The 1,153,433-nt window shown below is 45.5% G+C and overlaps 2 protein-coding genes and 1 long non-coding RNA gene across 4 annotated transcripts; 1 reads left to right on the forward strand and 2 right to left on the reverse strand.

The window, feature by feature from the left end:
* Positions 1–372,108: 372,108 nt before the first annotated feature.
* On the reverse strand, positions 372,109–774,381 carry SIRT2 (sirtuin 2). 2 transcript variants are annotated; one of them, XM_069644215.1, is made up of 16 exons: positions 774,261–774,381; positions 705,636–705,682; positions 600,597–600,645; positions 596,688–596,804; positions 547,377–547,418; positions 539,408–539,514; positions 533,190–533,246; positions 504,591–504,659; positions 494,587–494,716; positions 459,093–459,152; positions 458,959–459,014; positions 428,206–428,282; positions 406,529–406,580; positions 406,304–406,371; positions 405,620–405,686; positions 372,109–372,712 (listed from the first exon to the last, which is right to left on the reverse strand). In XM_069644215.1, coding segments are annotated over exons 3-16 (1,149 nt in total). In that variant the 5' UTR covers positions 600,598–600,645; positions 705,636–705,682; positions 774,261–774,381; the 3' UTR covers positions 372,109–372,466. The 2 variants fall into 2 exon arrangements, with proteins under 2 accessions (XP_069500316.1, XP_069500315.1); XM_069644214.1 differs by lacking the exon at positions 774,261–774,381 and adding an exon at positions 757,501–757,630.
* Positions 758,067–864,950, forward strand: NFKBIB (NFKB inhibitor beta). Its single transcript, XM_069644217.1, has 6 exons — positions 758,067–758,634; positions 808,179–808,284; positions 826,726–826,942; positions 847,814–847,902; positions 855,633–855,866; positions 863,174–864,950. The coding sequence occupies exons 1-6, from the start codon at positions 758,207–758,209 to the stop codon at positions 863,246–863,248; spliced, it is 1,149 nt and encodes a 382-aa protein (XP_069500318.1). The 5' UTR covers positions 758,067–758,206; the 3' UTR covers positions 863,249–864,950.
* Positions 864,951–898,584: 33,634 nt separating this feature from the next.
* On the reverse strand, positions 898,585–901,739 carry LOC138565912 (uncharacterized). Its single transcript, XR_011301698.1, has 3 exons — positions 901,655–901,739; positions 900,413–900,551; positions 898,585–899,906 (listed from the first exon to the last, which is right to left on the reverse strand). It is a non-coding gene; the product is annotated as an uncharacterized lncRNA (long non-coding RNA).
* Positions 901,740–1,153,433: the final 251,694 nt, after the last annotated feature.

Here is a 1,153,433-nt window from a genome sequence, read left to right on the forward strand (position 1 = left end):
GAGAGATCAGCCAGTTTTTGTAGGTTTGTCTACTTGCTTTTCTGGCTAGCTGTTGTACGCCACTGGCTAATGTAGCATGTTGTCTCAATTCTTTGCACAGTTGTCATTTTCTTTTCGAAAGTTCTTCATCATACAAATGATTTGGTTTAAAGGAGCCTCTCTTTAGGCCCTGGACTTGATATGTGTACTGCTGCAGCAAATGGGAGTACTCCACTTTGTTTTCCGAAGGACCACTTGAGTGTTTGAGGTACGCATCTGTGAATGAATTCACCTTGTGTGGATTTATTTTCAGGCGGGTCTGATTAGGTTTCACTAAGACATTTTGCTCCCACCTCTCAGGCTTGATTCTTTCCAGATATAAGACAGATAGTTTAAGTTGACTATGGTCGCTCAGGGGGGATCTCAGTATTTTGAGAGAGACTATTTGTTGATTCAGATTTTCGGATACATAGAAATAATCTATGATAGATGACTGCTCCTTATTGCTCCAAGTTGTTTGGGCAGGGATGTCTTGCTTAGTATTGCCACTTGACATCATTTTCTTTCATCCATTGCAGCACACCATTTTGCTGCTGTTTTTTGCGAACCATTTTTTGCTCCAACCTTAAACCTGGCCACTTTTGTACAATCCAAGTTAAGATCACCATAGAGCATGATGTTTGTTGAACACTATTGATGTCATTGATCAGCTCGCAAATCATGTTTATAAATTTGGTTGTGTCTGCCAAATCATGATGCCAATAGACAGTAATTAAATGAAGACGATTTTTTTTCTCGGTTGCATTGCATTTGGATTCCACCACAGTGTGCTGTATAAAGGCAGAGTAATTGGTTGAGCTCATAATTTTCCAACCTGAGTTTCGCCTGATTAATGTAAGTAAACCCGCAGAAGGACGACCCTTTTTTCACATTTTGGCAGGTTTCATTGCAAGCTCAAAGTCCTCCGAAATCGGGCAACTGGCCATCCACGTTTCTTGAGGTACGCATCTGTGAATGAATTCACCTTGTGTGGATATGATTGTTAGACCCTCTGTCCATCTCAAGAAATCCCTAAATAAATGATTGAATCCTCTTGTGTTCCAGGATACAATGTTACTTTCGAGGCCTTCTGGCCCTTTCTGGCATTAACTTTTCTGCCCTCCCAGAACTCCAGCTAGCCAGTTCCAATGAGTTGATGTATCTACTGAACTGGCACTCTCCATTGCATCCTCATTTCGACCTTTGGGATTTGGTTTGCACATGAAGGTAATTGCGATTTTCTGTCCTGGGATCGCTTCTCTTAAATTTTCATCAGTTTTGCTCATGACAAGTTGCTCTCGACCAGTCTCATTTTCCATCACTACTCCAACCTTATGCTCTACTATTAAATGCTTGTTGGAGTTTAGTTTAGCATAGCTGTTACTGTCTCTTTGAAAGGTTGGATTTTCCTCCCTGACTTGGTTCTTTTCCATTAAGTCGTTGAGTTCTTCATGGATGTCAAAACCCAAAGATATATTGAAAGGGACAGCATTTAATAAGAGGTCGCATACAAGTCTTGAATCTATATGAAGGCGCGCTCTGTCATTATGGAGCCTGTCGATAAATTCAACTGTTTTTATATCACTGGATTCAATTGATCTTAGTCCTGGTACATGATGTAGCAATCGAAGAATATTATTTCGATTCAGGGTTAATCTGTCCTTGGATGTTAAGATTTGTTCAAGGACCAGTTGATATTTGGCAGTTTTGCATTGATGTTTAAGAGATTTAGGGCCTCATTACACGGAAGGCGGTAAGGGTTAACGGTCACCGGTAATGGTACCGGTGACCGTCAACCCTTACCGCCTTACTACGAGGTCCTTTTGCGGGTAGGTACTTTAACGCCTGCTGTTTAGCAGGCGTTAAAAACCTACCCGCAAAGGGACCAGGGTGCTAATTACGGTACCGCAATTTGTGGCACCGTAATTAGCGCCTTCCCCATTCCCATAGAGCCCTATGGGGCAAAAATGGGGAAGGGCAATGGGGGAAGGGGGAATTACCGCCCCGCCAACCTTGGAATAGGGCGGTAATTCCCCTTTCCACCAAGGCGGTGCCGGTATTTTACCGGCATGGACCAAGGTGCTAATAGCACCTTGGTCCTCCGCCTACCGTGTAATGAGGCCCTTAATCTCCACCGTGGCTGTGCTCGCTTACTTCCTTCAACACTTGGACCCTTATTTTTAAAGTTATTAAGTCTTTGATTTTGTTTTCTATTGTCCTTATTTTCGAGCAGGTTCTTTGCACCAATGATGGGCGAAAACCCCAAATCTTGTCCTATAAAGTCTGATTTAGGTATGCCATCTCCTTTTAATTTGACGTTTGGGTTGTTACAACATAGTTACAAACTTTACTTCAAGATCCATGAATTTAATCATGTTGGGGCACTCAAGAGGCAACACCAGCTGATAAACTCTACCAAGCACAGGAATCATACTCTCGTTGGTACTTGTGGGCATCACAATTACTGTTTCCACTTCAGGAACTATCATACCTACTAGGGGATACGTGTTCTCGTCTCCACAAGTTCCTTTGCTGACATCGGACGCAGTCCCATCCTCATATGTGTACGTATTCATTAATTCATTAGAGGACATATCTGCAGTTATGGTCAGATCAACCTGGGGAGCAGTCTGGGGTTCAACATTTTGATTAACCACTTATCCATACTTTTTGGGCTTTGTGTTGTGTCTCTCAGAATTGACAAACACGTTCACCAATTTTAAGTTTCTTAGGAATTTCCTAGAGCCCAAGTTGTTTCTTTTTCTTAAACTTTTTTGATTTTTCAATTTTTTTTCCTGAGGTGTATTACTAGGAATAGCGCTGTTCTTTTGGAATATCGCATACAGTTTATCTTTCTCCTCTGCCATTTGGCATTCATTAGTCTCCGGGTTTATAATGATACTTTTGGCATTCGCTGATGTTGACGGATTTGAGGGGCTCGCGGCAAAACCTGCAACTTTGTGCCGAATATCTCCACTTGTGCTTGAAATCGGACCATCAACTGAACAATGAGCCTCAAGGACCGCCTGTGTTTCATTAGTGTCTTCTAGAACAATTGCTTCAGCTCTAGTTAGAGGTCCAACTGTTGTTGCTGTTCCATTATTCATTTGACTCACTTTTGTGAGCTGAATTGGCTAAATATCCTTGTTCTATAAGTTAGCTCAAGCGTCAGAGACACTCTCATCAATTATCAAAGTCACTATGTTTGTACTTAGGTTATTCTCCGCATGTAGGGCGTTTCTAGCAGACTTTGCATTGACTTCCTTGTCCGCGTTTTGGTTATGCTTAAGCAAGCCCAGAGTTTCTTTCGCGACCTCTGCCAGAAGTCTCTTGTCTTCACTATTATTTCTCTTTTGGTGAACAAGCTCTTTCAAGGAAGCGTCTATTCTTCTTATATTATCCCATAGTTTGGACTTCACATAAATATTGTCTAATTCGCCACTTGCCAATTTCGAATTCATTAGCGCTGAGAGTGTTCATAAATCTTTTATGTTTTCGTTAATTTGTTCATATAGCTTCATCAGGGGCGCAATTGATATGGACAAAAAGGACATTATGTAAGGCCTAAGGTCGTTAAGGGAGTCCTTAACGAGGTTCTGAATGTTCTTCTCTCTGAGTGCCTGATTGCAATTGGCTTTGTTTTGTAGGCGTCTTATTTTAGGGTATTGACGTTCCATAATAGGCGACTCTAGAGAAGTTTCATCTGTTGAAGAGGGTGAATTCAAGTCCCCTTTAGTAGACTCCTGTACTTCCTCTTACTGATTAGATTGCTTCCCAATGGGACTCATATCATTCATATGTTCTCTGGTAGTTGATGTTTTATTGCACACGTTTTTTCTGGTCTGAGAGCAGAAAATCGTTGCTACCGGGCTCGAGTCCGTTCAGCGTCGTTTCCTTGCTCCTGGCGGCCATTTAGAAAACTGACTATTCATATTAGAATTGCAATTGGATGGCGAGGGTGAGTCCAACAGTTCTTTATCCTTGACCTGATTATCATCACTGCAATCAATAGTTATAGAAGTAATATGCGATTTTTGAATTTAGGTCGCCATTCATTTTAGATAAGTTCTGCAGCAGTTTATTTACAACTGCCAAGGAGTCACGCCGCTTCCTGGGACTTGGGCTCTTGTTCCCACTCTTATTATTCACATGCTTGTTTTTTATTTGGGATAGGGAATCCGGGTTGGCTTGAAAGGCAGTGATCGTGTCCTCATGTATTACCACAGGTGTCTCATCTAAGTCCTGCATTACTTCCCAGCTGGTCTCGGGTGCCAGAGTTTGAACAGGTACTGAAACCGCACCCGATTTATTTAGCATCTCCGGTTGTATCAACTTACCCATGTCTAGTTTCTGGGGCTGCAGTATTTGTAGCGCAGAATTTGTTGGAACACTGGAACTTTCTATCCATGTGCCAGTACTTACGGATGTCAAGCACTGCATCTGACTGGCTTGCGTACCATCTGGTGGTGTCAAAGTCATTTTGATCTTTGGCAATTTTGCCCACGCTAAGGTACGGAATGAAGGAATGACATCCAGACCCTTTGAGTCTTTTATTTCGACTGCGATTGAGAGCACCAGTTTTTTCTGCTCACTGTCATTTAGCACCATACGGTACGTGAGCAACAGCTCTCGTAACAGAGCTAATGCTTCATGGCACTCTACGTTTCGTAAGTTCAATGTACAATGTGTTAAAGTGCAATTAGCCGGGATAGCTACTTCACTACAATTACGCGCACACTCACACTCACAACCTTGTCCCTTTTTCCCTGTGTGATCAAAATTCATTGGGTACACGCTGCAATTAAATTTGTTTGTATTGTTCATTGCACTATTAAATGTATGAGTAGCTGAGGCAGGGGGAAAGGCAGGGGTAGAGCAACAAGGTCTTACTTGTAAATTGCCGCACCTGACCTACATTCGACTTGTAAGCGGTGCAACATTGACACGACCTCCTTCACACCCACGCCATAATTGCAAACGGGTGAGCGGGTGCCAGTGTTTCTGCACCTGTTCTTTCTCCTGTTCCATGGTCAAATCAGCAAGAGCTTCAGCCTCGCAAGCATCCACAGACTCACGAGACTCTGCTTGACTCCGCGCCGCTCCGCGGACTGCAGGGGTTTTTGTGAAAGAACTCCTCACAGAAGGCAATGGGAATGGAAAGCAGACTGGACACACCACAGCAAACAGCAGACTCATGAGACTCTGCTTGACTACGATCTATCCTTCTGTCTTCAAAATCAACTTTGTAACTCCCAGGCCACCTTTTTGGTTTCTTGGTATATGGAATATTTACTGCGTCGTAGAAAAATTATACACAGTTGCGTTTTGCCTCCCTCAAAGTCAGACATCCAGGATCCAGGGACAGTGGTGGGCAGGCAGGTAGGGTAGAGCAGGGACACTGCTAACCTCACTTTCCTTTTCACCTCAGTTGGACAAGCACGTCCCTGCCTCGTCCCTAGCATTAGTGGCCTTTCACAGGTACCAGCAGGTTGTTTTATCCAATGTTTTTAAGGATCAGTATGGGTAAAAATAAAATCCTGCTTGACTTGTCACAAGCTGTTTGTGTACTACCAGGGGGTGGGGTTGTTAAACAGAATGTGCTTTGAAGCACATTAGGCCAGTAACAAGTACTAGTTAAAACGGTATTGCCCAATGTGTTCGAATTTAATTGATCGTATGGTGGTTTTGTCGGAATTCACCAGTACCATTTGTTTGATTAAATTTGAACAAATCGTCCCCCGCCCTCCATATTTGGTAGTGAATGCCTTGGGGTGACGGGCGGGTGCCCTGCTTCCTGAGTACTGGAGGCAGGGGACGAAACAAAAAAGAGGAAAAGCAGACCCTGCGGCGTCGGATCCGACCCACATAAGAGGGACGGAACTGATGCTGCAAGGTCAGAAGGAAGCAAAGAAGCAAAAGGTAAGTGTGGGGGGTATACATTGGGGGTTGGGGTGGTCAAGGTTTTGCTCGATTTGGCCGTTGCAAAATTGTATTCACAGCAAAATTGACCACTGTCAATTCCACCGCGGTCAATACACGTTTATGCATTAAGAGAGCTCAACAGTTTTTAAAGTTGCCTAAACTGTCACAGAAAACTGTCCAAAACTGGTCTGCGAAGAAAGCCTTTCCAGCACTGACATATGGACCAGTGCAACGATGAGACCAGCAACTTCTGCATCTACCTGGTAAAAGAGTTGGTCTGTGAGGGTGGTGACTGTGGCATCAGGAGACGTTGATTGTAATCTTGGATGCCTGACAACATTGGGAACATCCACAAATGGGCTGAGTGTCAGTACATGAGCATTACAAATACATAGATAAATGGTCTGCATTCTGTTCGAACCAAAGCTGATCCATATACTCCATGGAGGAAAGCAATTGTTGGAGAATTCATATCCCAGGTTTTTTCGTGGTGAATCCATGCGAATCCACATACAGGTTTCCAAGTAACTGATGTACTCAAAAGTGTTCCTCTGGATTTCTATTTTTTTTGTTTACCTGCTGGCTTTCCCAATCTGTACAGGGGGGCAGACCGATATATATGAAAAACCAACTGGCTCACGCAAGATAGGCATGTGTGACTGGTTCTTCCCCAGATACTGGGACTTGTTATGAATTTGGTAGTATATCCTCTAGAAATAGTGGCAAACTCGTTTACTGCTAGATTACAAGCATGTGTATAGCGGATTCAGTCCATTTGGAGAATTTCCCAGACGTACTGATTGGACTGTTGCAAATCCACCCAATTTGGATGGTAAAGTCAAGGAGACTTCCTGCTTTATCACTGCCTAAGTCGGAAATTTGGCAGTGCAGGAAATTGACAGAGAAGTGGCAGTGAATCTGCTACTCCCACTTTATCACCATTTTTACCTACACTGTCAAACTTCTAATGAGGCCAAAATGTAGTTATCTCTGAAAGCCAGCAATTCACACCTTCTTATGAGGATCTGTTTTCATTGATGACAAGAGAACCTTTAGCAACGCATAATTCACTGGCTCATCAAGACGAGTTTGACAGTACCGCTTTTACAATTATGCCACTTGGTCCAGCAGATTTTACATGGGATTAAGAGTGTGGTAACAGCAGTGTTAGGCCCCATTTGGACTCCATATCGATGCTGTCTGATTTACCACAAACGTTTATTCGGCCATTGTAAATTGGTCGATCTTTGGAGGTGGAGTGGAGACTTTACCTCCATCAATAGGTCACTCCGATTCACTCCTGGAGTCAGAAATTCGATAGTGGCAGGAAAAGTGGCAGTATCGGAATTGTCACCACTTGACCCACAACACTGAACTCGTAAAGAAGCCAAGAGTTATTTGTTCAGGATAGATGTGAGCGCTAATGTTTGGATGGTTACGGAACACAAGCAAAGACAGCCAAAATGTCTCTCCTTTCTCCTTTTCCCTCCAGGTGCTGCTACTAAGTCCACATACCATGCCATATCACACAGGGGAGGCACCACTAGAAGCTGAAACCAAAGATACTTACTTATCTGAAGATGCTTGGGTAGCTCTCGGGACTGTCCGCTTTTAAAATCTTCCACTGCTTTTGCAACCTCTTTGAATGGAAGGCGAGAGAGTCTAGATGGGGGAAGGCTTAGGATGGGGATGAAAATGGAGTGGGGATGGGGAGTCGAGGGAGCAGAATGACAACCAAGAGGAGATTCAGAAGCTCCCAAACAAAATGACTTCCAATAAGCGAGTTGGGCTCACTCCTAGTGTCTGGTGGAGACTCACTGCCAGTGAGGTAATGAGGTTCATTCCTGGCGACTGAAACTCGCTCCCAGTGAGTAAACAATCCTCACTACCAGTGACTGAATGAGGCTCACTGTCAGCTAATGTGATTTGCTGCCAGTCAGTGAGGATCGCTCACTGCAGACAACACTCTCCCTCACTCCCAGTGAGTGCATCTCTCCCGCGTGAGCTACATAGGCTGCGTGAATGAGCTAGATATGATTCAACAGATTCAACAGTCTTCTGGTGAGTGAACCTCACTTCCAGTGAGTGAGTGAGAGTCACACTCACTCAAAGAGAGTGAAGCTGAATTTCAACATGGAGACGTTAAGGGGCAATATTTCACCCATATCTCTATCCAGCATCAAATATTTGGCAGATGGTGCCCCTGAATCACAGGCAGACTTGCCCACTGGCAAGCCAACATATTTCCAGGCAGGCTGATGCCTCTAATGGGTACTTAGGGATGGGGAAGAGTCAGCCAAGCTAAGCAGACCCGTCTCCAGCCCAAATAGCCTTTGAAAGGCTCCAGACGCCACCAGCCCAAAGATGGTCTATCTCAGCTTCCCATCAACAGGCCGCTGTTTTATGCCTGCACTACTGTCTGCTCTACCCCCATTAATTCTCCTTGCACTATCTCCCATCTATCAGCCACACTGAAAGCCAAAGCTCTGCCCTGCCCCACTCCACACACTATTCTCACTGCCCCACTGTGCCCCATATCACCGTACCCCACACTGCCATGCACCTAGGGCTTCAAGTGGTCCGGGGCTTGCCAGGGCAGCACTCTCCAGAAAAAATGCCAAAGATGAGATGCTGTTAGGGCTTCCCAAAGTCTCCTGATAGCCCCAGCCAATGGGGCCAACACCTTTCTTTGTAAAGCCTGATGCTCTCGTTCATCTGCAAGAGCTTCAGGCCTTTAGAAAAAAAAGCTTTTTCTTCAATATTGGTGGCAACGGCCCCCTCCAGGCATCACTTCAACCAAAAGATGTGTGGGGGCCGGCACCACCATTATGGAAGAAAAGGCTAAGCCACTAGAACCCAGCACCTTTTTTTCTAAAGCCTCAAGCTCTCGTTCATGCACAAAACCCTCAGGCTTTAATAAAAAAAAGGCCTTGGCTTCTAAAGGCCTTGCCTTTTCTTCCTTAAAGGTGGAGCCGGCCACTGCTAGGCATTCCTTTAACTTATGCAGAAATCACCCATGGGTGAAAGCTGCATCTCTTAGTTAAAGGGATGTCTGGCGTGAGTCGGTGCAGCCATTAAGGAAGGAAAGTTGGAGCATCAATCCCCACCAGACATCCCTTTAGCTAGGATATTCAGGGATCCTCGCTCTCTCACCCGGTGTGCGTGGTCATGATCACTGCATCCTTAAGTAAACGGAGGCCTGTCAGGGCTCAGCGACACAATGAAGGAAGAAAAGGTGTACGGCCTACCCCTACCTGGCATACTTTTAGGTAAGAGATCCAGGGATCATCACCCTCGCACCCAGGGTGAGAGGGTGATGGTAGCTGCAAGGGAATGAATCACAGGGGTCAGTGGCACTTTCCTACGTCGCCTGATGTGTTAGGCCACGCCCCGTTTTAGACCACGCCCCCATGACACATGCCACTTAAATAACTGCATGACCCCCTCGGTCCCAATAGTCCTTCTAGCAGAGGGCTGAGGTAGCCGACCCAAAACCTTCTCAATTGTTGCTGCCCTGGATTTGTTACTGAAATGCAATGTTGAGTAGACATTTGGCTGCATATAAGTCAGTCTCTGTTGCTTGCGTGCCTGAGCCTGATGTGTGACTTACCTGTTGGAGGTCGACGCCACAAACCAGGTGGGGAGTGCTGTATCAGTTGTCATGGACCAAAGAGGTGCACTTAGGCCTGAGCACAGATACGATGACTCAGTGACAGCCAGGTGAGATCATCATTACTGAGAACAAGTTATTGCAAGCGACGGCAAGTCGGAGGCCAGTCAGGGCACCACCACGTTCACTGTTCATTTGTTCTTCCCGTAACCTCAGACTAGCCCCGTCGCAGGCTAGCGAGTGACAGTAGGACCAGGCTTGACACAAGGATACGCACGACTGGCAGAGGCTCCTTCCTTTGGGCAAATGAAAAATGCAACTGGCCTCTCACCCTGTTCAAGTAGCGAAGGAGGCCACGCAGACAAAGGAAAAGCCCAGGGATGCGCCGAACAAAGTGAGGGCTAAAGTCAGACATGACCATAGCCGACACCCTCACCAGCCATTCCTGGGGACACAAGGGGATCCCATCCCCCTACAGCTACAGTACAGGCAGAGGCAGAGGAGAGGGGCCCTTCCCGACCTGAGGGCGTCAAGCAACACGGAAGGGGATGGGGGAGACAATGTGTGAGGAAGGGGCGGGTGGGGGGGTGGTTGAGCCAGGCCATCCCCTCTGGGCAGTTTATAAGCACAGGTAAAAGGGGGAGACAGCCTCAATCCCCAACACCACAGAGCAAGAAAGGACCGTGTTCCAGTGTCGGTGTATCCTTTGTTTCCAGTTCCAGTCGTGTGTGGGCGTGGTTGCAGAAGGAGTCCAGTGAGCCCAGCAGCGAGTCGGTGTAAGCAAAGAACCAGAGAACGGTGTCACAGGAAAGCAACAAAAAGACGGACGGCGATAAGAGGACCGCGTCAGGAACATCAAGAGTTCAAAGGAGTAGCAATGATGGACATGTATGATGAAGGAAGTCCACGGATAGAAATGATTGAGGATACCCAGATAGAGGACGTTTCAGTTGAAATTCAACCATCCACGAGTGCTTCATCAATGCCCCCGGATAAAGCGTTTTGGCAACAATTTCAGGTGTTGGCTAAAATCAAGGGTTGGGAGGCAGCAATGACCCAAATGAGGGGCCCCCAGCTTGCCACCACAAGTGAGGGGCAGCTCAGCGGCCCCCAAAAAAGAGATAGATCGAGCATGATTACAGGTTCGCAGGAACCAAAGGCCAGCGGCGAGTCACAAAGCGCGAGGAAAAAACTATGCAAAAACAACAATGTACAGTAGGGGAGAAAAACAAAGAAGGAGTTGGAGGAGGAACTGGCGGTTGCGACAGCAATCATTGGTCGGGCAGAGACTATTGCCGACACTATTACCTCGAATGGGGGGCGTCATGGGTCAAGCACAAAGGGGGCAAACTCTAACTATGGGGCAGTCAGCGCTGCAACCCAGGGCACAGGCTACAAGTCGGCACCAAGCAAGGAAATTTTGGGTGAGTGTGTAGAGGGCCTAAAAGAAAGACTAGATCTAGTATTAGCATGGGTACAGGCTAGTAACAGAAACAAAGGCACGGAACAGTTGAAAGGGAGCAGAGCTCCCCCGCCATGCATGGATAGCACAGCTGGCAACAGGGGCCTAAAAGCAGGGGCACTATGGGGACACATTGAGGATGGTAGGACAGCTGATATTAAGAAGGACAAGGTAGGAAGAGGGGGCAACGGCATCACCAGCACGCTGGTACCGCACAGCAGATCAACAGTAAGCACCAAGAAAGTAGCGAGTGTTGAGCAGGAGAAACTGCCACCAACACGGTCCGATACTAACTCCGTCAGTTGGCACATACCCCTAGAAGTGAAGGAACAAATATGGAGTAGGGAGTTTATCGACATTTTCTCAATACTGGAGCACGAGACAAAAGGGTGCGACACTGTGGAAAGCAGTAGAGGGAGGGAGTTGGTGAAAGCAAGGAAGCGGGTCAAGCCAGCAGAAAACATAGCAAACTGGATGGAGGCGTTTGCGATACTAGCGCATGTCATCACTGAAAAATTCCGAAGGCAAGGACCAGCTCTATACGGTTACAGAAACTACATATCAGAGGAGCACAGACTATTTGGGGGCTCAGGATGGTTGTTAAGGGATCAAAGATTCAGATTGCGGATGGCCAGCAAACCCAGCCTACAGTGGGAACATAAGCTGGTGGAGGAGTGGTTTGAACCAAGGGAGCGAAGTGATAGATCAAAGATTTAACACACCAGGGGGAGAAGGGAGGATGGCAGAGAAGCCGGGGAATATGGTAGAAGCTAGAGGGCAGAACAGGCAGTGGTTGCCCAATCTGCCTCCTCCTCTGGTAAACAACGGAAGTAGCACAAGGCAAGGCAGTTGGGGTACGGGAGGACCAGAGAGATACAGCATGCAAGGTGTAGATAGCAACTGGGGGGGGGGCAGAGGGTCCACGAAGGGAGCGGAGAGTAGAGGCGGGCAAGGAAATGGGAGAGCCTCAAATTGGTGCAGATACTACAATGAAGGCCTTTGCACGTTCGGGAGCTCATGTCGCTTCATGCATGTGTGTGCAATCTGTGGGGTGGAGGGACACAACAGAAAAACGTGTAGTAGAGGAGCTGGGCTAGAGAGAAAAGAAACTTAATGCTCCTGCACCTGGGAAAGTGGTAATGGGGCATCGGCTCAAAGTAAAGCCGCCGCAAAATGGGGAGTAACAGCATCAGTTCCGCTTAATGGAGGCTGCTCGCCAGCAAGTTGAGCTCATGAGAAGAAAGTGGGAAAGTAACGGCGTCAGCTCCGCTGAACGGAAGCTGCTCGCCAACAAGTGGGGAATGTAAAGGTGTGCTGCTCAGAGTAGAATATCCTGAAGCAGTACTACCAAATTCGAGTAACAGAGCACCTGCAAGCCACCTCCTTTTTAATAAAGCAACTGCGGCCTACACATCCACAAATGTGTCATTGTGATTATTTCAGGTAGGGGGTTGGTGGAGGGCAGAGGAGAGGGAATGGATTGGGGGCTGCTGAAGTAACAAAGTCGCTACAGGACACAAGTACCACAATACAGGACCCGGGATGGCACAGTGTGGTGTGTGGCGGCTAAGCCCAGGGATGCGCCGAACACAGTGAGGGCTAAAACCAGACACGACCATAGCTAACACCCTCACCAGCCATTCCTGGGGGCACAATGGGGATCCCATCCCCCTACAGCTAGAGGACAGGCAGAGGGAGAGGAGAGGGGCCCCTTCCCAACCTGAGGGCACCAAGTAACACGTAAGGGGATGGGGGAGACAAGGTGTGAGGAAGGGGCGGGTAGGGGGGGTTGAGCCAGGCCATCCCCTCTGGGCAGCTTATAAGCACAGGTAAAAGGGGGAGACAGCCTCAATCCCCAACACCACAGAGCAAGAAAGGTCCCTGCCCACCCACCCACCCAACAGATACGTACATGAAATGTTAACTGATGAAATGTATTAATATGTGTTTGAATTTTCTGCAGGATTGTCGCAGTGGAGGTACATGGTGCTCCAGGCTGGTAGGCCTGCTGGAATCCACAATGGACCGGCAGTAGCCAAGTTTGACGGCAGAAGAGTGCTTAGCTCAGCAAGCCACAGGGAAAGGAGGAGGGAGATGGGGTGGTGGGAAGGACTGGGAGGTGGACAGGCGCAAGGATCAAGGTTGGTGGCGGAGGGCTATGCAATTGAAGGTAGGGGCTGGCAGGCACAAGGAAACAGGGCGCAAGGGAATCCAAGTAGTCAAAAAGGGGGAAGGGGACACAGGTATGCAAAAGCCGGCGCAGCCACTTCAGTTGGCAGAGGACTAGTGGCCAGGGCTCAGGGGGGAGCTAAGGGGGTGGGTCAGGGGGGGAGAACCCCAGGGGAGCGAGGGGCAGACAACAGGGGTAAGAGAAGGGGGAACGAGGGAGAACAGGAAACCTAATCGGGTCATGCAAGAGGGTAAGTCCCACAATTAACGGGGAGTGAGTAGTGGGCATGGAGACCGGGTGGAAAAGGCAGAGGTTAGGTACCGGGGGAGGGGATGGGCGAGGAGGCGAGAGGGGGGCGAGGAATAAGATAGGGACGTGGAAGCTGGTGGTCGGGGTACAAAGTGGTTGAGTAAAGGGAAAGCTTAGAACACTTACACCTGGCCAACATGGAGCAAAGGGAGGGGGCAGGCAACAGTGGTGAGAAGAAACTTAACGATCCTGCACCTGGGAAAGTGGGAATGGGGCATCGGCTCAAAGTAAAGCCGCCGCAAAATGAGGAGTAACAGCATCAGTTCCGCTTAACGGAGGTTGCTCGCCAGCAAGTTGAGCTCATGAGAAGAAAGTGGGAAAGTAACAGCGTCAGCTCTGCTGAACGGAAGCTGCTCACCATTCAAGTCGGGAGTTCATGCTAAATTAAAGTGGAAGAGTAACGGTGTCAGATCTGGTCTACGGATGCTGCTCGCCAACAAGTGGGGAATGTAAAGGTGTGCTGCTCAGAGTAGAATATCCTGAAACAGTACTACCGAATTCGAGTAACGGAGCACCTGTAAGCTACATTCACAAATGTGTCAGTGTGATTATTTCAGGTGGGGGGGCGGTGAAGGGAAGAGGAGAGGGAATGGTTTGGGGGGCTGCTGAAGTAACAAAGTCGCTTCAGGACACAGGTACCATAATACAGGACCCGGGATGGCACAGTGTGGGGTGTGGCTGCTATGCAGAGACGCGTATGATGTTGCAACAAGCCGGAGGTTGAGGTGAAAAGGCATCGACCGACTTCCATCACGGGCTTTGATTCAAAGCGGTGGTTGCAACTTTGTATGTGGCACTCTTAAGTGCAACAACGAGGTCTCTACCGAGAACTGGGTCGCACATCACACGGGAAGTTCAAAGTAAAACCTGCAGCACTCTCTTACTCTTGACTTTCACGCCCTCTGTAATTGCTTCCAGGGCAAAATGAATTGCAAAAAGTATACAGATCTTCTACTGCTTAAACATAATTTTACGTTTAACAATGAAAATATGATTATCGTTGTTAATATATGAAGTTAAAAAGTGGTTAAGAAAAAAGGAAGACTTTACTGTTTAAATAGCGCCTCACGTAGTGCCTAGATTCTAACACTGCCAGCCACCAAATCCCCTGTCGTTACCCACATGCCCACTTCTCAGACTCTAACGCTATGTTATGTCTAAAGACTCTCCTTGCTCCTCTGCTCCCCAGGTAGGTTTGCACTTTAGAAGACCCTTACATACCTACAGTCGCATACATGGAGAAGACTGATTTTTCATATTTCGATGCTCACATAATTGGAAATGGGGCCAGCTGATTCATCTGTCTTTCAAATTTGAGACTTTTGATCAGGCCGGCTGAAGCTGGGTGAGGGCCATTTCAACTTGATGTTTGGGAGCCCCCTTGCTTAGAGCAGAAAACAGAGGCACCCATGGGGGCGCATACATTATAATGTCGATAAAGACATATACTTGGGAGGTTTCCACCTCCCATTTGTCCTTCGCCTTAAAAAAAACAACTTGGTTTCACGCCAGCATGGCCATGTTATTGCCCCCCTGATTTAGTTATTGCGCTGCCCATCATGTTCTGACCTGTGGTCAAGATCTAAGAATGTAACGCCTCAGTCCATCCTACTTTTAACATACACATTTTCAGAACTTGTCCCTCCCCCCTTTTATTGGGGCAGTTTAGGAGAGTGGCTCGATGTTCCCCCCTATCCCCTCCCAGCAGTTGCCCTTGATTTGCTGGCTAGGATTATTGTTCCCAATGTGGGAAGGGATTTTCCCTGCAAGTTGGGCTATGGCAGTGTGGATGGAGGTGGGAGCGTGTGTATACCCATAGCTTGCACCCCCTATTTTACACGTAGAATGCCTAGAAAGGTGTACCCTGTGCTGCCCTCCCAAACTCCTGCACCTTTATAAGATGAAATGTAAAGGGCGTCACTACTGCTGTAAAAGCCCAAAAGGTGTAGGCCTACTACGGGTGCCATGGTGCAAACATTTTCCGAATTCAGGAGACGCACTTCTAAGGTCCGGCCAATGAGTCCTTTACTAGGTCCTGTGGTCCTTCTAGGTTTTACTCGTCCTTTTCTGCTAATTCCCGGAGGGTGTTCACCCGGATTCACAAGTCCATTAGATTTGAAGTACATGTTAATGAGCAGGACCTTGAAGGAAGATTTGTGACAGTCTCGGGGACCCTTGCTCGCACCATTCTGACCATTATTAACATGTATGCACCACACATGGATGATCCCCGATTTTACGCCCACTTCCTAGGGAACTGCTCTAGGCTACATACATACACAAATCATATGGGCCGGGAACTTTAACACAGTCTTAGATACCACATGAGACAGATCTAGCCAAACTCCCAGAACACTTGAAATGTCTGCATGAGAAAGCCATAGCAGTATCAGTGACCTAAAATTGGTGGACATATGGAGTTCACTCCAGTTGAATGACCGGGGATATTCATATTACTCTTCAGTCCATGATATCTGGTCACGGATTGTTTATGTATTAAAGCAAGCAGTACTCCTGCATAGGTCCAAAGAATGCACATCCCTACCCAGGACCCTTTTGTGCCACTCACCTCAGTTGTGGGACTTCCGCAAAGATGAGGACTTGCTTGAGAGACGTCTCTGGTGCTTCACATTGCAGACTCTAGCTGACGTGGCATTCAAGAGTGACATCAAGATGGCCATCGCCACTTTTTTTTAAGCCAATAGTGGCTCGGTTCCCTGAATGTCTACAATTTGGGAAGCATTTAAAGGTTATCTTTACAGGCTGTGTGTTAGTATAAAAAATCTAGTCCTCAAATCCATGAGGTGGAGTATGTAGGATGTGAGGAATTCAAACATCCACATTGTGGGCGGGGGCTTGCGTGGGATTTTTTGAAATTCTTAAGTAAATGGATGATGGTAGACCTGCCGTAGGAGAATGTGTGGGGCTAATCCACACACATTTTCCTATAATCACACCACAACAAATGCACAGACCTGTGTACTTCCGTCATGGACACAGGCTACAGGAACAGTCTGCCCTTGTCATATTTAGTTGGAATACGGCAGGAAAGGAGAGCACAATGTCATCCCAAGGATGGGGGAGAAACGCTTCCTACTGCCATGGACAGCCTGATTAACTGATAAGGGCTCCTTGGAACCGCCCTGTTTCTTTGTTAGGCCTGCAGCTGGTGGCAGCAATTAACATACCGATAGAGGCCATGGGGCCTGTCTCTAGAGGATAACAAAGCAGATATGAAACCCAGCAAACCTTTCATATGTAACTGTGTCAACCTTGAAGCCAGCTCCCGGCTCTCAGTGTCAAAGACAGTGAACTGAAATGTCTGAGTGTATTGTTGCCGATGACAACCCCTGCTAGCGGGACACCATTCATAAGATACACAAATGTGGTTTGCAGAAGTCAGAGAGTCTTGTCTTTTACCGTCTTCAAGGGAGATCTGCCGCTTTAAAAAGGAGCGACGCAGGAAGAACCATTGACCAGAGAGATTCTTTGATCATAGCAGACAAGAATGTGGGTGGGAACTAGTATTACAGTGAGCCCAGATCTCTTTCTTTTGAGAGAAGGGTTCAGCCATATTGTTTCTGTGACACCACTTGTTCCTGTAAGACCCCCTTACCTGTTCCTGTTGAAAAGCACTCTGGTTATAACCTCACACATACTGAAAATTGTTGGTAGGGACCTCAGGATTGGTTCACTAAGGTAGGCTTAGCCTACAACAATCAGAGTGGCCCACTTAGCTTTAAGAGAGGGCTGGAGCAGGGACGTCATTTCACCAAAATGCCAGTGGTCGCGGAAGTGATGTCATTTGACCCCGCCCCAAGTGACATCACAGGAAGTGAGGTCGTTTGACCCCGTTCCCAAGTGAAATCACAGGAAGTGATGTCATTTGAACCTGCCCACTTCCAAGATCACAGGAAGTGGCATAAAGCATTATCCCCAATGCAGGGAATAGGAAAGAGCAAAGAACAAGGAAGTTGAATAAAGTTATCTTTATAGTAACTGTCACCTCTAAATCATGGCTTTTCGCAGTTTGCAACACCTTCCCTCAACCCATCCACCACAAGTAAATAATTCTAAACACTTTCTCAATGAGGAGGGTCCTCCCCATGTATATGAATGTGGATTTGGTCACACATGCATTCATGTGATGGTGGCTGATTCCAACTTTTGCCTAAACTGTTATGAGAATTAGATTCTGCTTGCACACCATGAAGCCACGCGTTTGAATGGGAAAGAGCCAGGGACTTCGGAGTAGTTGGCCTGCTTTCGAATGGATATGTGGTAAGCCGATTATTTTCACAGCACTTGATAACCGAACCTGTTTTCAAGAATGATGAGACACGTGCACGGTGCATTCTGCTCAAAGCCAAATGAACTGCTGAACTCCAAAGCGAACACTCTATCGCAAAGCACTATGATTCGTGTATTGAGGACCCTCAGGTGTAATGGCATATTTAACTCTAGAAATGGGTTTTACATCGGCCAATGCCGGTCCAGCATGCTTTCAACAAGCAGAGCAATCGGTACCAAGACTGCCTATGAAGAGTTGCATATTGAAATGTTTCAACTGGGGAGACATTGAAGACCAAACTCCTCAAGCACTATGTACCAAACGTACAAGAAAGATTAAAGCAAAAGTCGGATACTACCAGAATATCTAAGGAATGTACCGAAATATTGTAATAATTGTTTTTCTTACACAACTTAAAACCGTAAGCATTTTGGGGTCTTCATGTTCTTATTTAAAAGCTTCACGCTGCTGTTTACATTCTTTCTAAATGCTCCCTTTGAAGCCTTCTCAGAAAAGCCCCGCAGCAGAGCACTTTGCGTCCACATCTTCAAAGCCATGAATAGTCCTGGCCGTGAGGGAGCAGGGAGAAGCAAATAATCGTCAGCTTTTTTGGAGCTGACGACGGAAAAATCAGCCCAAGATGGAGGAGGCAGCAGGGTAACCCCTGCGGGGTCATGCCGCCAGGACCTGGGACCCTCCCCTGGGGGTCAAAAGGCGAGGGGCGGAACGGCGCCAAAGGCCTAATGGCCCAAAAGCCCGCGAAGGGCGAAACAAAGGAAAAGGGGCGGGGCCACCAGGAGTTAAGCAGGCGGGACCGGGGTGCCAGGCATCTCGCTCCTGCACTGGGACCCGGTCGCCGCCTCGCAAGTAGAAGGAATTTCGTTTTGCTCGCCAGAGCAGAGGATTTCGTTTTGTGTGCTGGAAGATGTTCGGGATGTTCTTGGTCCAGGTTCCTGGTGCACGAAGAGGAGAAGAGGCGTTCGAGGGAAGGGAGTGTTCCTGTACATGCCGAGGTGAAGTTCCAGCGTGGAGGGAGCTTCGTGTGTTGCAGTGCAAACCGCGTTGGAAGGTAAAAGCCGAGTAAAAAGGGGCCCCAGATTACAGGAGTCAGGGTAGTGGGCTTGTGCAGGTACAGGCGCAGCCCAGTGGGTAATGGAGGGACTGCGTTCCGCAGGAAAGCTGGTGTTAAAGGATCGGTGGCAGCGCGGGTAATCAAGGAACATCGTATGTGCGCCAGGGGTTAATGCGAGGTGTGCCCGCTGTTGATCCTCTTAGTTTGTAGAAAAAAGCATGGCTGACGGTAGGCCTTTTGAGAGGCACGCCGGTGGATACCGGGGTCGATTAAGCACGGGATGGGTGTCTCCGGGGGAAGCTGTTATTCGCCCTGGGTCCGTTGTAAATTAATTAGGTAAAAAGTTATGTACACCTGAAACGTGGGAGGGGGGGTTTGTTTCCCCCCCTCCGAGGTGCGCAGAGTTCGTGCAGGAGGCGGCGAGGTCGGAAGCGGGGCATGCACGCAGGATGTTCATGCGTGTTTTACATGGCCTTCATGCGGCACATCGTATTTCAATACGCTATGGAGTTGGGATGGCGGGTAGAAGCCGCCGTTGGGGGTGCGCAGACTTAAGGTGTGCATGGGATAAGCATGGGGGTTTTAAGGAAAGTTTGACGGATTTGTTACCAGAAACCGTTGCAGTATACAGCTGCTGATTTTGTGAAAAGGCCGGCAGGATAGCTCACCGGCAACGTGCACGCCTTGCAAACAAGACGACACGAAGCAGCACAGGTTAAATCCCCGGGTCCGCGCATAGAAACCTCGGGGTATTAAGCACGTGATAATTATGCAATTAAGGCATATTCCCGTAACAGCGCCTCGATGCACCCGGAGCGCTATAAAATGCAAATTAAATAAATAAATACGCAAGCCTACAGTCTTTCTAGATGCCCCTTTTGCGTGCAGGGTGGTTTAAAGAAATTCGCATAAACCCAGCGGTAAAGTTAGAGTTGTGTGTGCAGCACATAAAAGTAAGTTGTGGCGGGTTCGAATGTGCTAATCTCTTCACGGATAGCATGATTAACTTGTTTAGAAAGGGCTAACGGCAGCTGTGTTCGGGTGCACGTCAGGTTGGCGTGGGTTTAATGGTTTCATATGGAATGCTGTAGGAGGTTCAAAGGAACTAGTAAGTGGATAGAAGGAAATGTTGTGCATTTAAGGACCTGTCTGCCGCGGTTTGGTGGCACCACGAGTAACGGTGCGTCGCTTGGGCGCACACAATTAATGCTGTTGCTTGGGGGTTGGTGCACATTCACAGAGGAACAAGGTGCATTCAAATGGGCAAGCGGGGTGAGTAGGCGGTTTTTTGGGAGTTGACGGCTTAAGTTATGTAACAAAATGGCAGGATAGCACACTTATACACGAGGGTTTCATGGCTCACCTTTCAATTATGAGATAAATTAATGGTTTAGAACAATGCATTCGTTATGAATGTTATGCATATAAAAGTTTGTAAAACGGGCAGGTGGAATGCGATTGCGCGCCTTGCTATCAAGGTGCTTGGAGTTTGGCCTTTGACCGCGGGGTTGTGGTAAAAATGGAAAGACTATGCATATGGAGAGTTGGTGAGGAATGCATTGGGTTGCCACGTTGCTCCTACGGTATCTTTGACTTTCATGGGGTGCGACCTGACGAGCGGCCAGGGAGTTGAATCAAGGTTCTGAACGAGCATTGTATTCGGGGTCCATGGCTGCACAAAGGGCGGTGTACGACGGTTAGATTTTAGAAGGAGAACTTGGCATGTTTTTAAATGGCTGCAATGTAGCATGAAAGAGGGCTCGCGTTACTGGGGAAGAAGGCATTGTGCCTATAATGTGTTGTTCATGGGCGGCAGTAGTGCGTTGCGAGGTGGGACCAATGCAACTGAAGGTAAGCGCATTACTATGCAGAAGGGTTTGGAGTTTAGGTCAAAACGCGCTGTACTTGGGCTGCCGTGTACGACGGCCCACACCGGCATGCAGAAAGTCCTTTTTAGACGCTTTTACGGGTTTCTCCACCACATTACTTGTCCGCGCCAAAGGGAGTACATGATATGGCACTTGTATAGCACTTATATCAAATGTGATTATTCACACTCAATTGTGGTGGTGTGCGGTGGACTGGCCGCGGCACTGGGAGGCCACTACGGTAACAAGTGCAGTTCGAAAGGCGACTTCCATGGCATCGCTTCACCAGGCTATATGGAGTAGCGGCCAAGGGGCCCACCCGGTGAAGCTGGCGCATGGTAAACAGTTAAATAGGAAAAGACGATCTAAGTGTGTGAGTCAAAATTCATGGGGTGGCTAGCACGAGATCTGTGGGTCGGGGGAGAGATGGTTTGACTGGTTTTACTGATGGATAGGTAAAGGAGCTTGATGAAGATTGATTGATGGGATTGTTATAGGAATACGAGAGAAAGCGCATGTGTGTTTCATTGATGTCAAATGATCACAGGCAGCGTAAAGATTTTAGATTGACGTGGTACAGGGCTTCCAATTGCTGAGGGGTTCCTGGTTCGAATCCCGGCAGGGACAAACCCAACCTTGCATCTTTCCGAGGTCGATAAATGAGCACCACACACCGTGGGTAATAATAAGCAGCGCTCAAATAACCGAGGGTTCGTGGCGCTATATAAATACTAAATTATGGGGGTCTTTCAGCACGTTTGGGGTAGAGGCGCGTATGGGTTTTCCGTAATGGGTAAGGTATTCCTTGGGTGATTTATGGCCTCAGCTCCACTCAATAGGGGAAATGTGGCAGTAGAAGGTCCTTACATTGGTAAGCGGCAGGGGGGCTATTTTATGCACATTTGACTCATGGACCGTGCAAAGGGTACTTCTATGGGTGTAGGTACGCCAGGTAACACAACCAGGCCGCCAGAATTTTGAGGGCAGTTGTGTGGATTAAGGCCTCTTTGGAACACCTAATGGACGTGTTCGTTGGTCAAAAAGGTGTCCTTAGATCAGGTGAGCCCGGCCTCTGGAGGCACGGAATTTTATAGGGTTGCGGGGTTAACACTAATAAAACAGGGTTGGGGCTCTCATACACGGAAGGGGCGCAAGTACAAAGGACCCCTAGGGCTGCCGTGGGTGGACCAGCGTCAATGCCACGGTTCAATAGACTACGAAATTAATTGATCGGCGGCAAGGCCGCAGTATTAATAACCTGCGTGAGGGCTCGTTACCGCAAGGGGTCGCATGCTTCAGGACAGGGTCTGAAGCGGGCAGCAGGGATTATTAGCGGAGTCTAAGGGCAGTATCAGGTACGCGCCCCATCGAGCAAAGTAGATGGTGGAGGGTACATTTGGGGTAGAACACTTGGCCCACGCTGAGTACAGTAGTGCAAGGAAAGAAGGCACGCCGTACGCTGGCTACGAGTTAACTGTCAGGAAGGCCAGTTCTGTTTTGAGTCTTGAAATGACTCTGCGTACTGGAGAGTGTGCACGAGTGGGAGAGTAGAACACTGACAAACGTGGTTCTTTTACATTGGCAGCTGGCCCAGGGGACAGCCGGGTTTTCAAAGTTGTGATTGAGGGCCATGAGTCAGGTATTACCACTACCATCAGGCATACAGTGGGGTACATCGTTAAACATTGGGAGGGGGGTTTTTTGTTGACCTGGGCAGCAAGGCCAGCACAGCCTTCACCCCTCCGGGATCGGGAAACAAGTAACAATGTTCGTGGTTCATCGGGTACATAGCAGAGCGGTATAATACGAAGCTACTTAGATGCCAGAAGGTGGGCCAAGGGTGGCCGACGGGAAGCAAGGACAAGTCAGATGGTGGGGGTCGGGAACAGCACCCCATCAGCTGCGGGGAGGCAGGCTGCTGGGTCTATGGCGGGAGAGCTTTGGCCGGCTGAAGGAAGGGAAAGGTCCCATCCGCAGACGATTAAGAAGGGGGGAAATGGGCCGGACATGACAATGGAATGGGGAACCTCCCATTTTTAAAGTATCGGTTGACTATATCAAGGGTATGTGCAAGATAGCTCAGCAGGCTGTGTCAGTAGAACACGCCCAGCGGGCCCCAGGTTCAAATCCCCAATAAGGGGCAGTACAAATGGAAAGTGCCCTTCGCCTGCCGTTCAGGGGCGGTCCTCAGAGTGACAAAAAGGGAACAATGGCTGATTTAACAAAGCCCAAGCAACCCGTTAAGGAGTAGGGGTCAGGGGAATTGGGCCAACACGATAAGAAATATGGAAAGGTAGAGCCTTCCTTTAAAGGAAAGGAAGGGATAAGAGTGTGAGAAGGGGCAATGGAGGCAAAGTGGTTTTGGAAAGTCACGCAAAAGGAATGCAGCTCAACCTCACCCGCCAGGAATGGCGCTCTCCCAACAGGGTAACTCCTGCAAGGGCAGGCAGAGCAAGGTTAAATTGGTTGGGAGCTTTTGCTGAATAAAAGTGGTGAGGAACCGATTGTCCCAGAGCAGGCCCGCCCTGGTTAAGGCGGAGCGAGATGGAAAAGTGGCAGGTGGCAGGGGCAGGAGTGTCCCGGAGCAGGCCCACCCTGGTTAAGGTGGAGCGAGATGGGAAGGTGGTAGGGGCAGAAGTGTCCCGGAGCAGGCCCGCCCTGGTTAAGGCGGAGCAAGGTGGAAAGGTGGCAGGGGCGGAAGTGTCCCGGAGCAGGCCCACCCTGGTTAAGGTGGAGCAAGATGGAAGGGTGGTAGGGGCAGAAGTGTCCCCGAGCAGGCATGGCCGGAAGACATCAAGTAATTGGGGAGATGGTCTTCAGGATGTTAGAAACGATATGTCAGGATCACAAAAATATAAGTTAACCATGCCGTTCCCTCCTTTTATCATTTCACAGCAGCACAAGGAAGGAGGAAACGTACCGTGTAGGTAGTGGGGCACTCATTCATCTCAAAGGCCAAGGTGAGCTGGACTCAGCAGCAGGAGGCGCTGATGGCCGGCGAGTTCAAGAGGGAGTGGCACGGAGTGCCAGGGATGAAGTGGGCTCAGCTAGAGGGGCAACTATGGAAATTGCTGAGTAAGCGGCAGAAGCCAGAGGTGTTGGTAATACACTTGGGAGGGAACGACCTGACCAGCCTGAGGAGGGGTGTCCGGCTGAGGGACATTACAAGCTCATTTCAGGAAATCGCAGCACAGTGGGGCGAAACTGAAATTGGATGGTCGGAAGGTATTCCGGGCACAATGGAGGGGGGCAGAGAGCCATGCAGCAGTTGAGAAGTCAAAGAGGAAGCTGAACGGGGCCGTGGCAAAATTCTGCAGGGGCAGGGGTTTCCACCAGATCAGGCATGGCTTGATTGATGGAAAAACACCCGAGTACTTCCTAACGGACGGAGTACACTGGTCCACGAAGGGAACGGAGCTTTTCTTTTGGGACATTTCTACAAAATTACTGGAATTGTGAGAAGGAGACAGGAAGGAGGGGAGCCACAGTGGGCGAGAACCCACTCAGTGGCGTGGCGGTGTTTGGTCAACCAAGCACAAATGATAGACTCCGGACGAGCCAGAAGGAAACGGAATGGGTCTTCGCTCTTCCGGACCAGCGCCTCTTGGGGGCCTAAACGGCGGGGGCGTCTGGTAGGGACAAATAAGGCTCAGCTTCCCCCAAAACAAACGGCGCTCTCCCCACCCACGGACACCTGCACGGGCAGGATAGGAACAGGTACAATGGGTCGGGGGAGTTGGGGGCCTACTATACCAAGTATAGGGGGAAGCAAAGGAAATCCGGCAAGCAAGCGCCACACGTACAGAATGAAGTTCACAAATGTGTACAAATAATTCTGTTGTCATGGAAATAAAACTGCGGCCAAGTTTGCCATTTGAAATTCTGTGTCATGCCAATTTGTGGGGATAAGGAGTAATGCATTGGGGTGCATGCGCAAAGAATAATTGGCAGTAAAGGCAAATGGACGGCTGCAGGGGTTATGGAGCTGACGACGGAAAAATCAGCCCAAGATGGAGGAGGCAGCAGGGTAACCCCTGCGGGGTCATGCCGCCAGGACCTGGGACCCTCCCCTGGGGGTCAAAAGGCGAGGGGCGGAACGGCGCCAAAGGCCTAATGGCCCAAAAGCCCGCGAAGGGCGAAACAAAGGAAAAGGGGCGGGGCCACCAGGAGTTAAGCAGGCGGGACCGGGGTGCCAGGCATCTCGCTCCTGCACTGGGACCCGGTCGCCGCCTCGCAAGTAGAAGGAATTTCGTTTTCCACCCACCCGCCCACGAAATACAAGCAAGGAGCAGGAGACCTGGGCGTTGCTGTCGCAGGACACCCAGGCCAGGATGACAAGTTGGCGGTGTTTGGACAACCAAGCACAAATGATAGACTCCGGACGAGCCAGAAGGAAACGGAATGGGTCTTCGCTCTTCCGGACCAGCGCCTCTTGGGGGCCTAAACGGCGGGGGCGTCTGGTAGGGACAAATAAGGCTCAGCTTCCCCCAAAACAAACGGCGCTCTCCCCACCCACGGACACCTGCACGGGCAGGATAGGAACAGGTACAATGGGTCGGGGGAGTTGGGGGCCTACTATACCAAGTATAGGGGGAAGCAAAGGAAATCCGGCAAGCAAGCGCCACACGTACAGAATGAAGTTCACAAATGTGTACAAATAATTCTGTTGTCATGGAAATAAAACTGCGGCCAAGTTTGCCATTTGAAATTCTGTGTCATGCCAATTTGTGGGGATAAGGAGTAATGCATTGGGGTGCATGCGCAAAGAATAATTGGCAGTAAAGGCAAATGGACGGCTGCAGGGGTTAACACATTTCAAATTAGTGGGGCAGATCGAAGTCAAGGGCATTGTGCACAATGAGCAGTCTAAATTTAGCCGTGCAGCCGCTTTCACATACCTCGTTTCACTATTAATGGTTGCATCAGTTCACATTTTGATTTAATACTAGTTTTAAAAGATAAAACAACTAGTGTACTTACCAGAGCACTGCAAGTTAACGATACCTGCTGCAGCATGTGTCCTCGCTCTGCCTGGACGTTCATGCACAGACCAGAATTCACATCTCCCCTCTCAGGACTTTTAATTGTTGAAAGATCACGTTCAGGGCCGGAATGTTTACTTATTCAGTGGCGCCAGGCAGACAGTGACCACGTTTTGCAAAGCTATCTTGCCAGCAGCCTCCGGGCAGCGGGAGCAGAATGCTGGCCGAGATTACAGCTGCAAAAACGCACACATTGTAGCCGGCAGCGGAAGCAGCCTATTATTACCTGCACCCTGTTAATGACATTTGCCAGCAGGGGTCTGGGTCTGCCGGCGCCACAGTAGTGGCAGTGAAGCTCCCAAAGGAGTTGAAGTTTCCGTAAAAAAAATAAATATGTTATTAAAAAAAAAACATTGGTCGCAAGATGACCACAGAGGTCGCGGCCATGAACCCAGAGGTTGCAGTTGCGACCTCTGGCGACCCCCAAATGACGTCCCTGGGCTGGAGCCCTTCTTTCAGGCAGATCATCTGAAAACTTCACTTGAAGCACGAAGAAGAACTCATCCTTGGACCCTGGCTGAAGGTACAGTCTGCCTTACAGCTTCCGCCAGTGAAGGAAGGCCCGGAACATCCAAAGAGGGAAGCAGGATCCCTCCCCTTAACTTCTCCCAGAAAACAGAGGGGGAAAAGAACTCATAAGACCCTTCAGCTGCTTCAATACCAGTACCCACCCAGCACATAGTGTGCCCCTATAGGCTCTGCAGAAAGTTCCCTGGACAGGGAGTGCCGGAAGGTCTCTGAACCCAAAACCAAGGACAAGGCTGCCACCTGCAACACAATCCCTAGCTCTGTGCCGTCCGCCTAAAAGGACAACTCAAGCCCATTGAAAGGACAGGGAGAAGTGCAACGACCAGCACCAGCCGCCATCTGCCTTAAAGGACATTCTCAACCGCTTGCAACGCTGACCAACGTCAAACTTTGAGCTGACACCATCAAGCCACAGTCGCTGAAGGAACCTGGGATGTCTCAACCAGTGCTTCAGAACCACTGATCTATACTGAGACAATGATTCCTGACCCTGAGTCGCTGTGAGGGCCAACCTGCAGCTGTTCGCCAAGCTTTGCTTGTAGAACCATCTTGCCGCCGGATACCTGCTGCTGACTCCTATCTCGAGCATTGTTGCAGAAGCCTGAAAAGTTGCCATGAAGTCGAGCACCAAGAACAATTGCAGCAATGGGTATATTGTGGTTCTGTCCCCCTGGTCCTTCCTAGAAGGCCCCTAGAGACATCTAAGACCCGTTCTGCACTTTTTGCTGAAGCCAAGAACTCTTTAAAAACCATGGTTGTTATTAACCATACCAGCTGTCTGTATCCAGAGTGCATCTCTTTTGCCCCTTAGAAACTGCCTTTTTTCTGCATTACTCTACAGGGTGGATTGCATTTAGTAATGTTATTAGATTATCTTTTGTGACAATAATAAAGTAGATATTTGCATACAACCTTGACTGGACACTCCTTTTATCATTGGGTAATAATTGTATTTTCGCTGGGTTGCAAATACCCAACAATCCATGACCTTTAGAGGCAGTCGGATCTAGTTGGAGACTTGCGCACAACTTAGTTGTCCAACGATAAAACTACTGTTGCAGTCAAAGTTTAGAATACTGCCAGGTATTTTTTAATAATCATGGATCTTGACATAGAGACTGTTAAAGCCATGAACAAAGATGTCCTGGGTATCCTTTGTCAAGAGAGGGGACTTCCCCACAGCACCAGGATTAATAAACCTAAACTGATGATCAGCCTCCAAGCTTGGGTAGAACCTAAGGCGGCTGTGGAAGCGGCCCCAGGGGACAGTCTAGGCCTATGTAGCCAAATGGAGAAGACCTTCCACAAGTGGTGAAAGATGGTGAGGAAGACAGCCTGAGTAGTGTTTCTCACCAACTACCACTCAGCGAGGCAAGTTTGGTTTCTCAACACTCCTGAGTGTCAGCTAGGTTAGGGGCTAGTGCAGCATCCCGCAGGTCCCAGGCTTTGGCAAAGCCTCTACGTGGAACAAGTAATTGATCCTGCTGCAAACAATGTAGCGACTAGAAAGCTCCTGTTGGAGGAGAGGAGACTAGCACTGGAGGAACAAATCCTGTGGCTCAAGGTCACCCGAGCTGGCACTAAAAAAGTAGAAGGCCAACAGATGCACAGCGAGGGCAGCAGAAGCGGTTCAAACCAAGGTGCCCAGGACAAGCCCAGACGCCACATCACAAAAGATTTAGTGCATGCTTATGAAGTGGGAAAGGACATTTTTGATTGGTTTGAAGTGCTCAAGCTTGCTTTTTAGATACAGGAGGTGGAGGAGGTACTGTGAGGTGCAGCCCTGATGAGTCGCTTACTGACTCTGTGGACTGATTCAATTCTTCAGTTAACTCCTGAAGAAAGGCCCATTTATCAGAGCATGAAGGCAGCCCTTCTCAGGAAGTTCTGTAAAATCCCAGAACAGCATCTCAAGAGCTGCAGGGAGCTCGGAAAGAAATGTGGGCAGACATATGAAGCATTCACACACTTGTCAGTAAAATATCTGAGCAGGTGGATGTCTGGTAACAAATTTGACACATTTAAAGGAATGTACAATTTGATTGGATGTGAGCATGTCTTGAAGAATTCTGAGGTCGACTTACACCAGCATCTTGTGGACAAGACTAATAAAGACCATAGGGAGCTTGCAAACGCAGCAGACAGGTTTGTCAGTAGTCAAGTTCAGAAAAAGGCTCAGGCGAGCACACCCAAACCAGAAGAGAAATCCCCTCACAAGAAAGTTAACATGGATGGGAAAGACAAAGGTCCAACCCACTCTTCATCAGCCTAGCAAAGGACCACCTGCGTTCTCATAACCCAAAAGCTTTTAAGGATTTGGGCCATAGGAAAGGGAATCCTGCTTTCATAGTGAATGTTGGACTCAGAGAGGACAACATCATTAGGGTGGGCCTCCTAAAGGAGGACTTTCCAGTAGGCCAAGGAGTGGCTGAATTTGGATTGATTGCACTGAGTGAGAACGGTACCGGTTCTCCAGTAGAGGTCCCAGTTTCCAACAATACTCAACTGTTCTTAGAACAAGTGCATATCAATGGACACAAAACTCCTGCAGTCAGAGACACTGCGGCTAGCATCACTGCTGTCACACGGCAGTGGGTACTGCCAGGATAGTATGTTGCTGGGCCTGATTATATTGTCAATGGATTTGACGGAAAGAGTAAGTGCCCTTGCAATAGTAGAGTTCAGTTGGCAGGGTGAAACCGGCCAGCTCTGTGTAGCAGTGAAAAAAAAACTCACTCCCTGGCCCATGTCTGCTGGGCAATAATCTTCCTGAACCCGAGATAGTCACAGCAGTCACAAAATCAAAAGCCAAAGAGGCCACCAGATTGGAAACTCTCAGAGCCTTAGGGCCTAGAGTGCTTCCAGAGGGCTTGTGTGAGGAACCGGCATGGCCGGTATCTCCCCGTCCAGTTCCAAAGACTGCTGGGTCATCTATTCCTGCAGGAGAGTGGCCAGTAGCCACTGTGAACCCTACAATGATAGCAGGGTACTTAGTGAATTCAGCATTGCCTGGTGCTGAACAGGAACCTGAGGTGTAGGACCAGGTAGTTTTAGACCTGAAGGACTTTTCCAAGCTGGATGTGTTTACATCAGCTGTGGACCCAGATCAGGCTGACTTCTTTAAAGCCCAGAAAGAGTATCCCACTCTGGCAGGCAGAGACGCAGACTAAGGGTGAAGCTGTTCAAAGTTTACTGGAACGTTGGACTCCTGTACAGTGAGCCAAAAGACTCTGAGATACGGGGCACCAGAAGGTTTGTGATTCCTCAATACCACAGAAAGTTTGTTTGGATTTGGCTCACCAGATACCTTTAGCGGGTACTTGGGAGCGACTAAGACATCAGAATGGTTGTCTGCGGACGTTTACTGGCCCTAGTTTGGCGTGAAAGTTACTAGAATTTGTCCAGTCCAGCCCGACTTGTCAAACTTCTGGCAAGTCAGGCAGGGCCCCGAAAGCCCTCCTAATTCCTCTACCTGTGGTTGGGTGGTCTTCAAGAGAATAGGCATGGATATTGTGGGTCCTTTGTATCCCCAAACCAGCTCAAGGAACAGGTACATATTGGTGGTGGTAGACCACGCCACTAGATAACACAAGCCTGTTCCTCTGAGGAGCACAACATCCCCTGTGATTGCAAAGGCTCTAATTGGGGTATTCTCCCATGTTTGTTTCCCCAATGAAGTAGCTTCTGACAGGGAAACAAACTTCATATCAGCATATATGAAGGCTATGTGGGAAGAATGTGGAGCAACCTACCAGTTCACCACAGCCTTCCATCCACAAACTAACGGGCTTGTTGAGCAGTTCAACAAGACCCAGAAAGGCATGACAGGTGGCTTAGAAGAGCACCTGAGGATAACCTGGGATATTCTCCTGCCATGCCTACTGTTCGCCTACAAGGAGGTGCCACAGAACGGAGAAGGGTTTAGCCCCTTTGAGCTTCTGTTTGGACACCTTGTAAGAGGTCCTCTTAGTCTAGTGACAGAGGAATGGGAGAACAACCCCCTCCTCCCCCCACTTGAGATGGGGTGGACTATGTACTTGAGTTCAGTCTAGAATGGCAAAGTACATAGAACAGTCTAAAAACAAAAAAAAATCTAAAGGTCAGTCAGGAGCTGATGAAGCATTGGCATGACCAGAACTCCACAGTGACAGTTTATTATCCAGGCCAGTGGATGTGGTTTTTGGAACTGGTCAAACCCAGTGCCCTTCAGGACAAGTGGACAGGGCCTTACTGTGTACTTGAAAAGGTCAGCGAGGTAAAATATCCGATTGACGTGAAAGGGCCTAAACAGATGTCAACCGGCTAAAACCCCATTAAAGCCGAGATGACTTGGTCATGGCATTAGTGACCGATGGAGAGACTGAGTAGGAGACAAATCCCCTGCCAGACCTCCTGCACACTGAAGCCACAGATGGGTCAACCTTGCAACTGACCTGTCAGAAAAGCAAGGGACAGTTTGCTGGTCTACTTTAGCTGACGCCAGTTTACGCAGATTGGTGCACCCATGATATGGACACTGGAGACAGTAAACCGGTGAAAATCAGAATTCACTGGTTGTCCGATAAGGTGGTGGACACCATCAAAGAGGAAGTTTCCAACAAGTTGGCCCTAGGAGTGATAGAGCCACTCCACAGCTCCTGGTGGTACTGTCCCTAAAAAGACCAGTGGTGGGAAGACTGAAGTCTGCTTTTGTGTGGGGGCTACATTCTGTCACAAAGACAAATGCTCACCCCATTCTTCGGGCAGATGAGCTCATTGACAAGCTTTGTGCTGCCAAGTTCATGAGTACCTTTGACCTCATGGCAGGCTAACGGCAGGACGGCTTGATAAACAGAGCAAGAGGGAGGTCAGTATTTTCTACCCCAGAAGGACATTATTAGTTCACTGTTATGCCTTTTGGATTGAAGAATGCCCCTGCTACTTTTCAGAGGATGGTTAACCAGGTTTTGTTTGGCCTGGAAAACTTCAGAGTCTCCTATTTGGACAACGTTGTTGTGTTCAGCCACACCTGGGGGGGACCAGATATCCCACCTGCAACAAGTGCTTCAGGCTCTGCAGAATGCAGGTCTGACTATCAAGGCCACAAAGTGTCAGATAGTGCAGGGCCCAGTGACTTAGCTAAGCTACCTGGTCGGTGGAGGAAAGAAACAACCTCTTGAAGTCAAAGTACAAGCCGTGAAGGATTGGGAGATCCCCACCACACAGACCCAGGAGAGAGCCTTCCTAGACCTTGCTGGGTACTACCTACCGGTCATTCATCAAGGAGTAGGGGACCATTGTTATGTCCCTGAATGATCTTGAGACTGAAATGCGTCACCTTGAAACTGAGATAAAAGGTCAAATGACAGAGGTGCCCTGCCCTCCAAATGATCTAAACTGGATCAGTTCCAGTTGCTTGCTGGTCTGGAGTTAAGGTTCCTTTCTGGCCCAGTGCAGGCTCAAAAATACCGGGAAGATGGTTGCCCGGACCATCTATTGGCACATACGTTGTGAGCCGAACAAGACCTCACAATCATAGTAACCATATTGAATGAGGAAGATGTTATACCCCGCTCAAATCCAAAAGATATTGTGAAAACATTTCAAAACTACTACACAAAGCTAAACACCAACTATGACACACAGGGCCTGATCACGACTTTGGCGGTAACCCTTAAATCCGGCATTAGCCGGATTTAAGGGTCTGCCAAATCAGGACTTCGGCGGATTTCACCCCAGCTCTGAGCTGGGGGGAAAACCGCTGAAAATTTGCGCTATTACTGCCGGCGGGAAATCCGCCGGCGGTAAGAGCGTGAAAATTCCCCATTGAGCCCAATGGGGAATGGGCTCAATGGGGATTAACATTACCGCCAAAGTCGTGATCAGGCCCACAGTCTCCTTGAGAGAAACTAGAATATTTTTGGAGAATCCCCATGCACAAACTATACCAGAGTACCTCAGATTCCCTGAATACCCCGATTACCCTGAAAGCTATTGCATCACTACCCACATCCAGTGGAGGACTGACAGATGAGTTTTTCAGTTTGGCCCGAGGGTAGCTCTGTACCTACTCAAGGTCTGACAGGAAGCCCTTCAGCAAGGTTCCCTCCCATTCACTATGCATGAAGCCAATAATACATTAATCCTAAAACCTAAAAAGGATCCAACAGCCTGCTCTTTTCATATCGTTATTAAACCTAGATTTGAAGATTTTCACCAAGATTCTAGCTGGCCACTTAATGGTACAAATATATCTGCTGATTCATAATGACCACTCCTTACTGGAGGATCTGCAGCCTTTAATTTAAGGTGCCTATTCACAAATTTGTCCTAAAAAGACCCAAACGTCCAGGCAGTGGTGGCACTATTGGAAGATGAAAAGGCATTTGACTCCGTATTGTGGGGGTTACTTTTTGTACTACTTGAAAAAGTGGGAATCGGGGCCTATTTTCTGCAGTGCATAAAACTTTTATATTTTGAAACTTCTGCAAGGATTAGTCTTCTAATTAGATGGTCCGACCCATTCCAGTTGGGCAGGGAGACTAGGCAGGGGTGCCTTTTTTCACCCCTCCTAGTTGCACTTTTGCGATCAAACCTTTGGCTGTCAAAATTAGACAATCACATGATCCCGACATTAACCTTCATCCCCTTACGCTAGACATAATGAGGTTTGGTCAGCTCTCAGGCCTGAACATAAACTGGTCCAAGTCAATTTTATTCCCCCTGACCGACAACACTCCCAAAACCTGAGACATTTACTCTTACAAATGGGAACAGCAATCAGTCAGATACCTAGGCATTTCTGTAAGTAGGAACTACGCCGCTCTCCTACACGACCATCACTTGACCTACTTGAATTCTATCTACTCAAAAGTCAAGAGGTGGACTGCAGTGCCAATCTCTACATAGGGAGATTAGTCATTTCTAAAATGCTCAAAGTCTCTAAACTACTTTACTTATTTCAAAACATCCCAGTCTGGCGTGGCCCAAACGTATTCAAGCAATTGTACTCACTTTTAATATACTTGACATGGCACCTGAAAAACGCTGAAGATAAGATGAAAAACGATGACTAGGCCCATCGTCCAGGGTGGGATCAACGCACCAGAAATGTAACTTTACTTTCTAGCGGCACATTCTCAATTTGCTACACACTGGATGCCACGATCCCACTCTGTTAGAATTGAAAGGATGTCGGTCCACACCTTCTCACTTCAAGCTTCTTTACTCTCTCCAGGCCCAACTGATGAATGTAAATTCGAACCAGTGTCCTGCACAGCAGGAGCTTGGAGAAAGATATTTCAGAGACTACATATGCATTTTCCCTTTAAAGGGCGCTCGAGAGCCCGAAACAGCATGGTGCTCCACCACTAGCTCGCTTATCCTGTCTAAAATCTTGAGGACACAGCAAAGTAGAAGACCCCAGCGCAAGCCCCACAGCGTATGAAGGAGTGCAAATGGTGATCCTGCAGTTGGAAGTCCGGGAGATTACCACAAAGTTGCCCAGGGAAGGCCACATCCGCACTACCAGAAAGAACAGCCGTAAGCGGGAGGGTGGGCGCTTTGGACCTATCAAGACCAAGAAGGCAACAGATTGTGTCAGGAATTTTGTAAGGTCTGTCTGGGCTTAGCGAGGGAGTGTGGATGCATTGGCACCTCAAGTGAATAAAACCACTCAGACACACTGTTGCTGGGTCCCACAGAGAGTCCTGGTTTCACGGGTTTACCAATGTTTTATTCTCTTACATGCATGGTGACGTAACCCGTCATCATTCCCTTACACCCTTTCCTCTACACCACATCCCTCCCCAACTTGCATGATGACGACGCCTGACCAAAAGTGGCCAGGTGCGACCAAACAATAAAGGTATAGGGTTTTCTCACAGTTTGTTGGTATAACCCATGCATGACAAAATCTCATAGCTTTGTGGATGGTTGCAGCCTCTCTCTCAGTGAATACTTGGACTTGCTCCCACGGGGGGTTTCTGGAATGCTTGCCATATCTTCTTGCTGGTCTGGACATGAGTCAAGGTGATCCTGGCTCGGGCCCTGGGGGCTGACTGTAGTTTCTTCTTCATCACAGTTTCTTGTCTGCCTTAGCGTTTCGGGAGGGTCAATCTGGTTGGTTGTCACGCTTCTGGCTGGGGTTTCTTCCCTACACATGGTGGGTGGTACTGGTCGGAAGTGGGAGGCTTTTCATGTTACTGTCTCTTGGCCTCGCCTTGCAGTCACCATCCTGTGGTCCTTTTCTACCACTGTCACGGGGTCAGTTCGTACGGTAGGGGCAGTTCTTTCAGGGGAGCACTGGTTCTTGACTAGTACCATGTCTCCTGGAACTATTTTGTTATGCGTGGCTTGACGGGCTCTGTTCTCTCGCTCATTCTGGGCTTGTCTGTCCTCTTCAACTCGCTCATGGTCTGCGCCTGGCGTGGTCCAGCTGGGGTGTATGGGCAGCTCTACTTGGATGGGAGCTCCAAACATGATGGCTGTTGAGCATATATGAGTTGACAAGTGAGTTGTTTGCCGATAGGTTAACAGGAATCAATATATTTCTGGTAGCCACAGAACCCACTGGTCTTTTGAAATGCAAATCCCTTTGTTTAGTGACGCCATGAAGAGTTCTGCATCCCCATTTGATTGAGGCCAATAGGGTGTGATTTTGTGATGTTGAACGTTCAGGTTGTCCAAGAAGCCTTGCAATTCCTGACCATTATCGCTCTTGAGTTTGTTTGGTGTGCCATATACGCTGAACATCTTTTCAAACGCAGTGATGATGGATATTGCGTTGGTGGACCGGACTAGTTCGTCTTCGGGATATCTGCTTAAATCATCGAGTATGTATGCATCCTTTGCAACCGAGCAGAAATCCACACTGATTGCATCCCACCTCTGTCAACTGCGTGGGGGGTTCACAATGGGTTTGGGTGGTCCTTGTCATTTTGATACTTGACACGCAGCACAGGATCCCACTAGGGCCATTACTGTTTGCTGCATGTTTGGGATCCACACGTGTGGCTTGAGGAACACCTGCGTTTTGACAATGCCCTGATGACCTTCATGGGCCAGTGTTAATGCGCGCTCTTCCATGGCCGCTGATAGGATGATGCAATGTCCCTTCAAAACAATCCCCTCCTGGGAGACAAAGAGTTTGTTGCACACACCAAAGAGGTTCTGCATAAGTTCTTTAGCTGCTTGTGTTCGGTGGGTTGTCGCTGCCAGGAGGTTATTCCAATCCCTGATATTACCTATCCTTTTACCCATTGTAGGCATGGATCTTGTTCCATCTCTCTCTGAATTTCTTCTAGCCTCATGCGCTTCAGGCGGGTGCATGCAATCACATGGCAGACATGCTCGTCTGTCTCCGGTGTTGTGTTTTGTTCTGCTCGGGTGGCTGGTCGTGGGTGTCGGGAGAGATATTCGGCTGGATTGTCTCCACCCGCCCTGTACAGCAGTTCAATGTCAAATGGTTGTAGTTGGAGCATCCAGCGCTCCAGCCTTGCTGATGGGTGTGGGATGGAGCCTTTGAAAATTGTCACAAGAGGTTTATGATCTGTATAAACCATTGCATGGTCCTAGGAGGTACACTTGGAGTGTCCGCCCCCCCACAAGATGGCGAGCGCCCCTCACTCGATGCAGGCATAATTTTGGTTCAGTCTTGGTCAGTTCCCTGTTGCAAATGTAATAGGATGCGTGGTCCCGCTCTGTTCCATTTGAGTGAGGACAGCACCTAACCCTATGGGGCTGGCCGTCTACCAACAGTTTGTCTTCTGGACTGTGTTAAAGAATGCCATTGTCGTATTAGTCGTGAGGGAATCTTTTATGCACTGGAAGGCGTGTGCGTGTTCGTGTCCCCACGTCCATGGAGTGTTCTTTCTGGTTAAATCTCGGAGGGGGCTATGATGGTTGCCAGGTTTAGGATGAATCTGCTGAAGTAGGATGCCATCCCCATGAAACTCCAGACTTCTGTTGCTGTAGTTGGCGGCTAGGTGCTTTTTACATCTGCCACTTAGGCTGAGTCGGACGAGACCCCATTTGCGTTGAAGACGTACCCAAAGAAGGACAGTTCTGGTTTGCTGAATTCACATTTTTCAACATGTAGGGTCAGGCCTGAGTCTTCTAGTCATGCTAGCACTGCAGCCAAGTGTGCGTTGTGTTCCTCCTCTGAGGTGCTGTACCCGAGGATGTCGTCGCTGATGTTCGTGGTGCCAGGCAAGTCCAGCAGTATTCAACGAATTTCATTTTGAAAGACTTCGGCCGCTGACGATATGCCAAATTTCATTCTACGGTACCGCCTGAGCCACTGGTGTGAGGAAAACAATGTTATGTACCTGGATTCTTTTGCCAGCCGGTTTTGGTGATAGCCAGAGCGAGGGTCTAACTTGCTGAATACCATCGCTCCATTCAGGACAACAATCAGCTCGTTGATGGTGGGCGTGTTATGTCGCTCACGCCAAATTGCTTGGTTTGGGAGTCTCATGTCGATGAAGATTTTCAATGTGTTCGGTTGCTCTGCTCCTTGTTGACCACCATCGAATCTCTATGATTCGCTGGTCTTCAAGCTTCTTTAGCTCTGCTTCTACTGCCTCTTGCATGTGAAAGAGTACTCTGCAGTGCTAGATGGCCTTTGGTTCCATGGTCGATGTGGAGCATGACAGTTCAGTTCTTGAGACTGCCAATCCCTTTGAACAGGTTTGCGTGTTTGGCCAGAAGGGTGTTGATGGCTGGTGGCTGCATTTGAAATGCAAAATGGATTAACTTCTGCCATCCTGCAGCTAAGCAGCGTCTCTACACCGGCGTCTACGATGTAGAACCTCTTGTGGCATGTTTCATCATTGTAGGTAACATTGGCTTTGAATTATCCTTTTACTGGGAGGAGTGCTTTGCTCCCATAAGCATAGAGCTGGACTGCCTTGTGGTGTAGAGGGGGTTTGTCCGGTATTGCGTTGTATTTGCTTACTGGTATCATGTTCACGGTAGCACCTGTGTCAATGACTACCCTTGTCAGCATGCCGTTCATGAACACCATGCAGGTTGGCTGACCTCTATGTTTTGTCTTCTTTGCCCCTTTGTGGGGTCCCACTGCAGATATGAGGTGTATCTGCTTGCTTCGCTTCTTCTTGTGTTTGGTGTGTCATTCTGGAATCAACTCTTCATCCGACTGTTCACTTCCTTCACTTTCGCTCTCGCTGGTGCTTAGGTCTCGCCCCATGGTCCTGTCCTTCCCTCTCCTGTGCGCCCAGTGGCTCCATTTTGACTTCCGGTCTTCCTTCGAGGGCAAACTTCTGGGATCCTGCCGTGACTTGGAGCTAAGGCAGACTGAGGCAAAATGGTTTAGTTTGCCACATGTTCGGCATGTTGTCCAGTGGCTGGACACATTTCTTCTTGGTGCCAGGGTCCGCCACACCATTTGCATGACATTTGTGTCTGTGGTAGGTGAGTAGGTAATGGAGGGGCTTTCCCACCGGTGTGACCTTTTTCCTCCACCGAAGTTATGTTGGTGGTCGTCTGCTCTGTGCCAATTGGCAGGCAGCTTATGGCTGCTTCCATGGCTGCAAACTGAGAGTCTGTTCTTTCTCTTTGGAGTTCTATCTCTAAGATCAAGTCGAGGGATATGTTTCTATCCCACAGAATGTTTCTCCTCAGTTCTTCAGATGATATGCTGTGAATTACTTGCTTTATCACTGAGAATTCTTCATTGGGGAACTCGCATCCGAGCGCTAGCTCATGGAGCCTTGTGTGGAAGTCATTGCTTGGTTCAGATGGCCGCTGTTTCAATAGGCTTAGCTGAAATCTTTCATAATCTGGGTTTAGCTGGGGTCGAAACTTCCCATTCAGTGCTGCTCTGGCTGCTTGGTAATCATATTCCTGTCTTCTGTTCGGCAGGGTGTTGAATAGTCACAAAGCAAGGGTTCCTAGGCTCAGCATGAGTAGTGTGCGTTTCTCTTCGTCTGCTGTGACTTTTCTTGCCTTAAGGTGGAGCTCCAACTGCTGCAACCAGTCACAGCTCCCACCGAAGGGCAGCACCCTCTGCATATGGGTCAAATGGCTTCATGAGCGAGCCTTGCACTTAGTCATTCCACATGCATCTTCCTGCACGTGTTTATAGTGTGTTGGAAGGCTCTCCTGGGGACCTGGATGTTCTCTGTCTGGCGGACGACGACTGTTGCCCGATTGACATGTTCTTGCCATGGACTATCGACCTCTTGTTCCCTGTTTATCACAGTTGTTGTGCTGGGTGCCCGGGTGTTGTTCTTCGTATCATTTTCCCTGCAGGGGGGGTCCCTTCAGATGGGTGTGTTCCAGCCTGGGGTAGGGACGACTAAGGTCTTCCCTCTTTTTGAGTTTCCACTCCCTCTTCTGCTGTTGTGGGTGGGTGGGCTGGCTAACCATGCACTTCAATGGGCATTTGTTGGAGCCCCTGCATATTTGGGTCTGGTACGCCTCTTCCGTGTGCTCCTGCTTTCTGTGCGGCTTGTGTAGGTACCGCAGGGGCACTTGATTGTCAACTAGCCTAGCCAGTGGTTCAATGGATGTCGTTGATATGCTCGCTGGGGATCCACGTGAGAGACATGCTGTCACTGTCGGTTTAGAGCCGGTGCACTGGTTTTATTGTTATTTGTTTTCCTTGTCCCTCCTTGTCCCTCACCTGCACCACCTCAGGCCTGGGTTGCGCGTTTGCCGGCACCCAGAGGCTGGGCGGGGCCGGGACAATGTGTGTGCCCCACTGTTTATGCCAGCCAGGGCTGTGCATGCACTCAGAATATTTCATCACCAGTGTGAGCTCTGTCGGGGCCTAGCTCTGGGGGGATGGATATGATGGCCCGTCAAGTGAACAAAACTAGTCAGGCGCACTGTTGCTGGGTAACACGGGGCGTTATTTTATTCTCTTACATGTGTGACGATGTAACCCGTAATCACGCCCTTACACCCTTTCCTCCACACCACAGCTGTGTCTGGGGCTGGTCAGAGGGTCCCGATGCAGCAACTCGGGTTACTTGTGGATGTGGAGTTTTTCCCAACGAGGGCCACTACCGCAACCCAATACCTTAGACGTATTTGCAAGCTGGGAGGAGAATGCTGCCCTGCAGAGAAGGACCACCGGAGATGGGCCACACTGGGAAGTGGAGCACACAATCAGAGCAAAGTCCTCCGGAGCTGCCTCAACTCCACATGATACACAGAACTCTTGAGAGAATGTTGGTGATCCACTGGAGTCGAGTGCAAGAGGGTGTGGGAGGCGCTATACTCCTAGCAGTCCCACTCATATTCTGGAGAAAGGGGCTCCTTGCAGGGTCTCTCAGGGTCCCTATCAAGTGGGAAGACAGCATGAGGAGGAACCAAAGCGGAGCAGCACAGACTAGTGATCTTGCTTGGTAACAGTGTGCTGGGGAGAGGCACCCTTTGTTCTGAGTCACTTCATGCTGGGCAGGAATCAAACCCTATCCTGAGAGTGTGTTATGGACAGCTGGAGACCCGGTGGTATTGGGTGAAGTGGGTGCACGCCCGGGGGGAGTGGAGGTGCCTGGTGATTCTGTCATTATATGGGTGACTTGTTTCCTAGAACACTTCAGAGGTACATTTTCATAATGATTTTCATCATGGGCAAAGGAGATAAGAGTCAACACCATCTCTCCTTTGAGGGGGGAACGATAGTAAAAAAGCCTAAGTACCCAGCGAAGCTCCCCATGCCTATGGAGGGAGATGGGGAGTCAAGTGTCACAGCAGGGGACTCGGAAATGGGTGTCAAGGACATTTTACTCCATCTTAAAGCTGGTATTGGCAAACATGACACCAAACTAGATGCATTCACGAGTAAGGTTGACCTCCTCCAGCTGTGCCTGGATAAGCATGGGGCTATGCCTGACGAGGCCGAGAACCGAATATCAGAGTTTGAAGACTCATCAGAAATATTTTCGGCCAAGATGAAAACATTGGAGGTGGCAGTTAAGATGGTAACAGATAAGAATGAAGATCTGGAGGGGCGAGCATAGCGCAGCAATATCCGTTTGGTTGGGATAAGAAAATCGCAGTTAACTGGATGGATGGAAGAGTTTGTTGAAATAATGTGCACAATGAGATTTCACCAGTGTGAACTCTCCTCACTGTTTGTTGTGGAATGAGTACATAGGGTCCCTACAACTAGACCTATTCCAAGCGCTCTGCCACGCTCTATTATAGCATGCACTCTTATTTACCGGGATAGAGATACTATTCTAAGACTGTGCAGATTGAAGGGGCAACTCACACATGATGGGGATCAGCTTCAGATCTTACTGGTTCTCTCTGTGACAGTTCAGGCCTCAAGGAGAAACATTTGCAGGTGTGAAACATCGGCTACGGGATAAAACTACCGGATATTCCATGCTGTTTTAACTAAATTACGGATCCAAGAGGATGGGAAAGTTCAATTTTTCAATACACCCGAGGCCGTCATCTCATTTGTGCAGAAGATCATGAAAACCCAGTCCAGAGCGGATCAGGGATCCCGATATGAGGTGACAGAGCATGTAGATGATACGCAGGACGATCCCTGACTTCCTGCCTCATGTGTGAAGGAGAGATTCTGGTGGAAGTTTTATGACCGGCTGTAAATGCTTCACTAACTGTGGGGGTGATGTGGTGATAGAAGCTCCCTTTCGAATATTGATAATCAAACTCTGTGTTTTAGAAATATACAGTTAAGGGCTAGTGCTGCGGATGGCGCAAGCACCTATTGTGTTAACAGCTCAATTATGGTGTTGGAAGGGGAGGGTGTCTGTGATTTGGATGTGTTGGGGCTGTCCGATTGGGTGGGTGGGGGATGATTGGAGGGAAGTTTTTTGTTGTTGTTGATCGGAGTGGTGTTCTAAAGGGTTCAGCACACAAGCGGATAAGCAATTAGGGTAGAATCGATACAGACAAAGTACCTATCACTAGGTTTTATACGAGCAATAGATGGTAATAAGTTTTATCATGCGGACCCTGGGGGGAAGTGGAATACAAACCTATATAAGATGAAAATTTAGATATCCACATGGAACACATGGGCAGTGGGGGAGAATCACGTGTGTAAAACAAGAAAAATCTTTCTGTATATGAAATGCCATGCTATAAACATTGCCTGCCTTCAGGAAACACATTTGATACAATCCACAGAAAATAGATGGGCCTCACAATGGGGATGTTGCAGGTATTATTCATCTTATTCCATTATATGGATGGTGCCAAGGTCACCTTGATCAGCACGTATGCTCCAAACATGGATGATCCTGGATTTTTCAACTGGGTTCTCACAAACCTAGCCTCAATAGGGGATTCCATAGTCCTTTGGGGTGGGATTTTAACACGGTCTACCATATTAGACAGATCCAATAAAAGCCAGTTGCGGCAGTCCAAGGGCAGCCAATAAAGAGAAGACATATGTTTCCTATATAATCTGGTAGATTTTTGTAGGTTGCAACATGCTGAACAAAGGAACTATACTTTTCATTGATGGGTGCATAACACAGCTTCACGTATAGACCTGATACTTGTCTCTAGGACGACAATACGTCAATTTGGGGTCTGTGGGATTCTCCTGAGGACTTTGTCGGATCACTCTTCCATCACCTTGGAATGTTTCACTCTACAGATACGTCATAGGATGAATAACTGTTGCTTTAAGGCTGAAGTGCTTAAAGATGTTGTTTTCCAACAGGATTTGTGCAATGAGATTCCTTTTTTACAACCAATGTATGGTCAGAGGATTCACAGTGGGTGTTGCTGTGGGAGACCTTTAAAGGTTTCATTTGCAGGGTATGCATAGCTAAAGAGGCAGGGATCCTGAAATTCATCAGGATAGATCTAGAAAACAACAAAGCCAAGCATAAAGACATGGAAAGTGATTTTCAAATATCGGGCGACAAGAGTATATTGGCTGATATTAGTCGAGAACTTGATTGTTTTCCTGAAAATGCGTTGAGAGAAGTTCGATATTTAAACAGGGCTCATCTCATAATGCAACATGGGACAGGCCAAAACCTGCGAGCATTACTGGTGAGGATGCTTGCTTCAGAGAGGAAATCCGAACTGATAGACCTAATTAAAAATCAATATGGTTAATATAAATATGAGACCTCGGATATAGCGGGGTATTTCATGAATTTTATAGCACTTGCCCCATGAGACACTCTTTCTGAGGCAGATAGACGGCGATACCTGCAAGGGATTGAACTACACTGGTTGCCCCAAGATCAGCGGGAGATGTTAAATCAGGTCATCGCTCTAGAAGAACTTTTCGGATTCATTAAGGATCTTCCATGATCAAAAACTCCTGGATCAGACGGTATAATGACAGAATTGTATAAGACCCACACACATGTTTTAGCTCCACGCTTACTTCAGCTGTTCTCTGAATCTATAGAGCAAAGTATATTTCCCCCTACTCTTAGGGAGGCCACGATAATCTTCATCAAAAAAGAAAAACCCCAGGAGAAGTGTGCTGCCTATCTACCAATATCGCTTGTTAATGTTGACAATAAGATATATGCTAAATTGTTAGCCAACAGACTCTTTCCCCTTGTGAAGGGTCTGGTCACAGCTGATCAATCAGGATTTGTTCCCAGAAGGAATGCTATGTATAGTTTATGCAGATTTATTGGGCTTCTCGATGTAATTGACCAAATTATTTCAGCAATATCCATACTGATGGATATCGAGAAGGCATTCGACTCACTCGAATGGCCATACCTCTTTTTGTTACTGAGGAAGATGGGTCTGGGTTCCGGATTCGTTTCTCTTGTGTAACTGCCCATCCGTGAGGATAGCCATGAATGGGCAGCTGTCAGATTCCTTGGTGATGGGGAGGGGGGCGAGGAAGGAGTGTCATCTTTTGCCACTACTGTTTGCTCTAGTCATTTGCATAGGGGGATTCAGTTGTATACCCATAAATTGATAATCTCGCTGTATGTGGATGATATGCAGTTTGTTTTTAAAGGAGCCTCAGGAGAATTTAAATCTGATAATGAGACAAGTGACTAGATTTGGGGAATTCTCTGGCTTGAGAATTAATCATGGCAAATCAGTGATTTTTCCCCTTATATTGCTCTATTTATTTTTAAATATCCCAATGTATCTTTTGGGTCTCTTCATGGCACGACTTTGTGGAATTTTGATGACATTTCTACGGGCTGGGAAATGATCCAGAGTAAAGTGGAACACCTTGCCACTTCGTATGCAAAGGGGGGGCCTGGCACTCCCATAGTTCGAAAGTTATTATTTGGCAGCTCAGGCCCACTTCTTATCATTCTGTTTCGAGGCACGACCATCTCGTCCACATGTCCAGATTGAGAGAGTGGTAGCAGCTCCAGACCGACTTGGGAGGGTGATAATAGAGCACATTAAGCACAACCCCAAGCTGGTAACTGTAGTCTCATTTATCTGTGCATCATGGTACATGAGAGCTGATTCCATGGGAGATGAACCTTTATACTCTCCCTTGATTCCTGCTAAATATGTTAAGAATTACAACGAAGAAACCTACCCACACTTATTGATATTGATATTTTATTTGTATCGCGCTCGTACACAAATTTTTCAGAGCGAGGCAAGGGAAGGGAACAAGGGATAACAAAAACAACAATCTTACTAGGCCCAATGACATTGGGAAAGCGCAAGTGCAAAGGAAAACTTAATAACTAAACTTAACTTAATAACTTAACCTAATAACTTAACGAGGTATAGCCACACTGGGAGATTATTATGAGGATGGACCTTGTCAATCCCTAGAAGCGTTTAAAGGGGGAACTACCCCTTAGGGTATCCGGTCATTCCACCGAATCCAAAGCATCGACAGACCATACCATTGAATAAAATGCATCGGAAAAAAAACATTGAATGCATTTTTTTGAATAGTAAAGGGTTTATTTTAGTTAAAAAAAATGTAAGGTTAAAAAAGGGTGATTGGGGGTGAACCCCCCATAAAAATCTTTTTTTTTTAAAAATGCATTCAATGGGTTTTTTCAATGCTTTTTGTGTCAATGGTATGGTTGTCGATGGTTTGGCTGTCGATGGAATCACCCCTTAGATGTGTTTATGAGCTTCCGTATTAGGAACAAGTTTAGGGAAGGAGTTCCCTCCTTTAGGGCGAGCCGCCCACCTTTTCTCTCTTGCATGACGTCATTATAGCTTAAGGCGAGGGCCGATTGGTCTCAGAGATATACGGTGCCTAATATCCGAGGTTCCACAAGATAGTGACCTGAACCGAACGAGTGATGAGCGAATAGCAGGAATATGGTCTAAAATGGATGTCAAGTATATGTATGATATGTATCCTGATGGTATTTTTTTATCCACAGCCCAATTCCCTGCAAAAGGTCGGGAGTGACTTTCACCTACTTTTTCCAGTACTTTTGGATGCGTATGGCCATTCGAGCCTGGACCCCATAGTTTCCCCTGGAGCCCCCTACAACCTTAATCCTCCAATATATAGTCAACTCTGGTGGCTCCCGTAGACTAGTATCCACAGTGTATATAATTGGAAGAACTTCACTCCCTCAACCCCCTCCATTTCACGAGTAGGGAAAAAGGGGATCGAGACCCTTATGGGCGATTGGAAGACCAGGCGTGGGCTATCCAATGCGATTACACCCAGAAAGGCGATCTATGTCGTCCCTTTAATTTTTTTTTATTTTAATGGTTTTTATTGTTCAAGATACTGAAAATGATACATGTGTTAGCAAGTTACAGACTTTGAGTGAAACAAGTAACCATAAAGGATAGTAGAGTAAACAATCTTAACAAACGAGATTATCTTTTCCAAACAAGACAATCATTGGTCAAATTAACTAATTCTACCAATTTAAACAAGAGTAGACCAGAAGTTGGAGATATTACTAATTAAACATGGATAGTTATAAAACAAGTCTGTAAAGAGTAAGTAATATGGAGAGAAGAATAGAAATATGGGGAGACGTACTAGGAGACAAACAGGAGACATACAGGAAACAGGTGGGAACAGGATGAGGGGGGATGGATATAATACATTCTTTCATAAAACTGATCTATTCATTTCTGTAATAATATAAAACAGGCATTTGAATATAAGTATAGTCGTCAGATTAATTAAGTAAATATGAGGATATATGCTCATGAGCCATGAGCAGTTGCGTTGAAACAGTTAAGATAACAGGTGAAATAGTACCATTTAGCATTGTATTTAGGAATTGTATTTTGATTGTTAGCCATGCACATTTCCAATTTATGAGTGTGACAAATAGCATTCCAACATGCTTTAGTAGAGAGCAAACGAAAGACTTTCCAGTTAGCTGTGATGCATTTTAAGGCTATACATATAAATAGATTGTATAATCTGGCTGAGTCTGGTGGAATGTATGTTGTAATAGCCAAACTTCCTAAAAATATATTCACAGAAGAGAGTGGTCCATTTACATAGAAGATACACTTATTAAGCTTCCAGATATCATGTCAAAATTTGACAATATATGAACATTCAAAGAACATGGTGGTGGGAGATAAGCCACATGACCAGCATTTAGCATCATAATTCGGGTTAGCCTTAGCTAATTTAACCGGAATAATGAATGCTCTATGAATGAAGAAGTAATAGTGTTGTGTAATATTTGCTGACACCGATAATTGTTTAATTTTAGAAAACAGCCGGAGCCATATATGATCTTCGAACATATATCCTAAGTCAAATTCCCATTTCAGACGAATTGGGCAAACATTAAATGTTGAGGTGAGCAAATTATATATTTTTGAGGCTCTAACTTCGCCATTCATGGTTAGCTGCAGTAGTCTGAGGGCGTCTGGAGAAAGAATCTCATAGGAAAAGTGACCGAGTGCATCAAGACAGGAGTTGATTAATTTATTGTAAAACTGAAAATCTGTCTTGGGTATGGTAAATATGGTAGAGAATTGCTGGAAGGGGAGAATAGAAGGACCATCTATAATGTGTTGGATGAATCGGATTCCTTTTTTGATCCATGCTTTGCGATTGAGGATCTTTTTATTTATTACTATATTCTTGTTGTGCCATAGTAACGGGGAAAGATACATACGTATTGTGAGTTTTAGTACGGGGGAAGAGAAAAGTTTGTAGTACTAAAACAGATGCTTTAATAGGTTCCAAGATGTTTTTGAGGTATGTTTAAATATGTATATATAATCAGTAATATTGTGTGGATAAACTGTGTGTTTTTCTAATGTACACCAAGTCGGGGTGTCAGCGAATTCAGGATCTGTGAAACATTGGCGAGACTGTTTTATGAGAAACGCAGCGTGGTATAACTTAAAGTCAGGGAATCTAACACCTCCCATTTCATAGGGTGCTTTAAGTTTAGTTAGCGCAATTCTTTTACTTTTTCCTACTCCCCAACGAAAATGTAGTAGTATGGAATAAATGGATTTGAAAAAGGAAAGGGATAGTAGAACAGGGAGAAGCTGAAGATAATATAGTACTATAGGAGTTAGCATAATTTTAATTGTATCTACACGCCCCCACCAGGAAAGGTAAATGGGGGACCACTTGGTTGTAAGGTCCTTAAGAGTGTCCAGTAACGTTTTAGTGTTGAGCTTGATGGTTTCTTGGATTGTAGGGGCAAAACGAAGTTCTAAATATTTGATGGAACCACTGCACCATTTGAGACCAAAAATGTCAATGTCATGCTTGAGACAGTAGGGATTTAAGGGCATAATTTCTGATTTTTGTCTATTTTGTATCCTGATACATGACCAAACTGAGATAGTGCATACAAGAGGTTAGGTATATGAAGTTTGGGGTTTTTGATTAAGCTAAGAATATCGTCAGTGTATGCAGCTATTTTGGTAATTGAGGCACCTGCTTGAATTCCCAGGATGTTCTTGTTAGATCTTATTAAATCTAGCAACGGTTCAAGTGAGAGAATATATAATAATGGTGAAAAGGGGCAGCCTTGCCGTGTGCCTCTGAGCAAGGGAAAGAATGAGGATGTTTGACCATTTAAATAGATAGCGGATTTGGGGGCTGAATAAAGGAGTTTAACAAGTGAGATAAATATTTCACCACAACCGTGCCAGCGTAGGGGTTGGAACATAAAATTCCAATCTACACGATCAAAAGCTTTCTCTGCGTCCAATGCAATGGCAGCATAGCCTTGATTGTCTTTTTTGTCTTTGGCTGCTAGGTTAATGGCATTAAGTAGAAGTCTAGCATTAGAGGATATGTTACGTCCTTTTACATAGCCAGTTTGATCTGCTTTAACCAGATTTGGGAGCGAGGATTCAATTCTGTTAGCTAGTATTTTAGCAAATATTTTGCTTTCTATGTTGATAAGGGAAATGGGTCGATAATTACTGGGAAGGGTAGGGTCTTTATCAGGTTTAGGGAAAATGATAAGTAAAGCTTCTGAGAAGGAACCTGTGGAAGATTTTTGTGATATAAAATATGAAAAAAGTGTTTTAAGTTTTGGGGTTAATACTTGGGATAAATTGTTGTAGAATTCGGTGGATAGTCCATCGGGGCCGGGTGCTTTGCCTTTACCCAGGCTGTGAATAGCTTTGGTGATCTCTGAGGAGGTAATATCATTTTCAAGGTGAGATAGGTCTGATCTGGGGTATGAGGTGTGACTAATATTATTGAGAAAGGAATCAATATTGTCTTTGGGAATAGAGCTTTCTGGAGTACAGAGATCAGTATAAAATTTCATAAAGCATTCAAGTATTTCATCAGAACGGTGATGAGATATGCCTTGAGTGTCTTTAATGTGAGAAATTTGAACTTTTCCTTTTTGGTTTTTGAATAGGAAGCAAGCATTTTGCCCGCTTTATTTGACCTTTGATATATCTTTGTTTTAAGTATGGTACCTGCTGCAAGCTCTTTGATTTCTTTATTGATTTCAAAGCATATTTTTATTACTTGTCGTAAGTTTGTTGAGTTAGTGTCAACATAGTAGCGTTGCTCTGCAAGGGTGAGTTTAGAGTAAAGGTCATCTAGGTGTTTTTTCCTAAGTTTTTTGTTCATACTTGAGAATACCATTATGTGATCTCTTAAAGCAGCTTTGAATGCATCCCAATTATTAACAACAGAGGTATCACATTCTTGATTGTTATTGAAATATTGTTGAATGAAAGCTTGAACGGATTGAATAAACTGTGAATCATTTAGAAGGAAATTGTTAGTTTCCATCTGGTAGGAACTTTGTTCGCATCTGTAAGGCACAAGGATGTGATAATCGGTGCGTGGTCTGATATAATAATATTAGAGATTTTAGAGTCTATAATGGATCCAGAGAGTGTTTTAATTGCAAAAATATAGTCAAGGCGTGATCATGTATTGTGTGGGGGGAATGGAAGGTATAGTCCAATTGTGTGGGATGAGATAGCCTCCATGTGTCAATTAATCCTGTCTCCGCTAGGCAATTAACAAAGGACTTGTGAGTTTTATTGGGTTTGAACATGCAGCTGGATTTTCGGTCTAAAAAAGGGTCAAGGACCTGATTGACATCCCCGCACATTATCAAATTGGTAAAGTTATTTTTAAGCATCATCTGTTTTATAGCATTCCAAAAGGGGGGGATCTGGTAGTGTGGGCCCATAGATGTTTAGAATTGATACTTGTGTGGAATCAATTAAAACCTTTACCCAAACCCATCTGCCATTAGTGTTAGCATCTTGGGCAAGAATTTTGAAGGGTTGTTTTTTACTAATTAATATAGCAACTCCATTTTTCTTGGATATAGCAGGACTGGAGATAACCTCCTTAACCCAGAGAGACTTGAGTTTCATTGTTTCTTTGTAGGATAAATGAGTTTCTTGTAGGCAAGCAACCGTTGGCTTAAATTTTTTCAAGTGAGATATAACTTTGCATCTTTTGATGGGATTCTTACATTCCTTGATGTTCCATGTTATGCACTTAAAGATCATTTAATCAGAAACATATTGATAGACATGCAATTTATAGCTGTAGAACGATAACAGAAACATATCCTTAGTCATGTGTTTTAAATCACATATACCCAAATAGTTATACAGGAGGATAGAACATTGAGGATCAGGGAGGGGAGGAAGGGGTCTGAGCAAACATTGAGAGGACTCAGCCAATGTGATACGAGTGGTTTTAGAGATCAAACAGGACATAGGAGAAGGATCAGGGAGGAAAAATATACTGGGGATAGGTAATGCCAACTGGGTCGCCAAAAGGAAAAGAGCGACCATCAGTGGAAGAGGGACACCAAAAGAGCGCCCACCCCACTCAATTAATGTAATTTGATAATCATTGCATTAGGTAAATAATAATAATTAAAAAAAAGAATGTACAAATTGTGAAGACTAGAAGTAGTAGATGATGTTGAGGCCATTGCAGGAGAGGAGGTGTCCATACCGTCACTTTTAATGGATTGTATGAAGGACCTCAAGTCAGCTGGATCATCAAATACTGCTGTGCGACCCTCATGTGTTACTTTAAAGGAGCATGGGTGGAATAAACCATAGCGGATATTTCGTTGTTTTAGAGCTGGATGGAATGATAGAAAAACCTTTCTTCTTTGTGCCGTGCTTCTGGCCATATCCTGTGAAATAAATAGCTTGCTGCCATGCCAAATGAGTGATTTGCGTTCTTTTGCTGTGGAGATAAGCTGTAGTTGAGAGTATTCCAAAAGGTAAAATATAAGTGTCCTTGGCATCGGACGAGATGTGAAAGAGACTGTAGGTTGACCAATTCTATGGACCCGTTGTATGTTAAATGTAGTTTCCATATTATTCTTCATGTTTTACTCTTAGATAAAGAGACCAAAATGGAAAAACAGAGAATAATAAGGCATATACTACGGAAGCTTAAAAGATTGAAGAGATCCTGTAGGAATTTGCGTTATCGTAAAGGAATCCAAAAGCAGTTTTCCAGAGCAGTCTGCAATAAAGAGAGGAGCAAGCCTGCAGAGCTGTGGAGGTGTGAAGGTTGGGTGTTAATAATCCAATCTGTATAGTCAGTAGATAAATATTGCTGGCCAGAAGACGTGGCAATTGTTATTAATATTTAGAGGAGAGGAGTGTTTATGCAAGAAGAATTCAATATATAGTGCAGAGTACTTAAATTTAAACCGTATATCTTAATTATTTTTCCACCCTTCCCCTTCTCTTCCTTTGCTCTTGTTCTTTACATCTTATAGCACCCTTCCCTTCTTGCAGACCCTTCTCCTTTTCCTCTCACCTTTAAGACTTGTCTGTGTTCTTCTTTTCTCTGTGTTTCTAAATGAACTGTTAAAATGCTTACTCTTTTTCTCCGTTTATCTTTTCCCTTTTGTTTTCCTCCCTTCTTTTGTCCACCAGGTGGCAAATTGGTGTAAAGGAGCCCGTATTACCAGGCCCGAGCCGGCGCGTCCCTTAATGCGCGACGCCGCACCTCTCCACACGAGGGGCGGCGCGCTTCAGACGTAATCTCGGTGTTTGTCCTCTGAGTGCGACCCGGCCACCGAAGAAGCAGTTCTCCGCGTCGGAACTGTATCGAAAATTCAGCAAGCCCTCTCGAAGTATCAGCGACGCGATGCACACAGGATATAAGGTAAGTTTTGAAAAAATAAAAAAGACCTAATGCGTTATGTATATTTTGTGAGGCGGAGCGGCACCTCTAGGTGGCCATCTTTCCTCGGCGCTTAGCCACACCCCCGTCCCTTCACCTTTTAATCAACCCAAAAGTAGCTGTTTGATTTTTCAAGTTCATTCATACGCCTTTGACCACTTCGTTACATACCACTGTTCTTTGAGCAGCTCCGAGTATTAAATTACATGTACAGTAATCTTTCTTAGAATGAATAAGTTATCATTAATGAATACATACATTTGTTTATAATAATGATTGTAGTACAACACATGTTATTGTCAGAAAAGTATTATTATGAAATATTCGTATTTCTAGTGGTAGAAAAGTATTATTATTATTAGTACAATTAGTTCTACTTTGTGCCTGCTGCCATCTATCTGTTCAACGGTGCTGCCATCTAGTGATGAAAGGGAAAATTTCAATTTGTGCAATTCCTACCGACAAACCTATCAGTTACTCTACCATAGAAGTATTATTATTAGAAAATGATATATATTTTTTAGGACGCCTTATGGACCAGTTAACGTCTTATTGTCTACACTTCTATATTTCCTTTGAAAAATGTAACATTTAATATTTGGTCCACTCCATAGCTCTCAACCATTTGTGTCGCAAAGGCGGGTGAAAACACCCGATTTTATTTTTGGCGGGTGAGAGGCCCATTGAAATGAATGGGCGTGCAGGAGGCTTGGCGGGTGAGTCAGCTGTTTACAAGGCGGGTGACACCCGCCAAAAGCGTGTGAGTTGAGAGCTATGCCACTCAGCTTGTGACAACCTCGCGAGTGTATGTCCCTTGTTGATAACATTAGGACCTGCTAAACATGTGGCGGCAGTTCTTCCAGCTCTGCCTAAACAGTCTTCAGTGTGTTTACACCCGAGACTGCGTCTAAGTGGTACATGAGCACCCTTCTTGAGGTGCACTTAGACCCTATTTCAGGGACGTCATTTCACCAAAATGCCAGGGGTAGTGAAAGTGAAATCACATGACCCTTGACCTCACCGAAGAGACATCACGGGAAGCGATGAAACACAACCTTTTACAACAAAACAAAAGAAGTGGCATCAGATAGCATTGTTCCTAAGTACAGGGATGTAATTTCACCAAAATGCCAGGGGGTAGCGGAAGTGATATCACAATGACACGCCCACACGAGTGACATCACAGGAAGCGATGGAATTTGACCCCGCCCCCACATGACATTACAGGAAGTGGCATCATAAAGCATTATCCCTCAGTACACTAAGACAAATATGGTTACAATATCACTGTATTGTGACATTTCATTCAAGAATGGATCATCATATGTAGCAGTGTGTCAAGGCACCTGTTGCCATGGGAAGTGTATGAACCTAAATCCCCTCTTTATGTGGATCCGCCCTGTTATTTCAACAGGACTACAGAGTAAAATCACATTCTGGGGTGACAAGGGCGGATAGGCATGTATAGGCATAGGGAAAAGCCAGGATAAAAGGGGAGAGGGAGAATATTTTACCAGCTGTGTATGTTGCTCGCACATTCAAACCTTCCTGTAATCATCCTTCAATCACCTCTGAAATGTAGACTGCAAAAACAAGCATGTGCCATGACCTACAACGCTGAAAAAAGTACAGACACCTACCCTATTACCCAACAAAAATTCTCCTGCGGTCCTAACCTCTGCACTGAACTCCCACTCCAGAAACATAATCTCTTCCCTTCACAATCATCTCCACAAACTTTCATCTACCCCCAACCTTTGCTCACACCTTCCAAGACAATATCCTTTGCCTTGTCCCATTCTGCTTATGAATTTGCTCACTAAATCCTCTAAAATATCTAACATTTGTGACACTCTCACTGCCCTACAGACTCTCCTTCCATAATCCTCCTTCTATCCACCACCTCCCTCTGCCTCTTCAAGTCTTAACTACTTCCCCAAACTCTCCTATTGAATTAGCACCCATCTTCGCAATGCCAAACCATCTTGTGCTCTTATTGACCCTTTTGATCCCCAAATGATCAAAGACTTAAGGCCTAATTCACAGAAGTGTTTTATAATGACGCAATCCCATTGAAAAATGATCTGTGAATCATGCACTTAGTCTCAATCACTTGTCCTTTACACTCTCTGCTGGAATCATCCAGCCTTATTCAAATCTGCAACTGTCTTTCTTACCCATATTGAAGAAATCCTTTGCTGAGCGAAACAACCCAGCAAACTATCATCCAGTTTCTCTCCTTGCCCGTTGTTCAAATGTTCTTGAGAGTGTGGTCTTTGACAGATCACTAACTACCTTGAGGATACTGACCCTGGAGATCTTTATCAATCTGACCTCTGTAGTAAACATTTCTCCGAAACTGCACTCATGCCTAATGGTCACCACTTCAAACTCTCTTCTATGCACATCCTTTTCGACCTTTCTGCCACTTTTGACACTGTGAACCACTTCCCTCTCCTCCTCACTTTGCAGGACTTTGGGTTTCCAAAATCTGCTCTTGCCTCTATCACCTCCTGCCTAGAAGATTGATCATTTGAAACCTCTTGGAACACACAGACTCCATCTCTCTCTCTGTCACCATCTTACAAGGATTAGTCCTTGAACATGTGCTCTTCACCCGCTATACATCTGCCCTAGGAAGACTTATCTCATCCTTTGGCTTTCACTATCACCTTCTTGGTGATAATACTGTAGCCCACCTAGAATTAAAGATGCAGACACAGAGGCAACAATAGTACTGTATTATATGTGTAGGGTATGTTTTATTTATGTTTGTGTGTTCAATGGGTTTGGCTTTGGGTCAAACCTTCCAGCCCACCATGGGGCTGGATGGAATGTTAATAAAGAAAATAAAGGAATAGAACGTGCCTGCCCATGAATTGGCTGGGAGAGGGAGAAAAGAATCCTGAGAAGATTGAAGTAAAGTGAGAGTTAGAAAAAGACAGTTAGAAAAGAACAGGAAGAAAGAGAGAAGAAAAAGATAGCTGAGAAGGAGAACAAGGCTCCCCTGGTGGGCGCTGGCTTGAGCACCCTCCAGGAATATGAGTGTGGTGAACATGTGTAGAGCCCCCTGAAAAGTGAGCCAATGGGCCTAATTGTTTATGACAGGAGCCCCCTGAAGAGTGAGGCAAGCGGCCGAATAGGTCGGCTGCCACAAGGCCCTGGCAGATGTCAGCCAACGGGACCCACTGTTACGCTCACCTGGTATCCACGGGGACGCCACACAGCCCTGGTTGGATGATTTGCACTCTTGAACCCTCTCCCGGGCCCTTGGTAAGGCCTCTGGTTAAAGATGGGTCTGCAACGTAGGAGAGCTGGATTCAATACCAGATTGTCTTTATGTTTTCCCACCTCCCTTGGCCTCAACCCCTTCCTCCCCCTTGAGCCTTCTCCTTACCTTAATATTGTAAACGGTGGATTCTCCGTCCTGCTCCTCGTGGCAGGGGTGCGTAGATGTGGGGGGTGAGCAGCGACCAAGTTGCTTCACTGGTGCAAGCCCCCCTGTGGGAATCCAGGCCTGCTGCGACTATGTAGGTTTGCTGCTTTACAGTCTTTATATGCACTTCTTATGTTCCTCTTAGTTCGAATAATAATGTCTTGCTTCTTTCCTTTTAGGTATGGAAAGGTATTTTGGCGTTGTCATGCAGTTTGAAGATGAGCATGTGCTGGTAGGCGAAAGCGCGGTGTGCGTGATGCTGTCCGGTGAGTAATGCGCAATGCGCCGCACTGTTTCGCCTTTTATATTGCTAACCTGGGTCTTTTCTCTCCTTGCAGGTTGCGATGTTCCTCGCTGAGCGCCGTAATGTTCCAGCAATGATACTGACAAGGAGATGACTACCCAGGTAACAATTGTGTGGCTTTCTTCATTCGGGAGGAAACGTGAGTAAACGCTTACTAATGCTGTCTTTCTTTCTCCTCTTTTCAGGTTATGGTATTCCAGGATGCATGCGGTGCCGGATGATGGAGTTCGTACCTTCAGGTGAGTGGAACTGAAGTCAGCAATGGATTGAAGACAGGATACTGTTCCTAGGTAAGTTTCGTAGTGTTCTTTCTCTCTCTGCAGGTCCTTGGTTTCAGGTAAGCTGGCATCAAAGAACTAGACACGGTGAGCGTTACGCTGCCCACAGCAGAATAACGCAAAGCATGTTCTGCTGTTTGGGTGCAGTTTAAATAGTCTCAGGTAAAGTAGTCCAGGTAAAATAGTCCCAGGCCTGCCACACCCAAAGTAGTCCAGGTAAAGTAGTCCCAGGCCTGCCACACCCAAAAGACTAGACCGCATAGCTCAGTTCCTTGCAACTTAGCTATGACTGTGCCTCCATGTTGGCTGAACCCTCCCAAGTTAAATAGTCCCAAGTAAATAGTCCCATTCTAAGGTTGGTCTTCATGATGGTTATAAGCCTGGCGCCAAAGGCGCCAGGACTGACTCCAAGAGAGTCTTGGATGAGGTTTAAAGGCCTTTGACCTGGCCCTAACTGGAAGGCTGACTTGCCAGTGAGGGCCAGGGGAAAGGGTCATGACAGCACTCCCCCCCCACCCCCCAAGGCCCTTCTCCCGGTGGCACCTCTGCCTGGTCCTGGTTTGGCTGGGTAATTCTGATGGAACTTTTTAATGAAGCGAGGTGCATGGATGTATTCACTAGGTTCCCATGATCTGTCTTGAGGGCCGTATCCCTTCCAATCAACTAAATATTATTGTTTGGATCTGGTGTATTTTGAGTCTAGGATATCCTTTACTTCAAACTCTGGTTCTCCGTCAACTAATACTGGTTTTGGTGGTGTTGTAACCCGAGTATCGGGTTGTACCGGTTTCAGGAGTGATACGTGAAACACAGGATGAATCTGCATAGTGGGTGGTAGGGCTAATTTAACTGCCACTGGATTTATTATGGATTCAATAGAATAAGGTCCCAGATATCGGGGACGAAAGGTCTGAGTCCCTTTTATGGGCACATATTTTGATGCTAATCAGACCGTGTCTCCAATTTGATAGTCGGGGGGTTTACTACGATGTTGGTCAGCAAATTTCTTTTCTCTGTTCTTGGCTTGGAGTAAATGTTCTGCTGCTTCTTTGAAGGCCTGGGAAATAGTCGTATGTAGGGTTTTAACCGCTGGCATTTCCAAGGGGGTTGGGAGATCCAATTCTGAAGTACGTGGATGTCTACCAAATATAGTGTAGAAAGGGGTTTGTCCAGTGCTGGTGTGTGATGAATTATTACAGGCATATGCAGCTATCCATAACAAGTCCTTCCAATTTCTTTCCACTTGATGTAACATGCAACATAAGTATTGCTCGAGGGTTTGGTTTGTTCTTTCTGTTTGGCCATCTGTTTGAGGATGGTGACTTATGGATAGTCGAATGTCAATTTGGGCCATTGAACAGCATTTCCTCCAGTAGTTGGATACGAACTGACTACCTTAATCTGAGATCAAGACCGATGGAAAGCCATGTAGCATACGATTTCCTCCAGGAATACTTTTGCTAAATTGGATGCATTTGGAAGACCCTTAAAAGTAATAAAGTGTGCCATTTTAGAGAACAAGTCTACAACTACTAAGATGGTGTTGAATCCTTGACTGGGAGGTAGATCTGTAATGAAATCAAGGGACAGTGTGTGTCATGGTGCGGGAGGAATTTCCAATGGTTGGAGAAGACCAGCTGGTTTCTGCTTTTGGGACTTGTTTTGTGCACACACACCGCAAGATTGGATAAATTGTTTGATGTCTTTACGCCATCTAGGCCGCCAATAGTTTTGTTTTACTTTAGCTAGAGTTTTGGCAATTCCAGGATGACCTTCAATCAGGGAGTCGTGATAACCCGAAATAACCTGCTCTTGTAAATCTTTACTTTACAAGTATAGATGGTTCCTAAAATATGGTAACTGGTCTTTAATGGTGTAATGTTCTCCTTGAGTACACCACTCTTGTGAGAAAGTGGGATCCATTAAGAGTTGAATCTTGTTTTGGAGTTCACCCTGTGTCAATGTTGTCGTAAGACCCAGGAGTTTGTCTTCTGGAATGATGGCTACTGGATCTGGATTTATGGGTACCTTTTCATCAACACCCATGCGGGACAAGGTGTCAGCCTTTCCATTTCAGAATCCTGGCCGGTAGGTGATCACATAGTCATATTCAGCGAAGAAAAGAGCCCACCGCAGTTGATGTGATGATTGAGCCTTTGCTGTTTTTAGGTATTACAGGTTTCGATGATCAGTTATGACTGTGACAGTAGATCTAGCACCAAGGTGATAGTGTTGCCATGCCTTGAAAGCTGATTTTATAGCCAAGAGTTCTTTGTCTGTTATAGCATAGTTGAGTTCGGGAGGTGAGAATTTTCGTGACCAGAAAGCCACAGAGTGTAACTGGCCAGTTCCTGGGCCCCTTTGTGAGAGAACAGCTCCCATAGCCATGCTAGAGGCATCTGTTTCAACTATATAAGGGAGGTCTGGGCGAGGATGCCGTAGAACTGGAGCAGAAGTGAATTTGAAGGCCTTCTCTGCTTCTTCGGTCCAATGGAACTTTTTATTGTTTTTTCTCAATAGTGATCTAATTGGATGCACTATTTGCGAAAAATCTGGGATGAATCAGCGGTAAAAGTTTGCAAAGCCTAACATACTCTGGATTCCTTTAAATGAAGTTGGTGACGGCCAGTTAAGAATGGAATCTACCTTATACAAATCCATTCTGATACCTTTTGGTATGAGGATAAAACCGAGGAACTCCACTTCCGTGACATGAAAAGAGCATTTTTCGAGTTTAGCATACAGTTTATGTTGGCGGAGTTTAGTAAGGACGGAGCGGACATGCCTGACATGGTCTACTTTTGTAGCAGAATACACTAAGATGTCATCAATGTAAACCAGGGCACAAACGTCGATTAACTCCCGCAAAACATCATTCATAAAGTACTGGAATGCAGCAGGAACGTTGCATTATTCCTGGTATTCATACAAGCCGTATTTGGTACGAAAGGCGGTTTTCCATTCGTCTCCTTTCTTCACTCGAACAAGATTGTATGCCCCCCTAAGGTCCAGTTTGGTATAGATTTAGGCATCTTTGACTTGATCCAATAATTCGGGAATAAGGGGCAGTGGATAACGGTTTTTTACTGTGATCTGGTTTAATGCGCGATAGTCGATGCAAGTCCTCAAATCTCCTTCCTTCTTTGGTACGAAGAATAAGGGACTGGCTGCCGGTGATTTAGATGGGCGGATAAATCCCTTTGCCAGGTACTGATCAAGAAAAGATTTCAAATGGAAGTATTCTGGTTCAGTAAGTGCATAAATTCGACCACAAGGAATTTGCGCACCAGGTATGAGGTCAATCTGACAATCGTAGGGCCTGTGCGGTAGTAGAGTATTGGCTTGTTCTTTTCTGGAACACGTCTTGAAAATCTTGGTATTTATTTGGTAGAGTACTAGTCACACCTAGTACAATCGCCGCCGTACTGGGAGTAGCAGATGTACATAAGTCTTTTTTCCCCTTTTCTTGGTAATAACAGGTGCAAGCACAATCATCGGAAAAGGCCAACTTCTTGGCACGCCAATCTATTAAAGGGTTGTGAGCTACCAACCATGGCATCCCTAAGATTAGTCGAAACTGAGGAGCTTTGATGAGATCGAATGCAATAGATTCTCGGTGTCCATCCTGGCACAGTAGGGTTAGTGCTGCTGTACATTGGGTTACTGGTCCGGAAGCTATTTCTGTTCCATCAACAGTAGTTACTTTTTCAGTAGTCGACTTAGAGCATAAGAGAAGCCCCATCTCTGCTGCAGATCTTGGTCTACATAATTCCCAACTGTTCCATTGTCTATGTATGCTTCGACCGCATGCATCCGAGACAGTTGTTGGTGATTGATCAAAATTACTGCTAATGCAAAGTGTGAGGCCTGTGGCTCATCCTTCTCGCTCGACAAGCAGACCTCTACGCTTGCCGGGCTTGTTAGTTTTCCGACTCCTTGTTATTATCTTCCTTCTCTGTGGCTCCAACAGTTCTTCTTGGTGGTTTCATCGAACATTCTTTGAGGAAGTGGCCTGATTTTCCACAATATAAGCATAATTGCTGTTGCCTTCTCTTGTCTCTTTCAGTTTTAGTTAAAGGGGGCTGTACACCTCTGATTTGCGTGGGTTCTACCGTGTTTTCCAATGTATGTGGAACATTATCCTTTGACTGGACATACACAGCTCGAGTGTCTAACCTTATCCGGTCCGCTTTTCGGTCTTGTAATCTGTGATCTAATTGCACCACAAGGTTGATGAATTCTCCACAGTCTTTAGGTGGGTTAACCACTCGAGCAAGGACATCCTATAGTTCCCCTCGTAGACCCCGATGAAATAGTGTGGTTCTTTTCTTTATCTTGACAGATTACCAGATGTCTTGTACCTTGCATCCTTTTATAGAACGTCCCTTCCTCATAGGCAGTAAATCAGGAAATAGTCTCATTATGCAGACATGCTATCATTTTCATTTCTATTTCCACCTGTTCAAACCGTTCTTTCCCATTTCAGTTCAGGACACCTCTGACTATACCAATAGCCTCCTTCTCACCTTATTTGGTGAATCAAAGTCCCTCGTGGGATTCGTCGAGAGAACCGCTGCTCCTCCTCACCTCGCCGTCTTCATTATTCCTGGGAAGGCTTCCGACAAGACGCTGGCGCTTCGATGCCACTCTGTTGTCTCTTCGGAAATGCTGGGCTTCTGGCTCCGGTCGATGGCCCCACCCCTGCAACGGTGGGGGCTAGAGCAGCGCTCCGCGGCTCCACACAGCTGATCCCTCGGCTTCACCCGTGAGCACGATGACAGCTTTCACAGTAGGGCTGCGAGGCCCCGCCCCTATGACGGTGGGGGCCAGAGCAGCGCTCCGCGGCCCTGCACAGCTGTTCAATCTGCTTCGGCAGACACGCTATCAGTCTCTTGGCTGGTATTGGAGCCAAGACTCTTCCGGGGCCTTATTACTGCTATGGCGCTCGCCCCTCTGGTCTACTCTCAGCTTTCCGGATGAATCTCTCATCCGGGCAGGTCACTTCTCAGGACTCAGACCTCGCCTTACTTCGGTCTTCCGTCTCTCTCTCTCGCTTCAACTTTAGTTTATAATAATAAAACTGCAATTTCACGAGATGCTTAACAGGAGCAAACCTCGACTTAACTCTGGGCCAGTTTGCTTAATAGGCCCACTCATAAACAATCTCTTCTTCCGAGGGGCATCTTTCTTCCTCCCTCTTCTCCATCGTCTATCAAAAAGCAAAAACAAAAAGTCCAGTATTAAAGAAAGGCACCTTTTCTGCCAACATCACTCTGTCTCTCATTTGACCACTTGGCTGTCTTTCAAACAGGAAGACCCTCCCTCCAAAAGCCTTTATGACATCACATCACTATGCCACTTTTCCTGGTAACAAAGGGATTTGATGACTTGATTGGTTTGTTTATTATTCAATTGACTCTGAGGTACCTCAGCTTCCTCTGTCCCGTCCCCTGCCTCATCACACATCCTCCCACTTAAGCCCTTACACTCGGGAAGGGCATGTATTCTAGATAGAAAATCTACTTGCGCCATCTTGCTTCCGGGTTGATGAATAGTCTGGAACGAATAAGGCTGCAATGAAAGGAACCATCTCAACACTCAGGGATTTGTTTCCTTATACCGTGACAACCATACCAATGGAGCATGATCAGTAACCAATGTAAAGTTCCTACTCAACAGATAGTACCTCAGGGAGTCAATCGCCCACTTTACTGCCAAACACTCCTTTTCTATCGTGGCATATCCCATTTCATGTGGCAACAGCTTTCTGCTAATAAACAGAATGGGTCTCTCCTCCTCCCCCTTGTTTTGGAAGAGAATAGCCCAGACCCAGAAGCATCCGTGTGTAGATAGAAAGGCATCTTAAAATCAGGGCAATGAAGGACAGCTCGGTCCATTAGGGCGGCCTTGAGGGCAACAAAAGCTCCTTCTGTTTGAGCATTTCTCCATTCGGATTTCGGTGGAGCATCCGACTTCAATAGGTTTGACAGAGGTGTTGCAATAGTCGACAAATGTCGTAGAAATCGACGGTAATACCCTATAAATCCAAGGAATGCCCTAACCTGTCTGGTATTTGCTGGAAACTGCACTTGCCGTATGGCCTCCATCTTTTCTTGTTGTGGTCTGATAGTTCCCTGACCAACCAAATATCCCAGATATTTTGTACATGAGTTTGCCAAATTCGTCTTTTTGGGATTTATATGTAAACCTGCTTTCTCCAAGGTTTGAAAAATTGCTCCTAGATGCTCCATATGATCTGCCCTGGTTTGGCTATACACCACAATGTCATCTAAGTAGGCCCCTACATAACTCTCATGGCCCTTTATTAAGTGGTTCATTAGTCTTTAGAAAGTGGTTGGAGCTCCATGAAGGCCAAAGGGATGCACGGTAAATTGGTATAATCCTCCCGGAGCCGTGAAAGCAGTTTTTTTCTTTATCGGGAGAAAACAAAGGTACTTGCCAATATCCCTTTGGTGAGTCAATTGTTGTTAGAAATTTTGCCTTACCCAACTTCTCCAACAGGTCATCAATCCTGGGCATAGGATAAGCATCAAATTTTGACACCTCATTGAACTTCCTGAAGTCCATACAGAATCGGATGCTTCCGTCTGGTTTTGGTACCATCACCAGAGGAGAACACCATTCACTATGCGATGGTTCAATCACGCCCAAGCGAAGCATCTCTTGGATTTCTTTATCTGCGGCTTGTAATCTTGCTTCTGGAATTCTGTATGGTCGTACCCTCACTTTCACTCCTGGATCGGTTTGTATATGATGGCAAGTTAATGAAGTTCTCCCCGGTATTGAAGAGAATATCTCTGCAAATCGTTCCAGCAACCTAGAGAGCTCCAACTTTTGAGAAGGGTCCAATTTAGGATTAATATTTAAGGCTTCTCTTCCTATTGGTGCCTCTTTCGAGGGCAGGTATTCTGGCGATCCTTCCTCCACACTAATCGCAGCCATGGCAACTTCAGGCTTTGTCCACTTCTTCAGTAGATTTACATGATACATCTGAAGAGGAATTTTACTCTCAGGTTGACGAACTCTATATGTTACTGGTCCCAAAACTTCCTCAATTGCATATGGACCTTTTCATGACGCCAACAGTTTATTTTCTGACGTAGGAAGAAGTACAAGTACCTTTTCCCCTACTTGGAACGTTCGCATTCGGGACTTTTGATTGTAATATTGCTCTTGTCTACCTATAGCTTGTTGGAGGTGAGCTTGAGCGATTGATTGAAGCTTTTCCACCCTTGATTTTAGCTGAGAAGCGTATTCAGTCAGGGTAATTTCCATATTCGGCTGCTCCTCCCAGCTTTCTTTTAAAATGCCTCAGAGGGTCCTCACCGGTCTTCCAAATAAAAATTCGAATGGGGCAAGTCCTGTAGAAGACTGAGGGGTATTCCTCAATGTCATCAATATCCATGCCAACACCCTATCCCAATTCCGTTCTCCTGGCTGGATGCTTTTACTTATCATTTGTTTTATAGTCTGGTTGTATCTCTCAACCAGACCATCTGTTTGGGAATGATAAACGGCCGTCCTGAGCTGGGTTATGTGTAAGGTTTCACATACTTGTTTTAGCACCACCAACATGAAATTGGTTCCTCTATCTGTCACTATCTCTTTAGGTATGCCCACTCTTGAGATGAAAGGAACTAAGGCATCACATATTTGCTGAGCATTTGTCGACCACAAGGGAACAGCCTCGGGGTATCTGGTTGGATAATTCACAATCACCAGCAAGAACTTGTGTCCTCTACTTGAGGGATCCAACGGTCCTACTATATCCATTCCAATCCTTTGGAATGGTTCTAATATCAATGGCGTGGATTGTAGAGGTGCCTTGGACACCCTTGCTCTATTCTTTTTTTGGCATTCGCCGCACTGTTGGCAAAAACTGGCAACTTGGCCATATACACCTGGCCAATAAAACCTTGCTAGATTCTTTTGCGTGGTTTTTTCAACGCCAAGGTGGCCCTCTCCTACTTGCAGATGGGCAACCTCCAGGACAGGACGCCAATATTTTCTGGACACCAACAGTTGGCGTATCGTTTCCTTGTCGGAACTTACAGATATACGATAATATAAACCATTGTCTTTGATGAAATGAGTGGTCTTCCCCTTAGGGTCCTCGGCTGCCGAGTCTCTTGCATGTTTCAATAGGGGGTCAAGTTCCTGGGCCATGCAGAAACTATCCCCTCCCTCATCTATTATCCAGTCGACAGCTACGGGATTCATATTCTGTTCGAGCCATATATGCTTTTCCAATCTCCTCGCATTCTTACTCTTCTTCCCCTTGTCGCTTTGTGGAATGATTTCTTGATCGCAAAAAGGGGCTTCTTTCAGCCAGAGGTCTTCTACCTTCTGAATAATCTTAGGAAGATCAGGGACATCAGAGCCAATTAATAGGGGTTCGGGCAATGCTGGCGTTATGGCCGCTTTTACTTTAATTTGCTCTTCAGCCACTTTTATCTGGATATTCTTGAGGGGGTACACCTTAACGTCACCATGCACACACCGGATGGGAACACTTTCACTCAATTTCTCCATACCACCTACCAGCTCTGGGTTCACGGCCGTTTTCAAACTCCCAGTATCCAACATCGCTCTGGTTGGGCGACCTTCCACCTCAGCTTCACAGACGTACGGGTATGTGATTTTAGGGCTTGCATAAATACCACTCTGATTAACTTCTTTGACAGGTTCAAAAGTTCCCACAACCATTGGCTCTGATTAAGTTTTTCTCAGACATAATCTTGCTAGGTGGCCCCAGTTCCCACACTCAAAACTTTGTAGCCCTCGGGCACTGAGGCTAGGAGGTCGGGCAACTTGAGTGGTCCCTGCTCCTTCACTGTTAGGCCGGAATCTTGTTCCTTCCCATTCCGGTCTCCGGATCATCGAGTTTGGCCAGTGTGGTGTAGATACCACTCGACTGCCTGTCGGTGCAGGGCTTCCCACGCTTTTGATATTGGAAGGGTAAGACATCAGCTTTACCTGCCCAGCTTTCTGATATGCAGATGCGATATTAACAGCTTCGACCAAGGTGGGTCTATGATGTTTCCTGACCCACCTCTGCATGGGTAAGGGTAATGCATCTATAAACTGTTCCAAAATTACTTTCTCAGCCATCTCGTGAGTAGTTGCGGAACTGGTTTGCAACCACTTCTCTCCCAACTCCTTAATTCGGTAGAAAAGTTGCCGGTGAGTTTCTTCGGACAAAAGTTTAGTATCTCTAAACTTGATTCTGTAGGCTTCATCGTCGTGCCCCAATCGTTCCAACACTACCCGTTTCATGTCCTGATAACTTGTGTCCCCCGCCGGGTTAGCTGCTTGATAGGCGCTCTGCATCTCTCCAGTCATAAGTGGGGCGATGTAGTGGCACCACCTCTTGGATGGCCATTGTGCATTTCTGGCGACCCTTTCGAAATTGATGAAGAAGTGTACAGGATCTTCGCCACTAGAAAACTTCTGCAAGACTGATGTTGGAACTGGTGTGTGACTTCTCATGTTTGTGGCCTCCAGAGGTTGTGCCTGCTGGAGTTGCAGGGCCTGTTGAAAGGCTTGTCTATCAGCTTGGGCCTGCTGACTTTGAAGCTGTAGGGCTTGTTGTAGTAGCTGTTGACCCTCACTCAGGGTTTTTATCAGCTCCTCCATCGTGTTTCGTTCTATCCCACTGCTGCCACCAAATGTGATAGAGCAGATGGAGATAGACTAGACAACAGCCGGTTAGATTCAAACTGTGTTTATTACTTAACCTCTTTTAACTCAAGAACAATGGTATAAAACAGTTTGTTGTCTACTCTTGGATCTGTAGCTCATTAGTTAGAGTTCCTCTTCTTTGCTCGGCCTGGATATAGGTGTACCAGCTAAAGGAAAATGTCAATCTGTCCTAACTAGACAGGCCTCATTTTCATAACAGGTAGGCAATCAAATGACTTGACTTTGTGTGGCTTAGCAAAAGTCTTTATCTTGACAGATTACCAGATGTTTTGTACCTTGCCTCCTTTTAAAGAACGTCCCTTCCTCATAGGCAGTAAATCAGGAAATAGTCTCATTATGCAGACATGCTATCATTTTCATTTCTATTTCTCCCTGTTCAAACGATTCTTTCCCATTTCAGTTCAGGACACCTCTGACTATACCAATAGCCTCCTTCTCACCTTATTTGGTGAATCAAAGTCCCTCGTGGGATTCATGGAGAGAACCGCTGCTCCTCCTCACCTCGCCGTCTTCATTATTCCTGGGAAGACTTCCGACAAGACGGTGGCGCTTCGATGCCACTCTGTTGTCTCTTCGGAAATGCCGGGCTTCTGGCTTCAGTTGATGGCCCCACCCCCGCAACGGTGGGGGCTAGAGCAGCGCTCCGCGGCTCCACACAGTTGACCCCTCGTCTTCAGCCGTGAGCACGATGACAGCTTTCACAGTAGGGCTGCGAGGCCCCGCAACAACGACAGTGGGGCCGGAGCAGTGCTCTGCGGCCCTACACAGCTGTTCAATCCGCTTCGGCAGACGCGCTGTCAGTCTCTTGGCTGGTATTGGAACCAAGACTCTTCCGGGGTCTTATTACTGCTATGGCGCTCGCCGCCTCTGGTCTACTCTCAGCTTTCCGGATGAATCTCTCGTCCGGGGCAGGTCACTTCTCAGGACTCTGACCTTCGGTCTTCCGTCTATCTCTCTCTCTTCAACTTTAGTTTATAACAATAAAACTGCAACTTCACGAGATGCTCAACTGGAGCAAACCTCGACTTAACTCTGGGCCAGTTTGCTTAATAAGCCCACTCATGAACAATCTCTTCTTCCGAGTGGCATCTTTCTTCCTCCCTCTTCTCCATCCTCTATCAAAAAGCAACAACAAAAAGTCCAGTATTAAAGAAAGACACCTTTTCTGCCAACATCACTCTGTCTCTCTTGACCACTTGGCTGTCTTTCAAACAGGAAGACCCTCCCTCCAACAGCCTTCATGACATCACATCACTATGCCACTTTTCCTGGTAACAAAGGGATTTGATGACTTGATTGGTTTGTTTATTATTCAATTGACTCTGAGGTACCTCAGCTTCCTCTGTCCCGTCCCCTGCCTCATCACAGGGGGGCATGAGTATTGATCTCATTATATGCAGACGACGCAATACTATACCTCAAAGACCCGATAAACAACCTGACCCCGATCTCCCGAGAGGTGATGCGGCTTGGGGAATTCTCTGGTTTAAAATTGAATAAAGGGAAGTCCACCTTGTTCCCCCTGAATGAGAAAATAGGCTGCCAGCCGGACAATGAGGGATTCAGTTGGGAGCCTCGCGCCATCACATACCTGGCAGCAGAGAGGTCTGCACGCTACTGGATGACAATCACCTCCGCTGCCTGTGGGTTCTGAGAGAGAAAGTGGAAAAATGGTGTTGGCTCCCACTGTCGACGTTGGGCAGGATAACCGTGACGAAGATGGTGATTGTCCCCAGACTGCTGTATATATTTCAGAACACCCCAGTATGGCCGGGAATGGGATTCTTCAAGGACGTAAAGACCTTGCTAATTAAACTAGCTTGGTACCCCCACAATCCTCATATCGGCTGGGACACGTTGACCCTCCCATGTGACAGAGGGGGGAGAGGGGTCGGAGACCCAGATATGGAGCTGTACTTCCTGGCATCACAGTTGTACTTCACCATAACGTGGATGCCAAGGGCCTGGGCCTCCCCCCATGTTCGCATAGAAAAACGCTTGGTCCATCCTTATTCTCTCCAAGGGGTCCTGATGTCCCAAAGAGTACCGGATAAATGCAAGTTCGACCCTGTGACATGCACGATAAATGCGTGGAGGCGTGTCCTGAGAACGTTGGGGGTGGACGTCCCCTTGGACCTGGGTATCCAACTGTGGAATGTCGAAATTATATCCTGACCTGCGATGAGACTTCAGTCCGGGCATGGTGGGTGGCGGGATCCACCGGATGGCAGACATGTACCCAAACAACACCTTTGTAACCCCAGAGCTATTCAAAGAAAAGATGGGGGGCCTACACCGCAGCCTACAGTGTCTTAGAATGAGGGCAGCATTCAAGAAGTGGTCCCCGACGTTTCCTGAGCGCCCAGCGACAAATCCGCTTCTGCAGTATATTGTCAACTCGCCCGGCTGCACTAGAGTGGTCTCGACTCTGTACAAGCTTATCCAGCACAACACCCCCCAGGGGCCGCTAAAGTGCAGACGGCAATGGGAGGAGGATGCTCGGACGCCCTTCACAGATAAACACTGGTCGATAATATGCGACAACGCACACAAAGGGGCTTTTAAAACAAGATTGCATCTGATCCAATTGAATACTCTACACCGTACATATATGTCCCCAGCACGTGTCCACCGGTTTCAATTGCTCGAATCCGGCATGCTGCCGCCGCTGCCGCCGCTGCGACCACAATCCAGCAGACTTTCTCCATATAATATGGGCATGTGCTACACTACGGGCTTACTGGGAGCGGGTGTGGAATGCTGTTCAGCAATGCTAGGACAGGATGTTCTTTGTGAACTACAGTACTGCATGTTTGGTTGGTAACCACCTATACCTAAGGAACATCGCAAATTGGTCACAACATGCATGATTCTAGCTAGGCGCTGTATCCTAATAAAATAGTCCAGCCCCTCCCCGCCGGTAATGAACACATGGCTCAATGAGCTGATATGGCACAGCGACTTTGAGTATGGGAACCTATGTGGCCTGCAAAACAGGGCAAAGGATATTTGGGGCCCCCTCACCGCCTACTTACTAGCCCTGAATGCTGGGCTGGAAATGTGATACTATTGACTGTAATGAGAACACTTACTCAGGGCATCGCATGCAGGAGAGGCTGGACGCAGTAAGCCCACCAGCTAGCCAGACCCAACATTTACTTTATGTCCCACACCCCATGGTGACCCACTGTATCATGATCATAACAAATTTCCATTGCAGATAGGTAACCGCCACTACCATAGCATTTTTGAATTATGTCAATTCGATGTAAGTGTTCTGGTGGTGTGTGATGTGAATCTTTAATAAAGAAAGTTTTTTTTTTTAAGTATAGTTAACCACACACATTGGGCCTCATTACGAGGTAGGAGGTAGCCATGGTCCTATTAGCACCATGGCTACCCCCTTACCGCATTCCGGGTCCGGGTTCCCGAAATAGGGACTTACCGGGTCATTCCAACCTTGGAGGACCCGGTAAGTCCTCATTCCGGGAACCATTCCCCATTCCCATTCAAGCCCCCATAGGGCTCGAATGGGAATGGGGATGGAGCTAATAACGGTACCACAATTTGCGGTACCGTTATTAGCTCTGAAGTCCCTTAACGGGTCCCTTCCATAACACCTGGTAAAACCAGGCGTTAAGGAAGGGACCCGCTAAGGGACCTCGGAATAGGGTGGTAATGGATTACCGGCACCGGTGTCCTTACTGGTGCCGGTAATCCCTTACCACCTACCTCGTTATGAGGCCCACTGTATTTAACTATGTCAAACAGAACCTTTATTTGGTATGATGCAATTCAATCTAAGGCAGTACCCTGAATACTGAGGTGGACACGAGCCAAGAGAAGAAAAGAGTGGTCGACTGTGTCAAATACCACACAAGGGTCGGGAAGAATTAGTAATTATGACAGTTTATAGTGTAGGTGATTGTGAGAAAGTCTGAGACAAAAGTAAGGGCTTTGTCAGTGGAGTAAAGAGGGTCATTACATCATAAAGTTTCAAGATATTAGTTAATTCAGTTGACAGCCACACCCTCACTTATCTTGGAGAAGTGGAGGGGAAGAAAGACAGTGTGGTAGTTGACTGGGTTGTAAAGATCAGACGTAGATCTTTAAGAAGAGGAAGCAGAGTGGCTACTTTGTAGGAGGCAAGGAAGAACCTGAATGACAGTGAGAGATTACTTTGAGAATAGGGGTTGGTGGTGTTAAGAGGAGTAAGTCGCTTTACAATTTGAGATGTAGGGGGATTGATGGGGGTGCAAGATGGGTGAGTTAACAGGAGGATGGGACTCATTTTGGTTGACGACGTTGCAGACAGAAGAGGACAGTTGACTGGGTACAATGTTGAAAGGAGGGGGATGCAAAGCAGAGCTCTGCAGATATTTCTCATGTGAGAGAATATGGAGGAGAACTAACAATCAAACGTTATCTGCCAAGGTGGAGGATGGAATGGAGTGTGGTCAGGGTGGTGCAAGCATACCTTGTAGAATTCTGGCTTGCTTGCAAGGATGAGAGCAAGGGGAGACAGTCAAGGGAGGTATACTAAAAGGATATGGCCAAATTAGCATCCAAAATGAGTTATGTCATATTCAATCTGTTTTTATACTGCACCAAATCCCCACAGTATAGATATAAGAGTGCTGAGGCTTGTCCATTGAATAGTGGACTGTGCGCCTGCCAGTAGCATTCAGATCTCAGTCTGTTGTAAGGAGAGGCAGCGAGTGAGATGAAAGGTAAGAGGATCAGAAAATGGAAAAGAGATGCTACAAACAGACGGAGGGAAACATGCAGTGGAGGACGATAGTTTGTGACAGCATGTGTGCATGCCAGTCCTATTAGGTGGACCATAGTTCTGCAAAAGAGAGGAGGCAGATAAATCCAAAGGTGTTGTGGGAATTGTGATGTGTTTCTAAGGCAGAATTAGAGAATTTAAGTTAGTATGCAATGTAATGTTCGAGGCTTGAAGGACTCCAGCGTGTGCTTTGTAATCCTGGAGGTTTGTTGCTTTCTTTATACGATGTATCACAGGTTATACTCCGAAATGTTCGTTTTTTGTGACTGCCAAGCCTCTTCCAAGAATGGCATAGTCAATGATATTCTGTGACTAAAGGTGACTGTTGTTGGTAACAGAAGGTACGAGAACGGAGTGGTCAAACTAGTAGGGTCAAATTAAAAAGCTTGGCATTTTGATGTCAAAAATGTTATCAATAAGAGTTTGTTCCATGTCATGTCATGTCATGCTAGACTTTATTTTAGTTCACAATGGGACACGGTGGTCCCTTACCCAGAATTAGGCTATCAGAGATAGTAATACATGGCCATCGATAGTGAAAAAACACATTCTTACCTAAATAAACAGGCTGAGTTAATTACACTGTGTAAAAGGCAGAAGTGGATATGAAACAAACATAGTTAGGAAGAAAAGGGCCAGATGTCTGTCTTTCTGTATGTAATAATACCCTGGTAGACTATTGTAATGTCATGCTACTGTGAATTGACTGTTACCATAATGTTGTGACCTCCTTTGTTGCTTGTACAGTGCTTTTTGCCCAATAGGACCCCCTCCCAGGACTGGGGAACTCTTTTAAATTGCAAGGCAACAACATGAACACCCGACTCAACTCCACTCAAAACTCACTTTTTATCAGATAATGAGCTATAAAAGTGCAAGACAATCATAAACAAATGACTGCGAGGGGGGCAGTAATGCGAGACGGATAACTGCTTGTGGTTTTTTCACAATTAAAGAAAAGGGTTCAACCAACTCCTTTCTAATCATACTCTATTCGGGAATTCACTACCTAGTCTAAAGGCAAAGGGAATAAGTCCTAACATATGCAAACTGGACCTCACACTAAGCAACAAATATTCAAAGTAATGAATTAACAACATAAAAGAGTAAACAGCAATTACCATTATTTGCATGGCCCTCACTTGTCCTGGGTAAATCCCTTCCCCGGTATTGTCCAACTTCCCCAAATGTTCAAAAGAAAAAGTAAAGTCTTTCAACCAGTTATTGTAAGGTCCAAATAAAACACTTGTTCATCAAACAAAAATCCACTGTTAACAGTTCTTCATCTTTCAGTTGAAAAGATCCTCTTCCAATTCCAGCCAAGAAAATACCACCAATGGTACTCTTGGATATCCTCTCTCCAAATTCTATTTGCCACAATTCAAAAGAATAGACACAACCACAGTTCTGGTATTTCTGCTTCAACTTCGTACTTCAGGATTTTTAGACCTTTAAAGATGAGACTCTTCGACCTCTACAGGCAGGCAAGGCACTCTTATTTCCTATATTCCAAGAAAAGGGCAGCCTCATTGCCTCTTCTGTCTGCTTTACTGCCATATTTGTAATCTGCCTCTGCTTTAAGATTGACTTTCAGCTTTAGCAGTCTCAGCATTACAGATTATTTGCTCAAGTGCAAGGAGGCAGGGGACTGTAGAGGTACCCTTTACAGCCGCTGAGTGTGCAGTGGCCCAGAGGCAGTGCAGGGGATACTGATCATGGAGGAGCCTGGTACCCATTGTGATCAGAGGGTAGCCAGGCAACCACCTGGTGCAGCAGACAGGTAGGTCTGCAGGGGAGGGAGAGAGAGAAAGCAGAGGACAATAGAAAGGGCTTGAGCTGCTTCTGGAACTTGAGGTGGTCCTGCTCAAGTTTGAGAGGGTCAGGGAGGCCATCCCAGAGGCAGGCAACTGCAGAAGTGAGAGATCTACCCCCCTACTCTCTGACTTTCAAAGCATCTGAGCCTCAGAGAGTTGGAGGTAGTTGAGGGAAGGACTTGAGGAGGAAGGCATTTTGGAAGAGAGAGTTGGATGTAGTGCAGGCTCAGACCCCAGAAAGCATTGTAGATGATTCAGAGGGTCTTGAACTTGATCCTTGCAGCCACAGGGAGCCAATGGAGAGATTTCAGCACTGGAGAGATTTGGTCCCTGGGCTTGAGGCCAAGAATAAGTCTTGCAGTCCTGTTCTGGATTAGTTTCAACAGTTGGAGAGTAGAAGAAGGTTGATTGGCAAAGAAGCTGCTGTAGTAGTAATCGTGCCTGGAGAGAGCCAGAGCTCTGAAGACAGTGAGTTTCTGGGGGAAAGTGAGAAAAGGAAGAATACGTCTGAGGAGGTGCAGCTGATACTCAGACTTCTTTGCGCAGTCTGAGATGCGAGTAGAGAAGGAGAGAGTGGAGTTGAAGATGACACCAAAGTCTTTTGCCTCACACGAAGGGGAAGAAAGAGGCCCAAGTAGGACGGCAGGGTGAGAGGGGGGGAAGCAGGAGCAGGGGTCCCAATGAGAAGGATCTAGGCCAACTCGCATTAAGGCAGAGATCGTTGGAGGCGCACCAGTCCTGAATTGCAAAAGCCAGTCAGGATTGAGCGAGAGAGAAGAGCAGGCTGAGGGTTGCCTGAAAGAGAGCTGAATGTCATCCAAGTACCACTGAAAGTTAGTGGAGAAAGTAGGGGTCAGATGGGCCAAAGGGGCCAAGTAGAAATTAAAGAGCCATGGAGAGAGGTTAGAGCCCTGGGGGGCACCACACATGGAGAAGGAGGTGGTGGAGAGAAAGGATCCAAGTTGGACCTGAGAGGGCCGGTCCAAGAGTAAGGAGGTCAACCATTCCAAGGCTCGGTCCGTGATGCAAGGTTCTCAAAGAGTTTTTTTATCAGGATGGCGTGAATGACAGTGTCAAAGGCAGAGGAAAGGTCAAGGAGGATAAGGTCGGAAGTAAGGTTGGAGCCAAGATTAGAGAGCAGATCTTCACATGTGTTCAGGAGAGCAGTTTCTGTACTTCTGGCTGCTCTGAAGCCAGACTGATGGTCATGATGACAACCAGCAGATTTCGTATGGAGAGTAAGCCAAGAGAAGGCTATCTTTTCCAGGACTTTGCCTAGGAAAGGAGTGATAGAGATCGGGTGATAGTTTGCCGGGCAGGTAGAATCAGTAGAAGGATTTCTAAGGAGGGGGTGCACACAGGAGTGCTTGAGGTGAGAGGGGAAGGATTCAGTGGCAAAAGACTGATTACAGAAATTGGCCACGGCTGGAGTGAGGTTGTCAATGTGGCTCTTAAAGGTTTTAGAGGAGCAGGGGAGCACCTGTTTGGATGACACTTTCATAGATCAGACTTGTCTAGAGACCTTGTCAGGTGTTGTCAGGGAGATAGAGGAGAAAGGAGGAAGAGAAAGAGAGGTGTCCTGAAGGGGGCCAGGAGAGGTAGGAGAGGACGAGGAGAGTGAGGACAGGACTTCCTGAATTTTAGTGGTGAAGTGAGCAGCCAGAGTCATACAGAGAGCCTGGCAGGGAACAGGAGAGGTAGAGAATGCAGAAGGATTGGCTAGTTCCTTGCAGATTTTAAAGAGTTCAGCCGTGTTGTTAGAGGCCACAGAGATGCAGGCTTGGATGTGGACTCCCTTCTTGGACAGGACAGAGAATCTGTATTGCCTTTGGAGCGGGCGGCAGGCCAGTTTGTCAGAGGATATGCTGAAAGCCCTCCACTTTCTCTCAGCCACCCTGAACTTGCATTTCAGGGTGGCAAGGTCAGAGTCATACCAAGAGTTGCACTTGGAGGTAGGTTTCAGTTGGATTCTCCTGACAGAGTCAAGATGTCCAGAGTGTTAGAGATCGAAAGATGCAGGTAAGAGAGGGCTGTGTCAGAGTGTGAATCAGCCACAGGTATAGGAGAAGCATAGAAAGTAGAGGCAATGGTATCCACTGACATAGGTTTCATGGGTTTAATGACTGAGAAGGTAGGAAGCAGCGCTGTGGTGGGCTTTATCAGAGCTCACAGAGAGTTTCAGGTGGAAGGAGAGCAGAACCTGGTCAGTCCAAGAGAGAGGAGTGGTGAGAGGGTTAGAGAGGGGCATGTCTGAGGAGGTGAGAGCATCCAAGGTGTGGCCGGCAGAGTGTGCAGAGGTTGCAGAAGAGCCCATAGGATGTATTAGAAGCATCCAGGTGGATATTGAGGTCTCAGAGGAGGAGAAGTTGAGAGGCAGAGACAAGGAGAGAAGAGGAGAGGAGAGGTCACCCCACTCTGAAAGGAATAGGGCAACCTGGCCCGTTGGCCTATAGATGGTGGCCACAGTTAGAGAGAGGCCGGGAGAGATAGAGAGCCTGCAGACCAGGCATTCAAAGGAGGAGTAGGCCTGCATAGGAATGACAGAAGCAGGGATCCACTCCCGTAAGATCAGAGCTACTCAACCTCTGGGTCGGTTGGTTCTGGGCTCAGAGAGGATCTTGTCGCCGTCAGGGAAGGGAGTGTCACATGATGATGGTTAACTTTATTTGATGATTTGGTATACATTATTTATAGACCTGCCCTGATGAAGGAAATGTTATTCCGAAATGCATAGGCAATTTTTTGGTCTGATTGAAAAACTTGATGTGGCAATCTCTTCCTCACTAAGAGTGTATTAGTGACTTCTCGCATAAGAGATTCCTTTCTTTGATAAAATGATGTTGAAACACAACTGAACCTGAACGTTGTCATTCTTCAATCAACAATATATAATTTTTACTAACTAATTGAACTTGAAATTATTTTCGTCTACTTATAAACCCGGATTGGGTTCCTGTGAGAGCGGCTGTGTGACCTCGTATCTCACTTGGTCTTCTTCTGCTGCACATGTATTTTGGATTTGGGTGTCTCCGAATTCATCACAGCCAGCTCCTTTTTGAAAAATAGGATAAGAAATATTTGAACTAATCGACCATTTGGTTTACGATTTTTGAAAATTAATACTCGCTGATCTATTGTCAAGTGGTTCCCACTCATTTCTCTTCTTGCTCTTTTTCTCCCCCATTTTTGGTGAGACACACTGCAGTGGAGGCACACATTTTTTGGAAGCATCTCAACAATATAGCATCATACAAACTATTATGTCGTTTGAGGATATCGAAGGATTATCAAATAAATGCGGAAACCCTAGGGTTTTCAACTGAGGAAGCAACAGCCATTCTAGAACTTATTAGCGACACAACAATTGGAATACAAGGAACGACGCTCAAAGATCCAGCCAGACGGATCAGGCAGTTAGAATATCTTATACGTAAAGAAATCAACAGGAAATTGCATGCAATAACCTTGGGGCGCTACTTCAAGAACCAACGGATACCGAGAGGCCTACTTTTACAACTTCGGCCGACCCTGTGTAAGGAAAGTAAGGAGTTTGTTCGTAAGTGGGAGGCGATCCTGAACAAATGCTCTTTAGATCTCATCTTGTTAACTATTCAAGAACTCTCTAAAAACTTGATAACGCTGAAAACAGAGATTCAGGTTATAGAAAAGGAGCTGGTGGGCTCACTAGGCAAGGAGGAATAAAATATAATTCTGTCTGACATCAACACTAAACTGGAATAGTACAAAACTGAGCTTGAACAGAAGAAGGTTAAGAAATTCAAGCGTGATACCTACGATTATATTAATGACGAAGTTTATACATGGATGGAGAGATATGGTCCAGTAGCACCGAAAAAGCTTTTCAAATATACATCAGATAACACTAGCAGCTCTGACGCAGAGGCCCAGAGAGATTCAGAAACACCTATAGAACAAACAATAGACAATGTAAACCAAACAACTGGTCCTGTGGCACCAACACCCTCCTCGTCGGCTTTTTTAGGCGCCCGTCCAAAAGAACCCGCAGGGGGAGGAGGAAACCCAAGGAACAAACCGCAAACAAGACTACAGCAAAAGAAAACTTAGTCATTAACATATCTAGCCGAACCTTGAGCAAGCCAGAGGAGGACACTTTACAAAAAGGTCTGAGTTTCGTACCAACTTATGGGACCACCCTGTTCGACACAAATATTGCATTATACAAATTCATCAGAAAATTGAAACTTAAAGTCTTCTTTGAAGAACTTGAAGTCCAAGATAAACCAACTGAAGGTCCAGACTTCCAGGAATTCAGAGCGAAAAGCGGATTTGTTCCACCTATCACAGTTCCATCTATTGACATCTTTCAGAAACTAGTGACCCGCGACTTAGAGAGGATCAGCTATAAAACCCCTCCACATAGGAATTTTAAACCTCATGAAATGAGATTGATTAAGGATCTTTACAGTGACAAGAGTGTGACTATTCGCCCAGCTGACAAAGGGGGCGCATTAGTTATCCAAAATACAGTGGATTATGAAATAGAATGTATCAGACAACTTCAAGATAGAACAATATATACTACCTTGGACCATGATCCAACCACTGCAATAAGAGTGAATCTGAAGACTCTGCTGGATAAAGCTCTTGAGCTAGAATGGATCAATGAACACACACACAAGTTTTTGCTCAATAATCACCCTAGGATCCCGAACTTTGTAGGGGAGGACTGGTCCAAGAAGACCCCCCCCTCGCCTACACTTTCTCCCCAGGTGAGGACTGTGGCTCTCTTGGGCGTCCCCTCATGCCACCCCGGCCCAGGTGGTGGAGGGTTCACCCACTGGAGACATTGCCCGCACGTATTAATTGCCCACATGTATTAAAATTTAGCCAGGCCTAGAAACCATTTTGTCTGATAAAGATGGTGTGAGCTCCGCGCACTGTAGCGCGGCCCCCACCCTTGGAGGGCTTCAGTCATCCTTGTTACCGCAGCACCCTGGCAGATCCGCTGCGAGCACGTTCCCACGAACAAGACGGACATGAGCTAGTGTAATACACTAACATTGTAACAGTTCACCTCCCGCAATGTATCATCGCTCCCAGCATGAGCCGGCCAACAGGCCTAGGCAAATGAAAAGAACAGTAAAATGGTCGTTGGATGACAGACAATCTTTGTATATTAATGTTGAGACTACTTGCAAAGAATGCTTCTCTTCCATAAAATCCCTTATATTACAAAAGCCTGTAAGATGTATAATTACAAGAGATCATGCTCCCATGATATAAGCGATGGTGAGCCCACACCATTGCAGTTGGGTGCTAATAATAATGGAACGCACCAGGAATCTATTTGTTACGTGTATTACTGGGAAACTTACACCCCATGGGCTCGCGCCATAACTGAACTAATGCTGCTAGAGTACACGAGAAAACGAAATCTAACCATACTGTGGAACTCATGTGAAGGATGTGCAAGAAATGCACTTGTCATGTGTGTATGTCTAAGCCCCTTATGTGCCACCACCGTCACGTACAGTGGCGAGTCATTTCCTATGTACTCCACCAACCCAACTACTACCTCACTTATTGCAACTGTATATGCATATAACTAAATACTGTAGTTGTTAAAACATAGTGTACGAATATAGTGTTCAGACTGGGTATAATCGAGACACATCCAGCAAAGTTGAAATGCATGTTTTAAAATGATTTGAATAAGTATTATAGAATGTTCAAATGGTTGATGTTTTTACCTAAATCGGCAACACACGAGGGAGATACCTTTGTGAAATACGTGCAAGGCCATTCCCCCTCCCACCCTACGAAGGCTGCCAAGGCATGAGAACAGAGACCGCGCCGCGCTGCGTTACCTCCCCCAACCAGACTGGAGTCGCTTCAAAGATTTGTAACCCCCTCTGTAGCACCCAAGGCCACCACCTGCCACATGCATTATTTACAGCACAGCAGTAAACCTCTGCCTGAACACACGCGCCCCCTCGTAAACCTCACAACCCACCGGACCATCTCAGACTTATGGCCCTGTGCAATCAAGACACCCAACACTTTGACAACACACAGCAGAACATCCATAACAACTTCTAACAAGGCAGAAAGACATGTACCGCCCGTCCCAGGCCCTGAAGCTTAGCCCCTCGACCTATGGCCCCGGTCAACAGGACACTGGTAACCATGCCCTGACGTATTACCTCCAGTCCCCTCACAAGGTGCATTCCTCCTGTGTTGCATTAACCTGTTGTATAACCTATTGTAAGATTTACTAAAGAAGATAATACTAAAAATGCCTGAATGACTACGGTGTGCATGGCCTAGTGCTAAAAAGTCAGGAGAAGACATTCATCTGTGCCACTGGCCACGATGGCCCCACAACACCGCCTGGATGAACTCCGCCACCCTGCCAGGCCCAGCCCAACCCACGAGGCTGCCCAGTGACGTCTTCCAGCCAAAGCCAACCACATCACAGCAGCACCTATAGTTAGTCGTCGCCACCCAATCCCCATGAACTTGTGCCCCCTATAGTGTGTAGGGTCTTATGACGTTTTTTGTAAATATATACGCCTGTCTTTGCTATTGTCAGACAGAGCGCTCTCGGAGTTTGCAGAGTTCTTTGCATGCCCTATTCTGATTGATATACTCCCATTTACGCTCACCCGCACTCTGTCTTGGCCTTATTCCCAGAAAGGGAGAGTCCTTCATTGTCTCTCATTGCGGGGAGGATTGTGTTGTTTGGGGACGCTTGCCTTCAACTTTTATACATTACCCAAGATCCACAAGGACACCATTAAACCACCAGGGAGACCTATAGTTGCAGGTATGGAAAGCATCAACCAACCATTGGGTATTTACATAGATTTCTTCTTACAGCCTCTCATACAAAAAACCTCCACATACACTCTTGATACCACCCATTTCCTTCAAAAACTTAGCTCCACCACTTTTCAACAGGATGACCTGATGTTCACCATTGATGTCAGAAGCCTTTACACATCTATACCACATGACTTGGGCATCGAATCAGTTGAATGGCTATTATTACAAGCATCAGAAATCCGTGCACAGAAGGAGTTTATACTGGCACTGTTACAGTTCATTTCAGACAATTCTTACTTTCAATACGGTAACCAGTTCTATCTACAAACTTCAGGAACATCTATGGGGGCCACTATGGCACCCACATATGCTAACTGCTTTATGTTTAAATTTGAAATGGACAATGTACTCAACAAACAGATGTGGAATAAAGACATCCACTTATGGACACGTTATATAGATGACATTTCCGGCGTGTGGAGAGGAACGAGCGCTGATTTTGACTCTTTTTTTTGAATACCTTAATAACATCGATCAATGTATTCAGTTCACGAGGGAAATCTCACATGACACTATCACTTTTCTGGACGTCCTCATCAAAAAGCAAACCACCGGCTACAGCACCTCTCTGTTCCGCAAACCAACTGACCGCAATAATCTTCTACATCGTTTGAGTTTTCATCAGCCTAGTTTGCTCAGAAATCTTCCATATAGCCAACTGTTACGGGTAAAGAAAATTGTAAGTGACCCAGAGGACTGCACAGCTCAACAGCTTGTGATGAAAGAAAAGTTTTTGGCACGTGGTTATAAACAGAAGGAACTCGACTTGGCGTCTGCCAGGGGGAGCGCCATGGCACGCGAAACTCTGGTATCAACCCAAAATCCTAAAACCAAAAGAGAACTTAAGTCACCTGTGTATGTTTCCAAATTCTCAATCCAAAGCAATACGATCAAGAAAACCATCAGCAAACACTGGGGGATCTTGAAAAACGACACCAGGTTACAGAATTTATTTAGTGAATTGCCGGTGTTTGCATACCAGCACAGCAAGAATCTCAGGGACGAACTGCTACACACCAGACCGCCTCTCAAAGAACCCATAACTCAGAGAATTGGTACATTCCCTTGTCTTCATTGTAGTAACTGTAACTCAATAATCAAGGGGAATGTTATCAACCACCCAAGAACAGGAAGAAAGATTCTCCTAACAACCTACGGAACTTGTGACAGCACAAACATTATTTACGGCATCAAATGCCCATGCGGAAAGTTCTATGTGGGCCAATCCACAAGAATGGCTAAAACGAGATGGAACGAACACCGGTCTTGCATCGGAATGCAAACATGAACTCAGCTGTAGCACGACATTGGATTGAAAATGGACACAATCTGACCCAAATAAGATTCGTGATTTTGGAGGCAATCGCGAGGATCAATCCACACGAGGACTTGAACCAGCGGTTGAACCGCAGAGAGACGTTTTGGATCGACAAACTTGGTAGTCTGGTCCCAAATGGAATTAATGAAGAAATCAATTACCACTGCTTCTTATGATCCGTAATTTTATCTGTTTTGATTGATATGTTCTTTGTACCCTATGAATGTGGACCTATAAGTTACCCTGCTGCATTTCCTGGACAAATTGTCTGGGACCCAAGGTGCCGCCTTTGACGACACCAACCGTAGCAGGGGTTTAGATATGTAAATTGAAAGCATTACAATATATAACCATGTGATCAGGTTTTCTTCTATGTACGACAAATGTCACTGTATCATGTTTGGACCAAAAGGGGTCCCCTCTTGGACTTCCCCACCGATAACACAGTATATATATGCTTATGTATGAACTCAAGAGTTGCCCTCTATATGTCACTAATGTTTTTACTGCACACCACTCACCAGGCGTCATCAGCCCTTGGCACGGCCAGACTGACATTTACATTTATGACTTTAGCATAGTATTTCTTTTATTTCTATCATTTCAATTTTGGTTTTCCATTTTTTAACACTCCACAATTCTTCATTAATAGCCATGAGGCCAGACAAATATTAATATTTGTCCTAAACAAACCCATGGGTTTGAATGCAGCCTCACATTTTTGACCGCACGCCAATTTGGGCTGTCTTGCGGTCACGTGTCTTTTAAAGGAAGCGTTGCCCTAGCGACGCCTCGATGCTACAGCCGCAGTGTTTCACGAGCAGGCAACGGGAGCACCACAGTTCCCCGTGTCCAGCACGGTAAGCTTGTCTTAACGCTTACATTTTGTTTCCGATACACAGATTTCACCCGCTTACCAACACATATGCTTTCTGATTACAGACATACTGCTGAAGGATGTTCTTCTGCGCTGATTTTACATCAGGCAGTTTTGAATTCTAAATAGCTGACAACGCCACACACAGCACACGCATTTTGCTATTTCAGGTAAAACATTTTCTTTTCTTTCTTTATCTCACTGTCCTTAACTCATATCGTATAGAGTCTCATCATTTTCTATTTTCTTTTTCTCAAATTTGCTTCCTCATCTTTACCATCTACTACTGTTACTTCAACCAAATGGTATGTTCTTTGCATTCTCATATATATATATATATGACACTAACATGTGCTAATGTGTTTTGTCACATGATGATGGTTAACTTTATTTGATGATTTGGTATACATTATTTATAGACCTGCCCTGATGAAGGAAATGTTATTCCGAAATGCATTGGCAATTTTTTGGTCTGATTGAAAAACTTGATGTGGCAATCTTCCTCACTAAGAGTGTATTAGTGACTTCTCGCATAAGAGATTCCTTTCTTTGATAAAATGATGTTGAAACACAACTGAACCTGAACGTTGTCATTCTTCAATCAACAATATATACTTTTTACTAACTAATTGAACTTGAAATTATTTTTGTCTACTTATAAACCCGGATTGGGTTCCTGTGAGAGCGGCTGTGTGACCTCGTATCTCACTTGGTCTTCTTCTGCTGCACATGTATTTTGGATTTGGGTGTCTCCGAATTCATCACAGCCAGCTCCTTTTTGAAAAATAGGATACGAAATATTTGAACTAATCGACCATTTGGTTTACGATTTTTGAAAATTAATACTCGCTGATCTATTGTCAAGTGGTGCCCACTCATTTCTCTTCTTAGTGTCAAAACTTGTGACAGAACTGGTCATGAACCATGTCACGGTGAGAGTGAGGACATCAAGGTCATGTTCTTCGAGGAGATGGCATATGTCAGAGGAATGTTTGGCAGCGGAGCAGGAGTTGAGAGTGGCAACGTGGAGCAGGTTGCCACATTTGAAAAACTTCCAGTGCGGTGTACAGGCTAGAGGTACAACCGGTGGAAGTGGTGAAAGGGCACAAGAGTGGGCAGAGGTTTTAGCAGGATGTGGCATAGGATCCAGCGAGGAGGAGGCAGGTGCCAGAGGGGCAGCAGAGAAAGGAGGTGGCAGAGGAGCCATAGAGGTGCTAACAGGAGTAGCAGGAGAAGGAAGGAAGTTGACAAGACACAGGAGATGCCTATTAAAAAGGCAGTGATTGGCTGAGGCCCCTGGACCAAGACAGTGCTATTCAGGTAGATATTAATGATGGTCTTGGAGAAGTGGAAGAAGGCCAGAAGGACGTCCCACAGCATGCCACCATTAATGGGAGAGGAGGAGATAGGAGAGAGAGCAGAGACCATGCAAAGGGCCAATAGGTCTGGTGAGGGAACAACAAAGAAGATGTTGTTGAGTCTGTCTGGAGGAAGCACTGGTGTAGGTATCGGCGATAGGGAGACCTGGGTTTTAGACCAGGATGTCCCTCTTGAACTGTGTCCTTACAGACTTAGTGAGAGTAATAGGGTAGGAGATAGAGAGGAGTTAGAGAAGATTGGGAAAACGGAAAGCACCATAGGGGCTGCTAGGAGGAAAATAGTAGGAGGAGGTCAGAGAGAAGGGGAGACCACCACCCAGTGTCGCACATTGAAGGATGCGCAAGGGGAGGATGAGAGTCAAACACTAGGGAAACACTAGAGGGATAGACAGGTGACACACAACAGTACAATGTAAACCCAAGCGGGTTGGGGCCAAGAGAGTGGGAGAGAGCTTGGTGGGAACAAACACAGAGGCAGCAGACGGGTACGCTCCCAGCAGCGACATGCAGATGAGGCACAGTAAAAGGTACCCAGTTACCACAGCATAGTGGATTCAACTTTCCTAAAGAGGGGAAAAAAGGTCAAGTTTCTAACACAGCAGCAATGCAAGGACAGTGAATATCCTGGGAGAAGTTAGGGAGGCAAAGCAACGGATTACTAAAATGCTTGTGTGTGGTTAGGAAGACGACAAGATTGAGAAGCAGAGGGCGGATCAGTTAAGAGGGGTGCAGTGAGTGCTGCAACCCTTGACCCCTTATCTAATTTGTTGCAGTAGGTTGATGGATGCAGACTCCTCGCATCCCCGCCAGATACTCGTAGACACCAATGGGGCTGTCACAGAGGGAGCTGTCCTCTACCTCAGATCCTTCACTGCAGGGACTACCATGGACAGGGGGCTGCCCAGAATACTGGGATTAAATGGGCCTAGGGAACCAATGAGGAAGTTGTCCAGGCGAGGTGAATGAACCCAGGCCAAGGTCCTTGTTCGCACACCAGATACAGAAACTCAAAGGGGACGGGGGTGGGACCAGGGAGGGGAAGCAAAGGAAGAAACACTCACTAGGCGACGAGCGCACAGTGCTGATAACAGGGGATTCACAGGCAAAAATGACAATTAAAGCATAGAAGGGAAACAATAAAGAACAATTCACAAACTGGCAATCACTAGCTACATTGCAGGCCTCACCTCAGTGCCTTTGAAGGAGGTGGCTCGGGCAAGGGATTACAGGCACAATTAGTTAAAACATGCAAGAAAGTCAGTATTATAATGATTATGACAGCCTCTACTTGCTAAGAACCTTACCTTTCTTTTTCCATACAATATAACATGGTATTTTGATGATCTTCCTTCTGAGTCTCGCTGGAAATAGTGTCATAAAGTACACAGGTAGAGCATTTTTTTCTAGGGTCACTACTGGCATTGGCAGGTGCATTTCTCTCCTGATGCCATGACTCCCAAGCTACATCATGCATTAACATGCCAATGGATTTCATGGGTAGTGGTTGAAGAATTGAGAACCGTAAGTTTCAATTCTTTTCCACTAGAGATTAAGGGAAAGATTTTAAATCTGGGACCTTGTTCTGGTATAATGTATGCAGAGATATGAATGGGAAATTCTACCCCTAGCAACAAAGACATTCAATTTGTCCTTTCCTGGTATAATATGATTCTGAGGGAAATACAGATGTTACACATTCCCTTCAACATATTGGGCCTCATTACGACTATGCCGGTCCGGAAACACCAGTGCTGGTAAGGCTACCAGCACCGGTGTTTCCACACCGGCACAGCACGACTCTGCTGGCGGGTGCTGTCCTGCCTGCAGTATTTCACAGAAGCAATGTGCTTCCATGGTCCCCATTCCAATTTGAGTCCTAAGGGACTAAGGGACTCAAATGGGAATGGGGATTAACAATTTACTGGCGCTTGACTTCCCGGGAAGGCCGGGGTCGTAATCCCCCGGTGTATCCGGCAAGCCAGGCGCTGCTAAATATTGCAAGTCTGGCAGCAACCCGCCGGTAGCACCGGAAGGGTTTCTGCCGGACTTGTAATGATGCCCATTGTCTTTTTGGTAGAATAGCCTGGCCTGAGACTTTGACAAATATTATTCCTACATTCATCTTCAGAGGCTATTGATTGTAAGGGACTTCTCTAACTTTCCTGGCTCCTATGAATGAAAAGGATTTAGAACTCCTTTCCTCCATAGTAAGGGGGGGTTAGAACCAAGGTTTAAGTGGGAAGTACAAGTTGCACGAGCAGAAGGAATGGGCTCAGTCCAACTTCTCTCTGAATCAGCCTCACTTTGATCTGAATCTACTAAATACATTGTGAAACCCCAATTTGTATCAGCTGATTCTGATCCCACTCTGACACCATATATGAGGGGTCAGTAATGCGAGGCGGACAACTGTGGTATAAGCGTTTTATAAGTAAACAATACAATTAAACATTTTATTAAAGTAAAGGGTTCAAACAATTCCTCACTAATCCTACACTATCAGGGAATTCCCTACCTAGGGCTTCATTACGATACTGGCGCTAAACCATGGCGCTATTAGCACCATGGTTGGTGCTGGTATCGTAATGAGTCCGCCAATGTTCAATGGGGAATTACCACCCCATTCCAAGGTTGGCGGGGCAGTAATTCCCCATTGAACAATGGCCCTTCCCCATTCCGATTTTTGCCCCATAGGGCTCAATGGAACTGGGGAAGGCGCTAAGTACGGTACCGCAAATTGCAGTACCGTACTTAGCACCAAGGTCCCTTTGCAGGTCCCTACTTTAACGGCTGGTCTAGACCAGCCGTTCAGGTCGGGTCCCGCAAAGGGGCCTCGTAGTGAGGCGCTAAGTGTTTAACGACACCGCAGCCTTTTACGGCGCCGTTAAACACTTAGGGCCAGGGTCCTAATGAGGGCCCTAGTCTAAAGGCTAAGGGGATAACTTGTACCATATACAAACAGGACCTCACACTAAACAACAAAACTTTAGTAATTCATAAACAACATAAAAGAGTAAACAACAATTAGCAGTATTTGCATGACCCTCACGTGTCCTGGGTAAATCCCTTCCCCGGGATTGTCCAAAGTCAACTTCCCCAAATGTTCAAAAGAAAAATAAAGTCTTTCTACCAGTTGGAGGTGGCGCTGTTGAGCAGCCCAAGATGGCTGCTTAGTCTTAAAGCTCCGTGCGGCCTGGCTGAAAATCCGACTACAACTGCGGTTTCCGACAACTTTGCAGCCCTACATTAGGAGGAATCACGATTGTGCTCCAGCTGCCTGCTTCGCTTCGATTCTGGCCCGAATCGGCCACGGGAAGCCTGAAAACGGGACTCCTTGCCCAGCTGACTGGCGGCCTGCAGGGCCCTGTGCGCGCGGCCGGGCCACTGCCTCCCCCCTCCTTGCCAGCTCTCTACTGGGGCGATTGGCGGCCGCAAGACCCGGTGCCCGCGTGGTGCGCCTCCGCTGGGGGCCTGCAGTGTGTGCCTGGAGCCGAGCGGCTGGAGCGGGACCTTGCCATCGGCTGCGGCAGCCCCCCTCCGGAGTGCGCTATTGCGAGGGAGGCCGCCGTGGGGGCCTGTGCCGAAGCGCGCCCCATCTCCTCGCCTGCGTGCCGGCTCTGAGGCACTTACATTGCTGGGGCGTGCGGCGGCTGGGCTGGTGCCTGACTGCCCCCTGGACATCGCCGCCCACGTTCCTGGGACACGGACCCCCGGACGCCAGGTGTGGTGCGGAGGGTGGGGGTGCCTGCATTGTACCACCGGCAGTACTCCCGCTCTGGCCCCCATCGTCCAGCTTTGCAGCCCTGAGAGGCCTCCCGCTCCGCCCTGAGAGGAGGGGGGAACCATCTTGACTGTCCACCTCAGCGGGGGCCACAGGAAATCCTGCCCACTGGTCACCTCACTGGACCAGACTGCCCAGTGAACCCCCCCCACCCCAGCGGGAGGGCACTGGGGGTGCGGAACCCTTGAACTGGTGGGGTCATAAACTCTCACCTTCCTACCCATTCCATCGGAGGTGCCTGCTCCACGAGGCCTGGCGCATTGTCCCTTGTTCTGCAGGAGGGGTGAGCTTTAGCTCTGCAACAGCCGCACTTTTCGCTCAGGAAACTGCATGTGTTGCCGAGCCGGCTGCCTAGACTTGTTGGCCCCTGAGTAACTCGCCACTCTTGTTATTGCTGATGCCCCCTGGTCTGTACTATGCCTGCGGCTTGCCCATACCATTGCCACATGTGCAGGGCCTGATATCGATCATCGGCTGGATCCTACGTACCTCGCCTATCCCGCCTGGGACCCCTGGGCCGCCGGAAACAGCACCAGTGATGCCCAACAAATCCATAGGGAACTCGAAGGGGGGGGCCAAGGACAAATTTGCTAGGACCGTCCCGAGGACGGAATGTGGCCCCTCCTCATCTCTACAGCAGGAATCTGAACCTGACCCTCATCCCTGCGCGGTGGCCCCTGACTTGACCACACTAATGGAAACTATGGCCAAAAACTTTGCATCATTCCATGAAAAACTAGATGACATTAATGCCAATGTTGCCTCCCTGAAAACGCGTGTAGATCAGGTGGCCACCAGGATCACAGATGCAGAGAGTTGAATATCTACGACCGAGGACGATATCCAGGTCTTGCAGAATACAGTTGCCTCCTTATCACGCGACATGAAAACCGTGAAAGCAAAATGTGATGACTTGGAATCCTGCTCTCGTAGAAACAACCTACGAATTATTGGGGTCCCTGAAAACACCCTGAAGGGGCGCATGGAGGACGCAATTGAGGCCTTGCTCAGAGAACTCCTCTGCAACCCGGCTCTCTCACCCTATTTTACAGTGGAGCGTGCCCATCGAGCCTTTTCACCACGCCCGAAGCCGGGCAACATCTCGAGGCCTATCATTGCTAGGATTCTAAACTACCGTAATAGGGATCTCATCCTCCGTCTGGCGTGTGAAAAGGGAGACCTACAACTTGAGGCCAATACCGTCAGGATTTTCCCTGATTTCTCGATAGCGGTGCAACAGGAGAGACGCCAATTCCTCGGGGTCAAGAAACTACTTCGGGAACGAAAAGTCCCATACGCCATCCTGTTCCCCGCAAACTGTATTTCTTTACTGTGCCTGAAGAGGCAGTGAAATTTATCGAAACACACATCCCGCCCCATGCTCCAGATGGTGGCCGCGATTGTGAAGACTGACCTCACGTATCATACTCTAAGGTGGCCTGATCTATCTAGTAATTTCCTTCTCTCAACTAGAATGTGTCAATGGCAATAATGTGCTGCAACCTCAGCGATCTAAATCCCGTGTATGGTCATCCGGCCTGGGGTTTACCCTTGGTCCCTTGGACATTAATCTCCGTTCTTCGTTCAGAGCATGGAATTGACCAAGACCTCTTGCTACTTCATCATCACCAGCTGGTCCCATCAGTGAACTGCTGAATTCGGGACCTGACCTGAGATCCGGTTACCGCAGAACCTGACCTGATGGCTCCTGCCGTCCTACGCAATACTCAAGTGGCCGTCCGCACAACAACAGCACACCTCACTGCGATTGCAATGTTCATGTTTGGTTTGGTATTATTGTTGGTTGGCCCCAGTTTGGCCGGAGCATGGGCATATCCCCGTTGGATAGTGTCCTCCGACCTCCCTTGCTCAGGGAGTGTCGATCCATCTGGTGGCACCTGCACTTGTTCAGTTGGTGGCACATGCCTCTGGGGGGGGGGAATTTGCACTGCAAGTTGGGGGTGGGCAGTGAGGGTGGGGGGTGGTAATGTTGGGGATCCGGGGAACTGTATTGTAAATGACGGGGGCGGTTTGGCAGAACGCACGACATCGGGGCATCCCCGTGGGGGCTTTCTTAATTCATTGTGTACGTTTCGACAAAGGTTGTGGGATGTACCCTAGTCTTCTGAAATGTTGACAGTAGTGATGTCCTGGAACGTCTGGGGTTTGAGCAACTACACCAAAGCCCGTAAAATCATGGCCCACGCCAACAGGCACGGCTGTAAAATATTGCTCTTGCAGGAAACGCACTCTGAGGGCCATTTGGCTAGGTGCATGGCACCGTCGTGGGGTCCCCATAGATATTTCAACTCCTACTCGACCCGTGCCAGAGGGGTATTGACAATGATCCATAGGTCACTCAAGTTTGTACTCCACAAGAACTATATAGACTCAGAGGGAAGATATATTATTCTACATTGCGCAATAGCTAACAGGGAATACTTGCTGGTTAACACGTATGGCCCCAATGTGTACTCTCCTGACTTTGTCGACCGGGTGGTATCCATATTATTGGGCTATGTGGGAGTGCAGATCATTTGGGGTGGGGACATGAACTTCATATTGGACACCACACTGGACAGAACAGGCACGGCCCCCAGACTGCTTTCTAGTGCGGCGCGTCGACTCCTGGCGCATAGCACGACGCTTGACGTTCGAGGCGCGTGGCGGTTAATACATCCGCAGACGCGTGAATATACTCATTATTCCTCTGTGCATGACAGCTCCTCCAGAATCAATATGTTCCTTTTGTCTAGTACGCTCCTGGGGAGGGTGGTTGAAACTCAAATTTTGGCAAGCACCTTATCGGACCACTCACCTATCCGGTTATCTGTTGATTTAGGAGTCCCTGCCCCCATAATCAACTCATGGCATTTCAAGTCTTTGGCCCTACATGATATAGTATTTAAGGCAGATATTCTTTCCGACATACAGTCCTACTTTGAGCTTAACTCACCCCAGTCCACTTCCCTGGGGGTCCGTTGGGAGGCCTTCAAAGTTTTCATCAGGGGAATGTCCATATCCAGGGAGGCGGGAGTTCTCAGAGCCATTAGAGCGGCCCTTACCCGCTCTGAAGCCAAATTACGTGAACTAGAGAGCGCGCACCCTACATCCGTTGACCACCCTCTCTCGAATCGGTGAGGAGCTCCAATTCTTTAATGAACAAGCCACCAGGGAAGTTCAATACTTCAGTCGCCCACAGGCGGCTCGCACATGTGGAGAAGGGGACAGGCCTGGCAGGACACTGGCTGCAGTGGCCAGGAGTGAATGGAGTCAAGCGCAGATCACCAGCGTTAAGGACAGCTTGGGATCGGAACGATGGACCGATCAACAAATTCTGGAAGTCTTTGCGGACTTCTACGCAGAACTATACTCCTAGCCCCGTGAGCATAGTGAGCCCCAAATGCGTGACCTCCTCGAGCAGATCCCCACGACGATCATCTCCCCCGCAACCAGACACCAATTAGATTCCCCCATACTGCTGGATGAAATAGTTGAGGCGATATCCAAATTCCCCAGGGGAAAAGCACCTGGTCCAGACGGGTTGACAGCAGAGTTCTATCGGGAGCACGTGGCCATTCTGGCCCCCAGATTGCTGGAAGTTTGGAACGAATCACTCCGGTTGGGCACCCTTCTTCCGACACTGCGTGAGGCCGTCATTACGGTTCTGCTTAAACCTGGTAAACCTGCAGATGAGTGTGGATCTTACACGCCCCTCTCATTAATGAATTTGGACACTAAAATCTTCGCCAAAGTGATTGCTAGCCGCTTTCTCCCGGTCATGTCCTATATGGTACACGACGATCAATCGGGTTTTGTTCCTAGGAGATCGACGTCCCACAATATTAGAAGGCTGCTCAATGTCATGGCCCGCATTTACCAGGGCGCAAGTGCAGTGGCGGTCAAGTTAGATGCCCAAAAGGCTTTTGACATTGTGTCTTGGAAATATACTTGGTTGGTATTGGAGACTATGGTCATAGGGCCAATCATGATAGCATATATTAAGTTGCTGTACACTTCCCCGGTGGCTAGGGTTCGAGTTAACTCCCAGACGTCCGCCCTGTTCCCTCTTTCTACAGGCACCCGACAGGGATGCCCGTTCTCCCCAATCTTGTTCGCCCTGGCAATAGAGCCAATGGCTGACTACATCAGGGAACGGCACGCATGCAAGGGGATACGGCTGAAAGACGCCCCAGAGATTGTCTTTCTGTATGCGGACAATGTATTACTTTTCATAAGAGACCCAGCTGTTCATCTAGACCCAATCTTACACGATATCACCTGTATAGGTACATACTCCGGGTTCATTATAAACTATACTAAATCTGAGATCTTCTCCCTTACTAGCTCCACGATACAACCCACCACTGAGTACCCACTCGGTTGGTCCCCACAAGGAATTAGGTACTTGGGAGTCCAGGTGTCCCTGACCAAAGATTTGTTACTCGCAGACAACTATCGGGCTGTGGCGGAGCAAGCTGAGGCCAAAACTGCGCGCTGGCGCGCCCTTCCACTGTCACTAGCTGGTAGACTCTCACTGGTGAAGATGATCCTGCTCCCCAAGTTACTATACATTTTTGGTAATGTCCCCGTCTGGCCAGGTAGGAGATACTTCGCGAACCTGCACAAATTGCTTGCCCAACACTTAAGGCACTCTGGCACGGTGCGTAAGAAGTGGTCAGACATGTCTCTGCCCTATGACAGAGGGGGCTTCACAGCCCCGGACCTGCTACGATACTGGACGGCATCACAGGCACAGTTCGCATCATACTGGTATCCTGGGCCCCCACCCCGTCCTCACGTCAAGATGGAGGTTCTGGCAGCAGCAGGCACTAATGTAATGTCTCTGATTCTAGACAGACGGTATGAACCGGACTCGCCCATTGATCCGGTCCGGACCACGGTGCAGGCCTGGGGCCAGATGTTTAAAACCTGTGACGAACAGCACCCGTATTACAAGTGGTTCCCCGCCTGGAACCTTCCTGGGCTGGAACCCACACATGACATTGCCCTGGCACGACACTGGGAGGCCCTGGGATACCGTGCCCTCACTGATTTTTATCCCGAAGGGCAGTTTATAACACCACAGACGTTGAGGCCGGGGCACTCGGGTTCCATTATGGAGCTTCTGCACTTCTACAGGCTCCACGCTGCTTTCCGCAATGCGTGGCCTGACTTTCCTGATGAACCCCAGGACTCCCCTGGAATTGCCTACATCGCTAACTCGGGTGGTGCCCGAGGGGTGGTTTCTTCATTGTATAAACTTTTACTGACTACTGACTGCCTCTCCCCAACCACCGGTACGACTGGGCCTCTGAGCTGGATGCCGATCACGATTTTAATTTTCTCCTTCCCTTGGTCCGCGCTCTCCTGTCCCCTTTTACAGCATGTGTGTCTCCTTGAGGTAGCTCCACGCCTTGATTGTGTTTCTTTGAACTCCCTAGATGTAGTCCCTTATTGCTTTCTACCAAGGAGTCAACTAGCTAGTTTTACGTGATTGCATGGCTGCCATCTTAGAATAGTTTCAATAAGCTTCTAGATCGTATCTACAGCAACACGAGCGGCTTGCGGCAGTGCTGAGCGGACGACAACGAGCTCGCACGTACGGCAAGCCAAAGAAAGTAGCCGACAGCGGTCCGCAGAGTCAGGTGAGACAACGGGGACACGATATGAAAGTAAAGCATGAAAAACGCTGAACTAGGGTAGGGTGACTGGGCACCTAAGCACCTAAGCTTGTATTTAATTCTAATAAGTAAGCATTGGAGTACACATTAAGGTGCATAGAATTAAGGAGTGCTCCTCTACACCCAAATTGATCACTGTTTTCAACAACTACCTGAATAGCTTAAATGATACTTCCTCGATGGACGAGTCCTCCCAGCCCTCTCCGTTAACTGTTTGGATTTAGGTGCTCCATGATATGTCGCTACTTGACCACTGTTGCCTTACTCTTGCATATAGGTCCTTTGTATCCATATGTATGTGTACCAAATTTGTTTTTGCTGCTCCGATGTATGCGTGTACCCTTTCTGCCTCTGTCAACAAAAATAAAAGTTTAAAAAAATAAATAAATAAAAAGTCTTTCTACCAGTTATTGTAAGTTCCAAATAAAACACCTGTTCATCAAACAAGAATCCACTGTTAACAGTTCGTCATCTTTCAGTTGAAAATATCCCCTTCTAATTCCAGCCAAGAAACTAGCACCAATTGTAATCCTGGATATCCTTTTTCAAAGATTGTTTTTGCCACAGCTAAAAACAATAGATTGACAACTTCTCCTTCTACAACTTCACAAGTGGCTGTGACCTCTGGAGTGTATTTGGTATAATTGTAAGGTTGCTTCTTGTTGGGTTGTTCCTTTCCTCTTGACAACCACCTTTCTACTACTGTTACTGTGCAAGCAGACTCCTTTAGTCCACAGTTTGCAACTACTTCAACCAACTTCAATGTAACATCCACTGACAGTATTATACACAATATCTACCACATGTCCATAATATTCATTGAGATGACACTACTATTATATCTTGGAATACTAGAGGCCATTGTCATCTCTTTGCGGAATCAGGTTCCCATGACCTCTTTCGTAATGCACAAATTGTTTTAATACAGGAAACTTGGCTCATGCATAGGGCGGTCTTTGATGGCTATACGGCATATCACAATCTGGCTAGAAAAGGAGACAAGGGCAGGCCCTATGGTGGCCTTACAATTCTGGTGTCCGATGAGATTAATGCTAATGAATGTGCATCATTTTCCTCTAAACCCAATGTATCGATGGTAGAGGTGCATTTGGATAATGGCGACCATACTGTTGACATACAACAGACTATTTACGAGTGCCTGTCTGATAAATGCATCTCTGAGGGGGTGAATAATATTATACTGGGAGAAGATCTTAATTGCAACATTCTGATTTCTAATATGGGGGAAATGACGAAGGCCGAGAGGTGGAATACCTTTATTAAGGATACCGAATTATTGGTGATGAATGGATGCAAATATGATAAGTCCACAACCTGTAGTACATGGACGAATGGTCTGAATGCATCTAAATTAGACTAGATCTGTATGAGATACAAGATGTTTGATAGCCTTACTGACTTTGAGCTATTGGAAACTGAATTTAGTGACCACTCCTTGCTACAATTTATGGCTACCTTGGATATCAGACCCACAGATACAGATGCCACGGGGGGATCACTATCTCAACTTAGCTAAGGCTAAAAAGTGGCGTGGTGACATATCAATTGAGCATTTGACTACTCGCTCTGCTGATAATGTAGTGAGTTGGCTGTCTAAACACATATATGGTTTTATGCCTATTGGAGGGAAAGTGAGACCCTATAAGAATGGCCTTAGTAAAACGAGAGTTTATGATAGGGTTATTAGGGATAAGAAAAGAGAGAAGCACAGGAAATTGCGGGCATGTGATTCTAGTGTCCAGAGTCCCGAGTTGCTTCATAGGACTAGGAGAAGGATCATGAATACCTACCTACCGCAACGAGATCAGACGGTACCTGGCCTCTGATAACAACACTAATTGGCATCACATGATCCCACTTCTTATTGGCGGGAACACCAGGAAATATTGGGCTAGTTTTAGATCTCTTGGCAATATAGGTAATTCGGAGCTGACTCTCCCCATTGATAGTCACACCTGGGTGAGGTTTATTGCTAATAAATTTGAATGTGATACATTTAAACTCGAAAAGAGTCTGATACCTAATCTGACTATTGTGCGGGAGGATACAATAAGGATAATTAAGAATCTAAAATCCTCCAGAGCACCTGGCCCCAACGGTGTTTGGAATGTCATAATAAAAGAAAACCCTGAAGTCTGGGCCGATACATTGGGGATTCTATTCCAAAAAATCATTGACACAGGTATGATGCCCTATTCTGGAAGATGTCCAACATCAATCCGGTCTTTAAAAGCGGCCCTCGTAACCTACCTGAGAGCTATAGGCTCTTGGCACTCACTGACGTGTCTAGCAAGATTTTCTGTACCCTACTTCTCCATGAAATAACCAAATGAATTGCTAGTAACATCATCAAGGACAAGGCTAAAACCGGCTTTCGTAAAGGGTGCTCGACAAAAGATAATGGGCCTCATTACACGGACGGCGGTAACCATGGCGCTATTAGCGCCATGGTTGCCACCGGTATTTTACCGAGTCCACTATGGTGAATGGCGGAATTACCGCCCTATTCCAAGGTGTGTGGGGGCGGTAATTCCCCATTCACCATGGCCCTTCCCCATTCCCATTTTTGCCCCCATATGGCTCAATGGGAATGGGGAAGGCGGTAATTATGGTACCACAAATTGCGGTACCATAATTACCTCCTAAGTCCCTTTGCAGGTCCCGTCCATAACGGCTGGTAAAACCAGCTGTTAAGGTAGGGTCCCACAAAGGGACCTCGTAGTAAGGCGATAAGGGTTTACCGGCACTGGTACCCTTACCGGTACCGGTAAACCCTTACCGCCATCCGTATAATGAGGCCCAATATCTTCATAGTAAATACACTTATTGAGCAGGCCAATGATAAGGATAGGCTACCTCTGTATATGTTATTTGTCGGCTTCTCCTCTGCTTTCGACTCTGCAGAGCGCAAGAGGTTGTAGTCAAAACTTGAGTCCTTTTGCATGCCCTCTCATCTCCTGTATGCTTGATCTATGACGAAAGTCTTCCATTGTGTTTCCATTGCAAAAGGTGTAAGACAGGGTTGTGCTCTGGCACCTACCTTATACAATCTGTTTATGGCCGACTTTGGTGGTATCTTTAAAGAAAAAATGAATGCCTTTCCCAGAATCGGCTCTCACAAAATTGGGTGCATCTGCTATGCAGATGACATTAATATCTTTGATAATACATATAGTGGAATCTGTAATAGCGCCAATGCCATCTATGAATATGCTAAGAATAATGGTTTAAAAATCAACCTTATTAAAACTCAATTTATGGCTGTGGGCTGAAACTGTTGTAAAAAGTTGGGTATCCTGTGCCCGCTAGGCCTGATAAAGAAAGTAAACTGTTACAAGTATCTGGGCCATGATGTATGTGGGGAGAGAGGGAAAATGAATCTGATGGTTCAACAGAGCAAACAATCTTAAGTTATGGCCACCCTAATAGCAGTCATGTCCTTCTCCAAAAAGACGGCAGGCTTCAGCCTGCTGGGAATAACTAATATATATAGGCAGCTGCTGGTGGCCATGCTTTTATATTCCTTGGAGACATCTTTTTTTGACTGGTCTGACTGGGCTGATGTGACGAAAGGTATAATATTGCGCAGATTGCTTGGACTTACTAATTATACCCCGGTTCAGGCGGTACGGCTCGAAATGGGGCTTATCTCTTTGTCCACTCAAATTGACCATAATAGAGCTAAGCTCTATCTGAAAATCAAATTTGCCCGCCCGTGAACTCTGTTGCACATCCTTCAGGATGGCTTGGAGGGAGGTAAAATCAACGCCCTGAATAAGTTTAAGGAGAAAAATCTGCAACTCTTTGATAAAATCGGTTGGTCACCTAAATGGGATCATGGTGAAGGGGCAGTGCTAAAATCACCGAAGGATGTAATAGAGAAGTGGGATTGGGCTGCCAGTCATGATAAGGTTTCCACCATGAACTCTCTATGCACATTTGCTAAGATGCCTTTTATATTTAAAGAGCTCGAAAGTTATCTGAAACGCATGCCCTCTCAGGCTAACCGCAAAATATTTCTAGATATTAGACTCAATCATCTTAATATATTGGGGGTCTGTGGCAACTTGGATTACTTTACCTGCTGAGAGAAGGATTTGGAGAATATGTGCTGACGATTCTAGGGTGGAAACAGCTAGACATGTTCTCACCTGCTGCCAGAAGATGAGATCCGCCTAGACAAATACTTTGCTAAATTCGATTATGATCAGATGTATATTGAAAGTGAAATCTTTTGGCTAAGGTGCCTCTCTGGGAGGAGTAATAGGTTGATCATTGCTATCACCCAGATTTGGAAGGTGGCAAATGAACGCCTACGTACATTTGAAGAGGAGGTTAAAATGTTGATGGGCCTTGATAGTGGACCTGAACTAGGTTCTGGTATGGGTAACCAATGAATAAGTTTGCAGTGCAACTAGCATTTTATATTTGTCTGGCCTAATCTCTGTTTGGATTTATAACTCTGGTGTGCTTTCTTTTATTGTGATGATGATCTTTGTATGTGCTTTTTTGTTATTATATTAAGTCTATGCCTTCATCTTTTCTTTTTTCTTTTTTTTTCTTTCTGCTCTTACTGCTGAATTTGTTGTAGTTTTTAGGAAGTGCTGTTATTTAACTTTGCATGATATGTTTTGATATACATTTGTGAAAAGTTCTATGAACTATAACACAATAAAAACAAAATACAAAAATAATAACTATTATAACTATACACAACCACAGTTCTGGTATTACTGCTTCAACTTTGTACTTCGGGGGCGTGGCCAGCCAGCCACGGAGTAGGACGTGTTCCGGAGTGGCTGCTCCTACTGATCCGATACCGATCCTAATAGAAGCACTTATACGGACTGAAAGCTGTTGGAAACATAGGCAGAGATGTTGGAAGCTGCTTTCTACTAAGGTGGCAAAGGATTAATTGTTTTGGGAAAAGATGACCAAGATATGAGCTCTGCAGGGTTTGCCTTGTGGAACACAAAGACCTGCAAAATGGCGGTTAACAAAGGCATCGGGTCTGGAAAACACCCCGATCGCCGGAACGACTGAGTCAGGCTATCAGCTGCGAATGGAGGGCTCGCTTCGTGTGATAGCCGAAGGCGCATATTCAAACCCGTGGAAAAAGCTTCAAGAGACGTGCTGCGCTGTGAAGTGAGCCCGGGAGAGGAAGAGCTCAAGATACATTGTTGCAAGCAGCCACTGAAGCCTACGTTGGCTGGGGTGCCCGGTGGATCGTCGGAACAGCAGTAGAACATTTGGAGTGTGCAACGTTGTATAGCGTGAATCGGGGGGACTATCTGTTAACTGTAATAGCTTGATTGCCAGCGTATGGGGATTAAAGAAGTCGACTGCAATAACATTTGGTCACGGTGAGGCAAGCCTGGGAGCAAGATGCTGCAGTGCACTGAAGCGTGAGCGAGGTCCCCGAGTTCAACAGAGATCAGCTGTGGTGGCTGCTTGGGGCCTTTGTTGAGAAACAGTGGGTGCCGCGCACCCGAACTTTTTGTAATATGGTCCTAAGTGAGGGAGACAACAATAAATAGTACACTGGACTGGCAGCAGAGCTCGGATGAAAAAGTGTACATGAAATAGCAGGCGGCGGCTCACGAACAGTATTCAGTGACCGGAACGTGCAAGTGCGCATTCGGCGACAGCGGCCTCTGGGGGACATGTTGATGCTGCCGAGTTGGCACAGGCAGTGGTGATTGTGCTCTTTCTAAAATAAATAAGGACGCAGTATTGAGAACTGGAGGCACGCACAAAGGCTGTATACTAGCGCATGACTCTGTGCAAGCTACAAGGCGGGAACCAGCACAGAAGGACACAATCTGTGAGGTGAGCTCAAGCTGCTGGAAAAGTTAAAAACTGTGGAGATTACAAGCGACTGAGCACAGCGTGCGCAAAAACCCAAAGAGACCCGAGAACTAGATGAGAAAGGAATAGTGCGCCCCAGGTCGCAACAACATAAGCAGTAACGTGGGAGGACATAATTCACTCGAGAATTAGCCCAGCAAGCATAAACTTAAACAGAGGCCCCCTGAACAATTGACCCAGGCCTGTGGTATTACTCTGAGGCCGTATCAGATCAGAGGAACAAGATAGATACAGCTGAGGCCGAACAACCTAGAACGCACACTGAAGCTGCAAGATGACTGGGCGAGGGGCCATAAGCAAGAACAAGAACAAACAATCTACAATGGAAGCATTCACCAAGACACAGCTATCCCCAGCGACCGCTGCGCCTAAAGGCGTGACAGCACCGGCAGAGAGCACTGTAGAGGCGGAGAACTATCAGATTCTAGCTGCCATCACGGAGCTGAGAGACTCATGGGGACAGCGATGGCGGATCTACGCACTTCACTGGAAGCCAAGATCGACGCAGTAGGCATTGACGTTGCCTTACTACGACAAGACGTAAGGACATTGGCAGAGAGAACGAGTAGCCTGGAAAGTGCGGTGAAAACTAACTCGGATACCAGCGCCAACAACGCAAAGGAGGTTCATATATTAAAACAGCAGGTAGTTAACCTGGAAAATCGTACGGAGGAAGCGGAAGGGAGAGCAAGGAGGAACAACATCCGCGTGGTCGGCTTGCCGGAGGGGGAGGAAGACCAAGACCCCACAGACTACGTTGAAAACCTACTCTTACAAGAAATAGGGGGCTGAAAAACTTTCGCAAGAATTGGCAGTGGAGCGTGCACATAGAGCCCTTATGAGGAAACCAAAGCCGGGCCGCCCCCCCCCCCCCCCCCGGGCAATAATCGCGAAAATATTGAACTATAAGGATCACAAGAAGATTTTGGAATACTTTCGTAAAGGAGGAACGATAGAAAGGGCCTTGTGCACCATCACAGCATATCCGGATTATACAATGTTGGTCCAGAGGCAGCGGTATAGTTATGTGGCAATCAAAAGAAGGTCACGCATGGCAGGAATTAAATATATGCTTCTGTATCCCACGAAATTGAAAGTGATACATAAGAGCAAGATGTTTTTTTTCACACCCCTGAAGAAGAGACGACATGGCTAGATCTTCAGGGTTGTCCGGAACAAGATGCGGAGCAAGCTCGAGAGTAAAACGATAAGTGAAGGGGACATTGCATGTAGATTGATGTGGTGCACAGTGGGTACTCTAATAGAAATAAAGATGGTGATTATGAGTAAGGGGTGCTACTAGGCAAGGTTGATATCTAGAAGGGACACCATGGACTTTGGCGAACTTAAAGACTTGAATATAGTAACGTGCGCACATGTGCCAATTGTACAGCAAAGTGTGTTGAGATTATAGCAAATAGGAGTGGCAGGACGCAAGCACCCTAACCCCCCCCCCAAAAATAATAGTAATAGTTGTAGCAGGTTAGCCACTAGGGCGGCCTCACCCTGCGGAGCATCGAGTACAGGCAGGAGCCAGAAAGAGCTAGATGCGGGGGTGCCTGAGATCCAGGGATGGAGCTGGGCAACAGTTGGGGAGGGGGTTGTTGGGGAGGAGAGTAGGGGCGGGGAGTGGGAGAAATGGGGAGTTGGGTGTGTTTGGGAAGGGAAGGGCGTTGGGAGGGAGGGCGTTATAGGGGTGTTTGAAGTGTGTGTAGATAGGAGAAGTTTGAACCGGGGAACGAGCCTATATAGACAGGAATAGAAACGAGAAATGGATTGCACTGCTGGAGAGGGGATGGGAGACATAACAAGCCATGAGGGACCTTAAGATAATTACATGGAATGTCAGGGGACTAAACAGTTATTTAAAAAGAAATAAGGTTATGCTATACCTGTGCAGGCAGAAGATAGATATTGCGCTGCTACAGGAGACTCATTTGACAAAAGAAAGGCTGGGAACGGTTATGAGGAAATGGAAAGGGGTCGTGGTGGGCTCAACATATTCTGCGTATGCTAGAGGGGTCCTTATCTGGGTGGCACCGCATGTTCCCTTTCACGTGTTGCAGGAAACTGCGCAAGCGGATGGAAGAATGGTCATACTTAGGGGATTGGTGGGGAACAGAGAGATAAGTATAGTGAATACATACGCACCCAATCAGAATACGGCAACATATTTTAGAACCATGAGTACTAACCTTGTGTATGGGAAGTGCAGTGATCTGGGGTGGAGATTTTAACTGTGTACTAAACCCCTGGACAGATCGGATCAAAAATTGAATAAACCTGCCCCGGCAGCACCAGTGCTGCAAACACTGCTAGATGACTTTGGTCTGGCAGATGTATGGAGAACGAAGCACCCCTAGGAAAAACAGTACTCACACTATTCTGTCCCACAACAGTTGTATACGAGGCTAGACTATGTCTTTGCCACGTCGGACATAATAATAGAACTGGTGCAGGCAGAATATAAAGCGAGAGTCCTGTCAGACCACTCGCCTTTAGTGGTTAGCTGGCAATACCGCCCTCCAAGAGCGAGGATCCCAACATGGCGGCTCCAAGCGTAAGAGCTTAAAGATCCTGTGTTTAGGGAAGACATAAGGGAGGAGATCATAAATTACTTTGAGGTGAATACGGGTAGTGTGGACTCGGCGATCACGCTATGGGAAGCTTTTAAAGTGGTGTTGCGAGGCGTAGCCATAGCAAAGTCTAAAAGCCTGCAAGGAGGAATCCTGACTGACTTACATGAAGCTGAAAGGGAGATAGAAAAAGCGCAGGGGGAGAATGATGATACTGGAATAAATACAGAGCTGATACTTAAATTGCAACAGACATGTGGAGAACATTGGGATATATTGTGTAAGCTAAATTATAAGAAATACATAGAGAGACAGCATGCGGGAGGAGATAAAACGGGAAGGCTTCTGGCATGGTTATATAAGAGCGAAATCCCCAGACCCACCATTAGGACAATAACAAGAGAAGATGGCAGTGTAGCTGACACCCAGGAGGGAGTTAATCAGGAGTTTGCTAATTACTACAGGGAACTATATGGGGACGCGGATAAGGGTAGTCAAGAGGAAATAAAAGAAACACTTGAAGACATAGGTCTGCCCAAAATAAGTGCTGAAGAAAGGGAAGATTTGGATGCACCGATTACTTTGGAGGAGCTAGAAGCAGTGGTGAGACAACTGCCTACTAGTAAGACCCCAGGGGCGGACGGGCTTCCAAGTGAGTTTTATAAAGCATATAAAGCAGAAGTGCTCCCCCCAATGCTAAATATGCTAAATGAAGCGTTTGAGATGGGACGGCTGCCAGAGTCGCTTAGAGAGGCAATTATAATTCTGCTTCCTAAGCTCAATAAGCCTGGACATAGCTGTGGCTCCTACAGACCGCTATCAATGTTGAATCAGGACAGCAAGATACTGACACCTGTCTTGGCAAGCAGACTGCGAAGAGTCATAGGTGAGTCATAGGTAAACTCATACACCCAGATCAGAAGGGCTATGTTCCGAATAGGAACATAACTCATAACCACAGCCGACTCCACCGAGTCGTCGAATGGGCGGGCAGGAATGGGGGTGAAATGGTAGTAGTGTCTTTAGACGCGGTAAAGGCCTTTGACTCTGTCAAGTGACCATGGCTGCTGGTGGCCCTGGCAGGATATGGGATGGGGCCTGGATACATAAGATGGGCAAAGATGTTATATAGTGAGCCGTTGGCCAGAGTCAAGACAGGAGCTGTGATTTCAGAGAGATGGCAGCTAAGCAGAGGTACTAGACAAGGGTGCCCATGATTCCCTATGTTATACATACTGGCTTTGGAGCCTTTGGCTATATATCTCAGACAACAGTATGACACTATAGGCATTGAAGTGGGAAGGGAGCGACACTTGATCTTCTTGTATGCAGATGATTTGCTGTTGTACCTGAAGTACCCGGAGGAGAATCTCCAGTACATCCTGGAGGTTATGGACAGGTATGCGGGGCTGTCTGGCATAGGGGTGAATCCTCAGAACTCTGTCATTTTCCCATTAGGTAGCTATATGGGAATCCCTATAGAGCAGCTACCGTTGCTGCAAGCTCCTTGGGCTGTTGATACCTTTCGGTACCATGGGATAGATGTGTACCAAACGGTTGAAAAAGAACATAGAAACAACACAGAGGTAGCCATAGCAAATATTAGAAAAAGCATGACATTTTGGGGGAAGCTGCCACTAGCAATGATGGGGCGTGGTGCAATGCTTAAGATGGTGGTCCTGCCCAGACTTTTGTATTATTTTGGAAACATTCCATACCTCATACCTGGGAAGTTTTTTACCAGGCTAAACAGTATGTGCCGGGACTTCTTGTGGCAGGGTACCAGGCGCAGGGTAGCATTATGGAAGTTGCAGAATTTTTACGAAAAAGGAGGGATAAGGCTCCCTAACTACGAGGTCTACTATTTAGCAAGCCAGTTGCAGTACATTGCTAAATGGCTCTCGGACGAAGAGACCCCTGAATCCAGGTTGTTTAGTGCGGATTGTGCCCCATTTTATTTAAAAGAAGTGATCTGGTTGCCCGAAACAGAAATGAAGGTGCGCCCTGGGATGTTGATGCTTGGGTGGAGGATCTGGCGCCGAGAGTGCCGGATGATGGAAATCCCGGCTCCATGATCCTCGCAGATACTTCTGGTTGCGCTGGCCAGAGGAGATGTGCAGCTACGAATGATGATTAGAAACCACTGGGAATCAGTGGGGTTGGCAACTATGGGAGATGTCTGGCCGGAGGGAGCCATCATAAATTTTGAAGAGTTGGGTGAGGAAGCAGGGCTACACGTAGGTCAGTATATTACGTATCATAGATTGGTGCGGGAAATTAAGAAAACCTGGCCTGAAACGGTACTCGGAGAAGAGCCAGATGGTACTGTAGATACGATATATGATATAACAGAGGGAGGGAATGAGATTTCAAGATTGTATGAAATGCTGATGCTCAAGTTTGGAAAGGAACCAACGCAACCAAGATTAGACTGGGAAACTGAGGTGGGAGCCCCGATAGAGGATGGGATGTGGGAGCGTGCTCTGTGGTATCATAAAAAGGTGTCGAGAAATGCTAGGTTGAAACAGATACAATTATATATTACACACAGGGCGTATATGACACCCCTGAAGATATCAAGGTTTGAAAATGCCGGTAGACAAGCATGTCCCAAATGTGATGAAGAACAGGCTGACATGGTACACATGTTTTGGTCCTGCCCTGTGATTGAGCGCTTCTGGAGCGAATTGCAGGGAAACTAGCGGACAAAGGAGTCACTATTGTTATAAAGTCAGCCTGGGCCTGCTTACTGGGGGTGTTCCCTAGATCGCAGCAACTGAAGCATGTCAACAAACTGAAGGATTTGGCATATGTTCTCGCAAAAAGGAGGATCGCCATGAGTTGGAAGGCTTGTCAAAGACCACGGGTGGAGATGTGGTGGAAGGAGTTGCAGAGGTGGACGGAGGCAGAGACTATGGTATGGCAGGAGGCAAGTAACATAGGAGGAGAAGAAGAGATGGGAACCCTAATGGCATGGAAATCATTGATAGCGGAACTGTTTGGAACAATGCCAGATTTGGCGGAATCCAATGGAAAACAGACACCACCATGCGGTGAGGGTACAGAGTTAATAGGATTAAATAGGCACGTAGGGGGGTGGGATAAGGGGAGTAGAGATCAAATTGTGTACTGAACAAAGTGGAATTGCATTATTGATATTTGCACTGCATATTTGGTCTGTATTGGTTTTATTGGTTGAAAATGTAATAAAACTGTTTTTAAAAAAAACTTTGTACTTCAGGATTTTTAGGCATTTAAAGACAAAACTCTTCGACCTCTACAGGTAGGCAAGGCACTCTTCTTTCCTATACTGCAAGAAAAAGGCAGCCTATTTTTCTCTTCTATCTGCTTTACTGCCACGTGTGTAACCTGCCTCTGCTTCAAGACTGACTTTCTCTCAACTTCAGCACTCTCAGCTTTACAGATTATTTGCCCAATCTTTTTCCAAGCACCCAGCTCCCTTCCACAACTTTATTCACACCTTCTTGGTTCCAGTAGCTACCCATGAAGCTATATTGCCACACTTCCAACTTCGGGTAACAATGCCACACTTGTATCAGAGAACACTGGACTTTTAACTACTTCGCAAATCAGGTGAATAGATTTAAACAGGACTTGCTTCACTATAGAAAGGATTTGCCTCTTGGCTTGCGTAATGCTTGTTCTTCTCATTAGTACAACAACTTCTAGGTTGAACGAATACGTGTTCTTAATGTTACAATATTCAGTCTTTCTAAGGGGAAACAGATTTAGGCACGCAGAACCACTCTTTAAGGATGATCTATAACCTTAAATAATTGCAAGTGCTTGAATTCCCAGGTATAATCACAGAGATGCTTTCTAACTCCTGTCAGGAATCACAATTGGCCTCACGCGACCTTCCTTCGATGCTCTAAGTACTTATAACAATTGTGAAAGTCAATGTTATGGTTTTCAGAATGTTTTAGCAAGGTTTTCCTCTTTAATTAGGGACAAGCGACCACACCAGCAATGTCAATAGTTCAACAATGGGAAATTAGATGCTTTTCTTCTTACGCGAGCACTGTGACTTTTACTAGAAGTACGTGTGATACATTTCCATTGTAAGCAATACTTTTCATGATGACGAACAGTTTATACTAGCTTCTATTCTTACGCAAGCTACTTTAGAACTCGTAACAGTACTGACAAGGTTTTCAGAGTGAACCTTAACGCCAAGCTTCATTCACCGGCTCCAGAAACACTGTGGTTGTGGGCTTTTTCAAGACTTCTTACACTTCTACTACTGCTTTGGGCACACTTGGGACCCACACCATTCTGCATCATGGGTGTCTCAGGTCCGGCCATGACAACTGGGAGTCTCCTTCACTCCTCTGTCCCTCGGCTTGCTTTCTGCTACAGGTCCTGGGCTTCAGCACAGCCACAGCTCTGCAATTACAGTCACTAGGCGCACCTGGGAAAACCTTCAATCTCAGCATGTCTTTCTCAGTGCAGCCACGGCAATGCAGGGTTTGTGAACACAAAACCCTCTCAGAACATGCAGGTGAAATCTGTTGTCTCCACCTCCCGGCGTCCATTTGGTGATAACACTTCCTCATGAACTGCCAGCCTTGTGCTCTTTTACTTCTGCTACTGCTGCCAGACTTCCAGCTCCTGCTCCAGCTCCTTCCTTCTTCCATCACCTGCTGCAACCTTTTATGCCTCATAGGTGGGGCAATTGGTTTCCGGTGCAAACCATTAATGTCAATTGCCTGACCCTTGCAAAGGCTATTAGCCCTAAATGCCTGTCTTTTACATCTACCTGCTTCTTCAGCACTCTTCTTCGTCTTAGTCCCTATGGGATACTGGGAAATGTAGTTGACTTTCTCAAAGTCAGGTTTTTCTACTTGTGTATTATTAAAGGTATATTTAATTGCTTTCGTAATTTTAACAGAGGGGCTGTTGGTTTCACTTTATATGGAGGAAGATAGTGTAGAGAAAGTAACACTTTCCCTATTTCTTGTAGCATACACTTGGTAGTGAGAAGACATTTGATTTTAGGGACCAAAAGGATTCTTTCTTTTAGTATAATAGGTTTGGGTGTTACAGCCTTAGGCTTTACCACCTTAGATTTAACAGGAGGTTGAGAGATATTAAAATGACAATAAGCCATAATCTCTTCTGGCATAGGGGTAAGAATCTCCCTGCCAGGGGAAAAGTACTGTGTCTCATCCCACAGAATCTCCTCATTACCCTGGTCCCTATGTCCGCTCAGGGGATCCTCCCGCAGTAAACCATCCCCAGGGTTGGGATCAGAAAGTGTCTGCCCTTCCCTGGCCATCTGGGACGAGACTTTAGGCAGGGTTTCAGTGAGAGATACGCAGGATTCTTCACATGACACAGCAAAGAAAGAGATACAATTACTCCAATACCTGTCCCCCTTGTAAAATCAGACAATGTTAAAAATCTGTGATTCATAAAAATATGTAAAAGTTAATGTGCTTTATCAGCATCTCCAAAATAAGATTGGTTATTAAAATGTGTAGAACATACCTTAAAGAACAAAGCCTGATTGAATAAGATTGGACGTCTGCCGTGGTTTAATGCTTCAATGCAGCAGGTATAAACTTGGTATTTGAACCATATCAGTATATAAGCTACCAAATGTCCACATTTTTCCATGGCAATGGTGAATGCGGCACTTAGGCTGTCCACTGTGTTAGGGTTATACATCATTTATTGTTAGCATGGTTCTTCAAATACCTAGCACTCCTCAACTATGCCCGGTGAATGAATTTGGCAGCAAAGTACACTGTGTTCAGGTAACCTGATTTTTTGCAGTAGGCCATTCCCTCACCTGCTTATCGGATACCTGCAGCTCTAAATAGCGCGAGGAGGTCTTATTGATCCAAGGTCCTTATATCCAGGGTAGATTAGCAGAAACTGGGATGGAGATTCCTCTCGTGCTCCACAAGTCTGGCACGTTGCATCAGAGTGTTTGTGTCAGTTCCTCATGAAGCTTGCCACTCACAAGGTGTTAACCCAGAAATGAATATAAAGGCTGCGGGTATAGCGCAGCCGAATGGTGTCCACATATGCCATCATACCCAAAAGGTAGCCTTGTCCTCAAGTAGGGTAGACCAGTACTGCGTTTTCAACATGCGTTTTCCATGAATCGTCTTGATGCTTCTGTGCTAACACTTCTGACCAGCTCTTTGGTTTGCTTTGTCATGCTTTCTGGTGATTCCCATAGATCTGCCAGATTCATATCCAGCAGCCTAGACTTCACGTGCTTCAGCCAGGGAAGGGTTCTCGAACCTTCCAATGATATAACATGGGATAGAGTCTCCCTATACTTTCACAGGCTCGGGGAGACCACCAGTACATTCAAAGATCATCAATGAATGTCCTCCCAAGTGACCAACTAGCCAATGCTGACAAAATGGGTATGAAACAGAAGTGAATGCACTCCAAAACTAAAAAGAAATGTGAGGGGGTTGAATGCCAGAAATGTGAATTTGCCACATGCACAACTCCATTAAAATGTAGCATAGTTTGCCTTTTGTTTTCATCCTTTATGTTGCAAAGTTTTATACTGCACCACATTTGCATCACAGTTGTTTAAGAGCACTTAGTCTCGTCCGTTCATGTAAAATGTTTGATGACACTGAGAATTGCCTTTGGCTAAGCAATAGTCAGTCTTTTACACCTTGCACAGCGCCACAGTGCCATTTTGAGCCAGAGCATGTTGAAACCATGCCCCATAGAACAGAAGGGGGAATTTTGAAGAGGGCCTCCTTGTAGGAAGGAAAGTGAGATTTCCTTAGGTGCCAGCACCCAAGCTGTAATTATTACATGTTACACCTTAGCTTTAGAAAGGATTGGGAGATCCAGTGCTGGGGGATGGGGGAACGAAGGGGAGAATGATTAAGCATGATGAAATTGGTCAAGGGGGTGACAAGGGTGCTGTGGAAAATATGAAATGTCTCATTGATGGAATAGGCGTTCAAGAAGAAGCGGGATTGGAGGGAGGAGTTCATTCAATCTCTGTATGGCAGAAGGGATTCTGGGCAAAACTTCCATTTGGTGATTATGGTACCTGGAGAGGTGGAGTAATTGCGCGATAGAGACTGCGAAGTATAGTAAGGAGTAGTGGGTAATGGAACCCGGATATCTTGTACTGTAAAAATACTGATTCTTGTTTCCCAGTTTGATTTTATTATTTAATTAGCAGAATATACTGCTATTTAAATAATATGAATCAAACTGAAAACCAGAATCAGTATTTTTACAGCACAAGATATCCGGGTTCCATTACCCACTAGCCAATGCACAAGATGTGGACAACAGCTCCCCCTCATGTGATTTTGCTGCAGACACAATTTTGAAATAAATAAATAATAAACACATTTTCTCGGTGCTGGGCAAGTTGATTCAGCCTCTAGTGCCCAATCCTTTGTCTACCTGTAGTAAGAAGTAGCCACAGGGGCCGGGCGATGGAGGGGGATGGAAATGCAATTGAGGAGAGGAAAATTAGGCCCTGAGAATATCATTGAGTGTGAATATATTGATCATGGAGGCAGACCAATGAGTGATCAGAGAAAAAAAAAATGAAGTAGGAGGCAGTGTGGCATTTTTTTTAAAATAAACTTTATTTTTGGTTGCATGTCACAGTACACTCGCTGCAATTTTCATATACATGGTACAGATATATATTGCACATTGATAACGCACATACCTTTTCAATTTTTTTATTTTACATCAGGTGCAAGTGTTTATGAAACTATATAGTGTAAAGAAAAAAAAGAGAAGAAGAAAAGGAAAGGAAAAAATATTGCATTTGGGTGACAGCTTTGCATGATATATCATTTACACTATCGCTATCAGAGTTTCCTGTGTCTAAAGAAGTTTCGTCCAGATATGTCCTAAATGGAGCCCAAATGTCTTTTGGTTTGCATGGAGAGGGTACCATTCCCACATAGTTTTCTTCACATTCATTTACATAGGTCAATGCTGAAAGGAACTGTTCTGCGGTCGGGGCCTGAGTGCTCTTCCATTTCTGAAGGATACATTTCTTTGCAACTGCACAGGCGACATTAAACAGCCTCCTGATTTTTTCCGGGACCTTTCCAATGTCACCAAACAGGTATTTCGGAGGGTTGAGGTTTGCAGGGATTTGTGTTATATCCTCTAGAATATTAGCCACTGTGCGCCAGAATCCTGCTACCTGGGGGCATGCCCAGTACATCTGAAAAGAGTCTGCACCTGGGGCATGGCTTTTTGGGCAGTTATCTGATAAAGTGTTATAGAATTTTGCCATTTTTACCGGGGTAAAGTGTAGCTTGTTCAGGATCTTGAACTGTATTAGTCTTAGGCCTGCATTCAGTGAGATCTTTTTAGATAGGAGGCAGTATCTGGTCCATTTCCCTGTCTCGATTGTAGTGCCCATGTCCTTTTCCCACGATGCCTTGATGGTGTTTAGTGTTTCTGTGTTTGTCTGGACTATATTGTATAGTTTGGACACCCCCGTGCCCACCTGGGAATACAATGACTGGTAACATGCATGTTCGGGAGGTTCATCTGGAAATGTAGGCCACCGTTTTTGAACGCCGCTTTCATGCGGTGAAATTGAAGAGTGATCAGTTGGTTTCTACCAACCGAATCTGCAAAGTCTTCAGGGGTTACGAATTTACCATTTGGAAACATGGTTTTCATTGTGAGCTCATATTCTGGGAGCCAACTTTTCTGGATGCCGATGTTGTACGTTGGTGTGATGCCTGGTAAGTTCCAGAGCGGGGTCTGAGAGTCATAGGGGGTATCTATGTGGAGTCGTTTGCTAATTGCGGCCCTTGCTGCGACTATACAGGAAGCAGGATCAAACTTACAATCGTCTTTATATGATTTTGTGAATATAATGGATCGTAAGTCTGTTGGGCCGACTGAATGTCGCTCGTTAGGTATATGTGGTGTACTGTCCAAGGGGTCCTGCCAAAACTTTGCGTAGTGTGCCTGTGCCACATAATAGTATAGCTCTAAGTCGGGGGCAGCAAAGCCTCCCTTTTCATAGGGTTCAACCAACTTGTCCCACCTCATTCTGCTTGCCCCCCCCAGTACACGAAAGTTGTGGCCATGGATCGAAGGTTGTCAAAAAAGGGTCTGCCTGGCCATATAGGGACGTTGCAGAAGATATAAAGGAGCTTAGGGAGTACTGTCATCTTAAGTACCGCTATACGGCCAGCAAGGGATATGGGGAGTTTAGCCCAGATTTGAAGTTTCGAATATATGGTTTGTAAAGTGGATTCATAGTTGTCTATATAAAGGGAGTTGCTGTCACGAGAGACCAGGATTTCCAAGTATCTGATGTAGTCGGGAGCCCATGAGAGGCCATGTGTGTTTGTGGGGCAAGTAGCAGCACGTGTTAATGGGAAGATTTCGGACTTGGCAATACTGATCTTGTAGACTGAATGTGAGGTGAATTTGCTTATCACGTCCAGTATGGGGGACAGGTTCTTTTCTGGTTCTCGAACGCATAGCAGTGCGTCGTCTGCATATAATGAGATGGCTTGTACACCCGGCCATATATATGCCCCTCAGATCTTGCTCGGCCCTAATTGCGGCCGCCACTGGTTCTATGGTAAGAGCGAAAAGGATAGGTGAAAAGGGGCACCCCTGCCTGGTTCCTCTGTATAAAGTGAATTGGCTGGATAGGGTTCAATTGGTTAGTACCTTGGCTTTGGGTGAAGAATACAGAAGCCTGATGCATCCTGTCAGGAAAGGGCCCAATCCGAATTTGTGGAGGACCTCGAACATATATAGCCACGAAACCGAGTAAAACGCTTTTTCTGCGTCTAGTGATATGGCTGCGGTTTGTGCCCCTGGCTTGATCTGTGCCAGGATGCTGAATAGTCTGCGCAAGTTTAGGGCCGTGGATCTCGTGTGGATGAATCCACACTGGTCAGGGTGTATTAGGGTGGTCATTTTAGGAAGCAATCAGTATTAATCAAGGACAGGGGGCGGTATGAGGAGCGTTCATGGGACGGACGCCTGGGTTTCAATAGCACTGTAATGACTGCGTCTGACATTGATTCTGGGAGTGAACCAGCGTTTATGGCCTCCTCCCATAAGAGGGTTAGTATCGGGGCGAGTATCGAGGAGCATGACTTGTATAGGTCGGCATTCAGACCGCCCGGTCCTGGGGTTTTACCCGCTGCCAACGATTGAATCGCCTCAGCAATCTCATCGCTCGTTATGGGTTGCTCGAGGGTCCAGTTGTCCTCTAAGGTCAGCGTAGGGAGGGCAATCTTACTCAGGTATGTCTGTATATTGTTTTGCGTACATCTATCATGATTGGCATATAGATTAGTATAATAATGTGAAAATTCGAAGTTTATTTAATTCTCCCCATTGACGACTATTCCTTCTTCGGTTAGGATGCTCATGATGGGGGTATGGTCATATTCGTTACGCAGTATGCGGGCCAAATGGTGACCTACTCTATTGCCCTCCCGTATCTGCGTGCCCTGGCTGGGGTGGCCATGTATTGTTGTTCTTTGGTTGCCAGATCATTGAAAGTTTGGAGATGTAAACTAATATCAGCCAAGATGCGCTTGTCATGGGACATACTGTACTCAGTTTCGAGTGCTAGCAGGAGTGATTCTGTGTTATCCAAATCAGTTCTAATGGCTCTAAGAAGGCCAGTCGTTTTGGACATCAAATTACCCCGTACCCATACCTTGAATGTCTCCCATATGGTCGCCCAGCTATCCACGGAGCCTTTGTTCAGCTGGAAGAATTCTTCCATATCGGTATGAAGAGCTTCTACGATATGTGGGTCTTTCAATATGTTGGGGGACATCTTCAATCGCTGTGCTGAGCGGTTGATGTCGGGGAACAATATGTCTAGGGTAACCGGGGAATGATCTGAGAGTGTGCGAGGGAGGATTTCGCAACACTCGGTGTAGTTGATCAGAGGGGACGAGATGAGCCAGTAATCTATTCTGGATTCAGTATCATGAACTGAAGAGTAGAACGTGTATTTTCTATCGGTAGGGTGGGTCACTCTACTGGCATCAGAGAGAGTGAGTTCCTCTTGGGCGTGGTGTATAATGTTGGCCGCTTTAGTGAGAGTTCTAGGTTTGCTGGAGGACCTATCCAGCGTGGTGTCCAGAATAGTGTTGAGGTCCCCTCCCCAGAAGATCCAGACATTCTTCGTCGGGCCTATTTCTGCGAGGAGCTGTATGTAGAACTCTGGGTCATCTAGGTTTGGACCGTATGTATTGACCAATATAAGTTTTTCGCCAGCCACCGTGCCCCAAACCATGACGTATCTACCTTGTGGGCCTATCTTGCATTTTTCAGTGGAGAAGCCCAGTGAGGGGTGTATCAGTGTGATGAATATTCCGTATAATGTCTATTGTTACCCCATTGCCGCAAGATACTCTCGTGGGTGGATTTTAATGCATGGGTCTCTTGGAGCATAGCGATGTGTGGGTGGTGCCTGTTGATGTATGCTCCCACATTGCTGGCTTTCGCCCTGTTGTTTAACCCCCGAATGTTCCAGGTAAGCAATTTCAATTGTAGCCCCATGGATGCTCTAGTTTTTTGCGCCATTTCCGTATATCATGATAACGCTTAAAAGAGTGGGTTTTCTCACAAAGGAGAACAGCGAGTGAAGCAGTGAGTGCAATTTTACAGAAAAATCAAAACAACGTTGTGCCTTATGCCCAACCGGGGCATTCGGAGGCGTTAAGATTGTTCTCCAAAAGTAGGACCGTCCTGTGTTACCCGTACCCACCCCCTCCCACACCATTGTGCCCAACTTGATGATGATCCCTTTTTACTAACTTGTGGATATTCCCAAAGAAGGGGTTGAATGCAGCAACTCCGCTTCGTGGTCGAGGGCACCTCATCCGGCGGCATTCAAGGATAGGAAGCAGAGGTGCTTCTCTGCCTCTCCTTGCTTCAAACATTTCCGATGGCCCAGAGAGGCCATTTGTGACTACGACTGATCTCTTGGAAGGATTATTCAGGCTACACTGGCTGCTGTAGGTCATTTTGGTCGAGTTCCTGTCTCCTAGGTGGAAGGGGTATCGAGGCTTCCATGTAAGTCAAAGCTGCTGCAGGGGATTCAAAGAAGTGCGCTCTTCCATCGTGCTGTATACGAAGTTTGGCCGGATAAAGAAGGGCATAGGGGACCTGTCGCAGTCGCAGCTGGATCTTGATGGTTTCATAGGATCGCCTTTGAGTTTGGATTCCTGCTGAGAAATCCGGATAGATGTGGATGTGGTCATTGCCGACCCTCAGGGGTCCTTTCTTGCCAGCTTGAGGACAGCATCTCTATCTCTGTAATTCAGCAATTTAGCCATAACCGTGCGGGGAGGAGCCCCGGGTCTGGGAGGTGGAGCGAGGGAACGATGTGCCCGCTCAACTAGGAACTGAGGCGAAAATGCATCTTCCCCGAGGAGGGATTTCAGAAGGTCTTCGATTCGGGACTCCATTGGACCTTCGCAGAAGGTCTCCGAAAGGCCGACTATTTGGATGTTGTTCCGTCTGGAGCGAGATTCCAAATCGTCGCACTTGTCACAGAGTTTATTCATTTACCCCCTTAGGAGAGATATGTCTTGGGTGTTTTGCCAAGTGGAATCCTCATTCGTGCCAATTCTGTCTTCAGCCTCTGTGATTCTTGCACTTTCTTTGTCCATTCGGGTTTTTAATGAGCCAATTGTGGAGACAATGTCATCAAGTTTAACGTTGATAGCCAGGAACCCACTCTGTACCGCAGTAAGTAGGTGGTCAAATTTCGAGTCTTCCGAGGCCAAAGAGGAAGCAGGGGGTTGTGGGGCTGGGCTTTCGGGAGGCGATTGTGAGCTCGTAAATGAGACCTGTCTTTCTGCTCTTGCCCACGTTCTTACCAGGCATTGTTGAAGTGGTGAAGTGGCCTGCGCCAGTTAATATGGTATACCCGTACACTAAGGTGCCGCAGCAGATGGCTCAAGTAGGGTATGAAGTCCGTAAGGGTCCCGGCGTATCCGCTACACCACCTGTGCCATAATGATATGTTACGTGGGCTATACGGATTAATATTCTTCAGAGCTGGGGTGCATAGGTGTGCACAGTGTGGTAGGGCAGCGACAGGCTCAGAACCTGCCGGATAAGAGCCTGGAGTGGCTTAGTGGGCGCCAACCGTGTCCACCAAGGTCCATATCAGAGTACGCCTGGCCTGTACCGATGTTGGGACGACTGGATTGTGTCCTCCCGCGTTGATACGGGCAATAACTATGCGTTGTTCCTGAAAGGAGTGTGCCACTGGTGCGTGCTGCCCAAGAGTAGTATATTGGTATCCAAGTGGAGGACAGTCTTGAGTCCGGGGCGACAACCCCAGAGCCTTGGGTAAGGTTAAGTAATCAAACTCCCCACTGGGGGGATTGCCGGGGTTCTGTGGTGGCCTCCCGTGCGTCCAAGGGCTTCCACCCGCCACCACTGTGTGCACCTGTTGTCGGTGGGGGGGATTGGTTCGCCCCCTCCAGTTCCCAGTGTTCAGGTCAGATGCAGCGTAAGAAGCACCAGGGCCTTGTCGCGTGCCCCAGTGTTCTACAGCATACCAGGCCGTCGCGACTCTCCGCTTCTGCGTGCTCTCCTCTTCGCGGCCGAGAAGTGCCGACGGGGGTGTCCAGCCCAGGCCGCCGGGCTGTTAGGAAGGATAAGCACTGGTCCGCAGTGGGTGCACAGACAAAGTGTGGCGTCTGGCTGTAAAGTTGGTTACGCCAGCCTCCGGCTCGATTGAGCGGGAGAGCAATGCAGTGCTTCCCGATCCTCCCGAGTTCCACGGCGGTGCCAGCAACCTCCGCTTCAAGCCGCGAGGCTCCAATTCTGGAAAGCAATGGGGGAGGACGGGCAAGACAGGGTCTCACGCCCGATGCAGGTCGTAAAGCAGGATGTTATGGCGCATAAGCGCAGCGGTCCTCCGCGTCCATAGTCCACTGCGAGGCCCGGGCGTGTCAGGGAGCAGCGGCTCTCTCATGGATTCCTGTGGAGCCGTAAGGCAGCCCGGGCACGCAGCCTCAGGGCCCGCCCCCGCCTACAGGCTTGGAGTGTCCGATTTCTGTCGGGACTTCGCCTGTAAGTTCAGGATTATCACAGGGAGCAGCGTAGGTGTTTTCCGAGGCTCGATGCAGCCTGGAAAGGGGATAAAATTCAATAAGGATTCATGCTGGAGAGGAGCTCCTCACTCAGTGGCCATCTTGTTGCGCAACAGCTCCCCCTCCGAGGCAGTGTGGTATTTTAAGGCTAGGGAGGTTAAAGTTTTCCTTAGCTGTCTTAGGTTCATCAGAGGGGAGGGATTCCAACTGAAGATCAAGGTCATGGAATAAAAGGTCAAGAGTGCTTGGATGTCTGTGCACATGGCAGCATGTAGTTTCATGAAAGTTTAAAAAAACGTTTCTGAGGTCGGAGGGAAATGGAAGGAAAATTTGGGAGGGAAGAACATTGGGGAGCAGACATTTAACAGCCTATAAAAATAACAACCTCAATAACAATAAGACTTACAAGGGAAGGCTAAACAACACCGAAAATATCCACCACCAACGGACTAAAACAAGGCTGTCCCCCAGCAGCAATGCTATATAACATCTTCACAGCAGACATCAAGGCTCACCTCCAGCCGGACGCCCTGAATCCACCAAAGATCAACTCAATACCAGTAAAAATCATGACGTACGCAGACGACACCATCCTGCTGGACAAGACACCCTTAGGCCTCCAAAATAGCATCTCACAACTAGACCAATACATGAAGCTCAATGAACTCTCAATCAACATAAAGAAGACGAAAATCATGCAACTGAGCAGAATATCTAACAAAAAAGAAAAACAACTAAAAATCTACCTATATGACCATCAGCTAGACAAAGTATCCACATTCAAATATTTGGGGATCTACATAAACCAATCCATTTCTGAAAAGAATGGACAACAAAACTGGAAGAAAAGATCCAATCACTGGCGAGGCGAGGATGTGTGATCCAACGAAAATACGGAAAATATTCACTCAAACCCATAACAACATACGACAAGCAAAAAGTGATTCCAACAATAGTCTATGGAACAGAAGCAATGATGAATGCCACCGCTTATGACTGGACAAAAATAGAAACTTGCAAAATACATTGCAAAACAGACGTACTATCTTCCCCGACAATAAAATTCAAGCAACATACCTGAAAATTCGGATGAACATCATACCAACCTGATTTTACCTAGCAAAAACAAAACAAATCCCTGCAACAGAGCACTTATGATATGATATGATATGGCATTTATAACGCGCCTATACACAAGTGTTTCAAGGCACGATTCTGCCGATTCTGTTCAGACACACAGAAATCAGAATCATTATACCATCTCCTCATGGAATGCGACAACCTCTCTGAACAAAGAACCAGTTTCGGTGCTTACTACAAAATCGCAGAACAGACAATGGAGCAGTGGTCGAAGTGAGCGGGAGCGGTCGGGAGCGGTGCTCCTATACTTTTTTTAATTACCTTTTATTTTAAAAAGAAACCGTTCCAGAATGGTTGTGTTTTAAAATAAAAGTGTAGGAAGAAGTTGAAACTTGCACTTTCAGTGCCCTGCACTGAATGTTCCCTTGCAGGTGCAAGTGTTTGGGGGTTTGTATTGTGTGTGGGAGGGGTTGTGACAATGGGGTTTGTGGGGAGCAGGGGCAGGCCAGCAGGGAACATAGTTCCACTACTTCTTTTCATACACTTCGACCACTGCAATGGAGGCAGCTGTCATGATGCCCACTCCCGGGGAGCCGGTCCAAGCCCTGCGTCCCCGAAAGCAGACATCCAGTCCCCAAGGAAGGACCCAGCAACCCCATATAGGGGCCCTTTGGACAGTGTCCTGGCACCTATGGCGCCAGGCTCATAAAAGACATCAGTCCTGGCGCCATAGGCGCCAAGCTCATTATGGAAGTGCTTGGGTGCACTTACCTGATGCAGACCATGCTGCAGGATCCCAGCCTCCTTGAGGCCTGAAAGGAACTACTTTACCTGTGGGACTAATTTACCATCCGGGCGTGGTCGGGGAAGGATACATACCTGATTGGAGGAAGGATACATACCTGGAACTTCTTCCAAGGCTATTTAAACCCCACCCGAACAGCCACACATGCTTCGCGTTGTTCTGCATCTAGCAGCTGGACGCTCACTGTGTCTGCTTCTGCATCCTGACGTCTGCCACGCCTGCCAGCATCCTGGATCACCTGCAAAGGAAGAGAAGAAGAGAACAGAAGAAGGAAAAGTCCTTACCTGCTAAAACCGCATCCCGGAGACATCTCGCCGACAATCCTGAAAAGGAAGACTTTATTTAAAAGCTCATCGCGTCGATCGCTGCAGCGCTGCATTCCTCTCACCTTTACAGGGCGCCTCCATGTTCAGCAGCGATCATCCGGATTCGCAGTCACGCCCCAGCGCCTAGGGAGAAAAAGACCAGAACAAAAGGTGAGAGAGAGAAGGGAATAAGGAAAGCTAAATCTCCATGTTAAGATTTACCTGTTGATTCATTGCCTCTTCATTTTGGGTCCGCGCTGTATCCTGGCATTTCCGGACCCCGGCCCCTAAGGGGAAAAAGAGACATCAGCGTTAATGAGCGAATGAAAAGACATTACCAAAAAAACGCTCATTAAAGACTTACCTGATTTCTACAAGGATTTCACCTCTCATCTCGGGTCGGTGCCTGTTCCCCGGCATTCCGTACCCCGGCCCCTATGGGGAAAAAGACACTAGCATTAGTACATTAATGCATGGACACAAGGGGAACCTCTTATCAAAAAACTTACCTGGAAGCCAAGCAAGTTTGGTTCTCACCAATCCGAAAATCCAGTGAAGTAACTGGATACCAACGCGCCCCTGCATCAGAAGCAGGATGGAGAGCTTGTCCTTCCAGACCCTAAGGTGAGACGCTACGAGGAATCACAGAAGGGTTTCGAGGAGGGTGAGAGGGGAAAGTGGGAGGCTGTTTGCATTACCCCGCAGACAGTTAATCCCCTATTTTCGCCTACAGAAGGATACTTCTGCGAGCCAGACAAGCCAGATTTGGGGGCCCGGTCCAGTCTGTCTTCCGAACCCATCGCATCACCTTAGAAGAGGTCACAGCAGCGCGAACCAGGCCAGCGCCTCCGTGGGAGTCAGGTGAGCGTTACAGCAGAAGAAAGATGGATGGCGATGTTCAACAGCAAATTAAACAAACTTATCCTTACGATATGCCAATTTCTACAAGAAATACTAAAACTAGATAAACATGCCACAAACTGAAATGAAAACTCTGCAAAATTGAGACAAATGAAAAGTTTAAAATTAAACTATAACATTTTAATAAATAATAATAATAATAATAATAACATAGAACATTTGTTGTGAGTTTTCGTGCTTTAAATTATTATTATTTCTTTTAACATGACAAATAACATACAGAACATAACTGGGGGAAAATCACCATTTACAAAAAAATATTTAAAAATGGCAGGTTGCACCCACGATAATATAAGAAGAACCATCAATGTCATTGAATCAGCCAATAGGAGGGGGCAGGCAGCGATGGTATTATCCTTGGACGCACATAAAGCTTTCGATATGGTTGACTGGGGCTACATCCGAAATTCACTCGTTCATTTCGGCTTCGGCCCAAACTTTATAAAATGGACACTAGCTAATTACCAACACCCCTCCACCAGCCTCAGAATGAACGGAGTCAGATCCAACACGATCAAAATCTCAAGGGGCACTAGACAGGGCTGCCCCCTCTCCCCCCTGGTATTCGCCCTCTCCATGGAGCCATTTGCGACCAGAGTTCGCCGCAATGTAAAGATCCAAGGGCTGTCAATCAAGGCCCAAACATATAAAATCGCCCTTTACGCCGACGACGTCCTTCTCACCTTAGTCAAACCAGAGGAATCCATGAAGGCCTTATGGAAAGAACTGCTAGAATTCGGGGACGCCTCAGGCTTTAAGGTCAACCTTACCAAATCTACAGCATTGAGCATCAACCTACCTAGCCAGCTAGTAGCAGACCTGGAGGAAAAATACCAGATCCCCTGGGCCAAGAGGAACCTCCCATACCTGGGGGTCCAGCTCCCCAGCGCTCCCAGCAGACTATACAAAGCCAACTTCCCGGCATTCCTGAGAGAACTCAGAGCTGATATCAGACGATGGCAAAAGCAGGAGATCTCATGGTTCGGAAGAATCACGGCCCTGAAAATGAACCTCATCCCCAGACTCCTTTATCAGTGCGCTGCCATACCCACCATGATCCCGAAACAGGAGATCCAGAAGCTACAAAAACATGTCATGAGCTATATCTGGGAGGGGAAACAGCCACGCATTCCGCGAAGGATCATGCTCCGGGGCCGTGAGACGGGAGGCCTGGGAGCGCCCGATGTGGCAAGATATGTGCTGGCTGCTCAGCTCTCGTCAGCGTTCGCCTGGCTCCCTGCCACCTCCAAGCCCCGCTGGCTGGAGCTGGAGGAGGCCTGGAGCTCAAGCCCAATAACCTCGCTGCCACACCTAAAGGAACCCAGTGCAATCGGGGACATGGGTCCTCTAACGGCGACTGTAAATACTGTAAGAAGCTGGAAGGCAGCAGCGCGACTCTGGAATCTCCGCAGCACGACGGGCCCCCTCACCCCAGTCTGGGGTAACTCAGATTTCACCCCGGGCTGTAACCCCAAGAACTTTGGGAGATGGAAGAATGGAGGGCTGGAGAGACTGCAAGATTTTTATGAGGAGGGAAACCCCCTAGACTTCGAGGCCTGCAAGGAAAAATTTGATGTGCCAGAGAGCGAGAGATTTAGATACACTCAGCTCCGCCACTGGCTCTCGAACAGGGAGGTGAAACGCCATGGAAGCAGAGCCCTTACCGCCCTGGAACTCACCCTCACCGGTCCCCCGCCAAAGGGCGGAATCTCCACCCTCTATAAGCTCTTGGACAGAACCGACCCATCACGCAAAGAGCCATATATGCTAAAGTGGGAAAACGACATAGGGAGACCTATCGAGGTGGAGGAGTGGAACCACATCTGGGCTAGAGCGAACAGGAGTTCGAAATGCGTTACCAACAAGGAAGGTGCATTTAAGGTATGCTTCAGATGGTATCGGACCCCAGAGATACTCAATAAATGCAATCCCGCAATTCCCCCGGCCTGCTGGAGAGGGTGCCCAGACAAAGGCACACTCTTTCATCTACTCTGGACATGTCCCAAGGCCACGGAGTTCTGGAAAACAGTGCTGGACCACATCAACAAAATCACAGGCCTCACCATCCCTTGGGACCCAGGCATCGTCCTACTTGGATCAAGCGGGGCAGACCAATTCCCCCTCCCCGGGCATAGAGCAGAGCTATGCTCCCACCTGCTCACGGCGGCAAAAATCTCCATAGCCAGGCTGTGGAAAAACCCAGAGGGCCCGGCAGTACAAATGTGGTGGACAAAATGTTGGGACATAATTGCAGCCGAAAAAATTACTGCCCTACGACTCGGAAACAGAGATAAATTCTCCCAAACGTGGGCTCCCTTTCTAGACTTTACCCAACAATTTCCAGGTCTAGCACGACAACCCCCTTCCCTACGATGGATGTACAAAACCGACTAAACACAAAAGGGGCCAAGGTCGTGCAGAGGTACAAAGTGGCCTAGGGTCTGGCCTGTCAGCGAACCCAGGAATGTGGCTCTAAGGCCTAAACAATCTAACGCACTGCGAGCTGAAAACGATCAAGGGCCTAAAAGCTCACACAAAGTCCTCTTTTCATCCACGTTTACTCCATCTCGGCCCACCAGGGCTAAACTATTCGCTTGCTTCACCCCAGAATCTCTCCCCTGACCTGTTGTTGTTATGACTGTTGTTCTGTTATGAAGGACATTGTCCTTGTTGATTTAACACTTGCACAACTGAACTCAAGCGCGCGGCGCGCAGCGCTCAGCGCTCTTTATGTACTTGCAAACATCCAATGCAATGTATGTATAAAACCAATAAAAATATATTTGGAAAAAAAAAAATGGCAGGTTTGTTGGTGGGCATTGCTATCACCACCATGCCATTAAAGTTAATGCCCTCCAAGGTAATCCTGTTGTGGCAGATGGCACATAGGACCGTGCACTAATTCAGGACCACCAGATGAATCAATGCAGTGGGTTGGGCCAATGACGAAATTGCAGAAGATGAAGGTGAAGCTGCAGTTGCTGGAGGGACTGATGCAGATGGGGGTGTCTATGGCGCTGGTGCTAAAGGCAAAATGGAGGAGTGGCAGAGGATGAAATGGCCATACAAAGTGGATGCTGCCTGCGGTCCAAGTGTTTTCATCTTCTACGCTTGATGAGCTTGCTGATATGGCTCCAAGGCTCTGGGTTGCCACAGTGTTTGGCCATCTGCACAGCACCTTCTGGCAGAAGATAGTCAAATTCACAAACTGATAACATACTGGGCTCACTTCGTAGACAATAGTCTTTCTCCTGATACACCAGTGGAGTAAATAAAAACACAGATCCACCAGTTGATCGGGTGAAAAGAGGACCTAGCAGCTTCCCACAGAAACTGAAAAGGAAAACACAAAGAATTACACATGCTATGTTATGGCCCTGTTCCCAGTCACCGTGGACGCTACACTTACCTGGTCTCCAGTGTGTGCACCGTCTGGTTCTCCCAGTGAGGTAGGTAGCAATAGTCCAGAGGCCTGAACACTGACCGCCAGAGACTGGATGTGCTGAGCAACATGTCCCAAATATGTGCAAAGACCTAACCCTGCTGGCATGAGGACGCCTCTAAAGGAATAAGGGAAAACCAAAAAGAGACCAGTGGGCTGGAGTGGGTAGGTAACAGATTCAGGAGTGAAGAAGTTAAGAAGTTTCCTACAGGAGTGTCAGGAAAGGAATTCCAGATGTCAAATGATGGCAGGATTCCAATACAAAAACAAACCCAAAGATAGAAAATCCAAGACAAATCCTGGTTATGCATACATGACATAATCCAAAACCAATCCAATTAGAAGAACCAGTTAGATTCCATGAATTCATTCCACAAAAATACCAAATCCAATAAGGGTGAGCCAAGAGAAAACCCCATCTGCAAAAACAGGGACAAACAGATATACAGGAAAGAATACACAAGTTCCACGAAGCACTGCTCAAGAAAATGTTGAGAAACAAATCTCCATTGTCCTTCTGCCTCTTCTAGCAGCAAAACTTCCACGGTGCGGTGAATCAAGTCCTCCAATTTGGCTGAGTGGCGTCATGATATCATGCGCCGATGTGGCTTCCGTAACTGGCACGGGATACTCCACCAGTTGGAGATTTGTTGCATACTCAACCTCTGACATCTGGCAAAAATGCACCAGACCGCTTCCACTTCCATTAGGCTTTGGTGCTCCAGCACCAGGAAATACCTCCAACTCTCATGCTTCTCGGTGGTTTTCGCCTTCTTGCAGGGTGAGTTTGAGTTGGGGACCAGAATATGCTGCACTCATCTGTAACAGTCCACTGAGGCACCGTCGCCTCTCCAGCAGCGCTATCTAGATATGAAGCGCAGTTGATTTGTCCCACCATAATGGTAAATTGGGACATGGGGATAAAATATGAAACAAACGTACAACCCAAAAGAAAATGCACTTAAATAGATAACTAAAATAATGAATAGAAACAATACAAACAATGAACAATACAAGGGAGAGAAGGGTAGGAATGAGCAAGGAAAAAAGAATGTGCAAAATGCTTATCCAGACTTAGGAGACTTAAGTGGCTTAAAACCATCTCAGTTACCACAAGTCTGAAAACCAAGGTAAAAGGCACTTGGAACTCAAGTGAACATTCCCTGAATATCCGTGGTAAGGAGTCAGGAATGAAACCCAGACACAAGTTAGCCATGATTTTGGTTAAAGAGTTTTATTGGAAATAAAAGGTGTCGGGAAAATGCCTCTCTGACCCTACTCTAAGAGGAATTTCCCTACCCAAACCAAGGATCCGCCTGCGTCAGAATGTCCAAAATAAAAACTGCCCTGTGTCCAAAGTTCTATTTTGACCCTCACACTATAAACTAAAACTAAGGTGAAGATGGTATGTCTTTAACCTTGGGTGGTTTAGAAAAGTGTTCACAAAGAAAGAATAAATAGCTCTAACACACAGTTTCTTCAAAGATAAAGGTACTTGCTCCAGAGGGTGGTTCCCTTTCTCTGCATTTCATTTTACTCTCTCCTGTTTTCACCAACAACATGTCCTTGTGCTTTTCTTAGCCAGCAACAACACTGGCACACAAAGCTCTCTGGTTTTGTTGTATTTGTGTCTCTTTCAGGATTGTACATTTTTCTGCCAGGATTTTGCTACTCCTTTCTTCGCTAATACAATCCTTTTCCTAGTCCTGATGTTTCTTCTCAGGACCTCTTTATTTATTTATTTATTTATTTATTTATTTATTGCAACACACAAAGCCCACAGGCATCAAGGCACTAATTATAGGAAATGCAAGTCAGGCTGGGTACACAGAAAAGTAGGTAAGGCATGGTAAAGAGTTTAGCAGAACAGGTGAGTCTTGTGTTTCTTTCTGAAGGAGAGGTAGGAGGGTCAGCTGTCAGATTGAGGGGCAATTTGTTCCACAGAGTGGCTCCGCAGGCTGGGAAGTTGGAGCCCCCTGCTTTTTTCTGGCGAACCTTAGGTATAGTGAGGAGGTGGCTGTTCAAGGAGTGTAGTGGTCTGACAGGAGAGTATCTGTTACGTTTTTGGGCCAGGTAAGAGGGGGCATCTTTCAAAAGGCAGCAATGTGAAATGGAGATTACTTTGAATTTGATCCTTTCCCTAACAGAGAGCCAGTGAGCGGCTCTTCTTGCGTCAGGGATGTGGTCATGATTTCTGTGGTCCAGCTTGGTTGGCATTATTTTGTACAATTTGGAGCTTGTTAAAGTTCTATTCTGATGTTCCACAGATGAGGGCACTACAATAGTCTAGTTTGGCACAAATAAGGGCCCGGGCGACTACGATGCGATTGTCAACGGAGAGTAAGGGTTTGCTTGCTTGGATGAGCGTGGTGGCATAGGCAGAGGTGGAGGCAAGTGGTTAACCTGCCTAAACATGCTAAGGGTGGCATCTAGATAGACCCGCAGAGTTTTTACAGCAGAGGCTACAGGGATGGAATGGCCGTCGATAATAAAGGGGTTGTAAGTACGGTCCAGTTTTGTGAGTTGGGCAGGAGACATACCAGGAGGAATTTAGTGTTGTCATAATTCAAATACAGGGAATGGGTGGCCATCCAGGTTTGAATCTTTTCATAAATGGTGTTCACTTTGAGGCTGCCTTGGGTGTTTTACCAGAAAGGGTGACCAGAATTTGAGTGTCATATGCATAGTTTGTGTAGATGATTTTGAGAGAGTCCAGGTGGTTGAACAGGGGTTTTGTGTAAATGTTATAAAGGGTAGGGGAGATGCAGGAGCCTTGTGGGATACCGCAGGTGGTGGGTGTGAGGGTTGCGGAGGCTTCACCTGCGAAGACTCTGGAGATTTTGCCTGAGAGGAAGGAGGAGATCCATTTGGCAGCTGCAGTGAAGAAGTGTGCAGAAGTGGTGAGGTGGTGGCAAAGAGTCTGGTGGTTGACAAGATCAAAGGCAGCTGAGAGGTCAAGAAGCAAGAGGAGGGAGATTTGTTCTGCGACATTGAGGTAGTCAAGTTCATTTTTAAGTCCAGGTTAGCTGTTTTTTTGCTGAGTCATGGGCAGAATCTCGATTGGTGGGAACTGAGAATGTGGTTGGATTCCTGGAAGTTTTGGACTTGGAGATAGGTCACTCTGTCAATAATTTTCAGAAAGAAAGGGACAGTGGGTATTGGACGGTAGTTGGTTGGAATGGCAGGGTCCAGTGAGGTCTTTTTAAGAAGGGGGGAGACCTATGATTCTTTTATTAACTATGATAATGATATTGATCATTATTCCTGATTAACCCAATCCTTTCTTGTAATGGCTGGTATACTCTCCTGCCAGGGCTTCTTGTATTCACACACTTTTAATTTCCTGGTCTACTCTCCTGCCAGGGATTCTTGTATTCACACACTTGTATTTGCCTGTTACACTCTCCTGCCAGGTTTTCTTATATGCACACACTTGTAATTACATTGGATACCCTCCTGCCAGGACTTCTGTTCATATGGGGTCTCTACCTTCTCCCACATATGCTTTTTTTGATAATGTAGCTTCTTGATATATTATCCTGTCTGGGTTTCCCATAGACTTACACTGTATGCATTCATATACTTATAAGGGCTTTCGGTTGCTTTATGTACAATTGCATGCATTCAGCGAGCTTGCCGATATGTTCTTGTGTCCCCTCTGTCTCTGAGTGGACTCACCGGCTCTTGTTGGTGTTCCTGGATTCTCCCACGGTCAGCCGGTAAACGTTTTCCATCTGCTTACTTCTCGCGACCGCACCCTCTTGGCTTTACCGTCTCTCAAGGCTTCCACTTCGCTCATATGCTTCGTTAGATTCTCCGGTGAGTGAAGCACTGCTTTCCTGCACCTGCAAACACCCAGGAGTCTCTCTGGGTCCTGGAATTCCTCCAGTGTGTCCTCCTTGTACAGCAGCTTCTTCCTCCTCAGTTCGTAGGCCACCTGGCTCCACCATACCAGTTTCAGCCTTTTGGTTTCTCGATCCTCACAGAGAGCCGCAGCTCTTTCCTGCCAGCAGCAGACCTCAACTTCCCAGTCACAAGGGTATGCAAGCAAATACTAGAACACTCGCTGGGCTTGTGGCCTCCTTCTCTCTGCATTGCTCAATCCTTCTTCCTTGTCACAGTATTTTTGTAATTTTGGGAAAGGAAGTCCACTATTGACATTTGGCACAAAGAACCTGAATAAACATTCTTAATGGTTTTCAATGGAAAGTCAGTCCTGGATGATTGATAGGTGGAACTGGCGAAGGTGTTTTCACTAGTTTTCGGAAGCAGACCAGGGTTGTAAGGTTGGCCTGTAGGCAGGGGAGTTGCTAGGTCTGGAAAAGATCCGGGGCTAAGCTAATGTCCAGGCTGTCAGGACTCGGGGCTAGCTAGTCTTTTGGCTGTAGCTCCTGAGCTTCTATCCGGGGCTACAGCCAAAAGATCCGGGGCTATAGCCCCCTCAGCCCCCCCTAGCAACGCCCCTGCCTGTAGGTCATGGGGAAAGGTTTTCCCTATTCTTCCTAGGATTATGAGTAGAACTGTGACAATAGGCCATGAAGCTATTGGGTATGTGAGGGTTATCTTCAAGGGAAAATGGGGGATACCATGTCTCACCCGATGAAGCCATGAAATCTCCTTGGAGGTTGCCCCCCCCCTACCCTCCATGCATATCCCTCTCTTTCTTTGGGCGATTCACTGTAGGCAAAAAAATAAATACATGACCAATCTTTGAATTAATGATAATCAGTGACAATTGCTCTCTGCTAATTGGGCTTCTCGTTGACATTGGATGGCGGCAGTATTAGTACATAGAGGTTTGAAGGGAATATCAACACCCATGTTGTAAGAAACTATGCTGTAGATCATAAATCCAGACATTATTAATTACCTTGAGTTTAATGGCAATGCCATATGTAGGAAAAATCCTGACACTTCCCTTTTTGCCACAAAGTCATACCACAGGATCTTAGCTGGGCATTTACAGACGTTGTACCATGCATTTCATTCTAGATGTGCATTTACTTCCAGGTGCAAACCAAAAGGAACTAGACACAATAATGACCACTACAAGCTTACACAGACACTTTCATATAGGTATTCAGTTTTATCAGCCAGAAAAAACATGCTCTGCATCAATAACCATTTTACATTGGGCACATGTGAGAATACCTGAAAACACACTCTGCATCAGTAAGCATTTTACAATGGCCACCTATATGAGTCTTTGCTCTAACCTTGGAAACCCTAACTGGTATTAATTAGTGATGAAGGTAATACAATGTGATGACAGGTTCAACCCTCGGTTATACCCCTACCCTTGCCTAATGTTAGATTGATAGTAAGATTATGAGATTATGACCCCCTTCTGTGTAGGACAACAAACCCCTATTGAATACTTTGGATTCCAGCTACTCCATTTGTCCTTTGATACCTCAAGGAGGGAGGGAGTTTTGCCTTCAGTGTCCACTGTGATACTTTGCCAATTAGAATACCATGCAGAAGGGTCTCCTGATTAATTGTTGACCTATTTATACTCAGCCCCCCCCTTAAGCTGTCTTTAGACACTTTGCCTCTCCGAATGCCTCTCGGAAAGTTCATCTCGCCCTTGGCTCGCCAGCAACCTTTTTACAGCTAGGAACATCATGGCCCAGCTCTGTCAGGACACAGCCTTCAAAAATGTGCTGCACCATTCTCGCAGCCAGCTTCCAAAATATTGCAGGTAATCGCAACCACCAACAGCAGAAGACCCTAGCCTTTCGCATTCTCTCAATTTCAAACCAGAATCACAAAAAAATAAATGTTTTATATCCGGTAGTAGCAAAATTACCGAGCCAGTCCCAAGTTTTCTCACACGATTCAATCAGAGACAGCAGAGCCAGTCTGCACAAAAGCCCAAGGGTTTTCATCTCGCTGTGGTAAAGAACCCAGCCAACGTAGCCCACAACAAAGTCCAAAAAGTGAATTCTCCCCATGTGCTCTGCCACCATCTTTTGAAACCTTTTCCCAACACTGCCCCCTTCATATGGCTATGTATGTATTCTCTAACATTTTCCTTCCTATTCTGTGATGTCACATGTCACCACCCCTCATACATTTCCAGCCCCTTTCACAATGTCACCTCTAACCACATCACATGCCAGAACCTTCCAGCACCCATCTGACTCAACTTATGCTTTTGGCAACCTTGGAACAACATTTTGTTCATCACTTCATCATGCGGCCGGAGAAATATGCAACATATTTAAGTAAGGGATGTCCAGGAAAGCAGGTACGTTTTCTGCTAGTCTTTAATACCATAAAAAGAAGATCCTCCTGTCCAAGATGAATATGCTGATTGTACAGGTTACTTACTTACATAGGAATTGGTAAAAACCTTTGAGGGTGGCATGTCTCCTAGGAGACATAATAACATGTTGATATTAACTTTGTACATGCTTAGCAAAAACATAAATAAAGAGCTTTTAAATGGGGCATTTGACCAAAATATGTTTATCAGAACTGTTAACTGCTAACATAACATGTTTATTTACTACAATTGGTTGTCAGTTTCTCTAACGATTCAACAGATGTTTACTACCATATAAGGTCATTACTTTATAACACATGGTGCAACACTATATCATGAATAATATAATGGCAACTTTAATAAGTTGAAGATGTGGTGAATATATATATCAAACATCTAACTTCCCTCTATCCTTCCTGCATATGCCTTTGAATGAACAATAAACGTGATATCTCAAGGATTATGACACTGTTACATCATGCTCTCTGAACCTTGCCTGCTGCTCCTCTTTCATTACTTTCTGAAACTGCCAATGATCAGTGATGGTGTTTGTGGCCTAACAAATCTAGCCCGCTCAATTCATCCCTATACTAAGTGTTAGTAACCAATGTCACCCCCCTTGCTGACCCCTATACTAAATGTTAGTGACCCATGTACTACACTACACACAGAATATGCTGCACAAATTATTTAGCTCATAACCTCCCCTACAGTGCATGGACGTTTAAAGGCAATATCAACACCATTGTAAGAAACTATGCTTTAGATCATAAAATACAGATATTGGTCCTCATGATAAGTATGGCTGTCCGGAAATAAGGGTGCTGGTAGCAATGTACCGGCTCCCTTTTTTCCGGAACGCCATACTACAACTAGCATGGTTGTCAATGGGCCGGTGCTTCAATGACCCCATTTCCGTGGAGTCCTTTGGGATTCCAAGGAAATGGGGATTTACTGTTACCGCCGCCGCTTTTGATATCCCGGTGGCAGTGGGATATCTGGCGGCGGTAACAGTGTTACGGGGGAGCCACCAACCTCATAATGAGGGCCATTGTCTAATTACCTTGAGTTTAATGGCAATGCTATAGATATCATAGAAATACATATGAATTGAGGCAATCTACTAGGGCATATCATGTCAAGAATTGGAGGACTAGCTGGTTGTTCCATTGGTGACAAGAATTAACAGGGTTGAAAGCATATGCTTACTGGTACTGGGTGCTGGGAGAAGGTGGAAGTAGGTAATACTAAAATTCTACATTTAAAAACTAGAACTCGCACCTCATGATTCACGGATAGCCTGGGAATTCTACTAAATTATTTCCTGATTGCTCACATTATTTGTACCGAAACACATAACTTATAATTTCTTGGGGAACAGATATATATTTTATCTCTCATTTTATTATTTATTTGGTGGTTTTGTATAGCGTGTCCAAGACACAGCAAGTACCTTTGCTGCACTCAGGGAAAGAGAGAAACAGAAAAGAGGAGAGAAGAGAAGAGTATCAAAGGTAGTCAATGGCATATTCACATTCCAATGGCATGGGCATTCATAGGTAAAATAATGACGTGTATAGTTAAGCAAATACTATCTCTGCTAATGCTATCGCCATCGAATGTGGGTAAGCACACAAAGGGACGTAGGTGATTGGTTAAGGTCTGACAGTATCAAGGTCATAATGGATCGATAACATTCCATTGTTGTTAGGAGTATGGCAAGTTACCTTATGGCTGAAGGCCTTGGGATACATTAGCACAATGTCAGCCCAGGTATTGGGACAAGTGGAAATTCAGAATGGGTAAGCCGAGGCTCATTAATCGTTAAAGATCTGGAGGAAGAGATAGGCTTTACGATTATATTTAAATGTTGGAATGGACGGTTCCGTCTGAAGTTCAGTGATACAGCATTCTCGTGTCTTTAATTTTGTGAAACAGGCTGTTCTGAGGAAAGGACACTGTGAGTACGTTTGATGCTAGCATGGAGCTATTAGATTATGATCTAGTGGATAATGCACAGTGATTTGAGGTGGATTCATTTTTCAATCAAGAGCCACAGGAAAGCTTTCAAAGAAGGGGAAATTGGATCCTGAGGTTTCGGACAGAAGATAATTGTAGCAGAAATATGTGTAATTGTCATTGATAGTCGGCATCCCAAAACAGATCATCTCAGTTTTGTCAGAATCCCTGGAGAGATTGTCATTTGCTTAATCTTGAAATACATGCAGAAAGAGGAGCCAAAGCAAGGACAATTCATCCAGTTTGAGAAGAGTAGCCAACTCGATCTGGCCCCACTTGCCAAAGCTCCCCCCCCAAGAAGAGTGTTTGGGAGGATAATGTTACTGTTCCTATTTCCCAAGCATCTTCCCTCACCGCTGCCAGCCCCTTTGCATGCTGCTCTGCTCATGCATATGCAGTTTTCATCAATGGGGGGGGGCGCCATCTTCTTCTTCTTAATTATCGGATGCATGGGCGGACCCACGCACGCGCTTCCCCATCCTAAAGGATGATGTGCACCAGACCCACCAATCAATACTTAGCTTACATAAACTCACAACTCCTCCCACCGCCCCGTTTGCCTCACAAAATCCAACATCACACTATTCCTCCTCCTGCCTCTCTCCCCTTCACCTCCCAGCAAAGTCTTCCCACTCAGCTCAGCCACACCCAGCGCAGACAATCGAACCCTCATCAATTCTCTCTCCTCAACATGTCTCTCACACCTAAGCAGAAAATGTCCCACAGTCTCAGGCACACCACACACCGCACAATCTCTCGACTCACGGTTCCCCACTTGAAACAGACAATCATTCAGTCCTGCATGTCCTATCCTCAACCGATTCAGCATCACCTCCTCCCCCCTCCTCCATTCCAGACTCCCTGCATCCACCTTCACCGACACTTTCCCACGAACACCAAACATCCACCTGCCCTTCACCCCACTCACCCACCTCTCCTGCCACTCATCAATGACCCGTCTCACCACCACCGCCTTCACCTCATCCACACTCAAAGGTAATCTCACATCAACCGCTCCCCTTCTCATACCCTCACCCGCCGCCAGATCCACTAACTCATTACCCAAAATACCACTGTGACTGGGGACCCACGCCAACTCCAAATCCATTCCCCCGTGTACGCACAGATCAATCTTCCTCCTGATGTCCATAACCACGTCCTTCCTATCACCATCCCCCGCCATAATCGCCTGCAACCCACTCAATGAATCTGAAAATATCACCACCTTATCTAACCCCAACTCGCACACCCTATCGATCGCCAATGCAATCGCCACCAACTCAGCCGTACAAATTGACACATCATTCGTCAATCGTCCCACTTTATACTCCCCAGTGCTTTCCAGATAATACGCCATACCCACTCTCCCAGACACAGGATCCGTCGAACCATCCGTAAACACCTTGCATCCTTCCTTTCCTGCCACATACGCCTGGCCCAAAGCTTTGATCTCGCTCCGCAATCCTCTTTTCTTCGACACCACATTCGCTAACTCCAAACACACCTTTGGAGACCCCATCATCCACCTCGGCCATCTCTCCAAATCCGTATCTGTTACAGTTATCAAATCGCTCACACCCACTGCACTCCCTTTTCCCACATGTGAAACCCAAAAGTGCCTCCTTTCCTCCTCCACCGGTCTCTATAATAATCAAACCTCCAATTATACTTCAAACATTCCCTCACCGGATGAGCCACACCCTTCGCACTGCACTTCACCCACCATCTCTTATTCAACGCATCTCTCCTCAACCCCAACGGCATCTCCCCCACAAGCACCTGAACCGCATTCGCTGGAGCGGACCTCATCACACCCGAACACACCCTCAATGCCCTTGCCTGAACCCTGTCCAACCGCAACTTCTGACTTGCCGTGGAACCCACTGACACTTGACATCCGAAATCCATCACACTCAAAATTAACCCCTTATACAACATTCTGCACTAAGGATTGGCTGGTGGCAGATGATGTCATGAGCTGTGAGCCCTTTATAATGAAATGCATGGCTTCACCTCATACAATGGTCAACGTACATGGATTAAGTTACATATGCGCCCAAGCAGGGAAGACAGACAGCTGAGTAGGGAGAAACGTAAAGACTTGGTAAGTAACCACAAGATCTACATTTCCTTTCAATTCCCCTAATCTAGTGTTCCCTTTCCTTGAATGCTTTTACCAATGTTTTGAAATAAATTAGATATGTGCCAATTTGCTTATAATGAATGTGATTTACTATGCAGCCTCATTATCCACGACACAGTTTGTAAACTGACAGAAAATGGTTCACTTGTGTCTGTTTGCCTGTGCAAAAATTCCTCTGGGTCCTGAGAAAGTCCTCTTTGAATCCTAAGCATCAGCCAAAGCTGTTAGCATTGTTAATGTTGTTTACTGGGTGTGGGCATAGTGTTGGTCTGGTGGCTTGTGCCATTGTTGGCAAGCATCCACAGGGTTTGGATCAAATGTAGGGAGCTCTGATTCCCATAATGGCATATTAAGTAATGTTCATGTAAAGGCTCCAAAGCCACATCCCACAGTGTTTGGAGGTGCCACTAAACACTCTAAAGTGCATGTTTTCCGATACTTGGGAGAAAAAAAAGGTACTGCAAAGGTACTATATGTAAAATCCAGAGAGTGCCGCTTGGTTCATGGACAGCCTGGAAATCTATTACATTGCTTTCTGAATGCCAGAATACTTCTGGGTGCCCAGAATAGTTTGAACCGAAGCACTCAACCGATCAATTCTTTGGGAAAGATGCAGTTTTAAGTTATTTGGTAGTTTTGTGCAGTGTGAACATTACAATAGACCCTTCAAAGTGCTTAAGGAAAGAGAGAATGGAAGAAGGGAAGTACAGAACTCTTGGGGTAGTGAAATATGAGGTGGCTATTTGGGGATTCTCAGATAACTCATAGTTACAGACAGTGGAATATTTGTTTTTAAAGTCTCTATTGGCCCTCCCTAGCTCAGCCCCAAATTTTACTACACATAACGTGATTGACTCTGGTTTTATTCAGGACGAGCTGGACTTGGAACCAATTCTTTTGTGGATTAGGATTTGGTCCAATCCCAAGGCTTCACTCCCCCAGCACATTTGAAGTCTTTACTCCATAAAAAAGGGGCAGAGAATATTAAATGGGTGAATCATATAAGGAAAAAACTATATGGTATAAATGCAATTCTGCATTTTGTTGCAGGGATCGATAATCCTGAATTTTCTTGAGTGTCGTGTTTATGCAGAGAGGTTGAAATTCATGGTGAAAGAGTCAAGGGACATCATGAAACCAGCGAATAGGTGTTTTATGGTTCTTGCTACAGATTCTATAACGGATTACTTTGTTTGGAGTAATTTTAATGCTCAAAGGTGCCAGGTAACAGGAGCTCATTTTATTTTCTTAAGAGATGTTGGGCCTCATTACAACCTGGCAGCTTCGGATCGCGGTGATTCCGTGACGGCGGTAATAAAGTTTCCGTGTCCGCAAGGTTGCGGAAAGACCGTCCGATTACGTGCTGTCGGTCGCGCGCACCACACGTACGTGGAAACGTTGTTACCGCCGTCACAGAAAAAGCCACGGAAATGGACATAGCGCTGCCACAAGAAGCGCAAAACCCGTGTCCGCCTCCGTCGCCACGGAAACGGAACCGGAAATACCATGAACGCCAAAAACCGGAAACAGAGAGGCGGCCATCATATAAAGCACAATCCTTTGCCATCCAGAGTCAGCACAAGCACAATCCATACTGTGAGAAGGCAAAAGGGACCACCAGCATGTCTGCCAGGATTCCAGCGCAGAGAAAGCGCAAACAGCGCTTCAGTGAGGCGGAGCTAACTGTGCTCGTGGAGCACATAATGGAGCATGCAGAGATGCTGTTCAGTGCTGATCAACGGCGTGCCACACAGCAGCGGAGGAAGGAAGTGTGGGCAGAAGCAGCACGCAAGTGCACCGCTGTGGGCGTGACAGTGAGGAGCATCAAGGACTGCCACAAGCGGTGGGACGACCTCGGGCTGAGGGTTCATAACCTCATCTCCACACACCGCCAACGCAGCAGTGGGACAGGTGGAGGACCCCCTTCCCCACTGAGGCTGCAAGCATGGGCGGAGCCTTGCAGCAGTGTCCTCCACCTTGAGGGCATTCATGGGATCGGGGAGGCTGAGGCAGGAGTGAGCCCACCTGCAGATGCTGGTAAGTGGTCAAACATGAATGCCATAAAAGAATATGTTGATGGCATTACAGTGCCAAAGGACCCATTAATACCCCCCCCCCCGGGCAGTGTATGACTGGCCCAAAGGACCCATTAATAACCCCCCCCAGGCAGTGCATGACTGGCCCAAAGGACCCATTAATAACACCCCCCCCAGGCAGTGCATGACTGGCCCAAAGGACCCATTAATAACCCCCCCCACACCCCAGGCAGTGCATGAGTGGCCCAAATGACCCATTAATAACCCCCCCCCCCAGGCAGTGCATGACTGGCCCAAAGGACCCATTAATAACCCCCCCCCCAGGCAGTGCATGACTGGCCCAAAGGACCCATTAATAACCCCCCCCCCCCCCAGGCAGTGCATGACTGGCCCAAAGGACCCATCAAGATCCGTATGGCACCCAATATCACAACAATGCATACCCCAAGCAATCAGATGCATGTAACGAACATCATACTATGACCAACCTGTATGATGCATGTGATGCACCCATCAGCCACCACCACAACACTAATTGCATGTCCTCTGTGTCCCCACAGCCGTATCCAGTGACAGTGACAGTGACACTGCACAACAGGCCAGGCAATCAGCACCGGCCCGTGCCCAAGCCACCGCCCCCACACAAGAGGATGCTGCCAGCAGTTCAGCATCTCAGCCCCACTACCAACTGCAACAGATGTGCCGGCCACCACCACCAACATCCCCACTGTCTCCACGCTACCTGAGGCAAGACAGGTGCCACGGGAACCCACCATGCCCACCCAAACCAACACAGAAGGCAGCTGCACTGCAGAGGAGGCGGCCTGTAGTGACAACAGTGCCCCGGTAGAGCACTCTGATACTGGGCCGCAGGGGGCGACGCCCACATTTGATGACCTGAGTTCCTTCCATCAGCTGGAGTTTAGCCCCACTTCACTCAGAAGTCCCATGAGGTCACCCACCCCATGCATGGCAGAGCTGAATTCCCGCATGCAGCGGATGGAGGAGCAGCAGGCAACCCTCATACAGCTGGTGGAGAGGCAGCTTGAAGAATCTAGGCTGCAGAGGGAGTGCTATAGCACGTCAGTGCGTCGCCTCTCAAGGTCTATTGGACGCTTTGCAAGCACAATAGTCACCTTGGCACGCCATGTGCGTGAGGGTAACGACAACACCTCCAGGCTCATTGAGGCCATGTTGATTGGGCAACAGGCAAATCTTGCACGGATGCCATCCATACCGGATTCTGTGCCATCAAATACCACCACCCCATCAAGCTCCACTACTGCCAGTCCAAGGAGGCGCTCAAGTCGGCTAACGGGGCTCTCGGGCAAGGATGCACAGGCACAGAAGCGCACACGGAAGTGATGATATGTGTGTGGGGCACTGCAGGACACACGTGGACTTGAAGGGTGTGAGGGGTGGGTATGTTTGGGTGGTGGGGGAGGTTGTTTTGGGTGTTTGAACATTGGGGCCTGGGTGGGGGTGGGTACGTTTGGGTGGTGGGGGAGGTTGTCTTGGGTTTTTGAACATTGGGGCCTGGGTAGGGGTGGGTACGTTTGGGTGGGGGGTGGGCTCGGGTGTACAGCTTCCCTAACCATTTCACCTCCTTCCCTGTTGTGACTTCATCAATATATCATCATTTGGAAGCAAAACATACATGTGTGGACATCTATCATTTCATTTGTAGTACAACTAATCATTTATTGTCATCACTCTATGCATTGCTGTGAATGTGCTGTGTCTCAATAGTAAATGCGAATCAGCTCATCCCGGGCTCTTTAGCCATCAAGTGCACCCCCAGGGGGAGGTGGTGCCATCCCATCCCCATCCCCATCCCCATCTCCTTCATCTGCGTCTGGGGGCATTGGGATGTTCCTGCGCAGGCACAGATTGTGCAGCATGGCACATACGAGTGTGATTTTACCCGTCTTCACTGGGCTGTAAAGCAGTGATCCCCCAGATCTGCTCAGACAGCGGTAACGGGCCTTCAGCAGTCCAAATGTCCTCTCAATCATTCCATGTGTGCGGACATGTGCCCTATTGTATGCCTCTTCATGCCTGTTCCTTGGTCTCCGTACGGGTGTCATCAGCCATGGCGTGAGTGCATATCCAGCATCACCTACATGGGATGAAGATGGGGGGACATGTCAGTGTTTGTGGTATCATGTCTTAATCTGATGCTGTGCTATCTTGTATCATTGTTCATTCATGCATATGTGCCATGCAGTGGTTTGAAGTGTTCATTGGGCATCACAGTGGATGTCCCCAACTGGATATTGGCCTACACCTTTATGTGCATGTGTACTGTGCCCTGCGGGTGACATTGGACTGTGAGTATGTCATAGTGCAGTGATGTGCACACATGGCAGAGTGACTCCACTGTACTGAAGTAGTCAATGCACGACGTCTCATTTACAGGCATCTCGTGCATTGGGAGGGCAGTGTTCCATTTGTGGGTGGGTGTCTGCAGTGGCACAAGGTGTATGGGACAGTGACAGGATGGGCTGTGGCAGGGTGTGTACAGGCACACTGTGGTGACCTGTCATGTCTTCCTTTGTGATGTTTGGTATCCGCTGTCTATTTGGTAGATGGGAGGGGGGGTGATGCATGTGCGGTCCAGCGGCACACTCACATTGCTCATTGGCCTTGACACATACATAACGCTTCAACAGGGTCAGAGCATTGTCAGCTGCACTCACCCAATAGCCATGTGCTTTGTCCGGCATAGCGTTCCATGTACCGTTGCAACGTGGAATTCCGCAGTACCATTGAGTCATGGGTTGAGCTTGGGAAACGTGCGCAGCAGTGTGTAATCAGTAGCGTGGCATCTCATACCATCTGTACATTCATTGAGTGATACTGTTTCCTATTGCGGAACACCATCTCAATTGCACGTGGTACTGTCAGCTCAATGTGGGTGCAGTCAAGTGCACCTATGCAATTTGGCATGCCTGCTATGGCATGGAAGGCCAACTTTGTGGCAATGACCTCGGGGAGGGTACAGGGTAGGGCTATGTGTTCCGACACATGGCGCAAAAGGGCATCCAGTACCTGTACCAGGATTTTCGAGAAACAGGGTTGTGATATGCCGTGCAGCTCACCGACCGTGTGTTGATAGGTGCCAGTGCCAAGGAAATGCAGCACAGAGACAACCTTCAGGAGGGGGGGGGATGGCAGTGGGGGTGTCTATGTGGCTGCTGATGTCATCCTCAATCATGGCAGTGATGTACAGGATTGTTGGCCGGTCCAGCCGGTATAGTGTGTGGATCTGTCCTGGGGTAAGGTTACAGGGTGAGGCACTGATGCGTGGTACTGCAGGCTGCCTGCGGGGTAGTGGTGGCTGCACAATGGGGTGTGCCATAGGTGCAGGGTTGGCTGGTTGGCACCTGCTCCTCCTCCGCCTCCTCCTCTGCACCATTACTGTCATCATGTGCAGTGCTGCCTGTTGGTTGAGTAGGCCCAGTCCAAGTGCTACTAGAGCTGCTGCCTGCATGGTTCTGTGTTGTGTTGGGCTGGGTGTGGCCCTTTTGTGGGCTCCCAGTGTTCTGCTGGGTCCAGCTGGGCTGATTTGGTGCACCTGTGCCCTGATTCTGTTCAGCAGGCACTGTTTAACGTCATGTTCGCGGTGGCGGTGGTACCGTCACCGTGATCACGGTTTTAACGCCAGTTTTCTGGCGGTGTTTCCATGTCCGCGCTAGTTGTGATGCTCGCCGTGTTTCGTGTTGCCGGTAACGGAGGGGTTTCCGTGCAGGTGGACTTTACGAGACCCTTAACTCCGTGGTGGCGGTTTGAGGAGGTGCTATTTCCGGGGCCGCGGGTCATGATTGGGCGGACGTGGAAACGGTGCCGGTATGGTTTTACCGCCGGCGTTAACTCCGGACCGGTGTACTTGTAATGAGGCCCGTTGTATCTGAAAGACTAGGGAATAGCACAGAGGCATGGTGCCCTATGTGCCATGCAAGGTGGAATATATTCCTCACATATGCTTCACTGAGAACAAGTTGATCGGTGCCTGCGCTAAAGGGAAGAAACAGTTTCCCAAAATATCGCCCATCACTTTACTTTGTATTGAAGGCAGAGACTTCCCCAAGCCTTGGCTTTGTCCATTTATATACTGAAAGCTTGGCATCTAAGGGGAACTTATCACTGGTGTAATGGCTAATTTGGCAGACTGTGACATTTATATTTGTGATACATTGACCTTTTTTTGCTGTGATATCTTTTAAAATCCCAAATGTTTGTTCTTTTTTAAAGCCCGACGAGTATGCTTTGTGTTTTGCTCTATCAAACACATTTTAAGCATGTCCTTTTAGGACTATGATAATGGCTGCATGATTATATGAATTATTGTGTGTAATTAGTCCTTATCCACTGGTAGTGTGGTTTTATTTGTTGCCTGGTTATATTATTTACATGTTGGTTTTTCCCTTGCTTCAACCCGACAATAGATGCTAATAATTGATTATCATCTATCCTATGTTCTATATCTTAACTACAATAGTTTTACACATTTTATTAAAATGAAGATTTGTACTTAGTTCTTGATGAATTTTAACGTATTTCTAGATCTGTATATAGCTTATGTGTACTTTTTGCTCTTATGGATAAAATGTTATCCAAATAAAGTATTTTCTGACTCTGGATAAATGATTTCATAGTGACAGTCCCAGGTGTGCATATTCATAGGTAACATAAGAATAACAAACCCCAGAAAAGTGCAGGCCTGATTAGTTAGGTGGCATTGCAGCTCTGCTACTGCTCCTGGCAGAGAATGTGGGTAACCACATAACACGTTTTAGGAGATTGCTTAGGGCCAGACAGCTGCAAGGTCATAATGGACCAAGAACATTCCACTGTTGATAGGTAGTGGTAAATGAAGGAGTAATGCAAGCACCATGAATGGCTGAAAGTCTTGGGATACATTGACACAGTGTCACCTCAGGAATTGGGAAGACTGTGAATTCAGAAGGGACAACGAAATGTACATTAAGCGTTAATGGCCTGTGAGAAGACAGGCTTGAATGTTAATTTAAAATCTGGCAAAAGACGGTTCCAGTCAAATGTCCAGTGTTATAGCATTCCAATGTCCATCCCTCAGATGTCAGCTCCATTATCCGCAAGAGTTTTTAGACTGACAGAAAATGATCCATTGGTGTTTGTTTGCCAGTGGGAAAATGCCTCTGAGTTCTGTCAAAGTCCTCTTTGGTAAGAGTAGCCTGATGGTAATAAAATCTTCTGGACGATGCGCAATGGTTTGGGGTGGATTTGTTTTATACTCGTGTGTCAGAGGAGACTTTGGCAGTCTCTATGGCCTTAACCCTCTCTGCGTTTAGCTCAAGACTTGTTTTTTCAGGTTTCTAAATTGAGGGCCAAACATTATCCCTGTAGATTGTTGGTACATGTCATGAGCTCGGCATCTCTTGTTATAAAATACATTGGCTTTACTAGACGTGGTGGTCAAACCCATTACATTTAGTTTGTTAAATTTGGAGCTCCCACCAACCTGAATTATTTGTAGGGAGAGAAGACATTTGTGTAGCCATAACAGCAAAGAAGTAGTAATTACTCTGAGGTCAACCTTTCCTTCAATATGCCCCTATTCCAGTCTGTCTTTTCCTGCAATGCTTTTAGCAATGGTTTGGGAATCAGGCATGAGACCATTTCCTTATGCTGAAGTAGCTTAGATGTTTAAATTACATGTAGTGTTCATGCTTATTATCAACAACAGGGCCTTAAAAATAAAATGGTCCACTGGAGTGTTTCAGCCTGTGGTAAAATGCCTGTGGCCTGACAAAGTTCTGTTAGTCAACTGCACTTCCTCTCCCCCTGGCACTTCTCACCTTTCCTATTCCCCGCACTTGCACAATCTGAATGACACGAGGCCTAGTAAGATCGTTATTTTGTCCTCCCTTTTTTCCCCCTCCTTATCTTGTCGCGCCTAGGAACACTTGTGTACTGGCGTGTTACAAATGCCACATCATATCATATATCATATATCAATGTGGCTATGGAGATGATGGAAGGGCCAGAGCTGAAATAACGTGCACATTTTAAGCTGCGTAGTGAGAGTTAAAGGTGAAGTCGATTGAAGGGAGGAGTAACTGTTCTTTTAACTTACTGACATAGGGCATTTTTTTAAGGTGTTGTGCCTGAGGAGAAGGCCATTTGTGTACTTATACAACCTAACAAGACGGGCCAGTGGAGAAGGCCAGTGTATGCAAGTGTGCATTGCGAGGTATGAAAGGGCGGGGCCTGTGGAGAGGGCCAGAGTGAATGAAAACAGGGCAAACAAATAAGCGGTAAGTATAAAATTGAGTCAGTGGGATTGATTGAATAAGGGTTTGAGAGTTTAAAGGTTTAAATTATAAAGAAGAGGAAGAAGGAAGGAAAGATTATTGCGACAATAAGGATTACGGTGCGATAATGAGGTCCTATTGGGTGGATGCACCACTTAATCACATGTGTAGGAAACTGGCCCAATATCATGACAAGATGACAAAGTACCTTTTTTGTAAATTCTTTATTTAAGCCAGAACCAGAGTGCATAGAGTGCAAATATTTCAGGCATTTCATGTATATAAACATATATTTTTGATGGCACCGGAATACCGGCTAACATTATTAAATTTTTTTTTTAAAACATAATACTCCCTCCCTCCACCACACCCCTTTTAAGACAGACGGGGTAATTCACTGTTAGAATGCTGTGTCAGTGGTTTCTGGAGGACTAGATAATACCATAGAAGGGACAAACACATTTTCTGGAATCAGTGTTTCTCGGGCATCAACTTCCAATGGTGTACTGGCTCTACTCTTGGGGTCATTCCCTCTTCTGTTTCCTCGCTCTTTAATCTCTTTTAGCTGTATGTACTAAGGAAGGTTGCACATTCCATTTCTCTTGAGGGTGATAGTTTGTGTAGGGTCCCCGTAATATTCTCCTTGTCTTCGAACTCTCTTGCCTTTTAGGCCCACATTCTTTTGCTGGGGAGCTTTTCACATTTCCACCCAATGGTAAGACAAACCCTTGCAGCTAGTAGGAGAAAGTGCAGCATGTGCGGGAGACGCTCTAAGTGTCCTTCCAACTCCCCAAAACCAAACGACATCAGCAACGGGTTGCAGGTTCTTTCAATACCCTTCAAACCTTTGACCCATCCCAAGACCTCCTTCCAGAAGCTCTGGACCTTTGGGCAGGACCACCACATGTGCCAGTAATCTGCTCTCTGGCCACACCCCCTCCAGCACACTGGGCTCAAACCCCAAAACATTTTGGAGAGGGGTACCGGGTCATATTGCCACCTGTAGAGGAGCTTTATTCCTTGCGATTTGTACTGGCAGGAGATGGATGTTCTATGGGCGTTAGTGCAGCAACGCCTCCAATGACCGTTATGAATATCTCTACTCAATCCCATTCCCACCTTTTCCTGATGGCTTCCGTTGCAGCAGTTCCCTCCCCCAGCAGGGCTCTATACATTTGTGAGATCAGTCCCCTGGAGGAAGTGGAGTTGCTCAATATTCCTTCCATCAGTGTTAAATCCTTTGTAGGTTGCCCCACCATTTGCTGACATCAGAACCCCCTTTAGCTGCAGGTAATAAAAGACTAAAAGGGTTCCTATGTTAAGCCCTTCTTCCAGATCCCTCAGTAAAATGAAGGTGTTTCCTTTCACCACCTGTTCCACCCTTTCCAGGCCCGCCTCAAACCACTTTTGGAAGCGCTGTCGCTCTCAGATGTTATCCTTGATCAGGGAGGCCCATAAGCGACTCATCGGGGAGGGCCATGTTATAATTATTTTCATCTTATGTTTGTTCCACCATAACTTCAGAAGTGAACAGAGTCTTCTGTGATTAAGGACTTTTTGTTGGACAATTGATTTCGGTGTCCACAACCATTCCCCTAGCGTCACGGGCCTCAGAAGATGATTTTCTATCTCCACCCATTGTTTGTCCCTCTCAACTCTCAACTGTGGAACCAGCACCCAGAACTGTGCCACCCAGTAGTGTGTGTACATGTCTGGAAGGTTCACACACCCCTCCTCTTTGGCATATATAACAGTGGCGTATGGTACTCTCTGCTTCTTCCCCTGCCATAAGAAACGGGTGATTCTGCGCCTCAGTTCTATAAAGTGTTCCCCCAGCATGGCTATATGTAGCATCTGGTAGAAGTAAAGGAATCTGGGGAGTAGCGTCATTTTGACTGTGTTGAGACGTCCCAGCCAAGCCTTTGTCAATCTGGACCACCTGTCCAGGTTGGCAGTCAGCTCTTCCAAGAGTGGGGGGAAGTTTGCTGCGTAGAGATCACTGGTGTCCTTTGTGATGCGTATACCCAGGTATTTAAGTGCTACTGGCTCAACCGGGATTCCCAGCTCTCAAAAAATCACTCCTCACATCCCCTTCCAGTCTGCAATATGGGAATAGTGCTGATTTATCTATGTTAACCTTTGAGTCCAGTCCATTGTCCATACTCCCTTATTGCCTAGAGGGCCCCTGGTATGGATGAGGTGGGATTGGTCAAATAGAGGAGCATGTTGTCTGGGCACATTTCTAATGTATGCTCCTGTCCTGCCACCCTGATTCCTTCTATACTTTCTTCCTAATCCTATTCCCAAGTGGTTCAATGGAAAGAGCATAGAGGAGGGGTGAAAGCGGGCTGCCTTGTCTATTTCCCCTTCCCAAGCGTAACTTCCTGGATGTTGTCCCATCGACTGTCACCCTCGCTGTTACGGTATTGTATATCACCTGCACGCCCCTCAGGAACCGCTCTCTAAACCCATATTTCTTAAGTGCTGGTAATAGAAGCCCCCATTCTACCCGATCAAAAGCTTTCTCAGAGTCAAGACTACATAACACATGATCCACCCCTACCATCCTGGAATGTTCCATAATATGCAGGGTTTTGTGCATTGCACCTGCTCCGTGTCCAACCTTCACAAATCCAACTTGGTCCGGGTGTATTAGGCAGGCAGGATTCCCTCCAGTTGGGTGGCTAGGGTTCTGGTAAACACTTTCACATCCTTGTTTAGGAGGAAGATGGGCCAATATGATTTGAAATTGGCTGGGTCTTTGGCACTTTTCGGGGTCACTATAATCAGCGCCCTTTCAAATGTGGCTGGGGCTAGCCCAGATGCCCTATGTGATTGAATAGTTTGACCAGGTGAGGGGCCAGACTCCCAGCAAACCTCTTATAGAATCCCACAGTGTAACCATCCTCCACTTGGGTCCCACCCACGGGTATTCTAGCTATGGTGAAAGGGGCCGTTTACTTCAGATGTGAAGGGGGCCTCTAGGAGCACCCTTTCGCCTGGACGCAGTTGTGTTATCTCTGACCATTCCAGGTATTGTTCCAACCCTGTCTGGTCTCCCTTTACTTCACTTTTATACAGCACTTCATAGTAACCTGCAAAGTAACTCTTCTCTTCGCCATGCAACCTGCCTTCCAGATCAACAATGTCCCTGCAAAGCCTCTTATCCTGCAACTTTCGTTCTTGTTTCTTTCTGGCCCCTTCACTTATCAAAAGCTGCCTCCGGGTGGCCTTACCCGCTTCCCATATTCCCCCCCACCCCCGCTCCCCCATTATCGTTCACTCAGAAGTATTCTTCCGACTCACTCGTTAACTGCTGGGCAAGGAGCGGGTCCCACCACAGGAAGTCATTGCATCACTACCTCGAAACCCTTTTATTCATACACCCTATGTCAAATTCCATGATAACCATGTTGTGGTCGTACCAGCCCACTGGTTGAATGGAGCAAATTATCACTCACAATGTGTGTTCCCTGTCCAGCAACATGTAGTCTATTCTTGTAAAGGTTGCATGCACTCTCGAAAGAATGTGTAGCCTTTTGGGCCTTGGTGTGTAATCCTCCACACATCTACTAGGCCTCGGATCTGTAGACATTTCTTAAACATGTCCCCTCCCCCATGTGCATGTCCGGTGTGTTGTGTTCTTGTTGGCTCTAATTGCTCCTCCACCAACAAGGTAATTTCCCCTCCAGTTATGACTGTTCCCCATCTTTTGGCCAGTATTGTTGATAATGCCTTCTCATTAAATAGTTTTTAGCCCTGGTTGGGGGTATATACAGAGGTGAACATAACCCAGACCACCTCTAACATTCCCTGGGCCAGTAGCAGCCTCACCTCCTTCAGGATCGACCAGGTGGAGTTGCCTATGCAGCGGTATGCCGACTCCTACCTTTTTAAGTGGGCCGGATGCCCAATAGGCTGAACCCATCCCACCTCCTCTGAGGGTTCTTTCCTCCCCCACTCTTAATCTTGGCTCTTGCAAACACAGTACAACCCGGGATGCTTTCCCAAATTCTCGAGCCACTAGAAACCTTTTGGTCGGGGAGTGAAGCCCTTTAACGTTCAATGTGCCTACTCGCAGTAGGCTCTCTCCAGCCAGTTGTCTCGTCACTATTGCCATCCCTGGATTAGTGTGCTTCTGCTAACCTCTCCTTCTCTTTTCCCTTCATCCCCTGCTGTTGAAATAAGCAAAATGCCATGAACTTTGGGTGAAACAACCTTCATACACTCTAATGAGACACCATCCTGAAAATGAGGGCCACCAGTGCGTGGGTTGAATGGACCCACCACCGCTGTAGTAATTGTGTCGTCAGTTAAGTGCTGGAAGACTTGCTTCACTTTTTTTGCTGTGGTGACTCTGTAGTCTTCTCATCCATTCTCGAAGAGCAATGCAAAAGGGTATGCCCATCTGTATCGGATCCCTTTATCTGTGTGAAGGGCTTTTATTTCAGACATGATCCCTGCAATGCCCTCCTTGATTGTGACATCCCCCATAGTAAGTTTATATTCTGTGGCCTTGGGTCTTTGACTATCCGTTTGTCTTCTGAACTTGTGTAGGGCAGCAACCCCTCTTATAGATGTTCCTTATGATGGCGGCCCACCACACCTCTGGGTGCCTATGGCCTTGCGGGTCTGCACTGTGGGCTCTGTACCCACTCTGCAACCACCCTGTCTTTTGTGTGTCCCCATTTCTAGTCCTTCCTCCTGTGGCACTACGTTGAGGCTGTCAGTGTTTCCTCTCTGTGAGAGGGTAAGACCCAGTCTCCCCTTACCGATCCATGGGGGGGGGGCTGTTATTGCTCCCTTTCCTTTGTGCAATTGGAATAATCTTCCTCTGCTCTGCCCCACTGTGAGTTTACACTGTTCATTGGACGTCTCAGTGGGGGGTCGCCTCTGTCAGTGTCCGGCACCTTACTGTGATTTTGCCGACAGCCTGTTGTCCTGCGCTTGTTGTGACTGGGCCTGCAGCCGCTATGTGATATTCACGTAGGACTCTCTCCTACTTTGAGACTGATGCCGCTTAACTTGTGCCGTTGCCGGTTCCAATTGAGGCCTCGTGTGTCCGCAATCTTCTCCAGCCTCCTCCGGGTGCTCTCCTTCCTCGCCTGAGCCTTTCCGGAGGGTGCTGTGCCACCATTGTGCCAGCCACAAACTCGTCCCCCACCACAATACGCTGGCCCAGCGGGTGCACTTGCTGGTCGAATTAACCAGGTCCTCTCCATGGATCCAGATACCACAGGTTCCTGTCACTTGAGCCTCAGGAGCAGTTTCATCCACTTCTGCCGTCCCTCACCAAGTGCTCGCTCTTCCTTCCCACGTCTTGCACAGGCGCAAGCATTGGGCTGCTCTTGCTGTGAGCCACGGCACCTCCCTTAATGTGCCGGCAGTCCCTTGGTGGGCTCAATGGTAGATTCAATGCATGCCCCTGCCACACCTCCTTTTCTGCCTCTAATCTGCAAGTTTTGGGTTAGGGTGGGGTGCGATAGAAGCTCTTTCACCTTTCTTTTCGTTCAGTGGGTTATGGAGCCGAGATTCAGGTAGTCATTACATCTGCACCCCCTGGTGGTCTCACAAAGTTCCATTTTAAGTGGGTACATGACACAATGGACAAAGGTTACAAGGAATGGCCTGGAGAGGGAATGTCCAACAAAAATATTATCAACAGTATGTATTCATATTTGTCGACACCCACAAATGTGTAAAGCTTAAACAGTGGCAGGGCATTTTAGGACTTTGGCAGTTGTACGAAGAAAATGATAAAGAGACAGAGAAAGGGAAGAGGAGGAGGAGCAGGATAGTGCCCCCCCCCCTTCAAATACGATCTACCCATTACTAAAACCTTCTGCATGATATACAAATCCTAAACATATGTCTGAATATAAGGAAGGAACACATAAAAGGAAAGATGAGGGTGAGGTGAGTGCTAGTAGTAAGGATGAGCGGGGGAGGTGGAAATATTTAATAGATTTTAAAGCAACTTGGCTCCATGTTCAGGGAGACTGAGAAAGCAGTGGAAAAGGAGATAGAGAAAACAGGAAAAGTACAAGGAAAGGCAAGTGATGAGCAGGGGTGGACAGCGGGACGCATACAATTTAGAATCGACAACTGGGGATAAGACTCAGACAATGGTGAGGAGCACACAACAGAAGGTGTGCACACCATATCAGATTGGGAGGACAGCAATCATGGGGATGAGGCGTTAGAGACGTGCAATTGGACGGATGTTAATAGAGTAAGGAGACAAAGTGAGAGGGAAGAGGAGGAAAGAGAGGAGACATTGAGAGATTGGGGAAATAGGCTTCAGAATTGAAAAACAAGAATAGCAGTCGCAACAAGACGAAAACATGGTAATAAATGCAGAGCTTGCACACACTTGCCCCTTTTGCAGAAATCGAGGGGCGAGGTTCACTGTATACCATGGGAGACAATGGATAGGGCAATTTGGTTTACAGTTTACCTTCGCTAATGGCAAGTGCAAGCAAGTGGATCTATGTTTTTGAGAGACATCAGGAATCCCATTGGCTTTAGGAGACATACAAACTTTATTGGTAGTGCTGGTTGGGGATAGAAGTGACAAAATATGGCAACAGGCCAGATAGGCTGGCGTAAAATTCAGCTCTGCCATACATGATGGAGCACCCTTTAATAACTATCGAAGAAATGTGGACACAGGAAAATAAACAGTCGTGGGATGACAAAATACTTGTGGCTTATCATATCTTAGGGAGGGGGCTCCCCGCTAATGTGCAGACGTCCTTAAAGATGATAGCGGGAAATGAGGCAAAAGGGTGGCAGGAGATACAACCGACAATTGTACATTATAGCAAAAGAAAGCAACAGCAGGATAAGGAGACAACTGACAATGCAACAAAAGCTGAAAACAAATTTGTTAAGAAAAAAACTGGCTAAAATAAACATGAAATGGGCAGTGCTCACAGGACAAGTTATTGTTCAACCACAGGGGGAGGGTTCCCAGTGGCAACGGTAATGCAAGCAGGAGAGTACACTCAAGTACCACCCAATCAGCTGTGGGGAACAGTGCAGATGCAGCAACAACCAACATTTGTAAATGTGCAGCAACAGCCAGGGGTTGTGCAGACAGGTGGAATAAACGGTTATATGGGGTTGTATGAAACAGGGAGAGGTTATTAAACACGGACGGGGAATGGGGTATATGGGAATGGGTCCATGGTTTGGAGAACAGTGTTTTGCATGTTGCTCATTTTGCATGGACTAACCCACTTATAGCACAATCAAGGTAACACCATCAACCTTTACACCAGCACCAGAGCAATTACAGGTTATGTCCCAGGTATGGTAAGCATACTGCATGCACCAGCACACATACAAGTAAAGAAGGGGTCACATTACCAGGACAGAACACGGTGCCCAATACACCGGAGGGACAGTGGTGGGCGGTAATCTGTTTACTTCATCAGCCAATACATTTCCCCAAGAGGGGTGCCCAAGGGGAATGTGAGGGTGTCCTGTTCTAGTAGTAACTGAAGACCCTGAGGAGGAACCAAAGGTAGCAGTTCAGATTGGAAAAGGGGGATTATTTTATTTCCTTATAGATATTGGAGCAACCAGATCATGTGTAAAGGAAGAAGGATTTCTGTTATCTAAAAAAGGTTTGGACACACAAGGCTTTTCGGGGACAATTTTGAAAGTTCCTCTGTCAAAAGATTTACCATTGACAATAGGGACACCGAATATTGTAGCACCACTACTGTATTCGAAAGATAATCCCATCAACCTTGTGGGAAGAGACTTACTCTGCAAATTGAATGCCAAAATTTCATTTTCAGAGAAAGGGATGGTGTGCTCCACACCAGGAATGTATCCAGCTAGGGGGGCAGTGTTTATTCAGGCATACTATGCACACAGCACAATGCAAGGGATACCCATGCACCTCCGCCTATGGAGGTGTTTTTGGATGGGGTACACATGCTGTTGGGATGGTTACCAGGAATTGATGAAAATGTGTTTTGGAAGTCCAACAAGTTTTTATTCAGGTAACAGTGTCCCTCCTCTGATAGTTCAGGGACACACACACACACAGCTCTACCTGTAAGGAGAGGTGGTACGGAAGGACATGATCATATTGAGAAGAAGAAGAAGGGATTTATGAGACACTGCATGCCTTATGGCAGCAAGGCAGAATACAGGAGAGAACATCACCTTGCAACATGCAATCTATCCGATCAAGAAAACAAAAGGAGGGGTGTGGCGTTTTTTCCAGGATTTACACCCTTTCATCAATATCATTGAGGCAGAAAATCCATTGGCCCCAAATCCTGCAACAATTTTTTGTAGCATTCCAGCGGAGGCCCACTTTTTTTACAGTGGTAGATTTGAAAGAACGCATTTTTCTCCTTTGCATTACACCCAGACTCCAGGTATTGCATTTACTTATCGCAGGACCAGATCCGAAAACTAGAATACCCTAAGGGTACTTTGAGGGACCCAGCATCTTTAAAGGAATTATACACATGGATTTGAGTAGCTTACAGGTTGCAAGCACAGTGATAAAGTATGTTGATGAAATATTGGTATGCAGCACAACAGAAGAGGAGTGAAGAAAGGATTTGGGCCCATATTTTCATCTTGGCGCAGTGAAGGTGCTAAACAGCACGATTCACTGCGCCAAAAGAGGACGCCCAGGCTCCACTGCTATACTCAAGTGGGCCTGGGCATCCTCGGAGAGCACGACAGTGATCTGTGAGGATTGCGCCTGTTTTAAGGTGTTACGGGTGCAATCCAATCAGCAACATTTTTGTACGACAGATCCGTTATTTTACGAAAATGCTGCTGAGAACACAGATTAACACATTCCTATACACCAAAGTGAGCAGCTTCAACATTGCAGGATGTTGAAGCTGCTTACTATGGTGTATAGGAAAGTGTTCATATACACCTCTATGGTGTATGTGAACACTTTCATTTAATGCGAGCAGCTTCAACATTGCAGCATGCAACGTTGAAGCTGCTCCCTTTGGTTTAAATGAAAGTGTTCATATACACCCGTGCGGTGTATATGAACACTTTCATTAAAAGCGAGCAGCTTCAATGTTGCATGCTGCAACGTTGAAGCTGCTCGCTTTGCTGTAAATGGAAGTATTCATATACACCCGTGTGGTGTATATGAATACTTTCATTTATACCAAAGGGAGCAGCTTCAACGTTGCAGCATGCAACGTTGAAGCTGCTAGGTTTGGTGTAAATGGAAGTGTTCAAATACACCCATGTGTTGTATGTGAACACTTTCATGTATACCAAAGCAAGCAGCTTCAACGTAATGTTTAAAATGGCGAAGTGCCACAAAAATAGGCTTCCAAAAGCCAGTTTCCGAATGTGGCGGTTGCTAGGTTGGTTTCCAACCCACCCCAGCAACCGCCACATATATTCAGAAATTGGAGCATTCCTTCTGACTTTGGAGGAATGCGCCAACTTCAGAATAGGTCTTAAGTACCGAAAATGTTGTTAAGCCTTTTAACGTCCTTTTCGGTACTAATACCTACATGAGAATAGGGCCCCCTAGTCACACTACTGACTTTGCCAGCTGACAAAGGATACAAAGTGGACAATTAAAAATTACAGTACTGTTAAATGAAGTGGTGTATCTGGGTCAGATTGTGTCATCGACCATGACCACGACCAAAAACAGTGAAAGAGATAGCGCCATTCTTAGGCTATGCAACTACTGCTAGGCATGGGTTTTTGATTACACCACTTACACCAAGCCTTTGCTGCAAGCATTTAAAAAAGCTCAGGAGCATAAAACACACATAAAATGGACAGCTGAAATGGGTGAGAGCTTTGATGAACTAAAACATGAGTTAGCACATGCACAAGTACTGGCTACACCCAATTATAAAGAAAAGTTTCATCAATGTTCCCATTCAGATGGCCAAGTAATGACAGCTGTGCTAACATAGAAAAAGGACACAGACCACTTGCATATTACAGTGGATCCCTAGATGCAGTGATGCATGGACATTTCCATGTGAGAAGGCACATTCTGCTGCTGCATTTGTACTCGAGAAGGCTTTGACAATAACTATGGGTTGTCCCGTAATTTTATATATGGATCATGCAGTATTCACAATACATTGACAACTCAGAGATCTTCACGGTATGAGGTAATACTGACAACAACAGCAATAAAAGTGGTGAGATGTAGAACTATAAATCTAGCAGAGTTCATTGCAGAAAAAATTGAGGAGGGAGATTACAAACATGACAGTTTAACGTACATATGATCATCCAGATCAAGCCCATCAGCCCCGGGAGCAGGCATCCAGATATTTAATAAAACCCCAGCAGCCCCGGGTTCAGTCCCATAGGCGCCAGGCTCATAGACTTTACTTACTTCATGCAGACCATGCTGCATATGAATCCAAGCCAACGTGAGGCCTGGATGGGACTATTTTACTGCATGGACTATTTTACTACAGGGACTATTTTTTACTCGGATGTGGTTCTAGGGACTTCTTACCTGGAACTACTTTGGAGGCTATTTAAACCACGCCCGAGCAGCAGCACATGCTTTGCGTTATTCTGCATCCAGCAGCGTAACGCTCACCGTGCCTGCAGTCAGCATCCAGTCTTCAGCCACGCCCGTCTCGAATCCAGAGCTCCTAGCAATAGAAGAAGAAGAAGGAAAGGTTAGAACACAGATATTTCAATCCTTACCTGAATTCCGAATCCATCACGTCTTCGAACTTGAAAAGGACATTATTCTACACGCGTCGCATCGCCAGCTGCAGCGCCGCGCCATACTCGCCAGTCCTCACAGCATTTTTCGATCCGGCGCAGCCTCCATCATTTTCTTCGCGAATTCCACCATCTAGGGGACAAAAGAAACATAAGTTGAGCCGAGAGAGCCAACAAATACAACCTCTCCACCATAGATTTACCTGATTAACAACCGGAGGCATTATTCTGTAACAAACCGCAACTTCTTATGCCACACCTGTAAGGAGAGAGAAACCAGCAATTTGAATACACGTATCTTTTACTGGACAGTGTTGGGTAATACAGACTCTTACCTGAACACCATCAGCTGCCACAAGACAATCTTCCCTTGGATCCAGCTGCAACACAAGAAAGGAATGTACAAGAGTGAACATCGGACATATTGAACTCTTGGAACCTCAAAGTCAATATTCATCCGGAACTCTTCCAACGCCTTCAAACCAGTGAGGTAACTGGTATCTACGCGCCCCTGCATTCCACGCAGGATGGAGAGCTCATCATTTAAAAACATAAGGTGAGCTTACTGAAAGTGAATATCAGTGGTGATTAGTGGGGAGAACAGTGGGGTGCCATTACTAGAATCCACGGGTGGCTAAATCCCTTTCTCCACTTGCAGGAGAATACTTCTACGGGTCAAGCAGACGAGAGTAGGCGGTCCAGTCCAGTCTGTCATCTCTGCACTACGCTTCACGTTGGAGGAGGTCGCAGCTGTCCGGGTCCGATCGACGCCCCTGTGGGAGCCGGGTGAGCGTAACAGAACGCAAAGCCTACCTACAAATCCCCACCCGGGCGTTATGGAAACCTCTGAAACAGACCAACTAGCCCAATTATTAGGGAAACTTAGGGCGGAAGTGCACTCTGCGCGCCAAGAGACTAATGCCCACAGGAGAGAACTGATTGTGTCAAAGGAACGCACAGATGATCTTGCTAGACAACTGCTGCAAAATCAATCTGGGCAAACACCCCTACCTGGACTCGGGGGAAACCCAGCTCCTGTTTCATCGAGTAATCCTGTGCAAGTAATCCTAACAGGGGCTATTCCTTTAGCTCCACCCGAACGCTTTGCTCGGGACCCAAAAAGGTTTGCAGTGTTTATGAATCAATGCCGCTTGCACTTTTTATGCAGACCTGGAGCTTTTCCAAATGACCAAGCCAAAGTAGCCTTTGTACTATCATATCTTAGTGGCAGCGCAGCTGACTGGTCAATTCCACTAGTCAACCAGGATGACCCTCTTCTTCGGGATTTTCAGGGTTTCCAAAGAAGCATGGAAAGACTATTCGCCAGACATTCACAGGGACAAACCCTGGATAACGAACTTTTATCCCTATGACAGGGTAATCAGGATCTGCTAACCTAAATCGCAACCTTCAATAGGTTGGTGGTGGAAACCGGATGGCCTGAGGAGAAACTAATTACATTATTTCATCGTGGGCTTCGGGGAGAACTCAAAGATGTTTTGGCTCAAGTTGTGAACCCACTTCAGGATTGCGCAGAATATATAGACTTAGTGGTCCAGTTAGACCACCGACTGCAGAATAGAAAGGCTGATCGAGCTAAATTCGAGAGTCGGGTATGGGTTAAACCCAATGTTACCCCCAAAGGAACAGATGCATCAGAACCTATGCAGATCGGGGGGGTTAAAGGACCCTTAACTCAAAAGGAAAGAGAAAAGAGACGGCAGATGCAATTGTGTCTGTACTGTGGAACCGCAGGACATTTTCTACGGGATTGCCCTATAAAACCACCCAAGAAAGTAGTAGGAGTTGCTGACAAAAGTCAAATAGAGCCTTATTTGGGAAACGACCACGCCCGACAAGCGTAGAGGTCCGCTTGCCGAGCTTAAAGAAGGACACTCAGACCTCCCACCTAATTACACCAAGGGTCCTAATTGATCCAAGGCAGCCATCACGTATGCACGCAGTAAGGGCATACATTGATAGCGGGGCCGTAGAAATTACATGGACCACGAATTGGCCTCAAGGATGAATCTACCCCTTTGCAAAAAGACCGATTCGGATGTCGTCACCACAGTCGATAGAACTGAAATTGCCTCTGGGCCTGTAACTCATTCCACTACTGAGCTGACACTGTTGGGTCAAGATGGGCATCTAGAAATTATTGTGTTTGATTTAATCAAGGCCATGCAATTCCAAATAATTCTGGGAATGCCATGGTTGGAAACACATAATCCTTGTATTGATTGGCGAGAGAAGAGAGTGACCTTCCCAGATTGTGCACACACCTGTTATCTGGAAAAAACCTTGAACAAAAGCCTGGCCACCGTCACTAATCCAGTTGTGCAATTACCTCAGGAATATCAAGAATTTCAGGATGTTTTTCAAAAAGAACAGGCAAATACCTTACCACCTCACAGATCATACGATTGTCAAATTGACCTAGTACCCGGTGCACAACCTCCATGCAGTAGAATCTACGCCCTTACGGAACCCGAAAATCTTCACCTACGACAATATCTAGACCAATACCTTGCTAATGGCTTCATTCGTCCATCCAAATCTCCTGCATCCTCAGCTCTATTCTTCGTGCCTAAAAAGGAAGGTGACCTTAGAACGTGCTTTGAGTACCGTGCATTAAATCAGATTACGGTAAAAAAACGATACCCATTGCCTCTGATCCCCGAATTACTAGACCAAGTAAAGGATGCTTTTATCTACACTAAGTTGGACCTCCGAGGGGCATATCATCTAGTACGTGTAAAGAAAGGCGATGAATGGAAGACTGCCTTTCGCACCAAGTACGGGTTATTCGAATACCAGGTGTTGCCCTTCGGGTTGTGCAATGCACCAGCAGCCTTCCAGTATTTTATGAACGATGTCCTTCGTGAGCTCATTGACGTCTGTGTTGTCGTATACATAGACGATATTCTAGTGTACTCCTCCTCAGAATCAGACCATGTGAAGCACGATCGTGCAGTCCTTGAGAAACTAGCCAGCACAAGTTATATGCAAAATTGGAGAAATGTGTTTTTCATTCTACAGAAGTTGAATTCCTGGGATTTATACTGACTCCAAAAGGAGTTTGAATGGACTCTCGAAAGGTGGACGCAATCCTCAAGTGGTGTTAAGACGGATTTCTGAACTCTGTCCTGGAGGGGCAGAGGTTCAGAAGGCCAGCCTAGTTTCTTGGAACAGGGTAACCTCTGGACAAGCCAGACCAATCAGGATTGCGATCGCGGCGGTCAAGACTAGGTCTCAAGAGGGGTGAGGGTGACTGAAAGCCCGCAATGAGCACACAAAGCAAGGACACTTACAAATTACTCCAAGCAGGTGTTATATTAAAAATATATACACATTTATTACAAGGCCTTTGTAACATTGACCGTAGCGAGAAATCACAATAAAACTCAAGTAAACCAACACATACCAAACCAATACAATATATATATACAAATACAAACAAGTCTAACGAGTTAGACGCACGAAATGTGTAGACCACCTAGATGGGGAGGAAAACAGGCAGTGCGAATAATAATTAGACCCAGTCCGCCTTCAGAGGCACCTAACTAAAAGGAAGTCCAAGCCCTACGAAGAGTGGAGCCTTGTGCTCAAAAGTACCTGCACACACTGGTGCCAACGGGCAAAAAGGGGAGTCTCTTCGAGGGAATCAGGCAGTTTAGTTCGGTGAACAAATGAAGATGAACAGAGCTCCGCGACTCAAGTGCAGCCTCCACTGTGGGCAGAAGCAGAGCGCGAGTACGGAAAGGCGTGCTGTTAGACACAGCGGGGAAAAGCTATGGGCTCCTGCAGGAGGGCGACCAGTTCCTAGCGATGCTACTCACGGTCCCTGATGCAAGCAGACCCAGGCTTTTCCGCATCAGTTTGAGTGCTGGCGGGTTCAGATACGAGCAGGGGACGTCTCGGCGTCGTGTAGATTCCGCAGCAGCAGAAGTTGAGTTGGGGACGTCCCAAACGCAGTGAACCCGCACAGTTTGTTACCTCAGCAGGGCAACGGAGCGGCCGTGTGTATTTCAGCCAAATGTACACTACTCACTTCAGACCTGGGAATGCCAAGTGTACGAATCGTGTGAGAGTGACAAGGACTCATAATACAACACAACCTGACGGCGGTTACAGAACAAGACTCCTGTGTAGGCTGGTCAGTCTGCTGGATGGCCCAGAGACACTTCCGAAGGCTTACGTGCAGGAGATGGTGAAGATGCCGAGAATAGTTGTTCCCACTATTCCAAGGGTCAAAGTACCAGTACAGGCCTTCTCGTTCGATCAGAGGTAGAAAGGGTTTCACCAAGCGACAGCAGTGCAGAGGAGCAGTCCTTCAGCGGGTCACCAGCGATTCCTCAGCCTCGTGGTTGCAGGATACTTGGCTCCTGTATTCCTTTGTTCGTGAGAACTCAGGAGATCGACATGGTAGTGGTGTTTCCAGCCCCCTCTTATCCACTGTTCCCTTCGCGCCAAAACGGAGGGGACCGAATGGGAGATCTGCTCACAAAACACTCACACCTTACGTGGACCTATCACCGACCATGGAGGTCCCAGGCATTCACACCACCCTAGACTCTCTGGCACCCAGGATGTGTATTGGGACCAGACATCCCAGCCCACATCCTGGAGGCACACACAAGGCCTGTAGAAGCCCGCGAAAGCATATGTGTTTCGCAGGAAAGTACATGCCCAAATAAAGAAGGCCCCGGTCGGCTCGACCTGGGGAAGGTGAAGGGGGCAAGACGGTCAGCGGACAGGACAACGAGCCTCGTGGTCTGGCCATTTTGAGAGCCAGGCCACCATTTTGGACTAAGCGCGAGAAACGCGCTTAAACGCCAAAAGGAGCTCAAAAACACAAAGAAACGATCGCTGCCACCAGTCCCGTCCGTGATTCACTTGCACCGTTCGTTAACAATCCCAAGAGAGTATCTATGGCCTGTAGTAGACTAGAGACCCAAGAGAGCAGTAAGTTAGCTTACAGTGCCCTCTTGTTTCACGTTGCGCGAAAGTTGCAACATAATAAAAGAACTACGGAAAACAACACTTCCCGGTACTGACTGTCTTAAGGGCATGTCAGTTTCCGCGTAAGAATGGAGCGAAAGCCCAGAGGAGTGCGGCAGAAGGCTGCACTTCGCTGGCAAAGTCTAGATCCTGGTGAAAACAACAGCAAAAAGTTTAGGGGTTGCCACATGGAAGGAAAATTACCCACAATTAAGAAATCTTTCCTAACAAGTGGCCATCGCCCAGTTCAGTTAAAGGGGTACAAAGCATGCTTGGATTTGCTAATTTCTATCGCAGAGTTATTCCTGAATTTTCACATATTGTACACCCCATCACAGCACTTTTGAGAAAAAACAAACATTTTTTGTGGACCGAAGAGGCTGAAAGAGCCTTCCAAGAGCTAAAATCGAAATTCACGTCTGCACCTGTCTTAAAGCATCCACGCCCTGAGCTTCCATACATAGTTGAAACCGAGGCATCCAGTTTAGCCATGGGAGCTGTCCTGTCCCAGAAGGATCCCGAAACCGGTCAACTTCATCCAGTAGCATTCTGGTCAAGAAAGTTCTCAGCACCCGAATTAAACTATGCGGTTACCGATAAGGAGTTATTAGCCATCAAGTCCGCCTTCAAGGCTTGGCGGCATTATCTTCTCGGTGCCAGGCATACCATCACTGTAATCACCGATCACAGGAATCTGCAGTATTTGAAAACAGCCAAGGCCGAATCATCGCGTCAACTTCGGTGGGCATTATTCTTTGCCGAATTCGATTTCATGATCACTTATCGACCAGGTTGTAAAAACGGCAAGGCAGATGCCTTATCCCGAATAGGGATGGGAGAAGTATATTCGAACCCGGAACCGGTGCCTATAATTTCAGAACAAAGAATTCTTGGCATAACTACTCTACAGACTCTAGAAGACATTCATTTAAAAATCCAACAACTTTTCGATCCAGCAGCCCTGCAGGACTGGGTAAAGAAAGGCCAAGATTATTCAGTAATCAATGACCTACCTTACTACCAAGGACGTCTATTTCTACCAGACAAGGAACTACAAGAACTAGTCATCTCCAATTATCATGACGCCCTTATGGAAGGACACCCTGGTATCGCAAAAACTGAAGCTAAAATTAAAAGACAATTCTGGTGGCCCACCTGACAAAAGGACGTAAAGTAATTTGTGATGTCTTGTGGTATCTGCGCCCAAAACAAAAGTCAGAAGAAAAAACCAGCTGGCCTTTTACAACCTTTGGATATTCCACCTACACATGGCAGACTTTGTCTCTAGTCTTCATTACAGATCTACCTCTGTGTAATGGATTTAACACCATTCTAGTTATTGTGGATCTTTTTTCCAAAATGGCCCACTTTATTCCTTTAAAAGGATTACCTTCCGCTTCGATTTTGGCCTAGGAATTTCTCAAAAACATTGTTCGAATCCATGGATTTCCTTCCGTATTGGTCTCTGACCGAGGTAGTCAATTCATTTTGCAATTTTGCAGGAAATGCTGTCAATTGGCGCAAATCAACATAAGGCTGTCAACCAGTCACCACCCCCAAACTGATGGTCAGACAGAGAGGAGCAACCAGACTCTTGAACAATACCTACGTTGTATACTACACCAAACCCGAAAGCAATTGGAAAGATATTTTATGGATTTCCGAATATGCACACAATAACTCCGTACATTCAGGAACCGGACAAAGCCCCTTTTATACCATATATGGACATCATCCTCGAACCTCAGAACTCGATTCGCCTCAACACTTGAAACAAGCAAAGGAGAAATACAAGAAAAATGCTGATCGACATAGAAGTGAAAATCCACCATACCAGATTGGAGATCAAGTTTGGCTGGCTACAAAAAACATACCTCTAAAGGGAACTCGAACTTTCAATCCTAGATATTTGGGACCTTAAACCATTAAGGCCATTATCAACCCGGTGGCCGTCAAATTGGAATTACCCTCTAAAATGCGGATTCATCCAGTCTTTCATGTTTCACTTCTAAAACCAGTTAAACCTGGGACAAGATTAACCAGACCACCTGACCCCATCCTAATAGATGAAGAACCTGAATTCGAGGTAAAAAATATCCTGGACTCTAAGATGGTTAAATCAAGACTTTTTTATTTAATCGACTGAAAGGGTTACGGACCACAAGAAAGGTCATGGGAGCTTAGTGACCACGTTCATGCACCTCGGTTGGTGAAGAAATTCCATCGGAACTTCCCAGACAAACCAGGACCAAGAGGAAGAGCAACTTTAGGAGGGGCCTTGGGGGAGGAGTGCTGTCATGATGCCTACCCCCGGGCACCGGATCAAGCCCATCAGCCCCGGGAGCAGGCATCCAGATATTTAATAAAACCCCAGCAGCCCCAGCTGGGGTCTGTCTGGGTTCAGTCCTGGCGCCTTAGGCGCCAGGCTCATAATAGAAATCAGTCCTGGCGCCATAGGCGCCAGGCTCATAGACTTTACTTACCTCATGCAGACCATGCTGCAAATGAATCCAAGCCAACGTGAGGCCTGGATGGGACTATTTTACTACAGGGACTATTTTTTACTCGGGTGTGGTTCTAGGGTCTTGTTACCTGGAACTACTTTGGAGGCTATTTAAACCACGCCCGAACAGCAGCACATGCTTCGCGTTATTCTGCATCCAGCAGCGTAACGCTCACCGTGCCTGCAGTCAGCATCCAGTCTTCAGCCACGCCCGTCTCGAATCCAGAGCTCTTAGCAATAGTAGAAGAAGAAGGAAAGGTTAGAACACAGATATTATTTCAATCCTTACCCGAATTCCGGATCCATCACGTCTTTGAACTTGAAAAGGACATTATTCTACACGCGTCGCATCGCCAGCTGCAGCACCGCGCCATACTCACCAGTCCTCACAGCATTTTTCGATCCGGCGCAGCCTCCATCATTTTCTTCACCAAATTCCACCATCTAGGGGACAAAAGAAACATAACAAATACAACCTCTCCACCATAGATTTACCTGATTAACAACCGGAGGCATTAATCTGTAACAAACAGCAACTTCTTATGCCGCACCTGTAAGGAGAGAGAAACCAGCTATTTGAATACACACATCTTTTACCGGACAGTGTTGGGTAATACAGACTCTTACCTGAACACCATCAGCTGCTACAAGACAATCTTCCCTTGGATCCAGCTGCAACACAAGAAAGGAATGTACAAGAGTGAACATCGGACATATTGAACTCTTCGAACTTTATACTTACGGGTTCTCGCCTGGAACCTCGGAGTCAATATTCATCTGGAACTCTTCCAACGCCTTCAAACCAGCAAAGTAACTGGTATCTATGCGCCCCTGCATTGCACGCTGGATGGAGCGCTCACCATTTAAAAACATAAGGTGAGCTTACTGAAAGTGAATATCGGTGGTGATTAAGGGGGAGAACAGTGGGGTGCCATTACTAGAATCCACGGGTGGCTAAATCCCTTTCTCCACTTGCAGGAGAATACTTCTACGGGTCAAGCAGACGAGAATAGGCGGTCCAGTCCAGTCTGTCATCTCTGCACTATGCTTCACGTTGGAGGAGGTCGCAGCTGTCTGGGTCCGATCGACGCCCCTGTGGGAGCCAGGTGAGCGTAACAACATAGACACGAGCACAGGTGACCCCCTAGTTAAAGAAGAGGTGATCGGTGGGACATGACTTTCATTGATGGAAGCTCCAGTATTGATCAGACCACGGGACTAAGACATTCAGGTTCTACACTGGTGGGGCACAGATATGGAGTACACAAAGGGGAGAAGTTGATAGTGTACTCACAGACACGATTACTGGATCACTTCTCTGAACAGGCAGCAGAACTGGTGGCGTTGATTGAAGCACTGAATATGTCAGAGGGCCAGGTAGTAAAAGTTTTTTCTCATTCGGACTATGTTACTTCCACTGTGCTCTCAGGAATAGAAAGATGGGAGAGGAGAGGGTTCAAAAGAAGTGATGGCACACCTGTTCAGCATGCTGGATTACTCAGTAAATTATTTGAAATGTTACCACTCCCAGTAGAACTAGCTTTAATAAAATGCAAAGCCCACACAGGAGGGCAATATTTTATTTTTATTAGGAAATGAAAGAGCAGAGCGGCAAAGGAAGCAGCATATCTACGCGAAGGAACACATATGCTGTTGCCTGGCGAAAAGGAAACAATACCCTTACACGCTCTATTGAAAGTGAGCAAAGCAAAAGATGCATTACCGGAAAACATTAATGCAACCCCAGTAATGCAGATAATAGAGTTGTAGGGAGAAACATCAGATGAGGAGAAAGAGATGTGGAAGAGAAGAGGATGCTCTTTATCCCCAACTGATTTGCTATGGTGGCATGATAGCACAGAAAAAGTGATAATGCCAAAGAAATGATTGTTGGTGGCATTGGAACAGCTTCACTACCCTGCTCATGTATCGAAAGAGCATGTGGCTGTGAGGATATGTAAAGACTGGTTTGTACCAAATTTGCATGAGACTGTTTTGAATAATTGCATGATATGTCAAAAGTATTTGCCAGGTCACACATTGAGAGTTGTGCAGGGAATATTGTTGCGACCGGAAGGCCCCTTCCGGCACTTGCATATTGACTATGTTGACATGCAAGAGAGATGTACCTCTTATAGGTAGATGCTTGTAGTCGTGTATCCATTCTCACGTTGGCTTGAAGCTGGTCCCTGTGCCCATAATGACTCCCGCTCTGTGGGCAAATTCTTGTGAGGGAGGTGTTCCCAAGGTGGGTGATTCCAGATGAAATCCATTCTGACAATGATCAGCATTTTGCTAATGATTTAATAAAGGAGATAACAACACTTCTGGGGATAAAACATTAACTATGCATGGTTTATCACTCACAAGCCAACAGTTTGGTAGAGAAAATGAATGGACTGCTTAAAATGCGCTTTGCAAAGCTTACACAAAGGCTTGGAAAATCCGGGGTGCACTGTTTGCCTCTGATGGTACACTGTTTGCAACAAATAAACGTACCGGGCTTCCGTCGGAACAGGGCTCGAACGGAGCTGGCAGGGTTATGGTGGGGGCCAGGGCCGCCTGAGCGAGGAGCTGGGCATGGGAGAGACAGCGTTTTAGAGATTTTTTTTAGGCCTGGTGAAAAGATGGAGTCTTGAGCAACACAAAATGGAGTCTTCACATGGCACCAAAGGCCTTATTATTAGTCTGTCCACGTGCAGCTATTCAGCATATTTAGTGTGGGTCTTTCAATGAGCTGTCAATGAGAAGGTGAGATGTCTCCCCCCTTTGGTACATGCCGGATCCATTTTGCGTGGGAGTGTTGGAGGGGGCGGGATAGACTACCTCACCCTTACAGACCCCATAACATTAAGTGGGGTCCCACCAAGTTCTATGCATGCGCTGAGGGAGAGACAGCGCTTTAGAGATCCTTTTTTAGGCCTAGTAAAAAGATGGCGTCTTGGTCAACACAAAATGGAGTCTTCACGTGGCACCAAAGGCATTATTATTAGTCTGTCTGCATGCTGCTCTTCAGTGTATTTAGTGTGGGTCTTTCAATGAGCTTTCAATGAGAAGGTGAGACGTCTCCCCCTTTGGTACATGTCGAATACATTTTGTATGTGAATGCTGGGGAGGGGCAAAGACCACTTCACTCTTGCCTTGTTTGCACAGCAATACGTCTGGAGGAGATCACCACATGACTCCTCAGGAGATTGTTACAGGTTGCAGTATGCATGTGCCTATTCTGCCTTCACATACAATCTCTGATGCATGTTCATTTTCTTTCATTTTGGGGGGATTTCATACATATCTCATAGAAATTACAAAATCCCTTTGATACATATCCTTGCAGACAAGGCCAAAAATTCAAGCCGGACACTCAGAACAATTTCCACAAGCAGCACATCTTTACCCGGGGAGAAGATATTTGTTAAGAATCATGTTCGCAGATGCAAGGAGGAGTGCTTCACTGGCCCAAATACCGTGATCTACTCGACACCGCATCAGTGAAGATTGAAGGGCGGCGAGGATGGGTCCACATCACTGATGTGCGCAAAGACAAGAGCTCTTAGCCCAAGCACAAAATGATGGGAAAAATATGGGAGATTTGTTTAAACTTTTTCTCTGCTTTCAGATTATATCGAAAACTAGCAAAAAAGAATGATGAAAATATCTTTAAAAAAATGTTTTAACGAAGAAGAAACAGATGTTTTCAGTGTTTTGGAGTGTGATGATATTAATATGTTTTAGTATAGGATTCATGTTTTTGATATATTTGATATGAATGAGGAGGGTTTTCATCATGGCACTGCAGGAGAACCAGATTCATCAACTGGAAATGTTTGGTACGACGAGATGTTACATGTCGGGAGAGAGAAGGTGTATGGCACCTGCTATGTCTGCCTTCTCATCCCACAGATGATAGGAATGCCCAAACATTTTCTACCCCAAGCTGTGTCCTATGAGGAAGCAGGGTGCCTAATGCACCTGCCACTCTGCCCTGCAGAACTAGAAGTTTATTTCAGGGGAAAATGTTAACTGTTCAGTGGGTAGATCAAGGGGAAAAAATGTATGAAGATAATATTGTGAAATTAACGGATATGCTTGAAAATAAGAAAACACAGAATAAGGTAGTAGAATGTGTCACTGAGGGTCCTAAACAAGGGAAATTACAAATATGCGACCACAAGAGAGTATGGCGCACAAGTGAGGAAGGGCAAAGCATACCCTGGTGTCATAAAAGGCCATTGATGAGAGTAGAGGGAGCAGTGTGGTATGGGGGTCAATGGAGGGGGGTAATGCAATGTTGTGCTGAAGGATTTCTAGGGCTTGAACAAAACGTGGCTGCTATGGTGAATAGTAGTTCCAGGGCAATCTGAGGAAATTATGTTCATGCTTTAACTTGGTTACATGAAAAGCATCAACCACCAAGAGCTTTACACAATTCAGATTGATTGGATCTATCTACTTGGACTCTGGATGCACCAAGGTGATGCGGAATGCAGCACTGACACAGAGGACTGCGCTGGTGATGGACCTATGGTGAGCCTGTGGATAGAAGGCTTATGCCTAGCTTCCGCCTGAGTGGCGTGATTTTTGTGCCCTTGTCACTTTGCACAGTCCTGCACTGGTGGTGCCTCAAAATAGCACTACCCTGAAGATTGCGTTGCAGGGAAGAATGGCACAGCAAGAGGAGGATGAAAAACTAATAAGGAGGAAAAAGTGGCCAACAATTATTTTTCAGAGAAAAGTGCAAAAAATCTGTCCAAAATCCAGGATGATTTTGGATTATTCTCTACGGCTGCAACGTCTTTTTACCTCACTAGTGTTTCCAGGAGTCCAGGCAGCCACTAATGCAAAGTGGTTAGAGCTGACTATATATGAGCTGTTACAGTTGGCAAATTCAACAGCAAAGTGTCTGAAAGCAATTAAGGTGTAGATGAGGGTGTTATGCTTGCTGGCCCAACAAAACAGATATGCATTGGACCTGTTAACGGCTGTCGGGGGATGGGTATGTACTAAGCTCGGGTGCAGCTGATGCACAATGAGACTCAATGAAGAGGCTTCAAATGGAACATTGAATTGAAAGCAGCAATAACACATACGGTCACTCCATGTAAAGATAACCAGCAAAGTGAATGGAGTGCAATCAAGTGGTTGGTTGGACAGCATTTTCGCATGGGCACCCGTCTGGCTTTTTCTGGACTGTTTCGAGTGACTGTCCCCGCGTTGGTGCTTATTCTCGTCACCTTGTGCATCATTAAGAACATTTTTCGATTATATTCTGGCAAGAAAAAAGAGCAGTTGATGAAACTTTTAAGTGTTGACAAAACGGCTACTGAAAAGAAGGCTGGTAATTACATAATTGGGTAAAATGAAGAAGGGGATCCTGATAGGTGGGTCTTTACACAAGCAGCAGACTTAGAAAATGATCAACAATTCTGGATCTCATGCCTAAAAGATGGCCCAGGGTGTATATGGGTGGGGGAAACTCTGGATGGTTTGGAGGAGATCAGGGGAGACATGACAAACTTGGAAAAAATCTGGATTCACAAAGATGAAGTAGCAGAAAGGGAACAGGAGGCACAAAAAGAGGTAGTTATTGATAGATCAATAAAAGGGGGAATAATGTAATAAAAATGCAAGTTCTGTGAGCAAGTAGCACTGTAAAAGGGGAGTGGGCTCCTTTTGTTAATTACACAAGTCAATCCCAAAATAAAAGTGACATACATATAAAGGAAATACAGGAACACTGGTACATATAACCAAACTTAGAGGTAGACTAAAACGCTGTAAATAGGCCTTACAGTATGCCTTTGAAGCAAACGTCTGCTAGCTTTTATTAATCTGCATTGAAGCCACAGTGGCTGGTAACACTTGGCAGGTCCCACGATCCCAGGCTGGTATTGTAAGAAGCAAAACAATAGTTTGTATTTTTATCGAGGTCGCAGATTAGAACCCATAGGTCCCACGGACAGACATGGAGAGCATAACCATTTTTATAATTCAAAGTGATTTGCAAAACATGATTTTTAGATGGAGCAGAAGAACCACAGCGTTTTCAAATTGCCCCTTAGTATGTTTCTCCTCGGAAGAAGGTCTTAATATGCAACATTTGTATACAAGTGCGTCCGTGGTTCAAGACTCTGACAGTGCAATGGTAGGGAGCGCTTCTCAAGAAATCCTAGATGAGCTGACCGTGGCAGAAGAATGAAGTTCCGCTGGTCATCTGAACTGTTTCAATGAATTGTTATTATGATGTAGGAAGTGGGGGTTGGATTGTGATGTCAAATATTAAAATTGAGGTAGTGAAGAAAGAATTGTGCACCCAATTACAGAACTTAATGTATGTTTTTCTATAAGGGTCTAATATGCGAGCACCAATCAGCTCGTTGTGGGGAGATTTTTTAATTTCGCAAAGTTACTAATGTTAATAAGCTTGATTATTTAAAAAGTCTTAGATTTAGGGGTGTTTCTTTGACAGCGCCTTTTCATGCAGTTCTGTTCTGCAATCTGTTTGAATATAGATGTACCAGTTGCATCTGGGCCCTGACTAAACATGCGTTACTTGCCTGCATACACTCCTTTTTTTTTAACTACATTTGTAATATTTATTGGTGAGTTCCAAGGCGACCCCCCTACACACCCTTATGGAGAAATATACATTTCTGTTTTGTGATTGGATTCAACAAAACATACTATACCACCTCTGACTGGCCCATGTGATGTCACAATCCAACCCCCCATTTCCACGTTGTATGCCAAGCCATTGAAACATTTCAGATGCCCAGCTTGAAAGTAACAAAAAATGTTTTTGCCTCTTACCATGCCATCCTAGGATTGTGAGACTTACAGTGTGTTACCAGCTGCTACGGCTACCAAGCGATTAATAAACTGAACACAAGTTTCAGAAGAAAGCATGCCATGAGGCCTTTTTACCACACCTCAGCCTAATGTTAACTTCTATCATGCTTACCTGTGGTCCATCTTTATTATATAGGTTTAGTTTCTTACACGTGAGACACTTGTATTTTAAGGCATTCTTTAGCTTAGTCATATAGCAAAGAGATTATTGGGACAAACCCATCCCTGGCCAAGCGCTACTCTTGCAGCTGGTAAATATGTGTCTCTTTACCATGCCGAACTTTCAATTTTACTACACTATTCTGCCATTTTATTGATTTCTCAATAACTAACTTATTTTTGCCTCCCCTTTCTTTTTTCTTCTGCTTTATCTTTGTGAATCTGATTTTTTTTGCAATCTTGTCATGTCCCCCATCTTCTTCCCAATTATCCACTGAAATTGTTCAGAATTTTCTAAATCCTCAGGTTGTGTCCAAACCCACTCACCAATAATATCCTCCACAGTGTCCCCCTTTAGTTTATTAGTACCCTTCTCTTTTTGTTTTTGATCTCAACACTCTGGGGCATAATTAATCTTTCTCTTTGTTTGTTTGTTTGTTTGTTTGTTTATTATTTGTAATGCGCCGAAATACCCTAGGGTAACAAGGCGCAGCAGATACAAGAATTTGCAAAACTTAGTTACAGACAGTAAAATATATACAGGTATGAACACAATAATAATGACAGTAAGCAGGAAATATATACATAAATACAGTTAACGGTTGTGTATCCAGTATGTCCAAGTGACAGGTGGGAGGCACGGAAACCTAGCTCAGTATGTTTAGACAATGGCTGTCTTCAGCCAATACATCAACTTGGAGCGGAAGTTTTGGTAGGGTAAGTCCATTCTAAGAGTGGGTGGTAGGGAGTTTAGCCGCTTTCACTGGGAAGCTATTACCTCCTATAGTTGAGCGTTTGTAAGTAGGGACAGCGAGGCAGTCTCTGTATGCTGTCCTTGTCGGTCTCAAGGATGTTAGTCTGTGAAATCTGTTGATCAGGTAAGTGGGGGCCGCGTTGTTAAGGGACTTATGGGTAAGTGAGGCAGTTTTTAGGGAGATTTTGTCTATGATGGGGGTCCAGTTATTTTGCTGGCTATGTGCTGTAATGTGGTCTCTTCTTGAGATGCCCAAGGCCGCTCTGAGTGCGTTGTTCTGGAGGGTTTGTAACTTGCTAGTAGTGGCTTTGGAAGACCCAAGATAAAAGGCGTTACAGTAGTCTAAGCGGGATAGTATGAGGGCTCTGGCCAGGGTCAGGCAACTAGTGTCGGATAGAAAAGGTTTGGCTGTCCGGATCAATTTACATGTATAGGCCGTGGAGGAGGCTAGTGAGTTCACCTGTCTGGTAAAGGTGAAATTGGAGTCCAGGTAGAAGCCCAGGGTTTTGACTTTGTGTCCCACTCTGATAGTATTGCCATCGATTATGAATGATGAGTAGGGTGGGCTCAATTTCTTTAGGCTGGCTGTAGTGCCCAGTGTGATGAGTTCCGTTTTATCATCATTCAGGCATAGACCGTGAGTAGCCATCCATGCCTGGATGATGATGTAAACCCTATTCACCAAGGCCAAATCCTTTCCGTAATCTCCAGAAAGCGGAAGGAGCATCTGGGTATCATCTGTATAGTTAGTGTAGGTGATACCGAGATGATCCAGATCGTCGAAAAGGGGCTTGGTAAATATGTTATACAGTGTAGGGGAGACACAGGAACCCTGAGGTACACCACAAGTGATGGGTACAGGGTCTGCAGCGTCTGTAGGCGAAAAGACCCTCATGGTTCTGCCATCGAGGAAGGATCTAATCCATGAAATGGCCTCGGGGGAGAAGTGGGCAACCGTGTGAAGGTGAGTGCAGAGGACCAAGTGGTCGACCAGGTCGAATGCTGCAGAGAGGTCGAGGAGGAGGAGTAATGCTGCTTGGCCATTGTCTTTGAGCAGATCGATCTGTGTTTTAAGGTCGATGAGAGCTGTCTCGGTTCCATGTTGGGGTCGGAAGCCTGATTGTCTGGCTCCTAACAAGTGGTGTTCCTCCAGTTGCTTCTGTATTTGAACATAGGCGACCTTGTCCAGGATTTTCAGGAGGAATGGTACCGTTGTTATGGGTTTGTAAATAGTAGGTGTGGCTGGGTCAAGAGTAGGTTTTTTTAGTAGAGGTAATACCCAGGATTGTTTTAGGTTGGTTGGGATGGACCCGGAGGAGAAGGAGGCATTGATTAGCTTTATGATAAATGGGGAGAGGTCACGGGCAGCGTCTTTTATGAGCTGTGCTGGACATAGGTCTCCCTGGCAGTTAGAAGGCTTTAATGACAAGATTATTTTTTCCACTTCGAGTATGGTCACTTTGGTAAAGTTAAATCGTGTATATTCACTTGTACCTCAACCAAGGTCTCAGGGTCCAAGTTGTCAGTGAGTGAGTTAAGTGTAGAGAGTAGGTTGGGGATAAGTCTCTCCACTGTGATACTCTTTTTATTTCTCGTAAGAGTGGGTGGTGCCCTGCTAGGCAACATAGGAGGAGGTCTAGTGGTGGACAGCACAAACGATACCAGGTGGTGGTCAGTCCAGGCTAGAGGTGAGATGTCAGTGATGTTAGCTAGGCAATTGTAGTCAGCTACCCAGTCAAGTATTCTGCCCTTGTCATGGGTAGGTTTTAGGCTTCTTTGAGTAAATTCTAATTCGGTGAGGGTGTTCAGGGTGGTGATGGCGGCTTGGTCTTCGGGGTCGTTAAAGCCCATGTTGAAGTCTCCGAGGGTGAGCACCTGTGTGGCATTTTTAAGGTTAGTGGATAGGATAGTGTTAAGATCCTCATCGGAGGTGCCTAAAGGGCCTGGAGGGCGATAGATCACATGGATGTTGAGGGTTTGGGTATTCGTAATGGGGATTTTGGCTGAGAGTAGTTCGCAGGAAGGGACATTGATGGGGGTAGCTATTCTTATAGGAAGGCTACATTTATGAATGATGGCAACACCGCCTCCTCTAGAGTTGGGTCGGTCTTGTCTCAGGATGGTGTAGTTTTCTGGGACTGCTAGCATAAGCATAGGTCCTGCTGCCGGGTGGAGCCAAGTCTCTGTGATGGCAAGGAGGTCCAGGTCTTCATTGATAATTAGGTCTGCAATTTCCGTTGCTTTAGCTACTAGTGATCTGGCGTTAATTAGAGCTCCCTTGATTTGGGGGCTCACTAGGGGTGTGGTAGTCGTAGGGGCCGACAATTTCTGTGGAGGTTTAGTGCTTTTCTGGTTGGTGGGATGGGTTGGATATTTAGTAGGGTGGGCCAGAGATATTTTAGGTCTGTAGTTGTCAGGGCTAGTGAGAGTGGAGCTGGATCTCTTATTGGTGGGCATGGAGCGGGCGAGTGGCTCGTGGATTTTGGCTAGTCTTGCTCTGAGTCTTGTATTCCTGTCTATAGTGGGGCACGGGAGGCTAATCAGTAGCACTGGAGGTGCCTCGGTTGTTATTAGCGGTAAGTTGTTGGAGAAGTTGGTGTTAGGAAGGGTTGTGTACATGGTAGTTGGATGTTGAGGTGGCATGTTGGATAGTATAATGGTGATTAAAAGGAGCAGGGGGCAGACAAGGTAATTGCTGAGCGAGGGAGGCATGCTAGTTAGTGCCAAGAATGCAAAATGCATATGCAGCCGCAGGCGGGTACACCTAAATACCGAATTTACGCTAGGGCTGAAGATGCATGTACGGACAAGGTTCAGCTAGATACAGATTATAACAGCAGCAATAGTCGTTAGGTGCAAGCTAATATAGGCAATATCAGGTAAGGCCCAGCAATTGGTATAATGCCGGCAGTTTTTTGAAACTGAAGCTTAAGACCTTAGAGAGTTCTCAGTGGAAGGGGGTCACCTAAAATAGAAATCGCGCACAGGCTAAGAGTGGCATGTGCAGACAGAAGCAGTTAAACATGAGGTTCACTTAAAGTCATAAATCACACTCAGGTTAGAAGTTAGCGTGTGCAGGCTTCAGCGTAGAGGCGAGTGAGTGACAGTACAAACCATGTAGTCTGTTAGCGACCAAAGGGCATAACATAGATCAAGTGTGGTCTGTTAGCGACCATAGAGCACAGTGCAAATCAAATATGGTCTATGGCGACCATGAGGCACAACACAGGTCAGTGTGGTCTATAGCGACCATAGGGCACAATGCATATCAATGGAGTCTATTACCCTAAGGTACAAAACATGGTGCAGTGAAGCAGCATCTGGTAGGGTAGTGTTCAAAGGGTTCCGAGTGGTTCTGAAGTTAAAAGTCTAAGTTGGTGGCACTTGCAATGAGCAAGGACAGGGCAGGTAGCAGGTCGTTGCAAGGTTTCGATGGAGCTTTCTGGAGGTGTTGGCAGTCTGAAGGAGGACTCACCTCGTATGTTCTGAGAGCAGAAGGATTTTGGGCAGCATGCAGGCGCCTATTGCCTGTTGCGCTCTGTCAGCTCAGTCAGCGCGGAGGCCTTCTTTCAAGGCCTTACTTCATAGGCCGGCTGAATAGCCTGCCGGCTATTGGAGGTCAGCAAAGAGCAGTGCAATAGCCAATCCGATCTACCAGAGGCCAGGCACACGGCCGGACTGGGTCAGGCGAAAGGTAGGGTTGGGGCGGCGGCCATCTTGGGGTGGGTTGCCTCGAGGGATTTCAGGTGATTCAAGCTTGGAAAATGCAAAAAGCACACGATCTGTAGCTAGGTGCTGCCTGATAATGCACCATTAGCACAGATTGCTGAATCGCATCAAAGGCAGCGCGTAACACGCACGGGAGAAGTGGGTTCCGGCAAAGGCATCGAACTCAGTGCAGTTTACCTCCGTTGCACCGGAGCAAGTGGGAGGTGTGTACTGCTCCTGCAGCTCCTGCAGTGCTTACAATGCCTATCACCTTGGCACAGCCGGTGTTAATGCCCAAATGAATAGTCCCACTGGACCTGAACACAGAGGAAATTGTGTAAAGCTCTTTATGTCACCTGTTTGATGCTTTTCATGTAACATGTAAATATTTTTCCCATGTTGTCCTGCAACTGTCACTTGTTTTAGCTACCAGGCTTTGTTCAAATCCCACCAACCCTTCAGCATGACATTGGATTATTCCCCCATTCCATTTGCCCTCATACCGTACTGCCCCTTTTATTCTTATCAATGGTCTTGTATGACACCAGGGAATGCTTTGCGCCTATTTATGTATGCACTTCAATCTCTTGTCTTCACTTATTTTCAGTTCCCCTTTGTTAGATCCTTGCGTTATGTATTCTACCATATTTTGGGCTTCCCTGTTTTCGGCCATTTTGTTTAATTTCACATAGGTACCCACATACACATGTTCCCCTTCATCCACCCACTGTTGTACTGTGACATTGTCTCCTTGAAATAAACCTCTAGTTTTACAGAGGGCCAGGTGCATTAGGCATCCTGCTTCCTCCCAGGGCACAATTTGGGGTAGGAAAACTTTGAACACTCCAACTACGTGTGGGATAAGAGAGCAGACGTAGCAAGTGCAATTCATGCTTTCCCTCCCCACATGGAACATCCTGTTGTACCAGATCATAAACTTTGCTCTTTGCTCTTTGTCAGTGTCATGATGAAAACTCCCTTCTTTCACCAAACTCAATATTTTCTTTTAAAACAAAGTAAAACAAAAACATTATACAAATTCTAAAACATGTCAACATTATCACACTCCATAAAATTGAAAGTTTGTGACTTTTCTCCATTACGCCACAGTCCATAAACGTATTCTCTTCTTCCTTTTCTTTTTTTTTATATTCTAGGTGCTGAAACAAAAGTTAATGACATTTCATATATACTTCTCATTGTACTGTGCTTTGCTCCTCCCATCAATGGGAAGTGGTGCTCTTGTCTTTGCGTACGTCGGTGATATGAATCCATCCCCATCGGCCTTCAATCTTGACTGTGGTTTGTGTTGAATAGATGAGTGTATGAGGTCCTGCAAAGCGTGCTTCTTTCCACTTTTGAATGTGGTTCTTCACCAGTATTTTGTCCCCTGGATAAAGAGGTGATGCTTGTGGAAATTGTCCTTGTTTACTTGTTAGCTCAGCGTGCATTCAAGGTCACATATCGAATTGATTTGGTCATTTCTGTGAGATACATATCAAATTCCGCCCAAAATAGAAGAGGAAGACTGTGCATCAGAGATTGTACGTGATGGAGGTATAGGCACATGCATCCTCCGCCCTGTAACAATCTCATGGGGAGTAATGTAATGGTCTCCTGCAGGTGAGTTGCGCAATGCGAAAAGTGCAAGAGGCAAGCAGTGCACCCAGGATTTTCCAAACATCTGAGCAAACTTTTCTAAGCACGTTTTAAACAGCCCATTCATTTTTTCTGCCATTTTTGGCTTGTGGATGATAAATCATACATAATTCAAGCCTTATCCGCAGAAGGGTTGTCGTCTCTTTAATTAAGTCATTAGGAAAATGTTGACCATTGTCAGAACAAATTTGGTCTCGGATTTCCCACCTCAAGAACACCTCCCTCACTTAGAATTTTACTGCTGAATGGGCATCATTATGGGCACAGGGACCAGCCTCAAGCCAATGTGAAAATGGACATACAACTGTAAGCATGTATCTGTAAGAGACACATCTCGCTTGCATGTCTGTATAACCAACATGCAAGTGCTGGAAGGGACCCTCCAGTCACAGCAATGTTTCCGTACAATTCTCAAGCTGTGACCTGGCAAGAACTTTTGACAAATCATGCAATTATTTATGTACTCAGGAAACATTTTCGTATAGATTCGGTACACACCCGTCTTCACTAATCCCTGCAGGCACATGCTCTTTTGATACGTCGGCACGGTAGTGGAGTTGGTCCAGTGCAATTTGTAACAACTTTTTGGGCATTACCACCTTTCCAATACTGTCGTGTCACCAAATTAAGTCGGTTGGTGACTCGACAGAAGTTGGTAGTTTGTCTTTCTCTTTATGTGTTTTTATTAGAGCCATAAGAGCACATGTGTCCCTTCTGGTAAATACGCTGCTTCTTTTGCTGCTCTGTCTGCTTTTTCGTTACCCAATGTGATAAAGTCTTGCCCTCTTGTGTTAACCTTACATTTTATTAAACCCAGTTCTATTGGGAGTGATAACACTTCCAATAGCTTGCTCAATAATTCTGCATGCTGTACAGGTGAACTATCACTTCTTTTGAACCCTCTACTTTCCCATCTTGCCAATTCTGAATGCACTGTGGATTCAACATATGCAGAATCAGACAAGATGTTAACTGCCTGATCCTCTGACATATTTAACACCTCAATTAGTGCTACTAATTCCGCTGCTTGTGCCGAATAGTGATTTGGCAATCGTGTTTGTGAATACACTATCAACTCCTCCCCTTCATGTATTCCGTGTTTATGTCACACCACTGCGGAACTTGAATTCATTTGTCCTGTACTTGGATCAATACTTGAGCTTCCATCTATGAAAATCATGTCCCCTCCATCAATAAGTTACACTTTCACCAGGGGTTGCCATTATTCCTGTCTATGCAGGCTATGCAATAATGTACATAATCTCCCTTTTCAATTTTTCCTGCAGTGAACCCGGCTAAGTTTATTGATGTGTGCCTCACCACCTTCAATTGCAGGACTTGACAGGAGTATTTTATACCCTGAAGATCTCAGAGTTGTTAATGTTGACTTTGTTTTCTCTAATATTGCAAACAGTGCATGCTCCACGTACGAAACTGCGGAACACCCGATTATAATTGTGGAAGCTTTTTCAATTGCAAAAGCAGCAGCAGCAAGTGCCTGCTCACATGGAAAATTGCTGGGTCTAGTGTTCCGCTGTAATGCGCTAGTGGCTTGTGTCCTTGTCCTTTCTTTTGTGTTAATGCAGCTGTCATTACTGTACCATCTGTTTTGGAAAATAAGTGGAATTTCTCCTTGTAATTGGGTGTGGCCATCACTGGTGTGTGTGCTAACTCATGTTTGAGTTAATCAACATTTTCTTCCAATTCAGCTGTCCATGTTATGTCACAATCAAAAACCCAGGTTCTACAATAATTACACAGCACTAGAAACTGTTGCTTTTCTTTCACTGTCTTTGGTCTCATGATTTTGTGTATTGCTTCAACTTTTTCTGGTGTTATTTTCCTCCTTTCTGCTGAAACGATCTGGCCCAAATAAACAACCTCTTTTTGACAATACTGCAATTTTTCTTTGCCCACTTTGAACCCTTTGTCAGCAAGCAGTGTCAGTAGGGTCACTGAGTCCAACCAACATTCCTCTTCTGTCCTGCTACAGACCAAAAAGTCATCAACATATTTTATAACTGTGCTTTAAACTTGCAAATTGCTCAAGTCTATTTGTATCACTTGGTCAAATATGCTGGGTCCTTCAAACTACCCTTGAGGCATTCTCATCCCGCAATAGGTAAATGCAGTGAAATACCTGGAAGTCTGGGTGTAAGGCAATTGAGAAATCAGCGTTTTTCAAATCCATCACTGTGAAATAGTGTGACTCTGCTGGGATGCTGCAAAAAATTGTCGCTGGGTTTGGATCCAATAGATATTTTGACTTGATAATATTGTTAAGGGTACGTAAATCCTGTATAAATGCCACACCCCTCCCTCTGACTTCTTGATTGGATAGATAGCCGTGTTGCAAGGCGATGTTGATTCCTGTATTATACCTTGCTACCATAGGGCATGTAATGTCTCATATATGCTGTCATCTGCTTATCGGGAGAGGGTGTATTGCTTCACTCGTGGTAATAGTTTTCCTTCTTTTAGTTTAATGTGTAATACACCTTCCCCTTTTGGTATTCCTATATCATGGGGCCCCTGTGTCCACAAGGTGTTAGGAACTTCCTCCAGATCGTCCTGCAAATATTTTCTTTCTTTCTTTGATAATTGTGTCATTAGAGACACAGCTCTTTCTTTCATATTTACTGGACATGGTGTGCTGAGCTCGAACACGACCTCTCCCTCCTCATCGTCTTTAGTAACAAACAATTCTGTGTCAGTTATTCCTGTCAGTGTCAGTGTTGGGTCGATTCATAATACTGATAGCCACTACATGTTGTCATCATCATTAGCAATCAATATTATAATGTCACTTCTTATCACTACCTCCCCCAGGTATAGCAGTGCGTGTGTGTCTGAAGTAACAGTGGAAGGGCACTGTGGTGTGAATTAGAATTCTTTGGGCAATCGAAACATCTTTCATTCAATTCCTGGTATCCATCACAACAGCAACTGTACCCTGTATTGAAGCACCTGAGTGTGTGTGGGTATCCCTCTCATTGTGCTGCGTGCATGGTATGCCTGTATGGGCACTGCCACCCACGCAGGTGCATCCCAGGTGTGGTGCACATCATCCCTTTTCCTGTGAATAAAATTGTGGTATTCAGTTTGCTGAGCAAGTCTCTTCCAGGAATGTTGATAAGTGTGTATAAGTGAAAATAATAAAGGCACTACAATATGCTGCATCCCTATTGTCAACAGTAAATCTTTTGTCAAAGGAACATTCAAAATGGTCCCAGAAAATCCTTATGTGTCCGAACTCTTGTTGGATAATGGGAATCTGGTCGCCCCAGTGTCTATGAGAAAGGAAAATCCCCTTTGTCCTATTTCTACTGCTACCTTCAAGTTCCTCTTTGGGGTCTTCAGTTTGTGCTAAGACTGGACACACTCGCACCTTTCATGGGCACACCTACTGGGAAAGTGTATTTGCGGCAGACATAAATGGATTACTGGCCACCATTGTCACTCCCCTGTATTGGGACATGGTAATCTGTCCCGATATCGTTACTCTTTCTTGTCCTTGTGTCTGTGCTGGTGCCTGAAGTATATTGACTGTCCCTTGTGTTCCTGCCATCTCCCCACTTAACACTTGTTATTGTCTTGTCCCTGTGCTGGTATACTTTGTGTTTGTGTGGGTACCAGGGGTAGCTACTGCTGCTGTGGCATCACTTGTACTTGTGGAGGTGCCTACACTTGTGTGTAAACTTGCTGTTGCTGCCCTGTAGATGCTATTAGAGGGCATGTCTGGCCAAAATTACCAGAATTGCCACACACAAAACACTGTCCTACTAATGGTGGCCCCATAACCCTGTACCCAAATACTCTTCCCCTTGTAAAAATGTCCTCTTCCCGCTTGATAGTGTCCTATATAACCACATGCATATGAACAATCTGGCTGTTGTTGTATATTTGTAAATGCAGGTTGTTGTTGCAACAGCACCACCCCCATTTCGAATTATGAGGAGCTGTTTGTATCCTCCCTGTTGTGTTATCACTGTTACGGTATCCAGTCAATATTTTCGAAAACATATTTTCGAAATGCCATTTTTTCTAAAACAAAATGGCAATTTTTTTTTTCCAAATGTTTTTTTTTTATTTTAGATTTTATTTTTGTTTGGTGACTAAAAAAAAAGTATCAATAAAAAAGGGGGGTTGAGGGGAATCCCCCCCATTTCAAAAATACAAGTAAAAAAAACCATTCGAGAAAAAAACTTTCGGCAAAATTGCGTTAGAAAATGGCATTTTGAAAAAATGGCATTTTGAAAATATGGCGTTCGAAAAAAAAAACTATAAACCCACTGTTACTGGTAGTCTCCCTTGTTCGGCAGGTGGGATGACAACTGTTCCTGTGAGCAATGCTAATTCCATGTTTATTTTCATCAATTTCCTCTGCTTTTACTGCGTTAGCTGCTGCTTCTTTGTCTTTCTCCTGCTTTATTTATAATAGTGCACAAATGTTGCCTGTCTCTCAGGCCACCCTTTTGCCTCCATCCCAACAAAAGAATTTCTTCTAGGGAAACCTGCGCATCTGCAGGCGGGCCCCTCACTAGTATATGGTAAAACAATGGTATTTTCTCGTCCCAGGACTGTTTTTTTCCCAGTATCCACATCTCCTGTATGGATCATATATATTCTGCTGGGCAATCATCAGATTTCATTTTCCGCGCTAGTATTGACCCTGTGTATAAGGTGTCTGGCTACAGCTCTCTCTAAGCTTTCCATACGCGGGCTCGATAATTGTTAAAAGGTGCTCCATCATGTACATTGGAGCTTAATTTTACCCCTGTATAACCTGCATGTTGCCAAATTTTGTCACTTTGTTCCCCCACCAACACTGCTAATAAACTCTTAATGTCTCCTATGGCCAATGGAATCCCAGCGGTTTCCTTTTCAAAAACATAAATCCACGTACTCACTCCCTCCATTAGTGAAAGTAAACTATAGACCAAATTATCCCTGTCCATCATCTGCCAAGATACATAATGCACCTCACATTTTGCTTTCTGTAAGAGAGGCATCTGTGTTTGTGCTCTACACTCATTCCTTCGCTGTGGTCTCTTAACTACTGCTATTCTAACTTTCTTACATTGAAGCCTATTTCCCCAGTCACCCAGTGACTCTGCTCTTTCTCCCTCTCTCTACCTCTCAAGTCTTCTCCTTCCCTGGCCCACGTTAGTTTCCCTACATGTGTCAAGTTTGTCATCCCACTGGTCTCTGTCGTTACTGTCCTCCCAGTCTGATGCAGCATGTTCACCCTGTGTCGCATCGAACTTCCCATCATCCAAGTCCTGTCCCCACTTGTCAATTTTAAATTTCATTCATTGTGCAGTCCGTCCCTGCTCGTCAACTGTCTTTCCTTGTTCTGTTTCTTTTTTCTCTATCTCTCTTTCCGTGGCTGTTTCTACTTCCCTGAACATGAAGTCAAGTTGCTCTTGTGTGTTCTTTTTAATGTCTGCTAAATATTTCTTTCTTTCCTTTCTTAGCTTTACTAACAGAGTTGGCTTTGTCTTCATTTTCTTTCTTGCTAGCTCCCTACTTATCTTGTGATCGTCGCCTAGGAATTTTGTATCCTGTAGCTTGTTTTAACAGCGGGTACAGTGTATAGGGCTCCTCTCTATTTCCCTTCCCTGGCTCTTTTTTCTTTTCTTTGTACAATTTCCAGAGCCCTAGAATACCTTGCCTCTTTTTAAGTTTTGCTCTTTTATAGGTAGCCAACAGGTATGAATACATACTGTCTATTATATACTTGTCGAATGTTCCCTCACCGGGCCATTCCTGGTAACGCTTCCCCAATGTGTCCCCTGCCCACTGAAAGTTATACTTTACTATTTTATCACGATACCAGGGTCGTTTTGTGCACATAAAACCAATGGGTGCATCCTTCCCATAAATTGACATTATTCCTCCTTAGTCCTCATTGTTAGAGTACTCTTCTTTTTCTCCTCTTTGTTATGCTTTCTATTTTATTGTTTAAATCCCAAACTCCTTTACCCCATTCACGCACTTTCATTCACTCTTATACTTACCACTTAGCTTGTTTGCTCAATCCCATTCACACTGGCCTTCTCCTCAGGCCCCACCCTTTCACACTTCCCTTTTTTACTCATATACAATGGCCTTCTCCACAGATCCATCCTGTTAGTTTTTAGTATTACATGAATGGACCTCTCCACAGGCCCACCACCTTAAAAAAAATGCCCTATGTTAGTAAACCGAGATTGCGGTTGATCCTCCCTTCATTCGACCGCACTCCCTGTACGTACTACGCAGAGCTCTTATAATATTTACAAGTTATTTCGGCTCTGGCCCTCCTGTAAATACCACAGCCACAATAAACAAATAAAAAAATTATAACAATGTCCAATTTGCCACAACAAAACTGCTACTATTTGCAAAAAACGTCATCATATATATTTCTTTCCCAATTTCCTTATTTTACCCCAAATCATGCAAATATACTGATTGCCTGCACTACACGCAACTCTCGTCTAACAAGGTCCGGCACTTAATAGCCAACCCTCTGCTCTAATGCAGAGGTGCCACCATCCACCTTTCTTCAGATTAAATGGACATAAAATGTAAGACTACTACGGCCAATCACCCTCCTCTTGAGGGGGCGTCCTATACTCCTTAAAAAGAAATAATGCCTCCTGCTCCCAGCGTGTTCATGCATAGCTACACTCAACGCAGCCTTTCTAGGAGATGCTCCACTTCTCTCGAGTCATCCTTTAAAGGCGAATACACCTTTGGAGTAAAGGCAGCTCCAGCACCAGATGGAAATTTGGGAACTCAGCCTCTGTGGGCCTTTCCAGCACCAGATGGAAATTTGGGAACTCAGCCTCTGTGGGTATCCTCATTATTTTGAACTCTTTGGACTGGTTGGCGAGTGCTCGCCGACCAGTCCAAAGAGCTCAAAATAATCTCAGAAGAAGAGTACGCCAGGAATTCCCACGCCCTCGTTGGGAATGCTGGCTTACCTCGCTGGGGCCTCTAGAAATGTGCATGGGGGCACTGCAAGGTTTGGAATTACAAATGTCAAAAGTAGTCAAAAAAGGAGTGTACTCCGATCAAGAAGTAACAGTTACATTCAGGCCCCAGACACAGCTGGGACAGAAATTTCAAAAAGAGCATGTAAAAGAACTGCATGAAAAGGCTCTGTCAAAATAACACCCCTAAATCGAAGGTTTTTATAATAATCTAAACTAATTACCATATTAGTCCTTATGCATCACAATAAGTCTTTCTGCAGACATCTGATTGGTAAACACATATCAATCCTTATGCAGAAATATACATTGCTGTATTGTGATTGGATTCAACAAAACATACCACACCATCCCTGACTGGCCCATGTGACGTCATAATCCAACCTCCCATTCCCACATTGTGTGCCAAACCATTGAAACATTTCAGATGACCAGCGGAACTTTATTCATCTGTCCCAGTCATCTGATATTTATTCTCACGTGAAAGCCTTCTACCATGACACTGGTCAGAGCCTTTTACTAAGAACAAGTTATCGCATTAAAGTAACACATCAGGAACTCTTTGACTTCTTCTCAGCCAGAGGTGTATTGGAGAACAATTTGAAACTGCAATGGGCTTTTTGAAACCTCCAGTAGACAAGGCTTCATAAATTAAATATGCCGAATTCTAAACTAATTGTGCATTCATTGCCTTTCAACGACACCCGTGAACTCCCATTAAGACCATTATTTTTGCCTCCTACCATGCCATCCTAGGATAGTGAAACTTACAGTGTGCTACCGGCTCCTACGGCTACCAAGCAATTAAAAATTGAATACACATTGAATACACATTTTAGAAAAAGCATGCCTTGAGGTCTTTTTACCGCACCTCATCCTAATATTAACTTCTATCATACTTCTATCATACTTACCTGTAGTCCATCTTTATTTTATAAGTTTAGTTTCATAACCGTGAGACCCTGTTAATTTAAGGCATTCTTGAGCTTAGTCATAATATCCTCCCAGGTCAAGCGCTACACAGCTGGTAAGTTTGCATCTCTTTACCGCACTGAACTTGCATTTTTACTACCTTAGCATAGTCAGTGAATTAAATTGAAATGTTCAATGCCACATCCCCCAGAGGTGCAGCTAATAACTCAAAAGTGTATGATTTCTGGTATTTGGGACAGAACAAGGTAATACAAAGATCCTGCATGCAAAATGTAAAGAGTGCTGCTTGGTTCAAGCTCACCCTGGGAATCGATCACTTGGCTTTAACAAGTGCCAGCATTATTCGGACAGGTACGCACAGCCTATCAATTTTTTAGGAACTGATACAGGTTTATTTTGTCTCTTATTTAATTTCACTGCATAGGTTTGATAGCGTAAGCTTTGCAGCAAGTCTCTTCGCAGCACTCAAGGAAAGGGAAAAGGGTAGCCAATTGCATAGTCGCAAGTCAAGTCATGTACATTCATAAGCCACTAAATAAGAATAACAAAATCCAGAAAGGTGCAGACTTGTCTATGTAGGTAGTTTCCTAGTTCTCCTAATGCTGTTGCAGGGAATGTGGCTAACCACAAAGACAGGGGAGATTGCTGTTGGCCTGACACTGTCATGGTCATAATCTGCCGATACCATTCTATTGATAATAGACGTAAATGCAGGAGTAAGGCATTTTACATTCATTGCTGATGGCCTTGGGAGAAATGGGTCTCTCGGGATGTGAGTTTGGTTTGTGGGATGGAAACCTGGTACCCCAGCATAATGCGGAGGTTTTAAGCTTTAAGGACAGGAGTCAAGAGGGATGGCCAGAGTCAGGATGCCAAAACAGATTATCTCAGTTTTGTCAGCATTCCATCAAAAAGGATCCAAAGAATTAACAGCCAAAGTGAGGACTTCATCCAGGTTAAGCACCCCACTTCCCAAGAGGAGTGTTTGGGAGTATCATGTTACTTGACCTCTTTCACATCTTATGCTCCTACCTCTTACTATCTGTTCATATTAGCCCTGGGTAACGCATGTTGTTACTGCCTTTACCCCCCCCCCCCCACTTTGTGTATACCTCTGCTCTTGTATTTGCAGGTTTCAGAATTAGGGGTGGGGCATTAGACCTGCTGAAATACATTGGCTTCACCATATATATATATATATATATATGGGTCAACCTCGGGTACATTTAGTGGCTGAACTGTAGAGTATTATTTGAAAGGATAGAGGACAGCTGGGTACAGAAAACATGCACGAGTTGATAATTAACCCCAAGGTCTAAATTTCCCTGCAAACTCCCCTAATCCTGTTTTGTCTTTTACCAATGTTTTGGGAATCAAACATGGGTGAATTTCCTTGTGCTGAAGCATCTTTGATGTTTAAAATAGATATGGTAAGCAGCCCTATTATATTTAAATTAAATGTAGTGCACAGCCCCATGAACCCTAACAAGGTTCTAAAACACAAACAGAATTTGGTCCACTGGGGTTTGTTGGCCTGTGTCTCTTAAGATTTCTCAGAGGTGTGGGTACGACACGAAATTTTAAGTCCTATAATTTGTACTTGTTTTATGTCTTAAGTATTTTTCAGGAGGTACTATGGTGTGGTTTCAAAATGGGGCCCAGCATACTTCTCAATTTCGAGATTAAAAGAATTGCCTAAGGAGTGAAATCAGAATGGTATCATTTGTATATCGCTTCATTGTCCATTACCTTAGACAGAATTACGCTACTAATGAATAGACTTTTCTCTGTAGATGATATAATTTCCCTTAACTCACCAGACCTTCACACCTGTGTAGTTTGTTGAGCGCAGTGCCAGAGGTTAGTGCATGATAAATTGGGACGTGCATGTCCTGGGTATTCCAACCCCTGGGTAAACAGTGTATGATGTCACAAGGATGATTATAGTGATGTGATGCAGTGTTTTCTGGATTATGCTGATGCCAGTGTTAATGACATGCACACGCAAAGGCCAGCAATTACCCTAAACCCAAGGAATCTGGAATGAAAGGTAATGCAGTGACTAAGAATATATAAAATCATATGATTTTACATTGTTTGGTATGTGTACCCTGTACTAAAACAATGGGGTCATTACAAGCTTGCCAGTCCGGAAACCACTGTACTGGTAAGCTTGCTGGTACTGTTGTTTTCCGGACTGGCAAACTACGAGTCTGCGAGCGGGTGCCTTTCCATCCAGGAAAGGCACCCGCTCGCAGACCCTGACGGATGCACCAGCAACATTGATGAATGGTGCCGGTGCATCCGTCATCCCCATTCCCATAATTTTTTCTGCCGCCCGGCAATGGGCAATTACCTGGTCTGCCGGGGCTGTAATGCCCTGGTAATTGCGCATTGCCGGGTGCCAGAAAAAAAATGACTCTGGCGGCAGCCGTGTCGTTTTACCGGCACGACTACCGCCAAACTCATAATGAGGCCCAAAGTCCTTAGGATTGCTCAGTAGCTCAGGGTCATACGTGAGGTGCTCCAAGTTACCACTCTTTGTTAGTGGATTAAAGGGCACAATTTGGGTTTTCGATTTCAGTCAATTGTGGGTATCAATCCACAGTATTGTTACAAATGGAGACAAAATGCTTCTCCTTGGTTTGGGGGTCCTAATTTAAGAATGTAACTATGATACATATCATGAAGGGGACGCTCTAAAGCCGATTTGCAATTCATGAAGAATAATTGAAACCTATAAAATGGATCTCCGATGTAATGTAATGTAATGAATGGAATGCTGAGCGGATGATAGGTGCAGCGCAGAATGGGAAAAATGGGTGAACCATAAATATTTTACCAACCGGCCCCAGGCTGAAAACAATCTGTAAAGATTTTTAATAGCTTGTTATTTTCTAACAGTCAGGAAAATCTAAACAGCCATTTGAGAAGATACGGGTGTTGGGAGAGTGAACAGAAGTCAACAGAGTGAACAGAAGCTGTATGGTAGGCCAGTCTCCATGCTGGACAATTTATGGCATTTTGATGTATTCCGTGGCCATGGTTGATAGAGCTGTGGGGAATTGTTATCCAAAATGCTCACTTGTGTTATGAACTGGTTCAATGTGGTTTCTGATTCTTTTTAAAAAGACACCTCTAAAATGTCTAAAGCAGCTACAAGATCCAAACTGATTGCATTATTATGTTGTTGTGCTGGTGATAGAACTGTGCAGGATTGGTATGCACAATTCACTTCTGTGTTGTGAAGTGGCTCAATGTGATTTCTGATTTGTAAAAGATACAACCAACATGTCTCGGTAGTGATACAATCCCAATTTCTGCATACGATTTTGCTAATGGCATCAGCATTTCAGGGTGTACCAGTGGAACACGGTACTCAAATAAATATGGTAATCCCCAAACAAGCACATGCAAGTGCAAAGCAAATGCATGCTTTGTGTCTTTGCACGCGGAAATAAGACTTACAGAGTGTTGTATTCCATCTCCTTTTCCTCCAAACTTTGTGTTCTAGGGGTGAAAGGTTAATGATCATTATCCCCATCAGTAACATGAGCACTCTAATGAGGCTGAAATTTAGGATAGTGATTTTGGTGGCCAACTGCTTGTGGTGTCGTAGACAGAGGAAAAGCTGAATTTGATGTCTCTGGAGCCATTTTGGGTGGTGCATACATGATTCAAACTGGGAGATTTCTCCCTCTGGCTGGCTCAATCTAGCACACACGTTTTTTGGTACTGAAACTAGCTTTTCAGGAATGTGCCCCTGAGATCCATTAACTTATAATGTCAACATGGAATAGCCAACCGATGATGTTATATGTGCTTGAGTGTCAAGCTGGGGCTCACACTTGCCCTATCACTCTCAGGATTTCAAGGTTTTCCGATGGTAATTAAAACAGAAGGGGGGCTACACCTGCTCCTGTGATCCCTTCACTCCAGTTAATCTACCCCTCGATGGAACTAAGGAATTTTTCATTTCTAATCGAAGATCCGGCCATTAGTAGGGAGCAAGGAATTTCCGTGGGGACTCCTTTTTTTCCTTTTTGAGGCAGGTTGTGTGTGGGGAGTCCTAAATAGCACTGCAGTGACAAAGGCTGCTGGAGAACCCAGGGCTTCCACACACTATGGCGCTTCCAAGACCATAATCACGGAAGCTAATAGTCTGGCGAAAACCTGGTTTTTTTTGTACAGGGTGACTGATGCAGCAGGTTTGCGGCAATAAAGGGCAAACACAAAAGGGTGTAGCAGGTAATTGGTTTTCTTTACCAGTCAAGGAATATGGGTGTAAAGGTTGCATGGATTGGAATCAACAGCAAGCAGAAGGGGCGAGAGTGATGACTGGGCTGCAGTCTTGGATTTACTTATTCCAACCCAGTGCAGGGGCAAAGGTCGTAGGAAAATCAAGGCACATTGTGGGCACTTCCTGTGCATGAAGGAACACCTACATAGAAATGTGTTGCTAAAAACAGAAGATGGGGCAGTGGGGTGCCTCAACTAACCTCCCCAGGTTTTCACCAGAATGTGCAGTGTCCCTTAAGTACAGCAGCAACTGTTTTGTGGAGTGCTTGTTGGAAGAGCATGAGAAACACCTTGGAGGGCAATCTCGCTCTTGTCCTGATGCGACACATCCAAAGTCAAGCCGTTTGGTGAATTGTCAGCCAGTTGAATCATTATTAAATTGGGGAGTTTGTTTGAATGTTTTATTCCTCAAAGAAACAGTGTTTACATTAACGCACAGGTAATGTATTACAGTTAAAACACTGTGCAAGTACATTTACAAAGAAAAACACCCTAATACAGTTCCGCACTAAGCACCATTGCCCTTTGCATTTTAATTTCACGTAAAAATGGTTTACTTCTACATGCTCCACACGTTTCCAATTCCTTACGAATGCAAGAAAATAGCTCAGAAGACTTCCCTGATGTGCATTCTCTAAAGGGTGGCTTGAGGCAAAGCACAGCTATTACTTCTTTTATGTTACACTCAACAACAAGCAGGAGGGGCAAGAAGGAGATTACCTCCTTCAGTCTCAGATTTATTTATTTATTCCAACCTGGTGCTGGTGGAACACAGGCACAAGGTAGGCACTTCTATCTGGGCATGGGCACGCTGATTCAGTAAGACTGATCACAGGATGAGGGGTCAGTTGGGGTCAAATGGGTGCAGTACCTCACCTTTCTGGTTTTTAGCAGGGTCCCCTGGTCTTGGGCTCATATCTTGGTTTTTCCAAATCTGGAGGTCTGGCAGGTGGAGCACAAAAAACACTTTGGAAGGCAATTTCAATCTTGTCTCCTGGAGAGTTCACAGAACAGGTTTCTTCCTGGTGACAAGGGCAGCTCCCATCTCTCCATATCCCTGTGGGGCAGCCATGGATTTAGAGGCCAGAACAGGCCTTGTTAGAAGTTGAACAGAACTCGTAGAGACAGCCTACCTAGACAGACTGAATTCCTCTTATCTTTCCCCTCACATTTCACAGGCTAATGATTTAATCTGCAGCCAGTAGGCTGCACCATGCGCACTGTTGCCAGAGGGTAGACAGGCCATTTGGTCACGTTTACCTCATGAAAGGGGGACCATTATGGGAAACAACCAATGTCAAGCAATTTGTTTAAGCTGTAGGTTATGTGAGTCATTTCTATAATGGTGGCTTTCTTTACATGTTTTTTTCCATAGCAACCAATGCATGAATTAAAAACAGGTAAATATTACAGTTAGAACTCTGAGGTTACACTTACAGACGACCCAACAAAATACAGTGCCATTGCCCTTTACATTTTCATTTCACATATAAAGACGCTTTACTTATACATAAAACACAAGTAATGTATTGCTTAGAACACAGAGGGTGCATTCCCAGATAACTCACCCAACAATAGTTCTACATTGAGCACCATTGCCCTTTACATTTTCATTTCACATATTATGTGTTTTTACTTCCTCATGCCTGAAAGCAGAAATCCCAGACCATGCTTTAACTGGTATTTTGAATTGGGTTCTACACTGGGGCTGATGGAAAGGGATTGTGGCAAAGCAAGACACCAATCAGAATTAAATGGAGCCTGGGGTGCAACAGATATTTCTTTTACCTTACACGCAAATGAGAACGGGTGGGAAGGCTGCGTGGACTGGAATCAACCGCAAGCAGCAGGGGCAAGAAGGAGATGACTGCTTCAGTACCAGATTCTTTTATTCCAACCTGGTTCAGGTCCCATGGCAATCGGGGAAAAAACCCAGGCACAAGCTGGGCCTGCTATGTGAGTGCAGGACCACTGATGCAGTGGGAATGAGGTGCTCTAAAAAAACACAGATGTGGAAAACGGGTGAAGCAACTCACCTCTCCAGTTTTTCACCAGGGGCATGAGGTCCGCGGAGGTCCTGGACTTGGGCTAGCAACTTGCGTTATTTTTCAAATCCGCTGTGCTTGCAAGAAGAGTACAAGATATACATTGGAGGGCAATCTGTCGCTTTTCGTCTTTACCCCCCTGAAGAAGACAAAGTGCAGGTGTCTCCCTGGTAGAGAGCCATATCAGAAGTGCATCACCAATCACTTCAGCACTCTGAGGTGCAAAATGTGGATTTAAGGCCCAGTACAGGCCTTGGTGTAGGATTTATATGGCCAGCAGACTTTGATGCACAAAAATCACTTCAGATTTCCCTTCACTTTTGTCGGGCTTAACTGTAGCCAGTGGCTCGCACAATATGACATTTCCCCATAGTGGTGACAAACTATTCGGACACATTTACCTTATTTAAAGTCCTCCTGATGGAAGACATCCAAGTCAAGTCATTTGGTGAAGTGGTCAATTAGGTCGGTTGTTTTTAAACCAGTGGCTTTGTTACAAGTTTTTTTTCCTCATAGGAGCAAATGCTTACATAAAAACACACGTAATGTATTTCAGTTAGAACACTGATGATACATTTACAGAAAACCCACTCAACAACACTCCCACATTAGGCACCATTGCCCTTTACATTTTCATTTCACATTTTGAGACTTCTTTTTCCCATGCTCCCCACGCTTTCTGGACCATACACGTGGAAACAGATAGCCCACGGAAGGCTTTCCCTGGTATTTTGCATTTTGCTCTACACAGCAGCTGATGCAAAGGGCTTGCGTTCACGCAGGACACCAATCAGAACTAAGTGGACACGGGGGCACAAACAGTATTTCTTTTACCTTACCCACAAATGAGCATGGGTGGGAAGGCTGCATGGACTGGAATCAACAACAAGCAGGAGGGGTAAGAACGAGATCTCTTTGCTTCAGTTTAAGATTATTGTATTCCAACCTGATGCAGGTTTGAGGCAATTGGATGATTTGTTTACTACATGCTTTTCTACTAGGAACAAATTCTTACATTAAAACACAGGTTATGTATTATAGTTAAAACTCTGTGAGGTTACAATTACAGAAAGCCTACCCTAATACAGCTCCAAATTAAGCTCCATTGTCCTTCACATTTTCATAGCATATATAAAGGTGTTTACTCCTGCACAAAACACAAGTAATGTATTACAGTAATAACACTATGAAGGTACATTTACAGAAAACCCACCCAACAACAGTTGCACATAAAGCGCCCTTGCCCTTTACATTTTTATTTCACATGTTAAGATTTTCTGCTTCCTCATATCCTCCACGCTTTCGAAACCATTCATATGGGCACAGATAGCTGGCTTTCCATGGTATTTTGCATTTTTAGTTTGACTATTAGGTCGTGCTTGTACCACTTACAGGCCAAACCTATTGCATTAGAGTACAGATAGGGAGAAATGGCATATGAGGAGTGACACACAGCTGGTAGGTGTTTCGTTATTTGTCCACCAATTGACTGCCCATGGCCATGCTAATATCTATGGTCATTCCCACCCAGTTCTTGCCCTCCCTGCCCAAAACACCTCCTCATGAGAACTCTTTCAGCTCGCTTTAATCAAGCCTTAACATTAAAGTTTGCCTGCTGTTGTAATGTTCACTTCTTCTTTTGTCTTTCTGTAAGTTTTCAGAGTTTCATTGCACATCATTCTGTTATGTATTCAGTATTGCCCACTCCTTCCCAGTTTAGAATGGTATGACACCACTGCCTTCCATTGTATAGAATTGTTAAGGTTCAACTGGTAGGAATGTTAAGAGGCAGTTTAGTGAGAAGAACTGGAGAGTGAGGCCGCAGTCTTACATTGGTGATGATTTCTTAATAAATGTAACTGTCACCTTCTGAGATTTCCTGCCTTGCATCATCATTATTATATTGGCGACAAGCCATACTGACTGCGGCAGAGAAGAACGGTTGGAAACACAGATTAACTGGGAGAGATGAGCTGTTACACAGGCCTTTTTTCAGAGCCAGAGTTGCTGGACCACTTGCAGACTATGGTGCGTGGACTTGCATGGACTGGCAGGGTGTCACGGTTTCCTGGGGCAGTGCTGCCTGCTGTTTGGTGAGCCCGTACTGCATGCAGGAGAAGGAGGTGCGTGAGGGCATGCCGTGACAAGGTGTTTGCACATATTGTCAGGAACTGCAAGAACGGAATACCTGGGGCAAAAGAGGGGCTGATTTGGGAGGCAGGACAAGACCAGCCCTGCGAGCTCTGCACATGCGTTAATGTTTCCAACACGTGCGGCCGACAATGGTTTCAGAGCAAGCGTTCAGCTGTCTAGAGGAAAGGACCCACGACATTGCTGTGTGTGTGTGTGGCCATCTTGGCTGTAGTACATTTGCCAAAGCAACCCATTACCAAAGTTCTGTATGCAGAAGTGTGCAGGAGTGGCAAATGCTTTTAAAGTGTGTGGTTAGCGGTGCACACATAGTGTGATGAATTCTGCAGAGTCATCACCAGATCCCAGCCTAAAGTCTCCTCCCATGTGGTCAGGGGAAGGCAGGTGTTACCTGATCCTAACTCTGGGGGTGGTATCACAGAGAAGGATCACATGGGAGAAGATGGCTGTCAGGGGGTGGTGGTGACTCTGTTAGGGGAGACACGTTATTCATCTTCTTCTGAGGATGAAAGTGAGATCATTCCCAGATACATAATGTAATGGCATGTTATCAATATACCAGTCCCTCCGATATAAATACCCAAAGATCCTGTCATGAAAAGTCACTGAAACAGAATAACGTTGATGCCTCTTCAAGGGTTCAGGAATTGAATGTAAGAACCTTGAACTGTCACAATTATGCCTTCATTAAAATCTTCAATCGAATGATGAATTACAAGCTCTTTGTAAAAAACAACCTCACTCTCAAAACTTAGTACATAAAGCAATCTGAATTAACTAAAAGTAACATAGAACAAACTAATTTCACACAATCTTCTATGGACTACATTTCCCATAATGCTAGAAATACTGGGATGAGGAAGTAGGGTTCAGAGGCAATGAGGACTCAGAACAATGTATATTCAAAGATGCTGTCTAGTTGCTGCAGGCCAAGGCACCTGAGCAGAATATTTAAATCCCAAGATGAGGCACAGCTGGAGAATGAAGATGAAGGAGAGGAAAAGGGCCAAGGAGCTATTGAAGGGCATGCAAGAGCCATAGCTATCCAAGGAGCAGGAGCAGCCACAGAAAGAAGCCCTCCAGCAGAAGCCATCATGAAGGGTGAAGGTGAGCAGAATTGCAGTGTATGTACAGCGGGAAGCGGTGTATGAAGGAGAAGCCCAGCTGAAGAAAAGTACTCCCCGAGCAGCATACAGCGTACCGGTGAAGCCACAGAAGATCAACGGAGCTCCCAGTGCTCCAGAAGACCTCCTTGCTGCTTACTGGAGGTTCACAGAAGTGAGTGAGAGAGCGGGCTGAACGCTGGAGGTCTGCCGCATGCCGGAGAGCGAGAAGTAGCCACTGCAGAGTACTGGTGAGTAGGCTGAATGCAATTGCTAACCCCACCGGTTACAATGTAACAATTTTGAATAACAAACAATTAATGAATCGAAATGTGAATCATTTCATGATTATCAAATAAGTAAAGAAACCGAGCAGAAGAAATGTCTCAGATGTAGGAGTTCCCAGCATTTCACAAATTTAAGAGAGTGTACTGTAGTATATGTTGAATGCTGTATCAGCGGGATGAGGTTCCAGCTGGCCAAATGCTGCAGTATGTCTATCAAGACTGGGAGTGTGCAAGAGAATGATTGTGGAGATGAAGATTTGGATTCTGAAATTCCTGAAGCTGTGACAGTGATTCAATTGGTGAATGCAGTGATGGGGACAAAGTTAAAGAAACCCAGGTCGTTGATCACGCTCGACGGAGTTGAGATGTTATTGTTGATTGACAGGAGCGCTGACTACAATCTAATTGGTAAGGACACTTGGGAATTGAAGTTTAGTCGCTGTGTACTTAAAGATGATAATGTCAAAGCCAATGCGCATGGAGAAAATCTGATTCACATAATTGGAGAGATGCATGTTGAGTTAGGGTTTCGAAGGAGAAGGGCCATGACCAAAGTGTTCGTAACCAACGTTGGTGATCTACCTTCATTGAGCAGTCAAGCAGCTTTAGGGATCAAACTCGACCCGAGCGCTAAACTACCTGTGAATGCGTCCTGGTGTAAGCTACAGAGTCAGAGTGCAACATGTGTGATGCGAGGGAAGGGAATTGTATTACCAGCAATGCTGACATTTCATTGTGGGTTTTGTGGATTTTTAAGAATAAGGTGGGTTATTCTCAAAAATCCAGATGTTTATGCACATGATAAAACTTAATCAAGGTGAGTTTCTGTGGTAACAAAACTAAGGACTGTACCACTGGCATTGAGGAAAGAAGTGGAAGTTGAGCTGGAACGCATGGTAACTGAAGGAGTGATTGAGCCGACGGAAGTCTCTGAATGGGTGAGCCCAATTGTTATGGAGAGGAAAGCCAATGGAGCAGTGAGGCTATGCATCGATTTCAGAGAATTGAACAAGCATGTCAGTGGTGAAATGTTTCCATTGCCCAAAATTGATTAATTGATTTCAGATCCTTCTGAACCCAGGGTATTTTCTTTACTTGATTTAAAGTCAGTGTATCATCAGGTTCCTCTACATCCTGACTTGTGTGATTTGACCACATCCATTACTCATGTGAGAATGTTTAGATGTATACGTATGCCTTTTGGCTTGTGAGAGTAATATGCATCTTACTGGTGGTTTTTCGTGTCAAGTTCTACCAGGCTGAAATTTTGATTTAGGGGTGCAATTTGTAGGATCATGAACGCAGGCTACGCCTAGTCCTAGAGAGTTGGGTGAGGCTGGCCTCACTTTGTTGTTGGAGAAGTGTCACTTTCAGAAGAGTGAGGTTGAATATCTTGGTTACAATTTTTTGGGCACAAGCATCAGACCGAAGACAAGCACAGTTAAAGTGACACTACTCCTAAGACATAAATGAAAATGTCCTAGTTTTTGGGGCTGGTTCAATACCATTCAAAGTTTATAAAAGGGCTTGTGAGTAAAACAGGGGAGTTTAGGAAGCTAACAAGGAAAGGTGTGCGATTTGAATGGTCTCAGGAGTATGAGAGAGGATTCAGGTTTGCCAAGGAGTGCATTGTAGTGGCACCTGGTACCCATCGGTTTCAAGGGCAATCTGAAGACCATAGTTTATATTGATGCAAGTGATTTGGGCCTAGGTGCTTTTCTTATGGTGGAAGATGTCAATGGGGATGAGTACACTAGGCCGTTTTTGTCTAGGACGCTAAAGGATGTGGAGAGGGGATATTCTGTGATTGAGCAAGAAGCGTTGGCTGTGCTATGGGCCATTATGTAATTCAGAGTGTATCTGCGGGTGGACGTTCACAGTGAGGACTGATCATAAGTTGTGTGAAGTAATCATGAAGTAAGATACAGACAACAGATTCAATGTTCAAAACAAACTGATCTATTAAAGTAAATGTTAGGATGGTAGAAGGCATAACTTACTCTGTGCTAAGATGCGATTTCCCTACCTGAATGAAACTAAGGCATGTCTGAGTCCAAGTGTTCAACCTAAGAATTTGTCTGTGTACAAAACCTATCCTTTACCTCACAACTAAAGCTAAACAATGCGTAGAGATGTCAATACTCAAAGACATAGTGTTCAACATAAAGTTCTGAGCTTCTTCCAGCTCTTACCCTCTTAACCTCTCCTTCAGCTCCCCTTGCACAATTTCAAAACAATTCCCCAAAAGTCTAAAGGTTGCCTTTCTCCAGTTCAAGGCAATATCGTTCCATATAAAGGAAGCAGTGGGGTATACCAGATGTGAGCATGGCTCATGAGTAAAAAAGAGACTGTACTTAGGAAGTGCTTGACAGCTGCAGATGATTGCAGAGCTAGGCTAACACTTGCATAGCGTGTTGCTACAGAGAACCATGTGTGTGCCAAAATCAATGCGCTTGTACAGATGTAGATTACTTTAAATGTAATGGTTATCAAATAAAGAAAGTAGCAATTGTACAATTTATTTAGCAATGTATTTTGTGGCTCTGTGCCTGTCTTGCCACCACGTGTTTCGAACTTCGAGGTCTTTTCCAAGGCAATATGATAAAGTAAGCATCTAATTTAACAGAGACATTGGATCATAACGGATTGATTAACAGAGTCATTAAACCATAACATGTTCATTCAATCACAATAAAGGCAACCAAAAAGATAATAATATAGTCGCCTACCCATCAGGGTGCACTACGATCAGTGAATCAATGCCACAAATAGGTGTAACACACCATAAATTAAAAATATTTTATACAATAAGCCAATCAATGATATGGAGAGAAGATTGGGAAGGGAAGGGACAAACAATTAGTAAAGAATTGTTAGAGTTTCATAGATTATGTTGATGTAGCAGCAATATTCAATACACAAATCTATGATTTGTACGTTTACTAGATCATTCATAGTGCAAAGAAACCCTGTAAATGCTTATTCTTATCCCTATTATTCTTGAAAAGATAATTTTGCTCTGGCTTTATGTGCCAGAGCTCTGATTGGAACAAAATAGTGCATGTTCAAATGCAAGAAGAAATTGTAAGAGTGCCTAATGGAATTTAATATTATGACCACATTGCTCACGAGTGTCTGTGATGGTGTTCCTTTAGTACAATTGATGCCACCATGACTTTATCTACCAGAATGTCTGACAGACTTCATTATTCCATGATTTGCTCTACATAGCACTCAGGGCGAACCGGTCCGTGCCCTCTGGAGCTCAAAGCCAGATCCTCATGATGTTACTTAGATCCTTAGTCCTAATGTACCAACCCCACGGGGGACTGTGTGCTGGTTGGAAATGCGGTTGTCTTGTTCTCCACTCAGATTTGACAAATTCTTGTATTTTCATAAAAGGTGCGCTGAAAGTACTGAGTACTTGAGAGCATGAGAAAAATATTTCTATTCGGAAATGCTAGAGGCATACATGTTTGCTAATTACCAAAAACAGTGCAAGGTTTCTTATAGATATTGCACATGACGTTCATGTTTGCTTGTGTATAATATGGCTCACCAAATATGATGCGATCCGAGATTATTACATGAGTCCTCTTAAGTAAACATGGACAGCATATACCACAATGAACGTTATGCAGAGTTCTGATATCTTCATGCTTATTATGTTGAACGAGCCAAACACTTGCAGAATGGAAGTATATCTATTAGGAAACTCAGGAGGCGTACACGTTAACTTGTTCCAATATGAGTGCAAGCATTTCTTTTCTTATAGTGGATACACAAATCATTCATAATCACTTGTGCGATAATATATGGCTCAAAAAATAAAATGCGATCAGAGAGTAGTGTTCTGATGCTTATTCCTGCTGGTGTCCTGATCCTGTGTAATTATGCATCCGATTTTCTGAAATAATATATGGGTCCCCTTGAGTAGTTATGGATGACATTTGCCCCAGTTACAAATATATGGCCAGCCCTCAATTCATAGACTTACTGATTAAATGTAGATTTGCCATCATTTCAGGTCCTGCTAAGGCCGACTCTACCATTATCTGGCATCCGCTTGTGTTCTAACGCGAGCGCCATCTTTGATTCTATTTTATTCGTAGCACGCCAGGCGGCGTGACGTAGGTTCCCCGTATCTCCCGACCACATCAGGGTAAACAGTGTCAAAAGACTATGTTGCAGAGATTTAGAGTATAGAAGCCTGCCCATTGCACACCCTACTATGGCATAATATGTTGCTTTGCAAGACGCATGTTAGCACTTCTCTGTTTATATAAGTCAAATTAGTTCATGATGCCCCATTATTCTTATAAGTGAGTCCCGTTAGTGGAATATTGCCTGTTTTTAGCTAGAGAGCCCCCCGTTGCTTATGATCAATATGCGGCTTATTGCTTTTTCCCACCCAATATATAGTGGATTTAGAATATAGAAGCCTCCCATTGTGCGTCCTACTATAACATAATATGTTTCAATTGCAAGAGGCAGGTTATCAAGTAGTGTACTTTTGGGTGTGCCAAAATTGGTTCATAATACCCATTATTCTCCAGCATTGGATCTTTCATAGATTCAGATGCTTGAATATTCCCCATTCGTCAGACTGGGAAGCCTCAGTGATAAAAATTAATTATTACAATTTCTTTTTAATATACACACATTGCTTCTTTGCAGTGCATGCACATAGCCCAATATGGCCTATGAGCCATTCTATTGTGTAGTTCCTCCACCTCACTTTGGTCCTTTATGGCCCCAACCAATGAGGTGGAAGGGCTTAAGCTCCGCCCCCGGCAGCCATCTTCAGATTTTTCACCGCAGTCTAACAGACACAGGGAATCCACAAGCTCTCTGAGCCTTTCAAATCTTTTCTACTTTTGTGTGGAATATATTTCTTTCAAATATATTCTGCTTTGTTCCCCTACTTAGGGGCTTTAGTCTCAGTGAATCCTTGACACAGAAAACTTTTGCTTTCACTAAAAAATCATCATGTGTAATTACTCTTCAGAAATGTCTGCACCTCAGGCTGTCAAGAAGCCTTCACTGTTCAGGGACTGCACGAGGTGCAAGAAGAAACTGGTCTACATGAAAGACCCACACGAACATTGCATTTATTGTCTGTACCCACATGACATCCAGAAATGCGAAATTTGTAAAACATTTTCCACCAAGACCCTTCAGGACAGGCATAGAAGGCTCCTTTTACACCTGGAAGCCAGGGATCAATCTTCGGGCGAAGAGTCTGTCAGGACAGCTCCTGTCCAATCCAGCATTCCATCTGAGACGTAAACTTCAAAGAGAAGGTCTTCAGTGGAAAGGAGTTCCTTTCCCATAGCTAAAAGAAAGAGGAAGCTGGAGTTGATACCCTTTCTGCCTCCACTGGACTCACAGAAGAAGTCACACTCATCAGCAAAATCTACCTCCAGAGGTAAGGAGGAGTTTGCAAAAAAACAGGGGGTGAGGGGGGCAGTCTTCGACGGGGAAGCCGTCCACAAGCGAAGGGAAAGGTAAAGGCCCGTCATCGGCCATACTATCGACAAAGCCATCATCGACGATGATCACGCATACAACATTGTCGACGGTAAAGATCATCGTCATCAGATTTATCGTCCACGAAGCACTCGTTGACGAAGAAAACACACCATTCGTCCACGAAGCAATCGTCCACGAAGCAATCGTCCACAACGCACTAGTCCACGGAATCCAGACCACAGGCATGGGCGAAGCCCTCGTCGACGGGCAAACCACATTTGTCGACGGGATCCAAAGCACATCTGTCGACGGAAGCACCGTCCACGGGACGCTCGTCGATGAAGATAGCATCGCTCACAACACCGTCGGCTAGACCGCAAGTTCCTGCACCTACGAGGAATTGGAGTCCGAGGCGCCTTCTGCGCACGATACACCTGTCATTGAGCACAATCTCCTTGAGTGTACTGAAGCTGAACCACTGGTACAGCAAGTTTCACCTCTAGGGGACATGGCAGAACTCCCTGATGTAATTCTCCAGGAAGAATTTTCAGATGCAGAAGTGGTGGAAGAGAGACCTGGCCCCTTCCCGAAACAACAGAGTCTTCCCGGCTACCATCCACGGAAGAGGCCGAATATCCTCATGACTCGATAATTATGTTATCTGTACAGAGGATTGTAGAGGAATTCTACAGACATCAAAGGGAGAAGGATGTCCCGACTGATCCCATAGAATCGGAAAACCTACGGAGAGACTCATCTCCAATTCCACGCACGTCAGGAAGTTCACCTCACAGGGGTAGACCTCAAAAGCAGACGAAATCACCGGAACCTGCTTGAGGACCTAGGAGCAGCACTCACAGCGCTTAACTGACAAGAGTCTGCTTCTACTATTACCACAATCACCACATAGACCTCGATCTCCGGATGGAGATCCAACATTGGTGCCGTCCACCATTTCGGTTTCAGATTGGCAGGAGGATCCTTTTAGAGAATTCTCTGACCCAGAAGGAGAAATAACACAGGAGCCTGACGCAACCAGTAAGTGGGATGACTACGTAGTCAAGAAGCCTAGGAAAAGAGATTCACCAGGCGAGGCCTCACCGCCGGATGATCTAGTTTCCTTCCACACCATAATAGGCAAAGCTGCAGAATAGTTTAAAATTCAGGTTGCATCAGAGGAAAGGAAATCTGTGCTTTATGAGCACAGGGACAAACGCAGGAGAACGGTGACCACCATCCCTCTCCTCGACACCATCTGGGAGTCCAGAGCCAAGATCCTATCTACGCCATTATCTACTCCGGCTCTGGTGTCCAGACCAGAGAAGAAATATAAAGCTCCAGAGTCTGCACCGCTTTGTTTGAGAGGTCACACGAAACCGGACTCGGTTATCACAGTGGCAGCAAGAAAGAAACTCGCCAATCCCACCTCAACCTTATCGGCACCACCGGACAAAGATGGGCGTAAACTGGAAGCCATGGGCAGGAAGGTATCATCTTCTGCATCGCTCACCATTAGAGCGTGTAATGCGCTGGCCATGACCGCAAGGTTCGATCGCGAGCTTTGGCTCTGCATGTCCAAATTGGCGAAGCAGCTACCACCAGAGCTCCAGGAAGAGGCTAGGTCAATAATCGCTGATGGTGAAGCAACATCGGATCATGTGATCGACGTAGCGGTTAATGTGGCTGAATCAGGCTTCAGACAAATGGCACACGGCACAGTACTCAGAAGGCAGGCCTGGATGAAGGCTACTAACTTTAGGCCTGAAGTCCAAGTGCAGATATTAGACATGCCCTTTGATGGACAAGATCTCTTTGGAAAGAAGATAGACAACCATCTGAAGGGAAAGCAGACACAGACACAGCCCGAGCCATCAGCTCATTGAAGGACGAAAATAAGGACCATCAATCTTTTCGTCCCTTTAGAGCAGAGGTCGCCAAACGGTCGATCGCGGGTGACTAGTAGCTCGCCGTGCTGGAAATACTGAAAAATAAACACTTTAAGTTAAATTATTAATTGCTGTGTTTTGCGGCTATTTTCCTTGATCAGGATCTGAACTCTGGTCGTCCCAATTGTGGGCGGGGAGCTCACGTGGAGCTGCTTGTAAATTCCCTGACAGATGCCAATATCACTTTCTGCTTCTGGAGGCTGCCTGTAGTACCAGAGTTGGCCTTGTGCGCCCCCGACATTGTCTTGCTTAAGCAAGCTGCTCTTGTTTGCCAGAGATGTCAGAGGGGCTGGGGCAGGATCAGGATCATTGTGACCAAGCAATGAAAATATCACAGTAGCACTGCCGCTCCCCTGGAAATGTTCAAAATGATATTTAGAAAATGGTGCAATTTCTTTCATGTGGCTTCTTTCCAAACTCCACACTGTACATTTCCACTTTAAATCACTTCCATGGCACAGGTACACCCACTTTTAGTACATTAAGCGATCCATAGACACGCTGTACAGTAGAAGCCTACCAGGGTAGCTCAACAGGTTGACAGACCGATGATGAGATGTTATATATTGAAAACTAAATGCTGTATCATATCATAAGTGTTTCAAAGCGCGACGAGGCAAGGGAGGGGGAGCATAGATAAGACAGACAATGATCCTACTAGGCCAGGTGTCATTCAGATCGCACAAGTGCATGGGAAGGGAGAGGGAGGAAAGTGTGAGGGGAAGGGAACAGTGCAGTACATGGGATAATAAATAACAATAAGTAGCGTCCGGCCGCTGGTGGCAAGTTCAAGGGTAGTGCAGACATCACGTGTCAAGTGCTAGTGGTGGAACTGTAGGGGTACAGAACAGTCCCTAAGTGCGGGGGGTTGCCAGGAAGGCAGTGCAGGTGTGCAACTGGGGGGGGTGCTGGACTTGAGAGCAGGGGGGGTTGCCAGGTGACCAGTGTAGTTTCAGTATCTGCCAGGAAGTCAGCAGGGGAGAGGAGGAGAAAAGGCAGAAGCAAAGAGAAAGGTTTTGAGGTGCTTCCAGAACCGGAGATGATTCTCCTCAAGTTTCAGGGAGGCAGGAGGCTGTTCCAGAGGGAGGCCCCAGCAGAGGAATGAGATCTACCACCAACTCGTTGCTCGGAGAAGCGACTGACCCTGAGGCAGTTGAAGGCGGTTTAGCGAAGAGCTCGAGAAGGAAGATATTTTGGAAGAGAGAGCTGAAGGTATTGAGGCCCCAGGCCCCAGAAGGCCTTGTGTACAATTCGGGGGTTTTTGAACTTAATCCTCGCCACTGGGAGCCAGTGCAGAGATTTCAGTCCTTGAGAGATACGGTCCCTGGGCTTTAGGCCAAGGACAAGTCTCGCAGTCCTGTTCTGGATGAGTTGCAGAGGGCGGAGAGTAGAAGCAGGCAGATTTAGAAAGATGCTGTTGCAATAGTCCAGCCTAGAGAGAACCAGAGCTCTGGAAACAGTGAGCTTCTGGGGGAAGGAGAGGACAGGAAGAATGCCTCTGAGGAGGTGCAGCTGGTAGTGTGACTTCTTAGAGATGTCAGAGATGTAAGGGGAGAAGGAGAGTGTGGAGTCGAAGATGACCCCAAGGTTTTTAGCCTCACATGGTGGGAGCAGGAGGAGGGCCAAGGGAGGCCGGCCAGAGAGTGACAGGAAAGGAGGGAGCAGGTGTTCCAATGAGGAGAATCTCTGTCTTACTGGCATTAAGGCAGAGATCATTGGCGGCACACCACTCCTGGGTGGCAGACAGGCAGTCAGAGATGAGGGAGGGAGAAGAGGTGGCTGGGGGTAGCTTGAAAATAAGCTGAATGTCGTCCGCATAGCACTGGAAGCATAGAAAAAGTGCTATAAAATGTTTTTGGCATGGGTATGGGTTGGGATGGGTTGGGCTGCTTGCTTGCTTATATTCAGGACGGAGGTGGGGATATTTCTGCCCCTGTAGTGAAAATCAAAAGTTGGCACCCATGAACCCACAGTTTAATTTCCTAAAAACTGCTGTCAGCCCAACAGAAGCATTTATTTGTGATTAACCAGTGTGACAAGCATATAACATCTTTATAAATATAACCTGTGCTAAAACCCAGAGGGGCACACAAATAACAGAGTATGTGTGGTGTGTGACAAAAAAAACATTTCAACGAAAACTAGTGAATGCAAGCAGCATTTTTCAATTTGGAAATTACTTTTTTTATGGAAGTGTGAAATGCACTTTTGGAAAACAATAGTGTACCTAGCATGTACAAAGCCTGTATAAAACGCAAAGGAAGGGCACAAAAATTACAGGATATTTGTGTGGTAGTCCAACAATACAGCTACTAATAAATAATAATGCAACAAAGAGGTTTTTGAAGTTCTTAATATAATCGTGAGAGTATATGTTATTCCATCTGTTTATAGAGAGGAAATAATTGGGGCAAACAAATATTGGTAAAAATTCTGAGGTTTATAAATATCCCCACCCCGATATCGCCCGCTAGTAGCTCTCCACTGTTGACCTCCACTACAAGTAGCTCTAGCTAACGTAAAGGTTGGAGACCCCTGCTTTTGAGGCTCATCTTCCAAATTCAGAGGATACGGTCGCTCCTCATATGGGCAGAAAGCACAAAGCAGTACCTATCAAGACAATAAATATCAGTCATCCAACAGATACGCCCATAGAGGCAGGCGTGGCTCCGCCCAAGGGAAGTCACAAGGCAAGCAAAACTGACTATCAAACACTTCCCCCTCAAAGTCACACCCCGGTGGGGGGAAGGGTAAGCCAGTTCTTCCAGCGCTGGCAGTCAATTACATCGGACATAGGGGTGTTGCAGGTCATCTGAAAGGGTCACACCTTAGAATTTATAGACCAACCTCCTTCCCTGCTTCCGACTTCGCACAGGGTGCATATGTTACGGTAAGTCATGTCTGAGGTTCAAAAAGGACTCCAGAAAGCCCGGTAGAACCAGTGCCGTACACTCAGAGGGGAAAGGGTTTCTACTTCCGATTCTTCCACATCAGAAAGAAAAACAGTCAATTGAGGCCCATCTTAGACCTGAGGGCACTCAACAAATTTATCAAACGCATAACATTAAAGATGGTGGCTTTACAAGGGGTGCTACCTTGGTTAAACTAGCACGACTTCTTGGACACTTTAGACTTGGAGGATGCATACTTCCATGTGCCGATCCATCCAGCACACAGGCAGTTCCTCAGGTTCACGGTGGGAGAGCTTCATTTTCAGTTTCGAGTGCTCCCGTTCAGGCTAAAATCGGCACCGAGAGTTTTCACAAAATGCTTGGCACCTGTAGCTGCAAGTCTCAGGAGGGCAGGAACTTAAGTTTTTCCTTACCTGGACGATTGGCTGATAAAAGCAAGTTCCACCGCAAGGGCTCGCTCAGCAGTGTCAAGGCCTATCAGCCTCCTAAAAGAGTTCAGTTTTTCCATAAACAACACTAAGTCCTGCCCCGTCTCCAGCAAAACAGCTCTCTTCCTGGGAGCCGAGCTCGATACCAGCATTCCCAGGGTGAGGCCATCGGCCGAAAGGGTAGCAGCGATTCTACGCTCAACATCGAGCTTCCTGGAGAAAGAGACATCTGTACGCTCTTACAAATCCCTTCTGGGCATGATGTCATTGTGCATATTCCTCATACCAAACTGCAGGCTATGCATGAGACTGGTTCAGTAGGCCCTGGACCACCAATGGAAACAAGCTCTCGGCTGCTGGGAGGACATCGTCCAGATCCCATCGATGTTGCACAAAGCTCTTCGATGGTGGAATGTTCCGAGAAATCTTCTACAGGGGATGTCATTCCAAGCATCGACATCGACCCTTCTGCTGAGGACGGACACTTCCTTATCAGGCTGGGGCGCTCATCCTGCGAACCTCCAAACCAAGGGCACTTGGGTTACAGTCCAGAGCCATAAGGTTGGCGTTGAAAGCCTTTCTACCAGTGACAGCTGGCCAAGTGCTTACAGTCCAGACAGACAACATGACCTCAATGCACTATACAAACAAGCAGGGAGGCACGAGGTCAGAAGTCCTATCACAAGAAGCCCAACAGCTATGGGCATGGGCATTACACCACAGAGTGCAAATCAAGGCAGAGCATCTTCCAGGAGTGGACAATGTCCTAGCGGACAGACTAAGCAGGGAATACACGTCGTCCCACGAGTGGGAACTGGACGAAAAGGAAACCCAACAGATTTTTGCCTTATGAAGCCACCCGCTTATCGACCTTTTTGCCACCAGGAACAACAAAAAGTGCAAGAGGTTTGCCTCGAGATGCCTGGAGTACCAATCACTGGGAGACGGTTCTCAGTGAATTGGACGGGGAAATTCCTCTATGCCTTTCCTCCCATTCCCCTCATGGCGAGGGTACTTCGCAGGGTGAAAGAACAGGATTGTTCTATGATCCTAATCGCACCGGATTGGGCGCTGCAAGTCCGGTACTCGACGCTGAAGCATCTATCCTGTCAGCCCGCGATTCACCTCAAGATGCATCAATATCTGTTGACACAACAGAACCACAAGGTCCTCCACCATGACCCGAGGAGCCTATCTCTCAAGGCATGGTTTCTGAGCAGCGCAAACTGATGAACCTGAAGCTAACATCAGAATGCTGGGATATCATCAAGGCCGCGAGAGTCCCTTCGACACAAGTTACCTACACCAGGAAATGGACTTGTTTCTCCAAATGGTACGATAACTCGGCAATCGATCCTCTCACGGTCTTGGTTGATCAGGTTCTACCCTACTTGTTGTACCTACCTATGTCAGGACTATCATTGTCCTCCATCAAGGTCCATCTGTCAGCCATAACGGCATACACGACAACCCCGAAGACGCAATCCTTGCTTTCTTTACCGGCGGTTAAAGTCTTCCTGAAAGGGCTGATGCGTACTTATTCTCCTACGCCTTCACCAGTTCCAAACTGGAGCCTCACACCGTCTTGACAGCCCTCATGCAACCTCCCTTCGAACCCTTACACAGATGCGAAGTGAAATTCTTGTCCTGGAAAACAGCTTTTCGGATAGCCATCACATCAGCCAGAAGGATCAGTGAGTTACAAGCTTTGTCTTCTGAGCCTCCATTTACTTTGTTCCAAAAGGACAGCATCATCTTAAGGTCACATCATAAGTTCCTTCCCAAGGTGCTTTCGGGGATGACACTCACTGAGCGCATTGTTTTATCAACCTTTTTCCAGACCACGCTTCTGAAGCGGAAAGAACATTACAATCTCTAGACGTTTCTAGAGTATTGAAGTTTTATTTACAGAGAACCAAGGAGTTCTGCTCCTAAAGCTGACTGTTCATTGCTTTCTCTGGCCGTACCAAAGGTCAACATATCTCTAAATAACGTCTGGCAAGTTGGGTATCGTCTTGTATCACCCACTGCCATCAGATGAGAGGCGACCCTCTAATTAGACCGCCATCTGCACACTCCACCAGAGGAAGGGCGGCGTCAACAGCATTCCACGCAGGGGTAGCCTTGAAGGACATATGCAGAGCCGCCACGTGGAGCACTCTGCACACCTTCGCGAAACCCTACTGCCTGGCTGAAGACACCAACAAAGAACCTGCAGTTGGAAAGGCAGTGCTACGCCATCTCTTTGCATAAGGTAGGACCAGCCTCCTTTCCCATCTTTCCCAAGGTATGTAACCGTTGTGTTGCTGCATGGTAAAGGTTGATCAGAAATATGTTCTTTTTTCTGTATTTATGCATAGATGTAATGATGTTGGCATGTTTAACTGCTTGGTATTCTATTCAAGCATCTGAATCTATGAAAGATCCAATGCTGGAGAAGTCTTAGTTACTTACCTGTAACTGTATTTCTCCAGCATTGGTATCTTTCATAGATTCACATGAGCCCGCCCGGCTCCCCTGAGAGGCTGCTCCTATGCTTGGCACCCATCATCATGTAAAATCTACGGTTCAAAATCTGAAGATGGCTGCCGGGGGCGGAGCTTAAGACCTGCCACCTCATTGGTTGGGGCCATAAAGGACCAAAGTGAGGTGGAGGGACTACACAATAGAATGGCTCATAGGCCATAATGGGCTATGTACATGCACTGCTAGGTAGCAATGTGTATATTAAAACAATTGTAATAATTATTTTTATCACAGAGGATTCCCAGTCTGACAACGGGGAATATTCAAGCATGTGAATCTATGAAAGATACCAATGCTGGAGAAATACAGTTACAGGTAAGTAAATAAGACTTCTTCTGAGTGAGTCCAGTTGATAGCAGAAGGGCTTTTTTGGGTACTAAGGAGGCCCCTGTTGCTTGTGATCAGCATGTGGTTTATTGGCTTTTTTCGCAACATTTATAATGAAGAGTGCAGTAGTATAGTGGAATTGCCCTGGCTTCAGGCCCTGGCTGGGCGTGGCCCGTTTTTTCCTCCCCTTATTATGGTTGTATATGGAGATAATAAACAGCTCAATCGTTAAGGATGCTGATTGGTTACTGCCCATATAAGAGACACTGCAAAGCTATGCAAATTGGGTGAGCCCAAAACGCCTTGTGCTGAATCAGAATGATATATCCTGGATTAGCAAGCAGTTCAAAAAGAAGATCTATAATCCAATGCATAGATCCTCATCACACTTTGCTCAATGCTTTTGATATCAAAATACATTTTTTTCATGTTCTTTGCTGAGTCCTTGAGTGATGCAGCGAAGTCTACAGATAATGCCAGATTCTAGTTGCCTTAAAAGAAGTTGTTGATCATCCCCTCTCCTGTGCCGATGTGCTTGCTGTATATCAATGAAAACAAATGTCCTCTTTGTTTCCCATCTGGTGGTGTTCTTGCCAATGCAGTTCTAGCTGCAATGTGAGGTCTTGGCTGCCCAAGCTGGACAGATGCTCTCTCATCCATACACGTAATTCTCAGATGGTGCTTCCAATGTAAACCTTGTCACAAATGCAGATAATACCATATACTGTAAACTTGGATCTGCAATTAATAACGTCTCTGATTTCTGTTTGTATACCTCCATGGCATAAGGAAGTGGTTGTCGCTGAAAGAGCAAATTTACATAAACTGCATGATCCACATTTGTGGAAACCAGCGTGTTTACACTTGAGCCAGAACTAAGGAAAAAGGGACATAGTTTGTTCTTGAGTGTGGGTGCCCGGAAAAAATTTTACTCAGATTTGGTCTCAATGTATTCTTGAAGATCAGGATGTAATGATTATAGATGGCAATGTTTTTTGAGCATCCCATACATTCGATTACTGTCATGAAAACATTTGGTGATGAAGTTGACTCCTCTGAGTTCAGCATTGGAGCCCCTTCTTTTAGGCTGTAGCATATCTTCTCTCTGAATCGGTTGAATCTTGGCACGTGCACTCGTAACACATGTCCCTGAGTACCCTCGTTCCTGAAACCTTTGGCTGAGTAAGTCGCATTCTTGTTCAAAGATCTCCTTTGAACTGCAATTCCTTTTAGCTTGGTAAAATTCCTCAACTGGGATATTGTCATTGGTACTTTTCCTATGTCAACTGGTTGCAAATAGACTTGAATTTACTTCAGTGGCCTTTCTAAACGTGTTTGTTTGCATTGTTCCATTGTCAATGTATATTCTGAGATCTACGAAATCTATAGTACAGGTGTCAATACACCCCGTAAATTTCAAGCCAAAGGTATTGTTGTTAAGGTACCTTACACATTTGCCAAAGTTGTCCCTACTGCCATTCCAGATTAGCAGTACATCATCTATATATCTTTTCCAAAGTTTGATCTCTGCACCATATTCATTGTTGTTGTATACATAGTTGGTTTCAAAGTATCCCATGAATATGTTGGCTAATGATGGAGCAAACTTTGCTCCCATAGGAAACCCTTTATTCGGAACATAGTAATGTTACGGAATTGATTGTGATCTAGAGTGAATTATGAGAAAGTTTTAATCATCCACATGTTTGTATGTGATGCTGAGAAATTGCGGTATACAAAGTCTAATGTTTGAATCGCCAAACTGGAAATATAGAACTCTTTTAACGTCCAGCGTTGCTAGTAGATATTGTGGTTCCCATTGTATTCCTTGTAGGATCAGCAAGTTTAGTGTGGAATCTATCAAATAGGACATGAGCGAATGAATAAGATCGTTGATAGCTTTGTCAATGTACTCAGAGAGTCCCTCGGTCGTCCATCCCAAACCGCTCATTATTGGGCGCCCCTCTGGAATTTTGTCAAAATGTTTATGTACCTTTGGTAGAAAATACATAATAGGAATTACTGGATTGGTCCTGGATAGAAAGGATTTTTCGTCATCGGTGAGAAGACCTTTCCTATGAAATTGTTCTATAAGAACCAATCATTTCTTGACTGTCTGCACTGTGGGATTGCCCTTCAATTTAGTGTAGCATCCCGAGTTGTCAAATGTATATTAGCCATTTGAATATCATCGGTTTTGTTTGGAATGAGAATATATCCTCCTTTTTTATTACAATCTTATTGTCGCTTGCAAGATCCTTGAGGGGTTGTCTTACAGAATTACTTAAATTAGATTTCTTAATCTTGTAACCCCACTTGGCTTGATCCATATAATTGTGAATATCTAAAGTTACTGCTTTATGAAAAGGTTTCAATGATGCCCTCTGTGGATGACGGGGGAGTAAATCTAGACAAGTTTTTCAATTCATGCAATTCTAAGTTTCTAAAATATACTCCATGTTCTTGATAGATTCTTACTTTAGTCTTAGACGTGTCTTAGTCGTGTCTGTGGTAAGTCAGAGAATCTGACCTTGTGGTGAAAATATTTTTTCAATTTGAATTTCCTGACAAATGTATATAAGTCTATTTGGTATTCAATCACATTGTTCATTGTGATTGGTGCAAAGGAAAGTCCCCCATTAAGAAGTGTCTTCTCATTGATAGACAGAACCCTGTCAGATAGGTTAATAACTAGGCCCTCTGTAGTGTCTTGCCTAATTGGGTTCTTGTACTGGACCAAGTTAGTCTTTTTGTTTGGTTGTGTCCTGTGTTTGCCCCTTGATCCACCTCTTCATCTTCCCCTGAAGAGGTTCTCAGTGTTGTAATATTTGGCCCTAAAGGGGCTTGAAATCTTACATGCCTGAAAATTGTGAGGATTGTTGGTTAGCTCTTTTGTATCTTTTGATTTCTGCTAGAAACCCTTTTCTAACACTGCTTGATCCTCGGAGTACACTGACCTCTCCAGACTCTGATGGGAATAGTCCCTCACCTTCTCATTCAGCATCTGAGGTGCCTGGTGTGGTCGATGGTGTATTGTTATAACTGGATGTCTACTGGTTCTCATCATATCTAGCTTGAAATATGTACACCCTGTCATTTTCACAATCCCTGTCATCCCTCAAGTACTTTCTGAATGTTCTAAGTTTCACCTTGTCCTGATATTCTTTGGGAATTGCATGTATTTTATTGCCATTTTTCTCCTTGGCACTTGGTGGATTGCTCATATCCGAAATTAACTGTTTCGCCTCATCAATTTGGGTTACTACTCTAACATGTTCCATGTATGCATGTTTGATGAGGAGATGTATCATTTTCTCTGAGCTCTCAGTAAGGTTCTCCTCCCATTGTTGTGCTAAATCTTGATCTTCCACATTAGTAAAGTCTGGGAAAATAAGTATTCTGAGACCCCTCAGTATTTTGTTATTCTCTAAATAATTGGTCATGGATGCCTTTTCCCAGTATTTATTAATCTCCTTCTTGGAGAGTTTCTCCAATTTTAGGAATTTTTGTAATAGGTTTTCAGTCTGTTTGGTCCTACTGCTGAAGGCATTGCCAGTGCTCCCTCTTGGTGCAAACAGTGCCACTTTATCTTCCTCCCGGTTAAGGAGATTCTTGCCATGTTCCAGTTGGGTTTATAGCCTCAGCTGCTCCTACCTGGAATGATAAGCTAAATAGGAACAAAGTGGTGTGTACCAGGTAAGCATGGGAGCTGTGGCTTATGAGTTACATAGAGACTCTACATAGAAAGTGCTTGACAGCTGCAGATGATGGCACAGCTAGGCTAACCCCTGCCTAGCGTGCTGTTACAGAGAACCATGTGTGTGCACAAATCAATGCGCTTGTAAAAATGTAGATTACTTTCAATGTAATGGTTATCAAAAAAAGAAAGTAGCAATTGTGCAATTTATTTAGTGTCTTCTTTCCCTTCTTGCCAACATGTGTTTCGACCTTTCAGATCTTTTTCAAGGCAATATGATAAAGTATTTTTCAAGGCAATTTGATAAAGTAAGCATCTAATTTAACAGAGACATTGGATCATAACAGATTGATTAACAGAGTCATTAAATCATAACATGTTCATTCAATCACAATAAAGGAAACCAAACAGATAATAATATAGTCGTGCCCCCTATCAGGGTGCACCACGATCAGTGAATCAATGCCACAAATAAGATATTAGATGTAACACACAATAATTGATACAATAAGCCAATCAATGAAAGGGAGAGAAGATTGGGAAATGAAGAGACAACAAATGAGTAAAGAATTGTAAAGAATTGTTAGAGTTTCATAGGTTATGTTGATGTAGCAGCAATACTCACCACAAGAATCTATGATTTGTATCTTCACTAAATCATTCTTAGGGAAAAGAAACCCTGTAAATACGTATTCTTAGCCCTATTATTCTTGAAAAGTAATTTTTGCCGTGGCTTTATGTGCCAGAGCTCTGATTGGAACAAAATAGTGCATATTCAAATACAAGAAGAAATGGTAAGAGTGCCCAATGGAATTCAATATTATGACCACATTGCTCACCACTGTCTTTGATAGTGTTCATTTAGTACAATTGATGCCACCATGACTTAATGTACCAGAATATCTGACAGACTTCATTATTCAATGATTTGCTCTTCAAAGCACTGAGGGCCAACCAGTCCGTGCCCTCCGGAGCCCAAAGACAGATCCTCATGATATTATTTAGATCATTAGTCCTAAAGTACTCAACCCCGCGGGGGACTGTGTGCTGGTTGGAAATGCGGTTTTATTGTTCTCCACTCAGATGTGACTAATTCTTGTATTTTTACAAATGTTGCACTGAAAGAACCGAATACATTGAGCACATATTTCTATTTGGGAATGCTAGAGGCATACATGTTTGTTCATTTCCAATTGGAGTTCAAGGTTTCTTATACATATCGCATGTGACGTTCATTCATGTTTGATTGTGTATAATATGGCTCACCAAATATGATGCGATCCGAGATTATTACATGAGTCCTCTTAAGTAAACATGGACAGCATATACCACAATTAACGTTAGGCAGAGTTCTGATATCTTCATGCTTATTATGTTGAACAAGCCAAATATTGAGGAATGGCAGTATATTTCTATTAGGTAACGTGGGAGGCTTACACGTTAACTTGTTCCAATATTAGTGCAAGCATTGTGTTTCTTATAGAGGACGCACAAATCATTCATAATCACTTGTGTAATAATAAATGGCTCACCAAATAGAGTGTGATCCGAGATTGGTGTTCTGATGCTTATTCCTGCTGGTGTCCTGATCCTGTGTCATTATGCATCCGATTTTCTGAAATAATATATGGGTTCTCTGGAGTAATTATGGATGGCATTTGCCCCAGGTGCAAATATACGGCCAACCCTCAATTCATAGACTTACTGATTCAATGTACATGTGCAGTCGTTTCGGGTTCCTGCCACGGCATACCCTGCCATTGTCTGGCATCCACGTGTGTTCTAACGCGGGCACCATCTTTGATTCTGTTTCGTTGGTAACATACCATGTGGCGTGGTGTAGGTCCCCCATATTTCCGGACCACGTCAGTGTAAACAGTGTCGAAAGACTAAGTTGCAGAGATTTAGAGTATAGAAGCCTGCCCGTTGCACGCCCTACTATGGCATAACATATTGCATTGCAAGAGGCATGTTGCACAGCACTTCCTTGTTTATCTGAGTCAAATTAGTTGATGATGCCCTATTATTCATATAAGTGAGCCCCGTTAGTGGCATATTGCCTGTTTTTTAGCCAGAAAGCCCCCAGTTGCTTATGATGAATTTACGTCGCATATATAGTGGATTTAGAATATAGAAGCCTGCCCATTGTGCACCCTACTATAAAATAATATGTTGGAATTGCAAGAGGCATGTTATCCAGTAGTCCACTTTTGGGTGTGCCAAAATTGGTTCATGATACCCATTATTCTTCTGAGTGAGTCCATTTGATAGCAGAAGGGCTTTTTTGGTGCCAAAGAGCCCCCAGTTGCTTTTGATCACCATGTGGCTTGTGCCTTTTTTCCACTCCATATATAGTGATTGTGCACTAATATAGTGGAATTGCCCTGGCTTCAGGCCTCGACTGGGCTAGGTTGTTTTTTTTCTCCCCTTATTTAAACAGCTCAATCGATAAGGGTGCTGATGTGTTACTGCCCACATAAGAGACACTGTAAAGCTATGCAACTTGGGTGAGCCCAAGACGCCTCGTGTTGAATCAGGATGATATATTCTGGATTATCAAGACGCTCAAAAAGAAGATCTATAAACCAATGCATAGATCCTCATCACACTTTGCTCAATGCTTTTAACATCACAGAAAAAAATAAATGTCAAGTTCTTTGTGAGTCCTTGAGTGATGCATCAAATTCTACAGATCATGCAAGATTCTAGTTGGCTTAAAAGAAGTCATTGATCACCCCTCTCCTGTGCCGATGTGCTTGGTGTATACCAATGAAATGAATGTCCTCTTTGTTCCCTATATGGTGTTGTTCTGGCCAATTCAGTGCTAGCTGCAATTTGGGGGCTTGGCTGCCCAAGCTGGATAGATACTCTCTGATCTGAACCCGTAATTCTCACTCAGAAGAATAATGAATATTATGAATTTTGGCACACTCAAAAGGGGACTGCTGGATAACATGCCTTTTGCAATTGCAACATATTATGTTATAGCAGGGTGCACAACCAGCAGGCTTCTATATTCTAAATCCACTATACATGAGGCAGAAAAAAGGCAATAGCCACCTATTGATCATAAGCAACTCGGGGCTTTCTAGCTAAAAAAACAAGCAATGTGCCACTAACGGGACTCACTAATAAGAATAATTGGATAGCACAGGGTAGTGCTGTGTAACATGCCTCTTGCAATGTAATATATTATGCCATAGTAGCGCATACAACGGGCAGGCTTCTATTCTCTAAATCTCTGCAATGTAGTCTTTTGACACTGTTTACACTGACGTTGTCCGGAGATACGGGAAACCAATACCTGGCAACTGTTGCCCACCGCATTGCCATTTTCTGCTCTAACTTTCAGTGCTATGCTGTTGACACTCAACCCATCTTCAGGGTCCCTTCGACCACCTCTCTCCTTTCTCTCATCTCTGATTGCCTATCTGCGATTCAGGATTGGTGCGCCACCAACAATTTCTGCCTGAATGCTAGCAAGACTGAGATCCTCCTCATCGGCACACCTTTGCCCTCCTTTCCTGTCAGTCTCTGGCTGGCCTCCCTTGCCCCTTCTCCTGCCCCAACTGCAAGGCTAAGAACCTCTGGGTCATCTTTGACTCCACACTTTCCTTCTCTGCGCACATCTCTGATGTCTCTAGAAAAAGTCAAACTTCCTACTGCACCTCCTCAGAGGTATTCTGCCTTTCTTCTCCTATCCCCAGAAGCTCACTGTCTCTTGAGCCCCGGCCCTCTCTAGGTTGGACTATTGCAATAGCCTCTTTCTACCTGACTCTACTTTCCGCCCTTTGCAACTTATCCAGAACAGGACTGCGAGACTTGTCCTTGGCCTCAAGCCCTGGGATCGTATCTCTCCAGCCTTGAAATCGCTGCACTGGCTCCCAGTGGCTGCAAGGATTAAATGCAAGACCCTTTGCATTGTCCACAAGGCTTTCTGGGGCCTGGGGCCAAAATACCTTCAGCTGTCCCTGACTAAATACCTTCCCTCCTGAGCGCTTCGCTACTCCAACTCTAACTGCCTCAGGGTCAGTAGTTTTACAAAGAAACAAGCTGTGGTAGATCTCTTTCTTCTGCTAGGGCCTCCCTCCGGAACAGCCTCCCTGCTACTCTGAAACTTGAGGCAAACCATCTCCGGTACTGGAAGCACCTCAAGACCTTCCTCTTTGCTTCTGCCTTCTGCTAATAGAAATATACTCCAATTCCTCAAGTATTTGGCTCATTCAACATAATAAGCATGGAGATATCAGAACGCTGCATAATCTTAATTGTGGTATATGCTGTCCATGTTTACTTAAGAGGACTCATGTAATAATCTCAGATCGCATCATATTTGGTGAGTCATATGACACATAAGCAAACATGAACGTCACATGTGATATAAGAAACCTTGCCCTCTTATTGGCAATGATCAAACATGTATGCCTCTTACATTCCCAAATAGAAATATTGTTTCTCATGCTCAAAGTGTTCGGTTCTTTCAGCGCAACATTTATGAAAATACAATAATTAATCACATCCAGAGGGGGCGGACCGGTTCGCCCTGAGTGGTATGTAGAGCAAATCATTGAATAATGAATTCTGTAAGACATTCTGGTACATTAATTCATGGTGCCATCAATTGTACTAAAGGAACACTATCACAGACACTCGTGAGCAATGTGGTCATAATATTAAATTCCATTGAGCACTCTTACAATTTCTTCTTGCATTTAAATATGCACTATTTTGTTCCAATCAGAGGTCTGGCACATAAAGCCAGAACAAAATTACCTTTTCAAGAATAATAGGGATAAGAAAACGTTTTTACAGGGTTTCTTTGCCCTAAGAATGATCTAGTAAAGGTACAAATCATAGATGTTTCTATTGAATATTGCTGCTACATCAACGTAACCTATAAAACTTGAACAATTCTTTACTCATTTTTTGTCCCTTCCCTTCCCAATCTTCTCTCCCTTTCATTGATTGTCTTATTGTATCAATTATTTTTCATCTATTGTGTGTTACATCTAATATCTTGTTTGTGGCATTGATTCACAGATCGTGGTGCACCCTAATGGGGGGCACAACTATATTATTATCTGTTTGGTTTCCTTTATTGTGATTGAATGAACATGTTATAATTTAATGACTGTTAATCAATCTGTTATGATTAAATGTCTCTGTTAAATTAGATGCTCATTTTATCAAATTGCCTTGAAAAATACGTTATCAAATTGCCTGCAAAAAGACTTCAAAGGTTGAAACACGTGTTGGCAAGAAGGGCAATTGATTTGAAGTGATCTACATCTGTACAAACATATTGATTTCGTTAATGACATGGTTCTATGTAGTTCCATATGATCCTCAGGGTTCCCTTCCCCAGGTTTTAAGCAACACAGTAAAAAAAAATAAACAGGTCTTGAGGATTCGTCGTCAGGTTACTATTAGTAATCCTTCAAGTCTCAGGGTCCCTTCCCTAAGATGTTAACTCAGCCACTTGTTCCTTAGCTTGTTTCACAATGTTCTTTTTTTTCACAAGTTAGGACTCACTGGTCTAGGCGCAGTTGTCAGACCACACAGTCCACCCATCACAGGTCCTGCAACAAGGATTCCTGGACCCTGTCGTTCACACAGGTTCTTTTGGGCTGGCCAGTTCTTCTGGGCTGGACCCTATGTTCAGAGTCAGATTTACTGTGTGTCTTTTTACTGGCCTTTTGGCATTAGTTGTAGCCACATTGCATTTGTTTATACCATGTATAAAGAGCAATTATACCACTAGTTACCCAACTTCCCTACACATAGGGAGTGAGGTGAATCCCTCTATGAGTGATATTTAATTGCACTCAGCTGCATTGAGGACAATCTACATCTGTATCACAAAGTACATATTTTAATTAGCATATACATAATTAAAAGAAAGACCAAACGTGAGTAAAAACACTTTCGTGGTCACACTACAAACATAAAAAGACAGTAGCATTTTTTTCAAAAATTAACTACACATCGATTGCATCTGCTTAGTTGTGATATCTATCATTTTTCACATACATAAGTTGAAATCAATGTGGTGTTAGTACCATAGGTGACATTTATTAGCATGACATCATGATTTGTAGTCATGCCCATTCGTCTACACCTATTTGTGTTTCTGGGGGTAGAGCACGCAGAGACCGAATTAATCTTGATATTGACTGTATCTTCAGCCCCCTTCTTCAGGACGCTATTAATCTTAGTACACACACACGGTAGGGCGATGAGCGCTAGATTTAGGGCTCTACTACGCGTCCCATTAATATATTTTAATGATGGGGCAATTCATATAGTTTCTATTGTCTCCCACTTGGGGATTAATAATTGAGACATAGTAGTGATTACAAAAGCAGGTGAGTGAACTGTAGCCTATACTTCATCCGCTTAATGGAAAAACAGATTCCATTCTACTGCCATTTTTTACCTTATCAAGGTTATAAATCAATTTTTGTTCTATTCTCTTGAGGGCCAGATCTCTATCTCCCCCACAGGGGTATTGACTTCTCTTTCTGGATCACAAACCAGTACATGTCCTCATGGGAATGTTTTTTTTTTCAAAATTAGCCACTAATGGTTTGTCTACTGTATGATGTCTTATTGCCGATCGGTGCTCGCAAATACGGGTCTTAACCATCCTTTTTGTCTTCCCAATATAGAGAAGTCCACACGGACACTTAATACCATATATAACCGATTTGATTGAACAATTCGAGAAAGTGTTTAGCTTCCAAGTGCGTCCATTGAGGTCTATGTTTTTGATGTTGCTCGTCAAATTACAGACCGAGCACTGTCCGCATTTGAAATGTCCACGTACTGATCCAAATTGACTTTTTGTCCACCGGGTATGTGTGCACTAACATGTCTCGCAAGTTTGGCATTCGTTTAAATGCGAATCTTGGTGCAGTTGGTTTAAATTCATCCGTATGTATCATTTTCCAATTTTTCAGAACGATCTTTCTCAAGTCATTACTCAGAGGTAAAAAGGTGGAAATGCATGTCATTCTGTCGTCTTGTGGCTTATCCTGTTTTGTCAAACAGATTTCTCTGTTCGTGTTGCATGCCCTTTTCATAGACTGTTTAATTGTTTTTGACGGATATTGACGCATTTTAAGATTTTTACTCAATTTGATGTTAGTGTTCTTAAAATCATCGATGTTACTGCAATTGCGGCGAATCCTAAGAAACTGCCCATATGGTAGATTTTGTTGCATACTCAGAGGATGGAAACTACTGTATAATAGAAGTGTGTACTTATCAGTGGTATTTTTATAGAGTGTCATACCCAGTGTGTTGTTTGTTTTTTTTTTAAATCACTAGGTCCAAGAAGGATATTTTTTCTTGGTTGGAAGTCATGGTGAATTCGATAGTCGGATCTTGTTGGTTCAGCCATGTCAAAAAGGTGATCAATTCCTCTTCCTGCCCCTTCCATACCATGAAAATGTCATCTATACAACAATACCATCTACAGATCTTATCCCTGAATGGGCTGGTGGCAGCATAAATGACAGATTCCTCATAGTTTTCCATGAAAAGATTGGCCAGGTCCGGGGCAAATGTTGCACCCATACTAGTTCCTTGTATCTGTTGGTAATACGTTTTACCACATAAGAAAACGTTTTTTGTCAAGGCCAATCTGATACATTCAGTGATAAAGTCAGAGGGTACTGTACAGTCTGTTCTTCTCTCAAGGTATCGATGCATGACTTCTAGGCACTGTGTCTGTGGGATATTAATGTACAAAGATTCCACGTCCAATGTAACTAAGATGTTGTTCTCTCCCACTGATATAAGCTCAGTTGCGCGTATCATAGTGGTAGTGTCTTGGATGTATGATTGCATGGTAACTACAAAGGGTCTTAGAAAAGTGTCCGCATACATTGAAAGTGGTTCCAATAGTGAGCCAATGGCTGACACCATAGGTCTTCCGGGAGGGGTGTGAGCATTTTTATGTATTTTTGGGAGTACATAGAAAGCAGGTATCATACAATTTGGTTTAGTCAGGAATGCCACTTGTCTTTACATATCCATTTATGGTCTAGTGCATGTTTCATAAGACTAGCTATCTCCTCTGTTAGTGCTGGAGTGGGATTCCCTTGGAGTTTCTTATAAGATTTTATATCCCCCAGTTGCTTGTTTACTTCTTGGCTATATGCCACAGTGTCCCAAAGGACACTTCCACCACCTTTATCTGGAGGTTTAATCTTAAAAGATGGATTATGTTTAAGTTAAGTGGCGTCCTTTCTGCATTGGTGAGATTATCTCTCTGTTGGTTTTTTGTTTTAAATAGATTTTGTAGTTCTCTTTGAATCTTATTTTCAAATGTTAATATCTCTGGAGACACCATCATTGATGATGGTAAAAAATAAGATGGTAATTTAAGTCCAGAGATATTTTCATGTAATGGAGTCCCACTATTTGCATTACGGTAAAAATACTTTAGTCACAACGTTCTAAAGACATTTTTTAATTCAATTTCAGTATTGAATCGATCAGCAATTTTAGTGGGAACAAACGAGAGACCTTTGCTCAAAACACTAATTTCAATGGGACTTAGTGTATATGTGCTCAAGTTGAAAATGGGAATCGCCACCTCGTCTGTGGAGATTTCCACTGGTGGGTTTGCATGTTGTGGTTGCCCCACTGTTTGGTCTTGCCTTGTCTCCCCGGCCCTTGGAAAAAAGGTTGCGGTTGTTGCCCCCTTTGTGCTGTTCCTCTACCACTTGTGGAAGGTTGTCCCACTGTCGAGTCTGAATCACTGCTGTACGAGGAGTTAGAAAACGTGACATATTTGTTGTTTCGTGATCTATTATTTTGAGGGCCTCTGAAGTTGTTTGGATTAGCATTTTGTTGTTGAAAAAACCCTTGGAGTAAATATGGATATGTGACTTCCTCCTTGTAATTGAAGATGTCTTTCTTTAGTTTCCAAATTTTTTTCTCTAAAGTAAAGCTCTTAAATGTTTTCATTTGTTCCTCAATTTTTTCCAATAGGATTTTTGTCTCCGGAATAATAGATTGGTCCTGGATTTTCTTTTGTAATGTCGCTAGTTCTTCTTTTTGCTTCTTAGCCTCCTCAACGGCCGTTTCGATCACCAGTATGACCCAATCGCGGGAGCATTTGTTAGCAACCCCTGTCAGGCTGAGAGGTCCTGTGTCCGCGGAAGCTGCTGAACCCCCGACAATCCCCCTGAAATGTAATTCCCAGAACTAGATATTAATTCAGCTGTGCAAACTACACCCCAAAGGGAAAGGGGGAAGTGGATAACAAAACAACACCAGGCTGACTGCGTCAAGGCTAACCAAAGCTGAACCTGCAGAGGATATAAGAAAAGCAGATACAAATCCTTTCATTACTTACTTAACCTTTAGGGTTGGAAAGACTTTAAATCCTTAACTAATAATTAAGAATCATACCTGGTTCTTCTCTTGAAATTTCTTAGAGAAGCTTGTAAAGAAGCTGAAAATCTCTCTTACTTGAGACTCTTGAAATTCACAGCAACTTCTTAATTTGGGCAAACCTGGAAAGTTTTGCTCTTTTTCTTTTTTTCCAAAATTCACTAAATGTTCAGTTAAATTGTCTTTAATTTTTTCTTACTTTTTCTTTCAAACTTTTCTTTAGTTTTCAAACTTTTTACAATTCTAAAGAGTGTGTGAATTCTTGAAGAAACACGTGCTAAACACACACGCAGATAATCTCAACACTGAAGATTTGCACGTTGAAAACGTCCTGCGTTGAAGAACACGCGCACTGTAAGAAAAGTCCACGCACAGAAAACACATGCGCTTGTAAACACACGCGAAGCAGAATTCATGCGCAAACGGAATCTCACGCAGATAACACACGCGCTTGTAAACTCCCGCGCTGATGAATACTCGCGCCTATTCACACGCGCCTTATAACCCACGCGCAAAAAGTTCACACGCGGTCGAGTTCACGCGCTAGGAAGCACACGCGCTGGTAATCACACGTGGATTGAGTTCTCGCGGGGCAAACAGATTCTCGCGCCTGGAAGTACACGCGCTGGAAAACACACGCGCAATAGAGTTCTCTCGCAGAAACTACGCGCTTGAAAACACACGCGCAAATTTCCCTCGCACGCGCCAAGGTTCAACGGTTAGTTTCAGATTACATTTAGTACGTGTTTAACGAATAGCGTTCACCCGTTAACCTCGCGCAAAACTTCAAGCGCCCTCAAAAAGTTCACAATATAAATTCAAAGGTAACATTTTACGAGTTCTCACTTAAATGTCTTTAAGATAAACAGAGCGGCAGTTAAACAAAGTCACTTATCTCCAGAACGATTTCTTAAAGATCTTCAGAGTTTCCTGTCTTCAAAACCATTCCTGACAGCTGATAACTTCTCCTGAAACCCCCAAGAAAGTAGCCTCTCAACTGCTAGCGCCTGAAGGATATAATCCACCAGGCCCAAGTCTAAAGCAGGAGCAGCCACTACACACGTCCTCTCAGCTGGGGTTTAGATGATGAAAGGCAAAGAGTGACAGTTTAGAATGTTCATTGTTGTTCAGCAGTGTTTTCTAACCAATCAGAGCTGTCACTGTGAAACTCCATTTTGCCTTGGGTCAGAAGCAGGATTCTGAATCAGGAAGTTAAGGCCAAACCAACTACAATAGAAAACTTCCCACCCACACAAGGCTAATCTAAAAAAGGGTAATAAAAGAGAAATAATGGGAAAGAAACTTAAATAAGGGAAATAACCTGAATAGGGGAAGGAAACCTGACACCCCACTAACATTCCCCATATATTTAGGATTATCTAGAAAGACATGGGGGATGTTTTTAACCTGTAGCCCTTCTGGAATCACACCAGCCTCCAGGTATTCAACCATTAATTGGCCGTGTGATTCTGTTCTTATTAGTTTTTTCTTTTTTTGGGTAAGTAAATCTAGGTCATTAGGATTGCTCGGTATGGGCATTGAAGTCGAAGCCACTATTGGTGGGGAGGGCCCAAAATAGATAGTAATTCAAGAAATGATTTATAAGATTCATCGGAGAACGAGATATAATTAACATTCTCCATGTTTTAACTATTGCTCTGCCAACCAAAGGGGTTGTCCTACAGTGGATAAATATTTGTTGAGCAAGATGGTTCCTCCTTTGTTCAGACACTAGGGTGTGTTAGGAGAAATCTATGTATAATGAGCAATTACATCACTAGTTACCCAAGGGATTAGTATGAATACTGAATTCAATAACGGAATATGCCCGTACATCGGGATGGGAGGGCAAAACAGAACATATAAGTGTGTGTATGATTAAACGCTAAGCCCTTGTAAGATGGCGTGTACCAAAGATCAGTCTCTGATTTCCTAAGCTCAAAGAAATAATATTGTGTACCATATTACATGACCTGTATTAAAGTAGGATTACATTTATTGGACTAATCAAGTATTTTAGACATCTAAAAAAGATAAGATATGCTGATAACATATTTCACATACATAGTGGTACGAAAACAGTAGACTATAAATTACCAACAGGGGTGCTGATAAATCGCACACTACGGGGAGTCATAAACATGTCACTTAATATGACTTTTTGCTTGGATGAGGCATAATCGAGTATGACACACGATGCAAGGAATTTGTTCCAATAGATATGGGATCCCAATCCAAAATGGCGAGGACCCATGCACACACGCCAACGTCGATCTCAACATGCCGCACATAATCACATCAATCCAATATGGCGGCCGTATGTGCGTTCTGAATCATAAAACGAATACTGGCGACTTTGTTACAACAGCGGTCGTGAACTACGCTTTTGTCCAGATAATGGTAAGCATGGTACATTTATAGATGCCTTCTCGTTGTATACGAGAAACCTAAAAACAGACATATCAACGTGCATTTAAATGGATCCGTCTTTTTTATAGAACGAATTCTGGAATTATACCGCACAGCTGGGTGAAGACACACAGCACACGGGTGATATACTATCAAGACATCACGAGTGCGGACAGAAAGTGTATGAGTCTGTGTAATATAAATTTTGTGACAGACATATATAGAACTAGATCTGGTTTTGAATCATCTCTTCTTTTCCCCACCCTTAATCTCCCATAGATGTACTGAAAAGTCAGGGTGAAGGGATGGCTGACACAATCTAATCCAAACTGGGTCCAAGACAACTACCCATGACAGCATGGTACATTAGACACTCTTGAACTTTGAAAGGTACACTTATGAATGCCTTTGATATAAGTATGACATACTTAAAATATAATGAAAAGATACAGAACAACAAAAGAGTAAACAAATGTCTCTGTGATCTTTTGCTGTTTTTCAGTCATGACTGACTCAGAGGTGAATAATTCAACACCAAACAAGACGATTTGACTCCCACACGCTAAAGCCGCTACACAAGCAGCAGGTTAGTGGAGTGTCCCCCCCTAATGCTGGCTCCTGAATTATGACGGTTGACAATTAGGACACAGGTATCACTGTTTTTAATCTAGTTTTTGTTCTATCTTTAGGAATCACGTGTAGAGCCCTAAATCTAGCGCTCATCGCCCTACCATGTGTGTGTACTAAGATTGATAGTGTCCTGAAGAAGGGGGCTGAAGATACAGTCAATATCAACATTAATTTGGTCTCTGTGTGCTCTACACCCAGAAACACAAATAGGTGTAGAAGAATGGGCATGACTACAAATCATGATGTCATACTAATAAAGTCATCTATGGTACTAACACCACATTGATTTCAACGTATGTATGCCAAGAATTATAGATGTCACAACTAAGCAGATGCAATCGATGTTTTATTAATTTTTGGAAAAAACGCTAATGTCTTTTTATGTTTTACTCACGTTTGGTCTTTCTTTTAATTATGTGTATGCTAATTAATATATGTACTTTGTGATACAGATGTAAATTGTCCTCAATGCAGCTGAGTGCAATTAAATATCTATGTGTAGGGAAGTTGGGTAACTAGTGGTGTAATTGCTCTTTGTACGTAGATTTCTCCTCACACACCCTAGTGCCTGAAAAAAAGAGGAACCATCTTGCTCAACAAATATTTATCCATTTGTTTAAACCGTTCAACTATGGTGGTCTTATTTCATGTCACCCCCTTCTTGTGATATCCTTTCACACTTGCACTCCTTTTCGCAGGTTGCTTTCAAATGGGCACTTTCCCTTTTCATGTTAATCACCATTTGCTTGGTCCATATAGTTTTATCCAATTCAGAATGCAATGTATTCAATTTCGAGTTTTTACTCAGTTCGGTATTTCACTGTGCATTATTCACTTTGATTTCAAGTTTGCTTACACTTCAGTATTCAGTATGCATTATTTAAGTAGTTTTCAAGATTTCTTACAGTGCAGTATTCAAATGCGTGATTTAGGCCATTTTCAACGTTTCTTAAAGTTTGGTATTCAATATGCATGATTTAAGTATTTTTCAAAGATTCTTAATGTTCGGCTTGCAATATCAATATGCGCAGTACGATAGTAGCGGCCCGGTTTCAGAGTGGCTCTCTCCGTCACACTCACCGGTCCCTGTATTCTTCTTCTCTGGCTCCAGCTGCTTCTTCTCTGCTTGCCAGAGAGAAGGCCAGCCTTAGCCACGCTCACACGCCGGGTGCTGTTAAGCACACACAGGCTTCTAGGTGGATGTGGATGTTGTCCTCTCTCCTCGCTCGCAGCCCCAGCTGCTCTTTTCCCCGGTCTGGAGACACCCACACATGCAATGTCGGCTGCTGTCCTAGATCTGCTCCTCAGCTTCTGCCATGGCTGCCTCTTCACAGTCCTGGTCCCCTGCTGGTCTTCCCCACACAGGACTCGCAATTGTTCTCTATACTGCTCTCTGACTCTCCCTTCATACACCTGCAACCCCTTGACAGGTGGGCTAGCCTGGCCATAATTCAAGGGACATGCATGCCTGCCCATCATAGCACTCTACAGGCATCTTCTTTGTCCCAGTACTAAAGTGTTGAAATGGGTGTTTGGTGTTCACTACTCTTAGTCACGTCTTCCTCGTCACAGTACTGTCAAGTAACACATGAATGGAAATGAGGGGAACTGCTTTATAGTAACCATAAAGGTTTGAGAGGGTTAGGTTGGTCCTCAACAGAAAAGAAGGGATACCATGTCGCTCCTGAGGGCACCCCAATCACAATCCACAAGGACCCCCCACCCAGGTAATCTCCCTCGTTTCTCCACCCTCAGGGTCTGGATTCAAGAGTGACAGCCTTTCCCTGGCCACAAGAGAAGAGAATCCAGGGGGTTTAGGAGTGAGAATGCCCTCAGGATTCTCACAGCCACTCGTGAATATATTCAATAAGGGAGAGTTGGATAAAGTCTTCATGCACATTTTGAATTGGGTGATGAGAGTTTAAAGGCTGAACTTTGTGGTTGAACATGTGGAAGGGAAAAGGAATGTAGTTGCCAACATACTTTCAAACAATGCTGTTGTGGAGGAGGGCTTTGGCAGTACTGATAGCTTTGAGGATGATGTCAGGGATATTTGTAATGTCAATGAGTGTTTAGGCGAGGACAAATGGGCCAAGGCGTGTGAAGAGGATGAGGTGTATCTGTACATTAAGCATCACGTCAAGGAGAAGTGGCGTGGTGACTGTGAAGGAATGACAGCATCCAGCAATTCCATTGGGAAGTGATTTAAGTACATTAAGGATGAATTGTGTGTACAAGGAGAGTTGGTGCTCCGCAGAGAATGCTTAATACTACTTGAAGGAATGAGGGATGCAGTGGCAGAGCTAGGTCACGTAAGTCACATGGGTATTTCTAGCAACAGATCAGTCATACTGGTCACAGATGGATCTTGACATTGAATGTCAGGTCAGAGACTGTGAGATGTGTAAAGGAATTGACAAGGCTTTGAAAACGATGCCCCCCATGAGTATACTAAATGTGCCTTGTGTTCCATGGGAACAGAATGCCATAGACCTCTTGGGGATGGTGAATCTTCAAAGGGTCAGAGGCAGTTATGATATGAATGAAATGATATGGCAATTATAGTGCGGTTGTCATTGTGGTTGTTGACATGCTGTCCAAATGGCCCCTTTTGAAGTAAATCACTACTGCCAATGTGATTACGTTCTTGGAAGGTGTGTTTTTAAGGGAGGGGTTCCCATCCAAGATTATCAGTGACAATGGGCACCTCATTGGATTTTCAGAAGTGGCTGTGTTCTTTAGAGATTGACCATAAAACAACCTCTTTAGGCCATCCCAGGAGCAATGGATAAGTTGACAGGTTCAATAGGACCATCATGGAAGGGGTAAGGATTGCTGTTGCCAATAATGAGAGTTTGAAGGATGCTTTGTTGCAAAAGGTGTTTCAATATTGAATCACTCCACTTACTACAACGGGAGTCTCTACATTGAACTGTTCAGGGGGAGGGAGCTTGGCAAGTCAAGCCTGGTGAAGTTAGATTATGAGAACATAAGAGGATGTGCTGTCAGGTGCAGGAATTTGCGAGGGATGACAAGGTGAAAGTGTTGCTGCCGAGCAAGGGAAGGAAGTGTGATGCGAGATTTTCCACCAAGAATGTGGTTGAAGAAGACTATGGAAGTATGGAATAAAGAAAGAGCGGCAACATTTAAGTAAAATGTTTTCTAAAACAAAAGCAATTGCATTACTGAGTAAAGGAGGTGTGTTGTAATGTTTGCTTCTTTTGTCTTTCTGTACGTTTTTAGAGTTTCACTGTACATAGTTATGGTATATATTCCGCATTGCCCATTCCCGCCCAGTTTAGAATGGTATTACCTCACTGCGTTTCATTGTATAGAATTGTTATGGTTCAACTGGTAGGAACATTAATGGGCAGTTGAGTGAGAAGAACTGGAGAGTGTGGACACAGTCTTACATTGGGGTTGATTTCTTAATAAACATACCTGTCACCTTCTGAGATGTCCTGCCTAGCATCATCATTATTATACCTGCCATTGCTTTTTTCAAAGCAGTCTTCCGAGAGTTAATGACATAATTGGAGCTGTAAACGTACTACTGGTGTAATAAAGTCTTAACCAGGTCTGCTTTTAGGGACTCAATTTATAGGCAATATGCGTGTCAGTCACTGAAAGCCCACAGTTTTGGCTTGTGTATAAGTATTAGGCATCTGCCAGGCACTGCTATTAGATGCCCAGGCACTTGAACCATTTTGCACCTGCTGCCATCAATGGCCAGTTACTACCACTAGGGCAAAGTCTGGCAACTGACTTTTCACATGCCTACATAAAAACCCAAACTGTTGCCATTTTTCCAGTGCTTGCTTCTACAGGACATCTGATGCAAAGGGATTTACGTGGGGTTGTGGCGCAACAGATATTTCTTTTACCTTCCACGCAAATGAGCATGGGTGGGAAGGCTGCATGGACTGGAATCAACAGCAAGCAGGAGGGGCAAGAAGGAGATCACTGTGCTTCAGTGCCAGATTATTTTATTTCAACCTGGTGCAGGTTCCAAGACAATTGGGGAACACAGGCATGCGGTGGGCCTGCTATGTGAGTTCGGGAGCAATGACGCAGTAAGAATGATGTGGGAATAATGGGGAAAAGAGGTGAAGCACTCACCTCTCCAATTTTTCACGATGGTCATGAGGTCTGCAGTGGCCTGGACTTGGGCTAGCAACCTGCTTTATTTTTCAAATCTGCCCTGCTTGCAGGAAGAGTGTAAGAAATACGTTGGAGGGAAATCTCTATCTTGTCCTCTTTATCCCCAGGAGAGGACACAGTGCAGGTGTCTCCGTGGTAGGGAGCAGTATCAGAAGGGCCTCTCCAATCTGAGGAGCAAATTGTGGATGTAAGGCCCAGCAGACTTTGATGGACCAAAGCACTTCACCTTTCTCTTCACGTTTGGCGGGCTTACGTTTTCATCTACAGCCAGTGGGTCACACAATGGGCCTCATTAGGACCCTATTTTATTTATTTTTACATTTGTATAGCGCACTACAGCCCAAAGGCATTGAGGCGCTTTTAGGCAAGTGTACATAGTAAGATTACTGTTACAGTCTGTATTAGCTTAGTTGCAAGAAAAAAATACAAGGATTACGGTTACAATAGGTGGTTACTTGGTTACAAAGTGGAGGGTCAGAGATGCTTGATTACAAGATACACACTACATTTTGGTGCGGAACTGCACTGATGTTAACACTGGCGCAAAGTGTTTAACGACGCCGTAAAAGGCTGCAGCGCCGTTAAACACTTAGCGCCTTACTACGAGGTCCCCTTGAGGGACCCGACCTGAACGGCTGGTCTAGACCAGCCGTTAAAGTAGGGACCCGCAAAGGGACCTTGTTGCTAAGTACGGTACCGCAATTTGCGGTACCGTACTTAGCGCCTTCCTCATTCCCATAGAGCCCTATGGGGCAAAAATGGGAATGGGGAAGGGCCATGGTTCAATGGGGAATTACTTCCCCGCCAACCTTGGAATGGGGTGGTAATTCCCCATTGAACCATGGCGGACCCGTTACAACACCGGCACCAACCATGGTGCTAATAGCACCATGGTTTAGCGCCTGTGTTGTAATGAGGGCCAATATGTCATTTGCCCATAGAGGTGACAGTCTGTTCGGACACATTTACCTCATGTAAAGTCTTCCTGATGGAGCACATCCAAGTCAATTGATTTGGCGAAGGGGTCAAATAGGTTAGTCATTTTTAAACTAGGGGCTTTGTTACATGTTTATTTCTCAAAGGAGCCAATGCTTCCCTAAAATGACATGTAATGTATTTCAGTTAGAACACTTTGAGGGTACACTTACAGAAAACCAAACCTAAAACAGTTTCAAATTCAGCATCATTGCCCTTTGCATATAGTTTACATATCAATTGACTTTTTACTTCCACAAAATAACACAGGTAATGTATGACAGTTAGAACACTCTAAGGGTACATTTACAGAAAAGCCAACTGATATAGTTCCAAAATAAACTCCATTGCCTTTTACATTTTAATTTCACATATAAAGATGCTTTACTCCCACACACCCACACAATTCACAGATAATTAACATCATTATTATTATTATTATTATTATTATTATTGGATTTATTGAGCGCGGACCTAGCTCTGAGAAGAAACAGAGCGCTTTATAGAGGTATACAACAGTACAGATGCACAATGGAGCGTTTTTCAGAAGTAACAACAGAACAGATATACAGCAGAGGGGATACATAGGGGCATAGAGGAGGGGTACAGCTGTACCAGGGGTTGGGGAGCAGAGGGGTGGGTGGCATCTGGTGAGTGAGCTGGCACGAGGGGCGATGTGATGGCCTAGGTGTTGAGACAGAGAGATTTCTTGAAGAGGTGGGTCTTGAGTTCTTTTCTGAATTGTAGGAGCGTGGGGCAAGTCTGATGCTGACGGGGAGGAGGTTCCATAGTCTTGTGGAGTAGGCAGTGAAGGCTTGTTTTCTGGTCCTTTCCTTTTTGCAGCAACGGATTTCAAGCCTGCAGGTGTCCTGGGTTCTGGTGGTGCGCTGTCCACCGGAGATGCGGAGTTTCTCCGTAAGGTAGCTGGATGACTTGAGGGTGACTGCCTTATAGAAGATGCAGCAAGATTTGAATGTGATTTGTGCATGCAGTGGGAGCCAGTGAAGGTCAATGAGAAGCAGGGTGATGTGGTCATATCTGCGTACACCCTTGATGAAGTGTGCAGTCACGTGACACTTCTCAGGGGCACAAGGGGGGACGACAGGAGGCCTTCGAAGGAGTGCATTGCCCCCATCCAGGTGGGATAGGACCAGTGCTTGGACGGTGGATCTAACGCTGTCCAGATGGAAGAAGGGCTTGACTTTCCACAGGAGGGAGAGCTGATACCAAGCTGTTTGAGTTTTCTTACCTATGTGTGTTTTGAAGGAGAGGTGTTTGTCGGTGTGGTAACTGAGGGACTTGGTGCAGGAGGTGAGCTCAGGTTTGAATCTCTCAGAGTTCATGGTTGATAGCAAGGTCTGTATGTCTGGGTGTTCGTTGTTGGTGAGAAGTAGGATTTTGGTCTTGGGGGGGGTTGAGCTTCAAGCATGTGCTGGGCCCCCAAGACTGGATCAGCAAGAGGCTGGGTTTGAGCCTATGGATATCATTGATGGAATCAATCTTGAGTTATAGCTGTGTGTGTTGTCAGTGATTGGTGGGTGTGGTTGTTGTGTGTTGCTAGTAGGGCTCCCAGCAGCTACATGTATAGATTGATGATCACTGGGGAGAGGATGGAGCCCTGCAGGACTCCACAGGTGACGAGTAGTATGGGTGATCTAGAGGAGTCCATCTGAACAAACAGCTACTGGTTTGGGAAGTAGGACTTGAACAAGCGTGGGACAAAGTTACTGATTCTCATGCACCAATGTATGGTGTCATAAGTGCCTGGTGGTCTACTGTGTTGATCGGGTCCGAGAGGTCGAGTAGAACCAGGAGGCAGGGGCGGCCATCATCAAGGATGTTGTGGGCGTCGTCGACCATCTCTATGGTTGCTTTCTCTGTGCTGCATCTGGGTCTGAGCCTGGATTGTTAGGTTTGGAGGAGATTGTTGGAGTTGATATGTTGCTGCAGTTGCATGTCTACTGCTTTCTCAATTATCTTACCTAAAAATGGAAGATGGGTGATGAGGCGATAGTTACCTAGGTTGTCGGGATCCAGAGTGGGTTTCTTTAGTAGGAGGATTTGTCCTGTTGGTCGATGGAAGGTGCCTTATGTTAGTGAGCTACTGATGATCTCCAGGTAGGTATGGCAAGTAATACAGTTAGAACACAGTCAGGTACACTTACAGAAAACCCACCCTAATACAGTTCCAAAACAATCGTCATTGCCCTTTACATTTCCAGTTCACCTATCAATTGACTTTACTTCCACAAAAGAACACAGGTAATGTATTACAGTTACAATATTGTGAGGGTACATTTACAGAAAACAAACTTAACAGCAATTCCACATTAAGCACCATTGCACTTAACATTTTAATTTCACATGTTAAGATGTTTTACTTCCTCATGATCCCCAAGCTTTCCAGACCATATGTGTGGCAACAGATAGCCCGGGGAAGGCTTACCCTGGTATTTTGCATTTTGTTCTACACCGCAGCTGTTGAAAAGGGCTTGCAGCAATGCAGGACGCCAATACAACGAGGCCAGAACAGGTCTCGTTGTATTCTGAATATGATTACTTTTGCTAGCAGACCTTCATGGACCAAAATCCCCATAGTTTTTCCCTTATGTTTGGCGGGCTCAATTTGTCATCTACAGACACTGGAACGCACCATATGTACAGTCCTCAGGGGGGTAACAGCCCATTCAGACAAGTTTACCTCATGTAAAGTCAACCTGATGGGACACATCCAAACTAAAGCCATTTGGCGGAGTAGTCAATTAACAAAGTCATTTTCAAAGTGGGGTCTTTGTTTACAGGCATTTCTAACAGCAATCAATGTTTACATTAAAACACAGGTAACGTATTATAGTTAAAACTCTATGGGGTTACACTTACAGACAACCTACCCTGATAAAGTTATAAATTAAGCACCATTGCCCTTTACATTTTCATATCACAAATAAAGATGCTTTACTCCCACACAAAACACAGGTAATGTATTACAATAAGAACACTGTGAGGGTACACTTACAGAAAACTCACGCTAACACATTTCCAAATTAAGCATCATTGTCCTTTACATTTTCAATTCACATATCAATTGACTTTTTACTTCCACAAAAAAACACAGGTAATGTGTTACAGTTAGAACGCTGTGAGGGTACATTTAAAGAAAATCGACTCAACAACAATTCCACATTAAGCACCATTGCCCTTTACATTTTCATTTCACATGTTAAGATCATGCTCCCCACGCTTTCTGGACCATACGTGCAGAAACAGATAGTCCAGGGAAGGCTTTCGCTAGTATTTTACATTTTGTTCTACATGACAGCTGACGCAAAGGACTTGCAGCAAAGCAGGGCACCAATCAGAATTAAGTAGGGTCCGGGGTGCAACAAATATTTCTTTTACCTCACCCGCAAATGAGCATGAGTGGGAAGGCTGCATGGACTGGAATCAACAGCAATCAGGACGGGCAAGAAGGAGATCACTGAGGTTCAGTTTAAGATAATTTTATTCCAATCTCGTGCAGGTTCTGGGGCAATTGCAGAACCGAGGCACAAGGTGGGCACTGCTATATGAGTGTTGGACCACTGATGTAGAATGAATGATGTGCACTTAGAACCAGAAGATGGGCAAATGGGTGAAGCAACTCGCCTCCCCGGGTTTTCATCTGCATTCAGTAGCCTGCACCACATGTACTTTCCCCAGAGGGTTGACAGACTGTTCTGACAAGTTCACCTCATTAAAGTCCACCAAATGGGACACATCAAAGTCAAGCCATTTGATGAAGTGGTCAACTATGTGAGTCATTTGTAAAATAGGGACATGTTTCTTGTTCTCTCAGGAAACAATGCTTACATTAATAAAACTGGTAGAAACATTGTGAGGGCACACTTACAGAAAATGCACCGTACTACAATTCCAGATTAAGCATCCTTGGCCTTTTCATTTTCAGTTCACCTGTAAATTGACTTTTCACTTCGACATAAAACACAGGTTATGTATTACGGTTAGAACACTGTGAGGGTACATTTTAAAAAAGCCACCTAAGTTCTAAATTGATCACCATTGCCATTTTCATCTTGATTTCACATATACAGGCATTTTAACCCAACACAAAATGCAGGTGGCATATTTGTTAGAACACTGCGAGGGTACATTTACATAAAGCCCACCCTAATAGAGTTCAAAATTAAGCACCATTGTCCATTACATTTTTAGTTTCACATCTAAAGGCTTTTTACTCTCACCCAAAACATGGGTAATGTATTACAGTTACACACTGTGAGGGTAAATTTACAGAAAACCCACCCTAATACAATTCCAAATTAAGCAACTATGCTCTTTGCATTTTCGTTTCATACACAAAGACTTGTTACTCCCATACAAAACACAGACAATGGGCCTCATTACGAGGTTGGTGGTAACCCGCCTGTGCTACCAGCAGGTTGCCACCAATTCCGTAACACTGTTTTCACAAGTGGTGGCAGAATGGTCAATCCCCATTTCCATGGAGTCCCATTGGACTCCATCGGACTGGGGAAACAGAAGCACAGGCACCATTGCGAACGATGCTTCAGTAAGAGACATGCCGGTAGGGACCTGGAAACCTGGCAGGTCAGGCCTGCCGGGTGATCTGTGCCCTACCAGCATTCTCGTAGTATAGCGGTCCGGAAAGGGTGCTGGTACGTTGCTACAGACACCCTTATTTTTTTTATTTTTTAGTTATTTGTATATGGCTTTAATAAAACCTTTACAAATTCAAAACAATCAAAATTTACATGTGAAATCACAGAGTACAAAATACAGAGTGCAGATATTCTATAACCATAACAAACAAAACAATTTCATATTTCAAGCAAACAAACGAAATACAATAATCTCATATATGATTAGGACAGGAGAGGAAGAAAAATAAAGAGACAAAATATACCAAACTGAACATACGAATGAAACAAAATAGAATTACCATTTAAAAATCCGAATTTCTAACATTAATTAAAAAGCAGCATTCTAGTCAGTTGATATTTAACTGCTTATATTCCACCAGATATTAAAACAGACAAAATAAAATAAAATCCTTTATTCACACATTAACTTCCTTAAGTTCATAACAATATACTAAAACACTCATATATACATAGTTCGTAGGAAAATGTCATTCAGTTATATGTACAATCTAAGATAGATCACATTCTTCTTTCAAGAATCTAATTACTGCCAATTGCAGCGGAACTTGCTTGTCAAACAGTATGCATTTCCAGACTCGTTCCAAATCCACATTATATACATCCGGCACAAATCTGGCAAAATAAAACAATCTCCTTGACAACAAAACTGGGCATTCCAGCAACAAGTGTCTCAACGTTTCCTTAGAGGCTGGTACATTACAATGTCTACATGTAATTAATGAGCTTACTGAAGTAGATCTTGGCATCATTATTTCTCCCGTGAACATAACACTGAATTTGAATCTTAAAAAACAATTTCTCCATCTTCTATTCGGAAAGAGATACAGATATGGTTCCATTGTGCCCATATATTTGTAATATGATACCATATGGCCATATAACCTGAATTTAGTTAGTTCTTGGATTGTCATTGCCCAATCATGCTGTTTTACTTTTTTAGGATTCTCTATAACGGTTGTCAAAGAAGCGCCCACTCGGGCCAATAATATAGTGCATATTTCCAACAGTTTGAATAGGAATATTGATTTCGGACTGCCCTGCTTTAACCGCACTGACAAATCATTACACAGATTATTTTCTGTTTGGACAATTAAGTTCCGAAATAATTGGAGGCATTTCCACTCCACAATACTTTTAAAAGATTGGAGTCCATATTCGTAGCGAATTGCTACTATAGGGACACAGGGCGGTAAGCAGGCAATCGATTTTCTAAGTAAGGATGATTCTAACCTATTCACATCCAATTTACACTTAATAAATGGGATTTCACTTCCGTACAGTATTTTCGGTATAGCTTTTATAGCGGGTGCGTAAGAAAATCCTCCAAATTTATTATCCACTACTCTCAATTGTGTACTGCATACTTTGACTTTAGAAAGATAGTGATTTAGTATTTGTTCACTATTAAGTTTTGCATTTACAAAAAAGCCCAGATATATCATAGAACTCTTGATTGCTAATTTTCATTTCTCTAAAAACCAGCTTTTTGTATTTAAAGATCTTTTCCCACTAAAGCATAGAATTTGAGATTTTGATGGATTCACCTCTAGCCCGTTGTTTGTCATATATTTAGCAAATGCCAGTAGCAGGCGTTGTAGTCCTACTGTTGATCTGTCAAATAATAGAAAGTCGTCAGCGTATGAACACCAACAATATTTCTTGCCTTCTAAATCTGGTTGTATGAAGGCTGCCTTCTCGAGCACCGGGCCCATGTCAGATGTATATAGATTATATAATGTTGGAGCAAAAATACAGCCCTGTCGCAGCCCATTAGATGTTTTTATTGGCTCAGAAAGCCAACCATCAGAGCTCAGGCGAACTTGGATCATAGACCCTTCATGCAGATGTATCAAGGTATCTAAAATATCTCTTGGAAGTGTCAGGGCGAGTTTCCTCCATAAAATAGTTTGATTCACCCGGTCAAAAGCGAGAGACAGGTCCATGCTGGCCAAGTATACCGGGCTCTCCCCCTTTTGCCATCCCAATTCTTGGAGTAAAGAAATCACTAACCCTCCCGCTAATGTTCCAATACCTTTTCTGAAGCCAAATTGGCATGATGAATAGATTTTTCCATTAGTAGCCCATTGCTCAATCCTTTGGAGCAAAAGGCTAGCATATATCTTTGAATCTGAGTCCATTAGGGCTATAGGCCGGTAATTCGAAGGCATGGAGCGGTCTCCCTTTTTATAGATCGGGATAATAGAACTCATATTCCATGAACTGGGGATTACATTTGTTCTACTTATATCCTCGAAAAGGAGAAAAAGGGCGACCATTTGTCCTTATTGTCCTTGAAAAGGGCATTAGAGAGCCCATTAAGCCCTGCTGCTCTAGAGGAGCTTGCCCTGGTGATCCTCTCTGCAATTTTTTCAATAGAGAAATTACCCGACCACTGCTGCGTTTCCCTTTTATGATGTTGCGGGATTAGCTCATTACCTGCATACAGTTTCTCAAAATATTCTATCCAGATTTGTTCATTGATTGGGTTAAGATTATGTACCACAGGGACTTTTGAGTTTCTGTTTATGAGCTGCCAAAATTGTTTTACGGAATTATTTTTTAAGGAGCTCAACATTTCTTCATTATCGGCTTGAAACAGCATATATTTATAGTTTCTGATCCAATTTCTATATGTCTGTTTCACGTATTTTATTCCCTGCGTTCTAGACTCTTCTGAAATTCCGGGCAGAAAAATTTGCCTTATTGTGCGGCGTAATAAAATCTTGCTTGCTCGCACTAGGGAGTCAAATTTGTGTTAATGTTTATGTGGAGCCGATGTTGTAGGTCTCTTTACTGATTTATCAATGAGGCTTTTTACATAAGGACCAAAGTGGGTATGTGTAAACCTAATTTTTTTCTCTTCAAAGGTTGTATTTTCATGATCCTTACAGAAGAGATCATTACATGCACTAACATTACCCGGGTGCCAAATTATTATATTATTTCCTCGATTTATGCTCAGCTTGCTTATCATCCTCTTTTGCAAGGTAATTTTCCTGGGAATATATAATTCCAGTTCCAGCATCTTGTGATCACTCATCAGTGTAGAGCGTAATCTGAAACTCTCTATCATATTAAACAAATCAGATGATATGTATATATAATCAATTGAAGAGGATTTGTCTCCCAATGTCCATGTAATATATGATGCATCTGCTCCTATAAAATCACACGTGGCTCTCAAGCCCCATGCTTTAAATAACACACTCCAACATGAGCGATCATTTTTCCTGTAAGTCATAGCCTCATATTTCTCCATAGTTTTATTAGTGAGCTCAGGCCTTGTATCCAGTAAGGTGTCGGCGGATACTGCTGTTCCATCCTTTGATATCAAAATATTTGTATTCAGATCCCCCATCACCATTATCTGTAACCTTGAGTATTTGCCAAGGCATTTCTCCATGATTGGTTCCATTTCGTTAGTTTACAAATATTAGAGCCTGGAGACCAGTATATGTTCCATATTAATATACGATCCATACTCTCCACCTTAATTAAAGCCCCCAGCGCATATGGTGGAATAAAGAATGTTTCAATCAAGGTGATGCCGATGCCCAGTTTAAGTGCCAAGAGTAAACCCCCCTTCGGTCGCCCGATCCGGCCCTTAAAAGCCAGATTATGTAGGCACTCGAAGCCGTCCATCTGGGCATTGGCAGTCATCCAAGTCTCTTCGATACATATTATGCTTTTCGTTCTTAACAACTGGCATAACTCAGTTGATGAGAATAGGTGATAGTTCCCTCTAGAATTCCATGACAATATTGTGAAGGCTATTTCCTGATTTATGATTGTTGTTTGAGATTTTGCAGCTGGAATATTGAGTCCCGAAGGCTCAAGGCAAGCCATCTGCAGCTCGGGTCTTGTTCCTCCGGGCTTACTGTGTTTTTGTTTTTCGTTGTGACTGGTCCTCCCCTGGGGCCCGCCATGACTTGTTCCTGTGTGTTCAGACCCTCATTCAAAGTATTGCCATCCCCGAAGATAAGAATGTCAAATCCCCTCATGTTAAACTGATCGAGTTCCCGCAAGACATTTTCGAATACCAAGTTCGAAAAAAAGACCAGTCTTACGTGGTCCAAACAATGTGGATGGATAATATCTACCCTTTTGATGTCTGCAGAAGTCAAACTGGCTAATGTTGGAATCTCATTCAAGAGTTGCAGACTTCTATTGCGATTCATTGCAGGATGTGATCCGCAATCAAAGAGAGGAAATAATAGTATGCTCAGGAGTTCCAGAAAGCATGATTTTCTCCAGTGAATGTGTTTGACTTCCGTTTCCATATAATGTCTCGGAAAACGTTCCTCTAAATCTCCTTCCCCTATTCCATCCCCTGGCTCTTGATTAGGCCCGGGCACGGACCCAGATTTGGGTCCGAGATTAGCTCCCCGGGAGTTTGAATCTGGGCGTCTAGGGTTCAGAGACCCCGTTCACCCCGGTTACCATCAGCTTCCTGTTGCATCATGTTAGAGGCGGATTTCTGTGGTTCAATAGATGATCTGACTTCCGGCTCTTGCAATTTTCTATTCTTAATTGCCTCTTCCACTGCAGAGCCGATCAGTGACGCAATCTCCTCCTTACTCAGCATAATTGGTCCTGGTGGTCGCAAAGATGGAACATCTCCAGGAGCTACAACCTCTGAAATATGATCTGTCTTAAGTAATAGACCCTCAGACTGCGGCATTATATTAGAATCTGCCCCCCGCAATACATCATTATTCTGCTTAATGATCTTTGCCTCAGGATTCAGAGCGGGGTGCAAATTCTTTCCTTGTCTGCTTTGCCCCTGCTGGGGAGGCATATTATTGTCAGACAGTGAAGTTTTTATTAGAGACATGACATCCTGTGTAGCTAATTTATCTAGAGGGTTAACAGAGCCTTCTGGTATTGGGGTTTCTACAGCCATCGCCATTCTTTCTCTCAACTCTTCATCCACCACTACACTAATCAGTTGTGCTATTTCAGATTTACTCATAGGTATCTTTTCCAAAGTGCCAGGGTCCAGCTTACTCTCCATTCCTTGTGTCTCGCAGATGCTGTCTTTCTTCTGTGTCTCCCCCTCCTTTTTTGTGTTGCTAAATTTTGTCCACCCTGTATCGGTGGATCACCCTCAGCCTGATGCCTGGATGTCATTAGGTTCTGGATTGGAGACTCATGCTTACGTGAATTTGATTTAAAAAATAAGGCATAGCTTTCTCTGTGTTCCATTGGTAATGCCTCCAGACCCTTTTCGGAGATTTTTTTAATTTTTGCAGATTTCGTTTTTGTTGGTAATGCCTTATGGATCTTTTCGTCTGAGAGGAGATTAGATGGATTAGAGTAAGATCCAACCTCTTGATTATTTAACAGATCTGTGTTCTCTATTATTTCTACATCAGAGTCCATATTTTGTATCTGTTCCTCTCTGATGAAATTTCTCCAAGTGTTTTTAGATATTTAATTTTTTTAATTAAATAAGGATGAGTTTCCGTTCCCTCTGTTTCTCTTTTTTGATTTTTGGGTCTTTTTGTTAGTGGGATTCGGAACTTCATCCTTCTCCATGCACTGTTTATTCTTGTTTGCGGATTCAGATTCCAATGGTTTTAAAACAGGAGGGATCTGTGTTTGGACCTCTCTTAAATCATCCCCACTGACCCTTTCCTTAATCAGTGTAGATCCCGGGCCCATTAGCTTTGTCTCTAGCTTCATAGACACCAGCTCCAGAGTTTCTAGCCCGATTTTGCCTTGTGACAGCTGTCTACCTGTCAAAATTCGTAATTCCATGAGTTCAGTAGAGTGAGTTTTTAATTCCTGCAATATTGAACGCAGTAACACTCCCATTTCAGAAGGATATTCCATCTGCAAATCAGATGTATTCTTCGGCTCTCACAAATGTGCATCCCCATCTGCGGAGAAGAAATCTGGGGGCGTATCCAAAAGAGAAGTCTCGGGAATCACTCCCATCTCCACGCCCACCTCCGTCCCTGTCATCCCGACCCCGGAAACTTCCCCCTGTAGGATCTGCACTTAACCCCCCTGCAAAATCATAGAGGAATGAGCCATTGCTTCAGACTCCAACAGCATAGAGCCACTTGGCTCAGGAGGAGAGGGAGGGAGAGGCATGTTCATTGCCATTCTCATGGTATGTTTTACAGGCGTAACAATTAAGGGGGCCGACAAAATGTCGTCATAGGGTCAGCGGGGCCAGCGGTCAAACCCCGAGTATACACATATTCAATACTGTTTCTTCGCCTAGACATTCCGCCGATTTCCTGCCCCCAGTGGACCCCTGTTGTTATTCACTCAGATCGCCCACTCCTAAAGCTGTTCAATAGAAATACAGATAATATCTCTTGTAAGATTTAGGGACTGGGCCAAGGTTCAATCTCCTTCCCAGCCTATCCTATCAGTTCACACTCTTTTCAGACCTTGTGCACAGAACTCTATGAGCATTGCAGGACTAGCTCCCAAATTGATCCTCTATATGCATATATCGATGGCGCATTCGCAAGGCTCAGTACTCTTATTTTCCACAATCTGCCGTTAGAGGGGCTTAATTACCCCTTTATGATCCAGCCTGCCCCATCCAGCATTCGCTTACTTCCAGCCTTGGCTCCTCCCCCTCCCACCAGAACACTCACAACCCCGATCTGTAAAGCTCCAATAAAATGCACTCACCCTCTAGATGTCCTCATTCATGTGCTATGCGCTTGCCTGCCAATGTCAACTATGTGCTGCTCGCTGCACAGTGAACAGCAAACAGCGTGCTTTCAGTGCTTCCGTGTGCGCGCGCGTGTGCGCTAGACACACTGTTTTTGAAAGAGGAGTGGGCGTGTTCACAGGGAGGGGTACAATGTTCGGCCCAATGAGAAGAGAGCTAAAAATTAAGTTAAACAGTGAGTTAGCCTGAGTGCTGTAGGGAGGGTTACCAGCATGTTAATTCATCTCATTAGGTTCACGTTAGGTTCAAAGTTCATACAAGTTCAAAAGTCAATGATCAGTTTAACTAATTACTTGTGAGCCAGGCAGCTTCCGTATGCCTACAAAGGACGTCCTCTGTGTCGGAACTTTGCTAAACGGCCAGAAAGGTCCTTGCAGTCAGGGACTGGCAGCTTGAGTCCGTATCCAGCAGCCAGTCAGAAAAGTCTCTCACAGCAAACAGCGTGCTTTCAGTGCTTCCGTGTGCACCCTTATTTCCAGACCGCCATACTCAGAATGAGCCCCAGTGTATTGCATTTCAAAGACTATGAGGGTACATTTACAGAAAAAAAACTGCCTAATACAGTTCATAATTAAGCAACATTGGCCTTCACATTTTTGTTTCATGTATTTACACCGTCCCTGCTCTTCATAGACCAAACGAGTGTAAGCCAATGGCCCAAGGAAGACTTATATTTTATTTTATTTACAGGTTGGCTTACGCAAATGGCTTGCTGGAAAGTGGGTACTTATTTCATTTTCTATGTAAAGGAACGCCAGTGGGAAGGCTGAGTGGACCAGATTCAACTGGCAACAAGACTGGTCAAGAAGGAGTACACTAGTCTTTAATCTTGAATGGTCTTATTTATTCCAAACTGGTACATGACTAGAGGCCATGTGGGAACCCATGCACAGGATGGGCCCTTCAATGTGAGCATGTGAAAGTAATTGCAGTGAGACTGACGTAGAGCTAAAAAGAAGCAGAGGGGAGAAAGGGGTGATACAATTCAGCTCTGTAGGTTTTCACTAGGATCTTAAGGTCTGCGGTGGCCCTGACATGGGCTAACAACTTTTTATTAAGAGCACTTGCACCTTTGACCTTTATATTTTTGTTTAACATATAAGAGACATTTTGCATTTACGCATGTCTGGGTGCTTACTTTACAAATGCCAAGTGGGGTTCCAGCCAGATAAACTCATGCACTACGTGCCAACTGCTCTCATAAAAGTGTTTTTGATGTGGGACATGCTTTGGGACCTGTGTCAGAGAGCGCATTTTCCCCTTGGTTTCATGCTCACCTTAGAACCATGCAAGTGGAATGTGGCACGTGTCAGCAACGTGCTGTTCCCCTTTTCCCAAACTCCATCTTAGAATCATGAAGTTCGTGGATTACCTTGCAACCTGACTCCCAGATAGCCTGGTTCATGCCTCTTCTCTGATGGGGATGAGGTTAGAACCCTCATCAAAGCGCCAGGATTGGCAGTTGGAGCTGGGGCTCTCCCTGTTCTTCAGTGAGTTAAAGTGCTTTCCTCTATGAGGGCCCTTATGCCATATACAGTGCAAATATAATTGCCTTTACATCTGTAAACCTAGACTTCCAGTTTTTAAATGGACCATTCAGGTGCTGTATTTGGCAGCCAGCTCGCATATAGGCAGGATATGATAGGATAATAGGGCTTTTCCCAGAGAGACATGTGCATGTGGGATTTCAGCGCAGTACATTTACATACAATTATCACCCAACCAATGATGATACTCATTTAACGTCCTCAGAAGACAGAAGGATGAAAGGCTGAGTTGGCATTGTTTGGATTCGAACCTGCAACCTGCGGATCAGACACAGATCACAGCAGCGAGTGCTCAACCCCCTAGGTTATCTTACTGGCATATTTGGTTATTACCAGTTATTCGGTTTACCCAGTTCTGCATTTCCGAATATTCATACTCCTAATTTCCAGGCTTTAAATAGGAAGTAAAAGCCATACTTCTCACCTCCAATTTACCCTCTTTACCTACCTCTCATCTACCTGCTAGCTAAACTGTTTCCCTCACTGCTAAACTTCCTCTGTCCCTCACTTCCTCTGCCTCCACTCTAGCACTTCACCCATCATGTTCACATTCCAAACATAGCTGCACTTAAAATGTCCAATGTTTGAGTTCCTTAATCTATGTATGTCCACTGATTTGTTATCCCCAGTGACTGTTCCATTAACTCTCCTCCACAACCTGGTCAGAATGTCCCTCAGACTCACCCCATTGTAAGAAGATCACTGCTTCCCAACAAATCTGCGTTCTTATCTGTTGTATGTTCTTTTGTAATAAAAAGAGAATTGTTCCTCCTGTATAAATGAATAAATAGAAACTGAATATATAAAGTAGGCCACAGCAACGGCCCCCACATGCCTTTAGTGGCCTTTGAACACACAAACACAGATGAAAGTGCAAATGGCAGGAGTATACAGTAAGGGCTTTATCAATGTGACTTCAAGCCTTAAGGCTTAAGGCTAACTAAAAAGTGCAGACTTGGAGCTATGGCATTATGAAACTGAAGAGCATGAAGTGGTGAAAGTCTGACGAGAACCAGAACCATGCAAGTGGAAGAGAGTGCGAAGGCAACAAAGTTGAAGAGTTCTCTGGGACGACCGTGGTAACATGGCGACCTACGGAGAACAAAGGGAAAGACTGACCAGCGCAGCGCTGGCAATGTAACGCAAGGGTGCACCTGCAAGACCAGCTGATCCGATGCTACGCGGGTAGATCGGAACACCGTGGCAGCCCCAGGGATATAAAAGTGAAACTGACGTGGCGAGATATACAAAACAGCTGATTTACACCGCAGAGATGTTTCGAAGAGGAGCCTCGTACTTTTAGTAAAGCAGTCCTGCCAAGAAGAAGAAGATCGGAAGGACTGCGGCAGCCGAGAAGCGGCGTTCGAGAAACTGACATAAAGGAATACGGAAGAGTTGCAGTAAACACGCAAGCGCGGCAGATACATTGAAGCAAGACATCTCCGAACTGAGGCACAAGCGCCCATTGTGTGAACCTCGTCGGAACTCTCGGCTGCCCTTAATGGGAACAGTACATGAACGTTCCCGTGGACACCCAGAAGATAAAGGGGGCATTGCGAGAAGTAAAGATTGATGGCCCCAGCACGCTCTGGAATTGAGGATGTCATTCTACCATCTCTGACACGGAGGAGGTACGGACGACCGGCACGGCCCCTATTAAATAAACGACGTAACACTCAGCTATTGCTCTCCTGCCCCGTTCTCAGCCCGAACTGGTCACGCGCTGTAAAAGGAATACAACCGCACCCAAAGACTGCAAGGACAGAACTAAAGGAATGGTTCGGTCAACATTTTTTATTGCCCCTACGGGTCGGCCATGTGTTTTTAAGCCTAAGTCGCTCGATTTTAGAAAGATTTCCTATGGACCTTACCCGAGTTTTCGTCCATTAAACGCACGCGAAAACAGGCATCAGGGAGCTGCCATTTTGTGACAATCCTATCATTTCCCCATCGCCCTGGCTGACCTGCTTTTGCGGCACTAAATCATATCCCCCGCCCCTGAGCCTGACATTATCAAAACATTCATATTCCCCGCCTCTCTCCGTGACGTTTCTGTGCTGCGTAGGCAAACGCGCCCAGTCGTCTTCTACGCGACTTCACACAGAACCCGGAAACCAACACAGATCAACTCACAACACAGCGCGCCACATTTCGGAATATGAGACTGTACTTTAAAATCAAACAGCAACACGGTACATTTGGTAAAGTACATTTATTTGACATTAAATGTTTATAGAATATTCAGCAATTGCCATATGAACTCGGAATGCCATTTATTTTCTTTTATCTGTATCTGCAAATCCATAAAAATTTACCGTGAGTCACGCGCTGGTCCTTTATGGTACACAGGGTGTTGGTTTTCGTTAAAAGAAGCACTTTGGTCGCACGTTGAACCGCAAGGCTGTTCCAGGCACTAGGCCAGCGTAAAGGTTGATATGTTGCTTCTAGCCGCTAGTACAGCGTAAGGGCATATGGGCCCTTGGCGATCGTCCCATAAAATCATCAAAGTGGTGCAGTTGTTTACAAGAAGCTGCCTGCAGCTGGCGGTTGAAAAAACCATCTGCCGGGGTCTGAAACTGGTGGCAGTAGCAGTAGGGAAGGATATACCTGTTTTGAAAACATAAAATTTACAATTAGTCTCGCCAGCCGATCTTTATTAATATTATTCATTTTATTTATTATGGCCGAGCTGAAACTATTTGCTTTCAAGGATAGTGCAATGGAGTATGTTCGGCTCTAAAATCAATGCGAAAAGTAAAGAAAGAAATCGAGGTTAGCACACAATGAGAAACAACTGTTTGTCTACATGCGTGTGGAATGTGGACCTGCATGCCCATGTGCCCGCTACAAGGACGATCCCACAAACGTTTTCCTAGCTCTTCATTCATTCATTTATTCATGCATCCATTCATTAATTCTTCATTCCGGTATGAAAGCGTCTGAAGAGTTACTTACATTATATTTGCAATTTCCATTGTGTCTCTGCGTAATGCAGTCCGTAAATCGCACTGTGCTCTTGACAACGATTTTTCGTATACTGAACTAACATGAAACTCTGTCTAGTTTCAGAATGTTCTGCCTTATCGTCTCTTACGTTATTGCACCCCCTCTTCAAATGAAGTTCTTTCGGCATGGTCCCTGTCTCTCAAGGTCAAAAAACAATAGAACCTTATACTGCCAGTGCGAGTTGTGGGCATCTTCAGGGCGCGAGCTGAAAATCAAAGCCGTTGACCTTCACTAGAAATGAGCATACATTCTTTCTTTGCAACATCCCGTAGTAAAGCCATCTATGAGAACTTGAAGTTTCGAATCCATCTATGTACTGCGCCTCAATGTGCAAATGCGAACTGGCTTCTCTCCCATCTGCAACGGCTCGCTTGGCGCGTTCTAAGGCCCCCAATTTTGTCCTCGTTGTCTGCGAGCTTTGAAGCCCCAAAGAACCATAACTATTGAGACTTTTCATTTTTTGGGGAAGGTCAGGGAAAGTATAAAGTACCCGAGGAGTTGAGTTGAAAGTGAGATTTATTGTTTGTTTTTTTTAATTATTTGCAATACGCAAGCCTCCCCTCGGTTAACAGTGCGCAGCATTTACATGAGATTGTGAAAATGAGTTACATCAACAAAAATATATTCATACACATATAGACAAGGTCAGCAATATGAGGTGAATAGAGAGAGAATTCAAAGATGACACCCAGATTGTTCGCCACCCAGGATGATGAAGGTAGGGGTTAGGGTTAGCGTACTTTGTATGTACACTGTACAATAACATTTATTTACAAAAAGACAATCGTATTACAATTATTTAAACCAGGATTTGTACTTCACAACCAGCTCTCCTTTGGGTGGACATGGCACAGTTGCACTGTTCGGTGGCAATGAATCAGTGCTCTGCACAGAAACGTTCAAAATTCCATATCTGTGCTTCTCTAATACAGCAACAATAAGGCTTTTGTCAAAGTCGAACTCCATTTCCTCATAGACTGGTTTGATCACCCATTGCTTACTTCTTTTTGAAAAGGCGTTAGTGTAGCGAGGCATCCTTACATTACCCGTAGTCCTAGATTGTTCATGGCCGAGATTCTCGTTATGGGCCAAGACGGTAAGTAGAGTCCTATGTCTCATGCCCTGTATGCTGAAATGCTAGCGCTTTGGCCTGTACTTTAGGCACATATTGTGGAACACCTCCAAACCTCCTGTGTGAAAGAATTCTGTCAGTCCCCTCAAATCTCTTGATAGAGTTTTATTGAAAACAATCTTCTCAATGGCTTTGTGTGTCAGTGAAGATGAATTCAACCACTTCTTCTTCCGTGCCTCCACTGGGGACAAAGGGCCATGTTCACATTGGTGTAAATGTAGGTTTTCTGACCAGTGGTGCACGTTGGTACAGTGGTGCATCAGTGACCGCCATTTTTCAAGTAGTATTTCCACTGACCCTTCACAAGTTTTGGAGCTCCACCAAAGATGGTTGCTGATAGACTGGGACCACTCTGAAATACTTTCCAAACCTTTTTTTTTTCCCTGCAGCCGAGATTTTCTTATTGATTGATTTAGCAAGATGCCATATGTCAAATTGATGTTTAATATGTGGGAACTGCTCTCTCATTGTCTTGGCAATTGAAACGTGTCTGTCCGTGGCTATGAGGTCAATGTGCATTCCCCTCGATTGTAGATATTCCACTGATTTGATCAATCCTAGTTTCTCCATGACCACTGAGGATGTACATTGTGTTACCTGCACGACCACCGAACTCACAATTTTCTTACTATCCATGTCCTGAAAGTGGTAGGTGCAGTACTTGGCAGAAAATCCAGGACTGTTGCACTGTCCATCGCCGGCTAGCCTGAATCGTTTGCCTTCGAATGTACTTGCTAGAGACAATTGTTCAATTTTCCAAGCATCACTAATGGCCGGAAACAGATAATCATGTTGGTATTTGTAGTACTGCGTTTTTTAAATGAAATGGAGTCCCACAAACTGAAAGAAAGACTCTAACTTTCTAAAACTGGAGCCACTAAAAAGTGATGCAGCTGCACACAGTAGATTGCCTACTAGCAGTTTCCCCAGCATCGGTTGTGCAGACCATGAGAACGTATGATTTAATCTACAGGCGGCATGTATTGTGACGTTACTGCCTTGTTTTTGACGAGTCACATGAATCAATGGCTTCCCACATACTTTCCCTATGTCGGAATGCCCACATTTCAGCATACTTATAATATCCATCAAACAACTGTCGAATACTATGTATTTGCCCTCTTTCATTAGACTGTCATCCTGCGTCAAAGTTGTTTCGGCCTGTGACGTTGAGGACATATCACCACATTTGAAAGAAATATCGCTGCTATCAAGTTCTGATGCGTCGGTGAATGCTGCTACTGGTTCATTCTCTGTCATTTCAACATCTGCTACTTCAACATTGATGGGAGAACACAACAATGTCGACAGCTTTTTTGGTGGCAATTTTTTGGCGGGTGTAGATTGTGTGAATTAATCTGCGACTACTTCAGAGCTATCTTCAATGCATCCAGTATCATGTTGTTGTGGTGGTGTGGTCGCACTGTAGCAATGGTCCTTTACAACTTTACTGGATTCTCCGGACACCTTCAATTCATGTTCTGGCCATTGGACATGAGCATCTCTAGTCTCAACACGCGGCGTCTGAATTAATAGTTCCTCCATAGTGTAAATGGTCTGGCAAGCAACATCTCTCATTCGCTTCACTGTCTGTGTATGTATAGTTCGGACACCCACGGGTAACTAGAGGACAGATTGGAAAAGGAATGTTCAGTTTAAACACAAGATAAAGTATAGTACAATTGACTGGAAAAAAACATAAAATAGTCCCCAACACAAAAACATTTCTAAAGTATGAACTGTTTGTAACTAACCTTATTTTTGTTTCTTTTCTTTGCAACTTTTTTGACTCGACCTTCAACATCTGCACGCTGTTGCTCCAATTCGTATCCGCATTTCTCCCCTTCCTCTTGCTCTGCAACGACTATATTTTCTGTATCCGCATAGACAGCACGAAATGAGGCTCCATCGACTACCTGATACATAGCATTTTCATTACTGTGTATCAAAATATTGTTAGCATAAAACACACGTGAGGACGAACACACAGGTACATCTCAATAGCCAAACACGATTTAAACATTGTGTGGAACAATCAAACGACAAGTATTCGAGCTCCGATGACCTAGTTCGATGGAGCTGTCAGTATCCATACCTCTGGCTCTGCATGGACTGCCACGAATGATTGTATTGCAGAGGAGGCATCATCAACTCCCTGAAACACAGTACTTGCGTTAGTATGGTTTTCAATATTGTAAACATGACACACACTTGGGGTCGACAGCACAGGTACATGTAAAGAGATAACCACAAATGTTGCATTGTCTAAAAGAATCAAGGAATATTTAAATATGATCAGATTTAATCGACTTATTTCTCTGATTTCTTTACATCTGCATTATCTAAATGGGATCTTGTGATTGTAGTGGAAGCTCCATCGTCTCCCTGAAACACAGTACTTGCGTTAATAGGGAAGAAAGCATAGCAAATGGAATCACGTTATATGATCACGCTGAATGGAGCTGTCAGTATCCATACCTCGTGCTGCTGAAGAATATCTATGGATGTTGTAAATGTGGTGCGCACTTCCAAAAGCTGTTGCGCCGATTCGTATCCGCATGGTCGCGCTTCCCCTGGAGTTACTTGAATGTCAGGCTCCGCATCAAGTGCGTGGGTTGACGCTTCAACAATTGCCTGAAACATAGTATTTGCATTAGTAAGGATTACAATATTGAAAACACAACACACACTTGGGGTCGACCGCACAGGTACATATCAATGGCTAACCACGAATGAAACATGGTGTAGAACAATCAAACGACAAATGTTCCAGTCCTGATGATCACGGTCGATGGAGCTGTCAGTATTCATACCTCGTGCTGCTGAAGAACATCTAGGGCTGTTGTCAATGTGGTGGACGCTTCAGCATCTCCCTGAAAGACAGTACCTGCATTAGTATGGATAACACTAATTATAACTGAAAATAAACACCAGGGGACGACAACTAAGGTGTATATCAATTGGAAAGCACTAACCAAACAATTTGTAAAAGAATCACACGATACATAAAAACTATGACATGACATGCATAAAACAAGTCTGTAGCGGAATAGACGAGTATGATTACCTGATACACGCTAGAAGTGGTTGATAACTGTGGGCACGTCACGGATGTAGAATGTTCTTGCTTCAGATTCAGTGGATAGTCAAGCAGTTGTAAAGGTAAATTATTGTTTGATGATGAAATGCAAATATTAAAAAATTGCCATGTAAATCGACAGAATATTTGAGAATAATGCTATTGAAAATGCGCAATATAGTACAGTTCCCTGTGCCCATAAATAGATTTCCTTTGGGGGATATAAAATCGAAAAATAATTTATTGATAAATGTCATTATTCAAAAAGCTATACACTCATATCAATATCGAAAGTATTACAAGGGAGTATTACAAGGGACACAACACCTAAAATATCAATTAATCCATTCGGCTACCTACACACTACCGCAAGGCCTAAAGCTAAATCCGGAAACTTGACTCACCAGTGGCGGAATGTGGACGAATAGAGTTGGAATAGCGTTTGCGAGCAATTTTCGTGTCGTTCGCCGTTTATTCTTCTTTGTTACCCAAGATGTGGCGTACATGTTCGAGAAAAAGTGCCGGCTGCAGATGCGGTATCAATCACCCCTCTTGTCCTCTAAGACTTGTTGGACTCTACTTTCCAGCTCATCCAGTGGATATCCACAATGTCTGACCCATTCTCTTATTCGATCAACAGTTTTTGGGAATACATGCATTGTAGTGCCTTCAGATTTAGCATGGGTCTTCGAAAGGCAACCGCTAATCGAACAGGCAGGCATTGTTGAAAATTCTGAAAAGTAAATATCAAGATTATTATAAAACCTTGATGAATAAAAATGTCATAAAAAAGTAAATGAACCATACCATGCTCAATGCAAGGTTTGTTTTGGTCGCCGGAACTATACCAGTTCATCATGTGCGGCTTAGTATTTGCATAAGTTACAGAAATGTTTTAAATTATGTGACTAAACTCTGAACATGTGACTCGTCCCTTGGATGTTCTGTCTTGCACGAAAAGGAAACATGCTTACATTATAGACTGGACCCCCGAAGGATGCAATTCGATGACAATTGACACCGATGAAAATAAATAGATCTATTGATAGCATAACAATTGAAACTCAAGTCAATAGCAATGAGACCAATGACCATAGCTCTATTGGGTACTGTAATCGCAAATAGATAGATATGTAAAAATGACCGAAATATGACTAGGATAAAGGCCTTACCTTGACCAACAAACAGTTGGATTCAGCAGGACAAGCAGTATGTTGCAGGAGAACAGGTAGATGGCCACAGGTAGCACACTGATGAGTTTGCTCGAAGCGTTCACAGATAGCACGACGACGAGCAGATTAGCATAGATCTTAGTGCTTCTCAGGTAGAAGGTTCAGGAGTTGACTTGCAAAGCACCAAGATGTTCTCATGAGACCTATCAAGTGGTTTATAAAGTATTAGAAACAGGGGTGTGTTTGTGAATGAATGACGTGTGTATGTCGTGGTATTATGTGGATTGCAGGGGGGCGGCCTGCCTCAGGGGAGGCCTGCCTGGAGACACGGGATCTGAGGAGGCCATGTGAGCGATGGCCCCTGGGCGTGGGATACCTTTTGAGGTGTACATGCTGTTTGGCACCTTGGCCGTTTGCGCCCGTGACAGCCCCCCATGCCAGTGCTCATCTCCGGGTGCGAACTGACCGCCTTTGATAGAGGGGGTGGGATGGATGGGCCTGGGGCGTGCAGATAAGGCACAGGAAGACTGCTGAATGGAGACACACTTATGTGGATTGCAGGGGGGCGCCCTGCCTCAGGGGAGGCCTGCCTGGAGACACAGGGTCTGAGGAGGCCATGTGAGCGATGGCCCCTGGGCGTGGGATACCTTTTGAAGTGTACATGCTGTTTGGCACCTTGGCCGTTTGCGCCCGTGACAGCCCCCTATTCCAGCGCTCATCCCCGGGTGCGAACCGACCGCCTTTGATAGAGGGGGTGGGATGGATGGGCCGGTGGGCATGCAGGCAAGTGTGTGGGAGCGAGGGGCCATCAGGCCCCTCTCATCCTTTACTTCTCAGTAGAAACTCGGACCAAGTGCCTCTAGTAGTGGGTTCGCCCCTTGCCCTTATGTGATGTTAACTTTGGTTGACATTCGCGTAGATAGGACCACTGAGCAGGACACGGGGCATCCATTTTTGTACCCCCTTTCCATTCCATCTTGGTGACCAGGCCTCACTGCGCACAGCACATGGCCCCCACCCTCGTTCCCACTCTGACTGGAAAACTCCAGAGGTATTTGCAACAGCTAATAAATGTAACACATCACTCTTCCTCTTCGATCACTTTCCTGCATGTGAACCAGCCTGAACTAAGCACATAGCTCGTTCATCTCCACAAACGTGTCCTCAATACCTGCATGCATTATTGAGAATATATTATGTTAGCTTAGATAGTGAACCCCCTGCTTCACAGCGACCTGACCTTCACCCATTCGGAGCACAGATGTCTGACGTCCATCCTTGAATGGAGACACACTTGATTCATTTAAAAAATCGAAACAACCGTTGTTAAAATATATGTGGTGTTTTATTTTGTATCTTATTTTGATGACACAAAAATACAAGACTTTACACATTGTACTGGTCAGGTTGCAGCACAGTGAGAGAAAATCCCCTGTACTGACCGCTGTCACTCGGGAACGTTTCTCTTATGGCACGAACGGCACAGGCGTGTATTACTCTTCGAACGCGGTGTCCAAGCCTCCCGTGAAGCCACCATGTAAAGGAACGATAGGCCACCAGCCTGTACCACCTGTGAAAAGGAATGAAACAAACTGTTTTTAAATGACCAAGATAAGTTTAATAAACGTTTGTTGTCAATGACAATTCTTGTAACTAATGGCCTTCTGCTCGGACAAATGCTATCTAGACACTGCACACTATTGAACGACTTTCATGCATTACAATGATATGTATATGTAATTTTGGATATAGTAGAAGACCATGAAATAGGAGTGGCATGACAAGCAGAGTATACTTACTCGTTACTCAGATTACGAGGACGAACAGTTGCGCGAAGTTTGTGCATAAGCACCATCATTATCCTCAACACGGACCGTGTGAGGCAGGCTGCCCTGAAGTCTGGCAGCTCGGTGATGCATTGCGGTCGTGGCTCGCCTTCCGAAATGTAGGCGACGCATCCCAAGTTTTCACAGCAGCAGCAGTTCTCGTCCTCGGTTGGCATTAGCTTGCACCGATTGCATGTGCACCAGGTGGAAACACCGTCCATGCGACTAGGTCCAGGCTCTTCAGCTGTTGAATCGTCCTCCCAACTGCCGTCCGAAGACCCATCGTTTTTGCGTGTTTCCCTTTCCAGTAGTTCCTCCTCGGTATACTCGGGCTCGTACATGTAGGGCATTATTGTAGCCATTGTGTGTTAAACAAACTAAAATAATTTATAGCGGTGGTACTGGTATCTGTTCACACGGGCTACAAGCAACAAAGGTAGCTGACTAGAGCACAGAAACGAGTCACAGAATACTCAAAGTAACACAGAGAGAGGAATGGAATCGAAAATCTGCTGCTGTGTGTTGTGAAACGGTCTGTTTATACTTATTGAGGAAAGAGGCGTCCTGCCATTTCCATGGCGACACGTCATTAGCTGAAGCGCAGCGAATGTTGACACGAGACGTGCTTTGGCGTTGTGAAATGGGCGGTACGCATCTGCCGATGACAGGCTCAGGGGCGGGGGATATGATTTAGTGCCGCAAAAGCAGGTCAGCCAGGGCGATGGAGGAAATGATAGGATTATCACAAAATCGCTGCTCCCTGATGCCTATTTTCGCGTGCGTTTAATGGACGAAAACTCGGGTAAGGTCCATAGGAAATTTTTCTAAAATCGAGCGACTTAGGCTTAAAAACACATGGCCGACCCGTAGGGGCAATAAAAAATGTTGACCGAACCATTCCTTTAATGAATAAAGTAGTGTGACTCTCATAAAGACATTAATCAATATCAGGAGTGCACCGCAGAACAGCAGCCGATAGGGAACACACAGTGATACCAACACTAGGGCACATGCAAAGCACAACAGTGAACAGTTCGGGATAGCACACCTGGCAGGACATTAGTTTCGCCGGCAACATTCTAAAGCCCATATCTGGACAATTAAGGGATCTCAAAACTGAGCGGACTGACCCCGCCCACTGGTGGTGAGCAGCCGGCCAGATCACAGATAGGGCATACAGGCCAGCAAGCGGAGGACACCCAGATGGACCAGATACCAGGCTGCGCCCCTATCTGTGGATACACTGTATGATCCCCAGCATTCCCCCAGCACGAGCAACTTGAGTACAGACAAGAGCAACCTATCCCGCTCACATGGGCACCTTGTGCGCACCAGGGAAAAACTCCACACTGAACGCTGTGGAATCCCCAGGATACGCACTCCTCCTGTGCGGTGCGACAGCATACCGGATGAATCCGGAAGGACGACCCGGGCTCCCAGCAGACTCTTAACCTGGCCCGACGAGACACACTGGTGACAGCAGTGGGCCCAAAAAGCTCTTGGTGAGGGATAGAGGGCCATACTGTTGCAAGAGGGGACGAAGGTAGAAAACAGCGCATGCTGGGAGAGCATGACCGTACACCTCAAGTCACAACGAGGCGAAGGGACAGAGTGAGGCGGCGGGATGCGCCAGGAAAAGTAAAGCGCACAAACACAAGCCCCCCTGTTGTAACTCCAAATCGGACGATCAGAACAACTGGAAGACCGACCGAGGCACGAGTAATAAAACACCGTGAGGGGACCCATAGACAGGTCCCGCATAATACCACCAGGAGGCAGTTTACCCTCTGGGGGCGGTGACAGCAGCCAATACCATCACCGATGCCAGGGAACAAAAACATCACCAGAGAGAATGTGATATCGATATCGGCCAAAGCAAATAAAGCAAAACAGACATCCTTGGACACATTCACCAGACCAGCTCAAGAGATGGAAGGAGCGAAGGCACAGCCACAAGAGCCAAAGGAAGGAGATACGCAAGGATGCCTGGACAAACAAATATTGGTAGCCATAGCGGAACTGAAAGTGTTCCTAGAATACGAGATAGATGAAAAGTAGGTTGGCATGAACCTCCTGAGTCACGACGTCAGAGTGTTGTCAAAGCGCACCGGGGCTCTAGAAACAGAGGTCAAGAGCAATACCAGCATTGCAAGGACAACGCCTCGGACGTCTCTGTCTTGAAGCAGCAAGTACAGAGTCTGGAGAACAGGGCGTAGGAAGCGGAAGGCCGGGCATGGCGCAACAATGTGCGGATCATCAGACTCCCGCAGGGCAAAGAAGGACAGGACCCGACCAGCTACATAGAGAACATGTTCCTACAAGAAATAGGAGCGTGCACGCTCACTCAGGTATTTATGATGGAAATGGCACACAGTGCATAGATGAGACCACGACCTGATGCCCCATCAAGGCCAATAATAGCCAAGATGTTGAATTACAAAGACAGGGAGAAAATACTGGAACATTTTCGGAAAGGCGAACATTTTCGGAAAGGCGGTACTATCAACAGAGCGTCGGCATCCATCACAGCATACCCAGACTACACCTTCTGGGATGAACTACGTAGCGTTCAAAAGAAGACTGCGTGCAGCCCAACTCAAGTTTCTGTTACTGTATCCAGCAAAAATGAAGGTGCTGTATAAAAAGACTGTGCCCTGTTTTTCCAAACCCCAGAGGAGGTCAACAGCTGGTTGGATGCCCAGAACATGCCAGAGGAGCAGCAGAACCGAAATGCCGAGGACAGGGATAAGTGATGCGACAAAGGGGATTTACTGTATAACCTAGGGGGAGGCAGTTGGAATGCAAGTGAGAGCGATAGAGACATTTGGACTACTAGATAAATATGCCTGAGGATCTATGACTGTTAACAAAATGCAGGAGCAACGTGCGCTGTAGTGGTACGAGCAGCGCAGGAAGCACCCTTATCCCCAGTAGGTTAGTTAGTTGGGATACTGGTAGCACAGTATCCACCTGCTGCACTCGGAGTACTGGCACTTGCCAAGAAGGGCGAAGCGGGGACGCCTGAGATTCAGTTTTGGAGCTGGGCAATTGTTGGGGTTAGTTTAGGGGAGCGGGAGGAGGGGAGTTGGGGAAGTTACGGGGGAACCGGCCTACAGATATGCATTGGGAAGCGAGAGGAGGAGGAAGGGAGCAGGAAGGAAAATGGGTGAAATGAGGATAGCAACCTGGAATGTGAGGGGACTAAACAACTATATCAAACGTAATAAGGTTATGATGTACTTGAAACGGCCAAAAATAGATATTGCATTGCTACAAGAAACTCACCTGACCCAAGAAAGACTAGAAGTGATAAAGAAGAAATGGAAAGGGATAACCCTGGGTGCAGCCTACTCACCTTATGCCAGAGGGGTTATAACATGGGTAGCACCTCATGTTCCGTTCAAGCTACTACAGTCCACCATAGACAAAGACGGAAGGATGGTAATAATAAGAGGCTTGATAGAAAACAGAGATGTATCATCAACGTGTACGCCCCGAAGATACTGCAGCCTACTTCAGGACCCGATATGCAGAGATTAGTCCATGTATAGATGGTGCAATGGTGTGGGGGGATTTTGATTGTCCCCTTGACCCAACAATGGACAGGTCAAATAAAAAGTTGATACGTCCGACCCTGGTAGCTAAAACCTTAAACACCCTGTTTCAAGCATTTTGACTTGTGGACGTATGGAGATTACACCACCCACGAATATTCACATTATTCTGCCCCACAGAACTTGTACACAAGGTTAGATTATGTATTTATTGGAACTGATGTAATAAGGGAAGTGATACAAGTAGAATACAAAGCTATGGTTCTTTCAGATCATACCCTGCTGATAGTTACATGGCAGATCCAACCACCTAGAGCCAGAATCCCGACATAGAGACTTAGGGTGGAATCATTAAAGGATACAGAATTCAGAGAGGACCTGTAGAGGGAAATAGAGGAGTATTTTAAATACAACACGGCAGTGTAGACTCAGCAGGGACATTATGGTAAGCATTTAAGGTAGCAGTGAGGGGGAGGCAGTTAATAAATCTAAGGGGTTGCGAGGAGGCATACTACGGGATTTGCAAAATGCAGAACAGAGGCTGGAAACAATGATGCGAGAAGGGACTAGCTCCACAGAGGGGGCCAAGACTATAAGCCATTTACAACAAGAATGCAGGGACCACTGAGAAAGGTTGGGCAACCTAAGCTATAAGAAATATGTAGAGAGACAGCATCCAGAAGGTGACAAACCAGGCCGATTGTTAGCTTGGTTGTATAAAAGTGAGACCTGCAAAGAATATCAGTGCGATACATGGGATGGACGGTCAGTTACTGGAAACCCAAGACGGAGTAAACTAATGCTTTTTGGAATCATATATGCGACTATATGCAGATTCAATTGAGGAGGAAGAGATAGATATACGAGAAACATTAACAGAGATCACACTTCCCAAACTTGAAGAAACAGAAAGAGAGAGCCTAGAAGTCCTATTACGTTAGAGGAGCTTAGACTACGTAATTAAGCTATTGCCTACTAGCAAGGCCCCAGGTGCAGATGGACTCCCCGGCAAATTTGATAAAGCTTATAAGAAAGAAATACTCCCCCCACTGCTGGCGATGCTTAACGAGGTGTTTGATATAGGCACTATGCCCGAGACTCTACAGGAAGCGATTATTATCCCGCTCCTGAAAACCAATAAACCAGAAACAGAATGTGGATCCTATAGATCGCTCTCACTGCTCAATCAAGACAGTAAGATACTGACGGCAGTGATGGCTAATAGGTTAAGACCCCTTATAGGCAAACTAGTACATTCGGACCAAACAGGGTATGTCCACATAGGAATATATACAACAATTTGAAGAGACTCCACACCATATCATAAATCACACTCAAAGGGGCACGCAAGAGGTGGCAGCAATTTCACTTGATGCAGTGAAAGCGTTTGATTCGGTTAGGTGGCGTTACTGGAGCTTTTTGGGGTGGGTCCCATGTACCTGAGGTTGTACAGTGGCCGATTGCACAGGTCAGGGCGGGGTCTTGGGTTTCGGAACAATGGCAGTTGAGTAAAGGCACCAGACGGAGATGCCTGTGGTCTCTGATGCTTTTTATTCTAGCGCTGGAGCACCTCGCAGCATATCTGAGGCAGCAGTATGGGGACGTTGGAATCAGCACCAATGGAGGGTGACACTTGATATCATTGTATGCCGATGATATGTTATTGTACCTGCAATACCCAGAAGAAAATGTACAATACATTCTGGAGGCAATGGCACGGTATGCAAGGGTATCAGGTAAAATGGTTAACCCACAAAAGTCAAGTCTATTCCCCCTGGGGAGGTATGCGGGAACGCCGGAACACGAATTGCCAGTATTACCGATAAGATGGGAAACCGAGACATTTAGATATCTGGGTATAGATGTGTATCACAATACCAGAGAAGAACACACGCAGAATACAGAAAAGGCGGTGACTAAAATAGAAAAGAGTATGGTATTTTGGGCCAAACTACCATTGACAATTATGGGGAGAGCAGCATTATTAAAGATGGTGGTGCTGCCTAGGCTACTACATTATTTTACAAACATCCCACATGCAATACACATGCTTTTTCACAAAATTACAGAGCATATGGAGAGGTTTCATCTGGCATAACTCTAGGAACAGAAAAGCACTGTGGAAGCTACAAAATTCATACGAGCAAGGTGGCATCAGATTACCAAACTTTGAACTATACTATCTCGCTAGCCAGCTCCAATTCTTAGCAAGGTGGCTATCGGACAAACAAACACCAGACTCCAAACTGTTGAGGTCAGAAAGCACCCCTTACTTCCTAAGCGAAGGAATATGGTTACCGAGAAGCAGAGAATGGGGCTGGGCCTGGGAGGGGAAACATGGCGTAGAGCTTGCCATATGATAAAAAATCCGACCCTGTGTTCCCCACAAATGCCGTTAGTGGCACTGGGAAGCGTAGATGACCAAACTAAGCTGAACATCAGGACGAAATGGGAGCTAGCTGGTGTAGCGACGGTGGGGGATGTGTGGCTAGAGGGTAGCCCAAAGAGCTCAACAGATTGGTGGAAGACACAGGATTGCATCAGGGACACTATATCACATATTCCCGGCTAGTGAGGAGTATCAAAGGCACGTGGCGTGAATCAGTGCTGGCCCTACAGCCAGATACAACAATAGAAACATTTTATGATGTGCCCAAAGGAGGCCATGAGGTCTCCCGTATATATGAGTTACTGATTTCAAGGATAGGAAAAATTATTGTCCAAACGAGACTAAACTGGGAAGAAGGTGTGGGGGGAACAATGGAAGAAGGCCGTGGACTAGGGCACAAGGCTACCATAAAAAGGTGTCGAGAAATGCGCAATTGCAACACATTCAATTGTACATAACCCTCAGAACATACATGACCCCCAGGAAAATAGCTAAGTTCAACCAAGCAGGAATACAAGCATGCCCAAAATGTGGGGAAGTGGATGCAGGAATGGTACATATGTTTTGATCATGCCCCGAAATAGGAGGGTTTTGGAGGTAGGTGACCCAAATCATGGCACGAGCGGAGATTAACCTGGATATGAGTACCCCCTGGGCATGTCTTCTGGGAGGTGTCCCTGGGCCTCGTAGAACTAAACATGTCAGTAAACTTAAAGACCTAGCGTACATATTGGCCAAACGCAGAATATCAATGAGTTGGAAAGCGAGCAAGAGACCATCAGCAGGTGTCTGGTGGCAAGATCTAAAGAAATGGGCGAATGTGGAAACAACGATATGGCAAGAGACGATGGGGGGAGGCGGGGAAGCAGAAGTTGGTCACCTGGAGACAAGTAGTAGCTACATTATCCATATCAGAGCGAGATAGTTCGGTGACAGACAGTCCCCAGTGGAGGAGAAATGAAGATAGAATATTTGGAAGAGCGAAAAGAGGAAGAGCGAGTTATGATGTAGGCCGGGGTTAGGGGGAGTTATGGGATAGGATGTGAGAAAATGGAAAGATGAAACTGTAGTTGTAAGTTATTGTGTATAAAGGGTTATTGTATTGTATGGTTGCATGTTGAACAACCAATAAAAACTTTTTTTGTAAAAACATTCAGAAAGGTCATTCTCTTGTCATCTGGTTCCATCCACATTCAGAACGAGGATACACATATGGAATTGAAAATAAAAAGTATCTCATGAATGACGAACTTTACCCTTCAAGTACATTGTTCGATAGTTGGATAACTTTGTTTTAAGGTATTCTGGCAGCCATCTCATGGGGGAGTTCCCATTAAATGGAATCATTTTCACATAATCTCATTAGGACCTCTTTACCTCTTAGCTAATCTCTTGAGTCACCACCTCTGTACTCATCCATGCCTGACCCATATTCATTCTATAAAATTATGTGTTCACATAGTGTAACCTACACACCTCTTCCACGTGCCTGGTTTTCACTAATGCAGTCTCAATATCAGGAAATTCTAAGAAGGCTCACATCCTCAGCCACAGAAGAACAATTCTTAAAACTCCTCACCCTTAATCCTAATCCCCATCTTAACCTGTTTCAAAGTATGGTTGCGCCCATTGGAAGTCATTATAATCTCTTAAAAATCACATTTTGTGCAGTCCCAAAATAACATATTGAAAAGAAACCAAGAAGAATAACTCACCATCCAGACTAATATGAACACTCCAGGATATCACAAATGCATCCACCACGCAGCACCTCAATACCTCTCTGAGAATCACTAGACCATTCACAGAAAGACCCACCAGAACCCTATACATCAACCTTCTCTCAGTGCCTAAGGTAACTAGAGCCGAGGCAGGAGGCTCAAGCATCCCATTTATTACTGCAACCCAATGGAACGCCCTGCCACCCAGCCTCAGAGGCATCTAATCCCACCTAGCCTTCCGCAAGGAAATGAAAAAACACCTGTATCTGAATTCTCTATATACTCACCCATCATCGCGCTTAAGGCACTGAACTGCCCAGCAGGTTCCAATGTCTCTCCTCCAAAGAACTTGCCATGCATGTACTATGCCTCATATTCTTGTAACTTGCTCCAACATTGCTACGCCTCATGTAACCAGTAAGCAATGCCGTAAAGATGTAACAGCGCCTCGATGCACTTGGGCTGCCAGTGCGCTTTATAAATACAAATAAATAAATAACTAAATATCTGCTTTCAACCTAACCAACAGCCTGGAACACAACCACTGCAATATAAGACTATGCAGTCCAAACAAAGTCCTAATGTTTCTCCAAAACAACTTCAATTTACTATTCCTTCCAAACTACATACAGACTCCCCGTCATATTGCAGTCTTATGTCCAGGGGTGGACTGACCTATAGGGAACTCTGGAGATTTCCCGCTAGGCCTCTGCACCCTGGGCCTCTTTTTTGTGGTAAACATTTGTATTTCAAAATGTTCTCATAGGAAAAGGGTTGGACTTGCTGAAAATGTGCAACATGGGACACTTTGAACATTATTTCAGGGACTCTTTTGGTTCCTATTCCACCCCTGCTTATGTCTGCAAGCATCACCACTGCATTAATTACCCAGGAGGAACTCAAAGCTCACTGAAGAGCCTGCAGAATCTTTAGCTCTATTAGATAACCACTCCTCCCAGACCAGTGTCTCTATGAGCGTCAATGTGTTGTCTTCTAATAGGTCCTGGGTTTTCTACCTCGATTAAAAAACATACACCCAATTGTCTCCACCACAAACCATATAGAATCATATAGCACACATGGCTAGAGTGCATCTAGCCTGCACCAAGCAACACCTCTGCATATAGCACACATGGCATGAGGGCTTCTGGCAATCACCAAACACACCTCTGTCTTTACACCTGCTTCTAACCTGCTAGCACTCACTACCTCCCAATTCTATTCGAGAGTCATGTGCATAAGGCCCTTTAAAATGGCAGAAGTGCTTTATGCAGAACCATGATACCCTACATTACATTATATTTCAGCACTTCATCCGGCACAATGATAAACAAAAATGTATTACAAAGCACATGTAGGCAAGATGGCAGAAACTAAGTAAATGGAACAAGTTGACCAACTAATGATTCAAAAAGCCATGGTTGCTTCTACTTAAAATGACCAGGTTTACATACTGGATACTGGACTAAAGCCATTGGTATTGTTTGTTTCCTAAGATTTTTAGTTTTCATGAACTGCTCCCTCTACTTCCTGTTTCTTTTATGATGCCAAGTTTTCCCAATGTTGGTTTGCAGCCTTTGCCATACTAAGATGGTGGTCTACTGAGCAATGCAGCTGTTTCTGCCTTGAGGTCTCTGATCGTTCCTTTATATGCCCCTAACGAGAATCCTCGCTGCAAAAGGACATGTTGCAAATTGATTCTTTATTAAAAGCCTTTGCTTCTAATTTCTAATTTTCTATTTCACCTTTGTTTCCTTTCATTTGGGGTTTGTTCCTTGTAATTGGAGGATGCCTGGACTCCATGTTCTTCCCTTTTTTATCGTTGAATTGTACACAGTGTAACTCTGCAGCCAGCCGCTTTTGTCCTTTTTTATTTGTTTATCCATATTGAGTTGGATAATTTAGCTAATTATATTCAATTTCTCAAAATTTATTTTTTTAACTTGTATTTACTTCCTTGTATTTGGGATTGCCTGGTCCTGATTTGACCATATTTTACTTTAGTTGTACTTGGGTTGCCTGGACCCCTCCCTTGCAACCTGTCTTTATTACTTTGCAGTATGTTGCTCTGCTTCCTTCTCTTGGGCTGCAACCCTTACCATTACAAATAGAAGGCTATTGAGCAGAGCTGTATTCCTCCTTTAAGTGTCTTACAGTCTGTTACATCCTCATTGGCACTGAAGATGTGTTTTTGCTAGTGGATGTCTGTACTGCACTTGGAAATTATGGAACTGGCTGCTTTATTCTAAAACTCCATGCTTAGTTCTATTTTAGTTCCCAAATGATTGCTGTTTGATCTTTTAATTTATGATGTTCATTTCTTATTGTCTGTTTTTAAAAAAAACATATATTTGTTTCCTTGCACTTGGGAGTGCCTGGTCCGATTAAACGTGAATTTTCTTTTCCTTGTACTTGGAGGCTGCCTGGACTCCACCCCTTCCTGCCCCCATTTTATTGTTACAAGAAACCACTTCAACTGGTTGCTTTATTTTGAAACCCCCTGCCTTTTCTACACTTATGTTGGCTCCTTGATTTTAAGTTTTCTTTCAGTTGGTTTGTTATTTCTACTTTTGTCATGTCACATTTTTACCCTTATTCTCAGATTGAGAAATGGTCTCACAGTCCCTGGTATTTCCATTATGTTGTTAGGAATATAATCCCCTGTTTTTCTCAGATTAATCCTATTCTACCCTGCTTTTGTGGTTTAACTGTGTAGCAGTTTCTATTTTCATTTATTGTGAATTGCTCCTGCTGGAGTGGCTATTAATGATATACTGCATACTACCCGCCTCTGTTGTCCCTCACAAAATACACAGGCATTACAACAAGTGAAATTCCTACTTTGCAGTTACAGAAGTAATGACACTGCTCTACTCATTAAATACTCCACCAAATACTAAGGTTTTGGAAGTTATATATAGGGTTCCCAGTTTTCTGTTTTGATAAATGGAAAGAAGCATGAATTCATGTGTCTTGAGTATGTCTTCAGACTGTCCATTAAGCCTTAGAGGCCAATGGCCGTTCAAAGTAACACTGTGGAAAGGCTGAAAAAGGTGATTTATTTCTCTTTGAAATTGTTTAAAGAGCTATAAAGATCTTGATCACATTATCATAAGGAGCAGTTGTTTGTTTTTAAGGTAAAAATGGATCTTGGTTTGATGTGGAAGAATCCGGCTCTTTAACCTTACACCCATTAAAGCACATTTTGAATAAAAGAAAATGCAGAAAAGTAGTAGTTGCAATTTTTTCCAGAGCAAATCTAAATGTGGATAAATACTGATAAAATGACTAAAAATAAGTAGGGATATATACAGATGGAAATATTGACAAAATAACCTCCATAAATACATGATGGTTTATTTTTTATCTCCCTAAGATAAAGAAGAATAGTTTTGGCCTGCAGGATCGCTCAACATCACATCTCCCTCTCCAAGGCGCTTATGGGAATCACAACTATGAGGGAAATCGGGAGCAAGAGAATTACTAGCTAGCTGCCTACGCACATCCTTCAACCCATACCCTTTCAAATTGAGAATTTACTATTTTCATTTCCCTATTCTAGACTTTAGGATCACGTCAACCACAAACTCCTTGATCACCCACTGGAATGGCTACAGGTACATTTGTTCCTGCATGCAGAGGTTTCACTAAACTAACATTACATACATAACTACTTCTTTAGCTCTGGATATCTACTCTTCCCTGCCCCCGCTACCCATCCAACCTTCTCCTCGACCCCGGCCCCATTGTTGCAACCCCATGCATGCATTGCTTATGTGCAGTGCGCTGTTAGTTAATAAATCCCATACATAATATACATAATGAAAACCTCTTGGATCCTATATGACCCAGGGCTGAGCATCAATCAAACAGCATTGGATTCACAATCTTCTAAATGGAGAATGGCCCAAAGAAACAAGGAGAGCACTTAGCCAACGCAATCTCAAGCGTTGGTGGACAACCATGTGTAATGTCATACCTAATTTTGTGCGTGCCACTATTTCAGATTGGCCACCATGTTGCACAACACCTTAGCTTTCTACAGGGCCTGAATAGCACATTGTAAACTGTATTTTTGTGTGCCTCAAACATGCATCAGAATCATCGTTTTCCATCTCCTCGGTGCTGATTTCTCTTAGAACATGGGGGGAGCAATGGGATGTCCTCTTTATGGAGTGTTCTTAGCTGTCATTAGTGGATTGAATCGTCCACCCAGAGTAAATCCACCCTACCTTAAATTAGCAAGGTCTATGCTACTCCTTAGTTCAACAGTTCCATTGGACCAATTTTTCCAGCTTGATAACAACAGGAAAGTGAGGTATTAATCACTAACAGGATGTTGTAAGCCCGATTAAAAAAACAAACAAGGCAGGATATGGTCCCTTATAGGACTCTGACCGTTATACAAACATACAATATGCAGAAAGAATAATTGCACCAGAACTGGCACACTGGCCCTGCTACCCCTTGACTGGAATGAAATCACTAGCCTCAATTAACTGTGACTAGTATAGCTGAATGTACCTTATAATGGGGAAGGTTAACTATGAGGTCCAGGAAATAGTATTTCATGGTCTAGTTGGTAATGGTGGTAGATGTAGCCAAAAAGTCAGATGACATGGTCATTTCTAACTTTGCCCTAAAGCACATTTCACATGAGTCAACAAGCTTGCTAAGCCAGAATGCATGGTTTCCCAACACACACTTCTTTGGAGGTGGCCTAAAATCTAAAAGTATCCTGGATGTCCATCCAAAAGAGACAGAGTGCTCCTGAAAGCTCTATAATGTTTATCTTTCATTGGGAAGTGTAAATGTTGGCCATATGCAAACCGTCTCAGATTCTTCTCTCAGGTCCTTAACCCTCACATTCACGCATGTGTTCTAGACTCATCCCAGCGTTAATGGACTGACTTTCAACTAAAACTGACTTTGTCCGCAATGTGTCCAGAAGGTATCACTGGCACTGACTTTATTATTTATTATTCTATCTCCCTGGGTTGTACTTGTATTGAAGGTCAATATCTTGACAGAATGAAAAAGTGGAGATTTTGGTAATCAGAAAAGATGGTCAGAGGATGCAAAGCTCCTACAAGATAGTCTCCATTCCTGAAATGCAAACTTGATGGTCAAGAACTACTTGTTAAGGTTTGTAAAAAGAAGCATCAGGATGCCATTGACTTGAGCAGCCAGTAGGGCCATGTTGAGGAATCTAATTGGACAAACAAATATTGTTCAGCACCTTAATAAACTGCAAGGGTGTGCATTCTGCGAGAGAGGTGAGGAGGTGGTGAAGAAATGCCCAAAGTGTTAGGAGAAAATAATGAACACCTAGAAGGTAGGAGATAAAGAGGAAGAGAAACAACTAGCAAGGAAGAAGAGGCAAAGATGATAGGTAGAGATGAGGAGCACCAAAGTGTGGGCAAATAAAATGACAAAACCGGTAGAAGTAGAAATTAAGAGGAGCAGAGGAGAACTGGAGGGATGTGAAAACCGGGAGAAGAAATGGAAGAATGAGAAAGGAATGCTCTTTACGATTTGGCAAGAAAGGTGCATATGAGAGGGTCAGAATTGGGATGACCATGGTACAGAGAAAATTGACAAAAGGAGGATAGTGGAGGTGATCTCAAGGTAGGAGAATTTTCATTAAAGTTTTCACAGAAGGAGAATGTTTACGTTCTTGGGATCCTAAGTTTCTGTAGTGAAGATACGAGACCCCCATAGGTGACTCAAGGGTACTGAGATGGCGTTACCTGGTAGGAGAATCCAGGAGGATTAATCTGGTAACATGATGGATTCTGCATCAGCGAAGAATGACCTGGCACAAGAAAGGCGGTCTCAGGACTCTAATAAAGCCCTACAGCCTGTGAGTGTGTTTACCGATCAGGGAGAAGCCCCTGGCCCAGAAAGAGAGGGAAGTACTGAAGACCATGTTCCTAAAAAGCCAAATTATAAATCCCTGATACATTTTTATCAGTCTCCACCACCGACATCTCAAGAATAAAGTTTAAAATAGAATTAGTTTTGTGTTGTTTGTAAACACGTCAGCCATCATAGTATATAAATTCCACGTGGGAATAATGCAAACTAGACCTTTTGCACTATCACGTTGGTATATAAAAAGAAACAGCAAAGCCAGTGACTGGTGTCAATACAGAAGATAACATTTAGTTCAGCAACAGAATAGATGAGATGACAGAATTTGAATTTGATTCAGGTGCAGCAGTGATCAATACACATAAGTGTCTGAAAGGTGGTAAATCAGAATAAACCTTTATTTAAGGTAAGTAGCTTGTGTTTGTTAACACATGTATACAATTGAATTTGAAATGTCAAACATAAATTAAAAAAAGTAACCCTGTTCTAAACAAAAATGTGTACTGTCGTTTTTCCCAACCTCGGGAGTTACCTTGTCGTGGTGGTTGGGCTTAACTGCCGTTTCACTTTTGAAGCAGCAGGACCAAAGACTACTTCTTTGTAATAATCAACGGATTTTCTGTGATATATAACTGGTGATAGAAGGGCTGAAGCTTTCCCACGGAAACCTCCTACCTTTCATAACTCATTATTCTCTCGACTGGCAGTGGATTGAGCTTGCTTATTCGACAAGACTTAAGAGTATAATTGTTATATCATATCGATATCGCAGATATAAAACAGGGGCTGACAAGAAGAAACCTTTGTATATTTCACACATCTTTTTCTTTCAAGAGTCTTACAATTCTTAAACTAAAGTGACCCTTCAGTGGGACAGGCCTATAAGCATGCTCTTGTCTGAAGTCCTAGATCCACTAATGTACTATTTACACAGTAACTTCCACCTTTCAGGACCTTCTTCCCCTCTTGCATGATGTGAATGACACCTGGCCTAGTAGGATCGTTTCTTTCTTACCCAGTTCCCCCTCCCTTGCCTCGTCGCGCCTTCAAACACTTGTGTATAGGCGCGTTATAAATGCCATATCAGATCTTATCATTATCATATCATTAAGCGGAACAACCACTTGAAATAGCAGGTTTCAGCCACTTCCAAGCACTGGACAACCCCAATAACTTGATGGCAAACCATGACACCAGCAACACTCTTAGAGGCAAAATCCCAAACTCAAGACAATACTTTCCTAAATGTGTAGAATGTTCCAACTGATAGAGCACATGAAGGTGCTTGTTTAAGTGCCAGCCCTGCAAGAAAACATGAATTTCAATAATTGAAGAGAGAGGCTTGAATGGTCAATTTTACCATTGTACCGTTTTACTTGGCCTAGGATAATCTACTTGTATGACATTGGATTCCAAATTGTAAAAGTATTGATTTTAAGGCAAAAGGGAGTAGCACAGATCAGATCATTGTGTGGGTACATCAGAGCGGTATTATGCAATATCAAATGGCATCATGTCACAAAGAACACAGAGCCTCAAAGTTGTAACTGTCACAAGTCTCCCCCCTTCTCACCTGTCTTTATTGTTTGCTCGTGATCTTCGTAGATGTCTTCTTTCGCACTGTTCCGGATTTATATACCCCGTGCGTGGGTCCTCGGATTCCAGCTCAGATGTCCGGGACGAAGACCAGGAAAAAAATGAGGTTCGCACTCAGAGACCCGAATGCGATGGGAATCCAGGATATGCGAAGGTAAGGATAAGGGGAAGGAAGAAAGAAGAGGAATTCAGGGGACCGGGAACCAGGAATCAAAAGTAAGCGCTGAACAAGCTCCGGCAACACACGTCCGACTACTGCAAGCGGTAGCATAGAGACGCACAGAGCGCGGGGGTGTGTCTGCCTTGTAGAACATAGAGCGTACAACACAGAGACTGGCAAACAGTGTTCCGCGTTCAGCGGCCATGTTGGGAGTACTACTGAGTTCAGTCCCCTATGGGTCAGGGACCACAAAGTCCAGAATGGACGCGAGTGGCGGTTCATGACAGAATGCCTCCTCTGAAACCCAGCTCCTCTGGGTTTACCCGGATGTATAAGGTGGTATCTTCGGAGCAGTCTGGGGGCATTCATGTTTGAGAAGGGTTCCCAGGTGCGTTCACTGGGAGGGTACCCTTTCCACTCAACCAGATACTGTAGCTGACCATGTCTGTACCTGGAGTCACATATTCTGGAAACCTCATATTCTAGCTGATCATTGACAATCACAGGGGTAGATCTTGCTTGGAGCAGTTCGAGAGCACTGGATGTATGGTTTCAACAGAGAAGTGTTAAAGACCGGGAGGATCCTTTTTCAAGATTGTGGTAGTCTGAGTCGAAAGGCCACTGGGTTAATGACTTCCTTTAAGGAAAAAGGGCCGTAATACCTGGGAGCCAATTTATTTGGTCGTGTCGAGGTAAAAGTTTCGAAGACATCCAGACCTCATCACCTATTGAATATGAATGCCCTGGTCTTCTTTTGGAGTCAACGTGATGTTGAACGTCTCTTAGGGCCTTTTCTAGCTGTTCTTTTGCTTCTTTGTGTACGTTGATAAGGGTTTCAATCCAGGAGTCCACCGTAGGAACTGGGGTAGGATGTGGGAAAATGGATGGTAGAACCGAAGGGTGGAATCCTTGACTACAGAAGAAGGGACTGGTTTTGATCGCCAAGTTATTCGAATTTTTGTAGGCAGCCACAGGTATTAAGAGTGACCAATCGTCCTGGACCTTAGTGGCGAAACAGCGAAGATATTGTTCCAGAAATTGATTTACGCGTTCAGTAGCTCCATTGGTATGTGGGTGATAACCTGAGGATAAGGCACGTTGGATTCCCAGTATACAACCTAATTGTTTCCAGAACTGGGATATTTACTGGGGTCCTCTGTCAGAAATGATCTTTGAGGGTAGCCCGTGGAGTCGGAATATGTGTTCCAGGAAGATTCCGGCAAGTTCAGATGAAGATGGCAATTTATATAAAGGTGTAAAATGAGCCATGTGAGTGAACAAATCAATGGTAACCATGATAGTTGTGTAGCCCCTGGAAGGCGGTAGTTCCATGATAAAGTCGGTGGCGATGAATTCCCAAGGTCTTGTTGGCAGCACTGGTTGGAGCAGGAGACCTGCCAGTTTCTTGTTATCATGCTTGTTTTGATTGCAGACTGCACATGTTTGGATATAAAGTTGGACATCATCCTTCATCTTCGGCCACCAAAACTGTCTTTGTATTAGACGGAGTGTGTTGATGATGCCACGATGTCCTGAATGAAGGGTACCATGACATAGGCTTGTGATCTTTTGTCGTAGTCTCTGAGTGGGATTGACCAGGCAATTGTCCTTGAATAAATATCCGTCCTTCGTTTTGAGATTCCATTGATTATTATCATTAAATTCCTTCCAGGTTTCAGAGGACTGAGTTTGAATCCGAATATCTTCCAGGAGGTTGTTTGCTTGGGCAACAAATATTGTGTGGGGAAACATCTTTGGGAAAGATCGATCTTCAAGGATTTCGTAGTCAGGACGCCGGGATAAGGAATCAGCTATTATGTTGTGTGTTCCAGGAACATGATGGATTTGAAACTGGTATTGAGCAAAAAAGTAGGCCCAACGGGCTTGACGACTGTTCCTACATTCCAGCGATTGCAGGACTTGAAGATTCCGATGGTCCGTGCGGACCTGAACAGGGTGTTTCGCTCCCAGGAGTAGATGACTCCAATCTGTGAAGGCTTGACAGATGGCTAGCAATTCTATTTCTAAAACAGAATAGTGGGTTTCGCTAAGAGTCAAGGTGCGAGAAAGATAGGCGATAGGGTGTTCTAGCTTGTCATCAAACGCCTGTTTCAGGACTGCCCCGATGGCGTAGTTGGAGGCATCAGTTTCCACAAAAAAGGGTCGATCAATGTCAAGTTGGGCTAAGATGGGGGCTTGTGTGAACTCTGACTTTAACCGTTGAAACGCCTCATCTTGGGCTGCTGTCCAGTGAAAGGGGGTATCTTTTTTTAACAATGTAATGATCGGATGTACAATCTCCGAAAAAGAGGGTATACATTTCCGGTAGAAGTTAGAAAGCCCCAGGAAGGATTGAATTTGTTTTACAGTAGTTGGAACAGGCCGGGATAGAATGGAATCTACTTTCGAGGGGTCCATTCCAATTCCTTTTGCGCCAAGGACGAATCCAAGATAGTGAACAGTAGACACATGGAAAAGGCATTTCTCGGGTTTAGCCAGGAGCTTATGTTCACGTAGACGTTGTAAAACTGCCTTAACATGTTCTTCATGCTTCAGATGATCCTTAGAGTATATCAGTATGTCGTCCAGATATACAATGACGAAGAGGAACAGCATATCGTAGAACACCCGGTCCATAAAACGTTGGAAGACCGCTGGGGCATTGGTAAGTCCGAAGGGCAGCATTCAAAATTACCAAAGAGTGTTCTAAAGGCTGTTTTCCATTCGTCACCTTCTTTTATACGGATGAGATGGTAGGTAACTCTGTGATCTAATTTTGTGAACACTACAGCTCCTCTTACCGCTTCCAAGATATCCGAGATGATGGGCAACGGGTAGCGGTCCTTGAGGGTGCATTGATTAAGGCCACGGTAATCTAGAAAGGGCCTAAGCTATTTGGTATCTTTCTTGGGAACGAAAAACAACGAAGCTCACGCCGGGGACTTGGATGGTCGTATGGTACCATTTTCCAAGTTAGTATCCAGGTATTCTCGGAGGGCTCTTTTCTCAGGTTCTGATAGAATGAACATCCTCCCAAAAGGAATCACCGCTGAGGGTTCAGTATCGATGGTGCAGTCCTCAGGTCTGTGAGGGGGAAGAGCTTGAACTATGGCGATCGAAAAAACATCTATATAAGCCTGGTAGGCCCTGGGAATCTGGATGATATTAGAGACAGTGAGTGGAACTTGCTGGTTTGCTTGCAAGTCTTCAGAGGATCCTGACGAGGAGTCTAGGGATAAACAGTTGGACATACAATGTTCTGAACCAAGAAACAAGGATCCTGCTGCCCAGTTGATGTAGGGGGTATGCTTCTGTAACCAGGGCATGCCCAGAACCATTGGGTAATGGACAGATCTTATGATGTCGAATTTGGTTCTCTCTTGATGGTGGTTTATAGAAAGCAGGATCTCTTTGGTTTGAAGGGTTATGGGTCCTGAAGAGAGGGGTCTTCCATCAATAGTCTCTACAGGTTGCATGATGTCTCGAGTTTCATATGGAATGTTATGGGTAGTGACCCAATCATGATCTATGAATATCACCATGGCCCCGCAATCCACTAATGCCAGAATGGGGTAAGATTCTTTCTTGGAAGGCGATAGAAAGGCCTGCAGAATCACAAGGTTGTTCTGTCCAGGAGAGTTCAAGGATGGAATAGATGTGGAGCAAACATCTCTCTCCTGAAACTGTGCTCCATCTAGGATCGGGAGCTGGCGTTTCCCGAACGCCGTGGAGGGGCAATAGGACACTCTCTCACAAGATGTTTATCAGAGGCACAATACATGCACAGACCAGTGTGAATCCGTCGTATCCTTTCTTGCGGGGTTATGGGTCCGCAGAAGGCCCCAAGTTGCATGGGTTCTGGGTCCGAGGTCGGAGAAGCTGCAGGCGCAGGTCTAGAAGGATGGTCTGTAAAGGCCTTTTGGAAGGGTAATTTAATTTTCTTCTTTTCCGCCTTTCTTTCCTGGATACGAAAGTCGAGTTGCAAGGAAAGATCCATGAAAGCCTGGAAGGAACTTGGGCGAGCTACCCTGGCTAGCTCGTCCTTTATCTCTTCATTCAATCCTCTTCGAAAGAGGGTGAAACAGGCCTCTGGAGACCAGTCTGCTTCCTTGGCAAGTTGTTTAAAGCGTGTCACATAGGTAAGCATATCCTGGATCCTTGTTGAAAGTCCAGTAAACGTTTTTGAGCACTGTAAAACTGCTCTGGGCGATCAAACATGGTCTTTAGCGCCTGCACGAAGCCATCATAGTCATCCAGGAGGGCGTCACCCGAATTAACTATGGGAGTTGCCCAGGTCAAGGCATTCCCAGTGAGATGTGAGATCATAAAGCCCACCTTTGCTCTGGGAGTGGAGAAGTAGTAGGGCTTAAAGGTGAAGTGCACTAAACATGAATCGAGGAAGGCACGAAGGGTCTTTGAAGAGCCATCATATTTATCCACTACTCCTCCCAACAACACGCTTTCCTTGGTTGCAGTGTCACGGGACAAGACCAGCTGTTTCAATGCAGCATTTTCGGCCTTAAGATTTTGGACTTCTGTTGTTAACTCCTGCATGCCTCACATGAGGTCTTGAACTGCGGCCTCCATTTCTGTAACTGTATCAATTTGTTGGCGTGTCAATCTGTCACAAGTCTCCCCCCTTCTCACCTGTCTGTATTGTTTGCTCGTGATCTTCATAGATGTCTTCTTTTATCCTGTTCCGGATTTATATAACCCCGTCCGTGGGTCCTTGGATTCCAGCGTGTGGTTCCTGACCCAGCTCCAGGATACGCTCAGATGTCCGGGACGAAGACCAGGAAATGATGAGGTTCGCACTCAGAGACCCGAATGCGATGGGAATCCAGGATATGCAAAGGTAAGGATAAGGGGAAGGAAGAAAGAAGAGGAATTCAGGGGGGGCGCCGGGAACCAGGAATCAAAAGTAAGCGCTGAACGAGCTCCGGCAACACACGTCCGACTACTGCAAGCGGTAGCGTTGAGACACGCAGAGCCACGGGGGCGTGTCTGCTTTGTAGAACGTAGAGCGTACAACGCAGAGACTGGCAAACAGCGTTCCACGTTCAGCGGCCATGTTGGGAGTACTACTGAGTTCAGTCCCCTATGGGTCAGGGACCACGAAGTCCAGAAGGGACGCGAATGGCGGTTCATTACAGTAACACTGACAAACCCGTTACTGGCTAGAATAGCCCTCTATGGCTGCAGATACTTAGGGTCTAATTCACAGAATCCTTTTATAATGGTGCAGTCCTATTGAAAAACACTCTTGAATCAGGCCATAGAAAACTAGGGATATTTCCTCTATGTCTTTCTAAGTTTCTCCTAAATGAGGATGTTGTTGTTCCTTTGTTCACTGTGTGCGTAAATGTCCTTCACTCCTTTTACAACATGCAGTTAATTGAGAGTTTTTATCATGTTTCCTACTGCTTATCATGCTTCCATATTTGTCTCTCGACACTTTTGAACTTCCGCACAGGTAACTGTGATACCATAGACCTTTGTTCTGATGATCTATCAATGGTCATGATTTGATTTGAGTTGAGGATTGATAATGCACATTTCACTTAGGACCGGGCAGAGGCTTCATCTTGGCACAGATGTTAAAATCAAGAGAGCAAAAGATGAATAATAGAGTCAGTGGTCGTTATTAAAACAGGAATGTTTTTAGCCTCTTCCTAAATTGTAGAAGAGTCAATGTTGCGAAAGTCAGCTTGTATCATGAAGACCTGGAAATGTTTTAGGGCCTCCAATAATGAAGCAGATAAGCCCATGTTGACTGTATTCATTATTCCCCAACATGTATAACTTGCATTTGCCCTTTGACAACATTCAATTGACTTTTCCTTGATTGGTTTGTTTTTCTAGTTATTGTATTTATGTTTCGTATCTGTTATTTAGCCAGCATATTTTACTTGTATTTGATATTGGCAAACCCACCTCTCTGGTATTGTTTGTTACCTCAGACTTTCAGTTTTCATGAACTGCTCCCTCTACTTCCTGTTTTTTTTATGATGCCAATGTTTCCCACTGTTGGTTTGCAGCCTCTGCCATACTAAGATGGTGGTCTACTTAGCAATGCAGCTGTTTCTGCCTTGAGGTCTCTGATCTTTCCTTTATATGCCCATAATGAGAATCCTTGCTGCAAAGCCTTTGAGTTTGGTTCTAATTTCTAATTTTCTATTTAACCTTTGTTTCCTTTCATTTGGGTTTTGTTTTTTGTACTTGGAGGTTGCCTGGACTCCACGTTCTTCTCATTTGATCACTTATTTGTACACAATAAAACTCTGCAGCCAGCTGCTTTTGTCCATTTTTGTTTGTTTTTCCATATTCAGTTGGATAATTTGGCTAATTTTCAATTTCTCACCATTTATTTTTTAATTTGTATTTATTTCCTTGTATTTGGGATTGCCTGGTTCCGATTTGACCATATTTTATTTTCCTTGTACTTGGGGTTTGCCTGGACCCCTCCCTTCCAACCTGTTTTTTATTACTTTGCAGTATGTTGCTCTGCTTCCTTCTCTTGGCATCCCTTACCATTACAAATTAGAAGGCTATTGAGCTGAGCTGTATTCCTCATGTAAGTGCCTTTCAGTCTGTTACATCCTTATTGGCACTGTACATGTGTTTTTTTCCAGTAGATCTCTGTACTGCACCTGGAAATGATACAGCTGGCTGCTTTAGTCTAAAACTCCATGCTTAGTTTTATTTTAGTTCCTAAATGTTTTCTGTTTGATCTTTTAGTTTCTTATGTTCATTTCCTATTGTCTGTTTTTTTAATTTATATTTGTTTCCTTGTACTCGGGAGTGCCTGGTCCCGATTAAACCTGAGTTTAATTTTCCTTGTACTTGGAGGCTGCCTGGACTCCACCCCTTCCTGCCCCCATTTTATTGTTACAAGAAACCACTTCAGCTGGTTGCTTTATTTTGAAACACCCTGCCTTTTCTACACTTAAGTTGGTTCCTTGATTTGAAGTTGTTCTTTTAGTTGGTTTGTTATTTCTACTTTTGTCGGGTCACATTTTTACCCTTGTTCTCAGATTGAGAAATGGTCTCACCGTCCCTGGTATTTTCATTATCTTGTTTGGAAGATAATCCCCTGTTTTGCTCAGATTAATCCTATTCTACGCTGCTTTTGTGGCTTAACTACATAGCAGTTTCTATTTTCATTTATTGTGAATTGCTCCTGCTGGAATGGCTATTAAAGATATGCTGCATACTGCCAGCCTCTGTTGTACTCGCAAAATATACAGGCATTGCAACAAGTGAAATCCCTACATTCCAGTTACAGAAGTAATGACACTGCTCTAGTCATTAAATACGCCACCAAATACCAAGATTTTGGAAGTTATATATAGGGTTCCCAGTTTTCTGTTTTCAAATTTGTGAAAAAAAAGGAATGACGCATGAATTCATGTGTTTTGAGTATGTCTTAACATTGTCCTTTAAGCCTTAAAGGTGAATGGTCGTGCAAAGTAACACAGTGGAAAGACTAAAAGGGTGATTTATTTCTCGTTGAAATTGTTTAAAGAGCGAAAGAGATCTTTTATCACATTATCACAAGGAGCAGTTGTTTGTTTTTAAGGTGAAATTGGATCTTGGCTTGATGTGCAAGAATGCAGCTCTTTAACCTTACACACCATTAAAGCACATTTTGAATTTAAAACAATGCAGAAAATTAATAGTTGCAATTTTTTCCAGAGCAAATCTAAATGTGGATAAATACTGATAAAATGACTAAAAATAAGTAGGGATATATAGAGATGGAAATATTGACAAATAACTTCCATAAAAACAGGATTGTTTGTTTTGTATCTCTGTAAGATAAAGAAGAATAGCTTTGACTGGCAACATCGCTCAACATCACATCTCCCTCTCCAAGGTGCTTATGGGAATCATAACTATGAGTGAAATTAGGAGCAAGAGGATTACTAGCTAGCTGCCAAAACATACCCTTCAACCCAAACCCTTTCTAGTTAAGATTTGACAACTTTCATTGCACTATCCTGGACTTTAGGATCACTTCAACCACAAACTCCTTGATCACCCACTGGAATGGCTACAGGTAACTTTGTTCCTGCATTAACAGGTTTCACTACACTAACATTACATACATACACTACTTCTCTAGCTGTGGATGTCTACTCTTCCCTGTCCACACTACCCATCCCAGCTTCTCCTCTACCCCGCCCCCATTCTTGCAACCCCATGCATGTGTTGCTTATGTACAGTGCTCTGTTAGTTTATAAATCATATACATAATGAAAACCTCTTGGATCTTAAATGACCGAGGGCGAGCGTCACTCGAACAGCATTGGATTCACAATCTTCTAAATGTTCGAATGGCCCAATTAACCAAGGAGAGCACTTAGCCAATGCAATTTCAAGCATTGGTGGACAACCATGTGTAATGTGATACCTAATTTTGTGAAAGCCTCCATTTCAGATCAGCCACTATTTTGCATGACACCTTAGCTCTCTGCAGGCCCTGAATAGCACATTGTAAACTGTGTTTGTGTGTGCCTCAAACGGGCATCAGAATCAACGTTTTCCATCTTCTGCAGTGCTGATTTCTCTCAGAAAATGAGGGGGAGCAATGGGATGTCCCATTCTGCATTGCCGTGAAATTTAATATCTTTGCAGAGTCTATTTAGCTTTCATTAGTGGATCGAATCTTCTGCCCAAAGTAAATCCACTTTACCTTAAATTAGCAATGTTTGTGCTACTTCTTAGTTCACCAGTCCCATTGGACCATTTTTTCCAGCATGATAACGACAGGACAGTGAGGCATTAATCCCTAACCTCATGCTGTATGCCTGATTTAAAAAAAGAAAACGCAGGATGTGGTCCCTTATAGGACTCTGACCGTTATGCAAACATACAATATGCAGAAAGAATAATTGCACTTGAACTGGCACACTGGCCCCTGCACCCCTTGACTGGAATTAAATCACTAGCCTCAATTAACTGCGACTAGTATAGCTGAATGTACTTTATCATAGGGAAGTTCAACTAAGAGGTCCATGAAATAGTATTTCATGGTCTGGGTGGTACTGGTGGTAGATGTAGCCAAACAGTCAGATGACTTGGTCCTGTCTGACTGTGCCCTCAAGCACACTTCACAATAGCCAACAAGCTTGCTAAGCCAGAATGCATGGTTTCCCAACACACACTTCTTTGGTGATGGCCTAAAATCTAAAAGTACCCTGGATGGCCAGCCAAAAGAGACAGAGTGCTCCTGAAAGCTCTATGATGCTTATCTTTCATTCGGAACTGTAAAAGAGGACCATATGCAAACTGTCTCAGATTCTTCTCTCGGGTTCTTACACCTTATACCGGACTGAGGCCCACTGGCTAAAGATAAAGGACAGAATCCTCCTTAAAACTATTTCTCTCACATCCAAATGCCTAAACAATCAAGCACCCCCTACCTAGCTGAATGAATCAACTGGAGACCCTCAAACCGACTGACGAGATCTGCCAACACCTTATTACTTGAAGTCCCGAGATTCAAACTTACCACGGCGGGTGGATCTAGCTTCCCTGTTAGAACTGCACAATCATGGAACATACTCCCACCTGACCTCAGGCGCCCATTACCCTACACTAGATTTAGATGTAACGCTCTCAAATGGCTGCACAACAACGATATGTAACGATATTCACCCTTATCTAGCTGATCATGTCATACATATGGTAAGACTGTATTCTTCTAATGCTCACCCATTATGATCCCATATGTACTGTATCATTTGTATCATTTGTTGTAAATTACCTCTGTTTTGTAAAGGCCTGTGTCAGGCAGTGTAACTAAGCTTCGAGTCTACTTGTGTCGTTGTGCCCAGCTGCCCAAAGGCTTGGAGCACATTATCAAATAAAATAAACAAACAAACAAACAAACCTCACATTCACGCATTTGTTCTAGACTCATCCCAGCGTTAATGGACTGACTTTCAACTAAAACTGACTTTCTCCCCAATGTTCCCAGAAGTATCACTAGCACTGACTCCATCTTCTCGACCTTTACACTGCAGTGAAATTACTGAAATGAGGTGTCCACTATATTATTCTATCTCCCTGGGTTGTACTTGTATTGGAGGTCAATATCTTGACAGAATGAAGAAAGTGGAGATTTCGGTAATCAGAAAAGATGGTCAGAGGATGCAAAGCTCCTAGAAGATAGTCTCCATTCCTGAAATGCAACCTTGATTGTCAAGAGCTACTTGTTAACGTTTTTAAAAAGAAGCGTCAGGATGCCATTGACCTGATTCCAATCTGTCTGCTCGAGAGCTGCCAGTAGGGTCATGTGGAGGCATGTAATTGGACAAACAAATGCTGCTGAGAACCTTAATAAACTGAAAGGGTGTGCATTCTGCGAGAGAGGTGAGGAGGTGGTGAAGAAACGCCCAAAGTGGTAGGAGAAAATAGTGAACAACTAGAAGGTAGGAGATAAAGAGGAAGAGAAACAACTAGCAAGGAAGAAGAGACAAAGATGATGGGTAGAGATGAGGAGCACCTAAGAGTGGGGCAAATAAAATGACAAAACCGGTAGAAGTAGAAATTAAGAGGAGCAGAGGAGAACTGGAGGGATGAGAAAACTGGGAGGCGAAATGGAAGAATGAGAAAGGAGTGCTCTTTACGGTTTGGCAAGAAAGGTGCATATAAGCCGGTCAAAATGGGGATGATCATGGTACGGAGAAAATTGACAACAGGAGGATAGTGGAGGTGACCGCAAGGTAGGAGAATTTTCATTAAAGTTTTCACAGAAGGGGAATGTTTACGTGCTTGGGACCTAGCAGTTTCTGCAGTGAAGATACGAGACCCCCATAGGTGACTCAAGGGTACTGAGATGGCGTTACCTGGTAGGAGAATCCAGGAGGATTAATCTGGTAACATGATGGATTCTGCATCAGCGAAGAATGACCTAGCCCAAGAAAGGTGGTCTCAGGACTGTAATAAAGCCCTACAGCCTGTGAGTGCATTTACCGATCAGGGAGAAGCCTCTGGCCCAGAAAGGGAGGGAATTACTGAAGACTATGTTCCTAAAAAGCCATATTATAAATCCCTGATACATTTTTATCAGTCTCCACCATCAACATTTCAAGAATAAAGTTTAAAATAGAATTAGTATTATCCGCAAGGGACACGGAACTGAAACCGCCCTTCTAGACTTAAAAAACGAAATTACCAACATCCTAGACAAAGGCAAGCCCGCCCTCCTCCTTGACCTTTCAGCTGCGTTTGATCTGGTAGACCACACTACTCTTACCAGTAACCTGACACACGCGGCACACTTCTCAAATGACGCAGCATCCTGGGTAACATCATTCTTAGAGGGTAGAGCGATGAAAGTGTTCTCTAACACAGCACATGCAGCACCCTCCATCATCCACTGTGGTGTGCCACAAGGTTCCTGTACTGCCCCCACGCTCTATAATCTTTTTACCAAGCCACTATTTGATAAACTAGACGCGCTGGGGATCACTTACACAAACTACGCCGACGGCACGCAGGTTCTCCTCCCCCTGACAGGGAATTATCATCAAGATGCCTCTACCCTACAGCAAATCTACTCTACCATACAAGCATGGATGGCTACTAAGGGCCTCTGCTTGAACGGGGACAAGACCAAAATCCTCATTTTAGGACAGAAATCCACCCTCTCCAACCTCAACCCACTGTACATCAATTTCAACATAGACAATTGTATCATCCCAGTCCTATCCTCAGTCAAAACACTGGGGGTTCACATAGACGCAACGCTATCCATGAACAAACAAGTCAGCGCCATAGTCTCGGCCCTCAGCACTGAGTACTAAACTCATTAACGCAATAAAACCATTCCTAACCAAGGATAGCTGCCTCTCCATCGCCCGAGCAACTGTAGGAGCCAAACTAGACTATTGTAATGCGCTCCTAGCCGGCACCTCCCAAAAAAACTTATCTAGGCTGCAAACAACCCAAAACAACGCTCTCAGAGCAGCCCTCAGCATACCAAAAAGAGAACACATCACACAACCCAGAAAGGCAGCGCACTGGCTCCCAGTCAAAGACCGTATCTCTTTCAAAATTCTCACAACCACCCATAAATGCATCAACCTCACAGCTCCCTCTTATTTATCTGACACGATAGGTAGATATCAATCCACAAGACCAAGAAGAGCACAATACACGAATCAACTAGCAATACCTCGCATCAACAGAACCAAAGCAGGAGGCATAGGCTTCCCCTTCCTCGCACCTAAACTCTGGAATTCCCTACCTTCTGACCTCAAAGCTGATGCATCTCTCTTCTCCTTCCGAAAAAAGCTCAAAACTGCCCTATTCAACTAACCCCGTTTTCATGTGCTCCTGCTGCTCTTGCATATCTATAAAATGTAACCGTACAGACATGAACTGTATGTAACTAAGTATAAGCAACACTGTAACTAGTGCCACAATGCCTTCGGTCTGATGTGCGCTCAACAAATGCGAATAAATAAATAAATAAATAAATCATAGTATATAAATTCCACATGGGAATACTGCAAACTGGACCTTTTGACTATCATGTTGGTATATGAAAACAAACAGCAAAGCCAGTGACTGGTGTCAATACAGAAGATAACATTTAGTTCAGCAAATAGAATAGATGAGACTATAGAATTAGAATTTGATTAAGGTGCAGCAGTGATCAATACACATAAGTGTTTGAAAGGTGGTAAATCAGAATTACATTTTATTTAAGGTAAGTAGCTTGTGTTTGTTAACACATGTATACAAATGCATTTGAAATGTCAAACATAAATTAAAAAAAGTAACCCTGTTCTAAACAAAAATGTGTACTGTTTTTCCCAACCTCAGGAGTTACCTTGTCGTGGTGGTTGGGCTTAACTGCCGTTTCACTTTTGAAGCAGCAGGACCAAAGACTCCCTCTTTGTAATAATCAACAGATTTTCTATGTAACTGGTGGTAGAAGGGCTAAAGCTTTCCCACAGAAACCTCCTACCTTTCATAACTCAGTATCCTCTCAACTGGCAGTGGATTGAGCTTGCTTATTTGACAAGACTTAAGAGTATAATTGTTATATCATATCGATATCGCAGATATAAAACAGGGGCTGACAAGAAGAAAACCTTTGTATATTTCACACATCGTTTTCTTTTAAGAGTCTTACAATTCTTAAACTAAAGTGACCCTTCACCGGGAGAGGCCTATAAGCATGCTCTTGTCTGAAGTCCTAGATCCTCTAATGTACTATTTACGCGGTAACTTCCACCTTTGAGGACCTTCTTCCCCTCTTGGTGCTGATGGTCTTGATCCTGATGGTATCCCATATTCAGGTGTTCCTTTAGTTTCTCTTAGGACATGTCCAGTCCCATTTCTGTGATAATAAATGTGGTGTAAGAACCACTTCACTTGATTAAGCAGAACAACCACTTCAAATAGCAGGTTTAAGCCACTTCCAAGCATGGGATAACCCCAATAACTTGATGGCAAATCATTTTTTTATTTATTTTCATTTGTATAGCGCATTTGCAGCCCAGAGGCATCGAGGCGTGTTACATGAAGTTGTAAGAGGATTTTATTAGAGGCAGCAAATATCATGACACTAGCAACACTCTTAGAGGCTAAATCCCATGCTCAAGACAATACTTTCCTAAAATGTGTAGGCTGTTCCAACTGATAGAGCACATAAATGTACTTGTTTAAGTGCCAGCCCTGCAAGAAAACATGAATTTCAATAATTGAAGAGAGAGGCTTGAATGGTCAATTTTACCATTGTACCATTTTACGTGGCCTAGGATTATCTATTTCTATGACATTGGATTCTAAATTGTAAATGTATTGATTTTAAGGAAAAAGGGAGTAGCACAGATCAGATCATTGTGTGGGTACATCAGACCGGCATTATGCAATATCAAATGGCATCATGTCACAAAGAACACACACCCTCCAAGTTGTAACACTGACAAACCTGCTACTGGCTAGAAGAGCCCTCTATGGCTGCAGATACTTAGGGTCTGATTCACAGAATCCTTTCATAATAGTGCTGTCCTATTGAAAAACGCTCTGTGAATCAGGCCATAGAAAACTAGGGATATTTCCTAAATGTCTTTCTAAGTTTATCCTAAATGAGGATGTTTTTGTTCCTTTGATCACTGTGCGCGTAAATGTCCCTCCCTCCTTTTACAACATGCAGTTAATTTAGAGCTTTTATCATATTTCCTACTGCTTATCATGCTTCCATATCTGTTTTTCGACACTTTTGAACTTGAGCACAGGTAACTCTTTATGAACCTCTGATACCATAGACCTTATTCCTGATGATCTATCCATGGTCATGATTTGATTTGATTTGAGGATTGATAATGCGCATTTCATTTAGGACCGGGCAGAGACTGCATCTTGGCACAGATGTTAAAATCAAGTGAGCAGGGGGGCGCTGTTGCGCAGCAGACCAAGATGGCCGCTGCCTGAGAAGCTCCGGCAACGGCAGCCGTAATATTCACTAAATATCCTGTCTCAACTCCCTCAATACCATCGGGAAGAGTCAGCTGAGAGCCCCGGCTGTCCGAGAGATAAGGTCTGGGTCAACCTACTGCCCCCGGTGTGCTCCATTAGAGAAGCTCGCGAAACCACGGAGCCCGAGCGAGGTGTGTGGGGGAGGTGCGGACAGCCCCGAAGTAGAGGAAGACGTGGAGACGGCACCGAGTGACTGTGGTGTCTGCCTTCCCTGCTGGGGTTCACCGGTGGAGCGCAGGGGCATTTGCTGGTGCGCTTGCCCTGGAGGTGGGGGGGCGGAGCGCACACCCCGACTCAGCGTTCCTTTCTGGGACCCGGATGTCCCGTGGCGGGCTGTTGGCTTGCCCCACAGTGGCGATTCCCCTCTCTCTCCCATGGCGATGGAGTGAGCCCGAGACTGTTGGAGGCAGCATACCAGATAAGGCGAGTAAGTGCTGCGTGTGGCCCCCTGGTGCATGCTGTGTTTACATCTTGGCTCAGACTCCAATATTGGTATGCAGTGGAGCTGGTCCCTTGTACTTTGATCTGCACTGCCGGAGGGGGAGCTTTGTGGACTGGTGCGGGTTCGCCGGTGTGCAACGCAAAGGTTTGGATCTTTCAGCCCTGCTGCATGTCCCACCCGCGCAACCTGGCCATTAGGGATACGGAGGCCAGAATCAATGCAAGCAATAGGAGCAAGTTGCTTTTAAAGCTGACCCGGCGATACTAACGGGCGGCTGGTGATTTTCAAAGAGCCGGCTGGAGGGAAACAAAGACAATGGGCCTCATTACGAGTCCGGAGGTAACCGATCCGGAAAAACCGGCAGGTTACCGCCAGACTAGTATTACCATTCCGCCTCCGTGATTCCCGGAATCACCGGGGCATTACAACCCCGGTGACCCGGTAATTCCGGAGGCGGAATTCGGTAAATCCCCATTCCCATTGAGTCCCACAGGACTCAATGGGAATGGGGAAGTGGAAACACCGGCACCATCTTCCGATGGTGCCGGTGTTTCCACGTCCGCCTGCAGGCGGGTGGTGTTAAACCCGCAAGGTCGACCTGGCGGGAATGACACCTCCCGCCTGCAAAACTCGAGATCAGTCGGTCTGGAAACAACAGTGGCGGCGGGTTTACCGCCACCGTCATTTCCGGACCGACTGATTCGTAATGAGGCCCAATATCCTTTTTCAGGTAACCTGAAGCCCAGAGTACTGACTTACACTTTGGCCGGTGTTGCTGTGGTCTATGTGAGGAGGGGGGCGGAAACTGAGGCAACAGACTGTGCTGCAACAACACCCACGAAAACAAAACTTGGAATATCAGGTCTCAGTGAAGGCCCCTTGACCCAGTGGTAGAATGGGCAATCACAAAAAGCAGGCACAAATGGACCAATTTACATGCGCTTACCAGGCCCAGGGCCCGAGCCCCAGTTCACAATCTCACGCCGCAGAGCAAGTGGATATAGTTGCTTTGAACCAGACACTTTTAGCGTTGAAGGGTAGCACGGAAAGCCTTGGGGCCAATATAGATGTCCTCACCAGCAAGGTGGATATTTCAGCGGTCCAGATAGAGAAGCTTTGTGGATGGATGGGGGAAGCTGAACAGAGAATTGGAACAACAGAGGATAGCGTTGCACTATTGCAACGCGAGGTGTCTAGTCTGCAACAGACGGTCAAAAGAATAGCAGCGAAGAACAAAGACTTAGAGGGCCGCACAAGGAGAAATAAGATTTGCGTCCTGGGGGTCCCGGAATCCACGGACATAGACAACATGGAAACATTTATAGAGAAACTCCTCGTTGACATACTAGATAACCCTCCGCTCTCAAATATGTATATGGTGGAGCGAGCTCACCGCTCGTTGGCCACGAGACCACCTCCAGGAGCCCCTGAGATCCCCATAATTGCCAGAATCTTCTGTTACCAGGACAGAGATGCTATAATGCGTGCGGCACGGGAGAAGAAAGAGTTAAAATGGGGAAGCTCCACTATACCCCTATATCCGGATTTTAGTGCAGCAGATCAAGACCAGAGGAAAACTTTTCAAGCTGCAAAGGATATCCTTCGGAAAAAAGGGGTAGCATACGCAATGATGTACCCAGCCAAGTTGCGTGTACAGCATGGGGGGTCAACAGTATTCTTTACCGCGCCGGAGGCAGCGACACAATATGCCAGAGATTTACCAGAACCAGGAGGCTCGCCCAGGCATCAGTCCTGAGCTGTAGATGCTATCCTCTGAGTGGAGTACCTCGAACAGGGAGAACAGGGGCCCGGATTGCCTGGTGCCCCTGGAGAAGGAGGAGAGACAAATCACACATGGGCCGTTGCCCTGTGGAGCACTGGGTCTGCCCTCAGAGCCTCAATAGCCGTAGAGACTGCAGCACTGTTTGGTTCAAGTTAAGGGTACCGGAGGGGTGCCGGTAGGTTATAGTTTCTGGCGTGGGTGGGTCACGGGTGGGGCATAGTTATGGGTCGCAGTTGGTATGGCCCGAGTTCTGGGAGATGCTATACCTGGGATTGTAGTATTACGGCTCGTCTGTAGCAGGCTCTCTACGTTAGCTCTCCTAGCACTAGGTGCACGACGTTATGCCTTGGGACACAGACCTTCGACACCCAGCACTTACAGGGTAATATGGCTGCACTAAGCTCTCAGGATGCGGGGGCTGGATTGCTTGTAGTGATGACATGGAAAATCAGGGGAGTCACTAATCAAAAAAGGATGCATGCAAAAGCGAATTTTAGTAAAGCTCATAAGGTTAATGTACTAAGCTTGCAGTAAACATCTGGCTAGCGACGCTCCTCTCCCCAAACTTCAGGGGTGGGGGGTGTACAGATATTGCTCGTCATACTCTACACATTCTACAGGGGTTGCCACGTATATCCATAGCTCCCTCCAATTTAGACTACATGAGCAAATAAGGGATGGGGAAGGGCAGTGTTTGATTTTAGCGGGGGAGATATATAACACAAAAATATCGCTTATAAATATTTATGCACCCAATACAGACTCACCTGACTTCTTCCATCAATGTGCACGGCATATACATAAATTCACGTCTTATGAGATTATTTGGGTGGGGGATTTTAACCTTGCTCTTACCCTAGGGATGGATAGATCGGCCACGGCACAACAGGCACTTCCTCAAGCGGCGAAGGCATGGGCTGGCATATCTGCTTATCATAATGTGTATGATGTCTGGCGAGGTGAACACCCTGGGAATAGGGAATTTACTTTTTACTCAGGGGTCCATCATAGTTCATCGAGGATTGACTATATTATGGCGATCTGCTCCATGGCAAGTACAGTCACGTCAGCCACTATACTTCCACGTACCCTCTCGGGCCACTCGCCGGTGCTGGCCTGCTTCTCAGGCCTTACACAGGCACCCAGGCAGCTCTGTTGGCAGTTTAGGGCTTCGGCATTAGATGAAAGGGCGTTCAGGGAGGAGATAAGGCAAGATATACATACCTTTTTTAAACCAATATCGGTTTGGTCCCTGACCAAAACACAATTTGGGAGGCCTTCAAGGCATACATAAGAGGGTGCTGTATATCCAAAGAAGGCAGGGTGCTGAAAACGATCTCCAATGGGAACTGAGGGACCGTAGGGAGGAATTTAGGCAGATGGCGGATAGCCAAGAAAAGTACTGGGGCGACCCTCTGGCCGCGACAAGATACGGTGAGGGAGATAGGCCAGGGTCCTGTAGCCTGGGCCATAAAACAAGAACATCACAATACTCTCATCATGGAGATTGAGGGAAGGGATGGTAGCACTGTTAGAGATCTACTGGGGATAAACAGGGAATTCTGGGGTTACTATACTGAGTTATACAAGTCCAGTCACATGAGGGGGCATGACATCATGACACAATATCTCAATGAGGTGGCTCTGGGAAGGTTGGAGAGGGATCAGGGAAAGGTGTTAAACTCCCAGATCACTGAGGAGGAAATCCATAAAGCTATTAGGGCTCTCCCCAACGGTAAGGCACCGGGCATGGATGGGGATAACAATCGAATTTTACAAAGAGTATGCATCGATTCTAACTCCCCAGTTACTACAGATGTATGAAGAGGCTCTAGCCAAGCCTTCCAGAGACTACCAGATCAGCGTTGGTGACGGTTCTTCCAAAACCGGGTAAAGATCTGCAACAATTGGCGTCCTATAGACCCCTATCTTTAATCAACACAGATAATAAAATCTTAGCAAAAATCCTGTCCGACCAGTTGCTGCCACATATGCCAGTCCTGATATTGCCAGACCAGGCTGGCTTCATCCCGGGATGATCCACACAGAATAATTTGAGGCGCCTGTTTTACCTCATGCATAAAGTGAACCTTGAAGTTCCAATAGCAGTAGCAGCCCTTGACGCAGAAAAGGCCTTTCATTCGGTGGAGTGACCCTTCCTGTTTGAGGTGCTCTGCCGATCTGGCCTAGGTCTTACATATATTAACTAGATAAAATTGCTATATACAACTCCCAGAGCTATGGTATACACAAACGGGGTGGTTTCGGACACTATCCCACACGAGGCACTCGGCAGGGTTGTCCCTTCTCCCCCATTCTATTTGCCCTGGCTATGGAGCCATTGGCATGCCGAATCCGGGAAATGCACATTCAGAAAGGCATTTGGGTGAATAATTTGCGTACTATTATTTCATTGTACGCTGATGATATTCTGCTATATGTTAAACATCCTAGCAGGAATTTAGGCCCACTGACACTAGAGGTGGTAAGGTTTTGGGAATTATCCGGACTCAGAATCAATTGGAACAAATCAGAGATACTTCCTCTGACCCCAGGGGTACAGCGGGGGGAAGTGGAAGGGGATTTTCGATGGTGTCCACAAGGCCTTCACTACCTGGGTATTATGGTGTCCACTCGGGTGGAGACACTCTACAAGGAAAACTACATTAAGATCTGGAGGCCATGGAGCAGAAGGTGGAATCGTGGATCCGCCTGCCGATTTCACATGCAGCCGGGGTGGCTTTGGCCAAGATGGTCATTCTGCCAAAGATGCTGTATGTCTTTAACAATGTACTGCTATGGCCCCCAGGTAGTTTCTGGTCCTGCGTCAAGAAAATGATGGTTAGATTGGTGTGGGCGGGTAGGCAGCCCGCATCGCCTATGAAACTATGACAGCTGCATATGAGCACGGAGGCCTGTAGTATCCAGACTTGCAGCTATATTACTTGGCGGCTCAGTTACAGTACATGGCAGGGTGGGGCGATCCACAATCTCATGTACCACACGTAAAGGTGGCCGCTGCGGTTTCTTTTCCGAGTAACCTAATGGGCATGCTGTGGGGTAACAGAGACAAAACTCCGAGAGATGAGGTTCATCCAATCTCAGTGGCATGCCGGGCCTGGCTACGCCTTGCACAATTGCTTAAATCCTCTCCGGATTATCATCCCAACCTTCCATTATATGATGTTGTTGGTGTCCCGCTCTCTTTTGAGAAGTCATCCAAGGACCATTTTCAGAAGCTGGGGGTATGGAAACTGGGAGATTTGGTAGTGGATGGGCGTTTTAAACTGTGGGATGAATTGCAGGCTCAAGGGGAGCATAATGCAGTGACTCAGCTTCAGTACTATAGGCTGAGGGGGTTGATGAAGACTAAATGGCCAGACTTTCCGAGAGCTCATGTCCCACATGTAGTGCAACAACATGTTGTCCAACCCCTGATAGACAAGAAGATTGTTGCTACCACATACAAGTTCACCAGGAGCGACAGTGGAACACGGAGGCGGGGGTTTAAGACGTCCTGGGAGTCATCATTGAGAATGGAGTTGAATGAGAAACAATGGAGGTTGTTGTGTATGCAAACAAGAACAATTTCACTAAACGCCAGGCACAGATGGGTTCATTATAAATTCTTACACCAGGCCTACTATACTCCACAGAAACTTAGTAGATTTTACTCTGAGGGGGTCATAGCATGCAAAAGATGCGGAGAAGTGGCAGAAGATTTCTACCATATGGTATGGGCATGTCCTATCATGCGATCGTACTGGGTTGAAATTGAAGGGGCTTTGAAACAAATGCTCTCTGGCAGCAGAACTATTCGCCTGCGCTATGGCTTCTGGCATTAATTGAAGGAGAGTCACGAGTTGATAAGAGATTGTTAGGTATGGCATCCGGGGTAGCTCGGTATGTTGTGGCTAGAACCTGGGGTAGCAACACTCCTCCAGCTTTTGCAGCCTGGCTTGAGAACACGCGAATGTGTGAATTTAAGGAAACCAGATATGCTTCAAAACCAGATATGCTTCGAAGCTACCTCCTGCTAGCCGGCCGTTGGACTATTGGCGACCTTTCAGACAATACATGGCAAATGAGGCTCGATAGGAGCGGATCTCCGTGGCGAGCGATTAAATTGCATGTTGGAGGGTTGATGGGTAGGTGGCCTTACTGCTGGGACTGTACTGGGACAGTGAGGAGTGCACAATTCTATGTCTGAAGATGCTATTTCTTATAGGAGATCATGTGATATGGACTCTTGTAGAGGTGGTGGACGAGCCGGCTAGAGGGTAAGGGGTGAGTGGGCCCGGGGAGGGTGGTGGTACGGGGGGTGTGAGTTTTTTTTTGTTTTTGGTTTACGAATTTCATGGCTGTTTTATGTTAAACTCAATAAAGAAAGCTTAAAGAAAAATCAAAAAGCTGAATAATAGAGTCAGTGGTCGTTATTAAAACAGGAATGTTTTTAGCCTCTTCCTAAATTGTAGAAGAGTCTATGTTGCGAACGTCAGCTGGTATCATGAAGACCTATAAATGTTTTAGGGCCTCCAATAATAAAGCAGATAAGCCCATGTTGACTGTACTCATTATTCCCCAACATGTATAACTTGCATTTGCCCTTTGGCAACATCCAATTGACGTTTCCTTGATTGGTTTGTTTTTCTAGTAAATGTATTTATGTTTTGTATCTGTTATTTAGCCAGGATATTTTACTTGTATTTGATATTGGTAAACCTACTCCTCTGGTATTGTTTGGTTCCTCAGACTTTCAGATTTAATGAACTTCTCCCTCTACTTCCTGTTTCTTTTATGATGCCAATGTTTCCCACTGTTGGTTTGCAGCCTCTGCCATACTAAGATGGTGGTCTACTGAGCAATCCTGCTATTTCTGCCTTGAGGTCTCTGATCCTTCCTTAATATGCCCATTATGAGAATCCTTGCTGCAAAGCCTTTGAGTTTGGTACTAATATCTAATTTTCTATTTCACCTTTGTTTCCTTTTATTTGGGGTTTGTTCCTTGTACTTGGAGATTGCGTGGATTCCACGTTCTTCCCATTTTATCACTTAATTGTACACAATGAAACTCTACAGCCAGCTGCTTTTGTCCATTTTTGTTTGTTTTTCCATATTCAGTTGGATAATTTGGCTAATTATTTCAATTTCTCACCATTTATTTTTTCAATTTGTATTTTGTTTCCTTGTATTTGGGATTGCCTGGTCCTGATTTGACCATATTTTACTTTCCTTGTACTTGGGGTTTGCCTGGACCCCTCCCTTCCAAGCTGTTTTTCTTACTTTGCAGTATGTTGCTCTGCTTCCTTCTCTTGGGCTGCAGCCCTTACCATTACAAAATAGAAGGCTATTGAGCAAAGCTGTATTCCTCATTTTAAGTGTCTTTCAGTCTGTTACATCCTTATTGGCAATGTACATGTGTTTTTTGACAGTTGATGTCTGTACTGCACCTGGAAATTATGCAGCTGGTTGCTTTATTCTGAAACACCCTGGCTTTTCTACACTTAAATTGGTTCCTTGATTTGAAGTTTTCTTTTAGTTGGTTTGTTATTTCTACTTTTGTCAGGACACATTTTTATCCTTGTTCTCAGATTGAGAAATGGTCTCACCGTCCCTGGTATTTTCATTATGTTGTTTGGAAATACTATTCTACCCTGATTTTGTGGCTTAACTGCATAGCACTTTCTATTTTAATTTATCGTGAATTGCTCCTGCTGGCGTGGCTATTAAAGATATAATGAATACTGAATACTGCCAGCCTCTGTTGTCCCTCACAAAATACACAGGCATTAAAACAAGTGAAATCCCTACTTTCCAATTACAGAAGTAATGACACTGCTCTACTCATTAAATACGCCACCAAATACCAAGATTTTGGAAGTTACATATAGGGTTCCCAGTTTTTTGTTTTCACATTTGTGAAAATAAATGGAATGACGCATGAATTCATGTGTCTTGAGTATGTCTTCAGATTGTCCACTAAGCCTAAGAGGTGAATGGCCGTGCAAAGTAACACAGTGGAAAGGCTAAAAAGGTGATTTATTTCTCTTTGAAATTGTTTACGGAGCTACAGAGATCTTTATCACATTATCACAAGGAGCAGTTGCTTGTTTTTAAGGTGAAAATGCATCTTGGTTTGATGTGCAAATATGCAGCTCTTTAGCCTTACACACATTAAAGCACATGTTTTAATTTAAAACAATGCAGAAAAGTAGTAGTTGCAATTTTTCCAGAACAGATCTAAATGTGGACAAATACTGATAAAATGACTAAAAATAAGTAGAGATATCTACAGATGGAAATATTGACAAACAACTTCCATAAAAACAGGATTGTTTGTTTTTTATCTCCTCAAGATAAAGAAGAATAGCTTTGACCGGCAGGATAGCTCAACATCACATCTCCCTCTCCAAGGTGCTTATGTGAATCACAACTGTGAGTGAAATTAGGAGCAAGAGGATTACTAGCTACATTACCCTTCAACCCAAACCTTTTCTAATTTAGATGTTACAACTTTCATTGCACTATCCTGGACTTTAGAAGCACTTCAACCACAAACTCCTTGATCACCCACTGGAATGGATACAGGTAACTTTGTTCCTGCATGAACAGGTTTCACTACACTAACATTTCATACATACACTACTTCTTTAGCTCTGGATCTCTACTCTTCCCTGTCCACACTACCCATCCCAGCTTCTCCTCTACCCCGGCCCCATTGTTGCAACCCCATGCATGCGTTGCTTATGTACAGTGCGCTGTTAGATTATAAATCCCATACATAATATACATAATGAAAACCTCTTGGATCTTAAATGACCCAAGGCGAGCGTCAATGTAACAGCATTGGATTCACAATCTTCTAAATGAAGAATGGCCCAATGGAACAAGGAGAGCACTTAGCCGACACAATCTCAAGCGTTGGTGGACAGCCATGTGTAATGTCATACCTAATTTTGTGCAAGCCTCCATTTCCGTTCAGCCACCATTTTGACCAACACCTTAGCTTTCTGCAGAGCCTGAATAGCACATTGTAAACTGTGTTTGTGTGTGCCTCAAACGGGCATCAGAATCAACATTTTCCATCTCCTCAGTGCCGATTTCTCTTTGAAAATGCAGGGGAGCAATGGAATGTCCCATTCTGCACTGCGGTGGAATTTAACATTTTTGCAGAGTCTTTTTAGCTTTCATTAGTGGATTGAATCGTCCGCCCAAAGTAAATCCACTTTACCTTAAATTAGCAATGCATGTGCTACTTCTTAGTTCACCAGTTCCATTGGCCCATTTAATTCCAGCATGATAACGACAGTACAGTGAGGGATTAATCCCTAACCTCATGCTGTAAGCCTGATTAAAAAAAAACAATGCAGGATATGGTCCCTTATAGGACTCTGAACGTTAAGCAAACATACAATATGCAGAAAGAATAATTGCACCAGTACTGGCACACTGGCCCCTGTACCCCTTGACTGGAATGAAATCACTAGCCTCAATTAACTGTGACTAGTATAGCTAAATGTACTTTATCATGTGGTAGGTCAACTATGAAGTTCATCAAATAGTATTTCATGGTCTAGGTGGTACTGGTGGTCGATGTAGCCAAAAGGTCAGATGACTTGGTCCCTTTTAACTTTGCCCTCAAGCACACTTCACAGGAGCCAACAAGCTTGCTAAGCCAGAATGCATGGCTTCCCAACACACTTCTTTGGAGGTGGCCTAAAATCTAAAAGTACCCTGGATGGCCAGCCAAAAGAGAGAGTGCTCCTGAAAGCTCTATGATGCTTATCTTTTATTGGGAAGTGTAAATGAGGACCATATGCAAACCGTCTCAGATTCTTCTCTCGGGTTCTTGCACCTCACATTCACGCATTTGTTCTAGACTCATCCCAGCGTTAATGGACTGACTTTCAACTAAACCTGACTTTGTCCACAATGTGCCCAGAAGGTATCACTGGCACTGACTCCATCTGCTCAACCTTTACACTGAATTGAAATTGCTGAAAAGAGTTGTCCACTATACTATTCTATCTGCCTGGGTTGTACTTGTATTGGAGGTCAATATCTTGACACATGGAGAAAGTGGAGATTTCGGTAATCGGAAAAGATGGTCAGAGGATGCAAAGCTCCTAGAAGATAGTCTCCATTCCTGAAATACAACTTTGGTGGTCAAGAGCTACTTGTTAACGTTTGTAAAAAGAAGCGTCAGGCTGCCATTGTCTTGATTTTTATGTGTCTGCTCGAGAGCGGCCATTAGGGCCATGTGGAGGCATCTAATTGGACAAACGCATTACTGTGTTACTGTGTTCTGATATGTGGTAAACTAGGGCTTTTTCCCCCCTCGCAGGATTCTCAAACTTAGGTGGCCTGTCCACTGGGTACCAAATATGCATTACTGTGTTACTGTGTTCTGATATGTGGTAAACTAGGGCTTGCCGCTCACTCCCTTTCCGCTTCCTGTCGTCTTTCCCCCCCCCTCCCTCCTATTCCATGGTGCTCTCTATCTCGTCTATCTTCTCTAACTGCTTCTCCATTGACTATCCTGCTCTCCTCACTAAATCTGGCAGGAAAAAGTTTAAAAAGGACATCCTGGTCTCCAACCCAGGCCTCCCTATCGCTGACACCTACACCAGTGCCTCTTCCAAGGAAACTCTCACTGACATCCTCTTTTTCGTGCCTTCGTCTGACCTATGGACCCTTCATATGGTCTCTGTGCTCTCTCCTTTCTCCTCTTCTCCCATTAATGGTGGCACCCGTTGGGATGTCCTCTTGGCCTCCTTCCACTCCTTTAAGGCCATTATTAATGTCTACGCTAATGGGACCGTCTTGGTCCAAGGCCTTCAGGTCTCCCTTTCACCTCCCCCTCTTTGATAGACGCTTCCCGCGCCTCATCAACTTCCTTTCCTCTCCTGCTGTCCACCCTCCTCTGTCCTCGGCTACCTTGCCTCCACCCTCCCTCCCTGCCCCCTCTTGTGCTCCTTCACCTCCGCAGGGTGTACCTCTGATCTGTACCCCTCCCCGGAAATCCTTCAAGGCTGGCAATCTTCTCCACATTGCCACTCTTAACTCTCACTCTGCCGTCAAATATTCCTCTGACATCTGTCGCCTTCTTGAGGAACTGGACCTTGACGTCCTCGGTCTCACTGAGACATGGTTCACAGCCAGCTCTTTCACCAGCTTTGACACTCTCCTACCTGACGGCTACAAGATCCTCTCCGTGCCCAGGCCCAACCGTGCTGGGGGGGGGTGTGGCCCTTATCTTATCTTCCCTAAGTGGATTCCTGCCACTGTCACTCCTACGCAGACCTACTCCTCTTTTGAATGCCTTGTCTGCCAACTCTCTCTGTCTCCTAGCCAGTCCCTTGCCGTGGCTACTATCTATCGACCACCTGGTCAAATTTCCTCCTTCCTCTCTGAGTGGGCGGACCCCTCCTCCTCACTCCTGTCCTCAACCACTCAACTCCTCTTTCTTGGAGACTTCAACATCCACCTGGATGCATCCGGTCCCCCCTCTGTACTCTTTCGCGACCTCTGCAACGCTCTCTCACTCTCTATTCTCCCATCTGGGCCGACTCATTCTGCAGGGCACACTCTTGATGCTCTGATCTCTTCTGACCTTCCCCTCTCTGTCCCTCTCTCCACTCCTCTCCCCTGGAGTGATCACTTTCTCCTATCCTCCCACCTTACCTTCCCTACCCCACAGACAAAGCCACCCTCATCACTGCCACCCTCCTCGGTCATCCGACCCATGAAGCGTGTGTCAGTTGAGGCTTTCGCTGCCACCTTCTTGCCCCCCTGCCTTCGGCTGACTCCCACCCTGACACAGACCTCTTCACGCTTCACTCTGCTATATCTGATTCTCTTGATATCCTTGCCCCTGTCATGAGAATCCGCCTGAAGCCCAAACCCAAATGTAACTCCTGGTATGACTCGGATCTCGTCACCCTTAAACGCAGGGTGCAGAGAGGAAATGGCGTGCTTCATGTGCATCCTCTGACAAACTGGCCTGCCGCCTACTCCAAAGCCAATACCGGCTCTCCGTTCTCACCAAGAAGAGAGCCCTTATCCAAGCCCACATCTCTGCGGCATCTAATAAATCGGCCGAACTCTTTAAAATCAGCAAGGAGCTGGCCAACCCTGCTGCAGTCTCTACCGCTCCTCTCCCCTCCCAGGCCCTCTGCACAGCACTGGCCTCTCACTTCATTTCAAAAACTCAGGACATCCTGTCCTCACTATCCTCGTATCACCTCCCCCCCTCTTCCCTGCTCTTCCTCTGGCCCTTCTGCACCACCCCTCCTCCCTCCTTCTCTACCTTTCCCCTTTTTTCTGCTGACGAGGTTTCGAGACAAGTCCGATCTATGAAAGTCTCGTCAAAACAGGTCCACCCATGCTCCTCCAAAACCATCAAGGACCACATCGACTCCTTGGCTCCTGCCCTGGCTGACTTCTGCAATCACTCCTTCGCCTCTGGAGTCTTCCCATCCCCCCTCAAGCACTCCCTTGTGCACCCCTTCTTAAGAAACCCTCCTCCTACCCCTCCTGCCCGACTAACTATCACTCCCTTCCTGGGCAAGCTCCTGGAGAAACTGGCCATCTCCCAGCTTAATCTCCATGCTGAATATGTTGGTAGTCTTCACGACCATCAGTCTGGATTCAGAGCCGCCAGAAGCACAGAAACTGCTCTCCTGAACAACCGTGAGGACCTGCTCTCGAACCTTGACTCAAACACTCCTTGTGTTCTCATTTTGCTTGATCTCTCCTCTGCCTTTGATACTGTCAACCATACCATCCTGCTCAACCGTCTCCGTGATAACCTGGGTATCACTGGTCAGGCTCTGGCATGGCTGTCCTCTTTCCTCTCCAATCGAACCTCCCCGAGCCAACTGGGGTTCTTCCTCTCTGACATCTTTTTCTCTACCTGTGGTGTCACCCAGGGATCTAACCTCTCTCCCTGGCTGTTCAACCAGTACTTGGCACTTCTTGCCCACCGCATCGCCGCTCTCTGCCCCAATTTTCACTGCTATGCGGATGATACCAGCTCATTTTCAGGCTACCCTCGGCCTCCTCCTCTCTCATCTCTGACTGTCTTTCTGCTATCCAGGAATGGTGTGCCGCCAATGACCTCTGCCTTAATGCCAGTAAGACTGAGATTCTACTCATCGGCACATCCACTCCCTCCTTCCCTGCAGCTCTCTGGCCGGGCCTCTCTTGGCCCTCTTCCTGCTCCTACCTGCAAGGCTAAAAACCTTGGGGTCATATTCGACTCCACACTCTCTTTCTCTCATCACATATCTGACGTCTCTAAGAAGTCACACTACCAGCTTCACCTCCTCAGAGGTATCCTTCCTTTCCTCTCCTTCCCCCAGAAGTTCACCGTCTCTAGAGCACTGGTTCTCTCGAAGCTGGACTACTGTAACAGCTTCTATCTGAATCTGCCTGCCTCTACTCTCCGCCCTTTGCAACTCATCCAGAACAGGACTGCGAGACTTGTCCTTGGCCTCAAGCCCAGGGACCGTATCTCTCCAGGACTGAAATCGCTACACTGGCTCCCAGTGGCTGCGAGGATTAAGTTCAAAACCCCCTGCATTGTCCACAAGGCCTTCTGGGGCCTCGGGCCAAAATACCTTCAACTCTCTCTTCCTAAATATCTTCCTTCTCGAGCTCTTCGCTCATCCACCTCCAACTCCCTCAGGGTCAGCCGCTTCTCCAAGCAACGAGTTGGGGGTAGATCTCTCTCTGCAGCAGGGGCCTCCCTCTGGAACAGCCTTTCTGCCTCCCTGAAACTTGAGGAGAACCATCTCTGGTTCCCGAAGCATCTCAAAACCTTCCTCTTTGCCTCCGCTTTCTCTCCCCTCTCCCCTGTTAATATTACTGAAACTGCACTGAATCTGCAACGGGGCCACTTACCTATCCCGGTCCGCGGCCCTGCCACTCTCCCCTGCACTGCCTCCCTGGCAACCCTTGCACTGTGGGACTGTCTCTGTATCCCTACAGCCCCTCCTCCCAGCACTTGTCTGCGCTTATCCTGCACTTGCCACCAGCTGGCCCTTATTATTTATCTTGTTCTACTAAACCTGTACTGCACTTCTCTCCCTTTCCCCCTTGCACTTTCCCCTTCCCCTCCACCCTGCACTTGCGCAATCTGAATGACACCTGGCCTAGTAGGATCATTGTCTGTCTCCCTTGGCCCCCCCCCCTGCCTCGTCGCGCCTTGAAACACTTGTGTATAGGCGCATTATAAATACCATATCATATCATATCATAAACTAATGCTGCTGAGAACCTTAATAAACTGCAAGGGAGGTGAAGAGGTGGTGAAGAAACACCCATAGTGGAAGGAGATCATATTGAACACCTAGAAGGTAGGAGACAAAGAGGAACAGAAACAGCTAGTGAGGAAGAAGAGAAAAAAATGATGGAAAGAGATGGGGAGCACTTAAGAGTGGTGAAAATAAATGGCAAAACAAGAAAAAGTAGAAATTAAGAGGAGCAAAGGAGAACTGGAGGCAGGAGAAAACTGGGAGGAGAAATGGAAGAATGAGAAAGGAGTGCTCTTTATGATTTTGCAAGAAAGGTGCATATAAGCCGGTCAAAATGGGGATGACCATGGTACAGAGAAAATTGACAAGAGAAAGATTGTGGAGGTGACCTCAAGGTAGGAGAATTTTCATTAAAGTATTCACAGAAGGAGAATGTTTACGTTCTTGGGACCTAGCAATTTCTGCAATGAAGATATGAGACCCCCATAAGGTGACTCAAGGGTACTGAGATGGTTTTTACATCGTAGGAGAATCCAGGAGGATGAATGTGGTAACATGATGGATTCTGCATGCGCAAAGAATGACCTGGTCCAAGAAATTGGGCTCAGGACTGTAATAAAGCACCAGAGCCTCTGAGTGTCTTTAGCAATCAGGGAGAAGCCCCTGGCCCAGAAAGAGAGGAAGTACTGAAGACCATGTTCCTAAAAATCCAAATTATAAATCCCTGATACATTTTTATCAGTCTCCACCACTGACATCTCAAGAATAAAGTTTACAATAGAATTAGGGCAGGCGCTGTTGCGCTCAAGCAGTATGGCCGCCTGAGTGAGCTGCTCGCTGGTGCTGCATCCACCCTTCCAAGTCTACAGACTGGTGCCTTAAGACCCACTGCTGTTCGAGCTCGCCTGGCGTGACCGAAAAGCAGACCGACAGAGATCCACTGTGTTTAAAAACACTGCCTGGTCCTGCCACGGCATTCCACCTCCTGCTTCCACAGTGAGCGGATGCCTTCACACCCGAGCGCTAAGGACTCCCGGCCGGGCGGGGGAGGGGCGTCCCTGGCTGGCACCACATGATCTGATCTGTACTGCTCTAGTTGCTGGGGCTGTGTTCCTAGACCCCTCACACTTCTCACTACGTGTCAGTGGCGACCACTGACTGAACACCTGGAGCGGCCCTTCATACCGGTGGCGCACCGCAAGCACGTCTCAAACCTCTTCCCGCAGAGACCAGCATGGGAGCTGCGGTCTGGGCCGTGGACGGTGCGGCCGCTCCCCCTAGCTTCCCGACTCCAAGTGAGCATCCTTCGGGGACCCCACAGCCTTCACGGGACCCCTCATCCATTCGCCTGCTGATGTCCAGTGAGCTGGAGCTGTAGCCCGGATACCCCACGGAGGGGCATTGAGGGTGGCTCCATTCCCTCCGTCGTGACTCGGGTACGGGGGCCCTGCTCTTGGTGCTGCGGGCTGGGCAGTCACAATTAATTTATATCCCTCACCGCTGAACTGCCGGCATCCGGGCGCCCGGAGGGATACGTTGAGAGATATATTGCCGGAGCACAGTTGTCCCGTACCTAGCTGTGCTATGCAACATAACTGCAGCCTGGATCTTGCTACCTGTAACACTCACCTGATTCCCGCAGAGGCGCCGGTCTTGACTGGGTGAAAGCCGTATCTTCAAAGGTGATGTGTAACACACGGTTGGCTCTTTGGGCTGGACCTCTGTGCACTGTATGTCTGACTCGAAGAGTAAGATGTCTGCAGATAGAAAATATGGGATTAATGAACTGGGGTTATTGGGTGCCTCTCTCCTCTTCCCTTTCTCTTCTCCTGTAGAACCCCAAAGGTTAACGCCCTCACCTTAGGTAAGTGAACGCCGAGCTCTCCATCTGCCTCGGGGCAGGGTGCCGTAACCAGTTTCTTCACTGGATAAGGGTGCAGGCCTCTTGACCTCAGAGGACTGCTGTCCGTCGTTAACTGCACGAACGGTAAGTTCTGGGCACTTCAAATGTCTTAAAAGTCTTTTGTAACGATATCTCTTGTTTTGCAGGGTTCCGGCGATGGCGGATGGCGGGCTGATGAGAGTTGAGGATCGAACCCGCGTGAGGAATAGAAGCGCCTGGAAGCACGTAAGTAAGCGCTTGTAGCCTGCTTCACGATGCGCACTAACTGTCCCTTTTATCTTGCAGGTACAAGTTCGGAGCTTTAGAGAAGCCGAAGGGTGCTGGAATACCCACTGGATTCGGCGTGGGAAGGAGTAATGGCACGTGAGTAATAAAGTTGCCCAATGTCTTTAAACGCACCTTCTTTTGTCTTTCAGATGCGGGATGCAGCGCCGAAGGCCTCCGGAGTGTGCGAAGAGCTGGTAAGCTTTTGTCTTTCAGGTGCCGGAATGCAGTGCGAAGACCTCCGGAGCATGCGAAGAGTAGGTAAGCCTTTGTCTTTCAGATGCCGGAATGCAGCGCGAGGCGTTGGTGACAGCCGATGGACCAGGTAAGAGATGCGCTGCCACTGAAGACCGTAGTGCTAACCTGTTCTTTCTATGTCTTTACAGGTGCTGCTGAAGACTGGATTCCAGGATGGTAAGCCTTTGTTCCCTTAGGCCCAGGATCAGAAGCAGAAGACACGATGAGCGTTCTGCTGCAGAGAATGCAGAATAACGCAAAGCAAGATTCATCCATTGGGTGTGGTTTAAATAGCCTCCTGTAGTGCTTAGGTGTCTCCTTCCACAGCCACGCCTAGGTAAGAAAAGAGTTCCTGCTTTCCAGAAGAGTTCCAGTGTTCTGAAGCTAGGGAGTGGCTCCTGCCCCACCCAACAGGAAAAGTAGTCCCAAACAGAAGAGGATCAGGGGTTCAACTGGCAGGTAAGTAAGCAGCATGGTCTGCTGCAGGTAAGTCCACCCAAGCATTATGAGCCCGGCGCTTCCAGCGCTGGGACTGGGCATCTTTATGAGCCTGGTGCCACTGGCGCCAGGACAGGGTCCAAAAGGTCCCAATTGGGACTGGCTGGCACTCGGAACCGGGGTTATGGGTCTGCTTCCAAGGGAGTCGGGCAAGTCCTGATCTTTTGGAAGCAGAGATCATGACAGCACCCCCCCTCAAGGCCCCTCCCAAACCGGGCTTCTCCGGGGGTTTGGGCTTGTTAGGAAATGTTCGATGAAATCTTTTGATTAGACGAGGCGAGTGGACATATTCTGCAGGTTCCCAGGATCTTTCTTGGGGACCGTAGCCTTTCCAGTTAATCAGGTAAAATAGTTTAGATTTGGAGATCTTGGAATCCAGGATGCTTTTGACTTCAAACTCGAGTTCTCCATCAACTAGAATAGGTTTTGGAGATGTAGTTAGTCGGGTTTGAGGTTGCACGGGTTTTAATAGAGAGACGTGGAAGACCGGATGTATCTTCATGTGAGGGGGCAAGTCCAACTTGACCGCTACTGGATTTACTATGGTAGTGATGGAATAGGGACCAAGGTATCTTGGGTTGAATGTGCGTGGTCCTTTTAGAGGTAGATATTTGGTGGATAACCAGACTTGATCTCCTACTTGATATTGGGGGGCTTCCTTCCGATGTTGGTCTGCTCCTTTCTTGTATTGTTCTTTAGCCCTTTGAAGGTGAGAAACTGCTTCCTTAAAGGCTTGGGTGATTGTAGAATGCAGGTGGTCTACTGCTGGTGTTCCAAGATCTTGGAGTGGATCCAACTCCGAGGTTCGAGGGTGACTACCGTATAAAAGAAAAAACGGGGTCTTCCCAGTTCCCGAGTGGACAGAGTTATTGTAGGCATATTTGGCTATCCAAACGATATCTTTCCAAGTTTTTTCAGTTTGTTGTAGCATGCAGCGCAAATACTGTTCCAGAGTTTGATTGGTCCTCTCGGTTTGTCCGTCGGTTTGAGGGTGGTGGCTGGTCGAAAGTCTCACATCAATTTGAGCCGACCGACAGCAACTTCGCCAAAAATGTGAAATAAATTGACTACCTCGATCCGAAATTAGAACTGAAGGAAAACCGTGCAGTCGGACGATGTTTTAGAGAAATTCTCGGGCCAGAGTTGCTGCTGTTGGTAAGCCTTTGAGTGGAATGAAATGCGCCATCTTGGAGCATAGGTCCACGATTACTAGGATCGTATTGTATCCGGAGCATGGAGGTAGATCGGTGATGAAGTCCATAGAAAGCGTATGCCAAGGGCGAGGCGGGATGTCAATAGGGCGTAAGAGGCCGGCTGGTTTTTCCTTTTGACTCTTGTTTTGGGCGCATACTCCACAGGACATTATAAAGTCTCTGATATCTTTTTTCCAAGACGGCCACCAAAAGTAGCGCTTGATCTTTTCCGAGGTCTTGGTCATACCGGGATGTCCTTCCATTAAAGAATCGTGATAACAAGAGATTACCTTTTTCTGTAAATCTGTGCTGGGCAGGTATAACCGTTCTTGGAAATATAATAATAGGTTGTCCTTCACCGTAAAGTCCTTTCCCTGCAGATGCCAATTCTGTATGTCTGCTGGAGTTACCAGTAGCCTGGCTTTATCCTTAACTTCCTCTATGGATTGTGTGGCGATTACACCTAGAATTCTTTGTTCGGGAATGATAGGTACAGGTTTAGGATTGATCAAATGTTCTTCCACTCCCATCCGAGAAAGGGCATCAGCTTTACAGTTTTTTGTACCAGGTCGATAGGTAATTATGAAGTCAAACTCGGCAAAGAATAGTGCCCAACGGAGTTGCCTAGAGGATTGAGCTTTTGCGGTTTTCAAATATTGCAGGTTTCGGTGATCTGTAATCACAGTAACGGTGTGTCGGGCCCCCAGAAGATAATGCCGCCAAGCCTTAAAGGCGGACTTGATAGCTAGAAGTTCCTTATCAGTAATAGTGTAATTGATTTCAGGAGGCGAGAATTTGCGGGACCAAAATGCCACGGGATGCAACTGATTGGTTACTGGGTCCTTTTGTGATAGAACTGCCCCCATGGCAAGGCTCGAAGCATCAGTTTCAACGATGTAGGGGAGTTCTGGGCGAGGATGTTTTAAGATCGGTGCAGAGATAAATCTAGTCTTCAAATTCTGGAAAGCTTGTTCCGCCTCGGTAGACCATTCAAAACGTTTGTTTTTCTTTAACAAGGCGGTGATGGGCTGGACTATTCGAGAGAATTCGGGGATAAACCTGCGGTAAAAGTTAGCGAAGCCTAACATGCTTTGAACACCTTTTACGGAGGATGGCGATGGCCATTTGAGAATTGCATCGACCTTCTTTGAATCCATACGCACTCCGCTAGGTGATAATATGAATCCCAAGAATTCAACTTCAGTCACGTTGAAAACACATTTTTCCAACTTAGCGAAAAGTTTGTGTTGACGCAATCTCTCGAGGACCATTTTCACGTGTTTCCGATGTTCAGTTTCCGAGGAAGAATAAACGAGGATGTCGTCAATGTAAACAACAACACACACATCTATGAGCTCTCTGAGGACATCGTTCATAAAATATTGAAAGGCGGCCGGGGCATTGCAAAGTCCGAAGGGCATGACCTGATATTCAAATAGCCCATACTTGGTGCGGAAGGCCGTCTTCCATTCATCGCCCTCTTTTACTCGTACCAAGTGGTAGGCTCCTCTAAGATCCAGCTTTGTATATATGCATGCTTTTCTGACTTGGTCCAGGAGTTCAGGGATCAAAGGTAACGGATATCTATTCTTAACGGTGATCTGGTTCAGGGCGCGATAATCTATACAAGTTCTAAGGTCCCCTTCTTTTTTTGGAACGAAGAACAAAGCTGAGGAAGCAGGGGACTTGGAAGGACGAATAAACCCATTTGCTAGGTATTGATCCAGGTATTGTCGGAGGTGAAGATTCTCAGGCTCGGTGAGGGCATAAATTCTACTACAAGGAGGAGTAGATCCAGGTATCAGGTCTATCTGGCAGTCATAAGACCTATGAGGAGGTAGAGAGTTAGCCTGATCCTTCCGGAAAACATCTTGGAATTCTAGGTATTCAGGAGGTAACTGGGGAGCCTCCGAGGAAATTGCTGCCAGTGCAACACCAGGTCGAGGGTGACAAGTAGAGACACATTCTGGAAACTGAACCGTTCTTGCTCGCCAATCGATCTGAGGATTGTGCTTCTCTAACCAAGGAATTCCTAGAATAATCTGGAACTGAGGGGCCTTGATCACATCGAACACGATCTTCTCATGGTGTCCATCTTGACTTACTAGCGTCACTTCTTGGGTGGTATGCGTTACTGGTCCGGAGGCTATCTCCGTACCATCCACCGTAGTAATGACGTCCTTTACAGCCTTTGGACAAAGAGTCAGATTCATCCTCAAAACCATTTCATGATCCACATAATTGCCGATGGCACCGCTGTCAACGTAAGCTTCAATCGCATGTAATCGATCCGGATGTTCAGGGCTAATGAGGACCATAGGTATCACGAAATGCGAGGTCACGGAACTGGTTTTAACGCTCGGCAAGAGGACCTCTATTCTTGTCGGGCGAGGTCGTTTCCCTGCTCAGAGTTTGTGACCCTGGTAACTGCAGCTCCTACTGCCTTCTTGGCTGGTTTCACCGGACAGTCTCGAAGAAAGTGCCCCGAGTTTCCGCAATAGAGGCATAATTGCAGCTGTTTTCTCCTTTCCCGCTCCTTTTGTGTTAGTGGTCCTTTCAGGCCCCCTATTTGCATGGGTTCCCTGGAGTCTACTCCTTTGGTAGGAGTTGGTGGTTTGGAAAATACTCTAGCATCAAACTTGGAACGATCGGCCTTCCTGTTCTGCAGTCTGTGGTCAATTTGAACGACTAAGTCAATATAGTCCGAACAGTCTTGCGGGGGATTCACTACTTGGGCTAACACATCTTTGAGCTCTCCACGTAGACCTCTATAAAACAGCGTAATCCTTTTGTCCTCAGGCCATCGAGTTTCCTTCAGTCTGTTGAAAGACGCAATATAAGCCAAAAGGTCTTGATTACCCTGTCGCAATGAAAGGAGCTCATTGTCCAAGGCCTGCCCCTGTGAATGTCTTGCAAACAGTTTTTCCATACTGAGCTGAAAAGCTTGAAAATCATGGAGAACCGGATCATCTTGATTAACTAGAGGGATCGACCAGTCTGCCGCATTGCCACTAAGGTACGAAAGCACGAAAGCTACCTTAGCTCGATCAGTTGGAAAGGCTGCTGGCCGGCATAAGAAGTGCAACCGGCACTGATTAATAAATACTGCAAACCTCTTTGGGTCACCAGAAAATCGTTCGGGCGGAGCCAGAGGTACATTCCCAGGTAGGTTGATCTGCACTGGGTTCGTAGAGGATGTTGAAGGAAGATTTGCCCCTGATGCGGGTAACGGAGTTTGTCCGGCTTGTGACTGTAGCAATTGTCTAGCGAGATCATCTGTTCGCTCCTTGGAAATAATCAGTTCCCTTCTTAGAGCATTCGTTTCCTGACGGGCTGCATGCACTTCTGCTCTTAGTTCCCCAAGTAACTGGGCTAGCTGGTCGGTATCCGAGGTTTCCATAGCGCCTGGGTGGTAGTTTTGCGGTAGTCTTTGCGTTCTGTAACGCTCACCTGATTCCCGCAGAGGCGCCGGTCTTGACTGGGTGAAAGCCGTATCTTCAAAGGTGATGTGTAACACACGGTTGGCTCTTTGGGCTGGACCTCTGTGCACTGTATGTCTGACTCGAAGAGTAAGATGTCTGCAGATAGAAAATATGGGATTAATGAACTGGGGTTATTGGGTGCCTCTCTCCTCTTCCCTTTCTCTTCTCCTGTAGAACCCCAAAGGTTAACGCCCTCACCTTAGGTAAGTGAACGCCGAGCTCTCCATCTGCCTCGGGGCAGGGTGCCGTAACCAGTTTCTTCACTGGATAAGGGTGCAGGCCTCTTGACCTCAGAGGACTGCTGTCCGTCGTTAACTGCACGAACGGTAAGTTCTGGGCACTTCAAATGTCTTAAAAGTCTTTTGTAACGATATCTCTTGTTTTGCAGGGTTCCGGCGATGGCGGATAGCGGGCTGATGAGAGTTGAGGATCGAACCCGCGTGAGGAATAGAAGCGCCTGGAAGCACGTAAGTAAGCGCTTGTAGCCTGCTTCACGATGCGCACTAACTGTCCCTTTTATCTTGCAGGTACAAGTTCGGAGCTTTAGAGAAGCCGAAGGGTGCTGGAATACCCACTGGATTCGGCGTGGGAAGGAGTAATGGCACGTGAGTAATAAAGTTGCCCAATGTCTTTAAACGCACCTTCTTTTGTCTTTCAGATGCGGGATGCAGCGCCGAAGGCCTCCGGAGCGTGCGAAGAGCTGGTAACCTTTTGTCTTTCAGATGCCGGAATGCAGTGCGAAGACCTACGGAGCATGCGAAGAGTAGGTAAGCCTTTGTCTTTCAGATGCCGGAATGCAGCGCGAGGCGTTGGTGACAGCCGATGGACCAGGTAAGAGATGCGCTGCCACTGAAGACCGTAGTGCTAACCTGTTCTTTCTTTGTCTTTACAGGTGCTGCTGAAGACTGGATTCCAGGATGGTAAGCCTTTGTTCCCTTAGGCCCAGGATCAGAAGCAGAAGACACGATGAGCGTTCTGCTGCAGAGAATGCAGAATAACGCAAAGCAAGATTCATCCATCGGGTGTGGTTTAAATAGCCTCCTGTAGTGCTTAGGTGTCTCCTTCCACAGCCACGCCTAGGTAAGAAAAGAGTTCCTGCTTTCCAGAAGAGTTCCAGTGTTCTGAACCTAGGGAGTGGCTCCTGCCCCACCCAACAGGAAAAGTAGTCCCAAACAGAAGAGGATCAGGGGTTCAACTGGCAGGTAAGTAAGCAGCATGGTCTGCTGCAGGTAAGTCCACCCAAGCATTATGAGCCCGGCGCTTCCAGCGCTGGGACTGGGCATCTTTATGAGCCTGGTGCCACTGGCGCCATGACAGGGTCCAAAAGGTCCCAATTGGGACTGGCTGGCACTCAGAACTGGGGTTATGGGTCTGCTTCCAAGGGAGTCGGGCAAGTCCTGATCTTTTGGAAGCAGAGATCATGACACTACCGCAGCGATTTTCTTGTAAGCGCGACCCTGCAGCCCCATGTCGTATGGACACGCCCCGAGGCCAACTCAGCAGCTGACACTTTTCATAGGCCCGGCCTGCTGGTGCTAAAAGAACCCTACACACCACCCTAAACTGAGTGCAGGCACTGTACAACCGCTCTTCTGTCTAAACTGCCACTGCACTGCCCAGAAGTAAGGCACTCTTGCGGGTGTGAATGCTGGGCTCTGCTGGCTGTGAGCTCCTCCCAACCCCCATCACCCACTGGTGAATGGTTCTTCCGCAGCAACAACTCTCATCTTGCGCTATGTGGGAGGCCACAACCCGCGCAGTGGCAGACTGGGACGAACTCAGGCCGCGGCCGCCATCATTGCTGTTTCGGGCGACCCTGCACTGCTCTGGGAGACAGGCTCTACTCCCACCACTACCATCTTCTGTAATTCGGCTCCTGGGTTTGTGCACTCTCGCCCTTGGGTGCTAAGAGGCCTGCCGTGCTTACCTCTCGTCACGCTGTTCTACAGCTGCTGCACCTCTGCACTTGACCTGCTCCACTTTGTTACGCTCTACAACTCGTAACCCTACGCACTATCACTCAAGGGAGAATAAGTCGAGTGTATCTGTCTCTCACCACACTCTGTAATAAACTGGTTTATCCACATCAGCACCCTTCATCATATCATATGACGGTCTGTGACGGAGGTGCTAATCGCGGCTGTCCCCACTGCTGCCCTGGGTGGCTACGCTCTGTACTGGGACACCAACCTCGTCCCCACTACTCTATTCTGGGGAGATGGGTGCCCATCACATCAAGAGCTTTCTACCCTGGTCCACGGCTACTATGCCTCCGCACTAGTCCTTCCCAACTTTGCAGTGCTCTGCGGCTCGCAACCTAGTGCACCAACACTCAGCACAGGGATAAAATCGGGCACCCTTGTTATCCCTCTCAGCTCCCAGGGCAGTCCCTACCGGCCCATCTGTCCCTCTGCGGATCCCTCAAACGCAGTACGACCAAGGGAGCTACCAAGAAGCAGAGCTCCATCAACATGTATACCAAAACAACATAAAAATCAAACCAACCTCAATCTGAGCCGGAGGCATCTACGGCAATACCCCCTGATTGCAATGAATCACAGAAAATGATGGAATACATGCGGGAGGGGTTCACAGCTTTACACTCGAAACTTGATGACATGAGCGGAACCATATGTTCGATCAAAGCTAATATGGAGAAGACGGAGGCCTGGGTGACGGAGGTGGAGATCAGGGGCGGAGTGACTGAAGACGAAATCATTGCCCTTCGAGCTGAAGTTAACACTCTGTCTAGGCAAGTTCAGGATGTCGGTAAAAAGAATGAGGACGGAATCTCGCTCCAGACATAATAATCTACGCATCATTGGGGTCCCTAAGGACAAGATTGATGGTCCCATGGAAGACTACATTGAAAGCATCCTGCTTTCCCTTCCGGATTCCCCAAGATTCTCGCCACAGTTCGCAATGGAGAGGGCCCATAGATCCCTGGCGGCGAAGCCCAGGCCGGGTGCTCCCCCTCGTCCCATCATAGCGAGAGTCCTGAATTACCGCAATAGAGATTCCCTTATGTGGGCGGTGAGGGCCAAGGGCAACCTCTTCCTTGGCTCTGCCAGAATTCATCTTTACCCAGACTTCTCTGTGGCCGTCCAACAGGAACGGAAATCCTTCCTTGCCACCAAGAAAAGACTGAGACGTAGGAGTTAAATATTCAATGCTCTATCCAGAAAAACCTAGGATTGAACACTCTAATAGTGTCTTCTTTTTCACCATTCCTGAGGAGGCCTCCAAATTCATAGATGAACATTTTCCTGGCTGACCGCACTTCACCACTGTTTCCATTCCAGTTTGCCGATTAATGGACATCTCACAGTTTCACATGTGGTCTAATCTCGGATATCTGGTATGCGCCAGACACTGAACTCCTCAGATCATTGTCGCACCTTCTCTGGGGAGACCTCTAAACTTGTTGATGATCATTTCCCAAGCCATCCATAGCTGGCTTCACTACTATGTTTTATCCAGTTTGTTCCCTAATATTCTTTTAACAGTATCTGTTGTGGTCCGGTCCTAGATCTCTGGTGCAACTCATACCACTGCACTTATCGGATCGTCTATCATCCAGTCCCGTCCCACAAAATTTGTTACCTTGTTTATACGTATTGGTCAAATATTGCGCACTACATGCTACCTAGTTAATACCCCACCTGGAAGCATTGCCGCTTATCACTGCCGCACACCCCCCAGGCGATACTGCCGCTGCTTATTGTTCTGTTGAGGGTTTATTGGGATGTCACCTCTCCGGTTGGGGAGGGGTGGGGTTAGGGGTGTGTAGGGGGGTTATAAAGTTGTAAAAAGGCTTGACAGGGGACTGGGGATCCGAGTACCTAAATGCATCCAGATTAATATCACCAGATCGAGGCCCCTACATGCCCGGTCCAGATCCTGTGGTGGGTGTCCTGATATGGACAATTCTCTCATGTTGCTCCCTCCCTGACTAGATGGCTGATGATGGGATTGTCTTCATGAGCTGGAATGTTAGGGGGCTGGGCAACCACACCAAAATGCGCAAGTTGCAGTTATACATAGAAAGACACAAAGTTAAACTGCTCTTTTGCAAGAAACGCACGCTCCGTCCATTGGATGTGTAAGGTTTGCAAGGGCATGGGGCTATCAACGCTATTACACTGATTACTCTACCCAGAACCACAGAGTCATGGTTTTAATCCATAAAAGCCTCAAGTTTCAACATAAAGCGACTCAGGTAGATCCCCCCTGGGGCGCTATGTATTACTCTTTGGGGCCCTGCAAGGCAAAGAGGTTGTTTTACTTAATATACAGTCCTAACATCGAGGACCCCGATTTCTATACACAGCTATCCTCTTTGCTGGTTGCATTCCCTTTGGTTCCTATCATCTGGGGTGGGGACTTTAATACTATCTTGGATGTTGATATCGATAGGTCGGGCTCTAGGCCCCGCCAGCTCTCCAGAGCAGCCAGGTCCGTCATGGAAGTACAGGCCCAACTAAAACATACAGACGCATGGAGATGAATTCATCCTAATTCCCGAAACTATTCCTTTTATTCCTCCGTGCATGACTCTCGGATATACTGCTCAGGTCCATTACCCACATGTCTATCCTCCCCAGAACATTCTCGGACCACTCCCCGGTGACGCTGCCCCTCGCGTGGTGTGCGGACATCCCAGGGGCTCGCTCATGGAGGTTTAAACTGCACTCCTTGCTCAATATAGCTTTAGAAACTGAACTGGGAACCTCTATTGACAACATTTTCGCATTGAACACTGGTTCCGTCGAAACATATGCCACCCTCTGGGAGACTTTCAAAATATACATTAGGGGTATTGCAATCTCCAAAGAGGCAGGGATTCTTAAAGCGATTCAGAGGAATATCAAAGAGAGTGAAACCCATCTCGCCATGCTTGAAGCCCAATATGCCTCCTCGCAGTCGCCCGTCGCTCTCTCTGGTGTGGGCACGGAGCTAGATACGTTCCGTGCCCTTTTGGAGCACGAGCAGAAATTCCTTGATGACTCATGGCTCCACCCTGCCGCTCCTAGAGTATGCTGCACGTGCAACCCAGATCCTTCTCAAGTCCACGCCCGAACTGAATGCACGTGGAGGCCCCTGCAGGGGAGACAAGCAGCTTGCTGTCATGGCCACAGGCCCCAGAACACAAAACCCACACCATCTAGTGGTGGGGCAATGGGTCACTTGACTCACTTATGTCCCTTTGGGACCTATACACACAGGGGCCCTGGCTGGACTCAGTCCTGGTGCCTTTGGCAAAAAAATAGAAAAGGGGTACCTGTAATAAGTCCCTAGTCCTACAGGTTATGAAATAGTAACAGAAAAAGGGGGTTTTGGACTAGTAAACAGGGGATGACAGGACACACGGGTATTTTGTTACTTGGTTTATATTTCCAAGCATTTCATTTTATTCAAAAAAACATTTCTTAAAAAGATTATTAAACAAGGTTATAATAATAAATAAATTGTAGCTCATTCACTATTCATCATTCACACTCATACTCTCTTCATCATACTGTCAACAAATGTATAAAAAATTGGTTTAAACACATCAAGTAACAGTCATAAATCTGTTACGTATCTATATATTCAAGGTTAACGAAGAAGTCCCCAAATTGGTTGTGGGTAACAAAAAAGTCTGTATATTATTCCCACAGATTCTTATGTCGACACGTGTTTCAGTTGCTCTAAACGAGCATCTTCACTAGTGCTCTCTTTGTATCGCAACCTTCTTCAGGACAAAACAACCAATTTTCTTGTATATGTATCGGCTTGAGCCACATCATCCATAACAATAAAATACATTAAAAAACTGTATCAGTGTCATATACTCCTGTCATCCTCATTTTCGTTATTTATTGTCATATTAATATGACGCAATGGACTGCCCTATAAGTTAAGCTCCATCTAACTTACCTCCTGTCCACTTGACGGAGGAAGTTAGGGTGTGATTTTAGTTCCACCACATCTTCCAAAGAACTATTGAGGATTATTGTCCTCTTGCCTGTTGGGTAAAGAAAAAGATTTGCTATAGCCCAACCGCTATTATCATAGGGCTCAATGGGAATGGGGAAGGCGGTAATAACAGTACTGCAAATTGTGGTACCGTTATTACCTCCAAAGTCCCTTTGCGGGTCCCATCCTTAACGCCTGGTAAAACCCGCAAAGGGACCTCGTAATAGGGCGGTAAGGGATTACCGGTACCAGTGCCCTTACCGGTACCGGTAATCCCTAACCGCCCGAGTCGTAATGACCCCCATTATCTTCTTGGAGCTAGACATACCGTCACCATCATCATGGATCATCACAATCTTCATTATCTGAAGACCGCTAAAGCACAATCATCACGCCAACTGCGCTCAGCTCTCTTCTTTATGGAATACGACTTCATCATCACCTATAGACCCGGAGTAAGCAATGGAAAAGCGGACGCCCTGTCTCTCATGAGTGAGGGAGAAGAGGCATTCACTACATCCGACCCTGTGGCCATCATCCCTGAAGGATGAATCCAAGGTATTATTGCTGCAACCATCACTCTAGACAACTTAAAATCTGACCTGCAACACTTGAGTCCACCAGCGCAACAGGAATCGTTAGGGTAGGGAGATCGGTATACGATCGTGGACAGCCTACCATACTACCAAGGACGATTGTACACCCAGGATAAGAGATTACAGAATCAAATAATCGCAAATTATCACGATTCATTAGTAGAAGGGCATCCGGGAATAGCCAAAACCCAAGCTAAAATGAAGAGAAATTACTGGTGGCCAACTTGGCGAAAGGATATTGTCCAGTTCATCGCAACCTGTGGCACAACACAAGTCCCAAAAACAACGTCCTTTAGAAGTACCCCCAGAACCTTGGCATACGCTATCAATGGATTTTATTACAGACCTTCCCTCCTGTAACGGATACAATACCATCTTAGTCATCGTAGATCTATTTTCCAAAATGGCCCACTTTATTCCCCTGGAAGGTCTCCCAACTGCTTCTACTCTGGCTACCATGTTTTTGGAACAGATTGTCCGGCTACACCGGTTCCCATCAATATTGATATCAGACCGAGGAACTCAGTTTGTCTCTGGAAAAGGTGTTGTAAAATTGCAAAATCGTCCTCCGGTTATCTACAAGCCATCACCCCCAAAACCGACGGCCAGAACGAACTGACTAACCAGACTCTCGAGCAATACATAAGGTGTATGCTGTAACAAACCAAGGATACCTGAAAAGACATACTTTGGGTAGCAGAATACGCATATAACAACTCCATTCACACTAGTACGGGACAAAGCCCATTCTACATAGTGTACGGTCGACATCCACGGACATCCATTTTCGACCCACTCAAATCATTAGAAATCCCTGCTGTAACGACCTTACACAAAACCATCACCCAGGTGTTTAAGGAAGCAGAAGAGCATCTTGCCAGAGCCAAAGAGAAACAGAAGCAGTTTGCGGATCGACACTGAAGGGAAGCTCCCAACTACCAAGTCGGAGACAAGGTATGGCTAGCATCCAAACACATGACCCTGAAAGGACCATAGGCGTTCCGTCCAAGATATCTGGGACCCTACACTATCAAGGCTGGGATCAACCCTACGGCCAAGAAATTAGAATTACCGGCCCACATGCAGATCCACCCAGTGTTTCATGTCTCCCTCCTAAAACCATTGAGACGGTTCATAGTCATAATGTCGAAAAAATAATACCGAAATACAAAAATGTCGAAAAAAAAATGTTGAAAACAAAAATGTCGAAAATACATACATATAATAGAAAAAGTCATTAATTCGAAAATAAAATGTCGAAAAAAAATTGAAAAACCAATGTTAAAATAACTATGTAAAATGTCACACATACTAACGTTTTTTATTGGGGGGGGTTCCCCCCCAAACCCCCCATCCCAAACCCCTACCCCAACCCTCCACTCCTCCCCATCCCCCCCAACACCCCCCATGGATATACCTTTAATTTTTTTTAAAAAGTATTTAATAAAACATTAATTAAATAATTAATTATTAAAAAAACCCATCCCAAACCCCTACCCCAACCCCCCCCCTCCTCCCCATCCCCCCCACTCACCATGGATATACCTTTAACCATTTAAAAAATATATGTTTTATAAAATATGATTAATTATTTATTTAAACATTAATTAGAAAAAAAATCGGAAAAAATTCAACATTTTTGTAATTCGACATTTTTATTTTCGACATTTTTATTTTCGACATTTTGACTTTCGATATTATTGTATTCGACATTATGACTGGACACCCATTGAGACCAGATACGCGGATCGATACTCCACCGGATCCAGAAATAGTTGAAGGAGAACCAGAATACGAAGTTAAAAGGATCCTAAACTCTAAGATGGTCTGGTCAAACTTGTACCACCCTATAGACTGGAAAGGTTATGGACCCCAAGATCGGACCTGGGAACCCAGTGAGCATGTCCATGCTCCACGATTAATCAGGCAGTTCCACCGCAATAACCCACTAAACCAGGGCCAGGGGGGAAACCACCCATTAGAGGGGCCTTGAGGGAGAGTGCTGTCATGGCCACAGAACACAAAAACCACACCATCTAGTGGTGGAGGCAATAGGTCACTTGACTCAATAACATCCTTTTGGGACCTATATACACAGGGGCCCTGGCTGGACTCAGTCCTGGCGCCTTTGGCGCCAGGCTCATATAGAGATGTGAGCAATGAGTGGGAGTGAGGGGTCGTTTAAGCCCGCCTCACACATTCAGCACAATGTGGACCACTTGCTCGTTCAATGGTGGGGGGCGCCTCCATTGCCTGCTTGCTAACAGTACCATAAGCAGGGCTGTTGTGGGAAACACTTGGCTTCCATTTTGTGTGCCCTCAACTCCATCTTTGGACTAGGCATAACTGCGATAATACGAAAAGGCATTTCTCCCTTCTGCAGTGCAGCGCACACCGCGCTTATGGCCCCCACCTTTTCTCACTCTGTCTGAAAGCTTCACAGTTTCATTTCTCACGGATGCACCGGGGACAATTGAAACAAATATACTAATGTAACATCTCACTCTTCCTCTGAGATCACTGTCCTGTGTGTGAACCGGCCCGAACTATGACTTGTAGCTCATCCGTCTCCACGAACCTGCCTGTACCCTCTTACCCCTGCCGTTGGAAAATTACTGCCATTGTAATCCTGTGCCCCTTATGGTATTTCCCTTGATGTACCAGAAGTGTGACCCTGCTGTGAGGCCCACCCCAGTGTGCCCCCTACTAAAACCAGACCTCTGTCACAATATAATGCACCTCAGAACTAACAAATGTCAATGTGCCCCCTAATTGCTTTGATGCGCACAGGCCCACCCCATGATCGATGTTATCACACTGACCAAGACCCCTAAGCCTGGTAATTCATACAAGTCTCAATGAGTGATGTTTTGGTTATATGCATGCAATTTATAGGCTTAAAAAGATTTACTAAAGAATATACTAATCATTGTTTATTACATGACCAATGGTAGTTTTTTATGCTAGCTTAGATAGTGTCTGCCCTACCTTACCGAGACCTGACACTCACCCCTCCTGGACACTGGCAGCCGGACCACGTGATGCTCACCCTCCTGCCAACGGAGCAACCACTCTGGATGAAGCAGCGCCCATAGCTCCATATGTGTCAATGTTATTCATCCAATCCCAAACAATTTTAGTCCCATATAGAGTGATGTCAGTGATGGCGATTTGCCCATTCATAAGTTCATGTCTTTGTAAAGTTTGCCAGAGCGCTCTCGGGGCAGCAGAGTTCTCTGGATGCCAATTCTTTATAAAGAAAAAATAACACTTGCAACCTGTTATCTTAGTCTCATTCCCCATTGGGGTGTTTCATATTTGCTTGAATTTGCATGTGTAAGACGGGGAGTGAACCTTTACATTTGGTGACCCCCACAACGTTGCCGTGCAGCGAGATCCGGGACGCCCCCAGCAAAACCATTGCCTCCGCGGTTGACCAGTTTGCGCGCAAAACATTGTCATCTTTGCAAATACCCAAATAACTGCTCGCCAAGGCAGGTCACGGCTTGGTTGAGGTGCAGACCCGATTGTGGATAGACCATGAACAGCAGCTCTCGGACCACCCAGGTGAGTACTGCTTGCGAGACTCTCAGGGGAAAAGGGAAACATTGGGAAAGGGGGTATAAAAACAAAGAGGGACAAACTAGTGAGAAAACAGAAACAGAGCGAGGTTCAGGGCCTGTGTGAATGTGACTAAGGCTTTCTCTTATCTATCCTTTATATGGCCATTAATTTGTTGTGGAAAAAGAGATAAAAAGGAATACGGGATGCTAGCTCCAAAGGGGGGTAGAAGGCGGCGCTGCATAGCATTGTCTCATATATTTAGTAGGCTCGGAGTAGTAATTTAGAATATTCTTTTTCCGTGTGAGCAGAATTCTTTAAGAGGTAGTCTAAGGGGGCTCAGAGGTGGGTAGTGCATGAGAAGATAAGAATAAGGGGTAAAAAGCTAAAGTAATCCAGAGGGGGAGTAAAAGTGAAAGGTAGTATATGTTACATGTTCAATGTGTTAAAGTCCTCTATGTTGGTTTGTCAAGATGTACATGTGTGTCTGTGTATTCTCAAAAATAAAGTCTGATGAGAAATGTTAGTTAAACATTTGTGATTCCTGCAAAAGGGTAAAAAAGATTATTGGTATTTGTTGATGTCGACATTGAAATAAGGTTGAAAAGAGGTGTCAAAGAAGGGAGTTTATTTGGTAACTGACATTGTGTAAGTGTACCCAGGAAAAAAGTGACCACTTGTAAGAGTAAGAAATACAGTATCATGGGAGGGAACACACCGTTAGCGCATATCTGTCAACACCTCTCTTTGTATAGTGAGAAAATACAAAAATACCACGATCAGTGGCTGACTGAAATAAAAGGAGAGAGTGTGCCTCCAATATGGCCAGAGGGAGGGTCTTTAGAGAAACAAGTATTAGATCTTGTGTCAACACATTTGCTAGCGAAATACAGGGGAAAGCAATTACAAAACAGGAGGGAAGTACTAGACTTAGGGCGAATGTTGGAGGAGACAACCCCTAGCGGCAAGGTAAGTAAAGATACAGTCATAGAGAAAGAAAAGGACCCGGAGGGGGGAGAGGGTGCTGTAGGGGAGGCATGCACAATAAAAACAAGAGAGAATAACCTCACTAGAATGTACCCGTTATTGACAAGACCGGCAGTGGGATACAGTGAGCCCCTGTATGTGGCGACGCCCACTACACCAGGCACCCCGGTAGCAGCAGCTGCCACTGCCCCGCCACCATATGAAACAGGAGGGTTATACGGACCAACTAGTGCCCCTGCAGTGAATCTAGCACAACTGACTGGAAATTTAGACAGGCAGCTCGCACATGCCCAGATGGAAATAACAAGATTAAGAGCCTTGTGTGATAAGGGCCAGATGTTGCCCAGGGGAGGGGAAGTATCACCATTAGCAGCAGTTGATCTCACACCCCCACCAAGTGTAGCAGGGGGATCTACACCGTCCCCACCACCACCAGCCCTAATACTGAAAGGGCAGGAGCAAGAGTGGCAATCAGGAGAATTCCTTTTCCATTTGAATAGCAAACCTGTAAGAATAATACGACCTGGAACACCAGACAGCCAAAGAGGAGAGGGACAGGGAGGAAGAGAGTCAGAAGAGAGATAGAGGAGGTATGGAGTGATCTAGAGGAGTACGAAGATGGGGCAGAAGCAGCGGGGTCCCCGCTGCCATTTCCGTTTGACCAAGAGGATGAGAGGGCTGCTCCAAGATGGCAAGGAAGGTTGAGGTCAAAGGAGGGGAAAGGAGGAGGAGCCTACGTAATTCATCCTCCGGTTGCAAGACTTATAGAGATCTGAAATGGGCACGGCGTGGGACCAATCCACCGCCCTGTTCTACTTTATAATCAAAAAGGGGCTCCCGAAGGAGGTACAGAAGGCCTTAGATAAAATAGCTGGGAAGCCAAAGGCTGGCCAGAGATTCAGAGCGTAATTGTGCACCATTGTAGGAGGATCAAAGAAAGAGAAAGAGAGATAGCACAGAGGAGGTTGGCAGACAAAGCAAGGCTAGTACACAATAAATTAGTGAAGGTTGCAGCGATGAATGCAACAACGTCCGCTGACAGGCAGGGGGAAGGAGAGGAGGGGGTAGGAGTGACACCAGCAAGGATAGCAGCAGCGTGGTCTGCAAATGGACAAGAGCAATGGGATGGAGAGGAGCAGTACGGAGGCCCCAATGTCAGGGAAGGCCCACAAGAGGACGAGGTAGGGGGATGTGGAGGAATGGGAAATAGAGGGTTGGAGGGAAAGGGATGAGAGGAGGAACTGCGGGAGGTGGGGACACTTTTCGAAAAAGTGCAGAATGCGACCAATATGTTATTACGAAGGGCAGCACCCCATGGGAAATGAACAGCAATATGGCCACCCACACCCAGGGAGTCCCTATGGATTACCAATGGGAGGCCAATGGGAGGGGGTGGGCAGAACGAACAATGCTAAAATTAGCCACAACAGAGAGAACCACAAATGCAACAAAGACAGCAAGCACAGCAGAGAGGTATGCAGCAACAAATGGCAAGGCAGAACACTATGGGTAACGCAAACACTAATATTTTTGCCACATCTGCAAATGGCGCTCCGGCACCATTCCACGGCGCAGCGGTAGTGGGAGAAAATGTATTACCTTTTCCAGGAACGGAGATATATGCAGATTAGGACAACCCACAGAAAGCACTTGCGTGTCCAGTCCTATCCACTACTCTACACGCAGAAGAGGAACCACTAGTGGGGGCAGAGATAGGCAACAAACAATTCATCTTTATGGTGGACTCGGGAGCTGAAAAATCGTGTCTCATGGAAGGCCGGTTCCCGCTCTCGGGAAAAAGTTTGGAAATGCAAGGGTTCTCTGGGACTATTTTAAAAGTTCCTTACACAAAAGATCTTGACATAACGGTGCGGGGTAAAACAGTGCAAGCACCTCTACTATATCATGAACACTCGCCAATAATTTTGTTGGGGAGAGACTTCCTGAGTAAGTTAATATGACCATCTCATTTACTGAGCGGGGGATAGTGTGTTCCACTCCAGGGGTGGGCCACGTAAGGGCGATGTTGATGATAAGTATTATGACAAACGAAATTGCAGTAAGGGGGGTGCCCATAGACATGGACATGTTCATTTATGGGATAAGGGTGCTTGCCCCGGTGGTACCAGAGATAACACGAAAGGGGTGGAAAGTGCCATCTGATTTTGTCTTCTGCCCAATTGTGAATACAGATGTCGTACCGGGTACAATTTTGTCTATTGATTTGGAAGGAGTGCAAGTATCAAGCAAACGTTTTGCAGTGATAGGGCTTGGCACACATATTTGCAAGTGGAGAACACAGCTGAGCATAGACCCAAACATAACTTTACGTGATTTAACTGATGAAGAGCTGTTTACTGACAATGATACAGATGGGGAAATAATAATGGAAATAAGTGTGACATCATGATCCAACACAGAGAAATACACAACCCTCTCATGGCTATTGTTAACGTGCCACCCACTATATTTGAGGAAGATATGGAAAAGGTGCTGCCAGAATTATGGACCACCGGCCCCCATGACTTGGGGCTGTTACAGGAGGTCACGCCCATAAAAATAAAATTGAATCCAGGTGCAATACCGCCTAGAGTAAAACAGTACCCATTATAAAGAGAAGCAGAGGAAGGGATAAGAGAAACAATAAATGCATTATAACAAGGGATAATAGTGCCATCCACGTCACCATGTAACACTGCAATTTTCCTGATAAAAAAGCAAGGGGCGGGGCTTGGAGGATGATCCAGGACCTACACCCACTTAATGACGTCATACAGAAAGAATTTCCACTAGTGCCTAACCCTGCATCAATTCTATGTAGCATTCCTAAAGATGCCACTTGCTGTACAGTAGTGGACTTGAACAATGCCTTTTTCACAATACCACTTGACCCGAGTAGCCAGTACCTCACAGCATTCACATTGGGGGGGGCAACAGGTACGAGCACTGTAGACTGCCACAAGGGTTGTGTGAGAGCCCCAGTATCTTTAACAGAATATTGCATGAAGATCTTGGTAACATAAATGTAGAGAGCAGGATAATTCAGTACGTAGATGACTTGCTCATTTGCAGCAAGAGCGAAGAACAGTGCAGGGCTGATTCCATATTATTGTAAATTTATTAGCCACAATAGGATACAATGTAGACAAAGGTAAGTTGAAATATTGCCTAACAGAGGTACTTTACTTAGGACAACTTATCTCAAAAGATGCCAAAAGAATAATACCAGACAAAGCAGCAGCAATACGCCACCTAATGATGGCAAAAACAGTAAAAGACATGCAAAAATGCCTTGGTATTTGTAATTACTGTCGCGCATGGATACTTGACTATGCAGCATACACACGCCCACTAGTGCAGGCTTTAAAAGAACCACAGAAAGACAACGTTCCATTAAAATGGACATAAGAGATGATAACGCAGTATTTCAAGTTAAAGGATCTCATTGCGCATGCACCCATTTTAGCGAACTCCGACTATGATCGGGAGTTCTACTTGTTTTGACACTGCAATGGCATTTTAATGACAGCAGTTTTAACACAAAAGACATCATTAGGCCACAAGCCATTGGCCTACTAAAGCGGTACTCTAGACTCAGTAATGCAAGGACACTTTGCGTGCGAACAAGCTCTCGCCGCAGCGGCCTTTGCCATAGAAAATAGCGCCACAATCGAAATGGGTTGTTCAGTGACACTATACGCAGAACACTCACTGTTTGCCATTTTAGAAAGATCCAAAAGCACTGTCACCACACAAAGGCAACATCATATAAAATAATAATTTCAAGCCCTAACGTTCACGTAGTAAGGTGCAAAACAGTGCATCCGGCCAAATTCATTACTGAACCATGCACAGTAGAAGACATACAGGAACACGATTGTGCTACATATGAATGAGTAAAAGATGACATCCTAAAAGCAAGTGAAAACGCACTGGAGGAGGGGGGAAATATACTTTGTGGATGGGTTAGCATCAATAGACAGTGAGTTAGGTGAAAAACATGTTGGGAAGGCAGTGGTAAGAATGGAAGAAGAAGGGCAGTGCAGGCAGCAGAATTAATAGCTAATAGAAGTGCTACATACAGCCAAAGGGTGTGCTGTGACAATATAATCTGACTCAGCATATGCAACAACAACAGTGCTTTCAGGATTGTCACGTTGGCGGCAAAGATGATTTAGAAGGGCAGATGGTTCACCATTACAGCATGTAGCCCTGTTGAATGAGTTAATAGAAGCATTAGCAGAACAGTCAGTGGTAGCATTGGTGAAGTGCCAAGCACATACCAATAACACGGACGCGATCTCATTAGGGAACGCGGCAGCAGACGCCACAGCAAAAGAAGCAGCATATTTTAATATCCCGCAAGCACTAGAGTGCATTGTAAAACCATCCAGTACAGACACAGCAGAGGAGGGATACAGCCATACACCAATTGCCCAAATAATTGAGCTCCAAAAACGTGCACCTATAGAGGAACAAGAATTGTGGGGAAAAAGAGGATGTAAACAGTCACCAACAGATTTGATATGGCAACAGGAGCTGACGGGGAAGGTAGTAATGCCCGTGGAATTGTTAGAAATCGCATTTCAACAACTGCACTTCCCAACGCATGTGACTAAACAGCACATTGCAGCTGAAATACCGGAACACTGGTTTGTTCCAAATTTGCAGGAACATTTGTCAAAGTTCACAGTGGAATGCACAACATGCCAAACATACAGTTCAGGGATGATTCTTAGAACACTGCAGGGAACACTACCGCATGCTGTGGGCCCATTTAGAGAGCTCCACATTGCCAATGCAGATATGAGGGAGAGGTGCAATGAAGCAAGATATCTGATTGTAATAGTTTGTCCATTCTCAAGATGGGTGAAAGCTGGACCATGTCCTCACCCAGACGCGTAGTGCGCTGCCAAATTTTTTGTACGGGAGGTTTTCTCAAGGTGGGGCATATGTGAGGTCATAAGGTCAGATAATGGCACGCATTTTGTAAATGATCTTTTCAAGGAGGTAACTACATTGTTGGGTGTAAAGCACAAATTATGTTCGATTTATCACCCACAGGCGAACGGATTCGTAGAAAAAATCAACGGCCTGCTCAAAAGCAAACTGTCAAAGTTGTGTAACACCCTCAAGAAAAACTTGGTGTATTGCTTGCCCCTAGCACTGATGCAACTGCGAACACAGCCAAGTAAGCACCATCATTTGAGCCCGCACGAAATAGTGACGGGACGGCGCATTCATATGCCACTCTCCCCGTAAGAAGAGCATCAGATGCTCACAGAGCTGCCACAGTGCTGGGGATGAATTTAAGTTATACATTACCCAACTGACACGTGCAGTGCGTAGCATAGCAATACAGATCGCATCACCGTTTACTCAAAACACTGAGACAGATACTACAACACCAGTGCAGGACAGCACAGCGGGACAATTAATGCCAGGTGAAAATCTTTACGTGCAAAGTTTTGCACGGAGGTGGATCTCTCTGAGATTTCATGGACCTTACGAGGTTGTACATTGCACGCCAACTGCAGTTAAAGTGAAGGGGTTGAAATATTGGCTGCATCTGTCAGATGTGAGAATAGCACACAATAGTACAACCCCTCAATGTGAGCAAAACGAGAGCAATGAAGTTGCAAGTGGCTAAATAAAGATGTGCAAAATACAACAAATTAAAAACAGCAAATTAAAGACCAGTTTACAAGTAAAATTGCATGAGAAAAAAAGGATATAAAGAATTGTATATATAAGAAACAGTCTCTCTCTCTCTCTCTCTCTGTCTCTCTCCCCCCTCCCCCCTGTGTTTAACTGCGTTTTGATTATGGTTTGCAAATAAGTTTATTTTCTGTGTTTTGGAAGAAATTATTAGAACAAAATAGAATTGTAAAAATTAGAAGTATAAAAGATTAATGGTTGAAAAAAGAAGAAACTAATGTGGTAATGATCAAAACAAAAATAATGTAAAAAGAGATGTAAAGTATTTTTGCAATGTACTTAACACATTTATATCGCCCCTTCAGGTGGAAAAATGGCAGAAAGGAGGGTACTCACTAATAATGACACAAATGTAGATAGTGATAGGGTAGAGAGTAGAGTAAATATGTGGTATAGCTTTGAATGTGGACTTAAGTTTGCAGCAATATCGTTTTCTGTAATGTGTTTTGGTACTGGACTTTCTCTTTCATAACTGGGGATATGAAAGAGGGGGGAGTGGGATAAACATGATACGGGAAGGCTCAACCGCAGAACCTACCTCACAAGGCACTGTAATACACTTTAATGCTGACACTGCAATTATACAAAACACTCCGGGACCACAGTCCTGGCAAGTTGGTAGCGAATTCAGTGACGCGACATGGGCAGATGTCTTCCCCATGTCTTCCCCATAAACTACAAGAGAGAGAAAATGATTAATGACAGGGAAGGTGGGAGGAGGAGGTGGAAAGGGGGGCAGGAGGGAAGAGATATGATGTTTATCATGGCCTGGGATTAGATGAAATTGAAGACCTCCGCCACCCAGATCAGTCAAATAAGTGGTACTCAGACATGAGTGCAACAGCAAAACAAGCCACAAATGAGAGCTGCTATGTCTGCTCTCTCATACCGCACGCTTCAGGTACACCTAAAATACTTATACCCAAAGAAGTGCCCTTGTTGGATGCCCAATGTCTGATTCATCTTGCATTATGTAGGATTCAGAACACCTTCCAGTCACACACAGTTACAATAGAAATATTGCAGAATGAGAGAACCTGCACGAGCAAGCTGCAAGGAGTGATTTGCATTAAAGAACAATTTTTTTGTTATCAAAGGGACAAGATTTGCAGAAAACAAGTGGCATGACGAGACAATCAAATGTAAAGCAGGGGCATTGCAAGGGTTAACTGAAGAGAACTTTCAATGGGTCAAAGAAACGTGTACTCCCGTCTGGTCCCAGCACATTGCAAAACTCACGTGGGTTACTGCACTTGAGAAACCCATCAAAACACAGAAGGAAATTCCAGACAAACTTTGTTTTCATGGCAAAGGGAAGGTACAAATGAGTTCTAACAGGAAATGCAACACAATTATCATCCCAGATATGAAATAAAGCACTCATGGACATGTATTGGGTGTGTGTCAAGCAAGCCTACCTGCATCTACCAGCGTCATGGAAGGGTACCTGTGCCCTGGCCACCCTACACTCAGCGCTAATGGTAATTCCAGAAAGCCATATCCAAGGGGGGAGAGATTTGGCTGGCATATCGGCAGCAGGAGACTCGGCTTGCATATCGGCAGCACTCCAACCAGCAACCACAGAGCCTTCCACATATGACATTCTGTCTGAAAATGAGCTACAAGACAGAGTGGCCCGCAAAAGGAGGTCATCCAACTATATCTCCAGCAAATCATCCAACCCGATTCCTGATAAATATAAATTATTCAATTCGGCTGAAAAGTTTTTTTGCCTCCCTCCTAACGCCAGGACTTCAGGAGCAAGCAAAGGCCAAATGGCTGCAAATCGTCTGCTGGGAACTGATCCAACTGGCCAACGACACTGAAGAGAGATTCAATGTGATCAAGGTGGAACTTCGCGCTTTGCGTCTAATGGCAATGCAGAACCGCTATGTCCTAGACCTTCTCACAGCAATGGACGGCGGTGTTCTGAAGATGCGGATAACGGGACCCTCTCCCACGTCATCTCAGCAGTACACATCCTGGGAGAAAGGATGCGGAAAGAAGGGGGAATAGAGCCGAGCAACTGGTTCGACAACATGTTCAATTGGATATCCTTGTGGTTCAGCATCATGTTACAGCCATCCATTTGTTACAGCCGTCGTTTTTCTTTCACTATTTTTTTGTGTGTGCCAGTTGGGCATACAATATTGTGCAAAATCTATGCCTAGTTCAACAATGATGATGGTAACAATGGGCAAACCGACAACGGTAGCAACCATGATAGACGCGCAAATACAAACTGGGGAGTCAAACCCACCAAAGTATCGCCTGACAGCTGTCTATCACCAACAACCTATACCACACCACGATTAAAGAGCCACGGGAGTTGCAATGGTACAGGGAGGTGTGGGTGGACCTAGATGGGGATGGGGGTATATATATGACATACCCACCTGGCGAATATGCCAGGAGAGGGCAAAGCCTAAGAGGTGTCTGTAGGGCTTGGATGTCAATAAAAGGTACATCGGGATGGGATGAGGCAGTACAGGAAGCAGAGTATTATCGGAGGGAGAATAATAAAAAGGATTAGTTTGTTACTTTAGATGTAACGAAAGGGGGGAATGTGTGGGAGTGAGGGGTCGTATAAGCCCCCCTCACACATTCAGCACAATGTGGACCACTTGCTCGTACAATAGAGGGGGACGCCTCCATTGGCTGCGTGCTAACAGTACCATAAGCAGGGCTGTTGTGGGGGACACTTGGCTTCCATTTTGTGTGCCCTCAACTCCATCTTTGGACTAGGCCTCACTGCGATAATACGAAAAAGGCTTCTCTCCCCTCTGCAGCGCCACGCACACTGCGCTTATGGCCCCCACCTTTTCTCACTCTGTCTGAAAGCTTCACAGCTCCATTTCTCACGGATGCGCCGGGGACAATTGAAACAAATATACTAATGTAACATCTCACTCTTCCTCTGAGATCACTGTCCTGTGTGTTAAACGGCCCAAACCATGACTTGTAGCTCATCCGTCTCCACAAACCTGCTTGTACCCTCCTACCCCTGCCGTTGGAAAAATACTGCCATTGTAACCCTGTGACCCTTAAGGTATTTCCCTTGATGTACCAGAAGTGTGACCCTGCTGTGAGGCCCACCCCAGTGTGCCCCCTACTAAAACCAGACCTCTGTCACAATATAATTCACCTTAGAACTAACATGTCAATGTGCCCCCTAGTTGCTTTGATGCGCACAGGCCCACCCCATGATCGATGTTATCACACTGACCAAGACCCCTAAGCCTGGTAATTCATACAAGTCTCAATGAGTGATGTTTTGGTTATATGTGTGCAATTTATAGGCTTAAAAAGATTTACTTAAGAATATACCAATGATCATTGTTTATTACATGTCCAATGGTAGTTTTTTTATGCTAGCTTAGTTAGTGTCTGCCCTACCTCACCAAGACCCAACCCTCACCCCTCCTGGACACTGGCAGCTGGACCACGTGATGCTCACCCTCCTGCCAACGGAGCAACCAATCCAGATGAAGCAGCGCCCATAGCTCCATATGTGTCAATGTTATTCATCCAATTCCAAACAATTTTAGTCCCATATAGAGTGATGTCAGTGATGATGCTTTGTCCATTCATAAGTTCATGTCTTTGTAACGTTTGCCAGAGCGCTCTCGGGGCAGCAGAGTTCTCTGGATGCCAATTCTTTATAAAGAAAAAATAACTCTTGCAACCTGTTCTCTTAGTCTGATTCCCCATTGGGGTGTTTCATATTTGCCTAAATTTGCATGTGTAAGACGGGGAGTGAGCCTTTACAGCAGGAACACTTTATTTCAGTGCAGGAGTGCTTTTATTTTACAAGAACTTTCCAGGAGCTGAAAGCCGAGTTCCTTCACTGGACCATGTGCGTGGCAGCGCAGACCGGCTGTGGCTGAACGACTCTTAAGGTAAGTGTCTTTTGGCTTTTAGGTATTGTAGTATTGATTCTTGATTATTGTCCCGTATCCTTTTGATAATGTCTTTCTTCCGCTTTCTCCCAATAGGTGATATGTGGCCCAGCGATAGTTGCGGTGCATGAAGCGGGGGCCAATGGGAAGAGAATGGAGTTCGCAATGCTTCGACGGAAGGTGAGTGTTGATCTAAGGTCTAGCGTAAGGATTTGTTAAAGCGTGACCTAGGCCTGGTCCCTAGGCCTGGTCTTCATGTGCTGACTAATCAGGTGTGGCAGGCAGGCTGAACCTGGTAGGCGTGGCTTCAGAAGCTCAGCTATATAAGCTGCTCCATCCTTAAGGCCGGTGCTTTGCGTTACTGTGCACTCACGTGCAACGTGACGCTCACCACCGCTTGCACCAGTTTACTTAACTTTGAAACCAGGCGTTCTCCTGCATACTCACCTCCAGGAAACCGGTGCTTCATCGCTTCATCTGCAGATTCATCTCCTGACATCCAGTGATCTTGATCCCCATGCCGCAGCACTGCACTCCGCATCCACGAACTCTGACCCTGTGAAGAAGAAGAAAGACAAGGTTAGAACATCCGTCCAAGGGCCGCGCCGCATTTGAACCCTGCGTGCCCCCTAGTTAACAACTTACCAGCTACTGTACCGCTGCAGCTTCGTTCCTCATTCCCTCCGGCTGTCGCTTCGAGCTCCGCAGCTTCTGTCAGGCCGGCAACATGACTTTCAAGGGAAGAAAGCAAAAAAGCAAACATCAAACGTGGAACAGACAGCAATACAAGACAACAAACTTTACAATACAACAAAAACAGACGAGGAAAGACAAAGGCAAACAGGAACACTTAGCTGAAGTATAGTGGCTTAGTTGCAGCAGGACTGGACTACCATGTACAAGGGACCAGTGAAGGAACTTGGTCCAGATCATAGAAGCACCCCTGCCAGAAGCAGCAGGACTGAATGCTCGCCAAAACTAATCAACAGTTGAGCTTTCCAGGGACAGCGCATCCCATGGGTACCACGGTTTGGGAGAAGGGGCCTGGAAGGGGATCAGACGCACAATCTGGCATACTCATGCCTCCTATTCTCCACGCAGGAGCAGTTCCAAGCAACATCATCCATTACCACCAGTCACCACATAAGCGCAGAGGGTGAAGTCGGACCTCAGCGACCTCACCCGTGGGAGGGATGCAACCGTGCCCCAACGCCTCCGCAGAGACCAGGTGAGCGTAACACTTGCACAAAAATAAAAGTGTGCAGTGCACACTTATTCATGAGCCTGGCGCCAATGGACCCTTTATGTTGTGGGGTCTGCGGTTCCTGGCCAGTGGCCATGACAGCACTCCCCCTCAAGGCCCCTCTCATGGGCGTTCTTCCTCCTGGTCCTGGCTTGTTGCGATGGAATTGTCCGATTAGTCGTGAAGCATGGACGCACTCGCTAGGTTCCCATGTGCGGTCTTGAGGTCCATAAGCTTTCCAGTCTATAAGGTAGTACAATTTAGATTGCACTATCTTGGAATCCAGAACAGCTTTGACCTCGTATTCCTGTTCTCCTCCTATGATGTTGGGATCGGGTGGTGCCTCAATCCGAGTACCTGGTTTCATTGGTTTCAGGAGAGAAACATGGAATACCGGATGGATCCGCATATTAGGTGGTAAATTCAATTTCATGGCAGCAGGGTTTATTACGGCCTTGATGGGATAAGGTCCCAGGTACCTGGGACGGAAGGCTCTGGGTCCTTTCAAGGGAATGTTTTTGGATGCCAACCAAACTTTGTCTCTGACCTGATAATGTGGGGCCTTTCTTCGGTGTCAATCTGCACATTTTTTCTGTTGTTTTTTGGCTCTGGTCAGATTTTCAGCTGCTTCCTTAAGAATTCGAGTGATGGTTTTATGCAAGGTTGTAACTGCTGTCATTTCCAATTTGTCAAGTGAATCAAAAGTGGACGTTCAAGGATGTCGACCATGCACTGAGTATAATGGGGTCTGTCTAGTGCTAGTGTGGATGGAATTGTTGTAGGCGAATTCGGTCAACCAAAGGATGTTTTTCCAGGACTCTTCAGTTTGTTGCAACATATACATCGTGTATTGCTCTAAGGTCTGGTTGGTCCTTTTGGTTTGACCATCAGTTTGAGGATGATGACTAGTGGATAACCGGGGGTCAATTCTGGCTGAGACAAATTGTGTTCCGCGATCTGAGAGTAGTACTGATGGGAATCCATGTAACCTGACGATCTGTTCCAAAAACACGGTGGCATGGGCGGAAGCAGTGTGAAGTCCCTTTAATGGGATAAAATGGGCAATTTTGGAGAATAATCCACAATAACTAGGATGGTGTTAAACCCATTGCTGGGTTGAAGATCAGTGATAAAGTCCATTGACAACGTATGCCACGGTGCTGGTCGTACAGTCAAGGGACGCAGTATCCCGGCTGGGCTTAACTTCTGAGATTTGTGTTGCGCGCAAACACCACAGGTCGCAATGAATTGGGCAATGTCTTTTTTCCAGGTTGGCCACCAATAGCCCTTTTGTATTTAGCTTGAGTCTTGGCAATCCCTGGATGTACTTCCACTAATGAATCATGATAGTTTGCTATTAGTGTCAAAGAGGTTTATTTCGGATAATAAAAATCCATAAAACACAAGTACAGCATTACATAAATCGATGAACCATCAAGATTCATAAAAAGAAGTCCACCCTATAATCACATACATGTGCCTTATCATACAAAAATAAATACCATAACATATCCTTCATGGTACTGCTTAAATAACTATTCCCACTGCCCAGTTATCTTAAGGTCCCTCGCAATAGCAGTGTTTCAATTAGGGTCCACCAACCAGTAACAAGACCTCAGTCTCTCTGTCGCTGCATCAGGCCTTTTCTGAAGTACATTGCTCTTTTCAAAAAAGGGAGCAATGCCCAAGCAGCGAGAACAGAATCGGCACTCCGAAGAAAAGTGAGAGCCACTTTATAATGACGGATGTGTGCATTCTTACGAACAGGGATCAGAGTTACTCTCCGAATCCCGGTGTACCCTGTACAAAACAACAGCACATGGGCCAGATCTTCTTTGTAATGGCCACACACTGGGCACTCAGCAGAGTCCGGGAACCCCTTCCAGCTTACGGTATTTCCTCTTAAAAGAAGGCAGTCGAACCTCGCCCTGGTAAGTAGCCATCTATCCTTCCAGTAAGTACCCCATATTAAATACGGTTGGATAACACCTGGCCTACTTATCGATGAGTGTAAATTTGTAGATTTATTATTGCACTCTAAAAGTATTCTTTTCCTCACAAAGGGGTCACGTAACACAGGTGTATAGCTATTCCCCTCTACTTTTGTTATTAGTTCCCCTGGTGGAAACAGTACACTTAAGTTAGCCTCTCCCATAGCTTTAGCGATGTAGTCAAGCCACGATATTCTTTGCCGCCTTGCCCAACACGGACCAGATTATAAAGTGGCTAAGGGACGCATGTACATTAGCCCACAACCGCACCCAAAATAGGGTCAGAGCAAGCGCCCACTGATCCTCCCAGAACTCTAGTCCCAATTCTCGATGGATAGAGATAGAGGCCAATATCTGGTCTTATAATTTCTTGTCCTAAATGTACAGTCTCCCTTGAAAATAAGGTAGATCATTTTCAATGGTGTATTGGTCTCCTCTGGCTAGCCACTCCAGTTGAGTTGCTTGGTTCATCCGAGATTGGGGATCGGTTTTCAAGTCATCCAAACAGGCGGTTGCAGCGATTTGGTTCTCGATTTGTTTTTCAGGAATGATGGCCACAGGCTCAGATGCGGTGAAAGCATCTTTGTCCTCACTCAAAGAAGAGAGCCCAGCAAAGCTGGCATGAGGATTGGCCATTGGCAGTTTTCAAGTATTGTAGATAGCGGTGATCCATGATGACTGTGACCGTGGGTCTTGCCCCCAGAAGATAATGTCTCCATGTTTTAAAGGCTCCCTTAATCGCTAGCAGTTCTTTGTCAGTGATCGCATAATTCAACTCTGGTGCAGAAAACTTATGGAACCAAAATGCTATGGGATGTAATTGTCCTGTGTCGGGGTCCTTCTGTGATAATACTGCTCCCATGGCTACGCTGGAGGCATCCGTTTCGACCACGTATGGCAGATCTGGTCGGGGGTGTCGAAGAACTCGTGCTGTGGTGAAAGCAAGTTTCAAGTCCTGGAAGGGCGACAAAAATTGGCGAATCCGAGCACACTTTGTACTCCTTTTGCGGATGTTGGTGATGGCCATTGAAGGATAGCATCCACCTTGCATGTGTCCATGTGTACTCCTAGTGGTGTGAGCATAAAGTCCAATAATTCAACTTCTGCTACATGGAAGAAACACTTTTCTAATTTGGCAACCAGGCTATGATGTGGGAGTTTTTCCAAAACTGCTCTTACATGGCCGACGTGGTCCTCCTTGGAAGCCGAGTAAATAAGAATGTCATCTATGTAGTAAAGTGTGCAAACGTCCAATAATTCATGAAGCCCATCGTTCATAAAGAATTGAAACGCTGCCAGGGCATTACATAATCCAAAAGGCATGACCTGCTACTAGAAAGCCCAGATTTGGTTCGGAATGCTGTCTTCCACTCGTCCCCCTTTTTAACTCTTACAAGGTGATAGGCTCCTCATAGGTCCAGTTGTGTGTACATTTGTGCATTCTTTACCTGATCTAGAAGCTCTGGGATAAGTGGCAGGGGTTATCTGTTTTTTACCGTGATTTGGTTAAGCGCTCTATAGTCAATACAAGTTCTTAAGTCGCCTTCTTTTTTTGGTACGAAGAAGAGAGATGAGGAAGCAGGGGACTTCGACGGGCGGATAAACCCGTTGGCTAGATACTGATCCAGTTAAGATTTTAGATGCTGATTTCCTGCTCCGTTAGAGCGTAAATTTGACTGCAGGGAATTTGGGCTCCGGACACCAGATCGATTTGGCAATCGTAAGGCCTGTGTGGAGGCAGGGTGTTCAATTGCTCCATCTGGAAAACATCCTGGTAATCCAGGTATTCAGGTGGTAGAGTACCAGAGAGTCCCAGAATAGTTTTTGTCTTGGGTTTCAGGTTACTCACATTTTTGTTGTGGCAGATGTTAGCACACTCTTGAGGGAAGGTCAGAACTTGTTTTCGCCAGTCGATCCTAGGGTTGTGGGTTTCCAGCCAAGGCATTCCTAGTACCATCTGGAACCGAGGAGCACCGATGAGATCGAAGGAGATGTCTTCTTCATGACCATCATGATGCATCAGCATTGACTTTCTCGATATGCTGCGTCAGTGGGCCGGATGACAACTGAGAACCATCCACTGCTGTGACGTTTTCCGATTTCAGCTTTTGTCAGAGAGGAAGGCCCATTTGTGCAGCCAGATCTTGATCAATATAATTTACCACCGCTCCGCTATCAATGTATGCCTCCAAGCCATGTACCTTTGACGGTTGTTGGTGGTTGACCAAAGTACCGGGATGACCAGATGTGAGGTCTGCACAGATTCCTTCTTTTCGCTCGACAAGTGGACCCCTACGCTTGTCGGGCATTGGAGTGTTCCGGATTTTGTTCCTTTGCATTGTTGCCAGTGTCCGTTGCGCCAACTCATTTCTTGTGTGGTTTCACCGGGCATTCTCGAAGGGAATGTCCTGCTTTCCTGCAGAATAAACAGAGTTGTTGTTGTCTTCTTTTCTCTCTTTCTGCCTTGGTGATAGAACTCCGTAATCCCCGATCTGCGTTGGTTCAGTTTGTTCATGGGTTTTGGTTTGGTTGTCCCAGGGTCGCATATAGACGGACCTCCCTTCAGTTCTTGTGTGATCCATTGTTCGATTCTGCAGTCTATGGTCGAGCTGCACAGTCAGGTTGATGTATTCCGCACAACCCTCAGGGGGATTGACCACTTGGGCTAGAACATCCTTAAGATCCCAACGCAACCCTCGATAAAAGAGTATGGTCCTCTTTTCTTCTGCCCAATTTGCCTGTGCTACGAGATGATTAAAAGTTGCGATGTAGGTCAGCAGGTCTTGGTTTCCCTGCCTGAGAGATGTTAGTTAATTGTCGAAAGCTTGTCCTTGAGTGTGCCTAGCAAACAATTTCTGCATCTCCCGCTGAAATTCCCCAAAGTCCCGGAGTAGTGGATCATCCTGGTTTACTAATAGCATCGACCAGTCCGCTGCGCTACCTCCTAAATATGAGAGTACTAAGGCGACTCTGGCTTGATTGTTAGGAAAAGCCCCAGGACGGCACAAAAAAATGGAGGCGACATTGGTTCATGAATATAACGTACTTATTGGGGTCACCGCTAAAGCGTTCAGGCGGGGCCAGTGGCACTGCACCTGGAAGAACCACTTGAACTGGTGGTGATGGCTGCGGCATGAGAGGTTGGGCAAGCCCAGGTAATGGAACCTGACTTGCGTGGGACTGAAGCATTTGTCTTGCCAAGTCGTCAGTTTGTTCTCGAGCTACAATAAGATCCCTCCTTAAAGCATTGGTTTCTTGTCTGGAGGCATGAACTTCAGCCCGTAATTCCCCCAGTAGCTGGGCCAACTGGTCTGTTTCCGAGGTTTCCATAATGCCCAGGCAGAGATTCATGGAGACTTTGCGTTCTGTTACACTCACCTGGTCTCTGCAGGGACATTGGGGCACAGTTGCAGCCCTCCCTGGGAGTGGATTCCCCTTGTCAGGCTTCTTCCCCTGCTCGTGTGCTATGGACTGCGCTGGTTGTTGGCACTGCCCCTGCGAGGATATGAGAGAGTGTGAGAACGCTGCAATATGATTGCTGTCTCTCTCGAACCCTTCTTCCCAGTATATGGTGAGCATGCACCGACCCATATAGTCTCCCCTGTTTATTGATGATGGCGAGCTCTACGTCCTGTTTTTCACTGCAGGGGCGCGTTTGATGGACCGAGTTCCTTCACTGGACCATGTGCGTGGCAGCGCAGACCGGCTATGGCTGAACCACTCTTAAGGTAAGTGTCTTTTGGCTTTTAGGTATTGTAGTATTAATTCTTGATTATTGTCCCGTATCCTTTTGATAATGTCTTTCTTCCGCTTTCTCCCAATAGGTGATATGTGGCCCAGCGATAGTTGCGGTGCATGAAGCGGGGGCCAATGGGAAGAGAATAGAGTTTGCAATGCTTCGACGGAAGGTGAGTGTTGATCTAAGGTCTAGCTTGAGGATTTGTTAAAGCACGACCTTAAACGTAATGTCTTTTGCGAATTGTAACCTGTATTTAGCTCTCTTCTCTTGCAGGTTCTGTCTCCCGATGGATTGCTTGTGGTGGAATGATGTCGGAGTGAACGTTGCGTTCCGGAGGTCTCCAAGCGGTTGAATAATGCCTGGGTCTACGATGATGCTGGCCGTAAACTGAAACGGGTAAAGATGCGCTCAGGCTGTGGGTGCTGGAAGCAGGTAAGGATGCGCTCAGGCTGCGGTAGCTGGAAGCAGGCAAGGATGCGCTCAGGCTGCGGTAGCTGGAAGCAGGTAAGAATGCGCTCAGGCGGCGGTGAGCGTTTACGCTGCTATAAGCAGATTAACGCAAAGCGCTTGCCTGCGGGCGGGGCAGGCTTAAATAGCCTGGTTCCGGCCACGCCCCTTAATTCTGACTCATGGCCCCACCCTGCCACTCCTAAAGTATGCTGCACGTGCAGCCCAGCTCCTTCTCAAGGCCACGCCCAAACTGGATGCATGTGGAGGCCCCTGCAGGGGAGACAAGCACCTTGCACAAAAATAAAAGTGTGCAGTGCACACTTATTCATGAGCCTGGACCCTTTATGTTGTGGGGTCTGTGGTTCCTGGCCAGTGGCCAGGCTGATGGCACTCTGGCCCTGTCATCACATGAAATCAACACTGAATTTCGCTCTTTCTATGAAGCCCTCTACTCTAACAAGGACAGTGCCCCTGCTGCCGATATTGAGACATTCTTAGATAGTCTCCCCCTCTCTGTTCTCTCCACTGAGCCCAGAGATGCCCTAGATATCCCGATAATGCCAGAAGAAATATCCAAGGTTATTGATACTCTAGCTTCAGGAAAAGTCCCTGGGTCCAATGGACTCCCCTCGAGTTTTATAAGCGCTAAAAGAGCTGCAGTTCCCCACCTGGCAGCCCTGTGGGATGAAGCCAAGTGGGCACAAGGCATAGAGGCATAAGGCTCTCTGGTCCCCCGGAGATCATTTCCCTTTATGCGGACGACGCTCTCCTTTTCATCCGTTCTCTGGAACGCAACCTAGCCCCTATACTTGCTGATGTTGTACTCTTCTGTGAACTATCGGCTCTCAGAGTAAATTGCTCTAAATCTGTTCTGTTCCCATTGATCGAAGTCACCACCCCCCCCCAGACCTTTTAGGATTTCAATGGTCAGAGTCTCAGATCACTTACCTTGGTGTGGTGGTCACGCATCAGCAATCCTCCTTATATGAAGCAAACTTTGGGAAATACCTGACCACCCTTACCCGAAAATGCACTGGGTGGGCCAAATTGCCAATCTCCCTAGCAGGTAGAATAGCCATCCTTAAGATAGTGGTGCTGCCCCAACTCTTGTACAGATTTCTGAATTTCCCCTTATGGCCTGTCCGTGAATTCTTCTCAATACCTTCCTATGGCACTCTGGTGTGGTCCGCCTTAAAATGGAAACGCTGACTACCCCAATGTCATGAGGCGGATTCGGCGCCCCCGATTTTGAGAGATATTGGATAGTCGGTCAAGCCCACTATGCGTCTTGTTGGTTTATCTCTGCTGACCCACCTCCCCATGTCAGACTCAAACACCTGGTGGTGGAGGACTGCGCCATTAGTTTTCCCTTTCCAAGGCAGCAAATTTGAACCCCTTGACCCTGCTGGCACCATGTCACTGGCCATGAACAAGGTATGGGAATGGGTTAATACCCCGCGCCCCTTCCATGGGGACCTTCCCCTTTGGAAGCTCCTCCCAGAGTCTCCCCGAGTTGACCAGTCAACGACACGTCTCTGGGCAGACGCAGGTCTTGGGTCCATGCGTGATGTTTTCGACCAAGGTACCTTCGTGGAATGGCCTGACCTTCCAGAACCTCTGCGGGACAGGCCCTCCTGCTGGCTACATTATGCAGGTATGCGCCGCTCTCTCAAGCGCAGGTTCCCAGGCTTCCCATCTGTCCCTCCAGATGACTCAATACTTTCTGAAATCCTGAACACCACAACCTTCAGGGGGAAAGTCTCCAGAATGTATGCACTCTTGCAAGGCAGGGCCTGCCCCCTGTTCACTAACCTCAGAGATTTCTGGGGCGAAGACATAGGTATGGAGGTGACCGACGAGCGCTGGGACCGCATGTGCGCCCGCATTCACGACATCTTATTTAACTCCCGGTTTAAACTGATCCAATTTAAGATACTCCATAGATTTCACTACACTCCCATCAGATTGAACCACATTTCCAGAGAACATCCCCCCCATATGCCCACGATGCAGATCCAATGACGCAAACTATATACACATGATCTGGTCCTGCCCCTCCATCTCACTGTTCTGTTCTCGTTGGTCTGTCTTTTCCATGAATTCCCCCAGCTGGGCCGGGGCTCCAGGAGACTGGCCGTTTTGTGTATGCTACTAGCGGCCCATTGTATCCTACTGAAATGGCTTCGCCCCAGGGCTCCCACTCAGGCTCAGTGGCTTCGGGCTGTTACATGGGCCTCTGACACAGAGGCCTGCTGGGTGGGTCTGCAACCCATGGCCTCTATAACTGGGAACATCTGGACTCCTTTCCGTTTAAATGTCTCTTCCTATCTGCTGACTCTGAGGACGATGGTAGGGATTGAATTTCCCCGACTTCATGGGCTGCCTAGTTTATGTATTTGACCTGTCATTGCACCATTTATATTGCTGATAACTGTCTCCCCAACTGGTACCCACTGCACTGTATGGTTCATACGAGACTATGTTGATACAATGTATGTAATACCACTTCCTTTTTGTTGGTTATTTGTATGCTGCTTGCTTCTCTCTGTTGCTATATGAAGCCCAATAAATAAAGTTTTAAATAAATAAAATAGAATTTGTTTTATGTTGTTTGTAAACAAGTCAGCTATCATAGGATATAAATTCCACGTGAGAATACTGCAAACTACACCTTTTGCACCATCACGTTGGTATATGAAAACAAACAGCAAGGCCAGTGACTGGTGTGAATGCAGAAGACAACATTTAGTTCAGCAATAGAATAGCTGAGACGACAGAATTGGAATTTCATTTAGGTGCAGCAGTGATCAATAAACATAAGTGTCTCAAAGATGGTAAATCAGAATTAAACTTTATTTAAGGTAAGTAGCTCGTGTTTGTTAAAACATGTATACAAATGCATTTGAAATGTCAAACATAAATTAAATAAAGTAACCCTGTTCTAAACAAAAATGTGTACTGTTGTTTTTCCCAACCTCAGGAGTTACTTTGTCGTGGTGGTTGGGCTTAACTGCGGTTTCACTTTTGAAGCAGCATGACCAAAGACTCCCTCTTTGTAATAATCAAAGGATTTTCTGTGATATGTAACTGGTGATAGAAGGGCTGAAGCTTTCCCATGGAAACCTCCTACCTTTCACAACTCTCATTATCCTCTCAACTGGCAGTGGATTGAACTTGCTTATTTGACAAGACTTAAGAGTCAAATTGTAATATCATATCTGTTTCTCAGATGCAAAACGGGGGCTGACTAAAAGAAAATCTTTGGATATTTCACGCATGTTAATCTTTGGATATTTCACGCATGTTTTCCTTTCAAGAGTCTTACAATTCTTAAACTAAATTGACCCTTCAGTGGGACAGGCCTATAAGCATGTTCTTGTCTGAAATCCTAAATGCGCGAATGTACTATTTACATGGTAACTTCCTCCTGTGAGGACCTTCTTCCCCTCTGGTCCTGATGGTCTTGATCCTGACGGTCTCCCATATACAGCTGTTCCTTTAGTTTCTCTTAGGACATGTCCAGTCCCATTTCTATGATGAAGAAATTAGGTGTAAGAACCAGGCGGTACAACCACTTCAAATAGCAGGTTTCAGCCACTTCCAAGCATGGGATAACCCCAATAGCTTGATGGCAAATCAGGACACTAGCAACACTCTTAGAGGCAAAATCCCATGCTCAAGACAATACTTTCCTAAAATGTGTAGGATGTTCCAACTGATAGAGCACATAAAGGTGCTTGTTTAAGTGCCAGCCCTGCAAGAAAACATGAATTTCAATAATTGAAGAGAGAGGCTTGAATGGTCAATGTTACCATTGTACCAATGTTTACGTGGCCTGGGATAATCTATTTCTATGACATTGGATTCTAATTTGTAAAAGTATTGATTTTAAGGCAAAAGGGAGTAGCACAGATCAGATGATTGTGTGGAAAAATCAGACCGGCATTATGCAATATGAAATAGCATCATGTCACCAAGAACACAGACCCACAAAATTGTAACACTGAAGAACTTGTTACTGGCTAGAATAGCCCTCTATGGCTGCAGATACTTAGGGTCTGATTCACAGAATCCTTTTATAATGGTGCAGTCCTATTGAAAAACTCTCTAAGAATCAGACCATAGAAAACTAGGGATATTTCCTCTAAGCCTTTCTAAGTTGATCCTGAATGAGGATGTTTTTGTTCCTTTGGTCACTTTGTGCGTAAATGTCCCTCACTCCTTTTAGAACATGCAGTTAATTTAGAGTTTTTATCATGTTTCCTACTGCTTATCATGCTTCCATATTTGTCTCTCGATACTTATGAACTTCAGCACAGGTAATTTTTTACGAGCCTTTGATACCATAGACCTTATTCCTGATGATCTATCCATGGTCATGATTTGATCTGAGGATTGATAATGCGCATTTCACTTAGGACCGGGCAGAGACTGCATCTGGGCACGGATGTTAAAATAAAAGAGCAAAAGCTGAATAATAGAGTCAGTGGTTGTTATTAAAACATGAATGTTTTTAGCCTCTTCCTAAATTGTAGAAGAGTCAATTTTTTGCGAACATCAGAGGGTATCATGAAGACCTAGAAATGTTTTAGGGTCTCCAATAATGAAGTAAATATGATATGATATGGCATTCATAACGTGCCTATACACAAGTGTTTCAAGGCACGATGAGGCAAAGGAGGGGGAACAGAGGGAAGACAGACAACGATCGTACTAGGCCAGGTGTCATTCAGATCGCACAAGTGCAAGAAAAGAGGGAAAAGAAAAGTACGGGGGGAGGGGAAAGTGCAGTACATGGGAATAATAAATAAGATAAATAAAAGAGCGGCCAGCTGGTGGCAGTGCAGGGTGAGTGCAGACATAAGTGCTGGTGGGGGGACTGTAGGGATACAGAAAACAGTCCCCAGGTGCAGGAGTTGCCAGGAAGGCAGTGCAGGCGTGCAACTGGTAGGGCTAGGGTCCGAGATCAGATGGATGGCCAGGTAACCAGTGCAGTCTGAGTATCAGCCAAGACTTCAGCAGGGGAGAGGGGAAGAGAAAGCAGAAGCAAAGAGGAAGGTTTTTAGGTGTTTCCGGAACCGGAGATGGTTCTCCTCGAGTTTCAGGGAGGCAGGGAGGCTGTTCCAGTGGGAGGCCCCAGCCGAAGAAAGAGATCTGCCACCAACTCGTTGCTTGGAGAAGTGACTGACCATGAGGGAGTTGGAGGGGGATGAGCGAAGAGCTCGAGAGGGAAGATATTTAGGAAGAGAGAGTTGAAGGTATTGAGGCCGCAGGCCCCAGAAGGCCTTGTGGATGATGCACAGGGTTTTGAACTCAATCCTCGCAGCCACTGGGAGCCAGTGCAGAGATTTCAGTCCTGGAGAGATACGATCCATGAGCTTGAGGCCAAGGACAAGTCTTGCAGTGCTGTTCTGGATGAGTTGCAGAGGGCGTAGAATAGAAGCAGGCAGATTTCGGAAGAGGCTGCTGCAATAGTCCAGCCTAGAGAGAACCAGAGCTTTGGAGACAGTGAGATTCTGGGGGAAGGAGAGGAAAGGAAGAATACCTCTGAGGAGGTGCAGCTGGTAGTGTGACTTCTTAGAGACGTCAGAGATTTGAGGAGAGAAAGAGTGTGGAGTCAAAGAATAGCCTGAGGTTTTTAGCCTTCCAGATGGGAGCAGGAAGAGGGCCAAGAGAGGCTGGCCAGAGAGCTACAGGAAAGGCGGGAGTGGGTGTGCTGATGAGGAGAATCTCAGTCTTACTGGCATTAAGGCAGAGGTAATTGGCGGCACACCACTCCTGGATTGCAGACAGACAGTCAGAGATGAGGGACGGAGAAGAGGTGGCCGAAGATAGCCTGAAAATTAGCTGAGTGTCATCCGCATAGCACTGAAAGTTCGGGCAGAGAGCTGCAATGCGGTGAGCAAGGAGTGCAAGGTATTGGTTGAACAGCTAGGGAGAGGGGTTAGACCCCTGGGGGTCACCACAGGTAGAGAAGAAGATAGCAGAGAGGAAGGACCCAAGTTGGACCTGGGAGGGTCGGTCAGAAAGGAATGAAGTCAGCCACGCCAGGGCCTGACCGGTGATACGATTATCACAGAGACAATTTAGCAGGATGGCATGTTTGACAGTGTCAAAGGCAGAAGAGAGATCAAGCAAGATGAGGACACAGGGGGTGTTAGAGTCAAGGTTGGAGAGCGGGTCTTCACAGATGTTCAGGAGAGCAGCTTCGGGCATCTCTGAAGCCAGACTGATGGTCATGAAGGCAACCACCAGATTCAGTGTGGAGATTAAGCTTGGAGATGGCCAGTTTCTCCAGGAGCTTGCTCAGGAAGGGAGTGATGGAGATTGGGCAATTGTAACGCTCACCTGGTTCCCACGGAGGCGCGGCGTCGAAGGTGCTGAACTCTGAAGATGGACAGGAAGGGCCCCTCTATTCTGGCTTCCCTGGCTCGTTGGATACCCTCCTTAGGGTTTGGAAGGATGAGCTCTCCATCCTGCTTCTGATGCAGGGGCGCCTTGAAACCCAGTTACTTCACTGGATTGAGGATTGATGGGAGTTCAGGTAAGCTTGACTGTTCAGGTAAGGCGCTGTAAAAGTTCTGTTCAAAAGTTCAAGCTTAATAATAATGTTCGTTGTCTAATTGCAGCAAGCGCTAATGCTTATGTCTTTTTCCCCTTAGGGGCCGGGGTTCGGAGTGCCGGAGATATGGCGCCGACCCGAAATGAAACAGTTCTGGATGAGCGCTCAGGTAATGTCTTTGCATTCGCTCATTCAATGTCTTTGTCTTTTTTCCCCATAGGGGCCGGGGTCCGGAGATGCCAGGAAGCGGCAGGACCCGAAATGCAGTGGGAATAATCCAACAGGTAAGACTTAAAAGGAAACTGAGCTTTCCTTATTCCTTTTCTCCCTCTCACCTTTGTTCTTGTCTTTTTTCCTCTAGGCGCCGGGGCGTAGCTGAATCCCGAAGATCGCTGCTGAAGATGGAAGCGCCTTGCAAAGGTGAGTAAAATGCAGCGCTGCAGCGATCGAAACAAAATGCCTTTAAAATGATGTCTTCCTTTTCAGGGCCGTTGGAGAAATGACTCCGGGATGCAGATTTAGCAGGTAAGGGCTTTTCTTCTCCTATTCTCTTCCTTTCTCCCCTTGCAGGTGTTCCAGGGTGCTGGCAGGCGTGGCTGAAGTCAGGATGCAGGAGCTGACACGGTGAGCGTCCAGCTGCTAGGTGCAGAACAACGCGAAGCATGTGTGGCTGTTTGGGTGGGGTTTAAATAGCCTTGGAAGAAGTTCCTGGTATGTATCCTTCCACCAATCAGATATGTATCCTTCCCCGACCACACCCGGGTGGTGAAGTAGTCCTACAGGTAAAGTAGTCCCATTCAGGCCTCAAGAGGGCCTGGATGAAGCAGCAAGGTCTGCATCAGGTAAGTGTGCACCCAAGCACTTAAACACATATCCTCTTCTATGAGCCTGGCGCCTAAGGCACCAGGACTGGGGTCCGCTATGAGCCTGGCGCCTAAGGCGCCAGGACTGAGTCCAAAGGGCCCCGACTTGGGCCCGCTGAGACTTCCCTGGGGAAAATGATGTCTGCCTCTGGGGTTGCTGGGCCCGGCCTGGCTCCTTGGAGGTAGGCATCATGACAGCAATAGTTAGCCAGGCATGAGGGATCGGCAGAGGGTTTCTTAAGAGGAGGGTACACAAGGGAGTGCTTCAGGGGGGGGTGGGAAAACGCCAGTGACAAAGGAGTGGTTGCAGAAATAAGCCAGGGCAGGAGTAAGGGTGTCAAATGTGGTCCTTGATAGTTTTGGAGGAACAGGGGTGAACCTGTTTTGACGAGACTTTCATAGATCGGACTTGTCTAGAAACCTTGTCTGCGGAGAACAGGGGAAAGGTGGAGAAGGAGGGAGGAGAGGTGGCTGCAGAAGGGCCAGAGGAAGAGCAGGGAGTATAGGGAGGGAGGGGAGAGGAGTAGAGTGAGGACAGGATGTCCTGAGATTTAGAGATGAAGTGAGAAGCCAGTGCCGTGCAGAGGGCCTGGGAAGGGACAGGAGAGGTGGAGACTGTGGCAGGATTGGCCAGTTCCTTGCAGATTTTAAAGAGTTCAGCTGAGTTGTTAGATGCCGCAGAGACACAGGCTTGGATATGAGCTCTCTTCTTGGTGAGGACAGAGAGCCGGTATTGCCTTTGGAGCAGGCGACAGTGCCAGTTTGTCAGAGGGTGTACAGGAAGCACGCCATTTCCTCTCAGCCACCCTGCACTTGCATTTAAGGGTGACGTGTTCTGAGTCGTACCAGGAGTTGCACTTGGCTTTGGGCTTCAGGCGGATCCTCATGACAGGAGCAAGAATATCAAGAGTATCAGAGATAGCAGAGGGGAGCATGGGCTGTGTCATGGTGTAAGTCAGCCAAAGGGGCTGGGGGGAGAAAGTGGCGGCGAAAGTCTCAACTGACACACGCTTCATGGGTCAGATAACCGAGAAGGTAGGTGGCAGTGGTGGGGTTAGCTTGGCCTGAGGTGTGGGGAGAGTGAGCTGGAAGGAAAGGAAAAAGTGATCACTCCAGGAGAGAGGAGTGGTGAGAGGGATAGAAACGGGAAGGTCTGTAGAGATCAGAACATCCAGAGTGTGCCCTGCAGAGTGAGTCGGGCCAGAGGGGAGGATAGAGTGAGAGAGAGTTGCAGAGGTCGCGGAAGAATCCAGAGGAAGGACAGGAAGCATCCAGGTGGATGTTAAAGTCCCCAAGAAGGAGGAGTTGAGTGGTTGAGGCCAGGCGGAAGAGGAGAGGTCCGCCCACTCAGAGAGGAAAGAGGAGATCTGACCAGGTGGCCGATAGATGGTAGCCACAGTAAGGGAATGGCTAGGAGAGAGAGATAGCCTTCAGACGGGGCATTCAAAGGAGGAGTAGACCTGCATAGGAATGACAGAGGCAAGAATCCACTCAGGGAAGATCAGGGCTACACCCCCTCCAGAGCGGGGGGACCAGGGCGCGGAGAGGATCTTGTAGCCATCATGGAGGAGAGTGTCAAAGCTTGTGACAGAGCTGGCTGTGAACCATGTCTCAGTGAGACCGAGGACATCAAGGTCAAATTCTTCCAGGAGGCGGCATATGTCAGAGGAGTGTTTGACAGCAGAGGAACAGTTGAGAGTGGCAATATGGAGAAGGTTGCCGGTACAAATCAGAGGTATGCCCTGCGTAGGTGTAGAAGAAGCCAGAGCGGGGGCAGAAGAGGAAGGAGGAGAGGGCAAGGTAGCCAAGGATGAGGCAGCGAGGGAGGCAAGGAAGCTGTGGAGGGAAGAGAGCGGACAGCAGGAGAGAAAATGAAATTGATGAGGCACGGAAAGCGTCTATCAAAGAGGAGAAGATTGGCCTGAGGGCTTTGGACCAAGACAGTACCATTCAGGTAAATATTAATGATGACCTTAGAGGAGTCGAAGGAGGCCAGGAGGGCCTCCCACCAAGTGCCACCATTAATCGGCGAAGAGGAGAAAGCACAGAGACCATATGAAGAATCCATGAGTCTGACGAAGGAACGACAAAGAGGATGTCGGTGTAACGCTCACCTGATTCCCGTAGAGGCGCCGGTCTTGACTGGGCGTATACCGTATCTTCAAAGGTGAGGTGTAACACACGGCTGGCTCTTTGGGCTGGACCTCTGTGCACTGTATGTCTGACTCGAAGGGTAAGATGTCTGCAGATAGAAAATATGGGATTAAGGAACTGGGTTATTGAATGTCTCTCTCTGCTTCTCTTTCTCTTCTCCTGTAGAACCCCAAAGGTTAACGCTCTCACCTTAGGTAAGTGAACGCTGTGCTCTCCATCTGCCTCGGGGCAGGGTGCTGTAACCAGTTTCTTCACTGGATAAGGGGAGCCGGCCTCTTGACTTCAGAGGACTGCTGTCTGTCGTTTACTGCACGAACGGTAAGTTTCGAGTAATTCTAATGTCTTTAAAGTCTTTAGTAATGATGTCTCTTGTTTTGCAGGGTTCCGGCGATGGCGGATGACGGGCTGAAGTGAGTTGAAGATGGAGCCCGTGTGATGAATAGAAGCGCCTGGAAGCACGTAAGTAAGCGCTTGTTGCCTGCTTCACGATGCGCTCTAACTGTCTTTTTATTTTGCAGGTACAAGTTCGGAGCGGCTGCAGGGTGCCGGAATACCCACTGGGTTAGATGTGGAAAGGAGTAATGGCACGTGAGTATTAAAGTTCCCCAATGTCTTTAAACGCACCTTGTTTTGTCTTTCAGATGCGGGATGCAGCGCCGAAGGCCTCCGGAGCGTGCGAAGAGTTGGTAAGCTTTTGTCTTTCAGATGCCGGAATGCAGTGTGAAGACCTCCGGAGCGCACGAAGAGTAGGTAAGCCTTTGTCTTTCAGATGCCGGAATGCAGCGCGAGGCGTTGGTGACAGCCGATGGACCAGGTAAGTGAAGAGCTGTCACTGAAGACCGTAATGCTAACCTGTTCTTTCTTGTTTTAAGAGGTGTTGCTGAAGACTGGATTCAGGATGGTAAGCCTTTTTCCTTAGGCCCAGGATCAGATGCAGAAGACACGATGAGCGTTCTGCTGCAGAGGATGCAGAATAACGCAAAGCAAGATTCATCCATCGGGTGTGGTTTAAATAGCCTCCTGGAGTGCTTAGGTGTCTCCTTCCACAGCCACGCCTAGGTAAGAAAAGAGTTCCTGCTTTCCAGAAGAGTTCCAGTGTTCTGAATCTAGGGAGTGGCTCCTGCCCCACCCAACAGGAAAAGTAGTTCCAAACAGAAGAGGATCAGAGGCTCAACTGGCAGGCAAGTAAGCAGCATGGTCTGCTGCGGGTAAGTCCACCAAAGCATTATGAGCCCGGCGCTTCCAGCGCTGGGACTGGGCATATTTATGAGCCTGGTGCCACTGGCGCCAGGACTGGGTCCAAAAGGTCCCAATTGGGACTGGTTGGCACTCAGAACCTGGGTTATGGATCTGCTTCCAAGGGAGTTGGGAAAACCCTGACCTTTTGGAAGCAGAGATCATGACAGTCGGTGAAGGTTTGTCTGGAGGAAGCACTAGTGAGGTGTCAGCGATAGGGAGGCCTGAGTTGGAAACCAGGATGTCCTTTTTAAACTTCTTCCTACCAGATTTAGTGAGGAGAGCAGGATAGTCGATACAGAAGCTGTTAAAAAGGATAGGAGGGACAGAGAGCAACATAGAGTGGGTAGGGAGAGGAGAGAAGAGGAAGGGAGGGGCTGTAGGGGGAGAGCACTAGGGAAGGATGAAGGGAGGGGTGCAAGCAGATGAGACAAGACAATGGTAGGCAATTGAACAAAATTACAGGGCTCAGACAATAGTAGAACAGTTTGCTAGGTGAACGCTTAGCTAAGAAGGCAAGAACAAAGGACAGCACTACTTTCTCAATGTAGTTTAACAACAGAGATAACACACCAAGGTCTCGGAGTCCTGTAAAATGGGAGAAAGGCATAGGTTTCACAATGCAATTTAAATACTTTCACAATGCAATTAATAAAAACACACCTAGGTCTGAGAGTCCTGTACAATGGGAAAAAGGCCTAGGTTTCACAATGGAATTTAAATATTTTCACAATGCAATTCATAAAAACACACCTAGGTGTGAGAGTCCTGTAAAATGGGAGAAAAGCCTGGGTTTCACAATGCAATTTAAATACTTTCACAAATGTCACATCACTGTTCCAGTGTGGCACAGGCTAACAAAACAGTATTATTCTAGTGTAGGTGAGGTTGCTATGAGGCAGGGTTTCAGGGTAGGGTGATGGCGCTAAACCTCGCCCGTGACAACTCCTACCTTACCAGTTGCTGCAGGTTGATGGTTGGCAGCTGGCTTACACTTCTGACACCCGCAGACACTGGCTGGAGCCCCCTCTGGAGGACCCGCCCTTTGCCTAGGGGCCCTTAGCCACAGGGGCTGCACAGGCAGAGGGCTGCCCTGGGCGGGTCAGTAATGGCCGTGTAGGAAGCCAATCAGGGATGGTGGGAGGGCTGGGAGACCGGTGGGAGGCTAGGAGCAGGAAGGGAGTCCAGTGAGCGGGGAAGGCAGAGGGGGAGACTGAGGGCAGGGGGCTTCAGAAAAGCACACAAGTATGGTCAAAGAGAAAGTTCTGCTGAGAAAATGCCAGTGGCCCGCTTGATGGCCGTGATCTTGTCCTCGGAGGAGAAGATCCTCTCGGAGCTCGTGTCCCAGATAAGTCCCAGGAAGGACAAGCCCTGCGTAGGCACCATCTGTGACTGTGATTGATAGAAAATCCCAGGTTGTATAGTGTATCCATGAGGGCAGATGCCGTATGTTGGACCGCTTCCAGGAGATCTCGCTCTGACTAGCCTGTCGTCGAGATATAGGTAAATATGATGGCCTTAAGCCCTGAGTAAGGTTCCCACTGGGCTCATTAGCCTTGTAAAGACCCTGGGGCTGAATTGTGTGCAAAGGGTAGAACCCTGTATTGAAAGTGAAAACCCATGATCCTGAAACTCAGGAAGGACCGATTGGGTCTCCCGCACACAATGTCTCCGCTATGAAGGATGGGGTAACCATCTTGAACTTTTGGAGGGGAAGGGAAAGGTTGAAGGTGGAAAGATCCAACACCTTTTTGTGTATGGTGAAAATGTGTGAATAGAAGCCCATGCCCCACTGTGAGACTGGGACTTACTCCATGGCCTGGCTCGCTACCAGCTATCACTGAGGAATATGGTTGGCGTTGCACCGACAATAAGAGGGAGGTCCCCTACCATTTGCCTCTATTTAGCATTTAAATGCCTATTGGTAGGCTAGGTAGAGTGTGGATTGAGCCACCCGTTTTTTGGCAAGCGCTACTATGTCTTTCTGAAGTGGGATTCCCATTCGGATATGATATGATTGGTTATTTATAACGCGCTTAATACCCAGAGGTTTCCAAGCGCGGACCCGGGGATCGAACCCATGTTGCTATGCGTCGTCTTGCTTCCAATGCGCGTGCTTTGCCACTGAGCTATCCTCCTGAGACCAAGTTCTAGTACCCCCGCCTCTGGTTGTTGCACCTGTGGCTGCAAGATTAAGGCCTAGCTCAAGGTGGTTCACACACGGGAGAGTGATCTCAGAGGAAGAGCGAGATGTTACATTTGTTCTGTTGCAATTACCTCCGGCATGAGCGTGAGAATGGAGCTGCAAAGCTTTCAGACACAGAGAAGAAAGGTGGAGGCCATAAGCGCGATGTGCGCGGCATTGCAAAGAGGAGAGAAGCCATTTCGTATTATCGCAGTGAGGCCTAGTCAAAAGATGGAGTTGAGGGTGCACAAAATGGATGCTACATGTCCTGCCCAACAGCCCCATCTACGCTAACACCAGCATAAGGCTGATATTCACATAAGGGCGATGGAAGTGTCCCCCACCATTGGGAGGCACATGGTCCAAGCTATACTGAATGCACGGGGGAACAGTGGGCCCCAACGACCCCTCGCTCCCACACATTCCCCCCTTTCGTTACATCTAAAGTGTTCTCACTTCGATAATTTGTATTTGTATTTGTATTTATTTTATTTGTATAGCGCAGACCAGGCCCGGAGGCTACCGGGCGCATTTCTTAAGGCAATGGTTACATACGTTGCATACAATGATGATAAATCAACAATAAGTAAGGCATAGAAATAGACATGTGTAGGTAGTACATGGAAAGTCAAGTAATGCATCCTTACTGATGTTATTGCAGCACGTTTTAGTAAGAATCTTAGGCATTGGAGGAGGCAAGCCAACATTTGGCTTTGTGTTTGAAAAGGTTGAAGGAGGGGATGTTTCTGATAGTCAAGGGGACAGTATTCCACAGTTTGGCTGCCAGGACTGGGAAGCTAGACCCATCGGCTGTTTGGAGCTTATATCTGGGTATCGTTAGGCTCTGATTCAGGGTAGATCTAAGTGATCGGACTGGAGTGTACATCGTGAATCGTGAGGAGAGATACGTGGGGGCCAGATTGTTCAGGCATTTGTAGGTAAGGGCAAGCGATTTTAGTGAGATCCTTTGGGTGACTGACAACCAGTGAAGGTTCTTCCTGGTATCCGAGATGTGTGCAGGTCTGGGGATATTGAGGGCTGCCCTGATGGCGTTATTTTGTATAATTCGGAGCTTGTCTAGGTTACACTGGTTAGTGCCCTGGTACAATGCATTGCAATAGTCAAGTTTAGACATGACCAGGGTCCTAGCCAGGGTAGTGCAGTTATGTGAGGAGAGGAGAGGACGACAGGCTGTAATCAACTTGCAGGTATAGGCGGCGGCGGCCGCGGCCACAACTGCATTGGTTTGTCTGTGAAGGGAGAGGGTGGAGTCAAGGTAGATTCCAAGTGTTTTTGTGTCTTTAGAAACTTTAGTTATGTTTCCATCAATGTTAAAGGAACTAAACATAGGGTTCAGTTTGTTTAGTCTTTGCTGAGTACCTAGGATGAGGAGCTCTGTCTTGTCATCATTGAGACAGAGCTCATGTTGGGCCATCCAAGTTTGAATGACATGGTAGACATCGTTCAAGGCTTTTGAGTCTAAAGTGTAATCACCCGTGATGGGGATGAGTATCTGGGTGTCATCCGCATAATTTGTGTAGGTAACACCCAGGTAATCAAGCACATCGAATAAGGGTTTAGTGAATACATTATAAAGGGTGGGGGAAACGCACGATCCTTGGGGGACTCCGCACGGGACTGGTGCAGGGTCAGCCGCAGAGGTGGGCGAGAATACCCTCATCTGTCTGTTTGCCAGGAAGGATTGAATCCAGTTTGTGGCCATGTCAGAGAAGTGAGCTGCAGTTTTCAGGTGGTGACAGAGGATTTGGTGATTAACCAGATCAAAGGCAGCAGATAAGTCTAGTAGTAGTAGCATGGCTAGTTTACCTTTGTCTTTGATATCCTCGATTTGGGTCTTGAGATCAAGGAGGGCTGTCTCCGTACCATGCTTCGGTCTGAAGCCGGATTGTCTCATGCCTAGTAGGTTGTTTGATTCCAGATAGTTCTGTATCTGAAGATAGGCTGCTCTATCTAAGATCTTTAGCAGAAAAGGGACCGTTGTGATGGGTCTATAATTGGTTGGAACCTCCGGGTCTAAGGTGGGTTTTTTTAGGAGAGGGATAACCCAAGCATCCTTTAGGTTATTGGGGACCACTCCCGATTGAAAGGAGGCATTGATGAAAGAGGTTATAAAAGGAGCGAGGTAATGAGCCGACTCCTTAATGATAGGGGCTGGACAGGTGTCCCCTTGGCAATTTGAGGGTTTTAGATTGCGGATGATTTTTTCAACCTCCAGAACGGTGAGTGGTGTGAAGCTAAACGGCACCGGGGAGTCGAGGGTTGTTATTTTGGGTGGCCTGGTATTGCTAAATGAAGGGGTGTGGAGGGTGTTTTGTTTGGCGTTGATTTTGGCTTGTAAGGTGGATATTTTGTTAAGAAGGGCATTTTGTATGTTGTTGCACCAGGTGCTGTCCTAAGTGCACGTGTCCGGTGCAGGGGAGGGAGATTCTAGCTCTTTAAGGATTTTGAATAATTCCCTGGTGTTCGATTCTGCCTGGCATATTCGTGTGTTGTATGTCTCCTTTTTGGCTTGTAATATGGCCTCCTTGTAATTAAGAGAGGTGATTAGAAGGGAGGCTTTGTTAGCAGCACTGGGATGGCTTTTCCAAAGGGCTTCAGCTTTGCGCTTTACTTTACGCATCGCGTTGAGCTGCGGGGTGAACCAAGTGTTCAGGTGGGACTGTTGTTTAGCTTTACGGATTTTTAAAGGAGCTAAGCTCTCAATGGCATTGGTCATTAGGCTGTTATAAATGTCTACTAGGACAGTGGGGTCCTTATCCTTCTGCTGTGCAGCAAAGGTGTTCAAGCAAGGGAGGATAAGAGGAAGCAGTTTCTCCCTGGTGATATCTTTTTTGTTTCTGGTAGGTATAGCGGGGGCTATGGTAGGTATGGGTTGGGGGTTGGTGGCTGGAAGGAGGAAGGTAATAACATGATGGTCCGACCAGGCGCATGCATCATTAGAAGTGACATTGGTGTTACAGTTAAGGTCGGCTAGCCAGTCGAGCGTTCTTCCTTTGATGTGTGTGGGATCGCGAATACGCTGCTGGAAGCCTAGGTTGGAGAGGTTGGTGTCTACTTCAGTAGCCATGTGGTCCTTGGGATCTGAGAGACCTAGGTTAAGGTCTCCTAGTAGCAGTATCTGAGAGTTGGGCTTGGTGTTAGTCGACAGGGTGGATGCAACCTCATCTGTGAATGAACCTAATGGCCTGGAGGTCTGTATATAAGGTGGAGTGTTGCTGTATTGGTAGGAGAGAGTGATAGTTTCACTGAGAGAGATTCTGCAGAACTAAATTGTATGAGGGGAGCAGCTCTCATAACGATTTTGTTGCTGTGAATAAAGGCGACTCCACCACCTTTCGACAAGTTGGAGTGGCGGTCGTTTCTGATGATGGTATAACCCTTGGGTAGGGATAGAGCAAGGAGAGGACCAGAGGCTTCATGTAACCAGGTTTCGGTAATAGCTAGGAAGTCCAGGTTCTGGACCGTGATGAGGTCAGCGATGTCAAGGGCGTGTGCTGTGAGGGATCTAGCATTGATAAGGGCTCCCTTGAGTGCTGCGATAGGTAGGGTGGATGGTGGAGGGCTAGGCGTTGCTGTAGGGGTGGGTAGTGGAAGGGCAGTGCGATTGTGCACAATACTAGGTGGTCTAGGCAGTCTAGTTCTAAGTCTGCTATTCCTTTGTTGTACAGAACATGGGATGTTTGGGGTGGGTTTGGTAGCAAAGTGCTTGAGCCAGAGGGCTGGGTCATTGAGGTAAGGGTTCGATATAGGCACAGGATGGTAGAGCATGATTGATGGGCGAATAAGTAAGATCTTAGTTATACTTGTGCGGTGGCTATCGGCAGTGCAGGCTGATAGTCCTAGGAGGACCATACATATAAGGATAATGCTGGCAAAGGTTCTTGGCTGCATGTCGCAACTTGTATTTCTCAATGTGCCGAGGATATGGCTATAAGGGTTCAGTGCAGAGTAGTGTACCTCAGGACAATAGGCACAGTCCAGGGGCATCTATATGCGAAATGGCACAATTAGGCAGCTGGCAACAGTGCAAGTCAGGTAAGTAGGCACAGTACAGGGACATCTGGATTCAAAAATGGCGCCGTTAGGCGGCTAGCATCAGTGCAAAACAGGTCAGTAAGCACAGTACAAGAATAACTAGATGCGAAATGGCACAATTGGACAGCTAACAGCAGTGCAAATCAAGTGAATAGGCACAGTACAGGGACATCTAGATTCAAAAGTGGCGCAGTTAGGCGGATAGCATCAGTGCAAAACAGGTCAGTAAGCACAGTACAAGAATAACTAGATGCGAAATGGCACAATTGGACAGCTAACAGCAGTGCAAATCAAGTGAGTAGGCACAGTACAGGACATCTAGATTCGAAAATGGTGCAGTTAGGCGGCTAAGCAACAGTGCACCACGGTTTACTCGGCAAAGTAGAGGCATCTAGAAACAGGGTGGCAATGGATAGGCCATACAGGATATACTTGTAAATATTGGGGATGTAAATAAAGGTCTAAGGAGAGGTGCACGTAAGGGATGCACGAGGTTCAGTCGTGGGAGTACAGGACGTGGTCCATAGTAGTTGTAGCTGTGGGCGAGTGACAAAGGTGACAACGAGGTGATTTGGGAGGTGAGGTGCTGGGCATGGACAGCACATACATGTGCAACCATGCGGGGTGGCAGCGTTGGCTTACCTGGAGCGGAAAGGGCAAAATTCCTGGCCCCTGGCTCCTATGGCTCCAAACAGGCACCCAACAGGCCTTAGTATGGCCTTCGTCGTGGCCGGCGTTTCCGCCTGCCGGCGGATGCAGGCCGAAGAAAAGTGAAGATGCGGCCTCGTTGTGGCGCCGCGATGCGCCCGGAATTGCGGGGTCAGGCGCTCCGTTGGGACAAGGTCAGGCAGGCCTTGCTCCATGTGCCCGCACTCCTGGAGCTGGATTCTGGCTTCGGGGGGGGGGGTTGCGAGGGGCTCCTGCCCTCTACCCTTGCTGCAGGCAAGTGGAATGGAGGTCATGGGCACCCAACAGGCCTTAGTATGGCCTTCGTCGTGGCCGGCGTTTCCGCCTGCCGGCGGATGCAGGCCGAAGAAAAGTGAAGATACTCTGCTTCGTCCCAAGCGGGTGTACCTTTTATGGGCATCCATGCCCTGCATGCGCCTCTTAAACTATTGCCCCTTCTTGCGCATTCATCTGGGGTGCATGTTATATACATCGCCCCATCCCCATCCAGGTCCACCCACACTTCCCTGTACCATTGCAGCTCCCTTGGCTCTTTTATGGTGGTGTGATATAGTTTATCGACCCTGTCCCCATTCTGGCGATATACAGCTGTCATGCAATACTTTGGTGGGCTATGTTCTCCGGTTTGCATTTGGGCATCTATCATAGTGGCTACCACGGTCTGTCGGCCCATCGTTACCATCATCATGGTTGAGTCAGGCATAGATTTTGCACAACATCGGATACCTAGTTGGCACACAAAGAAAAATACCAAGATAAAGACGATGACGGGAACAAAGATTTTCATCACAGTGTTGAACCAGGACGATATCCAGTTGAACATGTTGTCAAACCAGCTGTCTGGTTCTATTCCCCCTTCTTTTGACATCCTTTCCCCCAGGCTGTGTACTGCTGAGATCACATGGGAAAGGGTCCCATTATATGCGTCTTCAGAGGGTACGAATGTACAGCATGTGCTCCTGATTTTTCGGCAAACACTGCCATCCATCGCTGTGAATAGTTCTAGGACGTACCGGATCTGCATTGTCATTAGGCACAAGGCACGGAGTTCCACCTTGATCACATTGAATCCATCTTCAGTGTCATTGGCCAGTTGGATCAGCTCCCAGCGGACGATCTGCAGCCATTTGGTGTTAGTTCGAGCCAGGAGCCCTGGTGCCAAGAGGGAAGCAAAGAATGTCTCTGCAGAGTTGAATAACTTATACTTTGCCGGGATCTCAGCGAGAAGAGCAGATGATTCACTGGAAATGTAATTTGATTACTTTTTTGCGAGAAAGTCTGTCTTTTAGGTCATTTTCCGACAACAGTTCATATGAAGGAAGTTCTGTTATTACTACTTGGGGCGCTGCCGATGTGTCAGCCGATTGCCCTGCGGCCGATATGCCAGCCGATTGCCCTGCTGTCGATATGCCAGCCGAACCTTCACCTCCTTGAATATGGATTTCTGGGATTACCATCAGGGCTGAATGCAGAGTGGCCAGGGCGCAAGGGCCTCTCCATGATGCTGGGAGATGCAGGTAGGCTTGTTTACCACAGACCCAATACATGTCCATGAGCGCGGCTGTTCCTTTCTTCATATCTGGAATTATGATTGTTTTGTTGCATTGCTTGTTGGCACCCATTGGCACTGTCCCTTCTCCGTGAAAACAAAGTTTGTGTTGTATTTCTTTCTGAATCTTGATAGGTTTTTCAAGTGCAGTGACCCAAGTGAGTTTTGCGATATGCTGGGACCACACTGGAACACAAGTTTATTTGACCCATTGAAAGTTCTCTTCCGTTAGTCCTCTGAGCGCTTCAGCTTTACACTCTATCATTTCGTCATGCCACTTGTTTTCCGTGAACTTTGTTCCTCTTATGACGAAAAATGGTTCTTTGATGTATATTACTCCTTGGCACCTGCTTGTGCATGTTCCCTCGTTCTGCAGCATTTCTATTGTAACTGTGTGTGCCTGGAAGGTGGTCCGAATTCTACACAATACAAGATGAATCAAACACTGGGCATCTGACAAGGGTACTTCTTGTGGTACAAGTATTTTTAGGCGTACCTGATGCGTGCAGTATGAGAGAGCAGACGTAGCAGCTCTCGTTTGTGGCTTGTTTTGCTGTAGCACTCATGTCTGAGTACCATTTATTGGATTGGTCAGGGTGGCTGGGGTCTTCAATTTCATCTAATACCAGGCCATGTTAAATGTCGTACCTTTTCCCTCCCACCCCTCTTTTTCGCCTCCTCCTCCCCCTTTCCTGGTTATTCATTGTTTTTACTTTTCAATAATGTATGGGGAAAACTCCTGCCCATGTTGTATCATTCAGCTCATTCACAATGTACCCAGCTTGTAGTTCTGGGGACTCTTGGGTAGCAGCAACATGAAAGTTCATTACAGTGCTTTGCGGGGTAGGTTCTATGGTTGTCCATGCATTAACATGTATCATATTAGATTAATTTCCCCAAAAGTAGACCCCATCATATTGGTTTGTTTTCATTATCATTGCTCGGGCTAAATGTTTGTGTTAGCAGAGTAATCTTTAACAGAGTAATTATGCTTCCCCATTGTTTTTACGCCTGTCCCTATAAGCATTGTACCTTCACGTATCAACTGTGCCCCGCTCCCCCCCTTCTTCATGTCATCTACAATGGAGAACACAGTATAGTACCAAGCCATAAAAAATAGCATTATAGAAAACACTATTGCAAAGGCTTTGAGACCGCACGCAAGATTTTAATACTTATTAGCTCTATCAACTACCCTATCGCTAGCTAACAGTGTGCCATTATCTGTGAGCGCGCTCCTTTCGGCCATTGTGTTACCTGGAGGGGCGATATGCAATTGTTAAGTGACAAGCATACATTTCACTGTTTAGTTGATTGCTTTTTCTTGTAAAAATTATTATCATTATTGCTCGCTATTAGTTGCTAAAAGATATTTTCTCCAGTAAACACACCTTGATAATACTATATTTTCCGTTCATTTAATTGCTATTACACTTAATCTCTTTTATCGGCAAGCATTATTTCTTTACACAAGTAGGTTCATTTGTTTTTCATCACTGTTGGTGGAAGGACAGAAAAAAAGAGCGAGAGGGAGAGAGAGAGAACGGAGAGTTTATAGATGCATTATCATTTACTTTCTATTTACTTCTTATTCTTGGTCATTTTGTACTGTTTCTATAATTACTTTCCCTACCCACTGGCAACTTCATTGTTGTTTGTTTGCTCACATCGGGGGATTGCACTATCACGTGATCTTCTCGCATCTGAGAGATGCACCCAATATTTCAATCCTTTCACCTTCACACGCGGAAGGTGTACAATAAATGACCTCGTAAGGCCCATGAAATCTTGGAGAGTTCCACCGTCGAACAAAGCTCCGCACATACACATTTTCACCTGGCATGAATGGGCCCTCTGGGCTGTCCTGGGCTGGCATTGCAGTATCTGTCGCGGCATTTTCAGTAAAGGGTGGCGCAATTTGTCATGGTATGCTGCGCACTGCGCGTGTCAAATGGGTAAGGTATTCCTTAAATTCTTCCCCCAGCACTGTGCCAGCCCTGTGCGCATTTGAAGCTGTTCTTACTTATTTAAGTGGCATATGAATGCGCCTGCCCGTCACTATTTCGTGCGGGCTCAAATGATGGTCCTTGCTTGGCTGCATTCTGAGTTGGAACAGTGCTAACTTGCTTTTGAGCAGGACGTTTATCTTTTCCACCATTTCGTTAGCCCTCGGGTGATAAATTGAACACAGTTTATGCTTGACTCCTAGTAATGATTTTACTTCTTTGAAAAGGTAATTCACAAAATGTGTGCCATTATCTGATCTTATTACATCACATATGCCCCACCTTGAGAACACCTCCCACACCAAGAATTTTGCGGCACATTTCGCATCCGGGTGGGGGCATGGTCCAGCTTCCACCCACCTGGAGAAGGGGCATACTACCACAATTAAGTATCTTGCCCCATTACATCTCCCTCCCATATCCGCATAGTCAATGTGGAACTCTCTGAACAGACCTACTGGGTGTGGTAATGTTCCTCGCAGTGTTCTCAATGTCGTTCCTGAGCTGTATGTTTGACATGTGGTACATTCTATTGTAAATTTCGACAAATGTTCCTGTAGGTTCGGTACGAACCAATGCTCTTGAATGTCTGCTGCGATATGTTGTTTAGTTACGTGTGTCGGGAAATGTAGCTGTTGAAACGCTACTTCTAACAACTCCACCGGCATTACCACCTTTCCGGTTAGTTCCTGTCTCCATATTAAATCTGTTGGTGACTGCTTGCACCCTCCTTTGACCCACAATGCTTGCTTTTCTACTGGTGCACGTCATTGCAGTTCTATTATTTGGGATAATGGTGTGTGACTATACCCCTCTTCTAATGTGTCTGTTTTCAGTGTTTTGGTGATGCATTAAATCGGGTACATTGAAGTACGTGGCATCTTTCGCTGTCGCATCTGCTGCCGCGTTCCCCAATGAGATTGCGACCGTGTTGTTGGTATGGGCTTGGCATTTCACCACCGCCACTACTGAAAGTTCTGCTAGTGCTTCTATTAGTTCTTTTAGTAATTCAGCATGTTGTACTGGCAACCTGACAACCCTGAGTGTACTGTTGTTGTGGCATATGCAGAATCTGAATATATCGTTACTGCGCATCCTTTAGCAGTCCGCAGTGCCTCAATCAGTGTTACCAATTCCGCTGCTTGTGCAGAGTAATGAGAAGGGAGTCCTTCTTGTATAATAATTTAATATTCCCCTTCTTCCATCCTTACAACTAACACCCCCACGTGCTTTTCCCCAGTTTCACTGTCTATTGAGGCTGAGCCATCTATGAAGTATGTTTCTCCTTCCTGCAATGCATTTTCACTCGCCTTGGGGATATCGTCCCCTTCTGCCTCATATGTAGCACAGTCATGTTCTTGCATGTCTTCTACAGTAGATGGTTCAGTAATGAATGTGGCTGGGTTCATTGTCTTACATCTGACCACATGGACATTTGGGCTGGAAATAATTTCATCGGCTGTGGTCCTTTGTGGTGTTAAGGTTGATTTGGATCTTTCTAGAATCGCAAAGAGTTAGTGTTCTTCATACAGTGTCACTGAACAACCCATTATGATTGTGGCACTTTTCTCAATTGCGAAGCCGCTGCAGCAAGGGCTTGTTCGCACGCAAAGTGTCCTTGCATTACCGAATCTAATGTTCCGCTGTAATAGGCCAGTGGCTTGTGGCCTAGTGATGTTTTCTGCATCAGCACTGCAGTCATTAAGGTGCCATTGCAGTGCAAAAATAAATAAAATTCCCTGTCATAATCTGGGTTCGCGAGAACTGGTTGTTTGAAATCAAATCTTGTAATTTAAAGTACTGTGTCTTCATCTCATTTGTCCATTTTATTGGGACATTGTTCTTTTGGGACTCCTTTAGTGCTTGCAGCAATAGACGTGTGTATGCCGCGTAATCGAGTATCCATGCGTGGCAGTAATTACAGATAACGAGAACGTTTGCATGTCTTTCACTGTTTTTGGTATTATCATATGGTGTATGGCTGCTGCCCTGTCGGGCAATATCCTCTTGCCATCTTTTGAAATTAACTGTCCTAAGAAGAGCACTTCTGCTAGGCAGTATTGCAATTTCCCTTTGTCCACTTTGTACCCTTTCGTGGCTGACAGATTCAGCAATGTTATGGAGTCGGGCCTGCACTGCTCTTCACTTTTGCGGCACACAAGTAAATCATCTACGTACTGTATTATTGTGCTTTCTACATTAATGTTTCTGAGATCTTCATGCAAGATCCTATTGAAGATGCTGAGGTTCTCGCAATATCCCTGCGGTAGTCTGCAGTGCTCATATCTGTTCACCCCTAGTGTGAACGCTCTCAGGTACTGAGAGCTCGGGTCGAGTGGTATTGAGAAGAAAGCATTCTTCAAATCCACTACTGTGAAACACGTGGCATCTTTAGGTATGCTACACAATATTGATGCTGGATTAGGCACTAATGGGAATTATTTTTGGATGACGTCATTAAGTGGGCATAAATCTTGTATCATCCTCCATTCCCCACCTTTTGCTTCTTTGATCGGGAAGATGGCTGTGTTACATGGGGAATTGGATGCCACTATTATCCCTTGGTTTAGTAGTGCATCTATTGTGTGTATAATTCCTTCCGCCGCTTCTCTCGATAGTGGGTATTGCTTAACTCTAGGGAGTATGGCACATGGTTTCAATTTTATCTTGATGGGTTTTATCTTGTGTAATAGCCCTACATCATGGGGGCCTGCGGTCCATATTTCTGGTAGGACCTTCTCCATGTCTTTCTCAAATATGGTGGGTGGCACGTTGACACTTGCCATGAGAGGGTTGTGTATTTCCCTGTATTGGATCATGATGTCGCTTGGTATACTTATTTCCATTATTATTTCCCCATCATTCTCACTGTCAGTGAACAGTTCATCAGTTAGATAGTGCAGCACTATGTTTGGGTCTATGCACAGTACAGTTCTCCACTCGCACCCATGTGTGTCCAGTCCTATCACCGCAATACGTTTGCTCGAGACCTGCACTCTGTCTAGGTCAATAGACAAAATTGTTCCTGGCACAATGTCCGTGTTTACAATTGGGCGGAACATGAAATCGGAGGGTACCTTCCATTTTTTCCTTGTTATTTCTGGCACCACTCGTCATAACACCTTGATACCATAAATGAACATATCCATGTCAATGGGCACCTCTCTTACTGCAACTTCATTGGTCATTGTGCTGATCATCAGCATTGCCCGTACAGGGCACACCCCCGGTGTTGAACAAACTATTCCCAGTTCAGTAAAGGAGATTGTCATGTTCAATTTGCTCAAAAGGTCTCTTCCTAGTAAATTTATTGGCGCGTCTTCATGATATAGTAGAGGTGCGCACACTGTTTTTCCCCCCACTGTTATATCAAGATCTTTTGTGTAAGGAACTTTTAAAATGGCCCCAGAGAACCCTTGCGTTTCCAAATGTCTTCTCAAGAGCGGAAACCGGCCTTCCATGAGGCATGATTTTTCCGCTCCGGAGTCTACCATAAAGATAAACTGCTTGTTGCCTATCTCTGCTCCCACTAGTGGTTCCTCTTCTGCACATAGGGTAGTGGATAGGACTGGACACGCAAGTGCTTTCTGTGGGCTGTCCTAATCTGCATATGTCTCAGTTCCTGTTACTGAGAAAACGTCATCTCCTACAACCGCTGTGCCATGAAAATGTGCAGATGCACCATTAGCAGATGTTGCGAAGATGTTATTGTTTGCATTACCCACAGTATTTTGCCTTGCCATTTGCTGTTGCGTACCTCTCTGCTCTGGTGGTTGTTGGAGCTGCTGCCTCGGCTGCATTTGGGGCTCATTGTAGTATTGCTCGTTCTGCCCACTCCCTCCCATTAGTAACCCATAGGGACTGCCTGGGTGTGGGTGCCCATACTGTTGGTCATTTCCCAAAGGAGGCTGCCCTTGGTAATACCCCATGGGTTGCATTCTACACTCTCTTGAATAATGCCCCCACCTCCCACAGTTCCAACATGACCCTTGCAAACCTCCTCTCATCCCAGGCCCACCAAATCCTCTATTTCCCATTCCTCCGAATCCTCCTCTTGGTCCTCTGTACCTACCTCGTCCTCTTGCTGGCCTTCCTTGCCATTGGGGCCCTCTGTACTGTTCTTCTCCGTCCCACTGTTCCTGTCTGTTTGCAGCCCATGTTGCAGCCATTCTGGCTGGTGTGTTTCCCATTCCCTCCTCTCCTTCGTTGTTCCTATCTGTTGATGTTGTGGCATTCAGCGCTGCGACCTTCACTAATTTATTTTATACTAGCTTTGCTTCGTCTGCCAACCTTTTCTGTGCTATCTCTTTTTCTCTTTCTTTGATCCTCCTACAATGGTGTACAATTATGCTCTGAATCTCGGGCCAGCCCTTGGCTTCTATTCCAGCTATTTTATCAAAGGCCTTCTGTACCTCCTTTGGGAGCCCTTTTTTGATTATGAAATAGAACAAAGCGGTAGATTGATCCCACGCCATACCCGTTTCACTTCTCCACATGTCTTACACCCGGAGGATGAATTGCGTAGGCTCCTCCTCCTCTCCCATTGTGCACTGCATCACTAAGTGTAAATCTGGAATGTCTGGAAATGTTCTCCGCAATGCATCCCATACCTGTGCTCTAACGTTATTGAATGGCGATCCATCATGGCGGTCACAGCACATTGTCACTCCATGGAACCCCGCCTTCACCCACACTGCGTCCGCTTGATCACCAACAGCAGACACCAGCAAACTTTTCACATCCCCTATCGCTAGCGGAACTCCTGCTGTGTTCTTTTCAAATGCATGTATCCATGTCTCCGCCCCACCTGAAAGTAGAGGGAGAAGTTTTAACAAGTTATTCTTGTCCATTTGAGCCCATGGTATGCACTGCCGCCTCCCTGCTCCTTTATGTATTAGCGGCATTTGTAGCTTGCGTTTTCCTCCTTTTTTACTTACCGTTCCTTTCTTCGTCTTACCTACCAGCATATTCCCTACTCTTTGCCTTAACCTCCCTTGCCATCTTTGTACAGGCCTTTCATCTTCCTGGTCGAAAAGGGAATGGCAGCGGAGATCCCGTGGCTGCCGCTCCCTCCTCGCATTCATCTAAATCACTCCATACCTCCTCCTCATGATCCCTTCCTTCTTGCCCTTCCCCTCGTTGGCTGTCTGGGGTTGTCGGCCGTATTATTCATACAGGTTTACCGTTTAAATGGAACAGAAACGTACCCGATTGCCATTCTTTCTCTTGTCCTCTTGGTATTGCTGCAGGCTGTAGTGGTGTGAATGGTGTACATTCTCTTGCAACACTTGGTGGAGGCGTGAGGTCAGCCGCCGTTAATGGTGGCACTTCCCCCTCCCCATGGCAACATCTGGCCCCTATCGCACAAGGCTCGTAATCGCGTTATCTCCAACTGTGCATGCGCAAGTTGCCTGTCTAAATCTCCTGTTCACCGCGCTCAATACACTCGAGGGGCGCTGGTTGGACCGTATAGTCCTCCCCTATCGTACGGGGGCGGTGCGGTGGCTACTGCCGTTGTCGCAGTTCTTGGTGCGGGGCACGCTGGCACATACTGAGTCTCACTACATCCCACAGCAGGTCATGTTAACAGCGGGTATATTCTAGTAGGGTCATTCTCTGTTGTGGTAGTTGTGCATTCTCCCCCTGCAGCCCCATCTCCCCCCTCCAGCACCTTTTCCTTCTCAATCACTGTGTCCTTACTTACCTCGCTGGTAGCGTTACTTCTTCGAACATTTGTCACAAATCTAGCACTTCCCTTCTGTTCTGCAATTGCTTTCCCCTGTATTTCGCAAGCAAGTGTGTGGACACTAGATCCAATACCCTCTTGTCGAAGAACCATCCCTCTGGCCATATGGGGGTTACACTGTCTACTTTTATTTCCACTACCCACTGATCATGGTACTTCTGTATTTTCTCACTATACAAAGGGAGATGCTGGCAAATATGTGCTAATGGTGTTGTCCCCCCCCCATGATAATGTATTTATTGCTCTTATTTGTGGTTACTTGATATTCTGGGTACAAATGCACAGACAATCTGCTAGCAGTCTCTTTTTCTATAACACTTCTCTGTTACCTTATTTTGTTTTTTTAACGCCAACACTATTTCAACAACCTTTTCACTTACACCTCTTTGCTGCAACCATGAATTATTTCAACTCTAAATGTTCATTGTATGCCAAGATCCAAACATTTCTCATTTACTTGCACATTTCATTATCAATTTTCTTGATCAACCTCAAATTCTTTTAATTTTACGAACACATAAATTACTTACTGACAGAACAACATGTAACGCTTTGATACACGCACAAACATAAAACATGTAACAATTAGCATGAACTATCTGCGCTTAACTCCCCCTTTTAATTATTTCAGTTAGTTACGCCTAGCTCTTGCTTTCTCATGCACTCCTCACCTTACTCCCCTTTAGCTACCTCACCAGGAATTCTGCTCACATGGAAAAAGAATATTCTAAATTACTACTCCGAGCCTACTATGTGGCTCTTACTATTTTCTCTTTATCTTCACTTATTTACCTGCACTGGACGAGACAATGATACGCGGCGCCGCCTTCTAACCCGTTCGGGCTATGATCCCTTACACTTCTTTTACCTCTTTTTATCTCCACAAAACCTAATAGCCATTTAAAGGATAGGTCAGAAAAGCCTCAGTATCATTCACACAGTCCCTAACTTTTATCTTGCCCACTCTGCTATCTGCTCCCCTTTTCCCAACCCCTTCTTGATCCCTTAGAAACTTTCGCAACCAGTACTCACGTGTTCAGTCGGGTGGGCCGAGAGCCACCTTTCACGGTCTATCCACAATCTGGTCCGCACCCCAACCAAGCCGTGGCCCACCTCCGCGAGCAGCATTTTAGTTGGGTGTTCGATAAACAGGAACCCTTGGACCCTTCTCGTCGTGCGCACGGGCTGGTCGACCGCGGAGGCGATGGTTTGGGGGCATCCGGGATCTCGCTGCACGGCACGGGGCCTCGGGGCACCTGTCCTAAATCACGTTGTGGGGAGTCACCAAATGTAAAGACTCATCCCTGGCTTACTACGTGCAATATAATTAAATAAGACACACCCCAGCAGTGAATGAGACTAAGAGAACAGGTTGCGAGTGTTTAGATTGTTTATCGAAAAATTGCCATCCAGAGAACTCTGCTGCCTGAGAGCGCTCTCGCAAACAATACAATTACATCCGTTTTTGAAGGCAAAAATGGTCATTATTACATACGGTACTGCAGAGACACAGGATTGGATAAAGATTAACTGATATAGGTCGCTGTAGGTGTTGCTCCCTCTGGATTGGCTGTTCAGTTGACGGGAGCGTGAGCGTCACATGGTTCATCTGCCTGTGTCCGGCGGGGTGAGGGTCAGGTCGCTGTGCATCGGGGTGGCCACTAAGCTAACATAATACATTCTAATAATACATGCACTAAATAATAGTCATCACAGCTACTTTGAGTAAATCATTGCAAACCTATAAATTGTATTCATATAGTTACGCTATTACTCATTAGGGTTTATATGTAGCACCAGGTTAGGGGTCTTGACCAATATGATAACATCAATTGTGGGGTAGGTCTGGACTCATCAAAGAGGCTGGGGGGCAAGTAGACGTTTATCAGTTACACAAGACAATATATTGTGACAGAGGTCTACTTTTAACTAGGGGCAGGCTGGGGTGGGCTTCATGGCAAGGTCACATATCTGGTACATCAAGAGAATACCTTGCAGGGACACAGGGTTATACTGGCAGTAATTTTCCAACAGCGAGGGTGAGGGGGCACGGGCAGGTTTGTGGAGATGGATGAGCTATGAGGCCTGGCTCAAGCTGGTTCACACACGAGACAGTGATCTCAGAGGAGGAGCGAGATGTTACATTTGTTCTGTTGCAATTACCTCCGGCGCGAGCGTGAGAATGGAGCTGCAAAGCTTTCAGACACGGAGAAGAAAGGTGGGGGCCATGAGCGCGATGTGCGTGGCGCTGCAAAGAGGAGAGAAGCCTTTTCGTATTATCGCAGTGAGGCCTATTCAAAAGATGGAGTCGAGGGTGCACAAAATGGATGCCACATGTCCTGCCCAACAGCCCCATGTACGCTAACACCAGCATAAGGCTGATATTAACATAAGGGCGATGGAAGCGTCCCCCACCATCGGGAGGCACATGGTCCAAGCTATACTGAATGCACGGGGGGACAGAGGGCCCCAACGACCCCTCGCTCTCACACAGTACTCAGCCAGGCCTGCCAGCCGTCCGTGAAAAGCTTTGGCTGACGATGGAGTGGCTGGGTCCTTCTCCTGGTCTGTGTCCACTGTTGTGTCCTGCGGGTCCGGAGGAGTGCTGGGCACAGGCAGCTGTGGCGTGCTGATTATCAGTGCCGGAGGCTGCGTAGGTGGCAGCACCAAGCTGCCGTGACTGGTACAGGCATGGGGACCGGGGCTGCCGTGACTGGTACAGGCATGGGAGAAGGGGCTGAGCTGGATGCAGGGGCGATGTGGCCATGGGTACTTGCGACTGAGCAGAAGGGAGCATGTCCCTGATCACAGCCCTGAGGATGGTAACCATCGGTGGTGATCTCATGAGTGCGGGGAACTTCTCGAAGAACCTGCCTTCACAGGCCACAGGAGTGCCTGATGGTATAGGCATACGGGTCAGGTCCTGAGGCTGCTGTGTGCTGGGCATGCCCTCTCTCGATGCATAGGGCACAGTATACCAGCCCAGAGAAGTGGATGGATAGGATGTGGACCAAGTGACAGGGGTTGACCAATTTCACCTGGAAGCTCTTTACCCTGCCTGGATTCGGAAGGGAAAAGGCATCAGTTGAGCTGCCCTTTTATTTTGCTCCATGCCATGTGTGTCGTGGAACTTGCTGAGCTGGGACCGGCTTCCACCAGTACGCTGATCGGTGGTGGTTGAGGCCTTCACAGCACCTCAGGTCGGGGCCTTATAGGCAGAGTGCACTCAGCTGTGGTGCCGGTAGTGATGCATGCAGTTGCCCCCCTCAGACATGGGTTCGGTGTTAGGGCGTAACCCCTCGGGTTGGGACCCCGCAATAGAGCCTTGCAACCCCTCAGCAGTAGCACCGGTAGGATCTTGCGACCCCTCAGCCTGGTGGCCGGTAGCTGGAGCAGCCTTGGTGTTGTTGCTGGCCTTAGGACCCAATGGCTCCCTCCCACTTGGGCGCTTCCTTGGGAAGGAGTCACCCTTGTGGGGTGCAGAGGAGAACAGGGCACCTACCTTGAGCCTGGTCTTCTGCTTCACAAACGCTTTGAGGTCCTCTGGAGGCGATCTTCCGAAGAGCTCCCGCCACCTAGCTAGTGGGTTTTTGAGCGTGCACGGGGTCAAGGCCTTGCACGCGGTACAGCCGTCCTAGCCGTGGTCTGGGCCAAGGCACCGGAAGGCATGGGGGCAAGATGTTGGACACCTGCTGAATCCCGCCTTTGTAGACAGGCATCGGGGAGGAGCGTGGGGCCAGAGGACAAAGCAGTACCAGATAATTGAATAGAAAAATAAAAGAGGAAGAGCACGTGGAATTACTGGCCCAGAGGACAAACCCAGAAGCGCTGGTAAAAGCGGTCCATTCCCGTCGAAGTGGAAAAGAGGACTGGGGAGTTGCGCTGGTGAGTGGAGTCAGGGGAGCCCATGCTCCCAGGGCCACGCCCCAGCACGTATCTAAATTGAAAGGGGAAGATGTTTCTGGTAAAAAAAAGGTTCAGTCTTCCGTCTAGCGAGGGACGCCCATACAGAATGGAGGGACAGGATGTAGGAGTAAATCATAAATGGAGGCTTACTAGATAGTTGCATTAACATCAGCCGTAGTTGCAGCCTAACAGAATGCTATTAAATGTAAGTAGTCTGTGGAGTGGCTCAAAAGGAGCACATATCAGACATTTTAATACCAGATTAAGATCCCAAATCGGGACTCGAAAAGGTGTAGGAGGGAACACTATCAGTCTGCCCTTTAAGGAATTGTATGATCAATTTAAAATAAGATACCTCCTCCGGTGCGTGCTTGAAGACTGAAAGCGCTGCCAAGTATCCTACAATGGTCCCAATTTGGAGCCCCAGAAGAGCCAAAGGTAACAAAAAAGACAACACCATAGGTGTATTGCATTGAAAAGTGTCCACGTTCTTTTCCCTTCACGAGCTGCAGAATTTGTTCCAACCGCAGCGGTCTGAGGATTTTCTTGCTCGCCTTCTAGCCGAAAGCAAATTCTCCATTATGTCGTCTGGGAGGTTCCAATCCTTGTATCTCAACCTCTCAGAAACCATGCGTGAAGGCCGAGTATCCTGACCTCTGGATGGAGAACCCATCCCCTCCTCTTGCGAGTGAAAGTCCTCTTTGCAGAAGAAGCATTGGAGGGCCGATGGACATTTTCAGAAGGTCCGGGTACCACATTCTCCTGGCCCAATACGGGGCAATTGGGATCATCGATTTCCCAAACATTAACCTTTTGATTACATGAGGAATAACAGGGCCTGGAAGAAATGCATACAGGTGTGGAAACTCCACTCCAAACGTGTCTTCCAGAGCTCCTCTTGGGGGAAATTCCCTGGAGCAGAACAGTTTGCACTGGTCGTGAACAGGCCCGCTACAAAGTGTGAAGATCTCTTGAAGGACTTCCTGAGCTAGTTGCCACTCATGAGAGAATGTGCGAATAGAGATCATATTTCTTATGTTTTTAAGTGGTTCACAGAACAAGACCAAATTTGGTTTCTCTTTCTTTAAACAATGCAGACACAGTTTATGCTATCTGGGCATCCCCACAGACCATTATTCTCTCCGTTTGAAGAAGATCAATCGAAATCTCATGAAAGAGAATCTAAATCTTGGAGGTGTATCGAGTTAAATAAGGAGCCATCTACCATGGTTTTTAATGTATAGAAGCAAGATCTGCTGAGCCAAAACCTTTTCTTCTGCAAATCAAGATTCTCCATGACCTTATTCAAATCAAATCCTCAAATTTCAAGTTGTTCTTGGCATTTTGTCACATAAAGAATACCTGACTTTATATTACTGTATTACAAATATTTGTTAATGAATTATGGGGAGGAGAAGTTTCCCTAACACTCTCAATATTTAGTGAGAGTATAGTGAGATTATACCCAGTTTTAAGCAAATTAGTCATCAGAATATTCTTTGGCAAGGATAAAATGCCTTTCCATAATAAGCCTTCTAAAAGGTCAGCTCTAAGTCAAACAACAAGTGGTAGATTTCAAGACTATAAATTGGGGATGTAACTACCTACCCTCCAAAATATTTGTAAACCTGCAATATGGAAAATACTGATGATTAAAATGCTTCTTTTGCGGGGGGGGGTTCGAGAGCCTGAGTAAAGATGGCCGTGGGTTGCTGAGGCTCTGACGGAACGGGCCATGAAACAGCAATTATCTCCCGCTTTGAACCCGGGAATCCAGGTGAAAAGGATACTCAAGCAGTGTCAAGGTCCCCCGACCACTTGACCGCAGTTTCGGCCGTGAATGATACCTGGCAAGCACCAAACGAATGTCCGGAAGATATGGGCCTCCTGACGGGGACAGCACGCAACTGAGCTTCGCCCGATGTAGCCTCCCCCCTGCGAATGCGCACAGTGTCACAGATCGATGGAGCACTCCCTTCGTCTGGATTTCCCCACCCCTGTGGCCAGTAACACCCACCCATACTGAGGCGAGACAAGCTACCCACTCCACAGTCTCCAAGGACAGCAGCTGCGCTACCATATTGAGGGACAACCTCAGCGCACCGCTACAACGCCATTTCCCGCCAACAGGCACATCGACCAAGTTGCGGTCCCGCCGGCCGGATTCCCATACCCACATGGTCGGAGGCATCCGTTCATGCAGAGGAGCTCCACGGCCATCCACCCTGCGTCCTCAGGCGAGATCAGCACCGCCCCTGCAGTGAGGGACAACGGCAGGCGCTCCTACCCGCAGCCCGAGGACCGCCACTGAGAGCAGTGTGATCCACAGACCCACAGGTGCCCTCACATCACAGCCACACCGCAGCTGTAAAAGCGGATCAAAGGTGGAAGCCACCCTGGGACCCCACAAAAGATCATCACTGGGCCGGCCCCGAGGTGAGGGTCAACAGCAGTGAATGTACTTTTCACACAGAAGGACACAGAGCTGAGAGCAAACACAAACCCGGCCCAGGATTATCTACATAACCCTGACGGGGCGGCCCACACCGACTTACAGTGCCTCCGGGACCCCCAAGAGCACATCATTTATGAAGTCAAGGATCCACACAGCCGCTCTAAACCACACCATGCCTGGAGGAGCAGACAACATGTAATGGGTCAGTGAAACTACCCCATCCCTGTGCCACCAGACCGCAGCCAAATTACTGACATACACCTTGGTTGCGCCACGGCATGCTTAATCAGTACCATCGCTAAAGCTTTCATCGCCAGATAGCTGGGCCTTACAGGATCAGTCCCAGACCAGCCTACATACACGTGGCCCTACGAACATTGGACAAACTCACGGGGACACCCTATGCCCCCCTACTCCTAAGCCCAGCGGACCCAGGACTTACAGGCAGTCAACAGAAAGGACTGATAGAAAGGGCAACCGCAGGGCTATTTCACATGTTAACTCAGACAAGCCCATAAAACCAACGCAAGATCTCAACGATATCGACTCCACCCCGCATCACTCCACGAGGCATAAGGCGACAATGGACGTCCTAGCGCAACTGCAGGCCATTCTGGCAGAAATGAAAATCATCGGCCTCAAGAAACAAACACCACAGTCCAGGACATCAAACGGGACTTGCAAGACGTTCAAACGACTTTGAATGCTCAGGCTGAAAGGACGACCGACAATGAACAGCACATCGGCTCGCTCAAGGACAACCACGAAACCACAACAACTGAACTTGATGGGGTCATTCGGGAGGTACTGCACCTTGGAGCCAAGTTGGAAGACAAGGAAAATAGGTCCAGATGTAACATCAGGATGGTCAGCCTCCTGGAGAAGGCAGAGGGCCCGGACCTCGAGACATTTATGTATAGCTTTCTGTAGGATATGCTCCACATAGACAACCCCTGCCACTACACCATCGAGATAATCCATAGGGCACCATTCTCTTAGCCGGCGGAGGGGGAACGCCCAAGAGTGATCACACTCCACCTACTAAATTTTCAACACAAAATGGCTATCCTGAAGGCATATAGAACTGTCGGCCAGGTGAAAATTGGGGAAGTTCCAATAAGGCTGTTTAACAATTACTCAGCAGAGGTCTCCCGATGCCAAAAAGGATTTAGCCCTCTCTTCGAGGTGCTTAAAGGGCAAGACTGTCGGCACTACCTTAAATTTGCAGCAGTGTGGTGTATACAGGTTGATCACCAATGGCATTTGTTTGAGTGTCCCGAAGATTCATGGGGATTTTTGCAAAGCATAATATAACCACAATGGACTTCCCGCACAATGCTATGCAGGGGACACAATCGCTTCGGTCTACGACACCATCTGATCATAGGTATCCCCGGAACAAATATAGATGATAAAGACCTGGGAGGGGCTTCAGGGGCCCGGATCACATGCAGAAGGGGCCCAACAAAATGAACTCCCTACATATAGCTATATAATATGTTCCGCATGTCGAACAGGGGGAGAAGGGAAATGGGGCCATCGGGCCCGGAAACCGCTCCTTTGCACCAGGATACCAGGTCGGATGCAGCCTGGGGTTTCGCTACAGGACCTGATTAGATACTGCCTGTCGCAGACTCACTGGGGGAGACATGAACATACAGGTACGTCGGCAGCTTTAGGCTCCTGCGGCCATAATGGCCCCCCTCGCTTTTGACACTCCCACTAACACTGTCACGGACAAGTCTATTGACTAAAAGATTGCTGCTGTTATGATCCAGAATGCCGCTATTTGGGCTGACCCCTAGCCGCTGCGCAACAGTTAGGAGCATTTTTATATGGGTCAAAGATTCTAGATGACCGCCACAATCCTATACCCTCCGACAGAGGTTTCTTGGAATGCATGAAAACAGGTACGGGCCCGCACCCAACAGATTAATTCATAGGCTATATTGCCTTGTATTGAGAGAGACTGGGTCACTCTCAATGTTATAGGGGGAATGTTGCTCTCGTTTGTTACGATTGTTACGGTTGTTGGGTTAGTAATGGTTCAGGGACCAGGTTGAGGGTAATGGAGACCTAATAATGGAAATGTGCTTCTTGACCACACCTTAAGGCAGAGGGAGGCTATGCAGATAAACCCCTCGACCTCAGGGGCTGCCCCCCTCATAAGCGTAGATGGCTACGATTATGCTGTTAACCCTTAATGTCCAAGGTCTGGGGCATCCTATCAAAAGAAGGCGGGTGTTGAATCGTATGAGGGACCTCGAAGGGGATGTAGTGTTTCTCCAAGAAACCCATTTAAATGAGGTTGAATCGAAAAAGTTAGAACAAGGGTGGGTCGGTGCAGAGGCTCACACCCCATATCAGGGTAAACAAGGGGTCTCCATACTGATCAATAGACGGATCGCATTTCAGATTCAGAGCACCATCTCCAATAGAGAAGGCAGATATGTTCTCATGAAAGTGCGCTTGCATCACTACCCCATCAAACTTCTAAACATATACGCCCCCACGACTAATACCCCAGCTTATTTTACTTGCACCTTTGCCACCTGCGCATCCTACATGGTGAGACTAACATTTGTGGGGACCTCAAGGTCGCCACTGTTCCCACATTGGATCACCAGAGCACGGGTAACGTGGGTCAGAGGAAATGGAAAAAACAGCCCACACTCTGTAAACACCAAGCAGACTATGGATTGGGGGGTGCCAGGAGACACATACATGCAGAGACTATAAGTTTTACTTGCATAGTGATCACAGTTACTCCTGTCTGACCCCAGTCGATGCTATACATATGGTGGATGACTGCTCAATACTGCCCATCACTCTATCGGATCACGCCCTGTGAAACTTCGGTTGGTTCTCCCAGAAATTCCCCGGGATCCTCCACTCTGACGTCTTAACATGAGAGCACTGACATATCCGGACTTCACAGAAAACACATCAAAACAGACATGGCAGAATTCTGGATTACGAACCTAAACTTCTTGTGTGACACTTACGAGTGCTGGGATGCATTTAAGGCCTTCCTGAGGGGGCAAATGCATATCCAGATCGGCATACAAACTCAAACAATGGAAGGATGACGAGACTCGGCTTACTACGGACCTAGCTGCGATCAAGAAACTGCACAAACACTTACCCGACCAACAGTGGCTTGCACGCATACGCGTAAATAGGTCAAAAAATAAAAATATAACAACCACCAACATCCAAAAATCATTCTCAGGTTGGTCCCAAAAATGTTACCTTGAAAATGACAGACCACTGCACCTTTTGGCACTCACTCTGAAACAACGGCATGTGGCCCAGACGATTACCACCATTCAGGATGGGGGGGGGGCTCGCTAGTGGGAGATAAAGACATTAATGCCCAGTTTGCTGAGTACTATGCAGATCTATATTCAACCCAGAGGACTATATCATCTCACAAAATGCAGGAATTCCTGGGATCCATTGTTCTACCCAGAGTCACTCTGGCTCAATGGGAAGCTCTTGACACCCCTATCACATCAGCAGACGTAGACCATGCCTTTCATGCCCTATCACCGGGTAAGGCCTCTGGGCCTGACGGAATCCCGCTAGATTTTTATAGAAGCATGGCCAGTGATATTGTCCCAAAATTAGAAGAACTGTTCGCTGAAGCAGTACTTAGAGACCGGCTACCACGATTAATGCTGGTTGTGAACATAGTGGTATTTCACAAGAAAGGGAGACCCCGCACCGATGAATGCAACTCGTATCGACCTATATCAGTCAAATTCCACTATTGCCCTATAATAATAAATAATAATAATAATAATTTGGCATTTATATAGCGCTACGAACCCTCAGGTATCTGAGTGCTGCTTATTATTACCCAGGGTGTGTGGTGCTCATTTATCGACCTCGGAAGGATGAAAGGCTGAGTTTGGCCCTGCCGGGATTCGAACCTGCGTTGACAGGCTCTGCACGGATGTCAAAGCGAGCGCTCTACTCGCTGTGCCACTTTCTGTACTAGCCCCTTCCTGGGTAAACTCTTGGAAAAGTGGGCCCTCCCCCAACTGACCCTCAACACTGATCTTGTTGGTTGCCTTCATGACCATCAATTGTATGATGAACCTGCTCTCCTGAACACCTGTGAAACCATGCTTGCAAATCTTGATTCCAACTCTCCTGTTCTCATTCTCCTCGATCTCTCCTCTGCCTTTGACACAGTCAACCATTCCATCCTCATAAAAATACTCTGTCACACCCTCTGCATCACTGGCCAGGCACTGAATTGGCTGACCTCTTTCCTCACTAACCGTCCTTCGTAGCTGCAACTGGGCCCTTTCTCCTCCACCACCACCCTCTCTACCTATGGTGTCCCCCAGGGATCTATCTTACCGCCATGGCTCTTCAATATCTATCTCGCCCCTCTTGCTCACCTGATCTCCTCTTTCTCTCCTCATTTCCAGTATTATGTTGATGACACACAGCTTTCCTTAAAACTTCCCACTTCCCTTCTTTCTCCTCTCTCATCCCAGACTGTCTGTCTGCCATTCAGGCATGGTGTGCAGCGTATGATCTGTCTCAATGCCAGTAAGACGGAGATCCTCATCAGGACACGTGCATTCTTTTCCGCCTACCCTCTGTCCACCCTCTTTGGGCTCTCTATCCCCACCATCTTGTGAGGCCAAAAACCTCTGGGTTATCTTTGAATCCGCTCTCCTTCACCCCTCACATCATGGACCTTACCAAGAAGTCCCACTTCTAGCTCCACTTCATCAGAGGTATTCTTCCTTTTCTCACCTTACCCCAGAAGCTCAATGTCTCCAGAGCTCTGGCCTCCTCCAGGCTGGACTACTGCAATAGCCCCTTTCTCAATCTCCATCTTTCCTCCCTTTGCTCCCTCCAGCTAATCCAGAATAGGGCTGCAAGTTCAGAGTTCAGAAGGAGATGGTTATTCATCATCCAGCAGTCTAGAGACAACCCAGTTTATACACTGAACGCAGTTTGGCTTTTTTCCCAAGACTCATCTGTCATCTATCCAGCCCTAAAATCTCTCCACTGGTTTCCAGTGCAAGTATTAAATTCAAGAACCGCTACATTATCCACAAGGCCCTCTGGGGCATGGGACCATCCTATCTCCAACTGCCCTCCCTAAATACTCCCCCACTCGAGCCCTTTGCTCCTCTAATTCCAACTCTCTGACAGTCAAACGCTTCTTCAAGCAGAGAGTGTGGGGCAGGTCTCTCTTCGGCTGGTGCCTCCCTCTGGAACAGCCTTCCTGCCCCTCTCAGACTTGAGCCGGACCGCCTTAAGTTCCAGAAACTGCTCAAAACTCTGCTCTTCTCTACCTCTTTCCCTTCCCTGCAAACCACCCGGCCTCTGCTTGGTGGCTTCACATAGCACCTTCGAGAGTCACCTGTGCTAGCAATTAGCCCGATGTTCTCCTCCTTGGCTCCCCTTAGCACCTCCCTCACGGGCACTCCTCCAGCACTTGTCCAACCCTCTGCTCCTCCTTCCATCTCTATCCCCTGCACTTCTCCCTATGCACTTGCACGGCCGAATCCCACAAGGCCTATTAGGACATCGACTGTATAATACTGTTTTTGCCATTCTTATCATTCCCCATGTTCCCTTCCCATTAAGCCTTTTGGCGCTTTGAAACACAATTCTGTTGTATAAGGCGCCTTACAAATGCTCAATAAATACATTTATAAAGTAAATTGACATCCTGACACAAAGATCCTTAGTTTTTGGCTTTTCATTTAAATAAGTCTTTAACCAAAAACATGACAAGCTAATGTGTGTCATCCTTTGTGAGCACCTGCTACCCTTGTTTATATATATAGGTGATTCTCAAGTGATATATTGTATGATGGGTTTTCAATAATTTGACTTTAGTCAAGGTCATATCTCAACAATGAGATTCTAATCATATTGCCCTTCTGACGACACGTGTTTCAACCATTTTGTCCCTTATCAAGACAGGGATAATTTCACATTCATCAGAAACTTCATTTGTTGGGAATAGTCCCTTTATTAGCTGTTGCCTGATTATAAAACACGGAACACGCGGGACGCCGGCAGAGCTTGCCCTATAGTAAAATGAGGGCTACTCAAGGATGAATGAGGTTATCAGGCAACAACTAATAAAGGGACTATTTCCAACAAATGAGAAGGGTGGAGATAGGCTATTCCAATTCCAATTCCCCAACCAGCCCTATATCTATGAGGTCATTGTTTGGCAGAATGGTAATAGTTAGTATGGCATGATCACTAAAGATTATATCAGTGAATTCTAACTTCTTAACATTAGAGCCAACAAGTTACAGAAGAAGTAATCTAACGTTGCGGTTTTAATCGCAGACCTCCAGGCACTTTCCCTGGAATGTCACCGCTAACATTTTCAGGAGGAAACAGTCCCACGCTATCATAGTATCAACCCGTATTTTTCCTTTAGATGAGTCTTTTACTTTGGTGACAATCACAGACCTACTTTTAACAAAATCAGTTTAATTGATTTCTTTGAGACATTTTCATTTTGCGTTAAAATCCCCCGCCCCATAGATATGAGCTTGTTCGTCTAAGCTTTTAATACTCACTATCATTCCTGATACCAGGTCGGAAATATTGTGTTTTAGCTGAACCTGGAGGATCATATACATTAATAATGTTTACATCTCCAACAGTGCGGTCAGTACTCACTCTGATCGCCAACACATAGGGATTATCGCCATTAGTGTCAAGTCTTGTTGCTTTTAAATGATTTTTGACTCCAATAATGAGGCCTCCATATGGACGACCTCACAGACCTTTATTGACCATGGTTTGGAAGATTTGATAGCTATCAATCAACAATTCAGATAGTAACCAAACCTTCTGCAGCATGAAGATATCCTTCTGCTCCAAGAGTTCAAATAATCCTCCAGATGCTAATAAATGTATAAATCCCTGTGTATTTCAATTTGGATTACCAGATCTCAATTTCCGACTGTTTGACCATTGTCGTTGTTCAGGACAAGCCCATTCAAGATACCCAAGATGTTTGCTTGAAGTGCAGCATTATTATGGACACATCCGCCTTTATTTCCAATAGTACTTATTTTATTGTTGATCGCTCGCAGGTCAGGACGCTGACTGCAGTCAGTTAGCAAGACCTTCTCTGCAACGTCCAGATCGTACCCAAGATCTGCATAACGATCTTTATAGGATCTGATTAGCTGCGCGGTTTCAATCGTGCTGCAATACATTTTGCTAAATTGAAAAGTAAGGTCTTTAATTGGCTCGATAAAATCAAAGTCTTTAGTGTCAAGGATTCTTAATGGGGGGATTTAACGCTGGGGCCAAGAAATCAGCTCTGTTAATATGAGGGTTAGATCTAGACTTACCCTGAGCTTATATTATATTGTAATTGTGCGTGTGTCACAAGTTGTATCAGAGATGACATTATCAGTATCTTTTTTTTTAACCTATCAACAGATACAACTACCACATTAGTGTGGTTTCTATTCTGTGTTTGCATCACTAAATTATTTGGCATATGGGCAGGGCCCACAGTGGACAATATACTCATATTTTTCCCAGACACATCGTTCACAATACTTTGATGCCTGTCATTCAGTACACAACTAGCTAAAGTGCCTTTCATTCTAGTCTGCTTCCTGCATTTCCCGTTAACCTCTTTTGCTTTCATGATATGTGCGTCTAAAGAATGCTCCTCTGTTAGGCCTTCCCTATTTCGGATGGGATCAGATTACATATCATTTTGAATTTCTTTACGAATTTGTCTCCTCTGTTTCCTACGCTGCTTACGAGTTAAGTAGATAGTCGAGGTATCACTAAGAAGGTTGGCCACCTCCTCAACGTCAGATGTAGTAAGATCAGCTTCAGCAAAACTACCCCCCTCAGCTATTACAATCTCATTGTGTAAATCCTCCCCATCGTCGGTAGGACACATATTAGGCAAAGCTGACAGTCTATGATGATTATCTTCATCTCCAATATGGTCTGAATCCATTCTCTGGGGCGCCAGTCCAACAATACTATTAGATCTAAGAGGATGGCTAATGTATTGTTTAGGTGTCTCCTGCACCGGGAGATGGTGTAGTAATTGGGCTTCGAGGACAAGAGAGTCACATAGCAAGTAACAGAGGGCAAGCAGCAAGTTGTTATTGTTCAATTGCTGTAAGTGAAAGGTCGGAGCGGGTAAGGTTATTTTTCCCGTTAGGTATCTGTGGGACCATTAGCAGTTGCCAATATTGTTGGAGAAGGTGGGTGAGTAACCAGCTCAGGTAAACTAGTACAATTCACACACTCCTTATTATGTTTAATACTGGGGGAGTTTGTTGCCCGTTTTTTAAAAGAGCTCACGTTTCCCTTTACTCTGTTCGAACATCAAGACCAACCTGTGTTTTTGGTTATGGTGCAGTTTTCCTCAGTTTATGGTTGTTAGAGCTTAGGCTTATTTTCCCTGGCATCTTACTTTCCCCGGCATCTTAGATAGATGTAATTTAATCAATAGTAATAGGCAGAATCCGTGTACTGAATTTGTATTTCGGGACCAAAGTCCAGAAAAGCAATCGAGTCTGGAAAAGTAAAAACATTTGCACCAACAAAATCCTACAAAGTTAAAAATACAAGTTGCGTGGGTATGTCAAACAAAAAGACCAGCTCAACGCTGTACAGTATATGAAAAAAAAAACACACACACACAACCCCTCCACCCCCTCCTCTTGTGGCAACAGAGATGCTTAAACTCATCAAAGGCTGTTCAGTAATCGCACATGCTGCTGACATTGGAGACACTATTACCACTGGTTCACCCCCTCCTCAATTCACATTCTAGATATCCACACCCGACCCCCTAACTCATGTCATGAACTGTTATCTAGACCTCTGGGACCTCAGTGCCAACCCTGCAAAAATCATCAGGAACTCACATGATGCAGGCTTTCAAATCATGTCCCGCAGGCTGGGTGCTGCTCAGCTACAGAGAAGGGTTGTGACAACCAATGCATCCCATGAAGCAGAGACGCTTTCTCGATAGATAGCAAGGTAGAAAAACAGGAACAGGGCATGGTGGTTGGTGATGGTCTATTTAAAGGGATGTAGGGTACCAGCGGCGTGAGGGACCATGGCACACAGAGCTCCATTCTAAAGTCTTAAAGTTACAGCACCCATTTTTCTATGTGATGCTCTTTTGGGCCTGCCTGCAGGACTAGGCAATTCTAGACCACTCAGGACGGAGGGAGAGCATAACACCAGAGACACATGACCAGGATTCAGAAGCAGTTCTTTGACCCTTTGCTTCTGAAGGAGAATGAGTCCCATTCTGCTCTAATTTCTGTCAATAGTGCCAAACCAATGTCCAGTCATAGTGCTCATGTAACCTTGGCATCCTTACACAAAGTTCCTGTACTTTTATCAAGCCTTACCCCACAGACACCATTACCTCTGCATCCACCCTTGTCTTGTGCCATTGTCCTTACAAATTAAAGCTCCCTGCCTTCCCAAAGAAAAAACAACATTTTTCTCCAAGGGGAGTATAAAGCCCCAAACCTCCTTGTCCTCTATCTGTGCTTTTCTGTCTCCATGCAGAGACCCACAAAGCGACTGGGACCCAGCATGCTTAAGAAAAGTAAGAAGGGGTTCAGAGAAGGTTGTGCTGTTGCAAACTGCAAACCCCATGCTTCCCACTCTCCCCTCCCACTGTGGCATGGATCAGCCAGGATCATTGTGTTCCCTTGCAGTGTTTTGCTTCTCTCCTTCATGTCTACTTATGCACTGGGGGTCAAGGAACAGTAATGGGCCACAAATCAGAATGTGCCAAGATGAGTACCATCCATAGTGTTCTAGGCTATTTTGTGAGCCAATTGGATTATATATAAGGATGTGAATTATAATGCCTGCCACATATACTGTTCTTCCTGTTGACCACTGTGAAATGTTCTCTTTTCTTACAGTATATATAGTTTACCACAAATTATATGGACAACTATTTATCATCCAGGAGTGGCTAACGTAACATAATAAGACCTAACTTTCCCTATTGCTATGTAGTGTTCCCTACCCAGCAAACTAAGTTAGTCATCTATGAATGTCCAAAATAATCTGCCCACAGTCCAAACTAATCCAAACTTACCCTACCATTATTCTACCAACTAAAGACAGGAGAAGGACTCCTTTCTCCTGAGCGTTGCTTCTTGCAAACATCTTCTTACTGGTTCTTCTTAATAGGTGATTTTTAAATAGTCTTTTGTGACTTTTTTGATCAGTTCGTGTACTCTTTCAGGATTTTATTATACTTTTGTTCCTTCTCAAAACCAGGTCTCGTTGACCTAGGATAATGATATTCCACCTCTACAATTCTCATTCTTGAGATTCTCTTCTGCTTAATTCATAATATTCTGTTTATAGTCTCTGTCTTTGGACATAAACGTCATTCACCTTTCTACCCTGGCGTTTCTCCTGTAGTTTTATTGTCTCTCTTAATCTTTATGGTTTCCAGGTTTCTCTCATTTCCATCATTCAATTCTCTTGCTTTCCATATTATACTTTTGTTAACTTGACTGGGACGAGTAGGAGTAGTCCCATAATGATCCTCATTCAATTATCTTGCTTTCCATGTTATACTTTCGTTAACTTGACTGGGACGAGTATAAGTAGTCCCATAATGATCCCCTGGCTGACTCCTGGGTCTCCAATTTTCCCCGTTAGCTGGTATTCTCAGGGATAGGATCACTGCGGCCTCTGTTCGATAGGTGTTCTGTTCTTTGCCTGCACGGCTTCTCTGACTCCTTTGATGTTCCGTACTCCATATTCCCCTTCTGGACGGGCATCTGGCTTTTCGGGTATCGGGATGTTATGCAGGTTTTACCACGTGGTGGTTTCAGCATAGTTTGGGGGAACACCGGTCCACCACAAGATCTGTGGTCACACCATCTGTTCCTTGCTCTTTCCACCTTCCAGGATGCTACGCCCCTAGCTCTCTTTTCGGTACACAAGCAATTTTGTAACTCGCAGGCTTTCTCAGTCTCACGCTCTTCCCACCCCTCTCAGGTACGTCTCTGCAGGGCTTCCCTGTCGGAAGCTCACATATCTCTCTCTCTGCTCCATCCTCCTCATCCCAGTTAAATGGAGCTTTCCTTTTAAAGTGACATACACTGTTTTTTGTTGACAGTGACATATGGTAGTTCTCTCTTCATACAAGTCACTTTATAGCTATTTCAATATATCCTTTTCAGAGTTCCTCACAGGAATGTGAATCCTTGTCCCCACAAGAGGGGGAGTCTCTCCCGGTGAGATCCCACTTGTCTCGACCTCTAGGGAGAGTGTTGTGAAGCAGGCTCACCTCCCTAGCCTCACATGGGAAGTGGGCTACCTCTTGGGGAGATGGGACACATTCCAGCGATTGGTCACAGTACCCAGGGTCACAGGTTTGCCAGTCAAGGGGCCCCATGGTTTCAGTGGGCAATGGATATCAGTGGATGATTTATTATACCTTACTTATCACAGGTGAAACAGTCGATGGGCGAGTAGAGTTCAACAACAGCTCCTCATTGATAAGGATATTTGTCGATCACTACGACATCCTGCCCAGGGCAGCCTATCGATTTCGTCATTTTTAAATGACATTTATTGAATTAATATCTCTCGGCTTCTAGTCTAGCATGCCATAGGTAGGGCTACATCCTGGGCAGTGTTCTTTGCGGACTTTGAATGCATCTATCAGTATGCCTGGGTAAATCCAGTGCATAAATCAGGTAAATCAACTGCTTGTGTCACTCATTCATCGAGCAGAACCCTAATAAGGTACTTTTCATATATTGTTGCCTTTAGCACTTGTGGGCACTGTAAACCTTGTTTACTCGGCAGTAAAATAATGTATTGTTGCTATATCTCCATTTAGTAAGGACTATGACGAGACAAGGGTGGACACAGAGGTAATGGCAGACTAAGTACAGTAATCCTCATTGCTTGAGGCCACCCATCTCATCATAGACCTTACGCCCTTCCCTCCTCTTCCTCCTGGGTTATTCTGCCTCCTTGTCTAGGATGATAAAAACACAGGCAGAGGATAGTGGGGTGGGGGAGCTTTGCACTCCTCTTAGGGAGCAGGGGACATTTTTGCAACTTTGCTGGTTTCTGTCTGGGACGGAAGAGAACCTTCATTTAGTAAGGACTATGACAAGACATGTAGAATCGAGTAATGAAGATTGCTGTACATAATCAGCCATGGCCATGAATGAAGCCCTTTCTGGCCAGTCTTGTGACTCTACCCTTCCCCAAGGCATGTTTGTGCTGTTGCATTGCCTGAGAATTGTTCTGTTTTGTAGTTTGCTCCACTGATTTATTTATGCATTTGCATCATCCTACACCCCTGTACTCTTTCACAACAGTGCTTACTGAGGAAAAGGACAAAAAAAAAATCTATGACACATGGATTACGCTGTGGCACATTATTCCCCTAAAATCCCAGTCTTCCACTCCTCCCACTTCTTTATGTAAGGTTATGTTCAGTTTAACCCTTTAATGCCTTGCTCCCCACCTATTCGCATAGACTTTATCTGCTCCACAAACTAGAATTAGACAGAAATGGCACCCAGGGCTCATGCAAAACCTTTACAATGTCTTTTCTGGTGACAATGATTTATTTGCATTAAGCCCGATATCTGCTACATGCGAGCTCAAGCGATGCCATAGCAGAACACTTATCACTCATGGAAAAGTTCACAGCACCCATCGCCTTCAACGGCAGCGATAGCATCAGTCTGCTCCTTAGAGGAGCTGAGACCGGGTTGCGGTACACTTTTTACACATTTCAAGCCCCTGTAATGAAGAAGCAATCCTCTGATGGAATAACACTGCAGCAGTATGAAACAGTATGAAACAGTATGAACACTGCAGTATGAAATTTGGGATCCCCATTTAAAAGCCACAAAGCAGAAATGGCAGGCCTAGCAGTTCATAGTCGAAGGGGCACAGCCCAATCAGTCCACTTTTTTGGAACTGTTTTCCCCATCTTTGGGGCTTGGCTCCTCTGGAGTCCTCTCGGTCAATAGTTTTGCCTGGCTTTCATTCCCATTCATGGGGTTCTTCATCACTGTGGTAGGTTTCACAGGGCTGCCCGCCCCTTTCTCTGCAGCCGAAGCCTGAGTGCTGGCTCCCTGTGTCTCACCCTCAGATTTGGCGTCGATAACTGCGTGCTCCCGCTGTACCAGTTCTTCCAGCTCTTTCTGCATTCAAACAAAAAATAGTTAGATACAAACAATTTGAGCAAGACTGATTTCTGACACGGGATATTAACAGTTTCCTTACTAACTTAAGAAGAATATGCCTGGGGTCTAGGGAATATAGCCTGCACTTTTTTTTGTTATCTATGCTATTTTCGGGACTTTGTACACAACCAGGGTTGACACAAGGTTAGGTAAAGCCTAATGCAAAACAGTTGGTGTGGCCCGCTTGCTATTTTATGCTTTGTGCCAGTGGCAACACAAACGGGAGATGCAAAAACTCGCCTTTTGCATTTAAACTTGATGTTGGTCGATTATCCTCACCATCAACACGATTTTTAGGGTACGTTTGGATACTGAAGACAGTGAAAATCGTGCAAAGATCATGTCATCGTCGCCCAACCTATTTCATCTTCCACCCGTATCAAGGGTCATAAACCATGAGCTTTCCTGCTACACTCTAGTGAGGTGAAATCTGGCAACATTGCTGCTATTGTGAGCTGCTGTATGGCATTTCCATCATAATAACCCCCTGCTAGAAGACTTCCTCATTTCATGTGTGTTTTGGCTTTGTTAAATGTGCTATATTCACAAATGTGCAACTGGAGGGTAGTGTTTGGCTATATAGGCCAGATAGACTGGATGCATCAGACCCAGAGCTTGCTATTTAGAGTTAACTTGTTACATTTCTCTGAGCTCTATCATTTTGATGCCACTGTGGCCTAGATTTTCTTGTACCCCGGTGCAATCACTGTCATATTGTAATGCATAGTGCTTCATGTCTGACACTGCCTGCTTCTACGCACTGTAAAAATTGTAATTAGTACCAAAAGTAATAGTACTTATTGTATCAACCAAAGAAGGGTGAAAGGCTCATTCAGCCCTGCTGAAATATGAATTTGGAAAGTCCAGGCTGGCGCATGACAGAGCTGAGCTTTTTATTAGCTGATCTATCCAAATGAGAGTATGCAGCTTAATCATCTTTGCAGTAAAAAATAAAAAAAACATTAGGGTACCTGCTCACTACCGTCTCCTGTCCCTTCCAGTCACAAATATAACACTATCATCGTGTTTACTAGTGGCTCATGACATATTTCTCCTGCTTCTAAGTACTGTAACAGTACGTGTTATAATAATAAGAAATGTAACCCCCCCAGGGTCAATGCATTAACAAATGCTGTGGTATGCACATTGAAGAATAGCTGGTAGGATAGCTCCACAGGTGCTCTCTGTTGTATATATGATCTGCAAGTCACAAGTTTGAATCCTAGCAAGGTCTACTCAACCTCTTATTCTTCTGGGTCGACAAATTAGTATTAATTTCAGTTGCCAGGTAATAATCATTTAACAAAAGTATTTTATGGAAAGTGCTTTAGCGAAAGTGCTGTAATAGATTGTTATGCATGTCTGAATGTTAGCATCAATCCATTGAAGCATAGGTTCATAGCCTTTCATTATTGTTGCTTTAAGTGTGACTTCTGTGGCTCTTATTCAACTTCAGACAAGGCTTTATAAAAATCATATCAAAGTGTTTCTTTGCTTCCTTGAGATATGTGTGCATCTTATTTTATACTGGAACGAGACAGGGTTATAAATGCATTGGAAGTGAGATGAGGGCACCTAAACACAGCTTGAAGGAAACAAAAATCAGGATAATACCAATCTATCTACCTATGTAGATGTATATCAGACTTTGTTAATGTTATGAACTGGAAGTACCCCATCCCCAAAAATATCATTCCTGGACACACCACTGCTTTGCGACCCAACCCATCTGGTGACCATGAAGCACATGAGAAATGTCTACAAAATAACTCCACCAGGCACGCTTCCTCCAAACAAAAAGCTGGATAAGGTGGTTTGGAGTGGGGTGACAGACAGTAATAAGGCCAGACAATATGCAGGAAGCAGGCCCTCCAGGTCATTCAAGCAAGTTACAGAGTCCAGGTGGCAGGCAGGGGATCTCGGTGTGCACAACACTGCGGAGAAAAACGCACAATGGAAGCTGCAGTTAGGCTCCTTTTGTAGCCAGCCTGCACCCTGCTGTGTCCCAGTTGAAGGGTGATGAGATGTTTAAGCAGTATCCAAGCTAAAGCACAGTGACATTCAGAGGTAGTTGTTCAAGAACGCACTCTGCCGGCAAGGGGGTCAGAGATGTGGCGAGTGAGGTCTGGGGCAGTTTGTCCCACCTTGCCCATGAACCTTTGGCCACTTCCACACTACACCTTTTAGATGATGGCAATACATTAACCCATCCCACTTCTTTCTCTCCCTGCCTATTAATAAAACTGTGAATTTGGGGATGAGATTCAGCCTACACTTTTAAAACCCTTTCCAAACATTTGATGTACAAAAAGGGATCGGAGATAGGCCATGGCTAGCGAATGGCCTCAGGCCCGTCATCACTAAGTGTTTTTACAGAAAAGAAGCGAAACACAAGGATAGAGAACTTAAAAGAAATATTCCAGGCCTCCTCCCCCTTGTATAAAAAAAATACATTCATGAGGATCTGCCCTATGGGGACACCAAGAATTACAAGTGTTTCATAAGAGTGAGCCACAAACAATTAACTGTTTAGGGCTGATCAGAAGAGGCAAATCCAATAGTCAAAATTGATCTTTCTCCCATATCAAATCATAAAGGGGGTATTGTGGCAAAATATCGAAAAATAAATGCTGAATGTGCTTATACTGCACATTGGGGATGAACAAAAATGCTTAATCCAATTATAACGAAAGGTGACACCTGCTCCCCATTTTCGGTACAATGGGTTTGGCGACTGCTGGGGGTGTCCACTGCTTCCGAAGGAAGGAGTGCAGTACTGGGAAATAATACAGAAAAGAAAAAAAAAGACCATGCGATGGATGCCCCTATTCACTTGAGGGGTAGGATACTTACATTGCAGTGGGACGGGCGAGTGGAGGATCAGTTGGGAGTGAAGATAAGTACAAAGAGGCAAAGGTAAGTAGGGAGCAGGGGTCCGCGGGTAGGGTGAAGGCGGATAGTGTGATCCATGTGCTCAATGCATGCCTCAGTTTTTGGATTCTGCATTTTCGGATTTGATCAAACGGAGCATGCAGTGATCACAGATCCTCATAACGGCAACAAATGCTATGAAAAATCCGAGTAAAAAATTCCTTATGCTATTAAAACCATAGAATCTGAGATCATATAAGACCCACCAGGTCACAACCTCTACCTTTTTCAATCCCTACTTTAACGCTGTAGCTTGAAATTGGTACGCCATCTTAAATCATCTTTCAACAGCATGCATCTCAAACTTTAAGCTAAAATCAGAAAATTGTAACTTAAGATTGAACAGATGACCTAATAGGAGTTGGTGACTGCAGCAGCTCAGTTCAGTGGTGTTCCTTTTCAGTGTGATCTGACCTCTCTAGCTCAGTTACGTTACCTGTACGATATGTGGTATCCTACGCTAAGTAGTGTAAGGGAGGCATGGCATCACAAGTATGACACTGACTCAAGAGGTGTTCTTATGCTGGAGTTTTAAACTTGAGTGTGCAACGAAGGGTACTGGGTGGTGCATAGTGTAAGATTTTAGAATGGGAAGCAGGGTTGCAGGGAAACGAGAAGCAGGGCCTTTTCTGCCATTCTGTTAAACTCAGAGCCACTAGCCGATATATGTAACTTTGCAGATTCCTGCTGCCAATGGGGCATGTTGGTGAGATATTGGTAGGCTCTGTTGACAGGGCATGGTTATATCACTCTACCTGGCTTGTATTGTACCAGGCTCCCACTACACAGGTGAGTTCTGCAGAGGATACAGTTGCACCAGTGAGCAAGGATGATATTGTGCCCAGTTTCAGAGGTCAAGCAGCACAAGTGAGTACAGGAGTTCAAAAGCCACAAAATACCTCTTGAAGAATGGATCCACGGGTCCTCATTGGATGAAGGGAAAGGATCGCAAGACACAGTTCCGTCTGGCCAGGAGAGAGGAAGAACATTGCTGTTGGGGTTTCAAGAGTCCAAAAGATGCTGGTAGAGAACTTCTGCAGTCGTCCTTGGGTGAGTCATCATTCTGGATATTTCAGGAGCAAGTCTCAGCAGTTGACAATGTTCCTTGTGTGGTCTATCAGTGCTTATGCCACATTGATGGGTACAGGGTAATCTTACCCACCAATCATACACACATGCACCATTCAAACACGGGGTGGACAGCCAATCAGCGCTGGACATTCCGCACAAGCCTTTTCTGGCATTCTCCTTTGAAAAGTCAGGGGATATGAATCCAGGATCCCACCCAGTTTACAAGCCCTGCATTGAATCTCCTTTTGTGAGATCCGGGTCAGCACTTGCATCAGAAAAATTACCCTTCATGGTCTTTTCCGGATCCACCCAATCACACACAAGGCCAATGAAGAACATTTGACTACATACTGCATTTCACAATAATAGAGGCTACATTTTGGGATCCTCCAGGAGGAAAAGGCTTCCTGTGAACCAAAACAGCTACTTCTTGTGCAGACTGCCACCAACAATAACAACTGCCTATGTCGATGAGTATTGACCAAGGGAGACTAAGGGCCACAATGTAGTTCAAATGTGTACATCAGTGCAGTTACGGTGAAACAGGCACAACATGAATGGTATACATCCCTAACCTCTTTAAGGTAGCATGGGCAGGCTATACTCTTCAAGAGCATGAGCCCGCATGGAAACATCAACATTTGTTCAGTAAGTAGTGTAAGGGAGGCATGGCATCACAAGTATGACACTGACTCAAGAGGTACACGTTTCAAAACCTTTATTCAATTTTTGGGGTTTGGAGACACTCCTGCTGTGCACTAAAGCTATGATGGCAGTAGTCTCTACCATGAAATAATAAAGAGACAACAGTCCTAGTCAGTCTCTGTCAAATCAAAAATGGCCTATACTAACAAAACCTAATGCCTGCCCTATCTCTTATACAAAACGTGTGTAAAGGGGACTATGTATGCAAAGGAAAATCAGTGTTATAACATAAAGGATCAAAGTGACTGAGTCAGCTCTCCTCCCCACGTTGGACAGCATGGAGTAAGGCAGTTCCGTAGACAGTATGACACACTCTGGCCCATGTTACCAAAACAAGGGCAGTTCAAAACGTGTATACGTGCCCGCCTGGCCGTCAACGTTAACGTCACTTATTCCAGTTCACCAAATGTTCTTTCACAGTTCAACCAAAAATGTTCACGTAGGTCTCCCTCCGTCGGGCTCGGACCATTCAAAGTTTTAACAGTTCACATAGATCTCCCTCAGCCAGGCTTCGACCTCTCAATCACAGCACTTGCAGGGGCTCCCTTACCCAAGCTTAATTCACATTCGTTAGGGGCTTACTTCCCCTAACTTATCACACTTCCAGACTGCCTCAGACCTTTTACAAATGTCAAAGGCGTTCGAATGTGCGAGGCTTTTACCAACGATCTCTGCAGGACCACTTCGACTTTCTCTTCAGCTCACACTCTTATGCTAATAGCGCACCAGTGTCTCTTGGTCTGGGCAGTTCACTACCATAAGCACAAAAGTTCAAAGAATTTTTTCTCGTCATTCACATTTTCAATTCCCCTTTTGCCGGAGTTAATCTTGACCATTACGCATTTCAGAGTTTGTTCACGTTGCCGCTTTATAACAAAACATTTCACATTTTGTGGAGACCTTCGAGTGGGCTACTTCCTTTCGCCAGACTACACCGCTACTCTGTATCACTGGCTTCACAGTTATCAGCCACTTCAAAGTTCATCTCTGGTTAACTTTGTTTCGCGTCTCATCAGCATGTGTGCAACCTTTATTTGTGAGATACCCTGTTGCGGCTTCAATCTTTCCTTGGCACAAACCGGCCTTTTACGTCACGTCTTTCACTAACTCACTGGTTGTGCGCGTTCCTTTCTTGTCTCTGCGGCTTTGATTGACAAGCCAAGGTTAATACCATATGCTTGGCCTCGCCTACCCAACTCTGTCTTTCACCTGGGAGGGTCGCGGGCGTCCTCGACGCACAATGCAGGTTTCTTCTAGTCTGTGATTTAGCTTTCTCCAAGTCTCCATCACGGCTTCCTGCAGGGAACAAACTCCTGCAGGGAACTTTACAGTGTCTCTACCCTTTGCTCTAGTCCCTCGATCGGTTGTTGGTCGTCCTGCTCCAGTAGGTTTGCCTTTGCCCCGGAAGATCTGCCTCTTTCTAGTGTTCCACCTTGCTCATAGTGTGTCTCTATGTTCTGCCTTTTATCCGTGTGGGGAGAGCTAATGGGCATCAGATACATGTGATTAAAGTCAAGTGCCTGACTTTGCCTGACCCCATTAGTGGGACATGTCCAACTAGACATGTAAGGGTTAGCCTCTTTACTCTCAGTCGCCATCTTCCTCGGTCCAGTGTTTGTGCAGAAAGGCGGGTGGGAGAGTCGGAACATTGGAGAGTCCTATCAAATAGTATCGAATGTGGGTACAGGAAAGGGGGAATACTGTTTCTCACCATCAGTTGCCTCACCCCCCGCACTTGTCCACCTCCAGGGCCTCGATCCAAAGGCGATGGACGTGCCCTGGCCACCTGAGAGAGAAGTCCCCTGTTACTAGTAGGTGAGACACCCTTTAGTTTCTCACAGTAGCAAAATAAAAGACATTTCCAGTCAAGGTTCTATAAAAAATAAGTCTTTAAACTAAAAGGACAAACTATTTAAAACACTGACAACCCACACCTATAATGTGATACACAGAGAATGCAGAATTTGTGGGAAAGCGACATAAGGTGCACTGAGTATTGAAGAAAAAGAGTCTGCATGTGAACAGTCTTGTGGAAAAGGCAAACAAGTAGAAAAATACGTCTTAAAGGTATAGAATGCAGTCATAAATGGCACTACGGCCCACAGAGTATGCCCAAAGGGACAGCACCACAGAAATGTACCCGCTTGTCTTCTCTCAAGCATCTTGACAGTGTTGAGCCGGGTTCGTGGGTGCTTTACGGTGCGTTTGTGGGTTTCAGCTGGCGAGCTAGTTCAACGTAATTCAACAAAACCATGCAGTCCAACAAGCATTGGTTTGTTGCTCAAAGAACATTGGGTAAGCAGGCAATGTACAGTCAGGGTAGTTTGAAGACGTGAAACGGTCTCGATTCAAGTAAAGCAGAGATTTCGCTTCAGCTGCAAGTTGGCTGTACTTTATCCAACTAAGCAGTGCAGTTCAACAAGCAACAATGGGCTCAAAGAAACTTGGAACAGGCGCCAATGTTTGGGTCAGCATAGCTTGAAGGTGCGTAAAGCGGCTGTAGGGTAACCTCACAACAATCAGTCACAAAAAGAAAAACTTGCTACTTAAAAAAACTTGGTGCAGCCTTTTTCGAGAAGAACAAGAGCTTTATTTTGTATGCAAAAAGGAAAATGGCAACAGGGAATTATAAATCCACTGCCACAAAGCTCTCGGTTTTTATACAAAGCAAACATCACGTTATAAACGTAGAACTCATCATTCGTGACACATTTGAAATACAGTGTTTATCCCCCACCCTCATTGGCTATCAGCGATTCACTTATAGTCCCCTCTCCCATTGACCTTATTTTCTCCTCCAGCTTCTTCACACGTGGGTAAGGGCCTCTTCACCTCGGGTTACTGTAAAACGATTGGTTAAACATTTAAATACACCGCTCTGTCTTAAAACCTAACCATGTGATGTGCACCTAGCCGTCAACATGAGCTCGGAAGATAACTTTGAGGTCAGCCTGGTACTTGCAAACAAAGCAACTTTTTTCTCATTCCAGACACGCAGGCGCCCCATCATGCCTCACCGCTGCAATCTTATAAGCACTGGCATCACCCTTTGCTCACCCTGGTAAAAATCAATGACCTTGTTATTCTCTGCCATCCCCCCGCCCCCTCTTTATCAGGGGTGGGCCTAAAATCCCTACATGTCCCACTAATCCATTCAATTCATGAAGGATTTAGGAGTCTTATTCCTGGAAATCTGGTAGTTCAAATAGAATTACCATTATTCTGAGGGCACTGGTGTCCTAAATCTCAGCTCGTGTTTCGGCAGCTCAGGACCTCTGCCCTGGCTCCCATAAATGTGGCCTTCATACTGGGCCGCAGCCCTTCTCCCATTTGGTCCCAGTGGTAATATTTGCTTGCAGAAAGTCTGTTCCCAAAAGCCTAAACAACCCAGCAAGTAAAGGATTCCCTTTTCAAAGACAAAATGAAGGATCCGGTCACCCAGGGTCTTGCATGCTGAGCCAACAAGGACGCAGATAACTAAAAGCAAGAACAGGGATCGAACAGCAAATAAGAACCATTAGCAGAGCGAGGAAACCTTTGGAAGAACACCCAGCAGCGCCAGACACACATATGCCTAGATCACTGCATCCAGCCATTATGACCAGTAGAAAGATGCAGAAACAGTGGGAAAGCCTCAGGAACAGAGTTTCCGCTATATATTCATTCACTCAAGGGGGCTGACTTCTACCAGCCCACCAATCCCATGAGAGGATTTAAAACCAAGGTTTTGGAGGCCAGATAATCAGATTGGGCGCAAAAAATGGCAAGCATACAGATGCACCCTAAACAGGAGGATTAGTAGCCTGCCCACGGCTAGGGAATGGTCAACACCAGTACAAATCACTATAGGGGCTTCCATTGTGGGCCCACAAAGGACTCACTTGGGCCAACTGGCCATTTTAAGGCCTGTCTCATAGTTTCCCCGAGCAAAGGAAGACACTAAAACAAAATGGCTGAGAATAGGATAACAAAAGTACCCCAAAGGTTTCATCAAAAAGTACTTTGGCCTACTAATGAGGTAAATCGGCTTGCACTTCTGGTGAGCCAAAACCAAATATTGGCTTCCGCCAGACTACTCCTTAAAATCAATGTTGGGCGATTAAATCATCCTATGGCAAAAATGGGGTGCCTGAGAGAAACCCCTGGGACTGTGCTTCATGGGCAACTTAATATACATATATTAAGTAAGGTAGTAAAAATTGATGTAGTGGCAGGGGGGACTTCAGCACAAGTCCCGCTGACAACTCCAGTTACCGGATTGTCAACCCGGGGTGCTAACAGCGTTAACGCCCTCACCGGCATGCCGGATTGAGTGTTATCAGCCCGGGGATCTTTGTTAACTAGGGCCCTGGGCCGATAATACCTGATCGGCCCACCACATCGGGTGTAAATACTATATTAAAGTTTCATATCCAGGGAGCATTAGTCACGAAATGCTTCACAGTATCTCTTGTATGCAAGGGGCACCACCAATACACAGAAAGTCCCATCACCAACTGAAAGATAAGCAATATGTGGCTTACAGTGCTGAAATCCTGAGAGCAGGCTGAATAAATATGCTGAATCCTCTCCAAAGGAGAAAAAGCCTTGCCTAATCTGGTGGGCTGGATCAGACAGATACACTGAAGTTGTGTATGGATGAGGGATGATTGTTTTACATTTACTTACAGGCCCAGTGAAAAAGCAATTCTCTGGGTCTGCCGGCCAAGTTAGAGACTCAACCAAGTATGAGTACGTATGAATGCCTTGGTGTCTCAGAGGTGTTTACTGCTACTATCACTCTGAACTGAAAGAATGCTTTGGAGAACCTGAGGAATCTGCGTTGAGTAGGTCTCATGAATTCACATGCATGTAGGTATTCCACAAACCTATTTCACACGCCTAGGCCCATGCCCGCAGCACATAATCTGTGCTGACGTGACCATCTTGAAACTCTATAGTGGAAGAAATTTTGAACTGTGAAGGTTCCAATTAACACGAAGAAATGAGAATAAAAATCCTCCTAGGCTTCTGACTGACAGACTTCTTGCTTTGATCTAAAGGTGCTTGTGAATATCGTGTAAATTCGATGAAAGCTGAAGGGAGAGCAGATTGGGGGAAGAAGATTGGGAGAAAGAAGAAGGAATTCTGAAAAGTGTGATATTGGGCTAGGAAACAGCCATTACTTGTGCATATTGTAGTTTGGAAAAAACCTTTTAACATTCTCTGCCACTTTCAAAGAGGGGCTTCACCGAACTGCCACACCTGTCTCTGCCTTGGAGGAAATGATAGTGAGGAAGAGCCACACCTGGGCAGGAAGCCCCAAGAATGACATCCATAATTCTGCTTTTAAAGAAATCCCTCATGTGAGAGATCATGGAGACATTAAAAACACAAATAAGAGTCTCCTCCTGGCAGCCATAGGTGGAGCCTGGATGCTAACTGGTGGCATGTGCTTTAACTTTGGTTGCAGGAACCAACCATTCCACTATAGCTTCTAAACCTGGGGGTGGGCAAGATAAAGCCTAAATGCCCTATACTATACATTTTTCTCAAGGAGTTTAACTCCATTGCACTCATTCTCTACTATGGTAGATCGCATCGCTTCTGGCAGAGTTGGTCAACAAGCAAGACTGATTCCTGTTCTAATTTTGGCCGATCCAGGGTTATGAAACTCTCCTGTGCAACTCAAGGTTGGTAGGTTTTTCTCTGTGTATTTCCACCTATTTGGATATTACCCAATGGTAAGGCGTGCTCTCCCACAATTGACAGCACCTCTGCAAAAAAGAGCACGAGAGGATGAAAGGGCTGGTAGAGTCTCAGCATGCATAGGTGCTGGAGGAATTGGTTTATAAGCCCAGGAATGCCCTATGGTGCAGGATTGAGTTCATACCTTGTACCTGCAGGAAAGGGAAGGCATTGTCTCAGCCATTGGATCGATGTAGGTCAGCAGAGCAGGACCTCAGGGCACGCCTTAGTGGAAATTTGCATAGTTAAACACAAGTTCCTGACCGTACAGACCACTGTACTCCTAGTCCATAGTTCCTTTCCTCCATACTTATGGGTAATAGTTCTGTGTGTGGATGGGAACAGAGCATGTGTTTTAGCAGCATTCATTAAAAGAAAAAAGTGTACGCGCGCATGTAAAGATGCAGCCACGTCCGCCACACCTTCATGCATACTCCTTGGTCTCCCCATCAGTACTTTGTTAAATCACAGGGTGTGCCTTATTAAAAGGGGGAAGACAGGAGGCCGAAATGGAGGAAAGGGGACTATGGATACAGTAGTCACTATGGTAACTTTTTGTTACTCCTACTTCCAATCCCCTCTCCTCCATACATCAGGGGGTTTACTAAGTACCCAATATGAAGGGAGGCCAGTAGAAGTGAAATAGAAGAATCTAAATCAAGAAGGTAGGTCAGACAAATATAACCCGCAAGACAGACCGCCTACCCACATTTAGCATCAACCCTGTAACTTGAATTCATTGAATAGTGTTTTCAGAAAATATTAGTGTGGCCCATGCGGCTATCCTACCGATGTTCTCCAGTGGTAGGTAGCACTTAAAATCCACTAACGCCAATTCAGTTCTCACAAGATAGACATGCAAACCTGAGGGTCGGGGGTGGAGGTGCACTTCTTTTGTGTGAAGAAGCTCTGATGTTGCATTCAGACACATACCGGGCAATGGAAGCCTCAAATGGTTACTACTTAGATGGATTTCTAGAATCTTTACTTTACTTTTCATATTTATATTGCGCAGACCATGGACCCATAGGCTTAACGGCGCAACAAACACTAAACCAGAAGACAAAAAAGCAAGTATCACGATCAGGGCCATCAGATATCATTAAGCAAGATACAAGCAAACAAGTACGATTTTAGTTTCTTCTTGAAAAATTCAGTGGATTGTAAACCCCTAAGTTCCAGTGGGAGATCATGCCAGGCTTTTGGGACAGCATTCTGAAAGGCTCCCTTTGAAGCCTTCATGGTCTTACACCTAGGGATGGCCAGCTGATCTGTGTTGCTGGAGCTAAGGGTTCTCAGATGCGTTTTCTCTTTCAAGAGAACCTGGAGATAAGCTGGCATCTTGCCCTGTCGACATTTCTGAGTAATAACTAGAAGGCGAAACAGGAGCCAACATTTAACGGGGAGCTAGTGCAGGGCGCATCTAGCCGCTGAGACGTGTTCTCTACTGGCGATTCCCATAACCACTCGCAATGCCCCATTTTGTATAACTTGTAACTTGTTACAGTCTGTTTTATTGATGCCAAATAATAGACTACAACAGTAATCGATTTTGGCACACACAATTGCTCTAGCAATGGTCTCTGAATTAGCCTGAGATATAAAGGGTTGAAGGTGAGGCAAAAACCTGATGTAATAGGCTGATGACACCAGGCTACCGACATGTGCCTTCATATTTAAATGTTGATCGAGGATAACACCCAGTGTTTTAACCACCTTTTGAACGTTTATTTTTGAATCCTCAATGTGAAAGCTTTCATAAGCTGGACCCAATTTATGTATCATATTTGGGGTACCAACAATCAGCAGCTCTGTCTTATCACTATTCAGAGCCAAATTATTTTGGACCATCCAGCCCTCAATAACGGTGTAAACCCTGTTCAACTGTGCTTCATCAATTTCATGTATCCGCGAGATAGGGATGACCACCCCCTCTTGTTCTAAGAGAGCAAAGAAGGATGCCGTAAAGAGATTATACAAGTAGGGTGAGATACATGACCCCTGAGGTACGCCAAATTTTAAAGCTATGGGCGATGCCATAGCCTCCTCACGGAACACTCTACTGACCCGATTTCTAAGGAACGAGGATATCCATTGTGCCGCAGCCGATGAGAAAGTGGCTACGTCCTTCAACCTGGTGACCAGAGTGGAATGGTCCACCAGGACGAGGGCCGCCGACAGATCCAACACCATCAAAATGGATGCCTTAACATTATCTCCAGCAGAGCAGTCTCCGTCCCAAATCACTGCCGAAACCCAGATTGATGGTTATAAAGGATAGTACAGTTATTCAGTTTATCTGAGATTTGGACATACGGCACCCGATCCCGGATTTTATCCAGAAATGGGGTGTTAGTAATCGGTCTGTAATTGAGCAGCAAACCCGCAGGTAACCCAGGTTTTTTAAGCATAGGAGTTATCCAAGCTTTCTTAGTCCCTGGGGTACTGAGCCTTCCAAAAAGGAGGAATTAACACATTTACAGATGGCGTTAAGCAAGACGGGCGGGCAGGTTTTAATGATAATAGCTGAGCAGGGATCGTCTTTACACCTGGCAGCTTTTAACTGTTCTACTATAGTAGCGAGTTCTGACACTGTAATAGCAGAAAAACTAAATTGAGGGATAAGAGGGCATCTCGAGAAATCCTCATTCACTCCCACTCCTGATGCCTTAAGTTTCCTCTGTTTTTTCTTGGCAATATCCTCCTTAATTCCGTTCAGTTTGCCCTGCATGGCTTCCTGAACTGCGGAACACCAGGCCGTATCCTTAACTAACAGACCGGAGTCATGAGTGTAGGAAGTTTCCTGCTCCTTGAGAATCTTGAAAAGCTCCTTCACATCAGAGTGGGTACTCTGTATTCTTGTATTAAAGGATTTTTTTTTGTCATCGACAATTGGCCGCTCCTTTATAGGCTACCAAAGGTGAGGGAGTATGATTATGTTTCCACTCATAAAAGTGTTTGAGTGAAGCAACTTTAAGTCTCTTAAGCTCAGGGGAGAACCAGGAATTACTTTGACGTACTTCCTTCTGCATTCTCTTTTTTAACGGTGCCAATATGTTAGAGATGTTATCCAAAGAGGAAGTGAGAAGCTGCGACATCTCCTCAGGAGAATTATTATTAGAAAGGTTCACAATGATATGATATGGCATTTATAACGCACCTATAGACAAGTGTTTCAAAACGTGACGAGGCAAGGGAGGGGAAACAGTGGGAAGACAGACAACAATCCTACTAGGCCAGGTGACATTGAGATCGTGCAAGTGCAAGGGTTGGGGTGGAGGGGAAAAGTGCGGAGGGGAAAAGGGAGGCGGCAGTGCAGTACATAGGATAACAGTAGAATAAATAAAGACAATAAACAAAAGTGTGGCCAGCTGGTGGCAAGTGCAGACATTAGGTGTTGTTGAGTGCTTGTAGGGGCTGTAGGGATACAGAAACAGTCCCCGAGTGCATGGGTTGCCAAGGGGGCAGTGCAGGTGAACAACTGGAGGGGAGGGGACCTGGGCCCGAGATTAGAGGGTAGTCCTGAGGCCATTCAGATTCAGCAAGGAGATTAGCAGTGGAGAGAGGGAGAGAAAGCAGAAGCGAAGAGGAAGGTCTTGAGGTGCTTCCGGAACCGGAGATGGTTCTCTAGTTTCAGAGAGGCAGAGAGGCTGTTCCAGAGGAAGGCCCCAGCAGAAGAAAGATCTACCACCAACTTGCTGCTTGGAGAAGCAACTAACTCTTAGGGAAGTTGGAGGCGGATGAGCGAAGAGCTTAGGAAGAGAGAGTTGTAGGATTGAGGTCCCAGGCCCCAGAAGGCCTTGTGGACAATGCAGAGGGTTTTGAACTTAATCCGCCACTAGGAGCCACTGCAGGGATTTCAGTCCTGGAGAGATACAATCCCTGGGCTTGAGGCCAAGTACAAGTCTAGCAGTCTTGTTTTGGATGAGTTGCAGAGGGCGGAGAGTAGAGGCAGGCAGATTTAGAAAGAGGCTGTTGCAGTAGTCCAGCCTTGAGAGAACCAGAGCTCTGGAGACAGTGAGCGCCTGAGGGAAGGAGAGGAAAGGAAGAATACCTCGGAGAAGGTGCAGCTGGTAGTGGGACTTTAATGCCAACAATAAGCAGGGGTTCAATGCGATCCAATGTGAGATTCTTAGGGTTTCTAGCTAGAAACTCTTGACACTCCGCCCCCCCCCCCTTCATTTGTACCGGAAATTCTGCATGCACTGTAAAGTGCACAAAATAGTGGTCTGACCAAGGGTAGGACGACACTCGGAAATCCTTGGAGGCAACATTAAGGGTGGACACCCAATCCAAGGTATGCCCCTTGCAGTGAGTAGGTAAAAGAATCTTTTAATCAAAGCCCAGATTGGATAGAGCCACCTCCAACTCAGAGGCTAGATTATCTTCCTCATACACCAGCCAACAAATGAGATCCCCCAGTAGAACAAGTTACTTATCAACTGTAACGTTCTTTCAATTGGATGTTCCTGCCACGTATTCCTCATCTTAGATATATTTGTATCATCAGCTTTGCTGATTCGGAAAAATGTGTTCACACCAGGGGGGCACTGTGTTCAAAGGTCACAACGTCGATGTCCCTTGAAGGCTGCAGTCGAGCATCAATGTCATCCGTAGTATAAATAGCTTGAGCGGCGGCTGTTGGCTTCAGTTCTGTTTTTTCGATATCTTCAACTCAGGAGTTGATTGGGTGTACCCTCAGACTGTAAGCTCTCAAGGAACAGAGTGTAAAAACGTAAATTGTACAGCGGAGTAGGTTGGGAGGGTCGATGAGGAATACATGGGAGGAACATCCAATCCAAAGAACGTTGGAGGGAGGAGGGAGTACTGATTAATTCTACTCATGGACTGTATGTAGAACGGCCCTAGCAAAAAGACCTCCTTGGGAAGAGGTCCAATCTAAGCAATAGTGTTTCACAAAAGTGTGCATTGAAGACCAGGTGGCTGCTGCACAAATATCTTGCACCGGGACACCCTTCTGAAGAGCCGTGGAAGTCGCCATGCCCCTAGTGGAGTGAGCCCTTAGCCCCTCTGGGGGTTCTTTACTTGCCAGCCTGTAACATTCTGTAATCACTAAGATTATCCATCTGGATTAAGTCTGTTTAGTTACCGGTAGGCCCAATTTGTGGCCAGTATATCCAATAAAAAGCTGGTCACTTTGCCGAAATGTTGACAGTCTAGAAATATAAAAGCTGATAGCCCTTTTTGGGTCCAGCCTGTGGAGCCTTTCCTCCTGCTTCTTGCATGAGGGGGGAGGGTAAAAAGACGGCAATGTGATCTTCTGAGACAAGTGAAAGTCAGAGATTATTTTGGTAGAAAAGAAGGTTTGACTTTAAGTATAACTTTGTCTTTATGGAAGATGGGTGAGGAGGCTTACAAGAGAGCCTGTAACTCACTCACCCTGCGGGCTGATGTAATAGCCACTAGTAGAATTGTCTTTAAAGTGATAAGTCTTAAAGGAAAAGAATGCAAAGGTTCAAAAGGAATGCATGCAAGTCATTTTAGTACTAAATTTAACGGGTACTTGAAATGGGACTGGAGGCTACACGTTAAGTAAGACCCTTTAGAAACTGCACAATCAATGGAATTTTGAAGTAAGACACCTCTTCCGAGGAGCACTTACAAATAGAAAGTGCAGCTAGGTACCCCTTGATTGTACCTATATGGAGCCCCAGATTGGCTAAATGTAATAGGAAAGAAAGTACCATAGGTGTACCACAGAGGAATGGGTCCACCTTCTTATCTTTGCACCAGTTACTGAACTTGTTCCAACGACACCGGTACAAGGATTTTGGCCTCCTGGCCGAAAGCAAAATCTCCATTACGTCGTCTGGAAGGTCCCAATCCTTAGATCTCAGCCTCTCAGAAACAATGAGTGTCTTGACCTCTGGATGGGGAACCCGACCTTCCTCTTGCGAGAGAAGATCCTCTCTTTGTGGAAGATGTATTGGAGGGCAGATGGACATGTCCAGAAGGTCCTGGTACCACGTCCTACTGGCCCAATCCGGGGCAATTAGGATCATGGTTTTACTGAACTTTCTCAACCTCCCGATTACGTGAGGAATCACCGGGACTGGAGGAAACGCGTACAGGAGTGGAAATTCCCAGTCCACCATGAACGCGTCTCCTAGATCTCTTCTTGGAGGAAATTTCCTTAAGCAGTACTGATCGCATTTCAGGTTGACACTGGTCACAAACAGATCCACTTGAGGGGTTACCCAAAGGGCGAAGATCTCTTGAAGGACTTCCTGAGATATTTCCCACTCGTCTTTCCCTGCCTGCTCATAGCGTCCGCCGCCGTGTTCTTCTCTCTGGCTAGGTGAACTGCCGACAGAGAGAGTCCTTCTTGTATTGCCCAGAACTAGAGCTGCATTGCCTCTCTGCACAGTGGCCGTGACCCTACACCTCTCTTGGTGCGGTAGTACATGGCCACTGTGTTGTCCGTCATTATCAGGACAATATTTCCGCGTACAGAGGGCAGAAACGCCTTCAGCGCTAGTCTGATTGCCCTCAACTCCAAAAGGTTGATATGTAGTTTGGACTCTAATGGAGACCAATGACCGCTGATTGTCAGATCATTGGTGTGAGCTCCCCACCCTGTGAGTGAGGCGTCCGTCACGACAGTTATCTCCAGCCATCGTTGCCAAAAAGATTCTCCCTTGAGAATATTGTCCTTGTAAGCCCATCATAGAAGATCTTGAGCCACTCTGGCCGGGACTTGCAGAAGATCTGACATATCCCCTGAAAATTTGGACCATTAAGTCCTGAGGGCCCATTGAAGGGATCTCAGTCTCAATCTGGCCTCTGGCACCAGAAAAATGCAGGATGCCATGAGGCCAGGCAACCTCAGAAAATCGAAGGCCGGAAGATGCTGGGCATTCTGGAATTTCGATACCATCTGCAGAATCTGTTGAGCTCTCACCTCTGGAAGCGAGGCTTTCCCTTGAGGAAGTATCCAGGACTGCTCCAATGATGAACTGGAGTTTTTGGAATGGTATAATTTGTGACTTCTTGTAATTGAGGGAGAAGCGGCAGGTCATGGTCAGATGTTCCTGGGCCTGTTCGGGTGAACACGCCCGATCAACCAATCGTCCAGGTAGGGGTAGACATGAATCCCCCCTCTCCTGAGACTTGCTGCCACTACGGACATCAGCTTGGTGAAAACCCTTGGGGCGGAGGCCAGCCCGAATGGCAGAACTCGAAACTGATAGTGAGAACTGCCAACCGCGAACCTCAGGTACTTCCTGTGCTTCAGATGGATTGACACATGAAAGTAAGCATTGTGAAGGTCCAAAGATACCAACCAGTCTTGGAGTTGGAGAGCCTGAAGAATCTGAGAAAGGTTACCATCTTGAACTTGTCATTCCTGAGGAACTTGTTCAAGTTTCTTAAGTCCAAGATGGGTCTCAAACCTCCATCCTTCTTTGGGATGAGAAAGTAAGGGGAGTACCAACCCGTGTTCCTCTCTGCTACAAGTAAATGTTTCTATTGCACCCTTCTATAGCAGAGTTAATATTTCCTGCAACACGAGCGGATCCAGAATTTTGGCAGAGCTGGCTCTCGGTGGATGATCCCGAGGCCTTTTTAGAAAAGGAAGGCAGTAACCTTGAGCCACTGTTTCCAGTGCCCAAGCATCTGAAGTAATGCCCCGCCATTCGTTCAGATGCTAAGAGATCCTGCCTCCCAACAGGGTCTTGTGGGTCAAGGCCTCAGAGGGGACAGTTGCCACTGCTGGGGCTGATCTAGCACCTTTTCCTCTTCCACCACAAGGACATTTTCTTTGCTGTCCTCTTTGACTAGCCTGTCCTCTTCCTCTTCCAAATTAATAAAAATGAAAATGATGACCCCTCCAGGAAGATGAGCCTGAGTAGGAGTGTTGCTGAGGTGGTCGACTGGAAGCGCTAAGTGACTTAGCCACTGCCTTCGAGGTCTGCAGCTTCTCCAAACTTTCCTCTGCCTTGCTGCCGAACAACCTCAAGCCGTCAAATGGCATATTCAGGACATTCTCAGCCATGCAAACCTGCGTAGCACTGTGCTAGAAGCCATGGACCTGCTGTTGCTGTCAGCAGAGTCCAGTCCTGACTGGAGGCCTTCCCCCATAGCCTCCTTTCCATCTTTAACAATCGCCAGGAAACCATCACGTTCCTCGCCCTCAGGAATGTGTTCAGTCGCCCCAGTAATACAATCCCAGAGAGGTTATGTGAATCTTGCAAGGGTGCAAGCCACATTTGTTGACTTTAAAGCCATACTGCTCAAAGAAAAAATCTTGCGAGACCAGGCATCTATTTTCTTGTCATACCTATCTGGTGGAATAGAAGGGTATGCAGATTGTCTGGTGGATGTAGCTGCCTGGACTACTAAGCTTTCAGGAGTGGGATGCTTAGTTCAATATTCAGGGTCAAAGAATGAGGGTCTATATTTTCTTGCAAAGTTTTTGTTGACCGCCGGTCCAGATTCCGGGGTTTCACATGCTGCCATAACCTTCCTCTGAAGTGCTGTATGGAAAGGTAGAACAGGATCCTACTTAGGACCTTGACTGAGGATATCCGTCATGTCGTCCTGTTCATAAATGGGTGAATTTCTTTTCCATCCCATGAACTCCACCACCCTATTCATGATATTTCTATAAGCTGAGTCAGCGTGATCAGCTGGATTAGGTCTGTCAAATTCCAATTCAGGTGATGTGTATATGCCACTAGCTGTTTGGAAACAGTCATAGAGGTCAGACATTTTTGATTGAGGGTCAATCAGTTCCTCAGGAACATTCTTTGTACCATATGGAGTCCCTAAAGGGGAGGTCTCCTCCTCTGAGGATTGTTCTTCCTCATAAATAGAGGCCATATACTTTGGGTATATGGATGTACATTATACCTGGTTTGTGAAGACATCGACCTTGGTTTTGCCAATGGCGTTGATAATGGTTCCGGAATCAATGTTTTCCTCGACAAAGGAGTCAATGTTGTCAACAGCGCCTTCAATAGGGTCGAAGGTCGATGGAAACGCTGTCGAGGAAGGTGTCGATGGAGCCTTCAACACAGGCGTCGAGGAAGTCTTCGACAGAAGCGCTGAGGAAACCTTTGACACCGGTTTCGACAGACCTGGCGCCATTTTGTCTGGTGACGTCTTCGGTTTATGCACCGATAGGCCGGTTTTGCTCTTTTTATGAGGTATCAGAGAGGTTTCTCTCAACACCCTCAACGATTTCTCGACGTATTTAGAGCGTCTAGTCTCTGACCTTCCTCCGTCATCCTTAGAATCAGCTGGGGCATGGTCTTTACATGATATCTTCGAGGGAGTCAGGACCATTCTCGAAGATTCAAATCATTGAGGCTCTAAAAGCCTCCAATTTTCGAGGGGAATCATGTTTAGATGGACAAGTGAAAACCCCTGTATCAGTAGATGAGGGAGACGTCAAAGAAGAGGGAGATCAGTGACGTCTTTTCTTCGTCTTCTTCAAAGAAGAGGAAGATTTTCTTGACCGACTCCTCAATATAGATTTTTTCGACTTATGTTGGGACCTTTCCCTAGACTCTGTGGGGCCTCTATCTTTCTTCGAAGAGCCCTTCGAAGATTCCTTCCCCACCACCAATTTACCTAGTCGTTACTTGAGAGCTTTACCCGTCATAGCCTGAGAGGAAACGCAGTCGTCCACAGGATGGTCGGGACCCAGGCACCAGAGGCAGACTCGATGGGGATCAATAATTTTCTTCCCGCAGTTCTGGCATTTTTTTAAGCCAGTTTTAGGGGTAGAAGGATTGGATGATATCTCGAATGATTGAAGTGCCTTTTTCATACACACAAAGTGAAAGCTTTCAGAAAAATTGAACTCAAGCCAACGGGCGCGACTCGAGCTATTTATACTACGGATGATGTCGATGCTCGACGGCAGCCTTCGAAGGACATCGACATCGTGACCTTCGAGCACAGCGCCCCCTGGTGTCAATTATTTTTTCTGAAGCAGCAAATCTGAGAATCCGAATATATCTAACATGAATACGTGGCAGGCCACAATCCATTCGAAATAGAAAAGTAGTATTAAGTTTCAAGAACGGCAGAAGGAAATTCATGAGTACTGTTGCAAAGTCCTTGGCCGCAGAGTGGGGCCTATAAATCAAAAGAACGTTGATGGTAGATTCGGCATTCAGTCCGATTTTGATATTTGGACTATCCCTTCTGAAAGCTGGCCATTGATTTCCCATACAGTGAGTGAGGATCTGAGAATAAGAGCCACCCTCCCCTCTCCCAACCATCCTATCCTGTCGTAACATACAATACCCTTCAGGGATGGCTAAGTGTCATGGCCACTCAGGCAAGGACACAGTTGTTGCCCATCCGCCCTCGTATGGCGCACTCCAGAGCCCCTTATGGGGCACAACATGGAGCCAGGTGGGTTGTGTCCTGGTGCCTCTGGGGCGCCAGGCGCATGAGGAAGACCAGATCATTGGGAACGTTCCAGGCCCACTCTGCACACGCATCTAGTATTAGGTGTGGCAGGGCATGCCCAGCCAGGCTGCTCGAGGGTGTGGCTAAACAGCCCAGGGCTATATAAGCCCTGACCTCACACTGAACCATGCTTCACATTACTTTGCATCTTTATGCAATGTGACGCTCACCGCTGCTCGGACCAGCTTACTTACCTTCTGGAAGCCAGCATTCACCATCTTGCCGCATCTGCATACTCACCATCTTGCCGCATCTGCATACTCACCTTCTGGAAGCCAGCGATCACCATCTCACCGCATCTGCATACTCAGCTTAAGGAAACCAGCGACCCTGATTCCGGCGCTGCGCTCATCATCCAGCGCCGCGCCCACCATCTACGGAGTCAGGCCCTGTAAAGAAGCAGAAAGACAAGGTTAGACAATTGAAACTCAGCAGCTGGGGGTCCCGCTGCACTGGGACCACGCGCGAATCCTCAGAAGTCACTCACCTATTGCCGGGCCATCATGAACTTGTTCCCTGTTCGCTCCGGCTGCCATCTTCATCTTCGCAGCTGCCAGGTCGTGACATCACCTACACAGGGAAAGAGCAAAAGAGAGACATTAAGGAAAGAACTAACAACATTGCCGGAAAAGACGAAACAAACACTGTAAAGCAGGTTGAAAGCAAAATGGACTATACAAACAAAAAACACTCACCTGGAGAGAAGTGGATTAGTCACAGCTGGACTGGACAGCCACACAGAGGGACCAGTGAAGGAACTCGGACCTAGTTAAGCAAGTGCCCCTGCCGGAAGTAGCAGGACGGAGAGCTCATCATTCAAGGTAAGCAGGTGAGCCTTCTATGGGCAGCGCAACCTACGGGAACTATACCTTGGGTGGAAGGGGTCTGGAAGGGAACTCGGGTCACAGACTGGCATACTTATGCCTCATTTACATTTACATAGGAGCAGTCTTGAGCAGCACTACCGCAGTAACTGTACAAGCGCAGAGGGAGAAGCCAGATGAGGGCAACTAATCCCTGGGAAGGACTGCAACCGTGCCCCAATGCCCCCGCAGAGACCAGGTGAGCGTAACACTAAGTTCAGAGAGGGACCCGCTGCACTATGACCCCAGGTCTCCGTAATAGCACACACATAAATTTCATTATCTTCAATATATGTGGCCACTTCGACCACGTGTTTCACCAGAGACCTAGTGTTCAACATCATAAACTTTAGCTATCTAATAGGAATTATCTTACTTCTGATGCTGGGGAAAATTTACCCAGGGAGGGAGTGCCCCCCAACCCCTGGGCGTGAACCTCTTGACTCATTAGTACCTTAGAGTCACAATCACGGGTGCCATTATAGCAACCCCTGCCTATACCATTATGTTAGTGGAGGAAATGAGTCATCGTAGTTTCAACAATGAGGCGTGTCAGCAATAAAATCTTGCAAACAACCATGCAACGGCATTGAAATAGCATGATCAGGAGTAGTATTTACGTTAGTACTTATCATTCTCCTCACCAAACTCTGTGGGTCAGCCCTTTGATCACTGTGTCTTTCTTGCTGCTGCAATAGCGGCTAGAACTTCAGCAATGCCCATGAGGAGGTGATATGAGAGGTAACCGGTGCCTTCTGCCTTCATGCCCTTCACGGACCGCCACAGACCACTTGGGCTCTTGCACCCGATTTGCACATTTCTATGGCGCGAGAACCACAAGCAGTCTGGGCAGTGTAGTTCAGTGCGGGGCGCCTGGCAGCAATGCGGTTTCGGCCAAGAAAAGAATGCTGTAATATACATCTGCTTAAAGCTTGGATCACACTCCCTCCTACAATAGGAAAACGTTGAGCGGCGTGCAGACCAAACAAAGCTACTGTATAAAGTAGAATAAAGGCGCACAGTGAGTTTTAAATCACGAAGAAACTAAAAGCACAATTTTAAAATCAGAATACTAAAAGACACAAGGCAAGAATCTACAAATAAATGCTAAACACTGCTATAAAATGCAAAAATCTTCAAGTATAAACAGAACAAACTAAAACTGGTGGACAGGTTTTAGGAGGCCTCCCTAGTTATAGTGAACAGGGAACTCTGAGGGGTTAGCTAACACCCAATCAAGGTAGCAATAGAGCGTGAGTGGGGTCAGGGGCCCTCAATCAATCCGCACAATATAGCATTCAATTGTTCAATTTAGACAGGTAAGTATAAAAATATAATAATGTATTCAAGACCTTCTGTACACACTGAAAAATAAAACAAACAGGTAATATTATCACACAATACTCTATGATACAAATATATGCATTCACCATAGTTTCATAATGCATTATAAGTTACTTATTCCATAGATTAAATGCACGAACGATGGAACCAAGTCACAGGTTAATTCCCTTACTTAAGCAGTATACTTACTTAATGCCATGTATATTGATTTGAGTTTGTCGCCTGCCATGCACATTAGTCAGAGCCTGCTACTGGCGACCAACTGCTAGTCATTGAAGTTTTCGAGTGCCACACTATGCTATGTACATTAGCCTGAGTCTAGTACTTGCTACTAGATGTTAGTCATTAAAGTATTGTCAAGTGCCTTACATGTATACCATTAGACACTGTACCTTACCGACTGCTTATGATCCATTTAGAGCCCAGCCTAGCTTGGCAGACCTCCCAAGTATCTAGCATATTTGCTCTACCTACGCAGCATGTTTCCCTTGGCCACTAGGCCATTTGTTTGCCTCCTGCTCCTTATAATTAACATAACACTGTTTAGTATGCTACTTCACCCTCCTACCACCATGTACCTGACTATATCTGAACACAAGTCATCCAGTAGCCCACCTATAGACAAAACTGACTCTCATCCATCACTACCTATTAGCTTCCCCTGCCAGACTACTGACAGGAATCTAAGACTTAGAGCTAGATTAGCGAAAATGTATGAGCCTCTTGCCCGCTCTTTGCCTACCATAAAGAGACTAAGAACCATGACAGTCTTGCCTCACCCAACCACCCTAAAAACCAATTTATCTCAAAACCTTAAACCTCCACACAGTCCCACTAATCAGAGTCAATGCCAGGTCCCTAGTCGCTCATGCAACAGAAATTGCAGACCTGATCGTCAAAGAAGACCTTGACTTCCTCGCTATCACAGAGACGTGGTTACATCTGGCAGCAGGCCCCATGCTCATGCTCGCAGTCCCAGATAACTATTCTATCCTGAGACAAGACAGACCCAATTCCAGAGGAGGGGGTGTTGCTATCATCTATAAGTATAGTCTCACTATGAGACTAGCAACCCCTATCAACGTCCTCTCATGCAAACTACTTTCAGTTAAACTTCCACTCACTCATGCTCAAACCCTCAACATCCACTTGATCTACCGCCCTCCAGGCCCTATAGACACATTTGATGAGGACATTAACACTATATTATCTAGCAACCTTAAAAATTCTACCCAAGTACTCACCCTTGGTGACTTTAATTTAGGCTTCAACAAGCTGAATGACCAGCACGCCACTACTATGCACAACACCCTATCTGAATTAGGTTTTACCCAAAGAAGCATGGAACCCACACATGCCAAAGGTAGAATACTTGACTGGGTGGCTGATTACAACTGCCTAGCCAACATCACCAGCATTTCACCTCTAGCCTGGACTGACCACCATCTGGTATCATTCACACTCTCTACCAGCCGACCACCACCCGCACCGACTAGTAGGGCCCCACCTACACTCACGAGAAACAAAAAGAGCATCACTGTGGAGAGACTTATCCCGAACCTACTCCCCACCCTCAACACTCTCCCTGACAACTCGGATCCTGAGACGTTGGTTGAGGAATATAATAAAATCATGACTACCTCATTGGACCCAATCGCCCCTCTCAAACTCAGGCCAAGTAAGCCCAAAGTGCACCTGAACAAATGGTATACACCATTCCTCAAAAAATTTAAGGCAGAAAAAAAGAAACTGCGAGGCCACTTGGAAAAAGTTCCCCTCAGTAGCCAATAAACTCAAACTCAACAAACTTGCGGCCTTCTACAAAAAAGAAATTTACCTTTGACTCTCGCATATCCCAAGCCATAACAAATATGAAGGAATTATTTTCCATCCTGAAAGAAGTAGAAACCCCCATAGTACCACTAGATACCTGCACCAAAGATACAAACTGGTGCTCAGAAATCCAAAATGCCCTAGCTAACAAGATTGCTACCCTACAAAACAAAATATCCTGCAAAAAAGCTTCCTTGAACGACCCCCTCCCGTCCAAATTGCCTGACAAGCCAACCTTAAGGGAAACCACCCGCTTCAAATTCTCTAAAGTCAACACACTTGAAGTAGAAAAAATAATCATATCCCTGAAACCCTACAACTGTCAGGGAGCCCTGTGCCCTGCACAGCTTATTAAGGATGCTGCCTGTGATCTATCCCCCTTCATCATGAAATTAATTAATGCCTCCTTCTCTACCAGCTCTATCCCTACTCATTTAAAACAATCCTGGGCACTTCCATGACTAAAAAAAAAACACTCTCGACCCAGCCACCCCTACAAACTACAGACCCATAATGACCGTACCATTCCTCCTAAAAATCTTGGAGAAGGTTGCTTACGTACAAATACAGAAGTACCTGGAAGAACATCACCTTCTAGGAGCTAGACAATCAGGCTTCTGTCCTTTACACGGGACTGAGACTAATCTTATCGACCTTAAAACACAGGTTGACAATCTCAGACAATGGCCAAGCCGCCCTATTCCTCCTATTAGATCTTTCTGCAGCATTCGACCTGGTCAACCATTCTGTCCTGTGCACTCACCTCGACACAGCAGCTCATTTCTCCGCTGAGGCCATTACTTGGATTAAATCATTCCTTAACGGCAGAACTATGAGAGTCTTTTCACCCTCAGCAGCAGCAGACCCCATACCAATTACCTGTGGTGTGCCCCAGGGCTCTTGTGTATCCCCTACACTGTACAACATATTTACCAAACCCCTTTTCGATGATCTGGATCATCTCGGTATCACCTACACCAACTACGCAGATGATACCCAGATCCTCCTTCCACTTTCTAGAGATTATGGGAAGGATTTGGCCTTGGTGAATAGAGTGTACATCATCATCCAGGCATGGATGGCCATACATGGACTATGCCTGAATGATGAAAAAAACAAACTTATCATCCTGGGTACTAACACCAGCTTACAGAAACTAGGCCCCGACTATTCCTCCTTCAGTATTGATGGCAACAGCTTCAAAGTAGAACAAGTGGTCAAAACGCTAGGTTTTTACCTGGTTTCTAACCTTTCTTTCAACAGACAGGTGAGCTCTCTAGCCTCCTCCACAGCTTACACATGTAAACTGATCCATGCAGCTAAACCCTTTCTGTCCGACACTAGCTGTATGACCCTCGCTAGAGCCCTTATACTGTCCCGCCTGGACTATTGCAACGCCCTCTATCTTGGTTCTGCCAAAGCCACTAGTAACAAATTAAAAAAAACTCTCCGGAATAACGCTCTCAGAGCGGCACTGGGCATCCCCAGGAGAACTCACATTTCTGCACATAGCCAACAGAATAACTGGCTTTCTATCAATGACAAAATTCTCTTAAAAACTGCATCACTTACCTACAAATCTCTCAATAACATTGCACCAATTCACTTGATTGATAGATTTCACAGACAGACCTCCCTGAGACCCACAAGAACAGCATACAAAGATCTCTGTCCCCAACTTTAAATGCTCCACCTTAGGGGGCAACAGCTTCCCAGTGAAAGCAGCGAAACTGTGGAACTCCCTACCGCCAACCCTTAGAATGGACCTGCCGTATCAAAACTTCCGAACTAAGGTCATTTCTTGGTAGGCCTTCCTATATACCTAGGTGCCAAGTCAACATATTCTTGTCATCTGCTCACACTGCTTCCACGTGCACTCATGTGCACACTTTGTACATTATCCTGTATAGTTATGCTTCTACCTTGACTGTGTGTATGTACATATTCCACTTGCGTTCATGTGCACATTTGTACATTATCTTGTATAGTTTGCTTTTATCTTGACTGTGTGTATGTACTTATTGTTGTTGTCCTAACCAAGCTTCGCATATCCTTGTAACTGTTGCGCCCTGTTACCCCAGGATATGCCGGCGCATTACAAATAATAAACAAACAAACAGTGCAAACCCTAAAAAGAGTGGGGCCTTGTCCACAAAAGTCAGAGGAGCCACAATATTTCTCCCCAGAATAGAGTCTCGGTAGGTAAGTTATAATATACTTGCGTTGGTGATAGATAAAAAAAACTCTTCAACAATTTGACTAATTTAAGCACATGTTCTTTTGTATTTCAGAAGTTACTACCCAGGTTCAACAGCCAAAAGGAAGTGGAGTGGAATGTAGGAGACAAAGGGGCTCGTTCCCAATGTTATCCTCCGGAGTATGGGGGGGGGCAGATGCACTGTGTTTACTTACCCCGACTCAGATTTTTTCAGACGACTTTGTGGATCATTGAGGGGTTGGATTTCCCACTGTTGGTTCCGGTGAGAGGTACCCAGGAGTTGCGGGTGCAAGGATTTCTCCGGTCAGGTACAGCTGCAAGATGCAACCCCTGGCGATGAAGAAATGCAAGAAACACTGATGCAGGCCTCTTCAGAACACTTCACAGTACGGGGGAAGACGAGTTTCAGCGACAGTCTCTGCACACATACTTCTGAAGGCTCAGGATGGCTGGATCCTTGAGAAGGCATCGGGACTAGTTGTACCCACTAGTCCAAGGGCTGAAGCACAGCTCAGGGTCTTTTGAGATCAGGTAGTCCAACAGGGCTTCACTGGGCCAGATGAAGGAAGGGATGCCAGGCATCTTCAGGAGTCATCTTCGGATCTACCGTCGGCTGTTGTTATACTATGGACTCCTCACTCCAACAGTTATCTGAAGAAATTGTTGCAGCAGTCTTCTTCTTATACAAAATTCAGGCTGGAAGTAAGTCCACTCCCCCCAATGGTAAGGAGCTGCACCAATGTTAGAAAGTACAACAATTCAAAAGGGAAACAGTGTCCCATTACAGATAGTCAGAAGGACTGATTGGTTTCCACATAACACTGAGCAAAAGGCAAGGGAAGTAAAGCTGAAGACTTTACTTCCCTTCAAAAAGGCAGATCAGGTTCAGAAACAGAGCAAAAAGAAAGGAGGTGCATAGAAATTATGGAGGCAAAACAAGAAATCATTCCTAACAGTTATAGCACCTGACATGATCCTAAGTAGGTGACAAACAAATTAGACAGAACTCGCAGCACACTTATCCTGTAGGCAGAGATGATATCCAACTAAAAGGCAATTTCCATTACAACAAAATGCAGTTCTCTGGAGGATATTGGCCCGAAAGACTTAGCAGTGAATAATAGAAAAACTATGCTCAGGCCCCACTGCGACTGAGACTGACTGACTGGCAGAACTATGTGTTTGAGGCTGTTAAAATGGCTTTTAATAATGTGACTGGAGATTCAAAATGACTTTCCATCTGATGATCTGTATGCATTAATGACTGCCAGGTATGTGCAGCAGTCATCCAGTTTTATATCCAAACATGCCGGATGAGACATGAGTGCTTGGTCAAGAGAAGCATGCAATGGATTTACAAGGCATTCTAAAATGTACTCCACATGCTTGCAGATTTGTATTTATTCAAGAACAGGATCTCATTTCAAACAGGAATTACTTACAAAGTAGGCAATAACAGAGAGCAGAGGCTGTCCTAGGACAAGGTATCTTTGCATCAGAACATTGTTGCATTGAATGATGTATGCCAGGTGTTGAAGGGCTATGAATAGGAACACAAACCAGTTACAGGGACTGGAGGTCAATAAAACATTTTTAACATTTGAAGCCCGAGGCCAGTATTTATAGATTTACAAAGTAAAGAGAGTAGTCTGAGGTCGAAATGCAGGATGTGTGGGTTGGACGGCTTGTTTCGATTGGATGTGTTTGTTGAGCTCCTTCCATTGGTAGAAGGTGGAGCTTGAGCATTTTTTAAACAGGTCCACTAAAGAGATGGCTTTAATGGCTGGGCGGAGAGCCATTAAGTGGAGTTGAGCAAGTAGGGAAATAAGTGAAAGTGGGAGGGGGCACATGGGAGCGGGGTGGGGAGGGCTGATAGGTTTTGACGAATAGAGGACCAAAGAGTTGAAAGGGAAGGTTCAGTGAGAAGCATTTAGTGCGGTAGTGTGGGGAGGACCATGGATGGATTTATAGATGAGTAGCAGGAATTTTAGAAAAAGAGTGATTTTGCATGGATAGCCATCCAGCGTGGTGACAGTAGGTCGAGGTGGGAGATAATCTGGGTAGATTAAAAAAGGTGTGTGTCACAAAGTTGAGGACTTTGTTGAGGGGTGCAAAAGTGTAAAGGTGTAGACCAAAATGTAGGCTTGCACAGTAGTCCAGTTTGCGGAGCAAAAATATAGAACTAAGAATTTTAGTTGAATTGTGTGGGCAGATTTTTCTAATGTTTAGGAGATTGAGTCTGGCCGAAGTGGCAGTGGCCATGATAAACTGGTAGAGTTTCATGTCTCTGTCAAAGAGACCCCCAAGTAGCAAGCCATGGGTAAGGGGGTGAAATGGCACGACAAAAAATCTTCCATCTTTGAAGAGTTTAACATGAAGCAGCGTAGAGGCATCCAGTGGTGGATGTCAGTTAGGCAGTTGGTTATACGTTTGGAGATAAGGTGATAATTAAAGCCAAAGGAGGGAATGAGTTTGCTAAAGGAGAAGGTACATAGGGTGAAGAGAAGTAGGTCCAGGACTGATCCTTCAGGGGCACTCATGTGAATGAGTGTTGGGAGAAGATGCTGGAGTCCTATGAGGTGGGGAAGGAGTGGTCAGAGAGAGAGAGAGAGGAGGACACCCAGTTGAGAACAGTGTCCTTGTAGCCAAGAAGAGAGAGTTTGAAGGAGGGTGGGATGATAAACAGTGTCAAAGACAGCTAAAAGGCCTAGATGAATGAGAATAGAGGAGCAGTGGGCAGTGGTAAGAATGTTGGCAACATAGATGAGAGCAGTCTCAGTGGAGTTTTAGGACCAGAGCTGGTGTATTCTCCAAGACAATCAATGTTTGAGAGAACGACAACACTCAGAACTCGCCGCAATTTATAGGTCTGAGATGGAATATGGCTCGGCGCGTTCTTACCTATTGGAGAAAGGATTACAGCTCTACAGGACATGACATGGGGTCTGGGTTGATTCACTCCTCGGAGTGGCCATCATTGAACTATCAGTGGAGGCTTGGCCTCATGGTCCCTTAACACAACAAGAAAGACATTATGCATACTCTCAGTTACACCTACTGCAGACCAGGGAACTATCGAGTCAGTCACAGTAAATCAGAACCTCAGTTCAAATCAGACTTGAAATGATGGACCTCTCCCAGCAACCTGATGAGAAGGGGTTCCCCTTCCATGTGTGTACCCATGTTTGCAACTACAACACATTCTTTGCTCACAGGGTGGGATGCTATTGTCAACGGTCTACAGGTGCACAATCTCTAGGGCCTTGAGGATTGTTCCCAACACATCAATATACTGGAACTCAAGGTGATCCTTTTAGCTTGGAAGGCCTTTCACCCCTCTAACAAGGCATCCAAGATGATCATTTACACAGAAAAATGTACGCCCATGTTTTATTTAAACAGAGCAATGGTGTCCCAAGTCTCCTCAGGATTGCCCTCTTGCATTTCAACTGTGGTATTGAACACTTCTCAGTGGGAATATCCTTGTGGCCAATCAACAGGACAGGGCCCCTCAATGTCATAGCGGACTTGTTGAGCAGACAATCGTATGTTCTGCATGTGTGGGAGCGCCATCAGGATTTGTCAGTCATTTTTCCTTGAACTCTTTGCAACACAGGACAAGATGAAATGCCCCATATGGTTTTGCCCCATGTGGAGTTAAGGGCTAGGGATTTCGCAGGGATGCATTCCTCATCCCAATCACTCTGCAAAAACCCTCCCTTATCACAAATTATTTCTGAGGAGGTAGAATGGCCATGGCTGTCTAAATGGCTATTGATGTTACCTTGGCCACTATCTCCTTCAAATAATCCCTTAACTGTTTACATTTTTGGAGCAGGCATTCCTCTTGATGGCATGATGATGGGTGGGGACCCGACAGACCAGCCTGAGTGTATGACAGCACTGCCCAAGGGTGAGAGACAGTGAGCTCTGGCAATCTGTAAAAGGTTGCCCAAGTTGTAGATGGAAACTCCATGCCCATGAGAGGAGAGAGTGTGACCAGCCAACCATAGCTTGAACATCCTGAGCCTGAGAAGATCCCAGACGTTAGTTCCTTAGCAGGCCCAATGATCGATCAGACAGCCTATCCCTGCGTTTCCATTCTGAAGCATGACCATGCACTTTCACTGAGAAGCGACTATTCTCTGCCAGCTGTTTGGGGCTTGGAGCTGTGAACCTCTTTCTGAGTACTTGGGTCCTGTACCCTCCTTTTGAGGGTGCTCCCTTGAGAACGTCCAAGAAGGTGAGAGAACACAAAATGGCGCATCTGTTCAAAACGCGTGTTAGGGTGGGACATACCCTTTTAGCAACTCCTACCCAAAGTGCCTGTCTTCCCAGCTGATATAGTTGTAGCATTGTTGGCGGGAAAGAAGGAGGAGGTCGTCAGGGGCTCTGATGAGGTTACTTTTCGAAGTTCCGGGCATGGCCTCGGTGACTGTATGTACCGCCTCTGGTGACACATCAAGGACTGGGGAGGCTCTCGGGAACCGTTCTGTGATAGGTGTTCTCAAGAAAGAGTGCACAGGCACAGCAGTCCCAAGGTCAGTGAGCATTCCAAAGTATGAAACATCAGGTGATTCCCAGGCTTAATTCCTGTACTCCTCAGAGTGTGTGCTGCTGCTTCATATCAAACGATATGGTAAAGGACTCACTGAGACACTCCATGCCTAAAGCTTCCTTAAAAAAATTCCCCCTGCTAGGATGCCTGCAAAAATAACCTATCCTCTTTGTGAAGTTCCGAAAACTGGAATATCATGTCCCACATCACCAGGCGACACACTGGCCCTGTCTGAGAGAGAATCACAAAGCATGCCATATGGCACTAGTGGGTCCACTACACTCCAGATACAGAGAATGTAGATCACAACACAGGAGACGCAGCATCTAAATCTCACAGGATAAGGCATAAATGAGGTGGGGAAACAAAGCGTTTGGGGCGAGGAAGAAATAATGTCCCTGTGGTGAGTGCAATACTCCATGCCCATTCTGCACGGAGAAAAGTGAAACAGATACATATAGTATTCCAAGTATATGGCACACTGGTATGTGATGGAAACCAACAGGCTGCATGATGCACAACACCTGGCCCTCAAGACTATATGAACAAGCACAGAGGGTGCAAATAAGAATAAAGAAACAAAAGAAATGTGGGCCCTGTGAGGTGCAGCTTAAGAGCGCAGGTTGGTTCCGGTCCATAAGGGGGAAAGGACTGACGTTTGGGGAACACACGCAAGGGAGGCACTGTGTGGGAATCATTCCTACCCATGCACAAGGCACTCTAAGATTTAATGATGCTACGCACATGGTCGATCACATCCCATTCCTACGAACAACATCCCATTAGCATTTAGGAAAGAAGAAAGGACGTAGGAGTAAACTGGACTACACCAAGGAGATCACTATACTAAGAAATGACGTCTTAAATAAACAATCATTGAAGCATGTTTCATGGTCCTCTCTGGCAATGAGTAGCAATTAAACGCACAGTAAAACTGGGGCCGACCTCACATTGAAGAATTCAGTTTCATCTGGGGATAGATAACTATATACAACTACTAAACTGAAGAGAAGGGAAATGGATCAGGATAAATCACAAGAACAGAGGAATATCCCACATTATTTATGCACAAGAAAACAATGATGTGCTTAAAATATAAGTTAGCTGGGGCACAGTAAGGTCACAAATCTGCATCTATTTACCCCTTCTTGTCAAGAGAGGCTCCTTCTTACCTTCCAGCCCAGTAAGTCAGCTAAAGCCAAGCAGCCTTCATCGCAGTTCCCAAGCCAGGCAACATCCCTGTAAATGTCAAGTCAAGCATTGACTATGTTATATTAGCATTCGGATCCATTAATTTTTACTGTCACTGTACCATTAATATGAAGGGACAAGGCATATGCATAATATATTGTACCATAATAAGGTTTAATTTTCCATAAAGACAAAACATTTCAATTCTGTTAAATACAATCCACCAGGTGCAAAAACAGTGCCCCCTATTCATTTCAACAAGAATAAATTTAAGATATAGAATTGTATTCCATCGCCCAATATTTTCCCCACAAATAGCTCAGTTGGTGGAGCATTACTGGATGAGACCCCCCGCCAACCAAACCTTTAATTTGCCTGCAGTGCCTCTTACCACCCACTTGCATACATTATCCTACGATACCCAAACCAATAGTTTATATTTTGCTGACTTTATACATCGTCTATTTACAGCTATTATCACAGGACTTAGAAGCAGGAGGAATCTGGCAAAAAAGCAGACATTATTATTATGATTAGTTGTGACACTGCTCCAAGCAGAGCAGTCAAGCCTGACCTGCTAGGCCACTTCACTTTACGGAAACGCAAGCAATTCTAGACACATTTCTGCATGTTTCGGCCTCATAAGTGAGATCCATACGACTTACCTGTATGCCTTCTCAGAGTCAAAGTCCATTCCACCGCCAAAGCCCAGCATCCCCAAAAAGGATTCACCCTTGAGGGAAAAAAAGAAAATGCAATCAGATGAGTTGAGCCTGTGGAATAATTGTCCAGTAATGCGACAGCGGCAGGCAGAGAGATAGCATTTTGGAAAGTGTTGAGGTGTCTTCTTCAGTAGGGGGATTTAGCATGAGAAACATTAATTTACTTACCTCTCCTGTCTTCTCTTTGTTAATGAGAAGCCGAGGGGTGTTTGTAGGAACCCTGCAAAAGACAGGAGGCAGGTTAAAGAAAATACATCAAAGGCAAGTTTAGAGAGTTCAATGAGCATCCCTGACTGATGGCAAGACACCAAGCTTGCCTGTGCAGAGAATGGAGCTGAAGAGGCAGGTGGTAAGGAAAGCAGGGTCCAGAAAGGTATGGCTCAAGAATAAGTTATTTTTATGATTAATAATCATTATTAAGATTATAAGAACAATACATATTGATAGCATTGCAGAAATTCATGAAGAAAAACAATAATCACAATATAATCCAGAGGAGTATAAATATAAAAACGTGCAATTAGTAGTTAGATGAGAGGGGCCACACAAATAGTTATTGAGGGAGGTTCAACAGCAATGAGATTTGCAATGGAGTTGAAGACCATGCACAAAGTCTTACGGGGGGACAGACCGAATACAAACACGAGAACAGAGGGAAGGACAGAGATATATAGCAATATGATATTTGATATTTTTGATATATAGCTATGGGAAAATCTGATGAACAAATCAAAGGAATCAGGCATTACCTAAAAAAGAAAGGAGAGGAAATCCAATAGAAAATATCAGGTACCATGTCATGATGCATTGAAACAGTCTAAATAACAAAAGCCCATTTGGCATTATACTTGAGAATAGTGACTAGGCAGGTGGCCATATATAGCTCAATGTACATGACAGATGTTGTACCACCAACCCCTGGTGGAAAGGTTATGCTCTGAGTGAAGAATAACAGATGTTGTGTTATGTTGGCTGATGCAGATATGTCCCTGATCCTAGAGTATAATAGAGACCACGTGTGGTCATGAAGAGCAAAGCCCAAGTCATTTTCCCATAACAAGCGCACACGCCATACAACATCTCAGAGGTCAAAACATTGTAACATTTTGAGGCCTTGACATCGTAAATCATAGTTAGCTGTAATAGTCTAGAGGCATCAGGCGAAAGGACGATATTCGAGAAATGATGGAGTGCATCGAGGCATGAATTAACCAATTATTATAAAAGTTAAAGTCTGAGACAGGTATGGAAAAAAGATGCCTCTGTTGTTGGAAGGAAAGAATAGAGGGGCCATTGGCAATTTGCTGAATAAATCTGATGCCTTTTTTAAACTAAGATTTACGAAGTAAAGCTCTGTTAGTAATAGTAATATTTTTATTGTGCCAAAGCAACGGGGAGAGGTTCTTGGAAGGGGTTTTAGTATGAGGGAAGAGAAACAAATTTAGGGCAGAGGTAGAGACCTTAATGGGGTCAGATAGGGCCATAGAAGAGTAGTTAAATACATAAGTCAGGTCAGCTACATCATGGGGAAATACCAGGTGTTTTTCTAACAAACACCAAGAGGGAGTGTCTGAGGACTCTGGGGAAGCAAACCAGCAGTAGGATCGTTTGACAAGAAATGCTGCCTGATATTATTTGAAGTCCGGAAACCTTACCCCTGCCATTTCATAAGGGGCTTTTAACTTGGCAACCGCAATCCTCTTACATTTACCTGGACCCCATAAGAAATTAAGAAGAATGGAGCGGATGGACTTGAAAAATGAAGGTGATAATGGGACCGGGAGGAGTTGCAAGTAATATAAAACAATGGGGAACAGCATCATCTTAATGGTGTCAAGCCGACCCCACGAGGAGAGGTAAAGGGGAAACCACATTGATGTTAATTCTCTGAGTCTATCTAACAATATTTGCATGTTAAGTTTGATAGTCACATATTGAGGAGGCAAAACAAATACCGAGATATTTAATAGAATCATAACACCATTTGAAACCTAAGACATCCAAGTCATGTTTGACACAAAAGAAGTTGAGGGGTAAAATCTTGGTTTTATCTTTGTTAAGTTTATAGCCAGACACTAGAGCAAATTGATGGATTCTATTAAGCAGATGGGGAAGGTGAAGTTTGGGGTTCTTAATGATATGACAATCATCAGCATATGCTGCGATTTTAATAATATGATTTTTATTGAAAGTTGAAAGTATCGGCAGGGTCTAGTGAACCTGAGGGTTCTGGGACCCCTGCGCCGTCACAGTTACCAAGACTTCTGTTTTTTCATGTCATATAGGCTGTTGACTTACTTTATTCATGAATCTGAGTTTTTTTCCTCACTTTTTGACTCCACATAGGCAGTCCTTGATCAGACTTCCCTTCCCTATTCTCTCTTCCTTGTGAGTTTTCCTTTCATGTCTTATCCCGTTATGGGAGGTTTCAACCAGGTCTTTTCTTCATTGATTCTTATTGTTCAGGCATTGCACATTTTACGCTGGTTTGCTTGCATTTTCTGTCCATTACAGGTTTATATTCTGCCCCTACAACTATCTAATTGTTTCTATGTTATTTAATTGGGTCACTTGGAACATTAAGGGTTGCAACAATCCTATAAAGAGGTGCAAGATTTTATCCCATCTTAATAAACTCAAGCCTTCACTGGCATGCATAAAAGAAACTCATCTATCGAGCGTTGAAGCGATGAAGCTCAAATCCCTTTGGATCAAAGAGGTAATTGCAAGTCATGCGGTGGGCAAAAATGGAGTCGCTATACATCTCAGCAGCTAACTATCATTCAAGATTTTGGGCCAAGATGCTAACACCAATGGGCGCTGGGTATGAGTCAAGCTGTTGATTGGGTCTGTGCATGTTTCCATTCTGAATATCTATGGTCCTACACTATCTGATCCTGTCTTTTTGGTTTACATCAAACAAATGATTCTCCAGAATGATTTCACCAATCGTATTGTGTGTGGTGACGTCAATCAAGTCCTCGACCCGTTCCTAGATCGGAAATCTAATTGTGTGTTAAAAACATCTAAAACCCACAAATCCTTTGTAGGGTGTCTTGCTGAGACGGGCTTAGTTGATTCATTGAGGCTTTCCCATCCTACACAGTCTTCCCAACAGCACCCAGGTCGGGAGCAGGAGCTCCTACGCAGGGACCCGCCACTGCAGGAGCAGCTGGCGTCCCGTTCAAGGTTCATCCGACATCCACCTGATTATCGTGGATTGTGGTAAGAGTTGCCCTGTGGCCCTGACTCTTGCCCTTCTAGCACCTAGCAGCTCATATAATCTGTTCCCTTTTCTGCCAAACAAAGGGGAACACCTGTTGATGCCCCTACACAGCAGTATATGCTGTACCCGATCCACTGCCGCCATTCAGGTACACGAGGTACCTAGCCATTCAAAGATGGCTGACCGCCGTTGCCCTGGCGCATCCAGTGCCTAACCAGGCCCCCGACTGCCTACAGCCTTTGCACCGCTCCTATTGGCTGATCCACCCTTCTTCTGCACCACTGGCTATCGGCAGGCGCAGCCGGCCCACTTCGGATAAGGCCGTCGCCTGTTTGCTGCCTGTTTTCTGCCGAAGCTGCCGTCTGCCAGTCCCCCTGGCCCCACACCGCCTCTTCCAAGGTAACATAATTGCTTCCACTACCTGCACATGCACTGCCGTAGCGCCATGTACTCTGCCGAGCTCACCTGCCTGATTTGTCTAACCCCTGCCTACTCACGAGCAACCTGAATCTGCCTGCCATACCACATTTCGAATCTAGATGTGCCTGCATTCTGTATTCCTCATTGCAAATTGACTCTAAATGTGCCTAGTTTTTGCCTGCCATACCGCATTTCGAATCTAGATGTGCCCAGTTTTTGCCTGCCATACCACATTTCGAATCTAGATGTGCATGCATTCTGTATTTCTCATTGCAAATTGACTCCAAATGTGCCTAGTTTTTGCCTGCCATACCACATTTCGAATCTAGATGTGCCCAGTTTTTGCCTGCCATACCACATTTCGAATCTAGATGTGCATGCATTCTGTATTCCTCATTGCAAATTGACTCATTGTGCCCAGTTCTGCATACCATGCTACTGCATTGACTGCTATTCACCGCTGCTATTGCCTTGATTGATTGCCACTGCTGTTGCTATCTACACCTAGCTGCTCCTCTCCCGGACAGCCGCTCCTAGCTACTCTGCTACCCAATCTAAGCTACCTTGACACACCATGCCTCTCCCTCTATCAACCAGCTCTCCAACCACCCCCCCTACCTTTCCCCTACATACATCCTACCTTCCTTCTTCACTAAAACCAACATCACAGCAACTCATCCTCCTCCTATCATAACATCATACACCAGACCCACTAACATCAGAAACCAACTCCTGGGTCTCCGCTCAAGATATCCGAGCATCACCCACCAACCACCACCCAAAACCACAGAAACGCCCACCCTTACGGTCAAACCATCCCCACCCACACCAGTCATGGCTCACCCCAGCCCTCCCTCCCCAGCACCACACAATACCACCCCCGCCCTACCCCAGCACTCACACAACCTACAGTGTGCCCTTATCAACGCTAGATCCATCCCTGTTCATGAAATTGAATTGAAACTGAAATTCACGAACTTCTAATCAATCTAGATCTCGACATCTTAGCCATCACCGAGACCTGGCTACATAGCGCTGCAGGGCCAGCCCTCAACATTGCCATCCCACAAGGATACTCCATCATTAGGCAAGACCGCCTCACTTCAATAGGAGGTGGGGTAGCACTCATCCTGAAAGATCAACTAGAGGCTAGACAAATCACATCTAACCTGGGTGACACTATAGACTCCCTAGCTATAAAAATCGCCCTCTCCCCCAACTCCACCATTAACCTCGTTTACCACCCACCTGGCCCACTATTGGAGTTCCATGAGAACCTTATACATCACTTAACATAAAACCTAAAACTCACTTCCAAAAGCTTCCTCTTAGGTGACCTTAACCTAGGATACAACGACAAAAAAGATAAGCCAGACAAATCTCTCTCACTAGCCTTAAAGGAATTAGGTTTCGACCAAAAAATAACCTCACCCACACACAATAAAGGACACATCCTCAACTGGGTAGCTGACCACAACTGTCACATTGACATTAGCTCCATTACTCAGACTCCTTGGTCAGACCACCACATCATCCACTTCTTCATACCTGTCGCACCTAACACCAAAAGGCCCATCCCCATTCCTCCAGCCCTGGCAAGATGCGCCGAAAATCTTACTTAAGATAAGCTCATACCACACCTAAGCGTCCTCACAACAGATCTCAAGTCCTCTGACCCGTCAGAGTTAGCAGATATCTACAAGAGCACCATAAGTTCTGCTATTGACGCTATCGCCCCTCTACAGAAGAAAAAAGCCAAAACAGTGAAACACTCAAACACTTGGTTCTTCTCTGAACTTAAAGAACTCCACTCGCAGAAAAGAAAAGCTCTGAACATCTGGCAGAAACCGCCCTCCCCAGCCACCCTAATCTCCTACAAAAAAATCACCTCCCAATACAAAAAAGCTATAATCATAGCCAAGTCAGCTTCCTACAATGAAAGAATTGAGAATGCTAACTCCGAATCCAAAGAACTCTTCACCATTTTCAAAGAACTCACCACGCCAGCCACCAAATCACAGGACATTGTTAAAGACCAAACCTGGTGCAACTCCATACAATCTGCCCTGCTGCTAAAAATTGAACTCCTACAAGCTAAAATTAAGGAGCACCACAAAAACTATCACAGCACCTCAAACCTACCGCCATCTACAACCACCTGCCCAGCCAAAACCCCCACTCCGAAAAAGCCCCCACTAACCCTTACAAATTCAGTGAAGTAACAGAACAGGAAGTTATTGCGATAATGAACAAGATCAAACCATCCAATTGTAAAGGAGACCCCTGTCCAGCCAGTCTAATTAAAGACTGCACTTCTACACTCGCCCCCTTCCTCAAAGCATTAACGCCTCCTTTAACACTAACACAGTCCCAGACAGCCTAAAAGAAGCTTGGTACGCCCTCTTCTAAAAACACCTACTCTTGATCCTGAAGTGGCTAACAACTACAGGCCCATCACCACCGTGCCCTTCCTGCTCAAAATCCTGGATAAAATTGCCTACACGCAAATCCATGAATATCTTGAAACCAACCACGTCCTAGGGAAAAAACAGTCAGGTTTCCGTCCAGGTCACGGGACAGAGTCAGCCCTACTCGACTTCAAAATACAACTTGGAGACATTGTGGACAAAGGCAAACCGGCACTCCTACTACTGGACCTGTCCGCTGCCTTCGACCTTGGCAACCACCTAAGAAATGAAGCAGACTTCTCCCCAGAAGCCATCGCATGGGTGGCCTCATTTCTAAATGGCAGACTTATGAAGGTCTTCTCAGACACTGCCTCGGCCACCCATACTATCGTTCACTGCGGCGTCCCTCAGGGCTCATGCACCGCCCCTACTCTTTACAATATATTTACCCTCCCACTCTTCAATGACCTCGACTGTCGCAACATAGCATACACCAACTACGCAGGTACTACCCCCACTAAAGGGGACATACGAAGAAGACGCGGCAGCCCTAACCAAAATCTACACAGCCATCCAAACCTGGATAGCTGCAAACGGCCTTTGCTTAAACGGGGACAAAACTGAGATCCTCATAGTAGGGACTAGCGAAACTCTCAACAAACTCCCCCCACAGTATAAATCCTTCAACATCGATAATTCCACCATTACAGTCTCCAAGACTGTCAAAACCTTAGGTGTTCACCTTGATGCCTCACTATCCAGGTCCCGCCAGGTCAACGCCATAGCCGCCTCCTCAGCGCTCACCACCAAAGTGATCAATTCAGTTAAACCTTTTCTCTCCACCAAAAACTGCTTTTCCATTGCCAGAGCCACAATAGGTACCAAACTGGACTATTGCAATGCCCTTTTCCTAGGCACCTCTGTCCACAACAGAAAAAAACTCAAAATCACGCAAAACAACGCGCTCCGAGCAGCACTGACCATTCCCAAAAGGGAACACATCTCTCAAGCCAGGAAAGATGCCCACTGGCTACCAGTAAACGAATGCATACTCTTTAAAGCCATGGCCATTACACACAGATGCCCCACACTAGATGCCCCTCACTACCTCGCAGAAATAATCACTGTCAACGCCTCTAACAGACCCATCAGAGCCCACTGTGCCAACCAGATCCATGTCCCCACTTCAAAAGAACTAGAACTGGAGGATCTAGCTTCCAACACCTCGCACCCAAAAACTGGAACTCTCTACCAACCTCACGAAGGAATGAAAAATCATACACCACCTTTCGCAAAAACCTAAAAACCTTTCTTTTTCACTAAATGCTAAACCGTATGTACAGCTATGCTTGCACTGTAACTACAGCAAAGCATAACTCTCTGACCCTCATACCGCCTACTTCAATGTACCATTGCAACTGACTGTTATGCCATGACTATGTATGTCTAAGCTTAAGCCTGCTGTAACAGCGCCACAATGCCTCAGGGCAGCTCTGCGCGCTTTATAAATGCAAACAAACAAATAAATACACAATTAGACTACATATTTCGCTCGCCTCCACATAACACTCTCCCGCCTAGATTACATTTTTTCTTCCAAATCGCTCATAGGCACTATTATTGACTCTTCCATAGCTGATATTATTATTTCTGAGCATGCCCATGTTTGCACTTCCTTTAACTTTGAGGATATCAAAAAACCATTGTCCAGATGGAAATTCAATAATTATTTGTTACAAGACCAGCAGTTTATTGGATTCGTTCAATTGTTCCTACAACAATTCTTTGCTGAAAACCATGATAATGACACTTCAGTAGTGAACAATTGGGACGTGTTCAAGGCTGTGCTTAGAGGCCATATTATGGCTTATTCGGGTAAAAAAAAAAAAAAGAAGAGGTTACGTATGAAACATCTTGACAATCTTTTTATCCAACTGACAATGCTGAAAAACATTATCAGGACTCCAACGCAACAAACCTTCATCTGGTCATGGCTTTACGCTTACAAATTAACAATGAGCTCACTGAATTAGCTGCTGGGACTATTTTAAAATATAAGACCAAGGTTTACCAAACTTCCAACAAAGCCGGTAAGTCACTTGCCTCTTATCTCAAAACCAGGAAAGAAAGAACATATATACCTCACATTAAAGATACATCTGGCACCTCCCTTAATCACCCTGATGATATCTTAAACTGTTTTAAAAAAGATTATTCAGATTTATACACTCCCGATACCATTGTCCCCTCCAAGAATATGGACTCTTTTCTTAGCAATATCAATAGACATTTGTATCCTCAAATTGACCTATCTCATTTAGAAGGTGATATTTTACTCCCAGAAATCACTTGCGCCATTAAGGGGTTGGTTAAAGGAAAGGCCCCCGGGCTGGGTGGTCTCTCTACCAAATGTTATGAAAGCCAGGCCCATTCCCCTCCCCCTAAACTTAAATTGCTATTCTCCTAACTTATCTCCCAGAAATCCTCCTCTGGCTCATTCTCTGAGGCTCTTCTTATCTTATTCCCCAAAGCAGATAAAGATCCTACTCTTCCCAGAAACTAGTGACCAATTTCTTTCATTAATGTTGAAAGCAAAATCTTTGCTAAAATTCTTGCCAACAGAATAGAATAGTCTCTTCCGCTTTTATCAAATCCGAAGAAGTGAGATATGTGAAGGGGCGGAACATCTCTGTAAATGCTAGATTATTACTCGATACCCTTCACATAGTTTCTAAGGACAAGAAAGATAGACAGGGATATGCTGCTGTTGCACTTGATGCGGAAACTCTTTCGACCGGGTCAACTGGCACTTTATGTTTCAATCTCTCCGATGGCATGGCTGCGGCGAACAGTTTATTTCCCTTGTTAAACTTCTCTATTCTTGTCCCAAATCATCGATTAGTATTAATGGTCAATCCTCATCCTTCTTTCCCTTACGTAGAGGCACTCGACATGACTGTCCCCTCACCCCCATTCTGTACATTATCTCTCTTGAACCCTTGTTGGAATTTATCAGATCAGATAGAAACATCCCTGTAAACCCCTGTGGAAAATGGGTGCCGAAGGCTTTTTCAATGATTCAGTCGAACGCGGCCGAGGGGTTATGTGCTTGGTCTTTGAAAGAGTGTGTGCCCTTGTCGCCAGGGTGTGACTTCCCCATTGCATTGCCGATGGCGTGCTTAGCAGGGCTGGGGACGGGCATGTGGGATATGTCGAAAGACGTGTCGAAATCCCCACTGTTGAGGGCCCAAAAAAAAAAAAAGTCCACCTTCAGGGTATTCCGAAGCCTGCTTTCCTTTGTCTCAGCTTCATGTGCATCTCTTTGTCTCCAGGGATTACCCCAAAGCTGTAATGCCTAATGCCACTCTCCCAGTTTCACATGACTTTGTCACCTATGTGTCAAAGGACCGAGGTTAGCATCAGATTCAACAACTTTAAGACAATGAGCCTCAGTTCTTATTTTGGCTGGTTTTCTCTTTTGGAGGTTTCTGCCTACTGGCCTGTGCAATGCATGTTCTGCTTCTGAGTTTAACAACTTCAGCAACTTCTGCAACACTTAAGTGTAGGATGTTGCAAGAGTTAAGGTTCACTTCAAAATCAATTTTAGGCACACGCGATGGCTTTTTGATGTTAAACTTCAACTTGCGTTCCCTTTTAAAAAGACCTTTAACAATGATCGGGAAACATATTATTGCATACACGGCCTCTCTGAAGTGATATTTCCTTGTTACTGAATGGGAAAGTCTGCTACAGCTTATGCAATCATTACTGCTACCGCTCTCCCTGTTAATAGGAGACACGCAACTTCTCCAGTCAATGATTTTAAAGTAACAACAGGAAAAGAAAGACTTTAACATACTGGATAAGCGTGTGATACATTTCCCTTTGTTTGACAAGACTTCCCACAACTACAAAGACTTTCACTCGCTTTACCTTCAAAGCAAATGAAGTTCAGCTGGTTACAGTTACCGGCAAGGAGTTTCTGCTGCTCTGGAGTATGGGCCTTCATTTACCGGCTCCAGTATTACAGCGACTTCGGACTGCCTCTACTTCCCAACTTCATTTCCTGTGATGTTGTTACCACAGGCACGTTCAGGATCCACACCTTTCCCCAGCACAGGTCTTTCAGATCTGGCCTCATTAATGGAGAGTCTTCCTTTCTCTAGCTTCCCTCGGTTTACTTCTGCACACAGGCCTTGGGTAAAAAACACAGGACTGGAGCTCTGAATTCATGACAATCAGGTGCCAGCTTTCTCCAGTCTCTTCCAATGCAGCCACAGACAGACAGGCGTTGTGAGAACAGGACCAACGCACAGACTGCAGGTAAAATCTGCTTGTTCTTTGCTCTGGGGTCCCTTCCGTGGTCACACTTCCTTGTGAACTGACAGCAGTTCTGTTTCTTCTCCTACTGGTGCTGCCACCCTTCCAGTTCCTGCTCCATCTTCTTTCTATCACAAAGGCACAAGTTAGGCTAGCCCATAAACCCTCATCTCCTGGGCCAAATACATATCAATACAATAAAGAAAAGGAAATGAGGGTCAAATGCAACGAAACAAAATGATCAATATATATATAATTCAATGTGGCTGCATGATGCTGGCTTTAACACATACAGATTGAAAAAACAAATTAATATATCACAGAACTACAGGACAAAATGACAGACATAATCATGAAAAGTAATTTAGAGATGTGTGGAGGACAGGGAGCAAGAGTAAAAGTAAAAAGTTTAACAGAAACTTCTTTTCCTGTTCACTGGGGTTCCTGAAAAGATAACCCTCTTGAATCACAATCTAATTTGATGTAACAAATTCCACATCAAACAAGACAACCATATCACATTACTATCAATGTAATGGGAAGAAAAAGTCAGACTAACAGAAATACGACTAATTTCCAGCTTCTTTCTATGACACCCTCCTGCAGCATTATGCCCCTAAGGTGGTTTAATTGGCTTTAGGTACACCCCCTCAGTCTTAATTGCCTGACCTTGTCTGCCTGTTCTCTACCTCTGCATGCTTCTTTAGCCCTCTTCTTCGTCACAGTTCCTGAGGGATTCTGGGATACGTAGTCCCTTTTTGGAAAATTAGATCTTTGTACCGATCTGATGTGACAAAATGCCATCACACGGGCAGGGTCACGGGGAACGCTTAAAAGGGGTTCCTCACAGTCTTCCCGGTCTAATTCCCCCCTCATGTGATATTCCCGCAGTACACCACCCCCAGGGTCGGGATCAGAGAGTGCATGCCTTCCCCTGGCCACATGAGAAGGGTCACAGACCAGGTTCCTGGAGGCAATCCCATCGGATTCACCACAAAGGGCAACACTTGAATGGAGCTCTCTACCAGGTTATTTAGAAAAAGAGAAGCCAGACGAGTAAAGGAAGAGGCGGGAAAGGAAAGAAAAGGCATTGTCTAAAGAGAAGTATCGAGAAAAACGGGCCCCTACTCTCCCTACTGTAAGGCTGAAGACAAAGGATTGACAACAGCTGTCGAGTTGTTGGATCGAGCGAAGGTTCACAGGACAGCAAATGGGAACTGTCACCAAAGAAGTTACTCAATGGATGCATCAAAGACGCGTGGAACAGCAATAATTAACGTTAACACAAGCTCTGCATGAAAGCGACCGACCGGAATTGAGGAAAAAAACAATCTGGGGGATCTCAATGCGTGAAGGATCTTGGGTACACTAAACGTCCCATTAGGGCTGGTGTTAGACACCCCCATGTCAACGTCCCTTTTACATATTCGGAAAAAAGATGTAATACTCTGCGATTAACACTAGATGTGTCGGACTATAGGCACAACATGTTATTCTAAGCAGATTCACAAGCATCAGAAGCATTTATATGTAATAAATCACTGCATGTCACTCATAAGGTACCATCTAAAGTATAACAATTGAGCTTGAACGTACCCAGTTTTCTTATTGGTTTCAGAGGTAAAAACCTCTCCAGGTTTAGCATATCCTATACTTTATTGTAAACACAGAATTGTGCAGTTTTGCTGGAGTGTTATATCCGTACTACTCTCTTCTAGTGGCCATTACAAAGTGTGTATTATGTCACTCAAATATGACTCTTTTCCAATTGGTTTTGTGCAGCCCACTTAATGTTTTTGTATTTCTTTCTTGTTTTTACATACACTGGGCCTCATTCAGAGTGTGGCGGTCCAGAAACAAGGGTGCCGGTAAGCTTACATGCACCCTTGTTTCCGGACTGCCACACACGTCTGCCTGCAGGGGCCGTTGCACTTGGCAGGGTCAGACCTGCCGGGCTGATCGGCACCGGTAGGCAGAGTCGTCACGGAAGCACCGGCACTGTTAACGGTGCTGGTGCTTTCACCTCCCCACTTCCATGAAGTCCTATGGGACTCCACAGGACTGGGGACTTACAGAATCTGCCGCCCAAGATCCTGCTCCGCCGGGACCTGTAATGTCCCGGTGGCACAGGGAAGTCAGGCAGCTGATTCAGTTTTTCCAGTTCGGCGGCAACATGCCGGTGGCACCAGCGGGTTACCGCCGACCTTGGAATGAGGTCCACTGTGTTACCATTTAGAGTTTTTGGATTAACTGGGTGGACACCCTACTCTCACTACAAATTCGTCTTCTGAAAAACCTCCCTAAGAATTTGAAACACATATTCCCAATTTCTTACAGCTATTGAGATCCCATCTTTCTTTCTTTTTCCAAGGAATTTAGCCACATTTTCAGACACCAATCCATATAAAAACAAGCACGCAAAATTATTTCACAGAACATTCTGAAGAAAATTGGATCTCAATTGAAATAGGGAATATCCTTGCCACCCCTAGTATGAATTGAGGTTTGATGGAACATGGATCCGAATGTATTAGAGAGGTACCCTAGAGTTTTTAGAATCTATCAACCAACTATTATGAATTTAACATGGAATGCTTGCGGAAATAAGTGATTATTCCAAATAGGAGCAATGCTGTGCAAGAAGAGAACTATTGCAGGGATGATTGTGTCTGTTCCCTGGAGGAGTCTTTCATCAACCAATCATCAAGATAGGAATTTACAGGGAACCTTGCATCCTGATGTGTGCTGTCATCAGGATAAGGTAGTTCGTGAACACTTGAATGGCTGGTTTGAACTCATGGACAGCATTTCAATTGAAAATGTTGATCACTGACCATGAATCTCACGTATTTTCTGTGCTTTTTATCAGTGGGTATGTGGCAGTAAGCACCGACCAAGTCTATGAACACCAGGTCATCTCCATCCTGCAACAGAAGAATGATGTTCTGCAGTGTGACCGTCTTGTAAGATTGCGACTTCAGGAATTTGTTCCAGTACTTCAAGTCTATGATGAGCCTCCATTTTCCATTTTTCTTTTTCACAAGAAAATACCAGGGCTACACTCTCTAATTTAGATTCACAGGAGGCACTCTTGACAGCCCTCTACATTAGAAGACGTCAGACTTGTTGCCATTCTGACAGCAGATGTTGAAGGTTTGGGTTGAGACAGTGTGATTTGAGGCTTCCTTTTGAGCTCTAAGATATGTCCCTAGCTCAGTAGAGATAGTACCTATTTGCCTGTTATGCATTGGCGCTGTTTTGGAAAATGGATGTTTCTCTTACCCGTCCTAGTGTCCATGCTCACATCCTTGACAACACTGGTTTCCAAGACTTCATCTTGGAGATTATCTTAAAATAATTTCCTTGTGTGCAAGACGGGTAGTTCCGTTGATATCTCTGACTGTTAAAAACCACAAACTCCAGTTCATTGTAGATCATCTTTTAGCATCCTCAAAGGGAGGAAACGATATTGGTTGTTGTAACTCGTCCAGGGAATGTGTAGTCTCAGTATCTGTCTTGTTAATCAACATCAGTTTTCTTGCCAAAGGGGTTGTCACTATTAAATGCAAATCCTATATGTTTTCTTGCATTTCATATACAAAGATGGTACACTTAAGCCAGCCGTGTGTAAAGAGGCTTCCCCATTTGCTTGCCATTTTCCGCAACGCCCACAGCTATGTTTATGGCATGTTTAGAGGCTGTTTCACCTTCCTTCAAGACGTTAAGATGTTTCTTTTGCATTCCTTCTGGTTGGTGCTTGAGCAGGGGCACCATCTGATTATACATATCAAGGTCATATATTGTGAGAATAGCCAAAGGAATATGAGGTCTTAACAGCTCTCGGCCCTATGTCTAACACTTTCTGCCTTCTCGGACAGGGGTAAAGGAGATTTGTGCAGATGTATGTGTAGAACATCCCCTACCAGTAATCAAGATAACTGATTCCAGATTTGGTTGACTACAAGTGACATTTGGGTGCATCATCCGCTGGTCTACATTTAATTCCAATACACCTTTAAGGGGAGGAGAGGAAACGTTTCTTTCACAATTAAGACACTTTCCTCCCAGATATGATCAAGGATCAGAATAGATGTGGCTGCCTGCCCAATCAAATCAAAAAACACAAGTAGTTCTTATTCCACCGGGGGACATGAAGACCAAATTTGTTGATACCCTTATTCATTAAGGTATGAAACACCCACATTTCATCTAGGGAAAGTCTTAGATGTGGCTTCTCCCAGTACATCCTTGTGTAAATCTTGTCCTCACAGTCACCCAAATTACCATTGTGCATGAATAGGCTTAATGTTCCTATATAATCTTAAACAAACCCACAACGTTCAGTGTCCAAGAGCGGTGAAAGGTTAACTTCCTATGGAAATGTTCCCATTATAATATACTTCTATCCTTCACTTACTTTTGAGGATACATAGCTTTTGCCTAGAGCAAAGGCAGAGGCATGGCCACTGGTTAAATTGGGACTTGTGGTTACACAAGGATTGGAGGGTGTTGAGTCAATGGCTGTGAAGGGAGTGTCAGAGGTTGTGGCTGTGACTGTGCATGCAATAAAGGTTGCACTGCTATTTGCCAAGTTGCACATAACAGTAGACACTTACTAGATTCGGAAACCAATGTTTGCCGTGATGTCAGGATCTGCATCAACAGAATCAGATTTGGATGAGGTGGTTTCGCACAGTACACAGATTGGAAACTCCCGCAGTGAGGACATTTATCTGAAGGGTACTAAGAAGGAATCATGGAGTTACCTAATCTCTTTCAAATCAGAATCCTGAAAACCTTATGACCCCCGTTCTTGCAGGACCTCAAAGCCGTTTGCACTGATGCTCCAGAATCTCACTAGTCCGAATTTCCAACTGTTTATTAGGGGTAACCGTGCACAGCTGCTGCAAAAAAATGTTCCACACAAGAAGCTTGCTTCATTGTCTTTTGCACCAATTTTCCATCTTTTGCTGCGTTAGAATTTTTGCGCTGACGCAAGCTGCGTTATCATAACTGGTTAGATAACAGGATTTGCTCCACTGAGAAGTGTTTTCATACGTGGGTGGATTGATGTTGTAATCTGTAGTGTCAACAGAGATTCAAGTACCGTTAATGAGGATTTAATCGCAGTTGTCAAGCTGATGAAATTAGCAGCGTAAATTGAACTGATGGGGAGCGCGTTGGCAGAGGTTTACACTAACATCTTTGACATCAATGAGAAAGTTGTTGACAGGTGCTCCATCAATGAAGTTGCACTGACGTAGATTGTACTGCCAGCAAGCACGTTGACATCTTACGTCTTAGCCAGGACTTTGCTGCTAGAAGTTATGCTAGTGCTGACTGCGCCAATAGAGGCTCTGCTGATGGGAAGCTTGTGGGCTAAGACTTCACTAATGGTGAGAGTGGCGATGGGGAGACCTGGAAATAGTTCTTAGTATAGCCTGTGGTAGTTCAAAGCCTTTCACCCTTTTAGTCACACCTCTCTCTTCAGACCTTGCCCTTTTTTTAGATGAATAAATCTTGGAAATGTCACTTCTTTGGGCAGGCTTCCACAATATAGTGAGAGTGAGGAGAGTACATACACCTCATTATGTTTGTCTTCAGCAAAAACAATCCTTTAGGCCACAGGATTTAAAAAAGAGAGGCTTCTTTGCTTTTCTGGATCATTTTTTTGGTAAGATGAAGATGATTCCAGATGAAACGAGCACTGGAGCTGACCTGTTTGGAAGACCTTGATAGGATGAGGGCCCCTTCTAAGGAAACACCTAGCGCCAGTAAAGCATCCAGAATATATAGAGAATTAAAGTCTTATATGCAAATGTCACTTTTAGTTGAAAAATCGAAACCAGACCCTTTGTATTTGTTCTGTAGGTTCTTTTTTCGGGAAGGCCAAGGTAATCTTGCTGTAAATACTGCACCTTTCGTAGTTCGGGAGATGGCTTTGCCATACAATAAAAAGTTGTGGCACACATCCGCTGCTTCTAGTACACAAGTGTCCAATGGAATTGATGCCCAATGTTAGGAAAGATTTTGCTCTTTGCTTTGCTGCTTTCCGTCCATAAACATCAATGGGGAAACCAACGTTTTTGCTATTTTGTGAAACCTTTACTGACTTTAAGACGTATGTGAAGACTTTTTGTTCCACTTACCTTGCTATGGTCATCCATCTGTTGTGGGAGCACTGAGCAGTCTCCTGGCAATCAGTGCAGGAGAACTTGGTTCTCCACATTGAAGTTCTCCATTTAGTTTTCCTGCACACTTACATGGAGTGCGGTTAAGACACTTTGTGTCCTTGTAATTTTGATTTTGGTAACTTTGTGGATACTTTTGTAGTGTTTTCTTTTTTACTGTCTCGTGCACTTTTGCATTTTATCGTATAATGCAATTTAAAATACCATATACTTTAAAAAGGTTGTGCCATGAGATTTCTATCTATTTGTTGGTCATCTTGTATGTAGCTTGACCTTCTATTTGCCCTGGAGTGGCCAGATTTTCCATATATAGTAAGCCCTTTCTTGGCAGGCAAAGTGGTGGACTGTGTGTCTTGCCGGATGTGGGGGCTGGGTCTGTCCAGACCCAGTTCACATCCATGCCAGAGTGTGTCTGTTGCTGGGTAAAAGCAGTATCCAGATGTTGCACAGGATTGGACAGCCTCTGCCAGTTTCAATCGTGCAGATCCCCGTCATTGATGGGCTGGGGAAAACTCCAGGATGTGTCCTAGATAAAAGAGGAACTTCTGTAACCATTCTTCAAATCATCATTTTAGCCATGACCCCTATGAAGGAGAGAAGCCCACTGCAACCAAGAACTTTGAAGATAGCCAGCAGTCCTTTCTTCACTTGACCGGCATAACCCTGACTCTCTGCATATCTCCTGAAGACCTCCATCAATGTTTCGACCCTTGGGTCAGTGCGAACAACCTGGCACCATCCTGTGCGCTAACCAGACATCCTTCTGGGCTACTTTGCGATCACGGTCGACGTCCAGAGTTTAGCCATGGGACCCCGCAGATCATCAGCTTATGGAACAAGAAGCATTACCCTGAAGTTGCAGCTCTCCACCATGAAAAGGAGTCTTGCAGCACCAGCTTCTATATTTCCAGTAAAAGTGTTGACTGTCGCCATTTTCTTCAAGTGGCCATCGCTACTCGCCACCTGCATCACATACGGCGAGTCCTCGGAGGTCCTCACCAGAGTGGTGATCCAGTAATTGGTATGTGATGGGTGTCCAGAATCCAGACCCGGTCCATCAGAGTCTGGCACCACAAACTAAAGTGATGACTGAAGTGACCTCTGCACCGGCGGCCCCGGAGCTTTTTCCAATCCAGAAGCCAAGCCATTTTAGGAATTCCTACAGTGGCCCTTGGCTGAATCGGAGTACAGGTGGTGAGTAAACATACCTGTTTTAGTCCCACCCTGCATCTCCCTTGGGTTCCATGGGCATAACGTCTGAGCCCTATATCTGTCTTGCCTAGCCTGGAACAGGGGTGTTATGTCCTGGTATCATCCGCTGGTTGTCCCCTAAGGTGGTAGGATTGAGAAAGTTTAAGACTTTCCTCTTACTTTTACAAAACTTTGGAACACTTATAAGCTACCAGATGGATCAAGTCAACACTTGTTCAACTTGCTAAAGAGACTCCTATCCTCCTGGAATGACTTTTAGCAGGACCTATGACTCTAAGGGTACAGGGTCCCTCCTTTTCTAGCCAGGGAATGACTTTTTAAGGTAACATATTTCAAGGTTTTGTATAGTGTTTGGCAACTCCTTTATTTTCAGCCTATACGTTCTCAAAGTGCTGATTACTTCCCTGTTACTATTTATGTATTCATTTGCTCACTACACTTGCAGTATTCCAAAAAATTATCTTAACTCTAATTTAAAATAGACGTGTTAGTGCTCTTAGCAGAGCACACCAAGGTGACAGCATATTAATGGTACTGAATGTTTTAGTGTTTTTCTTTTCAATTATGAGTTTGTCTAAGACCCAAATAAATAACTATCTTTATACATTCTTCCTACCCTGTGTTATTAAGAGTGTTCTGTGTGTGCTTAACTGAACTCTTCGCCACTCTCATGCTCTCCCTTGCTGTTCAGTCACACTTTCCACATAAGTTTGGCTAGTGTGACAAACCAGAGGGTATTCTCACTCCTATACCCCATGGGTTCTCTATGCAGGTGGCCAGGGAAAGGCCATCACTCTAGGATCCTGACCCTGGGGGTGGACAAGTGAGGGAGGATCATCTGGGTGTGGTATGTCCTTGGGAGTGACGTGGTATCCCCTTTTCCTACGGACAACCAACCCAACCCTTTCTGTACCTTCATGGGTTTTTATGAGTCAACTCCCCTGACTTCCTCATATATAACCACCAACAGTACTGGGATGAAGAAGCAGCAACTGGGAGTAACGAACACTAGGAGCGTTTACCACTCTGGTACTTGGATGAGGAGGAGACCTGCTGAGAGTTGTGGAGGTCAGGCATGTCCCCCTTGATGATGGTCAGGCAGGGCTAATTGCACATTCGCACCTGCAGCCTGTTAAAGGGTTGCAGGTGTATAAAAAGTCCAATCAAATGATGTCATGGGGAGCAGTGGCAATGGAGCAGCCAAGAAAAGCAGCGGGGCGCTGTATGTGTGTAGCACGCCAGCGCTTCAAAGGAGTACAGCCCAGGATCTGAGAACTGAAAGAATGCTGAAAGGGGGGCCATGCTGGGAGGCTGCCATTTTTTTCTGGTGTTCACAGTGCTCGTTTTCTCCTGGGGTCAGAAGCCTATGGGGCAGAAGGTGGAGCCCGGAGACGGAGAACAAAAGGCAGAGAGATCTGTGCTACAGTAACTGTGAAAGAAGCAACCAGTGAGTTTCTATGAGAGAGGAAATCCTATATGCGTTTGAAGTTACGCAGAGGATTACATTCTATCAGAGTGGTCGCGTGCATGATTAAACAGATTCCTCATTAACTATTGAATCAATGAGAATACTTTGTTGCGGAGTGGTCGCGTGTACACGAAGACACGTTTTCGAAAGTCTTTGCGCGGTGGGCACTTTACAAAGGCAATCTAGAAAGACCTACAACAAAATGAACTTCATGAAATCTTTTACAATTATTGCGAGAGTCTCCGAGTGCTGGGTACGTCATTAAAGGCATTCTATAAAGATATATAACAACGAGGTGAGCTGCATGAAGGTCGTTAACACTTATTGAATTCCGAACCGAATGAAAAGCTTACCAAACGTATCTTCACACTTATTGAACGTATCTTCACACTTATTGATACTGAACTGAAAGAAAACTTACCTATGAAGATTACAAATTAATGGAGCTTTAAAATTCAAATAAACCCATCATGTGCCAAGCTCATTAAACTTTAAATGCAAGCAAAATTCATATATGTTGAATCTACAAGTCAACAAAGCTTTGAAGCAAAGAAACCAATACATTTTGGACCTCAAGTGAACCCAATAAATATTGGACTCCATAGTGAATGGAACTTTGGAGATGAACTTTAACAAGTGAATGAACTGCAACTTTCAGTCAAGTTATTTTTGTACAAAGATAAACCATATACAGAGGGTGCAAGTGTGGCACAGAGCTTTAAGAAAACTGGAAAATATCCTTAGAACATTGAAAGTGAATCTTGGGGAAGGGACCCCTGAGGTTTGATCTACTTATTGATTTGAGGACGGAGTCTTCAGATATTTTATGTTTAGAAGGGGAAGGGAACCCCAAGTGTTGGTTAGCTATCATTCTGAACGTAAGGCAATCCTAAGACTTTTGTTGGAACTGCTTTATACTTGGGGAAGGGAGCTGAAAGAAAGCTGTGAGCTGGACAGAGCTCCACACATTGTGTCGAACAATCTTTTGTTGGTTGCACACATTTCAACACATTTAATAGATTAGATGGGATGACAAAACTGCGGATGATGATGGGCGCTGGGGGGCTTCAATGGCCCAGGGGTTTAAGGGGAGCGGGGCTCCTGTTTCACGAAGATGCGCGGTAGGTAGGGAGTCCCCACCCAGATAACTCCAACCAACTGCAATATTTAATAGATTAGTTGCAAAGGCAAGGATAGGTTTTGGACACAGACAGATTCCTACGTTGAACTCTTGGACTTTGGGTTTCCTTAGTTTTAGTTTGGCAGGGAAAATGCATTATAGTATAGGGCAAGATATGCGTATTTCAATCCTGGTTTAAGTTAATAAAGCTTTATAGGCAATTCAGAATCTGTTGTCTGTGTCTTATTCTAAGATGCCTTCCAGATGATGTCAGGAATGGGATGCGGCTGAACTGATACAAGTTGGGGATCGCTAAACTTTGAGAGTTTAAGTGTCAGAGCATCGAATGCCACAGCAGCCACTAAGGGCTCTATTGGGTTTGATATCTGTAGTAGTAGGGATGAAACAATCCCCCCCGCCCCCGGAGAAAGAAGAATAATACCTACTGACTTGAGATTGATTCCACCCCTGATACATATATTAGACTAGCACCCAAACAAGATAAGCATGGAGATTTGGGATTGATGTCTTAGCGGGGGGTAGTAACCCAGACTTCTGAGGTGATGTTAATGTCTTGCTACAAAACCATGGAAAGGATCCATTCCAGATCCACCAAGGAGATAAGATTGCTCAAGCGGTGCTTGAAAAAGCATTATTCCCTGGGCTTGTATACAATTCTGGGGAGGTAAGCACAGACAGGGGGACGCGAGGCTTTGGGGAGGCTGACAAAACCAACCCTCCCAAAACTGAAATTATAAGACCCATAGAGGAAGAGCCTGAGACACTTTCTGATTTAACCTTTGCCCAGATAAATGACCACTTATTGGCAAAGGCACTCTTGCAGGTAATTCCGGAACCTGAGGGTCGTGAGAAAGAGGGACCCTTCTCTTTTTTGAAATCTGGTCTCCTTTATAGTGCGGATAACACTTCGGAGGGCCTAGTAAAAATACAGTTGGTGGTCCCCTTGAGCCATAAGCAGGTGGTATTAGAGATACCCTATCCGATCTGACAGGAGGTCATCTAGGACAGCTCAAGACTCAAGCTCAAAAAGCAAATAAGTTCAATTGGCCCGGATTTTACACTGACATTAAAACCTTTATCCAGGCATGCTCAGTCTGCCAGAAAATAAGCACACATATGCCACCACCAGCTCCCTTGAATCCATTACCAATCATTGAGGTTCCATTTTGCAGGATTGATATGGATATTGTGGGATCCCTGGAGACTTCCAAACAGCACTCTCTAACAATTCCCCCTTCAGTATCTCCAGGGGTTAAAGACTGGAATCTACTGGACCCCAACATTTAAATGTTTGTGCATGTACCTCTCTTAAGGGTCATCTGAGACCTATGCAGTAGAACGTATAAATACAGCAAATATGACACTTCTGAAATTAACAATGATGTGTGGGTACTATGCTGTAACTCAGTACAGGGGCCTAAGCAAAGGGTTTTGATGGTAACACGCAATGGATACCTACTTGCTGACGAGAGAAGCAAAAGGCTGCACCTGCAGGGAGGTTCCCATCACAATGAGAAGGTCGACCTTTGGAAAATCCTATGAACAAGAGATGGCAGTCATGAGAAATCTGCAGAAAAAGTAGTTTCAAGGGAATGAGGCAAATAAAGACAAAGAAGACAAAGCGTGGAGGTTTCAAGTGTTTAGGAGTAGAAGAGGCAAATTTGAGGAGGGTAGAGCTGTGAAAACAGAGATTTACACTGGATGAAAGAGGAGTAAAAAGTGGCTGGGGAGAGTATGAGGGGAAATAGAGGGCATTAGCAGTGTCTGGGATGTGCAATGGAGTGAGACAGGGCAAAAAAGTGCAAAGGAAAAATGTAAGCTGTCATGAAGAGGGGAAGGGAACAGAAAAGAAAGAAAATGGAAGAAAGGAAAAAAACAAATTTTAAGGGGGAAAATGGAGGGACAAATGGACGAAAGAGTGGCAGTGCATATGGAGCACCAACATGTAAGAGTAGCAATCTTTTTTTTTAAAATGTATTAGTTGTTTTGGTCGCGAGAAACGCGAGACCTTTCAACTTAACAATACATACACAAAATTGCCAATAAAACAATAAAAGTAGGTGAAGAAAATATTATCTTCATTTTATAATATTAAAAATAAAATTGAATGTCAGATCATCAAGATATTAAGACATCAGTCATCAATAAACATGAATCAAAAGAATAGCAATACATAGCTGTTTGAGCGAAGCATTTTACAATCATTTCGACGATATATGCTTTGCTAGTTTCAATTGAGTAAGGTAATTTACAACAGCATATCTCACTGACTTTCGTTTGGTATAAAATAACAAATCCCATAGCTTCTCTGATGTCAAAACCTGATGTTCCATAAATAACTGCTTAAAATGGATACAACGGAGTGGTAGCAATTTCTCGCATTCAGTACATAAATGTTTAAGAGTTTCCGCGTAGTGATTACAGAATCAACACTGTAGAGCAATGCCATCATTCCTAAGTCTGTTCAATACATCATTTGTCAGCCATAGGTTCATCCTAAATCTCATAAAGCCATCTCGCTGGTTGGAGCTGGGTGCCTTTACCATGTAATTTGCCACCTTATTGTAACATTTCAGTTCGTACGGATATTCCAAAACGTTTTTATAATTTGCGCAGGCCAAGTGAGTATATATCCAGTCTGCTTGGTTTTTATTTTCGCTCTATTAGGGTTCTCCATTAGCAAGATTTCATCTACCTGTGCCTTTTTCATAATAGACTGAATTTTTAAACGCCATGCTTTTGGAAGGTTATCTACTGAACTCAATAAATAGATAGAAATAATGTTGGTAATTCCTTTTGTCCATTGGTTCAATAAACATTTGCGATGTAAGGCACATAATTTCCATTTGTAAATTGCATAAACCGATATTAAGCCCAGTTCATATCTCAAAAGTGGTAGTGGTTGAGAGTTCGGTAAATTTAAGACCTGCCTCCAGAATCGACCCTCTCTCAGGGCCCAATAACAATAGGGCATTATTTTCTGGGTCTCTGCTCCATATAGAATAACAGGAACAACTTTTAACTTGAAGTATGTAATTATCGGCGAGATGGAGAATTTACAATAACTGGCCTTAATAATGCGGGCTTGTGAGATTGACGTTTGCAATTTATGTAGACCTTGTTTGTTATACTGGTCATGTGCACACTGATTGGATATAATCATGCCTAAGTATACATAAGCATTAGCAACAGAAATTTGGGAATTTTGCAATGGCAAGTGAAGCCGGGCTAGTCTTTGCTTTCTTGTTCCAAGTTGAATTATATTTGTCTTGGCAATATTAATGGTTATGCCGTTTACTTTGGTGTATTGATCCAAGGCACCCAGTAAATTCTGCAAACCTTTGGGGGTATGTGACATTAACACCATGTCATCGGCGTGTAGTAGCCACTGAATTTGAACCGCACCCTCCATTTTGGAGAGTCAGTAATCAGTTTAGCAAAGGTTTGATGAACATCTGAGATAAAAAAATTAAATAAGGCTGACGCCAACAGGCATCCCTGTTTCAGGCCTCTTGCAGTTTCGATTGGAGCAGTTAACAGTCCACCATTAGTCAATTTGATCTGGATCGTAGTATCTGTGTACAGTTGAATAATCCATTTCAAAATTTCCCATGGGCAATTAGCTTCAACAAGTTTTTTTTATATAGGAGCTCTCTGGGGACTGCATCGAAAGCCATTTTAAAATCAATAAATGCAAAGTACAGGGGCTGTTGTCTCTTATGGGCTCTGTAAATGAGGCTTGTAAGAGTAATATTAACTGCAGTGCCTGTGCCCTGTAAAAACCCTGTCTGGAATGGATCTCGAAGATTCTCATCATTCTTATCATTTAGCCACGTTACCTTCAAAAGCAACCTGGCAAACAATTTACCCGGGCAGTCTAATAATGCTATTGGTCTGTAGGAGCTGGGATTCTCTCGATCACCCTTTTTGAAAATAGGAAGGATGATAGACTTTTTCCAAGTCTCAGGTATGAAGCCAGATGTAAAGACCTGCACAAAGATACGATGTAGAATACCTGCCCACTCACTGACATGCATTTTTAGCATAGCATTATGCAGGCCATCAGGCCCTACTGCGCGGGATGAACTTAATTTTGCGATACAGGTTTTTCATCGATGTCAAATGGAAACCCACCAACTGCTGTATCCAAATGAAGACTTAGTCGCATATTAGGGAAGGGTGAAAGATATAAATTTCGAAAATACATTTGCCATGTCTCAGCCGCTATCGAATTAGTTTGGGTAACGCTTTGTGGTTTATCAGAGGTGTTATTAAGCAAGGCCCAAATGCCAGCTGTCGATTTGGTTATAAGTTGTTTCAGCATGGCCGCCCCACCCAATTCATATTGCTTGGCTCTTCTCGTTTTGAGCCATTTTTTATATTTCTGCTTTAACGATCTTGTTTTACTTGCAAAATCTTTTTTATTTGACTTTATGAGCTGCCGAATTTCACGTCTTAGCTCAGCTTTTTGGTACTTAATTTCCGAATCAAAAAAATGAATATGTTGTTGCTTAATTAAATCGTTACCACTGTCAATTCGTTTGAACATCTGCAAGGCCAGTGTATAATCTTTTCCCACCAAATCAGAACTTTGATACATTTTTTTAAGATTATGATCTAGACTTTGTAATTTTTCTTGGTTCCATTTTAATCTATTACCCCCGTTGTTGACTGACATCTGATATATTTATATTCTTCCACAGCATTGGATGGGATTTTCTAATTTGCAATAATAACTTTAGTTTGTTATGGTCACTTAGGTCGGTCTGTATAATCTCCAGCTTTTGGACACAATTGTAGGCTTTTGCATTGATGCCTGCTGGTCGCCTCTTTGCCAGGTGGCTTGTGCGGGGGTATCTCCCCCCACATTACCATTCAACATCAAAATGTTGCGCTCTGCCATAATTGTAGACCAAATCAGCTCATCACCTGCTAGTTCCGACCCACTGTCTGTAATGAGATGAAGATTGAGATCACCTAATATTATATGCGACAATCCGACCTCTAGGGCTAGGAAATCCAATATTTTCACCAGGTGATCGAAAAAGTCCTCTGATTTTAACGTGGAGGAGCACCAATAAATATTCACAATTACTATTTTGTGGTAACTGGTAGATAATTTAACCACTGGAAATGTTGGGGAAGGGGACTGGCAGAGTTTCAATTGGAAGCCACTTGTTTTTTTGACCGCTATTAGTAAGCCTCGTTTGGGCCTGCCTAAAGGACCTTTTTCTGCAGCTTTAAACACAATAACATGCGAGTCCCAAATGGGAGGTAGTAAGAGCCAGGTTTCCTGGAGGGCTATGATATCGATGTCAGTCAGTTCCCCAGTAGATATAGAATTAAGGTGACAGTGCCCTCTAGTGTTCTAAGCAACCACACTTAAGGTTTTCATGTCTGTGCATAGTTATGCAGACCTTACTTGATCTTGAAAGCCTAGCTGGGATAGACAATTCCGAGTTGAAGTGAAAATTCGAGACATATGGCCTTGCAACATAGGGGGATCAGTTAAGACTTCTTGTATTAAACTGAACCCATGTCAAACAATGCCATTGGGGCTTGCCACAGGGTCTCAGCCACCAGGGATGATCGAATGTATAACCGGGCTGAGGAAAGATCAGTGTGATCCGTGAATTCAATCTGCTCAATATCCACCGATGATATGGCAGATAATGCTGGGATTTCCGCACATATATTAAGCACACTAGACCGGTTCAATTCATAGTGCCCTCTTTTTTACATCACAGATTGAAATGCTACTTGGGATCTGAAACTATCTGGCTTTATTTGACATCGATGATTCTGTCATTCTTTCCATCCTCACCACAAGGCTCAAGAGCCTCCCTGACTATCTGTCAGAGAAAATGTGATAAATTGCACTTTAAACTAAATACGGAACAGACTAAGGTGATAGTCTTCAGGCCACAGCCTTCTACCTACTACCCTCTCCAGATAACAGATGACAAAATAATGTAAGAACAGGTAAAACATTTTGATTACTTGGGGATCGGATTCAAAGAGAATGGGGGTTGGTTCGTCCAGATCGCAAAACCAAATATCACACTGGGAAAATATAGTGTGGGCAAAAACCAAGTCGTTTTTAAAAAAAAACATAGCAGTGGTGTAATTTCCCCAGCCTTAGATTTATACAGAAAACAGGCCCTCCTGGCTTCAATCTACAGCACAGAGATCTGGGATTGTGAGAGCATTGGTATACTGGAAACCACGGAACATACATTCTTAAAACAATTGCTTAGACTTCCCCAGAGCTCGCGAAATGCACTACTTTATTTGGAGCTCGTATTACTGCCATTACGGAAGGCTGTAGCCTTGAGGCCAGTGCTATACTGGATCAGGCTATGGTACACTGTAGGCTTGTGAAAATACTGCGAGGCATTGTTGCATCTCATGTCCTTGGAGGGCGGACAAAGTCTGGGATGGGTCTCCTTTGTAAAAAAACACCCTCACCACCACTTTAGAGGAGGGTGCTCTCTGGGAAGAGAGCCAAGCGTTCACAAATGTAAAGAAAAAGGCCACAATCCAAACTGAATTGTTGATAGAGAATGCGGCTACACAAACCAGGACCAGCTTATCTTTGTCACAAAACCGAACCTGGATTGGAAAATTACTAGATATAATTGTGCCAGCCTTCGACCGCTTCGGGCTGGGGACCTTGCCTTTAGCATCTTTTACAAGATCTTGGAGTAATATGGGTAATAGTAAATGCCCCCTTTGTGGGACAGAAAGTGCAACAGTGACCCAGTTTGTGTTAATATGTGCCACGACTATTAATCTGAGAAGATGTTATTTGGGACCGATCATCAGACTAGCTGGGGTCCCCACAATCAATGAAGGTATGCATTTTTATTAACTTATTCTCTGGAACCGCATGTTGTCTTTGCAATTGCACGTCATCTTCACCTGCCTGGATACTAAGGAAAAGGGCTGTAGCTGTGGACTAGGATGACGCACGATATTAAATTGTGTCTACACTAAGGTTCCCATCTACTTTATCATCTAGTAGCTTCACTTTGACTGAGGCTGCGAGCAAGGCTCTCCTCTCCAATTGCCATGTAGGCTCCTTAATTGCGTAACTTGTATCTGGTTCTTATTTAAAGTTGTATTCTATTGTATTCTATATAGTTTGCTGCTCTCTTCTTATTGCAGTGAAATCTGCTACGTGCTTTGAACATTTTCTGTTTTTCTCAGTAATTGTATTGAAATGAATGACTTCTTTTGTGTTTGCATTTTTATACTTGAAGGCTGTATACCGAATAAAAGTTGTTTTATTGATCGAAATGCTACTTTTTTCCACACCAATTCCAATTTAATCTAGTGTTAATAGCAGGAGAGAGGGGTGTTACTAAGTAAAATGTTATTCACTTCTGCTTTTACTACGTTACACATTTTTCTTTCTCTCCAATTGCAACATGTAGCAACAATTCCATGAATTGGCCAGAAACTGTACGAAATTCGGTCAGAAGCCAATGAATGTTCCCCCTGCACATCCCTTTGGTGTGATTTGTCTCTCTATGCGTAATCTGCATGCCTTAGCTACAGTCCATTTGTCACCAATGACAAGCAAGAAGCAGCCTGGTGGCTTGCAGAGCTGTAACTGTGCCTGGGTTGCTGTGCCCAGCAGGGATTTAAAATCAGCTTTGAGATAAGCTCTGTCAGGGCCACATGCTGATTGCCTCTTCCTCACGTGGCATGTTGCCTCTGCAGCAGAAGGGCTTACCGTTTAGTGCCAGTTGGGCGGCATTAAAATACAAAAAGGATCAAATCCGATACACTGGCAGCTTCTTGATCACTGTAGACCAGAGGCATAGACAGGGTAGAGCCTGAGCGGGTAAGGCCCACACAAATTCTGTTAATGTTCACTCTGCAGCGCTGTGTGGGTGTTTCCAGATGTCATTGTCAGCAGCTGAGCATCGGGCACTGATCTCTGCCTTCTTTGTGCATGTCAGCAACCAGGGAGCACTCCCTGCTTCCTGTCTGCATGGAGCACGGGTGCCGGAGGCCTGGAAAGCACCTGAGGAGGCGTCATTGTATCAAGTATGGAGGTGAAGAAGTTAGGGGGGAAATTATTTTTGGGGTTGTGTGTATGCAAGCGTACGTTTGCATGTCGGTTTGTATGCAAGGGTGGGTCAGCGTGAGGAGGTGTTTGTGTAAGTGCGCGTGTATGAATGAATGTACTGTGAATGATGAGCCTGTGTGTGAGAATGCAGTGTGAATGGTGTGTGTGTGAAGGTGGTGTGTGTGAGAAGGTGGTGTGTGTGTCTGTGTGTCACTCGGGGGACATTGGAGCATGGACATTTTCTTACAGTAGGCATGGCATGGGTTACTGGCCTTTTTGGGCAACGCATAACCAACTTGATGAGTGTTATTACGTAGGAGGGCATTCCTGCTGCCAGCAAGGAAATGCTTTCTTACTGTGGCATGGCATTTCTTTACTGGCGTTAGGGGACAAATACAACATGAATGTTTTTCTATGGGCTGGGGCATTTGTGTAGCCAGCAAACACATGCTTTCTTACTGTGGCACAACCTTTTTTTTACCGTCATTAAAGGGATGGTCTAGTAAAAAATTTTATTTCAAAAATAGATAGGCCACATTAAAAAAAAAATACTAGCTCCCAGGGGAGCACCGGAGACCCAAAGTGAAAGCCACAGCAGGCAGAAACACACGCGGTTGTGTTTACATGCCGCGTAGTGTTTCTACCTGCAGCTGATTTCCCATTTGGGGCTCTCGGGCTCCCAGTGGGGAGCCCGAGAGCCCCAAATGGAAAAGCAGATTCAGGCAGACACAACGCGGTTGTTTTCCGCAACGCCGCGTTGTGTCTGCCTGAATCTGCTTTTCCATTTGGGGCTCTCGGGCTCCCCGTGGGGAGCCCGAGAGCCCCAAATGGGAAATTCTACGTTGTCTGCCTAAATCTTCTTTTCCATTTGGGGCTCTCGGGCTCCCCGTGGAGAGCCCGAGAGCCCCAAATGGAAAAGCAGATTCAGGCAGACACAACGTGGTTGTTTTCCGCAACGCCGCGTTGTGTCTGCCTGAATCTGCTTTTCCATTTGGGGCTCTCGGGCTCCCGTGGGGAGCCCGAGAGCCCCAAATGGAAAAGCAGATTCAGGCAGACACAACACGGTTGTGTTGGAAAACGCTACCGCAGCGTTTTCCAACACAATAACGTTGTATTTATGTTTGCGGTCGCTTCAAAAGCGACCGCAAACATAAATACAACGTTTTTAAAGCTGCAGTTTTATTTCTAAGTTTTCCGGGCTCCTCCAGCCCGGAAAACTTAGAAAAAAAACTGCAGCTAGTGCTTATTTTTTGTAAAAATAAATAAATAGCACTTACCGAGATTCAGCTGCAGCTTTCCTGCTCTGGTCTCCGGTCCGCGTCCTCCAGTCCCGGCACTAATGAAGGCAAAGCCACCCAGCGGTAGACTTTATTTACTACAGCTGGCTGGCTTTTCCTTCATTAGTGCCGCAAAAGCCAGCACAGGAGGGCCTCCATTTCACAAAATGGTGGCGCCCTTGTGCTTGCTTTTGAGCTTAAATATCTCAAAATTTGACATAGGAAGTTTTAAAACGGAGGATGCTAGTATTTTCTTTTTAATGTGGGCTATCTATTTTTGAAATAAAAATTTTTACTAGACCATGCCTTTAAGGGCAAATCTATCAGGAGTATGTTCTTACATTGGGATACTGGCATATATTGATAGAGCCAGCGTGAACACATTTTGTTATAGCATCATTCATGGCATTATGGGCAAAGCTAACATTAGTATGTTCTTATGTGGTTATAATGGCACAAATAGGTGTCCCAACTTTGACATGAATGGGCACAATCATCTTGAAAGTGATTTTTGCAAATTCAGAATACTGGCTTATAGTGGAAAAGGCATCATGTTTGGGTTTGGTAAAGGCTATTGTGCATTTTTGGTGACTTGGAATATGATGGATTTTTTTCATGTCTTGCCTTACAAAACCTATTGTAGACTAGCTTTTTATCTAATTTGTTATACAACGTGTGCTGCAAAATGAACTATTTTAGCTAATTATTTTTTTTAAAAGTCTGGTGGGGGTGGGGGGACACACTCACCCAATCCTTGCCATCATTTATTTGGGCTCCCTCGCTACGCTTCGTCGCTCTTGTACATTTGGCCCGGGTAGAACACATTTCATACCCTGTGTGGGCTCCCCTTGTGCTGGCCCCTACTAGGTTAGCTTCAGACCTGACTTGTTAGACAATCCCGACTGTTCCTTGGCCCGGGCAGAACACATTTCATACCCTGTGTGAGCTCCCCTTGTGCTGGCCCCTACTAGGTTAGACAATCCCGACTGTTCATGTGGTAAACACAAGTGTAAAACATGTGTGCAGACAGGCGTAAGCCTTTTAACCTTTTTCTTTTAGTCCAGTGCATGTTTTAAAATTACCTCCATTCTAAATGCTGCTAAATGCAGATGTAAGGCGGAGAAGCACAGATTGAGAGAAGAAATTAAAGAGAGAGCTAAAGAGAAGAAGATTGAGGGTGAAACAGGGTGAATGGGAAAAGAGGAAACATTGGAGAATAGAGATGTGAGGGGAACAAAGAGAAGGGTTAGGGGAACAAAGAGAAAGGGGAGAAGTAACAAATAGTGAGGAGTAGAGAATGGAGAAAATGGGAAAAAATATAAAGGTTGGACCGGGGAGTAAATGTAGAGGAGACAATGTGATATAGTCACATGTCTCTTGTGGTTATATCCATTTCCGAAAAATACTGCATCAATCAAATCCATCTGACTTAATATGCTTTCTGTTTCAGGTGTTAAGCTGGTGTTCCCGCAAACTTCAAGTCCATCCGTCTTTCTCTCTCAAATGCAGTTATACCTCTCCTGGTGACTCTCAGTCCCAGAACTGTATTATGACCATTCTAGGACAGACAGCTGAGTAAACAAGATGCCCTGTCCACCACACCAACTTTATACATTACACAACCTAACTCAAAGGCGTCAAGCCAAGACAATAAACAAGTAAAAAGAAAACACATACAAGCCAACTAAATAATTAGGGAGAGGATATGGGAATGTCAGTCTGCTCAGTTACTGGTCCAGGGTGTACTGGGATCACTTGCTTAGCAGCTTCAAGCCCAAGCGTCTTCGGTTCCACCTGATGGGCTCTATCCATCACCTTCTACACCAGCTCCTGGGCTTCCCAATATTGCTCCCCAGGTACAAGAGGCTGTTTCTCTACCCCCTGGCTTTTTTTTCCTGCCAGCTGAGTTCTATGGATGTCGACCTTCAACTTCTTCGGTTGGAGGGCTTTTTTCTCTGCTCTGCTGCCGAATGCCATGGACAGGGCAGCAGAGGCAGCAGAAGCATCCTTGGGTTCTTCCTCATCCCCATATGCCTCATCTGTAATAGCCCCATCTTAGTGTTTCCAAATTGCAGCTAGGAATTCTGCCTTTGTCTGGCCTTCTGGTTCCAGTTTTATAACTTTTTCAGAGCACTCACAGCTCTTCTGCTTTCATGGCAGTGAGAACCATCAGCAAAAGGCTCAATTTCATTTATTTATTTATTCAGATTTGTAAAGCATGCAACAGCTCGAGAGCATCAAAGTTGCTTAGTTACTGTGCACAAATGGGAAGGGTTCTTACTGGAAATTATAGATGTTTACTGAGTCCTTTTCTGATGTCCCATTTCTGTTGACACGTTATGATTAATCTTTGCCTCTGTGCGTGAGTGGAGTCTACGCCACATGTAGTTAACAAGTTACCCCGACTCTGCTAGGAGTACGCATGGTGGAACAGCAAATGCAGCACTCTCTGGAGGGGCGAGAGGTGGTTGAAAGACACAGTAAACAAGAAAAGATTAAATAAGGGAATTTCCACAAAACATATTAGTCAAAATATATCTATGGTGTGCAGGAAAAGTTAATGCAGAATTCCAGGTGAGTAATATTATAAAATGAGCATGAGCAAGGCAGTGAGAATGTCCCAAAGTCAATGTTTGTTCTAAAGACAATAAAGCTCTCCACAGGAATCAATGCTCAGAATATAAAGGCAACAGGCACATGCCTGAGGTTTTAGGAGAGCAGCCATGAGCTAAAGTTTTGGAAATAGTTTTAAAACTAAATGTTCGGTTTGGCATTTATAGTTCTAATGAAGAAAAAGAATGGTTCTCCCAGAGGTGCATTGACTTTAAAGTTAACATAGGTGATGTCTGGCCAGCGAGAAAGGTGACCTGATGCTGCTGTACAGACTAGCTGTTTGGTAGCTGAGAGCACAGGCCCACTAACCAGACAGGGCAGATAGGACTCTACGGGTGCCGGTCAGGTAAGGCTGGTATTACTCCGTATCCACGTTCCTTTGGTTTCAATGTCTTTTGTAACAGTAGGTATTTTGCTCTAGTCATTTCGGGCCCTTGGTTTTCTGGTGCTCCTGCTACTTCTGGGGGCAAAGGAGTCTTAGAGGGTCACAACGCAGCTGGTCCTGCTGGGTTAAGCGGAAGGTGCAGTGCTCACGGTTCCCTCTGGTCGGGTGATAAGGCTGGAGTCGGCAGACTGCAGCACAGCTTTCACGTTGAGATCTGACCATAGGCAGATTGCCACAGCACGGGTCCCGTTTGGTTTCAGGTTGCTTCTCTTTGCTTTGGGGTTCGTCCCACAGATTGACCAGGTTTAAGTGCAGATTCCATTTTCTTAATGAAGTACTGGAAGCTGAGAGCAAACTATGATCCCAATCGCAGTTGCACATCCTTTCAAACATTTGGTATCCACGGAATTATTGGGGGGTTGCAGAATTCAAACTTTCTAGGGCTTCTTCCTGTCGAACACAAAAGATGTGGAGTCACTATCTTATTTATATACTCACCAGACCTTGGCTGGCCCTGTCCTAGTCTTCTTGGGCTTAGAGTAGCCAAAATCATTATGGCCAAACTCATATCCTTTTCCCTTTTCACACAATGGAAGTCGCATGTATCTATTGCACTCCTCCATAGTTGCTAATGCAAGAGCACGGCCTAAGGGCTGGGCTCTGTTCAAGGGCACAAGCATATACCTTAATTTATAGGTATTGGCAAATGCATGGGCAACAGACCATAGTCTTGCTGAAATAATTTTCTGGGGTTCACACAGCTAACTGGCCCGGGAAAACACAAGGTAGCTTTTAGAAAACCGAATCTTGGGGGCTTATGCTCTCTCAAAGAGCACCACATATAGAGTTATACTCTTAGTGAGGCATAGATGATGGCTCACTGTGCAAAAATGTCAGTGAACCGACACAAGATAAGAACAAACATTAGGTGGCAAAACAGCATCATATATGTTCAGTCAATAAAAGAAATATCATGTGGGAACACAATGCCTGCATTTTACTCGTCTGGCTGATGTTTTTGCCAGTAAAAAGGCCATTTTACATTTCAAGTGCTACACAGTATTTCCTAAGAAGAGCCTCAAAGGGAGACCATGTTAGTTTAGACAATATAATGTTATGCTCTTAAGGAGGAGAACATTTTCTAATAGGAGGAAAGCCTTTTCTCAGATCTTCCAAAAAATCTTTCATCACTGGTACCATGAAAAAGGAAGTTTGGGATGGACTCCTCTTGTAAACGTTTATGGTTAAAAGATCATCCCTTCAGAAAAATAATGTACATACAGTCTTGAGGAAGGTTCATATGCTAATGTTGTGGAACCTCAGGAGGCAGGCTGCAATGCTCAATGATAGAATGTTTGGACAAAACAAGCTGTCCCTCATCCCCGATAGCAGCGTGGGGTGCCACCATCACCTGGAACAGATCTGCCGAATGACCTTTCTCTGCCAGGCAGGGGCTATGAGAATGATTGTCACCATTGACGGTTTTATTTTCCAGATGGTCTGCAAAATGGGTGGAATCTGTCAAACCTCTACTGAGAGCTTCCTGGCCAGAGCACCAAATTTACATTGCCCAGAGACCTGTGTTCTTGAAAACTGGATGACAAATGTGGGTCTGCTGTTGTTGCAACTAAGCAAACACTTCGAATTTGGTACATGTATTTGAGGGTTAAGGGGTAAAATGGAGTGCTTGGGGTAGGTGTGGTAGTGAAGAAGAGGCATGGGAGGTGCCCACACTCTAAATTAAAAAAGTTATTTTTTTCTAAATCAAAACGATTGCAACAAAGTAAATTACCGAAATTTGAAGACTTTGCATTAGCTGCAGTAGCAAATATATCTAAGCCCTTCGGAGAAAGGGAGAGGAGAGCCTGTTTAGCTGTTTGGCGGGTTGAAAGGTTTGCTATTTTTTTGCCGAGATCAATAAGCTTGTGAAGTGGCGAAAATTACAGCAAACTACACAGAACGACGGTGAACTGCGGTATGAATTTAGCAGCATTTTTTTTTTATCAACTGCGACTAAATTCACCTTCATTTGTTGTTTTACCGCTGAAAGCTTGTATAAATCGGTCACAGGGGAAGGGAGGAGAAACGGACTCTGGCTGCTCCTTTAGCTGTCGGGCGTGCCTTCCCCCGTTTGAATGAACTATTTTTTATAATTGTGGTGTACTTTTGGAAACACAACTTTTATTTTTATTGGGAGACCTAGAGGTCTCTTTTTATGGTGGAAAACCTTGAATATTTATTATTGAATTGCAGATAATTTCATACAAACTTGCAGAGCTTCCCATTACGCTGGCATAGATCATTCACCTGGAGGCAGCGAACATTGTTTCTCCCCCATATTTATGAATACAGATCGAAGAAAACCTTGATACTGTAATCGGTCTGTGTATTAGATCCATTTATTTATATGCAATCAAGACTTTACACGTTAAAGTCTGGAATGCCCAATCACTTAATGGTATCACGAGCTACAGTTATGTTAAAAACTACTCCAGCGAGACCATCTCCGGAGATTGCGAGCAGAAAGAAATGAACAGGCGTAGCTTCGTTTAAACTTGCTTCTGTGGATATTAGAGACTTTTGCTTTCCCAGACCAATAGTTGTGTCACCTGTTGACAGATTACAACAACCTGTTGACTTAACTACCTCAGCCTCCCACGAACCCCAAAATAAGGACATTATTAATATTTCCCTAACTGATACACAACTGATTTTTGGGGTGAGCGGTTGTCTGAGTGAATTAACTAATCAGAACCAGCCCATGGCTCTTGCTGAGCCTGTTGCTCAGATGCTAAAGAGCCCTGATATGCCTGTTCAACCAAAAACAAAAGCCATTAGTATTGATCTACATGACGATATAAATCAATCTATGAAGCTGAGCTGATGAAAGAGAGATGTAAAATGAACGTTTCTATTGGAATGCCGGACTGTTTTTCACCTGGTATGGCTTTACCAGTATATGAAAGCTCTGCCCACTCTCAAAGCATGTTTGACCAAACTATTCAAAATGATATGAATTTATCTATGTCCTTCTCCAAACCTACACCACGGAAACTGAAATTAGCTGCGGAGACACCGGTTTTATTGCCTAAAACAAAAACCGAAGATTTAAATTGGTCCCCCTAATACAAATCACCCTACACACTATTAATACATCTACTGCTACATTGTATCGACTGTTTGAAACTTTAGACTGTCTTGTCAGTCCAAACAGATCGATGATATTAGTTCTTGGGTGGCACATTTTGATAAAAACTATGAATGTGGAGCTAGAATATTAAATGGTCCAGATGCTAGATTAACAAACTTGCCAATAGTGCCCTCTTAGCAATATTCTCCTGTTATACCCAGCATTCCCCACATTATCCGGCCTTTTTATCGGATGAGTTAAAACAACAAAAAAATGGTAAATTGAATAATACACCTTATGCTGATGATAAGAATAATGATCAAGAGGGTGGTCAAATGGCCATTTCTCCCCATGATAGCTCAGCACCGACACATAGCGAGAACATTGGTGTTATTCCCTGCCCTCGAGTTCCTGATTCTAATTCGAACACAAATGGTGATCCTAAAAATATGACCACTTTTAAATAGTTTCAAGCATCACTACCAAAGAAAAAAACTACATGTGGAAGCATCAAAGAAAACGAAAAATCAAAATAATATAACATAGCAAACTAGAATAGGTGTAAAACAGATTTTTAAAACACATAATGGCATCTTCCTTAACACGATCGAACCAAAGTCAACGCAATAAAATTAAAGCGACAACTGTTAAGAATAATAATTCTGTCTCAACTGAGCATGCTCCATTAAATGAATTGATTGAAGCTCTAGCTGAGATAAATAAGCAGAAAGACCTCCAGCCACAAGTAACATTACAACCTTTAATGGCACCTATATTGAATAGTGAGAAAGCAAGTCCAATAATTGTCAAACCTGTAATAAGTCAATCCAATGTGATCCCACAACCGGTGGTTGATGTAACAACAAATCCTAATTGTACTCCCATGGTGGTATTGCCCAAGACAAGTGATCAGACTTCTGATATGAATACATCATCACAACTCAAAACATTGATACAAACATCTCTTGAAGAAATTTTCAAACACCAAAAATATCAGAATGTATCTAATATTGAGTTACAGAATCAAGTAACTCTTTCTCCTGTTGGTCTATCGGCTGTTACTAATAGCAATAATGGAAAAACACCTGTTCTTCATTCACATGGTAAAAATATATTGAACGCAAATACCTCACGACTTCCAGCAATAACTAACCCAAAACGACTTAATCACTCATTTATTTTGAAATGTCATCTGGCCCCATTTCCTGTATATGACTTAAACCGTTCCTCTGTGTTAGCAATATTTGAAGACAATAAAAGTCTGCAGGACATAACGTCGGTTGACATTTCGTAGGTTGAATTTTTAGACGAGAACGATCTCTCAATAGTAAGAATCTGGCTAACCTCAGATGTAGTTAGAAATACTAGATGGTTGGCCAGAATGGAACGGTTTGCTTCAGGGTTCTTTTTGGCAAAAGACCCAATCTCAATACAAGAAAAGGCCCCAAACGACTCTGAGGAATAAGCAATATGCACAGCAGTATAAAACATCACAAATTTACAAACAAGGACCTGACAGAAAACATATGAATAACCCAGGTGGAAATCGGAATTATTCATTATAACTAGACAAATTGTCAGATGGTAACAAAATCTTGCTTGCTAGTTGGAATACCAGGGGATCAATGCATTTATTTGGCCCCAAAGTGAACTCGCTACGTACTTTCCAAATTCTAGCTTTCCAAGAAACGTGGCTGGTTGAACAGCCGGTGTGCAACGGATATGATGTGATATTAAATCCTGCCAAACGCAATAGTAGAGGAAGAGTGTCCTCGGGCCTTATGGTAGCTGAAGCTAACAATCAAGGATTGCAGATTCTTCCTTGGGCTGCACCTAATCATTTTCTCCAAATGATAAAAATTATATACCATCAAAATGCAATTGCACTGATAAATATATACCGCAACCCTGCAGCAATGACTAATAATACTTTCTTTAATGATCTAGAAAGCTTAATCCATATAATATCACAAACACCAGAAATAACCAATATATTTGTGGTCGGTGTTTGAATCTGCAATGCCTTTCTTTCAATTCTGTAACCAAGAACCCGTCTGTGATAAGGTGGTTGGAGCTAATGTCGGACCATCAACTAACCATGCTGAATGCAGCCTTTTCAAGTGATAATCCTCCAAGAAGTACCTGGAAACGTGCTACTAGTAAATCAGTAATTGATTATATTTTTACTGATAGCTCCACATTTAATAGCATAACAGACATTAAAATTGTTCCTCAAAACATTAGTGATTACAAATTGCAGGTAGTAAAATGGACAACAAATAATTTGGAGAAGACTAACCAAGAGAAATACTGTTCACAGCTAACCGTTACTAGACAAACTTGTTTTCGCTGGAACAAATATATGTTACATTCATTTAATAACTCTTTATCGAAGGGTGAACGGTACACTACAACGTTACAATCATTTCAGCAGCTACACAATGAAACACGTAGACCTGATTTTAGACCGAGACACGTATATGATCCTGAGGTCCAGACCCAAAAAAACGAATATCCTAGGAATAAAAAACACATTTCAGCATTACCACTGTCTTTGCGAGATGCTGCCTTTAGGTTATTGCAGTGTCACTATAAAAACTGGTTACGATCCCATAAGATCTATTTGTCCAAAGAGATGGCGAGGTTATGTTACAAGCAATTCTTTCAAAGAACACTGCAGAAGTGTGGTCATTGTTAAATAAAGCGACGCATTCAGGCCAGCTTGCAGTACAAATTAATGGCGTTACGCAATCTCAATGGATTACCCATTTTTTTTAATTTGTACAAACAACCGAACAACGAAGTTGCAACTGAATACCTGTTTCCCAGAGATTATGGTAGCCTTCAAATCTCAGAGGATGATATTTTGGCGTACATAATAAAATCCAGTAATTCCAGAGTCCCCGGCCCTGACGGGCTGAGTAACCAAATGTTGAAAGCCTATCCTCAAATTTAGTCCCAAATCCTTCACAACATTTTTTGTGAATGTCTACAGTCAAACTCTCTTCCGGACACATGGCGACGCTCAACTGTTGTTCCCATATTCAAGAAGGGCGATCTTTCTGATCCGACTAATTATAGGCCGATCGCCCTTCTTGATGTTTCCGGAAAAATATTTGCCAGATTTATATTGCAAGATTTCAATAAATGGACAGTTAAACACGCACAACAGGATCCATTTCAAACTGGATTCATGTGTGGAATGGAAACAGCCATAAATATTCTGACTTTGAAGGCTATTATATCTCATCATATTCCTATGAAGCAAGCTGTCTACATGGTCTTTGTAGACCTGAGAGCGGCATTCGACTCTGTATCTAGAGAAAAGTTATTTGAAAAATGGACTGCCTCTAGATGTCCAACATACCTGATAGATTTAATCAAAGCTTTACATACTAATACTTCAATACAGATTAGATTGGACCTAGAAGCCTCACGGACGCCCCGCATAGATACTAGGAGAGGACTAAGGCAAGGTTGCATACTTGCCACTGCCCTTTTCAGTTTCTTTGTTGCAGACATACAGCGGGCTTTTGAGGCCATAATTGGAGATGCGCCCAGGTTGGCTTCTAAAAAGATATCTGCTATTCTATATGCCGATGACTTGGTGCTATTGTCCAAGTCCCCTCAGGGATTGCAGCGGTTGTTAAACGCTTTGGCCACATATACTGAGAATAATTTACTAACTGTAAATTTGGAGAAAACAAAGGTTATGATTTGTAATGGCTGAAATAAACATGGGAACAAAGCAGAAATGGTTTCTCCGGGGAGAGGAACTTGGTCAAATGCGACACTATACGTATTTGGGAGTTGTTCTGTCTGATTATGCGGATAACCAAGCTCATCATTTGATACTTAACACCAAATTAAAAAGACTAATTGTTTTATCAAGAACAATTCAAAACAAATATGGAAAATGTACAATATTACCGGCCTACAAATTTTACATGCAAAAGGTAACGCCAATTCTCCTATACAGAGCAGAATCTAAAACTCCAATTCATGCACAAAAGGGGGATGCTGTGGAATCTAAATATTGGAAGCAAATCCTAAAACTCCCTAATTGTGTACCGATTGTACTAATCCGTAGAGATTCTCTTTCTGCAAGATATTTGTGGCAGATTATATCATTGTTCAGAAAATGCCTACTTAAGTCACCTCCAAATTTGCTTATAAATATTCTGTCAAGCCACATGCTTAAGTCACAAGATCATTTTGTATGCGCTTGGAGATTGGCAGCATTATAAGCTCTTGCGGATGCAGATATTACTTTAGAAATACTAATACGAGACCCCTCAAAAGCAAACAAGAAACTGTTCTAGCACGATTGGATCCTAACTAGGACAAAATGCCTTAAATATAAGGATTTTAAAAACTATCCGTTTAACTATAAGAAAGTAAATGTGCTAGAGCATTACCTGCGCCAATCTCCTTCTACACAACATCGCACTGATTTTATGCGAGTAAGATTACATTTATGGAATACCAAAGATCTTCAAACTAGACGTAAATTGCTCCAACCACATGAAAATATGTCGGTTTTGTAAGAATTTGAACGCCAAAGAAAATGTACGGCATCTTTTAACGGAGTGTGATGCTCTTTTATCAATGAGAATACAATATTTAAAACCAGCAGTAGATCAATATTGTATTTTAACTTCAGATGTATTGTGGTCCCTTATATTCAGTGGTCAACAAGGGGCTCTTAGAATAGGCACTCAGAGAATGCTATACGCCCTAAAACTGGATGCGGTGAAAACTAGCGGTTGACAATTAAAGTTTAAATATCTGAATTCAATCATTTTATATTAATGAAATTATGATAATTATGTTTTTCTTCTTTTTTGCCACTTCCTTGTATTGACTTATCAAAATATGTAAACGATTTTATCTTTAACAAGATTGTCTATTCATGAATGATATGTATATTGTAATTAATGTAAACTTGTATAGACAAATTGTATGATTAATTCAGCCAAACCAATAAAATAAAAAAATAAAAACATTGAAGCAGGCATCCTGCGAGACGTTGTTTAGCAATTCATGATTGAGCACCCATTTATGTTCTTCAGCTTGTCCTCTGCTCAAAAGGTCAGATTTTTCGTAGTCTTTTCCTGGAGAATTCTTCATCAGATGGCTCAACGCCATACTTTCTGAGCCTTCATTGTCATCGTCTCCTCTGCTTGGTGATATAACACATAGTGGTCAAGTTATCTGTTTGTACTAGCTATGAATCAGAGGGAGGAATGTCTTGAGAGCCTAGTGAACTGTCCATAGTTCTAGTAAGTCTCTTTGGTGTGACGATTCTGTCACTGTACATGACCTCTGGGAAGACAGTTGACTTGGTCCATGTGTGACCCACATTTTATAAGAGATTAATCTGTCCCGATGATTTGAGTGGAAAGAAACTCCCATCCTCTTGTTTGATTTGTTCTTCCACCAGCAGAGATACTTTAGAGCCTTATGTAATACAGGCATTTTGTACCTCCAGCGGTTATTCTTTAGTTGCAACTATTCTTCCAAGTATTCTGCATCTGCAGCCTTACATCAGGGCTAAAAAAATTAAACTAAAAAAATAAAAAATCCTCAGAAAAGCTGTTTTTGGAAAAGATTTGAGTGGCATACTTCAGGGCAAAGGGTAATACTGGTTAGTGTTTCTTACCCACTGTGAATCTAGTATAGTGCTTGTGACTTTCTCTAATGGTAAAGTGGAAGTAGGCATCTGGGAGATGTACAGCTTCTAGCCAGTTTCCAATTTTCAAATAAGGCACATTGCAGCTCATTTTGGAGTTCCCTGTAAATTGGCAGCAGAAACCTGTTACTTTTGTGTACACAGGTCCCTGTCACCAAATATTACTTGTTTGCATGGCGGAGTGCAAAAGGGGAGAGTAAAAAGGCGGGGTATATGCCTGTACGCCGCCTTTTTACACTCCACCATGTAAGGAACAAGTTACTTACCTGTAACTGTTGTTCTCCAGCATATGTCTGGCATGGATTCACATGCTCATGAATATTCCCCGTCAGGCTGGGAATCCTCGGTAAAGAAAAAATCTGTTTCAGTTTCGTTTCTGGACGGTCTTTCTCTTAATAACCAATCACTGGTCTCTGGGTCAAACTGCCCCCAGCCAATAACTGCCCTCTACCTAAGCCCCTCCTCTGGCAGGCATCTTCACATTTGGTAGCACGTAAAGTGGCAGTAGGACCAAGAGAAGAGCCGCAGAGGGGTAGGAGGGAGGGTTTGCATGTGAATCCATGCCAGCCCCATGCTGGAGAACAACAGTTACAGGTAAGTAACTTGTTCCTTCTCCAGCATGGGGTCTGGCATGGATTCACATGCTCATGAATACAAGAATACATAGCAGTACACACATGCACAACCACGGGAGGTGGAAAGGCTCAACATTAAACATTACATCAACTCAACAGTAAGCATCTCTTACCTTCCCAACCTGGCCCACCTTCAGGCGAACAGGTTGTGCAGCACTGCCTGGCCGTCTCTGGACTCCTCCCTGGAATCCCGGTCGACGCAGTAGAATCTCATGAAGGTGTGCGTCGACTTCCATGTAGCAGCCCTGCAGATGTCCAGCAAGAGCACACCAGATAGGAACGCCGTGGTAGCAGCGATCGCTCTGGTTGAATGGGCTCTCTGACGGCCGGGCAACGGTCGGTTTGCCAACGGGTGACAGTGCATGATGCAGCCGGAGAGCCATCTGGAAATGGACTCCTTCGAGAGGCCTTTTCCTTGGTTCACAGGTCCAAAGTTCACAAACAGTTGTGATGTCTTCCGAAATGTCTTCGTGCGGTCCACGTAGAACTTCAGCGCTCTAGCCACATCCAGCGAGTGCAAAGTCCTCTCGGCTGGCGACGAAGGCGACGGGAAGAAAACGGGTATCACCAAGGGCTCGTTGAGATGGAACTCCGACGTCACCTTGGGCATGAAGGAGGGGTGCGTCCTCAGCACTACCCTCGTCTCGTGCAACCTCAGGTATGGTGGTTTACAGGAAAGGGCCTGGATCTCTCCCACTCGTCGTGCGGAGGTGATGGCCACAAGAAATGCTGTCTTCCACGATAGGAACTTAAACGGTGCCGAATGCAGAGGCTCGAATGGAGGCCCCATGAGCCTGCTCAGCACCACGTTGAGCTCCCACGCTGGAGCCGGAGCCTTCACCGGAGGGAATGATCGGAACAGTCCCTTCATAAACTCCTTCACCAGGCGATGGGACCACAGCGATGATCGCCCCGGAGCTCTGGTGTAGCGGGAAATTGCCGCCAGATGGATCTTGATGGAGGCATGAGCCAGCCCCGCCTTGGCCAGCGCAGTGGGTACGGCAGCACTTGAGGGGCCGTAATCCGCATATGGTTAATCTTCTGTGCACGGCACCAGACAGAGAACCTCTTCCATTTGTGTCCATAGCACTTGAGGGTCGAGAACGCCCTGGCCTTTGCAAGCACCTCCTTGCAGTCCGCCGGGATATCGTGCCCTCCAAACTCTAGTGCTGCAGGAGCTAGGCCTGCAAGTTCAGAATTTCGAGAAGATCCGCGTCCGTCGGCAGTATGACTGGGGGGGGGGGGCGCTGACATGTCCACAAGGTCCGGGAACCAGATCTGCCTCGGCCACGCCAGTGCAACGAGGATCATCCTGCACCGGGACCGTTTGAGTTGGTTGATGAGTCGCAGTAGCAACGGCAACGGTGGGAACGCATGCAGGAACAGGCCGTCCCAGGGGAATGATAAGGCATCGCCCATGCTCCCGGCTGGGGAAACATGCTGGTAAACCTCTGTCACTTGGAGTTCGTCGCCATTGCAAATAGGTCGATCTGGGGATTGCCCCATCGTCGGAAAAGGAGATCCACTTGATCCTGCCGCAGTTCCCACTCGTGGCACGAGCGCTGCACCCTGCTGAGTGCGTCGGCGATGGTGTTTTTTATTCCTGCCAGGTGGAAGGGTACCAGAAACATTCTTGGGCGACGGCCCAGTGCCACAGATCCTGTGCTTCCTTGGATAGGGCTGGGGATCTGGGGCCTCCCATCTTCCGGATGTAGAACATCGTGGGGGTGTTGTCGGTGAAGATCCTTACCACCTTGCCCTTGAGGGACGGAAGGAACGACCTGAGGTCCCAGAACACGGCTCGGAGCTCCAGGACATTGATGTGAAGTGACTTCTCCTTCGGGAGCCAAAGGCCTCTTGCGTGGAGATCTTTGGAGTGAGCCCTCCATTCCTCCAGGGAGGCATCCGTCGTCACCGTTTCCCGATAGGCTGGGGTCTGGAAGTCCATACCCGCCGCCAGATGTGTGCGGGTGCCCCACCACCGGATCGCTTGGCGAAAGGTCTCGTTGAGTGAGATCCTGTCTTCGAAGTTGCCCGTCGCTTGCATCCAATGGGAGAAACTCCTGCAGCGGTCGCATCCGTAGTCTACACAGGCACACAAGGTAATACAGGAGGACATCATGCCGAGCAAGGACTTGACGGACCTCACCTTGGCCACCTCCATGGTTGACAGCCGTTGCACCTTGCCTAGGATGGCCTTCGTCCTTTCCTCCGACGGAGAGGCCAATCGCGCCACTGTGTCGAGCTTGGCTCCCAGGAACAGGGCGACTTGTGACAGTACCAGGTGGGATTTTGCGAAGTTGATCGAGAATCCCAGCTTCGTGAGCAGTTGGACGGTCTTCTCTGTGTGATCGACGGCGAGTTATCTGGACTCTGCCCGGATGAGCCAGTCGTCCAGGCATGGGCAGCCGTGCCGCCACAGGTGCTAGGCAATTGGTGAACACCCTGGGTGCCGACTTCAGGTCGAAGGGAAGGGCCTTGAACTGATAGTGCCGCCCTTGGAACATGAATCGCAGGAACTTTCGATGTCCTTTTAGGATGGGGATGTAAAAGTAGGGATCCTCCAAGTCCAGCGACGATAGGAAGTCGCCTTCCTCCAGCTGTCCCAGCACGTGCTGGAGGGTGACCATCCGGAACTTCTGGGACCTGATGTACTTGTTTAGACGACGAAGGTCTAGGATGAGACGCCAACCGCTGGTCTTTTTCCTTACGAGGAAGTAGCGCGAGTACACTCCGGAGCCACGGAACCTCTTTTGGACGAGTTTCGATGGCTCCCTTTTTTTTTTTTTTTTTAGCATCGCTCGTACCTCCAGTAGCAGTTGCGGGATGTGGTTTTCCTTCCTGGTCACAGGTGGAATACGGGGACACTTCCTTAGAAATTCCAGTGTGTGCCCGCGGGCCAGGCCATCCAGCGCCCAACGGTCGGTGGAGATGGACTCCCACACGCTGACGAAGTTTGCCAGCCGGCCTCCCACCGGAGTGCTTAGGTGGGGGCCCGACGCTACGGCCGGATCAGTCCTGCTTGGCCGCGGCCTTGCCACCTTGGCCTCCTTTGTGACGATGACAAGGTCCCCCTGTCTTGCCGTGTCCTCTGTAGGCCTCTGGCGATGAGGAACAGGCCGCCTGGCAGTACGACGAGGAGCTGCCGCCGAATCCTTTGGAGGCACCTTGATGGCCTGTAGTGACTCGTCCACTGTCTTGCCAAACAGGTTGTTCCCGTTGAAGGGCATGTCCAGAACCCTGGTCTGAACGTCCTGGCGGAAATCGCTTCCCTTGAGCCAGCCACGCAGACGGAGGCAAACGCCATTGCCCATCTAGTGAAAACCGGTGTCGTCGATGTCCGTGGCTACCGTGATGGCGTGGTCCGATGTCACCTGGCCTTCCTGTAGGATCTCTAGGGCCTCAGCCCTCTTGTCGTCCGGGAGGAAGTCCAGCAGGGGAGCCATCTTAAACCAGAGTTCACTGTCGTAGCGTGCCATAATAGCGAGGGCGTTGGCCACCTTAATCGTCGTTGCAGCCGACGAGATGATGCGTTGCTCCATGGAGTCCAGTTTCTTCCCCTCGCAGTCAGGCGGGGAAGCCGAGGTTGAAGCTGTCGCCCCCACCGCTTTCTTCTTGGCCGCCGCTGCGACGAACAAGTCCGGGGATGGCTGCGCCCTAAGACACATGGGGGGCGGAATCCGGGACACGGTACTTCTTCTCGTACCGGTCCCTCTTAGCAGGAGCCATGGACGGGTTCTTCAGGCGTGTGAGCCCCTCGTCCCAGAGGTCGTCCAGCAGTGGAATTCAGAGGACTGTCTTCCTCTTGGCTTCACGCCGCTGGTAGAGAAAACCTTCCTTCTTCTGTTCTTCGGGGCAGAGCTGGAAGAGCTCAGATGCCCTGGCGATCATGGCGTGGAAGGAGGCAATTTCATCGAGAGGGGAAGCCCGAGTGGGTGGTGATGGAAGGTCCATTCCGTCGTCACCACCGTCGTCATCCGTCTCTGTTGTCACCGTCTCCGTTCCCGTATCATCCCTAGGAACGAGGGAAGGAGATGAGGGCTGTGAGGGCCGTGCAGGCTGGAAAGGAGGGGCTGGATGTATTCCCCTCCGCTTGTTTGGTGGACTCTACGACGGTCCAGGCTCCGCTGGATCATCCGTTGGGGGTCGGGCAACCTTGTCCTCATCTCTGTACACAAGGCCTCAATCGCCATCAAGATAGCTCCTGAGTTGTCTTGTGGCGTCGGCACCGGCTGCGATGGGAGGGACTGTTGGGGAGTAGGGTCCTCCGTCCCCTCCACGGCACGCGGTTCCCCATCGGCACCGCCGTCGCTTTCTTCGTCCGCCTCATCGGGATCCCTTCCGTAGGACCGGACCTCCTCGAACTTCATGTCCAGGATCTTTGCGACGCCAGCCAGTTCCTCTTCGGAGGCGGAATCTGTGTCCGTAATGGCCACTGGGCCCCCCCCTCTTTTTCCGCCTGGGGTTTCACAGGGGTCTTATCGATGGGCTGAAAAGAGGATTCCCTCCGCGGTGGCAGGGAAACTCTAGGCCCCAAGGTCACCTCCACTGGGGTAGCCCCTGTAGGCTTCGCCAGGGCCACCACGACTCCCTTGATAGAGGCCTTAACCAGGTGAATCAGGGCCTTCGCGACCTTGGATGCGCTTGAGGCCGTCACCTTGGGGGGAGGGTCGCTGCCTCGCTCCCCCTCGGTTTTCTCCGTCGGGATCAACCGGGGCTTCTCCCAAAGCTTAGCCGGGTTCTCCGACTTTCTTTTGACCAAGCCAGAGCGTTGGCTCGTAGTTAATGGCGTCGGTGATAATGCGCCCTGTCTGACAACAAAGGAGCCCGACCAATCGGCGCTCCCGGTCCCAGCGGTGCTTTGCCTTTTGCTGGGCCCCTATCGCCGGGGCACCCTCAAAGGTCTTAGAAGACCGTTCTGACTTATTCTTCTTCTCACCCGTTGCTGGGCTCTTCCCTTCCAGCCAGTTGGTGAGGTGGGTACAACGATCCCCTCATCGTTCACTCAGACATGTTCTTGCAAAACGCACAGTCCTTCTCCACATGCGTTTTGTCTTTGTGAAGGTAGTTGAGGTATCGGGAATGCTCATCCTCCTTGGAGACATTTTGTAGTCCACATCCAGGGCAGCTCCTGAAGAGCTTGGGTCCGGGCGCCGTGTTTCCTTTGTCTTGGGCCATGTCCACACAGGGTAGGCCTTGAAGATCTTCCGGAATCCTCCGAGAAGTGAAACTCGATGAAAACTTCGCCCTTGAGGGGCATAGAAAATTCTGAAACGGGTCCCCTTTAATCGGAAGTAGAATCGGTGGAGCTTGAGACTCTTTGAAAATTCGCAAAACGCAGTAAAAGCTCGAGAGCTATAGCACGAGAACTCCCAACACTTGAACGTGCAGTAAAAATCTGAAGATGGCTGCCAGAGGAGGGGCTTAGGTAGAGGGCAGTCATTGGCTGGGGGCAATATGACCCAGAGACGAGTGATTGGTTATTAGGAGAAAGACAGTTCACAAACGAAACCGAAACTGATTTTTTCTTTACCGGGGATTCCCAGCCTGACGACGGGGAATATTCATGAGCATGTGAATCCATGCCAGACCTCATGCTGGAGAAATGAAGTAAACTATGTCTGCCATGTACGCAAGGCAGGCAGTGTTTACAATGGATTAGTATGGAGTCCGCCTACCTTTTTCTGGTGTAAAAAGCACGCAGACTCCATAAGAATAAAGAATTTGCGCCAGCATGTACAAATTCATGCTGGCGCAAATGCTGTAGTATTTGTATTGCAGAGAGAAAGTGGGTGTGGAATTGTAACTTACGATCCGCCCGCCTCTCCACCATGCAAATTAATGAAAATGAGGCGTGATGTGAATGAAAGTCCTAGAAGCCTTAAGCAAGGCTTTTACGCCTTTAATTTACATTACGCCATGTTCCAAAATGAGCTCCAATATGGCGTTAACTGCTGCCAGCCAGCATCTACTTTGCAAATAAGGCACAATATGGTGTAATGCCAAATCTTTAATTTTACTTTCTTAACCCAAGCAGTTTTTTGGTCCTGTCCGATGAAGTAGGACCATACCTCCAATATACCAATTCTCCTCTTTCGTCCAGGGTGCTGGTTATAAAAGTTCAAAAAAGGATGTTTTACATTTGCTTGAGCTTCTAAGGTGTATATGAGAGCTGATTAGCTTGGCATGGGGGGCGACTCGGCTTGAGCTTCATACCAGAGACCTGTTTTGACAATCTCGGGAACCCATTAGTCATTGGCGATCATGCCAATGTCTGAGCACATTGGTAAATTGTGCCCCCACAGGGACACTCCTTGGTAGGGGGGAAAGTGCAAAGTCACTGCGACTTCTATTACGGCGCAAGCTTGCTCGTAACTGCTGCTGGTAGTGCATCACTAATTCTCTGCCTCTCTTGGTACTGAGGCATTGGTTTCAGTGAAGGAGATAAACCATTTGTTGCTCATACTTTCTAAAAAAGCCTCCCATTGATTCAAGTCAAACCGATTAAAGTGTATCCACCTCAGTATTATCTTCTGCACATCCTCCTCCACTAGAGCTACAAATAGCAAATACCCGGACAAGGGAAGAACTAAAAGTTGTGTGTCAGGTTTGAGATGTTTCAACCTCAACCAAGGAAGACGTCTGAGGGACAGACCATAATAACAGTGTCTCGATGAGGTCTGCCAGATTAACCAAAGCACTTATAATTGTTTAGAGACCATATTCCCCTTCAGAAATCACTTCCTACAAAACTTCCAGCTCGTCAGCACGCATATACTGGGCTAGTTCAAGAGAGCTCTATCATACCTCCCAGCATGCTGTAGCACAGAATGCTCTCCTAGATGTAGATGCTACAAGGCAAACATCTGTCTCTACAGTATCCATATTTGTTACTTTCCTTGTGTCGTGGATTTAATTATGAGGAGGAGAAAGATAAATCAACTGAGGATCTTTTCCTAGCTGCCACCACAACCACAGATGCCCCGGCAGATAAGCTCTGATGAACAAAGGGTCTTGTTCTGGAGATTTATACAAGAGGTAGTGAGGAACCTGAGGGCGTCCTAACTTATACTCCCCCGGATCCTCCTCTCAGGTGGCCAGGGAAAGGCCATCGCTTTTGGCTCCTGTCCCTGGGGGTGGATATGCGAGGGAGGCTCACCTGGGTGGAGGGAACCTGGGAAGTGGGGAGAGGACGTACTTGGGGAGACATGGTATCCCCTTTCCCTTTTCACTCTGAACGCTCTATCCCTCAAGTCTTTTTAGGCTACTGTTAGCCCCTTCCCCTTTCTTCCCTTCAAACAGTCCCTCAGAAACATCACCTCAACACTGGGACGAGGACGAGACCAACTAGGAAGACACATCCTCATTTGAAGAGGGCAAGCGTGGCAAGTGAAGCACTCCTTGCCCACCGCATTGCCGCGCTCTGCCCCAACGTTCTGTGCTATGCGGATGACACTCAGCTCATTTTCAGGCTACCTTCGGCCACCTCTTCTCCGTCCCTCATCTCTGGCTGTCTTCTATCCAGGAGTGGTGCGCCGCCAATGACCTCTACCTTAATGCCAGTAAGCCTGAGATTCTCCTCATCGGCACACCCACTCCCTCCTTCCCTGTAGCTCTCTGACCAGCCTCTCTTGGCCCTTTCCCCGCTCCCACCTGCAAGGCTAAAAACCTTGGGTGTCATCTTCGACTCCACACTCTCTTTCTCGCCTCACATCTCCGACATCTCTAAGAGGTCACACTACCAGTTGCACATCCTCAGAGGTATTCTTCCTTTCCTCTCCTTCCCCCAGAAGCTCACCGTCTCTAGAGCTCTGGTTCTTTCTAAGCTGGACTATTGCAACAGCCTCTTTCTAAATCTGCCTGCTTCTACTCTACGCCCTCTGCAGCTCATCCAGAACAGGACTGAGAGACTTGTCCTTGGCCTCAAGCCCAGGGATCATATCTCTCCAGGACTGAAATCTCTGCAATGGCTCCCAGTGGCTGTGAGGATTAAGTTCAAAACCCTATGCATCGTCCACAAGGCCTTCTGGGGTCTGGGGCCTGAATAACTTCAACTCTCTCTTCCTAGATATCTTCCCTCTCTAGCTCTTCGCTCATCCTCCTCCAACTCCCTCAGGGTCAGTCGCTTCTCCAAGCAACAAGTTGGTGGCACATCTCTCTCTTCGGCTGGGGCCTCCCTCTGGAACAGCCTCCCTGCAACTTGAGGAGAACCATCTTCGGTTCCGGAAGCACCTGAAAACCCTCCTCTTTGCTTCCGCTTTCTCTCCCCCTTTCCCCTGCTACAGTCCTGGCTGTTACTGAGACTGCACTGGTTACTTGGCCACCCTTCTGATCTCGGGCCCTAGCCCTGCCAGATGCACGCCTGCACTGCCTCCCTGGCAACCCCTGCACCTGGGGACTGTTTTCTGTATCCCTACAGTCCCCCCACTAGCACTTATGTCTTCACTCACCCTGCACTTGCCACCTGCTGGCCGTTTATGTATCTTGGTATTCTATTATCCCATGCACTGCACTCCCCCCTCTGCACTTTTCCTCCTCCCCCTTCCTTTGCACTTGCGCGATCTGAATGACACTTGGCCTAGAAAGACCGTTGTCCGTCTTCCCTCTGTTCCCCCTCCCTTGCCTCGTCACGCCTTGAAACACTTGTGTATAGGCGCGTTATAAATGCCATATCATAGCATATCAAGACCCAGTGACTAATGCAGAGTTTATGCAGCAGGAAGCAACAATAAGGAAAGCAGGAGGCCGGTAGTAGACTGCATGTGGGCTGCAGGCAGAGCATTGCTGGGGAGCAACGCCACAGAGAGCCACTGGGGGGAGGAGCGAGGTCCCGCTCGAACAGGCAAGAATTTTGGAGCGGCAGAGACCTCGCAGAGCTGTAAGCTCCGACCACTGAGTGAATGGGAAACACCGGGCTGGCAGGCAGATGTGCACTGAACATTGTTGTTTTGGATACCGAACAAACAAAGTTATTCCAAGTAATTTTTTTATGCTGAAACAAGTGTTTTTGAATAACGAACAAACGGAAAGCTATACTTAGCACTTGAATGCAGTACAGAGTAAAGAAATGCGTTGAGCACTCATGAACGGAGTGAAATAAAGGTGGTTCATGTGGCAGATACCACGGAATGTATTGGATGAAACACAGGTATTGGCAAAGTCAAAGCATACCAAGAAGGGTATAAGATAAGAAACCACTTATTGGCCAAAGCTAACAGAGTTCAAGGGACTACAGGTTAAAAAGGAAACCTGTGTTTGCAAGAGTCAGAAAACTATAGAAAAGCATAACAAAGTTCTAACCAAACCACAGTAAAGTGTCAAAAGAGTCGGATACTGGGGAATCAACTCAACATCACTGGCACAAGGAAGCAGTGGACAATTGGTGATGGAAAGCTATTAAGAAGGGTTTGTGTGACCTGTAATGTGTGGACCGTGTAGTCTGACAACTGCGCCTAGAGCGAGTACCCCATGTGGAGATGTCAATGAAAGTATCCATAAAGAAGCCTAGGTTTGGCAACAACCTGTTATGTGACTTTGAAGTAAAGAAAAATAACTGGGTATGTGAATTAGTGATATCCAAAGAGCTGCGAAGTGTCCCAAGGAAATGTGCTGTTTTTTTAAAGCTGGAAGATTTAAACTCTTGGGGAAGGGAACCCATATTCCTTGAGAACTGTTTTGAACTTGGAGAAGGGAACCCTGATTACAAGCTAAGAGCTGGAAGAAGCTCCAAACTTTATTTTGAAAAATATTCATTTTGATGCTGTCCTCTCTACACATTGTATAAGTTAGTCGGCAGGGCAAGTATAGGTTTTGAACACAGACTGACATTTGATTTGGAATTCCTGACACAGACTATCCTTAGTTTTCGTTAGGCCCACCTTAGCATAGGGCAGGTTAGGCCTTACTCCATCCTGCATATTAAGTTGATGAAACATTTTGAGAACAAACCTTGAACCTGTTGTCTGTGTATACTTCACAGTGTCTTCACAATAACCAGGCATTTTGTGGCTTAGGCAGGAGTAAGGAACACTTCTATTACTGCCAAAATCCCTGTAACCAAAGGATCTATAGGTTTCAATATAGTCAAAAAATAGCTAATGTCTTCTTAGTTTTAGTGAAATAGAAGCCAGCTGTGTTCTATACTCTGTGTATCCCAAAAGAATGAACTTAGGGCTGTCTGGTACAATGTGTGTCCTTTACTTGGGTTACTGCATTCCAAACAAATAAAATGAAGGCTATCAATAATTGGATATGAATATTCTGAATTAAGTGGGTTCCGGGAGCCCACTCCTGCACAGAGCTATTCTATGTTTATGACTGATAATGAAGGCCCCATGATGGAGAAACATAGTTATGGTGTGGTTTGGTCAGCCCTAATCCATTAGCAAAGGGGTCATACTTACAGACTTCACAGCCGAGAAGAAGCGTGAAGGCAGACTCTCACCAAAGAATACAATATCTGTAAAAACGAACAAGCAATGTTAGAGCAACAAGTCAGACTCACCGGGAATGTAACTGGTAAAGGCACTTTACTCACCTGGTTTCACCAAGCTGTTGCATTTGTCACACTTGGGTGTCAAGTCCGAGAAGATCTTTTCTAATGAGGATGAATTAAAAAAAAAGTTAAATATGATCAGATGCCCTGAAGATAATTATAAAAGCAAATTACACTATGCTAGTCCATGAGGAACTCGGATCCCAATTTCTAGACCAACTAGTGGCAATTAGACCAGTAATGTACTGACTCAAGCTGTGGTTAGGGCCAGAACTTGGAAAATACAGAGAGGCACTTACTAACATATTGAGCTAGGAAAGGAGCTTGCCATTGCCTTGGGTCTTGCACATTAAAAATATCCTAAACTCGCTGGGATGCCTGGACCTTTGTGTCCACCCAACGAGAATTGAAGACCAAACAAAATTGATCGTCAAAAACAAAAACCTGGAGTTGTGCGAGAGAGAACTTCTGAGAAAAATGTCCTTCTCAACACTCTTACAAGTACTTGGTAATCAAAATCAATATGGAGTATGAGACTTATCTAGACAAGAGGAGCTCGAGATCAATGCGCCACTTGTATACCAAACTTAGATTTGGGATTTTGCCAGTGGCGGAAACCATGCACAAATGGGATAACAGCCTTACTGATAAATGTCCATATTGTGTAAATAGAGTGGAATCTGAAGTACATTTCATGCTGATATGTTCCCTATTTGTCGACTATAGAAAAAGGTAACCAAGTCATTGCTTACGAGAGTATGGTTTAAGGACAACTGAAGATGCAATAACATTTTGCAAAAGTATAGCAATAGAACGCATTATATTTACCAGTCGTTAGTTATGTGCAGAGAGCTTGGATTAGAAGATTATCAGCAATAAGTATGGCTCTGTGAACAAACCTTTTCCTGCATATAATTCATTTTATGTGAATTGGATCTTCTGATTAATTTTAATACTGTTTATTTGTATATTATTTGTTGACCAGCATTTTAAATTTAAAATTGTATAATTGTTCTAATGATATAATGATTTAGATTGCTAACGTCATTGATTTTGGGTCCGATCTGACATGCATATTTATCACTGGTTGATTAAGGAAGACGAGAAAAATGAATTGTCACTAAGAAAATGGCCCCAATCAGTATAGGATCGTTTTAAACATTGGTTGTATGTATATTTGTAAGGGTGTAAGCACGTAATGATTGAAAAGCACACTACACAAACCGCCAAACTCATAAATCACTCTTAATACCTAAAAGGAGGTATGGCTATCTATGAAAAGTACAACACCCCATTAATCTTTCCTCTAATCCACACTGCCTATTTAGCACTAAATCCGACATATTTGTTCCTGCCCTCGGAAGATGTTTTATTGCCAGCTCTCTTTAGGTGAGAACTCCCCCATTAAGCATGGATACACAGACTATCACCTCACCAGCCTTCAGCAATCCTGAAATTACACAGTGCTTGCTAACAAACTCATATTTAAAAAAGCCCTGTTTTGAATGAACACCATAGAAAGGCATGTTCTGTGGATTGGTTATTGAAATAGAAAAGTGATATACTGTGCCAGCCTAGAATAAAAGGTCTTTAATTTCACTCATGCAGCTGAAATAACGTGCGTGAAACACTCTGAGCAGGAAAACTATTTTGCAGTAACAACCTTCACAATTTATGGTTTCCCAGAGGAATGTGAGAGAAGCAAATCAATAGACAATCTACAGTGAACCATCCCATAACATGTGAACTTGCTACAGGGAAAACCAACATAACTCTGGCACCGAAATATAACCCAGAAAGCTATACCTTGGTGGTTAGATTCCTACATTTTCGTATTAAGATTAAAGCTGCTTGCTTAAGACATTTATCTGGGAAGGTAAGGGTATGTTTTTCAATGATGTTAAAAATGGCATAGCGAATGCAAGTCTGCACAAATTCTACATATTCTTGGTGCCAAATGTAGCCTTTTGTATGTTTGAAAACTTGGGTCAGTTCCCCAAAGAAACAAAAGGTGCCAGAGATCTCCCCAATTAACCCCACCTGATTGGACCTCTAGATCCCGATATTGTGTGTGTTATGGGGCTTGTAAGGGTGTAGAAGTACGAGTCTGACAAAGTGGTGGCATGTTTGTTGGCAAAAGAACAAGTTACTTTCTTATCTGGTAACGTTCTTTCGATGGGATGGTCCGACGACGTATTCCATATCTATGACAGGTAATCACCACAGCTGTGCTGCTTCGGAAACTTTTCCGGCGTCTGCGTCCTGCGTCGATGACGTCGATGCGCCGACGTCGAGGACCTCCTCCGACGTCCGACGTCATCCGATGTGATAAGTAGGACGCACGACGCCTGTAGCCTAAGTTGTAGTTTTTTCCCCCAGAACGTGTGACATAAGTCAACTGCCAGTCAGACCCAAAGCCTTGCGGAACGTAAGCTGCAATCGCAAAAGAAATTCTGCAGCGGGGAAGGCAGGGCGGGAGCGATATGGAATACGTCGTCGGACCATCCCATCGAAAGAACGTTACCAGGTAAGAAAGTAACTTGTTCTTCGAGGGGATTGGGTCCTCCGACGTATTCCATATCTATGACAGACTCCCAAAGCAGTACCAGAGCAAGGAGGAGGGAAAGAATTTATAAACAAATTTATAATAGCCAATCAAACAGCAGAGCAAAGGACCGCCTTGCCAAAGGCCAGATCCTGCCCTCTGATGGAATCGAGGGAATAATGCCGTACAAATGTATGTACCGAAGCCCAGGTGGCTGCATCACAGATGTTGCGAATAGGAACACCCCTCTGCAGGGCAGTAGACGCAGCCATACCCCTGGTAGAATGGGCCCGCAAGCCAGCCGGTGGGTCCTTACCCGCCAAGCGGTAACACTCCGAGATGGCCAAAATAATCCAGCGGGACAAAGTCTGTTTCGTCACAGCTTGCCCCAAACGCTTACCAGCGTAACCAATAAAGAGTTGATCGTCCACTCTGACCCGGGACATGCGTGAAACATAAAAGCTTAAAGCTCTCCTAGGATCAAGCCTATGGAGCCTCTCCTCTTCCTTACCAGGATGCGGAGGAGGATAGAATGCCGGAAGAACAACCTTCTGGGCCAAATTAAATTCCGTCACTACCTTCGGAAGAAAAGAAGGACGAACACGAAGGACAACCCTATCCTTGTGGAAAACAGTGAAGGGTGGCTTAACTGAAAGTGCCTGTAACTCACTCACTCTGCGAGCGGAAGTAACCGCAACTAAAAACACAGTTTTCAGAGTTAACAGCCTCAAAGGGCAAGAATGTAAAGGCTCAAACGGAGCACCCATAAGAAACCTAAGAACAAGGTTTAAATCCCAACCAGGCACCAGGAAAGGTGACGGAGGGAACACATTAGTGAGCCCTTTCAGAAACTGTGAAATTAAAGGGATCTTAAAGTAAGAACACTCATCAGACGAGCGCTTAAAGATGGACAGCGCCGCCAGGTAACCTTTAATGGTACCCACTTGCAAGCCCCTGTGGGCCAAAGAAAGCAAAAAGGACAGAACCATGGGGATGTCACATGCAAAAGGATCCACATTCCGAACTCTGCACCAGTCGCAGAACTTACGCCAACGGCAACGGTACAGAGACTTAGTTGCTGGCCTTCGGGCCGAAAGCAACACCTCCATCACGTCTTCAGGGAGGTCCCAATCCCTATACCTCAACCTTTCAGAAGCCAAGCGTGAAGGTTGAGGGATCTGACCTCTGGATGGAGAACCAGACCCCCCTCCCGTGAGAGCAGATCGTCTCGGTAGGGAAGACGACGTGGAGGGCAGATGGACAAGTCGAGAAGGTCCGGGTACCACGTCCTCCGAGCCCACGCCGGAGCAATGAGGATCATCCGGGAACCGAACTTCCGTAACCTCCGCAGCACTTGCGGGATGACGGGGACTGGAGGAAACGCGTACAGCAGCGGGAACGACCACTCCACCACGAACGCGTCTCCTAACGCTCCTTTTGGAGGAAATTCCCGCGAGCAAAACCTTTCGCACTTCCGGTTGACACTGGAGGCGAAGAGATCCACTTGAGGGGTCCCCCAAAGGGCGAAGATCTCCAGGAGAATCTCCTGAGCCAACTCCCACTCGTGAGAGATCGTGCTCTGCCTGCTCAGAGCGTCCGCCGTCACGTTTTCGACTCCGGCCAGATGAACTGCCGAGATCGAAACTTCCTGCTGGATGGCCCAGAACTCGAGCTGCATCGCCTCCCTGCACAGAGGAAGTGACCCTGCCCCCCCCTTTTTGTTGAGGTAGTGCATGGCCACTGTGTTGTCCGTCAGGATCAGGACATTCTTTCCTCGCACAGTCGGCAGAAAAGCCCTCGGGGCTAGCCTGACGGCCCTCAGCTCCAACAGATTGATATGGAGTCTGGACTCCGACGGAGACCAACGACCGCTGACTGTCAGCCCGTTGGCATGAGATCCCCATCCCGTGAGGGATGCATCCGTCACGATCGTCACCTCTGGCCAGGGAAGCCAAAATGGAGCCCCCTTCATCAAGTTGCCTTCGACGGCCCACCACAGAAGGTCCCGGGCGACCGAGGGCGGCACCTGAATCGGGTCCGACATCCTGCCGGAGGACTGCGACCATTGCATCTTGAGTGCCCACTGCAAAGATCTCATTCGCAGGCGAGCCTCTGGCACCAGAAGAATGCAGGATGCCATGAGGCCGAGCAACCTCAAGAACTCGAACGCTGGGAGCGTCTGGGCATGCTGAAACTTGCGCACCATCTGCTGAATGTGAAGAGCCCTCACCTGGGGAGGAAAACACTGCCCCAGGGAAGTGTCGAGCACTGCTCCGATGTACTGGAGCCTCTGCGTTGGCGTCAAATGGGACTTCTTTAAATTGAGGGAGAAGCCCAGCCTGTGAAGGGAGTGGCAGGTGACGGACAGATGATCCAGGACTTGCACCCCCTGATCAACCAATCGTCCAGGTAGGGGTAGACGTGAATCCCCCCTTGCCTGAGATGCGCTGCCACCACCACCATGAGCTTGGTGAAAACCCTCGGGGCGGAGGTCAATCCGAACGGCAGGACCCGAAACTGAAAGTGCGAGTCGCCAACCGCGAACCTCAGGTACTTCTTGTGCTTGGGATGGATCGGCACATGGAAGTAAGCATCCTTGAGGTCGAGTGACACCAACCAGTCCTGAAGCTGAAGGGCCTGGAGGACTTGAGAGAGAGTAACCATCTTGAACTTGTCCTTCCTGAGGAGTTTGTTCAAACCGCGCAAGTCCATGATGGGTCTCAATCCCCCGTCTTTCTTGGAAATCAAAAAATAAGGGGAATACCATCCCTTGTTCCTCTCCGCTACAGGCACCAGTTCTATAGCGCCTTTCTCCAGCAGGGCTTGAATTTCCTGCGCAAGGAGCGGATCCGGACACTTCAAAGAGAGGTTCCCCGGTGGATTGTCGCGAGGCCTGTGCCGAAAGGGAAGACAGTAGCCGTGGGCTATGATCTCCAGAACCCACACATTTGAAGTAATGGCTTGCCACTCTACAAGATGCAGCGTCAGCCTTCCCCCAACCGGCGAACCATGGGACATGGCCTCATGACTGAGTAGGAGCGGCTGCGGCGTTACCTGAGGGCAAAGAGGCAACTGCCCGAGCGGCCTTGGTACCACGGGTACCCAGTCGTCCACCTCTGGTACCCCTGCGCTGGCCTCTTTGACTGCCAGCCCCTCTCGCTCTACTGAAGGACGAGTAAAAGCGAAAGGAACCACCCCTCCACTGCTGTCCCCTAGGACGAAAAGGCGGAGGTTGGCGAACTGCAGCGCCCAACGACTTCGCTGCAGCTTTTGAGGACTGCAACCTCTCAAGGCTCTCGTCAGCCTTGCTGCCAAAAAGGTGTTCACCGTCAAAGGGCATGTTGAGGAGCCGGGACTGCACATCAGGAGCAAACCCCGACTTCCGCAACCACGCAAACCTGCGTATCACGGTGCTCGCCGCCATGGACCTACTGACGCATTCAGCCAAGTCCAGACCCGACTGAACGGACTCACACATGGCATCCTTACCATCCTGGACCATAGCAAGGAAACCATCCCGTTCATCCCCTTCGGGAATATGCTCAGCCGCTAACGCAACACAGTTCCACAGAGTGTGCGTGAAACGTGACAAGGCACAAATGGAGTTGGCCGCCTGAAGCGCCATACCACCAGAAGAAAACACTTTCTTCGCCCAGCCATCAAAACGCTTGTCGTCCCTATCAGGAGGGATGGTAGGGTACGACGCCTGCTTTGCCGGGGCCGTGGCCGCCTGCACCACCAAACTTTCCGGAGTGGGGTGCCTGGTCAAGTAGCAGGGGTCGCTACTGGCTGGACGGTATTTACGCGACAAGGACTTGCCCACCGCCGGGAGACTTTCCGGAGCAGTCCAAGCCGCCGCCACCCTTCTCTGTAAAGCCATATGGAACGGCAGTACCGGGTCAGTTGGGGGACCAACATCCAGGATGTCCGTCAGGTCATCCTGCACAAACTCCCCTGGGGGAGCAGACCATCCCAGATACTCAGAAACCCTAGCCATAAGGCGCCGGTACGAGGAATCGGCATGGGAGCCAGGCTCAGGCCTACAAAATTCCACCTCCGGAGAGGTGTCCAGTCCACTGGCATCATGCAGAGACTGCCTCAAATCGTCAAACTGACTATGGCCCGAGACAATGTCATCTGGCACCCGACGAGGAACCAGGCCATCAGAATCCTCATCCGCCTCTGAAATATATTCCAGGTGGCGAAAAGAAGGCACCCAAGAGTGCCTGCTCTTAGCCAGAGCCTTCCTAGGGGGTACACCCGAGACACGGGGCACCTCCGACACGAAAGGCGTCGATGGCGTCGAGCGAATCGGCGCCACCGTCGAGAAAACCGGCAACGGCGCCGAGAGGATCGGCGTCGACGTCGAGGAAATCGGCGTCGACGTCAGATGCAGCGCCTCCAGTATCGGCGGCGTCGACACAGCCCTCGAAGCCGGAGCCCCGAGCGTGTCCCTCGACGACCTGACCGTCGACGGCGTCGACGACTTCCTCGGAGCCTCGAGAAAACCTGTCGACGCCCTCGACGCCTCAGACGTCGATGTCTTCCTCGAAGACATCACAGGTGCACACGGTCTCGATCGCGTCGAGGACCGGGACCTGGAACGGGTACGGCGAGAACGAGCCTCCTTGTCCGAACGGGACCTCTCCCGTGACTCGTGCCGACCACTCTTGCGAGCGGTGGCTCTCAACCTCTCACGGCCGACCCCACTCGGGGGCGCGGACGGTTGAGTACCCTGCGACTCAAGAATCGCCAACATCTTCTTCCCGAAGGAAGCCCATTCCTCCGGCGTCGCACGGCTGGTGGGGTAACCGACGTGCCGGGCAGAGTCCTCTGAAGAGGACCTGGAAGGCGACCGGTGTCGGCGCTTCCGAGAATGCCTCGAAGAGGCTGAGGAGTGGCGAGACCGACTCCTAGAAGAAGACCGACGAGACTTCCGACGAAGACGCGGAGAGTCACCCCTCGAATCATCCGTCGAAAGCCCCGCCGACTTCGATTTCCGGGGCTTGGACACCCGACCTACCGACAATTTCTTCTTACGCTCGCGTAAGGCCTTGGACGTGAGCGACTGGCAGTCGACACAGTCATCCGTGTCGTGGGCCTCCCCGAGGCACCAGAGGCAGGCGTTGTGCGAGTCAGTCACCGACATCTTGGACCCACACTCCCCGCACTTCTTAAAGCCCGGACGCGGGGTTGAAGACGAAGTGGAAGACATCGCCGAAGGAAATTCACAAACGAACAGGTTCGAAGAACCAGAAAGAACAGAACTCCAAAGAGTCGAGGCTTAGAACCGAGAAACACGAAGCAACACGTTCGCGGAAAAAACGGAACTGAGGCTACAGGCGTCGTGCGTCCTACTTATCACATCGGATGACGTCGGAGGAGGTCCTCGACGTCGGCGCATCGACGTCATCGACGCAGGACGCAGACGCCGGAAAAGTTTCCGAAGCAGCACAGCTGTGGTGATTACCTGTCATAGATATGGAATACGTCGGAGGACCCAATCCCCTCGAAACATATTTATATACAAGGAAAAGAAAAGGAAAACCTATCTTCCCCTATTTCTATGATGGGTTGCCCTAACTCAACAAAAATACTAAGGACTCTGTCAGGATGTCCAGTAAAGTAAAATGTCCACCGTCCTGTGTTCAAACCTATTTCCGTCCCTTGCATGCTGAACTAAGGAAAAACTGGGCGTCTTCTAAATCCCGAAGGAGGCTTCTCTCGTTCTGGATACAGATTTCAAATGTTCAGTTCAGTTCTTGATGAGAAAACCCAATGAGTGGTTCTTTAACTTAAAAATTCTTGATCTTAAATGCTCTTCCAAACATACACAAAACACAGTTTCCAAGTATTCTTTTCTCCAGTTCACAAATATAGTATCAAGTCTGGGGTGCACTATCCTGCCAGACCTGACTGTACATATTCTTTTCACAAAATAGGTTCAAGTATCGAAGGGAGTCTCTTCCCCTGTTCTTTCTCCAGCTCACAAACGCAGCGTCAAGTCTGGTTCACTATCCTGCCAGACTTGACTGTAGATTTTAGAATTACAGAAACTGTCTCTTCTTTTGGAAATGGATCCTCGACCCCTTGTTTTAGCTTTTCTTTCTCTCTTACATGGGTCGCAGTCCCTCTTGGTTGTCTTGGGATCTCCCTGACTTGCTCTGGGCCCCGGCCCCTTGACTGTGTGCTTCTTCGGACTTGCGTGGGGCCTCAACCCCTGTGTGTGCCTTTCACGGTGCTCGCCCGACTTCGTATGGGTCCCAGACCCCAGTGTCCTGTTCTGGCGGGGCTTCCCTGACTTCGTATGGGTCCCAGACCCTAGTGTGCTGCATTGCGGGCACTCTGCCCCAGCTTCACTCAATGTCCAATTTAACAGACCTGGTGTACTCCCTGCCAGGTACTGTTCGATATAGGATATTTCGCAAAGTTCGGTCCAGTTTTAATAGTTTTTCTGCTATCCCGTTCTGCCTCTCTGGCTATTGGTACGCGTCTCTTTAATCTATTTGGCCCCCTCGGTGTCCCACCAGCTGGCCCAACCCTTTCCCTACCTTTGGGAAATGTTGCGGTCTCCGGTCTGTCCTGGGAGTACAGCGGGGCTTCTGTACTGCTTTGCACTCGGCATCTGGCCCTCAGCGGTTCTGCAGCAATAGGCTCTCTCTCGCGTCCTCAGCTATGGATCTTCACCTTGCTATGGCTTCGCCGGTTTGTTTTCCTTTCCTCTTCCCCTGTCACTGGACAGGTCCCTGCTCCATGGAGCTACTGGAGACACTCATCCCTCCTCGACAGCATCTTGTTCTCGTCTCCTCGGGTCTCTAGCCATGGAACCGGCGTGTGGTTCCTCGCACCTCCAGGGCTGGCTTGAAAAGATACACAGTCCTTCCTTGCTTTTTATCACCGGTGCTGCCTCTAGTAGACTGTATTGCGCATGGTGGTTCCGCTGTGGGCTTTTGTCTCCTTGCCTAATCTTCGTGTCAATGATTGTATGCACTCCACCTGGGTAAGCCTCACTCTTCCTCAACCCAATATGATCTGTATGAATGAAGTCCTCTACTCTACAGAGATACATAGAGGTATTGGGGACCACAGGGGACTGAGTGGAGTGAAAGGAAAGATGGGACAGAAAGAGGGGGTGAATACTGCGTTCTCCCAAGGCTATCGTCACTAGTCCCATGGAGGCCATCCCTCCCCATGAAATCCACACGCTGAGAACCACCCCCAGGGGGACTATCATGTAGCGGCCTCACCTCCCTCGTCTCATGGGAATGGGCTCTCCCATGGGAGCAGTAACAATACCCTGGGATTCGTCACCGACTATGGCACTGGATTTTCCTTAGAAGTTTAAGATTTATGAAGATGCCATCCAAACGTTCCCCTGTTCACACAGTAAATAGCATTTCTTGAAGCACATGTTTTCTCACTTACCAATACAAGTTTCACCTGCTTTTGGAGTAGGGGGTAGTCAGTCCCTGTTCTGCTAGCAGTGTCTTATATCTGTGCTGCTGAAGAAGTGCACTCGTTTTTAGTTTACTGGAGGTGAACAACCCTTTTGCCTAGTTGAAACTAGTTAAGATTAAATACCGGGTGACATGCAGGTGAAAGACTTGTCCCTGGGCATTTATGGTTTATTATCTGCCTGTTTATTTATGTATATAGGTACATATCTATTATTTTGGATATCAGGTAATATCCCCACCATAAATATATCCGGGAACGGCCATGGGCGATATTTTTAGTGGGGATAATATTGTTTTTTTTTGGGAGTGGGGATTGCAGGGGTGTCCCCCGCTCCTTTTAAAATAATACAGAGGTTGCTGAGGTGTCCCCCCACAGGTTCCATGCCTCAATAGCAGTGCAAAAATATGGTAATATTTTTGTATGGCGGTATTTTTGCTGGGCTATTAACACATGGAACCTTACTTTGTATTTAAAAAACTTGCTTTCATTAGTAAAGCAATGCAATGAGCCAATCTCATCTTGTTTTCTTAATTTCTCCCGTGGGCTAAGAAGTGGTTGTATTTTGGCTTAGGGAACTCTACCTTATAAGTGGTTCTTCTCAGGCTGTTGAAAGGGTATTTTGTACTGCATATAACACAGGTCACAGCTACTTTACTGTAGATGCAGACTAGATGGTATATTTAAGCTGATTTAATGTGCCACGTTAACTGTACAAGTTGCTATGGCAAGGGGCTATCATGGTTTTGATCTGTGTTGCACTTCTGTCTGCCAGAGGGACTACAGTTTGGCACAGACCACTCGTATTGAAATAAACACCTGCAGGGTAATAGTGTCTGCTACAGAGTGCATGGCCGGCAAGTTGATATAATAAACAACATGACATTGTCCACGCCTCACGAGCTCTGAAAGGACTCCTGGGCCACCCCACTCAGTCCACATGGAGTGCACATGATGCCTGGAAAATGTGCATGTCCAAGGTACCGGAGTCTGAGGGGTACAAAGTGGCAAGGACCACCAGCTGCTGCTGAATGGGCACATACCTACCTGCACTCTAGGCCCTGTGGTCGAAGTACTCTACTGCCTCTTCCACATATTATCTGTAGATTGTTATGGGCTACTGAGTGGTCTGCTGCGTGAGCACACAGCTGCCTATATTCTGCTGCTGCACTAGAGTAGGAACCATCTAGTTTTGGAGACCACTCAATGGTCGCAGGGGGGTTGCACAGAAAGGTCTGAACTCTAGGGATTTGTAACATACAGTCTCCCGGAAACCTGTGAAGCACCATAAAGTGGACATGTGATAATCTTAAGACTCACCCTTTGTTCTCTATCATTATTGATTATTACTAAGATATTAGACATTATGTTGAATAACTAATCTTTCTTCTCTATATGCCCACGCTGGCTTGAGGCTGCAATGATGATTTCACAAAGACATGGAGAGGTGCATGAATGGAAAGGATAGGAGCAGGGCATAGGTTGAGGAGAAGACTATGGCTAGTGAGAGTTCCAAATGAGATGTAGATGAGATACATTCACAGCAACGCTGAGAAAGATGCAGTCTCCGTTATGGAGGGCCTAAGATAGGGAACCATGCACCTGGGTACTAGGTAAGGTCTATGATACTTATTTGCTAAACGATCGCAGCCCTATAGAAGGGGAGAGAATTAGCTGGACATGGCAAGGTTGACATTGTGTCCTTAAGAGCGACTGAGTGGTGGATAAAAGGGACAAAGGTGTGAAGCGGGATGATATTGATTATACATTTGCATTGATGCCAACACAATATCCTGCCCACTGACTCGTGTCCAGAATGTAGAAGAGATCTGAACTTTTGTTGTGGTTAATATAGGACTATGGTTTTAACATACATCAGGATACCTTTAGAGATGGGAGAGAGGTGACGGCAAGGACTATAGGGAAGACGTATGTGGATTGGAAGGGCTCTATTATTTTTGGTCATCCTGTAACAGATCAGTTAAGAGGATGAATGCATCCGTATTAGGTTTATATATATTTAATAATATCTATTATGTAGTCAGCTATATGTCATTTGTATTGGTCTTCCTTTCCGCCCATCTGCTGGATTGGGATGTTGCATTCTTTTTTAGCAGTTCTTTCCATAGGATGGTTTCTTGCCCATATACACAGAACAGAAGTACTTCAATCCTATTACACCAGCAGTTTCCAGGCAAAACTAACCAAGGCAATTAAAGATGAGGGAAGCTATGCTTTGCTAAAACTGGAGGTAAGGGGGAACACACCAATTTTAGAGAACATATATATTATATGTGGATCAGACTATATAAATTACAGAGAGTAGGTAGCAGGTTTTTGATCATCTGTGTAGCAATTTATACTGGTCAGACATTTCAAGACCACCTTAGACTCTAGACTAGACCGATCCGCGAGACACAATTCTCTAGATGATGAACATAAAGGTCTTTGTAGACTACAGGATGTACTAGGCTTGGTAGACCCAAAGAGATTCCCAAATCCAACAGAGTAATAGTATACTTTCTACTCTCTTACCAACTCTTGCATAGACTTTTCTCCTTCCTACATCACTTCTAGTAGTTGACACTCACCTACAAAATATTATATTTTTCAATCACGCTCCTGTTTAACTCTCATTATTGCTTGGTGGAATCCGCCAAGCTACAACCCCTAGATAGAAACAGAATTTGCTGCTGCCTATGATAAGAAACACCTTAATACAATGGGTACTACAATATCACTATTCTGTAAAAGTACTTTGCTTCTGTAATGATCCTGGGGATAGCTTGAGCCTCTCAAAAGCTTTCCCTCCATAAGACATCAGGGTGTCCATCCTTTCTGCTATTGTTCTGAACCTTTCCTGACTTTTGGAGGCAAGTGAAGCCTTGTTGCTCCACTTACCTTGCTAAGCCCATCTGTTTTGAGGTCACTGTTCTGTCCCTATGGCTATCAGTGCAGGAGAACTCTGTTCTCCATAGTAAAGGTATTTGTTTATTATTACTGCACACATTACCTTCTGGGAAGTATGGTGTCCCTGTAACTTTATTTGAGCAACTTTGTGATTACTGGCACGATTTGTCCAGGATGGACTGGTAGCAGCGGATAATATATCGTTTTCTTTTTAATAAGCTTGTGCACTTTTATATTTTACAACTTAATGCCAATTAAAAGAGTACCATATATGCTAAAATTACCATGCCGGGAGATGTTTGCCGAGTCCTTTGGCCATCTTGTCTTTTGAACTTCATGTCATGGGGTGGGCGGATTTTACATATATGGTAAGACTTTTACTGGGGAAAGCTCAAGCAAAATGGCGGTCTGTGTGTTTGGCTCGATGTTGGGTCTGTTGGCCCCAGTCCATACCTTTGCCAGGTGTGCATGTTCCTGGGAAAATGCAGTGGCCAGAACCAGTCCAGGATTGGACAGCCCTACCAGGTTGAATGGTGCAAACCATTTTCATTGGTGAGCTGGGGGCAACACCAGCCCACATGCTGGATAAAAGGAGGACTACTGCAGCCACACTTGAGATACGAAGGTAAGTAGCCCAAAGGAGACCCAGAACCTATCTTTGGAAGATTGCCAAATTCCCTTTCTTCAATTGCCTAGCGAAGCCCTAACTCTCTCCAGATCTCAAGAATAACTTCATTGGTGCTTTAACAGCTAGACCCGTGAGAACAACCAGTCCTGACCTCTGCTCAAAGATCCAGCTGGAAGCACTCGGAACAGTCCCGTAACCATCATGTGGGCTGGCCAGACATACTCCTGGGCTACTTCACTGCAACTGTCACCATCTCGAGTTGAGCCTTGGGACTCTGCAGACCTTCAGTTTATGGAGTAAGAAGAAATTCCCTGAAGTTGCAGCTCAACACGAAGAGTGACCTTGCATTACCAGTTTCTTTGTTCTCACCACAAGTGTTGCCCCTTCCAAGTGGCCATCTCTGCTCGCTGCCTGCATTGCGTCCTGGGAGTTCTCAGAGGTCATTGCTGGAATGGTGGTCCCGAAGTCGGCGTGTCTGATTGTCCAGCTGTCCAGAATCCGATCTGTCGGAGCATGGAACTCAGAACTAGGTAGACCCAAGAACCTGATGCCTGAAGTGGCCTTTGCACCCAAGGCAGGCAATCAGAAGGCCCAGCGATTTCAGGGACTCATTTGGAATTCAGTGAGTGAATCAGTGTACAGGGGGTGAGTAAGGGGGTGAGCAAGTATACCAGTTTTGGATCCTCTGTCTCCATAGGGTTTCATGGAGTCCTAGCCCTTTCTCCCACTTGCCTAACTTTGAACGCTGGTGTTCGGGTCTGTTATCATCCCCTGTGTATGCGCTAAGATGGTTGGATTGGGAGACTGTCTTTTAAACACTTTCGACTTCTTTTTACTGAACCTTTAAACACGTACACCTACTTGTCGGCTCAAGCCAACACTTGTGCAATCTTCCTAAAGAAACTCCTTCTCCTTAAAACACTTTCATGACCTGTGACTCTAAGGGCAGTATGCCCTTTATTTTCTAGCTAGGGAAGTGTTGAGATGGATTTCTAGAATTTATGGGGCCACCCTAGTTATAGTCGACAGGGGAACTCGGAGAGGTTAGCCAAAACCCAATCAAGGTAGCAAATGAAGAACAGTCACAGCTATTCTCAGGAGAGTGTGAGTGGGGTCAGAGGTCTGCAATGAGTACAGTGAAGCACACAATAATTCAATTTAGACAGCTAAGTACAAAAGTGCTATATTTATTCTAGGCCCAAAACACACACTAGAAAATGGAACAAGCAGGTGATAATATCGCACAACATTCAGTAATACACATATATACAGTCACCATAGGTATTAACATGCATTCAATGACTTAAATTAATACAAATAAGGTATGTCACTTATGCAGTAAGAAGGAATCAAGTCACAAGAAATATGCCGTAGCTTCAGAAGTCCAATAGCTATGAAGAGTGGGGCCTTGGGCCCAAAAGTCACAAAGCGTCTCCCCAGAATGGATCTGATGCAGGTAAAGTACTTGTGTTGGTGAAATGTTCAAAAGAAGAGATGCAACAAAGTTACTAGTAAGTAAAGATGTGTTATCTTTCAGGTAAAGCTGCTCAGGTGTGATGACCAAAAAGCAGTGGAATGGAAGGATACAATGTTAACCTATGGAAGACAGGGGGAGACAAATGCTTTGCATTTACTTACACCCCCCCCCCCCCCAGACTCCGATTTTCCCAGAGGAATGTATGAGTAGACTCGGGTGTCACTGGAGGTTGGTGTCCTGCCGTTGGTTCCAGTGAGAGGTGCCCAGGAGCTGGGGTGCAAGGATTCATCCGGTTGCGTCTAGGAGCAGAATGCAACCCTTGGCGATAGAGAAATGCAGAAAGCACTGATGCAGACGTCTTCAGGGAAAAGGCGAGTTCCATCAGTGGCCACCACACACAGGCGATGGCAGGCACCCTTATAGTCACGGTTGAAGAAGGCCTTCCAGAGCAGGGTCCCTTGAAGCTGGGAGGCTGAAAATCAGGAGGAAGGCGACTTGCACCACAAGTTGGCGACCACCGGCGTTCCGGCTGCAAATGTGGAACGCCGATAGTTCTCGCATGGAAGCCCACTGGAGGGCTGGTTAGTTCACTGGGTGGTCCAGGGACACTTCTGAAGGTTCAGAACAGCTGAATCCTTGAGAACACATCAAGAATGGTAGGTCCCACCAGTCCAGGGGTTGAAGCACTGCACAGAGCCTTCGCAGATCACATAGTCCAACATGACTTCACTGGACCAGACGCAGGAAGGGATATTGGTCCACTTCAGGAGTCTGATATGATATGATATATGTTATTTCTAATGCACTTAATACCCAGAGGTTTCTAAGCGCGGACCCAGGGATCAAACCTATGTTGCTCTGTGTCATCTTGCTTCCAATGCGAGCATGTTTCCCCTAAGCTATCCTCCCGAGACACTCCTCTTTAGGACTGTCGGCTGTTCGTTTAAACAGGATCCATGGCTCCATGATCTGAAGAAATGGCTGCATAAATCTTCTTCTTTTCCAAAATCTAGCCTGGAAGCAAATCAAAGCCCACCGATAGTAAGGATCTGGACCAACCAAACTGCCAGCAGTGGTCCAATCAAGGGCCACTGTTGGGTTTCACTCATGCCCCACATGCAGACTTTCAGGCACCATGGATGTTAAGTGTGACCAGAAAGTCCCACTACCTTCCTGAGACACGCACACACACAAAGGCATCACTAGCCCACGGAAGCTGGGGCTTTCCTGAGCATGTGCATGTCTTTACATGAGATTTCCTGGCCTGGTAGGGCAGGAAGAAGGCCAAACAACAATATGGCAAAAGAAAAAGCAAGAATCTTGTGGCGTGGCCATTTTAGGGCACTAGCCACATTTAGTAGCAATACGTGGTAAACGCGAAGGTGCACACTAGAAATAAGACAAAAATGGTAAAAAAATATATCTGCTGCTACCAGCTTGTCTTTAGGTACATATAAATGTAACCAAAAATCCCAAATGTAAAAGACTAGGGTGATCCAAATGTATCACCATTGCATTGCATTGTAAGATGCTGTGTGGCATGGTCAAGAGTTACAAAGTGTAAAAAAGTCAAAAGGGAAACAGTTTCCCAGTACTGATAGTCTGAAGCACTGATCAGTTTCCCCATAACAAAATGAGCAAAAGGCCAGGGGAGCGAAGCTGAAGGCTTCACTTCCCTGTAGAAAGTCAGGACAGGTTAAAAAATAAAAACAAACATTTTGCCGGGTTCATAGAGCTATGGGGGCAAACTTTGCTCAAAATGAAATCTTTCCTAGCAGGAAGGACTTATTAAGGTTAGAACCTTCATTCTAAGGTTTTGTATGGTGTTTGCTAACTTCTTTATTCTAAACCTATCCATTCTCAAAGTATTTATTACTTTGTTCCATTTCGTTATTCACTTGCTTTGCTACACTTACAGTAAGTATATTGAAAAGTGATTCTAACTGTATGTAAAAGTGAAGTGTTCGTGCTTGTAGCAGAGCACATCAAGGTGAATGTGCATATATCAATAGTGAATGTTTTAGTGTCTTTTTTTACCTGTGTTTTTCATTGATAAGAGTTTGTCTAACGCCTAAATAAATAAATGTATTTCATACTTTTTTGAGGGGCAGAGGTTGAAGCAGGCAGGGCTAGGGCTCCGGCTCTGCATCCCCTCAAAACCTCAACCTCCGCCCTCACCCCCACCCCCACCTTAAATAATCATGATGTCTCGAGGGGAGTACCACCTAACCACCCCTTGGTGATCATGGCATCTACCTGCCAGGTAAGCTCTGCCTTTCATACACGCCGTCTAAGTTGTATTATTAAGTGTGCCCTGTGTGTGCTTATCTGAAACCTCCACCACTCTCATGCCCTCCTAGTCTAAGCATTGCTGTTCAGTCACACTATCCAGATATGGTTTGGTTTGACTAGACCTTAGTGTGTGTCCCTGTTCATCAAAATAAGGTGGCCTCTCAGAATCTGCCCTGGTTGGATAAGGTGATTGGTACTCAATGAACGCTCACTGGAGCAATCTTATAGTGCTTGTTACGAAGAACTCTTAAATTTAAAAAAGCATAGGCTTGTAAAGTATTGTTGTCGCTACAAATATGGAAAGATACACTACTGAAACTGTATCTCTATACAAAGTTGATTTTCTGAAGAAAATGTGTAGCAAAAAAGGTTTACATACCTCTGGCAATAAGAGTGAATTAGTGCAGAGAATCTTAGAACGTCAGACATCTACGAAAAGTGCCTTGCCCGAGCCTAGTAATATTGATCCTGGTGCAGGCCCCAGTGGTAGTGGGCCTTCAAATGTTACTAATATTGATTATAGTATACGTGAATTTTCTGATGATGGTGGCTGATCTAATGCGACTGTATCTACTGCAAACACCATTGATGCTGAAATGTAGTTAATCCTTATGAGAGAGAAAGTTACGATCAAGGAAATGTACAAATTGGCAAAGATGCTACGCAGAGAAAGAGGACAGGTTTTTCAAGCTGGAGCTTGAAAGACTGAATGGGTGTAGATACTCCTCCATAGGGTCTGGAAGTGGCTATGGGTTTTCCTCTCGTCCTAGTTTACATAGGGTCTGCTTGGTGTGTATGATAAAAAAGAATGACATCATAAAATGGTTAACTGCTTTTGAATTTGCTTGTGAAGTGCAAGAGGTTTAGAAACAAAATAAAAGGAGAATGCCACTTTGGTCACCTATGTGAATGACTCCGGCAAACACATATTTAAGCTGCGTTGAAGGTCACGAAATAACCACTTTTGAAGGCAGGATGAATCTCGTCATGCTCCAACGTATATATTTGCCTATTGTACTCCAGAGCTTAAGCAACACTTAGCAGATGCTAAGGAGTTAGATCCTAAGAAATTGGCTATTGCTGCTAACCTGGATTCACATAGGGTGTCCCATAAGGACAAAGCAGCTCCTTAAAAGTCTGAGATTGGGGGGGGGGGGGGGAGAAAGAAGGTTGTGATCAAACTGAACCCCATCAGGGCCATTAAGACATAAGAGGGTAAATCACATTGGGGACCAGATAATACAAAGTGCTATTTTAAGGCTAGTGTACGGATAGATAGAAGGCTATTTTAAGGCTAGTGTACGGATAGAAGAGATTCCTCTGCTATCAAGGACGCGTGGTGGGCAAGTCGAACTGTGGTAGATTCTACATTGGTAAACCATGAAAAGCTAGCCAGAGCTGCTCTTAGGCACACCAAGGTGGCTGATGGTCCCCCTCAGATGTTCCCAGTAATGACTGTTACTTTTACTGTCAACAGAGGAGTAGTCCGGATTTCTGTGAGTGTTCACAGGCAAGTCTCAGGTACAGTTCTGCTGGAAAATTACTTGAAAGACTTAGGTCTTGTAGGGATACCGTAGAATGACACAGTACTAGGTTTCAGACAAAGAAGGCTGCCTCTGCCAAGCCAAAGGCCCAGCCTAACCCAAAGTGTAAACCCAAGGCTAATGGATTGAAAAATCAAAAAAAGGGGAAGCAATCCTCTAACTCAAAGGTGCCTAAAGCTGCTGTTGAGGTACATGACCCAGCACCTGATCCTGATGAGGAAGAGCTACTGCCTGAGACACTGAACCCTAATGATTACCCTGAATTTAATAGTTTACTTGCAGAAGGGGGTCTCACGAGGGAAGAGCACAGCAAGAGTCAAGGTGAATGTCCATCATTTGAAGTTCTCAGGAGACCAGCTTGTTCCCAGTTGGAGGTGAGCTGCCTGGGAAACATCGGATCTATTGGGGGATGGGTTGCTGTATACTGAGCCCATAGAGTCCTCAGCTGGAGACCATAAGAGGTTGGTGGACCCCAGGCTGTGAGACCCTTGTTCTTGCATTTGGCAGATGAGCCCCCCCTGCAAGTCATTTTGGAACAAAGAGGACCAAGGAGAAGTTATCCATGTATTTCAATTAGCCTAGGATGGGGTCCAGGTAGAAGAACCGATAAGTGGAGAAAAGCTCCAAGCTCCTATGGTGCCACTCCCAGTAGTGAGTGTACCATTGGAGAGCCTATGGATAGACATTGCTGTCCCCTTAGATCCCCCCATGACCCCATCCCACCTACATCCTCCTGCAACAGACTTATCTTGGTGGTTCCTGATCATGCCACCAGATATCCATAAGCCATCCCACGCTAGACAGTGACTGCCAAGCCAACTGCTAAAGCTAAAGCACTGCTGGGTATTTTTACTAGAATATGTTTTCTGAAAGAAGTTGTGTCAGACAGAGGCACTCATTTCATTTCTAATTTCCCGTAGCATACCACCCACAAACAAATGGACTGGATGAGAAATGAAACAGGATATTAAAAAGCACGATTAGATTGGAGGCCACCAGGGGGCGCATGGAGGAAAGTTGATCCTTTGGGTCAGTCCTGAGCGTTAGGAGTTAAGGGGTCCTGAGCCCAAGGCCTTAACCCCCCTGAGAGGTGCAAGGTTGATTGCCCTGAGGAGTCTGAACCCTTGGCTACCCTCGTCCCAGGTTTGGAGAGAATCTGAGCTACTACGGCTGAGCTAGAAGTGTGAAACAGTCCAGCGGGAGCCCCTGCCAGCCCGGCTCATACCGCACAACGAGGTATCCTCTACCAGAGTTCCGGGTTGGAGCAGGCCCCGTGCTCCAGCCCTTGGAACCTCTGGGGTGACCAGCGCTCCGGTACTCCACCAGCGGGGGAAACCTGCTGCCTGCCAGCGGCAGCCTAACCAGGAGGAAGTGAGCAGGAGAGATGTCGGATCCCTCCCAATCGCCAGTTGGGAGAAAGGCTTGGGGGCCTTGGTATACTCAAACCAGAGCCTGGAGGAGGCAAACCCACACCACAAGCCACGGATCCAGGCAGCAATGCCACAAAAGAGGTCAGACTCCAGCATTCTGGTGGAGTCGGCTTGCACCCAGATAGTCAGGTGAGGCCTTGCAAGAGAGCTAATTCACATGCCCCGACCTCCTGGAGCGACCCAAGGATAAGGAGTATAAATCAAGGGTCACCCGAACAACCTTGCCAGGCTGCATGTGAGATGCGGGGGTGCGCATGATGAGACGTACCCCTCCACCCCAAGACCAGGAAGTTCATCATGCAGGGTGGGAGGCACAGGAAGCTCGGCCCCCACTTTTGTTGTTCGCCCCACTGAGTCTGTCCCCATTGGAGGATCGGGAGAACCTCCACCCTCTGGTACTAAAGGAAAAGAGGGCCACCACACCGTCCACCATGAAAGAGCAACCAGAGGAGATGAGACCGATCAGTCTAGCTTCCCCTGGTCCCGATGCCTACCTGCGAATCTGTGAATTTCGACCATCCCACCAGGAGTACAGAGGAGAACCAACATCCAGAAACACCTGGCCTATGGACGGGAAGGATAAAAGCTTGCGACTGCACCAGGTGCTGAGTGGGAAGCCTTTTGGGGTACAGCTTGGAGGCCAGCCCTGCTGAAATTCCAGTTTCAACCCCACACAAGCGACAGTGACAGTATCGCTTCTTCCCAGATGGCGAATGTGGCTGAAGATCCATCCGCAACTAGAAAAGACATTGTAGAGCTAATGGGTAAGATCAAGGGAATGTTCCGCTCACCTGGTATCCACAGGGACGCCACCCAGCCGGGTTACTCGCTGGTATGCTTCTCAGCTTTGCTCTGATGTGGTCTGCAGGGAAGGTTCTGCCTTGTGGTAGAATTAGGCGTCCTCTCCTTCCTGTCTTCTTTGCAGGGGCGCGTTGTCTTTCATGGCCGAGTGCGGTCCAGTTACTTCACTGACGCCGTCCCGTTTGACATTTTTCAGGTAGGTCTTATTGCTGTTCTTTAGTTTTATTGCTATCCGGCATGCCTTTCTTTGTTTAAAATGTCTCTTTTTTTCTCCCTTCGGTATGCATAGCTTCAGCGCAGCGAACTGACTTGGTTGAGCCCCGCTGGTAAATGATGGCGCATTAAGAGCGCTATGATGCGGTAAGTAAGCGCTATGCGCAGCGCTGCGAAGTCTTGCCTTTGCTAACCTGTTTTTTCCTTCCTTGTAGGTTGCACTGTTTTTCAGCACGAGTGGAATGTCCGGAGTGCTGCCAGCCGAGAGGCGACCAGCCAGGTAAGCCCTTTGAGCAGTTCGTAATTTGTAAATGTCTCTAGTGCTTTCTTTAATGTTGCCTCTATCTTCCTCTTTCAGGTTGTTCTGTCCGGCAGGCATGCAGATTCGAGGAAGCTGTTCTCAGTAGCTGCGAGTGTTTAAAGATGAAGACTTCAGGTAAGATGCTGCTGCTAATGATGTTCCTTCTGTCTCCTTGCAGGTTCTGCTTCTCCGAGGTTCGAGGGAATAGCTGGACACGGTGAGCGTCACGTTGCAAGCTGCAAAGTAACGCGAAGCGTGTTGTCTTGCTCGGGTGTGGTTTAAATAGCCCCAACAAAATAGTCCAGGTAAAGTAGTCCCTAGGTTACCACACCCAAAACACTAGGCCACATATCTTGGTTCTTAGGGACCAAGCTATGTGGATGCCTCCATGTCCGCTGACAATGCAATAAAGTAGTTCCCAAGCACATTGTTTTTCATGGTGTATGAGCCTGGCGCCATAGGCGCCAGGACTGGCCCCATGAGGGCTTTTGAAGAGGATGCCAGGCTCTAGAGGCCCGAGTCCTGACTCCACCTGGCCAATGGGTTTGCCAGAGGGGGTTGTGGGCGAGGGTCGTGATAGCACTCCCCCCCTAAGGCCCCTCCCATGGTGTTCCTTCTGTCTGGCCCAGGTTTGGTTGGGAAGTTCTGATGGAATTTCCCAATTAGACGTGGTGCATGGATATTCTCACTGGGCTCGCAGGATCTATCTTGTGGTCCAAATCCTTTCCAATCGACGAGATAATATAGCTTGGTCCTAGAGTATTTAGAGTCCAAGATATCTTTGACTTCGAATTCTGGTTCTCCGTCAACCAGTATGGGTTTAGGTGGTGTCCCAATCCGTGTGCAGGATTGCATTGATTTCAGGAGGGACACATGGAATACCAGGTGGATGTGTAGATTAGGTAGTAAATCCAGTTTCACGGCTGCTGGGTTGATAATTGCCTTAATGGTATAGGGTCCTAAGAATCTGGGATGAAAGGTCCGGGTTCCCTTGATGGGTACGAATTTAGCGGCTAACCAAACTTTGTCTCCTACTTGATAATCAGGGGCCTTTTTCCGGTGTTGGTCGGCGAATCTCTTGTTTTTCTTTGGCATGAATAAGGTGTTCCTTTGCCCTTTTGAAAGCCTGAGTAATGATTGTGTGTAGAGTCTTTACTGTTGGCATTTCCATGCTGGCTGGAAGGTCTGGTTCAGAGGTACGTGGATGTCTGGCATAAAGGGTATAGAATGGCGTTTGTCCCGTGCTTGAATGCAAAGAATTGTTATATGCATATTCGGCTATCCATAGTAGGTCTTTCCAATTCCTTTGTTCGTGGTGCAGCATGCACCGTAAATATTGCTCGAGTGTCTGATTGGTTCTCTCGGTTTGGCCGTCCGTTTGGGGATGGTGACTGGTACCTAGCCGAATGTCGATCTGTGCCATTGCACAACATTTTTTCCAGAAGTTTGAAACAAACTGGCTGTCACGACCCTCGCCCAAAATCCCCTATGGCAAACCCATTGGCCAGGTGGAGTCAGGACTCAGGCCTCTAGAGCCTGGCATCCTCTTCAAAAGCCCTCATGGGGGCAGTCCTGGCGCCTATGGCGCGAGGCTCATACATCATGAAAAACAATGTGCTTGGGAACTACTTTATTGTGTTGTTAGCCAACATGGAGGCATCCACATAGCTTGGTTCCTAAGAAACAAGCTATGCGGTCTAGTGTTTTGGGTGTGGTAGCCTAGGGACTACTTTACCTGGACTATTTTGTTGGGGCTATTTAAACCACACCCGAGCCAGACAACACACTTTGCGTTACTTTGCAGCTTGCAACGTGACGCTCACTGTGTCCAGCTATTCCCTCGAACCTCGGAGAAGCAGAACCTGCAAGGAGACAAAAGGAACATCATTAGCAGCAGCATTTTACCTGCAGTCTTCATCTTTAAACACTCGCAGCTACTGAGACCAGCTTCCTCGAATCTGCACGCCTCCCGGACAGAACGACCTGAAAGAGGAAGATAGAGGCAACATTAAAGAAAGCAGTAGAGACATTTACAGATTACGAACTGCTCATAAGGCTTACCTGGCTGGTCACCTCTCGGCTGGCACCACTCCGGACATTCCACTCGCGCCGAAGAACACCGTGACCTACAAGGAAGGAAAACACAGGTTAGCAAAGGCAAGACTTCGCAGCGCTGCGCATAGCGCTTACTTACCGCATCATAGCGCTTTTAATGCGCCATCATTTGCCAGCGGGGCTCAACCAAGCCAGTTCGCCGCGCTGAAGCTCTGCATACCTCAGGGAGAAAAAAGACATTTTAAACAAAGAAAGGTATGCAGGAAAGCAACAATACTAAAGAACAGCAATAAGACCTACCTGAACAATATCAAACGGGACAGCGTCAGTGAAGTAACTTGACCGCACTCGCCCATGAAAGACAACGTGCCCCTGCAAAGAAGGCAGGACGGAGAGCACGCCTAATTCTACCACAAGGTGAGGAGAGGGCGCCAGAGGGACTGAAATCATACAGGGGTGGAGGGAGGATACTTCCCCCAGTCGGTCAGTCTTGAACACAGTCCTCCTGTATTTTCAGGCAGAACCTTCCCCGCAGACCACATCAGGGCAAAGCTGAGAAGCATACCAGCGAGTAACCCGGCTGGGTGGCGTCCCTGTGGATACCAGGTGAGCATAACACTGGCTGCCTCGATCAGAGACCAGAACCGAAGGGAAGCCATGTAGCTTAACCACGCCCGCCAGGAACACTTGCTAAAGTGGCTGCGTCTGGGAGGCCTTTGAGAGGAATAAAATGGGCCATCTTCGAGAATAAGTCCACAACTACAAGGATGGTGTTGAACCCTTGGCTTGGAGGTAGATCAGTGATGAAGTCAAGGGAAAGAGTGTGCCATGGAACTGGAGGAATGTCCAATGGTTGTAGGAGACCAGATGGTTTTTGTTTCTGTGATTTATTTTGTGCGCAGACACCGCAGGACTGAATATACTGAATGATGTCCTTACACCAGGTAGGCCACCAAAAGTTCTCTTTCACCTTAGCTAGGGTTTTGGCGATCCCAGGATGCCCTTCGATCAGTGAATCGTGATAGTTTGCAATAATATGCTGTTGTAATTCCTTCTTGGGTACATATAGGCGATCCCTAAAAAAGGGTAGATGGTTCTTGATGGTATATTGTTCTCCTTGAGTTTGCCATGCGAGGTAAGCATCAGGATTCATTGTCCATTGGATTTCTTTTCGTAGTTCTGCTTGTGTTAAGGCTGTCGTGATACCCAAGAGTTTGTCTTCAGGTATAATAGGTACTGGGTCTGGAGTTGTATATACTATTTCATCTATGCCCATCCGAGATAAGGCATCTGCCTTTCCGTTTCTGACTCCTGGTCGAAATGTGATTACATAATCATATTCGGCGAAGAAAAGGGCCCACCGTAGTTGGCGCGAGGACTTGGCCTTGGCTGTTTTGAGATATTGCAGGTTTCGGTGGTCTGTGTTGACTGTAATGGTGTGTCTGGCCCCCAGAAGGTAGTGCCTCCAGGCTTTAAAGGCGGATTTGATAGCCAGGAGTCCCTTGTCTGTGATGGCATAATTAATCTCTGGAGGTGAGAACTTTTTCGACCAGAAGGCCACACGATGTAGCTGGCCGGTTTCCGGGTCTCTTTGTGAACGGACAGCCCCCATTGCGAGACTGGAAGCATCAGTTTCAACAATATAAGGGAGGTCTGGACGAGGATGTCGCAGGATTGGAGCAGAGGTAAATCTTTAAGTTCCTGAAAGGCTTCTTCTGCTTCTTCTGTTCAAGCAAACTTTTTCTTGTTTTTTCATAATAGTACTGTGATTGGGTGCACAACCTGAGAGAAGTCTGGGATGAACCGGCGGTAGAAGTTCGCAAAGCCCAGCATGCTTTGTAACCCTTTCAGAGACGTCGGTGAAGCCCATTTCAGAATGGCATCTACCTTGTGAACGTCCATTCTGATGCCTCCTGGAGTAAGGATAAAACCAAGAAATTCTACTTCGGTGACGTGAAAAAAGCATTTTTCAAGCTTTGCAAACAAGCGATGTTGACGGAGCTTGGTGAGGACTGAACGAACGTGCCTGACATGATCTTTTTCCGAGGCGGAGTATACTAAGATGTTGTCTATGTACAATAAGGCGCACACATCAATTAACTCCCTTAAGACGTCATTCATGAAATATTGGAATGCCGCAGGAGCGTTGCATAACCCGAAGGGCATGACTTGATATTCAAACAAGCCATACTTAGTATGGAAGGCGGGTTTCCATTCATCTCCTTTTCTGACTCAGACCAGGTGGTACGCTCCTCGAAGGTCCAATTTGGTATAAATCTGGGCATCTTTAACTTGGTCTAGCATCTCAGGGATAAGTGGCAAGGGGTAGCGGTTCTTCACGGTGATCTGGTTCAATGCGCGGTAGTCAATACAAGTTCTCAAGTCTCCTTCCTTTTTCGGTACGAAGAACTAAGGACTGGCTGCGGTGGACTTCGAAGGACAGATGAATCCGTTTGCAAGGTATTGGTCTAAATAGGATTTCAAATGAAGGTTTTCCGGTTCTGTGAGGGCGTAGATCCTGCCACAAGGGATTTGTGCACCAGGAACAAGGTCGATCTGACAGTCATAGGGCCTGTGCGGCGGTAATGTATTGGCTTGGTCCTTTCGGAAAACATCCTGGAAATCATGGTATTCACTTGGCAAGGTATTCATTGCTCCCAGGGTTGATGCTGTCACTCTGGGAGTCATGGGGATACAGACGTCGGGTTTCTCCTCTTGGTAATAGCAGGCAGGGGAGCAGTCACCGGGGAAGGTTAATTTTCGTGCCCGCCAGTCTATCAAAGGGTTGTGAGCAACCAACCATGGCATCCCTAGTATTAGCCTGAACTGAGGTGCTTTGATGAGATCGAATGAAATAGACTCCCGAAGTCCGTCCTGGCACAGCAAGGTTACACTGGCTGTGCACTGGGTTACTGGTCCGGAAGCGATTTCTGTCCCATCCACGGTGGTTACCTTGTCCATGGTTGGCTTACAACACAAAGGAATAGCCATCTCTGCTGCCAGTTCTTGATCAATATAATTTCCAACTGCTCAGTCCACTATCAATGTATGCTTCAACGGCATGCATTCTTGATGACTGCTGGTGGTTAATTAAGATCACTGGTATTGCAAAGTGCGAGTTCAGCAACTCTTTCTTCTCACTCGACAAACTGACCTCTACGTTTGTCGAGCTTGGCAGTTTTCTGATTCCTTAGCTTCATCCTTCTCTGTGGCCCCGACTGTTCTTCTTGGGGGTTTTACTAGACAGTCCTTCAGGAAATGTCCTGGTTTCCCACAATACAAACAAAGCTGTTGTCTTCTTTTGTCCCGCTCTTGTTTTGTTAATGGAGGCTGTATCCCTGCAATCTGCATGGGTTCTACAGCATTTTCAGGTACACAGGGTGTGTTTTCCCTTGGTCGAACATACACGGTCCGAGGGTCCGTCTTAGACTGGTCTGCCTTTCGGTCCTGCAACCGGTGGTCTAGCTGCACAACCAGATTTATGAATTCTGCACAGTCTCTGGGTGGATCAACCATCTGGGCTAGGACGTCCTTTAATTCGCCTCGTAAACCTCGATGGAATAACGTGGTTCTTTTGTTTTCTGGCCACCTAGCTTCGGCAACCAGTCTGTTTAAGGTAGAAATGTACGTTAACAAGTCCTGATTCCCCTGTCGGAAAGACAAGAGTTCATGGTCTACTGCTTGTTCCTGGGTATGGCGAGCAAAACGTTTTTCCATTTCTCTCAGGATCCCCCCCGAAGTCATGTAATAGAGGATCGTCATGGGTTACCAACGGCACCGACCAATCTGCTGCACTACCACTCAGGTATGATAAGACAAAAGCTACCCGAGCTTGGTCGTTTGGAAATGCTCCAGGCCTACCAAGAAAATGAAGGCGGCACTGATTAATGAATGTCGCATACTTCCATGGGTCGCATGAGAATGTTTCTGGTGGTGCCAGGGGCACTGTTCCAGATACCGTGATCTGTATGGAGCGGGTGGTATGGCGGGGTTTTGCATCGTTGGATTGTTTCCAAGTAGAGGTGTCTGTCCTGCCTTTGATTGCAAGTATTGCTTGCTAATCTCTTCAGTGCGTTCTTTGGTCACTATTAGGTCTCTCCAGAGGGCATTAGTCTCTTGTCGGGCAGAATGAACCTCAGCACGAAGCTCTCCTAGTAATTGGGCCAATTGGTCCATTTCTGATGTCTCCATGGCGCCCAGATGGATTTGTTATAAGTTTTGAGCTGGATGAAAGAAATTACCGGGATTCAGCTATGGCTGGACCCATTGCAGATGCTTCTGGGGATTCCGGCAAAGGATAGAAATGAACATAGACTTCCCAGAATGTCAGAGGCGATGCTTAGAGCGGGTCGAAGCATGAAAACCTCCCTTCAAAGGAAATCTGGGAGAAAAAAAGTGCAGGCCACGATGGCAATGGCCAGATTGACGCCCACTGTTAATGATAAACTGGATGGTTTCACAAAGGAGTGGTATGCACTCATACTTGGGGGAGTGGCGGCGGGGTAGGGAGCAGAACCTAAGATGGTTGTTTGTGGATGAATGTACACAAGGTGATGTTTGAAAGATTAGGGAGCCGGCATGCTGAATTCAAGTTTACCAAAATAAGCGCCAGAGACTTTTGATGGCACTGCCAAGCAATACACGGATGAGTTTTAACCCCGTCATTAAGTTTGGAGAGGAGGGTGGGAGAGGGTGTTTTGTGAAATTGGCACATTGTTTGTTACATATTGGTGTTCTAAATGTGGAAGGGTAAATTGTTGAGACTCTAAAAGGTACGTTACAAAGCCGAGATGCCACATCCCATTTGCTTATTTCGGTTTTGGGGGATTGGGGTGAATTTTAGCTCAACACAAATGAACATCATTTTGGTTAACGGTGCTTTAACTGTGTTGTTTCTAATACATGCCAATACAAATTAAGTTTACACAAAAGAAATTAGCATGGCTGGGGAGAAGGAGGTCTTGTATGTGTTTACACAGAGGTGCCACACAAGAAGGGGTTGGCTTTAGCATTATAGTACTTCTCTTTGGCCACACACTCAGAAGCCCTTGGGCTCTGGGGAAGAAAGGCTGGAAAGCCTGTTGCACTTCACGCAGCTTAAATGCTGTTGACTATGTGGTAGGCCTGATAAAGAGAATGGCTCTCCTGATGGCACAGGCCAATGAAAAGCTACAGCCAGGTCAAGTTTTGGTAAAACATTGGTATGACTTGTTCATTTTCACCTGGCCAGGAAGTACTGATAATGGACTCTCTATGTCCTAGGGCTTTACATGACAAATGGTTGGGGTCTTACAGATTTGTAGACTGACTAGGTGAGATCAACTATTTAATGGATATGGGACACCCCAGAGAGGCTCCTAAAGTGCTGTGCTCCATACAAATATATTGAAGGCAGGCTTTCATGCCTACAGTGGAAATGGGAGCCCTGCTTTTAGCTTCCGAAATGGAAGAAGAGGACCATAGGGACCTGTGAGGCCAGGAAAAACCTTATATGGACTTCCAGTGCCCAGGAAAGCAGAGGCTTTTGGTGAGCTACTGGAGGGGTATGTGTGTTTGCTGCCAGGAAGTGGACTGGGACTGTCTGGTCCCAATCCACACACTGGTGCCAGTGTGTACGAGTGGTATGCATGAGTTTTGCCACCAGTGGTCCTGATTGGACCACTGCTGTAGTGTGTGTGGGGGTAGATCTGTCATTGGCTAGTGGGAGCAGGTGCTCTGACCTGGCTTTTAGGATAAGATGACCACTGCACGCACTATAGAGAGATCCTGGAAGAAACTGAAGGAGCCAAGACTCCAGTCCAGCTACAAGACTTGCGAGGAGACCGCCGACCCGTCGGAAGAAGGCTTGGCGACCTTGGTGACCAAAGGTGAGAAGGCTCACCTGGAAATTGAATCGGAATAGGCTTATAGCAGGAAAGGACAGCCGAATGTAAAAATACCACCCAATGCTAAATTGATTTTCGAAGTGGAATCGGTGGATATCGATCAAGTGTGACCTGCGCATTTCAATGGTAAACCAGAGGACCCAGGCTTCTATACCTCAACAGGGCCTGTTTTCACATATGCAAACTTTTGCACGCAACTTGATTTTGTTGTAAATATATCAAATGAAATGCTTGTAAATTAAGTTCGTGTCTGACATTCTTGTGGGGCACCAGTCAGTATTCTTATACACTTCCTTGCTTTATGGGAGATGTATGCTAACTGAAATCTTTGTCTTTAAAGGTTTTATACTGTGATGTACAAACCTGGTGATGGATGACTCCCTTACTTAATAAAAAGCTCTATTTGTGTAAAAAAAATAAAAATTAAAAAAAGAAGGCTTGGCGACCAACTTCTGCTGCTGCCCTGGTAGAGCCCTGTCCTGTTGAAGATCTCCAGAAGTCCTGCGAAGGAGCTGAAACTCTTGGAGTAGAGTAACATTCTTGATGTTAGCTCAGAGTCCTACGAAGAAGAGCTTTGGAAGTGCCCCAGGACTGCCCTGTGACTGACCAGCTAGGAGTTTGGGCTACCATGCTGCAGACATCGCTGTTCCGAGTTGAGGCCTAGAACCTGGGGGATTGTCAGCTTGTGCAACAAAACTTACCTCTACGCACTGTTGTGGTCCTAGCATCAAGGGCAACCAAGATAGGAGGGAAAGTCTGACTGTGGCAAGTGAATCCCTTTGTGTCACCGTGCATCAGTGGCCGTTGTCCAAAACAGCTTACCTGCGTCCAATGCAGTCCTGAGAGGGGCCCTGGCATAGAGTTCCCCTGCATTCTTCAACTGGGAGACCTTGCACCAGCATTAGACACCGACAGAGAGCTGCTCGAACCTGCAACCCCTGGGAATCAAGGGACGAGGCTGACAGCAGGAAAAGCGACCTGAGATCTTCTTCAATCGACCTGCTAAGTCCTGTGATGAATCGGAGTATGTGGTGAGTTGTAGCAATACTTACCTGACCCTTAAACTCCATTTTAAAAGTTTGGATAACTTTCAGAAACTTTTGTCTTACTTTGGCTTTGCCATTGCTTGTTCACACAAGCACTCCGAAAGTTGGGAACATGTCTGTTAGCTAGTTTAACTTGTCCCCTGACACTTGTTTACTGGACCCCAGGAGACCCTACCTTCATTTTTTCCAGCTTCACAAAACTGAATGGAACATCGCTGAACTTTTGGACACAAGGACCCATACATTTTAAGGATGGATTTCTGAAGTTAGGATTGAATCTCTGTGGACTAGTAGTGCTTTGGACTAGTAGTGCTAATACTAATCTGTACCTTCCTTTTCAGTGGTTTGATATGTATTTTGCCCTACTCCAGTAATTGTATATATGCATCTAATGTATTTTTACACCCGATTGTCTAAGTGTGTTCCTTGACTATTTCACTGTGTATGGAAATTGTGGACCCCTTACAAGCTCACTACCTCTTGAGACGTAGCCTAGACCACTTGCCTTGCTTCCTTGAACTGATTTGGCTACAGCTCCCAGAGTTGTCCCTGTTACAATATAGGTTGGCCTTCTATTCATCTGTACACCAGGCCAGACCATACAATATCAGTCCTAACTGGGATGAAAATGATGGCTGTCATTTTTATGATTAAGGCATGGTAAGGTTTAATAACAAAAAATGTATCTCAACTCAAATAAAACTATCTCTGGGGTCTGAATCAAAACAAAGGTGTCTGATTTCCAGCCTGGAGGGCAAAGTTAATTTTGTCCCAGGAGCTCTCCCAAGATCAATCTTAACACAAACATTTCACAAGGTTCTCCTATACAACCTTCAACAGTCTAGAAAAACTTGCACTGTTCCGAATCCACTCACAGTCTTTCAGGGCCTATCTTAAGTTCCTAGATCCCCTGAACAAATCTGTTGCCAGTCAGGCACATAGGAGATGCACCTCTTCCCATCCTACTTCTTTGAGTCACCAGTGCACTATCAGTTTCTAACTTTCTAAGAGGATGTCCCAGATCCACCTGCAGGTGCACCAGACCCCCTAAGCTTCCAGCTGACCTAACCTTGCGGCATCTAGTCCCGCAGCCCCACCCTCCTCCTTCTCCCATATCCTAGGGGCAATTGAAACGTGATATTGCGACCCACCTCTGGCTTTCTATCCCTAGTCACCTCTCCCTTATTCCTAGTCCCCTCCTTCTCTGTCTCTGTTTTCCACCTCTGTAACCAGTCCTCTAGCCGCCTTCTCCAGACTACTTTGCACTTTGTGTTCTGGGCTTCCCTCCTCCTTCCTAAGCTTGCACTTCTCTCCACAAGTGGTACTCTGGTCTTCTTTTCTCCATAAATCACTCCACTCCTCCCTAATCTGGCACTAACTTCTCCAGGACTGTCGCCTCCTACGAGATGCGTTCCTCCTGTTCCACCCTTCACTTCACTTCTCTACCCAGATGTTACTCTCCTCCTCCTCTATTCACCGTTCTCCTCCTCCTCCAAATTCTACTTCCTTCCCTTAATCCTCCAAACTATCACCCACCTTATTCTCCTCTTCTTTACTTATCACCTGCAATGTCTCCAAAATATCTCCATTCATTTTTCACCTTTCTTCCCCCCAACCTCTTCCAGCTTAACCTCCTCCTCACTCTGCAGTTATTTTGCAGGTCCTCCTATCTCTTTCTACTCTACTCTTGCACAAAATCGCATGGGCCATTGCACTCCATGCATCTCTCTCCTGTCTTGAAGAGTCTTGCCTGCTAAAGGAAACTGATTGGGATTGGTTTGCCTACATGTTGTTGTTGTTGACATTGAAAGGCCTTTCTTCTCACATGGTATTCCACACAGCTGGAAACAGCCAAATGTATTGAGCCCTAAAAAATTCGATTGGGCCAGTGGCAGGGAACAAGCCAGGTAGCCATGGGATCCTCCCCAAACAACCACAGATCCAGCATCACTCTGCAGGTGGCAGCCCCCAGCCCCTTTGCTATCCTCTTCTCCACAATAAGGGTCAGGCTGGAGCCTTTGTCACAGCTTACATATGTAGGGTATGGGCTAGATCCGATACCCTACGCAGATTTTGGGCATATTGTCCTGGCCTATGGAGATCACCCCCTCACTACTGACAAACCTGTCAGCAAAGGGCTGTTCTGCCTTAGATTTACAAACTAATCATGGGAAATATAACTATCCATAAAAAAGCCAATCAATCATTTACTCAAAAAAGGCATTTCAGAGGAAGAATGGTCAGAGGTGCTGTCACTCATGTTCTCCTCTGTGAATGACAAGACCTGTGGCTGATCCAACAGAAACACAGGTGTCACATATGCTAGTAGCCTGAAACATAAATATATGTGTACTAAAGAATTAGAATATGTACCGAGTCTGCATGTCCACGAGGGCAGATCTCTTGCAGATGTGGAGGTGCAGGGAATTGTGGACTTTCTGGTGTAAGGTAGTTGCTAGTTTGAAGCAGATACTGCCATTGAACATTGTAGCCATTGACAAGCGTGCTCTTCTCTGCATGGAGGACTGCCTTAAAGCTATGCATTGGGAATACCGGAATGTGTCTTAAGATCAACACTAGTGCCTACCTGGTTTTGATGAGGGTCATTCTGCTATTGTGGAAAAATTGACAACTAAAAACACAGAAATGGGTCGCAGATATGTGCATGCTAGCAATCTCTGAAAAGAATCAGTTCAAAAGAGAGCAATAGGAAATATGAAAAGATCTGCGACTCGTTCCGAAACTGCCATACAGAAGGACAACATTTGGTCGATCTGCCATAACAGTCACTTACCCTCCGCTTATTCAGTCATTCATTCATTGTTATCATTTGTATAGCGCCTTCCACCATAATTATGGACCCAAAGCGCTGTTTGCTTGAACGCCCTCAGAGGGATCCAAGTCCAAATTAGGGAGAATTCGGAGGTGCTATTATGCGTGTGTGCATTTCGGCCAATACAGTTATGTGAGGATGGCCAAGACCCTGCTAGTCACCCATGTCTGAATGGTGTATTAATGGGCGTAGCAGAGGTAAACTATGAACTAAACAGGGTGGATTGTGTTTAAGGAGAAAGAGAATTTTATGGGAAGCTATAATTCAAATGTTTGTCGTTAAAGGTAGCTTCATTCTTATGGCAGAGGTGGTGTGCAATAGTGTTTGTTTTATATGTGAGTGCAGAGTGTGTAGAAAGATCCTGTGCCTACCGCTAAGTTACAAAGGTGCAGGGTGCGAGGGGACAAAAGAGGTTAGCTGTACAAAAAACAATGCTTACATCCAGGGTTTCCGACCATGTACAAAGAGAAGTACTACCTATCACCTAGATTCAGGCATAGGCCAGAGCCAGGCCTAAAATGCGTAGAAAGACGTAATATGAAAATTAAATTTAAAATGGGAGCAGGGTCTACAATGCATAGACAGACATTAAGTGATTGATTTTAGAAAAACCATATGCAATATATTGCTACCATACAGTATCAGGCTAAATACAGAATATGGCTACTTACACAACGAGGCTAAATGCAGAGTAAGGCTACTTTACCCAATTGGGCCAAATGCAGAATAATGCTACCTTATACAATTAGGCAAAATGCAGAAAAAGGCTACCTTACACAATTGTGCCAGCACTCTCATTGCCTTGCTCTCGGACCTCAGTTTACGATTCTGGTGGTGAAGTGAAACTAATCCCCTAATCGAACCACCCTCTCGTGATCCACCCACACCCACTCTGCTACCTTGCCCCTTTTGTGGGTGTCTACTTAATGTAGTTTGCAGTCATGTTTCATGCTGTTGATATTAAGAGGGTGTAGACCTTAGACACTTGCCTAGAGGCCACTTCCAGGTGGAATCGAGTTGTTTCTTGATCAAAAATATTTACATGATGCTGTGATTACATCGATTATGGTACAACATGTTGTATGTTTATACAGATTAGAGAAACTGTGGTTGCTTGAGGGATTGCATTATATGCCAAATATTTTATAATTAAAAAAAAAGTCATATAAAGGCTTGCTGTGTACAAACCCTCATGCCAAAGGCTTCTTCAAACAAATCCTCTGGGGATGGTCTGCAAAGATACAAAGCCCAATTGGGTAAGCCTCCTAATAACAAAACAGTTATTGACCTTAGCGACTGGTATTCGCAACAGACTCCAGGGATACCCATATTGTTTGTACCGGAAATGGAGCATTTCTAGCAAAGCATAGAAAAATGCGAATTTATGTGCAGGTGTGCCTGGGGCATTAGGTAGCACCATCTTAGGTTATTAGTCCCGTCATAAAAACAAGTGATCAGCGATTCCTCACAAGTACAACCATCTGGAGTTCATAGATACAGTTACAATTTAATTGTAGATATTTGGACCTTTGTCCAACTGCATGGCTTTCTGACATCAAGAAACCAATTGTCAGTTCAAGTACATGCTAAAATCACACAGAAAACGTGCACACTGTGTATATTTTTATCAACGCATTAGGTTCAAGGCTTTATGCCTGGTACACCTGCACAACTTAGTGGCCAAATATCTCTGTGCCAAGTTTATTCGCTACTGCCCCTCTCGGTCTTTATGTGACCCTTCCTGTCGCCGTGCCCGCATTGGAGGCCGGGCGTTTTCCATGGCGGCAGCACAGCTATGGAAAGGTCTCCCCTGCACATTGAAAAATCTGTCCTACCATCAGACCTTTAGAAAGGCCTTAAAATCTTTCCTGTTCTAGACTCTCTGCTAAATGGCACAGGGACGTTTGATCTCTCTTCTATAGCGCTATGATACCTTCGGGTGACCGTGCGCTCTATAAATACATACAAAATAACATAACACATTAATCATGACCATAAAGGCCTATAATCTCAAATGATGCAAACATTTAATGGAAGCTCGGCTATGAGAAGGACCGGGTTCAAGGAAAGTTCCAGATAGGGTTCAGGTATATTCCTTCCTGAGTGATATGTGGTGGATACCTTTCATCCAGCTAAGTGTGTATTGCGTCCTGCAAAACATGCTGACACAGTGTGAGGTGTAGAATGTCCCGTGAGCTTCTATGAGGTCTTCATCCGTCAAGCCAGCAACACGCTCCAGTGTATCTATATTCTGCAAATCAAAGAGGAAAGCGAGCAGCGTGAAATTGGCTAAGAAAGAAAGTGCTAAACATTTAAGGTTAAATCAAATATTATTCACAGGTTGCTTTGGATGCAGGTCTAGCTTCACTCACACAACACACTTGGTGGCACTAAATGTTGCAACAAGAAACAGTTCAGGCGATAATTAGAAATAAAGGATTTAATACTAGTTCCACTTCACCCATCCAAAAGAAAATACAGCCCTCAAGTGGATGCCATAATGTAGCGCTGTATTAAAAACCAACAAAATTGCAACTTTTTTCCTAAAAAAAAAAAAGAATTCTCTTGCACACAGAAATATTTTTTTAATAAACGTTTATTTAGGGTGTACGAATACAACAATCATAGCTGTAGGTGGCTCCATGCATAAACCAGGCATCCGGGTAGAAGAACATACATTGCAGTCACCTGGTTTCAGAAGAGTAGTGCTGAAAGGAGCATGAACATTGTTTTCATGAGAAGAAGGAAGTGTGGGAAGAAATTCCCGAAGGTCAGTCGAGGAGGAGCATGCTTCTTTAGGTAAAGTGTTCCATGTCTGCATGTTCATTTAAAGTGTGAGAGGAGTTGAGTGGTTTCAAAGTGTGTTTACGGAAGTATTTTTTTGGATTAGATTGATGGATAGCACAATATCAAAAAGCGTCTATAGGCTCATATTTGAAAAGTACGGATGTGGAAGAACTACAATTTCACAAAATCCAAAGGCGCTTGAGAAGCACCACGTGACAACTATTTTAAAGGCTGCTAAACTGAAGCACCCATTGTGTGTTGTGTCTAGAATAATCAAGTACCTACATTCAAAAAGCCTTGCCTGTAATAATTGATTGAACTGGGGGCATGGCCCTGCATAGCCTACGTAAGTGGCCACTGGGCCAGGCTTGACCACGGACTGACCACGTTTCACCCACTGCGGGCCCCAGGGACCACTGGTGGATAATAGGCCTGAAACCTCTTGAGTCCATGTACCTGGATGGTGACCTGCAGCCCATTATTTTCCTTTTTGGTGGCTTCATTCCTCCTCTGCAGCACCCATTCACCTTCCACAGGGGAGCAAAAACATGTTCCCCAAAATACAAGCACCTCACTGGGGGGCCCTTCAAAATCAACGCACCTTTCTGGGTCCCTCTCGCCATCGCTGGGGTCGGTGATGTCAGAGGACTACAATATGCCCCTTTTCCACATTTTTGCAGCACAGGACCAAAACCGTAATGGTGTTCGCTTGGAACACTTTTCTGAATTCCAAACAAATCAAATTGGCCTTTTCTAACTAGCCAATGTGGCTGCCTCTTTCTAAAGATACGAGCACCAATTGAACAATCAGAACCCTGAAAAACACTGCTCTAAGTCCACAGAAAACCCAGATATCACCAAACGGATTTTAGCAAGAATTATATACGCTTTCGGTTGAAAACGCTTGCACGCTCCATGCAAAGGTTTGGCACTATTCCATCCACAGGTTCAGACTGTAGTTGAGAGAAAACTTTAATACATACGAAAATTTACATTTTGGGACCACGCTTTAACTTCGCCTTCCCATCCCCAAAAGAACCGCACATAACTTTCCCAAAAGTTGCCTATATATTGTTTCTGGAAGGCTTTGTGAAGACTCTAGGATGAGTGCCAAAGTAAACATTTGACTAATGTAATGTGGTCAAATATGTGGCCCTGCCAGGAGGGGATGGGAACCCTCTCAGCCAGGGTGGCAGGCCTACCACAGGGATTCCCAAAACCAGTCCTGCCCAAGAGGTGGGAGGGCCCCAGTCCCAATAACACCTTTTTGTGCCTGCTTGCATGACACAAGTACCACCTTATCTTACCCCTGCACCGACAAATGCAGCAGCCCACGCGAACAGCACTCCAATGAAAAGGAAACCCAACTACAGACAGTGGAGCGCTCCAATTAGAGGTACAGTGCGCTCCACAATAAGGATGATATCGGAATCTGTGGCCGGGCTGCAGTGCGGCCCTGTTTTCAGTCCGGCATCATCCACACACTGGAAACCCTGCATATGAATTGGGACACAGACTGTTGTTACAGAGCGCCGCCATTGCCGAGACCAGTCAGACCCGTGCATTGGAAACAGGTGGGACTTAAGACTTCTTTTATGTTTTCACTCACCTATCACACCTCCGGTGGGGGGTGGGCGGAGCCAGTGGTTGGCCCTGGGAACCAGGTGAGGGAGGAAGCCAATGGAAGTGTTAAGATGAGGATAAAAGGGAAGACAGGAAACATGAAGGTGTGGGTTGTTCGGGTGAAGTGAAGAAGGGAGAAGGAGGACCAAGAGTCCAGAAGGAGGAAGGATGGCGGAGAAGAGTGTGGAAGGAATTTGCTGAAGGAGTGTGTAAGGTGAGGTATTGGTTGGTGAGGTATTTGACTAAGTGTGGGTGAGTGGTGTAAGAGTGAGATTGATTGATACGTAGGGAGTGTATGTTAAAGTGAGTTGAAGACTGAAATGAGGGTGACTGGGGAAGCAGGTGGTGTGGAGTAGTAGAGTGAAGAGGGGAGCAGTAGAGGGGAGTAGTAATAGTAGTATTGTGGATGAGTAGTAGTGGTTTTGAGCATAGTAGGAGAGAGGAAGATCGAAGAGTGGAAGAGGAAAGTAGAGAGGACGAGAGAGAGGAATGTCAGAGGGAGAGATCAGGAAGTGCAAGGGAGAGAAAGGAGAGACGGTGGGTGGAGTGGGAGGGTAGAGAAATGGGTGACAGACAGAAAGAAGTAGGGGAGGAACAGGAGGGCGTCGAAGGAAGAGACCAAGTGGGGCCAGAGTCTCTAAAAGGCAACTATCATTACAGATTACGACCTTTGGAGGACTAGAGGTTAGAGACCACGTAGTTTGTTCCCAGATGAAGGTAGAGAGAGAAGGTGTTTACCTTTAGGCCACCACGCTCAGTCATATAACATGTAGGCAGTAGGGGTTACCAAACCCTAGTGACAGCCTGCGGTTGAGAAATGCACGGCTAGGGAGAGAAAAGCCCACACTAAATGAGAGGAGTGCCACTAGGGAGTCTGTTAACCAAACAAATAATAAAAACCATTGAACTGTCTTCGGGAGTTGGAGTGTTCTTGAGGCCATCTGTGGGTCAAAGTGCTCTTCTTATGAGGTGTTAACCATAACTACAGGACCACAATCTCAGACCCCTTAACAATAATTAAGATCAGTATTGGCCCGGGGCCGAAGTAAAAGTGGTCCCTGGCACCATTACCAGGTGGTAAAGCCCCTTGCTAAGGGGTTCAACTGTAAGCATCCCACTATATGGTCCAGGGTACAACTGCTTAAGTTGTGAAAACAGAGCAATTACCATTTCACAAGTTTAAATATGGTCCAGGGTACAACAGCTTAAGTTGTGAAAACAGAGCAATTACCATTTCACAAGTTTAAAAAAAAGTAGATGGCTTCCAAGCAAATGTAGAAGTAAACTACTACTCCTTGTCCCTTTTTTATGTACATGATGGTCATCCCTGACACATGGCAGCGGATGTAGTGAAAGGCTGAGTCCCGGTGTGTGTCTAATGGGCGGACATAGCCAAAGCAGGTAGAGGGACTGGGAATGTGGGTGAGAGAAAGGGAGATGGGGCCAGGGCGAAAGCTTACAGGTGGGGGAAAGAAGAAGGCAGCGCCTGGCAACTCAGGGGCCTCAATACCATGCGGTAAAGCCCGCAATCTGTGCACCTAGGGCAGGGGTCCCCAACCTTTTGGGCGCAATGAGGAAAATGTGCTTATCAAATGAAATGGTGAGCAACATCAATTTTTTTACAGAACTAATTGGCGCTCAGTTGGCTGACAAATGATTGTAGCACAAATTAGAAATGTAAAAAATTAAGACTGCTTATAGAAGATTTTAATTTGCAGTACATGTTTTTCTTTTTGTCAACAGGCCAGGACCTACCATCTATATAAGACATACAGCCATTTAGGCTCATATTCTTGTTTCGGTTTCTAGGATTCTGTTATTACTAACAGCAGCCTTATAATTTTGTCGCACATCTGACTACTCGGTAAGCCCCCAGATGCTGGGCGTTTAATAAGTGTCTGCTTATTACTAATCACTCTAACAGTCTCTTTCAATATTGCACTCAGGTACTTTTGACTGGAATAAAAATGGAACACCGACTTCTTCCAAAAATCTAAGCACAAGTGCATGCACTAGGAAGCATGTTGACTCCATTGTGGGATGGGGCACATTTTCAGGTTCTATCCACAATCCATAGGCATGAACATTCACAAACTGTGACATCCCTCACCATGGTGAATATACAGTGCATCCCTTTTCACAACAATGTACCTCTGCCTTCTGGTTTTCTAAGCTATTAATTTTGAAATTTCGAAAGAGAACTGACTGTTTTTCTTTATTGTTTCCAATTGTGCTTTTCGTCCTCTCCACATGCTGAAATTCCTTTTGCTGCCCAACAATGGGGTATGTTGTTTTAATATTCCAATTTACATGTTCGGTGAACATCCTTTATTTTGCTCGTTTTATTTTGGTCTCTATAATATTCATAAAATCATTTTACGTGCATTTTAATGTGGGCATATTGCACATGTACGCTTTGGTTTACTCTGATGATGTTATTAGCCTTGAAGAAGACTATTTGTCGAAACACGTGTCGGCTGACTTTGAGAATGAAAAAGAATTTAATATTTGGACACTTAACTTGTAACCATGGATCGTACTTTACTTCAACTTTAGTTCACTTTGCAATGATTTGACTGGCATAAGCGCGTTTTGCATGCTACAGCTTTTGACATCCTTGTTCACTACCTATAGGAGCATATGAGTACTCCTACTGTGTAGCATTGGCAACGCTGCACTGCCACACTTTCCTTTAGTGGGTCTAGCGCACACTCAGAAGCCCCTTTCCCCATACCAAATTGTACACAGTTCCATTTGACATTACGTGGTTTTTACAAGAAATGTTTATGAAATTGAGTGTCCATTAGGTCGTTTTTAAACACGTAGGACCAGTCAAGTTGTTCAAAAATATAGTAGAGTAAATAAACATTACCAGTGGTTTCAGGTCCTCGAGCAAAATATTTTTCTGAAATTTTGTGCAAATGTTTGGACAGTACAATTGCTCACAAATGGAGCACTGATTTTCAGGTGTACTTTGGTATTTTACCTGGATAATTTCTGGGATCTTTAGTGGCAGATGGTGTATTTTTAAGCATACAAGATCAACAATACTGTTCCACAGTCATTGATTACTGTATTGTGGATTGGTTTTTCTTCAGGAATGTTATGCATTTTCCATTTCTGATTGAACAAAGAGCGAACACTATCCACTTGAGTTAATTTTCCAATGGCCAAGGTCGGCACCACAAAGATGTCCGACAGCCAGATGCGCTCGTTGGCGATGTTTAGGGTCAACAAGGAGGCTTTGGAAAGAATTACTAATGCACATGAAATTAAGATATTAACTTAAAACTGTTTAACAGTTCCGAGGCCACAAAGGAAAGTGCAACTTTGTTTTGAGTCTTTGGTTGAAACTATCCGGGACATAGCTATTGGCAAACAGCGTCCCCAAGTTCAGGAGGTCCAGGTTATAGAAAGGGATGCCCCATGGTTGGATGCAGAATGTAGAATATTTAAAAGGAAATCGAACCATGGTTTGAGAAGTGTGCACAAGGCTGGTCAGATTTAGTTTCAAAATGGGAGATAAAAATAGGCAGAAGAAATTTCTTTTCCGAAACATTTGTAACTTTTTGGAAGGACATCAAATAGTTTTATGTTCAATGCAGTTGTCGAGTCAGGCATTATGCCATCTCCTTGGACAAGCAGTCCTTGGTCCATCAGCCCCCCACGGTTATAGATCACTTTCCTTACCAGACATTGCCAGTAAGATATTCTCCAAATGTTTGTTGCTCAAACTGGAGGAGTGGACTCAAAGTAACAATATCTTGAAGCCCTCCCAAGCGGGGTTCAGGGGAGGGTATAGTACAGTGGACCATTGCTTCACTCTGAGCCCAATCATGGAGACACACAGTAAGGTTAAGTGAGGGAGATTATTTTTCTGATTTGGAGAAAGCATTGAATTGATTAATAAAAACATAGTGGGGCATAATTAACATTTGATTGGGTTCCCTAATTTAAATCTCATCCCATTTTTATACACAGACATCTCAGCGTCTGTCCGATATACAAGATGGGAATTGTACATTGTTTTTTTCCCTATCAATAAAGGTGAAAAACCGGGATGCCAGATGGCCCCAATTTATTCCTTTCAGACGATAATTCTACTACTTCTATTCGGAAACTTAACCCGCCTTCTCTTGTGGGCACATTTTATAGCATGCTTCTTTATACCGAAGAGGCGGCTATTTCGGACTTAGCCCCGGCAGGTCTCCAGCAGCACCTGCTAAACACAAATGACTATTTTGGGAACTATAGTTTGAAATGTAATGATAAAACAGAAACAATGGTGTTTGAGGGTGAAACCTTGAATTTCCCCTTACGCTGCTGCAAGGCCTTGGCAGTCAATGACTGGCACTTCGAGCAGTTGTCCGTAGCGTGGTCCTCGCCCAGGCACCACACGCAGATACGGTGTCGGTCCATGATGAACATCATTCAACCCACAGTCCCGACATTTCTTAAAGCCAGACCGCGGTGTCGTCGGGGTGGAAGAAGAAGGCATAATCGCACAAAATATGAAGTTAGAAGACACAAGGAGCGCCGAGTTCTGGAAGCAAACACGTTTGTGGAAAAAATGGAACTGAGGCTATGGGTGCCGTGCGTGCTACTTATAACATACGATGACGTCACCCTCGACAGACGCCATCGACACAGGGACGCCCTCTGCTGAAAAAAATTCCAAAGCAGCTCAGCTGCTGGACATTACATGTCTTAGATGAGGAATATGTTATAGATGAGGAATACGTTAGAGGACACAATCCATTTGAAAATGTATTTTCTTTAAATGTGTGTGCGTGCATGTAAATCTGTGTATATGTATGTATATAATGTAATGTGCATTAATGAGTGCATGCATGATGTGGCCTGGGCATGCCTGTGTGAGTGTATGGCGAAATGGTGCACACTTAAATATATGGGTGGCTGGGGTGTATGTGTGTATGTGTGTATGTGTGTATGTGTTTGGTGAATGGTGGCTGTGCTTGTGTTCAGGGGCTCAACAAAGTCTACATTTCAGGAGACCGCTAACCCTTCAAATGTTGGGCGAGGCGCTAACTTCACCAGCGGTGGGAGAGTTGCAAACTTATTTGTGTGGGGGCATCTAACTTCTTTATGCATTCTAATTAGACTTTTTTAGTGCAGCTTCAATGTTACAAGCAGTTAACTCTCTCCTTTAAGTATGAAAGCACCCACTTATGGACTGCTGTGAGAATGAGCTGTCTCCTGTTCCCTCTCTACCATTCCAATCACTCCCCTGGCATGCAAGTACTAAACCCACATCACGATTTCAACTGCCTAAAATCTAACAATGAAATGTTTTCCATTAGTATTTGCTGGGCCTTACGATGAAACACAGGCGCCATGTTCTTTCCGGCAACGGCATTGTAGGTCAGCCAGGTTGAGTCAACAGGAGGTAGGGGAGAGGACTGAAGCCCAGTCAGATTAATGGTGTTGTGTCACTGCTTGTGTTTAATGCCATGATTACTTATTGGTAATCTTCATTACTTGTATCCCCATTCTTCCGCATCTCAGTACTTGTGTTTGAGGCACTGTGCCTCATACACATAAATGGGGTGAGCTAGTGGGACATGGAGGTAATGCATGGCTTAGTTACCTGTAATCTTCATTACTTCTAGCCCCACTGTTCCTCGTCCTTGTGCCTACCTATGAGGCAAGGTGCCTCATACGTCAGCACTGGGACAAGGAAGAGGGACGTGGAGGTAATTCTGGCTGATCAATCCATCTCCAGGCTGAGCAGGCATAATATGTGGTATTAGCGGCTAGAGAGGCATTTTGGTGCAGCCAGTCTAATCATATCTTAGTTTGGCTTGACTTTCCTTAACTGGGCATCTCTGATAAAGCAGTTCTGCTAAGTGTAATTACCTGGCTAGATTGGCATTTGGTTGCTGCCAGTCTAGCCGTTTCTTACTGTGGCATTGTATATTTTTCTGGGCATCTGTGATAAAACAACCATGATAAGTGTTATTGCTTCAATTGCCATTTTAGTGAAACCAGTCTAGGTATGTCTAAATGTGGCCTGGCATGCTTTACACTAATATTTTATGTGTCTAGACTGGTGTATAATGTGCAGCCAGTTGGACATGTTTTCATTGTAACATGGCATTTTTAATAGCAAAGTATTAAATTAATGAAAGCATTAATGTTCCTATGCACTGTTGGTGACTTGCATGTATTGATTTTTGGACTGGTGTTACCCTGCAAAACAATTGCAAACGCTCTGGCTTTTTAGCCAATTTTTCTCAGAAAGTGTGCTGTATAATGCATTAAAACACACACACACACACATTCACACACATATATACATATATATGTGTGCTGCTCCTAGTACAGTGTGGGGGGGACCCCTTAAGCAGCACGCGTGTGCGTATTGCGCAAGGGTGGTAATCTAGGCCGGGCCAGAGTGTGGCATGACCCATGATTTGTTACCGAAAAGAGGAGGAGGGGGTCTCCTCAGCTTGGTGCGCAGGGGGGCCCACAAATGTTGATACGCCACGGACTAGAAGAATAAACCCCAAACTGTAACGTGTTCTCAGCACACTTGAATTTTCTCAGCTGTGGTATGGAAACCATGAAGCAGAAGGCCATACAGGAAATAAATGCCTGCAAACCGCCACACCATTTTCCGACTCTGAATATCTTTTCTGGGCTCGTCTGGCCTTTCAGTGTGGCCAGCACCATCGCCAGCCTAGTACTGTTACCATTCCCCAGTGTATAGCACTGCTGAAAGATTCAGCAAGGACTCCCTGTCACACCTTTTAGTCCACCCATGAGCCTGTCCCGACCTGAAGTACAAAATGTAATTTTAGAGTCCAAAGTAAAACCTAATGGTTTAGCAGTAAGAGCAAACTCTATGGAGGACCCGGCATTTTAGTATTAAAAAACAGCTAGACAGTGCAGCTCAGTGAGAGGGGTGAGAGGGATTAGAAACTCCATTTTGGACTAATTTAGTTTTAGAAAACAGGAGTACATCCAGGTCTCAATATCCAAAAGACAGTCACAAAGCTGCTCCATATCTCTTTCAGAGGGGATTCTGAGATATATTTGCATGTCATCAGCATATTGGTGAATATCAACAACACACTTACAGCCAGATTTCCTAACGGCTCCATATATAAGTTAATAAGCCAGGGAGAGTGGTTTGACCAACTTGAGGGACTCAAGTGGAGCTAGAAATTAGTCAGATCAGGATGTCCCCAAGACAACCATTTTCTTTCTATTCTTTAAAAATGAACCAGACCAATCCAGTTCCATCAGCCTGCAACCTCATCTCACCAGCAGAAATCCCCAAACCTAACCTACCCATTTTTTCAGTAACTTTTTGGCTTTTTATTTCAGTTTTTTGTAATATCTTTGCTGGTTTCAAATGAAAGGAATGCAGACACACCAGCCTGCCCACATACAGCAGAGCACGAGTATCCCAGCTACACAGGAAGCCACGTTGATCATTTTAACAAGACCAACTATGCATTTGTCACGTCAAGACATTTTCATTTGCACAGAGAGATTATTACAACCACTATAAAGAATGGTTAACTCTATGCTAATTACTCGCTTCTTTCTGTGCACAATTTTTAAATCTGCTTGTACAAATGTTTGTATGTTTTTTCTTCAATAATACCATCTGCACAGGTTGTCAAATGCATATAACAGCAACAATAATTGAGAATTATTAACTTGAGCAGTGCAAACAAAACAAATACCTGTGTGTAGCAGCGTAGCAGCTGGTTCTTCTCTTTCAGTAGGCGCAGGAAGTAGTGGCATACTGTTGGCTAAAAGAAAGTTTGTGCTGAGGGTCAGTTTACACAGAAACATGGAATATTGTGTTTACTGTAACATTATACGACTCATCACCACATGTTCCTTGTTATTTCTTGTTTAACCAATTAATATTTACTCAGACAATAAATCTAGTATTTTTTCTGAAAATGCATCAATGTCCTATAGTTTCTGCAAGAATGATTCTCCACACAAGCTGAACGTTTTCACAGTATTTATTTCAGCTATGTAAGCGCAGGCCCTCAGCACTGCCTTCCTACATGCTAGGACGGCAACGACTGAAAACAGAACCGTGTTCAATTCATAACATTAGTTCCTGACTGCATCACACAGCAATACCATTTACATTCTAAACACTACTCAACATTCCATGCAGAATTCTAACTACATCATACAATGCCTAATATCTAAAATTTACACAGACATTATTAACACATCTCCCTCCCTTATCCAACGCAACTTCTCTTTACAATTTCTGTTCCACACCTGTCCACCACACACTCAGACTGCTCACTTCATCACGGCAACCACCCATACAGGGTCTGCATATAACACATCTCCTTTCTTCTGAATCAAGCCTTTCCTAATCCTCACACAATCACCACATTGAACCCCAAGATCATTTTTACCTGTTTTCTCTCATTACCTTCACCTCTTTCTTCTTCATCAAACTCTTAACTCCTCGACCACACAATCAGAATCACCTCCTCTGCCCATCCACAGCAGGCTCACTTCAGAATATACCCTGCGGCTCCTCATAAGCTTGAATGGTGACACACCCGTTGTGGAAAGTGGAGCCATCCTAAGGGCGTATAATCTTTCCTGAACAGCAGCTTTCCTGTCCAACCCACACGCACAAGCCATTCGAATAGCTTCCATAATGCATCTGTTCATTCATTCTACCATCCCATTACCTTCGGGATGCTGCAACGCTGACCACTTGTGCTTCATTCCACATCTATTCACACATATTCTCTGAAACATCCACCTGTAAATTGCAAAGTATTGTCCGTTAAAACACTGCTAGGAATGCTTTCCCTAGCAAACACCTCCTGCAAGAACTTTACAATGCTTTCCCCATTAATCTCCCTCACTATCTTAAACTCAAACCACCCTGACAACAAATCCACCAGCACCACAATGTATTTACCACGACCAAACCCCGCCTCAACTTGTCCCAGTATATCCATAGCCACATCATCCCAAACTTTCTGTGGCACATCACTCAGAATCATTGGCTGTCCCTTTGCCATTACTCCTTTACAACCTTTGACACAACCAACACAAACGATCAATCTCCTCTCAATCTCCCTATCAAACCTAGGCCACCAATACACGTTCCTCGACATGGCTTTGGTTTTGCTAACTCCCACGTGTCCCTTGTGCCCTATGTCAATAATACACGGCCTGATCGATTCAGGAACCACAGCCCATTCCCACAGAAAAATAAATCCATCAACTAGACTCAACTCATCACGCACCTCCCAAAACACTCGTTCCCTTTGAATTACCTCACTTTTCTTGGGCCATCCCGACTCTATATAAGTTTAATCTTGGGTAAGGTATCATCTCTCTCTATGGCATATATCCACTCTTTACTTATAACCCCATCGTATGTCACAAAAACCAACTCTGCTGGTTCAACCCTCTGCCTCTCCTCCTGACAGCTGTTCAATCTAGATAAAACTATCGACCAACACATTATCTTTACCAGATATTACGCACATTTCAAACCTACGGCACTGTAAGCACGTAACCCAACCTGCTACGCGTCTCAACACTTTATCAAGACCCTTACTCTCAAATATGGCTTTCAACGGTTTAGCCCAGTAACAACCTAATGCTTCTTTTTCCAGCACCAAATATCTTTTTTCTGCACCCCTCAAGTCCCTAGATGCGTGTGCGCTTATCTCCACCCGCTTTTTCTTCATTTACTTGCGATAACACTGCACCAATACCTTTGTCGCTGGCATCTACAGTAATAATGTTTTTCCTCCTCGTATCAAGTTTTCCCAATGGTCCTGCAAGATCAATCTCCTCCTTTATTGACTTAAATTCTTGATCGCACTTCTCGAACCAAACAAAATCTTCCCCTTTCCCGAGTAATCTTCTCATCTCAATGACTTTTTCAGAATAGTTCTTTACAAGTATTTGATAACATTCTCGAACATTCCCAGAAAAGAGCGTAATTCCCCTTTAGATTTGGGTTGTACTACATCATTTATCACCCTGGCCATGGCACTCTTGGGTTTTACCCCCTTCACTGATATCTCATGCCCTAGATATTCAACTTTATCTATGTGAAATACACATTTCTTCTCTCAAAGAAATGCCCCTCCATCCCAGTATCCTTAGTACACTGTCCAATATTTTGTCATGTTCACTTTCACTCTCTCCGCTCACCAATACGTCATCCTGAAAGCAGAACACACCTTTCATTCCATGAAACATCTTGTCCATAATCTTTTAGAAAACAGAAGATGCAGACACAAGACCAAAAGGCATCCTGCGAAATTCAAACACCCCTTCATGGGTAATAAATGCTCAGTTTTCTACAATTCTCCTCTAATTCCACCAGATGATAAACTGAGGCCTTATCTAATTTCGAGAATACATGACCACAACCTATTACAGCAAGCATTTCTCCCATATTAGGCAAAAGGTGGTGATCTATAAGTATGCACCTATTCATTTCCCTTAAGTCCACGCATAGTCGTAAATCACCTGAAGGCTTTCTCACAACCATCAACGGGGACGTCCACTCAACACCTCCTGCTCTCTCAATGATCCCCATAAGTAGCAACTCATGCAATTCCTTCTTCACACTCTCTCTCAGAGTCAAAGCCACCGGTCGCAATTTTGCCGCAACAGGGGTGCATCCCTTTTTCAGCACTTTTTGATGCTGCATCCCCTTTACCTTTCCCACACCTTTTTTTCAACACATTCCTATATGAATCACCGAAGGATGTACCAATTTGCAACACTTGATCCACTTTGTTAGGATATAACCTTTCGCTTTTTCTGATCACGCCAACCCAGTAGAGTCATGCCCTTCTTGGTAATGTATACTTTCCCTTGCACACACCTCCTCTTTAGTTCAGATTTTGCCTCAAAATAGCCCAATAGATAGATTTTGTCCTGGTTATACCCTCTCGGGTTTATATCGGGATCTAGTAAATTGCAGACATCCCATTGCATATCCTGTTCAAAAACAGGTCTAGACAACAGCAATATCTTTGAGCCTGAATCCGCCATCATTAAAATGCTCTTCCCATTCACCCATACATCTGCCTACAGATGCTCCCATTCATCATTGCTCGTATCCTGAACAACATTAACCTTAATATTCTCTACATTACAACATTCCTCATCATCAGATGCTACTTGGAAATCCACTTTACTGACCACTAACACCCTCCTTTGGTTAAAATGATAATTCTTGCAGCAGTTTGCAAAGTGGCTGTGCCTCTTGCATTTGGAGCACACAGTCTTTCTCCCTGGACATGCCAGCGAGGCGGGAAAATGCCCACTACTTGCACATTTGAAGCATAAACGTTCATGATTATCTTTCTTTTCTCGCTTCTACTTGTTACTCTCAACATCGGTTCTCTCCTTCACAGTGAATTTTTCTTTTCCCTTTTGCTTGGACTTGGCAATGTTCAAGACTTCGATTTTGCCTTCACTAAGCTCTGCAATCCTCGCCACACTGGCCAGGGATTCAACTCTCTTTGTGATGTCCAAAACGTATTCCAACGAGGGCTTGTCCTTCAACCACAATTCTTCTCTTATTTTATTACTGCTACAGTGTATCATGAACTGGTCTCTAATGTGTTCATTACATCATTTGTTAAACTTCCATGATAGGGCTAAATGTCTTAGCGCCGTCACGTATTCAACACTTTCCCCTTGTTCTTGAACATGAATAACAAAATTGTATCCCTCCAAAATTGTGCTCGTCTAGGGATTAAAATGGATATCTAGTTTCCTCAGGGCATTCTCCAAATCATTTGTGCTGTCACCGTCACCTTCATTGTGACAAGCGGTTACACGTCATATCCATTGTCCCTCATAGCCCAGGAAATGCATTAGCAAAGACACTTTTCTGTCCATTGAATATGAATTGCCACATACAGCTTTGATGTAATGTACGAAACCCTTTCTCCACTTTGCACATTTCACTTTGGGTGGACCGGGAAATGCCATGAAAACAGGTGGCCCAAGTAACCCTGTCATAGCCATGTTGGTGCTCGTGGGTGTTGTGCTTGTGGGTGTTTTAGGTACTTTATGGAACCTCCTGTCAACTTCGTTTGGGTGGTATCTTTATTTGAGGCAGTTAACTTTTTCTTGTTCGGTGACACCCTACGAAACTTCTGTGGATATCTACTCTTCTAATTTTATGGTAAATGCCAGGGTGAGCAGATAACTACACTTCATGACTACTGTATGCCTTTGTGTAGCCTATTATGTCCATTCTGTCTTGCCCACAAGCTGCAGATTTATTGGAAACTGTGAATTTTCCTTTCCCTTCTTGATGAGTTCGCACATGCGCACTGTGCAACTGTCCTCTTCCAGTAGGTCAGGCAGGGTTTTCTCACACACAACGTGCCACTTTGACACTTCTTTCGGGAACGGAGAACTATTCTTTCACCTGTTACGAGGTTCGCGCACTGTGCGGCTGTTCTCTTCCTGTATATCAGGCAGCTAATTACACACACGCTGTCTACAATGCGCATATTCAGGCCAGAGAGAAGCTTCCTTTAATCTGGTGATTATCATGGTGCTTGAGATGCACCTCAGGAGTCTGGGGCACAGCGGAGCCAGTCCTTAATCGAAATGGAACACTGACTTCTTCTATGGCTTGTTGAGCCTACGGCGGTGGCCGTATATTTGTCATGTTCTCCTCTCATTGGCCGCTGCTACGCTGTGCGGGGCAGAGCAACTTCTTTTCTTGAAGTCCCTCATTGGACACTGCTATGCCTTGGTTAGGCGCAGCGGCTTTGGCAAACATGTACCTAGGTATATGTCTGTAGAATACCGGGAATCTGCATTGTCCTTATCAAACATCCTTGTCGCCAAATGTAAGAATGATTCGCCACACAAACTGAACGTTTTCATAGTTTTTATTTCAAGTATTTGTAAGCGCAGACCCCCAGCACTGCCTTCCTCCATGCTAGGACGGCAATGACTGGAAACAGAACATTGTTCAATTCATAACACTCCATAATTTCCTGACTGCATCACACAGCATTACCCATTTACATTCTAAACACTACTCACCATTCCATACAGAATTCTAACTGCATCTACAATGCCTAATATCTAATATTTAAACAAGCTACATCATAACCGTTTCAATTGCACTCTTTCTAGAAAATCTACTTGGAATGGAATGTGTCCTCCCACAAATTTCTCATCTTAGGATGGGATATCTTTCAGCTTCAGATGCTTCAGAAAAAGAAATCCAACAGAGGGCGCTGTGCATCGACACGGTCGACTCGATGTCCCTCGAGGACTTCCATCCCGGAGTCGACATCATCGTCAGTGTATATGGCAGGCGCAGCGCCCGTTGGCTTCAGTTTTGTTTTTCCACGATAGCTAACGCTTTGAAGAATTAAGACGCGCTTCAGTTTTCTCTACGAGAAAACCTTTTCTGAGTATTATGGCTTCGTCTTCAGCACCTTCAACCCCAAAGACCGGGTTCAAGAAGTGCTACAACTGCGGCGCCAAGATGTCCCTCACAGACCCCCCCATCAGGTGTGTCCGTGGTGGCTTGGCGTTGAACATAAAACAGCGGACTGTGAATCCTGTCAGTCGATGACCAGTGAGGCTCTGAAAGAATGGAAATAAACTAGTGGCAGGTAGACCCCCTACTAAATCCCCTTCAATGACTCCATCGAAGAAATGATCATCGATGAGTCGAGAGGTGACTCTCCTCGAAAGATCAGGGCAAAAACACGCTCACGTTCCAGGAGCGGGTCCTATCATTCGTCATCATCTTCGAGGAAATCGAAGAAACAGCATTATAAATCACCCAGTCCAAGTTCATCGGATTCATCCCCGGAGAGGAGTATAACCTGTCCAACTAAATCCTCCACTCCAGCACAGTGGGAGAATTTCAGGCAGGAAATGCTAAAAATCTTCGAGAGAGAGGCGCCAACCCCCTTGAAGGAGAAGGTAAAATGCCATGCTCCTGTTGAGCCAACCACGGCAGTTAAGGAAAGGCCATAGGCTACATCCCGCGTGCCCTCGAGCCTGGGATGTAAGCTGGAGATGCGTTGAGATCCTTCGAGATCTCGACACAATGAGAAATCATCAAAAACTCTTTCGAGTCGAGGGTCAAGCCCTTCAAGGGCTTAGTCAAAGAAAAGATCGATGGAAAAGTCGAATACGCAGACGCTGTTAGCATAGACACTGTTGATGCCATCAACGTCAAATTCATTGAAACCGTTAGTGTCGAGTTCATGGACGCCCCTGTCGAAGCCATCGACACCTTTACCTTCCAAACCTAAAGAAATTCAGAAATCTTACAAACCACTACCAAAGAAAGATTTCTTTAAGTCTTTATCCTCAATTTATGAGTAAAAATGAACCCTCAGATAAAGAAACTGCACCATTCTGATTGGGGTTAAGCACACCTAACATCCCAGAAAGCCTTGTTTCACAAGAATCCAGACTAAAGGATTTAGTTGAGAATTTGCAGTCAGCTAGTGGGGTCAACACTTCACCGGAGACGGAGTTTGGCAAGCTGGATCCTGCAGACCATGCTGATGCTTCTTATAGGCATCTGATGACTAGAGTAAATGACTTGATGGGATGGGGCAGACTTGCTCCACCGTTTGATCAAGACGACCTAACAGACATTCTGGATAAAGGTTCACAAAAGGATTCCCTACCTTAATTTCCATGTGGCTCTCCAGAAAAGTCAGTATTTTTTCCCAAAATGTATCAATTCCCTATAGTTTCAATTGCACCCTTTCTAGGAAACCTACATTTTTAGCAAACAATGCTGCTATGAATGTATTCTCAGCTTCTACTTCTTCCGACCACTATTACCCTGTATTCACCTTCAAACTACTCACTTCAAATTTCGAAAGCTTGACCACTGCAGACCACGAATGCTTGTCTTGTGCACCATCTTTCACACCCTGCTTTTAACTCTGCTGCTCTTTATATCTCCAGTGTTCGGCTCATTCTCTTAATTGTATCGCAAGCACTGTTTTCACCATTGTCTTCTTAGGCGGCTACCATAGCTGCTGCCCACCACTCCAATTGCTTCTCTAATGGGTCTAGCACCCAGTTTCTTCCAAATGCCTGTGCTCTCAAACCATCTGGAAGATTCTCTTTAGTTCATCACATTTCAATCATTTGTTGTTGCTTTTCCTTCCTATTGCAGGTGATCCTCTTGGGAATGAACTGTATACCGGTTACCCACCACTGGTTTGGAAAAGACCAGTGCGTAAACCCTGAAATCATCTCCTAAAGTGCCATGGTGATCCTCCATTTGTACACTCTCTGGAAACCTTTCCATAGGAACTAATCCCCCTCAACTGCTTCCTCCTATGTGGACTCTTTAAAAGATGAAAACCCATTGCCTGTAACTTATTAAGCCATAAAACAGGAGGATGCCATGACCTAAGCATGCACTTGAAAAATAAAACAATGTGACTAAATTCTGTGTTGGTGTTCAATCAGATAATATCTATTAGTTGAAAACACAATCAACTTTAAATCTGCTGCCTAGAAACACCCAATCGGGTCTAATTTGATGATGTTATTAAGAGAAGGAGTGCTCTGCCGCCTTTGCCTTGCACAGTATAAATAAAAGCCCAGAGATTGAGAAGCATGGATTTGGAAAAAAAACATGTGATGTTAGTTTTCAAACGTACCCTTTTAAAATCCCACAGGTAAAGTTGATCTTGGATGCAGCTTTTCCCTTTATGTGCATTAAGACTCACAAGTATTTCAAGGACTATCGCAAATAATGTGGAAAGCAAGGGACACCACTGACCCATCACCCATTCAAGATTACAGTTATCTCAGAAGTTGATATTCCTGGGGACGCCACACTAAGTGCAGCATAAACCTTATCTACCCAACTTTGGAACTGATGACAGTGCGGATGAGGAAATCAAGAGCTTTTCATGTGTTGAGTGACCGGATTACCAACCTGTTTTCTCAGTCTAACTGGGTACCTATGGTTCTGTAGTGTCTTCTAAGATGTGCCTGGAAAGTTCACTGACATGATGCCAACAATGGAGAACTGTTTGGTGAAATCATCACCACCATATGTGGTGGGCAAAAGAAGAAGAACTAGAACATGGGGGAATGGTAGTGAATACAGCACACAAGGTTGTGTAAGCTATGCACGTATGAAATTTATATGGGCTGGGAATGAATAGACCACTGTACAAAAGAGACACACCCATAGGGTTACAAGTAAGATGCAGGGATGCAAGAGGTGCTGAGATAGGTTGGGGGAGAAACAAAGCGGGGGATTCCAGAAGGGGGAGAAATATGGTTCAGTTGAGCAATCAATGACTAAAGGTTCTTTCAGATCATTTCTCAAGTGTAGAATGAAGGAGGCCAGCCAGTCTTATTTGCACTGGTAACTTCTTCCACAGATAGGCGGTGGAGCGAGAAAAAGACAGTTTTCTGTTGTTCCCCCCTCTTGCTGTTCTTTGTTTCCATCCTGGAGATGTTGTGGTTTCTGGTAGTGCACCAGAGATGGCGAGTTTCTCTGCCAAAAAATGACAAACCAAAAGAGGTATACAGACACAGGGACCTTTTCACCAAATCACTCTTAGATCTCCGCGACTCCTAATGATGCATATAGGTTTTAGTAGTGTCGCAATGGTGCGTGCAGGGAACGGAGACAATGAGTTCCTCTACTCCGTTTGTCAAAATTGAGAAGAATTCTGCACACATCAGTTACTGCGCCACAATAATATACAGGTTTCCGAAGGCTGGTTTGTTTTATGTGTTAAGTCTTTAATGTGGCCCTTTAAGAACCCGACGCGTGAAGCACCAGCACTGGAGTTTGCAGCACCTGCATTTCTCATTAGTCTGAAGGGACTCTTTCTACCACTACAATATTATGCACTTCAGAATACAGCAGATAGTTATTGCCCTGATTTGATAAAGGCATAATAAGAATGCCGAAACACGTGTCATCTTAAAGGGCCACATTAAAGACTTAACACATAAAACAAACCAGCCTTCGGAAACCTGTTTATTATTGTGTTGCAGTAACTGATGTGTGCAGAATTCTTCTCAAAAGAGGTATATGTAGGATGTCCATGCACGGACAAACTGGCAGGTTCACTTTTTACAGAGACCACCTGAATCTATCAGTGGATAGAACTAGTGACTCTTCCAGATGCAAATTCTTTCTGCCTGATGGATTCGAGTGGGGCTTATCTTAACTAGTAGTACTTTGCCAAAATATCAGACCACATATTAAAGTGCTAGTTTTGAAAGGATATCAGTCTTATCCATTTGTTTCTCGATTGACAGTCACTGTGTACATGCTGTTGGGAAGTTCTCCTTTTTGCAGGAAGTATTTGTACAATACTGCTAATGTATGGCCATTGATGTCTGTGTTTTTAAAGAGAATCCTGCTGGGGGCCAACAGTGATCCCTCATCTGTTGTTTGAAACTTTTTGTATTGTCTTTTATAATTCTTGTTTTTTACTGCACTGGCAAGAGGTTGTCTAACTCCTGCAATTTATAAGGATCTATTGCAGGGTTGTCACATTCCTGAATATTGTCTAGATCTGCTATTTCTCAAACGTGTAATTCGATCAGTCTATAATATCCTTTTATTCTACTTTGAGATGATTGTGTTGAGCCGTTCGGAACGAGAGGATAAATCTTTGAGTGGACCTCAAACATACACCTTGATAGCAGAACTAATTAATGCATCCATAATGAAAGGTGGGCTTGTGGTAAAGTAGTTTTATCTAACAGATAGAGGGCCTTACATTTCCTCTCATTGCCTATGAAACATTGCCTCATTTTCGGAATGAGAATGATATACTTGCTAAAGGGGAGCAATATATTGCTTTGGTGGTGGTTGATGCTATTGAAGAACAAGTTACTTACCAACTTTAACGTTCTTTAGACTGGATGTTCCTCCCACGTATACCTATCTTTGATAAATCCACCTTCCAGCTTGCTGGCCACGGAAAAAATGTTCACAGTAGAGGGAGCTACGCGTCGACGTCCCTCGAGTCGGTGTCTCTCGAAGGCCTCCGTATCGGCGCCGCCGTTAGCATAGGTATAAATAGTCTTGCGCAGCGTTCGTTGCTCAGTTCTGTTTTGAGGTGCTGTTTTTGCCTTGTATGAGATGGTTAATACCCTTGAAGGAGCATAGGCTGCAACTACAAGGGAAGTTTTACTGCAGGGAAGAATGGGAAGGGCGATAAGGAATACATGGGAGGAACATCCAGTTGAAAGAACGTTACAGTTGGTAAGGGACTTGTTCTTCGAATGGATTGTGTCCTCCCACGTATTCCTTATCTTTGATAGACTCCCAAAGCAGTAATGTGTATAGGAGGCGGGCGTAAAACGTAATAATATTATTTTTTTTTAAATGCAGAGTGCAACACAGCTTTCCCAAATTTAGTCTCCTGGCTAGTGGAGGAATCTAGACTATATAATTTGGTGAACGTATGTGCAGATGACCATGTGGCAGCCGCACATATGTCCTTAATTGGAACTCCTCTTTGGAGAGCTGACGAGGCTGCGATACCCCTGGTTGAATGAGCCCTGAGTTGTTGAGGAGGCTGTTTCCCTGCTAATTTATAGCATTCTATGATAGTTAGGATTATCCATCTTGAGATGGTTTGTTTCGTGATAGGCAAACCTAGTTTATGTCCTGCATACCCCACAAACAACTGATCTGCTTGTCTAATCCTTGCAAGTCTGTTAATGTAAAAACTCAAGGCACACCTTGGATCCAGCCTGTGCAATCTCTCTGCTTCTTTCCCTGGATGAGGAGGAGGGTAAAATGAAGGTAAGGTTATTTTTTGTGTGATATGGAATTCTGGGACAACCTTTGGGAGGAAATTTGGCTTCACTTGAAGAACTACATTATCTTTGTGAAAGACTGTGTGAGGAGGTTTGCAAGATAAAGCTAGTAATTCGCTCACTCTTCTAGCAGAAGTTAAAGCCACTAGGAAGACTGTTTTAAGAGTGAGAAACCTTAATGGACAGGAATGAAGAGGTTCAAATGGAGTACCCATTAGACATTTTAAGACTAGATTTAAATCCCACAGGGGAACTTGAAAAGGAGTTGGGGGGAAAGACATTAGTCAATCCTTTCAGAAATTGAATGACTATGGGCAACTTGAAATATGAAGGCTCCTCACCTGTGTGCTTAAACATTGACAGCACGGCGAGATAACCCTTGATTGTGCCAACTTGAAGGCCTGAATTTGCCAAATATAGTAAGAAAGATATAAAACCATCAGTGTACTACATGAAAAAGGGTCAATATTCTTATCTCTACACCGGGCTGCAAAATTTGTTCCAACGGCAGCGGTATAAAGATTTAGTTGCTAGCCTCCTGGCTGAAAGCAACACTTCCATTACATCATCCGGGAGGTCCCAATCCTTGTATCTCAACCTTTCAGAAACCAAGTGTGAAGGTTGAGAGTCCCGATATCCGGATGGAGAACCTGACCTCCCTCTTGCGAGAGAAGATACTCTCTTTGTGGAAGATGAATCCGAGGACAGATGGACATATCTAGAAGATCCGGGTACCACATTCTCCTGGCCCAATCCGGGGCAATTAGGATAATGGGTTTCCAGAATCTCCTCAACCTTCTGATCACTTGAGGAATGACGGGGACTGGAGGAAACTCGTACAGAAGTGGAAACTCCCAGTCCACCACAAACGCATCCCCTAGAGCTCCTCTCTGGGGGAATTCCCTTGAACAATACTTATCGCACTACCGGTTGATACTGGTTGCAAACAGATCCACCTGAGGGGTTCCGCAAAGGGCGAAGATCTCTTGGACTTCCTGAGCTAGTTCCTACTCGTGGTAGACTGTTCTGCCTGCTCACAGCATCCGCCATCGTTTTCTTCTCCCCGGGCTAGGTGAACTGCCGATAGAGAGATTCCTTCTTGAATTGCCCAGAAGCAGAGCTGCATTGCCTCTCTGCACAATGGCAGTGACCCTAGGCCTCCTCTTTTGTTGCGGTAGTGCATGGCCACTGTGTTGTCCATTATCAGGACGTTTTTTCCCTGTACTGATGGCAGGAAAGCTTTCAGTGCTAGCCTCGTTGCTCTCAGCTCTAATAGGTTGATGTGGAGTCTGGACTCCGATGGAGACCAACGACCGCTGATGGTCAAGTCGTTGGCATGGGCTCCCCACCCTCTGAGTGAAACGTCTGTGACTACTGTTATCTCCGGCCATGGTTGCCAACTCTGTTCCCCTTTCAAGATGTTCTCCCGACAGGCCCACCACTGAAGGTCTTGTGCTATTCTATCTGGGATTTGTAGGAGATCTGACATTCTTTCTGAGAATTGTGACCACTGGGTCCTTAGCGCCAACTGGAGAGATCTCATTCTCAGGCGAGCATCTGGCACTAGAAAAATGCAGGGTGCCATGAGGCCGAGCAACCTCAAAAAGTCGAAGGCTGGTAGGCACTGGGCATTTTGAAATCTGGTGACCATCTGTAGAATAGCTCAAGCCCTCACTTCTGGTGGCGAGGCATTTCCCAGGGATGTGTCCAGGACTGCTCCAATGAACTGGAGTTTCTGTGATGGTATCATCTGTGACTTCTTTAAGTTGTGGGAGAAGCCCAGTTTGTGGAGGGAGTCGCAAACAATCTAGATGGACCTGAGCTTGTTCCGGGGACACTGCTCTGATCAACCAGTCATCCAGGTAGGGGTAGACATGAACCCCTTCCCTCCTTAGACTTGCTGCCACAACCGCCATTAGATTGTTGAAGACCCTCGGGCGGAGGTCAGCCCAAATGGCAAAACCCAAAATTGATAGTGAGAGCTGCCAATGGTGAACCTCAAGTACTTCCTGTGCTTGTGATGGATTGGCACATGAAAATAAGCATCCTGAAGGTCCAGAGATGACAACCAATCCTGAAACTGGAGGGCCTGAAGGATCTGAGAAAGGGTTACCATCTTGAACGTGTCCTTCCTGAGGAATTTGTTCAATTCTCGCAAGTCCAAGATGGGTCTCAACCCTCCGTCCTTCTTTGGTATTAGAAAGTAGGGGGAATACCAACCCTTGTTCCTCTCCGCTACAGGTACCGGCTGGCTCTATAGCACCTTTCTCTAGCAGGTCTGAAACCTCCTGCATAAGGAGCGGGTCTGGAAACATCAAAGAGTTGTTCCCAGGTGGATGACTGAGGCGAGTGTAGGAAAGGCAGGCAGTAACCTTGGGCAACTGTTTCCAATGCCCAAGCATCCGACGTAATAGCCTGCCATTCCGTCAGATGTTGAGTTAACCTGCCTCCTACTGGTGTTTTGTGTGGGGAGACCTCAGAGGAGTTTAGAAGCGGCTGGCGCAGATGTTGAGGGTAAAGCAGCACCTGCTGATGCGGACTTGGTACCTTTGACCTGTCCACCACAGGTGAATCTTTTCTGGCCCCTTGTCATGGCCATAGAACTAAGGGCCAGTCCTCCTCCGTCTCCAGGGTCCAAATGGACCCATTCCTGGCGCCTCTGGTGCCAGGATCATGTAAAAGTGTGCCTAGCACACTCTGTACCAAAGGCACGTGCAGCAGGGCTGGGCGTGGCCATAGAACAACATAGGAAGGCATGTGCAGGAGTCCCTGGGTGGGGCAAGGTGGAGCCACTAGGCAGAGCTAAAGGGAGGGTCCAGGCCCAGCCTATATAAGGCCAACCCATCCACATGCCGCTGCTTCGCCTTGTTCTGCTTTTGCAGCGTAACGCTTACCACTGCTCTTACCTGCGTATCCACTTGATGCCGGCTGCTTCATCTCTGAAGACCTCTTACCTGAATCCAGCTACTCCATCGCTGTGAGCGCCTCTTACCTGAATCCAGCCGATCCATCGCTGTGTGCGCCTCTTACCTGAAACCAGCCGATCCATCGCTGTGCCCGCCTCTTACCTGAAACCAGCCGATCCATCGCTGTGTGCGCCTCTTACCTGCATCCCATTATTACCGGAGTCAGAGCCTTCTTCTCACCTGATCCGGACTTCGTTTTTCACCGTCGGCCTTCGCCTGCAAGAGAAAAGGGAGAACACAACAGGTTAGAACCTATAACAATAATGAACGCTTGGCCGCCATACCAGTGACTAGAGTTCCATTATAAAGGCCCATTTACCAGTCCCATCTGGCTCAAGGAACTCCCTGGATCGCTCCACGACTCCGCTCCACTTCATACCTATTGTGATGAGATTAGACATTGCAACAGTTATTATTGAACAAGACAAAGACATTATAATAAACAAACTATAACCACAACCAAAAGACTCATCTTCTAAGTGGATTGGTCGCAGCCGGTCTGGATCAACCCTTCCACGGACCAGTGAAGCAACTCGGTCCGCTCTACACGCCCCTGCTACGACAAGCAGGATGGATAGCTCAACATTACAACACAACAGGTGAGCTTGCATGGGAAAACGCTTGCACACTTCATTTTGGCACAAGAGGGTCGAGGGAAGTCACGACACCCCCACGCCATTCTCATTAGCTCTCATCTTCTCTCAGGGGCAATACCAGCGGCCAGATCAGCCGGCTCTGCAACAACCAGGAGAGGGAGGCGATCCAGAGGAGGCAAGCTGAGGGAGGGCTCCAACCGTGCCCCAACGCCCCCGCAGAGACCAGGTGAGCGTAACACCCCTTTGAGCTGGCTCCCCTCTGCTTTTTCCGAATGCGGAGTAAAAACGAAAGGGCTTCCCCCTCCAGGACTTACCTGTGTGGCGATTTGGAGTTTGACGAATTGCAGCCCCAAGGGTTTTTGCTGCCGCCTTTAAGGTTTGCAATTTCTCCAGACTGTCATCAGTTTTCTTGCCAAATAGTGAGGTGCTGTCAAAGGGCTGGCTTGTACATCAGGAGCAAAACCAGATTTCCGCAGCCATGCACATCTGCGGATTGTGGTACTCGCCGCCATGGCTCTGCTGATGCTGTCAGCAGAGTCGAGACCTGTTTGGAGGGACTCACACATCACATCCTTCCCATCCTTGATATTCAAGAATGCGTCTCGCTCCTCCCCTTCTGGGAGACGGTCAGCTGCCGATGAAGAGCACTCCCAAACGGTGTGACTGAATCTCTTTAGCTTGCAAGTCGCGTTAATAGACTTAAGTGCCATGCTGCATGATGAAAAGTTCTTTTTAGGCATGGTATCAAATCTTTTGTCATCTCTATCTTGTGGTATAGTGGGGTATGCTGATTTACTACTCGACGATGTCGCAGCCTGCACCATTCAACTCTCTGCGGTTGGGTGTTTATTTAAGTATACAGGGTCTGAGGCCAACACTCTGTACTTCGCAGAGAGATTTTTATTTACTGCAGGGATAACCTCCAGTGTTTCCCAATTTGCAGTAACTTTTCTCTGCAATGCTGCATGAAAAGGAACTATAGGGTCTTCTTGAGGCCCTTTATCTAAGATGTCTGTAAGATCATCCTGTTGGAAAGAGGGTGCAGGTGTTGTCCACCCCATAAACTCCATAATTCTTGCCATAAGGGCTCTAAGATATTTCTGCATGCTCTCCAGGTTCTGGTCTAGCAGATTCCATCTCTGGCGAGGTATCTATGCATCTGGCATCCTGTAAAGATTCTTGAAGATCTCTTAATCCAACTTCCTCAGATATTAGCTCCTCTGGAATAGGAACTCTTGTAGTCTGTAAACCAAAAGGTCTGTCATTATCGGAGTCCTCTCCTTCCTCGTAGATAGAAGATAAAGCTCTGAATTAATCAGAGCGTGGAAAAAGGGTAAAACCCATTTCAAGAGAGGATTTGAAAGAGATTTCAAATTGGTAGACACTGCTTGGGATAGAGTTGTAGTTGTCGATGTAGACATCATAGGTCTCGACACACCTACAAACAGCGTCAAAGAATTTGAAAATGGTTTTGATGTCGTCGAGAGAATCGGAATTCTACTCAGTGTCGTCGATATTGTCGACGCCACTTTCAACGCCTTGGACGGGACCTTCGACAGGTGTAGTTGGGGCCTGAGGCTTCGATTGCCTCTCTTTCACCAGGGTCGATGACGCCTCATTACACGGTAGGCGGAGAACCAAGGTGCTATTAGCGCCATGGTTCATGCCGGTAAAATACCGACACCGCCTTGGTGGAAAGGAGAATTACCGCCCCATTCCAAGGTTGGCGGGGCAGTAATTCTCCCTTCCCCCATTGCCCTTCCCCATTCCGATTTTTGCCCCATAGGGTATAATGGGAATGGGGAAGGCGCTAATTACGGTACCTCAAATTGCGGCACTGTACTTAGCACCAAGGTCCCTTTGCGGGTTGGTTTTTAACACCTGCAAAAAGCAGGCGTTAAATTCCCCAACCCGCAAAGGGACCTCGTAGTAAGGCGGTAAGGATTTACCGGTACCGGTAAAATACTGGCACTGGTAAACCCTTACCGCCTACCGTGTAATGAGGCCCAAAGACTTGTGCGTCGAAGGCACCTTTGACGATGGCGTCAATGACAGTTTTATTGGTTGAATTATTGTCTTTACTCGAGGGTTCATGACGCTCTCGAGGGTTTTTGTTTGCCGGGTTCGACGACTCACAGCATTTTTGTTTTTCGGGTCTTTCACCTGGGGTATCACCTCTAGGTATCTCCGAGGGCGACAAGGCTGCGTTCTCAAAGACCCTAAGCATTTTTTTGCAAAATTCCTCCCACGTAGCTGGAGAGCTGCGTTTAGTGGGGCAGGTGACCCTTTCTGAGGAATTAGAGGATAAAGGGGAAGGAGATCTAGGGTGCCTCTTCTAAGAATGTCTCTATCTAGATGAGTGGGGAGAACCACTTCGAGATCTTGAGCGGGAATGTTTCTTTGGATGGTGAGGAGATGAATGTCTCGACTCAGCCGAGGACAATTTCGAAGGGGTAGAGGATTTAATGGTCTTACCTTTTTCTAGCGTCCCCCTACGCTCCTTCAAGGCTTTCGCCGTCATGGACATACAGTCCTCACATTCCGAACACTTGTGCTCTGATCCCAGGCACCACAACCAGATCCTGTGAGGATCTGTTAATGACATCTTTTTTCTACAATCTCGAAATTATTTTAAGCCGGATCGTGGCGTTGATGAAGCGGACGAAGATGTCATTTTTTGAAGTTTTTCGAAGAGTTTACTGAAGAACAGAGTGTTGCGTCTCCGAGGCTTACGAAGCGCGGAAAAACGGAACTGAGCAACTGACGCTGTGCGAGATTATTTATACCTATGGTGACATCGGCACAGATACAGAGGACTTCGAGGGGCACCGATTCGAGGGACATCGACGTGCTGTGCCCTCTACTGTGAACATTTTTTCCGAGGCCAGCAAGCTGGAAAAAGGATTTATCAAAGATAAGGCATAGGTGGGAGGACACAATCCATTCGAAAGAGAACAGACTACCATGGTGTCAGGCCAGTGACATCATGCAAAGAGGATTTTACTAGAATTTGAGCTTGAGAATGTTTTAGACATCCTATGTCTGACCACTGTAAGACAGGTGCTTAACTTGCTGAATGGTTTGCCCACATAGCAGCTCGGATCAAGCAATATCAAAGTGTCATCAGAGTAAACATTGAAAAGATCTCTGAAAGGATGAAGCAGGGTGAAAGAAAATTAAACAGGAGTGGCAACAGTGGCAAGCCTTAGGGTACCCTCTACCACACTTGAAAGTCAATGTGAAAGGAGGAATAGTGATAACGGGGGAGGGCGGGGAAAAACCCATATGGCAGAGGTGCTAAAAGTGGCCTCTTGGAACGTAAGGGTAGCAACATACCTGCGCTGCAAGAAAGTAAAGATAGCAATGCTCCAGGACACACACTTCACGAGGGAGAGGCAGGCGCAAGTGGTGAAGAAGTGGGGAGGGACAGGCTTTGGCTCGACTTATCCGAGTGATGCGTGGGGAGTCCTCATCTGGATGGCCCCATCAGTGTCTTTCAGCGTAGTGGGTGTACATAAGGACGATGAAGGCAGAATGGTACCGGTACATGGGTATCTGAAGCAAACAGAAGTCTGTTTGATTAACACATATGCACCCAATCACAGCGTTACCACCTTTTTCAGATCCCTATATGGTAGATTGGCCCCATTCAGATGGATGACTTGGATATGCGGGGGGAGATTTTAACTGCACGATTGACCCGAAATTGGATAGATCTGACTGCAATAATATGCAACCGCACCCTCCCCCCTGGAAGGGTCCTGACAGAATTTATGAACGATTTGGTATTATTAAAAGAGATCGGGAGATGGCTGGAGGGGTCTAAGTCAGCTTTCTCATACTACTCAGGAGTACATGAGTATACACATGGATAGATTACTTCCTCATGGGGGAGGATCAGCTGGAGGACTTTGTGGGAGTCTCATACAAGGGAAGGGCCCTTTCCGATCATGCAGCCTTACTAGTAGACTGGATTGTCAGTCGATCACCCGCCCGATACCCATGTGGCGATTTCGAGCAGAATCCCTGCAAGATAGACCGTTTAGGGATGAACTGGGGTAACAAATAGATAATTACTTTGTTTTTAATGAGGGCAAAGTAGAAGAGGAGCAGACCCTGTGGAAGGTGGTGTTACGAGGGGTGGCCACAGCCAAGGCTGGGGTATGGAGAGAGTTGGAGCGAGACCTGTCAAGCACGGAAGCTAAAATTAAACAAGCAGAGGGTATGACAGGGGGTGACAGGAAGACGGAGGGCGAGCTGCTGAAACTTAGGCAAGAATGCCTAGCGCATTGGGATAGGTTGGGCAAATACAGTTTCGCAAGATATACCGAAAGGTTGCATGAACGGGGAGACAAACCGGGGAAGCTATTGGCATGGCTACGCAAGAATATGCAAGAAGCAAGGACAATTGAGGGAATATTGTAGAAATAGAAGACAAATGTGGGGTATTGTGGATGCCGCAGGAGGGAAATCAACAAGACCTTTAGGACATTCTAGGGACATCTGTATGAAGACCCTGGGAAAATAGGAATGGGTGAAATCGAGACTCTGGCAGAGATAGACTTACCTACCTTGCGTGCATAACAGAAAGATATGTTGCAAGAGTCCCTCTCGCTCAAAGAGGTGCAGGGTGTTGTTTCTGCGTTGGCCGCAGGCAAGACCCAAGGAGGAGGTGGCTTTGCTGCAGAATTTTATAAAGAACTAATTGAGGAACTGGCACCAAAGTTATTACGTATCTATGAGAGGGCGTACGAGACAGGGAGACTGCCCCAGAGTATGGAAGAATCCATCATAGTCCCAATACTGAAGCCTGGGAAAGACAGAAAGCATTGCGAGTCGCATCGCCCAATATCACTAATAAACCAGGACACTAACATCCTGTCACGACCCTCGCCCAAAACCCCCTCTGGCAAACCCATTGGCCAGGTGGAGTCAGGACTCGAGCCTCTAGAGCCTGGCATCCTCTTCAAAAGCCCTCATGGGGCAAGTCCTGGAGCCTATGGCGCCAGGCTCATACCCCATGAAAAACAATGTGCTTGGGAACTACGTTATTGTATTGTCAGCCAACATGGAGGCATCCACATAGCTTGGATCCTAAGAACCAAGCTATGCGGTCTAGTGTTTTGGGTGTGGTAGCCTAGGGACTACTTTACCTGGACTATTTTGTTGGGGCTATTTAAACCACACCCGAGCAAGACACCATGCTTTGCGTTACTTTGCAGCTTGCAACATGACGCTCACTGTATCCAGCTATTCCCTCGAACCTCGGAGAAGCAGAACCTGCAAGGAGACAAAAGGAACATCATAAGCAGCAGCATCTTACCTGCAGTCTTCATCTTTAAACACTCGCAGCTACTGAGAACAGCTTCCTCGAATCTGCACGCCTCCCGGACAGAATGACCTGAAAGAGGAAGATAGAGGCAACATTAAAGTAAGCAGTAGAGACATTTACAAATTACAAACTGCTCAAAAGGCTTACCTAGCTGGTCGCCTCTCGGCTGGCACCACTCCGACATTCCACTCGCGCTGAAGAACACAGCGACCTACAAGGAAGGAAAACAGGTTAGCAAAGGCAAGACTTTGCAGCGCTGCGCATAGCGCTTACTTACCGCATCATAGCGCTCAATGCGCCATCATTTGCCAGCGGGGCTCAACCAAGCCAGTTCGCCGCGCTGAAGCTCTGCATACCTAAGGGAGAAAAAAAAGAGACATTTTAAACGAAGAAAGGCATGCAGGATAGCAACAAAACTAAAGAACAGCAATAAGTGCTACCTGAACAATATCAAATGGGCCGGCGTCAGTGAAGTAACTGGACCGCACTCGCCCATGAAAGACAACGCGCCCCTGCAAAGAAGGCAGGACTGAGAGCACGCCTAATTCTACCACAAGGTGAGGAGAGGGCGCCAGAGGGACTGAAATCATACGGGGTGGAGGGAGGATACTTACCCCAGTCGGTCAGTCCTGAACACAGTCCTGTATTTTCAGGCAGAACCTTCCCCGCAGACCACATCAGGGCAAAGCTGAGAAGGATACCAGTGAGTAACCTGGCTGGGTGGCGTCCCTGTGGATACCAGGAGAGCGTAACAGATCCTTACGGCGGTCCTGGCAGAAAACCTAAACAGGGTGATTGGAACACTGATACACCCGGACCAGGCGGGATATGTTCTGGGAAGAGCCACGACAGACAATCTGCGACGATTGCATGCTATTATTGAAGGTACACAAGACTGGTCAGAGGGCGGAGCGGTGATAGCACTAGATGCCATCAAAGCAGTCGACTCGGTCAGATTGGAATGGCTGTTTGCCTCCCTGAGAAGCTGTAGGATCGACAAACCGTTTATAGGATGGATCCAGATCTGCTACACCCGACCTGTGGCCAGGGTGAGGTGCTATACATCTTCGCCTTAGAACCCCTTGCGGTTTTCCTGAGAAAGGAATTCAAAGACACAGGGATACAAGTAAATGGGGTACACCAGGTATTATCATTATATGCAGATGACATACTACTGTATTTACGGAACCCGGAGGACACTCTAGAGGCATACCTGGAGGTATTAAACTTTCCCGGCTTATAAGGTATTTTTCTTAGCAAAGAAAAGTCCTGTATATTACTCCTGGGTGGTTGGGCAGGAGTTGCGGCTCCCATATCTGAGCCGGCAATGGAAAACTAAAATATTCTGGTATCTAGGTATAGCCATCCACAACGACGAAGCGGAGAACCACCAGCAGAATACGGCAAGAGCCCGAACGGGGCTGGATGCCTCAATCAAATTCTGGGAAAAGCTGCCTCTCTCAGTGACAGGAAGGGTCGTGCTTCTAAAAATGGTGGCCCTCCTTCGACTGTTCTACCACTTTATGAACGTCCCTTACCGCATACCATGTCCCTCCTTCAAGGAATTAAATAGGTGATAGGAGGGTTTATCTCGGGAGGGGGGTAGAAGGAGAATTGCCCTGGACACATTACAAAGAGAATACGAGGATGGAAGACTAAGACTACCAAACTTTGAACTTTACTATTTAGCGGGACAACTATAGAACACACCCTGTCCGCACAAACAAATTGCCCCATACTTATTAAAGGAGGCACTCTGGCTAGACAACAGTAGGATCTCTGATTCCCCCAGCATTTTACAAGTGGGTAAGAAAATCTGGACCAGAACCAAGGCAATTCTCAGAATGAGGGAACCCTTCTCACATCAGATACCACTAGCGGCTATCTGCTGCACCACAGTTCAAGACCTGGCACAGCTCAGAAAACACTGGAAAAGTAAAGAGGAAGTAACAGTGGGAGACTTAACTTACTGTCCCAGGGTAGACTGCGGGCATTCCAGGAGATAGTCGATGAGTGTGGGGTGCATCGGGACAGTTCCCGACGTACTCTGCAATGACGTACGAAATACACACGAGATGGACTCCCCAGACTTCCCGAACAAGGACAAAGTGCTGGGGCTCCTATATGATATATTAGAAGGGGGACACGAGGTGTCAAGGCTGTATCAAGGTTTACTGGAAGCTAGGCCGGCAGAGGTGACCAAGGGGAAGGGTGCTTGGGAACAGGCAAAGTGATAACAGACAGCGAGTGGTCTAGAGCTCTACTATACCCGAAAACTGTTTCAAGAAACGCCAGATTAAAACTTACCCAACTCTATGTCCTGCACAGGGTGTATATGACGCTGCAGCTACTATCACACTTCCCGGGCTCTGAGGTGAAGAGATGACCCAAGATGTGGGGAGAGGGAAGCGGGAATGGCATACATGTTTTGGGGATGTCCAGTAATACAGGGGTTCTGACAGAAAATGGAATTGCGCTTAAGAAAGGGGGGTATAACTAGATATAGATGGAGTCCGGAAGCCTGCCCACTAGGCATATTCACACGCCTGGAAACATCCAGACTGGAAAACAGGTTGATAGACCTGGTCTGGGTGCTGGCAAAGAGAATGATGGCGTGGAAGACAAAGGAGGGCAGGAGGTATAAGCAGGTGGTAGGAGCACTTGAGAAGGAGGTTGATGGCGGAAGTAGCAGTGTGGTAATAAAGCGGTCCAGCAATGGAGGGGGGAAGCCTCAGAGGGTACAGCAACCTGAAATACTTTAGTGGACAAACTGCTTGGATCCCCGGATGACAGGCCGCCCTGAACTTTTATGGAAAAAGGAAGTCAAAAATAGACTATTATAGACATTTGGGAAAAACTCTGTGGTCCGTTACCAATAATATTCTCTGTGGTTGTAAACAGATTGCAAGCTGTGTAGTTATGCTGTTTGGTTGGGGCTAGGGAGGAGGGTAGAGGGCAGGGGAATCCGGTTTCCGGCTAAAAGGATAAGTTGATTTTATAACGACATGGTCTATGGATAAATTGTTGGATTAAAACTAATAAAATAAAAAAAGATTTAAGAAAAAAAAGGAGGAATAGTCATAAGGTCTTCACTGAACAAGTTACCCCACTTTTATCCAATCTATTCAGATTTGAGGGAATATTTGAGGGAAGATGGATCTAAATTGAGTAATACTGAAAACATTCTACATTTCCCACAACCATTGGATAACTGCCTCCAATGACAGTCCTTCAGAATTGCATAGCAATTTTCTATCCACTTCGGTTTTAAAAGTAGATCACTTTTCCTAATTAATGAAGTTTTTTGTCACAAATCCGATGTCCATCGGTATGCTTGCCCAGGCACGCACTCTGCAGGTTGTGCAGCTTTTCTTCAACTTAAAAAAAGAGGACCTAAAACGTAGGATTCCTGCTGTGCATCCCTTGGAAGTGTGTTAAAAAGGTGCGTCCGCCTCACAGACAAGTTAGCAAACCTAGTTTGTTTTCCAAAATAAGCACCATTATGCCCGCCAATGGACAGGTGTGTCTAATCTAAACAGTAACAATTACCGTTATTTTTCACAATACAGATTTTGATACCCGGCTCTAGATCCTGATGTAGAGGGTTATAACACATCAGCTCAATCAAATAAAACAACAAAGGATTTCCAGCACTGTTTCCGTTCCAAATCAAACCTAGTCTTCCCTGAATGAATTACCATAGCAAAGAACATACATTAGTATTTATTATTCCTTCACAAGGGGGGCTTTAGAAACCAGACTGGCTTTACTGTTCTGGCACTTGCATTGAAGCAGCAAATACAAAACAAGTATTCTTCAGTGGTAGTTTCCTTCAAGGACAGTAGTAATTACCTTGCAAGACTGAGTTCCATGGGAAATATTTGTATTCTGCTATAGGTTTATGCTTGACTATTGGTATTTACATCACTAGACAACTAACCAGATGCAGTTTGAGTCTCTCCTAGGAAATCCACTTTGCTTCATTTATAATTTATACCCTTCGCCGAAACTGCACCTTTCAGATAAAATATGACGCTATTTAATAATATAATTCAATTTAAACATGTACACGTGGGGCCTGTTGCTACCAGAAGTCTATTCAGGCATTTCTTTCATCAAAGTCTTGGTCACTGCCAGCTTTGTAATTTTGTGAATTTTTACATTCTTTGGGAAAATTATTACATTTTTCACCATTGTTTAAATACTAAAGGACGACTACAGTGGAACCCAGTCACATTGTCACTAACCACTGACACTTACTTATCCTAGGATTTTCCACCGGTATCTGCCCAATATACCCCTTCTCAAACCCGGTCATCATGCATTAACAAAGCTAACAGTTTTGACTTGAGTGAAGTGAAAATGTTTCCTATGCCTAAACAGTAGGCATTTAGCTTCAATGACCAGGTACTCTTGGCGTGCCCAGTGTTACAATCGCACAATCAGTTACCATCATCTGCTAGGTTTTGCTAGGGTATGTTCACTTACAACATATTACAGGTATTGGCATCATGCAATAAAGTACTCGCACAAATTGACAGCTTTTGCCATCAGACAACAGCAACTCGCACCATTTAATTTTCCATATGTTGGACTTATAAAGGTATCCTGTAATAATAATTTGGTTATTTTGTATAGAGCTTCATGTAGATGGGCGGCTTCTAATCTCTGGAATAATCTATGTAAACCTACTGATTGTACTTGACTCATCGCCAGCAGAAGGATGAAGGGCCTAGTCACCCTAACCAGGTCTTTGAACTTTTCACATGGCATCCTCCCATTCCTAAAACTAGTACGTTGCATATGAGCTATCTATCCACCTGGCGTGCAAATATTTGCCAGAAGTTAACATTATATGCCCAGAAACTTACAATTCTTGGCAGAGAATGCATTTTTTAGCTATTGCCATTCTATGCTCAGGTATTCTCACCATGTGACAGATTTTGCCATTAAATGCTCATGCACTAACCCCATTTGGCAGGTATTGTTATAAGATGTGCAGGTACTCCGCTCATATAACATGAATGATTCACCTGATAGTCTATCAGCTTCTCTTGGCCTCCTCAACAGCCCTACGAAGTGGCTTAAAGGCACTCCTTGTAAACTAACATTACCTAATATAGCTGGGAATTGTTCCAATGCCCAGCTGTCTTTCCCTTTCTTGACACCCCTCTTCCATTAGAACATTTGGAACGGTCTCCGAGTACTATGTTCACAAACAGAAGAGCGCTATTGGCTAACTTTCAACTGAGGTCAAAATTGTCAGCATAGGTTGCACAATAGCAAAATGTACTTTTGTGGCAGCCATATTATTGGGACTATGTGATGATGGAAATCAGTTCATATGCGGACTACTGTTTCATACGTTGAATACTTAATTTCACATAGAAGTCATAAAACATGAACCCATTTGTAATGTTTTAATAATCTTGGGAAAGGGAGTGTAGAGCGGAGTAGCAGCAGAGGAGAAACGTGGGGCTAATCTGGGTGTTTTGTGGTAGCTCGGCCTGGGCACAATACTGTCTAGAAACTGCCCTGATAGTATCCTGTAGTAAATTAAATGCTGTTTAGTCTAAAGACCTTAAAAAGGTATTGGATAACATATACACAAGCCAAATCCTTGGCTTATAGAGACCTCAAAATACACAACGTAGGCAAATTCCAACTATGTATATTTAAAAGAAACATTAATTTAATGCATCAACTAGATCAGTGGTCTGCAACCTTTGGTTCTTCAGATGTGTTGGACTATAACCTCCAGTATGGTAGGAGTTGCTGTTTAAAACATCCCAAGAACTGCAGATTGCAGACCCCTGAACTAAACCAATAACCCCTTTGTTTTGTTATTAATGGTAGAAACTGCATTCCGTGAGGTATCATTTGTTACTTAAACACTTTTTTCAGCTTAGTTTCCGAAAGATACTGCAAAACTGTGCCTGTTCTTGCACTTTCTATCACTATCACGCACTTGACAATTCTAAACCATACACGGTTCTTCATCCACAGACATCTTAATGTGAATTTCTATGTATGCTGTTTGAAAAGATAATCTCATTTTTAAGCAATAATTAAAAAGGCATACGTTTTTAGGATATTTTGCCATTACTTGCAAATGTGTACACTAGCTATGTGCAAACCCCCACTGGGTTTAGAAGGTACATATGCCCGGATGCTAACTGTTATGGACCCATGTGTAATTAACGTGGAGTCTCTTACATAACTAGTAGGTGGTTTGACAGAATAAGTACAGTCATTCAGTCAATACCAAACTCATAGAATTGTTTAAACAATTGTCCTACAGTTGAAGTGACATTAAAATCTTCCCATAGTATACATGATACCCCATATGGGTTGGTGGGTGAAAGGACACAAATTTAAGAGAACTGAACGCATATTAGGGGAGGAGTGGGGAAGAGCTTCAAGTGGCTAGCTAGCAGTTTCTTACTTAGGGATTTTGAAGTAAACCCATAGAGTGCTGAGCAGCAGGAATTTTCGACTCGTAACTGACTCGGAAAAGCAGTGATACTTGGGACTGACGCCTTTTGAGTACCAAAAAATCACTCCCTACACCTGCTCAAACTAATTGTATTTGAGGGAGTGAGGGGCTAGAGATGTAGTGATCACTCCCCTGAGGCCAAATTGAGCAGACGTTTTCCTCTCCTCCACACCTGCTCTGGCTCCCCTTTCACACACCAAGGATCGGACTGGGACAGGAAATTATCCCGGACACCCAAAAAAAAAGTGGCCCACCCCTTGCCGAAAAAAAAGTGCCCCTCAAACCATTACCTGTGAAACGCGTCAATTCATGACTTATGGAGGGTTCATGTGTCTGTTACATTACAACACAACTCCTAAAATAATATAACTTGCATACAAGAATGAGCCATCATATGTATCATTAATATCTGCGTGTATAGATACATATTGTCAAATTACTGTGAATCGAAGCAGACTTCCAAGGCCAAATGATAATATGTTATTGTATAGCACTTACAATTAAGCTCTTTTTTTATAGAACAAATATGCATACAACATCACCCAACCTGTGTTGGTACTCATTTATCGACCTCAGAAGGATGAAAGGCTGAGATGGCGTGCTGGGATTCGAACCTGCAGATCACACACACACACATCGCAGCAGCAAGCATTCAACCCACTGAGCGATCATATCGGCTGTAGTAAAATTAGCAATTATTATCCACTGGATACCATTAAACTGGTAACTGGTAAATTTAGGTGCATGTCAAGCCTGCGTGCATCTACTTTTCAGGCTTCAGAGATTGGCAAAAAAGGGAAAGCACCACACTCACAGGACATCCCATACTATGAGCACTCGTTACCTCATATATGCAAACAAACATCCTGAACAGCATGCCAAAGAGATGGGAAAGATAGACACATTACAACAAAGCATTCATTGTGGCACATTGAAGTCAATGGCCACTTGATGTGTTATTGTCAAATATTGCTACACTGTAAACAAGCTTTTAGGCACAAGGATTTTGTCAAGTGACCGAGGACACCGAGATGGAATGTTTTGTGATGATCGTAACAGAGACAACAGCAGAAAAAACATGCTATTACTGCAACTTGCGAAAAGCAAAATACATAGTCCGAAATGGATGCTTATTCAGGTGCCTCGGAAAGCACCTCGAAGACAGGGGACACCCGAGGACCAAGTAGAGGGGGCTGGGACTCTGACCTGAGTGCCGTTGCTGAACCTGGTAGAAGGGACAGTTCCTTACTGTCTTCATTGGCATCAAGCCGTCAAACACTGGGGTTTTATGGGAGTGATTGGCATCCATATTATTCTCCACAGAAACAACAAGAGCTGCTGGCTATCCCGGGCCAGCAGAGCGCAGCCCTTCCCTGAACTCCCTTCCCTGCTATGTAGGGAAGGGGATGTAGGCATTGCCATCCATGATGCTGCCTGAGGTGTCCTCCTCAGCCTCTCCTGCTCTCCGCCCCGCCCCACGCCTCGGGCCACAAGCTGAGAGTGGAATCCTGTTCGCTTGAAATCCAATGAATCGTAACAAAAGGAGCGGGTCCTGGCCCAGGAGCCGCTCCTTTTGCGATTCATCGTATTTGCAACAACTGCTGCCATGCCGTCGCTGGATCTGCTCACGGCCCAGGGCACTGCCAGGCCCGCAGACCTACGTGATGCATTCATCAAAGAAAGTTAACACTTGCGTGTTATCTTTGTTTATTGAATGAATCCGCTGTGCCGCAACGAGGCGCGAGCTGGCTGTTGAGCGGGCTGGAGCCCGCAGGCAAGCCAGCCAGCACTGAGTCAAGGTTGTAACCTGGCACACCGGCTCACATATAGTAGGCTGGCCTCCAGGGCCTCTGATCGGCTCGGCCAAGGGCCGAATGGCCGACGGGCCAGTCCGACTCTGCACACCCCTGCCCACACCTTTAAGTACTCAGCCATCACAAGCATTCACTGCAGCATTTAAATTACCAACTCATCACATAACACCACTTGTCACACTGAGAGCCCACTGAACACCCTACACTCCTAAATGACACTACTATACCATGTGTACTCCTGCAATCAACGACAATAAACCACACACCCCAAATTCCTTTCAATATCATTACCTTGAACTTCCCTGGGTAAAGTGCTTTTGCAAGAGCAAAAAACGGCTCTGGATTTTGCTAAAGGGAAAGAAATAAAACACATATAAAGATATTGCACATACTCAGCCCTCCCATGAGATGAAAAACAAGCACAGGAGAACAAGTTACTTACCAACTGGTAATGTTCTTTCGACTGGATGTTCCTCCAACATATTCCACATCTTTGACATGTAAGGTCCACAGCTGTGCACTTCGGAAACCTTTTTGGCAGAGGGCGTCCTGCGTCGATGATGTTGGGTCGATGTCCCTCGAAGGCATCCGTCGAAGGCGACGTCACTGGATGTTACAAATAGGACGCACAGCGCCTGTAGCCTCAGTTTATGTTTTTCCCCCATAATGTGTGACACCAATCCAATGCCTGCTTGACTGCACATAGCCTTGCGGAAACGTAAGCTGCAATCGCATAGAACATTCTCCAGGGGGGCAGGCTGGGAGGGCGATGTGGGATACGATGGGGGAACATCCAGTCGAAGGAACGTTACCAGTTGGTAAGCAACTTGCTCTTCAAATGGATTGTGTCCTCCAACGTATTCCACATCTTTGACAGACTCCCAAAGCAGTACCAGAAAATGGAGGAGGGAAAAGAATTTAGAGTACCCAATCAGACGGTGGAATAAAGAAACGCCTTCCCAAAGGCCATATCTTGACCATGGATCATATCCAGGGAGTTATGTTTAACAAAAGTGTGGATAGAAACCCATGTGGCTGGTTCACAAATATTCCTAATTGGAACTCCCCGTTGGAGGGCGGTGGAAGTAGCCACGCCCCTAGTGGAATGAGCTTGCAACCCTTCAGGAGGATGCTTACCCGCCAATTGGTAACACTCAGTAATGGTGAGGATCATCCACTTGGACAAGGTCTGTTTGGTAACAGCTTGGCCCAATAAGTGTCCAGCATATCCTACAAAGAGTTGATTGTCCACTCTGACCCTGGACATCCTAGAAATATAAAAGCTCAGAGCTCCCCTAGGATCCAACCTATGGAGTCGCTCCTCTTCCTTTCCAGGATGTGGATAGAAAGAAGGTAGAACCACTTTCTGACTCAAATTAAATTCAGACACTACCTTAGGTAGAAAGTATGGGCGCACCCGTAGTACAACCCTGTCCTTGTGGAACACAGTAAAGGGCGGCTTAGATGAAAGTGCCTGCAATTCACTCCCTCTGCGAGCGGAAGTAACCGCAACCAAGAACACAGTCTTGAAGGACAACAATCTCAAAGGACAAGAGTGGAAAGGTTCAAATGGAGCACCCATTACAAATTTCAAAACCAAATTCAAATCCCAAACCGGGATAGAGTAACCTGGAAAGGGGACAGACGGAATACATTAGTCAGTCCTTTAACACATTGAGAAATCAAAGGAATCTTAAAGTAAGAACATTCTTCAGACGAGCGCTTTAAAATAGACAGCGCCGCCAGGTAACCTTTTATGGTACCTACACGAAGGCCCCTGTGGGCCAAAGAAAGTAAGAAAGACAAAACCATAGGAATGGAACACTGAAAAGGATCAACATTTTGTCCTCTGCACCAGTCACAAAACTTACACCAACGGCAATGGTACAGGGATTTTGTTGATGGCCTTCTGGCCGAAAGCAACACCTCCATCACATCATCCGGAGGTCTCAATCCTTATATCTCAACCTTTCAGATACTAAGCGTGAAGGTTGAGAGTCCTGACCTATGGTTCGAGAATCTGACCCCCCCCTCTCGTGAGAGCAGATCCTCTCGGTAGGGAAGACGGCGTGGAGGGCAGATGGACATTTCCAGAAGATCCGGGAACCACGCTCTCCTGATCCAATCTGGAGCAATGAGGATCATGTGAGACCCGAACTTGAGGAATGACGGGGACTGGAGGAAATGCTTACAGCAGTGGGAATGACCAATCCACTACGAACGCGTCTCCTCTCGGAGGCAATTCCCTTGATCAGAATCTCTTGCACTTCTGGTTGCCACTGGTGGCAGAGAGATCCACTTGCGGGGTTCCCCAAAGGGCAAAGATCTCTTGAAGGACTTCCTGAGCTAACTCCCACTCGTGAGAGACCGTGCTGTGCCTGCTCAGAGCGTCCGCCGCTGCATTTTCGTCTCCAGCCAGATGAACTGCCGAGATCGAAATTCCCTGCTGGATGGCCCAGAACCAGAGCTTCATTGCCTCTCTGCATAACGGGAGTGACCCTACCCCACCTTTTTTGTTGAGGTAACATACTGCATGGCCACCGTGTTGTCCGTCATGATCAGGACACTCTTACCCTGCACAGACGGCAGAAAAGCCTTCAGGGCTAGCCTGATGGCCCTCAGCTCTAACAGGTTGATGTGGAGTTTTGACTCCGACAGAGACGAACGACCGCTGGCGGTCAAAGCATTGGCATGAGTGCCCCATCCTGTGAGAGAAGCATCCGTCAATACAGTCACCTCCGGCCGTGGGTGCCAAAACGGCTCCCCCTTCATCAAGTTCCCATCGTCGGCCCACCACTGAAGATCCTGAGAGACCGAGAGTGGAATCCGAACGGGATCCGACATCTTGTCTGAGAACTGCGACCACTGCATCTTGAGGACCCATTGCAGGGATCTCATCCTCAGCCTGGCCTCTGGCACCAGAAAAATAACGCCGAGCAACCTTAAGAATTCAAAAGCCGGGAGACTCTGGGCACTTTGAAACTTGCCCACCATCTACACAATGTGATGAGCCCTCACCTTGAGAGGCGAGCATTTCCTCAAGGATGTGTTCAACACAGTCCCGATGTACCGGGGCTGTTGGGAAGGTGTCAGATGCGACTTCTTGAAATTGAGAGAGAAGCGCAGCCTGTGGAGGGAGCAGCAGGTGAGACCGACGTGAGCCAATGCTTGCTCGGGATAGTGCGCACGGATCAGCCAGTCATCCAGGTAGGGGTAGACGTGAATCGCCCCTCTTCTGAGATATGCTGCCACCACCACCATTAGCTTGGTGAAGACCCTTGGACGGAGGTCAATCCGAATGGCAAGACCCGAAACTGAAAGTGCGAGCCACCAGCCGCAAACCTCAGGTACTTTTTGTGCTCGAGATGAATCGGCACATGAAAATAAGCATCCTGTAGGTCCAGAGACACCAACCAATCCTGAGGTTGAAGGGCCTGGAGGACTTGAGAAAGAGTAACCATCTTGAACTTGTCCTTCCTGAGAAGTTTGTTCAACCAACGCAAGTCCAGGATGGGTCTCAATCTTCCGTCTTTCTTTGGGATAAAAAAATAAGGGTAATACCAACCCTTATTCTTCTCCGCTAGAGGCACCAGTTCTATAGCGCCTTTCTCCAGCAGGGTCAAGATTTCCTGCACAAGGAGCAGATCTGGAAGCTTCAAAGAGAGTTTCCCCAGTGGATTGTCATGAGGCTGCTGTAGGAAGGGAAGGCAGTATCTGTGGGCTATTGTATCCAGAACCCACGCATCCGAAGTAATGGCTCACCACTCTTCGAGATGCTGAGACAGTCTGCCCCCAACTGGCGAACCATGGGATATGGCCTCATGACTGTTTTGGAGCGGCAGTGCCTGAAGGCAAAGAGGCAGCTGCCTGAGCGGCTTGGCACCTCTATTTCCCCGACCACCACGGGTACTTTTTCGCTGACCCCTTTGACTGGCGGCCCCCCTCGTTCTACCAAAGGAGGAGTAGTAACAAAAATAACCTCCTCTCCACTGGTGTCCCCTAGGACGAAAAGGCAGAGGTTGACACACAGCTGCGCTTAAAGATTTTGCCGCAGCTTTCGAGGTCTCCAACCTCTCAAGGCTCTCGTCAGCCTTGATGCCAAACAAATGTGCGCCATCAAAGGGCACGTTCAAAAGACGGGCTTGCACATCCAGGGCAAAACCCGACTTCCGCAACCACTCAAACCTGCATATAGCGGTGCTCGCAGCCATGGACCGGCTAAAACTGTCGCCGTATCCAAACCCGACTGAAGGGATTCGCATATGGCATCCTTGCCATCTTGCACGAGAGCAAGGAACCCATCCCTTTCATCCCATTCGGGAATATGCTCAGCCGCTACAGAAACAGTTCCACAGAGTGTGTGAAAACCTTGCTAACGCACAAGTGGAGTTGGCAGATTTCAATGCCATACTCCCCGCAAAAAAAAACTTGCGAGTCCAATCGTCTAACCGTTTGTCGTCCCTATCTGGAGGGATGGTAGGGTACGCCGCCTGCCTTGAAGTGGCCATAGCTGCCTGAACCACCAAACTCTCGGTAGTGGGGTGAGTGGATAAGTAGCTGAGGTTGCTAACAGAAGAGCGGTACTTCTTTATCAATGATTTATTAACAGCCGGATGAGATTCGGGTGACTGCCAAGCAGCTGCCACCCTTTTCTGTAAAGTGAGATGAAAAGGTAATACCGGGTCAGAGGACAGACCTTGGTCTAAGATGTCTGTAAGATCATCTTGTACAAAATCTTCAGGAGGACTGGACCAGCCCAGATACTCTGTGACCCTAGCCATGAGCCACCTGTATGATGACTCTGCATGAGTCCCAAGCTCAGGCCTGCCAAATTCCACTTCTGGAGAAGTGTCCAACCCACTGGCATCATGGAGGGTTTGCCTTAACTCCCCAATTGACTGTCTCCAGAAAAGACAGGAGCCACATCATGCTCAACAGGGTCCTCAAAGACAGAACTTTCTTCCTCCTTATAAATGTCATCCAAATGGGAGGTGAAAACCTGGCCTGGGGACACAAGAGGGCCTGGAGTCCACCACTGGCCTCACAGACTTAGGCAAAAATCCCCAAAGGCGTTGAGGGCGTCGAAGGCTTGGACACCGAGAGCATCGACAGCTTCGGCGTCGAGAACGCTGAAGGCTTCGGCGTCGACAACGGTGCCGATGGCTGAAAAGAAGGCAAAGCCTCGATGTCAGCAGGTTGCAGCGGTCTCGCTGGGGACGAGGACCGAGACCTGGAAGCACGTCTTTTGCGACTATCCGAAGCCTTGTCCGAATGGGACCTCGAAGGTTCCCGATGTGCGTCGCGGACCCGCAGCCGAAGGCGTGCGAGCCTCGCTACGAGACCGCTTCCAGCCGGCTTCATCAGAAGGCGCGACCAGAACCATGCCCTGCGATTGAAAAATCGCCAACATCTGCTTCATAAAGGCAGCCCATTTCTCCAGAGTTGAGAACTTCGTCGGGCATGCCACCTTCCTCGCAGCTCCATCGTCTGGATGGGGAAGGCAACTAGTGACAGCGCTTCCGAGAATGCCACGACGAGAAAGAAGAATGGCGGGAACCACTCCAGGACCGAGAACCCCGGGCCTCCACCAGATAAGGAGAGACGCCCCTCGAGTCGTCGGTGGGCACCCCTTTGGATTTTATTTCCCGGACTTACTGGGTTTAGAACCCCTACCTACCTGAAGCTTACCCTTAAGCTCCCGCAAGGCCTTGGCAGTCAGCGACTGGCATTTTGAACAGTCGTCGGTGTCGTGACTCTCGCCCAAGTATCACAAACAAATGCGATGCGGGTCAGTGATCGACATTTTCGACTTGCAGTCCCGGCAAGTCTTGAAGCCAGACCGCGGAGTCGGAGGGGTTGAAGAAGAAGACATCTCAACAATGAAACACACGAGGCGCGCTGAGTTCTCGAAGCAAACACGTTTGCAGAAAAAACAGAACTGAGGCTATGGGCGGTGTGCGTCCTATTTATAACATCCGGTGACGTCGCTCTCGACGGAGGCCTTCGAGGGACATCGACCAGACGTCATCGAGGCAGGACACCCTCTGCCGAAAAAGTTTCCGAAGTGCACAGCTGTGGACATTACATGTCAAAGATGTGGAATACGTTGGAGGACACAATCCATTCAAAATGATCTTTACCTTGAAGGATGTAGATCACCCACCATCCCCAGCAGCTCAAAGGACTCAGAGAGGATCCTTCATCTTTTGACCATTTCAGTTGTTTTGACTCTGGGTTCAATCATTTTATTTGTACCAATATCCTAATCATTCAATATCCCCAAAGGTTGCCTATATCATTATCATTATCACTAGGCCTTTAAAGCTAAATCTATAGCCCTTGCTGGATTCAACCTGTCCATGTGCCTTGGACATCCACCCAAGTGTCCCGGTCACGGTTTCTCAGGTTCCAATGAATCCCTCTTGCCATCCAAGCTGCCATTCCTTTGTTCTGAAACATTATCTCTTCCCCATGACTTCTCTCAAATGCTTTGCAGATTTAAACTGTACCTTAAAATAGCTGATTTCGAAGATGGCTTCTGGATAAGGCAGGTTGTACTTCTGTAGGTTGCTGTAGAGCCCAGAGCCAGGGGAGCGAAAATCTGGAATTCCTGCAGCTAATGAAAAGAAGCATTTGCAGAGCTTTTAATGTTGGCCTTTGTATAGGCACCCTCTACAACAATGTACGTTACTTGAGCGTGCACTTCAGCGTTCTATAGTTAACATCGTGGGCACCAGTAAATATAGCACATATGATGTGGCTAATGCCTTATGTATTTTTTTTTTTTAATTTGGTTTTATTGATTTTGAAACAAAAAGAAAAAAAAAATGAACAAGAGATTTGAGCAATTGATCGTCCTTGTGTTCGTTTCCGATCTCTAGTAGTAACAATCAGTATAACATCTTCCATACCCACCTCCCTCCTTCCCCATGGTTGGGCAGACATCATTGCGGCATCATTTCCTTGTTGACATGTTCATAGTGGGTAATGTTCGGTTCACTGTTGTGGGGTTTCCTTGATTCTTGGGTCATAACTGTCCTGTATTGAGAGTTTTTGGGATTCTTGGTTCAATTAAGATACTGTAGCGTCTTCGGGTTGGGAGTCCGTCGTGTCGGAGAGGTGTTTGCTTCGAAATTCCGACCATAAGATCTCGCATTGCGATGCTTTGTTATGCATGGATGCCATGATCAATTCCATTGTATAAATGTTGGTTGACAAATTGATCCATTCCTTCTTACTTGGAACCTTTTTGGATTTCCATTTTGTTACTAGCAGTGCGCGGGCTGCTAGTAATAGGTGTGGGGCAAGACCCCTGAGTCTAGTCCATTCATCCTCGTTTTTTTCCATTCCAAAGAGAACCAAACGTGGATCAATGTCTCTTTGTATGCCATCTATGTCTTTAATCCATGCCAGGACTTCCTCCCAGAATACTGTAATGCTTGGGCAGCTCCACCACATGTGCCAATAGTGGGCAGTTTCTCCACATTCTCGCCAACATCTCAGGCTCAGAGTCTGAAACATCTTGGACAATTTGAGTGGGTCGTATTGCCATCTGCGTAGGAGTTTGATGGCGTGTGATTTATGTTGGCTGGATAAGGACGTCTTGGATGCGTTTTTGCATATCATTTCCCATTGTTCTGGGTCTATCTCCTCTCCTAAGTCCCTCCCCCATCTGCTTCTAAGATGTTCTGTGGACCCGGTGCCTGCTTCGATAAGTTCTTTGTACATAGCTTAGAATCCAAGAGTTGTTCGAATGGGGCGAGTTCTCTCTGCAGTTTTTCTTTCCATGCAGATTTTGTGAGGACTCCTTTTATCTGGATGTATTGGAAGGTGGATAATGGACCTATTCCTAGGGCTTCAGTTACGTCTGGAAGAGTAATGAATTTGTCCTTCTGCTGGAGTTGCCCTACCCTTTCGAGTCCCGCCTCGTACAAGGATTGGAATCTTCCTACCTCAGGTATGTGATCGTTTATACCAGGGGCCATAAATGGCTAAGTGGGGACGGCCAGGTGGTGATCTTTTTCATTGCCTTGTTTAGTTGCCAGATGTTCCAGATGGTACTCAGTATCGGGTGGCCCTTAATTTTCCGTTGTATCCTTTTGTGAGGGGTCCATAGCCATTCTGACACAGTGGCCGGCGAGAAGTAATGGTTGTCCATTTGGACCCATTGTAGGTGGTTGTGATCACGTAAGTGCGGGATAAGGATACGTAGTTGCGAGGCTTTGTAGTATGCTCGCAGGTCGGGGAGACCTACTCCTCCTTTGTCTTTGGAGAGCGTCAGAGTGTCGAATGCAATCCTCGCCTTCTTTCCCTGCCAGAGGAACCTAAGCATACGTTTAGCTTCATCAAAAAACGCATTTGGTATCTCGATAGGTAACATCTGTAAAGGGTACAGGAATCGGGGGAGGCATACCATTTTAATGGCGTTAATCCGCCCTAACCACGAAATCGTGAGTTTGTCCCACCTGTTCAGATCAGCTGAGAAGCTCTGGAGGAGGGGAGGGGAAGTTGGCTTCGTAGAGGTCCGTCATGTTTTTGGTGATCTGGATGCCTAAGTATTTAAAGACAAGAGTGTTTGAGTTTGAGGCCTAGGGCAAGAACTTGGTTTCGTTTTCCTCTTTCGTTCCTTGCAAAGGGAACAATATTGATTTAGTCTTGTTCACCTTAAACCCGGAGAGTTTGCCATATTCTTCTAATAGTTGGAGAGCATGGGGGACAGATACAGAGGGGTTGGTAATGTGTAAAAGTATATCATCAGCATAGAGTGCCATCTTATATTCTTTTGTTCCCAATCGCATGCCTTCTATTCTGGAGTCGGATCGTATTTTTTGGGCCAGGGGTTCTAGGGAGAGTGCAAAACGTATAGCGGAGAGGGGGCACCCCTGTCTAGTACCACGTCCCATGTCAAACCATCTGGAATATTCCCCATTAACAGAGATAGATGCCGTTGGGGATGTGTATACTGCTTGTATCCCTTTCCTAAATCTCGGCCCTATCCCCACCTTGCCAAGGACTGCTCTCAAGAATTCCCACTCCACTCTATCAAAGGCCTTTTCTGCATCTATTGACAGCAGGGCAGGGTCACTTGTTAGTTCTGGTGATGAGTGGATGAGAGGTAGAGTTTTGCGCATGGTGTCAGCCCCTTGCCTACCCAATATAAATCCAACTTGGTCATTGTGTATGAGGTGTGGGATCAGTACTTCTAATCGAGCGGCTAATACCCTGGTGTACATTTTTGCATCCAAGTTGAGCAATGAAATTGGGCGGTATGAACCACAAAGTTTGGGGTTCCTTCCTTCCTTTGGGATCACTGTTATGAGCGCCTTCGTAAAAGAGTCGGGGGCCGTCCCTGTTTCTAATATCTCGTTAAAGAACTCTGTCATGAATGGTGTTAGTTGGTCGCTGAAGGTTTTATAAAACCCAGCGGTATAACCGTCCTCTCCAGGGGATTTACCTACAGTTAGTCTTTTAATTGCCTCTTGGACCTCAGGTTCGGATATCGGAGATTCTAAGAGCTCAGTTTCGGGGTACGAGATTTTAGGCACATCTATCTGGGAAAGATAGTGTTCTGTATCTGATTGCCCTGGAGTCACTTCCGAGGTGTACAGCGCCTCGTAGAAGTTGGCAAAACTCTCCGGGATAGTGTGGAGGGTTGGGGGGTTCGTACGGTTTTCTTCAATTATCTCTTTCACTTTCCGTTCTGCCCTTTGTTCCCTGAGTCTGGCTGCCAATAGTGCGTCGGCCTTGTCCCCCCTTCTCATAGAATTTCTGTTTGAGGAATCGGAGTTTGCGCGCAATTTGTTCGTGCTCCAATAGTCTTAGTTCTTCCCTTTTACGTTGTGCTATGTTGATGCTGTCGCGGTCCGTGCCCAGGTGTTCCCTGTTCTTGATTTCCAGTTGGCATATTTCGGACCCAAGTCTGTGCTCAATGATCTTCCTCTCTTTTTTTGGTAGATCCTTCTCGTATCAGGATGCCTCTCCAGGTGGTTTTACCCACCTCCCATATTGTCTGCTTGGAGACTTCCCCATTGTTATTCAGTTTGAAGTATTCCTCAATTTCAGTTGCCATTTCAATTTTAAATACTGAATCTTTCATCAGGCTTTCATTACAGCGCCACTTCCTTCCTGAAACAGGTAAGTCTGCCCATCTTATATCTGATAGGACCATGTCATGGTCGGACCATGTTATCGGAACTATTTCTGATAGCGTTGTGGTGTCAAGTAGGTCCTTGGTGAGGTACAGGTAATCAATCCTGGTGAATGTTTTGTGCGGATTGGAGTAAAATGTGCAGCCTCTTTCATCAGGATGTTTAATTTTCCACACATCTTGTAGGTCATATATCTCCATTATGTCTGAAAGTCCAGTGCGTTCACTTCTCATTTGGCTTCTTATCTCGGGGTTGCCTGGTTCCCAGTCTTTGGTCGGGTCCGCCCACTGGTTAAAGTCTCCTCCAAGAACAACCTGGCCGGATGCTTCCAACATTTTGGGTATTGTCTTTTCTAGGAACCTGGCTTGTCCTGCATTGGGGGAGTATATTACTGCGACAGTTACTATGACCTTTGCGATTGTCCCAGATATCAAGAGAGCCCGCCCGCTTACATCGGACCAGGTCTTATCCACTTCGAAGTTAATTCCTTTCTTGATCAGGATTCCGACTCCGCCTTTCCTGAGTGGGCCCGAGCCCCAGAATTCCTTTCCCCCTCTTTTTCCAAGTATTCCTCTCTCCTCCCCCTTGGCAAACTTTGTCTCTTGTAGAAGGAGAATGTCTTTTTGAGATCTACGGAATTCCCTTGCCACTATTGATCTCTTGGTCGGTGAGTTGAGGCCTTTCACATTAAGTGTTCCTATCCTTAGGGACTCCCTACCCTTCTGCTCTTCAATTGGTGCCATTATCAGAGTATTTCGGTTGTGGATTCGAGACCCGTGTCAAGTAAATATATTGGTCATAAGGACTCACGTCGTCTTGAGTGATCCTTTGTGTTGCCGACAATGCTTCATCCTCTGTACATTTCTTGTCTGCCCAATCCCCTCACCCTCCACCCTTCCCACATTGACGGCGTCTGTGCGGACCCAGATCAAGACACTGGTCCTGCATCGAACCACCTTTAGGGACCATCGCTTCGGGTCCCCAAGATTATTATAACATCATAATCTTGATTGAGCCCCCATTCACCCCCCACCTTTGTTTACATGGTCCGAATCTCTTTTGAGCCTAGACATCCTTACACAGTTCAGGCCATGGACATATGTATTAGAGTATATGTCGTCTTACCAGTGTTGTAGTTCATCAGTACTCCCCCGCTGGGGGGGGTATTACCTCTCTGAAATGTCCTCGATCCCTTGACATGTTTCCTTCTGGGGCCCTGTATACGCCATCCTCTTTCTTCGTGACGCGGATCTCCCCGATCGTGTTCCTCTCCGCTTGATCCAAGGAGGTCAGAGATGTACGCCCTGACCTCCCCCTCGGAGCTTAGCTTGATTTTGTTTCCGTTGTATTCAAAGGACAGAGAGAAGGGGTACCCCCACCTGTATCTTATGTTCTTTTCTTTCAGATGCTTGGTGATAGGCCCGCACATGCGTCGAAGTGCCAGGGTCATGGATGATGGGTCCTGGTATATCGAGATTCAGGATCCTTAGAGGATAATTGAGTCGCTGCCTCTTGCTTTCTCGAGGATCTGTGTTTTGTCCTGAAAGCGGTGAAATCGAGCAAGGACAGATCTTGGTCCACCTGGGGGCCCTTCGGCTCTGTGTATCCTCTCTGTCTTAGGTTCATCAACTGCATCGTCGGCAACTAAGAGTTTGATGATGTCGTGCAGGGTGTTCTTCAGATCGCTCTCTGTCTCCTCTTCTCGTTCCGGGATTCCCGAAAATCCTCAGATTGTTCCACCTCTCCCGGTTTTCCAAGTCATCAAGCTTGAGTTTGAAGCTCTCCTCTCGTTGCTCCAGTTCGGTCATCCGCTGGTCGAGTTGCGCTTCAAGAGTGTCTATGGACGCTTGATTGTTCTCGACCCCTTCGAGCCTCTCCTCCATGGTATCTAGACGTTGGGTAATCTTGTCAATTTTGGAGCCAATGCTGGCGCCCATATTCTTTATTTCGCCCAGCAAGGCGGCAATGTCCCCTTTGGTAGCTGCAGATTCACTTTCCGAGGGATTTGCGTTCGCCATGGTATGGGCACAGTTTTCGGCAGAAGTCGAGACGTAAGAGAATGTGGCTAGTTTCTCCCTAATGTCCATTGGTTCTCCCAAAGTTCCTTAGTGTCACCAATGCTGTTCGATGGGGAGATGGAGTCGGGGGCAGAGGAGGCAGACGCCCCTGGGTCGGGGCCCCTACCCTCTGCACTCCGACGTCTGCGTTCTCTGTAAATTAGGTGTTGGGAGAGGTGTCTGTTGTGCGTTTGTTGATATGCCCAGGGTACGGGTGGTTTAGTAATGCGTATGGGTTACCCGGGGTGCCCTTTAGGCAGCGTTCAGGTCCGGCGACGCTTTGGGGGTGTTTTCCTCTTGTGCAAGGTTAAACATTCAGGGTGAGAGGGGTCCGAACCGCCGCTGCGTGGTGATGCCGCCGTTGTTCACGGGGTAGATGGGATGGGCCTACTGGGATGGGTTTCCCCGCTCAGCGCTGTCTCAGGGCCTAGCCCGGTCCCGCTCTTCGGAGGCTCTGCGACTCGACCGAGGCTGTCCCGTCCCCTTTGCGGCGAGGAACGTCGTCGGGAGTGTGAATTCCTTGGCCGGGGTTCAGGGTCTTTCAGGCTTTCTCCGTTCGGCAGGCCTAGGGTCCGCTTCCGACCGTTGAGCAGTTCCCTGCGAGCGGGCCGCGGAACCGTTATGTCTGGCATCTTTTTGAGGGATGTATATCTCCGGTTTGCAGGGGCCGTTTTCGATCGGGTTTTCAACCGAACGGAGGGGGAGGGTCCTCTGCTGGCGGCACACCGACGTAGAATCTTGGGGGGGTCGTCAAAGTGAGGGCTCAATCCCTCCTAGGGACCCAAAGTAGCGGAGCTCACGCGAAGTCAGACCACATCCGCGCGCCCCCTGGTGGCCAGTCGCCTTATGTATTTTTAGACACGTTTGTGTGTCCTTGGGCACTCGCAGGTGTGACATGGAAGTCCCTGCTTCCACCTATGATATTTCAGAGTACGTAATTTTATGTGACTGTACATAATTGGTACGATACCATGTTGAATTACTTTAAAACAGTGAAAACTTTCTGATAGTATTATGAGACAGTGACCTTTTACCTTGTAAATGTACAGAATGGGCCAGATTCTTAAACTTCAAAGCAGCAGCCCGATTCTCAAAGGGCATTTAAATGACAGAAGCATATTTTCCTGCATTTGCGCAAATAAGGGGGCATTTCTGTGCATTTTAAAGTGCATCACAAATTCACAAATGGGATGGGCTTTTAAAATGCACAGAAATTAGGGTCTTCCCCCTGCGCCTGTTCCGAACAGGCCCAGTGGTGGTGCAAATCATGGCAAGGTCATTTCTGACCATGCCATGATTTTTTTAAACTGCAGCCTATCGCACTAACAGGGATGGAAATGCTTCTTTATGTTCTCTGTCATTTCACTGAGACAGGACCTTTAAGGGCCCATCTCAGAGACATGCACTTCCAGCAACCACGCGGTTGCAGGGAGCCTATCATACATTATTGTGGTGGACAACGCAGCTTTGCGCTTTTGTCCTGCCCCTTCTGAAATGCTCAGGCCAACCTTTGTGAATAAGGTGACCTCAGCATTTCTCATAAAAGCGCAAACCGTGAATAAAACCCTGGTCTGAAACTCGGCCACTAAAACACATCATACATTTTATCCAGGGGACATCATACATTTTATCCAGGGGCAGCGGGATTGTTACAACTGTGTTTTCTTTTCTTTCTCCATTACTTATATTTTCTGTGTTTTGCAAAATGTCGAGCTTGCAAACAGCTCTCATGCTCCATCCCTCTTCTGAAGTATACGAAAGCAGTCTTGGTGTTTTAGAAGTGGGACGAAAATACTATATGACCCTCTTACAAAAGTGATCTTCTGTTGACCAAAACATATCGTAACATGGATTGCTCATGGGAGTCTGTGACCAGTGCTCACTCTTGCAGCTTGCGTGCCATAAAGGTCTACCTTGTGAAAATAATCAATTTCCGTTTTCTTAACTTATTGACACATCATAATTACCCTCCAAAATGTCACTGCTTGATGACGTTAGGTTGGAACTAGTGCAGCACTTTCTGGATAGCCTTCTCGGAGTAGAGGGTGGGCCTTAGAAGCAGGGGACACAGATTCTGGGATGTTTCGAGTGGCAGTGTTACTTGTTCCACCTGCTAAAAAGGAAATTCTGAGCCGGACATGGCTGTAAACCCAAAAGTTGAATTTGGTGCTAATCCCACCTAGGGTATTCATATACATGCCTGTATTATTTAGCCCTCCAAATTACAGTGCTGTTTTCATGCTTCCACATACAATTACCAAGAGCGTACTTACAAGTTGATATTCCAGCGCCGACCATGCATACCACGTTCTTACCTATGGAACAGGACGAAACGGATGAAGATGAACAAGAACCACTTGAAATTCATTCAACAAAGACAATATGACATAACATTCCTGCTGCTAGAGACGTTTTCATAATATGCACTCTACAAATATTACCACTCACTCATGCAAAAGAGAAAGGCTGCCATGTTTTCCATGAAGAAGCATTTCCAGACACGTTTGTGAGAGTGGAATAATTCTAGGCTGTTCAGAGAAGAGAAACCATCTTGCAAAATCATGATAAGAAGCATCCCAGATTATTCGGCTTGGATTTGCACTTGTGAAGGAGCTCTGTGGGAATGGATTTTATGGATCCTAGGTTCAGATATTTTCTGACTTTACCAGCACCCCCCCTTTCGAAAGCGTGATTGAGATTCTCCTCAACACGTATGCGAGGTTGATGTGGTACACTTGCTTAGAAGAGATTTGCATGTCATTTTGTGCTGTACTCTCCTTATGGGCGGAATCAGGCTGATCGGCAAGCTGTTACCCTCATCTATATAACACAGAGAGCCACAGCGTGAATGAGATCCTCCTGAGTGGACCGCAGCACAAACTATTTTAGTTAGGTCTCATTAAGGGATTACTCTCATTGTTCACTAACCTTTCCTTTTATGCTGCAGCCCTTGGACTGAAAAGCATTTGTGTATTCACTGTCCAATTGGGACTGGAGGAGGACTTGCTATTTACAGCATAATCTCAAAATTTCCAGAGACATTTGTCATAATACTGCTGGAGCAGAATGAGACCAAAAGATCAGATTTGTAGGGATTATTTTACTTTAAAGGTAACTTTGGCTGGGTTGTTCATTGTAGTAGTAAACTATGAAATCCAAGCAGAACCAAACAGTCTCATATTTTTTAGGACAATATGTTTTCTATCTGCAGAAAAAAGGTTAACTTTTTCAAACTTCTGCCCTGCTAGAATCTTCTGTCACACAACAAATTAGATGCCAATTTAGAACTGAACTACACTTGCATCTCCAAATCGCCCCGCTGGCGAGATTCCCTGTTTTGCTAAGCATTAGGTGCAGTAAAGATGGATCTTCGGGCTTTTAAGGGACTCTTCTTTGCGGTGACTGATGTATTTGGAGGAAGTAAGGGGGTTGTACCTTTCCTAATAAGACAGGGATCATACAATCATTATTGGAATTTGTCTGTGATTTCAGTGCAGACAACTCACATCATCATGCTGTTAACAATGCAGATCATTTTATATGAGTAGAGGTCTGTGTAGATGTAGGTGTCATTGACTATTTCTGTTTGCATAAGTGGTCATCCCAGTGAACGGCTAACTATGGGGGTCTACACTTCTCTGGGTCAAACACTACGATTGGTCTTTGATGAAAGATGTAATTTCTTTCAGGGCAGGGGCAATAATCCAGCCACACACTTGGGCCACCACTCCATAGAAAGAATTTGAGTGTAGGGTGTGAAATGCTGTAATGATGTAATGCAGAACATGGCAGACAGGTGGAAAAGCATGGCTCTCTCTCTGCGCCAAGATGTGGAATCTGAATGTAGGTGACTAGAAGGGATAAGGTGTGAATGAGCCTGAAAGAAAGTTGTTAAAGGAGATGTTGAAGACTGGGCATTACCTGGATCAAAGACAGAAAGAGGCTTGCTTTTGTACAGCTAGCATCTATTTCCCTGAAAACAGTCAATGGTAGGGCACTTATGGAGAGATATTTCTCCATCATATGCAGCAGTAACTTTATATAGAACACTTAAAAAGAACATCACGGGGAGACTGATGGTGATGGTATGGGAGGCAGCCAAGGCCACCTTTCGTGGACTGCTCATTGCAGAGGGTTCCCGAAGGAAACGTGAGAGGGCATTGATCGAGGGTAAGATCTGAGAGGAGCTGAAAGCTATGCGGGCACAGCTGGGCGAAATGAGAGATAAGAGACAAGCACTCCATCTGGTTTTAATCGGAGAGGTTGTCAAGAAGATGAGATACACCCGGCAGAGGTACTATGAGAGGGGAGACACAGTGGGGACCCTCCTTGCAAATAGGACGAGAGGTTGTAGGGTGGATATGAGAGTAGAGGGTGTCCGAGACAGGGAGGGGATACTATGGAAAGGCAGGGTGGATATAACGGAATGCTTTGCAAGTTTCTACAAGGAGTTATATGCTAGGTAGAAGGAGGAGTCGGTGAAGGAGATATGGCATTACCTTACAGGGCAGAATCTCCCTAATCTCACAGATGCAGAGAGAGCGGCTCTAGAAGGGGAGATAACTGGGGAGGAAGTCGTGGAAGCCATTAAAAGGACTGAGGACAGGGAAGGCCTCGGGAGGAGACGGCTTCACGGCCGACTTCTATAAGCAGTATCAAACCTTACTGGCAAAGCCACTGGCCAAGCTGTTTAATCTAATAGTGGGGCAGGATACAATGCTCCAGGCCCTAATTGCGGTTATACCAAAGCCGGGAAAAGACCCTGTAGATTGTGCCTCATATAGGCCCATCTCCCTTCTAAATGTGGACGCAAAGGTCTTTGCTAGGATTCTAGTGACACGTTTGGAGACACCTTCCTCGGCTGATTTACCCAGACCAGGTAGGGTTTGTGTTAAACAGGCAGGGGGCAGACAGCAAATACTAAGTATGTGGGCATTCTAGGAGGAGGGGGCGCTCCTGCTATCCCTAGATGCTGAGAAGGCGTTTGACCGGGTGAGTTGGGCATTCACGGGGGAGGTCTTCTAGTCTCTGGAAATGGGCCTGAGGTGGATGGGGTGGATATCGGCCCTGTACTCGAGACCCACGGCCAAAGTCGTAGTCAATGGAACGGAGTCGGGGCACTTTCCACTATGGAGGGGTACGTGTCAGGGGTGCCCCCTTGTCCCCGCTCATATACGCCCTGGTGATGGAACCATGGGCGGCATCGATTCGGGGGGATGAGGGCATTAGGGGTGTCACAGTGGGAGAGACGCAGTGTAAGATAAGCTTATTTGCTGATGATGCAGTGCTCTATATCACTAGGCCATCCCAATGGATCTCCCATGTGTTGTGAGGTCAACCTGGGGAAATCCGTGGCGTTTCTGGCAGGGGGGCTACCGGACGGAGAGAGGGAATTTGTAGAGTGGCTCCCTTCCAAGAGACAGAAGGATATGTTAAGCTACTTCGGGATTCAGATGACACAATGCCCTAGGGCTCTCTTTGCTAGTACTTTCTACCCCTCTGGTCGGCAGTGACACAGGATCGGGGTTGTCATGGATAGCGCGTCTCAACTCTGTAAAGATGGTGGTTCTCTCCAGGTTCTTGTTCCAGATGCTTCTGATAATAGTGCCCAGGTCTTTCTTGATGGAGATGAAGCGTATTATACTGCGTTTTTTCTGGGCGGGGAAGAAACATGGGATTTCTTATGAGATACTAATAAAGCCAAAAAAGGAGTGGGGAGTGGGTCTCCCGGATCTAACAATGTACTACAAAACATCCCAGCTGAGAATCCTAGTGGATCACTTATCTCCAGGGTCAGGGAAGCAATGGGTGGCAATGGACAATGAGCTACTGTCCCCGGTAACGTTAGATGCATGGCTGTGGATTCCCCAAGCCCGCATCCCGAGGAAAGTTTTGACGCACCTGGTGCTGGAGGCCCTATGGTCAGTTTGGAAGGAGGGAGGTGATAACAGGTGGCTCACGACATGGCCGCCCCCCCTGAGCTGTATCTGGGCTCCTCCACTTAGGGACAGGATAGAGGAGCCTTTGGCGTTCCAACCTTGGTATGAAGCTGGGCTCAGCAGGGCGGGACAGCTGTGGGATGGGGGAACCTTTGTATCTCTGGGGAGACTAGAGGAGGCCTTGGGTCTGGACAAGCTGTCACCCTTTCACTTCCTGCAATGGAAGGGGGCTCTCTCCGAGAATAGATGGAGGAGAATCTCAAGAGAGTTGACGGACTTCGAAATGTTTCTGATCACACAGAAGGGGTCCAAGGGACTGATAGCTGGGCTGTATAGACTGCTCCTCTTGGTGGCTCCAAGAGAACCCACCCCCCTGCAAGAGTGAGGTGGGAACGGGATCTGGGCAGGAACAATGAGAAAACAATGTGGACCTGCAGGTGTAGGCAGGCTAACCGTTACACTACACTGCTTCAATAAAGACACCAAGCCCTAAAGATGTTGCACAGATGGCACTACCCTGCAGTGAGGATAGCCCGGATGAGGGAGGGATATGACCACCACTGCTGCAAGTGCCACCGTGAGAAGGGGAACTACATACACATGTGGTGGACCTGCCCTAGGGTACGGGTATATTGGAGAGAGGTCCTATCTTGGATAAAGGGGGTGGATGGGATCCAGAGCGAGACCTCACCCCATGGCTCGTCCTCTTTGGTGTGAATGCGGAGGAGGAGCCTGAGGCAGTACAGGGTCACATGTTTCCCATCGTGTAGGTGGCAGTGAGGTGTTGTCTGGCCCAACGGTGGAAAAGGCCATGGATGCCGCAGGAGGAGGAGTGAACTTCTAAAGTCTGTGCGATATACGACATGGAATACCTAACCCACCTCTTAGGTGAGACCAGATCGGATATTGAGGGAATGTGGCTCCCGTTCTTTGAGAAATATGGGCAGTTGGCATAATGATGTTTGGAAATGGCTGGTGGGGTGGATCAAACAGGGAAAGTTTCCATATAAATGGGTAGGTCTGATGGACATGCTGCCTAAATTGGGGATCCGGGAGTGGGGGATTCACGCACCCAGCGTTCTAGCGCACCTAGAAGGAGTACCCCGAGTTGAGGAAGAGATATTTACTTGTATTCAACTTTTGGTGGTGTCAAATCTGATAGATCCATTGGCTTTGGGGGGGTGTTTTACAGTTGGGGTTCATGAATTCTACATAATTGCTACTCTGTGTTGTTATAACCAAAAATGCCAATAAAATTTGATTTTCAACACAAAAAAACATCAATACACTTGATATTATTCCTTTATTTCTTTTCATTAATTCATAAAAGCTTTATTTCATGTTTGGAGATTGTCTGTGCTGAACCTTTACTGTAATGTAGCGGAGGAAGATACCTTTAATTTAGAACTATTATTTGTAGGAGCTGGGTCATGGGTCTGCGGTGTGCAGGGTGACACCACACACTCCATCATGAGGGGCTGAGAGGAGGTACATGAGGATGGTGGTACATGCTCCCCAGTCCATCATCAGACTCAATATGAACCCTGAAGCCAGGAAGACAGGAACCTTAAAAAATGAACCCCGCCCGATTAAAGACACCTCCAACATTTCTAAAAAAAAAACATGACTCGCAGGACAGGTGGATGTCATCAATGGAATCCCTTACAGGGCTCAATTTGGTAAATGGGAAGGAATACCTATGGCCTTCTAAAGACGACAAAGGGAGAAGTCAACAACCCTTAATACCTAGAGGTAATTCCCAGCCTGTCGTATCAATAACCCCATAAGAATTTGCAAATATGGTATGGTCTAAGCTGAAAGAAATTATACTTACAAAATTTAAATAAAACCTGCTTATGTATTGGCAGGAACTGACAAACATGGTTAACAACCAAGGAGAATGGTCTTTAACACAACATGAAAAGCAACTGACAAGCAAGGCAGAGTCCCCACTACACACATCGTTACCAGACCATACAGGTGGACAATAGCGACTAACAGGCTTGATTTGAGTGCAAACAGCATTCGCTTGTTGGACTGCCCTGCTGCCTCAACACTTAGCCTGCAGCCCGAGATCCATGAGCCGAACAGTTCAGTGCGAGATAGCAAACTAAACTAAGGAATGCATGCCTCAATGAAGCGACCTGGACTTCAGAAGCTAAATGGATGAAACCAAGATGGTGGTCCTACTGCTTTCATATTATGGGCTATGGCTCGTGTTTCAGCACACAGACAATGGCAACACTAAGTCCTCGTACATCACAAAACCCCAGCTGAACTCGGATTACTGCGAATTGAACGAATTAGAAATGTTTGAGTGAGAAAAAAACAAAAGTCATTTGAATGACCCCGAATGGGGGATTTAGTCGAAATTATCGGCTGTAGTCATTTTCCTACAGCTGGTTTTCGAATAAAACTCCCATTCGTTATTTTTTTCATTCGATTAAATCTGCTGATGCCGCTGAAATAATTTAAACAATAATTATGCCAAAGGGTGTGTGAAGCTGAAGAAAGACAGGATGTGAAGGAGAGAGAGAAGGTGGTAGAGAGAGATAGGCGGCAGAAACAGAGAATAAGGTGAAGCCTGAGGGGACTCGAAAGGAGGTGAGAAGAACAAAAAGGAGGAGATGGTGAGATTAATGGAGGAGGACGTGCTAAAGGAGAGTGAGAAGGAATAAGGTGGAAGTTGACTGAACAACCGAAGCATAGGAGGTGAAGGTGGGTGAAGGAAGCTATAAGGAGGTGGTGATGATAACTACGGTGGTGATGATAACTACTATACACAACCAGGTGCTTTACAGATGTATACAACAGTACAGATGCATAACGGAGCACTTTTCATCGGAAACAGAACAGACATACAGTGGGTGGTAGGATACAGAGGAGCACAGAGGGGTACAGCTGTACAGGACATCAGAGAGCAGAGGAGCGGACGGCATCTAGCAAGTCAGGTGGCGCAAGTGGGGCGACGTGATGGCCTACGAGTTCTTTTCTGAATTGTAGAAGAGTCGGGGCGAGGCTTGTTTTCTGCTCCTTTCCTTTTTCCACCAGCAGATTTCAAATCTGCGCGTGTCCTGGCTTCTGGTGGTGCGCTGTCTGCCGGCGATGCTGAGTTTCTCCGCGAGGTAGCTGGGTGACGTGAGGGTGACTGCCTTATAGATGATGCAGCAAGACTTGAAGGTGATTTGTGTGTGCAATGGGAGCCAGTGAAGGCTGTTGGGGGCGGGGTGATGTGGTTCTTTCTGCATAGACCCTTGATCAGGAATGCAGCCACGTGTAGGACACTTCTCAGGGGCACAAGGAAGGATGACAGGAGGACTTCTAGAAGGGCATTGCCCCCATCTAGGTGGAACAGCACCAGTCCTTGAACGGTGGATCTAAAGCTGTCCGGAGGGAGGAAGGGCTTGACTTTCCACAGGAGGGAGAGCCGATTCCAAACTGTCGGAGGTGTCTTTGCTATGTGTGTCTTGAAGGAGAGGCGTTTGTCGATGTGGAACCCAAGGTTGATGCAGGAGGTGAGCTCAGTCGGCGTGAAGCTCTCTGGGTTCATAGTCGATATCCTGGTCTGTATGTCTGGGTGTTCGGTGTTGCTGGTGAGGAGTAGGAATTCGGTCTTGGAGGGGTTGAGTTTCAAACATTCACTGGACATCCAAGAATGGATCAGCGAGAGGCAGGTTTTAAGCCTGTGGATGTCCTTGATGGAGTCAATCTTGAGGTATAGCTGTGTGTCGTCTGTGTATTGGTGAATGCGCATGTTTCGTGTAGCTAGGAGGGCTCCCAGCGGCTCCATGTATAGATTGAAGATCACTGGGGAGAAGATGGAACTCTGCACAAATCCACAGGTGATAGGTAGCATTGGCGATCTAGCAAAGTCCATTTCAACAAACTGCTGGCGGTTGGCGAGGTAGGACTTGAACCAGCGTAGGATAAGATTGCTGATCCCCATGCGCTGCTGTAGGGTATAGAGCTCAGTATATGGCCTGTATGGTTGCTGTATCCGTGCTGCATCTGGGTCTAAAATAGTCAGGGAGCTTCTGATCTCCAGGTAGGGAAGGAGATCTTCTGTGGGCAGGGTCTTGAGGGTGGATGCTGGGAGGATGTTGTCTGTATACGATGTGGCTTTGTGGGTGGCCAGGGTTTCTACCAGGTCCTCCGTAGAGAGGGTCTTCATTGTTGTCCAGGATGTGGAGATTTTGCGAGAAGGGAGGTTAGGTGGATCTGAGAAAGCAGAGCAGATGTCTATGTGCTGGCGAATATTGCTGATTTTGTAGATGAAGATGGTGTTGGATTTTTTGATGGAGTGTGGTATGGCAGGGTCTCATAGCGGGTTGAAGCTGTCCTTGGCTGCTTGGAAGAGGGCTCTGCTTTTGTTGTCCGCTTCTGCTATGGTGTTCTAATGGTAAATTAAAGAGAAGGAGGTGAAGGAGGCTGAAATGATAAACAAGGGGGAGGCAGAGAGAAATAAGAAGGAGGTGGAGACTAAGAATTTTAAGGAGTTGTTGGCAAGATCTTTAAAAAGAAAGAGTGGATGGGCAGGGATAGGGAAACCTTGGAAGGTTCAGAGGCAGTCAAGAAAAGAATAGTTCATGGAGGGGGACGAGAGCTGAGTAGGTTGAGGTGACGAGGAGGAAGGGAGGGAGGAGGGAGGAAGAAGAGTTGCGGGGAAGACGAGATGCCCATTACAAAGAGTGTTGCACAAATGCTAAATAACACCCTAAGCCCTCTTGGCTAATGGATTGGCTGAGGCCCAAGTGCTTCGAAAGAGTGTACCAAGATCTGCGACAAGCACCACTAAGGCTAATCCTGACTACCCCAAGAGCCCTCTGAGATCTTGGCTGAGATCCTCAAGAGTCTGATGCCTGGCCTATTTCAGACGACGCAGAGCTCCCCCTGTTGGCAGCACCAGATCCACACCAGAAGAAGAATGACAATTTATGAAAGCCAAGCATCCAAATCCAAGAGCCAAGAAAGAACAACTGTGGCACTTAAACCGCCAAAAAGCCTCAGAGTGACTGTCTTTGATCAACAGGTGGCTGAGACTAAGGGAGAGAGGAAAGTACTCGGGCTGGGCGATATGGACCAATAGTCATATCTCAATATTTATGGGCTGAATGGCGGGATACGTTATATGAAGTGAGAGCTAATTCGGCAGTACTTCCTGAATTAAAGGCTTTAATGGTGGCTCCATCAACTGATCCCAGAGGAACTTCTCAGGTGCTGGCAACGACGGATAGTGAGTCAAGGTCAAAGGGCCCGAGGGACTCGCCCACTACTCCAGTGACTTATCTTCCATCTCCAGTTGTCTACCCTGGAAACAGTAGGACGACTGAATCAGGTGCTAAAATGACTGTTGTTAAAGATGACCAATGTCAGAATACTTTAAGGAAAAGAGCCAAAAATATAAAAGGTGTCAGAAAACAGAACAACAAAAGCTCTAGGAAATGTTTGCATAATATCACACTCGCATTGAAGAATGGCAAAATGAGAGGCGCTGAAAGAAAGAGGGAACAAACTGCTCCCACTGGTAACATGAAAACAATATTTCGGTGTATGTCCAAGGGTCATAGGCCATGGTCTGCAGACCCTGTGCCAAAATCGGGATTACCAACTAAACCAAATGCTGGCCGCACTTTAAGTAAAACAAAAACCCTGCAAAAATCTACCACGCATAATGAGTATGGTCAGCTTGGTAATCCTGGAAAGGAACATAGTGGCCCAAGATGTTAAATATCGTATAAGTCAACAGGGGCAACGGATCAACGGAAAGGTCCTCTGCTTTGCAGGGCGCTCGGGAGAACTCAATCTTTTGGGACAAATTAATCCTAAAAGATGTCTGTTCTATGTCTGATCACGAGCCAGCTGGGAACTCTGGTTTAGGGTACGCCGGGTCAACCTGTCCCAATAATGGGCCTTTTTCCAACCGGCCCATAATTATTTAATCTGTTTTTTATGAAAAACAGGGTTTCCCGTTAAATAGGTCCAGGATCTTAAGGCTGCATTCCAGAGTGCCAGAAGAACAAGTTACTTTCTTACCTGGTAGCGTTCTTTCGATGGGATGGTCCGACGACGTATTACACATCTATGACAGGTAATCACCACAGCTGTGCTGCTGCAGAAAAAATGTCGGCGTCTGCGTCCTGCGTCGATGACGTCGATACACTGTCCTTGAGGTCCTCCGTCGAGCCGACGTCACCGGATGTTATAAGTAGGACGCACGACGCCCGTAGCCTCAGTTGTAATTTTTGCCCAGAACTTGTGGCACCAATCTTCTGCCAGAATGACTACAGAAAGCCTTGCGGAAACGAAAGCTGCAATCACATAAGAAATTCTGTAGAGGTGCAGGTAGGGAGGGAGCGATGTGGAATACGTCGTCGGACCATCCCATCGAAAGAACGTTACCAGGTAACAAGTAACTTGTTCTTTGAAGGGATTGGGTCCTCCGACGTATTCCACATCTATGACAGACTCCCAAAGCAGTACCAACGTATGGAGGTGGGAAAATAATTTAGAATATTAGAATGCCCAATCAAATTGCCGAATAGAGGAACACCTTACCAAAGTAAGCCTTGCCCATGGATAGAGTCCAGGGAGTAGTGTTTCACAAAAGTATGGACACAGGCCCATGTGGCTGCTTCACAAATGTTACGAATGGGAACACCCCTCTGCAGGGCAGTAGAGGCAGCCACACCCCTAGTAGAATGGGCCCGTAAGCCTACCGGAGGGTCCTTACCCACCAAGCGGTAACATTCAGAAATTGTCAAGATAATCCATCGAGACAAAGTCTGTTTAGTAACAGCTTGTCCCAAATGCCTTCCAGAGTCTAAAATAAAGAGCTGATTGTCCACTCTGACCCGGGACATGCGTGAGATGTAGAAACTTAAAGCTCTCCTAGGATCCAGCCTATGGAGCATCGCCTCTTCCTTACCAGGATGCATAGGAGGATAGAACGCCGGAAGAACAAACTTCTGGCTTAAATGAAATTCCGACACAACTTTCGGAAGAAAAGAAGGATGAACCCTAAGGACAACCTGTCCTTATGGAACACCGTGAAGGGTGGCTTAACGGAAAGTACCTGCAACTCACTCACTCTGCGAGCGGAAGTGACCGCAACTAAAAATACAGTTTTCAAAGTCAACAGTCTCAAAGGGCAAGAATGCAAAGGCTCAAACGGAGCTCCCATAAGGACTTTTAGAACCAGATTCAAATCCCAACTGGGCACCTGGGATGGTGACGGTGGGAACACATTAGTGAGCCCTTTGAGAAACTGGGAAATCAAAGGAATCTTAAAATAAGAACACTCCTCAGACGAGCGCTTAAATATGGACAGCGCCGCCAGGTAATCCTTAATGGTACCCACTTGCAGGCCCTTGTGGGCTAAAGAAAGCAAAAAACACAGAACCACAGGAATAGCACATGAAAAAGGATCCACATTCTTAACCCTGCACCTGTCGCAGAACTTTCTCCAACGGCAATGGTACAGGGACTTTGTTGCAGGCCTTCTGGCCGAAAGCAACACCTCCATCACGTCTTCAGGAAGGTCCTAATCCTTATACCTCAACCTTTCAGAAACCAAGCATGAAGGTTGAGGGACTTGACCTCTGGATGGAGAACCTGACCCCCATCCCGTGAGAGCAGATCGTCTCGGTAGGGAAGACGGCGTGGAGGGCAGATGGACATGCCGAGAAGGTCCGGGTAGCACGTTTTCTGGGCCCATGCCAGAGCAATGAGGATCATCTGGGAACCGAACCTCCGTAACCTCCGCAGCACTTGCAGAATGACAGGGACTGGAGGAAACACGTCCCCTAAGGCTCCTTTTGGAGCAAGCAGAAACTTTCCCATTTCCAGTTTACACTGATGGCTAAGAGATCCACTTGTGGGGTCCAACTAAAGGGCGAAGATCTCCAGGAGAGTCTCCTGAGCCAGCTCCCACTCGTGAGAGACTGTGCTCTGCCTGCTCAGAGCGTCCGCCGCCACGTTTTTGTCTCCAGCCAGATGAACTGCCGAGATCGAAATTTCCTGCTGGATGGCCCAGAACCAGAGCTGCATTGCCTCTCTGCACAGAGGTAGAAACCCTGCCCCCTATTTTTGTTGAGGTAGTGCATGGCCACTGTGTTGTCCGTCAGAAACAGGACAATCTTCTCCCGCACAGCTGGCAGAAAATCCTTCAGGGCTAGCCTGACAGCCCTCAGCTCCAACAGATTGATATGGAGTCTGGACTCTGACAGAGACCAACAACTGCTGACTGTCAACTCGTTGGCATGAGCTCCCCATCCAGTGAGGGATGCGTCCATCACGATTGTCACCTCCGGCCAGGGTAGCCAAAATGGAGCCCCCTTCATCAGATTGCCTGTGACGGCGCACCACAGAAGATCCTGGGTGACCGAGGGCGCCACCTGAACGGGATCCGACATCCTGCCGGAGGCTTGCAACCACTGCATCTTGAGAGCCCACTGCAAAGATCTCATCCACAGCCTGGCCTCTGACACCAGAAGAATGCAGGATGCCATGAGGCCGAGCAACCTCAAGAACTCGAACGCCGGGAGACACTGGGCAAGTTGAAATTTGTCCACCATCTGCAGAATGTGGTGAGCCCTTACGTGGGGAGGCGAACACTGCCCCAGGGATGTGTCGAGCACTGCTCCGATGTACTGGAGCCCATGGGTAGTTGTCAAATGAGACTTCTTTAAATAGAGGGAGAAGCCCAGCTTGTGAAGGGAGTGGCAGGTGACGGACAGATGATCCAGGGCTTGCTCGGGAGAGCGCGCCCTTATCGCCCAATCGTCCAGGTAGGGGTAGACGTGAATCCTCCCTTTCCTGAGATACGCTGCCACCACCACCATGAGCTTGGTTAAGACCCTCGGCGGAGGTCAATCCGAACGCCAGGACACAAAACTGAAAATGTGAGTCGCCAACCGCGAACCTCAGGTACTTCTTGTGCTTGGGATGAATCGGCACATGAAAGTAAGCATCCGTGAGGTCGAGAGACACCAACCAGTCCTGAAGTTGAAGGGCCTGGAGGACTTGAGAAAGAGTAACCATCTTGAACTTGTCCTTTCTGAGGAGCTTGTTCAAACCACGCAAGTCCATGCTAGGTCTCAATCCCCCGTCTTTTTTCAGAATCAAAAAATAAGGGGAATACCATCCCTTGTTCCTCTCCGCTACAGGCACCAGTTCTATGGCGCCTTTCTCCATCAGGGATTTGAATTCCTGCGCAAGGAGCGGATCCGGAATCTTCAAAGAGAGATTCCCTGGTTGATTGTCGTGAGGCCACTGCCGGAAAGGAAGACAGTAGACGTGGGCTATGATCTCCAGAACCCATACTTCTGAAGTAATGGCACGCCATTCTACAAGATGCTGTGCCAGCCTTCCCCCAACCGGCGAACCATGGGACATGGCCTCATGACTGAGCTGAAGCGGCTGCGGCAGTGCCTGAGGGCAAAGAGGCAACTGCCCGAGCGGCCTTGGCACCTCGAGTACCTTGTTTTCCACCCCTGGTGAACTCCTACGGTGGCCGCTTTGACTTGCAGCTCCCCTCGATCTACCAAAGGAAGAGTAGTATCGAAAGGAGCCTCCCCTCCATTGCTGTCCCCTAGGACGGAAAGGCGGAGGTTGGCGAACTGCAGCGCTCAACGACTTCACTGCAGCTTTGGAGGTCTGCAACCTCTCAAGGCTCTCGTCAGCCAAAAAGATGTTCACCATCAAAGGGCATGTTGAGAAGCCGGGCTTGTACGTCAGGAGCAAACCCCGACTTACGCAACCACGCAAATCTGCGCATTACGGTGCTCGCCGCCATGGACCGGCTGACACAATCTGCCATGTCCAGACCCGACTGAGCGGATTCACACGTGGCATCCTTGCAATCCTGAACGAGAGCAAGAAAACGTTCCTCCCCTTCGGGAATATGTTCAGCCGCCAAAGACACACAATTCCACAGAGTGTGAGTGAAACATGCTAAGCCACACACAGAGTTGGCTGCCTGTAAAACCATACCCCCTGAAGAAAACACTTTCTTCGCCCAGCCATCAAAACGCTTGTCGTCCCAATCAGGAGGGATGGTAGGGTACGACGCCTGCTTTGCTGGGGCCGTAGCCGCCTGTACCACCAAACTCTGGAGTGGGGTGCGTAGACAAGTAACAGGGGTCGCTACTGGCTGGACGGTATTTTTTCCGCAAAGACTTGCTCACTGCAGGGAGACTCTCCGGAGCAGTCCAAGCCGCCGCCACCCTTCTCTGTAAAGCCATATGGAATGGCAGCATTGGGTGAGTGGGTGGACCTTGGTCAAGGATATCCGTCAGGTCATCCTGCAGAAAATCAACTGGTGGCGCAGACCACCCAAAGTACTCCGTCACCCTCGACATGAGTCGCCTGTACCAAGATTCAGCATACGTACCAGGCTCAGGCCTGCCAAACTCAACCTCAACCTCCGGGAAGGCACCAAGACAACTGCCGTCATGCAAAGACTGATGCAGGCCTTCCAACTGGCTATGACCAAATAAATCATCAGGAACCTCATCAGGAACCAAACCTTCCTCAGACCCTTCCTCCACCTCAGAAATATAATCCAGAGGCTGGAACAAATCCCTGGAAGAGGGCACAGAAAACGGCTCAAATACAGGCCTTACAAACTTCTTCAGGGCCTTCCTTGGATTTTCCACCGACACACGGGGCACCTCTGGTAAAGCCTCCACAAAAGGCATCGAGGGCGTTGATGGAATCTGCATCTAGCGTGGCGCCGATGCCTTTTGACAGACCTCGAGGGCGGTGCCCCGAGCGTGTCCTTCGATGGCCTCAGCGCCAATGGTGTCGATGACTTCCTCGGAGCCGGAGTCTCGAGAGAGTCCCTCGACGGACATGGCGCCGATGGCGTCGACATCTTCTTAGAAGACCTCACAGGCTCCACCGGTCTCGAGTGCGTTGAGGACCTGGACCTGGAGCGGGCATGGCTAGAGCGATCCACCTTGTCCGACCAGGACCTCGAAGGTTCCCGGTGATCGCGCCGACCGCCCGAGCATGAAAGCGTGCGAACGGTGGCCCTAGCGTGTTCCTTGCCGGTGTCTCCCGACGGAACGGAGCCCTGCGACTCAAAAATCACCATCATTTCTTTATGAAATGCATCCCATTCCACAGGAGAAGACGGGCGCAGTCCACGGACGAGGACGGCGACCAGTGACAGCGCTTCAGCGAATGGCGGGACCCACTCTGGGACCGAGACCCCCTGGACTTACGCAGACGACGCAGATAGTAGCCTCTCAAAATCGTAAGTTGAAAGTCCAGCGGATTTAGACTTTCGGGGCTTGGACACCCTACCGACAGAAAGCTTCTTCTTACGCTCCTGCAAGGCCTTCGATGTTAACGACTGGCAATCGTCACAATTATCCGTGGCGTGGTCCTCACCGAGGCACCAGAGGCAGGCGTTGTGCGGATCTGTCAGCGACATCTTGGAACCGCAGTCCCGACACTTCTTGAAACCCGGCCGTGGGGTAGAAGAAGACAAAGACATGATATCTTCACAAACAAACAAGTTCGAAGAACCGATAGAAGTACACAGAAGAACCAAGGCGCGCTGAGATCTCCAAAGCGAACACGTTTGCAGAAAAAATGGAACTGAGGCTACGGGCATCGTGCATTCTACATATAACATCCGGTGTCGTCGGCTCGACGGAGGCCCTCGAGGACAGCGTATCGACATCATCGACGCAGAAGCCGAAAATTCTCCAAAGCAGCACAGCTATGGTGATTACCTGTCATAGATGTGGAATACGTCGGAGGACCCAAACCCTTCGAATTATGTTTTATATCTTCAGCAGATTTGAAATGTGTTCATCTATTCGATAAGCTGTGCAAGGGAAAGTGTGCTGTTCATTTTGTCTCCAAGTTAATGGAAAATCTTGTCTTTCACCATCAAGAAGACATCTTGTTATTGGCTTTGAGAGTTATTATATGGTAAAGTCTGATACGAACTGGAAGACTGAACCAAGAAGAAATCTGACGTTAATCTGCCACTTTGACAACGACCAACGCAAGCATTTCTACAGGAGTCAATAGTCTCACGGCTGGGATTGGCTTGCACACCTTGTCAGGAATCCCAGTCTCGGCCGGGCATCTTAAATCGGGGTACTAAGCTGGAACTCTCCAAGGATTTAATTCCATTTTACAGAATACTCAAGTCTTACTTAAATATGATTATGTCTTGTTACAGAAACATGGCTTAGTACCAGCCTAGTGCTTGATGGCTTTATGTTAAATGTAGAAAAAGGCAACAAAAAAAAAAGAACAAAAAAAAAAGTATAAGAGGGCGTCCAACGGTTATTAACCGCCAAAGGGATCAAAAAGTGCGGCTCCTTCAAAAGCTGGGTGTGTGCATCTGAGGCTGTCAAGATAATTGACAAGTAGAGAACATATTTTGTTATATACTTTGGTAGTGAATATCTATTTTAATCCTGGTTCTATGGAGATAGATTCTGTGATTGAAGAAATTGAAATCGTCCTGGTGAAATCGCAGTATTAGTATCGAATAGTCCGATAATTGTTGGGGGCGAGCTAAACTGTGAATGTAATTGTAATATGGCAAAGGTCTTGTTATTTGATGAGGAGAGTTCAATCTTGGCAATCGTGCCGGTTCTAAAAGAAGCTCCTATGGTGGGGTTTGGTCATCATTATTTGCTAGATGGGGGTTTTCTCCAGACTAATTTGTTATTTGATGACAAATGGAGGAATACACATTCATGGCAAAACGTAGACGGAGCATCTACGATTGATTACCTGTTTTTGGTTATTATGGCTCCATCAAATGTCTGTAAATTTGAAATCGTCCATACCAATCGGAGCGACCATGCAATGCTTTATTTAATTCTAGACATGGGCCTTGTAAAGAGGGTGGATACGAGGGGGGAGGGACTCCCTTAATCTTGTTGTAATGCGCAAACAAAACAGGATTGGGCAAATTGTAAATAGCAAAAGAGCAAACATAAAACTGGCAAAGTGGTGGATTACTCTATCAAATGAGCAAAAATAGGCTGCCACTCACCCAAATGAGTTTGATCTAGTCCTGGAAAAATTATGACCAACAGTGATTGAACAAAATAAAGTGGGGGTGGTGAACCTGGCCAACGTAACTCTTTTGATAATCAAATAAATGAGAGAAAGAAAATTCTGCAGAGAAAAAGTAAGGCCCCATCAGGGTATAACTGTCTAGAGCCGAAGTTAAATACAAAATAAAACAGATAAGACAGGCAAATGGAAGCTGGCTCATAATTCATAGATTGGAAGTATATATTAAGAAAAATCAGGCACTCTTTAAGAATGTCATCAAAAAAGACACAACATTTGGAGAACTTTAAATGGAACTGATGAAAGAGGCAACTTTGCAAAGCTGCTATGAGTCAGAGAGGCAATGGGTGGAATATCTATCCACAAAATTTAAAGTATATTTGGGATATGCTGACCCATATAAAGAAAACCAACAAAAAGGGTGGGGTGTTCTTTCAATTTTGATAGATTTGATATAGAGATAATTATTGGGGAGTTAAATAATTCTAGAGCTAGTGGCCCAGATGGGGTTTCAAATTGTATCTACAAAGAAAATGCAGTTCTGTGGGCTGATATCTTATACAGGTTGTTTTCTCTGATTGCAGAAGGTTCTTACTGTCCAAGCTCTTTGAAAAAGGCCTTGATTGTCCCTATTTATAAGAGAGGTGAATGAGCTAGACCAGAAAACTACTGCTCTATTGCTTTGATAGATTTTTCAGAAAAGATTTTTGCAAAGTTATTGCTCAGGGTCCTAACTATTTGGGCTGATTCAAATAGAATACTAAGTCCATTGCAAACAGGTTTTTTCGAAAAGGGGTCAGTCTATTACAAGTGCACTAACCTTCTGTGCCTGTGCCTCAGACGTAGGCAGTTTGGGAAATTCCTCTATGTAGCGGTTATTGATCTTGAGACAGCTTTTGATAATATTGATATCAATAAACTGTGGGGTAACCTAACAAATTGGAAGATTGCTGGGCCTCTTACAAATGATACAGCTGCTATATTCGGGAAATTCAGTGATGGCGAGATTGAATAATAAGGGGGAATCAGTCCAGCTCTATACCTACTGCCAAAAGGAGTTTGTCAGGGGTGTGTTTTAGCCCCCACACTCTTTAATCTTTACATTGCAGATCTATGGATAGAAAGTCAAGAGTGGTAGAGCTATCCTCCAAAAGGGAAAGATCTGAGGATAAATATATTGACATATGCGGACGACCTTGTGCTGATAGACCACACGCAGGATGACTTACAGAGACCCTTGGAGGGAGTGGAAAGATACTTTCGTAAAAAACAACTTGACAATTAATCCAGTGAAATAATTTGTAATGACCTTCACACAAAAAATGCAATTAAAAGTATTTTTCCTGGAGACTGAACGAGCTGCCGGTCGCCAGGGTAGATACTATACGATATTTGGGTTTTGATCTCCCGAAAATGTTTCTTTGTAAATCAAAGAGACAAAATGAGGGAGAAGGTTTTGCCATGGATATCCCTCATGAAGGTCCTAGGGTCAAAATTGTCCATGTTCTTCCTAGTACCCCTAATTGAGCTGTATTGGCAGCGATGCTACTATAGGGGTGTGAATTAATCTCATTAAAATACCTAGATTCCATAGAAGGAAAAATCTGGAGGCCGGTGTTAGTCAATTCCAATTAGTGCAATTCTCTTCGAGGTGGGCATAATATCATGGTGCCTCAATATATGAAACCTAGCTTGTCTCTACTTTATAACCTAACAGTGGCTCTTTCCTATATGAACGTTTAACAAAGAGGACACATTTTTTGGAGGACATTTTATCAATGTTGTATGGTCTTTGAGGAGATGACTGATCAAATTAACTGATTCTGATTATGTAAAGATTGTTACAAGCAAGCTCATTGGCCCTCATTGGCCCTCGCCTTACCTCGCCGAGAAAGCTCTGAAGCCTCTGCCTTCTCCCGATACCCGGCAGCCATTTTATTTGCTCGAGTCGAGAAACATTTGCAGCGCCGTATCTTGACTCGAAAAGAGTTGCAATTAGTATCCGGGTACGACGTGCCAGGGTACTAATGGCAATATGACCATCAAAGGGGGCCCATTACTAGGGCTCCGGTAAAGCTTCGCTCGGGCTTCCAACTATGTCCCCGGAGGTATTAACCGACCGGTAATGGCCCCCCTCGTCAGGTATTATTGCCTAAATAAGATCTGGCAATTGGATAAGAGTACAGATGTGACAGCTCTAGAAAGATTGACGCTGTATAGGGATAAACAACTACTCTATATCCCTAAGTCAATCCTAAGAAGCTACATACTAAAATGTTCATATAAAAAGTACAGGGATTTGTACTTTAAATTTCAGCTAAATGCACTTCCAACAATGGAAGTCATCGGCCCCAAACTGGACTTACCAAGGACCTTGTGTGGTTGCAGGGCACGTGGTGATGCAGAAATTGAATCATTGCTCCATCTAGTGTTAAAATGTACTGTCTTTGGGGATAATAGGATTAGATTATTAGGCCCTATGTTCACTGTACTGATCAAGTTCTGAAACCCTTGCTATAAAATAGGCCCATGACTACATCTAATCAAGCTCTAATATTAGCCTTGAGTAAACTATTACAAACATTTTTTTTAAACTAAAATTGATTGTACAACAGGGGGAAAATGAATGGCGTGCTATTTGGGACTAAGGATGTCCTTAGAGTATTTTGTAGTGCAATATGCTACCCTCCTTTTGTATCCTAATAATATTTTGATTTGAATATTATTGAATTCTGTATTGCTATGATGTTTTGTAGTTTTAATATTGTAATGAATGTGTAAGGAAAAAGAGTTAAAAAGTGTCAATGTAAACTGAAAACACTTTTCTTAAATATAAAAATAAAAAAAAAGATTCAACCCTTTCACTACTAAACATGCTAAATTAATTAGAGATGCATAGCCCCCAGCAGCTAATCCCCAAACTCCCACCAAAGAATGAGCAAGAGCTAGAGCTTCTGGTTCAGACAATAAATGCACATTTGAATCACAATCTGGGGTTAGATCTATAGATTAAAAAATAGATCTCTAGGTAATGCTGGCTGCAAAGGAAACAAGGTTAAGGCTAGTCGCGTTACTGCACATGGTCCTCCAGAGATGTTGCAGGATTTTAGATAAACTTGAGAATAATCATCCTACTGGAAGTTTGACATGGTTGAAATGACTAGCAGCTACAATTGTATGATTACAAGTCATGGTGCTGGTCACGTTGGTGCATGTGCATGGGGCACGTCCACATAGTTGTTCTTCAAACCCAGGTCAGGCGATTTCTCGATTTATATTCAATTGTTGACACTTGCCAACCTTGGCTGGCTGACAAGTCATTAGAAAACAAATATGCCCTTTAGCAATATTATAGGGGTTGATTTTAGTGAGATTTCTTCATTTGTCGTTGGTCTCCTGACAGAACTTAAAATAGTCATAAACCGAAAGTGACTTATGGATATCATTATCCTCAAATGAAGAGTCGTTATGCAACACACTAAAAATGTGTCCCAAAACTGAAGCCTGTGTTGGCATCGCTACCAGACCGGTTGTCAGTAGGTCCATTACATTATGTGAGTTTGATAAGTAAAAGTAAGAGATATTTAAGTCCATATATTTTATGTTTGGGCAATTTTTATTCGATTCATCCTCAAAGCTTTCTGAATCTGGTTCACTGTGCATGCTTGGGATGGTTTGTCAGCGTAGGCATCAAGTGACCCACAAATCTCATTCTCCAACCTCATCAGATTCAGATTGGTAGGTTGCGCAAATGAGACATTTTGAATTTGCTTCTGCTCTGTGTAACTTGAGTCTACCAAATGGAGACCACTTAGAATGACAATTACACCAGCCAGGCACACAATTTGTAAAGCAATCTAGAAAAGGCATATCAGTGTTGATAATCACCCCTTAAATAACATTTGTCAGCAGGGACAGAGTCCCATTTTTCCTTGTCAGGCTCCATTATTAACACCACTTGGTCTGTGCATGATGCTATGACATCTGCGGGTACAGGTGGGCCAATAGGCTTCTCCACCAACACTTTTGCACCCGGTACCATACGGTCTGATGAACCAAAACCATGGTTCGCACGAGTAGTTAACACTGTAGGAGGCTCTCCATTTTTGACCATGGACAGTTTAAAAGGTACAACAATCAATTGGGCTATACTATCTCCCACATGGATAGGCAATATCTGATCTCCACCGTTCATTAAAATTACTATGATTTCTCCTTGATAGTCAGCATCCATCACTCCTCCCAGTACTTGGATGCCCTTCAATGCTAATCCAGATCTAGAGTCAATCAATCCCATATGTTCTCAGGGAATGTGTACTCCAATCCCAGTCTCAATTACCATTATACCTCTGGGTTCTAATCGGATTTCTCTACTTCTGCAGATTCTGGAATTGCTCGGTAAGGAGCTAAGGCACCTGGCGTAAACTCCGAATACAACAAGGTTTCTGTATCTGAATTCGGTTGCATCTGCACATTATATGTTAACAAGCACGTCAAAGGCATCTCACACTCAGTTACTGGCCTATTGTTCCAACAGTTTTACTGCATCAAAACACACTCACTCATTTCCTGACTTATGCAATTGCTCCTTCAACAACCCATTCATTCTCTCAATCAGGGCCGCCCCTTGTGGATAAGGGACATGGTAGAGCCACTCACCATTGTTCTCCTGACAATACTGCTGAATTAGCTTGCCTATGAAATGTGTGCTATTGTCTCTCTGAATTTGCAAGGGCACTCAGGATAGCACAGGGGTAACGTGCTGGTGTTGGAAGCAAGATCACGCAGAGCAACAGAGGTTCGAATCCCGGATCCACGCTTAGAAACCGAACTCAGGTACGGTATTAGGAAAATTATACAAAAACAATTAAATAAATAAAAAAAGAAATAACGCAATATAGTCTGGTCTAACAACTTAATGGTGTTCACCCATCAAATATCCTGAAAAAGTATCCACAATGGTGCATGGATATTGGCTGCCTTTACTGATTGCCATAGGACCGATATAATAGATCTGCCAAATTTGACCTGGTAGCTTGCCTCTTTGTAAAGTGCCCTGGACAATATGAGAGATGGGTCTATGCTGTTGATGTTGACACACAGGACATTGCAAAATAACTGTTTTCACCACCTCTAAAGGGACATTGATCGGGCCCACCTGCAAGTAGCTTTTTCTCCAAGGTGCCCACATTTCTGGTGAGCTTACTTGGCTAGACCCTCCGAATCATCCTCCTGAGCCTCTGTGTCCATAGATGAAATCCTGGTGTGGTCATGTGCAACAGAATTAAACCAGCATCCTAATGAGTTAGTAGTACAGTGTGCATCCACGTGATACAATGTTACTTCACTTTGTGCCAGCATTTCCCAGATATCTTGCCACAGTTCTTTTCCCCACAATTCTTTTGAATGTACTTTCCATCCATTCTTTTGCCATGTTGGCAGCCACAAGGCTAGCCCATTGGCCACGGACCATGAATGTGTGTACAAATGACATTGACCTGGTGTTTCCTGTTTCAAAGCTTCACAAACTGCATAAGGTTCTGCAAACTGACTGCTCTTCCCTTTTCCTGGCATTGTCAAGATCTTAGTTGTCTTGGGATTATATGACACCGCTTTCCAGTAGCGCTTAGTTCCTACATAGCGAGCAGAGCCATTGGTAAACCAGGCATGCTCTGTCTGCTCCCCCGTCAGATCGCCATAAGGGACTCCCCCTTTCACGGGAGACTTGTATACATCAGTCACTTCCTGTGGTATGTAATCTACAGATGGTATATTAGCCACTTACTCATGTCATTTACAAACCCACCCTTTTCTGATTTGGCTCTGTCCTGAATGTACTGTTTTCATTTGATTAAACTGGCCTCTTGAGCATGTCCTATTCTGTGTGTCCTAGGAGAACTCAACACCCACTGCATAATTGGGATCTAATCAGTACATCATGACCCACTGTCAATTATTCTGTATCAACTAGAGCCCAATAACATGCTAGCATTTGTTTCGCAAGTTGAGTGTACTTTATCACCTGACTCAGGTAATTTGCATCTCCAAAATCCCAAAGGGACTTGCTTATTGTCTTGCTTGTGCCACAGACTCCAGTTAGCATAATTCTCCTGCACAGCTACATTAAGCTGCACTTCTCCTGACTTCAAAGGCCACAAATCAAGCACATGCTGCACGGTGTCCTTTGCCAAATCAAATACTCTCTGCTGTTCTTCACTCCATTCAAATTGATATTTCTTTCATATCCCTTTGTAAAGCGGAGCCAAGATTTGCCTTAAATTTGGTATATGCCTTCACCAAAATCCAAACAGCTCTATGAACTGAAGTGTTCGCTTCTTGTTCACTGGAGTAGTAAATTCAAGTATCTTTCGTTTGGCTTTTATTTATTGTATTTGTTGCCACGATCTCTCGGTGCCCATTTGGCTATTGAATTCCCAAAAATATCAGTCTCAGCTGGTCCTTGAATCTTGTGAGGGTTAATTTCCCAGCCTTCCTTTTTCAAACCATCAACTTTTCACTGAGCTCATCTTTGCTCCGAATCAGCATATCATCAATGTAATGTGAGATTTGTATGTCAGGCTTACATGGAATTTTGTACAGAAAAAATGTGCTGACACGATCCGGTAACAGAGGGTTGGACTATGCAAGTACCCCATAGGTAATCTTGTGAAGGTGCACTGATGCCCACCCCATGAACATGAGAATTGCTCCTGGCACTCTTCGCAATTGGCATAGAGAGAAAAAGCATTTGCCAAGTCTAGTACAGAGTACAAGGTTCCCTCAAACTTATGTATGTGCTCAATCAAGGTAATAGTATCTGGCACTACAGGAACTAAAGGGGGAGTGTGTTTATTTAACTCTCTATAGTCCACAGTCATCCTCCAGCTTCCAAACCCTTTTTTAAGAGGCCAGATGGGATTATTCCAAGCAGTAGAGACTGGCCTCAATACTCCTACCTCTACATATTCTTTAACGGTGTCTGAAATTTCCTTATGTCCCCCGGCAATGCAATATTGTTTCATTGACAACGTTTCGTGGCCAATGGCACGTGTACCAGAGGGATCTTCAATAACTGTTGTACAAGTAGATGCATTCACTCCAAATTGATACGTTTTACCTCCTAACCCTGAAGTCAACCCTTCCTAAATGTCAAACCCAATAATGTATTCAGGTATCGCGATAATCAACACTTGATATTCAGTTTTTTCAAATTGCCTATCTTCATTTCCACTCCTGACTGTACTGCGGTTGTCTCTTTTCCACCCAGTCCAGTAACGATCTTTAAATCTTGAAGGATTTTCATGAATCAATGATGCCTCCACCCTGGTGTCAATCAAAGCTCGGACCTCCTGTGTGTTCCCAGGTTTCCCAAATATCTTTACATATCGTTTGTGTCAATTTTTATGCAAGCTGACACTGCCGGGATTTGGCCATAATCCTATTCAAATTTAGAATAAGTGTACACAGACTCAGTTTCCAACACTGCACTAATTGTTTTTCTCAACTCAGAATATGTTGGCTGGTATCGGGAAAGAATACCCATAGATCCTTCTCCCAGATTCTCCACAGGAGGCGCAGAAAGTGAAGTGTCTCTTCTGCTTAGACACCACCTGTCTCTTACCTTGTTTATAGCGCTCCTTCGCAGCAAGCCCTCACTTTTTGTACTACTCATATCTCCCTGGTTTCAATACCATCAATTTCTTTCTGTAGCACATCATCTTTCAATAGTGCCAAAAACATGTCCTTTCTAGGCACTCCGGGATCTCTGCTATCATGCCGCCTGCCTTCTGTACTCCTCTCACTGCGTATCTCCCTCTCTCTCTCTCGAGGCTTGTCCTCACTTTTGTCCCAGTCACCCAGATATGACAATTGCCATATAGCATGCACCACTTCATCAGTGGGTTTGCCAGTCATGCCTACTAACAAAGTCATGATGACACTTTTTTATGTGGGTGGAGCAGTTCTGATAACCATATTTCTGGTCGACACTGAAAGTGGCACCACTGCCATTTGTACCGGCTCATCTACATGAACTGCTTCCTTCATAGCATGTTCTCTGATCTTTTGAACTGCTTTCAAAGTATACCACTTTTTTTCCCTCAGTGGGCCAATCCGTTGTAATAGAATATTTCTTATTGCACCCCCCTGCGCTGCTAGGTGTAATTAAGATACCCGAGAGGCCTGCCCCTTCGCATCTGGCAGTGGGCCAGCTCATAATAACTGCTGAATAGTGGTGTCCATGGACAAAGCCAAGAAGCATGGAGAATCAGTGGAATCCACTAACAAGCCTCCAGCTCTGCCATCATACATAAGCAACATCCAAGCCAATACCCTGGCTTCTACCTCAAACGAGTTAGATTTCCCTTGCTTCCTGTTGAGTGCAATCCTCCACTGTGGTTAAATCCACAACACCGCCACCTGGATTATGTGATGCGGACCTGCACTCAGCCTAGTAACTGGGTTAGCAGTAACCTTCTTCCCATCCTGTTTCAGTGGGGATTCTGCTTTCACTCCTGGGCTAGAATCTGTACTATAAGAAGAGTCTACTTGAACATATACTCTTTCAGAACACCATGAGGCCGCATTCTGAGTTTGGAAGAGCGGTAAAACAGTGGTGGTAATTCATGTACCACTACATTTTTGGTGGCAACAGAATTACTGCCACTTTTTCCCACTCCGCCAAAACCTCACTAAGTGGAGGATTTACCTCCAGTATCATTGTGGACAAATTAACAAACCGTAAGAGTTTGAAATTAAATCAAAGTTGCCATGTGATGGGAAGTAAAACGTCTCCAAACAAATCTTCTCCCAGTGCTTAGTAACTCTGGAGGTCAGTTCGCTCCCAGTTGCTTAACACCAATACCTTGCTCTTTCCAGCTGCTGGATCTCGTATTTCCCCACTTCCAGGATCTGTCCTTAGTCAGCCTTCTGTCTTCTCCTTACTCTTACCTTCCAGGCTCTTGTCTCATGCTCTACTCTACCCAGGCTCCAAGGACTCCTCCAATCTCCTGTCTCCAGCTCTTACTTCTCTAAAGCTCCTTCAGATCATGTCTCTAACCAGCTCAGAATGAGTTCCTCCTTCAAATTCCACCATCGACTGAGTGAGCGGTTGGGTTTTATAGTGTTTTGGCACCGCCTTCCAGCCTTTTTCAGGTGAAAGACTACTCCGGTATGGTAGCTGTGGTAACATTTACACTCTGCATCAAGTGTTAACTTACAGCCCCGGTTTAGGAGTTGGAATTGTCACATCCCACTCCTTTAGCGGTTCTCTTTATGCCTGCCATACATTGGCCCGGTTCTCCAGCCTCTGTCTGGGGTAAACAAAGTCAAGTGTTTAAGCTTGTTATATGGAATGTGTGAGTTCTAGTTGTTTGGGCCTGGGTGGGTCCCTTGTGTCTGCTGGATCAAAGCTTGAAGAACTGCAAGCACCCTCTTCCTCTTTAGGTCACTGGTATAGGATGGGGTGGTGGGTCCCACTCCCGAGGATGGTTTCCAGTTCTGATGTGCAAAGAAAGGTTGAGAAAAGATACAACACAGAGAGAAGTAAAGTGTCTTTATCACCAAACTGGATTTTAAGGTATGGGCTGATCAAATGCCTACAGGGACTGGGGAAATAGAGAATAACTCTGTAAAACATTGTTATGGATGGAATAACAAAGTGGGATTTCCCATGGGCTCTCAGCACCTTGGATTATAAAGTACTACAAGCAGAATAGAAGTCTCAAATCTAGACGTATGACTCTGTCCAGCCAGGGACACCCTATTCCAATAAACAAAGGCCAAGAAATTACTCAACAAGTTATTTAGCCTCCGGGCTAACTCTGTGCTTTCAAATAAATGTTCAAGGTCTGGCCAACAAATACTCATAAACCTCCTATATAAATGTTTAGCCCTAATCTACTACAAAATACCAGATGTTACCCCGGGGAGTCCCTTTCAAGGATACTCCCAATTCTGGTCTTCTATCCAGTTTCTCTTCTGTACAACCTCTTCCTTCAGGCCTCTCACTAGTCTTTGACTCAATTCGGTTTGCTTTTTCACATTTTTCTAAGGCCTCTTGTCTATGTCAGCTAGAAATAATACTTTTCCCACCTCAATCTGGGTCAGGCAGCTGTTATTCAAGTCCTTCACCCTTTGCCGACCCCTCCTCTATGGCAATAATCAGCAACATGTACAACGCCCGGCCCAGTACAAGTCTTAGTTGAGTAGAATTTATTTTTTGATCTGGTAGAGTTTCTGCTCCATTTCTGCCAGCAGAAGAGCCACCTCAATCCAGGTAATCAAGCTAGCTGTCTCCATTGTTCCCCAGGGAGTGGCGAATGGCACGTCTTTTCTCTTCAAGCTTGTCCCTGAAGAGGGAAAATGGGATGATCCCTTTCCCCGATTCCCGTCCAGACCATGGCCAATGACGTCATGATCTAAGCACCCACCGCGGGATGAGTTCGACCCTCTCACTGCTGCCCCGGATGTCAAGATCCACCGTGACCACACTCTGCCCCCACACAAAGCATGTGGCAGGACAAGTGGAGCTGAGACCGACCATATGGACCAACTCGACTAAACCTCACCAACCAATCCCGCCATCGCTAGAGATTACATGACGACATAGCCACGGCAGACAAGAACACACATGCTGCCAAGCACCTGGATTAGACATACACCAACCAACACAAAGAACATACTCAGTGCTATGACGTAGAGGACCGTGCGCACTCACAGACATGCATCGTTGTTATTTTTCACATAGGCCAACTACCGCACCGCAGAAAACCAAGACGCCAGAAGAGCTTGTGTACATGCTTGCAGACGCATCATGCTACTAAAACTCTGAAGATGTCATCCTGTAGATGGACTAATGTATAAGGACCCAAGCCGCACCTCGCGACCCTGGCATTATGGACTGTATGCCGCCACCCATAAACTAGGCCATGGTAGGCCGCAAACCAGAGTCCCCAGGCCCGGAGTAGCTCAGACGGAGCTACAAGATGCTGATCATGCAGAACAAACCCAGACAGGAGCCCCACAGCCAAGGGCGCAAAAATGCAATCAACATGCAGCGCTCTCGGCGCAAAGGTTACACCTGCCACTGCTAAGCACTCCTCGAAGCAGAAATACAAATCAAATCCCCTTAATTCTGCCTCAGCCACAGTGTCGCAACACGTGACCAGGCCGACCTGAAACGATGCCAAGCTCCAAGGACTAGAGAAGCTCTGGGGTCTCACATCTGGGACCCAGACTGCAACAACGAAGTTACAAGTTGTACACCGGCGGCGATGGGAAAGGAGCACCCAACAGCCAGTAGCAAGACCTGTCCATCGTCCGCCACTGACACATAGTCACACATTGTTGCCAGCAACAGGTACATCGCGAGCTGGGAACGACGATTGTCCTAGGCTTGGGGGCTCGCGGATGAACCAATCAGAACACAAGGGGCTAATCACTGACGACACCATAATTCAACCAATCACTAACTTTGTTCATTTAACTATTTTCATGTAACCATTCTTAGGGACGACCCAAGCGTACCACCTGACCTCTTCTCTACCACTAATATTTCCTTCTATATTGGTCTATACTGACCCTACCACTCGGGGGAACCAATCCGAGGTAGCGTTAGGTTTGGGGGCAAGTTTTCCCATGAGACGCACATCATAGCGTCACCCCGTTAGAAAAAGGGCCTGCGAGCCCATCTCGACTGAGACGTACCTTGGGTACCTACGCTCCGAGAACCTGTCCCCGTCTGTTTTTTATGCAATAAGCAGCAGTAACTCTTTGCTCTTGTGTGTGCCTCTTACTCCTTTGGGACACGGGAGGAGTTGGGGCCTCCCCACCCCGGGAGGTCTGCGGACGGCCCTGCCGACCCCTGGAAAACTACCCCGACAAGTTGGAGGCACTGCTGGGATGGTGAGATAGATCACCGCGAGACCGTCTGCGTCAAGGTGGCCCGGCAACGCGGCCCCTCTCTGCCGTTGCCCCATTTTGAGGACTGTAGGACCACCGCAGAACTGCAGACGACCGGACAGCGCAATCCGGAGATTGGCCATCGGGAGATGACTTCAGAAATTTCCAGCCCGTGGTTGGCAAGTGTCCAGACGTGGTCCAGATGAGGGGAGGCGGCGAGCTGATTGGGAGGGGTGCCCGCAGCCGAACGACACCGGCAGGCGAGAGCCCGATGTGAGTATCGCACACGCAACCAGCAGCATAATGTTGTGTGGGTGGCAGAAGGAATTGTGAATAGGGTGCGGGTGGTTTTACAGTGTTGCAGAATTTGGTCAATCAGCGGTGATCGATAAGTGAAGTGTAGTAGGGAACAGAACGAAGGCCATCCCTTCTGGTGTTACCGAGCATACTGGGTGCGCCGTTGAGCTTCCACATGTTGGCTGGCGGGTCGCGCTGACTGGTCTAGATCGCAGACACATGCATGGGGGGGTGGCATTCCTACGAGTCGGCATTGTAGTTCGATGAATAGATGAGGATCCCTATTAATTGAGTGTTTTAGCTCGGTGAATAGATAGATGTATTCCCGCAGGAGGTAGCTAGATTGTCTGTCAGTGCGGAAGATAATTGGCTGGTTAAGCTCCCCTAGAGAGGGGGCATATCACACGCGAAGCGACGCAGCGGGTGCAGCACAATTATAATAACAAAAGTGATTAATGAATACTCCACTTCGGGTGCGGTGGGAAGACAGCTTTGGGGATTGTGGGGAATGATATTGTTAAAACTGACGCACATTGTATGTTGCAACTTTGTGTATCGATAATATGTTGTAGTAGCTGGTTACATCACCCATAGGGTCTGCATAGGACATCGCAGAGTTTTTTTTCCAGCGAACTCGGAGCATGCGTCTAAGGAGGGGTGAAGGGGGACAGGCGGCCGCGCACGGAGAACGCCGGCACGTCCTCGATCAAAGGGGTCACGCTGAGCAGCAGTGCGAGCAGTGGGAGGGGGAAAGAGACGGACATACGCTGTGCAGGCAGTGGGAGAGCAGAAAGGAGGAGGAGGTTAGAAGAGTAACGCATGGCGCCGATTAAGCAGCGGCACTAACAAGGCGGAGCGGCTCAAAAGCACGCTGCGCTGGGCATGAGGATGCGGGGGACCGCGCGTGCCATGGGTCAAAGGGGTCTCTAGCCCCAAAAGGAGGGGTATCGAAGTGGAAATAGCACAGTGAAGGGCAGGGGAATGGTTTTGAACAGCCCGAGAGTATTCTAACGTTAAAACTACCTTCCTTTACAGCGGAAAGTCAGAAGTACCCATTTAAGGGGCCAGGTAATGGTGGTACACAAATCTGCATATTTTAAAATGTCAGTGTTTTATGGAATAGGGTCCGGCTACGGGGCCCACACACTAACACCACCAATCCAGCACATCTGCGCAACACTACTAACGCACAGAGATAAAATAGTAAAGTATAGTATTGAATGGACACAAGGAACAGATGAAAGGATTAGGATATCGTGGCCGCCCAACGGCAGCTTTGACATGACAACTCAACATTCACTGCTAGCGTACCTACATAACACATACAAGGAAAAGAAGTTAGCAGGCCACCTAGAAGTTTTTGACCTCTGGAGAATGTTTCAGCGGTATACCCCGGAGATGAGCATGCAGGAAGTAAAGAAAGAGGAGGTGTACAAACGGGAAGGGTGTAACGCACCACAAGCTCCTCCCAGTGCTGAGGAGATCTAGGAAGAGGCAGAAGGATCATACCCCATTGCAGAAATAAAAAAGGAAAGTGAGGGAGAGACACCCACAATTAAAGAGGTGAAGAAAGAAACTGAAGGTTTGTATCCAATAAGGGAATTAAGAGAAGCAGCACGACCCCAGTTAACAGCCGCTGAGGGATACTCAAACCCTGCCTACAGCCCACCGCCATATGCACCAGAAGACCATTAACAAAAGGGTTTGGGTGCAGGGAGTATAGTAGACACTAAACAGATAGGTGTGCTCTGATGGCTTAAAGAAGAACCAAATAGACTTGGCGGGTATAGGAACAGACGAATGGATAGAGCACAGGTGTTATTGAAACTTTGGGGGACGGTGACAGGAAAAGAGGGGGAGGTGATGCAAAAGATAGATAAGGAGGAGGTAGGACACACTCAGAGAGAGAGTGAGGGGAGTTCTAGGGAAGAGGGAATCATGACGAAGGAAGAAGTGGCGGCACTGGAGGCAAAATTAGCAGAGTTGAGGGAAGCACGAAGCAAACTGATTAGACAGCTCCAGCAAAGGGAACTGGAGAGGAAGATGAAGTTGCGAGAAGAGAGGGAAGCGTGAACGGGCTTAAAACAGGAGGAGGAAGAGAAGAGGAAGAGGCAGGAGGACCGCATACGAGGGATTGAAGAAAGAGTAGCACATATGGAGCAACGGGAGATCAAGATGAAAGAAGAGGAGCGGGAACAGAACAACAAGGAAATGATGCTATGGAAGAAAAAGATTATATCGGAAAGAACACGTAAATACGATGAAGGGAGAATAATAGAGAGTATACTGGCATGAGAGGGCGGGACATGGAGTGACAAGGACAGAAACGCAAGGGTGCTAGGACAGGTAAGTGACGCCATAAGGGGAGACGCAAGGGTGTTAGGACAGGTAAGTGACGCGATAATGAACGAACTTTGCAGGGCAAGAGCCGAGTTAGGGAATGAAGATGATCAACAAAGCAATCAAGAGCCAAGAGGATGCAGCTAAGCAACCAGGAGTAAGACCAACGCATGCAGTAGTGAAGCAGTATCGACACTGCAGGTGGGGGGAGACACGGAGGGGACAGGTAAGTATGCAGACATAGATTTGGAGACAGTAACAGTGGGACGCACACGCCCACTCACAAAATTGACATTCTCAGGTGGCTTTTGTATTGATGAGGAGGAGGAGGGATCTTGTGGAGGACAGAGTAATAAGAGTGGAGACAGGCTAAGTAAATTGTACATCACGTGCACAGGCTGCGGGTAGTAATGGGAATGTAGGACACAAGAAGAAGAAGAAACAGCAGGGCGGGAGGGCAAAAAGATCACAGAGGGAAGGGGCACTACAAACAATGACGCCACCAGCCCAGCACACGCCATATGTCAACAGACTTAGAGACCTCCCGGGACGCAGAATGGAGGGATCGGCAACAGCACACAACAGAACCAAACACGGCTTGCACAACACCTTACTGAATTTATCGAAGAATTTTCCAATATGGAGGAGAGTGACAACACACACATCACACCACACCGACGCACGTCAGAGGAAATAACAGAATACATACGGATGCCATTATTAGAGCGAGGGAGGGGCAAGGCTACAATATATCCCATGGAAACATGCAGACAATTAAGCTCAGACTACCGTCATTGAGTGGAGGAGCGGGAAAATGGATATACGAAATGGAGAAGCTAACCGCAGTGCACACATTAGTGGTTGGAGATGTCAAAGGGTTATTGATTTCAATTTTGGGTGACGCCGCGGATGACATATGGAAGAGGGCGGGGTTCCCGTGGGTGACCATCAGCGACACATCGCATGACGGGGCACCATTTGCAAACTGCAGACACGCGCTACGGCAAGCGCTGAGGGTACAATATCCAGACACATCAGACATAGGGGCAATAACATCACGTAAAATGCGCAAGGACGAGGACCCTGTTAATTACATTCAGGAAATTCAGGAGAAGTGGCGCCTGGAAACGCGGGAGCCGTGGGACAAAGCATTAGCCATATTTTACCACATATTGATACAGGGGTTCCCAGAGCAAGTACAGAGGCAGTTGAAAAAAATGGTGGGAATGGAAGCAAAAGCATGGCCAGAATTACAGCTAACGATAGTACACCACTGTAGGTTGTGGCAGAAAAGATGAAACAGAAAGAGGAAGATAGGAAGGCAGATGAGGCAAAGCTGGTTCAGAAGAAACTGTCAAAATATGCCAATGGAAGGTGCACTTATAACAAGCACTGCCCCTCCGACACCAACAACTGCACAGCAACCACAACCACTAGCAGCACTGTCATAGCAAGTACCAATTACGACACAGCAACTCCACCACCACCTCCATACATAGCGCAACACATATACGCACCAACAAAGGGGGGAGGATACACGCAGATGGGTAACTGCTACACAAACAACTATAGAGGTAGGGGAGGGTTAACAAGAGGAAGGGGGTTTCGTCCAGCACCACATCAGCCAGGGGGAGGGTTTCGAGGGTATTACCAATATGGACAACAGGGGTATTTGGACAGCACAGGAGGATATGCATGGCAAGCTAGGGAGCCAGCCACGTGCTGGACTTGTGGATTGGTAGGACAAGTGTCACACACATGCAGGGCAAGGCCGACACAAGCAGGGTGGGGAGAGCAAGGGCCACAGGGTTGCAATGGGGGACCAAACAACTATTAACAACCACAACTACAACAGACGGGAGAAACACACATGGAACAGCAAGGAGGACTGACACAACAACTGCCACAACCATAGCAGCAAACATACGTCACAACCACCGCACAGCAAATACCGCACCCACCAGCCCAACACCAAGCACAACAACAAATGACGGCAGGACAACAACACATCCAAACGGTACAGCAGCTCACACAAGTACACGTCAACACACAACAACTAATGGGCATATCGATACCACAAACGGGGAAGGTAACCATACTGGGTAACAATCCCTACACAGGGAACAGACAATCATTATACCCCCAATAGGACAGCCCACGGATGTCCTTGTTGTGTCCCATCCTGTCGGTAACACCTAACCCTGCGGTGGAACCACGCATAAAGGTGGTGATAGGTGACAAAACATTTTCTTTCCTAGTAGACACAGGGGCCACTAGAACCTGTATTAGGGAAGGGAAGTTCAACTTGTCAGGCCATGCCATGCACACTCAAGGATTTTCTGGGGCTCGAGGGCTGGTTCTTTTTAATGATAACATTTCCTTATCTGTTGGAGATCACGACCTATCTCTGCCACTACTATATTCAAAACAATCACCAGTAAATATACTAGGGAGAGACATCATGAGCAGGTTGAATAGGACTATATCTTTCACTGACAAAGGGATAGTATGCTCAACACCAGGCATACACATACTCACCGCACGACACATACTTCAGGCTTACTGTGGCAAAACAGTGGCAAGTGCAGAACCAGTGGACGGGGAGATCTTCCAATACAGAACAGACATGGCAATAGCATGGCTACCGGGGATTGAGGGTAAAGTGTGGAGGAGGCCGGCAGCATACCTTTTTAGACCAGAGACGCCCACTAATGAGGAAGAAGGAGCAATAATATAAGTGGACATTGAGAGTATTGTGGCTACTTAAGATTACATTGCAGTTCACGCCCAGGATGGGCAAGGGAAAGCATGGAGGGCATTGATCGCATTGGCTGAAGGATGCAGGCTGACGTAGGTTTCAGACGAGGAACTGTTCTCAGACGAAGTAGGAGATGGAGAGATGGTGTTACAGATGAACGTCTACGTTTGATTGAGAGTGACATACAAGGGGGTGGCCCAGAAAATGGCAATGGCACTAGAAGCGCCATCCCAACACAATCAGACTTGTACGAGGAAGACTTAGCAGCTGTACCCGCCTCACTATGGACTACTAGTCCCTATGATGTGGGATGCATAAAAAGTATTGGAGGGGTCAATATAAAGCTAAAAAAGGGAGCAATGCTGCCCAGAGTGAAGCAGTACCCACTACCCAAAGAAGCTGATGAAGGGATTCATGAGACAATAAGTGCCTTAGTGGAAAGAGGAATATTGGTACCATCAGAATCCCCATGCAACACTGCGGTATACCCCGTGCGCAAGCCTAAGGGAGGGTCCTGGCGTTTCATACAAGACTTCAGACCACTCAACCACATTGTGGAGGCAGAGTACCCAATAGCAGCTAGCATAGCCAGAATATTGTGCGGCATACGAGCAGAGGCATCACGGTTCACCGTGATCGACCTCAAAAATGTGTTCTCAATACCACTGCACCCTGACTCGCAAAATTTGACAAGTTTCACATACCGCAACACAAAATGGAAACACACTAGACTACCCCAAGGATACTGTGAGTCGCTATCCATCTTTAACAGAGTCATACAGATGGACCTAGGGAACATCGACATGGAGAGCACGGTGCTGCAGTATGTGGATGAGATCATCAGCAGCAGCACCACTGAGGAAAAGTGCATGAGGGACTCTGTAAAGATGCTCACAGTGCTGGCTGAGAAAGGGTACAAGGTTGACAAAGAAAAACTGCAGTACTGTCAGGAGCAAGTACTATACATAGGGCAGATCATCTCACAGAAAGGAAGGAACATTGCACCACAAAGGGCGCAAGCAATAAAGAACACACCACAGCCACAAACGATAAGGGAATTACAACAATTTCTTGGCCCATGCAACTATTGCAGAGCATGGGTTTTTGACTACAGCACATACATAGGGCCCCTATTAGAGGCTCTCAAGGAGGCACAGAGGGTGGCGAGAAAGTTTGGGTGGACAAGAGAAATGACTGATGCATTCAATGAACTTAAAGAGGCCATTTCAACGGCACCAGTTTTAGGTACCCCTAACTATGATAATGAGTTCTACATATTCTCACATTGCGATGGTGCAGTAATGAAAGCAGTGCTAACGCAAAAAACTAGCATGGGACACAAACCAATAGCATTTTACAGCACACACTTGGACCCAGTGATGATGGGGCACTTCCCGTGCGAACAACACTTGGCTGCAGCAGCTTTTGCAGTAGAGAAATCATCTTCCATTACTATGGGTTGCTCCACTACACTATACGTAGAACACGCCCTCTTTGCAATATTAAACAAGCCAAAATCCACACCGACTACCCAGAGAGCAGCAGGGTATGAAATCATTTCATCTAGACCCGAGTTGAAAATAGTAAGGTGCAGTAATGTCAATCCAACACAGTTTATAGCGGAGGAAGTGGCTGAAGGAGACTATGCACACGACTGTACACATGCAATTGAATTTTTCTCATCCAACAGAAAGGTAGAAGAAAATGCCTTAGAGGGGGGTGAGGTACTATACACTGATGGGTCATCAACAATTGACCGAAATTATGGTAGAAGGAGGACAGGAGCAGCTGTAGTACGATTGAGGGAGGATTGGACATATGTTCCGGTGAGATGTGTTGAACTACCCCAACAATACTCAGCACAAGCTGCAGAATTGGTAGCTCTAATATTAGCTTTAGAAGAAAGCAATGGACAGAGAGTTACAATATATTCTGATATTGCATATGTCACTTCAACGGTACACTCAGGATTAATAAAATGGCCCATGAGAGGGTTTAGGAGAGCAGATGGGTCACGCTCTCCTCCTGGGTGAACTACTAACAGAAGTAATAACATACCCAGCTGCGGTGGCACTGATGAAGAGTCAGGCACACACGAATGGGGAAGATCCAATATCAAGAGGTAATGAAACAGCACACACACATGCAAAATATGCTGCATACTTTGGTGAGACATGGGACCTCCAAGGAAAACAAAAAGATAAGCGGAGGGTAAGACAGATGATAATGAAGGATGGGTACACACACATTCCAGAGACACAGATTATTTTATTTTATTGATTTTATTTTGAATTTGTATAGCGCACTACAACCCTTGGGCAACGAGGCGCTGTAAGAAGACTGAAAGTAGGCTTGCTTCAGGGTTACAGGTAAGCGGCCCCAGTTAGATACAATTGCTTAGTTACAGTACAGTACATGGTATGAAAGCGACCGAGGACATGGAGCACAAAACAGGTTTAGAATGGGAGGCTGCCATACAAAGAGGCTGGTTTTTAGTCTCTTACGGAAGGCTGTATGAGATTCGATCACTCTGATTTGGGCTGGGAGGGTGTTCCAGTGAGTCGCTGCCATGGTTGGGAAGCTGGACCCGCCAGCTCGGACTCGGCGTGTGGAAGGGACAATGATGCGATTGGCGTAAGCAGACCTGGACTGTCTAGAAGAAGTTTGTCAGATGATCCTTTGGGCTAGAAAGGGGGGGAGCTAATCCATGCAGACATTTATGTGTGAGTGCCAGTGTTTTAAAGACAATCCGTTCTTTGATCGGAAACCAGTGCACTCGTCTTCTGACACCAGGGATATGTTCCCTGCGTGCAATTCCAGTTGTGGCCCTTAGAGCGTTATTTTGAGCCAGCTGAAGTTTAGCCAGGTTTTTTTGGTATGGTCCAACAAAAAGGGCATTGCAGTAGTCAAGCCTAGAGCCAATGATGGCCCTAGCAATAGTGAGGCAGTTTTCTTGTGATAGGAATGGCCTGACTGCGCTGATTAGTTTTGAGTGATAGGCTGCTGATGACGCAATGGCATTGACCTGCCTCTCCATGGTCAGGCTGGGTTCAAGGTATACGCCCAGAGTTTTGATTACATGTGACACAGTAATGGGTATGTTGTCTACAGTGAATGAGCAGTACTGCTTGTCCAATTTGCCCAGCGCTGTTGTGGATCCAATTAGCAAGAGTTCTGTTTTTTCACTGTTGAGACAAAGCCAGTTTTCAGCCATTCATGATTGAATTGTGGAGTAGATGAGGTTGAGGGTGTTCATATCCGAGGGATAGTCACCAGTCAGAGGTATGAGCACCTGGGTTTCATCTGCATAATTGGTATACGAGATGCCCATGGCATCGAGGATTTCAAAGAGGGGCCTGGTGAAGAGGTTGTAGAGAGTAGGGGCTATGCAGGATCCTTGAGGGACACCACATTTGATTGGACTGGGAGTAGCGCTCGAGGAATCCGAGAACACCTTCATGACTCTACCTTTGAGAAAAGATGATATCCATTGACAGGCCTTTGGGGAGAAATTGGCTGTGGAGGATAGGTGATGACAAAGTGTTTTATGGTCAACCAGGTCGAAGGCCGCTGAGAGGTCTAGAAGAAGGAGGAGAGCCGGCTTGCCTAGGTCTCTCAGGTCATCCATTTGGTTTTTAAGATCAAGTAGTGCTGATTCAGTGCCATGCCGTGGATGGAATCCGGACTGCCGTAGTCCCAAAAGTTGGTGGTCTTTCAAGTATTTCTGCACTTGCAGGTAAGCTGCTTTGTCCAGTATCTTTAGCAGGAAGGGGACGGTGGTGATGGGTCTGTAATTCCCAGGGACCAGGGGGTGAAGAGATTTTTTTTTTTTTTTTTTAAAGGAGTGGCCGGATCCAAGCCTCCTTCAGTGACGTTGGGACTTGGGCGGAGCGGAAGGATGAATAAATGAATGCGGTGATGAAAGGGGCGAGGACAGGAGCGCAATCCTTAATAATATGCGCCAGGCAGGCATCTCCTTTGCAATTGGAAGGTTTGATGGACTTAGTAAGGGCAATGACTTCCGATTCGCTCATGCCTAAGAATTCAAATGTTGGTATCTCCTTACATTCAGGTGCTGTGCACGGTCGACTGGCACCAGAGTCTAGAAGAGTGGATATGGCTTTTTAATGAGCTAGAATTTTGGATTGTAAGGTGTCCAGTTTGTCTAGCATGGCATTTTGAATAGTGTTACACCATAACTCGTCCTTTATGAGGGTTGATGGGGGGGATAGTGGGCGTCTCTAGTTCCCTGAAAATGGCAAAGATTTCCTTTGTCCCAGACTGAGCGTTGTTGATCCAAGTATTGAAGGAAGCAGCTTTGGCCTGTGAGATGGCTGCTTTATAGTCTCTAGTGATGGCCTGGATTGCTGCTTTGTTTTTTCCAGTAGGGTTTTTTTTTTTTCTTCCAAGCAGCAAGAGCAGCCCTTTTATTAGAGCACATAAGCATTAGTTCCTGAGTGAACCATGCATTGGAGTGCTTGGTTTGCTTAGCCTTTTTGAGGGTAAGAGGTGCTATGGTGTCAACTGCAAGAGTGATGACTTATTTAAAGGAGTTAGCCAGGAGGGTAGGGTCATTTGGAAATGGTGGCTGGAGTGCAGGTGCTAGGAGGTGCGGTAGCAGATTCTCTTTGGTGAGCTTCTGGAGAGAGCAGCTGGCAGTGTGATGTTAGATTTGGTGGTGACAGAGGTGGTGGTGATGTCTAGTTTGATGTAGAAGTGGTCGGACCAAGAGATGGCGGATATGTCCTGGATGTGAATGGGGCAGTTGTGATGGGCTACCCAGTCCATGGTGCGGCCTTTCTCGTGTGTAGGCATATTGATGGCTTGGGTAAATCCTAGTGTGGTTAGCGATTTTTGTAGCGCATATGCGGGTGCATCATTTGTGTCATTCAGGCCGAGATTGAGGTCACCCAATACCACAACTTTGGAGCTTTTTTTTAGGCTGTCTGATACCATGTGTAAGAGAGCATCTTGGAAGTCAGAGGAGGGGCCTGGAGGGCGATAGACTAGATGGAAGGCAATAGTGGACGTGGGCGATGCCTGTAGCTTGATGAGGATATAGTCCGAGTTCTGGCCGAGGTTACCTTGAATTGCCCTGATGTTGAGAGTATCTCTGGCAATAGCGGCAACACCTACACCCCTTTCACCAGGTCGATCTTGTCTAAAGATAGTGTATCCATTAGGGATGGCTAAGGAGAGGGCAGGGCTGGAGGCGTCGTGTAACCATGTCTCACACAGAAAGAGGATGTCAAGATGGTCATTGGTGATCAAGTCGTGCACATCAACCGGGCGGTAAACAAGTGCACATTTAAAGGAAAGTGTTGTGCTACTGACAGCAGGCATGGCATCAAGAAATGGGGAGCTGGTGTGATTAGTGACAACCTGTTCATGCGGTGAGGTGGATTTGGGGGCATTGGGCAACACAGCAGGATTAGCATCAAGAGTGGGCAGCACAGCAGCATTAGCATCAGGGGTGGGCAACACAGCAGCATTAGCATCAGGGGTGGGCAACACAGCAGCATTAGCATCATGAGTGGGCAGCACAGTATCATTGTCAACATGAGCATTAGTAGGGGTGGTAGTAATATTTTTGGTGAGTGGGGCAGTAAGCGAGGGTCACTAGTGTTGTTAATTATACACGGGGCAACATGAAGGATGAATGAGTTGGGCAATGAGGTATTAGGCGAAGTAGCATCAAGAACAATACTCGCAGTGGGCACAAATGCATCATCATCCGTGGCAAAAAGTCTCGTAGGGGGTGGCGATAGTATATATAACAAACCTGGATTGTCTGTATGCAAGGAATCTGTTTGGCTGTATCCTTTGTCTGTTGACGCTTCCTGGGGCAGGTTTTAGCTACCGGCTATGGCTCTTCAAACTGTTCAGTGTCTTTGAAGACAGCGCGTTGGGCCGTGACTTTCTGGTTGCGGGTAGAGGAAGCGTGGTTGTGTAGTTCAGTGACGGGGAGCATCTGTGAAACAGCGTGCATTATCTGACTAACAGCGGCCGAGCGGTTAGTCGCGGGTGGCTTGAGAAGATTGTGGGCATTGCAGGCAGAGTGGCATTTAGTGCGGGTGGCATGCAGGTGAAGCATGCACTTGCCCCTGGACGGATGACCCATGAACCTCACCCAGAGGCGGACACTCCGTGCAACGGATGTCGGAGGAGCAGTGCGGCGGCCTTTGGATGCGAAGCGGGTGCGAAGGCGCTCGTTCCTGTTGGTAGGGGTGTAGCATGAGTGTGAGGTTAGAGGGGAGGGGCTGGAGGATTGCTTACCTGCGCTTGCGTGGCAGACTATAGCGCATGGCAGCTCTGAGCAGCGGAGAGCTGCAGAGAGGGGAGTCAGCCTTTCCTCTTGGCCTCCCCTCGGCGGCTTTGCCTTGCGGCGCACCTCCCCTCCATTTAAAGCAGGAGGGGAAGTGCCGCAGGGTGTGGGGCCCAATCAGGACCGGCAGCAGAAGTTGTCGTCGTGTAGGTATCCATGGATGCCACGGCGGCAGCCATTTTACGGCCTGCACACTCCTCGTGGGCCGCAATGGGAACAAAGGGGAATTCTTCAATCAGCTGTTTGGCAGCTGGAAGGGCGGTGATCTGGAGCTCCCCTCGCAGCGGAGCTGCAGAGGGGAGTTGGCCTTTCCTCTTGGTCTTCCCTCGGCAGCTTCATGGTACTGCAGACGGCAGCTCCAATGGCAGAAAAGGAACTGTGGGTTAAAAGAGAATGCACTATGTCCCCCGCAGTTGCGTTATGGAGACAGAATAACACAGGGAAAGTTGTGATGCCCCTGGTCCTACTAAAAACAGCCCTAGCCCAACTACACCACCCCACTCATACAGGAAAGGAAGTAATTGCAGCACGAATAAAAGAATCATGGTTCTGTCCCGAGCTAAACTCACACATTGCAAACTTCATTAGCAATTGCCTCACTTGCCAACAATTTACGTCCGGTTACACGATGCAAGTGATCAAAAGGTACAATACCCGGCCTGATAGACCCTTCCTACACCTGCACATTGACTATGTGGATATGATCAACGTATGTCAAGGATACAGATATATGATTTTAGTAGTATGTCCTTTCTCGAGGTGGACTGAGGCTGGCCCGTGCTCCCAAGCAGATGCATTTAGGGCAGCAACATTTTTAGTAAGGGATGTTTTCCCGAGGTGGGGGGTTTGCACAGTATTGAGATCAGACAACGGACCCCACTTCGCCAATGAACTAGTTCAGCACATAACTGCCTTGCTTGGCATTAAACATAAATTTGCCTGTGCGTACCACCCACAAGCCAATGGCGTCTGAACGCCTCAATGGCCTCCTGAAAGAAGCAATAGCAAAGATCCATCAAACAGATCAAAAAAGAGTTGGCTCTACTGCCATCCTCTGGCTTTGTTTGAATTGAGAAATAAACCCGGTTCGGACCACCACCTCACACCACACAAGTTGGTTTCCGGACGCCAAATGCACCTGCCCCTCAGCCCCTCAACAAGAGCAATGTGCGATTGTGAAACAACTAGTACTGTCTTTGGTGAAGAAATGTACGAGTATGTCTCTTCTCTGGTTACTAGTGCCACTTTTATCTCTCAACAGATTCAACGGACGCAGGGCGGGTCAGAGAACAACCACCAAACAACGACGAGCAGGAGCTGACTGGACAGTGGGCAGTGAAAGAAGGAGACACGGTACCCCGAAGAAACTATCAGAGACAGTGGAACGCCCCTAGATTTACGGGACCTCACACTGTCCAACAATTGGCCCCTAGGGCTGTTAAATTGTCCGACAAAGACTTTTGGACACACATTCACGAAATCAAGCCCTACAAAGCACAGACCTGGCCCCATCCCTACAGTGACAGGGCCAACAAGTTCGGCAACGACAAATGACAACGAGGACACAGCACAAACGCCAGCTACCACAATGGACACAAACGGACAACCACCCATAGCCCACCCCATGGTCACGAGGTCATAGACTAAAAACGTCCCCACGCCAGAACCATAAAATATTTTTCATTAAGATGCTGATATTGGAACTAGAAAATTAAGTGTAACTTAAGGGCATCTACCAGCAGTAAAAGAAGAACTGTGACGAGGACATGTAATATACACAACACTGTGTAAACACGTGCATGCTCTCTTCTCCCTTTTGTCTCGCACATGCAGGTATCACGCATTGTAATTGTTGTATGCAAATATTTGATAAAGAACATACACCACTGCCATGGGGCAAATGCTACCCACGACGAAATCCCAGATGCAGTGTCACACCAATTCGTATACGCAATTAAAAGGCGAAAGTACTTAAGGCCCAGGAGAATATGTATTTATTATAACGCATTTCTCATGCTAATATTATGTTCGTTTCAACACCTCCATGCAGCATTACCTGCCTTGAGAGATAGGACGGTAAAGACGGTAAAGAAAGCGTGGGAGGAGCTTTTTGCCTGGGCATTGAACGACCACTTGATACGCAGGGCTTGAATAACAAATACGAAAATAACGCAACATTTTTTAGAGATTTTCAGGGGGGCACCTATATCATCTAAAGTAAAGTAGCTGCAGGACGGCAGCACAGGTAAGATAAAAATGGCAGTGGTTATAGTAACAAAAATGTTGGGGATATTTTTTGACCACTGGTCACTGGTATCATAACTGCCGCTGTCTGGCAGGCCTACTATGCTTTATGAGTGACTGCAACTTCTAGTACTAATATTTCCCCTACCCCAGCTGCAAGGAGCACTGTGTCAGGTGGTACGAGTAGCACGGGGCCAAACGTAAAAAGAGGTAGGCGTATTGTTTCTATCGATGTACATGGGGTGGACACCTATCTTACAGAATCCGCACACGACTCTAACAACATGTGGTACAAACACATGTTCAAAATTGGTAAAGAAACGACAAAGGACAACTGCTATGTGTGCTCATTGATCCCATATGCGATGAGTGCCTCCAGAACCTTTGTCGCTACTGAAGTGCCAGTAACGACAGCAGAATGCCTCTTACATTTAGCATTATTTCAAACATGAGGACGATTTCAAGGGAAAACGGCAACACTAAGATAGAAATCAAGGTCAATATACCACTACAAAGACAACTTCACCAAGACACTACCGATGTATGACTACTATTGGCAACTGACTGAAGGGCTACAATACATAGATAACTGACGGACCCGACAATGGGGAAACAAAAGAGGTAACACTGAACTACCTGCCATGTAAATGGAACGCAAGAGAAGTTGGAGGTGAACCAGGATGGTAGGAAAGACCACTAATACTGGTGTATGGCAAGGTATACACAAGGAACGGATGGGCAGATGGAGTTGTAGGAAGCAAGATATTGACATTAGCAAAATCTTCAGTAATGACAGTACAAGAGGAAAACGACAAATGCTACAAGGAGTGGACAAAGAGTGTGATGCTACTAACATGGTTGGACAAAGAGGAGGAGCCCATAACGATAATACCTATTGCACCACCTACACTTTGTTATCAGCACGATGGTGAAGTTGATGTAGGAGTAAACAATGGGGTGTAAAAGAACAATAAAGATTCCTGAGGGGGGAGCAGGAACAGCACTACTGATGGACCATTATTGGGCCTGCGGAACAAAAGCTTATAACAATTTACCACAGTCATGGAATGGGGTGTGTACTATGGTACACATCAATGTACCGTCCTTGGAAGTGCCACAAAAACACATCAACCTGGAAAATTTCCCTAAGATGGACGAAGGAAACAAAAGGTCCCTGGAAGAAGCATGGAGCACCTCAAGGAGTGACGCTACTAAAGACAACAAACTATCCAGAGTGAAAAGACAAGGAGAACCACTCACCGGAAATTACCTCTGGGGAAGGTCAGAAACAGCATTCAGTGAGTCCACCAGCGCACAGACTATTCAGCAGAGCAGCAATGTTCTTTTCCTCCGTGATACATCTAGGAGTGCAGGCGTATGCGAATGCAAAATGGCTACAGATAACATGATGGGAGCTAATGATGATGATTAACTCCAAAGTTAACGGATTCAAAGCAATAAAATAGGAACTGAGAGCAGTAAGGATGGTGGCTCTACAGAATAGGTATGTGCTAGACCTTCTAACAGCAATGGAAGGAGGTGTTTGGGCAAAAATTGGAAGTTCCTGCTGCACGTTCATTCCTGCAAACGACGAGGACAACGGCACTTTACCTGTAGCAGTATCACAGCTGGCCAAGATGCATGCTAAGCTGGAAGAAGAAGCTAAGGGGTGAAGAAGGACAGTAGTTGGTTTTCATACCTCTGGTCTTGGATGCCGTCATGGTTATCGGACGGCCTCAAGGTCGTGGCAGGATGCATGATCCTGGGAATGGCTTCGCTGATGGGGATAAAATTATGGATGGCAAGATCGAAGCGGACGCCACATCACTGCACATCCGCCGAAACGTGCCAATTTGGGAACACCTGCATCCAGTAGCTCCCGTTTGAACCAGATTCTGTTTATTCAGTCTCTGTCACGTTGGCTTTTCAAAGATATCTCATAAGGACCCTGGAACATTCATTGTTATAACCAAAAAGCAATACTGAAAGGAAATCAGGAAACTGACTAGGAAACTTTCCACTCATTATGACACCCATACATAATTGGTCAATGATATAGTCGTTTTCGCCTCTATTCCATGACCTTGGGATTCATTCACAAAGGATTCATATGTGTCCAAGTATATTGAAAATACAGCATTTTTTTGTTCACTTTTGTTATAGATAATGCACCTTTCTTTGTCCCCTTTTTTTGCCAAATCGTTGGTATCAGTCATTGTTAATTATTCTCTGTTTATGTATGTTACACTTTTCAACATCATTTCTTAAGTTTTTATAAATGAAGCATCGGTTTGTATGTTTAGCAAATAAATCTTTGTTTGCTACCAATTGTATTTGTTACTCAGTGAGCGGTTAACACACCCTTGACTTTAGGTTGGGATTCGCTACTCAGCTGACCAACCCTCACATTACTTCACGGACAGGCCCATAACCCTGTATCTGTATAGCATAATTGCCTCGAGCTTTGTCCACTAGGAAGGGTACATCTCTTTATTCACACAAGATCGAAGCGTACTGCCAGGAAATGATAGGCATGCACGTGCTAATGCCCGCTGAACACGACAAACACGCAGATATCATCATCAAAGAGCGCTAACGGCGGCACCAACAGATAGTGGAAGCAGACCTGTACCCGCCATCCATAAAAGTTGAGAATCCACGAAACCCGAAGAGCTATGTTGGAAAATGGGTTTATTGCAAGCCCGGTGGTGGATGTGTATATATGTACTGGTCAATTGAAGATCCCGTGGACCGATACGGACACCTGGCAGGAATAACGTAGGTATGGCGAGTAAGAGGAGATAAAAGAGTGGATAATTTTGTGGTCGATAAGTCGACCAGAGGGGGGACTGAAGAGGGAAAATGGGACGATCCCCAATTCCCATCCAGACCATGGCCAATGACATCACGACCTAAGCACCCACCGTGGGATGAGTTTGACCCTCTCACTGCTGCCCCAGATGTCAAGATCCACCATGGCCACACCCTTACCCCACACAAAGCACATGGCGGGACACCAAGTGGAGCTGACACCGACCATATGGACCAACTCGACTAAACGTCACCAACCAATACCGCCATCGCTAGAGATGACATGACGACATAGCCACGGCGTACAAGAACACACGTGCTGTCAAGCACCTGGATCAGACATACACCAACCCACATGAAGAACATACTCAGTGCTATGACGTAGAGGACTGGGCACTCTCACAGACATGCATCGTTGTTATTTTTCACATATGCCAACTACCGAACCACAAGATGCCAGAAGAGCTTGTGTATATGCTTGCAGACGCTTCATGCTACTAAAACCCTGAAGATGTCACCCTGTAGATGGAATAATGTATAAGGACCCAAGTTGCACCTTGCGACCCTCGGGTTATGGACTATATGCCGCCACCCATAAACTAGGCCAAGGTAGACTGCAAACCAGAGTCCCCAGGCCCGGAGCAGCTCGGACAGAGCTACAAGATGCTGATCATGCAGAACAAACCCACAGCCAAGGGCGCAAAGTTGCAATCAACATGCCGCACTCTCAGCGCCAAGGTTACACCTGCCACTGCTAAGCACTCCTCGGAGCAGAAATACAAATCAAATCCCCGTAATTCTGTCTCAGCCATGGTCTCTGAACACGTGACCAGGCTGACCTGATACGATGCCAAGCTCCAAGGACTAGAAAAGCTCTGGGGTCTCACGTCTGGGACCCCGGCTGCAACAAAGAAGTTACAAGTTGTATACCGGCAGCGATGGGAAAGGATCACCCAACAGCCAGTAGCAAGTCCTGTCCATTGTCCACCACTGACACATAATCACACATTGTTGCCATCACCGGGTACATCGCAAGCTGGGAACGGCGATGGTCCCAAACTTGGGGGCTCGCGGATGAACCAATCAGAACACAAGGGGCTAATCACTGACAACACCATAATTCAACCAATCACTAACTGTGTTCATGTAACAATTTTCATGCAACCATTCTTAGGGGCGACCCAAGCGTACCACCTGACATCTTCTCTACCACTAATATTTCCTTCTATACTGATCTATACTGCCCCTACCACTCGGGGAACTAACCTGGGGTAGCGTTAGGTTTGGGGGCAAGTTTTCCCAGGTGACGCACATCGTAGCGTCATCCCGTTAGAAAAAGGGCCTGCAAGCTCATCTGGACTGAGACGTTCCTTGGGTACCTACGCTCCGAGAAACTGTGCCTGTCTGTTTTTTATGCAATAAACAGCAGTAATTCTTTGCTCTTGTGTGTGCCTCATACTCCTTTGGGACACGGGAGGAGATGGGGCCTCCCCACCCCCGGAGGTCTGTGGATGGCCCTGACGACCCCCAGGAAATTACCCCGACATCCCCTTTCAGGGTTCTTCCTAGCTCTTTTTATACCCATGCGCTGAGAAATATCTGTGTAAGCCCACTTGCAATTGGTCTTTTCCGTGATTGACCTGTTTCAGGTCTCATGATTGGTCATCAATGGTCCTCTATGAAATTCAGCCTTAATCGGTTAAAAAATGAAAGATTGTTAGGATTGTGACCCCCCCCCCCTTAGTATTGGTTAAATAGTAATTACTACCTTTGTTTCTTAATTTTTGGTTCCAATGCTTTAAATGAGCACTGGCATCTCAGCAGCATCTTAGAAGTCTCATTCTGTTCGCTGATGAGTCTGTTGTGTTAGTGTCTCTGGGAGAGCTGATGTGTCGCACTAGCCAAAACAATCAACACAGTCGGGATCCTTGCTTCCCTCCAGGCGCACAGGTGTGCTTGATTAACATGTCCGCTCCACCAGCTGTCCCTGTAAAGGAGATGTGTTTGTTTCCTGAATGTTCACAGTTTAAAAGATATGTCTGCTACGCTGAACATTCATCACTGAGGAAATATGTTTGCTCCACCAAACCTTTATTGTTTGGAAAGAATGCTTGTTCTATTGAAAGTTTGGTACACTGAACACCTTGTCTGGGGGCATGCTCCAGTCTGAGCTCCATTTCTCAGCTCATGTCTTTCTCTTGGTAGATTTAAGGTTGCTTACTGCTCCCGCACGAGGGGAGCCAAATGCGCAGACTTTGCCAGCTCTTCAGGACCGCTGCTACTCAATTTTCTTAAAGAGGCATGAGCATCTATGGTTGACATGTGACAAGTTCCTCCTGCCTTCCGTACATGGCATGGAAACCCTCCCCATGCACCGTGAGGCCCAGCACAATATCAGTTGTGGTGGTGCATAGACCCCTTGGCAGCCCCCCAACCCCATCCACCACCAATTTGGCAGGGCAGTTTATCGCGCACCCCATGCTATTCATGAGACAGAGGAAATAACTAGTGTTGCTGATGAGGGGATCAATTTCAAGTTATTGATAAAAGGAACTCATGTTACTTATAAGAGGAACCATCTCATGTTTTTCATGAGCAAGAAGAACTATTTCATGTTACTGATGAACTAGGAACCACCTCATGCCGTTTTGGGGAGAACCATTATAACAGAGACAAAAATAATCTCTAGTCATCGATTGAAAATGAAATATTGCATAATGTTCAATAAAGGAACACTCTAAAATTACTCATAGGCAGCAAAGGAATGAATCAGGTTATTTACGAGAGGGCACCCTTACTATGGGCCTCATTACGAGTCTGGCAGTAACCGTGCCGGAAAAACCGGCAGGCTACCGCCGGACCCGTATTACCATTCTGCCTCTGTGATTCCCGGAATCACCGGGGCATTACGACCCTGGTGACCCGGGAATTCGGGAGACGGAATTCTGTAAATCCCCATTCCAATGGAAACACTGGTTCCGTCTATGACAGAGCTGGTGTTTCCATGTCCGCCTGTAGGTGGGTGGTGTAAATCCCACCAGGTGAGACCTGGTGGGAGTGACAGCTTCCACCTGCAGGACTCAATCAGCCGGTCCAGAAACAATGGTGGCAGCGGTTTTACCGCCACTGTTTTTTCCGGATCGGTAGGGTTGTAATGAGGCCCTATGTTGTGCACAAAAGGAATGCAATTTTAGGTGATTTCGAGGAAAGAAACTATTCAATGTTACTTATGAGATAGTAAGAGCCATCAATATGCTTGAGTGGAGGAAAGGTCAAACATAATTCAAAACATGTAGTAACATTTCATGTTCAAGCGCGAGAAAATGTAGAGCAAGAACAGCAAGCTTGTCATTTAGAAGAAAAAAAGATCACAAACATTGTTCATAAGTGAAATGAACCACCACCACAGGGCATATATTTAGTAACCAGCCAAAACGTAATTTTGTACCCAGTATACTCGGCTCTACACGGACAAAAAACACTCAGATGAGGAACAACCCCGAACTCATGAAAACGTAGCCTTTCCAAACTGAGGGATTCACAGTGATCATGTGCAGGAACATCTATTATACATTTATAATTACTGAGAGGAACTGTCCCAAGGTATTCAGAGACTTGATCATATTAAGTTGCACAAAAACATTCCTAACAAGTCATAGGAATCTCCCTTTAGACCCACCCTCATCTATTACATCGTGCTCTTAACACCATTATTTTACTCACAAGTGCAAACCCTCTCCCACGTATATAGTTACTGCCTCCCTATGGCTCTCACAGCATGATTTAATGCACAATGCTTATTAATCAACATACAGCATTTAGATGTTGGTCCATATCTCACACAGACCATTACACAGTCACTGCAAGTAGACATGATAGAGTCTGCAAGACTTTGTAGGTAGACAGTGGACCAACTCACATTTCTCATTTTGCATAAACTTGGCCACTCCTTCTATAGTCAACTCATCCAAGACCTTCTCTGGCTTTTCACTTCCAAGACCAAGGGTCCGTGAGAGCAAATTCCGCATAAAATCCACTGCAATATAATAAGTGAAACATTAGAGATAGATGTTGGAGCTTAGACTGCAGACCAATACATATGTAAAGAGCGGGAGATTCGTCACACACATACCGTTCTACGAGTTTTGAAAGACTTTCATTTGCAAGTCTGCATTTTGTTTGTGCACTTTTGGTCGAACTCAATTTGACACTTTTTTTTTGTTTTTGAGGGTTGAGGAGGAACTCTCAGAACGCCCCTAACATCTCATGGACATATGAATGTATGCATATAGAATTGGTCGATTCGACCAAAAATGCACAAACAAAATACAGACTTTCAAATTTAAGTCTTTTTAAAAAACGTATGACGGCACATCCCAATACAAAACAGGGGGTGCAACTTAAAACACTCTTCCAATGTTTAAAGTGCAAAAAGTCAAAGACAATCTTATCACTGTATCACATGTTTGCACGGCGCTCCATGCTCCACAGATTGGTATAGGCTACATAACACACATCGCATTCATACAGCACATAGAACCCAGCGGATGAGCAGAGCATATTCTGCTTTCCTTAAAGCACTTTCCCACATTTCCAAAAGGCACTTTAGAGCATGCAGCAAATCTACAGCACCAAGCATACTGTTAGGGAGAATGATCCTTTCTGTGCTAATTCCCTTCAACCTTAGAGACACCCAGCTCTTTTGCTGGACTTTAGGACTTTTAATTTTAATCCTGGAGTGAGTGAGACCTTTTTCTCACTCTCATGTATTTTTGATATGATTTGGATTTTGTGTTTCTTTGTTTTTGGAGTTTGACAAACTCCATAGGCATGTGCTTTTTGTTGTGTGACAAACAACACACTCAGTGCAGTGTCACAGAGATGTCCTTTGGATTTCTCATAAGGTTTAAATACCTTCTCTTGGGTAAACTACTGTTTCCAAGAGTAGCAAAGTGAAATAGACTTTACTTACCTGTTTTTCCTATGTAGGCCCAGTACACCCCATTTTATGTGGAAGTGCTGGGGGGGGGGGGGTTTACCTAAAGCCCCTTTTCCTACTTACTCACGTAAAAAAATGTATGTTACCCTCCTACTTTTAAAGTCAGGTGACAGTGGTTTAATTTTCCTACCACTGTGCATTTTTACTGCAGGCTGAATCCTCAGCTGCAGTATAGCACCCATGGGTGACCATTATGTCAAAAAGGCCCTGGTCTTTTTTTGTCGCCATTTCTTGCTTGCAATGTCTTTCTTGGGTTTTACTTTGAGCACCAGACCAGGTTTAACCCTTTTGTTAGTTTTGCCTTTGGCTTCAGTGCTGAAACTCACCTCTGGCTCCAGTGTGTGACAGGGCAGGAAGCGATTGAGGTGTCAAACTCTCTGTTCTTAGTCTATTTGGTTACCTGAATGCACCCAGTGCTGATTGGCTGGCTGTCCTGACAGGTCATCACCCTGCTGTGTGAGCGACAGTTCGGCTGTGCATGGATGGGAGAAACCTGCATAAAAGGCGAGGTCTCTTGAACAGAAGGCAGAGTCGACCACTGGACGAAATATCTGATGAAGGAAACTGGAAGAGAAGCTTGCTGCACCCTCCTGGACTGTTGAACTGCCTGGTGAAGCCCTGCTGCCATGCTGAAGCGCCAACTCTGAATTGACTAGAGAAGCCTGGAACTGACGACTTCTTCCCTTGGGTTGGTGGGACCAACTGACCCCAAGACAAACTGTGCTGCAAGAACTTTCCCTGCTGGCTGTACTTCTTTGCTGCTGTTGGAACCGAGTGCCAGGGGACAGGAAACCCAGAATTGAGTGCATCGTCTTTAAGTCGGACCAGAGCTCCAAGAAGTTCCTGAGGACCCTCCCGAAATAGGACGAACCAAGCCTGACCCACCTCACCAGAGTGCTGGACCCCAGAAGCAAGGGAAGCCCATCAAGTGGCCAAGATCCACGGTGGTGCTATTTGCCGATAGCTGAGACCACAAAGTGCTGCTGATCTGAAGAGAGCTTGTAGCCGCCGACGACTTTCGGACTGCAGTGCAGGAGACCTCCAGATGTCCTCCCTCTTGTCCCCATGACTGAGGCCCAGGAACACAGGATCTGCAATACTGCAACCAGAACAGAAGCCAGCTGGATCCTCTTCAAACATAAGGTACTGTCTTGACTAAGGGGTACTTAATTCTTTGGTCTGTAAATTGCTTGTTCTCACTGGAGACTGGCAGTAGCAGCTTTTTGCAGAGTTGATTTCAGCTCTGCCCTTCACAAGCCTAACAGCTTGTGGTCAAACAGTGATTCTTTCTTTACGAACTCTCCACAAACATTGTGCAAGACTTTTGTGCCATCTAAAGAAGTGCCTCAGCTCCATAGACATTGTTCAAACTGACTTTGGCTGTCCTGGCTCCCTGCAGACTCTTCTAACCCAATTACTTTGGTTCTAACTGTCCCTCATAGGTGGTGCATAAGGTTAACTTCTAATGCAGGGAAAGATCTAATCTAGACTTCAATGGGAGATTGAAAAGTATTCACATACTTTGAAAACCTGTCAACCATTTTCCTTCCCTAACCTTTACCTTTTCCACAACCTCAGAATTTTACCAAGTACAAAAATGAAATATCAATGCCAAACATTGTCCTAATAATTGAAGTCACCTCAGGGTGTAGGAAATGTGCGTGAGGCATGCCAAAAGGTATCTATTTGCTCATCTTAAATCTGAGGAAGTTTTATACAGTATTTGTATTGTTGCATATTGCCCTTTTTAAATAAGGCTTATTTAATACTGACGGTTAAATAAATAAATATTTATTTTACTAGAAAACCTTGAGTGCAAGTGCTATTTGGATACTTGTAATTGTGAATCTCAGCGTTACATCTCTACAGCTCACATTTACCCCTCTTGAGATACGCCTGGCTGCTCAGTCACTCTACCAACTTGTCTAGTACAGACCTATACCAATAGATGGGTTACCTATTACCAAGAGGACAAGGCTGGTGTAGTCTCCCACAGGGTTACTGCATCCAATCTTGCTTAACACATACAATGGCCAGGTTCCTCGGCTCTGCAGAAATTTGCTCAAAAAAGGCAAACAGAACGCAATCCCCAGAAAACACACTTAAAAACTCTAACATTTTCTCTAATGCAAACCAGGCAGCAAGCATGGCTGGAGGGCAGGTGGGGGCCAGACACACCTCAATTCAAATCGTACATTTTTCTTGTTAACTATATTGCTAAACGCATTACAACCAGGAACTCACTGAATATATGGAACACTCAAGAGGTGCCATGTTCCAAAAACTAGGAAATGATGTGTCAAAATACCTTACAGTTTAAGCAGAGTATAGTGTAACCGCAAAAATCCATAGAGTGATGTAAAAACTGAGAATTAATGCAGCCACACAGCTAAGACCCATGGTTATGTGGTTTAGCAATAAGGTAGTACCTAGGCCCATTATGGAGGCAGAGGGCTTTATTGCAGTCTGAAGTGTGGCTTAATGTCTAGAAGGTAGCACATCCCTACGAGTACCATTAGATCTGCAATAATAACTATTACTGCAGCGTTTAGAAGGGTAAGGAACCTGGCATGAAGCACTATATAAAACCTGATTGTAATAAAGTCAAAAGGTGAGGTGACCGCAACACTCATCAGCCAGGATGTGCCACCCAACAGAATGAAGGCGGTTTCCACCAACAGACAAGAGGTACTATCTCCGAAATAATAATGGGTGTGTGTGTCCTAACAATCTGGATGGCACTCCAGTTAAGCCTGAACACTCCAAATTGCTAGGCGATGTCTCCAATTTTCATCGGCTGCATAGCACATTTTAACATTAAATACATACTCTCCGATTCTCCAGATGCCGCACTGCTGTCCTCGTCTGAATCAGAGTCCTGGAAAAAAAGAAAACATAAATATTGCCCAGCGATTGCTGCCACAGATGGAAAGTAAGTATGGACAAAGAAACAGAAGCTCCAAGAAATCAAAAAACAGTTCACCTGGCACTGTATTAAATCATAATGTCATTGTTATTATTATTATTATTATTGTTAGGGTATGTATTGAGCACAGACCTAGCTTTGTGCGGCTGGGTGCTTTACAAGTCACAGGATGAAGTACACCGTGAGGGAAGGTTGCCGCAAGTGACAAGGGAGTGGCGATCTAAAAACAGGGGAAGAGGGCGGTGGGAAATCAGACAGCCAGTGGTCTGCAAGCAATCAGGGGTGCAAACAGAAGGGGGAGGAGATCACCTGGTCTCGATTTGGTGGGGAGTGGAGAGAGTGTGGACCAATGTGTTCTTGTATGCAAAGTTATGTTATTTTGTGAGTTGTGTTGTAATGTAACAGACACATTAACCCTGCATAAGTAGAATTTTCTGTACAGTAGTGAATTGACGCAATTCGCGGATGATGGTTTGAGGGCCACTTTTTTGAGGAGGGGTGTGCCACTTTTTTTGGGGTGTCCGAGCCCATTTCTTGTCCCAGTCCGACCCTGTGTGCTATCAAAGAGTGAAACCACGGCGTGCAAACATGGTGCCGAAATGTCCGCCCTAATAGCTGTGCATGGATGTGAGGAGTCAGTGGGGGGTTCAATTTAGGAATGAGTAGTTCGAGTTCATGCTCAGGAGGGCAGCCCGTGCCAGAAACAGTGAAGGGAGACAGTGCGCGGCAGTCCCGTGGCCGAAGCCGTGTTTAAAATGGGCTGCGACAGCGTACCTTTGAGCAAGGATGGCTCGAGCACGGTATAAGGAGCATTGATTTAGCTTTCTGCTCGTGTGTGTTGTCAGGAATATGGTGCGAGCAGATAAACGGCACGTCGTGCAAAAAGTTGCTAAGTTAAAAGAGAGACACATTACGACCCTGCCGGTCCGGAAACAACAGTACTGGTAAGCTTGCCAGTACCGTTGTTGCCGGACCAGCAAATTACGAGTCTGCGAGTGGGTGCCTGTCTACTCTGGCGGGCAGAAAGGCACCCACTCGCAGACCATGTCGTATGCACCGGCACCATTCAATAATGGTGCCGGTGCATCCGACCTCCCCATTCCCATCGAGTCCAATGGGACTCAATGGGAATGGGGACCAGTATTTCCCAGCTCACCGGGAATGGGCAATTACTGGGTCTGCAGGGGCTGTAATGCCCCAGTAATTGCCCAATGACTCCAGCGACAGCCAAAGTCATAATGAGGCACACTGTTATAATAGCAGGGCAAAACATCCTTGCCTGTTCACAACGTCGAAGTCTGTCCTGGTCCCTCACACTGGATACAGTGTCGGTGGCCATCTTGAGGAAGGGTTTAGTATATATGCTGCCCCATGACTAGCACAATCAATACATGATGCTTCTGGCTGCTATACGTCAGCAGGGAGTCTATTGGGATTGGTCGGGAGGCTGCATCTTGTCACTCAGATGTGGGTAGCTTGTTGAAAGATAATGCAGGCTAATCGTGGACGAAGGAAATCTGATAAAGTCGGACCGAGGCTGGGAGAGCTCAAGACATAATTTATGTGACTAATTGAGGCAAGAGGCCAGCTCCACGGAAGGGTGACCCCCTCAGTTGGCGAATGTTAGAAATCAGGCTGAGAGTGGCAAAAGTGCATATGATTAAGTCGGTCTGAATCGGTTAGAGCAACATGAATGTATAAATAGAATGGGGCATAGCGCCAGCACCAGGGAAGGGAAACTTTCCATGGTTGGCAGAAGAGCCTTTGCGCATTGGCAGCTGCACATAGGGGTGCTAGGTATTGGAACCCAGCAGAAAAATGGTATTTAAATGAAATGGTCAGGTGCCAATAGCATAGTGTTGAATGATCCCTGACAAATGAAATTAGGTGGGTGGGCAAGATAGAAGGAGAAATTCCTTTGATGTAGAGGTAATTAAAAAAACTAAATGGGAATATGTACACAGTACGCATAATGTGAGGGGTATGATAACTTTGAAATCTAAGCACACACTTGTTAGGTAGAAATAATAGGACGACCAGACTGGTTGCAGTTTAAATGCATATAACATAAAAAGTCATTAGAAACACATTACATTTGTGCTCCTTGTTTAGGCTGCTGGTCACCAGTCTGTACTATAGATCAGTCTTGCTTCTTGCTGGCAGAGTTGCAGCTCTCTGTCACCGCCTCTTGCACTTGGCGGTACAACGTCAATCCCAGAGATGTGAATGTCCCATTTGTTTTCCATCTGATGCTTGTTCTGCCAATGCTGGGCAAGGGGATACTTCGTTTCTTGTGAGCCAAGTAGGTTGAGATGCTCTCTGATTTTACTACCCATCAAAGTGGCATGGGCCATAAGAGGTACTATAGCAAACAGGAACCTGTATGTATAAAATAGCCCAACCTGATAAAAAGCAAAAGACCCACCTTTACCACGTAAATCTCGTAAAGGAGTGGAAAGAAAATCCTTCTGCTGCCACTGCCCAGATATTGTCTTGTTTGGTACCGTAGGAGATAGACAACTATGAGCTTATTCCCTAAGAACTATCTAGACAGAAAAAAGAAGATTTGACGGGCCTTATCATGGAAGTCCCAGATGTATTCCTGCCGAGAAACCAGGGAGAGTACATGTTACTTATCATAATATCAGAACACCGAAGGGAAAAGTGGTCCATTCGAAACCATATAGACCGGCAGAAGCACAAAAACAAATAGTAGTTAAGGAAGTCAAATGAAAGAAATGCTGAAGGGACACATTATCAAGCCCTCTTCCAAGTCCATGGTCCTCCCCTATTGTGTTGGTAACTAAACCTGATAATTCTTGGAGGTTTTGCATAGACTTCAGGCAGGTCAACACCATCTCCGCCTTCGATGCCTATCCTATGCGGCGCATCAATGAGTTACTAGATAAACCTGGAAATGCCGAATTCCTATCAATTCTAGATTTAACCAAGGAATACTGGCAGGTCCCAGTACATGGACCCGATAAGGAAAAGACAGCTTTTTCTCGACACCCCTGGGACTATTCCAGTTCAAAGTCCTCCCTTTTAGACTCCTTGGGGCCCCAGCCACTTTCCAATGACTTATGGACAGGATATTACACCCCTACTCCGATTTCTATGGGGCCTATATTAATGACACAGGGCCTCATTGCAAGTTTGCCGGTACGTAAACAATGGTGTTGGTAAGCTTACCGGCACTGTTGTTTCCGGACCGGCAAACTACGAGTCTGCCTGCCAGAGCCGATCTGCCAGACAGGTCTGACCCTGCTGGGCACAGCGGCCATGGTAGCAGACCGTCACAGAAGCACCGGGACCGTTATTAACGGTTCCGGTGCTTCCGTGTTCTCCTTTCCCATAGATTTACAATTTACCGGCGGCTGACTTTCGGGACCCCCGGGGTTATAATGCCCTGGTGTTACCGGCAAGTCAGGCACCAGTAAATATTTACGGGTCCGGCGGCAACCGGACAGAAATACCGGCACGGTTACCGCCAGACTCGTAATGAGGCCCATAGTCATTTATAGTAAAACTTGGGAAGACCATCTTTTTACCATTATGAGAACCCTCAGAAAAGCCGGCTTAGCTGCCCATTCATCCAAATGTAAACTGGCACAATCGGCCGCTGCATACCTCAGCTTCTTTGTAGAGAATGGCAGTGTTCAGCCGCAGCAAAAAGTGAAAGCCGTCCTAGATGCCCCCAAGAGAGATCACAGGGCATTCCTAGGATTGATTGGTTGTTACCATAGGTTTATCCCAAATTTCGTTAAAACAGCTAGGTTAACAGACAAATTAAGGAATACTGAACACCAGAAGATATATTGGACTGTTGAGGATGATGCATGTTACAACAAACTAAAACAAACCTTGTGTCAGAACCCAATCCTAAAAGTAGTAGACTTTTCAAAAGAGTTTGTGTTACAAAGTGATGCCTCTCTCAAAGGATTAGGAGCAGTTTTATCGCAAATTTGCGATGGATTAGAACACCCCACCCTATTCACTAGTCGGAAACTCTTCCCACGTAAGAACTACTCTGTGCGGGAATTAGAGGCCATTGCCATCAAAAGGGGAAATCTAATCTAATCATCTAAAGTATTATAATCTAGGGAGGACATTCACACTGGTCACCGACCACTCACCTTTAGTATGGCTAAGTCAACAAAAGGACTCTGACACTCGAGTCATGCAATGGTTCTTAGACCTGCAACCTTACTGTTTCACTGTGGAACACCAAAAAGGTAAAGAACAGGGGAACATCGATTTCCTTTCCCGGTTTACCTGTGAAACAGATGCAGCTACATCGCCTAGGGGAAGGGTATGTGAGAAACCAGAAGGTGTCTCACCCACTAGTCCCCGGGATCTCTCTCTCAGGTGACCATGGCAAGGCCATTACCTTTGGATGCAGACCCTGGGAGTGGACCAGTGCGGGAGGATCACCTGGGTGAGGGGTCCTCAGGGAATGGGAGTAAACGCGGTATCCCTTCCCCTCTAAAACCTTTAACCCTTCCTACCAGGGAACTTGGACGCCTCCCCCTTTCCCTCCACGCTCTGGAGAAAACAGACTAGTACCCGAGCAATGTACTTGACCTGTCCCACTACCATGTTCAGTCAGAGTCAGGCAATTACCTTTGACAACACACATCTGACTTCAATTGCACTTCCCCACACAGATAAAAGGCAGAGCACGAGCGCACACTCTGAGCGAGGTAAAGCACACGAAGGAGCAGTTCTTCCCAGGCAGCAGCTGAGCCGATGGAGAGAGACGGCAGACGGAGAAAGGAGAACAAGGAAGGGATACCCTTGACCTTTTTGACGAGTGATCGTTATACTCCTAGGAACTTGAAAGCAGCACGTGTAAGGCCAGGAAGGGAAACCAAAGAATCCTGCATTGTGTGTCTGAGATATCCGGGGCCCTGCTGCATGGCTGGCCAAGCAGCAGCCGCCGTGGTATCATCTTTGGCTTCAAGATCAAAGCCGCAAACAGAGAAATCAACACAGCTGGTGAATTGAAGGAAACTGTACAGTCTGTGATGAAGCGGAGGTTGCAAGCGGCAACATCGTTATACGAAAAAGCAAAATTTGAAGCGTTTGCTGAAAGACACGGGTAAAGGCCAGACGGCAGATGAATTGTTTGAACATCTAACATGTACTGAGATACAAGATAGTAGAGTGGTCCTGCATCGCGTGTGTGCCCAATCAAAGGTCTCTGAAAGATGTATCTCACAAAGAAGCGGCAAAAGGAACTGTAACATATGAATGTGAAAACGAAGAATAGAAATCAAGTAAGACATCGAAGTAGTCCTGTGAAGGTATAAGTAAAATCCATTGCACATTCAAAAGTCTTCGATTATGAAAATGTATCGAGGTCTGAGCCCGGCTGAGGGTCTCCTATTCTGAATTTATCGAACTGTGAAATAAGGAGAAAGCGAGAGTGCAAGGTCCGAGCCCGATCGAGGGAGACCTATTGTGAATTTATGTATATAAGGGGTCTGTGCCTGGCTGAAGTAGACCCAGGGTGAACAGTGCACCAGAGACTCTCAAAACGTGAAACTCCTGGAAGGAAAGCAACTTTGATGTTGAGTTGTTTATCCATGGCATTCTACAAATGAGACCTTTGAATGGAAAGAGACTTTCTCGCAGAAGGCCCTGATTTATATACTGAACTGCATCCTGTGAGAAACTCATGGTGGGACCAATTAAGACAGACATAGGTGATCACAGTTCAAGGGTGTTTATTGAACAATGAATGCTAGATGCAGTTTGGAAAAACACCTAATGCTAGATGCAGTTTGGAAAAACACCTGATCTAAACCTAAATCTAAATTGGGAGCAAGCATCGACCAAAATGAGGCAGTCCTAGTGGCGTTGTGTCAAAATAAAGAGGGCCTGTACTAAGAAACCTATTACCAAACCTCACAACTAATACAAAAAGTGGTGTGGGCTAGTTCTCAAGAAAAGAAAGAAGTGTTCTCAAATAATATGTCAGGATGCAGTAGGCTGGGTCACCCTTCCCCACGTTTTGGCCATGGGGTAAGATAGGAGCTTGGAGCATAGCACACTCAGGCTTCTCCAGCACAAGATAACAGTTCCAATGGCAGTTCTCAGGACCATCGATGGCCAAATCTAATTTCCTTGAAAGTCTCTTGCCTTCGAGGACCTGACATACTCAACTAACAAAACCAAACACACAGTCTCTTTTCCATGGGCTTTGGGTCACCACTTTCACCCCTGGATTGCCTGGGTGCAAATCCCTAGAAAGTTCTTTAATGATAAAGACCCCGGACTCTATGTTTTCTCGCTTTCGAGGGCCTTTCTGGTTCCAAAATAAAGTTCCTTTACCAAATGAAAGTATGTTTCCAATGTTCACGAGGTGATGGGTTCACCCCTGGATACCCCTCTTCTGGGCACTGACCATTGTTTACTCTGAACCTCCCTTTTCTTGTTTCTCTACGGCTTCTCCTTTGCTCACAAATCTCGATAGAAAAAAAATGTATATATGTGTATTGCCATTTTCAACTGATACAGTGGATGCACAGTGTCAAGTTGCGCATGGACAACATCATACAGTATAATTCAATAAGCCAACAACTATTTCTAGAAGGAGGAAATAAAAGGGGGGGGGAGAGGGAAGGGGAAAAGGAAGTGAGAAAAACTAAAATCTAATACCCAACCAGCTGAGCAAAATAAATATTACTAGTGTTAATTTTGTCACCAAACGATAGCACTGCTTATTACTGCAGGGGATCAGATGAACATCCGACTGCGAATTACATAGCAGGAGGGAAGTACAGCATATTCTGCAGGAGACCAATGTAAAAGAACATAACTTGCAGAAATCCTGTCAGATCTTTAGGGTAGTTCACAGTGGTTTGTCATCCAAGGGATAAAGGACCAAATTAACTAGAATCTTCCATGCTTCAAAGTGAGCCCCACATCTCCACCATGACCATTTATACAGTATACCCAAGCTGTAGTTTCAGCTACACACCAGTGTTGCATTTCTTTTAGCCATACTTCAAACTGCAGAGCTTTGCTGGACTTCCAAGTCATAGTTATGCACCTCTTACCTATTATAGAGGCTAAGTCTATGAAACTAGAGATATGCTTATGCTTACTAGTTCTAGATTACACACCTAGTATGCATTCCTGTGGGTTCCATTTATATCTACTAATCCCAGCACCCTCACAAGTATGTTTAATTCTAGCCCAAAACCTCTGTATTAACTCACATTCCCAAAGCATGTGCATTAGGTGGGCATTTTCTTGACCGCACTGGGGGCAGTTGGATGATGCATCCTTTAACATGGCCACCCAAGGCAGGGTCATATATGTACGATGGAGCACATTGACTCGAATCAGTCTGAATCTCGCATTGCGCGACACATTTTTAACATAGCTGAGTGCCCACACCTACTGCTTATCTGTGATATCTGCCCCCAAGTCTTTCTCCCACTGCGTCATTAGTTTCGCAAGGTCAGTGTTTGTGTAATTATTCAGAGCCTTGTACAGTTTGGACACCAGCTTCCAGCCACCATCCAGATCATACATTAGAGTCAACAGAGCATTATGCTGAGGTTCTGCAGGCCTGTCTGGCCAGGTAAGCTTAGCAAATTTGGTAATCCTCATATATCTAAGGAACTGCCCACTTGGGAGACCCTCCTTCTGTATAAGGTCCGAATGTTCTCTGTAGTTACTATTTTCATACAGGTCTCCCCAAGTTGCAATGCCGGATTCCTCCTAACACCGCACTGCCTTCAGCTCCTCTGGCTTCCACTGTCTGCCAACCAGGATGGGGGAGTGAGGAGAATAGGGGTGTTTGAGCTTTAGTATTCTTTGCGCCCTTAACCAGACCTGCCTGCCCACTGTTAGTAGCAGTGGGTAAGTTATGTGCTTGCTTCCCAGGAGCCATAATGCTTCCCTTAATAGAATAGGACTAATCAGTGTATTAAGCAAACTGTTCTTTAGTGGCTTTCTCTGATAAGCATTTGGTAATGAAACTAAGGTGGGCCGCTAGGTAATAGTATTCCAGCCGTGGTAGTTTGATTCCGCCCTGCTCAAAGGGGAGCCACAGAATGGGGGCTGATAGTCTTTGCCTCTTTGGGCCCCATAAAAAGGCTCTCAGTATGCTCTATAATTCTCGAAAGAAAGGGGATGTAATGTAGAAGGTGACATTCATTCATCCGTACAGAAGCCAAGATAAAATTATCATTTTCGTGATAGCCACCCTGCCCATAAGTGAAAGAGGTAGCCAGGACCAAAACACCATTTATCTTTTAACACCCTCTAGCGCCCTCAGTGTGTTTAAGGTGTGTGTCCGTTCTGGGGTATGTGCAACATGTATACCCACATATCAAAAGGAGTCCTGTTCCCACTTCAGGCCCAATTCAGGGTAGACGTCAACTCTATCATTTAGCTCGGCTAAGGGGAATAAGCATGATGTGTGCCTATTGAAGGTAATCCAGGATAACCTTGCAAAGGCGACTAATATTTCTAGTAATATGGGTAGATTATGGTGTGGCTGGCATAGGTATAGTAGTACATCGTCCGCGTACAATGAGAGTAAGTGTGTGGTGTCCCCTATGCATATCCCAGCTTCATGATACTCCTGTCTGAGGTATGCCGCTATAGGTTCTAACGCCAGTATGTAAAGCATCGGGGAAAACGTGCACCCCTGCTGGGTCCCTCTCTGCATGTCCCACTGTTTTGATATGTATCACCCTGTTCTGACCCTGGTGGTGGAGGGAAGTATAAAGTATTTTGACCCATCTCAAAGAATTTTCTAAACCCAAAGCCTTCTAGTGCAGCCTCTATCCACTCCCAATACACGAATCAAAGGCTTTGACCGCATCTAATGATGCTACCACATATTGATCAGAGCGCCCTTTGTCTGATCGATGTGTTGCAGTCTGCGTAAATTTAGAGTGGTGCTACGACCAGGCGCATACCATGTTTGGTCTGGGTGTATTAGCGCTGCTATGCACCGACGAAGCCGAGTGGCAAGCATAGTAGTTGATAGTTTAACATCACAATCAAGCATGGCTAAAAAACTGTACGAGTCTCGTACATCCGCAGGTTTCCCAGGCTTGAGGATGGGGACTATCCATGTATCGCGCACTGTGTTCGGGAGTTCGCCTGTTTCAAAGGCCTCCTCAACAACTTTTAGAAGCATCAGGGCTAGCGTGGATTGGTAGGTCTTACAGAATTCGGCTGGATGGCCATCTCGGAGATTGGGGTTTTGGGGTGTTCATAACAGCACATCAAAGCATGTAGCTTCCCTGATTTATCCTCTTCTACATGAGTGCGTGCCGTACTGGTGACAGTCAAACTTTGACAGCCTTTTCCAAGTGGCTCGGCAGGTAGATCGAGCCTCTTCCCGGGTTCGCCCAGCATCTGACGTGTGTGGTTGTAATGACTCTAATTCTCTAACTCTGGCCTCTAAGACCTCCAGTGCTAGCGTCTTTCAGCAAACATCGGTCTGATAGTTCGACACATGTCTCATGTTGACTGTCCAGAAAGGTTGGGGTGATTTCCATTAGAGCTCAGCGGGCTCGGTCACCGGCTTTGGTAATACAGAAGCAGTTTCCATGGCAACTATGTCTCGCTATAGCTTTTTTTTGCGGTTTCTTGTCTAATTCAGTGTTAATTGTGCAGCAGCGCTGTGATGGCAGTGTTAACCAAATCGCACAGTGAACACGTTCGTACCAGGGGCTATGTTACTGTGTGGGTCAACGCTGTTCTTCTTTTGCTGTCAATGCGGAGGCTTCAGGTCTATCCAGGCCTTGTGTATGGTCGTTATATGTCCAAGTTGTTGTGCTCCATCCACATTGTCAACCCCTCTGGGCTATCTAAGAAGCAGGACCATCCTTTATGTATCACCTTTAATCTTGCTGGGAACATGAGCATGTATTTGATCCCCTTTTTGAAGCGGCCTGGTCTTGACCGAGATTAATTTGTTACATTGTTGCTGCACTAAAAGTGTATAGTCTAGGTAAATGGTTACATTCGAGCCAGCGCGTTGTATTACTCCGCCGTCTCTAGAGAATTTCAGAAGCACGTCCCGGTCTTCAAAATTCAATATTTTGGCTATTATAGGGCATGGATGTGATCTGGGTGGTGGTCTCTTTTTCGGTGATGGGTGCAATCTCTCGATGACAAATCCTTGTGACAGCTTGCCTGGACCGACCTCCTGCAGGAAAAGGTTCTCTATGTAGGTCGCCAGGTTTCTGCCTTCGGCATCTTCTTGTACGCCCACGACTTGAACATTATTTCTGCGAGAGCGGCCTTCTGCGTCTTCAGCTCTCTGTTCTAGAAAATGGTTCTTGGTCTCAAGGCTTTTCAAATGGGTGGTCAGATCTTTGGTGGCAGCAGCTGTATCTTTCAAGAGTTCTTCAGTGTTCGTGACTCTCTTCTAGGGTTTGGGGTGCTCTAATTTGTATTGGATAACGTTCGGGTTGCGTAGGAAGGTGGCACCGGATATCAAGACAAACCCTGCGGGGCTCGCTGTATTATTAGCTCAAAATTTTGCTGTACTGCTGCAGTGTACTATGAGGCTCTCTAGCTTCTGCTTTTGCTAGTGCATATCAGGGTACAGGAACTCCTGTGTGAAGGAGCCTCATCTATCAAACCACACCAAGACTGAAACTATATGTGTTTGTTTGCCCACTTCATTACTATGTCGCTCCTGGTCTTGAACTATTGTTCCGCACCTTACTAGATGGCCCAGGGCCACATTCAGGGCCAAACATCCGTGTTCATGAGGCTCCTCTTGGAGATGGTGCCTGGTGCACTGATGATGATCCTCTAATGAGACTTATCCAAGCAGGTACCGAAGCTTGGACCCGTCCCCACTGTAGATGTAGGACCAGTCGAAACAGTCACCAGGAGCCTCAGTGCGTTATCAGAAGGCAGAGGAATGTAAGCCCTGTGTGAAGTGGGGGGAGAGGGGGAGTTCTCACTTAGGCTGGTCTTGGGCTGCAATGTGCGGTTTAAAATGGTTGCCAAACATAGGTGGTATAGTGAAGGTGCTGAGCCCGGATCCAGTCTCGTCAGTATATGCAGTCTCTCTAAAGAGGGTGGGCACGTTCACTACGATCTCGGTTTAAAGAGGGTTTTAAATGCCGTTTCTGCTAGGCGCCTGCCTGGTTGCACTGCTTACCAGTCTCTGCTTGTCGTCACGATAAGGTTCGCTTCCAAGGGTCTTCGCTCACACAGAGCGTCCTACTCAATGCAGCTGTGTTTCACCTGCCGAGGGTGCAGTGCTCTTTCGCGGGATCCCGCAAGGGTATGATTTCTTGCTCAGCCGTAGGTTGCACCTCTCATTCCCCGCTCAAGCGTCCGCATGTTAGCCACCTCCTGCGTCTCTGTGTGTGACGAACTGAGTGCCACGTTGGGTGAAGTAACGCCCACGAGCACCTGCCAAAGCTGCGCTGTCCGCTCTCCAGTCTCCTGTGGGGGTATAGAGTCCTCACTCCTCCATAGGGTGCTTCTCCTCCTCCTCCCCGCTCAAGCATAAGCATGCCAGGTGACCCCTCCATTTCTGTATGCGGTCAACGCAGTGCCACTCTGGGTGAAGTCTCAGCACCAGTTCATTGGGGCCAGTTGGCGATCAAACGCTGTCCACGATAAGCAGCTTCAGAAGGGTGCACACACAGTTGCAGCAGGGGCTCACAAAATATGAAAGGTATGCTGGAGAGTCGACACTACTTTTCAGATCCTCAGCGTATGCGGCCAGTTCATTGGTGTCTCTCTCTGACAGCAATCTGGCATATCCGTCCTTCAGAGCGGGCCGCACTCGTCTGCCGCCATTTTTTTGCTTCTTCCCCAGCGCATGATATGCCGGCCCGCCGTTCCGCGATCTCCACGGTTCCCCAGCTAGAAATGAACGCTCGCAGCTTGGCAGAGATCGCTGCTGCCAGGGATGATACATGTGTGCCCCAAAAAAGAAGAACGAAAAGGCAATAAAAACGCTGTATATTAGGATCATTAGCCGGATAAGTGCCGGAGCTCAGCTCAAAACACAGACTTACAGAATGAGTTCCATGCCACGCCCCCTTTGCTCACAAATCTTGATGTCTTTTCAAACAGTTCTAGTGAACATCTCTCTGCCGGGTTCACTCTTGTCAACACAATGTTTCCTTGGACTTGAGACTTGCCCCCTTCTTGTTAGCATCCCTTGGTCAGGCTCACTCTTGCCAACTTCACATTTGCTTGTATTTGCGGGATTCGCTTCCCTTTCTTTCACTTAGTTTGTAGATCAAAGTCTTTTGATTGCACAGGGATTTTATTAGAACTCCTGTATGACCACTTTGACTTCTTTCAGCGACTCTACTATGGCCTTGGTAATTGTGGTTTCGCTCAGATGGGGGATGGACCAGAGTCTCTTGAATTAGCACCCACATGATGCCAGTTTTCCCTCTGCAGCAGGACTCCCCTTAACACTTTTTACAGTTCTTTACATAGTTCATTAAACTTGATTTAAACTTGCCACTTTGTGCTTTTCATTCAGCACAGCCCGGTTCTTAGCGATTCTCCCCTCGACTCACCGGCTGTGATGAATCGCTTGGAATTTGGCTTTCCTGGAGTCAAGGATGGGATCAACGGCGCAGGAGCTTCCATCGGTCCTGCTTATCCACATAAACTTGCTCTGTGTACCGTTGACATCTGCTGCAAGACACTCATGCTATTGTTCGCGGTCTTAGGCTCTCTTTCACAAAGGTTCTGCAGGCCTGGGATGAAAAGGGCACAGTCACTTCTTTCCTCGCCACCCTCTCGATTCCTGCCACCTTTCTCCTCCTGTTGGACTGCAGCGCCTGCGCAGCTGTGCCGTCATGCTGTCGGCCTTCCTCGTACTGTACTCTCTTGCTCCACCTTTTATCCGTCTGTCTGCAGAAGCAGAGCCTCCCATAAGCCTACAGGGGTCGTGTGTTGTGTTTGATCTAAGTCAATTGCCTGATTTCGCCCGACCCTTGTGTTGGGACACATCAGGTAAACAAGTTTTACATTAGTCCACTCTCTTGGGTGTGAACAAGTAGTTGTGTCAGAAAAGGGGGGTGGGGGTTTGGAGCGTCAGAGTGTCCTATGGGACAGGATAGGGAAGGTTTGTCTAATGGATGAGAATGACCAGGATGGAGAACAGAACATCGGGGATTGTGGGTACGGTAGCGCTCCATCATAGCAGAATGGGTGTTCGGAAGATGACAATCAGAGGGACGGGATTGATGGGGTTTGTGGGGTAAACGGGAATGACCGGGATTATTAGTATGAAGTGAACAGAGGGAATTGTGGGAATGGTAGTGTTTTGTCTGAACAGAAGGGGAGTGCAGGAAATAGTGACCAGAGGGGCACTGAAAAGAATGACCGGGTGTGTGCGGGCACGGCACGGGACTACAGGGGTTTTGGGAGAGACAGTTTCTGAATGGGACGGGGTTCGATATCCTAGGGAATAGGTTATATACAGAGGGGTCGGTGGATTAGAGTAAGAGAGATTCAATGGGAAGAAGGGGGGCAAATGTGGCACAGCCCATAAAGGTTTCAGGTATCTCACTCTCCTAATCTTGTAACATACTGCGTTTCACCTGGGGCATTCCCCTGAGCATAACCCCGGGTACCCCTATACAGGTGATCTTCCCTCAGTCGTCCACCTCAAGGGTTGGGATCTGAGAGCGCCAGCCCTCTGAGGCCACCTGAATAAGGATTTCCTGAGGTCTACTTGGGAGAACATCCTCAGGTTTCTCACAATCCTTGTGCTGGAGAAGCCATAGTCTGTGCTAAACTCGAGTGTAGCGCCTTAACCCGTGCTGAAAACGGGAGGAAGGGAAGCTAATTGTCTGGCAGTCCTGACATATTATTTCTTGAACACTCTTTCTTTTGCATATATCATTTTCCCACACCATTTGTATTTAGAGGTAGGGACTGGCAATAGGTTTATAAGTATATGCCCTTTTATTTTGACAAGACTCCACTAGGACTGTGTTATTATTTGATGATTGTAGCTTGCGCCCATCCTTAGATTTAGGATTAAGATTAGACAGGCGTTCAACCAAACCATTGAAGTTCAATAAACATACTTGATCTGTGATCACTTGGGTCTGTCTTCACCGTTTGATACCATGCCTTCATTACAGTACGTCATCAGGAATTTAGGAATTATAGGGTCTTCCTCATTTAGAAGGGAAGAATACTGCATCCCTCCCGATGGGGTCACCAGATCTCAATGACAGCCATCGCCTCCCATGTGATCCTCCCTCATAATACCACCCCCAGGGTCAGGATCAGGTAGCAGCTGCCGTCCCCTGGCCACATGGGAGGCGATCACAGGCTGGGGATCAGTGATGACTCCACAGCTCCTAGATAGCAGCGCTAATTATAGAACATTGTGTACCACCCAACTAGGCCAATATTATCTGCACAAGCCATCCCTGGTCAGTTATTTCGATATGTCTGACATGGCCTATCTTGAGCTGTTTTAGCCCACCAGGGTTCTAAATCAACGTACAGTTCCTTGCCTCCACCTTGTCTGTGTCAACATTCAGGTTGTCTCTTTAGCCTGAGGCTTCTGTTCATCTTGCAGGAAAATGTTTTCTTGGACGGTTGGACGGCCACTGAAAAATCTAGAAAGATTTGGATGGGATCTCCTTTGAAGCTCAAGTACCCCTTTATCTTGGCCAGTCTCAAGATGGTGTTGTGATCTTGCTATTTAAGGAGCTTTGCTATAATCGGCCGTGGAGGGGCCCCTAGGACCGGTCTGGTCCCCAGGATTCTATGGGCTCATTCCACAATGAATATGGGGGGCAGTTTGTCTTGCCCAAAGACCTGCTTGCATAGTTTTGCCACAAATTCCGTGCCTCTCTCACCCTGATCAGTCTTATATAATTCCTTCGAGCCTGGCCTTTCAGGCCTTCATTCTTGGTGACTACCACCTTCAGGCGTGTTCCAATTATTTATTTTGGAAGAAGAGGTTGTGGACACAACTTCCAGATCTGAAAATCTACTTTCAGTTGCGTCTCTAGCCTCATCTGGAGCAGATCCGCCTTGCTTGTCAGGGCTTCCATTTTGGAGTCTAGTTTGCTTACGCCATTTTTGAGTTGCAGAAGGATTTCCTTGTCTTCACCCGGGTTTTCAATACTACTTCCTGCGGCCTCACTGTTCTTCACAGGCTCTGACACCAGTTCCATCGGCACCTTTTGTTTCCAGGCATGCAGAGCCAGTTGGAAAGGATATCACTGGTTGATGCTTCTCACTGTTTCCCCATTGTGCCTGAATAGAAGGGCCAGTGTGTCCTCAGTAGTTTCCCGTGCTGTGAACTTATGTGGTGTGAGGAAGGCATGGTATCAAAAGGAGACGAGGACACTAAATATACAAATCACCAGTTTTATTTACTTCAAAGGGGGGTTGGAAGAACTCATGTCTTGCCCTAACACCATCTAGATAAAAAGAAAACAGTCCTAGTCCGTCATAAGTCCAAAACAATAACAATTAAACTAGAAAAATCTATTGCTTGCCCTCACTCTAATAACATACAAGTGAAATAGGGAAATGTAATGCAAACGGAAAATCAGTGGTAAACAAAAGGATATCAGAATGGCATATAAAGATACTTGCCCACGTTGTATAGCACGTGGGTGGGGTGGAGCAACCGATGCATGGGCACACTCTGCTATACGAGCACATTCGGGGTTGCTGGCACGGCCCTCCAGAGCCTGCCCAGTACCTACTACTCTGTTTCAAAGCTCAGGGTTTTGACATTTTGGATCTCCCTTTTCCCCCCATCCCCAAGTCCAGGTCAATCCCTGGCCTTTTACAGCACCAACGCAAAAGTTGCAAGCTTTTCAGCCCAAACAGAAAAGTTCCTAAGAAAAGTATATTTTTAAGTCTCTATAGTCCCCTGCAACCGGGCCCCAGCCTTTCACTTTTTTCTGGGTTCCCCTTTCTCTGGCTGAAATCGTTTCAATTTACTTTCTCGGGGTTCTCTTTCCCTAGCTTTATTCTTTAGCATTTGCTATGCCTTATGGTACTCATATGCTTTTCATACAGTTCCAAATATTTGACCAGATTCAACAGTTCACACAATCTTCTCAGGCTCTCTTCAGCCTTGCTTTGCCTCAATACTTTATCCACAGTTTCTGTATCCTCCTTCACACCCAACACCCCTCTGGTTTTCCTTACCCATGTTCAGGTCTCGCAGAGATTGCACAGTCTCTTAACTTTTGTCAGAATCAAACACATTTTTCATATAACTTCCTCAAACACGGGGCGTGGCTTGGACGGCCATGTAAGGGGTCGCACTCTGGAGGAGCTCCGCTGATCCTGTTTTGATCCTGATGGAGGGGTACGTCCACGAGGGCCGGCCGACGCTGGAAATCGATGTCCAGGTGTGGGAATGCCACCACTACACCCGGTGAAAGTTTGTGATGTCTAGGAGACCCAAGAACCGAAATAAATGCGATTGACTGGGATGAGCCCTGAGCAGGCGGACAAGACAAAATGGCAGCGACACTTTGCGAACACCGAGGACCGTGAAGTCAGTGTCGCGATCACGAGTGCAGGACCCATGGGTCCCTTCGCTTGGGGACATGTACACGTGAGCGCCGCCTAGGACGCACGGTGGCCCGGCGAGCTGGAGGGCCGAACGGATGTAGCTGTGACGACGGGACCGTGGGCCCGGTGGTTGGGGTGCTCTGGGCGTGTTGGATGCCCCATGGTGTGGTGGGCCAGGCTTTGAGCATTGACCTCGCCCGACTCATACAACAACATGACCACGAGAGGTGTGAAACCCAAGGCCAAACAGCCCACGATGGAGGCTTACGCCAAGTCCCCCTCAGGGGCGGAAGGAGGCAAGAACAAAGAGACCCCCGTGACGGCCGCGGAGTCGCCGGGCACGATACAGGAGGTGCTGGCGGCGATTGCAGACTTAAAAGTGTCATGGGAGACCAAGTTGGGCCTCGCCATGAAAGAGCTGCAGGAAGGCTTAAACCTTAAGATCGGTGCCGTTCAGGAGGAGGTGAATCTGCTTAGACTGGATGCGAGGGCGATCTCGGAGCGCACGGGGACCATCGAGAAGGAGACGGCCACGAACACGGTAGACTGCGCTGCTCATAAAAAGGAACTACACGCCCTTGTGCAACGGGTGGGCAACCTGGAGGACAGAGCGGAGCAGGCGGAGGGACGTGCCAGGCGCAACAATATTCGCATCCCGGGCCTACCTGAAGGAATGGAAGGGCCAGACCCCACGGAATTTGTGGAATCCATGTTTTTGCAGGAGATTACCGGCGGGGTATTGACCCAGGGGTTTGCAGTCGAGAGGGCACATAGGGCCCTAACCAGGAGGCCGCCTCCTGGGGCCCCCCCGCGGCCGGTGATCGCGAAAGTTCTGAACTACCGAGATCGCGAAAAGATTCTTGAATCCTTTCGAAAAGGGGGAACGATTGACAGAGGATCGGCCAAGATCACGGCCTACCCTGACTACACGCTACAAGTACAGCGGAGTCAGATGCACTTCGGGGCGGTGAAAAGGAGACTTCGTGAAGCTGGCCATCGCTACATGCTACTCTACCCGGCCAAATTGAAAGTTTTCTACAGAAACAGATCCCTGTTCTTTGAAACACCGACTGAAGCAATGGACTGGCTAGACGCGCTGGGCAGTCCTCAAGAACCGGGCATCCCGGCAGAGACTACGGAAGATAAGTAGCTTACGGCTGGGTCGCCTAGGGCAATGGGGCCGAGACATTGGGACTTGAATATAGTCATTTATACGGTATATGATGCGTATGATGTGGTGCTGACTGGCTGGCCCATTGGGCGTGCCTACCCGTGGTTACTTGGTTGGGAGCTCCGAGAGGCTTCCTTTGTCCCCAGTAGTAACATATCTAGTTAGTTAGGTCGCTGTTAGATCGGCGACGCCCCGCGGGGTCCTACTCCTTGAATACGGGATAAGACCAGATGCGGGTGGGCCTGAGATCCAGGGATGGAGCTGGGCTTTTGTTGGGGTGGGAGGGGTTGTTTGCTGTGGTGTGTAGTTGGGAAACAGGGAGGGGGGACGGGGATCAAGGGCGGAAGAGCCGGCGGAGTGTTAGACCAAGGGAGTATTGTGGGGAGGGCGGGGCTGAACATAGACCGAACTGATGGCATCGGATAGTCTTCGCATAGCTACCTGGAATGTCCGAGGCCTCAATAGTTACCTCAAGCGGAACAAGGTAATGCTATACCTGAAGAGGATGCGGATAGATATAGCCCTGCTACAAGAGACCCACCTCACTAGGGAGAAATTGGAGGTGGTCAAGAGGAAGTGGAAGGGCAATGTGGTGGGTGCCACGTACTCGGCGTATGCTAGAGGGGTCATCACCTGGGTGGCGCCGCACGTGCCGTTCCGGGTGCTTAACTCGATAGTGGACCCGGAGGGTAGAATGGTGGCGATAACAGGACTCCTGGAGAACAGGGAAGTACACATCCTCAACCTGTATGCCCCCAATCATGATACTGCAGCCTACTTTAGATCCCTCTATGGCAAACTAGGCCCCTTGGTAGGGGGTGCGATGGTGTGGGGTGGGGACTTCAACCGCATCTTAGATCCCAAAATCGACCGGTCCACTGATACCAAAGGGAAAATGTCGCCGGCGGCCTAGGCGCTCGGGACATTGCTGGGAGACCTGGGACTGGTAGATGTGTGGAGGAAACTCCACCCCACAGATAGGCAGTATTCACACTATGCGGCGCCATACGATTCATATACGAGATTGGATTATGTGTTTGGAACTGCCGAGATAGCGGGTGAAATAGTGGGGGCGGAATACAAGGCCCGAGTATTGTCGGACCATTCGCCCCTGGTGGTAGAGTGGCGACACCAACCCCCTAGGCCTCGTGTCCCCACATGGAGGCTCCGGTCGGAGGCACTGCAGGATGAGGGATTCCGGGAGGACCTGAGGGTTGCCATCGGGGAATACTTTGAGATAAACACGGGTAGCGTGCGCTCTGTGGGAACTCTGTGGGAGGCCTTTAAGGTAGTGGTGCGCGGAGTGGCCATCTCTAAATCCAAGGGACTTCAAGGGGGAATCGAGAGGGAGCTTCAGGACACCGAAAGGGAACTGGAGAGCCTGGCGCGTCTCGAGAACGCCACTCAGGAAGACAAGATTAGGACGAGGGACCTTCAGGTGGCGTGCAGCGCTCTTTGGGATCGACTATGCAGATTGAACCATAGGAAATACACCGAGCGGCTGCACGCGGGGGGCGACAAGCCAGGCAGACTGCTGGCCTGGCTGTACAAGAGCGAGTCCCCCCCGAGTGGTTATTCATGAGATCTGTGGTAAGGACGGTTGTCTTCGCAACACTCAGGATGGGGTGAACGAGAATTCCTCAGGTTCTACAAACGTTTGTATGAGGACACTGGGGAGGACAGGAGCCAGGACATCCTGAACACACTGGAAGACATTGGTCTGCCCACCCTAGACGACCTGGAGCGGGAGGAACTGGACGCCCCTATCACTTCAGACGAGCTGGAGGTGGTGATCCGGGGCCTCCCCACGTTTAAGGCACCTGGAGCGGTTGGACTGCCTAGTGAGTTTTACAAGGTGTACGTGCAGGAGTTGCTCCAGCCACTGCTGGCCTTGTTTAACGAGGCATACGAACAGGGAGAACTCCCGCTGTCCCTCCGTGAGGCCATGATTGCCCCATTACTGAAACCAGGCAAGTCGGCTGTTGAGTGTGGATCTTATAGACCTCTGTCCATGCTAAACCAGGACAGCAAAATACTCACGGCGGTGCTGGCCAACAGGTTGAAGAAGGTGATTGGCAAGCTGATCCACCCGGATCAAACCGGATATGTCCCAGGCAGGAATATCAGCGATAACCATAGGAGGCTGCACCATGTTATCGACCATACTAAGGATGACACGGGCGAGATGGCGGTAGTGTCGCTGGATGCGGTCAAGGCCTTTGATTCAGTGAGATGGCCTTGGCTGAAAGCGGCCCTGCAGGGATACGGCGTGGGCCCTGGGTATATCAGATGGGTCCAGTTGTTATATAGCAGCCCGGTGGCAAGGGTCAAGACTGGGGCCACAGTCTCGGATGCCTGGCAACTCAGCAGGGGGACCAGGCAGGGATGCCCTTGGTCACCCATGTTATATATACTCGCGCTGGAGCCGCTGGCGATATGCCTGCGGCAACAATACGGAGAGGTAGGCATTAACACCGCCAGCAGCAGCCACTTAATATCTCTCTATGCGGACGATATGCTGCTTTACTTACGCTACCCGGAGGAGAACCTGCAGTACGTACTGGAAGTACTGGATCATTACGCTGTCCTCTCGGGCATATCAGTGAACCCCAGGAAGTCTAGCCTGTTCCCTCTGGGCGGGTACAGGGACGTCCCGCTGGAGAGGCTGCCTGTGTTGCCAATACCATGGCGGAACGACACGTTTAGGTACCTGGGGGTAAATATTTACCACCGGACTGAGGCGGTACACAAGCATAACACAGAGAGAGCCATAGAGGGGGTCAGGAACAGCATGACATTCTGGTCCAGATTGCCCCTGTCCATGATGGGGAGGGCGGCTTTGCTGAAAATGGTGGTCCTTCCCAGACTCCTGCATTTCTTCGTGAACGTCCCGTATTTGATCCCCAAGAGCCTATTTGTACGACTTCATAGTATGTGTAGGGGCTTCGTGTGGGGTAACTCCAGGAATAGGGTGGCCCTGTGGAAGCTCCAGAACCCGTACGAGAAGGGAGGTATAGGCTTGCCCAACTTCGAACTATATTATCTGGCGGGGCAGCTGTTGTATGTGGCCAGGTGGTTGTCTGATGAAGATTCGGCGGAATCTGGGTTGCTGCGGGAGGATGCGGCCCCATACTTCGAGAGAGGTGGTGTGGCTACAAAGGAATAAACTGACGGGAAGAGGGTGGCTATTGAGGTTGGGATGGGAGGTCTGGCACAGAACGTGGAAATTGATGGGGGAGCCAGAACCGCTATCTTGGCAGGTCCCGCTGGTGGCCCTGTGCGAAAACGACTCCCAACTGTTTCAGTCTGTCCGTAGGCACTGGGAGCCGGTGGGCCTGGCCACGCTCGGGGACATATGGCGGGAGGGGGAGGCGTTGGACTTCCAAAAGTTGCAGGATGAGACGGGGGTGCACAGAGGCCAGTACATCACCTATGCCAGGCTAGTGAAACGAGTAAGAGAGAGATGGCCGGTGACGGCACTGGCAGATGATCCTGATGCCACCCTTGAAACTATGTATGATGTCTCAGAGGGCGGGCATGAAATATCACGGATATACGAACTCCTCAGAACGAAGGCTGGGAAAGAGTTGCCGCAACTGAGACATGAATGGGAGGAGGAGATGGGTGGACTCATGACAGAGGGTCAGTGGAAGGGGGTCCTGAGGTATCATAAAAAGGTGTCCCGAAATGCACGGCTCCAACAACTCCAGTTCTACATTACTCACAGGGCCTACCTGACTCCCCAGAAGATCGCACGGTTCGGAGGCTCGATCACTCAAAAATGCCCCAGGTGTGGGGAGGTGGACGCTGGGTTGCTACACATGTTTTGGGCCTGCCCGGAAGTGTATAGATTTTGGGAGGAGGTTAAGATGAAGCTCGCAGGTGGGGGAGTGGTGTTGGACGTGAGATCTGCCTGGTCGTGTATGCTTGGGATCTTCCCCAGGCCCAGACACTTTAGGCACCTGAGCAAGCTGAGGGACCTGGCATATGTTCTGGCCAAACGCAGGATTGCCATGAACTGGAAATCGGCTAGCAGGCCGAGAGTGGAACTATGGTGGGCGGACCTTGTGAGGTGGGCGGAGGCGGAATCCGTGGTATGGTTTGAAGCGGTCACTAGAGGGGGCGAGGAGGAGATAGGGCCCTTGCTGGCCTGGCGACAATTGGTGGCCTCTATGACCAACCCACAACAGGGTTTGGACGAATCTGAGAATTCGGAAGATGGGCCTACGGACAATGCTCCACCTGACAGTGCCCCGACTGAGGATACAAGGAAGCCGGCTCTGACTTGATTGGGGGTGGGGGGAGTTTTTTTCGTATTTTCTTTTGTGTTTTAACAGTTGTATTGTGTTGTGTGTTTGGTTTTCTAAAATATAAAATCAATAAAATATTTAAAAAAAAAAAAAAAACGTCCTCAAACACAATTCTCATGTAGGCTTCCCTCCGTCAGGCTCAAGACTGTTTGGTTCGCAAAAGATTATCACAATTCAATTCCTTTAGGTTTCCCCTCATTCGGGCTCGAGCCTAAACACAGTGCACAAAGTAGTTCGAATGGGCGTACTTTCGTATTCCGCCGGACCACTCCGTTAATTTATTTTACAGTTCAATTTCACTTAATTTTAAAAAGAACTTCAAGTCTCATAAGGCCTTTCATGGGCCTTTTTATTTCCTGCTTTCTTTCTCAAATTCAATGCTCAAATTCCTGTTCCAGTCACACACACGCTCACCGGGATTTTCTCTCTCTTGCCATGAGACTCATCAGGTTAGTGCGGCCCTGGCGAGCAACTTCTCTGGAGCTCTCTGGGTCGAGGTCAGGATCTTCCCACCTGCCCCTCAAGTACCTGGGCTTCGCGCCATATGCCCAGGGGAACAAGTACTTCTGTGGAGAGAGTCAGTAGGATATGATCTGCTCTCTCTGGCTCTTGGAAGGCAAAGCTCCTTAGCCCTGCTGCAGCCCTTCAACAACACAGGATCAGCATTTTAGCCCTCAGCTCCCTTCCAGACTATCCAGGGATCTTTAAGCACTCTCCTCTGCTCTTCAGCACCTCTGGTCCACACTGTATCCCCAGCTCGCTCAAAGTGTGTCTCATTGCTCTACCTTTTATACTGAGAGGGAGTGTTAATTGAAGTCAGGTGTGGGTGGGTGAAAAGAGAGGCCTGACTCTGCCTGTCCTCATTAATGGGATGAGAAGGTGACTGCCCAAAGGAATCCATGGTACATTGGTTCCTATGGGCAATCTTCATAGCTCTGTTCCTCCTCTTCATCCCAGTGGTTTTGAAAGAAGGCAATGGGGAAGAAGTATGGGAGTTGTAGTTTTCCATAATGATGGAGCGCAACGTCTGTGTTTGTCAGGGTGAAGGGGGCAGATGTGTGGTTGTAGGTGAATGGGTTTTAGATGATAATGTCCCATAGTGACTGTGGGGATGTCAGATAGGGATATATTTCTTCCCCTAAGCCTCCCATTAATGTTAGTACCTGTTGGAATTGGAGAGGGGGCAGCGGGACAGGATTCATAACAACCTACAAGGGCGGAGGAAGTGTCGGGTAGGGGTTTGACAGAAAGAGGGAATACCGCATCACTCCCGAGGGCATTCCTCCAACTGTCCCCAAGGACCCCCTGCTCAGGTGATCCTCACGCACAGGTCCAACCCCTGGGTCTGGTTCCAAAGGCGATAGCCATGCCCTGGCCACCCGAACAAAGAATCCCTGGGGTCCATAAGTGAGAAAGCCCTCAGGTTTCTCATAGTGGGACAAATCTTGTCCTCCAGCTTTCTTCACCCTTCGCCTCATGGTGAGGAGTCTGGATTCACTACTTCAGGGGGGCTCCAGAGACAGGGCCCTGTAGTAGCCTTCAGTGGCGGCTATTTATTTGCTATGGGTTACTTCTCTGCTATCATGGGGGGATTGCCACTTCGCCTGCCAGCCACTCTTCCCACCAGCTTACTTCAGGTCTGATGGTTGAAATCTTTTCATCTGTCCATGCACTGCTTTATGTCCGAGGGTGGCCGGCTGGCGTGTCCCCCTCCACCCGCTCTGAACCAAGCCAAGGAGAAATATTCAGGTACGGCAGTAGCAGCCGGCCTTTCAGGTCTCCTAGCAACCAGTCACTGACTTTGTGTCTTAGTGGCAAGAGCCACGGCCTGGTCTGCACCCCACCTCCAGCAATCCACTCGGCCCCTGGCGTCCCTCTGTGACTACGACTCTCTGCATCTGGGGTACGGGCTCCCATGCTCTCGGCTGCCGGGCCGGGACAGGGAACAGAGCCAAGTAGAGAGGCCGCACTCAGCTGGCAGCCCACCGAGGGGTACCGGCAGTTGTTACATGACCGTAGTCAACGCCTCTCCTCTGCCTCAAGTGGCTGTCGGCACTCCACTGTGGTAAGATTGCTCTCCTGGGGAACTTACATCAATTAGGAGTGTTTCAGTGGTGGAAAATATTACATTAGATCTGGGGGATCGTTCAGGATAAATGCTGGTGACTCAGAGCTCACATAGGAGCCGCCATCCTTGTCTGGCTCCCGAATTCACCCCCGCAAGAGGACAACTTAAAACGATATTCTGAGTGATCAAAAAATGTATGCTTGGCATGTCCACAAGTGTCAGCTTAACATTATCATTGTATTGTGAGGGTATATCTAATGGTGGGGACTGCCCAGTGAGTTTAATAGGGGACCAGTTTCACAATAAAAAACGAGTATGAAACTGGTGTCCCCGGGCCCCGATTTTGAGTACAACTGAAATACTAAAATTGTACATGTGAACACAATGCGGAATTGAATCTGCACCTCAAAACACTGGCTAAATAAATAAGCTAAAGTGGTTTCCTTAAGAGGTTATCTGCTCACCTTTCCTGTATGAGAGTCAGCTTAGTAACACAGCTCTTCTTATACTAAGCATGCAAAATGGTCAAGTCTTTACAGAAAATGTATATGTAAAGTGATTAAATATATGTGGTAGGACGCCACCCTTCTGTTTCCATGACCATTGTGTTGGGACATGTCAGGTATAAGGCTCGGGTGTTAGTCCATTTTCTCTCACAGTGAGTTGTCCGTGAGAAAGTACTTGTGGGGGGAAAGGGGGCGGGGGGCTGTGTTCCTAAGTATCCTACCTGGAATGATGGGGAAAAGGTGGTACAGGGAAGGGGATACTACGTCTCGCTGTGAGGTGTTCCACGTCCACTCCCAAAGAACCTTCATCCAAGTGATCCTCCCACACTGGTCCATCCCCAGGAACTAGATCCGGGGTAGGGGTCTTGGGAGGGCCCATGTCTCTACCTTCAACATGGTTTGACTAAATGTAGGAAGCTAGTTACAACCCAGGGGGCACTGGAGGTACAATGTACAGAGTGAAGCCCTAAAAGGCTATTGTATTAACACGAAAAAAGAGGGCAACACACAACTGTATGTAGTTTAGAAAGAGCAGTGAGGAAGTCCCTCCAACTCAGAGAGTAGCGCATGTACATTGACCAAGGAGATACTGGGTCGGCGAGAAGGACAGAAGGATAAGTGGAAAACAACTTCCTGTCCCTGCCTGATACCAGACGCAGGAATCTTTCCATAGAAAACGCTGGTGCAACGCTTACAAAAATGTGGACAGTAAAAGAAGGCAAAGAGAAGTCATTTTTGAAGAAACGTAACAATTTAGAAATGGTTAGACTCTTCTATGTCCCAGGTCACTGGAATCCTCTTGGAGGAGTATTGGCAAAAAAGAGGTGTTAAAAAAGAGTTCACACCTAGGACTAGAAACAGATTATTATTATTTGTTCACATTTGTTAAGCGCACAGCAGCCCGTAGGCATTGTGGCGCTGGTTACAGTGGTGTTTAAATCTTAGTTACAGTAGACATGAAAACACATACAGCAGGAAGTGGCATTGGTTACAAAAAGTGAAGAAGGCAGATCGATCCATCTATTATGGGTCCAAAATACTTTAATATCCCCTAGACAGGTCGAACCATCCCAGGGTAGCTCAAAATTAAGAAACGATAAGAAGGTCAGGACAGTGCTACAGGTTGTAACTGTTATTCTGCAGCAGGTACTCCCTGATTAGGGTGAGCTAAGTTTCAAGTGAAGACAAACACAACCCACATAGCCCATCCTAAAAAGATACTAAATAGTAGGGCGGGACATGGGACAATAGTAAAAAAATATATACAAGGTTGTTCATGGTATAGGTAGAGCGAGTTTATGGCCTCCACCATGTAACAACCGCTGTCTCCCGGTTTGCGTGGTGTATATCTTGGTGAAACCACTTTCATCAGGACAGTCTTCTAAAAACAGGGATACTTGGTGATACTCAATAATAAATCACCATTTTCTGCTACAGGGTGCAAACTTTACCCTGCTTCTTAGCGCCAATGGAGGGAAGTTCAGGAGGAGAAACTATGGACAAACAAAGAAATATTCCATGGTCACTCCCCAAACACTGCCGCAGGCTCAGGTGCTCGGAGACAACAGACAAAGTATCTGTGTCTCCCTTACAGTTCAAAGGAACTCAATCATATCCATTTCACACACTATGGATCACGTAAAGTACAAACAACAGAAAGTTCTGCATTAAGAAACAAATATTGTGCAAAGCTATAATAATATCTTGAGTTGTGGCTGTGCTCTCAGATGGTTGTTAAATAAGTGACAGTCCTCCAACGGACAAAAAACACACACACAGGCTTGAACACTACAAGCCATATACTGACCTTCGGCTGCAATGGGTATGTTCAGCAATATTAGGTAATGATTGGCAGAGTCTTATTGGCATGTTCGTGAGTCCGTGTCTGGAAGCTGTCACGAACAACTCACTATAAAGTGGAGAAGAAAGGGCAGACACTCATATTGTGATCAACTTTGACCCCCTCCTTCCCTCCATTCCCTTTGGGAAAGTGCCCAGCCGGCAACATGCATTTCTACAGTGTTACTGCCTGAGGTAGGAGGTCTGCATTAAAAATCGTAAGGCTACTGTGGTGCATTAACAGCCATACAATGCACTGATGAGCTCTGCCCCTTAGTCCTACCCAGCAAATCATTTGTAAGCCCAAGCGGTAACAAACACACTTACTTGCTCTATCAGACGCGGCCAGAGTGCAAAACCACAGCGGTCTAAAGTCGCTGTGTAAGAACCGGCTAAGGGCTAGAGCGTACATGTATCACATGTTTAAGATCATGTGTTTGATAAATGCGTCGCGTATCCGTGCGACCCGGAAAACGTGTCTTGGCGCTGTCTGGCCTGATAAGGGGAACTAGATTCAGGCAAAGTCAGGCATTCCGAACAAGTAACTTTTTCGGAGACACACCAGGTGGACATAATCCCTCTGATGCGAGTGTGTGATGGCTAAAGTTCACCCTCTGTTTTTCAACATTTTAGCAGTAAACCACTGCACACAAGAATAGCATGTGTTGTCTATATTCCTGTGAATGGAATTGAAATTAACATGCCTAGATGTTATATGTATTCCAATGTTTGCAATTGAAATTGAAGATGCTGAGAGGGAGAGACGGGGTTCCAAGAGGTCCTGTACAATGGAAAACAGTCTCATGATTGTGAATTATTTATGTAATGACAGAGAGAGCTTGCCAGGGGATAGACTCATTAAGTCCCCCCGTGTCTGTTTTGAGACGGAAAATCCAATTATGTTCTCTTTTAAGAAGCATGCTGGCCATGTCGCCTCCTCTTCTGGAGCACTTAACCCTTTCCACAATATTCCACCCGATGTCCTGAGGTGTATGTTCTGTTGCAGAAAGTGAGCCACCAGGGGTGCATTTTCGCGTCTAGTCCTTATACAGGACATGTGTTCCTGTATCTGTTTTTTTATGGGTCTGCTGGTCATCCCTATATAGATGAGATTACAGGGGCATTTTATCATATAGGTGGCAGTTGCTGTATTGCAATTGGTAAGTGTGCTTTGTTTCCAGGCTGTGTGGAGACCTAGATCAAGGGTTTTGGTCCATGCGGTGAGGTTACATACATAGAGCAATTGAGATGGGTATCCCCTAAACCGTGGACCTGGGGAACTATGTAAATAGCAAATAAGAGAAATGGGGTCATACAGATAAATACAAACATTCAAAACATTCAAAGACTCAGTAGGGTGAATGGGCAATGAGGGACATGGACAGGTCAGAAGTCAAATTTACATATTTTATTCAATTAATACAAATAACACAGTAAAAATCATTTTATTTCATCCACACTATAACATTTTCTAAAATGCATACAAATACATAATATATATCAAAAATATGCTAGAAAAAATAATGTATCTATCTAAAAGACTATCTGATCAGGCACTGCTAAGTATAATGTATATAGCCACTGTGTATCGACAACAGTTAGGCCACAAAAGTCAGTGCAACAAGGTTATCAGAAAAAGTGCTAAGTGCCATAAATTACAGTGCCCACAAGGCGAATGTCCTAGTACCGGTATGGTATCCCATAAAGTAGTTTGTATGTCGTCACTGGGTTCCTGATAGGAGTGCACGAGAGCGTCTGATTTTTTTTCTTTTCCTGATGGCAAAACCGGGAGGAGGGAGATTAACTGCCCCAACGTTAAGGATGGGCCAAAGCTTCAGGATTTCCCTTTTGATTATATTGGTTTTAGTGGAGTATCCAAAGACCGCTGTGATGGTTTTCTGTCCTTCTGGTAGTATTGTCTGTTGTAAGGTGACGTCCCGAGGAATATTCCTTGCCCGTTTTCTAGCCTGCCTGATGATCTTCTTGGGGTATCCTCTTTACAGTAGTCGTTCTTTAAGGATTGAGTATCATACTCCTGAAGGCTGGAGCAGTTCCTCCTGTACCTGAGGAACTGTCCAAAAAACAAATTGTTACGAAGGCTTTTAGGGTGAAAGCTCGAATATTGTAAAAAGGGAGTTGCGATCTGTGGGTTTTCTGAAGACTGTGGTGGTCAAGATCCCAGAATCTGCACTTCTCTCCACATCAAGGAATTGTTTTTTTCTCTCGGCGCTGTGGGTGGATTTTAAGTATCTATTTCTAGAATTCAGCCACAACATAAATTCATTCAGTGCAACTTCATCACCTGTGAAGACAAGAAAAATATCATCAATGTACCAAGCCCACACTGAGATATTATTCAAGTAAGGGTTCGTAGCACGGTATATGTGTGTTTCCTCAAAGTGGGCCACAAACAGGTTTGCCAAGGACGGGGCGAAAGTTGCGCCCACAGCGGCTCCAGAGCACTGCTGAAAGAAGGTTTCTTTGTACAGGAAGAAGTTTTTTGTCAGTGCTATTTCTGTGAGTTGTAGAATGAATTGGATAGACATATCAAGGTTCAGGCCCATCTCCTGGAGAGTTTTTTCGACAATGTGTAGAGTCTCCATCTGAGGGATGTTGGTATACAATGCCTCTATGTCGAGGGGGAGCAAAATTTGTGTCCCTGGATCGAAAGGTCAATTCTTGACCATCTTGAGAATACTGGTTGTATTCTTTAAGTAGGACCACATTTTTGGAACTTCCGGTCTCAGGAAAAAGTCCAAAAATTTGGAAAGTGGCTCCAAAATGGATTGGATTCCTGCCCTGCCACAACCGGACAGCCTGGGGGCGGGGGGGGGGGTATGGGGAGGAAATGCCCTTATGTACCTTGGGTAATGCATAGAAAGCTGGAATTTTCGGGAATTTAGGACAAAGGAATGATGTTTCCTGGGAATTTATGTAGCCTTCACAGGCTGCTTCTTCCACAATCCCTGTAATCGTACGAAGTTCTTCAGTAGGATCGTGGGATAGGATTTGATAGTGTGTCCTGTTATCTAGAAGTTTTGTCACCATTGATTCATAGTCAGTACTGTTCAAAAGGACTATGGCGGCCCCCTTATCAGCTGGTTTTATTATGACAGCCTTGTTGGTGCTGAGCTCCCAAAGTGCCCGATGTTCTTCCTTGGAGACATTCTGGAAATTAGTTTCTTCATTTTCTTCAATTTTTTCAAAGGTGATTGATTCCTCCGATATGTTTTGAGGGTAGAAACTGGATTTAGGATGAAGTCCACGCGTGTCCTTCTTGGTGTTGATGTCTTGTTCGGTTTCTTGTTCGCCAAAGTGTTGTTTAAGGCAGATTTTTCTCATGAGTTTGGCTAGGCCAATCCTAGTTTGAAACGCATCATGTCGTGCCGTTGGTACGAAGCTGAGCCCCTTCTGTAGGACCTTAGTTTCAAGGACCTTAGGGTGTGTGGAAAGGTTGATCACCAATAGGGCTACTGCGGAGGTAGGCTTCTCCCTCTGCCTCGTGACTCTGTTGAAGTCTTGATTGTATCTTCTGTTTCGACCTTTTCCTCTGCCACCTCGGCCTAAAAAAGGCTTCCTTGTTAATGCATCGCAGCAACCGGATGACTCAGTAACCTGACGATTTTTAATGCAGACGTGCTTCCTCCTACCCCAGGCGGTAACATTGTAGAAATGCATGTTGCCGGCTGGGCACTTTCCCAAATACACTAAGGGGATGGAGGGAAGGAGGGGGTCAACGTTGATCACAATAGGAGTGTCTGCCCTTTCTCTCCACTTTATAGTGAGTTGTTTGTGACAGCTTCCAGACACGGACTCACGAACATGCCAATAAGACCCTGCCAATCATTACCTAATATTGCTGAACATACCCATTGCAGCGGGAAGGTCAGTGCATGGCTTGTAGTGTTCAAGCCCGTGTGTGCGTTTTTCATCCGTTGGAGGACTGTCACTTATTTAACAACCATCTGAGAGCACAGGAGCAACTGAAGATATTATTATCTAATAATAGCTTTGCACAATAGTTATTCCTTAATGCAGAACTTTCTGTTGTTTGTACTTTACTTGATCTATAGTGTGTGAAATGGATAGGTCCGAGTTCCTTTGAACTGTAAGGGGGACACAGATACTTTGTTGTCTCCGAGCACTTGAGCCTGTGGCAGTATTTGGGGAGTGACCATGGACTATTTCTTTGTTTCTCCATAGGTTCTCCTCCTGAACTTCCCTGCATTGGCGCTAAGAAGCAGGCTTAAGTATGCACCCTGTTGCAGAACATGGTGATTGATTATTGAGAATCACCAGGTATCCCTGTTTTTAGAAGACTGTCCTGATGAAAGTGGTTTCACCAAAAACTACACCACTGAAACCGGTAGACAGCGGTTGTTACATGGTGGAGGACATAAACTCGCTCTACCTATACCATGAACAACCTTATATATATTTTTTACTATATCCCCACCCTACTATTTAGTATCTTTTTAGGACGGGCTACGTGGGCTGTGTTTGTCTTCACTTGAAACTTAGCTCACCCTAATTAGAGAGTACCTGCTGCAGAATAACAGTTACAATTTGTAGCACTGTCCTGAGCTTCTTATCAGTTCTTAATTTTGAGCTACCCTGGGATGGCTCGACCTGTCTACGGGCTATTTAAGTATTTTGGACCCATAATAGACAGATTGATCCTCTGTTTCTAGTCCTAGGTGTGAACTCTTTTTTAACACCTGCTTTTGCCTATACTCCTCCAAGAGGATTCCAGTGTCCTCGGACATACAGGAGTCTAACAATTTCTAAATTGTTACGCTTCTTCAAAAATGACTTCTCTTTGCCTTCTTTTACTGTCCCCGTTTTTGTAAGCGTTGCACAAGCATTTTCTAAGGAAAGTTTCCTGCGTCTGGTATCAGGCAGGGACAGGAAGTTGTTTTCCACTTATCCTTATTTCCTTGGTCAAAGTACATGCGCTACTCCCTGAGTTGGAAGGACTTCCTCACTGCTCTTTCTAAACTACATACAGTTGTGTGTTGCCCTCTTTTTTCGTGTAAATGTAGGAAGCACCAGTTCTTCTTGCGCCACACCTACCGGCAAATTTGCATACATAAAAGGGGCAGGACTTAAAGCCAGTTTTGTTCTTGGATACCTTTAATGCAGCCAATAGGAGAAGAAGCCAGCAATTGGCCTGGGGAAACCAACTGACAGAAAGGGGGAGGATAAAAGGGGGCACAAAGGACATGCAGTGTAGGATGTTCAGATGAGGTCTATGGAGGATTTGTTGGAGGGAGGATGATACAGCGGTGCAAGCTTAGGTATTGTGTGGTGAGAGAGAGAAAGGCTTGTCTGTAAAGTGAAATGTGAAATGTCAGCAGAAGAAAAAAACGAAAAGGTATTTGAACGAAGAAAAAAAACTTGTTGTGTGCCGCCGACTCCTCCTCCTTTCAAAAAACATTTTTTTAACCGTTATTCTATCGGGTGCAGGGCACCCCCGCAACCACTGATGCCATTATAGTGAACAAGGGTGCAGTGGACACCCCAGGAACCGCTGCTTCCCTTGTTCACTATAATGACACCAAATGGGAGGTTTGTTTGAAATTCTTCAGCTTTATGAGATTTTTGTACAGCCGAAATTCAAACAAATCTCCCATTTGTTTTTTTAAATTCGAACATTGCTACAGATATTGAGAAAAAGTGGGACTTGGGTGTGAGAATGCATGGAAGTTAAGTGAGTGAGACTTGTAGGATTATTTAGCGTGTTTTTGGAGTGCAGCACCACTGCATGAGATCAATGTATTGCTATAATGCGGTACAAGCAATTGCACCATTTTTTTTTCTCCTGAAATGCCTCTGTTGCAGGAGACACATTAGAGGATTAATGAACTAATATAATTAACAGTACTAACATGATCTTAATTTATTAACATCATAATGTGTTCTCCAGTGCAAAATGAGGTGGAAAAAGCAGGCTCTGAAAGTCATTTTAAACGTGCACTTGGATTCATTTTTTTTCTTCTCTGTTCACTGTGTTAGCTGGATGCAAAATCTGCATGCCAGGAAATGAGTAGATACAGTTTCTAAACTGTATAAGCCAAGCCATTGTTTAAAGAAGGAGGGTATGACATGATAGAATTTTATTGGGTGCACGTCACCCTAGGGGCTGTAACAGAGGTTTCCTGAAGAATCTCGGGGAGAGAGTAAGGCAGTGGACATTTTTACACAGCTTGGGTGAGAAGCCTGAGGGGAGTTGCTGTGGGGCTGGCTGATTGAGGGGCGTTGTTCCAGTGTACTGCTGACATTCACAGGCTGGAGATTCCAGTCAATTGCCACCGGTTTGAGGACCAAAGAGTGCAGATTGGAACTGCATGTCCTCGCCGGGTGTTACAAAGGGAAGTCCCGAGCCAGTTAAAGAAGGCGACCTGTCCAGAGAGTTCGCGTGCTGATCTGCTACGATTTTGCTGGTAATTATCTTACACAAAGCGAGAATGCGGTGTGTGAATGAAAGCTATTTCAGTGAGGCAGCGTAGCGATAGCTGCATTCTAATGTTGCTTTTCAGAAATGCAAGTCAACTGATGCAATGTTCTTTTTATTGTTGCGAAGAATCTAATGAAATGCCATGTATTTTGCAATTGCTTCTCTTGTGTTTATTCTAGAAAAGACTGCCTCGCAAAACTGGTAATATATGATTTTGAAATGAAATTGATGTAAATCACAATCCGTGTAAAGGCTTCTATTTGCTTCTGTTTTCTCTGATACAGTTAGCCCACATCACCTGATAAAAGGGGAGGTTATTAGGTAATATATGTCAAGCATCCCATGTGGAAAAAGTTATGTTATGAGTAATTATAAATAGCTGGTTCCACTCAGTGTATGTGTGTGTGTGACTTCTAAGTGGAACACAATCTGATAGTCTGTTGGACGTACATGAGTCAGCAGAGAAAGAGGCCACTGGAAATAGTTTCACTAATGTAAATAAATGAGTGATTATTCCACATGTTATTGTGAATACTTTATGGAAGCATAGCTCACTGGTGTAGATAAATCAGTGATAACAGCCATATGTGGCACTCCATATGAAAATGTGGTGTTCTTGAATAATGTAGAAGCCTGAGGCCTCTAGAGATCACAAGAACAGTCTAAACAAAAGAAAGGGGTTTTGTATGTTGGGGCCACAAATAAAACAAAGAAATTATGCTCATCACTATACCACAACGAAATGCATACCAACTAAATGTATTTGTGTACTCAAATAATGCATAGCCACGATATCACTATAATACCAAACCCAATCTGAATGCAAGGAGTGATTGCTGCTCAATGACTTTTATTCTTGGTGGTAAGAAAATACTGCTAGGTCCCAAATCTACACAAAATACCCTACATATTTATGGTGCGTTGCAGGCCGGGAAAGTGATTGGAGCACCTACTGGGCGTGGCAAGTGTGTCTCACACCGCCATCTGTACATTAAAGGGAACCCATTTCATAATAGCAGTGTGTCACTAAAAACGAATTTCAGAATGTCTCAAAGGGAAACCACATTCTCAGACCTAGTGCAATATTTAGAGGCAAAGTTATTCGCACATGGGACGTGTTCATCAAACAGTACTTCAGAATGGCATGACCGCATTCAGGGTGAGGTGCAGAAAAACTAGACAATATTTTTGCAGAAGGCAGCATAATTCAGGTCTGCCTTCTAAGGTTATTAAATGCAGCTGATAAAAATGCAGAGAAAGACTGTTTGATACGGCTATGCGCCAAAATCTGGTTTATTTTGAATAGGTCCCTGTGAATGCAAGAAAATGACACCCAGTTAATTAACAGGTTAAAGACTGACTTAGATGGGGCAAGTAAAAATCAGGAAATGTTAAGAGCAGAATTGGATGTATGCCAAAAAGACATGCAGTTAAAATGCAGAGATTTTGATGTTCAATTGTCCAAAAGCAAGAAACGATTTGATGACAGTGAACAAGAATGGGTACACTTAAAAGCATTGGTGGAACACATTAGACAAGATAAAGATGAGGTTGTGTCAGAGAAGCAGATTTTACAAACATTATGAGAAAGAAAGTGACCTCCAAAATGCGGAACAAGAAATGGTTGAAATTCTTCAAGAAACAGACAAAAGGAATAAAGAATTTAATGAGTGCCAAATGCAAATGTGCGACATGCAGGAGGTAATTAATAAAATGAGTGATGAAAACAACTATTTGCAAAACGAAGCAAACAGGCTCCTTAAAAAGTGTAAGGACTTAGAACAGCAACTGTGCATTCCCATGTCACAGGAGAGGCGGCAGGGTACCACATTCAATGGAGTTGAGGTGAATTCTATTTCTACCCAAAGGGCTAGTGCCCCAGTGACTGGGCCGTTGACTGAACTTGGTTGCAGCGCCCTTGGGGGATTTGATACTCCCATTGGGGGCCGCCACCAATCCCATACACCTGGAACCAGGGTTGAGTCACCAAATAGTGCAATTCCATGCATTGCAACAAGTAGCCCCATAAAGATAATGAAATCCATTAAAGCCCTGATCAAACCATTTAAAAAAAGGAGGGGAATGCTGCATTGAGGATCACTTAGAAGCGGTTCATGACATTTTTAAAGCACTCCAGATACCTAAGGAACAGTACAGGCAATATTTTCATTTAACTTTAGTTGCCCCGACGGCCAGTATTATAAGAGGATTGAATGAACAGCAGAATATGACATGGGCGGAGTTCGAAAAAGAGATTAGGCGTCATTTTTCTCCTTTCCAGTCATTGCAGGAGGCAAAGAAAGTCGCTTACACAATCACTGCTGGGCCTAATACATCCCCTTGCCAGTTTTTACAGGACTTAAAAAGAGCATTTTCTCGCTTTGATGTATCTTTTGACCCCAATTCCAATGAGTTTAAAACTGCCTACTTCTATGGGCTGCAGAAAGAAATTATATCCCAATTGGTCTGTGAATTTGACCGTGACAAGTCCCTGGAATGGATTGTACACCAAAGCACAAAACTATATGAGGTACTCTATTGTCAAGGTAGAGAAAGTGATAAAAAGAGAGATACTAGACCTACATCTAAAGAACCCTAAGCAACAGTGTTGGAAATCAGGTCAGCCAAAATGTCCCTTGAGTCTGCTCAAAGTCCAAGTAAAAATAATTTGGCACCTGAACAGAGGGGTAATCAACAAAGGTCATCACACACTGCACCAATGTTCCAATCACATGATCCTAGTAATAGGGAGAGTTACATCATCCCCAGGTACTTAGGAGATAGGCCCCGGGCAGGCTATCAACCTGATATGTCAGGTATGAACAATAACCAGAGACAAAATCAGGATCAAAGAAATGATGGTCCTTATCAGACATTGGGGACACAAAGCAGATTTGATCCCAATACCATGATATATGGTAATCAGGATAGACCCCGATATGTGGATCGATTTGCTGATAATGGGAATCAACATAGGGGCCAGTACCCACAACCTGAGAGACAAGACATGAGACAGAACATGAACTACACTTCACGTCAGTACAATGATTCCCCACCAGGGGACTACAACCAAAGGATGGGTGCACCCCGCTCCCCTCCGCAAATGAATCAAGAGTTCAGGAACCATCACAATAGAAATAATTCTCCTGAGAGGTATCAGAATAGATCCAATCAGGGAGAAAACAACCAATATCGATTGAGGCCACAGGGAGAGGATTCTAGAGAGATGGAAAGATTCCAGTGCCTCGAGGCCCAAGTGAAAATGTTGGCTGAGCAAATAGGAAAGCTCTGCACAACACAAAAACAGTCATCAAAGGAGGGGGCAGATGGCCATAGCAATGATCAGGGGCTTCTGAAAAGTGACTAAGTACTTATGATACCTGTAGCGCCGAAAAGACAGTTTGCGCTGATGTAATTTTGCATAATGACTGAGATGCCTAATGATTTAAAAGTGAAAATACCAGTACATGAACATGTAACAGAAAATGCAAATACTTCTAAAAGAGAGGTACGGTTTAGCCTAGAACTAAATCAAACATTGGCGATATGTACAAATGAAATAGGAAAACCTGAAAATCCAAAAGAACAAAGAGACAGGTTTAAGAAAAATTACTAATGCATGGGGAATACCAGTGAACCGGGAGTAAGTAGCGATGCTATAGCTCCTTCCTTGGGCAATCCAAACAATGACCAAGCACAGGCAGGAAAAAGAAATGCTCAAAAGGAAGGTACAGGTCAATCACCTGAAGAATTCTTTGAACCACATATTTTTTAAGAGGTTAAAAGGGCTGGTACCATACTGAATAATCACAAATGCACAGAATTAGACAATGACAAATTGCCAAGTGATGTTGTTACACATGTTCAGTTGGGAGGGTTGTAATGTGACCTCTGATGATACCTGGATGGATGGGCGAACGGTGGCCACACTCCAAAAAAACTCTGAACATGGGGAAATGAATAAAGTCTCTCACACAGGAAAGAGCAAAAAGGAGGGAAAAATGTCTTTCCATTTACCGATGTGCTTAGCCAAAAGTGAAAAAGGCCTCAGAAAGGTGAGCCCTGAAATCAGTAAGAAGGAACAAGTTACTTACCTGTAACTTTTGTTCTCCAGCATGGGTCTGGCATGGATTCACATGCTCATGAATATTCCCCGTCGTCAGGCTGGGAATCCTCGGTAAAGAAAAAATCATTATCAGTTTCGTTTCTGATCTGTCTTTCGTAGTAGTAACCAATCACTGATCTCTGCGTCATACTGACCACAGCCAATGACTGCCATCTCCCTAAGCCCCGCCTCTGGCAGCCATCTTCAGATTTGGTAGCACGTGAAGTGGCAGTATGACCAAGTGAAGAGCCGCAGAGGGGTAGGCGGGAGGGTTCGCATGTGAATCCATGCCAGACCCATGCTGGAGAACAACAGTTACAGGTAAGTAACTTGTTCCTTCTCCAGCATGGGGTCTGGCATGTATTCACATGCTCATGAATATAAGAATACATAGCAGTACACACATGCACAACCACAGGAGGTGGCAAAGGCTCAACATTAAGCAATACAACAACTCAACATTAAGCATCTCTTACCTCCTCACCAGGCTCACCTTAAGCTAACAGGTTGCGCAGCACTGCTTGGCCGACCCTGGACTCCTCCCTGGAATCCCGATCGATGCAGTAGAATCTCGTGAAGGTGTGCGTCGACCTCCACGTAGCAGCCCTGCAGATGTCCAGCAGGGGCACACCAGATAGGAACGCCGTAGTAGCAGCGATCGCTCTGGTGGAATGGGCTCTCGGACGGCCTGGCAGCGGTCGGTTAGCCAACCGGTGGCAGTGCATGATGCAGCCGGAGAGCCATCTGGAAATAGAAGACTTCGAGAGAGCCTTCCCTTGATACACAGGTCCAAAGTTCACAAACAGCTGTGATGTCCTCCGAAAGCTCTTCGTGCGGTCCACATAGAACTTCAGCGCTCTAGCCACATCCAGTGAGTGCAAAGTCCTCTCGGCCGGCGACAAAGGAGACAGGAAGAAAACAGGTAACACCAGGGGCTCGTTAAGATGGAAGTCTGACGGCACCTTGGGCATAAAGGAGGGGTGCGTCCTAAGCACCACCCTCGAGGCATGGAAAGTCAAGTACGGTGCTTTGCAGGATAGGGCCTGGATCTCTCCCACTCGTCGTGCGGAGGAAATGGCCACCAGGAATGCAGTCTTCCACGACACAAACTTCATCGGTGCGGAGTGCATCGGCTCGAATGGGGGCCCCATGAGCCTAGTCAGTACCACGTTAAGTTCCCACGCCAGGGCCGGGGCCTTCACCGGCGGGAACGACCGGAACAGTCCTTTCATAAACTCTTTCACCAGTCGATGGGACCACAGGGACGTCCGTCCTGTGGTTCTGGTATATCTGGAGATCGCCACCAGATGAATCTTAATGCAGGCATGGGCTAGCCCAGCCTTTGCCAGCGATAGCAGGTACGGCAGCACCTGAGGGGCCGTAATCCGTAGGGGGTTGATCTTCTGTGCTCGGCACCAGATAGAGAACCTCTTCCACTTGTGACCGTAGCATTTGAGAGTCGAGGACACCCTGGCCTTTGCAAGAACCTCTCTGCAGTGGGCCGGTATATCGTACCCTCCAAACTCTAGCTTTGCAGGAGCCAAGCCTGCAGGTTCAGCGACGCCGGGTCGTGGTGGAAGATGGCGCCTCCTTCTCTGGAGAGAAGATCCGCGTCCGCCGACAGCTTGATGGATGGGGACGTTGACAAGTCCAGAAGTCCGGGAACCAGATCTGCCTCGGCCACGCCGGTGCAACGAGGATCATCCTGCACCGGGACCTCTTGAGCTGGTTGATGAGTCGAAGCAGCAACGGCAACGGAAGGAACGCATACATGTATAGGCCGTCCCAGGGGAACGAGAACGCATCGCCCATGCTTCTCGGCTGGGGAAACCTGCTGGCGAACCTCTGGCACTTCGAGTTCGTCGCTGTTGTGAACAGGTCGATTTGGGGTTTGCCCCATCGTCGGAAGAGTTGATTCACCTGATCCTGGCGCAGCTCCCACTCGTGACACGCGCGCAGCTCCCTGATGAGCGAGTCGGCGATGGTGTTTCTTTCTCCTGCCAGGTGGAAGGGAACCAGGAACATCCCCTGGGCGACCGCCCAGTGCCACAGATCCTGTGCCTCCTTGGATAGGGCTGGGGATCTGGTACCTCCCTGCTTCCGTATGTAAAACATTGTTGGGGTGTTGTCCGTGAAGATCCGCACCAGCCCTTGAGCGACGGGAGGAACGATTTGAGAGCCCAGAACACGGCTCGGAGTTCCAGGATGTTGATGTGCAGGAGCTTCTCCTCTGGGAGCCAGGGGCCTCTTGCGTGGAGATCTCCGGTGTGGGCGCCCCAACCTTCCAGGGAAGCGTCCGTCGTCACCGTCTCCTGGTACGCCGGCGTCTGAAAGTCCTTGCCCGCCGTGAGGTGCGCTCGAACGCCCCACCACTGAATCACCCGCCGGAACACCTCGTTGAGGGGGACCCTGTCTTCGAAGGTGCCCGTCGCCTGCGTCCAACGGGCGTCGAGAAATTCTTGAAGAGGGCGCATCCGTAGTCTGCATAGGCGCACCAGGTAGATGCAAGAGGACATCATCCCCAGGAGGGACTTGATGGACCTCACCATGGCCACGTCCGCGACTAGCAGGCGCTGCACTTTGCCCAGAATGGTCTTCGTCCGTTCTTCCGACGGTGCCGCCAGGCGCCTCACTGTATCGAGCTTCGCTCCCAGAAACAGGGCCACCTGCGACGGCACCAGGTGGGACTTTGGGTAATTTATGGCGAATCCCAGGTCTGTGTAGCTGGACTGTCCTCGCAGTGTGTTTGACGGCGAGTTCCCTCGTCCTTGAGCGGATGAGCCAGTCGTCCAGGTAGGGGTAGACGTGGATCCCCTGCAGGCGCAGCCTCGCCGCCACAGGTGCTAGGCACTTGGTAAAGACCCTGGGGGCCGACTTCAATCCGAACGGCAGTGCTCTGAATTGGTAGTGGCGTCCCTGGACGACAAACCTGAGGAACTTTCGGTGACTTCTGAGGATGGGAACGTGGAAGTATGCATCCTCCAGGTCCAGCGACGATAGAAAGTCGCCTTCCTCTAGCTGTCCCAGCACGTGCTGGAGGGTGACCATCCTGAACTTTTGTGACCTGATGTATTTCTTCAAACGACGAAGGTCCAGGATGGGGCGTCAGCCACCCGTCTTCTTCCTGACGAGGAAGTACCTTGAGTACACCCCGGAGCCCCTTCGGGATGGGCTTGATGGCGCCTTTCCTGAGCATCGCCCGTACTTCCAACAGCAGTTGCGGGATGTGATTTTCCTTCCTGGCCACAGGTGGAATGTGAGGGCACTTCTTCAGGAATTCGATAGTGTGTCCTCTTGCCAGGGTATCCAGCACCCAACGATCGCTGGAGATGGACTTCCACACGCCGACAAACTTTGTCAGCCGGCCTCCCACTGGGGTGCTTCGGTGGGGGCCCGAGGCCACGGCCGGTTCAGTGCTGCTTGGAGGTGGTGGCCTTGCCGCCCTGGCACCTTGCCGACGGCGGCGAGGCGCTCCCGGCTTGCTGCGACCCCTGTAGGCCTCCTGAGACGAGGAGCATGCCGCCTGGCGGTAGGACGACGAGCCACCGCTGGATCCCTTGGAGGCCCCCTGTCTGCCTCCGGAGCTCCGAAACGGCCGTCGTTGCTGAAGGGCTCCTAGGGCGCGGGCCGTCTCCGTGTCCGTCTTTATGGCTTGGAGGGATTCGTCCAACGCCTTCCCGAACAAGTTGCTGCCGTCGAACGGCATGTCCAACACCCTGGTCTGGACGTCCTGACGGAAGTCGGTCGCCCGGAGTCAACCCCGTCGTCGTAGGCAAACTCCGTTGCCCAGTTGGCGGAACCCGGTATCGGCAATATCGGTTGCCACCGTTATGGAGCTGGAACAATTCGGATGCCCTGGCGATCATGGCGTGGAATGAGCCAATCTCGTTGGGCGGAGATGCCCGTGCGACGGGAGACCCGTTCCGTCGTCGTCGCCAGAACCCGTCGTCGAGCCCACCGCACCCTCATCTCCCGACTCGTGGGAGGATGAGGAGGGAACTGCAGGCCTTACGGGGGCGAGCGGAGGAGAGGGTTGGGTCCTCCGTCGTTTGTTCTGAGGACTTCCCGACGGGCCAGGTTGCGGGTCCTCCGGCCTGGGCCGTGGTAATCTCATCCTTATCTCAGAGCATAAGGACTGGATCGCAAACAAAATGGCCGCCGAGCTATCCTGAGGCCTAGGTTCCGGCTGCGCCGGAAGGGAAGGCTGCTCTTCCTCGCCATCGTCGTCTTCCTCGGTTATCTCCCGAGGATCTTCCTTGCCGGACCGAACCTTCTCGAAATGTACTTCGAGATTCCTCGCAACCTCGGTCAGTTCCCCCTCCGAGGCTGACTCCGAGCTCGAGGAGGCTACCGTGCCCCCCGCCCATTCCATCATGGGGGCCATAACGATGGGCTGAAAAGAGGATTCCCTCCTTTGCGGCAGGGAAACTCTAGTCCCGGAGGCAGTCTCTGCTGGCGGGGTCTCTGCCGGCTTGGCCAGAGTCACCGCGATCGCCTCGATAGAGGCCTTTGCCTGCTGGGTAGGGGCCTTCACCACCTTAGGTGCGTCCTGGGCCTTCTCCTTAGGGGGAGGGGCGACGCCTCGCTCCCCCTCTCCCGAGATCGGACGGGGCTTCTCCCGAAGCTTACCCGGGGTCTCGGACTTCCTCTTCCCCGAACCGGAGTGCTGGCTCGTGGTTGACGGTGCCGGGGAAGGTGCGCCCTGCCTGGCGACCGAAGAGCCCGACCTTTCGGCGCTCCCGGAGCCAGCGGACTCGCGGCGCTTGGCCTGGTGTTGGCCCTCCGTTGCCGGGGCGCCCGCACAGGATTTAGAAGCCCGCTCGGACCCTTTCTTCTTCTCACCCGTCGAGCCCTTCTCCAACCAGCTGGCGAGACGAGATCGACGGTCCCTCATGGTCCGCTCCGACAAGTTCTTGCAGAACTGGCAGTCCTTCTCTACATGAGTCTTGTCCCCATGAAGACAGTAGAGACATTGCGAATGTTCGTCCTCCTTAAACACATTCTGCAGCCCGCATCCAGGGCAGCTGCGAAACAGCTCGGGTCCGGCTGACGAACTCGCGTCCTGGGCCATCTCGAAGTAGGCCGCAAATCTTCTGGAATCCTCCAAGAGGTTGATTCGACGAAATCTTCACCCTTGATGGGCGTAGGAAAATCCCGCAACGGGTACCCGTTAACGGGAGTAGAAACGGTGGAGCTTGAGGCTCGATTAACCGAAAAAATTCACCTGAAAAAGCGCGAAACACGCAGTAAAAGCTCGAGAGCTAAGCACGAGGACTCCCCGTGCGGTAAAAATCTGAAGCTGGCTGCCAGAGGCGGGGCTTAGGGAGATGGCAGTCATTGGCTGTGGTCAGTATGACGCAGAGATCAGTGATTGGTTACTACTACGAAAGACAGATCAGAAACGAAACTGATACTGATTCTTTCTTTACCGAGGATTCCCAGCCTGACGACGGGGAATATTCATGAGCATGTGAATCTATGCCAGACCCCATGCTGCAGAATTCGCATTTCCTATGTGTGTTAGAGGAAGCTGAAGACAGGTATTATGCTCCCATCATTGTGGAAGAAAAATGCCATACATTTGCAATGATTGACACTGGCGCACAGACCACAATTATGTCTAAAGAATTAGTAAAGAGCATCAATGAAGGGAGATCCCCGCAGAATCAGATCACAGTGAAGGAGAATCAAGTTCCAGTGCATAATTTTAACGGGGAGGAGGTGCCTATTATAGGCGCCACCGAGGTTGACATAAAGATAGGTAAACACAGAATGAAACAGGAGGTATTGGTCACATCCATTTGTGATATTCCATTTCTAATGGGAACAGATTGCCTGAAAAGATTATCTCCGCTCATAGATGGGGTGAATGGAGTACTGCGGTCCTTAACCAAAAAACCATTGAGACCTAAGAAACTAAAATCACAAAACAGCAATATAAATGAATGTCACACCGTTGCAAAAACAAATGATGCAGTGGAGGTGTATCTCCAGAATAGTTGCATACCTAGCGTCACTGTTATATTAATGTGTCAAGACAAGATGCAGAATGAAAATAAAAAATTACCTGTACAAATATACTTAGACCCAAGGAAAGAATGGCAAACTGCCATAGATGAGCACACCTTACGTTTTTATTTAAAAGAGAAGACATGCAAACAGAATACTGCTCCTAGAGCAGGTTCAGAAAAACACATTACCACTCTTGCTGAAATACACATGGAAGATGAACAACCATGGGTTCATGTTGGGATAAATGACTATTCTAAAACAGTAAAAGCCACTTTAGCGCTTGAACAGGAAAGGAGCTTCATTAATGAGAAATTGTTGCAAAAAATAATGGAAAGGGAGGAGATCCCGAAATTTAGTATTAAAAACCAGTATGTCTCTGGTTTGGACGGACCAGACTTTGAAAACCGAATTGCAGGTAGATGCATGCTGAAAATTAGCATTGGACAAAAAACAATTTACCATAATGTTTGGATAGTGTGTGGAACACAAAATGACTTTTACATGGGCAATGACATCATGCACAGAATGTGTATGGTGCTAGATTTCCTTAATCAAAAGATATGGTCACGAATAGGTGGGCAGGTACCTGAATTTGAATACAAAAGAAGGGCTTATCATTGCGCACAGCTGGTGCCTTATGGTGCCTTATGCAATTGAATTACAAATGAGGAAAGATACTGTTATCCCTGCATTCACAAAGCAGTTTGTAATAACACTGAAATGCAAAAATGGACAGAAGATGAAAGATTCTGATGCATTTGTATGTCTGAATGAATCCATAAAACAGCAAGCCCTGGATTATGAATATATTCAATTGGTAGATGTGGGTGAAGGGTCTGTAAAAATGATGGTGAATAATAAAGGTTATCAGAATATTCATTTAGAGGAAAACTCCCCAGAGTAGGAATGGCCATACAAAAATCACATTACACAGCTGATCTAAATAACATGGTGATTGGAAAGATCCCTGAAAAGTATGTAGATGCTAAGGGTGAATTGCCAGAATACCTGGACTCTCAGCCCAAAGGGATATTTAGAATTCATTCTGTGTACCCTTATGATTCAAGCGAGACAGTGTGCTGTCATCAAGAGGATTGCATAACATTTAACTTAAATGAAAATGAAATAGAAAATCAGCCCATTGAAGTGGAAGCTGATATGCCAAAACATTTAAATGTGGCAGCTTTACAAAGAGACACAGCCACACAATTAGAGGAAAGCGCCGAGATTCCCATGCCAGATCATTTTCCAGAATTTTCCAAAATGGTAGAGGAGTAGATTTTGTTAGCGGATGCATGTGACAACAAGGAGGATAGAAATGAGTTGAGGAAGATATTTATGGAGTTTAAAGATGTATTTGCAAAAGATGCTTATGATTGCGGGCTAACTAATTTACATGTGGCCACACTTCCGGAAGGGTGTAGTAGAAGCCCAGTATTTGTACGCCAGTATAGACTACTGCTGGCATGTTTAGAATCATTGGCAGAGATTATACATAATTTGGAGTCGCAGGGAATCATCAGGCCCATTCATAGCACATCCAATACACCTATTTTAGGTGTGTTAAAACCAAACGGTCAATGGCGACTGTGTGCAGATTTGAGAGAGTTAAATAAAAGAGTGCCAGTATCCAGATGGCCACTGCCATTCATTGATCAGGGATTAGCTCAGGTACATGGTTCAAAAGTGTTCACCACATTAGATCTCACCTCTGGATATTGGTGTGTCCCATTGGCAGAGGAGATACAGAATTTTTTTTCCTTTTCATTTGATAAGTCTCAATACGCATGGGTTAGAACTCCATTCGGGTACGTCAATAGTGGGAGTGAATTTGGCATATTTTTGAGGAAGGCTATGCCTGATGCAGCAGAAAGAGGAACCATCATTTATGTGGATGATGTCCTGATAAAAAATGATAGCTTGAAAAGCCATTTTGATTAAATAAGACATGTTCTTGGCCAATTGCAGAAAGCAGGCGCCAAAGTATCTTTACAAAAAGCACAATGGTGTAAGAAAAAGGTGAATTTCTTAGGCCATGAAGTGAATGAATATGGACTAAATCCACAAATTAAGAAAATAGAGGCCATACAGAAACTACAAGATACTAAAAATGTGAAAGGGGTAAAACGTTTATTAGGAATGACAGGCTATAACAGAAAGTTCATTGAAAATTATGCTGAAATAACTCAACCATTGACTAAACTGCTTAAACTGAATACACCCTGGAAATGGGAAAAAAGAGCAGTCTGAGGCAGTGGCTAAATTAAAGGAATGTCTTGTAAAGGCACCATGTTTAGCATATCCCATAAAGGACAGGGATTTCTTTATAGAAATAGGTTTCTCTGAACATTGTATGTCAGCAGTGTTATCACAAACCATTGCATATGCAAGTAAGGCATTTTCCCAAGTTGAAATTAAATTCAATGAATGTGAAAAGGCCCAATTAACCACTGTGTGGGCGCTACAACATTTCCGCCCCATTGTTCAGGGAGAAAAGGTGATTATTGAGACAAATCATCAACCTTTGCAGTTTTTAGAGTGTAAAAGAATTAGGTTAGGTAATCTAGCGCAGTCCAGAATCACTTCATGGACGCTAGCACTACAGGGTTTTCCTGTAGAAGAGAGGTATAGCCAAAATAAAAAAAGCCCAATTGCTCAAGGTTTAGCAGATTTACATGACTGTGCAGCTGAACCAGTATCAAATGAGATAGAAGTGGAACCTAATTGGCAGGAATTTGAACAATCAACACACAAAGCTTTTGATGAAAAAACATGCAAATACTTGCCAACTGTATATGTTGATGGTTTTGCCTTTCACATTGAAAATGACAGTGATAAACAATTAGTGTCAGGAAAAGGGAATGGCTGGTTGAAGTGTGAAGGTATCCCGAGTATAGGGATGAGAATTGGTGCTAGGAGCAGTCAGGTAGCGGAATTGGCACTCATTTCTAAAGCAATTGCTACTGCAGTTGATAATAAATTCAGTGAAATTGTCCTGGTGACTGATTCTGATTACGCACGAAATAGCTTTGTGGAATATTTACCTGGCTGGAAAGCGAGAGGCTGGATTACAATACAATAAAAAGCCACTTAAATCATTTTCTGACACCAATTTGTCTATGGCTTGTATCATTTTTCCATGTTTAACAATATATTGGAGGAAAATTCGTGGGCATTTGAAAACTCCAGGAGAGGATAAGGAGGGAAATGATAAGGCAGATCACCTGGCTAAAATTGGGGCTGTGATGGGAGAATTGCTACCTATTGAACATTTACTGGGTGAAATACAAAATGATGCAGTAACACGTTCTAAAGCACCAAAGGAGACAGATCAACCAGTGGTACAGTGCAGTTATGATACACCAGACCAAGATCTGATTGAGGCACAAAAGAATGATCAAATTTTGGGAATCTATTATAATCATTTGATAGATCCTGAAAAAAACCTTTAACAGAAAATGATTGTATGGGAAAAGAAGAGTTGAGGGTGCTATTAAAGAATAAAAAACAAATAAGACTACAAGATGGACTCATGATTAGAGAGTCCATAACAGGACAAATATAGTGGGTGGTACCCCTTTCATTCAGAGGGTTAATTCTACACCATGCGCATGATGCTATAACTGCAGGCCACAGAGGCTCACAGAAAACAATGGAAATACTAAAAGATTGTGCTTATTTGCCACATATGTCCCAAGATGTGGAATTATATACTAGAGGATGTCTAGTATGCGCCCAATTTAAACCTGCTTCACCAATGCATAGAGCTCCATTAATGAAAAGAGGCCTAACTCTTCCATGGTCAGATTTGCAAATAGACTATGTAGGGCCTGTAAAGAGGTCGAGCAGGGGGAACCGTTATCTTTTAAGTGTGGTGTGTTTGATGTCGAAGCGGATCGAGTGTATTCCTGCACCAGATTGTAGTGCGCAAACAGCAGCCACATTGCTGGTGAACCATGTGTTTTCAAGGTTTGGGTTGCCACAAAGAATAGAATCAGACAGAGGAAGTCATTTTACAAGTGCTCTAATGAGTAAGGTATGGCAAATACTGGGTGTGAAGAGAAAGCTACATATCGCATATCGGGCGGCGTCGTCAGGTGGAATTGAACGCAGCAATAGGTCTGTTGTGGACATTTTAAAGAAATTTGTGGCAGAAGCAGGTTCCAGCTGGGATTTACGCTTACCTTTGGTTCTGATGGCAATCAGATCAACTCCTGCCAAAGCAACAGGTATTAGCCCTCATGAAGTTTTACCAGGTAGGAAAATGGTGTTACCACAACACCTGCTATACAGGACACATGAGCAAACACTTGTGAGCGCATCCACAGTTCATGAATACATTGATGAACTGAGCAAGCAGTTACAACATGCATTTGCTTTTGTACAGAAAAATTTAGAAAGAGCTGCTGACAGTGCAAAGTCATATTATGATAAAAAGACGACAGTAAAGGAATATTGTGTGGGCGATCAGTTGTATAAATTTCATTTTGGAAAAGGTAAACAGAAAAATCCAAAATTTCTAGTAGCCTGGCAGGGACCATTTCAAATTTTAGATAAGGTCTCTCCTGTGGTCTATAAAATTTTGAAGACTGAAGGTGAAACAGCAACAGAACAGTTTGTTCACGTGAATCAAATTAAACCATGTCACCCCAAACATGAGATTAAACAACTTGAGCGTGTAGAAACAGATAAAGTCCCTTGAACATAAAAAGGTAAAGTAAATGGGTCTAGTCAATAGTAGTGGCAGAGAAGTTAAATGAAGATGGTTGATTATGATAATGGCATATAAACACTGTAATATATGTAAATATATATATAAAAAAATGGAAGCTAAAATTTATGGAATTGGTGTGAAAATGTATTAAATATTGAATGTTGTTTTATGTAGGTTTGTTTTCTCTTTAACCTATGTTTAATTTCAGAAAGCAAGAGGAAAAAGTGCGAAATATTTTACAAAGCATGTTTTATTTTTGGCAAAAGGGTGAAGTTAGTATTGTGCTATGTGCTTAATTTATTTCTTTTCTATTTGATTTAGAATATTAACATATTTGTACTTGGAGGACACGGGACCAGAGGCCACGGGAGACGATGGAGTCCTGGAGCCCACGTGGACGGATTCCAGAGAAGCCCCGGAAGGGGGCAAAGATCAAGGCTGCAAAGCGATCAGCATTGAAGATGACGCCGACAATATGGATAATTATGTTGATGTTCGGAGGGAACTTCAAAAATTCAGAAGCACGGGTTGTCATTGAACCTGGACCAGCGTCTGGTATTGTGGTAGAAGAAGCACCAGGATTCATCATGAGTGATGGATGATTTTCCAGAATATTTATATACCACTGAATCCTGATATTTTGATAGAAATACATTTTAACAACACTGGAATTAAAGCTGAGCAGACTAAAGAGTGGCTGGAAATAAGGAAAGAGGACGCTAAGCAGGCAATAAGAGATATATTGATGCAATTGGAGAAAACATTTGTGAATTCAGCAGACATTGAGAGGAAAAAGAGGTGCAGTGATGCTTGCAATATCATTGGTAATGTCTATAGTTGGAGCCATAATAGGTACCACGATATCAACAGCCAATGCCATTTCAGTAGGGACGCTGAGTTCTAAAGCACAACAACTGAGTGTTGACCTAGAAATAATACAAAAAACATTAGATGGGATTAGAGGGGGATTGGATGAACAAGTAAGGTTCATAAATGAAACTGCGATCATATTGAATGAACAAGCGGATGTGATGCAACGGGCAACTAAGCTGATTATTAAGCATGACAGAACACTTAGTGAGATTTTGAATATAATGAGTCCTGTTGATAGTCTATTAACGAATTATATGAGAGAAGTTCAAACTGCAATTTCACAATTGATTCAAGGACATATACCATTGTACTTTGTTTCACAGGATATTATTCATCAAATGATAGAAAGGTTGACTAGGAGGGAGATTGATGTGATACAGGTAAAAATTGCATTTGAAATGGGTAATGCAATGCCATTATATGTGGACTTGTATAGGCTGGAAATTGGGTTCTTACTATGCATCCCATATGTAGCTCCTGAACATATTTATCAAACCAAGTGGGTACACAATGTGGGATTTTGGCAAGAGGACAAATTTATTAAGATTAAGACTCCAGAAGTGGTGGCATTTCAGTCATGGGAGCCTGAAGTTTACTTGATACCAAACTTAGAAACGTGTGTCAAATTTAAAGAACAAAATTATATGTGCCCAGGTAAACCGTTTGCTCCTGATGCTACAGACGCTATTTGTGGTTTGAAATCTGACCCAAGCATATCAGAAGGATTTGAAGTGATCATTAGCAATATGGGGAGTGAAGCATTAGCACAGGCTAAAATGGTCAAAGGTAAATGGTTGATCAGCACCTGTTTAAAAAACCTGATAGTAGTTCACTTAAATCATGGAACATATGTGGTTAAACAGGTGAAATACAATGTCTTTTACTTACAGGTTCCAAAGGATACAATTGTGTTGATTGGAGGATTAACATTGTTTCATGTTACGAATGACATTTGGGAAAGCCAAGTAGAAAATATTGAATTTTTCAAAGGGATGCATTTCCAATAGACCCGGACCTAGAATTCTTATTGAATCATAAAGAGAAACACGTAGTGAAAATGAATCTAAGAAAGAACAACATTACGGTTAGTAACCTGGGTATAATAGAAGTGGAAAGATTTAATTGGGGAACCTGGGGGGGAACGCTCTATAGTGGGTTTAGCTGTCCTGGTGCTAATAATGGGAGGATGGTTGATTGTTTTATCAGTAAAAATGAAGATGTTGCTCATGTTAGTGGCTACAACGGGGAGAGAAAGATATCCCAACACGCATATATTTTAAAAAAAGAAGAAAGGGAGCGAGTTGGATTTCTTCCAATTATGGCTTGGACCACTGCCAAAATTCTCAGAAAAAAAGGAGGGGATATGTAGGATTAGTTAGCGTGTTTTTGAAGTAGAGCACCACTGCATGAGATCAATGTATTGCTATAATGCGGTACAAGCAATTGCACCATTTTTTTCTCTCCTGAAATGCCTCTGTTGTAAGAGACACATTAGAGGATTAATGAACTAATATAATTAACAGTACTAACATGATCTTAATTTATTAACATCATAATGTGTTCTCCAGTGCAAAATGAGGTGGAAAAAACAGGCTCTGAAAGTCATTTTAAACGTGCACTTGGATTCATTTCTTTTCTTCTCTGTTCACTGTGTTAGCTGGATGCAAAATCTGCATGCCAGGAAATGAGTAGATACAGTTTCTAAACTGTATAAACCAAGCCATTGTTTAAAGAAGGAGGGTATGACATGATAGAATTTTATTGGGTGCACGTCACCCTAAGAGCTGTAACAGAGGTTTCCTGAAGAATCTCGGGGAGAGAGAAAGGCAGTGGACATTTTTACACAGCTTGGGTGAGAAGCCTGAGGGGAGTTGCTGTGGGGCTGCCTGATTGAGGGGCGTCGTTCCAGTGTACTGCTGACTTTCACAGGCTGGAGATTCCAGTCAATTGGCACCGGTTTGAGGACCAAAAAGTGCAGATTGGAACTGCATGTCCTCGCCGGGTGTTACAAAGGGAAGTTCCGAGCCAGTTAAAGAAGGCAACCTGTCCAGAGAGTTTGCATGCTGATCTGCTACAATTTTGCTGGTAATTATCTTACACAAAGCGAGACTGCGGTGTGTGAATGAAAGGTATTGAGACAGGCAGCGTAGCGATAGCTGCGTTCTAATGTTGCTATTCAGAAACGCAAGTCAACTGATGCACTGTTCTTTTTATTGTTGCGAAGAATCTAATGAAATGCCATGTATTTTGCAATTGCTTCTCTTGTGTTTATTCTAGAAAAGACTGCCTCGCAAAACTGGTAATGTATGATTTTGAAATGAAATTGATGTAAATCACAATCCGTGTAAAGGCTTCTATTTGCTTCTGTTTTTCTCTGGTACAGTTAGCCCACATCACCTGGTTAAAGGGGAGGTTATTAGGTAATATATGTCAAGCATCCCATGTGGAAAAAGTTATGTTATGAGTAATTATAAATAGCTGTGTGCGTGGTTCCACTCAGTGTATGTGTATGTGACTTCTGAGTGGAACACAATCTGATAGTCTGTTGGACGTACATGAGTCAGCAGAGAAAGAGGCCTCTGGAAATAGTTTCACTAATGTAAATAAATTAGTGATTATACCACATGTTATTGTGAATACTTTATGGAAGCATAGCTCACTTGTGTAGATAAATCAGTGATAACAGCCATATATGTGGCACTCCATATGAAAATGTGGTGTTCTTGAATAATGTAGAAGCCTGAGGCCTCTAGAGATCACAAGAACATTCTAAACAAAAGAAAGGGGTTTTGTATGGTGGGGCCACAAATAAAACAAAGAAATTATGCTCATCACTATACCACAATGAAATGCATACCAACTAAATGTATCTGTGTACTGAAATAATGCATAGCCACGATATCACTATAATACCAAACCCAATCTGAATGCAAGGAGTGATTGTTGCTAAATTACTTTTATTCCTGGTGGTAAGAAAATACCGCATGTTCCCAAATCTACACAAAATACCCTACAGACTAAGGGACAATGTAGGGGGTGTGACAAGTGGTTGGGAAAGATGACAGAGTTAAAGGAGTGCAACTGTGAGAGAAGGTGTGGAGAGACGTGGGAGTGGAGAGTAGTGAGAGGAGGGTAGAGGAAAGTAGGCGAAAGTAGCGGGATTAAAGAGTAGAGATCGTGGTAGAGATTAGATCAGAGGGTAGAAGTAAGGAGTAGAGGAGAGAGAAACAGAGAGAGTGAGCAGAACATTGGGGGACAGGAGAGGGAAAGAGGAAGAGAATTAAGAATTGGTGGGAGAAAGACCATGGAGGAGAGCAGGAAGAAGGGAAGATTAGGGCCAGGAGTAAAGGGGCGTGGGAAGGAAGGCCAAGTGGAACATGTGTAAATGGAAGCATTGGCCCATTCGTTAAGATCATTGGTATTCTTGTGGGATCCCTGGATAGGATTCACTGAGAATACCCCAGAGAAAGTCAGCTAGATACAGTGTTTGCCCTTAGGCCATCGGTTCTATGGTCCTTTGCCGACACCAGTTTTTTCGATGTATGTTTTTATGAAAAATGTACATCGAAAAAAACGAATTGATTTTATTGAATCCCCCCCTTTCCTATACTGTTGCCCCTGCCCCAAACTCCTCCCCACACCTTTTAAGACTTTACCCCCCATATATTTCTTTTTTTTCACTTTTATTTTTATTGGCAGAGGTTTACAACAGAAAGACATGTCAAAGCATTTAGAGCAATCAATATACACAAGAAGCACAGGGTGTTTACGGGTAAAGCAGCACAGCCAGGGATACATGGATATTTGTTTATGAAGAAGCAAGTTATTAGATATAGTTACTGTGGGGCTGGGGGTGATTCTATCTCTGATGCACTCTCCTCTTGGTTGTTCAGGTAGATGTTGAAAGCAGCTCAACTGTTCTTAGGGCGGGAGTGCCCAGGGAGCATAGTTAAGTATTCCTTTTCACAGTTCCGGGACCAGGTAAGTGCATTAAGCCACCTCTGAAAGGTCAGGGGAGTGGGGCTCTTCCAGCTTTGGAGCACACATTTCTTGGCCACTACGCAGCTTATATTTTGGAATTGGGCCATACGTTTAGTCTCATCCGTATTCCACACCCCAAACAAGGCTCCCAGAGGGTTAGGATCAATTACAGTACAAGTAATGTCAGCTACCCCCCATATATTTCAATTCGTTTTTTTTCAATGCACATTTTTTGTAAAAAATGACATCGAAAAAATGGGTGTTGGCAAAACATGGCGATACCAGCCAGTCAACTATTAGATAGGAGTTACCGATTTCTAGAGCCCACCTTGCGATTCAGGAACACCCAGGCTTTGAAAAGACAGGCCCATGGGAGATGAAAGAGTGATGGCCCTTAGTGAGCCTCTTCACAGATTTTAAGAAAATCCCATGAACCGTCTTCGAGAGTTGGTGCATTCTTGAGGCCATCTGTGACATGTGGTGTCCTCATGGGACCATTCAGACTCCAATATAGAGGTCACCCACCACCAAGGCAGATGTAGAGAATAGTGCGTCTGATCAAGGCTACCCAGGTCCCCACCATAGCAACACCCAGGGCTATGAGATGTGACCTTTACTGAGCTGATTAGGCAATTGTTCCACCCTGGAGCAAGGCCCTAGTCAAGACTGGTTTGAGAGTGGAAGTACCAGAAGGGACATATTAGCGGATTGCCCCCAAGTCAGGATTGGCCCATAAACATTCCCTGGATGTGGGAGCCAGAGTCATCGGCGTGAACTACGAAGGAGAGGTGGAGGTAATGCTCTTATTTCATCATCAGGAAGTGGCTACTGTAACAAGTGGAAGTGAATCCAATGGGGGAAAGTACCAATTATTATAAGCTCCCGGTCCGGAACCAAATCTGAAGGCTTTGTTGAAGTTAACTCATTCCAAACTGACGTGGACACCTAGACCTTGAGAAGACACAGCAAAATATACTCAGATTCTACAGGCCCTGTGTATATGCCCAAAGAAAACAGTTCCATGCTGTTTGACCAATCTGCCAGAAGACTTTGCTAGCTTACATACCCAGGACCCCACTCCAACCATTGGCTATCACAGAAATTCCATTCCATCAAATTCGCACAGACATTATTGGACCGCTGGAGACTTCCTGGACAACACATACTTGCATTACTGGATCATGCTACCAGATATCCAGAGGTTCTTCCCTTCAGAAGCAACACCACTAAGGCTATCTTCAAGGTGCCCATCCCATTTTTCACCTGAATTGACTTTCCTATGGAAATACATACAGACCAAGGCAGCAGCTTCATGTGTAAGCTAATGGGTGAAATGAAAGACCTCATGAGTATTAAGACATTGAGAAGGTCCGAGTATTACCCTCTGAACAATAAGCTGGTGGAGAAGTGTAACCAGACTCTGAAGTGCATCCCCACTTAGCAGGCCCCGCCCACCTGGTGCCTTCCTGGTTGCTGCTCTTTTTCCCTACTTAAGGAGCCCTCCAGCCTCTTTTCCTTTGCAGATGGGGAGCAGGTGCAAGTGGGTATAGGTCACCTGGCCTAAGCACCACCCACCTTCTTAGCCCTGCCTCTTGCTTCCTGCTCTTCACTCTTAGATCAAGGGCATCTCTCGCCCGGGCGTCCGAAGTGAAGGACAGATGAAGAAAAGGGCAATTCCTGTTCAGACCAGGAGGACCCAGGGCCTGACCCACTGCTCAGACAGCAGGTAAGCATGCACCAACATGGGTTTACTCCCTCTGTCCCCACAGGCCATCCCCACCCACTTTGGTCCCCCTGTGATGTTCCCTTGTGCTCCTCGCCCTTCTCGCACAAAGGTGTTGCTTGTTTTGCTTGACTCGTCTACCCTGCTTTCCCCCCCCCCAGCCTACTTCTGCAGGAGTCTGTCCTGATGCATTCTGATTTCACCATCACCGTCTTGTGGCCAATGCTGGATTTTACCTTTATGGACTTCATTGATTCATGATGCCTCACCCTTTCTCAACTCTCATGCTGGACTTCCTTTGCATCTTGTACTCATGGTGGCCCTGAACCATGCTGTTCCCATCTTCATCTTGTATCCTGGCTTGCAACGTTATGTGTAACTACTGACTTATGCAATTGTATTCGCTCTCCCCTCTTGCTTCTCCACTCTTTTTGACGGCCTACTCTCTGTTCTCTGCTCTCTGCTCCTCTCCCTTTCCCCCTTTTCCTATCTCCTCCCCTCTTCCTCTTACTTTCTTCTATGCACTTAATCTATCAGAATTTTCCCTGGACCTAGTATGATATCAACCTCGCCTGTCTCCTCACCCCTCCCCTTTCTGGTTTTTCTTCCTCCCCCACCCCCTCCAGCACTATCTGAAATGTCGTGAGGCCTAGTACGATAGTCGCTTGTTTTGCTCCTCCCCTCCCTTTCTGCACCCCTCTTCCCTCACCTTTTGTTTTTCTCCGGCTCTACCAGAAATGTTGTCAGGCCTAGTATGGTAGTCGCCTATCTGTTTCCATTTTCTTCCCACTCTCCCCCTCCCTTCCTTATCTGTGTCTTAGCTCTTGCACTATCTGAAATGTTGTCAGGCCGAGTACGATAGTTAATTTCACATCCTTACTGTTCATGACCTGTAAAAATGTCATTGTATTTTCCCTTGTTCCCTCCCTTGCCTTGAAGTGCTTTGAAACACATTGTTTTTAGGCGCTATATAAATAAACTGTCATATCATATACAAAGAAGACTGATCAACGAGGATTGAAAGATTTGGAAAAGTTAAATCCTATGGGCTCTGTTCGCTGAAAAAAAGGCACCCCAATCATCCAAGGGATTCTTCTCTTTTGAGCTGGAGCATGGCCGTGACTCAAGGGATATACTTGATATCATGAGAGAAGAGTGGGAAGGGCCAGGAAGTTGTCAGACCAACAATTACACCAGGATACAGCATACAGAGGAAATCATGGAAAAGGTATGAAAGATGCTGAAAACCTATCGTCAATCAACATAGGCCTGCCGGCAGAGAGCAAACAACAAGGAAACTAAGCAATGCACCTTTCAAGTACTGGACAAAGTCACTGTGTCACTCCCTACCATTCAGAACACGTTTTGGCCAGGTGGCACGGATCTCAGGTCATCACAGAGGCCATGCCCTGCCTCACATATAATGTTCAGCAGGCCGATAGATTAAAACTATCCAAGCTCTATCACGTCAATAAGCTGAAAGCCTGGTGAGAAAACAGCAACCCACAGCTCATGGCTCTCTACAAGAACAGTAGCCGTGAGACTTAATTACGGCTTCTCCAGGTTTTCTGACATCCAGTCGCAAAGGACTGACACACGTACTAGGGGAATACACTAATGTGTTCCCCCTAAGATAAGGAGGGTGCAAAGGCTGGTACAGAGGAACCACACGCCACCAGGAAGAGTAATCAGATTACACCTTATTGACTAAATGAGGCCAGGAAGAAAATTACCAAGGAAGAGCTGAGGAAAATGGACATGGGTTAAATCGAAAGATCCTACAGTATGTGGTCCTCTCCGATCGTGCTGGTACCCTATCCTCACAATAGCTAGAGGTTTTGTATCAATTCTCAAAGATTAAATGAAATATTCAAGTTTGATTTATGGCCCGGATAGCCGAACTGCAAAGAAATTCTAGAAGATGCAAAGTTCATTTTGCAATTGACCTAACAAAGGGGTATTAGTAGATACCTCTGGACGAAGATGTCAAGTGAAAGATGTCCTTTTCAACACCCATAGGGTTCTTTCAATTCACAGTCCTACCGTTTGACCTACATGGGACACTGCTACTTTCGTACTGCTTATGGATTTAATCTACCCCACGTTAAACCTTCGCTGGGGCATATCTGGACAGCACTTGCTGTATATAGAAGGACTTGGGAAGATCACCTATGACACCTGACAAGAACTCAGAAAGCCCACTTCACGGCCAACCCAGCGAAGTGTCACCTTGGTCAGTCATTCGTAAAGTAATTTGGATTCCAGCTGCTGGGAAATGGATTGGTGTTGCCCCAGCACAGTAAGATGGAGGCTATCCAGGATGTCCCACAGCCCCAAACAAAAAAGGACATCCAGGCTTTTCTGTGGTTGGTGGACACTCCTGAAGATTCATCCCCAACTTTTCAGAACTTGCAGCCCGCTAAACAGATAAACTGGTCAAGACCCATTCCATCCCAGTACACTGGGCTCAAGGAGCCCAAATAGCTTTTAGAAGATTAAAAAGTAAGCTTTGAAAGAGACCGGTGTTGGCCTCTTTCACCGGTCCAGGAATTCTTCAATACATTTTTCATACAGACCAATGCCTCCTTAGTGGGGCTGGAGGCAGTCTTGTCACAGGTCCAAGATGGCAAAGAGAAGCCTATATATCAGTTGCAAGCTCATCCCTAGGGAACATAACTATCCAGTGATGTAGTTAAAATGTCTGCTGGTTAAGTGGGCCATCCAGAGGCTTCAATATTATCAGACGGGGCACAGATTCAAATGATTAAGCAATCATTCCCCCTTTGTATGGATGGCCGCCATTAAGACACCAAGATGATCCTTGGCCCTCCAGCTACACGCATTCCACAGGGCCGGTTCCAAGCAATCCAACGCAGATAACCTCCCCTGGTACCTTCAGGTAGCCAGATGCCCCAAGGAGAAAGAGAATTTGAGAAAAAGGGTAGACGTTTGTGACGGGTCCAGCGACCTGACCCTGTCAAGAGGGCATGGTGCCTCTACCAACCTGCGGCAGGAGGCCTGTCAGGGTACTTGTCAGAGCTAGTTCTGCCCCAGAAGTGGGGTCGGAGAGTTGGAAGGGCCCCATTCTCTGTCCCATCTACAAGTCCTTGGCTAAATGCAGGAAGTACCACTTCTTCTTGCCCCATACCTGCATTGCAACATGCCGTCAAGCATTCCTTTTTTTTGTCCCATAGGACTGCATGTACCAGAAGTCCTTGCGGCTGAGACTCGACTACACAGATCACAGATGAGTGAGGCAGTGGTGAGCTGGCAAGCAGTGGAGCACCACGCAAGTCATATCAGCGATCCCGACGATCCAATCAATGTAGACATGAGCTTTTAAAATTAACTATCATTTAAGTGGGCCACCATTATGGAGAGACAGCGGACAAGTGCACAAAAGGGAGCAGAACTGAAAGCCTGTTTTATGTTCTCTGATGCATGTAATCCAGCCAAAAGTTCCTAAATGATCTATTGTGCACTTCATTAGGAACAAAACCCATAACTAATGTTTTGTAATGAATCTGATGGCATCATTACTCACTTTTCGGCGGGGACCTTCCCCCCCATATGGCAAGCGGAGGGCAGCTGTTACCAGATCCTGACCCTAGGGGCGGCTATATGAGCAAGGATCATATGGGGGAGACATCCTCTTGGAGGTACCCACGGATAAGACATGGTACCCCCTTTTCCCCTTGAAGGATGAATGTCTCATACATCACACCCTAATGGCATATTGTAGTTCTTTCTCTGCTCCCTCAAAGGAGAATGCTAAATGTTCCCTCAAACTGTTTATCAGAGCATCTTTCCAACATTGATTCACCCTCAGGACATGTTAAAACAATTCCTCCAATGTTTTCGTGTAAGTTTGTAAAAAGAAACTACTATTCCCAGAAACACCTTAACACTGCAACGAGGAAGAGGGATGGAGGAATGCAGAGGAATCCCTAAGCACAGGCAACACTCTAGTTGTTGTGAGCATACATCTGTGCCCTGGACATTTAAAAGAAGATCACCAGAAGAAATGGCAGACTGCTGGTGGTGGCAGACTGAAGCTCTCTGTGTTGCCGAAGAACCGAAAAGAGAACGTTGGAGCCAACCAGCTTATTCAGTAAGCAGTAGAGGGTTGTGCGAAGAAGATTCCACGCAGGAACACCAGGATCAAGAGCAGTGCTCCTGGGGGGTTCGCCGTTGGAAATACATGAGAAGAAGCTTACCAGAGAGCCGCGAGGAGAGGAGAAGCCCAGCCAGAGCCACAGGCGACATGGAAACAGAACGCAAAACAACGTGCTGGAGAGAGAATCTAGCAGCTGTCATCAGCAAGCTGCAAACAGGCCAAGAAACGCCACAAAGAGACAGTGAGACCACGCTGGGCCTAATTTGCAAGCATGCGGTTTGTTAAACATTGAACATTCCAAGTCGGATAAAGAGAGAAAATGGTTTCTTAATAATCAAAGGAATAAAGGTAAAAGCACATTTGCTTCAGAAGGGAATCTTTAGCGAACAATGTACATTGCTAAGCTGGTGCATGATTGAAAGTGTGCGCAAAAAACTAATGAGGCAATGTACTATGGAGTAAAGGAATTGGCCAAAAGGAATAAAGTGGGAAACTATCAAAGGTGTAGTTACAGAGACAAACAACTACAAGATGTCATGGCAGGAGAGTATACCAGGCAATTGCAAGTGTGTGAAAACAAGAAGCCCTGGCTGGAGAGTATACCAGGCAATTGAAAGTGTGTGAAAACCAGAAGCTCTGGCAGTAGAGAGTACCAGGAAATAACAAGTAAGTGAATATAAGAAGCCCTGGCAGTAGAATATACCATGCAATCACAAGTGTGTGAATATAGGAAAGAGAGAAGCTCTGGCAGGTATGCGGACAACTTAAAGGCCAAAGATAAATATATATGTGACTTTGATTTTTGAAGAAAATACAAGAACTATTGTTGCCAAGAAATTGTGAAGAAGAGTCCAGGGGAAGGGAAACACCCTCTGGATTAAGGAACAATATCCTTGTGAGGGTATATGTTGAAGTTATGTATTCCTTTTTAACACTTTTGAAACACTTAAGGCCAAAGACATTATACTTTTCACCTTAAGATCTATTTCATTAGAATGTGAGTGTCCGCTTGTACTTTGGACAAAGGATTGTTTTGTTTTGGGCCTTCAGACACCCACAGATCCTTAGTTTTGTGTTTTGGTAGGGAAATACCTCTAGTACAGGGACAGTGATGCATTTTCCCAACCCGTTTATTTTATCAATAAAAGTCTTTAGCCAAAATCATGTCTGAATTGTGCCCGTCATTCCTGACCCTTCACAGTTAGCTCAACACACACACATATGTTCACCAACTGTAACTGGGACATTTCTTGAGACCTGAATGTCCATACGCCCTTTTCTTTTCTTGGGAAACTGTGAAACATTGAGAAGCACAATGTTTTTGAGACAATCAAACTAACTCTGCTTTCAGATGATACATCACCTCAATGAAAGTGACCTGCACCTTAGCTCCATTATAAACTTTAGCAAATGTATCCACTTATGAGCGTCTAACATTAAATTGGTTGATCCAAAACGTGCCTCTTGAAAGTATATCTTTCTACAGAGACAAGTCTGAGAAAATATTTAAAAAATCCAAAGAAACAACTGAAAACCCATTGACCCCACACTCCCACCCAAAAAAAAAACTTTAAGAGGGAAGCAGGAGGCAAATAGGAGAAATAATATGCCCTACAAATGATATAGGGTATAGGGATGAAATTGGTCTTTTTCCTCCTAAGCCCCCACACCCTACGTCCACCCCACTCAACCCTTGTGCTTCGCCTGAAAGAATCTGCCCCATTAGGGCACTTAGAAGGCAATAATCCATATATTTGTTTGTAAAGATTATCTAAAAATGGCCACAATGAAAACATTCACATGGTTAGCAAAATATGGAATTCATCAAATCAAGGGCAACACATAATACTAAAACAATTGGTTTGCGTCCCACTCGTATATATCATTAACAGTTAGGTAACATAACAGTTAAATATTTTATGCCATTTAGTTGTCTGATCTCTTCAACCCATTCCCTTAGTGTTGAAGTGGCTTGGTATGCGCCTTAGTGGACCTCTTGGAGGGTGTACTTCACTACTTTCCAGGTGTACATCGAGTTTAATCACCCTCTGTTGGTAAGCCGGAGCCCAAAACTTAGCAGCCTCTACCACCTGGGATACTCTGTTAACTGCATTTTTCCAGGGGATGACCAAACAAAAACGGACCTTCCATCTATATCTCATATTTTCCTGTCTCAGTTTCCCCGAAACTTGCCTAAATGCCATAATTTACTGTAGTGTTGTTGGGTCATGGTCTTGAAATAGGTACAAGGTCTGTCCCTGAAAGGAGATTTTATTTATTTCTCTGGCAGTTTTGAGGATCTGCTCCATAATTGTAAATGAATGGAATTGCATAACAATATCGCTTGAAGCAGTTTCTTTGCCTTCTTTAATTAGGGCTGTCCTATGTGCCATGTGGAGGATGACCAATTTGTGTGCGGTACCGATACAAATGAACAAACAACTGCATGCATGCAAAGATATGTCCAACTTCTGTTCCTTCTATACTGCCTTAAGTCTAAGATTCCTTCTCCTCTGGCAATTTTCCAAATTCTCAAGCCTCTTAGCCATCATATTCCACCCTGAGTATTGTTCACTGAGGCAGGTGTTTGCCTTTTCAAGGTCTTGTCACAGCTCTTCAATAGACTTTTCAACCAAGACTAGTCTTGAACCAATGTTGGTTAGATCATGTTTAAATTCATCGATCGTCGCATTTATGGCTTTTGTAGAGGCCTGTAGTTCCTCTGAAAACCTACAATCTATATCTTCCTTCAAAGAAGTTAAACATGGTAACAAATCTTGACAGCAGCAAGCTTGTGTTAAGGTGTGCTAGCTGTTATCACTACTCTCAATGTCAATATTCTTCACACCAGAACTGGAGATATCTGCAGAAGCTGACTTGGTTTGTTGCAATCTTCCCAGCTCCTCTCCATGTTACATCTACTGTCTGGGTGTAAATTCCAGATATGGTGCTGCTCTTTGTGGGGCTCTTTATTATCTTCATGCACCTAGTTAGGCCACACAGAATTGGGCACATGTGTTAACAGCAAAAAATGTTTGATGCTCCCTTTCTGCCTTCTAAATTATCAGAGATAAAATGTATCCCACCAACTTGGCACACAATTGCCAGGCACCAGGATATTTGAGTCACGAGGGTATCAACTGGGGGAAGCCAAAGTGTTTCTGATTTTCCCAGTAGGATCAGCCGCTGTGTTTCTGTCGTAAACCCAAGACTGGACAAACGTAGGAACAGGTGTAACATGGTTGCTGGTACAATTGGGGGTGGTTCATTGAATAGATGTCATCTGTGCCCCATGTGTAAATGTGTTTGGTGTGGCTACAAGGCACAAGAATCCAGGAAACTGCATCTCCCAGCAGTCCCATGGCCAAGAACTACAGCCGCAGCGGCCCGGGCTTCATTTAAAGAAACATTCAGCACACGGAGCCTGCAAAAGCCTCAGGCAACGCCCATGACAACGCGCGAAGCAACGCGTATGCGCGAGATGGCTAAGCCGCATGCGCAGCCAGCGAACGCTTGTTCGCGCTCGAGATTGTTCGAGAGGATGCACCATACTGAGCTCCAGTGAAAACCTTACGCAGGGCCCGCCCTCGCTGCCAGGAAGACATCCTTTGGCCCCGCGTTACAAAAGATAAGTGCCATTCTTTGTTAAAATGTTGCGGAGCATACTAACTTGGTTAACTAACTCCGGGAAGGCTCCAGGAAAGCTCCGGTTGACTGTTTGACAGCCGCGAGTTTTGGGAAACACTTGTTTGCAAACTTCAGATACTAACCCAGATGCATGCCGTAGTTCGCTCGCACGTTGCAAGCATTCCATGTCTAGGTGAAAAGCAGTATCCACGACATACGAGAGGAACAAACTAACTGTTTCCTTTTTTATCAGGGAATTCTTACCGATTGCGGAGCACCAGCTGCACACGCAGACTGCACTGGCAGCCAGCAGAGCAAGAAGGGAAAGCCAGAGCTAAGTGCTGTTCTATTTCCATGTTGAACCTTCTGAATGTAATTATGTTGTAGTTGCTGGTAGTACCAGAGCACTCATCTGGTACGCACTTCTAGGTCAAGAAACCTTATTGTATCTTCTCAAGTGCTAACTTATGTGCCCACATTCCGAGCCTGAATGCAAGGTTCCACTGCACCTGCACTTGTTTCTGTTTACAACTCAGTGCTGATACAACTGAGCAAGGCTTTTCTCACAGAAGGGTAACGCATGCATGAAAGATGAATGCAAGTGTGAGAGTGTGAACACTGAGGTAAAGAATGAAAACCTCAGCAAAATAATTGAGAGAACAGAGCCAAGGAGCATGCCTTTCCCTTGAACCCCTTACCTATCCACTACCACTTCCTAACCCTTAACCCGGTTTCCCCATTACCCTCTACACATCCAATCCGTGGACCCTAACCCTCTTTCCCCGTGGGGGTCGCGGTGCCCTGCGTTACCTAATCCAGGCGCCAAGACCACCAAGGGGAGGTAGGATTTCTTGCTGCTTCCGCGCTGGACCGTATCATGCCCTGACAGTAGCGCAAACCCAAGTATCTCCTAAGCGCCCAAGCAGCACGAACTCAGAGGAGTTATGGAAGAATTAACCCTGAGTTCTTCACAAATTAAAAGATGCGCTCGAGGCTACAAGGCAGGATTATGCAACCCTGGCCATCAGAGTGCAGGGGCTTGCAGTCCAAGGAAGCCCACTTCCCGGTGGGAGCTCCCCGACCCCAGTCCAAGTCCAAGTCCAAGTAAGCACAGAACCACCTATGCCCTTAGCCGCCCCGGAAAGGTATGGGGGGGGGGTCCGCAAAAATACTCAATATTCATGACGCAGTGCCAATTGCATTTTTTGACGAAACCAACGGTTTTCCGATCTGCCAAGTCGCGTACCGCATTGGTTATTTCCTACCTCACTGGAGATGCAGCAGCATGGGCTACCCCCCTCGTACAAAAGGATGATGCGATATTATATGAGTGGGCAGAATTTCAAGAAGAGTTTGGAAAATATTCAACAGAAGGGCAGCCTCTTTGATTCGAGATCGGGAACTCCTCACCCTACGGCAAGGAAGCAAAGATCTGATCACCTATGTGACCACTTTTAATCGTTTGGTGGTGGATGCCGAGTGGCCCCATGAGAAGAGGCTGGCTCTATTTCCCCCTGGGCTGCGGGAAGAGTTAAAGGACTTAATAGCGCAAATAGATCCTCAGCCAAACACGTGTTCAAGAATGATCAACCTAGCCTTGCATTTGGACCATCGCCAAGGTGAGAGGAGGCAAGACAGGAGAGGGTGGGAGGCCAGGTCGAATGTGGTAAGGCTGGACTATCCGACAACCTCAACTGGCTCCGGTAAGACAGAAAAAGCCCCAGAGTCTGAGCCCAGGCAAATTGGGTCCATCCGAGGACCGCTTTCTAAAGAAGAGAGGGACAAAAGACGGCGAGAGAAGCTGTGCATGTATTGTGGAAAGTCCGAACACTTCGTGTGAGGCAAAACCTAAGAATATTTCACGTTTGGGAAACGCCGACGCTCGCCAGTGGGTAGGGCAGATCTGTCGAGCCAAAACCATCATAATGCCCCTGTACATACGTTGGGAAACGTGACCCATGCCCATATTACTCATCACGGTTACAGGAATCCTACAGACATGCCAGAACAACCAGTATATAACCCTTATGATTGACTCAGGAGCCACGGGCAATTCTGTGGATGTTAACTCTGCCCAAAGGATGGGTTTACCAGTAAGTACTAAAGATACTCAGGAGGCGGTCTGTTCCGTTGACGGATCTCCCTTGAAGTCGGGGCCTGTGACACAGCAAACAGGGGAAATGGTGTTGAACATCCAGGGTCATCCAGGGTCATAAGGAATAAATCAGTTTTGACGTAATTGCTGCTCCCCAGTTTGGATTCATCCTCGGCTTGCCTTGGCTTATGTTACACAATCCAGTGATTGATTGGAGTTGTGGTGCGATACGCTTTTCCTCAGATCATTGTGGCACCCATTGCTCCAAAGAACTAGGACGTGTGGTACATGTGTTAGGAGCCACGGAAAAAGGACAGTTGGAAGGCCTGCCCCAAGAATACAAAGACTTAAGTGATGTATTCAGTAAGACCGCTGCAGAGACGTTGCCTCCGCACAGGCCGTTTGACTGTCGGATAGACTTGGAACCAGGTGCCACGCTACCGTGTAGTAGGATCTACGCAATAACGGAATCGGAAAACCAACACCTTAAAGAATACATAGATACCAACCTCCAAAATGGTTTTATCCGCCATTCTACTTCACCCGTTTCTTCGCCTTTGTTCTTCGTTCCGAAGAAAACCGGAGACCTTAGAACTTGTATCGATTATCACGCGGTAAATCGCATCACGATAAAAAAACGATACCCCCTTCCGTTTATACCGGTACTGTTGGACCAAGTGCGTGGAGCTACCATTTATACTAAGCTGGACCTACGCGGAGCTTACCATCTGGTGCGGGTGCGTGCAGGGGACGAATGGAAGATTGCCTTTAGAACGAAATTTGGCCTCTATGAATACCAGGTCATGCCATTCGGCCTCTGCAATGCACCCGCCGCCTTCCAGCATTTTTTAGATGAGGTCCTTTGGGGGTATCAGGACATTTTTGCCGTGGTCTACATAGACATCTTGATTTATTCCCACAATGCACAAGAGCATGTGAAACATGTTTGTTCCGTCTTACAACGGCTGCGAGAACACCAACTTTTTGCCAAACTAGAAAAGTGCATGTTTCACTGTTCTACGGTTGAATTTCTCAGGTTTATTCTATCGCCCGACAGAGTCACTATGGATTCACACAAGGTACAGGCTATTCTGGATTGGCCATCTCCAAGGAACATCAAGGAAGTTGAGGCGATGTTGGGATTCACAAACTTTTATAGGCGGTTCATTCAAGGGTTTGCGCAGAAGAGTTTAGACATTACCCGACTCCTAAGGAAAGGAAGGCCATTTGTGTGGGACTCTGAGGCGGAACGTAGCTTTCGCCAGCTGAAAGAGGCTTTTACCTCGGCGCCTGTTCTTCTACATCCCGTTCCAACATCACCATTTCTGGTGGAGACGGACGCCTCAAGCTATGCTCTGGGGGCGATTCTATCACAACGAGATCAGTCGGGCCTCCTACACCCTACACCCGGATGTTGCTTACTATTCAAGAAAGCTCAATCCAGCGGAACAGAACTATACTATTGGAGACCGAGAACTGCTCGCAGTTAAGGCAGCCTTTACTGAGTGGAGGCACTATCTACTGGGAGCTAGACACACCATAACGGTACTGACTGACCACCGTAACCTCCAGTTTTTAAAGTCAGCACATGCCCTTACACCACGGCAACTACGCTGGGCCATGTACTTTGCAGACTTTGAATTCGTGGTTACATACCGCCCAGGGCAGGACAACAAAAAAGCTGATATGCTCTCCAGATATCCGGAACCGTCAACTGAGCCCAGTAGTAGAAGAACAAGCGAAATCCATAATACCTCCAACCAAGATCATAGGGAGCGTAACCAATACACTGCTAGAACAAATTGGGGATGCTATGTCCGCTCAGGAATTGCTTCGATGGGAGGATCCAGCCCAAGAACATGGTCTCCTACATAGAATTCCATACTAGGGAAAGGTGGTATATTTGCCTACTCAAGCACTATGGAAGCAAGCGCTCACATGGTGTCATGATTCACCCTTAGCCGGGCACCCCGGGATCAACAAAACCCAGGAATTGCTTCAACTGCACTATTGGTGGCCTCATCTTCACAAAGAAGTCCAAGAATATATCGCACAGTGTGAAGTTTGTGCCCGAAACAAAACTGGCCACAAGAAACCGATGGGTCTGCTTAGACCCCTAGCGACACCACGTCAACCTTGGCACACGGTATCATTGGACTTTATCGTAGAGCTACCCCCGGACCTGGGTTACACAACTATATTGGTGGTAATAGACTCTTTATCTAAACTTGCTCACTTTGTACCTAGTCAAGGCTTACCCACAGCTGGAGAGTTCGCAGATTTATTTCTGCAGCACATAGTCTGGTTGCATGGAGTACCGCAACACATAGTCTCGGACCGGGGGTCCCAGTTTACTTCCAAATTTTGGTGCCTCTTCTGCAAAAAGATTGGGATACAACTACAATTGTCCAGTAGCTATCACCCCAAGACAGACGGGCAAACCGAGCGGCTGAATCAGACTCTTGAGCAGTACCTTCGCTGCTTTACACATGGTATAGAAGTGGGATGGGTGGAGGCTCTATGGCTTGCTGAACTTGCATATAATAATTCCAAGCATACCTCCACTGGATATTCTCCATTTTTTGCAACCTATGGATATGATCAATCCACATGTACAGCCATCTGCCACGAGAATCCCAGATACACTACCATCGGTGCAAACTAGAGTGGACTCTTTAGTACAAACCTGGAAAAAGGCACAGCAAAACCTAATTATGGCTAAGGACACGTATAAGAAAAATGTCAACAGGAAACGTTGCGCCAACCCAGACTACAAGATAGGAGACAAGGTTTGGCTCTCGACTAGGCATTTACGTCTACCCGGGTCACGAAAACTGAAACCATGTTTTCTTGGCCCGTTCTCCATTACCCAAATCATAAACCCAGTAGCCATGCGACTGCGCTTACCTACCCATATGAAGATCCACGCAGTCTTCCACGTATCCCTTCTCAAGCCCGCTGCTCCACACACAAGAATGGAAAGACCGGCACCCATTATCATTGAGGGGTTCCCTGAATATGAGGTACGGGCTGTACTTAACTCACGGTTGAAGGGTGGTGAACTATATAATTTCATCGATTGAGTGGGCTTCGGTCCCAAAGATAGGTCATGGGAACCAGCCTCTAATGTGCATGCTCCTCGGCTCTTGCACCTGTTCCACCGTAATCACCCCACTAAGCCAGGTCCTTCGGTGGGGAGGGGGTGTACTGTCGTAAACCCAAGACTGGCCAAACGTAGGAACACGTGTAACATGGTTGCTGGTACAATGGGGGTGGTTCATTCAATAGATGTCATCTGTGCCCCATGTGTAAATGTGTTTGGTGTGGCTACAGTGCATCTACAAGGCACAAGAATCCAGGAAACTCCATCTCCCAGCAGTCCCATGGCCAAGAACTACAGCCCCAGCGGCCCGGGCTTCATTTAAAGAAACATTCAGCACACAGAGCCTGCAAAAGACTCAGGCAACGCCAAGGCCGACGCCTGAAGCAATGCGCATGCGCGAGATGGCTATCGCGCATGCGCAGCCAGCTTGTTTGCGCTCGAGGTTGTTCCCGAGAGGACGCATTGTACTGAGCTCCAGTGAAAACATTACGCGGGGCCCGCCCTCGCTGCCAGGAAGACATCCTTGGCCTCGCGTTACGAAAGATAAGTGCCATTTTTTGTTAAAATGTTGTGGAGCATACTAACTTGGTTAACTAACTCCGGGAAGGCTCCAGGAAGGCTCCGGTTGACTGTTTGACAGCCGTGAGTTTTGGGTAACACTTGTTTGCAAACTTCAGATACTAACCCAGATGCATGCCGTAGTTCGCTTGCCCGTTGCAAGCATTCCATGTCTAGGTGAAAAGCAGTATCCACGGCATACGAGAGGAACAAACTAACTGTTTCCTTTTTTATCAGGGAATTCTTACCGATTGCGGAGCACCAGCTGCCCACGCTGACTGCACTGGCGGCCAGCAGAGCAAGAAGGGAAAGCCAGAGCTAAGTGCTTTTCTATTTCCATGTTGAACCTTCTGAATGCAATTATGTTGTAGTTGTTGGTAGTACCAGAGCATTCATCTGGTACGCACTTCTAGGTCAAGAAACCTTATTGCGTCTTCTCAAGTGCAAACATATGTGCCCACATTCCGAGCCTGAATGCAAGGTTCCACTGCACCTGCACTCGTTTCTGTTTACAACTCAGTGCTGATACAACTGAGCAAGGCTTTCCTCACAGAAGGCTAACGCATGCATGAAAGATGAATGCAAGTGTGAGAGTGTGAACACTGAGGTAAAGAATGAAAACCTCAGCGAAATAATTGAGAGAACAGAGCCAAGGAGCATGCCTTTCCCTTGAACCCCTTACCTATCCACGATCACTTCCTAATCCTTAACCCGGTTTCCCCATTACCCTCTACCCATCCAATCCGTGGACCCCAACCCTCTTTTCCCGTGGGGGTCGCGGTGCCCTGCGTTATCTAATCCAGGCGCCAAGACCACCAAGGGGAGGTAGGAGTTTGTGCTGCTTCCGCACTGGACCGGATCACGCCCTGACAGTTTTGTTGCATCTCTCACTCTTTTGAAATGCACACTAAATGCTTGTGATGCACCATAATCATTCCTGGTGAGCAGGACCCACCACAAAGGCAGTCCCAGTAGCTGTGGCCACCAATGTGGTCTCATATTTGACACAGAAAGGAAGTAATGATTGCATTTTGGGACAAAGTCGCCTTGACTTTCGTTCCCTTGGGGTCTAGATGGTATCCGAGGTCCAGGAATGTCTGTTCATATAGTGATGTGCTTTTTGGAGGCCATGAATGGGGGATTTCCCAGAGCACCCTCCACTGATCCCAGCATCCAAGCCATAGCATTGATTCACCAAAGACACAACTTGCCTAGTAGAAAGAAGGGACCGACGACTAGACCCCTATTCTCGGAACCCAGGAACTCTCCATTGTATGGAACATACCATTAAAGCTGGGAGAGAACCCTGCTTGAAGAGCATGATGCTTGTAAGTGAGGAATAGGCAAGCTTCACAGAGGAGTGCGGGCTGAGGCAGGAGAAACCAACACCCACAGAGGAGGCCACCAAAGAGAAGCCTGTCTGAGAAGAGCAACTCTGGGCTATGCAAGAGAAAGCAACACCAGGCAATAAGACACCATAGAGATGGCTGTGTAAGGGAAACCAGCAGAGAGATGCCTGCTGCAACAGCATGAAGTGATGACTACAGTTCCTAACCAAGCGATGGAAACTGGAAACAGAAAAAAAGTTTAACAGCCAAGAGATCAACAGATGATGGATGGTAAAACCAATTATGAATTATCTTCTTTCTTTATTTATTTTTATTATCGCAATGGTAATGGGTGAGGAGAAAGGCTGGGCGAGGTTCACTTAGGAAGAACCCAAAAGAAAGATGAGTAAACAAACAGTGTCTGAGCTTGAGCCAAAAGCAAAACAAAACAGTTGATGGCTGGAAGGTTTAAAATAAATCTCGACCTCTGGCATTTCTCTGGGCAACCCTCCAGACCATCGTTCTTCGCCTGCCAAGCCATTACAAAAGGAGAAAGACCATATGCAAATCAGGCTTGGTCCCACCCCCAAAGGGGTAGTCCAGCCCGAACTGCTAGGTCACATCCCTTTTGCACGAGCCACAAGCATCCCCAGACATGTTTCAGCCTTGTTGTGAGTCATCAGTGAGGAGTAGCTTGGGTCTCTAGGCCCAGCAGGCAAGGGACCCACGTCCGAGTTGGAGCCAAAACCATAGACCTGAGTCTCCCTCTCTTTCTAGGTCAAGGCTGTTGCCCTGTGTAGCGCATACAGTCACTCACAGTCTCTGGAATGTTTTAGTGTTCGAGCACTTCTTTCTTGGTCCGAGGTCTTTCTTAGATGGCACAAGATTAATCAGGATGTGGCACTAGCCCTCTTGAATTTTCTGCTGCTGAACACCATAACGCTGGCACCTTTCGGTCCTCTGACAGGGGACAGGCATCAGGCTCTTCAGGAACAGTTCGACCCTAGGTTCCTTTCATATTTCCTTCCTTCTAGAGCTTTACGTGTCCCTTTTCCTCAAAGGGGCATACTAGCATTTGTCTCCACTAGTTTCTTGGCCCCTTCTCTGGCTGGCCCATGGACTGGCGTGTGCTCCTTCAGCTCTAGAGCATCCTTCCAGCCCAGTTCTTCCACTCCACTAATTTCTCCCTTGTGACCACTTTACTCCTTTCGTACCTCTTGCACTCTCCTTCCTCTTTCAATGACTTTCCCGTCTCAGGATTATCAGTCTCTTATAGCCTTATCAACGACCTATGCACTCCTTCTGAGGATTACCATTTTCAGCGACATTCACAGGATTACCAACTATTTTACAGAGGAACCTCTGACTTTTGACTTTATCAGCATTCAGAAAAACATTCCACAAAGGCTTCTTCACCCTCTTGACTCTATCAGGACTCAATTTCGCAGACATTTCTCCAACCTTTTGACTATATATTTCAAGGTACATAAATGTTACACAGAGGCTTCCTCTGCCTCTTGGCTTTGTCAGGATGCAGAACCGTGTCACAGAAGCTTTTTCTAGCTTCTGGCTTTATCGTGATTTACAGGTGTTTAGATCTCAGGGTTAAAAACACTATATAAAGGCTTCAACAGCTCCCCTGGCTTTATAATGATTCAGCAGCACTTCACTGCCACAAGATGGATTGTTCCAGCTCTAAGCCCATCACCATCATTTTGTTCCTGCTCGTATAGTCAGCATTAGAGGGGTGGGGGTGTTTTGTCAGGATACAGCTTTATTCATGGCGACTGGTCTCCCTTCCTACATTTAAATATCTGCCTACGAGTTGGAATGGTGGACTGACAAGGACCATGTGATTCAAGAAGTGGTCTGACCTCTATTTTCTCGAGACTACATGGGATGGGGATAAACTCCTATAGGGACCAGCGGTTTATCTGCAACAAAACAAGTATAACCTTTCTGGGCATGGTCTACATAGTCAGAAGGGGATCAACAATAAAATATCTGAGTTTCCACCATCATGGGGATTCTTGTCTCTCCCAGGTGTTCTAATGTAGAACACAGTCTCTGGGATATAGCACCCAGACGCTTCTTAATTCTTCTTAACAATATTATAGTGCCCACCTTGCAATTTGGAATCCACACCAGAAGGACACTATCTTGCATACTGCTTCTTACTAAAGGGTTCTCTTGCAATCTTGTCCCTGCCAATCTTTATTCCCGCTTTGCCTGCTTCTGTATAACAAATATAGTGCCCTTCCCACTACTAGGGTATCAGTCAGGATGGAGATGGTTCCATTTGCACCCGGGAGACTTCCCTTTAATCTTTCAGTCTCTCCAATAAGGGTTCTAGTGCACTTCTCAGTCAGAAAGAATATGGTGCCCTTCAGGGGTTCCAGGACGACAAGGTGGCCCAGGCCCTGAGGGCTTTTCTCATGCTCAGCCACAATTGTGAGGCTCACTGTCCCAGGGACTCCAAGGAACACAAGGCCACGTCTGGGCCGTAACCCATCACTCAGTGGCTCTGGCCAGTGAAGGCCCCTGCTGCTATTTTTCTGACTGCCCTCTTTGCTTGGGTCCTCTGTGTGAATCTGGTCTCTCAAAGGATTTTGGCTTCAATGCCATTACTGGAGACTGTTGGTTCTCGTGTTCATTCTTCTGATACTTTGCTCTTCCTGGTCCTCCTCGACCCCGCCCAATCAGGCTTCAGCGACAAGGAACCGAAACCACTCTAGCCTCAATCTGGGACGATCTTAAGATCACTGCAGACTCCGCAGGATGCACTGCACCAATTCTCCTCGACCTGTCTGCAGCCTTAGACAGGATTAACCACTCAATCCTTCTTGACCGTCTCCACTCCGTTGGAATCCCTGGAACTGCTCTAAAATGGATCGCCTCCTTCCTCAACAACAGGAAACAAATAACCCTCCTCTCCCCTTTTGTCTCAGGTGGTCGCTCAGTTAATACTGGAGTACTGCAAGGTGCATGCTTATCGGCTCTCCTTTTCAACCTCTATATGTCCACCCTTGCTGGAATCATCCGCCTGCACAATATTGTGTGCTACAACTATGTCGACGATACCCAAATCATCCTTAAAATCCACAACTCAGACTCCAACTCCCAGCCCAACCTCGCAACCTGCCTCCTAGATATCGACCATTGAATGACTATAAACCACCTCCTCTTAAGCCCCACTAAAACCGAAATCATGGTGTGTGGCAACACTGAGCTTCTACCTCGCGACTCCCCTGGCCCCCTTCCATGGGAAACCCGCCCATCCCCACAGTCACAGTAAAAAACCTTGGATGCACTATGGACTCTGGTCTAAACCTCTCCCGACAGGTCAACAATGTATCTAAATGTTGTCACTATCATCTCAAAATTCTCAGGTGCATCTTTCCCTACCTCTACTTCCCAAACAGACTCGCCGCTGTTATGTCAAGACTGGACTATGCCAACTCCCTTTACCTAGGACTCCCGGCGTACCACCTTAATAAACTCCAAAGAGTGCAAAATACTGCAGCTAAACTGCTCCTCGCCCTTGGTCCAAGAGACCACACCTCTCCAGCTCTCAGAACCTTCCACTGGCTTCCAGCCGCACGAAGAGCCACTTTCAAAACCCTGAGTATAACTCATTGTGCAGTGCACTAGACAAACCCACTGTACCTCCAAGATAAGTTAAAACCCTATCTCCCATGTCGCACCCTAAGATCAAGCTCTGCCCTCTTTTTAGTGATCCCAACCACCAACTCCGCCAGGATTGGCAGATCCTCTTTCTCATCACTGGCCCAGACTCTGTGGAACTCGCACACCCAAGACTATATTACACTCTGCAGATTACTAAAAATATGGCTCTTTCCATAACACCAACAACAACCATAAAGATACGTCTGAGCTACCAACACCCAATAACTAAAAGCGCATTGGGACTTCCAACCTTGTCTTCAATTAATACGCCCACTGATCCGACTATAGAGAACCGTACATGAACACCAAACAATGATCTTGATCTTACCCTCAAGATATAATGGATGGATGGAATGGATGGGTGGAGTGAATGGATGGAAGGGATAGATGGATGGAGCAGACAGATGTAGTGAGTGGATGGGGTGGATGGAGTGAATGGAATGGATGGACGCATGTGGAATGAATGGATGGAATATATGGCATGGATGCTTGCAGAATGAATCAAAAGTATGTGGATGGAATTGATGGAATGGATGGATGGAATGGATGGAATGGATGGAATGGCTAGATGTAACGGATGGTTAGAATGGACAGATGGAATGGATGGAAGAAATGGATCGGTGGAGTGGATGGTGGATGGATGGATGGAGGGGATGGGATGAATGGAATGAGTGGACGCTTGTGGAACGGATGGATGGCATGGATGCATGTGGAATAAATGGAGGCTATATGTAAGGAATTGATGAGTGGAATGGATAAAATGGATAGAATATATGAAGATGGATTTGATGGGTGGAGTGGATGAAGTGGATGGAATGGATGACAATGATGTAATGGATGTACATGGAACTGATGGTTGGACAGAACGGAGGGAGTGTACGGAGTTAATGGATGGAGTGGATGGTTGGAGAAGATGGATAGAATGGATGGCTGTAGTGGATGGAACGGAGTAGATGGGGGATGAAATGGATAAAACGGATTGAACAGATGACATGTACTGTATCGATGAAATGGATGGAATGGTCGAACTGGATGGATGGAATGGACGGATGCGCGGAATGTAGAGATGGAATGGATGGAGTGGATGAAATGGATGAATTATGTGTATATGGAATTGATGGAGTGTATGGGGTCGATATAGTGGATGGAATGGACGGTACAGAGAAATGGATGCATGGGATGGATGGAATGGACGTATATGGAACTGATGGCTGGATGGAACAGAGGGAGTGAGCGGAGTTGATGGGTGGAACAGAGTAGATGGGGTGGATGAACTGGATGAAACGTATAAAACAGATGGAATGTACGGTATCAATGAAATGGATGGAATGGTCGAAGTGGATGGATAGAATGGACGGATTCGTGGAATGGAGAGATGGAATGGATGGAGTGGATGAAATGGATGAATTATATGTATATGGAATTGATTGATGGATGGAGTGGATGAAATGGTTAGAATAGACTAAATGGATTGGAGTGGATGAAATGAATGGAGTAGAGGAAATGGATGGAGTGGATGTGATGGAATTTGGATGGAGGACGGATCGGATGGATGGAATGGAATGGACAGAATGGATGAAGGGGATGGAATTAATAAAGTGGGTGGACACACAAAGAAAAAGAAATGGACAAAGGATGGCATGGATACATGCGGAATGAATGGAATGTATTTATATGGAATGATGGATGAAATGGATGGAACCAACGGAGTGTATGTATATGGAATTGATGGATGAATGGACGGAATGGATGGATGGAATGACTAGAATGAATGGATGAAATGGAGGTGATGGAATTGATAGAGGTAACGGAGGGCTTCGGATGGATGGAATGAATGGATGAGGAAATGGAAAACGGATGGATGCATGGACGGAATGGATAGGTGGAAAGATTGGATGAAGAAATTGGAGAAATAGAATGATCCATCAATGGAATGAATAATCCCCATATGTGCTCACCTTACACATGTCTCTGTATACCCTGCCTTCTTGTACTCCATGTGGCTGCTGTATATCCCTATGTCCCATCATATCGCTGTAAGCCCAGCCTGTCACTGTCTGTGTGCCGCTGTGCTGCCTGCCATCCAGTTCCCGTGATGTCGCCATGTATCCCAATGTATTACCCAACCCTCTCTTGACCACATGTGCCCATGTGTCATTGTGTCCTCTGCTTTCTTGTCCCCCATGCTGTTACTTTATATGCCCATATGTCACTGTTTCCTCGGCTTTCTTATCACCATGCTGCTGCCATATATCCGTATGCCACCTTCTGTCACTGCAAGACCAACCCACTGTCGCTGTGTCAGTATGTCGGTTTCTCCCTGCCATCCTGTGCACGTGCCTGGTCACAGGTGCTTTAAAGATGAACCATCATACCATATAACATCACTACGCCTACTCACGACTATGCACCATCACACAACTAGAACACAGCTATACCCCTGATAAATTCAGCCTAGCTGTTCACATTACAAACACTACCCCATGAACACCTCATCACCCTAATAAAACGTAGCTTTCCCACGACATTCCGGCCTAGCTGCTCACATAAGCGTCCTTCAGGCCTAACGCAGCCAAACCCAGTCTGGATGCCCACCCACCAGACTGCAAACACATTAAACTAATATCTACAACACCACACCTGTAACGCTCACCTAATTCCCACGGGGGCGTTGATCGGAACTGGATTGTTAAGGTCTCCACCAGCGTTATTCATAGTGCAGAGACGGCTGACTGGGCCGGCCTTCCTAGCTTCGTCTGCTTGATTCATAAAAGTAGTTTCCTAAAAGCAGGAGGAGGGGAATTAGCCACCCAGTGGATGCAAGGAAACACTTGTTTAATTTGTTCCCTCCAAGCCACCACGATATTCCCCTCTTGTTGTCTCACCTTATTGTTTGTAATGATGAGCTCTCCATCCTGCACCGAGCGCAGGGGTGCGTAGAATCCCAGTTGATTCACTGGTTTGAAAATCTTGGGCGAGTTCCAGACGTGTTGGACTCCGTAGTAAATGGCAAGGAGCCGTAAGTATAATGTCTATAGAGTTCAATTATCTGTTATTCACTAGTTTTTTATCCCTTTGTATTGCAGCTTAATCCGAGAAGAGTTCACCTGAAGTGCTGCAGGCTGCGCGTGGGTAAGAGTCTGTATTACCCAGCGTTGTCCGGCAAAAGCGAAGTAAATGTCTTTAACAAGTGTTCTTTCCTCCCACAGGTGTGCCGTTTAAGAGGTGGTACACCGATCAAAGATGCCCAGGGGAGCGGTGACTCTAGTGAGTAGAATATGGTTGCTTTGATGGTCTTTGTTAGCACCCGGCTCACCTTGTTCTCTTTGTCCCTTCCAGGTTCCACGGATGCAGTGATGAAATGATGGCTGCAGTGCTGAACCATGGAAATGCAGACCGGTAAGTATGGCGTGGCGTGCTTGCTAGCGAGGCAATGCTTTTATTTCCGACGTGTCTTTTCCAATTCTGAAGTGCGGTGAATTCGGGAACAGATGAAAATTAAAAGGCAAGTTCTTGTTCTTATTTCTCTTTCTTCTAGGATGGTGTCCAGGTTCGAGGCGGGCGTGGCAGAGGACTGGATGCTGCAGGCACGGTGAGCGTCACGCTGCTGAAGTGCAGAATAACGCGAAGCGTGGGCTGCTGTTCTGACGTGGTTTAAATAGCCTGCAAAGTAGTCCCAGGTTATAAGAAGTTCCCCAGAACCACACCCGCGTAAAAAAAAATAGTCCCTGTAAAAAAAATAAATAAATAAATTAAAAAAAAATAGCCCAATCCAGGCCTCACGTGGGCTTTGAGTCATTTGCAGCATGGTCTGCAGGAGGCAAGTAATGTCTATGAGCCTGGCACCTATGGCTGCTGGGGTCTCAATAAATGTCTGGATGCCTGCTCCCGAGGCTGCTGGGCTGGGTCCGGATGCCCGCGGGTAGGCATCATGACAGCACTCCCGCTCCTCCCCCCCCCCCCCCCCCCAAGGCCCATCCTAAAGTTGTTCTTCCCCCTGTCCCTGGTTTGTCTGGGCAGTTCCGATGGAATTTCTTCACCAATCAAGGCGCATGAACGTGGTCACTAGGCTCCCATGACCTTTCTTGTGGTCCGTAGCCCTTCCAGTCGATTAAATAAAAAAGCTTTGATTTAACCATCTTAGAGTCCAGGAAGTTTTAACTTCGAATTCAGGTTCCCCATCTATGAGGACGGGGTCGGGTGGTTTGGCTAATCTAGTCCCAGCTTGAACTGGTTTTAGAAGTGAGACATGAAAGACAGGGTGAATCCGCATGTTAGAGGGTAATTCCAATTTGACGGCCACCGGGTTGATAATGGCCTTGATGGTGTAAGGTCCCAAATATCGAGGATTAAAAGTTCGAGTTCCTTTGAGAGGTATGTGTTTTGTAGCCAGCCAAACTTGATCCCCAATCTGGTATGGCGGAATGTCACTTCTATGTTGATCGGCATTTTTCTTGTATTTTTCTTTTGCTTGTTTCAAATGTTTTATGCCTCTTTAAAGGCTTGTGTAATAGTAGAGTGCAGGTGAGTTACTGCAGGCATTTCTAAGTGCTGAGGCGAGTCGAGTCGAGCTCTGAGGTTTGAGGATGATGCCCAAAGATAGTATAAAAGGGGCTCTGTCCGGTTCCTGAATGTACTGGGTTATTGTATGCGTATTCAGCAATCCATAAAATATCTTTCCAGTTGCTTTCGGTTTGGTGTAGCATGTAACGTAGGTATTGTTCGAGAGTCTGGTTGGTCCTCTCCGTTTCACCATCGGTCTGGGGATGGTGACTGGTTGATAACCTTACGTGGATTTGAGCCAATTGACAACATTTCTTCCAAAATTGCGAAATGAATTGACTAGCTCGGTCAGAGACCAATATGGAAGGAAATCCATGGATTCGCACAATGTTTTCGAGAAATTCCTTGGCCAAAATTGAAGCAGAAGGTAAACCTTTTAAAGGAATAAAGTGGGCCATCTTGGAAAAAAGATCCACGATAACTAGAATGGTGTTGAATCCATTGCATGGAGGCAAATCGGTAATAAAGTCTAAGGACAAAGTGTGCCATGGTGTAGGCGGAATATCCAACGGTTGTAAAAGGCCAGCTGGTTTTTTCTTCTGGCTTTTGTTTTGGGCGCAAATACCACAAGACAGCACGAACGACTTTAGGTCTTTTCGCCAGGTCGTCCACCAGAATTGGCTTTTAATTTTAGCCTCGGTTTTTGCGATACCAGGGTGTCCTTCCATGAGAGCATCATGATAATTGGAGAGGACTAGTTCTTGTAGTTCCTTTTGAGGTAGAAATAAACGCCCTTGATAGTAAGGTAGATCATTGATGACAGAATAGTCTTGGCCTTTCTTTACCCAGTCCCGCAGGGCTGCTGGATCAAAAAGTTGTTGGATTTTGAAATGAATGTCTTCTAAAATCTGTAGCGTAGTTATACAGAGGATTGTTTGTTCTGAAATTATAGGCACCAGTTCCGGGTTGGAATATGTTTCTCCCATTCCTATTTGGGATAATGCATCTGCCTTGCAGTTTTTACAACCTGGTCGATAGGTGATCACGAAATCGAATTTGGCAAAGAATAATGCCCATCGAAGTTGCCACGACAATTGGGCCTTGGCTGTTTTTAAATACTGCAGATTCCGGTGATCTGTGATTACAGTAATGGTATGCCTAGCACCGAGAAGATAATGCCGACAAGCCTTAAAGGCTGATTTGATGGCTAACAATTCTTTATCGGTGATCACATAGTTCAACTCGGGTGCCGTGAACTTTCTAGACCAAAATGCTACTGGATGAAGTTGACCGGTTTCTGGATCCTTCTGGGATAGGACAGCTCCCATGGCTAAACTGGACGCATCGGTCTCCACTATATATGGAAGTTTGGGCGTGGATGCTTTAAGACAGGCTCAGACATGAATTTCAATTTCAATTCTTGGAAGGCTCTTTCAGCCTCTTTGGTCCACAAGAAGCGTATGTTCTTTCGCAAAAGTGCTGTGATGGGCTGTACCACATGTGAGAAGTCCGGAATAAATCTGCGGTAGAAATTAGCAAATCCAAGCATGCTTTGTACCCCTTTAACTGAATTGGGTGATGGCCACTTGAGAATTGCGTCCACCTTTCCAGAGTCCATTCGGACCCCTTTCGGAGTCAGGATGAATCCAAGGAATTCGACTTCTGTAGTATGAAAAACACATTTTTCCATATAACTTATGCTGGCGTAGTTTCTCAAGGACTGCACGAACGTGCTTAACATGGTCTGATTCTGAGGAGGAGTACACTGGAATATCGTCTATGTATACAACACAGACGTCAATGAGTTCACGAAGGACATCGTTCATAAAATACTGGAAGGCTGCTGGTGCATTGCACAACCCGAAGGGCATCACCTGATGTTCGAATAATCCGTACTTGGTGCGAAAGGCAGTCTTCCATTCATCGCCCTTCTTTACACGTACCAGATGATATGCCCCTCGGAGATCTAACTTGGTATAGGTGCAAGCATCCTTTACTTGGTCTAGTAACTCGGGGATCAGAGGCAAGGGGTATTGTTTTTTTACCGTAATCTGATTTAACGCGCAGTAGTCTATACACGTTCTAAGGTCACCTTCCTTTTTAGGCACGAAGAATAAAGCTGAGGATGCCGCAGACTTGGATGGCCGAATGAAGCCATTAGCAAGGTATTGATCCAAGTATTGTAGTAGGTGAAGATTTTCGGGCTCAGTAAGGGCGTAGATCCTACTGCAAGGAGGTTGTGCACCTGGTAAGAGGTCGATTTGACAATCGTATGGTCTGTGAGTCGGTAATGTGTTTGCCTGTTCTTTTTGAAAAACATCTTGAAAGTCTTGATATTCCTGAGGTAACTGCACAACTGGGGTAGTAACTGTGGCCAGGCCTTTGTTCAAAGGTTCTTTCGGGTAACAGGTACGTGCACAATCCGGGAAGGTCACTTTCTTCTCTCTCCAATCAATACAAGAGTTATGTGTTTCTAACCATGGCATTCCCAGAATGATTTGGAACTGCAGGGCCTTGATTAAGTCAAACACAATAGCTTCTCGGTGCCCGTCTTGACCCAACAGCGTCATCTCTGTAGTGGAATGAGTTACGGGCCCTGAGGCTATTTCATTTCCATCGACTGTGGTGCTGACATCCGAAGTGGTCTTCTTGCAAAGAGGTAGATTCATCCTTGAAGCCAAATCGTGGTCTATGTAATTTCCTACGGCCCCACTGTCAATATATGCCCTTAGTGCGTGCATACATGATGGCTGCTTTGGATCAACAAGGACCATTGGTATGATGAGGTGCGAGGTCGGAGTGTCCTTCTTCAAGCTCGGCAAGTGGACCTCTACACTTGTCGGGCGTGGTCGTTTCCCGAATCGGGTTCTCTCTGGCCTTTATCAGCAACTCCTACCACCTTCTTGGGTGGTTTTGCAGGTCAATCCTGTAGAAAATGTCCTGAGGTTCCGCAGTACAGACACAATTGCATCTGGCGTCTCCTTTCTCTTTCCTTTTGTGTTAAGGGTCCTCTAACCCCTCCGATCTGCATAGGTTCAGATGCATCAGTCCCTTTGGAGACAACGTTGGGTTTAACTAATACCCGATTCTCGAACTTGGCTCGGTCGGCCTTTCTATTCTGGAGTCGATGGTCTAGCTGTACCACTAAGTCTATATACTCTGCGCAATCCTGAGGTGGGTTCACAACTTGAGCCAGGACGTCTTTGAGTTCTCCTCGAAGTCCACAGTGAAATAATGTAACACGCTTTTCCTCAGGCTATCCGGTTTCCACCACCAACCTATTGAAAGTTGCGATATAGGTTAACAGATCCTGGTTACCCTGTCATAAGGATAAGAGTTGGTCATCCAGGCCTGTCCCTGTGAATGTGTGGCGAATAGTTTTTCCATGCTCATTTGAAAACCTTGAAAATCCCGGAGAAGGGGGCCATCCTGGTTGACTAGTGGAATGGACCAATCTGCTGCGCTGCCACTAAGATATGATAATACAAAGGCTAGTTTGGCTTGGTCATTCGGAAAGGCTCCAGGTCTGCATAAAAAGCGCAAGCGGCATTGATTCATAAACACTGCAAACCTTTTTGGGTCCCCAGCAAAGCGTTCAGGTGGAGCTAAAGGGATAGTTCCTGGTAAAATCACTTGCACAGGATTGCTCAATGAAACAGGGGCTGGATTCCCCCCATGAATCAGGGGTTGGATTCCCCCCCAAGTCCAGGTAGGGGTGTTCACCCAGCTTGGTTCTGCAGCAATTGCCTAGCAAGATCATCAGTGCACTCCTTTGACACAATCAGTTCTCTCCTGAGGGCATTAGTCTCTTGACGGGCCGAGTGCACTTCCACTCTAAGTTCCCCTAATAATTGGGCCAGTTGGTCAGTTTCTGAGGTCTCCATAACGCCCGGGTGGGGATTTGTAGATAGGCTTTGCGTTCTGTAATGCTCACCCGATTCCCACGGGGGCGTTGATCGGAACTGGACTGCTAAGGTCTCCACCAGCGTTATTCGTAGTGCAGAGACGGCTGACTGGACCGGCCTTCCTAGCTTTGTCTGCTTGATTCGTAAAAGTTGTTTCCTAAAAGCAGGAGGAGGGGAATTAGCCACCCAGTGGATGCAAGGAAACACTTGTTTAATTCGTTCCCTCTAAGCACCCCGATATTCCCCTCTTGTTGTCTCACCTTATTGTTTATAATGATGAGCTCTCCATCCTGCATTGAGCGCAGGGGTGCGTAGAATCCCAGTTGCTTCACTGGTTTGAAGATCTTGGGCGAGTTCCAGACGTGTTGGACTCCGTGGTAAATGGCAAGGAGCCGTAAGTATAATGTCTATAGAGTTCAATTGTCTGTTATTCACTCGTTTTTTATCCCTTTGTATTGCAGCTTAATCCGAGAAGAGTTCACCTGAAGTGCTGCACGTTGCGCGTGGGTAAGAGTCTGTATTACCCAGCGTTGTCCGGTAAAAGCGAAGTAAATGTCTTTAACAAGTGTTCTTTCCTCCCACAGGTGCGGCGTTTAAGAGGTGGAACACCGATGAAAGATGCCCAGGGGAGCGTAACTCTGGTGAGTATAATATGGTTGCTTTGATTGTCTTTGTTAGCACCCGGCTCACCTTGTTCTCTTTGTCCCTTCCAGGTTCCACGGATGCGGTGATGAAATGATGGCTGCAGCGCTGAACCGTGGAGATGCAGACCGGTAAGTATGGCGCGGCGCGCCTGCTAGCGATGCAATGCTTTTATTTCGGACGTGTCTTTTCCAATTCTGAAGTGCGGCGAATTCGGGAACAGATGAAAATTAAAAGGTAAGTTCTTGTTCTTATTTCTCTTTCTTCTAGGATGTTGTCCAGGTGCGTGGCGGCCGTGGCAGAGGACTGGATGCTGCAGGCACGGTGAGCGTCACGCTGCTGAAGTGCAGAATAACGCGAAGCATGGGCTGCTGTTCGGGCGTGGTTTAAATAGCCTGCAAAGTAGTGCCAGGTAAGAAGTTCCCCAGAACCACACCCAAGTAAAAAAAATAGTCCCTGTAAAAAAATAGTCCTATCCAGGCCTCACGTGGGCTTTGATTCATTTGCAGCATGGTCTGCAGGAGGTAAGTAATGTCTATGAGCCTGGTGCCTAAGGCGCCAGGACTGAACCCAGATAGCCCCCAGCCGGGGCTGCTGGGGTATCAATAAATGTCTGGATGCCTGCTCCCGAGGCTGCTGGGCTGGGTCCGGATGCCCGGGGGTAGGCATCATGACAACACCTAACGCTAAGATGCAGCTGCCATCCGACAATTAGATCAGCTGCCCACATAACAGGTGCACGCATGCACCCTATGACACCTCTCTCTCTACTGACATGAGCTACGGTTCCCGAGGGCGTTCAACCTACCAGCGCTTGGAGGTCATACCAATGATATATAGAGTGCTATATAAATGCCAAGTAACAGAACATAAGCCCTACCCTTTATATGCCCTTCCTATTCTGTACTTCTCAATCTCTTTAAGTGAGTCTGTCCTGCATGCTTCTTTGCGGGGTCTGTGCATTGGTTATCTGACCTGCTTGACATCTTTGCCTCTCTTTCAGGGCCGCCGATTCTTAAGTTGATCCAATGGTTGGCTGGCATTTTAAGTACAGGAGGAAGTACTACATCCATCATGGCTCTATGCTGTGTCCCTGTAATTGATGTTATGGGTCCCCTGCTGCCACCTGAACTGTCTGGTGCTGTCTGTGCTTTCGGTCCTTTTTAGGCTTCTCGCTTCTCTTGTTTGCTACTTGCGCATACGTTCCTGTGCAGGTTGCTTGCCGTTTGTGGTTCGAAGTTGGGAGCACAATCTATGCTGGTATAGCGTTTCTTCCTCATGTCTGCATCTGGTTGGAACTCCTCCACAGGTTCATGAGGACCGCCAGATTCAGTCCTCTGAACTCAGCCTTCTTCCACTGGAACTCATCTCAGGGTTCTTCTATCGCCAGTGTGTTCAGGCTTCATGGTTCCCAGTAATAGCTGCACTCCTGGCAAGTGGTAATGGTTCCTCTCTTAAAAACCTAAAGATCCCCCCCTAAAGGTCTGGTTTTAGGCTTCTGTGATGAAGGATCAACAATACATGAGATAGAAGTTAAGTTCAAACACTTTGTTCTTAAAAGAACATGGTGAGGTGGTCCTTAGGGGATTTCAACAAAACTCAAAGATGGATAACTGTCCTAGAAATTGTCAGTTACTGAAAAGGGTTGTACGGGCCCTTCTAAAAAGGACCAACTGTACTATTGGGATTCTGAAATACAGTCTTGGATATAGCGCCCAGAAAACTTCTTGACCAACTACGACTATTCCTCTACTCTTGCTTAGGGTTTTAGTCATGCTGTGATATTCCTACCTGCCAGCCTTGTATTGCTCCTCTGTGCCAAAGTTTTTAAAAAATTGTTTTAGTGTGATATTGGTTGCCAATGCAACCTTACACAAAAAAGAAACATATCCAAAAATACATAACAAAACAGGAAATAGACAATTCTCACTGTATAAAAACACAGACAATTCTCACTGCATTAGAACAGAAACACATTGTAAAAATGGATACAAAGATAAAATAACGATACATTATGGCCCCACATTAACCGAGACCAAAACAGATCAACAGACAAAATGCACACTGTCAATCAGGAGCCACTCTACGTGCCACTGGTGCACCTGACATGCTCAAACATAAGGATTCATAGAAATGAGGTACCCATGGTAGTTTCTCTATAACTGCCCTGTTAACTACACCAGCATAGACTGCTATTCCACTGTTAACAGATTGGAGTGCACTCTGGAAACCAATGCTTGATAATTACTTAAAAACTACACCTAGCCGCTGCTAATCACTCAACAGTGTTGCCCATGCCTAGCCACTGTGTTGCCCATGCCTAGACACTGTGTTGCCTATACCTAGCCACTGTGGTGCCCATGCCTAGACACTGTGCTGCCTATACCTAGCCATTGTTGCCCATACCTAGCCACTGTGTTGCCTATACCTAGCCACTGTGTTGCCCATACCTAGCCATTGTTGCCTATACCTAGCCACTGTGTTGTCCATGCCTAGCCATTGTTGCCTACACCTAGCCACTGTGTTGCCTATACCTAGCACTGTTGCCCATGCCTAGCCATTGTTGCCTATACCTAGCCACTGTGTTGCCCATACCTAGCCACTGTGTTGCCCATACCTAGCCACTGTGTTGCCCATACCTAGCCACTGTGTTGCCCATACCTAGCCACTGTGTTGCCCATACCTAGCCATTGTTGCCTATACCTAGCCACGGTGTTGCCCATGCCTAGCCACGGTGTTGCCCATGCCTAGCCACGGTGTTGCCCATGCCTAGCCACGGTGTTGCCCATGCCTAGCCACGGTGTTGCCCATGCATAGCCACTGTGTTGCCCATGCATAGCCACTGTATCGCATATGCCCAGCCAAATGATTGGTGCCCTACCCAAAACTGATAGCTGACTGTTGCCCGGTGCCCTCTCACCATGGCCAACACCACACCACCACCCTCCACACTCATCCCCCCACGCCTTTCCTTCCATCCTTCTTCACCAAACCCACTTATCTCAAGCCTAGCCCTCGCACGACGCACCCTAGAGCCACTAACTCCAGAAATCAAATACTAGGCCTCCGCTCCAGACCCGCACCACAAACCCCACCAGCAAAGACTGAAAACAAACCTACCTCCAAACACCACAAAATGAACAATACCAAGAAGGCAGCCAAAGGGCGGATTACCACCCCACTGCCACGCCCAGACCTACAATGTGCGCTAATTAATGCCAGATCCCTCCCTGCCCACGCCACAGAAATTCATGACCTTCTTACCAACCTCGACCTTGACATTCTCGCCATCACCGAAACTTGGCTACACAATGCCGCAGGGCCAGCCATCTCCCTAGCGATCCCATCAGGATATTCCATCCTTAGACAGGACAGAACACTGTCCATAGGTGGGGGGGTAGCCCTCAAAGTCAAAGATCACCTAGAAATAAGACAACTCTCCCCCAAACTAGGGGAGAACGTAGACGCTCTATCGGCCAAGATCGCACTCTCTACCAATACCACCATCACCTTTAATCTAGTATATCGCCCACCAGGCCCTATACTGGACTTCCAGGACTTCCAGGACTTCCAGGATAACCTCTCACATCTGCTGGGGGAAAACCTTAAAACTACTACAAAGACTATTCTCTTAGGAGACCTTAATTTGGGACTCCACGACCTGAAAGATAGAGCATCCATTACATTAGCACAAGCTCTCCAAGAAATGGGCTTTGAACAAAAAGTACTCCATCCTACCCACAACAAAGGACGTACTCTTGACTGGATAGTCGACCATAACTGTGGCATCGACATCAGCTCCGTCACACCCACCCCCTGGTCCGACCACTTTCTCATTCATTTCCTCATCCCCACACCCAACAACACAATAAAAAAAAAACTCAAGCCAGCACCACCAGCCTTAACCAGAAGTGCCAAGAACCTCACCAAAGAAAACATTGCCCCTTACTTAGAGGCCCTCACTACCAACCTCCATGCCACACCAGACCCTGCTGCTCTGGCGGATATGTACAAATCCACCATTAGCACTGCCTTAGACATCATTGCCCCTCTACAAAAGAAAAAATCAAAAAATACCAAACACTCAAATACTTGGTTCTCAGCAGAACTAAAAGAATTACGAACCAAATAACGCAAAGCCCTAAACTTATGGCAAAGTGCGCCTAACGCAGCATCACTATCCGCCTACAAATCACTGGCCACCCAATACAAAAAAAGTATTATAGCAGCCAAATCCACATCCTACAATGAAAGAATCGCTAACGCCACTTCAGAATCTAAAGAGCTTTTCGCCATCTTCAACGAACTATCCACGCCGGCCACCAAGTCTCAAGAGATTGTTAAGGACCAAGCCTGGTGTAACACCATACAGTGCGCCCTCCTAAACAAAATTGAACTCCTCCAAGCAGAAATCCTAGACCATCACACAAATCTCACTCAGCATATCTTATTAGCTTCCCATACGGAAACTATGACTGAGAATAAAAAGACAAATTCCATTACTCCATTCAAATTTAGAGAAGTCTCAGAAAAAGAGGTAGTCGATATTGTTAACAGAATCAAACCCTCTAATTACAAAGGCGACGCCTGCCCCGCTAAACTAGTTAAAGACTGCGTAGAAACATTAGCCCCATTTCTCAAAACCTTCATCAATGCATCCTTCAATACAAACTCAGTCCCGATCAGCCTACAAGAAGCCTGGGAGCGCCCTCTTCCCAAAAAACCCACTCTAGATCCTGAAAACGGCAACAACTATAGACCCATCACAACCGTTCCCTTCCTGCTTAAGATCCTCGACAAAGTAGCGTACACACAAATACAGCAATACCTGGAAGAAAATCGCATATTAGGAAAAAGGCAATCGGGTTTCCGCCCGGGACATGGGACCGAATCGGCCCTACTAGATCTCAAAATCCAACTAAATGACATCATGGACAAAGGCAAACCTGCACTCCTGCTCTTCCTAGACCTACTATCTCCCGCCTTTGACTTGGTCAATCACGATATTCTAGGCACGCAACTCAAAAATTAAGCCCACTTCTCACCAGAAGCCATCTCATGGGTCAAAACATTCCTCGAGGGTCGACTCATGAAGGTCTTTTCTGACTCGGCCAGCGCTAACCCTACCACTATCCATTGTGGCGTCCCACAAGGGTCCTGCACTGCCCCTACCTTATACAACATCTTCACCCTCCCACTGTTCAATGACCTGGACCGTCGTCACATAGCTTACACAAATTATGCTGACGACACGCAAGTCCTGCTCCCTCTCACAGGGATCTATGAACATGACGCAGCAGCATTAACCAAGATCTATACAGCCAGATTTGGATGGCAGCCAACGGCCTCGGCCTAAACGGGGACAAAACAGAGATCCTACTAGTTGGCACCAAACAAACTCTAAACAAACTCCCACCGCGGTACAAATCCTTCAACATAGACAACTCCACCATCACAGTCTCCACTGCAGTTAAAACATTAGGAGTATACCTTGACTCCACTCTTTCCATGACACGACAAGTCAATGCCATAGCCTCCTCTGCTGCACTTACCACTAAAGTAATCAACGCTGTCAAACCCTTCCTATCCACTAAAAACTGCCTGGCCATAGCCTGAGCCACAGTAGGCACCAAATTGGATTACTGCAACGCTCTCTTCCTAGGTACATCTGCACAAAACCTAAAAAAAATGCAAGTAACACAAAACAATGCCCTAAGAGCAGCCCTAAGCATCCCTAAAAGGGAGCACATCTCTCAAGCCAGGAAAGAAGCTCACTGGCTACCCATAAAAGAAAGGATACTATTCAAATCCATGGCCATCACCCACAGATGCCTTTCCGCCAAGGCTCCCCCCTATCTTTCTGAAAGAATCACTCTTAACTCATCCATCAGACCCACTAGGTCACATTTGACGAACCAGATATATGTACCCACATTCAAAAGAAGCAAAGCCGGTGGGTCTAGCTTTCAACACCTAGCACCTAAAAATTGGAACGCACTCCCTACCGCGCTAAGGAACGTAAACTCATACCACGCCTTCCGTAAAGTACTTAAAACCACGCTGTTTAACTAACTCCATCCTATCCTACTGTACTTAATTAAGCACAACTGTAAGTATATATGCATCAATGCTCTGCACTGTATCTGTATTTACTCCATGTACGCCTGTAACAAGTAAGTTTACTTTCAGCGCCACGATGTCCATGGGCAGATGTGCGCTATACAAATCCAAATAAATAAATAAATATTCCCTTGGAGCATTTTGTTTAAAACATCTTTCTCTATTTTCCCTAAAATACAGACAGCCAGTAACCCAATGTTTAAGGGTTTTCTGGTTGTTCGCACTATCACAAAACCTACAGTGGATGTTATCGAATAGAGACTGTTGCCCTTTCCAATGGAAGATACGTTCTTTAGAGTGGAACTGGTTGAAGTGAAAACAGATAGATTTTGCACACTATCACAGGGCAAACACTGCAGGTACTGGGGAATACATTCAATTTTGTGTACAACTTTAGCATATTCGGTATATGTTGTGTACCGTTCTTAACACACACTTAGGTTCTCCTTCTTGGTCTTTGGCTCCTGAAAAGTAGGATTGCAGCGCCCTGTTCTCCTTCAGTTCATGTCTCAACCAGTGTCTGTTGATAGAACTCTCATTGGGCTTGCACCTTTTCTTACTCCTTGAAGCCTGACCACCTAGTGATTGGATCTGCTCCACATACCCCTTAATTCCCTCTGCTGCCTCAGCTTCCCTCTTTGATTCCTCTGGTGTCTGTACTCAACTGTCCTCCTTTTCTAAAGGAATCTAACTGGGCTATTTGGAGGGCTGGCCAAGGGCTTAAAACTGCTGGTGACCAGGGCTCTGGGGGCAGTGGGCAAGCATGCAGGTGATCAGATGCATCCTTAGTGGGCACCACTGAGCTCTGGGCCTACTGCGGCCCTAGAGGTAGGGACAAACACCTCATCTTTCTGCAAAGTTAGAGGATCGGTTCAGTAAGCGATCATGCTCACATAGATCTTCAGAAATAAGCAAACACCAGTGAAAAAAGGGGTATTCTAGCTCTTTTAAATCATCCCATCTAGGCTACCAAGTGCTCTTCAAGATGGTGTCAGTATTCACTTGAAGGGAGGTGAAGAGGCAGGTATGGCTGCATGAGACGTTCCAGAGTCCTGCAGTGCATCGCCTATTGGGCTCCCTTTGCTCACGACATGGAAGGTTTGCAGTACCACACTAACAATGGTAAAGTTTGGGAAGGATGAAATCAACTCCCATACGGGGGGTCACTGAACCACTTCTCTTGACACTGCCACCAGCAGAAAGTGAGATTGGTTGGACTCCCTCCATGCTGGTACATGGAGGCCAACTCAAAGCACAAAAAGTATAACAGAACACGTTAGCCTGGCATTAGAGGCATGGTAGCAGTTTTTGGAAGAGAAGTCTGGCTATCGCCTAAAAGAGTGAAGTGATATCCCTCTTACAAGAGAGATTTCAAGTCCTTTGGGATCACTTCAAGGGGGCTTCCTTCACTTGTTGCCTAATCTTTCTTCTCCACTATGGGCCACATATTGGTGCATTGTCTCAGACAGCAGTTATTATTATTTAGTTCAGAATTTGCATGACAAACAGAAATAAAAAGAGACAGCAGCCCAAGTCCAAATGTCCCTCACAGAAAATGGGCAGGCAGATACCAACTACTCAAAAAAATGTGCAGAATCTTTTTATCGAAATTAAAAAAAAAGGTTCAGTGCAGCGTCGCAGCACTTGCCTCTAGGATCTCGACCTTTGATAAGCAGGTAAGGTAAACAGAGTAGCGAATTGAAGAAATGGAAAATACAGCCTGTGAACATGGGTTAAAGTTTGATTAACTGTCTAGTAGACTTGGGGCCTTGGAAACACAATGTGAGGCTTTGAAGTTCAAACAGGAAGATGCCGAAAAAAGACAGAGGAGTAATAATATTTGCATCGTAGGATTTTAAGCTCATACCATGTACAATGAATTGAAAGGGTATACGCAGGGCCTTGTTCCCTTTCTTCTGAAACTCCCAGACACTGCTGACATGGAACTAGATCATGTGCATAGTGTGTGCTCTGCAACTCAAAAACAAAACAACATTTCTTTCTGATATACTCACCAGTGCACATCTTTAATATATAAAGGAAAGCATTATGACAGCTGCAGGGATATCACCGGGTAGCGTATTCAGAGAGGCCCACATTTGAAACATCCAGGATCGTGAACCATCAACTCTAAGAGAAAAGCCCTTTTGACAAATCCAGGGAATTTGTCCCTTCTCCCCACAGCGGAGCCACCCCTTCCGAGACTAGGAAGGTGAGCCTGCTATGCAATATACACTTTAGGTGAAAGGGGAAATGGGTGACCACTCTTTACGGTACAAGCCTCCCCAAGAAAAGATATTTCTATACCTCCCTATTTTGATGAATCACCAATCTTTCCTGGATACATTGCAGGAGAACCTTGTAATAACATACAGGGCACTTTAAATGGGTTTGTCATGGCTTCTGACTCTGTATGTGTGACACCCATACCTGAAGCCCATGACCAATGTAAAAAGGCTTGGGGCCCAAGTAAGGAAAGGGAGCCAATCACTGGCTGGAGAACAGCTGTCTGTGTATCCCTCACGGTCACCTGGAGGCAGGACCATGTTGGAAGCGTGGTGGGCTGCCGAGCCCATGGCACGCTGCCAAGCACAGGCGAGAGGTAGAGAGACCAGAGCCGCTGAGAGGCGTGGCACCCTGGCATACAGAAAAGCAGACGCCGAAGGTCGGGATCCAACCGCCCGGAAAAACCATAATCGGAGACCCAACCGCAAGGAGGTCGGACTTGTGGGTCCACCACCGAAAGGGATGCCACCTTCCCTGTGAAGCCTCGTAGGCAAGCAGACAGGTACGCAGCTGGGGAATGGAAGTGGGTGGAGGGCAGAGGCACGTTGAAGGAGCCTGCGAGGGGTTAATACCGTGAAGGGCCGAGGGGAGGCTGAAGCTGCTAAAAACCCGCAAGAGGTTACACATGTGAATACCCCAGGAAGGGGAGAATCCCAAGAGTCAAAAGACCCACCAGGGACCCAGAAGGAGAATAGCATGGAGGGGGGGGGGAGAAATAAAGGACAACTATTGAAAGGGACTAATACTGTGAAGGCACTATAGGGGGCCGAAACTGAAAACATCCCGCAAGGGGTTACGAGTTGAAATATCTCACGGAGGGGAAAACCAAGAGAACTAGCACACCCAAGAGAGGACAAGAATAAAGATATCCCAGACAGGAGTAGAGCTCGTAACAAAGTTCAAATACAGAGAGTAGAAAAAGACTATTAGAAACTGACACAATCTCCCTGGAGAAAGCAAACCAGAAAGCCAGAGGCCTGGAGAGCAAGATAGTTCAAACAGAACTATAAAGTGACAAAGCGAGTAAAGTAGTGAATTCACCAAAACTAGAGACTTACTTTGAGGAGCGAGGAGCTAAAAAGATGTAAATACCCATCATTAGTAATTGCACTAGAGAGTTGGAAAATAATGGTAACATTCTCATGCGGAACCTGAGCCACCTCTTATCAAGAACAAGAACAGAAATCCAAGAACAGAACTTTACATATTTCCTTTGGTTGACAGGCCAGGGTCCGAGTTAAAGAGAAGAACCAACAAGAGAACTAGGTGGGGACAGAAACCAGCCACCCTGAGCCATACCTATAGTGGACTTACCTTACTGAAACTAGTTACTTTGTTTAGTTTTAGTGGTAGGGCTAGCATAGGAAAAAACAGGTTTGGACAGAATGCATGTGCGACATCCTGACAAGTACTTGCTTGTTATTTGTGGGTGAAGATAGGGAACCTCATCATAGGCATAGGGCTAGCTCAGGTTTTCTTTTCTTTAATAAACACCCTTGAAACAAGTCTTCCTGTCTGCCTCCTATGTCTGAATTACTATACCCTACACAAGGTTTCCTCCTGGTTACAGAACAATGGCCTACAGTATATAAAAGGGGCTTCGCTAGGTCCTTGAACATTTCTAATAATGACCAAAGGTGGTTCATCAATAACATGAAAGACAAGGGTCTGCTTTGGATGTTAATAAGAATATTTTCAGGAAAGAAAGGAAGCTCCCAAACTTTGTTCTTTGGGAGAAAAGATATTATGGAAGATGACCCTTTCTTTAAGTTAGTGCTCGTTTGGTAATGTCATTATCTCCGACAAGCTTAATATCCACAATTGATGTTTGAAGTGGTTAAGTATATTACTGTTCTCTTTTTAGGTCTGACCACGGATCTAAGGCTCTCAAGCTCACTATGAAGTTCCTATTGTGTTCCTATTGGTGTCAGGAGAACCTTGAAGCACTGCGGGAGAGACCCTGTATAGAAAGGATAAAGCGCCCACCCCAGGGTACAAAACTCTTTCCACATTTATGATCAAATAGGATTCAATGCAAGTGAATTGAAGTTTCTATGATCTCATCAAAGCGAAACAAACTTCTTAATTAAGACATTGTGTGTTCCATTGAAACAAAGGTACCCAAGTTTGAATACTGAGTTAGTGGACAGATGCAACTTACAGATGTGCAAATAAAGTAAATTAAATTAGTTTGAAGGCCATACCTGAAAACTAGTAAACGCAAGAAAGCATAAACAGCATATGTTCTCCTTAGGTTCACAGTGTCTGCAATTCTAATTGTACAAACACAGCAGAATATAAAACATGCAGTAAAAAAAAATATATTTTCTCTTTTTGCTTTAACATACATGAGTTCAAAACAGATTCCATCTAAGTCGCGCCTTGTGCGTTTACGACAAGTTCATAGGTGTCTACTTGCATTGTGATATACTTCAAATTCAGTTTTTACCCAAAGCTCATTAAGAAATAAATTAGTTACAAGGGTAGGAGGCGTAAGAGTTTGGTTGTGTAAGATAACAAAGGTTTGAGAGGGGTTTTATTGCCATGTTAGATTGTCTCACAGTGTTATGTTATGAGGCGAAAGGGGGGAATTTGTCCCTTCTCCCCAAGGGAGAGCCCCTTCCTGTAAGGTTAGGTGGGTAAGCCCGCTCCACGAAACTCTCCCTAGAGGTAGAGACAAGTGGGACCTCACTGGGAGAGACTCCCCCCTTTGAAGAGGACGACTCTGCTCCCATGAGGAACTCCCTCAGGTTGGAAGTGCCATGGCCTAAATGGGATGAATTGAATCCCTAGTAAATTGTGAAAACTGTGACACAGAAACTCCAAAGGGATATCGTTTCCCTTTAAATCCGGATTACCACTTTACTGGGATGAGAATGTAAAAGGATGTGCTGCCAAGAAGTGAGAGTGAAGCAGGAGATGCGAGATAGGAACATAAGTGTAAGCTGTGGGAGGCCCCAAGCTTTGCTACACCGGTTGAGAGTGGAGAGCAAGAAACATTTGAGTTTCAAACTCGTTTGCAGGTGTTGTTCGGGATGTCAGAGTCACAGCAATCCCGAGACGTGAGATCAAGAGGGCAGGAGCAGGACAGAGGTGGTGGTGAGAGCAGATGAGTAAATCTGCGGTGGACTCTTAGTCCAAGGAACATCGCAGAGACCGATGACCACAGAGAAGAACAGTGTGCCCGTGAGTGCAGCCCAGGACAGCGATTTCCCGGAAAAGATAAGAGCATGCCTCTGCAAAGAGGTATTTGTAGGGGGTGTAGAATAACATCAAACCTTGTAGATATTTGAACACATAGTAAGGAAATTAAAGAACTAGCACAACGTCTATGCAGTATTGGAATGCTACCAACTGCACCATGTAGATGACCCATGGGAACATAAATGTATGGCTGAGATGATGTGAGGCAAGATATATTTTGGCCTTAAATGCAAATAATTTGTGTCTTAATAAAACAAAGGAGTTGTCTTTTGGGTTGATTCAAGTTGACAATTAGTTCACTTAGTTGCATAATATGACTTCATGAGGCTCACACGGTAATCTAGTAGGCAAAGTTATTTTGCACCCTCCTTTGTGACCAGAGTGATAGATGCAATTTACTTTTTGTTCTGCAAAAGCTTTGGAAATCAATTAGCACGAAAGACTTCTAAACGAGTTGGGAAGTGTTTGAGATCTTAGACTAGGAGGGAAATTCCTTCAAGATTTGCTTTTGTAGAATTTGAGCTAGTCTGGATGAAAGTTAAGGAGCAAAGCGTGTTGGAAAATGACACCCATTCTGAAAAGGGGTGGCACATGGGGGTGCTACCAGGATAAGACCTTAGTCTATTGCTCTTACTGTATTCATGCAGGACATTCAGAGGAATCAGAAGGTATTCATTTTTCCAAATGAGACAAAAGATGCATGCCTCAAAGGCACGGGGGAAAAAATGAAAAAGTTGGAAGAGCAGTCTGGGAGGAGGTAGTGATAGTATAATAGAGAGTGAAAAGTCATACATCTAGAGCACAGAAATCCTGAGAAGTAGAGGAAGGTTACAAATGTCCTAAAACAGGAAGGGAATATTGGGGTAATCATACTGGCAGTTAACAAATGCCACGAGGCCATGGAGCAAGAGAGAGGAAAGCTGGGATGCACATCCAAAGGGATAGTCTGGGGTCGCTTGTGTTTTCGGTGCAGAGGAGACCTGGCCTAGCAGTTCGGGCAGGGCTGCTCCCATTGGTGGCAGTACCTGACTGATTTGCATATGGCTGGACCCCATTTGCAAGGGCACAGGTTGTGTGGAAGGTTGCCTAGAGCTATGCCGGTGGTTCAGATTAATTTGAAAACTTCCACCCATCACTTTTCTGGTTTTAGCAAAAGGGGTAACCAGCAAAGATAGGCAGTTGCCTCACCACTGCACCATTCACTGCTGAGGCCACACTTGGGGGTTCATGTCCATTTTTGGAGGCCCCATCTAAAGAAGTTTAAATACACACTGGAAACAGTCGAGTAACAGGTTAACAAAATGGCAAATGGTTAAAAGGACAATCCTGCGAGTTAGAGAGAAGAACTAGTAAGGGGATGTAAAAGCCATATTTCTAAATGGAATAAGATCAATATAACAGGGTAAGTATTTTCAAGTTGCAGAGTACTCCTAGAAATAGCAGCCAAAGCCTCAGAAACGCAATAGAACAAAGCTGGATCAGTGGGCAGCTTGGATGAAGTTGGTGGTCCACATCAGTTATACTATTTGTGTCTCCTTTTTGGCTGACTTACAAATGATCTCTCACACTGGCTTCTCACCATTTATTGTAACTAGAGTCATTGTTTCTCAAGATCCTACCTCTTCACTTAAATTGACATATGATCCTTCACCCATCATTGCACATTTCATACATCTCTCACATCAATTCTCTTACTACCATCCAACTTCAACTTCCACAAAATCATCCACCATCCGACTAACCCTTTGATTCATACTACAATCTATCCCCTAATATCAAGCCCACATCTTGTTCACACATACCTCTAAAAACAAAACAAAAAAAAAAAAAAAGAATGCTCTTACTGGCATCCAATTTCTCACTGGCAACTGCCATTACCGTAAATTCCCACCTTCCACACTTACAATCAGTATTTTACTAACATCCATCAACGTAACACCCACCTACCGCTAGTGTTCAGTCTCTCCCTAACAACAACCACTCAGGTTCAGTTCAAAATGTTTTATAATGATATCTCATGGGCATGTTTCAGTAAAGTAAGGGTCCAGAAGAAGAAGACTGATACAAAGGTGGCATGCGTGGGGCTAAAGACTTTAATTAAAGAGGAAAGCAAGAGAAAACCTGTCTATCCCTATTCCTAAGAAGGGGGAGCAAGTTCCCTGCCTCAACTAAAGATAAGGTGTCTGTCAGGGTGTCTGGTCAACTCAAATGTGTCCACCGTCCTGTGTCAAGAAACCTCACATCTTCTGTCCCTTACACTAGAAACTAAAGAATAAGGCAGTTTTGTTCTGGCCTCAGCAGAATTACTCTCTTGCCCTAGGTTATAGTTCCTGGTTAGTTGAAATAGTTCCCAAATCTTAGAACAGTCGTGTGTCTTGTCAGGCGGAATGGCTCTTTCCCCTGATAGTAAAGTTCCACACAATACTTTCCTGGTGGGCCAGGAGAATGTCTCCCATCTCATGATCAATAGCGCAGGGGAATGGCTCCCTTCCCCAGACCTTGTGGACCATACTCCCGGTGCGGGTTAGCAGGAGAATGACTCCCCTCTCATGGTATCCTATTATCAATTCCTAACAACCAGGGGGAATTATTCCATTTCTCCAGGTCTGCCTATCTAAAACACCCACTCTGGGTGTTAGGAGGGTCGGCGACCCGGTCTTCTCTTCCTTTGTACTGGCCCACTTGGTTCACTTCCCTGCCAAGTACCAAAGAAGATGAGTTGTATCACGCTCTTGCTTTGGGTCCCAGGCCCTGGTTTCTCTTCTTTGTGCTTACTGCCCTGCCACAAGGAAGAGGACTTATCTCGTTTAGTTGGTTTATCCCCACCACTGTTGTGAGGAACTCCCCCTTTCAAGTTCTCTTTATGGCTTTGTTCGACCACTGCAATGAGGAGGAGAAGGTTTGTAAGATTTCTGCCCCTGCCGTGCCACCCATGCATTATAGTTGCAATGGGGCCTAGAGATAACTGCATGTGCCCTCTTGGTGAGTCGCCCGCATCACCTCTGGTTCTCCCGTGCCACCCTTTACCTTGTTGAGGGTTTTGGCATGTTTCTGTGGCTTCCTGGAATGGCTGGCATTCCGTTCAGCTTCTCTGTTGTCTTGCTTTCCCTGCGGTTCTACGACAGCGTTTGTGGTTGCCTTCTGCTTTCATTCTTTCTCGCAACACTGCTGTGCAGCAGTCTGCTCCTGCAAACCTCCCGATCATCAGACATGGCTGACTGCCAGCATCCTTGAAGTTCTATCCCTCCGGATCAGCGATGCAGGATTGAATCTCCCATGTTCAGTGTGCAACCACCTTGCCGTCCGCTGCTGCCCGAGACACAATGTTTAGTCCATTGTCTCTCTTTATACAATGTTGACAGCAGTGCATGGGCCCATTGTATAAGTGCTTTGTCTCTTTCACATGTTTTATCTTTATTGTTCCACTGGGCCAACTCGTCCCAGTACTTGGATTACGCAGGTTCCTGTACTTTCCAAAACCTTAAAGCACTCTGCCTTACAACAGTACAAAGGTCTACTGTCTACAAAGAGGTTAGCAGCGGAAGGCGAGGCTAAACTATGTGGGGGTGTCATGTTCTCATAAGGGCTGTACCCTAGATGGTCATCTTTATCCTGTGATGAATCCTACGTAGTTCTCCCAGAAACCCTGCCTAAAGTCTCCTGCCAGGTGGCCAGGGGAAGGCTGCTGCTACCTGATCCTAACCCTGGGGGTGGTATTAGCTGGGTGGATCACCTGAGAGGAGAATGGCCCCAAGGGAATAGAAGGACTCAGTTAGCAGAGACGCAGTATTTTTCTTCTTCAGAGGGAAACGTTTCCATGAAACCAGAATATATAATGGCTTGTTGTCAGTGAGACTTCCCTTCCCAAAACTATCCACTTGTCAGTAATAAAAGCCATGATAAGAATCCAAGCAGTAACTTTTTAGTGTTGGATACTTATGATTATCACTTAGGTTTGGGCTATGAAGACAAGAATAAAACATTGCCTCCTCTAAAATCTTTCCCTAAAGATGTACTCAGTAAATAGAGTAAGTTACATAAGGTACAAATTGAAGTTAGTAAAATAAAAATAAATCAACACATTGGGGACTTCAAGCTCCACAATGCCCCAAATACTGGGACGAGGAAAAGGGACTCAAGGAAGCAGGACTGCACTATGCAGTCTAGTGGGTCTAATGACCCACACCTGAGCAGGAATTTTTAATATTTAAAGCCCCCTCAGGTGAAGGCCATTTGAACAAGAAGGTAGAGAGGCAGAGGAAGTTGCAAGCCGCAGTTGCAGCAGCAGGAGGAGTGGAAAACCAAAGACGCTGGAGCCGCTGCTATATCTGAAGTGGGTGTCAGTCCTGAGAGGGTCTTGTTTGCAGATCAAAAGTGCGGAGGTAGCACAGTGAAGCGCTGTTCGGAAATGTTTTACCGATGGAAAGAGAGACTCCCCTGATTGTGCGTCTTGTCCCGGAGGCCGGCAAACCCTGGTGAACTTTAGGAGCGAGAAGAGCTTCTTTCATGAGCAGCGCGGGCCGTGGGAAAATGACGAAAGCTGTCGGTCATACAGAAAGCAAAAGAAGCAGCAGAGTTGGATGCAGCAGTGGATCTTGCGGATGCGTTTAAGGAATCCAGTGAGTTTACCGTTGCTAGGTAATCCTGCAACACTCCATAGTCGACCGCTTACTATTAATCCTTATTTTGAATACTGATCTAATGAAAAAGAATCATCTTTGCGTTATAACAACTTTGACAAAGGACAAGAAAGAAAAGGTTACTATTACCCAAGTCAATAGTATTTCCAAAGCAGAGCAAAAGCAATATTATACCAAAATAGAAACACACATTGGCTGGCAAAGCCAACATTATAAGAACCAAAAAAAAGATATGACAGATACATTCAAACCTTTATTAAAAGAGTGAACCAATTTCTGAGGAAAATTATGGGTGTATCCCAGGGTTTTCCTCGGGTACCTGCTGCATGAAGAACTTGATTTAGTTCATGTATAATACCTCATATCCCTGTAACCGCTTATCTACTGGTTGCGTCTATGGGGACACCCTAGCCTATCGTTAACTAAAACCCTGGTGAGAGACGCAAATGCTTAAAATGGCGGTCGGTCTTCCCCTTGGTTAACCCACATTAAGACTTCTTTTCGTAAATGTGGTCGCCCATGCCACCTGCATGAAAAAGCAGTGACTAGTAAGGCTGAAGAAAGGGAGTTTGCACGCAATTATATCTCCCTCCGGGTAAATGCCAGGAGAGTTATTGAGCTGCAAAAACACAAAACATGCAATTTTATTTTAAAAACGTTATCCCTACAGCCCCAAGAACAAGTTATGCCCACTGGCTCAATAACCTGAGGAAAAGGTGAATCAATCGTCGTCTCAGGGCAAACCTACTTTTTGTGCATATGCCAGTGTTTTCCTTATTGAACGATAGCCTCACCGGGTGGCAATGCTCATGTCTTGGCCGTAACGTCCACGACTGACAAAATGTTTTGCTTTTCTGCCCTACATTCCTCACCCTGAGAAAGAGTAATTCTCCCATTGCGGAGGGCGATGGATGTTAGGCATGTTCAATCTGCCGTAAGGCTCCTTCTTTCTGTTCTGGATTCAGCAATGGCACAGTCTATTTACCTTTATACTGAGAATGCCCTTTCATTATATGCCCAGTTAGTATGATTGTATTATATAGTTTATAAACTGAAAATATTTAAACAAGATACCAGCAAGCATTGCCTAAGTCAAAGAAGGCCAAATGTCAAGAAACCTTGCCAACAGTTATTTGCTGTAAAAGTAGTAAAGCAGAATTGGAAGGAGAGAAGACCTCCTTGGGAAAGGTTTCAAGGAGGAGAGGAATAAAACCTGTCTTGCATGTGTCAAATGAAGCAGTGGAATAAACAGCACAAGATGTGAATTCTAAAGTTGCTAAAAGTCAGAGACTTTCCTAAATGTTTGAAGAACTCTTTACCACATAGTACTTGTAGTAGTGTTAAGAGTTGTTATCCTGGCAGGCGAGTATACCAGGAAAGGGATTTCTAGAGGTAATCCTGGCCAGCTAGTGGACGAGGAAGAAGAAATTGAAATACTGCAATGTGGTTAGAGGTGTTGAAAGAAGGAAAGTGGCAAAGCCACTAATGTATTTGATGAACTGTGGAAAAATCATCCTGATAAACTTTGTTGTTGATAAAGAAAAGTTGTGGGAGTATTACTTTTCCAGGTGAACTGAAAGTGTCAAGGCAAGTTTTCATTTTGTGGAAACTTTTTTAAAAGCCAAGAGGCAGACTTTTGGAAGTGAGAAGACCTTGACACTGTATTTTGAAGCAGAACTTGACTATTAAAAAGGAACTTTCTTATTTCCATCCTTTTTAACTAAAAACCCTACTTTAAACCTGGAAAAGGGGATCCAACCCTGGTTACAAGAGTATCCGATTATACGGTTTATGTTTGAGCATAATTGGTATTTTGTTAAACGTGAAATGCCATACGAGTTTGATGTAGGTTTAAGTGTGAGGGACAGATTCCTTTTGTTAGAGTGTTTTCCTTTAGTCTTCGTTGGAGAGGCAGGGAATTCCAGGATAGTGAAGCGTTTATCTCACCTTTTAAGGTAATAAAATGGCTAATTGTGAAAAACCTTCATCAAGATGCCGCCTCACATTTTTGACCTCTCACAATCCCTAAAGTGGAAATCCCTCTCCATGAGATCCTCCCACATTATACCGCCGCCTGGAAGGCCTCACATTTAGTGATTCGTCACAGTGATTATGGTTTTCCAAATTGTATGCTTAATATTAAAGCACAAATTGATTATCTTATTCCACTTTATATGATTTAAATCACATACTCATTCCTAGTTAGACACTTTAATTGGATACATATTTTTGTTAACTAAAATAATTTCTCTTTTTAACGCATAATACTGCATACAGTACATTAGTAACGGCTGATCTCAATAACTGTACATACATGCATCACTACAGGGTCACAGCCTCCTAGCTTCAAATCTTTTCTAGAATGTGATCCCTTGTAGCTAACACCAGAATGTTACTAACACCCACCCTCTCACTAACACCCACCCTTTCTTGAATATCCACCCCTAACACTGAGCCATTCAACAACAGCCACCTTTTAATAACTCTGAGCTTCCCACTAGCACCTAGTCTCTCACCAATGCTAAGATTGTCTCTAATGCTCAGCCTCTCACTAACAACCTCTGTCACAAAAGCACCCAGCATCTCACTAATATCCAGCCAGTCCTTAAAACTGATCACTTACTAATATCCAGATTCTCACTGCCCCCTTCCTTTCATTAACAGCTGTCTTTTCACCACAACCCAGTACCTTTCTGACACCCATCAACTCACTGGCACCCATTTTCTCAATAAGAGCCACCCTGTAAATAATACCCATGTTCACTGGCATTCAGCACGCCATTACACCAGACAACTCACTAACATCTCGACTCTTAATAGTACCAGACTTCTCACTGACACTGGGGTTCTAAGAGGACTGGATTTTAAATTTGGCTTTGAGGCGGGTCCTGTTTGGGTCCAGGACCACCAGATGTATACCTTCCTCTTTTGACATGCAACATGTCAAGGGTTAACTTTCAATGCTTGGAGCCAATGCAATACATTAACACCTTGTTGATTACTGAAGACTGGGATGTTACTGACTCCAAAGAGCTTTCGGTTTCAATGCCCAAGCGTTGATGGTTAAACCCTGCCAATGCACAGCAAAAGAGGCAATAGCAGCATGTCAGCAGTTGAGCGTGAATTTGACCGTGGTCAATGATCACGGCAGGGCACAGTCTCCAAGATGGATGTAAATGCTGTTGGGCATGTGGAGGCATCATGAAGCAAGACAAAATGATTAAAGAATAAACAGTGGGATAAACAGTGAAGCAGGTGTGATTGCCAGCATCATTGATGACTTGCCTTGAACATAGGAGGCATTGGGTATGGGCTCCATATACTTAGCAACGCTGCATGCGAGCACCTTTTTGGATATAGAAAATTAAGCGTACGTGTAATCGGTCATACCCTACCTTATTCTTATCTGAAGCAAGACACAGACAACAGACTCAAAGTTTACAATAAAGTAGTTGCATTAACTTAAATGTCAGGATGTTTGAAGGCCTAACTTGCCCTATGCTAAGGTTGGATTTCCCTACCTAAAGAAACTAAGGAAAGTCTTAAGTCAGTGAGTTCAACTTAAAAGTCTCTGTGTCCAAAACCTATGCTTGCGCTCACAACTAAAGCTAAACAATGTGTAGGGATGTCAGCATCAAAAGAAATTGTTTTCCAAATAAAGTTCTGAGCTTCTTCCAGCTCTGAGCTTACTTTCCAGTTCCCCTTCCCCAAGTTCACAACAGTGCCACAGGATCTCAGGGTTCCCTTCCACAAGAAGGCAACACAGTCCGAAAAAAAGGCCTTGAGGTTCCTTCCTCAACACAGCAACAAAGTTCATAAGGTCTTAGGTTTCCCTTTCCTAAGAAGTCAGTTTTCCAGCTTTCCAATTTATAGTTAGTTTCAGTCTCTTAATATTCACAAACCAGTTCAAGGTCAACTTTACACTCCTGGTTTCTTGACAGTTTATAAAGATTGCTTTCTTCTGCTTTACTTCAGCAATCTCCTTCATACACTTAGATGTGCTCTCTGTATGTTTTCTTAGCTTTCACTCATAGGGTATCCCCGGTCAAGGCACAGTTGTCGGACCACACGGTTCACCCATTACAGGTCAAGCAACCGGTAACACTAGGCTTTCCTGCCCACACAGGTTCTTTCTTAACTACACCTGTGGTCTGGTTCACATTCACTTGGCTTTTTCCTTGCCAGCCTTTTGGCTTTGCCACAATGTGTTCTTTCATACAGTTCACTCAGTAGTGCTCTCTTGCCTTCACCACATTTCTTTCACACTCTTTAGCAATATTCAATACTTGCTTTTCACTGCATTTCATAAGATTTGTTCTTTGCTTTCAATATATTATATGTGTACTTCACACAAACTTGTCTTCTGTTCACAGGCTTATCAAAAGCTTTCATAGGTTCGTCAAACGCTTTCCTTTAGTTAGGTATTCAATAATTCTTCATTCTTATTAATTTGCTCACACTTCATCTTATTCGTATTGTTCACCATAAAACTTCACTTTGGGCTCATAGTATCTTGTATATCTCAAATTGTTCATTCTGCAATTACTTTTGCCTACTAACAGCCCCTAGCAGCACCCCGGTTCGAGTGTTTCCTTGCATTCACTCACCGGTCCCTGGCGGCTCTTCTGGCTGCTTTCCTTGTATTCTGCTCTGCATACTCCTTTTCGTTGTGGAGCCCTTATGTCGGGTCTTCCTTCTGTGGGTTGCCGGCAGCTCTGCTTGCTTCCTGTGTAAGCTGCCGGTAGCTAACAGCAATCAGATTTCTTTCATGCCTCATAACTCCTGCTGCGAGCACCTGACCAGGGAGGCTCCCACTACTGTGCCCCTCTCAAAGCACGCCTGGACCTCGGCACCAGAGTCTCTTCCAGGGAACTTGCTGGTGTCCTGGTTTTTGACAGGACCCTCCTTGGCAGCCTCCGTCTCCACAGGTTTTCTTTCCCTACAGGCTTGTAACGCTCAGCTCGGCTCCTCTCCTGCTGGTCTGTCTCCTGATGGACTCTCTCCTTTTTATACACCTGAAACCATTTAACAGGTTGCAGGTGTGCCTCCTCAAGCCCAGTTGCCTGACCATAATTAGTAGAGCTCTCTGGACATGCCTGAACCTTACAACAGTCTGCAGGCCTCTTCCTCATCTCAGTACCAGAGTGTTGCAATTATGTTGGTGTGCACCACTCCTAGTCACCTCTTCCTCGTCCTAGTACTCTAGTGGTATGAATTCGGGGAAGTGATTGACAACAACCTATAAAGGCAGAGGGAGGTTGATTATTATAAGGAAAGGGGGATACCATGTCCCGCTGAGGACATCCTCTCCCAATCCCCAATTACCATCCACCCAGGCGATCCTCCCTTGCATCTCCACTCTCAGGGTCAGGATCCAAACCAGAGGGCCTTTCCCTGGCCCTCTCTTTCCCAGGCCACCGAGAAGACGACTAAGGTGTGAGGATATCCTCAGGTTTCTCACAACATGGCTCATTGGCTTTCACACTTCTGTCCTAAGGAAAACTTTTTAATTGTATTTTTATAGTTTTCATGAGCAGCAAATTAGCAAGTATATTTGTTAGCTTTTGGGAAAGGCTAGAACACGCACTATTACCATTTGCATGGTTGCCAGGCAGTTTGCTGGATCTCAAACAGTCATGCAGTTTGGTTAGTGGATGAGGGGGAAAATGCAAGATAGCTTTGCTGTTGTGTCAATACATGCAGACCAGAAGTACCCTGAGCCTTGCATGTCGGTGCATTTTTAAGTGTTGTGTGGCAGGAGCACCAAGGCATGTGTGTCCTGAAAGGAGCCATCTTGTGTCATAGTGCTAGGATGTATTCACCAGGGGGTGTGGTATTTAGGTTGGTTGTAGAGATGTAGTGTAGAGTTGTTTAACATCTGCTGGCAGTGGGAATTAAGAAGCTGTGTATGAGTGACTTAGTTGGTTTCAATGTACTCAGTTGTATTGTGTTTGGGCATAGAAGAGGAGTAGTTAATAGGTAGGATAGGAAGCAGATATAGATGTATTGCCTATATTGTGCAGAGCCCAAGAAGCCAGTCACCACATAGTGTTTTATCTGGTGTGGCACCTGGGTCAATGCCCTCATGTTATACTACATGAGAAATAGGGCCGGACATGCCATGAACTACATAAAGGTTGGTATTCTGTGGGACAACGGGAAGGAAAATTCATATTGTGTCACATGATACAATGAGGTGGAGAGGAGCCAGAATGGCATTCCTGGTTGTTTGGCTAAGGTTTTGGGGGAGCGGGGGGGGGGGTGAGCATATACAGTGTGCTCGATCCCAATTTCTCTGTTAGTGCAAAGTGTCAAGTGGTTTTTGGTTGCTAGAAGGAGCCTTAGTCAGTGAAGTTTTGAAAAACTGGGTCTTCAGTGTTTTCTGATACAAAGGTGATCCTGGATTGTGAAGATTTACTTTGTCAGTGTTCCAGAGTTTGACAGCCATGTTGTAAAAAGCCTATTCTCTGTGTTAAGGATTGATGCTGTATTCTGAATGCGTTGAAGTGTGGCAATATGGCATGCCGAGAAATATTCTGTTTGCACAGTGAGGGTGGGCCATGGTTCTTCTGTTATTGACATTAACCAATTGAGCTATCTTACAGGGATGGAAAATTATGACCTGCAGGGTACAAACCTATCACAGCCGGATTTTCAACACATTAGCTAAAGTACAGGAATTGAAACATGCATTGACCTACTTGGATTTCCTTTTGCTTCTTTTATTTTCATTTTTTTTTAGTAGTTACTTCACAGTCTTCAAATATTGTTTTATGACTGTTAGGACCCCAACTCCCCATTTCTCATCCTACTTAAAGTGATTCAGTCGACTTACCAGTGGATCCAATTCCCTCTCTGTTTCTGGCTCCTGCCGAACGGGATCTGTTACATGAAAAAAAAGTTTAAGACCATGAGACATTTAAACATTTGGGCACAATATCCAAGCTTCTCCCAATAGGTATGTATTCCGGGAGCGAAGGGAGAAGGAAGGGGCTGAACAGGGAAGGGACAAAACAGGGATGGGAATGCTAGCCTTTAATAGCAGAGAGGTCTGCAAACACTAGTTTCAATTCCCAGACTTACAAAATGGAGAACTGATTAAAATAGAAGAGGTGGAGCAGAGGGGGTGGGGGGACTACATTGCTTTCCGTCCAATATTTCACAATCTTCCATAAACAGCAGAGTTCTCAGTGATGAGAGTTGATGACTTAGTTCTTCACCCACTGCTTATGGCAGAGGGAGAAGAGTATGGATAGCTTGGGCCTGGTGAGATGGGCTGAGAGCAACATGGAAGATTAAGGACACCTGAAGAAAAGAGGGAGAGACTTAGAAAGAAAAGCATGAAGATAAAGGAAGTCAATGGACAGAAGATGAAATTATGCACTGGAATGGAAGTAGAGCAAAGAGGCTTGGTAGCACTAACTACACAACATCATGTGTGGATAAGAAATAATAGGAATGGCGAAACACAGTTAGGAAACATGAGATGGGGTCACTTTAGCGTATCCTTACTGTTACCTATTCAATCCTTGCCTCTCAGGCCCTGTTCCCCTTGCCCTTTCAGGCACAACAGATGTTATTCAGACTGAAGTCAGTATTTCATTGGTGAAACGTAATAGTTATAGGCGCACCCTTTCCTCGTCAAGTACATTTTGACAGGTGGCGACGCTCCCTGCTTCCGGCCTTAGTCCTGCATTCCTTTTGACATGGTCTTGATATAAACATGAAATAAATGTAATATAAAATTGATATCAAAGATAACTATTTTATATCAAATGTATATTTCTTGATCTACTTTTTTGTAGATTGATATGAAAGCATATAAAGTGATATAAACGTTATATTAAAATGTAATTTTAATATAAAATATCTATACAAATGTGGCTAGGAGCATGCTTGTGCGCCACTGGCTGGTAGAGAGGCGAAGTGAGTTGTGAAGAGCGAGACTGTGAATGTTAGGGTTTGGTGACGCCGCGAAGAAGCGGGAGTGGGTTTTTTAAGTATAGAGCTGCCATTATAATTTTATATAGATTTCATATAAAGTTGGCAATTTAATAACAGTTTAATATAGATTTGTAGAGTGGCTGACATTATCATTTTATAGTAGTTTTTCTATAGATTTAATATAAAAAGGAGGTTGTATTTTTTAAGGTACGCCGTTATAATTTTAAAATGTAAAATAGAGGCTTGAGCTATAAATAAGTTTGGTAGGATTGTGTCATTCTAAAGTGAATAAAAGCTGAATAAAATGTATAAATGTGAATTAAAAAATGTTTTTATATTAGGTTGAGCTGGGGCAGACATGCTATGTCCAATTATGGAGCAGGCATGAGGCTAACAGCTATGGGTGAGCATGCCTGGGCATGCCCCGACATGAAACCATTGAAAATATACAAAGCAGAGCTATAGGTATAAAAAACAGCATGTTGCATGGCCTGAGAATATATATTTTACTAACAGTATACTTGATAGAATGAAAATAAGGGTTATAAAAAAAATAAAAAGCATCGAGCTTAATGCTGGGAAATGTTCCATGGCTGCAAAACAGTCCTGTGCAGTCAAACAAAATAACAGAATGCTTTCTGGTAGTGAATGTTTCCCATTTAAAAACACAATGTTCACAGAGACACAGCTTCATGCCCCATAGGCAGGCATGAAACCACTGAAAATATAAAATGACAAAGTAGAGCTGTGGGTATAAAAACAACTAAGCTGCATGGCCTGAGAATATATATTCTACTAACATTATACTTGATAGAGTGCAAATAGAGTTTAAAAAAAATGAAGAGTAAGGCTTGAGCTCCAGATAATGCTTACTATTTTAAAAACACAGTGCAGCCAGAAACCAAATGACAGAGCAAGGGTTGGTTTAACAGAGCACAGACGAAAGGTTGAAACTAATAGATGGACAATACTTGGTGCAGTTAAATGATGATCTTACAAAAGGCCATGGGTCTGAACAATGTGGCTGGTCTTTCAAACACATGGCATTCTTGTCATTTTAAAACACTGTGTTTGCTATACTTGAAAGCAATACTTATGCACATGTGGCTGGCAGGGTTACACATAACAGCTGAGACGTGTTTATCTATGAAGCTGCCATTAGCTGAGAATGGGTCGGAATTTGCTGTGTCACTTAGCCAGTCAGCTGTGTTGTAGCACAGGCAAAAGAATGATACAATGCTGAAACTGTGACTTGCAAAAACACATGGGCCTCTCCACGATGTGTTATCTTGAGTAGCAAAATGTTGTGCAAGCATGATGTTTGTGAAATGCATTGGAACAGCCCACTTTACCTGCAGAATAAGCGTGACTAATAAACTTGCAGAGGGCTGAGTCATACTTTATGTGCAGAATATGTGACGGTTTAGGGCTGCTGATAAGAGGGCACAGAAGGTGTGGGTACCTAATGGAGTCTTTAAAAGCAGACTTTTAAAGCCAACCAAAAATATCACTCTGTAGTCTTGGAAGAATTGCAAGCCCTGCTGCTCCCTGTGTCCTGGATTTACTTTTAATTGAGGGGCAACATGATTTAGGTAGCTGGTGACAATTAGATGTTCTGATAAATGTTTTTTTGCAGTCTTGCACAGGGGTGTGACAGCATTTAGGGGGTAATTCATGGAATATTTGCGCCGAAAAAAACTGGATTTGTGCACCATTCTGCCTGCAAATCCCCATTTGTTAAACAGGGATTTGCGAGCAGAATGGCGCACAAATCCCATTTTTTTCGGCACAAATATTCCATGAATTACCCCCTTAATGCGTAGCTGTGCTCATAAGTGTGAAATATGTAGATGGTCTAAAATGTAAAGAGCATTATTCTTTAGTGCTGAAAAGGTGTTCAAAGGCACTAACATGTGTTTTATGACTTTGCATGCTGTCTAGGATAAGGTGAAAAAATTACAGTTATTTAGTAGTCCAGCATTTTATGGATAGATACACGCTATGGCCCTCGGGGGTTGGTGTGTGAACAAAATATAGGTGCTTTGTGAGGCCACTGGTCTGCTCGGTCATGCATGAATTAAATTTAGTTTATTGTAAAACAGCACACATGATGCGGAAAAGGAGCAGCCGTTATTTTTATACAAGGGGATGAAATTGTTGAATTTTGAACACGGCACTAGTGCTAGGGTGCTGCATAATATTTTTTTAAAGATTCTTGTTGGAGAGCCGACTTATTTATGTTCTAGATTGTGCTGAACCCATTTTGTATTTTAAGTATCGAATTGTTTGAAAAGCGTAAAGTGACACAATGTAAAACAATGTTTGCAACAAAGCGGTATACCCGACACGTGTGCAGGCTAGATTAAGTGACAGCATGCATTTTTATATATAAAAGCTTCAAACATGGAGAAAATGTTATCCAGTCATTATAAAATGTAGGCCTGTACTAATATGTAAACCTACAGCGGTTTTAAAAATGCAAGCCGGTGTAAATATTTGTATTTTAAAATATGAGGAATATTCACATTTTGTCTTTGGAATGTATCTGGCGTGATAAGGCAGATTCACACTATAAACGTTTATGTGGTGTAGGGTTCTGGCAGCCTGTAGAAACAGTGCTAAGCCTTATTTTGTAGATTTAAAAATGTCTTGGGTGTTATAGTGCACAGCCTTAGCCAGCCGGTGTGTGTTTAGAGGGGCTGCACACACCACAAAGTTGCAACTTTTAAATTACAGTTTTAAACCTAAAATAATGTAAACTTGTTTTAAAAATGCTACGGCTTGACTGTAACTGTGCACACTGTTCTGTAGCTTGTGAAAGCAAATGTGTACACAAGAAATATGAGGCATTGTGAAGTAGCAGATGGCGCATGTTTGTACAGGCCTTTTTGTGGTACAAAACTGCAATCAATTCATTTTGCTGTCACACAGGCAATTGGAAATGTTGCTTTAAACAATGTTACAAGTACATTCAGGGTTGGGCCTTGTATGAACACATTTTAGAAGAAAAAGGCATTGACAAAGTTAATAGCCCTGGCTTTTATATAGGTATAGTGAATTTTGCTTAAAGCAACCACACATGCATGGCGAATGTTACAACCAGAGTTTTATTTTATAGCATATTTAGTGTTTTGGGAGAATAGTCCGCCCCCATGAGTGATCTGAAATTGAACATAGGGTCACAGAAAGTATATTGTATGCAAGTTTTGAGGAGGGCTGTGCTTACAGCCAGACTTCTAGGTTGATGTATTGTATTCATTTAGACTCTGGGCCTGATTGGAGAACACCTTTTGTAACAAAGCCTTCTGCTGTAATAATGACATTATATTAAGTTAGATGTTGGGCTCTTAGGATTCATGTGCAGTGTGCTTTCTTAATTGTGTGCCATGAATTTAAAATGTTTTTCAACTTTCATTGCGTTTTATAAAATATTGAGAATTATACCAATGTGTCACAGATCTGACATTTGCTGAAGTGCTCTACAAAGGGTTTGACATTTTTAAGGGTGGCAAGAATCAGTGTGTAAAAGATGATTTATACCAATTCTATATTTTTTATGTTTTTTAATAGAAATGTCTTTCAGCAACTGGATGCTGCAGCAGGCCGCTTGTGGAAAAACAGCCTGCCTAGCAGAATTTTTTGAGGACCCGAGAATGGTGTTTGGGGGACCGGAAAACCATCATGGGCACTGTGCTGTTCCAGCACTCTGTGTGGTATGTGGCATTGTGCAACCGGCAGACACAGATGCCATGGATCTAGAGTCTAGCGCAGATTATGCAATCCCACAAACAGCAAGGCATGGGAAATGGATCTGGCCCATGGATGTGGCTGATGGGTCCACGCAATCAGTGAGGATGGATCTGCGTAGCAAGAATTTGTGGAGTGTGCCATTGCTGGTTATAAGGGGGTTTCAAGCCACAAAGATCTGGGGTTGCCACTGACAATGGAGAAAGGCTTTTGGGATAGTTTAAGGAGCCCCAGCAAGAAGGGTTATAGGATAAAAAAGCAGGGTTTTTGTAATCCCTCGCTATCTGCAAGCCCAAGGTACAGAGGGGTTGGTGGGCCTCTATCGTCACCAGGGATTATACACTGAGGAGCTGCTGCTACCAAGAAATCAATCATGGGGTGCTACAGATAATGGTTCCGATCCCAAAAACCAGCACTACAGAATGCAAAGCATTATTTTGATTCATCAATGGGGTATCTTGGTTGTTGATCATAAGGGTCCAAAGAATGCCTTGGGGGGCTGCAACGAGCAGAGTTTTATTTTGTCGATACATCAATGGGCGAGGACTGCCTATGTCAGGGCTGGGGCAATTGGCAGTGTTTTGGGGGGAGTTAAGAGGGCCCTGGGGAGTCCAACCACCTTGTCCAGGCGTGTTCTCCTTCCATTTTGCAGGACAAAGGCCCAAGAAAGGAGAACTGCCCAGAAACTACATTGCCCAGCAGGCCATGCGCTTCACGGGCCTGCTGGGAGGAAAAGGACCACATGCGCGCTACTGCGCATGCGCGAGCCGCGCCCAGAAAGCACCGTTCGCAATCCTGACCATCGGCAAGAGAGGACGTGTGAACCTCGAGCTCCTGCAGGCACGCCTACGCGGGGCACCGCCCGCCAGCTCAACCCCCGGCCCCGCGTACATGAAAAGCTAAGTACATGCCTTTTTCCTAGAACAGCTGATTTATCCCGTCGGAGGGAAACGCGCTACGCGCTGTGGAATTAATGTGTTGACATTTTCGGAAGCACGAAAAGACGAGTTAAACTATTTTGCATGTAAAGCATGAATACTAACCCAGAGTTGGAGTTAGCTTGGCGGTGAAGCAACTGCACCTTTAACAATCTTTAACCCTTTAGGGAACGTTCCTTAGGAACGACAATTTCGCACGCACGTGCACTGACTTTGTTTTGCTATTTTCAGCTTGTTGTTTGATCGGATTGGTGAGACACATCACGCCCATCAACACGAAAAGGCCGAAGGACCTAGAACTCCCACAGAACACAGAGCTAAGTGTTTTAGCACCTCGTGTGCATGTTATGGTTTGCTACTCTTGTACAGGGTGAGGTGGGGAACTGGTAATCTGCATATTGGTGGGGAGTTACCACGATATGATGTGATGTTGGGAGGGTTTGCCTTCATGAGAAAATGAGGGAGAAGTTCATGTTTGAGAAGGCAGTTTGAAAACCAAAGCAGCACTACAGAATACCAAACCTAAGGTGTAAATTGGTTAGAGACTCCAATACAAAGGCCTCCAAAGGAGAAATTCAGAGTGAGTGATGGTTGTAAGAGAGTGTGTGTGAGTAGAGCCACTGCCAACAACCAACAGCAAGAGGAGCACTGGAGTTGAGGAGCAGGTTTCCCTAAAACCCCCATGCCCATCCATTGTGATTCCCTAAACCTCTTTCCGGTTATCCTGAACTCCCTCTACCCATCCACTCAACGAACCCTAACCCTCTTTCCCCAGAGGGTTGCGGTGGCCTGCGGTTTCCATTTCCCAGGTGCCAAGACCCAATAGGGAGGGAGGAGTTTGTGCTGCCTCTGCGCCTGAGGATCTGACAGCCTAGGGCCCCTCCCCCCAACAAGCAGAGTTGTTCTTTTTTGTTTACGATTCATCAAAGGGCCGGGTTGGTCCAACTCCACAGTGTTCTTTTGTAGATTCATCACTGGGCTCTGGCTCTGTTGGCTCTGGAGTCTTTGCAACGCCCACTGGAATGTCTGGGGGGCCTAAAGAGTGATAAAGTCTCTATGGGGAACCCTGTTTCTCTTGGATCAACTAATCATGAATGCTTGAACAACCCAAGGATTGGGCCGAATGTGCTTGTTGCATTAGCAAGGCCCAATGGATTTCTGGGGGGTTCAACGCCACAGAGTTCTTTTGATTTATCAACGGTTCTCGAAAACAGGTGCCATGGGTGTCTGACAAAGAGCAACCCATTGTTTTTTACAGGCGTGATGAGATGGGTTGCTATATACTGAATGATTTATTATAACTTCTAAAGATATGATGTGTGTGATATACATTGCATGGGTTTTATACAGTTTTAAAGGGGAGTATTGTATCATGTTTTTTTTATTTGCAGCTTCTAGCTATGTAGAGGATGCCATGCATTTAATTTGTATGTTTTTACGTACCGAATAAAACGTCAAATATAGAAGCGTAAATATAGCCATATTTGATTAATCAACTTCTAGAAGATTGAAAGGCTGACCATCCGCTGTGATTTAACCTCACCCGAGAAGCTTGCACATTGACATCTGTAAATGTTTTGTTAATGCTCAAGTATTTGTCATTATTGGTACCAGGCTACATCACCCCTTCGTGTGTGTGTGTGCTAGCTGGCCCTTCTAGCTGCAGCAAGAATTATTTTGTCAAAAAACGTTTAGAAAACATCCACACGCGATAGCACATGCCCCCGATAATATCTGGTTTTACAGATGCTGGCAACCTCTTTACAACACCTTGCAACAGCAGTTTAAACACCTTTGGTTTGTAGAGGGTATGCCCGACAGTCTCAACGACAATCATTTATTGCCGCCGAGTATGGTGAATAGGATTATTGTGGACAATTTGATGACCGAGGGGGGTCAGAATGCAGACCTAGAAAAAGCCTTTACTCAATATTCCCATCACTGCAATCTGAGCATTTGTTATATCGTGCAAAACGTATTTAACAAGGGCAAGAGCAACAGATCTATAACACTAAACGCTAGTTATATAGGGTTATTTAAAAACCCCTGTGATAAACAGTTAACCGTGATAGCCCACCAGAAGTATCTGACCAAAATGCATATTTTCATGGAGGCTTTTGAAGAGGCTATCAGTAAGCCCTACGGATATCTCATGGTTGATTTAAAAACAAACACGCTAGATTATAGATTGCGCACCGATATATTTCCGCCGGGATTATCCACTGTTTATATCCCAAAAAAAGACATCTAAAAAACAACATTAAGCAAAATATTGCATCAGTAGCCGGTTGCGCTTTCATCATGTTGACACACATATGAAGAAACATTGTGCTGCTGAAAATGCTTGTGTATGCCACCCCTGAACACCACAAGGCCATTCTAGCTGCAGCCTCAGACTATTTGGTGGCCGCTATTTGAGAGATTTCTCAGAACACTTTAAAGTGACACGTCCCCCTACACACCGTGAAATAAATGTGTTGAAAAAGAGCATCATCAAGAAACTGAGCAATAAGCAAATATCGCTAAGGGCAAAAAGAAAAGTGGTCTTGCGGGCCGGCGGGTCCATAGGATCGCTCATAGGCATAGCCCTAACGCTAATCACCAGCTTGCTCGAGGGACAATAATGGAACACACCCATAAAAGTTATTTGGTGGACAAGCGTCAGTTAGAAAGCCTGACGACTACCAAACCGATGCCGGATTGGTATATACAAAAAGTTGTTACCATGCATCTCGACTCAGAAATGAAGGATGTTTTAACAGATCTGATTTAGCGGTGCATGATAGAGCGGCCTTATATTCGAATACTCTGCATAAATACCTAAACCACGCCCAACACTGAGATGCAGAGAAAAACTAATTGTATACACGCCGCCTGAAGAATCTAGCGGTGTGAAGGCTCCACCAGAGGCAGGTCCGGTTGTGGCTAATGTGGCAAACACGCTTAGCCAACGCTATAAACCTAACGCAGAACTATTGTTACACAAGATGAAACTTGCAAAGATGTGACCACGTGGACCAACAGGGGAGAGTTTATTTACAAAGGCAGGGTTGTCAGGGGCTCGAACTTGCATGATCTAGAACGGGGTGTTACAAACCTACACCCCACTGTTACAATAAATGCCCCCATCTGCTGGAATAGGTTTATGCAAGCTGTCGCTGATTTAAATATTCCGACTTCGGTCGGGAGGATTTGTCACCCAACAACACCTTCTTGAGCAACCAAAAAGTTGGGCTCCTGCAACTCCTCGCAAGAACACAGCCCTTTATTCATCCCTACAAGCAGTCTCGCCCATCCTGAAACGACAAAAAGGAATGGAATACCAGCTGGTTTAAGGAGTCTTTACCAACCTCCGTCATGTACGACTCTGAAACGGCTAGGCCACGTCGAAGACGCTACAAGCTTATATGGTTATCCGAATAATGAGGGGGGCCATTGTTGAATGTATTTTATTTTCCATTTGTATTGAGATGATTGCGATATAACTTTTTTTTTCTGTATTAAATTTGTCTTTTTAAAAAAAAAAAAATCAGTTCATAAAACCCATTGGTTCTTTATTATGTTATATTATTTAGTATGTATAATAACACAATCCTCATTTTTTTTAAAAAAAGCTTATTTTATGCATACATGTAACACTGTAAAAATTTTGCGAGATCTATAAACATTATCTAACATCTTGTTAACAAATCTGGTTACCATTTGATCGTTTGGCATGCGATTGCTCAAATACATTTTCAAAACAGCTGACAGCGATCTCCATTCTGACATGTGACTGATAAAGAATATACAGTGTTGACCACAGGTCATAGCTTTAGAGTCTTGAACTGGTACAGTAATATAACGCAAATACTTTGCTATGCTTCTTACATAGTTGTGGGAAGTGCACCAAACTATCAAACACTGTTAGCACATCTCCCTCCCGCCACAAAGCTATCCAATGTGTTCCACCCCAGGGCTGCAAATCAGTGTTTACCACCAGGGTAAGTGGGCGATTTCTGGGTAGGCGTCTGGGACATACATCGCTGGCATACACACTGTAAAATGTTTTCTGAGCGTGTCTATGCTTACGCATAAAGCCTTTTATCAAAGAGTATGTTTCTTTGTGCGTTGATCTCGAGATCGCTATTGAAAATGCTCCACACTAGCAGAGAGTGTGTGGCGGTTAAGTTTCTTTCAAAATGTATTTCAGTGCATAGGTTTCCGCTCCTCAGGGGGTTGAAATGCTGTGCTGGTGCGTTATCGGGTCTTAGATCAAAGATCAGTAGGGTACAGCCGAGAGCATACACTTTTCGTGTGAATGAAACCGGTACATCACACATGTGTTTTCTCGTGACAGCCACCAGCCCCATGTATTCTCTGATTATGTTCGGAAGTCCAAAATTGGGAGTGTATGCTTTGGCAGGAATCAGAACACTGTCTTTATGCAGCGCTGCATAGTTCATGTTACAGTGATTGAACTTGAATGGCTTTTTATCGTATGCCTGGCCGAGTGCTACTTTTTCTTTTTTTTTCCAAATATATTTTTATTGATTTTATACACTCATATAACTTGTGGCATATGAGTTGAGAGAGCTGCGAGCAGCGTTACAGTGCTTATAAATACATGTAATAAACAGAAAGAACATAAACAACAGGTCAGAGAAATGTTCGTGGGGAAGGCCAGGAGGGGGGAGGTGCGAAGATAGTAGCTCTCAGTTGGGTGAAGGTGAGCAGGGGGGTTGTTCATGCTTCGGGCTCGTGTAGGGGGCGGAAGAAGGGTTCCACAGAGGCCTGGACTTTCGAGTGCTGCTTTTTCATTAATTCCCATGATGATTATTTCTGGGAGCTGACGCAGAAACATGTGGTCTTGACTGGTACCGTGGCTACCGGCAGGAATGCTGAAGACTAAGACAAGATACTTCATGTTCGATATCTGCAGCGCCTCTACATCCGCCAGTCTAATAGTCAGAGGGACGCTTAAACGTTTAAGAAATAAATTGGGCAATACGATGACCAGTTTGTATTGTTCAGCGTCCATGCTCATGAGGCCCGTTTCTGGAGAGTTTCACTTTAAGATCAACACTGTTGATCAATAGTTTATCCTGAAAGAAAAGGTTACTGTGCAGACAACCTAGTAAATCAAATACTCTAATGGTTCTGACGTGATGAGCTCTTCTCGCGAATCCCTTGTTATCACCGTCCAGAGCAGTGTTGTCGAAATGCAGCGCGCTATTGCGATAATAGACCCGGTGAGAGCTGCTTATCCAGGACATCATTGTCACGCTCACCTGGTCTCCACGGGGGCGTGCTCATGTGAGTAGGGTGTTGTCTGTCTGATGCTGCTCTGCTTGGCTGGTGATGCTAGCTTGCGTCTCCCCTTAGTCCTTGCTTCAGGAGATGTTAGCCTGCAAATCGAAACAAGATATTAGCTACCGAAGGGAGCTGGTCAGTGTTTTCACCTCCTTCCGGTCTATCCTTCACTTCTTCTGGCTCACCTCTGTTTTTTAAGGGGCAAGCTCTCCGTCCTGCACACTCTGGCAGGGGCGCGGTTCACAGTCTTTCCTGGATCGAGTTACGTCACTGATCCGAAGGAAGTTGCTGAAGTAGAAGACCCAGGAGTAAGCAGGCAAGTCTCTATTCCAATAACTGCTTGGAATGACTGCCTTTAAATCTTTCTGTACAAGATAACTAATGTCCGTTATTGTTTTACAGGTGCGGCGTTAAGCGACCTTCGTATGATGGATGACCCTCCTGACAATGATGCTCAGGATTCCTGCCGGTAAGTATTGCGCTGTGCTGGGCACGCAAATGTTCGCCTCTGTAGCCTTCCTTTGCTACGTGCGACTAACCTTTTGTCTTTTTCTGTTCAGCAAGTACGGGGCGAGTTCAGGAGGAAGAACAGAAGGTCCGTGTAGCGGTGTCGAGCGGCGGCGCATTGCTGAGTGAAGAACTGTCCGATGAAGTTCCTGGAGCGGGCCGATCAGGTGAGTAGCTATCCGAGAGGGTGCTTTTCGTTCTGTTCTGCAGATGCAGCGGTCCGTGGGAAAGCAGGAGATGAGATCTGGATGCACTGCAGGTAAGGCCTTCGATGCTTAAATAACTCCTGTTATTCTCTGTTCATAGGTGCTGGGATGGAAGACTCTGTACGGGTGTGGCAGAGGAAGCAAGAACTGATCTGACACGGTGAGTGTTACGCTGCAGGAGTGCAGAATAACGTGAAGCGTGTTCAGATTGTTGGGTGCGGTTTAAATAGCCTTGCAAGTAGTTCCAAGAAAATAGTCCTCTTCTCCATATCCCTTCTCTCAGGTAAAGTAGTTCCAGGCCACACCCTGATCTGAATGGCTCAGCCTCTCAGAGCCAAGTTAATGGACCATGTACCTAACACCTCCATGAGCCTGGTGCCAGCGGCGCCAGGACTGAGTCCAAGTGAGCCTGGCTGGGGCCTGATAAGCCCCCAAGGGGGCCAAAGTCCGGGATGGCCCCACCAGTTTCAGGGTTTTGGGTGCCTGCACCATGACAGCACTCCCCTCCCAAGGCCCCCCTAATGGCTGATCCACTCATTGGTCCTTGTTTGTTTGGGCGATTATGGTGGAACCTTTTCAATAATCGTGGAACATGTACATTCCCATGATATTTCATGTGGTCCGTACCCTTTCCAGTGTATCAAGTACAGATCCAAAATATACTATCTAGTCGATTGGAAGGGTTACGGCCCTCAAGACAGATTTATGGAAACCTAGTGAGAACATTCATGCACCAGGCTTAATTAGAATATTTCATCGAAACTTTCCAGTCAAACCTGGACCAGGCAGGAGAATCACCTTAGGAGGGTCCTTGGGGGTGGTGGGAGTGCTGTCATGACCCGCGACCCAAAACCCCACTGGGATGGTCACATGCCAGGTAGGGTTAAGGCTCAAGGTTCACTTGGGGCTCCAGGGGCCTTGCACTATCCTCATGGACTCTCCTGGAGTCAGTCCTGGTGCCTTTGGCACCAGGCTCATGTTCAGGGTGGAACACTGTCTTGAAAGCACTACTTTTTCATTGGAAGCCTGCAGCCAACATGGAGGCACCCACACAGCCGAGTTCCTAGAACCAAACTATGCGGTGCAGTGTTTTGGGTGTGGTAGGCCGGACTACTTTACCTGGACTACTTTATTAGAGGGCTATATAAACCACACCCAAGTTACAGAACGTGCTTTGCATTATTCTGCAGCCAGCAGCGTGACGCTCATCGTGTCCAGAGACCAGAAACCGGCGATCCTTGAACGGCGGACCTGCAGCGGAAACAAAAGAACATCATTAGCAGTCTCTGCTTACCTGCAACTTTCCATCCGTCGATTGTCCGTCTTCCTGCTGCTCGCGGTCTTCCATCCAGTTGGCAGCATCATCGGGACACCATGCACTCACCAAAACGAAGCACCTGGGAGGAGAAAGAAAGAAGGACAACGTTAAAATAAATACCTCAAGGCATTTACGGCAGAAATCACAAGATCATCATCTGGCTCGGCATTTCTTGGCTGGCGCCGCTCCGGAAATCTTCACACGCCCAGAAAGACCCTTGCGACCTGAAAAGGAATAAAGAATACAGGTTAGCAAAAGAAGACATTACCGCGCCGCACTTCGCGCTTGACCTACCATCTGTCATACGCTCCTGCGTCCATCATCCTGGTAGGGGCCCGATCCAAGCTGCGCATCCATAGAACCTCTGTGTACCTAAGGGGGAATAAATCAGGAAAAGACATTAAATTGCAAGAAAGGAAAGCAAGGACATTTTAAGACTACTATAACCAGACTTACCTCTTTAAAGACACTTGAATGGGTTGGCACCAGTGAAGTTAACTCGGTCGCTCAAACCCGCAGAAAACTACGCGCCCCTGCACAGAAGGCAGGACAGAGAGCACTCCAGACATCACAACAAGGTGAGGAGTGGGCCATCAGATCGAGTCCAGGAGGCTGGAGGGAGGAAACGAAATCTGTTCCTAAATCCAGTCCTTCTGTGTTTTCTGCCCGACCTCCATAGAAGGCACCATCCAGAAATCGGGAAGGGTCCAGGGTGAATCCGGCAACCAGGGCATAAGGGCGTCCCCGTGGATACCAGGTGAGCGTAACAGACTGGGTGTTCAGAAAAGAATAATCAGAAGGATGCGAAAAAGAATGGTTGAGAGTATTCGGGTAGAAAGTGGGAAAGCAGGGTTTCTGGGAGATGTGTTTTTCAACTCTATTAGGGATTGTGTTTTCAGATTGGATTTGTTTGGTAGATTTTAATACAGGAGATTTTATAGAAGAAAGGGGGCCCAACTGTGGCACAGCCCACAAAGGTGTTAGGGGTCTCTCCATCCTCTTCGTCTGCACCGGTAACATAGCGCGTCTCACCTGGGGTATTCCCCCCCCCCCCCCAAGCCCAAACTCTGGGCTCCCTGACCCAGGTGATCCTCCCTCACTGGTCCACCCCCAGGAACTGGATCCAACAGCAATGGCCGTGTCCTGGCCACCTCAATAAGGAATTCTCAAGGTTTTACTGGGAGAATACCCTCAGGTTTCTCACAGGTCCCCACTGCCAAATTACAGGGACTTACAAAAGATCCTGCATGCATTTCCGAGCCAGCCTTGACACCCAGTCTATCTCACCCAATCCTCTGTGCATGGTGTGGCGGCAACGGGTATCAAATGCAGCCGACATGCAGCTGAAAGATCCAGGAGCATCAAGAGGCCAGCTTCATTTTCATACAGAATCTTCAGCAAATGGTCTATAATATCCTGAAGGGTTGTCCTAGAGCCGCTACATGGCCTAAAACCAGACTGCCAGTTTCCCAGAAGTTGGTGTTTTTCTATAAAGGATCAAAGATCGATAGAGGAAGCATTTTTAACAAAACAAAAGACGCTTGTGCATGTAGTTATAACAGATAGCAGAATTAAAGATGTTTTTACGCAGTGGCATAACCCATGCTTGTTTGAGGTCAGATGGGCCCTGACAATACAATGTTATCAAATTATTTATAATTAGAGCCATGTTCCAAGCACATTTCTTCATCACCAGTGAAGCAGCAAGTGGTGGTATTAAGTTTAGAAATTATACATTTTATTCAATGGCAATAGGACTGAAAGAAGAAAGTCTCTTAAAGTAGAGTTAACAGATGCCGTAGACTTGGCTTGAAAAGCAGGTGTAAAATATTCAGTGGGTGAAGGTTGAAATGACCCGGAGATATTGGCCATCACATCTCTGATCTTACTAATGAAAACGTTTTGGAGATTAGTGTGCCTGTTTGGGGTGAGCAGTCTTGACACAACATTTGACTTTCCCAGGTACTTTGGGATCCAGAAGAGTACTTTGGTGGAGTTATCAGTGGCCTCAATTTTAATCGAATAGAATGTTTTCTTGCTAGGGTAATTATCACATTGTAACTGCTGGGCGGATTTAAGTTCTGGGCTGCAAGCAGTGCATGCGTTTTTATCCCACCATCATGCCGGTCACTCATCCAACTCTAGCATCTGATTCAGTCCACGACACTGTAACCGAATACACTGCCATCCGCAGCAGTACTGCGCTGTCAAGGTAATGGCAAGAACAACCTTCAATTCAAATGCTGATCCTATGATGCGATATCTCAATATTTGTCTTCAATGCATTGCCTTCTATCATTAGATGTAGGTCTATTCTGTACACACATAGAACATGCCTGCAGCTGGCATTTGCACAGTAGCTCTTACAAGCATCCAAGTGAAGATTTATTTTTTTGTAGGTTTTATGGACAGACTTCAGTTGTGCTTTGCCTGTGCCGCTGGGTAGACCTGCAAATTTTAGCGGTCAGTGTTAAGATGGATTTCTTAAATCTGGCGCCTGGTGGACAGATTTTAGGAGACCACACTAGTTATAGTGAAGAGGGAAACTCAGAGGTTAGCCAAACCCAATCAAGGTAAACACGGGGAGTGGTCAAGGCTTAGTCTCAGGAGAAAGTTAGTGGGGATGGGGTCTGCAATGAGTCCATACAGTGAAGCACACAATAAATCAATTTAGACAGGTTAGTACACACATACTCTATTTTTATAGGCTCCATTGCTCCTTCGAGAAGCGGACTACTGAAATAAGTATGTTTCTGATGAGGCTGAAGTGCTTACTGCTATAAATTTGCCATTGCCTTTATCCTTTTTAAGTCACGCAACATAGAGCTTGGTCTCTGCCAGCCTACTGCAGGTAACTGTTTTGAGGAAAACTAGCTGCTTGGTCAAGCAAGACCTGTGCATCTTGCTGAAAACTCAATTCAAACAGCAGTCATTTTTCACAAGCTAGTGATGCGGTCTAGGTTTGGTGAAATATGATTTTAACAAACTGTCGTGAATAGACCATAATGCAATTGCTCCCTTTGGTGTAAGTGGAGATTTCCGTGTACTTCCACGACCATTAGACTCCGTTCCAAGATGGCTACACTTTCGCCTGCATGTTTCGAGGCCTCAACTAATATGGCGCTCTGCTACATGCGCGCGACGTGAACACTTTCCTGCTTTTGGATAAGGGGATGCTCCGGACACGGCTTGGTGCGTCTCAACGCTAAGGCTCCCTTAGCTCAGCGCTCAGGTAATTCAAATTACTCCGGCTTTAGCTTTTTTCCCACTGGCTCTCTCCTCTCCTGGTTCCCAGTTTTCCCTGCCTTGTCTTGCCTTGCCTTCGTCTCCTCCCACTTCCGCTGCTCTGTGTCTTCTGCTTCCCAGGATTCTCCTTGAATCTTACCTATGTGGTCGTTTTCCTTCTGGCTTCTCCACTTGCTGTCTGATAGCCTCCATGCTCCTGGTACCTTCCTGGGGGAATGTCCATTGCCTGACCTGGAAATATGCTTCTATCACCATCTGCTCCAGCACTCATCGGGTTTTTTGCCCTTTGGAGACTTTTTCTGAACTGGCGGTTGGCTCTGGCTTTCCCCCTGATCCATGGTTTTCTCATTGGTCAGGGTGGCTCCTGGAGACGCTTCTCCATTTCTGCATGAGTCACAGATAACTCAAAGAAAACGCAAATTAAGAAAACTACATCGGACCGGTGAGATTTAAGACCTCCTTTTCTGAAAGCTCTATGTGTCCTTCCGACTCTGAACCTGACAGTTTGAGACGCCAACAGTCTCTTTCTAAAATGGAGCTTATGCAAGAAGTTATCCGGTCCAAGCAAGAGCTTCCTGTCGAGGTTCAAGCCTTAAAAGCAGAAAATGCAGCAATTAAACAAATGGTTCTTACCCGGGATTTACTGTCACAGGAAAAACCATCTCTGGGTATGGTTATAGAGAAATATGAAGGATCTCCTAAGTGATTCTGTCAGTTTCTGGATGCGTGTACCATTCACTTCACCATCAAAACACTTTTTTATGCCTCAGACAGGGCAAAAGTAGGGTTTCTGGTCTCAACGTTTGTCTGGTAATGCCCTTGCTTTGGCCACCCCTCTGGATACTGGGGGGATCCGTTGTTGGACAATTATGCAGCCTTTTTGAATGCATTCAAAACCATGTTCGATAGACCTTATATGGTCTATTCCGCACAGGAATCCGCGATGGATTGTCGACAAGGATCCTAGGATGAAATGACTTATGCCTCTAAGTTCAAACAACTCGCCAAAGATGCTTCTTGGCTGGTTGAAGCATGGTTCACCCTCTTTGGTAGAGGCTTAAGTGAAGAAATCAAAGATGAACTTGCAAGAGTATCTCGTCCCGATTCATTATCTGCCCTGGTGACACTCGACTTGCAGATAGATTTCAGTCTGCAAGAGAGGAGATATGAGAAGAAGCAATACAGACCTCCATTTGCTCATTCTTCAGTCAATGCTCCAGCTGCTACTGCTGAAGCCCAATCGGACCCAGAACCTATGCAACTTGGTACAGCTTGTGGCCCCCTTACTTCCGAAGAAAGAGCTAGATGGACTTTGCAAGGCCTCGGTCTGTATTGCGCCTGCAAAACCATTTGGTCAGAGAGTGTCCCATCGCTCCACCTCGTCGCTCGTGAAACGGAGCCTCCCAATCCTAGTTGGAGCCAAAGAGCGGGAGAGCCTGCAGTGCACCAAGCAATCGCAAATATACACCACAGTGTCCTCTGTCTCTAGTGGTTTTGGAAGTCAGCATTATATTTAATAACCAAGAAGCAATAACTGCTCATGCCTTGGTTGATTGTGGGGCGGCTGGAATGTTTATGGGTACAGCTTGGGCTTTAGCCCATAACATTCCCTGACAAATCAAGGAGAATACCCTAGCCGTTGAAGGCGTTGATGGTTTACCCCTATCTTCTGGTCCCATTACCGAACATACTAAACCACTCAAACTGGTCATTGCCCAGCATCTAGAAGAGACCTCTTTCAATTTAATGAAAGCTGCCCATTATCCTCTAGTTCTGGGGATACCGTGTTTACAGTTGCACAATCCCTATATCAATTGATCCGCTGGAACATTGTTTTTTGGGATCTGAGTATTGTGTTCAACATTGTATGGTCTCGGAACCCAAGGCAACGATCCATTACAACAATATATCTACAAATGAGCAGCAGGTGCTGGTCTCATTTACAACAAGTGCCCTCCGAATATCAGGATTTTCAGGACGTGTTTGTAGAATCTATGTAAAGGTCACTACCTCCACACAGATCCAAGGGTTGTTCCATTGATCCCATATCCAGGGAATTAATCCCTTTTGGACGCATGTTCATACGTTCCACATCTGAAAAACAAGCCCTCAAAGAATACCTGGGGATTAATGTACGCAACTGATTGATTAGAAGTTCTAAATCTCCTGCTGGTCCCCATTATTTTTTGTTCCCAAAAAGGACACTACAGAACTCCGTCCTTGACTGGATTACAGAGCACTAAATCACGTCACCCTAAAGGATAAATACAGTCTGCCCTTGATCGCAGATATCTTGGAGGCTCTTAGGGGAGCTGTTATCTTCTCTAAACTTGATCTCAGGGGGACCCATCACCTACTCCATATTCATGAGGGGATGAGTGGCAAAATGTCCGGTAGAACATGATTTGGCCACTACGAGTATTTGGTCATGCCTTTTGGCCTTATGAATGAACCATCCATATTTCAGAGATTTATGGACATGGTCTTTTCGGATCTACTGTTCCATAGAGTCATAATCTACCTAGATTCCATCTTGGCCTTTTCCTCCAAACCCGATGATCATGTGGAAAATGTACGTCAGGTTTTGATGCGACTAAGGCAACATCATCTGTTAGCTAAACCAGAAAAGTGCAATTCCATCAATCCTCTATTTCATATCTAGGTTTCATCCTCTCCGAATCTGGGATTGCTAAGGATCCACGCAAGGTCTCTGCAATCTTGGACTGGCAAGTTCCTTCTACCATTAAGCAGATTCAAAGCTTTTTGGGACTACCCATTAGGTCTTTATTGGAGACAAAAAATGAAGAAATAAAATAAACAAATAAAAATAAGAGTCCCATTCTTCTTGTCAAAAGAGGCTGATGACGCCTTTCAACAGCTAAACCATTGTTTCACTCAAGTACTCATATTGTGTCAACCTGATGTTACCAAACCCTTTCTCATGGAAACCGACGCCTCAGAATATGCGATCAGGTCGGTACTAAAACAACTACAAACTGATGGCATTGAACATCCCCTGGCATATTGGTCTAGAACATTGAATTACAGTGAACAACACTATTCGCTATTGGAAAAAGAACTGCTGGCTATACGTCAAGCTTTTCTTGACTGGTGACATCTTTTACTAGGGGCAATGCATTCAGTTCAGATCCATACGGACCACAGAAATCTTCAAGCTCTACAATAACTGCAATGTAGAAATAGCCGCCAAGTGCTCTGGGCCTTCTTTTTCGCTCAATACCAGTTTGAACTAGGCTATATCCCTCATTCTCAGCACAAACTTGCAGATGCCAAGGCATAAAATAGGTGGTATCGCATCGCAATTTGCGACATAATACTGCTGTTTTGCTGTATATTTAAACAATCATGTCGCACCAAATGCGATATGATTTCTACAAATCAGCTCATTCAAAAAAAAGATTGTGCCTTTAAACTCTGCCTCTCAGTCTGTGCACAGCGTGCACTGCAGGCGAGGCAGAAGCACCCGGGCTGGGCTAAAAACATTGTATCAATGTTATGAGCCCAGCTCGGTGCAGCGTCATCACGTGAGAGGAGGACCTCAACCCCAATCTCATACTCGGCTCTGGCTTCTACCGAGGTAAGGTGAATACTTGTGTACAGGCGCATTATTAATGCCATATCATATTATATCACATCATATCTCATTATAAGGTGGAGGGAGTGCTTATGAGAGGTTTGGGTGGGGGAGCCCTTCTGCAGCAAATGTGTTTGTTGAGGCGCTGGGTGTTAGCAAGTGGCCATCCTGGGAAGAAATATTTCTCCCACCTATTCGGGTGTGAAAAATATTAATTCCAGCCATACCTGCTATTACCCAGCACCACAGTAATACAACATGCTTGTAGAAGGCCTTCAAATATTCTTTCATTCTCGTGAAAAGTGCAGATTTGATCACGAGAATGAAAGAATATTTAATGCCTCCTGCGAGCAGGTTGCATTATTACTGCGGGTGCTAGGTGTTAGCAAGTGGCCGACAATATTTCTCCCACCCGTTTTTGCCAGCCACTATCCAACTCCCAGGCACACAGTAATAACGCAGCCTGCTGCTTGCAGGAGGCCTTTCAAAAGGTCTTCTGCTAGCAGGCTGCGTTAATACTGCGGGTGCTGGGTGTTAGCAAGTGGCTGAGAATAATATTTCTCCCGCTCGTTTGGGTGGGTGAAATATTATTGCCAGTCACTCTCTAACACCCACGCCCCCAGTAACACAGCCTGCTGCTTGCAGAAGGCCTTTGAAAAGGGCTTCTGTGAGCTGCAACAGGCCCGGCTGTAGATGTGTGCCCCCCGGTCGCCCATTGCTGAGGGTGAAAACAGTGGTGCAGGGTCAGACTGGGGCATAAAATTGCCTCCGGCACCAACGAAAAAGTGCTCCACAGTTGAAAATGGGAATTAATTCCTTTTGTGACACTGTTTGAATAGTACCCAAGGGGGAGGTTTCTAATAAAATGTGATGCAAATTGTACATTTTAAATAATATTTATTCAGCAATACTGGTCAAAACTATTGTCCAGTAACTCATCAAACTGGCCCACATTGGCAAAAAAGGTGGGCTACTTGGACCCAAAAAACGGGCCCACACATGCATTTTGTGTTTTTGGTTAAGCTATGGGCCTATTGCCCTATAGGCCAGTCCGAGCCTGCTGTGGTGCATGGAGGTTAGCTGCCGAATTGATTATGAGGCAGGCAGACAGAGCCAGCAGGAAGCCTTACACTAGCCATAACTATAATGTGAGCACTGTAAAGTGCATATTAAAAGCCCCAGAATGAAAATTGTGAAAACATGGGGGCAGATGCTGGGCCCCCTCCCCCCCAGAGGCTCGAGGCCTCTGTTGTTTGTAAGGGTAGAAAGGCCCTTATGCAGTCCCCGAATGCGGGGCTGGGTGTCAGCAAGTGGCTGCGTGGGAGGAATATTATTTCCGCCACTTTCTAACACCCAAGCCCTGCAGTAATAACACAGCCTGCTGCTTGCAGAAGGCCTTTCAAAAGGGCTTCTGCAAGCAGGCTGTTGTGTGCAAACAGGCCCGGCTGAAGATTTGTGTCCCCCGCCTCCCCTGCTGAGAGCAAAAACAGTGCAAGGCACATGTTGGGTGCGTGGTGGTTAACAGCTGCCAAATACTACAAGGCAGACAGCCAGCCAGCAGGGAGCATTACACTAACTGGCTACAGCTTTAATTTAGACTTTATTTGCTGTGCTTAAGTGACACTGGACTGGAAACATTGGGGGCAGTTGCTAGACCCCATCGTCTCCAGAGACTCGAAGCCTCTTTTGTTTGTAAAGGACGAAAGGCCCCAACACTGTCCCAGATTGCTGGGCTGGGTGTTAGCAAGTGGCTGCGCTGGCATTTATTTCTCACACCGGTTTGTGTGAGAGAAATATTATTTTCACTCCATAGCGGGTGCTGAGGGGCCCCATCGATTCTCAAGCCCCCATAGTGAGTGTGCATTGTTGTGGGTAATCCGTTGCTTTTTGCCTATTTTGTAGGAATTGGTCTGCAGTGTAGAGGAAGATTAGGCAGAGAGGACCGTCCCACTGTGACTTTGATAACAACGGGCCTGAGAGCTAAGCAAAGCCTAGCCCACCTTTTTATTCTAAAAATATTTTTTGTGTTTGGTGCCACGGGTAGTGCTTTAATCACGAGAATTATAGACTATTCAAATGCCTTCTGTAAGCAGGATATGTTGTTATTGATGCAGGTGGCCACGTTGGGAGTTAATTTTCTCCCGCCCGTTCGGGTGGGAGAAATATCAATACCAGCCACTTGCTTTTGCTCAGCCCCGCACTAAAAGGACAGCCGGTGCTGGCAGAAAGCCTTCTAAATATTCTTTCAATCACAATTTAAAGAATATTAGAATGCTTTCTGCCAGCAGGCTCTGTTAAATTGCAGGGCTGTGTGCATTGGGTGGGCAAAATATTAATCCCAGAGCCCTTTGCTAGCACGCAGCTCTGCACTGATGACAAAGCCTGCAGAAGGCTAAATCATGTGTTCTTTCCTGTTGCGCTGCACAGATAACAAAGGCCCAGCGATTACTGTAGTAAACTTGTCAGCAGCAACTATGACTTGCAGTAATAGATTTGTGATCATGAGATGTTAGTCCTTAAATCGGAATAGTGCTTGGAAGCAAGAGGCAATGGGAGACCCGGGAGTTCAAGCCCATTTAACATTAAAGCGAACTGTGAAGAGTCCCACAATGTTTAAAGAAGTTAGATGCCTAACCCCTTAACTGCCATGGGTTTTCCACCCCAGTGCCAATGACTTTTTTGGCGATTTCGGTATGTCGCCATTCAATCCCTTGTAACTTTTCTGTTACATGAGATATCTCGGCCAAATTTGGCCCCTTTTTTTCCCCACATGTATGTCGGTCATAACGCCACCAATGAATCCTAGTTTGCTGTAGGGGGTTGAGAGAAAACCATAAAGGGAGAATATTTCGGTTTTTTCCAGAAAATGCCAATAAAATGATGTACAAAGAAGCCTGTGGTTTTTTCCTTGTAAGAGCTAGGAACAAATGGTTTGCTGTGCTGAATTCGCCATTTTCCAGGAGGCTTTCAAGAACAGGTTGAGTGGAAACCAAATAAACATATTTTGATATGGTTACGAGCAGTTTTGTGAGAGGTAGGCGATTTTGCCCTTTTTTGTCCAATACGACATGCGTGGACGGAATGGAAGAGAAGGGTAGGAAAGTTGAATGGGAAGCCAGACAGGCATACATTTCTGAAAGGTAGACAAAATTCAAAGTTTAAGAAGGGGTGATTTGCGCAGGTCAGGCAACAATTATATAGGGAAAAATTCAAAAGTTAAAAAGAAGAATATAATAATGAAAATCGGGAAAAATTACAGAAAAAGTTATGTTGTGTACATGGTTGGTCCGGTAAGGCAATGGCTTCTGGGAATTTTTTAAAAAACATTCCCCCAACTCTTCCAGTTAGGAAATTACACATTTTTCGTAATGTTTAACAAAACAAGCAATACCACAAGCTAAAAAGGGAGCTACGGTACACCAGATTTTTATGCTTCTGGCCTAAACAGACGTACTAAGCATGTGTAAATAAGCAAAACAAAGGGCAAGTATATATTTTTTGAAAGCGCACAGGCAGACCTTTTGAAGGGTAGGTGACTTGAGCAGGTTACAAAAGTGTATAGTGCGTAAGGCAGCGACTAAATGTAGGTCACATTTGGGAAATTAAAGGGTTGTGTGACAAAGTACAGCAGCAAATGTGTAGAAACGTTATGAAAACCAGGCAAACACAACAATTGTCATACCTTACCGCATTCCCACAGGTGTCCCGAGGAAAACAGTACCTCACATGTGTGGGTGCACCTACCTGGGCGCAAAGGGAAAAGGCTAAACCACTGGTAACCCCACGCCTTCGGCAGAGTAGATGTTTGCAGGATTTTGCTAATGTGAACAACGTACAGATTTGGGCCTAGTGTGTTGAAGTCAACAAGGAAACCAGGGAACCCCAAGCACTTCCGAAATGAAGACACCCGTGGGCACCCCCCTTGCCACTAAAAGATCCATGGTGGATTAGTGCCCCCCCCACACCCACCCAAAACAAGTTATGATTTTGTTTCGCCCCTTTCCTAGGAGCAGATGGGCACATCAGTGTGCCCATCTGCTCCCAGGGTGGGAAAAACGTACTGCCCCATGAATTGGTGGGCCAAGCCAATGTGTTCTGGTGGCCCTCTCCCCCCCCACCCCAAATGGATGGCGGGGCATCTCATGTACTCCTTCCTAGGAGAGGACCACCCCCCTTTCCACTAAACATCTGTGGTGGTTTAGTGCCCCCCCGCACCTACCAAAAACAAGTTATAATTTTTTTGTTTTGCTCCTAGGGGGGGCAAAATGTACTGCCCCAGGTTGGGGCAGGCTCTGCCAATATTTTCAGTGGCCACTCCCCCCACCCCAAATGGATGGGGGGGAAAAGAGGGCCACCCCCTTACATTTACCCAGAAATTCCTGATGGCTAGTGTTTTTCCTTGCCCCTTCCCTGGTGGCAGATGTTGGCCCCATACTTTGGGGGCCAGGGGTGTGAGGGACGCTTACATAGTAAGCAGCCCCTCCCCCACTTCAGAAACAGATACCTAGTGGTCACTGCTGGGTGCGGACCGAGCGCTCTGCGCCCGATCCGTGCCCAGAAATGCTTCAAAAAGGTGTTGTTGGAAAGGGGAGATTCTCCCCTTTCCAACGACACCTCCCTCGATCTCAACGGTTCAATAATGCCAGTGATCGAGGGAGAGGGAGAATGGCACTCACCTCCTCTCTTTCACTGCAGCAACCATTTTCGCATTACGCACGCCAACGTCAAACTGAAAGAAATCCAACCCCCAGGCCGTGAGGAGGAACCTCCCCCTCACATAGCCCGGGGGTTGGATTTAAGTTTTGTGCGAAGGCCAAAAAGGACAAGCTATCTCGTCCTTAGCAACACAGAAGTAATGTCAAGGACGAGATAGCTGGTCTTTGGTGTAAAAGACCACATTTGCACAGAAAGGGACTCAAAGCTATTTCTTTTTAAAGCAGAGTTCATCCATGAGATCAAACATGGTTTTGCATTCTGAGATGTGTTATGTTTTCGGTTCAGGGTGGTGCAAATACTCCAAGGAAATTGCTTTGGGTTTTGGGTGTACTTTGCAAATAAAAAAAGACCATTGTGGATCTTGAAACCCAAAACAAATGTGTACTAATTAGAGCTTGGATGTTTGTGACAGGTAAGTTAAATTGCTGGCAATTCTGGCTTCACTGCTTAACCAAAGCATGTGATCCTGGGCAAATCATTTGACCCAACCCAACCATACCAGTGCTGGCAAGAACAGAAATTAGCATTTTATCCACAGGCAATGTCAGTGGACTCCGCCCTATAGATAAAGGGTGCATCGCCCCTTTTACTCCCTTAAAAGGGCAAATACATCCAACAAAAAATAGAAAAAAATGTTGTGCCCCTGCTTTCACCCACACAGATTCATGTATATTATGTTTGGACCAGTAATGCAAGTAGTACCACAGGAGGAAACTACCGTTATATCTGCCTGATCATAAGCAAAGCTGTAGCTTTGATTGTGCATGAATAACTAGGTGCAAAGAAATATTATTACTAAGACAATTTCATTTTCCAGTAAAAAACAAGTTTTCCCACTTATAAAATACTGTCCTTGGTCATTCGAGTTACATTTTTACCCCTAAAAAGTCATTTTACTCCTGGCTTTAAAAAATACGGAGTAAAATACTCCCACTTTTAAATATCTGGAGCACTGGGTGGCCTAGACAGCCATTACATTGCACAATTTTCTGCTAACTTGCCACTCGGTACTTCGTACAATGCCGTGGAGTCACAAAATGCACCTCCGACCCGTAGGTTCAGAGAACAGATTTCTGATCTCTTGGGCACACGGGTCACTTTTTTAAATTGGAATTAAGAGGTATCTGGGACGGCTGCATGAACTATTTAGATCATTTATTTTGATCATTTTTATCACATGTGTTTTTTCTAACATCCAAAGCCAGACCACAAATGGATGATTACATGTGATGTACTTGCTGGGCCTGTTACTGTCTCACAAATAAGAATTTCTGGCACCAACTAGCTGGTGCAGGATTAGGGCCTCACCAACACGTCCAGACCAAGAGACTGAAATCTGGGCATCTACTGTGGTTTTGGTGCTGCAGAATGAGAACTAATTATGTCGGTCCCCAAGTTGTTGCCCCCAGTTTGTCACAAACTCCTTGTAGCTGCTATCTTCATCTTGAGCAGTTGACACTGTGATGCAGTCAACGGATGGACCTTTAATGTTTATTTGTTTTCAGTTATTCATGGCCACCTCGAAACCACATACTGTGAAATTGGCCACAGCTTTAGGGTGCAAGAGAAAATACGACCCAGGCAAAACCTGGCTAGACATTTATGAAGAGGAAGACGCAGTGTATGCAAGATGTACACTTTGCACAGAGTGTCAAACAGATTTGCGTTCTATGAGGAATTTCAGAGCCTCATTAATTTCAGGGATCAGTGGCTCCCAGCTGAAAGTAGACCCACTCCGCAAGCACATGGAAACAAAGCAACACCGAAAAGCCGAAAAATTCAAGAAATTCTGAAAGCAACGCAGTGCTGTGGACCTTTATCGCCACACTCCAATTGGTAAGTTAGTGAAGATTTTTCCTAGGGCTGTGCTTAGTTCGAGCAATTGCAAGCTGCTTTTGACAGTCATTGATTTTATGATTTTTATTTGTTAAAACAGGGAGAGCTTTGGCTACAGCAGAGCATCAGCATAGACTCACTGTGGGCAAGCTAATGGATATCCTTTATACAATGGCAAAAGAGAAAATTCCTGTTAAAAGGTTTTCTGCGTTGGCTGAGCAGGAGAAGCGTTATGGTAGCGTTATGGTGTTGACCTGGGCTCCAAGTACGCTAATGCTGTAACAGGAAGAGATCTTACAATTTGTATTGGACGCTACCTTGGGGAAGAACTATTTAAATGTTCTCAAAGCTGATGATGCTTTTTCTGTTTTAATGGATGGTAGCACAGATAGCGGTGTAATAAAGAAGGAGTTGGTGTATGTTATATACGTTAACCCACAAAGTGGTGAAGTGGAGGTTTCTTTTCTCAAAATAAAATCAGTTAGTGATATTCGCAGTGAGGGGTTGAAAAACTTCTATTCGAAGTCCTAAATGAAACAACGGTACTCTCCTTAAAGAAAATGGTGGGTCTTGGGACCGACGGGGCAGCTGTTAACTTGGTGTGAAGGAATTGCTGCACTGCTCAGGCAAGACATTAAATGGCTGATGTCTGTCCATTGTTTTTCTCACCGTTTTGAATTGGCTGTGAAGGATGCATTGGATAAGACTTACTTTAGTGATGTGTCCAATATGTTAATGCAATTGTTCTATTTGTATCAAAAAAGCCCCAAAAGATTGTGTGAATTGCGTGCTCTCAGATTAGCCATGAAACAGTCTGTTCAGAAACAAAGGAAAGCTCATGGGACACGTTGGGTGCAAAATAAATTACTTGCAACTCAGGCCCTGAATAAATCGTTCCCTACTGTTTGTGCACATTTAGAAAGTATGGCAGCTGAACCAAGCCATGACCATGCAAAAGCCAAGGGAGTAAGTATTGCAGCTTTCAACACGGTTTCAGATGGTATGCCACCTGCTTTCGTTTGAGCAGATGCTGCAACCATTGCTAGATTTTCTCTTGCACTTCAGAAGGAAGTGATTGAAATGCCAGAACTCATTTGCTTTATTTCCAATTTAAAAATGACTGTGCAGACCTTAAGGGGAGAGACTGCCTTGATAGGAAGTGAGCTTGATACTCTTACAAATGAGGCCAACAAATTATTGTCTGGAAACTGCAAGTCTGTTTCCTATCATGGGGTCCAACTAACACATGTGTGCATTCAAGTTCTGAACAGTTTCAAGCCACAGTGTACGAAATATGTCACAAACATTGACAAATCTTGTGAAGATAGATTGTCTTTTACTGAGGACAGTATTTACAACTGTGCAAAAGTGTTAGACACAAGATTATGGCCATCAGAGTTAAAAGAGTTGTACAAATCTGGAAATAATGAAAATGTTAGAGCGGCAGAACACTTTTCTTATTTAATTGTTGACTGCAGTTTTTCAGTAGTAAGTCCTGGAACAATTCTGTCTCAAGAGGCAAGAGTTTAAAGTATTTGCCCAGAACAACCTCTGTAAACTGCCACCAAAAGAGATTTGGGTGAAACTGGCAACCCTCTATGGCACCTCATATACCCAGCTTGTGAAGCTCAAACATCTTTAGGGTTTTCCCTGTGCCCAATGCAGTTGTAGAATGCTGCTTTTCCTGCTTGAACAAAGTTAGAACTGACTGGAGGGCATCCCTATCAGAGGAGACTGTTGAAACACTCATTTGTATTAAGAACAGGGCCCTTCCCCTGCAGAGTTCAAATCCAAAAGGCTGTAGATTTATTTTGTAGCATGAAACCAAGACGTCCTGGTGTGGACGATGATGACTTAAGGCCTACTTCTCCCAAAAAGAAAAGATCACACCAAGCATGTCTCAAGACACAGATTCTTAGTCCTACACATTCATTTTAAAATGTGTTTCCCAGTTTTAAACCAAGCAGTAAAGTTGCTTGTGACAGTTTATGCCAAACACTTGCTATATGTAACTTGATATAATAAAATAAAGATTGCACATGCACGCGTGCCTTTATTGATGTCTTGTTAACAATATGAAGGACACAACACTGTGCTGCAACACTGACTGCATGACCCAGCCACACATCCTTGAACTGAAAAATGTTTTAGAGCTTTCAGTATCATTTATTTGTTTGGCCATTCAAGCAACAAACATTTACATTTTACAGACATTGCACTAATGTTATACTTCAGAGGATTAGTACAAAACTGCTAAGCAAATAAGTTAATTTGCTAATCAAAACAATTTTCATTAGCAAATTCTGCTAATCAATTTTTGAAAACTAATTTATGCCTTGGACGCTCTATCACACAGACTTACAGAAAAGTACAAACCAATCATGTCAATAGTCACTGTCTTTCAGGAGAAAAAAGTAATTTACCATGTTGATGAGTTTATGCCACTCCTTTATGGTCTACCATTTCCACCGATAAGCCTTGCAAATTAAGACAAGAACAAAACTACTTTATAAGTATCACTGCCTATTTAACTGAACAGATTAGAAAGATTGTGCTATGACTTTGCCATGGTTCACTTCCAGCTGGACATAGAGGGATCAACGCTACTAGACACCTTATACTTAATTTGTGGTGGCCAGCTAGGTATAGGACGAAAAGTCAGAATAAAAATTACCGATCCCACCAAAAGACCTAAAACAAACACCACGAAAAGCTCCAACTACCAAAGGTTCGAACTTTTCATGGTATGCGTTTGGGTGGGGTCGTTATGGGGCTAGGGATGAGGGGGGGTGCCCCGCAACACCCCGCACTATCCCCCCAGCTCCATGGCAGAATTTCTTTTTTTTCAAAAAAGTCAGAGGCTGCGGGTTGGTCGCCCCCCCACCCCTCAACACCACGCTCAATATAGTATACAGTATAGTGAGCAGGGTGTTGCAGGGACACCCCTGCAGCTCATCCGAGCAAAAAAAAAAAAACAGGGGCTGCGGGGGTGTCCCCTGCAACACCCCGTTCACTCTACTAATGTTCACCCGAGCTAAAAGAAGAGAAAAAAAAAAGCCGGGAGCGAAAGGGAACCGGCGCTGCAAGGACACAGCACGTCTGAAGAAAAGGTAAGTAGGGGATGGAGGAGCAGTGGGGGTGTTTTGGGGGTGTGAGTGAGGGTGTGTGTGAGAATCTGCGTGATTTGGAATGGAAATGTCCACATGGGAAATGTACGAATTGCGTACATTTCACATGCAAACATTTCCGTCGCGGGAAAATCAGCCACGGGCAAATCATGTAGATCCGGCCACCTATGGATCTCACCATTAAACACCACATCAAATTGTGTGTTCATTGCGCTCAAACCAAAGAACTCAAAGACAAGCCTATTGGTCTCCTTCTACTACCAGAATTACCATCACAACTCTGTTGAAGGATTGACAGATTTTATTGTGGAACTCCGAGAGTCCAAGGGCTGTACCGCAACCATGGTAACGATTGACTATTTCTCAAAATTAGCCAATTTTTCACCATTGGCTAAACTTCCCACTGCTGCCGAAATGGCCATCATATTCTATTCAGATGTATTCAGACTAGGCGGTCTACCTGATGTCATAATATCTGATCACGGATCTCAATACATTTCTCGGTTTTGGTCTGATCTGTGTCGTCTAACAGGTGTTCAAAGAGCCATGTCTGCATGCTATCACCCACAGAGCAATGGAGTCACAGAGAGAGAGTAAAACAGACTCTCGAACAATACCTCTGATATTTTGCCACAAAGCTTGAGGAAGACTAGGTCACTCTCCTTCCGGTGGCTGAATTTTCATACAATAACTCCATTCATACATCTACTAAAATGAGCCCGTTCTATTGTACGTATGGTTCTCATCCAACAGTTTTTCCTGTACTCACAACTGGATCCACTACACTCCCATCAGTGGAACAATGAGTCACCGACATTCATAGCGTTCATAAACTCACCTTTGAATAATTGGAGTCTGCTCGTCTAACCACCAAGTTCTATGCTTATCGCAAAAGGAAACAAGCCCCCTCGTTTAAGACTGGTGAGCAGGTGTGGCTTTCTTCCAAGTATCTACTGCAACCTCTATTTACGTCTAAACTTTCTCCAAAATACTTTGGTCCTTTTCGGATAATCAAAATCCTCAATCCAGTGGCATATACTCTACAGTTGCCTCCCTCCTGGTCTCGGATACATCCCACCTTTCATGTCTCCTTGCTGAAACCCTACCATCAATCCTCCCCACCACAGGGACCTCCTCACTTACCGGTGCTGGTAGAACAGCAGCCACAGTACTAGGTTAGCTGCATCTGTGATTCTCAATACCGACGTGGGAGACCTCAGTATCTTGTTGACTGGAAAGGGTATCCCTCTAGCGAGAGGTCTTGGGAATCCAGCACTAACCTGCATGCCCCTGTTCTGGTACGTCGATACCATCGATAAGACCCTGGAAAAACCTGGTGGAGTGGCTTAGTGGAGGGGGCATACTGTTATGAATAGACCATATAGGAATTCCTCCCTTTGGTCTAATTGGAGATTGCAGTGTACTTCCACGACCATTAGACTCCGTTCCAAGATGGCACCCCTTTTGCCTGCATCTTTTGCGGCCTCTACTCATCCAATATGGCGCTCTGCAACTTGACATGAACACTTTGCAGCTTTTGGTCAAGAGGATGCTCCGGACCCAGCTCGGAGCGTCTCAACGCCAAGGCTTTCTTAGCTTAGCGCTCCAGTAATTCTAATTACCCCTGTTTTGCGGTTTTCTCCTGGCTCCCGGATTTCCCTGCCTTGTCTTGTCTTCGTCTCCTCCCGCTTCCGCTGTTCTTTGTCTTCTGCTTCCTGGGATTCTCCTTGCATCTTGCCATTGGATGTTTTCCTTCTGGCTTCCCCGCTTGCTTTCTGGTAGCCTCCACGCTCCTTGTACCTTCCTGGGGGAATTTCCATCGCATGACCTGGAAACACGCTTCAGCGCTCATCAGGTTCTTTGTCCTTTGGGTCTTTTTTCTCTTGAACTGGCAGTTGGCTCTGGCTGTCGCCTGAATCTGTGGTCTTCTCATTGGCCAGGGTGGCGTCTGGAGACATTCGTCCATTTCTGCAGGAGTCCCGGATAACTCAAAAAACACCAAACTAAGAAAACTGCGTCGGACCCTGGCTCCAAGTCACAGGTGAGAGCTAAGACCGCCTTTTCTGAAAGCTCTACATGTCTTTCCGACTCTGAACAGGACAAAAACCTTGTTTTGGTTCCCTGCTGCTTCATACATGAATGCGTTTTTCACTTCAGTGGGGCATTGCAATTTCCTGGCGCGACTGTTGATATTACTGACTCTGTCCGTATTGTTATACTACATAAGAAGTAAGTTCAAACTACTGAGATGAATCGTAATGGCCACCAATGGCAGATCACATTTTGCAGTCCTTCCTTCTTACCCATACAGCAGCAGCCGCCATTTTGCAAGGGCCATTGCAGCAGTTTAAACTGGTGAGGGATTAGTTTTGTTTTCATGCCGACTGGTGAAATTATTTATTTTCACTGTTGTGCTGCTAGCGAAAAGGTCCGCATTGGTGGGGAAGGATTTCAATTTGTTGTATTTTGTTCTCAAGTGCATTTTGTGTTTTCATGCTGCTTGTACAGTCCAGAACCACAAGTGGTTAATAGGTGGCGCTGTGCATGTGGCACAATTAATCCATAACCGTCTGGCGCAAGTAATGAATGGCAAAAAACAGACATATTTTTGTGACAACAAAAAAGCTGCAATATTGCCCTCTCTCTACCCTGTGCTAAAACGCCTGATAAAGTTAAAAAAGGGTGCCATGCAATTCAAAGAAGCCTGCAATTCCCTGAAAAACGAACAAAATTGATTTTTTGTGTGAATCCTCTATTTTGAAGAAGCCTGTGCTACTCTGCATGTTGGAGCTAAAGTTGTAGAGTGTTCGCTATTAGAGCTCCTTTAGCCTACATTGACATTTGTTTCGCCTATTTGCTGCATGTATGAATATTCTTAATATTATATAAAGGGATCAGGTTGCTTCATGATGCATGGCCAAACACTAACAAATATTTGACAAGGGGCCATTCTGATGTGGTTGGGTATGCCGCCATGTACTATGGCATTGTATTATATTGTGGTGCCTGGCACTAGAACTTGATGTACACAATTGCTGCGTGCACTGGCATTTCCTTAATTATTTTCAGTTTTAGAATCCCCAGGTTCTGGGATAAAGCATGCCTACGCGGGTTTGTTACATTTGGCACCATCACCTCACTCCGTCTCATTATACAACATCCGCATGAGCTGTCTGTAAATAAATTGCAAATGATCATGGACTTTGGAATTTTTGCTTATTTTTGATTTAATGAATATGTTCTTTTGTATAAATCGGCAACATGTTTCAGGAATTCTTTGCCAAGCGGTCTGTAAACATGAAATCCAACAAGCGTTACAAAACTTGTTTCAAAATATCCTGTCCTACAACTCAAACAACATGCTGATCACACCAAACAAAAAATACATAAAACTCTGTTCATGCTCCTTTCTTGCTCTGCCTATGAAATTAGTTCACCCGAATGGTTGCCTGCTATTATGCAAGTATTGACCTGACAAAAATACTGCAACCCAAGGATTATGGTCACTGAAGTTCTTGTTAACAAACTCTTCACATCACAGGGATGTCCACTCTCTACTATGTTGTTTGCGTTTGCAATAGATCCACTTGCACAACAATTGAGATAGAAACATACCCAAGAGAACAGTGCAAATACTAAATAGAAGCATGCTCGTCTTACTGTATGCAGATGACATGCCACTCCATACGCCGTTAACCCAAGATCCAATCAGGAGCCGATAATGGAAGATATTGTCGGGTATAAAGAAGTAGCCGACCTAGCTACTAATGGGGATAAATTAGAGTTATTCACGTTGATGACCAGCACGTCGCTGGCCAATTTTCTAAAAGCACTTCTTTGGTAGATGGAATGGGCTGATAGGGGACTTGATATGTGAGGAAAACGTACTGGAGTAAGGTGGGAATTCCTCACAAAGCCATAGGACGTTGAGGGATAGCTGGCCTGAAACCCTTTATGTGCATTATTTGGTGACCCAAACTGTCCAAAAAATGTGAATACATTAAAGACTTAAGACATCCCCAGGAGGGCCTTGTGATAAACACATCTACTTAAAATCATTGTTTGGCAAAGATATGCATCATGTACATCAAGAAATAATCTGTAACACTTAAGGAAAGCAGAGATTTGTGAGAGGGAAGCTATCCCTGCATTGCTTAGAAGGTTTTGTTTAATCAGTTTGTGTATTTTTATGTTTTAATATACATCCATAGCCAAAGAAAAAATAGAGTGTGTTAACTCTATTAAGACTGGTGCTCTCAGTTTGCCCTGAGTGAAGGGACTTAAACGTTTTTTTGAAAAAAAATTTTGCAGTAATTTTATAAACAATTCAAATGCGATGTTATTCTTCTTTTTCTCAGAAAGTCTGTTTATTTCACATAGTATTTCATCTCTTCTGGATATTCTATATCATATTCAGTGAGGACAGGCAGATACTGGTTTGCATATTATATACGATTGCCAATGCATTTCGGTTCGTGAAGACCTTCATCAGGGCCGTATAATGTATCATCAGAAGAGATGAAATACTATGTGAAATAAACAGACTTTCTGAGAAAAAGAAGAATAACATCGCATTTGAATTGTTTATAAAATTACTGCAAAAATATTTTTCAAAAAAACGTTTAAGTCCCTTCACTCAGGGCAAACTGAGAGCACCAGTCTTAATAGAGTTAACACACTCTATTTTTTCTTTGGCTATATCATTTGGGTCCTTATGCCATAGGCCCTACTTATGACTGGTAGCACCAGGTCAGAACTTGATCAACAAATACAAGTGAACTAAGCTTAAGCATTGTACAGAAACAACACGTAGTGCCTCCCTTCAACTCCTTTGTTAATATACATCCATACCATTATCAAAATGTATATTAAACTTAAAATAAAAATATATATTTTTTTCCATTTGTGTGCTTACTTTGTTCTGGGTTCCAGCTGGTGCTAGCCCCATTGATGGTCCTACTAGTGATTTGTTGATGTATTATGGTGTGTACCTCATGCGACACCAGACTTCTTGTAGTCTTTTGCCAGGGAGGCTACTACACCGACACCTGGGGTGGTAGTAGTCTAACAGTTGACATGTTGGCTTTATCAATCACTACATCATGGTCCATGCCTATCTGCCTTTTACCATAATCCCAAATAAGGCTGAGTGACACACATTTGGGAGTGTCCTTGAGGGGTCAGTGGGCAGTCAGAATGGAGGTTGCAGGCAACTGAACTAAAATAGTGGTCCCTCAATTTGTGCTATGACGTAGTACCACCTGATGCAGCATCACTTAGCCTGACATCATATAATAAGGCAGAACACCTGGAGAAATAATTGTTATCCTTGTTCTAAACAAATAAACTGTCACCAACTGTTATGTTTCCAAAGTAAAAAAGGCTGTCCATAGTTATTGGGTGGTTTTTTGGGCAGGACATGGCAGCAATAACCAACTCAAAATCATTCTCCATCCCCTCAACCCCCCCTCTATATCCCCTCACCCACCCTAAAAGACAACCCACCTCGCCAAATAACTAAAGCACCAGAAAAACACAGGTTACACAATGAAAGGTACACCACCTGAAAACATGCTTCTTTCTACCCTAAGCTTCCCTGTACACTACACTAACTCACCATAGATGGACCAAGCAGCAAGGCCAGGATTTTAACCTACTCTGCAATTTAGACACTTTTATACATACATTAAAAATTATATTTGCTACAAATATTAAAGTATTGGCTTTCAAGTACCAATATAATACTGCCTTTTAGTTATTACTTGCAAAACAGACAAATCACGTTCTAAAGCATCCTGGAAATATGTAAACCCATATGTAGAAACATGTTAAGGCAAAAGAATACAATTCCGGCTATATTTGCACATCCAAAATGAAAAAGGACAAGTGGAAGAAAACAAAATAATATGTGTAAAAATGTCCTGCTTCGAATGGATGTACTTTTAGCACTTTAAGACACACAACAAAATAATTGTGTAGTAAGGTCACCTGGGTATAGAGATTGTCACAAACTTCCAGCTTGCTTTTATGCATGATGTCAAGAACATTGGACTATCCACGTAAAAGCAAACCCTTTGTTTGCATGTCAAGCCAATACACATCATTGATATGCCAACTCATGCAAAGGCAGTGGTAACAAAATAAATGATTTACAACATTATTGTGCATCCGTTGTCAAAGTGCCTTTTGTCATCTGCATTTTGTTCCTGCTCTTGACGGTTGTGAAGGTGAGCAGACCCTGATAATGTTGATGTTAAAGGTTTTTATACTATGCACTCTTGCCACCTGTGTGGGTTCTTGGCGTTCAGGTCGATCTGTAAAGCAAGGAGGGAGGGTGGGTGGGTAGGGAGGTTAGTAGGGTTGAGCAGGAAAAGCAGGAAAAGAGCAAGAGAGTTGTGATGTGCTGATTCTGGTCGATTGTCTGCTATGTATGACTCAGTGTATGCTAGTGATTTTGTTCTTGAAGTGACCTGCAACATCATCGCATAATTTTTGGGATGGCACAAGCAAGTTGTTGCATCTGGGGGTGGGAGGGTTGCTCATCACATTTACGATGTTGAATAGTTCTCTTTAGTGTTAGTAGCTTTTGTGATACGGTCATCAAAGTGTTTTTTTTGCTTTGAGAATTTCAAATGTGTATGATCGGATTTGTAATAGATATTTTATTCTTTCATCTTGATCATAGATTTTTCTCCATTCTTGTTCTAGTTTCCGGTTAGTTATTTTCATTGTTTTTAGGTGGGGGGTGTACCATCTAGCCACTGCTTGCTTGCTTGATGGGATGAGGCGTTTTTCCTGAGAGACGCAATTTCCTTCTATGTCAGTTGTGTCCCATAACGTGGTCGCTGGAATCAAGGTTTCTAGTTGTTCTTCTAAGTTACTGTTCTTGATAGTTTTCCAGTTTCTTTTTCAAATTTGTGGGGGGTTTTTTATTTTATTTTTTTTTTTTTTTTTTAGATGCAATTGATGGCATTTGGATCACAAATGGAATAATGAGGTGCTCACTCAATACTATTTGGATGGGTGGTGATCAGGCTTTTATTGGCGAAGATTGCATCCAGAGTGTGTCCTGTTGTAAGGGTCATGGCGTTGAGCTGCTTGATTAATGATTTCTACGAGTTAGTGTTCTCTTCATCGAACCATATGTTGAAGTACCCGAGAATGATTAGATCATGTTTGATGGCAAGGTTCGTGAATGCTTCTATGAAGGTGTCTGTGAAGGGTGCGTCATAGGTTGGTGGCCTATAGACAAGTATAAATGGTGAGGTTTGGATTCCGGAATGCTGGCTGAGCAGGCAGCAGGCTAAAACAGGAGCTCCTGTCTCCCTCATACAGATAATTTAATGATATAAAGATATAATGAATTCAAAAAAGAAGATTGACTCCCATGAGTCCCCTGCCTCTAAGAAAAACAAGGCTGATATGGAGGACACACCTAGCGCCCAAGACATCTACATGCTGTTGCTGAGGGTTTATCAGGATGTTGGGGAAATGAAGGCTTCCTTTGCTGACCTAAATGGTAAGGTTTCTAACCTGGATAGTATAGTCGGACAGCTAGAAAAGGATTCAGCTGGATTTTCCTCTGAGATTTCTGGAAGCTACAGGGCATACAATGTTCTGAGAAAGGAAGTGGAGGATTTGAAGGTCAAGAATTTGTCATTGGAATTGAAATCTAGAAACAGGAATCTCAGGCTTGTGGGTCTCCCAGAGGAGGGAACAGCAGATGGGCAAATAGAGAGCAATTTAATCAAAGTTTTATCGGAAATTTTTGGCCAAAACACTCTTTCACAAGGGGACTTGGATTATGCCTATATGGTAGGGAAAATGGATAGCACTAAACCAAGACAGATTTTATTGGTGCTTAATGGAGTTACTGCAAAAGGGAAAACATTGAAAGCAGCAAGAGAAAAAAGGTCAAGTGGTCTATGGCAAATCCAAATTGGCTATATTCCCAGATTATCCTAAGGACCTGGTGGAGAAGAGAAAGCTTTTTCAGGACGTCAAAAGACTGGCAAAGGAAAAGGAGATAAAAGCAGTTCTAGTCACACCTGCAATATTAAAATTACATTTCCCCATCTGGTATTAAAATCGACTGAAGACCCAGGAGGAGGCTGAGAGGTGGGAATTGGGGTTTAAATTCACTAACAACAGCGATTTAGGAGGGGTTTAGTGCTGCTGCTGCTGCATTAGTGAAATATATTTCTATGCGTGTCCATGTATAGGGGTTTCCTTTAATTAGGTATTTAGCTTTAGGCACATTTCACTTTTCTCTTGACTCTTTACTTTACAATAATTATAATGGGCCCTATGAAACTAAAATGGAGGCAAGCAACGGTATGGAATGTTTATTCCATCAGTTGGACATTTCCACAGGGAAGGGTTTGTTTTGAAACACTTCCTGTGTTTTTTTAGGTCCTTTACTCTACTGGTGACGTGAGACGGTGGAGAAATGATCTCCCGTTGCACGCCGGTCCCGTGTGTGGCATGGTTGGAATTCCGGTCTCGGGAAATGGTGCAACGCTGTGAAGGGGCAGCGGGTTAGTCAGAGTGGGTATGTGAAGCGATCTAATTCATTGCTCCAAGACGTTGGAATTGTCTCAGCCGGAAAGCTATTTGGGAACTTTTGTTTACAGTTGAGCACTATGCTTCTCTGCAATTACCATCAGTTCAATAAGGAGATGTCGTAATTTCAACTTGTTAATTAGTCCTTGATAATGGTTGGCACGTACGGATGTGCGTTTATGATTAATGTGCATGTATACCAACCGGTATGTTACTAAGCCTTTCGACGGCATTTCTTTACGTGTTTGGACTCCTATGGAGTGTGCACAGCTTGGATTCTGTAATTAAACCATGGGTTACACGCAAACTGACAAATATGTAAGGCTGATTCAGGAATATATTAACACACTTGGCCCCACACAATGCTACAACGCTTGCAGTGAAAGCTGAGCTATTATGTTTACACTGGGCTTCCAAAGAGCCTTTGCATTGTTTTTGGGAACTGGAAAAGGTAAACAGCTACTAGTAGCAGACTGGGAAGTACACTCTGTTTTATTTTTGGTTTCCCAATGTTTTGATCCTCTGAGGCTAGGGGGTTTACTCTAGTTCTACCCTATCATGGTAGCTTAGCAGGGTAGATGTATTTTTAATCTTCATATTGTGGTTATGGAATATATTACTGTTAATAGATTACACTTTCGCTCACAATGTAACTTCATTTTAGGTACTATTTAATACCTGCCAAGTAATCCTTGCTAATTAGACACATGGGATTCTGATTGGGACTCAGCTAATTTTAATAGGACTACTCTATTGGTCTACTAGTAGTGAGATAATTGACATTTGACTAGTACAATAACCGATTGGCGTTGATATTGAAACTTCTGAATTTTGCAAAGACCAATTGAGGGGCCCACTAGAGAATCACTTTTTATGGGTTGTCTTTGGATTGATAACAGGGTCTTGAGGACTTTTCTTGGAAGACTAGGGTTTTCGGGATAGCAGCATTAGGTTTTTAGGGTTTATGGTTAGGGATAGGAATAAATAAGTGTGATTTGCTGTCATGGCATGTTTCAATTTAGCATCTTGGCTTTTGTTGCACCGTGAAATAATGCTGCTTAATTTATTTCTGGAATAGGAATTCTCTTCCATTTTACTTTCGCATAGTTATTTAGTTTAGTTTATTAATTTGTATAGTGCAGCCAAACCCTGGAGTATCTGGGCGCATTAGACATGGGGCAAAACATAAGCACATAAAAAGCACAGTGTGAAAGAATAGTTACAAATGAAGAGTATTGATACATTAGTTGTGCAACAGTCCAGAAACTATTTTAGGGATGGTTAATATATAATATGTGAACGTGGTCTTATTAATTTACCGATAAAGGGGGACGCAGGGTCGTTCGGTAGAGGGTGGACACAGTTATTAACTTGTACTTCTTCTCGGTGCAGCTCCGTTTTGTAGTATTTTTTTTTTTAGGTTAGGTTTAATCAAGATTATTTTCCTAGCTGTTTGGTATTTAGTTTTAGTTTGTTTAAAGTCCCATTTCAAATCCAACACTCAGTCTTGGTCCGCCCAGAGTTCAGGCTTGGAGTATGGCAAATTCAAGCTATCAGGTTATAGATTCAGTACTGATAATATCATGGAACATAAATGGCTTGAAGAATATTATAAAAAGGAAAAAGGTATGGTCACATTTAAGGCGCATGAAGGCTGATATTATTCTTTTGCAGGAGACACACTTTACGGTAGAGGAGGCCGCAAAGTTTGAGAAGGGATGGGCGGGTCATATGCTTCATTCCACTCATACTTCAACCTCAAAGGGTGTAGCCACGCTGCTTAGGAAGAATTTCCAGGGCAGAGTGATTGATTTTGAAGGCAGATAAGTTGGGTCGCTGGCTAACAGTGAAACTCCAGATTCAGGAAATGGAATTTACAATATGTAATGTCTATGCGCCTAACATCAACAGTGAAAACTTTCATAAATTGGGTCGCTGTTTGTTGGATAATGTGGAAGGAATTTGGTACTGGGTGGTGACTTTAACCTGGTGGTTGATCCGCTTTTAGATAGGAGCAGTCAGATAGTTAGAGATGGCAGGAGGAAAAATAGAGAGACTATGCAGCTGCTAATGAGGGATTTTGGATTATCAGATGTGTGGCGATTAGAACATCCCACGGGGAGGGAGTTTGCTTTCCATTCGGCTGCCCATGATATCTATTCCCATATTGATAATGTGTTTAAGTCGGGTCTAGTGACTCAGAATACCAGGGCCTGTGAAATAAAAGGCATCATTATCTCCGACCATGCTCCCATTAAATTAGAACTTTTCCTGAGTTACTCGTCGAACAAAGCAAGAATTTGGAGGTTAAATACTATGATTTCAGAGATGATGATTTAAAGAAAATCCTGGTTGACGAGGCAGAGGAATACATTACGACTAATCTAAATGGAAAGGTGGGAATTGAAACTAAATGGGAAGCGTTTAAGAGCGTGATGCGTGGGGTGGCTATAAAGGTTTCTGGGATAAGGAGGAAAAAAAAAAGATGACGAGGTGAAGCCGCTTGAGAACTCAAAGGCTTTGGGAAAAGATATGAGGTCCCCTAATATGGAGAAGTCCAGGAAGCTGATGAGATTAAAATATGATTTAAACAAGATTCTCAGTGAAAAGGCAGAGTTTGCTCTCTTTAGATCAAATGCAAGTATTTTGAAGGGGTGAGAAGTGCAGCAGAATTCTAGCTCACAGGTAAAGCATAAAAGAATCCGATAGAACAATAGGTGCGATTAATACTGATTGTGGTGTGACCAGAGATCCAAATGAGATAAACAAAGATCTGAGGTTTGTGGTCTGTAAACACCTTTCCAGGCTGGCCGAGGAGATAGATCTGGATGTGGCGGCACCCCCACAGGATCGCCAGGGCCTCCTCCTCAATGTGTGTATAGTTCTGCTCGGCTTTTGTGCGCGCTCTACTGGCGAAAGCAATGGGGTATGTGCTTCCGTTTGAGTCGAATTGTGGTAGCACGGCTCCAAGGCCAACAGGGCTGGCACAAACTATTAGTTTGGTGTTCCGCGCAACATTGGAAAAAGCCATCTTTGCTTTTTTTGTAAGTGAGTCTTTGATTTGTTGGAATGCTTTCTCTTTCTCTTCTCACCATTCCCATTGTGTTTCTTTTTTTGTGAGTGTCTTCATTGGGGCTGCTACAGCGTAATGTCACCATTCCCAGAAAGCTTCTAACCTCCGGAACTGAGGCAGGAACTTTGGCCGTTTTGATATCGTCAACTTTCGCGGGATCAGGTGATACGCCTTTGGCATTGAAGACATAGCCAAAGAATGCCAGATAGTTCTTGACAAATTCACATTTCTCTGCATGCAGAGTGAGGCCTGCAACTTCCAGTCACTGTAGGACGGCGCTGAGGTGGCCATTATGTTCCTGTTGGGTCGTTCCGTATACCATGATGTTGTCACTGACGGTGATGGTGCCAGCTAGTCCCTGTAATACCCCCTGGATTTTGTTCTGGAACACTTCGGCTGCAGGGGTTATTCCGAAGTTTTGCGTGCGATATCTCTGGAGGCCGAAATGGGAAGAGAACATTGCTATATATCTGGATTTTGTGCTAGGCGTATTTGATAGCCTGATCGCATGTCGAGTTTTCTGAAAACAGTGGCACCGGTCAGGTCTACTATCAGCTCATCAACCACCAGAGTGATGTGCAGCGGCCAATAGCAGCATTCGGTAACTTCATGTCGACACAAATGCACACGGCATTCAGTTGTTTTGGCTTTCGAGTCACCACCATGGGGGATGCCCACGGAGTGGGGCCAGATGTCTTCTCAATGATCCCTAGTTGTTCGAGTTTCTCTAGCTCTGCTTTCTAGTAGATGAAATGGGACCCGCCGTTGCCTTACTGCCCTTGGTTCAACAGTTTGATCAATGTGCAGTTTTACAGTTCTCCCTTTTAGGCATCTGATTCCCAGAAACAGCTTGGCATGCTTTTCTAGCAGCTTGTCGATTTCCAGTGGGTTGTATGAACTTGACAGAGGCGTAGCCAGGATTTTCTAAGTAGGGCTTGAAGCTAATGTAGTTGGGCACATTGCAGTGACATTAACATCTGTAAATGCCCACACAGCGCTGTTGAGTTGGCATTTACACATTTTGGTTGGGCCTTTCCCTGTCTACGCCTCTGGAGCTTGTGCTGCTCTGCAGTTTTGTAGCTTAACAGGGTCTCTAATCCGACGTTACCTTCGTAAATACGTTTTCAGCATGGAGTGCCGTTGTGTGTTAGATCAGATTTAAAAGAGCCCACTACGGGTAACGGCTTTTTACACACATATGCAAAGAGTTGCACCCTCTTGTCCTGAAGCTCTGCTGGTGGCTTTGGTTCTTTAAACTTTGCTAGTGGCATCACATTCACTGTTGCTCCGGTGTTGATTACTACTTTCGTGGGCGTTTCCACCACTACGACTAAGCAGGTGGGCCGGACGCTCTTCCTTTTGCTTGTAGATTTCGTATTTCGTTTGACTGCAGATATCCAGTGCACTCGTTCATTTCGCTTCCTAGGCTTCCACGCTTGTCGGTCCCGAGACGTGTCAATCTCAGAAGCACCGTCTTCTTCACTTCTGCTTGTCGCCTCCTGGTTTCCTGCTATGGCTCTCGCCTTCCCCTGCTTAGTCTGTTCGTTGGGGCACCGGGGGGCCATCTCGTGTCTCTTGGGGGTGGAGGGTTGAGGCAGACAACTGAAAAGTGGTTCAGTTGCTTGCATTTTCAGCATGTGGCCCCTAGGGATGGCCATGGTTTGCCCTTGTGCCACGCCCTCCCACACCACTTGCATGTGTCTTGTCGTTTGCTGGGTGGCCATGGGAGTCTAGCAGCAGCTTTCTTGAGCTCTGGCCGGGAGTTTATTGCTGCAATGTTCTCTTTTTTCGGGGCATCTATGGGTAGCTGATTCATCGCAGCTTCCATCGCTGTTGCCTGTTCGTCTGTCCGTTCTCTTTGTCGTCCCATTGCTAGTATTCTGTCGAGGGGCAGGTTTTTCTCAGACAAAATGGCTCTTTGTAGCTTTTCCGATGAGATCCCATGGATGACCTGCTGGTGCACTGCAAAATTTTCATCTGGGAATTCGCAACCTATGGCCATCTCTCAGAGGCATGCATGGAAGTCACCCATTCTTTCTCCTGGCATCTGTTGGGCCTGCATATTTGGAAACGCTCATAATTCGTGTTTAGTTCTGGCTTGAATTTTCCAATTAGAGCCACCTTGGCAGCTTCCTAGTCATTGGCTGTTTCTCGGTCGGATATCGTGTTGAATAGTCGGAACGCCAATGTGCCCAGGTTAAACATTAATAGCGTTCGCTGTTCCTCTGCTTCCGTTATTTTCTTTGCTGCAATGTGGAGTTCAAATTGTTGGAGCCATATCTTCCAGCGTAGAGCTGCTCCCACTGTATATGGATCAAAGGAGCACATAAATGCGCTACACGCAACGTCTGTGTTTGGTTTTGGCCCTTCTTGGTCAACCGTGGCCCTTCTTGCACTCCTAGGTGTTTGTCTTTCAGCGCTGCTCCTCGATGGTCTCCCCATCTCTGCTGTCATGAGGGCTAGTGTTAGTATACTATTTGGACGGTTTACTATTTATCTGGGTCACTGGTACTGTTGTCTTGTTGTTTTGTGTATTTTCTGCTGCCAGGGGGCGCGGTGTGCATTGCTCACAGTGGAGCTGGGAGGGAGGTTCTTTCTTTTCCTCCTGACTATAAACCGGTTTCTTCCGCCTTCGTCACCATTGTGATGTGGGTGGGCCACGATTGTTGCTACACGCCCGTCCACACTGCTGGAGCTTAAATAAAACGCGCACACGTGGAGTGATGTCTCACTGTGCACTGTCCGTTTCCGGAGCATGCGCTGCTTTATTTCTCTTCTCTCTGCCCCTTCCTCCTCCATCACGTGGGTCGAGCTGCCCCTCTCAGCACGTGACATTGCGAGTAAGGTGCAACAACACAGATGACACAAGAGGGCATGAATGAAGCAGTGGGGGTAAGGATGCTGTGGTGTTTATGGAACGCCTTAAACTTCATTTTTTACAGTTGACTTTTCCTAATGCTCTTTGTGCTTCTCTTCTGGCGGAGTCATGACTTTGATGCACTGTCTTCATGTTAGGTTCATTTTCATTTCTTTGAATAATGCAAAGGGGAGCAGGATGCCGTGAGGGACAGAGAAGGGATGACCAGCGATGTAGCTTCAGGCGAGGCGTCTGGTGTGTGACTCCACTGCCATGCTCAGCAAGTTGTTGGATTAAGAGTGCCCAGTTGGGTCGGAAGGAGTGAGTTGGGACTGGAGCAGTCATCAAAGTTCTTCCTGCTGCTGTGCTATCAACAGAGACAGGGTCAGGGCCTTTAAATCCTTTCAGATGAAAGAGACCTCGAGCCGCCTTGGGGTGGGAGGACCAACCACTGGTCCCATGTTGGCAGTCAGTGGTCTTATAACACAGCAATATATTCCTTTCTATATTACTTTAGTTCTGGGGCTTTAAACATGCACTTTGCAGCAATTGCCTAACAAGCTGTGTTTGCTCGAGCCCTTCCGGCTATCACTTTCCTCCAGGATACGGAAGTGTTGCCTTTGATCACTGCTTCTTCCAAAGCAGCCACTTTCTGGCAAAGACGGATTCAGAGCTTTTCAGTAGGCATTTTGTTTTCAGCTCCTTGCTGGCTGGACATCTTGTGATAATCAGCGGCTATTAACCTCCGGCTGTATTTTTTAGTCCACATTACAATGTATACCACCCACAGATACCTCGGGCTGTTTCCACTCTAAGCAAGGGGGGGCCGCCAACCATCAGGTTGAAATGGACCCCCCCCTCACATCTTCAGCCGGGGCTTGCTTTCAATTACAATGTCATTCAGTGATTTTCCTTGGTGCTGTGTTTACCGCCCTATTGTTAGATAAAGGATGCCCAGTAGGCAGCAGTTAATGGGAAATGGCTATGAGAGCAGGATTTTCAACTTTGATCCTTTTAACAGTACAAATCATCAGGAAATGTCCTAACTTGGGGTTTGAGAAATGCGACGGGCCATGTGCATTTTACAACCAAACGTCCCTTCCCCCCCAAACTCACCCCATCGCAGCAGCAGACAGGTTAATTTGCTGAAGAAATAGTGAGTTAAATATTGTTGAAAATGCAATAAATTGCCTGCTTTGTTCACATGGTGCAACATGTCGGCTTCAAAAAATGAAAAAGACAACTGGTCTTTATTGATAATGTAATCAGCCCAAAGAAGGGTATAGATTCTTCCCACGATATCCCAATGTAACGTGTGAACGGGACAGCCAGCCGTGCCTACATTTCCAGAAATGTATATTGGGGAAAACGTCACTATTGTGTAAGGGGTCAAAATGTCATGAGCAAAGAAAATAAGCATTAGCACAACTAACAGTTCGGGCTTTTGTGTGGTACTCTCTCCTCTACCTCAGTCCCCCCTGTGGCCACCTCACCTCCCTCTTTCTCTTCCCTTCCGCTGTTCTCCCCTGACAAGGTTTCTAGACAAGTCCGATCTATGAAAGTCTTGTCAAAACAGGTTCTTCCAAAACCATAAAGGACCACATTGACACCTTCGCTCCTGCCCTGGCTGACTTCTGCAACCACTCATTTGCCACTGGAGCCTACCCTTCCCCCATGAAGCACTCTCTTGTGCACCCTCTTCTCACGAAAACCTCAGCCGACCCCTCCTGCCTGGCTAACTATCGCCCGATCTCCATCACTTTTGTGGGCAAACTCCTGGAAAAGCTGGCCATCTCCCAGCTTAATCTTCACACTGAATCGGTTGGTTGTCTCCATGACCATCAGTCTGGCTTCAGAGCAGCCAGAAGCACAGAATCTTCTCTCCTCCTGAACAACTGTGAAGACCTGCTCTCTAACTTTGATTCTAATCTCCCCTCGGTCCTCATTGTACTCAATTTCTCTTCTGCCTTTGACACGGTCAACCATGCCATCCTGCACAACCATCTCTGTGAAAACCTGGGTATCACCGATCAGGCCCTGGCCTGCATGACCTTGTTCCTCTCTGATCGACCCTCCCAGGTCCAACTTGGGTCCTTCCTTTCCTCTATCTCACTCTCTACCTGTGTTCCCCATTGGTCTAAACTCTCTCCCTGGCTGTTCAACCAATACCTGGCACCTATCGCCCACCGCATTGCCGCTCTCTGCTCCAACTTTCAGTGCTATGCTGGTGACACTCAGCTCGTTTTCAGGCTCCCCTCTGCCACCTCTTCTACTTCTCATCTCTGACTGTCTGCTACCCAGGTCTGGTATGTGCCACCAACGATCTCGGCCTTAATGCCAGTTAAGGCAGAGATTCTCCTCATTGGCACACCTGCACCCTCCTTTCCTGTCACTCTCTGGCCGGAATCCATTGGCCCTCTTCCTGCTCCCACCTATGAGGCTAAGAACCTCGTTGTCATCTTCGACTACACACTCTCCTTTTCTTCTCACATCTCTGATGTCTCTAAGAAGTCAAACTACCAACTGCTCCTCCTCAGAGGTATTCTTCCTTTCCTCTCCTTCCCCCCAGAAGCTCGCTGTCTCTAAAGCTCTGGTTGTATCTAGGCTGGACTATTGCAACAGCCTCTTTCTAAATCTGCCTGCTTCTACTCTCCGCCCTCTGCAACACATCCAGAACAGGACTGCGAGACTTGTCCTTGGCCTCAAGCACAGGGATTGCATCTCTCCAGCACTTATATCTCTGCATTGGCTCCCAGTGGCTGCAAGGCCCTCTGCATTGTCCACAAGGCCTTCTGTGGCCTGGGTCTCAATAGCTCCAACTCTCTCTTTGTAAATACCTTTCTACTCTAGCTCTTCGCTCCTCCACCTCCAACTCCCTCGGGGTCAGTCGCTTCTCTAAGCAATAAGTTGGTGGTAGATCTCTTTCTTCGGCTGGGGCCTCCCTCTGAACAGCCTGCCTGCCTCTCTGAAACTTGAGGTCCTTCCGGAGCTGGAGATGGTTCTCAAGACCTTCCTCTTTGCTTCTGTCTTCTCTCTTCCTCTCCCCTGCTAATTTCCTGTCTGATACCACACTGGTCACCTGGCTATCCTCGGATTTCCGGCCCAGGTTCCTGTCCCCCCAGTTGCACTGCCGCACTGCCTCCCGGCAACCCTTGCACTTGGGTCTGTATCTGTAACCCTACAGTCCCCCCTACCTGCACTTTTGGACACCTGATGTCTGCAGTAACCCTTGCACCTGCCATTTGATGGATGCACTTCTTGTTAATGTTTTGATCCCATGTACAGCACTGTCCCCTCCCCTTTCCCCTGGCACTCCCCCCTGCACTTGCGCGATCTCAATGTCACTTGGCCTAGGAAGATCGTTGTCTCTGCCCTCCCTCTGTTCCCCCTTCCTTGCCTCGCCGCGCCTTGAAACACTTATGTACAGGTGCGTTACAAATGCCATATCATATGGGGTAGGCATTTGCCAGTCACTGCCATAATGGTACTGACCATAAAATAGTAACACGATTAAAATTGAATGATTACCTGGAGGTTTTCATGCACTTTGAGACTACAATAGTGGTTTGCTGGCAGGGTATAAAACAAATCATAATAAGGTAGCAGTTCCTGGCAAATGTCTATCTAATAAAACTGTATGCAAGCCAAAATGATTGGCTTTGTCAATGCTCATTTTCAACAGGACTTCAGTGCAAAGAACACATATAAATCAAGTGGGTGATGGTACACTTGGTTAAGACATTTGTATTACACTAGTACCTATTTTGCAGATGTAATTAATGTATTAAATCTCGGCAGATTGCTTATAACTAATGCAGGCCAAAGTTGAAGGTTGTTTGATAAAGCTTGCCCAAAGAGAGCCCAGGAGGATGGGTTTTGGGTGGGCAGAGGCAGATATTGGGTGGCAATAGCCGTTGAGATTGAGATAAGCATGAACATGGGCAGTTAATGGGTGTGTACATAACCAAAGAGCACAAACAAGCTGTGTGTCCCTCTTCACCTGTTATATCTGAGCCGTACTTTAATGCAATAGTTGGGTTTATAGGTGGCATTTGAGCACAACCTAATAGCCAAAAGTAAAACCAAGACCATCGCAAAATACAGCTGCAATTTGACAAAATAATGTTTCTTGTTCAGCAGTTATTAAGAAATTAACATAAATGAAAGAGTACGGTTAGATTGCAAGTTTGTCACCATTACTGGCCTTTAAAATGTTCCTACTCAGAATTTACTTTTCATGTTTGTAGGCTACTATTATGCAGTGAAACAATCCAAGTTATATCATTTTCCCACAATGCTAGTAGCAAACATCATATTTACACACATACAGTTTCTGGCTAAGATATTGCCCCTAGACATAGTTTAGAACTAATTTAGTAGACTGGGATATGCCCTTCTTTGTTGACCCGTGAGTAAAGGGGATTGAATCTAGTAAATGACAGTTTGACGAAAGTAAGCCTTTGACTGGATTATAACTATCATCTATCTCTTTCTCGCTCGCTCCTGCTCTCTCGTGCACGAAGGGTCACTGCCATATGCAGTTGTATGCACCAGAACACAACAAACTGATCTAATCAATCGCTAAATGAAACGTGGAGGTACTATTTTCCACATGCGTTTCAACTTCTCAAATAGCGAATCATGGTAAATCAGTGTAGTTTGCTAATTTAAGTAACACACGCCAGCTCTTTCCCTTTCTTTCATTGTTGTACAGAGAACAACAGATTCATTTGTATTCCATGTACTTTGTTGGATTTGGCATTTTACAGTTAATCATGCATTATTAATGTCAAATAAACCAACCGATTTACTATGTGTATTGGGAGGGTAAAGTGAATATCGTGCCTGTGCGCCACCCTGTATCAATTACATGGGTGTATGAAATACAACTGTATCTTTGCTGCAGTAGCCTAACTGGGACTGACATTCGCTTTTAGTAAGTCAGAAAGATGAAAAATACTGAAAACAGTTAGGTGGGGGTGCTGCACTAGGAAATAAGACAAATATGGTTTATATAACACTGTTTAGGAGTTTATTAGAGGTTTAATGAAGAATAGGTACTGTGGACCAGTCCCATTTTGAGCCAACATAGACCTGGTGGTGGCACATGCTTATGTTTCACCCTTTATCAGGCTTTGTCAAGAAATTGCATAATTAATAAACTCCTAAACAGTGTTTATACAAACCATATTTATTGTCCTATTTCCTAGCGCAGCACCCCACCTAACTGTGTTCACTATTTTTCTACTTTCTGACTGACTAAAAGCAAATGTCAGTCCAAGTTAGGCTACTGCAGCAAGGATACCGTTATATTTTATACACCCATCTACTTGATACAGGGTGGAGCACAGGCACTATATTCACTTTACCCTCCCAATACACATAGTAAATCGGGCTGATTTTCACCATTGATTTATCTTTTGATTTGGTACTTTGCAATTCCGTTTCTTGAACAGATAGCACAAGTGAATCGTTTGAAAGACAATGCAGAAAGTAGTGCACATTAAATTAAAACCAATGACAGATGATGGGTGGAGATATATACTCTGATTCATGGATTATTAGCGCTGAAAAAAAACAGGATTTGTGCGCCATTCTGCCCGCAAATCCCCATTTGTTAAACAGGGATTTGCAGGCAGAATGGCGCACAAATCCAGTTTTTTTCAGCGCAAATAATCCATGAATCATGGCCATAGTCTTTTGACTGACTAACAAACTGTAGAACTGGGATATGCTGGCTATAATCCCAGTGTCTAAAGTCTGTGATTCTGGGTAAATCAATTGACATCACTGTGCCTTGGGTTCCTTAGCTGAATGATCACCCTGAAGTGATTAATTAATGTCTACTACACATGTGTACCCTCATGAATGAGTTTAACAGACTGCAGTGTTGCAATGCATACAATAATAATATTGACCATTTATATAGTGCATTTTACAGGCTAAAGTTGCTATTATGTTACTTGCTCCCCCGTCGACTTAAAGGACCTCTGAAAACAAGGTAAAGTATGATGCAATTTACTCACAAAAGGTTTGAATCCGTCATGTGACCACGTCTAACTTACTGTTTTGAATCCTGCTACGGTGAAGTCTCACCACTTGGAAATTGTGCAGCTTACATTTTGCCACTTTAATTGTTCCTACTGGGATGTTTGCATCATTTTGAGCTCTGCTGCTTATGAATTTTGCCAATTGAACTTTGCTATGGTTGGGTTTTACCACTTTGAGTTTTGCTAATGTGAGCTTTGCCCCATTTTGATTTCTGCTGGCTTTGAATGTTGTCACTCCCAATGCTGCCACTGTGATGTTTCGTCACATTTTTGTTTTGCTACTGTGAGGTTTCACCACTCTGAATTTTGCTACTGCTAGGTTTTCCATTACACTACGTTTACTGCAATATCAAGATGGTACAGACAAGAGGACCTGCGCTGTTGGAATCTTTGTCTTAGCTGACAATTGTGCATGTAATTTGCTCGTTGACTGCACATTACCCATTGATGCATGTGTTCTGCATGTTAAGTATAGTAGAGCCCTCCACTGTAGGCAGGTGCCCTAGGAATTAAATAGATTATTTACAATACCCTTGCCCCCTCTCGTTCCACAACACACAGAATACAGCAGAGTCCCACAAAAAATTAGGTCCAGCTGTCACATATCCACTGACATAGTAGTCTTTCTTTTGCCATTGCCATATGCGCTCCATGATTTAAAATGCTTGAACCTAGCCCTCTATGCTTATCACAGAACGCCAAAAACTGTTTACTCGCATTGTAGTGCTCCTTCTATTTACATGCTTGCATTGACTACGTTCTTCCAAAGGGGTGTTCATCCACTGCAGCGCTTCAAGCCTATACCAACGGCAGTAGGCGCTATACAAATATCAAATAACATAACTTGTGGCCACATCAATTGTGAGCCATAGTGCTCTCCTCATATATTAAGTAAACACTACATCAATGTATGTTAGGTAGGTGTTGGATTCTAAAAGGGGGTTATGAGTACAAAAGAGCATTTTTTTTTTTTAGGAGGCGTGAAATTATGTGATTCTGATTGGGGTACATTCTGAAAACTCTGGGCAATACAATGAAAGATCAGGATAACCAATTAGGGCGTAACAATGGAAAGCCCCCATAATGATATATAGAAGTTCCATTTTAAAGTACGTAATAAAGTGCTCATGGGCAAGCACTCTCTTAAATCGGGTAGTTATAATGTGTTGGGCAAAACTCAGAACTAGACCCACCCAAGGGGTGTTAATGATGCAAGGTGGTGAGGAATGAAACTCTCACGTTTGCCTTCAGTGTGCAATCACAGGTTCAAACTCTGACAGGGCTGTCGCAACAATTCAGCTTTCCACGATCGATAAACTGGGTAACATTACATTTAATAGCAATACGAGATAAATCCGGTAAGAAGCGCTATAAAAACCGCAATAAAATTATTAATTATATAGGCGAGTCAACGGTGTAGGCGAAAAACGGAAGGTGTCTGACCTAAATGATGGGGATGGCAGGGTAAACGCAAGAATCATGCAGATTGGGAGGGATTGAACAGGGGTGAACTGGAAACAGTGGGGTAGCATCGATTACCAAGCGAGACAGGGACCATAGAGGGTATTAGGATGAAGGTTCGCGGAAGGGGGAGGGGCAAATTGATCAACCGAGAAGGGATTGTAGTGGGGCCAGGGCACCACTGGTTTGTCAAGTTGCCAGGTGACACTCCCCACATAAATTACCTCCCGGTTGGTCCATGGGCTCTGTGAAGTACACTAGCTCTCTCACTGACAGTCACTTGGTCAACCGCTTCCGGTGTAACGTCACGGCGGGCGGAGACCAAACACGGGGACAGCCCACCATGGGCTGAATGTGAAGAAGAGCCCGATACGGGTTTATATCAATTAATTGTCCATCTAAAATGTTTCAATAAACCACGTTTTTTTTATTTAAAGACGTTGAAAGGACGCTTCAGAAAATGTCTGTAAAGTTACATTTCATTTATCTGGCAAATCATATATTATTTTACTCGTTTTTCTTTGAGTTACATGGTAGAAGTTAGAAGGTATCTCCCCCAACTCCCTTTCTTTGTGTGAGGTTAATGATACTGAAAGTTTTAGTTGATAGGCGAAAATAATAAAAACGAGATATTCCAAAGTGGCTGATACCTTTCAATCTACGGAGGATTCCCATTTCCAATGTTAAGATTGTGTCTTTTCTATGCCCGTTCTTGTCTCCTTTTTATGTCTACCAAAAGGATTTACACTGTCTCTCGACGCCATATTTGTTGTTCTTCTTTCCTTTCAGTAAAGTGTTCTGTCATTGGCTGAGCCAGAACAGAGACGTGTTGCGATTGGATGGCTCACTGGGGAATTCCCAGGTTACTTAAAAACATCCCCGCTACGGGGAATCCAGTAAAAAACAACGGTGGAGCTGTTCAGTGGGATTATGGCGAATAAGCGGCTCGATGAAGATTGCTGCGACAGTGGTCTGGGGTCTCTGCTGGAGGGACAGTTGTGGAGCTTGTCCGGCTCTCAGGATACCTTGGGCTACCTGCAGGCCTCAGACTCTTGGGTCGGCGATGGGGAATCACTGGGTCCTAAAACGTCTGGTAACTGGGACATTACTGTGGACACACCGGGCTCCAAGGCTGCTGTGCCCCTGGGGAACGAAGAAGAGAGACACAAGGGCTCTGGAGAACTGGAGCACGAACGCTTCGATTCAGCTCTGGGCGAGTCTCTCCAGGAGGAGGATGTGACCGCTGGCGAACTGGGTGAGCTCGTTCACGGTGTACAGCGCATCCAACTGGAACAACAAACGACACCCGTGTCCTGGGCTGGGGGAGTCTGCGGCTACATCTCGGAAGAGGGCGATACGTAAGTCCAATTTCTCAACCCTTTGGGTTTACCAGGAGGTGACTTCAAAGACGATATTGGAGAGCAACTATTCTTTGGCGGGCATTGAACGGTTGATCTGAATGTGGTGTAACTTAGGGCTAACGGGAGCTGCTTCTATGTCAATGGTACACGTATTGCTCTCAAATCAAAAGAACTGATGGTTGTAAAGGTTAGACCTAATGTTAAACTAGTGGCGTAGCACTAAAGCAACTCTCCAAACCATTGTTCTTTAGCCTGCCAAGCTGTTATATAAAAGGGGAAAGGCCATGTACATATCAGGCTTGGTCCCATCCTAAAAGGGGCAGACTAGCCCCAACTGCTTCGTCACTTCCCTTCTGCACGAGAAAACAAGCCACCCCAGACATGTTTCGAACACCCAGAGTATCATCAGGAGGTGTTGTTTAGGTAATCGGGGGCGCTGGGGGTGGCATCTATGCATACCCATTCCACTCTGGGTGACTAAAGCAAAAGAGGTGACTGCCCCAAGGTTGAGAAATAATCTTAACCTCTGGAATAGCTCTGGGCAACCGTCCAGAGCAGGGGTGCCCAACCTTTTGTGGCCAATGAGCAAAATGTGCATATCAAATGAAATGGTGAGCAACATCCATTTTCCGACGTAACATATCGGCACTGAGTTGGTGGGAAAATGATTGCAACACAAATTGGAAATGTAAAAAACATAAGACTGCTAATAGAACATTTTGGTGTGCAGTACTTCTAGTCCAGTCTACGTGCAATTCTAGTAAAGGAAATTTGCAAGGCTTTTAACTTTATTTGACTTCAAGTGGTTGTATGTTGAGGAAATGGATTGGTCAGTGGGACATTTTTAGACCCATAGGACCAGTCAAGTTGTTCAGAAATATAGTAGGACTAAATAAACATTATGCAGGGCTTTAGGTTCTCAAGCTAAATATTACAAATTTAGTTCAGATGTTTGGACAGTAAAATATATCACAAATAGAGTACTGATTTTTCAGGTTTAATTTGGGATTCTGCCTGGGGATTTTCCGGGATCTTTAGTGGCAAATGGTGCATTCCGAAGCATACAAGACCAGCAATACTGTTCCTCAGTCATCGATTACTCTATTGTTGACTGTTTTTTTTCTTCAGGAATGTTATAAATGTTTGCATTTCTGATTGAACAGAGGGTGATCACTAACCTTGTGTTAATTTTCCAATAGTCTGGGGTAGGCATCACAAATAAAATGTCTGACAGTCAGAGGTGCTGGTTAGCGATGCCTAAGCTCGACAAGGAGGCATTGGAAAGAATGACTAATTCCTAAATTAAGATATTCGCTTAAAACTGTTAAACAGTTCAGTGGCCACAAAGGAAAATGTCAGTTTGAGTTTTTTGGTTGAGACTTTCGAGGACCGTGCTACTGGCATACAGAGTCCTCAAGTTCAAGAGGTCCAGGCCATAGAAAGGGATGTCCCATGGCTGTACACAGCTGGTCAGATTTAAAGTTTCAAAAGGGCATATAAAAATAGCTAAAAGACAAAAAAAAACAAGTATTGAGAAATACTGGGATATTTTTTTGTAGGACACCAAATTGTTTTATGTTTAATGGAATTGTCCAGACTGGCATTATTCCATCTCATTGGGCAAGTAGTCCTTGGACCACCAGCCCCTCATGTTTTTTGGCCAATTTCCTTACTGGATATTGCCACCAAGATTTTCCAAAGGCTTGTTGCTCATACTGGATGAGTGGGCTCATAGTAACAAAATCGTGAAGCCCCCCAAATGGGTTTGTCTAGGGCTTAGTACAGTGGACCAGTGCTTCATTGAGCACGGTCATGGAGAAATACGGTAAGGTTAAGAGAGGGAGGTTAATTGTGGCTTTTTTCAGATTTGGAGACAGCGTTTGTTTTGAATCATATTGTGGCATAAAATCTTATCCAACTGTGATACGCAGACATCCCAGCCTCTGTTCGATATACAAGATCAGGGAATTATACATTGTTTTCCCCCACCAATAAATGTGAAAAGCAGGGATGTCAGTTGGCCCCAATGTATTCCTTTCAGACTCTGGCTCTAGTATTTCTCTTAGGAAAATTAGTCCACCGTTTCTGAAGGGTACTTTTCATAGCCCGCGGGAGAAAGGGCGTGGGTGTTGGCGTCCCGCGGGGGGTGTCGTACTGGCCCAGGAGGGCTCCCATACTTGCGTGCTCGCAAGCCATGCCCCCTCATACATTTAACCCAGGACTGCAGGCCCGCCATGGTGAAGCCCGTGGGAGAAAGGGTGCGGTTGTTGGCGTCCCGCGGAGGGTGTCGTACTGGCCCTGGAGGGCTCCCATACATGCATGCTCGCATGCCACGCCCCCTCATACATTTAACCCAGGACTGCAGGCCCGCCAGGGTGAAGCCCGCGGGAGAAAGGGCGCGGGTGTTGGCGTCCCGCGGAGGATGTTAGCGGATCCATGGGGGCCCAGATAGACTGGCCTACAACAACCTGGATTGCACCGTAAGTCTCCAAGGTGAGCAAAAGCCAGCCACTACCTACCTGCCATTCCTGAGGAAGGGGGTGGGGCAACCATTCTCCAACCTCTCCTCGGAGCGCATGAGGCCCTTTGCAACAGCCAAGCCAACAAGATACTCATGTAGGGTGGCGAGGTGTGACCTCTTTAATCGGTAACTCAATCCGAAAGGCTTCTTTCCATCTTTCCATCTGGCCTGCAAATGGTTGGCCCTCCCCGAGGTAATGACTCTAGGGCCATGGAGGGAGGAGACGTTTCATCTCCCTTTTCCCCCTCTATCTCTCCAAATCCTCACTCCTATCTACACTAGAGGGACCCCTGGCTCCATCGGGAGATCGGAAGCCTATTTTGGGCAGAAGACGGAGGGGGGGCCTGTTGAGCAAAGCTCCGGTGGCTATTCAGGCAGAAGGCACCACATGCCTTGGCATGGATGGAGCACTTGTCCAACTGCCTCCGGCCTCGGCATGTGTCAGAGAGGAAGATCCCGGGGCACATACACCTGTTACCCTTGTTATCCTGTAAGACTGGACCGCTGGTCGGGGCAACAACATCACGGCTCTCTGGGTCTACCTGTGGCAATGCTCCCATTGCTCACTTTATCTCGGTTTTGGCAAGCCCCTTTTCGGACGAATCGAGGATCCCTGCAAATCTGTTAACCCCAGGAGGGGGTCTCGACTCCGTTGCCAAGGCTGTCCTTCTCGACACCCTGGCCAATGGTTGCGAGAAGATCTCTAAGGGCATCTCGAAACTGTCAGGAGGGCTTGTCCCGCTGGCACAACCTTTGGCCCCTCTACCAGCTTCAGCCCCTTCCTATCCCTTATTTTACCCAAACTCGTATCAGCCCAGCATACATCACTGGTTCTCTCTGAGGTTCGCTCCCCCCTTTCTCATATGCCTTTGCCTTCGGCCTCCAGGGGTGGGGGTGCAGTGGGTTTGGGTACGGGAGTGAAGTCCAGTCTTCCATCTAGTATTGGGAGTGAGCCTGTGCTTGATGCTCCCATGGAAGCCCCAGTATCCACAGCATCGGCCATCCCACCAAGCTGCCCCTGTCATCACCTCCGTTCTGAGATGGCCGAGGTAAAAAACCTTTTACTGCTGATTTTAAATCTGCTTAAAATGGAAGCCCTAAGAACGAACACGAGGTGTATCTTGCCTTCGTCGACTTTTCTACGGCCTTCGATATGATCGATCGTGAACTGTTGTGGGAAAAACTAGAGTTGTGGGGTTGCCCAGTTGGCCTACTAGCAGCAATTAAAGATCTCCACACAAACACCTCAATTGCCATTCAGTTGGATCCTTCAGGAACGTTGTCCACCCAAATCAAGACACTGAAAGGAGTCAGGGTTGCCCACTAGCAGCCGCGCTTTTCAGTCTATTCATCTCCGATATCGGTGAAGCGATTCAAACAGTGAGATCCTTTCCACCTAATCTCAAGGGATCGAAGATAAACTGGCTGCTGTACGCAGATGATTTAGTAATCCTGGATTTAACACCTATCGGGCTCCAACGCAAACTTGATGCTGTACAGAACTACGTTTACCAGAATAATTTGAAGATCAATACATCTAAAACAGAAATATTGGTGTTCGAGAACTTGAAAACAAGTCTCAATTCAAAAGGCTCAAAGTATGTATGGTCTCTAAATCAAGAGAAATTACAGATATCAAAAAGTGTAAACTACCTTGGCATGACACTTAATTCCAGTATCTGTGAGGATCCTTGGGTGGCCGATTCAAAAAGGAAATGTGGCCAGTTGGCCTGTCAAGGTCTGGTAATTTACAAAAAATACGGGCAATTTTCAATGATACCATTACGCAACTTTTATGAACAAAAAGTAGTACCAATTCTGGTATATGGTGCAGAAAATGCCTTTGGTTGTCCATCAACACATTGGAGTTCACTAGAACATATGTTCTGGTCAAAGACCCTAAATCTACCACCTGGAATCGCAACTGCCTGTATACGGTATGAATTAGCATTAATCTCTTTGCATGCGAGAATATGCTGGAATCAACTTGCACTATTTCGAAAAACGTGTGTAGAAGCGGGAATATTTCAATTCCAGATATTTCACAAGGCGGCATCAGGAAGTCCAGATATCCTTTCTCAATGGATAAAACGCTGTGAAGATCTTCTGGTGATCAAGAACATCAGCTTGCAAATGCTCCATAGTAATCCTGCGGCCGCAAAAGTGCGACTATGGCGTGCTGACTGGATAAATACATGTCGTGAGCGATTGATGGCTAATGCGATGACAGACTCTCCTACGGAAGCAAGAGGGTACAACATCTTGCAAAAATATTTGTCCCGCTTTCCAAACGCAAATGCAAGAAGATTATTTTTACTGTTCCGGTTGAATGCATTAAGAACTAAAGAGCAAACCAGTTATTGGGCGTGTAATGCGGGTCAAACCTCTACTTGTCGCTTTTGTAATAAGGAGCTAGAGTCCTTAAAACACTTAGTCCTCTTCTGCTCAGCTCTAAGAGACGCTAGATCAATACATCTGGGCCAATGGTCAGATGCAAATCATTCTGCGTGCGCAGAAGAGTGGTGGCGGAAAATGTGGAATGGACTGGACATGAAACTAATCTTGCCGTTGACTTCCTTTCTGGCTATTATCGTAGCGAAATTAAAAGAGAACGCAGGTCAATAAGGAGCCGGAGAAAAGGGTTGAGAACTCTTAAAAACCATCTTTAAGGGGAAATCTGGGTGATTATCTCTGTCCGAAGGTATGGCGAGAACGAAATCGATCCAGTCGGGGGCATTGATAAATGATGACAGAGTCGGTAAAACTCTTGTTTTGTGTAGATGTTTGTGCAATATTTTAAAGGTTTGTTTTAAACCAATAAAATTAAAAAAAAAAAAAAAAAAAAACCTTTTACTTGTTCTGATTAATGGGCTGCTGGAAGCCAGGGGGAGGGGAGTTGTGGGGAGGGATGGTATGAGCTCAGTAGAGGTTGGCCCAGGAGGGCCGAATTCTGTCTCTGGCAAAGGGCCATATCCCTCACATTCCTGTCCATCCCCTCCTTCCCCACCTTCTTTGAGGAGACAACCAGAGGTGGCTTTCCCCCAGTGCCACCTTCACGAAGGGAGTCCCTAGCCCTGGGGGCCAATCCTTTACCATCGTTGCTTACTCTCGGGAGGGCTCAGAGCAATATGTGCTCAGTGGGCAGGGAGGAAATTGCTCCAAACTCGGGTCAGGAGAGGATTTCGTTGGGGTGTCACTCCTTGGAGGGCAGTGGCCGCTCAACTGTATTTCTTCATGGAGTCCCAAAACTATCTATTGCCTCTAGAGAACCAAGGGACACACTACGGAACAAATGCCTTCATTGGTTGCGGGCGGTTGGGGAATGTGGAGCTGTTTCCGGGGGCTTCATGCTGAACTGTACCAGACTGTCCAACTTTTCAGCCATCACAGATGTTGTCACAGTGGTCTTTAGGGATGCCCATACGGCAAGGTTTGTTGCGGAAAATGCAGGACAACATAAAAAATGGAGTTTGCATAGGTTCAGGAATGTGCAGAATTTTCGTGGATCACCCTGGAATTTCTCAGGGGCTGCCAACGGGAAAGGAGTGGGTCCATATACGGGAGTCTGTGGGGGTGTGTTGTTGAAAGGATTGGGCTGAGGGTCTCTGAATTCGGGATCTGCGAGTAGGGAATGGCGCTCACTCTGGATGGTGTCTAACCGCTGATGTATGGCGGCGGCGGCCATATCAGCCCTTAGAACTGTGATGGCCTGGACCAGGGCAGCCACTGGGTCCCCGGCAGCCGTATCCATAGTCTGAGCGGGAAATGTTTTCTCAGTCTGTCAAGAATCAGGGTCTGCGTAGACTATTAATACCTCCGTCCCCAAGCACCAGTCAGGGAGACATAAAAAATAATTCGCTGACCGGTTATTGAGGCCACAGGTGACTGGAACAAGAGCACCGAGTTCCCAGGTAGCTGCAACGGAAACAGGCAATTTAAGTGTTCAGACAATGCATGGAAACATACCAGTATTGTTGAAATTGATGAACAATAAAAAAAATCGGGTCGTTTGCCTATAAATCAAAGGGACACTTGCTATAGACTGAGATCATCATGAGGTATGAGAAGACTGCCATAATCAAAAGTGCATAGAACAGAAAAAATTATTATAAATCAACAACCATATAGCAACCTTTTTATTATGAAAGATCATTACATCAACTCAAACCAGAAAGTGTAACACTGGTTGTTAGAGAGGCCAATTTCAAGTACAAGGAGCTGTCAAAAAGGAACCATTGTAAAACTCAATTTCCTCATATTGGCTGTGATCTTGGCTATGATCAAGGAAAGCTTCTTAAAGCATCAGTATCTGTAAAGATATTACAAGACTCCTTTAGTGTGAATACTCATAACTGATCGCTTCTCAAGATGAAATATGTAACCACAGGAGCCTAGGTTGAAAATGCAGTACCTCACTTGAACCATTGCCCAAGAGACTTGGGATATCCCAGACATATTTCCTGATAAGGATGAAATGGCAATGACCAAGTACTTTGAATATCATCTGCCGATGAGCGGTCTGGCCAGGTTCCTTTTCGGAAGGAATGCAGTGAGCTTTATCCACTTCAAAAGGAGTTGAAAATGTCATTTTTAATAAGCTTGGGATACATTTTTCAAGGTAGCTTCTACAATTCGAGCCTTCAATGTTTTCCGGTAGGTTGAACATTCCAATATTGTACTTGACAGTTCCTGTTTTCTAGCTCCTTGCGCAGTGGTTGAATCCTAGTTGCAGAGGATCTAATCGCGGCTAGGGCCTTAATGTTATCTTACATTTTCACTTCTGCGTCGCATACCCTCATGTAGGGGTGTCACGGTATTAGTTTTATGACAGTACGATAACCTTCTTGCCAAATGACGGCATATCATGGTTATCGTGTTATAGCAGGTGGAGTTAACTAATCTTAACAAATATTTTCTAAAAGGTCATAAATTGACAGATTTCTCATCACAAACAAAACCAGGCACCCAGGGCCAGAATTGGGCTTTTCAACATACTTTCCACTGAAATGCAGAGGGAGGAGGAGGAATGAATAGCTTTTCTTAAGTGGTCATTTAGGCTTTATGTTCCCCCACTGGCTACTGGTGAACATGAACGTGTTGCCATCTTGATAACCTGCATGCCACCCATCAATGGAGGCTGATGGTAGTACACACACACTCTCTCTCTTTACGTTACAGCCTTTAGTTTACTTGCGGGCCAAAAGGTGTTCAGTAATCACGGACATGTTACCCTTTGGTATGGCAGCAGGGAATACCCACAGAGATGAGTGAATTTCGCAGTGTGACTTATTATATGTAAATTCAATGATAGAACCAGGGAAATCCCCCATTGCCATATGTTTAGAGAACATTATCCATTATAAATATATAAACCCCAAAGCCGCCAACCCAAAGTAAACCCTTTTCCTTCTTGGCACTACATCTATTCTTCCTATTGCTAACATATTGATTTTGTGTCAGGCACGTGTGGTTTATGGAATGGCATTAAAAACTGCTCCAACTGAAACTACTTGGCAGACGGCACATCCAACAGTGCAAGACCAAGACTGCGCAGCACTTGCTTACTGCAGCCTTTCCAAATCAGATTGAAAAGCACACTTTACGGTATGAACGGTATAACGGTATAAACAATGTGACGGTTATTATTGTTCAATTAAGTGGTTCACGGTATCTTTAACGGTATACCGTTACATCCCTACACTCATGCTGATATTTGATAGTTTTGTCATCAAGGCAAAGTCCTCAATGAACTCGTCAGTGTTTGGTTCAGTAGCTCTAACTTTCTGAAGAAGAATTTTCCCAGATTGATGTATTTTCATTGGACTTTGTGGAGCCATAGCTAGTTTTATTGGTAGAAACTGTTTTTTCAGACATGACGAGATAGGGGGACACTAGCCCAGTCTTGAATTGAATGTAATATGTAAGTGTGTGGGATAACCAGGATAAGGCATGCTGCAGCTTAGAAAGTAGTTAAAACAAATAATGTATTTGGACTGCTGCGGTTGATCTGGAACGTTAGGTTACCCCAACCTAAGGTTTGACAAGAAAACAACAAAGATGTTCTATAAACATGCGCTGTCACGTGCACCTAATAGTGAGACTATCAAATTTATTTATTTTTTTTAATTTGTAAAGCACTCTACAGCCCAAGGGCATCGAGGCGCTGTTACATGATTATGTCTTAGTTACAGAATTTAGGCTTAGCTCGTGGTTACAGTGAGCGGAGGCCTAGTTTGGTACCGTACAGTCACGTGTGTGTGTGTATATATGCATGATTCATTATGTTTTATTCTATAGTAGATGACTGTTGTAGCTGACACCTGTTTCGACCAAATTGGTCCTTTTCAAGGCATAGTATCAAATCTGTGGTGTTAATTTTGTAAAAAACCTATAGATATTTGTCATTGTTTAATTGAAAACAATAATGCTCGGCACATTAACAAAACCAAGAACCATTGTACAGGCCCCCATTACATAAGTGATTCATCCAATACAATTATTGCACCAAACAAAATGATAGTTTGGGATAATGAAAGAGATGGGGGGGGGGGCAAAAGGGGACAATAATTTGGGTGGAGAGTAGAAGCTCTTTGGCAACAACTTCCTACTGATTTGTGACAATCCATTGTCTCCTGTGATTACCTTGACCCAGCCTTCGTACGCCCCCTCAAATAATAAGATTCCAAATAAAAACTTCTGCGTATTTCTTGGACGCTGACATGGGGAATCCGTAGAGGAATTGGGTAACTTTTTAAAGACGGACGTGCAATCGCAATTATTTTTCAGGATTCTAAGGTGGTTCGTACCACCTAATGCGTGCTTTCGTTTCACAACTTAGTTTGCATGGAATTCAAGAAATACGTTGAGTTTATATTTGGAATCGGATTATTTGAGGGGCCGTACAAAGGCTGGGTCACATGCTCAGCATCTCCAACAAGTTTGTAAGGCAATCGTATGAGACAATGCATTGTCACAAATCTGCAGAAAGTTGTTGCCAAAATATAAATTGGAGCTTGTATTGTCCACCCAATTTCTTGTCCCCTTTTGAGACGTGGGCAAAATGAAGCCAACTAAGGAACTTCTTATCACACCTTGCATTTCAGTGAGGTAAAAATAGCCAGCGTTCATATTATCTTTGAACTCGCTGGTTTCACTGGTTAAATGATTTTCACTTAACATGCACTATGGCACGCTTTAAGTACACACCTTTTGTGCATGCGTATCACCCCAGTGGATACTCACGTGGGCACCACTGGAGGTTTCGATTCCAAGGATCGATAATCATTTGAGCAAACTTTGTGGAAAAACGGTATAAGTGTTGTGAACAAATGGCGACTATACATCACTCTGTAATCATTGGTTCCAAGCATTGACATTTAGATATTGTGTTGGTTTAATTTACCTCACCCTCTTTCATATAGGTCGTCTCAAGGTGTTCTTTATTGTAAATTTACACTGATCATGTAGCAACATGATGGTATATCATGCCCCATTAAGGTCACAATGATCAACATTGAGAATTTACTCATGTAATACTAGTGTCTAGATGGATTCATGACATTTGGAAAAATTTCGGCCGGATTTTGATGCTGTCTATTCTTGCTACAAGATTGTCAGGATAACTTTTTTTGTGGATGTGTTGGTTGATATTACACAAGCTGCAATACTCTTCACAACTTTTGGGATCAGAGGAATATATGTTTGAATTTTGATAAAATGGTTGACAGATCTAACAGTATCATGCATTTTAATAATTGTCTTGATTTTTTTTTTCTTGTCTCCTTCTCCCGTACTTAACCCCCCCGTCTCTTTCATTGTTACATATTATTTATTCTTCAATATCCCAAACTTTATCATTTTGTTTGCTGAATAATTGTATTGGATGAATCACTTATGTAATGGTATGGCCTGTACATTGTTTTTGGTTTTGTTAATGGCCCGAACATTGTTTTCAATTCAACAATAACATGAATGTCTATATGTTTTTAACAAAATGTGCAACACAGTTTTGATACTGGGTCTTGAAAAGGACTAATTTGGTTGAGTGTCTGCTACAACAGTATCGACCATAGAATAAAACCTAATGAATCCTGTTAGTCTCACTATTATGTGCATGTGACAGCGCGTGTTCATGGGACACCTTTGTTGTTTTCTTGAATTGAATGTAGCATTCTGAGTCTTGCAGTCCTAAATTTCCACCGCCCCTCCTCCCCCCTGAATAAACCTTTGTCTACAAGTACCAGAATACAAAGTAAAAAAATGGGCTGGACTAGTGTCTTCACAATGGATAATGTTGGCATGTATGTAAGTGTACTATGGGTTTTATAAACATTTCTTAACCATGTGTTCCTTCCTCTTCTTCGTTTGTAAGCATTATGGTGACCTGGCACTGAAGTCCTGTTAAGACCTAGGATTGTCAAAGCCAACTGTTTTTTGGCCTATGTAAACGAACCACAAATCGGAAACTGATGAGGAATTTCAGTTTATGAATGCCAAAGCTGTCCTTTTCTTCCAAAAGCTTAATTCTTGCTTTGCCTGATTGAAGTGATATGAAGATTATGCACATTTTCAAGTAGGTTAGCCTATGATTAATTTGTTGCCCAATGGTTTTCTACAGCTGACCATCAGCAGTTAAGCCTTAGAGAATGTTAATAACAAGATGAGGTGTCGTATTTTGCTACTATCCACACTTTCATTCAGTAGCTGATTGGCTTCACAATCAGTCATCCTCTTCTTGTCACAAAATCGTATATACCTTTGCAGGGATTGAAATGAAGGTATGGTGAGCAGCAGCTAAACAGCAGCTCTTGGGTATCTGGCAACCTCCATAAGTATTCTTTACTTAATACACAATACACGACATGCCACAAGTCTAACTTCTCCATTTGTGTTCCAATATGCTTTAAATGGCCTATAGGTGTTCCTTACTGCTCCTTGGTACACATTCCCAAAGACTGTTAAATGTCACGTGTGTTTGTACAGCACTAGTGTGCGTGGGCAGCCAAAAGTGGCTCACTGAAGTTTTTAAATGTCAAGCTAACTACACCCATTTGGGCTACAAGCAGCAGCAGCTAAGTAGTTCTCAAGCCTTTTAATACCTGCACTGCCACTTATTCTGTACGCAAATCGGGGAATTTAATCTGTAAAATGCATATCTGATGAGCTCAAGGGTGCAGTGGCATGGTGAGATAATTTCAGGTCTGTTCCTGCTCAAGGCACCCATTCTGGGGCGAGTGGCATCATGTCCTCCTTTCTCTTCCCCAGCCCCACCGCCCCCCAGCTCCTGCCGGCCATCTGCATTTCTTGTTATTTATTTGCCTCCTTTCTTGCTGCTCCCACCCGCCTTTCTTTCAATATGTTTTTCTCACCCTTTTTCCGCCCCCCCCCTTCCAGCCAACCTCCACACCATCGTTATCATTTTTCCTGCTCGCTGCCCTCTGTGCCTCCATTCCTTCCAACTCCCTTCTCTGTCCGTCTTCCACCCACCCAGGCTGTGATTGGTGCCCAATCAACAAAAAAGGAGTGGACCCATAGATTGAGGGTGACAAAATATTCTTCAGCTAAATCTTCATACAGATGATTTTATTTTGATCAAATATAGTATCTTATCATAACAGTAAAAAACATTGACTTGCATGTATATTTTACACACTCATAATACCTTTCCCACGTCTCATACACATTCATACAATCAACTATAGCTCTCTCTTTCTACATCAAAATCCGGTTTTGATACACATATACCTCTCAACACTAAACCAACTAGCACAGAGTTCTAACACCTTATTCTTTAGTACAAGTGGGATTTTACTGTAATTACCACAGATAGTGTACAAAACAATTGGCCACGTGTTTTGGTCATATATCTCGGGCTTTACAGATCCAGCCCTTGAGATCAGACCTTCGTCAGGACAGAAGCTCAGTGTCTTAATATGCTAAGCTTCAACAATGACAGTGGTGAGAACCTTCATTCTAAAAAGAAGAAATTATCAAATCTATTACCTAAATGATGCTAACCTCATCATCCTCATTTACAAAAAACACAATCTATGTGCATAAGTAACGTTCAATGTTGTTACGGATGGACTACCCTCCATCATATAACTTGTGGAATAAGTGCAACCAAAAATGGGCATAGTCCCATATATACTCAATTGATTGGCAGATGTTCAATCTGAGAGCCTATGGCAATAAGAGATCAATGGGTTACACTATGCCCACTGCATCTCAATGAATGCATCTTAACCTTGATCACACTCTTGTATGCATTAGAATCCTACTCGAATGTCTTTCAACAACTTGTGTTGGGGGAAAATTGCCTTTCATCAGAATTTCTCTGTGCTGGTGTCTCAATTAAGGAGGACGTCACTCTCTTCTTCAAATCTTTATCCTATTTGGAGCTACAAGTATTCCACCATGAGTGAACAATATCTCCCACGGTGTCAGTCCAGTTAAAAAAGAACATTAATGCAGAACCCAGCTCTATTTATTTGACACACTGGCATGCTAGCACCCCACCTACCTTAAGGGGGATGATGTGCATTCAAAATTATGTTTAAATAGGTATCTACGGGCTGCAACTGTCCGTAGTGGTATTTGCCACGTTGTAGATTTGTTGTTAGCTTGGTGATACTGCAGATGAAGTCTGAAAAAGATAGTTTTAATTAAGAACTCTTTTCCCGAACTCTGTCTGATTTTGTTTATGTGCAAGCTGTTTAATCTATGTGAACAGCGCTCTCTGTTTCTTAGTGGCTAACACCACATATTATAATGTATTCGCTATAAATATGTGCCTTTGGGGCCCTCGTGTTATAATTACAACGGCCCCCGTGTGGTAAACAAACACGCATATTTTCACTGCGTGGCTTAGTTCCGTTGTAGACAATACAGAACTGGGAATCTATGCGTTTTAAAGCATTCACGCTATGATTGTAATACTGTCTGATTGTATGGGCACTCGCGTAATGGTCCTAAAAACAAATGCTTCATCGTCATATTTAGTGTCTGTAGCTGCCTTGGGGGGGGAAAAAACTTGCATGCATCGGTATGCGTCCTTTTTTGGATGGAGTCTGGGGGCGTCTACGTGTTCGCCCCAGCTTACTTCACCTGGAGTGGTTAGAACTTGAATGGTGATAGAAAGAGGACTTTGCTATGCGTATCTCTGGCGTCGTATCTAATTTTGCATTTTGCCTTGGAAGTATCGAAATGCTTCCCACTAGTTTTGCGAGTTATATGATGGAGGTAAGTCCAACTGTTTTGTAACAACATTGAACGCTACTTATGCACATAGATTGTTTTTTGTTTGTAAATGAGGATGACGAGGTTAGTATCATTTAGGTAATAGATTTGATAATTTCTTCTTTTTAGAATGAAGGTTCTCACCACTGCCAATGTTGAAGCTTGGCACATTAGACACTGAGCTTCTGTCCTGACGAAGGTCCGATCATCTAAAGGGCTGGATCTGTAAAGCCCAAGATATATGACCGAAACACGTGGCAACTTGTTTTTACACTATCTGTGGTAATTGCAGTATAGTCCCACTTCTACTAAAGAATAAGGTGTTATACCTCTCAACACCAAACCAACTAAGAGTTTTATGTGTATCAATACCGTATTTTGATGTGGAAAGAGGGAGAGCTATGGTTGATTGTATGAATGTGTATGAGCGGTGGGAAAGTGATTGAGAAATGTTTTTTACTGTTGTGATAAGATATACATTAAATTATCTGTATGAAGATTTAGCTGGAGAATATTTTGTCATCCTCAATGGGTCCACTTCTTTTTTGTTGATGGTATATACACCTGGCGGACCATAGTATTACCAGGTACCCTTTAGATTTCTTGTGATTTGGTGGCTTCCACCATAAAGCAGGCAACCCTCTTCACCCCAGGCGCCAGAGCAGCTGGCTAAGGGCAGCTCCCCTCTGGGCAGCTCCCATTCCCTGTCTGCCCATGGACGCCTTATGAGACCACCTACTGCTAAATCCAGGTAAGGTGGTATGGGCAGGGGGTACAGCCATTACTGCGCTCTGGTAAAACCCTGCCACTCTTACATTACTACTACCACTACCACCATCTCCTAACATTTTGTTATTTTGCAGTGTGCTCTGTGTTTTGACAGTGCTCTGTGTTTTGACATTGTATCGCATTTAGATTAAATGTGGAGGTTAGCCTATGTATTGCACTTTGAAGAATTGTACCGGTTGGCTTAATTTATTGCATCTGGCCGAACTATAAGGGTCGTCCTGTGTGTTGCATTTGGATGAATTGTGCAGGTTGGAATATGAATTCCATCGAGAAGGAATGTGATGCTCGTGTGTATTGTGCCTAGATAAACTGCAAAGGTAGTCCTCTACTACTCCTGATGAGCTTTGTAGGTTAGCCATTGCTTTACACTCGTAAATGTACGAGGTAGCATGTCCTGCACTTCGTAGATGGTGAACCTAGCTTAGGCGGAACACACACTAAATCTAGAAGAATTGCAAACGCGCCACACGTAAGAAACATGGAGATAGCCAATGTGTGATTTTGAAGGTATCCGATGTGTTGTATTGTCTACTGATAACTCTCTAACTTCCAATACTAAGCACATCTACCACCCATTACATAACTAACTTGACGCAAACCTCTGAGTTAAGACACACACACACACACTTTTTTACAAACTGAAGCTAGCAACAGCACATCAAAGCTCTCTTGTGCTTGTCCCTCTCTGTCGCACTAACTTTCCCAGACCCCTCCCTTTTCAGAGCGGCTGGAGACAGTGCAAAATGGCAGCTGTTCGCAGTCCAAGTCCCAATAACACAAGATTAATGCTACCCAAGGTATGAAAATTACCAGTAGGCGCGGCAAAGCAATGTTTTCATGTTTAACCATGACGTGTTCCCTGCTGTCAGTAAACGAAGTACACAGAGTGCCTGCAAACACTGGGTACAATATTGGGTTTCAGACCATCCTTATGCTGGAACGTGTTCACTAGAAATGAAGGTTTTCTCTTGTACAAGCGTCTGTTACATGGGTACATGCTATAGAATGAACACAGCGAGTCCTGCATTGAATGAACCAGCCGAGTTTGTTATAAGCATATGAAAGTTAAATTTACCTGTTAACTGCTGTCTGCACGTTTGTGACTTTCTCCTGGTCAATGTATCTATCGACTTTCACCGGAGCACTCCAGGTGTTCCTACTGGCGGTTTAGTAGGTCCTCAGTTGTCCCTGGTTCCCAAATCTTGAAACATTTTCCAATAGTAATGAGCTAGTTCATTTCCAAATCTAATCCTTTGCATCTTGACATTGCAGTACATGTTCAGTTGGTGAGATGGGATGGTTTAAACGCTGCTGGTATAGACCTGCATAGCAAATCGGTGTGTGTTTTGGGTTGTAAATTAAGATCCCGGGATGCTAGCACTGGTTGTTCAGTACTGAAGGCAGTTGAAGCAACGAGCCAGGTTATGAGCACTAATGCAGCAGAAATAAGAGCTGGATTACCCAGCGAGTTTATATGTTGTTTATTGTAAGGATGACGATTTAGACAATGAGCTGTTAAGCTCTTTATACAAGGGTGTTATGATGCAGTAAGGCTAAGAATAGTGATGGGTCGGCTGCTGGCAATTTGTTCCCATGCACGAAACAATTGGTTTCATAAACTGGCTTTAGCTCTAAAAGAAAACGTTGCCAACAGTGCACTTACGACATATTGCGTGTCCTTGTTTGCGTTATGGCAGATTATGAAATTAAGTACATTAAGACCCGTTGAATCTGACAATGCTTTGATATGCAACATAGTTATCCGGGTTGTGAGGGACACATCTAGTATTTTGTTTTATAAAAGCAATTGTCATTTTCTGGGTGACTAGAAGTAGAGACGGCACTAACTATGAAATATGATTTACCAACAGGCCCTAGACGCTTCAGAACATGATGTAGCATAGACAGACCCGTGAGAACTAAGGGGACCAAAGATGCTCATTGTTGTAAGGTGCAGGCGGATCCTAATGGTCAAAAACCAGAGCATACGCACCCCCCACTTTACAAATCTGCTTAACACTACAACAGGCGCTAATAGGTTAGAGTAAGGTCACATCCCTTATCTCCCCTCCATTTGGTGATTCGTTCAAAGGGAAACGTAAAACCGGAAATATGTAATCTACCTTCACACCATAGTAGTATCTGGGGTGGCAAGAATAGTCAGCCAGCATGCAGGAACCAGTCCAGACCCAGATGTGTACAAAAGGAAAGCTTTCTTTATTGTTTCAGATACAGAGAGGGAGGTAAGTCAGGAGACCAGGTTAAGCATTTTTCCTCTTTAGCTCTCTATCTCCCAGACCCCAAAATTCATTCCTGGAACTTGGATGGAACCAGGTTCCAGATACCCCATCGCATTCCAAGCACAACTACACACCTAATTACATTTCGAGCACCACTACGGTCATACACACACGGCTCACAGCCACGCAGTCCTTGGCACCACGAGATGGTGAGTATTATGCAGTAAAAACTCCCTGTAACATTTTAGGTCTCCTATAAATGCACTTCAGAGTAACAATTCTCAGAATAATTGGACGCATCCATGCTTCCATTGTCCGAGGTCGTCTTCCGGGTTGTGTGCCTTGTTGGATTCACTTGTTTTAGCTTATGTGGGAATACCCCCCCTCGCGCTCTATGCAGGAAGCATTCCTGCTTTTCATCGCGTTCTCAAAGTCACTGGGCCTAGTAAGATCGTCGCCATATATATATATATATATATATATATATATATATATATATATATATATATATATATATATATGTTTGCAAAGGTAGCGGGCGCCCCTCTCTCGATAGAACACCTCACTGATGATCCCCAACAAGGGTGAAACACGTGTATGGGGTTGCTGGTGGTACTCTCGTTCAGGTTGGAATTGCCATTGCATCTCGGTGCTGGACTGCCCCTGGGCAGGACAAAGACTGATATGCAAATGGATATTTCCCATCGGTGAAAGGCACAGTGAGAAAAAGCAGTGCCTGCAAACTCTCAAGTGGTTAATAACCACTGAACAGGTTATCACGCCTTGTTCTATCGAGAGAGGGGCGCCCGCTACCTTTGCAAACATAATATTTATATTTCTCAGAATAATTTCAACAAAGTTAAAATAAACAAGCGTCGCAGGATATTACTTCATTACATTGTGATAAATTCCAAAGATCCTAGGATCTTTACAATTTCGACCATTCCCGCTCCTTCGTGGCCCGCTATCAAATGTTCCCAAAATGAGTCCATGGCGCGCCACTCCATATGGTCCAGGAAGTTGTCCACCCGTATTTCTCGACGATCTCTTGTACCCTTGTATGATATTAAGATATACTGTAAAAATAGTATCCTACAATCCTCAAGTTACTCGCTCGGTGCAAAAGGCCCCGCTCCTGCAGACTGGATCTTGCCTGTTTTTTTAGCAGATTCAACCGTACTCCAGTCGTCGAAGTGTACGAAAAGAAGTGGAAATATGCTACATACTGGCCTCCCCCCGCTGCCCTACAAGCCCCGTCACCACGCCCCTTCCCATGCACAATCCTAACCCCCAAACACATGCGTCTGCTGTTTAAGGGAACGTTCAGTGTAGTGCACTAAAAGTGCACATTTCAACTTCTCCCTACACTTTATTTTAAAACAAAACCATTCCGGAACAGTTTCTTTTATTTAAAACCAGAAGTACAGGAACAGTAAAACTTAATAAAAAAAAAGTAGGGGAGCACCGCTCCCAACTGCCATACTCTCAGAAATTCCATTCTTAATTTCGGGTCAGGAATCCGCGAAAAGTAATTTGGGTAAACATTGTTTGGGTTTGTAGAATTGAAAGAGACCTGTGTATCTTCTAGCTTCTCATTTGTGATAGTATTAAAGGAATGGTGCGCTCTAAAACGTCGTGTCCTGAGCGTTCGGGCATGTGGGTTTAAGCATACTGTGATCTGTTGTAAAAACATTTGCCATGCACCTTACCTTAGTTTTCCTCACTTTTACACACGCAAAAGCAACTGGCGGGGCGCAGCCATCTTGTGCTTATCTTATCCGTGGATTGCTCGCCTTAAGTTCAAATGCCCCAGCGGCACTAAATCATATCACCCGCCCCTGAAGCTGACATCACTATTCCTAGTGATATTCAAGCCCTATTTTCATGATGTTGGTAGGCAGCGTAGCCAAACATGCCCAGTCATCACCTACGTCTTAACGTCCGTTTACAGCAGAAACCAGAATATCAACACACACATCCTCTCGGAGCACAGCACGTCCAAAATCCGAATCGAAAACACTATTTCTAAAGAAACATCAATACTCTGCAATTTATAATGTGCTTTTATTTCACAAAAAACGCTCCAGGAACATCCGCACATTTATTAACAACCAAATTTTGAATGTCCTTGGGTTAGAGCATCAAAACATTTATCATGAGCTTCACAATGTTCCTTTCGGGAGAAGATGCGCATTCGATGCACCTTGAATTTCAAGGCTTCGGCATCAGCTTCTTGCTAGACCGTAAGCGATGACAGGTTGCTCTTTTTCGCTGGTACCGCCAAAGGGCATATGGGTCCAGGGCGACCGTCCCTCATCAGCGTAATCCATCAGTTTAGGCGTATCTGCTACTGCTGGCTAAAGAAACCATCTGTCAGTATCTGGAAACTATGGCATTCATAGAAAGGTAGAATGTAGCTGTGTACAAAACCATAATAATTATATTTTGGTAGCCTTTATTCATTCAAATTTATTCTGCGCCGTGTGAAACCAAATAACGAACACATACCACAAACAATGGAAACGCACAGAAAACATTGGGGAACGTTTGAGTCTACGATGTGCTTGAGAGGTTAGCGCTGTGGAGTATGTATAGCTCCCAATGGGATGCCGAAGCTGACGGAGAAATTGAACAACAGATAGACGGCATTATAATGGAATATTTCTGGAAAAACATGGGTATGCTGACCCCAAGTTCCCTGAGGGAACCCAGACGTGTACTCCATGATCAGAGGCACAGCTCCACCTCACTGATGATGCCCAACAAGGCAGAAACATGTTAATGGGGTTGCTGTTGGTACTCATGTTCTGAAGGGAATTAGGCATATAATGTCGGTGCTGGACTGCCCATGTGGCCGGGACAAAGACAGATATGCAAATGGATATTTCCCAACTGTGAAAGGTTCATTGAGCAAAAGGCGATGACTGTGTACACTGAAATTATGAAAATACACAAAACGGGTTATCATGCCAAGTTCTTTCGAGAGAGGGGCGCCTGCTACCTTGTTTAATATGTAACGGAACCAGCAGCATCAAATTTAGACCAGCAAAGTGCCCTTACTAACAACCCACATAAATGTAAGCAAACAATACCGGTCAGAACCTTTACTCGTTCATCTTTAAACTCTTCTTTAAACTGAATAGTTAAACTTACATTATATTTGGTACTTTTATTCTCTCTGCGTAATGTAGAGTGTTCGCTCAGGACAACAGTTTGCATAGATTGAAAGTAAATGTTTCAAAATTCCTAATGTTATCATTTTTGCGGGTATTCGGCCCCCTCCTCCGTCCTTCAAGCCATAGCGAATCCTCCCTTTCATCCAAGGTCTAATAACAATTGAAGCTTTTTTTAAAGCGTGTATGCCTGGTAGCTTTCGATTTTTGTGAAGGAAAGCCACAAATGAAAAACATGCCGTACAAGACTCGTCGAAGTGAACTCCCCCACAAGCGTCATCATATGAAGTGACCATCACTCTGTGGGAGCCCGACCAATGTGGTATTTGAAATATGTGCGAAAAATAAATGAATTGTTTGCTGGCAGCCACCAATGCTGTGTGATCATGGATACTTTTTTACCCATCAGTAGTGCTACTGATTTTAGTTATTTTTGGACAACCGTTACTCGGAAGGTAATTTTCAAAAAATAATACAAGCCACTGAAAGTCTGGTGACACCTAAGATTCCTTTTGTGTCTGTCTGAAACAAACCAGGCTATGATGTGATATTGCATTAACGCGCCTATGCACAAGTGCTTCAAAGCGCGACAAGGGAGTGCAGGGGGAACTGAGGGAAGGACCATAGAATAATAAAAAATAGTACTCGCATAATGTCACAGCTGCTCGAGTAGAGAAAGCTGTAAACAAAACACACATTTGTTACCTACGGTCACACCAGCAAAAAGAGAGGCCCATATCACAACGTCGGACATGCCCCCCAATGGATGGGGCAGTAGGGTTTGGGCACCCTTGGGGCAGATTGGTGTGCCGATGTGCCCATCTGCGCCAAGGGAAGTTTGGTCAACAAAAAAATTGAAAATGGTGGACAGCATTTGGGGGGGGGGGGGGGCTGTGGTGCACCCCAAACCGCCGGGGAATTTTCTAATGGAAAGGGGTGGTGTGTCCCCCCCCTCCCATATGGAGGGGCGGGGCATCTCATGTAGCCCTCCCTGGGGGCAGATAAGGGGAGGGGCTGTCATGCACTCCTCCCTGGGGTCGGGTGTCCCTTCCTAGGAGCAGATATCTGTTCCCAGGGAGGGCCGCATTACATGGCCCCCACTCGATTGTGGGTGGGGGGGCCACCACCCCTTCCCATTAGAAAATTCCCCGGCAGTTTGGGGTGCCCCCCTAAAATGTCTACAATTTTCACTTTTTTCCTTTGTTTACCCAAATCCCATTGGCACATATGGGCACAATAGTGTGCCATTCTGCCCCCAGGGTGCACAAAACCTACTGCCCCTCCCATTGGGGGCCTGTGACATTTTGTGGTGGCCCTCTTCACCCCCTACCCCTTGACCCCAAACGCACCTCATGCAGGCCTCCCTGGGCCTCCTAGGAACGGCCGCGTGAGGTACACAACTCCCTACCCCCATCCATTTGGGGTGGGGGGGAGAGGGCCACTAAAAAATGTGGACAGGCCCCCCAGTGGGTGGGGCAGTAAGGTTTGGGCAGATTGCCAAAGGTAAGTTTGGTAAACCAAAAAAAAAATTGAAAATGGCAGGCTGCACTTTGGGGGGAGGGTGGGGGGCTGAGGGGCACCCTAAACCGCTGGGGAATTGTGTAATGTAAAGGAGGGGATCTCTTCCCCCCCCCCCCAAATGGAGGGGCTGGGCATCTCATGTAGCCCTCCTGGGGGCAGATAGGGGTGGGGGACTGTCATGCACTCCTCCCTGGGGTCAGGTGTCCCTACCTAGGAGCAGATATCGGCCCTCAGGTAGCGCCGCATGACATGACCCCCCCACCCCCTCCACTATTTACGCAGAATTAATACGGTTTATGATTCATTAATTCATATCTTTTGCCTTGGTCCTCGAAAGATAATTTACATGTCTGTGGTTGCTTCGAGTCTGTAAATCCCTCCGTTAGTCCCAAACGACATGGAGTCCATGGCTCTGGCGTTGATGCACTCTGAGGGATAACATTTTAGTCGCAATGATAAATGGACCCAACAAAGTCTACCCCATAACATACAGATCATCTTGCTTTGGCAGTGTATTTTTTTTTGACAAACACCTTGGCAATTGTGCACCTTTTTAAACACTTACATAGGGTTTTGGTCTTTTCATGTGTGTGATTATTTTCGGGTTCCGCAGAGCTCAACCTTGGTGGCTATAGTGTCCAAATTGTCTATCCAAATGTATCCTCAACTATTTGGCCAGAAGTGCCTAATTCTGTGTTTTGCCCCCTCCCACTTCTGCTCCACGCCTTTCTACTCTCCAGAAAATGATAAACGCACAATTAATGGCAGTTATACAACCTTGCATGAATGGGGTACTTTGGTGAAATGAAGTAATATATTACCATTCTAACCTCTACACTTTGCAATCTATTTGATACCACGAGCTTTGTACCCAGGTGCACAACCGAAAGGTTTGATCTGCCAACTGCCCTGCTTGCGTTCTCAGGATATAGGTAGACGTGTGTTGTTTTTGGGAAAATATATAACTTCTTGGTATCGGTGCTGTGATGTTGGTCCTTGACTGATGAGGGCACGGGAGGGTCCGATGGATATCAGCGAGAAAGGAACTGCTGGGTCTGAGCTGGTGGGCACAGGCCTTGTCGGATGGAGGTTGTTAGTTCCTGGGAAGTTCAGTTGAGATGAATGGGCAATTGGATTTATGAATATCGGTGTCTCACTTTATCGGCAGAGCACATTCCTCCGTGCGAACAGGGCGCGAGCAGTCATGGCAATGGGGAGGAGATGGTGTGGGCTGGCTGATCGAGGCGCTGTGGATGGGAGAGCTGCATTTGTACAGGGAAATTGATTTTCGGGGCTAGTAGAAAGATGTAATTTGGGCTATTTCAAAATGGTTTCCAATTGCTGGGCTTGAAACTATAGTGTATGTGTTAATGGTGATGGGGTGTGGTGTAACGGAATGTCAGCGGGGGTTGGCTACGCCCCCCCCCGCCCCCCCCGGTTATTACTTATGTTTTGTCTGGGCCGATTTGCGCAAGTCGGACATCTGCGGATTCCCATGGGTGTCCTCTTTCGGAAATGCATGGGGTTCCCTGTTTTCCTTGGTGGTTTGGACACCCTAAGCCCATATCTGTATGGTGTGCGCTTGAACAGAATTCCACAAATTCTGCTGTCCGAAAAGACTTGGGGGTTAGCCGCGTTTTCGCCTTTCCCCTTGGCGCCCAGGTAGCTGCACCCACACGTGAGGTACCATTTTCGTCGGGACACCTGTGGAAACGTGGGAAGGTATAACAAAAGGTATAACATTTGTTGCGCTTGTGTGGTTTTCATAACGTTTCGACCCATTTGCTGGTGCCCTTTGTCACACAACCCTTTCTGCCTGCACTGGCTCGAATGGCTCCAACGACACAGGCGGGTACTACTAGTCGAACGCGGAAGCCAACCCTCCCATAAAGATACTATGTAAATTAATGGTAGGCTTCCAGCCTGTATCATCTGTGGAAGAGGAACAAACATACTGTATTTAAACGAACCTGAAAAGTGTAAATACCTTCTGTGAAAATGCACCCAGTATCCTATGGCATAGTTGCACGTACAAAAGTTACTTCATGATGAACTTGGGCTTTGAAGTGTACACACATTACAATAGTGAACACACATACAATCCATGACGTTTGGGGCACAGAGAAATATTGTTTCCTGGTTGAATGTGAAAGACACATAAAATAAACACTCTGATTTCCGAAAAGCGCAAGAAATGTATTCAATTGGTAGACTACATTCGTTATGCAGTGATAGATCGAAGTTACAACATTATAGGAGACAAACATGAAATGTTAGTGACTTCAGTGGTCAAAATGACATCCTATCGAGAGCGCACTTACTCGTTACTTGGATTGCAAGGGCGAACTGTTGCACGAAGTTCGTGCATAAGCACCATCATCCTAAACACTGACCTTGTGAGACAGGCTGCAGCTTGGTAATGCATAGCAGTGGTGTGTCTTCCTCAGATATGTATGCCAAGCATCCAGAGTTTTCTTTGCAGCAGCAGTTCTCCACCATGACCTCGCAGCGATTGCAGGTACACCAGTTGGAAATGTCTTCCATGCGACTAGACTCGGGCTCCAGTGATTCGTTTTCCCAACTTTCGTCCGGTGCCCCATCGTTTCCGCTTCTTTCTCTATCAACTAATTCTGCCTCGGAATACTCCGGCTCGTACTGCTAGGGGGGTTGTATTGTATAAGTAACGATTGAAATCAATAGTAATGCTAGTGTTAAGTATCTATTCGCAGGGGCTCTGTGCAATGAAGGTAGCTGAACGGAGCAGAAACGAGCCATAGGGTATCCGAAGAAATAAAAAGGCATTGAACGATTGAAAAAACAACTCTGTTGTCTGAGAAGCGGTCTGTTTATACTTATTGAGGAATGAGGCGTCCAGCCATTTCCATGGAGACACGTCATTAGCTGGCGCACAGAGAACGTTGGCGTGAGATGTGCATTGGCGTTGTGAAATGAGCCATACGGATCTAGTGATGTCTGCTTCAGGGGCGGGCAATATGATTTAGTGCCTTAGGGGCACTTGAACTTGGGGCGAGTGATCCACGGATAAGATTAGCACAAGATGGTCACGCCCGCTAGTTGCTTTTGCACGTGTAAAAGTGAGGAAAACTAAGGTAAGGCGCATAGGAAATGTTTTTACGATCGATCACAGTATGCTTAAAACCACATGCCCGAACGCTCAGGAAAATAAAATTTTCGAGTGCACTATTCCTTTTAATCCAGTCTGCTCGAGACAGAGCTGACTTAACACCCATGCGATTCTCTACCAAATTGGTTACAGTACAATCACAACTTCCCAAACGCACATTGCATATTTTTCTAGCTGGACCAAAATTGTATTTTGACCACTGTTTAATTCATGTAAGATGTTCCTATACAAAGAATTTTCTGTGGAGGTTTGTGTGTGTATATAAAATAAGTTAGAATTTTCCAATCCAAACTCATTTTTAAAGATGCTAGTCCTTAATTCATATCTGAGGCGAGCCATGTTCCACCCCCCCACCCCCCTCAATGCGCTCCCAATTTATCAACTGCGAGTTTGGCATTGTGTCGTAGCCATAAATCAAAGATGGAACCACTTTTGCTTTATAGTATGTTTCATCTGAGCTCTTAGTGGAATAAGTTGTTCTAAATCATCTTCTTGTGCACCCCCCTCCTGCGCTGATTTGATTTTAATACCTAGATGGATTAGCTTTTCAACCTGCAAACTTTGCTGCTTTGGCAGGAACCATTTATAGTTATTTTGTACCGCATGATTCTTGAATACTAAGATTTGGAATTCCTCTGCAGGTCATTACTATCTGCATAACTTCCAAACACATTCAGTAGTGACTGCAGTCCCTTAGGAGTGTAGTCCAGCATGACAATATTGTCTGCGTATGTGACCCGCTAGAGGGGCTCAGAAATTATCTTTGGGTTTGCCAGAGAATGTAGAGCTAGGGCATCATTAAGGTCAGCCAGGTAGAGGTTAAAGAGGAAGGCGGCCAAAATGCACCTCTGCTCGTAGAGATCACATCAGTTAAAGTGCCTTTGGCATTTAATCTGACCCGAACTGTGGTGCCTTCATATAAAGCTAATCGCCAAGAGACTTTTGGGAATTCGCCATGAGTCAAGTTTTGCCCAGAGACGTTCTCTTTTGATGGTGTTGAATGCTCTGGACAAGTCCAAACACGCTCCGTAGAGCGGTCGACCCTTCGTTGTATACAAAGGACTAGGAATCGCTGGCCTGATCAGCCCACTGAGCGAGGTGGAAAGTCCTTTACGAAACCCAGTTTGACATTTTACCAATATCTTTTCATAGGCAATCCACTCCTCCTCCAAATTTCTCAAGACAACTTAGGCAAATATGTTTCCGTCTACATCCAGGAGGGCGAGCGGGCAATATTATCTTCCAGATCGCCCTTCTTGTATATAGCACAGGCAATTGCACCCTTCCATGAGTCTGGCAGCCTCTTACATTCCAGAGACTCCTTGAACACTACCGTCAAAATGGTTGCCCATAGTTTGATATTTGCTTTTAGAATTGCATTTGTGAGGTCACTTAAGCCAGGAGCTCTTGAGGCATGTTATTTCCTAATCAACTCTACAACCAGATCTCTATCCCAGGTCAGTTTCTAGTCTACCGAAGGTTTTTTATAAAATTCGGATTTCCTACCCGACACTTGAAAAGGTCCCCAAAGTATGTACACCAATTATTACTTATTACATTACACTGAGCCTGTGATGATGATTGCTTCAAGTTGAGCAATCTCCAGGAGTTTTTAGACACTAAGTTGGTTAGCATTGTTTCTCCATCTTTTTGGAGGTATCTAATGAGCATGCAACCAGTTTCTAAGTACTTCTTCTTCAGATATTCGGTGAGCATGAGACATAGCAAACTGTTTGCGGTTGGAAAGAGATTTTCTCAGTTCTTGTTTTTCTTTAGCAATGAGGTCTAATCAAACACGTGCACATGCTGTTTTGATTACCTAGATTAATAGAGGTTGACTGATCTATTTCCCCAAAGAAAAGTATAAAACTCGCAGGATTACAGATCTTATTGAACACCTCCTTAAGAACATTCCGTGACTATTCTACATAATTAGTTATTCAAAGTCTTGCAATTTCCTTTACATTTACTGACTCTGTTTTTGTTATTATTTAGGGTCAAGTCTGTTATATACTATGGTGGTCAGTTTACTTTCAATTTTCAGATCATCAGATGGTCTTTTATGATCAGTGGAACCACCAGTTAATATTTGAAAGTGAAGTGTACACAATGCTCAAACAGGTCAGAGGATAAAACAAGTTAGTCCAGCGTAGAAAAACATGTGCCGCGTGACCAGGTTGGGGCGGATGGCAAGCCCCCCCCTTAACACTTCATTAACCATTCTCAAGTTCCAGCTTTGGACAAACTTGTTTCTGAAGGTTCTTTACAAACGGAGGTTACATCCTCGCCAAGCAAGGTTATACGCTGTGCCTTTACATCTCCTAAAAGATACCAGCTTCATCATGCTGATCTTTTATCCTGCATAGTAGGGCGGATACCGATTCTAAGAAGTGAATCCAGTTTGAAGTTGCAGGGTTCCAGTATACATTGATGATGACAGTCTAAGGATTCAATTTTTAGCCTAGCTGCAAGGAGGCCTTGAGTCTCTGTAGGGATTGGTTCTAATGACTTAATCAAATCTACCCTTGCCAATATCATCGAATTGCCGGTGGTCGGCTGATTTCTACTCTTGTAGCTAATTGTTCTATAGTATTGGTATTGCAAGTGTCTAATTCCATACAATCCAGTAACCAGGTTTCTTGGAAGATGATTAGATCGTGTTTACCTAAAATGTCTTTGACTTAAGAACCTGAACCCTGTGTGTTCCAACCTAAAAATCTTAATTCACTTACTACTAAAGCAATTCCTTATTTTCCTTCATTTTCTCATATACAAAGCTCATTACTGTTTTAGAATCCATTATCATCTTTTACCAAGGAGATTGAACTCTGCTTTTGTTGAACTCTTGTTGACACTGATCTATCCCCTCCCTCCATTATTTCTGACATGAGGATTCGTGTTCTACAATAGGAGTACTGTTACTGAGCTTCAGCTCAGAGTCTCGTTTTTAAGACCTATTTCAACTATATAAGTGAAGTTCCAGTGAGGAAAGCGGACCCATCGATCTCATTTGAAGAAAAGTGATCTGTCAGGAATTTTTTGTTGTTGTAATCGATAATTACCCCAATTGAGAGCTTTATACTCCTGGCCCCTTCTAAATTGATGGAACTATAGTCTGGGGATCGCAAACGGTGGCAGAGCAGCGAGGGAAGTCAAGATTTTCCCAGTACTTGAATTGTCATGCACTCCCTGTGATTCAAGGCCACCCACCATTCTTTAGCAATTGTTGAATTGTTGTACTCGTTATCTGCAGGGTCAAGCTGAAATGTTGAGTCTCAGTCATGGCTACCGTCTTTCTTAACTCTGGAGATTTGCTGGCTCAACTAACGTAGTTGTGAGTTCTCTGCACTAGGTAAATATAGGATCCCAATTCCTTTGTACATGGGGAGGCTCTCGGTGGTCTCTTTCTGCTGAACTATTAAGCCTCAATGTATTACATTCTGAGGGCAATTTCTCTGGCTCAGTTACTACTGGGTTGCTTTTGAATTGATATTTCCTACATTTGTAGAATATGGGTTCTAGCCATTTTCTTTTTTGTAAAGGAGTTTTCTGGGAGGCAGTGGAGACGTTAATTGACGAACTTAATGTTGCATTTCCATCATAACACCATTTACTTTTCTCCAGGTTTTTGGTCAAGAAAGGAGCAGTATTCTGATCGAGTTGTGCCCTCATTTATCAGCCTTATGAGCCTTTTTTTAAAAACAGAAACGCGGTCAGCATTTGGAGTGCTTATGCAGCAAACAAATGATTCTTTTACAGAATTAGTTAAGACTCAAGCTGTGACCAACCATATTGTTCTGATTCGTTGCTTCTTCCCCTTCATTTGTTTGCGGTCTGTACAGACACCATCACCTTCTGTACTGCACTTAATTGTAGAGGCAGCATCTCTTGTTCAGTCAGGACATCCAGGTTCTCTGCCATGTTTCAGTCACATAAATTCCTCTAGTACCGATACAGAAAGTGGAGTGGCATCAAAAGAATTAACTCCAACCAATTTGCTCTGAGAGTTCTTCACTACCTCCGTTCGTGTCGGTGGGATTCGAAAATGTTCACAAGAACTTTCTCTGATTATTGAACATTCCACTTGAGCAAAGGATTCCAGCATTATTTCTGGAAGTTTTTCTATTTTCTGTTTTTGGGTTTGGATTCCACTTTTTATTTCTTTTATCTTGTTTGAAATTAACAGGCAATTTTAGCCCCACCAATCCAGATTTGCATTTTTCCATTTCCTTTAGTTCAAATAAAGTTCCGGAATGGGATTTAGTTCAATCACATTCACTAAAGATGTTAAAACGAAGTTGAGAGCTGACCCCGTGACATCTGACAGATTATTTTTGCGCGCACCCTTTCCGAGTCAGGTTTTCCAAGTCTGTTTTCAGGAGAGCTTACTTGCAATGGTGATTTTAATACATGGATTTCAACGCCTACTTAATTAGTCTTATTAACGAGATGGGGCTGTTCTAGAGTCGCGGTGCCAAGCTCTAATTGTCGAGCAACATAGGGAATCTGAGCTTCCTGGATTTCTATGGTATCTGCATCTCCGGTGCTGCAGTGTTTATTTCTAAAGCATCATTTTAGCTTTTCTTTTCTACATATTTTTTGCTGTCATTGTGTACTCCAGCCCCCGGGCCCATAAAGTCTGCGGCAGGCACACTAGTATGGATTCATGCCCAAGTCATTTTGTACAGCTGGAGTACGACTTGTAGAGGGTTGTATTTGATAGTGTTTGGTATGAGTGATTGGGTTTTTCTGGCAATTTGTTTTCTCGAGACCCGCCCCATACACCATTGTCTAATTCAGGAGCCCACAAGTAGTCCGCTACAGTACCGCTGCGTAGGTTATAAATGGTTGAAGGGCTATGGGGGTTTTTCCAGGTCAGCATTTCTGAGCATGCAGGGTATTGTTAATGCATGAACAGGTAGTTACTGTCATGATGCCTACCCAGACCAAGTCCAGCAACCCCGGAAGCAGGCATCAAGTTACCCCAAGCAAGCCCAACAACCCCTGCTAGGGACTATTTGGGTGCAGTCCTGGCGCCTATGGTGCCAGGCTCAGATGGAGAGTCAGTCCTGGCAGCATAGGCGCCAGGCTCATAGATTAAAACCTACCTGATGCAGACCATGCTGCAAGAGCACCAAGCCAAACAAGGCTTGGAAGGGACTATTACTTAGGGACTATTTTTTTACTCGGGTGGGGCTGGGGAGGAATACTTACCTGGGACTACTTTGGAGGCTATTTAAACCACGTCCGAAGAGCAGCACACGCTTCGCGTTATTCTGCATCCAGCAGCGTAACGCTCACCGTGCCTGCAAGTCTGCATGCAGTCTTCTGCCACGCCCGCCTCGAGTTTGGAACTCCTAGAAAAAGGGAGAAAGAAGGAGAAAAGGTTAGAACAAGAGCAATACCTTTTGATCCTTACCTGAATTCCCGAGCCATCGCGCCTTCGAGCTGGAAGAAATAAGTTATTTTATGCGCGTCGCCTCGCCTGCTGCAGCGCCGCGCTGAACTCAGCGGCCTTCGCAGCATCTTCACATTTCACTGCATCTTCCTGCATGTTACCGCTGCACTCCGGCACCTAAGGAGAAGACGAGAACAGCAAGGTGAGCCAAGGGAATACACAGTGGAATACCCCCCATAGACTTACCTGATTTTTCCACCGGGGGTACTATTCTTCTTCACCGGTAGGCGCAGCTTCCACTGCATCCTAGCCGAACCCCGGCCCCTAAGGGGAAACCAAAGGACAGCAAGGTGAAACAAGGGACTAACAAGGGGAACCCTCCTCACCACAAAGACTTACCTGATTTTACCGCCAAAGGCATTATTCCCCGAGACTTCATACTTTCTCTCAACGCCTGAATAAGGGAGAAAGCAACAGGTTACATATGGACATTATTTTATCGAACTTTGTTGGATAATACAAATCCTTACCAGAACATTACTGGTTGCCACGAGGAACTCTTCAGTAGGGTCAAGCTGCAACCTGCAAGGAATCGGACAAGAGTGAAAGTCAGGCATTTGAACTCTTACGAACTACATACTTACGGCGTCTTGCCGGGAATATCGGAGTCAATATTGTCCTGGAACTCGCCAATTCCTTCGAGCCAGTGAAGCAACTGGTTATCTACGCGCCCCTGCGCTCAATGCAGGATGGAGAGCTCATCTTTTCAAATCATCAGGTGAGACTATAAGAAGGAACATCCAAGGTGATCAGTGAGGAGAACAGCGGGGTGGGGGGGATTTACGCTCAACTCCACGGGTGGTTAATTCCCTTTCTCCACTTGCAGAAGAATATTCCTACGGGCCAAGCAAATGAAGGTAGGTGGGCCAGTCCAGTCTGTCATCTCGGCCCTACGCGTCACATTGGTGGAGACCGCAGCAGTCCAGTCCAGATAGACGCCTCTGTGGGAGCCAGGTGAGCGTAACAGTTACGCTGGAAGTGCTAAACAGTAGTAAAATGCTTAATAATCTTAAACTACTACCTTACCTCTGCGCCTCAAGCTCAAACAGCCACACACTTAGCCAGACACTAGGCACGTGCGCAAGGCGCATGGCAGTCCAGTTATATTGTAAGATTGAACCAGGTTGGCGGGACCTATCCAGCACAACGAGGAGGCGCAAAAGCAGTTTCCAGGTAATGCAGAGCAACAGAATTTCTAACCGAACAGCCAGACACTTCTCCAGGCGCCATGTTTTAATTCCACTCCATCGTGTTGCCTTTTGGCTGCTTTCAAATGCTTAGAAAATTAAGCATCTCAGAAAATAGGCAACAGCAGTAAACTGGAAGTGCTGCACTCTGCACGACAAAATGCTGGTGGGGAGGGGTGCACAACTGTATGCTACTCCTGATTTACCTAGTTATTCCCCTCCAATAGTTGAACTACGCTTGTTCTCTAGTGTGCCCATTGCGGTTTCAACTCTTGCTCCCTTTTTGGGACTTTTACCTTTGAGCTTTCAGTGTTTGTGTCCCACCTCAAACGCATGGAACTTTTCCCTGCTGTTGGGTAAGAATTGGCACAGTCACTGTGAGACTACACCACACTGTGTGAGACTACACAAGACTTATCTGCTTGGTGTTAGGCAACCCACCTTTCTCAAGAGGGGTAAATGTGAGCTGTACAGCGGTACAAACTAAATTCATAAATACAAGTAGCCAACTAACACACTGAGGTTTCAGTTATAAATAATTATTTATTTAACATCTGTTTTAAATGAGCATTATTTAAAAAGGCAAAGGATTGTGACAATACGCATAAACGTTGAAATTACTTTTCAGAATCAATAAAGTTAATGGATAATCTTTGGATATGCGCAATACATTTCTCCTACACCCGGAGGGGACATCCATCGCAAGGATAGTATTTGCATTTATATATCACACCAATATACTTGTAGATACTGTTTCAGAAAGGCAGGGTTAAGGGTTAGAACAGAGGACAACTGAATCCTCCAATGAAGTCTTGATAAGCCTTTCCCATCAGTAACCGTGATTAACAAGCTACAACCTATGGGGGATGAGCAATACCAAAGTCAATGGATTTTGAAGAGTGCCTTTAGGGAGCCATGACAGCCAAAGTAATTTGGATACAGGCTATAGTTCTGATGCACTTCTTGAATAAAAGTCTCGCACAATGGGACACAAGCTGTTAAACCTATGCAAAGGGAGCTAGAATCAACTCAGAAAATAAGCAAATGCAAGTCTCAAGTGAGACAGCACGGCTTCAGGTAAGAAGGTAAGGGTCCCTGAGCCAGAAAAAGTACCTTTTTGTTAGAAGAAAGGGGTCCATCTGGATTCCTTCTTGCTACAGCCAAGCAGACCCTGGTTCCTGAGCCTCCGTCATGGGGACAATGGGGAGGACGTCTGGAGGGCTCCTGTGTCAGTATTCGGGTCATCAGCAGCTACGGGTTTTCTTCGGTTCAGTGGCACTTCGTAGTTTCAGCACTGATGCAGAACAATGGACACGGTTGGACTTTCCTTCCTCCCTCGGTCCTGCACTCTGTTGAGGGGAATCTGGATTTCCTGCTTCTGGAGTGTCCTTAGGAAGCTCGTGGAGCTTTTGGCCGGATTCATTTAGTGGCAGATGTTTCACTTGACTATGGACACTCCAGCCCGCGGCATTGGGCTTCTGCAGCAACAGAGAGGCACAGCAAGTCGGGGATTGCGCCAATTGGAGTTTGTCTTGGGGTTAGCTGGTCCCACTAACCCAAGGGGAGAAGTCGTTCCTTCGGAGCTTCTGTCGAGGGGGGGGTGGTTAGCACAGCCACACGGCTTCACTGGGTAATTGAAGGTACAGGAGGTTGCAGCGGGCTTCTCTTCATGGTTTCTTCTTCGGATGTTTCTTCCAATGGTCAACTCTGCATGTAGTCCCAACAAACTCGCCTGGTTTTCCCAATCGTGCACAGCCTAGGCTATCTATCAGGACTGGTTTCGACAGGCACTCCTACAGACAAGGGCACAGGAGTTTCGGGACCCTGTCTTTCCAAACACTGGAGCCAGGAGTGGGTTAAACCTTAAAGGGAATCCAAAGGATTTCCCAGTGACCTTGCACTGAAGGTGCTGTGTCACTGTACAAAAAGCAGATGCCTATGGACTTTCAGACTCCAAAAACAGTGAAAACACAAAATCCAAATCGGATAAAAACGCATGAGACGGGGAGGAAAAGGTCCCACTCACTCGGGAGTTACAATTAGTCCAGAAAAAGAGCTCTGGATCTCCAAGGTGGGAGGATTTTAGCACAGAAATGAACATTCTCCCGAACAACTGGTCTTATGTGCTCTGATCACATCTTAATGCCTACTGCCCGAGATGAGCAATTTTAGCTCAGTCATGTCTCCACCAGATTTCTATTGCATCATTTTACTGCCTTGCCACCCAATGTTGGAAAACAATTACCCTGAGTTTTTTCATTTGGAAGGGGGGCAGGGGATTTCAGAAGTTGGACTTGCTCTATGGCTTAGCTCGGAGCTGTTAACAGTATTTGGTGGCAGGTACCTCATGTTTCATGGGTACAATTGATTTCTGAAACCCCTTTTGTCTCCATCTTGGTAAGGATACATCTTAATTGCCATTTTGCACAGTACTTCAAGATATTGATAGTTCGACCAAAGGACTGACCTGCTCTCTGCAAGGGTGACGTTTGGGACAGTAGGCCATGCAAATTGGCCGGCTAGTGCTTAGCGCGATTACGAGATTATTGCATCCCCGCCTACTCACCTACCATTGTACACATTTTTTTAAAACTACAATCGACCTTTTTTGAGCCCTATGAGGAAGTAGCCCCATTCGGACATCCGCATTTGCACTTGTGGCTACCCTTTGGCGAGTGATGTGGTGAGTAAGAAATAGTGTGCTCTGTGCATTGAGGCGAATTGTGGTGGTGAGTAACTTATACCAGCCCAGTAGCCTGCAACATTAACTTTTTACCTCTTACCCCTTGCAGAAAAAGGAAAAATAGCCCCCGGTACAGTCCAGATCCGCTTAACTCAGTGCGTTTCTATTACAAAACCCATGAGCACATACATATTATAAAAGAAGGGATTCACAATGACACACAGAATGGTTTTGAGGGACATCAACTGCAGCGTCCCGAGTTAAGCTGGTCACGACTCCCCAGAGCCGCTGAATTTCAAGGGTTTTGTTGCGTTAAATCTGGTCGGCTTCAAACTTCACTGCACTTTTATACCATAGGTTTTTACGGGCATTTGGCAGTGTCCACTGTACTTGTTCTCCGCCCACTGCCTTTTGCCTTGGCCACAATACACACTTTTTAAACTTTTTTTTAAACATTTTTTGACAAATTGTTCCTAACACTTCCATTTTCAGGGGTGGGAGGGGGATGCTTTGACAATCCTTTGGTTTAGAATGTCATCCAAATCCATCCAGCAAAATGTTATTAGCATTGCACAGTGCAGCTGCTGTAAAAAGCACCAATAGCGATATAAATGGGTTTTAAGGCGCAGTAGCGTTCTCAGTCTAATATTTTAAGAACTTCTGTATGGATTTTCCCCAAACCAGTCAAGAAATGTAACGCTTTGTGCCTACATTTTTTTTCTTCTTTTCATTTGATACTAGTTTGCCAAGCGGTTTTCATGCCCCAGCTCTTTTTTCTCTGGGTAAATGAACGTGAGTAGGCTGAAAACGGCATTATTTTCCAGTTAATTTGGCCGCTTGGTAAACTGTTTGCAAAATTTCATCCAATTCAATACAGCAGATCAAAAGTCATTGGCAATACATTTTTGGGGGAGGGGGCTGCTTTTTCATTTCTGAAAATACGCCATAAAGCAACATGGGAGATATCACTATAATTTTGGCAGAAGGGGACACCCAGTCTCTGGCAAATTTTTTTTAAACTCCTGGATGCAATAATCCTAGGACCCTCCCCTGACTCTGTGTGGAAAAACTGAGCACCAGTAAAGGACAAAGTAAATCCAATACTGGCCAAGACCTACCACACAAGAAGAACACATCCTGTTAGAAGAAGTCAAAGCACTGCTACTAAGGACACCATAGAAATCGTCCTGGTAAACCAGGGTATTAATTACATCTTTCCTTGTTCCAATAAAAGGCCTAACAATGCGCCCGCCCTAGACCTGCGCCCTGCGAACCCCTATGTCAAGCCACAAAAAGTCAGCATGACAACGCTACATGAAGTAATCCCACTGCTAAATCAGAGGGACTACATGGCAACCTTGGACATGAAAAATGCATACTTTCAATTTTCCAGCGCACAGAAAATTCCTGCGCTTCAAAATGGCAAACCAACACTACCAATTCAAGGTGATGCCCTTCAGCATAGACTCCACTCCAAGGGTATTCACCACAGAACTAGCAGCGCACCTACGCAGGGAATCGATCCCAGTGTCCCTTATCTGGATGACTGGCTGATAATGGGGTAATTCCCCCCCAAATTTGCAAGCCGAATACCCAACGAACAATCGGTCTTCTGGTCCAATCGGGATTCTCAATCGACGAGAAAAAATCAGTCTTGTTCCAAGCAAAACCGTTCTTAGATCCTCTTCTGTTTTTATGAAAGCTCCTAGGAGTGCAACACATATTGCTGCAAATACCTCAGTATCTAGCCGGTTGGCAAATAACTGTACGCAAATTTTGCTTGGGGTGATGGCTTTGTGCATTCATCAGGTTCAGCATGAATGGCAGCGCATGTGCCCAATGCAAGAGTGGTTAGCGATGATCAGTCAAGTGGTCAATGGAACGATCTAGTGGTTGTTTCACTAACCCTAGTTCAAGCGCTATGCTGGCGTACAAAGGAAGATCTGTTGAGGGGGAAACATTTTCACAATCCTTCAGTGCAAACGATTGTCACAACAGACTCCTCTCTCACCGGGTGGGGAGCCCACTACCTTCACCACACTGCGCATGGCCTTTGGACCCATATCCCAGCCCAAAATCGCGTAAACCTCTTAGAGCTACTAGAAGTGCTCAAAGCCCTACACGGTTTTCAAGTGCATCTGTCAAATCCTCAGACAGCATCACTGCCATGTTTTACTTAAGCAAGCAGGGAGGCACGCACTCTCCAAGTCTGCCCCGGCTAGCACAAAAGAATGTGGAAGTGGGCACTCAAGCGGAACATGTTCCTAGTATCGCAAGATGTTCCAGGGGAACTATTTTCTCTGCCAGACTCATTAAGCAGAGATCCTCTACCCAAAGAGCACAAGTGGCAGCTCAGAAGAAAAATCTCAGACAATATCGTCTCCCTCTGGGGCTATCTTCCCATAGACTTGTTAGCCACAAGCCTATAAAGACAATGCGCAGACTTTGCATCGAGGTTTCCCCAACGCGGGTCCAAGGGCAACGCCCTGTGGATGAGCTGGTCAGCAAAATGTGCCTATGCTCCCCCCCTCCCCCCCAACACTGCTGCTAAGCAGAATAGTGAACAAACTGCATCAGGAACCAATGACGCTAACCCTGGTTACTCCCAGGTGGGCGAGACAAGCTTGTTTTCCGCATCTGTGCAAACTGGCAATGTGCGATCCAATCAAACTCCCGTGCCTCTTGAACATGCTCACCCAGCGCGGGGGAAGTGGTCAAAGTTACACCCACATCCTCAATCCATGCACTTGACAGCTTGGCTCCTGAACATAGTTTGGCCATCTAAAACTACCTCAAAGGTGTATGGAAATCCTCAAGGAGGCACGTAAACCGAACACAACACCTTGTTATTTTAACTAAGTGGTGGCAGTCAAAAAATGTAAACCCAATCCAATGTACTCCATCACACATTCTTCATTACATGCTCGACTTACTAGACTCTGGGCTAGTATTCAACTCCAAGGTCCACCTAGCGGCTCTTTCCGAGTACACCACTTTGCAAAGCAAGGTGTCTGGTGGAAAGTCCGTCATTGAGGCATTCATGGAATGAATAAAAAGGCTTTTCATTCGCCCCATTTCAAGCCTGCCCCCAGGGTGCTGATCTAAATGTAGTACTCGCAAAGCTCATTTGTACCCCCCACCCCCATGAGCCTATGCACAAGTCACCCTTAAACACCTAACCTATAAACTGGCTTTTCTGTTGGCCATCGCCTCCATAAGAAGCCGGTGAATTACAAGCTGTGTCAGTGCAAGACCCTTTCTTTGTTCTCCACAAGACTAAGAGCACACCCTAGGTTTTCACCCAAGTTCATTACTAAGTTCCAGGGGGTACAAGAGCTACTTTGGCCTGCCTTTATTGCAAACGTCCCGTTGGACGCCATTTGCAAAGCAGCTACATGGAGCTCTATTCATACATTTACTCAGCACTACCTCATTGATGCACGTTCTAAAAGAGATTCACAGGTGGGACAAGCGTTGCTAAAACATCTATTTGCCGCTGTACCTTCTCGCAACCCACCACCTTCTCCAGACACTGCTCGCTAATCTATGCATAGTATGCGATGTAAGCAGATCCACAAGCCTCTGAAGGGATATATTACTCACTGTAATCGTATTTCTGATGCTTTTCTGCTTCGATTCACATGTGCCCACGTTTCCTCCCCTGTGGAGTAAAAGGTGAATGGATGTTTTCTAGCTTATCTTCTCTTATCTGCTTTATTACATCTGTACTCGCGCTACACTTGCTACCTCATGTCAGAAACAAAACAATCTGCGGGACCTCGGCGTGTGAACAACTATGTGTACACGGGACCTCACACTAGGGGATAGTACTGGCATGGCCTCTAGACATCCCTTTAATAATAAGGGTGGGAGCAGATATGTGGTTGTCCTGAAAGTCTTGTAAAATGTGTGTCTTGGTAGCACTGCCCTCTAAGACCCTGGAGAAAGGGTTTGCATTTGGGCTTTGCATACCCACAATACATTTTGTGTGTAAGTATTGCATATAACCACCAAAATCTGGGTGTTGCCAGAGATGCAGATCCTTGATGAAATCTCAGATCGGAGCAGTATTAAAGTGTTTTTTAAATGTATTAATGGAGTCTGCCTCAACTGAATTCCACCGTGTTAACCACCTCAAATGTCAAAAAATACAGGAGTAGAGTTTGTGGACTCTCCAATGCGATCTCCCTATCACGACAGTCACTTAAATTACTCCAGTACACAATCAAATTGGTTTATGGTTTGCTTTACGTTTAAATGCCTTCAATCCCTAGCCCTTGAGCAACGTGGCCCCCAAGTCACCCTTACTTTGAACTCTTGAGATTTATTTCCTTACCTCGAGGTGTAGGGACGGGGCATTTGCAGTGCAGGGACGGTGTATATGGAATTCGCTGAAATCGTTGGACTGACTTATCTTGTGGCATTGCAAATGGAAGTAAAAGTGCCATTGCGAGTGATGTCGGGCTGCCGCTGAAGACTGCGGGACTGCTATGGGACCTAGCTGACAAGATCAAGGTTCGATTTATCTTCCATATATTATTCACTGGGGAATCCCAGCAGAGTTGGTGTAGTTTGTGGGACAATTGAAGGCAGCCGATACATTCCAGCGCTTGATACGCTTGCAGCAGTCTGCCTTCACTGCCTATGCCACCTGATGGGGAAGAGGTGGAGGCTTCAGAATATGAACTTTCAGGCAATTGGAGCTCCAGCAGAGTAGGTATAGTCCGCATGTATGTGCTGTTTAGATTTTCACCAGTTTGTTACTAGTATTTTATCTAACGATTATGGTCCATTCACTCCGGAGCAAGGCACTGGTGGACCCATTGCCGCAAGCGCCGAGGGTTTGCGCAGCTGACAGTTCATCGCATGGGGAATATTGGATTCCAACTACTGTTGCTGACACTCTCGGAATGGGACACGAGCTGCTCACCCCCTTTGCAGCTGTTAATTGTTTTTTTTATAACTGTTTATTGAGTTTTAGAGCTTAACAACATAACAAGAAACATGAATCATCAGCATACAACAAGCGAGAAAGGCAAAGCATAGCATAACAGCATCAAAGACACTATCAAAGGCAAGAGGGGGGCATTGCAGGGCCAAGGGCCAAGGACAGTTGCAGGTCAAGGCGGGTAGATAAAGTCAATCAAGATGTTGAGCTGTATCGACCGCCAGGGTTTACTGCGCATCAAGCCATTTATCCCATATTTTCCTGAATTTGCGGGGGCAACCCCGCGCGTTGTAGATCCGCCGTTCCGAAGCCGCACACATGTTCAGGTCATTCCTCCATCGGTTCATGCACAGTGCGTCTGCGGAACCCCATTTGGCCGCGATAAGTCTCTTGCCAGCCCTTAATGCTATTGAGAGGAACATTTTCCCATGTTTTGTCAGGTCTACTTCCCCCCAGATGCCCAGGAGTACCATTTTGGGGTCCCTAGGGATTGGTGTTCCCAAGGCGGCAGAGATCATATTAATGCAGTCCCCCAGAAGAGCTGCAACACTGGGCATTCCCATATCATATGGTAGAAGGTGGCGGACTCAATTTTGCACCTGATAAATGTCCCATCATCTAGTCCCCCCCCCCCCCCCCCCCCAATCTGGCCATTGCAGCCCGTGAGTGATAAGAGCGGTGGAGAATTCTCAATTGTATTAGTCGGAGTTTATTTTCTATCCCAATTTCCCTGGGGGACATCAATGCATCGACCCATCCTCCGGCTCCAGTTGACCCACATCCCTTTCCCACTGTGCTTTGAGCTTGTCAAGCTGCGTAGTCCCAAAAGAATTGAGGGCCTGATAGAGTGGAGGTGACCTTTGAAGGGATGCCTTGGGGGAGGATATTGGTCTCAATGGGAGAGCATGGGGGTATGTCTGTCGTGTCTGGGAATTGGGTGTGGATGGCGTGGGCCAACTGCGCATGTCGAAACCGGTCAATGGGCGTCAGATCAAACTGTACTTGCATAGTCTCGAAGTCTAGGATGCGCCCCCCCCCTGTAATCACCTGTGCCAGTGTGTATATCCCTTTTGCGTGCCAGTGAGCGAAAGCACCCATTTTCACTACTTCTGGGAGGAGTGAGTTGTGCCATATAGGTTGGGACAGTGTTGGAATTCCTTTCCAGCCGACCAGTTTGTGTGCTTCCCGCCAAGCACGGCGGACATGGTGAATCGTCTTGGGAAGCCTCGGGAGATGGTTGTGGGTGGCATACAGTGTCTGGAGTGGGGATAACGGGGCCATGGTCTCCAGCTCGATACGGATGTGCGGTAGTGTGGGGTCAGCATGCATCCAATCGTTTACCACTCCGATCTGTGTTGCAAGGTAGTATGTACGTATGCAGGGCAAGCTGATACCCCCCTCCCAGACCGATCTTTGGAGCGTATCAAGGGCAATTCTGGATTGCCTCCCTCCCCATAATAGTGTGCGGAGATTCCTATCGATAAGTGCAAAGAATTCCTTGGAGATGGCGAATGTGGCGTTTTGGAGGACGTGGAGGGGTCTGGGGAGGGTCATCATCTTAAATAGTGCGGCTCTACCCAACAGCGACAGGGGGAGTGATTGCCAGTGGGAAGTGTCTCTGTTGAACCGCTCAAGCACAGGTTGTAGGTCCAGTTGGGGGAACCTTTCAAGTGTCGGGTCGAGTCGTATGCCTAAATATGTAAATTCCCTGATAGAGATGTGGTATGGGCAGGCCTCAGGAATCGCGGAATCACCACCCTGGATTGGGAAGTAAATGGTTTTGGTTTCATTCACTTTCAGACCCGCAAAGTTCTGATATTCCCTAAGGATGAGGGAAACAATAGGGCAGGAGATGCATGGGTTACTGAGATGGACAAGGAGATCGTCCGCATATAGCGAAAGGCGGTCTTCACCCTCCATCCCCGGCCCCCACCCCCGGCCAGGCGAACACGGTCCAGTTGGTGTTAGCTCTGAGCTGAATAGCAAGTGGTTCGATAGCCAGGAGGAAGAGAAGCGGAGACAGCGGGCACCACTGTCTCGTACCCCTACCCAGTGGGAATGATTTAGAGGATCTGCCGTTTTACTCTTACCGTAGAGCAGCCTGACCCATGATATGAATGCTTGTCCCAGGTTCATCCGGTCCATGATTGCCCAGAGCGTCCCACCCCACCGAGTCAAATGCCTTTTCAAAGTCCACCACCAGGAGGGCTAGTGGGACCGGTATCTCTTTGGCTCTGCACAGCGCCAGTTGGACCCTGCGTAGGTTCATATGAGTGGATTTGTTGGGCATAAATCCACACTGGTCCGGATGAATAAGGGTCTCTATTACTTTCAGAAGCCTGTTGGCGAGTGCTCTGGCGAGGACCTTGGCTTCTCCATTAATTAATGAGATGGGGCGATAGGAGGCCCATTCCTCCGGAGGTTTCCCAGGTTTATGTATGACTATGATGCATGCCTTCCTGAGGTCCGGGGGGAGCGCCCCGAGTTCTTTGCTACATAGGAACATGCGGTGCATATGGGTCGATACCTCGGAGGTAGGCTATTTCCATGTTTCTGTGGGGAAGCCGTTGGGGCCCAGGGTTTTCCCGGGTTGGAGCTGTGTTAGCGCCTCTTGCACCTCGGTCTCTGAGTTCCGCGTTCAGGAGTTCCGACTGGCATCGTGAGAGTTTCGGGATCTCGATCCGGTCGAGGTAATGGGAGGGTGCAGCCGGCGAGCTCTCGGCAGGTGGGGTATAGAGCTTCTCATAGTAGGTGGCAAATGCTTCGACAATGTCAGTCGTCCGTGAGTAGTGTGCCATCCGGTGACTTGATGGCACGCACATGTCCCCTGTTTTGTTGCCGCCTCTCCAGCCAGGCCAGTGTCTTATTTGCTTTGTCGCCGCGTTCATAAATTTGACTCCGGACGAGCTGGTGGGCAGTTCGTGCTGTGTCCAGAGCTAGGTTACTGAGGGCATCTTGTGCCGTGGTCAGGGCATCTTTCGTCTCCCGGTCGCTGCGCTCCAGGGTCTGTCTTTCACACTCCAGGACATATGCCTCTGCCTCTCTGATCTTCTGGGGTTGTCTTCTTTGGTGGGCAGAAACCGCTGAGATAGCTTCTCCCCGAAGAACTGTCTTATATGCCTCCCAGATCGCGATCGGGCAGTCCACTGAGCCCTCATTGAGATCGAAAAACTCTGTTGTCTTTTTTTTCAGTTCCTCCGCTATCTCGGGGAGCCGCAGATGGTATGTGTTCAGGCGCCAGTTGCGATCCGGACCTGGGCAGGCGCTCTTCAGGGTTAAGAGGAGTGGAGAGTGGTCCGAAACGCCCCTTGCGAGGAACTCAGCGGCCAGGAGTCTGTGGTTTATGCTACTGGGGATGAAGGCATAATCAATCCTGGAGAACGATTTGTGCCCGCCAGAGAAGAATGAAAAACCGGCCTCGTCGTCATGGAGTGAACGCCATGTGTCCGTCATTCCCAGGGCTTCGGCGAACATGGCGAGTGGCGTAGAGGCGGGGCGGCATCCGGATTTCCTATGAGATCTATCGAGATCAGTGTCCATGACCTCGTTAAAGTCCCCTCCTATCACCCACAGATCGGCCTCTTCCTCCAGGAGGACATGCCGCAGTTCAGACAGTAGTTCCTTCGTGAGCGTGGGGGGGGCATAAATTGCTGCGAGGCCCCATTTTTCGCCCCAGACATCGGCGAGCAGCAACACATATCGGCCCCGGGGGTCAGCTCTGACCTTCCTAACCTGTAGGGGGACACGTTTGTGAACGAGGATCATCGTGCCCCTGGCGCCTTTCGTGAATCCGGCCTGGTAGGTGTGTGGGTAGTTGGACCTTTTGAAAAAATTGGAGTTCGTACCGATCAGGTGTGTTTCGTTTATAAGAGCTATGTCCGGCGAGTAGCGATTAAGATATTGGAGCACCAGCCTTCGCTTTATGCTGGAGCCCAGTCCATTAACATTCCAGGACAGTAAGGATATCTTGTTGGAGGTCATCCTATCTGCGTGGGTGCTGTAGCTCGTCATCTGGACGGATCAATGGCAGTTGCATAGTGTTCAAGGGAGCACAGGGGTGCTCCCGTAGAGGAAACGCCAGTGGGTCGCTCCGTGACGACCCGCCAGACGCTTGGAGAACAGTAGTGTTATTAGCCGGGCTTCATAGTTGTTAACAATTCAGTTATGTTCGGAAGGGGATGCCTGTCAACCCAAATGTTCTTATTCAGGTCCCTTAAATCTACCCACATCCTTATAGAGTTGTCTGGTTTCTTTACCAGTACTATTGGGCCAAGCCACTCCGAACATTCTACGGGCTCTATAATGTCTTGTTCACATAAGTGCGTAAGTTCTTTCCTCAATGGCTCCTTTTGTACCAAGTGGAACTCCTCGAACTCTGTGTGCTACAGGTACAGCACCTTTCTTTAGAACAATTCTATGTTAGAAACCCTCAAAGTCCAATCTTCTCACTAAACACTATGGGGAATTGTTTCGCTAGCGCAGCTTTGATATCACTGTTGTCGTTGAATACACTCAGTATGGGAATTTCTTCTCCCGGATGAATTCATACCCGGAGAACAGCTTGTTCCTCCCAACCTACTACAGATGAGCCATTTCTTGCTATATAGAGTTTACAGTATGTCTCTCTATCACGGAAGCTTGACCCATGTACATCCAATGATATCTATGGGGGTCTTCCCATATCCTGTTGCCCTCACACAAGTATTCTGTATATCCTGCATTTTGACAGACAATTCTCCAGTAAGTCTTAACATCTACCATGGTGTATGGGGATCCAGTGTCCACCATGATGGGCAAGGATATGCCATTTATTTGCATGTCAACCCATGCCCCCCTATTTTGTCGCAATGATGACACCGTAAGTATTTGTATCTGTGTGTTCCTTTGGTTGACAGTCAGCATATCATCTCGTCCTTGATTCTCTTCGACACTCCTTACGGTGCCTCCCGGCATCCTGTTAAATATGGCCACTCTGCCACGTACATTGCTACAGACCTTTGCAAAATGTTCTACATGACCACATCTTTAGCACTCGATAGCTGCTGCGGGGCACTCTTTGTCACTGTCATTGTTTGTACCAACCACATTTTTGGCAGCATCCCTGACTTTGATTTCCATATCCAGTAACTCTACCTCTTCTTGAACTGGCTCTACTACTGTTGGTTAATATTCTCCTCACCATTGTCACCAAGAATTCCTCTCTTTAGGCCCATCTTGAATAATTTTGACCTCCTTGCTTTCCATCTGGTCAAACCTTTTTCATGCAGCGATCACCCAGTTCCATGCTCCTCGCCATAGCCTGCTCTAATGATGGGTTCTTAGTTTGCCATAATCTCTGTTGTTTGCACGAATCCGCTCCATTCAACACTAGCTGATCTGATCTCTTAAATATTCATCCCCAACGCCGGTAAAATTACATGTTGACATGATTCTTCTAAGAGACGCCATATAGGTGTCAATTGATTCAGATTTTAATTGTTTCCTAGAAAAGAATTTCTATCTTTCCAGTACAACATTAGTCTTGTTGCCAAAATGTTTGGCAAGCTTCCCCAAGGCATTCTCCAGAACAACCTTCTGTATCATCTAATTCAGGGAGCGATCTGAAAATTCTTAGAGCTTCTGCCCCAACACAATTAGGTAGTGTAGCTTCTTTGAGGTCATCATTAAATTTGTTTCCACCAATAGCCCTCAAACACACCTGGAAGCCATCAATCCATTGTTCCCAAGAGCACGTGGGGTTTCCAGTACACAGAAGAAATTGCATTGGAGGTGTGACGTGCTGCATGTTATTTTAGTTTGCTTTCCCCTTTTTTCTCTTTTTGTTTTATTTTTTAAAGCACACACTTTTTTTTTTTTTTTTTTTTTTCTCCTTCATTCCGTAGTGTAGGTGATGTTTTCACTTGCAGACTTGGTGGTCTGAGTTGCAATTTATCTTACATGGGTTGCATATGTGGTTTAATTGTGTGGTGCCTTGGTATTTCAGTTCTCAAATTTCATTTCACCTCTTTGTTCTGTCCACTATTTATCAATCAACAAGAATTATGCTATGCGGCCTTGGCTACTCTATTTCTATGGTTACACACTTTACTGGCTGTCACTTTGCAGTATTTTCCTTGTTCAACATTATTGTAGCATTACAATTTATATATTAGAGCTTGGATGGTCACCATCCTCTGCTTACTAAGGTAACTAGGATGCGACTTCATATGAAGATCATACGCAGCGTTACGCAAATTTTCTTTCCTAATACTGTTGCGACTTTTACAATTACAGTAGTATGGTTGCTATGGTAACATCCATACACTTCCACAAAATGGCCGCACGTAACGTTGAGTCTTAAGGTCCCTTCCTCGAACCTGTAGTGGCTGCCGTTGAGCTGCAGTTCATATCATGCATCCTTCTTGGTAAGCGTTTCTGACTATTTTTCTCTCCTACCTCTATTTAGTTGAAATACACAGTAATGTTCCTCTTTGTGGGCTCGTGGAAATTTCCTCTTTGTGGCGCCGAGCCTAAATCCTCAGTGGCAGCCCAGTATTTCCCTGCAAACACAGGCCCGCTACTGGCTTGTAGCGTGACGGGAGGCTTCTTCCGCTCTGCAGTTGCCAAGGGAGCTCCGGGGGCCTCCTTTAGTCATAAACTACCCTCGTCGCCAATTGTAGTAAATTGCTGCACATAAAAAGCTTTGTAACTGAGCTTTATTCACAAGCCCCCGGAGCACAACACGTCCGGAAGATCTCCCTCACTGTTCTCTCACAATACGTGTATATGCATTCTACGTGTATACATTCCACTGACAGTGATGTCAGTGACTACATAACAATTTCTATCATAGCTGGTCCACATAAATCCTTTCCACTGGCTTCGCCAATTGCTTCGAACCTTGCACATAAAGATGCCAATCAGCCCTTAAATCTGAACACCAAATTGAAGAGAGCACCATCACAGAACTTACAAATAGTCACACATGCCAAAAATAAAGTACATGAACAATTATGATGAAATTTCTTTGGTCCATTACAAAGTCATAACTAATATTCAAAAAAGCGAAGGAAAAGAATCTAAAGAAGCCTTGCGCAACAAGGTTCTAGCCTGGCTGCGTCAGAAAAGGTCCAGGAGTGGTCAGACGCACAGACCTAATCATCATCATTCGTAGGATTGATCAGAGCGATTGGTGCTCGCTACCTAACTGTGATTGTATTATAGTGGGCTGTGGGGCCAGCACCCTTCCTTCCTTTCTTAGACGTTGTACATATTTCCCCAAAGGTGCTTCAAAATGTACTCTGATTCTCTAATGCCTACTGTTCTCCAATAGAATCCTTCCTTTTTGCTCTCTACCATTATAGCTCACACAATGTTTACTGAGGTTTATTAGTTGCCTTGGTGGTGAGATTGTTCTGATTACTACAGTTTATTTTTTTTGCTTGCCACAGTGAATTTTAATTATGATATTCTCCATTTATGTATTTTTTTAAGTGTTTGTTTCTGTTTGGCGCCATCACACCTATGGGTCTATTGTGCGCATTACAAATGTAATAAAGTAAAGTAAGCTCCCACAGACCCGGCGTGCGTTTCCTGGAGGAGGAGGACGACTTTCATTCTATGCCTATTAACTAGGGGTGTCACGGTATTAGTTTTATGACGGTACGATAACTTTCTTTCCAAATGACGGTATATTATGGTTATCGCGGTATAGCAGGTGGAGTTAACTAATCTTAACAAATATTTTCTAAAAGGTCATAAATTGACAGATTTATCATCACAAACAAAACCAGGCACCCAGGGCCAGAATTGGGCTTTTCAACATACTTTCCACTGAAATGCCTTGCTTCCACCAAACGTGTGGAGAGGGGGGGCGGTCCTGCTGCAACTGGCAAAGCAAACGGAATAGCTTTTCTTAAGTGGTCATTTAGGCTTTTTGATGCCCCACTGGCTACTGGTGAAGATGAACATGTTGCCATCTTGATAACCTGCATGCCACAGATCAATGGAGGCTGATGGTAGTATACGCTTGTGCACATACACACGCACTCTCTTTACGTTACAGCCTTTAGTTTACTTGCGGGCCAAAAGGTGTTCAGTAATCACGGACGTGTTACCCTTTGGTATGGCAGAAGGGAATACCGACAGATCAGTGAATTTCGCAGTGTGACTTATTATATGTAAATTCGATGATAGAACCAGGGAAATCCCCCGTTGCCATATGTTTAGAGAACATTATCCATTATAAATATATAAACCGCCACCCCAAAGTAAACCCTTTTCCTTCTTGGCACTGTATCTATTCTTCCTATTGCTAACATATTGATTTTGTGTCAAGCATGTGTTGTTTATGGAATAGCATTAAAAACTGCTCTAACAAACTACTTGGCAGACGGCACATCCAACAGTGCAAGACCAAGACTGCGCAGCACTTGCTTATTGCAGCCTTTCCAAATCGGATTGAAAAGCACACTTAACGGTATAAACAATGTGATGGTTATTATTGTTCAATTAAGTGGTTCACGATAGTATTAACAGAATACCGTTATACCGCTACTATTAACATATGCCATGATCCTCCATGTTTTAGTAAAGTTTCCCATGCCCCAAATGTTACAGCTCATCACATTCATCGTCCACACTGAAACTTGGTTCAAGGACAATTTTGCACCAATCACGCACATAGCCTTCCTCCCCCGGCTACTATCTTATCTCCCACAACAGACCTTCCAGAGGTGACGGCAGTGGCACTCCTCTACAAACCTCATTTCTCTATCTCACTTACCAAAAAGCAGACATGCAATGCTAACTGTGAATCCTTTCTAGTAAAACTCTCTCGCTATCATCAACACTCACCCACAGCTTCCTACTCCTATCCAGACCTCCTGGATATGACAGACATTTTGCCAACTATCTTTGTGACTCAATGGCCACCATTCAGGTAAATCGCCCAACACTCGTATTTCTGTGAGATTTCAATATCTGTTTCGATATGCCCAACAACCCCATTACCCAACCCCTGATCGACAGTCTTGAGACAACCTCCCAACCAGGGAAATGTCTCCTCACTCCCCCAGCAATAAGAATGCCCACCCCTCCCACCCTAGCCCACAACCGTAAAGCCCTAATTACCGGGCTAATCCCCCAACTACAGCAAACGCAATGCAGACAGAGTGTTGGAGATGTAGAACATCAAACTGCCCATGCATGTGCTTAGGGTTATGCAAATGTCAGTGCACCCCCTAAAATAATTACAATGTTGGCTGGCGGGAGAGTATTGAGCACTGTTCCTTCTATCATGGGAAATGTATTTGTATTTATTTTATTTATAAAGCGCAGCCAGGCCCATAGGCATCCGTGCGCATCATTTTAAGTACAGGTTTCATAACGTTACACTTGCATACAGTAGATAATGGTGATACATAATAGGTGTAGATACATCCATATTACAGTTATAAACAGAGAATAAAGGAAGATGCAGTTAAATAATACAGTACGGTATTTACAGTAAATACAGAAGGGTAGACGACAGACCTAAGATCAAAGAGGTTAAACTGTTACTGTATCCAGATCCTGAAGCCAGAGCTTAGTGTTGTGCTTGAATAAGTGGAAGGAGGGTTCTGATCGGAGGGAAGCAGGGAGTGAGTTCCATAGCTTTGATGCTCGTACAGGGAAGCTACTACCGCCCGAGTTGTGGAGTTGGAATCTCGGTATGGACATTGTGTTTGCTTGAGCCACTCTAAGTGGTCTTGAGGACGTATGTGAGGACAGTTGGTTAGTAAGGTAGGCATGAGCGAGGTTGGCCCTGGCTTTGTGTGTTAGGGCAAGAATTTTGAGAGATATTCTGTGCTCTACCGGGAACCAGCGCAGGTTGCGTCTAGTTGCCGAGATATGCGACTTCTTGGGGATGTTGAGGACAGCCCTGATAGCATTATTCTGAATTATTTATAACTTAATATTTTTGTGGCTGGCACCTAAATAGAGGGCGTTACAATAATCGATTTTGGACAGAACTAGCGTTCTAGCAAGTGTGATGCAATTATGAGTGGAGATGCAATTAGGAGTGGAGATGAACGGCCTACAGGCAGTGATTAGTTTGATATGTATATGCGGAAGATGTTGCTACTGCGTTAGTTTGTTTGGAGAAGGATAAGGTGGCATCAAGGTAAATACCAAGAGTTTTAGTGTTTGAGACGGTAGATGTGCAGAAGTAGTTGATGCTATAGGAAATTGTGCCATGGGGGGGTGGGGTCGGGACCTCTGCCAAAGAGAAGATGGCCATGTGCTGAATGCCGATTGATGTTAATACAGGCTTGTAATTAGAACGGGAGTCTATAGTGGGCACAGTGGAAGGATGTGCCAAGTTTTAAGGAGATTTATGTAATGGTTCCTTTTTAGCAATCTGAAGGGGAGAATATGTGCTAGCCAGTTGGGTTAAATATTCTGTGGCTTTCTATTGATTGATTCATGTATTGGTGAAGTCTCAAGGGGTTCTAGAACATGTGAGGTGAAGAAAGTTATTTTTAATTAAGCAAGGTGAGGTTACGCCAGTGTAAGTAAGGTCCCCTTTGTTTTACATGTAATATCATTGAATCTCATGTGTTTTGTGGTCGTTGAGCAGCATGAACACATATAAAATCCATGTCTGTTTGCTTTCAGAGCCCTTCACTTGGCCGTCATTCATGAACATGAAGCCTTCCTGGATGCCATTCTGCAGTACATGGGTGGAACCGAATTCCTGGACCTTCAAAATGACTTGGGACAGGTCTGTGTTAATTTTGCATCATATGTCATCTTACATGCTCAGAGCACTCTTTCGCAACACTTGAATATTCTTCCTTTAATCGGGGGTAAAATAAAATCTGCTTGCAAGCTACTAGCCAATCACAGGTCACTCTCCCCTTGTATTAAATGTCAGATCTACAGATGCACCCCATGTATTATTCTTCACAAGTCTGTTATTGCCCACCAGTGGCTTGGGCGAGTTCATAGTTTGAGGCCTGCCGTTCTAGGTAGTTAACTTTACAGTACTAAAGACGTTTGACCAGGCTAAATTGTCCTCCTGGAGCAAACACCAGTTGGTTTGATTAAAATTCCCAAATAAAAAAAAATCCTTACCTTCATTTGTCTGAAGGTGTTTAAGAATAGCGAAGGGTGTGACATTTCTTATTTGGTTGGTTTATCACTAAACCTTGGGATCCTTGTATCACCTTAATTCATGAGATATGTTCTCTTCCCACCACATCCTTCTCGCAAAGGTAAGAAAGACGTGTAAATTGGGTCATGAGGAGAAGCCCCAGCCCGTTTATGGCATCATCCTGCCTATTAATGATTTGGAAGTAGGATGTGTCCCCTCATCCATTAAATATTTCCCGCAGATGCACGATTCCATAAAATTAGGCATGAAGACGTGTACTCTCATTCGTTCTTTTAAAGTTACAAGCTACTATTCTGGCATGAAGTCGCTTGCGCCCTCCTTTCTCTGAATACACAAGAGCACACCATTTCTTAGACACTATTGGCACTAGGACAAACTTTGCCTCATTTCTAAAAATACTTGGACAAATTCGAAAGCCATTCCTCCATGACAAGTGCAGTTTGTCATGTTACAAGTACCAGGGCAAAGATTGCCCTAGTGCAAACAAGATTGATTTTCACTGCATTTTTGCACCAGAACCAAGTGTGCGCTAGTGCTAATTTGATATGGTCGGTCCTCTTTCCTAGTCCTCTCCCTCTTTCTGCCACCGCCTACCCTGGGTATAGCTTTTCCTCTTCTCCTGCCCCCAAATTGTCCCTCAAACGTCTTTTGTGCCGTACCTCAATATAATGGCAGCCCACAGCTTGCATCGCCCGCTCATCTTTATTGGATGTGCAATATTCTACAGCCTCCTTGCATGTTTTTAATACTGTTTCACCTGAAGGGCTGCGATAACCTGGGCATATGAGTAAGAAGCTCGCCACAATCTCAACAGTCTTAACATATTCAGAATCTGGCACTAGCTGCCTTCCCACACTTAGCAGTTAGGGGGGCATCACATTGCAACCTACATACAATACCTTCTGGCCTACTTAAAAGTTGGTTATAGTTTGTATACAAAAGTTAAAAACTAACATACATATTTCATTTTTTGAGTTCTTTAAAACATTCTTTTACATAATTCGGTTGCTTTAAATTAATGCAATAACTGCACTGTAATCATCTTTTCTTACAATAGCAGGTTGCCGCAATCGGGTTTTAGAATTCAGTTCAATATAACTACTCGCCATTTCATTGTAACATTATATAATTGCCACATTGTCCTAAAATTCATATTCCAGATTCAAGGTCTTATCCTCAATTTGACAAAAGTTAATTGAGTCTAGTTTTTCTTTGCTAAATCGTCCTCAATTTTGAATAAGACCAGTGTCGGTGCCAAAATCAAGCGCATGCGGTTGCATTATATACAATGCCCCCAAGGTAAATCTTGCAATCTCATTTTTCTGCGGATAATATAATCCCAAAAGAGTACGTCTGTCCTCCTCAAAAGTATGAGCAATAAACCACTAGATGTTTTAGGGTTTCTGAGTTTCACATATCTCGTTTTAGATTGCTAATATCATGATTGTATGTGCCTGGTCGGATGTTATCGTTCGACTTGGGCGCAGTAGTAGGGCAGAGATATGATTTTTGATTACCAATGCGTTCCAATGTTCTCTCATAGTGGCATTATAGCTATAGCACTTAGAGGATCCTTTAGGAACTCGCCATACATCCCTGTGGACCAGGTAAATCAATTCTCTGCTAGTGTTGGGATGCCATCTCAAATGTACGAGTCCTAATAGGGGATTAAAGGGGTACAATTTGCTGTCACATAGTCAACAGAATGGGTGCATGATCGCTGATTGGAATATCTATTATGACTACCCCATCTACCCCTCCTACTAACCCAATGGATACAAAGAAGTAGTCTATGTATGATGCAACAACACTTCTGGTCCACGTTTCCACATGTGTGGCAGATTTGTATTCCACCACCTGGATATTCCAATCTCTTAAGTACCGATTCCATTGCTTCCCTCTAATTGACAAGGCTGCCCGCCATTTATACATTGCGGATACATTAGTAGTTGCACCTGGGCTAATGTATAATCGCCCCCAATTATTATCAAGTAATTGGGATTCTTTATCGTGGCATCCTGAAGAATCCCATCGAACATATCTAAAATTAGCAACCTGTGGCTCTCCAGATGTTTCGGACTACAACTCCCATGATCTCCTGACATTGACTATGCTGTACAGGCCGGATGGGAATGGTAGTCCAAACACATCTGGGAGCCAAAGGTTGCAGACCCCTGTACTAGAGGCAGGATTATAGTATACACACATCAACCGGTGTGAACACAGCGGACACCCAGTGGGATTGAATTTGACTACTAAAAAGCAATTATTTGCACATGCAACATGAGTTATGGTTGACAGCATTACTTATCAGTATGTCCCTCCCCCCCCACCCCCTTCCCTGAGTAGGCGTCCAGCAGGTCCCTGCACTGCTGGTACACTATGAGTGGAGTACCCATTCACAACAAACTCATTCACGCTCATAGTTTCCTGTACAAATAGAACCGTTGGGACCATGTGTTAGATTTTATAAACCAATCTCCCAGGTTTTTTCATCCCACAGCAGTTACATGACATAAATGTGTACTTCGGCTGGCTAGAGTTGTTTTTGTTTGGCTGCCATATCCAATATGGAGGTCATCAGTGGCGCCAACCGAGTAATGTTCGAAGCTGCCCCCACTAGTGCTGAGATCTGAGTTATGAGGTCAGCTTCGTCTGTGTCTACCTCAAGAGCTTTTGCGAGTGTTAGGTCCCTCATTTCTCATATCCGATTCATCACACTCAGTTTCTGGATCTGTTCTCCTGTTTCACACCTCCTCCCCCTTATTTTAACAGACCCACATTATCCGTACTGCCACCAGTTGTTGACCTGTGCCATATTTAGTTCATAATCGTTCTCCATCATCCCACCAGCAGATGACTTTGTGGCAAAATGTATTTGCTTGTTTACGATGCGCTCCGCGTTATGCCCTTTTCCCTCTGACTCTCAGATGTACTGAGACAGATCAGCATTATTGTTTATCAGCTGATTGTTACTATCAACTCCCATTTTGCTCGTTTTATTTACAGTCAGGGGAAAGTATGTTGATAAGCGACCTTGCTTCTGCGAGTAAGTTGACTCGCCTTCATTCCCCCGCTAGCCTAACCCATGTTTCTCCTTTGAGTTTCCATTAGCACTGTTACCTAGTTTGTGTGTTGTTGGCAATACTAGGTTTAGTAGTGCTTTGGGTGCCTCATTTAATTGTTAGATCCATTACCAATTCATTGGCTGATGCATTGGATTTTTGATTCTTACATTGGGCCTCTTGCAAATCACTTTCGCATGATTCTTTATTTTTTTTATGTATATCTTGTGTGCCTGCGTTTAGTTTCTTTTTTTACGAGAGAAGAAGTTTGTATTAGATTCCTCTCATTCTTGTGCATTCGACACAGAGCTGCTTTCATTATTCGCTTGCTCTGGGTCTACTTTTTGTGTCGTGCTATTGACGCCATGCACCACTTGTGTGGCCGCAGCGTCCTCGATCAGTTTAACAAGGGGTTGAGGGACTATTAGGAGAATCCTCGATATCCCTAGACAATGAGTGACCTGTAGCAACCGCAATAGTGCCCATCATTATACCTTCATTCGATCTTTGATGCTGCGAAATAAGATAATGAAATACGTCGTCCAAATTTAATGAGTTGGCTTGTATAGCGGTTAATAGGCTTGGCGATAGAATGTCCGGACCAGTGGCATCTACTTTTAAACCGTCAGCCACCACTTTAGCATATGAGCACCGCGGGATATTTACGTTTTTGCACACTTGCACAGTTTGGGAGCTTTTATCAATCCATCCCGTTTTTGAAAGAGCTAATGTTCCAAGAAACCCATTTTCTCAGACTGACAAGGCACATGTGCTAGCATAAAGCCTTCTAATATGCATATTTGCCCAGACATTTCTGCAAGCATATCCTTTGAGTTCAATCATGACCTTTATTTAATAGATTCAGAATAGAAGATATGACCAGAAATGTCGCACTGTTCTCCCTTACATATAGAGTGCCTACTGTTATAATTCATCCGTTCCAAGCCCCTATTAAGTCTTTCATTGGTAGATCACTGTCATTGCCATCAGATGACCCATTGACGTGGCTATGTTCTGCAAACCCCTCCTCTACAGCTATCCCTGTCTGATTGTATGTAGGGGAGCTTGTGGAGGGTTGCGTTGCTCTTGCCAAATGATTGGAGCCACACCCTATTGAGGGCACACAGAACATCTAGTCTTGGAAATTGTGCAGGCATATACTTTCCACCTCGGAGGGCAGAAGCCCTGCTGGCGTTCTTGAGCCCAAGGAGATGCAGTATCGCTTTTCCCATTCATTTGCCAATGTAGGAGCCAAGATAGATGCATCAGAGATCCCATTAAAAGACTCTGTAGACGGCGCCTTAATTTGTTTCATCGCTTCCCCATCAGATAATCTCTCCTTATCAAAAGATGATGGCTGTGGTTCACTATTAACAAATCTCGATCCTATTTTCAATGTGTATGCTGGAGTGCACAGTTGTTTACCCACACTGTCATTTGGTTCGATAGCTAGCGATTGCAAACTGTAAGGGACTGTATGTGCATCAATCACTCGCTCATTATTCATGGACTCTTGTAATATCGGGGCGATAAACTCTGTACTAGAGTCATGCGTTTCAATCGGCACAGTTCCATGCAGTGCAGAGTTCGGTTTTACTGCTGAAATACTCTTCCCGCTACGTAGACTCCCAACCATCTCCAGACAGTGCAACGCTGAAGTTAAGGCAGTGTCTGAGCCACCAGAGCCCTCTCACCACCTCGATTCTCGTTGACACAACTTCTCATGGACCCAATATGCACAACTCTTAAAGTCACTCACCCCAAGAAGCCCACCTCCAAGAGACAAATATCACAGTTTCTTAACGGATTCCAGATGAGGGCACCCCGTGGGGAAAACCCAGTACACCATCCACTCGCCGCACCGTCAAACAGTCAAGATACTTTCAGACACTTCCGGTGCGCATGCCCAGATGTTAAATGGAAAAGCGTGTCCAATGACCAGCGCAGGGGGCGGGACTGCGGTGCGTGAGTGTGACTATTAGAGAAAGTGAAAAGAAAAAAAATGGAAAGGAACGCTTTAGTCACGTAAAGGGCGAGGCAGTGACTCTATCAAAGAGTAACACATCAGGTGTCAAAGAGTAACGCTATTTTAGAGACTGTCAATATTTACATTTGAGTCCAGTTCCCAATGCACAAACGAAGTGGTGTAGTTTGCAGCACACAGTGCTTCCTCTCACCGACTGCAGCAAATACTTTCCCACATAGTTCAGACCGCAGCAAGCCAATAGAACATTCAAACAGTCAAAAGACACTTTGGGACACTTCCGGTACCTACTTTTGTTTACCCGAGGTATTGAAGATTCACATGGTGTTTAGTCTAGAAAATACCCTACCATAGCATAGACGGTATATTATGTTGGCCGAAAACCAACTGCATCATATGCCCAGCATCGCCAGTACAGAATCGTCTGCATAACCATAGAGCGTCCATTTTGTACCAACAGAATCCGCCATTTTGCTTCCTCTTGTTTTTATGTTCAAACGCTTTGCAAAAATGAATTTAATTTCGTTCTGCTCCTGCAGTGAGGCCACAAGTTACATATGAGAGACAAGCCCAGACAAAAATACATTGGTTTCCTCCCTCACGAGTCCTTGAAGGCGAGCAGAGAGGCATTTAATCACCAACCCAGGTGCCAGCTGGTCTCGCTGAAACTGTAGGAATAGACCGTTGGAGGCATGAATTATACTCTTTCACGGCCCCCCCTTGCTGGGCCCCTTTAGATCAAGCTGACCTCTAGCTCACGAATAGAAACTAGAAGATGGCATGTCTTGGAATGTGTCCCTCCTACGAGCACAAGTTTGCTCACTGAAAAAGAGCATTATGTTCTCTGTAACAAAGAATAGTGTCTGTGCCTTCTCAAATTGCAACTGTTGCTAAATAAATGTCTTAGAAGGTGTCATTGTCAATCACCGAACCCTTGCTCAGGAAGATACATTATGGCAGGTTTTGATGTGTCATAAGCTTATGGTATGATGGTCTTTTTGTATATATGACCCTTAACATTAACATAACATATATGTCACTGTTGTAGAATGCTTGCTCTCTTGTGTCTCACGAGGTCTGTGTGACGCACATTGCGAGACGTGAGACCCACTCGGCCGACAGACTATTTGCTTTGCAAAAAACCCTAGATTTTGGGAATTGAACCTCTTGTCTGGCGTATCGGTTCGTGTATGGTGATTGTGCCTTGTTTCCATGCGTGAGGGTCTTCAGGGCCTGTCAATGGGCCCAATGCTTACAAAGTTTCTTTCACCCAAGCTATCCATGGGATCTTCGTACAGGCATTCAGGCCACAAATACCTTTCAATGTGGCTTGATTTACTTCAGGTTGCCCAATAGCCTGAACCAATATGCACTTGGTAAACCAAAGATACGATCAGTGACGGTGCCACCACCCAGTCTCTAGATGCAGGAGCCCTGTTGGAGTTTGCACTGGACAATGAAAAGCAACTTCTAAGGAAGGAATTGTCCGCTGCAGTCATGGCGGCAGATGGTATAGACACAGGATAGAACTCTGTTGATAAAACTTCTAGTGCATGTCCAAGGGAGCTCTTCTGTCCTGGCTTTCTCCAGCAACCTTTGATGGAACTTCACAATCCCACAGGCAGATTGGTTTAATTTAGTCCCACTCCTTTTCACTACCGCCCCTCCTACTCCTTCGCCTGGTGGTTAGCTTGAAACCAACAGCTTACGGGAGCTACTTTTGTCTCAACTTTTGAGTATTTGAGAATCTTAATAAAGAAAAATTAGGACCCGTTTAGTACACATTTAAACAGAATGGATCATACATAATTGGCAAAAAGTTAGTTTGCCTTTTTGTTATGGAAGTTTGAAACTTGATTTCGAATCCTGCTGAGATACTATCGCTAACCATCAATAATTTTCGCAAACACTCCTGGGGATATTTGGTTGGTCCATCACAATGGCCTTAAAAAATTGTTGTTGTTAGTGAGTCTCTTCTTGTGAATGCAGGACTACTAGATTGCTATTTCCATGCAAGGGCGAAGCATGGCCCCCATCTGCAAATTGCATGAGCAGAATGTCCTGGCATCCTAACCTGGACACTTCCATTTGTTACTCAACCAGAAACCATTCTAAATCATTCTAGGACCGGCTAAAAGGGGTGTATGCAGGCTTCCACCCCAGTCTGATGCCCATCTCCTTCTCTCCTCACATCTGACGTCTCGAAGAAGTCAAACTATCAGCTGCACCTCCTCAGAAGTATTCTTCCTTTCCTCACTTCCCCCCAGAAGCTCACTATCTCCAGAGCTCTGGTCCTCTCTAGGATGGACTACTCCAACATCCTCTTTCTAAATCTTCCTGCCTCTACTCCTAATCTACAGCTTATCCAGAACAGAAGTTTAAGACCCTCTGCATCGTCCACAAGGCTTTCTGGAGCCTGGGCTCGCACTACCTCCAACACTATCTCTCTCTTCCTAAACATCGCCCCTCTCAAGCTCTCTGCTCATTCACTTCCAACTCTGAGGGTCCGTTGCTTTTCCAAGCAGTGAGTTGGGGGCAGATCTCCATCTTCAGCTGGGGCCTAACCCTGGAACAGCCACCCCGCCTCTCTCAAACTTGAGCAGAACCACCTGGTTCCGGAAGCACTCAAGGCCTTCCTCTTCTCTTCAGCTTTGTCTTACTCTCCCCTGCTGATGTCCCAACTTCACCACGCACTGGTCACCTGGCTAGCCTCTCGGCTCTCCTAGCACTTGTGGTCTGTATTCCCCCCACCCCACTTTACCTCACCTTTTGTCATTCCCCTGCCCTACCCGAAATGCTGTCGGGCCTAGTATGACAGTCGTTGTCTGTCTCGTCTTCTACCTCCCCCCCCCCCCCCCCCCCTTCCTTATTGTCAAAGCTCTTGCACTATCTGAAATGTCACCAGGCCTAGTATGATAGTTAATTTCACATTCTTAATGTCTCAAGGCCTTGTAAGAATGTCATTGTATTTTCCCTTGCTCCCTCCCTTGCCTTGAAGCGCTTTGAAACACGTGTTGATAGGCGCTATACAAATAAAATATCAATACAGTCCCTTCTCTCTGCACTACGCTGGCTGCACTTTTGAGTTACCTGCACTTCTCCAGCTCGCCCCGCCCCCCCACGCCCCCTCTGCACTTATCCCCTTCCACTTCCCTGCACTTGCCCGATCTGAATGACACAGGGCCTCGTAAAATTGTTATTTTGTCTTCCTTATGTTTTCCCCGTCCGTGTCTTGTCGCGCCTAGAAAAACCTGGGTACAGGCTCATTATAAATGCCATAATGATATCATCCCCACTGACAATTGCTCCATCAAATGTCATATCAGGCTGCATTTCACTCTTACTAAATTACTATTCAGATGTACTTCCAAAATCCACTCTGGCAGTGGGTTTTGGATGACCAACCTATTATGGTGAACAGGAAAGAAGCGGAAGTCTAGCCAAACTCAGTCATGATGGCTAGAGGAGAGGTAAGGCTTGGTCCCAGGAGGGGTGTGAAGAGTGGTCTAGGGCTACAATGAGAGGCACAGGGCATTCCAGTAGACCGAGAAGTAGAAGAATATTTATTAGTCCTTTAAAATGCACACTAAGCAATGAAACCTTCAGTTACGTATTATCACACAACTAGTATCAAATAGAACTCTTACATTTTACCTTAAACACAGTTGAGCAATACAGAGCATAAGCAAGACTTTCAATAACTGCAGTAAAGTGATTTAAGAGGGAGATAAACAGTTGTCAAAACCAGTAAGGTAAGTAATAAAAAGTATAAAAGCATAGGGGTTGCTGCTCTAGTAATTTACCCTCCTATCTTAGATCATGCAAATACCTCCCTAGGGGCTGCTCGAACTGCAAACTGATACTCTAGGGTCCCTGTTCTGATTGATTACCTTTCTATCGAACTGCCAAATGGCCTCCAATGTTACTAACATTTTTACAGATTTAGTTTATCATGGTTATTGTCTTCACGATTGTGCTGCTGCTATTTTAGTTTCTGGCCTAATTTAGCCTTTCTTATTTTTTTTGTTTTATGTTATACCTTTTGTGGTGGTCTGTCTGTATGCACCATCATGCATCAGGGTCCATTGTGCGCAGTACAAATGCAGTAAAGTAATATAACCCAATTATGAGCAAATCTAGAATTGGATCCCTAACTCTTAGTAAGTCCACACCTGAGATAGGATTTATTTTTATTTTAATGGGCATTTGTAAGGCACTTGCACAGCAAGAAAAAAATGGTGTTTCAAAGTGCCCACAGGGCAAAGGGAAGGGAATACGGCAAGACGATGGAGTATGCAAAATACAAAAAAGCGGTCCTACTAGGCCTTGTGAGCATTGGGATTGTGCAAGTGCAGAGGGAGTGAAGGGAAAGGGATAAGTGCTAGTGGATACACAGAGCGGGGTGAAGTTCCAGGGAGACTGCTGCAAGGCAACAGGTAAGTGCTAGAGTCGGTTACGAAAGCAAACAGGAAAAGTCAGGTAGCGCTGGCTGGCTGCTCACCAGCCCACACAATAAATACAGGCCAATTGGTGCCCGAAGGCAAGTGCAGTTTGAGAGGGCGTATTCTGTGGGCGATCGGGCAGAAGGCCAGGACCCAGAAGGGCCCATTGCACCAATCACAGCTACTGTGAGGTTTAGCACGGGAGAGGGGGAGAGGGGGAAGGAGAAGTGGAAAGGGTTGATGTGTTTGCGGCACTTGTGGTGATCCGGCTCAAGACGGAGAGAAGGGGGGGGGCTGTTCCAGAGGAGGAAAGTGAACGGCTGCCCGCTCTCTGCTTAGAGAAGCGCTTGACAAGTAGAGAGTTTGAGCCAGAGGATGGGAGGGATCTGGAAGGGGAGTATTTGGAGAGAGCAAGTGGCAGATTGTGTGGTCACCGACCCCAGACAGCCCTATGGATGATGCAGAGGGATTTAAATTTGATCCTTGCATCCACCGGGAGCCAGGGTAGAGATTTTAGGGCTGGGGATGCGGTCCCTGGGCTTAAGGCCAATGATGTCTTGCAGCCCTGTTCTAGATTAGCTGGAGGGGGGCAGACAGAGAAGGAAGGTAGCTTGAGGAAGAGGCTGTTGCAGTAGTCCAGCCTGGAGAGTACCAGAGCCCTGGAGACATTGAGCTTCTGGGGGAAAGGGAAGGAAGGTTGGATGCCCCTGAGGAGGTGGAGTTTGAAATGGGCCTTCTTGGCAAGGTCCAAGATGTGAGGAATGAAAGTGAGAGAGGGTCGAAGAGAACTCCTGTGTTTCTGGTCTCGGAGGCAGGAGGTAGGGAGGGGAGAGCCCTTTGAGTGTGGCCAGAGTGAGGGGAGAAAAGAAGGAAAATTAGTCCCAGTGGGTAGAATCTCAGTCTTGCTGGCATTAAGACAGAGGTCATTGGAGGTACACCAAGAGTGGATAGCAGACAGGCCATCAGGAATGACCGAGGTGGTCAAAAAAGATGCAGAGGGTAGTCTGAAGAAGAGTTGGGTGTTGTCTGCATAACACTGGCAGTGTGGTGAAAAAGTGGAGATAAGATGAGCGAGATGGATGTTCAAGAACCACGGCGAAAGGATCAGTCCCTGGGAAACGTCCCAGGTGGCGATAGAGGTGGGTGAAGAGAAAGTGCCAGGAAGGGACAGGCGGTGAGGAAGGAGGTCGGCCAGCCAGGATGGGATTTAGTGTCATAAAGTCAAAAGTTCCACACAATATATTGTTTGGAGGGAGGTTATCGGGAGGGGGTAGGGGGATGGCTTGTGGGGAGAGTCGTGCATGTCTCTACCCCAGGGACCGTAAGTTCCAGAATCATATGGGGCCCCTCTTACTTCTGTGTTTGGTTTGGTCGAGTGAGGCCCACGGGTTGCAGGTACATAGGTTATTTTAATGCAAAGGACTTTGTTTCATTTGGTCATGGTACCTGTATTATGGTTCCAGAGACTTGTAAGTTGGTCACCCTTAACATAACTTTGGCAGAGCAGGACATCTCCAGGGAGTTAAGAAATCTAGATTCAATGGGAGTCACCATTTGGTGAACAAAGGAGTGCAGGCCCTGCAAGGCTTCCACTGGGACTAGAAGGCTGGAAATGCAGGAGCAGGTGTCTTGTAGCACAAGTTGAAGATCCTGTAAGTTCCAAGGATGCACTCTGAACGGCAACAATTGCAGCGAGGTAGCCTTGACGAGTTCACCAGGGTGTCCAGGGTCACTTTCCAATGTTCCAGCGGCACAGATCCCCAGAAGTTGAGACCATTGTTCCATCAGTCCAGGGGTTGAAGCACCGACCTAGATCAGGACAGAATTGGGATGAAGCAGCATTCTTGTTTGGGACAGATGAGCAGGGATGTGCCTGACTTGGTGGCAGACAATTCTGGTCAGCTGCAACATTCGTCCTCCGTGAGCTGTATTGTTTTCATAGGGGTCTTTGCTCCAATGATCTGTTAAATGGCTGCAGGATTTGTCTTTTTATCCAGGATTTGGAATGAAATCGCCACCAGGTCAACCAATGGTAAGGATCTGTGCCATTCAAATTGGTAGTGGCTATTCAATACTTGACAGCCACTGGAAGAACATTCTACCCAGCAACAGTTACTCTGATACGGATGTGGACTGGGACCAGAACATCCCAGGCCCTGCATCCGGCCTCACACAGACCGCCACAGGGAAGGACTTTTGATAAATGGCAATTCTGGACCCAGGAGGGCAGGGAGAATGCCAAAGGACATGCAAAAATCTGACTGTTCTGGAGTATATGGTTCTCTTCATAGCAGTAAGTAGTAAAATGCAAAAGTGCACGAGTAAAAAGTAAAAACGGTAAAAAGAATCCTGCCACAAGCCCATCATGGACACGTTGCCTTTGTAACAACAAAGTTACAAAAGAAGGTTATGAGGATACAAAGTATCCTAACAGCATTTCACTTTAACAATATTACGCAATATAGTATACAGGTGCACTCCAATATTTGAAGGTAACCACTCAATTATATAAATATAGTCAGAGGGTGCAGGGGAGAAAATAGCATCCCTGTCACTGGGCTGTCAACAAATTCACAGACACCGGTTTCCGTGATAACATTAACAATATTAACATTCAAGAATTCATTCAGTCGCTTTAAAAGCAAAAACTCCAAATGTATAACCTTTGTCATACCTCTGTTTCTATTACACAAACTTCACAAAATATGTTCCCAAAATCATACACAATTTTGAATGTTTTTGTTCATACGTGCTGTGGCTCATGTAAATATGTCCACCCCTCATGGACTGGACAATGTAGTTTATATCATTTAACACAACTTTCAATGCCTGACACGTTTTGGATTATCAGCGTATCCTCCTTCACAGGCCAATTCCTTATCAGCTTCAATGTTGTATTGCTAGATTACAGAATCCCTGTCCTATCAGACAAAAATAATAGACTTTAAATTCACTGTTTTGTCTTTAAAATTGGTTTACAGTAAATTAGTAAGGTCCCAATACCATACAGCTCACTAACCTCTAATCCTTATTCAATTCACTCTGTTCCCTTTGTACCTAAAAACAAACAAACAAATCTGTGTCGTATCCTAAATACACTGTGTCGTATCCTAATATACCAGAGTGCAATTATATGGAATGAGACCCATCTTGCCGAACAGCAGCGTTGGTCGGGAAACTCTTCTTTGTGTCTACACGATCAGGCTTCTGCAAGACCGACAACCTGTATAAACAAGGAGCGCCGTTAATTTGGGGGGGGGGGGGGGTGGGGGTGGTGGTGGTGGTCACGGTCTCACAGTCACACAGTCACACAGTCACAGTCACAGTCACATGGGCATTAAACCGGATCAGTGATCGGGTGCCCCATGTCTGCATACAAGACGTCAGTGTTGTGATGGCAACACCCTGGGGGAACAGGGCTGTAGCACCATGCGCACAGTGGCCATCTTAGACTAGTATTTCCTCTCTCTGGACAGTACTGGTTCACGAACAACTACATAAATGACTTTAATTGGCATTGAGAACGCCCTCCGCACCTAGTGGGGACTACTCTGGCTCACAGGCTACATGCTGCGGGCTGCTAGGAACAAGAGACGAGTGGCGCAGATGAGGGACAGGGTGGGAAATGTCATACGAGAACCTGAGCGGATTCTCCGGAGATTCGTGGAATTCTATGAGGCCCTGTGAAGTAGTAAAGAAACTGCATTGGAGTGAGAGATACTTGTGGGATGTCATCTGAGAATACGGAGATTTGAAGGCTGAGATCACCTTAGGTGAGGTGCAGAGAGCCCTTCTGCAAATGAAGGTTGGGAAGGCCCGGGGGGGGGGGGGGGGGGAGATTGGTTACACGTCTGCGTTTTAAAAAAAAAAAAAAAAAATAAAGAAAATCTGGTTGGGTCTCCTGCTTCCTTCCTCTGCACCTGGATCACAGTGAGCCAGAAAGAGGGAGGTGGGGGGAGATCTGACCCACTGCTCGGTCTATATTCCTCCTGAATATAGATGCCAACATTTTAACAAAAGTCCTGCCGTTGAGTTTGATGGTGGTCCTCCCAAAACCGGTCCATTCGGATCAGGCTGCCTTTGTGCAGAATAGGTAAGGGGCGATAATCCCATAAAAACGCTGGACCTTTTTGCCTCCCCGATGGCTAAAAGGGGATAGCTCTGATGCTCTCCTTAGATGCAGAGAAGGCATTTGATTGTGTTAGCTGGTCTTTCATGAGAGCAGTATTAATGGGTTGGCTTGCTTGGGGTGCTATATTCTGTATCCTCTGCCAAAGTGCATGTCAACATTATGGAGTTGCGATCCTTCCCCCAGCTTACAGGTACTAGAAATGATTGCCTGCTGTCCCCCTTGTTATATGCACTAGTGATGGAACCGTGGGCCTCTAGTGTGCTGGTAGACCACAATGTTCATGGCATCACTATCCCGGGAAAGACCTACAAAATGCCCTTGTTGGCAGATGCCTTGTTTTATGTGACCAGGCAGAGGACCTATTCTGCACATCTTTAAGGGATTGCAGGAATATGGTAGATTCTCAAGATTTAAGATCTCACTAAGTCTGTAGTTTACCTGTGAGGGTTGGTACGGGTCAACGATTTGGATTATCTTCTGGCCCTACTATTTGTAATGGTGTCCGGTCAAAGGGTCGACAACAAAAGGATCGAATGCAATAGGGTTGATGCAATAGGGCCGAAAAAGAAAGGATTGAATGTTTTTTTTTTTAATTATATATATTTTTTTTTCGGTTTTCGTATAGGTAAAAAAAATGTACAAAAAAAGTTTTCGATCCTTTTTGTTTTGAGTCCTTTTGAATCGATCCTTTGACCATTCAATCCTTTGAATCGATACTTTGACCTATGACCATTTGTAATCACAGAAGAGGGCTTAAAGTATTTAGAGTGCAGAGGGAATCTGAATGAGTTGTTAGACGTGAACTAGCTGCACCTCTGGGCTATTTAGACAGAATCTGGAGTGGTAGGGTAGGAAGCAATTTATGTTGAGTGGCAAGGTTGAACTGAATTAAGATGATGCTCCTCCCCAAGTTCTTATTTCTATTCCAGACGTGAAGGCATCATAAAGTAGACAAACAAAAGAGGTATAGTTTTGGCTATAAACTTGTATTAAATGAAAAGTAGGGGGTGGGAGGGGGGTCTAACTTGTCCTATTCCAAGGTAAATTCACTACCTTACCAAAAACGAAGGAAAGTCTGCATCATGATGTCCAACTAAAAGTTCTGTCTGTGTCCAAATCTATTTTTACAATACATCGAGCCAATTTCGCTGTTCTTGCCCTCCAACATTCGCCGACTACCCCTTCTGCTGTAACTCTCCCTAGTATGTGGTTTGCTGCTTATCTTGGGGTAGGGGATAGTGACGGAAAACTGACCCTAAAAATGTGTATAAGCCTAAATTAATCGGACACAAATGAAAGCCATTATGATGGTTGCTGCACTATGGCAGTTTTTCTCTGAAGAAACAGGGGCTGGACATTAATGGCGCAGCAAATTTGTGACCTATATCCAATACTCTGTTCTTTCTAAAGTTGGTTAATAAAGTGGCTACTATGCAGCTCCAACTGTACATGGAGGCTGCAGGCACTTTACATAAGAAGCAGTCTGGGTTTTTCGATGCTCCAACGGCACGGAAAGTGTGTTTGATTAATCTGCAGACACAGATGTGGACTATGTTGGACAAAAGTAGATTGGGGCTGCTGATTTTGCTTAACCTATCAGCAGCCTTCTATCTACTGGACCACACGATCCTGTTGGAGAGACTGGTGGTCACAGGGGGTTTCTCGGCTCAGGTGGCTAAATGGACGAGATCGTTCCTGTAGGGTCGCAGGTCGAGGGTGTACTGGGTAGACTCCGTGTCTGAGGCAGACCTCATTGCCTACGGAGTCCCTCAGGGGGCATGTCTGTCCCCTTTGCTCTTCAACCTATATAACCAACCCCTATGTGTGGAGTTAGAGATTGAGCTTTTTCTTGCCAAACTATGCAGATAACTTCCAGTTATCCATGGAGATCAGTGGAGATCACGCAGAGGACCAGGAGGAGATAAATAACCTCTATTTGGTCATAAAAAACTGGATGTCTACAAAATTGGGTATGTCTGAATGCCGGAAATGCAGAGTTGATGATCTACGGGTCCAGACAAGCCAGAGAATCCCTCGACCAGGCGTTTGCCAGTTTTTTGATTGTTGGCAGTCGGATTGTAGTTGCTGCCAACGTGAAGTCCCTTGGCACATACATGCAGGCCAACCTAAACGCAGACGCCCATGGTGGACTTAATTGTGGAAAAATACGAACTACTACCTTAAGAGTATTAAGACTGATTGGCCCCATGATTACTAAAGATAGCTTTGCCCGGTTATCGTACTACCACGCTTGGACTACTGCAACTCCCTCTTGGGAGGGGCCAGCAAGGCTGTGATCCAAAAAATTGCAGAAAATTCAGAATGCAGCTGTGCGCATAGTCCATCAAATTGCGCAGAGAGAACCAGTTTCCACTGCCCGGAGAGTTGCACTGGCTTCCGGTGTCAGCCAGGGTCCTTTTTCAAGTTATTGACCTTGGGGCATAAATGCATTTTTGGGGATGCCCCCAAGTACCTCAAAGAGGGTTATAATCTACCAACCTTCCAGGGACCTCCGTTCTGCCAGGGCCTGTCTCCTTAGTGGACCGGGGAAATGGCCGCTCCTTTCCGGTCTTGGTGGCCCAGGCCCGGGCTTGGAACGAGTTTCCAGAATCATTCTGGAAGGAGGAGAACCATCTTGCCTTCAGGAAATCACTTAAGACAAGGTTTTTCATGTAAAACAATCGCGAAATGATGTTTCCTGTATCAGCACCTGGACGCCCTAGGGCTTTGGCGCTTTATAAATAACATAACAAGGTAAAGTGAATTTATTTCTACCTGCATATCTGCTCATTTAAAAAAATTGGTTTTAAAAATGGGTGTTTAGATTGACTGGCATCCCTTGTTGAGATGGTCGACCGGTTTGTAGTATTGTATTACCTGTCTTCCACTTTCAGCAGGAACCAATACTTATAGGCACTTGCAGACTTTCATAGGGTCAAAAAATGCATGCCTTCCAGCCCCTGTCGTGTCCCTAAAGACAAACATAGAGAAAGATGTTTTCGCCCTTAACGATGCCAAAACCAGAATAGTCTAGCAGCATTACTGAAGGCTGCCTTAGTTCATTTGGTCGGCACTCGCCATTAGATGTCTTTTGGTGCAGCCTCGTTGAATTCTGCATCATATTGATTATTTCTTGCACCTAGGGAGATGTGTCATACTATCATTTGGTGCTCACTTTTATTTCTACAAAAATCTTTATTCACAACAGGCGATTCTTCCTTTTTTAATTTCTTTTTAAAGAATGTATTAATGGTAGGGGACTCACCACTGGGTGATTCTTTTTTGTGTAAATGGGGGTTGTGGTCGGTCTTAAAATGACTTGCATTCATCTAAAAAAAAATAGATGGTATGAAAAGTGGAATTAAAAAAAAAAATCTATTCATTGTGAGAGAACACTTTCCTAAATTAAAAAATGTGCTTACCTGATAGACTGCAAAAGTCTCCTGTATCCTGCTGCACCAATTGCCTCGATAATGTGTCAGCATGCCATTTAACATGTGCAATTGTGGCCGCTTTTTTTTTGTTTCAACAGTAAATGCAAAACATGGAGGCAGCTATCTTGTAATGGTCATGAACTATCTTCAATTTGTACTCTGCCCCTATTCGGAGGTCGGCACATTGAAATAAATTGCATGTGAGCATCCGCTGCCACAATTCTGTGTTTTATTCGAAGAGATTTTCCAGAGCGTGTTTGCCAAGATTGCCGCCATGGTTATAGATGGCGGGGCTCCTTACGGAGCCCCTCTTCTATGACCATGTCTGCCGGAAAGGGGAAGCTGCGGCAGGCGCCGGCGCTGCAACAGTTGGGTTAGTGCAGAGGGGGAGTTGGGATTTAAAAAACAAAGTTATGGAGGGTGGGAGGAAAGATGGCGCCCTGCGGCAGAGGATACAGGTTTCAGCCTGCGATCTGCGTAACCTGATTGGCTGCGCCCTCCGCCTCGGATGTTAATATTTCATATTGCACAGGCTGCCCTGGCTACCAGATAGTGAAGTCTTTCCAGGTCATCTTGGTGTTTGATACCAAAAGCGAGCTTCTTGTACACTATTTACAAATCCTAAAACGTGGAGCATTCCATTCATACAAAGTCCTCGGTTTACTAGTATTATCCAAACGTGGTTTGTTTCTAATTGTACCCTTTCACAATCCGGTATGTCATTCAGTCCAACATTGTTTATTTAAAGGCACCTTACTCTAGGACTGCCTCTGTTCTGTTTGCGATGTGTCACCTTTCTTACTGACATGTATTCATTTTTCATTTGCATTTATGTTAACTGGAGTATTTCCAAACGGACAATGTAGGGACCTGTATTAATTGGTCGTGTATTCAGTCTCTGATCTTTAGGAACCCAAGTACTGTTGATTTACCTGGTGGTAATTGCCCGTTTCTGTGCCAACGTTACATCTGTTTGTTTTTCATTTGGCAGACCGCTCTACACATTGCTGTCATCATCGGGCTACCTGTGTTTGCTCAAAAGCTGATTCTGGCTGGTGCTGGCCTTTGTATCCCAGAAAAGGCAGGCAACACTGTTTTGCATTTAGCCTGCAAAGAAGGGAGACGTGCCTGCGCGGAAGTGCTCCTGTCGCCCAAATTCGGCAAGATCAGTGAAATCCAGAAAGTGCTAGACTGCACCAACTATGACAGTAAGTAACTGTCGTTGCATTCTTCCTTGTATACTCGGAAGGGGCATGACGTTGGATCAGTTGCATGGCTCTTACTATAGGCATGTGATGTGCCATGGGAATGGCAGGGGAAGTCTGATGAAAGATGAAGTTTGGTATTTTGGAAGCTAAGGCTGAGCGATATGGACCAAAAGTCATATCTTTATATTTTTGGTCTGAATGGCGATATGATATGGCATTTATAATGTTTCAAGGCGCGACGAGGCAAAGGAGGGGAGACAGAGGGAAGACAAATCTATTATCAATTTTATTTGTGGCTTAAATGCTCCGTTGTAAGCCCCCAACTACATAAGAGATGTGGGAACACCGTTTATAAGACATTCCTCTTCCTGTTTGAGAATGGTTTAGTCATTTTTTCAAAATACAAAAATGTCGAAAGTCGCATTTTTTTATTACGTTTTTTAGTCGAAATGGGGGGTTCCCCAACCCCCTTTTGAATTTTTTTTTGTTTTACCCATTTTTATTTTATTCCCGTACCCCAAAATAAATATATAATTTTTAAAAAAAGAATTTGACTTTTTTTTCGATTATTTTTTTGACATTTTTGTCTTTCGACATTTTTTTTTCTCGAAATTGACCAACCACCTTGAGAATAAATACAGCTGTGTAAATATCAGAATGTAAATAAAATAGTAGAGTTTATGTACGTAAATCTCGATTTCGTCTAATTCTATATCATTATTATTGTGGTATTTATTGTGCACAGACCTATCTTCGAGAAGCAACGGAGCGCTTTCCAGAGGGAAACAACAGTACTGAGGCATAATTGAGCGCTTTGCTGTGGTAACAGAGCAGATGTACAGTGGGGGGCACAGGGGAGGGCTACAGCTGTACCAGGTGGTGGGGAGGAGACGGGTGGATGTCATCTAGCGAGTCAGGTGGCGCAAGGCAACCTGATTCCAGTATATCGCCCAGCGCTACTGGAAGCAAGGCAGTTGCAACTGGTTTCAATGCAGCATAGCTCTAAATCTGCCATGGGTAAAATTAGGTTGCAATGCACTGAAATATTTGTCCAAACTGCGTCTTCCTTTGCATTTGACTGGATAAAAGCATAAAGCGCAGTCCTTTGCTACACAGAACTGTTCGCCCTTTCTACTAAAAAAGAGGCTAAAGATTTTGAATGATTCCCAATTTTCAGTTGTAGAGCTTCGCACTGTATGAGTTAGGCCAGAAGTATTTTCTTAGATACTTCTACTGATTTAGTTAGACTGTTGAGACTGAGACCACCACAGTAATGGTTCATAGGGAGGATTCTCTATCTTCGGATGCAACCCCACCTGTGACGAAAAACCACCTACAGCACATTCTTGTTTGGGGGGTAGGGGGTTGCACAATAGCATTTCTGCCCTCGACAAGCCGATCGAAAACTCAAAAGTAGAAACCCCGGTCTGCGAACACTCTTATGAAACAGGGAACTGGCCTCACCGGATTGACCTATTAGAAGCACAATACAAAGTTTTGGAAGCTAAACAAGAAGGCACAGAGAACCTATACTGATAAAATATTTGTTGCAAGATATTCCAAGTCCTGTACAAGAGAAAGATCTTTTAGGGTTTGTCAAGACCTATTCTGCTTCATTCAGGTGACTCAACCATGGAACTAGATGGAATGCACCGTACCCGCCTCCCTCCCGGCCTCACTCAAGGCATATTCACTCGGGTACACTATATAATAATCATTGCTGCTAGGAATCTCGTTGAAATTCAGTTCAGATGCAAAAATGTCATTGTTTCAGCACCTTGCTTACTCAACCCTAACAAAAAAGGAAAGCCCTCTGGCCCATGACCGAATGGTTATGAGGAAATCGGATTCCATAAAGATGGGGCTTCCCAAAAGCGCTCCTCTTTTTCACAATCAACTGGAATATATGGTCCATAAAGACAAGGAAGGAAAGCTATTATCACTGCCCCCACTGAACCAAGAGATGCTGAATTCCCTGGGTTCCCAAAATGTTGTCGGGAGACGGAGTGGGGTGGACAGAGGGTGATTGTTGGGAAAACTCTGAAGCCCATATGTCCCGGCATGTACAAAAAACTAAATCCTGGCATTGGCTCCGATACAAGACCGTATTGGTCTGATTAGACAGACCTACTTCCAGTAAACATGGAAGCTAATTATGTTTCGGAGGGCAATATCTCATAATAAATATAAAGCAACTGTCCCAGCTGGACTCGATTTGTTAGTCAAGAATTGATGTAGTAACTCTGTGGGGAGACTACACAACACTTTTCCTCTTGGTATTAGATAACGCACCTTTTGGTATAGGTCTGTACTACACAAGTTGGTAGTGTGACTGAGCAGCCAGGCTTATCTCAAGAGGGGCAAATGTGAGCTGTAGCAATGAAATCCACAAATAGCCCATTAACACTTATACTCAAGGTTTTGTTATAGTTATTAGTCTAACGTCCCGTCCCCTTTCCTCCATACTATATGGGCATCCCTTGCGAGGCACGGGAGACGGAACCCTTTTCACCAGAAAAAAAACCTTCTCACTTTAAATTTAGAGGCACGCGGCCCTGGGAGCATGGGCTCTCCTGACTCAGCCCACCGGTGCCACTCCTTGGTCCCTTTTTCCTCGTTGACTGGAATGGGCCGAATTCACCAGCGCTCCAGAGTTTGGCTTCGGCCATCTAATTCTATGCGCTGATGCTCCTTTTCTTCTTCCTTTTTGTCCTAGCTCTTCCAGATCGCTACCAGAGGACCTGAAGGACTTTGTCGATCCCGACCCAAGGTAGGGCCTCTTAACCAGCGCACCCCGCAAGGGAGACTCCCTCCAGATACTCGCATGGGAGTAACCGCTCAGGTTCTCATACCAGTACAATGCTAAGTCAGCTACCGGCCGCTAGACCGAGGTGGTCAGTGGATCCTCCCGGTTACGATGCTGAGGGACCAGAAGGTTCTTTTACCGGGTCTTCACCCGAGCGGCTACGCCCTAGTACCAGACGGAGGTCCGAGGCGGCACCTAAGCACACCACGTACCCCACAAGGGTGACTCCTCCCTTGGAGGCGCCAGAGCGGGAGGGACCTTTTCAGGTCCTAATACCAGTCAAGGTACCGAGGCTACTAGGGCTACCGGCTGTCAGGCGGAGGGGTTGCCAGATCCTACCGGACACTGTTCTGAGGGGCAGCAAAGTTCTATTACCGGGTCTTCACACGAGGGTCTACGCCCTAGTACCGGTTAAATGTCCAAGGGGGTGCCTGTATGCACCATGTACCCGACCCCCCCCACCCCCACCTCCAAAAGCAACTCCTTCACCAGCGCATGAGTGGGAGGGACTCTTCAGGTCCTGGTACCAGGGCTACTACAGCTACCTGCCGTCAGTCAGAGAGGCTGGAAGTTTCTATTACCAGGCCTACGCCTGAGGGGCTACGCCCTGATAACTGACAGTTGTCAGAGGGGGCGCCTGTACGCACCACGTACCACTGAAGGGCAACTCCTTCCCAAGGAAGCATAGGAGCGGGAGGTACCCTTCAGGTCCTGGTACCAGTGTAAGTACTGAGGCTGTTGCAGCTACCGGCTGTCACGCCCAAGAGTCGCCAGATTTTACCGGACACTGAGCTGAGTGGGCGCAAGGTTCTATTACCGGGTCGGCGCCCGTAGGGCTACGCCCTAGTACCGGACTGATGTCTGAGGGGCGCCTGTACACACCATGGACACCCCCCTTCCCCCCCTCCTGAAAGCGTCTCCCTCCCCAGGAAACGTTGGAGCGGGAGGGGCCTTTCAGGTCCTGGTACCAGGGCTAGTACCAAAGCGACTGCAGCTAGCAGCCGTCAGGTATAGGGGTATGCCGTAGTACCGGACAGATGTCCGAGGGGGCACGTGCCAGGCACTCTGCAAGGTTGTCTCCATCCAGGAGGCACAAGCACAGGAGGGATCCTCCAGGTTCTTTTACCAGTGCAGCTACCAAGGATGCTACTAGAGCTACCGGCCGAGGTCTACCGGTGACTGAGCGGAGGGGCCACAAGGTTCCATTACCGGGATTGGCCCCGATGAACTACTCCCTAGCACCAGACATGTCTGAGGGGGCGCCTGTACACAGCACTACCAGCAACCTCGCTGAGGGCAATTTGCCTACCAGGAGCCGTCCTGAATTGCAGGGTAGGCCTCAACCGCCACCGCCAGGAGTCTTGGAAGAGGCGGGGCCCAACGCGGCAAGCACCCTGGCACAGGTATGCGGTATGCCGCCTGACAAAATGGCCACAGGGCCTGGTAAAATGGTGGCTCGTCCGACACCATCCCCCTTTGGGGAACAGGTAGGAGAACGAGTTTCCAGGTGGGACTGGTCTTGATATATATGTTATTTATAACGCCCTTAATACCCAGAGGTTTCTAAGCACGGATCCAGGGATCGAACCTGTGTTGCTCTGTGTCGTCTTGCGTCCAAGGTGAGCACGTTTCCCAAGAGCTATCCACCCTCCTCTTCATTAAGTACCGAGCCCACAGCATACCCTTCATTGTGGCATGGCCTATAGACCCCGCAGACAAATGGCAGATTGGGTTCAGGCCGCAGCACCCTCAAAGCCCCGCGCCTCCAAGCGCTCCACCGGCCTGTGAAGGTGGGTTTTCTAGAGAAGACCTCACCCATCTGTGGAGAACTCATGAGGGTGTCATCCTCAAAGAGGTGGTCAGTCCCTCCAGTACTGTCGCTAGCACCACGGCCACTCTGCCCTTGGTTCCATTGCCTCCGGCTCCTGTGCAGCCGCCCATGCCAGTATCCACTACTCCGGCTCCCATGCCTCCAACGGCCTTGGCAGCCCCACAGTTTCCTTCTCAGCAGCCGGCTCAGGTCGGCACAGCTTAAACCCCATTCGATGCAGCCTACCAGCAGGCACCTCCACGCCAAGTTTAGGCACCTGTAGGGGCCCCCCTTTGCTGTCAGCACTCTCACAGCCACACTCCTGCCACTTTCGGAGCAGTGCCAGGCACGCTCCAAGGCAGGGCTGGCGGAGGCCAAAATTAGTTGTGCAGGACATAATGGCGTCGACCGTAGCACACATTGACACCTCATGCTGTGCCGTTTTCACCACCACTGGCAGGAAGACTGCCGGGCTACAGGTGACCATTTTCTACCCAGATGCCCAAGAGATCTAGACCTTCCCTTCGGGGAGGGGCGGGGGGGCACCATGTTCTGTTCTCTACAGATTAGGATGTTGATAGGCAGAACAGTCTCCTGACTGCTGAATCCTTATCCATCCTCGATAAGGCACCCCTAAGGCATATAGCCAGACGCAGGCCCATGCAGCACATGAGGTTCTAGGACCCTTGGATGCTCTCCGCAGTGTCCTTGGGATAACGATCCCGCCCTTGCCTCTCTCCTCCCCTCCCACAGTTTGGGACAATAACTCAGTGGGTGGACAGTCGCTTGCACGAAGAGAGGCAGGCGGTGGAGGAAGTCCTAGCCTCTCAGCGTGGTCTGGGCTCCTATTCAGGGATTTTCGCCACTTTTACCCCAGCACGTATTGCGGAGACCTTGTGCACGGGAGTCTGGATGTGCTCCCTGGATCTGAAGGAGTCTTAGCTTCATGTACCCATCTGCAGCCCCATTGGTCCTTTCGTAAGGTCAGGATCATAGGGCTTCCATTTCCTACACAAAGTCCTCAATTCGGACCCCCGGTCTGTAAAGGTCTGTAAAGGTGGGGTGAACGCGTGGCAGCCCTACTGGGGGCCCAGGATCACCATGCCTAGACTGACTCATCAGGACAAGGTCTCCGGAGGTACTCCCCAAACTGCCTCCACTACGAGTTGGGATTTTCCATCAATCTCAAGAAGTCACAGCTGGAGCCCAGGCAGACACTTACGCTCCTGGGCCTCATCTGGTATACGAGCTCCACAAAATATTTCCCCTCAAGGGTAAAGATCCGTCATCAATGGCTCAGGGGGCATTTTCTCAGCAGAGCAGTGACTTCGGCACGGTGGTACCAACGCCTAAAGGGTAGTTGCACTGAACAGTCTCCTGGAGTCGGGAGAAGGGGCTTCCAGGTGGGGCCGGTCAGCTTTCTGCTGCATCTCCGTCGCAACCTAGTCGGGTGGAGCACAGACAGCAACTTACGGATAGGCGGGCCCTTTCGTCAGCCTGCTCCACAGGTTACCATCACCATGGGCTCATCCCTAGCTGGATGGGAAGCTACCTTGGACTTCATAGTGTCCACGGCGAGGGTTTGGTCAGGAGCAGACGGCCCTAGTCAACTGTCTCGAGTTGATGGCCATCTGGCTCACCCTTAAAGCCGTTATGGTGGCCATCGGGCCCTACCGGTTCGCAGAAGAGGATGGTGTTTTTCATCCGCCAATCCGGTGGTTCAAGGATATTTGGCAGGCCTCACCAGGCTTTACCTGCCCAACAATAGGCCACACCTAGTTTGCGACCCCCCTCCCTCTCTTACATAGTATGGGGTGCATGAACCCACTGGGCCAATGACGTCCCCGGACATCAGGCTAGTTACCATTAGGTCAGCCCTCTTGGTGGGTTTTACGTCTGCATGCAGGGTCAGCAAAATCCAAGCTCTGAGTGCATCCGAGCCATACACCATCTTTCATAGGGACAGGGTGGTCCTCGTAACGCTCCCGCATACTTACCTGAGGTAGTCTCTGCGTTCCATCTAAATGAGGAGATGGTACTACCTACTGGCTTCGTAGACCCTATAAACCCAGCTCAGAAGGCTCTGCACTGTCTTCATGTTAGACTTATCTGGGCAGGACCAAGAGCCTCTGCAAGCCGGAGGCTCAATTTATCAACTTTGGTGGGCCAGGTCCAGGATATAGGGCTTCCAAGGCCTGCATAGCAAGGTGGATGGTGGCCTCCTCAAGGAGGCCTAGGAGGAGCAACACAAACCACTTAAGGTAAACGTGTAGGCCCTCACAGTTAGAATCAAGGCCACCACAGTCGCCTTCTAGAGACTCGTACCGTGGCAGGTCATCAGCAGGGCGGCCACTCCAGCCACTCCCTCTGCTTTCTGCAAGCACTACTTTTGGGATGCCTGCTCTACGTCAAGTGCAGCATTCGGGCAGGCAGTATTAAGGAACTTGTTTCCTTAAGGAGGTTCACCTCTCCACCCAGGGGCTGAATTCAGTTTTAATCACCCATACAGTTCGGAAGAAAAGGGACGGGTCGTAAGAGTAATTACAAGTTACTCACCATAGTGACTAACATACTCTTAGTCCATAGTCTCCTTTCCTCCATACATCCCATCCTAACCCCCCCCCCCCCCAAACCCCCTAATTAAACTGGTGTCAATTAGGCAATTGTAATATGGTCGACGCCTCAATGGGAACTGAGGAGTGGTACCGGTGGGCAGGGTCAGGGGAGCCCATACTCCCAGGGCCGCGCGTCCTCGAAATTTAAAGGGGAAGAAGGTTTTTTCTGGTGAAAAAGGTTGTCTCCCCTCCCTCGCAAGGGACGACCATACAGTGTGGAGGAAAGGGGACTATGGACTAGTACGTTAGTCACTACGGTGACAACTTGTAATTTATTTAACATCAGTTTTTAAATTGGCATGCTTTAAAAAGGGCAATATATGTACCATCAAATATACTTTAAAATATTTTTCCAGAATCAACGCAAAGCTAGTAGATGCTCTTTAGCAATGCTTTTTACACACTTCCTACACCCTGAGGTGACTTTATTAACTAGGACAGTAATGACGTTTTATATATCATTAGTACACTTTGTAGATTCTGAGGTTTGCAGAAAGGAAAGATTAAGGGAACAATAACAACCGGTTCTCGGAGCATGTGAGCACTTAAATTTTCCAATGAAGTCTAGACAAAAACCCTTCCCAGCAGTTATAGTTAAAAACCAAGTTATCACCTCTGAGGGACAGTAAATATCGAAGTCAAATGGACTAGAAGAGTCTGCAGGGAACAGCCAAAGTCAATTGGAGCACAGTCTATGGAGCTGAGGCCCTTCTTGGATAGCAAAGTCTTGCACAAAGTTAGTTTGTTGAAGAGAAATCACTGCAGGATCACAAGCTGTTACACTTGTGAAGGGTAGAGCTGAAATCAACTAGCAAAAGTAGATGCTGTAAGTCTCAACTGAGAAGAGCAAAGCTAAAGACACTGAGGTAAGTACCCCAAGTCGGAAACAGTACCTTTTGGTTGGAAGACGAGTGGTCAAGCTGGCTTCCGTCTGGTTGCAGTGATAAAGATCCTGGGTTCCTGAGCCTTAGTCGTGGGGACAAGAGGGAGGACGCCTGGAGGGCTCCAGAGGCAGCAATTGCAAGGTCGGCAGCAGCTACGGGTTCTTTTCAGATCAGCTGAATTTTGCGGTTTCACCGCTTGGTAAACGGCACCCCAGTGGATCTTGGACACCGGTTGGGCTTCCTTCACTCCTTGAGTCCTGCACTTTGGGGAGAGGGACTCGAGCTCTGGTCGTCCTGCTTCTGGAGGGTCCTTGGGAGACTCCTGGAGCTTCTGGTCGGATTAGATGTTGCACTCAACTCTGGATTTCTCTACCCACGGCACTCTGTTCCTGCAGCAGCAAAGAAGTACTGCCAGTTGGGGAAGATGGCCCAGTGGAGTTCGTCTCGAGGTAATTGGTCCCACTAACCCAAGGGAAGAAGTTGTCCCTTCCGGAGCTTCTCTTGTCGATCATGAAACTGAGTTTCTGCACAGCAGCAGGGCTTCACCGGGCAATTTAAAAGGCCCAGGAGCAAGGTTTCTTGGTCAGGTTGTTCTTCCCAGTGGTCGACTGTCTTCAGTCCCAAAAACCTCGCCTTTTTAAGCAGGTTTCTTCCATTCATGCACAGCCTTGCTGTCACTCAGACAGCAGGGTGGCTGTCCTAAAAGGGCAGCCAGCCAATCGGGACTGGGTGCATTCAGGCATTCCTAAAGACAAAGGACAGGGCAGTTTCGGAAACCTCCCTCACTTCCTGCCCTTCCAGACACACTGGAGCCAGAGGCGGTTTTCGGTACTGATGCCTGCCAAAGTAAAATCAAAGGGGCTCAAACCTGGCTTGGCACGCAGAGTAAAACCCAAAGAACACATCACAACTGGAAAATGGTGAAAAAAGACGACCGGGGCCATTTTCACAAAATGGCCACCCATGGGTGCTATACAGCAGCTGAGGATTCAGCCTACGGTTAAAAAGCACAATGGTAGGAAAATTAAACCACTGCCACCAGCCATTTAAAGTAATGAGGGTAACATAAAAAATGTTACATGAGTAGGTGGGATAAGGGGCTACTGCTACTAAGTAAACCCCCCCCCCCCCCCACCACCAGCACTCCACATAAGATGGGTTACACTGGACCTACGTAGGAATAACAGATTAGTAAGGTCAATTTCACTTTAATGTTTTTGGGAACAGTAGTTCACACAAACGGTGTTTAAACCTTATGAGAAATCCAGAGGACTTCCCTGTGACACTGCACTGACGGTGCTGTGTGTCACCATACAAAAAGTAGATGCCTATGGAGTTTCAGACTCCAAAAATAAAGGAAATACATGATCTTAATCAGGTCAAAACACACGAGAGAGTGAGAAAAAGGGCTCACTCACTCCAGGGTTAAAATGAAAAAGTCCTAAGGTCCAGCAGAAGAGCTGGGGGCCTGTAAGGTTGGAGGAATTAAGTACTAAAATGAAACACCGATGTACCCAGTCTTTCTGTTCAAATTACTTAATAGTTACACCATGTTACAATTGGGTACCTTAATTGGGGCAGTGGGTTGGAAGGGAGTTGTGGATTCTTTTTAGCTATGACTGCAATGTTACACCAACTAGGCTCTGGGAGTTTTTGATATAGGTAATTAAAAACGACCTATAAATAAAAGGATTTGTTAAGTGGCTTCATAAGGCATTTTCTGGATAGCCTTTGAATAGAACCGCTCCAGTGTTTCCTGCTATGTACAAGGGATAAACTCTCCCATGAAAAGAAACCCAGTCCTACAGCAACTGTCTGACTTGAAGGTGTCTCTTTATCATTTGCAGGAAAACCACTTAATCCGTGAGGAACGTAGGTTATCCGATAATCTGATCCTTCTCCAATTCTTTGCTTCAGGACGTGAAAAGGAGAGGGGTAGCGATTCCCTTAGCTGAAAACATCCCATTTGTAAAGATAAACATCCTGCGTGACCCTCTTGCACTGACCTCCAGTTGCGCCCAAGGACATACGGGCTTAGTTTTTCACCAGAATCCTCCAATATTGCATCATTTGTGGAGTGTCTGGTGAATATAGGGAGAGACTATAATTAGTTTCTATCGGGACGACTTTAATCTAGTTCCTAACCCAGAGATAGACTACTAAAGCGGACTACAAAAACTCTTCACAGGCTACTAAATAGCAGTCCGATATTTGGAGAGTTCTGAATTGCGTCACAACACACAACACTCTTCTCTCATGTGTAGCGGGGTGTCTCGAATAGCATTGTACACATTTTTAACAAGGTCACTTTCCTCGTTTGCACATTAATCATGTGTTTTTCCCCTGTGGTTGTTTTGGTTCAATTTGTTTTCTTTTTATTTTACATAGGGGTGGTGTGGTGCTGGTGGCCCCCCACTGATCATCTAACCCGTCCCCAAGCACGCAACACATGTGTGTGTGTGTGTAGTGGTAGCTGTGGAGTATTAGTTGTTTTTTCGAAGCTTGAAGGGACGTCGACCGGGCGTGCCAGTAATATTAACCCTAGTGTGGCGTCCACTGTACCCATGGTCCTTCACGCGCCTTCATTGTCAGACTCTAAACGCAGAGTTACTTTTCGGCTAACAACATTTACTGGACCTGCTCTCCAACCTTGATTCTAACCTCCCCTCTGTCCTCATCCTACTGGATCTCTCTTCTACCTTTGACACGATCAACCATGCCATCCTGCTCAACCGCCTCCGTGATAATCTGGGTATCACTGATCAAACTCTGTCCTGGCTGACGTCTTTCCTCTGACCGACCCTCCCAGGTCCAACTTGGGTCCTTACTCTCCTCTACCTCTCTCTTCCACCTGTGGTGTTCCCCAGGGGCGTAACCAGTCTCCCTAGTTATTCAACCAATACCTGGCCATTGTCGCCCGCCGCATTGCTCTCTCTGCTCCAACTTCCAGTGCTATGTGGATGACGCCCAGCTTGCCTTCAGGCTCCCCTCTGCCTCCTCATCGGCACACCTGTACCCCCCATTCCTGCCACTCTCTGGCTGACTTCCTTTTGGCCTTCTTCCTGCTCCCATCTGTGAGGCTAAGAACCTCCGGGTTATCTTTGACTCCACCCTCTCACACCTCCGACATCTCTAAGAAGTCAAACTACCAACTGCACCTCAACAGAGGTATTCCTCCTTTCCTCTCCTTCCCCCAGACGCTCACTGTCTCCAGAGCTCTGGTTCTCTCTAGGCCTGACTACTGTAACGGACTCTTTTTAAATCTACCTTCTTCTGCAACTCTGCCCAGGGATTGTATCCCTCAAGCACTGAAGTCTCTGCATTGGCTCCCAGTGGCTGCAAGGATACAATTCAAGACCCTTTGCGTTGTCCGCAAGGCCTTCTGGGGCCTGGGACCAAAATATCTCTGCTTTCTCTCAGAATCATCTTCCTTCTTGAGCTCTGTGCTTTTCCACCTCCATCTCCCTGAGGGTCAGTTGCTTATCTAAGCAATGAGTTGAGGGCATTATCTATCTTCACTCACACCCTCACACCCTCACGCCTTGATCCTGCTACATTCAAGCAGATTAAAATGTTTGACTATGGTGACTTGGGCCTTTGTACCTTTTTGGTTCTCAAATACAATTTGTTCTTTTCTCCTGAAAGCCCTTATGTTACTCTTATGACAGATGTATTTCTATTTAAAACAAGTGCTAGAATTATCTTCCTAAAACAGAAGGAGCCATAAGGGCATGTATTTATGTTCTAGAGGATAATAAAGGTTGCCCATGCTTACAGCTCAGGAAGTCTCTTCATTCTATTAAAGACAAGGAGGCGAGCGTTATGCTATACTTTCCTTATTACTGCCAAGATAGCTTTTCAACTCGCAACTTTTAAAACTACAACATTTGTGCTTTTTTCTTTTTTTTTTTCTTTTTTTTTCCTTTTTCTCCTTATTTAAGAAAAAGATGCAAATCTGGGGTTTAAAAGTTATCAGCTCATTTCTTAAAGTCCAACTTCAAAACTAAGACTTGCATGATCCTAAAGGGTTTGGTAGTCTTGACCTCTCCTCCTGTACCTTTCAGCATTCATGTCGGTCCATAAGAACCCTCAACCTCGGGTCCTTCCCTCTTTCTTTTTACATTTCAAATGTTCGCAATGAACTCCAACAGGCTTCAGCCGACCAGCAACGACCACCAACAGAACTGTAAACTGTGTTTTCGAACTGCCACTGCCCGGAATTCCATGGGCGACTCGGACGTACACTCGCATTAATCACCCTTGTTTCCGATCAGGCTACTTTCTGGTCGTCTCCTACGAGAAACAGATAATAAATAAATCAGGGCAGGTATCGGGGCAAATGCATGATACATAAGTTCAGCTTTCGTCAGTTATCTGGGTGGGATATAATGCTCGCCTCCTTGTCTTTTTAATAGAATGAAGACTTCCTGAGCTGTAAGCGTGGGCAATCTTTAGTCTATGACAAGCCAGGAGGCTCGCATTATGCTTTTTCAAAGCTCGCCACCACTCTATTCGTTATGTCAGACACAGGCTTGAAGTAAAATGTCTTAAAGGTCGACTCAGAGGACCAATCGGCTGACTTCATGATATCCTGAAGCGACACCCCAGCTGAGAAAGCTCTAGAAGCCGTCGTGCCTCTAGCAGAATGCGTGACACACTGGGCCATGTCTATCCCTGCCCATTGCATAACTTCTCGCACCCACCTAGCAATTGTCGCTGCTGCTACTGGATGATCAGGCTTTCTACGTGCTATTAGCAAGTGGGTTACTCCTAGTGCTCTCAACTGCGCTTTAGCGGTCTCGTAATCTTTGATACACTGCGCTACACACAGCTTCTTCTCGACAAAGTAGGGGTAGGAAATAACCCTAGAATCTGTTTTTGTTAGTTTAGCGGTGGTAAAAGCAACTCCATCTGTGTAGAATATCTTCTTATCAATCTCCAGTGCCTTCATATCGGATACTCTTCGGCATGCCGTGAGACACAATAACATTGCTAACTTGCCTGATAGCTGAGAGCGAGAAAGATCCTCGTTCTCTGGCAATGTAAGGAAAAGTCTGAAGACTTCTCTGACATCCCACAATACTGCATATTTTGGTTCAGGAGGCCTTTTTAGCTTCATGCATCTCAGCAGTTGCAGGACTGTGGGGTGTTCGCCAACGGCGTTATCCTCTACTTTATGACCTGCTGAGATCACTGACCTAAACACTCCTATTGGCCTAAAGGCGCTTTCCTCCTGAAATTTTTCTGCCAAGAAGTCGAGTACTTGCACTACAGGGGCAGAAACGGGATCCTATGCATCGGGCAACAACGCCTTCCATGCACTCAGTCTCCTCCTACTTTCATGCTCGCTGTACTCTCCTCCTGAAGCATTGGGTTGACGGTGGGATCCTCTCCCTCTGACCTCTGGGAAACCTGGATCTGGTCGGGAAGAAGGTATCCTGTTGTTTCCCTTCCCAGTATTGGGCGCGCAGCCCTTGGGGTCTGCGATGATAATTGAACCGACTGTACGCACGACCCCTGTGGCGTCTGGTCCCGGAAAAGATCTTTTTTATCGAAGTCTGGGCTCTCTCTAGTGCTGAATATGTGCCCACAAACTGAGACATCTCCTTGGTGAATGCTTCGCCGAATAATAAGCCCTTGGCTCCTTCACCTGCTTCGTAAGAGGCTAGATTGCTCAGGTTACTGTCGATTTTTAACAGAACACCGCTTCTCCTTTCTGACGAGAGCGCACAGTTTGCGTTTCCCACAAGACAAACTGCTCTTTGGGCCCAGTTGGCAAGAGTGGGAACGTCCACTGGGGTTCCAGTGTCTTTTGCTTTCTCTGCTAGGTCCATTATCTTATCCAATGCCTGCAATGTCGAAGAGCTTGTCTTGGCATCTTCGCCATGCGCGGTCGACTCCTTTTCTGATATCCCACACAGTCTGTCACAAAAGTGACCATCTTGGGATCTAGGTCTGGTGTATCTGCTAGTTTCCCCGGCAACTCTGGCCTCGGGCACTCTGACTGCATACATGACCGTACATCTCCACCTAGCGGTTTCCTTATGTGTTGGGCCATGTTTGCTGCAACTCTGGGAAAAGCCACACTCTGGACTTTTCGTCAATACAAAAATTGACGCGCGATATAGGCTACATTCTTTGGAAGAGGTGGCCCTGTCGTCTTGTCTGCCCCCCCCCCCCCCCCTCCTCCACAGTGGTGGCTGCGGCCACTTTGCAGTCCAGGCCTGCAGCATCCTCTTCCACGACGGCAACTCAGGTTCTGGGAAAGGAGGATCAGCTCCATGACACCCTTTGGAAAAAAGATTTGCGCCACCTCGGCCTTGCAGCTTAGGCAGGCCAATGCCGAACTGGTGTTAGCGGGGGCTAATATGCGGATGTGTAAAGGTCTGTCGGAGTTTGAGGAGTTCATCCCGGTCGAGAAGCTGGAAGACTTTAAAGCAGGATTATCTGATGCTAGGGTCTTGGCCCAGGATCTCCTGGAGGCTGCGGCTCACCACGTAGATACTTCGGCTCGGGGCATCATGCTGGGGGTTGATAACTCACGACAGGCGTGGCTGCATGCAACCAAATTCTCAAAAGAAGTGCAAAACAAGGTGTTGGACCTTCTGTTCAATGGTAAGGAAGCTCCTTCATTCTACAACAGATGTAGAGTTGACCAAGACGAAGGATAGCACTCAGACAGCTAAGTCCTTGTCGGTTCTTGTTAAGACCCCTTCCAAAACCCAGAGACCGTTTACGCAAAGTCAACCCTCCTCTGGCTTTAGGGGCTTCCCAGACTGTAAATCTCACAGAGTGGATACCCCTTTCTCCCGCTCCTCAGCCTCGTTCAGGTTCAGGTGGCAACACCACCGAAAAACCTACAAAATGAGGGTTCTCCGCGCTCGCACGAGACCCCGGTGGGAGGACGCATTGCGTCTCATTGGAAGGCGTGGCAGACCATCACCGAAGACAGATGGGTCTTGTCAGTCGCTCGAGCGGGCTTCAGCTTATCCATACCCCCTACCCCACCCTTCAACCCTCCTTTTCAGCTGTCGGGCTCGCCCTCCCTCAAAGCCGAGGTCCAGAAACTTCTAGAACTCAGAGCTGTAGAACCCGGTCCCCTTGGAGAGTGAGGGGAGGGCTTCTACTCCCGGCTGTTTACGGTGCCCAAACCCAACCAGGCTGGCCTGTGCACCATCCTAGACCTTTCCCAGTTCAATCTTTTCCTACCCCAAGAGAAATTAAAGATGATCACGCCCAGCCAGATACGGTCCTCCTTGCAGATGGGCGATTGGCTCAGCGTGGTGGATCTTCAGGATGCGTATATGCATATTCTGATTTGGAATCCACACAGGAGGTATCTCCGTTTCTCTTTGGGAGAGGAGCACTTCCAGTTTCGAGTGCTGCCTTTTGGCCTCCGCTCAGTGCCGTGTGTCTTCACAAAGATGATGTCGGTGATTGCGGCCTATCTTCGTCTGCAGGGTATCCATGTGTATCCGTATTTGGACGACTGGCTCTTACGCAGTCTTTGCCCGTTGAAAGCAGCGGGCAATCTTCAGTCTCTCCTTCAGCTCCTGTTCCATCTTGGGCTGTCGGTGAACTGATGGAAATCTTCCATGATGGTCCCGCAGGACTTGATTTTCCTGGGTTTTCGCTGGAACACGATCGACTGCAGAGTGTACCTGACCGGGGACAGAATGGCGGATATGTCCGCCACGTGTCAGATGTTTGCGCAGTCGGAGAGCATGTCGGCCTGGTGGTTCCAGAGGCTTCTGGGCCTCATGGCCTCGTGCGTGTTGGGCTCTTCCTCTTCTCAAGATGAGGCAGACTCAGATGGCTCTTCGGAGTTCTTGGCGTCAGGCTGTGTACCTGGATTCCAAGTTGATAATGATTCCGGCTTCCATGAGAGTGGACCTGGAATGCTGGTCATCTCTCAGCAACCTGTCAGTGGGTGCAGGGTTCCAGGACCCAGCCCCTACTCTAACGATCACGAGGGACTCCTCCCTCCTGGGGTGGGGTGCAACATTGGATCCTCTTCAGGTCTCGGATCTCTGGTCGCCTCAGGACAAGCTCCTCCACATAAATCATTTGGAGCTTCTGGCGATCTTCCTGGCGCTCAGACCGATCATAGCCAACAAGGTGGTCCGCATTCGCACGCACAATGTGGTGTCGATGTATTACATCAACAAGCAAGGGGGAACCAAGTCTCCCCCTCTCGTGGACCTGTCCATCCAGATTTGGGAGTGGGCTGTGCTTCATGTGTGGCTTCTCGCAGTGCATATTCCGGTCCAGCTGAATGTCACAGCGGATGCCCTCGGTTGGCGGACAGTGGTCATCTACGAGTGGGAGTTGAAGGCGGAGGTCCTCTCATGGATTTTCGAGCGTTGGGGCACACCGCAGGTGGACCTTTTCGCTACGGCGGTAAACAAGAAGCTTCCTCAGTATGCCTCCAGAGGGGGGCTGGGAGCCTCCTCTCTGGGAGATGCTCTCGAGATTCCATGGCAGAACATGAGCGCTTACGCCTTCCCGCCTCTGCCTCTAGTTCACCGCGCAATTTGGAAGCTGAAGAAATCTGTGAACTGTTCCCTTCTACTCGTAGCTCTGTGGTGGCTGGCCCAGTTTTGGTTCTCAGAACTTCAACACCTGTCGGTGTATCCGCCGATCAGGTTACCGGTGACTCCCGATCTTCATCAGGGGGAAGAGCAGATGTGGCACTCCTCCCCACAATCGCTCAGCTTTGCGGCATGGTGCCTGAGTTCAAGTCTTTAGAACATCTTAACTTGTCTGCCGATAATTATATTATCCGGGCAGCCAGAAAACCCTCGACTCGGTCTCAGTACAGAAGCAAAATGGCTCAGGTTCTGTCATTGGTGTTTAAGAAGGCAGTTGGACCCTGGGGGGTTGGGGGGGCTACAGTTGACGCGGTTTTGTCCTTTGTATCCTTCTTAGCAGAGTCAGGTGTCCATGTTCTGTCATGCAGAACTTACCTTTCAGCGGTTTCCGCTTACCTTTCTACGGACCAATGCTCTTACTCTCTGAGTAACCCAGTGGTTAAGAGGCATTTTGCAGGCTTGACAAGCCTCTATCCTCCAATTCGTAGTCCGCACCCGTCGTGGGATCTAAATGTAGTCCTGACGGCGTTGTTGTAAGCCTTTCGAGCCAATGGCCACGGTGGACCTCAAGTACCTGTCCTGGAAAGTGTCCTTTTTGGTTGCCGTTACGTCAGCAAGGCGGGTGAGTGAGCACCAGGCCTTGTCGGTGGAGCATCCCTTTTTGGTCTTTCACAAGGATAGGTAGTCCTACGGACGAATCCTGCTTTCCTGCCGAAGGTGGTATCTGAATTCCATCTGAATCAGTCGATCTCCCTGCCTGTCTTTTTTCCGAACCCTGCCTCAGAGGCAGAAAGGGTTCTGCATTGTCTCGATGTCAGAAGGGCTCTTAAATTCTTTCTGGACAGAACTTCCGAGTTTAGGAGTTCTCAACTGTTTGTGACTTTTGGTAACCCTCAGGGTAAGCGGGCGACTATTTCACGGTGGATCGCCGCCTGCATTACGGAGTCCTTCACCGTCCAAGGGCTGAAACCTCCTAAGGGTATTCATGCACACCTGGTGCGGGGCAAGGCAGCCGTGGTTGCTTTTCAGAAATATGTCCCCCTGGGAGTCTATCGCTAGGGCAGCTACTTGGGTCTCCCCATCTGCTTTTTGTAAGCATTATTGTCTTGACATGAGCTCAAGAGCTGATGGTCAGTTTGGTCAGGCTGTGCTGAAGAACCTGTTTCAGTAAGGGGTATTTCCATCCTCCCGAATCTCCCATAAGTATGGAGGAAAGGGGACGGGAGGTAGGATTATAACCAGGTTACTCACCGTAGTGACCACCTTACTCCTAGTCCATAGTCCCCTTTCCTCCATACACCCGCTCGTCGTCCCCTCTAATAAGGTTCATCTGTTATTGCTAATAGGTCTTGGACCTGGTGATAGAAAAGGACTGATGGGCTATGTGCGGGACGGAGCCAAGGTGGGCGGGGACTTTAGGAAATTCTTTGATTTGGGAACTTTTAAACCCCAGATTTGCATCTTTTTCTTATATAAGGAGGGGGGAAAAAGCATGTGTAGTTTTAAAAGTTTAGTTGAAAAGCTATCTTGGCAGTAATAAAGTATAGCATAATGTGAGCCTCCTGTCTTGTCATAGAATGTGAGAGCAAATCTATGAACAAATCTCTTATCTGGTTTTGAAGTGCCGCTTAACTTCCACAAAACAGAGTACTTCACATGCATGTGATATAAACCTTTTCTTTGTCTAGTTTTGGATTTTGCTTTGACTTTATCCAGCAGTATACAAAAAACAGGAATTCACACTACAAAGATTAAGGTGTATATTTCCTACTTACTAATATCCAGTGCACCAGATAGAATTTTGAAGTGAGTATTTTACTCCCTATTGTTTAAAATTGGGGGAGTAAAATTATTTTATTAGGGAGTGAAAAAAAGTAAATCCAATTACCAATTGTAATATTTTGTAAGCGAGTACAAATGTTTTAAATGGTAAATTGAGTTTTTCTTTGCAATAATGTCTTTGCACCTATTTATTCATGCACATTGAAAGATTCACGTTTACTTCTGCGTTTCAGGCAATAATGTATTCTGTGGAACTACGTACACTACTAGCCCAAACATATGCATGGGAGTATTTTTATGTCCTATTTTTATTTTTGGGGAGTATTTGCCTATTGTGGAGTAAAAGTGGCTGATGCACCACTTAACTGTAGTGCTGCTACCGTCTGTTCATACTTTGCCGTTATCAATTCACACATGGTAGTGAAGCAAGATAGCAGAGGTTCTGACTCTGCACGTTTTTGTTTTATGGCCCTGTTCTCCTAGCTAGTCTTGGTGTTTTTATAATGGTGCAGGTGAGTAAGGGGTAACATGTTGTCCATGCTTCACATTGTCAGAGGTATGTCCACCGGTTATCTGCAGGGTTTAGTCTAAAATGATCGATTTTGTCCATGAGTCGGAGCATTTATGCTGGCAGCAAAGCAGCATTACTTAAAGTATGGTTGAAACAATTTGAGTGGTTTGTTTTACTCACTGTGACAACTTCTATGTGGGGTGAAGATTGGTTGGCGTGACCAAAATATCTCCTTTCCAAGGTTAACAAGAGGAAGGTTGGTCCTTCTCAATCCTGTGCTCCCAAACTGCATTTTGATTTTGGGGTGGGGGGGGGACAGGAAGAAGATTGGGGATTGCGGGGGGGCTTCCATGATCCAAACCTAAGCAATGCCCTTCTGTCTCTTTTCACCCCACTTTCCAAAGGATGCCAGACCACACAGGTGAGGATGGTCCCTTCAACTTTTTGCCCAGCAATATTTCAGCCTTTCACACCACAACTACACTTGCCACAATACTTCTTTTGGTTTTGTCATGAAAGTCCCTGAACTGGGGCTGCCTATGCTTACTGTGTTCCGTGAGGCATCCTTTCCTAGGCTGTAAAGGATGAGGCCTGTTTACAGTGTCCTGCCACTGTTTGGATATGTTTGGCCGAATTTTGTTTGATCGCAGCAAATTGACTGCAATTTCCTTTTTTTTTTGCCCACCTCCAATTTTAAGGAAACGGGGGGGGAACCACGGCACCCACAAAATTGAAAAATATCATACATTGGGAGCAAGGGGACACCACCGCAACCCCCGCTCTATAGGGTTGGTATTTTGCAATGTATGCGACCAAATTGCCAAAAGCCCAAATCACCCATGCAAAATTCGACCAAATTGGTCAGTAGGTCAATTGTTTTAGTTGAAATAGGCTAATACCTCCTGCCACCCCACTGGCCTCCTGGCAAAACAGATGTCTCACTGACCAGGTAAAGGCCATCACCCTAAAAACCTTACACATTGTCCCATAATTTTGCTCCCAGCTCTCCCCCAGCGTCCCCTTGTTGGTATTTTGCTCCTAGCTAATTTCTGGGCTCATTTTTGCTTCTAGTTGTTCCCATGGAAACTTTGCTCTTCAGGGCCTCCACTGTAATTTCAGGTTGATTGGTCTTAACTAGGTCCCACTGGCTCCTGGATGCCTTGTCCATGCCCTCCAACCAACACTGAGTCTTCTCATGTTCTGTCCCACTATGATTTCGTCCCAGGGGCTGCAGTTTGCTAGTTGTCATGATACTAGCCCACCGAAGGGTGCCCATCCGGGTCTCCATCTGTTCTCCTCATTAACCTGCGGAAATTCCATTTGCAGACTCATTTTATGAATACCAACAAAGCCAGCCACATAAGGCCCCCATATCCCTATTTGTGTAAGGGTCTCAATAAATACCCCTTTGCATTCTGGGTACATGAGACTCCCCTCTGGGTTCAGATATCTCGAGTGCTCTTAACACAAACCACCTAGAAACACATCCACATATCAACACAAGAGCAAAGTTGTCTTGCATATTTCCTTTATCCCTACTAACTAAACCCAGTCCCCCTCTATTTCATATCCCATGAGCAACAAGTGATCATGCAACTGCTGATGGAGCGTGGTGTACAACGTAATAACCTAATATGAGCAGTAACACATGCCCTGAGAACTCCTAGTGATCAAAATTAACTCCCAGCTTGCCTCGGTGCTCCAACAAGAATTGTATTGTCTTCCAGAGGCTGATGTTATTTGCCTTTTATGTTTAGCAGGTAGATTCTTGCATATTTTAACTTTGTGGTGCATTCTTTTATTTTGAAACGATCTGTCTTGTGGTAATTGATACATTCTGGTAAAGTGTTTTTTTCCACTGTTCTTCTGTAGGCTTCACTGCCCTGCACATTGCAGTCCTCCACAAAGACCTGGTGATGGTAAAACTACTTCTCTCAGCAGGAGCTGATATGAACAAACCGGTTAGTGCTGCAGCCAGGATTGGGGTCTGGCAACAGACCGGATAAAGGGTTCATCACTTGTCAAATAAGCATATACTGCATGCCATTACATTCCAAACTTGCTTCAAACATGTTGGTATCCCCATTAAGCCTTGTACGCATGATGCCGTACCATCTTGTGCATCTTGATGTTTTTTTATTCAGCATTTGTTAGGCACTTATACAACAGCATTGTGTTTCAAAGCACCACAAGGCTAAGGGAGCAAGGGGAGAGAAAGAAAATTGGCAAAACAGTAAATCTACTGTCTGGGTCGTGTGTGTGTAGGATTCATGAGGAAAAGGCCACCCGTCTCAGCGGCAGTGGGGTGATTAGCAGGGTTTTGAGAACTTTCTAGAACTTACGAAGGTCCTGCTCAAGTCTGAGGGGGGGGGGGCGTTCCAAAGGGAGGCTACCAGCCGAGTAGAGAGACCATCTAAATCCCCCCCCCCCGCCCAATTCTCAGCTTCGAGAAATGTTTGACATCAGAGTTGGACGAGGGGGGGGGGGCTCTAGCAGGGAGTATTTAGGGAGGGAAAGTTGGAGATGGCGTTGTACCAGGCCCCAGAAAGCCTTGCAGATGATGCAGATGATGCAGAGGGTCTTCAATTTTATCCTTGCATCCAGCTACCGGGAGCAAGTGGAGAGATACAGCCCCCTGGACTGGAGGCCAAGGCTAAGTCTTGCAGCCCTGTTCTGGATTAGCTGGAGGGGGAGTAGGAGGAAAGGGGGAGATTGAGAAAGAGGCTGTTGAAGGAGAGGACCAGAGCTCTGGAGAAATTGAGCTTCTGTAGGAAGGTGAGGAAAGGGAAAATGCCTCAAAGTTGAAGGAGCTGGAAGTGGTCCTTCTTGGTAAGGTCCATGATGTGAGGGGTGAAGGAGAGAGCAGAGTTGAAGATGACCCCGAGGTTTTTGGTCTCACAGGATGGTGGGGTGTCCCAGAGAGGGCAGGTGGAAAGGAGGATGCAGGTGTCCCAATGAGGAGGATCTCCGTCTTACTGCCATTCAGACAGAGATTGTTGGCTGCACACCTTGCCTGAATGGCGGACACAGTCTGGAGATGAGAGAGGGGGTTAGTAGAGGGAAGTTTTAAGGAAAGCTGTGTGTCATCAGCATAGCATTGGAAATGACGCGAGAAGATCAGCTGAGCCAGAGGGGCAGGATAGATATTGAAGAACCACAGCAATAGGATAGAACGCTGTGGACGGTACAGGTAGAAAGTCTGGTGGTGGTGGAGAAAGGGCGCAGTTGCAAATTGGATGGGCGATTTGGTGAGATGAGGTCAGCCAATCCAGTGATGCCGAGGGTATCAGTCATTTTATGAGGATAGAATGGTAGATGAGGTCCGGGAGAATGAGAGCTGCGGGAGAGTTGGTCGTGATTTGCGAGCATGACTTCACAGGTGTTCAGGAGAGCAGTTTCCATGCCTCCGGATGCCCTGAATCCTGATTTATGGTCATGGAGGCAACCAACCAGTTCAGTGTGGATGGTCAGTTGGGGAAGGACCAGCTTTTCCAAGAGTTTACCCAGGAAGGGGGTAGTGGCGATAGTTAGCTGGGCCGGAGAGGCAAGCAGATGGCTTTTTTTTAAGAGGGGGTGCACAAGGGAGTGCTTGAGGGAAAGGGCCAGTGGTAAAGGAGTGGTGCACAAGTTGTCGAGTGAGGTGATGTCCTTTATGGTTCCAGATGAGCTGGGGAGCACCTTGCGATGGGCAGGAGGCCTGAGGGCTCACGTTCAAGTAACCTGACCTAGTAGATAAATCTGATGCACTGGCTGAGTATGCTTTCTAGCCATGTGAACAGCTGACGTATAGTCACGATTTGTGTTGCTGCACTAGCATCATTGAAAGTAAGAGAAGGCACTGAGGCCTCATTGCCTCTCCATTGGTGTTTTAGGTGTGATTTAATCAGAGATGTTTTAGATGGCTCTGCGTCTACGGTCCCTCTGTCCTAAGGGCAGCATAAGGGTTCAAACTGAGCAGGACGTCTCATTGCAAACAGACATTTCGATGAGTCCTTTTAGCAAGGTCCATGCAAACGCATCATGACTGCAAGTCTGGTATTCTGTGGGGCAGCTGAGTGCAGAAACCGTGTTGTGGTGGAGTGTTATACTAAATGGCATTCCCTGGTTGTATGACCAAATCTCAAGGGGTGAGTGTATGCAGTGGACTTGGCTCAATTGCTGGCTAGTGTAAAATGCCAAGGGACCTCAGTTTGCTGTGTTGTATCTTAATAGATTTATAAAACCCAGGTCTTTAGCATTTTCCTGAAACTTGTGAGATTACTGTATTGTACGGATTTCCTTTTTGCACAGTGTTCTATAGTTTGCCCATCCTTTTGGAGAAAGTCAATCCTCCATGTTGCTCTGCTTGTAGCCCTTAGTCTCTGGAGTATGACTTGATGTCCTAGGTGGTATTGGATGACCTTGCAGAAATCTTTAAAGTGCATTTGTTTTTGTCCGATGGCCAGTACTAAACACTGGCTGGCTGGTGTTGTTTTCACTCCCATCAAGCTTGAATAGTAGTCTTGTTGCTGTGTTCGGGATGTGTTGGCATGTCTTAGTGTGGTTGTCTGGCATGCAGATTCTTGGTTTGCATTTGGGCTAATTTGCATACCCACACTCCCTTGCAGATGTGGCTCTGAACTGAAGGTGGAACTTCCAGCAATGGGCACAATGTGGCGTTGTGGAATGTGTGACTTGGCTCAAATGGATTACACTAACCATATATCTATATCAGTGTCTCGAAGGATCCCACTTGATCCCTTTAGTTTTGGAAAGGTATTAACTACTTTAGGCCAAGGTACTGCTGTAATCCATTGTTAAATAGACTTCTTTCAAAGTCTACACAGTTTTGTCGGGAGCTCTTAGTCCATTTTTTTTTAAAAAAATGTTTCTTCTCTCTTCACATTTTATTACTTTTACCATTTATGTATTTATATTTTTTGGTGAGCACTGTGTGCTAATCTGGTGTCTGTCTAGTGTTTGTTTTGGCTTCTGAGGCCGTTTATGTGGTCTGGGCTGCATCCAAGGGGTGCAGGCTGTGGGGTGTAGTCCTTAGTTTGTGTCTGGCCTTTTCACAGTCCCAAGCTCCCCCCTCTAACCCACCCTGACTGGTACATTCACCTGGTCATAACTGACCTTCCCAGGGCAGCCCTCTGCCCGTCAGCCCCTGTGGCTAAGGACCCCAAGGAAAAGGGCGGCTCCAGAAAGTGTCTGCAGGTGTTCACAGGGAAGCCAGTGAAGCCAGCAGTGAACAGACACCAACAAAACTGTAAGTGTGGCATGGGTGGGGTGTAGAGCAATCGCTCTACTCCAGAAATCCCCTGCCACGCTACCTTATCATTCCTTAACGTAAACTGCCATAGACTCACCATCCACACCTATAAAGATTTGACCACCAAGGTAAATCCATTCAAGGCTGGACTGTAAATGTTGTCCTGCATAACATACTAACATACTTACCAATGTTAACTTGTGCCACTCCCAGAGACGATGATGAAGATTAACCAGGTGCAACAATGTTAGCAAGAGCCACACTTAGATGGAATCATGAATGATATCATGTCCCACACTTAGCTGGAATCATGAATGATATCATGTACCTCATCTAGACAGAATTATGACTGGTAGCATATAGCTCACTTAGTTGGTACTGTAAATGATAGATAGAATTGCGAACAATAGCGTGTGCCACACCTGAAAGGAATTGTGAATTATGGCATATCCTGCACTTGGACTTGTGAATGATATCTATAGTGTGCCCGCCCTAATAGCGTCACTGTGTTAAGGTTGAATCTAATAAGTGCGCCCTAAGATCGTCACTGTGTTAAACTTGAACTTCGAAAGCGCACCCTAATTAGCGTCGCTGTGTCAATGTTAAATCTAGAAGTTATTCCCAACATCAATTTGTGTGCCCTAATGGCGTCATTATCTTAAAGTTGAATCTAGAAAGTGTGCCCTAATAGCGTCGATGTGTTAAAGCTGAACTTAGAAAGCGCGCCCTTATAGGATTATTGAACTCGCAGCAGATTGTGATTTCTTGTATTTGTTAGCATATCCCACATCTGGTTGGAATTGTGAATGTTAGCGTGTCCCACTCTTGGCTGAACAGTGAATGATGGGATATCCCACTCTTAGTTTAATTGTGAATGATAGCATGTGCCACACTTGGACACAATTGTGATAAATAGCATGTGCCCTAATAGCGTCCATGTGCTAATATGGAAGCTAGACGGTATTCCCAACATCGTTAAGTGTGCCCACTGACATCAGTGTGTTAAAGTTGAATCAAGAAAGTGTCACCATGTGAAAGCTGAATCTAAAAGTGTCCTAATTGCGTCGCTGTGTTAATGTTGAACCTAGAGAGTATGCCCGCCCTAATAGCTTCACTGTGTTAGAGCTGAACTTGGAAGGTGTGCCCTAGTATTAAGGTGTTAGAATTAGACCCTGTGTTAGAATTAAACTTAGAAAGTGTGCCCCAGTGGCATCACCATGTTAAAATTGAATCTAATAAGTCTGCCTTAAAAATCGTCACTGTGTTAATGTTGAATCTAGAGTGTGCGCCCCAATAGCGTCACTGTGTTAAAGTTGAACTTAGAAAGCGTCCCTAATTAGCGTCACTGTGTCAATGTTAAATCTAGAAGATATTCCCAACATCAATGTCTGTGCCCTAATAGCGTCATTATCTTAAAGTTGAACTTAGAGAGTGTGCCCTATTAGCGTCACTGTGTTAAAGCTGAACTTAGAAAGGCCCACCCTTGTAGCAGCTCTGTGTTAATGTTTAACCTAGACGGTATTCCCAACATCGAGTGTGCGCCATTAGCGTCACTGTGTTGAAGTTCAACCTAGAAGCATCCCCTATTAGTCACTGTATTAGAGTTGAATTAAGATTGTATCACCAACAACATTGAATGTACCCTAATAGCGTCACTGTGTTAAAAGTTAAATTTAGTACGTAGATTGTGCCTAATTGCATACAATTCACTGATTACCACAATATCACACTACTACGCTTACTATCTCCTATACACCACCATTCAACTAGAACACAGCAGTACTATGACACATTCGGTAAAGCTGTTCTCATATTAACCTGACCCATCAAACCACCCATCATCCTAATAAAACGAGCTAGCTAGCACACACCGGCTAGCTTAGGCGTCTCCTCAGGCCTAACTCGGCCATAACTCAGTCTGGTTTCAACCCTCCAGACTGAACACATTTAACTGATCTCCTCAGCACCACACCTACTGCTAAGAAGCAGCGATCATGCAACAACCACACTGGCTGCACATATACCTGGTGCGCCCACACACTTTACAACTCTTTTATCCCTCAACTGACTTGAACTGCGGTTCCCGAGGGTATTCAACCTACCAGCGCCTTCAGATCATACCAATGGTACATAAGGCGCTATACAAATACAAAATAACATAACAATTCGACTGATTACTTATTTATGTTTGTGCAAGCAAGGCGTGGTGGGGTATGGAGGGGGGGTTGTATTTGCAGTGCTAGATTGCAAGTAGGTGGGCGGGCTGCTTCATTTGAGATGGTTTCCTCATTGAATATTTCTATTAAGTTACCTATTTGGTCGGTGTGTTCACATGTCTCATGGTTGGATGGGGAAACCTGCTGCTTTGATTATTGGGCATGCTAGTCTTTTGTGATACAAGGTGTGGGTGTGGTCTAGTTTCTTGTGCAATGCTTGTGACTTGAGATGGATTCTCCTCTGGAATAGGTAGGCTTTTCAGGCTGACCACAAAAGTGATGGGTGGAAGGTTTCGAATGAATCTAAACCACTGGCAATTGCTCTGGGCCAACCTTCCACACCACCGTTTTTTAGCCCGTCTGCGCCATTGCAAAAGGGGACCAGCCATGTGCAAATCAGTCAGCAGCTGCCGCCACCAAAGGTAGCAGCCCAGCCCGAACTGCTAGGCCAGGTCCCCTCTGCACAGAAAACCAAGCAACCCCAGACATGTTTCGGCCTTGTTGGACCTCCTCAGTGAGGTGCAGCCTGGTTCCCTGTGGCGCAGCGAGCAAGGGACTCGCATCTGGGCATACCCACTCTCACAAGGAGAAACAAACTGACCACAAAAGTGATGGGTGGAAGGTTTCGAATGAATCTAAACCACTGGCAATTGCTCTGGGCCAACCTTCCACACCAACGTTTTTTAGCCCGTCTGCGCCATTGCAAAAGGGGACCAGCCTGATTTGCATATGGTCTTACCCCTTCTGTAATGGCTTGGCAGGCGAAGAACGATGGTCTGGAGGGTTGCCCCGAGCAATGCCAGTGGTTAAGATTCAGTCTAAACCTTCCAGCCATCACCTCTTTGTTTTTGCTTTGTCACCCCGAGTGGGATGGGTATTCCAGACGTGGGTCCCGTGCCTGCTGGGCCTAGAGACCCAAGCTACTCCTCACTGATGAGCCCCAACAAGGGTGAAACATGTTTGGGGATGCTTGTGGTCTCGTGCAGAAGGGATGTGACCTAGCACTTCCGTCTGGACTTCCCCTTTTGGGGTGGGGCCAAGCCTGATTTGCATATGGTCTTACCCCTTCTGTAATGGCTTGGCAGGCGAAGAACGATGGTCTGGAGGGTTGCCCCGAGCAATGCCAGTGGTTAAGATTCAGTCTAAACCTTCCAGCCATCACCTCTTTGTTTAGGCTTTTCAGGCTACCACTTGCATTTATCCATCACGATGCAGACTCTGTATATGCCAATTGACTTCTTCTGTTTTTCTTATATTCTTGTTTGCCTGCCCACCTTTACGGCGTGGGCTAAAAGTGGCAGTAAGGTTGTAGAAGCTCTAGATAGTTGTTAGTCTCTTTTGAGGTCCCTCCCATGTTTGAATTGGGGGACATTGTTAAGCGTTGCATAGGTGAGAGGGGTCACTAGTTCCTCAAACTTCTTTTTCTTATATTGAAGTTGTAGCAGTTTGATAATTTTCCTCTTGGCTGTCTTTCTATTGGTGTGGTATTGTGAAATAATTAACTGAAGTTTACTCAACGCAAACATCAAAGGGAGGCGTTTCCAGTTATATGTTGCATCCAGGGCCTGTACTCAAACTATTGGGAGGGTTCTAAATCGACCTAAGAAAATTGGAGCATTATGGGCTTCTGGTGGTGAGTTTAATTGTGGTAAAGTGCCTGCTGTGCTTCCAAGAAAGCACTGACCAGCTGAGTGTTCAGATTTGTCTAGTTGTTAGTCTACCTGTGCAGTAAATAATCAAGATGTGCAAGGGATTATTCTTGCTCTAGCTGTACATCAGTTGGTCTTGCTGTCCAGCAAATGAGTAGCTACAAAAATCGCTCTAGCTCGACATAAAATCAGTTTCACTCTGCAATAACCATCAAGCAGCAACAACCGATCCAGCTGTACAACACATTTTTGTAGCTATACAGAATGGAATTAGTGCAACAATCTATCTTGCTTTGCATATAATACATTATATCTACCTTCATCAAATAAACTAGCTGTGTATAAAGTAGTTCTTGCTGTGCGCAACATTTTAAAACTCAAAAGCTAGCTCAGTAAACCATTTCTAGATGCAGCAATCAAAATGGATGTACATAATAAAATCGCCTAGTTAGGCATAGTAACTGTGATTTTTATACCAGATCAGCTTTATTTCATTTTGGGCACTGCAAATGTGTATTAATCATCCTCTTTTGTACAAGAGTGTTCCATTTCTTATCTGGCCTGTATCTCTCCAGGAGCTGAGCTGTGGTCGCAGTCCTCTCCATTTGGCAGTGGAATCTCAGAGCCCCGAAGTGGTGGAGTGTCTGTTGCAGGCTGGGGCAGATAAGGACGCACAGATGTATGTTGGCTACACTCCCATTTATAGTGCCAAGTACCGGCCCGACAAGAGCATCCTGCATCTACTGAGGCATTATGGCTCTAGAGAGCCTGACTGGGACTCGGAAGAGAGTTTGGATATGAGCAGTGATGTGAGTAGCAGATGTGGACATGGTTTATTTAAAGGTTATGATGGGTTGGGCTTCTCTGGGATTGTTATGGTTATGTTTGTAAGGACAATTGTGCAGCTCCGGTAATGCGGTGAACCCCATTTTCGTAAGATTCCAATATGTTATGAGGTGATTTTGTTGTGCAATGTATCTTACTTCCTGTCCTACAATGCCAATGCTGCAGTTTTTGGTGTTTTGTCACTGGGCGTTAATGCTGTGAAAAAAGGCCTGGAAAAGTGAACATAGGTATTTTTTTTTTAGTTCTCTGTATTAAATTTTCCAACAGCTGTAACAAACCCCAGAACCCCTCCCTACTCTTCTCCCCCCTCCCCCCTTGGTGCTGATGCAAAGATCGTGTGGTTAATCGTCCCATCTAAGCGTTCATTCAGGGTCAATCCAGGTCCAGTCATCCCTGAGAAAGGCAAGGACCTCCCCCCCCCCCCCACTCACTTGCAAAGTCCTGTATTGCGTTGTTCATCGCATAGGAGGCCCATTCCATCGCTACTAACTCCCAAACTTTACGCAGCCAGTCCTGGAACATCGGGACACTTGTGCCTTCCATCTTTGAGCGATGATTGTCATTGCCACCAAAGTAAGCATCACCCTCGCCCTCTCCCTACCCCTTGGGCCTCCTGTCGCTGTTGCTGGCTTTAATGCTAATAGAGACCATTCCTGGGGTATGCCTCCCCCTGCCCCAAACGCTTGTTCCATTGCCTGTTTGATGTCTTCCCAGAATGGGGATATTTTCGGGCATCTCCACCAGATGTGTTCCGCAGTCCCCTCCTGACCACATCCCCTCCAGCAAGTTCTCGATGACCCTGGGTAAATCCTATGCAGATGAGCTGGAGTGTAATGCCACCCGTACAGTATCTTGTACCATGTTTCCCGGGTTTGCGAGGCTCTCGCCAATTTGGGGATTTTCCTCCATAGCTTTTCCCACTCCGTTTTCTCCATTTCCCTGCCCAGTATGCTTTCCCACCTTCCCATATACGCCCATTGCGGCCTAGGGGTTGCGTCATCCAGGATCTTGTAGAGCTGCGAGATGAGGTGCTTCGAGCCATCATTGGTCATCAAGAATTTCTCAAAAGGAGTCGGCGGTCTGGTGGCCGCTACCCTGTTCGTGGGGTGTAGGAGCCAATGCCGCAATTGAGAGTACCTCAGCCTTTCGCCCTCCCCCACTGCAAAGTCTCTTTTGCACTCCACAAAAGTGCTAATTTCCCCTCCTATGAACATGTCTCGCACCCACCGGCAGCCTCCCTCTCGCCATTTCCTGAATGCCCCCCCCCCTCCTCCAGCCCTGGGGTAAAGTCCTTATTATTAAAGATGGGAGTAAATGGGGATGGATAAGTTGTGATTTCCTTGTGTTGGACCAGTCTGTCCCAATTGTCCGTGACCAACTTGGTGCTAGAGCGCAGGTACATATGGCCTGGCCGATGGTGTTTGGGTAGCCACAGGACCTCCCCCAATGCATGCTGCGTGACTGCTCTGTCCATCTTAACCCAGTGTTTTCCCTCCCCTTACCGAAGCCATTCCCTAATCATCCTTAGCTGGGCCGCCTCGTAGTATTGGCGGAAGTTGGGAAGTGCTAGTCCTCCACCCCTTCTTGGAGCCATAAGCAGCTGTCTGCTGACCCTTGGCCTTTCCCCTCCCATATAAACTCGTTCTTTATCGACCGGAGCTCCTTAAAGAAGCTGGCTGGAACTGCCTGGGGAATAGCCTGGAAAAAGTAAAGGAGTCTCGGGAGAGTAACCATTTTTATTGCCTCCAGCCTCCCCAGCCAGGAAATTCGGAGATTCCTCCACTTAATGAGATCCTTTTTGATTCTCTGCAAAAGAGGGGGATAGTTCGCTCCGTACCACCCCTTAAGAGCCGGAGTGATTCTCACCCCCAGGTACGTGATTCCGCCCGGGTGCCAGGCAAAGGGCGTTTATATTCTTAATTCCTCCCTCTCCTCTCTTGCCAGCGTCAGATCCATTAATTCGGACTTGTGCATTTTAATGCGCAGACCGGATGCTTCGCCAAAGTCCTCTAATAATAGCCTACATTGCTTACTCGATTCTATGGTGTTCGTCAGGGCGAGTAGCATATTGTCTGCGAAGGCCGCCACCTTGTGCTGTCTCCCCCCAAACGGTATCCCCTGAATCCCTTCCGATTCCCGAATTGCCTGTAGGAGGGGGTCTAAATAGATCGCATAGAGCTGGGGCGATAAGGGACAACCCTGCTTTGTACCCCGTTGGAGTTGGAATGCTCTAGATAGGGTTCCGTTGACTACCACCCTTGCCCGAGGCCCCTCATAGTTTGCCTTAACCATCTGAAGATAAGCACCTCCCAGCCCCATTTTTTTCCATGACCTTGAAGAGGAAGGACCACTCCACCCGGTCGAACGCTTTTTCGGCGTCTAGGGAAAGCAGCGCTGCAGGGGTGCCAGTCTTTTCTGCTTTTTCCACTAGATGGGCCACCCTTCTGATATTATCCGCAGCCTGCCTCCCCTTCACAAATCCTGCCTGATCCTGGCGGATCAGGTCCGGTAGGAGTCCCTCAAGCCTGTTCGCTAGAATTTTAGTGTATATTTTTGCATCCACGTTAAGTGCTATTGGCCTGTAGGAGGATCTCTCGAGAGGGTCCTTGCCCGCCTTCAGAATCAGAGAAATCTTGGCTTCTTTCATAGATGGGGTGATATGCCCACTACCTTTAAAGGAGTTGAAGAGGTAGGTCAGCTGTGGTACCAACACCCCCGCAAAGGTCTTGTAGAAAGACGCTGAGTACCCATCAGGGCCCGGGGCTTTCCCTGCGGGTAGCTTCCGGATGATCCCTATCCCCCCCTCACTTCCTCTTGTCTTGCTGAAGACTGGACTGGGCCTCCCCCTCTAGTGTGCACAAATTAACGTCTTGCAAGAATTTTTCCTGGGCCTGGTCGTAGGGGTGCTGCAATGTATATAAGGTCTCGTAAAATTCAGCCATGGCTTCTCGAACGTCTTCTGTTCGAGTGACCCTGTCCCCCCTATCTGAGTTTAGCGCCGTGATTGTATTCCTTGAGGTGGCTTCCCGAAGGAGGCGGGCCAGCAGTACATCGGCCTTGTTCCCCTTAGCATAGAATTATTTTTGCCGCACGAAAAGTAGGGCCCCCTCTGCTTTTTTAGTGCGGAGGACCCCTAGCTGTCCCACTGCCCTTCTATAGTCCCTCCCATTGGACCTACTGGGATTCGTTGCCACCCTACCCCTTGCCTCCTCGACCTCTGCCTCCAGCCGGGACTCCAGTGCCTGGAGCTGTTTCTGTCTTTGTGCTTTGGCTGCTATGATTTCTCCCCTCATCGTATCCATGAATGCATCCCATCTTATATCCTCTTCCGTGTCCCCTCTCTTGAAAGAACTCTCATCTTGCCCTCCATCTCCTCCCTTACCAAAGGATCTCTCAGCAAATGTTCCGGGTATTTCCAGCCCCATAATCCCCCTCTCCTCACTCTCAGTTCCAGCTGCATTGACAATATTTTGTGATCCGCTATTCCCATGGGCCCCACCTCCACCTCCTTAACTCTACCCACCAGGTTGGCCGAGACCCAGATGTAGTCAATTCTAGATTGTGTCCCGTGGACTTCGGAGAGAAAGGTGTAGCCGTCTGCATCCCCCTTCAGTTCCCTCCAGACATCCCTCATACCCATGTTTGCCACTTTATCCCTTAGTTTAGCCGAGGCCACTGCCCCTCCACCCCGATTCCTAGGTGCTCCTGATCTATCCTTAGCTTTGTCCCATGCAATGTTAAGGTCACCCATTATAACTATCTGGCCCCTTGCCCAGTTGCCTATTCTCCCCATAAGGTCGCGGAAGAAGGGGTCTTGCCCCGTATTAGGCGCGTAAATAACCCCTATTGTGAAAAACTCCTCAGCGATTTTGCCTTTCACAAGTACAAACCTACCCTCTTTATCTTTTAGGGTGTCCTACATGCGGAAATTCACAGTGCCTCTGATGGCCAGGCACCCCCCCCCCCCCCCCCACCCCCCACACTTTCGTGGGCCCGGATGCCTGAAATACCTGGTCGAACCCTCTCAGCCTCAGGCGGCACTGATCCTTACGGAGTAGATGCGTTTCTTGCAGCCCCAGAAAGTCTGGTTTACCCCGCTTTGTGAATTGCTTTTCTTTTCAGCAGGGTGTTGAGGCCCCTGACGTTAGGTGTTACCCATTTGAATTGTGACTAAACTGCCACTCTCGCCTATCATGACCCTCTGTCCAATCCTCTCCTCCCCCTGTTTGCACCCCTCTAGTTCCTCTGGAACGTGACCCACTTTTACCTCGCCCCTTGGACAGCACCTGAGAAGAACCTCACCCCCGCCACCCTCCCAACCCCTGGTGACCATAACGCTAGGTCTTCCCGCCTCCCTTCCTACCTCTCCAGGCTCCCTTGCTCTTAGAGATCCCATGATGTTTGCTTGCAGCTCCTTCTCTCCTCCTCGTGTTCCAAAACATCCTTTTTATTGTCCACCACCCCCTAAGATCGATCAAACATCAAGTCAGTCCTCCTTGTCCCTGAGACTCTCCTCCTCTGCTGGCTCCATTGCCCCGCCAGGGGGCCTTCGCCTTGCGGGCCGTCTCCTTTTCCCCCTCGCCTGCCATCGACCATTCCCATGGCCTGGGTCATACTCCGCCGCCTGCCTCATGCAAGCCATTCGGGCCCGCCGCCCTCGTGCAAGTCCCGATATAGGTCAAATTGGATTATGTCCACCCCCTCCTGCATCGTGGTTTTCCGCCTCTGGGATCCGGCCCATTCGAAGACGAGGCCGAATGGGAAGGTCCATTTATACCTGATCGCCTTTTCCTTTTAGTTTCGCAGTGAGTGGTCCCCATTGTCGCCTTTTAAGCAGAGTGCTGCTAGCCAGGTCTTGCTACAATTCAATGCGTTGGTCGTTGAAGGTGATCGGCTCTTTTTGTCTGGCGGCCCTGAGAACTGCTTCTTTTTGAGCATATCTTGTAAATGCGGCTAATACATCCCACGGCCTGGACTTAGGGTTCTTGTTGAGGAGTCCCACCCTGTGGACCCTATCCAGCTCGATCAGGCGAGGGCTCCACCAGCAGCTCTGCATATATCCCTTGAACCGTCTACTTCAGGTCCCTATCTTGTACCGTTTCTGGCAGAAATTTCAGCCTGATGTTGATCCTTCGGGACCTGTTTTCCATGTCTTCCATTCTAATTTCCAAGTTCCGCGTTGCCATGTCGAGCCTCTCAATCGCTTCGCTGTTCTCCGTGGTTTCCCTGCCTACCTCTTGCAGGCCTTTTTCCACTATGTCAGTTCTCTCCCCCAGCTGAGTCACTTCTTGTTTGATTTCTGCCATTGCTTGATTAATGTCCGAGCGGATCAGCTGAAATTGTTCTTGAAATGTCTTTCCCAATGACGCTTGAAGTGAGAGCAGCTCCCCGCGCAAGTCCTGCCGCAAGATTGATCCAGACGCTTCCGAGGTCTCCGTATGCTCCTGCTCCACGGTTCCCCCCTGTGTGGTCCCTCGGCCTTCAACTGCATCTTTGCTTGCCCACAGAGTTATAATGTGGCCGGGGGCCTCCCCCCGGGGTTGTCCGCCTTTGTTCCCCTTGTTTTTGCTTTTGGCTGCCATAGTTGCATGACCAGGGCCCCGTCTGCCCCTTCTCCTGAATCCGCTACTGGCCAGGCTAGGCCAACCTTATGCCAGGGGGAGCAAGTCTCAGCCTTGATCACTACAATTTCTCGGCGCGTGGGCGCGCTCCGTATTATGCTGGGGGGGAGCAGGTGTCGGACCCGGGCACCCCGGTGTCGCAACATGTGGCCATGGCCACAATTAGGTGAGGGGGGCAGATGTTAGTCCCGGGCGCCCCAGCTCCGTGTTACCCCTGGGGGAGCGATCTTCAGTCCCGTACACCCCCTATCAATGCCGTGGGTGGGGGGCCCTCCGTGCCCAGAGTAGGGGCCTCCCCTCCGCAGCTGCACCTGACCTGAGGGGCCAATGTGAACCGGGTCCCGCACCCCCCACCGCTTACTGCCTTTTGGTGCTGCTGCCTTGTGGCTGCCGAGCCCGGGCTCTTGCCCCTGCGCCTCCAGCCGCCATCAGTTCAGGCCGCTCCACTGCCTCGGAGAGGATTCCGTGGTGCTGCTCCCGGCCTGGTCCGGTGTCGGCGTTCGCCCGAGGCCCCGCTGATGGTCGTCGCCGTGATTCGTCTGCCCGCAGCGCAGCTCCCAAGGGCCGCCGATTTCCCTCCTCCTTGCGGCCAGATCCGACTACCGCAGCCCCAGGGGGCCGCGGAGACACACCGATGGCCTCGCCCGCTGGTCGGTGAGGAGAAGCCCAATACAGCGGGGGCTCCGACCGCCTCAGCCCCCCCCCCCCACCCCCACCCCAGTACCGCTCTGCTTCTTCCACTGCCTGGGTGGAGCGGGGACTCGAGGCCTGCGGGATTCGAGTGTATGCCGGGTTGATGAACTCTGCTGTGCTATCCACGGCTGCCCCCAAGCGCGGGTACGTCCAGACCGCCCAGGCTCTCCACTCTTCAACACGTAGGGGGTGGTGGAACCGCCAAAATAAGTTGAAGGGACAGGAGCGCCGTCAACGCACGTCTACCTGGTGTTGGCGGCCATCTTGGAATCGTGAACATAGGTTTTGATATGATGGTGCAGTCTACAGAGCCATAACTAATTGCTCACATGTGCATAATTTAATGTGGTGCGGTTTTGATTTTTTTTATTTTTCAAATGCAGCTGCTGCTACATCTGCTGCCAAGATGGCCACATAAGGGTGTCTTTGAGGAAATGTGTTAACTTTTTAAATCTCCACTTAGAAATTGCATTGCATTGTACTACAGTTTCATATTGTGTCAAACTTGCATCGTGAAAACCTTTGTTTTTTGGCAGAATGATCAATGTGACTTGATATTGAAATCAGGAATTGATGAGCAGGAGCTAAAAGCAGCCCTTGGGTTTTAGACATCACCCATGTCGTTGGGGAGCAAAGCACTGGTACATGGCGTGCCACAAATCTGACTGCCCCACAAGATTAAACCTGTTACTGAAGTAAAGCATAATAGGTAATATAAAGTATGTGACCCAATGCTCCTTTATGCACATTACCAAACGTGAAGAATTAATGTCACGTGTTTGTTTTGAATGGCTCCATTTGCTCTGGAAATAGTAGACGGTATTCAGTTTGCCGGGCTCTTCTGTGCAACGAGCATGATCTAAAGGGCGCCAAACAGTTTTGATCCCCAAAAACAGATATTTATATTTTACATGGTTTATTTGGATTCACAGATTTTCTTTCCCTTTTTGTTCCAGGAGGAGGAGGATCAGTATCAGAAGGATGCAGCCTATGATGACTTTGTGATCAACAGTATTCAGTGTAAAAACTGAGCCACGTTTTTTCTGGCAACCAGCACTGAGAGCCGGGAAGGGTGTGCATTCTCCAAGCTGTACTGGCTGGTCCACATACTGTTCTATTGTATGCGGGTTGAGTTTGACATTGGATAAACAATTTTGCAGACCATTTTGCAGCAAGAAAATAGATTTAACACCTAGGGACAACTACAACATTAAGTGCTCCTCTGTTGCCTGAATACCAACTCCCAAGTGCTGCAGGTCATTACTAGTCTTCAGCAGTAGGCTGCTTCTTAGCAGCACCCCCTACAGACATGTTCAGTAGTACATTATAATGACGGATGTACTCCTGGATTGGACCAATGTCATTCTGCCGAGTACCAGACTCCTTAAGATGAGTGGCATGGAAGAGAACTGCTCCCATACACTTTGTGCAGTCCTAGGCAACGGAGCCGCCTGACCCCTATAATCGCCTTGCAGACTTTCTCTAGTATCATTGTAAGCAGCAGCAATGTTTCAAACATTTCTAGTGTCTCAAGTGATGTAGCAGCTTATGCAGAGAAGTTTTGTTGGTCTTAGAAATAACTTTACATGTTATGTTGGTGGTTCATTCTTCAACTTAAAGCTAAACTAGAGGTCCACAGTGTTTAGCCTGGTATTTGGATACAACCTCAAAGATAACAACGGAGGGGCTGATTGTGCTTGTGTGTTTCTTCTTGTATCAGTGAGAGGAGAACCTTAAGGATGGGAGCTCTGGGCCTTGGTGTCCTCAAGCTGCTGGGATCTCTGGCCGTAACTTCCTGTTTTGCAGTGGCACATGAAGTATCAAAAGCATGTCTTGATAGGAGAGAGGATGTGAACGTGGGCTACTGGAAGTTGACCATGTGAGACGCTGGTGGAAAGGAGTTGTCCCTGGAATAATTGAAACTGATGGTGTTTCACTCTAAGGAAGATAATCCATTCTTTTGATAAAGATGCTAGTATTGCATAAAGAGACACAAAGAATGGTGGCCTGACATATCAAGAGAAATGTAGTACCTCATGGAATTACAAGGATTTAGTGTTGCACTGATAAATGATTCCAGGGAATTGCTCTGGATTTGAGGTGTTGGTGTTGCACCTAGAAGAATGTGAAGTATGAGCTCCTGGAGTTAGTCAAGTTAGTGTTGAACCGAAGGCAAAAGAGTGAGCAGCTGGAATAGTTTAAAGGCTAGTGTCACAAGAAGAGATGCAGAAAGTAGCTGAACTTGGAATGACCTAGAACATCTGTTGGTTTGGAGCAAACGTCCTCTGAGCCTGCCAAACCATGATCACATGGAGTTTAGTATGTGAGTATTTCTAGTGATGTCAAGTGTGGTTATCTTGCAGAATGTGTGATCTCAATCGGAGATCGGTTGTCCTTCTTCTCTACTACAAATGGAACTGTTGGAAGCCTAATTTACTGTTGCCATCTCACCCCATCTTTACCCAAATGTCATGCTTATTTGCATATTTCTTCCCTCCAAAGGCAAATTTAGCATATGATTCTTGGGGAGGAGGAGGAGTTGGGTAAGTAGGGGTGCGGTGGAGTTTGGGGATGGTGCTTCAGATGTAATACTGTATTTTGGACCAGCTTACAAAACTGCACACTAGAAGCTTTTGAAAGTTGTACAGCATCTGATGATTCACCACATTTTCCGAAAGCTACTAGGACTGAGTTCTTATTGACTTGTCCAATAAAAGATTTCCACAGCTTTGAGATTTCTATCATGGTTTGTGATGTGTATTGAACAGTTTATACATTGTGCTGCTGAAAACGTTCATGCTTTGTATGTGTGCAAAGTGTATCCGCTTCGTGTAATGGTGATATCAAATATGCAAACTATTTCTGTTCATTTTGGTGGGTTGGGCTGGACTGCTCTGGACTGGACTGCTCAATCACTTCATAGGAAGGACTTTTTCTTTTATTTATTTAAATGTTCTAATGTAGATGTATGCAGATTTGCTGGCCTACAGTCTTCCGCTGACTTGCAATTATTACTACATGTTTAAATGGTCTTTGGAGGCCCTCTTAATCGCATTGTGCACATTTCTGAAAGGGCTCTCTTCATGTCTGTTTTTATGCTTTGCAAAATCTAGCTATGTTGTTCGTCCCCCTGACACTTCAAATGGATATTTGCCCTCTCCAGCTCAACTGAAGAGATGCACCTTGAGGACCAAGGAAAAGTTTACATTATTAATAATTGGATTTCTGGTGATCTCAGTGTATTTGATATACATGCTGACAGCAAGAGAAATGCATCCTACTGATCAGGACGGACATATTCATTTTTTTTGAAAAACTGATGTCAAATCTGCACAGAAATTACTTGCAGTAGCTCAAAGATGAGAACAAGTGGTGAGCCAGTTTGAGGGGGGCTTGGGGAATGAAAGTGCGACATATACCATGGACAAAACCAAGGCAAAGAAAATATTATATACTTTTGTGCAGGTTTTCATTGACATAGTAGGACCACTAACTATCCTAAGCCAACAGCTCCCTATAGCGCTAAATATTCTAAAACAACAGCTCCCTCTAGCAGTGACAACAGGTGAAACTACTGCATCGGACAAACCTACTTCTGGCCTATTGTTAGATGAGGCTTGTGGATCTGCTTAGAATCGCATGCTGTACATAGGCTGACATCTAGTGGTGGGTGCATAGTATTGCATTCTGTTTTCGAAATTCAAACCGGGATGTCGACTGGCTGTGTTTGTAATACTATCCCTGTGTGACGTGTATTGTACCCATGATCCTTCATGCGCCGAGGGCCCTCAGATGTGTTTTTTTTTTCTCTCCATCGTTGTGGTTGGTCACAATGCGGAGTTCGTGGCTTTGCTACTAGATATTTACTGCAGTTTAATTATACTGTTATTTGGTATCTACCTTTTCGACAGCCGTCTCGACAAGCAATTCTTCAATGTCTGGTGACGACTGTCTGAAGCTTCAACAGTCACCTTCTCAATGACTGGCTGCTGCGTTCACCAGGCTTTGTCCTTTGCAATAGAGGGAGCTGGGGTCTCTTTCACATACATTCTTCTTATAGACTGTCTTTCTGCTTTCCTTTCTACTCATGCTTGTCTGGCTGCTGTTAATTTACTCACAATTATGGAAAGGATGACTTTTTAAATTCTGTCCTCCCTGCAATAAAAAATGTCCCTGTAAAGATGCACACCAGATGTATAATTGCCTTCAACGCGATCACATGGAACAGCATTGTGGATCCTGCAAGCATTTTTTTAGCCCAAAATGCTTAAAGACAAGCGCACTAAGCGGTGGGCTTCGCCATGGCGGCTTAATCCCATTCTCACACCAGCACTGTTGGTTCGGACGAGAAAGAGCTCTGCAGCTACGGCTCCATTTCGGAAGCCGCAGAGATGCAGGAGTCACTAGACTCCTGCATTCCTGTCACCAGCCCCATCAGGCAGGCCGAATGCTGTGCTATGGGGAGGTTATCGGGTGAAAAAGACATGCATGAGCATTTACAGAAATGCACAACACCAAGCCATCTTTTGACGGGATTGTCGAAGGGGGCTTCCACGCAACTATGCTTTCTTTGAAAGCCTCTGTGCTTTCGCACTTTTGCTTACTACTTGGCTCTAAAACAAAAGAGAAACATGTTGCCGTTCTTAAACGCCCACGACTGCCTATTCAGATACATCAGTTGAAACATCTCGCAAAGCCAAAACGTTGGGGAAAATGCACCAAAACAGCACCACACCTACACAGCCGTCTAGATCTTCTTTTTCTACACTAGTAACCTCCTCTAGTATTACTAAGGCTACGGAGGCATTATCCAAATCTCTGCATGGTAAAAGAGCTGCAGATCTGGAAACTATTGTTTTTCCCCTTCCTGAAGCCCCAAGCACAGGTCGATTGGAAAAAAGGGAGATTTCAAAAGACAATGAACAGGGTGTCGGAGTATTTAACATTTATGGAGAGAGACCCTATTAAACAGAAGACTGTTTTTAGATGAGGGTGAACCATCTCCCAGATGCATCACTCTCCTCCACATGATGTTTCTCCAGGTGCATCCAATATGTTTCAGGACGACCAAGGTGACCTATGTTAACACCGAGACCAAGGCGATAAAGATCAAGGTACATGGCAAGGGGACGCTGACCAGGGTACTTGGCTGGCTACTTCCATTCACAATACCTTAGATGATCCAGACATAATATTTGGTGGTGGTGATACTCTGGATCAGCCCAGATTCTCCTCCCATTGATGATCTGCTACTCTAATTTGCTTAACACTTCCAGGAGAAGTTTCTGATACTGATTTTTGTATAAAACATTTTGAGGGAGAAAAAGGCTATGAGCCAATCTATTCCCTTATTGAATTCGATTTAAAAAGAATTGCCCCTTCTCATCTCGCCCCATTCCTCACATGGGCAGTCAACCCGTGAGTGGAAAAAATGTTTAGGCCTGCACCAACTATATAGTCTGGGTCATGTAACACCAGACTTGCTATTGCGGAGTATCCCTTTCTTAACGAGGAGGCACCTTTTAGATAAGGAGTGCAAAAAGCTTTATGCTTCAGGCAAAAGGGTCACTGCCTCAGCCGCACTCGGCACGCAGTGCCAATAACACCACTCTGTTGGCAAACTGCAACTATGTCCATTGGGGCTTACTTCAAGATAACTTAACTGATGTCCCTGAGCCCACTAGGTTTCAATTACTGAACCTCATCAAAGAATGTTGACTGGTTACTCCTATACCCTTGACTGCGGAAATAGCAAGCAGAGTCCTTGCACAGGGTACCTTGTTAAAGAGACACTCTTGGTTGCGTAATTCTGGGTTTAAACCTGAAACACAAGCCACCATGATTAATAAACCAATTGTAGAATCAGTCTTGTTTGGAAACTCTGTAGCTAAGACTTTGGAAACTGCAAAAAAAAAACAGGACACATGAAAGACCTTAAGCCAGATCTCGAATGAGCCTTTTATTCAATGTGGAGGGTTTGCTCTCGAGCCTTGAATCAGGGTTCTCATCGGGTTCCTCTTTGTGGTACTTGTCCCAGGGTACACACAATAATTACCAATACTCACAACACAGGATTTAGATGAGGCAAAGATGGAGGTAGGAGTGCAGCCTCTAGAAGCATCCCTGCTATTAAATGACTTACCCATCAAGGTTCCCCTCCCATGCATGTCCAGTAGGAGGTTGAATTACATCATTCACCCATGCATGCGAGAGGATAACCCTACTGTAGCAAATGGATACTCAATAGTTGCTTTAAAAACCTGTTGCCGCCTGCCAAGAGACAGGATGTCGCAGGAACAGTGGCTCATCCTACAAGCTGAGGTGGAGACTTTACTTCAGAAAGGAGCCATAGAACTCGTCCCTTTTCTATAGGTAAACAAGGATATGTATTTAGTGTACTTCCTTGTACCCAAAAAGGACTTCACCATGCACCCTGAATTAGATTGGTGTCCTGCAAATGAGTATGTCCAGCCACAAAAATTCAGGATGACAACTCTGCAGGCAGTAATCCTTTTTCTCAAGCAGTAGGATTACATGGCAACATTGGACATGAAAGATGCATACAGAAAATTCCTGAGCTTCAAAGTGGGAAACACTCACTATCTATTGAAAGTACTTTCCATTGGCATAGCCTCAGTGCCTGGACTATTTACCAAGGTGCTGGTGGCAGCCCACCTTCACATAACATCCATTCATGTGTATCCTTATCTAGATGACTGGCAAATTAATAACAGTAGACCCACCCAAATTGTGTCTACGGAATACCAAAATACAATACTCCTTTTCCAATTCGGGTTCTCATTCAACGAGAGAACATAAAGTTGTGTTCCCAGACAAGTAAAACAATTTCTTCAAGTCTTAATTCGGACAGAGGATGGTCTTGTCTTCCCCCTCCAATGAGAGTGCATCCAAAACATGCTATTTTAAATCCCACAGTATGTAGCCGGTCATCAGATAACTGTACACCAGGCAATGCGACTGCTTGGAATGATGACTTCCTGCACCTACCTAGTTCCTCAGGCCAGCCTGTGCATGCGCCTGATGCAAGAGTGGCTCGCAAGACAATTATCTTTGCAGGCAGTGGTCATGAAAGGAAAACCTAAAGGGTAAAATCTTTCACCACACCGGCAAAAGAGGCCACTTTTACCACAGACACTTACTGTGTCCCCACCCTGATAAGTATCTCCATCATACAGTGCACAGCATGTGGACTCAGGCGCTAGCAAGCAAGCACATCAACCTTTTAGAGTTTCTAGCAGTGCTCAAAACCTTCCAGAACCGGCTACAAGGAAAGATAGTTCTAGTCTGAACAGACAACACAATGGCACTGTTTTATATAAACAAACAGAGCGGGACACACACTCCAGGTCTGTACAAACTAGCCCAGGACATAAGGAATTGAGCACTAAAATACATGTACTCAAACTATTAGGGGTCTCTGGGGTTGCTGTTGGTACTCTTGTTCAGAGGAGATTTGCCTAGCATTTCGGTTCTGGACTGCCTTTGGGTGGGACAAAGACTGATATGCCTATGGACCTTTCTCCTCTGTCAAAGGTGAAGTGAGCTAAAGCATGGTTGAGACTCTCCCGGGGGCCATGCACCCAAGAATAGGTCAATGATCTGTGTTTGTAACGGTAAAGGGACTCCCAGACTTTCTTTTGTATATTCTGTAGGAGGTGTGGTCCATGTTACGGAAAGCGGCGATAGAGCCCGCCCCCCCCAGTGGCACTGGAGTATAGTCCAGATACTTTCTGGTTCGAAAGAAGGCAGGGGGTTGGAAGCCAATTCTGGATCGCTGTCGTTTCAACATGTACTTAAAGCCCCAAACGTTCCGGATGGTCCCGTTGCAGCACGTGCTCGGCCAGCTGGATCAGGGAAGAGTTTCTGACATTGTTGGACCTGGAGGATGCCTACTTCCACATTCCCATTGACAAAAAGCACTGCAACTGCCTGCGATTCCTAGTTTATTGTCCACACTACCAGTTCAAGGCTCTGGCTTTCGGCCTGAAGTCAGCCCAGAGGGTATTAATGAAGTGTCTGGCTCCGGTTGCGGCACATCTTCGTCTGCAAAGCATCCACTTACACACCTACATTTATGACTGGCAGGTGCGTTCTCGCTCACAATCTCTGGCAAGCAAACACATGGCCAAAACTGTATGTCTGTTGTCGGAGCTGGGGTTCTCCATAAACTATCCGAAAGTCTTGCTTGAAGCCATCTCAGAACAATCTATTTCTGGACGCATGACTCAACACGGTGATATGCTTGCCCACCGAGAGAGTGAAAGCAATTCAAGGCAAGGTGCAGCACTTGTCTTTGGCCGAAGCAGTGACGGTGCAATCCAGCAAGTGGTTTCTGGGCATCTTGTCCTCCTGCATCAACATTGTTCGCCTCTACAGATTGCACATGAGACCTCTCCAGGAGTTCCTGCTGATGAGGTGGATGCAAGTGTCTAAGAACTTTATGAATAAGATCTCCCTCAACAAACTGTTTGGAAGGGCAATACGGTGGTGGGGTGTGCAGCAGCACCTCATCCAGGGAGCTCCGTTTCAGGTTCCTCCTTACCAGGAGATGGTCACCATGGACGCCTCTCTAGAGGAGTGGGAAGCCCAAACTAGACAGTTGCACGCCAGAGGCCTCTGGCAACCACAGGAAAGGGACCTACACATCAACGGCCTGGAGCTTCAGGCCCATGAAGCCTTTTCTGTCGTTGTTGAAGGACAAGGTGGTGAGATCATCACAAACGCCACCATGGCCATGTTCTTCATCTGGAAACCGGGTGGGGGACCGGGTCTCTCCAAAGAGGCCCAGGACTTGTGGAAGTGGGCCATTCATCATTAAGGCATGTTCCTCGTTTGGCCTGGCGAAAGACAAGAACACCATTGCAGACTCACTCAGCAGGGAACTATGTTCTTGCCACAAATGGGCGCTTCGCCAGGACTTGGGGACTCTGCTGTTCGACAAATGGGGTCGACCACAGATTGATCTCTTTGTGACAGCAGCGAAAACCAAGTGCCAGAGGTTCGCCAGCAGGTTCCCTCAACCGAGGAGCTTGGGGGGGGGATGTGTTTTTAGTTCCCATGGGAGAAACAGTTCATTTACGCTTTCTCCCGTTTCCACTTCTCTATCGTGTGATGAACACACTCCAACAGTGTCACTGCAGGATGATACTTGTTACCCTGCGTGGCCAAGGCAAATCTAGTATCCGGACTTACTACTCTGGTCAGTGGCCCTGTCTATTAAGCTGCCGCTGTCCTGGGGTGTGGGGGAGTGATTCTGCATCACAACCCAGAGTCTTTGAACCTGATGGCATGGCTCCTGCAACCCTAGAGTTTGGAGGTTCTGCTTTACCCGCAGAATGTAAGGACATCAGGGCCAGAGCATTGTCCATGTTTCAGTGCTACAGGCATAAATCAGAACACCTCTCTGTGTCCGGACTTGGATGATTAACCCTCTGTGTGTCACGGCCCTGCAACTTCTACCGTACTTGCTTTCCTTAGCAAAAGCGGGACTGGCTCACACCTCTGTCAAGGTGCATCTCGCCATCCTATCCAGGTACATCAGGCCGCTGTGGTCTCGTAGACTCGTCAAGGGGTTCTTCGGGGCTTTCCCGCCACTGAAGGCTCCTGCCCCAGCTTGGGAGCTCAATGTTATGCTAACTAAGCTCATGGGAGCTCCCTTCGAACCTATGCTTCAGGCTCTGCTGAAGTTTCTCTTGTGAAAGATGGCTTTCCTCGTGACTTATCACCTTGGCCAGGCGGGTCGGCGAGATTCAGACCCTGTCTTGCAAGCAGCCTTTCTTTTCTTTCCACGCTTCAAGGGTGGTACTGCGTACACACCCCACCTTTATATTCTAAACGTACTGTCCATGTCAATGCACCTTCTGGCCACCTCAGCTCCAAGGGTATTCACCATGGTATTGGCCGAATTGGAGGCGCACTTAAGCAGATAATCTATCCCAGTCTACCCTTATTTGGACGACTAGCTGATAACTGGAATCCCCCTAAATGTGCAAGCAGAATACCCAAAGAACAATCCACCGTCTGTTCCAATTGGGGTTCCTGCGAGCTATCATAAAGACAAGAGGGTGGCTAGTCTTCCCCTTCAACAAGAGTTCAAAACATGCTGCTGCAGATACCTCATTATCTCGCCGGTCACCACGTAACCGTACGCAAGGCAATGTGCCTGCTTAGGATGATGGCTTCATGCATTTATCTAGTTCTACATGCACAGCTGTGCATGTGCCCAATGCAGGAGTGGTTAACAAAACAATGGTCTCGTGCAAGTGGTCAGTGGGACGATCTAGAGGTTATTTTGCTTACCCTAGTACAAGCATTTTGCTGGTGGTCCAAGGAAAATCGGTTTAAGGGAAACCCCTATTGCAATCCACCAGTTTAAACGATACTACAACAGACGCCTCACTCTCCAGATGGAGAGTCCATTACCTTCACCACACAGTGCATGGCCAGTGGACACAGATCACAGCCCAAAATCGCATTAACCTTTTGGAGCTACTAGCAGTACTCGCCACTGCCATGGTTAACATAAACAAGCAGGGAGGCACACACTCTCTAAGTTTGTCCAGGCTATCCCAAATAATTTGGAAGTGGGCACTCAAGCGGAACATGTTCATAGTCTCTCAACGTGTTCCAGGGGAACTCAATGCTCTAGCAGACACTCTGAGCAGAAGTCCTCCCGAGGCGCACGAGTGGCAACTCAACACAAATTCTAGATATTCTTCTCCCTGTGGGGTTATCCTCCTTTAGACTGGTTTGTCACAAACCTAAACGCACAATGCCCAGACCTCGCATCCAGGTTTCCCCAACCAGAGTCCAAGGAAAACACCCTGAGGATTAGCTGGTCATTGAAATTTGCTTACGCTTTTCCCCCCCCCCGACAACACTGCTCAGCTGGATGGTGCACAAGATGCACCAGGAACAAGCTATGCTAATCCTGATGGGCCCATATGCGGGCATATCAACCATGGTTCCCACATCTGCTCACTGGCAATGTGTGAGCCGATCAAACTCCTGTGCCCCTACAACATGCTATCCCAGCACGGGGGGACAGCACTCGATCCACATCGTCAGTCTATAAACTTGGCAGCCTGGCTCCTAAAGTCATTGAGTCTGGACACTTAAAATTACCTCAAGGGTGTATGGATATCCTCAAGAGGAGGCACTCAAACCCAACACCAGGCACTGCTACTTCAACAAGTGGAAGCAATTTGGGATATGGTGCTGATCACAAGCTTGAAATCCAATTGAATGTTCTCCTGCAAACATTCTTCACTACATGCTATATTTACTAGACTCTGGCCTAGTATTTAACTCCATCAAAGTTCACCTAGCGGCTCTGTCCGTGTACACCACTTCGCAAAACAAGGTGTCCTGGTGGAAAGTTCCTGTTATTAAGGCCTTCATGGAGGGAGTAAAGAGACCTTACCTTCCCATTTCCAACCCCCCCACCAGGTTGGGATCTTAATGTTGTACTCTCGAAGCTCATGGGTCCACCCTTAGAGCCTATTCACAAATCTAGCCACAAACGCCTAACAAGACAGCTTTCCTAGTAGCCATCACTGCAAAAAGACTGGTTGGTGAGCTACAAGCATCGTCAGTGCAAGACCCTTTGTTATCCACATTGACATGGTGGTACTTGGAACACATCCTAGGTTTTCACCTAAATTCATATCCAAGTTCCATGTTAACCAGTCCATTGAACTACCCACTTTTATTCACAATCCATCCAACTCGGCTGAGAGAAGCCTCCATACATTGGATGTAAGGAGGGCTGTTGAGTACTATGTAAACATGGTAAAACCACTTAGGAAAACAGATCAACTGTTCTTCTCCATAGCACCTGTCAAAGAGGATCATCACATTTAAAAATAAAAAAAGACATAGCTAAATGGATAGTTCAGTGCATACATCTCTGCTGGAGTTCCATACATACCTTTTACTCATCATTACTGCATTAAGACACATTCTAAAGCAGATTCACAGGTGGAACAATCGGTGCTAAGACATCCATTTGCCACCGTACCTTCTCACAACCACACCTTCAGATGCTGCTCGCTAATCTCTGCATAGCATGTCTTCTATGCTGATCCACAAGCCTCAGAAGGGATACATTACACAATGTAATCTTATTTCTAATATTTGTACCCACCCTTCCTTCCATCATGGAGTAGAAAGTACATACATGTCTCTTCTTGCTGTACCGCTATTTATCTTCTTTATTACATCTGTACTATCGCTACACTTCATGCTACCCAAAACAATCCGAGGGACCTTGATGCGTGAAGGACGATGGGTACAGTGGACGTCACAGTAGGGATAGTATTACTGTGACATGCCCAGTTGACATCCCTTTTTGAGTTTCGAAAACAAATAATGTAATACTCTGCAACTATCACTAGATGTCGGCCTATGCATAGCATGTTGAATCTAAGCATGTACAAGCATCCAAAGATAATGTTTAACCTAATGAAGGAAAGTGTTTCAAACTAAAGACTATTAGGTTATTTAGCATCACTGGAAAAGGTGGTTCTGTATAGTAGTAAAGATAAAGGAGAAAGCAGGAGGCGCTTCATCTTTAGCAAGTAAGTGAAGTTTCAGCTGAGCTTTGAATAGCTCTGCAGTTGGGTCTGGATTTGATTGATCTTGGAGATCGGTGCCTGTGGAGTGGGGCAAGGAGGGAGATTGAGTTTAAGCGAGAGTAAGCACAGAGGATATGGGGTGGTGAGGTTGAGTGCAGAAGAGGATCGGAGAGAAAGAGATGGGCGAGTAAACTGAGCTACAATCAGACCGGTTCTGAGGAGCAAGACTTTGATTGCTTTGTAGACTAGTAGAAGGAACTTTAAAAGGGAATGGTTGTGAATGAAGAGCCAACTAGCATTTTGGTAGGTATGAATGTGAGAGGATTGGAGTAGGTTATAGAAAATGCACATGGCAAAGGTTAGGACTTTGTCTAGAGGAAGGAAACAGTCGATGGGAAAGCTATGGAGTTGGTTTGAGGAATAGTCCTGTTTGCTAAGCATGAGAGTGGAGATTTAGAGTTTTTGTAGAGGAGTTACTAGGCAAAATATATTTTCTGAATTGTGAGGATAATACGAGCTGCAGCAGTAATCGTATGAATAGTTGCAATCATAGGTTTCTGTCAAAGAGGACCCCAAATTGAGAACCTTCAGTGAAGGGGCTAGAAGGTCAAAGAGAGGGGGTGTTTGGGATGGCATTGAAAGCTTGGAGAAGGAGGACCTCTGTTTTTGAGTAGTTCAGCAGGAAGCCATCCAGTGGTGGATTGCAGTGAGATGGTTTGTAATCCATTCAGGGATGGCTGTGGTCAAGGAGGAGAGGAGAAAAATAGTTTGACTTTCAATATAACCTTTTTGCAGATGACACTCCAGGTTGAGAAGTCTTCTTGGGGCAGTGGTATACAGGGTGAAAAGCAGAGGTCCAAGGACAGGGGTGGGATTGGAGGTCTGCGAGTTCCCAGAGATTTAGAATGATCGACCCTCTAGGATGGTGATCCAGGCAAGAGAAAAGTTGCGAAGCCCAATGTCATGGAGAGTGAGGAGACTGGAGTGGTCGATAGTGTTGAAAGCGGCAGAAAGGGGGAAATTGGAGGGTAAAAGAAACCATTAAATTGACTTATTATATTGCGCTTCATGCTCTAAGAGTGGGATTGGGTTCAAACCTGTGAGGCTCTGCGTTGTCTTGCTTCGAAGACAAACGTTTGCCCCCAGAGCTATTCCGATTGCAAAGGGAGTAGATTACGATTGTGAAGTAGGAGGATTTTGCAAAGTGCAGTACAGAGGTTAGGTCAGCATGGGAATTATTGTAGGCTAAGAGTATGTGTCTGTAATGTGCGCTGGCGTCGTAGCTCACTGCATATGTTTGTGTTGAAGGTGTAAATTTCAGAGGTGATCCAAGGCTGAGGACAAGGATGGGAAGATGTGAATGTGCAAGCATGATAGTTTTGGTCAAATGGGGTAATACATGCATAGTGAAAGTCCGAGAAAGCCTGATAAATTGAAGAGGTATGAATAGGGGAAAGAGACGAGAGGTCCTCCTTTCAAGGCAAGGGGCAAAAAAGACCTGCCTGACTTTCCTCTTAGTCATTGAAGAAGGAGAAGGGAGATGAGTCAAAGTTTGAGGGGCTGAGATGTTGAAGGATACAATGGAGTGATCAGAGGCAGAAGGGTCAGTGGAGAGGTAGGTCGGAGGAGGAGAGTGAATTGAAGAGAAAGACCCGGTCAAGAGTTCCCACCCGAGTGGGTAGATGGTCGTGGAGGGAGTGGTTGGATAGGGGGGGAGGGGAGTTAAGTTCAGGGCAGGTGGCTGCAGAGGGCCTGAGGAGGTTTAATTCCCCCAGCATAAGAATGGGGATGTCTGTAAGAAGTGACTGAAGGAGAGAAGTATCTGAACAGAAAAGGAGTTGAAGGACAGGGTGTTGGATCGAGAGCCAGAACAGTGAGAGTAAGATGTGAGAATTTTAATAGTGGCATATTAAAAAAAAAAAAATCACAGAAATGAGTTGAGATCAGGTTTGGGAAGAGGTGCAGTGTTGAGGGCCTTATTGATAAGGGACACCAAACGGCTTCCATTCCCAAGTGGGAGAAGGTGGCAGAGTGTGGCGAGCTGCTAGTGTAGCAAAGTCATGAAGGAGGGGTTAGAGGAGGGTGCAGGTTTCTTCAATGGCAAAATGTGAAAGTTGTGGTTGATATCAAAGTGGTCGGTGATGTAGGGAGACTTGTTGTAGAGGTATTGTGCATGCCAAAGGTCATGTGAATGGAGGTGGGGCGAGAAACAGGTGTTGTGTAGTAGGTAAGGGGGATAGATGAAGTTGGAGGTCATGGGAGCATCTTATTTTAGAGCTGCTGGTGCATTGGGGAAGGAGTAAGATTGGGAGCCCAGAGAGTGATGTATAAGTTGAGGCTTACACCAAGTTCAGGCCGAAGGCTTTGAGGCAAGGACAAAATTGAGTAGAAAGAGGAATGTAGTGAAGTCAAGATATATAATGAAGGGTAGAAGAAATGGGCAAGAGAACAAAAAAGGGAGAAGCAGAAGGGGCAGGTGGTTGGCGTAGAAGCAGCACGTAGGGCTAGAATGGAGGCATATGTAAGCAAAAGACCGTTAACGGGCCCAACGCAACAATATTACTTGGTCCTGTGAGGTAACCGAAGCTCTGCGATTAATATAGTTCATGGGTGGAGGCTCCCTATGTGGGGAGGCAAAAGTCTGGTAAGGGGTGAGCTTGGTGAAATCTAGCCTTTAACATGGGTTCTGGTCGTAGGCCCTTCCTATCCCCAACTGGCCCAACCAGAGAAAGACTCTTCTGTTTTGGCTCTTGGCTGCAGACTCCCCTGCCCGACGCCCAGGGGAGACTGAATAAGGAACCCAGTGTGGCACATCTCTCTGGAAGCCAATTGCAGTTTTCCAGATAGCTTCCACACTAGCAGGCCCAGGGTGACTGACTTGTTTTGCAAACAAGGAGTCTCAGATTGTGTACATGGTCCCATGATAAACCAGGATATGCACAAAGTACGATAGTCTTTTTTTCTTACAATTGTGTTAATTGGAACACCTTTGTTTCTCTGTACATATTATGTAAGCTGTCTCTCCTGAATGATTTGATAGCAGAATTTTGGGTAGGCTTGCTATTTCTCACTCATTGGGTCCTCAGTTGAGGTCTCTCCAAGGAAACCAGTAATGAACAACTGTACTGCTTCATGATGCACCGAGAGGATAGGAATACTCTCAAACACTATCCAGTCAACTGTTCTGTGATTTATTTCCCCGTTTGTCCCCAATGCAAGTCTTAGTACAATAGTTGTAAACATCTTCATCAAATGGAGGAGCAGGGGGCCCTAAGGAACATCAAAAGCATATCGGCACAAAGAGAAATGTAAGTTGGTCTCGGTTTTTTAACAGCTTGTGCAGCGGTTTGGGCCCTGTTTAAAGCCAGTATTGCCCTGAATTTCACAGCTTTCTGATCTTCTGCCAGTGATCCTGGGAATCTCAGCATTTAGGTTTCCTGTCCTTCAGGGGAAATATGTGGTAATTATATATAAATTGAACTTGGGGTGGGGGGGGTGGGGGCGTGGCTAACAAGCCATGGACTAGGACGTGCCTTTGTGTTGAGCTCCTCCTGATCCGACATGCATGCGAGAAATTATGCTGAAAAAATGCTGCACGTTACTTGCAACTGAAGGATTAGGCGTCCGAACATATTGTCTGCAAGAATCCCGAGAAGCGAAGGCCTCGCGTTTATGAATCAAGAGATAAATGACTTTGAAGGGGCGGCCGTGTGGACAAATGTGTCCCAAGATGGCAGACAACAAAGGGTGTGTAATCGCAGCCCTGAGGAGAATCGAAGGCTGCTGAATTACATGAATCACAAGGACACGGTCTGCCAGTAGAAACACCTTGGAACCTCGCTCCGTTCACTGCAACAACGTGGCAGCGCTCCCAGACTGAATAGACGAAGTGATTGAAATTGCAACTCTATCAACGAACATATGCCGTATGCTGGCGCGGCTCCCAGTCGCTCACAAAAGCAACTGTGGAAGACCTACACTGTGATCTGGAAGCAATAGAGGTGACGGCGGTGAAATTAGCGAGGGAGGCACTGCCCGCGACAAATATATGGTGGAAGACAGCGCAGCCCTGAGCGCCGGTGGTTGGTTTCACTACTTCAGAACGGACAGACGCCGTATGCTGGCGTAGCTCCCAGCCGCTCACGGAAGCAGCTGTGAAAGACGAACGCTGCGATCTGGAGTGTAAAAGAGAGGACGGCAGTGAAATTAACGAGGGAGACACTGCCCGCGATTAATATATGGTGAAAGGCTGCGCAGCCCTGAGCACCGGTGACGGAGGTTGGTTCTACTACTTTAAAGCATGGGATGCGCGAAAATGAGGCAAGATGGCTGTTTGGGTCCCCTTGCACTGCCGAAGCGCACTGCAAGCAAGGGGTGGTGCACAGCCTGAACCGGCATACTGCTGAGACATGGACACCTGGCACAGAATGAATGATCGAATGGGGCGAATTGTAATGTCTGCCCTATCACAACAAAGGCCCAAAAACTGACCCCCCTTCCACTGCCGAGGGGCCCAGCAATTGCAGACCACTGGGCTGTTGAGTGGCATCATTGCTGAGGAGTGGTGCCGTGGGACATATAGTGATAAATAGGCGTATGAGGCGTGCTGAAGGCCTACCCCTTTGTGGAATTGATGTAAGCCGTGAAAGTGGCCGGAACTTGCAGAGAGGACATAGATCCCAAGCTGAAGCATGGCCAAGGGGCATGGTGGGATGGAGTGTGAGCACTGGCTCTGGAACATACGCTACTGGAACGCTGCCCAAAGGAGAGACGTGGGAGGACACAGCCCACTCCAAGCTTAACTTTGTGTGCCGCCAGGCAGTGCATCTCACTGAAGACATCCAAGTACTGAGCTGACCTGGGAAACCACAATAACACGAGAGAGCTGATATAGGACACGAAGTAGATGACAGGATGTCGGGGGGGGGGGTTGAAAGCCAGGAGCAAGCAACCCACTATGGACACTTTTGCAAAAGCACAACGGACCCCCTATACCCCAGCACAAAAGACAGGGGAGGCATCTGGAGACGATGCCCCTGAGGGAGAAAATCAACAGGTCCTAGCAGCCATAACGGATCTAAGTGCTAAATGGGGTACAGTGATGGCGGAATTGCGGACCTCCGTGGGAATTGAAGTGACTCTGCTGCGGCAGGATGTCAGAGCGCTGGCGGAGAGAACCAGTGGCCTGGAGAGTGCTGTTAAAGACTAACACAGATGTAAGCACGAACAATGCGAAGGAGGTCCATGTGCTCAAACGGCAGGTTGCCAACCTTGAAAATCGAGTGGAGGAGGCAGAAGGAAGGGCGAGACGGAACAACATCCGGGTGGTCGGCCTGCCAGAAGGAGAAGAGGGCCAGGACCCCAAAGACCACGTGGAGAACATGATCCTGCAAGAAGTAGGAGCGGCTAAACTCTCACAGGGGTTTACGGTTGAGCGGGCACAACGAGCCCTGGTGAGGAAACCACGGCCTGGAGCTCCACCAATGAAGTCATGAAAACATGCGTTAGGAGGAGAAGCTAAAGACTGGTAACAGAGCGCCCGCCTTCACATCTTTAAAAATTGTTCAGGAGTCCCGGGCTCACAAGGCAGTGAAGCAGGGCCATCATGCCTTACATTGGAGAGCCACAACCATGGCTTTCCCCCTCCCCCCCCCATCAAGGGGAAGATTTGTGCTATGGAGGGAGTTGTTTCCAGTCACCTGCCAGCAAAATCAAGTGCGAAAAATACAAGTACCAGAATCCTCAGAGCTAATTAATTTGTTACACCTGAAACAGAAATGCAGACCCGCCTGAAAAAACACAGAAACTCATCCTACCTGAAGATTGATGAAGTCATGAAAACGTGCGTTAGGAGGAGAAGCTAAGAACTGGTAACAGAGCGCCTGCCTTCACATCTTTAAACCCACATACTAGACCTTCACTTTACAGATACAACAAACCAGTACATTCAAAACTGCTAGCCAAACTACACATACAACACACACAAACGCACCTCAAACAAAACAAACATTCATACACAACAAACAACCCGGGCATTGGGCCTTACCCATACAAAAAGCCAGTGCACGCAACCAACATATCTGCAAGCCAACCCACAGATGCCAGTTTCTCCTGGTTCCAGACCCATCCCATCATTCTATCCTTCTATGCTCATTGACCCACCTGACCTCTTTCTTGCAGAGCCACGTGAGTGAATGGAGACCACCCCAAATGGTAATGGTGTGCGGTTTAAGATAACATGTGAATGTAGATTAGGATTCTTCGTGTTACATTTAAACAGGTAACTATTATTTCCATGGGGCCACTTTTTCATATGCCCATCAGCCAACCCTGTGTAATGTTCAGACAATTGTTGACAGATTATTTTGTGTGGGAGGTTCACCGAGATGTACTAATTGATATACTATGGCATTTATAACGTGCCCATACACAAGTGTTTCTAGGTGCGAAAGGTTCATTCCTTTCCTGAACGGTTCAATGGGTACCAGACATTTGGGCAATGACACGACATATAGTACTTAAAAGTAAAACATTGTATTGTAGATGCCTTTTAGAGGCTGGGGCCTGCACATTCTTGCTGCTAAGTGAATCTGAATTCTCTTGGTGCCGCACTGGCTTCTGGTCCCATTACAGCCAGTTCCCAGACGCTGCTATGCAGAAATGGACATCGAGAGAAGATCCAGTTTTACCTTACTGATGTCCCATAGTTTAAGCTTATTTTGTGAATGCCATGATTGGTAATGCATAACCTGCTCATACCCTGGGAACGGAGAGTGGTAGATTTGGCGTCCCCATAGTGCAGGACGCATTGCTTTTGCAGCAGGTGTGTTGTCAAGATGCAAGATTTGTGCGCTACAACTCAATACATCCATGGTGCTCCCAACCTTAGGACTACTTGGTGACTTATCAACCAAATACCAAGACTGCAGATGTTTTCCAGAAAGAACAAGCCAACCCTCTGCCACCCCATAGACCGTATGACTGTCAGATTTGGTTCCTAATGCTCAAATCCAGTGCAGTTTTATTTATTTTCATTATTTAATTTGCATATAGGGTCACACTCCCACGGGCCTCATTGCACATAAACACCAAACAAGGCAAACCAAACAAAAAACAAGTCTGGGGGCAGTCAGTAATGAGAAGCATCTGTGAAGGCTGAAACAATGAGTCTTCAGGGCTTGTTTAAACTGGAGTAACTGCAAAAGTTTCTGAGACCTGTGGGTAAGGAATTCCAGGCACTTGACACCACCGTATCGAACATTGTACCACTGTATTTCTGAAGCTTAAAGCGTGGTTGATGGAGTTTTCTGACATTATTTGAGCATAGAGTCCTTTGATTGAGGCTGCCTGAAGTTGCGTGCAGAGAGCAGAACCTTCCCAGACCTATATTTGTGAGCTAAGGTTAGGATTTTATGTCCGATCAGGGTGCCAGACGGAGCCAGTGAAGTGCCTTCCTGGAAGGTGTGACGTGCTCTTATTTTAAACCATAGATTGCCCTGATCGCACTGTTCTGAGTAGTTTGGAGTTTTTTGAATGTTGGAAATAGAGGCACCAGTGAAGACTTTTACGATACTGAAGTCTGATTAACAAGCGCGCACAGGCAAGAACAGCCCTGTTTTTTCAGATAGATGTGGCCTGATTTGCCATAAATGTTTGAGTAAAAAAAGCAAGGGGGTTTTAAATAGCTCACATGCATCTGCATAGTTCTCTGAGAACAAGATCTACTCCTAACATTTTGACATGTTCAGGCACTGGAATGAGGCAGGTAACGATCACGTTTTTGTAAGTGAGGGCCTGAACAAAGAATCAAAAGCTCTGTTTTACTGTCATTGAGGGGTTGCATGTGATCTTAATGAAACCACAAAAACATTTTTAACGAACCTAAAATACTGATTTGTTTTTTCATTTTATTAAATTTGGGGTGGGTCCCCTTATTAGATTTGGGTTCAACCCCCCCCCCCTCAACCCACTATTTCCATAGGCTTAACCCCAGAACCCCCCCTTGTTTTAATCGCTTACCACACTCCATATATATTTTTTATTAAAAATTCTGTGTTCGGTAATGTAGGTTTATTAAAACAGTTATTTGTCATTTGAAATTCATTAACCTCACTGGATACCTAGTTGAGGGCCAGCAAATTATCTGCCATCCAAGCCTGAATGGTGGAATAAATATAGTTAATGGTCTCCATATCTGTAAAGTTGCCTGTAAATTGCACCAGAACTTGGATGTCATTCACATAGTTCGTATAACTAACACCCCACTCATCTAAGAGATCAAAGAGTTGGATGTATGCATTGACTGTCCCTGAATTCAGGCATCTAAAGAAGTATTTGGATTAGTACCTGGAAAATGGCTTCATCCGGCCTTAAATCCCCGGCTGCCTCACCTCTATTCTTTGTTTCAAAGAAGGGGGAGCTATGGATGTGCATGGATTACAGCACCCGCAACAAGGTAACAACCAAGTACTGCTATCAACTACCCCTGATTCCCGTTTTGTTGGACCAAGTCAAGAATGCAAGCATTTGCACAAAATTTGATCTTGGACCTATCACTTGGTACACAATAGAGAAACAATTAGAAAACAGCTTTTCAGACAAAATTTGAAAGTACCAAGTGATGCCCTTTGGGCTTTGCAGTGCTGAGCAGTGTTTCAGTATTATATGAACGACTTCCTCCGGGAGTTCATCGATGTGTGTGCACTGCATAGACAACATTCTTCTCCATTTATGGTCCGTTCCAAAAAACATCATCCCTCTATGAATGGTCCTGACCCCGCTACCAAAACTCAAGCTTTTTGACAAACTAGAAGTGTTTGTTTCCCATGTACAATTAATTAATTGTAATTAATTAATTAATTCTTGGGATTAATTTTGACTGCACAAGGAATCCTCATGCAGACTGACTTTTCTAGTGTTCGCAAAACCATCTATAGGCACTTAAAATCTGAGGTCTCTAGGGTGGTGCATCCCATAACCGAACATTTTTAAAATAATGAGATTTCTCTGGACTGCTGAAGCAGAAACCACAACTGTTCACATCTGCTCCAATCCTAGCTCATCTGAATCCAGAACTACCATTAATTGTGGAAACCAATGCCTCTCGCATGACAATGGGGGTTGGGAGGCTAGACTTACCCCTTAAGGGATCCGATGGTCATTTACACCCTGTTGCCTTTTTGTCATGGAAATTCACAGCACCTGAAAGAAACAGGAAATCGTGGATAACGAGGTATTGGCCATCAAGCCAGCATTCAGCTATGCAATCATGGAGAAGGAGCCATTGTATATCAAGGCTATATTATTCAAGAGTGTTTGTACCACCTCCTAGGGACCCCCCCCCCTCCAAACCACCACTCTTTACACGGATCACATAAATCTAAAATGTCTGAAATCAACTAGAGAGTTTTGGTTTCCAGATTACCTATAGCTATCAACTAGAGATTTTTGGTTTCCAGATTACTTATAGCCCAGGAATAAAATAAAATGGCAAAGCAGATGCTCCATTACTGAGGGAAATGATTTGGGAAGAAGAATCCAAGACACCACCAGAGCCCCCACTATTGTTCTGTTGCACCATTTTGTGGTAGCCATGGTGAAGATTGACTCAACTGCCAAATTCCATGAACAGAATAGGCTTTTGCCAGGCGCTGTGCGAGCATGTGGGTCTTCAAGTGATGATTGGAGTGCTCGTCATTGCCTACCATACTAGGGTATCGCTCTAGACTTGTCTACCATGGAATTACAGAAATAAGATCTGGGAGCATGTCATGACTCTGCTGGCAGGACATCCCTGCATTAAAACAAAATCCGAAAGATATAACTACTATTTTGGTGGGCCAACCTGAGGAAAGCGAGAACTAGGTCAATACTTGTAGGATATGCTCACAGCACAAGGTGCCCCATCAAAAACCACAAGGACTTCTCCAGCCACTGCCCGCACCACCAGCACCATGGCACACCCAGTCCCTAGATTTCATAGGGCATGGGATTCACCACCATTTTAGTGCGTTTCGACCACTTAACCAAGATAGGGAACTTAATTCCACTAAAGAAAGTGCCCACGGCTCAGGATTGGCACTTGTGCTCTCAGAACAGGTGGTCAAACTGCATAGGCTACCTGCAGTGATATCTGACTGGGGAGCAATTATGTACTGCACTGCAAGAAGGCGTTTTGCGCAGCCGCTTATATTGGCTCAAGACTATCCACCAGTTACCATCAGGAAACTGATGGCCAAACTGAACGGGTTAATAAGATCTTGGAGCAGCATTTACAATACACACTGGCTCAAACTGAAAAAGAATGGGTGGAGGTTGTGAGGGCAGCTGAATTCGCACACAATAATGCTCTGCATTCAGCCATGTTTTTATGCCCTTTTACCTTCTATATCCGTCAGTGGGGTTTTGGTGCCGAGGGGGGATGTGAAGTGCTCCTTAGCAGGGGGCCCTTCTGTGGTCGGGGCAGAGGGGGGTTGGGGACCCGGGGTCACTAACATTTCCTTAATTCTGTAGATATAACTAGTAACTGTTTATAGGGAGAGAAACTTTTTTGTGCATTACGTCTATGTTGCAGCATTTACTTGGCGTACGATTAGAAATTAAAATAATTACTATAATTTGTATGTTTCAGCATTATTTGTCTCCTTCACTGTCTGCATACTGCTAATTGGAATACTTAATATTCAAGGCAAATCTGACATTTTATTTTCCCAATATATATTTCATTTATAAAACCTTACACTTCTACAAGCCACATCTGTTATCAATTTATTTTAATTTTTTATTTTATTGTGCCTTTGTAAGGCGATTTGTACAGCAGAATTATGTTTCAAAGCGACACAAAGCTAATGGGAAGGGAACAGGGGAAGAAATAACCATGATAAAAACAGTAAATATACAGTTGTGGTCCTAATAAGCCTTGTGGCATTTTGACATGCAGTGCATTGAGGAGAAGAGCAGGGGATGGGAAAGGAAGGGGGAGCAGAGGAGTGGACAATTAATTATAATTGTTCTTTTATAACAGGCTTAATAGTGGGATGGTTTCTAAGCACGAGATCAGGATTCAAACCTGTGTTGCTATGCATGTTGTCTTGCTTCCAAGACAAACCTGTTGCCCCTGAGGTATCCTCCCTAAGTGCTGGAGGAGGAACCGGGAGGGAAGTGCTAGGGGGAGCCGAGGAGGAGAACCTCAGGCTAAGTGCTATTACAGGTGACTATCAAGGGTGGGAAGTGGAGGGGGCCTGCAAGGGCGGGGAGGGTGTTGTTTGGGAAGAAGGGCCTGGGATCCTGTGAGGTTCCTGAGGATCGGTCCACTGGTCACAGCAGCAGTGGAGTCACTGGCAGGGAAGGAAGTAGAGAAGAGCAGAGTTTTGAGCAGTTTCCATAATTTCAGGCAGTCCGGCTCAAGTCTGAGAGGGTCAGGGAGGCTGTTCCAAAGGGATGCACCAGCCAAGGAGAAGCGTTTGACAGTCAGAGAGTTGGAGTTGGAGTTCGAGGAGCGTAGGGCTATAGCCGGGGAGCATTTAGTGAGGGAAGGTTGGAGATAGCGTGGCCCCAGTCCTGAGAAGGCCTTGTGGATGATGCAGCGGGTCTTGAATTTGATCCTTGCAACCACCGGGAGCCAGTAGAGCGATGTTGGGGCTGGAGAGATATGGTCCCTGGGCTTGAGGCCAAGGATAAGTCTTGCAGCCTTATTCTGGGGCGAAGGGATGAAAGAGGGAGATTGAGAAAGAGGCTGGGGCAAGGTGAGAAAAGGAAGAATCCCTCTGAGAAGGTGGAGCTGGAAGTGGGACTACTTGGTAAGGTCCATGGTGTGAGGGGTGAAAGAGAGCAGAGTCAAAGATGACCCCAAGGTTTTTTACCTCACAAGATAGTCGGAATAGAAAGCCCAATGAGGGTGGCCAGAGGGATGGAGGAAAAAAGGGTACAGGTTTCCCGATGAGGAGGATCCTCATCTTACTGGCATTAAGATAGATATGATTCGCTGCACACCATGCCTAAATGGCAGACAGATTGTCAGGAATCCGAGAGGAGGAGGTATTAGAGGGACGTTTGAAGGAAAGATGTGTCATTGGCATAACACTGGAAATGAGGAGCGAAGGAGATCAGGTGAGCAAGAGGGGCAAAATAGATATTGAAGAGCCATGGCAATAGGATAGAGCCCTGTGGGGAACGCCACAGGTAGAGATGGTGGTGGCAGAGAAGGGGCCCAGTTGCAGCTGTGATGGGCGGTTAGTGAGGAAAGAGGTCAACCAATCCAGTGCCTGGTCAGTGATGCCCAAGGGTGTCTGAGTCGTTTTAGGGGGATGGAATGGTTGACCATGTCAAAGGCAGAGTAGAGATTGAGGAGAATGAGAACAGGAGAGCTGGAGTTGAGATTTTGCAAACATGGTTTCCACGGGGTTCAGGAGGGCAGTTTCTGAGCCTCTGTAAGGCAACCAACAAGATCAGTGTGGAGGGACAGTTGGGGAAGGACCAACTCTTCCAAGAGTTTACCCAGGAAGGGGGTAGTAGAGATGGGGCGATAGTCCAGCAGGAGGGGTCAGCAGATGGCTTTCTTAAGAGAGGGTGCACAAGGGAGTCCTTGAGGGACAGTGGCAAGGTGCCAGTGGCAAAGGAGTGCTTACAGAAGTCAGCAAGAGCCGGGGTGAGAGACGAGATGTCCTTAATGGTTCTGGAGGAGCAGGGGAGCACTGGTTTGGAGGGGGCCTTCATAGGGCGGACCACTGTAGAGACTTCGTCTGGTGCAATGGGCAAGAGGGAGGAGAGTGAGGAGTAGATTGATGGGGACCAGGGGAGATGCATACAACACATTTGCTGTGGAGGAAACATCCAATTAGCATTTAATTATGAAATCTAGAGATCTGAATGAGATCCATCAGCAAGGCAAAACAATTCAACAAACATTTGCAAGCAAACAATGTACCATACCAAGCTGGTGATAACCAGGACAAACAATACAAAACCACACACTGCAATGAAACAATGTTTTAATCCTTTAAGTGGATTGTCTGGCACAAACAGGCCCTCCTTTGTCCAAACCTTCGATTTTAAAATGAAATATCAAGAAAATTCAAATACTTTATCGTAGCAGCAGCATTAGATAAATAAATTCACACAAACTTAACACAAATAATCACAGTAAAATGGCTCCTTCAAATGCAGGGTAGGATTTTGTCCAAAACCCTCCTATCACAGGCTGAGATACATTAGGAAATAAGCATATAACAGACAATTCAAGCTGTGTGCTGACACAGACTGGGACCAAAAATACCTTTTGTCCCAGTGACAGACATGGATCCTGAAACAAAGCTAAACATTAGCAAACAACGTAGGCACAGTTGTATACATCTTTTCATTTCAATAGAATTGTCATTATGAGTGTATCAGTGCAATATCTTTTGTAAACATTTCTTAGTACCAAAAAGCCAATATGTACCCAAACATTTGAGATGAAAATAAATGTCCATGATATGAAATGCTTGTTGCATAATAAATGCACACAAACGTATACAAGTAATGAGGATGAAACTGTTTCTTCAAATACAAGGTGAGAATGAGATTGTGTACCAGGCAGCGGTAGGCTACGGAAGACTAATGTGCTTGAAGATGTTTTCCTGCAACAGGTTAGCACCAAAAAGCCCTCTGTCGCAGCAGTAAACCTATGCATCATCTGCACTACAAAGCCTTTCTGCAGGGTTTGAATTACTTTATCAAAGTTGACAGTTAGCCAGGTCTCTTCCAATACTTAGGAAGGCTACATTTGAAAGCCTTTCTTTGCCCATTGTTGCCCGTAGGTAACTTTTTAATCAACTTCAGCCTGCTGAAAACTTGCTCTGCGGCGGCACTACTTGCAGGCAAAGTGAGAAATATTATGTACATACTAGCAAGGTTTGGGTAAACAGCCTGCATATTATTGGCTATAAAGAAAAGCAGCACATTTTTCTTTTTTTTTAAATTCAAGGGCACTTGGCTAATCATAACCTTAGGCACAGATAACTAAATTAATACATCATAATTATACAGCAAATTTAAAAACCTTCAATAAGAATTGGTAATATAAATCCAATGAAAATATAGAACACATATTGACATAGACAGACGCATTTCATAGTTGGGCAATTAATAGACTGCAGGTAAAACCAGGAATTCACGCCATATATAACATTTAGCTGCTGTGATGACAAAAGATGTACCCGAATAGATCGAACTCCAAAATTGATCTGGGGTTATAAAATCAATATTAGTTAAAAGGTCCCGGTATCCTTTCACATAAGTAGTTTGTAGCACAAAACACACTGTTAGAATGTGGCAAGCGGTTTCGACTGCGCTATTACAGAGTCTACAAATTATCTCTTCTGTAGGAATTTTTAACCAACTACCTGTATATTCCCTAGTATCTAAGATGTTAAATCAAAGGAAAATTATAAACCACCTCAACTTTCCATCGCAAATCTTGGTGAGGTACGAGAATGGGGTTCTAGGTTGGAAGTTCTGTAGTCTATATTCACTATACCGCTTTTCCCCCTGAAGATCGGATTTGTTCACAACCGCATCCCAATGTAGCGATTTATTTTTTCTTCAAAACAATCCAGGCATTAGGGAGGGACAACATTTGATCTATAGAAAAAGCAATGTTATCAAAGTGAGTGAAGGCAGATTCCCTTAATGCTTTAAGGAATCTATTCACACAAGGCTCCCCATTACACCTTGCCAGAAGTCCCATTAAGGTTCGATCCCTAGGGGGGCAGGCAGCAAGTTGGCAGATGAGCTTACAACGCTGGATAAGCCAGCTATATTTAATCGATAAGCCGCCCAACTCAATTCTAGCTGTCTCTACCGGGACTGTTTTAGGTGCTCCTATAATTGAGCGCAGAATGGTCCCCTCTACCAATTCCAGCCATTGCTCATGTCTCTCCGACAGTATCTCAAGGCTGCATAAAAGACAAGGCACTAAGCTGCTGCCATAAATAGAAAGCATGCCCTCTGTTGCCACCTTTTTGCCCAATTAATTTTTTGATTATCGCCCACCTCTTCCAAATTTCTATTACAATATGATTATCACAAAAAGATTTAGCTTTACTGGATTTTATAGGAAAACCTAGGCATACATAATTTTCAACCACCTTACTGGTCCATTTTCCACACACACTTCGATTACGTTGATTACCATTTACTAATACTTTGGTTTTGGCTTTAATAATTGGATGATTCAACAAAGAGTAAGTAGAAAGAGCAATGATAGATCGCTGTAGACCAATAGGGATACAGTTGATAAGTAGTACCGCTGCATATAGCAGCCACAGCACTGATTCGTTACCCAAATGGGGGGGAGGAATTATGCTCTGAGCCGAGGGTGCTAGCCCTATCAGATATATAGAGAATGATTAGCAGGGGTGCCAAAATGTACAACTGCTTCAATCCCTGATTTGTATTGATCTGGTTAGAGAGAACACCCTCTTGGCTCAGGCGAACAGACACCTTGGTATTGCTATATAAAGACCCAATGAGATACAAAAGGGTTGGATCCAGGCCCCATTTTTAAAGTTTGTACAACAAGAGTGGGCGGAACACCGAGTATAACTCTTTTGAATGATCTATGAAACCTAGGTACAGTTTCCCATCACTCTGCCTATAGGTTTTGTCAAACAAATAATGAAGGGCACATAGGTTGTTAATCGTGCTATGGCCCTTCCTGAAACCAGTCTGAAACTTGCTCAGGATTTCTTTTCTCTAGCCAGTGTGGTAGTTGCTTTAATAGCAACGATGCAAAAATCTTAGAACTGGAATCCAGCATGGTGAGGAGTCTGTAGTTGGAGGGATCCTCCCTGTCTCCTTTCTTAAGGACTGGGACAAGGATGGATTCCCTCCAAATGTTCGGAAAGGAACCACTCACTGTGATTCGTTGTGATAACTGAGCCCTGTTAACAAAGCAGCAGGAGGCACCAAATGAGGAATGATATTAATCTCTAGGGCATTATTTTGTCGTTAATTCTGGACGACTTGTAGGGCAGACTGCACCCACTTGTCCATCGGGCCCTTTAGGCTTGTTTGCCTAGTGATGCCCTCTTGAGTTGTTCTTACAGAAAGTGCACTCTCAGGTATCACTTGGCCGATGTTGTAGGGACGAGCTATAACTACTGCTGGTTCAAAGCAGTCAGCACTAACTGACAGAGTAGCTGACTTGGAGCTGTTCAATTTACAGAGCCTCTGTTGTTTTTCCTACGGGTGGTGCACTTGCCAGAGGTTGCAGTCGAAGCTCAGGGCAGAACTAGAACCACATCCACCGACAACGGTGGTGCATTCTTCACTTTACCCAAGGTGGAAGCCCAGACTTGCGCCATACCCTTGCAAGTGTGGGTGCCTCCTGTTGCAATGCGTTTGGGGGAGGCTTATTTGTACCCAACATATCAGTGATGGATGGTTCGATATTAGTAATCAGTTGGGAGCCTGAATTTGCAAGAATGATGTCAACAACCCGAGAAAGAATCAATGTCAGGTTGCGCTGCTTGTCTGCACTTTTAGAGCATAAAGAGAATAGTGCATCTACAGATGCGGCCACCACATTAAGGGTGGCAGATGCACCGAAGACGTCCTCGAGGAAAGGGCCTGAGGGTCAAAGCTGGATGGAGTACAAAGAGTCACAATCGCTTTCATTTGTACAAAAACCAGAGGAATTTTAAAGCAAACATTCCAAATCTGGCGTGGATGAGCTTTGAGGGCCAATCACATTGCTATACTGGACTTCAAGATTGGTTATATGGCCAGTCTCACCGGCTGGCTCCATCTGAAGACGCATGCAAAGATTCAACAAAGAGTTGTGATCGATGGAGGGGGGGGACACATAGAGCTGACATCATTTTCGCCTTCTATGTCGTGCAGGCGTCTAGCTGACAATTCCAAATCGGGTATTATTTTATTTTTATTATTGTCAAGTAAGCAGCCAAGAATGGTCATTTTATAAAAGTCAGTGATTTTTGTATTTTCACTTGCAGTATTACTCACTGCCACCTTCTTTTGCCAAAATGCTTCCCACGAATTCAGATACATTGTTTGCTAAATTCACTTTCCCGGTTGACAAGATTGTATTAGAAGGTGGTAGCAGAATTGAGGCATTTGCTTGTTTTGCTGCCTGGGCCATAACGCTGTGCAGGCCATACTTGCGCACTTTTTGTCTTTTCATTACAATAAAAAGCAACTGTTTAAGCAGCCAATAAAGGTCAGTTTAGTAAAAGAGGCAATTTCTACTTACTATGCTTGCAGCAGGGTGTCTCACGCGTGTAAAGGTGTTGTGTTGAAATGGAACGGCGACAGTACTTAAAGTCAATGTGGGACGGATTCTGCCTAACTGCTCCACTGCCCCACTGAAACACTAAAACACACAGCGCACACAGTGTTCCATGCTGGTGTGGGTTCTTGAACTGTGCCTACATGCATTGTGAGTAGAGAGGAAAGCAATATTACAGCCCAGCCTCAGTAGTCTTGCCGGTACAACAGAGCCCCCGACAGCACAGCAATCACTAAAACACATGTCGCACACCCATTGTTTTTTATTAACTGCTTGTCAGAGAATATTTCCCCATAAAGTGCACAAAAAGAATACGCTTGCACTGCGTCGGGCACAGAGAACTCTTTCAATGCGTCAGAATTATCTGAGCTAGTAAAATGTTTAGGATCCAGTGCTGAGAATGTATGCACAGTATTTCTAAAATCTTGAAACCTCACTGTCATCTGAGCAGCAAAGGTATCAACAAGGACATAGGTTTCTACTGTGAATGCCTGCCTCACACTTTATAAAGGATGATCAGCTGCTTCATCATGCAAGCTTTTCTTAGCCCACTTCCTTTTTGTTGAAAGTGTGTTGATGCCCACACTCTTCAGCCATGTTTCTAGAATGTGTTTCAAACCGATCAAATATATAATCTGACCGAAGCTTCTCTAGTTCCTTACAGCATGACACAACCAGGCTTTCTGCAGTTACTACTTTGCAAATATGTTGATAGTGTATGCACAGTTTGCAGTACTTTGTGCCAAAAACATATTAAGACTTTAGACTCAAAGGCTTCAATTGTGTTCCAGAGCCCCTGTGCATCCCAAAGTGCTTTTCCATTTGCATTTGGGATGCATCCAGTGGTTATTCGGCACAATGCGGTTCTAACTGATACAATGTTTTATTTCACAGAATGAACTACCCTTTTACGACTAGCCCATCTAGTGCCATATGCTTTTTTAATGTCAGGGCGGTGTGCTGAAGGTCATGTTCCTGTTGCTCTTCCTGCAGAACTTTCATGCGAGGCAGACTGCTTGTAAGGAAAGTGTACAGTGCCTCAAGTGTATCAAAAAATTGCTTTCCTTTTAAATATGAGTGTGCAGCATCAATCAGCACAAGGTTTAAATTGTGCACACAACAGTGAACATGTATAGCTCTAGGCGAGACTTGCTTCGCAAGTGCTTGAAGTCCAGCAATACAGCCGAACATAGTGTTTGCATCATCATAAACCTGCCTACGGATTAAGGAAACATCTAATTTCAGGGACTGCAAAGTCATTGTCAATAGTTTATAAAAGTCTGCGGATCCTGGTTCAGCAAATGTTACAAAATGTTCTATTGCATGACCAGATGATGTCACATGCCTAAGAGATCAAGAAGACTGATCACCTCTGCTGACATCTATTGTAGAGTCAACAATGACACTATAGAATTTATCCACGTTAACTTCTTCAAGGATAGCGCTCATTGTCTCTTTCACTAATGAAATAATTCTGGATGTTATGGCTCAAGTAGGTTTCATTCCACTTACCATGAGCAATATGCTGTGCTAAAACAGTGTCATACTTGACATCATCTTCAGTAACTCCAATAAATGGCATTCATTGGACGTACTTCCCTATCCCGCGTGTTCTGTGTCCCCAGAGGGGCATCCTTTGCTTGACAAGATACAATATAGCATCAATCGCCTTGGAATACCACGTTTTTTCTCTTTCTGTTCCATTCAGCTTTTATTAGCTCTGAAACAATAATTCTGTCTTGGGTCATTCTAAATTAGGCTATTTGTATCTGTTTTTCAGCTTTACAGTGTATCTTGGAAAGTTCATGCATTCACATTTTTTTCTGTTCCGTTTTTAGAATTGGAAAAACCACAGCGAGGATCAGACCAAACCTTTGAAAAGTGGTTTTTTTTTTTTTTTATCGCCAAATAGCCAACATTCAAAGCAAAAAAAGACTGTTACTTTTGGGAAAATACCCTAACCACGGGCTTACTACAGGGAATACCCCTGCAACTTTATTTTTGTAACCCCCTTAAGTGCCAAGGACGAGGTATCTCGTCCTTGGAATTTCCTCCAGGGTGCCAAGGACGAGGGAGCTCGTCCTTTTTGGCACTCTGTTTTGCAAGGATCGCTCAAAACTATAATCCAACCCCTGGGCTATGTGAGGAGGAGGTCCCCCCTCACTGCAAGGGGGATGGATTACCTTCAGTTTCACGTCGGCGTGCATAATGCACGCCGGTGTGAAACAAAGTAAATTCACCGCGGCAGCCATTTCGGGCTGCTTCGGTGAAGAGAGAAGGTGAGTGCCCTTCTCCCTCTGCCTTGATCTCCAGCTGTATTTGAAGCCGGAGATCGAGGCAGGTGTTGTTGGAAAGGGGAGATTCTCTCATTTCCAACAACACCATTTGTGTAAGCATTGCTGCTCACGGATCGGGCGCAGGGCGCTCGATCTGTGGGCAGCAATACCATTAGACACCAGGGATGTCTTTTCAGTATGGGGAGAGGGGGTTGCTTACTAGGTAGGTGTATGTAGACCCCTGGGGGCAGACGGGTGACGAGCAAAAAAATAAACGGCATACAAAAAAAGCTATGGGGAGGGGGTTGGTGACCCTAGGCACCAGGGATTTTTTTGTGATGGTGTCGTTTTCAATGACACCATTTATGTAAACATTGCTGCTCGGGCGCTCGATCCTTGTGCAGCAATGCCACTAGACACCAGGGATGTCTTTTGACACCTAACGAAACACACCGCCAACAACACATGGCCTACCTTCCCGCGTCCCCACACATGTCCCGATGAAAACGGTACCTCATGTGTGGGTGCACCTACCGGGGCGCAAAAGCAAAAGGGTAACCCTAAGACTTTTGGCACAGCACATTTTGTTCATGTGGGCAACCTACAGATTTGGGCCTAGGGTGTCGAAGCCAGCAAGGAAAACGGGGAACCCCATGCATTACCGAAAAGAGGACACCTGTGGGAATCCACAGAGGTCTGCCTTATGCAAATTGACCCAGTTTTTATTAGCCACACTCCCAGACAAAGTGTGATATTTGGTGGGGAAAAAACACAATGTTCACTTTGTCTGCGGTTCTGGGTAATTGTGGGCTGATTTGCACAAGTCAGACCTCTTCGGATTCCCACAGGAGTCCTCTTTTCGGAAATGCATGGGATTCTCTGTTTTCCTTGGTGGCTTGGACACCCGAGGGTCCATATCTGTATGGTGTGCCCGTCTGGAAAAATTGTGAAATTCAGCTGTCGGAAAATACTTTGGGTTAGGGGTGTTTTAGGCTTTCCCCTTGGCGCCCAGGTAGGTGACCCACACATGTGAGGTACCGTTTTCATCGGGACACCTGTGGGAATGCAGGACGGTCGACCATGTATTGTTGGCAGCGTGTTTCGGTGGGTGAGCCGAGTATTTTCGCCACATTTCAGACTTCTCCAGAATGGCTAATTACCCTTACCTACTGAGTCCCTCAGCAGCTTTGCTGGATTTCTGGGGTTTATTTTTCTCACCTGGTAAGAGTGTGAGCCTTTTTTCCCACTCCTACATTAAATAGAGTGCTGGAAAGGGGTAATACTTATCCCTTTTTGTCTGTTTCTCTTGGAGCATTATTTCGCTCCCTTTTTATTAAGACTTGGCTGGTGGCAGCGGTAACTATTTTTCCTACCGCGGTTATCTTAAATAACCTTGGTATGGTTTTAGGCTATCTTGGTAGTCTCGAACTTGAACCCGCTAGACCATATATGTTTTTATACGGTTCCGGCTGGGTTTATTCGCCAATTCTTTTTGTAAAAGTCTTTCTCGTGTTTTACTCTGCACGCCAAACCAGGTTTGGGTCCTTTGTTCGCGGTCCATTCGCGGGCTTCTGCACAGAACCCCTCCTTAGGCGCCTGTATGTCTGAAGGGGACAGGATGTGAGGGAGGGGTTTAGCACTCCCTGCACAGGGTCTCCTTGGAGACCCATGTCACACTCTGATCTGATTGGCTGTGTTGACGGTCCCGGCGGGACAGCCACCCTGCTGTGTGAATGGGGGAAAACTGCATAAAAAGCAGGTCTCTGGGGCTGGAAAGGCAAAGTAGCCACTGGAACGAGAGAATCAAAGAGGAGCTGACAGAAGAGGACCCCTACTACGACTGAACCTCCCGGTGAAGCCCTGCTGGATGTCCGAATCTTCATACTCCAACGACAGGGAAGATCTGCAAGGAATCTTCTCCCCTTGAGTTGATGGGAACAACCAGTTTACCAAACTGCTCGCCAGGCCTCCCTTCTCTGGTCGAATTTGCTGTACAGAGCTACAGTGAACCGGATAGCCAGGAGGAACGGACCCTGCTTGTGTTTTATGGAGCGCACCTTTTATTCGTTGCTTTGCTCTGCTGCTGGTTTATTCCCTGGGCAGTGCAGGACCCTCCAGTCTTCCTACTTCATGTCAGTCCGACAGTCGCTTCAGGAACCGTGAGCCTGCAGGACCTGCCAGGAGCGTCTGCCTCAGCTACAGCCTTCTTCTCCATTTAAGGTACTGTTCAAATCCGGTTGTTCATTTCGTCCAGCCGCGCTTAGTGTGTGAAACCTCTCGCCAATCCAAGAGCTTGTCCTTCTCCATTCTTTGAACTAACTTTTCTACCGACCAACTTCGTTCTGAACTCTTGGCAAAGACTTAACCGCAAACTAACCTGAACTCTGTGATCTTGAGCAAAGACTTTGGTCCATTGACTTTGGGCCAGGCCCCTTTAATTTGATTTCCTCACTGTAGTACCTTTTTCTAGATTGCCCTGCTCGCTTACTTGTTGGTGCTGCTCAATTCTTGTCTAACCTTGTCTTTCCCTCCCTTTTTAAATTGGTGGAGTGCCATTTTGCTCACACTTCATTTTGAGCCTAACTTGTCCACAATCTATTGGGTGTGGTATAGTGTATTAAGAGTGTGATTTTTAAATTGCTTCATAATAGTGAAATGTTTTACAACTGATGTGTAAATAAATGTATATTCTTTTACTCAGAAACCTTGAGTCAGTGTTTGTTTGAATCATAGTAATTGCTGTCCTTTGTGTAACTATTGATACTGCTCACTTGCTCTTGAGATAGGTCTGGCTGCTCAGCCATCGCTAACACTTCACTGTTTAGTACAGGCTTGTACCAAAGGTGAATTTTCGCTGTCACTTGTAGTCCTAATTGTGTGTGGTGTTCCCAAAGTGTACTCCATATAACAGTCGGGTTTCTGGGTAATAAATTCTGGGCCGATTTCTGCAAGTCAGACCTCTGTGGATTCCCACAGATGTCCTCTTTTCGTAACTGCATGGGGTTCCCTGTTTTCCTTGGTGGCTTGGACACCCTAGGCCCATATCTGTACGGTGTGCCCGTCTGGAAAAATTGTGAAATTCAGTTGTCGGAAAAAAAAGACTTGGGGTTAGGAGTGTTTTAGGCTTTCCCCTTGGCGCCAAGTTAGGTGCACCCACACATGTGAGGTACCGTTTTCATCGGGACACCTGTGGGAACATTGGTAGGTATGACATTTGTTGTGTTTGTGTGGTTTTCATAACGGTTCGACCCATTTGCTGGTGCCCTTTGTCACACAACCCTTTCATTTCCCAAATGTGCCCTACATTTAGTCGCTGCTTAGGGGCACCATACACTTTTGTAACCTGCACATGTCACCTATCCTTGAAAAGGTGTGCCTGTGCTCTTTCAAAAAATGGATGCTTGCCATTGGTTTTCATGATTTACACATGCTAAGTACATCTGTTCCGGCCGTAAGCATAAAACTTGTGTGTACCATGGCTTAGTGTTTGGCTTGTGGTATTGCTTGTTTTGTGAAACACTACAAAAAATGTGTGCTTTCCTAACTGAAACAGGCGGGGGAATGTATTGGAGCATTGTTGTTCTCAAAATTCATAGAAGCCATTGCCGTACCAAGCCAACCATGTCCACCACATACCTTTTTCTTTCGGTCATTTTCCCGCTTTTTCCCCAAACTATGGCATTTTCACCTACCTAGTTGTTGCCCGACCTGCGCAAATCACCTCTTCCTAAACTTGGAATTTTGTTTACTTTTCAGAAACGTATGCCTTTCTGTCCTCCAATTCGGCTTTCCTACCCTTTTCTTCCATAGCCATCTTTTAATCCAGGCTGACATGGACCATCTGCAAGAAATGCTTGAACTAAAGGTGTAGACATTGTCTCGGAGGCGTCGCTAGGAGTGCCGGGGGGGGGGCTAAATCCCTTGGTCTTTTGGTTGTAGCCCTGGATGGAGCTCAGGGGCCTAAACTTAAACAATTGGGTACTCCCTGTTTTTTGGTATCAGGGTGTCGACACTGTCAAATGGGAGACTTATATCGCAATAAAGGAGGGGGGGACATGTAGACTACCTCTTTCTTTAGTCCCTGAGACTCAACAGATCAGAAAAAGCCAATCTGGTTCAATCAAAGATTGTTGGAACCACTATTTGTATAGCATATTCATTTATTTTAATACATATTTAACCAAAGCAAAACTAAAAAAGGCCTCCAATAAAAGGTCATATATATTCATATAAAAAGACTTAATTAAACCTGTGCAAAAACACTTACAATCTTTAGAGTGACAAAGCACCATAACGTACAGTGAGGAAATCACAAAAAACAGAAAACAAAAACAAGGGAAAGCAGTTTCAGATACTGTTAATGTGTTATTGGTTTACAAGTTTACGGAAGGATCTGGCAACAAGGGCCATGATAATTCCTGCATGATTGAATGCCACAGTTTTTCCAAGGAGATGGTTTTATTTGCTTCAATATTTGTATTTAGAAAATCAATGTCCAGTCTACAACTGGTAAGCGCTTTCCCAACCTTGCATGGTTTGAATTTTAAATTACCTGGTTAGCTGCTACCTGGGCTAAATCCTGTGACTGCTCAGGAAGATGAATGCTTGAAAATAAAAAAATGTTAGCCCTGGTTTGCGCTTTTACCTTTAAAAAATAAAGACTATTATGTTGTTGCACAGTTTGTTTATTTGTTTTTGAATCCCCATATGATCACTTTATACATTACTTCTTCGGTCCCAGTTACAGCACTGGGTCTCATGATCTTTTGTCTTTGTTGAGGATATCTAGTATTTGGAAGTCCCAGTTCCCTCACTGGGATGTAGTTCAAAACAGTTTTTTATATTTGTTGTTCAAAAGCTGAATGGTATTATTCTCATATTGTTTTTCTTCAAAGATTTGTTGTTCAGAGGCTGGTACCGTATTTGCTTGTTCTGTTCCCAATTGTTTGGGAGTAGGTTCAATATGAGCTAGTGTTTTGTTTCTTCAAAGCATATGATTCAAAGTATTCAAATTATATGGTTTAAAGTTGATTCACTTATGGCTGATCCTGTCTCCATTGGATAAGTCATAAAAAATGTTGTCTTGTTCTGTCTCCTAATGATCCCAGTTGCCTCACTGGGGTTCTCAAAGTTAATTCAGTGTCGGTTCTCCTTTTGCTTCAAAACAAATTGTGTATTTGTTGTGTCTGTTTTCCAAGGCAAGTTTGGGGCCTTTTCTTTTTCCCAATGTTTTGTGATTATTTCCAAAGCGAGTTTAATTGGAACTATTCCCGATTCTCTGTTGTGCAATTGTTTCCAAGGCACATTTGGTTGGTGCTGTTCCTGATTCCCCTTGCAATTTTTTCCAAAGCAAGTTTGTGCTGTTCTTGATTCCCCGACATGTTTCACCGACCCTTTAGGGGTGGTTCCTCAAGGGAGGGAATGTTGTTTCCCTTTTCTTCTAATTGATATTCTGATGTGTCTTGATTGTGGCATATTGGTTTCTTTGAGATCGATTATTCCCACATAGAGATCACTGCTATTAGGTTACCTTGGGGCAAGATTTGAAAAGAAAATCTATGTTGAAAGAATTCATGCCTTATGTGTTAAGTATAGCACGGTAAAATTAATTATTACAAAGCTGTGTGCGGCTGATCTGTACTTACAGGTGGTCCTTTGCTGCAGTAGGAATTTGTCCCTTAGGTTTGTGTTTTCTCTATGGGAACGTAGTGTCCTAAAGAGAAATGTATTGTTGTCAATACGGGGTTTCAAAAGGAAAAGAAAATGTTTCCTTTTGAAAACTCTGTATTGACAACAGTACATTTCTCTTTAGGACACAACGTGCCCATAGAGACAACACAAACCTAAGGGACAAATCCCTACTGCAGCAAAGGACCACCTGTCAATATTTGTATACAGTCTCTCTATTCTAATGTACAAGGTAATTTTAAAGATGTACATAAGGTTGTAAATTCACAAAGACACCTCTGTAGCGCTTGATATAGATTGAGAGAGAGAAAAATGGTTAATAAGCTTCCTCAATTATAGTCGACATACGTTTCGGCCATGATAACGCGTACAGTTGACTCTCGCAGTGCTGTTGGTCTTATTGGTTAAAGCCGTCTTCAGGACAAACAGATTTGATTTTGATGTGTAGTTTATGCTTCCCAAGTTTCAAACTTCCTTACAACACATTCTAAAAAAGATAAATTAAAAGAATTGTTTTAAAACACATACAAAGTGTTCATTGGTGGTTCTATGCTTTCAAATAGTGGAAACGGAAACTCATGATGATCCACTTCAATAACTGACCTGCATCTTGCTCAGACTTCTTTGAGACTAGTAGAAAAAAACCTAACGCTGTCTGGCTGCTTTTGGATGTTCAGTGCCAATAGTCACTGTACCTACAGATATATATATACCTCTATTAGTATTCATCATATTTCATTTTGATATGTTACTTGTTTCTGTTAGAGAAGGATAGCCAGGTTGTAGGTCAATTGGTTGAATCTAAATGGTCGACAGGATAAATGGTCGACAGGTCAAATGATCGATTTTTTTTTTTTTTTTTTTTTTTTTTTTTTTTTTGATTTTTCACATTTTCTTTTTTTTGGGGGGGTCCTCCCCAACCCCCCCTTTTTTTTTTTGCTAAAAAAAAACCCTTTTTTTCCCTAAACGAAAACCTAAAAAAATATATATAACTAAAAAAAAATTTGATCATAAGTCCTGTGGACCATTTGTCTGTCGACCATTTAACTAGACAGCGGAAGGCCATCATTCTAAATCACATGGGTACCTTATAGTTGTATGCAGAACAGCTTAATGTAATGTTCTTGCCATATTGTAGTTTAAATCGTGGGTCCTTGATGATGGGTATCTTGAGCGGTCTGCGCCGCTATTCTAATATGCACTTAGTTGCATTATCACCCGCCGTCTAAAATGGAGCGGAAAAAGGATCAAAATGTAGGCAGCTAATTTAGTGTTGCATGTTAATATAAGGCAACCTTCTATGTAATAGTCACTGTCTTGTGAGTTTGGTCCTCTATAACTGAGCTATTTTACAGTTGTAAAACATTTGTCAATTTAATGGGAATTGTATGTGGCTAGTAGGACATAGCATTATGTAAATGTTTCCAGGCTTCCGTTCAGCCTAACGTGAGGCGTACAGAGAGATAAATACTCTCATATAGCCGTTCGGAGCTTGTTACATTATTGACATCCGTGTGTCAAAACACATAATGCCATAAAGGCAGAGAAACATTGTTAGTGTGTTTTATATTTCCAAAAGGTGCCGCTTACCTCAGAAGTTATAGGCGAAGGAGCATGGTTTCTTCCTTCACCCCGAGCGTTCTGTCTAATGGCTGCTGTTCAGAGACAATCGTTTCTGAACAAGCGATCATGTGATAGCGTATCTTACGCCCGCCCTCTATGTTGGAACGGTCGCATCCCGCGGTTCTGGGATATGTAGTGCACCTAAAATGTGCTTCGTGAAGTACTGGAATAAAGCTTTGCGCAAAGTTTAAACACACGTATGTGAACACATCCTCTATATTGAGACTATGGCATCCCGGCGATTCTTAGGTCTGAAGTGCACCTTGAGTGTGCTTCATAAACGGCTGGAATAAAGCTTTGCAGCGAAGTGTACACAAACGTATGACTTTTGGCAATGAGAATCTCCGCGCACAATCAGAGCCAGCCAGATCCCTAATGTCATCATGTACATTATGGTGTTTATTTGGCCGACTTTACTTGGTGCAATAGAAATATTCTAGCTATTTTTATTTTCGGATTCCATTGTGGCATCTAGTCTAATCACAAGTATGTGTTAGATGTCACTTTATGCAGAAGGATGCTGCTTTTGCTCATGAGAAGCGCAATGGACAGATCACATTTACTATTACTGACATGCATCTTAGAGTACTTGTAATGTCGAGCTAACCCGGCATTATTGTCATTGTGAGTGACGGAATGTATACTGATTCTAGGTTACAAAGTGGTAGGCCCTGACCCAATGGGGAGCATAAAAAATGAACAATGAGCAACAAGCTTCTTCAGACATGAGACTGTTTACGCTTAGTTTTTTGGAAACCAATGTGATATATTCAGACTGAGGGAGACCATCCTGTTTTGAGTACACACATAATTGATCTTTCACAGAAATGCATTCCATTCCATGGCCACATTCAAACCTTGTTTGACTGAGTTAGTATCATAGGTCCATCTTTGTTCACACCGTGTCAATGCAAGATCTTGGTTAATCTAGCATATATTGGCAAAACTAAGCGCCAGGTGAGACAACGTATATGCGAGCACAAATCATGTATAAGAAATAAAATGGAGAACAAACCCCTGGTATCACATTATAGCAGCAAACAGCATAAACCAAGTGACATGCTTTGGTGCATATTACAAATAGTGCAACAGACACCTAGAGGGGGTAACCAATATCTTGCATTGACACGGTGTGAACAACGATGGGTCGGAGATTGGGGGAGCAGATGCATTTCACTGGTAGATTCAGCATGGCAGACAGCCACTCTCATGTTCCCATTCAATTGTTAAATGGGAAACGCTAACGTCGCTGCCTGCATGTCCAATTGTTCCTGTGGCGTGGCTCGCGCCTGTGCATTGAGGGGGGGCACCGCCCGGACATCAACTGCACATGCCCTAGTGTGCTTTGCCTGCTAGCTTGCATGCACAGCCAGAGACTGCCGTGCCTGCCAGCGCTCTCTGCTCCAGATGACAAGGCGAGCTGCCGCCTGCATTGGCTGATTATTTATTCGTATTTTTTGTTTAATATAGCGCCTTAATCCAAGGCGCTTTTCAGTTAACAAGAATACATAAACATGGAACAGTAGAAGCAATAACAGTAAAAATGAATCAAACCAGAAAATTGGCATGTAGAACAATTTGCATGAGAAAAGGGGAAAGGAGAGCAAGGGGGTGTGGAAGGAGGGAAGAGGGAGAGAAAGTAGTGTAGTAGGAGGAAGGAGAATTTAGAAGAGGAGAAAGATAAAGAGAACAAAGGTAAGGGTACTAGAAGGAGGAAGAGAAGGGTGAGAGGGGGAAAGATTGTCTCGCCACCGGTTTAATTTACTGTGAGCAGTGAGGGCCTGGCCCATGCGCACCTGCTTTGCTACAGCAGAACATTAGATGAGGTATTTTTCCCTTTTTATTAATCTTTACCATAGTCCTGCTTCTTTGCCCATTCTATTTGGTGCAAGCACAATCCGTATAAAAGGACTATTCTTTCTGGGAGCGTTGAATACTGCTGTACACGCACAGGTTATGTATTTGTTTGGGGGCAATGCATAGTTCATGTGTGGGCGTTGCGGTACCATGCGTATTTTTGCATTGTGATTTTTATCTGCCGTTGCTGTTTCCACAGGTTAGTGTACGATTTGACTTTTATTGTAATGTATTCAAATACATTGTGGTCGGCACATGTTAGGCCGATGGTGAGATGGTGGACTGAGAGTCTGGTGGTGCACACAGGTAGAAAGCAGGTAATCACCCAGCCAGGAGTGGGTTGTGTGGTAAACATTAGGATGCACGTTTTATGTTGCATTTGATGTGTTGGTTTCGGTTTCCTACTTGTGCACGTGGCGGACCTCACCTGGGGAAGCCCTCCCTTTTCATGATCTTTTACAAAAAATTATCCGTTTCGTTAGATCCGTTAGATCCAGTGTGATCAACCATTTTTGATGTTAGAGGAAATTACGATGTATTCCTTGAATGGATACATTCTTTGAATCCAAATTTACGGTTTACTATGCAAGTAGATGGAAAACAAACAACATTTCTGGGCTTGCTCATTAAAGCACAGAATGGACCTATTACAGTTGACTTGTTTTGGAAGAAAACAGATAGAAATACTATCTTAAGATACGATAGTGTTCACTCTCAAGCTCTGCGTAACAACATTCCCTATGGTCAATTTCTTAGGGCTAGACGTAATTGTACAAAAATTGAGGATTTTACTATCCAATACAAAACACACTAGACTCTTAGAGGAAATCCACATAATATGCTCAATTTTAAAAAAAAAGAGCATAAAATGAATACAGGGAAAATGTATTGGTCAAAAAAAGGTATGTGCCATGACATTTAATACTCATAATGAGATTTAAAAAAAAAGTGCTATCAAGACATTGGCACCTGTTACAATTGAACAATCCTGAACTGTAACGTCCTATATATGCTTTAAAAAAAGGAAGAAATCTGAAAGATTGGATTTGTAGAGCAGATCATTAGGAAGGAAATCACCCACAATTACATCCCTTTGGGGTTAGAACCAGTGATTGGCTACTTCCCATGCGGGACCCGTTGTCAATGTAATTCGACTTCGGCATGTACCTCAGTCATTTTTATTTTTTTGTTATTGGCATTTCAATATCATATACATAAACGGTAAAACCAACCCCCTAACCACTGCTACCCACATTGCTCCCCCAATTAACCCCCTCCAAACCGCTTCTTATGGTGAATATCAAGGATCCAAGTTTTTGCTATGCACAGTATCTGCAGTTTGTGAGTCATCTTGCTGGAAATTCAATAACCATTACCCATTCTTTCGTAAAAGCCTGATACACGCCCTGTATGTTGTATGTCATCCACTCCAAAGCAACATAGTTCCAAAATTTCACAAACCAATCATGAACAAGGGGGGTGGGTTATCTTTCCAATGCTGTGCAATCCCCACTAAAGCTACTAACCTTAAAATAGTCTGTGCTTTTGAACATGTTTTGGCCATTTCTTTTCCTCCACAGTGGCAATTCCTAAGAGTGGCTTTTGTTTGTACCTGTACCCAATTGCTGAATATATTTTGCATATGCTTGTTTATGATTGCCCAATAGTTAGACAATTTAGGGCATTCTAATTATGTCTCCAGTCACCTTTCCCATTGCAGTCCCTCCAGCATTTATCCGTGGTAATCAGTTTCATTTCGTATAGCCTCTGTGGGGTATATGCCATTGGACCATTGCCTCGTACCATGATTCTCTGATCTGTAGGGATTGTGTTCAATTTGGAATATCCTTCCACAGCCATTCTTCTTCAGATGCCGTTATTCCTAATGTCTGCTGCCAGTTCTGAACACATTTCTAGTTCTCCTCTTGAGCCTCTTCTTGTAGTAGGCGATACAGATTAGATATGAGGGTTTTCTCCCCTGGGTTTGATAATGGAAATCTCTCAAATGTCGTGAGTGGTTTTATGGCCGCTGCTTTATTCGAAGGGGCCATCAACCAATGTCGTATTTGCAGATATTGATATCTATCTGGTTCCTTTAGCCCCATTGTTAAAAAAAATACAAATCCCATGCCTCGAAAAATATCCTTGATCTTATTGCAATTCCTATCTTTCCATTTAAGAAAAGCTCTCTAATCCATGCCCGGATAAAATTGCAGATTATTAAACATAGGAGAGCAGGGGGAAGGGCATGTCATTATTTTGCATTGACGCACTGCTTTGTCCCATATGTTTTCCACTCGATTCGTAATTTGGCTGGCATGCATATTATTGGGGCGATCCTGTTTAGAGGGCCATAGCAGTGCTGCAATATGAGGGCCACATATTGCTTTCTCCATTCCCGGCCCATATTTTCTCAGATGATGTGGAGAACCATTCCCTCAACACCCGTAGCTGTGCTGCCTGGTAATATTTCATGAAGTTAGGAAGTCCCAGTCCCCCCCGGTTCTGGTCACATTAGAGTTTTCATAGATACCCGTGAGGTTTTATTGTGCCGTATGAATTTCGATATCACGCTTTATAGCGCAGTGAAAAGAAAAAAATTGTGGTACTTATATCGGGAGGGACTGAAACGAGTGCAAGACCTGTGGCAATATTGACATTTTAACTGCATTTATTCGCCCTAACCATGAAATAATTAATGGGCCCCATCGTGCCAGCAACCGACGGATTTCCACCAAAATGTGGGGGAAATGTACCTGGTATATGAATTGTATTGAATTAGTTAGATACACTCCTAATAATCTAATATTGTGTTTTCCCAAGCGATTTTGGTGTTCAAAGACACTTGTGCTAGTAGTGGAGGTGTAAGAGTTATATTCAGCATCTCAGATTTTGTGAAGTTTATTTTGAAGCCTGCTACCCTTCCCAATTCTGCCAGTTCCCATGTAACCCCTCTCAATGATTCAACTGGCCCTATCACTGTTATCAGCATATCATCGGCATATGCCATTATTTTATGATGCTCTGACCCAAATAGCATCCCTTTAATTTGGACTGATTGTCTGATTCATGTTAAAAAGGGTTCCAAATGAATTGCATACATAAGTGGGGAAAGAGGACAGCCCTGTTTTGTTATGCGGCATAGTGAGATTAGGGTGGATGTCCGACCATTTATTGATAATCTTATCTTGGGGTCAATATAATTAGCTCAAATCATATTTATAAAATTGGGGCCAAATCCCATTTTCTCTAATGTTTTAAACAAAAACCACCATTCCACCCCATCAAACGATTTCTCTGTGCCAAGAGACAGAAAAATGGCTGGCTGTTTTTTTTTGGTCACTTTTTCAATCGGGTGACAGGCCCTTCTAATGTTGTGGGTTTGACGCTGTTTAATAAACGCAGATTGGTCCAGATGAATCACTGAGGGGAGTATATCTGTTAATCTATTAGCTAATATTTTGGTGTAGGATCCTTATGTGGTTTTGGGAACAGAATAGTTTGTTCTTCCCTCATGGAGGATGTGATGTTACCGGATTCTTTGAATGATTTAAATAGTTTCACTAATTTAGGGGCCATTATTGTTTGGTAAGTTTTGTAAAATATAGCAGAATATCCATCTGGGCCTGGGGCTTTATTTAAAGGGAAATCTCTAATTACCTGGGATATTTCACTTATTTCCTCATCTAAATGTTCGCCTTCCACTGGTGTTATCTTTGGGAGCTTGACAGAGTGTAAGTATGTATATTGAGCGTTATCAACAGGATCATCCGATTGATACAATGTGTGATAAAATTCCTTAAATAGTGAGAGTATTTGTTGCGTAGATGTAACTAACTCCCCCTGGGTGTCCTTCACTGCCTTGATTGGACGCGATGCATGATTCTGTCACAACTGCTTAGCTAATAACCGGTCGGCTTTATTTGCTTGCATATAATATTTGTGTTGTGCATTTAAAAGGCTTTTTTCTGCTTTTAATGTTAGCATAACTTGGAGTCTGCCGCTAACATTCCTGTATGCCTTTTTGATTGCCATCCCACCATCCATTTCAATTTATTTCATAATGTCTTTAAGCTCCCCTTCTAGCTCCAACTCAATAGCCGTTCTTTGTTTATGTCTGTGGGCCTCTTCCAAAATGAGGATCCCACGGAACGTAGCTTTTAATGCATCCGATAATATATTAATTTCAGTCTCACCTGTATCGTTTAACTCAAAGAATTCTATGATCGTGTCTATTAATTTATCCCTTATTTTGTCCCGAGAGAGGGTCGATGGGCATGTCCAGGACCATACCCCCAGAGCTGGCCTGGGGAGATAAAACTCCAATTTGAAGGGCGCATGATCTGATATCGCAATGCGGAGAATTTCTGAATTAGTGACATTGCCCATCAGTGTTGCGGATGTGCAAATGCAATCTATATGTGAAAATATTTTGTGAACATGAGAGTAATGTGTAAACCCTTTTTCTGTTCCATGTATTGTAGCCCATCCATCTAAAATTGCTAATTGTTCTATCTTCCTACATAGTCCATGTGAGGGCATCTGTGTGTTCTGTTAGCTAGGTACTGAAAAGCTGTTAGTCCTTTTGTTTATATTAAATTAGATTCTGTGTTTTAAATTGATTTTAAAAATGTTAAATACTGGGGTACTGGAATAGTTGAAGTGCTGCTTTAATTGAAGGCCAGGGCTTGTTGAACCAGTTAGTCAGATATCAACTGTGAACAAGCACATAGAAAGCAACACTCAGTCTTTATTTGTGACTGTGAGGTTGCTAGGCAGTGTTGGACGCCGCAAACTACATTTCCCAAGCATCCTGTATTCGCGAGCGTACTAAATCCCATGTCAGGTGTGTAAGCGTCGGCGCATAAGGGCCCTTTTATTCCGGTTTTGCTCCGGTGAGTGCGCTGCATCCCCTTTTCCATTTGTTCCATCATTTATCCAGAAAATGAATACATTTGTATCGTTTTGGGGTGGGGAAATGCTATCCTCTAATGCTAGCCCGGGTGGAGAGCTGGTAGGTGGGAAGAAGTCGTTGCAGGTTAAAGGAAACACCCATCAACAAAGGGAAAATGAAGTAAACTACGTGAAGTCTCAGCCAAACCAATCGCTAAAGGTAGGGTTACTTAAAACCCAAACATGCCTCTAATACACAGGAGATGATCAGGGAACAAACTTTAGATGTACTAGGTGTCATAGAAACTTGGCTGAAAGATCCAATCGGGCCAACATGTGACTTAGCGGTACCAGCAGGCTATATTGTATACACCACAAATAGAGTAAACGGCCAGGGTTGGGGAGTGGCTATTATCGCCAGAGAATCTATAAAACTTTTTAAAGTCAACATAAGTTGTAAAGGATGTGAAACTCTACATCTGAAACTTGTACACACCCGAAATAAATGCCTAAACATCATAGTCATCTATAGACCGCCATCTCTGGTCTCAAACTTTGGCAATGAACTTTGCTCCCAATTAAGAAAATTGAAATCACCTAATGCATCGACTTTACTTATGGGAGATTTCAACTATTGGAGAGGGAATGCTAAAGACAAAGATGTTATCGCACTGGAAAAAACATAAAAAAATTGAGATTTCGGTATAGTCAACCAGGAGCCAACTACACCTCAAGGAAACCAATAGGACTGGGTTCTAACGCAAAACCTCCAGGTCAAACTAGTAACCACAGAGCCATGCATATGGAGCGACCATTTCCTGGTATCTTTTAAAGTATTGTTGGAGCCCAATAAACAACATCACAATCCACATATCAAAGTAGTGAGCCGGAACTTTAAAAACCTGAATGCGGAACAACTACAACCCTGCTTAAATGATGTTCTGTTATCCCTACAGGATAATGATAGCTGTGAAACTATATGTTAAATAAATACACAACACAAATCCAAGCTTTGGTGGAATGAGTAGCACCACAGAAAACCAAGACTGTTAGGAAAGAGTGCAAACATCAGAGATGGTTCGACAGCGAACTGGATAAACTTAAAATGGAAAAAAGAACTCTTGAAAGAAAATGACAACAGGACCATACTAAGGAAAACAAGGACAATTGGAAGTTAGCTAACAAAAAATATCAAGATGGTATAAGAGGCTAAAGCCAATTTTTATAATGAAGAAATTGAATTAGCAGCTAATGCTATGAGTAAGATATTCGCAATCTTAAAAAATGTTGAGAAACCCAAATCCCTTACCCCTCCTTTCACACCTACAAAGGAAGACTGTGATGCAGTGAAAAATGCCTTCCCAGCTAAAATATTAAAGGGTAGGCAAAATTTAATTAAGGCTAGAGTACATACAGGTACATTAGCATCGGGAAAAGATAGTGCCAAACAGGCAGGGTTAGACTCATTGAACTTTACCAGGATCTCCGAACCAGAAATGATAGAAGTACTAAAACACATGAAACCCACTTCATGTGCAGAAAACATCTTACCTTCCAAAATCATTCTGGAAAATAAAGAACTGTTCACCCCAATCTTGGTGAAAATAGTCAATGCCTCGTTTAGAGAAGGTTCAGTACCAAAAGAATTTAAAAAAAGTTACCATCACGCCCTTAGTTAAAAAGACAGGCCTTGACCCTGAGGATCCTGGCAATCTTTGCCCCATTCCAAACTCAAATTTTATCCTTAGCATTTTTGATAAAATCGCAACATGCCAATTACAAAAACATATAGAAAAACTAGACTCCCTACACAAACAACAATCTGGCTTTCGGGCTGTTCACAGCACAGAAACTGCTATGTTGGACCTTCAAAGCCACATTTTAGAGTTATTTGATAAGGGCAAAGCAGGTATGCTAATACTGCTTGATCTCAGTGCGGCATTTGATTTGGTAGATCACCAATTACTGGTAAATGCAATAAAACGCCCAGCAGGATGCTCTACGGCAGCACTGGATTGGCTTGTTTCGTTTCTAACAGAGCGCCAAGCAAGAGTGCACTGTGGGGACCTGTTCTCCGAGGCCATCACAATAATGTTTGGAGTTCCTCAGGGAGGTAGCCTCTCTCCACTGTTACTTAATGAATATATGAGAAGCTTATGCGACGTGCTAGATGAGATTGGTGTGTTTTTTACAAACTACGCGATGACACGCAGCTAATCGGTGAATTAGAGGGTAACTACATCAGGGACAGTGAGAAGATAGCAAGAGTGTACAGTAAAATAGAATCATGGATTCAGCAGAATTGGATGTGTCTCAATGACTCCAAAACAGAACTCTTGATTTTTGGAACTAATCGGACTAAAGTAAAGCTAGGAGAAGAGTATAGGACTTTTTCTATAAATTAAGCAAAAATCCAAGTATCAAATCAAGTTAAGACCCTAGGAATGATGGTCAATGACTCGGTCAGCTCAGAGGTGCAAGTAAACTACCTAAATAAAAATACGACATACTATCTGCGCCTGATGAGGGCTATTCGATCTTACCTGAATGAGGCTAACACAGCCACAGTCGCTAGGGCAAGGGTTTTATCCAGATTGGACTATGGAAATGCCTTATTGTTAGGAGCCACTAAAAAAGATATGGCAAGATGCCAAGTTATTGAAAATGATGCAGTGTGGATTGTGAAGGGATTTAAGAGTAAAGACCATGTGACCATGGCAAGAAGAGCTCTGCATTGGCTCAAAGTAGAGGAGAGGATGAACTTTAAAGCTATGACCATAGTTCATAGGTGCTTGTTTGATCACTCCCCCCTAATACCTAATGAACCAATTTGTGCCTTACACTCCACAGAGACATTTACGCTCAGCAGGAAAAGGGCTATTCACAGTGCCTAAACAGAAGTTAAAGGCAGGCCTGGGCAGATCTTTTGTCGTATTGGCTGGTCAGCAGTGGAATAGTCTCCCAATTAAGCTGAGACTAGAAGAAAATGTGCTCTGTTTTAGGAAAGGTTTGAAGACGCACCTCTTTAGGTGAATTGCAGGAAAGGGGAATCAGTTTTGTTCGAGCCAGCATAGGATTAGTGATAGCCATCAATTTATAGGTTGTATTGTTTTATGTCAAGCGCCCTGATGCCTACGGGCTTCCGGCGCTATATAAGATTATATACATATATACATACATACATACATACATAGGGTGACCATATTGAGTTCTGTTACTTCTGTCTCTACGTGGATCCCACGCCAAATTAAAATTGCTGAATATCAGCCGTTCCCCGGCGATAAACAATTCTACTCCTACTAACGTCTTCGTCAAAATTCTGTCCTGACCCGCATTTGGAGCATAATTCGATAATAGGGTTAGCGCGGTAGGGCCAAGGGCAGCCACTATAAAAAGGTAAAGGCCATCCTTATCTGCCTTAATTTATTTTGATTTGTACCCTTATTGCAATTAGCACACCGGCCGTTATATTCGCATTAGCTTGAATTATTGTGGGATAATGTCATAAATGAAATTTGGCATTGTCCTCCTGTCTGATAAGAGTTTCCTGCAGAGCTAATATTTCAGGGTGATGTTGAGTTAGGAATCACTCAAGTTTCCGATGCTTTACTGGGCTATTTAGTCCCTGAATGTTAAATATGCATCGGAGTGCCATTTTATATCTGCAATGTCCAATATAAACACTTGCCTGTCTCCCCGACTTCAAACCATACTGTGTGTCTGCATGCATTTGCGGTTAACCCTTCCCCTTATCCCCAAAACTTTGAGCCCACCCACCCTAAACACTAACACCCGCCTTGCCCACCCACCCTTCCCTTTCCCTCACCTGTGCCTGGTGTGACCCGATGTACCTAGCATACCTTTCACCACCGCATCGCCAACTTGGATCGCCACTTCCTCCAGGGATCCCCATGTGGTATCCTCAAACCATCTACACCTCCACACCACGGATTCCAAAATGGGATAACTTGTCGTATATCTTGTATTTCCTAAATCATTGCACAGCTTCCACGTATTTCCCAATCAAGCGCTTGATTTTCGATCAAGTGATGTCAGTTTTTGGATGTACGTTGCAGACCTCTAAGGCGAGGACCCCTGCGGTCCCATTTGTACCTTTGCTTTATACCTCTCCAATGTCCCGTGTTGACCCAGCTGTTGATCGCAGTGAGGTGGTGGGGCAAACTGATTGTAGAAGGCAACGCTGGGGGGGTTTCTGTTTCTTCTTCTTCCATTTTTAACAGTTCCATACCTTCTCTCTAGTAGTTATTCTCTGTTTCCCATCTAGCGTAAATACCAGGCCGAATGGAAATGTCCATCTATGTTATCTTCTTAGCTTGTAGCATTTTCACCACTATTTGCATTCCTCTGCGCTTCTGAAATGTGAGAGGAGACATATCTTGAAATAGCTGAATGTTTGAGCCCTTGTATGTGATAGGTTCCACCTGTCTTGTGGCCCGCAGTATTTGTGCCTTTTGCGGGTAGTCCCCACAAGCTGCCAACACATACCTAGGGTGCATGCCTGGATCCAATCTCTTTGGGCCCACTCTGTGAACTCGGTCAAATCATATCTTTTCTTCTTCATCCGCACTAAGTAGTTCTTTGAAGATCGATGTTATTGCTTCATTTAAGTCGGGGTCCCCGACAGATTCTGGGAGATTTCTGACTCGAATATTCAATCTGCAAGATCAATTTTGTAAGTCTTCACATTGTAGCTCCAATTATGAGTAGATCTCGTGAGATGTTGCAACAATTCCTCAGATTGCCCACTGTCCTGAGTTCTTGTATGGCCGTTCATTTGCATCTGTTTGTTCTCCCAAGTCTGTCAGGTCTCTCCCAAAAGTCTGAGTGCCTGTTTGATCTCTGATGTAAAAGCCGTGAACTGAGTTTGAAATGTTGCAGTGAATGAACTTTGAAAGTCTTGGTAGCTTTTTGTGAAATCCTCTTCGGCTCCTGCCATTTCCATAGCTGCGGCATTTGTGTGGGTGGGAGTGCCTAGGTTCTGGGACTTAGAGGTTCTGGTCCAAATATCTTGTAGTGAGCTTTCTTTAATAGCTTGAGGAACCGTTCAACCTGTCGAAACCACTTTTTTCTTTGTTCCCAGCATAAGATAAAGGCTGCATACAGGCCTCTCCACAGTCGTCCTAAATGGTTTATGGGAGTAGTTGTAGCTGTAATTAGCCCCACCCGAGCCGATAGATGTGCCAGGTGCTTAGTGTAATTATGTTTCTTTGCCCTTGCTTCATTGTTGCTCCAATTCCAAAGATCTGATATTATGCAATCCACCTAGATGATAGTTCTGGGAATATGATTTGCTGAAATATAGCAATGTGGTGAGGCTGCTGGTATGTATCACTCTGTTATGGGATGCTATGAGGCGAGTCTGTATGTTCCTTCACATACTCTGCATCTAGTATGCCTAGATAGCAAATTAGGCATTGAGTATGTGCTCCTTATATGTGGAATACCCTTAGCACTAGTAAAAATGCTAATGGAAAGTTTTCACTGATCAGTGTAAAGGCTCTGCTGTTGCAAAGAGTTCTCCAATCCGTATGCTATTGTTTATGCTATTTCCTGATTTCTATTTTTTGTATTCATAGTTATTTGTGGTTCTTCACCCTCCACATCTGTATTGATGTGTGTGCCAGGATCATTTCCCTGCCTTTCAAACAACCAGGAGCAAATTATTCTGAGTGTTCATCTTGCGGTGGCAGATCTGTCTGAGAACACTGTATTGCTATGGTCGTTATTTTTAAAATATCCTGAAGTGTTTCTGACAGCCCGCTCATCTAACTGCAGTCCGCTCCCACGTTGTCAGTTTCACTGTGCCGAGTGCTGCTTTATTATAACCCCTGCATTCCTCCTCCCTCAGACACCAGTATTAGCACACCCCCTTCAATCAAACGTTCTTCCCGGAAGCTCCTACGTGCATTTCCCTTGACCAGCCTTCCTCTATCAATATGCAGGTCTTATATCCACACTGGTACCTTAATATGTGCGCTGAAATGCAGTCTGGTCTGCTATTCTGCTTCCTGAGCCGTTGGGCTGGAATCGTCACTGCGTTTTCTGCACTTTTCAGTTCCCGGCGACCGGGCACCACGTAGGGCTTGGATGCCTCTCACCAAGTAGGGATATCCGGAAGAGAGGAGGGCAGAGGGCTAGCTGGTCCGACCAACACCCTCTCACTGCAGTCACTCTGATTCAATGCAGGTCTTTTCTCCATGTCTGCTTTTAGTGCTGGAGGTTACCTCTTCCTCCTGCGGATCGGTGCATGCCCATGTGTATGTGCTTACTTACACCACTGTTTTCAAGCCGCGATCTGCAGTATCCCTCTTGACACCACATCCTCCAAAGCTGCATTTAGGTGCCTGAATTCAGGGAATATCTGCGAAAAGCAAACCATATGCTGTGCAAGTATTATTATAATCTTGACAAGCTCTGCCTGGACACGTCCTCAGTGCTCGGTGGCCATCTTGGTATCACCTCAGTCCTTATTAATCATAAAACATGGACCTTGAAACATCATACTACTTGTAATAGTAAAAACGTTATAGATGCGATAAGGTGTCCATGTAACAAAACATACATAGGAAAAACGTCTAGGGCTGTTAAACAAAGAATAACGGAACACAAGTCAAAGATCCGTACAAGGAATATCACATCGCCCTTAGTAGCCCATTGTTTGGAAGAAAACCATACATGTGAAGAATTTAAGTGGTGGGCTATCAATCGTATTTGGGGAAGCGATGGATGCAATATATCCATCAGACTGTCTCAGAGTGAACAATGGGGGATGTATAAGAATCAGAGTTATCAAAATGGTTTGAACCAACAGGAGGAATGGTTGCATTGTGTAGAAGGTTGCAACATGGGAATGTTGTTCTTAGCCATTTTTTGTCAACATTTCGATTTTTGGCAAAATATCCCGTTTGAACCAATAGGAAGAATAACTTAATCGTGTACAATACTGCAGCACAGGAATGTTATTCTTATCTATTTTGTCAACTTTTAGTTTTGTGGCAAAATCTTTGGTTTCTAAATATAATAGCCACTTTAATAACTTTGGCATTACATACAATACATATACGTGATATGCTTGTTAAAGCACTACCATTTGTCATCTATATAACTTTAGACAGTGGAATTTCTACTATCTGGTTTATATTGGTTCATTCCGTTATGTGTGTATATGAAAAAGCATATGCTGGGACGCTATGCTCCTTTCCGTGAGGAATTAGTGCTTTTCTGCGGTTTGGGACATTGTATTCCTTTCAATGCAAAACCAGTCCTCTTTCTATGGTGTCTCTGTTGGAATATTGGATCCCGGGAGACGTACTTAGTTTTAAAAAGTTCTTCTTTTATGGCTATTGAACTTTGATTATCATAGAGTATCCAAGGAACAAATCTCGGCCTTCTATTTATTTTTCTTTGTCTTTGAAATAAGATGGCGAACGCCGCCCGACACGCAGTGGTTGATTACAGAATTCGTTTTTGACAACGGTAAATGTAAGTGACCTCGAGATATACAGTCTATAAAGTTAAGCGGACATATGACAGATACTGAGACATATTTTTGCTCCATATTTTGCTAATCAGTTTTACAACGGGTGGTTGCAACCACTTTTGGATGCAACAAAAAAGTAGAATATATTGAAGTATAAAGTGCGTTCTAGAAGTAAATACAGTTCTGCTTTGGTATTTCTATCTAGAAATCTTGCAAGTTTTATTATGGCGATAGCGGGTTGAATAAACACCATCATACTTCAGGAGATGCAAGATTTAAATACTTATGTAGAACTATAGACTAGAATGTCTTATGAATTTAGTTCTAATTGAGATTCTAGTTCACATCTACATGTTTTATTTGCACGGATGTTATGAGAGGCTAGATGAAAGAAGGTGTTGGCGCACGATTTATCTTGATATACATCTGCTGGCCTGAAAAGAAAGGGAAAATACATACACACACAGAAAGATGGAGGTTGGTGACTTGTGCTGTGCGTCATTTGATTAGTTTGTCGACATAGCTTTACTGATTGGAATAAGTGGTTCATTCCCAATTCTAATTTATGTCTCTGCAGATAATTAAGGCTTTACGTGCACAATCTGGGTGGTGGACAGAGGCAATTCCCATACAGAATAAACATTTGGGTAAATGTTCTTCTAAAATGAAATAATGGGAACTTGCATGATTGTAAGAAGAGTTGCGAATGGGCAGTTTTTAATTGTGTTTTAAATGTGTCTTTTTTTAGAATCATTCAAGACATTGATCAAGGGATGGTGTAAAAAGAAAAATAAGAAAATATAATATCTAGCTCACAAAGCATACGTTTTCTGTCATTTTCAAGTCCTGAAGAAGACGAACATCAATTCTAGAATGGTACTAGATGACATTTTTGTCGAAACTGAGCAAAAAGGGATATTTAGAAAGTGATAATTAGATGAGTATTGGTCACCCATATAATTCTCTATGAATACCTCTAGTTGATCTAAACTTGAAATGAGTCACAGTAGTGATACAAGATCATACAAAAATATTATATAAATAGATGTTTTTGTAGATTATCAGAAGAGTTGGTCTAGGAAAAAGATAAGTGATTGGTTTTTTCGACAAAAAAGTCATTTTTGTACAAATATAATTGTCGCTTTTTGCACAATATATATGTTCAGAATATGTTTCTATGTAAACGTGAGAAATATGCGTTTTTAGAAAAGCAATCTATTTGAGTAACACTTATTGAATACAATGAATTTTTAATATATTGGTTAAAATGTCATTTTTTTACTGACCCATAGCTCTCTTCGTTACTATCCGAGTCCTGAATATGATATAAAGAAGGAAAGTACAGTTCTGTGAACATCCCTTGTAGTTTTTGAACTAAAGGTGTAGACATTGCCATAGAGGTGTCGCTAGGAGGTTCGGGGAGTGAGGGCGGCTAAAGCCCCTCATCGTTTGGTTGTAGCCCCAGATGGAGCTCTGGGGCCTAAGCCAAAGGCTAGGACCGAATATGCCTGGACTGGCCCTCCACCGGGACTCTTTCTTGGGGAATCGGATACATTTCATGGGTAGATTCAGTATTGCAGACAGCCACTTTTATGTTGCCATTCAATTGTTAAATGGGAAACATGAACGTCACTGCCTGCATGTACAAATGTTCCTGTGCACGTTGGAGGTGTGGGAGGGGGTGGGGGGGTTCACCGCCCGAACATCAACTGCATGTGCCCTAGTGTGCTCCGACTGCTAGCTTGCATGCGCAGGCGGGGACTGCCGTGCCTGCCAGTGCTCTCTGCTCCAGATGACAAGCCGAGCTGCCGCCTGCATTGGCTGATATTACAAGCCTTTTGGTGTGAATTCAGATTGTCTCGCCACATGTTTAATTTACTGTGAGCAGTGAGGGCCTGTCCCATGCGCACCTGCTTTGCTACAGCAGAACATTAGATGAGGTATTTTGCCCATTTTATTAATTTTTACCATAGTCCTGCTTCTTTGCCCATTCTATTTGGTGCAAGCACAATCCGTATAATAGGACTATTCTCTCTGGGAGTGTCTACTGCTGTACACGCACAGGTTATGTATTTGTCTGGGGGCAATGCATAGTGCATGTGGGCGAGGGGTCGTGCGGTCCTGGGCACCTTTACATAGTGAATTTTAATTCAGTTGCTGTTTCCACAGGTTAGTGTACGATTTGACTTTTATTGTAATGTGTAAAAATACATTGTGGTCGGCACATGTTAGGCCGATGGTTAGATGGTGGACTGAACGTCTAATGGTGCATACAGGTAGAAAGCAGGGAATCACCCAGCCAGGAGTGGGTTGGGTGGTAAACATTAGGATGCGCGTTTTATGTTGCATTTGATGTGTTGGTTTCGGTTTCCTACTTGTGCATGTTGCGGACCTCACCCCGGTTAGCCCCCACTTTTCATGATCTTTTACAAAAATCTATCTGTTTCGTTAGATGTTTGCTAGACCCGGTTTGATCAACCATTTTTGATGTAAGATCTGCTACCCCCCCTCAATCAAAAATGGACCAAAATATGTCATTTGTTAGATATTCGTCAGATCCAATAGGAACATCCATTTTATAAGCAATTATTTAGAGGGGGGCTTACCTATAGTGAGCTAATTAGCCCCCCTCAACCAGAAAATTCACATAATTCAATGTCATTGGTTAGATATACGTTAGATCCGGAATGATCAGGCATTGTTTCTGTTAGATCACACACAGGTGCTGAAATATCTGGTTGCAAAGGAGGGGGGGGGGGCTGGCCCCTCTCAACAACATTTTGGGGGAAAAAGTTATTAATTTGAATGAATTGAACCATCAATTTCGATGAAAATGGTCAAAGTTGCTGCGTCTCTCCTTAATTCTCAGGGGTCTAAGAGACTGGAATGATTGCCGCTAGGGCCGTCCCATTTTTCTCTTGACTTTCCCGAGTGTGGAACCCACCTCCCAGTCCCAGACATCCCTATCAGGCTGTTAGTAATCTACAGATCGGTAACCCCCCCCCCCCCCCCCTCTTTCGCTCATCCGGCTCTACTACTGTTCCTATTTCCCTAATGCCAGTACCTCTTTCTACTACCTTCTAAGTTACTCGGGGATATTGTGCCCTGCACACCACTTTCACTTTTACAGGCACCGAGGGATATTGTGCCTTGCCCACCCTCCACTAGCCCCCATTCAACCCTCAGGGACTGCCTGGGATATGGTGCCCTGCTCACCCTTCTACTACTAATGTGCTTCGCTTGCTACTCCCACCACCTACTACCTTTACTCCCAACAAATACTACTGCTACCTCTGCTTCGACTACTGTTAATCCTACTCTACTTCTACTACTGGATGAGCGGTAGGGCCAGCGGTAGAGCTGCCTGCTCCGTTATGTTGGGCAGCCCCTGTTGCGCTTCTGCAGATGATGGTGGGTGGGCTTCCCAGGCTGAGCATCTGGAACAAGTTCCTTTGAAAAATGCAATGTTCTTGGCTGAATCCCAAGTGGGGAAGCTAGATGGGACGCCTGGCTGTCTCACTGCATGGGTGGGTGGGAGTAACAGGCGGTGCTGTCTCCCCCAAGCCCTCCATTCAATTGCAGGTTTGGGTCTATGTCTGGACAAAAATGTTGCCTGACTCCTGGGGGTGGACCACTCGGTTTGTGTGTTGATGAATGCAGTTGGCTGCGAGAATCAGTGTGAATTGCAGGACGCATTGATTGACACTTCAAGCGCACCTTGTGGCCCTGGATTCCGCCTGTGGCTATACCTGTCTGAGGGTTGCTTGAATGTCAATAGCCCAGGGACACTCCCCAGGTCCATGGTTGGGGTTGTTGCAGGGGCCCTGTTCCCTTCGTCCCCCTAAGATCAGACCCTGATCAGCACTGTCGCGGGATCCCTGGACCCGCCGCAGAGGCTTGTTGCTGGAGCATCCTGGCCTCCGTTTCCCCACCCCATGGGGTTGGGAGGACCAGGTGCCCAGTGTACCTCGGTGGTGGCGGACTAAATAACGGACGCACCTTTGCCTACACTGGGCAGCTGGCGATGCCACTTGTCGCCATCTGTGGTGTCCCATGTCTGCCTCCGTGGCACAGTCCTGGAGTGCAGGCCTTGCACCTGCATCCGATGACCAACCCCTCCTAGGCGTTCTTTGGCACAGATCGGAACAATGCACACACGGCTATGCCAGAGGCTCAGGGCTGGGGCAAACCTCCTCAAACTGTCCAGGACCTGAATCCCGCTGCCTGAACTTTGGCTCCCTGACCATGACCTCAGATTAGACGTGGCGACCTGCGGAATTGAAGCATAGTACTAGGTGGAGGAAAAGAGACTAACCAGTATTGCCTCACAAATGGCAAGTGAAGAGGGAAGAACCCAGTGCAGAATCCACCTCCGGCAGCAGGGTGAGCCTGGTATTGGCTCCCTCCTCCCCCCGGCAGGCTGGGATCAGGTCATCTTGGGCTTAGGTTGCTTGGGAATGCAGGCCAAAGTGGGTGGTACATTTCATGTAAGCAGATAACAAGGGGGTTCCTGGGAGACTCTCCACCAGACATGAGTCCTGGTTACAAGAGCCTTACCCAGAGTCTTTAGCTCACTATCTTTCACAGAGAAGAAATATCCCAAACATATCAGTCTTTGTCCTGCCCTGGGGCAGTCCAGCACCGAAATACTAGGCAATTTTCCTCTGAACAAGAGTACCAACAGCAACCCCAGACATGTGTTTCGATCTGGTTGAACCTCATCGGTAGGGTGTAGCTGTGCCTCTCTACGAATAGTGAGCAAGGGGTCCACGTCTGGATTCCCCTAGTAACTTAGGGTGAGGCCCAAAGTTATTTGAAATATGCAGATAACAAGGGGTGGGGGGTCCTGGGAGACTCTCTGCCAGACATGAGTCCTAGTTACAAGAGCCTTACCCAGAGTCTTTAGCCAGGATTGGAGGATCCGCCTTCTCAACCTTGGCTCAAAGACTGTGGAACTCACTCCTCCCACAAATTTGACACACTCAAGACTACACGGCCTTCCGCAAAGCCCTAAAAACTGGGCTCTTTCCGTAAACAACATTAAGACCATCTAGGACCGCTAAAACCCTGCAACACGACTACAATAACATTACATTGGAATGTAAACACAACCTGCGGATACCGAGCAATGACACCACTGAAAGCAACTAACAAGACAGAATTAGAAAACCAGTTACCATAGATGACGACCATAGCGTCCTGCGGGCGCTAGATATAAGACCTCTGACTAGCGGCTGCATGAGTCCACTACACATGCCTAGCTACCCCCTGTCCCATCTCCCACTGAGTGCAGCTATCGCAAAGCGCATGACTGTAATCCAGAACAGTGCGCTCGTAAGAATAAAACATCCATTCCAGACACTCGCCTCTCCTATCACTATGCTCACTCTCTACTCTACACCAACACACAATAGAGTGCAGCTACACCCCTGGATCAATTGTGGCCTAGCTGCTCACATACGAACAGTACTCCATGAACACCTCAACATCCTGCTAGAACGCAGCTACACCCCACAAAAAGAAAATCGGCCTAGCTGCACACACAAGCATCCTAAGGTCTAGTGCCCCCAGAATGCTGTCTCAGAGACCAACCACCAGACTGCACACATTCAACTGATCTCTCAATACCACCACACCTAAGGTTAGGAAGCAGCTACCATCAAGCAATCGCAGCAGCTGCTCACATATAGAGTGCACCCAAGCACCCTATAACACCCTACTCTCGACTGACTTGGACTGCGGTTCCCAAGGGTGTTCAACCAACAAGTGCTTTGAGGTCATACCAAATATATATAGAGTGCTATATAAATGCCAAATAACATAACCATAAGGGAAAGTTGAAAAGAACTCCAAGTACAAGAGGGCGTGAAACTGTTGAGAGGTAAATGGGTGGAGTCCATGCAGTCCACTCAGGGGATTCAACACAGCGGGCAGATCAGTCTCCCAGAATAGTAGATCCCATCCTGGGACAACTGCTCGGGCCCACACAGCCCTGCAGGTTGCATTTCTTCCATGGTGATGCACTGCAACAGACTCTGGGTCCACTAGGAAGACTCTCCGATCCAGTGGAGAGTGGCAGCAGACTCGCCATGTCCGCGGGGCTGAGATTGACTGATGTCGCACCCTGCACCACCCATCCCGGCCCCTCTTGGGGGGGGGGGGGGGGGGGAGGTGCAGAGGGGGGGTCACCTGGTCAGTGAAGTGGGATGGGACCCCTGATCCAAGTGTGACTGTCGACTGGGGAGGACTGTTCTTAGTGCGCCACAACCGTTTTGCGCTGCTGGGCAGGGAGGGCCACAAAGGACACCAAGGGTCTGCAGTGATATCAGTTACCCACGTAACCCATCTTCAAACACAGACCAATGAGTCAAACAGGTTTGCGAGTCAGAGGCCAGTACCAAACTCTTAGCGCAATAAAGGTGGGGGCTGGTGCAAACTGGCTGAGGTGGAATCCTGTTGTGGCAGGTGCACCACTGACCCCTCTACCCCTCTGTGTCAAGGAAGTGGAGCATGAGCATGTGTGATAGGACCCGAAAGATGGTGAACAATGCCTGCGCAGGGCAAAACAAGAGGAAACGCTGGTGGAGGTTCGTAGCGTTCCTGACGTGCAAATCGGTTGTCTAACCAGGATATAGGGGGAAAAAACAAATTAAACCATCTAGTAGCTCATTTATACCATGCACTATCACCACCAGAGTCGTCCTCTGACGGATCTGAAAAGAATGGAGTGTGGGGTGGGTTAATAGGGCATTGCGGGGAAAAGGTAGAGCGAGAGTTGTGTTGTCCTGTTGACAGCTTCAGTTCGGTTTGCACCGTTCACTGAGCTTGGTTTGCAATTTACGGCTTGGTAGATTCCTATGTGCTGTTGTGCGGGACTATGTGTGGACTGGTTTGTTGTAGTGAAGTGTATGCAGATTGCTGTTCAGAGAGGGGGATTGTGTTTGTTTAGTGTATAAGAGGTGTATGTGGAACTTGAGAATTTGGGGTTGGGTTAGTGGGACTTTTCTTACCTCGTTGGTTAGGACTTCTGTGCCCAGCGTCTCTGTCTGTGCTGAGCGTTTGTATCGGTTCATTAGCCGGGTTCTGCACATGGTGGTGGCTTTCCTCTCTAACTGTCTAGCGGTCTATGATCATGAGGTGGTGAATGCCTCCCCCCCCCATCCCCGAGTGGACATGGGTATGGTTGAAGGACTTGCTCTTAGGTTGACAAGGTTGTGCCCACCTTTGCCTCCCCCCCCCCCCCCAGCCCTTGCTGGGGGGTCTCTAACCCCTGAGGAAGGCGCTATAGGGCCTCCAGGGGTGCTGTACCTCTCTGGCTTCTTCCTTCTATGTGTGCTTGCTGCAATGTGTTCTGTTTCCAGTGGTGTCTTTGTCATGCCTAAAAGTTCCCGACTGATACTGGGGTAAAAAGCCAGGTTTTAAGTTGTTCGCAGAATTTTTGTGATCCTTCGTATTGCGTATTTCTTTCGGGAGGGTGGTCCAGGTTTTTGCTGCCAGGTGGCAGAAAGATGAACCCCCCCCCCCCCTCCTAAGTTTTTTTTTTTCTCGTGTAAGGGTTTGGTTCCAGGCGAATGTCGTTGCTTGATCTGAGTGGTCCTGTCGGTCGTTAGAACGTTATTTTCTTTTATAGGAATTCTGCTCCTTGGCCATGGATTGCTCCGTGCACTATGCACATTGTTTTGAAGAACGTGATCGTTATTTGATCGGCAACCAATGTAGCATGTTTAACGCAGGGGTGGTTTGTTTCCTTTGCGGTAGTCTGAGGAGAAGTCTGACCACTGTATTTTGGATACATTGCATAGGTTTTTTTTTTTTAGCAGGCTTTCCAGCATTTATCGGTATAGGATATTGACATAGTCTATTCTGTACATGATGAGGGAGATGGAGTGTTTTATGGGTGAAGGAGAGGAATGGTAGGATCTTTTTTTACCGTGTGCAGGAGGACGAAGCATTTCTTGAATGTTGCATTTACTTGTGGTTCTAGTGTTAGTTTGTTGTCCATTAGGACTCCAAGGTTTTTGACTGTTTTCAATGGTGTTGGTGCTGTTCATAGTTCTATGGGCCATGGGATGTAGTGGTTGTTTTCCTGGGTTTTGGGTATAACCATTATTTCTGTTTTGCTTGGGTTGAGTTTGATGCTGTTTTGTGAATCCATTATTAGATTTCTTGTAGAGTCTTCCAGCGTTTTTTCTTCTTGTGCAACTTTGATTTGTTTAGATGATTTGCGGGTCATCTGCGTAGTTGTAGCACGTACTGCTGTGTCTTTTTATGAGCTTGATTAATGGGGTCAGGTAGATATTGAAGAGCAGTGGGGATAGGGAAGATCCAGGTTCAATCCAGACTGTTTCCGTTCTATCGGTTAGGAATTATTTAATCCAGAGTAGGGGTAAATAGTTGATTCCTATTTTTTCTAGTCTTTTGATGAGAATGTCGTGGCTGACTGTGTCAAACGCTGCAGAGCGGTCCAGCAGTATCAGAGCTGAGTTTGTGCCAGTCTGTGTTTGTACTTAGATCGTCCCAGATTGAGAGGAGTGCCATCTCTCCCTCTCTTAGGCCTAAAGCCGACTTGTGCCTGGTCTAGCAGCTGGTGTTTTTCTATGTGTTCCTGTGTTAGTCCATAGACGTAGGTTTCGAGTAGTTTTGCTGGGTAGGGAATGTTTGACATAGGTCTGTAGTTAGAGACATCTCCCACGTTGCCTGCTGTGTCCTTGAAGAGTGATTTGATGTATGCTGATTTGAACGATCGCTGTATTTTCCCTGTTGCAAGTGATAGCTTAAAGAGGTTTCTGTAGCATTCCAGAGGTGTTCCCTGTGCAAGGATTATCTTGTAGATATCTGGAGTTCAGGGTTCCACAGGGAGCCTTCTTTGTTGCTATTTCTTACTAGCTTGACGAATGTGTCTAATGGTGTTTGGGGGATGTTTTGAAATTTGTATTGACATTCCATTGTTGGAGGTGTGGGTTGAGTATCTTGGTTGACTGGTCTGCTTTGTATGATTCGGTGGATGCCGCTGACTTTATTTTTGAAGTGGTCTGCAAGGTTGCTGCATGGTTTGAGTGAGTGTACTGCAGTGTTATTGCAACCAACTGGGTTCTTCATTTCCTTTATGATGCTGAATAGTTCTTTTTGGGAGTTGCTGACTTTTGTGATTTGGTTGTCATAGTATTTCTTTTTGACCTTTTTGAATTTCCTTTTTGTATGCTAGGAATTATCGTTGATATTCTGATCCTTTTGCCTGGTTGTATTTTTGCCTCTGTTCTAGTTTCAGCTTCTTGTTGTTTTCATGGCGCTGAGGAGGGGAGTGAACCCTTTTCCCATTGCTCTCTTTCATGATGCGGTGAAAGGTTTTTCCTGGTAGAAGTCAGTTGTTTCGGTGATCGATTTATGAAGTAGGTCTGTTTTTTTCATCAAGGTCCGCTTTTCCATCGAGGTCAGCTTCATCCAGGTTAGTGGTTGATGGTTTTGTGAGTTCAAATTGTTTTAAAAAGTTGTACCTATGATGGTTTTCCCGTTTGATGGTTGGAAGTTTATTGGGTTGGTTGGCTGCTTTAGTAGGTAGCATGATCACAAATGGGATATTGAGGTGGTCGCTCCGGAGTACCTGTATTGGTGGTACATTGTTGATAAGGTTTCTGTTGACTGTGGACGTTCCACAACGCACTTTAGAGTCTGGACCCCTTGAATAGAAAGGCTTTTTCAGAGTGGCACAGTTGGAAAATATTGCATCAAGTGTGTGTCCCGCAGTATGTGTTGCTCCTTTAATTGGTGTAGTTTCATTGTCTTGAGTTGCTAGTCTAGTGATTTTTACAAGTTTGTGTTTTCTTCTTCAAACCAGATGTTGAAATCCCTGGGGATTTTCAGGTGTGATCACTGCTGTGGAGCCAGGCGTTCAATGCAAGTGCACAGTGGGCCATTTTTGGGAAGCAGAACTATCACTGAGGGATGGTTTTAACGCTTGTTTAAGGTGACCCATGTCAACGCTCAGCAAACCCCAGAAAGGGTGTTGGTTGATGCAGACAGCAGGCCGATGGCCAGGGAAGACAGAATCTTCTATGGAGTGAATAACGACTCACCTGCTTAATCAACTGATCCTGAAATGGATGAAGCTGGAGCGTCGGGGCCCATACTAGGCCATCAACAGTGCTCACTGGCGGTGCTGAGAGCCATGGTGCAAAGCCCAGAGGAGTAGGAGGGCTGTTGTTGTACGCACGGATGCCTGGGGCAAAGATCTGGGTGGAGTCTCCACAGGTGCAGATCTTGGTGGCAAAATTTCAAAAGAGAACTTTAAAGGCTGAAGTGGAGGAGGGCTCCATGTGAACAGCAGTTGAACATGGATAAGTTGGTCCCAAGAGATGGGCGAGAGCCGTTTAGAAGGGACGAGCGATGGCCTCTGTTGACCTCAGCCAATTGAAAGGGATTGGGTTTGGATCCCCAAACCAGGAGTGGCAGAGATGGTTTCCCTCATGATGAACAGTGCGGTAACGCAAATGATTCCAGAGAAACTGGTGGGAGCCCTGGCCCACTCAGGAGGGTAAATCCCCAAGTTGTTGAGGGCAGAGTCCCGGACAGGGTGTGGCACTGGGTAGACCATATCTGTCATGTCGCCCTGTCCCATGCAGGACCTCTTCACCTAGTCCTGTTTCTGTTGATTCCCCACACTGCATGTCTATGTGAGCAGACAAGCAGATTATGTGAGCCCTGCTGTTGCCCCTGACCACCTGGCCCAGCCCCAGTAGCACATCCCTGGGACACCTACTGGACCGTGGCAGCCACCTGGGTCTCCAGCTGCTGGGCATGCTTAGCCTCTCCCTCTGTGGCCAGGCCTGTTTTTCCCCACCTGCTCTGGGGACACATTTTTATTTATTTTATTTAATTGTTCATTTATAACGCGCTTAATATCAGCATTGTGGTTTCTAAGCATGGGATCGGGATTCGAACCTGTGTGGCACTGCGTTGTCTTGCTTCCAAGACAAACGCGTTGCCCCTGGGATATCCTTCCTCACCAATCCCATTCCAGCACGGGGAGAACTTCACACCTGCTATCATGGAGAATGGCTGCAGACAAATGTAGGAGACAGCTGTGGCCATAATGCAAGTTTGGCCCAGTCGAAGAACCAGATAGCCTGGGAAAGTCACCCCTTACCACATGGATGCACAGCCATGAGGCTGTGCCTGCCTTAAGGCCACCATCCAGGATCTAGGGCTGAAGCTGCCACCCTGCTAGGCTGACCAGAAAGGGGGAACAGAGCTCAACACTCATCCCACACCCCTGCAGGTGCACCCTGGGTGCATGAGAGTTTCCTGTGCACACTGTGGCTCAGCAGGAGGAGTAAGAATAGAGACCCTTGTGGGACCAGTACTGTGGCAGCGCCATTGATGAAACTGTGCCTCAGAGTATAACTACAAACAGATTATAGTGAGATAGCTGCTTTGACACTCAAACACCTGACCCAGAATCAGGTTATCTTCAAATTATCATGCACCACATTCCCCACGAACATGAGTTGCACGACGGCTAAGAGAGGTTGACCACTTATGTCCTCAACCAAGTCCTGATGCAAGCAGCTCTATGCACCGGCACACAGGCTGGCTATCTCATGCCAACCGAGGCACCACAGCGATGGGTTACCATCATAGCTTGGGGGCGGGGCTCACTGACTTCAAGACATTCAGTCATAATCACACAGATGGCAGCTTTGCCCCATTGCCTCCTCAGCCATATTGTGTATAATGGGTTGAGGTTGTTTGGCCTCTAATCGTTTGCCTCAGCAGATTAAACTGGGGTAGCCGAATGGCAGCTATGCTGAGTGAAACATCAGAGGGAACCAGACACTAGATGTCTGACTGCTCATCTGACCCTAGACCCATGTAGGACAAAAGATTAGCATGTCGGGACCGGTATGGATTTCCACCACAGTACCCTCTACCACCAACATGCCCAGGAATAGTGCACCATGTCTCAAGTCCTATCATGCACACTCATGCAATACCTCCACAACAGAGGGGCGAGAGGTGCTGGTGGCATGCACGGTGCAATGGGATCACACTTCAGCTGGTGTATGCCGCCCTTAGCTCCATAGTGCAACAGGCTTTGGTTTGGCTCTCCAACTTGGTCTGTGTCACAGGATGAGTTGTGTGAGTAACCAAAATCACTACAGTACCATGCCACCATTTGCCACCCGTTGTGGGGTTCCCCACAAGGTGTTCCTACGTGGTCCAGGTTCACTGTGGACAGGCCACCCCAGATGAGTCGCACTGGGAGCAGGGGTCTCTTTCCCCTGTCTCTGCCCTGGTAACCCCTAAAAGATGCTGGGATGGTTGCCAGGGGAGTGTGTGCTGGTGGTCAATTAACCGTGGCCACATGGACATCTTGAAACTGGAGCCCGGGTCAGTGTTACTTTTCACCAGAGTAGATAGTGTGACAAGTCCCAGGGTATTGTCACTGATTTCATGGAGGGAGCCCCTTTCCATGAGCCCAGGGAGGTGTGGAGGGAGCCCCTTTCCATGAGCCCAGGGAGGTGAGGTTGCTACCCGTTAGTCCCCTTGGGGGTGATACTCAGCGGGTGGATCTCATGGGGAGGGAAGCCCTTCATGGGACCAGTGGTTATCACCTTGAGAGAACGCAGTTTTCCCTCCTTCATTTCTGTCCCCTCCTTCCTTTCATTCTACTCAGTATCATATGGTACCCCACACCTCTATCTATGTAGAGATGAGGGAACCAAGTCCCAAGAGACTACTAGGATGAAGAAGAGTGATATTGAACTCTATAATGAGCATCAGTTCAGTACTGTGACTGGGCGGAACGGTGGAGCAATGAGGTATAACGATTACTTATCGGAACCAGAACATGTAGTCTAGTTGCAGGAGACTGACTGTTGGTTGCCAGGACTACAGATTAGAAGTAGGACTAAGCCATTCATCGAGCCTGCCCGGAGGAACCGAAGTTTGAATGCCACAGACAGAGACAGAAAGAAATTGAATACGGAATGATGATGGAGTGCAACCATCGTCTCTAAAGGTGCTGCCAAGAACCGGCAGACCACGAGAAAGTAGAAAGAACCAAGTAGTTGGAAGACTTGGCACACCTCCTGGAGGGAAGCCGCGCAGTCCTTCCACCTCTCTGCTTCGCCTCCAGAGAGACGAAGTGGCAGCTGAGAGAGGAAGATCTGAAGGTTGTCCAGAGAGTTGAAGGAGCCCGAGCAGGATACCATGCAGCGGGAACCCAAAGACAAGGTATGGGTGATGCCTGGGTGCATGAGAGGGGCTGGGAACCGAACAAGGGGAGCCTAAGAAGGACCTGATAAAAACTAAAGCTGATAATACATGGGTCAAGGACCCTAAGAGAAATATAAGTACACAGTCATATGCTCCATCAATGGACACGTGGCAAGAGAGTAAACCAAAAGCCCTCGAGTGCAACTTCAAAGGGGTCTGGGACCCAAGTGAATCACAGACGCAAACCCAAAACAAACAGATCAAAGACCTGAAAGAAATACAAGGGCAATGAAAAGCAGAAAGGAACTTTATAAAATGTCCTGTGTGGAAAAGTACCTGGCAGGAGAGTACACCAGGTCTGTTCAGTTGGACATCGAATGAGAGTGAAGTAAGGGTAGAGAACCTGCGAGAGCAGCATACCATGGTCTGGGACTCATGAGGTTGGACAAGGCCCTCAAGAGCAAGGCACATATGTCAGGGAACCATACAAGAGGAAGAGACATTTTCAAGGGTTTGATGCCCAGAGCAAGTCGGGCAGAACCTGAGAGAATATAAAGAGGCCTGGAACCCACACAGAAGAGAAAGGAAGATTTGGGGAGAACCCGAGACAACCCAGATTGATCTGCAACGCATGTGAAAGAGTACAAGAAGTTGAAACAAGGGGTCGAGGAGCCACTTCTGAAGGAAGAGACATATGCTGGAATTCTGAATTTGATAGTCAAGTGTGGCAGGATAGTGTACCAGACTTGGCGTTGCAGTTCTGAATCAAAGACAAGGACAAGGGGAAGTGATTCCTCCATTTTGTATTGAGGAATTATATGTAAAGAGTCACTCGTTGTGTTTTCACACCACAAAGTGAACTTTACAGGGGCTGTATCCAAAACTTGGGAAGCCTCCCTCTGTATCAAGAAGACATCCAGTTTTCCTTAGTTAGCTTAGCGCAAGGGACGGAATTAGGTTTGGACACAGGATGGTGGGCATTTTATTTTACAAGACATCCTGACCAAGTCATTAGTGTTTTTGTTGAGATAGGGCATCCCCTCATAGAAATAGGACAAGACAGGTTTGTCTTTTCCTTTTCTTTTATAATAAAACTATTTTCCAAGAAGCATGCCACCTCTGTGTCAGGCTGGTACATCTGCACCATTTCAATAGCCACCTGCCCCTGGTGCTTTCTCTATTTCTCTTTCTTTGTTCTGAGTGAAAGACTTCCTCAGTGGAGCGTCAAAGTCCATCCTTTCTGTTTGACTTGTATTCTGTAGTCTTTGCATGGTTTCCTTCTTCCCAGTACAATCACAAGTTTTCCTTCACAGGTTCAATTAAAGTATTTGGACTACAATAACAAATTCTGATTTGTTCTTCATGCCTTTCTTTAGGAGATGACTTAAAGGTGCGTTAGTGATATGTAGCTCAGCGAGTTCCTCACAGGAAGGGAGAGTCTCCCCTGGTAAGCTCCTGCTTGCCTCTATCACTATTAAGGGTTTTGCCTAGCAGGATCTCACCCCTTACCTCAGAAGGAAAGGCTACCACTTGTGGAGACATGACCGAATCACGCATTTCATCTCAACAGGGATGGAAAGCCTCCCTGCACGGTTAAATGCAGCAACCACTAGTGTGATTGCTGCCTTTCAGTTGTTGGGCTCTTTGTTGGTGTCTCATATTCAAGACAAGTGAACCCGTGTTCCCAACACTAGGCCCTTCAAGACGAGGTAGAAATACTTTGAGAATGATTGGGATGCAGAATATACTCAAACATCAATAATCAGACTGATTTAGGAAGTTGGCAATATACGTCCGTTTTATTTGCAATTGTCTAAAACAGGGAGTATAACAAACATCAACAAATGCGCTCAATCTTCTAACTCAGCGAGTTTCATAAAAAATGCAGTTTATGTAGTAAAAGCTTGTAATCATTGACGTCAATCTACATGACAAACTACAAAAACCTACTTGGGAAAGTGATTGGGTTAAAGGGAGAATCTAGGTATCAGGTGGGCAACTAAGCCCTCCTCTAGTGCAAGTCACTATGAACATCATCAAATACATGACGTCCCATTGGTTATACATTGGTTATACAAACTGGTTATACAAACTATAGGGCTCTCTATTATGTGGCCCTCCATAATTGAACATCTATCAAAACGCTGTCTGACAATCAATTAGCCTTTGAATGTTGGCCTTGGAAACGTTCTTCATGCCTGAGAATAAAAGGGAGTATAGGAATGCTTTGTCTCTTGGTTTCAATGCAGCTCAACCCAGTATCTATTTTCATCCGATCATGTGACTGGAGACCATATTTCAGAGCATTTAACACTATTAAATGATGAACCTCAGACGTCTTCAATGTTCTTGCTCCTCACCTCAGACAGGAGTTGGTTCTTTTTACACGTTTTGTATCTACTGCATGAACATCCAGGCTCACGGTGGTCTTGACTTTCTGGTGCTGGGCCAGCCATGCCTTTCTTGAATTCACCTCCGTTATTAGCTGTTTTTCCAACTGTGCCACACTGAAAAAGCCTTTCTATTCAAGGAGTCCAGACTCTGCTAAAGTGCATTGTGGAACATCTATAGTTCATACATTCCTTTGCATATACGTTGGCGCATTGCCGCAATTTATTCGCTACGTAGCCAGCCTTAAAAATAGTTTTCCGTACTTGCGTTTACTGCATCTGTACAATGGTAAAATGACTTGGTATATTCTTCAGTATTTCTGTAGCATGAGCATCTTCATCTCGAGCCCGAAATGTTGCTCATCTTTAATACCTCTTCTTCAGATCCTATAGAAGGTTTTCATTCTTCAGCCTCTTGCCTCTTTTCTGGATGTCAACTCTGCTTTTCATGACGTCACCAATCTTCTTTCTTGCTCGTTTTTCACACTTCCTCCAGGATTTCATTCAAATGGCCATCATATTTTCATGAATGCATGTATGGTTTCCTCAATGGGCATCTTACTTCCATGATCCTTTGTGTTATAGGCATTCTCAATGGTACTGCATGTGTCTCGGACTCTGGCTCTCAACATATAGGCAGCATGGTGGGAGAACTTTGAGTGGGGGTACTTTGCTCCACCTCTACACTCCCCCTTTGGCCGATTCATCAACCAATCTCTCATCGCTCTTCACATCTAGACATCCTTATCTGAAGAAATGCTTTTTTGGGACCCATATCTTTGACTCCTTTCAGGCATCCTGCTGATTTCACATGCTCATCTTTATTCCATTAGGACTGCAGTAGATCCATTTCCCCCACATACTTCCTGTGGTTCTTCGGGTGCAGGAACTTTGTTCCCTCAGGTGCATGGATGCTGGCCTTCATGTAGTCTCTGATTTCTTCATTTGTCAGCTCTTTAGATTTCCCTCCTGATTCGACATCAATTATATTCTTCATTCCTACAGCTTTCTTTGCAGTCTTCTTGTATTGTGAGATTATTATCCTGATCACACAAATCCAAGCAACACCATCACTATCAGGTCTCAAAGGAACTTGAACATGTCCACCATCCATTGTGGAACCTATGAGAAGATTGATCCAAGCCAACTGTCATCAGCAATGTCTTCACCTTCAACTATCATCTGGACGTGTAACTTTGTCAGCAATGTTATGGCCTCTGTCAAGATACCATTCTCGTCATCATGAGAAGGTGTGAATGTGCAACATGATTCTCCAATTTTGGCACAAACACCTCCATCCATGGCTGTGATTATGCCTAGGACAAATCTGTTCTGAAGAGCCATCAGTCATACGGCTCTCAACTCTTCCTTGATAGCATTGAATCCCTTTATGGTAGTGTTAATAATCTGCAACAATTTCCACCTGGTAATCTCTAACCACTTGGTATTTGCTGCCGTCTGGATCCTGGTTATGAAGATTATCATGAATATCGATGAAGTCTGACTGAACAATCTGTGTTCATACAGAATGGAATCAAAAGCTTCTATTGAGTTGGCTGAGCAATAGTTCTCTCTCTTCATTCGATTCAGGAGCTCAGCAGATCTCTTCTTCCTCAGGTGAGCATCTGCTTTTGGAAATTCACCAATGTTCAAGTCACTTTTAGGAATCACCAATGCTGGAACATGGACGTTTACTATAGAACACCGCCCCCCCCCCCCAATCTCTGGGCAGCTTCATATAAGCTCTGGATCCACAGGTCCAGTCGTGATCCATTATCACTGCTGTTCCAATGTTCATTCCTGGTACATCAAAGACTCAACCACAATTTAGATTTTCTCCAACTTTTCTTGTATGTCGCTTTGCTTAATCTAGAGACACTTTCTGCAATGGCCCTCCTTTGTCTTTGTCACGATGCCTGCCCCCCCCCAGACATCAGGAGTGTACCAGTCTGCCCAGAGTATTAGAACCCATGGGGACCTGTAAGGCCCCAAGGGATTGTTTAAGGGCTTCTTGGACACAGTCCTGGCGCCGTTGGCGCCAGGCTCATACTGCCTCATTCAGACAAACCAGGTCATCCTGTGGAGAAAACATGTACAGGCCACCTTGAGGCCTTTTTTGAAGGGATTACTTTATTCAAGGGACTATTTCTTTGGGTGTGGTACTGGGACTACTTTACCTGGGGACTACTTTTGAGTGGCTATTTAAACCATGCCCGGAGAACAGAACACGCTTCGTGTTATTCTGCACTTCTGCAGCGTAACGCTCACCGTGCCTGCAGCTCCAGTATCCAGTCCTCAGCCACGCCTGTCCTGTTCTTCGCGATCCGAACCTGCAAAGGGGAAAAAGAAAGCAGATTAGAACAGGAGCCTTCCATTTGTCATCGCAAGCATCTGGGAGTCGCTGCACCTGCAAGAAAAGGAATCCCAGTTACCGCGCTATACAGCCAGCATCAGCGCAGCGGGATGCTCACCGATGCTCATTTCATCCATGCGATCCAGCGAGGCACTCTGATGGGATCGCCATCCGGAAAATCTGCAAAAAGAAGAAAACTTAACAGGTGAGCTGCGCCTCGCTAAAAGACATTTAGACCTCGCATCACCAGATACTTACTGAGGTAATACTCACTCGAGGTCCGGCGAGTTTCCACCATACGTTCTTCACTCCAAGGGAACGCCGCACCTGCAGAATAAAGAGAGGACAATTGATTAATCATATTAATGAACAACATCGCATCCTAAGACTGTTTGTTTATTGCACATACCGAATCTTACCTTGGCGCTACCTCGTTTCTTTCGAAGAAGAGACACCTGTCTTGGGCAATCTACAAGAGGAAGAAACATAAAGAAAAGGCACGAGAGTGAACAATAAGACAACTTGAACTCTAAAGCATTACATGCTACCTTGGACTAGCATAAGACTTAGCTTTGAGTCATTGTTGTCCGGAACTCTGCCATAAGATTACGGGATCAGTGAAGTTAACTGGATCTCCAAGTTCAACGCACCCCTGCATTCCGACGCAGGATGGAGAGCCCATCCTTCTTAACAATAAGGTGAGACATATAAGGGGGAACACCAGGTGGTTACGGAAGCAGAAGTCAAAACCTCCTTCCAGCGGTCAACTAATTTGCCATTTTTTCCACTCTACGAAAAACCTCCTATGTGCCAGACAGACAAAGCTCAGTGGGCAAGCGCAATCACTCATCACTATACTAGGAGTCGCATTGGTGGAGACCGTTGCAGTCCAGCTTCGCTCGCCGCCTCTGTGGTACCCAGGTGAGCGTAACAGAACACGAAGCCTTCACACAAAGTTCTACCGGGTGTCATGGAGACCTCAGACCGACCAATTGGCCCAGCTCCTGGGGGAGCTGAAGTACATTCTGCCTGCCAAGAAACCAATGCTCTAAGAAGAGAACTGATTGTGGCGAAGGAACGTACTGATGACCTCGCCAGACAATTACTCCAAGCCCAAGCTGGTCACACACCATTACCTGTATTGGGGGTAGCGTCGGCCCCAACCCAGCCAAGTAACCCAGTACAAGTAGCTATCCCTTTAGCTCCACCAGAACGCTTTGCAGGGGACCCTAAGAGGTTTGCATTGTTTATGAATCAGTGCTGCCTGCACTTTTTATGTAGGCCTGGAGCCTTCCCAAATGACCAGTCAAAGGTTGCCTTCGTACTATCATACCACAGCGGCAGAGCAGCGGATTGGTCTAGTCCACTAGTCAACCAGGATGACCCTCTTCTTCGGGATTTCCAGGGATTTCAGCAAAACATGGAGAAATTATTTGCCCGACATTCTCAAGGTCAAGCGTTAGATAATGAACTTTTGCCCTTACGTCAAGGGAACCAGGACCTACTAACCTACATCGCAACTTTCAATAGGTTGGTGGTGGAGACCGGTTGGCCTGAAGACAAAAGAACTACGCTATTCCATCGTGTGGTAAGAGACGGGCTAAAGGACTTGCTAGCACAGGTTGTAAACCCACCCCAAGAATGTGCGGAATACATAGACATAGTGGTTCAGTTGGACCACAGACTTCAGAACCAAAAGGCCAATCGGGCTAGATTTGAGAATCGGGTTCTGGTGAGACCCAAAGACAACACCTCCAAAGGTACGGATGTATCTGAACCCATGCAAATTGGGGGAGTTAGGGGATCATTGTCCAAAGCCGGAAGAGACAAAAGAAGACAGTTGCAATTGTGCTTATATTGTGGAACCTCAGGGCATTTTTTGTGGGACTGTCTGGTGAAACCGCATCAGAAGGCCGTAGGAGCCACCGACCAGATCAGTACGGAATGTGAACTGGGAAACGACCCCGCCCGACAAGCGTAGAGTTCCGCTTGTCGAGCGAGAAGAAGGACTCAGACCTCACACCTAACCTTACCAATGATCCTTATTAATCAACAGCAATCATCTTGCATGCATGCGGTTAGAGCATACATCGATAGTGGAGCCATAGGTAACTATATGGATCAAGAATTGGCTACATGGATGAATCTTCCTCTTTGCGAAAAGACCACAACTGATGTAGTCACCACCATCGATGGGACCGAAATAGCTTCCGGCCAAGTATCTCATTCTACGATGGAGATGACACTGCTGGGCCAAGATGGGCATAGAGAGGGCATTGTGTTTGATTTAATCAAGGCTCCACAGTTCCAAATAATTCTGGGAATGCCATCGTTAGAAACGCATAATCCTTGCATAAATTGGCGTGAAAAGAGTGACCTTCATACTTGTTATCCGGAAGAACCCCGACCAAGAAGATAGCCATGGTCATGAGCCTGACAAATCAGTTACCCCACGAGTACGAGGATTTTCAGGATGTATTTCAAAAAGATCAAGCCAACACTTTACCACCTCATAGATCATATGATTGCCAAATCGATCTCGTGCCTGGCGCACAAATTCCGTGCAGTAGGACCTACGCGCTTACTGAACCTGAGAATCTTCATTTACGGCAATATTTAGATCAATACCTGGCTAATGGCTTTATCCACCCGTCAAAGTCTCCAGCGGCCTCGCCTTTGTTCTTCGTCCCAAAAAGGAAGGAGACCTAAGAACTTGTATTGACTATAGAGCATTAAATCAAGTAACTGTAAAGAACCGTTACCCCTTGCCCCTAATTCCAGAATTATAGGATCTCCGAGGGGCGTACCATCTGGTACGCATGAAAAAGGGCGACGAGTGGAAGAACGCTTTCTGTACCAAATACCGATTATTTGAGTACCAAGTGATGCCTTTTGGGCTTTGTAATGCCCCGGCAGCGTTTCAGTATTTTATGATCGATGTCCTTCGCGAACTAATTTATGCCTGTGTCATATATTGACGACATCCTGGTATACTCGTCCTCTGAACAAGACCATGTGAAACATGTTTGTGCAGTACTAGAAAAATTGCGCCAACATAAATTGTACGCGAAATTAGAGAAGTGCTTCTTTCACACTACTGAGGTCGAATTTCTTTGGTTTGTCCTGACCCCAAACAGAGTTCGAATGGATTCACGGAAAGTAGATGCCATACTCAAATGGCCCTCACCTACTTCAATAAAAGGGGTACAAAGCATGCAGGTTCATTCCTGATTTTTCACATTTGGTGCACCCCATCACATCACTTTTGCGGAAGAATAAACGCTTCCAGTGGTCAGAAGAAGCAGAAAAGGTCTTCCAAGATTTAAAGCAGAAATTGACTTCAGCTCCTGTTTTGAAACATCCATGCCCAGAACTCCCATACGTGGTGGAAACTGAGGCATCCAGTCTGGCTATGGGGGCGGTTCTTTAACAGAAAGATCCGGAAACAGGTCCACTTCATCCAGTGGTGTTTTGGTCGCGGAAGTTTTCAGCACCCGAGCTAAACTATGCCGTCACCGACAAAGAACTTCTAGCCATCAAGTCAGCATTCAAGGCTTGGCGGCACTATCTTCTCGGAGCCCGATACACCATCACAGTAATTACGGATCATAGAAACTTACAATATTTGAAGACAGCCAAGGCTCAATCATCACGTCAACTTAAATGGGCCTTATTTTTTGCGGAATACGATTTCGTGATTACTTACCCACCTGGCAAAGCGGATGCTCTATGCCGCATAGGAATGTAAGAAGCATATACAAACCCAGACCCTATGCCCATAATCCCAGAAAGAAGAATCCTAGGAATAACTACTTTGCTAACTCTAAGTGACATCCATGAGCAGATTCGGCAACTGCTCGATTCTACAGCCTTACAAGATTGGTCAAACAAAGGCAAAAACCATTCAGTCATTGACCATTTACCGTATTACCAAGGACGTCTCTATCTACCGAGTAAGGAATTGCAGAAACAGGTTATTTCCAATTATCATGAGTCCTTGGTAGAAGGCCACCCTGGAATCGCAAAAACCGAAGCCAAAATCAAGAGACATTTCTGGTGGCCTGCTTGGCGAAAAGACATTAAGTTATTCATGTTATCTTGTGGCATTTGTGCTCAAAACAAGACCCAGAAGAAGAAGCCAGCAGGTTTATTACAACCCTTAGAAATTCCACCTACACCCTGGCATACCTTATCTCTTGATTTTATCACAGACCTTCCTCCTTGTAATGGGTTCATCACTATTTTAGAGATAGTGGACCTATTTTCCAAAATGGCCCACTTCATCCCGTTAAAAGGCTTACCTTCGGCCTCGACCCTGGCCAAGGAATTTCTCGAACACATTGTTTGATTACACGGCTTTCCTTCAGTCCTAGTTTCTGATCTGGCAGTCAGTTTATTTCAAAATTTTGGAAAAAAAGTTGCCAGCTAGCTCAAATTGATGTCAGACTTTCAACCAGCCACCATCCACAAACAGATGGTCAAACCGAGAGAATCAACCAACGTTAGAGCAATACCTACGGTGCATGTTACACCAAACGGAAAGCAACTGGAAGGATATTTTATGGATAACCGAATATGCCTACAATAATTCTCTACACTCCAGCACTGGACATAGACATCCTCGAACCTCTGAACTCGATCCACCTCAGCACTTGGCGATGCCCGCCGTAAGCAACTTAAACGCTACTATAACAAGCTTTCAAAAAGGCGACTGAACATTTAAAACAAGCAAAAGAAAGGTACAAGAAAACCGCTGATCAACATGGGAGTGAAGCTCCAAAATATCAGATTGGAGACTAGGTCTGGTTAGCTTCAAGACACATACCGTTAAAAGGGACCTGCACTTTTAATCCCAGATATTTGGGGCCTTACACCATCAAGGCCATTATCAATCCAGTGGCAGTGAAATTGGAGTTACCTCCGAATATGTGAGTCCATCCGGTATTTAATTTTTTCACTTTTGAAACCAGTGCAACCAGGAACAAGAATAAAAAAAAACACCAAGCCCCATCCTGGTAGATGGCAAACCAGAGTTCGAAGAAACAAACATTTTGGACTCAAAGTTGGTCAAATCAAAACTCTTTTATCTTGTTGACTGGAAAGGCTATGGTACACAGGAAAGATCATGGGAACCAAGTGACTATGTTCATGCACCACGACTAGTAAAACGCTTCCACCAGAACTTCCCGGACATGCCTGGACCAGTGAGAAGAACCACCTTGGGAGGGGCCTTGGGGGTCGGGGGCAGTTCTGTCACGATGCCTGCCCCGAGACATCAGGAGCGGACCAGTCTGCCCAGAGTATTAGCACCCATGGGGACCTGTAAGGCCCCAAGGGATTGTTTAAGGGCTTCTTGGACACAGTCCTGACACCGTTGGCGCCAGGCTCATACTGCCTCATTCAGGCAAACCAGGTCATCTTGTGGAGAAAAAATGTACAGGCCACCCTTGAGGCCTTTTTTTGAAGGGATTACTTTATTCAAGGGACTATTTCTTTGGGTGTGGTACTGGGACTACTTTACCTGGGGACTACTTTTGAGTGGCTATTTAAATCACGCCCGGAGAACAGAACACTCTTCGCGTTATTCTACACTCCTGCAGCGTAACGCTCACCGTGCCTGCAGCTCCAGTATCCAGTCCTCAGCCACGCCTGTCTTGTTCTTCGCGATCCGAACCTGCAAAGGGGAAAAAGAAAGCAGATTAGAACAGGAGCCTTCCATTTGTCATCGCAAGCATCCGGGAGTCGCTGCACCTGCAAGAAAAGGAACACCAGTTACTGCGCTATACAGCCAGCATCAGCACCGCGGGATACTCACCGATGCTCATTTCATCCATGCGATCCAGCGAGGCACTCCGATGGGATCGCCGTCCGGAACATCTGCATCTGCAAAAAGATAAGAAAAGTTAACAGGTGTGCTGCGCCTCGCTAAAAGACATTTAGACCTTGCATCACCAGATACTTACCGAGGTAATACTCACTCGAGATCCGGCGAGTTTCCACCATACGTTCTTCGCTCCAAGGGAACGCTGCATCTGCAGAATAAAGTGAGGACGATTGATTAATCGGTATTACCCAAATTGTTTACAATTGTTCGAATGACACAATTGTTCGAATAATAGGGGTCCCAATTGACCTGCTGCACAATTGACCGTATGGTAATTTTAATATATATTATGGGTTGGGTTGGTGTAATAATAATGTAAGGGGGTTGGGGTGGGGGTTGGATTGGGTGGGGAGCTGCGGGGGGTTTCCACCCGCATATATATCCTAATTGACCGTTTCAATTCGGTCAATTGTGCAGAAGGTCAATTGTTATTCGAACAATTGACATTCAAACAATTCGTATACAACCGATTAATCGCATTAATGAACAACATCGCATACTAAGACTGTTTTATTGCACATACCGAATCTTAACTTGGCGCTATCTCGTTTCTTTCGAAGAAGAGACACCTGTCTTGGGCAATCTACAAGAGGAAGAAACATAAAGAAAAGGCTCGAGAGTGAACAATAAGACAACTTGAACTCTAAAGCATTACATGCTACCTTGGACTAGCATAAGACTTAGCTTTGAGTCATTGTTGTCCGGAACTCTGCCATAAGATTACGGGATCAGTGAAGTTAACTGGATCTCCAAGTTCAACGCACCCCTACATTCCGATGCAGGATGGAGAGCCCATCCTTCTTAACAATAAGGTGAGACATATAAAGGAGAACACCAGGTGGTTACGGAAGCAGAAGTCAAAACCTCCTTCCAGCGGTCAACTAATTTGCCATTTTTACCACTCTAGGAAAATCCTCCTACGTGCCAGACAGACAAAACTCAATGGGCAAGCGCAATCACTCATCACTACACTACGTGTCGCATTGGTGGAGACCGTTGCGGTCCAGCTTCGCTCGGCGCCCCTATGGAACCCAGGTGAGCGTAACAGTCTTTGACCCTCGTCAGTAGTTTTGCAAGTCTTGGCCATAAAGGTTTACATCAATTTTTCACGTCATTGGTTGGTTTGTGCTAACCAATTACTACCTATGCTGTGCAGATAACCACACCTTCCTCCCAGCTGTCTGGAGAAAGCACCGATACCCAGATCTGCATTTGGCCTCTTTCCTTCCATCTTTGAATTTCTTCTGTGGGTTTTCCTGGGCTTTCAAGTCTTCTGTTTACCTCCCATCTGATTCCAGCTCCTTTCACTCCAAGCTGTTCGTATCTTATCACATTATTTCTGGTGTGTGCTCCTGCTCTTGTCTTTGTGTCTTGAACATAATCGTCTTCTTCTGGGGCTGACCATTCTGTTGCCCATACCAAAGATGCTGTTCGGACCATGAACTGACCTCTTGCTCGACAGTGTGCAATGTGAGATAGGCAATGTGTTGTCTGAGTATCTATTTCAATAGCTATGAATATCTTAGACTTTCCCATAGTATAAGGCTGGAGTGCACACACATCATTCCTCCTCTGAGTTACTCTTTCCCACCTCTTTCATATGCTGATACCACATGTTGTTCCCTAAATGTACTGTAATAGCCAGGTAATCATTCAATTCATGATCATCTTCCCTCGTACTTCTCTTAGGTCTTTTTCTTGCCTCGTGAGGTTTTATGATCATTGCATGAGGTATATCGGCATAGTTGCTTCTTACTAGGGGAATCATAGGGACACTTGTCAGTGAAATCGGTGTCTCTACATGAACTACTGGTGGAGGAACAATCACATAAGGCCTTGGCTGTCATACAAGTTCTATACATGTACCCTCCTTCTGCATAGGAAGATATACAAGTGCTCTCTTCGGACCAACATAATAAACAGTGTGTATCGTGAGAAACGGAAGGATGATGAGAAATATAATGCATGTATATATTATATATCAATACATCCAGCTCCAGCAATAATGGCATCTTGCACATCGTGGTGCTCTTGTTGGTTACCACATTAGTATTGCTATCAATATTTTCCATCTTGCCTGTGATTACTTTTAAGGAAGGAAAAAATAACTTTAATCAGGCAATCTCATAAAATATTCTGGCAGCGGTTGAATCTGGTCCACAAGCTCCACAAGCAGCTGGCTGATTCTAGGACGATAGATAGGATTTCAAATGAACACAAAAGTGTTATCCTTATGCCAAACCAGATGAGGATGAACTTCAAGCAAGTAGTAAAAAAAATCAAGGCCAGGAAATTGTGAATGTCATCACTCGATAGAACCATTTGTTCATTCAAAGAGATGTTCAGGTAGTAGACAAATCTGCTTGATTATCTCATGTATCAGCCAATGTATTGCAGGTAGATTCCTGGGATCCCTCAGAAATACACGAGTACTGGTCTGTCATCCAACAAGATAAGGATGCTCTTGAAGCAGAAAATTAAAGATAATTCCAAGCAGTTTGAGTGTCATCATCCGATAGGACCATCTGTACTTTCTGTATAGTACTCAGGAAGCTGGAGTATTTGCTCAATTATGGCTGAGAGCAGTCTCCTCATGATGGGACCATTTTTAGGATCTTGCAGGAACAAGTGAATGTCACAAGTTCTCCCAACCTGCACAGGATCTGCATGGAGAATGAAGAGGAAAATAGCAAGAACGAGCGATAAGTGTTGCCATCAGACACCATCATGGGTTCCTCCAAAGAGAAACTCAGTGGGAAAGGAATCGGGAAACTGCTCCCTCTTCCAGTTGTTCCAAATTAATTTGAGGTTTGACATTTCTCTTCTTCAAGATCTCAATGTGTCACAGTCCAATATTCGCAAACTCCTGTGGCTCAAGAACAAATAGCTTTTTCACTCCTTGCTTAGCAGCTGCAAAGAGTGTCTTGAGTGAACCACAGTCCAAGTGTACACTTTCCCTCTTTCTACTTGACAGTCTCTGCGTCCTTCTTCCTCACCATCGATCTAGTCTGCACATGCTGAACTTCTTCTCTGTGGCTTGCTTCTGAATGGGGTGGGGGTGCAGTGGTCTCTCTAGTATAGACCTTTTTCGTCTCCCTGGTGTATCCAAGCACATCTCCCTAGGACCTTTACTGCAGATGGGGTAATGTTCTCCACTACGAAAGGGGCGTTAAATCTGGGCTCGTGCCACTTTCGTGTGAAATTCCTAATTAAGATTTTGTCACCTGGAAAAAGTCTTGGAAGACATAGCTTTTCTGGTCCTGTTGCTGTATGGTCTTCATCTGTGTTCTGAGACCGACACCCCATCCACTTGACTTGACCGTTCTGAAATTATAGAGATACTTGTAGTCATTGAGGTGATGGCCAGTGATAGAAGTCGAGTGAAGGTGGTTGAATGGTGTACAAATGCAAAAGTTGAGTATTTGGTTACCTGGAGAGTGGAAGAGTAGAATAAGGAGTCTGGTCGAGCCTGCTGGGAAGGAGAGTGGAGAACAGGGTTCAAGAAGAGCAAAAGGTTTGCTGAGGGTGGACTTTTCAAATGTATAGTAGGCTAAGCCTGCAGTTGTCATGAAGCTTACGAACTGTTGAATTTTGCGGTCACTATCGCTATAGGTGGTTGTCCTTGTTGGATGGGGTGTGGTCCGGTGTAAATAAAATAGAAGGAAGGGCTCGGATGTTGAACTTGGAGGAAGGTAACTTTGGATTCTAAAGATGTATGACTTTTGGTGCAGGGTTCTATCCAGGGGCGGTTGGTGAAAAGGCAGTTGGCGATGGAAGTGGCTAGGTCTGGGGTGTGTCTGCAAAAGGTGATCGAACGAGGAGGTCCGCTTATCTAGAGAGATCATTTATAGTGCAGGGGACGAAGGTCGTGCCCTTGGAACTGTTGCGGGGGGGATCGGGGTTAGATGAGGAGTTGCTGTTGTTCCAAATAATGGAAAAGGAACTGTCTGAAAGGTGGAAGACAATCAATTTAAGAGCAGGTTCCTGTAGTTCAAGGAAGGGAGCAAGTGTGTGCAGGAGCGAATGGTTAACTGTTGAATATGGCAGAAAGGTCCAGGAGGATGAGGATGGAGGAACGTTTGAAGTGCTAAGCATTGGAGAGGAAGATATCGACATGAGCGAGTGCAGTGTGGAATGGTTCGTCTGGATTGAAGTGACTCGCACAGATTATTGTTATCTGGATAGGCTGTGATCTGTTTGAATGCCAGTTTCAGATCTTTGGAGAAATGGGGGCAGGAGAGCGACAGTCGTTTTATTTGCTGGGTGGCTGGAGTCATCAGAAATTTTGGGGGGGTTAGGGATTTTCAAAATGGTCAATACAGATACTACTGTTAAGGAGCCTGGGAAGGCCAAAGAGCCCAGCAAATGTTTGAAGCATGAATGCTAAAAAGAGTAGGTATGAGGCACTGGCACCTGCATTCAGAGGGCAACAGGTTGATGGGAGGCACAGGATATGTTGGCAGCAGAAGTTTCATTTCCTCAGTGCTGTTTAAAGCGAAGTAATGGACAGAGGAAGGGTGGAGGAGGTAGGGAGAGTGGAAGTTTGGGGCGGAGGGGAGGTGGCAGAGAAATGAGTATGTCTCTTCATGGTGATTGTTGTGTGAGATGTAGGAACATCGGCAGAAAGGAGCAGATTAAGCGAGGAAGGGGAGAAGCAAGTCCAACTACCCTCACCTTCTCCCCAGCCGCACCCCTCTATCCCTGCACTTCCTCTGATATCTTGGTATGTTCTCTTTTGGCTTTTCACCTTTTGAATGTGCGCCTATTCTCCTGTGAATGAACTCGCCTTGTATCCTGTTCAATCTCTGAATGACAAAGGCGCTGCCATTTCTTACTTGCTCTGACCTCTTCTCTACAACTGCCCTGGAAACTGCCATGTTCCATGCCTGCTTCAAAGTAGCCCCTCGGCTACACCTTCTCTAACAAAGGAAAAAGAAGCCCTCTGCTGATCCCCATAACCTGGCCAACTACTGGCCGATCTCCTTCCTACCCCACTATTCCAACTGTATCACCAGTGACCTTGAGGTCAACCTTCTCTGTGATCTCACTCCAATCTGGTTTATGTAGCCAGCATTCCAAAGAAAGTGAACTGCCCTATGTTTGTAGTGTTCAACACAGTTGATCATTTCTCCCACCTCCTAACACTTTGTCACCACAGCTTCCAAGACACTGTTGGATGGCTTTGTTTCTGACCAAACATTTTCTATCACCTGGAACTCCCGACTCCCCTCCCTTATCCACCCCATCCACAGTCTCCCTCCTCCACAATGAAGGAGGATTTACCCTGTTCCCTTTTGGCTTCTCCTACTGCCTAGCAGTTGACATTACATGTTCTTTTCACTCCATGCATCACGACAGACCTTTCCTATTGTGTTTGCCTCTGTCGGATGCTTTACGGATCATTTATGCTACATGGTAAATTCCTCTAAGAGAAACATATTCTACATCCCAGATCATCATCCTACACCTTTCCACCTCTTTTTCCCTGAACCTCATCTCCAAGTCCTGAAACATTTTGGTCTTCTTTGACAGCAATCTTCAACTTCACCAATGCACCACTCCACTGCTGCCAGGCTTTACCACTTTAAATGCTACCTTCTGCCCTACCATTCACCCAAAAGTCTGTATCTCTACAATCGTAACTTGGCTTTCCGACTATTGCTCCAACCCGCTCCTTGGTCTACCTCTGTACTCCTTTGCCCTCTCAATTCTAAATTATGCTACTAACACACGCTACAACCGTCCCTTTCCTCCCTTGCGTCTGCTCACCGATTCCATGCCAAATGCCTTTTTGTGTACCAAAGATATTTTTTTAAATGTCTCCTTGTTTTTAAAACCAGTCTTTTCCTTGCTGCTCTTGGACTTGGAGGCTCATCCTCCCTCTACTTCCCTTCTCACACACTTTGCTCCATCTTGATACTCCATCCCTCTGCTCCCCACCACCCACTTCCTCCATTGTGCTTTTAACAACCTTCTCTCCTCTTCCTCCATTGTGTTTTTAACCTTCTTCTCCCCTCTACTAGAACTCCCTCCCACCCATTATAGATATTACAAAATACACCACCACAAATCTGGCCATATCCTCAATCTCCTCTCCTATAAGAGACAATACCCTCTCAATATCCTACGGCTTTTAGTGCCTCTGCCTTGCTGTAGTAACAGTGTTTCTGGAGCTTGTGTGTTCTGCTTAGATTCACATGCTTTTTATAAGCTGCTGCCTAGTGATTGGTTTGGAGAGTTACATAATTATTCGAAAAGGAAACTGGGCATGGACAGGAGCTTTGCTGTGATACTCTCCCCGTCTTCGGTGTACACGGAGCCATAATCCTGCATGCGTCAATGTCCGCAAAATATTTTGAATGCCATTTGATATGAGATTGGCCTTTTCTGTGCTGAGTGTTTGTCGATCGAGAAGAAGTTACTGCCTCTGCTACAAGGCGTAGGGTCAGGAGAGTGGCAAGCACACTTTATACACTACCTAGCCTTGGAGAATGGCTATACACCCTTCCTCTCTATAAACGTTCTGCCTTATCATGATTCTAAATAAACTTGTTTACCTCATGTAACTAATCCACTCTATCTTCATTACTTCTATTTCTATCCTTGGTTGTATTTCTATCACTTCACCCCACCCTTCCCACCCATAGACCAAGTGCTTGAGTTTCCATGGTGGGGTCGCAATACGTCCCCTCCTAGACAAGTCTAGTTGCCGTATGACCACTATGGTGGTGAAGGGCAAAGTACAAATACAGCTTAATAACCCATAAAAACTGCATAAATCCCTAAATCCTGCGTGGAAAACACCCCTGTGGTCTAAATCCAAACTCCCCTAGCCAGACACACAAAGGGTGTGCAATACCAGATCCATTTGAGAAGTTTCTTCAGATATATAGACGATATCTTTGGCATCAAATTTTTGTTCGTACATGAGCCAACTGGCATCTAGAATCAAATTTACCACTCAAGTAAATAGGAATCGGATTCAGTTTCTTGATGTAGAGGTTTATATCAAAGAAAACCGTTTGCCTACCACTATATATAACAAGCCAACTGACAGAAATAGTATTCTTATGGCATCAAGGTTTCATCCAACTACCACTATCCAAAGCATACCCTACAGTCAATTCTTACGTTACCGCAGAATTATTTCAGAAGCATTTGAATTTGAAAATCAATCACAAAAACTGCAAGATAAATTCCTCAAAAGAGGTTATTCGCAAGACAAATTATTTACAGCCTAAAGCCTCAACCATCTCGAGAGCTCAATCCTTGAAGCAATCTATCAAAGAAGATTCAGGATCTCTTGTTTATGTGACTACATACTCTCAACAGAGTTACAAAATTAAAAAAAAATATTAAAATAAACTGGCAAATGCTCAAAATGGACCCACTACTAGCCCATTTGTTTGCAACTGTACCAACGTTTGCATATAGAAAAAGTAAATCCATTAGAGATGTTGTAATCGGAGCAGATTACCAACCACTTGCAGCATGTCTGAATCCGTTTAAAGGCACTTTACCATGCAACAACTGCCAAAATGTTCATAATGTGATTAGAGGTTCCGGTGTCAATCATCCCTACACAGTAAAAGAATTTCACTGAAACACACAGGTACATGTGATACGAGTAATGTTATCTATGTAATCAAATGTCCACGTGGGCTATTTTATGTTGGACCTACAACAAGGAAGGCCAAGCTGAGGTGGACTGAACACAAATCTAACATCAGATTGTGTTCAGTCCATTCGCCAGTGGCACAACACTAACACTTTTAAGCATATTGTAGCTCAAATGAAATTCTTGATTGTCGAACAAGTGAAATGTCCTAAAAGAGGAGGCGACATTCAGTTGTTATTAAGACAGAAAGCGGTTGAGTGGATTGATAGACTAGACTCTCTGGCGCCAAAAGGCATGAATAACGACTTTGATTTAACATGTTACATTTGATTGTACTCAATACATGTTTTCTGTAGTCCCTCTTGATTTTCTTTTTGACTTTGTTCATAACTTGGATTTTTAGTACTACAAATTCCAGATATTGAAATATATTCTTTATTCTCTTTCAGTTGAGGGCACTGTGTTCTAGCAATACTGTACAACTTTGTTATTGTTTGAATGTGTTCACATCTCCAAATGAACACCCATGGCACTAATGGCAACCAGTCTTAGAAATTGGTCAAATTGGTCGATAACTCTTGATTACCCCTACAATACACTTAGCTTTAGTGCTACCTTTTGGCAGACAACAACATTAGGTTTGATACTATACGATAGAGTGCTGTCTACATTCATTTAGTTACCATGAATGACCTCAGCTATTCAAGGTCAGTGGAAGAATTTTATTACGAGGCTTTAGACTAAAGTATCTCTACGTAACTATTTCCATTTGAGCATGTCTTTGGCTGAAGTCTGTGTTCAACCATTGACATTAGTAGATTTTATTTGAAACATATTAGCAAACCGCAGCACCATACTTACTTTTTACAACGCGCATCTCGAAATGAAGCTACAATGTGGCTTTCGAGTTTAACTAATGATAGCGGTGAAAAGTGATCAGGTGATCGTCACGTTTGTAACTCGATGACGTTTATTCATAGTATTTGGGTCATCCCTCATTAAGATACTTTGTACTGGAACTAATTCAATTGAGTATCTCACTTCTGATAAAACGTTTGTCTAATGCGTTACATCCCGTTAATGTGGTTTCAATATACACAAATAGATTTTTTTTACTACTGGGTACTACATGATCACGTGATCCGTTTGCGATCACGTGATACACCATCTAAGAAAATAAATACGCGATGCGGGATGGGAGGCTGTATCAACAGCCATTTTCCCGTTCCCGCATCGCGTTCTATGAAACTGACGAAAAGGTAGGCATCTCCTTATTTAAACTCTGAACATTTAGGGTACATTGGACTGCGTTGTTAGTGCGGTGAATTGACACCTTCAGTAAATATCAGACTCATGGCAGTGTTTGTTCCTGTTTGTTTCAGATTTGGCCTAGTACTTTCACAGCCTTTGGGGAATGAAATTTACGGTTGTCCTTCAAGTCCTATATTATTGACAACAGAATAGAAGGAAATTATCCCGGCAATACATTGTGTGCCATCATAGAGTTTCAAAATTGAAGACTGACCTTGTGTTCACAAAGGTTAGTCCAATAAGCCTGTTTGCCAGTTTTAGTACATGGATGTTCACATTGAAAATGAGACCGTGCAGTGATTTTGTCTCTTTACAATATTTTCTTTAGAGAGTGAAGACATACAATCAACATCCACACCTGAAGAAGAGGTCAGGGATACCCCGAAACGCGTAGTGTACAACAAATATGTGATTGTATTAACATATTGTGATGAACCTTGAAACAGATGAAAAATACAGAGATTTGCTCTGATGCACTTTTTACTTATTACTTTGAAGACAATTGTTTTGAATGAATTAATTTTGGGAAATGCAATTTATGCATGAATGAATGATGTAATTCATTTTCCTACATTTTTTGTTGAACTTAATGACTATATAATAAAGTTTACCTAAAGTATACATTTCGTGTATTTTCCTTTATTTCATATTTAATTATGTAAATATCAGCAATTATAATTAAGTGATCAGGAAGAGACTTTGTTCTTGATCAGAGTGACCAGGCTTTCACCTTAGAGGTTTCTGGGGTAACAAATGTGTTGGTCCTCTACAAAATGAATTATGTAGAAATCCTCTGATGATTGTGAGGCTGCAAACAACACAGACACAAACTAATACAACGCCATGATGGAAGTAGAGACAAAGGCATGGTATTGGGATCGACCCATAAGCGCAGGGGCATGACAGTTCCCAGGCGTCAAGTGCGGTTAGCCTTGACGCAGAGACAAGCAAATGGGACATGCAGTCAACAACTAACATGCATGAAGGGGTTTTCTAAATACACCACTTCGTTTTACACCTCCACCCCGAGTTCTAAACCGTTTAAGGGGGTTTTACACAGGGAGTACAATGCTCCCTGCAGCAGAAGGCTCTGGTGGATTTCATGAACTCACAAGAGGAGTGGGAGGAAGAGGGTGATACTGGCATTGAGATTTTCAAAGCATAGACAACCGTAATCGGAATATCTATAGCGTTGGAGGATACAACCAGACACCAGAAGGAGTGGTGCATTAAGGATTTTGGGGCAACTCGATCCAAAATAGTCTGATTCATGGAACAGCATGAAATAACAGGGAAAAGGCCATTCGATTTGTCACAAGAGCAAACGTGCAAGGTCTGAGGCACAGCTGGACATACAGCCTTGACCCCTATTCAGGCCAAGAGTACCATGATGATGCAGGATTGGGACAGCACAGGAGTGGAAAGTGAGATGTCTCCTGGCAAGTGAAGGCAAGCGTCCCCAGATAGCACGATCCTCCCCACAATGAGAGACAATAATGGACTCTCCCCGGGATGGGAATAAGGCCAGGACAAAGTGCGGGTGAGCTTAAATGGGAGTTTATCAATCAAAATAGGGCATGCAAAGAACTCTGCAAACTCCGAGACCGCTCGGTCTGACAATAGCAAAGACAGGCGTATATATTTACAAAAAACATCATAAGAACCTACATGCTATAGGGTGCACAAGTTCGTGGGGATTGGGTGGCGACGACTAGCTATAGGTGCTGCTGCGATGTGGTTTGCCGCGGCTGGAGGACGTCACTGGTTACCCTCGTGGGTTGGGCTGGGCCTGGCAGGTCAGCTGGGCTCATCCGGACGGTGTTGTTGTGCCAACCGTGATCAGTGTCAGAGATGAATGTCTTTCCTGACTTCCTGCCCTAGGGCCACGCACACCGCAGTCATTCAACATTGCAATATTATCTTTCCTGGTAAATCCTCCAATAGGTTATTCTACAGGTTAATGCAACACAGGAGGAATGCACCTGGAGTGGGGTCTGTTGGCATTCGTCAATACATGGTTACCGTCATCCTATTGACCGGGTATGAGAGGTCGTGGGGTTAGGTCTCGGGGCATGGGACAGGCGGTCTGTGTCATCATGTCTTGTTAGAAGTCATTATGGATGTGTTCTTGTAATGTTGCCATAATATTGGGTGTCCTAATTTTACAGGGGCCATTACCCTAAGGTGAGCCGGCGGGTCGTGGAGTCTAAGAAAGGGCACCTTTGGATCTGTGTTTTAAGGCCGGGGTTTACTGCTAGGTTGTAAATAAGTCAGGTGGCAGGCCGTGGCCTTGGGTGCTGCGGGGGAATGCGAATGCTTGAAGCGGTTCCAGCCGAATTGGGGGAGGTGGAGCAGCGCGGCACAGGCCTCTGCTTTTTCATCAGGCAGGCTTCACTGGGAGGAAGGGGGAATGGCCTTGCATGTGCTCACAAAGGTATTTTCCTCGTGTGTTGCAGACTTTAGGTGGAAGAGACATAAACATTCATATAATATACAGCACTCATTGAGTCTTTCCAAAGCTCATGTTTTTGTCATTGCTAGTGCCATCCATGTGGCCAATTTGAGCACATTACTTGTACACTATGTTTTTAACAACTACAACATTTTGTTATATGTTTATAAATGCGCGGTAAGTGAGGTAGCAGTAAGGTTGGTGGAGCACGCGGGAACAACCCGCCACTGAGACTGGCGGCAGTGGCACATAGTGGGCTCAGACACACGTGGTGCATTTTTGTGCACCCCTTACATGAGCCCTCAGTATGGTTGCATTTGTCTTACTTTGCACTCTAGCAGCATTAGTTCAGTTTTGGCGCGGGGCCGTGGGGTGCAGTCTTCTCGATAACACACATAACATGAAAAACCACCGGCACGCTTTTACCATTTGCACATAGCTACAGGGATGTGGGTGCTTCATCCCTAATGTCATATCAGCACCCATCCTGCCATTTTCATATATTTTGCAGGTTTTTAGTCAGAGAGGTTGTGGGGAGAACGCTGGTTTGCTCATTAGTATTTGGGGACTTTGCTTTTGTCAGGGGACCATTGTACAGTTCTTTTCCACCCAGGCCCTGCTGGCTGGGTCATGCTGGAAACACCGATACACTGAGGAAGGTGAAATGTTAGTGTTGGTATCTAACACTAGCTCATGTCCGTCTGTTCGTGGGAACGGGCTCTTAGCGGATCTGCCAGGGAGCTGTGGCCACAGGGATGAGTGATACTCTCCAAGGGTGGGGGCTGTGCGGCAGTGCGCAGGGCTCAAGCCATTTTTATTATACAAAATGGTTTCTAGGGCCTAGCTAAATTGAACAGGTTTGGTCGATGTCATCTGCCAGTGCCCCACCCACCACCTGGGCCCTGGTGGCAGGAAGGACACCCGGTGAGCCATGAACCTTACCGGGGGAGAAAAGGCATGGGAGGGGGGTCTCCTGGACCAGTCCTTCCATACATTTCCCCCCTTTCGTTACTTAGGTAACGAATACTTTAAATCCTCCAACCTCCTGCTTTCTTCCTCATCAGCTATAGCGTCATCCCATGCAGGGGTGCCTTTTATGGACATCCATGCCCTGCACACCCCTCGCAAGCTTTTACCTCTCCTAGCATATTCATCTGGGGTACAGGTCAGGTATATACAACCGCTATCCCCTTCTAGGTCCACCCACACTTCCTCATACCATTCGAGTACCCAGGGCTCTTTGATTGTAGTGTGCCTTAACTTGTCTACTTGTCTACTATGTCCTTGTCGTGGTACATGGGCACCATCTGGAATCTTGATGTGTAATCTGTAACCGTTTTTACCTGTGCTTCCTGCATAGTTTCTATTGTACCGCGGGCGTTGCCCATTGTCACCATCATCATTGCACCATTCGGTACTGCGTTGGCAAAGGAGGAACACTACAGCCGGCATCAAAAACTTGACAGTCATTCCCAGCCATGATGGGACCCAGGAGAAGATATTGTCGAACCATGTACTTTCTTCTGCTCCTCCTTCCGTTCTCATTCTTTCTCCTAGGCTATGTACTGCTTCGATCACATGGGACAGGGAGCCGTTATCTGCGTCTTCAGAAGGTACGAAAGTGCAGCAGGCACTTCCAATTTTTCGGCAAAAACCTCCGTCCATTGCCGCCAACAGGTCCAAGACATACCTGTTCTGCATGGTCATTAGCCGCAGTGCTCGTAGTTCTACTTTTATTACGTTAAACCCTTCTTCAGTATCATTTGCCAATTGGATCAGTTCCCAACGTGTGATCTGGAGCCACTTTGCGTTTGCTCACGTCTGGATGCTTGGGATGAGTGAGGCGAAGAACGTTTCTGCAGAGCTGAATAATCGATATCTATCCGGGATCTGTGCCAGCAGTTCTGATGATGCTTTGGATATGTAGTTCGATGACCGTCTGTTTTGGGACAGCGCCCCTTCCTTGTTTCCGGAGGACAGGACATATACTTGTGATTCTGCAGTTGGTGGGGCCCCACTCTGTTGAGGTTTTCCTCGCATCTTCTTGCCCCCATCAATGTGGCTTTCTGGTATCACCATTAGCGCGGAGTGCAGGGTGGCCAATGAACAGCTGCCTCCCCAGGATTGTGGGAGGTGCAGGTATGCTTGGTTGCCACATACCCAATAGGTATCCACCAGGGCCGCTGTCCCTTTTCTCATATCTGGGATGGTGAGGGTCTTGTTACAGTTCTTGTTTGCCCCCATGGTGGTTCTCCCGTCCCCCTTGAAACACAGTTCATAGTTTATTTCTTTCTGCAGCTTGAAGGGTTTCTCGATGGCCGTTACCCAAGTCAATTTTGAGGTGTGCTCTTTCCATATGGGTGTGCATGTCTCTTCTATCCATTGCAGTTTTTCTGGTGCCACACCCCGCAGTGCTTCAGCCTTGCACATTATTTTTTCGTCCTTCCACTTGTTGTCCGAAAAAAGTGTCCCTTGTATTATAAAAAATGGCTCCTCCAAACAGACCACTCCTAGTGCCTTTGGGTAACAGGTCTTTTCGTTCTGCAGCATCCTGAAAGTTACCTCATGTGCCTGGAAGGTGTTCTTAATTCTGCACAACGTGAGATGAAGGAGACACTGGGCATCGACAATAGGCAACTCTTTCGGTAACAATACTTTGGGTGTACCTGAAGCATGGGGAATGAGGGAGCAGACATAATGGCTCTTATTTGTTGTTTGCTTAGCCGTTGCACTCATGTCCGCATACCATTTATTTGTCTGGTGGGGATGTCGTGGGTCTTCCATTTTGTCTAATCCTAACCCATAATATTCATCATATTTCCTCCTCCCCGCCTCCCTTCTCTGTCTGTTATTCCTTTTTCTAAGGTATCTCCCGGCCTCATGGGCGATGGACAGTGTGGGCCCCCCTTTCTCCCTCTCCCCCCCTTTGCCCAATTATCATACAGTATTTCATATCTCGCTGTCATTTCTTCATTCTCCTTCTTTATGCTATCTGGCAGTGTGTTTTTTGTTACGGGAGAGGGCCTGCTGGTGGGGGTGTTATATAACCAGGATATAGCAGAGGGGTTACGATCATTTAGACTGCGGGCATTGTAATTAGATACCTTTGGCGGGGAAATTGTGCTGTTTTGCATTTTTCCCTGCAGACCATTATGCGAGATAGCAACATTGGATGGTGTCGTGTAATATCCCCATACCAGTTTAGTTCCATCCCATACCAAAAAAGCACCTTCTTTAGTATTTACAATTGCTGTTTCATTTGTCACATTAGTCCCGTTAATCCCTCCCCCCTCGTTCATCTCGATAAAGATGAACGTTATGAACCAATACGTAACCAGGCCAAACATCATTGTAAAAAAATAATGTAATGCATATTGACAATCCACACTCATACGAATATCTACATCTCTCAGCTAACAATTCTCTATATCTAATAAATCTATCCGTTGCAGGCTGCCCGTTAGTTGCCATGGTAGGTCCTGTTTGAGATATAAAAGTGCATTAAGTGCATGCATGTAAACATTTTGTTGGCACTACCAGTGCCAAGATATCATGGAAGGGGAATGGAAGTGGGTAGGGGAGTTGGGTTGGGGATGTACCGACAAGGGAGCAGACACTACACATTTTTATCACATTATTATTTACAAATAAGTCCACATTTTTTTTTCCCCAATCTTTTCATCTTTATAGATACCCTTAAATGTACTTGTTCTCGTCATCAATTTTCTCAATCAGGTGCATTTCAGTCACACAAACGTTCATATTCACTCATTATTTTCATTTGTATTGCTTGCTGTTGTCTGTGCCCCCTCATCCACCTCCTCCCGCGCGCTATTATATGCCCTTCGTACATCCGTCAAATGTATCCAGTACTTAAGGCCCTTCACTTTTACAGCCGTAGGAGTACAAAATACCACTTCGTATGGTCCGTGGAACCGTGGTGCATTCCACCGGCGCACAAAGCTCTGGACATAAATGAATTCTCCCGGCATCAGTTGTACCGGTGTTTCAGGTTCCGTAAGGGACTCCGTTGTGTTCCCTTCTTCCCTTGTGAATGGTGGGGAGAGCTGCTTTGATATTGCGCGCGCTGCCCTAGTTAGCTTTTTCAGGTAGTCTATGAACTCATCTCCCAATATTGCAGCGCTTCTGTGCGCGTCTGAGTGCTGGCGCAGTGGGGAGTGTGCTGTGTGCATTCGTCTCCCGGTCACTATTTCGTGCGGGGACAAATGGTGGTCCTTGCTTGGCTGATTTCTCAGCTCAAACAGCACAAGGGGCAAACAGTAAATCCAGTTGTTCTTTAATGAGAAGCATAATTTTGATAATCTTCCTTTTAACAGGCCGTTCATCTTTTCTACCATGCCATTACTTTGAGGATGATAAATCGAGCACAATTTATGTTTTATTCCCAATAGTGTCGTTACTTCTTTGAAGAGCTCGTTCACAAAGTGAGTGCCGTTGTCTGAGCGAACTACGTCACAAATTCCCCAGCGTGGGAATACTTCCCTTACTAGGAACTTTGCAGCGCTTTTAGCATCAGGTCGTGCACATGGGCCTGCTTCCACCCACCTCGAAAATGGGGATACAACCACAATCATGTAGCGTGCCCCATTACACCTTTCTCCCATGTCTGCGTAGTCAATGTGTAGCTCTCTGAATGGCCCAATTGGTTTTGGAATTGTTCCCCTGAGTGTACGTAATGTCATTCCAGAGTTGTATATCTGGCATGTTGTGCACTCCATTGTCAATCTAGATATGTGCTCCTGAAGACAGGGAACGAACTACTCCTCTTGTATCTCTGCTGCAATGTGTTGTTTCGTGTTGTGTGCTGGGAAGTGTAATTGTTGAAACGCTATTTCTAACAGCTTTACTGGCATTACCACTTTTCCTAAGTTATTTTGTCGCCAGAGTAAGTCTGTTGCTGATTGGCTGCACCCTCGTTTTACCCACATCATCTTTTCATCGCCACTTGCTCCTTCCTGCAACTCTAGTATTTGTGATATGGGCATCGCATTGTATCCTTCTGGGAGCTCTTCGTTTGTCTTGTGCTGCAGCATGTACTCACCTGTTTCATGTTTTTCAAAATATGAAGCTTCCTTGGCAGCAGCGTCCGCTGCCGCGTTCCCCAAAGACACAACGTCTGTGTTGGACGTGTGTGCTTTCACTTCACTATTGCTACCACTGTTTGGTCTTTTAGGTCCTCAATTAATTCCTTCAGCAATTCTGCATGCTGCACTGGAGTCCCATCTGCTCTTTGAAACCCCCTCCGCCCCCATCTTGCCAGACCCCCATGTACTGTTGTCGTCATGTAAGCTGAATCCGTGTATATTGTTACTGCACACCCTTTAGCTGCATGTAGTGCTTCTACTAATGCAATGCGTTCCGCTGCCTGTGCTGAGAAATGGGATGGACGGCGATACTGCACTAGTGTCTCATACTCACCATCTTCTAATCTCACCACCGCCATCCCCACATGTCTCTCTCCCGTGTCCATGTCAATTAATGCTGACCCATCCACAAAGTACACCTCCCCCTTGCTCAGGGCATTCTCGCACACCACCGTGTCCTCCCCTCTTTCCCCTGTGTAAATTGCACAGTTGTGTTCCTGCATGTCCTTCAGTGTGCATGCTTCTGTTATGAATGTTGCCGGATTCACTGTTCTGCATCGTACCACATTGATATTGGCGCTCGACAATATTATCTCATAGGCAGTTGCTCGCTGTGTGGTCAGTGTACTTTTAGACCTCAAGTATTGCAAATAATGAGTGTTCCACAAACAATGTGACAGGGCATCCCATTACTATTGTGGCACTTTTTTCAATGGCAAACGCGGCGGCGGCGAGAGATTGCTCGCACGCGAAGTGTCCTTGCATCACCGCATCCAAGGTGCCACTATAGTAACCCAACGGTTTGTGTCCTAGAGAAGTCTTTTGTGTCAGTACAGCCGTCATGTGTGTTCCCTTACAATGTGAAAATAGGAAAAACTTGCGTTCATAATCAGGGTTGGCGAGTACCGGAGCACTCCAAATCAATTCTTTTAGTGACTTGAATGAGTCACTCATCTCTTCTGACCATTCTATTTTCCTGTTCTCGTTTTGTGCCTCCTTGAGTGCTTGCAGTAATGGTCTCGTGTAGGCTGCATAATCTAATATCCATGCTCTGCAATAATTGCACATTCCCAAGAATTTCTGCATCTCCTTCACTGTTGTGGGTTCTCTTACTGATCTTATTGCTTCTACCCTGTCAGGGATTATTCTCTTTCCGTCTTTCGATATCAGCTGCCCTAAGTATAAGACCTCATTGTAGCTTTTCCTTGTCCACTTTGTATCCCTTGTTTGCCAGTAGTGACAGGAGTGTCACTGAGTCTTCCCTGCATGTCTCTGCATTCTGTGCACATATGAGCAGATCGTCTACATACTGGATGATGGTGCTTTTAACCGATAAATTACCGAGGTCTTCGTGTAGAATGCGGTTGAAGATGCTTGGGCTATCACAGTACCCCTGTGGTAGTCTACAATGTTCGTATCTCTTTCCCCCCAAACGTGAATGCTGTCAGGTATCTGCTTTCTTCTGCCAAGGGGATGGAAAAGAATGCGTTTTTCAAATCGACCACTGTGAAATGTGATGCTGTTTTTGGGATACTGCATAATATTGAAGCAGGGTTCGGGACAAAAGGGAACTCTTTCTGTATGACGTCATTTAAGGGGCGTAAATCCTGGATCATCCTCCAAGCCCCTCCCTTTGCTTTTTTAATCGGGTAGATGCAGGTGTTGCATGGTGAGTTTGAGGGCACTATTATTCCCTGAGCTAATAATGCATTTGTCTTTTATTCCTTCCTCCGCCTCACGGGACAATGGATATTGCTTTACGCGGGGCAGGATTGCCCCTTGTTTGAGTTTTATGACCACTGGCGTCACTCCGTGCAACAACCCCACATCATGGGGGCCCGTGGTCCACAAATTATTTGGCACTAGTCCATGTCATCAAAAAATGACAGTGGTGTTCCCACTACTACCATCAACTGAACGGGAATTTGCCTAGCTTCAATCAAAATGTCACAAGGCATTGCTATTTCCATTATTATTTCGCCATCATTGTCTGAATCGGAGAAAAGATCCTCATCAGATAAGTCTCGTAGGGCAATATTGGCGTTGACGCACAGTACAGTGCGCCATTCACATCCATCTATGTCCATCCCAATTACTGCAATCCTTTTTGCTGACACCTGCACAGCATGCAAGTCTAATGATACCACTGACCCTGGTGTTATGTCTGGGCGCACTATTGGGCGGAAGATGAATTCCGTGGGTATTCTCCAATCCAGCCTTTTTAGCTCAGGAACTACTTGGGCCAGTATTTTCAAACCTTCAATAAACATCCTTTCATCCACTGGCAGGCCACGTATTTCCAGAGCCGTTGTTTGAGCCTGTACTACCAGCATTACACGTAATGGGCATATTCCTGGTGTTGAACACACTATTCCTCTTTCTGTGAATGATATTGCCATGTTAAGCTTGCTAAGAAGGTCCCTCCCTAGCAGGTTTATTGGCGATTGCTCGTAGTACAGTAAGGGTGTTTTTACAGTTTTACCCCCCACTGTCACATCCAAAGCTTCTGTATAAGGAACTTCAATTACAGCCCCAGAGAACCCCTGCATCTCTAACTTCCGGTTAGATAACGGAAACCGGCCCTCCCTAATACATGATTTCTCCGCTCCCGAATCCACCATGAATATGAACTGATTGTCTCCTATCTGCGCCCCTACCAATGGTTCCTCTGCTGCATCGTAGGTGGTAGATAAGACAGGACACGCAAGTGTTCTCTGTGGGCTGTCTTATGCGGGGTGTCTCATTTCCCCCCCCCCTGGTTGAACACGCTCCATGAAACTACTGATACCCCACTATAGGGGGCTGGTGCTGGGGCTCCATTTGCTGTTGTCGCGAAAGGGTTGCCTGGAGGGTAGTGCATAGTGTCATTGTTCTGTGGGTGATTCTGTGTTCTGTATTGGTGTCCCTGCCGTTGCTCAGGGTACCCCTGCCCTGGGTCCCTTTGTTGTTGTCCCATTGGGATACCATATGGGCTTCCCGGATGAGGATGGCCATAGTGTTCTACCTCCGGGAACCCATTGTTTGGTCTACTCCTGCATTCTCTTGAAAAGTGCCCCCACCTCCCGCAGTTCCAACAACTTCCTTGTGCACCCCTGGGACCATGCCATCCGGTTACTCCCATTCCCCCATACCCTTGTCCACTCCCTCTTCGACCCCTGCACCCACCTCGTCCCCCTCGTGGGGCCCACTCTTGCCACTGCGGACCTCCACTCTGCTCCTGCTCGTTCCACTGCCGTGATCCTACTCCAGCCCAATTCGTTGCCATCCTCCCCTGTATTGCTACCAGCCCCTCCTCCTCTTCATCTCCCTCCCTACTGTGTGGGAGCGCGGCTACTACTGCTGCGACCTTCACCAACTTTGTTTGTACTAGTTTCGCTTCGTCTGCCAATCTCCTCTGTGCCACCTCCTTTTCCCTTTCCTTTATTCGTTTGCAGTGGTTAACTATTATGCTCTGAATTTCAGGCCAACCTTTTGCTTCAATACCTGCTATTTTGTCAAGTGCTTTTTGCACCTCTTTTGGGAGCCCCCTCTTTATTATAAAATAGAATAATGATGTTGACGGATACCAGGGCGTGCCCGTTTCGGTTCTCCACATCTCTTGGACTCGAAAAATGTAATCCATAGCATCTTCCCCGTCATTCATTGTACATTGCATTACTGACTGTAAATCTGGGGTATCTGGCAACGTTTCCTGCAAGGCATCCCACACCCTGGCACGTACTGTATTGAAAGAGGCGCCATCATGACGATCGCAGTCTATCGTCACTCCCGGGAAGCCAGCTTTTACCCATACTCTGTCAGCTTGATCCCCAACTGCTGATACTAGCAAACTCTTCACGTCGCCTATTGCTAGAGGTACCCCGGCTGTGTGTTTCTCAAAGGCATATATCCACTTGCTTGCCCCTCCCGATAGCGGGGGCAATAATTTTAACAAATTGGCCTTATCCATCTGAGCCCAGGGTATGTAATTCGGCCTCCCTCCTCCTCTATGTATCAATGGGAGTTGTAGCTTCCCCTTTGTCGTTGTATCTGCACTCATCTTTACTCCTGGTTTTCCTAATGGCGCCATTTTTCCCAATCTGTTCCTTAGTCGCCCTATCCACTCCTCGTCCATCGTTCTCATTAAGCATGCGCCATCGAACTCTTCGCTTCCCCCTCCCATTGACACACTTAGCCTTTCACCTTCTTCTAAGTCATCCCCTATATCACACAATAGCTCCTCTCTGCCTCCTGTGGTCCTCACCTCGTCACCAGTACACCTCTCTTCCCTCTAGTTCAATTATCCGTGTTGGTTCTTCTTCTATCCTAAACACTATCTCTCCTTTTTTCCATCCTTCGCCAATGTCCTACTCTCACTCTGCGCTCCTGATGCAGGCTCTGATCTAGCGGTGCTGATTGCCGTCTGCTGACATATACTTTTAATTCTCGAGAGCTCATCTTTGGCTTTAGAGAGTCTGGATTCTAGATCCCCTGTCAATTTCTCTACATCCTCCCTTGGTGCTCTCGTTCTCCATTACTCTCATATGGTGGTGGTGCAGTTGGCCCTTGAGTGATAGTGGTCGTCTTTGGGGGTACATAAGTTGGGTCGCTATATCCTTCTGCGGGCACTTGCTTATTTAGCATTGGGTACAACCTAGTGACCTCAATCGGGGGCTTCTCTTCTGAAAGTATCTTGTCATCTTTTGGTATCAGCAATGGGTTGTCAGTAGTAGATGGTAGGTCAGTATCTGATTCCCTTTTCTTAGGAGGGGGTATTTCTTCAAACAGTCTCCATAGGTCTAATATTTCCCTCCTATTGTGCAGTTGCTTCCCCTTATATTTCAAACAAATACATGTGGCTACCATACCTAAGACGCTTTTGTCAAATGACCCCCCTTCTGGCCATATCTGAGGTAACCCTTCTCCCTTCAACTCTGTGATCCACTGGTCATGATATTTCTTAATCTGTTCTGCGTACCCAGGTAGGCTCTTACAAATATGTGATAAGGGTGTTTCTGCCCCCATACTTCGTACTTGCTGGATGCTAGTGTACCTCTCTATGTATGTCTGTCTCTTACTATGGACGTGTCACCATATGAACTCTCGTACTTATGTCTTATTGCGCATGGGCGTGTCTTCCCGCCACCAGTACAGTATGAGAATGGCTGCACACAGCCTCTATTCTATACTCTTTAGGGGGCACGTACAAGAGCAAACCATCAATAACTGTGACAATTGACTCCAGCAGATCAACAAAATGACCACTCACTTTACTACATTACACTCTTCTTTCTGATATTTCTCCTGGTCACACTTACCGTAACCGTACCACAATTACGTATTCCTGACCACCCTTACATACTTATTATATCAAACATGTTCTAACATATATGATCCACACGCGCTCATAAGCAGCACTCTATTCACAGCCCAGTTTGTCCTCCCTTTCCAACTGTCCCTGTCCGCCTTAATCTGATATATATATTTGTCTCCTAATTTTGAAGTAAAATTATTTTTCTACTTACATTATATCTTTGTTTGTACTAACCCGCTTTGATTTACCCATAAACCCAGAGAGAAAATAGAAATAGTAGCAGTCACTAATGTGTTTTCCGTGTCTTCCTTTACCAGACACCTTTATCTCATATTCCACTTCTTCATATATTCCCAGTACTAGTCAAGATAGCACTATGCGGCGCCGCCTTCCACACCCTTGCGGAGCTAGGTTCCCGTCTCTTTATCTCTGTTCACCTCTTAGTCCTAATGGCCCTGTGCAAAGAAAAAGCAAAGAAAGTTTAGGATGGTCCTTAGTAGACCCAAAGTGCCCCCCTTTCAACCAGCCTCGTTCCCCGTCCTATATTTCCTCCCCTGCTCCCTTTAAGGTCTCTCGCACTCAATACTCACGTGCCCGTCTTGAACCGAGAGTCTCCAAAACTGGGTCCGTCCAGGCAGTGTTGCCGTTTGCTCAACGGTCAGCCCCGGCTGCGGCGAGAGGTACTCAAAGGGGATTTTTCAACCGGGATCCCGTACCCTCTCTCTGGTGAGTGCGCACTTCTCAGCGTACCGGTCGCGTTGGCGGGCGGCCTCCCGGAGCCGGCGCACCGTGCGTATCCCTTTTCGACCAGAGATTTTCGTGCCAAAGGCAACAGTAGGGAGATATATATATATATATATATATATATATGTACGATAGCACGATCCTCCCCACAATGAGAGACAATAATGGACTCTCCCCGGGATGAGAATAAGGCCAGGACAAAGTGCGGGTGAGCTTAAATGGGAGTTTATCAATCAAAATAGGGCATGCAAAGAACTCTGCAAACTCCGAGAGCGCTCTGTCTGACAATAGCAAAGACAGGCGTATATATTTACAAAAAACGTCATAAGAACCTACATGCTATAGGGGGGCACAAGTTTGTGGGGATTGGGTGGCGACGACTAGCTATAGGTGCTGCTGTGATGTGGTTTGCCGCGGCTGGAGGACGTCACTGGTTACCCTCGTGGGTTGGGCTGGGCCTGGCAGGTCAGCTTGGCTCATCCGGACGGTGTTGTTGTGCCAACCGTGATCAGTGTCAGAGATGAATGTCTTTCCTGACTTCCTGCCCTAGGGCCACGCACGGCGCAGTCATTCAACATTGCAATATTATCTTTCCTGGTAAATCTTCCAATAGGTTATTCTACAGGTTAATGCAACACAGGAGGAATGCACCTGGAGTGGGGTCTGTTGGCGATTTCGTCAATACATGGTTACCGTCATCCTATTGACCGGGTATCAGAGGTCGTGGGGTTAGGTCTCGGGGCATGGGACAGGCGGTCTGTGTCATCATGTCTTGTTAGAAGTCAATATGGATGTGTTCTTGTAATGTTGCCATAATATTGGGTGTCCTAATTTTACAGGGGCCATTACCCTAAGGTGAGCCGGCGGGTCGTGGAGTCTAAGAAAGGGCGCCTTTGGATCTGTGTTTTAAGGCTGGGGGGGTTTACTGCTGGGTTGTAAATAAGTCAGGTGGCAGGCCGTGGCCTTGGGTGCTGCGGGGGAATGCGAATGCTTGAAGCGGCTCCAGCCGAATTGGGGGAGTTGGAGCAGCGCGGCACAGGCCTCTGCTTTTTTGTCTGGCAGGCTTCAATGGGAGGAAGGGGGAATGGCCTTGCATGTGCTCACAAAGGTATTTTCCTCGTGTGTTGCAGACTTTAGGTGGAAGAGACATAAACATTCATATAATATACAGTCTTTCCAAAGCTCATGTTTTTGTCATTGCTAGTGCCATCCATATGGCCAATTTGAGCACATTACTTGTACCCTACGTTTTTAACAACTACAATATTTTGTTATATTGCATTTTCGTGCACACCTTACATGAGCCCTCAGTATGGTTGCATTTGTCTTCCTTTGCACTCTAGCAGCATTAGTTCAGTTTTGGCACGGGGCCGTGGGGTGCAGTATTCTCGATAACACACATAACATGAAAAACCACCGGGACGCTTTTACCATTTGCACATAGCTACAGGGATGTGGGTGCTTCATCCCTAATGTCATATGAGCACCCATCCTGCCATTTTCATATATTTTGCAGGTTTTTAGTCAGAGGTTGTGGGGAGAACGCTTTCATCACAGGTGGTTTGCTCATTAGTATTTGGGAACTTTGCTTTTGTCAGGGGACCATTGTACAGTTCTTTTCCACCCAGGCCTTGCTGGCTGGGTCATGCTGGAAACAGCGATACACTGCGGAAGGTGAAATGTTACAGTGTTGGTATCTAGCACTAGCTCATGTCCATCTGTTCGTGGGAACAGGCTCTTAGCGGATCTGCCAGGGAGCTGTGGCCACAGGGATGAGTGATACTCTCCAAGGGTGGGGGCCATGCGGCGGTGCGCAGGGCTCAAGCCATTTTTATTATACAAAATGGTTTCTAGGGCCTAGCTAAATAGAACAGGTTTGGTCGATGTCTTCTGGCAGTGCCCCACCCACCACCTGGGCCCTGGTGGCAGGAAGGACACCCGGCGAGCCATGAACCTTACTGGGGGAGAAAAGGCATGGGAGGGGGGGGGGGTCTCCTGGACCAGTCCTCCCATACACAAGTTAGACCTCAAATCTCAACAAATCTGATGACTTCCCAAAAGCGTGGATGAACTGGCATTGTCCATGGTGCTTGTGTGGCTCGATTCGACACAGATATCTTCTGTGCCTGAGATATTGCTTGCTAGTGATGTGCTGAGCGACCTTGAACACAGAGCCAGCCGCAGCATAGCTCAGATCAGATATGGTGCCGAGCTCAAGACACGAAGGGGACGATGCAGAGGGAGACGACATGCAGGACTATGGAGGCGTTGCGAGATAAGAACAGGCTGAAGGGGGCTGACAATCTGGGATTCAATGGCACACACTAGTGGGAGACCGCAAATTCAACCCTACAACCTCCTGAGGATGGGACTCTGTCCCCCTCTTCCTTCACCCCTCCCCCTGCTTCTTCTCCCCCCCCTCCCCCCTGTAATACTGGGAGTGTCTGGTGCACCGGGGATGACACTCACTGTGACATAGGATACCAAGAGACACGCTAGTACCGCTCAAGGATATCAGAGGGCTTGGAGGTGGGAAATCTCTTCTGCTGGGCAATGCCGCACACCGTTGTACCTGCACTACTATGCAGCTTTGGCATACAGCCTTAGGTGCACACGGTCCGCGCACAGCACCCAGGAAGAAGAGGGTTCCCCTCATGCTGCATATAGTTATTGCTAAGGACACAATTAAGAAAATTGGGACACAGAACAAGAAGATCAGTAGACAGTGGGCCAGCAACATCTTCCACAAACTTCTGTGCCCATGGAAGACACACATTGTGATCAGGATTCCTCCGCCTCACTTTCACTCACAGATGTGATGACATCTATCACTGATTCACTGACATCCATGGAGGGCAAAATGGACACACTTGCTCAGTTGTTATTTTAATGTGCCGTGACCTCCACAAATTATCCTCCAGGATGGGAGAGGCAGAAAAACGCATTTCAGAAATCCCAAAACACCTTCCACATAGTTGATAGTCGAGTCTCTGATATGATCCAAAGGGTAAAAATGCTTGAAGACAGGATTGACGAGAGTGAGTGCCGTTCCCGTAGGAAGAACATCTGAATTTTGGGACTCCCTGAAAAAGCAGAGGGCCCAGTGTAGAATTGTTCCTGGAAAAATGGCTGGTTGAATTGATGAAGCCCAGAGGGCTCTCTAACCTCTTCACCATCGAAAGGGCACACAGGATGTCCACTGGCCCAACTACAACTGGGCTTCACCTCAGACCATTGTGGCCAAACTGTTGAACTACTGGGACTGTGACACGCTTTTACAAATGGTTGCGCAAGAAGAGCCTGATAACATATGTCAGAGTGAGGATCGCATTCTTCCCGGTTTACACTAGACAGTCCAGAGAGTTTGACTCAGTTAAAAGAAACTGCAATCTGTGGGTATAAAATACACCCTCTTATTTTCTGCACAACTCAAGTATACCTTCGTGGGAAAACACACCGCTTTACGGACCCTCAAAAAGCATGGGCATGGATGGAACTACATCTTGAGAATGGGGGAAGGAATCCACCACCGAAAGCATAAGTCTCCTCTCAACCGAGATCCTAACTCTCCTGACCAAATGCCCCACCCGCAAGAAAGCGCACTGAGACAGCGAGAAGGGGAGGTGCAGCCATCTGGGAGAGTGGCCCAATGAATCGTGTTGTTGATATGTCTGAAGAACAGGAACTATAAGACAGGATTACGCATGCTGCAATAGAAACAGGGGTTGGAATGAAATCGCTTGGGCTCTGCACCTGCGACACTCCACCCCCCCCCCCCCCCGTTAACTTTAATAACTGTAGTTGAGCCAATGCTGTTGGCATGCTATGTTTGTGCAGAAGGTACTTCGTGTTGGGTTGAAGTATGGGGAGGGGGATGTGGGGTTTTATGTTATTGAGAGTCTTTGGACAGAACACTAGTGTTTCTCCCTTTGCATGCCATCAATCGACTAATTTCATCTTCTCATCCTCATGCATACCTGTCTCAGACACTGGCCACATGACACCATAGATGGCGAATAACAGCTGGAAGAAATTATTGGAATGTAAACGGTTTGGGTGATTGCAGGTTTTTCAGGCGAACCAACTATAGGATCCCCATGCACACTGGTTTTTCAGGGGCTCCAGGGGATTATGGTGCATAAACACCTACTGCTCGAACTTGTGATGGTTAAACAAGATACCTACCTTGATAAAGGGAGAGGTATGGGGTGAAATCTTAAGCATTCTAAATGTATATGCTCCTCCACCGCTTTCTATGAAATTACTAGAAGTCGTCACATCCCTGTTCCTCCAGTTAACAATTGACCTATGGATACTGGGGATGAGGAAGACTTGAATGACGTGATGGACCCCGTTAAAGATTGCACTCCCTTGCAGAGCAGAAACCCAAACACTCACTAAATTTTACACTTTTGTCTCCGTGATGAGGCATATTAGATGTTTGGAGATCACTACACACCCAAGAACGGGGGTTCTCTTTTGACTCGGGAATCCATGCCTCCATGTAAAGATTAGACTATTTTGTTATTCCACAACGAGAAGTGCATAGACTGACATTGGCTAGATTCCTACCAAGGGGAATATCGGCTCACTCACCACTGCTAATAGAGATCAAGGGCACTACACCCAGACCACAGACACAATGACACCTTAACAGCTACTATTTGGGTTTCCCTGACATAATGGAAGGCATAATTGACAAAATGTAAGAATACTTCGCGATTAATGCATCATCGGTTGAAAAACCAGCAACACTGTGGGAAGGTTATAAAACAGCGGTGCAGGGGGAGCATATATCGTTAATCTTGGCAAGACACAAGACCCACAGAAGACTTCTTGAAGTAGAAAAGGAGTCTGGAGGAGGAATTCCTTGGTGCAGGCTCCGCTGTCACACATAGACTCTTGCTCACAACTAGAGAAAAATACTGTAATCTTTCCATTGATAATTCACGCCAATCTCCCTGGGACAAACGAAGCAGAATCTGACACGGGGGACAAGGCAGAAAACTGCTTTTGTGGCTTAAAAGACGAGACAAAGAATCTCAATATGTCAGGGAGTTGAAGGATGGCAAAGGGGGAAAAGTCACCCAGGACAGGGAAATAGCTTAGGTATTTGCTCAGTATTACGAAATGCTCTATCGGGCTCACCAAGATCCAGGTAGGTCCCCTGTCAAGACCCACATATGCTGAACAATATAACACTGCCCAACTCTCCGATCAACAGAAGCTTGAGCTGGATTTAGATATCAAGGAGGAGGAGATAGCGGATGCATTCTCAGACCTTTACTCTGGGAAAACTCTAGACCCGAATTGGCTCCCGTTGGAACTATGGAAGCAACACGATCACACCAATGTTCTACCTCCCAAACCTACGATGTGCCACAGTAGTAGTCATCCCTAAGACAAAACCCCCTCCCCACTGAAGGCTCCTCCTACAGACCCATCTCACTCATTAATGGGGAAACCAAGGTGCTGGCCATCCGGCGCCTAAAGGTCATCCCTTCACTGATTCATCCTGACCAATGTGGGTTCTTACCGGACAGGTCCACCCGCATGAATATTAGGCAATTGCACGTAGCAAAGGGGGAACTATCCTAAAATTGCTATAAGTCCTTTCCATTGACTCTGAGCAAGCATTTGATTCCGTCTTCTGGGGATTTCTATGGAATGTGATGGGGCAGATGGGCTTCGACAACAACTTCCTACAATGGATCAAGTTGAACTATGAGGCACCGTTTGTGGGAATCTGGGTCAATGGGATGTCCTCTAGAATGTTTCCTCTGGAGTGAGGGACCAGACAAGGCTGCCTCCTCTCTCCCCTCCTATTCACTTTGCCCATTGAACCTTTGGCGATCAGGTTGAGATCCGACTGACAAGGAATGGCTTTCTGTGGCCAGCAGGACACTGGGACAAAGTGGCACTGTACATGGATAACTGACCCATTACTATTCTTTTGGGGGGGGAATGCAACGCATTCCTGTCTGATAATGACACAAATAATCCAAGATTACAGTGCGATTAGTGGACTTCAGGTAAATTGGCATAAGTCTACTCTGTTTCCCATACAGGGTAAAGATCTAGTGATCCCTCCCAACTGCGCCTATTACTTAGAGCAATATATGTTCAAATATTTGGGCATACAGGTATGCAAGGATCAAACACAATTCCTTAAACATAACTTACAACCCATTATGGAGTGGTTCACTGAGGACGTTAAGCACTGGAAATCTCTCCCGATTACACTATTAGGGAGGGCTTCATTGTTTAAGATGTTGATGTTGCATCCTGCAGAACATCCCCTGTGCAGTACACGAAATAGAATTTTATAAAGTGGATACTTCCTATGGGGGACGGGGGGGATCCCCAGCTCTGCATTGCATTAGCGAAATTGCAACAGTCTGTATGGGAGAGGGATATCGGATGACCAAATATTAGGGGATACTATTGAGCAAGCCAATTGGTAACGGCCAACGAATGACTGCATCGTGATCCCCAGCTATCTCACATAAAGACTGAATGTGCATGGATGAAAGGGGTCACATCACTGCAAGTCCTTTACGGTGGTAACAGGGAATATACTCTACCAAATTCCTCAGAACATACAATTAAAACATGGAAAGATGTGAAAAAAGTATGGGATGGGACAATAAACTCACACTTTCCCAACCAATACAGCACAAAAAGCCACTATTAGAAATCAATGATATATTCTTGTTATGAGGGACATAGTGAAATGCAGGACCTTCTCTCATTTCGAGAACTTAAACACGAATATGGTTTACCGACACTGAACTATCATTACATTCAATTCATCCACGTACTAAAACATTATGCATGAAACTTCCATTATGTTCCGCCTCATTCACCTCGCGAGGTGAACATGCTACCTGGGAAAATAGTAACGAAAGCTACCTCCACTTTATACCAGACTATAACCTCATTTATATCCCGGGAGCTGCCCAACCCTAAAGCTAAATGGGAAAATTATATTGGCCCCGCCTTGACTCGGAGGAATCGACTGAAGCACTGATGCTTCGATGTGAGGTGAGATATCGGCTAGGCTCCGTTTGGTCCAACTAAAGATTTTACACAATCTATTACGCGCGTACAATGCGCTTTAATTGTGGGCGTGCACGGAATCCACATTTCTTATGCTGAAAAAAATATGAATGGCACCTTTTTTCACATAATGGGGGAAGACCCCAGATACAAACCTTCTGGCACTCGACCCTTGATGGATTGGCAGTGGTTATGGGTTGTGGCATATTGGATGACCCAAAGTTGTTACTGCTAGTGGTGTGGTCTGAAACATCTTTTAATCATTATGAGAAACTCTACTTGTCCACAGTGGTAATGTTGGTGATACATAATATTGATATGTTAAGGGGAAGTGCCAAGATACCCAGCTATGGCAAATGGTCTTCAGTCATTGATATTTGTATGCTACTTGAAGAAAGAATCTCTAACTCTCAGGGATGTCACCACAAATTCCAGAAAATATGGGAAACATGGAAAGATGCATGATAGAGATATGTTCGTTTCTACTGTGTACTAGATTGATCTGCCCAAAATCCATCCAACATCAGTGTCCTTTGTTCGTTGCATACAGTTTTTTGACTCAACTGAATACATACTGTAATGGTGACTTTGCTCTGAGTTATAAAAAAAAAAATGCATTAAATGCAACAGGAACAGCAGAGTGCATGGTGGCAGAAGCGCAGCGGTCATCGAGCAACATGCCTGGTTAAGGGGAATAGGCTTCAAGGCTGAGACACAAGCTACCTTACTAGACAAGCCATGAAAGAGTCACCTTTTTAGGAAGGCAGTAGATGAGACACCAGAAAGCGCAAAGAAAGACCATGGGTCAACTATCAGGCAGAAACTACTAATAAACGGGATCCCTGGAAAACCGATGGTCCTTTCAAGATGTGCCATATGCAAAACAGGCTACACAACATAGCAAGACAACAAGGTCAAGTTTTGCAGCGACAGCAATGCACCTACTTGGCACCCTTGCATCATATGTGCAGGCGGAAACCAAGAGGAAGAGTACAAACCTCTCATGCTGTGTCCTCTCCCTCTAAACAGTGAATCGAAGATAATGGTTCCCTTCCATGCCACTCCTCTAGGACGTAAAACAGCATTTAGCCACACATTGTGCGGCAGGGGAGAAATAACATTCAATCAGTGAGTGTTTAGACACAGTATCCAAGAATTACTGCAAAGAACTGATACAAAAATCACACAACTTACCTCTGTGCGAGAGAAAAATGCCACACAATAGCCTGGAGCTACTAGAAAAGGAAATTGAGGCTTTGCTTCTAAAGAACGCCATTGATCCAGTTCCAAAGCACCAAGTAAACATGGGCCGGTATTCACTTTACTTTCTAGTACCCTAGAAAGACAGAACCTAAAGACCAGTCTTAGACCAGCAAACAAGTATATAAAGCCACAAAACCACAGGATGACCACACTACAGGCAGTCACCCCACTCCTCAAGAGAGGAATATAAATGACCACGCTAGACATGGAAAATGCATACTTTCATATTTCAATGTTCCCAAGTCACTGAAGGTTTCTAAGGTACAAGCTAGGAACGCAACGCTCTTAATTCAAGGTACTATCTTTTGGAATAGCATCAGCACCTAATGTGTTCACTAAGGTGCCGGTGGTAGCGGTAGCACACCGTCAAAGCCAAAACACACCCGTCTGTCCTCATCTGGACGGGCTCATAACAAGATCAACACTAGAGTCTGTATAAAACACAAAAACCATATATTTTGCACAAGCTGGGGTTCACAATCAACAAGGCCAAGTGAAGCCTTTTACTAATGCAAAAGAAAGATTCTAGGTGCTATACTAGACACAGAATGAGCAATGGCATGCTCACCTCAAGAGAGTACAAGGTATGTTGGCCGATCGGTGCCCAGATAGTGATGACAAGGATAATAATTCTGCCTTACATCTACAAAGTTCCATATGCACGCCTAAACATGTGCACCATTCAGAAGTGGCTCTCGCGTCCATGGCCGCAGGTGTCTGGCAGACAGGATGACTTATGGTAGTACCAAAAGAGGTGGTAAATTCTCTGCATTGGTGTACAAGACCAAACGTCTTAAAGGGAAGATCATTCAGACATCCACCAGTATAAGCAACAGTGACACCAGATGCCTCACTACTAGGCTGGGGAGCACACTGTCAAGAGCTCACTGCAAAAGGAGCACAGATACAAATGAGACAACCTAACAGTTAAATTTGTTAGAACTACTAGGAATCAAAAATGACCCTGTTATCTTTTTAAACAAGACTATACAACAACAGTGTATAAGTTAATGTAGGCAGCACCACGGCAGTGTCTTGCATAAATAAGCAATGCTGGATATACTCAGTAACATTGTTGCTGCTAGCACAGGGCAAATGACACTGGTGTCTCAAGAAGGGGATTTACATTCAAGCACATGTCCCAGGAGATCACAACTACCTGGCAGACAATCTAGGCAGGGTCAAGTTGACCACTAGTCAAGTTAAGTCATTAAACTTTATTCGGCACAAAATGCCATAAAAGTTCATACAAAAACAAAACATACAGATTTAATTTTATGCAAACAAAAAAGAGGGAGCAGCATAGATCATCTTGTTTAAGATATCCAGAATAAATAGACTTCGAGCGCCATCTGTAAAATACCTACAATACAAATAAACCATAATACAATAAAATCCCAGCTACATCGAATTCACAACATAGCATTTAAAAACACAAATATCATGTGGGGAGAGTGCCCCCACAAGCTACCCGTACCGATGATACGAATTACCCAGTAGCCCAATTCCCCCCTAATCAGTTTATTACATCAGTGACCAGTTACATTTTTTTTCTACAAAGCCAGGCTTGATGAACATAGCGGCCAGTACAGGTTAGTACATTTTGGCTTGTACTCCCAGAATTCCAGTGCCCCTATCAACAGGGGACGCAAGTATCGTACTCTCAGCGGTCTCAATTTATCACAGATAAACATACAATGAATAACTGTCTCTTCACCCAAGCTGCATAAAGGGCAGATGGGAGACCCACTCTGTCAACACGATTGTGTAAAAGTGGCTATATGTAATGCCCCGAACCTAAAATTGCCATAATGAACCACTAGTGGGAACTCAACACAAACACAATGAAGCACATTTTCAAACTTTGGGGCCAGCCAACATTGGATCTATTTGTAACAGCCCGAGCTTTGCTTTCAGGTACCCAGAGAAGGGGCTCACTAGGCAATGCTCTATGGATGTCTTGGTCCCGGATATTTGCTTCTCTTTTGCCCCAATGCTGCCAATATGCAAGGTGGTAAACAAGCTTCTTCAAAAGTAGCTAACCTTAATATTAATTGTGCCAATGTGGGCTAGACAAACGTGGTAGCCCCACCTCATGAGGATGGCAATTAACCCACATGTACAAATTCAGACAGTTCACACCTTTCTAGCACAACAACACAGCCAATCAACACAACCGTGCCCACAAACGGTGACCTTGGCACCATGGCTCCTGAAGTCATAGGGTTTGGTCATTTGCAACTACCAATAACTGCATTGAAATACTAATGGAGGTCAGAAAACCTAATGTTAGCCACTGTTTGTTCAACAAGTGGAAACGTTTGGTAATATGGTGCACACACAAGGGTATCAACCCTATTGACTGTTCACCTGCAGATATTGTAATATGCTTACTATATCTCTTAGACTCTGGGTTGGTTTATCACTGCCTTAAGGTACATCTGATAATGCTAGCAGCCCACACTACATCACAAACCAAAATATCCTGGTCATGTAGTGAAGGCATTCATGATGGGGAGTAAAACAAATCACCACGCCAGTTTTTCATCAACATCCTGGGTGGGAGCTCAACAAAGTTCTGCATGGGCTCAGGGGGGCATAATTTGAGCCAGTGCATAAGGAAGCATTTAGAGACCTCGCATATAAAGTTGCTTTTCTAATAGCAGTCACATCCATTAGAAAAACAAGTGAACTACAGGCTCTTTCTGTTACAGAACCTTTTGTCACCATTCACAAGCCCAAGATGGTTCTATGAACTTACCTTCGGTTCTCATCGAAATGCATTTCAAAATTCCACATCAATCAATCCATCAAACTGCCCTCGTTTTTTTTTTCCAAATAAACAGAGTAGAGGAGAAAAAGCTCTACACACACTGGACGTATGCAGAGCTGTACTGTTTCAGCTTGATAAACCAACTCAATAAGAAAACCAAGCCAGTTCTTTGTTTCTTTTACAGTCTGGCTACAAGTGGACCCTGCAACCAAGGCCACCATTGCTGGATGGTTTGTCAAATGTATTAAACTCTGCTATTCACTAGCAAATAAAACATTAACACTCACAGGAGGAAGAGCTGATTCACATGTAGGGCAAGTGATGCTTATGGACCTTTTGTCTACTGTACATGCGACTCACCCCCTGATAACTTCATCAGGTACTGCTTGCTAATCAATGCAAAGCTTGTGAATCTAAGCAGATTCCCTTGCCCCAGAGGATGAATATTATTTACCCGCTAATCATCTTTCTGTAACTTGTATCTGCTTGGAATCACATGCTCCTGCCTTGCCTCCTCACAAGGAAGCTATGCAACAGTGTAAAACATTAGCTACACTCTCAGTTACATTCACAGAATACAGATGTCTTTTCTGAGGACGTTGACATGTGAAGGATTATGGGTTCTGTACACAGGATAGGCATAGTGTGAAAGGAATGCCCCTGTCAAACTCCTGTTGTAGAGCAGCAAGTAAACGCATTCTCTCTAGTCATCGCCCCCTCACCCCATCCTATTTGAATGACAGAGGAGGAGTCACAATTGGGAACCCATGCACAAGTTTATACGAAATGTCCATACCACGTAGATTATATGAAAGACGAAATGCACTCAGGCAGCCATTCAGAATATACTCTCACGTGAAAACAGTGGAGGAAAGCTCTCAAGAAGTATGTCCCTTGCTGAGTAACCAGAATGCAGCAATTAATAAAATGGTTTGTGACATGGATGTACATTAAACAAAGTCTAAGAACAGCAAAAATAATGTCCCAACAAAGATATATGAATCTATGCTGAAACGGTATGAAAAATATGTTCTCCATGATGCAGTAAGTATGAACACAAAGAAGAATGAAGTGACCCACTGGTCAAGAACTGTAAATACGCTGAAACAGAAGGTAGAAAGAATATGTGGACGACCATTAGAAGAAGATGGACGATGGCTTATGTCAATCAACCCATCTACCTCCAAATATGAGCCCAGGATCTTAACGTGGAAAGCTGATGAAGAAGCTGTTGTCCCTTTGTGAAATAAAGTAGTACATTGGTTTGGAACCAAGGATGCTATTTCAAGAGATGGAGGAAAATCTCAAAGGGAGTCAACGAGCAGACCATGCGCAAGGACATATTTCCCAAAGATTAGGAAGTACAAGAACATTTACTGATGCCAAATATTGGACAATTAAAAGGGCATGAAGTTAATATGGGATAGAGCTAGCAACTCTCTAAAAAGCCAAGAGGAGCAACTGCACCCAGCATAATTGAATCAAATGGTGTTAAAAGCAATGTCAATATGGACAATTTTATGGTCTTGTAACACGGGACGAACTGATTACAAACAAGGGCTATTCATTAAGCCCGAAGCTAAGATAATGATGTGCCTACACTCCCTCAAATGTCCCGAGACAGTGCAGACTGGCAAGGTCAGCCTTCAAACAGAAGACACTGGCATGAGGCCTACCGATGAGAGAGAGTAGACTAATTGGGGAAACAAAGGGAAAACAGACATATCTCCAAGCACCTGGGTTTCGTATCTATGTATGTGCTGCTAGCAAACCGAATGTCCAAAGTTGGAGGTGGGCTGCCAACCAATTAGAATAGCTTGCCATGCACTTTTACATACACTGTTGCAAAGGATTGTTCCGCTGCCACATTCATAGCTATGACGAGTGTCTTAAACCAGGTGTATAGATGTAGCTCAGGGTGTGTCTTACAGATAAGAGACCATCAATGTGAAACTAACATGCAGATATTCTATAGGTAGACATATTCTCCTAATCTAATCCCACCCCTCGATAGGTTTTTGCAACTTGCCATTTAGGATGATGTCATAGATGACGCATCTAGCATTATATAAACTAGGTACGATAAAAAATACATTATGATCCTGCACAAATCGACTTAATGACTGATTATTCACCCTGCTTAAGATATTTTGTTGGTAATTCCATAGCACACAGATGCTTCGAGGTGCTAGAGCACATTTTGTAGCAGTGCCGATGGTTCAGATTTAAACGACCTAGAATCAAGACCTAGATTCCTCGACAATCGATGACTCCCGTCATAAGCCAGACGAGCTCAGAGGTTCCTGCGGTGAGCGGTGCGCAAAAGTATCACCTGATTAACCTATAGTCGACAGGTCCCCCTTTGAAGAAATTCCTGTTCGGTCTCTGCAGGTGCCCCACGGACGAAAGGCAAACTGGTTGATTGTGGGAGAGTCGATGCCGGGGGACTCGAGCTGAGTACCAGTCATAAGTAGACAATTGTAGTTGGTAAAAACATAAGGGGGAGGGATTATAATTATATTATGGTGTAAATAAGAGACAAAAAGAGTAACTGGATCTTTGGGGATTATAAAAGGATCAGAGGTAAGGATACCTAGAATTCACGGGCTCAAGAAAGACGGAAAGGGTACATGCTATTGTTCCATATCGGAGCATTAAAGATTCCTAAGGGAAGAGCCTATTAGAACAGCATGTATTAAACTCCCAGAGGGGGTAATAAAAATAGAGGAGAATACACCCACTAAGGCAGTGGGGAAAGATGCACGTAAAGGGGAATATATACATATTGGAAGTGCACATTGATAAAGGGTATAATATGATTGTATAAAAAATAACATGTTTAAAACTAACAGCAGAAAACAAAGAAAGAAAAGCACAAATAAATAAATAACAATTTCTTTCCTTACACTTTTTTGACAAAGGTTCGACGCTGACCAAAAAGCTAGCTGTAGCAGTGCCGATGGTTCAGATTTAAACGACCTAGAATCCAGACCTAGATTCCTCGACAATCGATGACTCCCGTCATAAGCCAGACGAGCGCAGAGGTTCCTGCGGTGAGCGGTGCGCAAAAGTATCACCTGATTAACCTATAGTCGACAGGTCCACCTTTGAAGAAATTCCTGTTCGGTCTCTGCAGGTGCCCCACGGACGAAAGGCGAACTGGTTGATTGTGGGAGAGTCGATGCCGGAGGACTCGAGCTACCAGTCATAAGTAGACAATTGAAGTTGGTAAAAACATAAGGGGGAGGGATTATAATTATATTATGGTGTAAATAAGAGACAAAAAGAGTAACTATATCTTTGGGGATTATAAAAGGATCAGAGGTAAGGATACCTAGAATTCACGGGCTCAAGAAAGACGGAAAGGGTACATGCTATTGTTCCATATCGGAGCATTAAAGATTCCTAAGGGAAGAGCCTATTAGAACAGCATGTATTAAACTCCCAGAGGGGGTAATAAAAATAGAGGAGAATACACCCACTAAGGCAGTGGGGAAAGATGCACGTAAAGGGGAATATATACATATTGGAAGTGCACATTGATAAAGGGTATAATATGATTGTATAAAAGATAACATGTTTAAAACTAACAGCAGAAAACAAAGAAAGAAAAGCACAAATAAATAAATAACAATTTCTTTCCTTACACTTTTTTGACAAAGGTTCGACGCTGACCAAAAAGCTAGAATTAGATGAGACCAAACTAGAAGTAAAAAAGACAGTTTGAAGATATGAAAAAAACAAGAACGATATAAGAATAATTAACAGAAAGTGTAAACGAAGGAGCTAGAAGAAGTGTCAAATAAATTTTTTTTTTTCATAAAATAATGAACAAAGGTTGGGAAAATATCCTGATCTGTTGCGATTGATGGTACCTACCCAAATATATTGAAATAATATACTTAAAATTCGAGTATTGACAGTCTGAATCGACTTGTCGTAATGGAAGAAACACCTCTCACAGATATATGCAGAACAATGCCAAGATATACAGCCAAGATTATGCAGTACCTTTCTGAATGGCTTAAAGGCAAGGCATTTATTCCCTGGCCTCCAAGAGGCTTGTTGTCAAATACAGTATTACGAAAACTGACGACATATTTACATGACACACATAAGGTAAAGAAGCTAGAGAAAAGATTGACAGTATTAGAACTTTGGAAAATGTACCAGCATGAGAAAGAAGACCCAGTCTATAAGGAGTGGATGCTTAGTCAGCATAAAGGGGAAGATGTAATGCCTTCAGCTCCCCTTTCCCTTCCTGAGAAACAAGATGTAGAAGATAAAGAGAAGGGATTTTACTATCTAAAGAAAATGAAACCAGCAGCGGGTGTGTCAATCTACCACACGGGTCCCCTGCCTATAATAGTGAAGAGCCAGAGGAAGAGAGCAAAAGAAGAGAACGCAAATATATAGACATGCGATGAAAATATACTGCGTGATGAGAAAAAGGATTGACAGAATAAACAGATAGAGATAAAAGAAAAGGCAGAGAAACAAAGGAGAATAACAGATACAGTTAAGGTTAAGACAATAGTAGAAAATGAATGGATGGGAGGGCACATTTTGCTCAAAGTAGATGACAAAGGTATTGGTGGAGTTCAAGAAAGAGAGGAAAGGGAAGAGCAAGACAAGAAAGCAAAAGAGAAGGAAGAAGAGAGGTTATACAAACAAGTGACAAGGAATGTAAGCAAAGGGAAGAACGAAGAAAATGTGAGGAAAAAAGGGAGAAGGAGAGAATAGAAGAAGAGAAACGAGAAGAAGTAAAAACCCAAAGATTGAAAGTACGTAGGTTATAAAGAAGGCACGAGGAAGAGGAATTAAGGGAAATAAGGAGAAGGGATGAGGAAATGAACAGAAGTAGGGGATTTCAAGATGATGGATTTGAATATTTATGCCATAGAAGCATGGTACCCATAGAAAAGCAAGAGTGAACCGAAGAAGAGAGAGGGTCACAACCGTCCCATGGAGGGTGGCGCGGACCATTAGATATGCCAACATGGAGAGAAGAAGATACAGAGACTATAGGAACAAGGATGGGGAAACTATATAGACAAATGAGGGATAAAGAAGGGTATCGAACTCAAGAGGGTGAACAAGTAGCATCCTTTAGAGGTACAGGAGGATGCTTAGATGACGTCAGAATAAATGATCATAGAACTATATCCTTAGGTGTTAGATCTTGAGGACCCGGAAGAGCACAATAGTCATACGAATTTGGGCATAGTAGTGTCAGACGAGGAAAGGAAACAAAATAAAAAGATGTGAGAAGAAGGTGCATTTGGATTTTCAAGCAAATCAAGCGTAGATAAAGGGGTAAAATGGTTAGATCTAGAGGACCCTATAAGAAAAACACCAGAACCAATACCATATACTGAACAACCACATGTATGAGCGCATAGTACATGGCCGGTGACCTTGACCTATGTGAGCAGATTAAGGGCATTTCCAGTGAGAAAACAAGCAGGCAATGATAATGCTGCCTGGAAGACAAGGAGTGTGGGTAGGTATGACAAAGGATCAGGATTTTCGCAGTTCCCACTATTAGAGAAAGGGGGGTCAACCACAATATGTACCATGGCTCCAAATGGGTAAGGATCATTTAAAATACACTGCTGAGTTTGACTTCCGGTGTGGGAAAATGGATTAAGGAATTGGAGAAATGGACGTCACGAATGCCGTTAGCTATAGGCGATATAAAAGGCCTATTATCAGCCATTCTAGGGGAGAGATCTGATGACATTTGGAAAAGAGCAGGGTATCCAAAAGTAACTGCACAAACACAGTGCATAATGGGGGACCATTCAATAACTGTAGAGCAGACCTATGGCGAGTGCTTAGAGTACAATATCCAGATAAATTGGATATTGGGGCGATAATGACTAGGAAGATGAGGGAGGAGGAAGACCCCATTGCTTTTTTTCAGGATAGATGGCGTGCGGGGACGCATGCACTGTGGGATAAAACAGTAGTGTTATCTTGCCACATATTATGTTAGGGGCTGCCAGAACCAGTACAGAGGCAGGTGGGAATGGAAGCAAAACTATTGCCAGAGATACAGTTGGCAATCATGCATTAATGAAGAATGCTATTAGATAAAGATGAGAAGAAAGTCAAGGGTGGAAAGCAAGAGGCGAAGTTGTTGCAGAAATAATTGTCAAAGTTCGCCATAGAGGGAGCAGTGTTGGCGAGCAATGCGGCGCAAATAGTACAATTCATACAGCAAAATAATATAGCCAAAGCCCAAGATCAGAATGGGTATAATTATATGCCCAGAGGCAGAGGGAATGGGCCTTGGGGAGGAGGATGAGGAGGATTTCAAAACCCTCAAGGAAGGGGAGAATTTAATGGTGGACAACCCTAGACAGGTTGGAATTGTGGAAATTGTGGAATTGTGGAAAAGTAGGACATGTGGCTAAAGTATGCAGAAGCAGAGGAGGCATGCAACAACAGAATTGGTAATCTCGAAGGGGGAGGATAGGATATGCTCCACATTATAATGCAGACTCGCAAGTATATTATCCCCAAGATCACAGGCAGAATCAGACACAATTATCACAACCGCAGCAATTTCAACAAGTACCAATACTTACACAGTCAGTGCAGGGGCAGCAACAGCAAGCACCTACGCAAATGCAATGGGCACCCAAACAACAGACACAATATATCCCAATGCAACAGATAGGTGCATCACAATGGCAGATGGACACTGGAGCTACAGAAATGGGCAAACCTAAATTAGGGTGTCTGACTGTTGTGGGAGGGAATGCATACCCACAAAAGGACATCCCACAGGACGACCTGATTTGTTCAGTACTATCTGTAACACCAGACCCCCAAGAGGAACTAAGGGTAAAGGTGACGATAGGAGGCAAGGCATTTTCATTTCTTGTAGACACTGGAGCAACTTGTTCCTGTGTCTGTAAGGGAAAATACCCAATGTCGGTCATTGCTATGAATGATCAGGGATTTACTGGGGCAACAGGGTTAGTTCCATTTACAGACAAATTACCCATTTCTATAGGGTAACATGATATGTTCATGTCATTACTATATTCTAAACAGACACCAGTGAACATACTAGGACGTGAGTTGATGACAAAACTTAACATGATGATATCTTTTACTGGCAAAGGCATAGTGTCTTCAACCCCTGGAATACATTACATAAATGTGAGGGAATTTATATTAGCGTTTGCAGGAAAGAACGCCTTTAGGGGAATCCCTCTAGATGAGGAAGTGTTCTTGTATGGAGTGAATGTTCTATTATCATGGTTACCCAAATTGACAGGTAATATAATAAGGATGCAGGATACATTTTTGTTCAGGCCAGAAATTCCCATGGATGATGAGCAAGGGCAAGTTGTTGCTTTGGAAGTGGAAGCAGCAGTGGCAAGAGAAGAAAGGGTGATGCTTCATGGGACAGCCGATGAGGGAAGAGTATTGAGAATGGTGATAGCCCTCAATGAAGGATATAGACTGACAGATTTGACAGATGAGGTACTATTTAGAGATGACTATTCAGATGATGATTTAGTATTTTTTATAAGTCTGACTTACTGGATTCAAGTTGAGAGCATAGAGGTACCACAGATAATGGCGTTGGTAAAAAGAAAGCCATAATGTTTTCAGGAAGACCATGGAGAAGGTGCTGAGTATCTTATAGACCAAAGGTCCATATGACGTGGGACTATTGAAAGCAGTACGAGCAGTGAAAATAAGCTTAAACGAGGAGCTATTTTGCCACATGCAAAACAGTATTCGATGTCCAGAGAAGCGGATGAGGAGATATTTGAAACTGTATCCACTTTAATGAAAAAAGGCATTCTGGTACATCAGATTCTCCATGCTATACGGCCGTTTACCCTGTCAAAAAATCAAAGGGGGGTCATGGAGATTTATCCAGGACCTTCGCCCTCTAAACCATATACTCGAAGCAGAGTTTCCTTTAGTTCCAAAGCCTGCAACAATATTGTGCAATATCCCATCAATAGCCAAGTATTTTACTGTTGTCGATTTGAAAAATGCATTTTTCACAATTCCCTTGGTAAAGAGTCACAGGATCTGACTTCCTTTTCATATAGAACAATTTACCTGAAACATACTTTTAAGTCTCAGAGGTACTATGATTCTCCTTCTATTTTTAATAGAGGCCTTCAGCTGGACTTAGGAAATGTTGAGCTTGAGAGCACCATAATTCAATACATGGATGACATTTTAGTGTGCAGAGAGACAGAAAAAAAAAAGAGAAGACTCTGTCAAACGTTTGACGATACTTGCAGAGAAAGGGTACAAGGTAGACAAGAACAAATTACAGTATTGCCAAGACAGGACAGTTAATCTCACATGAAGGAAAAAGTGTGACACCTGAAAGAGCAGAAGCCATTATGAGAACCGTGCAGCCGAACATGGTGAGACAAATGCAGCAATTCTTAGGTCTATGCAATTATTTCAGGGCCTGGAACTTTGACTACAGTAAATATATTTGTCATCTTTTAAAAGCGCTTAAAAGAGGCACAGGTGGCTAAAACTAAAATAGTGTGGAAGGAAGACATTACTGAAGCATTTAATTAACTAAAAAACATGATTAGTACAGTTCTAAATTACAGGGAAGAATTTTATTTGTTTTCCCATTCAAATGAAGAAGTCATGACAGCAGTCCTTACACAGAAAATGACATTAGGACATGGTCATAAACCATGAGCTTATTACAGTGGGATTCTAGACCCAGTTATCAAAGGACACTATCCTTGCCAACAATTTTGGCAGCTGCTGCATTTGCTATAGAAAAGGCTTCAAGTATAAATATGGGGTGTTCCATAACTCTATTCGTAGAGCATATATTATTTGCAATTGTAGAGAAACGCACAAATATGTTGACCACTCAAAGAGCATCGGGGTATGAGGTAATTATATCAAACCCTGCGATCAAAATTGTAAGATGTAGTATAGTGATTCCAGAATGTTCATAGCTGAACCAGTGGGAGAAGATGTGCATGATTGTGTTACATACACCGAATGTTATAATGATATTCCCTACGTTAGAGAGAATTCTCTAGTAAGAGCGGAAGTGGTTTTCATTGATGGTTCATCTAAAATTGACCATCAGACTGGGGTAAGACATTCTGGATCGGCAGTAGTAAGGGTGACAGAGAGGGCAACTTTGAAGCAGATGATTACCGTCAACCGATTCAGCACAGGCTGCAGAATTAGCCACGCTTATTGATGCACTATGAGGCTTTGAGGATGAGGAAGTGATGGTGTACTCTGACTCGGCCTATGTAACATCAACAGTACACGCAGGTCAGGCACGTAGGAAGAGGAGGGGCTTCCACGGTGCAGTCGGTACTCCAGTGCAACACACAGGGCTATTGAACAAAGCAACCATAGCCATCATGAAATGCGTGGCACATTAATAAAAGAACAGATTTGATCTCCTGCAGGAATGAAGCCACAGATGTAGAGGCCAAACGTGCTGCATATTATTCAACCATGTATGAAGATGAGTTAAAAGATTTGAAGAAAGTGGCAGGGTGATGAATGTTGGTTAAAGAAGTATTTAATATGACGTCCATTGTACAGTTAATAGAAATACAAGGAAAAGCAGATCAAGAAGAAAAGGAGCTATTGAAAAAGCAGGGTATTCTTTATCCCCACTGAGTCAATTTGGAGACAGGACAATAGAGGAAAACCAGTTATGCCTCTAGCATTGTAGAGAGTAGCATTGGAGCAGCTCCACTATCCGGCGCATGTGACTCGAGAGAGAGTCTAGCAGCTACAATAGCAGAAGGCTGGTTCATACCAAACCACAGTGAACATGTGGCACAGTTCATTATAAATTGTCATGTGAGCAGAAATGTACAGCCGGGCACACCCTGTGAACAGTGAGAGGAGTAATCCCCAGACCTAATGGCTCCTTCCAACATTCGCACATAGATTATGTGGTATGTTTCAAACATATAATGGCTATTGATACATGACAGTTGTAGTTTGTCCCTTTTCCAGATGGATTGAAGTAGATCCATGCACGCACCCTGATGCGAATTTTAAGATCCGATAATGGACTGCATTTTGTGTGTGAATGAACTCTTTGAAATTTTATCTTACTTTTAGGCATCAAGCATAAGTTTGCTTTGGCCTATCACCCTCAAGCCAATGGGATATGTGGGAGATTAAATGGACTTCTGAAGGAAAGCATAGCGAAGCTTAAATTGACATTAAAGAAAGGATGGCTATATTGCCTACCCCTTGCATTGGATGCACTACGAAATCAACCTGGTTCAGATCACCATTTATTGCCTTATGAGCTGGTGACTGGACACTGAATGAGAATTCCTCTCACCCTCCCAACAAGCGCAAAAACATACCCCCACTGTGTAGCGATGACTCAAATTATTTATTTTATTTCTCAACAGATCAAGCATCAACACAAGGGCTAAACAGGAGGGCTCAAACATAAATAAAGAAGACAGTTTGCCTATTCATTTGGAAGGCACATTAAAGACATTGCTAGTATGTATAGGGGACCAGGTGGTAGTACGCAAGTTTGTGTGTACCTAGAGTATGCCTCTATTTGAAGGCCCCCTTGAAGTGTAGGACATACGCCCTACTACAGTCAAACTGAAGGGAAGAAGGGTGTGGATCCACCTGCATGACATCAAACCCTATAAAGGTGAAGCAACATTGACCTCTCCTGTACCCACCCACAGTGAAGCAAGAGAAGAGCAACAAAGAATGACCAGACAATCAGTGGTCAAACACTTGGATGAAGAGAGCAAAACATTTTTAGATTAGGATTGATTTATGGTTTAAGACCATGAAATAATCAAAGAAGGAAAAGAATATTTCAACTGTTATGTTGCCGATTGTTCATAAATTCTTACTTGCTGTTTTTTCCTATATGCTTCGGTCTTATCCAGCTTTAATAGAAGAACTACGAACATTGTGAAATTTTCAAAGATCCCAAGGGTGGCTTCATCGTTTTAAGAGTTGTTTTGGCAATGATGTTACAGTTCTTGTTATAAATGTATGACTCAGTAAAAACAATAGGAATTGATTTATTAAACATAAAGTGATAACAATGGAAATGTTCCAAGAGGTGAAAACTGTAGCTCCACAAAAAGATGTATCAGATGAAAAATATTTTTTGGAGCTTTTTGTGGTATTTTGATTTTGACACTTATCCTTATAACGTTGGCATTCACACATGTTATAAGCAGCGAGGAACCAGAAAATAGGAAATCCCCTACTAGTCCCATCATTCCTATTTTCCCCATTAAGAAACCAAGAACCCCCTTACGTTCGGATATTTAAAAAAAACCTTTTTCAGAGTAAAGAGAGATGTTGAGGAAGATAATGAAAGTATCAACTCGTACTTGGATAAATCGGCTATTGTGGCAAATAATTTATGGTATCAGCACATCAAAGAGATAGGAGAAAGAACGTCAGAAGAAAATTGCTATGTCTGCTCCTTAATACCATATGCCATGAATGCGGCAAGAACATTTATTGCAAGAGAAATGTCCCCACACAATGCAAAATGGCTGTCATCTAGCAGCCTGCACTACGAGAGGCCAATTTAGAAGGAGGGGGCAACTTTAAGATGGCAATCAAGACATACTTTTGTATATGAAGATACATACATAAAGACAAAAAGGATGGGGAATGGATCAGGGTGGACAAGATACAAGCTGTTGACATGAAGAGAATGCATTGCTCAGACATGACTGAAAAATCAGGAGAGCCAGGATGCTGGGAAAGAGCACAGTTGTTGGTGAAAGGGTGCACAGCAACCGGAAATGAATGGGAAGATAGACTAATATCATGCCATGCACACCTACTGTAGAAAAACTCTATCCATTGAGTGTAAAAGGTGAACGATGAATATTTGGAATCAGGCCTAAACATGCAAAACTACTAACTTGGGTTGCCAACGAAGCAGGACCAGTGCATATAGAACAAATAAAGAATGTAACAACCTGCTTCAATAAAGATGGCAAGGTCTATGTTGGAAATAACAAAGGTTTTGGAGAAACAATTTAAGTACCAGGAATGAATGGAGGGACTGTAGTTCGGATGGATTGATATTGGACCTGCAGATCCAGATCCTACATGCAGTTACCTAAAGATTGAGAAGGAGTGTACTCCATAGTACATATACATGTCCCACGACTAGTGATTGCCCAAAGTGACCTCCACATCAAAGAGTTCCCAAAAATGAATATAAAAGAAGGAAGAGCTCACTTCAACTTCGCCGACTAGAGACAGAATTACTACTCATCAAAATCAATAGAGGGTTATGAAAACATTCCTGATGAGTACAAACTATTCAGCAAGGCCACCATGATGACTTCTATATTCATACAAGGTCTTCAAGCTGCAGTGAAGGCCAAGTGGCTCCAGATTACAATATGGGAGCTGCTGCAGACGATGAATGCAGCAATAAAAGGATCCACTGCAATAAAGGAAGAGTTCAGAGCCATCAGGCTGATGACTCTACAGAACAGGTATGTTCTGGATCTGATAACATCAATGGAAGGAGGCGTGTATGCCAAGTTTTGAACTGCTTGCTGTACATTTACACCTTCTCACGATGGAAAAAATTGGGACCCTAACAGAGGCAATAACGATGGAGACGATGGAGACGACCTTGCACACAAACATGGAAGATGAAGCTGATGAAACAGCAGGAGACGATTGGTTTTCATTGTTGTTTGTATGTATTCAATCTTGGTTGGCAAATGCTTTTAAAGTATTTGGAGCAATATTACTAATTGTAATATTGGGATTCTGTCTCATATGGATCATCTTGGGACAATACCAGAAAACAGCCAAGAAAGCTATTGGAATGAAGGTAATCATTGACATTAACAGTCATACTGGAGATAAGACACAGACTGAAAAAAAGTACTTCAGAGAATATAAAGAAAAGTTATTTTGCAACTCCAGGAATGAAGTTCTATTATAGAATCTAATATGTGGGGCAATAGATAATTTGTGCACCAGCAGGAGATTGTTGTTTGATGACCTGGAGTGTTGATGAGCAGATAAAGAATGCTGGCCATCTCAGGGGGTGACACAAATATAGGTTCCAAAGAAAAGAAAATATGACTAGATGATCGAAGAAGATAAAGCAGGAATTTCAGAAGAGGAGGTGAAGAGTTCGATTGACAATGCAACCAGAGGGCGGAATGTAGAAGAGAAAGTGGACGCATCCTCCCTAGTCACTGGCCCCCTAACCCCCGTCCTATTGGAATGACAGACGAGGATCCACAATTGGGAACCCATGCACAGGTTTATACCACATTGATTATATGAAAGATGATATGCACTCAGACAGCCATTCAGAAGATACAGATAAAGTGGAGAAAAGCTACCGAGAAGGATGTCCCTTGACGAGTTGCTGGAATGCAGCCATGAATAAAATGGTGCGCGACATGGATATACATTAAACCAAGTCTAAGGACAGCAAAGAATGTCCCAGCGAACATACATGAATCTATGCTGATATGATATCAAAATGCTTTAGAACAACGATGTACTGGAGTACTAAGAAAAATATGTGCTCCATAATGCAGTAAGTATGAACACAAAGTAGAATGAAGTGACCCACTGGTCAATAACTGTAAATACACTGCAATGCAAGGTAGAAAGAATACGTAGAAGCTTGCTTACAAGAGGTATATATTAAATGTTTAGGATGAGTATGAGAAGAAGATAGACAACAGCTTATGTCAATCAACCCAGCTACCTCCAAATATGAGTCCAGGATCTTAACGTGGAAAGATGATGAAGAAGCTGTTTTCCCTTGTGAAATAAAGTAGTACATTGGCTTGGAACCAAGGATGCTATTTCAAGAGATGGAGGAACAACTTAAAGGGAGTCTACGAGCAGACCATGCACAAGGCCATATTTCCCAAATATCAGGAGTAACAAGAACATTTACTGATGCCAAATATGGACAATTAAAAGGGCATGAAGTTAATATGGGATAGAGTGAGCAAGTCTCTAAAGGCCAAGAGGAGCAACTGCACCCAGCATAATTGAATCAAATAGTGTTAAAAGCATAGTCAATATGGACAATTTCATGGTCTTGTAACATGTGACGAAGAGCTTGCAAACAAGGGCTATTCATTAGTTCCGAAGCTAAGATAACAATGTGCCTATACTCCATCGAATGTCTTGAGACAGTGCAGACTGACATGGTCAACCTTCAAACAGAAGACTCTGGCCTTAGGCCTACCAATGAGAGAGAGTAGACTTATTGGGGAAACAAGGGGAAACTGACGTATCTCCAAGCACCCGGGTTTCGATTCTATGTACGTGCTGCTAGCAAGCCGAATGTCCAAGGTTGGATTTGGGTTGCCAAACAGTTAGAATAGCCTGCTACGCACATTTAAATAAAATGTTGCAAAGTATTAATCCACTGCCACATTCTCTGCTATGACGAGTGTCTGATGCCAAGTGTATAGAAGTAGCTCAGGGTGTGTTTTACAGATAAGAGACCGCCAATGAGGGACTTACATGCAGATATTCTATATGTAGACATATTCCCCTAATCCAATCCCACCCCTCAATAGGGTTTTGCAACTTGCCATGTAGGATGACGTCATAGATGACACATCTAGCATTATATAAACTAAGTATGATCAAAAAGACATTGTTATCCTGCATGAATCAACTTGATGAGTGTTTATTCACCACCTCCTTTGAGTCTGTCCAGTTATTTGGTCTGAGATATTTAATTGGTAATTCCATCTAGCACACAGATGCTTCAAGGCTCTAGAGCACATTGTTTTTTTTAAATCAACATAAATATTGAAAACTTTGAGCCAATCACTAGATGAGGGTTTATGCAAAATATGTGATTCTAAACAGATAAAAGTCATAGAAAATGATCACCGAGTAAGTAATTTTTCATATTGTACTGTGATCACTGTAAGCTATTGATATATTATGTACTTTAATTTGTGATATTTGTCAGTGCTGTAATGAATTTATGCCCCCATCACAGTTCACAATAACCAATTGGATTTTACTCTACTTCTATTTCACTTCACTCCCATGTAAAGCACACTGCAAATGGATTGCTGTGGCAATTATTCTTTTCTCAGCATTTGTGTTTGAAGGGTTCAAGGGTTTGCTTTTCTTCAATAAATACCAATACAGTAGGTATAAATACTGAACTTTGCTTAAACAATTGTTTGATTAATCACACTTTATTTAGTTTTCTATTTACAATGGAGGTGGTTGATCCCATACAATAACATTCTTCTTTACAGGGACTCTGCATTCCTAGAAGTGTCTCTGCTGTTGATGCCCTCAGTCACATTTTGCTAGAGTAAGCAATGTGTTTTCTTTGATATTTGTTTGAGCAAGAAGGTGCTACTGTCATCAAACTCTGCACCTGGGTGGGGCTGCAGTCTTGCATTGGGTTTAGTGGCTAAATGCCTAAATAGGCAACTCAATGGCAGACTCTAATCTTCCCTCTCCTGATTGCCCTTTATATCTCTGCTGCCTGAACCTGCTAATTCTTAGAACCTGGCGTCACCTCCCATCTTCAATCTTTAGTCTTTTACAAAGCTTTCTAAAGTGCTCCATTTCCTTGAGACTAAGTCTCTTCTTCTCAGTGTCTTTGAAGTCTATGCTGGGATCTAAACAATCCTTTGATGAGCAGAAAGCAACTCCTGGGGACAGGGCATCACTCAGTAAGCATGACCTACCTCATGATAATGACACACTGGTACATAGAGTGTGACAACCTTAAGATACAAACTATAACATACATTTTCGACATGATCCATTATTATTTAAATGCACATTGTTAATGTTACATTAGTATCTGTGTATGACCGCTTTTGGCTGGAGGAGTCAAAAGTAGCTCTTTGTGGATGTTGGTGTCAAGCCAACCAGGCTCTTCTAAGCTACAAAGAAGAGATACATGGATCCTAACAATTTGAACTCAGTCTGTATGAATATTGATGGTGTGGTGGGGTTCATGTGGCCTTTGACTCTCTTTCATCCTATCTTTCTTACTTTGCTCAGCAACTGTGGCTTCATTGATGTTTCTCTTGACTGGTCCTCCTTTCTCACGTATAGGGAACCAGCTGTTGCTCTTTCAGCTTTCTCCTCTTATCGATGTTCTCTCATATGGTGCTCCTTAGGTTTTTTTTCTTGCTCCTATACTTTCAACATCTATGTCCAGGTTTCTTTGTCTTTAGCCTGCCTGTTGGAGGCTGCTCTAAAAAAAACACCTTTTTTATGCTGCTTGGAGCAACCTCCATCTTGCATGATTCTGCTGCCATTTGGGCTTTCACCCATTGAGCGACCTATTACATATGTCCCTGCCCCCCTTCCTTCAGGCTTCCCTATCTGTGGGTGGAGCGGGAGTGGGCTCCATCGAACCCCCATATGCTTCTTCCCTGCCCCTCCACTTCCTCTCTGCTGCATCCTACCAATGTCGACCCCACGGCCCGCCCATAGCAAACATGCCCCCCATCTGCACCCCTCATCTCCTAACACAGTTACCTGCTCCCCTGTGACTTCCTGTCTCTGGGCTGCAGTGGGCCAGTACCGGCGTGGCATGCACACCTCTATAGGTGCTGTTTTCTGAGTAGTCTCTAAGATTTCTTCCTTTTTGGGTTCTCCATTTACACGCTGATGACGCCCATCTTCTCATCTCTTTGAGTGAGCAGCTTGGTGCCACCGTTTTCAAGTTGCAATGTTACCTTTGTGGATTTCTGAAAACGCTCTATGCCTTAACACTTGTATAAATGGGGTCCTAATCTTAGTTGGTCCTTTTCTGTGGGCCCCTCAGCTGTCCCCCTTTTCTTTGAGCCTGCCATCATCGTATCACCACTATTATTAATCTTGGCTTTGTTCTGTTTTGATGCAGGTCCTTTTTTTCCCCTATAATCAACTCTCCCTTTCACATCACTTCGATACATGATTCTTGAGTCAGACCTTCCCCTTCCTCACTCATGGATCATCTGCACTCATCCAATCATGGCTTGGCTGTGACAATTCTCTCCTTGTAAGGCTTCCTGCCAGTCTTGAATGTCTTCAGGTGGTTCAAAATTCTGCAGTTAGTCTAATTTCTGGTCTGCTTCGTTCTCATTATATTTAAAAAATAATATATTTGTATTGAATTTTGAGAACATACAGATATGTCAACTCCCCGCCCCCTGACTCTACCCTAGCTCCCACCCCTCCGCCAGAGGATCCTTTCCCAATGAACCGTGGAATGTCATCCATATTACCCCCGTTCCCACAATGTCCAAAATTCTAATTTTGTGTGGGCACCATTGCACATATAGTCACTTTGGAGATGTGACAACACGATCCCCCACTCCTGCTGAAAGTTTACTCGATCTCCCTGTATCGTATACGTTACCCATTCCAATGACACAAAGTTCCATACCTTTTGTAACCAGTCAAATTATGTCAGTGCCTGCCTTTGTTTCCATTTTTGCACAATTACCAACCGTGCTGCAATAAGGAGAACTATATACCCTCTCAGTTGGCTCCTAGTGTATTTTTTGCACTCTTGTTCCCACAAACCGCATAGCCATACCTTTGTATCAGTATTGCCTGCCCCCTTGAATATCGTCTTCATCTGCGATTTTACCCAATGCCAAATTGTTTGGTGTACTGGGCGAACCCACCAAATATGGTTCCAACTTCCAGTAGCTTTACATCCCCTTCAGCACTCCGATGAAGTTTCGGGGTACATCGCGTGAAGCCTCTCTGGGGTGTAGTGCCCCTAGTACATTATTTTATACCACATTTCTCAGAGTTGTATGGATCAGGGTAGCTTTGGTATATTGCTCCATAGATGGTCCCATCTTTCCATAGATGTAATAACCCCAAATGTGGTCTCCCACCTCTTCATGTACCGCCAATGTGCCGGTGTTGAGCTTTCATTAAGCAGCTTATATAAGGATGATACTATTTTCCTTGACCCCGATTGGGTTGTGATAAATATCTCAAATGGGGTTAATTGGCAAGTAGCTGCTGCCTTAATACTTGCGTCAGATAACCAATGCCTCAATTGACAATAGCGCAGTCTATCCTCTTCCGTGACCCTTACAGCTTGCTTACAGTCCTTACATGATTTGAGCTTCTGTCCTTGATACATGTCTCGTACTTTCAGACATCCTGCCACCCGCCATGCCCTAAACGGACCCCTTTCAATCACTGGCAGAAACTGCAGATTATGAAACAATGGTGAAAATGCGGATTGGGACTGTAGAGCGAGCCCCTTTAGTCAGCGCTGAATCCCATATATAAGTTGCTAGCCCAAATATTTTGCTAATGTGAACATTCAGTGGTCTATTTATCTTTCTTAACCACAGGAGACCCGATAGAGGTGTTTTTGCCATCGCCCTGTCTCATCGAGCCCATATTTTCTGTGTCTCCTATTAGCCATTCCCTCACCACCCTGAGCTGAGCTGCCTCATATTATTTGCAAAAATGTGAGAGTCCCAATCCACCCTGGTCTCTTGGCACCGATTGGGTATTCATAGTGATCTGCGGGGGTTTGTTCTGCCATATGTAAGCTCAGACTATTTTATTAAGACAGCGGAAGAAGGGTTTTGCCACCAGGGTCGGAAGAGCCTAGAAGTAGTATACAATTCTTGGGAGAATAACGGTTTTAACTGCCGTCAACCATCCTAATGCTGATAGGGTACTCCATCTATACAATTCTATTTCTAGCTTCTGTAGCAGCTGAAGACAGTTGGCACTATGTAATTGTCCTAATGTCTTGGTGATGACAACACCCAGGTATGAAATACCTGCGTTGCCAGTTTGATTTGGGTGGGGGTCCTTATCTGCCCTAGCTGTCCGGGTGGACCGTACAGTTCACAATTTCAGATTTTTTCGATTCATCTTCAGCCCCGCCACTATCCCAAATCCAATTCCTCCATTAGCACCGGTAGTGACTTCTCTGGCTATTCTATCACTATCAACATGTTGTTCGCAAACCCTATATCTTTATGATTCTCCCCAGCCATACTTAACCCTTTAACCCGGGTTTGTAACCCTCAGCCTAGTTAGCAGTGGCTCCAAATAAATGGCATAAAACAATAGCAACAACAGGCATCCCTGTCTCGTTCCCCGCCGGATGTTGATACCTCTAGAGAGAGTGCTGTTGATAGCCAACCGAATGGAGGGGGTTTGGTAGTTAGCCTGTAACATTTGAAGAAATCTTGATCCAAATCCCATATATTCCATTGTGCGAAACAAGAAGGACCGTTGTACATGGTTAGTGCCTTTTCCACGTCTAACAATACCAGCAGGGCCGGCTGTTGTGTAATCATAGTGTTTCCTGTTAAATAGCAGACTCTGTGTATATTGTCATGCGTTTGTCTCATAGGTATAAACCCGGACTGATCTGGTCCATTGAGTTTTGGGAGAAATGCTGTTAACCTATTCGCCAATATTTTGGTATAATTCTTGGCATCTATATCTATCAGTGCAATAGGCCTACATGAGCCTGGAAGTGTCTGATCTTTATTAGGTTTTGTGAACACCACTACCTTTGCTTCATTCAATGACCCTGTAATATTCCCTGTTGATCTAAATGAATCATACAATTTAGCAAGCCACAGAACCAGATCCGTTTGAAATTGTTTATAAAAATGTGCTGGGTCCAGGAGCTTTATTTAGGGGTAGTGATTTATTTGCCTCGACAATTTCACTTTCTTAAATGTCCTTCACAAGTTCTTCCCCCTCTGTAAGCCAGTTATTTTTGGTAGTGGGATTGTCCTAATATAAGCTTTTTGTTTATATCCATCTGGATTATCCGTGGAATACAGCTTAGCATAATACTCAACATTGCTCGTAACCACATCCCCCTCACTCCCTTTCAATTTGAGAATTGCATGGGCTAACGTTTTGTTTTTTAGTTGTCTTGCTAGCTATCAGTCAGCCTTGTTGGTTCCCATGTAATACCACTATTTTGTATATAGCATGGCCTTTTTCCGCCCTTTTCGTGCGGAGTAGTTCAAACTGACCCTGATCAGTTTCACCGTTATTCTCTTTTGCTGATCCTCAAGTTCTTTCTCTATCTGCTTTCTTTGCTTATCTCTATCCGCTTTCAACACTATTAACTGACCTCGTTATACCACCTTAATGTGTCCCATATTGTGCTGAGGCCCACATCCAGTGTCGTATTCTCCACAAAATGTCTCTATAGTCCTTATCGATTCTGTCATGCCCAGGTTGTGTAACATGTCTGATGGGAACCCCCACTGCCACAACCCTCTCTTACCTCCTATCAGGCCAATCCCTATTATTAGGGGGGCATGATCTGACAATGAAATTGTGCCCAGGTCAATTTCCTTTACTTTCCCTAGAATACGCTTTGTGACCCAGCTGTAATCTATCCTGGAGAAGGAGGAATGAACATGAGAGTGATATGTGTACCCCTTTATTTGCCCCTTAACTTAGATGTCGTGTAGTGCCAGCATCACAATCTTTTGCACTTGTATGTGCTGAGCGGCGTACATGTTCCTTTTCTCTTGGGGGACCCATGCCATATTGAAGTGCCCTGTCAATATTACATCCTCTTTAGTAAATTCATCTAGTTGCAACAGCATTCCCGCAGGAAACCATCTTGTCCCACGTTAGGGGCATATGCCATGGCCAATCTATATACTTGGGAGAGTCCTGGATCTGATTGCTGTGAGTAGCCGTGCTGTCTTGTTCCTAGCGTTAGCCTGATATATCTGGGAACCCCTGAATTTGAGTCTCCCCCTCTTCCTCTTCCTCTCATGGGTTTCTTGATACAGTGCAATATCTATTTTTTTACCCTTAAAAACGCTTCCAATTTCTTTTTTTTTACAGTGGTACTCATGCCTCGCACATTAAATGCCACAATAGAAATGGACATTGCTCTGGTGCAATCGTCTTTGCTTTTTCCACACGTCCCCTTTGCCACTTCAATTTTCCTCTCTGGCGATTCCCTCCATAACCGACATCCTCCGTATCTAATGTAACCTCCCCAACAACTCCAACAACAATTCCACCCCTACCTCCCCCTTGCCCCACAACTCCTCTCTCCAATCCTGGGGAGAGCCAGAGTTCCTATGTGTGCCCAGATGTATAGTCCACTGCCACCGGCCCTCCAACATTACCAAAGAATTTGCAGGGAATACTATCCCCTGCCTGGATTCCCTATGGGTCACTGTTCGAGTTGTGTCCCCTGCGTGCCACATGTGCATTTGAACGTAATGGGTCTTGAGCTTGTCATCCCATCTCCCATTTTACCCAAGTTTATTTCGCCAATCTTCTCGTTTGGAAGAACTTATTTCTTCTCTGTAATTTTACTCCGTCTTGGCCCTATTTTCCATTCCCACCGTTTCCTAAGTGTTCTCGCCACCATTCTAGTCTGATCGTGACTGTCTTCACCATCCTCCTGTAGTTGTAGAATCTGAAGTCCTTCTTTGCAGGTTATTATCCTATGCTAACGATCATCCCAGGTGAAGAGAAGGCCAAAGGAAAAGGTCAATTTATATCGATTTTTGTTTCTGAGCTAGAAATCTCACCACCGGACCCATCATCTTTCGTTTTTGTAGCATGCTTTGAGACAAGTCCTGGAACAATTGTACCTCTGTTCCATTAATCCCTCAAAGAGACTGATGTACGTGCTGCTTTCAATACCTGCTCCTTCTGAGCATAGGAAGTAACTGCTGCCAACACATCTTTCAGTCTTGCCCTCGGATCAGACCTTCGTGGGCCCACTCTGTGTATGCTGTCAAGATGAACAACCCCTCCATATTACCACCCAGCAGGTCAGAAAATAGTTGTTTTGTTGTGCCCCTCAGGTCCTTAGCCTCTATGGATTCCACCATGTTCTTGATTCGTATATTAGATGTCCTGGACCTGTTCTCTAGGTCCTCATATTGGATTTCTAAATTGGGGGAAAAACGCGCGATATGTTCCAATGCTTCGTCATTCTTTTTTGTGTCTTCCACCATCTCTTTCAGAGCCCTTTCAGTCAGTTCTTCTAATTTTGCCACATCCAGTTTTATTTCTTCAATAGACTGCTTAATTTCTTCTTTCAGTTGTTCAAACTGAGTTTGGAATGTTGACATGTACTGCTCCTGAAATTCTTTGAAGCATTGCTGGAAATCCTCCTTCCGCACTGCCATAGTGGATTCCTCAAGTTCGCCCTGTTGCTGTCCATCCTGCACCCCTGCTCTGTCGCCAGGCTGCAGTTGCGCCTCTGGGCTCCATAATCTTGTGATACTGTTCTCTTTGCATCTTTGGAGGGGTTTCTGCATTGTCGCCCCTGCCTTCCCCTTACTTTTGGACATGGGGACTATTGAATGCTGATTTTTTTTGTATTCACTGGACCGTGCAAGGTCGAATCCCATCCCCTTTTCCTGATGCTGGCATATGGCTGCACTGTACAGTGTTCGCCACCTCTCTGAGTGACTCTGAGGCACCCTCTCCACCTTTCTTCCAAGTTTAACCTTTCTACGAACCTCACTTTAGGTAGGGCCCCGTATGGGGAGCCCTCACCTTGTCCTTAGCGCTTGTCTGGCCTGGGCTGTCAGTCTGTGGGGGTAATGGTGGAGTATTATGCCAGTGGTCCCCTCCCGTGGGACTTCAAAAGCATTATCCCCCTTTTCACCTCTGGGATTCTTTGCTTTAGTTGGCACCCTCATTGGAGCTCCACAGGATCTGCCTCGCCTTGCCACTCTGCAAGCTGAACAATGTAAGAAGTCGGCGGGCATACGTAGCGCACGTCGGCTCTCTCGTAGAAGCTCCACCGAGTCCACCCCGTGACTGGCGCTGCAGGGATTAGAGCTGAACACTGCTCCACCTCAGGCCACATGTTGCTAAAGGGGACGGAGGGGACTCACCCCAAGTCCCCTGCTGTTCCCGACCCGCCGTCCCCAAATGGTGGTTCTACGTCACTACTCTCCACCCCACCTGAGCTCACTAGCAGCCGCTCTCACCTCAGCTGTTGGAGGGTGGGGGGGACGCCTCTTTGGATCACCACCTGACTCTCTGGAGACATGGGGCTGAAAACACCCCGGTGTCGAGCCGGCGCAGCATCGCTCCTCTGTTCCTCAATGCTATGCCCTTGCCGCAAGTCGGCAGCACTGGGTCGAATGGGAAATTCTCTCCTTCGTCAGACAAGACCTGGGGGCTTACTACCTTTCCCCAACACGTTGCTTCATTGTCAGCTTCTAATGCGGCCTGGTGGGGATGGAACTATCTCACACACGTCCGTCCCTGCTGACCGCCATCTTGGAATCTCGAGTCTCATTTTTTATCTGCTCTCTGCTTCCCATATCTGTCCTTACATCACCGAACCTTACTGGCTCCCCATCAAACAAAAGATTCTATGTGACTCTTTGTCTTGTTTATTGTATTTTCTATCTATCATTGAGGAAGTTTGGGCCAGCTCCAAGATCAAATGTAACTCCCCTCTCTGCTCTGCTAGCGCTTGTTTTCTTCTGTGTTCCCAGGCACTGCCTTTTTCATCGTGGTTGCCTGTTTTTACAAAATCTGCAAGAACAGAAAAAGACTGTCTTGCCTTGTTGATCAGATTTCTCTCTTTTCTCCTGTACATTTGGCTCTCTGATTAGTCTCCTCTATCCTTTCTACTCCCCCCCAGCCCCTCACAAACCACCCTTTTCCCCTCTGGCTGTTTTACCAAAAAGCCACATGTGGCATCACTGGCATGCATGTGCTCTACAAATCAAACACAAATACAGAATTTCACACTCCTTCTGCTAAAACTGGAGTTTGCACAGGAGTTAATCTAATACCACCATCCATCTAATGCTTTCTAGAAATAGTTCTTTAATTCACCCAAGTACACTTCTCAATCCGACCTCTACCCAATAATGTACCATACTATCCCTCTTAAGTCTTTCTTGGGGCATCCTGACTCAGTCAAGTCTAGTAGCAATCTAAATATTACAGATGAGGCCTGTAGCAAACAGAAAAATCAAGGACGGTAATGACCAAAGAATTGTATTTGCGGCCATTGGCAGTAGTTCATATTAAAGGGTGTTGGCAGCCATGAGAAATTGCATTCAGTGCCAGTTGCATTCCTAAAATTGCAATCCATGTCGGTTGGGGATAGGCAGCATCTTCTCAAGGCCAACAATGAATGGGTTTATTGGGGGCAGGCTGGAGTAAAAGTTATGGTAGAAAAGCTCAAAGTATGCCGCAATATGCTCCCATATCTCGCAGTGCCCAGGATACTTCAGAAAGAAAACATTCAACTCCATAAAGTAATATCCGTCTTGGCTCCAGGCTCTCGCAACAGTGCCACCAGAGGCGTTGCTAGGGTGGCCTGTGGAAGGGGGGGGGCTATAGTCTTTTGGTTGTGGCTGTAATGGCTTCTCCTGCCCGTGCGCTGGCGAGGGAGAGAGCACGTCGGGCTCCGCGGGCAGAGGCCTGTCGGCGGAGCATGAAAGAAAGGAGACGCACACAGTGGCTCGTGGTGTCCCCGGTACTACCCTCCTCCTGGCAGTGGCGGAGCTTTAATTTAACACGCCTTACGTCCCGCACCGCGGTGATGTAAGGCGTACACAACATTCCTCCTTTTTCCCAACAACTTAAAACACAACACACTAAATACACTTGTGTCCAACTGATTCAACTTAACTCTATTGTGCATTGTAGTCCAACACACGTTATAGTCCTACCAATCATAGTCTCTTAACTTTTCTGGGGCTCTCAGTGCAGTTCTTAGGGTATAGCGCCCACATCTAGGGGCTGTTCCCCCGATCGTGTTCTGTTGCGGTTCACCTGCCTTACTAGGAGACGCCTCCCTCGGTTCCTCTAGCAGTACGTCTCTCTCGGGCTCCTCGGTCGACTCCTCCTCGGGTTGTTGGTACTCATCTTCCGACGGTGACCCTGCTTATTCCAAGGGCTGCTGGTCCCCATCAGTCCACATTTGTCATGGCACTCCCTTGAACCATGATGCGTTCCTGGTGATCTGTCGTTGCCCTCGTGTGGCCGTTATCATGGTTCCTCGCCGTTGAGTTATGGTCCAGGGGGCCATGTCATATTGGGTGTCCAATTTCGTTTTAGAGGGGTTCCTCTTCACCAACAGGTGATCACCGAATTGGTGTCTGGATTCCTTTGCATGTCTCTTGGTGCTCATGCGCTCAATCGCTGTGATCCTTCTTTGGTGAATGCGCACACTATAGTAGGCATCTGTGCCCCGGTTTGGGTGGTGTGAAATGGATGAATGTATCACTGTCCCAGACATGATATCTGCCGGTGGTAACCCTGTGGTGCTGTGGGGTGTCACTCTGTAGTTCCTTAGGAATCGATACATATCCACCCTCCAGGGGCTGGAGTGTGCCCGGGATAGGCGTAGCACCTTGTTGAGGGTACGCATGAACCTCTCCACATCTCCTTTAGCTTGGGATCATCTCGGCGTGATGTGGTGATACTGAATGTTCAGATCATCAGGTATTTCTTGATTTCTGCCCCTTGGAACGGTGGCCGTTGTCGCTCCGGATTGGAAGGGTGGCCCGTTGTCGCTCCAGATGCGGCGAGGTAGGGCATGGGTGGCGAAAATCTTCTCCAGAGCCGGCATCACCATGTGTGCCGAGGTGGATGACACGATTTCCACCTCGGGATATCTTGAATAGTCGTCGATATCTACCAACAGGTACGTGCTTTCCTGGACCGTGCAGAAGTCAACGCTAATCACATCCCATCATGATGACCCCCGTTCTGCTGCTTGTATGGGTTCAGGGTTTGGTGGTGCGCTTGTGATCTGACACGTTAGGCATGCTGTAATAAGTTGTTCCACCTTGGTGTCGATGTGCGGGAACCATACTCGGTGTCTGATCCTGGCTTTGGTCCTGACCATGCCTTGGTGACCTTCGTGAGCCAGTGCAATGATTATGTCTTGGAGCCCTGCGGGTATGACGATTCAAGCTCCTCTTGGTATGAGGCCTACCTTGGTGACGGGCAGGTCTTGTCGTACCGGGAATATGCCCGTGAGAAAGTCTCTGGCTTCGGGCGTGCAATTGTGTAGGTTTCGCAGAAACTATTTCCATTCGCTGGAAATGATGGAGTCTTTGACGAGGTCGCAGCAGGGGTCAGCTTGGGTAGCTTGTATGATGTCCTTGATGCTGATCGCTCTGGGTTTCATCATGTGGACGTCCTGGCAGATGTGTTCCTCGGTTTCTTCTGCCACATTCACTTCCCTTGGCGTGGCCGCTCTCGGGTGTCTGGATAGGAAGTCTGGAGGGTTGCTAGTGCCAGGTTGGTAGGTCAGTTCAAATTCGTATGGTTGCAGATGTAGCAACCATTTCCCTATTCTCGCCGGGGGTGTGAGGAGAATCCTGTAAATATGGGGATGAGAGGCTTGTGGTCCGTGTATGCTTTGAATTTTCGTCCATACAGGTATATGTGAAAGTGGCGGCAGTCGCACAGTACCGCAGTGGCCTCTTTCTCAATGTGGGAGTACCTTTGTTCAGTGGGAGTTAAAGCACGGGACACGTAGGCAATCGGCTTGGTCTCACCTGTCGGGGCCACTTGGACCAGGATTGACCCGAGGCCGACGGGGCTGGCGTCAATATATAGTTCCGTTGACAATGTGGGGTCTTAGTACGCCATTGTGGTGTCGGCCGATAAGGGCGTCTTGATCTGCTCGAAAGCCTCCTGGCAGTTGGGGCCCCAGGCCCATTTAATGTTCAATTTCGTGAGTTCCCTGAGTGGCTCGGACATTGTTGTCAGGTTGGGGATAAATCTCCCACAGTACGTCACCATCCCCAAGAAGCTGCGTACTTCAGTAGGTGTTGTTGGGGGTGAGGCTTCCTTGATGTCTGCGACTTTTTGTGGGTCAGCTGAGACTCCTGCGCCATTAAACACATATCCTTCATGAACTCGCACTTTTCCTGGAGAATGGTTAGCCCTGCGGCCTCCAACCTGCTAAGTACCATCTCGAGGAGGCGCATGTGTTCTTGCTTGTCGCTGGCGTGGATGAGAATTTCATCACTGACATTGAGTACTCTCGTTATGCCCTGTATCACTTCCTGGATGGCTTGCTGAAAGACTTCGGCTGCTCATGATATGCCGAAGCTCAGTCTTTTGTATCGGCGCAGGCCTAGGTGCGTGGAGAACGTCGTAATGTACCTCGAGTCCCGATGCAGTTTTAGCTGATGGTATCCAGCATTGAGGTCAATCTTGGAGAACACCTTTGATCCAGTGAGGTCAGTGATGATTTCGTCCAGTGTGGGGGTGATGTACCGTTCCCGCTTGATGGCTGCATTGGGGAGGCGCATGTCGATGCAGATCCTCACCTTCCCCGGTTGTTTTGGCTTCTTAGTCACCACCATGGGTGAAACCCACGGTGTCGGCCCAGTGACCTCCTCTATGATACCGGCTTTCTCGAGTTCACGCAGCTCCTTTTCGACTAGGTCTCTCATTTGAAAAGGTGTCCGTCTGTGGCGCACCTCTCGGGGCTGCACTGATTCGTCGATATGGAGTTTGATGAGTTTGCCTTTCAGGCATCCGATTCCTTTGAGGAGGCCTGGGTGCTTGTCAAAGAGGCTGGCAATGTCCGATTGGTCTGTGATGTTGCAGGGTGTTGTGCGGGTCCTGACGATCTGCAGACTCTTGCGTAGTGATCCTTCCGGCCACATGCTCCGCACGTTGTTCCCTGAGCTGGACAGTTTCACCTTCCATGACATATGCCTCCACACCATCCACATTCGGCGGGCCCTGGGGTCCTTGATAGCCACCGAGATTAATTGTTTGCATCGCTGGAGTCTTCTCTTGACTGTTAGTGGCTGGCGATTTGCGCTATCGTCGCTGTCGCTGGAGCTCCTGCAGGGTGGTGCTCATGTGTGCCGCCCTCGCGTGTGATAGTTCCCTCTGACGTCCGTATTCAAGGATTCTAGCCAGTGGGATGCCCTTCTCGTTCAACACCATCCTGTAGTTATTCCGAGTGTATGCCGTTGATGACTTGGCGTCTGATCTCTTTTTCGACGTTGTCAAACTCACATGAGAGCGCAAGTTTTCTGAGTCTCGTATGGTATGCGTCGAGCGTTTCCTCTTCTAGCTGGATGGTGGTGCAGGAAATTAACGTCTCGTAGTCTGGGTTTAGTTGTGGCATGAAATGGGCTGTGAGAGCGTCCTTTGCTAGCTGGTAGACGTCCAGACCATCTCCAATGACGAGCGAGTTGAAGATGTGTAGGACTTCATCACCCACATTGAGTAGGCAGTGCGACCTCATTTTCCTGGGTGTTGTGACGTCTTTGCAGTCCATGGCCATTTCAAACTACTGGACCCACAGCAGCCATTGGGGGCCCACAGATGAGGGGTCTGTGTATGGGTCAAAAGGTCCAAATGCCATCGCTGTATCTCCTTGCGGTCGCAGGGACGGTGCTGTGGGCGTTAGGTTGGCCGCAATCGTCGTTGGCATGCCAGGCCTGGGTGTAGATAGTCCAGTCGCCATGGTGTGCTGAAATGATGGCTGTAGTGGAGAGTGTGTGCCGAAATTTCCTCACCTCACGGGGTGGGGGGGTCGTAGCTGGCGGTTCTGTGTTGTCTGGCCTGCCTGGAGGTCTGTTGGCTGGCTCCAAAGCATGGGCTCCAGACATGCAGTGGCCTCAGGCATGCGTCAGTGGTGTTGATCTTGTGAGAGGAGAAGAAGGTTATCTTCCTTTTTTTTGTTGTTGAAGAAAGATAAAAATGTATTTTTCCCGGTGGGGGATGGGGCCCCCACCGTGTTTCTAAAAATGTCACCTATGTCACGGGCTTATTGTTGAAGCACACGCAAGTGGAGAGAGCACGTGGGGCTCCGCGGGCTGAGGCCTGGCGGCGGAGCATGAAAGAAAGGAGACGCACACAGTGGCTTGTGGTGTGCCCAGAACTGCCCTCCTCCTGATGGGGGTGAGGCTTTCATTTAACGCGGTGCAGGACATAAGGCGTACACAACAGTGGCCATGGATAGAAGCGGAGGGGCTACAACCAAATGGGTTTAGTCTGACATTGGAAGGGCTTCCTAGACTGCTATCTACGTGGTGACTAGCTACAGTTCAAAGCTTCCTTGTGGAAGGCTATGCTGATTTTCTCATCTCTTCATTCATACCCCCATGATTCCTGGAACGTCTAGCGCTTCTTATAAAGATGTCATAGCAATTCCTATTTTGATGCCAGAAAGATAGTCCATGGGAGAACATTCTCTTTCCGTTGAATGTTAATGTTTTCTGTGGTAAATTTGTCAGCAAGCCATTTTGTTTCCTGTTGCCTTTGAAGGTTGATTGCAAAGAATTACCCTGACCATGTCTCTCTTAAAATACTGCCTTTTTCTGAGCCCAGCAGTGTAACCGTTTTGCTGTCTTCCTGCAAGAGAAACCACTTTATCATGAATCCTGTATTACTCTTGTGTCCATGAAATCGCTCCCTCCTTCCCACCTTGTCGGTAAAGGCATGCAGGCCGGGTGGGAAAATCGCTCTAAAGATGCAAACAACATTTTCTGGTTGCCAATTCACACATGGCCTGTGTCATGTGCCCCTTGGACCTGCACCTTGTACCGTCCTGTTCTTTTCATGATGGAATCAAGCAGAGGTCCCTCCGTAGCTGATCGCAGCATATGCAGACCAAGTCAAAATAGTCAATGCAGAGCCCACTGGCTAGTTTATCCTGCACCAATGCCATGCTGACATAGGTAAGGACGGGTCTGCACCAGCTGTGGTGCAGCTGTTGGACGGAACAGTTGGTACTGGCCAGGAAGTCTCACCTTCCCAGTTCATGGGCTAACTTGCGACAGTGTGCTGGGCCTACCAACGTGTGCAGTTTGACCACCAGCCATTCTGTACTAGGAACCCCCTTTTCCAGCCAGACGAGGCCATTATGCTACCAGAGAGGGTCACCAAGACACCAGCAACAATCTGCTCATTTCAAGTTGGCCATGGGGTTTGGAACTGGTAGGGTTTGTGCTTCCCGTCATCCTTTAGGGGTTGAGCGCCCCTATTCCCAAACACCTGCCCCCTCAATGCCACAGGCTTTGGAGGTGTACACGTTTGCTTGGGTTCAGCTGTCATGGGCTTCTTCCTCTCCGGTTGCAGCTGCTGACAAGCACTGGAGTAGCTACAAGATGAAGCCCTCAAAAAATGCAATGCCTCATTCCCTGGTGCCATCGTCACTGTCTCTGAAGAAGAGCCACAACAGAGCAGGCCGCAGTCGAAGAAGCATAGGCCTTCCTCCTTTGGTGAAGCCGTTTCCACCTTGATACTGGTTCTGGTACCCGAGAAGATTTCACTGTTTGATCTGGGGCGTCCTTAACATTCTGGGATTGTCTTATTGGAACAGGAGGTGATTCTCTTCCTGGGAACCCCCAGGCGCCTCAATTCCTGCTGCTCTCTAGTCATGCAGCTGTATCCACCCAGGCCATCGGCACAGAATGGGGTTTTGAACAGTTTTGAGTTAACTGGGCTGGTGATTTTCAATATTCATTAGCTGCCAGTATCTTCAGCTCTGGTGTTCCCAGAGGACCCTCTCAATCCTTGGACTCTTCTTTCTCGCCTATGGCCTTAGGCTGTTCTTCAGAGGGAGAGGAAGGTGACCCAGCCATCTATTACTCAGAATCTCATTGGCTCCTGGACGTTTTGTCTTAGATCAGGTTTCTGGATCTACAATCAGACAAACCTTAGGTACCGGGTACCCCTTGCCCCAGTCCAGAATCAGGAGTCTGTCCCCATGGATACTCTGCCAACCTTTTTTATTATTATTATTATTATTATTATTATTATTATTATTATTATTATTATTATTATTATTATTATTATTGTGTAAACCTAGCTTGAGAGCAGCAGAGTGCTGTACAGTTCATGAAGCAAAACATTGGTAGCAAGAATTTGACAAATGATCAAGTGAACGTTACTAATAATGATCACAGACCAATATACAGATAGGGGTGTGCAAAAGATGGCTGGAATCTAGGTTACATCAAGTTGTTGCTGGAAGAACCAGGTCTTCAGTTCTTTCCTAAACTGAAGAAGCCTTGAAGCAATCTATATTGCGACCGGGTCGGAGTTCCAGAGGACTGGAGCATAGCATGAGAAGGACTTTGTAGTTTTCTCCTTGTGAGCCAGTCTAGTTTTCAGTGTGGCGATGATCTTATTGCAACAAGATGACTATGTGCCCCTCGATTTCTTGAGTGTACAACTGGTGGTTGCCTTGTAGGTGAGGCACATTGTTTTGCAATTTTTGCAAGGTGGGGGTGATGTGGTCAAATTTCTTAAAGCTGGCAATGTCTGCATTTGGGAGCTAGGTGAGCAGCCGGGAAACCTGCAAGAAGGGGCAGTACCCCCGTCAATATGTGAGATCACGGGGGTCTGCAAAACCTTTTGGAAGTCCTGGGGAGGGGCGGGGCTTGATCTTGCAAAGTAGAGAGATCTGATACCAAGCCATTTGAACCCTTTTCACAATGTGTTACTGTTAGGATAGATTGCTGTTCACAATGAATCCTAGTTCCTTCCATTGGAGGCTTCAATTCTGAAGACTGCTACAGCTCCTTGGAAGACGACTTTCTAAGCCTGCTTTGTCGAGAGATTTATGCACAAGTGCAGGTCCCTGTATGAGGGGGTGCTGCTATGCAGGGAAATGTTTCTGAATAATCTGCTGTAGTTATAGAAGCCTTATGCAAGGGGACGTGCCTGGGTTCCCAAGTTTCATATTCCCTTGATAATGACACCGAGGGGAAGTATTTACCCAAATTCATTTTTCCTGTTCAGGAAAATCGTCTCTTATCGTGTTAATGATCTCAAATTCTGGAGGAAATTGGCAAATTCACAGAATCTCTACTACGGAGGCTTCTCAGGAATTTGCTTCCCCTTTGGGACTAGCGAAAGAGACACGCCGTCAGTGATTGTATAATTCAGGGACCAGTCCCAACGGATTGTACAGCAATCTCATGCCTACTTCTAAGCTTCTAATTTAGACTGATAGACAGCAAAAGGTCTTGGACCTAGACTCTGACAAGAAGACACTCTTTGCACTGAATATGGCTGAGGTATGGCAACAGAGAACGTTGAACTTACTGACTGCACAGTCTTTGTGCCTCATTATGGCCATGCCGGACTTGAAAAAATTGCTGGTAACAACCGTCTGCTGCTAGGGGCAGTGAACTACCGGCAGGCCTGACCTGCTGATAGTTCAGACCCCTACAGGCAGAAAAATAACTGAAGCACAGGCACCGTTATCAATGGTGCCGGTGCTTCAGTGTTCCCATTCCTGTGGAGTCCTATGGGACCGGCAACCTCAGCTTACCCTTTCCACCGCTCGATATCCCGATAATACCAGGATATTACAGGCAGCGGGCTCCACTGCTGCACATAATATCCCAGTATTACAAGGATTTCGTGTGAGGGAAACGGTAAACTGAGGTTGCCGGTAGCACTGGCGGCCTACCGGCAACCTTGTATTGAGGGCCTTTGTCTCCTAGCTCTGTTTCTGCAAAAGCCTACGCCACTCCTTGACACTTTTCACAGGCCTTTAAGTCTTATTAGTCTAGGTAGCTAGGAAAATCGAAATTCGGCATTGTGGCTAAAAAGAAGCCATGCAGACCTAGGAATGAGCCTGCAGCTGCAGTGTCTCCTAACAAGACCATGGCATCAACCTGACATCCTGTTAAGTGTTTTTCAGAACGTATTTTGGTGAAGGGTTCTTTCCCAGGATTCCATAGGTGTGTCTAGCACCCACATTGGCTCGTCTTCTCCCTCCAAAGACAGCATGTCTTGGTCTGGTTCCCCCTTTCACTGGCTGCATCCTATCTTGTAGCATTTGTGTGATGAAAATGGAAAATGTGTCAATTTTATATGAATATATTGCCATCAGGAAGATGTCACTGCACTGTTCATGGGAAATATTGGCAGGCTACTATGATGGAGGATTACTTCATGCCCCTTAACCAGTGGACATACAAATTGGGCCTCATTATAAGTGTTGCGGTAAGGCACCGGTGCCGTTGTTACCTCGTCGCAATCTTCCGAGCTCTGCTCGCGGGGGCCGCTCTGCACGCCTGGTCAGACCAGACATGCAGAGCAGCACCCACGAGCAGTACCGAATGGTAGCAATGGCCCCGTTATTAACGGGACCGTTGTTACCATCCTCCCCATTCCCATTGAGCCCTATAAGGCTCAAGTGGGAATGGGGATGTACTGGGTCCCGCGAATGGGAATTACCGGACCCGCAAAGGACGGAATGGCCCGGTAAGTCCCCTTTTGCGGGACCCGGACCAGAGTTTGGGGGTAGCCATGCCAGTAAAAACGGCATGGCTAACTTTTCACTGCTAGCTGTAGCATCATGGTACACACAAGTACATGTCAACATGGATGGGCATTCAATCACATCTTTGTGGAATGTAAGTGTTGAGACAGGATATGCTGGGACAGAATAGGTGCTCATTGGTGATGCCCATGCTGCACCACATACTACGTTGTCCACGTACGTTGACTGCTCTATATAACTTCCCACTACTCAGCACATTTCCTGCCACATTCGTTCATGAACACATCCCTGTACTGTTAGGTCTCACCTGATGTTGGTGTGGCAGAGTCAGGCCCACCAATACTCTCCATCGCTATGGTATCCAGCATGGCAGCTCCTTCTTCTTCCACTTGTGTGAGGGTGGTCCCACTCAATGGGCCTCCTCCTGTGGCATTGGCCAAGCCGCTGAGGTTTTCCACCTTTTCTTTGGTACAAAACCTTAATCTATTCCTACCATTTCTTTATTTCTTCAACGGCGCGTACCCTAATCATAGGGGTTTTGACATTTTGCGTGACCTCGTCCCATAGGCGATTTCTTACAGCCGCATTGACCCTTTACCTGTGCTGGTTTCTGAGGTCTCTTCATGGTCCGCCATGTGATTCACCATCACAACCAGTGGCATGTTAGTCCTTGTTGCCCTTTTTCCTGCCATCATTTTTGCAGATGCAATCTCCAGGCTTTGGATGATTCTAGATGTGTGAGTTGGCCATCACAAAACGTCCCTGGTGGTGATAGCTGGTTGGAGGTAGCTTCCTGGTTTTTCTGTGTTTTTGACAGTAGGTGAGTCCATTTTTTAAATTTTTTTTTATTTTTTATTTTCATTTAGTTTGTACAAACTTTTTGAAAAAACAAGATTATACACACAATTCCTCCCCTATCTATCTATGGGGTGCTTCAGAAATGAGTCATTACGGTGCATTATTTCATAACAGAGTGTTGCGTTCCATGCCTTATTGCTTCCCCCCGACTTGGTTGATCCCACTTTTCATTAACTCTGTTCGCTACAGATGATTCATTACTCCATTACCAATCCTTTATCTGGCTTTGCTTCACCTCTTCACCTCATCTCAACATTTTTGAAGCACCCATTGCTTATTTTTTTTTTATATTCTTTCTCCAATTTAGTTCTCTTTTAGCAAACTTTCGAGTATTTCCAAAAAATATGTCAACCCGAAAATGTCTTTTTCACATGGATCATGAAATTTTTGCCATAGATCCTCTCCGCTTAAGGTGGTGTATTTCCGCACTAGATGTCCTAAATGTACAGATCTCTGGTCTTTCAGGGCCTCACAATACAATGTAAGATGTTTAAGGGTTTCTTGGTGTTTATTACAGAGACGACACCTGAGTAATGCTTTCAAATTCCGCGTTCTTATTGCTTGGCTTACTCTGGTGTTTATTAAGTTCAAACGAAATTTCATATAGATTGCTCGATATCTTGCATTAGCAGATCTCATCAAGTATTGAGGCAGTTTCTTTCGATCTTTTGCCTCAATAGCTGCATCTTCCATAAGTTTGTGGCGATTGCGATCATCAACTGTCGAGCACCAATCCTGTTCCCATAGCTTTTTCTTCACATAATTCGGGTTGTTTCTCAGGGTATCTTGATCAGTTCCCAGTATCTCTAATTGCTTTTTACACCCGACTGCCCATTTACATAGTAGGGTTTCTTTGTTGCCCTTCATGGCATTTTGTAAGATCTTGAACTGAGGAAGACATTCTACTGTGATGATTTTCCGATATATGGATAGCATGTTCCATAACACTCGGGCATGCATGGATATTAAATTAAGTTCATATCTCACACATGCACTTGAGATTCCTTTCTGTAAATGCAAGACTCTCCTCCAATATTGATTTTCTAGTGCTGGCCATAGAGTGGCAGACACTCCTAAGGCACTTTCTGCCCCATAGATCAGTGATGGGATCACTTTTTGGTTATAGTGGGCTATTACTGGTTGTAACGAGAATTTCCCAAACTTTTTATTTATTACTACTCCTTGACTTGCTAGTTGTCTACATTTTTGTTTAGCATTCTCTGTCCAGGGTGCGTCATTTATGTTACTGTTGATCCAGACACCTAGGTACTTTGTCTTTTTCACACATCTTAAGATGTAATTTCTCAATCTCCACTTTGGGATGCTTTTTGTATTCCGTTTATTATTTTGTGTTAAATCGTGCAGGATTATTATTTCAGATTTTGCAGGATTGATTTTTAGTTTGTTTTGTTCTACATATCTCTCTAGAGCCGCTAGTTTTCGAGTTAGTCCAATCGGTGTTAGGTCCAGTAATGCAATGTCATCTGCATATAGCATCCAACTTATTGCCTGCCCATTTATTTTCGGTGGGAAGGAATTTACATCTGCGAGACTATCGCCAATATCAGACATAAATAAACCAAACAGCGTTGCTGCAAGCGGGCAGCCCTGTTTCACACCTTGATTCATTTCAATTGGCTTGCTCAGCGTTCCACTTGAATCAAGTCTGATTTTAATGACTGTGTCCGTGTGGAGTTCCTTTATAGGTTGTAGTAGATTATCTGGGCACTTCCATTTCTTCATCTTTTCCCAGAGCATCTCTCGGTCGATGGTATCAAAAGCGCTAGATAGATCAACAAATGCTAGATAGATCTTTCTGTTTTGTCGGATTGCTTCCATTTTCAGAAAGTTCAGAATGGTTAAATTCAGCCCGCAACCAACCCCTTTCACGAATCCAGTTTGTCGAGGGTCGTATCTTTTGGAATCTTGGATCCATTGTAGTAGTTGGATTTGGAGCTGGGAAGCAAAGATGTTGCCGACCACATCGAGCAGAGCTATCGGCCGGTAATTCTTGGGGTCAGTTCGAGCACCTTTTTTAAAAATTGGTACTACAATGGCACACCGCCAGGAAGATGGTATCTGTTTCATCTGGAGAATGGTCCAAAATAATGAGTAGCAGAAATCTGCCCATAATTCTGGGTGTTGTTTTAGGTGTTGATTTGTTAGACCATCTGGTCTCGGTGCTCTAGATGTACTTCATTTTAGAATGTTTCTGTAGATGTCCTCTTTTTTTATTTCAATTGACCACTCATGCTCTGAGGATGGTAAAATTCTTATATTGGGTTGATTGTTGTTGAATGTTTCTGCGTAATGTCTGACCCATTGAACTTCCGGAATCATAGATTTCATAATGGCTCCTTGGGGTGTTGAGATGTTATTCAGCAAGGCCCAAAAATCTCTAGTCTTTCTTTTAGCAAGTACTTCCATCATAATTTCAGCATCTCTTTGTAACATGATGTGTTTATGGCTAATTAGCCAGTTCTTATAAGTTTGTTTCAAATGTCTTATCGTGCTTTGGTTATTTGTATTGGACTTGTTTTTGAGCATTCTCAGTGCTTTTTTCAGGTTTTTTTTCTTTTCATTAACTTCTGCATCCCATGCATAAAGCTGTGTGAAATCCGGTCTTGCCTTAGTACGTTTTTTCTCCCGATATATCTCTAATAGAGTGGTGTACTCAATTTGTTCCATTTCTGTTGTATTTTCAAGTGATTTCCTTAGTGAGATGATATTATTCTCACTCAATCTTAGCCTGTTATGACCAGGACCTACTTCAAGTGTCGGTGCTTCATTGACAGCTGGTCTTCTAGGTTTGTTTGATTTCAAATACAGTTTTACTAGGCAGTGATCGCTGACCTTCATTTCAATGATTTTGAGAGACATGACCTCGCTTCTTAGGATTCCGTCTACGAACATGTAGTCAATTGTCGAACTTTGCCAAAGTCTTCGCCAGGTTGGATGGGCGGGAACTTCCCCTGGCGTGTTACCATTCAACAACTGTAAGTTCCAAACTTTCATTTCTTGCATCCATCGCCTAGCTGCCTATTCACCATTGGGTATTTTTTCTTCAAGGGAGTCATTTATAATAGACAGACAATTTATGTTTAGGTCTCCACATACTAAGATGTTTGTATCCTTTTAATTCCTTTTGATATTACAAATTAATTCTGAAATGATTTCCATGAAGTTGTCTAATAATATTGCTGCATGTTGCCAATATATATTAATCAGTATTAGTAAATTATCTTTGTTCACATATTTCTCTGGAAGTTTCACTTTACACACTTGTATATATGGTGACACAATAGTATGAGATAAGATACGTATACCACTTTTTACGTTTGCGAGCGTTACCATTCCTGACATGGGTCGGCCTTTTTCCCCTTTAATTGCTTTGTTGAAGGCTATCTCAAAGCCGTCTGCTACTGGTGGTTCCAGTAGCCAAGTCTCTTGCAGACAGAGCAAGTCTATGTCCATCAATTCATTGGATGTATTTTCAAAGAGATGTGAATGCCCACGTGTGTTTCATGAAGCGATGCATATATTGCCAGACTCCTGGATCTTTGGGCATTAGCTATGTTTTATGTTGTTGATAGTTTTAGCAACCCATGTCCAATCCATGTCTTCCCTTTGTGGATTGATGGTTTTCTTCATTTTGGAGTATATCTGCTCAGTCGATACTCCGGCTAGCTCTGTTTCTGAGATTTGTGTTTCATTAATGATGTGGCACTTTGAAGGGACATTTTTGCTTCTTGAGTATTGTTCTTCTACACATTGCAGACTTTTATTGTCAGTTTCAGGATTATAAGCTAGTACCAGTCCTTTGTTCATCCGTTGATCTGCCTTCTGTGAATTTCGGATTTCATGTATATCAAACCCCATAGAATTCAGAATGGTTCCAGTGTCTAATAGTGAATCGCATATAATTTTAGAAGCTATATGCAGGATCACGCAGTCATTATTTTTCTCGTCTTCGAATTCTACTATTAGGATGTCATCAGAAGCCACAGTTCTTAGTTGTGGAATATGATGTAGTAGCTTCCTCACATTATTCCTGTTTAAGAGAAGGCCATCTTTTTCTCTCACTATGCGTTCTAAGCGCAACAGATATTTCCCCATTTTCTTAGATCTTCGAGCTTGTAGGCTATATTCAGAGCCATCAGCGTCGCTTACTCGTGCATTATGCTGTACTTTCGGGTATGTCGGTTTTTGCAGAATCCAATGGCTCTTTTGTAACGATGATGGGTCTTTTGAAGACTGTTCCAAAGGAGGTTTAAGATTATGGGGAGATCCTACTTTAGGATCAACTTCTCTTATCGGATTAGGTTCAGTTAATCCTTTGTCCATTAGCGCCATTTTGGCCTCCAAGATCTCAAGGTTTCGCTCATATTTCCACAAGTCCGAGTTACTCGAGTTATGCTTTACCTCAGACTGTGCGAGTTTCCTGGTGGCTAAAGTTAGCGCTCTTTTAGCCTCAATTGTCATACATTCAGAGGAGACATCCTCTAAGGCAGGTAAGATTATGCCAGAGTGTTTGGGAGAATCACTGTTAGTGTCTCTTTGTTGATGTGCATGTGTCTCATGATCTGGGCAACCAGGTTTGGAGGATGGAATGGTTCTACTAGCTGGCTGCTTTACAAGAGTCTTCGTTTTAGGGAGTGCTTGATCTTTTTTTCCCATATTAAGGTCAATGTTTATTATGGCGTCTGAGGGAAGCCGATCCTCAGACATGGCCGATTCAGGGATCTCAATCCAATCATGTTGATCACTTTCACGAAGCTCATATGTTGAGAGATCTAAAAGCTCTTCAGAAATGCTCACAATTCCAAAAGGTTGGTCGTTTGGTGCTTCTTTTGGGTTTAGTTGCTCAGCTGGTATGGAGTTCTTCACTGTGCATAGATTAGCCTTAGCGGCAGTTTCATCCACTTGCTTGATGTTTATAGTAGAACAAAGCCCTTTGATGTTCCTTAAAAATGATTGTACACTCGATCTACATGGATTTTTTTCTTTTTTTCTTATTTTTGGATTTTTTCTCAATCATCGTGTCTCTGACTTTATTATTTAGTGCTGCATCTGATTTTTTTGATTCAAATATTGGGAACATCCCTTTTTGTGTTGAATTTGGCTTGGCAGGAGAGACTGTCACACCAGGTCCCTCAGTCACAAGTATAGAGTTCATGGGATCCTGGTTCTCAGGCTCATTGACGCCTTGTTCTGATTGAGAAGCTGAAACAGCAACGTCCATTATACACTTGCTTGTAGAATTTGCTGACGTTAAGTCCTCATCTCTGTCCGAGGGAGTGTCCTGCGTTTAAGGTAGGTATGATTTCTTATTTACTTTGCACCTTTGTGGAACATCTTTTAGCTGTCTGGTGAGCGTAATCGTTTTTTCGCTACTACAGATTCTGTTGCTCTCATTTATGCAGATGGAGGCTTCTTGTGATCGTTTTGATTTTTGTGTACATTTCCTCGGGGGAGCATTAGCACCTCTTTTTTCACACCTCGTCTCTTGCATGATTATCTCTGCATTTAAACTAGTATCTGGGACCATGATTTGGGTCTCATAGTCTATTGTATTATTCGCAGCAGGTTCCTTTGCTTTATCATCATTCTGCACTGTGATCTCTTTAGGTATCATTGATTTAAGAGTGGGATTTAATTTATGTTGTTGCAGTAGTGTTATGGCTTCTCGAGCTACTTCAGCGAACAGTCGTTTGTCCATCGCACTATTTTTGGTTTGTTCCACAATGGTCTTAATCTATGCATCAGCTCTTAGATGGTCATCAGTCCAAGTTTGTTTCATCCAATTTAAATCTTGATCCACATTCATAATTTTCGAGTTCAACAGAGCTATGAGGGTTGTTTGATCTTTAATATTCTCATTCAGCTGTTCGTATAGTTTGATATATGGCGACATCGAAATTGTATCAGCAGCCATTATGAGTGTGTTTAGTTCTCTCGTGATTTCTTTAGCCAGAAGTTCTGCCATGTTTAGTGTTTGGCTATTCTGTTTGTTACTTTTCTGAGATCTTATTCGAGAGAATCTAGATTTTTTCTTACGTAAATTCGATCTTTTCTTGGATGGAGCATCTGGCTGTATATCTACCACAGATGATGGACAATAGGTTTCAAGTCCAGTGAAAAGAGAGCCAGCTAGCTCCTTTTCCTCGGCGAGCCTTTTTTGTGATGTAATAAGTAGGTCACTATAATCATCATTGATGGATTCTAGACGTTTCCTTTTCGTCACTGGTTTTAACCAAGGTTTAGGAAGTTCATTAGGGCTTAGTGGGCCAGCTGGGAGACTGCAGACGTTCTCCTCACAGGGCGAGAATACATCCATCGGCAGCACTTGTTCCGAGGGGTTGCGGGATCCAATCGATGATATTTCCGTTCTGAAATCTATGCGGCTCATGTCTACTAGGGCCAGCGGGCTACGTCGGTCATAGCTCATCCTGACGCAGGGCGAGCGGTCTGAAGCTGATCCGGGACGAGGCCATGTCATCAGAGCTATTTCCCTGAGTGCAACATCCATTAATGGTGCTTTTCTAAAGTGCTCACTGTGGGCCACGATCCCGCCAGTTTTTCGTTCCGCAAACTTGAGGACTTTATTGGGGCTATACTGAGATCCGACAAGCCGTTTATCGCTAGGTTCACAAACATCACTGGCCATACCACTAGCACTGTCTGTAGGGGCTATGCAGTTGGTCATGTCTCCGCTATTGGTATCGCCGACAGCAATACTCATCTCCTGTGCGGCTTTGTCAAGGTCAATTACCGTTCCGGCCGTGCATGAAAGAATCTTAGTGATCAGCAATTCATTACCTTTCTCCACATTAACTATTGTGTTATCCAACCGGGTGTTTGTACATGCACAACTATCGATTGCAGAGTCCAAAGATGCCCCATGAGCATCTTCAACCACAGCGGACTCTCCCTCCTTCGCCGCATGGGTTATGGTGGGCTCTGTTTGTAATGTTTTTAATGTAGTCGGATGCGGTGGAGTTGGCGATGCTAATGGATATAAGTCAGTACTGCACGTGGCTAAAGTGCTGTCCTGACAATCAAAATAGTTCTCAGAGTCTATGGAAGTAGAAGAAGCACAATTCTTTTTACCGATCTTACAATGGCTTACCGTTAGGTCCAAGCGCAGGTCAGTGGGAGCGCAGCCGCCTGCAACCAGGAAGCGTTGTTGCTGCCGTGTGAGCGGGTGAGTGGCACCTTCTTCTCCTTGATACACCACAGCATCTTCCATGTTAATCCCCGAGGGGCCAGGGTCTAAGGTGTACTCCACAGAAGTCATAGGGATCATGGAGAAATAAAGTTAAAAATAAATACACTGAGGGGCGCGTTCAGGCGCAAAACACGATTGGAGCTGATCCGAGGAGAAGCAAGTGGAGTTCGGCACAGAGGCGAGGGCGGGGGCCGTGGAGGCTCCCAGCTCCCCAGGCGCTCCAGGCACCCCAGGCAACACTGCCAACACTCAGTGTCACTCCGCGTCGCTCCGCGACCTGTGCTGGGTCTATGAAGGGAAAAGCAACTTCCTTCCACAACGAGGTAGTCGGGCAGCAAAACAGAGCTCCCAACACTGCCAACACTCAGCGTCACTCCGCGTCGCTCCGCGACCTGTGCTGGGTCTATGAAGGGAAAAGCAACTTCCTTCCACAACGAGGTAGTCGGGCAGCAAAACAGAGCTCCCAACACTGCCAACACTCAGCGTCACTCCGCGTCGCTCCGCGACCTGTGCTGGGTCTATGAAGGGAAAAGCAACTTCTTTCCACAACGAGGTAGTCGGGCAGCAAAACAGAGCTCCCAACACTGCCAACACTCAGCGTCACTCTGCGTTGCTCCGCGACCTGTGCTGGGTCTATGAAGGAAAAAGCAACTTCCTTCCACAACGAGGTAGTCGGGCAGCAAAACAGAGCTCCCAACACTGCCAACACTCAGCGTCACTCCGGTGAGTCCATTTTTGATTCATCCTATACCATTCACACCTTTGTGACCCAAAGCCATGCATATTGATGCATTTGCTCTTTTTTGGTGTGCTTCCGACAAATGCTCCTGTAATGTGTGCATCGCTTGAGATGCACCATTATTCGTGTTTTTCGTTGCACTACCTTTGTGCTGCTTTTGGTGTGTTGCTGTGCCAAGTGCATTTTGTGGTGTTTTGTCTGTAGATACATGCAGTGCAGTGAGATGCACGCTGGTGCAGTGCATCTTTGCACTTATACATCTCATTGAGAGGGACATGTGGGAGTCTGGCCCATTGTCTGAATCAGCTCCTGTTATGTTCACGGTGGGCTCTTGAGTTACCTTTAGGGTTATCTCTCTCCTATACGTTTCTCTTGCATATATCAATTACTCTTTTTGACTTTCCTATTCTCGGATACACAGCTTTGTGTCAGCATGAAGGTGAGGTTGAATGGTCTATGCGGTCCCTTCATGTATCTATGTGTGTTGCTTGTTTTGGTTGGATTTATTGCTATGTGTCCCTTACATGATTGCTATTATTACAATGTCCGGAGCCACGATTCCCCTTGATTTGGGCATGATTGTGAATGCTGCTTTAGGACATATGCCGGTGTCTACAGCACCACTGGCATTGAGTTCAGAGAGTGAGTCTCCGTGCCTTGCACGTGATGCTATATTATGCTGCCCCCCACTTGTTCATCTCTACCCTTGTATATGTAATTGCCTGGTACGAAGCCATATTAGCCAGGCTTTCTGAATACTTGCAATGCAAGCAGTGCTGGCAATATGTGCACCACTGTGGCAGGGGGAAGAGGCAACACCTGCTATGGGTGGGAGTAGGTGGTGGGACAACAGAGGCGGAGCAATCAAGACGTAGGGCGAGTGTGTGCACATGAAGGAGATGTGGGAACGCGATCAAAGCAGGGCATCGGGAGACTGAACAGTTCAGGAGGTAGCTTTCAACCATGCAGTTAAAATAATGTTGAGTGTGATGATGCTTTGGGTGCTGGCAGACTGCACAATGGGAGGGACGATGCAGTCAGACAATCGGTGTCTATATGCTGATGCACAATGGGACAAGTGTATATGGCTGTGATAGAGGGGCCAGTCGTCTGAGTGATCAGATGTATACGTATTCCACGGTGTGGGTACAGATGTTACCAGGTATGAATACAAGGGAGAGTTGATGTACAGTAAGGAAACCAATGGGAGTGCACATGGAAGACAGAGAGAGGCGGTGCAAAGAGGGAATGGCATGTCAATGGGATTGAGGGAACGAAGGGAGAATAGAGGTTGGAATGAAAGCCACAGGAAAAAAGAGATCTCAATATAATGGTATGTTGGAAATGTGAGAGGAACAAGAGTGTGAGTTTGGAAATTTGTGTAACCAACCTTTTTTGTACTATATCTGCATCATTCATGCAGTCCTACTTGCGTGTAACATTCTTGCACAAGAGGGTAGAAGAACACCTTGAAAGCACAAGGTAGGTTTTTCTTTTTTGTTTAAATCCTCGTCTAAAAGACAGTGGCCCTCATTACAACCCTGGCGGAGATCATGGTGCAATTTGCACCATGGAGCATGGCGGAAAGCTGCCAGCACCGCCATGGGGGTTGGCGGATTTACCGCCCCATTCCGACCTTGGCGGGGCGGTAAATCCCCAATCCCCATTTTGCCCTTCCCCATTCCCATTTTTGCCCCATACGGTATAATGGGAGTGGGAAAGGAGTTAATTACGACACCGTAAATTACGGTGGTGTAATTAACAACAAGGTCCCGTAGCGCCATGGATTTTTCCGCCCGGAAAAATCAGGTGTAAAAGGCTCCATGGCGCTACGGAATCTCGTAGTAAGGCGGAAGGGTACGCCATGATTTACGCTGGCGTAAATCCTCTCCGCCAGGGTCGTAATGAGGGCCAGTGAACCTGTATATTAGAATGAGAAAAACACTGTTAATGTACACTATAGGTTAGCATAGAGTTATCCCACTAGTCTACAATACACAGTACAGGAACAGCCCAGCAACGCCTGAGACCTTATAATGCAGCACATGTAGAAGAGACAGATGTACAGGCAGGTAAATCATTATTTACATGTAGGGTAACCCAAGAGAGATATGACAGAAATATCCACAACCACTTACAAAACTCGTTTGGTTATGTTTTATAGAAATTGGTCCCTGAAGATAGTCTACATGACCGAAATGCACTGGACACCATGAAAATGCCCAAGTCTACAAGAATAATAGCTTCAAGTTTATGAAAAATGATTTAAAGACTAGAAAACACATTGGGCCTCATTACGACTTTGGAGGTAGCCATGGCGCTAGTAGCGCCATGGCTGCCTCCAAAATCGTGTCCGGGTCCGGGTTCCCTGAATGGGGAAATACCGGGCCATTCCGAGTTTGGAGGGCCCGGTAATTCCTCCTTCAGGGAACCCGTGCCCGGTCCTTCCCCATACCCATTCGAGCCCCCATAGGGCTCAATGGGAATGGGGAGGGAGCTAACAACGGGCCCGTTAGCTCCCTGGTTCCCTCGAGGGACCCGCTATGGACGTCTGGAAAAACCAGACGTCCAGAGCGAGTCCCGCGAGGGAACCTCGTAATAGTGCGGAATGGGTTTAACGGCGTCGGCACCATTACCAGCGCCGTTAAACCCATTCTGCACTACTCGCAAAAGAGGCCCATTGTTTTGCACTATTATTTTACACTGAATATTGAGAAATGAATAAGTGCAATCAAACGGACAGTGAACTATATGTGATCAAATCACTCAATGTCCTTCCAGACGTCTGGGTTAGTCTAACTCAGACAATTGTCCTTATTACCTGATTCTAATGCGGTCACTGCACTTCAACGCTGTGTGCCTCTTGAATAAGGCTGCTAGTCCCTGTCAAAGTTCTTGTGTTGGTCACCGCAACCTAGGTACGTGTAGGAGGCTGTGCTGTGTTGTCTTGCCTTGTGTGCCCCTCTTCTGCATCTCCTGAAGAGCTTAGTCTCACATTAACCTGCATTGCCTTTGAACCCATGAACATTTTGCAAGACGTTGAACACGGACCTATCTGTTTTTTTCATATCTTTCTTGTTGCTGCACAATTGGACAATGTGCCCATGTCTTTCTGCCACAGCTGCTAACTTTTGCAGAAGACCAATATGTACGGTAGTGGTTTAATGTGGCTATGGAGCTCCTGTCTTTTTGCATGATTACCTACCCAGTCCAATCAGAGCGCGGAGATTGTGTCTGTGTTCTTAGAGCGTATTGGTGATTCAAGCAATATGCAAATGTCACGCCCCCCCTTAGCCCTTGGTTAGGGACTTCCCTGTTCGCCTTAGATGCCTTTGCATATGGTGGTGCACATGGTGATATATTTCTTGGATCTTGTGCATTGTTCTTACCTCTGAATCTGTTTTGTGCTGGCAATGCCCTAAATCCCTGGTCTGCTTTTTTCCGAGATAGTGGCTGGGATCTCCCCTTCCCTGGGGGTGAGACACTCTGGGCACCCTTGTGAGGTTCCTCGGGTGGCTTTGGTATAGAGAATGCAGTTCTTTTTTGCCTTTGATTGGCTCCTCTCGTCCCCTCTCTTCTTCTTTATTTCCTTCAGGGTTCTGGACACTACTCCTAGTTCATTGATTTTCATTCTGGATAATGGATTACCCTCTCCCAAAGCCTGGCCTTGTGCCTGGTGGTGGAGTAGTGGCGGGCTAGATTGGGAAGGGCGTTGTGGTGTCTGAGGACAAACTCTACCAGGACCTCCATCTAATCCTCCATCAGTGAAGTTCTGCTTCCTCTGGGAGAGCTTCTGGGGAGCCTGCCCACTGGCCACCATAGAATCTCAGTTGAAGGAGCCATAAAGGGCAGACATCCAAATAAATGTTTCTGTGAGAAGCCACATATGTTCCCTGATGATAGAGATGGGTGGGGTTGTGTACCTTGTTTCTCCTTACCTGTATAGTAGGTGTCAGCTTGAATGCATGAATTACTTGAACGTGTGCACGTGAATTTGTTTGAGGCCCTGATTGTTATATATGTTGCAGCTATGGTGGAGTATCATATGGGCATGGCCAGCCGCAAGTGGCTCAAGATATTGGCTCATAGTTTTCAAGCTTAATGTTCTTATTGTGGTTCCTAGATGGACATTGACTGCCTGCAATGTGTATGGCAATGCATTTCTTTGGTGCTGTGGTGTATTGTGTTTGTAAATATAGTGTTTTGTTGTAGGGGTGGCAGATATTTTGTTGTCTCCCGGACGGCTTTTCAGCCATTCTGTGGTGGATCGTCCTCTGTGAAAGTGTTGGTATGTCTCACCTGAAATGGGTGTGTGAGTGGGTGTATCATGTTTTTGTGGGTGTGTAAGTGTGCCTGAGATTTTGGGGTGTGTCAGATGGTGTGCCCAGATTTTCAATGTGTCAGTGGGTCGGTGTAGGATTTTTTTGGGAGTGTCAGGGAATGGGTGAGTGTAGATGAGAGGCACACCCCAAGGTGTAAGTTTGGGGGAATTCTCTAAATTGTCAGCTGCTCCCATAACCTCCTGTTTCAGTGTGCTGTTGAAGTGTGAAAGTGAGATTTGATGGTGGAAGAGTGGTATGGGTGGATTAAGTGTGTAGAATTTGTTTATTTTTGGAAGGAATTATTTGGAAAATGAGGAGTCAAATTTGGCTTCTGTGTCACATATGCCAGCGAATGTTCTACTTGTGGATGTTAGACATGTATTTTTTAGGCATACATGTAAAATCTTTGTTAATTAGGTGGCGGTTAAATCTAATTTTGCAGCCATGTAGGTTTGGCCTGAAATCACAGTTTTTCTTGGTGAATGTGCCTTTTTGATTCACCTTGATAACTATTATTCTCCCCAATATTAATATTTTTATCACTCTGGAATTTTTCATGAGTTCTTTAGAAATGTTCACCTTGATAATTTGTAATAATGCGCAACACAAGAAACCACCTACTATTCAGGAAACTGCTCAAATCCTGGCTTTTCACTGCATAACTAGAAGAAAGCCCACAAGGGCACACACATACCTGGTAACAATGATGAGAGAAGACACTGATCCCGGACACCAACAATCTATCAACTACAAACAGAATGTAAGGAAGAAATTCTACATGCATCAAACTACATACTGGGAGATAGCCATAACAGGACAACACTAATGACCGAATACATAGCTACATCAAGAGGGAATGTCAAGATGGCTCATCAATAATACCCTGGCCCCGAATCACGCCCGAATCCAGCAGACTACCGTCAACATAGACAGCAAGGGAATAGAGGGCGGCCAATCCACAGCACCAACACCAGAGGGGGGGGGACAAGGCACAACCGGCCCCACCTACCTAAGACCCATACAACACAACCGGGAATGCGCCGTGCCATCTAACTTAACAGATAGATGACCAAGAAATGTAACCAGCTATTAAGCGTACCCACAGAAATGCTATTTAAATAGAACAAGATCGGCTATAACCAGGACATACAACCCACTAACCCTACCTCAAAGCTCTGCATACCTAGTTCACCAGAAAACCCACACACCATTTCGCACCCAGCAACTTGCACACACTTCACCACAACAACAACAAATACATAAATTGCATCAACAGCACTCGAGGTCTCACCTGACTAACCTAACCTCCCCCCCCCCGTCCTCTTGTTACAGATCCGGCTGAGCGCCTGGGGACCAACTCTGTTGGTGACGGGGCTCGATATAAGTACCTTTAACATTAACATAGATATACATTTTTTGTCCCTCTGGTATTTTTCATGATTACTACAATTGTTGTATTCACCTTGATTATTATTATAGCTAATCAATATTGCATGTGTTGTCATTATGGTATTTTTCATTATTGTACTTTTTATTCATCTTGATGATTATTATTTCTGATCAATAATATTTTTTTCACTGTGGAACCTGTCATTCATTATACCACTTTTTTAAAATTCACATTGACTATTATTCTTATTTCTTATTTATATGAATTTTGTTCTCTTTGGTATGTTTCATGACTTGCTTCAATTTTTTAGATTCGCCTGTTTTTATTGCTGATCAACATTCATGGTTTTTTCTTGGTGCAATTTATTTTTATGAATTACTAAGTGTTTTTGATTCACCTTGATTGTTATTTCTGAGCAGTATTTGGGGCTGATTCATGGAATTATTTGCCCGCAAATCCCTGTTTAACAAATGGGGATTTGCGGGAAGAATGGCGCACAAATCCCCGTTTTTCGGCGCAAAACATTCCATGAATCAGCTCTGAAATTGCTTGTCACTGTGGTATGTTTGTGTGGATTGCTACACGTTTTTATTTTTGTGTACTGGAGCGGGTGACTGTAGTGAGTGTAGGAAGGCATCAGAAGGGAGGATAGCACTGGCAAGGGCAAAATGGAAAACGGGACAAGACTAATGTTTAAACAAGGATTGCTGTGTCACAAGTAACAAAGAAGAAATAAATAATGAAACTGTGCCAGTGTATGTAAAAATAAAAGTAGCGGATAGTGTGCACACACTTTCATGACATTGCTGCAATCAGTAATTTGTCTATTTCCGCTTCCATGCAACAATTGCTCCAGAAGCTCAGTCAGATTCACAAGAATATTATGCAAAACATTTGTAATCAAATGAAGTTATAACTTGAATAATATATGTTTCTTAACGTTTTCATTTTTCCTACAAACCCTTCACTACTGCAAATTCAGACAAGAACATGCATATTGTTGTTCTCGTCCATGCAGGTAGATCAATTAACCAATCAATCCAGATATTCCATTTCCTGAGAGTCCATATCATGAGCAGAATGACGCCAATGAAGCAAGCCAGAGCAAGCACGAAAGCTCTAACCACCTCGATGAAACCCAGCACTGTGGCACAGTCTGGGATCAAGGATATCGATCCAGGGTGAGATGCACACCATTTATGTGCGGTTTCTTTCATGTGCAGAATCAATAACCTTAAATTAAACCATATTAACATGTTTTTGAGGAGCAAAGGTAAACACAACTTGGCTTGGTGTGTAATTCACAATGTAATTTCGGGTTCTCCTAACCTTGGAAGAAACCACCGATGCTCATCTCGACAAAATGTTATGATGTTTGGTTTTGAATGATTGAACCATTTTTTTTGACAATTTCTGAATACAGTTACCTGTATACAGAATACAGTAATCATTGGAATGATGTATGTTCTAAACAGATCAAAACACAAACATTTAAATGAGCTTAGTGGTTCCAGCTGAACAGAGTCTTGGAAATATGGTTCTGTGCCTCACACTTATGACCACCTTCAGAAGCTCACCAGGCTTCAGGTTCTAAATCATGTTCCCCATCTAGAGTGACCACAAGCTTCCCCACATCAGGTTGGTCTTCCTGGAGTATTCACTGTGAGGACATTGCACAATTTTGTAAGTATTCCAAATTAGCAGCCCGCAATTGGGAGAATTGGAATCAAACCATCTGAATTCTTTGGAAAACAACAGTAACCACCATCTCGTGTACCTGGTGCATTTACTAGTGCTTGTACCATTAGTGAACATGGAGGTGCCGCTGACTCTGAGTCATCGAATTTGAATTGTGTGGAAATATAGGTGACTAGTACTGTAGTGCCTGAAACGATCTTCGGTTTTTAGGTACAATCATAGGGAACGGGCAAGCAATGGAAAAGAAGCAAGAACATCGACTTGTGCTTGCAGGCAAAGCAATTCCTTCATAAGGAGATGGGAATGGTAGTGGAAATGAGAAAAAAGCCAACGGCAGTCATTCCTCCTGCTAAATGGAAGATGCAAGAACTGCTGACTCACACTTGTGATGACAATAACATAATGAGGCTGCTGTTAGCTCTGTGAGTGAAAGGGCAACTGCAGAGCAACAGAAGCAAAACATGTGCCACGAGTGAAAGTGCAACTGCAGAGCAACAGAAGCAAAACATGTGCCACCCATCTTTTCCATTTGTGAATAAGAAATGAAACCAGAGTATTTAAAGTAATGCAAGTGCAACTTGAATCACAGTGGCAGTAACAGCAACAGGCTGACAACCCTACGTGCCTGTGGTTCTTCTTTGTTCTCTACTACAGAACCCCACAAATAGGAGGTTTAAGTTTTGTCATTGGCCTTGCCAATGTGTAAAGGTCCACATCAAGGGCTGGGAATAAAGACTGATTGCACGACATCTGTAAAATACCACAGACACCATCCCATCAACTCCTGTCATACTCTTTGGTGCATGATAAAGGATTCTGGTATTTTGTTGCACCCATTTGTCTAAAATATCATGTACCCAGCCTCACACATTTTTCAACATTTGTGGTGCCTGATCTTCCTAGAGCACTTTTAGCGACAATCATAAAAGCACTGATGGAGCCCGTCATGCAAACCATTCATGTGACAGCAGATATGTGCACCAGTGCACAGGCAAACGACTATATATGTTCATCACAGCATATTTGACTTCATTTAAGCAAATGCACACTGCCATTCCATACAATCTTTCTCAGCATGCAACTCGTTCAATGTTTGCCATGGAGAAAGCACACACAACAGGAAGGGTCCTGCCTATATTCAAAAGCGATGTTTTGGGATGGTTTAAACCAACATGATTGACTGTTGGTTTTGTCAATAGCAATGCTAGTAACGTGTGTTGTGCATACAATGGTAAAACCCATTACCGCGTAGCCTGTTTTGCACACTGTTTGAACTTCATAGTACAGAACCTCCTGACAAAAGACACAGAGGCTGCAAATGTAATTGCCACATGTCACAACATTTGTGGCCATTTCCGCCATTCTATCAATGCCTGTAAGATGCTGAGAAGATTGCAAACTGCCAAGGAGCTTCCTCAGCTCATCCTGATACAGGAGCTTTCCACTCAATGCAATTGAACCCTAAATACTTCCATTCCTTTTTCGAACAGCACAATGATGAAGCAGGGTAATACATATCTTTTACTTCTAGTTATTGAACAGGGTCTCGTGAAATGGCGCATCCAGCTTCTAGCGCCATTTGATTATGCTACACAAGCTTTCAGCAAATAAAATACAACCATCAGTGATGCAATCCCTCTGATTCATGTGCATGACGAGACTGAGAGTATGGGGCATGCCATTCGGTAAGAAGAGGAGTTTAAAGCTCTAGGTGTGGCCAACGACAGACATCAGTCCTCAGAAGATATAGTTGACATTGATTTTCATTGTCTGTTTTTTCCAGAGGGTAATATGGCAAGATAAAATACATGGACCAAATTGCAGAACCTGAGAGAGAGGGGAAGGTGTCAGCTTCAGCTGAGGGAACTGGAGAAAGGCTTTCTTCTTCCTCCTCCAAACAGAGAAATCCCAGTGGTACCACCGCCGCTGTCACCACAGTACCAGGACATTGGAAATCACCATCTTCTCCAATGCCTCCTCCATCTGTACCAGTGAGCACAGCAGCACAAGGGTATCTAGTAATATGGTCGCCAAAAGTGGCCGTTTTTACAAACAATCGTGGCAAAAAGGCTGTGGTGTGACCCGGTAAAAGTGTTTCCATTATACCACACAAGGGCAGCAGGGATTGCAGGGGTTTCCCCCCAGTCCTCTTGTGCAGCATAATCGGTCTGGGGGTTGTCTCCTGCATCCATTATATGGGGGGGACACCACAGCCATTTTGCCGTGATTTATTTGAAAAACGGCCATTTTTCCAGCAACTTTATTACATGCAACCAGCACAAGTTCATGTCGGTCTTCCACAATAGTTTTAAATTTTATACCAAAACAGAAAATCCGATTTGGAAAGGCATAGGCACATTTGAATTTAAGACACAGCCCATAACAAGAAGGATAGCAGAGGAAATGCTTGACCATTATCTCACAGATAATGCGCTGTTGACCATATTTGATGAGGACCATGTTTGATGAGCCTCTGCTTTATTGACACAGCAGAATGAACCAGTGGTCAAAACTAAGCAGGCTAGTAATCTAGTAATTAGAATTCTAGCCCTGAAGCCTGCACCAACTCAATGGGCATAATTACGAGTTTGGAGGTAGCCATGCCGTTTTTAGCGACATGGCTACCCCCAAACTGGGTACCAGGTCCGGGTCCGGGTCCTGAAAACAGGGAATTACCGGGCCATGCCGACTTTGGCGGGCCCAGTAATTCCCATTCTCGGGACCCGGACCCGGTACATCCCCATTCCCATTTGAGCCCAGATAGGGCTCAACGGGAATGGGGAGGATGCTAACTGTAACGCTCACCTGGCTCCCACGGAGGCGCTGGTCTAGTCTGGGTTGCTGTGGCCTCTTCAAGCGTGATGTGCAGAACTCGGACCACCGATTGAACAGGACCCCCAAATCTTGCTTGTCTGGCCCGTAGGAATATCCTTCTGCAGATGAGAAAGGGGGATTAACTGTCTGCAGAATAGTGTGCTTGCTCCCCTCTTTTCCCCCCTTTGTTCTTCTCTGACTTCCTCCAAAACCCCCAGTTTAAGCTCACCTTATGGTTTGGAAGGATGAACTCTCCATCCTGCTTCTGGTGCAGGGGCGCGCGTTCGTTCAGTTACTTCACTGGTTTTCAGAATGGCGCTGGCAAAATCCACTTGACTTTTTGGAGCGATACGCCGTAAGTATGAAGATTCAAAAGTTCAAGTGTGAGCCTCTTTTTATGTTGTCTTCCTAACCTGTGATCTGTCCTTTATTTCAGGTGCAGAACGAAGACGATGCGTTGAGGGGTTAAATTGCGATGGTAAAATCAGGTGAGTTAGTGATGAGGGCGACCCCTCTAAATGTCTTTATAATTCCCCAGTAATGTCTTTTGTCCTTTCCCCATAGGGGCCGGGGTGCGGTACCTGCCAAAGAAGCGGCGCTGACCCGAAATGTGGAATGGTTCACCAAGAAAAGCCGGTAAGTATTATGGCTGAAAATTCAGCTTTCCTCCTGTGTTCCCTCTGCTCACCGTTTGTCTCTTCTTCTCTCCCCTAGGTGCAGAGATGTGGCGACCGGTGCTGACAGCCGCGATGGAGCCGGGAGATGTCTCGAGGACAGGTGAGTGAAGCGTGGCACTGCAGCGAGCAACGCAATGCTTTTAAATGGAAGTCTTTCTTCAAGAATGCTGGCGTGAAGATTCCGGATGCAGGGAAGAAGTTTGAATAAGTTCTTGGTTTTCACCTTTCTCTTCTCTTCTTTCCTTACAGGTGTTCCAGGTTCGAGGCGGGCGTGGCTGGAGTCTAGGTGTAGGAGCAGACACGGTGAGCGCTCAGCTGCTGGGATGCAGAACAACGCGAAGCACGTGTGACTGTCCGGGCGTGGCTTAAATAGCCTTGGAAGAAGTCCCAGGTAAGTATTCTTCCACAGCCCCACCCAAGTAACAAAACAGTCCCTTCAGTAAAATAGTCCCTCCTAAGCCTCATTTGGCTTGGGTCTTCATGCAGCATGGTCTGCATCAGGTGAGTATGCAGCATGGTTTGCATCAGGTAAGTGCACCAAACACTTTCCTTTATGAGCCTGGCGCCTATGGCGCCAGGACTGATGTCCAACATGAGCCTGGCGCCAAAGAGCCCCAGGACAGAGTCCAAAGAGCCCCTATAAGGGGCCGCTGGGCTTTTACCCGGGGGCATGATGCCTGCTCCCGGGGGTGCTGGGCCTGGCCTGGTGTTCCGGGGGTAGGCATCATGACACTAACGACGGGCCTGTTACTGACGGGCCCGTTGTTAGCATCCTGGTCTGCCAGCGGGTCCCGCTCTGCATGTCTGGTCTGACCAGACGTCCTTAGCGGCACCTGCTGGCAGACCTCGTAATGAGGTGGTATACTGATAACGGCGCCGGCAGCTCTACCGGCGCCATTATCACTCTACCCGCTACCTCGTAATGAGGCCCAATGTGTTTCAGTGCTGCGGGGCGCATCATCAGATGTAGGAATGCTGACGATCGCAAAGATGAGCCAGCACCTCTTATCCTGCACCTACTGTCCTGGCAGATCATGAGTTGGAGCAAGCACATCTGGGAGCTTCTGGACATGTTCCTGCTGCTGCTGACTCAGATGATGAAGAGGCAGAGGATGGCGCCATCATCAATGAATTGCGAGTGGGTCTGCTGCAGCACTCTGCACCCCAGAGGCCGGGGTACAGCAAACACGATTGGAATTTCTAGTATCTATATTGATTCAACCGAGCTGTGAGTAATTTCTTCCCCTAAAGCCCTTACATATAGGCCATTTACTTTTTTTGGAAATGCTCAATGCGCACATGGGAATACAGAGCGTCGCCCTGAGCTCATGTGCCATGGAGCACAACAACAGAAGACCAACTACCTGAGTCTAAGTGTGTATCTTCCTTCAAGTACCTTCCATGAGGACTCACTGCTATTCTGTACTTTCAATAGCAATGCTATACCGGATCATTTGTCTCTATCTATTTTTGCTCCAATGTAAGTATTTCACATAATTTACTCAGTAGCACTGTGTTGAAATGGAAATGTACTCATCTCAGGAATGAGACATTTCTATTATCTTCAAGAGTTTCAGAAGAAGACGCCCTTACACGATGCCGCCACTCTGACACTGTGACACTGTGACACTGGTTTAGTGGTACCAGTGAGCCGAACAACATAACATAGCAAATCTCTCAAGGGGCGTACAAAGAAAATGCTGACATTCACAAAAGATAAAACAAAAGGAAAAAAGTGTCTCACTGCCCAGACACTAATAAATAATAGCCATACAAATACAAAAAAAGTCAAAGATGGAGTACGAAAGGGACATTATAAAACACCACCCCTGCAAAAGGACTTGTTTGGCCTCTCTTCAGAATGCCCAATCATGGCCTCTACATGGTCCAGCTGTCCTTGAAGGCTGTGGTGCTGGCAGATTGGTGCCAGTGCGGCTTGGGCAGGGGTCCCTGCAGGAGCATATGTGTTGTCAAGGTACATTTCCGGCACCTGTGCAAGCACAGTGACCTCCCTGCGCCACTGGAAGTTATTGGCTGTGGCCCTCTGGTTTCCATTTTAGAAAAGGAAACTGTGGTATATAGGATTTATGCTATAGGATAATATAGTTTACAGTTAGTTTACAGTCTTTAAAGTTTAGACATTTAGAGTTTAGAGTTTATATTTTTAGAGGTCAGAGCTAGAGTTTAGGTTTTAAAAATGAGTTAAGAATTAAGTGAAAACCCGATTTCACAGTTATCTTTCCCTCACTCACTGCTGTGTTCTGCTTCTCTTGCAGGCTTGGGTTTCACAGCCTCCAGTGCCTGCATGCCCAATCTTTTAAGCAGGTCTGGTTTCTGGTGCAAAAGATTCACCCACTTATAACATGCCTCTTTGGGGTGCACTTGATGCCAGTTCCCACATCCATTTTGGAGACCACTTTTTACCATAATGCCCTCCCTTAAGGGAGGGTGTGTACCTTCACACTCCGCCCAAGCATGAGTGATGTGTAATGTTCCTTGTAGCATGTTAGGCAGGCCACCTGAATCTCACTGATTTTGGTGCTCATGGGACCACCCCCAAAACCACAAATTATTTTGTTGCAATGTATGAATATTATGTGTTCTTGTGTGTAAGGTTATTTATTAATTTAACGAATTCACATTTTAAAAAAAATACAACACAAACACCCAACCAAAGTCACCAAAGAAAGTAGTAGCCAGGCTGATCCCATAGTCATGTGTTTTGGGTACTTGCATGGAATTCTGCTTCCTCCTATATCTGCACTTTACATGAATAACATCCACAAATGTTGTTATGAATCTTTTCTTTTGAGCTAAATATACATTTTGCCCAGTAATAATGGTTCCAAATGTTGTTATGCGTGTTTATTGTGTTCCACTGATTATACTTTAGCAAGCAATACACCTTTCACATGGGATTATCCTGCTGAATCCTCTGCGTAACTGTGTTGTTGAGAAATACTTTACGTACATACGTTTGCAATGATTTTTTAGCCACAAACAGAATTGGTGAGACTTTCCTCTATTAAATGAATGAAATGAATGATACGAATAGTGCGGTGTAGGTGGGAAAAAGGCATACTTTACATAGCAGCAAAGTCCAGAACTTTTCGCCAATTGCGAAAATGGAAAAAATCGTTCTTGCACTTTGTCTTGCAAATGCTGGAAATTGCATGGAAGATCCGAAGTATAGCGAGTACGGCGGTAAGTGAAAAAAATGCCAGTAACAGAATTTCTGCCACTTTTACTACTCTGCCGAATTAAGCATACCAGAAAATGGGTGCTAATTATGCTGTCGAAATTAGGACCTGCAGAATTGCACCGGCAGAATTACTGCTGAAATCTGGCGGAATTAGCCCTGGCACTAATTCTGCTGGTGGAATTAGTGCCAGAAATAAAAATGTTAATTCCGCCGTATTACAAGTGGAAATTCCACTGGAATACCACTGAAAATCACCAGTAATTTTTCCAAAAACACAGTGCAGTTACCACCACCAAAACGTGGAGGTAAATGCATACAGGTGATAGAAATGAAGGTTCAAGTGCTCCCAACAGATTAAAATGCCCACACCTTCTCTAAACACACTTTTCAACATGATGCTTCTACAAGCAGTTGTTAACCTGGAAATCCATCACCTCCTGCTGTACAGTGAGGTACAGAGGCAGGAACAGCACCACAGACCACATGGCGCAGAGACGCGGAGGAGACACCATGCAAGGTGAGCGCCCATTCACCGGGTCAGGTCATCACCCTGGGCATTAACAGCTGACCAGCTCAATACTCTGTATCGGCTCAACAGGGAGACCATTGCTGAGTTACTCTCCTGGATCCAGCACGACATCCAGAGCAGGATCAACATCCAAACTGCCTTATCACCGCTGCTCAAGCCTGTGCCGGTGCTGCATTTCCTAGTCACAGGCACCTAACAGCACACTGTGCACATGCTGCATGGCATGTCGCAGCCCACATTTTCCATCGTGCTCGGGCGGGTGCTGAATGCACTCTTGCGGCATGCAACCCAGCCCATCTTCTTGCCCAGCATTCCAGCACCTATAAATGTCACAAAGGCATGATTTTACTCGGCAGTCCACCTTCCCAATATAATAGGAGCCCTATGCTGCACCCATGGGGCCTTAATGGCCCCCAGGCAGAAGAAGAGGTATACCACAACAGGAAGCAGTACCATTCACTGAATGGACTGGTGACCTGTTATGCTGACCTCACCAGCACGCACTGCTGCACCTGCTTTCCTGGCTCCACCCACAACACCATGGACCTGCGGAACACCATGCCACCTGCCTACATGCACAGCCACTGATGGCAACTGACATGGATACTGGGTAAGTACAAGTGCTATCACACATTACTAACTTGCAACACAAGTGCAATGTTTCTTGAAGGTGGGGGAGCATTACAATGACTAATCAATGCATGCCCTGTGAAAGCCCTGGGCAAGCAGGAACTGCCCTTTCACCCCACACATTACAGTCACCAACCCATAGGACCACGCCCTGCAGGACTATGCAGTAGCATGTGCAGGACTATGCAGAGCATGACAGCAAAGCATAATGCTCTAGCAAGTAAGTAATCCACTAGGAGAGGACTACAGGTACCACAATGCATAGGGAAACCATACCTACACAGGAAATAACATTGTTTACCTCTGCACAATGATAACGCAATGCTGCCAGATGGTAATGGCATGTACCCCGCAAACCATGCATGTTATTCCACAAGAGCAGAAGCAGTGAAAATATAAAAATCCCAATTACAACCGTACACCCAACTGGGCACCTGAATAACAACACAAGGCCACCACAGACAACATGTACATTGCAAACCTGTGTTAGCGTATGAATGTTTGAACTGGTGGTTGGGAGATGTGTAAAGGGGGAATCCCAAAGTGACATTGCATGTGTACAACCCTATTACATGACCCATCAGGTAATGTAGGAATGTACAACCATGTTGTATACCAATGTGCCCTAACTTCATCAAGAGAGTGTTCACCAACATACCAGGCAAAAATACCGCACATCCCCATGTTTCTGTTACTGACCACTGTGACCTTGCAGGTGACTCTGGATTCCCACAGTTTCTGTGGCTGCTGACACCTGTGTGCAATCCACGTAGACTACAGGGGGTGGCCTACAATGAAGCACACATCACGACCAGACTGTTCATAGAGTGGAACTTCAGCCTACTGGAGGGACATTTCTGCTATCTCCACCTGACCGGTGGGGGCCCTGATGTATAGGTCATATTTGTAGTCTTTGCCATGCTGCACACCATGTGCATCAGGCAACATGTCCTCCTACCCCCAGATGGTGATATGCCTCCCCCAAAGGACATCACACATGTTGCTGGTGAAATGCTGCTGAAATCGAGTGTCGGAAACGGCTGTACAAGCGAGTAAGACAGTGCGGCTTGACACATTCTCTTTGCTCTCTAAGTCCGTTCCTCTAACCTTTTCCCCCTTTCGTTCTGAGTGGGTGCTGGTCTCGGTGAGGACAGATAGACGGCCGGAGCTCTGTGGAGTACTGCAACTGAGAGTGTTATTCTGAGTGGTGATCGATAAAGACAAGAGATAAGCGATCTCCGATCTATGCCCCATTTGTTGCTTAGGAGCCCAGGAGCCCACATCAGTCTGCTCGTGTGTTCGAGAGTCTAGGATTCAAGGACTCTTTGTTCTGAGCGGTGGCTGAGGCCGAGGCAAATGGAGGCTAATGGTGGTGAGTAGAGCTAGATGAGGTATGCGCTTGTTGGGCCGTCTGCACCATTTTTTGATCTCCATTCTTTTCTGTTGGTCATAGCGCTGCCTCTCTCACAGCCCGTGTATTTACTCTGGTTAAACTATGTGTTATTTGGTCTGATGCAGTATTAAACAAAGGCTAGGAGGGCCATGCCGATTGCGGCACTACCTCCTTGCACTACTTCGCGTTTTTTGGCAAGAGTGGATCTTATTTCTTGAATTGGCACCACCTTAAAGTTCCCAACCAATCTGCATTTTTTTTTTCTTACCCGTGGGAGCTGTGTGTCCTATGTAGCGTGCGCACACCAAAGTTGTATAAAAGGTGAAGCTCTGCCAGACTGTATTGGAGCTGCGCAAAAAGTTGTGATAATTGTGTTGTGGAGTTAGCAGGAAGATAGGCTTTGTGCTCCTGTGCTCTCCCGTGTGGATTTTGCTGCGGCCGGAGCCACGTGCTTATTCTGCTGCTGGTGGGGCCTTGAGAACTGGTGAGCTGTGGCAGCTGGTGGTGCTTTAAGATCTGGTGAACTGTGGCTGCCCAACCCCCCACTACTCGGAAGGTCTTACCCCTCTACCCCTACTTAATCTCCCTTTTAGCGGAGTGGCGCTAGAGGGTGCCGGTAAGTGGTGGTTAAGTGGTGGTTTACTTTTGGAAGTTATCGAAACAATATGGAAAAATGGAGATCCTCTTCCCTGCATTGTGCAAAAACCTGACAGCAGGCCAGGAGAGGTGTGGTGGGGTCGGAGCCCCTTGTTGACGACTGTGTCTTTCCACAAGGGGATGATTCAACAAACTCAAGGATGAAAGGGCTGTTGTTGTTGCCCTCGATGGAATCAGTTCCGAGGGTGGTTTTGATACCCATGATAAAGGGGGGGTGGCTCATCCAGGACTGTTGGTGTTGGGGGCAGTGCCTCAGGCCAAGGTCCCAATCTTTCATACATCCCCAAGTTCCAGTGTCGTGGAAGCGCATTTGCCCCCATGGAAGAAAATGCTGTGGATAAGAGGATAAGAAGCCCAACTGGTGCAGTGCTTCCTGAGCTGGTTGCCCCCATCCCCAGCACTAATTCCTGTTTGCAACTAGCATCCTTGAGTGTTAATCCATCAGGCTATAGAGGACAAAACGAGGAGTTGACTAGTAAGTCTGTCCAGGGTGAATGAATGTTTAAGACTCTTGGATAAATCCCTCCTGGGAGCAGAGGATCTGGTGGATAGAGAGGCTGACGATATATTAGAGTCCAGCTCACCGAAGGAAGGGGAGTGCCATGTACTGTCTCAGGGGGATGATCCTATGAAAGTTGCACCAGTGGGAGCTGCAGCTAGTCCTACTAACAGTTCCAATATACCTCCGGTGGAAAATAGCCCGCCATATAGGAGGGAATTACGGCAGACTACCTCGGGAAGTGAGGTGCCATCAAAGTCCTCCTCACCTGGGAGCATGTCTCCCGATTACTTCCCCAGGATTCATGAACAACGAGGAAGAAGAAAAAGAAGAGTCGTGGATGGTGGGCCAGGAGTAAACCTAATGCAACTGCAGCAACTTGTGATGGCCTCCCTGTCTATTTCCCTGGGGCCTTTCATGAAGCTGTATGAGAATCTAAATGAGTCCATTCAAACCCAATCAGCTTTGATTGGTGGACTCTTAGAGAAAATGCAAAACTTGGAAGCTCTGGATGAATGTTGGTAAGAGACTCAATATGGAAGCAGAAACCTTGCTTATGTGGCAAAATAGACTATGCGATTTGGCTAGCCGTGAATCAGTAGATAAGGCCCTCATGATGAAAGCCCTCTTACAAGATTGTAAGTGGATGAGGGCTCAGATGAAAGGGTTGACCAGAATGGCGTCTCTCGTGAATGAAAGTACGGTCGAATCCTCTACGATTCAGATATCTGGGCTTGGCGGGCAAGTGTCAGTGGTAGATCTGACAGGGGCTAATGATGCCTCTGCAGCGAAGAACGTCTTCTCTTTCTTCAATTCAAAGAAACACCCGAAGCCCGTGGGGATAATGGAGGAAGGCCCGTGACAGGATAGTTTGGAAAGTGCCACTGGTGTTCCACAGGTGATGCAAAAATTAAAAGTGGCAAAAAACCCCCAAAATATGCCATCCAATGCAAGGAAGAAGGTGAAGGGCTCTCGCGCCTTCCTTAGGAGTATTAGATCTCTCCCCATGAAACTTAGCCTTCCGGCTTCTAAGAAACCTAGGCACGATATTCCCCCCCTACCAGACACCTCGACAGTGGAGCTTAGCCTGCTGGTTGAAGAACTTGAGAGAGCAGATGAGGAAGCCCAATGGAAAGATGTGAGTAACTCAGAATGGGAATTAATGGAAGGCCTCTCGGAATTGAGGGCCCCTGCGACGCATCTGGAGGACCAAGTGATAAAGGAAAAGTCCTCACGGTTGGCAGCCCCCGAAAAAAGTCTGCCGCTGGGCCATAAGATGGAAGAAAAATTGAAGCCCAATGAAGCATCAGCTCTATTCATAAAGGGCCTGAATAAGTTGGAAAAGGATTTAGGGATCTTCAAAACACTTGAACAAAGAAGGATGGCTGTGCTTAGTATACCTTCTAAAACTATGGAGAGATTGGACAAAGCCAGCCAAAGACCCATTGATGAAATGGGTCTTGGTTTGAAGTCCCTGGAGGAAATGAGAAGAGGTGGTTTGGGAGGAATCGGTCAGCTAAGTCTGGTAAAAACAACGGCCCAGACAAGGAACTGAGATGGGAGGTGGCCAGGAGGTGGGGAGGATTGAAAAGCCCCGGCCCCCCCGAAAAAGGAAGAATTGAGTCCGAAGGTTTGTTTGGAAAAGACAGAGAGCGACTCCAAGATGTTCTTGCTGAATAGAGGAAATGTTGTGCGGTTGGTTAACACCATAACCCCGAACCTTAAATTTGTGACGGAGGATATTAAGATCGTGGAGTTTGTTGAAGAAAAAAAGACAGACCGGATCATATTGTATCTCTCCTCTTAAGTTAAAAAGGATTCCTGTTCGCACTCAGAGATAATTTCTTACCCTTCAGATTTGAACTAACAGATTTTCATGCCCAATTGAACAGGAACTGGAAAATGGCGACTTCAACAAGGGCTCCGACCACTGGAAATCCAACTCAGGGGGTTGAAATGAGGAAAAAAAGTAGTAATGAAAGATCCAGGAAGCAATTTAAAGAGTTGGATCTGGAGGTTAATAAGAAAGATGTACATTCACAGACGTTTACAGTTGCGAGCCATGGAGAGTTGAAGGCTTTAACTTCTGCTACTGCTACAACATCCTCCTGGTCATGGTTAGCGGGCGCATTGGGTCGTCCTGGAGGGCATTAGACTGTTAGGGAAAAGGAGTTGAACCAATTGAGGATAGGCTGCTGGAACACTAGAGGGTTTCAAAGTTTGTTTGGGGGCGGGATGCAGGCTCTGAATGATCTTGATATCCTCGTGTTCCAAGAAACTTGGTTAAGGGTGCCCCCTCAATGTGATGGGTAGTGGTGTTCTTAAACACAGCACCTAAAGGGCTGTTGGGCCGCCCATTTTCTGGCCTATTGATGATGATGAAGAACAACTTGGGATGGTCAGTGACGGCCACGAAATGCCCCAATCCCTATGTGCAGGCAATATAGATAAAGAATTAAGAGGAGGGTGGGAACTTTTCTTGGGTATTGCTCAATGTTTATTGGCGAGTCAATATGGGGAAGGACTTCGACTTTACAAATTCTATAACTAACCTGATTGATGAGGCTGTGTGTGAGGTGGAAGGAGTTGATAGTGTTGTGGGGTGACCTCAGTATTAAATTGTTGGATAAGACTGGGACAGTGTGTGATAAGAAGTAATGGAAGGAGAGAACGAATGAATGGATGCTGAGAATGAAGCTGCGTGAAATGCACTTGGTAAATGGTCAAACAGATGGAGATATTCCTGGTCGCCCGACATGAAGGATGTAATGGAAGAGGTTGAATTGAGGAGTTGTGGGCTTCGTCTAAGATTGAAAGTTTATGAGGTCAGGAGGATCAATAGAGACTATAATAGCCAAGTGCTGATGGATCCCAGGAATATGGACTATAGGGGTCTCCTCAAAGAGTTCTCTAAGCCAGGTGTACGGAAAGGGGATTTGCCATGGTCAAAAAAGCATGTATATGACCAGGATCTAGTTACAAAAAGAAAAGGTATGCACAGAGCATTGAAACAGATAAGGGGTGACTCTGGCTCTGGGAAAAAAGAAAGGATAAGAAAATGTTTCCAGACCTATAAAAATTGGTGTAGAAGCACACATCATTTGCGTCTCCAACAAGACGCAGAGTGTATGCTTCAAGCGGTCTGTAAGAAAGACTCCAGAGCTACATGGGAGTTAATCAACAATGGTGGTGTATTCCGCCACGAGAAGTCCTTGGTGATGGTGGCTGAGAGAGATTGGATCAGCCACTACCAATCCTTGTTCTCTGATCCGGGTGAGGGTCTGGCTACTCCCAAAGTCATGGGTAGGGATAGATGGAATTTTGCTTTAGATGACCATGATGTAAGCCTTATGATTGGAAAACTGAGTGTTTCCTGCGTGGCAGAACCTGGTGGGATCTCGAATTATGAATTTAAAAAGAACAAAGACCATTGGGCAAGTGTTGTGCTAACGATGTTTAGACAAATCATGATTAATAGATCCATACCTGAATCTTGGAAGGAGGCCTTAATTGTGCCCATTTTTAAAAAAGGCGATAGGTCTGATCCCAAAAACTATCGGCCTATCGCCTTTTGGATGTGATGGGAAAGCTTTCTGCAACGCTTCTTCTGCGTGACCTGAAAAATTGGGTGGAAGGGAATGGAATTTTGGACCCTAGGCAAATGGGTTTTGTAAGGGGAGTGGGCACCTCCTTAAACCTCTTCCTATTGAATTTACTAAAAGAAAAGAGCTTGGAGAAGGGAACACTGTTCATGGCCTTTATGGACCTCGAACAGGTGTTCGATAGTGTATTGAGGAATCATCTGTGGGCAAAACTGTGTATGTGGGGCAGTCCACTAGATCTGGTAGAAGCTATTGAAGCACTTTATACCAACACTTCGGTCCAAATTTGGCTGAGTGCAAGGGAAAGGTTTCACCTATCGAGGCTTGAAACAGGGGTGTGCCCTTGCGTCACTCCTGATTTGCCTATATATTTCTGACTTGGGATTGTCAAAAGTAATGGTATGAACATTAATGCAAGGAAATCTAAGATTCTGCCAATGAAGAACGCAAGACGAGAAATTTACCTGGAGTGTGGGAGGAATCCCTTTAGAGACGGTGGATTCAATAGTTTACTTAGGGGTTACTGTCAATAGAAATGCTAATGAGGTTGCTCACTATGAATACCTATGGCAGAGAATGATTCCTTTGGTCAATCAGGACTGGTTACTCCACTGGAAATTTGGTAAATTCACGTTAATACCGATCGTTACCTTTTACAAGCAGAAGGTGGCACAGATCCTAACCTATGGAGCTGAGGCGGTTTTCCGCCTCTCATAATGATTGTTGGGAGAAATCGAGGGTCATATTTGACGCAAGATGTTACATCTGCCAAATGATCTCCCAATGTGTACAATTAGGTTTGAATTAAGACTCCAGTCTTTGGAATCATTGGTAGTTTGGAAGATGGTATCACTATACAGGAAATGTGCTTTGGAGAGTGTTGAAAAACCATTTAAGATCTTGGCATTGGATAACAGGGTGGTAAAAGGACCATGTGAAGAATGGCGTAACAAGGTGGAAGCCCTTCTGTGGGATAAGGATGTGTCCGTAAGTATGTTACTGTGTAATCCAATGAGTGTGAGAAAGAAGTTGTTGCTCAGAGATTGGATTACCACTTTAGATCATTGTGGTGGTCGGGGGTTCAGACAATCTCTGTCCGTTGAGTGGGGGAGAGTTAATAAACTTCCAAAGATCAAAATATTGTGACCTTCTTCTCAGATGACGTCTAAACATCTTACACACAAGAGAGGAAATGGTGGGGGTGGAAAATGCTAATGGAATTTTGGACGGATTTTGCTGATTTTAACTGTCTAATGGTCTGTTTTTTGGGGAATTAGTGGGATGGATTTTGCTTTAATTTAGGGGTGATTTTTTGGAATCGAAAGGCTAAAGGTTTATTTTTTGGTGGAGTGGATTTTGCTGCAGTTTGTGGATGTTCGTTTTGGAACAGAAATGTTAAAGGTTTATTTTAAGTTAATGATGGTTTATTTTAAGTTAATGGTTGTTTTATACATATTTGACTTTTAACCAATAAAACATATATATATATAAAAAAAAGAAATTCTGCCACGCAGTGAGCATGATGAAGACAGGCATGGCTGTCTGGTGCAGCAGTAACTCTTAGACAATAGACACATTTCTTTGCACCAACACCACTCATTTGTACATAACCATCTATTAAATAGTTCACTCTTACCCCAAAGCATTGTCATTGTATGTCTTAAAGTGTACATTAGATTTATTTGGTACACCCATGCCCCCCACCTCCCTTAATCCCCAACTCCCATGCACTCCCACCTCCCTCAGTCCCCAACACCCATGCCCTTACCACATCCCTCAATCCCCAATGTCCTCATGGAGTCAGGTCATTTTTTCATAGTGTTTCTCTTGGCCTGAAGGAGCCTTTAGTATGTGTGTGGTGGTGCCAACTACCTCCTAAGGGGACTCCCTGCTTGTGACCCTTCTGTGGGGTTAACTGAGGCAGAGCTCACTGACTCCAGGCCACGCATGAGTTGCATTGTAAGAAGTAGTGCAGTCGGCATATTATACTGCCCAGCTTACAGTGCCTCGGTAGGCTCTGGCACCTTCTGGTCAACCACAGTATTAACCACTGTAGCAGATAGTCGTTGGCACTAATGTGCCATTCCTCTGACTATTCACCTTGTGTTCCATTGCACACCATCCTGCATTGCCTGTGCATGCTGCAGGTGGAGCTCTGTGAGCTCTTCCATCCTCTCCTGCTCCATTCTTGTGAGCCTTTCCAAGATGTCAAAAAAGGTATCACTGGGCAGGGCAACAGGTGGCCGAATAGGTGAGGAGGTGAGTGTGACATCACTCTCAAACATTTCTACTTCACCACCGTCTGAATCATCATCATCACCATCATCAGGTTGTGTGAGTGACTGCAGGTCAAGAGCAACAGTGTATCGGAGAAGACTTATCACAGGAGAACCAAGGCCTGGAGGGGGTGGCCTGGATGAAAGCAGGTCAACTCCAGCCCCACCACTGACCTGTGACAAAAAGTCTATGCATGAGACCACTAAAGAGTGCCCGATGGTAGTGGTGATCAGTGGTAATCCTGCTTGAATTAAGCCAGGAACACTACTGTCATTTGACATGTTGGATGGTGAAACCGGCAATGGAATTTCCGGATTTGCAGCTGAGGTGGTGATGGGTTCAGCAGCAGATGTAGGTGCATGCAGCCTGGTCACAGTTCCCAACGCAGAGGTTACTATGACAGAGACAATGCCGGTAGAGGTGGCAGCTGCTTCTAGGTATGTCAGCAATTGCCATTTGGCAAGGGGGCAAAGCCCTGGCTTTTTGATTTTTAGTACATAACATGATGCGGCTGATTCCTTCTCCAGAGGGGTAATCTGCTAACCAGATCCCCCTTTGTAGTAACTCCATGCCAACACTTGTGCCCTGGTACATCAGTAGCCTGATCTGCAGCTCCCGCTTTGCTCATGGCGCAGAGCAGGTTCAAAGGTCACAAGATGCCCACTAGACCGCCGAAGGGACAGCAAAGATATGCCCGCTGTACCCAAACTACGATGATCATGAGCACCCCATGTTGGTGGCAGGGTAAGCTCTAAGAATAAGCTATGCATGAGTTTAGGCATAGTGCATGGCGATCCTTATGATCATGGCCACCACATCCCAACTGATATTGCACATGTGTCAACTCCTGTGAGTCAGCTCCGCTGTGGATGGGAATGTGTATTAGGGTCTGATGGGCCGATGCTGCCACACAGCTGCACACAAACCCAGAAGAACCAGTCTCTCTTTAATTCTCTGTGGGGGGAGGGGGGGCAGGAACCCCCTAGCCCCAGAGACAGCTGTACTGCAGGCAGCTGTCTGGGCTCAGGTATCAAAGGAGCACGTACATTCAGGAGGAGTATCGTCACACCAGGGTGCTGCATATCCAAAGGTCTTTTTAGTCAGTAGGAGGGAAAGGGACGGGAGTAGGATAGGTAGGAGTGCTCTGGACACTGGAAGAAGCCTTCCACCACATTGTTTCTCACTTCCTCTCTTTCTCTTTCCTGTCTGCTCCACTTCCTTTGGAGCAAAGTACTTTGGGTGCAAGATCAACAGGGCAAAGTTCACTCCAGCAGGGATTGGTCTACTAAAGCAGGCTAGCTTTAGACCAATCACCTGAGGATGTGTGCCTTTAAAAGAATGAGCCTTGCACCCCTTCAGCGGAATTCCCTCAGTTCCTCAAGGATCCTTTAAGTCTGAAGGGACGTTCTGAACATTCTCACCTGGACTACCTTTGGCAAATTTACACTGTCCAAAGCCCTCCACCAGAGATGAAGAAAGAGTCATTCAAGACAGAAAGAAGATTTGTCCCTAAGCACTCCCAGGCAATATCAAGAGTGGCCAGTGCTGTGGACCAGGACCAACCACTCTGCAACAGATCTTCTGTGCCAGAACAGCAGACCCTGAACCCCGGTCGGATGTGTTAGCCCACCAAAAACTGAATCCAGGTACTGTGACACTGAACTGAGACTTGTTAGGCCCCAATTGCTCCTGCTTTCAACCCAATATCCTTTTTATGGCAGTACCTTACCTAGCACCCCTGGAACTACACTCTGAGTGCTTCTTCTTCCAGTCTGTTGCATCTCTTCTGTTCTTTCCTTGGGGGGTTTTCAGGGGAGTTTGCAGGGGGGCAGAGGTTGTATCTAGTTCTACACACAGATGGTGTGTTTTGTTTTATTAAAGTGTTTATATTTTTTATAAAATCTTGATTGGACATTCCCTTATTTTGGACTGTGGTACTGTGTTGTTTGGGTCACTACGGTTCTTCTTCACAACCCGCTTGAGAGTATAGCTTTTCTTCTTCCTATATTACCACAGAAGACGAAGGAGGTTTGAGTGTCCCTGTTTTACTTATATAATTAGGTTGTGTTTTGGTTTGTAGAACTGTGGGGGCTGAGTGGACCATTTTATGGCTACTCATCCCTGTACACCATGGACACCTTAGGTCCTGTTTTCTTTGGCTGGGGTTTCATGGTGACTGCCTGATTTCTGGAGTGCATGCGTGGCAGAAGAGGTGCTTGGGGTTGCAGCATCTTCTGCTGCGTCGATGGACACAGCATGTGGTGGCCCTTCATCACTGCCACTGATACCTTCACCCTGGCTGCCTTGCGTTCCTCTAGTGAGAGGAAAGGACTAGATGATGTTGTCCTGTATACTGTGGGCCTGGGTCCATCTAAGTAGGTGTCTCATGCCTGTCCTGTGCACAGTGCACTGGGGTTTGGGTTACCGATGCACCTGCAACATTACTTAGTCAGTTTATGACTGATACAGGGTGCATGTGTGCTATTGTCCTGGTGTGACAGCTTGGGGATGTCCCCTGGCTTGTTGGCACAGGTAGATACACACCTAGGACTACATTTCCGGAGCATGTCTCTCCAGCCCTATGTGACCTACCATACTTGTGATAATATTTTCACTCAGGGGGTGGATACCTTTTTTGATGATGTTTGGTGCATGTGTTGGCTCATGTATGGGGGGCTTGGTAAGTACAATCCTCTGGCATGGAGCCCATGGCATGCCCAGGGTTATTTCTGGTTGCTGGTCATGGCATTGTGCATTTGTGGCTCTCAAGGGTGCATGAGCTGACCAGTCTGTTCATGTCTACAGTTATCACATTTATTTTAATTCTTTACCACATGGTGCAACTTCCAGGTGTGCACGTGGAATGGGTTTTTGTACGTATTCCTGTGGCATTATTGACGATGAGCCATCAACATTGTCACCTGTGTTTGAGACACATGCACTGCCTTACCATTTCCCTGCCCCCATGTTGTGCTTTTGTACTCACCTGGTTCTAGTTGGCTTCCCACTCCCACTTCTGCTGCTCCATTTCCCTTTCTCCCTTACATGTGAGGGATGCTTGCCATTCTGTCCTCCCAGCGGGTACGGTGCAGTTGCTCCACTGTGCCTCCTCCAGCGGCCTTTGTCTCAGAGCGGTGAGAGGCAAGGAGACTGCAGACAAACGCTTTGAAGTTATTCCACCTCTTCCTTCAGTCTTCCATGTCTCGCTGCACGGTGGCCACTGCCACTACCTTGCCGCTTACGTCCCTCCATGCTGTGTTCTGCAGCGAACAGATGTTTTGCACCGATTTGTCTAAAACAGATCAGCAGCCTTGGCCATCACCTCCTCTGCTAATACCTGCAGCTGTGCCTCACTGAATTTGGGTTTGCAGAACCTCACTCCTGCACCCCCGTCTTGCCCTTGTCTCCTGGCATGGTTCCATGAGCTTTGGTAGCTTGATGACTAAGGGAAATGGTGGATTGAAGATGGATTGTGTTTTTAAAGATGCCGTTATTTCCACTCACCGGTAATACTGCCGGCAAAATTACGACTCGTTAATTCCATCACTGGAATTACTGTTTGATAATTCCTCAACTTTTTTGGTGGTAACAGTATACATTCGGTGGATTTAACGTTCGGAGTTGATTTTCGGCAGTAATTCCACCAGACAGAATTACTCTTACTGTTGATGGTTTGTGTGCGCTGTCGTCAACATGTAATATGGCAAGAATTCCACTGTACACCACAGTGGTAATGCTAATTGCATCCGGCAGAATTGCCGCCCAACCTACCACCCAACTTGTAGTGAGGCCCACTGTGTTGCAAATGTTAGAATTCCCCTTGGAATAATTAAAACACTTAAGAAAATGAATGCAGCCTCCTCCACCGAGCAGGAGAGTTGCACCTGTATACGAGCAGGTGGAAATAGTGGACAGACACAAAATTGGGACGCCACCAGGCAGAGTTTGTGAGTACACTTGCGTTCCTTAATTTGAATTGAGCCCCTTCATCTATTACTGCAGCAGTTAATGGCAAGGATTTAGATGGGAGAAACAAATACCTTTTAGCTGCAGATGATCATTTTGACCACGTGGTGGCGCTCTTATCTTCCAGAGAAAATGGTTACTGCATGTAGAGTTTAGGAATTCCGTGTTGACACAAAGCACTATCAACAACACTAAGTGGTCAACATTTGGAGTGTCCGGTCTTTTAAAATCTCGTTTGTGAAATGTATGTTTGCTATGACCTTCAGAGTAGCAATTGTGCTGCAAATATTGCGGGACAAGATGACCTCGTTTTTGTTGCGATGATGCTAAATATGCCTTTGGGTGAGAACTCGGCTACTGTTTAGTCAGATACTTCTTGCCCTCTAAGGGGTGAGCGAAATAATGCCAATCGCATAGGAACTCGGTCCCTCCAAACGAGGGTCACTTGACTCGTGTCCTCCGCACTGCTATTATTATCTGGGGATTAATGTAGCGCTGCATGTCTGAAATCTCCTACTTCTGAGTGCTATAACAGTAAATAGCAGCTGTTATAACTAAATGACACTCCATTTGCCAATCTCGGGCGAATGAAGGACAAAATCACCCTTATTTAGACTCAAGCTTGTGGATGCAGGTTGCCCCCTGATCTCTGGAGCAAACGCTTAACTCGCCGAGCTCTTTTGATGACTGGTGCAGTGCACACTTTGCAATTTCGCAATATTACTAAAGCACTAACACCATGCCTGCATTTTTAACTAACGCTCTGCTTAGCAAACAATCCATTTCCATATGCTCCCACGAGGAAGACATTCAGGTGACTAAATTAATGCCACATTCTCCGTAATGACCCATATGGTACACATTGCAACTTTCAAATTTCACAAACCCATCACCCCACCCTTGGCCCTGCATGTGCCCCTAGAGAAAGGGAAAGACCATATGCAAATCAGGCTCAGTCCCACCCCAAAAAGGGCCACCCTATTCCGACATGCTAGGTCACATCCCTTCTGCATGAGACCACAGGCAGCCCCAGACATGTTTAACGCTCTTTGGACGTCATCAGTGAGTTGTAGCTTGGGCCTCTAAACACAGCCAATGAGTGACCATGAAGGCACTGACTCCCTTGAATAATGTCACTCCCTCCACCCACCCCCTATCATCAGTACTCTTCTGGTGCCCCACACATTTTCCATCTTCCTGCCTTCCCATGCACAAGGCCAAGATCTCCAGGAACATCTCCCCATCGTCTGCTACACGCACACATCTCTCTCTCTCTCTCCCCCCATACCTGTTTGCCGCCCCAACAACCAGCCAGGTTCGTAAACAGCTGCTCTGCTGTCTCTGTCTCCCTGGTATGCACACAGAAGCACCTGTCTCCCTGAGTGCACCCATTGTTTCATTTTTGATAGGACTGTCCGGTAGTGATCGCACAGACTGATTTTGAAAGTGGGGCTATGCACCCTTGCTTGTGGCTTGTTCTTGCTACTGGAGAAAAAAAGTTTGATGTGAGATGCTACATGTAAAATCAGTGACAACTGTGAATTATTTCACTGCAGGGGCGTACATATTTCCCCAGAATGCATTTAGTGAGGTAGAACAAAAGACATTTGGGTGGAATAGGCTGAAATTGTGCATTTTAAAGAACACTTTGTGCTGAACATCTGCTAATATGACACACAGTTTACATTGGTCTCGTTAGGTTAACACATGAAAAATTAAATAAATGCCAGGTCAGTACAAATAAGCATTGCTCAATGCATTTGCATGATAGCTGTGTCCATAATATATGCTAGCGTTGCCACTGTAAAACACACTTTCAGGTCCCTGTGCTTACACTATATGCCAACACTGTCCCGGTAACACACATTTTCAAGTTGCCTGTACCCACAATATAAGCCAGCATTGCCATTGTAAAGCACACTTTTATGATCTTTGTGCCCATAGTATATGCTAGAATTGCCTCTGTAAAATGCACTCCATGATGATTCTGCCCACAGTATATGCCAGCACTACTATTGTAAAATGCACTTCAGGATGCCTGAACCTACAATATAGGCCACCACTGCCCATGTAAAGCACATGTTCATGATGTCTGTGTCAATATTATGTATGCCAGTATTGCCACTGTAAACATGATTTTACGTGTGTTGTGTCCAACGTATGTCAACATGCTGCTGTATGAACACATTACCATGCTTGCCATGCACAATATATGCTAGTATTGCCAAGTAAATGTTTATATCCTGTCTATGCCTCAAATATATGTCATATTGCTATTGTTTTTTTTTAATTAAAATGATTTAGCTTGTTACAAACATTTCATTTCTAGAACTTTGTGATACAAGAAATGATAAAATGTAACAGTTCAATTTGGTGAAAAGGAGCAAAAAAAGGTATATCAACAAATAAAGGCAATAAAAGGTTTCTTGTTATCACTTTTGGCAATGGTAAGGCAAATCATCAATATCTTCGCATTGCTTCCAGTTGGTCTCTGGCGTGTAATCCTAAAATGTGTTGTAAGAATTGGACTATCGTGTAGATTAGTTTGTTTTCACGTCCATTTAATATTAATGACCAATGCATTTCCATGTCCATCTGTTGGGTCGATATGTTAAAAAAATTGCCGAAAATCCGTCTCTTGGGCATTAATTCTGGACAGATCGTTACTAGGGATGGATTGTTTCCGGGACTTCTCTATCTTTGCAGAAATGGCAATATCTATCAGTTTTCGGGATTTGCCGTATCATTGCAAGTTTGTCTCTTATAGGCAAGTTATTCAGACAAATCCCCATATACAGTGTGCAGATCTTGTCATCAGGAAATAGTTCCATGTACTTCGGGATTTCATTTAGGGCTCGGATGTCTGATTGACTTTGAAGATTTCTTGAATATAAAGTTTTGGCATGGCATGTTCTGATCCAGTCATTGTTTGCCAATTTGAGGTTTGCATGTTGAGGTCTGTTCATGAGGATTTCGAGCGATATTTCTTTGTCTTTAATTGTTGGAATAGGTGTTCTTTCCATTTCTGTAGAGATGTGTTGTGAAAAGCTGTTGGGTTGTTTTTCAGAATTGCTATGGCTGGTATTTCATCATTTGTCAGAGATTTTCTTAGGAGGTCAAGCTGTTTCCTTATCACTATCGATATGCTATTGTAAGAACACACATTTCTTCTGGCTATGCCCAATAAATGTCAGCATTGCTTTTTAAATACCACCATTGCCCATGTAGCATGTTGTATTGGAGCCAACACCCAAAACCTACTATGTTTGCCATTATAAAACCCATCCTGTGTTCACCACCCTGCAGGCTCTGATGTAAACACAAACATATACACTCGCGTGCAAACAATTTCTCCTGGCTCTGCTTCAGAAATCTTCTCCAAGGGGCACATGCTCAAACAGGAAGTAAGGAGGGAAATAGATTGGCTTTTTCTTCCTAGAGTTCTGCCTCCGCATGGCTCATAGGAGGACATAAGAAGAGCATCTGAGTAGCTACTCTAATGCCTTCCTGTCAGCAGTGGGCCCTTGCTCCCACTACTTCCAGTAGGGACTGAATGCCTGCCGGCCACCATCTGGGGCAGTGGCCCAAATGAGGGACTGCAGGGACAGAAGCAATGCAGGTAGTAGTGCTATTCTCTGTGATGCTTAGGACCCTCAAAGTGGAGAACTGTGCATGGTACAGAAGTGATGGCCTGTGCATAATAGCTTAGGCTGCACCCCAACACCCATTACGCTCCTGTTGCCACTGTGTTAAGTATAACTTTGTTTAAATTCACCTGTTTGTTTACTTTTCTGCTCCAATTGTGCCTCCGCTGGGGCAGTCGAGTGAGAGACACATACACACACACACCATGTGGCTTATTCACTAGACAGGGCTGGCACGTGCAAGCGTTAATGAAACAATCTTTCATAAAATGAGGTACGAGCAACTAAGAAAAAAATCCAATGATACCGAGTTTATTTATACACATACTCAAAAATGTACTTTAAAAATGTACTGACAACTACATTGATGGAAACGGTTGCCAGTCATTTGGTCGAAAACAATTGATCGACTGGACAACTGGTCGAATCAATTTGGTCGAAAACCAAATGGTCGAATTTTTTTTTTTTTTTACCCCCTTTTTTTTTTTTGGGGCGGGGTCCCCCCCAACCCCTTTTTTTCTTTCTTTTTTTTTTTGTAACACGAAAATCCACAAAACACATATATAAATAAAAAAAAAAAAATCGACCATTTGGTTTTTGACCAAATGACGTTGACCAAATTGCAGTCGACCAGTTTGTAGTCGACCAAATGACTGGACACCGATGCAAACACATGCACATAAACATAATTAAAGAACACAGAATGATCATAAGCCATACCATATATACAACAGTCCAAATGGACAACAAACAAAAAAATGCCACAAACACAATTCGTGCAGCCTGGGAAAGATATGGCAGAGCCACAACGGGATTCACTCATTCCCCTTGTGTCACTCAATCAGACCATTCAAATCGAAGAGAAAAGGTAAATGCCCCCATATGCTACAGCTATTCTAGGGGGTGGGGAGGAATGTACCAAGGGTCAACTACCCACAGCATGTCAGAGAGAGTCAGAGTCAGCGAGAGTCTGAAAGGAAAGAGAGTTAGTGTGAGTTACTGCTCCCTCCAGCTTAATTTGTTATTTTCACAATCGTTAACCCTCCAGACACAGTGTAACTAAGCAGTTATCCAGCTAGGTTTTCTTGCTAGAAGGCAGCCATCTATGGCATCGAAATGTAGGGTTACACAAGGGCCACTGGTCTTGGGACCTGTGAAAACAGGTTCTTAAAAAAAGCGCTCTGTGTCCTCAAATCGACGCCTACTTGGATCCTACATCTTGAACTTAACTGGCCGGGAATAGACTTAAAACCGAAGACAAGACCTATTTTCTATTGGCTTAATCCCTGGTCATCACCAACTCTTGCCAAATATAGGGTAACAACCTTAGACCTGATGAATATCCAAAACAGCGAGACCTTGCAGTGGCTGCGGCACACTAAATCACTATATGAGGTGTTTGGCAGGGCAAGTTGGTGGACCTCGGCCAGCTCCTTAGAGACCAGAGCAAACGTCCTATTAAAATCGCAGATACACGAGTGGAACTTCTGCCTGCTACTGAACAGGCCAGAAAACAATAGCTTTCTGATAACCTATCTGTGTGTAACAGATGAGGTTGATATAGAGAAATACTTTGATCTGGTTAAGACCCCATTCATAGGCACCCTCCTTTTTAAACTAAGGGCAGGCATCCTGCCCTTGGGCACATTCACATATAACTGGAAGTGGGATGCTCTGATAGCTGGCCCTTTTTCCCTGAACAGAGAGGGACTATCCCATTTTTTGTTCATCTGCCCAGTTTATGATAAAACCAGACAAATAAATGTTACACCTTGCCTTAAAAACCATCAAATTGGTGTGATTAGAGAAGCCGCAATCTTATGCAAGAAAATGGACTCCACAGATGTAATTTTTGCATTTTGCAGTGGGACAGTTTCTCACTAGGGCTTGGAATAAGAGAACCAAGCATGTGAAAATGGCCAAACTAACTATATAATAAGATTGCCCATGCTTACTGCACAGGGCAGTCTTGAGTCTATTAAAGACACAGAGGCGAGCAATATGCTATTCTTTCTTTATTGGTGGCCATCCAACATTTCCACACTTTAAACATTTAAACAGGGTTTTTCCTATTTAGAACCTCAAGAAAGAAAAAATACTACGTTTAAAGGTTCAAACTCAAGTCTCGTGTTCTCACACCACAAGTCCCATGAGCCTCTCTCCTTCTGGTAGTCGTGAGGCCACTCTGTTCCACCTATCCGGTAGCAGCTCCCAGTATAAACACCCTCAGTCCCAGGTTCTTTCCTCTTTCTTTAACTACAAACAATTCTGATATCACCCACAACAGTCTAACTCTGTTCCTTCCATTCGTAGGGCGATCCCGGCTTCTTTGACCTGCGGCTCGATAGGTTCAACGGGACAACTAGCCTTGTCGTGACCCAGTGCCTCGAAAACTCTCAAGCTGGCTTTTGCTTGTCACCTAAGGAGATACAGGAATGTGTACATGACACCAAGGTACCGTAAATTCAAAACTTAACATCAAACAGACGCATTCATTTGGGTGGGATATAATGCTCGCCTCTGTGTCTTTAATAGAATCAAGACTGACATGTGCAGTAAGCATGGGCAATCTTCATTCTATGACAAGATTATGCTTGTTCAAAGCTTGCCACCACCTTTTTAGTCATACCTGACAAAGGTTTAAAATAAAACGTTTTAAACGTAGATTCTGAAGAAAAATCTGCTGATTTCATTATATCCTGCAAGGGCCCCCCTGCTGAAAATGGTCTAGAAGCTATCGCACCCCTGACAGAATGCACGCCAAATATAGCTAAATCTCTTCCAGCCCACTGCATCAATTCTCTCACCCACCTGGCTATTGCCGCTGTGGCTACTGCATGGTAGGGTCTCCTGTGTGCTGTAGGCAACTGGGTTACACCTTGCGGTCTAACATTCGCTGTTGCCTCTTCATAATCTTTGATGCACTTGCCGACGCATAACTTCTTGTCTGTAAAGTAGGGGTAGGAATTGACTCTAGAGTCTGTCTTAGTTCTTTTCGCTATGTTAAATGTCACCCCTTCTGGATAAAAGATCATCCTGTCTATTTCTAAAGCTTTCACGTCTGACACTCTCCAACATGCTGCTAAACATAGAAGCATAGCTAGTTTCCCTGAGAGCTGAGAGCGGGAAAGGCTATTGTTCTCCGGCCATCCCAGAAATAGACGCCACACGTCTCGGATGTCCCATAATACTGCATACTTGAGTTCCGGCAGCCTCTTTAATTTAATTCCTTTCAGAAGTCGAATGACTGCTGGGTGTTCCCCCACCGGATTACCCTCTACTTTGTCATTACCCGCCGACAGTGCAGATCTATACATTCCTAGAGTTCTATAAGCGCAACCCTCTTGAAACTTGTTTGCTAGAAAATTGAGAACGTGCACTATAGTTGCAGAAACAGGATCCAAAGCCTGACTTGCGCACCTTCGAGACCAATTATCCCATGCTGAACTGGTGGAAGGCACCCAGGAGTCTCTGATACAGTCTGCAGCGAGCTGCGAAATGCCTGGCAAATCCCATCTTTTCCTGAAACCCTGCGGGCTATCAAGTGTAGGGAGCCTGCTTCTATCAACGGGTGACACTGACCGGCTGGGTTGTGGAGAAGGGCTGGTTGATGCATGACTATCCTCGGGAAATCAGAAGAAAGTTCCATCGCTACTGGAAACCAAGGCTGGGACTTCCAGAACGGAACCACTAGCAAAAACTCTGCAGACTTTCGCTAGAACTCTTGTGATCATGATGAACGACAGAAATGCGTACTGAACTGGTTCCGACCATGTCTGCTGCAATGCATCTGCACCTGCTGTTCCTAGGTCCACCCTCCAGCTGAAATACTTGCGCTTCTGCGCGTTCAGTCTCGATGCAAATAGATCTGTATCTAGGGGACCCCATATTCCCTGAAACTTGCAAGCTTCCAGTTGCTGGAATCTACTAGATTTCACGAGTTCCAATCCGCTACGCTGTTCTGCGATCCCGGAAGGTACTCTGCTGTAACTGCTATCTGATGGTGGAGGCAATAGTGCCAGAAATCTTTTTCTAGTTCTGCAAGCATCTTCGATCTGGTGCCGCCGAGCTTGCTTATGTAATGGACCGCTGAGATGTTGTCCATCTTCAGCAACACGCAACACTTGACCTTGTCATTGGTGAAAGTCTGTACCGCGAAAGAGCCTGCTAGCAGCTCTAGGCAGTTGATGTGTAACTGCAACTCGTCTTCGGCCCATTTTCCTCCTGTCTCTGCTTGCCCGCATCTGGCTCCCCAGCCTGCCCTGCTTGCGTCAGACTCTATTATCAAGTCTGGTACGTCGCCGAAGACAGCTCGACTGTTCCAGGCTTCCATATTCTGCATTTGTCGAATGGGACGGGTTTTAAAGAGCCAGTTGATCTGAATGCGCTTTCCAATTCGTCTCTGGTGCACTGTGTTGTGCTAAAAAACACATGCTAGACCACCTCGGTTTTTGCATGCGTCTGCTGCCATACAGATGAAGGGTATAGTTAATTTTAATGGGTTTTCTCTGTATTGGCAGGTGCAGGTTTTATCTAAATACAAGGAAGAAATTTCTTCAGTAGATTTCTCTCTGGAGATTTTTCACTGAGAGGTTTCTCTCGTGGCTTACAGGACCACCAGAGACGTTCGCTCTAGGTCCCGGGCCGTCTCACCCCCCGTAGAGAGCATCCCTACCACACGGAGAGGGGAGAGGTACCGAAGTTATGCAGACAGCGCTGTTGTATGTGAATAACAGTGGGCACATACTATGACGCCACTTGTCTAGCCCTGATGAATGTGGCTCATCCACCTTGTTCCACAGAAACCAGTCGGCTATAGAACGACCAGACCTAGTGCACAGCGCTATCCGCACAGGTCTACTTCGTTCTGAAAAAGGACCCCCAGACTAAGTACCTAGGGGTCCACCTTTTTAGGTGAAAAATCTCCAGAGAGAAATCTACTGAAGAAATGTCTTCCTTGTTTTTAGATAAAACCTGCACCTGCCAATACAGAGAAAACCCATTAAAATTTACTATACCCTTCATCTATATGGCAGCAGACGCATGCAAAAACCGAGGTGGTCTAGCATGTGTTTTTTAGCACAACACAGTGCACCAGAGACGAATTGGAAAGCCTAGTCAGATCAACTGGCTCTTTAAAACCCGTCCCATTCGACAAAACTGTGTTTCTCTAGTGTGACAACGATTTTGGGCAACACACAGTTGGAAATCCCACAAATAGTCCTTTTGTTTTGTTTAGTTCCATATTCTGCAACCACCACTGCAGTTCTGTCGTTGCTTCGCTGTCTAGTGCTACTAATTGGTGTTAACCTAAACCCACTTGAAGTTGTTTGATCTTGAGTCGTTGTAGCACTCTGTAATGAAGCGGACCGGGAAAGATCGCCTGAATAGAGGCTGCTAGCAGTCAACTACCTGGGCAAGATTCCGAAGCGAGATAATCTTCTTCGCTAATACTGCTCTTAGCTCTTTTTTGATTGCTCTCACTTTGTGACTTGGGAGTTCTAGCGTTGCCTTTACGGTGTCTATTGTGAATCCTAAAAACTTGATCCTTTGCACTGGGTGCATCTGAGACTTGTCTAGGTTCAGTAGAAATCCTAGGGAGGATAGAAGATTGAACGTCCAGCGCACGTCGCTGGCGAGGGAGGCCTTGTCTGATCCTAGCATTAGAATATCGTCTAGGTATATTATAATCCGAATATCCCTTTTTCTTATGGCTGCGGCCACTGGCCTCATCAGCTTGCTAAATGCCCATGGCACGGATGCTAGCCTGAATGGTAGGCACGTGAAGCGCCAGATTTCTATGTTCCACCGGAAGCGTAGGAATCTGCGATGCGCTGTTGCTATTGAAATCATGAGATATACGTCTTTGAGATCTAGGCGTGCTAGACGATTTCCCGAAGGCAGCAGGTCCCTGAGAAGGTGAATCCCTTCCATCTTGAAGTGGTTTTAGGGTAACCACTCCTTTATACTCTTTAGATTGATGACTGGTCTGACCTTCTCTCTCCTGTGCACCAGGAACATGTTGCTGATAAACCACGGCTCCCCTTGAATATCACGTTCTATCGCATTCTTCTGCACTAGCTTTAATAACTTGCTCTGCAGCAGCGCTGCTTTCTGTGGGGGCATATGAATCGCCCGAGGTTCCCGACTCTGTGTGGGGTCGCCTAGGAAACCGATGCGCAAGCCTGCCGCTGCTTATAGCACCCATGGATCGCAGGATAAAGCTTGCCATGCTCCCATAAATTGCTGGGTCCTCCCCCCCACTAGCATACTCGCTATACTCACCGCCTGATGTGCTTGGTTGCAGGTAGGCTCCTCTTTTCCTGCGTCCCCTCGGGAATCTTGTCCTGGAAAAAGGAGTACTGCTGCCTTCCTTCCCAATATTGGGCTCGATGACCTTGGGGTCTGCGATGGAAACTGAAGCGACACCGGTGACGTCGGGCCCCGGAAAAAACTCGACCGGGAAAGATCTTTCTTATCGAGCTCTTGCGCCTTTTCGAGGGCGGAATAGGTCCCCATGAGCTGGAACATTTTTTTGGCAAACGCCTCACCAAACAGAAGCCCTTTTGCTGTGGCTTCTTAAGATGACAGGTCACTAAGCTTGCTGTCTTTAGGAGTACTCCTCTCCTCCTTTCTGGTGAGAGGGTGCAGTTGGCGTTTCCTAACAGGCAAACTGCCCGCTGAGCCCAGTTGGCTAAGGCTTGGGCGTCTATGGGGGTTCCTGTGTCTTTGGCCTTTTCCGCCAAGTCCATAATCTTTGCCAGCGGGCCAGCTAGGTCAAGGACCTTGTCTTGTTATCCCCTCAAGCTCTTTCTACTCCTTTCCTTATGTCTCTAGATGATTTAGTTACAAAAGTGACCATCTTGGGGTCGAGGTCCGGGGTTTAGTTTGTCTGGCAACTCTGGCCTAGGCACTCCACCCTCATACGAGAGATTACCTCTTTGTCTAGAGGCCTCCTTATGGCCTCCTTATGTGCTGCGCCATGTAAAGCGCTACTCTAGGGCTGGGCACCCACTCTGGGGATTTCGGATGCCTCCTCGAGGGTGTGTGCTTCTACTGGGGGATCTCTGGGGTTATCTTCCGCCTCTGCCCCTTCACCATCGGGTGAGTAGCCCTCATCAATGTCTCCTGAATTGGTCACCCCGGGGGCAGAGGGTCTACTCTGGCGTTCTGTTGTCTTCGCCAGGAAGGCCTTTTTAAGTCTTGAGACTGGGTCTTCTGCTCTTTGGGGGTCTGGATCTACCCTCATTTTCTTGCTCGGTGGGGGTCAAAGAGTTAGTTCTCTTCCAAGCTTTACACCCCTGTTCAACACTGTCTCGGGCGTGTCCAGCCGACGTATCTTCTCCCGGGCTCAAGGCCCGTCTCTTTCTGGAGGATTTCTGATCACTCGCCGTCATCCATGCATGTCTAATCTTTGCGCTATTGGCTGAATTCCTTGTGAGACTGCCTGGGACAGGGAGTCCCCTAACACCTTTTTGAAGCTGAGAGATGGCTCAGTCTCTTGCTGTGAGGGTATCTCATCTCATTCTTCCTCACTCTATTCAGGTGTTGTCGAGTGATCTTCCTCATAGTGAGCCATGATTTCCTGTGGTTGGCAAAGCCAACGGTCTTTTGTCAGCTGAAGATGGCTCAGTGCTTATAGCAGCATCTTGGAAGGGCTGCAGGTCTTCTGTGCACACAAGAATCCCAAAGAAAGGAGCGTTGTGTCCTTGCCACTCTTGGCGATACAAACGTTCCGTTTTCTTTCTTTTTCTATGCGTACGCGTTCGCCTGCTCTTACTGTGTTTATCTTCACACAGCGTTCCGAGCGCGAATGACAGTTGGCCCGGGGGACGCTGGGAAAGCTCGCCAGCTACCCGCTCCCCCAGGTCCCAATGCGCGTTTCCTCACACGCTTCTGGTACTACGTGGAGTGGGGCCGGCTGCCTGACACCAGCGCCTTCGCTCGTGGCTCCGGCCCCGCCTCCACTCCTGACTGCGCGACCAAAGAAAATGAGGTATCCTTTATTCGTGTGACTGCGTCTGCAGCTGCAGGCACACTTCAACAAAATTACTATAACTGCTGACGGCGCTGAACGTGCCTGTCTGGGGAAATAATGTATGTTTCGCTGCGCTTATTAAGGATAATGATAGAGCTCTCCCCGTTATGCTTAACCCACTCAATACAAGAACTTTACTCAATACATGAACATTATGAGAGAAACCACTTATCTGAAGTAGGCAGAAAAAAGAAAGAGGAAAGAACCTGGGACTGAGGGTGTTTATATTGGGAGAAGCCACCGGATAGGTGGAACAGAGTGGCCTCAGGACTACCAGAAGTCTCAGGACTACCAGAAGGAGAGAGGCTCATGGGACTTGTGGTGTGAGAACAAGAGACTTGAGTTTAAACCTTTAAACATAGTATGTTTTCATTCTTGAGATTCTAAACAGAAAAAAACTCTGTTTAAATGTTTAAAGTTTTGAAATGCTGGATTGGCCGCAATAAAGAAAGAATAGCATAATACTCGCCTCCTGTCTTGTCATAGAATTGTTGCTACTGAGACCGAAAATCCTACTGATTAACCATTTAATTTAGTTCTAACGTAGAGATAGATAGGAGGGGGCAGCACTAGTTATACTCCCAATGCCACCCATGCGATGTTGCTCATTCTGGCTCCCGTGTTTCAATTCAGCCTTGGAAAATTCAGTTGTTTAATTTATATAATTGAATGAATTACTGCCTATTTTGTATTCAGGTCAAGGGAATTACATTTATTATAGGAATCCATGGTGAATGTCCAGGAAAGCTGTTATTCATTTAACATGAAATGAATGAACCTACCTGTTTTAGATTCAGCTATTATAGGAATTTGAATTCCCTATTTTTGTGAATCTGATGTGACTGTTTTACTGAGGCACTTTGATTTTAAAAGAGCACATTTTGAATCTTCTGTTTAGACAAGCACAGATATTAATGCTCTTAACTATTATACGACATAAATGCCAATATGGATTTACCAGTTTTAGAAGTTCTGTATAGATCAATATCTTGTAAACTGTATTTCTTTGATAGTGTGTTAAAAATGTATTTATTTGCTTTTATGGCTATTCTGCTGAAACTAAGCTTATAATACTAGTTCTTGTATGACATTCAATAAAACCATTGATCTACACTAACCTAGTCTTGTCTTGTGTTACCCACTCGATCCACTCTGTGACATTTCATACGTATAGAGTGTTGATTAGCTCATAGAGGTGCAACTTGAGTGACTTATCAAGATAACCAAGTATTTGAATGCAGCTTGTACAAAGTAAGTTTTTGTAAAAATGTTTAGTGTTATAGCTGGCAAAAGCAAGCCTTTCACAAATAACAACAATTTACAAAATTAGAAAACAATCACATTTAAAGCAATTCATCCAATTTCTTTAAAACAACACATAAAAATGCATACAATGCTAATATCAATGGGATCCCATTTCCCCAAATCAATCTGATCCAAAACATTTCAGATACACTCAAGACCCCTAGGTAGCGGCATCTAGCCTCCTCAAAAGCCACACATTTTGATACTATGGGCCTCATTACGGGTCGGGCGGTCCAGAATTAACAGTGGCGGTAAACCCGCCGCCACTGTTAATTCCTGACCGCCTGATCCCAAACCCTGCAGGCGGAAGGTGATCTTCCCGCCAGGTCTTACCTGGCTGGTTGAACACCTCCCGCCTGCAGACGGACGTGGAAACACCAGCACCATCACGAGATGGTGCCAGTGTTTCCACTTTCCCATTCCCATTGAGTCCTATCGGACTCAATGGGAATGGGGATTAACACCATTCCGCCTCCGTGACTCCCGGGACACCGGGGCTGTAATGCCCTGGTAATTCCGGGAGTCACGGAGGTGGAATGGTAATACGAGTCCGGCGGTAACAAGGCGGTTTCACCGCCGCGGTTACCGCCGTACTCGTAATGAGGCCCTATGTGTTTTAATGTAGCTAGGTTTTTCTCCTGGCAGAATCTACAGTCAGCCCTCGTTACTGGTTCATCCCACTTGATCCTCCTTTCTAGAGTAGACAATTGATTTAAACGAAAACGCATATATGTACCGTTAAATTTAGGACATGGAAACGACACATACATTTGTGTTTCCGATTTTTTCCTCCCAAACTTAGCATATTCTATACAAAGAGAGTAAGTAGGAAGCAAGTCATGAAGCAAGTCAGATGTTTTGACCCAATCGGCGTCAAACAGTTTCCTCTTGACCAGCCCTTAGTTGGTCAATTGAGGTGTGATCCGGTGCAAGATGCAACCCATGTTCTGCTTGAACTGGAGAATCAATGTTTCCCTCAAACATTAGTAAATTCAATTGGCAGGCGGATTTAAATAATTTGCATTCTGCCAGCTTTTTCCAGACTGCCCTGGCTGCTAAGGACATAAGGCCTAATTCGTGCCTCACCACCGAATTCGGCATCGAGTTATTTAACCCCAAAGTCTTTTTTGAAAGCTTTCCCTTTAGAATGTTTAGAGGAACCCCCCAATCAAGGAGTGCAATGTCCAGCACATAGAGAATTGTTGGCTTGATCTTCTGTAGGTAGAACCTAATGAAAGGCACAAGGGAGTATCGACATAATTGTGAATACACTCTTCTCATTTTTGCTAGGAGAGGAGAAAAAACACCCCTGAAGAGGGACCTGCAAGCATCTAAAGATTGAGCATAGATTACGTTGTATCCAAGATAACTCATGGAGGACACTCTTTCCAGGGGGTCACACCCACCCTCCAGATACAGGATATAGGACTCTTACTAGTAGTAAACACCATTATCGTAGACCTGCCTTCATTTAGATTTAGGTTATTATCGCCAGCATACTGATGTACAAAGTACTATGTGCAACCTGTACATAAAAGGTCCCAATAGCAGAGGGACCAGCCCCGACTTTTAAACCGCCGAACCGTGGTAAAATAACTACGACTGATGTGAATTCTGTGGCAAGTCAGAACACGTACTCCAGTTTTCCATCTCACTGTTACTTTTATTAAATAAAAGGTGAAAACACATAACTCTCTCTAGACTGGAGATGTTCCTTAGCCAATACAACTAAATGGGGTGCTCGTCAGTCACCAGTGAGAGTCCAAAAAACAATTCTATCCACTGTCCAAAATGAACCTATCCTGACCCTGCCATTATTTAGAACAACTAAATCGCAGGAGAATGACTCACTTCTCCTGTGTGATGGTTCTTTCACCAACTCATTTCAAAAGTTTCAGTGGTCTCTTTCACTCGCTTGCTCTTTCTTTCCATTATGTTTCTTTCTTCTTCTCTATTTGGAACTATCCCTTTCCTTCCAGGGAATAAGTTAGTTCCTCTCTCTATTTTCCAACTTATGACTTCATCTTTATTTAATGTGCCCCATTTCTATTGACTTGTTTGAACTTGAGGATTCAAATATTGGTTTTGTTGTCTTTCAGTTACTCTCAATTAGGGGTGTACCGAATCGAATAGTAAATTTACTATTCGGCCGAATATCGAATAGATGGCCTAAGTATTCGGCCGAGCCGAATAGTAGTTTACTACTAGAAATGTGTCAATATATGTATCTCTCGTGATTTTATTGATTGGTTTTCAAATTTGCTTTATTTCACTTGAAACCGGCAATCATTAGGGTGCTGCATCATGGCCAAGGCTCTTGTTTTTTGTTTAATTATTTTGTTAGTGTCGGGGACTGAGGTGACTGAGGTGAATGAGGTGAATGAGTGTAATGCTGGAAATGCATCGGAGGGACATGGCATCCGTATCCTTGTCCTTTACTGCTTTTTATCTTGTGTTCTGTCGTGTTTTCCGTGCAGGAGTTCATGTGGGACTCCTGGCGGTGCTGCTCTCTCTCCTTTGTTTTGGTGAATGGACCCGTGGGGACCTGTGGGATACCCTTATGACACCCATGGGTAGGGGTACAACCCTGTGCCCCTAGTCTTTGTTTTGGGGGCACCTGTGTGTGACCCACAGAGCAGGGTACGGGCTGGTGGCAGCTCCGTGCTGAAATGACTGGTGCTCTGAGCATCCTCCATTTTGGGCTGCCCAGGCCCTGTCATTGGAATCGGTAGATTCCTGATGGAGACAAAATGGCCCCCATGGCCTCTTGCCTTCCATCACTTGTTACCCTGATCTTCCCAAAGTCCCGGGAAGCCCTGCCTCTGTCCCTTCCCCCTGACTGGCTGTTGGGTGGAAGTTCCGTATATGGTAGTGTGGGGAAGTGCCGACCAGACTGGCTGGAGCCTTCTCAACAACCGTATGTTGTGGGTACGCTTGTGGGTGGGACCTGGGTGAATGGAGTGTGTGACGAATATACATTCTATGTTGTGACTGTCTAGTATCTGTTGTTTGACACAATGGTTGAGACAGCCCTGCCCGAAACCGGTATGAATGTAGCTTGGAGCGTTGAATGGCGCGGTACTTGTCCCAATACACATAACTTGTTGTGAGCGTCTGGAGAGAAGTGAATGGCCTGAATACCTTGTGTGCCTGATTGGCTGCCTGCCTGCATGAATGTCCGTAGTCGTGATTGGATGCTTGAGTATGACCCAGCGGAATGAATGGGAGATCAACAGTATATCTGGGGACCTCTCACTGCTAGGAATCGTGTTCAGAAGCTGAAGTCCACTACGACGAGTAACTGGAGTGAAGCTAAGCCCTGCTGGATGTAAAGAATTGCTGTTGCTCTCCTTCGCAATCTGAAAGCTGCTGTGCTTCAAGAACTAACCCAGAGAGGACCTGGTAAGGCGCCCTCTTCCCGAGCTACGAGGGACCAATGTGCACAGCTGATCTTTGCCTAAGCTCCATGGTAGACAGACCTTCGACAGGCTGCCGACCCGATACGGGGACTGCTGCGGAACTCCAAGGAGAAGTGCCCGGACTGTTGTCCGCCACTGTCGCTGACTGCCGTCGCCGACTGGAGCTGCCGTGCTCCCGTTGCCTAAGAACTTCATTGATCCAAGGACGCTCTCCTCTGCATCGTCGCCGCTGTATCCTGCTGGAGAAGGCCTGACCGTCAACGCACTGAGGAGCATCCACTGGTGGGTTTCCCGCCACCCAAAGACCGCAGAGACGCCGACGACTCAACGCCCTTGCTGGGCCACAGTTCTTAAACTCTTTGTGGTCCAGAACTATCGACCCCGAGGTGCCCCGCACGCCTCTTCCTGGCAGGACGTTTACGCTTCCCCGTCAACGAGCACCGCTAGGAATGATGACGCGGCCACTTCACCGGCGTAGCTCGACCTGTTCTCCGTCAGATGTTCGACGACCCGTGACTCCTGCCTGAAAGGGAGGACACTCAAGAAGGGCTGTCGATTTCCCCGACGCGGAACGCTACAACACCAACGTACTTTGGGGTTGCAGAACTATTGGAAAGTCTAGTGTGAACAATATATGGACTGGGCTTGTATCTTTCTTCTACAGGTTGCCCAGGTGGGGGGATCTCTACACAGAACTGTGTCTAAGTAACGGGGTCAGTACTCTGCCTACTGTTCAACCATCTTGCTTTCCTTCCTCTCTCTACTGCTGGTTTCCTCTTTATTCTGATCGTATGCACTTGAATAAGATCTAATAACGTTAGTGGTACCACTTTAGAATTGTACATATTTATTTACCATTGTTGATTTACGCAGTACAAAGTGCGTTATCGTGATTGTGTATATGACCTTAAATATTAATTATATAAAGACTGTGTTTTAACCGATACAGTGTGTGGACCTTCCTTCGTGGGTGCTCGGGGACTACACTGTACTTAAGAACCAGCTCGCATCACCTCCCGAGAAGCTAGGCCTTGATTTCTCGACCACAACTACCAATACTAGAGAATCTTGCCAGGGGTCTTTGTGCCTCCCCTCTACCATATAGAGAGCGGAAGTGCAGACCCCCCCTACGGTCTTTACAATGAGGTAAATATTTTTGTTTCCTATTATTACCAGGTCAGGGTTGTGAAAAGATTGTGTGTTTTACAAGGAGGAGGGCACACTTAGGTATGTTTTAATGGACTTGTTCTCTTTTTTTCTATCAGTGAAATTGTTGGTTTGTTTGAAACAGCACTAGGATGTAATAATTTCTACACAGTAGTAACTAACATACAATGTAACCTAAAGAGAAGACAAGCACTCATATGCACATACACTAGTACTGAGAAATAATTCCAACAGTAATTGTTTGCTAAGTAATCTAGTTTGCACAACATAACACCAACACATTCCCACGCTACCGGCATCATGGCATTTGAAGCACACAACAGCTCATTCAACTCCAAGGAAACTGCAGTGTGTTGCGACTCCAAGTAGACCTTGGTTTCCTTACATTTTCCCCCTTCAGATACTATAAATCACTATGGTAGGTAGCTGGGAAGCAGATACTAATGATAGTTTTGCACTGGAGCACAGGCAGTCACTGTTTAGCATAGCCTGCTGTTCTATGTCTCTGAAAGGTGACAACAGAACAGATGCGAAAAAGATGCCGACTGAACAGAGAATCTGCTGACAGCACAACAGGAAATTCAAATAGCATCCACTAGGGGTGTACCCAACTTCGGCTTCGAGTAAATATTCCAGTAAGTATTCAGCCAAATAGCTGATTTTCAGCTGAAATTCGGCCAAATACTTCCTCAAAGACAAAGTTCGGTACACCCCTCCTCTCAATAGTATATCTCGACTGGGACGAGTATGAGTGTTCCTGTAATAATTCTCATTTTCTTCATATACTCTTAACACTTTGTCCATACTGGGGTGAGTATGAGCATTCCAGTAATGATTCTCACACTTTTCAGAAACTCTTGTCACTTTGTCCTAACTGAGATGAGTATGTGCATTTCCATAATGATTCTCACTCTTCTTATATACACTTCACAGTTTATCTAGGACGAGTATGAGCATTCCAGTAATGATTTTCACTCTTCGCATAAACTCATCGCTTTGTCCTGACTGCGACAAGTAACAACATTTCCATAATGATTCTCAGTTTTCTTATACACACTTGGCACTTTGTCTTGACTGGGACTAGTTTGAGCATTCCTGTAACTATCTTCAGTCCCCCTCCAGGGTCTCCCACTTTCCCTGTTACCTCGATTGCTCTGGGATAACCTATCCCTGGGCTTTTTAATTGGCTGGGACCTTTTCCTTTGGAAGTCAGATTGGCTTCTAGCTACTTCGTTTCTCTGTCGGTTAGCTTACTCCGCAACCCTCTACAAGCAGTGCTATTGATGTTGGTCATGGACCTCCGGGTCCACTGTCGTGGCACGGTCAAACCACCACTTATCAGCCATTCAGGCTTAGCATGCCTTGCCTCTAGCTCAGCCTCTCATGTCTCCTCTATCCTGCAGCGCCACGCATCAGCGAACGCTCTCATTGGATGCCTTGCATCGAGATTCAATTCAGCGTTCCTCTCCCAACTGATTCAAAACCTGCAGGTTCTCTCTCGTCCACAGCCTCCTCTTCCAAGCTTGATGAAGCTGCCATGGGACTTTTCAGGCATAGCATCAACATCCTTTGTCTCTGTTCACATTACCCTCTGTATTCCGCCAATGATTTTCTTCATCTCAGTACCATCCAAGTCTATTCTCATATGTATAAACAGAGGGCTTGCATCGCAATAACATATTCTAGGGTGTTCTTCATGTTTGTCATGCAAGGCATCTCACTGGCACTGCGTAATTGCTTTTCAAAACTGTTGCTGTGATGACGAAGCCAGACTGCCCTAATGGTCATTCCAGGCGTAAGTTTGGTGCGGGAATCCAACCCAACACTTCCCTAATGAACTGGAAATCCCTGAATCGGCTCCCAATGCCAAAGGATGCGTATTTGCGTGATGTGGAGACAGTGCAAACACTGACAGGGAAGACCCCCTGTGGAGAAGTGACGGAATCCTACGATTCATCACAGATCTTATAATCCTTGTAATTTAGCACCTTACAAAGTGTCTTGAATTGTGGCTCATATTATTATTAAAACATTTGATTGATGGCTTGCATTTCCCTGAACTAACAGTACAATAGGTATAAACTGCCTTAGACCTACACATTTTCCCTATTGAACTGTATGCCAACAAATACTAGTGGTACCTGTTTTCAAGTTATGGAATCAGTCAAAATGTGCAAATTGAGCACTATTGTAAACCTTATATGCATTGTTCACTGGAATGTGGTTATATGTGCTATCTAAAGCATTATGGCGTTGAGCACTGTGTGCAGGGGTATTATAAAGATGTATATTCCTCTATCTCTATTTGAGTTCTTAGTGACGCGAGCATGCCGTGCTACTTAACAGTCGACAGAACTAGGGTACGATTGACAAACCACACCATCATTGAAATCAGAATTTTGAACCAGAGGGTAAGACCATGCGCCGATTTTTGCTGCTGCGATAATTTTTAAATCTTTACATATTAAAGCTGTTGATTGCGCTCTGAAAGTCACAATATAATGTATTGGCCACATACAGGTACCTTGGATTTTTAATCTTTGGTTGAATTAGTTAAAAAAAAACTGCATTAGGTAAGTTTATCAAATAAATTTACATTTTCAACTTCTACTATAGGTTCCTGTTGGGTAGCAATAATGATGAGGTATACTAATGGAGCGTGTTATTTTAGCAATTAACCTTATTTGTATATTGATCTTTCCAGGTTCAGTATCAAACACGACTTCACGGCATATAAAAGAAAAAGTCTTTTTTTAACCTTTCTGCATTTTTAACTACAACATTTTGTACATACGATACTTCAGAATCCAGCCCTTTGTCGTCTACGGATTTTACCTAAATGTAAGAATTTATGAGCACTCTTTTAAAGAAAATCAGCAACTTGTTGATTAATAGTCATGGTTGCCAGGATGCAGGGACGCACACCCCAACATGATACGTCACACGCAGGACCGGAAAAACGTGCTCTATCTGCTTAGATGTTCGGTATCCATGGTAACAGGAAACACAACGGACCGCGTGGACCTGAAGTAATTTATTTTATTTATTTATTTATTATGATTTATTTAAAGCGCACGTCAGCCCGGGGGCATCGTGGCGCTGTTACATGAAGACATACATAATCTGGTTACAGTGGAAGGAAGATGGCTACAAAGCAATTTTCATTACAGGACACATTTCGTATCAGACGTATGCGAGCTAGTGTAGGTGAAGGAGGGATGAAGTTAGTTGAATAGAGTGGTTTTGAGGGATTTGCAGGAGTACAGCGATGGTTCTGCTCTGAGTGAGTTGGGGAGGGCATTCCAGAGCTTAGGTGCTATGTGTGGGAAGCCAATGCCGCCGGCTTTGGCTCTTCTTACAGTGGGTACTCAGAGTTGGTTGGCGTGATGGCTTCTTCTGGGACGGATGGAGGAGTTCTTTGTTATAGTTTCAGATAGGTAGGGGGTGCTGTGTGATTTATGCACTTGTGTGTGAGAGTGAGGATTTTAAAGTTGATTCTTTACTTGACTGGGAGCCAATGGACGAGTCTTCTGGCCTGTGAAATATGGTCAGTTTTGTTGATGTGTAGTTCAGCGCGGAGGGCGTTATTTTGCACTATTTGGAGCATGCTTAGGTTTTTTGTTGATGTGCCTGCCAGGAGGACGTTGCATTAGTCCAGTCTGCCTCCTATAGTAGCTCTGGCTATGGAGAGCCAGAGCTGGTAAGGTAGGGTTTTATGGCATAAATGAGTTTGGTGGTCAGAGCAGAAGCTGAGTCGATGGCGCCGGTTTGTCTGGTCATAGAGAGTGTGGCGTCAATGTAGACTCCTAATGTCTTGACGGCAGATGAGACAGGTATGCTAATACTGTCGATAATCATGTGAGAATAATCGGGGCTGAGTTTAGTTAGTGTTTCGCTGGGGGCTAGGATGATGATTTCGGTTTTGTCTCCGTTTAGGCAGAGACCATTGATAGCCATCCAGGTTTGGATAGTGGAGTATATTTTGAGGAGGGCTTCTGAGTCTAGGTCGTAGTCTCCGGAGAGGGGGAGGAGAACTTGCGTGTCATCTGCGTAGTTTGTGTAGGCTATGTTGAGGGAGTCCAATAAGTCAAAGAGGGGTTTGGTGAATAGGTTATAAAGGCTCGGTGCAGTGCAAGACCCTTGTGGGACTCCACAATTTATAGTGGTTGGGGGGGGGTGCTGTCCTGGTCAGAGTACACTTTCATGGCCCTACCTTCAAGGAAGGATGTGATCCAAGTGGTTGCCTTGTGAGAGAAGTGCGCAGCATTGAAGAGGTGAGATGTGAGAATGCTGTGGTCGACCAGGTCAAATGCGGCAGAGAGGTCGAGCAGTAGGAGAGCAGGTTTTCCTGTGTCCATTATTTTGGTAATTTGATTCTTTAGATCTAGAAGGGCAGTTTCAGTCCCATGGCCTTTGCGGAAACCTGATTGTCTTTTGCCTAGGATGGTGTTGGTTTCCAGGTAGTGTTGGATTTGATTGTGTGCAGCTTTGTCTAGGATTTTGAGGAGAAAGGGGACAGTGGTGATGGGGCGATAGTTATTAGGGGAGGAAGGGTCGAGAGAGGGTTTTTTCAGGAGCGGGCGAACCCAAGCTTCTTTTAGGCATTGTGGTACAGTTCCAGATGCGAATGAAGCATTGATGAAAGCCGTGATGATGGGGGTGAGGGATTCTGAGCACTCTTTGATTAAGGAGGGTGGGCAGATATCCCCTTTGCAGGTGGAAGGTTTGATTTTTTTGAGGAGGTCCTTGACTTCCGTCTCTGAGACTTCTCTGAAAGCAAAAAGGGGTGTTTGTGAGAGAGAGTTGTTAGTGGGAGGTGTGGGCAAGCAGGTGGGGGTGTTGAGAGTTTTGCGTTGAGAGGCTATTTTGTCTTGGAGTGTTTTAACTTTATTGAGGAGGGCAGTCTGGATGCCTGTGCACCATGCTTGGCAGGTGTGGTGAGTTCTTTGAATATGGAGAATATTTCTCTTGATTTGGAGCTGGCATTAGTGACTCTCTGGTTGTAGGGTTCGGATTTAGCGTGGAATATGGCTTTTTTGTAAGTCAATGAGATCTCTTTGAAATCTTTAAGCGAGGATTGGTTAGGCGCTGCTTGCCATCTGGATAGAGCTTTGCGTTTCTTGGTGCGAAGGTCAGATAGTTCTTCAGTGAACCAAGAGTTGCAGTGCATTGATTTTTTCCCTTTTTTTTTCTTCTAGAGGGGTAATGAGTTCGATGGCTTGAGTGAGTGTGCTGGAGTAGATGTTGGCAAGAGAGGTAGGGTCATGGGTAAATGGAGGCTTGAGTTCAGGGATATCGAGGAGAAGGGCGAGGTTGGAAGCAGTGAGTTTTTTGGAGCTTCTTACTTTTGCGGGGGGGGCATGAGTTCAGGTTTTATCGGTGGGCGTGGTAGGAATGGAGAATTGAATGAAGTAATGATCCTTCCATGGGAGGGCCGAGATGGAGGTAATTGCAGATGAGCAGTTGTGATCAGCTAGCCAGTCAATGGATCTGCCTTTGTTATGAGTGGGTGCAGTAATTTTGTGTTCGAACCCCATGTTTGATAGTTCTTTGGCTAAATTTGAGGCTGCTTTGTCCTTCGGGTCAGATAAGCCAAGGTTAATGTCCCCTAGAAGGATGCTTTTGGTGGTGCTTTTGAGGTTGTTGCCTATGTTTTGGAGGAGTTGCTTTCGGTAGTCAAGGGGTGATCCTGGTGGTCTGTAGGTGATAAAGAAGTTTATGGTGCAGTTAGGTTAGAGGGCTAGTTTAGCAGTGAGGAGATCAGCGTTGTTGTCCCATTGTTGATTAGACATTCTTATGGCGAGGGTGTCTTCGAAGATGAGGGCGAAGCCGCCACCACCTTTAGAGTTTTAACGGTCCTGTCTGAGGATGGTATAGTTTTCATGGAGCGCAAGGTGGATGGATGGACTGGAGGCTTCATGGAGCCAGGTTTCGGATATGGCAAGTAGGTCAAGATTGTGGGTGGTGATAAGGCCATTGATTTCAATGGCGTGGGCGTGGACAGAGGGCGCATTGATGAGAGCACATCTTAAATCTGGTCGTAGAGTGTGTGTGTTGGCGTTGGGGGTGCTGGTGGTGGACGGTGCGTGTTTGGGTGTGTGAGGCTGGGGCGTGATAGATGCGGCGTGATGGGTGCTAGGGTAATGAGCGTGGTCAGAGAGGTGAGACTGGGCGGCTGATGTATGGGTGCGAGAGCTGAGTCTGTTGTTCCTAAGGAGTGTGGAGGATGGGGTGCTGCGGCGAGCTAGGAGGTGTTTGGTGCGTGTTCTTAGTCTACAAAGCCTGAGGTGGAGTGGGTGATGTCCGATTGGAATGGTATGGTGGTTGAGTGTGGATTGGGGTGCAGACGATGGTGTGGTGTGTATGAGGTCAGATGGTGGGGTAGGGCATGGGTGAGCATGCTGATCTGGGTGCGCAGGCTGCATGCTGCGGATGGCCAGAAGGGAGAGGGATTTGATGTAGACGGATGAAGAGGAAGGGAGGTGCGTAGGCGCTTTGGGGTGTGTGCCAAGGGGCTGCATTTGTAGACAGCAGATGTACAGGCAGGTAGACAATAACACCGTTGGTCTCGGCCGCTAGGGGCGGGCAATAACAGGCAATAACACAATGGATCAGGGCTGCTAGGGGCAGTCAGTTAACACAATAGATCAGGGCCGCTAGGGGCAGGCAGTTAACACAATAGATCAGGGCCACTAGGGGCAGGCAGTTGACACAATAGATCAGGGCCGCTAGGGGCAGGCAGTTAACACAATAGATCAGGGCCGCTAGGGGCGGGCAGTTAACACAATAGATCAGGGCCGCTAGGGGCAGGCAGACACGCTGGCTACAACGCTGATCCAAATAAGATATGCTCTGCCATGTGAGTTAGCTACATGGGAACAAGTATGTCCCTCTAAAGGCGGTTGCGCTAATCATCTGCTTCTCTGCCTTTCTTTTCTCAGCGCATTTTGAAGACTCCACGGGTCTTGCGCATGCAATCGGTGACAAGCACCTCTACTAAATAAATGTCTCTTATACTGATACGCTGACATCATTGCGATCTATCTATTTTCTGTGTATGATGGTCAAGATGCCCTCACAGGAACAAGGGGTAGTTCTGATACATACACCGGTTTCTCTTTAGCACTAATAACCGGACAACATGGGACGTCATTTCCTGATCGGACTAACAGCAGGACATCCGGAAGATAGCAAATGAATAACAAACAAAGATTTTGACCTTCTAGATCGGGTATATCACTCCATTACCCCTATCACGATAGGGTTGTTCTTAATGTCGATCAGCAGGTTTCAGGTGTCTAGTGCACAGTTCTTTAAGTATCACGATATCTTTAATACCTCTATTTCTGCCTTCCACACAGGACTTGCTAACGACAGATCAGATGACTTTTGGAAGTCTCCATTCCCTATAAATGATTGGTAAGCTCACACCCGGGGATTAGCTTAATATCAGGCAGTTGCTACAATTTCTCGGCACTCCTGGCAGTAGCATTCACATACACTTTTTTTTATTTTGTCTGCTTCCCCGTAGGGTGTGCCCAACTACACCAAGGAAGACTGTATTATGCCAATTTGATGGCTCTACACCGAAACCTGAAGCTGAATGGCAACAGGGGTTCTGCAGAGAAGCCAAGATTTTTACTTCAACGTAGGCAGCCCTACATATGGACATTAAAATATGATGACCATAAGAGTGACAAGTTGCCTCACAAGTTTTGGTTATAAACTCATTTAATGATACATAACTACCTATGAGCTATAAGGAAGACATTATTGAAAACATGTTTTTCATTTACGACCAAGTATTTTTTCCTAATTAGATATGGAAAACAGATGTTTGAACTAACTGATTGTACTCACCTCTTCTTCTTTCCCTCTTTTGAACAAACTGAATATTTGAATGAATGAACTATCTTTCTTGTACTAGTTTGATTCTAATATTTGTTTTTCTATTTCATGTTCTCATGTATTATGTTAACACCAAAGATTTTTATAATTTCACTTATTTTTTGGATTACTAAATAAATTAACTTCATCTATGAATTTTTTAACACTACAAAAGGATACGTGAATGTATATTTGACTAGGCTAGACCTAGTGCGATATCATTACAGATATGCACCCTTTATAAATTGGTTTCTAATTACATTAGAATACTTTTACAACAGCGGAGAATATATATATATATATATATATATATATATATATATATATATATATATATATATATATATATATTTGTGATTACTTGACACCCACCACCACTGTGTACAGGGGCACCCCTTAGCGTTTAGTCTATTTTAACTTTGGACCATAATTATGTAGATTCTCACTTACTGTTTTATACACGACACAGCATTAGTAATGACACATGGTGACATTATGGTTTTGGGAGCTGGTTTGCACTTTGTTCTTTACACATCTTAGAGACAGCTGATTGAATTTGATTTGTTATAGCCATTAACCTTACATGTGTTGGAACTCCCGTATTTCACGTGTCTTTGGTCAAGCCGTGTTCTGAGCAGCAGGTCAGGCTACCTGCCCGTCCCCCCCCCCTTGTTGGTACAAGGGGTGGAAGAATACGAGGTGAATGCTATTTTGGACACCAAGCTGTCACGTGGGGTACGTTTGTTTTTGGTAGATTGGAAGGGTTACGGTCCAGAGGATCGCACCTGGGAACCCGAATCCAACATCCATGCTCCCAAGCTGTTATCTTGGTTTCTGGCATCCCGGGTCTGAGGGGACCTTTGGGGGAGGATACTGTCAGAACACGGGATCCTAGTGGGCTTTCTCGCTTACCCGACAGACTTTCGGGGGTCAAAATAGCTAGGAACCACACTATACGCTTCCGTTCCTTTAAAGGCTTGTTTCGAAGGCATTGGGGGTTGCCATGGCGACGCTGGCCGCTAGTACGTCTGCAGTCACGTGTTTCTGCTGTTTCCCATTCACGTGACTCCTGCGTTGTGGCCACGCAAATTTAGGGCCGCCCCTTTGTTGCTTCGGTGCTTCTGATCGTTTTCCTTGGAACACAGCAGTGGCCTTTTTTGTAATCCTGGTTCTTGCTCCGTCTCGACCTTTTGCCTGTTTATTGGATTTTGCTCTTGTCTTACCCACGGTACTTTTGCCCTGACTTGTTGCTACGACCCGGACTTCCTTTTTGGCTCAGATTCACGTCTCCTGTTTTCACCTTGCCTGCTTACTTGGATTTTGACCCGGACCGCTCTCAGACTTGTTGTTTGGATTGTTTATTTGCGTCTCGAATAAGAAGGATTTTCACCCTAGGCATACGCGTGCCGGCGGGAATAGGAAACTGGTGCTGGACTAGAGACTGCCTACAGCACACTTGGGAGCTCGCATTACACCCTAGGCGTACGCGTGCCGGCGGGGATAGGATTTTGTGTTGGACCCAAGAAATCACACAGCATGTGTGAGACTACGTTCTTCTTGGACTTTCCCTTTGGATCCGTCTATACCAACAACATCACGCTTTCTTCGCTTGAATCTCTTCTTACGGATATACAAGTAAGAAATCTTACCTCTTGTTCTTTTTCTAGTTGTTCGTTCTTTTGTTTATCCTTGTCTTACGTAAGCTCTTGTATCATTCCAGAGGCTGATTAGTTCCAACCTACTGTCGTATTTCATGCCTGACATGTTATGCACATTACCCTACTGACAGCCAGTGGGGTTCCAGCTCGTCCTCTGCAGTCGTCAAGCACCTTGAAGGAAATTGCAGTCATTGGGGTTCCAGCGTGTCCTGTTCCTTCTTCAAACATCTTTTAACCAATTGAATGCTCAGACTGTTTTTATGCACACCTGAGTGTTACATTGGTGGGAAGAAACAAACTACTGCACTACGGGATCAACAACTCCTCTTTGGTCACCAGGCGCTTTACCCTATCAAGGTTCACTGATCTGACAGATGGTAAGGTATTATACTTGCAGTCTGTTTGGTTTAGATGTCAGTCCCTGAAGACGTGTGCATATTACTCGAAACCTGTTGAATAAAGCAACTTCATTCTGCTGGTCACCCTGTGCAAGACATCTCTTTTTGCTCTGGAATATGAACTATGAAAAAAGGTCAATTGAACAGCTATTGTATAATTGACAACACATTTTATGTATAATCTATACTGTGATTTATTTACGTATCTATGAGGTACTTTAGTGAAGCATATGAAAGATGTTTACACCCAGGGAGAATTAAGGGCAGTGTGCAACAATTGTCCACATCAGACGTTTAATGTGACCCTTTGAAGCTGTATTAAAAAAGTCACCAATGTTCTGAGTGGGGTATTATAGAAACCGTCTGTATATGAGTACAATTCTGTGGGATGGAGGGTGAGTGGGTCTTAGTGTTGGCCTCCGTTCTTCCTGATCTGAGATAATGGATCTAGCAGGTCGCTCAACTTTCGGAGAGACTGGAGCATGGAGTGGGGTGATTTTTCCTCTTTGCAAGAGAACCAGTAAGAGCAACCATGATGATGCAGTCCCTTATTGAGGGCGGATCTCAGAGCAAGCTGCAGTTATACCCCACCCACCCGTTCATAACTTGACTCTGTGGCATGCAGCGGAGGAAGTAGCGGTCACAGTGAGTGAAATTAGCAGAGCAAAGGGAATAGAGAGCGATGTGGTACACAGAGAGGTGTAAATCGCACATCAGGGAGAGTTGTGCATGGCAAGAGATAGGGCAGAGACAGAAAAAGACAAAGGCCCTCATTAGGACTCCGGCGCTAAACCATGGTGCTATCAGCACCATGGTCCATGCCGGAGTCCGCCATGGAGAAAGGGGGAATTACCACCCCATTCCAAGGTTGGTGGAGCGGTAATTCCCCCTTTCTCCATGGCCCTTCTCCATTCCCATTTTTGCCCCATAGGGCTCAATGGGAATGGGGAAGGCGGCAATTGCGGTACCGCAAATTGCGGTACCGTAATTGCCATCAAGGTCCCTTTGCTGGTTCCTACTTTAACGGCTGGTCGAGACCAGCCGCTCAGGTTGGGACCCGCAAAGGGACCTCGTAGTAAGGCGTTAAGGGGTTAACGGCGCCGCAGCCTTTTGCAGCGCCGTTAACCCCTTAACGCCAGGGTCCTAATGAGGGCCAAAGAAAATAACAGTTTACGCAATTGACCTTTGTAATGTTTGCCTACACATGGTGCACCCCTTTCCACGATGCAGGGCCCCTTCTCTCCGTGAGCAACTTCCAACATAGTTTGTGTGTTTTTCCCCTATCACCATAAGGACTAAAGGCAAACTACTGCACCTATCGACTCTCCCCATAGTGTGATGCTAAATGCGCAAGCCTTTATTCAAACCCAGTATGCCACATTATCCAGTGTTGTGCAGAGTAGGCATTCAATACCATTCCCAAGATGGCGCAGAGTGCATGGTGGCACGCTGTGCTGAGCTTCAAGTTTGTATACATTTGTACATGCGTCTTGTCCATGGCATTGGAAGTGTAGAAGTACGAACACTCCACTTGAAAAAGGGGCAGCAGCCAGCAGCAGTGGGTTTGAACCTCTAGTTCCATGCATTATTTTAATATGAATTTTGTTTCATGGCCTATAACGGCTTTTAGATAAAACAAATACAATAAAATGACCAATTGCACGAATTAGTTTCCATCCTAAACAAAGGAGTGTTTGACTATTTACTTTTTAATCACTGTACTGTTGCTCTACAATTAAAACACCCAACTAAATTGAAATGTACACTATTGTTTGTAGAGCAAATGTAGTTGGGGGGAGGGGGGTATCCTAAACGTTATTTCCTGCTGTATTTTTTTTATTTCTGTCATGTGATTTATTTAGGACTACATGTCCTATTTTACATTTGGCAGAGAAACGGGGGCCTGGACTGATGCAGTGCTTGTGTGGTGATGTTAGCAGCAGCAACCCACACCAGGGCCGACAAAGACATGGGCAGCAAAACCAGACAATCTTCCTAGCACATGGCAGAACAATACATCAGTATGGGGCTCTTTATTAAACAGGGCACCCTGGAGTGCTAGTGAAATGGCCGCTCTTTCGGAGACCTTTCCGCGGATCCCCCTAATCAATGCTTGGCTATGCAGAGGGCTAGCCACTTCATTAGTTAACATGCAGAATCATGTATCATGTAATACCTCCGAAACGAAATGAAATCTACATGGATTCTCTCTGTGCAGTACTGTGACTGTTAAAAGGGCACACACGCACCACGAAATGAAATCTACATGGATTCTCTCTGTGCAGTACTGTGACTGTTAAAAGGGCACACACGCACCACGAAATGAAATCTACATGGATTCTCTCTGTGCAGTACTGTGACTGTTAAAAGGGCACACACGCACCAGGGTGCCATTGCGCCTACCGCCTTGAGTACCAGGCTGAAGATGGATCACTGGGGCGGGGAGCTTGGGTAGTTGCAGAGCTGCACTTTACATCCACGGTGCTGCCCACGGGCAACCCAGATAGCTCAGGACCTTTGGCAATTCACCCGTGCATGTGTGAAAGCCAAAGCGCCAGTACTCCTGGAAGACACCACCAGTCACCTTCAAAATCAGCACCACAATGAGGATTGTGGGCTTGAGGGGTGTGGTTAAGGTCTCCCAGTCTGTGCTGTGGATATTGATCAGTGACAGATTGATAGTAACCTTCTGAGGGGAAGACTGTGGTCAGCGAACCTTCCTGCACATTACCCATCATTCCCAATGGTCAGAAGCCAGAGATGCGAGGACTTTCGCATATTCTGAGACACAGCAATGGTGAGTGGAACCTGTTATCACATTATGTCAGACCTTTTCCATATAGACGGTCTATCCCGATTCTCCACTGCACCAACAACACGTACCTTCCTAATAGGGAGGGCCTACTCAGCAGGAAGTGACACTCACATTACATTGATCACAACTGCTCCCGGTCAATAACCAAATCTCTCCACCGGTGCCCAGTTCCATCCATTCACCTGTTTGCCTACCCGGTCTCTCAAGCCGTGGTGGTGGCGGGGCAGGAAAGAGAACAAACTCCATTACACAATAATAATGTTACATCAGTAACTGTAGTTAAGGTCTAGCAAGTTTGATGGAGGGTAAAGTGTGGCCTCACCCTAATGACCCAGAAACCTCATCCAATGATTGAGGAGGAGAGCATAATAGAAAGATTTGCAGCTGAGCAATAACATAATCTGTCAATCTGGGAACAACCTGCATCCTGAGAAACTGGTAAACAGGAGCGTTAGCATAACGCACCTGTACATATTACATACTCTCTACTCTTTATCTTCTCCTCATCCTGTGCCCCCAAACAATTATCACTGATCACTATTAAATCACCCCCTGGTAAAACGTTATAGTTGAGCTTACCTGCTGCTCACTTGCATCCAGTCCCCAACATGCTCACTCTCTCAAACCACTAGGGGCCCAACTTTCTACACAATCAATAACCACAACAAATTCAACAGGGAACGCAACTGCTCAGACGAATCTGGAAGGAACACATGACAAAGTAAGCAATTTTAAGAACTGGAGGCCGGGTGAGAAATGGTAAAATGGCAAGTCAAAGGTGAAGTCAGGAATTCTAAGGACCAGATGTGAAGCACGATGTTGACTTATATATAATGAAGATCACTGACAAATAAATTGTGGAGACATCAAAAGTAAATCCATGCTATCTTATTATAACGAAGCTGCAGCATCACTCACGTTTGAGAGCCACTGGACTCAAGATCATGTTTTTAATGTATTACCTTTTCTGGCCTGTGTGACTACATCCATCAGAGCACCCATAGCCATAACCTCAGTTGTCTACAGTCACCACAATATATCCACTCATGCCACTTGTAATTCCCCATAAGACCCACTTCACCATTTACTCCACCAACCTAGAGCTGACTGCATTAGTCCTACAGTTTCGTATCATTCGAATTACGACCAACAGAATGGACAGACTCTCTTCTACGCGCATGGTTGATGATATAATAAGACCCACTCTAGGTGACAATTGCTTCGCTTTTCAAGCAACGACATTAGGCATCTCCTATGCCGACACCCCATGGTACAAACTCTGATGCAACACAACTGGAGGCATCTTGCACAAAGGTCCCTTCTGTCCCAGCAGGAAACAGGAGTGACATAGCATCAGTAGCTGCTGCAGCACTCTGCGTCGACCAGCGCGACTCTGTTAAGGAGGACCCTCAAATGACTTGCAGGTAAAGAAAAGAGAAGCCTCAAGTCCAACACCGCCTACATCTGCAAATCTCAGACTAGTGTTATTGATCATTCTGCTTTTCAAATTTCCCCTGGAAGAAATTGAAGCCATCAGACGAATATGGAAACCATTCAGGCAGATATTGCAGCCCCAATGAAGGACCTTTCTAATTAATGCATGAGGGTCACTGATGTGCAAATCAAAGTATCCAGCTATCGAAAAGAGTTACACACCATTCTTCCTGATGTGGCGTGGACTGGACCCATATGGGTGTCCTTTATCCAACTTGAAAATCTGAACCGTCAACACAACTGTTTAATCTACTTAAAGGTACTGAAGTAGCAGACTTTTTGACATATATTGATAACATCATTCTTAGCCTTCTGATACATTACAATCCTGTCAGAATTTGAAGTCATAATGGCCCATCAAATACCATCGCAGTCAAAAATCAACGAAACTCAACCAGACAAGTCATTGTCAAGGTCCCGTGGCACAAACATCTCTTAAAAAATACCTCAAACTGCTAATGAATGGTTCCCAAGTATAGATATAAACCGTACAACCACAAAAGAAATTACCACAAAAGAAATTCATAGAACTCTGTCCCTGACTATGATATTTTGGTCTAAAACATTGCCTTCATGATTCAGCAATGTTCAGGATGATTGGCCAGGACACATGGAGGATCAGCCACACGTCAGACAGTGTGAAGAGTTTCCAGTGTGATGTCTAACTTCACTCTCTTCTCCAATCTCCTTTTGGTCAGGATGCTGATTTGTATGGGGCTGATTTACTCACCAAAGAAGAGTTTCATGACCCCCTTCTAGTGTTCTAGGTCTTCAGGCTCTGCTTTGTCCCTGCCATATCTAAATCCACGCTAATGCATTTAATTTACCCATCACATCTATCACATATAATACCATGTACTTTATGCCATGAGGAGAGCTCAGTGGCAATGCACTCGTCTTGAAAACAAGACTACGCTCAGCAGGATGGGTTCGATACCTGGTCACGTGTTTAGAGGCTAGAGTCTGGAATGAAGCGTTATATAAGAAACCAATTGAATTTAATTTGTATAATTACTCATGCCCTAAACTCTCAAATGTGCCTATCCCACTGTCACTTAACAGCAACCTGCTTCACACAACTCACCCATGGTGATCTGTTGTACCACGCTACCACTTTACTTACACGAATGGCAATCCACACCGATCCACTCCGAATCTATGTGATCACTGTGCCGCCTGTTATTCTGCTGCCAAAAATGTTGACGAACATTGCATTACGGCGCGGCACAGTGATCAGATATACCATTGTGGCCCGCATCCCTCTACTCTACGCCTGCCCCTGGCCACTTACCTTAACAGTGGCACACAAGGAAGTGTGCAGCTGACTTCCCTCGATCCCTGCAGCGTCAGTTCCCACCCATTTGCGTAGGTTTGCTCTGGTGTCACAAGGACCCTGTTTTTCCTTTTCTTTTTCCCTGTAAACGTTCTTGTCCCCTGCTCGCCATTTAATGGAAGCGGGGGACACTCCTGCAACCCCCGGGCCTCATTGCCATGACTAAGAGGAGCAGGGGACAACCCCGCAACCTCTGCTTTCCTTAGTCGCAGTAATGGGGGTCAGCATTTGTTTAACACACAAGGCTGCAGTTGTTGTACCAGGCAACCTTATGTGGTCGTAGTACTGATACGATTCCATCCACTTTAGCACCGTTACATTACCAATTATGTATTTATGATTCGCAAGGGTAGTATCTGATCATATGGTACACACCCCACTTGCTCACTCATTCATCTATACCTACGTGTACGAATAACGCCCCAACCTGCACACACCCGTTTCATCACTATACATCATACATACCTCTCTTTCTCATCCAGAGTCCTTTGCATCGCTGAGGGAATTACACATTCCCAGTGAAAACATATTCACAGTTAATGTGATTTTCAACATGCACTAGTGATATACATATGCAACTCCCCCTTTACTTCAACATAAATGAGACACTTCGTTCCTAGTACATTGCACCCTCATCTCAAAACGCGTTAGTTAACAGTCACGCATATCTGGTACAGTCTCTGTATGATGGACCCAATATGTGATTTATATATGTCTGAAACACAATTGCACAACATGCTCACTCATTACTTTGGTCCAACTATACTACCTACCAATTTTATAAACCTACTTTTGTATTTGAATGTTGCTTATTCATCACAAGGATTCTTTCCTTGTTCATCCAGTTATGGTCAGAACGTTTGCATCATTGACACTAAGTTCATCTAGCATATTCCCAGTGAACGCCATTTTACATTCCAGGGTGTTTAATAACGAATAACAATGATCTCTCAAGTGTTTTGCCAAGTCTAGGCCAAACTCTTACTTGACCAGTTCAACTTTTTCACATTGTGTATACTGTTGGAATGATGTTTGCTCATCATTTTATGAACAATAGTCTAATGTCTCTGTTTATTATTGACCCTACTCTGCCATTTATTATGTAAAATATAGAGCAAACTCTTACCTGGCCACCACAATTATTTCAATTGCCTGTCTCGTGAGGCAGACTTGTAGATGGCTGCACCCCTCTATCTGTCTTACGCGTATCTTAGATCATGTTACTACATCCGTTTCTCCATCGCCCGAGATCCACACAATCTAACAGCTCCTCTTAATTGTCAACAAAATAACAACTCTCTTTAGCCTCGGGTCCTCCATTATAGGGCATTTATTTGAACCTTAATTTGGGCCAATCCAGATCATTAATTAATATATAGTAGCTAGACTATTGGTACTACATCCTAACCTATGAATACTTATCTTTCAACCTTTCGATGTATTTTGTTAGGCCTTGGGTTGCCTGGATGACTTTGACTGATTGAGTGACCATTGACTATGTGTTAAAACTCGGTCTTTCAGCCTGATGAAGCTTTACAAGTTAACCAACACTACCAGGAAGGACACCATCAGAATTCTGGGCCCTGTTTTCACCTTAAAGCCCCTTTCCACCATCAATGTTTCTGCCAGATCCCCTTGTTTTTCTCGCCCTGCATGTTATTTGTTATTCCATCTGCTTACCCTACTTACACCTCCCATGTCCTACCCCCACCCCTGACTGCTCTAACTGATCAATCATGGGTGCTACAAATAAGCTTAAGAGGCTCTTTCTGTATGTAAATGGCCTCCGACACCCAGTGAAAAGGAAAAAGGACATTGACTACTGCCAGTGACAAAATGCACAGGTTATGTTCTTTCAAGAAACACTTTGAAATGTACAAGATGCACCTTGATTGAAGGACATCTGGATCAATCTGAGTTTCAATGCTCCAGCTCTCTGCCAAAAGGGAGGCATGTCTATTCAAGTTATCAAAATCACAAATGCCAAATTACTTCACTTTGCTTGCCACCATGAGGGTAGGGTGGCACAGGCTAGGGTAGAATTAGCTGCATCACCAATGGGATTTCTACCCATTTAGAGCCCCACCTCAGGTGATACCAAATTATGGGAAAATCTTACTTGTAGAGTCCTGGTAATTGGTAATGACCCAATCCTTTTAGGGGGCAACCTCAACATGGAGGACCAGCCCGTTCATGATAAGCTATTCTGTTTCAAATACAGAGCTCTCTTCTGACTTTCTTGCTAATCAAGATACAACGATATAGTCAAGACTTGTCTTTCGTTGTTTGGGAGATGAGGTATCTGAGTTCCACTTCCAGATGCCAGATGTATTTCCCTGGTTTTTGCATCCCACTAGGAGGAGTGCTGGATTCCCTCCCCACAGATTGAACGACACCAAAGGTGAGAGATAAAGGTTTATTAAGGGTCACTCGCAGGCAGTAGGAACAGCAGCATTCATGTAGTCTGCTATGCCTCCTTTCTCCCAGCAACACCTAATGTACAGTGGTCTGGTAGGGTGCCACAATCCACCCTACGCTCAGCCAGTAACAGTTCTGGTACAATGAATGCCAATGATGTGATCATGGGAGCGTTATGTCCGCCTGCAAAGCGAGAGGTTCTAGTCATCTGCATATCTAGTCTCAAGCTTTCCAAGGCCAGTGTCCCAAGTTGAAGGACATCATTAAGATTACCCAGAGTAGAATAGTTCAGCGAGTCTTGATTATATTAAATACACGGAGGTGAGCATTATGCTTCACTTTCTTTCACTAGCCTCGACAGCAGCAAAACAAACTAACACTTTTGTAAGAAATACAAACCAAATAGTACAAAATGAAACATCTGAGGTTCTGTAGTTTCTCTCAAAGTCCTTTCCAGGCCACCGTAAGACCCCTCCTATCTATGGCCCTATAAGCCCCGCCCAATGCACAGTCCTTACTCTTTCTTTGCTGCTCTCGTAGAAGATAAGTGTTTATTTCGTTCTTTCATGCATGTTTGGCTAAGCATTGGTTTTCTGTCAATTCTGATCGCGTTGGTTGATGGGGTGGAGAGTGTAATCTTGGGTCAGCGCTATTTGGTGTGCTGCAACGCGTGGAGAGACAAATGGAGCAGAACTTTCCCTTGCATAGGCGTGACCGCCACCAACTACACCGGCGGAGGTAGCCGGGTACAGGAAGAGCATTCGGTCTTGCCATAGGCTTCTTGTGTTAGGCAGCTGCCTACATAAGGTGCGGATGGAGCACATTCCTCACCTGTCCCCAAGATGGTAATTGTAAAGATCAAAAGGTGGTGCGGGAGTAACTGCGCTTCGGGGTTGAGAAAGGAAAAATAAGCCATGGCTATCTGTGAGAGCATAACCATTGGCAAAGCCATATGCCTACCCTAACATTATACCTTTTCGATATACCAAAGGTATTCCTATTTATTTATACAAGTGTAGATCAGTGCGCCTATGTTCTCCCCCTAACATTTCGCCACCACTGCATCACCTACATCTCCATTTCAAGTTAGGGAGGGTGGAGTGTTGATCAGAAGCCTCAGTAAAAGCCATGCAGGTCCACGCCCACCACTAAAGAGGTCTGGGCGTTCCCTTCATAACAAAATATAGCCTGAGGCTTGCAGCGTTGGAAAACTTCATTAAATACAGTAACTAAACGCTACGCTTAAATGTGTGGCTAGTCGCTGGGTAAGGCATTTATTGTGATATAAAACAAGATTCCATGACCATTTCAGTTTATCTTGTTTTTCCTGACTACAAACACTAGTCTCTCTCTCTGCCCATAAAATTACATTTTGTAAAAATGTTCATATTTTTATTGTTTTGGTGTAGGTGTAGGCTATTTTCTGCCATAAACGTTCACCTACAAAATGCATTGAACGAACTGAACAAAAAGACTGAAAAAAAGAGAGATGGGTTGGAGTGGGAGTGGGAGATCCAGAGGCGGGGGTGCAGTGGAGATGAATGGGCACATTCTGTGAACAATAACCAATAGGCACGTCTTTTATGGCCCCGTCACTTATGGGTAATTATTCTCTGCTCATCAATGGGCAGGCCTTCTGTGGTACAATACATTGTGTGCAGGTCGCTTCTTGCACAACGATTGATGGCACAGTAAGTGGTGGAAAGGCCTTGTGTGTTCATTAACGTATGTGCAGACTTCCTCTGTGCGTTAACTTGTGCACTGGCTTTTGCTGTACATTATCTTATGTGGAGGCTTTCTGTGGCATAGTAACTAGTGTGCAATTCTTCTGCACACTTAAAACAAGTTGGTGAGGCCTATGAGGCACAGTAACCAACTGCTATCACCACAATTCTTAGAAACCAATGCATCTTTTGTTATGAAGTCATATGTAAGATTTGAACTTGATTCATCAATGTTATTTCAAGCGGTTTCTTTTCTTTTCACTAGAACTTTGACAATTGTTTCATTTTGTTAATTTTGTAGCACTTGGCAAAGGGGATGGCTCGCCAAAACCTGTAGTGCTTTATGGGACAAAGCAAAAAGAAAGTAATTTATTTTGAAATCCTTAAGGTTGTGATTAAAAAGGCTAAACGATACCTTTTATGGAGAGCAACGTATTGATTATTTACTCCCTGACATTTCAGTGTTAAAACTGAGTCAAGAAACAGTTGTAGCTTACTTCTGTTTGATTCAAATCCCATAAAGTAGCAGGGACTGATGAATTGTTGCCTTCTGATAGACTGGTGGGTTCCACTTTCCAGCGAATCAGGGTGAACATTCCAGCCCTGTGATGAGCCTGATCATGATTCCCATTCAATCTGCATGTTCAGTATATAGTCAAGCTATGTATAGTAAGTGAAGCAATAGCATCAGATAATGGATCTAAATGCAATAAGAGTGAAAGTGACCATTCTCAGCCCGTCATAGAACTTTATTTCAGCAAAGAGCCATAACAGTTTACAAACAAAACATCACATAAATACAAATATACGCACCCCAGTAAGTTTCCCAATTTCTCAATCAGATTCAAAGGGAAGGCCAACCTGGGATTGGAAGGGCTCAATCGGATCAGTACTTTTTGATGGCAGTGTTCGGCCTAATGCAATTTAGAATAGAACAAAATTAATCTTCTACGGTTCTAATGGACAGTAAATGTTATAGTTCTAGGCCTTTAGGCCTCAATCAAAGGCCTGTTCCCTAATGGAACAGCATTTGCTCCAGAAAGCATAGGCCGGTTAGCCGTGCTTTAACAAGCCCAGAGATTGGGTTCAGTTGTGGCATTTGACAGGGGTCGGCATCTCTTGGTGAAGTTCAATAAGTCCCTAGCTGGACCGTAGTCTATCAAATCCATTCTGACCGAGTCATGTGCATCTGTACCCTGACCGTGGTGTAATTTGTTTCCTTGTGATGATAAAGCAGCCCCTCACCGCCCAAATCCAGTGTATGCTCTTGTTTAGGAGGGCATTGCTGGGTTCATGGTGCTTCTAGGCTAGCTTGGGGACCTTGTGAAGATACAGTGACCTCCCTTCTCACAACACCCTGGGTCTTCTCCTATTGCCAGATGACATGCGGGGGGTACGGGCCACTCCGGATATGCCCCTTCCAGATCAAGCATTGATACCATGAGCGTGAGCAATCCATCGATCCCTGCCGATTTGGTGGTTCAGAGAGTGTTTGTTGCACAGTCATTGATCAGGTCATTGCCACCCTGAATGGCACTGGTGCCATTTGGACCCGTTTCAGGTGCATACAGACCAGCTTCCTCTATTGTGTTTTGGACACTTTTCACTTGACCCTGGCCGATAGCTTGCCTCTCTTTACACGTGCCCCTACCCCTATTAACCAGTTCAATTAAATGGATAACGAGTGGTTTTAGGCACATGATTTCAGCCAGCAGCAAACTGCATTGGCACACACTGTTTCTTGACACCTCCCCCCGCTGAAGGATTTGATGTAATATTAGTCACTTGTTCACATATAGGGGGAGAACCCAGTTGACCTTTCTCTGGTGCAGGGGCTCTAAATACCCCTGCCAATAGGGTGTGTTACCCCATTTCTGCCATTCCACCTTCCTCAATCGTAGGGGTTTTGTCTACCGGTGCACCATTGGGACATAGGTTTATCTTGTCTGGGCTTGTGGGACAGATGGACTCGTCGGGGGGGATGGGGGAAACTCTTTTAAGTGCAGAGTGTCCCCCCTGCTCAGTTTTAATCTGTTGCAGGGAGCAATCTTGTTACAGTTGATCACCAGCTCTGAGCGGCTCAGGGCTCGGACATATGGAACTGCAGAGGCTACAAACGTGGTACAGCTGCTGGTAAAAGGGACCTTGAGATCAAGGTCACTAACTCCCCCGACCCCTTTGGCGGCAACCGTACACTTCAGCAGCGGCACTGTTCCCCTGTTCCTGGGACTTCAATGGCTGTGCATAAAAGTCTGTCATGTTCATGATTGGTGAGGCCAATAGTGTCTTTAGCAGCAGTTGCCGCTCCCTCCCACCCCCTATGTGGATCAAAACTGATACGGGCACCGGATGGGCCCAGTAAGTTGTTCATTTCACTGATAAGGGAAAACACGCGATTGACGGGTCCTGCGGGTTCTGTGGAGTTAGCTGAGTTAGACTCGATAGGGCTTGTTTATAACAATAAATCCACCACTGGAATTTTCCTTTTTCCTGAAGAATATTCTGCTTTAGTTTAGTTGCCAGCATTGGTACCTGATTCACTTGCATGACAGTATTTCCATGTCTCTCGTGGGCCTCATGAGCCTCAGGGTGTGTGAGGACCTTAGGGAGCAACATAACGATTGGAATCACTAGGTTTCGAGTTGGTCGCAAATTAGAGTTAAACACTGCGCAAGGCCGCTGCAATCCGCTGGAAACTCGTTTCAGAAGAACAAAGTTAGCGTGACATTAGCTCTCACCTGGGCTCTGGTTTCTGATCACCCTTGCTCTGTTTCCCCAGTGTATACAGAAAGAACAGATCAGAGCAACTACCCCTTTCTCAATCCGTTTAGTTGGAGGCAAGCAGGTATGGCACTAACTCTATTATCAGCAATTTGAAATAGAATGTATAGGTTCACCAATTATTTCACATATAGTATATTTTATTCATCAAAAACATAAAACCAATTAAGAACATTTATGTACCATTAAATTCTGCACACCTTCATTTTTTAAATGGATACTGTTAACTTCATATAGGCACTTTGTGCAATCAGTGAGATTAGTAGGTGACACGTCTGTTGTCAATGGATAGTTTGTTACACAATACTTTTTATATAGATTTGTTGGTCACGATATTTCTTCAGTTGTTTCACAACAGAACCTTATTAAGGTCCTATTTTATCGTGGTTGTCTGATTTCAACCCTCCGTATGTCTACATATGTTCACATGTTTTGGCCTTTTCAAAAAATACATTGGATGCTATCCCCAGCATCTTTGTTTGTTGTTTTGGCCATCTTCAGGACAGGTGATATTTCTTTCATAGTTGAGAGGAAATCACATGGACACTAAGGTTGTCATCTCACATATACTAAAAACAAAAAGTAAAATTATCAAATTAAAACCATATAGGTGGTGAAACTATTCCTGATTTATGAAAAATATCAGTATTGCGTGAACCAGCCTGTTGTCTCAAGAATGGTCGGATTGGAACTTCATTATTTGAAAAAGAATGGGACATTTTTATTCTTTCCGAATCAAATTCCTTTTTCTATTCACAGGTGTTGATCAATGCGCCCTACAATTAAGCACAACAGACATCAATATCTTAGTTATCTTATTGCCCCACAGAGACTAGTATATGTCATATAAAAGACCTTTGTCAAATGTTCTTACTAACCTTATTTATTAAACATTGTCGGTTCGTTATTATTTCACATTTTCATTTTCCGTGAATGGATCTCTTTTTACTTCTTCTTATCAGTTTTCTGGAGAGGTATTGTCCAATTGCAAACTAGGACAAAAGGAAAAAAACAGAGGAGAAATGTGTGTTACGCCCTTTCTCCTGGTTGTCTACTACTTAAATCTCTTAATTTTATGTCAACAGTTCTATCTTGTCATTTGTGTAGAGGGGTGTACCGCCGCCATCTCGAGCATTTTAGCACTATAATGCTTGCGAGAGTAACAGAACGAATATCAAATATCCGTATTTGTTATTTAAGGTCTTCTTACTTTTTTTCTTGTATTCTTGTATCTCGGGTCAAGCGGCCGACTCATTCGCGATGTGCTATCAATTGGTCCTTGTGTGGGCCGGCTTTTAAGTAGTTTGGCATAGTCATCACGTGATCGGTTGAGACGCGGTCATGTGATGTTGTAAACTACTGCTCTGATCGTAGATTCTTTTTATTTGGTTGTTGGAGCAGCCATTTTACAAAGTATCTTTTGATTGATGTTATGCATTAAATGACAGCCTTGCTGTTTTAAAGTGCTTGCTGAAGACAGTGATTTTGCCAACACCGCCCAATATATTTGTTTGTTTATTCTATTCTGTTATTTTCACTCAAAATATCGTTATATTGTTCTTTTGTCAAATTCTTTGTAGACGGCTTGGAGACATGATATTATAGTGTTCCAAAACTATTTAATATATTTCTGCAAATGATATTTGAATCTTTGAAATATCCACAATCTATTTTTGAAAAAATGATGGAATGGTGGTGGAGTTCCAAACGTTTCAACTTTTGAGGCGTATGTTAATAAGATGGAACAGCCCACTATTTTCTCAAGTTGATATTTATTCACAATTATAGAGGAATCATAGAAACATTCCCCACTCTACAGAGGAGTTTAACCCGTGTTTTACAGTGTTTAGATTGTATATCCATTTCTGCTCGCATTTTTTTAAAGTTAGGGCCCTGTTTCGTGGAGAGTTTTTGATTACTTGAATAATAAATCAGAATATTTCATTGGGTTTATGTTGGTGGCGGATGTAATGTGCTACGAGGGGTTTGTTATCTACCTTATTTTTGATGCATGATCTAAGCTCGCATATCCTTTGTCTGATTGGTCATTTAGTCTTGCCGATGTATAATAAATTACATGGGCACTTAATTCCATAGACTGCCCATTGGGTAAGGCAGTTGGTGAATTCGGTCGGATGCCATTCTTTACCTTGTAAATCGATACTTTTGATATTTTTTGTTAGAGGGCATACTGAAAATTTGCCACAATTAAAGTGGCTTGTTAATGGTGGTATACCCCATAATGTTGTTTGTCTAGGTTCAGTTTGTATCAACTTGGGATAAGTGTGGACCAGATTGTCTTTCAGGTTTTTTTATCTTTTGAAGACAAATCTGGGCGGATAAGGGTTGAAGTCTGGCATGCTGATAATATGCCAGTTTTTCAGAATTATCTTTCTTAAGCCATGGCTGATTGGACTGAAGGCACTTAGATAAGTCATTTTTCCAGGTTGTTTCTCTTTTGAGGGTTTAAACATGTGTCTCTGCTTATGTTTTACGCCCTTTTGTAAGCTGTTTGGATGGTCTTTTTTGGATAGCCTCTCTCTTTAAGTCGTGTTTTTAAGGCATTACCATGTGATATGTAAACTGACATTTGTGTACAATTCCTACACATTCTCAAAAATTGTACTACGGGTAAGTTTTCTTTCAAACTTTGTGGATGGAATCTTCGGTATTCAAGTAATGTATTTTTATCCATAGGTTACCACGTGGCAGCCAATGGGGGAAGAGGAGTTAGGAAGAGGTTGTGGTTAGGGTAGGGATGTAGGAACACCGGATGGAGGGTTAGGGAACTCCTATGGTGGATAGGAAAGGGGAAGCACAGGGAAAAAACCTCCTTATCTAGTTCTTTTACTAAACCAAACACATAGGGTATTCGCTATTAATCTTGCCTCCAGCCTACCTCTAAATTATAGAAACACACCTTAATACGTGTGAACATGTAACAAGATAAACATATAGCAAGCATAGATGAACACCAACAATAGAATTAGATTCCATACATGAAATACATGACACATGGCCCGTTGGGCAAGCTGAAGCAACACTGAACACATATAGTCATAATGTACATGCCCAGACAGGGACACAGATCACTGTTGTGCCTAAACAGCCCCTAACCCTGAATGTCCCATACTGTATGTTGCTGATTTAGCAACCCTAAACATGGTCCGCACTCTGCCGTGTGCCTTTAAACACACGAGTATTAAACATCGAAGTCCTTAACAAGGATTTACTGAAAACACACACTTTGCTGTAAACTCGTAATGTGCCCAGTACTTATCTGAGCTCTGAGCGGCCCCACAGGACCACTCAGAGTCTGAAGAAAATGCCGTAACCAATGTCAGCCAGCCCGCCCGCATTCCTCCTGCTCCCAGTATTTACCAGCGTAATGTACCCATTACTTATCTGAGCTCCGAGCGGCCCCACGGGACCACTCGTAGTCTGAAGAAAACGCTGTAACAACTGCCAGCCAGTCCGCCAGCTTCGTCTTGCTCCAAAGTCTTACGGGCTGTAAGGAAAGCTTCGCTCATGTCTCGCTCCGTCCGCACCCATCCAGGAACACAAAATAAGCCACACCTGCGGTTGCGAGCGTGTTGGCTTTATGCTGCCCTTCACTACTTGCAGCTGGCAACGCGCGGCAACTCACGCTGAACTACAGGTCCTCCCCGGAATGCTGGGAAATGTAGTTCTCTTTACCAATGCTTTAATAAGCAAACTTAGTTACTCCCCGGCGGCACCAGCCCTTATTCCTGACATTACCTCCTCTCCCAGGCCTGTTTCCAGGACCGGGTTTTTCTGGATGTCTCAAATGAAATAATTTCACCAATCTGGGGGCATGTACGGCCTCTGCTGGTTCCCATGAACAGTCTTCTGGTCCGTAAACCTACCCATTGAATGAGGTACCATAGATGCTTCTTCTTCCTTTTCACGTCCAAAATCCTTTTAACCTCGTATTCCTCTTGTCCATCTTGTACAATGGGTGGAGGCCGTTTGGTCTTCATTCCGGGAGCTGCAGGTTTAAGTAAAGATACATGAAATACCGGATGTACCGGCACAGTCTTTGGCAAATGCAATTTCATAGCAGTATTTGATACACACTTACATATTTCATAAGGACCAATAAACTGAGGCATAAATTTACGTGATCCTACCAATGAAAGATTGCGTGTTGATAACCAAACTCGATCCCCCACTTGATACTGCGGACTCTTTTGTCGATGTTTATCCGCCTGTCTTTTATATGCTTCTTTGGCTCTCTCCAAATTTGTGCTTGCCCTCTGTCTGACTTGAAGAAGCAACTGTTTTCGCTCTTGCAACGCTGGCATATTTTCCATGTTTGGTAGTTGTTCTGGTATCATGTTTTGTTCATGCCCATACAAACATTCATTAGGTGCCATTCCCAAAGAACTGTGAAAAGTGTTATTATATGTAAACTCCACCAACCACAGTGCCTGCACCCACGATTCTCTGCCATCCCCCAGGTAACCTCTCAGGTATTGCTCCAATGTCTGGTTCACTCTTTCGGTCTGCCCATCGGTTTGGGGATGATAGCTAGTGGACAGAGCACAATTTATTCCCAACATCCGACAGAAAGCACGCCAAAACCTGGATGTAAACTGCGAGCCCCTATCCGACACAATGCTCTTTGGCAGACCATGCAATCTGACTACATGTTGCAAAAACAACTCTGCCAACTTGCCTGCTCCCGGAATTCCCACACATGGAACAAAATGGGCTTGTTTGGACAGAAAATCTACCACCACCCAAATGGTATTGAACTGATTATCGGGTGGTAGGTCAGTAATGAAATCCATTGACAGGTGAGTCCATGCTCTTTCAGGAGTGGCCAATGGTTGTAAGAGCCCTCTCTTTTTTACATGCTCAGACTTATTACGCGCACAATTTTCACAATGTAATAAATATTTCTCCACATCCTTTTTTAATGTAGGCCACCAAAAGTACTTCTCTAACATAATTTGCATTTGCCTTTGCCCAGCATGTCCTGCTAAAGGAGAATTATGGCACCAATACAACGCCTTTTCTTGTAATTCTTTGGTGGGTAAGTACAAATGCCCATTATGGTAAGGTAACCCCTCCCGCACCATTTGTGTTGCATCCATATTTTTCCACTTCTGCATTTGACTTGGTGACAACACCTTCTTTATTTGGTCAGTTATGTGTCTAGTGACTGCTCCAATAACTTTTTCTGGGGCAATAATTGTTTTGACTTCCTCTACTAGATTGTCTGTATTTTGTTGTCGGGATAAGGCATCCGCCTTCCCATTTTTACTGCCTGGTCTGAATGTTACCACAAAATCAAACTCATTAAAATACTGGGATCATCTCAGTTGTCTCTGGCTCAGGGTTTGTGCAGTTTTAAAATATTGCAAGTTCTTGTGATCTGTTACCACCACCACCTGATGCCGTGCCCCTAGTAAATAATGTCTCCATTCTAGAAAGGCTGCCCGAATGGCCAACAATTCCTTATCAGTAATGGCGTAGTTCTGCTCACAACCGGTCAATTTTCTAGAGAAAAATGCCACTGGATGCCATATTCCATCCTCCTCTTTCTGTGACAGTATAACTCCTATGGCCACATTGCTAGCATCTGTCTACACCTGAAAAGATTTCTCAATGTTTGGATGTCTTAACATGGGTGCTGTAGTAAAGGCTTTCTTTAATTCTTTAAAAGCATTTTCTGCCTCAGAATTCCAAACAAATCTTACTGCCTTCCGAAGTAATTGTGTGATAGGAGAAACTATGTTGGAGAAATTACTAATGAAACGCCGATAAAAATTGGCGAACCCTAAGAATGATTGGATATCTTTAATGCACTGCGGGGAAGGCCACTCAGTTACTGCCTGCACTTTCTTGGGATCCATAACCACTCCTGCTGGAGTCAGAATAAATCCTAAAAATTCAACCTGTTTTACATGGAATACACATTTCTCCAATTTTACACTCAGTTGGTATTCCTGCAGACGCTTCAACACGGCCTGTACATGTCCAACATGTTGTTCTGGGGAATCTGAGTATATCAAAATGTCATCAATGTAAACAATAACAAAAATGTAAATGAAATCTCGCAATACTTCTTGCATAAAAAACTGAAAGGCCGCCGGAGTGTTACATAAGCCAAATGGCATTACAAGGTACTCAAACAACCCAAACTTAGTTCTGTAGGCCGTCTTCCACTCATCACCCTCCTTAACTCTTATCAAGTGATAGGCACCTCTCAAATCAAACGTAGTGTAAATCTTTGCGGACCGTACTTGATCTAACAAGACAGAAATCAAAGGTAAAGGAAACCTATTCTTAATTGTGACCTTATTTAGTGCACGATAATCAATGCATGTTCGTAACGTGCCTTCCTTTTTGGGAACAAAAAATAGGGGGGAAGAAACAGGGGAAGTTGAATGTCGGATAAACCCTTTAGCCAACATCTCATCAAGATATTCTCTGAGATGTTTGTTTTCAGTTTCAGTGAGAGCATATATCCGACTGCAAGGCAACTTGGCCCCCTCCTCTAATTCGATAACACAATCATATGGTCGATGCGGTGGTAGTTGTTCCGCTCCTCTTTCGTCAAAAACTTTAGCAAATTCCATATACTGGGCAGGGATCTCTGTTTCCACCGCTCCTACTACTGGCATATCCAGTTTCCTTTCCACCAACAATGCTGCCGGTCCCAATTCTGATAACATATGTTCCTTACACTCCTGTTCCTCGAACCACAACCTCTGCTTTACCCAGTCAATTCTTGGATTATGTTCTTTCAACCAAGGCATTCCCAGGATCACACCAAACTGAGGTGCTGCTATCAAATCAAATGTGATTTCCTCTCTATGACCTGCCGCACATATAATTTCCAATTTCTCAGTCTGCTTCCGAATTGGTCCGGATATCAACGGGGACCCATCCACTGACTGCACACCTTCCACCCTCTCCTTGTCTTGCACAGGTAATCCTAAATGTTCAGCCAAAGTAATGTCTACAAAATTTCCCGTAGCTCCCGAATCCACCATTGCCCATACCTCTTTTTTGGACAGCGCAAAACATAATGTCACCAAGATATAAAAATGAGAGGTTTTGCTTCCAACCGTGTTTGCTACCCATCTGGGGAACCTTACTTCACTCGGGCCAGACACCTGTGTTCCCCCTAAGGCCGGCCCATCTCTTTTACCGTTTCCTTCTTGCTCTTGTCTCCTCCGCCCCCTTTCTGAGGAGTAATAGGGCAATTGCGGATAAAATGCCCTGCTTGTCCACAATAGAGACATAGATTGTTACTTTTACGCTGCTCTTTTTCCGCTGTTGATAAAGGTCCTCTGATACTACCAATCTGCATGGGTTCCACCTCATTCAATCTTCCTCCTCTCCTTCTATCTAGTCTCGCAAACGAAACTGCCTCCGGTCTTTTTCTTTCACCTCTTCTCTCCTTCAATCTGTGATCTAGTCTCAATGCCAAATCTATCATAGCTGTACATGTTCTAGGTTGCGGCTCCACTTGAGCAATGGCATCCTTTAGTTCATCCTTCAATCCTTGATAAAATAACACTGTTTGTTTAGCCTCTGGCCATTCTGTTTCAATCACCAATCTATTAAATTGGGTCACATATGTTACCAAATCTTTAGTACCCTGCTTCAACCCTAATAATTCTTTATCTTGGGCCAAAGACACTTCCCGCCGATCAAACAACCTTCCAAATTCTGCCAAAAACCCATCCCAACTATAGAGCAAAGGATCATCCTTTTGAACCAAGGGCATTGCCCAGGCCGCTGCATCCCCTGTCAAGTATGATATTACAAATGCCGTTCTGGCCTGAATGGTCTCAAGCGCCATGGGTTTACACAGAAAATGCAATCTACATTGTGTAAGAAACATCATATACTTCCGAGGATCACCAGAAAACCGTTCAGGTGCTGCTAACGGTACATTACTAGGAGATTGAACAATAACGGTAGCTTTTTGACTAGTAGCTGGTTCTCTAACATTAGACCCACTAGCCCCCTCCAAGGGGGTTCGCTGAGCCATCAAACCTTGTACTTGTACTTTTAAGTTGTCTGACTCTTGGCGTGCCTGTGCTAATTCTAACTGAATATCTTGAACACATCGGCTAAAGGCGGAGGAGTCGTATCCATTTGGCTTGGGTGGTTTTAGTATCCCAATATGGGGGTGGCTTATTATGTCAGTATGCACACAATAATGGAGGAGAGGAATCGAAACTCTCCCCCGAACCACAGAAGCCGAATGAATTCGACCCTCCACCCGTGGTTGGCACAGGCGCCTGATTATAGACACAGGACACCACGTGGCAGCCAATGGGGGGAAGAGGAGTTAGGAAGAGGTTGTGGATAGGGTAGGGATGTAGGAACACCGGATAGAGGGTTAGGGAACTCCTAAGGTGGATAGGAAAGGGGAAGCACAGGGAAAAAACCTCCTTATCTAGTTCTTTTACTAAACCAAACACATAGGGTATGCGCTATTAATCTTGCCTCCAGCCTACCTCTAAATCGTATAAACACACCTTAATACGTGTGAACATGTAACAAGATAAACATATAGCAAGCATAGATGAACACCAAAAATGGAATTAGATTCCATACATGAAATACATGACACATGGCCCGTTGGGCAAGCTGAAGCAACACTGAACACATATAGCCATAATGTACATGCCCAGACAGGGACACAGATCACTGTTGTGCCTAAACAGCCCCTAACCCTGAATGTCCTGTACTGTATGTTGCTGATTTAGCAACCCTAAACATGGTCCGCACTCTGCTGTGTGCCTTTAAACACACGAGTATTAAGCATCGAAGTCCTTAACAAGGATTTACTGAAAACACACACTTTGCTGTAAACTCGTAATGTGCCCAGTACTTATCTGAGCTCCGAGCGGCCCCACGGGACCACTCGGAGTCTGAAGAAAATGCCGTAACCAATGTCAGCCAGCCCGCCCGCATTCCTCCTGCTCCCAGTATTTACCAGCGTAATGTACCCATTACTTATCTGAGCTCCGAGCGGCCCCACGGGACCACTCGGAGTCTGAAGAAAACGCTGTAACAACTGTCAGCCAGTCCGCCAGCTTCGTCTTGCTCCAAAGTCTTACGGGCTGTAAGGAAAGCTTCGCTCACGTCTCGCTCCGACCGCAACCATCCAGGAACACAAAATAAGCCACACCTGCGGTTGCGAGCGTGTTGGCTTTATGCTGCCCTTCATTACTTGCAGCTGGCAACGCGCGGCAACTTGCGCTGAACTACAGGTCCTCCCCGGAATGCTGGGTAATGTAGTTCTCTTTACCAATGCTTTAATAAGCAAACTTAGTTACTCCCCGGCGGCACCAGCCCTTATTCCTGACACCAGGCCAACTTCTTCCAAGCCTAACAGGGTGAGTCAGTCTGACAGAGTGGTGGCTGTGCGTGCAAGACTGCGAGTCTGTGACTGAGGTTGGGAGGCAGGCAGGTGTGCGCTGCCTTCTGGGTGGGTTAATTTTGCCAGCGTGTGTGTGTGGTCCTGGGGGCCCGCCCTCGCCTGCAGCTGCGGCACCAGGCTGAGATCGGGTGTGTGCGCTGTTGTGCTACTCCACTGCGGGCATGGCGCAGGCCCAGGCTGAGGTCGGGTGTGTGCATGTGTTCTGTGCTATCTACTCATCTGCGGCTGCACAGGCCCAAGCTGAGGTCAGGTCGGGTATGTGCTGTGCTACGCGCCTGCAGCCACGCAGGCCACCTGCTCCCTTGCATCTCCCCATGGGCAGACAGATCCATGCTCACAGCAAGCTGCCAGACTGCGCACATGCACCTCGCACATTTCAATGCGAGGATTCATGTTTGAGTGAAAGCTGATATTCAAATTACTGGACAAGGACAAGCGGTTACAGGCTTAGATGACTGAGGCAATCAAGCTGTTCATTGTGAAAAATTTGATATATGATTTTTTTATTTTACTTTTTATATTTCCATAATAGCCCTACTTGAGAGACTTGTTTTCTTTTCGCTATTTTACATGCTTTCAATAAAGACACCCTTTGCTAAAACATTAGCTGGAAGACGTGCACACAGCTGGATGGGGAGGGCGGGGCTTCCTATAGGATATGGGGCTACTGCATTGCCCGGCCTGTCATATAGAGCACATCCTCCCAGCAGAGCCCCGAAAGTGCTACACCCTGTATAGCTGTCCACGCGGCCCTTTGGATGGTCTCACTGCTGGATTGTGTACTACTTACTAAGCCTCACTGAAGGAAGCTCACACCGCAGCGCTCTTGTGGACTGACCTGTTACTGCCAGAGCAAGCACATTAAATGGAGGTCCTGTAGTTCAAGGGTCGATGGCGCAGTACAGGCTGGGTGTGTGTGTGTGGTGTGCATGTGCTTCGCCTAAGTCTTCACACCGTCACCATTGGTCCAAAAGCACAGCCTGGGTTCGATAACAGTCCCGGCAGTCCCGCGCTTTAAAGGCCGCACTCCGGCACGAAGCATGATGTAAGAAGAGAACACAATGGCTTTATTTTTTTATAAACGTTATGTGTTCAAAATACCATCACTATAAAAATAATGGGCCAATGACATTCATTGGCCCATTATTTTAATGAATCTGAATCAGTTCTGCCTCTGGGTAAATGTAGTGAGGGGTTATACGCTGCACATGTACAGCACGCCACTTTAGTAGCAATGCATTTCAGTGTATACTGTGTACACATCCACAGCCGTGTACACTACTCGGGTCGGCTGTGCATAACGTGACACTGTGATGCTGGAAATGCATCGGAGGGACAGGGCCTCCGTATCCTTGTCCTTTACTGCCTTTTATCGTGTGTTCTGTCGTGTTTTCTGTGCAGGAGTTAATGTGGGACTCCTGGCGGTGCAGCTCTCTCTCTTTTGGTTTGGTGAACAAACCCATGGGATACCCTTACGGCACCCATGGGTAGGGGTACAACCCTGTGCCCCTAGTGTATGTTTTTGGGCACCTGTGTGTGACCCACAGAGAAGGATACGGGCTGGTGGCAGCTCCGTGCTGAAATGACTGGTGCCCTGAGCGTCCTCCATTTTGGGATGCCCAGGCCCTGTCATGGGAATCGGTAGATTCCTGATGGAGACAAAATGGCCCCCATGGCCTCTTGCCTTCCATCACCTGTTACCTTGATCTTTCCGAAGTCCCGTGAAGCCCTGCCTCTGTCCCCTCCCCCTGACTGGCTGTTGGGTGGAAGTTCCGTATATGGTAGTGTGAGGAAGTGCCGACCAGACCGGCTGGAGCCTTCTCAACCACCGTATGTTGTGGGTACGTCTGGGGGTGGGACCTGGGTGAATGGAGTGTGTGATGAATATACATTCTATGTTGTGGCTGTCTAGTATCTGGTGTTTGACACAATGGTTGAGACAGCCCTGCCCAAAACCGGTATGAATGCAGCTTGGAGTGTTGAATGGCTCGGTACTTGTCCCAATACACATAACTTGTTGTGAGTGTCTGGAGAGAAGTGAATGGCCTGAATACCTTGTGTGCCTGATTGGCTGCCTACCTGCCCATAGTCGTGATTGGATGCTTGAGTGTGACCCAGCGGAATGAATGGGAGATCAACAGTATATCTGGGGACCTCTCACTGCTAGGAATTGTGTTCAGAAGCTGAAGTCCACTACGATGAGTAACTGGAGTAACTGAAGCTTGATCCTGAAGCCCTGCTGGACGAGAAGAATTGCTGTCGCTCTCCTTCACAATCTGAAAGCTGCTGTGCTTCAAGAACTGACCCATAGAGGACCTGGTAAGGCGCCCTCTTCCCGAGCTACGAGGGACCATCGTGCACAGCTGATCTTTGCCTAAGCTCCCTGGTAGACAGACCTTCGACAGGCTGCCGACCCGATACGGGGACTGCGGCGGAACTCCAAGGAGAAGCGCCCGGACTGTTGCCTGCCACTGTCGACAACTGCCGTCGCTGACTGGAGCCGCCGTGTTCCCATTGACTAAGAACTTCATTGATTCAAGGACGCTCTCGTCTGCATTGTCGCCGCCGTATCCTGCTGGAGAAGGCCTGACCATCGACGCGCCGAGGAGCATCCACCGGTGGGTGTCCCGCCACCCAAAGACCACAGAAACGCCGACGACTCGACGCCCTTGCTGGGCCACAGTTCTTCAACTCTTTGCGGTCCAGAACTGTCGACACCGAGGTGCCCCGCATGCCTCTTCCTGGCAGGACGTTTACGCTTCCCCGTCAACGAGCACCGCTAGGAATGACGCGGCCACTTCACCGTCGTAGCTCGACCTGTTCTCCGTCGGACGTTCGACGACCCGTGACTCCTGCCTAAAAGGGAGGACACTCAAGAAGGGTTGTCGATTTCCCTGACGCGGAACGCTACAACACCAAGGTACTTTGGGGTTGCAGAACTATTGGGAAGTCTAAGGGTGAACAATATATGGACTGGGCTTGTATCTTTCTTCTACAGGTTGCCCAGGTGGGGGGGATCTCCACACAGAACTGTGTCTAGTGGTAGGGGCCAGTATTCTGCCAATTGTTCAATCATCTTGCTTTCCTTCCTCTCTCTACTGCTGGTTTCCTCTTTATTTTGATCTGTGTGTCATTCTGACCGTATGCACTTGAATAAGATCTAATACCGTTAGTGGTACCACTTTAGAATTGTACATATTTACCATTGTTGATTTTCGGAGTACAAAGTGAGTTATCGTGATCGTGTATATGACCTTGAATATTAATGATATAAAGACTGTGTTTTAACCGATACAGTGTGTGGACATTCCTTCGTGGGTGCTTGGGGATTACACTGTATTTAAGAACCAGCTCGCATCACCTCTCGAGAAGCTAGGCCTTGATTGCTCGACCACGTACAAATAATAGAGAATCTTGGCAGGGGTCTCTGTGCCTCCCCTCTACCATATAGAGAGCGGAAGTGCAGACCCCCCCTCCAGTCTTTACAGACACGTCTCTGTCTAAAGCTACACAGCACTGCATCCCAAAGCGCACACACTGCGTTCCATTATGTTAACTCCAACTCCCCGTTTCATGTGTCCCCCTTAATATTCTCGTGTACATGATCTGTGTCTCACGCCCCCTTCCTCCATTTGCTACGGTCGCGCAGGCAGCTCTCCCCATGTATATTCAGGGTCTCAACACACTCCATTGGCAGGGTGCCTGTGGCCAAGGACGGGGAGCTTTCGGGGTGGGGGTGTGCATGCATAAGAATGTCTTCTTGCATTAGTCTGTGTGTCAGTTTGTGGGATGTTCATCTGATTGTTCGAATGAAGGGGAGTTGGGTTTAATAATAATTATGGAACCAAACGTTTTTACTAAAGGCCTGAGTGATTATTTAGTTTGCGGCTTATTATACAACTGGTTAATACAGTTATTGGCAATTTTAGACTTTTCAACAGAGTCGCTACGCAGCACAATCGCTCCTTACCTGAGACAACTGTCCTTTGTACATCTTCCTTGAAACGCCTCCTACACAGCAGAGATTATATTGCGTTGCTCAGTTCTCGCTGGACTCCAGCTCTGTGCATTCAAAATATCACGACCATAAAAATAATGGGACAATGAATATCGGCCACAATAATCAGTTCGGCCTCTGGTAAATAGTGAGGGGTTACACAGCACACCCCACTTTCCCAGTGTATTGCCTCAAAGGGTGATGGGACGCCGCCATCCACCGCTTCTCTGCCACATTAGGGTCACTGGGTATAGGGTATTCAGTTTCCGGAGGTTAATTCGATAATATCACGTCACCCCAAGTGTTCATGTGAGTGAGGGGAGGCTAGCTGTGCCGGGATGAGGGGTACCACAGGCTCCAGGGATGCCGGGAAACAGACGATGGAATGGGCTGCTAGGGTGGCCGGATTACAAGGTCAGAAGCAGGGCACTGCAGTGAATGGCAGTCTGGAAAGCACACCCCTCAGTGCAATCAATCAGTGTCTTGCCTCTCCATCCCGAGGTGATGAAAGGGGGATTATAAATGAGACGGGGGCAGGGCTCAAGTCGACGGTACACCGCGGTGGGACGGAGTCCACTCACTTTCATCAGAGGGTCGACTCAGTCCCCCCCGCCTAAAATGAGAAACATTGATGAATTAAAGCCAACCATTATTCAGCTCAATCTGGTAATAAACTACATTTTAAGTCTTATGATCAGGGTGAAGGAAGAGCAACTGTTGGACATTATCCCAAAATCTAAACAATAGTACTAATTGTTGGAATGTGTACCATTATGGAGAGCTGGGGAATCTAGAGGACAATGAACATGTAGGAACAGAAACCCAGGCATATCAAGAGTGTTGGTGAGTGTGGGAGTAATGCAAAATGCAGCCGGGATTTTTTTCCCCGTAAAATATGGGGACAGGACTTATGAGGCTTTTGGTACTGAAGTTGCCATCACTCAGTAATGCACTGTATGCCTTGAACACATTTTGAACTAATCTTTTGGCAGCCAAAATAACACAAGAAGAAGTGTTACACCAGAAGCCTCACGAGAGTACAAGGAGGAAGATGGAGTCTTGATCTCTGTTTTCTGGATGTGAGCATAATACCTACCCATCCTTCAAATCTGTGATGGACACGGCAGGTTTGCACGCAGAGTACTCCAAATAATTTCCTTTTTAGATTTTGGGTAACGATGCAGCACTATAATGGCAATGCAGAAGCACTGCATAAGTGAATTGACAGGTTTCAATGTTGGTAATCAGGGTTTGTAACGAACATAACTTCTGCAGACCTTGTATGGTAGGATGTGTACCTGAAACAAACAAATTATACTTGTTTTGAAAGTGATGGTAGTAATATATAGAAACAAGAACTTGAAATGTTTTTTCCTCTTGACTTATGCAAGTACTTTGAACAGATACAGGAAGATGATCAGGTAGCAGTATTTGCCAATGCACTAATCAAACCCATTTTAAACTTAGCTCTAGGTTCTGAAGGAGATGCAAATCAGAGGCGTCTGGCTGTTTGGTGCAGGAGTAATGAAGTCCATGAAACAACTGCAAACAGTACAACACAACGCTGAAGGTAACTGAAGGTAACTTGTCAAAACAGAAGAAAATGGGGAAAGTGCCAAAATCATTAAAGACTGTGGATGCCATCGACTGGTGAAATATTCTCCCTCTCCCCTTTTATCCTGGCTTTCCCCTATCCCCATACCGGCCTATCCGCCCCTGTGACACCAGAATGTGACTTCGCTCTGTAGTCCTGTTGAAATAACAGGGCGGATCCACATAAAGAGGGGATTTGGGTTCATAAACTTCCTGTGGCAACATGGACCTTGACACTGCTACATATGATGATCCATTCTTGTATGAGATGTCACAATACACTGATTTCGTAACCATATTTTTCTTAGTGTACTGAGGGATAATGGTTTATGAGGCCACTTCCTGTGATGTCATGTGGGGGTGTGGTCAAATGACATCACTTCCTGTGATGTCACTCTTGGGGGCATGGCATTGTGACGTCACTTCCGCTACCCCTGGCATTTTGGTGAAATGATGTCTCTGCATATTGCTATTCATTATATATATTTACAACATAAAAAAAAGTTATGATTGGTGTTTTGATCTGAAGGTAGGTATCAAACAGGAGTTTAAAAGTCTCAGAGGACAGTGATCAGGAGGTGAGCCCAAGCATCTTCTTATATGTAATAAAGATACTGGGCCTCATTATAGGTTTGCTGGTCTGGGTACTACGGTACCGGTAAGCATGCCGGTACCGTAGTTCCCGGACCGGCAAACTATGAGATGTGCTCGCGGGAAAAAATTGCAAATTTGGTGGCAGCCTGACGGTTTTACCGGGCATATTCTGTTGCAAGTTGCTGTTTTTTATTTTGTTTTCCTTGACCACCCGACCCCCACCCTGCTTGCCAGTGGTGACAACATTTTGTTTTCTACTGAGAACTACATACTTTTTTCCACGTTTTATTTGCAGAACAATGTGCGGTTTGTGTTCAGTGAATGTTATCAGTATTCTCGTTGAGAATACTATGATGGCCCAGCGTAATGGCCTCATAGATGTATACTGGATATTTTAAGGACTGTTGTGTGCCCCTAATTCTTTTAAGCTGTGTACACAGTGGGGACAATTGTTGCGCGTTGAGTCTGTATTGAAGGCCTGTCGCAAGTTTTCCCACCCACTTTGAATGAGATACAGCTCAGCAGTGAGCATAACAAGAGAGGGGTACTCGGTGCTGACATTTGAGGCACCTACCAGGCCAGGGCATGTTGAAATACCCAGAACAGGGAGTTCAACAACAAGTAACACTCTCTTATTCGGGATGTATGTTTCCTCAAGCTCAACCCTTCCAAAACGGAATACCTCCTCACCCCCCCCCCACACCACACAGCTGCTTGTCACCAAGACATGCAATCTACAACTACACCTGCTACGAAAGATCAGACACATTCTTCCTCCTTATCACTTCCGCACCACAGTCCAAATATTGGCTCTCTCTAAGCTGGTCTATGGCATTGCTCTCCTCACTGGACTCCCTAACAGCACCCTTACCCCCTGCAAGCCATACAAAATGCAGCAGCCAGAATTCTCGTCCACCTACCAAAACATTCAGACATCCCCTCACTTCTCACCCAGTTCTACTGGCTTCCCATATCCCAAAGAGTTGCCTTCAAAAGACTGTGCATTGTCTTCAAAGGCATCCACTACAAACCCCATCTTACCATCACAACAAACTCAAACCCATCACCCACACAAACACCAGAAAAGCAAGCCAGCCACTCTGCAAACTAACATCCACAGAAGCAATCATTTACCGACTGGGCACCCAGGGAATGGAATGTCCAACTCTCCACATGTGCACTCCACCCTCCATTGCCACTTTCAGAAAGAGCCTCAAAACATACCTGTTTCCCCACACATAACACCGCCCATCCATCTCCCTGCTGCCACTTGTCTATCGTATTCTTTCTATCCTATCCTGAATACATGTTGTAACTTTTTTTTCATCTGCCACCTTTTTAACATTTGAACCTTGTGAGGCACTTTGAGACCCTCTGTGTAGGGTCAGCGCTTAACAGAAATTTAAATACAATAAAATAAAATAAAACAAGCTCATATTTGGCGATTTACTGTGATTTGACCAATGCAATGAATACAAAATCAGATTCAGGAGGCAAAGGGGGCTGTACTCATTCATGAGTGGAAAACAGGATTGGTTCCAGGAATACTTAAAGCTCTCTGGTGTCTCTTTGAGGTGGTTACTATTTTGGTGGCTTAAAGAGGGGCTTTCCCCCCCTATTAAATTGACCTTATAATAAACTTAGCAACAGTTGGTTGCTGCCTTTTATATTAAAACAAAGCCAATGAGTCTAATTATATGTGTGTCTATGTTTCTCTGTTCGTGAATGCTACATGGGGTCTGATGATGTGTATGGAAGGATAGTACATACTGCTGTTGGCTTGGCCCTTAATGCCATAAAAATCTCATGCCACTGGAAGAAAACATGTTATTACTGTATGCTCACCATGTAAGAACATTCTTCATGTTGACTTTGAACCTAAATCCAGTAAAAAAAAAGCCATGCCTCAGTAAGAAAACATCTCCTTGCTGGTTCCACAAATACTCCCCCCATATAAGAACACTCATCAAGTTGACTTTGCCCTTAACGCCAGTAAAACATGCAATAAGGAATACTTTCCTGGATGGCTGCACAAATGCCCTTGGCCTCCAATGTAAGAACCAACATCATGTCTGCCTTGCCCTTAATGCGAGTAAAATAATAAAATGCCAGAGTATGCCTATGCTGCCTGCCCCATTGTACTTTAAATCCTCCACCCAAATGCTTTCTCCATGTAATAACACTCAGGTTTGCTTTGCCCAAAAATGTGTTTTTACTGTATTTATTTACTCAGAGATTGCTTACACCTAAGCACAGAACCAAAAGAAAAATGTTATAATAAATATGATACAATGGTCAAACAAGGGGAATTTTAGGTAGTAGAAGAGAAAAAACAACAGGTTATGTGAATCGTAGGAGCCTGCAGGTTACACAAATATTTTATTATCCTGTCTTCATTTGGTTCCCATTCATCAAAAGATAAGAGTGACTCACTCTTTGAGACACTATTCCACATACACAATAATTATAACATGTAATGAAGTACTGGTTGAGATCAATGACTCCAAACATTCGCAGCAGAGAAATGGTCACCAGGACAATAATCAACAAGGGAGGGCGACTCATATTCTCCACCAACAGAAGAAGCAGCACGAAGGCGCTAACAGGCAGATGTTGAGTCCCTCTGTCAAAATTCGACAACGGTCCTGCAACCAAAAATACTTGGTACTAAACAGACGCACTGTGTTGAGTCTGTTACACAGTATTTATACTTTAAGGAATCTAAAATCAGAAGATTTCAAAACGGTGGAACCTTCCCACGAGGGTCAAAAGGCCTCTTGCTTGCTCTACATACCATCAGCCAGAGTAATTACCTTGTTGTCAGCAGCAGCAGAGGTTTTATACAAACAAGGGTTTGACTTAACCTTACTCAGGACAAACAAAACAGACTACGACAGGACAAAGGAGGGCACAAGGGATGGCATTTCTTCAAGTGAGGAACATCAGCATTTTAGCACAAGAGACGATTTGCCATTAAATTCTTCAGTACCTGCCCGGCTTGACATTGTTCAATTAGTCCCCCATGGGCAAGATACTTCTCCACGCCAATTATTTAGTACAAAAGCGAGTACATCAATAAAAGAAGATCAAAAGGCCTCCCAGGCCAGACCAACCCAAAAGTCTCCCACATGGTCCTGGCTACCAAAAGCCATATCTACACGGCTCCACAAATAGCCACCAGTACACACTAAGACTGTTAAAGAGCATCAATCACTCTCTTTGGCGAGTTGGAACACAAGAGGGTTCCTACATTTAACAACACATGGAGATATCAACTTAGGGGATTACGACATCTTATGTCTGCAAGAGGTCTGGCTAAAAACCAAACCAACACTGGATGGGTTTGAGATCGCCTTTTCAGAAACTCTTGCAGGAAACAAAGGAAGGCCCTCTTCAGGACTAATTATTGCGGTCCGGATGGGTATGGGTCTTGAAATAATCAAAATCATTCTAAAGTCCTCCTACGTCATGGCAGTACTAATCTCTTGGCTGCGAAAGGAGACCGCGCATGATCAATACACACACACCTTCCTGCTGGTGATGTGTCCATTTACTGGAACCATAAAGCAATACAAAAGACAGCTTTGTTTGACATAGTTTCATATACTCTGGACTCGATATACATGGAGCATGGGCCCTGTGAGGTTATCGTTTGTGGAGACTTAAACATCAAATGTCCCATGGCCGGTTCGAACGCCACAGGTCCCTTACACCACAAACCCTGTACCCAAGGTACAGCTTGGTTTAAACTGATGACTGCCAGGCAACTTTTTAACACTGCGTCCATACTTCCTGATTCCATCACCTTACCATCATGGAAGCGTGGCATGGCTTATTCAACTATAGATGACATCTTTGCCTCTGAATTCCTTCTAGCTCGATTGACAGATTTCAGCATGCACCACACAAATCAAAGTAATCACAATCTTCTGGCTATTAAATGGACAACTACAAAACCATTATCAGCTCATTACCCAGGAAGGATTGAACTAGAAGGCAAAGGCAACCGGCTAAGGGTCAGTCGGGCAAACATCCGGGCAATCACAACTTCATATGGAAGTAGCCAGTCTGTTTTAGAGGTTGATTACAGACCACTTTTGGAACCTTACAGAGCCAAGATGAAAGGTTTGAAGGGGAAAAACACAGAGCATCTACATCATGCACACAATTTCGATGCCCTCTTGGTGGCACAGCGAAACACACTAGGCAGAGCAAAAAGGATGGCTGCAAGAAACAACATGCACTCCAATAGATTACACGTTATCGAGACAAGAGTCTACAAAAGTTGGCTACGGCACCATCGTCTAACATTACATCAACAGGACTCTGAAGCTATGTTACACCAAATCCGAAAATCTAATTCCAGAGAGTTTTGGAGACTGATCAATCCACGGGCCAAAGAAGCAGACTCAATGTTGCTAAACAGCATCTCGGAAGCAACATGGATTGGGTTTTACTCAACATTGTTCAGATCTCCTGACTCTTGCGATGTGCCTTTACCATCACTGACAACAGAACCTTGGGTCGACATTTCTGATAAGACTGAAATCCTGGGTAAAGTTTCTAAGTTAAAGAAATCGAGGGCTCCGGGGCCCGATGGTCTATCCAATGAAAACCTGAAATCTGCGCCAGAAGATTGGACAAACTTATTGAGTATGATCTTCCAAAAATGCACGATCTTGAGTACAATCCCGCCTTCATGGACCTCAGCGGTCATCATCCCCATATTTAAAAAAGGTAGGAAGGATGATCCTAGGAACTTTCGTCCAGTGGCTCTCCTTGATGTCATAGGGAAGGTCTATCAATCCCTTTTGTTGGACCACTTCAATCATTGGGCGAAAAGCGCACCCTGTAATGACCCCCTTCAATCCGGGCTCAAAAAAGGAGTAGGAACCAGCATTAACATCTTTATTCTCAGCCTATTAAAAGCAAAAGCCAGAGAATCAAATTGGAACTTGTACCTGGCATTCATAGACCTCACCCAGGCCTTTGACTTAGTCAATCGAAGGAAACTTTGGGAAAAACTCAACAACTGGGATTGTCCACAGGAGATCTTGAATCCCATCAAAGCTCTACACGCTGCTACAATGGTGCAGGTGCGATTGAATACTAGTGGTCTGCTTTCATCAGCTATAACAACTAGCAGAGGGGTCAAACAAGGTTGCCCTCTAGCCCCGGCCCTCTTTCTCTCATACTTTGGGGACTACAAAGAAATATCAACCACAACACGAGCATTCTCCCCACAATTAGGCAAGGAGAAGATCCCAAGACTCTTGTGCGCGGACGACCTTATCCAACTCGACCAGACCCCAATTGGCCTACAATGCCAGCTGACTGCACTGACCACATACACAGCTGCCGATGACCTAGAAAAGAATAAACAAAAAACAAAGATCATGGTGTTTGAAAAAAACAACAAGAGGAAGAAGATGAATTCATGGTTCTTGGCGGGAAACAAAATTGAACAAGTAGCAAAATTCAAATATCTGGGGGTTCTCATTGACTCGACAGCTAAAGACTTAGCGATGCACCACCACCTCTTGGAAAAAATGAAAACTCTCATCTCACAAGCAAAAATACTGGACAAAAAATATGGGCGCTTTTCATTGATGCCCCTACTCAAATTCTATCGGGGCAAAGTTATCCCAACGATTACCTATGGAGCGGATGCCATGCCATCTTTACCTATCTTACTGTGGTCCAGACTGGAGAGCCTTTTCTGGCGTTCTGTGTTGAATTTACCGCCTTCCACTCCGTTAGCCCTGATAAGACGTGAACTGTCTCTTTCATCTCTGGAGTCAATAGTAACTAGGGCTTCTGTTATGTTATACAGGAAGATCAAAGACCCTTCTTCCCCGGCAATTTTTTCGCTGGTTCAGGCGGAGATGAATTTAGGTACAAGCACACTTCTGTCCAAATGGGTGCAATGTGTACAGCACAGCTTGAAATCTGCGGCAGCTCTATGGAAGAGGTTTTGGGTAATCCAACAAAAACAAAAACCTGCATGGAAGAAATGGATTGGATAAACACACTGGACAAAGCCTCTGAGTACAAGCTGACTAGCAACCTACCTCCAACATGCAGAAAACTAAATACAATCCAACCATTTCTGATAAAACATCCAAGCAGAAAAACCTGGTATACTCTACTCCGTGCTAGGCTGAATTTGCTCCCTACGAACGAAATCCTGCACATAAGAGGCCTCTCTTCAACCAATATCTGCCGCTTTTGTAACGACACCCAACAAATCGAAACATTACGGCATCTTCTTCTATTGTGTCCAGGAACAGACAAATATAGATCGCCGTACCTGCTTCATCATTTAAAGCAAGCTTACTTGGTCGACGAAGCACTCTGGTAGGATCGCCTAATAGGAGGCTTAAGACCCTCTTGGACAATAGCAGCCACCAAAATCTTGGATCAAATCTTTTCACACACAGATTCGGAGTCTGGGCAGAGTGGACCCACTTAAGCACAAGCACAAGGGGTGAAATGCGGGGTTGGGCGTTGGATGGGCCACTCACCAGGAGGGCTGGGTGTGTCTTTGAATTTGCTTTGAATTTGCTCATGCTTCCCTTAGCTACAGCTTCTCTTGACTTTGGATTTCTTCTTACAAAAATTCTGTAAAGACTTTTTAGAAATTGTAAATTGAAGTTCTTCTTCATCCTCTTGTAAAAATCACTTCGGTGATTATATACTCGTAATAAAAAAAATAAATAACATGTAACATCTAAATTAGGGCATATACTTATATACATACACCTTGTAAAAATGTATCACAGCATAGATTGAATAAAGTGCCATTCGGAACACAAGTTTTTCCTTTTCAATCACTCACAATTCTGACAACTTTCAGAGATAGTGTTTTTGAAGGTTTTCTCTTAACCTCTCTCCTCTCAGGGGTATTAATGGGCAGGGATGAGGCTGCTAGATAGTCGTGTCAACGCGTTTCGGCCCCTATAGCATAAGATAGACCGCATCCATCCGTGGTCTTCTCCTTTAATAGTGCCGGGCCTTCATCATGACGGGGAGTTAATTGTCTAAAGGGCTTCTGTGATGTTTGGCCCGTGTGATACGTCTCTTACTCCTTTTATGGTGAGTGACGCAGGGACAGAGGAAGAGTCAATCGTTAATTCCAGTTGACTACAATATCCTCTTTTAAAAGGCTCAGAAATATTCTTTTTCCTGTGGTGAGGGCTGGCGTGATTAATCAGCCTTAGGAGTTTGTCATGTCTCCTTACTTGAGGGGGCTCCTTATCCAACCTCTTTGATAAGGCTGAGAGCTTGTTATTTTTTCTCTGTAATGTGTGCTGGCGTGATTAAACGGCCTTAGGCATTTGTCATGTCCGAACTGGTTCGGAGTACGCGCAAACTAAAGCAGAGCAACACGGAGAGAGCAGCAAGCCTTTCGAGCGGTTGGGGAAAAACAGAGCCTTACTACGCACAAGTTGGACAAGGAGCTCTTGTAAGGAAGGAGACATGACAAACTCCTAAGGACGTTTCATCAAATAAGCCACCAAGTCATTATTTTGAATCTTAATGAGCTAGAAGAATAATTCAAGAGGAAAAACTTCAACTCTCCCACACACGGCAAAAGGGGTAATAATCTTAGACCATTCTTCTGTCAAGATTTTGCAGGCAGAATCAGATATATTATTGAACCGGTAGGGAGGGCTACTTGAAGGTCTAAGGAAATTATAGCCTTATCTCTACCAGGGATCCGGTATTCACAGGAGTTAAAGAGTTGATCATTATTCCCCTTTACATTTTTCCTGACAGGGAAAATAGCCTTGGAATTTAAGGGGAAGAAGGTGAGTCCCAGACTTGTTACGTTGATGTTAGGGTGGTCATGGGACAAGGCCCATCATGGTGTTAGGGTTCTACATCTTCTGGGAAGTGGACCAAGTCTGTCTCAACTTTGAATGGGCATGTTAGGTCAGTGGAAACTATTATGTGGGTCAACTCTTTGTCGGGCTGTCGGAATCCCACTCCTGACACTCCCTGTGAGGTCTCAATTGCCACCACCCCTAGGGAAAATATTGCATAGCAGGCACAACTCTATAGCGTCACAAGGAAATCATCGCTACTGGGGAGAAGTGAATGAATCCTGCGATTCGTCACAGTGCTGAGAGACTATTGGCCTCATTACGAGTAGGGCCGGTAAATGTGCCGGAGCCATTAACCCCTTACCGCCCCATTACGGGGTTCGCTCTCGGGACCCGCTCAGGATGCCTGGTTTTACCAGACGTCCTTAGCGGGTCCCGCGAGCGGCCCAGCATGCTAACAATGGGCCCGTCGTTAACGGGCCCATGTTAACATGCTCCCCATTCCCATTGAGCCCCAGAAGGGCTCAAATGGGAATGGGGATGGACCGGGTTCGGGTTCCCTGAATGGGGAAATACTGGGCCCTCCAAGGTCGGAATGGCCCAGTATTTCCCCATTCAGGGACCCCGGACCTGGGTTTGGGCGTAGCCATGCCCTAATGAAGGGCATGGCTGCCTCCAAACCCGTAATGAGGCCCTATGTCTCCCTTAGTGAATTTCTTGTATTTTTAAAGCACCTTAAAATGAAATGTGGTTAGGATACTTTGCATCCTTCTAACTATTTATTTTCTAACTTTGTGGTTATAATTATATAATGTGTCCAGGATAGGCTGGTGCAGCAGATATTTTTCTGTGTTTTTTACTTTTTACCACATAATTCCATAAAGAATACCTATACTCTACAATTGCCTTTGCTTTGGTCATTTTGTTCTTTGGCCTTCTTCCTGCCCTCTCGAGTTCAAAATTGCCATATTTGGAAAGCTCTCTAAAAATCAAAGCCTCTGCAAAATCTTCTTCGTTTTGGATCAAAGATGCCACATCAAGAAGTAACTGCAAGGCACAAAGGGAGTCAAAGAGGATAAGCTACATATGCACAACATATTTATCTTAGATTAAATAAAGGAGAGAACATTTGCAAGTGCCAAGTATTGAATAATCAAAGATGCAGAAAGCACATGTAAGACGGAGCAACCAAGTCTCCAGAGTCCAATAAAAGGGAGAAATGGACAAATCATGGTCTCCTCACATGTGGTGCAAGATTGGAAAACAAGGCCTATTCATTAAGCTTCAGATGAAGCTGGCGATGTACCTACACTCACTTAAAAGTCCCAAGGAAGAGAACAGTCAGCATGGTCAACTACAAAGAAGAAACCTTGGTTTAGGGCATAACTGACGAGAGATGGCTAATTGGCCAAGTGGGCAGTGGCCTGACATTGATTTCTGCACCTGGGTTTCGTTTTGCTTACGTGCTGCTAACAAGTGGAATGTCCAAGGTTGGGAGAGAATGCCAACCAATCATGAGGGCCTGTTTAGCGATGAACCATACATTGTTGCAGGGGCCAATCAGCTGCTGTTCTTCTGCTATGAATCTGTATTATACATAGTTAAAGGTAGTTCAAGGCATGCCTACCAGATAGATGGCAGCCAATTAGGTTGCTAACATCTAAACGAAATATAGGTATATATCTTTCCTTAACCAATCCCTCCTTGCGATAGGCTTTTACTGTTTATCATGTAGGGTGATGTTATTGCTGACGTACATCGAGGTCTAAAACCTTTTGTGTAACTGAAATGCATTGAGAGTGATTGAGCTGCAAGGTTTCCCACTTTATTTGAGCTGATAATAAAGTAGTATTTGCCATATTCTTTTGAGTCTGTCTGGTTATTTGGGTCTGAGATCGTTTATTGCTAATTCCATTTGGCACTTGGAACGCTCCAGGTGCTACTGCACATTTTATAAGCAGTGCGGATGGTTCTGATCCAGTCTCCCAGGTCCAGATCCAGATTCTCTGATTTTTGACATCTTCCACCATTAGCCAGAAGATCACAGAGTTTCCTGTGGAGAACGGAGAAAAGACACACGAGTGAAAAAGAAACGGTTGGCAGGTGCCCCTTTGACAAAATTCCTGTCCGGTCCCGCAGACGCCCTGCCGACTGAAGGCAAACTGGTCGATTGGGGAAGAGTCGATACCGAGAGACTCGAGCTGAGCAAAGGATGTAAGTAGAGTATCGAAAGTGGCAAACAAAGGGGAGGGAGTGTATTGTAAGTGTAAATATATAGTGTAAAAAGATTTGGGTTAAAAAGGAAAGAGAGATACCTCACTTTCTGGTTCCAAGAGGACAGAAGGACATGCATTAAACTCCAAGTGGAGTATTTTTTAGAGATTCCTGAGGCAGCGCCGAGATTGAAGAATGCGTGTCAAACTCCAAAATGGAGTAAACTGGAGATGAGCTACCTTAACTAGAGAAAGTAGGAGAAAACGATTGTAGAAAATTAAAGCACCCATTTGTTGGGGATTATAAATATGTCAGTGAAAAAACTTTTATTTTGTTTAAACTAGGAGACATAAAATTATAGTAATAATCTAGATGATTATTAGACTCTAAAATCAAGTGATTGACGTCAATCAGTGGAGGATAAAAGTTGAGAAAATAGTAGATGAAATAAGATTCTTAGAGTGTCAATAATAAAACAGCAGGACAGCAAGAATCGATAGAAATATAAATGAAGGAATACAGAGAACATCATTGTATAGGCTTTAAAAATTGGTTAAAGAATTGTGTTTTGGTAACGGGCAGCGATTGATGGTGCTTGCCCAAATTGATTATTGTGGTATAATTGATTAAAGTAAGAAATAAATAAGAGACCAAGTAGGTATTGATAGTTAAAAAATGACTTGTTATTATGGGGGATATTACCCTGCTACACTTATGCAAGTCATTACGGAGATACACACCCAAGATTAGGAAGTACCATGCTGAGTGGGTAAAAGGCATGGCTGACAAAATGCCATGACCTCAAGAACGTTCATTATCAAGAACAGTATTGCAACATATGACAACATAATTACATGCTGCAGATACAGGGAACAGGTTACAGAAAAGGATCGCCATTTTAGAGTTATGGAACATGTATCACAGTGAGAAGGAGTGGCTGCATAATCAGCAGAAAGGGAGGACACAACGCCCTCAGGTCCTCTTTCTCCTTCTGAAAACAGACACTGAGAAAAAGGGATTTTATCCTTTAACTGTGGGATATGTCAATCTGACATACAAGCCCCCCGCTCATAACAGTGAGGACAACATGGAAGAAAGCAAGATTAAAGAACGCAAGTATATGTCACCACAAATTAATATAAAGGTGTGATGGAAGAAAGGACAGACAGATAGAGATAAGAAGAAGCTAAGAGACAAAAAGAAGGGAAGGATAAAGCCAAGGAAGTGACAATAGTACAAAATGAATTGATGGGAGGACAGATATTACTCAAGTTAGACGGAAAGGGTATTGATGGTTTCAGAGAAAGAGAAGAAAGAGAGGAACGGGAAAAGAAGGAAAGGGAACAAGAGAGAGCATAGAGAGAGAAGGAAAAAGAGAGGAAATGGAAGGAAGAATGAAGAAGGTATTAGGAGCAAAAGAAAGAGAAGGATAGATTAGAGGAGAAGAAACATGATGAAATAGGAACATAGAGATTGAAAGAATGAAGGTTGCAAAGAAGGCGAGAGGAAGAAGAAAAAAGGGAGATGAGAAGAAGGGAAGAAGAAATTAGAAGGAGTAGGGGACAAATGGATTTCGAAATACATCACCTTGTTAATAGATGAATAGTGCCAATTGAAGCACGCGAACGATGGGATGAAGAGAGAGTGTCACAACAGCCCTGCAGGAAGCTGCAAGGGATACCAAGAACACAGACATGGGCTGATGAACATGAGGCAGAAGGCATCAGGAAAAGGATTGGGGATTTATATAGGCCAATGAGGGAGAAAGATGGTTATAAAACCAAAGGGAGCATCGAAGGAACTCCACCGAAAAAAAACAGGAGGTAGGTAGACTGGATGATGTAATTACAGATGAGTATAGAACGCTGTCCCTAAGTAGACTAGATCTTGATGACGAAGAAAGGGATGACAGCCATACAAGCTGGTGTATAATGATGTCAGATGAAGAAAGGGAAGAAAATGAAAGAGTGCAGAGAGAAGGTGCATACAGTTTTTTGATAGATCCCAGCATCAGAATGAGGGGTAAAGTGATCTGATTTAGAAGACCCAAAAGAGAAAACACCAGAACTGAAAACATATTCTGAACGACCACCTGCACGGTCGCGCAGTGCAGGGGATATATCCCAACCCTATGTAAGCAGATTATGGTTGTTTCCAGGACGGAGACGAATCGGCGAAACTAGCCCCACCTGGAAGACGGGAAGACGAGAAGTGTTGGTGGGTATGACTGCCGACCAGGATTTACACAATTTCCATTATTAGAGAAAGTGGGAGGACGACCACAATATATACAGTGGGCACAAAAGGACAAATATAATTTGAAATGCTAGTTGCACTGCAGGTGCAGGAAAATAGATTCATGAGTTAGAAAGAATGACAGCGGGAAAGACGTTAGCAGTGGGTTACATGAAAGGGCTGTTTGCAGCAATTCTAGCGGAGAGAACTGACCACTTTTGGATACGACCAGGATATGCAAGTGTAACAGCGCAAAATACGACACACGATGGCGCGCCATTTAATAATTGCATAGCGCTCAGAGTGCAGGGCACTCAGAGTAGAATATCCTGACACATCAGACATGGGTGCGATTATGAAAAGGAGAATTGGTGAGGACGAATATCTTATTGTATTTATTCAAGAGATTCAAGACCGTTGGTGTCTTTAGACGAGGGAACTGTGGGATAAAACAATGGCAATATTTTATCATTTTATATGTCAGGGACTGCCGAGCCAGTGCAATGGCAAATGTAGAAACAGGTAGTGATGGAAGAAAAGCCATGGCCAGAAATACAGTTGACTATTGTACATCATTGTCAGTTATTACAAGAGAAGAATAAGAAGAAAGCTCAGGGTAGAAAGCGGGAGGAAGCAAAGTTGGTTCCAAAATAATTGTCCAAATTCGCCATAGAAGGAGCAGTGTTGACAAGTGGTGAAGGTGTGGCAACACGAGAGTTGCAGCCAGTGCAGCCAAGCAATTTAGGATACCCTATAGCAAAGTCGCTTCTGAAAGTTGCTGTTACACTGGTGATACTTTGAAGTACAGCGTTATCTTTCTACACTCTCTGGAAATTGTTACCTGGTGGTCCCGCCCCCTTTCCCAGAACTTTTCAAAAATGGCTGGCTGCACGCTTCTGCGTGTGGGATTCTAGCAAAGTTGCTTCTGAAAGTTGCTGTTACACTGGTGATACTTTGAAGTACAGCGTTATCTTTCTACACTCTCTGGGAATTGTTACCTGGTGGCTCGCCCCCTTTCCGAGAACTCTTCAAAAATGGCTGGCCACGCTCTTCTGCACGCGCGCTTCTAGCAAAGTCGCTTCTGAAAGTCACTGTTACGCTGGTGATACTTTGAAGGACAGCATTATCTTTCTAAACTCTCTGGAAATTGTTACCTGGTATGCAACATGGATCTTAAAGGATTGTTGGACCTTTATAAAACAATTTGGGGGACACTTTGATATTTATAGACCCTAAATATTGTATTTTATTATATTTTTTTAGGTGGCTCGGCCCCCTTTCCCAGAACTCTTCAAAAACGGCTGGCCGTGCACTTCTAGCAAAGTCGCTGTTACACTTTCAAGCTTGTACAGCGTAACGCGGCGTGACTGCCTTCTGTTTTATTTCTTTTCCCTTTTTATAATTTTTTTCCAAAATGTATTGGTTGTGAGCCTTTATTTGTTCCCTTACATCTTTTATGCCGTGATCCATTGTTTTCTTTCTAGTTGGTGTCTGAAACAACGATCCGCAAACTTCCGAACGCCTCGCTCGTGAGTAACATCTACTCAAGCGGACGTGCTCGGCCAATTGGTTAACATAGCTGAGTATTGCTATTATTGTTGCTGCTCCAGTCCGTGTCTTTGAAAGATAATTGATGCCAAGTACGACCTATACCTTAAAGACTGGAATGCCATCCCATATGGTTGTGACTCATGCCTCAGTGTTGTTAAAAGCCACACCGCAAAAGCCTTCCCGTACCAACGCACTAAAAAGGAAGCTTAGCGGTCACCCCGTTGCCGCTCCTGGAAAGAGAACTATGACCAGAGATATCCGTGAGTTTTGTACAACACGTTGTGACTTGGACATTAATGTAACATCGAAGGATGGCATCAATGTGAATGTGGAACATGGTATACTTACAAATGTGCTTGTTGGATGTAATTCTGCTTCCATGATTAATGCGTCTATTACGGACACTCAATTTATGACTATTACACAAAATTATGGACCGTTAGTATCGCCTGCAATGCTAATTGTTGATTTAACTTCACAACCAAGTGCGAACTCGACACAGCCGCATACATCATTATGCTCGAGTTCTACTGTTATATCATATGAATATTTTGATCGTAACAATCCTGAACATTTTGTTGCTGCTCCAACCGCACAAGCTGATAATATTATAGATTTTCCACTTGCTGATGAAACGGCCTCTGGTCCTCCCTCTCCAATAACCAAGGTTATGATTGATGCTGTGCTAACTTATACCAGTCACCAGGCTTGTTTGACCAGCTCACCGACGTCTCTGCTGACTTATCTATATCTTTTTCGCTGCCCATGCCACGAAGAGTGCAAGCTCCCCCTTCATTACATGTTACACCAAGGACATCTGCTTCTCCCGAGAAATACAACTCCTTGATAGAAATTGCATTGAATGCCATGAATTCGACAATAAAAACTTTAACCAAACTTTTTGAAAAGTTAGATGCGAAGATTACACAGCAGTCTAAGCAGATTGATCACATCATAGCGCAAATGAATGCTTGTGATGCGAACCATGCAGCACAAACAGTGTGTGAGTGTTATTTGGTCATTCATGATGATCTTAGTTTTCAGCTCTAACGGGAGTCCTACACCTCAAAGTTCTCTTCTCAGTCTCATCCTCTATCAGATGGTTGTGCTCTTGTGTCGTTTGTCACTATCATACGCCCAGGAGAGCAAAGCAAAGCAACGATGATGCGTTATTACATTGTAACAATATATCTAATCATATTGACACTCCCTCTGTCAAACCTTTGTCTGTCTATAATCTGTTTGATCTTCAGCATGAGTCTAAAAAAACTAGGAAGGACGCCTGTCAGGCCAAAAAAACTAAAAACCAAAAGAGCTTGGCTACCAGCTCCAGATCTAACGTTAAACAGTTTGTTAGGCGTCTGCAACCCTCAAAAACCTCTGGTGATGATTGCAGCAATGCAGTCTTGAACAAATACAAAAATATAGCGAGGCAGAAACGAGAAGGGCGCAGTGATAAATCGACCCTACAAAAAAATCATCCTCCTTTCAATGATCTCATATTAATGATTGAAACTTCTCAAAATACTGATGTTATGATGCCTCTGGCAGTGAATCTGACACTGCTAATACGGCCGGCCTGCATCGCATGTTTGTCTCCAAAAAGTGATGCAGCTAAATTGCTGATTTCCGCCCCAAAGAGCATATTTAAACCCATCTTAACAGTGACAACATCTAGAACTGTGACTGCAGACACCAACACATTGCCCCTCACCAATAATGTTCTTATTGATGTCAGAGCTGAAGTTCAGAGAACCATAGAAGAACATTTGAATCGCAAACAATTGTTTCATGTAGCTGAACAAGTGATTGCCCCTCCAAGTCAGAGGTTAGACACACGGCTTGATATACCTTACCCCCGTGTGTCACATCAAAACTCATCTGATTTATAGGTGACACTTCAAAATGAGAGTTATTTGACCTCTACAAGAGCTTCAAAACATGTTTTAGTGTTAAATAATTATCGTTTGATACTGAAATGTCGTTCTGCCCCGTTCCCTTTATATGACTTGAACAGAACAAGTGTGCTACTCATATGTGATTAAATAACTAGTCCGAGAGACATTACTTCTGGTGATATTAGCCAGGTTGAGTTTTTGAATGACGATGATTTATCAGTGGTGAGACTGTGGCTATCTTCAAACTTGGTACGTAATGTTATGTGGCAAGCTCGAATACAGCTTTTTGCATTAGGGTTCATTCTGGCTCTAGATCCCACACACTGCCCAAGCCATAACAACATAAATGCCGCCAGTGAACTTACATCAATGGTTCCTGTCCGACAGTTGAAATGATATAATCCCAATAACAAGTTCCATCCTTGCAATCCATTTTATATTGAAAATCCAAGTGCTTCTGTACATACTTTCCCATAACTACATTCAGGGCCCCAGCCCTTGATTTCTTCTCTGGGTAGCTGGAACACTTGTGGCTTTTCACATCTGTTGGCTGATACCACGAATTTGACCATTTTTAATATAATAGCCCTGCAAGAAACATGGCTTACAACACCACTAGTTTGGAATGTGTATAACATCATTCTACTCTTGGCGAAAATTGGTTCAAAGGGCCGCCCCTCTGCAGGATTACTAGTAGCAGTCAAGAATGGACAGGGTTTGCAAATCCAATCTTGGGCGGAGCCAAATTCATACTTACAGATGGTCAGAATTGTGTATGGCGCCGGTGTAATTGCTCTAACTAACGTTTATCGTAATACAGCTGCTTTAGCTGATGTTAGATTTTTCCGGGACTTCGCGAGATTGTTAAATATGATCTCACAAGCACCAGCAGTGACAAACACCATCGAGGTTGGTGACTTAAACTTACACTGCCTGACTAGGGGTCGCACTAGAGAGCATCCATTGTCTATTAGGTGGAAAAAACTTATGGAAAATCGTAATCTATTCATGCTTAATGGCTCAATTATGGGTGATATTCCTGCTAAACACACATGGCAAAGAGGCCATAGCAAATCTATCATCGATTACATTTATGTAGATTCAAATACCTTTAATGTGGTTATTAAGTTCAAAATTCTAAAACAGTCCCATAGTGACCACGATTTACTAAGTGTATATTGGTATTGCAATGTAGCAGCAGCTAAGTCTCCAGGTTGGCGATATACGCTGTCCTTGACAGTTAACAACTCCAGAATCAGATTCCGTTGGAACCAACAGACTTTAAAAGATTTTAATGAGGACATTCTACAGAGCGGAGCTGGGCTCCTGTTGGTCGGGGGAATCATACACTTCTACCCTGCAGTTGTAAAAACTTCACTCTTGTACACCAACGCACAACTATTTTACACCTAAACATGAGTTTAACAGGGAAGTCCAACAGCGTAAAGCCATGTTTCGTAAACAGAAAAAATCAGCTCTGGCTTTGCCGGTGCAAGTGAGGTCCAAAATGCTCCAATCATTAAAAAGTAATTTATAATTGCCTGTTTATATCAACATGACAGAGAAGAGATGTTGAAGGCTGTAGGTTCCAAAAATATAGCAGAGATCTGGTCCTTACTTAACATTGCTAATCACTCCAAACAGTTACCAGTTAAAATTTACAGGGTTCTAGAAACTGAGTCGGTTTCATCTTACACTGCATTGTATGCCAGACCTACCTTAGCCAAGTCAATAGCACTTCATTTGTCATCATGCCCTTAGCAAATGCACATACAAAAGGAGGACGTTCTACATTACATACTGAAATCCAGTAGTTCGAGGGCACCTGGTCCAGATGGCCTTAACAATCAGATGTTTAATCAGCATCTGCAGTTATGGGCCAGTACTCTTTAGAACATTTTTCTTCAGGTCATCTTGACCAATGTTATTTCAGACTATTGGCAGAGATCCGTTATACTGCCCATATTTAAGAGAGGTGATCTGTCTTGTCTCTCCAATTACAGGCTTATCGCCCTACTAGACACCCCAGGGAAGATCTTCTCACGTTTTATCCTCAGAGACTTCAAAAGTTGGGTATCGGCTTACTCTAAACGTGATCCATGCCAGACCGGGTTCATTGCAGGTCTTGGCACCTCAGTCAACTTATTAACGATTACGTCCATTATTAAACACCATCAACTAATTAAGAAATCATTGTACTTTGTATTTGTTGACTTACGTGCCCCATTTGACTCGGTATCCGGAGAGCTCATATTGCAAAAACTGGTTCATGAGAGTTGTCCTTCAAACATTATTGCTCTCATTAGCGCCTTACATACTAAAACCAGTATACAAGTCTGATTAACTCTAGAAGGCATTCTATCAACATCTATTGAGACCTACAGAGTCCTGAGGGAGGGATGCATTCTTGCCTCAGCTCTGTATAACTCTTTCATATCTGACATCAGTGAGGATTTTAATGGAATAATAACGGACGCCCCAAAGTTAGCATCCAAGACCATTCCAGCTTTGCTCTATGCTGACGACTTGATGTTCATGTCCAAGACCCCTCAAGGTTTACAAAACCAATTAGATGCACTTTCATTTTATGTCAAAAAGAATCTATTTACTATCAATTTAGCCAAAACTAAAATTATGATATGCAATCATAATAAAAGAGGCAATATTAAAAACATCAAATCGTTTGTGCAAGGGAAGCTCTAGGACCGTGTGCATCAATACTCATATTTGGGTGTGATGATTTCTGATGATAAGGATGAAGCCCAGATGACAAATTGGAGCACTAAGCTAGACATGACCATATCCCAAACAATCCTCATCCAGGACAAATATGGCAAGTTTTCAATAACACCAGCCTTGACATATTTTCGGCAAAAAGTCACGCCTATTATGTTATATGGTTCTGAAATGCTAGACATCTTATCAGAAACCTTATGGTGTACATTTGAGGCTAGATATTGGAAACACATTCTGGGTCTCCCAAAATGCGTTCCTGTTGCTTGGATCAGGAACAAATTGGGACTAATATTCATGCATGTCTGATATTTGTGGCAATTGATAGCCTTATGTAAGAAGTGTCTCCTGGCAAGTGGATCAAACATGCTGATAGGTTCTCTTTCTAAACATATTCTGTTGCCTAAGGATACATTTGCCCACAAATGGCGCCAAGAAGTGATTAATGCACTAGCTTATGCTGATGCCTCTATTACTGACCTTATGCAGAACCCTTCCCGAGTAAAAACTAAATTGCTCCAATGGGATTGGATCAGAACTAGGGAAAAATGTCTGTCTTATCATGATTTTTATGGTAACTTTTTCCTTCATAAGAAATACAGTACAGCTGAGCCGTATATGATCAAATCTCTGTTGCCTAGTATTAGATCTGATTTTCTTGCAACTCAAATTTAATTTATGGCCTACTAAAGAGGTGTTAACTAAATGCAAAATTATTTCCCCTCACAAACATTGTTGTCATTGCTGTAAGGTTAAAAATCAGCCAGAGACTCTCCGACATTTATTGGTTGAATGTAAAGCCCTGAGTGATAAACGTCTTCAATATTTGAAACCACCTTTAAGAAAATTTAGAGAAATAACGCCTTATAGACTGCGGCAGATGATTTTGCTTGGATTATTGGTGCAATACGACTTTTAAAAGACTTGAAGTTAAATGATGAGTAAATTAACTGATTGAATATTTATTCAAGTCATATGCACTTGTTTTAATGTTGCTTTCTAATGAGTTTGTAAGCTGTTGTGTATAATTGTTTTTACTTTTGCTATTTTAAGTTTACGAACATGTAGAAGCAGAGGGGGCATACAGCAGAACTGGCAAACTCCAAAAGGGAAGATGGGCTATTTTCCACAGTATAAGACAGACCAGCAAGAATATTATGCCCAAGACCACACGCAGAAACAGACACGTGGACCGCAAACACAGCAAGTGCAGCAAGGTCCATTGCAAGTACAATTACCACAAGGGCAACTACAGCAACCACCTATGCAAACACAACAAGTACACTCCCAGCATGCACAGACACAGCAAGTAATGGAACCACAACCAAATGTGAATACAGAAGTCCCACAAGCAACTACACCCAGGATAGAGAGTGTGACCGTGATGAGAGGAAATCCTATCATGGGTACAGAGATGAATTTATATCCACAATAGGAAAGCTCACAGAGTGAGTTGATGTGTTCAGTGACACCAGACCCCCAAGAGGAAGCAAGCGTCAGGGTAACGATAGGAGGCAAGACATTTTTGTTTCTTGTAGAAACTGGAGTGACTCGTTCCTGTGATCGAGAGGGAAAGTACCCAATGTCTGACATTGCCATGAATGTGCAGGGATTCTCTGGGACTATGAGTTTAGTTCCTTTTACTGACAAATTACCAATCTCCATAGGAGAACAAGACATGTCTATGCCACTATTCTATTCTATGCAGACACCATTTAACATATTAGGATGTGACTTGATGAAAAAATTAAACATGGCAATATCTTTCACTGACAAGGGGGAAGTGTGTTGCACTCCAGGGAAAAATTATATGAATGTAAGGGAATTCATATTAACATTTATAGGCCAAAAAGAATTACGAGGAGTTCCTTTAGACCCAGAAGTATGTTTGTGTGGAGTAAATATTTTGTGGACAAGGATTTCTAGACTGGTAGATAAAGTGTTGAGAATACCTGATGAATTTTTGTTCAGGCCAGAAATACCTATGGATGACGAAGAAGGATAGGTTATCCCATTAGAGTTAGAAGCAGCAGTGGTCAGAGAGAAAAGGGTGGTTGTTCATGGAACAGATGATGGGGGAAGAGGATGGAGGGCAGTAATAGCTCTTGGTGAAGGATATAGACTAACAGATTTGACAGACGAAGAAATTATTAGAGAGAATTGATCAGACATCGAATTAGTATTTTTCATAAGCCTCACTTATTGGATCAAAGAAGAGAATAGAGAAATACCACAGAGAATCGCATTGGTAAACAAGAAACTGTCATTTTTCCAGGAAGATTTAGAGAAGGTCCCGAGCATTTCATGGACCAGCAGTCCATATGACGTGGGCCTATTGAGTGGAACAGGAGCAGTTAAAATGAAGCTGAATCCAGGAGCAATTTTGCCATGAGCAGAGCAGTAGCCCATGTCCAGAAAAGCAGATGAAGGTATATTTGAAACTATTTCCGCTTTAGTACAGCAGGGAATATTGGTGCCATCAGAATTCCCATGTAACACCGCTGTGTACCCAGTGAAGAAATCAATAGGGGTGTTGTGGAGATTTATTCAGGATCTCCGTCCCCTAAACAATATTGTTGAGGCAGAGTTTCCTGTAGTTCCGAATTCAGCTATTATATTATGCAATATTCCAACCACAGTTTTTTTTACAGTAATAGACTTAAAACACACCTTTTTTCTCTATTCCCCTTCATGAGGACTCACAAGATTTGACCTCATTTACGTACAGACACCAGCACTGGAAACTCCTGAGATGGCCTCAGGGGTACTGTGAGTCCCCCTCGACCTTTAATAGGGTCCTTCAGATGGACCTAGGTAACATACAACTTGAGAGCACAATAATTCAGTATGTGGATGAAATACTAGTGTGCAGCGAGACAGAAGAGAAGTGCAGAAAAGACTCAGTCCAACTAATGACCATAATAGCAGAGAAAGGATACAAAGTAGAGAAACAAAAATTACAATATTGTCAGGAAGAGGTCCTGTACACTGAACATCTAACCTCTCAAGAATGAAGAAAAGTGACACCTGAGAGAGCAGAAGCAATCATGAAGACTTCTAAACCAGACACAGTGATGGAAATGCAACAATGCTTAGGGCTGTGTAATTATTGCAAGACCTGGGTTTTTGATGACAGTACATATATTCAACCACTTTTAAAGGGACACAAGGAAGCACATGTAGGCAAAAGCAAGATAACATGGACAGATGAGATGACTGAAGGATTTGAAGAATTAAAAAGGGCGATGTGTGAGGAATTCTAGACTATAGCGAGGAGTTTTATCTATTCTCACACTCAAAAGCAGAAGTGATGACAGCAGTCTTCACGCAGAAGATGACATTAGGACATGGACATAAAACATTAGCCTACTAAATTGGATTTTAAACCCAGTAATGAAAGGATAATATCCTTGCGAACAAGAGCTAGCTCCTGCTGCTTTCGTGATTAAACATGCTGCAAGTATTACCATTGTGTGCTCAATGACGTTATTTGTCAAGCATTACTTATTTGCCATTTTAGAGAAGCCCAAAAGTACATTGACTGCACAAAGGGCATCAGGATATGAGGTAATTATTTCAAACCCAGCAATCAAAATTGTTAGATGTAGAGTAGTGAATCCAGCAAAGTTCATAGCAGAACCAGTGGGGAAGGAGGGCTATATACATGATTGCACAACGTATACTGAGTTCTATGATGATATTCCCCATGTTAGAGAAAATGCTCTCTGAGGGGGGAAAATCTTATTAATGTATGGTTCTTCGAAAATTGATCAAACAACGGGAGAAAGGCATATGGGGTTGGCAGTAGTAACGTTAAATAAATAGGAGTGGTGAATTTGAAGTAGTGACAAGTGCGAGACTGCCTTCACATTGTTTAGCACAGGCTGCAGAATTAGTGGCACTTTTCACCGCGCTCCAGAGATATGAGGATGAGGAAGAGACAGTGTACTCTGACTCCGCCTGTGTGACTTCAACCGTACATGCAGGATTGCCATGCTGGAAAAGGAGGGGTTTCTTCCACGCAGACAGCACATCAGTGCAGCATGCGTCTCTATTGGACAAACCTATTAAGGAATTAAAGCTCACATTGGCTATCTCCGTGGTGAAATGTGCAGCCCATACAGACATGATTTCTTGTGGTAACAAAGCCGCAGATGTTGAAGCCAAAAGGGCAGCACATTTTACAAATATTTCTGATTTTGAAGTAGAAAGATTTTAGGGCGATGTATGAGGGTAAACCAAGGTTTTAATATGTTATCCATTATAAAGTTAAGGTCAGGTCCCACAAGAAGAGCAGGATTTATGAAAGAGACCGGGGTGTTCTCTAGCCCCCACTGAGGTTTTATGGAGACAAGATAGTACTGGAAAGCCAGTTATGCCTCTAGCATTACTGAAGGTGGCATTGGAACAGCTTCACTATCCTGTGCACAGAACTAGAGAGAGTCTTGCTGCTATAATTGCAAAAGACTGGTTCTCACCAAATGTATTACAACACATGGAAGAGTTTATTGTGTACTGCATTGTATGCCAGAAGTTCACAGCAGGGCACAATTTGAGAACAGTGAGAGGAGTAATCCCCAAACCTAATGGTGCTTTTCAGCATCTACATATAGATTGTGTGGATATGTTTCAAACATTCAAAGCTTATAGATATATGTTAGTGGTAGTATATCCCCTTTCAAGGTGGATTGAGGCCGGTCCATGTACGCACCCGATGCCACATGTGCTGCCAAGTTTCTCATACGTGAGGTGTTTCCTGGATGGGGTGTGTGCGAAGTATTGTGGTCTGATAATGGGATGAATTTTGTTAAAGAACTGTTTGAACAGATTACTCTTTTGTTGGGTATAAAGCACAAGTTCTCATCTGCCTATTAGCTGCAGGCAAATGGTATTTGCAAGAGATTAAATGGACTCCTTAAAGAAAGGATAGCTAAGATCAAGATTACTTTGAAGAAGGGATGGCTTCATTTCCTACCCCTTGCATTATTTGCACTTATGAATCAGCCTGGCTCAGATCACTACCTCAGTCCTCATGAGTTGGTGACTGGACACCGCATGAGAGTTCCTTTTGCTCCTCCCACTCAAATAGAAACTGATGCCCACAGCGTAGCCAAAACATTATTTTATTTTATTTTTGGATTTATAGAGCACACTACAGCCCAAAGGCATCGAGGTGCTATGAGTGAACGTAAGAAGGCTTGATTCAGGGTTATAGGAATGCGGACCAACAGAAGTTACTTGATACAGTACGTTTGCTTACATTTACAAGAAAAATCAGCATCATACAGAACATGGAAAGTACATGAGGAGCTGTCAAACAAAAAGCCTGGTTTTGATGGCTTTCCTAAAGGCTGCGTGTGAGTCAATCAGCTGTAGCTGAGGGGGAAGGGAGTTCCAGAAAGTAGCAGCCATATTTGGGAAGCTAGTGCCACCCGCCCTCACTCTGCATGTAACCAGTGCAGTCATTCTGTTGGAGTAAGCAGCTCTGGAAGGTCTGGATTGGGTATGGGGGCAATTCTATAAGATAGGTAAGGGGGCACCAGCCCGTGAAGACATTTGTGCATCAGGGCTAGTGTTTTGAAGGCAATCCTTTCCTTAACGGGTAGCCAGTGGACCTTCCTCTGAGATGTGGTCTCTTTTTGAGATGCCAGTCAAGGCCCTCAGAGTGTTATTTTGTTTGGCCAGATTCTTGCGGGATATCCCTACAAAGAGGGCATTGCAGTAGTCCAGCCTTGACCCAATTATTGCCCTAGCAATGGTGAGGCAGTTCTGTTGGGATAGGAAGGGTCTGACTGCATTAAGAAGTTTGGAGTGGTATGCTGAGGCGGATGCTATAGCATTAACCTATCTATTCATGGTTAGGTCAGGTTCGATGTACACATCCAACGTTTTAATTACTTGGGAAACAGCAATGGGAATGTTATCCACTGTGAAGGAGCAATATTGTTTGTTCAATTTACTCAACGTAGACAGGGAGCCAATTAACAGAAGTTCAGTCTTCTTACAGTTGAGACATAACCAGTTCTCTGCCATCCAGGATTGGATTGTTTAATAGATGGAGTTGAAGGTGTTAAGGTCAGACAAATAATCACACGAGAGGGGGATGATCACCTGGGTATCATCTGCATAGTTAGTATATGAGATGCCCAGCATGTCCAAGATTTTGAATAGAGGCCTTGTGAAAACGTTGTAGAGGGTGGGAGCAATGCATGAACCCTGTAGGACCCCACACTTTATGAGACTAGGGTTGGCACAAGAAGATTCAGAGAAAACCTTTATCACTCTGTCCTGTAGAAAGGAAGTTATCCAGGCACAGGCCCTCGGGGAGAAGTTAGCTGCGGTGGAGAGGTGGTGGCAAAGGGTCTTGTGATCCACCAGATCAAAGGTAGCGGAAAGGTCCAGGAGAAGAAGGAACCCAGGTTTGCCTGAATCTCTGAGGTTGTCCATTTGATTTTTTAAGTCAAGCAGAGCCATTGGGTGCCATGCCGTGCCCGAAAGCTGGATTGCGGGAGACCCAGAAGGTGGTTATCCTCAATGAATTTTTAGACTTGCAGGTAAGCTGCTTTGTCAAGTATTTTTAGTAGAAAGGCACAGTCATGATAGGCCTGTACTTCCCAGGGACCGATGGGTCAATGGAGGGTTTTTTTATGAGCGGACGGACCCACGCTTTCTTGAGTCCCATTGGGACATGGCCAGATTGGAAGGAATGGTTGATGAAAGCAGTGATAAATGGGGTAAGGGATGGGGCACAATCTTTTATGACCTGAGCCAGACAGGCATCCCCTTTACACAAGGTTTAATGGATTTGAGGAGAGCAGTGACCTCAGATTCACAAATTACCTTGAAATCAAACACAGGGGATGGGCTGGAGGGGGTAGCTGGGGGAGGGGTGCTGTGACAATTGGCTAATAGGTTGGAGAGGGCTTTTTGGTGGGTAAGGATTTTGGTGTGCAGGATTTCTAGCTTGTCCAGCATGGCAGACTGAATTTTGTTGCACCATATCGCATCCTTTAGTAGTGTGGAAGGCGCGGGTGCAGGATACTCAAGCTCCCTGAAGATGGAAAAGATTTCCGTTGTCCAAGATTTGGCATTTTCAATTCTGGTGTTGAATGAGGCAGCTTTGGCCTAAGTGATGGCAATTTTGTAGTTTTTGGAGATAGCCTTAAAGGCTGCTTTAGAAGCATCATTAGGGTGGTTTTCCAGGTAGCAAGCGCTGCCTTTTTCCTGGCATGGAATTCCAATAGCTCTTGGGAGAACTAGGCGTGAGAGTGCTTTGCCTTTTTAGCTTTTTTAAGTCTAAGCGGAGCAACTTAGTCAAAAGCTTGGATGATCACCTGATTAAATGTTGATACCAGAAGCTCTGGGTCATTCGGGAAAGGGTGCATGAGGGCGGGCACAGTGAGGTATGGCGAGATATTCTCCATGGTGAACTTGCATAAGCTTCTCGACATAGCGGCGGGGAGAGGAATAGCAGGTTTAGGAAGCCCCTTAGAAGTGATGATGTCAAATTTAATGCAGTAGTGGTCGGACCAGTGAATGGGAGCAATCTCAGAGACCATGAGCGAGCAGTTATGAGAGGACACCCAGTCGAGCGTGCAGCCAAGGTAGGAAGGGCTTTCTGTAGAGCTGAGGCATTAGCATCGTTAGGGTCATTGAGGCCTAGGTTGAGGTCACCTAGGAGCATGATTTTGGATGATTTTTTGAGGTTATCTGAGAGGGCTGAGATGATGAGATGCATGATTCTTTAGCAAATATGATCGTTAGTGTTTCTTTTATTTCTCAACAGATCAAAAATCAGAGGGAAGGGTTGAACAAGCTTGAAGAAGACAGCCAAACAGTTGATCCCAGTGACTTGCTAAAACAGCCTAGCTTGTACCCAAGCGACCAAGTGCTGGTAAGGTGTTTTGTACGCACTTGGAATAAACCCAGTTTTGAAGGACCTCAACTAGTAGAGGGGGTCACACCCACTGCAGTGAAACTAGAAGGAAGAAAAGCCTGGCTGCATGACATGAAGCCATAGAAAGGAGAGGCCCTCACCCCTCGTGCGCCCAATGACAGTGAAGCAAGAAAAGAAGTTGCACAAATGATGACGAGATCAGCTACCAAGAGCCAAAACAAGGACTTATCAAAATAAAGACCATTTGAATGATTAAAAATCCCAAGTCTAAACGGAATAACAAATACAATTTTGCAGCAGTTCCAGCCATTTTCTAGATAGGTAAAAGATGCAATGTGTTGGTGATAGAATACAGAGAAGAAGAGGACACAACCCTTTATGTTACCTATCACAATAACATTTCACCCATTCTTGTATGCCGTTTTCACTTACATAATGCAGTCTTACACGCTTTAGGTCGAAATGACCGAAAAAAAAGGTCGAAACGACCAAAAGTTCTAAAAAAGTTCAATCCTCTGGTGGTAGCATTAAAAAAAAAAAGCAGGGGCTGCTGGGGTGTCCCCCGCATTGCCCCGCTCACTATACTTTATAGTATAGTGAGCGGGGGATGCAGGGGACACCCCTGCAGCCGTCCGTGAAAAAAAAAAAACAAGAAAATAAAAGGACCCTGCAGCACCAGTTCCCAATCACAGAAGTGAAAGGGCACTGGCGCTGCAGGAACTAGCACGAAGGTGAAGGTAAGTGGGGTTTCTTTATGTTGGTGGTGTGAGTGGGGGTATGCTGGGGGTGTGCGTGAGGGCTTTTGTTATGGGTGTGTTGTGTGTGTGTGTATGTGAGAGAATGTGTGTTTTAACAAATTATCGGGGCTGAAATGTCCGAACACAAAGTGTTTGAACTTTTGGTCATTTGAGCGCTTTGTTTTCAGATATTTCAGCCTCGATAATTTTTCATTCGGTCAAATCACTTGGATTTGTCTTACACAGCTTTAGTAAGATGACAAGTTGATGTTGTTAAATATTTTTGAAATCCTTAAAACAATCCTATTATTTTCAGGATCATCATTGCAATCATTTTCCAATTTCTATCATAAAAGAGTGAGGTTTAAAAATGGACAATTACACATTGAATTAAAAAGAATGGGAATGTTCCAAGCTATAAGAGATACAATACCAGCAAAGAAGTTGGTAAGTTTATTTGGGACACTTCTTGCAACTTCTTTCTGTACAATGATTTATCTTTTCTTCCTTATTATTATTATTATGGCATTTTGTCAAATAATGATTCACAATGGAGATGAAGAAGTGAGTAAAGAGACATCTAATGTTATCCCTGATAAAAGCACCAGTAATATTTTTCCTGATATTTCTAAACAAATTAATCGATTTTCCCGAGAAATGCTGAAGACGATCATAAGGATACAAATGCATATCTTGATAATTCAGCCCATTTAAAGAATAATATGTGGCAGCAACACACGAAGCAGGAGACAAGGAGAACGTCAGATGAGAGCTTCTATGATTGTTCTCTCATTCCTTATGCCATGAGTACAGCCAGAGCATTCATTGCAAGAGAAATACCTGTGCATGATGCAAAGTGCCTCAGCCATCTAGCAGCATGCACAACAAGAGGACAATTTGAAGGAAAATGGGCAACCCTACGATGAGGTCGAGAAAGACATTTTCATAGGGAGATGAATACATACAAACACAGCAAATGGAAAAAGACCCAGCCAAGATAAATAAGAATGCGCATAGAGACCAGATAAGGATTGTTGAACAAAAGAGACTGGGTTGTTCACGCGCTTGGGATATGCCAGGATGCTGGTAGAGACCCCAGCTATTAGTATATGGAACGAGTTGCAACCAGCACAGGATGGGAAGATGGAATTCTAACCTGTAGCGCACATTTATTGATGACAGCACCAGTACAGATACTGCAAATGGTGAATGACAAATGTCTGAAATGTGAGGCTGGCATCATGGAAGGAGACACAAACAACAGAGTCAAAGATGAACAATCTTTTATTAAAGAAAATGTCAGAATGGATTAAGGCCTAACTTGCCCTATTCTAACGTGGGATTTCCCTACCTAAATAAACTAAGGAATATCAGTGTCAGTAAGTTCAACGTATAAGTCTGTCTGTGTCTGAAACCCATACTTGCCTTCACAACTAATACAAAACAATGTGTAGGGACATTAACCATAACTCAAACAGTGTTCCAAACATAAAGTTCTGAGCTACTTCCAGCTCTAGCTTATTTGTCAGCTTTCTCTAACCCAAATGTTAATAAGGTCACCACAAAGTTCAGTTTCTCCTCCTTTGAGCATTAAATGAAAAACAGTTCTATAAAGGTCGGGATGCCCTTTCCCAAGTTCAACACAATTCCAAGATAACACAGTTCCCGGGTACCAAAGCTTCGGGTTCCCTTTCCCAAGCTTAATATTAATATCAAAAGAAAGTATCTTCAGGCTTTAGCCTTTAAGCTGAACTTGTATAATTCAGGGTTCCCTTCCCCAAGTCTGATGTTTATCAATATTTGGTTTCTGCTTTCACTTCAGCAAGCTTTCTTGCTTGCATAAAGAGGTTCTCTGGTCAAGGCACAGTTTCAGACCACACGGTCCACCCATTACAGGTCATGCAACCAGGAACTTGACATTCACTTTTCCATCATCCTTTGTTTTGTTTCACCTTTACTAGCTCTCTGGTCTTGGTGCAGTTTTAGACCACACGGTCCACCCATTACAGGTCACGCAATCAGGGACTTTCAGGTTTCTTTCAAAGTTCAAGATTTTATTCAATAAACAGTTTCTTAAAGTACAGCTTCACTACTTTACCACATTTGTTTCTTTCCTTAAGTTTAATGTATGTGTTGCTTTCATGCATTTCAATATCACTCTGTGTGTGTATTGCAATAAAGGCCAACTTATTTATTTCACTCAACTCAAGGCAGTATTCAATAATGGTGGCTTTTGTTCAGTTCATTCAGTCTGGTATTGACCATAAGTTCTTTTCACTTATTTCATTCAATTAGATATTTATTAGAAGCAACGTAGTTGGGTCCATTTCATACGTTAAGTTACTTTCATTTTTTACATTCAGTTCGGTATTGAATATAAATAATGCTGTTTGTTTCATTCAATGCTCTAGGTTACTTTTGCTTATTTCTTTCAGTTTGGCATTTATTATAAGTAACGTGATTTGTTTAATTCAATGTGCTAAGTTACTTTTTCCTTTCATTCAGTTTGGATTTCAATATAAGTAACATAGTTTGCTTCATTCAATTGACCGTTACTGCTTATTCGGTCTCCTTTGAGCACCCTGGGTATTTTAAGTGTCCCAGACACTTACCCAGTATCAGCTGCTCCTTTTCTTTTCTTTCATCTTCCGAGGGACAGCCAGAATCCACTAGCTGCCTTTCCCATTTTGGGAACTCCGATCAGCATTCACCATGTAACAAGATTCCATGGGCTTCTTGTGGCATACTGGCATCTCGGCTTCTCTTTCTGCAAAGCTTCCACTCTGGTCCTTCTGCTCTCCCGGTTTCCTTGGTCTCTTTGACTGCTGCTGATGGCTCCGCCTTTTATGCACCTGTGCTGGTCTAACAGGTTTCAGGTGTGAGTGAAGGGTTTGCCTTGCCTGACCAAAATTAAGCAAATCAATGGGACATGCTTCACCTTTAGGTCTCTTCCTGGTCCCAGTACTTGAAGAAGCAATGGAGGTAATCTTCATAGATCCTAGTTGTTTCTTCCTCATCTCAGTATTGCTATACACATTAAGGCAGGAGTATAGTGGAACATTTTTGTAATGACTCATAAAGGTTGGGGAAATATCAAGTTGACTATCCTGAGGATAAGGGGATACTGAGATTTATTCCCATGTATTTAATCTTTATTCTTTGTTTTCCTTTCATCATAACTGGTGTGATATGGATTCCTACCTTTCTCAGAAACCATGGAACCAGATGAACAGTATCCCATAACGTTTTCTGGTATAAGGGGATCTTCCGGAAAGGAAGATATGGAATACCGTGTCTCGCCTAAAGGTACCTCACTCCCAATTCCCAAGGGTGCTCCACCCAGGTGATCCTCCCTCTCTTGTCCACTCACAGGTTCTGGATGCAATAGTGATGGCCTTTTCCTGCCCACCTGCATAGAGGATTCAAGCGGAGTAGGAGTGAGAATACCCTCAGGTTTCTCACAGAAAGCATGGGACAAGCATTCAAAATTGTTAACATGGGTCAAAAATGAAGCAGTACCTGTATCCATACTGCCAATGAAGAATATCACATTATGTTTCAGGAACAAGGGTGTGACTAACGTTGGAGAAAACAAAGAATGCAAGCAGATAATTGATGTACCAGGAATGAATGGAGGAACTGCCGTGCTAATGGTCCACTATTGGGCCTGTGGATCCAAAGCTTATATGCAGCTGCCTTAAAACTGGGGAGGAATATGCTCTATCGTGATCATACATGTTCCTGCATTGGTGATTCCCCAAAGTTATCTTCATATCGTGGACTTTCCGAAGATAGATACACACCAGAGAAAGAAACGGTCACTTAACCACATCCAACTGAAGACAGATAACCATTTCTAAGCAAAATCAATAGAAGCCTATCATGACATTCCAGCTGAGCATAAACTGTTCAGTGGAACAGCAGTGATGTTTACAGTTATATTCATGCCAGGAATTCAGACTGCAGTGAATGCCAAGTGGTTATAAATAACCAGGTGGTGAACTGTTACAAACAATAAATACAACAATAAAAGGATTTAATGTGATTAGAGAAGAATTGAGGGCCATTCGAGTCATGACCCTCCAGAACAGGTATGTCCTGGTCTTGATGACAGCAGTGGAAGGTTGGCATGTGCGACAAGATTGGGGCTTCTTGCTATACATAAACACCTGCCCATGATAGAGAAAATGGAACCCTGACAGAGGTAATAACTATGCTGACAACCCTGCATATGAAAATTGAGGAAGAAGTTGACAAGACCGAATATAATGATTGGTTCCTGTCCCTGTTCTTGTGGGTTCCAACCTGTTGGGCGAATGCCTTCAAGTTGCTTGGAGCAATACTAGTGGTAGTATTGCTAGGATTATGTCTTATAAGAATAATCATAGGACAGTGCAAGAAGACAGCAAAGAAAATTATTGGAATGAAGATAATGATCAATGTGAATACTGAGACTGGCAAGCACACAAAGACTGAAAGCACCACCTATGAGCACCTGAAAGGAAGTCCCCTGGCACCGCCAGGAATTAAGTCTTATTACCATTAGGATCATAAGAACTATGCAGGATGTTGGATATTCTGTCAGCCAACTGGGGAGTGTTGCCATATGACCTGGAATGTGGTTGAGCACATAGAAAATGCAAGTGACCTAATGGGGGTGATGAAGATATGGATTCCAAAGAAACCAAGGTGCCAAGGTGTGAAGAAAAGGGGAAGAAGATTGAGGAGGTGGTTGAGGACTCAACCAGAGGGTAGAATGTAGAGAGACAGGTGTATACGTCACCTCTAGTGCCCGACCCCTCACCTGCACCATATTGGAAGAGCAGCAAGAAAGCACTGTGCATGACACCAGGTATCATCCCAATACTGCATTGAAGATACGAGAGACGTTATGCACTCAGACAACCATATTGAATATAATGTCACACTGATGTGGTGGAAGGATGTCTGCATACACCATTGGACATAGAAGAGCTATAAGTGAAGTCAGGCAAGAGTAAAGTGATGTCATAAAGTGAAGACACAAGGACACACTGAAACGATATAAGAATAAAGAATGAATATGTAATTAAAGTAACAAAGTAAACATTTATGCGAATACGAAGAAATCATATATACTAAGAAAATAAGTGAGAAGAGTCATTAGATGTATATATGCAGAAACGCTAGGTAGATGAGCTATATAGTAGCTTGCTGCAGTAGAAAATATAACACGAGTAAAGCGGCCATGGTGAAAATATGGTGGTCGGTTTCTTATACTATATATATTATAGTGAGCTAAGAAGCCTGAAGGAGGGAGATCGAGGCTGCAGAGGCGGACAGGCAATGGAAAACAGCTTTGTCCGAGGAACAAAGAATATCTGTTGGGCTTGGGCTCAGGATTGCCACATCAAGAGGTAACTGCAAGGCACAAGGGGAGTGAAAGAGGATATGCTGCATACGCACAGCATATTCTCTTAGATTAAATAAAGGAAAGAACATTTGCAAGTGCTAAGTATTGAATAATCAAAGATGCAGAAGCATATGTAACACAGTACAACCAAGTCCCCAGAGGCCAAGAGGAGTAATAGCACCCAATATAATTGAATTAAATAGCACTAAATAAAAGGTCAGAATGGACAAAATTGTGGTCTCCTAACACGTGGTACAAGATTGGAAAACAAGGCCTATTCATTACGCTTCAGATGAAGATAGCGATGTACCTACAGTCCCTTAAAAGTCCCAAGGAAGAGAACAGTAAGCACGGTCAACTACAAAGAAGAAGCCTTGGCTTACGGCCTAGTTGATGAGGGATGGAAGGCTAATTGGCCAAGTGGGCAGTGGCCTGACGTTGTTCTCTGCAACTGGGTTTCGTTTTGCTTACGTGCTGCTAACGAGCCGAATGTCCAAGTTTGGAGAGAATGCCAACCAATCATAAGGGCCTATGTAGCGATGAACCATACATTGTTTCATGGGCCAACCCGCTGCTGTTATTCTGCTATTAGTCATCTGTATTATACATAGTTAGAGTAGTTCAAGGCGTGACTACCAGATAGAGGGGAGCCAATTAGGTTACCAACACCTAAACAAAATATAGGCATATATGTTCCCTTAACCAATCCCACCTTGCAATAAGTTTTTAATGTTTACCACATAGGGTGATGCCATGGCTGACGAACATAGAGGTATAAAACCTTTTCTGTAACTTAAATGCATTGAGAGTGAGTGAGCTGCAATCTGTTTGTTCACCAGGTTTCTCTACTTTATTTGAGCTGATAATAAAGTAGTATTTTGCCATATTCTTTGAGTCTGTCTGGTTATTTGGGTCTATGATTGTTTACTGGTAATTCCATCTGGCACTTGGAACGCTCCAGGTGCTACTGCACAGATCACTCGTGGTCTCAGACCTTCTTTGGTGTGGTGGGACTGAGAGAGATACTTACCTGAACTTGTTCTGACTTCTGACTTTTGGAACACTTAATGCTAACCACTGACATTGCACAATCCAATAGTACACCAATCGGAACAGTATAACTTGTGGAACTGGTGACTCTAGGATACTGGGCCCTGTTCCATTTCAGGGGTGGACTTACTCAGTGTTTTTACTGTAATTCTCTACTTGATTACTTACCTGTGTTTACTGGTTTTTCTAACTCGTCACCTGCTTTACACACAATTATTGAAAGTGATGCTAGCTATTACTTCACTTTCTTAAAGGTAAAGGGCAGGGGTAATGTGCTCTAGCACCTTGAAGCATCTGTGTGCTAGAAGGAATTACCAATAAAATATCTCAGACCAAATAACCGGACAGACTCAAAGGAGATGGCAAAATACTGCTTTCATCTCAAAGAAGTAAAGCAGGGCGAATAAACACTCATCAAATTGATTTATGCAGGATCACAATGTCTTTTCGATTATAATCAGTTTATGTAATGCTCGATGCATCATCTACGATGTTATCCTATGTGGCAAACTATAAAACCTATCGAGGGGTGAGATTGGATTAGGGAAACATGTCTACATATAGCTGGTACGCGTGTTAATCCCTAATTGGCGGTCTCTTGTCTGTGAGACACACTGTGATGTACTTCTATATACGTGGTGTAATATACTCGTCATAGCAGAGAATATGGCAGCGGAATAATACTTTGCAATATTGTATGTAAAGGTGCTTGGCAGGCTTTTCTGATTATTTGGCAACCCAAATCCAACCTTGGACATCCGGCTTGCTAGCAGCACGTACATAGAAACGACACCCAGGTGCTTGAAGAAACATCAGCTCTCCCCTTGTTTTCCCAATTAGTCTCTCATCGGTAGGCCTCATGCCAGTACCTTCTGTCTTGGGACATTCAAGTGAGTGTAGGCACACCATTATCTTAGCTTCAGAATAGCACTTGTTTGCAAGCCCTCCATCGCGTGTCAAGAGACCATGAATTTGTCCATGTCGACAGTGCATTTAACACTATTTAATTCAATTATGCTGGGTGCACCGCTTCTTGGCTTCTTGGCCTTTAGAGAATTTCTCACTCTATCCCATATAAACTTCATGGCCTTTTAATTGTCCAATACTTGGCATCTGTAAATGTTCTCATTCCTATTAATATTTGAGAAATATGTCCTTCGCGCAGAGTCTGTTTGTTAGACTCCCTTTGTGTTTTTCCTTCATCTCTCGAAATAGAATCCTTACTCCCCTAATTTTTCAAGGGAAAACAACTTCTTCGTCATATTTTCACTTTAAGATCCTGGTCTAGTATTTTGAGGTAGCTCGGTTGATTGACATAAACCGTCGTCCATCTTGTTCTGATGGTCATCCTAAAAGTTGAATATATACCTCTCATAAGCAAGCTTCTATAAGTTCTTTCTACCTTGCGTTTCAGCGTATTTACAGGTATTGTTGAATAAGTAACTTTATTCTTCTTTGTGTTCATAATTACTGTATTGTAGGAGACATTTTTCTCTTAGTGCTTCAGTTACATCATCATTCTTAAGTGTTTTCATATCGTTTCAGCCTAGGTTCTTACATCTTCTTTATGATATTCTTTCGCTGTCATCAGACTTTGTTTTAATGCACATCCGTTCTGTTCATGGCTGCATTTCAACAGCTCGCAAAGTACATCCTTCTTGGTAACTTTCCTCCACTATGTCAGCTTGTGGGTACACTCTGAAGGTTTGTCTGAGTCTGTCATATGCTCGTTGTGGTACAGGAATATTGCAAGGATTCAGGCATGGGTTGCCCATCATGGCTCTTCGTCTGTCATCCCAATATGATGGTGGCAAGGGGGCGGGGACTTGGGAGAAGACGGGTACCTCCTCCTCTACATTCATCTGTAGAGCACCCCAATAGTGAATGTATATGTGTAGTTGATAGTACTTGTGTGCTAATAATTACTAGAGGTTGTCATTGCTTAGTGTGCATTTGAAAGGCCTAATAACCAATTGTGTGTTTTTGTATTTATCTGTCTAACTGGAAGTGTTGGAGTGCTCCATGTGTGTGTCTCATTGTAGCCGAGAGCTCTCACACCCCACCTGAGTCTAAGCCTTACCGCTTTGCTGCCCTTTCTTGACTGGGTTTGGCTAGACTTCAGTGTCTTTCCGGGTCACTGTAACAGGTTGGCCTATCAGAATCCAGCCCCAGGATTGATTCTGAAAATCCATCTTATCAGTCATGATGGAGTATGTAAGAGCTTTTATATTATGCACACTGCCCAGACCGGTCGCCTTGTGGTCGTGACATACATCACTGTAAAGGCATGCAATCATTAAAGGAGGGGACTTAGTGGATGACCAGATGTGCCCAATCAAAGTGGCCTGCACAACAAACTGCCTCACACTTTTGCAGGCAATGTGCACCTTTGTTTGCGCCAAGATGGACTGATCATGGCTTCGAAGCAACTATGGTGACTCTAGAGGTGAGGTAGGATGAGGCAAAGTTATGATGGAATTTAAATGTAACTCAGTCCATCTTGAACCTGGTGAAGTGAGCCTCTGGCATTGGTAATGTGATCATATGTCTTAAGGCCATGGGAAAAGTGGACAACTGTATTCTGGCCCATTGTAGTTTTGGAAATAAGTTGCGTAAGCACATTAGCATAGTTTACATGAGCATTGATGGTGCACTGATCTCTAAGGTTGTGTGAATGGGGGCACGAGACAGACAATACGTCTGAAGTTTTTCAAATAAAAAAAGCAGATGCTGGAGCAAAGTTTACGTGGGGGTGGGTTACGTCCGGTCCGATAGCACAGCGAGTAGAGCGCTCGCTTTGACATCTGTGCAGGGCCTGCTAACGCAGGTTCCAATACCGGCAGAGCCAAACTCAGCCTTCCAGCCTTCCGAGGTCGATAAATGAATACCACACACCGTGGGTAATAATAAGCAGCGCTCAGATGCCTGAGGGTTCGTAGTGCTATATAAACGCTAAATTATTATGATTAAATTACGTTGGTGTCATTATCGAAATACACGCCCAGATTTTTTACTTTTTCATCTGCGGTTACAGTTTGTTCACAGAGTAGTGAGAGGGGTGTAGATTCTCTTTTGGGCATTATGGGTTTCGGTACCAAAAATAATGATTCAGTCTTAACGTTATTAGTTGATAGGAGTTATCTCCATGCCTTTGTGACCTTTAAATACATTTCAGGGTTGATGGCATACAATTGACCACCTGTAGAAAAAGACTTCAGGACCTCAAAAAGTGGGGCCAAATAAATGTTGAAAAGCATATGGGACAAAGAGGGCCCCTGAAAGACCCCACAGGGGATAGCCTCTTAGAGGGATTGAAGGTACCCCATTTTAACAAATTGGAGGCGACCAGAGGGGAAGGACTGGAACTGTCTTCTGGCTGAAGTGAAGATCCGTGTGACCTCCAAGTGCTGTTGAAGTAAGACTTCATGATCAACGGTGCAGAAGGCCGGCGAGAGCTCCTGCATTATCAACAATAACTTGCCACCGTTATCTTGCATATCGGGGTGTCGTTCCAAAGAGGGTTGCCTTTGTCCCGTGAATAAGATGAAAGCCAGACTGCAAAGGACCGATGGAGATGCTGCCCCAAAAAGTTCTGAAGTTGGGAGAACACAATTGCTGCCATAATTTTGGCTAAGAAAGGTACATTGGCGATAGGTCTGAATTTGGATAACTCTGCCTTCTCGTGCCCATCCATACCTCACGCAGACCACCAACCCTTACAATCTCTGCTGCGGGTTCTGTTTGAGCACACAACATCACCTCTACACCCATACACGCTGACAAGTAGCCTGGTCAGATCCCTCTCTCCTCGCATTTCTTCTCTGAAACCCACCTCCCCTCATTCTGGCTGCAATTAAAACATTCCTCAATTACCGCCACTTATCACGTCATTGCATGGGTTTGTGATTTGCCACTTTCCCTTACCCCATGTGCAGCTTACAGAGACATGTGTCTACATATTTTCTTTTGAACCAAGTGTGTCCAAACACTGAAGCTTATATGAGGATTGTGTGCTCCTTTGTTCCCCTGTCACAAGAAGTTGTGTGTACACCACGGTGTGACCCTCACCTTTCAAGGATTGTCAGCTCGTGTTCTGTAAAGGAGGGCTCTTTGAGACACATGCCGGGGTGGACAGTTGCAGACAGCGGGTAGGCTGCACAACATAAATCCACAGAAGCTACGAGAAGGCTGTGCCACTTCGTCTTCCGCGCAGGCTGATATTCTGGGCAAGGCTGCCTATGTGTGGCAGCTCGCGCCAGCGGGTCTTGGCAAGGAAACGACACAGTGCTGCCAAAAATATATTTTTCAAAAATGTCATTGGAAGTGAGACATAAGCGAAACACAGACAGACGCTTGTGCTCCTGAAATTCTGGGGAGAAATTGGCATTTATGACACTCACTCTCTATTAGAGCTCTGGCTGCAGTCCAGAAGTTGCTAAAATGGAAAAACTGCCTTCATGCAAGTCTAAATAATCCAAAGAAATTGTCTATACATCGCAGAAGAAACGCTGCACCAGTGAAATACGGGGTTCCACAAAGAAGCAGGGGGCATACATTCTATTCTTTTTGGAGAAAAAAAAACATAATTTTCAGAAAGTGCAGCATTTTTTATCAATATGAAAAGAGAACTATACCCGGAATTCAGGTACTTTAGCTGTCCCGACCTGTGTTCACTGGATTTGACGTCCTATGTGCACGTGTTAACTCACTTCCTGTTTACCATAAAATAGCAAAGGGCACTGGGAGCTCCTTGGATTACAGGGATCTCTTCTGGATAGGAATAGTCTCACCAGCCCTGGAATCGCCAAAGGTATGCGTTTACATATAAACACCATTCAGAGAATCTTTTTTTAAGTCTGGACTAACTGACCTCCCTATTTCTTTCAGCCCTTGGAATATTTTTCACCATTTAAAAAGCGCTCTGCATGGTGGAATTTCGATAATGTTTTATACGGTATTTTTACATTAATTTTACCCAATGTGTTGGACTTAATTGGAACAGATATATGAAATAAAAACTTGCACAATGTAATGCAAAGTGGTCTTGTGTAGCGCAGTTCAGCCATTTTGGAGGCCTCTTGGCACGTGCATGAAGGATCAGGCTTGCAATATTCCAAAGCAATTATGCAGATGAGAAAAGGTAGGTTTAACATTTGTGATGTGGTCGGTGGCACAAGGGCATAGAACGTTATGAGACAAGGTTTCAGGAGAGGAGTGAGGAGATCATGAGGTTGTGTAGCAGTGCTGTAAAGGGGATGAGGAATGGAGGGAGCTCCAACAAGGGGGCATGGCAGGGATCAAGAGGCGCACTGAAATTTGATAGCACTTGGAGTCAGGCAGGAGAGGTGGCATAGTTCTTTCATTTATTTTGCTGTACCCGCCTCTCTTTTTGTTAATCACAAGTGCAGAGTCGACACCCGCAGGTATACCTTTTACACAACAAATATGGCTTCTGCCACATAGTGAAAGGGCTGCTTGTGGGTGTCAATGGGCTTCTTACAAGTCGGGCGGTAGCCCTGCCATTGCTACCAGCGGGTTGCTGCCGGACTTGCAAGGTTTACAGGCACCTGGCTTGCCGGTAACACTGGGGGATTACAACCCATGCGTTCCGGGAAGTCAGACGCCGGTAAATTGTAAATCCCCATTCCCATTTGAGTCCCATAGGACTCAAGGGGAATGGGGACCACGGAAGCACCAGCACTGTTAATAACGGTGCCGGTGCTTCTGTGAAACTCTGCAGGTGGGTGCCGTCTGCCCGCCAGGTCTGGCGGGCAGGACGGCACCGGCCCGCAGAGTCGTACTGTGCCGGTCCGGTAACAACGGTGCCGGTAGGCTTACCAGCACCGTTGTAACCAGACCGGCACAGTTGTAATGAGGCCCAATATCTCTTATTAAGCAACACAAGGAGATACTTATGCACCAAAAAGCATAAGAGGAGCACCCCTGCCTCTCCTTTTTGTTTTTTAATAGCAGGCGCTGTCCCCCACAGCAACCTTTTCACTCAACAGGGCCTCGTAATGAAAGGGTTGCTTGCAGGGGTTGGTGCCTCTGATTAAGAAACAAAAGGAGACGTTGGAGCACTGCTGTCATACCTTTTGGTGCATCCGCCTCTCCTTTTGTCTGTTAATCAGAAGCTGCAACCCCTGCAGGCAGCCCTGGCAGAGCCCCCGCTCTGGAACACTTTTCAGAAACTATGAGGGCTCTGCACATCTGACCAGGCCCACTTAAAGTCATGAAGTGTGGAGAGACAGAGGAAGACATTGGGAGAGATAAGGTGGGAAGAGATATTTAAAGCGTATACATTTGGAGATGGGAAGCCAGAAGAGCGGAAGAATTGGAAAAGCGTGGCAGGTGGGAAATTAAATGTACTATAACGTTCCACAGGATCACAAGGGGGAAATCGAGTACCGTATATTCCGGCGTATAAGACAACTGGGCGTATAAGACGACCCCCAACTTTTCCAGTTAAAATATAGAGTTTGGGATATAACCACCCTATAAAAAACAACACCCGGCGTATAAGATGACCCCGACTTTTGAGAAGATTTTCCTGGGTTAAAAAGTCGTCTTATACGCCAGAATATACGTTAAGCAGGGATTCAGAGAATTATGAATTTACATACTCGAGTCCAGAAAGAATGAGACCACGAGAGAGAATTTTAGAAGACTCAAATGAAAAAAGGTATGAACCCAACAGAGGTCGAAGAGCTGAATTCTGTATCTCTCTGGACTGCAGGGAAGTGGAGGAAGAGAAAGAGTTGACAACTATGTCTTCCAGGTTGTGGGCAGATGTTGATACAGGGCTAGATAGAGCGGCAAAGCAAATTGCGGAGGCCATGTGGGAGAAGGGGCAGCAAGAGAAGGGCGATACATAATTTCAGCTTGAAGGGTTTGATTAAAGGAATCGACATCGAATTGAAGAATGTAAGGAAGAGATCGGAGTGTGCAGACAGGTGGTGAAACGAAGGGAGGGTTGGTGTGAGAATCATTAGCAGCACCGTTGTTACGACATGCTCTGTTACGCTCTGATTTAGCCCTGCTGCCACTCTGCATGTCGTTGCACGTTTAATTATGTTCGGAATTAGCCCTGCTGCCACTCTGCATGTCGTTGTACGTTTAATTATGTTCTGAATTAGCCCTGCTGCCACTCTGCATGTCGTTGCACGTTTAATTATGTTCTGAATTAGCCCTGCTGCCACTCTGCATGTCGTTGCACGTTTAATTATGTTCTGAATTAGCCCTGCTGCCACTCTGCATCTGCATGTCGTTGCACATTTAATTATGTTCTGAATTAGCCCTGCTGCCACTCTGCATGTCGTTGCACGTTTAATTATGTTCGGAATTAGCCCTGCTGCCACTCTGCATGTCGTTGCACGTTTAATTATGTTCGGAATTAGCCCTGCTGCCACTCTGCATGTCGTTGTACGTTTAATTATGTTCTGAATTAGCCCTGCTGCCACTCTGCATGTCGTTGCACGTTTAATTATGTTCTGAATTAGCCCTGCTGCCACTCTGCATGTCGTTGCACGTTTAATTATGTTCTGAATTAGCCCTGCTGCCACTCTGCATCTGCATGTCGTTGCACATTTAATTATGTTCTGAATTAGCCCTGCTGCCACTCTGCATGTCGTTGCACGTTTAATTATGTTCTGAATTAGCCCTGCTGCCACTCTGCATGTCGTTGCACATTTAATTATGTTCTGAATTAGCCCTGCTGCCACTCTGCATGTCGTTGCACGTTTAATTATGTTCTGAATTAGCCCTGCTGCTACTTTGCATTTCGCTGACTATACTTTTATGATTAACAACTCAACTGTCTAACAATCACTGCCATTGGCACCTCTGTAATACCATACCTATCGTACCTACCTGCTAAAGTGTATTGACTTAGCTTGAAGCCACTACTTATTGCAACTCACTACTAGCCCTCAAAACACCTCATTTGCCTTGTTGCCTCCGCATTATGTTGTTTTGACATAGCTGACTGCTGCTCAACTTTTTGCCCTGCACTGCGCTCCCTTCCGCTTACTCCCTTGCCATACGACTGGTCACAACCATGGATCACAGCATGCACACGTGTTAGTCATATTGCTATCATCCTTTGCCTGCTCGTTCACCTACAGCCACAGCGCTCTATCAAACACACCATTCCACCCCCTGAGACATTTACTATCTTCATGATTGCAAACTCAGCTAGAGGCTCTAACCTTAACTGCCCACTATGCTAGAGAGCCATCACCCAAACCTGCACCTCGGGAAGGAACACTAACACACCGCCCATCACCACACTGCCTCCTACCAAACCCTACCTATACTCCCCTGCCCTCTGGCTAGAACATTTTGCTACAAAACCCACGCCTAACCAACCTTGTTCCTTGCACTTAAGGAACACCAGACTGGGATCCAGATTCCTTCACGCTGGTCGCCACCCGCTGAAGTCCACTATGACCTCGATATCTCCATCACACAATCCATGTCACCTTGGTCCTATCCTACCCCCTCCCTTGCCCTCTAGCGACCACACTCCCAAAGAGACGCTGATACTGGGTGCCTTGATCAATGCCAGGTCCCTCCCTGCCCATGCACTGGACATGGCAGACCTCATCACAACACAAGATCTTGACTTCCTGGCCATATCAGAGACATGGCTACATGCAGCCTCTGGACCACTACCTTCCCTCGCCATACCTTCGGGCTACTCTATCATTAGATGCGACCGCAACACCAATCAATCAAAAGGCGCGGTGTCGCCTTTATCCACAAAAGCTCACTCGGCCTCAGAGCTATTCTTAATCCTCAGTTTCCATCTGCAGAGTTACTCTCAGTCAAGCTCCGCATTTCTCCCAACCAAACTGCCACCCTATACCTCATCTATAGGTCGCCAGGACCTCTCACCACCTTTGCTGACGACATTATGACCTTACTAGTAGATAGATCTAAGACTAAGGCCCTCATTCCGAGATTGGAGGTAGCCATGGCGCTATTTGCGCCATGGCTGCCTCCAATACCAGGTCCGGCACCGGTCTGGTTGAATGGGGACTTACCGGGTCATTCCGACCCTGGAGGACCCGGTAAGTCCCCATTCAACCAACCATTCCCCATTCCCATTTGAGCCCCCATAGGGCTCAATGGGAATGGAGAAGGTGCTAATAACGGGCCTGCGTCCTTTCCGGTTCCGGCTAAGGGACCTCAGAATTGGGTGGTAAGGGATTACCGGCACCGGTCTCCTTACTGGTGCCCGGTATCTCTTACCGCCCAACTCATAATAACCCACAAATTCTCAAATTATCCTACTCTGTGATTTTAACCTGGGCTTCCAAGACCCTAACGACCCTAATGCTGTGGACATTGCCAACACTCTATCTGAGCTAGGATTCTCCCATCACATCCTCGAACCCACACAAATTAAGAGGAGAACCCTTGACTGGCTAGTTGACCTGAACTGCAGTACCAACTTACAGTCCAACTCACTTTGTGCTTGCTCAGACTATCACATAATTACCTTCAGTATCAAAGCCAACATCCAAGGCCCTAAACATGATATTGCCGCTGCTTTGCGCAACAGAAACAAAAAGGATATTACAACTGATAAACTACTCCCAATTATCCTTCCCACTCTAAACATAGCTTCTTCATCCTGCTCTGACCCAACAGTACTAATCCCTGAACTACAAAGAGGCTATCTTCCAGGAAAAAAAAGACACATACAACAAGTGTGTCTTGCAAGCAAACTCTAACACCAAAGAGCTGTTTAAGATTCTGAAAGAACTTGAATCCCCTGTAACTCCCCCTAACTCCTGCATAGCATATGGTGTGCAAACATACAAAAAGCACTCCTAGATAAAATTGCCACTCTTCAATGCAAAATCAATGCTAAACAAAAAGACCAGCAGATCAACCTCCCTAATAGCACGAACACCCCCACCGTACCGACCTATAAACCCTTCAGCTTCTCCCCTCTTACCATCGCTGAGGTTGAATGTATCATGAATAAGCTCAAACCGTTAAACTGCCAGGGCGATACTTTCCCAGCTCCCTTCATCAAGGAGGCCACTCATGATCTAGCCCCTTTTATCACTGCCTTCATAAATTTGTCCTTCAAAACCGGCATCGTCCCAGACAATTTGAAGGACGCTTGAGTCATTCCCTTGCTAAAAAAAAACACCCTAGATCCAACAATCCCAAAAATTCCAGGCCCATTGCCACAGTCCCATTCATGCTCAAAATACTAGACTGAGCTGCCTATCTGCCGATCCAGGATTACTTGGAAACTAACCAACTCCTTGGCCTATGGCTATCTGGCTTCCGGCCCAGGCACAGCACCGAAACTGCCCTCATTGACCTAAAAACTCAGATTGAGGAGTTGAAAGATAACGGGAAACTGGCCTTGCTACTACTACTAGATCTGTCTGCAGCGTTTGACTTGGTTAACCACCAAATCCTCTGGCATCTTAAATCAGCTGCACACTTCTCTGACTCTGCCACCTCATGGATTAGATCTTTCCTTGATAACATATCTATGGGTGTATTCTCCTCAGCAGCATCGGCCGAGCCGTCACCCATTCAATGCGGTGTCCCTCAGGAATCTTGTGTGTCTCCCACCCTCTACAATGTGTTCACCAAACCACCTTTTGATATTCTTGACTATCTGGGTGTCACCTACACTAATTACGCCGATGACACCCAGATACTCATCCCTATCACAGGTGATCACGTTGCTGACACAAAATCCCTGAACGACGTATATCTGGTTGTTAAAGCGTGGATGGCACAACACAAACTCTGTCTCAATGATGATAAGACGGAACTCCTCATCTTGGGATCTCAGCAACGCCTTAACAAATTAGATCCCTCATTCAAGTCCTTCACCATTGACGGCAATATCATTACGGTGTCCAATGACACCAAAATGCTGCACACTGTCACTGTCCAGATAAAACAACGCCGTTAGCTCAGCTTCTGCCTATATGTGCAAACTCATCACAGCTTGTCAACCCTTCTTGACTACTGCTAATTGCACCACTCTTGCTAGAACACTTATCATGTCAAAGAATGACTACTGTAACACCCTCTACCTAGAGACTAGCCAATGCAACCTAAATAAACTTCAAGTCACACAGAATAATGCTATCAGGGCCGCCCTAAACATTCCCAGAAATCACCATATCTATGACCATAGACGTAATCTTCATTGGCTCCTGGTAGCACAGAGAATATCGTTGAAAACGTTTGCCCTCACCCACAAATGTCTAGCCAACCAGGCCCCCACATACCTTGCTAACCGACTCACACCCCACATCTCTACCCGACCACAGAGAGCTGCCCAAGCCCATTGCCTCTCCCTTCCCAGGTTCAAACTTCAAAAAGCTGGAGGGGTGAGTTTCCCGGTCTGAGCTTCCAAACTGTGGATTACCTTGCCAACCTGCTTAGAGCTGAACCCTCCTTTCAATCTTTCAGGAGCAAATCCAAATTGTGGCTTGCTGCTCAAGACAATCGTGCTTCCTAAGGCTTAACACCCTGATGCTACCTTTTGCCAGACATGCACTGTGACTGCCTTACTGTGTATTACCTGCTCTTAATTCTACAACCTTGATTGTTTCATCTAGTCTATTTCATGCTAAGTATCTCACTCCTCATTGTTATTGCACCTTGTACTCCTCTGTAAATGTGTAACTGTAACCCTGACTGCACATTGACCACTTACTCATTAATAGTACCCCATGCGCTGCTTTTCATCCTTTGCACTTTCACTGTTATCCTACCATGTACTCTTCTGTAATGTATAACTGTAACCTTACATCTGTAACCTACGATATGCGCCCAGATGCCTTTGGGCCAGGTGCGCTATATAAATAAACAAAATTACAAATTCCAGAGAGGTGGTTGTGTAACTCAAAGATAGAAATACAAGTACCAAGAAAAGACATATACTGGGAAAAAGGAAGAGGACCAAAGACTGACCCCTGGGGAACACCAACCAGGAATATGATAGAAGGTGACCAGGCGATGGGTGTTTAGGCACAAGAGGAAAGATGAATGGTTGAGGGAAAGGGGTGAGGCAAGGAAGAGCTGACCTGGAGGGTCCATGTCAGTAACTGCGTTGAGGTAGAGTGTCATCCACGGTGTTAAAAGCAGTAGAGAGAGCTTGCAGAACGATAATGGATGGGTGTTCATTGTACCATGCTTTGGTCAGAGAATTGTGAACAGGAGTTTCTATGACAAAAGCCTAACTGAGTTGGACTCAAGGGAGAAGAAGTAGTAAAGGAGTACATGATCGGAGAGTGGAAAAGGCGTTGGATGTTTTAGGAACTATGTGGATAGGGCAGGGTAACAGTTTGTGGAAGGAGCTAGGTCTTCCTCAGAAGGTTTTTCAACTGAGGCGGGATAGATGCTGCATCGAAGGAGGAAGGAAATGCACTAGCGGACAATGAGAAGCGGTGCAGACCAACTAGGTATGGGGACAGTGCAGAAGGAAAGACTTGAGACAGAACATCTGGATGAGGAGAGAACATTAAGGGGGCTTCAGAAGGCGAAAATGAAGATTGCAATAGAGTGGTAAGAGGGTGGGAAAGGGAAAAGAAGGGGAAGGCGGCGAGGAACATGGCAAGCAAAGTTAGTCTCCCTTAGGTGCAAAGTAGGAAGGAAACAGGAGTCGCTGAGGTTGGACAAGGATAGGGTTGGCAAGGTGATTGGAAGCGGGGGAAGAGTGGAGGAGTCTCTAATGGGGGAAAATACATGATAGCAGAGCAAGAGCCTGGAGATGGAGAGGGGTGGACACGGGATAGATTGCTAGATAATTAGTGGCTGGCACATATGTTTCATTTCATAGAAGATCAAAATGTTAGAAGGAGTTAGCATTCATGCAGCTGGGCTGGGCACCTACAGTGGTGAAAAGGTGATGAACATGGTATGTGGCGCTCACCTATTTTAACAAAAGATTCTGAACCCAAACCAATTGAGCAGTGTTGGCCTTTGTAATGGTGTTGAATGCAAAAATACAGCTACATAACTGTCTTCTATCTGTGTGGACCCCAGGCAAGGGAGATGCTTTCCTGCGGATCTAGCTCATGCCATCACCTATGCACCTTCTACCCAGATCACCTAGGACACCATTAACTCACCTCCAGGGAGAAAACATAGCATTGAGGCATGCAGGCATAAACTGAACACATTTCTGAAACATTACTAGAAGTTGCATTCTGTCAATTTCAGAAGCATGACAGCTATATATGTTACTTTTGGACTGTTCCCTCTGTGTTGTGAGACGTGGTGCACCTTTATTTACAGGTAAGTAGCCTGGAGGGGAGCCAGAAGGGGCAGCAGGTGCAGGAAGAGGTAAATGGTGAGAGTGGGGAAGATGGTGGTGGCAGGGCCCTGCATCAAAACGGAGGCTGCAGGGGAAATGGACGGGGGGAAGGAGAGAGATGACCAACCTTGCGTGGGCGGCCTTCATGGGCTGCCTTCTGCAACTTTCGCCTTTTGTTTGCAGTGTTCAGACGCCGAACCATGTATCTCATATATCACTTCATGCCAGATGCCTCCCACTTCTAAGCCCTCCAGTAACCAATGTTATTCTTGCCCAATGTAATGGTCCTATGTGAAAATGTCCCAGGAAATAAATGTAGCATGCAAAAAGTTGTCAGCAAAAAGTCGTTTTTAAAAATTTAGCCATTCAATGCAAGCAATGCTAAGTCTAAAAATGCTGCCAGAAATAGGGTTCCCAAAAAAGCTATTTTTAAATGCACAAAAGTAAAAGGTGGTAACAATAACAATGATCCAAACCTCTAAAAAATCCTTACACTAATTGTAATTACAACCCTTATTCTATCCCTGAACCCTTACCTAACACTGACCCTTCAGCATGCTAAAGCAATGTACATGTGACTAAATACAAAATAAATAGAAAATGAACAGTGACGCTAACTCCAACCCCATCACCAGCTCGCCACAACATTCATAGTCCTTGCCCTAACCCTAACTCTTGCTCCAATCCTAACCTTACCTAACCACAACTTTAACACTTACCCATTTGCTTACTCTACCCTAACCCCAAACGTTATTCTAAAACCTATCCTACGCCAACATGGCTAGCCCTCTCCAACCTCCCTATTCCTTTCCTTAACACTTAACCAAACCATTACTCTATTAGCCTAAGCCTTGCCATACCACCTACCCCAACACTTACCCTGACACTTAATTTACCCCACCTACTAACCAAACTCCAACATCACCAGGCACCCCACAGCCATCCTGATCCTAATACCCTAATTCTAGCCAACATATTTACTCTAACCCTGACCCCTACTATTACCCAAACCCCTATCCTAACCCTACACCAGACAATCAAATGCCCACCAAACCCTCCTTAACCGTAAGACTTATCCTAGCAGCACTGCATTTTTGCCACCTCTCAGCTGCATTGTTGAAGACTTTTGCTTGGCTACATTTTCACTGAAGAGATATTTTCACTACAATGTTTTCCCTGACTACATATTTGTTGGTAACAGAGTACCTGTCTGGCTTAAACACGTTCACTCTTCACAGTGGGATGATGAGCACAGCCAGTGCCATTGGGGTTAGCAGAGTGCGCACAGAAAGTCTAATATTTGTCACAAAATGGGAGCATGTCACCATTTTGAATTGCTATTGAGGAAGTTTTCTTTTCTGGGTGCCAAATGCCATTACTGCACAGAGTGGCTTGTGGATAATTTAAACTTTGCAAGTAATTTGCTGCAAGGTGAAAAACCATTTAAGCACTCAGTGGAGCAGGTTTAAAGGTTCTGCTCAAAGCTACAGCTGATCTGACTAGTGCTTAATTTGCGGGGGGTTTGCTAGGACTCAGCACTGGCTAATTTCTGAGCCCCACCCTTATTGTCTCAGGCTCAGTTTGAGAGACAGTTACTAGACCTCAAACCATGCACATGTCCCTAGATATAAATGGCTCTTTAGCTGCGAATTATGATTCAGAGTTAGCAGTCTTGGTAGTCAGACTTCCTCTCTTTCTTTTTCTTTTTTTTAGAATCTATATAATTTGCTGTTGGCCAGAACTAATGTGATTTCTCTTGTTTTGCTCTTCCTTCTCCCTCTCATGCCATTTTCTTTTTGTTGATCTGGTGATTATGATGTGGAATATGTATGTTCCCTTTATCTATGTATACTTAGCCCTGCAGTGACAAAGACCGTTAATCGGTCAAAACACGTGTTGGCACATGGGCACTAGCAATTTCTCAACTCGGAAAAGGTGTTTGGGAATATGGAATAAATGGTTCAAACCAATTTCAAGAGTGACATACCCTCATTGATGGGAGAGCGACTCTAACTACCAAGACTGCTAACTCACATATTTTCTTAATCATAATTGAGGCGTAGCAACTGCCTCGCTCATGATTTTGGGCTGTGGGGACGCCTGAATACACCTACCCAAGCAGCAGTCCAACCATCATTCCCTTTGCCAAGTGCAGCTGAATTTGGAAGGCCTAATAACCAATTGTGTGTTTTTGTATTTATCTGTCTAACTGGAAGTGTTGGAGTGCTCCATGTGTGTGTCTCATTGTAGCCGAGAGCTCTCACACCCCACCTGAGTCTAAGCCTTACCGCTTTGCTGCCCTTCCTTGACTGGGTTTGGCTAGACTTCAGTGTCTTTCCGGGTCACTGTAACAGGTTGGCCTATCAGAATCCAGCCCCAGGGTTGATTCTGAAAATCCATCTTATCAGTCATGATGGAGTATGTAAGAGCTTTTATATTATGCACACTGCCCAGACCGGTCGCCTTGTGGTCGTGACATACATCACTGTAAAGGCATGCAATCATTAAAGGAGGGGACTATTTGACCTCAGACTCAGTTTGGTTATGATTGGAGTTTTGGCAACTTTATTATTTTACCTGTCAGTCAGTCATAGAAACACAAGAAAATAACAAAAGTGTGCGCTGGCTAATACCCATGCATCCTGGGCCGGCTCATTGTTATTCATGAACCTGATGGCCCAGATGGGTAGCGCAGTGCTAGTTATCCATTTTCATGGATAACAATGAGTTGAAAGATGACCGCACCATGCTCTAATGTTGGCATGCATGACATTGGTGTAGCTCCGCTACTGTAACAACCAACAGCACTGCCACAGCAGGGGGGGTTGATAGCAACAGGTCAGTCACCAGCCAACACAGATGCGAGGCCATAAGAGAAGACTGTCTGCCATAAGTGCCAACCTATACAAGAAGATCTTGCTGTACTGTTTGATAGGCAAGTTCATCAGCTCCATAATGATTTTGCCAGCATTTGTCCATCAATTTCCAACAGGAGGAAAGTATGTTTGCTCTGTTTTCTGTGAATAGATGGTCAACAAGTTCCACTTGCCACCTATAGAATCACAGAAAAATGTTAACAGTGTTGATGTGACTAAAGAAGCACTTATGATTTATCTTATTTTAAGGCATTAGTATGTTATGTTATTTCATGTTATGTTGATTGGTATCTGTAAAACGCACATCTGCCGGAGTCGGTGTACACATCACACTCAAAGAGCCAGTGAGAGTTGCAGCCTTAACCTCAAATATCTTGACACATGGGGAACAGACATGGGTGTTGGAAAAAGTGCTCAGGGTAATGTCGGCCACAATTTGTTAGCAGCGTGCGAGAAAATATTTCGGCCCTGGAACTTGTTTACAGATTAAGCAATGGTGACCACCATCTGGGTGGATAACACTTGACAGACTCCTTTTAGCTAAAGAAGGAATGGAATCTGGAGGTCTTGCGTTACAGCAGCGTAAGAGATCTCATAACTGGAGGTGGATGAGCCAGGATGGGTTCACACCGGCCAGGGCCCAGTGGCTGACAGTAGCCCCCCTCGAGGTTCGAGCCAAAGGTCCACGAGAACAAAGCTGAGACCCTCCTGCTCACTTCAAAAATAAACAACACACAAGGCAATGCTTGCTTGGCTTGTAGGCGGGTGTCACCTGCCTGATGTCCTATTTCAGTTCCAGAAAATATTCATGCTCCCTGAAGTCTGAAATCTCCCCTCGTGCGCCCATAGACATCTTTGTGGGAGGGCAAAGGGGTCACTTGCCCCGGGCCCCCACCTTGGAGGGGGGAGGGGCCCAGAAGGCAGCTTTATTAAGAAAAAGTCAGTTCCCATTAGTCACCAAATTTAAATATCACACGTAAGGATTTCTTATGGTGTGCTGCAGAGGCTCGAAACCTGTTGCCTCTCTGTTGTTGACAAAAACATTCTGCTCTGATCCTTTCATCCTGTTCACTATGGTATACATAGTTTGGGTGGCACAAGACCTGTAGCATTCTCACATTTCGGTGGGAATTATATTGATCCTGTGCAATAGCCAAAGTTTAAATGGATATTGATACATTTGAGTACCACCATAGTTAAGACGATAGCCCAGTGTGTTAAGCACTCATTGCAGAGCTCTGCGTTAATATGCAAGATTACAATACCAAATTCCAGTAAGGCCAACTCATCATTGCCAATGTTTGAAGTTGTCAATCATGCATGTATATGTACTTTGTTTTTTTAGCACTCCAGGTGTTACTATCTCCAGGTGTTACCATCGTTTCTATAGCGGTTGCTATAGACACAAGCATAGTGTCAGTATGGTGAAGGTCTAAAAATTGGTTTATTCAGATGGGCATTTGTAAAACCTACACAGGCACCTCCAATGATGACAATAACATGTCATTCCAGAGAGGTGCTTATGTATCCAAATTCTAGACTGTGGAACCAAAGCATTCTTGCTTGGATCCTGGCTTTGCAGAAGACGATACAGTGATCCTGGACACATCTTATATCACTGACATCACTGTGCTGCCTTCTATGACAAGGTTTGCCTTCTCACATACTGGTGGCATTGTCTAGCCAATTACCTGATCTTTCCTATTATCTAGGACATTTGAGTGGAAGGAGTTCTAGGCGGAAGAGAGTGGACCAGATATTGCAGTCTTCTGGCAAGCATATTTTAAGGTCTGCTTATGTGACAACAAAACAAGGTTTTTCTGCATGTTTTTAAATATCACTGCACAAGAATGTTCTACAAGTTTTTAAATACCATTTGCACAAGCCTGTGTTTGGTGTGTATTTAAAGCTTTAAAATACAAAAGAAAACCTATATGGAATATTTTAACATCACATCAGTTAGTATACTGTTACTTATATACTTCCCTTGGTGATGGAGACAATGAAGCTGGAATCATTCCCATTTTGTATATTATGCTTCTATAGAATTATGTTTTGAAAAATGTTTATATTGGGTTATATGATTTGCATATTTTCCAAGTCTGTTCTGTAAAATGGGATTATTTTAGTGCGGGGTAAAACCTAGAAAAGAAAGTGGTAAAGTGCAGAAATTGCTGAGTGGGTGCGAATCCCAGCTTCACCTCTTAACCAATGTGTGATCCTGGCTATCTCATTTAATCTTGTATGTTCTCACCTGTCAAAATTGCAAATCCCTAAACGTTTCACAATTGTCAGCCCTTCAGAGTGATTTTGTTCTCAGGGTATGATCTTTATAAAAGACTCAATCATGGTTTTACTGCATATATATAGTCTTGCTTCTTCTATAATAATAGTGAGCATTGATTTATTGCACACCACAGACACTTGTTTATTTTCTATTTAATGGCAACACCACTTGAAACCATGTCCCTCTTCTAATCTCAGTCTTCCTGAATACAGACAATTTCCTGGTAGCATCTAATCTTCATCCACTATGTATGCTATGTGTAGCTTTCTCCTTGTTTCTAATTGGTCTTCGGTATCGACGCTTGAGCACATTTTGCATTCTGTGAGGCAGCTAATCTGAGTCGTCTGCCTATTCTGGATTATGTGCTGTGTACTATGGCCGGTGTACCTTCCTTGTGGCTTCTATTGAGAGAAGTGCTCTGTGTCTATGCTAGCATGCAAGTACCCTGGTTGTAGGCTGCTAATGTTGCCATTGAAATTCTAATTGTTTATTATTCTGATTACAAGAAGAATGATGTGGGTAAGGAGACTGAAATGGCTTATACATGCTTATTTTGATTGCTGCAAGGCAGCATATCAAGCTATGGGTTGTGATTGGGATGCGGGGGTGGGGCGTACTAGATATTCTATATCCCTACATTCATTTGGTCTGGTGGAGGAGTTCCCCAAATGTGTCCATGCCCCAGGTCCCAAAAAATGCTTAAAATGGGCCTGCATGCACCTGCAGAGAAGGCCGTGGCGAGCAAGAGCCAGACTGCATGTCCATATGCCTTTGGAGCAACGGAGCTCTGCGGATGACTAATGTATGACGAGTCACTGCTTTGGAATGGCACCAGTCTTGATTACCAAACCCTCAAAACCTCTGGTGATAGTTTTTAAAAAGTGAGGTCCAGCCTATTTTATTTTGTAATAAATGTGCCCCTTTTGGCACTGCTGTTTAAAGGCTGCATTCATGTTGACTGGAAGGTTTTTCATTTTTTGTGAGTATATGACACACTATTTTAATGCTGAACCATTGCATTCCCTGTACACTTTTACATTCATACCTATACTTGCATGCTGTTAAATTGGGTTCCTGGCCAAGCATGCAACTAAGACTGGTGTAGAACAGGAAACATCTTTACTCGTGCTGCAGCTCTAGGTACAGGGTACAGGTATACATTAGGCCACATCAGGTAAGTTACAGGGACAGAATATCCACCAGCATCCTCTCTCAGTCAACCCAGCTACTCAACTGGCATTCACAGAACCATTCAGAACATAACATCCTCACATACAGCATTCCATGCCAGCCACTCACAGCTTTCCATGCATACAGGGAAAGGTGTAGGGGAAGACAAGACACAACACATCTTCCCCCTTAAACAACACAATACAAACTCAAGGAACAGTGACATACATATATACACACTCAGTGCCAACACATATACATCCCTCAACTTCTGAGTGAATCCCTCCAACAATGCACCCAACACAAACCCCTTAAGCGGCCCTGCCTAGTGGGACACATCTGCACCAAACAATGCCTCTCCCGTTACCGAGCTATTGGAGATAGAGACCAAACAACTGAACAAAGCATGCTGCATCCAAACCCTTAAACAGTTTCAGGCTTCCAGCCCCAAACCACATGTCTCAAACAGGCCATGCCATACAAACATGCAGGTGTACCCCAGTGAGCACGGAGAATGGATCGCGCACAACAATGCCATGCAAACATACCCTTTGTACCCCAGAGGGCACAAAGAACTGATCTCCCAACATACACCTTCACTACAAGCATACCGTGTGTAACACAGAGGGCAAAGAGAACAGATCTCCCAATGCACACACTAATCCACACACTCATCATACCATAACAAAGCTCAGCAAGGTCCTTTCCTCGCATCCAGTGACTTTCGTGTTGTGCTCAGGAGAGTGATGTAATTGAACTCGCCGGACCCCTGGTCAGAGCCGATCCGGAGCCTGCTTGGCTAATTTTGGCCAGAGGCGCAAGAGACGCGGCATGCCTGCCGGATATGAGGAGTGATACTGGAGGCAGCAAAGGGCCTGTACTTTAAGCCGCTGGAGTCACATTGGAGGCAGCAAAGGGCTTGCACTCCAAGTCCCTGGTGTAGTATTTGGTGAGTGACATCTGCCTCCCTTTGTTCGCTCCTGCGCTCTTCATTAAATCGAGGGCTGCGATTATATAAACCATGTAACTAACGCGGTTTTGAAAAACAAGGAAGTGCCCCTCCTCATGGTGTGAGTCCATCCTGATCTCCATTTTCAAAAAGGGAGATAGGGACTCCCCCAGTAGGTATCGCCCAATCTCCTTAATTGACACCACATCTAAGGTGTTGGTAATTATGATACTGAGGGAGCTAAGAACCTGGGGCGAATCAACACGTTTTCATTCCATTGAGACAGGTTTTAGGAGGGGAGTCGGCACACTCCAGAGCGGTCTGACTCATCAGGCATGTCTTTCTGAGATCGATGGCACTGCTCCCAAAAATCGTTATGTATCGGCCATTGACCTCTCAGCAGCCTTTGATAATGTGGACCTATGTTGTCTTTGGCAGAAGTTGGCCAGCTAGGGCATAGACCTAGGTCTTCTGTCTATGATTCATATGCTATATTCTAATAACTC

The sequence above is a fragment of the Ambystoma mexicanum genome, chromosome 2p (assembly GCF_040938575.1).
Source record: "Ambystoma mexicanum isolate Mex_15411 chromosome 2p, UKY_AmexF1_1, whole genome shotgun sequence".
Lineage (NCBI taxonomy): Eukaryota > Metazoa > Chordata > Amphibia > Caudata > Ambystomatidae > Ambystoma > Ambystoma mexicanum.

Coding starts and splice junctions, on each gene's coding strand:
- SIRT2 (XM_069644214.1), bottom strand. Junction 547,419..596,687: donor GTTTATGCAAAATGAGAAAT/GTGAGTTGGTCC, acceptor CCTGTTCCATAG/GTAAGAACGTGGTATGCATG. Junction 533,247..539,407: donor TCGAAATCAGCTATTTTAAG/GTACAGTTTAAA, acceptor CTTTCCCTTTAG/CAAAATCCAGAGCCGTTTTT.
- NFKBIB (XM_069644217.1), top strand. CDS start 758,207: ATGGCGAATAAGCGGCTCGATGAAGATTGCTGCGACAGTGGTCTGGGG. Junction 808,285..826,725: donor TTCAAAATGACTTGGGACAG/GTCTGTGTTAAT, acceptor TTCATTTGGCAG/ACCGCTCTACACATTGCTGT. Junction 855,867..863,173: donor GTTTGGATATGAGCAGTGAT/GTGAGTAGCAGA, acceptor TTTTTGTTCCAG/GAGGAGGAGGATCAGTATCA.